The sequence below is a fragment of the Scyliorhinus canicula genome, chromosome 8 (assembly GCF_902713615.1).
Source record: "Scyliorhinus canicula chromosome 8, sScyCan1.1, whole genome shotgun sequence".
NCBI lineage: Eukaryota > Metazoa > Chordata > Chondrichthyes > Carcharhiniformes > Scyliorhinidae > Scyliorhinus > Scyliorhinus canicula.
In genome coordinates, this window is record NC_052153.1 from 130208002 (window position 1) to 131218648 (window position 1010647).

General features: G+C 47.2%; 2 protein-coding genes, 1 long non-coding RNA gene and 1 other non-coding gene across 12 annotated transcripts; 1 reads left to right on the plus strand and 3 right to left on the minus strand.

The window, feature by feature from the left end:
• Positions 1–11138: 11138 nt before the first annotated feature.
• Positions 11139–42546, minus strand: fam81b (family with sequence similarity 81 member B). The gene is given in 9 exon segments (XM_038803890.1): positions 11139–11287; positions 13276–13471; positions 19045–19180; positions 21310–21416; positions 21663–21792; positions 30346–30464; positions 34260–34509; positions 40253–40323; positions 41991–42546. Coding segments are annotated over 8 exon segments (1128 nt in total). The 5' UTR covers positions 40294–40323; positions 41991–42546.
• A 10026-nt stretch (positions 42547–52572) lies between these two features.
• On the plus strand, positions 52573–944298 carry LOC119970506 (multiple C2 and transmembrane domain-containing protein 1-like). Of its 9 annotated transcripts, XM_038805252.1 has the most exons (22): positions 52578–53481; positions 180223–180288; positions 336759–336873; positions 368029–368171; positions 399540–399619; positions 409816–409927; positions 419430–419468; positions 430442–430606; positions 439105–439235; positions 493672–493858; positions 524540–524633; positions 571946–572048; positions 598853–598955; positions 599272–599373; positions 599596–599670; positions 644674–644793; positions 720659–720778; positions 787008–787067; positions 893564–893673; positions 905786–905895; positions 936491–936588; positions 943777–944298. In XM_038805252.1, exons 1-22 carry the CDS (start codon positions 53008–53010, stop codon positions 943849–943851), a joined length of 2682 nt encoding a protein of 893 aa, XP_038661180.1. In that variant the 5' UTR covers positions 52578–53007; the 3' UTR covers positions 943852–944298. The 9 variants fall into 9 exon arrangements, with proteins under 9 accessions (XP_038661183.1, XP_038661184.1, XP_038661182.1 ...); XM_038805255.1 differs by lacking the exon at positions 599272–599373 and having other exon boundaries at positions 52573–53481; positions 943777–943891; XM_038805256.1 differs by lacking the exon at positions 720659–720778 and having other exon boundaries at positions 52575–53481; positions 943777–943891.
• On the minus strand, positions 238914–240223 carry LOC119970507. The gene is made up of 2 exons (XR_005461632.1): positions 240172–240223; positions 238914–239327 (listed from the first exon to the last, which is right to left on the minus strand). It is a non-coding gene; the product is annotated as an uncharacterized LOC119970507 (long non-coding RNA).
• LOC119970836 lies at positions 933004–933101 on the minus strand. Its single transcript, XR_005461697.1, has one exon. It is a non-coding gene; the product is annotated as a small nucleolar RNA U13 (small nucleolar RNA).
• Positions 944299–1010647: the final 66349 nt, after the last annotated feature.

Sequence of the window (1010647 nt, forward strand, 5' to 3'; positions counted from 1 at the left end):
GGACCCTTTTCCTGCTGGGAATCAATTGGGTCTCTTCCCAATCGATTTGTTTGAATCCCCCCCAATACTGAGGTTGTCTCTCGGCTACTGGGCGGGCCTTCAGGTGCTTTGTTTTCGAACCCCGCTGGTGCCGGGGTGTCTCGTTTCCCATACACTGTTGCAATCACTTCTCTGTTTGTGTCCATTGTCCCTGGGATCGTTCCATTGCTATGTTAACTATCCCGGAGATTGCCTCATTAGTATGCGGAATGTTTGTTTTGGTGCTGTCTGCTCTCTTAGCAGACAGAATACACATTGGCTTGGTGCAGCCTGCTTGTGCTGCAAACATTGTCCATTTTAACCTGCAAGCTTTGCGTTCCTCCATTTTGTATTTAGGGAATGGCCAACTTCAGTGGCTACACTCCCTCCTTGTGATCCTCATGAGAAATCATGAAGGATCACCCAAGTGCGGTGTCTTTGGGTCCCCTGACCTCAGCAAGTTCCATGGCTTCTATCCTTTCCTCAACTATGGCGAAACATTTTTAACAATTTCTGTTTGGCGCTATGTCAAAGGGGACATGCATTACCAATTGGAATCAGGAACCTCTAACTATCCTCAATAAACTATTCTCATCTCATATTTAAACATTCTACAACATTCTAAACCCTTAATCATTCATACAACAGCACATCATCACATTTCATTTTCTGACTCGGCAGTCGAGTTCAGAACATTATAATACATCCACAAAAGTCTTTATTTACAGATCGTATCAAAATTAAATCCTTTATTACACATCAAGGGGTTGGGGGGATTGGTGGAATCCGAAAATGGGGGATTGTACTCTGTACACTGTTGAGGCCCGCGAGCGGTGGGCTCTCCTTCTCCATTTCCTCATCCTGAGGGCTTGGACTATAATACAGAGAACTGCAATCACCAAAAGTGATTCTATGACATACGACAAGGAGTACCATGTCAGAAATCTGGTACACCAGGTCGGGGTACTGTTACCATTGACTGGGCTGGGGGTGGTCTGGGTTTGGGAGAAGTTAGCAAACGTTGTACTGTGGGAAAGGGGGTCCGCATCCACACGCAACCACACAGATGCCACAATAGCTAAAAACATAGCAATTGGAGTGCTCTTCATCTTCTCTGTCTCTTCTCTTCTCTTCCTTCCTGGGATCTTGCTGTGCTGTTGCTTCGGTTCCTCTAGCAAACGTCCGAATGCTAAGGGATCAAGCATATTATCTGTTAGTGTTCAGCTTAATATCTTGACTTTAAGTATATCTGTCCTCTTGTTCAAAATTTCCCTTTATGATGGTCACCTCCATGTGACTCACTAATTTTTTTTTTCAAAAACGGATTTAGGACCAGACATATACTTATCTATTAAACCACTGCGAGTTGTCTCGCTGAGTGTTGCAATTTACCATCCCAAAATGTTCCTGAATGTAAATAGCATATGGAGTGGCGGCCGAAGGGCTACCTTAAACAAAATGAAACCAAGCTTTAGAAATGAAAGGTCGAATGAGTTGCGTATGGGCCGCGACGGGTAAGAGTTGAATGGGATCCCCGGGTAGGGTGTGCTGTGCTGTACCCGAGCTTAGCTGACCAAAGGGGTGGTCCTCAGACAGGGCGGGTCCTCAATGCCGTTTCTCCACTGCCTGAGCAACCTGAAACGAACGGGCAAGAATGTATTCATTGTGGAATTGCAGCCTCTATTCCCGGAATTGAGGGGCACGTAAAAAAAAAGGGAGGAGCCAAGATGCTCCTGGTGAAACGTTGAGCTGGGCTCCAGACATTTCAGCTGAGTCAAGTTCTCAGAAATATCTGCAGACAAATTAACGTGCATGTGAGGTGGTCACAAGCTTTTCGGCTGAAAAGTGAGTGGCCAATCTCCAAATCAAACATTTAACATACAAACATGCGTGCAGGTTCCATCAGAAAGGATAGCGCTTCTCTCAAGCGGTTCCTCTTTTTACACCTCACTTCTCTTCATTCTCTGCGAACAGGGTCGCAAAGGGGTTGCCGTGTCGGGAGTCAGACATCAAGTCATCCTCTTCTCCCGGATCCCATACCCTTGTATGGATCAGGCATGCAATTTTTGCATTGTGTGACCGGGGGTCACTCTCATCATTGCGGACAAGTCTCCAAGAATTGTCCCTGTGCCAAATCGTGGGGTCTAAAATTGAAGGAGCGTTGTCGGGGTTGTCAGTGGTGGGTGGTGGGTTTAGGTGTGGGTCTGGATTTTTAATGTAAGTGATCTCTAAATCACTGTTGTCGGTGTCGGAGTTGCTGAAGTGGGGGCTGTAGGGTGGAGTGCTGTGGCTGTCCTCAGTCTCACAGTCACTGTCACTGTCTCTGCTGTGGCAGCTTGTGGGCATTCCGGGGCGTGGTCTGGAGTCAATGGGCGGAGTCGAGGTCGAGTCCGATGAGGAACTGGTCTGTGAGGGGGAGGGTGGAAATGTGTCTCTTGTGGGCGGAGCGAGGTGTTCTGCTGTGTCTAGCAGGACATGGTGCGAGTGGTTTGACTGTGTTCCACAAGCCTTTAGCTGGTTAATATGGAGCCACACAGTCTTACCGTTGGGGTACTTTATCCTATATACCGAGGGGCTGATTTTGTCCGAAATTGAGTACAGGCCGGAAAATTTAGGAGCCAAAAACGTGCTGGGGTTATATACGGATAACATCACTTGTTGCCCAACCTGAAATTCTGTGGGGTGGACATTTTTGTTGAAACAGGCCTTGCTCTGTTTCCTCCTTTTACCCAATTTTACTGCTGCTGCTAGCTGAGCAGACCTTACAGTCTCAACTAGTTGTTTAACTGCTTTTTCGTGTGTGAGGGCCGTCACTTCTGGGCTTGTCATGTCGAGTCCTAAAAGGAATTCTGATCCTTTCATAGGGCGTCCGGTCATGAGTGTGTGTGGGGTGAAACCTGTTGATGCTGAAACTGTATTTCGTATGAACATTAGAGCTAATGGGAGCACTGAATCCCAAGTCGAATTGTTCTCCTGTACCATCTTTCTAAGGGTCGATTTTAGAGTCCGATTCATGCGTTCCACTATCCCGCTTGACTGGGAGTGATATGCAATGTGAAAGTTCTGTTTGATTCCGAATATGGTCAGGACGTTCTTCATGACCCGTCCTGTAAAATGAGATCCCTGATCTGATTCTATACTTCTGGGGAGTCCCCATCTCGTAAAGATATGGTTGGTCAGGATCTTTGCAGCTGTCTTTGCTGTGTTGGTGCGTGAAGGGAATGCCTCTACCCATTTGGTAAAGGTATCTATGACCACCAGAACATATTTATAGCCATTCCTGCAAGGGGGCAATGGACCTATAAAATCGATCTGGAGGTTTATCCAGGAGCCATTAACGGGGCGAGTGTGGCTGAGTTGTGCCTTCTTTGAATACCTCTCCGGGTTATTCTGTGCACAAATTAAACAATTCTCTATATAGTGGGTAACATCTTGTCTTAAGTTGGGCCACCAACAGAGTTGTCTAAGGTGTGTTGTGGTAGGGTCGATCCCTTGGTGTCCATGACTGTCATGGAATAAGGCAATCATTTGATTCCTGTCCTTTTCAGGAACCACGTACAATTTGACTTTTATGGTTACACCCTCATGTGTGGTCAAAGCGTGTTTGACTTTATCGTACTGGGCCACAAAGTTTCCTTTTAAAATCTCCCGGAGATTTTCGTCCTGCTTCTGCGCCTGTACTAAATCTTTGATGTCTGTCTGTGAGACCTGAACTGTACTCACAGGGGCGCTAGCTGGTGTGCCAGCTGGGGGTGTCCAAAAGTGACCTCGCCTGGAACCTACTTTTGCCAATGCATCGGCTTTCACATTACCGGGGGGGATGATCAATGGTGGCTTCTAACTTTGATAATGCCATAGGTCCTATCCTTTGCCTTCTCTAGGATATGGCGGAGTAATGGGGCTGATGGAAGGGGCTTCCCGTCCGCGGAGACAAAACCTCTTGTCCTCCACAGGGGTAGAAAATCTGTTAGGCTGTTACATACATATAAACTGTCCGAATATATGTCTGCTGGGCTGGGGAACGAATCTGGGTGGTCCACTATATATGCAATGGCTGCGAGCTCTGCTGCCTGCGCGCCTAAGTGACTGGGTGTTTTAGAGATATCTCCTCTAAAGCACGTCCCTGTGCATCCTGAACATAAATCCCGCATCCAGTGATGCGTTCTCCATCTAAAACTGTGGATGAACCGTCCACATATATCTTCAATGGGGCACACGTGTCTGTGTGCTGGGGGCTCTGGCTTGAATTCCCTATCTTCCTGGGGGGCGTCTTGGCAATGAATGGTCCTGTGTTGTGTAGGGGGGCTACTATCTCGCATTCATGGGGTTGTCCTGGATACTGTAGGTTGTCCGCTAAAAATGTGTGTGTCTTGGTCCGTTTAACTGTTATGTCCCGTCCTTGTAACAGTAGTGTCCACCTAGCTGCTCTTATCTGGCTCACTGAACCGTCCTTCAGTTGACCGTCTAAAATTAACTGTGTGGGGGTGTGTTTGGTCAAAATGGTGATGGGATTGAGCCCGGTGATGTATGAAAAGTACTGAACTGCCCAAAATACTGCTAGTAGGTGCCTCTCGCAGGCTGAAAATCCTTGTTCTACGGGGTCTAAAAGTCTGGAGGCATAAGCCACTGGTCGTAGCTGCTCATGCCGTTCCTGAAGGAGCATGGCCGAGAGGGTCAGATTGGTGCTAGCTACCTCTATTGCATAGGGGGAGAGCAGGTCTGGAACTTGTAGCGCGGGTGCTGCGCTGAGGGCTTTCTTTAACTCTTCCACAGCCTCTGTAGGCTGTGGAATCCATTCCCAAGGGGCTCCTTTCTTAAGGAGGTCTGAGAGTGGGGCTGCCTTGGTCGCAAAACCATCGATATGGTTCCGACAATACCCAACCAGTCCTAAAAACGACCGGAGGCCTGAAACATTCTGGGGAAGGGGCAATTTGACGATCGAGTCAATTCTTTTGAACTCGATCTCGCGTTTGCCGTGCGTGATGACTGAACCCAAATACATCACCTGATTCTCCAAAATCTGGGCCTTTCTGGGTTTAACTTTACTTCCAATGTCTTGTAATAGTTCCAGTAGTTCAGACAGAAGCGTGATGTGCTCTGCCTTGGTGTCTGTCTGCAGTAATAGGTCGTCCACATACTGTACCAGACATTCGGGTCGGGAAAATTTTGCTAGTCCATTTGCCAGCTGTCGGTGGAAAATGGAGGGGGAATTGTGGAATCCTTGTTTGAGGCATGTCCACGTATACTGCTGTCCTTTAAATGTGAAGGCAAATTTGTACTGGCACGCCTTTGCCAATGGGATTGACCAGAAGCCGTTACTAATGTCCAATACCGTGAAATATTTGGAGTGGAGTCCCTGCTTGAGCATGGTCTCGGGACTTGTTGCTACCGCGGGGGCTACTGCTGGGGTTACTTTGTTGAGTTCCCGATAATCTATGGTCAGACGCCATGATCCGTCGGGCTTCCTCACTGGCCAAATAGGTGCATTATTAGTTGAGGCTACTGTCATAAGTACACCCTGCTCTAATAAGCTCTCTATAACCTTTCCAATTTCTCCCTCTGCTTCTAGGGGAAATCGGTACTGTCTCTGTGGTCTCGGGTCAGGTCCAGTAACTTGAACTTGTCCAGTCATTCTGCCGCAGTCGTGCCGGTGACTGGCAAATGCTGTCCTGTGTCTGTTCAAAACTGCCCTAACCTGTTTGTCCGTGCTAAGCGTGGTTGGGTCAAAACAATAGTCGCCTACTGCGCTAATCCAGTTCGCATACTCTCCTACTGTGAGCGTTGCGGGTGCTCTGTCAGATTTTGCCATTCTCCAGACACACTGATTTACTGGATCGAACGACAGGCTGTGGGCATTCATGAAGTCAATACCCAGTATGTGTTCTGTAGTGTGGGGCAGATTAACTAAAACAATGGGGTGTCTGGTGGAGATGTTCCCTAGTTGGATTGATACAGGGGCTGTAATGTGTCCCCGCTGTGAGTGACCTGTAAAGCCGCTGAGTGTAATTGTAGATGTGGTGGGCCACGTGTCTGCCTGTGGTGTAGTGGAGGAATTAATGGTTGTGTGGGACCCTCCTGTGTCCCAAAGTAATTCTATGGGCTTCCCTCTAATTTTTGCTGTGACCACCAGTCTTCCGGATCAGTCCCAGAGGGTGTCACAGACCCAAGTGGGGGAGCCCGAACACCGTCAGTCCGTTCCGTCCACATTGGTCTGTCCTGACTGTGTCCCTATACTGTGGATTGGGTTTGCTTTGTTCTGGTCAGAGTGCCTGTCTGCTGGCCTCTCTGAGATCTCTGTGGGGCGTTGCATTCTTTTGCAAAATGTCCTAAATGTCCGCAGTTGTAACATTCCTGCGACTTCTGTGGGGGGCTGTTCTTTCCTTCATTTACCCATAAGGGGTTTTGGTGCGCTCTTACTGCCTGTATATCTGCTGCAGCCTGAGCTTCTTCTGGGGTCTTCACTTTAACCTTGCCTTGGGCGGATTGTTCCCAAGCGCGGGACAATCTTTTCAATACCCATTTTTCATTATGGGCCTCTTCTAAGCGGTCATAACTGCTGCAGACATTCCGTCCTGCATCTGTGGCGTGGGAGATTATGGTGCGGGTCCATTTAACCATATTATCGCGGGTTAAATGCGCGCGGTCAAAATCACCAACAACGGCAGTGAAATGGATCCACAGCCTTCCTGCAAAAGCTGTGGGGTGCTCTGTCCTCTTCTGCCTACACTTATTTAGGCCTTCGACGGGGTCTCCTCTGTTGTACCCTATCGCGTCTAAAACAGCTGTATGCATCTCTTCGAGGGTGCCTCCTCCAATGTTCTGTGGGTCGGGGATGGCTGCTACAACCGATGAGTCTAAACCCAAAACTGTGAGCTTAACCTGCTCTCGCTCATCCAGGCCGTACATGGTCGCCCGCTGCTTCACTCTTGCGAAAAATTGGTGGGGGTCTGCAGTGGGGAGCAACGGGGTGATTTTCGCACACGCGTCCCTTAGTTGTGTTACGGTTAAGGGGGTGGTATAGGTGACCTCGGGTGCACCTTCTGCGGTTGCCTTTCTTTGAGTGGTGACTGGGTTCATTGGTGCGGGTGCTATATGCTCTGTGGGGGGTTGGGGTGCTTTCCTTTTCTGTTGTGCTGCTGGCGCACATGTTCCCTGAACATAGAGCTGCGCGGTTTCGCTCAATTCCTGCCAATCTGGGGCATTTTCCTCATCTAATTGGGTTCCAAATGTCTCTTGGAACCCATTCTGTACAGAAAGCAGAGATTGCAGCTGCGTAATTTGCTTCCTACATTTTGCATGATCCACTGTGCTTTGCCTTTGTTCAGTGGTGGCAGCATGGAGTGCCCTTAAAGCTGCCTTTAGGTCAGAGCATTGCCTTTGCAGTGCCTCTACCTGCTTCTCTGAATCTTCCCTTATCAGAACTGCGCGCTGCGCATCCTGATAGGCTTTCTCATACTGGGCTTGGGAACTGCTCAGATGGGCTAGGCAAGACTGATGTGCCCTTTTGGCATCATCCACCTCTCTATACTTCTCTGCCAGTCGTTGCCTCAAACCTAGATTCTCCTTTTCAATGTCCCTGACATCCACTTTGCTCATCCTATTCCTCTCTTCTAATTCTTTGCGGAGCGTCCGAACGACCTCCTCTGTGCCTCGCAATTGTGCCAAGCAGGACACAATTGCCATCGGCTTGCGTGCTTTTCCTAAATTCTTTTTATGAATTTGAGATAGGTTCTCCCACCAAGTATGTCCTATACTCCCGGGACCTGTCTCCTCATTCAAACAAAACTCACTCCAAAGGGGCCATCCTTTCCCTTTGAGGTACTTCCTGAGTTCCAGCTCCCATACGGGACACTGGCCTACTCTGCTACTGTTGGTCGCTGCGACCACGTACTGCTCTGGGTTCATGAGGCGTTCCATTGCCTGCATGGCCATTTCCTTTTCCTTTATGCTCTCTTTTAATTTGGAACGAGGGATGATAAGGCAATGCTTTTAAAATACGGGTACGGCTTTCGCTATGTTCCGACTTATAAAACTCCTGACAGTTTGTCGCAACAAAAATCTCTTAGTTTAACTTTACAACCCTGTTAGTTACGCATGCAAAAACACACTTCTGAATTATGACTATTGATTTGAACTCCTTGAACACTTGTGGTTTTTCCTTTTCCCAATTGGATTTCAGATTCAAATTTCTGGGTTCTCTCGGAGTGGGGGGACCATTTCTAATCGAGTCCCGTCTGGGAGTCGCCACTAAATGTTGCTCGTTCTGGGTGGGTGTGCTCTGTTTCATTACTTAGCTCTGGAGTCGCCAGGTATCGTTAAGATACCGCCACAAGTTTCAAGGTCAAGTTCAGAGCAATAAAACCATACACCAATTAGTAAGTTCAAACAACTGAGTTTATTATAATACAATTATAATACTACCCATGCACACGCTAAGATGATTAAACTATTCCTACCACTAAATAAACTAATACTTATCTCGAAGGGAACTGCCGGATCAGGGGACAAGGCCTCTTGCTCTGCTCTGGTCTGCGGACTTCAGGTTGGTACGGGTTAAAAAGGGGTCAGGAGTGTCTATCTCTGGTAGCGATCATTGTGAGACACTTACTTGCTGGCGGCTGCTGTCCCAAACCTCTCCTCTCTCTCGGTCAAGGTCTTCTTTGGCAAAAGCTGGTCGACATGCTGGTCCAGAGAGGAGGGTTGGTTAAGAAGAACGAACTAAGTGTGGGACCTGTCTTTTATAGGTTCTAGGGCTTCGCACCCTTTTGGGCGGACCCTTTTCCTGCTGGGAATCGATTGGGTCTCTTCCCAATCTATTTGTTTGAATCCCCCCAATACTGAGGCTATCTCTCGGCTGCTGGGCAGGCCTTCAGGTGCTTTGTTTTCGAACCCCGCTGGTGCCGGGGTGTCTGGTTTCCCATACACTGTTGCAATCACTTCTCTATTTGTGTCCATTGTCCCTGGGATCATTCTATTGCTATGTTAACTATCCCGGAGATTGCCTCATTAGTATGCGGAATGTTCGTTTCGGTGCTGTCTGCTCTCTTAGCAGACAGAATACACATTGGCTTGGTGCAGCCTGCTTGTGCTGCAAACATTGTCCATTTTAACCTGCAAGCTTTGCGTTCCTCCATTTTGTATTTAGGGAATGGCCAACTTCAGTGGCTACAACAGCTACGCTGATCACAGCGGAACATTCGACCGCCGGTTCGGCTCAACCTGTGACCTGCTGACCGGATGGACTCTTGGTTTTCTTTGTTTGGACCCTCTTGTAAATAGCTCATCCTTTGTATTATAGTTACACGTCACCCCCGCCGGACTCATTTTTTTACAGGGGGTGAATGTGGTGATATAACCACTGTAGTGATGTGTACTTGCAGTAGGGGGATGTATGCCTTAACCTGTAATACAGGTTCCTCCAGTAAGCCACTGCCGGCTAGCTCCGCCCACAGGGAGCTTGTGTATAAATATGTGTGTGTCACTCAGACTACAGTTGAAGATGGAGGAATAGCATCGCACAGCAATAAAGCCTCTATTGTACTAGTCTCTCGTCTTTGAGTATAATTGTTAGTGTTACAGTATAAAGATCGGGAGAGCTTGAAAAATAAACAAGAATCTCGGCAGAATATTCATTTTCACCACTTGGATCCTCCCCGCCAATGTCAACTGCAGTGTATCCCACCTCCCGAGATCCCCCTGGCTTCCTTCACCAGCTTTGTTCAGTTCCACGTATGGAGCCCTATCCACTCCCTCGCTACTTGAATCCCCAAATACCTAAACCTATCCCTAGCTACCGTAAATGGCATCCCCCCTAAATTAGCCCGCTGTCCCAGCTCATTCACTGGGAAAACCTCACTTTTCCCTCCATCAGTTTGTAACCCGAGAACCCTCAAAACTTCCCAGCAGGCCCATAATCCTTCCCATACTCTCCAGCAGATCTGAAACATACAGCAAGAGGTAATCGGCATAGAACGACCTCAATACCCTGCCACTCTGTCCACCCCCCCTCTCCCCTCACAGCCATTGCCAATGGCTCTATGGCCAGCACAAACAGCAATAGCGACAGCGGGCACCCTTGCCTCGTACCCCTGTGTAAGGCAAAGCATCAGGAGCTCATATAATTGATCCTCACACTCTCCCTTGGTGCCACATACAGCAACCGCACCCATGCCACAAATCTTGGCCAAACCCAAACCTTCCCAAAACCTCGAACAATTACCGCTACTCCGCCCAATCAAATGCCTTCTCTGCGTCTATGGACATCGCAACCTCCCGTACCAGAGCCCCTGACGAATTGATTACTGGGATTGGTTGAAGAATTGCTCCCCCTCGTTAGCAGAGAGCTGCGGAGTGCAGTCCAGGCGAATCAGAGGGCTGGACAGTCTTTTCCCCGAGTGGAACGCCGGGTCAGCCGTCTGGAAAACCCGGCTGTTCCCGCTAGCTACCACACTTAGAAACCTTTCCGTTAGATCGCAGCCAGCATTGATGGTTATGACAATTTTAACAAAATAATGAAATACATGAGCTATGTGGGCATAAGTGACCACGCAGAATTTCTGAACTTTATTCAATAAACACACAAACATACAAAGTAAGGATATAAGCAAATTACTGCAGATACTGGAATCTGAAACGAAAGAGAAAATGCTGTTTTCTCTCCCTACAGATGCTGCCAGACCTGCTGAGATTTTCCAGCATTTTCTCTTTCGTTTCAAAGGAAGGATATGTTCATTTAAATGCCAATGAATGTTTTCTGGTCTGATTTTACTCAGGTAACATAAGTAAAAGGTAAACACGAAGGGAAATCATTCTTCCAGTATTTCCAATTTTTCTTTCATCAGCCCCATTTTACATTTTCCATCATTGAAGTGATTCGTAAATCCGTAGCCAAGAGCTATCTGTATCTTTTCAAATAGGATGAATTGATATTAGATGAGGAGAATTATCAGTCATTTCCTTTAGAAGGAGGAGATGATTGTGACCAGGTTCATTTCCTGAATTTAAAACCATAATCCTATATTGGAGCTCAGATAAATAGAACCCATAGTTGCAGAATTAATGTGCGGTTGAATCCCTTAAGGGCCTTCGGTCTTCATTTCCTTCCAGATATCGAACAGATCTTATTTGGAATTTTATGGATAGCTTTTCAGATTAACGATCTGCCGCCTGATTTGTTTCAAGTCTTTCCGAACCTTCTCTTTATCAATTTCTATCTTCTTATCACTGATCTTACTCAGTGAATTGATTGATTCCTTAATGGATTGAAATCCTGTTAAAGAAATAGACTTTGAAATAGTTAATCTAAAATATATTTGTTTAATTTTTCATCGGTAAACAAAATGATAAAATATGGAGGACTCATACATATTAAACTCGCAACTAATTGTAAAAAGCAGCCGTTGTTAAAGTTATGTACACTAAAAAAAACTTTGTCAAAGACATTAACATTTTACATTAGCTTGATCATTACAATTCACGGAAAGCTTGCTACAATGAAGCGATTTTGCCAAAGTAGAAAACATGGTTGAAACATAGTATTTAAAGTACTCCCTTTTAAATGAGAGAAAGTACAATTAACCCAATCAACTGTTAAAAGCTTAAACTCTGTGTTTAAAGTTTGATCACTTCATGTAATTATTATGGATACTGTGAAAGGGATATTTTGGTGGAATTAAAGGTTCCATATTAATTTTGTTTTGGAATTGCATATGTTAGTGATGTGACTAAGTTCATATAATATCAAATAGAATCATGGCCATCTGACATGCCCAATTAAACATGTTCATCCATGTTTGGGTTTTTATATTTTTTGTCCACAAAGTTGGTGGAAGTGAGAGTTGATAACAGTGCAGCAAAGGCAACTGGGTATCGAGTATCTTGGTGAATAACAAGACAAGCAGCCATCTTAACCAATGTGATTTAAAGATTGAAAAATAAACTGAGGAAGGACTGAGGAGAGTGAATTTGAATGGATGAATTCAATGTCAAATCAAGTTCTAAAAGAGAAAGAAGAAATGACTGAATTAAAAGAGAAAAAATAAAACAAATTTACATTTTAAAATGTACATTTTTAAAATCTTATTTTAATTATTGATTTTCTGCACAAGAGATTAATTTGGCAGTCATTAGAAATGTTACTAAAAGCCTGCTTTGCATTATTAATTACCAGACTTTACTTTCTGTGGTGAATTTAATGGAAAATTACTATGTTAATGCAGCAACTTCATGAAAATCATAAGGAGATTAAGAGGGAGCTGCCATTTTCTTAGAGCTAATGGTGAGCAGTGCAAATTGGCCAGCAACATGCGGTGATACACAATTCATGTAGCATTTCTTCCCGAGCACAAGTTGCCCATTTTCAGATAAATGCAGCCATTTGTTAACCTATTCATTTGGCACCAACTGCTTTTGAGTTTAGTATACACATGACACCTTTTCTAGTGCTATAATCAGTGCATTGAAAGAATACGCAAGATCATGGTCAATCATTGACCCAAGGAATGCAATGTAATGGAAATCTGCATGTTTTAAACCAAGAATATAAGCAGAAGGGCAGCACGGTGGCACAGTGGTTAACATTGCTGCCTACGGCGCTGAGGACCCGGGTTCGAATCCCGGCCCTGGGTCACTGTCCGTGTGGAGTTTGCACATTCTCCCCGTGTCTGCATGGGTTTTGCCCCCACAACCCAAAGATGTGCAGGTAGGTGAATTGGCCACATTAAATTGCCCCTTAATTGGAAAAAATAATTGGGTACTCTAAATTTAAAAAAATAATTATATATATATATACATATAAGCAGAAAATACAGTTCTAGGAAGTGATTTTGTGTTTTACAATAAATTGCTCAGTAGCTTTTGGAATGTTGAAGGGTGTATTAGAAATTGATTGGTGTTTGACAGTGCAGTTTGATTCTTTAATGCAAGCATCTTTCCTACTTTAAAACCCAGCAAGACATCTCAACATAAATATCATATGGCTAGGGAGAAATTTATATCAAAATTCTTATTAAGCGAATTCTTATCATGTTGTGTGAAGCTTGAAGCAATGCTGACATTGCGGTTTGTATTGTTTCAGCAAGAGATAGGATTCTCCCCAAAGCTTCAGATTTGCTTTTTCATCATGGAAGTACTCACTATAGCTAATGTTAACTGTACAGCTAAACCAACATTTTCTGCCAGAAAATTTCAATTCCATAATAAATCACAACAGTTGAAAATTTGACCATTAGTCTATTAATTCAAATATGAACTACTCACCTTCTCTGTATTCATTCTTTATGCTTTCTAACTCGTACCAGATGGTCTTTTCTACGTTGGCAAGTTTTACATTGGCCTTCGTTTCAGAGTACTGCATTCTGTTGGATTCAATATCTAAGCTTTGTCTGTTTTCTAGCTTCTCTAGTCTCAAAGAGATCTGGTTAAGTCTCTCTAGTATCTTCTTCTCCATCAGCTCCTATAAAAATGGTCAGAATTAAACTGCTTATTCATTAAAACAAAAATGGTGTTCCTTGTGGATGTCCATGATTAATACTTTAGTTCAATACTTTTAAAAATGGATTTGCTCAACCTTTGTAGTTACCATGTCCAATGTAAAGCTACAGGCAGGGAATGGCAGGTTTCTAAACACCAATTATTTCAGTAACCCAGCAATGTGGAAAATCCATTCTCTTCCCACAATTAACCATTAAAGAGCAGCATCCTGGTGTACAAGGGCACCTCACTCTTAAAATGGTTATTTTTGTTGGAATTAAATTAAGTTGCAAAATGTGTTCATCAGGTGGAGCGATGTGTTGGAACAAAATTAATATACAGAAAATCATTTTGTGGACTACTCCTGCTCTTGCTTAATATTCCCATACCAGCCTCCCTGAACAGGCGCCGGAATGTGGCGACTTGGGGCTTTTTACAGTAACTTCACTGAAGCCTACTCGTGACAATAAGCGATTATTATTATTATATTCAACGCGTAGCAGAGATTTTTATTTCTTTATAGTGAGTTTTCAATGGAAAGCATCAGTCCTATAAGAGAGCGGTAGTACTTCTCTGATTATGGAATGCACTCATGGTTGCAATACAGATAGCCTTTCCTTTTTGACCTATTTATTGCAGTAAATGATTCTGTTGGTTCATCCTCCCTGAATCAATGGAGTGATTTACTACAATTAACTAACTGTTTGCCACCTTGTTCTTTTTTTTAAATAAATTTAGTGTACCCAATCATTTTTCCAATTAAGGGGCAATTTAGCGTGGCCAATCCACCTAGCTTGCACGTTTTTGGGTTGTGGGGGCGAAACCCACGCAGACACGGGGAGAATGTGCAAACTCCACACGGACAGTGACCCAGAGCCGGGATCGAACCTGGGACCTCAGCGCCGTGAGGCGGTTGTGCTAACCACTAGGCCACCGTGCTGCCCCTATGCCACCTTGTTCTGATCTCCAAGCATAATGGCAGCTGATTCACGGCACAGGTGTGATCAAGTTGCTTCATGAAAAAAATGGGGAACGAACCATAAATGGTGGCATGCAATTAAAAGTTTGTTCTCACTGGCCAAATTCTCGACAGAAGTTTGTTTGGAAAATGCACTCCACTCCGGTTTTGTGCACAGTAACCGTTGTATACTTTTTGTCCAATATTAAAGTATTCAAAACTGTTTCATGGATTCTTGCCTGTCACTATTACCGAAACTTTGAAAACAAAATGAAAACCTTCATAAAACGATTTGTTGTTCTGAGCAACATGAGACGGTTGCCAGAGTGAATGGAGGAGAATGATATATAAATAAAATCCCTGAAAACCAACAGCAATTAAGCACCGATAAGTGAGCTCTGATTTTCAAAGTCTGACAAAAATGGATCCATGTTGTACATTTGTCTGCACTGACAATTCAAGACAGACTACATCAAATTTTCCAAATAGACTCCTTTATCCTAAATCTGGTAGGTTACTGGCACATGAAAAGAATGCCCAGACAGCTTGATCATAGCAGAAATAAAAGCAAAGTATTGCAGATGCTAGAAGTCTGAAATAGAAACTCTGCACATTTGGCAGCACCTGTGGAGAGGAAAATAGAGTTAACATGTTGAGTCTGTATGACTCTTCCTCAGAGTTAGAGAGGGAGGAATGAGAGAGGGAGGAATGTGATGGATTTTATAGAGGGGGTGGAGCAGTTGGAACAGAGTAGAAGGTCAGCGATTGATGGGAGCCAGGAGCGATTGCAATGAAGATATGTTGGGCAAAAATAGGAAGCTTAACGGCAGTGTGAAAGGCTATAGAAGGTGTTGATAGTGGCAGAAAGGTAGAACACAAGTCAGTGCTCAGTGAAAGCAAAACTAAAGAACAAGTGACAGATGGCCCAGTAGAGAATGGGAATGGAGGGCCAAAAATGTTCTGGATTAAAAAGAGGTGGTCAAGATGGAGGAGAAAGTGGCAGCACGGTGGCACAGTGGGTTAGCCCTGCTGCCTCAAGGCGCCAAGGTCCCAGGTTCGATCCCGGTTCTGGGTCACTCTCCGTGTGGAGTTTGCACATTCTCCCCATGTTTACATGGGTTTCACCCCCACAACCCAAAGATGTGCAGGGTCGGATTGGCCATGCTAAATTGCGCCTTAATTGGAAAAAATTAATTGGGTATTCTTAAATTTATTTTTTTAAAAGATGGAGGAGAAAGGTCACAGAGTGAACTCAATGTCGAGTCCCGAGAGTTATAACGTGCCTAAATCAGAAGAGGAGGTCCTACTCCTCCAGTTTGAGTTGGGCTGCACCTGAACATTGCAGCCAGCCGATAATGGACAACAATGTGCTGAAATGAAATGGCAATCAACAGGAAGGTTGAGGCTTGACAAAGCAGTCATCTAGTCTACGTTTAGACTCCAGAATGTAGAGGAGAGTTCATTGGGAGCAGCAAATACAAAGGACCAAATTGAAGGAGGTGCAAGTGAAATGTTGCTTCATTTGAAAGGAATGTTAGGGGCCTGAATGATGAGGAGGAAGAAGGTAAAGAGGCAGGATGTGGTACATCTTTTGCAATTGCAGGGGAGTGTGTTGAGGGATGTTGCACGTTTTACTATGGGCGTAAAACGCGTTTATTGGAGTGTATTAACACGCCTCCGAGTTCGACGTGTGCTTAACACTGCTAGGCTCTGTTCTATGTAATTATTTAGCTCTGGAGTCGCCAGTTGCCGTATAGGCAACGTCACAAGTATTCCAAGGTCAAGTTCAAAGTAATAAAGACGATACACCGATTAGTCAAGTTCAAACGATCAATATTTATTATACAGTTAATAATAAATACTCATGCACACACTAAGAGACTAAGCTACAACTAAACATAAGCAAACAGAATACTTATCTAACAGGAACAGGCAAGGTCAGAGAACGAGGCCTTCGTCCTGGTTTTGTCTGCAGCCTTCAGCAAGCGTTCTGGCACTTGGGAGTCTAGTGGGCTTGGTTCGCGTAGCGAGCGTTGAACTTACGGTTTCGGCGGCTGGTGCTCAACGGCTGGAGTCAGGATACCAGGTGTCAGTCGGGGCCGGAGCACGGGTTTAACAGACCGGACAACACGAGGTCCCTATCTTTTATAGGGGTTCCGTTGTCCTTCCCTCTTCTCGGGCGGGCTCTACCTATTGGATCAATTTCTTATCGATACTGGATTAATTCCCCAATGCGAGGGGGTCTCCGTGATGGAGGGGGCGTTTCTTATGTCCTTTTGTTTGGAGGTTTCTGGTGCCTCGATGTCTGGGTCTTGATTAGAATGTGTCCATTCAGAACCAAATGTATCTATTGTGTGGGTGTTCAAGTCTGATGGCCTCATTAGCATGCAAAGCGTTTTGCCATTTGCACCTAGCTAAGGTCTTTTCACCTGAGCCCAAACTGGTTTCTGCTGCTGCAGAATGCAAACTGCTCTTTGCAGACTGCTGTTCTGGCTGAACTGTCTGTTTACCAGCAGCCTTCCATTTTAGTTTGGCTCAGTGTCCATTTTGCGTGGCCAGCATGGCTACAGGGAAGTGGTTGAGGAGGTGGGGTTGATGGAGCAGTGCACTAGCGTATCACAGAGGGAGATTTCCCTGCAGAATGTTGCCAGGGGAGTGAGGGGGAGATGGGTTTTGTGGTGGCATAAATGGCAGAGAATGATCCTTTGAATGCAGAGGCTGGTAGAGTGGAAAGTGAAGACAAGGGGAACCCTATCATAGTTCTGGGAGGGAGGGGAAGGAGTGCTGGCAGAAGTTCAAGAGACACTGGTTGAGTGCCCCGTCAACCACAGGTTGGGGGGAAATGTTGACTAAAAAAAAGGCAGACGTGTCAGAAACGCCATTTCGAAGATGCATCATCGGAACAGATGTGATGGAGACAGAGAAACTGAGAATGGGATGGAGTCCTTACAGGAAGCGAGGTAGATTTGAGAAGCTAGTCGAGGTAGCTATGGGAGTCGGTGGGCTTGTAATGAATAATTACCATAGCATATTTGACCATAATGAATAATGACCAAGCAGAAAATCTGGTGAAGCAGCACTTGTTAAAGGGGAAATTATGATAGTGACAGCAAATGGCACAATTGGTTTAGTTAGATCTAACTTGACCATAACTAAGACTTTCACTCCTCAGCCATAATCTTCTGTTACTACGGTATCTTCCAAGAATGCATTTTGAATCTTTGACATCCTGTTTCCTCAAACCCCTTTCCTTACCCGATCTGCCCGTCAATGCCAAATGTGAAGAGCTAATAGATTTCTCAAGTTCAGTTTAAGACACTCCATGCAGCTGCCTCTTCCCCTGCCTATATTCCCTCCTTTTCCTCCATCTCTCGCCACTCTACTTCTGATTTCTGTCTCTTAAAAACATCTCTTCCTGGGGCCAAACTCCTGTTTCCTCAATCAACTGACAGCCACAACTGATAGCCTTGAGGTTGCTGACATTTAATGGGTCCCTTTGCTTCCACACAATCCCGCTACTATAATAATAATAATCTTTATTGTCACAAGTAGGCTTACATTACACTGCAATGACGTTACTGTAAAAACCTCCCTGTCGCCACACTACGGTGCCGGTTTTGGTACAGAGGGAGAATTCAGAATGTTCAATTCACCTAACAAGCATGTCTTTCGAGACTTGGGAGGAAACCGGAGCACCCGGCAGAAACCCACGCAGACACTGGGAGAACGTGCAGACTCTGCACAGACAGTGACCCAAGCGGGAATCAAACCTGGGACCCTGGCGCAGGAAGCAACAGTACTAACCACGGTGCTATCATGCCGTATACAAAACCGCTGCCTTCACCCACCTCACTCAAAAAAGTCCACCCTTGATAAATTGGCCCTCTCCGATTAACCCATTTTTAAAATTCTGATATCTCCAAAGCCCGTGCCCATGTTTCCCAAAACTCCCAGTTTGAACCTCACTACCACTCTACTCTAGCACTGAGCCACCTTGGGCATAGTCACAAATTAAAGTTTTTGATTGTGACAGCACTGCATTATTCTGCCTTCAGCTCTCCGGTGTCTAACATAGTTGATGACATTATTCTCCTCCATCACATATCCTTTTGTCCATTACTGGGATTACCTTTGCATAATTGCACTAATATTAGTGTGAATACAGCCAATGCAAATCCAGCACTGGCTTCTTTTCTCATCCCACTTTCAACTCTGAAGACCCTTGGACCTAGCCTTGCTACTGCTTCCCGCTCTTACATGCTGACCTCCCTCTATCCTTCATAACTTCCACCTGGTCTACAATTCAGCTGACATTTGCTGTCGTAAACTAAAACTTGGAGACTTATGATATCTGGTCTTCTAACACACGGAGTTTAAAATTTGCATCCTCATCTTGAAATCCCTCCATGAGATTGCCTTACCTTTTCTTTGCACCCTCTGCAAAGTGCCTTGAGATGTTTTACACGTTAACGGTGCAATTTATAATTCCATAATTATAATGTGGTTTGGTAATGTGCACATTAGTTATGCCATATGCAGAGTGTTGTGTTTTACCATATAATTTTTCTGTGTGAATTAATATAAAGCAAAGGGCTTACAGTTTTCTCTTTCGTAAAATGCAAAAAGTGGTCTACTCTCTGCTCTTGCTTGTTCTCCGTTTTATCCAATTTGTATTCTGCCCATTTCTGCTGCTTTCGGATCTGTGCTTGCACCTCGCTCAGTGCAGTGGTAATCCTGGAAAACAATGTTTAATATCATGTTGTTTCTATCATGTTCATGTTAATGAAATAAATATCACAAAAAAGAAAACTTTACACTGTGACCAGCAGATTAATCACAGTTTCAGGCTGTGCAATGATTCTTAGAATCCTTACCTAGTGTCAATGCCTTTACAACTCGTAAGCATTACATCAGATTGTACATGGAGAATATTCCCAGCAATATACCAAGCTACTTTGAGGAAAAGGCAGCAAGCACTTTAGTCGAACAGGAGTTACTTTTCATTATATAATGGTGGGTGAAAATTTTGGTAGTTTGATTTAATTTTGCTTGTGTTGATTTTTAAATCAAAAATAATTTTCAATATGGTCATATTTTACTCAATTTAGCATGAACACCCTCAATTAGGAGTTCATGCGTGACAAAGACACGTCATCTTCTATGTTGTTTGACCGTCTTCATGGATTTTTTTTGAAGATGTAAGATTGAGTGTAGACAAGAATACTGCCATACTTGTAATTGACCTAAATTTTCACAAGGCATTCAATAAAGGTACTACAAATCGACGATTGAACAATGTTCGAGAATTCAGACTCAAGTGAATAGCTAGCCAGCTTCAAGACATAAAAGGAGAAAAGGATACTTATTAAAAGTGAAAAAAGTGGGAAGTGGTGTTCCACAAGGATCAGTCCTGGGACCACTGCTATTCACAATTCATACGTAGATTCAAAAATACCATTTTAAAATTTACAGGTAACACCAAATTATGGAGGATAGCCAATAATGGGGAGAACTGCAACAAATCACAACCAGATGTTAGTAACTTGCGGCATGGACAAATAATGGACAAATTAATTTCAACATATATGAATATGATATATTACAATAGACAAGAAAAGTAAGGAGGTCGGCGCAACATCGAGGGCCGAAGGGCCCGTACTGCGCTGTAATGTTCTATATCACCTGGAAAATAGGAATTTAAGAGAGGTAGAGGAGCAAAGAAATCTGGTAGTACAAATGCACAAATTACTAAATGTAACAGATGTAACAAATGTAACAGATTACAGAGCAGCACGGTAGCACAAGTGGATAGCATTGTGGCTTCACAGCACCAGGATCCCAGGTTCAATTCCCCGCTGGGTTACATGTGCGGAGTCTGCACGTTCTCCCAATGTCTGCGTGGGTCTCCTCCGGGTCCTCCGATTTCCTCCCACAGTCCAAAAGATGTGCAGGATAGGTGGATTGGCCATGATAAATTGCCCTTAGTGACCAAAAAGGTTAGGAGGGGTTATTGGGTTACGGGGATAGGGTGGAAGTGAGGGCTTAAGTGGATCGGTGCAGACTCGATGGGCCGAATGGCCTCTGCACTTGTTCAATTAACAAGGCGATAAAATAAACAAAGCACTAGGGATTATTCCCCTAGTGGAATAGAATTAAGACTAAAGTAGTTATACTTTACTTGTATTGAACCTAGGTTAGACCATACCTGGAGTACTGCATAGAATTCGAGTTGCCATAATATAGAAAACAAGATAGAGGCTCTGCATGGAGAGGATGCAAATCGATTTATAAGAATGTGGGAGTATGCCAGTCAGAAGGGGACAAACAGGTCGAGTCTCTTTTCCTTTGAAAAGAGGATGCTGAGGGAGTGTTTTTTTTAAATTATGAAACATTTCATAGAATAGATGCAGAAAGAATGTTTCCACTTGTGAGGAAGAGCAAAGCTAGAAGCCACCAATGTTAAACTGTCACCAAGAGATTAAATAGGGATTTAAGAAGAAACTTCTTCACCCACAAGATGTGATTGAAGTGAATAGTATAAATGTATTTTAGGGGAGGCATTATAAGTTGAGGAGGAAAAAATGAGAATATTGCGATAAATTTAGAAGATGAAAGACAGGAGGATGCTTGACAGGATCATAAACGGTAGCATGTACTATTTGGGCCTAATGGCCGGTTTCTGTGCTCTATAGCTTGTGTAATGCTAAATTAATATTCCAGTTTGCATTTTGTTCCCTTTTCATTCCAATACCTTGTCACATCTTTAAAAAAATGCAGATAAAATAATTCACCAGAATGAATGTAATGATAAACACTTGAAAACTGGATTGATTTACATTCTGCATGTTATAACGGTTTTTTACTTGAAATCGAGATGTTGAAGTTCATGTTGTAACTCTTCTCTTGCAGTCTTTATGTTTGTATTGTGCTCACATTTAGAGCTATCAACTTTGCTCAGTAGCTGCATCACCTGTTATAAAAACGATCACCAAAATTACATTTCCATATTCTAGCAAATTCAACATTTTCCTGAATGTAATTATATTTTTCTTAAAATATTAAAGTTTTCTACCCTAACAGAATACATCTCTCTATTTATAAATGACTGAGGAAAGTTTCCTCCCTCTTTGATTTGAAAAGTTTCAACAACACCAACAGTGTTCATTTATATCAAGAACTCCATTCACATAGTCTAGTAGGAAAAATGTTTACCAGCCTTAATTTCCAATTCTTTCATTTGCTTTTCAAGGGAAGACTTTGTATCTTGAACTTCTTTCTTTACTTTTTGAATCTCGCTCCTGGTTAAACTGACATCCCCAGCAAGCTTGGAGATACTGGCATCACACCTTGTATTGGAAAATATTACAAAGCCACTTCAGTAAGTTAGTAGATAGCAAATCAGACAGACTTGTTTGACAAAGTACAATTTTCCCCATCCAAATTTTCCTCCAAAACTCTGCACTTCGGCAATTTTATTCTCCCATGTACAGCCAAATCTGCCCTTTCATTCTTCAAAACGTTATCTTGAGAATTAGCTGGCCTTGCATTGGAAGACACCTCAATGCAACAACAAAATTCAGCTGAGACACAAAGATCAGGATCATTTGAACATAGGAACTAGGAGCAGTAGTAGGCAATTCAGCCCTTCGAGCCTGCTCCGCCATTAAATCAGATCATGGCTGATTTCAAATCCACCTCCCTGCTTGTTCCCCATATCCCTTAACCCATTTTTTAAAAATTCGAAATATATCTATCTCTTTCTTCAAACTATTTAATGATTCAGACTCCACTGTACTATGGGGCTGCGAGTTGCACAAATTCACCATCCTCTGCGAGAAGTAGTTCCCTCCCATCTCAGTTTTAAATCAACTGCCTCTCAACCTATATCTGTGCCTCTCATTCTAGATTGTCCCACAAGGGGGGGTCATTTGGTCTACATTTATTTTATCAATCCCTCTTAATATTTTATATGTATTCTTCTAAACTCCAGCGAATTCTTCTAAACTCCAGCGAGTATAAGCCTAAACTGTTTAATCTCTCCTCGTTAGTCGACCCTTTCATCCAGGATCAATCTGGTGAATCTCCTCTGAACACCCTCCAATGCCACCACATCCTTCCTCAAATAAGGAGATCAAAACTGGACACAATACTCCAGATGTGGTCTCACCAACACCCTATACAATTACAGCATCTGTCTACTTTTATAGTCCAGTCCTTTTGCAATAAATGCTGAATTTCCACTTGCATTTTTTATTACATGATGTACCTGCACACTGACTTTCTACGATTCATGAACAAAAATACCCAGATCCCTCTGCCCAGACCCATCTAGAATCTGTTTTCCACTGAGATAATGCCTTTCTATTTTTTCGGACAAAATGGATAACCTCACTCATATCCTAGGGGTGCACATCACCAAAAATCTGTCCTGGTCCACTCACGTCGACACTATCACCAAGAAAGTACAACAGCGCCTATACTTCCTCAGGAAACTAAGGAAATTCGGCATGTCCACATTAACCCTTACCAACTTTTACAGATGCACTATAGAGAGCATCCTATCGGGCTGCATCACAGCCTGGTATGGCAACTACTCCGCCCGGGACCGCAAGGAACTTCAGAGAGTCGTGAGTACCGGCCAGTCCATCACACGAACCTGCCTCCCATCCATTGACTCCATCTACACCTCCCGCTGCCTGGGGAAAGCAGGCAGCATAATCAAGGATCCCTCCCACCCGGCTTACTCACTTTTCCAACTTCTTCCATCGGGCAGGAGATTCAGAAGTCTGAGAACACGCACGAACAGACTCAAAAACAGCTTCTTCCCCACTGCTACCAGACTCCTAAATGACCCTCTTATTGACTGACCTCATTAACACTACACCCTGTATGCTTCATCTGATGCCAATGCTTATGTAGTTACATTGTATATCTTGTGTTGCCCTATTATGTATTTTCTTGAATTTTGTTTAATTCCCTTTTCTTCCCATGTACTGAATGATCTGTTGAGCTGCTTGCAGAAAAATACTTTTCACTGTACCTCGGTACACATGACAGTAAACAAATCCAATATCCACATTAACTCCATCTGCCAAATTTTGGCCCATTCTCCGAGCCTATCTTTATCCATCTCTCAACTCTTTTATTTTCTCTTCACTGTCTGCTTTACCACCTATCATCCGCAAATTTTGCTATGTTACACTCTGCTTACAGATCATTTATATAGATTGTAAACAGTTGAGGTCCGAAGACTGACCTCTTCTACACCCTGCTAATTTGCCAGCCAGAGAAGGACCCATTTATCTTGCCCCCTGCTTTCTGTCAGCCAATCCTCAATCCAATCCAGTACTCTACCCACTGCGATCTCACTTTCTGGATCAGTCTTTTATGTTACATTTCACATATTATAGATCTGTGGTGATCACAAGTTAACCAGATGCAACACAACTGAGCGACCACTAGAGGGAGCACGGGAGAGCCATATAAATAGATCAGGACAGGAAGTGAGGACACACTTCACAGCAGGCGGGCTGGTAAGCAGGACACACAGCAAGCAAAGCTGGTAGTTAGCACTGGAAGGTAGTTCTAGGTCGAGCTCTGGAAACTGAACGAACTCACAATAAAGCATCTTCTCCACATTTGAGACTGCGAGCTTTATTAAGACACGAGGAACAACACATGGTACCAGCAGTGATTTCAGACGCTTACGACAGGACAACTCAGCTGCAGATACAGAAAGCACAAAATGGCATGGAAATCTCCTACTGGACATTTGACTGGGGAAGACATCGCTAATTCGAGGATGTGGCATGGATACCCACCTCAGCTGGACACAACTGGTAATGTAAGAAATGTCTGGAAAAGGTTTAAACAAATGTTCGATTTTTATCTCATAGCTAATGATGTAGCAGAAGCCTCAGACAAAATTAAAATAGCAATTCTCATCGAAGGGCCTGTCAATAGGAAAGTGTATAATGGATTTAAACACTCAAAAGGTGAAGACAGGAACAGCTTACAAACGTTACTAAACAAATTTGAAGAGTACTGTGAGAAATTTGAACAGCAAGGCATGCTCACAGTCCAACCTGCACAGAGACTGAGTGATGCAAGACTTAAAAAATCACAAAAAGATCAGGAAATCGCGAATGCACAGTACAGATCAAAAAGAAGAAATAACATGAATTTTTCACAAAGCCAAAACGCTGAAATCCAGTCCAGATCGGAAAGAAAAGGTAACTTACAACTTTTAGAAAGAAAAAAACGCTGAAATCCGCGATAAAATGGCGTCGGAGCACATTTTGCAGTCTCTGGTAAGCAAAGAACTACAAATCGCGTCTGCGCATGCGCCGGAACTGGAAGTCGCGCATGCGCAGTTTACAAAAGATCGCAGTGCCGATCGTTATGCGCATGCGCAAGCCGCGCATGCGCAGTCAAAAAGAGTCTTCGTCGTGGACCGTCATGCGCATGCGCAAGCCGCGCATGCGCAATGGACACCGAACCGCACAAGGAAAGAAAGCCGATTTGCGCATGTGCAAGTCGTTCCTACGCGTGACGTCATGACGTCTGAGAATCCTGACCACGCCCACTTAAAAGAGAAATGCCCGAAAATTGAAAACAAGACACTTAAAGTGGTAAAACCAAATTTTCTTGCCTCAGAACACAGAAAAACGCCTGAACTTAAACCAACAGTGAAAAACAACTTGCACAAAACCTTGGAAAAAGCTGCCTTCACCACACACAGTGAAGCGAACAAAAAGAATTCCGAAACAACAAAAGATGATTTGTTTTTCGACGATTACCTCTCAGACCTGACTGGGTCAGTCGGATATGCTTATCACAGCATCAGCGACACGGTCGCAAAGCACAACACGAACCAACTCGTGGTAGATGAATCCAACCAAGATGATTTGGTTTTCAAAGAATACTACTCAGACATGGCTGAGTCAGTCGGATATGCTTATCACAGCATCAGCGACACGGTCGCAAAGTTCAACACGAATCAACTCGTGGTAGAAGAATCCAACCAGGATGATTTGGTTTTCGGAGAATACTACTCAGACACAGCTGAGTCAGTCGGATATGCTTATCACAGCATCAGCGACACGGTCGCAAAGTTCAACACGAATCAACTCGTGGTAGAAGAAGCCAACGAAGATGAAATGGGTTTCAAAGAATACTACTCAGACATGGAGGAGTTATTTGGACATGCTGATCACAGCATCAGCGACACCGTTGCAAAGCTCAACACGACTCTACTCATGGTGGATGAATCCAACACCATGGTGCCATGGCAGCTCGTCGATACATTGGATGACAGCAATACCCAAGACGAAGACGACGCCACACAGAGAGCACAGGAAGACTCCACGGAGCGAGCGATGACAGGCTCCACAGTGCGAGTGATGAAAGACGCCAACAGGGATGCAAGCAAACACTCCCGGGCGGACACCAAGCATGAACAAGACCATGAAGGTAAACCCGCTGTACCTGAGCAACCGCAAGCAGACTATGAAAGTCTACCGAGCTCACAGGAACAAGAAGAAAGAGCGGACGATGAAAGTCCAACACGCTCACAGGAACAAGAAGAAAAAGCAGACTATGAAAGTCCAACACGCTCACAGGAACAAGAAGAAAGAGCAGACTATGAAAGTCCAACACGCTCACAGGAACAAGAAGAAAGAGCGGACTATGAAAGTCCAACACGCTCACAGGAACAAGAAGAAGACAATGCACCTCTGCCCACTGCATGCGAAGACAGTGACAAGGTGATCACACTCAACGTACAGGATCACAGTGAGACTGACAGTTCTCAGCTTGTCTGTACCGAAGCACAGAGCGAAAACAGTGACAAGGTGCTCGCACTCGACGTACAGGATCACAGTGAGACTGACAGTTCTCAGCTTGTCTGTACAGAAGCACAGAGTCGGGCCACCCAACAGTCCAGAGAGACGATGCCGAAAGAAAACATGCAGATTTTGACTCCAGAAGAGGAGCACCTGGAGCCCAGAGAGACAACGCCAAAAGAAAACATGCAGATTTTGACTCCAGAAGAGGAGCACCTGGAGTCCACAGAGACAATGCCGAAAGAAACCATGCAGATTCTGACTCCAGAAGAGGAGCACCTGGAGTCCAGAGACATCAAACAAAAAGAAACCATGCAGATTTTGACTCCAGAAGAGGAGCACCTGGAGTCCAGTGAGATAACATCAACAGAAATCATGAAGATTTTAACTCCAGAAGCGGAGCACCAAGAGTCTAGAGAAACCACGTCAACTGAAATCATGCAGATTTGGACTCCAGAAGAGGAGCGCCGAGAGTCCACAGACACCGCGTCAAATGTAATCAAGAAGACTTTGACTCCGGAAGACGAGCACCAAGAAAGCAAAGATGCGGAATCCAATTCTCCACAACTGATTGATGTCACCTGCACCGATGCAACATCAGATCATTCGCACCACTCGCGAGAAGACGAGCACCAAGAAAGCAAAGATGCGGAATCCAATTCTCCACAACTGATTGATGTCACCTGCACCGATGCAACATCAGATCATTCGCACCACTCGCGAGACGGAATGCTCAATGACTCAAATTATCCACTTGGGACACTCATAGAGTATAACAAGAAAAACAAAAGTCAAAAGAAACACAGCAAGAACAAAAACAACATGAAGCGCGACAAGACCAACAACAATAGCAAGAAGCACAGCAGAAACGAGAACGACAACAGCAAGAAGAAAAGCAACATGAAGCGCGACAAGACAAACAACAATAGCAAGAAGCACAGCAGAAACGAGAACGACAACAGCAAGAATAAAAGCAACATGAAGCGCAACAAGACAAACAACAACGTCAGGCACAAAGATAGCGACAACGACAGAGGCAGAAACAACAAGAATGGCAACAAACACAACAAAGTCAGGAGCAAAGATAGCGACAACAACAAAGACGGAAACGACAAAAACAGCGACAAGTACGGCAACGGAAACAACAAAAACAGGAAAGACAGAAACAACAGCAATGAAACAACGACTTGTACACAATGGCACTACTTGGCACATGATGGACGATGCCACAGCACACTGCAAAACGATAACAAGACTACAAACATGTCATGGGATGACAACGAATCGCACAAACTCACGTCTGCTCCAGAACAAGCAAGCACACCAGCATCCAAGGCGGATGAGACAATAAATCAACACCACAAGCACAAAAAAAAGTCCATGCCAGTCAACATCAGTGATGTGACCATGCAAACACCTCGGGATGACGCATTGGGTACTTAAGATAACAAGGAACACCAACAACATTCACAGCGGACTTGCAATATCAATATCACTACGTCATCAACAACAAAAAGAAAAAAAAAAGCTCTGAACAAATTCATCAAGTTTGGACTCATAAATGTGTTTATTAAGTTTGGACATATAAATACATTGGCTTTGTTAACTAAGGCAATAGCATCATCACTTGTATAGATACACATATCATAAGTTACTGTTTTGTATAATTTTCCTTAATGATGTACAGAAACTATGTAATGAGAAAGAGGGGGATGTGGTGATCGTAGATTGACTAGATACAAAAACAACAGAGCAAACACGAGCGGGAGAGCTATAAATACACTGGGACAGGATGTACAATTTTCTTTAACGATGTTCAGAAAATATGTTAAGAGAAAAAGGGGGATGTGGTGATCACAAGTTAACCAGATGCAACACAACTGAGCGACCACTAGAGGGAGCACGGGAGAGCCATATAAATAGATCAGGACAGGAAGTGAGGACACACTTCACAGCAGGCGGGCTGGTAAGCAGGACACACAGCAAGCAAAGCTGGTAGTTAGCACTGGAAGGTAGTTCTAGGTCGAGCTCTGGAAACTGAACGAACTCACAATAAAGCATCTTCTCCACATTTGAGACTGCGAGCTTTATTAAGACACGAGGAACAACACAGATCAACATACAATAAATATTACATAGATATACCATATCTAGGGGCTTTTCACAGTAACTTCATTTGAAGCCGACTTGTGACAATAAGCGATTTTCATTTCATTTTTCATTTCATCCACCTTGCTGGTTACGCCCTCAAGTGTGTTAAGCATGCCTTACCCTTCATAAAACCATGCTGGCAATAGTGGATTGAGCTTTATCTTTCTAAATGCTCAGTCATCTCCTCAATGATTGATTACAGCAAATTCCCCACTAAAGAGGTCAAACTAATTGGTCTATAGTTTCCTACTTTTTGCCTCTCTCTCTTTTTGAGTAAGGGCATCACATTAGCAGGTTTTCAATTCACTGGGACCTTTCCAGAATCTAGGGAATTTTGAAATATCATAACCAATGCATCCACAGTCTCTGCTGCCAACTCCATTAATACCATAGGATGCCAGCCATCAGATTTTGGGAGACTTATTTGCTTTTAATCCCATTAGTTTATTCGAATGAATTCGATGAATTCTCCCTAGTGCTGGTATTGATCCAAGTTCCTCTGCATTAACTGCAGTTTAAGACAAAGACAATAAGAAAAATGAGAAAAATAGGAAAACAAAGAAAAAGAAGAAACCGTGGACTGACCATGAATCGTATCAAGGAAATGAGGAGACACCCAGAACAAAAGCAGTGAATAAAGAAAATGGGTAGAATTCTCCAGTCCCCCAGTCACATGTTTTGCGATGGCACGCTGTTCGCTGGCACTGGGATTATCTCTTCCTGCCGCATGTTAATGCCATTTCCCATTGAAGCCAACCCATGCCGTCAGGAAACCCATGGCTAGAGAATTCCAGCGGCCGGAGAATTACGGCTAATAATTCTCAGTTGCATTACTTATCACTTCATGGTATATCACGGATGGCAGAATTATAGATATGGAACCAGCTGCTTACTGAGTAGCTGAGTGGTGCTTGGATTCAATTCCCATTAACTCACAAAACAAAACAGTCATGAGATTTCAGGAAATTTAACAACTGCCAATCATGTCAGCATTTTACACAAAAAGATCAAATCAGAAAAAAGTAAACTGCAGATATTATCAGATTAAGTTTGGTAAAAACCAAACATGCAGATCCCACTCAGCAGAACCTATTCAGTATTTGAAACTCAATACTGGGACATTTTATGAATATTGTAGACAGTTTTTATTCTTCTCTGAACATTTTCCTTCCTTCTTAGTTAAGTTCTAGCAAGGAATTTGTGCAGCTTGAAACCCTGCTTATCAAAGACTATGCAGTAGATCTAACTCCGCCTTTGCCTGTAGCATCACAATTGCAGACAAATATGCCATTTATATTGTCAATATCTCACATGCAGACTGACCAGAGTAAAAAATGATGGTGTATAATATGAACAAAATTTAATTCAAATCCCCAATATATCACATCTTAGATACGTTAAAATAATCAATATTAAATATAACTTCAAATACACACGGTTATTGTGCACATTGGAAAATGGCCCTGGCCACGTTATTTCCCACAGGATCTTAGTCCCAATGTGCTTTTCTTTCCCATTGTGTGTATTTATCATAAAATGCATGAAGAATATTTTTGACACAACCCATTGGAGTGAAATTAGATACAGGCAGTGATACCAAACAGATGGAATTGTGTTTGCTCTCTGCCACAGGCAATATTCCAATTTGCTGAAGTCAACAGGACTGGGTGGCATATAATGATGGCAACAGACGCAATTTCAACTGCATTGTATTCCCACCCAATTCAGATTTCACTCTGTGCTGGCCAGGAAATAACAAGCTGTCAGGATTCTGTCCAGACCCGCCAAGTAGTTTTTTACTAAATCCTCACAAAGCAAGTAGTATCAATCAGTGTGATCTATGCCTTGGGTCAAGTGGAGTATTTGTGTGTGTTGCCCTGCCATTTTGTGCTCTATTCCCAATACCTGGCAACTCTTCCACGGAGGTCCCCAATACCAGCCGAATGTTTGTGGTCCAGGCTCAGAACTGCAAAGCTAGTTCCTGCAGTCACACCATCTCTTGTTCTAATCTGTTCTTCCAGAACCTCGGAGAATAGCACATAATTTATTCAAAAATGGTTGTGATTAACAGGATTGAATATGACATTTCCATTTGGGGGGGTGGGGGGGTTGTTGGGAGGAATGTTTTGAAAAGCAAGGAAGGAATGTGCACACAATTTTTTTCCATCAAGTGTCATCATCAAGCATTTCCATGTGGAATAACAACCAGTTCAAATGCTGATTATGCTCCCTCAATCCTCCTTCAACATGTGTCTACAACATTGAAGAGCCCCTCAGTTGCATCAGTATTATATTGGACCTCTATAATTCCTAAATAACACTTAACTGTTATGAGATATGGGCTGACAGCCATCAGGAAAAAAAAAATCAGAAATACATAGATACATAGAAGATAGGAGCAGGATGTCGCCTTTTGGCCTGTAGAGATCTACCATGCGGTTCAAGTGCAGTCTCGCTTACACTTTTAAAAACTTGGTAGAAATTTGAGTTACAGTCCAAAGATGTGCAGGTTAGGTGGATTGGCCAGGCTAAATTGCCCTTAGTGTCCAAAATTGCCCTTAGTGTTGGGAGGGGTTGCTGGGTTATGGGGAAAGGGTGGAGGTGTGGACTTGGGTAGGGTGCTCTTTCTAAGAGCCGGTGCAGACACGATGGGCTGAAATGGCCCCCTTCTGCACTGTAAATTCTATGATTCTACTTCTCGGATGCAAGTAAGAACCTTCTATTGCCTCTACTGATTACAATCGAGAGAAACTTAAATCTATTCTCAATAAAGCCTTGCCAGCAAAAGACTTAAAGAGAAGTAATTTATAAAACAATTTTAACTTTCAAAAATAATACACAAATGGTTTCTTGCTTAAAGCAAAACAGCTTGTGTGAATTCCAAGAGTTAGAGTGGAAAAGTGAAAATCCAAAGGATAGCAAGTAGTTAGATCAAAGTATAGAGTGATCCTGGATTGAAAATGGCTGTCTGAACTCTCATGTTTAAGGAAAATGTTATCAGTCTGAGGCCATCTGTCCATACCTCTATGTCGTCCTAATTGGTTTGGGTGAGTTTCAAATACATTTGATTGGATGGTTAACTGTCAATCCTCAATGTGCAACATAAGTTTTAAATGTTTCATGTTTGAAATGTGATTTTGTGCTGAATTTGAATGAGATTTTGTGCTGTAATTGAGTCTGGTTCTTACTGGTTTTCTGCTGACTCTCATTTTATCCATATTCTGAACAATGGTGGCTTCATATTGCTATGGCTCTTCTTTCGACCTTGATCTGATTACTGGTACAGCTCATTTCTTAATATGAAATCTGTTCATTAGAACAATAGTCAGTTCATATTGTCAGTAGAAATGTTGCCTTTATCTTCAACTAGTTGGTAAATGTGTCAAGCTTTGTATCTGTTTAAGTTGCGTGTTTTGTCATGACCTAAGATTATGAATATTGAAATCCTTATTTTAAAATGGGTATTAAAGACTGGGTTTTAATATTTACATTAAAATGGCCTTTTACCTGTCAGAAATAGCTTCATGGCCCTTCGAGCCTGCTTCGCCATTTATCACGATCATGGCTGATCATCCAACTCAATAGCCTAATCCTGCTCTCTCCCCATAACCTTTGATCCCATTCGCCCAAGTGCTGTATCTCGCTGCCTCTTGAATATATATATATACCCCAGATTAATTTCACAGGGCACTTGGAATCATAAGCAAAGAATTGCAATTGCAAGAGTTACATTCTGGATTCAAATCCAGAAGTGAGAGAATAGTGTGTAAATCCAATGCATAATTAATTAACACAATGGTCCTAACTGCTGAGCTCCCAAGTATTGAATTCGGGAAGTTCAAGTATAAGGGTTTTGCACGCCAATTGCCCAGAGGTGCAAACTTCTTCTGGGAAATCACCCTTTGCAGGGAACCATATGAAAATGCAATTCCAGTTGTGCTGTTCAAATAGCTAGCCAGATAAAAGTTAGAAGTATTAAAACCTTCCCAAGTGTTGGCACGGGTCTCACCCCCACAACTCAAGTTGTGAAGGGTAGCACGGATTGTCCACACTAAATTGCCCCTTAATTAGAATTTTTTGTAAAGGCAAAGACCCCCCCCCCCCCCACCACTCAGGACAAAACTCCCCCATTACCCCCATCTAACCCAGCATGGGACTCCCCCAACCTTCAGCTACATAATCAGTATTACATCATTTATCATCCTGCTCTGTAACTCATTAGTGAGTGTGAACATTGAGTGTGTCTGCATGTGAACGTTTGAGCACTTTGACTTTTTTTTTAAAACACCAGATTAATTACAATAAATACAACCCTGTTTTCTTTTTGAAAAACTCAAGGAAATCTGCCCACATCTCTTACAGTCACAGCATGTGAACAGTTAAGCACATTTTAAAAAACAAGTTGTGGTCAAACTAGGAATGGGAAAAGTGGGGTGCCATTCAACCCCTTCTCACCCCATTGTAACGGATTCAAGAAGGCATCTCATCACCCACCTTCCAAAGGGCAGTTAGGGATGGAAATGAAAAGCCGGCCCAAGTCCAGTGAAAGAATACATTTTTAAAAACCAACCCCTTAAACAATGGCAGGATAAATCAGATGTGCTATACCTCTGATTAGTTTCAAAAAAGACAATAGTTTAGCTTATGCCACTCAGCAGCAGTGGCATGTGTTTGTTTGTTTTCATGCATAAAGATGGATTTGATAAACGTATCAGTTCAGCATTTTCCTCAGGGCTCAATTGCTTACGGATGTTTTATATTGTGTGTGCTAATATTTGCTTTTGAAATTTAGAGTACCCAATTCTTTTATTTTCCAATTAAGCGACAATTTCTCGTGGCCAATCCACATATCCCTGCATATCTTTTTCAGTTGTGGGGGTGAGACACACGCAGAAATGGTAGAATGTGCAAACCTTACACAGTCAGTGACCCGGGATGGAATCCGGGTCCTCAATGCCGTGAGGCAGCAGTGCTAATATAACTATGGGAGTTTTCAAATTATTTGAGGAGAAATTAGTGTATTCAATATAACGAACATGAAAAAGAGCAAATAAGCTGTACAAAAAGGAAAAAAAAACTGTTGACAGAGGAAAATTTACCTTTAACAAAAATATAGTTCTAAAACAAATCAGCAGCCCATTATACACCTTGCCCAATTTTCTTTTCATAATGGAAATATCAATTCACTATAATCCATCCCTCCCCAGTGATAAAATTTGGTAGCTCAATGGTTAGCACTGTTGCTTCACAGTGCCAGGGTTCCAGGTTTGATTCCCAGCTTGGGTCACTGTCTGTGCAGAGTCTGCACATTCTCCCTGTGTCTGCATGGGTTTCCTCCGGATGCTCCGGTTTCCTCCCACAATTCCCGAAAGACATGTTGTTAGTTGAATTGGGCATTCTGAATTCTCTCTCAATTTATCCGAACAGGCGCCGTAGTGTGGCGACTAGGGGATTTTCACAGTGACTTCATTGCAGTGTTAATGTAAGCCTACTTGTGACACTAATAAAAATTACAAAATTTAAAATTACCCAGATTATAATTTCACTGGGAACAATTTGCTCGAGGAACTTACTGATGCTGTGAAGAAGCTGATGTGATTTACTGTAAAACATTGCAGTCAGTAGGTGGCAGACTTGTGGTAGTTCAGTAGATTGAACATGTTTGGTACTGAGTGAAATGGATCACACAGCCTGAGTTTTTGTTTTTTTCCTTGACTTGTAAAGTCACACTTGAGGCATCCGCACAGAAATAACTTTCACTATGATATTAATAACAGCAATCTCCCTGTTCATTGTATTTAGCAAAGCAAAACGAGTACCTCAATGTCAGTACTTAGTTGTTTGAGAATACTAGTCATGACTTGCATGTTGTTTTCCAGCAGCTCTGGGGATACTTTCTCGACTGGCTTGTTGCATTGGTTTCCTCTCAAGTAGGTTATAATATCTTCTTTTATCCGAAAAGCCTGCTCCAGCAGTATAGCAGTAGTCCTTTCCTGGTTGGATATACGATCATCCATGATTTGTAAGTGGCTCTTTGACACCACAGGAACTTGAAGAAAGGTATGGTCTCTGGGTTACCAAAACAAAAACAAATAGATGGAACATAGAAAAAGTAGGCCTTGAGCCTCTTCTGCCATTCGATAAGATCTTGGCTGGTCTGCAACCTAACTCCAATACACTCACCTTTGTCCCATATTCCTCAATACCTTTAGCTGGCAAATATCTATCAATCTCAACCACCACAACAACTTATATTTATATAGCATCTTTGACATAATGAAACACCCCAAGGCACTTCACAGGAATATAATAAACAAAGTTTGACACCAAGCCAGGAAAGGGTCAAATGACCAAAAGCTAAATCACAGAGATAGGTTTTAACAAGTGTCTTTGAGGAGGAAAGCAAGGTAGAGAGGCAGAGGAATGGAGGGAGGAAATTCCAAAGCTTGGGGCCTAAGTGACTGAAGGCAAGCCTGCCAATGGTGGAACTTTTACGGTAGGGAATGCACAACAAGCTAGAATGAGAGGAATTCAATATCTCGGAGGGTTGTGGGGTTGGTGGAGCTTAGCGAGATAGGGAGGCGAAAAGGCATGGAAGGATTTGAACGCAAAGGATAAGAATTTTAGAATCAAGATAGTACTTGACCAGGAGCTAATGTAGCTCAGTGAACACAAGGGTAATAGTTAAATGGTACTAACTGCGAATCGAGTCCCAGGCAGCAGATTTTGGATTGCCTCCAGTTTACAGAGGGGGACCAGCTAGGAGTGTGTTGGAATAGACAAGTCTAGAGGTAACAAAGGCACGAATGAGGGTTTCAGCAGATGAGTTGAGACAGGAGCCAAGTCAATGACTTTATGGAGGTGGGAAATGCGGACTTAAGAGGTGTGCGAATAGGAGGTCAGAAGCTCATCTCAGGATCAATTGTGACACCCAAGTTACAAACAGGTCGGCTTAACCTCAGACCACTGCCAGGGAGAGGGATGGGATAATTAGGAAACAGAGTTTGCAGGCTGAAAATAATTATTTCAGTCTTCCCAACATTCATTGGAGAAAACTTCTGCTCACCCAGTATTGGATGTCACATAAGCAGTTGGATAATTTAGTAATGGGCGGCACGGTAGCACAGTGGTTAGCACTATTGCTTCACAGTGTCAGGGACCCGGGTTCAATTCCCAGCTTGGGTCACTGTCTGTGCAGAGTCTACACGTTCTCCCTGTGTCTGTGTGGGTTTGCTCCGGGCACTCCGGTTCCCTCCCACAAGTCCCGAAAGATGTGCTTGTTAGCTGAATTGGACATTCTGAATTCTCCCTCAGTGTACCCGAACAGGCGCTGGAATGTGGCAACTAGGGGATTTGCATAGTAACTCCCCTTCAGTGTTAATGTAATCCTATTTGTGACACTAATAAATATTATTAGCAACAGTGAAGGGGTCAAGAGGGTTGGTGGTGAGGTACAGCTGGGCAGTCCAATTCATCAGCTGGCTGTACAATTCATCAGTGCCCCTGTCACGGAATTGAATATCATTTATTGCAGATTGAACAATCAACAGGATGAAATACAGTTAACTGCCAAACATATCTCAACAGTTTCTCCCAGCCCTGTGACCTCTCACATCCAGAATGACAAGCTGGATCACTCTCCTGTTAACCGTAGGCTGCTGTTTCTTCATCATCACTGGGTCAAACTGCTGAGAGGTCCGACAAAGCGCCATCGTGACAAAAGGGACAGAGCAGTTCAAAGAGGAAGCCCAGAATCTCGCAGAACTGCTAGGATTGGGAAACACATGCAACCTTGCCAGTGTTATAAATGTACTAATGCCAGTCAAAATAAACATTTATAGCATTTACTTAAAATTAAGCAACAACAAATCAGAATAGAGGAGTGAACGAGCCAACTGAGAAGTAGGGGACAAGCAATTAAAATTTAAGAGCGATCAGAAAGCTATGAAGGTTAAATCCACCAGTTTCCCCATCAGCAGGTAGGTGGAAAATAACTGGTCAGGAAAATGAATCAAACAGTAGAAACAAAAATGCAAACCAATGATGTAACTAAAGATACTTACAAATCATGTTCAAATATTTGTTTCTTTCCTTCATCATGACTATAGCTCAAGATAAGGTTTCCCATGTAGCAAAAACATATCATTAAAAGGTACATACTAAAGTGCCTGTGGATGGCCTTCCTCAACCGGCAGCAATTGATATCTCAAGTGGCCAATTAATGGCTACTTAAGGAAATCAAGGGGGCCTGAATTAGGAAGGGGCCCCACTGAGAGCTGCCTTTGCAGTCAACCCATCCCCCCCCCCCCCCCCCCCCCCCCCTCCCACCCTACCTCTAAAACTGATAACCTGCAACTTCTCCCAGCTGTCATCACACGCCTGTCACCTGGGATCGACCAATGATTGTCAGCTTCAGCACCTCAGGAGCACCTCAGGAGCTTGAAAGCAGGGGTGGTCTTTCTGCAGGAGATGCACCTCCGTGAGAAGGACCAGGTTAGGTTAAGGAAGGGGTGGGTCGGGCAGCTTTTTCACTCAGGGTTTGATTCAAAATCGACGGGAGTGGCGATTTTAATGAACAAAAAAATGAGATTTGTGAGTGCGGAGGTGAGGGATCCAGGTGGAAGATATGTGATTGTGAGTGGGATATTGGAAGGGGCACTGGTGGTATTGGTAAATGTGTTCACCCCAAATTGGAATGCCTTGGGTTTTATGAGGGGGGTTGCTGGCAGCGATCCCAGATTTGGGCACCCACCAGTTGATCACGGGAGGAGATTTTAACTGTCCTCGAGCTGAGGGTAGATAGGTTGAGCCCCAGGTCGATGGGTAGGGTACAAATGGCAAGGGAGCTGGAGGGGTTTATGGAGAGGATGGGTATGGTAGATCCATGACGCTTTCAGAACCCAGGGGGAAGGGAGTATTTCTCCTTTTCACATGTCTATGAGGTTGTAGTGATTCGGGATAGTTTGGTTGAGGTGGAGGGGCAGAGTATGCAAGGATAGTTATCTCTTACCATGTGCCCCACTGGCTGGAGAATCGGTTTAGATCGGGACGATCCAGAGGCACGCTGCGTCCAGGGAAATATTGAAGAAACGGACTAGGGCTGGGGATGTGGTGTCGGAGCCAGGGAAGATCAACGAGGCGTTTCAGGAGTACTGCCAGAGAATTTACAAGGCAGACCTGGGGGGAGAGAGGAGGGGGTTATGGGGCGGTTTCTGGACAAGCTGGAATTTCCCCAGGTGGAGGAAGCAAAGAGGCAGGCGTTGGAGGAGCCCCTGGAGCTGAGGGAGGTGCTGGATAGTATCAGCGGTATGAAGTCAGGGAAGGCCCCTAGGCTGGATGGGTACCTGGCGGAATTTTATAAGGACTTAACAACGGATGCACCACACCTTTTGGGGGGGTTTAATGAAACACTGGAGAAGGGGGAGTTGAAGGGGGAGTTGCCGGAGACAATGACGCAGGCAGTAATCACACTAATTCCGAAAAATAGGAAGGACCCAGTGGAATGTGGGTCGTATAGGCCCATATCACTATTGAACACGAATGTGAAAGTATTGGCTAAGTTCTTGGTGGGGTGGATGGAGGATTGTGTCCCGGGGATGGTTGCAGAAGATTAAATAGGCTTCGTGAAGGGCAGGCAACTCACGAGAAATATAAGATGGCTGTTGAATTTGGTAATGAATCCTTTGGGGGTTCTGGTATTGGAGATGGTGGTGTCCATGGACACGGAGAAGGCATTTGATCGGGTGGAGTGGCGGTACTTGTTTGAGGTTTTGGGAAGAACATAGAACATAGAACATAGAACAGTACAGCACAGAACAGGCCCTTCGGCCCTCGATGTTGTGCCGAGCAATGATCACCCTACTTAAACACACGTAACCCGTATACCCGTAACCCAACAATCCCCCCATTAACCTTACACTACGGGCAATTTAGCATGGCCAATCCACCTAACCCGCACATCTTTGGACTGTGGGAGGAAACCGGAGCACCCGGAGGAAACCCACGCACACACGGGGAGGACGTGCAGACTCCGCACAGACAGTGACCCAGCCAGGAATCGAACCTGGGACCCTGGAGCTGTGAAGCATTGATGCTAACCACCATGCTACCGTGAGGCCCCAATGGTTTTAGGCTGGAGTTAGTGGCATGGGTGCGGTTGTTGTACGTGGCACCAAGGGCGAGGGTGAGTACGAATGATATGAGCTCACAAAGCTTTGACTTACACAGGGGTATGAGGCAGGGGTGCCCACTGTCACCGTTGCTGTTTGCACTGGCCATAGAGCCATTGGCAATGGCTCTTATGGGGTCAGCGGAGTGGCAGGGCATTATGAGGGGACAGAGGGAGCATCAGGTGTCACTCTATGCTGATGACCTCTTGTTGTCTGTTTCGGATCCGTTGAAGAGTATGGGAAGGATTATGGGCCTGCTGGGGAGGGGTTTGGATGGTTCCCAGGTACAAACTGAAGTAGGGAAAAGCGAGGTTTTCCCGGTGAATGAGCTGGGACAGCGGGCTAATTTAGGAGGCATACCATTTACGGTAGCGAGGGATCGGTTTAGGTCTTTGGGGATTCAGGTCACGAGGAAATGAATGGGGCTCCATAAGTGGAACTTAATGAATCTGGAGGAGGTGGGGTACACTGCACTTAATGTTGACGAGGAGGGTCCAAGTGGTGAAAATGAATATTCTGACGAGGTTCTTGTTTATCTTTCAGGCTCTCCCGATCTTTATACCAAAGGCCTTTTTTCGGAAAGTGGACATGATTATTTTTGAATGTGTATGGGCAGGGAAGGTACCGAGGGTGGAGAGGACCCTGCTACAGAGGCAGTAGGGGGCGTTGCCGAACTTGCTTCATTATTATTGGGCGGCGAATGTGGACAAGGTGCGGCGGTGGTGGGAAGGAGAAGTGATAGAGTGGGTTAGGATGGAGGAGGAATCTTGGAAGGGGTCTAGTTCGACGGCTATGGCGACAGCAGCATTTCCAATGGCTCAGACTAGGTATTCAGGGAGCCCGGTGGTGCAGTCCACGGTGAAGATATGGAATCAATTGAGGCATTTTAGGGTGTCGGTATTATCACTGCTGTGCGAGATTCATGGGTTTGAGCTGGGAGGGTGGATAATGCATACAGGAGGTGGAGGGAAGTGGTGCTGGCCAAGGTGAGGGATTTGTATTTGGAGGAAGGGTTGGCCAGTCTGGAGGAGCTAAGGGGGAGGGTAGAGCTGCCGAGGGGGAGTGTTAAGGTATCTGCAGGTTAGGGACTTTGCGCGAAAGGTCTGGAGGGTTTCCCTATGTTGCCGGAATATACCATGCTGGAGCGACTGCTGGCGAGCAATTGGTGAAGATCAAGGAGAAATGGGAAGCAGAGTTGGGAGGGGAGCTAAATTGGGGAGTATGGAGTGAGGCACTGCGTAGGGTAGACGGGACCTCCTCTTATGTAAGGTTGAGCCTGATACAGTTTAAGATGGTGCAAGGGATGCATATGACTCGGGCAAGAATGAGTGGGTTCTTTCAGGAGGTAGCAGATGAGTGGGAGGGGGCCAGCGAATCAAGCACACTTTTTTTGGGGTTGTGAAAAATTGGAAAGATTCTGGGCTGGATTGTTTGCGGTCTTAGCCAGGATAGTGGGGGAGGAGGTGGACCCGGACCCTTTGGTGGCGATATTTGGGGTTTATTTTCTGTAACCTGTTTTGATACATGTTTGTCATAAAATACATTTTTTTTAAATACAATGAGCTGTTCAGTCTATTTTTTCCTTTTTCAATTACTACTAGATTATGACATCACAAAGTAAAGCATTTTTTTCTAAAACTTACTTGTCTGGTATCTGAACCTGCAGAATGTTTTCTCTGGACATTTTAAATAAAGTTCAAGTTACTCACCAACACTAAAACAGAAGATGACAGAAAACATGTTAAGACAACAAAATGTGTTAAATGTGGTAGTTATATATGCACATAATCTCATTCTTACTAATGAATTTGATGTTTCATCATCCTATTATCTAAAGCCACACCTCAGTGTTAACAGAAGACGTATTTACATACAACTGTATCATCATGTGTAATCTACTTTGCTTGAAGCTACGATACTGTCAGTTACTCTTACACATGATGGAAAATTATATTTTCTATAGAGTAAGATGGATTTTCAACTTGCAGTAATACTATGATGCTAGATTCTGCATTTTTCTCACCATTAGTTAGCTTTGAAATGCAAAGTATTCAAAAGGAGGTTTATGAATAATCTCAAATATTTCATACTCTTATGAGAAGGTAGCTCCTTATTAACCTCTGAAGGTTCAGGTATTGTATAATTGATGATCGAGAACATTCTATTGTGACATTAAACAATAGCACATTACTGTTGACAGTTCAATAGCCATTTCTAAAAATTGAGGAAAAGTGACTGAAGTGGCTCTTCCATTTTTTCTTATTGACAACAAAATATGCCTGGTGTTTTAGGAGCAGTAACGTCATTTCACAAGTCTACTGAGAGAAGATGGACACTGGTGATATGCATCACTGTAAATACACAAGGGGTTAATGTAGATACACAATGGGTTAATGTAAATACATGTAGACTAGATAGACACTAGAGGGAGCACCAGAGATATGACACAGACATTCAACCAATAGGCCAGTAAGATAGGACACGACCAATGGGCAGTCACGACACACACAGAGGTGAAACTACCACAAGGGGGCATTACACCAACCCATATATAAGGACACAGCACACATGATCTTACTCTTTCCAGTGGAGACACTTAGTGAGTACACAGGGTTGATTGAAACACATCACACCCACCACGTGGATTGTAGCAGACTGGTTAGATCGTCTGAGTAGCTATAGCAGGATTAATAGGAGAGTCGAATCCAATTAGGAGAATTGTTAACAGTTTAATAAATGTGTTAAAGCTATCTCCAAGTCTGAACCTTCCTTTGTCAGAGTGCATATCAAGGAAGCAGCTTATGCTACGTCAAGAGCATAATAAAACAGACACATGTTTAGCGATTTAGTAAACTGCAATTTCTGTTTTACATAATTAAAGATATACAACTACATGCTTTTCTTAATACTGACATGCTGCTTGCCAAGAACAATTGGATAAACTGTCCTTCCCATTCTAGCCATACAAGGAGCTGATCAGTTTGACAGAGGCAGTGACACAGTGGTAGTGTCATTAGATCAGTAATCCAGAGACTGGGGCAATGCTGTGGTTCACTAATGCTCTTTAGGAGAAGGAACTCTGCTATCCTTACCTGGTCTGGCCTACATGTGACTCCAGATCCACAGCGACTGTCACTCAGTTGGAGGGCAATTAGGGACCAATTGCTGACCTTGCCGGCGGCGCGCACATCCATGGAAAAAATGTTTTTAATTATCCCGAGTACAGAGAAATCAAAAACTGCATACTGTTTCCTTGTGTATGATGTGTAAATAAATCAACAGTCTAAAGATGCATAAAAATGTATTTTCTCATCTTGAAGTGTACATCGGGTGAGTTTGGGATTTTGACAATGGGGACGCGCGTTTTCCGTCAGGACTCACCAGGTAGTTTGAGTTTGTTTCCAATTCGCTGCGATCGGCGGAATTTTTCAGTACGCCAGGAACCACGTCGAGCACGATGACCACGTTAAAGGATAAATTTAACAAATGCAGCAATCGCCAGTGCACCTCAACTAATTCCACCGGTTGGAAATTGAACAAGATTCAGATCTTACACCGCGAGCTGTGTGTAAAATAACCCGGGTCAGTTTCCCGGAAATCTAGAGCGGAGTGTGACCTTGTTTACTGCTGTTTCCAAGTGACTGGGAATAGCAACCACTCTGCGGCCATCACAGTGAGCGGGTTGAAAAGGGAAAAATAACCCATTCGTTTTTTGCAGCAGATTTGAAAAAAAAAATACAGGCGTAAATCCAACAATCGTCATGATTTAAAGTCTAGTGGATAAGATTGCTTTTGAGATGTGCATTTGTTTGAATACTAAGCAGGACATTTTTTTTTTTAATTATGAATTTCAATTGACTGCCTCTACGCAAAAGTTAAGTGACTTTTGAAGGTATCAATCTGAAAGCGGAAACTATAAAACACATGAGCTGGATGATTCCGGTGCTGATGTCCCCCATCGCTTTGCTGTTTAATTGATTTCAGTTGAAGGTTGGTTAACGGTGCTCGCTTGTGACAGCATCGAACGGGTTAAATCGTTCTCTTCCGAAGATCTTCAACCATTCCTTTCATTCCCTTCCTGAGAAAGTGGTTGGTTCTTTATTAAGGAACCCAGATCATGATGAGCAGAAACCCGACTTGTCTTTCCCACCCTTACCACACCGCCCCCCCCCCCCCAAAATGTGTTCTGAGACCATCCACATGCCAATGCAGGGATTAGACACACAGTTGAAGCCAGGGTAAAACGGAGAGTGCAGGGCAACTGATGAACAACGAATGGGTGCGTTGCGGGGCCGGGCTGGGCGGGGGGAGGAGGGGTGTCATAATTCTGTGTTGTGAACTTTTACAGTTCCACTTTGGATTTTTGATGTTTTAATCTGGATAAGGTTTGTGATTGTGATGAATGTTAGCAGTAGCTGCTGTAACGGTACCTTACCTTTAATGCATTGGCCCTTTAAGACCGGGCTTGGAACCCTGGGGGACTCCGCCTCTGGCTCCCCCCCCAGGAAAAGGTATATAAGATGAGGCTCACTCGGCAGCATGTGATGAGCACATTTCTCGGCTGCTGTTCAGTTCTCAGATGATTAAAGCCTTTGAATTACCTATCTTCTCTCCTGTTGTAATTGAGGGTATCTCAGTTATGTTAAAGGAACGCCGATTCAATCCACCCTTCAAGGGACCTCATCCCGCCCACAGCTGATCCTGAAACATTTCCAGCGATTCTGCCCCTCCAGGAGTGTCCATTCCACTGTATTTAACCCCTTGCACAGGCACCCATGGTAACCCTAATGTTATTCATCCATGTGCGCCGTGATCAGCAGTCAAATTGAAACACAGTCTATTTACCCTGCTGCAAATATATAAAATCACTTTGCATCCCGTTTAGATTAATTTAAATGTACTCAGTTCCAAACTGCAAAACACACACACCTGTGTGGCGTTGGAGATTTCATGCACCCGCAGTCAATTAAAGGCGATTAAAATGTAAAACGAAGAGCATTAAAGTCAGTCAATCGATGAATGGCTCATTTCCCAGCAACTCCACATCTCAGTGAGAACGCCCTGTTCCAGTCACGAATCGATTACGGCCAATTGTGCATATTTACGGGAGGCTTTACGTTGATGTTAATAAGCGTGCATGAAAAATTGACTTCAACTCAAGAAAAGGTATAAAACGACAATAATATAACAGGAGATAAATTGACTAGATATTGTCATGATATGCAAACATGCAGCTAATGAACACATAGAATAGGACACGGCGGCCAATGAGCAGTCAGGACACTCGGGGGGGGGGGGGGGGGGGGGGGGGGGGGATCTCACTATAAAAGGGGTGAGGCACTCTCAACCCACCTCTTTCCACAGACCAACATCTACAGAGTGAGACAGGGTGTATGCTCAGCATCACACCCCAGTACCTGGCTGAAAGCAATGTCGGTTCAGTTAGACTGAGTTACTACATTTAGATTAGCAGAGACTCAAACTCATTGAGAACTGTACTAATTGTTCAATAAAACACATTGAACTCACTTCAAAGTCTGGAGCATCTTTTACTCAAAATTGCATCAAGTGGTAGCTTGTGTTATTCCAAATTACATAACACAACATGACACCAGGAGTCTGTTCAATCTAGTTAGTTCAACTCAGCAAGATCCGTGACGACCAGCGAATGTTTACCGGCACAATGGAAAGGATTCCGGCTCCTCACCTGCTCAGGACCTCCGGCAACCTCAGTGCCAACTGGCGGACATTCAAGCAGAAATTTCAGCTTTACATCGAAGCATCAGACCTCAATGGTGCGTCTGATGCACGGAAGATAGCTCTTTTCCTCACCACAGCAGGTTATCACGCCTTGGAAATACTCAACTCCTTTCACTTTGCCGAAGACCAGGACAAGACAAAGTTTCAGACCATCCTGGACAAGTTTGACAGCCACTGTGAGGTGGATACTAACAAAATCTTTGAACACTACATATTCAAGCAGCGATTGCAAGGTAAAGACGAATCCTTCAGCTCATATTTAACTAATCTTAGACTGCTAGCGAAATCCTGCAACTTCGGTGATATCACATGATCAGAGACCACATCATTTTTGGAGTTCACTCTGATCCTCTGAGAGAGCAATTACTGAAGGTGAAGCACATGACCCTGCTAGTCACGATTGAAACATGCACAGTGCATGAGCACACTGAAAATTGCTATTTCCAGTACAAAACAGCAGAAAATGATAGACTAGCCTCCCACGAGGTGGAGAGTGTGCAGGCCATCTCCCGGATGCAGCGCCTCAACATTGACGAAAGCGGCCATTTTGCGCACTCTTCCTGGGGCCCGACGCATGCGCGATGCAAACAGGATAACTAAGCAGCCGAAACCCGCACTACACAGGTGCAGACGTCTGAGAACCGCACTGCACATGTGCAATGACGCACGGAGCGTCAGGACGTCGATGTCATGACGCGTTCGAACTGTGGCACCGCCCATTTAAAGAAACACTGCCCTGCAAAAGGCAGACGCTGTTTAAACTGCGGGAAGCCAGGCCACTATGCAGCCCTCTGCAGATCTGCACCACCAGTCAGGAGCCAGCGCTCCCAATTCCGACAGCGGCGCATCTGGAGTGTGCAACAACACCTACAGGATTCTGATCCTGGCAGTGCAACGGATCCTGGCAGTGCAACGGATCCTGGCAGTGCAACGGATCCTGGCAGTGCAACGGATCCTGGCAGTGCAACGGATCCTGGCAGTGCAACGGATCCTGGCAGTGCAACGGATCAAGGTGATGAATGCCTGGACAACGCCTACCTTGTGGGCATTATTACAATGTGTAAATATGCCACACCAGACTCATCGCAAGTCCAGTCAATCCCAGCTGTGGATTCCGAGGACGAATGGTGAGCAGTGATGAAGGTCACCCGCTGCCCCATCCAGTTCAAGCTGGACACAGGTGCCTCTGCCAACCTCCTCTCACAGGCAGACTTGAGACTCATTAAGAAGCCCCCCACGCTCCTTCCAGCTGCTGACAAGCTCCTGGATTACAACGAGAATGCCATCACCGCACTGGGATCCTACCATCTGCACTAATCCAACCAACGCACACAAGCACGGTCCTGCTTTGAAATTGTTAAGCCGGACAGGGCATCCCTACGAGGTGCGCGCGCCTGCAAGCAACTGAACCTCATTCAAAGAGTTTACACCACAACATCCTCCCATGTGGAGCTTCAGGCCGGTATCGATGACATCCTTGCCCAGTATCCAGATGCGTTCAACGGGATGGCACACTGTCGTATCGATACAAGATTCTGCTACGACCTGATGCCAAGCCAGTGGTCCACCCACGACGACATGTCTCTGCTCCACTGAGAGAGCGCCTGAAGGCACAGCTTAAGGATCTTCATCAAAAAAGGCACCATATCCAAGGTCACCGAACCGACTGACTGGGTGAGCTCGATGGTGTGCATAAAGAAGCCTTCGGGGGACCTGTGCATCTGTGTTGATCCCAAGGATCTCAATAAGAATATCATGGAAGAACACTACCCCATCCCGCAGCGGGAGGAACTCGCGAGTGAGATGGCACACGCACGCTTCTTCACCAAATTGGATGCATCACAGGGATTTTGGCAAATCCAGTTGGAAGAGTCCAGCAAAAGGCTCTGCACCTTCAACACGCCTTTTGGCAGATACCGCCACAATCGCATGCCATTTGGCATCATCTCGGCACCTGAGATATTCCATCGCATCATGGAGCAGATGATGGAATGCATTGAAGGGGTTTGCGTGTACGTGGACGACATCATCATATGGCCCACGACCCCTGAAGAACATATGTCCTGTCTCCAGAAGGTATTCCGCCGTGTACATACCAATGGCCTAAAGTTAAACAGATCTAAATGTTGCACTGGCATATTGCCGCTCAGGTTCCTAGGCGACCAGATCTCACAGGATGGTGTGCGCCCCGACACAGACAGAATCGAGGCAATGAAGGTCCCTGAGGACAAAAAGGCAGTGCTGCGCTTCTTGGGTCTGGTCAATTTTCTGGGCAAGTTCATTCCAAAATGGCCATACACACCATGGCCCTACGCAACCTGGTGGAAAAAGTCAACTGCCTTTGAGTGGAAGGCGGCACACCAGACAGAGTGGCTGGAGCTGAAAGCCAAGCTCACCACTGCACCAGTCCTGGCATTCTTCAACCCGGACCGGGAGACAAAGATATCCACAGACGCGAGTCAGGATGGCATCAGTGCGGTGTTGCTTCAACGAGATGACACATCATCCTGGGCACCAGCAGCCAACGCATCAAGGGCGATGACGCCCACTGTAACCAGATATGCTCAGATTGAGAAGGAGTGCTTGGGTCCTCTCACCGGCATCCTCAAATTTCATGATCATGTCTACGGGCTGCCGACATTCACTGTTGAGACGGATCATAGGCCTCTGGTCCACGTCATCAACAAGGACCTGAACGACATGACACCTCGGTTGCAAAGAATCCTGCTTAAACTTAGGAGGTATGACTTCAACTTGGTGTACACACTTGGCAAGGAGCTCATCATTGCTGATACATTGTCCCGCTCTGTCACCTCGCCCAGTGAGCCGCTGGAGATCATCCAGCACATCGAATCGCAGGTGCAGCTGTATTCTAGCACTCTCCCGACAACAGATGAGAAGGTAGTTCTCATCCGTGATGAGACAGCCAAAGACCCCCTCTTGCAGCGGGTCATCCACAACCTCACCAATGGCTGGCAGAAAGGACAGTGCCCACAATTTTACAATGTGAAGGACGACCTGACGGTGATTGATGGTATCCTCTTCAAGCTGGACAGGATTGTCATTCCGCTCAGTCTCCAGAGCTTGGTCCTGCACCAGATTCATGAGGGACACCTGGGCGTCGAAAAGTGCAGACGCAGAGCCCGGCAAGCTGTCTACTGGCCTGGCATCAGCCAGGACATCACGAACATGGTCCTGAACTGTGCTACCTGTCAGCGGTTCCAGCCAGCGCAGAGCAAGGAGATGCTCCAACAGCATGACATAGTGACCTCTCCGTGGTCCAAGGTTGGCATTGGCATCGACCTCTTTTATGCGAATGGTCGCGACTACGTATTGATCATCAACTATTTCTTGAATTACCCTGAGGTGCTGAAGCTCCCGGACCTCACCTCTTGGACCGTCATCAAAGCCTGTAAGGAGACGTTCTCAAGGCATAGCATCCCAATCACCGTCATGGGCGACAATGGCCTGTGCTTTACCAGTCGGGAATGGTCCACGTTTGCCAGGTCATACAATTTCCAGCATGTCACTTTCAGTCCGCACTATCCACAGTCCAATGGAAGAGTCGAGAAAGGGGTGCACATTGTGAAACAGCTCATCTGCAAGGCCACGGACTCGGCTTCTGACATACACCCTGCACTGCTCGCGTACAGGGCGACTACATTGTCCACTGGCATGTCGCCAGCTCAACTCCTGATGAACAGGGACCTGTGGACGATGCTTCCAGCCATACACCTGCCCAACCTGGATCACCTCCTGGTGCTGCAGAAGATGCAGCAGCTCAGAGACCATCAAAAGCAGGGCTATGATGCCCATGCCACCTATCTGGCCGTGCTATCCCTAGCAGACACTGTCAGGATTAAGATACTGGATGGTAGGTGGTCTGCTCCAGCTGTCGTTGTTCGACAGGCTTATGTTGTACTCTTATGTTGTACTTATGGCTGATGGCTCCATCATGCGAAGGAATCGACGGGCACTGCGCAAAGTTGCCTACCTGCAACCACTTTCTCCTCCATTTCCATATGTTGAATTGCCACCTCCTGATACCTCGCACTACGAGGCCACCTGTCAAGGTACCGTCGTCCCCTCCGCCACCTCTCCGGCGGTCGACCAGGATCAGACGCAAGCCTCAGAGATGACTTGTGAACGTTTGTTTTTGCTCTGTTCTGTTGTCCTCCGTCAGTCACGTTAGACAGACTCATTCACATGTAAATACATTCACATACGCCAACAAAACATTAAAAAAAGGGAAGATGTCATGATATGCAAACATGCAGCTAATGAACATATAGAATAGGACACGACCAATGAGCAGTCAGGACACTTGGGTGGTATCTCACTATAAAAGGGATGAGGCACTCACACCCCGCCTCTTTCCACAGACCAACATCTACAGAGTGAGACAGAGTGTATCCTCAGCATCACAGCCCAGCACGTGGCTTAGAGCAAGGCTGGTTCAGTATGACTGAGTTACTACATTTAGATTAGCAGAGACTCAAACTCATTGAGAACTGTGCTAATAGTTCAATAAAACACATTGAACTCACTTCAAAGTCTGGAGCATCATTTACTCAAAACTGCATCAAGTGGCAGCTTGTGTTATTCCAAATTACTTAACACAACAGATACATCAAACCATTCTCGAGCCATGGTCCTATAAAATGTTTCACAATAATAGACTTGTTCAAAGGGAAGGAGAAATAGGTATTGGCAATTTCTTTTGCCGATTATTTTAAATCTACCGTACTTGGTTACTGACCCACTTAGCAGCAGAAACCATTCCTCTGTTGCTCTCTGAAGGGGTTGGACTGCTTTCTCGACCCTGATTTTCACATTTTGGTTTGATGGTTTTTAAGTTTCCGTTTCATCTTTATTCCATTTGGGCTGTGCTCAGTTTGTTCTTTGGCAGCGGCCCCTTTTAGTTTGTCCACCAGTTAATTTGTGTTCTTCTATTTAGTTGACTGGGCCTATAAAACGCACCTTTAATAGGCCCCCCCCCCCCTTCATTGCTCTAAGGTGAACAATCCCCACTTTTCCATTTGCTTTTACATAACTCAAATCCCACATCCTTCCTACACGATGACAGAAAATACTGGATAATCACAACAGGTCTGACAGCATCTGTGGAGAGAGAAGGAGTGAACCATTCGTGTCTCTTTGTTAATTGACGTTTTGACAATTTGTCAATTGTCATTGACAAAGAGACCTCTGTGATGTTCTTTGTGTTGCTTATTTAGGATGGTTGGCAAAGACCACAGTATAGCTTTTACTTAAACAAAGCTATGATTTTATTTACATAACTAAACTGGGTTTTGACATACATCCTTTTAGAATACAGAATTGATCAGTAACATATAACTACACTCATCTACTGCTAATCTCACTAACTGGTATAAACTATAATCTAACCTTCTCACACTAACTGCTCTTATGACCTTCGCTAGCTGTCTCCTGCATACACTCCTCCCCTTTGGTCTAGCATCATTGCTGTATACAGTAGGATCTGCAGCTCCCTCTAGTGACTATTCATGGTACTACATTAACCCTTGTAATACTGATAGTTATGATAATATCACATCCTCCTTTCTTTGTGAAATAAATTATTATTACAGTGGTTGTGATATTTTATTTTAACTCTAACCTTGCAGGCATATTGTTATCTAAATATCTAGTTTGAATGTTAGTCAAGAATTAATGTTCCTGAATGGATGGCTCGAGCACGTCTGTAGGATGGAAGACCAAGGACCTTCTATATGATAGGGAGGGTGGCAGGTGGGTCAGGGGTAGTTGGGTTGGGAAGGGTAGTCAGGTTGGTCAGATCAAGGAGCTCAGTTGGCTGAACAGCTGGTTCGTGATGCAGAGCGAGGCCAGCAGCGCGGGTTCAATTCCTGTACCAGCTGAGGTCCATCTTCTCAACCTTGCCCCTTGCCTGAGGTGTGATTCTCAGGTTAAATCAACACCAGTCAGCTCTCCCCCTCAAAGGGGAAAGCAGCCTATGGTTATCTGGGACTATGGCAACTTATATGTTTATTTGTGGGGTAGTCAGGGGTGTCAGTGTGATGGGATGGGAGGGGGGGGGGGGGAGTTCTGTAGTTGCCCAGGAGCTAGACTTTGGTAACTATTTATAAAAGTTTGTTCAACGTCTTCAACTCTGGGCTGTAACTTCCTTGGAGTGGCAATCAGTGGCTGATTACCACTCAATACTAACTTACCAATTCTTAAGTGTCTGTCTCGACTGACCTGCCAGACCAAGGCACGTATGATGCAGGCAGTGCCCCAACTGCAGTGGGAAGTATTAAAATGTTCAGACGTCAGGGTACGGACGAGGAGCAGTTCGGTGTTAGGCTGGTTTGGATGACAGGAGGCGGGGGTGAGTGTTCGGATGTCGGTGGGAGCTGGACGTTCAAGGGGAGATGGGGTTTGGATGTCGGGGGAGGTGGGGGTTCAGTGGGAGGTGGGGGTTTGGAGGGAGGTGGGGGTTTGAGGGAGGTGGGGGTTTGGAGGGAGGTGGGGATTCGGATGTTGGGGAGCTGGAGGTTTGGATGTTGTGGGGAAGGTGGGGGTTTGGAGGGAGGTGGGGGTTCGGATGTTGGGGAGCTGGAGGTTCGGATGTTGTGGGGAAGGTGGGGGTTTGGAGGGAGGTGGGGGTTCGGATGTTGGGGAGCTGGAGGTTCGGATGTTGTGGGGAAGGTGGGGGTTTGGAGGGAGGTGGGGGTTCAGATGTCAGTGGAAGTGGGGTTCAGGGGGAGGTGGAGGTTCAAGGGGAGGTGGGAGTTAGGATGTCAGGCGAGCTGTTTTGGGGAGGTGGGAGGATGCGGGGGAAGGTTGGGTTTGGATGTTGGGGAGGTGAGGATTTGGGAGTGATGAGGGGGGGGGGTTTGGGGGCAGTTTGGAGGGAGGTAGGAGCTCAGATATTGGGGTGGTTGGGATTTAGGGGGAGGTGGAAGTTTGAACCTTGGGGAGCGTTCGGGATCGGGATTCGGATGTAGGGGCTAGTGGGCATTTGAAGGTTGGGGAGGGACTTGAATCAGATAGAATCATAGAATTTACAGTGCAGAAGGAGGCCACTCGGCCTATCGAGTCCGCACCGGTCCATGGAATGAGCACCCTACTTAAACTCACACCTCCACCCTATCCCTGTAAACCTAGTAACCCCACCTAAGCTTTTGGACATTAAAGGTAAATATAGCATGGCCAATCCACCTAACCTGCACATCTTTGGACTGTGGGAGGAAACCGGAGCACCCGGAAGAAACCCATACAGATACGGGGAGAAAGTGCAAACTCTGCACATTCACCCAAGGCCGGAATTGAACTCAGCTCCTTGGAGCTGTAAGGCAGCAGTGCTAACCAATACGCCACCGTGCTGCCTCAGACATCGGGATTTGGACATCGCTTGGTGTCGGTGGGCGATTGGGGGTCCCTCTGTGGGGGTAGGGTGGGTTTAGTTGGGGGTCCCCTGGGGGTGAGCTTTATTGATAAAACTTTACATTAAATATGTTTTTAATGCATAGGAATAATAAACAACTTTAATTTTATACGGATTGCATTCGTCCCTGAAGAAAAATAGTTGTTACGCAAATAAGTTTGGGAGGAAACGTATACCATAGCCTCACTCTCGAAACCACTGCGATTTTGTGCCCAAATCTACTCTCATATTAAATAGAGCATACATTGAAGAAGGAGGCTATTCGGCCCATTGAGTCTGCACCAGCCCATTTAAACCCTCACTTCCACCCTATCCCCCTAACCCAATAACCCCTCCTAACCCTTTTGGTCACAAAGAGCAATTTATCATGGCCAATCCCCCTAACCTGCACATCTTTGGACTGTGGGAGGAAACCGGAGCACTCGGAGGAAACCCACTCAGACATGGGGAGAACGTGCAGACTCCGTACAGACAGTGACCCAGCAGGGGATCGAACCTGGGACGCTGGTGCTGTGAAGCCACAGTGCTAACCACTATGCTACCGTGCTGCTCCGTGTATGATAAAACGCCAGCTCGTTATGGGCAGAATTAATAACTATTAATGAACAATCGCACCTTTTTCCATCGGCGCAGTGTCCTTATATTGTACACATTACGTCTCCTACAGATGTTTTAACCAAATATTTTAATTCCATGGAATCTACAACTTTTTTGCATTTTTATAGTTCCGCCCTCCTATTCGACACGTGCTAGTTTGAGTAGTAAACAAGACTCCGGGTTGGTTGTAGATTCACTTCGTTTCCTGGCTAGTGTGTGGCTGTGAGGGGTGAGTTTGTCGTTTAGATCCAGTTCTTATCCAGTGCTGTCATGTGGGGTTGCTTCAGAATGACTTTCCAAATCTAAAATATGTTAAGCTGCTTCTAAAAGCTGGGAGGTGTCGTCCCGGTTCTAACTGCTGCTGTAGGAGGCGCAGCTCTAACTGGTTCTGTTGAAGCAATGCTCACTCGGTTGATGGGTGAAATCGTGTAGCCTCTCTGCACAACAGGAGCGGTGGCATTTCCATATTTTTTACAAAGCCACACACAGACTGTCAGAGTTCCTGTTAAGCGAAATTTGGCCGCCAGTTTCTTGGTGATTGGTGTGAGCGAGGCGGTTGTGTGTATCGGAGTGATTCAGTGCCTCTCTGGGATCGGTGCAGACTGCAGCAGAATGGAGGAGCTCCCCGCCTCTGACACTTGCAACAAGCAAGAATCCCAGTCCATCCAGACTCGTTTCCGCAAACACTTCCAGAAGAACAGACCCTTCCTCGGCTCCAAATTGACATCCGACCAGAAGGGCGAAAGTAAGAAGGAGACCGCGGGGAAAGTGCATTTGAAAAGCAGGAGGAGGCAGGTCCTGGACCGTGTCTTCTCATCCTCACAGCCCAACCTGTGCTGCTCGGTACCCAGTGACAGCCCGGGAGCCAGTGGCCAAAGGGATTTGCGAGCTGGGGTCAAGCTGCTAAACCCACTGAGCCCTCAATCCAAACAGGTGACCCCGCAGAGACAGAAAGCCATTTTGGCCAGTGTTTGGTCCGCAGTGACCCACCACAAGAGCTCCTCCCTGGGCACATCCGACTGCTTGAAGATCCCGAAGCCGATCATGGAGCCGGAGTCCCGCAGTCCCACTGAAGCTGCACCGAGGGTGAGTAACAACTGACAGCTCCGGGCTTTTGGTGCAGTGTTCCTGGCCGCCGCTTCTTGCGTACTTGGTGCCGGATGGGACCGGGACCGGGACCGGGACCGGGACCGGGACCGGGACCGGGACCCCCCCCCCCCCCCCCCGCCGTACAGCCATTGAGCCGGACTGGCTGCAGCTTCCTACCACCGCGAACCCACATTACACACACAGCAGCAACTTTCCACACAGCCACTGTCTCACCATCCAGCTGGCACCGCGCTCCTCCCACACCCCTGTCCCGGGGCAAGCTGCACCTGGGACGGGGGGGGGGGGGGGGCAAGCGGCACCCTGGGGAGAGAGGGGGCAAGCTGCACCTTGGGAGAGAGGGGACAAAGCTGCACCTGGGACGGGGGGGGGGGGCAAGCGGCACCCTGGCAGAGAGGGGGCAAGCTGCACCCTGGGCAGAGGGGGCAAGCTTCACCTTGGGGAGGGAGAGGGCCAAGCTGCACCTGGGACGGGGAGGGGGGGGCAAGCTGCACGTGGGGAGAGAGGGGGCAAGCTGTACTTGGGGAGAAGAGAGGGCAAGCTGCACCTGGACAGGGGGGTGGGGGCAAGCTGCACCTGGGGAGAGAGGGGGCAAGCTGCACCTTGGGACGGGGGGGGCAAGCTGCACCTTGGGACGGGGTGGGCAAGCTGCACCCTGGGACGGGGGCGGGCAAGCTGCACCCTGGGAGAGAGGGGGCAAGCTGCACCCTGGGGAGGAGGGCAAGCTGCACCCTGGGGAGGGAGAGGGCAAGCTGCACCCTGGGGAGGGAGAGGGGGCAAGCTGCACCCTGGGACGGGGGGGGGGGGCGGCAAGCGCATCCTGGGACCGGGGAGGGGGGGCAAGCTGCACCCTGAGACGGGGGGGGGGGGGTCAAGCTGCACCCTGGGGAGGGAGAGGGCAAGCTGCACCCTGGGGGGGGAGAGGGCAAGCTGCACCCTGGGACGGGGGGGCAAGCTGCACCCTGGGACGGGTGGGGGGGGCGGGGCAAGCTGCACCCTGGGGCGAGAGGGGGCAAACTGCACCCTGGGGAGAGAGGGGGCAAATTGCACCCTGGGGAGAGAGGGGGCAAGCTGCACCCTGGGGAGGTAGAGGGCAAGCTGCACCCTGGGACGGGGGATGGGGGACGGGGGGGGGGAAGCTGCACCCTGGGACGGGGGGTGGGCGCAAACTGCACCTTGGGGAGGGAGGGGGCAAGTTGCACCTTGGGACGGGGGGGGGGGGGGTGGACAAGCTGCAGCCTGGGGAGGGAGAGGGCAAGCTGCACCCTGGGGAGGGAGAGGGCAAGCTGCACCCTGGGGAGGGAGAGGGCAAGCTGCACCCTGGGGAGGGAGAGGGCAAGCTGCACCCTGGGGAGGGAGAGGGCAAGCTGCACCCTGGGGAGGGAGAGGGCAAGCTGCACCCTGGGGAGGGAGAGGGCAAGCTGCACCCTGGGACCGGGGGGGGGGGGTGGGGCAAACTGCACCCTGGGACGGGGGGGGCAAACTGTACCCTGGGACGGGAGGGGGTGCAAGCTGCACCCTGGGGAGAGAGGGGGCAAGCTGCACCCTGGGATGGGGGGGGGCAAGCTGCACCCTGGGAGAGAGGGCGGAAAGTTGCACCCTGGGACGGGTGTAGGGGAGGGGCTAAGCTGCACTCTGAGAGGGGGGCAAGCTGCACCCTGGGACGGGAGGAAGCTGCACGCTGGGACGGGGGGGTGGGGCCAAGCTGCACCCTGGGACGGGGGGGGGGGGCAAGCTGCACCCTGGGGAGAGAGGGGGCAAGCTGCACCCTGGGACGGGGGGAGGGGAGGGGCTAAGCTGCACTCTGAGAGGGGGGCAAGCTGCACCCTGGGTCGGGAGGAAGCTGCACGCTGGGACGGGGTGGGGGGGGGCAAGCTGCACCCTGGGACGGGGGGGAGGGGGCAAGCTGCACCCTGGGACGGGGGGGGGGGGGCAAGCTGCACCCTGGGAGAGAGGGCGAAAGCTGCACCCTGGGGACAGAGGGGGCAAGCTGCACCCTGGGACGGGGCGGGGGGGGGGGGAGGGGGCAACCCGCACTCTGGGACCGGGGGGGGGGGGGCAAGCTGCACCCTGGGAAGGAGGGGGCAAGCTGCACCCTGGGAGAGAGGGGGCAAGCTGCACCCTGGGATGGGACGGGGGGGAGGGCAAGCTGCACCCTGGGGGGGGGGGGGCAAGCTGCACCCAGGGGCTGGTTTAGCTCACTCAGCTAAATCGCTGGCTTTTAAAGCAGACCAAGCAGGCCAGCAGCACGGTTCGATTCCCGTACCAGCCTCCCCGGACAGGCGCCGGAATGTGGCGACTAGGGACTTTTCACAGTAACTTCATTGACGCCTACTCGTGACAATAAGCGATTTTCATTTCATTTTCATTTCAAGAGGGGGCACGCTGCAGCCCTGGGGGAAGGGGGCGCGGCACCGGGCGGGGGGGGGTGTAGAGGATAAACTGCAGCCCTGGGGGGGGGGGCACGCTGCACTCCTATGGGGAGGGGGAGGGGGCAAGCTGCAGCCCTGGGGGGGGGGGGGAGGGGGCAAGCTGCAGCCCTGGGGGAGGTGGCAAGCTGCAGCCCTGGGGGGGGGGGGGGTAGGCTGCAGCCCTGGGGGGTGGGGGGGAACCTGCAGCCCTTGGGGAGGGGGGGCGGTAAGCTGCACCCCTGGGGGGAGGAGGCAAGCTGCAGCACGGGGGGGGGGGGATAAGCTGCAGCCCTGGGGGGGGAGGAGGCAAGCTGCAGCCCTGGGGGGGGGGGCAAGCTGCTGTTCTGGGGGGGGGGGAAGGAGGCGAGCTGCAGCCCGGGGGTGGGGGGAAAGCTGCTGTTCTGGGGGGGGGGGGGAGGCGAGCTGCAGCCCTGGGAGGGGAGGGGGCAAGCTGCAGCCCTGGGGAGGGGGGGGGAGGAGGGGGTAAGCTGCAGCCCTGGGGGGAGGGGGCAAGCTGCAGCACGGGGGGGGGGGGATAAGCTGCAGCCCTGGGGGGGGGGGAAGGAGGCGAGCTGCAGCCCGGGGTGGGGGGAAAGCTGCTGTTCTGGGGGGGGGGGGGGTGGAGGCGAGCTGCAGCCCTGGGAGGGGAGGGGGGCAAGCTCCAGCTCTGAGGGGGGGGGGAGGGGGCAAGCTGCAGCCTTGGGGGGAGGGGGCAAGCTGCAGCCCTGGGGAGGGGGGAGGGGGGAGGAGGGGGTAAGCTGCAGCTCTGGGGGGTGGGAAGAGGGGGTAAGCTGCAGCCCTGGGGGGGGGGGGGCGGCCTATCCTGCAGCCCTGAGTGGCTGGTGTGGAGGGGACAGATGGGGAGAAGCTGCAGCTCGGGGTGCGGGGGGGGGGGGGGGGGGTGGGGTGAGATGGGCAAAGCTGCTGCCCTCGGGTGGATCAGGCAGGGGCCCCAGCCTTGGGGAGATCCCAAACTTTTGCCAATTGTTGAAAACTGGGTAAACCGGCAAAGAGTGGGAAGAGGGAGAGTTGAAAGTCTCGGTGAATTGACGTGAATGCAGGAGTTATTTCCACTGGGAAGTGTCGGGAAATTAATTTCCGGGACGGTCGGGCTACACTGAGCAATCTGTTTCAGTCTGGGATCTGTCCGATAGCTTGTCATTTCTTATTCAAGCCGCACTTGCTGTCTAGACCGGCTTGGTGCTGCTCCGACCCTGAACTCTCTGCACGTATTCCCTGCAGCGGTTGGATGCTGCCTGTACTCTGCTGGGCGGGGGCAGGAGCAGCGCATCGAGGGCGGCTCTGTGTTTGGAGAATTCTCCCGGACTCCATCCATCACTGGAAGCGTGGCAGCAAAATCCGTGAATGGAATGAAATCAGACGTGCTTCCCATTTTCTGTATTGTTCCTTCTACATTACAATTAAATGCAATGAAAAACGATCCAGTCCATCTCGTTCACTTTCTGCAAGTGGTATTACAAAGAACAGTAGTGGAGTTGGTGACCAATCTTTGGTCAATTAGTTTTCAACAGAGCCAGAGACAGGAGCAGACAAACCCAAGGGTGAAAAACTTTGAGAAATAGAGGGCAGGAGTCCTTTTTTCTCTCCCAAGCAAACTAAACATCTGCCAAGTCTCCAATTATTCAGATCCTGGTATTTTCTGAAAGAATTACAACTGATTTGCTTTTGAATGAGTCAACACTATCTGCTACCATCATTTCCCAAGGGACACTCTTCCGAATCTTTACCAAACATTCACTGAAATAATGGCCCTGATATTCACTGGGGTGGGATTTGGGGAGTGCCGGGGGGGGGGGGGGGGGGGGGGGGGGGGGGGGGGTGGAGAACTGGAAGGACATGTTTCCCAGATGTGGTGAAATGTCCACACTGGTTGGGGGGGGGGGGGGGGGGGAGTTTTTTTTTTCTAAGGCAGATGGACAGAAAAGGATCAGAAAAGTTCTACAATAGGGATAGCGATAGGGATTGAAGGGAGTGAGGCAAGGTGGGTTGAGCATGGTTGGAGGAGTCACAAGCGATAAGACCATAATACATAGGAGCAGAATTAGGCCCATCGAGTCTGCTCAAACATGGCTGATATGTTTCTCATCCCCATTCTCCTGCCTTCTCCCCATAACCCCTGATCCCCTTATTAATCACGAACTATCTATCTCTCTCTTAAAGACACTCAGTGACTTCATCTCCACAACCTTCTATGGCAAAGAGTTCCACAGATTCACTACCCTCTGGCTGAAGAAATTCCTCCTCATCTCCGTTTTAAAGGATGGTCCCTTCAGTCTGAAGCTGTGCCCTCAGGTTCCAGTTTCCCCAACTAGTGGAAACATCCTCTCCACACCCACTCTATCCAGGCCTCTCAGTATTCTGTAAGTTTTAATAAGATCCCCCCTCATCCTTCTAAATTCCAACAAGTATAGATCACAGGGCTTCAGGGGAGAGCAGAGGGTAATCCGAGATCAGTGGGGTTGGGGAAGGTTCAAACATTGTAGGGGAAATTGGGGTTCCTCCTTATCTCAGTGCAGGTTCAGTCAAATGCAATGTTAGCATTCATGTCCACAGGGCTGCAATACAAGACCAGGGAGGTACTTCTGAGGCTTTATAGGCTCTGGTCCGACCCCATTTGGAGTATTGTGAGCAGTTTTGGGCCCCATATCTAAGGAAGGATATGCTGGCCTTGGAAAGGTCCAAAGGAGGTTCACAAGAATGATCCCTGGAATTAAGAACTTGGCGTATGAAAAACGGTTGAGGACTCTGGGTCTATACTCGTTGGAGTTTAGAAGGATGAGTGGGGATCTTATTGAAACTTACAGGATACTGCGAGGCCTGGATAGAGTGGACGTGCAGAGGATGTTTCCACTTGTAGGAAAAACTAGAACCAGAGAACACCATTTCAGACCAAAGGGATGATCCTTTAAAACAGAGATGCCGGGGAATTTTTTCAGCCAGAGGGTGGTGAATCTGTGGAACTCTTTGCCGCAGAAGGCTGTAGAGGCCAAATCACTGAGTGTCTTTAAGACAGAGATCGATAGGTTCTTGATTAATAAGGGGATCAGGGGTTATGGGGAGAAGGCAGGAGAATGGGGGTGAGAAAAATATCAGCCATGATTGAATGGCAGAGCAGACTCGATGGGCCGAGTGGCCTATTTCTGCTCCTATGTCTTATGGTCTATTGTTTTAAATCTACCACCTCTCAACCAATATCTGTGACCTCTCGTTAGAGTGTCCCACAAGGGGGAACATTTGGTCTACCTTTACTTTATCAGTCCCTTTTACTATTTGATATACCTCTCATTTATCTAAACTCCAGCGAGTACAAGCCCAAGAGATTTAATCTATCCTCCTATGCCATCCCTTTCATCCTCAGAATTAATCTGGTGATCTTCCTCTGAACTGTCTCCAATGCCACCTCATCCTTCCTCATGTAAGGAGACCAAAACTGGACACAATACTCCAGATGTGGTCTCACTAACATGCTGTACAATTGCAACAACTCTCCTCTACTTTTATACTCTAGTCCTTTTGCAATAAATGCTAACATTCCATTTGCCTTTTTTATTACATACTGCACCTGCATTCTGACTTTCTGCGATTCATGAACAAAGACACCCAAATCCCAAGTGCATTTTGAATCTGCTTCCCAAGTAGATAATAATTTGCCTTTCTATTTGGTCAGCCAAATCGACAACCTCACACTTATCCACATTAAACTCCATCTGCCAAATTTTGACCCAATTCCCTAGCCTATCTATATCTGTCTGTAAATTCTTTATCTTCTCTTCACTGTCTGCTTTCCACCTATTTTAGTATCATCTGCACATTTTGCTGTATTACTCTCTGTTCCTGCTTTCGATCATTTGTATAGATAGTTAACAGTTGACTGTTTAGGACTGACCCCTGTGGCACCCCGCTAGTTACAGTTTTCCAACCAGAGAAAGACCCAAGTATCCCACCATTCTGCTTTCTGTCAGTCAGCCAATCCTCAATCCAATCTAGTACTCTACCCTCAATCCCCTGCGATCTCACCTTCTGGATTAGCCTTTTATGCGGCACCTTGTCAAATTCCTCCTGGAAAAATGGATATACCACAGCTACAGGTTCCCCATTATCCACCTTGCGGGTTACATCCTCAAAGACCTCGAGCAAGTTTGTCAAGCATGCCTTCCCCTTCATAAACCACGCTGGCAATAATGGATTGAGCTTTGTCTTTCCAAATGTTCAGTCATCACCTCCTTAATGATTGATTATAGCAACTTCAACACCACAGAGGTCAAGTTAGCTAGTCCATAGGTTCCTACTTTTTATCCCTCTCCCTTTTTGAGTAGGGACATCACATTAGCATGTTTCCAATCCACTGAGACCTTTCCAGAATCCAGGGAATTTTGAAATATCATAACCAATGCATCCACTATCTCTGCTGCCACCTCCTTTAATATTCTCGGGTGAAGGCCATCAGGTCTCAGAGACTTATCTGCCTTCAATCCCTTTAGTTTATTCAACACCTTCTCTCTAGTGATGATTATTGCACCAAGTTCCTCTGCATTACTGCAGTTTTTGGAATTTTTAAATTATTCGCTACCATGAAGACAGAAGCAAAATATTGGCCAAATAGAAGCCTCTGGTTGTAAAACATGTGTACCAGAGATAACCCCTCCCTACTTGGCAGCACTGTAAATGTACCTGCATCATATGGACTGCAGAAATTTAAGAAGATGCACCAGCTTCTCGAGGGTAATTAGTGATGGCAATAAACACCAGCATTGCAGGCCATTCTTCCATCCCAGGAATGTTTTTTTAAAAAGTAGTCACTTGTCATTTGTGTGAGAATTAGACAGCAATGTCATGCAAATGCAAACCTGCTGCTAAGTGCTAAAATTGAGATGTTGTTGTTCAAGATGGGCTGCTCCTCCATGAGCTGCACAAAAGTGGCATCTTGCCATCTGGATCCTCAGCCAATTGCATTGAATGGTGTGAATGTCCTCTACTGGCATTGTCGATATGGACTAAACATGGCACAAAAAAGTTAGATCTGTCTATTTCAGTCTCGGGGACGTTAATGGTATGGCAAGCTTTGATTATTGCAAAACAACCTCACCGACATTGAAAATTAATTTTTACAAGTGTGCCATCTCATTCCTTCTGTTTGCAATTCTATTTGGAGATTTAATAAAAATACTTTTGTTTCTATTTATAAACCTTTTTGTTTTATAAACCAATCTTTCTGTTCCTCTTTTATTTTTAATTTTGTACCTGATATGACAATTCATTTACTATTCTAAATTATAAATCCTGGGTTCAGACTCTGCATTGTTCATTAGCAATTCCGCAGTCTGATTAGCGGTAGTTAAGGAGATACACATTCGCTTGTTTTGTTCACACAGGTGCTAGATTCTATTTGGTGGGCACTGCACCATTTCGTTTACCCGCTTGCAGAAAATTGCTATGCAAAGAGGCAATAAAAATGGCCTGTGCAAGGGCCAGTTTAAGTTATGGCAGGTGTCAATGACCTTGCCGAAACAAACTACTGATTCACCATGGCAATTGGATCTGCTTGCAAGTACAGGGACTTTGGTTTGAATGCACAAGTTTCCTTATGTAGGAATAGTAACTCTTGATTCAAATTTACTAATGAAATGCACCTAATGAAAATAGAGTTGGCATAGTGTTAAGATTAGGGCAATCTCTAATTGATCTGTGAGACAGGGCCTCACTCATCTCACCTAATGAGCTGCCACGATTGCACCGGAATTGTATTAATCAAGCAGTTGGATATAGCTTTCCTGAGATGTACTCACACCATTTCTCTTGGAAAATAGATCATGACTGTATTGTATTGGAATTGTATTTTCACGTGTGTCCTGTTGTGAGTTGGAAACCATTTTACAGCAATACAAAAGTGATAATATAGTGGTTTTGGACCAATGCTTCTGGAATTTCATTATCAATTTGGAGCAGGCCAGCGGATGTTCTTTGTTGTCAAAAGTGTCATATTTGATATCCATACATCTGACAGTTGTAATTCCGAAACCACATAGCTGTTTGCCAAAAGTCTCAAGCTGAATGTTACTCAGGAGATGTATATATTTGCAGATATAAAACCTCATACAGTCACATTCTAATTTAATTGTACCAACAGTTTTCTTGCTGTATTGAGCATGTCCAGGGGCACTCCCACATTTGTCAAGCATTCCTCTGTTCATGCATTTGCGACAGAATAAATGCAATATTTAATTACAGTTAATAATTATTTGTCAGTATTCCAATATTCTGTTTGGTGTAGAATTGCAATTGTGTTCAAAGCCTGTCATGGTGTGATGATAATATATTACAACATAATGACACGTCTCAGCATTACGAATGAAGAGCGCTCCAGAACCAGCAGCACACCCTTTGTAACTGTTCCAGTACAGTTGCCACACTGCCATTTACCCGAAAGGACAGGCAGATGGGCGGGTTGCGTTGTTAGTAAGAAATTAATTTAAATAGATAGCCAGAAACGATTTTGGGTTGAAAGGCATCTGTGTGGGTAGAGTTGAGGAGTCACAAAGGTAAAAAGACCCTGATGGGTGTTATGTACAGGTCCAAGCAGTAGTCAGGATGTGGGGCAGAAAATAGATCAGGAGATAGAAAATACATATAAGAAAGACAATATTACAATAATCATGGGAGACTTCAAGATTCAGGTGGACTGGGAAAATCAGGTTGGTAGCAGATCCCAAGAAAAGGAATTTGTGGAATGTCTACGAGATAGTTTTTTGGAGTAGCTTGCGGTAGAGTCCAACAGGGAACAAGCAATTCTGAATTTGGTGATGTACAATGAGGCAGACTTTATTGGAGAACTTAAGGTGAAGGAAACCTCGAGGCAATGACCACAATATGATCAAATTTACCCTTCAGTTTGAGAGGGAGAAGCTGGAATCCAATGTAATGGTTTTACAATTGAATAAAGGTAACTACAAAGACATGAGGGAGGAGCTGGCCATTTTTGATTGGAAGGGGAGTTTAACATAGGAGACAGTTTTTGAAAATTTAATTTTATAAATTTAAGTACTCAATTCATTTTTTTTTGCCAATGAAGGGGGAATTTTAGCATGGCCAATGCACTTACACTGCACGTCTTTGGGTTGTGAAGGTGAGAACCATGCAGACACGGGGGGGGGAATGTGCAAACTCCCCACGTGTCCTTGGCGCCGTGAGACATCAGTGCTAACCACTGCACCATTATGTCGCCCCAGCAAGGAAGACAGTGGAATAGCAATGGCAGGAGTCTTTGGGAGTTATTAGGGAGGCACAACAGAAATACATGCCAAGGAGGAGGAGACATGCTAAGGGGAGCACAAAGCAACCAAGGCTGACAAGGGAGGTCAAGGAGCAGCATAAAAGTAAGGGAAAGAACATACAATGTGGCAAGGATTAGTGGGAAGCCTTCAAAAGCAAACAGAGCACAATTAAAAACAGGAATAAGAGGGGAGAAGATGAAATCTGAATGCAAGCTAGATAGTAATATAAAAGAAGATTGCAAGAGTTTCTTTTGATATGTAAGAGGGAGACATGAATAGACCACTGAAAAATGGGGCTGGAGAAGTAATAATAGGGAACAAAGAAATTGCAGATGAGTTGAATAGGTACTTTGCATCAGTCTTCACAGTGGAAGACACCAGTGGCGCACCAGAACTTCAAGAGTGTCAGGGGGCAGAGATGAGTGCAGTGGCTATCACCTAATGAGGAGGTGCTGGGGAAACTAAACGGTCTGAAGGTGCATAAATCACCCAGACCGGATGGATTATACCCCAGGATTCTGAAGGAGATTGTGAAGGCATTGGCAGTGATATTTCAGGAATCACTGGAGGCAGCATAGGTCCCAGAGCTTTGGAAAATGGTTAATGTAACACTCTTGGTTAAGAAAGAAGGGAGGCAGGAAATTATAGGCTGGTTAGCTTGACTTCAGTTGTTGGTATGATTTTAAAGTCTATTATTGAGGATGAGATTGCAGAGTATTTAGAAGTGAATAGTAAAAAAGGAGTGAGTCACCATGGATTCAACAAGGGGAGGTCATGCCTGACAACTCTGTTAGAACTCTTTGAGGAGGTAACGAGGATGTTAATAAAGGAGAGCCAGTGTATATGATATATTTGGATTTACGGAAGCCCTTTGACTAGGTGTCGTACAGGAGGCTGCAAAATAAGAAAGAGTGCCCATGGTGTTGTTGGCAAGGTACTGGCATGGATAGAGGATTGGCTGACTGGCAGAAGGCAGCCAGTGGGGATAAAGGGGTCTTTTTCAGGATGGCAGCTGGCGACTAGTGGTGTTCTGCAGGGGTCATGGACCACAGCTATTCATGATATAATGTGGGGATGCCACCATGGATAATAATATGGATACCACCATTACACGTGGAAACACCACCCACCAGGTATGCGGCACATACTCGTGCGACTCGACCAATGTAGTCTACCTCATACGCTGCAGGAAAGGATGTCCTGAAGCGTGGTACATTGGCGAGACCATGCAGACACTGCGACAACGAATGAATGGGCATCGTGTGACAATCACCAGGCAGGAATGTTCCCTCCCAGTCGGGGAACACTTCAGCAGTCAAGGGCATTCAGCCTCTGATCTCCGGGTAAGCATTCTCCAAGGCGGTCTTCAGGACACGCGACAACGCAGAATTGCAGAGCAAAAACGTATAGCTAAGTTCCGCACGCATGAGTGCGGCCTCAACCGGGATCTTGGATTCATGTCGCATTACATTCATCCCCCACCATCTGGCCTGGACTTGCAAAATCCTACCAACTGTCCTGGCCTGAGACAATTCACACCTCTTTAACCTGGGGTTACCCCTATCTCTGGATCTGTAATGATTTGATTACCCGCAAATGCTCGCATTCCAAGCATTGTCTGGCATCTCTGACTTTGTCTATATAAATGTTTCTGGAACATACCTCTCCATTCACCTGAGGAAGGAGCAGTGCTCCGAAAGCTCATGTTTGAAACAAACCTGTTGGACTTTAACCTGGTGTTGTAAGACTTCTTACTGTATTCATGATATACTTTAATGATCTGGAAGAAGGAACTGAGGGCATTGTTGCAAAGTTTGCAGATGCTACAAAGATATGGAGAGGGACAGGTAGTATTGAGAAAGCGGGAAGGTTGCAGAAGGGGACAGGCTAGGAGAGTGGGCAAAGAAGTAGCAGATGGGACACAATGTGGAAAAGTGTGAGGTTATGAACTTTGGTAGGAATAATAGGCATAGACTCATTTCTAAATGGGAAAAGGCTTCAGAAATCAGAAGCACTTCAGAAGTACTTGGGAGTCCTAGTTCAAGATTCTCTTAAGTTTAACATGCAGATTCAGTAGTTCTGAAGGTAAATGCAATGTTAGTATTCATGTTGAGAGGGCTAGAATACAAGAGTAGGGGTGTACTGTTGAGGCTGTATTAGGCTCTGGCCAGATCCCATTTGGAATATTGTGAGCAGTTTTGGGCCCTGTATCTAAGGAAGGATGTGCTGGCCTTGGAGAGGATCCAGAGGTGTTTCAAAAAAATGATCCCTGGAATGAAGGACTTGGCATATGAGGAGCAGTTGAGGACTTTGGCTCTGTACTCGATGCAGTTTAGAAGGATGAGGAGGGGATCTTGTTGAAACTTACAGAATACTGAGAGGCCTGGATAGAGTGAACGTGGAGAGGATGTTTCCATGAGGAGGAGAAACTAGAATCTGAGGGCACAGCCTCAGACTAAAGGGGCGATCCATTAAAACTGAGATGAGGAGGAATTTCTTCAGCCAGAGGGTGGTAAATCTGTGGAACTCTTTGCCGCAGAAGGCTGTGGAGGCCAAGTAACTTGAGTGTCTTTAAGACAGAGATAGATATGTTCTTGATTAATAATGGGATCAGGGATAATGGGAAGAAGGCAGGAGAATGGGGATGGGAAACATATCAGCCATGATTGAATGGCCGAGCATACTCGATGGGCCGAGTGGCCTAATTCTGCTCCTATGTCTTGTGGTATTTCACTCACAATGTGGGAGATTGCATTGTCTGTAAAAAAAAACAAATCTCACGGTAGCATGGTGGTTAGCATCAATGCTTCACAGCTCCAGGGTCCCAGGTTCGATTCCGGCTGGGTCACTGTCTGTGTGGAGTCTGCACGTCCTCCCCGTGTGCGCGTGGGTTTCCTCCGGGTGCTCCGGTTTCCTCCCACAGTCCAAAGATGTGCGGGTTAGGTGGATTGACCATGCTAAATTGCCCGTAGTGTAAGGTTAATGGGGGGATTGTTGGGTTACGGGTATACGGGTTATGTGGGTTTAAGTGGGGTGATCATTGTTCGGCACAACATCGGGGGCCGAAGGGCCTGTTCTGTGCTGTACTGTTCTATGTTCTAACTTGGCTAATTACTGCTCCTTCAGCCAACTTTTAATAATAAACAAAGTGATGAAAGATGTTGCTTATTGTATGATCAAGCGGTACCTGATCGGCAACAATCTGCTCACCGGTGCTCAGTTTGGGATCTTACAGGATCACTCTACTCCAGACCTCATTACAGTCTTGGTCTAAATATAGATGGAAGAGCCAAATTCTCCAGCGGTAAGGTCAGAGTGACTGCCCTCGTCATAAGGGCCACATTTGACTGAGTGTGACATTAAAGAGCCCGCGCAAAAAAGTCAGTGGGAATCAGGGGTGGGCTCTTCATTGATTGAACTCCTACTTAGCATGAAGGATTTAGATTTAGATTTAGAACAGTACAACACAGAACAGGCCCTTCGGCCCTCGATGTTGTGCCGAGCAATGATCACCCCACTCAAACTCACGTATCCACCCTATACCCGTAACCCAACAACTCCCCCTTAACCTTACTTTTTAGGACACTACAGGCAATTTAGCATGGCCAATCCACCTAACCCGCACATCTTTGGACTGTGGGAGGAAACCGGAGCACCCGGAGGAAACCCACGCACACACGGGGAGGACGTGCAGACTCCGCACAGACAGTGACCCAGCCGGGAACCGAACCTGGGACCCTGGAGCTGTGAAGCATTGATGCTAACCACTATGCTACCGTGCTGTGTAGTTGTTGGAGACCAATCATTGCAGTTCCAGGGTATCATTGAAGGAGTTTCTCATGGTAGACCCAATCTTCTGTTGCTTACATGTGAACAAGGAGCAGCAGTAGACAATTTGGCTCCTCAATCCTCATCCAACATTTGAAAAAATAATGGCTGGTCTGATAGTAACCTCATATCTGCACCTGCCACTGATAACCTATCACCACCTTACTAATCAAAAATCTAAGGCCTTTGCCTTAAAAATATTCAAAGTCTCTGCTCCTAATGCCTTTTCAGGATGGGAGTTCCAAACACTCGCGACTCTCTGAGAGAAACAGATTCTCCTCATCTCTGTTTTAAATGGGAAACCAGTTAATTTTATACATTGGCTCCTATTTCTAGATTCCCTCACAAGAGGAAACATCCTCTCCACATTCACCCTTTCAAGACCCCTCAAGATCTTTGTTTCAATCAAGTTGCCCCTTATTCTTCTAAGCCGCAGTGGATCCAAGCCTAGCCTGTCTGACCTTTCCTCATAAGGCAACCCACCCATTCCTGGTATTAGTCTGGTAAACCTTCTCTGAACTGCTTCCAACATATTTACACACTGCTTAAATAAAGTGACCAATGCAGTTCTCCAGATGTGGTCTCACTGCTGCTCTGTTTAAATGAAGCATAACTTTCCTACTTTTGTATTCAAGCCTCCTTTCAATAAACTATAACATTCTATTAGGTTTCCTAATTACTTGCTGTACCTACACCTACCACTGTATATTCCAATTAAGCGACCTAATACCACTTGCCACTTTTAAATAAAGTTAACAATCAGGGTTTCTTGCTTTTCTGTGCAGACATGTGGAGAGAGATCCTTATAGTAACAACTTGAAAATCCTTCTGTCTTCTCAGGTTAAAAATTTATGGCAAACTGCAAAACTACAGACACACCTGGCTCCTCCCAATAGTTACAACATCTGTCAGGCATTCTCCAGTCCCCTCACACTAAGACGTCCCATGATCTGCTTAGTTAGGACTAAACACAATCCTTGATAAATTATCTATACCCTATGGAACCTCAAAATCAAAACACTTTCATTGTTAAAATCAATAATTACCTCACCTTTACGACAATTTAACCACAGCTTTAGCAGTCATGCTGTTGATATGTATTTAAACCCAGGCTTTCTAATAATATTACTACCACAAAATATAATACATAACAATTTCTTATATTCATCATATCTCCTTCCTGGAGTCTTTCAGCGCCCTCGCCCTAGAGCGTTTTGGCGCCCTCTTTCTGGAGCCTTTTGGCACCCTCACCCTGTTGCCTTTTGGCGCCCTCACCCTGGAGCCTTTTGGCGCCCTCACCCTGGAGCCTTTTGGCGCCCTCACCCTGGAGCCTTTTGGCGCCCTCACCCTGGAGCCTTTTGGCGCCCTCTTTCTGGAGCCTTTTGGCGCCCTCACCCGCCTTTCGGCGCCCTCACCCTGGAGCTTTTTGGCGCCCTCACCCTGGAGCCTTTTGGCGCCCTCACCCTGGAGCCTTTTGGTGCCCTCACCCGCCTTTTGGCGCCCTCTTTCTGGAGCCTTTTGGCGCCCTCACCCTGGAGCCTTTTGGTGCCCTCACCCTGGAGCCTTTTGGCGCCCTCTTTCTGGAGCCTTTTGGCGCCCTCACCCTGGAGCCTTTTGGCGCCCTCTTTCTGGAGCCTTTTGGCGCCCTCACCCGCCTTTCGGCGCCCTCACCCTGGAGCCTTTTGGCGCCCTCACCCTGGAGCCTTTTGGTGCCCTCACCCTGGAGCCTTTTGGCGCCCTCACCCTGGAGCCTTTTGGCGCCCTCACCCTGGAGCCTTTTGGCGCCCTCACCCACCTTTCGGCACCCTCACCCTGAAGCCTTTTGGCGCCCTCACCCTGAAGCCTTTTGGCGCCCTCACCCGCCTTTCGGCGCCCTCACCCTGAAGCCTTTTGGCGCCCTCACCCTGGAGCCTTTTGGCGCCCTCACCCTGGAGCCTTTTGGCGCCCTCACCCTGGAGCCTTTTGGTGCCCTCACCCTGGAGCCTTTTGGCGCCCTCACCCTGGAGCCTTTTGCCGGCCACATCCTGGAGCCTTTTGCCGTCCACACCCTGGAGCCTTTTGGCGCCCTCACCCTGGAGCCTTTTGGCGCCCTCACCCTGGAGCCTTTTGGCGCCCTCACCCTGGAGCCTTTTGGCGCCCTCACCCTGGAGCCTTTTGGCGCCCTCACCCTGGAGCCTTTTGGCGCCCTCACCCTGGAGCCTTTTGGCACCCTCACCCTGGAGCCTTTTGGCGCCCTCACCCTGGAGCATTTTGGCGCCCTCACCCTGGAGCATTTTGGCGCCCTCACCCTGGAGCCTTTTGCCGCCCACATCCTGGAGCCTTTTGCCGCCCACATCCTGGAGCCTTTTGCCGTCCACACCCTGGAGCCTTTTGCCGTCCACACCCTGGAGCCTTTTGGCGCCCTCCCTACAGATCTTTCACTGCCTCTACTCTTGAGGTCGTTTCCTATCTGAGGTCTGGCATTGCCTCTTCCCTGAGGTCTTATTGCCTCCTCTGAAATCTTGGATTGCTGATGGACCTTTTGCTTTTAAAAGTTGCTCTCTATTTGAGGTGGTCTTCAATTTTCCAGTCTATTGCCCCCTATTCCTCCTTGTGGTTGCTGCATTAACCATATTACGACTTTAAATGTATTACAAATTTTAAGTGCATTACCTCTTTAAAGGCATTACTGCTTTAAGATTGTCATTTTTAAAAAACTGTTAGCAGCTGCCAGTTCTCTCTCTGTGCTTTACCCATGCTTTTGAAATTTTGGCGGGAACCTGGTTGCTCCTCACTTGAACCTTATTTTTAACCTTAAAAATTTATCTTCCAATCCTCCAAAACCTCTCCTTTATACTGATAGGGAACTCTCTCCATGACCTCTGCAACCTTTTTTGTCTTTTAGCTGGCTGGAGAGTCTACTTCTTTTGATGCGTCTGTTCCTTCCTTTGTTAATTTCACCAGCAGATTCAAGACCTTTATTTAAAAAACTTTTAAACTTATTTTTCTTTTAAGTAGCCTGGGGACTGCTCTTTCCCCCAAAATTCGGCCAGCAGCACGGTTCAATTCCCGTACCAGCCTCCCCGAACAGGCACTGGAATGTGGCGACTAGGGGCTTTTCACAGTAACTTCATTGAAGCCTACTCGTGACAATAAGCGATTTTCATTTCATTTAATTTCAATTCCAGAACTTCTGTGTTGGAAGTCCTCTGTGTAATAGGCCGCTATCACGGCCCCCCCCCCCCCCCCCCCCCCCCCCCGCAGGCTCCGCTCCAATTGGGAGCACGCAAATTTTACCCTCTTAACTTTCCCGTGCTTTCGGGACTGGTCCTGCAGTTCCCTAGTGCATTTTTCATTTTTTCACTTCTCTCTGTGCTCTCTTTCAAAAAAAAACTTTGCAGCAACTCTTTGTCTTTTTTTTAACTCCAGTTCCACTTTTCCTTAAACTCAAAATCACAGCTCTTGGTCCATTTAAAAACAGATTCTGTATAAGGACTTGGACGACTGTGTGTAGTCTGCACGTTCTCCCCGCGTCTGCATGGGTTTCCTCCGGGTGCTCCTGTTCTCTCCCACAGTCCAAAGATGTGCAGATTAGGTGGATTGGCCATGCTAGATTGGCCCTTAATGTCCAAAGGTTGGGTAGGTTGAGAAGATAGGGTGGTGGAGTGGTCCTGGGTGGGGTGCTCTTTTGGAGGGTTGATTCAGACTCTATGGGATGGATGGCCTCCTTCTGCACTGTAGAGATTCTATGATTCTAAACTTCTGATTGCACTGGCCAATTCAGGTTTGCTCTGCGTCTGTCCCTCAGGGTCTGGCAGTATCTCAACATCTCGCCACTCGCATGTCTCGGGCCACAGGCAGCGTCCTCATAATTCATTTTATCCTTGTCACCAATGTAACAGATTGCCCTCTACAGATTTCATCAAGAAGACAAAGAATATTTATTAACAAGGAAAAACGATACATAGGCTAGCAGACTCTGGCTGCTCTAGTCCTTGCATGCTTACTGCACATATTTCAGATGTACTCTGCTTAATAGAGGACTCCACCCTCTGGGGTGATCATCTGCTCTTGGTCCCCACTGGTCCCTCAAGCCAAGTGACCCTCTTCTGCAGTTCTGTCTTAAAGCGACAGGCACAACAATCACTGGATCCACTACAACATTGAAATCCCATTCTGCTTGCACCTAAAATGGTCCTTTATTTACAATAATACTGTTATAAGATCATATCACAAATAGGCAATTCAGATCTTCCAGCCTGCTCTGCCACTCAGTGAGATGATGGCTGACCTCTGTGAGCTAAATCCATACACCCTTAATGCATTTGGCAAACATAAATATCAATCTAAGTTTTTTAATGTTAACAATTGATCCAGCATCAATTGCCGTCAGTAGTAGAGAGTTCCAAGCTTTTACCTACCTTGGTGTGTAGAGATGTTTTCTGATTTCACTTCTGAAATGTCAGCCTCTGACTTTTATGCTATACCCCACAGCCTGGTCTTCCCAACTAGCAGAGTTAATTTCGTTAATTCACTTCCCCCCAAATATCTTTAAAACTTGGATCAAATCATCCTTTTAAACTTCAAATTCTAGAGAATACAACCGTAGTTAGTGGAATCTTGCCTCATAAATTAATCCCTGGATTTCAGGAGCAGGATTTTTGGATGGTTGGGTTTCCTGCCTAACATGTGGAGAGTTTGTGGGGAATTGACTGGAGATGGGACTTCCTTACAGCAGCGCTGCAGGTCCAGTGGCCAGGACTGGGACTACAAGCAGACGCCAGGTTTTAAGTCTCGGGTTCAGGAACAGGTAAACGCAGGGGGTCTCTTGGCATGGGGGAATGGGAGAATAAAGTATAACTTGTAGTCCAGCAATTAAGGTAGCCGATGTTCAGGACGTCAAAGAGTGTAGTGAGGCAGTGGGGAAGGTAACACTGACAAAGGAGAGTACTTTCAGGCACTGAGATGGGTTGAAGTGTGTATACTTCAACGCAAGAAGCAGCAGGAATAAGGTGGGTGAACTTAAACATGGATTGGTATTTGGGACTACGATGTGGTGGCCATCACGGAAACTTGGATAGAAGAGGGGCAGAAATGGTTGTTGGAGGTCCCTGGCTATAGATGTTTCAATCAGTTTAGGGAAGGTGGTAAAAGAGGTGAGGGGGTTGCATTATTAATTACAGATAGTATAACAGCTGCAGAAAGGCAGTTCGAGGAGGATATGCCTACTGAGGTAGTATGGATTGAAGTCAGAAATAGGAAAGGAGCAGTCACCTTGTTGGGAGTTTTCTATAGGACCCCCAATAGCAGCAGACATGTGGAGGAACAGATTGGGAAACAGATTTTGGAAAGGTGCAGAAGTCACCTGGTTGTAGCCATGGGTGACTTCAACTTCCCAAATATTGAGTGGAAACTGTTCAGATCAAATAGTTTGGATGGGGTAGTGTTTGTGCAGTGTGTCCAGGAAGCTTTTCTAACACAGTATGTAGATTGTCCGACCTGAGGGGAAGCCATATTGGATTTGGTACTTGGTAATGAACCAGGGCAAGTGATAGATTTGTTAGTGGGGTAGCATTTTGGAAATAGTGACCACAATTCTGTGACTTTCACTTTAGTAATGGAGAGGGATAGGTGCGTGCAACAGGGCAAGGTTTACAATTGGGGGAAGAGTAAATACAATGCTGTCAGACAAGAACTGAAGTGCATAAGTTGGGAACATAGGCTGTCAGGGAAGGTCACAATTGAAATGTGGAACTTGTTCAAGGAACTGATACTACGTGCCCTTGATATGTATGGCCTTGTCAGGCAGGGAAGAGATGGTCGAGTGAGGGAACCATGGTTGACAAGAGAGGTTGAATGTCTTGTTAAGAGGAAGAAGGATACTTGTGTAATGCTGAGGAAACAAGGTTCAGACAGGGCACTTGAGGGATACAAGATAGCCAGGAGGGAACTGAAGAAAGGGATTAGGAGAGCTAAGAGAGGGCATGAAAAATCTTCGGCGAGTAGAATGAAGGAAAATCCTAAGGCCTTTTACACATATGTGAGAAATATGAGAATGACTAGAGCGAGGGTGGGTCCGATCAAGGAAAGTAGCGGGAGATTGTGTATTGAGACAGAAGAAATAGGAGAGGTCTTGAACGAGTACTTTTCTTCAGTATTTACGAATGAGAGGGGCCATATTGTTGGACAGTGTGAAACAGACTGGTAAGCTCGAAGAGATACTTGTTAGGAAGGAAGATGTGTTGGGCATTTTGAAAAACTTGAGGATAGACAAGTCCCCCGGGCCTGACGGGATATATCCAAGGATTCTATGGGAAGCAAGAGATGAAATTGCAGAGCCGTTGGCAACGATCTTTTCATCCTCACTGTCAACAGGGGTGGTACCAGGGGATTGGAGAGTGGTGAATGTCGTGCCCCTGTTCAAAAAAGGGAATAGGGATAACCCTGGGAATTACAGGCTAGTTAGTCTTACTTCGATGGTAGGCAAAGTAATGGAAAGGGTACGGAGGGATAGGGTTTCTGAGCATCTGGAAAGACAGTGCTTCATTAGGGATAGTCAGCACGTGAGGGGTAGGTCTTGCCTCACAAGTCTTACTGAATTCATTGAGGAGGTGATTAAGCATGTGGATGAAGGTAAAGCAGTGGATGTGGTGTACATGGATTTTAGTAAGGCATTTGATAAGGTTCCCCATGGTAGACTTATGCGGAAAGTAAGGAGGCATGGGATAGTGGGAAATTTGGCTAGTTGGATAACGAACTGGCTAACCGATAGAAGTCAGAGAGTGGTGGTGGATGGCAAATATTCAGCCTGGAGCCCAGTTACCAGTGGCGTACCGCAGGGATCAGTTCTGGGTCCTCTGCTGTTTGTGATTTTCATTAATGACTTGGATGAGGGAGTTGAAGGGTGGGTCAGTAAATTTGCAGACGATACAAAGATTGGTGGAGTGAGGAAGGCTGTTGTCATCTGCAAAGAGATATAGGTAGGATGCAGAGCTGGGATGAGAAGTGGCAGATGGAGTTTAACCCTGAAAAGTGTGAGGTTGTCCATTTTGGAAGGACAAATATGAATGCAGAATACAGTGTTAATGGTAGGGTTCTTTGCAATGTGGAGGAGCAGAGAGATCTTGGGGTCTATGTTCATAGATCTTTGAAAGTTGCCACTCAAGTGGATAGAGCTGTGAAGAAGGCCGATGGTGTGTTAGCGTTCATTAGCAGAGGGATTGAATTTAAGAGCCGTGAGGTGATGATGCAACTGTACAAAACCTTGGTAAGGCCACATTTGGAGTACTGTGTGCAGTTCTGGTCGCCTCATTTTAAGAAGGATGTGGAAGCTTTGGAAAAGGTGCAAGGGAGATTTACCAGGATGTTGCCTGGAATGGAGAGTAGGTCTTACGAGGAAAGGTTGAGGGTGCTCGGACTTTTCTCATTAAAACGGAGAAGGATGAGCGGCGACTTGATAGAGGTTTATAAGATGATCAGGGGAATAGATAGAGTAGACAGTCAGAGACTTTTTTCCCAGGTGGAACAAACCATTACAAGAGGACATAAATTTAAGATGAATGGTGGAAGATATAGGGGGGATGTCAGAGGTAGGTTCTTTACCCAGAGAGTAGTGGGGGCATGGAATGCACTGCCTGTAGAAGTAGTTGAGTCGGAAACATTAGCGACCTTCAAGCGGCTATTGGATAGGTACATGGATCACGGTAGGATGATGGGGTGTAGATTAATTTGTTCTCAATCTAGGACAAAAGTTCGGCACAACATTGTGGGCCGAAGGGCCTGTTCTGTGCTGTATTTTTCTGTGTTCTATGTTAAGGCCGGGGGGGCGGGCAGGTTATGGGGGCCTTGATGGACAGGCAGGAGGCCAAGGGAGCACTTGTGGGAAGCAGACCTTCAAGGAGGGCACACAGTGTGGAGAGGGGTACTCCAATGGAGGTGCAGCTTCCTCTCGCCCGAGCAGGGTGACCTGCCAGGCTCCCACTCAGCCAACACCCTGGCTCTGCCAGCCTCAAAATGGAGACCCGCAGGGAAGCAATCACGAAGTGGCCAGTAATTAGTCACTTAAGACCATAATTGGATGAGACTTGGGGGGGGGGGGGGGGTTTGCACTAGACCTTGCCCATGCTTCCCAGGTAACATTGCAGACAGGTCGAGGGCGGGTGGGTTGATGGTGGAATGGCTGCCCGGCGAACTTTCTGAGCCTCCTTGCCAGCAAACCCATCAGCAGAGTACTGTAAAATTCCACCCGAGGAATTATACTGGTAAAGCTACATGCACTCTCTTCATAGTAAATATATTCTTCCTGGGATGTGGTGCCGAGGACTGTTCAGTGTGCTCCAGGTGTGGTCTCACCAGGTCCTTGGATAGCTGAAATTCGTCAGATACAAAGGTCAATATTTTATTTGCCTTTTGGTGCCGTTTCTGTATGTGCTTTTGATATTTTAATGATTTATGTACTTGGATTCCTAATCCTTTTTGGACTTCTAGGGCTGAATTCTCCCGCCCAGCCCCTGCAAGAACACCACAAGTGAGACGCAGACAATGGAAAAATCCATTGACCTCGGGCGGGATAACATCATAACATCCTTATGATGTTAGAATTGCTGCCAATGTGAACATTTATTGCCATTCCCTAACTGTGAAGGTACTGCCTTGAGCCACTGTGGCCCATCTGGTATGAGTACATACATTGCTATTTGGGAGGGAGTTCAAGGGATTTTGACTCTGCAACAGTGAAGGAAAAGTAATCTAATTCAAGCCAGGATTGTGTGTGACTTGTCAGGGGGCTTGCAGCCATGCGCCTGCTGCTCCCGTTCTTAGATGATAGAGGTTGCAATTTGGAAGGTGCCATTGTAGAAGCCTTGGTGAGTTGCTGCATCTTGTAGGTGGTATACTCTGCTCCCACAATGCACCAGTCATGATGTGAGTCAGTATTTAAATTGATTAATGCAATTCCAAACATGCGCACTGCACTGTCAGAAAAGCTGGGCATTTTGAGCATTGTTGAAGAAACTTTCATCAATCACACTCCTGACTTGTGCCTTCTCGATGTTCGACAGACTAAAGTAAGGAGGTGAGTCACTCGCTGCAGATTACCCAGCCCCTGGCCTGTTCTCACCCCCAAAGTTTGTACGTGGTTGGTCTCTTTAAGTTTCTGGTCAATGATGGTGATGACTTTGAATGTCAAAGGAAGGTGATTCAATTTTCTTTTGTTGAAGTTGGCCATTGCCTGGAAATTATGTAGTATGAATGTCACTTGTTGCTTACCAGGCCAAGCCTGAATGTCACATACAAGCATATAAGTTAGGAAGAGGGCTAGACACTTGGCTCCCCCCCTATCCTGCTTTGCCATTCAATAAGAACATGGCTGGTCTCAACCCCACATTCCTGCTTACCCCTGATTTAATTTTTCACACCCTTGTTAATCAAGAATCTAGAGAGCTTTACCTTAAAAATTTTCAAAGCGTTTGCTTCCACTGCCTTTTGAGGAAAAGAGTTCCTGAGATTCACCACCCTCTGAGAGAAACAAATTTTCCTCAACTCTGTGTTAAATGAGCGACCATTATCTTTAAACAGTGACAATTATATTCTCTGGCAAGAGGAAACATCCTCTCCCTATCCACCCTGCCAATATCTCTCAGAATCTTAAAAGTTTTGATCAAGTGTCTCTTACTCTTCCAAACTCCAGTAGATACAAACCTAACCTGTCCAACCTTTCCTCGTAGGACAACTCACCCATTACTGATATTAGTCTACTAAGCCTTCTCTGAGCTGCTTCTAACACCTGAGCAACTTTCCCTAAATAGGGATGTGGAGATGCTGGCATTGGACTGGGGTGGGCACAGTAAGGAGTCTTACAACACCAGGGCAAAGTCCTTTTGCTGGACTTTAACCTGGTGTTGTGAGACTTTTTACTGTGTCTAAATAAGGAGGCCAATACTGTACACAATACTCCAGTTGTGGTCTCAACAATGCCCTGTACAACTGGAGCATAACCTCCCTACTTTGTTATCTATTTCCCTCAAAATAAATGGTAACATTCTATTAGGTTTCTTAATCACATACTATACCTGTATACTAGCCTTTTGTGATTCCTGCACGAGGACATCCAGATTCCTCTGAATCTCAGAGCACTGCAATCTCTCACCATTTAGATAATAAACTTTTTTATTCTTCCTGAGAAAACGGACAATTTCACATTTTCCCACGCTATGCTCCATTTGCCGGATTTTTGCCCACTCACTTAAATTACCTATGTCATTTTGATAATCCTTACATCCTCTTCAGAATTTAATTTCCTACCTATCTTTTGAGCCATCAACAAACTGAGCAACCATTATTTTAATCCCTCCATTCAAATCATTTATATAAATTGTAAAACGTTGAGGCCTCAGCACTAATAACCAATCCCTGTGGCACACCACTTGTTGCATCCTTCCAACCAGAAAAGGGTCCATTGGTGTCAACTCTGTTTCCTGTTAACTAACCAATCTTCAATCCATGTTAATATGTTACCCCCTAAACCATAAGCTTTTATTTTCCGCAATAACCTTATCAAATACCTTCAGGAAATCTAAGTACAAGACATCAAATGGTTCCCCTTTATCCACAAATAAATTGGTTAAACATGATTTCCCTTTCACAAAACCATGTTTACTCTGCCTGATAGCTTTGAAATTTTTATAAGTGCCCTGCTATAAATTTTTAAAGAATGGATTTTAACATTTACCCTAAGATGTTAGGCTAACTGGCCTGTTCTTTCTTGCTTTCTGCCTCCCCCCCTGCCTTTAACATAAAGAGGTTACATATCTTCCAATCTAATGGAACCTTCCCCAAATCTAAGGAATTTTAGAAAATTAAAACCAATGCATCTACTATCTCATTAGTCACTTCTTTCAATCCTTAGGATGAAGTCTATTCAGACCCAGGAATTTTTCAGCCCACCGACCCAACAATTTGCTCAAACCACTTCCCTGGTGATTATAATTTTCCTTAGTTTCTCCCTTCCATTTTCTGATTTACAGTTACTTCTGGTATGTTACTTGTGTCCTTTATAGTGAAGACCAATGCAAAATACCAGTTTAATTCCTCCAGCACAGCCCTACTTTCCATTATTAATTCCCCAGACGCATTTCTATAGGGCCAATGCTCAGTTTGCTAACTTGTTTCTTACCTAAATATCTACGGAAACACCTACTATTTCATGTTTATATATGACTAGCTAGCTTTCTCTCGTACTCTAGTTTTCTCCTCCTTATCCAGTGTTGTTGATCTTTATATTCTTTCCAATCTTCTGACTTGGCAGCTGTTTTTGCACAGATGTATACTTTTTCTTTGAGTTTAATACTGTCTTTAACTTCTTCATTTACCACAAATGATGGGCCTATCCCTTGGAATTTTTATTTCTCATTGTAATGTGTTCATTCCGTGTATTTTGAAATACTCCTTTAAATGTCTGCCATAGTACTTCTATTCAACTATCCCTTAGGCACATTTGACATTTCACTTCAGCTAGCTCCCCTTTCATAGCCTCATAATTGCTCTTATTTAAGTTTAAAATACTAGGCTTGGATGTGTTCTTCTCTCCCTTTTTCCAATTTATATGTAGATTAAAATCCCCCATGGTTATCAAGTACCTTTCTGACAGACTCTCTTCTTTTATACTCTGTCCTACCGTTTGTTATAGATAGGGGGTCTGTACACCACTCCCACAAGTGACTTCTTACAGTTATTATTTCTCATCTCAACTCTAAACTGCTTCCACATCTTAGTCCCTTGAATTTGTTGTGCTCAACAAAAGGTAAATTTACAAATCTTAGCAAATTCAAAACTGGCTCCTGACCATTACCAGAAGCTTTCAGAATTTTTCATTCCTTATTCACATACTCACCTTTCATTGTCTTTGCTTCTAAACGTCACTTGTGAAATTTTGCACACCCACTAGTAGTTTTTGTACTCATCCAAATTTCCACCTAGCGTATGCAAATGAATTAGCCTGGAAAATTATGGGCAAACAACACAAGTTCCTCCTTATTCTGCCGAAACCAGCCACTAACCATTCTAGGCAAAACTGTATTGATGTTATCATATATAGGCTTTTGAGATTATTTTCAGAAATCCAAGCTTATACTATTGTAGGCAAACAAGTGTCTTGCAAAAACCTTGTACCACGCATCGATTTACACCATCCATTGCATCATGCATTGGATGCTGGTTTATGTATCACATTATTGATGTAGGTATCTGTGATAGGAGCCACAGCAACAAAGAGGAGTGATTTTAAAGAATATTTTCAGTAAACAAAATTAATTTTGAATGATCTGGCTGTTTTGTATTCAAAATGGATTCAGTAGCCTCTAGTCATCTCGACAACAAGGACGATATATGTCGAGAACACTAATGAATTTGTTGGGAGCAACTGAGTGCAAGAGCAATTGCTGGGTAGGAAAACCTATGCATAATCTTCAGATATTAGCATTGATTTTCATTTTTGCAAATGGTAAAGCTCTTGAGCTGCCAAAACCCAGAAACAAATGAGAAACCGCTCTTAGATCTCAGAAAGCAAAAACTGTTGAGCCCTGTAGGTTACTTGTCAGTGTTAACTGTGAATGACCATAAATCCAGATAATTAATACAATAGTAAAAATATTCATTGATAGTTGGTAGCTGTCGCAAAATACAATAGAATACTAATGTATCCACTGTGCTTGATGCTTATCTCGCCAACCAGGACCCAGAAATGCAGAGCTATCTATTTTATATATTAATATTTATGCAGGTCCTGAGGCAAAGAGTTGAATTGCTAAGAAATAATTGTCATTTATATTTCACATCCTCAGGATATTCTAATGGGCAACACAGCTAATTAATTGCTTTGAAGCATGGCAGGATTTTTTACCCTGAAGAGCATATGGGTTTGCATGTGTGATTGGGATTAAAACAGGTGAAAATGTAAGTATATCCGGAAACTGGCTCCAACTCACCGACATGGGCGTTTAATTTAAACACGGCTAGGCTGCTTGTGCACAACCCCTTTTGGAGAGGTAGGTTGCCTAATCACTCAGTTGGACGTATACTTCATCTTAAATTAATGTCCATAGGTTTCCAGGGCTTCTTGAAACTTCCCAAAGAAATTATGGCAAGAAAACAGTGGCAACTGAGGCGACAGAATAAATGAGCAAAAGTACTGCAAGAAATTCTCAGTACAGCTGCTCTCAGGCCTTCTGGTGGGAAAGGATTTGTTCAGAGTAATTTTTCCTGAAAGCTCGCTCTCTGAAGGTGTTTTCCTGAATCACAGCTGGATGTGTGGTGATTTGGCTGTCTTAGATAAGACTTCAAATGAGGAATTACATGACCAGCACAAGAACATGGAGCTTGAATTCAGAGAGAGGAGTGGCAGTGACTGCAGCTTGTACATGACATTATCTATGATACAAGTTGTAAAGAGATAGGTTATGCATCCTTGATAACTGAACAGCAGTGTCTCAGGTAGCTGCATTATCTGGTAGAAGACATCTTCAGCCACCTCGAAGAACAACTCCTCCCTGTTGTACATGGTGGCCATACATTACTAGTGGCTGTCAAAGTCACAACCACCCTCAACATGTTAGCCTTTGGATCCTTCCAGGACTCTGCTGGACAAATCCAGGCTCTCTTAATCAGCCGTCCAAAAATGCATTTGCAGATGACGAATGGCTTTTTTCTGGAACGACCAACAGTAGGTTGTATTGATGCTAATCGAATGTGCGGGTGCTTGGGTTTGCATCTCTGGCTGGCTCTCCACAGGTACAGGGTCTTAACAATTGCACACATGTGACAATGCAGACACTCAAATCAACCAGGATTTATCATCAATCGCAAAAACTTCCATCAAATCAGTGTGCAATTGGTTTGCAATCGTAAAAACGTGTGGACAAGACTCCAGGTAACTGCTGTAATGCTTCTGTTGTGCGGCAGTCTAAACTCCGTGATGTCTTCCGACTTGCAACCTGACTAAAGGGAGGAAATTCTTCAACCTTGGCTGATGGCATCTGTCAGAATCCCAAGCAATGAAGCCATATCACCACTAGATGTTTGATTCAGCAACTGTTTGGTATGCTGGGATATGCTTCAGCTGCCTTGACAGATTTGGGAAATGTCCTTCACCAGTCAGTATGCACAGAATAGTCATGGTGCACTATGCTCTGTACAACACTGCATAGCAGTGAAGTTTGGACGTGCAAGAGGATCAGCAACAAGCAGAGCATTGAACATCTTTGGATGTAACAAGGAGGAGGCAGGGATGAGTATAGTGCAACACCAGCTGCTCACAATGTGGCCAGAGATGCCCTAATCAATCTAAGGTTCACTTACATTCACACCAATAGACTGCTGTCCGAAGAACATTCAATAACCACACTTTCCATTCCCTAATGCTACTGACACAAAGCAATCCTGCAAACACTGACCACTTGCACACACCGCCTATGGACCTAATCAATTCATGTCTTGCTGTTCATCATCAAACAAATTAAAAGCGAATTGCCAATCAGGAAAGTGCAAGACGGGAAAGTGATGCAAAATAATATAATTGATATTCTTTAAATTAACCAGATAAACATCATCACATTATATTTCTTCATATACCCATGTGCATTTCCTTTTGTAACTATAAGGCTTTCCTCTTTCATTTTATAATGCTCATAGGTGATGCAAGCCTTCTTGAGTAGAGCTAGAGGCAGGTTGCCCTTATCCCTGCTCTGACTGCTGAGATGCTCTTAAATAATGATTTCAGGATTTTGGAACCCATGAGGACCCTGCTAAAGGTGACCCCTGTGCAGGGTCAGACCTAGTCCTTCGGAGACAAGGCAACATGTCAGGTACTGATTGAGGACAGGAGGGGAAAAGAGGGAGAAATTAAAGCACTTTGCATGAAGTTCCCATTTCTGTCACCCCGCTCATGGCCCAGCCACATTTCACCTCTACTACTCTGCTGGAGAGCACTTTACGGCAGATCAGTGTGGCATTGTAAGGCCTAGTCGTTATTTTTCATCCTATTTAAGGTTGTAGATGCTCAGGCATCCAGAGTTCGTACAACATGGTCAATGCAATGTTTATTGTTTCACCAATATGGCTACTTTTTTCATGATGTGGAGACGCCGGTGTTGGATTGGGGTGAGCACAGTAAGAAGTCTTACAACACCAGGTTAAAGTCCAACAGGTTTGTTTCGAATCAAATCTTTTGGACTTTAACCTGGTATTGTAAGACTTCTTGCTGTACTTTATTCATGGCAGAATCGATTGGGCAGAATTCTGTTCTTCCGGGACAGGTTCCACTAACTTGCACAAAAGTGGGGGCCAACCAGCTTCGAAGATTTGTGGAGGCCAGGGCTACATCTTCTCAGTGGGAGCCAATTAATATTGGGGGTTGTTTGTGAGAGCAGATGGCATTGTTGCCATGGCAGCAGCAATTGTTGATGGGGGGGGGTCCCTAGTAAAAAGCCAGCGACAGTGGGAAAAGGCCCTTAAACATGGCCACTTACGTGGCCCAGTTGTCCCGTTGGCACCTGTTAGCTTTCCCATTGTTAGCAAGGTGCCATGATCAACTTTTCCTTGTCCATCTCAATCTGTCTACAGCCTTTGATAGAGTTGACCATACAATCTTCCTCCAAAGTTGTCGTCCAGCTGTTTTGGACTACTTTCACCTGCATCCATTTTTATCTATCTAATCGCCTCTAGAGTATCACTGGCAATGTTTTCTCTTTCTGCCTCTGACCCTGGTGCCCTCCAAAGATCTATCCTTGGCCTGCTCCTATATCTCACCTATGCGCTACGCTGCAGCATTCAAAAGCACAGTGTTTGTTTTCACATGCCCACTGACAATACCCAGCTCTACAACATCACCACCTCTCTTCCTCTCTATCTGATCATAGATGATCAGACTCTTTATTCAACACCCAATACTGGTGAGCATAAATTTACTTCAATTCCCATTGGGAAAAATGAGGCCAATGTATCCAGTCCCCACTTCTAACTCTCGATCTTTCCCACCATCACTACCCCTCTCCCTGCTCCCTGGCAACATTCTGCGTCTAAACAAGTCTGCAGTAATATAAGCAAATAATGTTGGAAATATACTCAGCAGGTCAGGCACCAGCTGTAATAAATAACTCAGACACAGACAGATGGATCTGTCAGAGATTCTGCCTGACCTGCTGCATACTTCCAGTATTTTCTGTTTTGATTTCAGATTTCCGCCATTTGAAGGGCTACATGGTGGCGCAATGGTTAGTACTGCTGCCTCACAGTGCCAAAGTCCCAGGTTCAATCCCGGCCCTGGGTCACTGTCCATGTGGAGTTTGCACATTCTCCCCGTGCTTGCGTGCATTTCGCCCCACAACCCAAAAGATGCACAGGGTAGGTGGATTGGCCACGCTAAATTGCCCCTTAATTGGAAAAACTGAATTGGGTACTCTAAATTTATGTAAAAAACAGATTCCCATCATTTGCCGTATTTGGTTTTTTTGTAGTCTGTTTGAAATAATGGTCATGTGGAGATGCTGGTGCTGGACTGGTGTGGGCACAGTAAGAAGTCTCCCAACACCAGGTTAAAGTCCAACAGCTTTATTTGAAATTGCAGGCCATCCAAGAGCTGCTCCTTCATCAGGTGAAGTGGAGACAGGCACACAAACACAACATATATAGGCAGAGACTCAATTGCAAGATAATTACAGAATGGAATGTGTGGAATGGTTGGAATGTGAGTCTTTACAGGTACAAACAGTGTGAGTGGAAAAGCAGCGGAGGACTTTTACTCTCATTCCTATTGACTTCAATTTTGCTTGGGATGCCACAATTCGTGAAGGTGAGTGAGTGCCTTTAAATTTGCTTACCTTTCAGCGGGATCAGAGTTTGAGGTAATATCAGGTAAGCTCTTCCTTTCTTTTTCTTTTTCTTGTTTTTTTTTAATCTAGAGGGGATGTCAGGGAAGGCAGTACAATGCTCCTCCTGCAGAATGTTTGAGGTGAGGGACGCCGTCAGTGTCCCTGCTGATTTCATCTGTGGGAAGTGCACCCAACTCCAGCTCCTCAAAAACCGTGTTAGGGACCTGGAGCTTGAGCTGGATGAACTTCGGATCATTCGGGAGGCAGAGGGGGTCATAGATAGGAGCTTCAGGGAAGTAGTTACACCAAAGACTGGAGATAGATGGGTAACTGTAAGAGGGACTGGGAAGAAGCAGTCAGTGCAGGGACCCCCTGCGGTCGTTCCCCTGAGTAACAAGTATACCGTTTTGGATACTTGTGGGGGGGACGACTTACCAGGGGTAAGCCATGGGGTACGGGCCTCTGGCACGGAGTCTGTCCCTGTTGCTCAGAAGGGAAGGGGGGAAAGGAGTAGAACATTAGTAATTGGGGACTCAATAGTCAGGGGCACAGATAGGAGATTTTGTGGGAGCGAGAGAGACTCACGTTTGGTATGTTGCCTCCCAGGTGCAAGGGTACGTGATGTCTCGGATCGTGTTTTCCGGGTCCTTAAGGGGGAGGGGGAGCAGCCCCAAGTCGTAGTCCACATTGGCACTAACGACATAGGTAGGAAAGGGGACAAGGATGTCAGGCAGGCCTTTAGGGAGCTAGGATGGAAGCTCAGAGCGAGAACAAACAGAGTTGTTATCTCTGGGTTGTTGCCCGTGCCACGTGATAGTGAGATGAGGAATAGGGAGAGAGAGCAATTAAACACGTGGCTACAGGGATGGTGCAGGCGGGAGGGATTCAGATTTCTGGATAACTGGGGATCTTTCTGGGGAAGGTGGGACCTCTATAGACAGGATGGTCTACATCTGAACCTGAGGGGCACCAATATCCTGGGGGGGAGATTTGTTAGTACTCTTTGGGGGGGTTTAAACTAATTCAGCAGGGGCATGGGAACCTGGATTGTAGTTTTGGGGTGCGAGAGATTGAGAGTAGAGAGGTCAGGAGCACAGTTTTGACTTCGCAGGAGGGCGGCAGTGTTCAGGTCTGTGGTTTGAAGTGTGTCTATTTCAATGCCAGGAGTATACGAAATAAGGTAGGGGAACTGGCAGCATGGGTTGGTACCTGGGAATTCGATGTTGTGGCCATTTCAGAGACATGGATAGAGCAGGGACAGGAATGGTTGTTGCAGGTTCCGGGGTTTAGGTGCTTTAGTAAGGTCAGAGAAGGGGGCAAAAGAGGGGGAGGTGTGGCGCTGCTAGTCAAGGACAGTATTACGGTGGTAGAAAGGATGCAAGATGGGGACTCTTCTTCCGAGGTAGTATGGGCTGAGGTTAGAAACAGGAAAGGAGAGGTCACCCTGTTGGGAGTTTTCTATAGGCCACCTAATAGTTCTAGAGATGTAGAGGAAAGGATGGCGAAGATGATTCTGGAAAAGAGCGAAAGTAACAGGGTAGTTGTTATGGGAGACTTTAACTTTCCTAATATTGACTGGAAAAGATATAGTTCGAGTACATTGGATGGGTCGTTCTTTGTACAATGTGTGCAGGAGGGTTTTCTGACACAATATGTTGACAGGCCAACAAGAGGTGAGGCCACTTTGGATTTGGTTTTGGGTAATGAACCAGGCCAGGTGTTAGATCTGGAGGTAGGTGAACACTTTGGAGACAGTGACCACAATTCGGTGACCTTTACGTTAGTGATGGAAAGGGATAAGTATACCCCGCAGAGCAAGAGTTATAGCTGGGGGAAGGGCAATTATGATGCCATTAGACATGACTTAGGATGTGTTGGTTGGAGAAGTAGGCTGCAAGGGTTGGGCACACTGGATATGTGGAGCTTGTTCAAGGAACAGCTATTGCATGTTCTTGATAAGTACGTACCAGTCAGGCAGGGAGGAAGGGGTCGAGCGAGGGAACCGTGGTTTACCAAAGAAGTGGAATCTCTTGTTAAGAGGAAGAAGGAGGCCTATGTGAAGATGAGGCGTGAAGTTTCAGTTGGGGCGCTTGATAGTTACAAGGAAGCAAGGAAGGATCTAAAGAGAGAGCTGAGACGAGCAAGGAGGGGACATGAGAAGTCTTTGGCAGGTAGGATCAAGGAAAACCCAAAAGCTTTCTATAGGTATGTCAGGAATAAAAGAATGACTAGGGTAAGAGTAGGGCCAGTCAAGGACAGTGGTGGGAAGTTGTGTGTGGAGGCTGAGGAGATAAGCGAGATACTAAATGAATACTTTTCGTCAGTATTCACTCAAGAAAAAGATAATATTGTGGAGGAGAATGCTGAGACCCAGGCTATTAGAATAGATGGCATTGAGGTGCGTAGGGAAGAAGTGTTGGCAATTCTGGACAAGGTGAAAATAGATAAGTCCCCGGGGCCGGATGGGATTTATCCTAGGATTCTCTGGGAAGCCAGGGAAGAGATTGCTGAGCCTTTGGCTTTGATTTTTAGGTCATCATTGGCTACAGGAATAGTGCCAGAGGACTGGAGGATAGCAAATGTGGTCCCTTTGTTCAAGAAGGGGAGTAGAGATAACCCCGGTAACTATAGGCCGGTGAGCCTAACGTCTGTGGTGGGTAAAGTCTTGGAGAGGATTATAAAAGATACGATTTATAATCATCTAGATAGGAATAATATGATTAGGGATAGTCAGCATGGTTTTGTGAAGGGTAGGTCATGCCTCACAAACCTTATCGAGTTCTTTGAGAAGGTGACTGAACAGGTAGACGAGGGTAGAGCAGTTGATGTGGTGTATATGGATTTCAGTAAAGCGTTTGATAAGGTTCCCCACGGTCGGCTATTGCAGGAAATACGGAGGCTGGGGATTGAGGGTGATTTAGAGATGTGGATCAGAAATTGGCTAGTTGAAAGAAGACAGAGAGTGGTAGTTGATGGGAAATGTTCAGAATGGAGTTCAGTTACGAGTGGCGTACCACAAGGATCTGTTCTGGGGCCGTTGCTGTTTGTCATTTTTATAAATGACCTAGAGGAGGGCGCAGAAGGATGGGTGAGTAAATTTGCAGACGACACTAAAGTAGGTGGAGTTGTAGACAGTGCGGAAGGATGTTGCAGGTTACAGAGGGACATAGATAAGCTGCAGAGCTGGGCTGAGAGGTGGCAAATGGAGTTTAATGTGGAGAAGTGTGAGGTGATTCACTTTGGAAAGAATAACAGGAATGCGGAATATTTGGCTAATGGTAAAATTCTTAGTAGTGTGGATGAGCAGAGGGATCTCGGTGTCCATGTACATAGATCCCTGAAAGTTGCCACCCAGGTTGATAGGGTTGTGAAGAAGGCCTATGGTCTGTTGGCCTTTATTGGTAGAGGGATTGAGTTCCGGAGCCATGAGGTCATGATGCAGCTGTACCAAACTCTGGTACGGCCGCATTTGGAGTATTGCGTACAGTTCTGGTCGCCTCATTATAGGAAGGACGTGGAAGCTTTGGAACGGGTGCAAAGGAGATTTACCAGGATGTTGCCTGGTATGGAGGGAAAATCTTATGAGGAAAGGCTGATGGACTTGAGGTTGTTTTCGTTAGAGAGAAGAAGGTTAAGAGGTGACTTAATAGAGGCATACAAAATGATCAGAGGGTTAGATAGGGTGGACAGCGAGAGCCTTCTCCCGCGGATGGAGGTGGCTAGCACGAGGGGACATAGCCTTAAATTGAGGGGTAATAGATATAGGACAGAGGTCAGAGGTGGGTTTTTTACGCAAAGAGTGGTGAGGCCGTGGAATGCCCTACCTGCAACAGTAGTGAACTCGCCAACATTGAGGGCATTTAAAAATTTATTGGATAAGCATATGGATGATAAGGGCATAGTGTAGGTTAGATGGCCTTTAGTTTTTTTTCCATGTCGGTGCAACATCGAGGGCCGAAGGGCCTGTACTGCGCTGTATCGTTCTATGTTCTATGTTCTATGTTCTAATTGTTCAAATACTGTCTTAATGTTCAGGGCAGGCACTCTTGCCTGACCTCTTGAATTCTGTCTTTTGTCCATGTTTGGACCAAGTCTGTAATAAGGTCAGGAGCCAAGTGGCCCTGGTGGAACCTACACCAGGACATTCCTGGCTAATTTTCAATTTTTTGCATCTATGTCAATGTTGTAGCTGAGTGGCAACAGCTTGGCTAGGGGTGTAGCTAGTTCTGGAGAGTCTTAAGGACTACTGCCAGGATATTGTCCATGCACATAGCCTTTGTTGTAATCAATACATTCATCTAAAATTGGAAATTGTGGAATGAATCAAATTGACTGAAGACTGGTATCTGTGATGCTGATAACTGTGCAGGAGGCTGAGATGTGTCAACCACTACATGCAACACCACCATCCATTTGGCACTTCTGGCTGTTTGCAAATGCTTCTGCCATGTCCTTTGCACTGATGTGCTGGGTTCCCATCATTAAGAATGGGTATGTTTGTGGAGACACCTCCTTCAGTTAATTGTTGTTCACCACCATTCCCAACTGGATGTGACAAGACTGTAGAGCTTCGATTTCATCCATTGGTTGTGGAGTTGCTTTGCTCTGTCTGTTGTATGCTACTTCCACTGTGTCGCATGCATGCATGTTATTCTATATACAAATTAATACTGGGAAACAAGGAAATCACAGAAAATGTGACCATTAGAAGACATAATAATCTGGGAGAAAAAGTGAGGGAGGACCTTATCACAATAGCTTGAGAAAAGTGTGAAACTAATGGGACTAAAGGCTGACACCCTGGATCTGAATGCTTACATGCTAGAGTTGTAAAATAAGTGGCTGCAGTGATAGTAAATGCATTGCATGCACTCTTTGAAAATTCCCTAAATTCTGGAGCTATCTCAGTGGATTGGAAAGCTGCAAATGTAACACCGTTATTCCAGAAAGGAAAGAGAAACAAAATAGGCAATAATTAGTCAGTTAGCCTAATATTGGCCGTTAGGAAAATGCTAGAATTCATTATTTAGAAGCAAGTAGCAGGCAATTTAGAAAATCATAATAAAGTCAGGCAGTCAACATTGTTTTTGTTTGACTGATTTATTAGAGTAATTTGAGGATGTGCCCTGCAGAATGGATAAAGGGGAACCAGTAGATGTACCATATTTAGATTTCCAAAATGCATTTGGCCACGTATAAGGTTATTGGTCAAGAGGCTCATGGTGTTGGTGGTAGTCAGGATAAATAGATCATTTTCATGTTGGCAAATTGTAATTCGTGGAGTGCCACAGGGATCAGTGCTGGGGCCTCAACTATTTGTGATCTATATTAATGATGAAGGGACTGGCTGTATTGTACCAAATTTTCTAATGATACAGGTAGTTAGGTAGTTAGTAAAGCAAGTTGTGAGGAGAATACAAAGACTCTGAAAATATTGTAGATTAATTAAGGGAGTTGGCAAAAATTTGACAGATGACATTTAATGTGGCAAGGTGTGAAGTGTGTCCATGTTTCAGGAAGAACAGAATATTGGAATATCATTTAAATGGAGTGAGACTACTGAAAGCTGTGGTACAGAGGGATCTGGCTGTTCTTGTACATGAGTCACAAAACGTCAGCATGCGGTATAGCAAGGAATTAGGAAGACAACGGAAATATTGACCTGTATTGCGAAAGTGACAGAGTAAAACAATGGGGAAGTCTTGCTGCAACTGTACAGTGCATTGGAGAGAGACACACCTAAAGTACTTCGATAAAGTACCGAAATAGAGGCCAAGTGTTCGTGTCATCGTGAACGTCGTCGCGTTTCACGACGGCGCGAACAGGGCCCGGGCATGACCTATTCTGGCCCCCATGGGGGGCCAGCACGGCACTGGAGCGGTTCACGCCGCTCCAGCCTCCTTGGCACCGCGCCAACCCGCGCATGCGCAGTTGGGGCAGCTCATTCCTGCGCATGCGCAGTTGGGCCGCGCCATCCTGCGCATGCGCGGGGAACTTCTTACGTGTGCCGGCCCCTCACCAACATGGCACCGGGGTCTGGGGCCGGCCGCGGAAGGAAGTAGGCCCGGGTGGGGGAGAGGCCGGCCCGCCGATTGGTGGGCCCCGATCGGGGCCAGACCCCATCGGAGGTCCCCCCCAGTGAAGGAGCCCCCCCCACAGGCCACCCACCTCCCGAGCGTTCCTGCACAGTTCCCGCCAGCCGTGATCAGGGTGAACGGCGCCGGCGGACTGTCATTTTCTTCGGCGGCTGCTCGGTCCATCCGGGCCGGAGAATCGCCGCTTGCCGTTTGTGGCGATTTTCTGAGCGGCCCGGCGCGATTCTTGCGCCGTTGGTTTCGGGGGGGGTGCCGGGAGAATTGGGTGCGGGTGTCAGGACGGCGTGGCGTGACTTACGCGGCGCCCCGGCGATTCTCCCCCCTGGCGTGGGGGGGAGAATACAGCCCACTGTGTCCAGTTTTGGTCTCCTTATTTAAGGAGCGTTATAATTTTTGAAAATATATATTTTTATTCTCCTCCTTTTTCACATTTTCTCCCAAATTTGCACCCACCACCAATAAACAATAAGCAGTAACAAATACAATGTCAATCCCCACATCAGCAACAACAATCCCATCCTCCCCCCAAACCCCAAACAACTGCCCGCATGTTAACATAAACAAATAACAAAAAGCAATCAGGAATCACCCATAGTCATCATTAACACATACAGCCCCCTCCCCCCAAAGCCCCCCTAATGTTTGGTGTTATCCAATTCTTGAAAATGCCTTATGAATAATGCCCATGAATTGTAGAACCCCTCCATCCTTTCCCTCAGTACAAACTAGAGGATTATACTTGCATTGAAGACCACTCAAAGACGGTTTGCACAGTTGATTCCTGGGTTTAAGAGGTTGTCTTATGAGGATAGGTTGGGCAGTTTGGGCCTCTACCTGTTGGAGTTTAGAAGAAAGAGAGGTAATCTTATTGAAATATTTAAGATTCTGAGGGGGAACTAGGGGACAAAATTTTAAAAATAAGGAGTCATTCAAGAGGGAGAAGAGGAGAAATGTATTCAGAGGGTGTTTGGAATGTTCTTCCACTGCAGTCGAGGCTGGGCCATTTGAGAATATTCAAGGCTGAGTTGGAAAGAGTTTTGATCTGCAAAGGAGGCAAATGTTAAGGGGTAGTTTGTAGGACAATCAGGTCAACTATGATATTGAACGGTTGTCTAGGCTCAATGGGTTGAATGACCTTCTCCAGCTCTAATTTCCTTTGATTTTGTTGAATGTGAGGTGTAATGTCACAGTGGATTTGAGAAGCTCGAGTGAAGGGGTGGCATGATATGTACAGCAGGATATCAGTGAATCTGCAACTATACTTGACTTTCCTTACCTGGCTCAGTCACAAAACTATTTCTTTTACTCTATGAGTGCGACCTTGTATTCCCACTGCTGACCACCTGGACCAACTTCAGCTACACCAACGTGATGTCAGGAGCAGATGTCTTCCTCCCATTGGATAAGTGCATCTCTTTCCAATTCCTCACTGACACCAGCAGCACATCAACAATTTTAACAGCTATGGTTACATATCAGAATGGTGAATAACATTTCCATTATGATCTTAGGGGAGGGGAGTGCCTGTGAATTTGGGGGTGGAAGAGCACTGATGCCTGAGGGTGGAGGGAGGGGAGAGCCCCGATGCTTTGCGAGGGGGGGAGGGGGGTTGAGGGGAGAGCCCCAATGTTTGAGTTGTGGGGGTTTGGGTGCACCGGTGCTTTTGAAAGAGCACCCGACCCAAGCCCACACCTCCACCCTATCCCCATAATCCAGTAACCCCACCCAACACTAAGGGCAATTTTGGACACTAAGGGCAATTTAGCATGACCAATCCACCTAACCTGCACATCTTTGGACTGTGAGAGGAAACCGGAGCATCCGGAGGAAACCCACGCACACACGGGGAGAACTCCGCACAGACAGTGACCCTGGAGCTGTAAAGCAATTGTACTAACCACTATGCTACCGTGCTGCCCTGGAACATTGTCTCAACAAAAGTAGTGGATGTTGGTTGGATTAAATCCTTCAAAGAAAACTTTAATAAACATAAGCAATTTTCATTTTCATTTCATTTATTGTCAGGGTCCATAGCCATCGGCTGTTTCTTGATATCACATGGAGTGAATCATATTGGCTGAAGACTGACATCTGTGATGCTCCGACCTCTGGAGGAAACCGAGATGGATCATCCAGTCGGCTCTTCTGGCTGAAGATTGTTGCGATTACCTCAGCCTCATCTTTTGCACATATGTGCTGAGCTCCTCAGTCATTGGGCATGAGGATATTTGTGGAGTCGCCTCCTCCAGTGAGTTTTTTTAATTGTCCACGGCTAGATGTGGCAGGACTACAGAATTTAGATCTGATTTGTTTGTTGTGGAATAGTCTAGCTCTGTCTATTACTTGCTGTTTGGCACACACAGTCCGTGTGTTGTAGTTTCACCAGGTTGGCACCTTATTTTTTGGGAACAGGACCATTGCTAGCAATGAACAGAGGTGATCATGTACTCCAAGGTAAACAAATGTTCCTGTGCTTGTGGGTGATGGAAACATTTGAGGAACAATCACCCAGGTTCGAAATTAGATACATGAAAATGGATGAATATTCTGAGATCTTGCACAATTGAATATGAGGATGAGGTAATATTTCCTTAAGCTGTTTGTGGCAGCCATTTCCCACAGGAGATTAAATGGGTTCAGTAAAAGCAATGGAAAGGTAAATTATGCATGGTCTGTAAGTGTGTGATTAATTGACCTGTTCACACTTCATGTTCTCCATTGATTTTCCACCATGAGTAGGATTTCTTTAATTATTCATTCATGGGATTTGGGCATTGCAGGCTAGTCCAGTACTTATTGCCCATTCCTACTTGCCCTTATGACAATGGTGGTGAGCTGACTACTTGAACTGCTGCAGCCCATCTGGTGTAGCTACACCCACAGTGCTATTAGGGAGGTAGTTGCTGGATTTTGATCCAGCGACTGTTGAAGGAAGAACAATATATTTCCAAGTCATGATGGTGAGTGGCTTGGAAGGTACTGGCTCAGGATCCATGGTGAATTCCTGTAGTGCATATTGTGGATGGTACACAATGCTGCTACTGTGTGTGGATGGCGTGCCAATCAAGTGGGCTGCTTTGTCGTGGATGGTATCGAGCTTTATGAGAGCTGTTAGAACTGCACTCATCCAGGCACCGGAGAGTATTCCATTACACTCACATGTGCCTTGTAGATGGTGGACAGACTTTGGGGAATCAGGAGATGAGCTACTCGCCACAGGATTCCTAGCCTCTGACCTCCTCTTGTAGTCACAGTATTTATATGTCTAGTCCAGTTCAGTTTCTGGTCAATAGTAGCCCTCAGGATGATGGTAGTGGGGATCCAGTGATGATAATACCATTGAATGTCAAGGAATGATAGTTAGATTCTTTGTTGGAGATGGTCATTGCCACACTTGTGTGGCACGAATGTTCCTTGTCCCCCTAAGCATGGCTATTGTTCAGTTCTTGTTGCATTTGGATGTGAACTGCTTCAGTACCTGAGGAGTTTCAAATGGTGCTGAATAATGTGCAATCAACAGCGAATATCCCCAATTCTGACCTTATGATGGAAGGAAGATCATTGATGAAGCAGCTGAAGATGACTGGATCTAAGACTGTACCCTGAGGAGCTCCTGATGTACTGGAACTGAGATGATTGGCCTACAACAGTCACAACCACCTGCCTTTATGCTAGGTATGACTCCAACCAGGGGAGACTTCCCCCGATTACCAGTAACTCCACTTTTGCTTGGGCTCCTTAATGCCATACTTGGTCAAATGCTGTCTTATTTTTTAAATGTATTACAAACATGTATCAAAGCATTTTACCGCAAATAAACTCCCCAGAAAACATTCTCCCCAACAATCAACTATACAGTCTGTACAGATTTTCCCCCTTTTTCACCCCCACATCACCACCCACCCCACCCCCCTGCAACGAACCGCTCTTCAAACACGGTCACAAACATCGCTCATCTTTTCTCAAACCCCCCCGATAAGCCCCTTAACTTATACTTTATCTTCTCTAACCACAGGAAGTCGTACAGGTCACCCAACCATGCCTCTACCCCCGGTGGCGATGCCGACCGCCACTCCAGCAAAATACATTCAGAGAGGGGTAGGCCATAACATCAGCCTTCCTCCTCTCCATGAGCTCCGGCTTCTCTGAAACCACAAAAATCGCCACCAGAGGGTCCGGGTCCACCTCCTCCTCCACTACTCTGGCTAAGATCGCGAACACTCCCGCCCAGAATCTTCCCAATTTTTCGCAACCTCAAAACATGTACGCGTGATTTGCTGGCCCCCACCCACACCTCTCGCACTCATCTGCTAACCCCTGAAGGAACCCATTCATTTTTGCCCGAGTCATATACACCCTGTGCACCACCTTAAACTGTATCAGGCTCATCCATGCGGACGTCCCGTTTACCCTATGTAGTGCCTCACTCCATACTTCCCAATTCATCTCCCCTCACAACTCCGCTTCCCATTTCTCCTTAATCTTCACCACCCGCTCACCTCCCTGCTCCCCCAGCCACTTGTATATATTCTCAATTCTTCCCTCCCCTTCCACCTCCGGAAGCAGCAGTTACTCTAGATTTTTTGCGCAAAGTCCCTAACCTGCAGATACCTGAACTCACTACTCCTTGGCAGCTCTACCCTCTCCCTCAGCTCCTCCAGACTGGCGAACCCTTCGGTCAAATGCTGTCTTGATGTCAAGGGTCACTGACACCTATGGAGTTCAGTTCTATTGTCCATATTTGAACCAAGGCTGTAATGAGGTCGGGAGCTGAGTGACTCGGATGAAAACCAAAACGGAGTATCAAGTGAGTAGGTTATTGCTAAGCAGTGCTGCTTGATAGCATTGTTGATGATCCCTTCCATCACTTTGCTGATAATTGAGGGCAGATGGGGCAGAAATTGGCGGTGTTGGATTTGTCCTGCTTTTTGTACACAGGCAGACCTGGGCAATTTTCCACATTGTGGGGTAGGTGCCAGTGTTGTAGCTGTAGTGGAACAGCTTGGCTCGGGGTATGGCAAGTTCTGGAGCACAAGTCTTCAGTACTATTGCTGGAATATTGTCAGGGCCTTTGAGGTGTCCAATGCCTTCAGCTGTTCCGTAATATCAGGTGCCGCATTTGAAGACTGGCATCTGTGAGGCTGGGGATCTCCGGAGAAGACCGAGATGGATCATCCACTCAGCACTTCTGGCTGAAGATTATTGAAAATGCTTTTGCCTTGTCTTTTGATGTATTGGTGTCACTGATGTGCTGGACCTCCATCATAGATGATGGGGTTATTTCTGGAGCCGCCTCCTTCATTGGGGCTGATTTTTATGCCCGTGACTGCTGTTAGTGAGAATGACATTCTTCCATGCCACTTGTGGGTGACATAATGTGGTTCACACCCTCAAAGGCTGACAGCCTCATTTTAATATATTTACATACATTTTAATTTAATTACTGAGCTCCCACCACATGATCCCTCTTCACTGAATATTTATACCTTACTGATGTGACATCACCTGGCACTGCCAACATGGCAGTGCCAACCTGTGTGAGGAGGCAGTGCCACAGGCAGATCCATTGGGGTGGGGTTCATGTTTGTCAGGGGGAGGAGCCTCCAATTGCTGATGCTTGTGCTGAGAGGGTGGAGGATGTGAGAGCCTTGATGTTGTTGGTGGTGGCTGGGTTAGGGAGAGAGTCTTGTGGGGTGGGGTGGGGGAAGGTATTTTCTGTGCTGATTGGGGTGCCTTTTTTAGCTGGAGAGCTCCACGCCAGTTTTCAGTCAGAGCCTGACATACTGAAACAATATGGAAAAAGTCCACCTATTGATTGGCCCAATTGATTATAGGGTGGCACAATGGCCCAGTGTTTAGCACTGCTGCCTTACAGCACTCGGGACCAGGGTTTAATTCCAGTCTTGGGTCACTGTGTGTGGACTTCATACTTTCTTCCTGTGTCTGCATGGGTTTCCTTGGGGTGCTCTGGTTTCTTCCCATAGAGGTAGGTGGATTGGCCATGATAAATTGCCCCTCAGTATGCAGGGATGTGCAGGTTAGATTATGGGGTTACGGGGATATTGCAGGGTGGATGGGGGAGTTGACATGGGTAGAGTGCTCATTCGAAGGGTTGTGCTGATTCAATGGGCTGAATGGTCTCCTTTTGCACAGTAGGGATTCTAAGAATATTCTATGAACATTGCATGATTTGGTTAATTGACAATCACCATTCATGACTGGATGTGGCGTTGCTCGTTCTGGGTGAGTGTGCTTAACACTCAATTTGGCTCTGTTTCATTACTTAACTCTGGAGTCGCCAGGTATCGTTAAGATACCGCCACAAGTTTCAAGGTCAAGTTCAAAGCAATAAAACCATACACCAGTTAGTAAGTTCAAACAAATGAGTTTATTATAATACAATTATAATACTACCCATTCACATGCTAAGATGACTAAACTATTCCTACCGCTATATAAACCAATACTTATCTTAAAGGAACTGCCGGATCAGGGGACAAGGCCTCTTGCTCTGCACTGGTCCGCAGACTTCAGGTTGGTACGGGTTAAAAAGGGGTCAGGAGTGTCTATCTCTGGTAGCGATCGTTGTGAGACACTTACTTGCTGGCGGCTGCTGTCCCAAACCTCTCCTCTCTCTCGGTCAAGGTCTTCTTTGGCAAAAGCTGGTCGAGGGGCTGGTCCAGAGAGGAGGGCTGGTCAAGAAGAACAAACTAAGTGTGGGACCTTTCTTTTATAGGTCCTAGGGCTTCGCGCCCTTTTGGGCGGACCCTCTACCTGCTGGGAATCGATTGGGTCTCTTCCCAATCGATTTGTTTGAATCCCCCCAATACTGAGGCTATCTCTTGGTTACTGGGCGGGCCTTCAGGTGCTTTGTTTTCGAACCCCGCTGGTGCCGGGGTGTCTGGTTTCCCATACACTGTTGCAATCACTTCTCTATTTGTGTCCATTGTCCCTGGGATCGTTCCATTGCTTTGTTAACTATCCCGGAGATTGCCTCATTAGTATGCGGAATGTTCGTTTCGGTGCTGTCTGCTCTCTTAGCAGACAGATTACACAAGCAGCCTGCTTGTGCTGCAAACATTGTCCATTTTAACCTGCAAGCTTTGCGTTCCTCCATTTTGTATTGAGGGAATGGCCAACTTCGGTGGCTACACTGGCAAGACTGCAGAGCTTGGATCTGATGCACTGGTTGTGGAATCACTTAGTTCTGTCTATTACTTACCGCTTATACTGTTTGGCACACAAGTAGTCCTGTATTGTAGTTTCACCAGGTTGAGATCTCATTTTTAGCTGTGCCTGGAGCTGCTCCTGGCATGCTCTTCTTGATGTTGATCTCCTGGCTAGGTGGTAATGGTCTGTATTCTAGGTCAAGTGGTTACAGGTTGTGTTTAAGTACAATTCTGTTGCTGCTGCTGATGACCCACGGCACCCAATGGATGCCCACTCTTGAATGGCTGGTTTTCTTCAAAAGCTATTCCATTTAGTCTGGTGGTTGTGCCACACAATACAATGGAGGATATCCTTAATGTGAAGATGCGACTTTGTTTCCACAAGGATTGAGCAGTAGTCCTTCCGACCGATACCATCATGGACAATTGCGTCTGTGGCAGGCCGATTGGTGAAGATGAGGCCAAGTATGTTTTTCACTCGTGTTAGTTCCTTCACCATCTACCACAGGCCCAGTCCAGCAGCTATGTCCTTTAAGACTTATTAAGTACAGGGTGTAGTGATGCTACCGAGCCACTCTTAGTGATGGACATTGAAGTCCCCCACCCAGAGTACATTTCCTTGCCACCCTTGGTAACACTCCAAGTGACACTCAACATGGAGCAGTACTGATTTATCAGCTGAGAGAGTGGTGGCGGTGCAGAGATGATAGCTGGTAGTTAGCAGGAGGTTTCTTTGCCCATGTTTGACCTGATGCAATGTTGAGGACTCCCAGAGCAACTCACTTCTGACTGTATACCACTGTGCCACCACCTCTGCTGGGTCTGTCCTGCCGGTGAGACAGGACATACCCAGGAATGGTGATAGTGGTGTCTGGGACATCATCTATAGTATGATTCTATATCAGGCTGTTACTTGACTAGTCTGTGATGCAGCTCTCCCAACTTTGGCACAAGCCCCAGATGTTAGTAAGGAGGACTTTGCAGGGTCAACAGGGCTGGGTTTGCCATTTCTGGTGCCTGGGTCAATGCCAGGTGGAACGTCTGCTTTTATTCCTTTTTAACTTCCTGGTAGTTTGATTATGAATGGTTTGCTGAACCATTTCAGAGAGCATTTAGGAGTCAACCACACTGCCAATGGTTGTATTGCTGATAAATTGTGGCTTTCTTCATATAGAGATTTGTATGATGACCACCCTCTTCTGTATGAAAAAACCCTCTTCTATTTCCGATACTAGTGCCTTCCTGGGTATGAAAAACAAACATAAATTTATTTTGCAAAGTAGATTTTCCTGATGACAGCCTCCTTTAAAATTACTACCTGCCGCATTATTTATACAGTTGGCAGAGTGAATGGCACATTGATAATTTGTTTAAATACAAGTACATTCAAATCTATTTGCATGTGAATGAGCTGTGAAATCTTTAATTCCCTGTATTGAGTTCTATATGCAGCCTATTCCATTGCTGTAATTATACAGTCTCTACATGAAGCAGCAGCTTTCTAGGGAACACACATTCCCATTGGCCCAAAATAAAAACAAAGGGCGGAATTCTCCGCTCCCCACGCCGGGTGGGAGAATCGCGGGAGGGCCGGGCGACTAACGACACGCCCCCCTGGCGCCCCCCGCGATTCTCCCACCCCACGCTTGGAAGAATCGCCGCTCGCTGTTTTTCACGGCGACCGGCGATTCTCCGGCCCGGATGGGCCGAGCGGCCTGCTGTTCCCGACCGGTTCACAATGGCGGCAACCACACCTGGTCGCTGCCGTCGTGAACATGGTCGCCAAAGTGCCGTTTGTAGCTTGTGGGGGGCGGAGAGGGGAGTGAGCACCACGGCCGTGCTCGGGAGGGGAGTGGCCCGCGATCGATGCCCACCGATCGTCGGGCTGGCGTCTCAAAGCGACGCACTCTTTCCCCTCCGCCGCCCCACAAGATCAAGCCGCCACGTCTTGCGGGGCAGCGGAGGGGAAGACCGTTGGAGCCGTCAGCCGTCGTGACGTCAGCCGCACATGCGCGGGTTGGAGCCGGCCAACCTGCGCATGCGCGGCTGACGTCACTTAGGCGCGGCCATCCAATATTTGGAATTTTCAGCATAAAATGTGGAGCTTATTTATTATTTATAGATCATTTGGAAGAATGATCTGTACTATGATCAGAGATTAAGTGGAGTAATGTGGGGAGCCAAATTTCGAGAATGGGTTTTATAGGAGTATATGTGTACGTCTATCCCATGTGTGTATCCCTACTTGCTCTTTGTTGAACTATTGAGCTGCAGAGACAGGTGGAGAGAGAGAAAGGGGAAAGTAAAGAAATCGCTAGCAAGAGAAACTGGGAAAAAAGAGAATGAAACATGGAAGTGCTGACATCTGTATGTATTCTTACACAATTTATCCTTAACTCTTAATGGTGACAAGGTATCAAACAAGCTTATTATGGGGGTACATTATACACTAACTAATATTGGGAGGAACATGTGTTCATAGCAATTGTATATAGAATTCTGGAAATTGCTTTGCAATAATGGTAAGCTTGCTTTTTACAGTTCAAATAATAGTTTATCATATTGTGTTAGGGGATTGATAATATGAGAAATGTATTAAATGTACAATACTGTACATTAGAGTTTCAAAAATATCGATCACACTTTGTAAAATAAATCACAACAGAATTTTAAAAAAAATTTAAAAATAGATATTCAGTCATTTTATACTGATTCCAACAATAGGTTATGATGCTGTTGTTATTAGACTTTCATCACTGATCTAAACATTTACCAACATCTAATGATGTGTGAACACACATTGAGTTCAGACTTTCAGGAATGTAGGGCAAGAATTGGGCTGTTCAGTCCTCGACCTTTCAATCAGATCATGGCTGATACGTTTTCAACTTAATTTATCCACTGTTGATCCATATCCATTGATACTTTGATCTAGCAAAAGCTTACCAATCTCAATCTTTAAAATTTCAATTGACCCAGCATCCACTGCCATTTGGAAAACGAGTTCCATATTTTCACCACCTTTTGTGTGAGGAATTGCTGCCTGATTTCAATCTTAAATGGCCTAGCCCTAATTCGATTTTTAAGATTATGCTGCCTTCCTTTGGAATTCCTCTACCAGAGAAATAATTTCTCTTCATTTACCCAATCAAAACCATTTATCCACAAACAGTCCTTTTTTAAATCTGGTTGGCATAGTAGCATTTTTCACTGGTTAAATGTAGTACAGCTATATGTAGCTTTTGCTATATCCAATGCATTAAGAGATATGAGGCATATGGAGCTAGTCACGATCTCACGGGCAGAACATGCTCAAGGGACTAAATGGTCTATCCTGTTCCTGTCCAACAAAAATTAGTCGGCAAATAACTCACTGTGGATCACCTTTTGGAATTGCTGGATTATTTCCCACAGAAAGAATTAAGAGAAAAGTTACTTTCAATGTCGGATTTTTAAATAAAATTCTCACAGATTCTTAAAAAAAATAAATTAGAAGATGATCGATATGCTAATGAAATTGATTTTCCCCAAAGATTGAAAACAATAAGTAATTTGTTACTAGTCTTGATGATTGGAAACAATTTGCACCAGTTATGTTGGGATGCCTTTTATTTCTGTTAATGAACAAAATGGCGATAAAACACTGAGTCACAGCGTAGTGGGATCAGTCAGATTTGTTTTGAAACTGCAGCAAGGCAGTTGGACAGCAAGGCTATGAGAATGACAGATGCCGGAGAGAGCAGTCAGAAATTATTTTGAGTTGATCCAAATGATCCACTAATGTTGGGAAGCAAAGCAAGTTAATTATTTTCTATGATTACACACAATCAAACTGAAATATCTTTTAAACTATGGAACTATTTTATCCAGGCGGACATTTTAAGAGGACTGGTGTTGCTTTGGTTGCTATTGGCAAAACCGCATTAAAATAGCAACAGTTGGCAGGTTACTGTCAGGGCTGCTTTTCATACCAGACAAATATGTTCCAGACTTAGCTTTGAGCCCAATTATAATAATATAGTCAATTGGAAAGCCATGGAACAAGCTGAGAGAGGTGACAGCATAGATATACAGCTTAAGTCATATTCTATGTTAACTGTGTGAAAAGAAAATACATGGTTATTTAATACTTAATCAGCAATAACAAATCAATAGAAGATCACAAGGGAAACAGTTATTGAACCTTGTGCTATCCTATTGTACAAACAAAAATAAGACCGGATGAGTCAATTCCAGAAAAAGTAATACGCTCAGTGAATAATGGGAGTGACTAACAGCACTGAACCCAAGAAGGTGTCTGACACCCCAAGTTAGTAACACCGACTTTATATAGTCTCTTAAAATTGTACTACACTTTTATTTATAAATTGGTCTACTTTCACCCTAATGTATTTAATTAGCATAATGAATTCATTCTGGGATAGACCATTTTCATTCATGTTCTTTAATGTTATATTAATGAGCAATTTACTGATTCATCTATCTTTTTAGACTGTGACTCAATGCTAATTCGGGAACATATTTGCCTGGATCAGCTAGCAGACCTGACAGCCAGCCACCTGTTGTTATATTTGAATGTGATCTTGCTGAAGGTAATAATAGCAACACCAGGTTTCATGAATTAATGAGAAGTATTTTCTCACCTTAGTCCCTGTCAGAGTGATGGGACAGATCATATTTGGGTTGGAAACCCGACTCTTGAGATGTAGTCACACCTAAGGTGCAACAGGATAGATGGGTAACCGCCAGACGGGGCAGGCAGACAGTGCAGGGGTCCCCGATGGCTGTCCCTCTATCTGACAAGTATGTCGTTTTGGATGCTGATGAGGGGGAAGATCCATCAGGGGACAGCGGCAGCAGTGGCCAGAGCGAAGGCACCACGACTAGCCCTACTGCACAGACGGAGGGGGGAAGGACGGGTTATACTTGAATTGGAGGGGCACCAATATCCTGGCTGGAAGGTTTGCTAGAATGGTTCGGGTGGGTTTAAACTAATGTGGCAAGGGGGTGGGAATCAGAACAGTGAGCCAGCAAGAGTTGAGACTGGGGATGAGCATGATACCAGGGCCAGGATAGCTAAGAGGAAGGGCAGGCACCCTTTGGGTAGAACTCAAAAACAGGAAGGGGGCAGTCACTATGATGAGGGTGAACTACAGGTCCCCAACAACCCACGGGAAGTTGAAGAACAGATATATAAGATGATTCTGGAAAGATGCAGAAATAATAGGGTTGTTGGAGTGGGAGACTTCAATTTTTCCTTATATTGACTGGAAATCCCTTAGAGCGAGGGGTCCAGATGGTGAGGAATTTGTTAAATGTGTCCAGAAAGGTTTTTTGGAACAGTCCGACTATGTGGATAGTCCGATAAGAGAGGGGGCTATACTGGACCTAGAACTAGGGAATTAGCCCAGCCAGGTCATCAAAGTTGCAGTGGGGGAACATCTGGCAAACAGTGACCACAATTCGTAAGATTTTGGATACTCATGGAAAAGAACAAGTGTTGTCCTTGGGTTAAGGTGCTAAATTGGGGGAAAGGCCAGGTTAGGCAGGCTTTGGAGGCTGTTGTTTGGGAGAGGCTGTTTGAGGGTAAATCTACATTTTGCACGTGGAAGTATTTTAAGGAGCAGTTGATGGGAGTGCAGGACAGGCATGTGCCAGTAAAAAGGAAAGAAAAGAAAGGCAAGATTCGGGAACCTTTGGTGACCAGGGAAATTGCGAGTCTAGTCAAAAAGAAAAAGGATGCATACATGAGGTCTAGGCAACTAAAAACAGTTGAAGCACTTGAATAATACAAGGAAAGTAGAAAAGAGCTCAAGCTAGGAGTTAGGAGGGGAAAAAGGGGTCAAAAAGGCAGTCAGGAATAAGGAGAACCCCAAAGCATTTTATATGTATATTAGGAACATGAGGGTAGCTAGAGAAAGAGTTAGTCCACTCGAGGACAAAGGAGGGAAATTATGCATAGAATCAAAGGAAGTAAATGAGATCGTTACTGAGAATTTTGTCTCGGTATTCACAAAGAAACATTTTAACGTTATTATGAGGGAGGAAGTGTTAGGTGTGTTAAAAAGCATTAAGGTAGACAAATCCCCAGGGCCAAATGGCATCTATCCCAGATTACTGAGGGAGACAAGAGATGAAATTGCTGCCCCTCTAACAGAAATCTTTGTGGCCTCGTTGGCCACAGGTGAGATCCCAGAAGATTGGAGGATAGCCAATGTTATACCGTTATATAAGAAGGGTTGCAAGGATAATCGGGGTAATTATAGGCTAGTGATCTTGATGTCAGTGATAGTGAAATTGTTGGAAAAGATTCTCAGAGATTGGATCTATGCATATTTGGAAGTGAATAGTCTTAGTAACGACAGACAGCATGGATTTGTACAAGGGAGGTCATGTCTCGCTAATTTAATTGAGTTTTTTGAGGAGGTGACAAAAATGATTGATGAGGGAAGGGCTGTGGATGTTGTCTACATGGACTTTAGTAAAGCATTTGACAAGGTCCCTCATGGCAGGCTGGTGCAAAAGATTAAATCACATGGGGTCAGGGGTGAACCAACTAGATAGATTCAGAACTGACTTGGCCATAGAAGACAGAGGGTAGCAGTGGAAGGGTAATTTTCCGAATGGAGGTCTGTAACTAGTGGTGTTCTGTAGGGATCATACTGGGACCTCTGCTGTTTGTAATATATATATAATGTTCTAAGTGTGGATTAGACCGGGGAGAAACTCCCCAAGGCCCAACAAAATGACTAAATGTGGGTGGATGCAGGTCTGCATCTCACACAAAAAGCCAGAGGGAAAGACCACACCAAACTCACTTCAGAATTCTTTTGCGGAATTGTGCCCAGAATATTACTTAAATGAAGAGCATCTCCAAAATTGCAAGGTGGAGAGGGATTGTGTGTTCTCATACTTAAGTCACAAAAGGCCAGTATGCAGGCTGTTCGAATACTGGACCATACCCCAACATTTTGTTGGATACCAGACGAGAACCCCAAACATTTTTTTAAATTTGTAAAACTGTGAGGAAAGGATACTTCACCGCAGGGGTGATGACTCTGACCAGTAGGTTATCTTTTTGTTAAAACAAACTTTAATTTAAACACAGAACCAGCCACACTAACTTCAAAGAAATAGCGTTACAATTAGAAATTAAACAAATCTTAAACAAGTGTAAAATCTTGAACTTCATATATATACCTGCTACTAACTCGAATTAAACAACCCAATACAGTTCAAATACTACTTATAAATAAAGTTAACAAACAAGTTACTTCCTTAGCTCTATAGAGACATTTGGAGAGAGATACACTTCTGCTCAATCTAACAGCATTTGGCAAACCTTGGCCGGGATTCCCCCCCAACTGGCGGGCGGGCCGTACCGGCGGCAAAGAGTGGCGTGAACCACTCCGGCGTCGGGCCGCCCGGAAGTTGCGGAATCCTCTGCACTTCCGGGGGCTAGGCCGGCACTGAAGTGGTTGGCGCCGCGCCCACTGGTGCTGAAGGGCCTCCGCCGGCTTGCGCGAGTTGACGCATCTGCAGGAACGCCAGCGTGTTCTTAGGGCGGCTATCAAATGCTACCCCTTTTCAAGAGAGGAATTGAACATAAAGGTAAGCATGTTATGCTTAGGGCAGCACGGTGGCGCAGTGGTTACTCCTGTTGCCTCACGGCACCGAGGTCCCAGGTTCGATCCCGGCTCTGGGTCACTGTCCGTGTGGAGTTTGCACATTCTCCCCATGTTTGCGTGGGTTTCGCCCCCACAACCCAAAGATGTGCAGTCTAGGTGAATTGGCCACGCTAAATCACCCCTTAATTGGAAAAAATGAATTGGAGATTCTAAATTTGTAAAATAAAAGCCTTCTACCACTATCCTCTGTCTCCTATCACATTGAAAATGGCACCCAATCTTGGAGGATCTGGCATTGTTGGCTTCTTCAGGTCCCATGGCACGAACCACCAGTGGCACAAAAAACATTTCTGTGGGTGGTTTATGATCTGGATTGTACTGATCCACCCATCGGGAATTGCATCTTGTTTCCTGCCAGAAAGTACACCTAGAATTTCACTGGGGAGAATTCTGGCCGAGATCTCATTCAGTTGAGGAGAGCTGCAGATTGCAGAAGTGATAACATTCTATTTGGTGCTGGCGGCAGCTGATGTGGGCACAGGAAAATAAGAAGTGGGATTGTGTTCTATTCTGTCTCCTTCCCCATCATAAAGTTGCAGTTCTGCAATGTTAATGAGGGTAACACCAGGTTATCGCCAGCTGAGGGAATTTTGAATTATCAAAATGAATATGGGCTGTGAATTTTAGTGCAGTCCAAAGTAATGTTTTGTTTTGAGTTAGAACTAAGTTTTTAAAAATAAATTTAGAATACCCAATTCATTTTTTCCAATTAAGGGGTAATTTAGCGTGGCCAATCCACCTATCCTTGCACATCTTTGGGTTGTAGGGGTGAAACCCACACAAACACAGGGAGAATGTGCAAACTCCACACGGACAGTGACCCAGAGTCGGGATTGAACCTGGAACCTCCGCACCGTGAGGCAGCAGGTTCAAAGACATTCAGTGAACCCAGAAAGGCTGTGTTGTCATGGAGATGTGTGGAAGTAAGAAGCTTCTCTGGTTTCACTTGATCTGAGTATTCTGGAGCAGGAGAAGTGGCTATACCATAACGGTGCTGCTGTTAACAGGCTCCAGGCAGTTAGGGCACAGAGAAGCCTAGGTAGTTGTTCGGTCCAGCTTTTAGTTGCAGTTTGGACTTTGTGTAGTTTGCAGCCTACTGAAAAGCCCTGGGAGCTTTCAGCAGTCCCCAGGCTGTTCAGTCTTAAGAAGTCCAAGGTAGATGGGAAATGTGTTGGACCACAGTTTTTCTGTTAATTAATACTTTCCTCATGTTAATATCTTTCAGGCTCTCCCGGTCTTCGTACCCTTTTCGTCCTTGATGCTTTCTTGAGGGGAACAGTTTCTCACCATTTTCCCTGTCCGTACCCCTCAGGACCTTGAAAACCTTTGTCGTTTCCTCTCTGCCTTCTTTTCACCAAGGAAAAGAGTCCCAACCTCTCCAGGATATTGTATAGTTCTATATCTCGAGAATAATTCTTGTGAATCTCCTCTGTACTCTCGCCAATGCCTGCACAACCTTCCTTGAGTACAGTGCTCAGAAATTGACGCAGTACTCCAGATGAGGCCTACTTAGTTTCTTACACAAGTTCAACATGACCTCCTTACTCTTGTCCTCACTGCCCTTATTAATAAAGCCCAAGATACTATCTGCTTTATTAACTGCTCTCACAACATGTCCTACCATCTGTAATGATTGATATACATATACACTGAGGACCCTCTGTTCCTGCACCTCCTTTAGATTTTGATTCATTGTCACGTTTACCGAAGTACAGTGAAAAGCATTGTTCTGCGTAGAGTTCAGGCAGATTGTTCCATACATGGAAAACATAAGACATATGATAAATACACAATGCAAATACATAGACATTGGATGCGCATTCTTTTGCTCGTTCTGGGTGAGTGTGCTTAACACTCAATTTGGCTCTGTTTCGTTACTTAGCTTTGGATTCGCCAGGTATCGCCACAAGTTTCAAGGTCAAGTTCAAAGCAATAAAACCATACACCAATTAGTAAGTTCAAACAAGACACGTTTATTATATTACAGTAATCTATTAATCATGCATATAAAACTATAAGACTAGGCTAATCCTACCACTAATAGGCCAAATACTTATCTGGATAAGGGGACTGCCGGATCAGGGAACAACGGCTTCTAGCTTTGTCCTGGGTCCGCAGGCTTCCAGTAGGTATGGACTACAGGGGGTCAGGAGTGTCTACTCTCGTAGCGTGCGTTGTGACTTACTTGTTGCCGGCTGCTGTCCAGACCTCTCCTCCTCAAGGTTCTTCTGCTGCAACGGTGTTCTGCTGGGAGGGCTGGCTGGTCAAGGAGAGGCTGGCAGAGAGAGAGCTGGGGTCGCGGTCTCTGTCTTATACTCCTCTCAGGGTCTTGCGCCCACCTGGGCGGACCCTCTATACTCTCGCAATCGATTGGGTCTCTTCCCAATCGATTGATTTGAATTCCCAATAGCGGGGCAATCCCTCGATCACTGGGGCGGTTCTTGGGACTTATTGTTTTGGGCTTCTTTGGCGGCGAAAAGTCTGGCCTTCCATTCAATGTATCGATCTGGTTTAACTTGTTTCCATTGTATCTGGGGATCGCCCGGTATCGCCTCATTAGTATGCTAACTGTTTCTTTTCATAGTGCTGCCTGGTTTCTGCAGTAGCCCAAACTGGTTTCTGCAGTAGTCTGAATATACAAGCGCTTTGCAAGCTGCTTGCTTTCACAACATGTCCAATTTCCCTGCATTCCTTGCAATCTTCCATTTTGTGTTGGGCAGTGGTCACCCCAGGTGGCTACAATTCAGAGTATAATGCTGCAACAATTTAGAGTTTCTCTCTTTATTTTACATGGTCTCTCCATATTCTTCCTGCTAAAATGAATCATCTCATACCTCTGCATTGAACACTGGGTATATGATGAATACAATGTTTCAAATTTGCTATTTTCATGATATCATGAATACTCTCTGTTCATGCAACAAGACACTCATAATGTCACCTATATGATGTGTAATTTTACCCATGCTTCAATTTATCAGATTCAAATTTATGATTTTAACAACTAATTAATGCATAAGTCACTCTGTGCTGTTTTGGGTGTGAATAGCAGAGTGTTTCTTGGAGTCTGCCATGCTGAGAATGGCCCTACTATCAAACGGGACTTTGTTTTTTTGGGAGCCTTTGGGGAGCCCTGTCGAGGCCATACTTACCTTAATTTCCTGCAGTCAGTGTAGGAAGACCTCGGGCTGCATTTAAAACTGCTGCCCCGATCATTCAACGCCTCTGCCCACAGCCTCTGGAAACACCCAACCTACCAATTAGAGGGTCCTCAAGACCCCTTCACCCACCTATTATTAAGGGCAGTGCACCCTTGGGCATAATCCCCAGCACAGGAAACCTGGTGCTGCCAGCCTGGCACTCTGGAAGTGCCCCTACCAGCACCACCTGTGCACCTTTGCAGTGCCAGGGTTCCAGTTTGGCATTACCAGGGTTCCCAGGTGGCAGTGCTAAGCTGGCATTGGGGGCACCACCCTGCCCAGAGTCCGACCACCCGGGGCCTCCAATCAATTGGGAGACCTCCCCAAGAGCCGTTACGCCTGGCCCACATTTGTGGAAACCAGAGCTACACAGCAAGATCTCCCAGGTGCAGACATTCGATCCTGGGCCTTGGTATACTCCGGCACAGACATATTTAAGTGAAGCTAACTGCTTATTTAAATATGCAGATCTGGATCATGCCCAGTTAGAGCGAGATCCAGATCGCGATGTCTCGCGAGGCGTCCCGAGCACCATAAATCTCATGCGAGGTCTCCAAGTTGGGCACAAAGTGGTCGTTTGAACGGGCCCCACAAGACTAACCTGTAATGTCAAAGGACTGAAGTGTAAGGACTGCAGAGACTTTCTCTTCCATAATTGCTTTGGAATCATGTGAAATCCATCAATGGTTGTGACATCCCATCTTCTTATAGAAATTTGATATGCTCCTTATATTCTATCAGTTAATTGGATGTGGTCAGAGCCATCAAGACAGAAAGTCTTGGGCATGGATTTTTATCACTAAATACAATGTCCAGGAATTTGATCATACCCAAATTGAAGCATAATCAAAGTGCAGTGCAGCTGTACTTGACAAACAGGATTGGTGACAGCATCATATTGGTTCAAAGACCTCATTATTGAGTTGTGGAGCCACTTCCTGCTGCAGACATAGCTCACCAGTAATAGGGAAGCAGCAAGGTGAGCCGGTTGGACACCAGCCAGCAAAGTCTGGTGGGATGGGGTAAGGCAATCAGAAGGGGATAAGTGGTGGCCTACAGTTTTATTATGTAGCCACAAGGATCACACCTGCCTCTCCTCATTCCATAGCAAGATAGTAAAACTTTAAGACTAAACTTGTATGTGGAAGCCGCTAGTGGTCTCTTTAAGAATCACTAATTTGTCTGTTGAGCACCTGAACAAAATGACCTCAGTTCACACAATGCATACTCCAGTCATTTGTACTCCAAATTACATAGGGCTTGAAGCACCAGGCCAACATCCACTTCTACCCCCACTGCCCCTTTCTCCGCAATGTTGGGTTTAATGTTCATTTCAGACACTTGGGCTGGGATTCTCCGAGCCCACGCCGGGTCGGAGAATCGCCGGGGGGGGGGGGGGGGGGGGGGGGGGGGCGCGAGAATCACGCCACGCTGCTCCGTGCTGGGCTGCCGATTCTCCGGTGCCAGTGCCAAGTGCCCGCCAAGTTCAGCCAAGTCCCGCCGGTGTGGTTTACATATAGTCCCACCCGGCAGGACCTCGGCATTCTGGCTGCGGTGGCTATCGTGGTGGGAAGGCGGGGAGAGCCGACTACGGGTGGCCGGGGGGGGGGGGGGGGGCTCCACAATGGCCAAGCCCGCGATCGGGGGCTACTGATTGGCGGGTGGGCTAATTCCGGTGGGGGGGGCTATGTTCCTCCGCGCCGGGCCTCTGTAAGGCTCTGCCATGTTGCCTGGGGGCTGGCGAGGAGACGGCCGTAGTGCGCACGCGTGGACCAGGGCCGACTGTGTTGGGCATGAGTGGACCCGCGTCGGTCGTGGCGCGCATGCGCGGATCCACACCGGCCATATAGGGCCAGCCTTCGGCACTGGAGCTGCACACAGCACTCTGGCGCCGTTCTAGCCCCCGAGGAAGGGGAGAATGACTGGGCCTGGAGGCCGGCGTCAACACTTGGCCGGGATTTCGGAAAATCCTGGCCATGGACTGGATGCCGAGAGAGGATTCCTAGATAGCATGGCAGGTCACAAACTTTCAGTGTAGAATAAATGTTCACACATCACCCGTCCTGTTGGATCTTTTGTTGTCCCTTTATTCCTTTAAAATGGGCACAGCGTAATCTAATTCCTAATCCTTCTGTTTTTCCAAGAAATGTGTAGCAGCCCTATAACTGGTAAGTAAACCTGAATCAATGTAATAAGATACCCAAAAATTAGAATTTGTTGCTGATCCTTCTGCTTGTTTATCCCTGAAAAAAAAGTATAATTTATGCCCCTTCATTGGTTTACAGCATAGACATATTTTAGAACTAAATTATGTGAATTTTTTCATATTGGGTGACTGTCAGCATGTGTTTCCTCCGGGTGCTCCAGTTTCTTCCCACAGTCCAAAGATGTGCAGGTTAGGTGGGATTGGCCATTCTAAATGGTCCCATAGTGTCCAAAAAGATTAGATCGGGTTACGGGGTTGTGGGGTTAGGGTGGAGGTAGGGAGCTCTTTCCAAGGGCCAATACAGACTTGATGGGCCTCCTTCTGCACTGTAAATTCTATGATTCTATTAGATTGGTGAAGGTGTTTTATGACTCATTATGTGGATGAAGGGCATCAATTAGCTTGGTTGGCTGGACGGCTGGTTTGTGATGTGGAACAAGGCCAACAACGTGAGTTCAATTCCCGTACTGGCCGAGCTAATCCGGCTTCTCAACCTTGTCTCTCGCCTTGGGCGTGGTGATCCTCAGGTTAAATCACCACCAGTCACCTTCCAAAGGGGAGAGCAGCCTATGGTCCTGTGGGATCATGGTGAACTTTACATGTGGGGGTGAATGTGCTGAGACCATTCCACATGCTTGAGATACAGCTCTCTCTGGAATAGGATTGTTTTGATAGCACCCTTCTCAGAGATGTGCAGCTTCAATAAGATGAAACTGTTGACCGGAATTCTCTGGTCATCGGGATTTTCTGTTCCCGCCCATGGGTTTCCGGGCAGCATGGGAAACCCGCGGGGGGGGGGGGGGGGGGGGGGGGGGGTCAGAGAACCCCGCCCGTGATTCTTCATTCCCTGGCTGTGGCTTGCATGTGAAGACCTTCCTGCCTGTCTGTCAGCAACCTCTCACTCACTCTGACCAACTGGCCAGGAAATGGAGACAAGAAATGCTAATCAGGTCCTGTTGTTAACTTCCGTTCAGGAATGCGGCACCAAAACTTCACTTGATAATTTTATAAATCTCAAAATAGTAAATTATAAAAGTTCTCTTTTTGGCAAATTCACCTATAACCTTTTGGACAAGCTGGTCACATTGCTGTCTCCAACAATTGTGGAAAATCAGTCAAATCAGCCTTTATCCAGTAGAAACAACTTGCTTTCCCCTTGGTCATTCTGCATCATCCATTTCTATCCTACGTTCACTAAACTTATATAATGTCATGGCATGTTGAATTATTTACTGGAGCCGTGTTAAGTGAATTGTTCATTATGCTTCCCTTTGGCTAGTGAGAGGACCTGAGTAATGCTTCAGAATCATTCATAAAGCCTGCAATCATATCAGTGGCATCAGGTTTTGAATCCCCTTCAGCTTCAATCAGTAAGGCAATTACTATAGATGAAAAAAATCAAATGTTCCACAGCAGGTTTCCGTGTCAACAAAAGAAAATACTCCAAAATGTAAGTCGGTAAAAGATCCAGAGCAAATTGCATCACTTACCAATTTGGCACTGATTGCAATTTAGATGGAAAAATGCTGGCACTGGACCTTTTTATTGGAAAGAACGAGCAAAACGTATTCCCTCGTGGGGCTGAGAGAACCAACGGATGCAGGCATGAGATTCAGACTTCAGATAAATAGTGAAACTGCTTCGTTGTTGCTTCAAATGAATAAATAAGTTATGAAGTTATTCCGGAACAGATGACGATCATTAAGTTGAACTGGCGCTCTGTAGAGCCATCCAATTAGTTCTGTTTCCCTGCCCTATCCTCGTAGCTCTGCAAGTTTATTTCCCTCATATGATCATCCACTTTCCTTTTGAAATCATTGATCATTTTTGCTTCCATCATCCACGTAGGCTGCTATCTATAGGTGATTATCACTTGCTGTGTAAATTAGGGTCTTCCTCACATCCCCCCAGCATCACTGGAAGCTATGTTCTCCAGACATTGTACCATCAGCTAATGGAAACAGCTTTCCATTGTCTATCTTGTCTAAATCTGCCTTCATCCTCCCTGAAATCGCCGCACAATCTCCTTTGCTCCAAGCAGAACAATCCAAGCGTCTCCAACCAAATCTTGTAACAAAAGTACCTCATCACTAAAACCATTCTGGTAAATTTCCCATACCCTCTCAAGGCCCTCATATCCTTCCAGAAGTGTGGTGACCAGATATGGATGCAAATCTCTAGTTGCGATCTAACCAGAGCTTTATAAAGGTGGGGCGGGGGGTCCCGGCGTAGCGGAGTGGCGCCAACCACTCCGGCATCGGGCCTCCCCAAAGGTGCGGAAATCTCCGCACCTTTAGGGGCTAGGCCCGCGCCGGAGGGGCTCCCGCTCCGCCGACTGCCTTTGGCTGTCCGAAAGGCCTTTGCTGGTCGGCGTGAGTATGCGCATGCGCCGGAGCGTCAGTGGCTGCTGACGTCACCACCGGCGCATGCGCAGTGGAGGGGATCTCTTCCACCTCCGCCATGAGGTCGTGGCGGCGGCGGAAGGAAAAGAGTGCCCCCACGGCACAGGCCCACCCGCCGATGGGGGCACACCCGGGGTCCAATCGCCCCGCGCCCCCCCCCCCCCCCAGAACCCCGGGGGCCCGCTCGCGACACTTGCTCCCGCTGGCACAGAGGTGGTTTAAACCACGTCGGCCGGAGAGGCCTGACAGCGGCGGGACTTTGGCCCATCACGGCCCGGAGAATCGCCGAGGGCGGCCCGCCATTCGGCAGGGCGCGATTCCCGCTCCCGCCGATTCCCGAGTGGCGGAGAATTCCAGCCACGGCGGGGGCGGGATTTACGCCGGCCCCAGGCGATTCCCGACCATGCGGGGGGGGTCGGAGAATTCCGTCCCTGGTTTCAGCATTGAAACAATTACTACCAAACCCTCAGTTTGTGTGATCCAATTTGACTAATATTCGCAGGGAACTTGCATTATGATAATGCATTATGGTGCCCTGGGACTTTGGGCATTAAATTGGTGTAATGTATACCGATTTAGGAATTACATTACCTACCCCCAATCTATGCAGCCTTTCGCTCTATTGTCAATTAGGTACCCCATGAAGATGTCTTGAACAGCTGTAAGACTCCATAATATCTAAATTGAATGCCTAAAAGCTATTAAAGAAGTCCTTTGACAAATTGTAAATTGATAACTGGCACACATGTTGGGATTCTGTGTTAGAACTATAGAATCCCTGCAGTGCAGAATGAGGCCATTCGGCCTGTTGAGTCTGCACTGACCCTCTGAAAGAGCACCCTACCAGGGCTCAATTCCCACCGTATCCCTGTAACCCCACCTAACCTGTAAATCCCTGGACACTAAGAGGCAATTTATCATTGCCAATCCACCTAATCTGCACATCTTTGGACTGTGGAAGTAAACTGGAGCACCCGGAGGAAACCCATGCAGACACAGGGAGAAAGTGCAAACTCCACAGTTGCCCAAGGCCAAATTGAACCCGGATCTCTGGCGCTATGAGGTAGCAGTGCTAACCACTGGGCAAACCGGATATTCGCATTTTTAACAACCATTTCTATGGTGTTATGATCCCCATAAAAACTGAAAACTTTAAAAAAGATATTTGAATTTCTTGTGACTGATGGAATGATTCCACAAGTGTCAAGTTTTAATATGTTTATTGTAACAATCTGTTACAGACAAACTGAACTATTTATCCTCTGTCCTCGCCTGTCCATAACCAGGTGGTTTTGGTGTATTTTTGGGGTAGGCTGTGTCTTGTACTACCAAACCCTCAGTTTGTGTGATCCAATTTGACTAATATTTGCAGGGAACTTGCATTATGATAAACTGAGAAAGCGAGTCTGTTCACATCCGAACCCAAGGGGTGGGGTGTGGGGAGATGGGAAAATGTTTGCAGCCTCCAGCATCATACCATGCTGTACCCTAACCTCCTTCACCCCCATGAATTTTACACGGGACTTGGGGATTATCAGTCTGGCCACAGTCAGCAAAACCGCTCTTGCCATTGTCTACGGGTGTGAGAACTTTGCACATTGCTCAGCAAGCTTCTTGTCTTGGAGCCTTCTGGTTCCCACAGGAAACAAACTATCCAGGCTTGTCAGATGACCTCCATCATTTCTCTATTTTACCTTAAATTAAAGAATGTTAGGAAAGTAAAAGTAGTTTTAAGGGATTTATATTTATATTGGTAAACATTAGAAATGTGGAATAATTTTAAGTGGGTTTAATTTAATGTTTCTGTGTCCGGAGGAGTAAAACCAATAATTAGACTCATGCTGGACAAAGGTATCTGTATACGTGGGGATTGGTTAGGTTTAATCCGTGTTTCTGTTGTGCTTAGAAAGGGCTACAGCATGAGAAATAAATTAACCAGCAGTGGTTGCTTATCAACTGGGGTCTTGTAAGGTAGAGAAGCTTTTAAAGCTTTTAGTGCGTGTAATAATCTCGCCAAGGCCAGTCTTGCAACACCATACCCTTTTATTTACATAACGGAAATTGCCACAGCTGTGGCTTAGAGCACAGAAGTCCAAGCCCTGGGGACCTACTGAATACTGGCCCGGATTGAAGCAGTGGGTTTTAAACTCCCGCTGCTTGTTTCCTATTCAGCGAGCTCCCATCCACTCAACAGGAAGTTCATAACCATAGGGTGATCTGATGATGTTTCCACTGTTCTTCGTGGCCATCATAACATCTCTCCCCCCATAACTCCGTTTTGCCCAGTGCTGCGACAAAGTCCTTTCTGCTGCTTGGCGAGGGTGGGACTAGATCTGGTGGTGTTAGCAGCAAAGATTTACTGACGCGGATTCTCTTTCAGAGTCTGCTTCAGTTGGGGCACCAGTTTCCACTGCTTCCATCTCCGAGACCCTGTTCCCATTATCTACAGGGACAGGCACTGGGACAGCTTTGAGCTGTTGCCCAGTACTGATGGTGACTGTTGCACGTTCTGGGTGAGTGTGCTTAACACTCAATTTGGCTCTGTTTCGTTCCTTAGCTTTGGAGTCGCCAGGTATCGTTAAGATACCGCCACAAGTTTCAAGTTCAAGTTCAAAGCAATAAATCCATACACCAGTTAGTAAGTTCAAACAAGACACATTTATTATATTACAATAATCTATTAATCATGCATATAAAACTATAAGACTAGGCCAATCCTACCACTAATAGGCCAAATACTTATCTGGATAAGGGGACTGCCGGATCAGGGAACAACAGCCTCTAGCTTTGTCCTGGGTCCGCAGGCTTCCAGTAGGTATGGACTAAAGGGGGTCAGGAGTGTCTACTCTCGTAGCGTGCGTTGTGACACTTGTTGTCGGCTGCTGTCCAGACCTCTCCTCCTCAAGGTTCTTCTGCTGCAACGGTGTTCTGCTGGGAGGGCTGGCTGGTCAAGGAGAGGCTGGCAGAGAGAGAGAGCTGGGGTCGCGGTCTCTGTCTTATACCTCTCTCAAGGTCTGGGCGGACCCTCTATTCACTCGCAATCGATTGGGTCTCTTCCCAATCGATTGATTTGAATTCCCCAACAAGGGGGCAGTTCCTCGATCCCTGGGCGGTTCTTGGGACTTATTGTTTTGGAGCCGAAAAGTCTGGCCTTCCATTTAATGTATCAATTTGTGTTTAACTTGTTTCCATTGTGCCTGGGGATCGCCCTGTATCACCTCATTAGTATGTTAACTGGTTTCATTTCACAGTGCTGTCTGGTTTCTGCAGCAGTCAGAACTGGTTTCTGCAGTAGTCTGAATATACAAGCGCTTTGCAAGCTGCTTGCTTTTACAACATGTCCAATTTCCCTGCATTCCTTGCAATCTTCCATTTTGTGTTGGGCAGTGGTCACCCCAGGTGGCTACATGACCACCTGCATTACGGTAATGGGGGTTGTTGAGGGGCAGGCTCCCTGCCCTTGAGATGGTCCAGGTGTTTCTTTACGACCTTACTCTGGACCACCTGGGACCATTTCTGAAGTTCCTCACGTAAAATTGGTCGACTGTTTCAAATGTTCTTTCTATTCTTGCAGAGTCATAATTGTTATATTACGATGTTGTAATATATATTACTCTTTTTGCCTCGCCGAGTTGTTGAAATATAGCCGTAGTCTTCCAGTGATGATAAAGTAATTTAATGAGTAACATAAAATAATCTTAAGTTCTTTTTACTTAATACTAAACTAGCAAACAAACAAATAACTGTAGATCAAACTATTAAATAAGATAAAGATAATTACTTTTTAAAAAATAAATAATTTTTATTGAAATTTTTTACAGAAAAATATAACAACAAACAATGAAAAGCAACAATAAAACACCATAGTAACTGTAACACCCCCAAGACCGTATCAACGCATGTATCTCACCCCCCACCCCCCCCCAAATCCAGTAAACAACAAGAGAACTTAAAAACAAATTAAAATTAAAATTAAATAAACATAGTCAACGCCCCCCCCCCCCCCCCCACCCTTTTCCCCCCCTCCCCCCGGGTTGCTGCTGCTGCTGTCCCCGTACCCTATCGCTGCGGCAGAAAGTCGAGGAAAGGTTGCCACCGCCTAAAGAACCCTTGTACCGATCCTCTCAGGGCGAATTTGACCTTCTCCAGCCATGCCATGTCATTGATCCATGTCTCCACGCTTGGGGGTCTTGCATCCTTCCACTGTAGCAAGATCCTCCGCCGGGCTACGAGGGACGCAAAGGCCAAAACACCGGCCTCTCTCGCCTCCTGCACTCCCGGCTCCACCCCAACCCCAAAAATCGCGAGTCCCCAGCCTGGCTTGACCCTGGATCCTACCACCCTCGACATTGTCCTCGCCACCCCCTTCCAGAACTCCTCCAGTGCCGGGCATGCCCAGAACATATGGGCATGGTCCGCTGGACTACCCGAACACCTGACACACCTGTCTTCGCCCCCAAAGAACCTACTCATCCTAGACCCGGACATGTGGGCCCGGTGCAGCACTTTGAATTGGATGAGGCTAAGCCGCGCACATGAGGAGGAAGAGTTAACCCTCTCCAGGGCATCAGCCCATGTCTCATCCTCGATCTGTTCCCCCAGTTCCCCCTCCCACTTAGCCTTTAGCTCCTCTACTGACGCCTCCTCCACCTCCTGCGTTACCTTGTAGATATCAGATATCTTCCCATCCCCGACCCAGACCCCCGAGAGCACCCTGTCACTCACCCCCCTCGCGGGAAGCAAAGGGAATCCCTCCACCTGCCGCCTAGCAAATGCCTTTACCTGCAGATACCTGAATATGTTCCCCGAGGGGAGCCCAAATTTCTCCTCCAACTCCCCCAGGCTCGCAAACCTCCCATCAATGAACAGGTCCCTCAGCTGTCTGATGCCCACTCTGTGCCAACCCTGGAACCCCCCATCAATGTTCCCTGGGATGAACCGATGGTTCCTCCTTAACGGAGCCTCCATCGAGCCCCCCACTTCCCCCCTATGTCGCCTCCACTGCCCCCAAATCTTGAGGGTAGCTGCCACCACCGGACTCGTGGTATACCTCGTAGGAGGGAGCGGCCACGGCGCCGTTACGAGGTTCCCCCAGGCTTGTGCCTCCACAGGACGCCATCTCCAACCGTTTCCATGCTGCCCCCTCCCCCTCCATCACCCACTTGCGCACCATCGACACATTGGCCGCCCAATAATACCCCGAGAGATTGGGTAACGCCAGCCCCCCACCATTTCTACCCCGCTCCAAGAAGACCCTCTTCACCCTCGGGGTCCCATGCGCCCAAACAAAGCTCATGATGTTGCTTGTCACCCTCCTAAAAAAGGCCCTAGGGATAAAGATGGACAAACACTGAAAAAGGAACAAGAACCTCGGGAGAACCGTCATTTTGGCGGACTGCACTCTACCCGCCAGCGATAGCAGCACCATGTCCCACCTTTTGAATTCCTCCTCCATCTGCTCCACCAGCCTGGTAAAATTAAGCTTATGGAGAGTCCCCCAACTCCTGGCCAGCTGCACCCCCAGGTATCTGAAACTCTTCACTGCCCTCTTAAACGGGAGCCTCCCAATTCCCTCCCCCTGATCACCCGGGTGCACTACAAATACCTCGCTCTTGCCCAGATTCAACTTATAGCCCGAGAAGCTCCCAAACTCAGCCAACAGCTCCATTACCCCTGGCATTCCCCCCTCTGGGTCCACCACATGCAACAGCAGGTCGTCCGCATACAGCGACACCCTATGTTCCTCCCCACCCCGCACCAGGTCCCTCCACCTCCGCGACTCCCTGAGCGCCAAAGCCAGAAGTTCTATCGCCAGTGCAAAAAGCAAGGGGGACATGGGGCACCCCTGCCTGGTCCCACGGTAGAGCCTGAAGTACTCTGATCTCCTTCCATTGGTAACTACACTCGCCATCGGGGCCTCGTAGAGCAACCTCACCCATTTGATGAACCCCTCCCTGAATCCGAACCGCTCCAGCACCTCCCACAGGTACCCCCACTCAACTCTATCAAACGCCTTCTCTGCATCCAGCGCCACCACTATCTCTGCCTCCCCTTCCACCGCCGGCATCATAATAACATTTAACAATCTCCGCACATTCGTGTTAAGCTGTCTTCCCTTGACAAATCCTGTCTGATCCTCGTGTATCACCCCTGGCACACAGTCCTCTATCCTGGTGGCCAGGATCTTCGGCAGCAACTTAGCATCCACATTGAGGAGCGAGATTGGCCTGTATGATCCACACTGCAAGGGGTCCTTATCCCGCTTCAGGATCAGAGAGATCAGCGCTCGTGACATCCTCGGGGGCAAAGCCCCCCCCTCCCATGCCTCATTGAAGGCTCGCACCAACAGGGGGCCCACCAGATCCGCATACTTTTTATAAAATTCCACCAGGAACCCATCCGGCCCCGGGGCCTTACCTGACTGCATTTGACCAATCCCCCTGACTAGCTCCTCCAACTCTATCGGCGCCCCCATCCCCTCCACCAGCTCCTCCTGCACCTTTGGGAAGCGTAGCCTGTTCATGAAGCTCTCCATCCCCCCCCCCCCCACCTTTCCCCCCCCTCCCTCCACCGGTGGCTCCGACCGGTACAGTTCCTCGTAAAAGTCCCTAAAGACCCCGTTCACCTCTGCCCCCTTCTGCACCACATTCCCACCCTTATCCGTCACTCCACCAATTTCCCTAGCCGCATTTCGCTTGCGGAGCTGATGCGCCAACATCCTGCTCGCCTTCTCCCCATACTCATGTACCGCGCCTTGCGCCCTCCTCCACTGTGTCTCCGCCTTCCTGGTGGTCAGCAAGTCGAACTTGGCCTGCAAACTACGCCGTTCCCCCAGCAAACCTCCTCCGGGGCCTCCGCGTACCTTCTATCCACATCCAGGAGCTCCCCCACCAGTCTCTCCCTCTGGGCCCGGATGGAAATCAGCTCCCCATCGGATCACTGCTTTCAGAGCCTCCCAGACCATCCCCACCAGGACCTCCCACATTTCGTTGGTCTCAAGATACCCCTCAATACTTCCGCGGACCCTCCTCCACACCTCCTCATCAGCCAGCATCCCCATATCCAGACGCTAGTCCCGCGCCTCCCCCATCTCCAGATCGACCCATTGCGGAGCATGGTCTGAAATTGCTATGGCCGAATACTCGGCATCCTGCACCTTCGGGATCAATCCCCTGCTCAGGATGAAAAAATCTATTCGGGAGTGTGTTGGTATGATTAGCATAGCTGCCTGCCATTGGTGCAGAACACCGGCTTACCATTGGCCCTGGCCGGTCATGTGCCTCTCGACCGGTTGGTTGAGACCAGTCATGTGACGGCTCCCCGATTGGTCGAGAGGCTGAGTTAACCCCGCCTTCAGGGCGGGGTATAAATACCCAGTACTCCCGGTGGTCGTCCTTCTACTGTAATCAACCACAGGGCTAACATCTAGCTGATTAAAGCCATACTTCTGTCCAGCAACTCGTCTTGCGTTCAATTGATGGTACATCAGGGATTAAACCCTATGCACATGGGAGAAAAAGGAATACTCCCGCGCCCTCGGCCTCCCAAACCTCCAGGGATCCACCCTTCCCATCTGGTCCATAAACCCCCTCAGCACCTTGGCCGCCGCCGGTCTCCTACCCGTCCTTGAACTGGACCGGTCCAGTGGGGGATCTAGCACCGTGTTAAAGTCTCCCCCATGATCAGGCCCCCTGCCTCCAGGTCCAGAATACGGCCCAACATGCGCCTCATAAAGCCAGCATCATCCCAATTAGGGGCATACACATTTACCAGCACCACCTTCTCTCCCTGCAGCCTACCCTTCACCATAATAAATCTGCCCTCCTTATCCGCCACCACCTCAGACGCCTCGAACGCCACCCTCTTCCCCACCAGAATCGCCACCCCCCGGTTCTTCGCGTCTAATCTTGAGTGGAAAACCTGCCCCACCCACCCCTTCCTCAGACGAACCTGGTCCACCACCTTCAAGTGGGTGTCCTGGAGCATAGCCACGTCCGCCTTCAGCCCCTTCAAATGAGAAAATACCCGAGCCCGCTTAACCGGCCCATTCAGCCCCCTCACGTTCCAGGTGATCAGCCGGATCAGAGGGCACCCCGCCCCCCCCCCCCCCCCCCCCCCCCCCCCCCGCCGACTAGCCATAGCTCATCGACTGCTCGCCCCAGGCCAGCACACCCTGCCCGACCCGTTCCCCATGACGATACCGCCTCCCCTCTACCCCCCCGGCCCACACCAGCTCTCTCCTGGCCCTTCCAGCAGCAACCCGGTATCCCCCCCCCAGGCTAGGACCCATCCTAGCCGCGACGCACCCTCCATGGTACTTCCGTGAGTCAGCTGACTTCTGCTGACCCCGGCAACTCCCGCCAAAACCCGGCCCCTCTCGACATGGGTCATCCCCCCTCCTGCCACACCTCCTTGGCACCGCTTCAGCGCGGGAAAAAACCAGTAGAGGCCACGCCCCCACCTCCAGCTCCGCCCCCCCTGCCCCGCAACATGGGAAACCAGAGGAAAGCCCACGCTTTCACACTGCCCCACCCCACCCTTCTGACGCAGCTCCCAAATTCCAGCTCCACCCCATCCCCCAGCCCTGTACAGAAGAAAAAAAAAAAAACCCCCAACATTCCCCACATAACACAAAATCCTACCCAACAGACCCACCCGGAAACAGAGCAAAAACCAGCATAGAAAACACATGTCAAAATTACAAAAACAGCAACAGCAAAAACAGCAACGACCGTAGTACACCGGACCCCGCAGCCCCCAGACCCTAGTTCGAGTCCAGCTTCTCCTGTACAAAGGCCCACGCCTCCTCCGGGGACTCGAAGTAGTGGTGCCGGTCCTTATATGTCACCCACAGACGCGCAGGCTGCAATATTCCAAATTTGACCTGCTTGGCATGCAGCACCGCCTTCGTCCGGTCAAACCCGGCCCGCCGCTTAGCCACCTCCGCACTCCAGTCCCTGGTAGATTCGCACTACCGAATTCTCCCACTTGCTGCTCCTCTCTTTCTTGGCCCAGCGCAGCACACACTCCCGGTCGCTGAATCGATGGAACCGCACCAGCACTGCCCGCGGGGGTTCATTCGCCTTAGGCCTCCTGGCCAGCACTCTGTGGCTCCCTCAAGCTCCAGGGGCAAATGGAAGGACCCCGCTCCCATCAACGAGTTCAGCATTGTGGCCACCTAGGACGGAAGGTCCGAACCCTCCAGCCCCTCTGCCAGGCCCAGGATCCTCAAATTCTTTCGCCTCGTGCGAAAGTCCAGCTCCTCCAAGCGGTCTTGCCACTTTTTGTGAAGTGCCTCGTGCAACTCCACCTTCCCCACGAGGGCCACGGCCTCCTCCTCCCGCTCAGCGGCCTGCTGCTGCAACTCCCGAATGGACACCTCCTGGGCCGCCTGGGTCCCAAGCAGCTTGTTTGTAGTCGCATTCAGGGAGTCCAGCAACTCAGCCTTCAGCTCCGCAAAACAGCGCAGAAGAGCAGCTTGCTGCTCCTGCGCCCACTTCCACCAGTCCTCGGGTGCTCCGCCGGCTGCCATTTTGTCCTCCTTCCCCCGCTTTTTCTGGGGAGCTGCTGCAGCCTTTTCCTTTGCCCCACCCTGGGTACTGATGAGCCATCAATCGAACGCGAGATGAGTTGCTGTACAAAAGTTAGGCTTTAATAAGCTAGAACTTAGCCCTGCGGTTGACTACAATAAATGGACGACCGCCGGGCGTTCTGACTATTTATACCTCGGTATGGAGGCGTGGTTAACTCAGCCTCTCGACCAATCGGAGAGCCATCACATGACTGGTCTCAACCAATCGGTCGAGAGGCACATGCCCGACCAGGGCCAATGGTAAGCCGGTGTTCTGCACCAATGGCAGACAGCTATGCAAATCATACCACCACAGGTACGCACCATAAAGTTCGGGGAATGTTCCTCCAAACACCTTCCCCAACTGGGAATCGTCGAAACAGCGCCGTTTGGGGCCCTAAAACAGGCCCGCAAGTCCTTTAGTAGCGGGAGCTGCCGAACGTGCGGCTTAGCTCCACATCACCGCAACCGGAAGTCGATAAAGATAATTACTGATACCTATTAACAACTTCTCTCTAGCACTGTACTCTTTGCACTCTAGACACATACTCCCCGAGGAAACAGCGGGAAAACATTTAAATAGGTCCTGATAGTGTGGTTATCTAGTGTTCACTTCCTGTACTAGTTTAACATAGTCTGATCATGAATTACTACATACAGAGATCACTACAATAATTTATTTTCTGGTTCTCTTTTTGGGATTTGACCCTCCCCACTAGGTTTGGGAACAGTGGGCTTAGTCCCATACAAAGCTGCCGTCCCTTGAATAGTTCTGCTGGTGCAAATCATGTTGTTATATGAGGGGTGGTTCTGTGGTCCAATAAAAATTGTGCAAATTTGGTCTCTATGGAGGCTGCAGATTGTATTTTCATGTTAGGTTTAGAAGTCTCCGCTGCCTACCCACTGGTCATCTGGGACTATGGCGACTTTATCTTTACCTTTTTATCCAATTGATAGCCCATGTCGGTCACTTCATTAGCTTGAAAAGCACATTTTTCCCATTTCAGGTGTACCCCAGGTCTTGAGAATCTCCGCAAGCCCTATTCTAGCTTTGCCAGGTGTTCTCATTCTGAAACCCCTGTGACCAGGACGTCATCCAAGTATCTGCCACTTTAGGTAACCTTTGGAGTATATGCTCCATGAACCACTGGAATATGGTACGCATTGATGAGACCTTGAAGGGCAAGGGAGTGTACTCATATAGGTCCTTGTTCATGTTGATTGTAACTTACTTCCAGAAAAGCTCATCTACTTCAAGTTGAAGATAGGTGTGGCTCAAATACAATTTAGAGAACGTCTGGCCATCTGCTAACCTGTGGTACAGGTCTCCGATTTGAGGCATAGGGTATCTATCTGACTTGGAAACTGATTGACCATTAGCTGATAATCTCCAAGGAGATGTATCAATATGTCCAGTTTAAGAATAGGGACGACAGGCGCGGCCCACACTGTGAGCTCTATGGGCCTTATTCCAGGCGCCCAGGTGGGGTCTCCATCTTTTCCTATGGGGAGTATGGAACATTTAGACATAGCATCAAAGTCGACATAATCTTGTCTTTCACTCTTCTTATTTTCCCAAGTCCAGCCTGGAAAACGTCAGGATATTTGCTGACAACGTCATACAGTCCTCCCATGCCCAGTCCGAATATCTCCAACTAGGTCAGCCTAATTAACTGGGGCCAATCTCTCCCCATTAGACTTGATCCTGAATTGGCAATGATGAGTGGGAGTTAGGTCCATTGCTGCCTGTAAGGCACGGGGGCCCTTTATTTGGAATGGTTCCCCCGTGTAGGATGCTAGTCTGGCTTTTGTATCTTCTAAGCTCAAGAGTTGAATACCAGTGTAAAGGTGATCATATGTCTGTTCTCTGAGAACGGAGACTGCAGCTCCTGTGTTCACTTTCATTTTCAATGGATGACCGTTTACCAGCAGTTCCACCATTATTGGGATGACCTTTTCTCATATTGATGCGGTTTAGTTGCATTTTACCTGTTTCCAGCAGTGGGTATGTCTGCATGGTGCGAGCCAACACTGGCCTTGGCTTCTTCCCTGAACCGCACACGTTTTGCCTATTCATATAACTTTGTCTTGGCTCTGCCCTTCTCGCAGTGCTTGAAATAGTCCATCGTCTGTCATCTGCAACCTTCTGGACAAAGTTCCGTAGCATTCCTGGGGCCGTAATTGCATTTCCTTGACGGCTGGGTGATGCGTGTTGAACTTGGATCCTGTATTGGACTATCTGACATCTTACGCAAAAAGGAATGGTCTCTGTTATACGAGGCCCTTCCCCCTAACCAGAGGACATTGCTGTCAGACACCCTTTGTTGCTCCCTTTTCCACATTTTCCAGTGATAGAGCTATTTCAATGGCTTTTTAAAATCCAGTCTCTGCCAATAATGCTTTTGAGTTGTTTATTCCACATACCAATCATTCACGCAAAGTTTCATTCAGAGATTGTCCAAATTCACAATGCTCTGTCAATTTTCATAATCTGGCCAAAAATCCAGTGACAGGTTCTGTCGGAGTTCTCCCTGCTCTGTTAAAGCGGTACATCTGGAGTACAACTGAGTGCTTTTGACCATAGTGTTTTATTTTTAACCAAGTCTACTAACTTGTTAAAAATCTTTGAGTTGGGGCATCTGGATAGGTCAGAACGTTTATCATGATCTAAGCTCAGTCTAATATAGTTTAAGGTGGTACACCGGGCATTACCGCGCATGATGGCAGCGAGGATGAGTAGTTTGTCAGGGTAGAGGACAGATGTGCGAGGTGTGCGGGCAACCCAGCAAACCATGTCCATATGTTTTGGGCATGCCCGAAGCTTGTAGGATTCTGGCAGGGGTTTGCCAAGGCAATGTCCAAGGTGCTAGGTACGTGGGTGGTGCCGAGTCTAGAGATGGCGATCTTTGAAGTGTCAGAAGACCCCGGGGTTCAGGGAGTGAAAGAGGCCGACGCTCTGGCCTTTGCCTCCCTGGTAGCCCGGAGACGGATCCTTTTAATGTGGAGGGACTCGAAACCCTCGAGTGTGCAGACTTGGGTCAGTGACATGGCTGGGTTTCTCAAGCTGGAGAAAATAAAGTTTGCCTTGAGGGGATCAATGCTGGGGTTCTCTCGGAGGTGGCAGCCATTCGTTGACTTTCTCGGGGAAAATTAATACGTCAGCAGAAGCAGCATTCTGAAGGAGGGGGTGGGGGGGTGGCGGGTTGGTGCAATATGGTTAAGGGATGTACAGAAGGAGTTGGGTGGGAAAGGTCTAGTTTACCATGTTGATGTTTATGTTATTATTGTTTTGTTTGTTATTGTTATAAAAAAATGTTGCAAATGCTTCAATAAAAATATTTAAGAAAAAAATAACTTTTATCATGTTGAATGTCAGGACCGATATGCTGTTATAACTAGAAGAGAAGATTCTGGGATCTTCTCGCCCAGTTATAACATCAACTGGGGTTCAAACAAGAGATAATCGCAAAATGTAACAATCTTTTGAAAACTTTGTCTTTGTAACAATGAGGACAGATAGCACATGAGGACTTGCCTGCAAAACATTGTTGGCTAGGCTATTCAGCCCCCCGATCCTTTCTGCCTTTCAGTTGAATCATGGCTAAATTGTTCTTCAACTTTGTTTACTTGCCTTTAAATCAAATTAATTTGTACTGCTATCCAACAAAGATCTGTCCATTGACACCCTTGGAATTTGAGTTGGCCAATCAGCCTGAGTATTTTGTGTGTGACAATTCCATGCTTCTAATCCCTTTTTTGTAAATCAGTTCGCCTCTTGTTCTGGATTCCTCCAAATGAGAAAATAACTTAATTTTATCTGCTTTATCAAATACTTGCATCATCTCAAACATCTCAAGTAGATGACCCCTTGATCTTACGAATGCAAGAGAATATTGTTGCTAATTTGTGGTGAGTGTGCTTTACACTTAATTGGCTCTGTTTTATAACCTTGCTCGAGGGTCGCCAGGTATCTTTATGATACCACCACGAGGTTCAAGTTCAAGTGCTGATCAATAACTCAATACACCAGTTAGTAAGGTTCAAATCAAAACACATTTATATATATTTATTATATACACAGTCAATCGCTACTCATGCATAAAATACTACAGAACTAGACTATTTCTACCACTAAAGGCCAATACTTAGCTTTGGAAAAGGAACCCACTGGGTCAGGGAACAATGGCCTCTTGTTCGATCCTGAGACTGCAAGCTTCCAGCTGGTATGGACTAAGGGTTAGGAGCGCCTATCTCGTAGCATGCGTTGACTGGACACTTTCTTGTTGGTGCAGCTGCTAGGCAAGGCTCTCCGAGTTGAGAGTCACGGTCAAGAGTTCTTTGAGAGCTGCCAAGAAAACCAAATTGAACTTGAGGACTCTATTTTATAGTCCCCAGGGGCTTTGCGCCTTTTTGGGCGGACCCCGTACCTGGCTCCAATTGATTGCACTATGTTCCAATCGATTGGTTTGATTTCCCCAATATTGGGGCTGTTCCCTGATCGTTGGGCGGTTCTTAAGTGTACGTTGGCTTCTTTTGTTTTGGACTCCTGCTGGCGCCGAGGAGTCTGGCTTTACCTCGCTCATCTTTAACTGTTTCTATTGTGCCCGGGAATCGCTCATTAATATGTAGATTGTCGTTAGTTTCAGTGCCGTCTGCTTTCTGCAACTCGAATATACAGGACACTTTGCATTCTGCTTGCTTTTCTGAGCCCGTCCATTTTTCCCTGCGTTCTTAGCGAATCTCCATTTTAAGTCGGAAAGTGGCCAACCCAGGTGGCTACAATATAACCCAGATTTATGCAATCTCGCCTCACAATTTAACATTTTAAATTCCAGTATAATTAGAGTGAACCTGCCCTGTATCCCATCCAAGACCCATGTATCTTCCATGAGGTGCAATGTCCAGAACCAGAACATGACTCCAGATGGGGGTTTGACCAAGGCTCTGTACGATTGAAGCATAACTAACTGTTCTTTTTATTTCAACTCCCTTGATAAAGGCCTTTGATGACTTTTTGATCTCATTTCCTACCTAACTTTCACTTCCTAAATGCACTGAGCGTGTTCCCACAACACGTGGATTGCAGTTGTTTTAGAAGACAGCACACAGACACCTCCTCAAGGGCAATTAGGGATGAGCAATAAATGTTAGCCTTGACAGTGACATTCACACCCCGTCAATGAATAATTGATTTCAAAAATGTGTAGCTAGACACCCAACTCCCTTTAATCCCCAGTTTCTAGTCTCTTACCGTTAAGAAAACATTCAAATTAGTCTTCCTTGGATCTAAAGTGACCCCACATTTCCCCACATCGAACTCCGTATGCCCCAGTTTTGCCCTATCATTTAATTCGTATATGTCCGTGAGTCAGTGGTGGGAGAATATAGAGTACATGCAGGCGCTGATGTGTGATAGGTCTGGCCTTCTAAACTTTGGATGGAGAAAATACAGTCTCATTCAAGGCTTGAAATGGATGAGATCACAATCCAATTGTTACACAAAAAGCCATTACCTTGTGCAAACGTACAGCAGAATCCGGAGGCGTGATTGAAGATGGGATGAATATTTTTTCTGCACATATCAGTCTTGGACCAGTAGCTGATAATTGCATATGGAGTGGAGTAATTTATTTGTGGCTGGGAATCCAGGTACTAGGTTTGCACACCAGAGAGTTATGACAGGGTGGTCCAAATGGCTGTTTCAGAGCTGCTACTGTTTTAAATGACAAAGGAAAGCTCATGCAAACTAGTTCTGTCTGATTACAACCACAGAAAAAAAAGTAATTGGTCAGTTATTGAATTGCTGTCTGCCGGACCTTGCTTTGTGCAACAACATTAACCTACTTAACAACAGCGATTATACTTCTGAAGTAAATTGTTGGTTTTAAAATGTTTTGAGGGCGATATCATAGAATAGAATCTCTACAGTGCAGAAAGAGGCCAGTCGGCCCATCGAGTCAGCATGACCCTCTGAAAGAGCTGGACCCACTCTCCCACAACCACACCTAACCTGGACACTAAGGGCAATGTCGCATGGCCAATCCACCTAACCTGCACATCTTTGTACTGTGGGAGGAAACCAAAGCACCTGAGGAACCCATGCAGACATGTGGAGAACGTGCAAACTCCCTACAGTCATCCAAAGGTCAGAATCAAAACCGGGTCCCTGGTGCTGTGAGGCAACAGTTCTAACCACTGTGCCAGCATGTCACTCTTTTGTTCTTCTGTTTCTGAATCTACATAATTGTAAATTATTTCTTTGTACTATCAAGGCAGCAGGTGATTTTTTGATCTAGTCTTTATAGCACATGATCTAAATATTATAGGGAGTAACATGGTTTGGTAAGTAATATAGAGGGGCATAAAATTGCAAAGACGCATGGACAGTGGGTGGGTAAAATTTGGCAGATGAATTTCAATGCCAGTAAATGTGATAACATTGATTTTAGATTACGAAAGGACAGATGTAAATATTACATAAATAGTAAAAAGCTAAGAACAGTGAAGATCCAAAGAGATTTAGGAATTCATGTTTGCAGATCACTAAAATGTTGTAGTCATGTACAAAAATAATTTTAAAAAGGTGAATTAAAAATCCTGTATTTTAGGCACTGTGGGTGCTATCTCTGGTCCAAAATAACTCCAGCACACTTCCAGTGTGAGCAGTACCAGATACCATTTTGGGTAGTTCATTAAATCATTATCCTCGTCCATGGGTCAATATTTTGAAGATGTATTGCCTAGAAATGTATACAGTAATCTAAATGTGGTCCAACCAGGGTTTGTATAGCTGTAGTAAAACGTCATCGCTTTCATATTCTAGCTATAAATGGCTTTTTAATTCACCTTTTTAAAATGATCCAATTTTTGAAAGTGTATAATGAATAACGCCCATGGATTGTAGAACCCCTCCATCCTTCCCCTCAGTTCAAACGTAACCTTCTCAAGAGTCAAGAATTCCAACAGGTCCCTCTGCCACGCCAGGGCACAGGATGGAGAGGTTGATCTCCATCCAACAGGATCCGCCTTCGGGCGATCAACGAGGCGAAGGCTACATCTGCCTCTGCACCTATTTCCGACCCCGGCTGGTCCGACACCCCGAATATGGCCTCCCGAGCGCCCGGGTCCAGTTTCACGTGCACCACTTTAGAGATTACCCGAAACAATTCCTTCCAGACAGGACCAAAACATATGAACGTGATTTGTGGGATCCCCCAGCAATGTTCACACACACGTTCTACCCCCTCAAAGAGCCGGCTCATCCTCACCCTTGTGAGGTGTGCTCTATATACCACCTTCAGCTGTTTCAGCCCCAACCTCGTGCACGAGGTGGAGGCGTTCACTCTCTGGTGCACCTCACACCAGAACCCCTCCTCCATACCTTTCCCCAACTCTTCCTGGCCCTTTGCTTTGATCCCTTCCAGTGATGCCTTCACCTCTTTCAAAATAACCCTGTAAACTGCCGGCACTACCCCCTTCTCCAGTCCCCCTGTCATCAGCACCTCCTCCAGCAATGTGGCCAGCTCCAGCGGGAAGATCTATCCCCTTCCTGGTAAAAGTCCAAGCTATGTTGTTCCAAGTTTGTGCTAGACTCTTCAATGCTCCTTGACATTGATACAGGCTTCCTGACGGGTCCATTAATTCACCAAGTATTTTGTCATGCACTCCCATCAGCATGAAGGCTGCCCCATTAAAGTTCTCTGATTAATACTCTGCCGCAGTATCCACATGCTAACTCATGCTTTGGCAAACTGGCACGCACACTACCCTAGCAAGTCTCTCAAACCCATTCTCTCACCAAATATAGATTTCACCTCTGCGCCATCCGCTAAATTACATGCAATGTCAATGTCTGAGTGTGATCACCACTGCTGGCCAGGATTCACTTCATAGATATCTGGGCTGGTTTAGCTCACTTGGCTAGACAGCTGGTTCATGATGCAGAGCGAGGCCAGCAGCGTGGGTTCAATTCCGGGCAGCACGGTAGCATGGTGGTTAGCACAATTGCTTCACAGCTCCAGGGTCCCAGGTTCGATTCCTGGCTTGGTTCACTGTATGTGCGGAGTCTGCACGTTCTCCCAGTGTGTGCATGGGTTTCCTCGGGGTGCTCCGGTTTCCTCCCACAGTCCAAAGATGTGCAGGTTAGGTGGATTGGTCATGCTAAATTGCCCTTAGTGTCCACAATTGACCTTAGTGTTGGGTCGGGTTACTGGGTTATGGGGATTTAGGGTAGAGGTGTGGGCTTGGGTAGGGTGCTCTTTCAAAGAACTGGTGCAGACTCGATGGGCCGAATGGCCTCTTTCTGCACTGTAAATTCTATGAATTCCCGTATTGACTGAAGTTATTCATGAAGGTCCACCTTCTCAAACTTACCCACGCCTGAGGTGTGGTGATCCTCGGGTGAAATCACCACCAGTCCGCTCTCTCCTTCAAAGAGAAAAACAGCCTATGTTCCTCTGGGGCATTTACCTTTTATCTGGAAGAAGAAATATACGAGGGTAAGATTCTGTGGTGTGTGGAGGAGTTACAAAATGTATGTAAAGTCCCATTTGCAGCACATAAATGCGTGTAAGCTATGAAACATGAATGAGAGGCTTACATCAGTGCCTGATGGTGCAATGGAACACATGAATGAGAGGTATGAATGTTGATTGATAGGAACTGTTGGTAAATGAGTGATGGGGGTTTGGTGAACTGAGACTGGTGTAAAAGACACATCCGCTGACCTTGACCAATTGTTCATAAGATATAGGAGCATAATTAGGCCATTCAGCCCATCGAGTCTGCTCTGCCATTCTATCATGGCTAATATGTTCCTCATCTGCTACCTACAATGTTACATTGCAACACAAGCAGTGGGCACCCATAGGGGCTGGTTTATCACAGGGCTAAATAGCTGGCTTTTAAAGCAGACCAATGTAGGCCAGTAGCACGGTTCAATTCCCGTTCCAGCCTACCCGAACAGGTGCCGGAATGTGGCGAATGTTGGCCAACGCTGGATTGTGAAATCAGCCAGAGCATCTCCTCCCAGAACACATGACCTCGGAGCAGGAGTAGACAATTTAGCCTCCCGAGCCTAAACACCTTCAATGTGATCATGGCTGATACTATCCTGGCCTCAACCCCACCATCCTGAATATTTTCCATAACCCTTCGACCCATTAACAATTAAAAAATCTGCCTAACTCCTCCTTAAATTTACTCACTGTCCCTGCATCCACCGCACTCTGGGGTAACGAATTCCACAGACTCACAAACCTTTGGGAGAAGTAGTTTTTCCTCACATCTGTTTTAAATTTGCGACCTCTTATTCTAAGATTATGATCTCTCTTTTTAGAATGCCCCACAAGAGGAAGCATCAGCTCAACGTCTACTTTATCCAACCTTTTAGCATCTTGTATGAGGTCACTGAATGTCTTGTGGCTTGCATCCAGTATTTTGATCCAGGACCAGACCCCAACATTTGCTAGCACGTGGGACAGAAATCCCAAAATGTTTTAAGTTGGAAAGCTGCGAGGAAAGGATACTTTAATCCAGGAATAACACCACACACAGATAAGGATATGGCATATTAAAACAAACTATTAACACAGTATTAAACTAACTTTAACAGCACAGAAATATAGCTTACAATTACCAGTTAAACAATGCTTAACAATAAAGAACAAAGAAAAGTACAGCACAGGAACAGGCCTTTCAGCCCTCCAAATGTGCCCGTCTGAACTAAAATCTTCTACAATTCCAGAGTCCGTATCCCTCTATTCCCATCCTATTCATGTATTTGTCAAGATGCCCCTTAAACGTCACTATCATCCCTGCTTCCACCATCTCCTCCGGCAGCGAGTTCCAAGCACCCACTACCCTCTGTGTAAAAAACTTGCCTCGTACATCTCCTCTACCTTGACCCTCGCATCTTAAATCTATGCCCCCTAGTAATTGACCCCTCTACCCTGGGAAAAAGTCTCTGACTATCCACTCTGTCTATGCCCCTCATAATTTTGTAGACCTCTATCAGGTCGCCCCTCAACCTCCGTCGTTCCAGTGAGATCGCAGGTCAAAACTCTCTTTTAAATAAAGTTAGCAAACACAGGAGCACTTGCCTGCCTCTGGATAAAGAATTCCTTTCAAAGACTGCTTTGAAATAAAGAGAGATCCTGTCAGGGAAGGGCACGCAGATTCTTTTCTGTGTCAGACCACAGCTCAACCTGACAACCTTTCGCAAAAGCTGCTGTTCTCTTCACAGCGAAATCTCAGCTGACTGCGGGAGACCTGGTACAGCTCCTCCAATTACTTCAACATTTCTGTCCCACTCAAATTCTATGACATGATTACTTAAGTTTAAACACAATGGGCTGTACTCTCCGCCACCGGTAGTGGGGCCCCAATGCAGCGGAGAATCAGGTATTCGGGAAAAATCATGATTAGCACCGGGTGCCGATCTAATCGCGATGCTCCGGCCCCAGCTGGGATTGGGGTTCGCGCCCGCGCATCAGCAGGAGAATATGAGTTGACGCAAATGGGTCCGAATGACATGGTGGTCCTCGCAGTGGGCCAAGAGGATTGGTGGAACCTTAAGGAAGTTGCCCCTAAAGTCCATCTGAGGTCTGCCCTCCCCCCTCACAATGCACCCTGTCCCCCCCCCCCCCTCCCCCCACCCCAGGGACCTCCTAACTAAAGGGATATTCCACAGGAGCCCCTTAACTAAAGGGCTCACCCACAGCGACTCTCTTCATAGGGAGATCTCCCAGGATCCCACTAACTAGGGAACACCCCCCCCCACCCCCCAACTCCCTAAGTAAAGGGATCCCCCAAGGACCCATAGAGACCCCTGTCTGGAAGCTAGAGGGCAGTCCAGATAGGGATAGTGAAAAAAATTAGTTGTAACACTTGGAAGCACTGTCCATTCCTGGAAAGAGAACAGCTGTGATGTGTGTTTGAACCTCTCAGGTCCACTAGCTGCAAGCCATTCATTCATTTCTGGTAGTGGGCAGTGATTGACAGCTTCCATAAACCAGTTGTTCACCTTGCATCATTCATTTTATTCATGGATGAGTAAGTCTAAGTGCTGAAATTACATAGTTTACAAAAATAAACCACATCAAAGAGTGTTAAGTGCATTCCATTCACATCCCTTCACGCTTGAGTGATGTTGAAATGCTGAGCTGGAAATTGACAGCCTTGACAAATTTACAGGAAATAATGGCAATTCAGCTCCGGCGAATGAAGTCTCCCAAACAGAAAATTTGACCCCATGTCTCTAATTCTCTAGTGCCCAAAAACATAACAAAAACCAGTTGGCCTCTTCTTGTAAACATAAGCATGATTTGAAATAATAAGGATCTCACATTTACCACATCTTCATGACACCTTTTGCAGACACAGTGTCTGCCTGTCTTTTAAATCAGGTTTAAAAAAAAATATTACTGCAGCAGATATGTTCGCATCCTACCCCAGGCTTTTAAAACCATCACTGCACCAGATATATAATACAATATATATAAGAAATTCTGACATTCATCACACCAGGAGCTCAAGGTTTGACTCATAACTCTGATCTCCATAGACAGGTGTCCCACTGCATTCTGACCATTTGTCTGGTCAAGGGTCTCCTGGGTCCATATGGATACAGGATATCTCCCCCTCACCCCTCCCTTCCCCCTTGCCACCTCCTCCAGCAAAACCTCCATTGCAATGTCTGCAAATCTTGGAACCCAAGCTCCCCTATTTTTTACCATTCTTCAATGCTTCATGGGTCAGATTCTCTTCCTGCATTACTGTCAGCAGCTGCTCAAGCCACAGTGCATCTCCGCTTTAAGCAGCTCCTGAAGTATAATATTAAGTGTTGCTAGTAGCCACTCATGTTATTGGCCTCCTGCTGAAATGTCCAGCTAATCAATAATGCATTTATTGCTGGCTAGACACTGAAATCTTTAGAAACAGCAGGCAACACAGCATTGATGTGCTGTCTGCATTGTATTGAGTGAGTGTGGATGTCATAACTCCCACGAGGACCACAGGGAAGCCTTCGTTGATCTCCCCATGGGACCCATGGAGTAGGAGCTCCCCAGATCGGGGCTGGGGGCCTACCACCTGGGGCCCGCTATGAACAAATGTCAAAAGCAAGCCCAGATCAGGACCTGGTGGGATACGCCCTCCCAGCTAGGATTGTACTGGGAGTGAGATGCTGCGTTGTGCAGACCCCTGCAAATAAATCTAATATTATGTTTACCGTCAGCTACCTCTGTGTCATTATAGTGGGCTAATCAAATGTCAACTTATTTACCCTCTCTTGTATTTTACTCGAGTGGAAAGAAGAGTTTGAATCAGCATGAAATCTCAAGAGGATATTAATGCAGTGCATTCAGTGTTTAACTTCTTGTTGAACAGCAGCTCTGGGCAAAGGAGTCACATTCACTCACTTCACATTGTTGGCAGTAAAATTGTTCTTTTGTGATCCTCCCATGAAATGTTAGCTAATTTAACACATCCCACTGTTGAATTATTAGCGGTGTAGCACACCAACTGTTACATGACAGTCACGATTTGGCATTAGACGAGCTGAGTTGATTGTGCGCGTACTTTCTCATACGTCCATAGCATTGCTTCAATTCCGAGGTAGCGCCATGTTAAAGTGACAAGTTTAATAGGTTCAGCATCATGCCTGTCATTCCAGTTTAATTAGAGAGAGTCATACACTTAGGAATGTTAGATGCAGGAAATCCATCTAACTGGATTCACACCATGGGCGGGATTCTCCGACCCCCCGCCAGGTCAGAGAATCGCCCGGGGCCGGCGTCAATCCCGCCCCCGCCGTGTCCCGAATTCTCCGCCACCCGAGATTCAGCGGGGGCGGGAATCGCGCTGCGCCGGTTGGTGGGCTCCCCGCGGCGATTCTCCGGCCTGTGATGGGCCGAAATCCCACCGCTGACAGGCCTCTCCCGCCGGCGTGGATCAAACCACCTACCTGACCGGCAGGATTGGCGGCGTGGCCGGGCACCGGGGTCTGGGGGGGGGGGCGATCTGACCTCGGAGGGGTGCTCCCATGGTGGCCTGCCCTGCGATCGGGGCCCACCGATCGGCGGGCGGGCCTGTGCCGTGGGGGCACTCTTTTTCTTCCGCCTTCGCCATGGTCTTCACCATGGCGGAGGCGGAAGAAACCCCCTCCCCTGCGCATGTGCCGGTATGACGTCAGTAGCCCCTGGTGCTCCGGCGCATGCGCGGACTTACGCCGGCAGGGAAAGTCCTTTCGGCCCCAGCTGGCGTGGCGCCAAAGGCCGTTCATGCCAGCCGGTGGAGCGGGAAACACTCCGGCGTGGGCTTAGCCCCTCAATGTGAGGGCTTGGCCCCTAAAGGTGCGGAAACTTCCGCAATTTTGGGGCGTCCTGACGCCGGAGTGGTTCACGCCACTCCAACACGCCGGTACCCCCCGCCCCGCCGGGTCGGGGATAATCCCGGCCAATATCTCAGTCAAGCACTTGTGGAAGGAACAAAATTTTAGATTTAAAATTTACAGCATTGTAACAGACTACAATAGTCAGTCCAGTAGATCCATGGCCTCCCAGTCTATTTACCTCATCTAATCCTGTCAGTGTGTCCTTCTATTTCTTACTCCCATATGGTTATCGAGCTCCCTCTTAAATACACCAATGCTATTCTCCTCAGCCAGTGGTTCCACATTCTCACCACGAGTAAAACAATGGAAGAGTTGCTGACGGTAAAATTTGGCTCCATAGCACTCATGTTTTTGGCGTTTTGGATGCTGTTTTGGTCGCAAAATTGCATCTGTGCCACTCATGCATAAGGGCACCATTTAGAAAATGCCAATTTGATGCCAGCATGGCAATTTTCGACCTCCCTGCACTTGTGAACACCCTCTCTCAACCTTGCACAGCTGAACATGCATGCAGAAACCAGAAGGATTCTCCAGCAGTACTATTTAAAGGGCTACACACCACTCTTCATGTTAGTTGCTGAGTGATTTCTATTATCAGCCTGCATTTTTTGACCGCCGGTGAGTTTTCTGCTGTCTTTTCATGTTATTGAAATCAACAGTGAGTGATATGACACTGATGGAACCATCAATTCACCAGACACGTGCTTTCAGATATGCACAGTGGTTTTAATCTACTTACTACAGAGCCAGCCTGTTACCCGTTGATGAACTCTCGGTGAATTGCAGGCTGGCTCTGGACAAGGGTATTTATACAGCAGCACAAGGGGGAGGAGTCATGGGCGGAGCCAAGGGTGGAGCCCTGTACAAACTCCTGAGCATTCCCAGAGCTACTCCCCCTAGTGGTCGGATAACGCTACTGCGCTTACAAAGATACAGTGTGAATTACCAAGTTACATTCACCACAGACACAAAGGGAACAAAGACCCCAAGCAATCACATTTAGCCGCGTGATTCCCGGCACTTGCAGTGCCAAGAAACACGTGGCTATTGAACACGACTCATATTGAATAAGGGGCCTGAACGGGAAATGTGCGTTTTTTACAATCGGAACTCTGCTCGCCAGAACTCCCCGTTGTAGTGAGAGATCGGGACGCCATTTTAAAATGGCATCCCGATCTCAGAGGCCCCCAAAAGAATCCCCGACACTGCCCCTCCCCCCCCAAGACGGGATGCAATTTGGGGGACCCCTGGCCCTCCAAAAGCCACGCAGGGCAGCCACGGCCCAATCGCATGCATACAAAAAATGGCAGCTTGACAGTGCCACCTGGACACCTTGGCAGTGCCAGGCTGTCACCAATGTTGCACTGCCAGGGTGCCAGGCTGGCACTGCCAGGGTATGCAGGTGGACTTGGCAGTGCTAGGGCACCACCCTGCCCAAAGGGCATGCAGCTGGGACATCCAATCCACTTGGAGACCCCCATGAGTGCCATTCTGTCTGGTCCCCGTTTGTGGGGACCAGTGTCAAACGTCTTTTGCCTGAGGTCTGCGAGGCAAAGGGATTGAATCCCAAAGCCTCAGGTACCTCTGGAATCTGCACATTAGAGTAACATTTACTGCCTCGCTCTAATATGCAGATTAGCATGTATCACCACTTGTTTGGATCTGCTGTAAGCTGCACAACCTCAGCATCAGAGAGGCAAAGCCCTTCCTGCCAGGTATAATCTGAGCAGCTGTGGAGGAGAAACAGCAGGAGGAAGGGGGAAGGAGGAGGCAGTCAACATATTCCCTTTCTGCTGGGCGGTACATAATTGACTCATCTGACTGAGCTACCAGTGAGCACACCGCAATTCTCCAGTCCCACAACTTTCCTTTCCCCCTGTAATTGGCCATCACAATGTCCACTTGGCCACAATTCTGAAATAACGGCATTATAGAACACCATTGGAAAGTGAACATTATCAACCACCAGTATAACAATAAACTATTCATCCTTGTACTTTCCCTTCATACCCGCCTTCTGCAGACTCCTCTACAGGGAGGTGGAAGGCTGCTGAAGTTCAATGGGGCAGGCTGCAGCTGGCCTTGGGCAAGCGCCTTGAGCAGATGTGGACCTGGAAAGCGTAGCACATCTTTTGTTTCTTCACTTGTCCCGTTATCAACTTATTTTACCTCACACTGTCATTCCTTTTGTCGTTTAATATCTCCTGCCTTCCATCCTATCACAGACCTTCTCTGTTGTCCTTTCCTCCCCTTCCACTCCCCTCCCCCTTCCCTGCCACTGTACTTGTTTAAAACCTGTTCCATCTCTAACTTTTCTAATTCTGACAATAGTTCATCAATTTGAACCGTTATTTTTGGTAATGGCTTCAGATACCAGGTGGAATCGGCCGAAAATATCTGCTGGAATTCCTCACCCCACGCTCCGACAATCATCGTTGGCATTCCTCTTCACCCCCCCCCCCCCCCGAAAATTATCCCACCACCCCCTCCACCCCCTTCACACATAAATAAACCCCGCTTTGGGGCTCACACTAGGACCCACCCCTGGCACTGTCACTCTTCCTCACCCCCTCGGGGAGCTATACCTACCTTTGTGCACCTGGAGGGATCCCCTTGACTGATTCACCTTTGGCCAAACCTGTCGGAAACCTTGCCACATAATGTCACATTGGCAAGTTATGAATATTTAGTGAGGGGGGATCATGTGGCAGGGGCCCTTTAATAATATTTAATAGTATTAAAATATATTTAAATTAGATTCCCACTCTTGTGGGAGTGAACCTCGTGACGTTGCCGGCGAGGGGTGGGAATATTGGGAAGCACATCTCTCACGGCTAGTGCAGGCCCTGAAACTGCCTGACTCGCTCAATTTTTCCAGCATATTCTATTTTTTATTTTGAATTTAATAAAACCTTTATTGTCACAAGTAGGCTTACATTAACCCACTGCAGTGAAGTTACTGTGAAAAGCTCCTAATCGCCACATTCCGGCGCCTTTTCGGGTACACAGAGGGTGAGTTCAGAATGTCCAAATTACCTAATAGCACGTCTTTGTGACTTGTGGGAGGAAAGGAGCACCCGGAGGAAACTCACGCACGCACAGAGAGAATGTGCAGACTCCGCACAGTGATCCAAGCCGGGAATTGAACCTGGGACACTGGCACTGTGAAGCCATAGTGCTTACCACTTTGCTACCATGCTTCCAGTATCTGCAGCATTTTAAATTTGGAAACTTCTGTTTTGTTTGTTGTTTGGTTGTTATAACAGTGTTGCTCCTTGACACACAGTCACTTCCTAATCCAAATCCTGTATTCACCTGAGGGTACAGATTGACATAAATATCACAAGCTGCATTGAAAACAATTTTGTGGTTTGCTGTCCTTTGACGCACTCTTCCTGTGGGGTTTGAACTGCTTGTGAAAGAAACGGTTACTACAGATGAAAATATAGTACATGTTAGTAATCAAAACAAAAAGATTAAGAGATTCAGGAAATAAGATGGAGCATGTGTCCCAATACAGCAGAAAGTGTTCTAACTTTGGCATGAACAGTGTAATTGTGTTGATGTTATTGTCTGCTCTTTGTTCACTGCAACCCTGTGAACAAGAGACATTAACAGCAAATTTAACTTAACTCTCTCTTGCCGTTTTCCGCACTAAAAGTTTAATAGTAAAAAGTACTGTTAATGATATGCTTGGTGCATTAATCCAACCACCTTTATTCAAGTAAGAGATCAAATGTCGCAGCAATATTTTATGTTTGTTCACTAATATTACCAATAGTCATTTCTAACCAATACTTCCTGTAGGCATCTAAATTAATGAGAAATGATTTAAACAAAGTACAAAAAAAACTGAAGTTAGCCCTTAAATGAAACAGCTAAGGGGCTGGATTCTCTGTTGGCCGACTCCGTAATTGGAAAAGGCGATTGGGCGGAGATTGGTTCCGACGACAAAAACGTGGTGGACGGCGATTTGACGCCAAATTGCAATTCTCCATCACCTCAACAGCGGCGTCAATGCGTTCCAGAAGCACGTACAGTACTCACTGTTTACGATTCTCCTCCTCCGATGGGCCAAGTTCCCGACAGCGTGGTTCACTTGTGCTTTTAAAAATCGTGAAACCGCGATGGTGGGTAGATCCAGAGAGGAGCGACTGTGAGCTCCTGGGCTGGACACTGGCTGTGCTGGCTGGGGTGGGGCAGGGGGAGGGTGGGGGTGACAGGGGGAACAGGCCAATGGCCGGGGTGACCCCCCCCCCTCCCCCCCGCGGGGGGGTGGCTAGGCAGTATCCAGGCATGAGTGTAACCAATGGCAGCTGCTCACAGACCGCGTGGTTCGGTTGGAGCAGCAGTTTTATGCATTTTCGAGCTTACAGGTGGCGGAAAGCATCATAGATAGCCGTGGTTATTATAGAGACGTGGTCACACCCAATGTGCAGGCAGACAGATGGGTGACCGCTAGAAAGGGCAGGCAGCCAGTGCAGGAATCCACTGTGGCTGTCCCCCTTTCTAACAGGTATACCTTTTTGGATACTGTTGGGGGGGGCATAGCCTATCAATGGAAAACAGCAGCAGCCAGAACAGTGGCACCAGAACTGGCTCTGTTGCTCAGCAGGGGAGGGCAAAGTGCAGGAGAGCGATAGTTATAGGGGACTCTATAATAAGGGGCACAGATAGGCGTTTCTGTGGAAGTGAAAGAGACTCCAGGATGGTGTGTTGCCTCTCTGGTGCCAGGGTCAAGGATGTCTCTGAACGAACACAGGACATCCTGAAGGGGTCATAGTACACATAGGTACTAATGACATAGGCAGGAACAATGATGATGTCCTGCAGAAGGAGTTCAGGGAGTTAGGCAGTAAACTAAGAAGCAGGGCCTCGAGGGTTGTAATCTCAGGATTATTTCCTGTGCCACGTGCCAGTGAGGCTAGAAATAGGAGGATAGTGCAGCTAAACACGTGGCTAAACCAGTGGTGTAGGAGGGAGGGTTTCAGATTTCTGGACCATTAGGATCTCTTCCGGGGAAGGTGCGACCTGTACAAGAAGATCGGTTGTATCTAAACTTGAGGACCACCAATATCCTGGCTGGGAGGTTTGCTGTGTCCCAGGATTTGAACTAATATGGCAGGGGGGTGGGAACCAGAGCATTAGCTCAGAAGGTGTCTTAACTGAAGGGGAAATAGGGAACAAAATAATAGAACATCACCCTCAGGCAGAGCAAAAAAGGTGACAGGTGTGAGAAGGGAGGTGGTCAATGCAGGACTGAGGGTATTGTACCTTAATGCACGCAGTATACAGAACAAGGTAAATGAGGTTGTTGCGCACATTGAAATTGGCTGGTATGATGTTGGAGGCATCACAGAGACTGGCTGCAAGGGGATCAGGGCTGGGATCTAAATATACAAGGATATGTGTCCTATTGAAAGGACAGGCAGATGGGCAAAGGGGGCGGGGTTGCATTATTAGTAAGGAATGAAGTTAAATCGATAGCAAGGAGCGATATAAAATCAGAAGGCATAAAATCTCTGTGGGTAGAGTTGAGGAATCGCAATGGTAAAAAGACCCTCATGGGAGTTATATACAGGCCTCCTAGCAGTAGTCAGGATGAAGAGGCAGAAAATAAATCAGGAGATAGAGAAAACATGTAAAAAAAAGCAATATCACAATATCATGGGCAACTTCAATATGCACCTGGACTGGGAAAATCAGGTTGGTCGTGGATCCCAAGGAAAAGAATCTGTGGAATGTTTAAGAGATGAGTTTTTGGAGCAGCCCGTGGTAGAGCCTACTAGGGAGCATGCAATTCTGGATTTGGTGATGTGGAATGAGGCAGACTTGATTAGGGATCTTAAGGTGAAGGAACCCTTAGGGAGCAATGACCAGAATATGATAGAATTTACCCTGCAGTTTGAGAGGGTGAAGCTGGAGTCAGGAATTACAATTAAATAAAGGTAACTATAAAGACATGAGGGAGGAGCTGGTCAGAGTTTATTGGAAAAGGAGCCTAGCAGGGAAGACAGTGCAACAGCAATGGCAAGAGTGTTTTGGGATTATTCGGCAGGCACAGCAGAAATTCATCCCAAGAAGGAGGAAACATGCTAAGGGCAGGACAAGGCATCCATGGCTGATGAGGGGAGACAAAGACAGCATAAAAGCAAAAGAAAAAGCAGACAAAGTGGCGAGGATTAGTGGGAAACCAGAAGATTGGGAATCCTTTAAAAGCGAGTAGAGGACAACAAAAAAAGCAATAAGGGGAGAGAAGATGAAATATGAGCGCAAGTTAGCTAGTAATATAAAAGAAGATAGGAAGAATTTCTTTCAATATATAAAAGGTAAGAGAGACTCAAAAATAGACATTGGACCACTGGATAATGTGGCTGGAGAATTAATAATAAGAAACAAAGTAATAGCAGACAAACTGAATAGCTACTTTGCAACAGTGTTCCCGGTGGAAGACACCAGTGGGATGCCAGAGCTCCAGGAGAATTGGGGGGCAGAGGTGAGTGCAGTGGCCATCACTAAAGAGAAGGTTCTGGTGAAACTGAAAGGTCTGAAGGTGGATAAGTCACCTGGACCGGATGGTCGACACCCCAGGGGTCTAAAAGAGATAGCTGAGGATATTGGGGAGGCATTGGTGGTTATTTTTCAGGAATCACTGGAGGCAGGAAGGGTCCCAGAGGACTGGAAAGTGGCTAATGTAACACCACCGTTTAAGAAGGGAGGGAGGCAGAAGATGGGAAATTATAGGCCGGTTATTCTGACTTTGGTCATTGGTAAGATTTTAGAATCTGTTATTAATGATGAGATCGCAAAGCACTTAAAATAGGTGCATGGTAAAATAGGATTGAGTCAGCACGGCTTTGTCAAAGGGAGGTCATGTCTGACAAATCTGTTCTTTGCGGAGGTAACAAGGAAGTTAGACAAAGGAGAACCAGTTAACGTTGTGTTATGCTGTTTCGGATAACACAGGCTGCTACTTGATGCAGTCTTAACTAAAGGATGCTCAGTCTAGACTCTGAAATGTGTATAACGTGTTTATTGAACTATTAATACTGTTTTCAAATGAGTTTGACTCTCTGCTAATCTAACTGTAGTAATTCAGTCTAACTGTACCAGCTTGCTCTAAACCACCTGCTGGGCTGTGATGCTGCTGATCAACCCTGTCTAACTCTCTAGATGTCTGTCTGTGGAAAGAGGCAGGGTGTGAGTGCCTCATCCCTTTTATAGTGTTTATGTCATGCCCCCTTGTGGTGATGCCACCTCTGAGTGTCCTGACTGCCCATTGGTTGTGTCCTATTCTGAGTGTTCATTGGTTGCATGTTTGCATATCATGACATCTCCCTTTTTTTTTTAAATGTATATTCACGTGAATGTGTCTGTCTAATGTGACTGACTGAGGAATACAGAACAGAACAAACAAAACAAATGCTCATAAGTCCAGTCTCTGAGGCTTGCATCAGATCCTCGTCAACCGCCAGAGAGGTGGTGGAGGGGATGATGGTTCTTGACAGGTGAGTGTGAGGCATGATTGGTGGCCTCGTGGTTCGAGGTGTCTGGAGGTGGCAATTCGACATGTGGAAATGCAGGGTAAAGTGGTTTTGGGCAAGCAACTTTTCGCGGTGCCCTTTGATTCCTGCGCACAATGGAGCCATCAGCCATATGTAGGACCTAGGATCTGGGCGCGGCCTGTCGAACAATGACAGCCGGAGCAGACCACCCACCATCCGGTATCTTGATCCTGACAGTGTCGGCTGGGGATAGAACGCCCAGATCGGTGGCATGTGCATCATAGCCCTGCTTCTGGCTATCGCGAAGCTGCTGCATCTTCTGCAGCACCGGGAGGTGATTAAGGTTGGGCAGGTGTATGGCTGGAAGCGTCGTCCGCAGGTCCCTATTCATCAGCAATTGCGCTGGTGACATGCCAGTGGACAAGGGAGTCACCCGGTACGCAACTCGTGCAAGGTGTATGTCGTGTGCGGAGTCCGAGGCCTTGTGGATGAGCTGCTTAATGATGTGCGTCCCTTTTTCAACTTTGCCATTGGACTGCGGATAGTGCGGACTGGAGGTGACATGCCTGAAATTATAGCTCTTGGCAAGCGTGGACCATTCTCGACTGTGGAAGCACGGGCCATTTTCACTCATGACGCTGTTCACGATGCCATGCCGTGAGCACTGTCATGAGCGACATGCTTTGATGACGGTCCATGAAGTGAGGTCTGGCAGCTTCAGCACCTCAGGATAGTTTGAAAAGTAATTGATGATTAAGATAGAGTCGCGAACATTCGCATGGAATCGGCCAATGCCAATCTTGGACCACGGAGAGGTCTCTAGGTCATGTGGTTGAAGCGTCTCCTTGCCCTATGCTGGTTGGAACCTCTGACAGGTTTCACAGTTCAGGACCATGTCCATGATGTCCTGGTTGATGCCGGGCCAGTAGAAAGCCTGCCGGGCCCTGCGCCTGCACTTTTCGACGCCCAGGTGTCCCTCATGAATCTGCTGCAGCACCACGCTCTGGGGACGTAGCGGGATGACTATCCTGTCCAGCTTGAGCAGGATGCCGTCGATCAGTGTCAGGTTGTCCGTGACGTTGTAGAGTTGAGGGCATTGCCCATTCTGGCAGCCATTACTGAGATTGTGGATGACTCGCTGCAACAGGGGGTCTTTGGCCGTCTCTTCTCGGCTGAGAACGATCTTCTCATCTGTTGCCGGGAGAGTGCTTGCAGACAGTTTTAACTGCAATTCAGTGTGCTGGATGATCTCCAGTGGTTCACTGGGTGAGTTGATGGAGCGGGACAATGCATCGGCGATGATTAGCTCCTTGCCAGGCGTGTACACCAAATTGAAATCGTACCTCTGGAGTTTGAGCAGAATTCTCTGCAAACGAGGCGTGATGTCGTTCAGGTCCTTTTGGATGATGTGGACCAGAGGCCTATGATCCGTCTCAACAGTAAATGTTGGCAAGCCGTAGACATAATCATGAAACTTGAGGATGCCAGGGAGAAGACCGAAACACTCCTTCTCCATTTGCGCATATCTGGTCTCAGTGGGTGTCATTGCGTGTCATTGCCCATAACGAGTATGTTACTGGTCGCCAGGATGACGTGTCATCTCTTTGAAGCAACACTGCCCCAATGCCATCCTGACTCGCATCAGTAGATACCTTGGTCTCTCAGTCTGGGTCAAAGAATGCAAGGACGGGTGCAGTGGTGAGCTTGGCTTTCAGCTCCAGCCACTCTGTTCGGTGCTCCGCCTTCCACTCAAAGGCGGTTGATTTTCTTTACCAAGTTGTGTAGAGCCATGGTGTGTGTGGCCAAATTCGGGATAAACTTGCCAAGGAAATTGACCATTCCCAGGAAGCGCAGTACTGCCTGCTTGCCCTCGGGGACTTTCATTCCCTGGATGGCTTTCATTTTGTCTGTGTCTGGGTGCACACTGTGTCGTGAAATCTGATCGCCCAGGAACTTCAGTGTAGATGTCCCAAAACAGCACTTGGACTTGTTTAGTTTGAGGCCATGTTCATGTGTGTGTCAGAATACTTTCTTGAGTCGTGACACATGTTCCTCTGGAGTTGTGGACCAGATTATGATATCGTCAACGTAGACACGAACCCCTCTATGTCCTCCATCATCTGTTACATGATGATGCCTTTTTGTTGTAGACTCATGAGCTCTGCCTTCAGGCGCTCTCTCAGTGGAGCAGGGATTCGTTGCGGTGCGTGGAAAACTGGCTTGGCATCAGGCCGCAGTAGAACCTTGTACTCGTATGGCAGTGTGCCCATCCTGCTAAATACATCAGGGTACTGGGTTAGGATGTCGTCAATGCTGGCCTGAAGATCCGAATGGGACGGCGTCATGGTGTAGACCCTTTGAATGAGGTTCAGTTGCTTGCAGGCTTGCGCACCTAGTGGGGACGTCCTGTCTGGTTTAACAATCTTGAAGTGTAAGCTTGCTTGTATGTGTCGGCTGGACACCTGCAGATGGCAGGACCCCAGTGCCTTGATTGCGTTTCCATTGTAGTCCAGGAGTTTGCAGCCAGCTGGAAGGATTGCAGGGCCTTCTTGATTCTCTTGAAGTCCTCCTGCGAAATCAGGTTGGCGGCGGCACCTGTGTCCAGTTTGAAGTGGATGGGGCAGTGGTAGACCTTCATCACTGCATGCCATTCGTCCTCGGAATCCACGGCCAGGATTGATTAGACATGCGATGTGTCTAGTGTGGCGTACTTGCACTTCGTAATAATGCCCGGTTGGTAAGTGTTGTCCAGGTATTCATCACCTGGATCCGTCGCACTGCCTGGATCAGAGTCATGCATTCGGTGTTGCACACTTCTGATGTGCCGCTGTCGGAATTGGGAGCGCTGGCTCCTGACTGGTGGTGCAGATCTGTACAGGGCTGCATAGTGGTTTGGTTTCCCACAGTTTAAACTGCAGAAGGATTTGGACAAGCTAGGAGAGTGGGCAGTGAATTGGCAAATGGAATATAATGTGGAAAAGTGTGAGGTTACGCACTTTGGAAGGAGGAATTTAGGCACAGACTATTTTCTAAATAGGGAAATGCTTAATAAATCAGAAGCACAAAGGGACTTAGAAGTCCTTGTTCACGATTCTATTAAGGTTAACGTGCAGGTTCAGTCGGCAGTTAAGAAGGCAAATGCAATATTAGCATTCATGTCAATAGGTCTAGAATACAAGACCAGTGATGTTCTCCTGAGGCTGTATAAGGCTCTGGTCAGACCCCATTTGGAGTATGGTGAGCAGTTTTGGGCCTCGTATCTAAGGAAGGATGTGATGGCCTTGGAAAGGGTCCAGAGGAGGTTCACAAGAACGATCCCTGGAATGAAGAACTTGTCGTATGAGGAATGTTTGAGGACTCTTGGTCTGTACTCGTTGGAGCTTAGAAGGATGAGAGGGGATCTTATTGAAACGTGCGAGCTACTGTGAGGCCTTTATAGAGAGTGGATGTGTAGAGGATGTTTCCACTTGTAGGAAAAACTAGAACCAGAGGACACCATCTCAGATTAAAGGGATGATCCTTTAAAACAGAGATGAGGAGGAATTTCTTCAGCCAGAGGGTGGTGAATCTGTGGAACTCTTTGCCGCAGTAGGCTGTGGAGGCCAAATCACTGAGTGTATTTAAGACAGAGATAGATAGTTCTTTCATTAATAAGGGGATCAGGGGTTATGGGGAGAAGGCAGGAGAATGGGGATGAGAAAATATCAGCCATGATTGAATGGCAGAGGAGGCCCAATGGGCCGAGTGGCATATTTCTGCTCCTATGTCTTATGGTCTTATGGAATCACCATTACAGCGGCCATCTTGCTGCACACCCACTGACCACCTAACTTGGCCCCTGGTGATTCTGAATGACACCGACCGTATGGGTGCCCCCACCCAGCCACAGCACTCTTCCCCCCCAACCCAGCCGCCATCCACCGGCTGCCCACCCAGTGCAACACCCACAGTAGCCCCTGGTGAGGGCAGTGCCAGCCAATGGTATCCTTGGCATCAGGGATGGGTGCCAGGGCCAGAGGCCCCCACAGGACCGGGCACCGACGGGGCCAGAGGGCCAGGTGTGCGGGGCTGTGGGGGGAAGGGACATGCGGGCCCAGAAACTGCAATAGTTGGTGGCCCCGGTTGGGCACGGGAGTACACACCGTGCTAACATGTTGGCCTTTCACCCCGTGCAAAGAATGGAGGTACCAAGGCCTCGTGTGTACCGGGTCCGCCAGTTATTCAAGGACCAGCTGGACCGGGGATGCCATTGAAGACTGAGCAGAGAGACAGTGCGATATATCTGCACACCTGGCACTATGGGAGTATGGAGGAGGACACCCTCTCTCGGTGGCCGTCAAGGTGACGATGGCCCTGAACGTTTATGCGACGGGGTCTTCCAGGCACTGAGGGGGGACCTGCCTGGGATCGTACAGACCTCGGTGCACAGGTGCATTCATGCCGTCACGGACTCCTATCTGCACAGGCGGATCAATATATCCACTTCAATGTGGACCAAGCCCACCAGGATGCCCAGACAGCAGAGTTCGGCACTATCACTGGGATGCTCTGAGTCCAGGGGGTGATCGATGAGGTACACGTCGCCCTATGAGCACCGGCTGATGACAGGCTACTCTACATAAACCAACAGGGATTCCACTTGATGAACGTGCAGCTGGTGTGTGATCGTCAGCTGCACATCATTCACGTTTGCGACTGATACCAGGGCAGTGTGCACGATCCCTTCATCCTGGCACACTCTATGATTCCTGGCATGTTCGAGATGCCCCCAGGTTGGGGGGTGGGCTCCTGGATGACACTGGTTATCCGCAGCTGTCGTGGCTGCTGACATTTATCTGGAGGCCACAGACCGACGTGGAGATCTGCTACAATGGCGTCCATGCAGCGAACAGCTGTGTGATGGAACGGTGCTTGGGCCTCCTTAAGGTGCGGTTCAGGTCCGGTAAGGGGGGTGGGAGGGGGGGGGGGGGCCAACCCGGGGGGGGGGCGGGCCAACCCAGTCACAATGTCCACCCATTCCCCCCCTTCCCCCATCTCCCCTGGCCAGTCCAGACCAGCCCACCCCCCGCACCCATCTGACAGAGCACCAAGACAGACTGTGACAGTGGTAGCAGGTGTTTAATGTGAACAGATATTTACAGGCTTGTGACCTAGCCCCTATAATTAAACTGTGCCCTGCACCTGTGGCAACGTACATGGTGTCTAACAGTTTGGCCTTACGGGCCCTCATGCTACATCTAGGTGGTTCCTCAAACAGTATAGTGGGAGTGGAGATGGCCCTGCGACCTGAGTCCCCGTTGGCAGAAATCACAACAGGCCGTCTTTTGGGGCGACCGGGCCTAAATGGATAATAAGACCATAAGACATAGGAGCACAATTAGGCCACTCGGCCCATCGAGTCTGCTCCGCCATTCAATCATGGCTGATATTTTCTCATCCCCATCCTCCTGCTTTCTCCCCATAACCCCTGATCCACTTATTAATCAAGAATCTATCTATCTCTGTCTTAAACACACAGTAATTTGGCTTCCACAGCTGATCAGGCTGCTACTTGGGTGTCCCAGGTGACGTGTTCTGCGCGCTGCCCACCAGATGCGCCAGGGATGGGGGTGGGTGGGGAAGAGTTCCAGGTGCTGCGCTGTTCCGATTCCTTCCCTGCAGGAGTCACCGGCACGGGCCCCATCATCTCCTCCTCTCTCGTGGTGCCCAGTGCCCCGCTGGGCTACTCCATGGCATGGGGGTGTGAGCGGAGCTTTGACTTGAAGCTCCCCGCTACCGCCATGGAGCACAGGGAATGGACCACCTCCGTCTGGGACAGCGCCACATTTATAATAATCTTTATTGTCACAAGTAGACTTAAATTCACACTGCAATGAAGTTACTGCGAAAAGCCCCTCGTCGCCACATTCCAGCACCTGTTCAGGTACACGGAGGGAGAATTCAGAATGTTCAAATGACCTAACAGCACGTTTTCGCCACTTGTGGGATGAAACCGGAGCACCTGGAAGAAACCCACGTAGACACGGGGAGAACGTGCAGACTCCACACAGACATTGATCCAAGCCGGGAATTGAACCTGGGATCCTACCTACAGTGCTACTATGCTGTCTATATCACCCATTGACTGTGCCACCACCTTCTGGGTTGTGTCACATCAACCAGTGACTGTACCATCTCCTTCTGGGACTAGGCCAGCTCCCTCAGTGTCTGCACCATGTCGGCCAGCACCTGGGCAATGCCGCTGATGTTCCCAGCCATGGCCTGCTGTGACTTGGCCACACTCAGGAGCGCTGCTGCAATGTCCAGGAGACTCTGGCACATGGTTGCCTATGAGGTGGAAACCCTGTTCTGGGCCTCGGCCAGCACCTGCGCAGAATGCCCCAGGCCTTGGACATGCTGGTAAATGGGAACCATAGCCAAACCGATGCAACTCGTATTGGCCTGGGTGGCAAGCACTGTCGCACCATCCCCTGCTCCTGCATGCGTTTGGACACCTGCAACTGCGCCTGCAGGTGCTGGATGCTTGGCGACAATCCCTCATGTAGTCCCTGGCTCTGTGACTGCATCTCCACAATTAATAGGATTGTCTATTCCAGAAGCCCGAAATCTGTCTGGATGGCAGCTAGTTCCTGGGGTCGGCCTGCCCTCCGACTGTTCACCCCCTCCGGTGTTCCTACCTCCACCTGCTGGATCAGCTGTGTGCTGTGCACGAGAAAATGCCCAGGAGCCTCTTCACTAACGTGCCCACCCAAAGTGAGTGTCTCTAGGATGGTGGAGAATGTTGGAGACAGCTGTGACGGGAAATCACTGTCATCCTCTGACCCGGGCTCTGGGGTGTCCTGAGTCTCGGGCGGAGAGCTGGTGTCCGAGCTGCTATCCCTGTCACTGCTTGGCTCACAGGGGGGCTCTGGCTGGGTGTGAGGGATGCCAGATGGGCTTGCCCCGTCACCAGCAGGTCGTGCAAGACCAAAGACAAGAGGCATGATTAGACCGCGGGCCAGGGGGTTATGGGGGTGACCGTGAGGGTGGGGGTGGTGGGGGGTGATGGTGGTGTAGGGGTGAGGGTGCTGTGGGTGGTGTGTGGGTGAGGGAGGTGTGGGGGTATGCTTGGTGTTGGTGGGGGCTAACACACGTGTCACAGGGAACTGCAACTTTGTCGCCCGGGGTCAAACTCTACCCCGGTGACCTCCCTTTCCTCCGGGCAGCCGTCCACGTCCAGGGACCCACAATGAGAGGACACTGGTCCGGCAGTCCCCCTCCTCTCTTGTCCCACTCCCGCCGGTTGTGCGCAGCTTTCTCCTGGGAGGGAGGGGGGAGGAAAACAGAAAACAACAGTGTTCGACAGTCTTGACACAAGCAGCCCATGGGGTGGGTAGCTGCTGGCCTCAGTGGCCAAGGCACCCTGCTATGGGTACCGGCATGTGCTTCAGGGTAGGGGGTTTGGTTGCCTCCAGGTGGGTAGGGTCACATGTATGTTAATGGAGGGGTTCCTGCCAGGGACACAGCGTTGCCTACTCACCCTGGCCGCCCTGAGGACGTTGTCCGGCACTGCTGGTTGGTCCAGGCACGACAAACGACAGCGGCTGGTAGCCTCCTTCCTGCACCGGGGTATAGGGTCATCCTCCTCTCCTCCACCACACCCAGGGGGGTCTCTGGCTCGTCATCCGTGAATCTTGGGGCTAATCTCCTCGCTGCATCTGGTTGGCTGGGATGGTGCATGTGTAGACGCGGCTGCAGCTTGTCAGCCTACTGAGTGTGAATCGCGGAACCAGCAAATCCGGCACCGTTTCCCATTTGAATCGATTGTGTTCCACGCGGCACCAGTGCTAGCCCCTCAATCAGTAGTGGAATCAGTCCAGATGTAGCACTCATTTTGCTGTCGTGGAACTCCACGAATTCTGCTTCTGAGAAACGGAGAATCCCGCTCATTAACTGGGAGTTATCCTCGTGCATTAAAGATCCTTTACCCATTTATTTTTATTAATATTTTCTTTAGCTCTCTATCACCCTTTTCCCTCTATGTTGTTTGTGTGCGTGTGTAGAGAGAGAGTGGGGGTCGTTAGAAAGGGGAGGTTCGGAAAGGGGCATGAGATAGTTAGCAATATTTTTCTTTCAATTTAATTAGAATACTGTACATAATAAAAGCTTATTTGTGTTAAAATCACAGCAGTTTACTGGGTTCAGCAAAGGATCTCAGGTATTTTAAAGATCGCATCTAATTTAACTTGTGTTGTGACTCCAGGTCAAGTGGGGCTGGAATTGATTGTGCACTAGCCCAGCGGGTCGTGACAGTGGTTCATAAGGTATTGAGTATCCTCAGCATTACATAGAGAGGCACGCAGTATAAAGGCAAGGAGGTTTTGGTAAACCTTTCTAAAACATCATCAGAACATTAAATGCAGGTTTGTGCATCAATGCAGGTACATATGATGCGTTTGAACATGTATAGACAGGATCTGTGTCATAAACAAAGGAGTAAAGGAAGCTCTCGGCTTCACTATCAAGTTGTAGTGCTGTTCAGTGACTGAACAAAATAACCGCATTCAAAATAGATTTGTGATTTCCACCTTTCCCCGACAGCAGTACATCAGTGTAAATGACTGCATGTGCACCATGTCCTCCTATTTATTTTGTCAGCCTGAATCCGCCAAAGCAATGTTTTGGTGTAGACTGTCTTGATTCTGACAACAATTGCAAGATCGATAAAGTTTGAAGAAAATCTTATGCTTGCTCATCAAACTTTGATGAATACATTACAGAAAGACGCAAAGAAAATGAATAACTCCATGATGGAAGGATTCTCAAGGCTGAAACTGTCAACATGTGGCAGAGAAGCCAGTTTGGAGCTGGCCAGCTTTAAAAAGGTGAAGAAGATGTTAAAGGAATAGTTTATAGCTGCAAGACGCCAGTGCGGCTCACGTAATAGAGTATCTTCCAGCAGAGAAAAAGGCACGTGTAAGATATCAATGAAGAATCATAGAATTTATAGTGCAGAAGGAGGCCATTCGGCCCATCGAGTCTGCACCGGCCCTTGGAAAGAGCACTCTACTTATGCCCACACCTCCCCCTATCCCAGTGACCCACCTAACCTTTTTGGACACAAAGGGCAATTTAGCATGGCCAATCAATCTAACCTGCACATCTTTGGACTGTGGGAGGAAACCGGAGCACCCGGAGAAAACCCACGAAAGCACGGGGAGAACGTGCTGACTCCTCACGGACAGTGACCCAAGCTTGAATCGAACCTGGGACCCTGGAGCTGTGAATCAACAATGCTAACCGCTGTGCTACCGTGCCGCCCTGATAATGTTCTGGAGCAGATGAACTCAGTGATGTGTTTCACCTTGGAAAACTAATTCAACAAAGGTGCTTCAAAAGTTAAAGATATTCTGTTTAAGCAAAGTAAAAGAGCATATTAGGCTACTAGTTTATACAATTTGATTGTCCTGCATTGAATGATTCTTAATTCTCCCTCCGTGTACCTGAACAAGCGCCGGAATGTGGCAACTAGGGGCTTTTCACAGTAACTTCATTGCAGTGTAATGTAAGCCTACTTGTGACAATAAAAAGATTATTATTATTCCACCCCTGGAGGTCTCCAGCATCACTGATCCAGCATCTTTAGCCAATTTGATTCACTCCATGTGATATCAAGAAACAGCTGAAGATATTGGATACTGCAAAGGCTATAGGCTCTGACAATATTCTGGCAATTGTACCTTGACTTGAAATCCAGAGCTTGCCGCACCCCAGCCACTCTGTTCAAGTAAAGCTGCAAGTCTGGCATCTACCCAGTAATGTTGAAAATTGCCAAGGTAAATCCTGTAAACAAGAAACATATTACGGCCAAAGTTGAGAGAACCCCAAAGTTTAACATGGAGTTCACCTGATCCACAACTTTTAATAGATTTTGGTTACGGGGAGCACAAGGGTCCACTTTACAGGTGTGATGCAACAGAGATCTAAAGTACTTTTAAAACAAAACAATGTTTATTCTATGAATCCAGTTAACATTTTATAAACACACAGTAAACATTGCAGCAACTATCAACTCAAATACTCCCCCCAAGGAATACAGTACTCTATAAGTAACCCTTAATATTTCCTAGCAATATCCATAAGACAAATACCCTCTTTAACAAAGACAGCAGATTTAAATTCTCTACTGAGAGCAGTTATCACTTTTAAATTAGCAAGTGATCTGAAGACATTCTTTTCATGCAGAGAGAGATCAAAATTACACCTTGTTTGGCTGGATACAGCTGCAACTCTGAAAACAAAACTAAACACACATTGTAGCTGCCAGCTCAAAAACAAAAGTAAAAACAGACAGACAGCCCAGCTCCACCCACACTCTGACATCACTACAGCTATTTGATAAACACCCATTTCTCAAAGGTACATTCACTACAGCTATTTTATAAACACCCATTCTTAAACGTACTCCCACATGACAAACAGGTCAAACCCATCACATCAGTCCACTCTCAATCATCAGTAAAGTGATGAAGGGGATCATCAACATTGCTATCAAGCTGCACTTGTTTAGCAGTAACCTGCACAGTGACGCTCAGTTTGGATTCTGCCAGGGTCACTCAGCTCTGACCTCATTACAGCCTTGGTTCAAACATGGATAAAAGGGCTGAATTCTAGAGGTGAGGTGAGAATAACTGCCCTTGGACATCAATAGAGTCATAGAGTTGGACAGTGTAGAAAAGGCCCTTCGGCCCATCGAGTCTGCGCTGACAATAACTGCCTCAAATCTCGTGCTAATCCCATTTACCAGCACTTGTTTCAATAGAGAAGGCAGCTTGTGGCATCAAGTAGCCCAAGCAAAACTCGAGTCAATGAGAATCAGGGGGAAAGCCTTCAACCGGTTGGAGTCATACCTAGCACAAAGGAAGATGCTGGTCGGAGGTCAATCATCTCTGTTGCAGGACATCACTGCAGAAGTTTCTCGGGACAGTGTCCTAGGCCCAGCCACCTTCAGCTGCTTCATCAATAATCTTTCTTTCAACATAAAGTCAGAGGTGGGGCTGTTCACTGATCACTGCACAACGTTCAGCACCATCCGTGACTCCACAGATGCTCAAGCATTCTGTGCCCAAATGGAGCACATTCTGGACAATATCCTGGCTTAGGCTGACAAGTGGCCAGTAAACATCTTAGCAACTATCAACTCAAATACTCCCCCCCAAGGAATTCAGTACTCTATTATTTTTTTGTCACAGAAGTGCCAGGCAATGCTCATCTCCAAGAGAGAATCTAAACACAGCCCCTTGACAGTGAGCTTGGCGCACAAGCAGTGGGAGAGACCATCCGGAGTGAGGCACAGCCAGAGTGAGTTTTAAACTTGGGAATTTGAAACAGAGTGGGAATTTGGTGCAGAGTGGGAAGAGGCACTCTTTGCTTTTTCTCCTTGCTGAGTAACTTTTAAATCTTCAGAGAGTTTTCCTGTGCTGCTGCTAAGGCTATAAGGAAGAGAGCTGATTTATAAGGAGTGGGTAAGGTTGGTAAGTCTTCACAACTTTTATCACTTTTATAGTTAGAAATACGTTTTGTGGTTCATAAATTGTAAGGGCTATAGTTGGTAGGATCAAGGATAAGGAAAGAAGAGCCATAGAGAATTAGCCTTAATCTAATATCAAGCACCTTTCAATGATTGAATATAAAGGGTAAGTCATGGCAGGAGAGCTCAAAGTCTTGGTTTGCTCTTCTTGTTCCATATTGGAAGCTGCCAATATTTCCAATGCCCAGGACCAGAATGTGCGCAGGAAGTGAGCAGCATGGTAGCACAGTGGTTATCTCAGGATTACTACCAGCCACACGTGTTAGACGGTAGAAAGAGCAGGATATATAGGATGTGCTAGGGGGAGTACATTGCTAGAGTGGTTGGGTAGAGGGTTTAAACTAAAATGGCAGGGGGGATGGGAACCTATGCAAGGAGTCAGAGGAGGTGGAAACAAAAGACAGAAAGGGGAATAAAAGAAGTGATAGACAGAGAAACCAAGGGCCAAATTCAAACAGGACCAAAGTGAGAAATATTGGAAGTGAGATGAGTAATGTTAAAAATACAAACTTGAAGGCTTTGTGCCATAACGCATGGAACACAATAGCACAAGTGGTTGGCACTGTGGCTTCACAGCGCCAGGGTCCCAGGTTCGATTCCCTGCTGGGTCACTGTCTGTGCGGAGTGTGCACATTCTCCCCGTGTCTGTGTGGGTTTCCTCCGGGTGCTCCGGTTTCCTCCCACAGTCCAAAGACGTGCAGGTTAGGTGGATTGGCCATGATAAATTGCCCTTAATGACCAAAAAGGTTAGGAGGGGTTATTGGGTTATGGGGACAGGGTGGAAGTGAGGGATTAAGTGGGTCGGTGCAGACTCGATGGGCCAAATGGCCTCCTTTTGCACTGTATGTTCTATGTTCATTTGCAAAGAAGTGGATGAACTAATCGCGTAAATAGACGCAAATGGTACGATATAATCGGGATTATGGAGTTATGGCGGAAGTTGACCAGGGATTGGAACTGAATGTCCAGGGATATTCAGTATTTAGGAAGGACAAACAAAAAGGAAAAGGGGGTGGAGACACAGCTCTACCTCAGGCAGAGGCAGTGGCAGCTGAGGTTTCTGACACTCACAGGACAGCTGGAGACCAGGCCCCTTGTGAGACCGAGTCCAATGATGAGACCCTGGAATTGGCCCTAAGAAAAATGTTGCACATGCAGAAAAAGACAGGGGAACATCATGCAGAGTTGTTAAAGAATGTCAACAGATTGGAACAAAGGATGGAGGAGAACTTTCATGTTCTGACTGATGTTGTGACTCGGCCTACGAGCACATCGAACTATCCAAAGGAAGGATGACAGCTGCCTTGGAGGCCCAGGTCCAGAATTTTCTGCCAGATGCACACCATTGCTCTAGCTATGGTTTTGAATGCTCACTGGTGTTACGGGTGTTCATTCATTGTATATAGCCTGCACTGTTGTAAATATATTTTGCATTTATCCCTCTCCAAATGTCACGTATTGAATATGGTGCAAGATTGCAAAATGAACCCACACCTCAATTACTCCCCCATCTGATCCCTCAGTCACTCAATCTAATCACAGGAATTGCCTTTAGTTCCACATCAGTGACATGAACAAAGGTACTTCCACTGTGAAACTGATGACTGGACAATACACCTGTGACCCTTGCACATTATTTGGCCTCAAGGGAATTGCTCCTCAAGGTTAATGGTTTGACTGATGCTGTCACACTAAAGTCTGTAGTTTGTGAATGTTACAGGTAATTGTTGTGACTAATGTTCGAGTCTTTTCTTCCAAGTGCACTTTGCAATGGCATTTATTTTACATTGAGTTTCAGGGATAAGTAGTACTTATCATTGAGCACCAGAGCCTTTCATGGCTTCCTGCAGCATGTTTTTGTCTCTATTTTTAAGGCTGAACATCATTCATTTCTCCATTCCCACTTTCCCTGTACATGATGGTGAACTGTAGTGTGGAGTTTGCATATTCTCCCCGTGTTTGTGCGGGTTTCACCCCCTCAACCCAAAAAGATGTGCAGGGTAAGTGGATTGGCCACGCTAAATTGCCCCTTAATTGGAAACAAATGAATCGGGCATTCTAAATTTATTTTTAAAAATGAGGCTGAACTGTGGAAGTTGGTTCCACTCGGTCACGTTAGAAATTGTCTTCTCGAGCGAAGTGAGTGTGTGATGTTGTAAGTATGTGATCATCCTTATGAAGCCATCGACTTATTGCGAGGATCTTACTTTGCACATGAATGGCTGCTGAACCTTGCTTTATGGATTCCTTCTGTGAAGTTACAGTAGGCAAATCAATATGGAATCAGTTACATGACTGGGCATTCATTGACTTGGGGTATATAGAAAGGATTAGCCGTTGTGAGATGGACAATATTGAAGACTGTAATGCGATGTAAGTGATGTTTCAGCATATCTCCTGAGTGCTCAGCACTGCTGTGTCAATACTGACTGGGCTTCGCCTCTCCCAAATGCCAAGATAATGCAGGGAGTAGACTTGGCAGGTTTCTGATGAATATAGGTAATGAATGTTTGTTAATCATCTTAAAATGGCCTTGCTGAACTACTCTCTGCGAGGGCAATGCTAACATACCTCACAGCTTTGGGTGCATTCTGACAAGTAGCAGGCCACTGATGTCTGATGACATCTTGGGATTCAGTAGCAAGGTATTGGGTGCGATTTAACGACCTCATCGTGCCTGACTTGGTATCAGGATGAGGCCATTGAATCTCGCAAGAGGCCTTCCATTAGATTTCTGACTCTAGAAACACCTCACGAGATTTAATGGAATTTCTCGAGACATCTTAATCTGGATCTCACCCTCACTGGGATTTGTGGGATTCTCGCGGCACCCAGGACCTAATGGCCATGCATGGGAGATCTCACCAGGGCACTGTTTAGTACTGCTTTCCACAAACGTAGACCAGTCGCAATGGCAAGGCAGCTTGGCACCCTGGCATTCCCTCTAACATCCAGGCACCTTGGTACTGCTATCCTGACACCCTGGAAGTGCCACCCAGGCACCTTGGCAATGCCTGGGTGCCAGAATTGCATTGCCAGGCCACAAGAGGCACGGACAGGCTGGCAGTGTGAGGGTGCCCAGATGCTAGGACCCGGGCCGGGACCCTTAACATGTGGAGGCAAGGTGAGGGTGTGTTCCCGGGGGTCCACCAGTTTGGGGAGGCTAGGGGGCGGTGAAAGTGGGGGGAGAAAGATCAGGGTAAAAGTCAGACAAAATGCACCCGATCTGTGTTAATCCTTTCATGCTAGGCTCACCAGCAGGAAATGACTCCAAGGTGGCTTTGGAGTATAGAAAATGGCAAATGTTGTTGAATAGCGGAGTGTCTTTCGGCACTGCATCCGCCAAGAAACACCCCGCTAAACACGCCATAAACCGGACAGAGATTTGTTTTCCTTGGAATCATGCCTGAGACCTCAGCATTATTCATCCATAAGAGCTGGCCATTGGAAACACAGAAAATATGAGCAAGAGTGCACGGTAGCACAGTGGTTAGCATTGTTGCGTCACAGATCCGGGGGCCCAGGTTCGATTCCCGGCTTGGGTCACTCTCTGTACGGAGTCTACATGTTCTCCTCGTGCCTGCGTGGGTTTCCTCCGGGTGCTCCAGTTTTCCTGCACCATCTAAAGATGTGCAGGTTAGGTGGATTGGCCATGCTAATTTGCCCTTAGTGTCCAAAAAGAGGGTAGGTGTGGTTAATGGGTTACGGGGATAGGGTGGAGGTGTGTGCTTAAGTAGGGTGCTCTTTCCAAGGGCCGAATGGCCTCCTGCACTGTAAATTCTATGATTCTATGAGTATGATTCGATAAGTGGGCCATTGTGCTGCCGTGCTACTTTGGGATATAGTTGAAGCAATTAATTGGAGGAGCCAGGTCCTTCTATAGTTCTGCGGTCTGTTGCAAAATTTTAAGTTGAACAGCATTTTTGCCAAATGCTGTTATGTTGAGCAGAAATTTACTGGATCTGCTCTTGAAAGGAACTCTCTCCAAGCAAGTAATCTGTTTTGTTACCTTTTTTTATCAGTAGCATTTGAACTTATTGCGCTGCTTAATTAGAATCAGTAGCAGGTGTAGCTAGTAAGTTCTGGGTTTTCCTTTTCTTAAGAATTGTTTAACTGATCATTTAAAGCTATTTATTTGATGTTAATGTGTTTAATTCTGTGTTTACATTAAATTTATTTTAGCATAAAAGATAGCATAAAAAACAAAGAAAAGTACAGCACAGGAACTACACTTCCTGTGCTGTACTTTTCTTTGTTCTTTGTCCTACACTTCCGGGGTCCGTATCCCTCTATTCCCATCCTATTCATGTATTTGTCAAGATGCCTCTGAAACGTCACTATTGTCCCTGCTTCCACTACCTCCTCTGGTAGCAAGTTCCAGGCACCCACTACCCTCTGTGTAAAAAACCTGCCGCGTACATCTCCTCTAAGCCTTGCCCCTCGCACCTTAAATCTATGCCCCCTAGTAATTGACCCCTCCACCCTGGGAAAAAGTCTCTGACCAACCACTCTGTCTATGCCCCTCATAATTTTGTAGACCTTTATCAGGTCGCCCCTCAACCTCCGCCGTTCCAGTGAGAACAAACCAAGTTTATTCAACCTCTCTTCATAGCTAATGCCCTCAATAACAGGCAACATCCTGGTAAATCTCTTCTGCAGCCTCTCTAAAGCCTCTACATCAGGGGTGGGCAAACTACGGCCCGCCGCATGGTATTTCTGCGGCCCACCAAGTCATAAAAAAAGAAAAAAAAAAATTTTTTTTAAATTTCTTTTTAAGGTTAATGGGGGGGGGGGGGGGGGCGGCTGTTGGGTTACTTACTGGTATAGGGTGGATACGTTGACTTGAGTAGGGTGATCATTGCTCGGCACAACGTCGAGGGCCGAAGGGCCTGTTCTGTGCTGTACTGTTCTATGTTCTATATGAGGCGCCCAGAATCATAACCGGGTGAAGTAATTATTTTACTTAATATACTATGCGGCCCTTTGTGAATTGTGAATTTCTGAATGTGGCCCTTGCACGGAAAAGTTTGCCCACCCCTGCTCTACATCCTTCAGGTAGTGTGGCGACCAGAATTGAACACTATCCTCCAAGTGTGGCCTACCTAAGGTTCTGTACAGCTGCAACATGACTTGCCAATTCTTATACTCAATGCCGCGGCTAATGAAGGCAAGCATGCCAATTCTTGACTACCTTCTCCACTTGTGTTGCCCCTTTCAGTGACCTGTGGATCTGTACAAATATAAGACGGGCGGTGCTGTGGCACAGTGGTTTGGACTGCTGCCTCACAGTGCCAGAGACGCAGGTTCAATTCCAGCCTTGGGTGACTGTGTGGAGTTTGCACTTCCTCCCCGTGCCTGTGTGGGTTTCCACCGGGTGCTCCGGTTTCCTCCCACAATCCAAAGATATGGATTGGCCATGCGAAACTGCCCCTTAGTGTCTGAAGATGTGCAGTTTAGGCCGGATTATGGAGTTACAGGAATAGGGTGGGTAAGCGGGCCCAAGAAGGGTGCTCTTTCAGAGGGTGGTAGAGACTCGATGGGCTGAATGGCCTTGTTCTGCACTGTAGGGATTATATTCTACATCTATTGGTCAGAGTCATTACTCCTGTGGTGAAGTATCCTTTCCTCACAGTTTTACAAATTGAAAAATTTTATGGGGTTCTCGTCTAGTATCCTAACAAAAATTGGGGTCTGGTCCGGTATCGTAACACCAGGGGGTGCCACTTATATATAGTCGGGAAACAGACCATTCTAATTATCCATGGCAGGCACTTCATTTACAGGACTCTATAATTCATAGAGTCCTTACATTCCGGCGAGTTGGCCTTTAAATGAGAATTCATGCAAATGAATGCAAATGTGGCTCCTGACATCGATCCATGGAAAACTCAATCCAGTTTTAAGTTGCAATCAGAGTCAGGAGAACAAAATTCCAAATTAATTTCCTGCCAGCGGGAAATTGACCTCTTCCATCACGCCAGATTTATTGCCCCGTCCCCACAACTTCTGCTGCTGGCAGGAACAGAAAATTGTGTCCACTGTTTAGATTTAAACTACCCAGGTTAATTTACATATAGGGAAGTATTTTCCTCTGGTCTTCTGAACACTGCAATGGAAGTTAGAAGCCTAGCCTGGCTGAAAGGTTATTGTCATGGCAGGAGTCTGGATGCCAGGTCCGAAAACCTGGACTGAAGTAACCTTGACTGTCGAAGGCATCCATGGCTGCTGTTTAATACTCCTGCCATGGGAGGATGCCAGATGCCAGTGGGATCTGGAGTACAAGATTTCCTTCCTTTTCTTTTCTCAGCTGCCACTTTGCCAATTCCCACTCCTGATATTGAGTTTAGGGGCTGGTTTAGCTCACAGGGGCTGGTTTAGCTCACAAGGCTAAATCGCTGGCTTTTAAAGCAGACCAAGCAGGCCAGCAGCACGGTTCGATTCCCGTACCAGCCTCCCCGGACAGGCGCCGGAATGTGGCGACCAGGGGCTTTTCACAGTAACTTCATTGAAGCCTACTCGTGACAATAAGCGATTTTCATTTCATTTCATATGGCTAAACAACTAATTGGTTTCTGTTTTGGCTGCTGCCCTTTCAAGGATGGTGATTCCACCCAGGAGCTGTTAGCCAGTGACAGGGCTGGCATCACAGCTGTCGCAGCAGCTGTCCCTCGATTTGAGAGTGACACCTACTCCGAGTTACAGGTTTCCTTGCACTTCATGTGATGGTACAGGCTGATGCTTGACCCTCAGATCTCTGGGCATATGTTGCAGAATGTCCCAGGAGGTAGTGGGATCTGGAGTACAAGATTTCCTTCCTTTTCTTTTCTCAGCTGCCACTTTGCCTCATCATTAAAGCATTGTGACTCGAAGCACTGTGCAGTTTGAGAGAACGGCTGTTGCCATTCTAATGATTGGTAACAAGTTCTTCCCAATTTAAAAAATATATATTTTTATTCAACTTTTTCAATTTTATACATAACAACAAAACAATAACAAACCACCCAAAACTCTCTCCCCCCAAACAAAAAGACCCCCAACAGAAACTCCCCCAACTCCCCCATGCTCCCCCCGCCTCCGCCTCCTCTTCCCTAGCAACTAGTGGTGACCAACTTTTTGAAGTACAGAATAAACGGCTGCCATCTCCAGTGGAACCCCTCAATTGCCCCCTTCACGACGTTCTTAACTTTCACGAGATATGAAAATTCCATAAGATTCCCCAGCCATACAGAGGCACGAGGTGGAGAAGCTGACCTCCACCCCAGCAGTATCTGCCTTCAAACAATCAGCGAGGCAAAGGCCAGAACATCAGCCCACACCCCTGTCTAGAATTCCGGCAGGTCCAAACCCCAAATTTGGCCCCTAAGGGACAGGACTTCAGTTCAATTTGTAGAATAGCCAACATGATACGAAAGAAGGAGACCCAGAAGCCATGAGTTTAGCTCAGAGCAGAACCTGTGCACATGATTAGCCGGGCCCCTCCCACAATGCTCACGCTCATCCTCCACCCCCACAAACCACCTGCTCATCCTGGACTTAGTCAAATGGGTCCTGTGCACTGTCTTCTACTGTATCAACCATAATCTCGCACATGATGACGTTGCATTCCCCCCTCAGCAGAACCTCACTCAACATCCCATCCTCCCACTCCAGTCCCAACTCTTCCTTTCACTTAGCCTTAATTCCACTGACGCTGCATCCTCCGCCATAATCCTACCATAAATTCCGAAGGTACGCCTCTTCCCTATTCCTGCCAGCGATAAAACCTTCTCCAACAACGAGGGCGGTGGCAACACAGGGAATGTCGGAAAGAACGTTTTTGCAAAATTGCGAACCTGTAGATACCTAAATGTATCCACCTGTGATAGCCCAAATTTCTCCGATTACTCCTCCAAACTCACAAATCGCCCCTCCAAAAACAAATCCCTTGTCCCTTGCACCCCCTTCTCCTCCCATCCCCTAACCCCAGCTTCCAGCCTCACCTGCTTGAACATGTGGTTCGCACAAATCATTGCCAGCTTTGATATGCCCCAAATTTAAATTTAGAGTGCTGCAAAAATTGTCTCCATATCTTCAATGTGGAGACCACGACCGGGTTCGCTGAATATTTCACCGGAGGAAAGGGTTACCCCGGCGCCCTACACCCTTCCCTTCCCAGCCTCCCCGAACAGGCGCCAGAATGTGGCGACTAGGGGCTTTCACAGTAACTTCATTTGAAGCCTACTTGTGACAATAAGCAATTTTCATTCATTTCATTACACAGACCTGACTCCATCCGCACCCACATACAGCCTCAGGATTCCCACACCACCCCAGCACCTTCTCCATATTTGCCGCCCAGGAATAATAAATCAAGCTCGACAAGCCCCCTGACTGCTAATCCCTCTGCAGGACCGTCTTCCGAATCCTAGTACATTACCCGCCCACAAAAATGGCAAAATTAATCTCCCCAAAAGTGGCAGAAAAAATGCCAAACACTGGAACTGGAACAGGAACCGTGGTAAAACGTTCATCTTCACCAGCTGAATTCTGCCTGCCAACGACAGAGGGAGACTATCCCAACTCTGCAAGCCAGCCTTAACCCTACTTACCAAGTAAAATACATCTTCCGAAGCCAGGCCCAGTCTGAACTATCTGCACCCCCAAATACCTAAAATAAGAACCCATTAAATAGAATGCTAACTCCCCCAGGTTACCCCCACCCCTGTGGAATGACCGGCAACACTTCTCACCCAATTCAATTTTTACCCTGAAAATGCCCGAAAGCACTTCAGCACCGCCATGATATCACCCATTGTGGAGATCAGGGGCGGGATTCTTCAATAATGGGGCTATGTCCCCACGCTTAACAAGTGGTGCCAACCACTCCGGCATCAACAGTCCCCGATAATGGGGACTGCTCCCTTTCCTGGGGAGCTAGGTCGGTGCTGGAGTGGTCCCCGCAGCTCTAGCCGGCAGGGAACGGCCAGTGCGAATTCGCGCAAGCGTGCTACGGCCAGTGTGATTCCGCGCATATGTGGGGTTTCCCTTCTCCGCGCCAGCCCCTGGGCAATATGGTGGAGTCCTGCTGGGGCCCGCCACGGAGGATCATAAGCCCCCATGGAACCAGCCCGGCCACCGATCAGTAGGTCCCGATCGTGGGCCAAGCTGCTGTTGGGGCCCCGTCGGGGTTGGATCCCCCCCCCCGGCTCCCCCCCAGGACGGCACCCGCAGACTCACCTTGCAGGTCCCGCCGTGTGGGACCTGAGTAACCCACGCCTGTGGGACTCGGCTGAACTCGTTGGCCACTCGGCCCATCAGGGCCCGGAGAATCGCCGGGGGGGGGGGGGGGGGGCTTTCATCGGCCCCCGACTGTTGCGGCAGGAATCCCGTGGGCACCCGAGAATCGCCTGGGGAGAATTGGGAAGCTGGCGTTGGGACGCGATTCTCACGTACCACCGGGGATTCTCCGCCCTGGCATGGGGTCGGATAATCCTGGCCCAGGTCTGTCACATACTAAAGAAGATCATCATCAGTGTAGAAGGACACCTGTGTTCCACCGGCGCCTCCCCCTCACCCCTCCTCATTATCCCATTCCACCTGACTGAGGCCCTCAGGGCAATGACCAAGGGGTCATTTGCCAATGCAAACAAAAGGGACGGCATAGGGCACCCCTGCCTCGATCCCCTGTGTAGCTGAAAGTATCCCAAACTCACATTATTTGTATGGACACTAGCTTTAGCTACCTTATATAACAACCAACCCCACAACAACCCATTACAACCTATCAAAAGCCTGCACAGCATCCAAAGCCATAATAACCTCCTGCTCCCTACCTTAAGCTGGGGAAACAACCATGTTTAAAAGCCTCTGCACACTAGATGACAAATGCTGGCCCCTCACAAACACCATCTAATCTTCCCCAATAACCTGAGGGAGACACTCCTCCAGCCTGAGCACTGGAACATTGGCCAAAATCGTACCACCCATATTTAACAAGGAAATCGGGTGGTATGGCCCACACTCCACTGGGTCCTTATCCTTCTTTAACAGAAGCGAGATGTTCACTTGCATCATTGTCCCTGGAAGAGGCATTACCGAATCCTCAAACATCTTCACCAATAATGGCACCAGTCGATCAGCAAACCTTTTATAAAATTCCACCAGGAACCCATCCGGCCTTGGTGCCATACCAGTCTGCATTTACCCAATAACTATCCAGATCTCCTCCATCTCCAATGGTTCCTCCAACTCCTCCCAATCCTCCTCCTCCACCTTAGGACAATCCAACCCCTTCAGAAACTCCACCATATCCAACTTCTCCCCAGGCAGTTCTGACCTATAAGGATTATTATGAACCGCCTCAAACACAACGTTAACTTATCTGGCACAGACACTAGTCCACCACCCGAATCCCAAATCTGAACAAGCTCTTGGGAGGCTGCCTTCCACCTAACTGACCAGCCAAGGGACAACTAGCCTTCTTCCCGTATTCGTATATTACCTCCCATGCAACTGGTGCACCGCCTTATCCATGGATAATAGGTTAAATAGCATCTGCAGCTTCTTCCTACTATCCAGGAGCGCTGGAGTAGGGTCACTTGTATACCTACCAAGATAACTATCCAAGATCTCGTCCACCAACCATTGGTGTTCCTCCCTTGCCTCCTTATCCACCTGTGCCTTATGCAAGATTATCTCCTCTCACCACCGCCTTCAGGGCCTCCCAGAGTACCAACGGCAACACCTCTCCATTTTTAAATTAAACCCCACATGCTCATCCGTCACCCTAGGCATCTTCACACAATATCCCAAATCCGCTATCAGCCCCAGATCCAAACTCCACGCAGGCCGCTGAACAGGCTCCATCTCCAAAATCACATGTACAGATGCAGAAATTATCCGAAATAACGATCGTGGAATATTGTGCATTCCTCACGCTGCCAGCAGAGACCTCGGCATCACAAAAACATCGATACGCGAATCCATGGTGTGCACCGGAGAGAAGAAGGGGAATTCCATGCCCCAGGATACAAAAACCGCAACAGATCTGCGCCACCATCTCCTTCATAACTGCCACCAGAACCTTCGTTACCCCCGAAGGGGCCAACAATTTCGGCGAAGACCGATCCAACTTAGGGTTCAGAATGCAATCCAAATCGGCACCACATCCACCCTCAAACTTTTCAAAAGAGAGAAAACTCTTGTAAGCTTCACTGGGCCCCCCAAACCTCCACATTCCATGTAACCAATCGAATCGGCGGTCTCTCACCCACCCCAACTCAAGTCAGCCATTTCCACTGCAAAGGATTATCTCCTACATTTCCCATATTCCTGAAACCAGAGCCCACCCAAGATGGCAGCCAGCCCCACACACCAGATGGGACCAAGGAGAACCCCCAGTCACCGTCAGAAATCTACTGCCCCTCCTCTATGCCAGAACTCCCCCACCAACTTCCTCTCTCCTCCATCCTCTTACCCCCACCATTCACTCCTTCTAGGCTCATCAAAACCTGCCTAAACAGGTCCAGCAAGCTGCAGCCCCTCCCCCCACCTCGCTGCCATTCACTAGCCAACCTCAGCCTGCTATTGAGGCAGCCCCCGCCCCCGCCAGAGCCACTTAACATACGTAAATAACCAAAGAAAGAAACCAAACCACCAAACCCAAGAGTCAAAACTCCCCCGCCCCCTCCTTCAACCTTGAAACTACCCAACACCCCTCCCCTTCACCCCAGCCAAATACTGCTTTCAAACCAAAAACACACACCAAACAGAGAGAACACGGAAAAGTAAAAACCCAAACAAAACACACTAATTTCAATTAACAACAACTCTGTACAAGAAGGGGTACCCTGGCACTGCTGATGCCACCTAGGCACCTTGGCACTGCCATTGAGGCATCCTGGCAGTGCCACCTGGGTGCCAGCCTGCCGATGCCCAGGTGGCACTGCCAGGGTACCAGGTCAGCGATGCCAAGCTGGCATTTTCCGCATGATGATGATCGGGCCAAGGATGCCCTGTGCAGGTGTTGGGGGTGGTGTGCGGGGAGGCCCGGGGGACCCCCTCATAGTAAGTTGGGGTTATGTCAGGGACTCCAGAAATTGGGACACCACCGATCTCCCACTACACCGAGGAGTTCCAGCGAGTGGAGCCCCTCAGTGCAGGAAACGGGGCTATGTGCGGGTTTAACCGCCCATTCCCCGCTGAGGATCCTTATCTAACCCCAAGTAATGTTTGATAGCGTTTTGTTTCTCTGGTACGAGCATCGGAAACACGCTGCTAAATGTACTGGCTATGGGCATTTGTTCCCATTTAGCTAAATCATGCCCGAAACCACGGCTCGTGGTGGTTCATTCGCCCATGGTTTCGCCTGGAGCGTCCAGTGGGCTCGATCCAGTTCGATAGGAGGGACCAGATCCTCTTCCCTCATCAACTTCCCCCATCAACTTCGTAAACATCAACTCAAAGTATTCAGTCAAACTCGGACCCTCACACCCTCAAACCCAACGATCCTGAGGATCTGCGACCTCGACCTATTCTCCAGGCCCTCGACCTTAGCTCTCAAGCCGTTGTTCCTGTCCTCCACCTTCTGCAGTTCAGCATCCAGCAAGGCCAACTGATCGCTATGTCGCCCCAGTGCCTCTTCCACCCCCTTCAACACTTCACCATGCTCCCGCACTGCCTCCAAAGTCTTCCCCAAAGCCTCCTTTATCGGTTCCAATGTGTCCTCCACCGACCTTTTGAGAGTCTCCAGCATCTCCTTCACTTGCCTTTCGACATGTTTGTTGAATCGCCTTTCAAATTCTACAGCCACTACTTCCATCAGCTTATCCACTATGATAGGTGCAGCTCCATCCGACGAGCTTGCCTCCGCCATCTTCGCCCCCACTGAACGTTGCACCTTGCTTGGCTCCACAGAAGGGCTAGCCCTCACACCTTTCTTGCCAATATTCTTTCTTGCGCCTTTTAACATCCTCTCACAAAGGCTCTCAAATGGGATGAATCTGTTCACAATTATCCCCTCCGGAACCGGATGCAAAGGACCAAAAACCAAGGACTCTGGCAGGAGCCTCCTTACGTGCGACCTCCTTTCACATGTCTCCACCGGAGGTCTCTTCCTCCCACTTTTTAAGGGTAAAGGCGGCACACTTCACGGAGAAGTACTTTATTTGTTATTCTGGGGAACATTGGCCATTTTGAGAGTTTAGAGAACAGGATCTGGTGGTGGAGATTGTTTTTAACCATCTGGATAGTGTCCAGTCCAGTTGAGTTTGCAGCACTTTTGCCTGAATTGCTGATAGAATTTCTCTAGCGCTCTTATGTGTCGTTGTTAGAGAGATAAGGTCTCACTGCAGTGCAGGAGCATGGTGATGACAACTGTTCTGTACACTATTCCTTTTATTGACCAGCGGAGGTCTTTGTTGCCAAGCACTCGCTACCATATTTTATCAAAGGCTGAACTGACACAGTTGATCCAGTCAATAGTCAATAGTGGCCTTTTGAGAGAGGTAGTTGCCAAGGTATGGGAAGTGCTTAACATATTCCAGAGTATATTCCTATTCAAGATACATCGGAGGTGGAATATTTGGCCGACAAGGTATGGGTTGATATCAGAGTTTTGTTTTGGTACCATTCAAGGAAAGGCTAAGTTTCTTGTATCCAGGATTAAGAGATTAAGACTAGTTTGCAAATCTGATGCTGCGTGGGTAACAACACTGCAGTCATCAGCAAATTGAAGATGTATTTATGGTGGTCAGTTTAGTTTTGCATTGAGGAGACTGAGGTTAAAGAGTTTTCCATCTAGGCAGTAATTAATACTGACACCAGAGGGCATTTTATCTTTAATCAGGCGAATAGCTACTGTCAGGTATGGGTGTTAACACAAAGGCCTGCCTGGCCCTGGTCCTGATTTTGAAAGCATTTGTTTCAGATCTACCATTCATGTCATTTGAAGTCTCCATATCAAGAAGCAATTTCAAGATTGTGATGAATAGCGGCTGATTTGTCTACCTTCCTTCAGCTGGTGGGTTTGAAGTTCCCAGTGACGTATTTAAATGCAAGTCCATCACACTCTAACATTCTCGACAACCCACCTGCCTTTTCCAGATAGTGCAGGATGCCAGCAGCCTGTTTTGAACCCCCCCCCCCCCCCCCCCCCCCCCCCCCCCCCCCCCCCCCTCGAGCCCAGCACCACTTGGGCATCTTCCCACCGCTTCTGGAGTCTTTGTGCAACTCTTCCAGTAAACAAGGTGGTATTACTTTGACCCCCTTGTTTGTTAGCTTTCCATGCAGCCATGTTGGGGTCTTGCTTCCTTCCTTCCACCTTCCATTGTTTGTGTTCTTCATCTACCTCCTTGTCCCTCTGCCTGCCATCGTGAGTCCTCGCACCCTACCCTCCTTGCAGCCCATCTTCCACATTGTCCCCCTTGTCTTTACTAGGCCACCTACCCTCCATCCTAAATCATACCCCATTTACCCCCCCCCCCCCCCCAACCCAGCCTCACCTCGCCTACACCCCTGATCGAATTTCGGACCTTTCGCTCCTGCCCATCGCCAAATCTTCCACAGGCGGGAAGGGAGGATTCTGCCCTTAATGAGTGCAGCAGTTTACCAGCTGAAGACCATCAGTTAGGGCACTCCAAAATGGGGGTGCTTTCCAGCATTTTCAAATTTAAACAAAGAAAAGGCAGCATGGTGTCACAGTGGTTAGCCCAGATCTCTCACAGCTCCAGGGACCTGTGTTCAATTCTGGCCTCAGGTGACTGTATGGAGTTTGCACTTCCTCCCCATGTCTGCGTGGGTTTCCTCTGGGTGCTTTGGTTTCCTCCCACAGTCCAAAGATGTGCAGGTTAGGTGGATTGGCCAAGCTACATTGCCCTTCAGGGCACCTGAGCACAGCCTCTCTAATGCTGCCGGCAGAGATCTAAGGGCTCCTGATGTGGCCACGTGTGAGTCTGCAGAGCAAGGTTTGTCAGCACAACTGGCTAGCTGGATGACACACTGAGAGAAGGCGGGACACATAAGGGTGGGGAAGGTTTGTGAAATTTCAGGATCCCAGAATGGAAGCCGTAACTGATTTTCTTTCTCTTTCTCTTTCTCTAGTTCCTTATAGATATTGTTGTGCCTTCTTTACCGACTGTAAATATGGCAGTCAGTGAGGTTGCCCTTGTTCCTTTGGATATTGATATTCTAATGCTCAGAGTCGCCAGGTATTAAAGTGCTGCTGGACAAGGATAGGAGTGGCCCGAGGGTGAATGTGCTAAATTGGCGGAAGGCTAATTATAACAGTATTAGGCGGGAACTGAAGAACTTAGATTGGGGCCGGATGTTTGAGGGTAAATCAACATCTGACATGTGGGAGGTTTCTAAATGTCAGTTGAAAGGAATTCAGGACTGGCATGTTCCTGTGCGGAAGAAGGATAAATATGGCAAATTTCGGGAACCTTGGATAACAAAAGATATTATAGGCCTCGTCAAAAAGAAAAAGGAGGGATTTGTCAGGGCGAGAAGGCTGGGAACAGGCGAAGGAAAGTAGGAAGGAACTTAAGCAAGGTGTCAGGAGAGCTAGAAGGGGTCATGAATAGTCATGGCAAATAGGGTTAAGGAAAATCCCAAGGCTTTTTACATGTACATAAAAAGCAAGAGGGTAGCCAGGAAAAGGGTTGACCCACTGAAAGATAGGCAAGGGAATCTATGTGTGGAAATGGGCGAGGTACTAAATGAATACTTTGGATCATTATTCACCAAAGAGAAGGAATTGGTGGATATTGAGTCAAGAGAAGGGTGTGTAGATAGCCTGGGTCACATTGAGATCCAAAAAGACGAGGTGTTGGGTGTCTTGAAAAATATTAAGGTCGATAAGTCCCCAGGGCCTGATGGGATCTACCCCAGAATACTGAAGGAGGCTAGAGAGGAAATTGCTAAGGCCTTGACAGAAATCTTTGGATCCGCACTGTCTTCAGGTGATGTCCCGGAGGATTGGAGAATAGCCAATGTTGTTCCTTTGTTTAAGAAGGGTAGCGAGGATACTCCAGGGAACTACAGGACGGTGAGCCTTACATCAGTGGTAGAGAAATTACTGGAGAGAATTCTTCGAGACAGGAGCTACTCCCATTTGGAAGCAAATGGACATATTAGTGAGAGGCAGCATTGTTTTGTGAAGGGGAGGTCATGTCTCACTAACTTGATAGAGTTTTTCGAAGAGGTCACAAAGATGATTGATGCAGGTAGGGCAGTGGATGTTGTCTATATGGACTTCAGTAAAGCCTTTGACAATGTCCCTCATGGTAGACTGGTACAAAAGGTGAAGTCACACGGGATCAGGGTTGAGCTGGCAAGGTGGATACAGAACTGGCTAGGTCATAGAAGGCAGAGAGTAGCAATAGAAGGGTGCTTTTCTAATTGGAGGGTTGTGACTAGTGGTGTTCCGCAGGGATCAGTGCTGAGACCTTTGCTGTTCGTAGTATATATAAATGATTTGGACGAAAATGTAACTGGTTTGATTAGTAAGTTTGCAGACGACACAAAGGTTGGAGGAATTGCGGATAGCAATGAGGACTGTCAGAGGATACAGCAGGATTTAGATCGTTTGGGGGCTTGGGCGGGGAGATGGCAGATGGAGTTCAATCCGGACAAATTTGAGGTATTGCATTTTGGAAGGTCTAATGCAGGTCGGGAATATATACTGAATGGTAGAACCCTCAAGAGTATTGAAAGTCAGAGAGATCTAGGTGTGCAGGTCCACAGGTCACTGAAAGGGGCAACACAAGTGGAGAAGGTAGTCAAGAAGGCATACGGCATGCTTGCCTTCATTGGCCGGGTCATTGAGTATAAGAATTGGCAAGTCATGTTGCAGCTGTATAGAACCTTAGTTAGGCCACACTTGGAGTATAGTGTTCAATTTTGGTCGCCACACTACCAGAAGGATGTGGAGGCTTTTGAGAGGGTGCAGAAGAGATTTACCAGGATGTTGCCTGGTATGGAGGGCATTAGCTATGAGGAGCGATTGAATAAACCCGGTTTGTTCTCACTGGAATAACGGAGGTTGAGGGGCGACCTGATAGAGGTCTACAAAATTATGAGGGGCATAGACAGAGTGGATAGTCAGAGGCTTTTCCCCAGGGTAGCGGGGTCAATTACTAGGGGGCATAGGTTTAAGGTGCGTGGGGCAATGTTTAGAGGAGATGTCCGAGGCAAGTTTTTTATACAGAGGGTAGTGGGTGCCTGGAACTTGCTGCCGGAGGAGATGTTGGAAGCTGGGACAATAGTGACGTTTAAGAGGCATCTGGACAAATACATAGAACATAGAACATACAGTGCAGAAGGAGGCCATTCGGCCCATCGAGTCTGCACCAACCCACTGAAGCCCTCACTTCCACCCTATCCCCGTAACCCAATACCCCCTCCTAACCATTTTTGGTCACTAAGGGCAATTTATCATGGCCAATCCACCTAAGCTGCACGTCTTTGGGCTGTGGGAGGAAACCGGAGCACCCGGAAGAAACCCATGCAGACACGGGGAGAACGTGCAAACTCCGCACAGACAGTGACCCAGCGCGGAATTGAACCTGGGACCCTGGCGCTGTGAAGCCACAGTGCTATCCACTTGTGCTACCGTGCTGCCCAGGGTCCTCTTCATTCACCTGAGGAAGGAGCAGTGCTCCGAAAGCTAGTGTTTGTAACAAACATGTTGGATTTTAACCTAGTGTTGTAAGACTTCTTACTGAGTTAGTTCAAGGTCAAGGTTACTTTATTTACACACACAATTGATCATGCAACATAAACACTACTAGTTAAACTATACCTATTGACTAAGACAACCTGTACTTAACTTCAGCCACCCGGCTTATGTCAGAGGAACAGTGGCCGTTGTTCGGATCTGTATCTATCGGGTCTGTAGAAGTAACTGCTGCTCAGCTCGGCTCATCCGTCTGGTAGCGAGCGTTGAACTTGGGCTTGCTTCTGGTGGTGCTACGATTGGAGATGGTCGTTGCTGGGGCGCCAGGTCCAAAAGAGGACAAACACATGGTGGACTGTCTTCTTATGCTTGGGGGTTTTCGTGTTCTTTTGGGCAGTCCTTCACTTTGGACCGCACTAATTGGGTGATCCCTGATCACTATGTTCGATTTGAACCAATAAATGAGCGGGGGCCTGGATGGCATGTCCCAAGCGGTCACTGACCCTGTTGTTTACGCTTCTCTAGTACAGGGAGTGGCGCCGAAATGTCTGGGGTTGTTTCGGTCACTCAAGTACCAGTCCTTTGTCTGGCGGAGATGGGGCATCAAAGGCTAATCAGTTGGGGGTTTCGCTACCATCTGGATTCCTCGCTCACAAATATACATTCAGGCTCTGAGCCTGCCTGAATCTCGCATTGTCCATTTTACACGCTATGCTTTGCGACCTTCTCTGTTCCTGGTTGTAAGTAGCCATCCCAGATGGCTACAATATAACTATGTTTGCTGGTGTGGGTTCCGTGGACGCTGCCATTGTGTGGCTTGTGGCAGCCGAGATGGGTAGACCCCGGCAACAGCGACAATGCAGATTGAAGGTGGCACCCCATGTTCAGGGGGCCGCCGCACGCCCTGAAGCACTGGCCGCCCATCAGGCTGAGGAGGGGCCCAGAAGGGAGGCTAGCATCGGTCCAAGGTGCATCATTAGTCATTCAATAGGATGACAGACACCATGTGCTGCAGAAGACTATGTCTCATGAGTGAGACAGTGCGGCACATGTGCCGCATCATCGTGGACTTGGCACCCCATAGAGAAGGAGGACCCCTGTTCCCAGTGGCTGTGAAGGTTGCCGCAGCCTTCGACTTATATGCCACCTGGTCATTCCAGGCTCAAGCGGGGACCTGTGTTGCATTTCACAATTTACAAACCACAGGTGCACCTGGGAGTTGACGGATGCTCTGTATGCCCAGACATCAGAATATATCACCTTTGAGCTGGACCAATGTGTCCGGGCTGCAGGATTTGCTGCCTTCAGTGAGATGCCCTGGGTCCAGGGGGTGATCGATGGCACAAGACATCCTACTCACATTGGGGCATCAGGGAGTGCCCTATATTAACAGTGTTGGTCTGGATGTCTCACATTGCCAGCACCATCACCTGTTCCTTTGGGACTCCTCTAATCGGCTTTGCAGTCGCTAGAAGAACATAGTAAGAACTTAACAATAATTAATGCTCTGTTGAGCTGCTCACAGAAAAATACTTTTCACTGTACTTCGGTACACGTGACAATAAACAAATCCAGAACATAAGAACTAGGAGCAGGAGTAGGCCATCTGGCCCTTTGAGCCTGCGCCACCATTCAATGAGATTATGGCTGATCTTTTGTGGATTCAGCTCCACTTTCCCGCCTGAACATCTTTATTACTTTATTCTTCAAAAAATGATCCATTGTTACCTTGAAAACATTTAATGAAGGAGTCCAAACTGCTTCACTGGGTAGGGAATTCCATAGATTCACAACCCTTTGGGTGAATAAGTTCCTCCTAAACTCAGTCCTAAATCTACTTCCCCTTATTTTGAGCCTATGCCTACTAGTTCTGCTTTCACCCGCCAGTGGAAACAACCTGCCTGCATCTATCCTATCTATTCCCTTCATAATGTTATATGTTTCTATAAGATCCTCCCCCCCCCCCCCCCCCCCCCCCTCTCATCCTTCTAAATTCCAACAAGTGCAGTACCAGTCTACTCAATCTCTCCTCATAATCCAAACCCCGCAACTCTGGGATTGACCTAGTGAGTCTTCTCTGCACACCCTTCAGCGCCAGTACATCCTTTCTCAGGTAAGGAGACCAAAACTGAATGCAATACTCCAGGTGTGGCCTCACTAACACCTTATACAGTTGCGGCATAACCTCCCTAGTCTTAAACTCCATCCCCCTAGCAATGAAGGACAAAACTCCATTCGCCTTCTTAATCACCTGATGCATCTGTAAACTAACGCTTTGCGACTCATGCACTAGGACACCCAGGTCCCTCTGCACAGCAGCGTGTTTAAATATTTTATCAATTAAATAATAATCCCTTTTGCTGTTATTCCTACTAAAATGGATAACCTCACATTTGTCAACATTGTATTCCATCTGCCATACCCTAACCCATTCACTCAAACTATCTAAATCACTCTGCAGACTTCCAGTATCCTGTACACCTTTTGCTTTACCACTCATCTTAGTGTTGTCTGCAAACTTGGACACATTACCCTTGGTCCCCAACTCCAAATCATCTATGTAAATTGTGAACAATTGTGCGGCCAGCACTCATCCCTGAGGGACACCACTAGCTACTGATTGCCAACCAGAGAAACACCCATTAATCCCCACTCTTTGCTTTCTATTAATGAACCAATCCTCTATCCATGCAACTACTTTACCCTTAATGCCATGCATCTTTATCTTATACAGCAACCTTTTGTGTGGCACATTGTCAAAAGCTTTCTGGAATGTTGCTGACACCCCCTCCTGAATGTTATGGCTCTGGCCTATCATCTGCACTAGCTCTGGGAGAACCTTTTCCAGAGGCTCGGCATTTGACTCAGACCCAGTTGAGTCCTTGGTCCAGCAGATTTCTGACTGCTGTCTAATATTCCTGTCTCCACCTGATGTGCATCAGCAGCTGTGTGGTGCTCATCACATTGTGCCCCAGAAGCCTAACCACTAATGTTGTTCACCGAGGTATTTATCTCTGCGCTGGTATGGAAAGTGGAGGTGATAGCTGTGATGCCTTGATAATGGTCTCTTCGGAGCTCTCCTGCAAGGTGTTCTCTTCGGTGGGGCGGGGGGGGGGGGGGGGGGGGGGGGGGGGAGGACTCCGGATGGCGTGGCGTCATCAGATGGAGATCCTCCAAGATAATAGGCGTGTGGTCAGTTTGAGGGAAGAATCATTTTGTTTGACATGAACAACCCATTTGAGACCTGTCATCTGGGTGGAAGGGCAGTGAATCCTCACCTCTGTGGTGCAGGCCAACAGCGTTTATGGTGACTGCTCTCTCATAGAATTATAGAATCTCTACAGTGCAGAAGAAGTTCATTCAGCACATCAAGTCTGCACTGACCCTCTGAAAGAGTACTCCAAATAGGCCCACACCCCATCCCACCCCCGTAACCTCACCTAACACCTGGACACTAAAGAGCCATTTAACATCATGAATCCACTTAACCTGCACATCTTTGGACCAGAGCACCCGAAGGAAACCCACACAGACACAGGGAGAACATGCAAACTCCACACAGACAGTGACCCAAGGCCAAAATTGAACCTGCGTCCCTGGTGCTGTGAGGCAGCAGTGCTGCCCACTGTGCCACCCCAACCTCCTCGGACAACACCAAGATTCCCAGGGCCCGTTCCTCATAGGGGTTGAGGACTCAGGTCTCTGGCAACCCGCTCAATGTCTTGGCCCTTTCTCGCTTATTATGGGCTATCTTCTCCCTTGGAGACAAAGAGAGGGCATTGTGTGCCGCACAATTGATGGGTTTTTGGGGTCTTAAGTAGTCGGCATATGTGAGCACTGCACCCAGACATGATATACCCGAGATTGCCAGGGGGTGCTGAGGGACAAGCACAAGGATCGGATGTGTGTACGAGCTGTCAGCCAGTAATTTATGGTGGGAGGGGGGCAGGTTTGGGAATTTGAGGGGTGTCGGGCAAAACTGATGTCAGGAGAGAGATGGAACTTACCCTTGCAACTTGGTGCAGGTTTTTGGTTTTCATCTGACATTGGACAGCGGTCCTCCTTGTCATGCTGCCCGCACTGCCACTGCCTCCCAGGTGGCATCGCTGTCCCTGCTGCTGGTTCGCCGACCCCCTTGGGGGAACAAGGTGGCCTGCTTCTTATCCACAGCATTGAGAAGCCTGGCCAGGTCACCATTGCCAAACCGAGGAGCAGGTCTGTGCACTGCCATTCTTGTGTTTTGAAAGGGCGTGACTGCCGAGGGAGCTACTGAGGCGCAAGTCAAGCGAATCAGAGAGTGAGGGAGCCAGTAATGCCTAGTATCTCCTGGGGGCTCATTTTTGGCTCTAAGTGTAGTTGAATACGGGCTGTGATCTCACCAACGTGGCCTTCACGAAACACCCCACCAAACATGCCAAAAATGACACTTTGACATGTTTCTGTTAAATCGCGCCCTATCTTTCTGGAACTAGCTGTCTTTTTATCAGGCTTCTTTTTTTTATATAGTCATTCAAAGACACTAATCCCCTGAAAATTAATGTAGAATTCTTAATATTTAGCAAGTGTCGTTAAAACTGACGATCTTTAATTTGCCGTTAAACTTTATGCAAAACAAACAGACGATTTCCTCTCTGTGACTGCATTAATTTTATTTTGAATGATGCAATTTTGAAATCATTCGAGCAATATTTCCCTGCCCAACAAATGATAATATAATTAAACTGGTAGAATATCGCCCACTTATCGGAATTTGGTGCTTGCTTCACTGATTAAAGCTCATGGTAGTGTTCGCACCCTGCAGCTGCAGACACCATATTAGCTGAAAAATGGGTAATTTTGCTAATCCTATACAAATAGATTTGGTGAATGGCACATTTGGAATAGTGATTGCTCTGAAGTCCTAACAACCAGCTGAAGGCACAATTACATTCTAATGAACTGATCCAAATTCCCCACACTCTCGGAAGTTGTATTGACTGACTGAAAGAGGATTTTGAAAGCATAGAAAATGTAACAGCCTGAACTGAAAGTACTATTAAGTAACTCTTCATTATTGGCACTGGGGGAACGTGGAGCTGCATCACTGTGCAAGTTGCCTGAAAGACGGACTGATGCAATTGATGTTCTTAATTCATTAATGGGATGTGAACATCATTGGCAAGGCCAGCATTTGTGTCCCATCGCTAACTACCCTTGAGAAGAAGCTGTCTTTTTGAGCCACTGCAGTTCTTTTGGTGTAGGTACTCCCACAGTGCTGTTAAGGAAGGAGTTACAGGATTTTGACCTAGCAATAGTGAAGACACAATAGTATAGTTCCAATCCTGGATGGCGTGTAACTTTGAGGGAAACTTGCTGGTGGTAGCGTTCCTGTTTATCTTCGGCCATTGTTCTTTTCATGCTGTTGTAGGAAGCTTGCAAGGTGCTGCAATGCATCATGTAGACGGTATACACTGCTGCCAATGTGAATTGGTGGTACAGGAAGTGAATGTTTAACATATGGATGGGGTGCCAATCAAGCAAGCTACTTTGTCTTGGGGGTGATGTTGAGCTTCTTTAGTGTTATCAGAGCTGTACTCATCCAGGCAGGTGAAGATTATTTGAGCACACTACTGACTGGTGCTTTGTCGATGGTGACAGGTTAAGAGGAGCGAGCAAGTGAGTTACTCGCCTTAGAGTTCCAAGCCTTTGATCTTCTCTTATAGCCACAACATTTAAAAAACTGGCAGAGATAGATTTCTGGTCAATGATAGCCCTCAGGATGTTGATGGTGTGGATTCAGTGATGGCAATGCTGCTGATGACAGGGAGATGGTTAGATTTTCTCTTTTTGCAGAAGACCATTGCCTGGCACTTATGTGGCATAATTGTTCTTTGCCTTTTTTTTTTAAAGTATTTTTATTAAGGTTTTGCAGAATTTTTTATAATAAAACAGTAGTAACAATAATAACAAAACAAACTAGAGTGAACATTAACATAGTGCAAAAAGAAAATATACAATAACAATTAATTAGACATTACCCCACGTGACTCAGTCTTCCCACACCATCCAATGAACCCACCCCCCCCCCCCACCCCCCACCCCCTACGGATTGCTGCTGCTGACATTTTAATTTTTCCTGAGAGAGTCGCCGAACGGCTGCAACCTCCAAGAGAACCCTAGCATAGACCCTCTTAAGGCAAACTTTATTTTCTCGAGGCTGAGAAACCCAGCCATATCAGTAACCCAAGTCTCTACACTCGGGGGCTTCGAGTCCCTCCACATTAATAAAATCAGTTTCCGGGCTACTAGGGAGGCAAAGGCCTCTGCCATTTATTAATTCAAGCCTGAATGTTGTCCAGGTCATGCTGCATCTGGGCATGGACTATTCCAGATTTGTAAACAGTACTGAACACCATGCAATCATTATCAAATATCCGCACTTCTGTTCTTAAGATGAATGTCAGGTCATTGATGATTAACATCTATCTGGTAAAGATGCATATACGCCCACAAAAGTCCACCCGAGGCAATAGTCCAGAGTAGCATACACAAAATTACCACTGGCAATACTCTTTGAAGATTAATTTTGTACTGTTGCAGTCTTGCGGCTAGTAAGTGGACCAGGCTAAGGGAACAGAATCCATATTTTGTTATTTATTGAATGATGAATTGCACTTGAAGTAAATTTCCCAAGGTAAGCTGTTTTCAAATTTGAAACCAACAATGCTCAGGGCATAATAGGTATAATGCAAATAAAATGTATTTAAGTATTGATTCAACAGTATAAATGCACCATTAGACCATATGCCGTTACAGATGTGGTAATAGAATGCTATTAGACTTAATGAGGCCTGTTCTGAATAGTAAAAAAAAACTGCAAGGTCTTAGAATTGTTCCTGATAATGTTACCAATCTCAGTTTGCACAGGGTGAAACATGGTTCAAAATACACTGGCCCAAATTTTCCATTAATTATTGCCCACTTTGGAAAATGTGTTCCCCTGATTTCTGGAGAGATGTAAAATTGGGTGCTGATTTGATATCCTTCATTTATTGCTGGACAATAAAAGTTGTAATTATCCCCTTTTAGTTATTTTGTTTTCTGAGCTATCTCTGGACCTCTGACCTTGATAATGTGTGCTTCTCCAGTTTTTGTGAGAATTCTTTGTTGTTATAAGCATTTATAGTCATTTAGTATTCCATAGTTCAGTCTGCCAACTGCCTCCATTTTGAAAATACATGGAAATGCGGATTTTGCCTTCAGTGCCCCTCACCGGTTGACACCTCCAAGGTTTATCTGTCACCTTAAGGAAAATTTGATGTGGGCTGTCTTTAGAACCACCAACTCTCCAAGCCTCCCCAATGGAAGGAGAATTCAAACTATTGTCTTCTTTCATCTGTTCATGCTCAATGTTTTGGAACAAGAAATACCATGCAACGATCCACGAGTGATTTAAATTGGTAAACTGGTGATCTTTTCAGGTAGTGAAGGTGGGTGTGAGTATAAAGAACAGAAACGGGCTGTATTCACTGCTTAACCAGTGCGCGTTTCTTGACAGCACGCCATTTGCTATGGCAGGATTCTATACTCCCGCTGCTTGTCAATGGGATTTTGCATTGAAGCCACCCCACAACATCAGGAACCCCATGGGCAGGGGTGCACTACCGGCGGGAAAACTCAATCACAAGGGCTGGAAAATTCCAGTCACTGTCTATTAAATACACTGACAGTAGTTGGTATTTTTATAATAATAACCTTTATTGTCACAAGTAGGCTTACACTGCAATGGAGTTACTGTCAAAACTGTATTTGAATATAGCTGTTAGACGTACTTGTATTCCTTTCGTGTCAGGTCAAGATGTCAGAGTGATCACTATATTCTTGAAATGTTGAAGCATGATCGGTTGTTTTCTTTCAGGATGATTTAACCAGCCATCTTAGATCTTCATTAACTGTAGAAGATTCCAGCTGCAGCGAACATCTTGTAAGTATTGCAATTTGTAGTTGCATTCCTGGAAGTAGGTGTGACCTGATATCTGACTGAATCATCGAGTTGTGAATACTTCTGTTGATGATGTATCTTGCTTGTGTATGATTTGTATGATTTTGTTTGTGGGTTTGTTTTGGTTACAGACTTCTGATGAAGTGCATGATTCTATTCTTTTACCTGCTTTTATTTATTTGCTCGGGCAGCAGCATTAAATAAAGTTAAGTGGAAAATAGCTGTCCAATTGCCCATGTGCAAATTAGGAAGGCACCAAATTCAATCTGTAAAGTCTGCTGAGCTAGCTCCTTTCAACTGGGATTAGTCTCTGCAGCCCTGGATTAGAGAGAGGAATATCAGCTAGAATCCTTGCTATTGATTACGATCTAGTAACCAATACTGGAATGTAAGGCCTAAAGGGCACCAAATGGTAAAATAATTGGATTCAGTTCTCAAACCTTAAATGGGAAAATATCTTATTATATTTTAACTGCCTTGGTTCAGTTTTTTTAGAAAATATTTTATTGAAGCATTTGTAATTTTCACAGTTAACACATTAACATCTTTTGAACAACCGCGCGGGCCGACACACGTAAAGAAAAAAAAAACAACCTACAAAACAAACCCCCTACTCCCCCCGCTCTATTCCCCAGCTGCCCGTAAACTATATTCTCTGTCCCATTGTAACATTGCCATGCCTCCTGGTTTCCTCCCCCCCACCCCCCCCCCCCCCCCCCCCGCCCCCCCACCCCCCCCCGCCTTACTGTTGATGTTCAATTTTCCTTGAAGTAGTCAATGAATGGCTGCCATCTCTAGGCGAACCCTTGAATTGATCCTCTCAAAGTGAATTTAATTTTCTCTAGACTGAGAAACCCTGCCATGTCGCTGACCCACACTACTGATGTCGGGGGCTCCGAGTCCCTCCATCCCAGCAAAATCCGTCTCCGGGCCACGAGGGAGGAGAAGGCCAAAACATCGGCCTCCCTCCCTTCCTTGACCCCCGGATCCTCTGATACCCCAAATATTGCCAACTCTGGACTCGGAGTTATCCTTCCTTCCAGGACCTCTGACATAACGTCTGCAAATCCCCACCAGAATCCCCACAATTTCAGACATGCCCAAAGCATATGTACATGGTTTGCTGGGCTACCCCCACATCCGTCCTCCACCTTCTCAAAGACCCTGCTCATCCGGGCTACTGTGGACCACCTTGAACTGGATCAAGCTAAGTCTAGCACACAATGAGGATGAATTGACTCTCTTCAGGGCTTTTTCCCACAGCTCGAATTCTATCTCTCCACCCAGCTCCTCTTTCCACTTCCTCTTCACCTCCCTGATAGGCGCTCCTTCCCACTCCATCAACTCCTTGTATATCTCCGAGACCCTCCCCTCTCCAACCTCTGTTTTTGACATCACCTTATCTTGTAACCCCCTCAGGGGGAGGTGAGGAAAGCCAGGAACCTGCCTCCGGAAAAAATCCCGTACCTGGAGGTACCGAAACCGGTTCCCGCCCGGCAACTCAAACTCCGCCTCTAATGCCTCCAAGGTCGGGAAACCCTCCTGAATGAATAGATCCCCGAATATCTCAATCTCTGCCTGCCGCCATCCCTTATAGTCTCCATCCATCCCCCCGGGGCAAACCGGTGATTGTTACAAATCGGTGACCACACTCCAGTCTCATGTGTTGCCTCCATTGCCCCTACACCATAAGGGCTGCCACCACCACCAGGTGTGAGTACCGAATCGGCAAAACAGTAGGGGCGCTGTCAGTAAAGCCTCCAAACTCATACCCTTACAGGATGCCGCTTCCACTCGCTCCCACACCAACCCCTCTCCCACTACCCACTTCCTGACCATCGATATGTTGGCCGCTCAGTAATGGTTAATAAAGGTTGGGAGGGCCAAGCCCCCCTCTCCGCGACCCCATTCCAGGAGTGCCTTCTTTACTCTCGGAGTTTTACACGCCCACACAAAACCCGATATCGTCGTGTTCATTTTCCTGAAAAAAGCCTTTGGGACAAAAATCGAAAGACATTGAAAAAAGAAGAACAGTCTCGGAAGGACCATCATCTTTACCGTCGGAACCCTCCCCGCCAGCGTCAGTGGGAGCATGTCCCATCTACGAAAATCCCTTTTCGTTTGATCCACCGCTTTGCCCAGATTTAGCATATGAAGCTGCCCCCTATCCTTAGCAACTTGAATCCCCAGATATCTAAAACTCCTCTCAACCACTCTGAACGGCAACTCCCTCAGTCTCCTTCCCTGCCCCCTTGCCTGGATCACGAACGTCTCGCTCTTTCCCATATTTAACTTGTAACCTGAAAACTGCCCAAATGCTCCTTGTATCTCCATGATTTTGGCCATCAAACCCCCACCGGGTCTGTGACATAGAGCAAAAAATCGTCCGCATATAGAGAGACTCTGTGCTCCAAACCCACCCTCTCCCCCGCCTCCTCACTATCCCCCGCCAGGCATTTGATAATCTAAGGGCCATTGCCAAGGGCTCTATGGCCAGGGCAAACAGTAACAGGGAGAGCGGACATCCTTGCCTTGTCCCCCCTACAGAAACTAAAATACTCTGACCGGACTCGGTTGGTTCTTACATTTGCCACCGGAGCCGGACCCAATCCACAAATCCCTGTCCGAACCCAAACCTGCCTAAAATGTCCCATAGATACTTCCACTCCACCCACCAGTCGAAAACCTTCTCCGCGTCCATGGCAACTACTATCTCAACATTGCACGCCTCCGCTGGCATCATTATAACATTAAGAAGCTGTCTAATATTGGATGTCAGGTGCCTGCCCTTCAAAAATCCTGTCTGATCCTCCCCGATTACCTCTGGGACGCAATCCTCTATTTGAGTGGCCAAGATCTTTGCCAGCAATTTAGTATCAACGTTCAACAGGGAAATTGGCCTGTACGATCCACAATTTTCCGGGTCCTTATCTCGCTTCAGGATGAGAGAAATTGATGCCTGTGATAGCATTGGGGGGAGTACTCCCAGCTCCCGAGACTCGTTAAAAGCCTTAACCATGAATGGCCCCAGTAACCCAGAGAACTTTTTATAAAATACCACTGGGAATCCGTCAGGTCCTGGGGCCTTACCCGATTGCATCGCCCCCCAACCCATCTATCACCTTTCCGAGCCAAATTGGGCCCCCCACGTCTTCCACCAGCTCCTCATCTACCTTCAGGAACTTTAGGAATTGATTCATACCCTCCACCCCGGCTGGGGGTTCCGACTCATATAATCGACTATAAAATTCACGAAACACACCATTAACCGCCCCCGGGTCTATCACTACCCTCCCTCTCACATCCTTTATTTTCCCTATTTCTCTCGCCGCCTCTTGCTTCCTCAGCTGATGTGTCATCATCCTGCCGTCTTTCTCCCCACATTCATATATTGCTCCTTTTGTCCTCCTCAGCTGTCTCTCTGCCTTACCTGTGGAAAGGAGTCCAAATTCCATTTGGAGTCTCTGACACTCCTTCAGGAGCTCCTCATTCGGAGACTCCGCATACCTCCTGTCCACCAGTGAGATTTCTCCTACCAATCTGTCCAGCTCCGCCCGCTAAGTGTTCTCCCTATGGGCTCGAATCAAAATAAATTCCCTTCTGATAACTGCCTTCAATGCTTCCCAAACCACTACAGCTGCAGTCTGTCCCATAACATTGTTTTTTAATGTACCCCCGGATAGCCTCCCTCACTCGCTCACAAATCTTGTCGTCCACTAGCAGCCCGGCATCTAATCTCCACTGTGGGCGATGAGACTTTCCCGTGCTTGCCTGGAGGTCTACCCAATGTGGCGTGTGGTCTGACACCACAATTGCTGAGTACTCAGTGTCCTCCACCCCCACTAACAGTGTTTTATCCAGTACAAAGAAATCTATCCTGGAGTATACCTTGTACACATGGGAGTAAAATGAATATTCCTTGCTCCTTGGCTTCCCAAATCTCCACAGATCCATACCTCCCATGCGCTCCATGAACCCCCGCAATTCCTTCGCCATTGCTGATACTTTCCCTGACCTAGAACGTGACCGGTCCAGTCTCGGATCCAGGACCATGTTGAAATCACCCTCCATAACCAGCCGGTGCGAGTCCAGGTCAGGGATCTTTCTCAGCACCTTCCTAACAAACACGACATTACCCCAGTTTGGGGCGTATATATTTACCAGCACCACTGCCATTGCTTCCAGCTGCCCACTGACCATAATAAATCTATCCCCCCGGGTCTGCCTCTCTCCTCCCCACCTCAAATGCCACCCTCTTGTTAATCAGGTTGGCCAACCCCCCTTGTTTTAAAGTCCAGTCCCGAATGAAACGTCTTCCCGACCCATCCTTTCTTCAATCTGAATTGGTCTCCCAGCTTCGAGTGTGTCTCCTGTAGCATGGCCACATCCGCTTTTAACAGTCTCAGTTGTGCGAACACACGGGCCCTTTTGACCAGCCCATTCAGTCCACGAACATTCCACGTAACCAGTCTGGTCCAGGGGGGGGGGAGAAGGGGGCTGTCGCCCCCCTCCCCTGTCGATCAGCCATGACCTTTCCGAGGCCAGTCCTCAGCCCATGCCCCGTACCTCCCTTGGTCCGCCCCTCGGCAGCTACCGCCCTCTGCTCTCCATCTTCAATCCCCTGAAAGTCCCTTACTCGTCAGGCATCCCATCCCCCATGCCCCACCCTCACCCCCCACTCCACCTCTCCTCAGCTCTCTCCCCATTTTGCTCCCGTTAACTAGCTATCCAGCTAGCCTAGCAGCTCTCACCCCCGCCGCCCAGCAGTCTACCACCTGCCGAATCTCTCTCCCCCCCCCCCCCCCCTCATTAACATAAGTTCTCAACACAGAAAGCAAACAAACAATCCCCCAAGGCCCAGCTCAGAGGCCCACCCCACTCCCTTAACAGAATCTTAACTATCCCATCACCTTCAAACAGAACCAAAACAATAAAAGAGAAATCAAACTGGGTAGAAACAAATTATGTATGCAGAAACTCAACCATCTTTTTTCCAACAGAAGAGAAAAAACATCGCAACTCAAAACCCTTTTCACTGCAATTCGGCACATACAACAACAAATCAAAATCAAATCAAGCAGATACAACCCTTCTCCTCCTGAAAGTCGCAACTTAAATTATAGAATTGAAAGATTGAGATTTTTCCAGACAGAAAAAGAAAGAACTGCACAAAACTTTTTCCCTTCCCCCTTTCTTGTAAGAAACTCAGTCCACCACAGTTAGGTTTTAAAGTCCTTATGCATCCACCAAGTTCTTGTCCTTCATAAAGACCTCCACCTCTTCCGGCGAGCCAAAGTATCGCTCCCGGTTCTCATAGGTCACCCAGAGATGGGCTGGGTAGAGCAGTCCAAATTTTATGCCTTTCGCATACAGGGCCGCCTTGTCTTTATTAAAACTCACCCTCCTTTTTGTAAGCTCTGCTCCCCAATCCTGATACACCCGGATCTTTGACTCTTCCCAGGTGCACCGTTTTGGCTACCTAGCCCACTTCGTAACACGTTCCTTATCCAGGAACCGATGCAGCCGTATCACAATCACCCTCGGGGACTCAGGACCTGGGGACTTATGCATAAGAGCCCTTGGGCCCAGTCCACCTCCAACAGTACCTTCCCCCATCAGCTTCTCCAGCACCTTCCCCACATATGCACCGGCATCTGATCTCTCCTTTCCCTCTGGCAGACTGACGATCTGGATATTCTGCCTGCGAGAACGATTCTCCAGGTCTTCCACCTTCTCCAACATCTGCTTCTGCCACTCCTGTAGAATGCCAATTTCCATTGCCATCGCTGTGGACTCCTCCTCTCATTCCGTTGCCTGCTCCTGCATCCTTTGAATCTCCTGTCCCTGAGTCCTCACTTTCTCCTCGACCCGGTTGACAACCCCCTTAATCGAGGCCACCGCCTAGATCAGGTCCTCAGCACACTCTTTGCGATGCTGGGCGAACTTCCCATCCAAGTATTCGACCAACTGGTCCATCGTCCATTGGCCAGACACGGCCAAACTTTGCCTCATTGCCATTGAACCCACTGCTTTCTGAGTTTTGTTTCCATCCATCTTTTGATTTCTTCTTTTCCAACTATTTTTTGGGCGCGGTTCCATAAATTGGGGGTCGCCTCCTTCTCCTCTCACTTTTATCAACTTATATTGAGAAATTCCTGTGAAAATCCAGCTTAAAAGCCGTTAAAAGACTACTAGAGGCGAGAGCTGCTAAATGTACGACCATTCACTCCATGGCCACCACCGGAAGTCAACATCCTTGGTTCATGCTTGAAGAAAGCCACTGGGGAACCAAAAGCAACAGCAAGAATTTATAATTCAGGAGACAAATGAAGAAAGCTGGAAGGTTTGAGCAGGGTTATCTTTGGTCAGTTTGTTCCTTCCTGTAAAACTCAAGAAAAGGGGAAATTGCTATTAGTTGACCATCGCCTCTGGAAATGAGTGGATCGTTGGTGCCAATAGCAACAGGATCACAAATGAAAATACTGTTCAATGACTATGTGATATTGAAAAGAATGGTTCTGTTTTTTTTCCAATCCAGGAGAGTTAGGGTAGGACTTCTACCATTCATTTTTCTGAGGTAGTTGTCATTGTGGTGAATTTGCAATTTTACTGCCAGGTGCAAAATTCGCAGTCATGGATTGGAAGCCCATTTTATAAATGTGTTTATATCCAAGGCCAGTCAATTTTCCCTATTATTTCCAGCACTGTCGCACATAATTTGGAGCAGAACAGCAGTAGAAAATCCATCCCACTTTTGTGGGAAACGCAACAGAGTTTTAAGAAATAAAGCTTTGTAAGGTCAACAGCACTCTAGTGTTATGGGAGAGGTGTTTTCAGAACCCCAAAATGCATCATGGAGTTCAACCAACCCCCACCTTTAATGGATTGTTGCTTTTGAAGCACACGGCTTGTTCACCGGGTGTAGTATTAAAATTATGGACACGTGGTTTTTAAAACAAAACAATGTTCATGTTCAGGTATCTGCAGGTAAAGGCATTTGCTAGGCGGCAGGTGGAGGGATTCCCTTCGCTTCCTGCGCGGGGGGTGAGCGACAGGGTGCTTTCGGGGGTCTGGGTCGGAGAGGGGAAGACATCTGATATCTACAAGGTTATGCAGGAGGCGGAGGAGGCGTCAGTAGAGGAGCTGAAAGCTAAGTGGGAGGGGGAACTGGGGGAACAGATCGAAGACGGGACATGGGCTGATGCTCTGGAGAGGGTTAATTCTTCCTCCTCGTGTGCGCGGCTTAGCCTCATCCAATTCAAGGTGCTGCACCGGGCCCACATGACTGGGACGAGGATGAGTAGGTTCTTTGGGGGTGAAGACAGGTGTGTCAGGTGCTCGGGGAGTCCAGCGAACCATGCCCATATGTTCTGGGCATGCCCGGCACTGGAGGAGTTCTGGAAGGGGGTGGCGAGGACGGTGTCGAGGGTGGTGGGATCCAGGGTCAAGCCAGGATGGAGACTCGCGATTTTTGGGGTTGAGGTGGAGCCGGGAGTGCAGGAGGCGAAAGAGGCCGGTGTGCTGGCCTTTGCGTCCCTAGTAGCCCGGCGAAGGATCTTGCTACAATGGAAGGATGCGAGGCCCCCAAGCGTGGAGACCTGGATCAATGACATGGCGGGTTTCATTAAGCTCGAGAAGGTCAAATTCGCCCTGAGAGGGTCGGTACAAGGGTTCTTTAGGCGGTGGCAACCTTTTCTCGACTTTCTGGCTCAACGATAGGGTACAGGGACAGTAGCAGCAGCAACCCGGGGGGGAGGGGGGGAAGGGGGAGGGAAAAGGGGGGGGCGGACAATGACTATGTTTGTTTATTTAATTTAAATTTATTTTTAAGTTCTTTTGTTGTTCATTGGGGTTGGGGGGGTGGGGGATGGGATACATGCGTCGATACGGTCTGGGGGTGTTACAGTTATTATGGGTTATTTTGTTGCATTTCATTGTTTGTCGTTATGTTTTATATTTTCTGTAAAAAATTCCAATAAAAATTATATTTAAAAAAAAAACAAAACAATGTTTATTCCATGAACTCAAATTAACCTTTTGAATAAACATTGGATCTCTTAACACCCCTTACTTCAAAGATAACCCCAAAAATATTACAACACTACCCAATCCTGCAAAATGTCCCTTTACACATCCAAAAGACTTAACAAATCCTTCAGACAGAAGCACATTAGATTTATATTCAATACTGAGACCTTTTTACAATTCCCATTTCACCAAAGGATTAAGAGATAGTCCTTCATGGCAGAGATCACCAGCAATGCAGCTCACAGCCACACCCAAGCTTTCTTCAAACTGAAACTAAAACTCCCAAAAAGCAGAAGTGAGCTCAGCTCCCCCCCTGTGACATCACTTCAGCAATATGATCAGCTTCATTTCTTAAAGGTACATTTCTTAAATATCCAATTCTTAAAGGCACTCTCACATGACACTGGTTAGTATGTCAGTGCTTTGTCGGAATTGATTGTACAGTTTTATCGATAAGGTAACAAAAGTGAAAATGCTGGAAAATCTCAGAACGTCTTACAGCATCTGTAGGGAGAGAAAAGAGCTAACGTTTCGAGTCCAATGACACTTTGTCAAAGCCCAGCTTTTCTCTTTTGTTTCAGATTCCAGCATCCACAGTAATTTGTTTTTATCCAGTGTTTATCTATGAGGTATCTAAGTTCTTGGCTTCATTTTCAGACTCACAGGAACCTTTTGAGAACAATTTTCTTAGTGTGATAATAGAAGATGCAGTCTGTAAATCTAGATGTTGGCAATTCAAATGAAAGGTATGAGAGGATAAACATCATAGACAAATATTAAAGAGCAAAGTGATTCAGTCATCCATCTACACAAAGTTACAGATACATCTCCATGGGTGGGATCTTTTGGATGGCAGGGTTTCCTGGCTAAGTATAAACAAATGGAGGCGAGATAGGGGCATGGGCCGGGATTCTCCCCTACCCGGCGGGGCGGGGGGTCCCGGCATAGCGGAGTGGCGCCAACCACTCCGGCGTCGGGCCACTCCAAAGGTGCGGAATTCTCCACACCTTTGGGGGCTAGGCCTGCGCCAGAGTGGTTGGCGCCTCGCCGAATGGCGCCAAAACCGGCGCCAACACCTTTGACGCCCACCGGCCAGCGTCGGGGCTGGCCGAAAGGCCTTCGCCGCTTCGCGCATGCGCCGGTGCGTCAGTGGCTGCTGACATCACCACCGGCGCATGCGCGGTAGGGGGGGGTTCTCTTCCGCCTCCACCATGGTGGAGGCCATGGAGGCGGCGGAATAAAAAGAGTTCCCCCATGGCACTGGCTTGCCCTCCGATCGGTGGGCCCCGAGCGCGGGCCTGGCTACCGTGGGGGCGCCCCCTGGGGTCTGATCGGCCTGCGCCCCCCCCCAGGTCCGGGGGCCCGCCCGCGCCGCCAATCCCGCCGCCACCAGAGGTGGTTGAAACCACGGCGGCAGGATTGGCATCTCAGCGGCGGGACTTCGGCCCATCGCGGGCCGGAGAATCGCCGCAGGGGGCCCGCCGATCGGCGCAGAGGGCACGCCAACCCTGTGGGGGTCAAAGAATTTTGCCCATGGTGTGGGGAACAAGTGTGAAGTTAAGTTTTAAGTTTTTACATTTTCTTTGTGGTGAATGAAAATTAATTTAGTACCTTACAGTTTCCACATTAGAAAGTACAGCAGTAAGTAGAAATAGTCAGCCTGTATTAAAAGCCAGCCTTTATGCCTGGATTAGACATTTCTGTATGACTTTCCCATAAACCTGATAGTTCAACACACAAGTGGAAACTTATTTCAGCTTACATATGCATGAGCCTATAGTAAAACAAATTCTTTTCTGGTTGTCTTTTCTCTTACATACCAATACGCACTTAGCATTTTTACATAGTTTTCACATGTTCTGGCTTGTGCATCGTGCATGGAACAGCTTTGAAATATCAGTCTCCAGTGACTTGCTGGTTTATGTCCACGGCTTGGCAAGATTTGCAAATCCTACAAGCGTATTTATCAATTAAAACACCCTAATTGCCACTATATATGTGAAACTGCTCATCAGGGGAAAACATTTACTGCTGGCTGTACCAAAATGCCAAATATCAAACATGATGAGCTAAATCTTCACCGCACTGCTTCATGAAACCTATTAGCCTTAGCATTCTTTTGCTTTCACTTTGGAGGAAGAAAATAACCATTTGGTGACATATTTTGCATTTGAAGAGAGAGTTCAAGAAAACAATGGAGGTATAGAGACATTTTGGGTTGGCAGGAAGTAAGTGTAGCAGAAGCTCTGTCCACAATTTTCCATTCCTTCTTAGATAAGAGAGTAGTGACAGAAAATTAGAGTGTAGCAAATATTGTAACCCTGTTCAAAAAAGGGAGGGAAAGAAACCTGTAAATCACAGGCCAGTCAGCCTAATGTCAGTCCTAGAGAGAGGGTGGAATCATGTGCCCTTCCCTGTGGCATGTTTGGTAATGGGGGCCTCATTTGCCACTGAAGGTATTAACTCAGCGGTGGGCAGGTGGCTCGCCATATGAATGATGAGCAGAATTAGGGCACTCGGCCCCTTCAGTAACCTCAAACTTGCATCCCGCATATCCCCGATAACCTATCGCCCCCTTGCTTACTAAAAATCTATCCACCTCTGCCTTAAAAGTGTTCAAAGAATCTGCTTCCACCACCTTTTCAGCAAAAAGTTCCATGACCCTTTGAGAGAAAGGAAATTTGCCTCATCTCCGTTTAAAATGGGTGACCCCAAATTTTTAAAGTGACCCCCTGTTCTATATTCTCCCACAAAAGGAAACATCTCTCTACATTTACCCCTCAGTATCTTATATGTTATTATTTTTCTAAACTCTAGCAGTTTCTAGCCTAGCCTGTCCAAACTTTCCTGTTGAGACAACCTACCCATTCCAAGTACTGGCCCGGTAAACCTTCTCTGAACTGCTTCCAAAGCATTCCAATGCCATGAAGGGAAGCACACGCTGGCATAGCTTGCGGACTCCCGGAGGATACCTCGTTCAAAATACTCAGTGCCTGATCGAGGGACCTGGCATCAGGAAGGAGTGGTGGGGGTATCTGTCTGAAATCCACACCCTACTGTTATGGGCCAGGGTTTAGAAAACTCCAGAGTATATCATGGAGTTTACCTGACCTACAACTTTTAATAGATTTTGGTTATGAGGAGCACTAGGGTCTACTTTCCAAGTGTTATGCAACAGATACCTTGGGCAAAATTCTCCCATCGTGACACTAAGTGTCGACGCCGGAGTGAAAACCGGAGTGTTTCACTCCGGCGTCGGAGGCCGCTCCTCGCCCCTATTCTCCCACTCCCAGGGGGCGAGGAGCGGCTCCACTTCAATTACGCGCGCTGGGCCTTGGCGCCGCGTGAAAGCGGCGCCGCGTACATTACGCGGCCGGCGACGCGTAAATGACGTCACCTGTGCATACGCAGGTTGGCCAGCACCAACCCGTGCATACGCGGTTGCCGTCCTCCCCGCAGGCGCCCCGCAAGACATTGAGGATTGATCTTGCGGGGCGGCGGAGGAAAAGAGTGCGTCCTTTAGAGACGCCGGCCCGCCGATCGGTGGGCACCGATCGCGGGCCAGACCCCTACTGAGCGCCCTCCTGGTGCTCGATCCTTCCTTTCCCCCCCACAGGCCGCACACGCAGCATTCACGCGCTGTTCATGCCGGCAGCGACCTGGTGTGGTTGGCGCCGGCGTTAACCCGTCGGATTAGGCAGGCAGCTCGGCCCACCCGGGCAGGTGTCGTGCAACGCGGCACGCCGTTTTGGGGGTGGGAGAATCGCATGCGGGTGCCAGGACGGCATGGCGGGAATCGCCCTGCACTCCCGCGATTCTCCCACCCGGCATGGGGGTCAGAGAATTGTGCCCCCTAAGTATTTAAGTATTTTTAAACAAAACAATGTTTATTCTATGAATTCAGTTAACACTTTATAAACAAGCAGTAAACATTTTATCAATTACCAACACAACTTCCCCCCACAGATACAGTACTCTATATGTAACCTTTAATAACTTTCCTAACAACATCCATAAGCCAAACACCATTTTTAACAAAGCAGTCGGTATAAATTCTTTACACAAGACAGTTATCACTTTTAAATTATCAAGTGATCTAAACACCTTTTAACATACAGAGAGAGAGACAAAATGAACCTTGCTTGTCTGAATTCAGGTTTCAGCTGCCTAAAACGAAAGTAAAACACAAAGCCAGAGACACAACCCAGCTCCACCCACACAATGACATCACTGCAGCTATTCGATAAACACCTATTTCTTAAAGGTACACTCCCATGACACTACTCCTGCTGCTGACCCCTCACACTTCCTCCTCCATGACCCCCACCCTGCAACACCTCCCCACACCATCATTCCTGCGGCTTTCCTTGATCCGTGGCCTAGGTGGGTAGCATCAACAGCAACCACAGCCTTGTTGATGGTACTGCTGAGAACAAAAGAGCAACTAGCCTCTGAATGTCTGACAGCTCTCAGTGGGCGGCACGTCCATCCCACCATCCTGCCACCCCAACTCCCCCATTCCCCAGGTCCTTAATGCTGGGCAAGGTCCACCGCTGACGTGATAGGTACCTGAATGCCACAAGTTATGGCAGATGTACTTGAAAAGAGATGACATGGATTTCTTGCTGGGTCTCAAGTTGAGAGCTAAGACTTCCGTTGCCGGGGGGGACTTTAATACGGTGTTGGATCCTTCACTGGATCGGTCCAGCTCTAGGACGGGTAGGAGGCCGGCGGCGGCCAAGGTACTGAGAGGGTTTATGGACCAGATGGGTGGGGTGGATCCATGGAGGTTTGTAAGGCCGAGGGCACGCGAGTACTCTTTCTTCTCCCACGTACATAGGGTCTACTCTCGGATAGATTTCTTCGTGGTGAGTAGGGGACTGGTTCCGAGAGTGGAGGAGGCCGAGTATTCGGCCATTGCAATCTCCGACCACGCTCCGCATTGGATAGAGTTGGAGATGGGAGAGGTGCGAGACCAACGTCCGTTGTGGCGGTTGGATGTGGGGTTGTTGGCGGAGGAGGAGGTGTGTAGGAGGGTCCGGGCAAGTATTGAGGGGTACCTTGAGGTGAATGATACGGGGGAGGTTCAGGTGGGGATGGTCTGGGAAGCCCTGAAGGCAGTAATTCGTGGGGAGCTGATATCCATCCGGGCACACAGGGAGAGGAGCGAGAGGAGTGAGAGGGATAGACTGGTGGGAAAGATGCTGGAGGTGGACAGGAGGTATGCAGAGGCACCAGAGGAGGGACTGTTGGGGGAGAGACCACTAGAAAGGCGGAGGCACAGTGGAGGAAGGCACAAGGGGCAGTGTACGAATATGGTGAAAAGGCGAGTAGGATGCTGGCTCATCAGCTCCGTAAGCGGGATGCGGCTAAGGAGATTGCTGGAGTGAGAGACAAGAGTGGGAATGTGGTGCGGAAGGGGGTAGAGGTGAATGAGGTCTTCAAGGACTTTTACGGGGAACTGTACCGGTCGGAGCCAACGGGGGAGAGGAGGGGAATGAAGAGGTTCCTCAACGGGCTTTCTTTCCCGAAGGTGCAGGAGGAGAAGGTGGAGGGGCTGGGTGCGCCGATTGAGCTGGAGGAGCTAGTTAAGGGGATCGGGCAGATGCAGTCAGGGAAGGCACCGGGGCCGGATGGGTTCCCGGTGGAATTTTATAAAAAGTTTGTGGACCTAGTGGGCCCCTTGCTGGTGCGGACACTCAACGAAGCGTGGGAAGGGGGGACTTTGCCCCCGACGATGTCACGGGCACTGATCTCGTTAATTTTAAAGAAGGACAAGGACCCCCAGCAGTGTGGTTCATACAGGCCCATATCTCTCCTCAACGTGGATGCTAAGGTGCTGGCAAAAATCCTGGCCACCAGGATAGAGGACTGTGTGCCAGGGGTTGTGCATGAGGACCAGACAGGTTTTGTGAAGGGAAGGCAGCTGAACACGAATGTGCGGAGATTGCTGAATGTCATTATGATGCCGGCGATTGAGGGGGAGGCAGAGATAGTGGTGGCGCTGTATGCGGAGAAGGCCTTCGATAGAGTGGAGTGGGGGTACCTATGGGAGGTGTTGGGGAGGTTTGGATTTGGTGAAGGGTTCATTAGATGGGTAAGGCTGCTATATGAGGCCCCAATGGCGTGCGTGGCCACGAATAGGAGGAGGTCGGAGTACTTCCGGCTTTACCGAGGGACCAGGCAGGGTTGCCCCTTGTCCCCCTTGTTGTTTGCACTGGCAATCGAGCCGCTGGCGATGGCATTGAGAGATTCAGAGAGGTGGAGAGGCTTGGTGCGAGGTGGAGAGGAACATAGGGTGTCGTTGTATGCCGACGACCTGTTACTGTATGTGGCGGACCCGGTGGGAGGGATGCCGGGAGTGATGGAGTTACTAGCCGAGTTTGGGACCTTCTCAGGTTATAAATTAAACTTAGGCAAGAGCGAGGTGTTTGTGGTGCACCCTGGAGACCAGGAGGAAGGAATTGGTAGGCTCCCGCTTAGGAGGGCAGGGGAGAGCTTTAGGTACCTGGGGGTGCAAGTGGCCAGGGACTGGGGGACTCTCCACAAGCATAACTTTACCAGACTGGTAAATCAGATGGAGGAGGAGTTCAGGAGGTGGGACATGCTGCCATTGTCGTTGGCGGGGAGGGTGCAGTCCGTCAAAATGACAGTGCTTCCGAGGTTCTTGTTCCTTTTTCAGTGCCTGCCCATATTTATCCCCAGGGCCTTCTTTAGGAGAGTGACCGGCAGTATTCTGAGCTTTGTGTGGGCACATGGGACTCCGAGAGTGAGGAGGGTGTTCCTGGAGCGAGGAAGGGATAGCGGCGGGCTGGCGCTGCCCAACCTTCTGGGGTACTATTGGGCAGCCAATGTGTCAATGGTGCATAAATGGGTGATGGAGGGGGGAGGGGCGGCGTGGAAAAGAATGGAGATGGCGTCATGTAGGGGTACGAGCCTGGGTGCCATGTTAACGGCACCGTTGCCGCTCTCCCCCAAGAGGGTTACCACGAGCCCGGTGGTGGCGGCGATCCTAAGAATCTGGGGACAGCGGAGACGGCATCGGGGGGAAACAGGGGGCTCGATGGAGGCTCCACTGGGTGGCAACCATCGGTTCATCCCGGGGAACACGGATGGGGGATTCAGGGGATGGCAAAGGGCGGGCATCAGCAAATTGAGGGACCTGTTTATTGGCGGGAGGTTTGCGGGCCTGGGGGAACTGGAAGATAAATTTGGCCTTCCCCAGGGGAACATGTTCAGATACCTGCAGGTAAAGGCGTTTGCTAGGCGACAGGTAGAGGGATTCCCTTTGCTGCCCTCGCAGGGGACGATGGACAGAGTGCTTTCGGGGGTGTGGGTAGGAGAGGGGAAGGTGTCTGACATCTATAAGGTAATGCAGGAGGTGGAGGAGTCGTCAGTGGAGGAGCTGAAGGCTAAATGGGAGGAGGAACTCGGGGAGCAGATAGAGGACGGGACTTGGGCGGAGGCCTTGGAGAGAGTCAACTCTTCCTCCTCATGTGCGAGGCTTAGTCTCATCCAATTTAAGGTGCTGCACCGGGCCCACATGTCCGGGACTAGGATGAGTAGGTTCTTCAGGGGTGAGGACAGGTGCACCAGATGTTCGGGGAGTCCTGCGAACCACGCCCATATGTTCTGGGCATGCCCAGCACTGGAAGAATTCTGGAAGGGGGTGGCGGGGACGGTGTCGAGGGTGGTTGGATCCAGGGTCAAGCCAGGGTGGGGACTCGCGATTTTTGGGGTTGGGGTGGAGCCGGGAGTGCAGGAGGCGAAAGAGGCCGGGGTCCTGGCCTTTGCGTCCCTAGTAGCCCGTCGAAGGAGTCTGCTACAGTGGAAGGATGCAAGGCCCCCAAGTGTGGAGACCTGGATCAGTGACATGGCGGGATTTATAAAATTGGAAAAGGTCAAATTTGCCCTGAGAGGATCAACACAAGGGTTCTATAAACGGTGGCAGCCTTTTCTGGACTTCCTGGCTCAGAGATAGGTAACTGGGTCAATAGCAGCAGCAACCCCGGGGGGGGGGGGGGGGGGGGGGGGGGGGGTGCATTATTGTAGTGTTTATTCTGTAACTTTATAGTGTGTTAATTTGCGTTGTTGTTAAAATGCTGGGTTGTTCATGGGGATGGGGCGAATGTATATGATTGTTAATATTATTGTTATTTTCGGTATTTTGCTAAGGTGCGTTATTGTTGTATAAAATCAAAATTTCTCAATAAAAATTATTTAAAAAAAAAAAGACTTCCGTTGCCTCCACAAGATTCCATCACTAGAGACTATGATCCAGAATTATGTCATTTGTCATTTGGAAAACCTTGGAAACAGTGATAGCCGGCATGGATTAGTTAAAGCCAAATTGTGATCAACTAATTTGATTGAGTTCTTTGATGAAGTAACAGAGGTGTTTGCTGAGGATATGGTGTATGTGGACTTTTTAAAAGGCATTTGATAAAGTACACTTTACAGACTTAATAACAAAATTGAAGCGGGCATTTGCAGCATTGATAAGAAATTGGCAAAAGGACAGAAAGCAGGGAGTAGTGGTAAATGTGTGTTTTTTCAGACTGGAGAGAAGTAAGCAGTAGTTTGGAGGGAGATACACTGTAGTTTGGATGGAGATACACAGTCATTTGGAGGGAGATTCCAGCTGAAATTGTTGTAGAAGCCATTGTGCTCAAATCCATAAATCCCTACAGTGCACAAGGAAGCCATTCGGCCCTTGCAGACCTCGGTCCACTCCCTATCCCTGTAACCCCACCTAACCTGCACATCTTTGGTCACTGAGGGACAATCCTCCTGACTTGCATATCTATGGACTATGGGAGGAAACCCTTCTCTTTATACTGAACATAGAACATAAACATAGAACAGTACAGCACAGAACAGGCCCTTCAGCCCTCAATGTTGTGCCGAGCCATGATCACCCTACTCAACCCACGTATCCACCCTGAAGATGGATAGAAATGTGATGAATTACATAGTTGAAGAGGGGGTTGGTGGGGGAGTTGGAGCACAATAGAAGGTCTGGAATAGGTTGGAGCTAAAGAGAGATTGACAGATGTTATGACTTAAGACAAAGGGTGTGTTAATGGTGGATTTAAGGATTAATGAAAGTGTTGATAGAGGCATAAAGGTAAGATAGCAGAATGTGTTAATAATAATAATCGCTTATTGTCGCAAGTAGGCTTCAATGAAGTAATTGTGAAAAGCCCCTAGTCGCCACATTCTGATGCCTGTCCGGGGAGGCCGGTATGGGAATTGAACCCGCGCTGCTGGCCTTGTTCTGCATTACAAGCCAGCTGTTTAGCCCACTGTGCTAAACCAGCTAAACTGTGCTAATAGGAGAGCAAAGCAAATGAGTGAAAGCAAAACTGAAATAAAAGTGACAGATGACTCGGGGCGGGGAGTTTGCATTGGAACAAATCAAGGAAACAAAAAAAACAAAAGGGGGTCGGGATGGAGGGGCAAGTTCACAGTCTAGAGTTGTTGAACTGAATGTTGAGAACAGAAGGCTGTAACAAGTCTCATTGAAAGATGAGGGGCGGAATTCTCCGCTCCCGGGAAAAATCGGGGGGCCGTCGTGAACTCGGCCGAGTTTCACGACAGCCTCGGAGGCCACTCCTCGCCCCCTATTCTCCCCTCCCGGCGGGGCTAGGAGCGGCGCTCCGTAAATCTCGGCCGCGGGGGCGTCGCACCGAGAATGACGCGGCCGGCGCGCCTAATGACATCAGCCGCGCATGCGCAGGTTGGCCGGCTCTAATCCATGCATGCGCGGTGGCCGTCTTTCCCCTCAGCCGCCCCGCAAGACGTGGCGGCTTGATCTTGCGGGGCGGTGGAGGGGAAATAGTGCGTCCTATTTGGACGCCGGCCCGCCGAATAGTGGGCACCGATCGCGGGCCTGTCCCCTCCCGAGCACAGTCGTGGTGCTCTTTCCTTTCTAGGCCACCTACAAGCCCCAAACGGGTTTCTCACTCCCGTTTCACGACGGCAGCGACCAGGTGTGTTTGCCGCTGTCATGAAACGGGCGCGAACGGCAGGCCGCTCGGCCCATCCGGGTCGGAGAATCGCTGTTCGCCATGAAAAACAGCGAGCGCCGATTCTTCCGAGCCTGGGGGGGAATCACGGGGGGCGCAAGGGGGCCATGAATTTTGTCTGGCGCCCCTCCCGCGATTCTCCTACTCCGCGTGGGGAGCGGAGAATCGCGGCCGAGGTGTTGTTCATCCAGTTTGCATTGAGTTTCACTGGAGCATTGCAGCTGGCTAAGGATGACTTGTGGACATGAGAGCACGGTGCTGAGTCGAAGTGGCAAGCGATCGGAAAGTTGGGGGTCATTCTTACAGACGGAGCGTATGTGTTCCACAAAACGGTCTCCCGGTCTGTGTTTAGTCTCTCCAGTGTCGAGGAGACTGCATTGGGTGCAACAAATACAGTAGAGCAAATTAAAGGAGGTGCAAGTGAGCTGCTTCATCTGAAAGGAGTGTTTGGGCTCTTGGACAGTGAGGAGGGAGGAGGTAAGGAGGAAGGTATTTCACCTTCTGTTATTGCAAGGGAAGGTGCCATGGGAAGGGAATGAAGGGTTGGGGGGCGATAGAAGAGTGGTCCAGGGTGTTATGGACGGCTTGATCCCTGTGGAATGCTGATGGGGGTTGAGGGGAAGAAGTGCTGAGTGGTGGTATCGTGCTGAAGTTGGCAGAGATGGCAGAGGATGATGAATGTGAAGGCTGCTGGGGTGAAAAGTGAGGAAAAGGGGGGGCCTTTGCATAGTTCTGAGAGAGAGAGGTAGGGGTGAGGGAAGAGGTGCAGGAGAGGGTCAGACATGGTTGAGAGCCCTGTCAACCACTGGGAGGAGGTTGGTGGTGGTGGGGGGGGGGGGGGGGGGTGCAGGGTAGGGTGAGGGGGGTGGAGAACCTCGGTTGAGGAAAAGGCAAACATGCCACAAGTGCTGTCTTTGAAGATGGCATTGTCGCAACAGATGCGGCAGAGGTGGAGAAACTGGGAGAATGGGATGGGGTCCTTACAGGCAGCAGGATGTGCAGAGCTGTAATCGAGGTAGCTGTTGGAGTAGGTGGGTTTGTAAGTATGGTAAAAGAGGCAAATGAAAATTATGCCAGAGAGAAAGGATATTGTCTATATTGTCATATTATACAAATAGAGTTGGGAAGTGTATGTTCTGCATATACAGACGTACCCAGGCCACCACAACTTACATTAACTGCACTCCAGGCAGCATACCAAACTAACAAAATATAATTTCCAGCACGGGCAGGACGGTAGCATTGTGGTTAGCACAATTGCTCCACAGTACTAGGGTCCTAGGTTCGATTCCCGGCTTGGGTCACTGTGCGGAGTCTGCACATTCTCTCTGTGTGTGCGTGGATTTCCTCCAGGTGCTCCGGTTTCCTCCCACAGTCCAAAGAAATGCAGGTTAGGTGGATTGGCCATGCTAAATTGCCCCATAGTGTCCAAAATTGCCCTTAGTGTTGGATGGGGTTACGGGGTTATGGGGATAGGGTGGAGGTGTGGACCTTGGGTAGGGTGCTCTTTCCAAGAGCTGGTGTGGACCCGATGGGCCAAATGGCCTCCTTCTGCACTGTAAACTATGATCTGAGTAGTACACCTGGAAAGACAAGCTCAGCAGATGTTTTGGAATACCACCGCCTGCAAATTTCCCTCCAAATCACACACCATCCTAAAATATATCACTGCTGTTCCTTCATCAAAATCCTGGAACTCCTTAACGGCCCTGTAGTTGTATCGACACCAGATGGACTGCAGCAGTTCAAGAAAGCTTTCACCATTAATGTCTCAAGGGCAATGAGATATGGGCAATAAATGCTTTCCTTGCCAACAATGCCCACTTCTCATGAATGAATTTTCAAAAATTAGATGCAAAACCCCTTGAAAGGTTTTTGCATGTGTATACATAGTTTTGAAAATGAGACAGCTTGTGAGTGACCTGCCTGATAACTGGAGAGTTGGTGCAGGGCCGTGCATAGATACAGTTGAAAGGGAACATTTCTTGTGATCCCAAAGCAAAATAACTGCCTGCAATTTTTCATTGTCAAATGTGTGAATGTTCGCATGCAGGACAATTCCACCCCAACCCCCCACCCCGCTCCACCCCCCTTTCTGTGTATATTGCTGGTGTCACGTTGCCCACTGTTTGAACACCTGCTCTCACCAGATGGTTCTATTTCTAATTCTGTTTTTTTGAACTATTTAGTGCAGAAATTAAAGCACCCAAGATGAGTTATTTCAAGAGTAAACACTACTGCCTGTGTTCTTGGAAAAATCAAAGAATTACATAAAATCATGCTAACACTTCCTCCTTTGCAGTCCTTTGGGATGGAGGGTGACTTGCTTCCACCTCAGTTAGATGGGTTCCGAATGGCTGATAAGTCCAATGTCTAATTGGCAGTCTTGGCCACATGTGAAAGATTGTTTTGGGGTTTATGTACTCCCTCTGCCACCTCGACATTGCCTCTGCACATTTCCGACAAAGCCTCTCAGGTGTTTTTGGTGCCATTCTCCATTTTGGTTGGTCACAAGCCAGGGATCCCCATGATTTGGCGGGTAAGTTTAGTGAAGGAATAAATGCTGAAATATATGGGATAGATACAAGACAAGCAATTAACTTAAAAATTACTTTTCAGTAAAACTTATAGCAAGCTGCATTTTCCAAGAGCAAAGATGACCAAGTGTACACATGGTCAACTCCCTTCACGTCAATGTGACATTGCTGACAACGATTACACACACCTAGAAGCCACTATCCTAGGGTCTTTACAATGACACCTAGTACTGAATTACAATACTAGTTTGGGATAAGTGCAAACACAATCTAATAAAGAAATACTGGCCCCAAGTCTTGCTGGTCACAATACATTGACCAACCAGTTTGACCAACGTGACTTTTACTCAACCTTAGTTTTTCAAGAATAAATTCAATAAAACATTTCTTAGAAATTGAATTACAACAGGAAACTCTCTCACCTAATATTGGATATTGATTCGTGGTGGTCTCTGATTGAGCAAATGACCGTTTTCCACACCACATTTTAATTATATAACACCGAAATTTCATTATAAATATCTCCACATAATTTGAAGTGTTGACGCCAGCGCCAAAACCGGCGCGAGCGACGGCTGCGTCAACGGGCCTCCAGGCCCAGTCATTCTCCCCTTCCTCGGGGGCTAGAACGGCAGTGGAGCACTGTGCACTGCACCGGCAGCGAAAGCCAGCCCTACACGGCCGGCGTGGATCCGCACATGTGCACCATACCCGCCGTGGGTCCGCGCATGCGCATCACGGCCGTCTTTGCGCCGGCTCCCTGGCAACATGGTGGAGCCCTACAGGGGCCCGGCATGGAGGAACATAGGCTCCCCCTGGAATTAGCATGCCCGCTGAACGTTGGCCCCCGATCGCGGGCCTGGTCATCGTGGAGACCCCGCCCCAGAGTCGGGTTCCCCCCCCAACAACCGGGATGGCCCCCGCAGCCCGAATGGCGAGGTCCTGCCTGGTAGGACCATATGCGAATGGCGCCGGCAGGACTTGGCGGAACTCGCCAGGCACTCGGCCCTTCAAGCGTGGAAAATTGCTATGGCAGGCGCTTTCAATGGCCCCCGACCGGCGCTGCATCGACCATGCCGCCGTGATTGGCATTGATTCTCCGATCGCCGGAGAATCGGCAGTTCGCCGTCGGAGCGGCGTAGCGAAATTCGCACCCCCCCCCCCACCCCCGGCGAATCTCCAACCAGGTGCCGGCTCGGAGAATCCCACCCATTATGTTTCATTCGGGGAGAGTGCTGGTAGCGTGCAGCACCACCTGAGACCCATCCTCATTCTAATGAGTCCCATACTCTGAGAGCAAGGGATGAGACAGCACTGCTAGTGAGGAATGACGTGCACCAAATGCTTGAGTTCTGGATGTGGCAAAGGAATGGATGAAAGTTTTAACAGCAGATGGATTGAGGCAGATGCAAAGACAAATGAGGTTATGAAGTAGATTGCGGTTGTGATGGAAGAAATGTGGGATTGGAAGCTCTTTTTGGGGTCAAATCGGAGACTGAGTTTGCATCAGGGAAGAAATATGGGATTGGAAGCTCTTTTTGGGGTCAAATCGGAGACTGAGTTTTGCATCAGCCGGCGTATGCTCGACCCAGAAGTGGTGAAATCTTATGAGAAGACATCAGGAGCATTTCCCAAAGTCATTGCGCAGGTTTGCGATTTTGAGGTTGGTGGGTGTGTGTGTGGGTCCAATCGACAACCATTTTATGCTGCCTGTGCGATTTTTAGATCATCACACAGGGAAAACAGGTGGGGAACCATTTTAATTTTTGCATTTTCCATCCAAGGGTGGGATAAAAGGCCCACGGAGCAGCAGCAGTTTTTCTGTGATAGTGTTCATAGCTGTGTGAGTGTGGAGTTAATTTGAGTTTCCTAGTTATAGTTTAGCATCTGAAGTGTGACTTCCAGGACTTCCCTGGAAGGTTTTCCTGAGGATTGTAGGACAGTGGTGTTCCATCATTTGCAAGGAGACTGGAAACTCGCCAGATTGGAGGCGCTAACCTCTTTTTCCTAACTTCTAACATCAAGATGCTCCCAGAACACCGATTTCCACACTATAACTTCATATACCAAGACTCACTGGTCTCTTATTTTTTCCTCAGGATAATTCCAAACTATCCAGTGCACAAATGTTCACATTGACCTCTTTTAAAACTCAAATTTCCACACAGACTTTTCTAAAACTCATGCTTCCATACTGACTTCTTCGAAAACTCTTATTTCCACACTAATGTCTCCTAAAACTCATATCCTCCTCCCCGCTTTGACACAAGGAATCCCTCGAGGAGCCTTTTGTCACTGGCCACCTTCCACAAGGTGGTTTGAATATCCTTTTCTTCTTCCATGACTTTTAGGGATCCCAGTCCCGTTTACTAATTTTTCCACCCACTACTCATCAGTACAGACACGGAAAACATGTCATATTTATGTTAATACCAACGACCTTACCGGCTACATGACGGTTAACGCTACCAAACAGTACAGGAGGGGGTGAGTGAATCAGCCACCACCCGGTGAGAGGAGCATTGATGCAATTGTGCTGTGCTTTTTAACCTTGAGGGCCCGTACTCTACTTATTGACCTTTGGGTCCCAGACCCTTTCTCATTTACTGTAGTACCCACTTGGGTCACTTCTAACTCCGAGCATTCTCCTTCTCTCTCTCTAGGGTTTGTCACAGGTGTGTGGGAATCCTCTGGGTTAGGGGTCTGGCTTTCACTAAATTCTCTCCCACAGGTTTTACCCAACTCCCTTGACTATCCGAGATCTAAATACGTAATTTGTTCACCTCGTGTTACAGACACCCGGATTATGACCCAATTTTACTGGTCGAAACATGTATTACTCCTTCACTCACTTAAGAGTGTCCGTCACATGGGGAAATCTGCCCTCTTAATTCAGGCTCAGATGGAGTGTTGGAGAATACTGGGTTGAAGGATTGACTTCGGAGTAATGTATCGCTTCTTATCGAAGGATCGTCTGAGGTGCCAAAATGTTTTACCTGTAAAGCTTCTGATACGTTCGGCCAGCTTACTTCCTCAAACGTTTTACCCAGGTGCCCTTATTTGCGAGATGAAAGAAGGATAAAACAGGTTCACAGTTTAACGCAATTTTATTCACAATTCTATTACTCAACAAATTATGACTCAGACTCACAGCTGAGCTTTGGGTTTTACCCACACTTCGTAAAGGAGGCTGGCCAGGCTACGATCACTCAATGTTGATGTCTTCTCTGAGTTCAAAACCCAGGGTCCTTTCTTATTGTGAAGGTTATGCCAGGGGGGCTCCCAGGTTATCACTGAAGATCTGTTCGATATTCCTTTATACTGGTAAGCTAGGATTGAGTCATAGGTATACGGCCACCACTGGCCATTGTCCCAGCCAGACCCCAACTTGTTAATGGGAAACTCCCCTTGTCTGCCAGCCATCAGCTCATTGTGGAGTCTGATGGCTTCTTTTATCTGTTCTCCGTCCTGTTGAAAAGTCGGCAGACTCATAGAATTTACAATGCAGAAGGATGCCATTCGGTCCATCAAGTCCGCACCAGCCCTTGGAAAAAGCACCCGACACAAGCCCACACCTCTACCTATCCCCGTAATCCCACCTAACCTTTTTGGACACTAAGGGCAATTTAGCACGGCCAATCCAACTAACCTGCATATTCTTGGACTGTGGGAGGAAACCGGAGCACCCGGAGGAAACCCACGCAGGCACGGGGCGAATGTGCAGACTCCGCAAGTGACCCAAGATGGGAATCGAACTTGGGACCCTGGAGCTGTGACACTGGAGTGCTAACCACTGTGCTACCATGCCGCCCACCTGTGTCTGGAAGTTTGTTCCATATTCATAGTCTTTGGTGTGGGTTTTCACACTCAGTAAGGACCAGACCACACTCAGTAAGGACCAGAAATGAATATTGTTGCTCGTTTTGGTGAGTGTGCTTTACACTCAATTGGCTCTGTTTTATAACCTTGCTCTAGAGTCGCCAGGTATCTTTATGATACCACCACGAGGTTCAAGTTCAAGTGCTGATCAATAACTCAATACACCAGTTAGTAAGGTTCAAATCAAAACACATTTATTATATACACAGTCAATCGCTACTAATGCATAAATACTACAAAATTAAGCTACTTCTACCACTAAAGGCCAATACTTATCTTCTGGAAAAGGAACCCACTGGGCCAGGGAACAATGGCCTCTTGTTTAATCCAGAGACTGCAGGCTTCCAGCTGGTATGGACTGAGGGTTAGGAGCGCCTATCTCGTAGCGTGCGTTGACTGGACGCTTACTTGTTGGTGCAGCTGCTAGGCAGGTCTCTGTCAAGGGTTGTTTCGAGCTGCTGGGAGACCCTGCCAAGAAGACCGAATTGAACTTGGGGCCTCTATTTTATAGGCCCTAGGGGCTTCGCGCCCTTTTGGGCAGACCCCGTACCTGACTCCAATCGATTGGATCACGTACCAATCGATCGGTTTGAATTCCCCAATACCGAGGCTGTTTCCTGATCGCTGGGCGGTCCTTGGGTGCTCGCTAGCTTCTTTTGTCTTGGACTCCTGCTGGCACCGAGGAGTCTGGCTTTACCTTGGTCATCCTTAATTGTATCTATTGTGCCTGGGAATTGCTCATTTAATATGTATGGCTGCTGGTTTCAGTGCTGTCTGCTTTCTGCAGACCGAATACACAGGAGAACTCTGCAAACTGCTTGTTTTCTGATACTGTCCGTTTTTCCCTGCGTTCTTTGAGAATCTCCATTTTAAACTCGGGAAGTGGCCAACCCAGCTGGCTACAATATGGACTTGCTTGTTGCAGTACCTTTGCGAACCTTGACCATCCATTTCCTTTGGCATCCTCCAGTCTGACCGTATCACCTGGATGCAGTGGCTGGAGCTTCCTTGCAGATCTATCCTAGCCCCTTTTTGCCTCCTCTTTTGAAGAAGCAGTTTCCGCTCCAGTCCTCGATCCACAAGATGAGTAGTAATGGAAAGCAGGGTGATTTGCACCTGTCTATTCATTAGCAGCTGTGCTGGTGACAGCCCATTGACAAGTGGTGCTGAACGATAGCTCAGAAACACCAGATAGATGTCTTCTTGGCTGTCAGTGGCTTTTTTAAGCAGCTGTTCAACAATGTGCAAGCCCTTTTCTGCCTTCCCGTTTGTCTGGGGATATAGAGGACTTGAAGTGATGTGCCTAAAATTATAGCGACGGGAAAATTCAGTCCACTCATAATTTTGAAAAAAGGGGCAATTGTCAGACATAACAATGCTTGGTATGCCATGTCGGACAAAAATGACTTTAGCGTGTTGGATAACACGCCGAGCAGTTGAGTTTGCCAACTGAGCCTTATGCAGTTCAAGGTGGTGCATTTGGCTCAAATGACTCGGGCCTGGATGAGTGGGTTTTTGCCTATCTGGCTGCATCCCAGCCTTATGTGGCAACTGCTTGGCCCAAGACCACAAGAAACTTCAGCGAGTTGTGAGCACAGCCCAGTCCATCACACAAACCTGCCTCCCACCTATTGACTCGATCTACACCTCTGGCTGCCTGGGGAAAGTGGGCAGCAAATCAAAGACCACCCCCCCCCCCCCCCCCCCCCATCTGGCTTACTCATTCTTCCAACTTCTTCCATCGGGCAGGAGATACAAAAGTCTGAGAACACACATGAACAGATTCAAAAACAGCTTCTTCCCTCCTGTTACCAGACTCCTAAATGACCTCTTATGGACTGACCTAATGAATACATCATCGTGGGCAGCATGGTAGTGCAGTGGTTAGCACTATTGCTTCACAGCTCCAGAGACCCACGTTCAATTCCCGGCTTGGGTTACTGTCTGTGTGGAGTCTGCACCTTCTCTCTGTGTCTGTGTGGATTTCCTCCGGGTGCTCCGGTTTTCTCGCATAGTCCAAAGATGTGCAGGTTAGGTGGCCATGCTAAATTGTCCTTAGTGTCCATCAAGGTTAGGTGGGGTTGCTGGGTTACAGGGATAGAATGGAGGTGTGGTATTAAGTAGGGTGCTCTTTCCAAGGGCCGGTGCAGACCCAATGGGCCTAATGGCCTCCTTCTGCTCTGTAAATTCTATGATTCTATGAATACTACACTCCTGTATGCTTCTCCCAATGCCAGTGTCTATGTATTTACATTGTGTACCTTGTGTTGCCCTATTATGTGTTTTCTGTTTTGTTTTATTTTATTTTCATGCACTAAATGCTTGCAGAAAGATACTTTTCACTGTCCCTCGGTACACGTGACAATAAACAAATCCAATCCAATCCAATGTTTGCGAGAGATGCAGGAGAGGGCCACTGGAACACGCTCATTTGTTCTGGGGATGTACAAAGTTGGGGGGTTTTGGGGTTATGGTTATTGAAACCCTGTCAGAGAAAGTGGGGTTGTCGCCATGCCCTTTGGTGGCAATTTTTGGGGTTTCATATTTGATTCCCCTCACAATACCCTTCCACTTACTTGAAGCCTGCAGAGGAATTGCTAAGGGTTCAATAGCTAACACAAACAACAAAAGGACAGCGGGCACCCAGCCTTGTTTGCCTATATAACCTAAAATATCCTGAATTCATCACGTTTGTACTCACACTCGCCATGGGGGATGCATACAACAATCACACCCATGAATCAAAGGTCAGCCCAAACCTCCTCAGGACCTCGAACAGGTACCTCCATTCCACCTGGTCAAAGGCCTTCTCCACATCCATTGCAATGATAACATCCAGCACTCTACCCTATGACATTGTCATTGCCATATTCAACAGCCTCTTGGCTACTTGAGGGGAAGGGGGCCAATGTCATGGCCTTTGCCTCTCTGATTGCCCAGCAGTGAATCTTACTGAGAGGAGGTTTACAGTGCTGCCAGGGCTTTTGCCGATGTTGGGGGATTTGTATGAATTCTTAAGACTGGAGAAGATTAAGTTCATTCTCAGGGGTTCAGAAGTGGGGTTTTATGCATGGTGGTGGAGGCTTTTTCTGTCCTTATTTGAAGATCTAATTGTCACCAGCAGGGTTGGGCTGTTGCATGTGTATGTTATCGATTGTGTTTGGAATAAAATATTTTTTTGAAAAAGGGTGTGTGACACCTTCAATTATTGCAAGATCAAATAATTTTAAATTCTGCTGGGGTTTCTTGCATTTTTCAGTTTGGATTGTCGGAAACCATTTTCAAATTGATGGAATGAAATCAGTTTTTACTGTGAGGTAATTATTTGGCACGCTGCTGCTTATATCACAACACCTTTGTCAGCTTGCTCTTTTTCGTTTTGAAAGTGTCATGTGAGCTGTCCTTGGCAGACCAGGCGGTACTCACCTGCTTCATGCATCGGTGTACAGAGCACTAATTAAAGCTGCAGTGTGAAAATAACAGCGAGTCTGGAGTGAGACCAATCTGCACAAATTGCCGTAATTTTAAAACCAGTGCATTCCCAAAGCATTGCCTCTATAACCTCAGAAAACTTTGCTTTTGTAGAAACAGACAGTCAACGGGTGAATGGGCTGACATCTCCCGTTTCAATTCTGTAAGCTATGTATACTGCTAATGAACGTCATTGAACGATCAGACCACAGGAATGTTTTTGATAATTCACTGGACATGGCTGTGACGGGGCATCCCACACAATAATAATCTTTACTATTCTCACAAATAGGCTTACATTAACACTACAATGAGGTTACTGTAGAAATCCCCGAGACGCCACACTCCGGTACATTTTCGGGTACGTAGAGGGAGAATTCAGAATGCCCAATTCACCTGACAACCAGAGTGTGGCGACTCGGGGATTTTCACAGTAACCTCATTGTAGTGCTAATGAGGACCTGGAGGATGTCGTGTTATTCACCCTGGGGTAACGGAGACTGCAACAGGATACAGATAAACGGTAATGCATACACCAAACATAGGCGTTGGTTCAATACGATTTATTGAACTTCAGTAACAATGCACACAGCTGGCTGTGGGTTGACACTCTACTACTCTAAGTGTAACTTACTCTAACTTGTAGTAACTTGTGAGTGTAACTCTAACTTACTAGACCAGGCTAGCTCTGATCCAGGTGTAGAAGGTGCTGACTGATATATACACCCTGACTGTCACTACAGTTATCACCAGTGGAAAGAGACAGAGTGCTGATGCCTCGTGTGTTTTATAGTTGGAAGCCCCCCTCTGGTGTTCTGTCTGGTGATTGGTTGTGTTCTGTCCTGTGTGTTGATTGGCTAACCTGGGTGTCTGCCACTGCCTGTTTTTACCTCATGATGTGCATGGGTGCATATTACGACAGAGGAAACCCACACAGACACGGGGTGAACGAATTGAACCTGGGAACCTGGCGCTGTGAAGCGACAGTGCTAACCACTGTGCTACCATGTCACCCATCCATCCAGATAGATGTTTCCTTGCGGATCCAACCTTTTTTTCAGCACAACTTGCTGGAAGTGTGAGATTAACAGCATGAAGAGGGCCTCTGCATGGGCCTCAGTGAATGGGGGCATGAACAAGGATTGAAGGATGAATGGGGAAACTGGTCATAACCCCATGGTGCAGGAGGCCATATGAGTGGAGGGAAGTGAAAAGGACTGTGGTAGTGATGGAGGATCGTATTTTTAAGAGGCAAGATTCTGAGTTCTGGAGTTGTGACCAGAAGTCCTGAAAGTTGTGATGCCTGCCCAGTGCTAGTGTTCAGGGCAACTCCCAGCTTCTGGTGAAGAATTTGGAGTGGGAAGGAAGGATCACGTTGGGTGGTCCAGCGAGGAACCGATAACTTAGGGAGAACTAAGAATGAGGGTCTGGGGAATGAGTTTGAGAAATTGGGTTCTGAATTAATAAGAAAATCTTCAAAGGGTAATAACTAGCCAGGCACAAATTAGCATCAGGTTTAAGCAGATCAGTGAATAAATGCATGGCCAAAATAGTGATGTGGATAGAAAGATTCATGGGCAATGGCACCTGTACTAGGGAAAGAGGGAGCTGTTCCATTGGAATGGGCTTCATTTAAAGCAAACTGGGATCTACATCCTGGCAAGCTGTATGAGAAGGGCAGTGAATCGGGCTTCAATGGGAATGAATTGGTGAAGGGATCAGGTGAATGGAAATGTAGAAATTAATGGTTAAAAAGTTTAAATTAGAGGCTTTTTATCTGAACCCAGGAAGCATTTGTATTAAGATAGGCAAACTAGCAGCGTAATTGGAGATAAATGATTAGGATCTAATAATTACAGAGACTGGCTGGTATTTTATGACCCACCCATTGTACCCGGGAGACAGCCCGGAGGTGAATAGAGGTTTAAAATTTGCTGGGGTGGCAGGGGTGCCATGCCCGTCATCTTCCTTCTGCTCTGGGATTTTCCCAACAGCTGGGTAACTGGGATGTGGTCTGCTCACCCGTAGGCCAAATGAGGACCTTAATTATCCACTCAAATCTTGCCAACAGCACTAACACCTCACCACGATGGGAGACTGCCCAGTACCTGGCTGTCTCCCTGCTCTCGCAGGTTGGTCTCGTGATCTGATACCTCCTGACCCACGGAGGGGCCTTCGCAGGGCAAAGGCCTGCCATACTTGAAAATTTCCTGTATCCTGCTTTTGGGATTGACCGCCCCCTTAGCAAGGTCTGCATATTTGGTTCTGGTGAGTCTTGACCCCCTTTACCTGCACTTTGGGGCTGCTCGATGGTTGCTGCACTAGGGCCTGTTGCAGTCCCAGTAGTGAGCACCACTCTCTCTGATTGGGCGGCAGCTCTTCGAGGCATGGCATACTGCTTTAGAGGGTTGGAAGAGACAACTGCAAATAACTGCCTGCTCAACGTAAACTTGGATCGTGCCTTCCACCCTACCTTTCTAGCTGGTGGTGGGGGCACCCTGTAAAATCCTGGCCATGGTTAGAAGATGACTGCGGTGGGAAATAATATTCCATGATACAAATTTCAAAAATACCAGCACGGTGGAAAAGAAGAATGAATAGTCCTGATAATATTAGATGACTTAAGAACAGCTGTGAGAAAGAACCTTTGCTCAGAAGATCAGCCAAGCGTAATCAGTATGGGTGGAGATCAGGAATGACAAGGGTCAGGAAGAAGTCTTACAACACCAGGTTAAAGTCCAACAGGTTTGTTTCAAACATTAGTTTTCGGAGCACTGCTCCTTCCTCAGGTGAATGAAGAGGTATGTTCCAGAAATATATATATAGACAAAGTCAAAGATGCCAGACAATGCTGAGAATGCGAGTAATTAAGTCTTTACAGATCCAGAGATAGGGGTAAACCCAGGTTAAAGAGGTGTGAATTGTCTCAAGCCAGGACAGTTGGTAGGATTTCGCAAGCCCAGGCCAGATGGTGGGGGATGAATGTAAATTGACATGAATCCCAGGTCCCAGTTGAGGCCGCACTCATGTGTGCGGAACTTGGCTATAAGTTTCTGTTCGGCGATTCTGCGTTGTCGCGTGTCCGGAAGACCGCCTTGGCGAACGCTTACCCGGAGATCAGAGGCTGAATGCCCTTGCCTCCAGAAATGTTTTTTTGTCGCCAGAAAAAAACAATAAATATATTAAAAACAGCATGACAAACTGTACCATTGCATTAATTGACCTGCCAAAAGCATTTGACTCAACTAATCGCGAGGTATATGGATTGGGCCCCAAAGATTTGGATGTCCAAGGAATTTCAACCCAATCCTGCAATTACTTCATGATGAGATGACTAGGAGGAGATTTGAAACAAATGTCTTTAAAATCCAGACGAGAGCCAAACAAGGCTGTTTGATAGCCCCCATACTGTGCCTACACGACAACGGCCAGTCACCTCAGCCCCCATACTGTGCCTACACGACAACGGCCAGTTACCTCAGCCCCCATACTGTACCTACACGACAACGGCCAGTTACCTCAGCCCCCATACTGTACCTACACGACAACGGCTAGTCACCTCAGCCCCCATACTGTACCTACACGACAACGGCTAGTCACCTCAGCCCCCATACTGTAGAGATAGATAGATAGAGAAATACAGCACAGAACAGGCCCTTCGGCCCACGATGTTGCGCCGAACTTTTGTCCTAGGTTAATCATAGAATTTTGGACAATTTGTCATGGCCAATCCACCCAACCTGCACATCTTTGGACTGTGGGAGGAAACCGGAGTACCCGGAGGAAACCCACGCAGTCACGGGGAGGATGTGCAGACTCCACACAGACAGTGACCCAAGTCGAAATCGAACTTGGGACCCTGGAGCTGTGAAGCAATTGTGCTATCCACAATGCTACCGTGCTGCCCTTAAGAAGTTAACCTACACTCCCTTATTCTACCCTAATCCAAGTACCTATCCAATAGCCGTTTGAAGGTCCATAAATTTTCCGACTCAACTACTACCACAGGCAGTGCATTCCATGCCCCCACTACTCTCTGGGTAAAGAACCTACCTCTGACATCCCCTCTATATCTTCCACCATTTATCTTAAATTTATGTCCCCTTGTAATGGTGTGTTCCACCCGGGGAAAAAGTCTCTGACTATCTACTCTATCTATTCCCCTGATCATCTTATAAACCTCTATCAAGTCGCCCCTCATCCTTCTCCGTTCCAATGAGAAAAGGCCCAGCACCCTCAATCTTTCCTTGTATGACCTACTCTCCATTCCAGGCAACATCCTGGTAAATCTCCTCTGCACCTTTTCCAAAGCTTCCACATCCTTCCTAAAATGAGGTGACCAGAACTGCACACAGTACTCCAAATGTGGCCTGACCAAGGTTTTGTACAGCTGCATCATCACCTCACGGCTCTTAAATTCAATCCCTCTGCTAATGAACGCTAGCACACCATAGGCCTTCTTCACAGCTCTATCCACTTGAGTGGCAACTTTCAAAGAACAATGAACAAAGACCCCAAGATCTCTCTGCTCCTCCACATTGCCAAGAACCCTACCATTAACCCTGTATTCTGCATTCAGATTTGTCCTTCCAAAATGGACAACCTCACACTTGTCAGGGTTAAACTCCATCTGCCATCTATGTCTCTTTGAAGCCGACAACAGCCCTCCTCACTATCCACAACTCCACCAATCTTCGTATCATCTGCAAATTTACTGACCCACCCTTCAACTCCCTCATCCAAGTCGTTAATGAAAATCACAAACAGCAGAGGACCCAGAACTGATCCCTGCGGTACGCCACTGATAACTGGGCTCCAGGCTGAATATTTGCCACCCACCACAACTCTCTGTCTTCTATCGGTTAGCCAGTTTGTTATCCAACTGGCCAAATTTCCCACTATCCCATGCCTCCTTACTTTCTGCATAAGCCTACCATGGGGAACCTTATCAAATGCCTTACTAAAATCCATGTACACTACATCCACTGCTTTACCTTCATCCACATGCTTGGTCACCTCCTCAAAGAATTCAATAAGACTTGTAAGGCAAGACCTACCCCTCACAAATCCGTGCTGACTATCCCTAATCAAGCAATGCCTTTCCAGATGCTCAGAAATCCTATCCCTCAGTACCCTTTCCATTACTTTGCCTACCACCGAAGTAAGACTAACTGGCCTGTAATTCCCAGGGTTATCCCTATTCCCTTTTTTGAACAGGGGCACGACATTCGCCACTCTCCAATCCTCTGGTACCACCCCTGTTGACAACGAGGACGAAAAGATCATTGCCAACGGCTCTGCAGTTTCATTTCTTGCTTCCCATAGAATCCTTGGATATATCCCGTCAGGCCCGGGGGACTTGTCTATCCTCAAGTTTTTCAAAACGCGCAACACATCTTCCTTCCTGACAAGTATCTCCTCAAGCTTATCAGTCTGCTTCACGCTGTCCTCTCCAACAATATGGCCCCTCTCATTTGTAAATACTGAAGAAAAATACTTGTTCAAGACCTCTCCTATCTCTTCAGACTCAATACACAATCTCCCGCTACTGTCCTTAATCGGACCTACTCTCACTCTAGTCATTCTCATATTTCTCACGTATGTGTAAAAGGCCTTGGGGTTTTCCTTGATCCTACCCGCCAAAGATTTTTCATGCCCTCTCTTAGCTCTCCTAATCCCTTTCTTCAGTTCCCTCCTGGCTATCTTGTATCCCTCCAGCGCCCTGTCTGAACCTTGTTTCTTCAGCCTTACATAAGTCTCCTTCTTCCTCTTAACAAGACATTCAACCTCTCTTGTCAACCATGGTTCCCTCACTCGACCATCTCTTCCCTGCCTGACAGGGACATACATATCAAAGACACGCAGTACCTGATCCTTGAACAAGTTCCACATTTCACTTGTGTCCTTCCCTGACAGCCTATGTTCCCAACTTCTGCACTTCAATTCTTGTCTGACAGCATTGTATTTACCCTTCCCCCAATTATAAACCTTGCCCTGTTGCTCGCACCTATCCCTCTCCATTACTAAAGTGAAAGTCACAGAATTGTGGTCACTACCTCCAAAATGCTCCCCCACTAACAAATCTATCACCTGCCCTGGTTCATTACCAAGTACTAAATCCAATATGGCCTCCCCTCTGGTCGGACAATCTACATACTGTGTTAGAAAAGCTTCCTGGACACACTGCACAAACACTACCCCATCCAAACTATTTGATCTAAAGAGTTTCCACTCAATGTTTGGGAAGTTGAAGTCGCCCATGACTACTACCCTGTGACTTCTGCACCTTTCCAGAATCTGTTTCCCAATCTGTTCCTCCACATCTCTGCTGCTATTGGGGGGCCTATAGAACACTCCCAACAAGGTGACTGCTCCTTTCCCATTTCTAACTTCAACCCATATTACCTCAGTAGGCAGATCCCCCTCGAACTGCCTTTCTGCAGCTGTTATACTATCTCTAATTAACAATGCCACCCCCCCACCTCTTTTACCATCCTCCCTAATCTTGTTGAAACATCTATAACCAGGGACCTCCAACAACCATTTCTGCCCCTCTTCTATCCAAGTTTCCGTGATGGCCACCACATCGTAGTCCCAAGTACCGATCCATGCATTAAGTTCACCCACCTTATTCCTGATGCTTCTTGCATTAAAGTATCCACACTTCAACCCATCTCCTTGCCTGCAAGTACTCTCCTTTGTCATTGTTACCTTCCCCACTGCATCACTACGTGCTTTGGCGTCCTGACTATCGTCTACCTTAGTTGCTGGACTACAGATCCGGTTCCCATTCCCCTGCCAAATTAGTTTAAACCCTCCCGAAGAGTACTAGAAAACCTCCCCCCCAGGATATTGGTGCCCCTCTGGTTCCGATGCAACCCGTCCTGCTTGTACCTACACGACAACGGCTAGTCACCTCAGCCCCCATACTGTACCTACACGACAACGGCTAGTCACCTCAGCCTCCATACTGTAACTACACGACAATGGCCAGTTACCTCAGCCCCCATACTGTGCCTACACGACAACGGCCAGTCACCTCAGCCCCCATACTGTACCTACACGATAACGGCCAGTCACCTCATCAGAGAACAACCAACCTCTCTTTTCACTTTAATTTCAATCACCTCTGTCCCAAAACTAAACTGACACTCATAAGTTACAGTTTGCAAATGACTACAGTGTCATTGTCAACTCTGCACCAAATATGCAAGCCACTCTCGATCTCCTCAATTCTGTGCTCTAGAAACTTGGCTTATCCCTGAATGTTGCCAAAACAAAACTCATATCTCAACCCATACCTGCTCAGCCAAATTTTCCACTTCCCATATGGGTTGAAGAGGAGACTCTGGAATATATATATTTTTTAATAAATGTTTTTATTCTCCATTTTCACATTTTCCTTCAAAATTTACACCCCACCCACAGACAGTAAACGATAACCAATACAAAATCAATCCCCTTAACAATAACAACGATCCCATCCTTCCCCCACTCCCCCACCACACACACTCAATGCCGTCCAACCTCTGAAAGAGTGCCGTACATGATACCCAAGAGTTGTAAACCATCCCCCCCCACTCCTCCCCAACTCCTCCCGTCAACTGCCTCTTGTAAAACTCCTTCCCCCAACCTCGGTTCTTTCCCCCCAACTTTCCACCCCGGCTGGAATACTCGGACCCTGTTTTGCCAGGCTCCGATGGCTGCAGCCCCTCCCCCCACCTCACTCCCGTTCACTGGCTGGCTTAGACCGGCCAGTGTGGAGGCTCCCGCCCGGGTCCCTTTCCCCCTTGCCCGACCCTAGGAAAGCCCAAAAATCCCCTTTTAGCACACAAACCCCGCATATACACCTACACCCCAAAGAGCCCTCACTTCGAGTGAAAGTCCCATCACTTCCCTTGTCCAAATATATACAACATCGGCTCCTTTAGCCCATATACCCACACGCAGTGAAACAAACAAACAAACAAAAAAGAAAATACAGTCATGAGGTTACATCGGCACATGGCCATTTCTCAATTTCTCAGTTCTGCCACAGTCATTCTGCCTCGGCAAACTCCTCCGCTGCCTCCGCCATTCCAAAATAAAAGTCCTTGAGCTTGTAAGTCACCCTCAGCTTCGCTGGATATACAATGCCTCACTGCACATTACTAATATACAGTGCCCTCTTCACCCGGTTCAAAGCAACCCGCCTCCTCGCCAGCTCCACCGTAAAGTCCTGGTATACACGTATACCAGCTCCAGCCCACTGCACCACCCGCTTCTGCTTGGCCCAGCACAGGACCTTCTCCTTCACACTGTACCTACGGAAGCACAGGGTCACTACCCTTGGCGGCTCACTCGCCTTTGGTACAGGCCTCCATGACCGATGAGCCCGATCCAGTTCATATCGGGAGGGAGCCCGATCCAGTTCATATCGGGAGGGATCCTCCCCCTCCCCCAAAAGTTTCGCCAGCATCGCAGCAAAATACTCCGTCGGCCTCGGCACTTCAACTCCTTCGGGCAGCCCCACAATCCTCAAATTCTGTCACCTGGATCTGTTTTCCAGGTCTTCCATTTTTCCTCGCAGATCCTTATTAATCTCCAGCACCTTCCGCATCTCCTTCCCCATCGACGTAAGTTGATCACTGTGCTGTAATAATGTCTCCTCCACTTCCTTCAGTGCCTCCCCTTGCTCCCGCACCTCCGCCACTGCGCTCACCACCGCTGTCGTCACCGGGAAAATCACCTCCTCCACCAGCACACTCAAAACCTCCCACATCTCCTTCCTCATTGTCTCCATGTATTTTGTAAACTGCCTTTCGAATTCCGCAGCCATCACCTTAGTTATTTCTTCAGCCGTAAGCAATGCGGCCTCCCCTGGTGCTGCAGCCTCCATTTTCCTTGGTGACCCCGCGGTGACCTTTCTACTCCCCGACGAACTTTCAGCTGTTTTCACAGCCGTTTTCTTACTGGACCTTGACATATCCCTTCCCTGTGCTTTCTCCTGGCCTTCACCGCCTTCGCTGCCCCTAGGACCAGGCGTCAATCCCCGACAATGCCGTTCTTGAACGGGAGCCCTCCAACGCGCGGCTGCCTCCCACCCGCCGTCACCGGAAGTCAGCTGTCACCGCTTCTTCATTGGCCTTGGTGAGATCTTTTCACAGTTGTTCCCTCTGCTGCTAGAATTCAGCTTTAATAAAGGCCCTCAAGTCAGCTTGAAGCCTTTAAGCTCACCCTTCCCCCGCCTGCATGCTGGAAGAGGCTTTTGTCTTTGCTGCAGATTCAGCCAAATCTTTCACTGTTTCTGCCGGGTCTGGTAACCAAGAAACATACCATTCCTGGGGGAAAGTACTCTTCCAACATTCACCTACGTCTTTTCATCAAAATTCCACCCCGTATTGATTAAAAATAGCTCTTTTCTGTAACCTTGGGTAGGAGCTGCCTTGTGTGTGACCACTTACTCCATGGCCCACACCGCAAGCCCACTCTGGAATATATTGAGCGCTTTCCATACCTTGGCAGCCAGGTCTCTCAAAAGGCCACCATTGATGAGGAGATATAACCTCTGATCAGCTGTGCCAGCCTTCTACAAACTACGGCAATGGGTTTTTGACAACAAAGACCATCAAAACTCAGCCAGAGTCCAAGTGTACAAAGCGGTTATCATTACCACACTGCTGTACTTCAATAAGACCTGGGGCAAAATTCTCCAACCCCATGCAGGGACGGAGAATCACCCGGGGCTGTTCATTTAAATTCAGGAGTTGACTTAAAAATCTATTCATGACATGTGGGGTTGCTATCCAGGCCAATATTTATTGTACATTTGGTGGTGATATGCTGCCTTCTTGAACTGTGACATCCTTTGGGGTGTAGATGCTTTAGCTAGGGAGTTCAGTATTTTGTCCTGTGACCCTGCAACAGAGTTTAACGATATTAATAACTTGTATTTATTTTTGTGCAATTTAGGAAAAACAACATCACTGTATAAAATAATTTGACATGAATAATTTTTATTTTGAATTCCTGTTTAATTTGTGTTTTCCTTTGCTTATGCTACATGCATTACAATGACTGCACTTGAGTTTCCTCAGTGTCATTTTCTACATCCTGTTCTCAACAATGGCTGGATGATCCATCACAGTCCTCCAATTATGGCCAAATAAAAGCTGTGGGCCACATATTTGTGTGAGCGGGAATGGGGGTGGGAGCAGGGTGCAAGATACATGTCTTACCCTTGAATGTTGAGGTCCAAGGCTCCCCCAGTTTTGGGTCTTAAATAGGAGCTGGCAAGGCAACGTTGAGTGGAAGATCAAGTTGTTGGCATTGTAACAGCATAACCGCAGGCAAGTGGTTTGATCGGGTCAGGGTCCTTGATCAAGATTAGGGCAGGGGGGTTAGAGGACTGTGGATTGAGAGTTGGGAGAGGAGGCAGGGAGAGCTGGATCGAAATGCAAGGCCAGGCAGGGAAAAATAGCTGATGGGAGAAGGGACAAGGTTTCAGGATTGGAGTAGGTGGAATATTAAGAGGTATGGCATTCTGCTGAGGAGCGACTTCGAGAGTAGCAGCAATTGGGGGATTTTGGGAATGGTGGAGAGCCGCCTTCTGCTCCGCCAGGCTACACATTCAAATAAGTATCTCTGAAAATCAATATGACATGCAGGACACTTCCAGCTGGAACTCTGCACCTGCTTCCTTCCTGCCATATGGCAGTTTAAGCTGTCAGTTAGTGTCTGGAAAATGTGCATTGCATGACCACATTTCTATGCCACAAAATCATAATGAAATGTGGTGTTTTGTTAAGTACACAGAAGCAGATGCAAGTACCTGTTCTTTTTTCATCATTGTAAGTAAGTTCACCTACTGGTCAGATTTTATTATGTTTACACAGAAAAGAAAATGTTCCCATTAACTTATTTCGGTTCTGGGCAGGAGATGTTGGTTGGGGGGAAAATGTAAGGGAAAACATTTTTACACGGTGAGTAGTGATGACCTGAAATTTGTAGCCTAGAGTATTGTGAAAGCAGAGATGATCAGTGATTTCAAAATTAAATTCTACAGATACTTCAGGGAAATAAACTTGCAGGACTCTGGGAATAGAGCTGAGGAAGGGGGCTGACTTGATTGCTCTGCAGATTCAATGGGCCAAATGTTCGCCTTCTCTGCCGTATTGACTCCAGGCCCCCCTGCAATTGGGATTGGAGGAGGGAACAAAAATACTTGTGTCAGCCAGTGTGCCAGCTTCGAGACACTGTTCCTGATGTTTACTGGGGCTGGGGTGGTGTCTATGGGCCAGCGATCACATCCGCCTCCTTGCTGCACCAATCAAAGTACATAGAAAGCTCTGGAACATTTAAGAGGATGCACAATTTTCAGGAGCTGTCCATTTCTGATCCACTAAAGGAGAGTCAGCCATGGCTGCCACATGGCATCACCCAGCCCCATAAGAGAGTCAGTTGCATAAGGGAACTTGGCATTTGCAAAGTAGGTGCCCTTGGTGCAGATGGTGCGGGGAGTGGGCACTCAGTGTTCAGGCATTGGTGACATGGTGACATCTCCTCCTGGGATCGCCGAGCAGAAAAGCAGATGGCAAGGCAGGCAATAATAGAGCAACCGCCTGCCCACCAGGAAATATGCAGCTGGTAATGGGGGCATGGTTGTCAGATTTTGGGTCCAGTGACAATGAAATGCAACACCTTGTGGTAGTCACCACTGTTGTATTATATTGTATATATGGGTATTACGATAAGGCCCCTGTACTACAGGTACTGGGGTAGATCCCTGCCTGCTGGCTCCACCCAGTAGGCGGAGTATAAATGTGTGTGCTCTCCGAACAGCAGCCATTTCGTCAGCTGCTGTAGGAGGCCACACATCTCTGTGTAATAAAGCCTCGATTACATCCTACTCTCGTCTCATCGTAATTGATAGTGCATCACACCTTCTGCCGGAAGGGTGGAACCTCGAGCAGTGGGAGGGCATGGGAAGGGAAAGGGGCAAAAAGGACATGGGGGCCAAACCCTTAACACAGGATCTACTGCAAAGATGGTTCTGCATGGACATTACTGAGACCGAGTGCCACAGGTGACTGCAGCTCTCCAGGTAAATGGCCGCAGACATCACCTTGATGCTGAAAACATTGCATTTCAGCAATGGTCACCATGCTCTGTCAAAGTCACTGTGCTCTTGGGCTTCTTAGCCTCTGGCTTCTTCCAAGGATCAGCTGTGAACCTTTGTTCTTCTTGCAGACAGCATCATACCACTCCATCCACCCGCTACTGATGCTGTCTTCACCAGAGTTGGACAGCGCACAGCCTCAGTGATTACAACACTGTTCAAAAGTACTTAATTGGCTGTAAAGCACTTTGCAACATCCGATGGTCATGAAAAGTGCAAATCTTTCCTTTACAACCATGAACGGCAAATTGAGAGATATTGCAACTATTAACCTTCTCCATCCTAGAAGAAGCCAGGCACTTTAAAGATAACAGCGGTCATCTTCACAGCCACTGGAAAAATTGCGCACTCACTGATCAGAGTCTACAGTTTTGGCTGTGGCATGTGGAAGATAGATCATAAAATGGCTACAAAACAGAAGGAGGCCATTTAACCCATCATGCCAGTGCCAGCTCTCTGCAAAAGCAACTCAACCAGTCCCATTCTCCTGCATTTTTTATGTAGCCCTGCCAGATTTTACTCACCAGATAATTATTCAATTCTCTTCCAAAAGTCTGAACTGAATCTGCCTCCACCAAATAGGCAGTGCATTCCAGATCGTAACCAATCGCTGCGTAAATTTTTTCCCCCTCATTTCACTGTTGACAATCACCTTAAAATGAGGAAATGGTGGCCTAGTGGTAATGTTGCTGAACTAAGGAATCCAGAGACCCAGCTCCTGGAGACATGCGTTCAAATCTCAACGTGGCAGCCGGTGGAATTTGAATTCAGTTAATAAAACTGGAATATAAAGCCAGCTTCAGCAATGGTGACATGGGAACTATCACTGCTTGTCATAAGAATCTACTTTCACTGTTGTCCTTTAGGGAAGGAGATATGTTGTCCTTACCTGGTCTGACCATGTGATTCCAGAACTACAGTAATGTGGTTGACTCTTAACTGCCATTGAAATGACCTAGGAAGCCACTCAGTTCAAGGGCAATTAGGAATGGACAAACAACTACATTCCGTGAAAGAATAAAGACTCTTCTGCCTAGGGGAACAGTTTCTCCCTGTCTACTTTGTAAAGACCCCTCATGATTTTGAATACCTCTATCAAATATCCTTTCAACCTTCTCTACTCCAAGGAGAATTTCTCCAAACTATCCACATACCATATATGAAGGAGTATAAGTCAATGCAGCATATAAGATGACCACAACTTTTCTGTTTCAGGACTTCGAGTGGCAGTTATGCAGCAATAAGCCACACATTTGGAAGCTCCCGTTTTAAAGAGATTTTTCGGCTCTTTTGAGAGCCCAAAACGGAAATTTTTCGACGTCTCCCGGTGGGGGAAGGTGTGCTGAACGACTTTCCCTGCAGTCCATGACTCGAACTCGGAGTCGAAAGGTGGAAAAAACAGCAGCAGCTCCTCAGAAAAAACGGGGGAAGGGATCCAAGATGGCCACCGACAAAGCTCCAGAGGAATGGAGACTCTGGGCCCAGAAACAACAAACTGATCTCCTGCGCTGCTTTAAAGAATTCAAGGATGAAGTACTGAGCTCTCTGCAGGAAACAAACAGAAGGCTGTCAGAGATTCAGTCCACCCAGGGTGCTGCCATCAAGAAGTTGCAGACGCAGGCCATTGAACGAGAGGAGGAGGCCGTGGTCCTCGTGAGTAAGGTGGAGGGGCACGAAGCACTCCACAAGAAGTGGCAGGAACGCTTTGAGGAGCTGGATCACCGCATGAGGCGGAAAAACCTGCGGATCTTGGGCATTGCAGAGGGGCTGGAGGGATCGGACCTGACAGCCTATGTGGCTGTAATGCTGAATTCGCTAGTGGGGGCCGGATCTCTCCATCTGCCCTTGGAGCTGGAGGAAGCGCACAGGGTGCTGGCCAGGAGGCCCAAGGAAGATGAACCCCCGCGTGCGGTGCTGGTGAGGTTCCACCGGTTCAGTGATCGGGAGTGCGTGCTGCGCTGGGCCAAGAAGGTGAAGAGCAGCAATTGGGAGAATGGGGTAGTGCGGATCTACCAGGACTGGAGTGCGGAGGTGGCTAAGCGGCGGTCCGGATTTAATCGGACGAAAGACGTGCTTTATAGAAAAAAGATAAAGTTCGGAATGTTGCCGCCCCCGCGCGCCTGTGGGTAACTTATTCGGACCGGCACCATTATTTCGATTCCCCGGAGGAGGCGTGGGCCTTCGTGCGGACGGAGAAACTGGACTTGAACTAGGGGTTGGGGGTTGCGAGGTCGGCTGTAAGATATTAGTGCTGGATTCTGCTGTTGCTGTGTTCTCTTTTTCTTCTGTTGTTTTCTTCTTGTTTTAGTACTTTTGCAATTTCAATATGGTTATTTACGGAGGGGTTGTTCTGCTATGTTTTTGTTTTTGTGCTGTGGGACATTGTCTGGGCTGTGTATCTTGAGGGGAGGGTCGGGGGGGTATGTTGTATTCTATGCCGGAGTGGGGGTATGGAGTGGGGCTGATATTTGGGAGCTGCGTCAGAAGGGTGTGGTGGGGCAGTGCAAAAGCGCGGGCTTTCCTCTGGTTTCCCGTGCTGCGGGGCTGGGGGGTGGAGATGGTGACGGGGGAGGCGGGGCCTTAACTGGTTCTTCCCCGCGCTGGAGTGGTGCCAGGAAGGGGGATAGATTGGGGGATGATCCCACTTCGGGACGGGTCGGGCTATTGGCGGGAGTTTCCGGGGTCAGCAGAAGTTAGCTGACCCACGGAAGTACAATGGAGGACGGTTCGCGGCTGGGAGGGTTCCTAGCCTGGGGGGGAAGGGAGGGGGGGAAAGGGGAATACCGGGTTGCTGCTGGTAGGGTCAAGAAGGAGCTGGTGGGGGCTGGGGGGACAGAGGTGAGGGGTTGTCGCTATGGGGACGGGGTCGAGCAGGGGGTGCTGGCCTGGGGCGGGCAGTCAACGGGCTATGGCTAGCCGACGGGGGAGGGGGGCGGGACGCCCTCTGATCCGGTTGGTCACCTGGAATGTGAGAGGGTTGAATGGGCCGGTGAAGCGGTCGAGGGTACTGGCTCACCTGAAGGGGCTAAAGGCGGATGTGGCAATGCTTCAGGAGACCCACCTGAGGGTGGCGGACCAGGTCCGCCTGAGGAAGGGATGGGTGGGGCAGGTTTTCCACTCGGGGTTGGATGTGAGGAACCGGGGAGTGGCGATTCTGGTGGGGAAAAATGTGTTGTTTGAGGCATCGGAGGTGGTGGCGGATAAGGGGGGTAGGTATGTGATGGTTAGGGGCAGGCTACAAGGAGAGAAGGTGGTACTGGCTAGTGTGTATGCCCCAAATTGGGACGATGCGGGCTTTATGAGGCGTATGTTGGGACGGATCCCGGATCTGGAGGCGGGAGGTCTGATCATAGGGGGGGACTTTAATACGGTGTTGGATCCTTCACTGGATCGGTCCAGCTCTAGGACGGGTAGGAGGCCGGCGGCGGCCAAGGTACTGAGAGAGTTTATGGACCAGATGGGTGGGGTGGATCCATGGAGGTTTGTAAGGCCGAGGGCACGCGAGTACTCTTTCTTCTCCCACGTACATAGGGTCTACTCTCGGATAGATTTCTTCGTGGTGAGTAGGGGACTGATTCCGAGAGTGGAGGAGGCCGAGTATTCGGCCATTGCAATCTCCGACCACGCTCCGCATTGGATAGAGTTGGAGATGGGAGAGGTGCGAGACCAACGTCCGTTGTGGCGGTTGGATGTGGGGTTGTTGGCGGAGGAGGAGGTGTGTAGGAGGGTCCGGGCAAGTATTGAGGGGTACCTTGAGGTGAATGATACAGGGGAGGTTCAGGTGGGGATGGTCTGGGAAGCCCTGAAGGCAGTAATTCGTGGGGAGCTGATATCCATCCGGGCACACAGGGAGAGGAGCGAGAGGAGTGAGAGGGATAGACTGGTGGGAAAGATGCTGGAGGTGGACAGGAGGTATGCAGAGGCACCAGAGGAGGGACTGTTGGGGGAGAGGCGCAGCCTGCAGGCTAAATTTGATTTGCTGACCACTAGAAAGGCGGAGGCACAGTGGAGGAAGGCACAAGGGGCAGTGTACGAACATGGTGAAAAGGCGAGTAGGATGCTGGCTCATCAGCTCCGTAAGCGGGATGCGGCTAAGGAGATTGCTGGAGTGAGAGACAAGAGTGGGAATGTGGTGCGGAAGGGGGTAGAGGTGAATGAGGTCTTCAAGGACTTTTACGGGGAACTGTACCGGTCGGAGCCAACGGGGGAGAGGGGGGGAATGAAGAGGTTCCTCGACGGGCTTTCTTTCCCGAAGGTGCAGGAGGAGAAGGTGGAGGGGCTGGGTGCGCCGATTGAGCTGGAGGAGCTAGTTAAGGGGATCGGGCAGATGCAGTCAGGGAAGGCACTGGGGCCGGATGGGTTCCCGGTGGAATTTTATAAAAAGTTCGTGGACCTAGTGGGCCCCTTGCTGGTGCGGACACTCAACGAAGCGTGGGAAGGGGGGACTTTGCCCCCGACGATGTCACGGGCACTGATCTCGTTAATTTTAAAGAAGGACAAGGACCCCCAGCAGTGTGGTTCATACAGGCCCATATCTCTCCTCAACGTGGATGCTAAGGTGCTGGCAAAAATCCTGGCCACCAGGATAGAGGACTGTGTGCCAGGGGTTGTGCATGAGGACCAGACAGGTTTTGTGAAGGGAAGGCAGCTGAACACGAATGTGCGGAGATTGCTGAATGTCATTATGATGCCGGCGATTGAGGGGGAGGCAGAGATAGTGGTGGCGCTGGATGCGGAGAAGGCCTTCGATAGAGTGGAGTGGGGGTACCTATGGGAGGTGTTGGGGAGGTTTGGATTTGGTGAAGGGTTCATTAGATGGGTGAGGCTGCTATATGAGGCCCCGATGGCGTGCGTGGCCACGAATAGGAGGAGGTCGGAGTACTTCCGGCTTTACCGAGGGACCAGGCAGGGTTGCCCCTTGTCCCCCTTGTTGTTTGCACTGGCAATCGAGCCGCTGGCGATGGCATTGAGAGATTCAGAGAGGTGGAGAGGCTTGGTGCGAGGTGGAGAGGAACATAGGGTGTCGTTGTATGCCGACGACCTGTTACTGTATGTGGCGGACCCGGTGGGAGGGATGCCGGGAGTGATGGAGTTACTAGCCGAGTTTGGGACCTTCTCAGGTTATAAATTAAACTTAGGCAAGAGCGAGGTGTTTGTGGTGCACCCTGGAGACCAGGAGGAAGGAATTGGTAGGCTCCCGCTTAGGAGGGCAGGGGAGAGCTTTAGGTACCTGGGGGTGCAAGTGGCCAGGGACTGGGGGACTCTCCACAAGCATAACTTTACCAGACTGGTAGATCAGATGGAGGAGGAGTTCAGGAGGTGGGACATGCTGCCATTGTCGTTGGCGGGGAGGGTGCAGTCCGTCAAAATGACAGTGCTTCCGAGGTTCTTGTTCCTTTTTCAGTGCCTGCCCATCTTTATCCCCAGGGCCTTCTTTAGGAGAGTGACCGGCAGTATTCTGAGCTTTGTGTGGGCACATGGGACTCCGAGAGTGAGGAGGGTGTTCCTGGAGCGAGGAAGGGATAGAGGCGGGCTGGCGCTGCCCAACCTTCTGGGGTACTATTGGGCAGCCAATGTGTCAATGGTGCGTAAATGGGTGATGGAGGGGGGAGGGGCGGCGTGGAAAAGAATGGAGATGGCGTCATGTAGAGGTACGAGCCTGGGTGCCATGGTAACGGCACCGTTGCCGCTCTCCCCCAAGAGGTATACCACGAGCCCGGTGGTGGCGGCGACCCTAAGAATCTGGGGACAGTGGAGACGGCATCGGGGGGAAACAGGGGGCCCGATGGAGGCTCCACTGGGTGGCAACCATCGGTTCATCCCGGGGAACACGGATGGGGGATTCAGGGGATGGCAAAGGGCGGGCATCAGCAAATTGAGGGACCTGTTTATTGGCGGGAGGTTTGCGGGCCTGGGGGAACTGGAAGATAAATTTGGCCTTCCCCAGGGGAACATGTTCAGATACCTGCAGGTAAAGGCGTTTGCTAGGCGACAGGTAGAGGGATTCCCTTTGCTGCCCTCACAGGGGACGATGGACAGAGTGCTTTCGGGGGTGTGAGTAGGAGAGGGGAAGGTGTCTGACATCTATAAGGTAATGCAGGAGGTGGAGGAGTCGTCAGTGGAGGAGCTGAAGGCTAAATGGGAGGAGGAACTCGGGGAGCAGATAGAGGACGGGACTTGGGCGGAGGCCTTGGAGAGAGTCAACTCTTCCTCCTCATGTGCGAGGCTTAGTCTCATCCAATTTAAGGTGCTGCACCGGGCCCACATGTCCGGGACTAGGATGAGTAGGTTCTTTGGGGGTGAGGACAGGTGCACCAGATGTTCGGGGAGTCCTGCGAACCACGCCCATATGTTCTGGGCATGCCCAGCACTGGAAGAATTCTGGAAGGGGGTGGCGGGGACGGTGTCGAGGGTGGTTGGATCCAGGGTCAAGCCAGGGTGGGGACTCGCGATTTTTGGGGTTGGGGTGGAGCCGGGAGTGCAGGAGGCGAAAGAGGCCGGGGTCCTGGCCTTTGCGTCCCTAGTAGCCCGTCGAAGGATTCTGCTACAGTGGAGGATGCGAGGCCCCCAAGCGTGGAGACCTGGATCAGTGACATGGCGGGATTTATAGAATTGGAAAAGGTCAAATTTGCCCTGAGAGGATCAACACAAGGGTTCTATAAACGGTGGCAGCCTTTTCTGGACTTCCTGGCTCAGAGATAGGTAACTGGGTCAATGGCAGCAGCAACCCGGGGGGGGGGGGGGGGGGGGGGGGGGGTGCATTATTGTAGTGTTTATTCTGTAACTTTATAGTGTGTTAATTTGCGTTGTTGTTAAAATGCTGGGTTGTTCATGGGGATGGGGCGAATGTATATGATTGTTAATATTATTGTTATTTTCGGTATTTTACTAAGGTGCGTTATTGTTGTATAAAATCAAAATTTCTCAATAAAAATTATTTAAAAAAAAAACTTTTCTGTTTCAAAAATCAAATTTTTGCATTTACTCAGCATGTCAGACGACACTCCTTTTCAACAATAACATGTCAATCTCAATTTCTACCTCACAAATGGATGCTTATCCTTACATACTTTTTTAATATGTCAAATGTGTAATTCTCCTGTCTTTTGACACCACCCTGGTACCTAAAGAGGATGGGAAAATTCTGGGCAGTGCCTCCACAATTTCCATCCGTATTCCCTCAGTATTCTCAGATGCATTTCCACCTGTCCTGGTAATATATTAACTTTATTATAGGCAACCTTTTTAATGCCTTCACCTTTATCAATTTTCTTTTGGAAAACCACCTTCTCAGCTATTCCTCTTTCATTGCTAATTTGGCAGCATGTTCTGCCTTGATAAAGACCATTGCAAAGTACGAATTTAGTACCTCAACCATGCCCTGCCTCCTTGCATAAATCCCTTTTCATCCTGAATTGGCCTCACTCCTTTTACCACCCCTTTACTATCCATAAGCCTGTAAAATACTTTTGCATTTCCTTTTGTATTAACTACCATATTATCGGTCATATTCTCTCTTTGCTTATCTTATTTCTTATTTTACTCCCCTCTGAACTTTCAGTTTAATTCTTACATGAATTATCCATCTAACATCTACCATTTGCACCCCTTGACTGCTCTCTAATCCTGCTCTCTATTGCATTCATCATGCAGAGAATTCAGGCTTTGTTTGCCCCAACATTTTCCCGGTGTTCTGCTTCACTGTGTTTCTGACCTACTTCACACTTCTCCCCTCAGTTCCTGGCCTACTTCACACTGCTCTGCTCCCGTACCAGACATCAGTAAGGACATTGCCATATAATTCCTTTTCCAGTAGCTTGTCCTGCTTTCTCTCACCTTTGCTGATCCTCCTGTCAATTCTGTAGATCAAGGGAGATGCAAACTATTATACCAGTGTTGGGGAGCAAGGGGCTTGTGCAGAATCCTTGAAGACAAGACAAAGTATATCAGCAAATTCCCATGTAAATGATCACAAGTTTAAAGGACTTCTTTAACACATTGTAAACATGTCTACAATTGTAACAAAAGTGATTTAATCAATTAGAGATGAAGCTTTAAACAATCCCTTTAAATATCTTTGGTTTGGCATCTTTCCTGTTGCTGAACATGTGGTCAGCTGTGTGTGTTTAAGAGTCAGCATTAGCTGGAGATTTAAACTCCAAAGTGGCAGTGTTGGCATCAAATTGGCATTACAGTGCTGATTGATGTCACAATCTACCAACTCTTTCCCTTGTGCAAAGGCATTCTGTGTCTAACTGACGGATTTTGACATCAGAAGAAGGGAAGGAGACCAGAGGAAGCCACCGCCTCTGCCCTTGCTGCCGACCCTACAAACAACAATTTGTCAAAGGCCGTGTAATCTGTTTTTTTATTTTTGATGTTGATTATAAAATAGAAATTGGCCACATTACTGGGGATAACTCTCTTGCTCTTCTTCAAATTAGCACCATGGGATCTTTTACATCCACCCAAGTAGGCACATGGGGCCTTGGTTCAGTCCATCATCTGAATGACACTTCTCCTCTCCCTCAGTACTACACTGGAGTGTCAGTCCTAATGTTTGGACTCAAGCCCTGGAGCATGAAACCCAGAACCTTGTGGCTTAGCGGGTGAGGTAATGACTAATTGAGCCATTCAAGATGTTGTATTTTGACAGACGATTCCCGGTGAAATAAAATGTTTTACTGAAAAGTCTATACGAATGCCGTGGTGTGTTGAAAACTTTCTTGTGTCAAAAAGCTCAGGTTTTTTTTTGGAATATTTCATTCAGTTATTCAAATATTGCAGCAGCCAGTTATGGCGATAAATTCGAATAGTGCCTAAATATGAACCTTATTTCTTTTAAAACCAAAATTCATTTTAAAACTTAAAATGATTCCTGCCTCATTTTTAACAGATTAGTTAGCAAGTTTCCTTCCTGCATACGTCTGTTGCTGTGTGTTGGCAATAACACGTTCTCAGTTTTGCCACTTTTTCAGATGACTAGTCTTTTACTGTGACAGAATTCTACCAGCTGTTTCCCAGGATCCATAGCAACTGGGTGTCTGAAAAGTGAAAACGGAGACAGATATTCATCTTGAGCAATATGTTTTCTTGGAGGATCTAATGGTGTTAAAAACTTCCCACAGATTGGCACCCTTTCTGCACAGTTTTATGAGGGGTATTGGTGGCATTACAAGTGATTTAGAATCCTAGAATCTTGCAGCACAGACGAAGGCCATTTGGCCTCTGTGGTACTTATTTGGAAGCTATTCAATTAGTCCCATTCACCTGCTCTTTCTCCAGTGCAATGCATTTTTTCCCATTGCTATTGATCACTCCTTGAACTATACTCTATAGAATAAATTGCACTTTATGGATTTGGAATTTCTTATTTATTAGTTGTTACGTTTAGGTGAACTTGGTCTGGAAACCCAGAAACTTTGTAGGACTGGGTGTATTAAGGATCCTGTTGATGTTAGATGCGACGGTATCCCAAAGCTCAGAAGGATAAATTGGAATGCCGGTTCTTAAGAGTGTATTTTTTAATTTGGTATAATGTGAGGAAAGATATGCAAAACTGAAAGTATAGCAGCATATTTGGAAAATCATAATTTATACAAGCAGAGTCAGCATGGCTTCATGAAAGGGAAATTGTGTCTGACTAATTCATTAAAGTTTTTTAGGAAGTTTCAATCAGAGTGGATAAAGTGAAACCAGTAGATGTGTTGGGTGGGTTTCTCCGACCCCCACCGGGTCAGAGAATCGCCTGGGATCGGCGTGAATCCCGCCCCCGCCGTCCTCCGAATTCTCAGCCTCGCAACCAAAAAACGCCCCGCCGTGAATTGCGTTGCCTGCCTCGGAGAATGGCGGGGACCGGCGCGACTCAATGGGCCCTGGGGCCGTCCGGATTCTCCGGACCGTGATGGGCCAAAGTCCCATCCATTCAACAAGGGTCCGTGGGCTGCCTCCGGGGTTCTCAGTGGGGCGTGGGGGGATCTGGCCCTGTGGGGTGCCCCCACGGTGGCCTGGCCCGTGATCGGGGCCCACTGATCCGCAGGCGGGCCTGTGCCATGGTGGCACTCTATTGTTCCGCACTGGCGGCTGTAGCAGTCTGCCATTGCCGGTGCAGAAACGAAGCCCCCTGCGCATGCTCGGGGATGACGCCAGCACACGCTGGCGCTCTCGTGCAAGCACCAACTCGCGCTGGCTGGCGGAGGCCCTTCGGCACTGGTTGGAGGAAGAAAGCGAATGTATTGTAGCCAAATTTGGAGATGACACAAAAATCGGTGGAAAGGCAAGTTGTGAGAGGGATACATACAATTTACAAAGAGATATTGATAGGTTCAGTAAGTGGGCAAAACGTTGCCATATGGAGTATCATGTGGGAAAATGTGAAGTTGTTCATTTTGGAAGGGAGAACAAAAGAACAGAGTATTATTAAAATGGCGAAAAATTGCAGAAATCTGTAAAACAAAGGTGCTTGTGCACGGAACACAGAAAGCTAGCAGCAAGTAATCAGGAAGGCTAATGGAATATTGGCCCTTATTTCAAGGGGGTTGGAGTATAGGTGTGGGGAAGTCTTGCTGCAACTAGGTACTGGTGACAACACATGTGGAATACCGTGAGCAGTTTTGGTCCTCTTACTTCAGGAAAGATATTATTTCATTGGAGGCGATTCAGAGAATGTTCACTAGGATGACACCGGTATGGAGGGATTGTCTTGTGAGCAAAGGTTAAACAGGTTGGGACTCTACTTTTGGAATTTAGAAGAATGAGAGGCGATCTCATTGAAACATATTGGGCGCAATTCTCCGCACTCACGACGGTGCGGAGAATAGCGGGGGTCGTAAAAATTTACGGCCACGCTAGTCCGACGCCCTCCCGCTATTCTCCCCCCCCCCCCCCACGCCCGACTCCCGATACGAATCGCTGCCGCCGTTTTTTTACGGCCAGCAGCGATTCTCAGCTGGCTGATGGGCCGAGTTCCAAGCCCTTTACGGCTGTTTTTACGAACGGCAAACACACCTGGTCTGGCCGTTCGTAAAAACGGCCGTAAAGTGCCGATTTTTAAAACCATGGCACCGATTGGCACGGCAGTACCACGGCCGTGCCAAGGGGGTCCGATACCCGCGCATCAGCAGGTCCGATACCCGCGCACTCTTTGTCCTTCCGCCGCCCCGCTGTATCACTTTGCGGGGCGGCTGAGGGGCACCCCGGCCCGCGCATGCGCGGGTTTCGCGCAAATGCGCGATGACGTCATCCGCGCATGCGCGGGTTGGAGTCTTCCAATCCGGCAATCTTCCAATCCGTCAGCCGGCGCAAACTCTGGCAAGCGGGCTTAACGAAATTCGTTAAGCCCACGATGCCGGAGTTTACGGCGGCGGCATGCTAGCCCCGACCGGGGACCAGAATCGGTTCCCGGACAGGGAGGGGGGGGCTGGCGTCAAACCCGCCCGGATTTGACGCCAGCCTTACGATTTCTCCCTGTGTGGGAGAATCGCGCCCATTGGATTTTTAAGCGGCTTGACAGGGTAAATGCTGGGAGGATGTTTCCCCTCATGGGAGAGTCTCGGACCAGAGCACATTGTCTCAGAATAAAGGGGTGCCAATTTAAGACTGCAATCAGGTGCAATTTCCTCTGTGAAGATTGTGATTCTTTGCAGCTCCTTTCCACAGAAAGCTGTGAGGGCAGAGTCCTTGAGTATATTTAAGGCTAAGATTGATATATTCTTGATCAGTAAGGGAATCAAGGGTTATGGGGAAAGGGCAGGAAAGTGGACATGAGGAATGTCAGTTTAGCCATGATCCTATTGAATGGCGGAGCAGGCTTGAGGGGCCGAACAGCCTACTACTGTTCCGATGTTACAACCATTCAAGTAAAAGCATGTTTATTAACATGTAAAAAAACACAACAAGAAAGGCCACAATACAAAAGAAAGGTACACGTAATTACTATAATAATGACACACACACTTTATATTCTGGAATTAATCCTGTTCCTATATATATATGCATTCTTGAACATTGCAAAATGTCCCCTGTCCCAAAATAACTACCTCTAAATCCAGTAAATAGTTATCACCCACGAGTTATCTTTACGTTTTGGGAGCCTTTCTTCGGATCAGCGTAGTTTTTCTCCGAGTTTTTCAAATCAACAGTTTCTAGTCTCGAATTCTGCTTTCTGGGAGAGCTGTTCATGTCCTGTTGGGTAGCACAGTAGCACAGTGGTTAGCTTCACAGTGCCAGAGTCTCAGGTTTGATTCCCGTCTTGGGTCAGTGTCTGTGCGGAGTCTCCCTGCGTTCTCACTGCGTCTCTGTGGGTTTCCTCCGGTTGCTCCGTTTTCCTCCCACAAGTCCCGAAAGATGTACTGTTAGGTAATTTGGACATTCTGAATTCTCCCACTGTGTACCCGAACAGGCGCAGGTCTGTGGCGACTAGAGTCTTTTCACAGTAACTTCATTGCAGTGTTAATGTAAACCTACTTGTGACAATAAAGATTATCATTCTTATTTTGTTTCCAGCTGGGAATGGCTCTGAGCACAGTTGTCGACGAGCGCTTTGCCAATCTCAGTGGAAGCGGTGTATTTGGACTTTCTGAAGGCTTTTGATAAACTCCTGCACAGGTTGGAATCAAATTAGAGGTGTAAGATTTTAGATTTGGGAGAGGGGGGGCATCACAGATAGGCAATCAACTAATAGTAAGCAGTTTTTGATAGCATACTAAGATTGTTACAAAGTAACAGTTTGGAAATGATGCATTACTTAATTAAACAGAAGAGGTATATGATTTGCGACAGGTGAAATGGTTTATTGATCCCAGAGGCCAAACAGATGAGTAATACAGAATGTGTTGATCTCAGTAGCTTGTGAAGCAGCACTCTGGCCTCGAGTCAAAGTGTAAGGGAACTCTTTTTCCTCGGTTTTCCTCCACCTCCTCTGATCCCTCTTCTATCTGACGAGCACTGCCACCTCCCAGCCCTGTCAGTGTCAATCACCTGTTCAATCCCTTCTGACCAATGGATACGGGACAAGTACCCACGATGTCAGGATGGTTACCTCCTCCATCCCATTTGTCACCCTGGCTTGAGGTCAGCTTTTTAATTCACGTCATGCTGAGTTTCATATCCTGGTCCTTTGTAAACACTTGCATTGATGAGGGGTACACAGAAGCCATTCTACTAATTTAGAAATGCTAACATGGAAGATTGAACCAAATGACCGTGATGTTTCCAGCGAATGGTCAGAAATTGCTTTCCCAGAGCGAGAGTCAATGCTATGTTAGCTAAATTTATTAAAGCCCCTAGTCCCTTACAACTCCCCTCTTTGAGAAGGAAATATTCTTGTTGACTTCTCACAGCTAATTTTTGGCTCATATAGTTATTTCTAAAATACAGGTTGTTCACTAATTTCTTGATTATATATTTTGGATAATACAGAAAAGCTTCTAGAATTATCTGATTACGATCGACTTGGTTTGGCACTTCCCACCTACAATTCTTACAGTTTCCTTTCCCCTTTTTGAGAAGGAAATATCCTTATAATTTTGAATGAATACTGTTAATTTCTGGGCTATTAGCATATGAGTACAAATAATTAAAGCAATAGATATGCATGCACTTAAAAGATGTGCCAGGCCCCCTTTCACCTGTGTCCATCATGTGGACAGTTCTTTTTGAGTACAATTTCTCCTTGGCCTTCAATTGTCCCAGCCCCCAAATTCCTTATATTTTTACTTTAGAGCCGCAGAATCACTGCAATGCAAAAGGAAGGACACTCGCACCTCCACCGACCCTTCAAAAGTGGATTCTACCTAGGCCCACATTGATCATGGCTAATCCACCTAACCTGCACATGTTTGGAAACTAAGGGTTCAATTTAGCATTGCCAACCCACCTGTGGGAGGAAATCGGAGCACCGGAGGCAATGCACTTAGATATGGGGAGAACGTGCAAATTCCACACAGACAGTCTCCCAAGGCCGGAATGGAGTCCCTGGCACTGTGAGGTAACAATGTTGACCACTGTGCCACCTTGTCACCCTTTAATCTCCTAGGAAGCAGTGACCATAGCATTCAATTTGAGAGTGAGAAACTTGGGTCAGAAACAATTGTTCCACACTCAAATAAGGGTAATTATGAAGGAATGAGGGCAGAGTTGGCTGGAGTGGATTGGGAAATGAGTTTAGCAGAAAAGATGGTTGATCAGCAACGGCAGGCATTTCTGAAAATAGTTGATGGCTCACAACAAAAAAATATTCCAATAAGGAAGAAGGATCCAAGGAAGCAGATAAATTGACCATGATTGACCAAGAAAGGGGAGGATAGTGTTAAATTGAAAGAAAAAACAAGTAATGTGGCAAAAAATAGTGGTAAGCCAGAGGTTTAGGATAGTTCTAAAAACCAACAAAAGATGACCAAAAAAAAATAGAGGGAGAGAATAAACTATGAGGGTAATCCAGCAAGTAATATAAAAACAGACAGCAAGAATTTGTTCAAATGTATAAAACGGAAGGCAGAGACCAGAATGAACATAGGCCCCTTAGAGAATAGACTGGGGAAATAATAATGGGAAACCAGGAAATGGCCGAGGAATTAAACAAATATTTTGCATCAGCATTCATGGTGGAAGACACTAATAATATTCCAAAAATACTAAATAATCAAGATGTGGAGATGCTGGCGTTGGACTGGGGTGAGCACAGTAAGAAGTCTTACAACACAAGCTTAAAGTCCAACAGGTTTGTTTCAAACACTAGCTTTCGGAGCACTGCTCCTTCTTCAGGTGGAATGAGGAAGGAGCAGTGAAGCTCGTGTTTGAAACAAACCTGTTGGATCTTAACTGGTGTTGTAAGACTTCTTACTAAATAATCAAGGGGAAGAAAGGGGTAGAAAATAAATGCAATAACAATCACTAGCGTAAAAGTACTATGGAGGCTAATGTGGCTAAAGGCCAATAGCTCCCCTGGACATAATGGATGCACTGAAATCCTTAAATTCCAGAAAAGCCCCAGAGGACCTGAAAATTGCCAATGTAATACCTTTATTCAAAAAAGGAGGGAGATAAAAAAACAAGTGACTATAGGGCAGTTAGATTAACTTCTATCATTGGGAAAATGTTAGAGTCCATTATATAGGATGTAGTAACAGAGCACTTAGAAATGCATAATATAATCAAGCAGAGTCAGCATGGTTTCATGAGGGGGAAAACATACCTGATATTTTCCGAAGAATCCTTTGAGGTGGCAATGAGCAGGGCAGATGAAGGAAAACCAGTATGTATAAAGTACTTGGATTTCCAAAAAGTGTTCAATAAGGTACCACACAAAAGGCTACGTAATAAGATTAGAGTTGGGGGTTAGTACATTAACATGTATAGAAGATTGGTTAATTGTGGGTTTGTGAAAGGGAGGCAGTTGTCGGCAAATTTAAGGAGATTACTGAATATGATTATGATGTCGCTGGACGGGCAGGAAGTGGGGGTGGCAGTAGCAATGGATGCACAAAAGGCTTTCAACCAGGTGAAGTGGGAGTATCTGTGGGAGGTGTCAGGACGATTTGGGTTCGGGCAGGGGTTTGGGGGCTGGGTTCAGATGCTGTATAGTAATAATAATAATCTTTATTAGTGTCACAAGTAGGCTTACATTAACACTACAATGAAGTTACTGTGAAAATCCCCTAGTTACCGCAATCCGGCACCTGTTCAGGTACACAGAGGGAGAATTCAGAATGTCCAATTTACCTAACAAGCATGTCTTTTGGGACTTGTAGAAGGAAATCGGAGCATCCGGAGGAAACCCACACAAACATAGGGAGAACTTGCAGAGGGGTGCCGTTAGCGAGCGTGCAGATGAACCGGGTGTGCTTGGGTATTTTGGGATGCACCGTGGGACAAGGTGGGGTGCCCGCTCTCCCTATTACTATTTGCCCTAGCGATAGAACAGCAAGAGGTTGGAGAGGGATTGTTTGGGGGGGGGGAGGGGGGAGGCTGTATGCCGACGATCTATTGTATATCGCATCTCACTGAGGGCATTGGCAATATCAGCAGCACCTTGGAGGATTTTGACCAGTTTTCGTACACAAGCTGGGGAAGAGTAGGGGGCAGGATTCTCTCAGACTGCGCCGGGTCAGAGAATCGGCGATCATGCCTTTTTTTACACGACGCCGGTCCAACCCCATTCCACCATTCCCTCAACCAACATGTATGGCGTCATCGTGAACGGTGCCACACCGCACCGGCAGACGGGGAAGGGGCTTGGCGCCACGCCAACCGTGCCGAAGGGCCTCCGCCGGCTGGCGCATTGGCGCATGCGCCGGAGTGCCAGCGTGTGCTGGCGTCATCCCAGTGCATGCACGGGGGGGGTTTGTCTCCGCGTCGGCTATCGCGGAGGAATAGCAGCCGACGCGGATGAATATAGTGCCCCCATGGCGCAGGCCCGCCCGCGCATCAGTGGGCCCCGATCACAGACCAGACCACCGTGGGGGCACCTCCCGGGGCCAGATCCCCCGCCCCCCCCCGGGGGTGCCGTCTGCGCCGCCAGGTCCCGCCGGTAAGGATGTACTCTAATTTACGCCGGCGGGACCGGCAAAACAAAAACAGGCGGCCACTCGGCCCATCATGGGCTGGAGAATCGCCGGAGGGCTGCTGCCAGCGGCCGCCGACCCGCGCGGTGTGATTCCTGCCCCCGCCAAATCTTCGGCGCCGGAGTATTCGGTAGCGGGCAGGGGCGGGATTCACCCCCCCCACCCCCGGCGATTCTCCGACCCGGTGGGGGGGTCGGAGAATCCCGCCCCAGGTCCCATTTAAATCAGTTGAGTGTTTCAGCCTCAACCACCAACTTAGGCAGTGAATTGCAAATGCCCACCACCCACTGGGTGAAAATGTTTTCCCCATGTGCCCTCTAACCCTTCTACCAATCACCTTAATTCTATGGCACCGGGTAATTTATCACTCAGCTGAGGAAAATAGGTTTTTCCTGTCTATCCTGTTTGGGCCCCTCAATTTGTTACAGCTCAATTCGGTCACCACTTAGCCTCCTCTGTTATAAGGAAAACAACCCTTGCCTATCCAACCTCTCCTCATAGCTATAATTTGCAAGCTCTGGCTACGTTCTTGTAAATCTCCTCTGCACTCTTCAGAGCAATCATGTCCTTCCTGTAGTAGGTGACCAGAACTATACACTAAATTTCAGCTCTGGCCTACCAGTGTTTTATAGAGTTCCATCATTACATTTCTGCTTTTGTATTCAATCCCTTGTCCAATAAAAGAAAGCATTCCATATGTTTTTTATCACTTTGCCCTCCCCAAATGTATTACCGCACACTTTTCCAGGTTGAATTTCATTTGCCATTTCTCTGTCCACCCAACCACACCATTAATGTCATTTTGGATTTGACAGTCTTATATTTTGTTTTGCACTTTATCTGTGCTAGTTTCTTTTTTCTTTCATTTCAGTGAAGTTTTATTTCTTTTCCCCAGTTAGGTGCGTTTAGCTGTAATTGAAATTCGGCAAGTTAATTTGGAGAAAAATTAGCACTCCTGTGTTACAGGAGGGATTTGTTCTTCAAATAAATTAATTAAATAAGATCTGGATTAAAAAGCTCATATTCATAATGATGGCCATCAAACTACTGGATTGTCAGTTAAAAACAGCACATTTGGCTCACTAATGTATTTTCGGGAAGGCAATTTACCGCTCTTACTCAGTCTGCCCTACATGTAACTCCCAACCCACAGTAATGTGATTGACTCATAAATGCCCTCTGAAATGACCTTGCAAACCACTCAGTTGTATTGAAGGCAGAGGCTCACGACATCTTTTTCAAGGTCAATTAGGAATGGGCAATAACAGTTTGCCGTAACCATGATGCTCATATCCCACAGGTTAATTAAAGGTTCAGATTTTCAGCATTTGCACTTTTTTCTTTTGTCAATATTAAATAGTTGACATTTTCTGTTTCCATGGTAATCCCTTGCCTTTGTCATGTAACTGCCATTTGAAGAACTAGAAGATTAATTCTTGTTTTAGCTGTCACGATCTTCTATTTCAGAATCAGAACCATATGGCAAGGAGAAGGATGTAGAATATTTCTACAGCTCTTCTTGCTGAGAGTCCTATGCAGAATTTGAGCTACTTCAACATTTTAGGTCTCCAAGACAGATGTCACTGTCATGTTAATTTCTTCTTCCCCCCCCCCCCCCCCCCCCCCCCTCCCCCACCCTCCCCCAAACAAACATGGCAAGATCCATCCCTGGAGCTTCAAATAGGGTTGGCACCTGTAGCTCCAGGTGGCCAGGAACTCTCGCAGAACCATCGTCTGGATATCGGGGATACTGACCAAAGATTTGTTCCCAGACTTTGCCAGCCTCCTCTGTAAGAGCTGAAAATCTGTCAATGATAGATGGATAGAAGTGGTGAGATGATTATTTCCCTTTTTCCTCACCTCTCAGTTGTTCACAACAATATTTTTTTGATGGAATGTTTTAAACCTTTATGTAATGCCTTTAATGAATAGACAGGAAACAGAATTTCTGGTAAGTTTAGTTCAAAGAAAAAATAAACATTTATTTACACAATACCGGAAAAGTAAATACAATGAAAACACTAACGCCCACACACACACACACACATCAAACACGCAAGAAAAGATGAGTTCTAAAGGTGATGCATGCACTTCGTTATTAACAGTATAATAAGAAATGAATTCTTAATTAGTCATTTAAGATTCCTTCGCTTGGTTCTTTGAAGATCAATAGAGGTTGAAAGTCTCTGGGTAGTCATACAAAGTTGTGGCTGAAATTCTGGAGAAGACAGATACATCCTTGCAGGTGGAAACAAGTTAGCCCCTCTCTCACTTCCTGAGATGACCGTATGGGCAGTGTTCTGTTCTCCTTTCTGGGTGGTGGTCGCCTCTGTGTTGCTTGTCCCACACTGATATGCCTCTGGAATGATATTTGGAATAGTAACCCATATTATCTCTTCAGTTTTGATTATATGACCACAGAATCAATACATCTGTTATGCACACAGTGATATAATCTTAGAAGCTATTTCAACATAATAGAGGATGAATGGTGGCTGTCCACAACTGCTTGTGATAAAAATGGCTTATTAGTTAGATTTCAGGTTCGCAGACATTGCTTCTAGGGCGACAATTATATTTAAGTTCCTGTAACTTGCCAGACAATCGGAACTGTAAATTCCACAGGTGATCTTGTATCCTGAATGTATTTTCAAAGGAGGGTCCTTCACTTAGATATTTACAAACCAATGGCTTTTCAGAGAAATGAGCTAACCTTTGCCTTTTCGAAAATCACAAAAGTCCCCTGATCCCCCAGATTCCATCTTGGGTCAAGATAAATGGGTCATATTTCATTCTGCCATTTTAAAGTAAAATTGTCCATTGTTTTCATATGTTCATAGGCCTATGACACAGGAATAATGTAGATCCTAACTCATTTTCCACGCTCTCCTCTGTTAGGTGCACTTGAGATAATACCCAGGGCCAGGGTGGAATACTGGGACTCACATTTTGTTCAAATATCAACACGAATATCACATAAAATCAATCAAAGTCAGACCTATATATGAAGTGGTCCTGATGCTTAAATTTACCAATGTTTTTGTCGTAACAATTGATAAGAATTCAAGGGGTTTTCTAGCATACCAAGCTTTACTGAGTGTACATACAGGCCAAGCAAGATATTGTTATGAGAGAATTACTTTCAAAACAACATAAGAAATAGGAGTATTAGTGGACCATAGGGTTCTTCAAACCTGCTTTACCTTCCTTACAATGATGGCTGATCCTCAGCTTCAACTCCATTTTCCCGTCGTGTTTCCTTATTCTTTGATTCCCTGAGACACCAAACATGTGTCTGCCTCAGCCTCAAATTTACCAAATGCTGAGGCAAGCACATTTCTTTTGCAATAGAGAATCGGCAACTCTGAGTGAAGAAATATCTCCTCATCTCATCTTGGACTTCACTGCCAATCGCTTTCAGAATCTTGTATGTTGCAATGAAAGCACCTTTAATTTTCCTCAACTCCAGACAGCTTAGGCCCAATTTACTTAGTTTCTCATCATATGTCAACCTTTCATCCCAGGGAACAATCTAGTGAACTTTTGCTGCTCTGCATCCAATGCAAGCATATTCTTCCTTAAATATGGAGACTAAAACTGTAGACTTAAGAAATCCATTATGAAATTGCACAAGGATTCATTGTCCCATGCAGTGTATTATAAAAGCCCAGCTGACCTGAGAAGGTAAATTCAAACAAAGTAATTCAACAACAAAAACAAGGGCTGCAATGTGACTTACAGTCCAAAGATCACAGCAGTCCCAATCTAGGCCGGCTTTTATAAGGCACTGTTACAAGACCCAGCTGGTGGGCCTCCATCACTAGTGGGGGAGCTCAGATTCCAGATTAGAGTTCGACAGAGAGACCAATTGGAGTGTCCCCGTGGATCCGTGAGGGTTATTACATATATAAAAACAAGAATAGACAACTGTACTAATTAAACACTGTGGTGTAACAAGGATATTGAAGTGTGTAGTGCATAGTCTTTTAAATTAGGTGATTCTTGTTATAAAATGTTGTGGGTTTACATATCAGGAAAGGATTGACAGACTGGGTGTCTTCTCTCTTGAAGAAAGAAGGCTGAAGGGTGACTTAATTAGGTCTTTAAAATTATGAAAGCTTTTGATAGAGTAGATACTGAGAAAATGTTTCCTTTCGTGGGAAAGAGCATAACTAGTCACCATCATTACAAGACAGTCACACAAAAAAAATCAATAGGAAATTCGAGAGAAAATTATTTCCCCAGGTGGCACTCACTATCACAAGGAATGCATGAAGCATATAGTATGGATAAGGGGAAACTAGACACGCCAATGGGAGAGAAATTAAGAAGTGGTTACGATGGTAGCTTTATATGAGAGGATGCTCGAATGGAGCATAAAAAAACAAAAAAAACTGGCTGGGCTGAGTGGCTTGTTTCTGTGCCTATAATCCAATTTGATCTTATCCAATCCTGTGTAAATCTCTCCAAAGCCAGTCTCCATTCTGATGTTGCTGTTGCCTGTTGATTGCTCTATACAGACATTGATCTCACTGTTCATGAAATAATTACGTTAATGATATCTGTCGTAGCAGCAGAGTAAACACGGCAGCACGGTAGCATAGTGGTTAGCATCAATGCTTCACAGCTCCAGGGTCCCAGGTTCGGTTCCCGGCTGGGTCACTGTCTGTGCAGAGTCTGCACGTCCTCCCCGTGTGTGCGTGGGTTTCCTCCGGGTGCTCCGGTTTCCTCCCACAGTCCAAAGATGTGCGGGTTAGGTGGATTGGCCATGCTAAATTGCCCGTAGTGTCCTAAAAAGTAAGGTTAAGGGGGAGTTGTTGGGTTACGGGTATAGGGTGGATACGTGAGTTTGAGTGGGGTGATCATTGCTCGGCACAACATCGAGGGCCGAAGGGCCTGTTCTGTGCTGTACTGTTCTAAATCTAAATCTAAACATTTGAGCCTGGAGTTCCTATGAGAAGCACAATCAGGAAAATGTGCTTAGAATGTACTGGATGCTGCGCCGGTTTTGCTGAGGTGGATTTACACGTATGTTCCATGCAGACGTATTTGCAAAAGTCCAAATGTAAACTCTCCCATAAAACAGCACACGGGTGCAATGAAGATTAAATATAATTGATTATTGACTGGAAACATGACCAGTGGTGTCTCAGGATATCTGAATTAAACTAATTAAAAGGAAAAAAAATTCAATTAGTTGATGCAGCTGAAGAAACCGGCCTGTCGGTTTTAATTGATTGCTGGGCTCGGGTCAATTGACTACGTCCCATTTCAATTTGTCATTGGGCATCCTCTGAAGGAGCAGGACGTCTTGGACAGCAACTTCTTAATGTACTACACTTGATTTACTCATTAATAGTGGTGAGCATTGATAGTCTTACTGTTATTTTTACCTGAAAGCCAAAGCCAATGTAACAACAGGTGCCAGTATCTTGGACACTCTGACTTAATGTGCTGAATGCATGTAAAATGGGCAGATAGGTAATAACTTGTCATACTGACCTGGGGCCTGGCAGTTTTGTGACCAAGCACTACTTTGGTCAAATTGACTTTGATCAGTGCAAAAGATTGTGGATAATTGAATATCAGAGGTTATGGGTATAACTCATTCATATTTCAAAATCTGTTAACTTCTACGCTATATCAGTTAATTCTATTCATTTCATGCCAATGCATAGGTAGAAAACATGTCGATTCTATAGGCTGTGGTTTTTACAAAGATGATCTTCATTATAACCTGGAGAAGTGGGAATATATGTGCTGCATTTATATCCAGATTCTGCCTAAACTGCACCTCGTGTTACAAATGTAGTTCACCAGAATTATGAATTCATGCATCTGTTCCTTTAAGGGCAGAATTTTATATCCAATTTTTTATCCTTAACACTATTGTATTCCAAGGTCTGGAGGTGATTTTTCTATTTCAAGCATATTTTCACACAACGGCACTCATGGGCACTAGTGGGCAATGAGTTTGTCTGAAAATGATCCCTTCATTCTTTTAGTGAAGGAATCAACCCATTTCAAATAAAAAGATTTACACCTCCACAAAAATTGCAGAGACAGAAATATCAGACAAATGCATTAAGCAGTTGATCACTGAAATTTCACAATATAATTTCAGAGCTGAGGTGTTCTTCTGATTTGTTCAAAAAGCTCATGTGGAATGAATTGTTGTGAACCTGCTTTTCAGACACCCCTCTGCACAAAACAGATGCCAAAACTCACACTGTGGAAAAGATTGAATGCAAAGGAAGAGTTTGAGGAAATGTATTTTCAAACTGTATTCAGCCAGGTTATTAGAAACCTTTACAATCTATTCAAGGGTTAAATAATTTACTACCTTTCACATCAGACAATTGAAAAGTACAGAGAGTGAGGTTCTGCAGGGTTCTCACTGCTGTCCAAACCCTGGGGAAATAACATAGATGACGATTATAGCAGAATATCAACATTTAGGTGAAGTGAGATTGACTGCCCTTGACATCACGCCAAGGTTGATATCATGAGCGGTACAGGCTTGGTGGGCCGAAGGGCCTATTCCTGTGCTGTATTTTTCTTTGTTCTAAAAGAAAATAGTTGTGGTGGTTGGAGGACAATCATCTTGGTCCCAGGACATCACAGCAGGAGTTCCTCAGGGTCCAAGGCCCAACATCTTCAGCTGCTACGTCAATGATCTTCCATCCATCGTGTTGTCAGAAATGAGGTTGTTCACTGATGACTACACAATGTTCAGCACCGTTCATGACTCCTCAGATACTGAAGCAGTCCATGTCCAAATGCATCAAGACCTGGACAACATCAGACTTAGGCTGATGAGTAGGAAGTACTGTGCATGCCACAAAAGTTCCAGGAAATGGACCATCTCTAACAAGAGTTAATCTAATCATCTCTCCTTGACATTCAACAGCATTACCATCACTTGAATACCCCACAATTTACATCTTTGGAGTTACATTGAGCAGAAACCAAATGTGGTTATAAGAGCTAATCAAAGGCTGAGTGAATAACTCACCTCCTGACTCCCCAAAGCCTGTCCACCATCTCCAACCCACAGGCGAGGAAAGTGATGGAATACTCTCCACTTGCCTGGTTGAGTGCAGCTCCTAAACACTCGAAGCTCAACACCATCCAGGACATAGCAGCTTGATAAGCACTCCATCCACTATCTGAAGTATTCATTCCCTCCATCGCTGATGCACAGTGGCAGCAGTGTGTGTTATATACAAGGCACACTGCAGCAACTTGCCGATGCCCCTTTAACAGCACCTTCCAAACCTGTGGCAAAGCCAGGAGATGCATGGAACACTATAACCTGCAAGTTCCCCTCCAAGTACCACACCATCCTGACTTGGTACTATACCGCCATCTCTTCATTATTGCTGGGTAAAAAAAAACGTGGAACTTTCTCCCTAATATAACTGTGTATATACCTACACAAATGGACTGCAGCAACGAAACAAAGTGGCTCACCAGTAACTTTTCAAGGGTTAAATTTTCTCTCCTTGGAGATTGTCATTGCCCAGCACTTGTGTGGTGTGAATGTTAATTTCCACTTATTAGCCCAAGCCTGAATATTGTCCAGGTCTTGCTGCATATTGATACGGACTGCTTCAGTATCTGAGGCATTACAAGTGGTGCTGAACATTGTGCAATCATCAGCGAACATCCCCACTTCTGATCTTATAAGACATAGGAGCAGAATTAGGCCACTCGACCCATCGAGTATGCTCCGCCATTCAATCATGGCTGATATTTTTCTCATCCCCATTCTCCTTCTCCCCATAACTCCTGATCCCCTTATTGATCAAAAACCTATCAATTTCTGTCTTAAAGATACTCAGTGATTTGGCCTCCACAGCCTTCTGCGGCAAAGAGTTCCACAGATTCACCGCCCTCTGGCTGATGTAATTCCTCCTCATCTCTGTTTTATAGGATCGTCCCTTTAGTCTGAGATCGTGTTTTTCCTATAAGTGGAAACATCCTCTCCACATCCACTCTATCCGGGCCTTGCAGTATCTTGTAAGTTTCAATAAGATCCCCCCTCATCCTTCTAAACGCCAACCAGTACAGACCCAAAGTCCTCAACCATTCCTCATATGACAAGCTCTTCATTTGAGGAATCATTCTTGTGTACCTCCTCTGGACCCTTTCTAAGGCCAGCACATCCTTTCTTAGATACGGTGCCCAAAACTGCTCACAATACTCCAAATGGTGTCTGACCAGAGCCTTATATAGCCTCAGAATTACATCCCTGGCCTTGTATTCTTGCCCTCTCGACATGAATGCTAACATTTGCCTTCCTAACTGCCGACTGAACCTGCATGTTAACCTTAAGAGTCCGTTTGTGCTTCTGATTTCCTAAGCATCTCCCCATTTAGAAAATAGTCTATGCCTCCATTTCTCCTTCCAAAGTGCAGAACCTCACACTTTTCCACATTGTATCCCATCTGTCACTTCTTTGCCCACTCTCCGAGCCTGTCTATGTCCTTCTGCAACCAGCCTGCTTCCTCAATACTACCTGCCCTTCTACAGATCTTTGTATCATCTGCAAACCTAGCAAAAGTGCTTTCAGTTCCTTCTTCCAGATCATTAATGTATATTGTGAAAAGTTGTGGTCCCAGCACCGACCCCTGAGGGACACCACTAGTCACCGGCTGCTCTCCTGAAAAAGACCCCTTTATCCTCACTCTCTGCCTGCTACCAGTCAGTCAATCCTCTATCCATGCCAGGATCATACCCTTAACACCATGGGCTCTTAACTTATTTAACAGTCTCCTATGTGGCACCTTGTCAAATGCCTTCTGGAAATCTAAATAAACCAAATCCACTGGTTCTCCTTTGTCTAACTTCCTTGTTACCTCCACAAAGAACTCTAACAAATTTGTCAGATATGACCTGCCCTTAACGAAGCCGTGCTGATTCAGTCCTATTTCATCATGCACTTCCAAGTACTCCATGATCTCATCTTTAATAATGGACTCTAAAATCTTACCAATGACCTAAGTCAGGCTAACCGGCCTATAATTTCCCGTCTTCTGCCTTCCTCCCTTCTTAAACAGGGATGATACATGAGCCACTTTCCAGTCCTCTGGGACCCTTTCTGCCTCCAATGATTTCTGAAAGATCACCACCAATGCCTCCACATTCTCCTGAGCTGTCTCTTTTAGAACCCTGAGGTGTAGTTATGGTGGAGGGGAGTTCATGAATGAAGTAGATGAAGGTGGTTGCTCTTGGACTTGAGAAATTCCTCCCCCCAATAGGACTGAAAAGCCACAAGCATTTCTCTAGCTCAGTCCTCAGTTTAATTTGCTGTTATACCCTGAAAGAATAATTGATGCCCAATTTGTACGCTTAACAGCTATGGGTGGATGCCCATGTTACCTATTCAAAAGGGAAACTTAAAATTAGTACCAGCGTGATCAGTGCTGGCATCAGTGCACATGTCCTGTAGTGATATCATGGTTGTGTTGTAATTCATCGACTGACCACGAGGAGTCTCATTAGTATATAAGTGAATGTTAGAGTCAGATGACCTCAGACTGACTACAAAGCTGGGAGAGAGGTTGCTTGTCCATGTTCATACTATTATTCATCTGTTGTTTTGTATATATAATTGACCCATAGTTAATGTTAATAAATTGTTTATAGCTTTAGCTAGAAATGTTCTTGTAATATAACTCAGGCCATCCAACAAGAACATTACATGTCCCAAAAGCAATTTTAACAGCCCATCTGTCTGATTTCCACTCAGCAAGCAGGTTAAAATCAGCCCTGTAGTTTCATCATAAATTGAACTGAATTTAATGCTTGGCTGTTCTGCTTTCCTCAGTGTTAGAAAATCAATTATAGTTTATTCCACAGCAAAACATGAAATGCGGTGAAAATATTTCCAAAGTAAAATCGTTTTTATGAAATCACCCAAAGCTGGTGCAGCTGAAATGACTAAAGCTATGAAACTGACAGTGAAAAATGGCAAGCTTTCTGGTACATTTTGTCCATTACCTCTTTGTGATTACAACTTGTATTATAATACATGTAATGTCTGAGACTATAAGCTCAGAGGCTTTTATTTTATGTAGAAATCACAGTGTATTGGAGTATCTGACAAAGTATTTAATGATAAGATTTTAATTTCTAAATTCAATTTCACACCAGGTTTAACACTTTAGTAAATCAGTTTGATGTATATTGCTTCAGCTCCAAGTGGACATCAGTCTTCCACAGCAGAAAACTTCCTGTAATTTGGCACTAAATTATTAGGGTGCAAATTTCTAAAGAGCTTCTCCCACCCATCAAAGGTGAGTTGGAATGAGACACAAATCTTTAGGAATATGACATACAAGCTGGTTGTGTAGCTCTTGCAGCAAAATTAGAGTGGATGAGGTGGATAACGTCAACGGGAATTCACTCCTGCAGTGCCATAGGATTACGTAGGATACAGGGCACTGAATTAGGCCTCCTATCTTCATCTGCATCTATTAGCATAACCCTTATTTACTCTCAAATACTCGTGTAATCTTCCCTTATTTGCTTCAAGCACTCCCTGTGATAGTGTGTTCTACATTCTCGCCGCTTAGTAAAGAAATTTCATCTGAATTCCCTGTTGCCAGTGCTTGATGACTATCTCATATTGTTAGCGTCTAGTTATGTTCATCCCAACAAGTGGAAAAGATGGGTAGGATTTTCTTAGCTCCACAATAACAGGTGAGGAAGTGTGAGGTGCTGGGATATTAGGGTAGCTGGATCAGGCTAGCTCCCTGAACCAGTTCTGTTGCTATGGAAATTTCTCAGGAGTGGGACCAGGTGCAGAGAGGCTGCCCACCGAACAGAGACAGGCAGTCATTTTAAATAATTAGAGGCGCTGTGAGGGGTGATTTTCTGGGCACAGTGGTCACCCACTGAGTAGGAGGCTGCGGGTTCATGGAGGCGGTCTTCTACTGGCCATTGGGAGGCCATTGAAGCTGGAGGCTCTGTGCTTCCAAGAGGGGGATAGGAGCTTGGGAGATTGACTCCATGGCTTTAGTGGGCCATCCAGAGAGGCATGCATGTTCATATATAAACATATGAAGTAAGTTAGGAAGCCCCTGGAGCCTGCTTAGTCATTTGGTAAAATCATGGCTGATCAGGTTATGACCTCTACTTTTTTGTCTAAGCCTAAACGCATTGACTCCCTTGTCCAAAGTATCTAACAGCCTTAAACATATTCAGTGACACTGCCTCTACAGCTCTCTGGGGAAAATAATTCCACATCTAACAACCATCTGAGATAATTTGTTTTCCTGGGAGACACCTTTTGTCCTCTAGTTTTAGTCTTTCCCGTAAGGCAGCAACCCTGCCAAATCTCCTCAGAATGTTGTATGTTTCAATAATATCAGCTCAGATTCTTCAAAACTGCAATCTGTCCAACCTATTCTCATAAGTAAACCCCTTGATCCCAGGAATCAGTTGAGTCAACCTTCTCTGCACTGCTTCTCATGCAATGATGCCCTTTCTTAAATAAGGAGTTGAAAACTGTAGATAATATACCTGATGTGGTCTCACAAAGGCACTGTCACAGGTGTCAAAATATTTCCTTACTTTTATGTTACATTCCCCTTACAGTAAAATACATCATCCCATTTGCTTTACTAATCACTTATATCTGCATATTAACTTTTTGTGAGGCAGGTACTAGGACATCCAGAGTCCTCTGCACCACAAAGTTCTGCAATCTTCCTGCCAAAGTGGATAAGATCACATTTTTCCACATCATACTCTGGCTGAAATCGTCCATCCTCGTTCACGGCTGGGAATTTTTGGAGTCACTGGAAATGAATGGAGTTTTGGCTGGAACACCAAATTTTCCATTCTCACTTGCAACAGGTCCTGCCTAAGACAAGACTGGAGAATCCTGCCCTCTGTTGCCAAATGATTCGCCACTCACTTAATCTATCCATATCTCTTTGCAGACTCCTCATGTCCTCTTCATAACTTACTTTCCTACCTATCTTTGTGTCATCAAATTTAGCATCCACATATTTGGTCCATTTTTGATATAGATTGTAAATAGTTGAGGCCCCCACGCTGACCCCTGTGTCAGTTCACAGGTTACATCTTGCCAACCCAAAAATGATCCTGTTGCCACATTTGGAATACTGGGCGGGATTCTCTCAGCCTGGAGCCGGGCCGGAGAATCACCACAGCTGGCGCCGCCCCGACATGCGATTCTCCGCAGAGCAGAGAATCGCCACCATTGGCGCCGGCATGATTGGCGTGGCGCCGGCTGCAATTGGCGGGCCGGCCTCTCCGGCTGAGGGCCCCTGTAGTCCTTTGCCATGGTGTGGCAGAGCCAGCACGTTAAAGGAAGGCACTGCGCCTGCGCGCGTTGGTGACGGTGCCACTGAGCATGCACGGATCCCACGGCGCCCAGTTCGTGCCGGCATCAGCAGCTGTGCTGGCCCCTTTTGCGGGCCAGAATTAGTCGTGGGATCGGCCCGTTCACGCCGTCGTAACATGCGACGCCGTCTATGATAGCATGGACACTCTGCCGCGCGATTAGAGAATCCCGCCCAGAATCCTGTCCAATTCTGGTCACCACACTACCAGAAGGACGTGGAGACTTTGGAGAGAGTACAGAAAAGGTTTACCAGAATGTTGCCTGGTATGGAAGGTATTAGCTATGAGGAGAGATTGAATAAACTGTGATTTTTCTCTGAAGAGAGATGGAAGCTGAGGGGTGACCTGATATAATTTTATAAATGTATGAAGGGTACAGATAGGGTGAAGAGTTGGAAGCTTTTTCCCAGGGCGGAAATGACAATTTTAAGGGGGCACAATTTCAAGGTGAGGATGGATAGGTCCAGTGGAGATGTGTGGGGGAAGTTTTTTTACACAGAGGGTGATGGTGGTCTGGAATGCACTGCCAAGTGAGGTGGCTGAGGCAGATACGTTAGCAATGTTTAAGACTTACCTGGATAGACACATGAACAGACATGGTATAGAAGACACGTCTAGATAGGACACGTGATTAGCGCAGTCTTGGAGGGCCAAAGGGCCTGTTCCTGTGCTATACTGTTCTGTGTCCCGAGTATTTGTTTCCTCTTAGCCAACCAAACTTTCATCCATGCTAATCAATGCAATGCATCCACCATTCTTATTTCCCATTATTAATAACACAGACTCAGTCTAGAGGACCAACACATGCACCAGTTACTGACTTGCTTTGAAATAACTGTAGATACTCTTCCTGTCTATTTTTATATTTCTGGCTAGATTTCTTTCAACCTCTAATTTTTCTCTCACTATATGTTCAGTTATTTTACTTCTGGTTTATAAATGTTGTTCAATCTTCTGAGCCTCCTGTAAATTTTGTAGAATTGAATGCTTTTTTGTAGAATTGAATGCTTTTTGTAGAATTGAATGTCGTTAGTGATGCATCCTTTGCCTGGAGTTTTTCTTTCTTACTGGAATGTATCTTTGCTCAGTGTTATAATATGTCTCCTGAAATGTCTTCCACTCCATCTCCACTGACTTAGTCTTTAACCTAATTTCCCGGGTCACTTAGCCAGCTCTGTTCTCATACCTTTATAATTGCATTTATTTAAGTTTAGAACATGAGTAGTAGACCCATTCTTCTCTCGCTCAAACTTTATGTTATGATCAATGATCCCTAGAGCTCCTTCACTATGAAGTCAGCAATTAATCCTGTCTTACTGCACATTACCAGGCCCAGAACAACTTGCTCTCTGGTTGGCTCCAGAAGGTGGTGCTCTAAGAAGCTATTTGAAAAATACCCTACAAACTCATCTTCCTGGCTACCTGTGCCATTCTAACTTGTCCAATCTGCATATATATTAAAATCACCAATGCCATACCTTTCTCACAAGCTTGCATTACTTATTACTATATTTCCTATTCTACATTATAGCTACTGTTAGGCGACCTATGAACTATTCCCACAGGGACTTTTTTGCTATTTCTTGGGGGCAATTCAACCAAAACCCCATCCCTAATAGCATAGTGGTGTACCTACACCACATGGACTGCATCTCACCACCACCTTCTCAAAGGCATTTAGGGATGGGCACCAAATGCTGGCCAACCAGCGAAGACCACATCCTGTAAAAATGATTTAAAAAAAATATAATATCATGATAGAATGTCACATTTAGTTTGAAGGGGAAATCTATGGGTCTATGACAAGAGCTTTAAACCTATACAAAGGTAATTTTAAAGGTATGAGGCACAGCTGGCAAAGGTGACTTGGAAAACTAAGTTAAAAGGTAAGATGCAGTGTGAAGGAGATACTTATTAACTCTTAGCAAAAATCCATTGCAATGAAAAAGAAAGGCTCTTTGTGAAGCATGCTAAACAAGGAAGTTAAGGATTGTATCAAAGAGGCAAGACTGGAGGGTGCGGAGGGGGTGGAAATATTAGAGGGGAGGGTGGAGATGGACATGGGACTAGGAGTAGGGAGGAACAAGAGCGAAGAGGAAAACAGGCTGGACGAGGAAGGGGGAACACAAATGGGGAGGGGGGATATGGAGACACGACAAGTAGAGGGGGGAATATGAGAGGAGAAAATGGACAAAGACAGAACAAAGGGGGTGCTCAAAGAACAGTGTGGAAGAATGACAGACAGTCTGGAGGTAAGAGTTATAAAAATGTCCATGGAAAAGCCAAAGATGGTCCTGGGGTTGAGACCACACTGCCAGGGCCATATTGAAGAGATTGCCCTGGGGCTGAGGCCATGCTGCTGTGGGAAAATTGAAGAGATTATTCTGGGGCTGCAGGGACCATGTAAGAGCGCTCTGTATAGTATGCATGCCGGATGTATTGTTTTGGCCTTGGGTGGAGAAAGACCTCTCTGTGCAGTGAGGGTTATGCAGCGTATGGTGTGCAGGGTGTGGTCACTCTTCTAAGGCATCTGGTCGTGGCGGTTCAACTCAAGGTATTCTGAGGTAGAGTGCACATAAAGGTTCAGGAAGAACGTCTGGATCCCGTACATTGGTAGCTGAGAAGGCAGGATGTGAGGGGGCGGGGCAGGGGGGGGTGGGGAGAATTGGGTAATCTTATAGGAGGAGGAGGCTGAAAAGATAAGGATGTATGTGGCCTTAAGAGAAGAGGAATCATGTTGACAAATGGCATAGGGACATCAACATTAAAGGGTTCAAGGGGCAGCACAGTGGCGCAGTGGGTAGCACTGCAGCCTCACGGTGCCGAGGTCCTAGGTTCGATCCCGGCTCTGGGTCACTGTCCATGTGGAGTTTGCGCATTTTCCCCGTGTTTGCATGGGTTTCGCCCCCACAACCCAAAGATGTGCAGGGTAGGTGGACTGACCATGCTAAATTGCTGCTTAATTGGAAAAATGAATTGGGTACTCTAAATTTTAAAAAAACATTAAAGGGTTCAGAGGCTGAACAGAAATATCCTTATGGACAATCATGGGGTCAAGCAAAACATAGGAAAGCTGGATAGTGACAGGAGGAATAGGAATTAGAAGGTGGTGAGTATTAGGAGGCGGGAAGAACTTGATGGGTGATAGGTTGGAAGCTGGTCTGTCTCACAAAAGTCAAGAGCACCATTTTTGCATTCACGAAGAATGATGCAGTTTGAAAACATGCTAAAAAAATGTTTAGGGAAGGTGTCTCAGGCCATGTGGGAGAAGTTCAGCAAAACAATGTTGGGTCGACTGAAGGGGCACCCTATAAATATCCTGCTCAAACCATGGAGAGCATGAACCAACTGAATGCTCGACCTGAGGTTCTATTTCTTGGCTCCTTTACTAATGGTGCACATTCAGCTGAGAATGTTTAGGTGCTGTGGTGAATTTTGTCTTAATTGGAGAATGGAAGTTGTGTCAAACAAGGGCCATCGCTGTTGCAGAACATGGACCCTACAAACGTCAATGTTCCAACTATACTGGTCATGGCATCCGAGGCTCTATGCTTGAAGTCATGACAACATGCAAGGATTGGGTATCAATATTTAGGCTCAAGGTTCCTGGAGGACCATTCCTGTCTGACTGAGTCTATAGGCCATGGGTCTTTTGAGCCTAAAATGGATCCTCTTACCGAATGCACAACAACATCTGAGAGCAATGCTCAGCCACCTGTCATCTTCGAGGATATTATCACTCTGCCCTAGGGCTCTGTGTGCAGACTGAGGGCAGGTCAAGGGTTGAGTACTGGATTCCTGCTTGGATATTGCGGAGTGGGGGGGGGGGGGGGGTGTCTACCATTCCAGGGAGGGGAACTACCATTGATTGCTCGATTGCATCCATTTACAGTTACAAGGTGGAGTGGAGAATGTAGACTGGTGGCAACACTGCCTTGTTGATAGCTATGATTAGAATGAGGAGGGGCTGTTTGGCACAGCTCCAGAAAGAGCATTGGTCTGGACAGCAAGAGCAGTGTGGCCCCAGGAAGTCGCAGATGCTGCTGAGGTGGGACCAAATCCCAAAGACAATCAACCAAGGATCTAGAGAAGATGGAACTTGTACATGAAGATGCGTGGCAGACAACTCCACAGGCTCTTTCACATGTCTTGAGATGTGCTATTTCACACTTGTCCAATTCTGTGAGAAGCTCACACCAACAAGGACCTGGAGGGCATCCCATGCCAGAAGCTTTGAAGACTACCGCCTCACTGAACATTTTTGCCATTGGTTCCTTCAAAGGCTCCACTGGAAATATTTTTGGAACCTCACAATCTGGGACACGCAAATGCAAAAGGGAAATGAGAAATGTCCTGTTGTGTGAATCTTACCATTCAGGACATTCCCACATGGGTGCCAGAGTTGCTGGCTTCACTACTATCTCAAGTTCCTCACAAGCTGCAGGGTACTACTGACTACACATGTGTGGCCTTGAGAGCTCCCTGGAAACAAATTCAGAATATTTGTGCTGGTACCGAGGGATCTCACACGACTCTTCCATCTTGAATCACTTGTAGGTACCACAGAGGTTTGACCGACCTTGGCACTTAAAGGGTTGGTTCCTTGGTGACAATGGGTATCCCAGAAGATTTTTAAAATGCCTGTTTGTCGGTCAACAAAGTACATTTGATGACAGATCCAATGCTGCACATTTTGTCACAGTGTCCTTAATAAAGCAAACTACTGACCTATTAAAGATGCATTTCTTATGTTTAGATCGGTTAGGCAGCACTCTCCAATACTCATTGCACAGTGTCCCGCATCATAATTTTTTGCCGCTGACTGCACAGCCTAGTGTTTAAAGGGGGATTGTGTTGCTAGACGGAGACATTGAGGAGATAGATGTCTCTTTGGACTTTGAAAGGGTGAGAGTTCAGAGGGCCATGTAAGGATGCCATTACACGGGTACAACATGGCAGATGCGCCTGTGACAACCTTACAACAGGATTCTAGGAAGAATAAGGTGAAGACAAGTTTTCACAATCAAAGTTCAATTTTGTCTTCCATACAGGGGAAACAAGAAAAACTTAATTCTCAGCATGAACATATCAAAAAAGATAATCAAATTCACAATGACCACAGAAGCAGCATAAGTCACTTTCTTCCCTAATGGGGTCATCCGTGGAAGGTATACTAACTTTAGGATTATGTGACCACTGTGGAAAGTGATTAACACTCCACTAACGAACCTTCTTTGAGCAATTCCACAGTTTATTTCAGCCATGGGGGCAGCACGGTAGCATTGTGGTTAGCATAAATGCTTCACAGCTCCAGGGTCCCAGGTTCGATTCCCGGCTGGGTCACTGTCTGTGCGGAGTCTGCACGTCCTCCCCGTGTGTGCGTGGGTTTCCTCCGGGTGCTCCGGTTTCCTCCCACAGTCCAAAGATGTGCGGGTTAGGTGGATTGGCCATGCTAAATTGCCCATAGTGTCCTAAAAAGTAAGGTTGGGGGGGGGGTTGTTGGGTTACGGGTACGGGATGGATACGTGGGTTTGAGTAGGGTGATCATTGCTCGGCACAACATCGAGGGCCGAAGGGCCTGTTCTGTGCTGTACTGTTCTATGTTCTATGTTCTATGGCATCACCAAGTCAGTGGGCATGATTGTTTTCAAGCGGCTGAAACACCAGTGCACACATGGATGGATGTAATCATGTCAGTATGACACCTGCTGAGCAAGGCGGCACTAACAGGACAATAATTTGCCAATGGTTAGCGCTTGACAGTCACAAGAGGGAGCAGCATTTGGATAGAAACACCTCTCCAATTGCCAGCTCTCGGATGAATAATGCAGAGACCTTATCTTGCTCCCAATCCACTTTCGGACATCAGTGCTCAGTGACCTATTCGCACCAAGGGAGAAATGTGGCCTGGTCACTATTAACACATCCGTCATTGACAACTTCTTCTCTTAAGGGATCTTAGGAGATGTGCGAAAGCATTGTTTTCAGAGCACGGCTGTCCTTGACATTGTCTAGCTCGGAAACGTCAACCCTTTCAGTCAATGTGCATTCATGCAATAAATTCCATATCGACTTACACATTGTACCTTTACACAAGGATCATGTAAATTATCACTAGGCAGCTGTTCAGGAGCAAAGTAAGATCATCACAGGAGGGAGATAGAAAACCTAGTGCAGTGGTGCAGCGACAACACTCCCTTAATGCCAGCAAAACTAAAGAGCTGGTCATTGACTTTAGGAAGCAAAGTACTGTACACATCCCTGTCAGCATCAACGGGGCCGAGGTGGAGATGGTTAGCAGTTTCAAATTCCTAGGGGTGCACATCTCCAAAAATCTGTCCTGGTCCACCCATGTCGACGCTACCACCAAGGAAGCACAACAGCGCCTATACTTCCTCAGGAAACTAAGGAAATTTGGCATGACCACATTAACCCTTACAGACTTTTACAGATGCACCAGAGAAAGCATCCTATCTGGCTGCATCACAGCCTGGTGGCAACTGCTCAGCCCAGGACCACAAGAAACTTCAGAGAGTCATGAACACCGCCCTGTCCATCACACAAACCTGCCTCCCATCCATTGACTCCATCTACACCTTCCGCTGCCTGGGGAAAGCGGGCAGCATAATCAAAGACCCCTCCCACCCGGCTTACTCACTCTTGCAACTTCTTCCATCGGGCAGGAAATACAAAAGTCTGAGAAAACGCACGAAAAGACTCAAAAACAGCTTCTTCCCCGCTGTTGCCAGACTCCTAAATGACCCTCTTATAGACTGATCTCAACAACACTACACCCTGTATGCTTCATCCGATGCCGGTGCTTATGTAATTGCATTGTATACCTTGTGTTGCCCTATTATGTATTTTCTTTTATTCCCTTTTCTTCTCATGTACTAATGATCTGTTGAGCTGCTCGCAGAAAAATACTTTTCAGCGGACCTCGGTACATGTGACAATAAACAAATCCAATCCAATCCAACATGCAAGCAGGCAGCTTCATCAGGATGATCACAGATCTCTGACATCACACACTCACACCCCTCTTGCAGGCATTTGTAATGTCACCAAATCAAACCAACTTCCATAGTTCAGCATCATTCATGGGGAGGGTGAGAACTAAGAATACAATATGGAATATGTTCATCCTTTAACGGGTTTCCCACCAGTCTGGAGTGGATTCAATGGGAAATCCCATTGAAAGTGGTGGAGCCAGAAGATCTCATGACCTGCCAACAGCGGGCCACTCCCACCACTGAGAAACACACCTCAGGGAGGCCAGAGAATCTCGTCCATACAGTCATCATGCTGTTTACCTGAACTCCCATTTTCAAGTGTGCTTACATTTTCCACCTGCAAGATCCCAGTACAATACAATTCCCTTGATGTTGTTCCAGAAATTGAATGTGTTTTCTTTCAAATTGATAGCATCTTTACCTTCCTTACTTTTCCATGGATGCACATTCTTCACTTAGGGTCTTCCTTTCTCACTGGAATGAATCTATTCTGAATATTTTGAAATATCTCCTTGAATGTCTACCACTGCATCTCTACTGACCTATCCCTTAACCTAATTTCTCAGTTCACTTTAGCCAGCTCTGCCTTCAATACCTCATAATTATCCTTACTTAAGTTTTAAACATTAGTCTTAGATCCACACTTTTCTCACTCAATCTGACTGTAAAATGCAATCATATTATGATCACTGCTACCGAGGAGTGCCTTCACTATGAGGTCATTAATTAATCTTTTATCTAATCGCACGTTACTAGATCTGGTATATCCTGCTCTTTGATTGGCTCCAGAACTTGCTGCTCTGAAAACTGTCCTGAACGAACTCTATCACATCATTGAGGCTACCTTTGCCAATCTGATTCATTCAATCTATATGTAAGGTAAAATCACCCATGATTATTACTGTAGCTTTTTCACAAGCCTCCATTATTTCTTCCTGTTTCCCTTTCCTATAGTGTGGTTACTGTTAAGTTACCTATAAGCCACCCCTACAAATAACTTCTCACCTTTACTATTTCTCATCTCTACTCAAACTGATTCCATATCTTGATCTCCAGAACTGAAGAGTTCTGAAGTGAGGACATCTTTGTATTTTCATTGGAGTCTACCATTGAAGAATTATATTCTCAGAGGAGATATACATAAATAAAACCTCTGAACCGTCCTTGTTTTTGAAATAAACAAAGTAAACTGATGTTGAGAATTTTCTATAATAGAACAATAAAAGAAACTGAAATCAAAGCAGACGATAATAGACATGGCGGGGAATGGCACAGCAGTAAGAGTTTTACTTGCTGGAGGCAGAAAGATCAGTCAACTGAAACCCACCAAGGGTTGTGTTGCAGCAAATTTATTTATTTTACTTTCGCAAGCTGCCTTTTCTTATGCTTCATTTATTGGTCACATGTTACACATGGCAATATATTAATTTCAGTTTAAGAAAATGCAGCATTAGTGCATTTTTCCCAAGCTGCTGCAGGCTCCATTTCCTGCTGTTTCCTCTTTCTGGTGCTTTAAATTATAATGAAACCCATCAAATGTTTAATAATTGTAGTTTGAATTAGAGTAAACCCACGTGATAAAGTAGATTGAAAACATTAAGTAGATTAAGTAGATAAAGTAGATTAAACCCACGTGGAAAAGCAGCTTACCGCAGCGTTGTCGTTGAAAGCCGGGAGACCCGGCTCCCGGGATCTTCCCAGGTTGCAATTCTCGTGAGATTCAATGCATTCTCACGAGACATTGCAAGGTGAATCCCACCCACAATGGGCGAGATCAACTTATGGCAAATCTGCATATCAGAGCGAGGCAGTAAACCTTACTCTAATATGCAGCACGGTAGCATAGTGGGCAGCATGGTAGCATAGTGGTTAGCACAATTGCTTCACAGCTCCAGGGTCCCAGGTTCGATACCCGTCTTGGGTCACTGTCTGTTCGGAGTCTGCACGTTCTCCCCGTGTGTGTTTGGGTTTCCTCCAGGTGCTCCGGTTTCCTCCCACAGTCCAAAGATGTGCAGGTTCGGTGGATCGGCCACACTAAATTGTCCTTAGTGTCCAAAATTACCCTTAGTGTTGGGTGGGGTTTCTGGGTTGTGGGGGTGGGGTGGAGGTGTGGGCTTGGGTGGCGTGCTCTTTCCAAGGGCCGGTGCAGACTCGATGGGCCGGTGGCCTCCTTCTGCACTGTAAATTCTATGATTCTATGATTCCCAGGGTACTTGAGGCTATGGGATTCATTTCCTTCTCCTCAGGAACCTCAGGCAAGAGCCATTTGGTACTGGTCCCCACAGATGGGGATCAGGCAGGACGGCACTCATGGGGGTCTCCTAGGGGATATGAGGTCCCCACCTGGTGGTGCCCTGGCACTGCTGGTGCCACCTGGGCACCCTGGCAGTGCCACCTGAGTGACAGCCTGACATTCATTTGCATGCCATCGGGCTGGGATTGCCTGGCCTGGGTGTTTGGGGGGGGCACCCCCCCCCCCCCCACTCATATTATGTTCGGGCTGGGGGTGGAGGTCGGGGATCTTTTTGGGACCTTGGATATCGGGATGCGATTTAAAAGTAACATCCCTATCTCTCGCTGCAACGGAGGGTTCCGGCGAGCAGAGCTCCCCATTGTAAGACACAGGGCCATGTGTGGCTTCGGCCGCGCGTTCCCCTTTCAGGCCCCTTATTCACACGAGCTCGTTATATTTAATTCCCTGCTCAAGATATTGTACTGCTTCTCCCCATATCGGGTTTATCCCTGCTTCCTCAATGGTTTTCACCATCCAGCCAGACTTAATCTGAGGGACCAGCTGCAATGGGGAAACCTGGTGAAAACATGTTAAACAGGTCCTGCCATGATAGTCAAAAGGGCTTGTGGGAAAGTTGCAAATTGTCCCCCCACACACTTAGCCAACCTCAAAACCTCCCCAACCAATCACTGCCTATCTGCCTCAGTTATTATTGGAAACAATGTGTTAAACCACCTTTGAAGTGCTAGTTATAAAGTATTTAGGTGCTGCAGATGAGCATTTGTGAGATAATGCAGAAAAGGATGTAAAAGAATAGCTTCACGTACATCAAAAGCATAAAATTAAATAAACCATAAGTTAAAAAAATAAAGATTGTCAAGGTGAAATTGATGGGGAAAGTGCAGAAACAACGTAGTGAACATACAAATGGAAAAGGGCAAAATGAACAAGCCCATGTTATGAGTTCAAACCCCTGAAATATTGTGCTCTGTGAAAAGGATACACTTGGACTTATATGGGCTGGATTTCATAGGGGAATGGGCTTCCGTCATTCAGTGGGAGGAAGTCCTGCCCTTGAGAGCTGCCAGTCAATCTAATTGGTCAGCAGCTCTTGCATCAGTGCTAGAACTCAGTCCCATGAGTGTTGGAGACTGGTACACCTCAGGTTTATTGGGTGGAAAGGGATCAGACAATCTAGGGAGAGGCAAAGGGAGTAGGGATGTGCATAGGATATGTCCCCCCCCCCCCCCCACCCATAAAGGATTTATGCCCCCCCTACCTTCCTGCCCTTTCACCAACTTGGGTGAAGAAATGGCTCTTCCCACTCTTGCCTGTCTTCTGTTACCCAGCTTATTATGGCAGTGGCAGCAGCAGATTGAGGGATTTAAGTAGGCAATAATTGGCCACTTAAGGGCCTCAGTGGGCTGAAGGGCAGGCAGGCTAGTGGCCACTCACCTACCCCCTGTAATATATGAGGACCAGGTCAGGGTGGGTGGGAAGGAGGTGGATTAGCCACCCACATGTTTTACCTACTCAAACTGGTGAAAACTCACCCAGTGGGTGCCATAAAAGCCAGTCCCAATGGTGTTGTTCTGCAAGATAGGCAACCATGCTCATATGGAAGAACATAGTGTATTCCAAAAGTCATGAGTATAAAAGACCTATAACAGCAAAATCTACACTTAAAACTTTCAAAATTGCTTCGTACAAATTGCAAGCAATCGTCAACATTACTTGCATTTCAGCCACAATAAATCAAGAAAGAAAACATTCTACTCAAGGTAAATGGCTAAAAGGTAGTTTGAAAAGAACAATAACTGATTGCATTCCACTATCTCACTAACTATAGCAAAACCCTACTTTTTAAAAATCTGATTATCTTAAGCAGGAACATATTCATTGGATGAGGTTATTTTCATTTGCCAGCAAACAGGAATGTCACCACAAACAATGCCTATAGCGACACACAACCATCATGCAATGGTTCCTTTGGTATTAGCATTTCTATTAAAATAAGCTATATAAGTCAGGAATAGATGCACTGTTGAAGCCCATTCCAACATTCATGCTGATCTCTATTTTAAATTCATCCATATCCCTTGATAGTCTTGCCTCTCAGATATCTGACGATCTCGGTCCTGAAAATTTCAGCTGATCCATTATCTACAGCCTTTGCAGGAAAGGGTACAAAACTGTCACTGATCTTTCCTGATTTTATGGGCCTTGTTCTAATTTTAAGATTGTACATCTTATACTGGACTGCTTCACTGGCTGAAATACCTTCACTCTACCTATGCAGTAATTTTTTTCATAATTCAAAACACCTCACAGATTTGTTTTTAGGCTATAGGACCATTGATATACATGCAAGCATGCATTTGTAACTTGAGAGTTTAGTTTTCAGGCCTTAAAATCCTGGCAGTAATGTTAGATTTGTGCTTACCAGCAGTATCCAGTGCTGAATGTAAGAGAGTTTGCAGGGTTAGTGTGAGGGTAATACACTGCATAAGATCACAGAGTACCCAATAGAGGCATACCTCCAGTAAATCCATGTAGCCAGACACTCTGGCACCCAACCATAATGAGAGATCTCCAAGCCTCCCTTCCCATAGAAGCCACAAGCAGTTTCCCGTCAAAATGTGTTTCTTATGAGCTCTCTCAGCATTACAGCTTCCTTCACCTGCCCTGGCTAGCTTTGTACGGAGTAGGCAGAAGCTCCAACCCTTCCAGAGCCTAGTGATTGGGACTCAGTGTACCTAAGTCCTCGCCATTTTCTGAACTATTCCAGTGAAATTTTCCAGGGAATGTTTTCATTCTTTCATGGGATATGAGAGATGCTGCTAGTAAAGCCAGGATTTGTTTCCCATCCCTAATTGCTGTTGAGAATTTGGCACCTCAATTCTTAGTAATGCTGTGTCAGTTGATAGTTCCGAAGAAATGAGGTGGAGTTGGAAATGACATTTATATTTATGAGATCTGACAGCAATAAAAACACATTATGTAGCTGCAGATAAGTGCCAGTTAACAATTGGATGTTGCCTAATGTGGATAGAATAGCACTACTGGACGAGTAACTTGAGAGACTTGGACAAAGATTTGGAGACACAAGTTAAATCCCACCATGACATTTGAAAATGAAATGAAAATCGCTTATTGTCACAAGTAGGCTTCAAATGAAGTTACTGCGAAAATGCCTGAGTCGCCGCATTCCGGTGCCTGCTCGGGGAGGCTGGTATGGGAATTGAACCATGCTGCTGGTCTACATTGGTCTGCTTTAAAAGCCAGCTCTTTAACCCTGTGCTAAACCAACCCCTGGTGATTCATTTTGTGAATTGAATTCAGTTACTTAAATCAACCTGAGTTTTATGCACCTCAGTCAAGCCTGTTTTTTACATGGGAGTATATAAAATACGTGTGGCAGGTGCTATCTGGGGGTTGGGGGGGGGGGGGGGGGGTGAACCCCCTAGTGCCAGTAATGGTTTCCATGAAACTATTAGATTGTTGTAAAAGCCAAATTACTTTACTAAGGGATGGTAGCTTCCTGCCATTACCAGGTCTGTTTGAGAGTCTGGTCTTCAGACTCACATCAAAGACTCTTTCTTAACTATTCCCTGCCAATCCACTAAAACAGTTCACCCACCCCTGATAGCTGACCTTTCTAGGGATGTCCACTTTCTGTGAATGGACAGATGATAATTGGATAAAGAAAGAATAAAAAATACTTTAGGTCGATTATCATTTTATTAGAATTAAGATCACTAGAAAGTAAAGTTTAAAAAAAACCTAGCATGACTTCTGTCTTTTATTGGTGTTTATAAAAAAATGTTCTTCATCAAACTATCAGGACCTTCAAAATGAGGGGAAGATTGTTTACTGCGGTCTAACGTCTCTCCCACCTCCTCCCCATGGTGTGGGGACCATTGGGATTGGTGACATGCAATACTGACTTTAGATAAATGGATTTCCCGTTGTGGTGAATGTGCAGCTCCCAGTGTTGATCGAGCCCTGTAGTGGGGTTTGTCTGGGTTTCACTGCACCGTGAGGAGATGCCAGAATAATTTCTCTCTCCCACACTAAGGTAAGCACCCTGCATATCACAAGCCTACTTTAATGTTGATGAATGACTCAAAGGGCCGTTTCTCAAGACAGCCGGTTTACCAAACTGCCTCAGCCAGAGACTCGGGAGCATGCAAAAAATGCGATTGGGACTGAATGATATCCAAGGGGGCTGATATTAACCCCAGTGAGTTAGAAACCCTCAGAAAGCTGTAAACCGAATTTGCAACTCTTATCTGTGGGCGGGAGATAAGGAGGTTGGTGCAGGCGGAATATTATAATTTCGCCGCCTTTAAGCAATGACAGCAGGTTGTTAGCGTGATCCACATTGTACAGAGGAACCCTATCCTCTTATTGTACTGGGAGCTGATTGCGGTCAGTGCGGCTCACATACAACATTCCCACAGTAAGTAGTTTTATCACAAGGTTTTTTTTCTGGAAATATATAACGCATGTATACTTTTTCACTAATTATATATGATTTCTTTACACACTTGAAAGTGCCTTGAATAATAAACTTTCAACTTACGGCAAGCATTTTATTTACAGTAAATAAATTTATTTACAGGGAAAATAAATACCCCGGTTGGATTATTGATTCACAGAGCAGATGACTGCTTCATTAACGTAAAAGTAGGTTTTGTTGATTCGTATAAAAGCTAGTTTTTTTATTGAACACGGGGCATGCCAATGAGTTACTGTGCCAAACTGATGAGGCGTCCCTTTTTCTATTAGTGTTATGTTGAAGGTATTGGTTGTAAAATATCAAGGACTGCAGTTAAACTGACACTGTCGTTTGTTTTAGGGGTGCTTTGATTCAAAATTAGCAGCTGAGCTCTGCAGCACGATCTGTCCATAGAACACACTAAGGCAATGTGTGTCCCCCGCCTACGTTAACATTAAAATGCTGTATTGCCACTCTGTTAGACTCTCCTCTACGCCCTCTCCTGAACAACATGCTAACTGAAATGCATCTTCTAATGTCAGTTTCAGCGCGATATTTCAAAAGTGACCATGTAACTATCAAAAGTAATTCAGTTGATTCATCAACGCGATCAAAGCAAAATTGGAGTGATGGTTGATAAGTCAGTTTCGGGGGGGGGGGGGGAGGGGAGAGTTGGGTATTTGACAATGGTGTCAATTTGGAGTTCAAATTCTGTTTTTGCAAGGTTTGGCAGTATTGTTGAAAAGGGGATTTCCTTGCTATGTGCAAAACCTACCTCTCAGTTGTGGCTGACTTAGCAGAGAACCACGGGCGAAATTCTCCCCCCCCCCACGACGGGTGGGAGAATAGCGGGAGGGCCTTCCCGACTTTTTTGACGCCCTCCCGCTATTCTCCCGCCCCCCCCCGCCGAAATCCCGACACGAATCGCTGCCGCCGTTTTTTTACGGCCGGCAGCGATTCACAGCTGTTAGAAGGGCCGAAGTCCCAGCCCTTTACGACCTTTTTACGAACGGCAAACACACCTGGTCCTGCCGTTCGTAAAAACGTCGTGACCACCTGGAAAAAAATAACCATGGCACCGATTGGCACGGCAGTACCACGGCCGTGCCAAGGGTGCCATGGGCCCGCGATCGGTGCCCACCGATTGCGGGCAGCGGGCCCGATGCCCGCGCACTATTTGTCCTTCCGCCGCCCCGCAGTATCAATACGCGGGGCGGCTGAGGGGCAACCCGGACCGCGCATGCGCGGGTTTCGCGCAAAAACGCGATGACGTCACCCGCGCATGCGCGGGTGGAGTCTTCCCACCTGCGCATGCGCGGCTGACGTCATATGACGCGTCAGCCGGCGCTAAGTCCGACAAGCGGGCTTAACGATTTTCGTTGAGCCCGACTTGTCGGAGCCTCCGACGTCGGGCTGCTAGCCCCGACGGGGGACCAGAATCGGTCCCCCGTCGGGAAGGGGCGCAATGCCGTAAAACCCGCCCGGGTTTTACGGCAGTTTGACGATTTCTCCCGTTTTGGGAGAATTTCGCCCCACATTCTTTGCTCCATTTTTACTCATAGTCGTGTCATACAAATGTCCATTTAGTTTACCCTCCAAACATATTCCTTCAAATCTGTTTGCCCGCTTAGTTTCTGCAGGGTTTAAAAATAACCTGGACCTGCTAAAGTAACACTTGTAGACCCACAACATATTATTTCACAAGATTTTGTTGGTTGGGTTTCCACAAGTTTCAGACCACCAATTAAGGACATCTTGTATTTTATAGTACTTTTCATGTGAAAACAGATGTTTCAAAGTGCTTTACATTGAGGATAAACCAATGGGAGTTGAGAAAATAAAAATAAAAACTGGAGGAGGGTAGGATGAGTGCTGAAGGCAAGATTGAAGAGGTTTAATTGGGGACCGGAGAGGGACTTGAATCACACAGTCTTTAAATTGGAGTAGCACTTCATTAATGTGAACTAGATTTCATCTTGAACATAGAACAGTACAGCACAGAACAGGCCCTTTGGCCCTCAATGTTGTGCCGAGCATTGTTCGAAACCAAGATCAAGCTATCTCACTCCCTGTCGTTCTGGTGTGCTCCATGTGCCTATCCAATAACCACTTGAAAGTTCCTAAAGTGTCCGACTCCACTATTACAGCAGGAAGTCCATTCCACCTCCTAACCACTCTCTGAGTAAAGAACCTACCTTGGACATCCCTCCTATATCTCCCACCCTGAACCTTATAGTTATACCTCCTTGTAACAGCTATATCCAAGTTCACCTACCTTATTCCGGATGCTCCTTGCATTGAAGTAGACACACCTCAACCCAGCTTTCTGTCTGCAGGTACACTCCTGCAACCTTGATGCCCTCCTCAGTACCTCACTACTCTCAACACTGGTTTCTCGACTACAGCTCATTTTCCCATCCCCCTGACAAATTAGTTTAAACCCCCCCCCCCCCCCCCCCCCCCCCCGCCCCGAAGAGCCGTAGCAAATTTCCCTCCCGGAATATTGGTGTCCCTTTGGTTCAGGTGGAAACCGTCCTGTCTGTACAGGTCCCACCTTCCCCAGAATTGCTCCAATTGTCCACGTAACTGAAACCCGCCCTCCTACACCATCCATGCAGCCACGTGTTTATCTGCACTCTCTCCCTCTTCCTCACCTCGCTAGCACGTGGCATCGGCAACAAACCAGAGATGACAACATGGTTTGTCCTGGCTCTCAGCTTCCACCCTAGCTCCCTAAATTCCTGTTTTAAATCCCCATCTCTTCTCTTACCTATGTCGTTGGTACCAATGTGTACCACGACTTATGACTGTTTCCCCTCCCCCTTAAGGATTCTGAAAACACGGTCCGAGATGTCACGGACCCTGACACCCAGGGGAGGCAACATACCATCCGTGAGTCTCTTTCATTGCCACAGACCCGTCTATCTGTCCCTCAAACTATCTAGTCCCCAATAACTATTGCTCTCCTGCTCTCCCTCCTTCCCTTCTCAGCCACAGGGATGGACTCAGTGCTGGAGATCCGTTCACCGTGGCTCACCCCTGGTAGGTCATCCCCCTCAACAGTATCCAAAGCTGTATACTTGTTACTGAGGGGAACAACTACAGAGGATCCCTGCACTGATTGCTTCCTCCCAGCCCCTCTCACCGTCACCCATTTTCTGGAGTAACTACATCCCTGAAGCTACTATCTATGACCACCTCTGCCTCCCGAATGATCCAAAGTTCATCCAGCTCCAGCTCCGGTTCCCTGATGTTGTTTCTGAGGAGCTGGAGATGGGTGCACTTCCCACAGGTGAAATCAACAGGGACACTGACGGCGTCCCTCACCTCAGACATTCTGCAGGAGGAACATTGCACTGCCATTCACTCTAGATAAAACAAGAAAAAGAAAGAAAGAGCTTACCTGTTATTCACTCTACCCCTTAGGTTAGAGGAGGTGGAGAGGTGGGGGACACTACAAGTGTAGTGTCTAGGGTTTAGGAACCGCCCAACTTAAATACAGGTAAAAATAAAACACTTAACCAGCAACCACAGCGCCTCGCACGAGAACAGCAATCAGCTGTTACGGAGTAACTACATTTTAAACAAACAATTTAAATCTTTACTACTTACCCAGCAGTCACTCTGTCCTCACTCCAACCGGATTCAGCTGGAAACTCCCAATAGTAAGCTTTTTAAACATTTACTCCCCTTCTCAGCAAGCCCTCACTCAGCAACCACTGCGCCCCGCACGAGAACAGCAATCAGCTGCTATGGGCCCGTGCAAACAATTTAAATCTTTACTACTTACCCAGCAGTCACTCTGCCCTCACTCCGACCGGATTCAGCTGGAACCCCCCCCCCCCCCCCCCCCCAACAGTAAGTTTTAAAAAAAATGTACTCCCCTTCTCAGCAAGCACTCACTCAGCAACCACTGCGCCCTGCACGAGAACACCTCAGGGAAAAGAAAAACTACTTACCAGTCACCAGCCAATCACTTACCTGCAGGCTGTGACATCACGGTTCAACTTCTTTCTACTTCTACCTGCCCTTGAGTCTCCCTCTTGATCTTTACTCGGCTGGGTTCCTTACAGTGATTGTGTTTGTTTGGTTCGAGGAGGAGGTAGGGAGGGAAACACTGAAGAAGTGTTTGGTGTTTAACTGTCACTTGACAACAGCTCCTCCACAAACCACCTCTGGATACAGTGATCACAATGCACTGATGCAAATTTTCCCCGCAACAGCCAATCAGCAGCTCCGCTCTGCTTCCCTCTGTTGGAGGCTTGCCTTCACTTGAACACGGAGGCTGTCTTGCTCAGGTACACATTCTGGATACAGTGACCGCAATGCACTGATGCAAATTTTCCCCACAACAGCCAATCAGCAGCTCCGCACTGCTGCCCTCTGCTGGATCTATCAAGATATCTCTGCAAGATGAGGTGATGGAAAGAGGGCCTAATTTGTGTCAGAGAGACCACAGTATCTTTTGGGACACTATTGAGGAAAAAGATTATTAAAAGGTGTATGGGCAGATTATAGAAAATGAAAGGAGACTTGCTGTGGGGAATGGGAAGGATGTGGAACAATACGGAATGTGCGATTCTCTCCAGAAGGAGTGAACCATCTGAGAAAAAAACAGTAAAGTGAAGATGATGCAATTAGGGTGACTATAGATTTTGGTGGAAGAATAGCAGTGTATTGGATTTTGAGCAGGAAGGGTTTGGGATAAGAATTGGAAGGCGTAAAAGACAGCTGTGGATGTTTACAGATGTGGGTAAGAAGTCAAAGGTGCTCTGTTCTAGGATTCCAGCAATAATATTTGGAACAAGAACAGATTATAACATTGAGTTCAGATGGAAGATGATGACAAAGCCCACTTGGTGGAGTCTACATTTTACCTGACTTTCTTTATGTTTTGTCAACCTTGCTGCAAAATAATAAGGAGATTAGAGGGCCACCTAGTAGTTTTCAGTTTGGTAGAATGGGGCACATGTGTAAGCTTATCAGGGAAATTCTCTCTGGATGTTTGTCTCAATTGTGAATTCTAGTCATACACCCAGATGATTTTATAGTGCAATCATTTAGTATCCTTTGGTTCACTTGAAGTTCTGTAATTGAAGTCCACCACAGGATCTTATTGACAATGAGATTCAAATCATCATTTAGCACTGCACATTTGCTTTTGTTTGATTGGGCTGTTTGTTATGTATTTGTGGTGCTCTCTTCCGAGACAATTCAGTATAGGTGCTTGTAATTGCACTTGTCCTCATGCCCAATGTCACTCTTGACACAGAATTACCCGAGAACCATCTATGGAAGTTTCAGCAACTACCTAAGAGAGAAGCACTTTCATCTCATCAGATAAGAGCAAATTCAGACCAGCAAGCAATGCAGCCTGGCAGCTCAAACTCAGCTCCAAAATTATTCACCTCTGACCAAAATAAATAAACATGTTTACCAGAAGAACAAAGCTTTAGAGGTGGTGATCTGAATTCCACGTGCTAATTGAAAATAGGAGTGTGTGCCATGTGGGCACAATTTGTCACATGGCAATTTGCATTAATTGTGGCCTAATTGGTCCCACAATTTTAAAATTATATAACTTTATGAAATTATTCAAAAATATCCATTAGTGTTTGTGGGAATACAAAGGAGACCAAATGGATGATTTTGATCATAAATAATTGTATAACTATTTTACAAATATCAAACCAGATAAAAACATAAGCAGCTATTGCCAGAAATACATAATTAATCGGGTATGCAGTTACGTCAATTATGCTGAAACACAATCGTAGCCTGTATATGTACGATGAAAATATTGCACACAGCTTCTCAGTATTCTCCTCCTGAAGGAAAATGTTTTCTTTTGAAATAATTTTTTTCAAATAAAGCTGGTTCTAACCCAGGTAATCTTTAACTGTCTCCCCCCCCCCCCCCCGGCCTTTATCCTGTCTTTATCCCAGTCTTTATCCTGATACTATAAACCCCTAGTTCTAGAGTCTGCAGTTGGGGAAACAGCTTCTCAGTATCTACCCTCTCAAGCCCTCTTAGAATCTTATATGTTTGAATTAGTTCACCTTCTGTTTTCTGAAGAATATGCCCCCAATCTACTCAATCTCTTCACATAGAACAACACTATCATCCTAGAAATCAATTTAGCGTATCTCCTTGATACCCCTGTGAGCCAACCATGTCGGTCCCTGGGTACAGGCACCAAAATTGTACACAATATATCAAGTGTGGTCATATAGAAGATCTGGAGAATTGCAGAAAGGTTTTCTCAATTTTATACTCCAATTCACTTGTAATAAAGACCAAAACACAATCTGCCTTCTTAATTGATTACAGTATCTGCAATTTCAATTCATGTACCCAAATCCCTCTGAACACCAACATATAGAAACATAGAAAAAATAGGAACAGGAGGAGGCCATTTGGCCCTTCAAGCCCGCTCCGCAATTCATTATGATTGTGGCTGATCATCCAACTCAGTAGCGTAATCCCGCTTTCCCCCATATCCTTTGATCCCCTTCGCCCTAAGTGCTATATCCAACTGCTTCTTGAAACCATACAATGTTTTGGACTCAAACACTTCCTGGGAAAATGAATTCCACAGGCTCACCACTCTCTGGGTGAAGACATTTCTCTTCATCTCTGTCCTAAATGGTCTACCCCGTATCCTCAGAATGTGACCGCTGGTTCTGGACACACCCACCATCGGGAACATCCTTCCTGCATTAACCCTGTCCAGTCCTGTTAGAATTTTATAGGTTTCTATGAGATCCCCCCACCTCATTCTTCTGAACGCCAGTGAATATAACCCTAATTGATTCAATCTCTCCTCATAAGTCAGTACTGCCATCCCAGTAATCAGTCTGGTAAACCTTCTGCATTCCCTCTATAGCTAGAACATCCTTCCTCAGATAAGGAGACCAAAATTGCACACAATATTCCAGATGTGGCCTTACCAAGGCCTGCATAATTGCAGCAAGTCATCCCTGCTCCAGTAGTCGAATCCTGTTGCAATGAATTTTTTTTTTTTATAAGTGTTTTTATTCAGTTTTCGTATTTTATATTGAACAAATTACAAATTGTTAGGAGAGAGAAAAAAAAACAAACAAAAACAAACACGCAAAAATTAACATACATATTTACAGGTAAGCATCTTCGTAGTAGTAACTGCGCCCCCCCCCCCCCTCCCCCCCTCAACATGTTTATTTAGCTTGGTTTTGGGCCTTAGCTAGCCATCGAACCCCCGTAACGAACCTGTAGCCCCCCCCCCCCTCCCGCTACCTTCCCCCGACTATTCTTCCTCTTGTACATTGGCCACAAATAGGTCCCGGAACAGTTGCATGAATGGCTCCCACGTTCTGTGGAAGCCGTCGTCCGACCCTCGGATGGCAAATTTGATTTTCTCCATTTGGAGAGATTCCGAGAGGTCGGACAGCCAGTCCGCAGCTCTGGGCGGTGCTGCTGACCGCCAGCCAAACAGGATTCTACGGCGGGCGATCAGGGAGGCAAAGGCAAGGGCATCCGCCCTCCTCCCCAGGAATAGATCTGGCTGTTCTGAAACCCCGAAGACCGCCACTATCGGGCATGGCTCCACCCTCACTCCCACCACTTTGGACATTACCTCGAAGAAGGCTGTCCAGTACTCCACGAGTCTGGGGCAGGACCAGAACATGTGGGCGTGGTTGGCCGGGCCTCTTTGGCACCGTTCACATCTGTCTTCCACCTCCGGGAAGAACCTACTCATACGGGTTCTTGTTAAGTGGGCTCTATGTACCACTTTTAGTTGCGTCAGGCTGAGCCTTGCGCACGTGGAGGTGGAGTTGACCCTATGCAGTGCTTCGCTCCAGAGTCCCCACCCGATCTCCATCCCCAGGTCGTCCTCCCATTTCCTCCTTGTTGCGTCCAGTACGGTGTCGTCCCTATCTACCAGTCGGTCATACATGTCACTACAGTTCCCTTTCTCTAGGATACTTGCGTCCAGTAGGTCTTCCAGTAGTGTCTGTCGTGGCGGTTGTGGGTACGTCCTTGTCTCCTTTCGTAGGAAGTTTTTGAGCTGCAGGTACCGTAGCTCGTTCCCCCCAGCTAGCTGAAATTTCTCTGTCAGTTCGTCCAGTGTTGCGATCCTGTCGTCCGTGTATAGGTCCCTGACTGTCAGTGTCCCCCCGTCCTGCCTCCACCTTTGAAGGTGGCGTCGGTCAGTGCTGGTTTGAACCTATGGTTGTTGCAGATGGGAGCCCTGTTCGACATTTTGGTCAGGCCAAGTTGCTGCCGCAGTTGGTTCCAGGATTGGAGGGTGGCTGTCACCACTGGGCTGCTGGAGTGTTTTTTGGGTGGGGATGGGAGTGCTGCCGTGGCGAGGGCCCGGAGGGAGGTTCCCATGCAGGAGGCCTCCTCCGCACGCACCCACTCAGCTTCTGGCTCCTGGATCCATCCCCTTACTCGCTCGGCTGTTGCTGCCCAGTGGTAGAATTGTAGATTCGGGAGGGCTAACCCTCCCCTGGTTTTTGTTTTTTGTAAGACCTTCTTTGGGATCCTAGCATTTTTACCCCCCCATACGAACGCCATGATGAGTTTGTCCAGCGCTTTGAAAAAGGCCTTGGGGATGTAGATCGGAATGGATCTAAACAGGAAGAGGAACCTGGGCAGTACGTTCATTTTGATCGTCTGAACTCTCCCCGCGAGGGAGAGCGGGAGTGTGTTCCATCTTTGCAGGTCCTTTTTAACTTCCTCCGTCAGGCTGGTGAGGTTCCATTTGTGGATCCCTTTCCAGTCATGGGCTATTTGGATCCCCAGGTAGCGGAATTTATGTCGGGCTTGTTTGAACGGCAGCCCCTTTAGTGCTGCCCCCCCCCCCCCCCCCCCCCCCCCTTGCGGGTGTAATGGGAAGATCTCACTTTTGCTCATGTTGAGTTTGTAGCCCGAGAAGGCTCCAAACTCTTTCAGGAGCGCGATGATTCCGTCCATGCTGCTTTGTGGGTCCGAGATATAGAGGAGCAGATCATCCGCATAGAGTGAGACTCTGTGCTCTCTACCTCCCCTTCGGATCCCCCTCCAATTTTTTGCTGCCCTGAGCGCGATTGCTAGCGGTTCGATTGCTAGTGCGAACAGCAGCGGGGACAGTGGGCATCCTTGTCTGGTGCCCCTGTGCAGCTGGAAGTATTGGGAGTTGGTATTGTTGGTCTGTACACTCGCCATGGGAGCGTTGTACAGGAGCTTTACCCAAGCTGTGAACCCTGTTCCAAGCCCGAACCGCTCCAGTACCTCTATGAGGTATATCCATTCGACTCTGTCGAAGGCCTTTTCTGCGTCCAGGGAGACGATCACCTCTTGTGTTCTCTCCCCGGAGGGGGTCATTATCACGTTCAGCAGGCGCCTGATGTTCGCGGTCAGCTGTCTACCTTTGACAAAGCCCGTCTGGTCCTCTGTGACCACCTCAGGTACACAGTCTTCTAGCCTTTTGGCTAGGATTTTGGCCAGTATTTTGGCGTCTGCATTCAGCAGAGATATGGGTCTGTATGACCCACATTCCGTTGGGTCTTTGTCTTTCTTAGGTATCAGCGAGATTGAGGCCTGTGCTAACGTGGGTGGCAACGTGCCCCTAGCTAGCGAGTCTGTGAACATCTCCCGCATGTGCGGGGCCAGCGCTGTCGCAAATTTTTTGTAGAAATCCGCCGGGAATCCGTCCGGTCCCGGCGCCTTCCCCGCCTGCATGGAGCTAATGCTCTCCATGATCTCTCCCAGTGCTAGTGGTGCTTCCAGATCCCGTTTTCTGCCCTCTCCCACAACTGGTATGTTCAGTCCGTCAAGAAACCGGTTCATCCCAGCCTTCCCCGTTGGGGGCTCTGAGGTGTACAGCTCTTGGTAGAAGGCCTTGAAGGTTTTGTTAATCTTCTCTGGTTCTGTTTCCAACGTGCCTCTGGTATCTCTGATTTGCGCAATTTCTCTGCTGGCTGCCTGCTTTCTCAGCTGGTGGGCCAACAGGCGGCTGGCTTTGTCTCCGTGTTCGTATAGGGCCCCGCGTGCCTGGCGGAGTTGGTGTACTGCTTTCCTGGTGGAGAGCAGGTCAAAGTTCCTTTGTAATTCTTTTCTCTCCGCCAGGAGTTCTACAGTCGGGGCCTCGGAGTATTTATGGTCTACCTCCAGTATGGAGTCGACCAGCTTCTGCCTAGCCACCCTTTCCTCCCTATCTCTTTGCGCTTTGTAGGCTATGATTTCCCCTCTTAGTACGGCCTTAAGCGCTTCCCAGAACGTGGAGGGTGAGACCTCCCCGTTTTGGTTGATCTCAGTGTACTCCGCTATGGCCTGCGCTATCCTTTCGCTGAAGGCCTTGTCAGCTAGTAAGGCACCGTCCAACCTCCATTTGGGGCGCTGGGCCCTTCCCGTCTCTAGCCGCACATCCATGTAGTGTGGAGCGTGGTCTGATATCACAATTGCGGAGTATTCCACCTTGTCTATCTCTGGAAGCACCGTTTTCCCCACCACAAAGAAGTCAATTCTGGTGTACACGTTGGTACTGGGGAGAAGAAAGAGAATTCTTTCTCCCCCGGGTGGGCGAATCTCCAGGGGTCTACTGCTCCCATCTGCTCCATATAGTGGCTGAGTTCCCTTGCCATGTTTGAGGTTTTCCCCATTCTGGGGTTTGATCTGTCCGTCGTTGGGTCCTGTACACAGTTGAAGTCCCCCCCCATGATTAGTCGGTGCGTCGCTATGTCCGGGATTTCTGCCATGGTCTTTTGGATGAAGCTCGTGTCGTCCCAGTTGGGCGCGTACACGTTAACTAGAACTACCGGCGCCCCATCCAGGGCCCCGCTGACCATGACATACCGTCCCCCTGGGTCCGTAACCGTCTTTGTCGCCCTAAACATTGTCCTCTTGCCAATCAGGATCGCCACCCCCCTGGCCCTTGCCCCATAACAGGAATGATAGGTTTGTCCCACCCAGCCCTTTCTTACCCGCAGTTGGTCCTGCTCCCTCAAGTGCGTCTCTTGGAGGAAGACTATGTCGGCCCTCATGTTTCTAAGGTGGGTGAGGACTCTAGATCTCTTCACTGGGCCGTTAAGTCCCCTTATGTTCCAGGTGACTATTCTGGTGGGGGGCTTCTGCCCCCTTGCTCCTGTGGGGTTAACCATATTTGTCCGGTGGACGCGCCCCTGCCCTCTGGGGTTTCCCTATGTTAGGGGGCCGTCCAGGATGTCCACTATCACTGCTCTCCCCATGCGGTCGGGTCCCTGCGCTCCGGGGTTCCCCCTTGTCCCGGGGACACCCGCCATGGCCGTCCACTTTGTGTCCGCCACGCGGGTAGTCCCCTGCACTCCGGGGGGCCCCTTCACCCACAGACCGTACTGGGTGGGTGCTTGCAGCAGTTCCCTGTTTCGAGCCCTTGTCTGTGGCACTTTGTGGCCCTATTCCCTTACTGGCCTCTTTTGTCCCTTCGTCCCTGCGTTTCCCCTCCCTGGTCTCTCGCCCCCCGGGTGCCCCCCCCCCCCCGCTCTATCCCTTTCGGGGATACCCCTGTGTACCCCTCCATTGCCCCTCTCTCCCCCATTCCTGTCCCCATTTGCTCTCCCACCTTTGATGGGTGATCCCCCCCCTCCCCTGCCTGGCGCCTTCCCCCCTGTTGGGGGTGCGCTGCGGCCCTGCTCTGTTGCGCGCCCCCTTCGCTAGCTTTCCTGCTAGCACGGTGGCTCCCCTCTCGGAGGTTGCTGTCCCGCTTCCCCTCTCCCCTCTCCAGTACTTCCGTTCCCTCGTGCCGGGGCCTGGCCTCCCACCTGGAGCGGGCCCTAGGGCATTGGGTTGTTTTCCGTTCTGGGTGTTTCTGCCAGGGGGGAGGGGGCTGGCTTTGCCTCGCCCCTCCCCACCCCCCCGTCGGCATGACGTGTCTCCTTGCCATGGGCCCCTCGTCCCTACTTCCCATGGCGTTTTTCCAGCCCGTGCTCCTCGACGAATCTATTCGCCTCGGCAGGGGCTGTAAAGAAATATTCCTTGTGTTGGTATGTGACCCAGAGTTTTGCTGGGTACAGCATACCAAAACGTACTTTGTTCTTATAGAGAGCTGCTTTCGCTCTGTTGAACTCCGCCCGTCTCTTAGCTATGTCCGCTCCAAAATCCTCGTAGATTCGGATGGCGTGCCCGTCCCAATTGCAGGCTCTATTCTCCTTGGCCCAGCGCAGGATTGTCTCCCTATCCCGGTACCGGTGCAGTCTGGCTATAACTGCTCTCGGTTTTTCCCCTTCCTTGGGCTTCGGGCGCAGTGACCGATGAGCTCTGTCCATTTCCGGTGGGGTGGGAAAAGTTTCCCGCCCCACTAAGGAGCCCAGCATCGCAGCCACGAATGTTGTGGGATTTCTACCCTCTATCCCCTCTGGCAGGCCCACTATCTAGATATTTTGCCTTCTCGAGCTGATCTCCTGTTCGTCTACCCTGCCCTTCAGGCTCCCCTGTGTTGCACTCAGTTTCACCATTCCCCTCTCCAGGGATATGACCCGGTCGCTCGCGTCAGTCGCTGCCTTCTCCAGCTCTTTAATGGTTGCCCCCTGGGCTTCCAGTATCTTCCCTTGGGCTTCCAGTATCTTCCCTTGGGCATCCACTTTCTTCTCCAATCTGGTCAGAACCTGCTGCACCCCTGACATGGCCCTGGTCACTGCTGCCTGTGCTGCGGCCTCTGCGTCTGCTTTTAACTCTGCCTTGAATGCCTGCAGCTGCTCCCTCACCACCTCGGCAAAGGCTTCCTTCCAATTCACGCCCCCCTCTAACCCCAGGGGAGAGGTTGCCCGCCCGTCCAGCTCTTCTGGATGCGGCGAAGCATCCTTCCCGCCGCTTCGCGTGTTGACTCGTTCGCCCGAGCTGGCTTTCCCTTTGCCCAGTCTACTTCCGGTGCCCCCTTTCTCTTGGCTCCTTTCTGGCACTTTTTTCTCCCCCTTCCCCTTCATCTTTTCTTCTCTCCTTGTTCTTCTTTTTCCCCCTTTTCCGCACCCTATTTTTATTTTATTTATTATTATATATCTATATATGTATATATATATATATATATATATATTTTTTTTTTTTTAAATTTATTTCCCCTACCCCTTTTCTCTTTACCAGTTTTCTTTTGGGAAGAACAGAAATACAAGTCTCTTTTTTCTTTTTTCCCCACTCAACCAGGAGAGAGAGTCCCTTTGTCTTTGCCACGTGGTGGTCACAGCAGTTGGGGGGGGGGGGAGGGGCGGGTGGGCCGGTGGTCGCTGCTGGGTGGGGGGGGGGGTCCCCGCTGCTGGCTGGGGGGGGGGGGGGTTGTGTCCCCGCTGCTGGCTGGGGGGGGGGGTTGTGTCCCCGCTGCTGGCTGGGGGGGGGGGGGTTGTGTCCCCGCTGCTGGCTGGGGGGGGGGGTTGTGTCCCCGCTGCTGGCTTGGGGGGGGGGGGGGTTGTGTCCCCGCTGCTGGCTTGGGGGGGGGGGGGGGGGTTGTGTCCCCGCTGCTGGCTGGGGGGGGGGGGGGGGGGGCCCCGCTGCTGGCTGGGGGGGGGGGTCCCCGCTGTTGGCTGGGGGGGGGTCCCCGCTGCTGGCTGGGGGGGGGGGGGGGGGAAGAGAAGAGGGGCCGCCGCCGCCGCCGCACCGCTCCTGGCCCGCGTGGGGGGGGGGGGGGGGGGGGAGAGAAGAGGGGCCGCCGCCGCCGCACCGCTCCTGGCCCGCGTGGGGGGGGGGGGGGGGGAGAGAGAAGAGGGGCCGCCGCCGCCGCACCGCTCCTGGCCCGCGTGGGGGGGGGGATAGAAGAGGGGCCGCCGCCGCCGCCGCACCGCTCCTGGCCCGCGTGGGGGGGGGGGGGGGAGGGAGAGGGGATGGACCTGCTGCTGTTGGGCCCCCCTGTCGCCGCTCCGGCTCCTCCGCTCCGGCTCCTCCGCTCTCGCTCCGGCTCCTCCGCTCCGGCTCCTCGGCTCCGGCTCCTCGGCTCCCGCTCCGGCTCCTCGGCTCCGGCTCCTCGGCTCCTCCGCCCCGGCTCCTCGGCTCCTCCGCTCCGGCTCCTCGGCTCCTCCGCTCCGGCTCCTCGGCTCCTGCTCCGGCTCCTCCGCCGGCACTCCTCCTCCGCCGTCCGGCCTGTCGGGGGGGGGGGGGGGGGGGGGGCTGTTCCTCCTGCTGTCCACCGCTTGCGGGAGCCCCTCTCCCTGCGACCTCCTCGCTCGCCGCCCGGAAGTCAAGTCCTCCTGTTGCAATGAAGGCCAGCATACAATTTGCATTCTTTACCACCTGCTGCACCTTAATGCTTACCTTCAGTGACTGGTGTACGAGAACATCGAGGTCTCGTTGCACGTACCCCTCTCCGAATTTGTGGCCATTCAGATAATAGTCTGTCTTTGCTATCAAAGTGCTATCCAAACTATACTGCATCTGCCATTCATTTGCCCACTCACTCAAATCACACTGAAGGATCTCTGCATCCTCCTCACTGCTCATCCTCCTCCCCAACTTGGTGTCACCTGCAAATTTGGTATGACATTTTGTTTCCTCATCCAAATCATTATTGCATATTGTGGATAGCGGGGTCCTAGAACTGATTCCTACGATACTCCACTAGTCACTGCCTGCCAATTTGAAAACGACCCGTTAATTCCTACTCTTGATTTCCTGTCTGCCAACCAGTTTTCTATCCATCAAATACACTACTCCAATCTCATGCACTTTAATTTTACGCATTAATCTCTTATGTGGAACTTTGTCAAAAGCCTTCTGAAAGTTCACTGGCTCCACCTCATCAACTCTACAAGTTACATCCTCGAAGCATTCAAATAGATTTGTCAAGCATGATTTCCCCTTTATAAATAAATCCACGCTGCTTGTCCAATCCTGCCACTATTTTCTTAATGCTCTGCTATAAAAGCTTTGAGAACGTATTCCAGAACTTTACCCACTACTGACGTCAGGCTTACTGTCTATAATTTCCTGCTTTCTCTCGACCTCCCTTTTTAAATAGTGGAGTTACATTAGCCACCCTCCAGACTGTAGGAACGGTTCCAGAGTCTATAGAATCCTGGAAGTTGACCACCAATGCATCCACTATTTCTAGAGCCACTCTAGAGCCTTCAGTACTCTGTGATGTAGATTAACAGGCCCTGGGGATTTATCAGCCTTCAATCCCATCAATTTCCCAACACCATTTCTCTGCTGACTGGACCAAATGCAGGCAAATGGGTTTAGCTTAGATGGGCCTTTTGGTTGGCATGGACTAGTTTGGGCTGAAGGGTTTGTCTCCGTGTTGTAGATTCTATAATTCTATATTGATCACCTTCAGTTCTTCCTTCTCACTAAACCCTGCATTCCCCAACATTTCTGGTATCTTATTTGTGTCCTCTTTTGTAATGACAGAACCAAAGTATGTATTTAGTTGCTCCGCCATTTCTTTGGCCCCCATAATACATTCCCCCGTTTCTGGCTGTAAGGGACCTATATTTGTCTTCACCAATCTTTTTCTCTTCACGAACCTATAGAAACTTTTACAGTCAGTTTTTATGTTTCCTGCAAGCTTACTTTCGTATTCTGTTTTCCCCTTCTTAATCAATCCCTTGGTCCTTTGCTGAATTCTAGACAACTCCCGATCCTCAGACCTGTTGTTTTTCTTGGCCAATTTGTAAACTACTTCCTTGGATCGAATATTATCCCTAATTTCCCTTGTAAGCCATGGATTGGCCACCTTTCCCATTTTACCTTTGTGTCTGACAGGAATAAACAATTGTTGCAGTTCCTCCATGTGCTCTTTGAATGTTTGCCATTGTCTATCCACTGTCATCCCTTTAAGTAACATTCCCCAATCGATCATAATCAACTCACTCCTCATTTTATCGTACTTTCCTTTGTTAAGACTTCAAATTGAATTTATCAATTCAAAGTTGTGCCATTTGGGATGAAGGCCACACCTTTTTAAAATAAATTTAGAGCACCCAATTCATTTTTTTCAATTAAGTGGCAATTTAACGTGGCCAATCCACCTAGCCTGCACATCTTTGGGGTGTGGGGCGAAACCCACGCAAACACGGGGAGAATGTGCAAACTCCACACGGACAGTGACCCAGAGCTGGGATTGAGCCTGACCACACCTGCTACCTTTCAGAGACTCACAAATAAAGTTATTCAGACTGACTCACTGCAAAAGTACTGCAAAAGTTTGACACAAACTTACAATACAATCTGCTCATTCCCGGAAACCTTAAAATCTCTCTTCTTGTGGGGGCTTTTGGAAAATCCCAAATGGGCTGCATTTTTGCATCTCGCAGGGCCATTTGACCATGTCCCACAATAATATCCCAAAAATGAAATTTGGGCTTTAGTAAATTTGCTTTTCGTTGAATTCATGAGGAGATTGGCTTCTCAAGTGGCAAACAGTGAGTGATGCAGATGTTCTTTCCAACTTTGACTGAACATCTCGAATCATCAATGTATAAATGTGACTCAGTCTGAATAACTTTATTTGTGAGTCTCTGAAAGATAGCAGGTGAGGTCAGGTTCGATCCCGGCTCTGGGTCACTGTCCGTGTGGAGTTTGCACATTCTCCCCGTGTTTGTGTCCGTTTCGCCCCCACACACCAAAGATGTGCAGGGTAGGTGGATTGGCCACGTTAAATTGCCCATTAATTGAAAAAAAATAATTGGGTACTCTAAATTTATTAAAATAAAAAAGGTGATGCCTTCACCCCGAATGGCACAACTTTGAAATCATAAAGTGAATTTGGCATCAGAAATATGGAGATCTCCTTTGCCTTCTCAGTCAAAGGTACTTGGCAAAAGCCTTTTCGCAAGTCTATCTTTGTGATGGATTTAGACTGTCCAACTCTTCCGATGTAATCATCCAAACGTGGAATAGGAAACAATCCCTATTGGTGACTGTATTCATTCTCCTGTAGTCTACACAATGTCTTTGTGTTCCATTCAGCTGCTGTACCAGTACGATAAGGGAGCCCCATGCACGAGAACTCAATTTAATATCGTTTTGGGGCATATATTCAATTTCCTTTTGTACTTGTAACTTTTCTGCAAAGTTGGGGGTGAATGTAATGCGACATGAATCCAAGTTCCCGGTTGAGGCCGTACTCATGTGTGCGGTACTTGCCTATAAGTTTCTGCTTGCCGATTCTGCGTTGTCGCGCGTCCTGAAGGCCACCTTGGAGAAGGCTGACCGAAGATCGGAGGCTGAATGCCCTTGGCTGCTAAAGTGTTCCCTGACTGGAAGGGAACGTTCCTGTCTGGCGATTGTCGCGCGATGTCCGATGTCCTCTGTAAAGATGGCGGCAGGTAACCAGGGCCTGTCACCTCTCAGCTCTCACTCATTTCGGTGCCAATTAAAGCGGGACCGGAAACATTTTACTTGGGAGTTAAAGCCTCCGCGTGGTATTTATGAAGTCTCCCGGCCCACTCCACAGCTTCTATTGTTCCCTGGCCACCCACCGGCTCCAAACCGGAACGTCACTCGATTGTTTCTTTCCCGCTCCTCGTACTGCCAGCGACAACCCAGAATCGTCGAGCAGAAACCTATAGCCCAGTTCCGCACACATGAGTATGGCCTCAACCGGGACCTTGGATTCATGACGCATTACATTCACCCCCCACCATCTGGCCTGGGCTTGCAAAATCCTACCAATTGTCCTGGCTTGAGACAATTCACACTTCTTTAACCTGTGATTATCCCTCTCTCCAGTTGCTCCGTTTGGACCTGTAAAGACTTAATTACCTGTAAAGACTCGCATTCAACGTATTGTATTGCATCTTTGACTTTGTCTACATATATGTTTCTGGAGCTCACCTCTTCATTCACCTGAGGAAGGAGCAGTCCTCCGAAAGCTAGGGATTCAAAACAAACCTGTTGGACTTTAACCTGGTGTCATCATTTGATGTTCTCTCTTTATACTTTTCTCTTTCTGACATTGCTAACTCCTGCAGTTCCAAATCCCCTTGGAAAGCTTTCTCTTTCTCGCTTTCCCTTTGGAAAGCTCTCTCTTTGGCTTTTTCTTACATTTCTATATTTTTTCATTTTATTTCTCTTTGTAATTATAATTTAAAAAATTCGATTTCCCTACTTGTTGAAGTACTAGGTCTGTCTGACACTGCTTGTGTATCTCAATAGGTTTCTAAGTTGTCAATTACTTCCATATTCTTAGTATTTGTAAATATCTTAATTTCAATTTACCTTCCTGCTAACACCTGCTAATCTTGTTACTGGAAAATCGCATCTCATTATTCCTCTTGATGCCTGCTAATCTTGTTATTTATCTGCTGTTTTGTTCTCATCTTAAGTTCATTGTTAACTTAATTGTTTTCCAAGATTTCTTAACACCTGGCACTTGTTACTTGCTACTTATCAAGCTCAAGCCTACATATTGCCCAGGTTAAGTGTAGCAATAACAAAATGATTCACGATAGCTTTATCATCTCTCCATGAATATAGAAAAACATGCAAACACTTGTGCGTGGTGTCCTAAATTTAAATTTAACTGGACCTAATTCAAAGGCTCTGAGCTATTTCTATTTGGCACAACAACAACTTTATTTCTATAGCACCTTTGGCATAACACATTGCAAAGTGCTTCACAGGAGTGTTATCAAACAAAATTATATGAGGAGATAGTAGGGCAAGTGACTAAAAGCTTAGTCAAAGTGATACTGTTAAGGAATGACATAAATGAGAGAAGCAAAGTGTCTAGGTGGAGAAGCTTTGGAAGGGAACTCAAGTGCTTTGGCTGTTCCTGACAGATCCACTAATGATGGAGCAAGTACAATCAGGGATGAACATGAAACCAGATTTGAGGACCACAGATACTGGGAGGGGAATGTGAAATTGGAAGAGATTGCAGAATTATTGAGGGACAGTTGGCGAGAAATAGGAGGGGGGGGGGGCAAAGATAGATTCTTTAGTGTCACTAGATGTAGCAGTGTGAGATCAGGAAGAGAATCTATTGTAAGTGACTGGACAAAAAAGATGGTTAAGAATGGAACCAGGTAAGCACACTGCCAACCAGCTGGCTGAAGGTGAAGGTACATTGGAGGAGGATGATGTGGTCATGCTTGTCAAAATCTGCAGACTGTTTGAGAAGGATGAATCAGGTTACATTTTATTCTCTATGTGGGTGTCGCTGGCAAGGTCAGCATTGTGTTATAGCCTGCCAATCCCACAATCCTTTGGGAGTATGAGCTTCCCCAATAAAGGGGGCGGAGAAATCATTAGCAGATTCCCTGCATCAATAAAGCTGGCCAGTTTGGAACCAGCTAGAGGAGAGTGAGCAGCAAAGGAGTTGCTGCTGCTGCTGTATATATATGTTACTGTAAATAAATGTTATTTCTTTCTATCCTTCAACTCGTGCTGGATTCTTCGTGACCCTCACAAAAATTTGTTTTCCATCCCTAATTGCCCTTGAACTGAGTGGCTTGTTTGGCCATTTCAGAAGGCAGTTCAGAGTCAGCCACATTGCTGTGACTTTGGAGTCACATGCAGGCCAGGTTAGGATGGACATTAGTGAACCAGATGGATTTTCATGATCACCACTATTGACACCAGCTTTCAATTTGAGATTTTAAAAAAATTAATTGAATTGAAATTCCAATATGGTGGGATTTGTCCTGACCCCATTGCACTAAAACCTTTCATGCTGAAATAGGATTTATAAGCCACCTTTGCACCCATACAGTTCAATGCCTGGATAACAAATGAAGATGGTCTTCTCTAATACTGAAGGACGGACAATGTATGAAGATAACTTGCGTGTGAATTTTATTTGCATGTGAATTTTATTTAAGTGTGGGAGAGTTGTGCATCATCAGACTCATTCATTTCCCACATCCCCCTGTTTCCAGTGGCAGGGCAGAGTCCAGATGGCTGGAGATAGAACAGGATACAGTAGATTACCAGGACAACTTCACTGTCTTGTCATGCTCTTCATTCTCCACAACATATTGCTGATTCTGCCTTCCAGTCGGTTGAACCTATTAGTGGTTTCTTCTGAGATGTCTGTCAGGCTTCACATGACTTCACATGCTCAGTTGGACCAGCCATGTCTCACCAAGGGCTTAGGCCCATCGATTAGGCTTACCCCTGGAGACGGTTTTCTGGGTATCGCTGCTGTTTCATGAAAACAGCTACTTGGAGCCACAGGTAAGAACTGGGTGTAAGGTGGGGTCCAATGCAAGCAATCTGCTCTTAGAAGAACACAACATGATCCCCTGACAGAGGCACTAGCCCCAATCATGACATCCCATACACTCTGCAATCCATGTAGACAACTCACCAATACTAGTAAATGAGATATTTCTGATGCCTAACATTATTGAACTTGCCCTGTCTTGATTAAATCTTCAGCTGAAGCTCTCTGGCAAGCCTTTGTTACCTTTAGACTTGACGATTTTACTGCACTCTAAGCCAGCCTCCCAAGTTTATCCTCTATATGCTTGAGGTAATCAAAAGTTGGGCTGCTCACGTCCTAGCTCATACCAAAATCACATTCACCTGTTACCCCTGTCCCTGCCTACCTACATTAAATGACAGCTCCATTTAAAAATCCTCATCCTTCATACCCCTCCATGAACTCACCCATCTCCATCTCTATTATGAAATGAAATGAAAATCACTTATTGTCACGAGTAGGCTTCAATGAAGTTACTGTGAAAAGCCCCTCCAGACCTAAAGCCCTCCTCTAATTCTGGCCACAGAATTCTCTATTTTAATTGCACCAGCGTTCGTGACCATGCCTTCAACTACTTAGATCTTAAGCTCTGGAACTGCCGCCCTTAAGGCCACGTTAACCAACCTATTGGTCATCTGGCCCAATACCTGCTCATGGACTCAGTATCAAATTGTGCTGAATGTGAAGCGCCTTGGAATGATTTATTATGTTAAATATGCTTTATGAGCACAGGCGGTTGTTAATCTTTTCCACTGATATTCAGAGATGGAGAATTTCCACTTTTAATTAAAGTGACACTAATGGAGCTGGAAGAGACAAAGCAACAACCCAGTTTCCACAAAAGTTCATGGAAGCACAATAAAAAAATAACAAATTAAAGAATCAGGATGGAAGTGACCTTTGAGTTGCTGAATGAATCTCATTCGTCAGCCTAAACTTACTGATATTTGTGGCTGGGCAACTAGGAAATTTGGATGTCCAATCGATATGGACGTCATCATTGTCTGGTGCAATTCCAGCATATGAAAAATGATACATCAGGTGTTAGGATGTAACCTTTTGCTGCATTAAAATATGAATAATTGTTCCTGCTTTTAGGGTTGACCCCCTCCCCACAAGGCCCATTGGAAACTTGAGCGCTGCACAACAGCTGCAAAAGATGTGAGTTGAGCCAACAGAACCGTTGTTTTGTGTGTTGCTATTGGCATTGTCAGTGGCTGAAGAAAAACTGAAGATTTATCTGACAGGGAGTTATCCATTTGTAATGCTGCCAAGAAACCTGTTACTGACTGCTCTTGGGAAACCATAGTGAGTGTGTGAGCAACTTCCACTTCCAGTGTGTGATGTGGTTTCCTTTAACATTTAGAATCATCATAGAGTCATAGAATGTACAGTGCAGAAGGAGGCTATTCGGCCCACTGAGTCTGCACTAGCCCTTGGAAAGAGCACCCCTTGGAAAGAGCACCCTACTTAAGGCCACTTCCCCACCCTATGCACAGCCAAGTAACCCCACCAAACCTTATGGACACTAAGGGGCAATTAATATTTGAGTCATAGAAATTAATTAAGGAAATTTAATACCTATCCAGGGCTTGATTCTCTGGCGACGGGGCAGAGAATCCGTTTTGGTGCCAAAATTGGGAGGGATGCCGGTTTTTCAATTCTCCGCCCCCTGAAAATCAGCATACCGCTCCGAGTATCCACCGCCTCAGGCCATTATCTGAGGCCCGCCCGTGATGCTCCGTCCCTGACCGGATGAATTCCCAATGGCGTGTGTTACTTGTGCACACATCGTCCGGGAAGCTCGCGTGGCGGCTGCGGACTCAGTCCGGGTCCACCACAGTCGGGTGAGGGCTGATCGGCGGGAAGGGTGGGCTTAATTCGGGTCTGGGAGCAATGTGGAAGGGCGGTTGTGGGTGCGCAAGCAATCGGAGGGGGGCACTATGGCAGTCCAGGTCTACGAGCTGAATCCACCACGGAGCAAGGCGCGGCCGCTGCAGGCCGCTGCCATGTGCATGCGCGGCCTCTGAATCGGAAGTGCTGGGGGCCATATCGGCAGCTCGAGCTGCAAGCTCTATGCCAGCTACCTGCTAGCCCCAACAAAATGGGGAATCGGTGGCCTTTTGCCACCAGTTTTGCTGGCGTAAAAGACCGACGTTTTTATGCCGGCCTGGGGATGTAGTCACCAAAACGGAGAATCCAGCCACCTTTCTATTGTTTAGTTGTGTACAGACAGTAACTAGGGGCAGCACGGTGGCACTGTGGTTAGCACTGCTGCCTCGCAGCACCAGGGATCCAGGTTCAATGCTTACCTTGGGTATCTGTCTGTGTGGAGTTTGTACATTCTCCCCGTGTCTGTGTGGGTTTCCTCCGGGTGATCCAGTTATCTCCCGCAGTCCAAAGATATGCAGCTTTGGTGGATTGGCCATGCTAAATGGCGCGTTATTGTCCAAGGGTTAGGTGGGGTTTCAGGGATTGGGCAGGAGAGTGGGCCTTGATGGATGCTCTTTCGGTGGGTCTTTTCAGGATCGATGGGCCAAATGCCTCCTTCTGCACTGTCGATATTATGTGGTCGTACCCATGGGAGAAGCCACCCAGACTGTTAATCACCCTGTGAATTCTTTCACTACTGCACACTATTCTCCAGGAAAAGATGTGGGTCAGAATTTTACGATCCTCCCCAATCTCTGGTGGGTTCTGAGGCTGGTGATAGGGTAAAATTGCATGAACGGGATTCCCTTCGGATATTTTATGGTGAGGCAGGTAGAGCCTCAGACAGGAAACCTGCCTATGTCCCTATTAAGACCCTTGAGCGGCCACTTCAGGGCCTTTTCCCACACAGCCTCTATTTTTAGGTTGGCGGGCACCAGTTGGATCAGGATGCCAAACAAAAGGTTTTGACGCTCGATCTCAGATAGGAAAGGTGGGATGAGGTGGGCCTTAATCTGAAGGCCCCGTTATATTTTGCTTGCCCGTTTTCTGAAACCCCCTGATAGCAAGATCACCACCCACCTGGCCCCCCAGGGCTTCCCCTATCCTCCTGCCCCTTGGGACCCCTGCACTTAGCAGTCAGACATAGTGCTGCAGTTCCTTGTCCGACCACTTCAGCACTGTTCCTGGAGGGGCTGGAGAGCTGTCAACCTATCTGATTGGCCGATAGCTCTCCAAATTGGGATTTATGTCCAAGGGTGGATGGAGGTCCGGCCTGCTGCTAATTAGTTCTCAATTGAGTGTAAAATGGCAGCGGGCCTGTCTGAGTCAACGGAGATGCATTCCTCGCTGACTCTCAGGATGGTGGGCATTGAGTGCTCGCCATCCTGAAAATTTCGACCATGAAAGAGAATCACTGCCTTTTCTTATAATAGCAGCAGGTAATGTGCTGTCCCATTTTTAGAGGCGAAAGACTTGAGGAACATTGGATCAGAAGCAAGTCTTGAGCTTGCTTCTCCATTCGGTATGGTTATGACTAATTCTCCATCTCAACACCATGGGCTGGATTCTCCGCACTCCGTCTCTGAAATCGTGACTGGCACTAGGGCGGAGAATCCATTTTGGCACACAAAATCGAGACTGGCGCCGGTTCTCCGGGCCCCGAAAAGCGGCGTACTCGGAGAGCTCTTTGCGCTGCATATCCCCTGCCTGAGGCCTTGCTGGAGGCTCGCCCCGCCCCTGACCGGCCAAAGTCCCGACGGCGTGGATCTAACATGGTCCTACCAGTCGGGATACCAGCGTGTCGGCTGCGGACTCAGTCCGCGGCCGCCCTGGTCAGGGGTGGGTGGATCGGAGGGCAGGGGGGCCTTATAAGTGGCCGGGCAATGTTTGGGCGGGCGGTCAGGGTCGGGTGCACGGCTGATCGGGGGCACTATGTTCAGGGTCCAGCTCCGCGGTCTGAGTCTGCCATGGAGTACGGCGCGGCTGCTGGGGTCTGCCGCCGTGCGCATGCGTGGCCTCTGACCCGGAAGTGCGGGGGCCCGTATCTGCAGCAAAAGCTGCTTGTTTTACGCTGGGTCACTGCTAGCCCCCTGCAGGGCAAGGAGTATGTGACCCTTTCATGCCAGTCCACAGCTTTTACGATGGCGTGGGGACATAGTTCCAAAGCCAGAGAATCCAGCCCCATATTCTCACACTCTCCCCATACCCTTGAAGCCTTTAGAATCTAGAAATCTATCTATTGCCTCCTTAAATGTGTTCAGTGACTTGGCCTCCTGTTGTAGGGAATTACTCAGGTTCGCCATTGTCTGAGCGAAGGAATTTCTCCCTCATCCCAGTCCTAAATAGCCTACCCTATATCATGAGTCAGTGACCTCGGAAGACCTCACAGTACAATTGCAAGCCTGATTTAAATGTAAAAATTTCTTGCCCTATTTCCCAGGGTACAGGAAAGCTGGATGCAAAATGAAACCTGGAGCTGCCAACTCCAGAAGTAAAACATTTGGGTTGGTAGGATTCGATGCACTCACCTGGGTCTCTCATGGAAGCATGTAGCCTCCCTTCTGTCGATTACAACTTCCCTCGTCCCTGCTGCAATTGCTGATATAACTCTGTACCACCTCCCTTTACAGCTCTGATATTAGACACCACCCCCAGCTATTAGTTATCCTGCCTGACAGCAGACCAATCTGTCAACTTCGGCAGCTATTATGTGGAAAATGGAATTTTAAAAAATGATAATGAGGATTGGGTGTTAAAGCTGGCTGGAGCTGCACCCCCGGCCCGGTTAGGTCCCCAGTTGTTGTGTGAAAGGGACAATGTTACCTTTGTTGATGGTGGGTGGGTGCCCATGACACCCACATGATGACATTGGTGGGAAGCTATTCTGTCGGTCAAGCCTCATTATCAGGAATGAACAGCCAGCTTGATTCATGCTACCAATTGTTTGTTTAGGAGGATGAGTTCATCTGATTTAAAATCCATCTGCGGTGTTTAAAGGGAAGGTGCACATTTATGTGCCTCAACATTGGAACAGTTTCTCCATTATCAGGGAAGAATGCTACTGCGATCAAGGACCCCAGATATGCAGTTGATGCCTCAGATGTACTAAGTTACTAGTCGGAGGAAGTCCTTTTCTCATGTGCTGGCAGCAGTGTAGCGAAAGAAGACAAATGCTGTTAGTATTATGTTCAGAATATAACAGAAATACTGCAAGCAATGTAATGGTCTGAGCAGAACTGCTGTGATCGGATTTCTATTCACATCTCCTTTGCACCGTGCACTACTGAACTTCAACCCAGCACTACCACGCTTTCTCTCTTCTCATTCTGTGACTCCCACTCCAGAGCAGATGTACACTTCTCTGCCCCACCTTCTGCTGTCACTTTTTCTCAATTTCTGGGAAGTGGACTGCGTTGATGGGGAGGGGGGGGGGGGGCAGTATTTTTGTTCATCACTAATGGAGATGTAGTAATAATAATCTTTATTACTGTCACAAGGAGGCTTACATTAACACTGCAATGAAGTTACTGTGAAAATCCCCTAGTCGCCACACCACGGCGTCTGTTCGGGTACACTGAGGGAGAATTCAGAAAGTCCAATTCACCTAACAGCATGTCTTTTGGGACTTGGGGGAGGAAACCGGAGCGCCCGGAGGACACCCATGCAGACATGGAGAGAACATGCAGATTCTGCACAAACAGTGACCCAAGAGAGAAATCGAACCCAGGTCCCTGGCGCTGTGAAGCAATAGTGCTAACCACGTGCTGCCCAGTATAAAGGTGTGGTGGTATGAATGTGAGCACTGCCATTGGTGCAGAGCATGGGTTTCCCATTGGCTCTGGCTGGTCATGTGTCTCTCGTCCGATTGGCTGGGACTAGTCATGTGACTGCTCACCAATTGGTCGAGAGGCAAGTACACCCCGCCTCCGAGGCGTGGTATAAGTACCCAGAGTTCTCGGCGGTCAGCCTTACTCTGTAGTCGACCACCGGGCTAACAACTAGCTGATTAAAGCCACAGTTCGGATCCTAATCGTGTCTTGAGTCCAATTAATGGTACATCAAAGGGTATCTGGAATAGCAAAGGTTAATATGGGACATCAGCATGAACTATACAATGGTGAGTTAAAGATGTCTGCACTGGGTGAATCATCAGCACTAACAGGTGGCAGCTAGTACTGGTGGAAAAGAGGTTCTTGGTGCAAGCACTGGGAGGGAAATCTCAGATTGTAACTTTTTTTAAAATTAATTTACGGGATGTGGGCGTTGCTGGTTAGGCCAACATTTATTGCCCGTCCCTAGTTGCCCTTCAGAAGGTGGTGATGAATTGCTTTCTTGAACCGCTTCAATCCTGATGGAGTAGGTACATCCACTGTGCTGTTAGGGACGGAGTTCCAGGATGTTGCCCCAGCGACAGTGAAGGAACAGCGATACATTTCCAAGTTAGGATGGTAAGTGACTTGGTGGGGTTCCCAGATAACAGTGGATAAAGACAAAGATCTTATTGGCCCAGTCTATAAAAGGGGCAGGATTCTCCAATAATGGGGCTATGTCCACACGCCCGCGACAATACGCACGCAAATCACTCTGGACTTACCTGGAGAAAGTCCAAGGTGTTTCTCCAATTTGAATGGGGCCAGCAGGGCCCCAAAGTGCACCTCGCAGCACCGGCTGCCAATACGGGGCCCTGCACTTCCGGTTAGGGTCCACGCATACGCACAGCTGCAGCCTGTGTCGGTCGCCCCGCACGACATGGCGGACCCCACCGCAGAGCAGCACCAAAAAGATAGGGCTCCCCTCGAGATCGCATGCGCCCGCGGGTCAGTGGCACCCGATCGGTAGCCTTGCCGTCCTGGAGGCGCAACACCCCCCCCCCCCCCCCCCCCCCGGGTGAATGATCCCCCCGCGGACTAAGTCCGCAGCCGCCATGCCGTGTTCCCGCCGGGTGGAACCATGAGAGAACCACGCTGTCGGGAACTCGGCCAGCTGCACTTGGTGAATCACTGCGGGGGCCTCTTTCCAAGGTCGACGCTTGCGCGTTTACCGACGATTCTCCGGGGACCAGAGTATCGCGGAAGTGGCGTCAGACCCGATCTCGGGTTTGGACGCCTATTCTCCGCCCCCGTACCAATCACAATTTCGTCAAGGAGGATTGGAGAATCCCACCCAAGAAGTATGCTTGCAGTTATGCATGAACTTCAAAGACCTTTCACAGCATGTGTGGAGGAGTGAGTGCAGGCTTCTGTTAGGTAGCATGGCATTCTGCAGTTGCTCATGGAGCATCTGGATAGCTTGACAGGGACAGCAGCTTACCCTTCATATGGAAACTTCTGAAAGAAGCTGTAGCCCAAGGCTACAACTACATAGGATATAAAAGCAAGGGTAGGCCATACAGCCCCTCAAGTCTGCTCCACCATTTAGTAAGACCATGGCTGATATTATTGTGGTCTTAACTCCACTTTCCTGTTTACCTACAAAACAAATTTGATTGAATTTTCCGAGGAGGTGACTAGGTGTGTCGATGCAGGTAGTGTATTTTATGTCGTCTACATGGGCTTCAGTGAGGCTTTTGACAGGATCCCACATTGGAGATTGATCAAGAAGGTAAAAAGCCCATAGAATCCAGTGCAATTTGACAAATTGGGCCCTAAATGGGCTTAGTTGCAGGAGGCAGAGGTGATGATTGAAGATTGTCCTTGTGACTGGAAGCCTGTGTCCAGTGATGTACCACAGAGATTGGACCTGGATGCACAATGAATGGTAGGATACCAGGAAGCTAGGAAGCACAGAAGACCAGAAGGACCTTGGGGTGCATGTCCAAAGATCCCTGAAGGCAACAGCATGGCTAGATAAGGTGGTTAACAAGACATATGGGCGGGATTCTCCGACCCCCCCGCCGGCTGCTGAATTCTACGGCGACAAACAGAGATTTTGCGGGGACGGGAATCGCGCCGCGCCAGTTGGCAGCCGCTGGCATCGGTGTCCCCGGCGATCGGCCTGCAATGGGTCGAGTGGCCGCCAGTCCCGCCGGCGTATGTTACACCAATTATTTGCCGGCGGGACCTCGCTGCGCGGGCGGCCTCCGGGGTCCTCGGGGGGGGGGGGGGGCGGGCGCGGAGGATCTGGCCCCGGGAGGTATCCTCACAGTGGCCTGGCCCGCGATCGGGGCCCACCGATCCGCGGGTGGGCCTGTGCCGGGGGGGCACTCTATTCTTCTGCACAGGCGGCTGGAACTGACACCAGCACACGCTGGCGCTCCCGCGGATGCGCCAACCCGTGCCGGCCAGTGGAGGCCCTGCAGCGCCGGTTTGCGTGGCACCAAGCCCCTTCCCCGATCGCCGGTGTGGCGCAAACCACTCCGGGGCCGGCCTAGCCCCTGAAGATGCGGAGGATTCCGCGCCATTGGGGCGGCCCGAAGCCGGAGTGGTTCACGCCACTTCTTCCCGCCGGAGTTGCCCGCCCCGCCGATTACGGCAGAATCCCGCCCATGGTATATTTACCTTTATTAGCCAAGACATAGAATATAAGATGATGGAGCTGTATGAAATCCAGTATGATGGAGCAGCACGGTAGCATGGTGGTTAGCATAAATGCTTCACAGCTCCAGGGTCCCAGGTTCGGTTCCCGGCTGGGTCACTGTCTGTGCGGAGTCTGCACGTCCTCCCCGTGTGTGCGTGGGTTTCCTCCGGGTGCTCCGGTTTCCTCCCTAGAGTCCTAAAAAGTAAGGTTAAGGGGGGGTTGTTGGGGTATGGGTATAGGGTGGATACGTGGGTTTGAGTAGGGTGATCATTGCTCGGCACAACATCGAGGGCCGAAGGGCCTGTTCTGTTCTGTACTGTTCTATGTTCTATGAAACGCTCATTTGGCCACAGCTAGAGTACTGTGTGAGGTTCTGGTCGCCACACTACAGGAAGGATGTCAGTGCACTAGAGAGGGTGCAGAGGAGATTCACCAGGATGTCGCCTGGCCTGGAACATTTCAGCTATCAAGAGAGGCTGGTTAGACTGGGTATGTTTTCATTAAAGCAGAGAAGGGTGAGGAGGAGTCCTGATTGAGGTTCACAAAGTTATGAGGCACGTAGCTATGATAAAACTTAGTAGAGGGGTCAATAACCAGGGGGTAGAGATTTAAGGTTAGGGGCAGAGGGTATTTGAGGAAACGAATTTTCACCCAGAGGGTGGTGGGAATCTGGAACTCACTGCCTGAAAGGGTGGTAGAGGCAGAAACCCTTGCAACAAAAAGCATTTGGATGAGCATTTGGAACAACATAGTATACAAGGCTCTGGACTAAGTGTCAGAAAATGAGATTAGAATTGATAGGTGCTTGATAGCGGTCACAGACACAATGGGCAGATGGGCCTCTTTTTGTGCTGTAAAGCTCGATGTAAAGCTGAACGGTGACACAATGATCAGCACTGCTGCCTCACAGCGCCAGGGAACTGGGTTTGATTCTGGCCTCGGCTGACTCTCTGTGTGGAGTTTCAGCGTTCTCACCGTGTGTGCGTGGGTTTCCTCCAGATGCTTTGGTTTCCTCCCACAGTTCAAAGATGTGCAGATTAGGTGGATTGCCCATGATTAATGCGTGGGGTGATGGGGTGGGGTGAAGGGATGAGCCTAGTTGCCTCCTTCTGCACTGCAGAGATGTTATAGATAACATAACCCTTGACTCCCTTGTCAGTCAAAAATCTGTCTAACTCAACCTTGATTGCATTAAATGACCCAGCCGGCACTGTTCTCAATGGAAGAGAATTCCAAGGATAAATGACCCCCTATGAGAAGAAATTTCTCCCGAAGTCAGCCTTAAATGGGAGATCCCTTATTTTTAAACTGAGTCCCCAACTTCTAGATTTTCCCACAAGGGAAGTTTCCTCCTAGCATTTATCCTATCGAGCTCCTCAGAAGCTTGTGCAGAAAATTTTTTTCTGGCACTCTATCAAGCAGTCTAGTAACCAGAACTTCTGTCAGGCATGTTTATTTTATCGATTGGAGATGTCTCTCATCCGTCAGAAGCTAACACTTGTTCCCCGTCAGTTCCACTCTCACACAACTGCGAAAAATGATTCAACTTATGGGTAGCTGTTATCCCTGGGCTGCCTTCGCTCCAGTGTCAGTCTCCCACTGTGATGCTCACTGAGTTCACACACTCCACTCCTGCACCCCTCATGAGACTTCAACATCCACGCCATTGGGCGGTACAATAACACAGTGGTTAGCACTGCTGCCTCACAGTGCCAAGGACCCAGGTTTGATTCCGGCCTGAGGTGTCTGTGCGGCATTTGCACGTTCTCCCTGTGTTTGTGTGGGCTTCCTCCCGGTTCTCCGGTTTCCTCCCACAGTCCAAAGATGTGCGGGTTAGGTGGATTGGCCATGCTAAATTACCTCTTCGTGTCCAGGGATGTGCAGGTTAGTTCACGGGGTTACAGGGATAGGGCGGGGTGGATGGTGGAGTGGACCTGGGTGGAGTGCTCTTTCAGAGGGTTGGTGCAAACTCAGTGGGCCAAATGGCCTCTTTCTCTACCGTAGGGATTCTATGATCTGATATGATCATCACAAGGTCACCCAGGAACTTTGGTTGAAAACGTATAATTAGCATTTTTGATTGGCCATCATCACCCATTACCCGTGCTGCGGACAATACAAATTTTATTGCATGTTTCAATAAAATCACTCTTCCAAACTCGAAGAGTATAACCTCCGCCAGCTCATCCTTTCCTCATAAGACTTCTCTTCATTCCAGGAATCAGCCTAGTGAATCTTCTCTGAACTGCTTCCAATGCAAGTATGTCTCTCCTTAACAAAGGAGACCAAAATTGCACACAACATCGTTGTGCAGTTGTAGCAACACCTCCCTACTTTTATATTCCATCCCCCCTTGAAATAAACAGCAATACTCAAATTGCCTTCCTAATCACTTGCTGTACTTGATGCTAACTTTTTGTCATTAATGGAGGAGGACATACAAATCCCTCTGCATTGCTATATTCTACAGTCTGTCTCCATTTAAATAATATTCTGTTTCCTGCCAAAGTGGACAACTTCACATTATACTCCACCTGCCAACTTTGTGCCCTCTTATCCATATCACTTTGTAGACTCTTTGGCCAGAATTTTCCGGTTCTTTTGTACCAGGGTTCCCTGTGCCGGATGTGGCAGGCCATTCAAATCCATATTGACTTTGATGGGACCGGAAGATCCCGCCGACAGAGTGGTAGAAAATCCCACGCATTGTATCCTCCTCACTTCTTGCTTTTCTACCTATGTTTGTTTCTTCAGCAAATGCAACTGCACTACAGTTGGTCCTTTCATCTGAGTCATTACTCAATGACAGGCACCTTGCAGGATCTGGGCTATAAAATCTCCTTCTCCTTGGTCAGCCTGGGATACCAAAAAGATAGATCGGTATGGAAACGGCACAGCTTTGCCTTCCTGTTCCACCATTACCACCTCTACTAACTGTGGTAGTATGACTAGGGGTATTACGGTACCTGGGTGTGTGAGCTGCCATTGGTGCAGAGGGCTCACTGCCCATTGGCCCAGGTATCGTGTGCCTCTTATCCCTATTGGCTAAGAGGAAGGTAGCTCCGCCTATGAGGCGGGGTATAAGAACCCGTGTGCCCCGGCAGCCAGGCCATTTCCTGTACATCTGCTGCCGGGCTCACTTCTTGCTAATTAAAGCCTTTCATTTAGGACTTCACCTACGTTTCGTGTCCATTGATCGTGCATCACTAATATTCATGCTGGCGCCAGGAAACCAGTTGAAGTAACTGCCTGCTGTGATGACTACAGTCTACTCTCCTATGCTCAAGTAAGTTCCTAGAGGTCAACAATCAAAATGAATAACAAGAGACAGGCTACTGACTCAATCTGAATGTTAAATGATTGGATACCTGAATTAAAGAGGACGCTTATTTGCAGAACAATCATTGTGATTCGGGGGGGGGGGGGGGGGGGGGGGGGGGGGGGGGGGGGGTACTGTAGCACAGTAGTTAGCACTAGAGTTTCACAGCTCCAGGTTCCCAGGTTTGATTCCCAGCTTGGATCATTGTCTGTGTGGAGTCTGTACGTTCTCCCCGTGTCTATGTGGGTTTCCTCCGGATGTTCCGGTTTCCTCCCGCAGTCCAAAGATATGCCGGTTCGATGGATTGGCCATGCTAAATTGCCCTTAATATCCAAAAAGGTTAGGCGGGGTTGCTGGGTTATGCGGATAGGGTGGAGGTGTGGGCTTGGGGTGGGTGCTCTTTCTAAGGGCCGGTACAGACTCGATGGGCCGAATGGCTTCCTTCTGCACTGTAAATTCTATGAATCTATGATTCCATTCCTGTACAAAATTAACTCGCTAGGTGCAAAAATATTTCTAGGTTAATCTTCAGAGTAACAAAGAGATGGTATCAATTTTCAGAGTCTCATGGCAAAGTGATCAATCCAAACAGTCCTCTTTAGTTTGGACTCAGTGTTCGAATGCAGTTGCTCTGTAACTCATGTCTGCCTGATGCTAGGTGATGAAACGATCCAAACTCCACCACAGACAATGGATTGAATTTCTGTGAATTTTAAAATAGTTTCTACTGGAACTAACTCAGCATTTTTACACACCCTGGGTTAGTCTCCGTTGAGCTTATATGATTCAGTATGCAAAGAAATAAAATAAAAACATAAAATGCTGGAAATGTCAGGAAGTTAAAATGAAAGTCTGACAAATATGCATACTATAGAATATGAGCTTTGTGGGTTGCTCATGTTCTCTGAGCAATGATCACCCTTCCTGTGTCATCTTCCTGTGTTGTGTGTGAACACTCTTCAGTCTCAACCGTTTGAAGGAGCAACTGTGTTGAAGATCTTTTTGAAGCTATTAAGAGCAGCAGTTAGAGTTTGGACAACTAATTTCACACACTGATGATTCTGAGGTGCGTACCTTAAAGCAACTTATATAGGGTAGCATTTTTTTGCCTTTCTTGCCTTTTTATTTTTTGTTAGATGCTCGTGCCACTGGCCAGGCTGGAATTACTGCTCATTCCTTATTCCTCTTGAGATAGTAGTCGTGGGCTGCCTTCTTTAAACCTCTGCAGTTTTTATAATAAACTTTGTTGTCACAAGTAGGCTTACATTAACACTGCAATGAAGTTATTGTGAAAAGCCCCTAGTCTCCGCATTCCAGCACCTGTTTGGACATACAGAAGGAGAATTCAGAGTGTCCAAATTACCTAACAGCACATCTTTCGGGACATGTGGAAGAAAACCGGAGCACCCGGAGGAAACCCACGCAGACATGGGGAGAATGTGCAGACTCCGCACAAACAGCAACTCAAGCCGGGAATTGAACCTGGGACCCCAGAGCTGCGAAGCAACAGTGCTAACCACTGTGCTACCATGCCACCATGCCATTCCTGTGATATACTTACACCACAGTGTTGTTGAGGGAGTTGGAATAATTTGACCCAGTGACAGTGAAAGAACAGTGATTCTAAGTCAGGATGGTATGAGATTTCGAGGGAAACTTTCAAGTGATGGTTTCCAATGCACTTTCTGCCTTTGTCCTTCAGTGGAGGTTGTGGACTTAGTTGATGTTTTCAAAGGAGGATTGATGAGTTGCTATGTTGCAGGATTGGTGAGTTGCTATAGTGCATCATTTTAGATATTGCACACAGCTGCCTCTGTGCATTAGTGGTATGGAGTAAACATTTATGGTGGTGGATGGGGTGCTGATGAATTAACCTATTTTGGCTTGGATGATGTCAAGCTTCTTGAATGTTGTAGAAGCTGCACTCATCCAGGCAAGCATTCCATCACTCCTGATTTGTGCCTTGTGGGTGGCAACATTGAAAAAGAGTCAGATTAGACTCAAAATGTTAACTGCTTCTCTCTCTGCAGATGCTGGCAGACTATCACTTTCTGTTTTTATTTGAGATGGATAATATCAGGCGGCATGACCGTACAGTGGTTAGCACTGTTGTTTCACAGCTCCAGGGACCTGGGATTGATTCCCGGCTTGGGTCACTGACTGTGCAGAGTCTGCATGTTCTCCCTGTGTCTGCGTAGGTTTCTTCCGAGTGCTCTGATTTCCTCTCACAAGTCCCGAAAGATGTGCTTGTTAGGTGAATTGGACATACTGAATTCTCCCTCAGTGTACCCGAACAGACGCCGGAATATGGTGACTAGAGGATTTTCACAGTAACTTCTTTGCAGTGTTAATGTAAGCCTACTTGTGGCACTAATAAAGATTATTATTATTACTAATAAAGATCATCATTATTATTGTTACCACTTTACTTAAGTGGTAAGTAAATGTTACTTACCACTTACAGACCAATCCTAAATGTTGTCCGGGTCTTTCTGCATGCGGGCATAGGCTTCTTCAGTATCTGAATGGTACTGCACACTATACAATCGTAAGCGAACAACCTTATGTTGGAGGCAGGTCATTATTGTGATAGTAACTGGAACCAAATAGAAAATTAGGAAATATTTGTGTTTTGCAACTGGTTTTGAAAGAAAATTGTTGCACAAACTGATAGTAAATTCCAGTAAAATGCAAAATATTGCAAAAGCTGGGAACCGATAACAAAATTGGAAATAAAGCAATTATTCAGTACCTATGTTGCAATATCATTCCTTTAAGGACAAATATTAATTTACCTATTGTTCCTCTTTTTGGGCGCCTACAAAAGTTGTGTTTACAAAAAAAGTTATTGTGTAAGTTTTGTTCATATGTGTTTTATGATGGTGAGGGAATATTAAAAGTCAGGGATCATAGTATATTAGACTATTACTAAGGCATAATAATGTATTTGGAAGAGCCGATGCAGTGGATATAGTGTCTATTGGAGAGCTGTTCACAGATAGATTTGTAAATCATTAGGTATTACATCATATTAACAACATAGAAAGAGGCCATTCAACAAAACAAGGCCCTCCTGGTGTTTATGCTCCACATGAGCCTTCTCCCATCCTTCATCCAATCCCAACAACAATCTTCTAGTCCTCCTTCTCTCATATTTGTGTAGCTTTTCTTTGAATTTTAGTCATTTTTGGATGGGGGGTGGGGGCCGGAGGCAGTCGGGGAGCGCTATACTCTCTCCAATGTTAGGATGTTTTTCCTGAATGCTCTTTTACGTTTGTAAGTGACTATCCTTATATGTATGCCCCCCAGTTTTGCTCTCCCCTGCAAGTGGAAAGGTTTTATCTATCCAAATAAATCCTTTCGTAGCCTTGAAGACTTGTGCCAGTCTTCCCCTTTCAAATTTCTAAAATGGAGACCACTGTGCACAAATGTGCACTAACTAAGGTTCTATGAATGGTTAACATAAACTCTGCTTTTCGTTCTATCTTTCTAGCAATTAACCCCCATGCTTTGTTCTTTTATTTTTATATCTAATGGCTTTAATGTGCTTCACTACTTTTAGTGATTATCCCCAATCTCTCTGCTCTTCTAATTAGGCACTCATTTTCCAAGGAGTATGCAATCTCCTTATACTTCTGAACAAAATCACTTCATGCTTATCGATATTGAAATTCATTTTCCAATTACATGGCCGTTAAGCAACTTCATTATTAACATCTTGCGCTTTTTAAACTTCTTGGATTAACTACCCTTCGATTTCATGTCATTTGCAAATTTTGAATCCATTGCAATTCCAGTTTGCCAACAGCTTTTGCAGTATGCCTCTGTCTTTGACCTGTTATGGATGGGGAGAGCTTTGGTGGGATAAATTTTCCTCTTTGTTCCTCAACTATTGATTGTCCATTGTTATGTTCTTGTCGGATGGCCTGACTGATATTATATTGTATTGTAGCTAAAGCTATAAGCGATTTATTAGCATTAACTGTGGGTCAACTATATACAAAACAACAGATGAATCATAGTATGATCATGCACAAGCAACCTCTCTCCCAGCTCCCTCACCAGTCTGAGGTCACCTGACTCTAACATTCACTTACATACTAATGAGACTCCAAGCAGCCAGTCGGTGAATTACAACACAACAATGATATCACTGCACCTGTGACAAGGTATGTATCTTAGAGGGAGTGTTTTCTCGTGTTGTTATTTTAATAATAGACTTGTTACTTGTTCGGGGCTTTTTGCAGTAAATTTATTGTAGTGTTAATATCAGCCTACTAAAGATTATTTTTTTCATTTTTTTAACTGGCTTTCTGCTAAGTTTAAATCAGAAGAAATGCTAAACATCATATTCACATACACCCCGAAATGTCAACTCGACCAAAACTCACGCTTCCTCAAACATACAAACACAGGAAAACATAGATTCTAGAGATGAATCATGTATTTAAATTGATAACAGAATAACAACAAAGAATTATGGCCATAATTTTATGTTGGAAGTGTGGGTGTGCATCTGACTTGGAATCGGGTGAAACTGCATGAGGACATGTTGGGTTCATGTCCCAAAGTCATTTCTTGTGAGTAATATTATGGTCAGCGGGCACACGCGGGAGTTGTAGGCGTACCCATGACAATTAAGCGGGCAATTAACCACATTGAAGAGCCAATTGTCAGCATTTTTACGTTGCCCGTCCACTTTTTATGGTTGGCGGATGGGCTACGTGGCCGGGTAGACTTCACATTTTCGCTACAAACTCTATCCAGAGTCAGATGAACAATCCAACGTGACATAAAATGAAAGAAAAAGTTCGAGAGATGAGGTGTTATGTGGTCTGCTGTCAGGTGCTTGAATTTTGAGAGCTCATTTCACTTTTACAGTACTGCAGCTCCCTGAGGCATAGCAGCTGTCCGCCTTCAGGTACCCTCAGTTCTCTCAGTTCCTGCCCTCTTCCCACCTACCCTGTGCCACGCGGAGACTTTCTCAGTGCGCATTTCATGTTGGATGCCAGTTAATTGGCGAGCCAGCGTGAAATTGTGGTCAGTGGCCGATCATAGCCGAAGCACATTTAATGTCCGCTTTCGGGCCTGCTGATCACATTCGCCCGCAAAAGTAAGATTCCGGCCCATGCATTTGAACCAGTCCTTTTTAAGATGTAGCACTGCAGGCCTGGATTGGTGTTCTTCCATGGTTCTTGTAGATGAATGAAAATTAGACGTGTCAGGATTTCGATAAAAAGTTGTGGCTATGTTTCTGAAGTGACAAATCCTTGCAGGTGAAGACAACTTAGTAGCCACATGAAAGTACCACATGAAAGACTAGTTAACAGAATTGAATCTCCTGGAATTGGAAGATCAGTATTGATTTGGATAACTGGCACAACTCTGCATCTCCTGTATAACCATATATTTAAGATTCCTCACCTATAGAACCTTTCTTGAAAATCTCCTCTGCATCCTCTGAAAGGGTGAACCGGACGCAATAAATTTAGTTGTGGCCAATTTAGAGCTTTATTCAAGTTAATTTTGTCATCAGCACCTCTATTTATGAACCCTGAGATCCCATATGTTTTGTTGATCATATCCACACGCCACATGATCTGTGCACACAAACCCTCAGATCCTCCTATCCCTGCAAACTCTTTAGGATTGTATCATATTTTTAAATAAATTTAGAGTACCCAATTCATTTTTTCCAATTAAGAGGCAATTTAGCATGGCCAATCCACCTAGCCTGCACATCCTTAGGTTGTGAGAGCAAACGTACGCAAACACGGGGAGAATGTGCAAACTCCACACGGACAGTGACCCAGAGCCGGGATCGAACCTGGGACCTCAGTGCCGTGAGGCAACAGGGCTAACCCACTGTGCTACCGTGCTGCCTAGAACTGTATCATTAAGTATATGTCATCTCTCCGTTTCCCTTCTGCCAAAATGGATCATCTCACATTTCTCTCTATTAAATTTCATCAGGCACTTGTCTGCCATTCTGCTAGTATAAATATGTTCCGCTGTAGTCGATTGGCATCATCCTCACTGCGATTATCTGTGAGAACATTCACGAGCATCACGGGGAATCACTTATTGATCTCCCTGTGGGGCGGAAGCCGGCCCAGCTGGTATTCATTACCAAGCCCTTTAACTGATTTCCCACACCCAGACAGGCTGGGACATTTATGTTACATGCCATGGGTGCAACTTTACTTGAGTTTAGAATAAATCTGCTTGAACTTCCTCTTCGTGTCTCCTGGTTTACTACACTATCTGATGCTTGGGCAACACTCCCGTCTACAATGTTTGATTTATTATGACTTCCTGTTTATTGCCATGAAGGCAATTCTTTTTTAGCAAACTGACACTGATCCTCCAATTCCATAAACCTCAAACTTGTTCACCAGTCTTTCATGTGGGGCTTTGTCAAATATTTTTCTAAAATCAATATGGAAATCTTCTGCTGCATTCTCTCCATCAATGTTCTCTGCTGCTTCATCAAAGAATTCAATTATATTTGTCAAGCATGATCTGTCTTTTACAAATATGTGCTGGCTCCTTATTTAACGCAACCTTCTAAATATTTCCCCTGATTACTGTTTCCAAAACTTTCCCAACCCAAATTAACCTGAGCAGCCTTTAATCACTGGGAATATCCTTATATCCTTTATGCAGTAAGGGTGTCACATTTGCCGCCTTCCAATCGTCTAATGCCTTCCCCATAGCCAGGGAAGATTGGGCGATTATGGCAAGTCCTTCCACTATCTCCATCTCCACTTCCCTTAGCAACCTGGGATGCAAGGCATACAGACAAGGCAACTTATTCAACCTAAGCATAGCCAGACATTTCAGTACATTCTGCCTATCAATTTCCACCTCATCATAGAATTTACAGTGCAGAAGGAGGCAATTCGGCCCATCGAGTCTGCACGGCCCTTGGAAAGAGCACCCTATTTAAGCCCCACGCCTCCATCCCATCCCCGTAACCCAGTAACCCAAGCTAACCTTTTGGACACTAAGGTCAATTTAACATGGCCAATCCACCTAACCTGCACATCTTTGGACTGTGGGAGGAAACTGGAGCACCCGGAGGAAACCCACGGAGAACGTGCAGACTCCACACGGACAGTGACCCAAGCCGGGAATCAAACCTGGGATCCTGGAGCTGTGAAGCAACTGTGCTAACCACTGTGCTACCGTGCCACCAACATCCATTATCTTGTTACGCATGTCTAATTGTGTGATTCATATGTTTTTCGGAGCGCAATTTTTAGGTTGAGGATTGCAATTTTTAAATGTAAGGTAAATAAAACATCAGGGGCGAAATTCAATTGCCCGGGGCCGCCGATAATCCCGCCCCCGCCATGGCAGAAATTCTCCGCCACCCGGGAATTGGCGGGGGCGGGAAACACGCTGCACCGAGCGGCGAGCCCCCTGCGGCGATTCTCCGGCCCGCGATGGTCCTGCCGCTGGGAGGTCTCTCCCGCCGCCGAGGTTTGAACCACCTCTGGCGGCGTCGGGATCGGTGGCGCGAGCTGGCCCCCGGGGTCCTGGGGGGAGGCGCGGGGCGATCGGACCCCGGGGGGTGCCCCCACGGTGGCCAGGCCCGCGATCGGGGCCCACCGATCGGCGGGCGGGCTAGTGCCGTGGGGGCACTCTTTCCCTTCCCCTGCCGCCACGGCCTCCACCCTGGCGGACGCGGAAGAGAATCCCCCAGCGCGCATGTGCCGGTGGTGACGTCAGCGACGTGTGCGAACCGACAAAGGCCTTTCGGCCAGCCCCGGCACCGGGTGGCGGGCGTCAAAGGCCGCTGGTGCCGGTTTTGGCGCCAGTCGGCGTGGTGCCAACCACTCCGGCACGGGCCTAGCCCCTCAATGTGAGGGCTTGGCCCCCAAAGGTGCGGAGAATTCCGCACATTTGGGGAGGCCCAACGCCGGAGTGGTTGGCACCACTCCGCTACGCCGGGACCCCCCGCCCCGCCGGGTAGGGGAGAATCCCGCCCCTGGTTTGAGAAGTTGGTAGACGGACCTACAGTAATTGCAAATCAAAGGTGGCCTATGTATGCTGAATAAGGTCATATTGGGAAGTATTGGAAAGTGGCAATGGGCTACCTCTTGGACCATGTTGTTGGAGCCTGGAGATCCACAACTGTCTCAACAAAGGGTGTAAAATAGTCACGTGGGTCTTATTTCTATTCTCACTGATGTGTGACACAGGTAGTAATCCACCTTCAAGGTGTTATATTTTAACTTCCTTCCTGGCCGCTGGAAGGACCCCAATATTTGCCCTCTCTGTGTCATTGGTTATCCAATGGCCTCCCATCATTCAGCGCCCCCCCCCCCCCCCACACACACACACACACAAGCAAGTGCTCACACTGGCGTTGTTTAGTACTCCTTTTGAAAAACATGAACCTGGTGGAATGGCTTCTGAGGGGAGCCGAGGAGGTGAGTAGTCATTGTTGTTTGCAAGCAAAGAGCCGGGGATGCTGGGCTTGCCACCCCAGTGCTCGGTGGGGAGGTGGGGACACTCAGCTGGGGAACTTCACACGTCCCAAGTGGATTCCCATGGGTGGGCAGGCCATGTAGCATGTGGGACTCATTGCCTGGCATCCCAATTACACCCTGGTGCCTGGAACTGTGTTTGAACACTGCAGGAGGCAACACACACACTCAACATCCAAATACCTGGGGGATGGTACACTGCTCTGGGGACATGTCCATGGCCAGAAGGTGGATGTGCGCCACGGGGCGGGGGGGTACCTGAGAGATGGGTCAAGGGGTCCGGGGGTTAGGCCGCATTGCGGAAGAAAGTGGCAGAGGCATCATAATGGTTGTGTGTAAAGTTGTTTAATGTACAAACCCATCTCCCGATGCCCTCAGTGATCCTCAACGTGCTTTGCTCTCCTAACGCTATCACTATGTCTAGGTGTTTCCCCAGGGAAACTAATCATCTAAGGCGGAGGGCATCATCTAAGGCGGAGGCAGCCAGCTGCTTACCTTGTCAAGTGTCCTTCGATGCCCCTTGTGGGCATCTTTTGGGCGCTCTGGGGCCGGAGGGCCCTGGCTCACTTGGCAGCACATGCACAGCCGTGCCGCCCTGTCCCGTGTGCTGACTCCGAGACGCAGCCTCATCAGAGGGGTGGAACCCAGGGGGAGCTGGTGGGCACCGTCATCACTCCATGGGACGGGTTAGGCTTGGCACCCAGTACCCCCTCTTCCTGATCGGTGCCCATAGGACCCAGGGGTTAACCTTGTGACGGAGGGGCAGCTGGTTTGAGTCCCGGCTGCCCCTGCATCATCTGGCTCTGCCAGCCCTGCCAGTTCCCCATGGTCTGCACCATAGTGTTAAAGCCCTCAGCAATGCTCCTCAGTGACTGGGCCATGCTCTGCAGCACCTCAGCCATGCCCGCCTGCTACTTGAACAAGTTCCGCAGCGCTTTGGCCATGTACATCAGCGAGGGGGACATGTCCCACAGAACCCCGTCAAGGTCAGCCTGGCACTGGGTGACATCCTCCATCCTCCAGCGAGTTGGACGTTCTGCCGAGACCCTGAGCCATGGCCATCACTGACTGCATGATGCCTTGGACACCTTCACTCATGGTGCCGACACTGTGCACCACGCTCTCCACTGCGGTTGCCACCCTAGCAATGTTGGCCTTGGTGCCATGCATTGCCGGCGCCATCTCCTATGCCCCTAGCTTCTCGGACTCCTCCAAGCAGCTATGGATCTGCTGGGGTGACACTGAATCGTCCCCTGAATGTTCCGACTGCTTCCTATCATCTCCATCAGCTCTGGGTAACCCACTTCCACAGGCTCAGCATCAGGATAGAACTCTGCTGGGTCCTGAGATCATCAGCATCATCAGCGGTGCGGTGCTCACCAGATTGTGCCCCAGAAACCTGTCCACTAACATGTCCCACCGAGGTGTGTGTATCTGCGCTGGTGGAGGGTGGGGATGACAGCTGTGCCGCAACTACGGTGGCATCCTCACAGCTCTCTTCCAAGGAGTTCTCCGCGGAGTCAGGAGAGGGTGCCGCACGGGATGGGTAGGCGTGTCGGCTAGAGAACCTGCGGGAGAATGGACTTGTGGTCAGTGGAAGTGATGGGTCAGGTCAGTCAGGCAATCAGTACTCATGATTGACAGGTTCCCCGGATGGAGCCCTGTGATTCCTCACCTCTGCGTCATCCACCATCCTCCGCGTGGCTGACCAATCTGTCCTCAGCCACCCCGTCACCTCCAGAGCACACCCCTCAAAGGAAATGAGGATTCTTATGTCCGATACCCCACCGCTAGTCTGGGCTCGCTCCTGATGGTTATGGGAGAGCTTTTTCTGAGGAGATTAGCCACACATCATGGTTCACAGTGGTGGGAGAGGGTCTGTGAAGGAGGGGTTGGGGAGGGTGGGTTGATGGGGGTGGGCGGGTGGAGGAAGGGCTCTGGTCGAATGGGGAGTTGGGGGGGTGGAAGCTCCATTTGGGGGCATTGGCGTCTACTCACTCGTGCTGTCCAGTGACCTTCTCCCTACACCGAAGGCCAGTCCTCCAGGTCATGCTCCCTGAGCTGACTGTAGCTGCCATCTTATCCCAGGCAGCAGTGGCTGCCTTGTGCCTAACCCTCTGGGACCCTCGGGGGAACAGGACAGCCCTCCTGGCCTCCATGCTGTCTTGCAGCCTCTCCGTGTCAGCATCTTTGAATCTTGGGGCCGGTCTCCTGGGTGCCGTGATTGCGAGCTGGTTGGGGTTGGCTGAGCAAGTGCAGCTTAAATGCTGCTTGACCTTGTTAGCGTGGAGCTGGCAATCACCATCCCAGCGAATCAGCTGGCGAGCCTCCATTCACGACGGGAAGCCCGTGAGGCCTCATTAAGTGGACCAATTAATGTTGAATTGCGTTGCCAGCCTCACTGGGCCAAGAACCGGGAAGCTCGGAGCAATTCCCGCTCGCTACCACATTTTTCCGGAGAATTGAGCCCAATTGTCTACATTTCTGCTTTGCTGTTCCCTCCTATACACTCCTTTTCCCATTGGTTCCATAGTGTGGGCATCATCACTCCCAGCAGTCTTCAATGTTGAATACCAGTTTCAATGTGGCACACACCTGAAGACCTCTGCACTTCCGACCTCTTCCTACTTTTCCCTGTCCCCCATCTACTACCTTGAATTCCTACTACCTGTGGGATGACCCCTGAATGTGTGATCCAGGAAACTCTCAGCCTCTCTGATGCCCTGCAGCTGCCCTTCAAGCCTTGGAAATCCTGAACTCGAGCTCAAGCAGCCGGGGAAAGTTCCTACACATGTGGTCCCACATGGCACGTGAAATGTCCTGATGTTCTCATATGACACAGGAGTTACATGGAACAGTTTTCAGCTACTCATCCATGATCGAAAAACCAATCTATTCCCTCTTCTCAAATCTATTGGTATCTTGTTTAAATTATTAATTTAAATTATTTCTTCTGGACCTCAACTTTTAGGTCCCTCTGGCCGGAATTCTCTGGTCATTGCGATTCACTTTTCCCGCTGGCAGCGCATCCCCACCAGTGGGCTTTGGGGCGGAATAGGGTGGTTACAGCAGGAAATCCCATTGACAAGAGGCGGGAAGATAGAATCCCGCCGCCAGCAAATGGTGCGCTGCCTAGAAACAGGCAGCTGGGGGATCGGAGAATCTCGCCCACCGTCTCTCATCCCGTCTTTTGCCTTTTTAAGAAATACTGGAATAGCACCTTTTCCTTCACTCACCAAATTCATTGAGCTTTGTACTCTATAGAAGCAGTACTCCATAAAACAAGATTCCATACATTACCATAACTACTGATGATGAAGATGTGTTGTTGCGATAGTAATCCTGCTCAGTAGAAGAGAAGCCACAGGTTCAAACATTTGGCTGAGGAGCCAAATGTGTGAAGCAGGATTATGACTGAGCGCGTCTAAGTCAGAATCCCTCCCTAAAAGCAATGATGCCCTAGTGCTGCAGATCACTGGTTGGTTTGGGATAGCCGACTTTGGTGGGTGCATAGGTCCGCTCAATTCAGGGCTGGAGTGGGGCTGGATAGGTGCCACCTCTCTCCTGTTAGGGCTGGAGTGGGGCTGGATAGGTGCCACCTCTCTCCTGTTAGGGCTGGAGTGGGGCTGGATAGGTGCCACCTCTCTCCTGTTAGGGCTGGAGTGGGGCTGGATAGGTGCCACCTCTCTCCTGTTAGGGCTGGAGTGGGGCTGGATAGGTGCCACCTCTCTCCTGTTAGGGCTGGAGTGGGGCTGGATAGGTGCCACCTCTCTCCTGTTAGGGCTGGAGTGGGGCTGGATAGGTGCCACCTCTCTCCTGTTAACACGCAGCATGTTTGTGCGGAACCTGGTGCCAAATTATTCGTAGGTGACACGTTGTTCTCCACCAACACTGTGAAAGAAACTACAAGTTAAGATTAATTTTCAATTATATGCTAATGGTAAAACTTAATTACATTTTAGAAAGAGAGTGAATCTGAAATTTCTCTCACTTACCAAATTCACAAACTTTAATACATTAAAGAATAAATAGAAAGAACTGGACGCCGAGCTACGTGCTGATAATGTATAACAGAGAGAAGTTGCCTGTAAAACTAACCAGAATTTTGATGTACAATCATAATGATGAATACAACTAATGCCACATAAGCAGTGATTAAGCTTAATGAGAAGGAAAGCATACAGGCATTTAAAATTATTTTTTCAAATAATTCTAATGTTATATTTTGAAAATAATGTTGATTGTTCATTATAAAGATAATTTTTGATAATCAGTCAATGAACTGAATTGATATGAATGTCTGAGGAATCAAAGCCTGGTTATGTTTCATGGGCATCTTCCCTCAATTACATATATTCACTAACATTAATGTAGCACTGCTGTGTGTGTGGTGAATTGAGACAGTAATTTCTTTAATGAATTGCTTGTTAGCTCAGTGGGCTAGATAGCTGGTTTGTGTGCAAAACAAGGCTAGCAGCGTGGGTTCAATTCCTGTACCAGCTGAGAATTCTGAATTCTGAATTCTCCCTCCGTGTACCTGAACAGGCGCTGGAATATGGCGACTAGGGGCTTTTCACAGTAACTTCATTGCTGTGTTAATGTAAGCCTACTTGTGATAATTAAATATTAATTTTGTTTTTTGTGATCAAATAGTGATGTACTGCAATACGTTCTTTTATGAAGCTAATCGCAACTGTAAACGATTCAAAGTAGACAGACATTGTTTTCTCTTTGTGATATTGTGATCCATTGAGGATGAATAATATAACTACTGCACTAACAATAGCCCAAATTTGGAGGGCTTACCTGATACCTGATTAATGAGCTCCTCTGTCTAACCGACACTGACCGTCCTATTCCATGAGCCTCAGTTTGGTTATACAGCCTTTTATATGTCACAAGTAGGCTTACATTAACACAGCAATGAAGTTACTGTGAAAAGCCCCTAGTCGCCACATTCCAGCGCCTGTTCAGGTACACGGAGGGAGAATTCAGAATTCTCAGCTGGTACAGGAATTGAACCCACGCTGCTAGCCTTGTTTTGCATCACAAACCAGCTATCTAGCCCACTGAGCTAACAAGCAATTCATTAAAGAAAAACATAAAGTGTCAAACACTTTCTTCAAAATCCATGTCCACTTCATTCCCTTCATCAAACTTTATCACATCAACAAAAAATTCAATCAGATTAGTCAAACATAAGACCATAAAACATAGGAGTGGAAGTAAGGCCATTCGGCCCATCGAGTCCACTCCGCCATTCAATCATGGCTGATGGGCATTTCAACTCCACCTACCAGCATTCTCCCCGTAGCCCTTAATTCCTCGCGACATCAAGAATTTATCTATCTCTGCCTTGAAGCCATTTAGCGTCCCGGCCTCCACTGCACTCCGCGGCAATGAATTCCATAGGCCCACCACTCTCTGGCTGAAGAAATGTCTCCGCATTTCTGTTCTGAATTTACCCCCTCTAATTCTAAGGCTGTGCCCACGGGTCCTCGTCTCCTCGCCTAACGGAAACAGTTTCTTTGTGTCCACCCTTTCTAAGCCATGTATTATCTTGTAAGTTTCTATTAGATCTCCCCTTAACCTTCTAAACTCCAATGAATACAATCCCAGGATCCTCAGCCGTTCCTCATATGTTAGACCCGCCATTCCAGGGATCATCCGTGTGAATCTCCGCTGGACACGCTCCAGTGCCAGTATGTCCTTCCTGAGATGTGGGGCCCAAAACTGGACACAGTACTCCAAATGGGGCCCTGGTGAGGTCTTGCAACTTTTTCCGACATTGGTCTGCAGAGCGAGGGGTCTGCCCCACAGCACTGACGGCAGCAGCCACCTCACGCCAGGCCTGGCGCACCGCGCTGGCAGGGTGGCGATGCCCTCCACGCGGGCAGATGATGCCCCTCCTCTGCTCGATTGATTCGAGCAGCATCTCCACGTCAGCCTCCACGAATCGGGGGGCTGCTCTCCTGAGCTCCGACATCCTGGCCTAGTTTCTGTGCTCGCCCGCGCCTTTTTACGGCGTCGGTTGGCATCACGTGGGCGTGTCTGTGTCGTCGCCGCGTTCCGGCGTCATCGCGCACGTGATTGACGCGGCCCCGTTCCTAGCCCATTTCCCGGATGTGAATACGTCGGGAACTGGGCTGTGTCGGGCCGTCGCAAAAGTCGGCCGTTTTCACGGCAGACTTCGCGATTTTCCGCGGGTGCGGAGAATCGCGTCCTAAATGTTTTCGGGTCTGTTTGGAATGCGAATGTGCCCAAGAGCTAATTTGTTAAAACCTCCGCTCAACAATTGTGTCTTTGTACAAACAACTTTTCTCATTAACAAAATCCAGATTGAAATCTATTTAAACATAAGCTTTGAAGTGAACCGTCACTTTAATTATCTTGGTAAATTTAAATCAAGCACTTTGTTGTGTCGTGTGATTTTCTTTGATGTTGGTCTGATGGAATTCATTCCCTGCCAGGGGCTGATATGGTGACATTTCCACTGCCATTATTGCAGCTTTCCGGATGGGATGTCAAATATGTCATAGCTCCTGATCTTGCTGAATGCTGATATTGAAATATAAGAATATGAAATAACTTGGTGTGTGGTGGCATCGTGCTGACTAGTGTTAACATGTAATGATGTAATGGGAATTTGATTGCCACAGAGTAACGTTTTGGGTGAGATCTTCCAGCTGTTCACACCGGCGGGATCTTCCAGTCCCAGTGACGGTGTACGCCCTCTGCAGGTTCCCCGGCAGCATGGGGTGGATTCAATGGGAAATCTCATTCACAGCGGCAGGACTAGAAGGTTCTGCAAGGCCAACAGCAGTCTGTCTCCCACTGCCAAGAAACAGGCAGGGGGGAAGGCCAGAGTGTCTCGCCCTTGTTCTCAGTTTTCTTTGTGGGAAATGCAAAAAGGGATGGAAAGTCAGGAGAGCTATCCAAACATTGTTATTTAAATCCCAGCAACAGTTACAGAGTACCATTGGCAGAGGTTTATAGGCAGGGTATCTGTCAGTTTTCAAATGAGGACAATGTATTACAGGGGAATCTAAAGGTGAGAATTGAAGAAGAAATTGCTGAGTGACAGAAGTTCAGAGAGACACACAAGGCCACTCAGTGTATATATATATACCACACAGTGCAGACAGAAGGTCTAATCTCTCTAATCGGAAATCCTGCAAGATTGCTGGAGAACTGAGTTTAGGGAATTGTGTGTTTGCTCTGAAGTTGAAGTAATAGTGAGTTCAGAGTGTGGTTATTTGGTTGTCTCAGGGAGATGTATCAGCTGAAGAAAGGTATCCAGAGAATTCTCAGAAGCCTGCCAGAAGAAAACTGAAACTGAGATAACCCATGCAAAAAGCCTTTGTGTTAAGACATGGGGCAGAATACTCTGACCCCCCCCCCCCCCCCCCCCCCCCCCCCCGGGCCGGGTCGGAGAATAGCCCGGGGCCGGCGTCAATCCCGCCCCTGCCGTGTCCCGAATTCTCCGCCCTCCGAGATTCGGCGGGGGCGGAATCGCGCCGGTCAGCGGGCCCCACACGGCGATTCTCCAGCCCGCGATGGGCCGAAATCTCGCCGCTGACAGGCCTTTCCCACTGGCGTGGTTTAAACCACCTCAGGTACTGGCCGGATTGGCGACGCGGGCAGGCTCCGGGGTCCTGGGGGGGCGCGGGGCGATCTGACCCCGGGGGGTGTCCCCACGGTGGCCTGGCCCACGATCGGGGCCCACCGATCGGCGGGGGGGGCCTGTGCCGTGGGGGCACTCTTTTTCTTCCACCCCTGCCATGGCCTTCACCATGGCAGTGGCGGAAGGGACCCCCTCCCCTGCGCATGCGCCGGTATGACGTCAGCAGCCGCTGACGCTCCGACGCATGGGCGGACTTCCGCCAGCCGGCGAAGCTTTTTCGGCCCCGGTTGGCGGGGCGCCAAAGGCCGTTCGCACGGGCCGGCGGAGTGGGAACCACTCCGGCAAGGGCCTAGCCCCTAAAGGTGCGGAGAATTCCGCACCTTTGGGGAGACCCGACACTGGAGTGGTTCACGCCACTCCGTCCTGGCGGGACCCCCCCGCCTCGTCGGGTAGGGGAGAATCCCGGCCATGGTGTCAGAGTATATCTCCACTGGGGTCTTGTGTCAGTAAGGGTTATTAGGATAAAAGGAATAATGTGAGTTTGAATCATTTTCTTGTGTTTGTATTGAAATCTTTCCAACCTTCATCTCTGGTGTAAAATAGTTCATGTTTTTTTGTTTAATAAATATTTTATTCTTTTGTCTTGTCAGTACACTGGCAGACTCTTGTGAACGTGTCAGGAACAAATCCCCAGGGTTTCTAAATAAAAACAAAGTCAGGTTCCATTAAACTAGGTTTCACTCTGGGATCTGACTATTCTAGCATTAACATCAGCCAGAATCATAACAAAATAACAGGTTGTTTATGATTATCCACTTTTTTGCCATATCAAATGTTATAACCTGCCTGCTTACTACTGGCTGGGGACTAATGGCAATCCCACAATCCTTAGGGAGTATGAGCTTACACAATGAGGGGGTGGGGCGGAGAAATCATTAGCAGGTCCCTGCATAAATAAAGCTGGCCAGTATGGTACCAGCTAGAGAGGAATGAGCAGCAAGGGAGTTACTGCTGCTGTTGTATATATACGTTATTGTAAATAAAGTTTTCTTTCTGTTCTACAAACGCATGCTGGATTCTTCTTGGCCCTCACAAAATCAAAGTTATTTAATTACATGAACAGTGACTTTTCAGATTCTCTACAAGTACTGTGATATCAAAGCAGAATTATTACCCATTCCCACTTCTCCTTTACCATCACACACTATGGAAAAGTAACATTCATGCCACACAAATGCAAGGCAATGACCATCTCCAACAAGAGGGAATCCACCCATCACCCTTTGACATTCAATGGCATTACCATCACTGAATCTCTCTCTGTCAACATCCTGGGTGTTACCATTGTACCGAAACTGAACTGGACCAACCACATAAATACAGTGGCTACAAGAGCAAGTCAGAGGCTAGGAATCCTTCGGCGAGTAACTTACCTTCTGACTCCCCAAAGCCTGTCCATCACCTACAAGGCACAAGTCAGGATTATGATGGAATACTCCCCACTTGCATGGAGTGGAGCTCCAACAACACTCAAGAAGCTCAACACCACCCAGGCAAAGTGTCCGCTTGATTAGCACCACTTCCACAAATATTAATTTCCTCCACCACTGACACAGTGCAGTCGTGTGTGCTATCTACAAGATGCACTGCAGCAACTCACCAAGCTTCCTTGGGCATAACATTCCAAACCCACGACCACTACCATCTAGAAAGGACAAGGGTAGCAGGCACATGAGACCTTTCCTTCCAGTTCATTCACCATCCTGGCTTGGAACTATATCTATTCCTTCACTGTCACTGGGACAAACTCCTGGTACTCAAACAGCACTCTGGGTGTATTCACACTACATGGACCAGCATTCCAAGAAGGCAGTTCACCATCACCTTACCAAGCGCAAGTAGAGATCGTCAATAACTGCTCGACATCATAAAATTGTACCGAAACAACTTGGATAGAGGTGGTTATGAAGCGCAAGTGTGCAATCCTACAGCTGATGTCAGCAGGCAGGGTCTATAGTCTTTTCTGTATCCAGTTCATTCAGCCATTCACTGATACCATTTTAAGTGAATTGAATTGGTTGAAAACTGGGAAGTATGATGGTGGGGAACAGTGACCCCTCTATTTCTTCAGAGTGTTTGGGTGTTGTGTTCAGGATGTATCCCCTTCAAATTGCTTTTTTGTCTGTTTGCGCCTGCATCATAACTTAAAAGAGCCAACCTGTGTTACCTGCGTGGGAAATTCCAGGTTTCTGCATAGCCACAAATACAAAAGGGAACATTGATGGGGACCTCAGGAGGAAGTTGAAATGATTCATTTGCTGCGGTTGGGACTATTCTCCTTGGAGAGAAGAAAGCTCAGAGGAAATTTGATAGAGATATTCATCATCTTGAGGGGCTGGACAGAATAGATTGGGAGAAAATGTTCCTCTCATAAAAGGATTGAAAATAAGAGGGCACATATTTCAAAATGATTTGCAAAAGAAACAAATGTGGTTTTTTTTCTTCTTTATTTGTTCACGGGATGTGGGTGTCGCTGGCTGGGCCAGCATTTATTGCCCATGCCTGAGACCATTTAAAAGTCAACCACATTGCTGTGGGTTTGGAGTCATATGTAGGCCAGACTAGGTAAGGATGACAGATTTCCTTCCCTAAAGAATAATAGTGAACCAGATGGGTTTTTATGACATCAACGATGGTTTCATGGTCATCATTAAGCTTTTAATTCCAGATTTTCTTTATTGAATTCAAATTCCATCCTCTGCTCTGGTGGGATTCGAACCTAGGTTCCCAGAGGATCACCCTGGGTCTCTGGATATTAGTTCAGTGAGAATATCACTACGCCACTGCATCCCCCATTTTCACACAGTGAGTGGTTTGGGTCTGGAATGTACTGTGTGGAAGTGTAGTGGAGGCAGGTTCATTCGAGACATTCAAGAAGGCATTAGATGATTATCTGAATAGAAACAAACAATGTGCTGAGAAAAGGTAGGAGAATGGCAGTAAGTCGTATAGGAGAGTTGGTGCAGAAATGATGGTCCAAATGGCCTCCTTGTGCACCACAACAATTCTGTGATTCTGAGTATTTCTGGCTGACGATGGCTTCAAGCGTGTCTGCCTTGTATTCATGCTGGGCTCTGTAGTGATATGTATATATAGAGGCATGTAAAGGGTTAATGATTACATCTTAGTGTAACACAACCACTAGAGGGCAACACTAGATTCCACTGTATATATGAGAACTCAAAGGATCTTGGGTCTCTTCCAACCAGGAGTGACTAAACAGCAGAGTGTTAGAGAGATAGATCACGGCATAGTTAGCATGTGTAGTTTAAATTAGTTAATACTTTAACATAGATTACTTGATTCTAGTTGTAGTTCTGCAGAGTGTGCAAACTCAATATTAATCAATCGTTGTTCAATCAATCTGTTTTGCTTTAAGTTGAAGATTGGTGGTTTCTTAAGAATCACACCATCAGACTATTCTGGATATATAAAACAAAGAGTAACGATATATTACCAAAGAATAATATAACATGGAACCAGGTCATTGGCTATAGAAACTAACTAACTAACATAATCTCGTAAGATTAGAAAAAAGAAGAAACTAAGAAGCTATTCGACTACAGAAACATCATCATCAAACAACAGAACTTCGACAAACATAGGAGTGATGAATAAAGCTCAATATCTCGACACCTAAAGATAATTGGTAACTTAAATGTAAAGTGGCATTTGTTCAAACAGCAATTCCAAATTTATCTAGAGGCCTCTGGTTTGACTAATGCAATCGATGCTCACAAAAGTGCTCTGCTATTAACAATGGCTTGTCAACATGCAATTGAGATCTACAATTTTTTTCAGTACACTGTGGGTCAAGACAAAGCAAAGTTCGATATAATTCTTGCCAAATTCGATGACCATTGTAAAATCCAAACCAACAAAACGTTTGAGCGCTTCATATTTAATAAGAGATTACAAATCAAGGGTGAATTGTTTAACTGCTTTGTTACTGATCTGCAACTGCAAGCACAATCCTGTAACTTTTCCACATTGCATGATTCTATGATTCGGGACCAAATAGTGTTTGGTATTAATGATGAACAGCTCAGAGAAAAATTACTTCGGCAAAAGGATCTAACTCGATTCACTGAACCAACTGACTGGGTCAGTTTGATGGTTTGCGTGAGGAAACCGTCAGGTTGTCTATGGATATGTATAGACCCCAAGGCAGTGGCGGACTGGGTCTAAAAATACTGGTTGCCAGGAGACAAAGGGGGCCCACCCACAACTACAATGCTATCATTTAATTTTCATAACGAATAAATAAAATTTTCAAAAAATACATATGGAAAAAAGGGTACAATTAAAATTTCTGTGGAAAAAAATGTGTATTTCTTAGTAATTACAATGTACATGTACTGTACATATTACTGGCAGTAGATACCAAATATAAATACAGAATGTTATAATTGAATTTTTTATTTTATTTTTTTAATTTTAAGTAATTGGTTGATATTTTTAAATAGTTTACTGCACAATTTACACATTAACAGATAGTTCAAAAGCACAATAGAGCATTGCATGCAGTCCACTATATTAAGAGCAATCGTTTGTGTTCGCTAGATGATTGTGCGAATCTGCCAATAATTGCTTCTGCATCCAATTCATCTAACAATTCCTTTTCAATGGATAGCAACATGTATGATTCCAAATTCTCCTCAGACAGCAAATTTCTTAACCTTGTCTTTATGATCTTTAGCTTTGAAAATGTCCTCTCACATTGGACTTGAGTAACTGATAGTGTGCAGATGACTTTATAAAGTTCATAAAGGTTATCATATGCCTTGTCATGAAGTCTGTTGGATGCCAGAATTTTTAGTACACACGATGGGCAAGTATTGCTGCAAATTTTACAATTGTTGCAACTGGAATCCATATTCTCACCATCATTAAGCAGTAGCTTTAATACATCAAAGTTTGAAGCAAAAGAAAACAATTCCAATATTACTTGATCTTTGCTGATTTGTGGAAACAGCTTAATAATACCTTCCAATGCTTCATCTTCAAGGCCCTTCTCTGCAATAGTTTTAAACTTTGCTGGGTCCAAGCAGGACAAATCTTTATACAACTCTTTGTGTGTACAAAGCGTGATTCTAGTGACTGGACAATGCGATCCATTATTAGGTTAAACACATTTACTCGAAAATCAGCTAGAGAATCTGAGGAATTTCTTTCATCATCAATAAGCTCATCTGCCATTCTCTTCTTCTTCCTCTGCCTCTTAACTGGCAATGCTGTTTCCAACGCATCAATTTCCAATGTTTGATTTTCATCCATATTCATCTGTGAAATCCTGTCATTACATTTATTTACAAATTCCAAAGCCTTGCTGTGAACGTTATCAAATGTTCTTGTCTGTTCCTTCAACTTTGTTGTAGCTGAATCTACCAAACTCCATGCAGTAAACATATCTAAACCACTTGTCTGTAGATAACTTGATAACGGGGTTGTAGTTTCAAATATATACAAGTAAGTAAATGCTGTCAATATGGTTTCAAACTTTAGAAGACTTTGAAGTAAAACATTTGCTTCATGTTTTGTTTTTGCATTAAACTTTTCTGAATCTTGTATCATTGATAAGCATGTCAATAGATTTACGAAAGTACTGGCAGCAGCATCATCAAAACGTCCAAATATAGTTGTTGCTGCATTTGATTTTCCTGACCATCTGGTCTCACCAATTAGCTTTAATCGTTTCATTTTTTCTTGTCCTAGATGTTTTCCAACAACTTCTATCCATACAGCCATTCTCTTGTATGATGCTTTCACAAAGGTTGCTATATTCTGGAGCAAATTGAAAAAAGAAACTGCAGGCACACAACATTTTGTTGTTTAGCACACTGGGCTAAATCGCTGGCTTTGAAAGCAGACCAAGCAAGCCAGCAGCACGGTTCGATTCCCGTAACAGCCTCCCGAACAGCCGCCGGAATGTGGCGACTAGGGGCTTTTCACAGTAACTTCATTGAAGTCTACTCGTGACAATAAGCGATTTTCATTTCAATTCATTTCATTCAGTTATCACCAAATTCAAGACATGGGCATAGCACCATATATGAACATGTTGATCAGCCACATCAGCAATTTTACTTTGTAAACCATTATACTGGCCATGGTAGCTTGCAGCGCCATCTGTGCTATCAGATAAACATTTTTGGGGGTCAATTTTAAGATGCTGTAATGTTTCAATCAATAGATCAAAAAGTCCCTGTCCTGTACCATCATTACTTGACACAACTGAAAGTAGTCGCTCACAGATAATACCTTTAAGCACATACCGAATAATAATGCTAAACTGATCGATGGATGAATTATCTTGTGTTGAATCAATCTGAATAGAATCATATTTTGCTTGAGAAACTTCATGACTAATTCTTTCTTGTATCTTATTCTTCATAATTTTGATTAACATGTTTATAGTTGTTTTACTCAGGTATGTAACAAGTCCACCACGGCCTTTACTTTGAGCCTTTCCTTGTTGCTCTAATCATTTGATTCTTTGTTTAGACTTGTTTTGCACTGCAGAAATGTGAGCTGCCATAATGGGGTCATATTTTGCCATCAACTGCACTGTAGCTAAAAAATTGCCATGATTCAGAACCTCATTATCTAGAGTGTAGGCCGATTCATTTCTGTGACCTCGAAAAGGAAGTGCTTGCTTTTCTAACATCTTTATGATGTCTATAATCCTCATGACAATACTTCTCTGCTTCAATACTTCTTCTTTCCTTTTAATTAGTGATGCTGCAAGAAATTTATCTAAGGTGCCATCATTAACCACACTGATATATTGCTGAGCATTTCTGACATGTGTTGTTGTCGATTCATGTAAAGTCAAGCTCTGGCTAATACGCCTGTAGTCACTAAAGCCATGTACAAAGGGTGATGGGTTACAAGTGTTGGGAAAATCAAAGGCTAAGCAGTATGAACAATATAAGCATCTATTTTCTTTGTTATATGTTAGCCATTTTCTTGGGACTGAGTCATTCATAATTTTCCTCTCATACAAACGAGCATCAAATGGCAGATCATCAAGTGGCTGAAGTGGATGTTCAGCAAAAAACTGTTTTAGATTTGCTCGTGATGGGTATTGGAAGATTCCAGTAATTGATCTTTCATTTTCTTGCGTAGGTTCATTTACAGGATGTGCTTCAGAAACCAAGTCATTTATGCTTGAAGGAATATCTGATTCCCTGTCACTAGTTGAAGCTGTGTGTTCAGATGTTGCAACTCCAGGCAGTACAGATACCGGAACAAGGAAGCCAGAAGAAATATTGGGCCTGGGTTGATTAGTAATGGATGCACTTGTATTTGTCTCTACATTCAAAGTAGCTCTTCTCTGTTCTTGTAACTCGCATGTCATTGCATCATCACCATGAGCATTGTTTCTTGCTTCTTGATTATTTGTTGAAGAACTGGATATTGATGTGGATTGTGCTTGTGGTATTATAAACTCTGTAATAGGCCTGCATCGCTTGGCTGATTCCTTCCTTTCTGCTTCTTTTTGTTCTTTGCATTTTAGTGACCCAGATTTATGCTTTTTCTTTTCCATGCTGGTAGAGGTAATATTCCTGAAATAAAAACTTAATTAAAAATAACCCACATTGGGAAAAATTAATATTGATGATTGCAAGAATAACTTGAAAGAACGCCAGATAAACCCCTACTTGATAAAAAATATAAAATAACTTACTTACACTTCAATAGGCTATGTTCATTAGTCAATACTACTGTGGCCTATGCAGCTTCAGAAGAGGAGACACTCCACTGTCCAGTGTTCACACCAGCAAGCAACTGAGACAACTGTTGAAACTTAGAAGTTTGGTCCGACTATAGTAAGATATTAAGAATGGTCCCACAACATGTTAACATGTCCAGTTTGATACCAATGTAGTGTTACAAGTCACAACCCTTTGAGTTTACCGATCATGGCTTATCACTTCAATATCTTTGACCTCATGATTCACGGTCAAAGGTACTGCTTCTACTTTTCGGTGACCTCACGACCCTATGTACTGCTTGATATCCTTTTAAGTTGCCGACCATCTCAAATCACGAACTGTAACTTTATCTTTAAATTCACACACTCTTGCTGAAAACGTGGATTTCCAACTATGTCCGACCCGGGTGAACCACCCCCGCCCCCCACTCCTTTTCACATCCGTTTAACACTGCTTCTTTCCTTCATACACTGAGGGTGCGATTCTCCGATGCCCAAGACGGGTTGGAGAATAGCGGGAGGGCCTTCCCGACATTTTTCCCGACCTCCCGCTATTCTCCCCCCCCCCCACGGCCACCCCACGACATGAATTGCTGCTCGCCGTTTTTTATGGCGAACAGCGATTCTCCCCAGGCCGATGGGCCGAGTTCCCAGGGCTTTACGGCCGTTTTCACGAACGCAAACACACCTGCTCTCACCGTTCGTGAAAACGGCCGCAAAGTGCCGTCCCGGACAACCATGGCACCGATCGCGGGCAGCGGGTCCAATACCCGCGCACTCTTTGTTCCTCCGCCGCCCCGCAGGATTAGTCCGCGGGGCGGCTGAGGGGCATGACGGCCCGCGCATGCGCGGGTTTGACACATATGCGTGATGATGCCATCCGCGCATGCGCGGGTTTGAGCTGTCCAACCCGCGCATGCGCGGCTGACATCATCGTGCGTGTCAGCCGCCGTGGCGCTTGGCGCGCGGGCTTTGCGACGGTCGCTAAGCCCGTGATGCCGTGCTTCACGGGGCCGCGCTGCTAGCCCCACCCGGGGGGGGGAGGAGAATCGGGTCCCGGGAGGGGGCGCGGAGGCTGCCGTGAAACACGGCCAGTTTCATTTACGACTCTCCGCATTTGCGGAGAATCGCACCCTGAGTGATTATTTGTTCGTTTCTTTATTGCATTTTTATTTGGTATTGCTCTTTTTAAAAACAATTATGTTTTATTAAGTTAGAATACAAATCTCAGGAAAGAAGTTGGAGATTTATTTATCTAATTAATTATAATTTTTAAGGGCCCTTCAGAGATTCACGGGCCCCTTCTTGGCTCTCTGGGCCCCGGACCGATGTACCGGCTGAACCAAGACTATTGCTTGATATCCTTTGAAGTTGCCAACCATCTCAAATCATGAATTGTAACTTTATCTTTAAATTCACACACTCTTGCTGAAAACATGGCATTTCCTTAATTATGCCCGACCCGGGCCCCCCATTCCACATTCTTCCACTACCTCCCCTGCTTTGTTCCTTTTCACGCACTGCTTATTTGTGTCCTGTTCTCTTTTTTTTCTTATTCCTTTTTATTACTAAAACAGTTTTCTGTGTTTGTTTCTTTATTGCATTTTTATTTGATATAGGGGGCCCACTTCATCAGGGGCCCACTTGCCATCGGGCAAGCTGACACCCTGGCCAGTCCGCCACTGCCCCAAGGATCTCAACAAAAACATCATGAGGGAACACAATTCCCAAACAAGAGGAGATCAGCGAGATGGCAAATGCACGGATCTTCACCAAATGAGATGCATCACAAGTTTTCTGGCAAATGTGACTGGATGACTCAAGCAGAAAGCTCTATACCTTCAATACATCTTTTGGAAGATTTGCAACAATAGGATGCCTTTCGGAATAATATATGCGTCTGAAATATTCCACCGCATTATGAAACAGATGACTGAGGGAATAGAGGGTGTTCGTGTCTACGTCAATGACGTTATTATATGGTCAACAACAAAGGAAGAACATATTGAAAGACTGAAAAATGTTTTTCAGCGCATACTAAGTATGGTCTTAAGTTAAATCAATCCATGTGTAGTTTTGGCACTTGAACGCTCAAGTTCCTGGGAGACCATGGATGGGACCATGGATGGAACCTCACCCCCCGGGATGGAGAATCGCCGGAAGGCGGCATGAACCGCGCCGGTTTCTCGGTAGGGGCGGGAATCACGCCGCCCCGTTCGAGGGCCATTGGCAGCGCCCCCCCCGGCGATTCACTGGCCCGCGATGGGCCAAGTGGCTACCCATTTTCGGCGGGTCCCGCCGGCGTATATTACACCAGATCTGTGCCGGCGGGACCTAGCTCTGCGGGAGGCCTGCGGAGTCCTGGGGGGGGGGGGTGGCGCGGGAGGTTCTGGCAATCGTGGCCCACCAATCCGCGGGCGGGTCTTTGCCGTGGGGGCACTCTTTCCCTCCGCGCGATGGTGTAACGGTCCGCCATGGCCGGCGTGGAGAAGACCCCCCTGCGCATGCGCTGGGATGGCGCCAGCACACGCTGGTGCTCCCGCGCATGTGCCAACTCGCGCTGGCCGGCGGAGGCCCTTTGGCGCTGGTTAGTGTGGCGCCAAGCCCTTCGGCGCCGGCTGGCGTGGCACCAACCCTGTCCCGTCGGCCTAGCCCCTGAAGATGCGGAGGATTGCACACCTTCCGGGCGGCCCGACACCAGAGTGGTTCACACCACTCCTCAGTGCCGGTACGGCCCACCCCGCCGGTTAGGAGAGAATCCTGCCGCTCATTTCTGAACATGGTGTGCAAACCAACACTGAGAAGATTGCAGCCATTCAGGGAATGAAAATCCCAGAAGACAAAAAAGCAGTTCTACTTTTCTAGGCGTTGTCAACTTCTTAGGCAAATTCTTACCTAACCTGTCAACCAGAACAACAGCTCTTAGGAATCTGATCAAGAAATCAACCTCTTTTGAGTTGACAAGTGATCATCAAAAAGAGTGGCTTGATTTAAAATCGCAATTAACGACTGCACCAGTATTAGCATTTTTCTATCCAAACAGGGAGACGAAAATTTTGACTGTTGCAAGTCAGGACGGAATAGGAGCAGTACTGTTGCAAAAATATGATAGCTCATCTTGTGTTCCTGTTGCATATGCATATAGAGAATGTCGATATGCTCAAATTGTAAAAGAGTGTCTTGAACTGCTAACAGGCATATTGAAGTTCTATGACTATGTCAATGGACTCCCCACTTTCACTGTGGAAACGGATCACAGACTGGTGGTGCATATAGTTCAGAAAGATCTCAATGACATGACTCCATGACTCCAGAGAATTTTGATGAAGCTCAGAAGGTATGACCTCGACCTCCTCTATACACCAGGAAAAGATCTGATCATAGCAGATGAGCTATCACTCTCCATAACGTCTGCAAGTGAACCTTTTGGGTTCATACAAGATGTTGAAGCTCAAGCACAGCTGTGTGCAGAAAATCCACCTGCCTCGGATGAAAAGATCAACCTAATCCGAACTGAAACAAAGAAGGATGCAATGCTGCAACACGTTATACACCATATCAATAATGGGTGGCCGAAAGGGCAGTGTCCTTAATTTAGAAATGTTCAGGCAGATTTGACGATCATAGATAGACTACTTCGACTCGACCGGATAGTCATACCACTGTGTCCCAGACCAATGATACTCGATCAAATTCGTGAGGGTCACCTCGGAATTGAGAAGTACAAACGAAGGGCGAGACAACCAATATTCTGGCCAGGAATAAATCGGGACATATCTGACATGGTACAAGCATGTGAGACATATCAAAGGTTAAACAGCGCAAGGAGACTCCACAGCAACATGAGTTGGTAACCTCTCCTTGGCCCAAAGTTAGTGTCGACCTATTTCACGCCAATGATCGTGACTATGTTCTGATCATCGACTATTACTCCAATTATCCAGAGGTCATGAAGCTACCAGATCTAACATCCAAACCAGTCATCAAAGCCAGCAACAAAACTTTTGCGAGACATGGGATATCTACCACTGTCATGTCAGACAATGGACTGTGTTTTGGCAGCAGGGACTGGGCTGAGTTTTCAAGATAATACAATTTCAAACATGTTACATCAAGTCCACATTACCCACAGTCGAACAGGAAAGTAGAAAAAGAAGTACACATAATAAAACAACTCATCAATACAGCTTTGGATTCTGCGTCAGACATCCATCTTGCCCTTCTATCCTAGAAAACTACTCCTCTAGCAACTGGACTTTCACCGGCACAGACGTTAATGAATAGAGATTTGAGAATGACATGAGCATCAATACAACTTCCAAATCCAGATCATCTGCCAGTGCTACAAAAAATGAAACATCAACGTGCTTGTCCACAAATGTACTATGACATGCATACAATCCAGCTGGAAACATTGCTTCCAGAAGACACCATCAGAATCAAGATACCTGACGGAGGATGGTCTGCTCCTGCCAGAATCATAAGACAAGAAGTCTTATGACTGAAGGAAACATTCTTCGAAAAAATTGTCAAGCTCATCAAAAAATAGTAATCTAATAATCTTTTTTATTGTCACAAGTAGGCTTACATTAACACTGCAATGCAGTTACTGTGAAATCCGCTAGTTGCCACATTCCGGCGCCTGTTCGGGGTACACAGAGGGAGAATCCAAATTACCTAACAACACATCTTTTAGGACTTGTGGGAGGAAACCAGAGCACTGGAGGAAACCCACACAGACACGGAGAATGTGCAGACTCCGCACAGACAGTGACCCAAGCCGGGAATCGAACCTGGGATCCTGGCACTTTGAAGCCATAGTGCTAACCACTAGGCTACCATGTTAAATTAGGCTACACACTAAAATATTTCCAGACTTACACCTAAATCAAACAATATTTCAAGATACTTTAACCAACACTCAAAGTTGTGATAGCACGGAAAGAACTGTAAAAACACGATTGTAACCTCCTTGTCAATTAAGAAAATCAACGAGAAGAAGTAGAAAACCAATAGACTGAATTTGTAAATGTTTACAGTAAATTGTGTAATCATTACTCATTATGCCATGTACAAAGATATACATATCAAGTTCTGTTATATTATTGTGATACATTTTTCCTTCTGTTAAACATAAGAAAGAAATATTTTTTAAAAAGGGAAGTAATGATATGTATATATAGAGGCATGTAAAGGATTAATGATTACATCTTAGTGTAACGCAACCGCTGGAGGGCAACACTAGATTCCACTGTATATATAAGAACGCAGAGGATCTTGGTCTCTTCCAACCAGGAGTGACTAGACAGCAGAGTGTTAGAGAGATAGATCACAGGATAGTTAACACGTGTAGTTTAAATTAGTTAATACTTTAATATAGATTACTTGATTCTAGTTATAGTTCTGCAGAGTGTGCAAACTCAATATTAATCAATCGTTATTCAATAAATCTGTTTTGCTTTAAGTTGAAGATTGGTGGTTTCCTTGGTGGGTATATAAAGCAAAGAGACTCCACTGTTTTTCGGGGTGAGAATATTTGTGAGCTTCTTTCTCCTGTTCGTTATTAAATTGTTTACCCACGCGGCAGTTCAGGGTGTGAGTGTTTTTGACAATGGAAGCAGCTCTTCATTGGCCGCTGGTGAGATCTTCTGGCCCCACCAAAGTCAATGGATTTTTGTGTTGCTCTCTGTCCATGCCATTGGGGGACCTGCTATGGAGGGGGGGGGGGGGGGGGGGGGGGTCACCTTCAGTAGGACTGGAAGATCCTACAGGCAGGAAGGGACAGAAAATCGCAACCTTCGTTAATTCCAGACCAACTATTCTATTGCTCTGCAAGTTGACCTCTCGCTTTGCACCCTCTGTAAACTTAAACTTATGCAAAACTCTGTACCCTAACATACACCAGGAGAGAGGTGGCAGTGGCATAGTGGTATTGACACTTGCTTAGTAATTTAGAGACTCAGTATAATGTTCTCGGGAGCTGGGTCTGAATGACACAAAGTTAGATAGTGGAATTTGAATTCCATTTTTTAAAATCTGGAATTAAAACTCTATTTATGACCTTGAAACCATAGGGGTGGAATCTGCTGTCCTTAACTGGTCTGGTCTACATATGATTCCAGCTTCACAGCAATGTGATTGATTCGTAACTGCTCCTCTGAAATGGCCTAGCAAGTCACTCAGTTCAAATACAATTAGGAATGGATAATAAGTGTGAGCCTAGCCACAAACTCCCATATCCCAAGAATGAATAAAAAGAGGTGGTGAAATTTAGCAAGGGTGTTGCAGAGATTTGATATGCCTTGACTTTTCCTCTATCTCTAACTCCCTCCAGATGTCCAACCATATAATCCCTACATAGAACCATAGAATTATTATTAAGGAGGCCATTTGATCCATCGAGTCTGCACCAACCCTCTGAAAGAGCACCCTATCTCGGCTCACCCCTATGCCCGTAACACCACCCAATCTGCACATCTTTGGACAGTAAGGAGAAATTTTAGCATGGCCAGTCCATCTAACCTGCACACCTTTAGACTGTGGGAGGAAACCGGAGCACCCGGAGGAAACCCACACAGATACAGGGAGAACGTACAAACTCCACAGCGACAGTCACCCAAAGCTGGAATTTAACCCGGGTCTCAGGCACTGTGAGGCAGCAGTGCTAACCGCTATGCCACCTTGCCACCCATACTGTGCTGCCGTGCAGCCCATCACCTTCCAAGATCTCTGCGTTCCTCTAATTCTGGTCTCTTGCCCCCCCCCCCCTTAATTTCCTTTGCTCCTCCATTGCCAGCCCTGCCTGTGGCTGGGTGTGGCCTAAACATTGGAACTTGTTCTCAAAATATCTCCACCTTTATGTCTCTGTTTCTCTCTTCCTTTAAGTCGCTCCTTAAAACCTGCCACTTTGATCAAAGGTCTATCCTAATGTCTCTTTATTTGACTTATGTCAAATTTTATCTGATAACCCTCCTGTTAAGAACTGCTATCATGTTTTAATGCATCAATGATGTTATGTAGTGTTTGTGTCCCCACTGCTGGACTGGAAGCTCCAGGTTCAAGTCCAATGCCAGGACTTGTTGGCCATGGAAGGAGCATTCAATGTTGTTCAATGGGTTGATTATCAGCTCAGGAATCCTTCCATCACTCCTCCCCCATCCCTCCAATTATTCCCCAAAGGGTAAACAACAATGTGGTGAGATGAAAACAAAATTGGTTGGGATTCAGCCTTCCGTGCACTGGCTTTAATCTGAACGAACAGGTCACTCGCCTGTTACAATACCCAATTGATTTTCATTCCATTGAAAATTTACCCAACTAGATCTGCAGTGTTGTGTTTTAAGGGAAGGCATTTTACAGAGGTCATAAAGCCTCTGATGCCTCTTCATGTCATATTTGTCACAGCCATTTCAAAGGGGACAAACACACCATCAGTGAATTGTTTGCAAATTATGTAGTGTATTCCATTCAATGAACATTGCTGTCACAGATGTTTGCTCATCATTTGCAGGGTTTCCTGCTTTTGCTTCAGATTTGTGTGTCACAACAAATGGATACATGTAATGAATTAATTTAATTTGTTTACCTCACCTGGCTTCTGACACTAATGTCTGTTTTAGTATCAATAATCCTTCAGCATGGAGAGAGATTACTGTAATAATTTCTATGTACTGCGAAAGCCATTTCATCCTGCACACTGATGTACAAATACAAAAATATCTTAGTTCTACAAATCATTAACATTTAGTTGACAGAATTAAATAAGATTTTGCATTCAATTCCTCAATCGACACGAGGAGAAATGAAACAATTCTGTGCACAATATATTTTGCTCTGTGAGGACCTCCATATTTCAATCCAGCACTGAGATAGAAAAAAAAATGCACTTTGAAATTGTTTTTGTTATCTAAATTATAGTTGACAAATACACTCTGTTCACATAATAAAATCAAAAATCATGACTCCACCTTAACTTGTATCCCATTGTTTACCATTACTGGGCAACATTTTCCTCAGCAGTTTTCTTAGGGGAGGAAATCTGCCATCCTTTTCTGGTCTGGCCGACATGTGACTTGAGACCCACAGCAATGTGGTTGACTCTTAAATGCTCTTTGAAATGGTTCAATGCCAATTGGGGATGGCAATAATTGCTGGCCGAGCTGGTGATGCCAGCTAGTGATGCCCACGCCCCATAAAATTAATTTTGAAAATCACCCTGCCCAAGAAAATATCAGGGTAGAAATTGTGCCACATTGCATCCCATATTCAAGTTTTAACAGGTGCATCAAGTTACCGTTTTGAAAACCAATCTCCGTTACCTGAGAAGTTCATAATTCCGTGGTGGTCACGGGGAATCAGATTGTCCTTATACAGTGATCTTGGTAAGTGTTATAACAAACATGGTAGGGAGTCAGATTAACAGCTGACAATTCTATTTTGATAGAAGTATTTGTAAATGTGGGGCATATTTCCTTGCAATCTCTCTGGTTTTGCATTGTAACATGGGCAGGAAGCTTGTTTGTTCTTGGTTTAAAGATGGTATCTGCGGCAGTTACTGTGGCAAAGTAGGAGCAACCCTTAGAAATGTGCACATTGTCACTGTGGACATGATTTAATGATCTAATTTGACGACTTTTGCCTGGAAGCTGAGCTTCATATCTAATTACACTAACTTATAACTTATCGGAGCATGTAAATGGAGATGTCACTGGGATAAATCCAATGGACCCTACTTCCATTATTACTATTTGTTCCACACCCTTTCACAATCAAGAATTTTCAACTAATGAAATTCATCCTCCTCCAGCTTTCATACTTGCATATCTGACTTTGTCCATTTTTTATAACTACTGTAAATCCAATGATAATTACTGCTTCTCACTAAAACATGTTCCACTTCATCCCTCAGGACTAGATCCAACTTCTTTGCCTACCTTCTTGGGTTGGAAACATAATGATCAAGAATTCATCCTGCTCTTTGCCCATTAACCCTGTTATTTTCTGTTATTTATTCATGGTCATTGTTTTTTTAAAAACATATATTTTAATTAAAATTTCAGTTCACAAACATACAAAATATTCAACCAGATACATACAATATACAAAAAATATCCCCCGCCCCAACTTGATTTTTTAAAAAAAATATTATTTTGTTCCCAGTTTTTCAGAATAACACCATTACAACAATTTATGTACAACAGTTAACAGTATTCCAACCTCTTCATTCACTCCCGCCAAACCCAAAAGAAACAACAACCAATCTCCACCCCCCCCCCAACTCAAAAAGGAAATAAATGGGTGACATCTGAGGTAGGCCCTTTCAACCGACCCTCTCATTAGATACTTGGGGCAGGATTCTCTGTCAGCTGTCGCCAGAATCGGGAAATGCGATTGGGAGGAGAATCGTTTCTGACGCCGAAATCGTGGCAGGCACCGATTTTACGCCAAATCGTCATTCTCTGCCTTGACAGCGGCGCCAATGCATTCCGGAATGCACGTAAAATAAACACCGGGCGAGATTCTCCGCACTCCCGACGGTGCGGAGAATAGCGTGGCTCGTAAAATTTTACGGCCACGCTGTTCCGACGCCCTCCCGCTATTCTCCCCCCCCCCCCACGCCCAACTCCCGACACGAATCGCTGCCGCCGTTTTTTTACGGCCGGCAGCGATTCTCAGCTGGCCGATGGGCCGAGTTCCCAGCCCTTTACGGCTGTTTTTACGAACGGCAAACACACCTGGTCTGGCCGTTCGTAAAAACGGCCGTAAACACTCGCATTTTATAACCATGGCACCGATTGGCACGGCAGTACCACGGCCGTGCCAAAGGTGCCATGGGCCCGCGATCGGTGCCCACCGATCGCGGGCAGCGGGCCCGATGCCCTCGCACTATTTCTCCTTCTGCCGCCCCGCAGTATCCATTCGCGGGGCGGCTGAGGGGCAACCCGGCCCGCGCATGCGCGGGTTTCGCGCAAATGCGCGATGACGTCATCCGCGCATGCGCGGGTTGGAGTCTTCCAATCCGCGCATGCGCGGCTGACGTCATATGACGCGTCAGCCGGCGCTAACTCCGGCAAGCGGACTTAACGAAATTCGTTAAGCCCGTGATGCCGGACCTTACGGCGTCGGGCTACTAGCCCCGACCGGGGACCAGAATCGGTTCCCGGTCGGGAAGGGGGGGGCTGGCGTCAAACCCGCCCGGGTTTGACGGCAGCCTTACGATTTCTCCCCATATGGGAGAATCTCGCCCCTAGTTTGCACATCATTAATGGGCCTGACCCGGTATTCTCTGAGGTTTCTGTGATTCTCTGCCTCCGATAGGCCAAATTCCCAATGGCGCGGTTCACATGTGCTTTTAAAAATGGTGAAATCGGCGTTGTGGCTGATGAAGGAGAGATAGAGAAGGTAGGACACAGAGAGAAGTGACTGAGGGCTGCCAGGCCGGACACTGGCCGTGCTGGCTGAGGTGTGGGGGGATGTGGGGAGGGGGGGCCCTGCCAGGACCAGTGGAGGGGAGAGGGGTGAGGGGGAATGGGCCGAGTGGCTGGGGTGACCACCCACCCAGGACTGGGATGGTGTCCAGGCATGGACAGCCATTGCCATGGCCTTCTAGGTAGCCATCTTACTGTGCACACCTCTGATGACCCACGCACTGAAATGAAAACAGAAATCTTGGGAGGATAATAATTTTAATCGATTGAATCCTTCCAGCCAAGTCAGTGGGAGACTACCTATTGGGCAGCACGGTAGCACAAGTGGATAGCACTGTGGCTTAACAGCGCCAGGGTCCCAGGTTCGATTCCCTGCTGGGTCACTGTGCGGAGTCTGCATGTTCTCCCCGTGTCTGCGTGGGTTTCCTCCGGGTGCTCCGGTTTCTTCCCACAGTCCAAAGACGTGCAAGTTAGGTGGATTGGCCATGATAAATTGCCCTTAGTGACCAAACAGGTTAGGAGGGGTTATTTGGTTACGGGGATAGGGTGGAAGTGAGGGCTTATGTGGGTCGGTGCAGACCCGATGGGCCGAATGGCCTCCTTCTGCACTGTATGTTCTATGTTCTATGTTCAGGTCCTCCTTCACCGCTCTAATCAGGACCCCAACATGGCCATGCCCATTCCAAATTGTTCTTCAGAAGATGGCTCAAAATCATAGAAACTATTGGTGCAATCTATCAGCCACGTCGCACCGGGCAAGAATCCACCTGAATTGTTGAGGGCACCTCAGGATGACCGGTTGGCTCTTGGAGGAGAAGGAGTACCCACTGAGGACCTGGCTAATGACGCCAGTGCAGGGGCCGGTGATCGATACGGGGACTCAGTGTAACGAGACCCATGTGGTCAGTCGGGCTGTCATTGAGCGGTACTCCGACTGCTTAAAATGGGGTTCCGATGCCTCAGCCACTCTAGTGGTGCACTTCAGAACGCCCGCCTTGTTGTGGTCTGCTGTGCCAGGTGGTGGAGAACGCCCGCCTTGTTGTGGTCTGCTGTGCCAGGTTGCGGGGCGATGTTCTGGAGATTGAGGCGAGGAACGTCTGGCCTTAGAGGAAGGGGATAAGGAAGAGCCGGACCAGGTGCGGCTGAAGGACGAGCCCGGAAAGGACCAGAGGGAGCAGCAGGAGAATGGAAGACAGGCGGCGGCAAGAGTCTGGCATGCGCCCGGAGGGCCAGGGAGGCCCTTATCCTTGCCCACGTCTCAAAGGATGTGGCTTCATCCGTCATCTCACCGCCTTCCTCCCTCCCATCCAACGATTGCATTCCCTGTCACCCGATCTGCCTCTCCCTGTCTCTCTGCTCTGCTACTATGTCTAGGTGTGTTACCAGGATACACATCAGAGGTTGAGGCAGCCAGCTGCTTACCATGCCCTTTGGTCTTTGATGCCCCTGGTTGATGTCCTCTCGACGGCTTGGGGCTGGAGGGCCCTGGCCGACTTGCCGGTGACAAATGCCTTGCCGTGCCACCTTGTTATGCCCGCTGACCCCGGGATGCGCCCTTGTCAGGATGGGCTGGAGAGGGGGGGGGCGGGGGGAGAGACTTGTGAGAGCTGGTGACTGCCGTCGTCTCCCTGTAGGGAGGCTCAGGATTGACCTGTAGCCTGGAGGGCCCTGAGTTCAGATTTTCCACTGTGGTCATCACCCTGGCCTCTGTGCCGCGCATTGTCAGCATCATCTCCAGCGCTCATAGCGATTGGGACTCTTCCAATCGTTCTACACCTGCTGGAATATCACTGATGTCCCCTCCTCAATGTCATGGCTCTGTTCTATCATCTGCATCAACTCTGGGAGAACCTTATCCAGAGGCTCAGCATCTGACTGGGACTCAGCTGAGACCTGGAACCCAGCAGACGTCTGACTACTGACTCCCCTGGATGATCCTGCCTCCACCTGATGTGCATCAGCAACTGGAAGCCGGTCCAGTAATATTGGCCACTGAGGTGTGTCTCTCTGTGCTGATGGAAGGTGCGGGTGAAAGCTGTGATAACTCGATGGTGGTCTCCTTGGATGTTTCCGAGCTGGTCTCTTGGGTGGTGAAAGAGGGGAGGGAGGTACGACTCCAGATGGCCCGGCTCCATCAGATGAAGATCCTGCGAGACAATGAACATGTGGTCAGTGAGACGGAAGGATCATTTTGTCTAACATGAACAACTTACTTGAGACAGGTCATTTGGGTGAAGAGGCAGTGGATTCTCACCATTGCAATGTAGGCCAACCTTGCTGTCAAAGTCACTATTGACTGCTCTCCCGGTCAACACCGTGACTTCCAGGGTCCGTTCCTCATGGGGGGGTGTGGACTCAAATCTCTGAAACTCTGCAGACCCCTCCCTGCCCCGCCGCCTTGGTCATTTCCCGCTTATTATGGACATCTTCTCCTGTGGGGATAAAGAGAGGGTAGTGTGAGCCACGTACTTAATGGGTCAGTGGGGGTCTACAGCAGGTGGGCACTGCAACTGGACATGAAGAGGCTGTCTTGCTGGGTGCCAGGAGGTTCTGAGGAGCAAGTTCAGATGCAGGGAGCTTGCAAGGTGTCAGCCACTGATTTGTGGTGTGGGGGCTGGGAAATTGAGGGATGTCAGGTGGAACTGATGCCAGGAGAGAGGTGGTAACTTCCCCTTGCAACTTGATGAAGGTTGTTGGTCTACTTCCTACATTGTACGGTGATCCTCCTGGTCAAGCTGCCCGCACTGCCAGCCGCTGCCATTGCCTCCCAGGCAGTATTGGTGACCCTGCTGCTGGTCCTCTGACACCTTTATGGGAACAGGATGCCCAGCCAGGTCGGCGTCCCCAAAGCAAGGAGCTGCCATGCTTGTGTGTTGACTGGAAGCAGACAGGGATGTAGAGGAAAGGAAGGGATGTAGAGGAAAGGATGGTGAAGATGATTCTGGAAAAGAGCGAAAGTAACAGGGTAGTTGTTATGGGAGACTTTAACTTTCCAAATATTGACTGGAAAAGATATAGTTCGAGCACATTAGATGGGTCGTTCTTTGTACAATGTGTGCAGGAGGGTTTTCTGACACAATATGTTGACAGGCCAACAAGAGGTGAGGCCACATTGGATTTGGTTTTGGGTAATGAACCAGGCCAGGTGTTAGATCTGGAGGTAGGTGAGCACTTTGGAGACAGTGACCACAATTCGGTGACCTTTACATTAGTGATGGAAAGGGATATGTATACCCCGCAGGGCAAGAGTTATAGCTGGGGGAAGGGCAATTATGATGCCATTAGACATGACTTAAGATGTGTAGGTTGGAGAAGTAGGCTGCAAGGGTTGGGCACACTGGATATGTGGAGCTTGTTCAAGGAACAGCTATTGCGTGTTCTTGATACGTACGTACCAGTCAGGCAGGGAGGAAGGGGTCGAGCGAGGGAACCGTGGTTTACCAAAGAAGTGGAATCTCTTGTTAAGAGGAAGAAGGAGGCCTATGTGAAGATGAGGCGTGAAGTTTCAGTTGGGGCGCTTGATAGTTACAGGGAAGCGAGGAAGGATCTAAAGAGAGAGCTAAGACGGGCAAGGAGGGGACATGAGAAGTCTTTGGCAGGTAGGATCAAGGAAAACCCAAAAGCTTTCTATAGGTATGTCAGGAATAAAAGAATGACTAGGGTAAGAGTAGGGCCAGTCAAAGACAGTGGTGGGAAGTTGTGTGTGGAGGCTGAGGAGATAAGCGAGATACTAAATGAATACTTTTCGTCAGTATTCACTCAGGAAATAGATAATGTTGTGGAGGAGAATGCTGAGACCCAGGCTATTAGAATAGATGGCATTGAGGTGCGTAGGGAAGAAGTGTTGGCTATTCTGGACAAGGTGAAAATAGATAAGTCCCCGGGGCCTGATGGGATTTATCCTAGGATTCTCTGGGAAGCCAGTGAAGAGATTGCTGAGCCTTTGGCTTTGATTTTTATGTCATCATTGGCTACAGGAATAGTGCCAGAGGACTGGAGGATAGCAAATGTGGTCCCTTTGTTCAAGAAGGGGAGTAGAGATAACCCCAGTAACTATAGGCCGGTGAGCCTCACGTCTGTTGTGGGTAAAGTCTTGGAGAGGATTATAAAAGATACAATTTATAATCATCTAGATAGGAATAATATGATTAGGGATAGTCAGCATGGTTTTGTGAAGGGTAGGTCATGCCTCACAAACCTTACCGAGTTCTTTGAGAAGGTGACTGAACAGGTAGACGAGGGTAGAGCAGTTGATGTGGTGTATATGGATTTCAGTAAAGCGTTTGATAAGGTTCCCCACGGTCGGCTATTGCAGAAAATACGGAGGCTGGGGATTGAGGGTGATTTAGAGATGTGGATCAGAAATTGGCTAGTTGAAAGAAGACAGAGAGTGGTGGTTGATGGGAAATGCTCAGAATGGAGTTCAGTTACGTGTGGCGTACCACAAGGATCTGTTCTGGGACCGTTGCTGTTTGTCATTTTTATAAATGACCTAGAGGAGGGCGCAGAAGGATGGGTGAGTAAATTTGCAGACGACACTAAAGTCGGTGGAGTTGTAGACAGTGCGGAAGGATGTTGCAGGTTACAGAGGGACATAGATAAGCTGCAGAGCTGGGCTGAGAGGTGGCAAATGGAGTTTAATGTGGAGAAGTGTGAGGTGATTCACTTTGGAAAGAATAACAGGAATGCGGAATATTTGGCTAATGGTAAAATTCTTGGTAGTGTGGATGAGCAGAGGGATCTCGGTGTCCATGTACATAGATCCCTGAAAGTTGCCACCCAGGTTGATAGGGTTGTGAAGAAGGCCTATGGTGTGTTGGCCTTTATTGGTAGAGGGATTGAGTTCCGGAGCCATGAGGTCATGTTGCAGTTGTACAAAACTCTAGTACGGCCGCATTTGGAGTATTGCATACAGTTCTGGTCGCCTCATTATAGGAAGGACGTGGAAGCTTTGGAATGGGTGCAGAGGAGATTTACCAGGATGTTGCCTGGTATGGAGGGAAAATCTTATGAGGAAAGGCTGATGGACTTGAGGTTGTTTTCGTTAGAGAGAAGAAGGTTAAGAGGTGAGTTAATAGAGGCATACAAAATGATCAGAGGGTTAGATAGGATGGACAGTGAGAGCCTTCTCCCGCGGATGGAGGTGACTAGCACGAGGGGAGATAGCCTTAAATTGAGGGGTAATGGATATAGGACAGAGGTCAGAGGTAGGTTTTTTACGCAAAGAGTGGTGAGGCCGTGGAATGCCCTACCTGCAACAGTAGTGAACTCGCCAACATTGAGGGCATTTAAAAGTCTATTGGATGACCATATGGATGATAATGGCATAGTGTAGGTTAGATGGCCTTTAGTTTTTGACTTCCCATGTCGGTGCAACATTGTGGGCCGAAGGGCCTGTACTGAGCTGTATCATTCTATGTTCTATGTAAGTGGTGAGGGAGCTTTAAAGCAGTGAGATGCTGAGGCTCGAGTCTGGCGAATCAGATGGCGAGACAGCAGTAATGGTGAGACACTCACAAAGACTCATTTCCAGCGTTAAGTGCCGTTAAATACGAGCCGCGATCTCGCCAACTCAGCTCAGTGCCAAGCACGTCGAAAATCACTTCGAATTTTTTCCATTAAATCGCGCCCTATGACTGTAACACGCCTATCTAATTAGGATATCTATAAATGTCTCTAATATTTTTAGAGTAGGGTCTGCTTAATTTCTAATTATTATGTATTTAGTATTTATGAATACCAGATTTTTATTTTATGCAGTTTGGTTCCTTTTCATGTTAGTGTCTTCCCCTTAGTTAGTTTTAATTTCATCCCCTTAGCGTTAATTAATGGCTCTGATTTTTTTTTAATTATTATAATGTTGCCCCATGATTTACATTATTTATCACCTCCATCCCCTCTGCACCAAACACCCATTTTCATCAAATTCCTATCGACACACTCTTGAGCAAATCACTCTATTTAAAGGATACACCAAAACCTCACCAAACACTGTGCTTGAAACTCTCATCATCATTGGTTGGATTATTTCACTAGAGATAGAACACAATGCTTATAATCTGCAATGCTTAATACTATTTATCTCAAAAAGTTAACAATTTAGCTGGGAGTTTAGAAAGGTAGGTGTTCACAAATTAATCTTTGAGAAGGCTGGCTGGCGGAGGGGAATACAGTTCTATCATGCATATCAATAATTTAATTTCATTGCTTTTTCTGCTGGAAGATTAATGAACCAAACACCTAAGATGTGAGTGATTACTCACTGTAGCTGCATTATTGCTCTGTTGAATACGGAACAGTTGAGGAAAAGCCACACATAACTTTGAGCGGAGCAGAGGTGACCAACTCAGGATTTAAAAGCTCTCATTGGCAAATACCGTGCACAAACATATAACATGCTTGTACAATATTCCCTTATGTCCTGTTTTTGTGTGAACGTAAACCTATTTATTTTAAATGCTTGTGTAAAATAATGCAAACAGGAATGTACTATAAGCACTGTAAATGTTCGTAATTGAAATTTGCTAAACAAAGTTGTTCATTTACCAGTCAAATTTCAGCAACTAATTTGCATTTGGAGCACATTTTCAATTTGCAACTGATTCCATTAGACACTCACCTGATGACTTTAGCACTTTTACATATACATTTAGCTATGGGAAACTTGTTTTCCTTTTCCCCAATTTAAAAGGAAATTATATCAGCACACTTCTACTATGTACATTTTCTCTTTGCATAAGTGAGCCTTCATGACACCGGTCAACGCCCAAAGATGTGCCGGTTAGGTGGATTGGCAATGCACGAATTACCCTGAGTGCCCACCGATGTGCAACTTGGGTGGGCTTGCGGAGATCGGGCTGGGGGGTGCCGAGGTGGGGTGCTCTTTCGGCGAGTCCGTGCAAACTTGATGGGCCGAATGGCCTCCTCCTACACTGTTGGGATTCTCTGATTATATGGAACTACAAATGTGATGTTCGCTCAATTGTGAATGGAAAGCCGTAACTGGAAATATTAATGGCATGTGGAAGCAAACCCCGATGCAGAGGATTATCTACTTTGATGTAAAAAGTGTCAGAAAATTAGTTTTTAATCTATTGCCATATTCAGTTGCAGAAAGTGCCCAGAGTTCTCCATATGTGAGGTGATACCACCTCAGATGTGTCATTGTGCAGAAGCACCAAGCAGAGGTTATCGTTTTCTCTCAGGGAAGGAGGGAAATTGCGAAGGAAAGCAATACCAGATTTCACCCACTTCTCTCTTAAGCTTTAGATCAGCATTATAGAACAGGGCTTTCCCTGGTAGAAATTATTCATACTGTAGGGAAACTGTTAAAAGTGAAATGAGAAAGTAACAGAAATCTTACTGCTATTTTCAAAGCAATTTTTTTCAATATCTCAATCGAAGACTTTCAAATGACATCACTTCTTTCTCATTTTCCTTTGCCCAGAAGAGTCAAGTAATTGGATCAAGTAATACAGACCTCCCTTCAGCAAACACAGGAATGTACCAACTGAATATTCTGCTAAAAGGTGGTCAGAATCTAGCAATACGAGATCGTGGAGGTAAGAAGTTCTGCTCAGACTCCCAGCAAACCTTTATTTATGTAAAAGAAAATCACAATGCACCATAAGCAATGCTTCTTGCGTAGAATGGAGAGCTGGCATAATGCGATTTTGAGTTTCATGAGTGACACTGTCTGGATAAATTCCGTGTTTTTCTATGTTATAAGCTTTATATAAAATCCTAAATGTTGAAGTTATGAGTCGTCAGTGTGACAGTCAAAACTGCTGTACATATTCCATGGTAAAGTGTTCAGTATGTTACTTATATTACTCCCTGCAGTGTTGTTAATTCAAAAAGTATCTTGAGGAAATAATTTTTGACTAATAAAAGAATTGCACTGGAATATTTCAAAAATGTTTAAAAGTGAATGCTCAATGGCAGTAAATTCTGGTGTTTTATTGAGACAAGTTGAATAGTTGCCAAATTGCAATGTTTCAGTAATCTTGAGTATAGTATGGAAACATGGGGCTGGATTCGCCGACCCCCCGCCAGGTCAGCCATAGCCTCCGCGATGGCCGACGTGAAAGTGACCCCCTCCCCTGTGCATGCGCCGGGATTACATCAGCAGCCGCTGACGCTCCGGCGCATGCGCGCACCTCCGCACCTTTTGGGCGGCCCAACGCCGGAGTGGTTCACGCCACTCCATCCCGCCGGGACCCCCCACCCTGCCGGGTAGGGGAGAATCCAACCCATGGGGCGAAATTCTCCGACCCCACGCAGGGTCGGAGAATCGGCGGGAAGCGGCGTTATTTCCGCTCCCGCAGGTTTTTCAATTCTCCCGCCGGTCATAAACCGGCGTTGTGCGAATCCCGCCGGCAGCCTGTGAAAACAGCTGGCGTCGGCGGGATTTCATTTTTAAAAAACTTACCTCAAATCTCCGGCCCGGATGGGCCGAAGTCCCGCCGGTGGGAGGCATCTCCCGCCGCCGAGGTTTAAACCACCTCTGAAACGGCGGGCTCAGCGGCGCGAGCGGGCCCCCGGGGTCCTGGGGGGGCGGGGGGCGATCGGACCCCGGGGGGGGGTGCCCCCACGGTGGCCTGGCCCGCGATCGGGGCCCCCCGCTCCGTCTGCGGGGCAGTGCCGTGGGGGCACTCTTTCTCCTTCCGCTCCGCCATGGCCTCCGCCATGGCGGAAGCGGAAGAGAACCCCGCATCGCGCATGCGCCGGCAGTGACGTCAGCGGCCAGCTGCCGCTGACGTCACTGCCGGGGCATGCGCCGACCGCCGAAAGCCTTTCGGCCAGCCCCGCTACCGACGGCGCCGGGTGTTTGCGTCAGTCTTCCGGTGCAAACTGCTCCGGCGCGGGGCTGGCCCCCAAAGGTGGGGAGAATTCCCCACCTTTGGGGAGGCGCGACCCCTGAGTGGTTGGCGCCACTCCCCTACGCCGGCACCCTCCGTCACGCCGGGTAGGGGAGAATGCCGCCCATGGTTATGTTTTTGTCCTTAACATTTACGCATTATTGTCATCAAATGGAATACATAGATACATAGAAGATAGGAGCAGGAGGTGGCCTTTTGGCCCTTTGAGCCTGCTCTGCCATTCATCATGATCATGGCTGATCATCCAACTCAATAGCCTAATCCTGCTTTCTTAACCGTTATAAAACCTAACCTTTATAAAACCATGCTGACACTGGTGGATTGAGCTTTGTCTTTACAAATGTTCAGTTATCTCCTCCGCAATGATTGATTCCAGCAACTTCCCCACCACAGAGGTCAAACTCACTGGTCTATAGTTTCCTACGTTTTGCCTCTCTCTCTTTTTAAGGCATCACATTAGCATGTTTCCAATCCCCAGGGAGCAAGGAGGTTGTGTTGGAGCTGTATAGAATGTTGCTTCGGTGACAACTGGAGTACTGTGTGCAGTTCTGGTCACCTCACTATAGGAAGGAAACGATTGCACTGACTGGGGTACAGAGGAGATTTCACAGGATATTGCCTGGGATGGAGCAATCTGAGCTAAGGAGAGAATGGGTAGACTTGGATTGTTTTCTTTAGGGCAAAGAAGGCTGAGGGAGAAATATGATTGAAGTGTATAAGATTGAGGAGTTTGGACAGAGTAAATAGGAAGCAGCTGTTCCCCTTGGCTGAGGGGTCAATCACAAGGGGACAGAGTTTTAGGGTGAGGGCGGGAGAATCCGACGGGATTTGAGAAAATTCACTCAGAGGGTCGTACGGGACAAATACTGGTAAGTGGGGTTAGCATGACATTAGGCGTAGTTATTGTTGGTGCAGGCTCGATGGGCCTAAGAGCCTTTTCTGTGCTGTACGGCTCCTATGAATACCTGGCTGAAGAGATGGTGTGAAGAGATGATGAGATGGGTTTCAGATTTCTGGGTCATTGGGACCCGTTCCGGGAAGGTGTGACCAGTACAAACTGGGCAGGACCGGACAGATGTCCTAGGGAGAGTATTTGCTAGAGTGGTTGGGGAAGGTTTAAAGTAAAATGGCAGGGGGTTGGGAACCTCTACAAGAAGTCAGAGAAAAAGGAAACAAGGAAAAAATGAAAGACAGAAAGGGGAATAAGAAAAGTGAAAGGCAGAGAAACCAAGGGCCAGATTCAAACAGGACCACAGTGAAAAACATTGGGAGTGAGACAAGTAATGTTAAAAAGGCAAACTTAAAGGCTTTACGCCTCAATGCACGGAGCATTTGCAATAATACAGATGAACTAATCGTGCAAATAGACGTAAATTAATTAGATAACAATATGTCATCGGGATTACAGAGGCATGGCTGCAGAATGACAAGGAATGGGAACTGAATGTCCACGAGTATTCAGCATTTAGGAAGGACAGGGAAAATGTGCTGGAGTGGCAATGCTGGTTAAAGAGGAAATTAATGCACTAGTGCGGAAGGATATTCGCCCTGACAATGTGGAATCTGTATGGGTCGAGCTGAGAAACACCAAGGGGCAAAAATCATTAGTGGCCGTCAATATGTACCCCCAGACTGAGTGAGGATGTTGGGAATGGCATTAAACAGGAAATTAGAGATGCATACATAAAGGATCATCTGTAATTATGGGTGATTTAAATCTGCATATAGATTGGAAAAATCAAATTAGCCACAATATTTGATGGGGTGGAATTCCTGCAGTGTATATGAGATGGTTTCCTGAACAATATGTTGAGGAACCAACTAGAGAGCAGGCCATCCTAGACTGGGTAGTGTGTAATGAGAACGGAATCATTGGCAATCTAGTTGTGCGAGACCCCTTGGGGATGAACCACCATAAGATGTTAGAATATTCCATAAACGTTGAGAGTGAAGGAGTTGATTCTGAGCCCCGGGCCCTGAATCTTAATAAAGGAAATTATTATGATAAGGTGTGAGTTGACCTATGATTGGGGGACATTTCTCAAATGGATGACAGTGGATAGGCAATGGCAAACATTCAAGGAGCGCATGGGTAAACTGCAACAATTGGTTATTCCTGTCTGGCAGAAAAGTAAAATGGGAAAGGTGGCCAATCCATGGTTTACAAGGGAAATTAGAGATAGTGTTCGATCCAAGGAAGAAGCATACAAATTGGTCTCAGAAAAACTGGTCTGAGGATTTGGAGCAGTTTAAAATTCAGCAAAGAAGGACCAAGGGATTGATGAAGAAGGGGAAAATAGAGTATGAGCGCAAGCTTCCAGCAAACAAAAAAACTGACTGTAAAGTTTCTCTAGGTACATGAACAGCAAAAGATTAGTGAAGACAAATGTAGATCCCTTACAGTCAGAAACAGGGGAATGTATAATGTGGGACAAAAAAATGGCTGAGCAACTAATCACATACTTCGGTTCTGTCTTCACAAATGAGGAAGCAAATCAGATACCCAAAATGTTGGGAAATATCGGGTTTAGTGAGAGGAAGGAACTGAAGGAGATCAGTATTAGTAAAGAAATAAGTGTTGGAGAAATTGATGGGATTGAAGGCGGAGAAATACTCAGGGGCTGATAATCTACATCCCAGTACTTAAGACAGTGGTTCTAGAAATACTGGATGTATTGGTGATCATCTTCCAGGATTCTACAGACTCTGGAACAGTTCCTGCAGATTGGAAGGTAGCTAATGTAGTTACATTATTTAAATATTTACAAAGGGACTATTTAAAAAGGGAGGTAGAGAGAAAACAGAGAATTATAAATCAGTCAGCCTGACGTCAGTAGTGGGGAAAATTCTAGAATCCATTATCAAAGATTTTATAGTAGAGTACTTCGAAAATAGTAGCAGGATCAGACAGAGTCAATATGGATTTAAGAAGGGGAAATCATGCTTGACAAATCGACTGGAATTCTTCAAGGATGTAACTAGTAGAGTAGACAAAGGGGAGCCAGTGGATGTGGTATACTTGGACTTTTTGAAGGCTTATGACAAAGTCCCGCATAAGAGATTAGCGTGTAGAATTAATGTGCATGAGATTAGGGGTAGTGTATTGAGATGGATGGAAAACTCGTTGGCAGACAAGAGACAAAGAGTAGGAATTGTTAGGCAGTGACCAGTGGGGTACCGCAGAGATTGGTGCTAGAACCACAGCTATTCACAATATACATTAATGATTGAGATGAAAAAACAAAATGTAATATCTCCAAATTTGAAGATGGTACCAGGTTGGGTGGGAGGGTGAGCAGTGAGGAGGATGTAGAGATCCCTCAGTGTGATTTGGACAAGTTGAGTCAGGGGGCATATGAATAGCAGATGAAGTATAATTTGGAGAAATGTGAGGTTATCCACTTTGATAGGAAGAACGAGAAAGCAGACTATTATCTCAATGGCCAAAATCAGGAGAGTGGGACGTGCAATAAGACCTGGGCGTGCTCGTACACCAGTCACTGAAGGTAAGCACGCTGGTACAGCAGGCGGTGAAGAAGGCAAATCGTATGCTGGCCTTTTTGCGAGAGAATTCGATTCCAGGAACAGGGATGTCTTGCTGCAATTATACAGGGCCTTGGTGAGGCCACACCTGGAATATTGTGTGCAGTTTTGGTGTCCTTATCTGAGGAAGATGTTCTTGCTCTCGAGGGAATGCAGCGAAGGTTTACCAGGCTGATTCCTGGGATGGTGTGACTGATGTATGAGGAGAGATTGAATCAGTTAGGATTGTCATAATCTTTATTATTGTTGCAAGTATGCTTATATTAACACTGCAATGAAAATACTCCAGGCGCCATACTCCGGCGCCTGTTCGGGTACACGGATGGAGAATGTCCAATTCACCTAACAGCACATCTTTTGGGACTGCTGTGAAGCAACTGTGCTAACCATTGTGCTGCCGTGCTGCCCATTTGCTGGAGTTCATAAGAATGTGGAGGGATTGCATAGAAAGCTATAAAATTCTAACAGGACTAGACAGGGTAGATGCAGGAAAGACGTTCCCGATGGTGGGTTGTCCAGAACCAGGGATCATAGTCTGAGGATATGGGGTAGACCATATAAGACAGAGATGAGGAGACATTTCTTCATCCAGAGAGTGGTGAGCCTGTGGAATTCACTACGACAGGAAGTAATTGAGTCCAAAATCATTGCATGTTTTCAAGAAGCAGTTAGATATAGCGCTTAGGGCGAAGGGGTTCAAAGGATATGGGGGAAAGCGGGGTAAGGCTATTGAGTCGGATGGTCAGCCATGATCATAATGAATGGTGGAGCAGATTCGAAGGGCTGAATGGCCTCCTCCTGCTCCTATTTTTTATGTTTCTACATCTGGAACAATGTGGCGTGCAGAAGTCATGACATACCTCAATAATGCTTGGGGCTGCCTCCGAAGTTCAGGATGGAGCCCGCCAGCAACCCTGAACCCAGAAACCCCACGGCAGTGGGTGCGGGGCGCATCTATCAGGTGGATCTTTCAGCATCAGTGTCATTGGGGAATTTCATCTTCCGCCCTCAGAAGGTTTCTAGAGATCCATCTTCTTTCTTCAATGGTGGGTCAGTGATGATATGCACCATTTAACTATGGCACCCAGATATGACGACAGGATCACACAATCAAACGTGTCCTGCTACAGAATACAGTGCTAGCCCCCCAACTGCATGATTAATGAGGTCAGGACTGGAAGACATGTTGTGGTTTCCCATTGGCCTCCGTAATGGGGAGAGAGCCCCCCCCCCCCAACACCACCACCACCATCCCCACCACAGGACTTTATTGCAGATGGGAGAATTCTGCCCCTGTTTCAAATGTAAATTGGTCTGAAATGAGTAAAAATTCCAATATTGCAATGCCCATCAATAATGAGAATTCTCAGTAATTACAGCGTACGGTAATACGGAAGTAAACAATGAACTTCTGCTTAATTAATATTGATGGCTTTGGCACAGTAAAAGAAACTCAATTAACTTATTTTGAGTTGTTTCATACATAGATACATAGTTATTAACCCTGTTGTCAGGACAATGTAATGATGTTATCAATTACTCCATTGGTAGGCAGTGACATCTGCTTTATAACAGACTGCATTAAATCTGCAGTTTGATTGTGCCTTAAAAGTATGAAACTTTTATTACACTGTCATTCGCGTTCATCAGCCATAATATTAAACTTATTCACATAAGAATAGATCTGAAATATAATCTTTGCACCTTTTCACTTGCTTCCTGAAAATCAGGATTCCTTTTTGCTGTGTTTCTCTTGAGTTGCAGAATTTTATAATTCTGTGTGAAGTCTTACATCACCAGGTCAATGTCCAACATGTTTGTTTCAAATCACTAGCTTTCGGAGCACTGCTCCTTCCTCAGGTGAATTGAGGTCGATTCCCTGAGGAAGGAGCAGTGCTCCGAATGCTAGTGATTGGAAACAAACCTGTTGGACTTTAACCTGGTGTTGTAAGACTTCTCACTGTGCCCACCCCAGTCCAATGCCGGCATCTCCACTTCATTAATAATTCTGGTCATGCTGTAAAGGTTCATACTGCATTTATTTAGTGAAAGTATCAGAAACATGCTAAGAAGAAAAAGCAGGAACGAAATTCTGGAAATAAACATGAAAAGCAATAACACTATAATGCCAAGGTCGTACGGTAATCTATATTTTTGCTATGAAATCATTGGGCGAAATTCTCCCCTACCCGGCGGGGTGGGGGGTCCCGGCGTAGGGGAGTGGTGCCAACCACTCCGGCGTCGGGCCTCCTCAAAGTGCGGAATTCTCCGCACCTTTAGGGGCTAGGCCCGCGCAGGAGTGGCTCCCGCTCCGCCGACTGGCGGCAAAACTGGCGCCAGCGGCCTTTGGCGCTACGCCGATCGCGTCAGGGCTGGCCGAAAGGCCTTTGCCAGTCGGCGTGAGTCCGCGCATGTGCCAGAGCGTCAGCAGCCGCTGACGTCACCACCGGCACATGCGCGGTGGAGGGGGTCTCTTCCGCCTCCGCCATGGTGGAGGCCATGGCGGCGGAGGAAGAAAAAGAGTGCCCCCACAGCACTGGCCTGCCCGCCAATTGGTGGGCCCCGATCGCGGGCCAGGTCACCGTGGGGGCCAGATCGCCCCCCACCCCCGCCAGGACCCCGGGGACCCGCCCACGCCGCCAATCCTGCCGGCACAGAGGTGGTTTAAACCACGTCGGCGGGAGAGGCCTGACAGCGACGGGACTTCGGCCCATCGCGGGCCGGAGAATCGCCGCGGGGGGCACGCCGATCGGCGCGGGGGTCACGCCGATCGGCGGGGCTCGATTCCCGCTCCCGCCAATTCCCGGGTGGCGGACAATTCGTCCATGGTGGGGGAGGGATTTACGCCGGCCCCGGGCGATTCCCCGACCCTGCGGGGGGACGGAGAATTCCGTCCATTATGTTAGGAATGTGGGAAATTAACTAGGTTAACAGTTAACTTGAGAGGAAAACCAAATAACAGACAAGGAAAATGACTAGCAGACACCTAGAGGAATAATGAAATGTGATTTTCCCAGTAACAAAATTTGCAGGTATCTGGAGACTGTGAATGGTCATATCAGAACTTTGTTTTCCGGGGATCAGTGGGGCTATACAAATGATTACATCTCTCAAATGATTTGCCTTTAGAAGTTGACGGCTGAATCCACAGAGGGGTATATCAAAGAGACTGAACAGTATAATTGCTGGCACCCTCATTGGGGAAGCTGGGTAGGTTTCCATCCAACAGTCCAAGCCATGGAGGTCTGTTCCAGTTAGCATTTAGAGCCATGGCAGATTGCAGATCTATTCCTCTAAATTATGCTGTTTTGTGCTTTCGCTAAACAAGGAAGAGATGTTTTCCCAGATTGGTCACCTAAACCAGGGTTTTATAATGCAGGTCGGGACCTACGGGTGAGTCACTGAGCAATTGGTCGTGCCCTTCCCGATGTGGTCCCGATGGCGGGAGAAGCACCCAACAGTGACCGCCAGCTTTCACTGAGAATGCCGCCCGCTGCCGCCTTTTAAATGAAACTAAATAAGGCTCTGTGGAGTCTTCGGCCAGAAGCGGCGGCAGAGAGCAGGTCGTGCACTCTGTGTGTCCACTTGACACAAGCGCCTGTACATGCTTTTGCTGCCAAATCACGGAGTGGAGATGCTTCCATTTTCCAGCTGCTGGCAAGAGGACTATGAAGAAGAATCATTTTCTTAAAAGTAAGAGCTGGCCAGAGACATAAATAGGCAGTGTACATACAGGGCAGGATCTCACAACAGAATCTGCTGGACAAAGCTGTTCAGGAGTGTCCAGGGCAGGACAGAGCTGTGCTAATTTTAGCTTCGTACAGAGCTCCAGGGTCTCTGGTTAATAGCCTACAAGAAGAAACCTAACTCGGGAGCAAAGCAGTATAAAGATGTTTTCTTGAGGTATGATATTGTTAATTGTGCCAATGAAAATAAGGTTGCAAAGCCCATGTGTGTTTTACGCAGGGAATTACTGGCAAATGAGAGGAGAAGTTTCCAATTTTGAAAGAAATGTGGTGGGTGAAAAATTCCTTTTGAGGTTGAGACCCTAACTATGCTGCTGTAGCTGACCTATGATACCACATTAAATACATGCCAAAAGCGCATGAGGCTGTCAGAATTCTGGTGCAGCATCACCCAGGAGTATCCAGTGCTGAGTAAAATGAGCATTTTGTTGCCATTGCCCTTCATTGACGACCTTCATGCACAAAGTTAGAATTTCCAATTTCATAAAGATGAAGATGGTACAAAGGAACTGGCTGATGTCTGCGCCTGACATGTGTGTTGCCCTTTCCTCCTTTGAATCTGATTCAAGTGAGATTATGAGGACCAAGCCTTTCACATTAGAGGTAAACAAATGTGGCATGTGTCGTGTAGGTCATAAAGGTTGGCCAACATGTGTCCCGAAGGCCGGCTGATTGGTAAAACTGGGTCCCAATGATGGGACAGTTTCCTCACCGGGTTGAACATTGTTCCTCACATTATTTCTAACAAATATATACCACTGAGAACCAGTGTTTCAAGCTATCTTTCAGGGTTTTGAAACGCTTTCGCAAATAACATCAGTGGAGTTCTTAACCATTAACATTCACCTTGTCAAGTTTTATTAATAAAGAACCTCTTTGTGAGATGTAAGTTCTTTTTAGCCCTGTTTAAAGAACTTTCCAGTCGCCAAAGGGTAGGGTAAGAAGTGGGAGTGTGGTCTTCGAGGTAGGAAGGGAGAATCGTGGATTGCCTTGGGGAGGGGGAGGAAAGGGGAAACTTTTTTCAAACTGTTTGTAACCTGTTGCAAGTTGAATACTGTTTATTAATGTAACTATGTGTTTGAAATAAAATATATTTTTTAAATAATAAAGATAGCTTAATGATACTATAGTGGCCCTTGTAATAAAGGTTGAAATCTGCCCCTTGTTTTGTACATTTGAAACATTTTTTGTGCTTCTCGCAGTAGATTACATGATTGTGGAATGGAGAGTGTGGTGGTGGGGAGACCCGTGGATGGGTGTGTGTCGTCATGATGGAACAGCATCATGAGTTTGGGGCAAGCTCAATAGGTCAACTGGTCTCACTCTTCCCATCAATTACAGATCTTCATATTTTGGAGCCTCCTCTTTTTTTCTATCAAGCCCAAGCTAGTTTCCTCAAAGGGTTGGAAGTACATTAGGCATGAAAATACAAGTAGTTGTGTGGATTTCAATTCAACTTTATGGGTAAATTTAAAATGAGTTGATTAATGCTATCCTTTCTATAATACCAGACAAAGCCAAACTAGCATAAACATGCATCCTTTATTATTGCCTTTAGTAATTTATACTCTGTGTTGATACTTTCATACTGTCAGGAAAAGTTTATTTTGCTCCAATGGCATTCTGTTCCATAGCTAATGATTGGCATATCTATTCCATGAGCTTTAGTGAATTCCAACTCCTCTTTTTGTGATAGAGAAAGGCATGTAAATAATTGACACAGGATGTGTGAAGATTAAGAATTGCGGAGGAGGGTGGCATTATTAACAACACAAACCATATACTTCAACTATCTTAAGTATGGATATACTGTACTGATTATTAATTTGTTTTTTAAACATGTGTTTGTTACACAAAGCATGAGGTTGGCTGTAATTGAATACTGAATGGGTAACTTCACTCAGATCACATAGATAGCTAATGCAAAATATTATCATCCTGACATGTTTATAATTTAGCAATAAGCATGAAACCAAATAACCTGCACTGGGGCATTTGAGTCTGATCAAGGTTGAAGGCACCCTGTTCCCTTGGTTTCTGTGGCTATGACTCATTTTTCATTCTCTCACTCCACAGTATTATTATTTCCCACTTTCTCTGTCTTTTAGCTTTGACAAAGGGTCATCTGGACTCGAAACGTTAGCCCTTTTCTCTCCCTACAGATGCTGCCAGACCGGCTGAGATTTTCCAGCATTTTCCAGCATATAATGAGAGTCCCGGAAGAAAGCATGTGTTTCTCAACGCTGCGAGCGCTGGGAAACACCCGGCTAAATGCACAAATAATGGGACTCTATTCCCATTCGGCTAGATTGCATTCGTCATCTTTGATGAATATGCACCAGCATGAAGATCAGTTGCTACAATGGCTTGGCAACAAGTGCCAACACCGAAAACAACAGTCCACAGTGATAACTGATAACCACTTCATATGTGGCACTTTGTGGTAGAGCTGGCCTCTCATGGGTTGGTCTCTTCGGCCATCAGCAAAATGCACTTGATGAGGATATCTCACACCGAACAGATTTGATTTTACTGCCTGTCCATTTTCATGTGTAGTTGGGAGGGTGCTGTTGACAACAGAGCATTTGCATGAAAAACATTAAAGGATCATTATTGGATTTCTGTATACAACTGAGCACTAATTTTCTTTGCAAATTAGAAAAGCAGTAACTACCTTTTCCCTGGGACAATGCTGCTTTAAATGTCAATTAACAGAGCAGACTGTCCACTTACAATGAAACCTATTCTCCAACCGGTTTTGGTGTGTAAAACTTATTTATTAATCAGCCATGCATTTAATAATAATAATAATCATAATCTTTATTTTTGTCACAAGTAGGCTTACATTAACACTGCAATAAAGTTACTGTGAAAACCCCCTAGTCATCACACTCCGGCGCCTGTTCGGGTACATTGAGGGAGAATTCAGAATGTCCAATGCACCTAACAAGCACGTCTTTCGGTACTTGTGGGAGGAAACCAGAGCATCTGGAGGAGACCCACGGAGACACAGGAAGAACGAACAGACAGTGGCCTGAGCAGGAATCGAACCTGAGACCCTGGCACTATGAAGCAACAGAATTAACCACAGTCCTACCGTGCCGCCCATATTTAATTGTAATTCTAAATAAGAATGGAGGAGCTCTTGTCCCTCAACTGCTTCTTATGTTGTTATATTTGAACAGAAATAGAGTCTGGCAGCAAAAGAATGTTTCTCGAACTAAATATTGCATGTGAAAAGGTTAAATCATAGCCCAGTATCTGGCAGAGGCAATTCACAAATTGCATTAGAAAGGGCTTGATCTGAGCTGTTGTACTGGGGTGTTCTTATTAATAGCACTAATAACAGTGCACTTCACATTTAAGCAGGTGAAATGGTGTTGAGATACAGTTAGATGTGGAAGAGGTATTACCCAATTACCAGTATAACTACTTTTCAAACTCTAATGCAATTGCTCCACTGTAACATTCTTAAGTCACTGACTCATGCTATGGCATAATTCTATCTGTTCTAGGAATCCTCCAAGGAGCTAAATTTGATATCCCCAGAAAATGGATGGATATCCTGCTCATGTTAACTGTGCTGTTGATTGTCTGGACACATCAGCAGGGGGTCAGTATCATGAGTGGATAGCGCAATGTAAAGCTATCTGGATTGCTTAAAGCTTGATAGCGTGATTCAGCCAAAATATTTTTGTCATTTTGGCTACGTTTGGTGGGATGCTTCCCGTTGGCTTTGTGGGTGAGATCCACACCAGTATTCACCCACACTTAAATGCACAAATCAACTAATGGGAACAAAGTCCCACAGTGAATGTGTTTAGCTGTGTGTTTCCCGGCGCTCACAGAACTGGAAAACACAATGCTATCGAACAACACTCGGGTTACATAGGGACCTCAACAGGGAATGCACAGCCGACACCACACATAATCCCGTATTCTGCACTGAGGATCTCCTTTCGCCGAAACATCTCAGTATAACGAGAGATCGGGATTCCTTTTTTTAAACAATGTCCCAATCTCTGGAGCCCCCTGACATGACACCCCCCCAGCCTCAACTCGCTATGAGGAGGGACCCACGGCCCAATTGCCACTGCGCAAAAAAGTGCCAGCTTGGCACCCTGGCAGTATCACCTTAGTGCCACCTGGCAGGCAGCACCAGGAGTGCCAGGGTGCCACCCTGCCCAAAGGGCATGTACCTGGGTGCCTCTGATCTTCTGGGAGACCCCCACAAGTTCTGTTCCATCTGGTCCCTGTTTGTGGAGACCAGTTTTGAACAGTGCTCACCCAAGGTCTCCAAGACAAAGGGGAGAGATCCCAATGACTCGAATGCCTCGGGAAATTGCATATCAGAGTAAGGTTAGTTGTCTCGCTCTGATAAGCAAATTTGTGAAAAAGTGATCCCGCCCACAATGGCTGGGATTTACATCGCAATGTCTGATGGGATTATATTAGACCTCGCGAGGCTGGGAGCTGGATAGATCCCAGGAGCGGGGTCCCCGGCCTTGCTTTTCAGGCATAACGTGGCTGTTCGATTGCGCCCAAAGTCATTTTTGTGGGCCTTGGGGAGTTTCTCCCTGGTCTAGCCCACACTAGGAAATGTTTTCAGCAATGGGGAGCTGAACTCACCGTCAATGCCGGCTCATCAGAGATCGGATGTCATTTTGAAAGGCTGCCCCGATCTCTACATGAGCGTCAGGGCCCCCCACACCTCCACCCTTGGGCAATGCCACACCCCCCACAAGGGAGAACACCTCACTGTGGGGTCACTGAGGGCTCCCCTCTTTTCACGTGTGAAGACCAATACTAATCGGCACTCAGTTGAGACCTGGCTGGTGTGGCTGGTGACTCCCGGCGCTGGGTGAATGCGGCATTTGCATATTTAAATGTAATTATCTGGATTAGGCCTAGGGAGGGTGTGACCCAGATCGTACTGGGCACTGCAATTGGGTGACTCGCAATCTGCCTGGTGTAAAGCTCGTTTTGGGTCCTCCCCCCCCCCGCGATATACCCACTGTGCCTGCCTCGCACCATGGATCTCTTATATGGAGTGCACTGTGCTCCAGCAGGTGCAGACAGCTGTGTATCTAACTTGGCAAACTTTGAAGAATGGCACATTGTGGCGCGATTCAGTGGACAAGAAAGATTGTGCTGTTCAACGCACTTTGCCATTTTCTTGGCCTCGGGGAGATTCTCTCTCCCGAGACCGTACTTCGTGATTACCTGCTGCCGAGCTGAAAGGTGCCTCGCAGATTGGAGTGCCATTTGACCAGCTACTCCCACTCCCCCCCCCCCCCACCTCCGTTGTTGTGAGCTTGACGTCAGTGATAGTGAGATTGTTGGAAAAGATTCTCAGAGATAGGATCCATGCATATTTGGAAGTGAATGGTTTTATTAGCGACAGACAGCATGGTTTTGTACCAGAGAGGTCATGTTTCACTAATTTGATCGAATATTTTGAGGAGGCGACAAAAATGATTATTGAGGGAAGTGCTGTGGATGTTGTCTACATGGACTTTAGTAAAGCATTTGATAAGGTCTCCCATGGCAGGCTGATGCAAAAGATTAGATCACATGGGGTCAGGGGTGAACTGGCTGGATGGATCCAGAACTGGCTTGCCATAGAAGACTCATGGTAGCAGTGGAGGGTGTTTTTCTGAATGGAGGTTTGTAACCAGCAGTGTTCCGCAGGGTTAAGTTCTGGGACCTCTGCTCTGTAATATATATAAATGACTTGGAAGAAAATGTAGTGGGTCTGATTAGCAAGTTTGTGGATGATACTAAGGTTGCAGGAGTTGCGGATAGTGATGAAGATTGTCAGAGAATACAACAGGATATAGATTGGCTGCAAAATTGGGCAGAGAAATGGCAGATGGAGTTTAACCCGGACAAATGCGAGGTAATGTATTTTGGTAGATCCAATTCAGGTTGGAGCTATAAAATAAATGGCAGAACCATCAGGAGCATAGATACACAGAGAGATCTGGTCGTGCAGGTCCACAAATCCTTAAAATTGGCAGCACAGGTGGAAATGGTGGTAAAGAAAGCATATGGCATGCTTGCCTTCATAGGATGGGTGTCGAGTATAATAGCTCGAAACTTATGTTACAATTACATAGAACGTTGGTTAGACCACTTTTGGAATACTGTGTCCAATTCTGGTCACTGCACTACCAGAAGGACGTGGAGGCTTTGGAGAGAGTGCAGAAAAGGTTTACCAGGATGTTGCCTGGTATGGAGGGTATTAGCTGTAAGGAGAGATTGAATAAACTGGGATTGTTCTCCCTCGAGAGATGGAGGTTGAGGGGCGACCTGATAGAAGTGTACTAAATTATTATGGGTGCAGTTAGGATGAACAGTTGGAGGCTTTTTTCCAGGGCAGAAATGACAATTACAAGGGGGCACAAGTTCAAGGTGAGGGGACATAGGTTCAGTGGAGATGTGCGGGGAAGTTTTTTTACACAGAGGGTGGTGGTGGCCTGGAATGCACTGCCAAGTGAGGTGGTTGAGACAAACACATTAGCGACCTTTGAGATTTATCTGGATAGACACATGAACAGACAGGGTATAGAAGGAGACAGGCGGGTGGTCCAGATAGGACACGTGATTGGCGCAGGCTTGAAGGGCTGAAGCGCCTGTTCCTGTGCTGTATTGTTATTTGTTCTTTGTTCTATGTTCTGTTCCAATGTACTCCTGACTGGTCTCCAAGATTATACCCTATAGGTTTTCGGTCATCCGAAACTCTGCTGCTCAAGTCTTAAATCACAGTAAGTCAAATTCATTAGCCAAGTGCTCACTGACCAAAATTGGCACCTGGTCAAACAATATCTTTATTTTGAAATTTATTTTGCTATTTTCATTCTTGATTGATCCCTCCAGGACCTCAGACCTCCCTACCTTGTGACAACCCAACAACTCCCTACCTTGTGACAACCCGACAACCAAGGGCAGCACGGTAGCATTGTGGATAGCACAATTGCGTCACAGCTCCAGGGTCCCAGGTTCAATTCCAGCTTGGGTCACTGTCTGTGCGTAGTCTGCACATCCTCCCCGTGTGTGCGTGGGTTTGCTCCGGGTGCTCCGGTTTCCTCCCACAGTCCAAAGATGTGCAGGTTAGGTGGATTGGCCATGATAAATTGCCCTCAGTGTCCAAAATTGCCCTTAGTGTTGGGTGGGGTTACTGGGTTATGGGGATAGAGTGGAGGTGTTGACCTTGGGTAGGGTGCTCTTTCCAAGAGCTGGTGCAGACTCGATGGGCCGAATGGCCTCCTTCTGCACTGTAAATTCTATGAAACTCCCTGAGATATCTGTGCTCCTCTCATTCTTGCCTCTTGTGCTTTCACAAGTATAATTGCTCCACCATTGCCACCTATTCGTTTAGCGCCTTGGCCTCAAGCTCTGGACTTCATTCCCTACACCTCTCCATCTCTCCACCTTGATTCCCTTCTTTAAGACACATCATAAAACCTTCCTCTTTTACCAAGGTTTTGGTCATCTGACCAAATATCACATATATGACTCACTGCCATACTTTATTTTATGATGTTAGTGTGAAGCACCATGGAACATTTCATTATGTAAAAGGCACAAAATAAATATGAGCTATTATTTCTTTATGTCATGCGGGGTGGCTGAAATCTGGCATCTGTACTGGGGACCATATAGGATGGCCAAGGTGGATCATCCACTTGGTCCTTCTGGCTAAAGATGTTGCAAATGCTTGAACTTTATCTTTTGTACTGACTTACTGGGCTTCCCCATCATTGAGGATGGAGATGTTTGTGATTCATCCTCCTGTGGTTAGTTATTTCATTGACCATGCCAGTCATGACTGGATGTGGCAGGTTTGCATTGCTTTGCATTTGTTGATGCATGGATATGTTCATTTAAACTGATAGATGAACATGCTGGAGGATGGAACATTTTCGAGACTCAATATGAGACTCTCTAGGTTTCATGTCAGTGGTAACAGAAATAACCGGACGGTTTGAGGCGTTTTACTTCTCTCATTCTGTGCTTGTGTTTCCTCTGGGCAGAGTTTGGCAATTCAAAGCAGTAATTACTGAGTTTCAGACCATTTTCTTCTGCCCTTGAAGCCGCTGAGATTTGAAGACTCCTCAGGGGCGGGATTCTCCCCTACCCGGCGGGGCGGGCGGTCCTGGCACCTTTGGGGCTAGGCCCGCGCCGGAGTAGTTGGCACCATGCTGACTGGCGCCAAAACCGTCACCAATGGCCTTTGACGCCCGCCGCCCGGCGCCGGGGCTGGCCGAAAGGCCTTCGCCGGTTCGCGCATGCGCCGGTGGGCCCCGATCGTGGGCCTGGCCACCGTGGGGGCACCCCCCCCGGGGTCCGATCACCCTGCACCCCCCCCCCCCCCAGGACCCCGGGGGCCCACTCACGCCGCCGATCCCGCCGCCACCAGAGGTGGTTCAAACCTCGGCAGCAGGAGAGACCTCCCAGCGGCGGGACATCGGCCCATCGCGGGCCGGAGAATAACGGCAGCACAGAAACCCGTAGCGTCCCGCCTGCCCCCGCCATTCTCCGAGGCGGGCGGCGGGATTGGCGGCACGCCGACGTTTTGCGGGTGGGAGAATTCTGGACATGGCGGGGGCGGGATTTTCGGCGGCCCCGGGCGATTCTCCGACCCTGCTGGGGGTCGGAGAATTTCGCCCCAGATCTCTGCTTAATTTCCATTTTTGCTGGATTTGAACTTGGTGTTTGCAGCTGGAGGCATTCTAATAAACTTTCCATCCCAATCTACTAGCAACTTCAATCAAAGCTTCTAAATCTAAATGGAACAATTATTAAAGTTACTCTGAGTAAATTAAGCTTTTGCATTGTAACCAGCCAAAACCTTGAAGAGATGAATTGAAGAGATATATCTGAGAGATTGAGAGTCACAATTGATACAATTGCATTGCAAATCCAACCTCTTTTATTCACAAAAAAGCATACAACTTAAATTGATATAACTAATTTAGAAAACATACAATTATGCTATTGGAAGTCAGTTTAGATTGGCTGCAACTTGATTGATTTGATCTTCTCAATGGTCTCACTCCGATGATGTGGTGTTGATGAAGGTTCTTTTATCCTTTGGCTACACAGCAACTGTCCTTGTGTTGATTCCTCTGTGTTCCTTGGTTATTTTGTGGGCTATGTAATCAACCTCTGGTTCACATTAAACTGAAGTTATTCCAAGAGGCCATGGGTGGTCGGTTTTCTTCACTCATTCCTCCTGCACGTACCTGTTTAACTACAGGATATCTGATGTACTTGCCCTTTGTCTCCATCAGTGCAGTAGTTTCACGGCAGTTGAACATCTGCCCCCAAGATATGAGTCATTATCTGTATCACTTGAAACATAGAAAATAGAAGCAGGAGGAGGTTATTTGGCCCTTCGAGCATCCTCCACCATTCATTATGAGCATGGCTGATCATCAAGTTCAGTACGCTGACCCCACCATCCACCCATATGCCTTGCTCCCTTTATCCCCAAGAGCTATATCTTACTTCATTGCAGTGTTAATATAAGCTAACTTGTGACAATAATAAATATTATTACTATTAATTCCTTCTTGAAGTTACATAATGTTTTGGCCTCAACTATTTTCTGTGGTAGCGAATTCCACAGTTTCACCACTCTCTGCGTGAAGACATTTCTCCTCACCTCAGTCCTAAAAGGTTTTCCACTTATCCTCAAACCATGACCCCTAGTTCTGGACTCCCTGACCCTCAGGAACTTTCTTTCTGAATCTACCCTGTCTAATCCTGTTTCTAAGAGATCTCCTCTCACTCTTCAAAATTCCAATTAATATAATCCTAACCGATTTAAGTCTCTCCTTCTATGACAGTCCTGCCATCCCAGAAATCAGGCTGGTAAACCTTTGCTGCACTCCCTCCACAGCAAGATTATCCTTACTCAGCTAAGGACACTAAAACTGCACACATTACTCTAGGTGTGACCTCGACAATGCGCTAAACAATTGCAGTAAACCATCCCAATTCCCATTCTTAAATCCTCTTGCTACGAAGGCCAACATACCATTTGCTTTCTTTACTGCCTGCTGTACATACGCACTTACATTCAATGACTGATGCACAAGGACACCAAGTCTCATTGAGTATCCACCTCTCTCAATTTACACCCATTTAAATAATAATCTGCCTCGCTATTTTGCTTCTGAAGCGGACAACCTCACATTTATCCACATTATGCTGCATCTGCCATGCATGTTCCCACTCAGCCTGTCCAAATCCCACTGAAGCATCTCTACATCCTCCTCACAGCTCACCCTCCCACCCACCTTTGCATCATATTTGAGAAAACACAACCATAGTACTACTTTAGCAAGGACAGTTTTGCAAACCACAGTATGTTTCCAATAATTGTAATATATTCCAAGAATTGTCAGCTTTTTTCCATCGCTTCGCAATAAATTTAAGTATAACTTTGTAGAGCAAAAAATTCAAAAAGTTGGGTTGTATTAAATCAATTCTTCAAATTAGTCTTCACAGAAAAAGCAGGGTGGGAAATGAGGCTCAATTTCCCAGCTATTTGTCAGGTCTTAGTCGCAATTCGATCTGGGAGGGGTGCTTTACGTGTATATCACGGAAGTCAGTGAAATGTGGGAGCCTGCACCTGGGCAACTGTCAACAAAATTTCTCATGGGCCGCACTCAGAATCGAGATGGTGGCCTCAGGCCCAGGTTACCCACCACTGAGATGAGAGATGGGTGGAAGATAATATGAAGGTTTTCTGGTTATAAGGAAACTCTATTGCTAGCTTCCAATATCACCTATAATTCTTATCTGAAATATGTAATTAACTTTGATGGGGCTCAATGCAAATTCTAACACATGGCATACTTCCACATTGCAGCAATGTGCTGATGACGAGAGAATCTGTTTTTCGATATAGGTTACAGGATAAAAATTGTCCAAGATCCCGTGAGAACTTTCTGCTCAAAACATGCAATGTGTCAAAGCCAGAGAGACCAGAGGTTTGTAACAGTTTAAAGAACTGTTTTATTGATTTTTTGGATCAGATGCTCTTTTCATTCGCAGCTTCCGGAATACACGGCACTTTCAATGCTGATTAAGCTGCCTGTTAGAATGACAACAGGGTGATTCCAAATTAAAACAAATCTATCAATCTCCTTGAACTAAACCTATCTGCCTCTTTCCCTTGGTCTGTTTCATCTTCATTTAGTTTGCTAAAGATTGTACCACATAACCTGATCTCACTTATCTCATCCAGTGCACATATCTCCTTCCTATTTTGTCTTATCTTATGAGCCTGTGGTCGCGACACAATCAGGAAAAAAGCACAGATGGTCTGGTTGCAATTTCTCTGCAACGGTTTTCTATCAGCTGTTCAACCACACTATCTGTGATCCTGTTGTGTCATTCCCAAGAATGAAGTGAAGCCCTGCCATGGCAAATATTTGTACCATTCCTACAACCACATCTTCCATCTTCAAGCTACTCCTTAAGTTATTTTTCCAAAGGAATATTTCTTGTTTTGAATGTAGCTGACCAGAACCTCTTTTTTCAATATCCCTTATGGATGGCAGACATCTTTATCCTACAACGTGACTCATGTCTGCATTTCTTAAAATTGCAATATTGTTCCCCATTCTAGTCTGTCCATGTGGAAACACTTGACTTTCATCACAACATTTTTAAACTGCTGACCACCCTGCCCTTGTACTATTTGTGCGCACATTTTCATTCATACCATGTAATATTTCACACAGGATCTACGGAGGGGGGTGCGGAATGTTTGTTTTTCCCATGCTCCTTGAGAAGTACAAGCTCCTGCTGGGGCAGAACATCTCAATTACCCTTGGTATATGAGGTTGGCCAGTAAGGCATGGACCAGAGACGAACCCGATGGGGATCTACTGGGTAGTGTTTACATCATTTGTGAACATAAACTTTGTTTGTTTTTTACTCAGTGTGGACTCCCTGTGTCCTTACTAAATATTGTTTACTCTTTTCCTCTTCTCCTGCTTCTCCTGTTCTCCAGCCTCTGATTTCATATTTCCTATTTTAAGGTTTGTAACTCCAACCGGCTTTCTGTTTAAAATCCCAACATACTGACTTGGTGCAGTCCAGCTTATTACAATAAAAACATCTAACTTCCCTAATTTCACAGAATCACATAGTGCAGAAGAGGCCCTTTCAGCAAATAGCTGACCTGTCTACCTAATCCCAATTACAGCACATGAGCCATAGCCTTTTTAGAGGATGTGAGGCAACCTGCCTCTACCACCCTCTCAGGCAGTGCATTCCAGACCGTCACCGCCCCCTGGGTACAACCGTTTTCCCTCACATCCCCCCAAACCTCCTGTCCCTCATCTTGAACTTGTGTCCCCTCATAACTGGCCCTTCAACTAAGGGGGACAGCTGCTTCCTAACCACCCTGTTCATTCTGTGCACAATGTCCACCCTGTGCACAACATTACGACCTGCTTCAGTGCTCTGTGAGAATTGTAAGGGATGCCATGGGCTTATCTGGCCGCAGAGGGGACGCGCGGGAGGGGGGGGGGGGGGGGGGGGGGGGGGCACGGGATGGGTGGACGTTGGGGGTGCGCCTCGCCCAGGGACCCCAGTTCAGCCAGCACCGCTGGCCAGGCCCCCCAGTCAGTGAATCTGGAGGTGAGTAGAGCATCCCTGTGCCTGTCCTGGCCCCATGCCCTGCCCATCTTCACCACCACCCCCCCCCCCCCCCCCCTCATCCACATCGTTAGTCGAGGATTAGCATTCATCTCCTTCCTCCAGCAGGCCCCTCTGCTGCGCGATGCTGTGGAGGACGCAGCAGGCCACCTCGATGTGGGAGACTCTCCTAGCACAATACTGGAGGGCCTCACAAGAGCGGTCCAGGCACATGAACCGCATCTTCAGGATGCCCCTGGCCACGGAATGGGCGTCTTTGTAGTGGTCTCCGTATCAGTCTGTGGCCTCCAGATAGGTGTCATCAGCCACGTCCAGGAGCCAATCATCAACCGGGTGGCATGCACACTGCCAGGGTATCACGTGCAGAGGTGCATAATACAGCTCATGGTCACACACCAGCTGCACGTTCATCAAGTGGCTGGCTTTTCATGGGCTGGTGCTCATAAGGCGACATCCCGTCGATCACCCCCTGGACCTGGAGCATCTTTATGATGTGCTGCGCCCTGCGCAATCTGACACTGCAGCGACGAGAGCAGCAGGACAAGAAAGAACATAGAACATAGAACATAGAACGATACAGCGCAGTACAGGCCCTTCGGCCCACGATGTTGCACCGACATGGGAAGTCAAAAACTAAAGGCCATCTAACCTACACTATGCCATTATCATCCATATGCTTATCCAATAAACTTTTAAATGCCCTCAATGTTGGCGAGTTCACTACTGTTGCAGGTAGGGCATTCCATGGCCTCACCACTCTTTGCGTAAAAAACCTACCTCTGACCTCTGTCCTATTTCTATTACCCCTCAATTTAAGGCTATGTCCCCTCGTGCTAGCCACCTCCATCCGCGGGAGAAGGCTCTCACTGTCCACCCTATCTAACCCTCTGATCATTTTGTATGCCTCTATTAAGTCACCTCTTAACCTTCTTCTCTCTAACGAAAACAACCTCAAGTCCATCAGCCTTTCCTCATAGGATTTTACCTCCATACCAGGCAACATCCTGGTAAATCTCCTCTGCACCCGTTCCAAAGCTTCCACGTCCTTCCTATAATGAGGCGACCAGAACTGTACGCAATACTCCAAATGTGGCCGTACCAGAGTTTTGTACAGCTGCAACAGGACCTCATGGCTCCGGAACTCAATCCCTCTACCAATAAAGGCCAACACACCATAGGCCTTCTTCACAACCCTATCAACCTGGGTGGCAACTTTCAGGGATCTATGTACATGGATACCGAGATCCCTCTGCTCATCCACACGACCAAGAATTTTACCATTAGCCAAATATTCCGCATTCCTGTTATTCTTTCCAAAGTGAATCACCTCACACTTCTCTACATTAAACTCCATTTGCCACCTCTCAGCCCAGCTCTGCAGCTTATCTATGATCCTCTGTAACCTGCAACATCCTTCCACACTGTCTACAACTCCACCGACTTTAGTGTCGTCTGCAAATTTACTCACCCAACCTTCTGTGCCCTCCTCTAGGTCATTTATAAAAATGACAAACAGCAACGGCCCCAGAACAGATCCTTGTGGTCCGCCACTCGTAACTGAACTCCATTCTGAACATTTGCCATCAACCACCACCCTCTGTCTTCTTTCAACTAGCCAATTTCTGATCCACATCTCTAAATCACCCTCAATCCCCAGCCTCCGTATTTTCTGCAATAGCCGACCGTGGGGAACCTTATCAAACGCTTTACTGAAATCCATATACGCCACATCAACTGCTCTACCCTTGTCTACCTGTTCAGTCACCTTCTCAAAGAACTCGATAAGGTTTGTGAGGCATGACTTACCCTTCACAAAACCATGCTGACTATCCCTAATCATATTATTCCTATCTAGATGATTATAAATCGTATCTCTTATAATCCTCCCCAAGACTTTACCCACAACAGACGTGAGGCTCACTGGCCTATAGTTACCGGGGTTATCTCTACTCCCCTTCTTGAACAAAGGGACCACATTTGCGATCCTCCAGTCCTCTGGCACTATTCCTGTAGCCAATGATGACATAAAAATCAAAGCCAAAGGCTCAGCAATCTCTTCCCTGGCTTCCCAGAGAATCCTAGGATAAATCCCATCAGGCCCCGGGGACTTATCTATTTTCACCTTGTCCAGAATTGCCAACACTTCTTCCCTACGCACCTCAATGCCATCTATTCTAATAGCCTGGGTCTCAGCATTCTCCTCCACAACATTATCTTTTTCCTGAGTGAATACTGACGAAAAGTATTCATTTAGTATCTCGCTTATCTCCTCAGCCTCCACACACAACTTCCCACCACTGTCCTTGACTGGCCCTACTCTTACCCTAGTCATTCTTTTATTCCTGACATACCTATAGAAAGCTTTTGGGTTTTCCTTGATCCTACCTGCCAAAGACTTCTCATGTCCCCTCCTTGCTCGTCTTAGCTCTCTCTTTAGATCCTTCCTCGCTTCCTTGTAACTATCAAGCGCCCCAACTGAAACTTCACGCCTCATCTTCACATAGGTGTCCTTCTTCCTCTTAACAAGAAATTCCACTTCTTTGGTAAACCACGGTTCCCTCGCTCGACCCCTTCCTCCCTGCCTGACTGGTACGTACTGATCAAGAACACGCAATAGCTGTTCCTTGAACAAGCTCCACATATCCACTGTGCCCAACCCTTGCAGCCTACTTCTCCAACCTACACATCTTAAGTCATGTCTAATGGCATCATAATTGCCCTTCCCCCAGCTATAACTCTTGCCCTGCGGGGTATACTTATCCCTTTCCATCACTAATGTAAAGGTCACCGAATTGTGGTCACTGTCTCCAAAGTGCTCACCTACCTCCAGATCTAACACCAGGCCTGGTTCATTACCCAAAACCAAATCCAATGTGGCCTCGCCTCTTGTTGGCCTGTCAACATATTGTGTCAGGAAACCCTCCTGCACACATTGTACAAAGAACGACCCATCTAATGTACTCAAACTATATCTTTTCCAGTCAATATTTGGAAAGTTAAAGTCTCCCATAACAACTACCCTGTTACTTTCGCTCTTTTCCAGAATCATCTTCGCCATCCTTTCCTCTACATCCCTAGAACTATTAGGTGGCCTATAGAAAACGCCCAACAGGGTGACCTCTCCTTTCCTGTTTCTAACCTCAGCCCATACTACCTCGGAAGAAGAGTCCCCATCTAGCATCCTTTCCGCCACCGTAATACTGTCCTTGACTAGCAGCGCCACACCTCCCCCTCTTTTGCCCCCTTCTCTGAGCTTACTAAAACACCTAAACCCCGGAACCTGCAACAACTATTCCTGTCCCTGCTCTATCCATGTCTCAGGAATGGCCACAACATCGAAGTCCCAGGTCCCAACCCATGCTGCCAGTTCCCCTACCTTATTTCGTATACTCCTGGCATTGAAGTAGACACACCTCAAACCACCTACCTGAACACTGGCACCCTCCTGCGAAGTCAAATCTGTGCTCCTGACCTCTATACTCTCAATCTCCCGTACCCCAAAACTACAATCCAGGTTCCCATGCCCCTGCTGAATTAGTTTAAACCCCCCCAAGAGATGGAGGAGTGTGACCTCCTCAGTTCAGGAGGGTGGAGAGGGGCAACAACCCATGGAGGAGGGGGCAGATGGACCTCGTGGAGTGCAGGGCTAAGGATGCCTTCATTGCCTCTTGTTTTGGGGATGAGCAGGACTAGGGCCTCAAAACCTCTCCCGCAATGAGGTCTTGCATCTTCTCACTCCTGCGGGGCCTGCTGGAGGTCATGTGATGGTCGCTCCTTTCATGGCCAAGGCACGAAAGTGACTGCCTACTGCCGAAGTTGCCCTCAGCCGTGGAGGTCATGAGCTGAAGCATGGAATGGCCACTCCCACCATGGAGGTCATGAGCTGAACTTTGGATCAGGCAGACCTCACCATGGAGTGCATATCCTGCACCAAGGTCTGCACTGCGGATGCCACCTTTGCAATGTTGGCCTCATTGCATTAGAATGAAGGCACCATTGCCTCAGCCAGAAGGTGATGGAAGTTCTCCAGCTGGCCTTGTAGTCCAAGAAGGGATGCTGTCATCCCTTCCTGATGCTTACGACTCTGCCTTTGCAGCTCCAACAGCTCTAGGACGTCCGTACCCAGGGCACGTCATCAGTCTCAGGCTTAGCAAAGTCCTGGCCTACAGCATCCCTCCAAGTGCCAGTCCCTTGGTCATCCCTGCATCTACCTGCTGTGATCCCTCTTTGATTCTGGTCTCCGAGATGTCTGCCTTGGAGATGCTCAGGTCTGTGGTTTTGAGGGGCTGTGAGGATGGTCCAGGCTGGTCTGCTGATTGACCTGCAGTGGAAGGGAGATGGCATCACTGCGGGACAGGGAACACTGATAGGAGAACAGTCACTCCACTTGTGAGGTTTGCTCCATGGCTGGATATGTTGAGAGTTCTCACTTGTGTCTTTAGTCCCCTTGTGCTCTTGTCAATGTAGTGATATGCATAGTGGCGTTTCCATTTTGAAAATATTCTTATTAGTCATAAGAAATGGACTACACCATGCAAATGTAATTTGTATTTCAGTGGTGAACCTCGGGTGGATAACAGCTCTGCTGAATTGAATCTGCATCATAAACAAATAATGATCCTCTTCACTGAACAAAATGAGATTAGATTTATTACTGAAGCACTTAAAGTTCTGCAGGTCTTCTCAGTTGGATATTCTTACTCTTTTTCTTAAAATGTCACAAATGGCGGTTGGAAGCTGCAATAAATTAACAAAGAAGTTGAATGGCTTCCAAGAGAGCTTCAGGCAAATTAGATTAAAAAAGATCTGTACTTGGTTATATATTGATTTATAGACAACTTTCCTCCCATCAGCTGCTAAATTATAGTTACTACAGATAAAGAAACTGAACTGCTGGTACTTTGACAATGAATTTCAAGTTTTTAAACAGACGCTCTTTTTAACTATTAGCTGACACAGTTGGTAGTACTCTTGGGCGGGATTCTCCGAACCCCCCGCCGGGTCGTAGAATCGCCGGGGGTCGGCGTGAATCCCCCCCCCCCCCCCCCCCCCCCCCCCCGCCGTCCTCCAAATTCTCTCCCGCCCCCAAAAAATTGACCCAGCGTGAGTCGCACCCCCCGCCTCGGAGAATGGCGGGGTCCGGCGCGAGTCAATGGGCTCCGGGGCTGCCCGAATTCTCCGGCCCGCGATGGGCCAAAGTCCTGCCTGTCTTTTGCCAGTCCCGCTGGCGTCAATTGGAGTAGGCCCCTTACCAGCGAGACCTGACGGCGTGGGCGGCCTCCAGGGTTCTTGGGGGGGGGCGCAGGGGGATCTGGCCCCAGGAGGTGCCCCCATGGTAGCGTGGCCCGCGATCAGGGCCCACTGATCCGCGGGCAGGCCTGTGCCGTGGGGGCACTCTATTGTTCAGCACTGGTGGCTGCAGCAGTCCACCATTGCCGGTGCAGAAACGAAGCCTAATGCACATGCGCAGGAATGACACCAGCACACGCTGGTGCTCCCACGCATGTGCCAACTCTCGCTGGCCAGCGGAGGCCCATCGGCACCTGTTGGCATGGCGCCAAGCCCTTTTCCCACCGGTCAGCGGAGCTCAAACCACTCCGGGGCGGGCCTAGCACCTGAAGGTGCGGAGGATTCCGCACCTTTGGGGCGGCCCGACGCCGGAGTGGTTCACGCCACTCCGTCCCGCCGGGACCCCCCGCCCCACTGGGTAGGGGAGAATCCTGCCCAAGTTGACTCCAAAGGAGATGCTGTGAGTTCAAATTCCACTGGAACTCTTCCATTCAGCAGTGACGTTGAGACATATGTCACTGACCTTCAATTTAAACTGCGGCCTTAGCTCATGCTCCGGAACTTTACGGACATCCAGCCTAAGGCTCCAGTGGCATGGCAAATACTAATCAGATTTGGCAGCCCCGAGAGAGGGGTCCAGGCAGTGGATTTCTATTTATTGGAAATCTAAAGATCTCTTGCTGCAGGTATCACACAGGTGTTTCCACAGGGACGTCTCTTGGGCCTCGTTGCTCAACAGGGGCAATCATACTCTACTCTGGTTCGTGCTTCCTCCACTAATATCTCAAGATTCACTGATCACTTGTTCTTTATTAAATCAGACAGCACCCAAGGAGGTAATTTGATTCATGCTTTTGCCAGTGTTCTGAAAGAACTATTTAATTAGACCCAAACGCCTGCTTTTTTCCCATAGTCTTGTACAGTTCTCTTTTTACATATCACAATCCTTTTTGATAGCTACTATATAATGGTGCTACACATATATATATATATTTTGCTTTGATACATATGGAGCACAATGCTCAGCAAGTAGCTTTTATATTCCGTATTGAAGGAATGGATTCATGAAAATCATGAATAAATGGGTATTTTTCCGATTGGCAGGCAGTGACTAGTGGGGCACTGCGGGGATCTGGGCCCCAATTTTTCACATTATACATCAATGATTTGGATGAGGGAACTAAATGTATTTTCTCCAGATTTGCAGATGATACAAAGTTGGATGAGGGTGAGCTGTAAGGAGGATGCAGAGATGCTTCAGCGAGATTTGGACAGGCTGAGTGAGTGGGTACATGCATGGCAGGTGCAGTATAATGTGGGGAAATGTAGCAAAACTTGGAGGGAGATTATTATTTGATTGGATGTAAATTGAGAGAGGTGGATACTCAGTGAGACCTTGGTAACGTCACATATCAGTTGCTGAAAGTAAGGGCACAAGTACAGCAGGCAGTAAAGAAGGCAAATGGCATGTTGGCCTTCTGAGAGAGGGGATTTGAGTTTAAGAATAAGGATGTTTTACTGCAATTATATAGGGCATTGGTGAGGCCACACCTGGAGTACTGTGTGCAGTTTTGGTGTCCTTATGAGGAAGGATGTTCTTGCTATGGAGGGAGTGCAGCGAAGATTTACCAGGCTGATTCCTGGGGTGGCAGGACTGTCATATGAGGAGAGGCTAAATCGATTAGGATTATATTCATTGGAGTTTTGAAGAGTGAGAGGGGATCTCATGGAAACTTATAAAATTCTAATACGATTAGATAGGTAGATTCCAAAAGAATGTTCCTGATGGTAGAGAGTCCAGGTTTCAGATAAAGGGTAAATCGTTTAGGTGGAGGAGAAATTTCTTCATCGTGAGAGTGGTGAATCTGTGGAATTCACTAACAAATAAAGTAGTTGAGGCCAAAACATTGTGTAATTTCAAGAAGGAATTTGTTATAGCTCTTGGGGCTAAAGGAATCGAGGGGTATGGGGGGATAAAGTGTAAACCTTTTAGGACTGGGGTGAGGAGAAATTTCTTCACCCGTAGAGTGATAAATCTGTGGAATTCACGACAGAAAAAGTAGTTGAGGCTAAAAATTAGGTGTAATTTCAAGAAGGAATTAGATGAGGCTAAAGGGATCAAGGGACATGGGGGTGGAATGTTGGATCAGGGTATTGAACTTGATGATCAGCTATGATCCTATTGAGTGATGGAACAGACACAAAAAGCCAAAAGGCCTCCTGCTTCTACTTTCTATGTATGTTTCATGATATTACTGAGTTTAGTATAAAGGGAATATTTTTGTCGTTCAATATGGCAGTCCCAGTAGGATTTATTTCCAAGGATTTAAATTTTCCATCAGACATAGTTTGAACTAATACAAGCCGGGGTTAAATTCCAGCCTCGGGTGTCTGCGTGGGTTTCCTCTGGGTGCTCCAGTTTCCTCCCACAGTCTAAAGATGGGCAGGGTAGGTGGATTGGCCATGCTAAATTGCCCCTTAGTGTCCAAGGATTAGGTGGGTTGGGTTAGGGCAGAGAAGTGGGCCGAGGTAGGGTGCTCTTTCGGAAGGTAGGTGCAGACGCAATGGGCTGAATGGCCTCCTTCTGCACTGCAGGAAATCTATGATTCTATGAAGTTCCTTAAATAAGTCTTGATCACTTTTGAGAATAGTATACTAATTAAAAAGCCAAATTGTAAAAACCTCAGCTGGGGATTCATGTTTGACTCCCATTTTTCTCTGACATTTACTGTCAAGTTTACCTTCCCAATCTTAAGCAAGCTATCTGAATGGCTAGATCAGGTCTCTCTTCACATCACTTAAGTCTAACCCTTGGGAGATAGATCACAACGACTGTAAAAATGGTGCTGAAGTTGAATTAAACAAAAAATAAAAAGATGAGTGATAAAGGGGAGGCAGTGGCGTATTGGTATTGTTGCTGGACAAGTAGTCCAGAGACCCAGAGTCATGCTGTGGGAACAGGGTTTCGAATCCCGCAATGGCAGACGGCGAAATTTGAATTCACTTCAAAAAATTTGGAAACAAAATCTAAAGCTGACTATGAAACCATTGTCAATTGCCATAAAACTAATGTCCTTTAGAGAAGGAAATTTGTCATCCTTACCTGGTCTGGTCTACATGTGAGTCCAGATCAACTCTTAATAAATGCTGGCCCAGTCAGCGACGCCCATGAAGGAAAAAAAAGTCACTGGGTCATTGGAAGATGTTGCTGGTCAATGTATATGCCCCAAAATGGGGTAATGTAACATTTATGAGGAGATTATTGGCTGCAATACTGGATTTGGATTTGCATCAGTTGATTTTTGGGGGAGATTCGAATTGTGTTTTGAACCCAAACCTTGACCGGTAGAAGCCAGAGCTATCGGCCCCAGGTGGTGGCTCAAGAGTTGGCATTTATGGAGGAGATGGGTGGCAGGGGAGGTGGGGGGGGGGGGGGGGGGGGGGGGAGCAGATCCATGTCGGTTTATGCACCTGGGGGCAAGGAATTTTTGGTTTTGTTCTCCCCAGAAAATATACTCTAGGATAGATTTTTTCCTGATGGGAAGGTCTCTTCTTCCTGGAGTGAGGAAGTCTGAGTGTTCGGCAATTGTCATCTCAGAATATACTCCACGTTTAGTGGACTTGGTATTAGAGGCAGGTTCAGCTCAGTGCCCGGCATGGAGGTTGGATGAGGAATTATTAGCAGACATGGGTTTCTGTGGAGGGATACGGCGAGGTATAGACCAGTACGTGGGGTTCAATGGGAATGGGCCGGTTTCACACTCTTCTATGAGAGGCCCTGAAAGCAGTGATTGGGGGGTGGGGGGGGGAGATAATTTTGTCCAAAGCACATATAGATAGGGATGCTAGAGAGGAATGCCAAAAGTTGGGGGATGACATTTTGGAAGTCGAAAAAAGCTGCAGATGCAGTTTGACCTGTTATCTACAGATCAGATAAGGCAGTGCCATCATTTGTGGTGCTCAAGAGTGTTGCAAAAGTAGTGTGTGAAGGAATCATCGCAAACTGCTCAAAAAAATAATAGTTCTCAAAAAACTCTGAAAGAATATTTGCGATGATTGTGATCATTGTAGCACTTGGTTAATATGTACAAAAATTGTCAAAAACATAATATTTCTGAAGATGCTGAGTTATTTATTCCGTGAAAGTTTGATTTCTTTAACTGGGCTGGATTGAGATTATTTCTGCCAAATCGGTAAAAGTATGGCTGGAAATCTCCAGCCATTCACTAACGGCAAAATTCTCTGGTCCTGCCGGCAGATCACCCCTGCATGTGGGTGTTCTGACAGCAAGAGTATCTTTAATGAGAATTCCCATCGACAGCGGCGGGAGCAGTGAATCCCGCCACCAGCAAACGCTGCAGCACCTCCTCCTGCGGAGAAACATGCAGCTGGGAAGCCAGAGAACCAAGCCCTATATCTTGTAAGAAAAGTTAAAAATCCTGCAAAAAATAAAACTTCTAATGTTGATTATACAAAACAACATTGGAATGATATTCACACTGAATTGATTGTGGCTGTTAATCATCAAATAGCAAAGTAATATTTCTATGTTTAATTTTCTCCAACACTATTTCAGGAACAAGTGATCCATATGTGAAGTTCAAAATAGCTGGGAAAGAAGTTTACAGAAGTAAAACAATTCAAAAGAACCTCAATCCAGTTTGGAATGAAGAAACCTCTCTTCTGATACAAAATGTTGCAGAACCTCTGTACATAAAGGTAGGTAAAGCCCTAAACAGCCTATGCTCGGTGATTACAGGTTAGAAAACATCAAAGGGTTGAAATTGTTCTTGGGCGACAACGCAAAACAAGTGATAGCAAATCTGCAGCCTGCTTTGCACCCCGCCCAATTTTCTTTTCCACAAAGCTCAGCAGGAGATCATCGTAAATTAAAATGGCAGTAAGGTGAGTTTCCACTTTGGTGGCAATATGAAATGATCAACAGCCAGATCAATTTCCTTCCCTAAAGGACATTGGTGAACCAGATGGGTTTTTATGACAATTGACAATGATTTCATGGTCATCACTAGATTTTTAATTCCAGATTTTTATTCAGTTCGAATTTCACATCTGCAGTGACGGGATTTGAACCTGGGACCCCAGAGTACACTGGGTCTCTGTATTACAAGTCCAGTGACAATACCACTATGTCACCGCCTCCCACAAGCCCCATACTCCCCTGTTGACCCTCACTGGATTCTGCCTCAATGAGGTAATCTAGTGTCTGACAGAATAACACTCTGAGTCAAATATGCAAGTAAATCTCTCTTTATTGCTAATACTTACCGATGCGACCATCAATTCACTCGAGACAAGAGTAGAAGTAAACCGTGGCTTTAATCAACTTAGAACAGTGCCTGCCTGAGACTGATCCAATACTGAGAACCGCCTACAGGTCGACTGCTCTTTATACCTCCCTTCAAGGGGAGGAGCCATGGGCGGAGCCCATACATGCCCCAACATGTTCCCCTATGGTTTTCTACCTACCCTCGGGAAAAGCTGCAATAGAATGAGATAACATTGAGATCCCTCTGCAATCTCCTTTCCCACTCCGTTCACCCTGGACCCCACTTCCAACAGCTTGGGAAAATGGCTAACGTTTCAGGTCGGGGACCTTTTGCCGGAATAACTCTGATGAAAGGTCATTAAAGTTAACTCTGTTTCTCTTTGCTCTGGTGCTGCCAGATCTGCACTATGTTAAAAATCAGATTTGACAAAACCCATTCATATTAACTCTGCATTTTGCATTGTTTTGTGCCTCTGCAATAGTCTTGGCCAACTCAGTAATACTGACATTGACAATACTCAAGTCATTGGCACTCTAGCAGCCTCTCTGGCACAAGCAGGTACTCAGAGTACAGTGCTACTTAAATCATTATGTTTTGTTAATTTTGTTCTGATTGAGTGAAGGAATTTTAATGCTGGATGTTTGCAATAACTCAATGCAGAATAAAACTGTACTGTGCTCAGTAATATGCGTGGAGCCAGCCAAAGAGGCACGTCCTCTACAACACCAATTTTGATAGTACCTTTTATGAGTATAATAATAATACTCACTTATTGTCACAAGTAGGCTTCAATGAAGTTACTGTGAAAACCCCTAGTACCTTTCAGGAATGTAATCCAAAAGCAACTGTCTGAAACACCAGTGCCAGTTCAATGGGACTCTGCTTAGAGCACCTGTTTTGAATTGAATGAAACATAAAAAAGGCACTAACATTCTTTTATGATACTAATATTCGGGGCTGCACTACATGAGAGTTTGCAGGAAAGATAATAGCAGAATGCATCAGGGATCATGGGAGGGGAGTCACTGGGGGTGGAATTTGATATAATTTGGGGCAGGGCTTGACATTTGGGCCTCAGCTCAATGTCATTTGGGGCGGACCATCATATCACCATGTAATGATATGTATATAGGCAAGATAGTGAAGGGTTAATTATTACGTCTCTGTGTAATTCAAACACTAGAGGGCACCACCATTTCTCAGTATATAAATCAGGCCTCAGGGAATGCTGGGTGGTTAGTGAAAGAGAAAACCTGAGAACAGCACGAGGAGAGTATTAGATGAGAGAGAGTTAACACGAGGATATTATTGGTGATTATTTAGATTATTGATTAATGCTAGACAGATTCAATACTACTTTATTATTAACTATAGCTCAGTAGTGAGAACTTCATTTAATTAATCGTTATCCAATAAATTAGTTTTGTTTAAATCTAATGATTGGTAGATTCTTTGTCATCAACTCAATGGACCATTCTGGATCAAAAGGCATAGAACACAACATATTACCACCAAGGGTAATATAACACTCCAGAGGGCGGGGGTGACATGGGGCTTGCAAAGAGGGAGAGCGCGGGGTCCCCAGAAGTGTAAATCCACCTCTGGAATATGGTGCAGTAAAAAGGGATTGGCTTCCTCCGATGTTATTGCACTATGAAGTAGGACTCCCTAAGAGATTATTGTGCAAGATTAAAGTGCATGGGATTGGGGGAAGTGTACTGAGATGGATAGAAATTGGTTGGCAGAAAGGAAACAAAGAATAGGAATTAACAGGTCCTTTTCAAATTGGCCAGTAGTAACTAGTGGGATGCCACAGGGATCGGTGCTGGGAGTTCAGCAATGCACAGTATATATTAATGATTTGGATGTGGGAACAAAATGTAACATCTCAAAGTTTGCAGATGATACCAAGTTGGGTGGGAGGGTGAATTGTGACGAGGATGCAGGGATCCTACAGCATCATCTGGAGAGATTGGGTGAGTGGGCAAATCAATGCCAGATGCAGTATAATTTGGATAAGTGTGAGATTTTTCACTTTGGAAGCAAAAACAAGAAGGGAGATTACTATCCGAATGGCTGTAAATTGGGAGAGGGGAGTGTGCAGTGGGACCTAAGTGTCCTTGTGCACCAGTCGCTGAATCTAAGCATGCAGTTGCAGCAGATGGTAAAAAAGGCAAATGGTATGTTGACTTTCATTGCGAGAGGTTTTCAGTATAGGAGTAGGGATGTGTTGTTGCAATTATACAGGGCCTTGGTGAGGCTACACCTAGAATAATGTGTGCAGTTTTGGTCTATTTTTCTGAGCAAGGATGTTCTTGCTCTCGAGGGAATGAGGCAAAGGTTTACCAGGCTAATTCGGGGGATGGTGGGACTGACCTATGAGGACAGATTAACTAGGATAGGATTGTTTTCGCTGGAGTTCAGATGAATGAGAGGGGATCTCATAGAGACTTATAAAAGTCTAACTGGCCGAGATAGGATGTATGCAGGGAGGATGTTCCCGACGGTGGGTGTGTCCAGAACCAGGGGTCACAGTTTGAGGATTTGGGGTGGGGACCATTTAGGACAGAGATGAGGAGACATTTCTTCACCCAGAGAGTGGCGAGCCTGTGGAATTCATTATCACGGGAAGTAGTTGAGGCTAAGACATTGAATATATTCAAGAGGCGGCTAGATATGAGACTTAAGGGTTATGGGGAGAAAGCAGGTTATGGGATCAAGGGTTAAGGTGGAGAAAGCAGGATTAGGCTATTGAGTTGGACGATCAGCCATGATCGTGACGAATGGCAAAACTGGCTCGAAAGGCTGAATGGTCTCCTCCTGCTCCTATCTTCTATGTTTCTCAGAACATAGCACCCATACGACCCATGGCGCTAAGTTCACAGTGGGCAGTCAGCTGCGTGTGCAGCCACATGGCTGCCTTGCAGGCTGCGGCAATGGTGATCCATGCCCTACCACCCTGACCCCACGGGCCACCTCCTGGCCACTCCCCGCTATTCCCCCGATCAGCAGCACAACTGTCAGCACACCATATGGACACTGCTCACACCCCATCTCTCTCCCTCAGCAACCACTGTGCCTGATTCCTGAGCTTTAATACCACAAGTGAACCTGATTGTCGGCAATTCCACCTTGTGGAGGTGGAGCATTGTGGGAGACCCGGAGAATACCAGGTTGGGCTGGTTAATCATATACCAACGGCCTTTATAATTTGCATGCAGAACGCATTCATGCCATAGTCAAGGCACTGGAACATTGCATTCCATTGGGTGTATGGTGCTGGCCTCAATTTCTAGCTGACGCGCGATTCTCTGCTCAATCGTATTTCGCAATTGTGGCATCGCTGGACAGAGAATACCGCCCAAGTTCTTTTCCTTTAGTATTCAAATTTGCTAGTTTTCTTCTGCATAGAAAAAGCTGATAGATTTTCGCCTGTTAAATTCCTTAAATCTGAAAGGAGATGAAAATGCTCAAAAAATACAAACTTCATCTCAGTTAGATGATGCAAAGCAATTAGAACAAAGAGTGAGTAAAATAGCTGCATAAACAGGGCAATGTTTTGTGAAAGAGTTTATCTTTGGGATGTGAGTGCCACCTGCTGACTGTAATAATTATTACATCATCGATTATTACTGTTAATATTATCAAATGAAGCTGGGCTGTTTATTCACCTTTCAAAGTGTTGTGTTTTAGGACATTTTATTAAGACTTTCAAATAGTTTATCCTTACAGTTTTAATAATTTGTTAAATTGGTCAAATGGAGGAAAATGTAGCAAAAACAAACTAAATATAATTGTTGTACCAGAATATGTTTTTGAGTGAATATCAGAAATATTATTGAACTTGGCAATTTCCAAATTCTTCCACATGACCAAAGGTTATGAAGAGGAAATAGAATATAAGTAAACTAATGTTGTGAAAATTTGGTCCGTGGTTATGTTTTAAAATATAACTTTTAGTATTAGGAACTAAAGTTTCATTATAGATTAATGGGGACATCTGATTAAGAAACTGATGAGCAACCCTAAGGTAAATGCAAATCAAACAAGCTTGGAATTAATTACAGTTAAATGCTAACCTATATTTATTTACCTCATGAAATCTGAGTTGATAGTGAAAAACTTTGAACAATGAATTATTCATCTCTAAGCTTGTAATGGAACCGGGGAGTTGGAGAAAGGGTTGTCAAACCTATTCATATGGGTTGTAGAATGTGGTGTTAAGTTGTGTTGAAAATAAGATTATTCATTTATATTTCTGTTTGAATTATCCCAAAGCATGCCACATTGTCATAGAGATAGAGGGCGGGATTCTCTGACACCCGCCGAGTTGGAGAACCCCCGGCGAATCCTGCCCAGCCGCCCCGACGCCGCGATCGGGCCCCACCAATCTGCGGGCAGGCCTGTTCCGCGGGGCACTTCTTCCTTTCGCGCCGGCCCCTGTTGGGCTCCACCATGGTCGGCGCAGAGAAGAGAACCCCCCCCCCCCCCCCCCCCCCCCCCGCGCATGCGCTAGCGGTTTTGCGCATGCGCAAGATCACACTGACCCTTCGGCGCATGTGTGAACTTGCACCGTCCCTTCGGTGCCGGCTGGAGCAGTGCCAACCCCTCCGGCATCCACCTTGCCCCCGAAAGTGTGGAGAATTCTGCATTTTCGGGGGCTATTGACGCCGGAGTGGTTGGCTCTGGTTCTCCCATCGGCGTGGGGACTTAGTCCCCAGAAGGGAGAATCTCGCTGAGGATTTAGGGTGGAACATTGGTTAAAAGGTTCTTGTGTTTAATTTAGCTGTCTGAGTTCGCTGTCAGAAGCAAGCAGTTCAGTTTGGATTTCATGAGGGCAAGGCACCCAGAGGAAACCCACGTAGACACAGGGAGAACTCCACACAGTCACCCAAGGTCGGAACCGAACTTGGGTCCCTGGCGCTTTGAGGTAGCAGTGCTAACCATTATGCTGCTGTTCTCTTTATGTCGTCCATTAACAACTGCCATTGCTCATGAACTGTCCTACCTTTTAGTCTCCCTGCTCAGTCCACTAGGTCCAAATCTGTCCTCCTGCCGATGTAATCACCTTTGTTTATCTCCAGAACGCTAGTGTGGGACTCCAGTTTCTCGCCCTCAAACTGAAGTACCTGAATTCCGCCCAATGTATTTGTGGGCAGCACAGTAGCATTGTGGATAGCACAATTGCTTCACAGGTCCAGGGTCCCAGGTTCGATTCCGGCTTGGGTCACTGTCTGTGCGGAGTCTGCACATCCTCCCAGTGTGTGCGTGGGTTTCCTCCGGGTGCTCCGGTTTCCTACCACAGTCCAAAGATGTGCAGGTTAGGTGGATTGGCCATGATTAATTGCCCTTAGTGTCCAAAATTGCCCTTAGTGTTGGGTTGGGTTACTGGGTTATGGGGTTAGGGTGGAGGTGTTGACTTTGGGTAGGGTGCTCTTTCCAGGAGCCGGTGCAGACTCGATGGGCCGAATGGCCTCCTTCTGCACTGTAAATTCTATGATAATGACTTAGATAAAGAAACCAAATGCAATGGCACAGATCCTCTGGTCTCTGGATTGTTAGGTCATTCCAACTAATTCCTCACTTTGTGGAACTCAGATTCGCAACTGTACAAAGAGCCAAAACAGGTACAGGTATTTTGTTCAATCGTCAGGCAAGTTTCTTCAGCATTAAACAGAACAGACACCAACGTTTTATAATAAACAAAGAGAGTAGGAAATCGCTGCTCTGATCTTGAATCCCAGATCACAGGAGCCAAGATGTGCCGCTGTTTCTTGATGTGAGTCTAGCCTTCTCATCTCGGAGTGCACACTGCACGTCTCAAGACTCTCCTCCTTTGTGTCTGACCTTGTGTCATAGTAGGTAAAATTAGCCAATCTGATTAATTTACCATGACTTCATTATTAACTTGCATGTCCCTCCTGACCTCATGAAAGTCGTTTTTGTTCATTAAGCAGGAGATCCTTTAGCTAACATCGTTAATGTTAATGGGACGGCACGGTAGCACTGTGGTTAGCACTGTTACTTCACAGCGCCTGGGTTCCAGGTTCAATTCCTGGCTTGGGTCACTGTCTGCGAGGTCTGCGTGGGTTTTCTCCAGGTGCTCCTGTTTCCTCCCACAAGTCCCGAAAGACGTGCTGTTAGGTGAATTGGATATTCTGAATTCTTCTTCCGTGTACCCGAATAGGCGCCAGAGTGTGGTGGCTAGGGGATTTTCACAGTAATTTCATTGCAGTGTTGATGTAAGCCTAATTGTGACAATAATAAAGATTGTTATTATAACAGCACATTTCCTTATCTTTGCTATTGTCTCTAATTATACAGGTCAGCAAACCCCATACATGCTCATCAGAGTCTCTTCCTGGCACAGGCTTTTACAACAGTTTAACACTTTCTTACCACTGCCTCTATGCATCCGAATCTTACATTGATTAAATTAATTTTAAAATCTTGCCTCAACCTCCTATGGGCAATTCCCCTGTTCCCCGCAAATATCTCCAACACTGAATTAGAGTCGCAGACTTCGGATTGTTCTGATTTACTTATCTGAAGTTACCCAGAAAATGTTCGACAGAAAAATCATAGTTTAAGTCCTGGCTTTCTACAGAACTGACCACTCAATCGCTCACTCAGACACCCCCCCCCCCCCCCCCCCCCTCGCTACTCGAATCCTACCTCGCACCCCATCCCCCATCACACCCCGACCAGACCCACCTACTCCGCTGACCCAACTGACTAGTCCCTAGCTTGACTACCCCTTCTGACCCGACTACCCACCTACCATCCTATTCACATTCCACCCTATTCGTCTGCCACCCTGCTGCCTCACCATATGCAGCCCTTCCCACCTGCTACCTACTCATCTGCCATCATGTCCACTTGCAATCCTAATATCCTACTCACTTGTCACCCTAAACATCTACCACCCTGCCCATCTGCTACCCACCCACCTACCACCTAACCCACCTTACCTATTCACCTAATCACCCATTTACTAGCATTCACTCTTGACATTCAAACTTACCTTATAGCAGCGAGAGCCATAAAAAGAGTGTCTGTCTTTTGCGCAGACTCTCTTCGCTGTTTTCTATGTGGATCCCTGCGCTGAGCGGATCCGGTTGCTGCATCAGAGTTTGATCCATTTAAACGTAACCAGGTAAATGTGCCGCTTTATGAGCAGCACCGGATGCAATGTTCCGACGCTGATTGCATGATTTGGGCCAGTGGTCCAGATTTGCCCGGGAAACAAAGCTTGGTGAGAAATTAAGCTGTTAGGAAGACATAAAAGACTGTTAGGAAGGGAGTTCCAGGAATTTGAACCAGCAACAGTGAAGGACTATAGTGCTGAGTCAGAATGTCCAGTTACTCGGAGGGGAATTTGCAGGCGGTGCAGTTTGATGGGGGGATTTTGAGCCTGCGTTAGGTGTGCGCAGGATCGCCGACACAGGCACAAAATTTGAGCCAAGATCTTTGGGCGTGATTCTCCGCACCCGGGAGAAATCGTGAGGCTGGCATCAAAAACGGGCGGGTTTGACGCCAGCCTCCGCCCCCCCAACCGGGAACCGATTCTGGTCCCCGGTCGGGGCTAGCATCCCGCGGCCGTGAACTCCGGCATCGCGGGCTTAACGAATTTCGTTAAGCCCGCTAGCCAGAGTTAGCGACGGCTGACACGTCAGATGACGTCAGCCGCGCATGCGCGGATTGGACGACTCCAACCCGTGTATGCGCGGATGACGTCATCACGCATTTGCGTGAAACCCGCGCATGCGCGGGCTGGTATGCCCCTCAGCCGCCCCGCGAATGGATACAGCGGGGCAGCGGAAGGATAAAGAGTGCGCGGGGTAAGTACCCGCTGCCCGCGATCGGTGCCCACGATCGCGGCCGTGGTACTGCCGTGTCAATCGGTGCCATGGTTCCCCAGATCGGGACTTTACGGCCGTTTTTACGAACGGTCAGACCAGGTGTGTTTGACGTTCATAAAAACGGCCGTAAAGGGCTTGGACTTCGGCCCATCGGCCAGCTGAGAATTGCTGCTCGCCGTAAAAAAACAGCGGGCAGCGATTCGTGTCGGGAGGCGGGCGTGGGGGGGGGGGGGAGGGAGAATAGCGGGAGGGCGTCGGACCAGCGTGACCGTAGAAATTTACGCCGCCCGCTATTCTCCGCCCCGTCGTGAGTGCAGAGAATTCCGCCCTTTATTCTTGGAAGCCTTGCCCCCAAGCATTGCACTCCAATGGAATACTAATGTCTACTTTAGAGACATCACACTAATGTGGACCTCAATGCAAGGCATTATGGGAGAGTATCTCATCACTCACCTCATTCAAGTTCATAATTGGGGGCATAGTTGAGGTCCGCTGTGAAGTAAAAGCGCTTGTCAAATACATGAACTCATCTGCTCCATGTCCTAATACTTGGGTTGTGTAGGATTGGTGGAATCATCATCAGGTTCAGTACCACTGATACTCTCTCGCATCAACCCACATCATCCAGGTGGAGCTGAAAGGAATAACTGTGGCAAAGTGGCTAAATTGTTAAAGAGGAGGGAGTGATGGGCAATGGGGAGGCACTCACTGAGGGGGAAGGGCATGGGTGGATGTCCCAGAAGCATAGAGAGCTGAGCATCAGGGCATTGTCGGGAATACTGGTGTGAGTATCAGAACTGATGAAGGGTTCAGGTGATGGCTGTGATGCCTCCTCAATGCTTTTCTCCCAATCGTCCCCCTCAAAGGTGCTCAGGGCTGTGGGGTTGAGAGGGTGCGAGAATGGTCCAGGCTGGTCGACTGATTGACTTGTAAGGGAAGGGGGATGGCATTGGTGCATCATGGGCAATAACTGATGGGAGAAAGTTTACTCATGTGAGGCTTGAACTATGACTGTGTGCTTTGAGGGTTCTCAATTTTGTCTGCTGCCCCCACTTTGCCCACTGCGCAGGTGTAGTCCTGCTCCTCACCTGCCAACTCAAGGGCTCTTTCTTCAAAGGGCGTGAGACATCTGAGCTCAGGCATGACTCCAGCTGGCTGTGCCGCTCATGCTGGCAATGCTCAAGGTTATCCTGCAATCAGGCACGGAGAAAGTATAGGTGGGGTGTTGCCAGTTCAAATGGTGGTGGAGTTTTCCATGCATGGGTGGTGAGTGGGAGTTGGATGTGAGGAGCAGATTCCACTTTCCAAGGGTCAGTGCAGAATCAATGGGCTAAACGCCCTCTTCTGCACTGTAGGGATTCTATGATGTACTTTCTAAGATTGGCTACTTGGGGGGAACATAGGGAGTGGGCTAGGGGGTGGGGTTGGAGCTTGGGGACAGGCCTGCATGATTGATGTCAGGGACCCATGAGGTGACTGGGTGAGAGATGAACCTCTCGAGGTGTGAAAGGAGTGTGAGACAAAACTGGAATGTGATTGGTGCCAAACAAAGGGTAGCATTGACATTGCCAAGAAACCCCTTTGAACGTTTTAATGATCCATCATTTGCAGAAGATGGTCATTTGAGGGTTGTAATATGTGAGCTGAGGAACATCCTATGCCACAGGACCACGTCTTGTTATGAAGTCTTACTTGTAAGGGAAGGGGGATGGCATTGGTGCATCATGGGCAATAACTGATGGGAGAAAGTTTTGGGGCGGGAGCGGAAGTTGCAAACCCCAGATTCCGATATATTTTAGAGTTTCTGTGCATGCACAGGCTGCGAACAGACTGCACATGCGCAGGCCTGCGTCTTTAAGTTGTTTGAGCAAAATAGGGACCCAGCACAGAGATTGAAAATCGAGTAAAATTCAGGTCAGGTGACTGGGAGTGGAGTGCCATTGCTGGTAAGTGTCCATGGCAGGGGTCTGAGAGGGGGTCGGATGCAATCCCAAAAGAAGAGTCTCAGGTAGGGCACATGGATAGGAAGAGATCCCAGTCAAATAAAAAAGTGTGATAGATCTGTACTTTGGTCATGATACTGTACTTTGTGTCGCTGCACAAAATATTACTCGACAGAACTTAAAACTGAGCTTCATGGCAGTGGAGGCAAGATGTGGGGGGGCAGTGGAGGCGACATAGTGGGGAGGTGAAGGCTTCAGTCTGGTCCCCGATATGGGGGAACCACCGGTTTGTACCAGGGAGGATGGACGGAGGGTTCCTGAGCTGGCACAGGGCACGTATCAGGCGGATGGGGGATCTCTTTCCCGATGGGAAGTTTGCAACCCGAGAGGAGTTGGAGGGAAGGCTGGGCCTTCCCCCAGGGAACACCTTCAGATACATGCAGGTAAGGGCGTTTGTCAGCCGGCAGGTGGTGGAGTTTCCACTGTTGCCGCCAAGGGGGGTTCAGGACAGGGTGCTCTCGGGGACATGGGTTGGGGAGGGGAAGATTTCGGCAATCTACCAAGTGATGCAGGAGGGAGAGGAGGCCTCGGAGGAAGAGCTGAAAGGTAAGTGGGAGGAGGAGCTGGGAGTGGAGATTGATGAGGGGACGTGGGCGGATGCCCTGGGGAGGGTGAACACCTCCTCCTCTTGCGCGAGGCTTAGTTTAATTCAATTAAAGGTGCTGCATAGGGCACACATGACTGGGACTAGGCTAAACCGGTTATTTGGAAGAGAGGACAGATGTGTCAGGTGTTCTGGGAGCCCAGCAAACCACATGTCTGGGCGTGCCTTGCGCTGGAGGGCTTTTGGAGGGTTGTCACGGAGACGCTGTCACGGGTGGTTGGTGTGGTGATCACAAGTTAACTAGATGCAATACAACTGAGCAAACACTAGAGGGAGCACGGGAGAGCCATATAAATAGACCGGGACAGGAAGTGAGGACACACTTCACAGAGGGCAGAACTTGGAGCAGGACACAGACACGCCAGCTGGTAGCACTTGAGGTAGCCGTAGGTAATGGTCTGAAGAGAGAACGAATTCACAATAAAGCATCTTCTCCACATTTGATACTACGAGCTTTATTAAGACACGAGTAACAACACATGGTACCCAGGAGTGGTTTCAGACGCTTACTACAGGACAACTCAGCTGCAGACACAGAAAGCTCAAAATGGCATGGAAATCTCCTACTGGACATTTGACTTGGGAAGACATCGCTAATTCAAGGATGTGGTTTAAATACCCATATCAGCTGGACCTGACTGGCAATGTAAGAAATGTCTGGAAAAGGTTTAAACAAATGTTCGATATTTATCTCATAGCTAATGATGTAGCAGCAGCCTCAGACAACATTAAAATAGCAATTCTCACCGCAGGGCATGTAAATAGGAAAGTGTATAATGGATTTAAATACTCAAAAGATGAAGACAGAAACAGCTTACAAACGATACTAAACAAATTCGAAGAGTACTGTAAGGAATTTGAACAGCAAGGCATGCTCAGAGGCCAAACTGCAGAGAGGCTGAGTGATGCAAAACTTAAAAAATCACGAAAAGAACAAGAAATCGTGAATGAAAAGTACAGATCAAAAAGAAGAAATAACATGAATTTTTCACAAAGCCAAAACGCAGAAATCCAATCCAGATCGGAAAGAAAAGGTAACTCACAACTTTTAGAAAGAAAAATCGCTGAAATCTGCGAAAAAATGGCGTCGGAGCACATTTTGCAGTCTCGGGCAAGCAAAAAACTACAAATTGCGTCTGCGCATGCGCCGGAACCGGAAGCCGCGCATGCGCAGTTAAAAAAAGATCGCGTTGCCGATCGTAATGCGCATGCGCACGCCGCGCATGCGCAGTCTAAAAAAGTTTTGGTCGCGGATCGTAATGTGCATGCGCAAGCCGCGCATGCGCAATGGAAACAAAACCGCACAGTGAAGGAGGAAGGCCGATTTGCGCATGCGCAATGCATTCCTGCGCGTGACGTCATGACGTCTGAGCATCCCGACCACGCCTACTTAAAAGGGAAATGCCCGAAAATTGAAAACAAGACATTTAAAGTGGTAAAAGCAAATTTTCTTGCCTCAGAACACAGAAAAACGCTTGAACTTAAACCAGCAGTTAAAAATAACTCGCACAACACCCTGGAAAAAGCAGTCTGCACCACCCAAAGTGAAGAGAACAAAAAGAATTGCGAAACAACAAAAGATGATTTGTTTTTCGAAGATTACCTCTCAGACCTGGCTGAGTCAGTCGGATATGCTTATCACAGCATCAGCGACACGGTCGCAAAGTACAACACGAACCAACTCGTGGTAGATGAATCCAACCAAGATGATTTGGTTTTCAAAGAATACTACTCAGACATGGCTGAGTCAGTCGGATATGCTTATCACAGCATCAGCGACACGGTCGCAAAGTTCAACACGAATCAACTCGTGGTAGAAGAAGCCAACCAAGATGATTTGGGTTTCAAAGAATACTACTCAGAGATGGCTGAGTTATTTGGATATGCTGATCACAGCATCAGCGACACCGTTGCAAAGCTCAACACGAATCTACTCGTGGTAGATGAATCCAACACCATGACGCCATGGCAGCTCGTCGATACATTGGATGACAGCAATACCCAAGACGAAGACGACGCCACACAGAGAGCACAGAAAGACTCCACAGAGCGAGCGATGACAGGCTCCACAGAGCGAGCGATGACAGGCTCCACAGTGCGAGTGATGAAAGACTCCAACAGGGATGCAAGCAAACACTCCCTGGAGAACACCATGCATGAACAAGACCATGAAGGTAAACCCGCTGTATCTGAGCAACCGCAAGCAGACTATGAAAGTCTACCAAGCTCACATGAACAAGAAGAAGACAACGTACATCTAACCACTGACACCATGCATGAACAAGACCATGAAGGTCAACCCGCCGTATCTGAGCAACCACAAGCAGACTATGAAAGTCTAACAAGCTCACATGAACAAGAAGAAGACAATGTACCTCTACCTACTGCATGCGAAAACAGTGACAAGGTGATCACACTCGACGTACAGGATCACAGCGAGACTGACAGTTCTCAGCTTGTCTGTACAGAAGCACAGAGTCGGGCCACCCAACAGTCCAGAGAGACAACGCCGAAAGAAACCATGCAGATTTTGACTCCAGAAGAGGAGCACCTGGAGTCCAGAGAGACCACGCCAAAAGAAACCATGCAGATTTTGACTCCAGGAGAGGAGCACCTGGAGTCCAGTGAGACAACATCAACAGAAATCATGAAGATTTTAACTCCAGAAGAGGAGCACCAAGAATCCAGAGACACCGCGTCAAATGAAATCGAGAAGAAGTTGACTCCAGAAGAGGAGCACCAAGAAAGCAAAGATGAGGAATCAAATCCTCCACACATGATTGATGTCACCAGCACCGATGCAACATCAGATCATTCGCACCACTCTCGAGACGAAATGCTCAATGACTCAAATTATCCACACGGGACACTCATAGAGTATAACAAGGAAACCAAAAGTCAAAAGAAGCACAGCAGAAACGAGAACAACAACAGCAAGAACAGAAGCAACATGAAGCGCGACAAGACAAACAACAAAGTCAGGCACAAAGATAGCGACAACGACAGAGACAGAAACAACAAGAACGGCAACGAAAACAACAAAGTCAGGAACAAAGATAGCGACAACACCAAAGACAGAAACGACAAGAACAGCAACAAGTCCGGCAACGAAAACAACAAAGACAGGAACGACAGAAACAACAGCAATGAAACAACGACTTGTTTCTACTCGGTACTTGGTACTACTCGGCACATGAAGGACACAATTTTTGGTGAAGCAGCGGAGCCGGGAGTGCAGGAGGCGAAAGATGCCGGTATTCTGGCCTTTGCGTCCCTGGTAGCCCAGCGTAGGATTCTTTTGCAGTGGAAGAATGCGAGGCCCCCGGGCGTGGAATCCTGGATCAATAATATGGCTGGGTTTATCAAACTGGAGAGGGTCAAGTTTGCCCTAAGGGTGACGGTGCAAGAGTTCTTCCGGCGGTGGCAACCGTTCCTAGACTTTCTGGCGGAGCATTAGAGGATGGTCAATTTCAGCAGTAACCCGGGGGGGGGGGGGGGGGGGGGGGGGGGAGAGAAATGTGTGGGTTTGTTTTTCGGTATGTGTGTTTGTTCTCATGTTAATTATTTTAGTTAATTTATTGCTTCTGTATTGGGGGGGGGGGTTAATGTTATCTCTTTTTCTTCTGTTTTTGTTGGTTAAAACTTGTTGAAAATTTGAATAAAAATTATTTTTTAAAAACTGAGCTTCATGCGTTAAGTAAATTCAAGCTTTATTCAGTCAGTTTTCAGATGTCTCTTGATCAAGTCAGTTTGCTTGCAAATACAGAGTTTTTAAAAGTTTGTTTTGTCCAAGCAAATACAGACGACGTGGTCAAATTTAATACAAATTACAGTTCGTGATGATTTCTCCAAATTAAAATACTCGATACGGAGAAGTTGAAAATAGACAAAATGGCAGCTTTCAAAGCAAAGCGCAGGAAATAGTTAAAGACTATTAAAGGAATAATTTGTTCAAACCGGCACTCATTTTCCAGGTAATTGCTATCGCTAATGTTCTGTCCCCTTTCTGTCTGTGATTGGGTCATGATAATTAAAGTTCATTTTTTGGTAGAATTTACAGTGCAGAAGGAGGCCATTCGGCCCATCGAGTCTGCACCGGCTCTTGGAAAGAGCACCCCACCCAAGGTCAGCACCTCCACCCTATCCCCATAACCCAGTAACCCCACCCAACACTAAGGGCAATTTTGGACACTAAGGGAAATTTATCATGGCCAATCCACCTAACCTGCACATCTTTGGACTGTGTGAGGAAACCGGAGCACCCGGAGGAAACCCACCCACACACAGGGAGGATGTGCAGACACCGCACAGACAGTGACCCAAGCCGGAATCGAACCTGGGACCCTGGAGCTGTGAAGCAATTGCGTTATCCACAATGCTACCGTGCTGCCCATCACATTTTTAGTATGGGGTGACTGCAACATCCCGTTCCCACCACACATGTGTCTGGAGTTTTAATCTGACCATTCTCATGCTATTCAGCAGTTTTCACTACCTGTCTGTTTGAACTGTGTGACCTTAGTGAACCATTTTGATCCCGAACCGCCGAGGAGTGGCGTAAACCACTCTGGCATCGGGCCACCTTCAAGGGCCTAGGCCGGTGCCGGCGTGGTTGGCGCCGTGCCAACTGGCGCCAAAGGGCCTCCGCCGGCCGATGCGAGTTGGCGCATGTGCGGGAGCGCCAGCGTGGTCTGGCGTGATCCCAGCGCATGCGCAGGGGGGGTTCCTCTCCCTGGCGGACCGTTACAGCGGCCGGCGCAGAGGGAAAGAGTGCGGCCAGGGCACAGGCCCACCCGTAGATCGGTGGGCTCTGATCGTGGGCCAGGCCACCGTGGAGGCCCCCCGGGTCCAGATTCTCCCCACCCCCCAAGGACACTGCAGGCCACCCGCAGAGCCACGTCCGGCTGGTAAGGACCTTGTTTGATTTACGCCGGCGGGACTGGCCGAAAACAGGCGGCCACTCGGCCCATCGTGGAGCGGAGAATCGGCGGGGGGGGGGGGGGGGGCACTGCCAATGGCCCCCGACTGGCACGACACGATTCCCACCTGATGCAACCATCAATTCACTCAGAGACTCGAGTTGAAGTAAACCGTGGTTTTAATCAGCTTACACGGGGAGGATGTGCAGACTCCGCACAGACAGTGACCCAAGCCGGAATCGAACCTGGGACCCTGGAGCTGTTAAGCGATTGTGCTATCCACAATGCTACCGTGCTGCCCCGTGATTAGTACTGTGGCTTCACAGCGCCAGGGTCCTACGTTCGATTCCCTGCTGGGTCACTGTCTGTGCGGAGTCAGCACGTTGTCCGCGTGTCTGCGTGAGTTTCCTTCAGGTGCTCCGGTTTCCTCCCACAGTCTAAAGACGTGCAGGTTAGGTGATTGGCTATGATAAATTGCCCTTAGTGTCCAGAAAAGGTTAGGAGGGGTTATTGGGTTATGGGGATAGGGTGAAGGTGAGGGCTTAAGTGGGTTTGTGCAGACTCGATGGGCCGAATGGCCTCCTTCTGCACTGTATGTTCTATGTAATAAGGGAATATCGGTGATCATGGGTGATTTTAATCTTCACATAGGTTGGGCAAATCAAATTAGGCACAATGCCGTAGAGGAGGAATTCCTGGAGTGTATACGGGATGGTTTTCTTGACCAATATGTGGAGGAACCAACTAGAGAGCAGGCCATCGTAGACTGGGTACTGTGTAATGAGAAGGGAATCATTGCCAATCTGGCTGTACGAGACCCCTTGGGGATGAGCGACCATAACATGATACAATTTTTTATCAAGATGGAGAGTGAAGTAGTTGATTCGGAGACTAGGGTGTTGAATATTAATAAAGCGAACTATGAAGATATGAGGCATGAGTTCGCCTTGATAGATTGGGGAGAGTTACTTAAAGGGATGACAGTGGATAGACAATGGGAAACATTTAAGAAACGCATGGGGGAACTATAGAAACTTTCATTCCTGTCTGGCAGTAAAGCAAAGGAGGTAAGAGGACCAATCCATGGCTTGCAAAGGAAATTAGAAATAATATCCGCTCCAAGTGAGAAACATACAGATTGGCCAAGAAAAATAATAGGTCTGAGGTTTAGGAGCAGTTTAGAATTCATCAAAGAAGGACGATGGGATTGATTAAGAAGGGGAAAATACAGTACGAAAGGAAGCTTGCAGGGAACATAAAGACTGACACTAAGAGTTTGTATAGATATGTGAAGATAAAGATTAGTAAAGAGAAATGTAGGCCCCGTACAGACAGAAACAGGGGAATGCATAATAAGGGACAAAGAAATGGCTGAGCAATTAAATACATACTTTGGTTCTGTCTTCACAAATCAGATCCCAGAAATGTTGGAGAATGAAAGGTTTAGTGAGAAGGGAAAACTGAGGTAGATCAACATTAGTAGAGAAATGGTGCTGGGAAAATTGATGGGATTGAAGGCAGATAAATCCCAAGGGCTAAGAATCTGCATCCCAGAATGCTTAAGGAGGTGGCTCTGGAAATAGTGGATGTATTGGTGGTCATCTTCCGGGAGTCTATGGACTCTGGTACTGTCCCTGCAGATTGGAGGGTAGCTCGCGTCACTCCGATATTCAAAAAGGGAGGTAGAGAGAAAGCAGGGAATTATAGACCAGTAAGCCTAACATCGGTAGTGGGGAAAATGCTTGAATCCATTATCAAGAACTTTATAGCGGAACATTTAGAAAGCAGTGGCAGGATCAGTCAGAGTCAGCATGGATTTATGAAGGGAAAATCATGCTTGACAAATCTGTTGGAATTATTTGAAGATGTAACCAATACAGTTGACAAGAGGGAGCCAGTCGATGTGGTATATTTGGACTTTCAGAAGGCGTTTGACAAAGTCCCGCATAAGAGATTATTGTGCAAAATTAAAGTGCATGGGATTGGGGGAAATGTATTAGGTGGATAGAAAACTGGTTGGCAGAGTGGAAACAAATATTAGGGATTAATGGGTCTTTTTCAAATTGGCAGGCAGTAACTAGTGGGGTAACTCGGTGCTACTCGCAATATATGTTAATGATTTGGATGCGGGAACAAAATGTAACACCTCAAAGTTTTCAGATGATACCAAGTTAGGTGGGAGGGTGAACTGTGACGAGGATGCAGGGATCTTACAGCATCATCTGGACAGGTTGGGCGAGTGGGCAAACCAATGGCAGATGCAGTATAATTTGGATAAGTGTGAGGTTACTCACTTTGGAAGCACAAACAGGAAGGCAGTTTACTACCTGAATGGTTGTAAATTGGGAGTGGGGGGAGAGTGCAGCAGGACCTGGGCGTCCTTGTGCACCATTCGCTGAAGGTAAGCATGCAGGTGTAGCAGGCGGTGAAGAAGGCTAATGGTGTGTTGGCCTTCATTGCGAGAGGTTTCGAGTACAGAAGCAGGGATGTGTTGCTGCAATTATACAGGGCCTTGGTGAGGCCACACCTGGAGTATTGTGTGCAGTTTTGGTCTCCTTCTCTGAGAAAGGATGTTCTTGCTCTCGAGGGAGTGCAATGAAGATTTACCAGACTGATTCCAGGGATGGCAGGACTGTCATATGAGGAGAGATTGACTAGGTTGGGATTTTTCGCGCTGGAGTTCAGAAGAATGAGGGTGGATCTCAGAGACTTATAAAATTTTAACGGGACTAGACAGGATAGATGCAGGGAAGATGTTGCCAATGATGGGTGTGTTCAGAACAAGGGGTCACAATCTGAGGATTCAGGGTAAACCATTTCGGACAGATTTAAGGAGACATTTCTTCACACAAAGAGTGGTGAGATGTTGAACTCATTACCACAGGAAGTAGTTGATGCTAAAATGTTTAATATATTCAAGAGGCGACTAGATAGAGCACTTGGGGAGAATGGGATCAAAGGCTATAGGGAGAAAGCGGGATTAGGCTATTGAGTTGGATGATCAGCCATGATGGTGATAAATGGCGGAGCAGGCTCGAAGGGCCGAAAGGCCTCCTCCTGCTCCTATCTTCTATGTATCCATGTATATGTATGTCCATATGTTCTAGTCCTGCCCAAAGTTGTAGAAATTTTGTCAGTACCATATCAGAGATCGTACACGTGGACTTGGAGCCGGGTCGCCTGGGGGCCATATTCGGGGTATCAGACCAGCCGGAGTTGCAGGCAGGTGTAGGGGCAGATGGCTTATCCTTCACCTCATTGATTGCTGATCGGTGGGTCCTGTTGAGGTGGAGGTCAGTTTCTATCCCCTGTGCCTCAGTGTGGTTTGGGGATCTAATGGAGTTTCTGTATTTAGAGATGGTAAAATTTGCTCTGAGAGGACAAGATGAGGGGTTCCACAAGAGATGGGGGCTGAATTCTCCGATTTTGCGGCTATGTCCGGAGGAAGCATCTAGTCTTACGACTAAAAAGCCGATTCCGCCCCCCGCACCGATGCTCCGCCTGGTGTGGGGCTAGCAGCTGCGCCAAGTTAAGTCCCCCGGCTTCACCTGTAGATACGGACACACAATGGCCAGGTCCATGGCCGCACATACGCTGCGCCGTACATCATGGCGCTGGCCACGTGCGAACCCGGCCTGCCAGATAGTGCCCGCCTGTAACCTCCCCTCGCCACTCCCGGACCACCCCCCAGCCCCTGCCGAAGCACTCGCTGACAGCGGAATGGCTCCCTCCCCCACTGAGTGCGGCAGCGCTGGACACAGTCCGCATCCGCCATGCCAGGTTCACGAACTTTGAGAGGACATGTGTCCCACGCTGTCTGGAAGTCGGCCCACTGGGGGCAGAGCATCGGGGGAGGGCCTCAGGTAACGCCCTGAGGCAATTCCAACACCATGCAGCGTACGCAGTGTCCGGAAAACGGCACCGCCCCCGACTTTGGCGTAAAAACGGATTCTCTGGTCAAACGCAATTTCGACGTCAGCAATTGGAGAATCCCACCTGGGATTTGTTTGTCTTGCACTTTGGGCATCTGGTTGCCATCAAGGGGTTGGGGGTGTAGTTTTCTTTTGGGGGGGGGGGGGGTGCTTAGTGGTGTTGGGATTGTGTTTTTTTATTGTAAAAATGTTAAAATGTTGAACATTTGAATAAAACTATTTTTCAAAAATAAAACCTGGAAGGAGCTGTAGTTTTTGCCTTTAGTATCAAAGTACATAATTCTGTTAGGAACTTCTGAATTTAATAAGATCATTACATTTGATTGGGGAGCTATTTATAGGTTTTGTCATACAAAAGGATCCAATATAATTTGACCCCTTAAAGAAATGCTTAAAAGCACCCCTTTCTGTCTCTCTTGCCAGTTTTCTCTCCTTTCTTATTGTTGAACTAAAATCCCAATTTAATCTGTAGTAATGTAGTCAACTGTATTGCTGTCCTAATCAACAATTGTGGGACGGGAAGCTTGAGAATTTTCAAGTCCAGTATTGGGCCGGTTTCGTGAGGCCTTCCCATCTCCATGTACTTTTTAGATTTTTTAGAACAGTACAGCACAGAACAGGCCCTTCGGCCCTCGATGTTGTGCCGAGCAATGATCACCCTACTCAAACTCATGTATCCACCCTATACCCGTAACCTAACAACCCCCCCCTTAACCTTACTTTTTAGGACACTACGGGCAATTTAGCATGGCCAATCCACTTAACCTGCACATCTTTGGACTGTGGGAGGAAACCGGAGCACACACGGGGAGGATGTGCAGACTCCGCACAGACAGTGACCCAACCGGGAACCGAACCTGGGACCCTGGAGCTGTGAAGCATTGATGCTAACCACTATGCTACCGTGCTGCCCACTTTTGCTAGAGGTGGTCTCAAAGAGCAGAGGTTACTTGCCCAACAGTAATAGGAGTGCTATTAAGGTCCAAGTTGGGGGGCAATTTGCAAATGCTGTTGGTATTTCCCCAGATGGGCCCTCACTGAATCAGGAGGCTGGCAGCAACTTACAGATGGTCTCCCAGTGGCAGGCCAGAGGGCCATTAGGGTCGCTCTTACTGGCCCAATAAATGAGCTGCAAGAATGAAAACAAAACATAGCCTAGGCCATAACCATTCCTGTAAATGGTTCTCCCTCTACACTGATGACCCTAAGAGCTGTAGGCCTTCCTTATTTTTAAAATTTAGGTTGACATCCAAGATCCCCTTCATTTTGAGGCTCCTGTCTACTCTCCTACCTGCCTCAGCAACACCTACCTCTCCTGGTAATGCTGTTTGGTATTGCAGACTCTCTGATTGGGTCTCCTTCTTGTGAACCCACCTATGGTCCTTAAATGGGTGCCAAATACAGAGATCCACCCCCTATAAAACCGTGATGCTGTGTGGATGGCAGCTACGAGGTGGGTTGGGATATGGAAGTCCCAAGTTCAATTATTTTCTACATTGTGGGGATTCTGCCCTGGATGCGTACTTATTAAGCCATACATTGGATGATGAATAAATGCAGAATGAGGCCATACAGCCCATCATATCTGTGAAATAACTATTCAATTAGTCCCATTTCCCTGCCCTTACTCCAAAACTTTAATTTTTTTCCCCACTTTAAATATTTATCCAATTCCCTTTTGAAAATTATTGTTGGATTTGTTCCCGCATACTCTTTCAGGCAGCGCATTCCAGATTGTAACAGTTCGCTGTGTAAAAACATATTTTTGCATGTTACCTTTGGCTTCTTTGCTAATTACTTTCAATTGATGTTGACTTCTCAGTGGGCCTTTTGCCACTGGAAACAACTTCTTCAGCATGGTCATTGAGTGTGATTACAATTCACAGTATCCCCCACCTCTTCGCAGAACTGAAAACGTATGAAGAATATTGAGATCTTCAACTGTAAATCAGTTAACCCTTTGTCAAGCAGCATCTTTTATACAATCAGTGAGAGACCAAACGTACTGGTATTGGCTGAAGACAGTGATAGACAGAGGGCAAGCCAATCATCAATTAGCTGTTGTTTTAATTAAGGTGTCATAAACCATAGAATCCATTTTGATTTAAATCTCTGACTGTTGGACATCAGGAGAATTCCAAATCAGTTACACCCTCTGCTATGGCTGGTGAGTAATTATCAGCTTTGGGCCTGATGATTTTGTATTTTATTAAGAGCCTGCGGGGCATCAACTCTATATGGCATACTTTGAAATTAATTACAGATGGGAAACTTTCTATATAAAGAACTACTTATCAGAAATTCGTAAAAACATTAATTAATTAGGGATCCGCCAGCACTGTCCGCCTTACCAGAAGGGATTTCTGAGATAGTCATTTGGGCAGCACAGTAGCATTGTGGATAGCACAATTGCTTCACAGCTCCAGGGTCCCAGGTTCGATTCTGGCTTGGGTCACTGTCTGTGCGGAGTCTGCACATCCTCCCCGTGTGTGTGTGGGTTTCCTCCGGGTGCTCCGGTTTCCTCCCACAGTCCAAAGATGTGCAGGTTAGGTGGATTGGCCATGATAAATTGCTCTTAGTGTCCAAAATTGCCCTTAGTGTTGGGTGAGATTACTGGGTTATGGGGAAAGGGTGGAGGTGTTGACCTTGGGTAGGGTGCTCTTTCCAAGAGCCGGTGCAGACTCGATGGGCCGAATGGCCTCCTTCTGTACTGTAAATTCTATGTAAATTCCTTAACAATGAGCCACTGGATGCCGGGGGCACACCATTAGATTGTCGATCGGCTAATGTGGGGCCCATATCTCAAATGTAGCACAAAGCAACAACCGGAAACCAAGGATCCATTCATTTTGGGTGGAGAGGTTTCAGGAAAGAATTTCAGAGATTAACGCCGATAGTGCCGATTGTGAGGCAGCGGAGGTGGGTGTTGTGGTGCCGTGGAGGTGGGGGTTGTGGTGCCGCGGAGGTGGGGGTTGTGGTGCCACGGAGGTGGGGGTTGTGGTGCCGCGGAGGTGGGGGTTGTGGTGCCGCGGAGGTGGGGGTTGTGGTGCTGCGGAGGTGGGGGTTGTGGTGCCGTGGAGGTGGGGGTTGTGGTGCCGCGGAGGTGGGGGTTGTCATGCTGCGGAGGTGGGGGTTGTGGTGCCGCGGAGGTGGGGGTTGTGGTGCCGTGGAGGTGGGGGTTGTGGTGCTGCGGAGGTGGGGGTTGTGGTGCCGCGGAGGTGGGGGTTGTGGTGCTGCGGAGGTGGGGGTTGTGGTGCCGCGGAGGTGGGGGTTGTGGTGCCGCGGAGGTGGGGTTTGTAGTGCCGCGGAGGTGGAGGTTGTCGTGCTGCGGAGGTGGAGGTTGTGGTGTGGCAGAGGTGGGGTTGTGGTGCCACGGATGTGGGGGATGTCCAAGAGACCAGTGTGAAACGAATGCAGAGTTGTTGAAGAGTTGTAGGGCGAGAGAAAATTGTAGAGATAGGAAATGGTGAATTGATGAAGGGGATGGAACACAAGGATGAGGTTATTTAAATCAAGCTGTCGGTGGACTGGGAGCCTAAAAAGGCCAAAGACCAAAGAGGCAATGGGTGAACGGCATTTGGTGTGAACTAGGATAGGGTCAGCAGAGCTTTGGATGAGCTCAAGTTTATGCAGGGTGGAAGATGAAAGGCCAGCCAGGGGAGGACTGATGATTATGAGATTATTAGAGATTAGAGCACCCTTTCAAAATGGCGGGCCAATCTCTTGAGTTCAGCTCCCAGTGCTAAAACTTTTTTTAAGTGAGGGCTAAGTGAGTGGCTAAGGTAAATATTGGTCCTTTAGAGGATGAGAAGGGAGTTTTAATAATGGGAAATAATGGGAAATGAGGAAATGGCTGAGGAACTGAACAGGTTTTTTGGGTCGGTCTTCACAGTGGAAGACACAAATAACATGCCAGTGACTGATAGAAATGAGGCTATGGCAGGTGAGGACCTTGAGACGATTGTTATCACTAAGGAGGGAGTGATGGGCAAGCTAATGGGGCTAAAGGTAGACAAGTCTCCTGGCCCTGATGGAATGCATCCCAGAGTGCTAAAAGAGATGGCTAGGGAAATTGCAGATGCACTAGTGATAATTTACCGAAATTCACTAGACTCTGGGGTGGTCCCGGTGGATTGGAAATTAGCAAACGTGACGCCACTGTTTAAAAAAGGAGGTAGGCAGAAAGCAGGAAATTATAGGCCAGTGAGTTTAACTTCGGTAATAGGGAAGATGCTGGAATCTATCATCAAGGAAGAAATTGCGAGGCATCTGGATAGAAATTGTCCCATTGGGCAGACGCAGCATGGGTTCGTAAAAGGCAGGTCGTGCCTAACTAATTTAGTGGAATTTTTTGAGGACATTACCAGTGCAGTAGATAACGGGGAGCCGATGGATGTGGTATATCTGGATTTCCAGAAAGCCTTTGACAAGGTGCCACACAAAAGGTTGCTGCATAAGATAAAGATGCATGGCATTAAGGGTAAAGTAGTAACATGGATAGAGGATTGGTTAATTAATAGAAAGCAAAGAGTTGGGATAAATGGGTGTTTCTCTGGTTGGCAATCAGTAGCTAGTGGTGTCCCTCAGGGATCCGTGTTGGGCCCACAATTGTTCACAATTTACATTGATGATTTGGAGTTGGGGACCAAGGGCAATGTGTCCAAGTTTGCAGATGACACTAAGATGAGTTGTAAAGCGAAAAGTGCAGAGGATACTGGAAGTCTGCAGAGGGATTTGGATAGGTTAAGTGAATGGGCTCGGGTCTGGCAGATGGAATACAATGTTGACAAATGTGAGGTTATCCATTTTGGTAGGAATAACAGCAAACGGGATTATTATTTAAACGATAAAATATTAAAGCATGCCGCTGTTCAGAGAGACTTGGGTGTGCTAGTGCATGAGTCACAGAAGGTTGGTTTACAAGTGCAACAGGTGATTAAGAAGGCAAATGGAATTTTGTCCTTCATTGCTAGAGGGATGGAGTTTAAGACTAGGGAGGTTATGTTGCAATTGTATAAGGTGTTAGTGCGGCCACACCTGGAGTATTGTGTTCAGTTTTGGTCTCCTTACTTGAGAAAGGACGTACTGGCACTGGAGGGTGTGCAGAGGAGATTCACTAGGTTAATCCCAGAGCTGAAGGGGTTGGATTATGAGGAGAGGTTGAGTAGACTGGGACTGTACTCGTTGGAATTTAGAAGGATGAGGGGGGATCTTATAGAAACATTTAAAATTATGAAGGGAATAGATAGGATAGATGCGGGCAGGTTGTTTCCACTGGCGGGTGACAGCAGAACTAGGGGGCATAGCCTCAAAATAAGGGGAAGTAGATTTAGAACTGAGTTTAGGAGGAACTTCTTCACCCAAAGGGTTGTGAATCTATGGAATTCCTTGCCCAGTGAAGCAGTTGAGGCTCCTTCATTACATGTTTTTAAGGTAAAGATAGATAGTTTTTTGAAGAATAAAGGGATTAAGGGTTATGGTGTTCGGGCCGGAAAGTGAAGCTGAGTCCACAAAAGATCAGCCATGATCTCATTGAATGGCGGAGCAGGCTCGAGGGGCCAGATGGCCTACTCCTGCTCCTAGTTCTTATGTTCTTATGTTCTTATGTTCTTATGTTCTTATGTTCTAAACCGGTGAGAAACTCCCTAGGGCCCAAAAAAGTGACTGTGGGCGGAATTCTCCGACCCCTCCCGGCGGGTCGGAGAATCACCCAGGGCTGGCGTCAATCCCGCCCCCGCCGTGTCCCGAATTCTCTGCCCCCCAAGATTTGGCGGTCGGCGCCCCCCCCCCCGCGGCGATTCTCCGGCCCGCGATGGGCCGAAGTCCCGCCACTGACAGGCCTCTCCCGCCGGCGTGGTTTAAACCACCTACCTCACCGGCGGGATTGGCGGTGCGGGCGGGCTCCGGGGCCCTGGGGGGGGGGGGGGGGGGGCATGGGGAAATCTGACCCCGGGGGGTGCCCCCACGGTGGCCTGGCCCGCGATCGGGGCCCACCAATCGGCAGCGGGCCTGTGCTGTGGGGGCACTCTTTTTCTTCCGCCTCCCCTGCGGAAGAGACCCCCTTCCCTGCGCATGCGCCGGTATGACGTCAGCAGCCGCTGACGCTCCAGCGCATGCGCGGACTTACGCCGGCCGGCAAAGTCCTTTCGGCCCCAGCTGGCGTGGCGCCAAAGGCCGTTCACGCCAGCCGGCGGAGTGGAAACCACTCTGGCTCGGGCCTAGCCCCTCAATGTGAGGGCTTGGCTCCGCACCTTTGGTGCGGCCCGACGCCGGAGTGGTTCACGCCACTCCGACACGCCGGGACCCCCCGCCCCGCCGGGTAGGGGAGAATCCTGGCCTGTGTCACTGAATAGTGGTGGGGACTCGCCAACAGAGCTGGCGGGAAACTCCCTGAAAATCCCGCCCTTTGTCTTTTGAGCAGTATTAAAGTTCTGCACGACTAAGCAATGGTTCAAAATACTAAACACGGTGGCACAGTGGTTAGCACTGCTGCCTCACAGCTCCAGGGTCCTCGGTTCAATTCCGGCCTCCCCATTTCTGCACTTTCTCCCCTTTTCTGCGTGGATTTCCTCTGGGTGCTCCAGTTTCCTCCCACAGTCGAAAGATGTGCAGGTTAAGTGGATTGGCCACGCGAAGTGTTGCCCCTCAGCGTCCAAAAGTTTTAGGCAGATTCCTGGGTTATGGGATAGGGTGCAAGCCTCGGCTTGTGTAGGGTGCTCTTTCAGGGGACCGGTGCAGACTCTATGGGCCGAATGTCCTCCTGTCCTGTAAATTCTATGATTTACCTATACTGATTCGAAAATCGTTGGGTTTTCCCAATTTATATGCAGTATCCCATTCCTAGTTTTTTCTGAGTGTATCCATTTGAAAAGTAATCTGAATGAAAATAATGATCACTGTGAATTGATTAATTTGTCAGGGGGATGGGAAAACGAGCTGTTGTCCAGAAGCCAGTGTTGAGAGTAGTGAGGTACTGAGGAGGGTATCAAGGTCGCAGGAGTGCACCGGCAGACAGAAAGGTGGGTTGAAGTGTGTCTACTTCAATGCAAGGAGCATCCGGAATAAGGTAGGTGAAATTGGAGCGCGGATTGGTACTTGGGACGACAATGTTGTGGCCATTACGGAGACATGGTTAGAACAGGGACAGGAATGGTTGTTGGATGTTCCTGGGTCTAGATGTTTCAGTAAGAGTAGGGAAGATGGTAAAAGAGTGGAGGAGTAGCATTGTTAATCAGGGATCGTTTAACGGCTGCAGAAAGGCAGTTCAAAGGGGATCTGCCTACTGAGGTAATATGGGCCGAAGTTAGAAATAGGAAAGGAGCGGTCACGTTGTTTGGAGTTTTCTATAGGCCCCCAAATAGTAATAGAGATGTGGAGGAAGAAATTGCAAAACAGATTATGGATAGGTGTGGAGGTCTCAGGGTAGTTGTCATGGGTGATTTTAACTTTCTAAATATTGATTAGAACATCTATAGGTCGAACAGTTCGGATGGGGCAGTTTTTGTACAGTGTGTGCAGGAGGGTTTCCTGTCACAATATGTGGATAGGCCGACAAGAAGGGGGGCCACATTGGGTTTGGTACTGGCCAAGTGTTAGATTTGTTTGTGGGAGAGCACTTTGGAGATAGTGACCACAATTCGGTGTCTTTCACTATTGCAATGGAGAGGGATAAGGCCATACGGCAGGGCAAGGTGTATAATTGGGGGAGGGGTAATTATGATGCGATTAGGCAAGAATTAGAGCATAAGATGGGAACTGAAACTGTCAGGGAAAGGCACAAATGAAAAGTGGAGCTTGTTCAAGGAATAAATACTGCGTGTCCTTGATAGGTATGTCCCTGTTAGGCAGGGAGGAAATGGCCGTGTGAGGGAACCATGGTTCACAAAAAAGGTTGAATGTCTTGTCAAGAGGAAAAAGGAAGCGTATGTAAGGATGAGAAAACAAGGTTCAGTTAGTTCGCTTGAGGGTTACAGGGTAGCAAGGAATGAGCTAAAAAAAAAAGGCTTAGGAGAGCTAGGAGGGGGCATGAGAAGTCTTTGGCAATTCGGATCAAGGAAAACCCCAAGGCTTTTTACTCTGATGTGAGAAATAAAAGAATGACCAGGGTGAGGTTAGGGCCGGTCAAGAACAGTGGTGGGAACTTATGCATGGAGTCAGAAGAAATAGGAGAGGCGTTGAATGAATACTTTTCTTCAGTGTTCACCAAGGAGAGGGGCCATGTTTTTGAGGATGAGAGTGTGATACAGGCGGGTAGGCTGGAGGAGGTAGATGTTCTGAGGGAGGATGTATTAGCAATTTTGAAAAACCTTAGGGTCGACAAGTCCCCTGGGCCAGATGGGATATTTCCAAGCATTCTTTGGGAGGCAAGGGATGAGATTGCAGAGCCATTGGCTTTGATCTTTGGGTCCTCACTGTCCACGGGGATAGTGCCAGAGGACTGGAGAGTGGTAAATGTTGTTCCTCTGTTCAAGAACGGGAATAGGAATGACCCTGGTAATTATAGGCCAGTTAATCTTTCTTTGGTGGTCGGTAAGTTAATGGAAAAGGTCCTGAAGGATAGGATTTATGACCATTTGGAAAGATGCAGCTTAATCCGGGATAGTCAACACGGATTCATGAAGGGTAAGTCTTGCCTCACAAATTTGATTGAATTCTTTGAGGAGGTAACTAAGTGTCTAGATGAAGGTAGAGCAGTTGATGCCGTATACATGGATTTTAGTAAGGCATTTGATGAGGTTCCCCATGGTCGGCTTATGAAGAAAATAAGGAGGTGTGGGATAGAGGGAAATCTGGCCAATTGGATAAGTAACTGGCTATCATGTAGAAGACAGAGGGTGGTGGTGGATGCAAAATTTTCAGACTGGAGACCAGTTACCAGCGGTGTACCACAGGGATCAGTGCTGGGTCCTCTGCTATTTGTGATTTTTATCAATGACTTGGAGGAAGGGGCTGAAGGATGGGTCAGTAAATTTGCTGATGACACCAAGATTGGTGGAGTAGTGGATGAGGTGGAGGGCTGTTGTAGGCTGCAAAGAGACATTGATAGAATGCAGAGCTGGGCCGAAAAATGGCAGATGGAGTTTAACCCTGATAAGTGCGAGGTGATTCATTTTGGTAGAAAAAATTTGAATGCGGATTACAGGGTCAACGGCAGGGTTCTGAGGAATGTGGAGGAACAGAGAGATCTTGGGGTTCATGTCCACAGATCTCTGAAGATTGCCACTCAAGTGAATAGAGCCGTGAAGAAGGCCTATAGTGTGTTCGCGTTTATTAATAGGGGGCTTGAGTTTAAGAGCCGCGGGGTTATGCTGCAACCATACATGACCCTGGCGAGACCACATTTGGAGTATTGTGTGCAGTTCTGGTCACCTCACTACAGGAAGGATGTGGAAGCATTGGAAAGGGTGCAAAGGAGATTTACCAGGATGCTGCCTGGTTTGCAGGACAGGTCTGATGAGGAAAGGTTGAGGGAGCTAGGGCTTTTCTCTTTGGAGCAGAGGAGGATGAGAGGCAAATTAATAGAGGTTTATAAGATGATGAGGGGGATAGATAGAGTGGACATTCAGAGACTATTTCCTCGGTGGATGTAGCTGTTACAAGGGGGCATAACTGTATGGTGGATGCAAAATTATAACTATAAGGTTCAGGGTGGGAGATATAGGAGGGATGTCTGAGGTAGGTTCTTTACTCAGGGAATGGTTAGGGTGTGGAATGGACTGCCTGCTGTGATAGTGGAGTCGGACACTTTAGGAACTTTCAAGCGGTTATTGGATAGGCACATGGAGCACACCAGAATGACAGGGAGTGGGATAGCTTGATCTTGGTTTTGGACAATGCTCGGCACAACATCGAGGGCCGAAGGGCCTGTTCTGTGCTGTACTGTTCTATGTTCTATGTTCTATATTACTGGAACTGCTTCTGCACCCTGCACATGTTGAAGCTTCCAGAATGCAGATTCTCCATAAAAAATGGTTTGGACAACAGAAACACTCGAGAGCCTTGTCATAATATCCACTCATGTATATAATGAGATGCAGACAGGCAGCGATTGACACAAATGATGACCAGTAACCTACAACACAGTACAGGACACTACCACTATAAAGCCAGAGGGCACTAGGTTTCCCGCTGTCTCGGGACCCAGCTACTGAGACAGTCAGAGCCCACGAGCTAGCAAGTGCAAATACCATGCGGTAGCTAGTATGTCTGGTCAGGCTACTACAAGCTCACCAGTCAGATCACACAGTTGAATATGTATGGCAGTTCTATGGTTGAATAAAACAATGTTGGATCTTCTCCAGTGTTAGACGTCTGTTTCTAACTTCCCTGCATCGAGTGCAGTCCACATCGAACCGACTGCCTAACACATCAAGCCTTGCAGGCTTCCCAATTATCCAAAACATTTATACCCAGAATCTGCATTCCGGACTCTCTTCACCTGGAGCAGGAAAGAAATCCCACATTTATGGAATTGTATTTGTTAGTTATGCTGTGACCTGGTTTGAGTTGATAACCTAAAATGATGAGGTTAATTCCTCTGCCTGGAAATGTCCTCATGTATATTTGGCTGATCTGTTTGAGGCTGATTTGTAGGCTGTGTCATGGTTCCTTCCTTCCTTCATGCTTCACTTCTGTCCACTTTGTGTTATATGCTTGTCACAGTGATAAATGTGAATGTGCTTCCTTTACATTGGTAAAATATTACACACAGTCTGAAAATATTTTTTCAAAAAGATAAGCACTGAGGGGTAGTGTTTCAGCTTTGGGATTGGAAATTGTACTGTTTTGAAGGGCGATTTTTATCCCGAGTTTCTGTTCAAATTAATTTGCCTCTTATCTCAAAACCTGCCCTGAACACGCGCAGTATAAAAATGTTAGTTTAAAAGAATATTCCTCATGCTATTTAACAATGATATCCGGTTAAATTGTCTGTTAGTGCAGCTGAAAACAGTTTTCAGAAAAAAAGCATCTGTATCAGAATTAATCCACCTGCTGTTGTGAGTTACTGAACTTCAAATTGGTGGAAATGACTTTTAGAAAATATACAAAGCTATTTTCTAGTTATATTGGGGTACAGTGGTCAGTGCCTTTGTAAATTTAAAAAAAAATTCAAAACCTTTCAAAACATAGCTCTTTGTGTCTTTGCATCTAAAAGATCCAGCTTAATTTCTGGAGCCTGCACAAAGGTCTGCAGATAAGTGGAAGTAGCTGGAATCCTCACTGGAAACAGTGAGGATGAGTGGAACTGAGGGCCAAGGCCAGTTTCATGGGAAGGAGCCTGCTTCATTTAAAGGGTGCAAAAGATTCCAGAAACATAATTATGCTAAAACGTCTGCAATCTCTTGCTCCACTTATGCTGGTATGAGGAAAATTGCACTGTAAATAAAAATGTGATCAAGCAGAAACTCTATGCCATGTCTTTTATTTTTCTTATAACTAATTTTTACATCAAATTTTAACTATAGGTTCTTTTTTCTAGGTCTTTGATTATGACTTTGCATTACAAGATGACTTCATGGGTTCAGCTTATCTGGATCTAACTAACTTGGAATTAAACAGGTAACGGGTTTTAAAGCTAATCATCATTTTATTTATGCTGTATCCTGCTAAATTGTTTAATGAGTATGGTGTATGAGGCAGAAAACTGAAATGAATATAATTCAATCAAACAGGACATTCATTTTTTGCTAGGGTTCGTTCAGTTGGTGTGCCAGCTGTTTAAGAGTCCAGGGAATGTGCTCCATCCTCACCAATAGAATATATGCCCAGTGTCTCCACAATTTACACCCTTACTTCCCTCAGTATCGTTGGATGCATCTCATACCATCCTGATGAATAATTAACTTTTAAGTACAGTCAACTAACCTAAAACCGCTTCCTGGTTAATTTCACTAAGTTTCTCAGCTACTTCCTTTTTCACACTGGGCAGCATTTTCTTCCTTGATAAAGTGCAAAGTACTTGTTTAATTCCTCCACCAAACCCCTGCCTCCATGTGTAAATCCCCTTTTAGGTCCCTCATTAGGGCAGAGAGAGCAGAGGGTAAGGTGACCAGTTCACAAAAGACAGCAACAAGTATGGGGGCAGTAGTGGCAATGCCTCTGAGTCTACAACAGAAAGGGTGTTGGAGTTGGACCCCCTCATGTTCCCTGATAATGACAGGAGACTGACAGATAGGTCAATCAATGCATCAGCATCTCTGCGTTTATCCGCCTCAATATTCTCCTGTATGGCAGCGTGTTGAGATCCCCAATAGCAGGACTGGTCTACGACCTTACCCTTCAGTGAGCTGACAAACAAACTCTTGGCTGACTGCAGCTCACTCATCCCTGCATGATTCAACATTTGCTGATTCCAACTCCAAGATATGTCACATAGGGTTCGTTCAGTTGGTGTGCCAGCTGTTTAAGAGTCCAGGGAATGTGCTCCATCCTCACCAATAGAATATATTCCTCTGCTAATCAGAATGGTTATAATCGGAAGGAAGCCCATTGTCTCTATACTTGCTCTTTGCAAGAGCAAATCACCCCACGCCACTCCTTTGCCTTTTGCCCAGAGACCTGCACATTATTCCTCTTCAGATAATGATCCAGTTCTCTTTTGAAAACCATGATTGAATCTGCCTCCACCACATTCTCAGTGGTTCCAGAACATAACTGCTCCCTGTGCCAAAAAGATTTTCATCATATTGTTTTTGATTTTTTTGTCACTCACCTTAAATCAATGTCCTCTGGTCTCGATAATTTCATCAATAGGAACAGTTTTTCCCAAGCTGCTTTGTCCAAACACCTCATGATTTTATATCCCTCGATAAAATCCCACCCCAACCTTCTGTAGGCAATCATTCACCTAAATCTTTTCTGCACCCTCTCTCATGCCTTCAAATCTTTCCTGAAGTGTGGTTCCCAGAACTGGAAGCAAAACTGCAGTTGAGGTTGAACCAATGTTTCAGACAGGTTCACCATAACGTCCTTGCTTTTCATTGCTCCCTCACGATGCTCAGGACCCGGGTTCAATCCTGGCCCCGGGTCACTGTCCATGTGGAGTTTGCACATTCTCCCTGTGTCTTTGTGAGTCTCACCCCCACAACCCAAAGATGTGCAAGTTAGATGGATTGCTCACACTAAAATTGCCCCTTAATTGGAAAATAATAATTGGGCACTGTTATGGGAGCGGCGTTTTCAGAACCCCAAAACGTATCATGGAGTTCAACCAACCCTTTAATGTATTGTTGCTTTTGAAGCACACGGCTTGGTCTCCATGTGTAGTATTACAATTATGGACACGTGGGTTTTTAAACACAAAACAATGTTTATTCCATGAATTCAACTTAACCTTTTTAAATAAACATTGGATCTCTTAACACCCCTTACTTCAAAGATAACCCCGAAAATAATACAACCCTAAATAATCCCTCAAAATGTTCCTTCAAACCGCCAAAAAGACTTAACACCTTTAAACAGAAACACATCAGGTTAAAGACATTACTATTATGAGTTTAAATCACCCAAATTATTCAGAGATAATCTTTCATGGCAGAGATCACCGCAGATCCAGCTCACTGCAACCACAGACACACCCAAGCTGTTTTTCTTCATGCAGCTCTCAGCAAACCAGCCAGGCACTTTTCAGCTGCTCACTCAAACTGAAACTAAAAGCAGAAGTGAGCTCAACTCAGCTACCCCCACCCTCTGACATCACTTCAGTAATATGAGCTGCTCCATTTCTTAAAGGTACATAGCTTAAACATCCATTTCTTAAAGGTACTCTCACATGACAGTACTCTAAATGAAAAAAATAACTTCCTTGCTTTTGTACTATCTTATATCTCAATTTATAAAGCCCAGGATCCTGCATGCTTTCTTAGCCACTCTCAGAGAATCACAGAATAATACAGCACAGAAGAGAAGAGGCCCTTCGGTCCATCGAGTCTGCAAAGACACGTGAAAGACACCTGACCTGCACACCTAATCCCATTTGTCAGCACTTGGCCCATAGACTCTACCACCCTCCCAGGCAATGCATTTGGGTAAAAAGGTTTGTCCTCAATTCTGTCAACCTGCCCTGATTTGCTCAATTGTAGTCCCATGTACCTCTGCTCCTGAACTCCCTTCAGAATAATTCCTTTATTTTATATTGCATTTTCCCATTTTTCCTGATTTCTCTGCATTAAATTCATCTATCACTTGGCCATCCAACCCAGCATGCTGTCTATGTTTTTGAAGGTTTAATAGCATCCCCCTCACAGTTCGCACTACTTTTCTGTCATTTCTAAATTTTGAACTTGTGCACTGCACACCCAAGTCTAGGTCATTAATGTCTCTCAGGAAGAGGCGGATCTCTAACACTGACCCCTGGAGATCTCCATTTTGACCCTTTCTTCAGTTTTGAACAAGGGTGTAACATTCTCTAGTCACGTGGCACCCCCCCCCCCCCCCCCCCCCCCAGTACCTAAGGAACTTTGGAAAATAATGCCCAGTGTCTCCACAATTTACACCCTTACTTCCCTCAGTATCGTTGGATGCATCTCATACCATCCTGATGAATAATTAACTTTTAAGTACAGTCAACTAACCTAAAACCGCTTCCTGGTTAATTTCACTAAGTTTCTCAGCTACTTCCTTTTTCACACTGGGCAGCATTTTCTTCCTTGATAAAGTGCAAAGTACTTGTTTAATTCCTCCACCAAACCCCTGCCTCCATGTGTAAATCCCCTTTTAGGTCCCTCATTAGGGCAGAGAGAGCAGAGGGTAAGGTGACCAGTTCACAAAAGACAGCAACAAGTATGGGGGCAGTAGTGGCAATGCCTCTGAGTCTACAACAGAAAGGGTGTTGGAGTTGGACCCCATCATGTTCCCTGATAATGACAGGAGACTGACTGATAGGTCAATCAATGCATCATCATCTCTGCGTTTATCCGCCTCAATATTCTCCTGTATGGCAGCTTGTTGAGATCCCCAATAGCAGGATTGGTCTACGACCTTACCCTTCAGTGAGCTGACAAACAAACTCTTGGCTGACTGCAGCTCACTCGTCCCTGCATGATTCAACATTTGCTGATTCCAACTCCAAGATATGTAACAGTATAGAAGAGGCCCTTTGACCCATTGAATCTGCACTGAAAAAAACTATACCAAATGTACATTAATCCCACTTTTCAGCACTTGATCCATAGCCTTGAATATTATGACATTTCAAGCTCTCATCCATGTACCTTTTAAACGTTGTGAGGTTTCTTGTCTCTACAACCGTCCCAGGCAGTGCATTCCAGATCCTTACCACCCTCTGGATGAAAGTTATTTTCCCCAAATGCCCTCTAAACCCCCTGCCTCTCACCTTAAAATTATGCCCCCTCATTATTGATCCTTCAACTAAGGAGAACAGCTGCTGCTTATCTACCCTGTCCATGCCCCTCTTAATCTTATACACCTCAATCTGGTTCCCCTCAATCTTCTCTGCTCTAAAGAAAACAACTCGAGCCTATCCAGCCCCACTCATAGCTCAAATTCTCCATCCCAGGCAACATTCTCGTGAATCTCCTCTGGACTCTCTCCAATACAATCATATCCTTCCTATAGTGAAGCAACCAGAACTGTACTTCAGATGGGACAAACCAAAGTTTTGTACAGCTCAACATAACCTACCTGCTCTTATAATCTTTGCCACAACTGATAAAGGCTAGTGTCCAATATGCCTTCTTAACTACCCTAATAACCTGTCCTGCCATCTTCAGGGATCTGCAGACTTGAACCCCAACATCTCTCTGTTCCTCTGAGCTTCTTAGTGTCCTGCCATTCATGGAGTACCTCCTTTTCTTGTCACTCCTTCCGAAGTGTGCTACTTTGCACTTTTCATGGTTAAGTTCCATCTCCCACTGATCTTCCCATCTGATCAACCCATCTATATCTTCCTGCAACCTAAGACCTTCTTCCTCACTGTTAACCACACTGCCAATCTTCTTGTCATCTGCAAATTTACTTATCACTCCCCATTCTCATCTACCGATATACATCACAAACAATAAGGGAGCTAGCACTGATCCCTGTAGTACACCACTGGACACTGGTCTCCAGTCATACAAACAGCCATTAACCACCACTCTCTGTCTCCTACCACTGAGCCAATTTTAGATTCAACTTGCCAAGTTACCTTGGATCCCATGTACTTTACTTTCTTTATCAGTCTGCCATGTGGGACCTTCTCAAAGTCTTTGCTGAAATCTTTATAAATAATAGCAACTACACACCTGATCACCTCCTTGAAAATTCAGTTAAATTTGTTAGGCATGAGCTTTCTCTGGCAAAACCATACTAACCAATCCTGATTAAATATTGTCCCTCCAAATGGAGATTGATTCTCTCCTTCAGAATTTTCTCCAGTAGCTTCTCTACCACTGATGTGAGAATCACTGGCCTGTAATTCCCTGGTTCATCCGCACCATCCTTCTTAAAAAGTGGAATCGAATTAGCTGTCCTCCAATCCTCTGGCACCTTCACTGTGGCAAGAGAGGAATTAAAATTTTGGTCAAAGCCCGTGGGCTGGATTCCCCGTTCCTGCGTCTAAGTGCGGACGCCAACAGAGGATCCGTGGCGTTTCACAACTAGAAAATCGGCAGCACCCCGATTCCGGTACCAGTGAGGGGCTAGCAGCGGCGCCGCGCGAAAACAGGAGAACACATGAAAAATGGTGGGATAATTGCCGGCATCATACTGGACATGTGCAGGGCTGACGGGCTGCAACCCCACGTACGCCTACATCCCCACACACGCACCGATCGCGCCAGAAAAGATGGCGGCAGTTGTGCTGGACTAAGTACCCGCCCACCTCGACACCACAGCCCACCTCCTGGCCACCCCCCACCACTCCTCCAGCCCTGGAAGAAGCCCCCCCAGCCAGTGGCATGGCTCTCGGCAGAGTATGGTGGTGCTGGACGTTGTCCGCTCACCCTCTCTCTCTCATTCCAGCCGCCACGCGAGGCTCACGACCGCTGAGGCTACACGCGCCCTGCACCGTTGGGAACCCTGCCCATCGGAGTCAAAGCACGCGTCTCGATGACACCGATTTTGAGGGGGCGGAGCACCGTGACCCGGCAACAAACCAGCTCCTGCCACGGTTTGGTAATTGGGGTCCATTCTCCGTCCAATCATTGTCTCTGATTTTGGCGTCAGGCAACAGAATCCCACCCCCTGTAATGTCTTCCCTTGCCTCCCACAGCAGCCTGGGATACAATGGGCTGGGTTCTCCAATTTGAAGACTGAGTGCTAACGCCGGTGTGGGAACAGTGGTATTTTATACCCCAAACAACAGTGCAAAAGCTGCACCGACCCTCCATCTGGTGGGGGGCTGGCAGACATGCAGTGTAATACCTCTGACAGATACGGCTGGAGAATTGCCGGGTCCGTGGCCGTGCATGCCCATGGCGGTGGCCTGCAGCGCCCATGCCATACAACATGACGCCGGCTGCGTCATGGACCCGGCCTGCCAAACACTGCCCCCCTGTAATCAACCTCACCACCCCGGAACACCCCTCACCAGTGCCCCAGCCCCTGCCGAAGCCCCCCCCCCCCCCCCCCCCCCCCCCCCACCCCCCCCTTGCCAGCGGAATGGCTCCCTCCCCTACCCCAGACTGTGGCAGCGCTGGACTCAGTCCGCAGCCGCCAGGCCGAATTCACAACAAAACATCGACATGTGTTGCACGCTATCGGGAACTCAGCCCATCGGGGGCGGAGCCTCGGGGGAGGGCCTCAGGTGATGTCCTGAGGTTGTCCCGATGGCGTGCGGCATACACTTCGAGCGGCACCGCCCCTCATTTCGGCGCAAACGGGGATTCTCCAGCCCATTGGCAAACACAATTTCGGCTTTGGGCGAGTCCTGAGAATCCCGCCCAACTTAGCTGGACCTGAGGATTTGTCCAATTTTAAACCCGCCAATACTTCCTCACTCTCTATGTCAAACTGTTCAAGAACCTCATAATCCCTCTCCACAAATTCTGTACCTACATCCTCTTCCTCCTGAGTGAAGGCAGATGTGAAGTAGTCATTCAACACCCTACCAATGTCCTGTGGCTCCCTGCACAGATTGTTCCCTTGGTTCATAATAGGCCCTACTCTTTCGCTGGTTATCCTCTTCCTCTTAATTTAATTATAGAATATCTTGGGATTCTCCCTAATCCTCCCCACCAGTGCTGTTTCATGCCACCTCATTACTCTCCTAATTTATTTATTTCTCCCCCTCCACTTTCTATACACCCCTTGCCCCGTTTCTATTCCTAAACTATGTCCACAAAACTTCATTTGACGGCCCTTCCAAGATTTGGTCTCTACCTACCGCAGTAACTGATTCCTTAATTAATAATGTTACACCGCCTTCTCTTTTATACCCTCCCCTGTTTCACCTGAAGATCCTATACCCTGAATGTTAAGTTGCCAGTCATGCTCCTTCCACAATCATGTCTCTAAGATGCAACGTTTAAATCCACGCCCTTAACTCATCAGTCTTGCCTATAATACATCTGGCATTAAAGTACAGGTCTTCCAGCCTCGCCTTACTCCCTTGGAACTCAACATGGCTGAACTTTCTATGTCTTGGTGCTACAACAGTATGTTGTGACCCTATTGTACTTGTGCTTTGTGCCTTTCCCCCTGCCCAACTAGTTTAAATTCCCCCCACCCGTAAAGAAACCAAGGTAGCATTTAACCGAGTATGGCATCAAGGACCCTTAGATAAACTGGAGTCAATCGAAATTGGGGAAAACTCTCCTGGTACAAAGGAAGATGGTTGAGGTGGTTGGAGGCAATTATCTCAGCTCCAGGACATCACTGCAGGAGTTCCACGGGGTAGTGTCCTAAGCTCAACCATCTTCAGCTGCTTCATCAATGACCTTCCGTCCATCATAAGGTCAGAAGTGGGGACGTTTGCATACATTTAGAAGTCATGGTGGTGAGTAACACCATTGCCAATTCCTCAGATAATGAAGCAGTCCATGGCCAAATGCAGCAAGACCTGGAAAATATCCAGGCTTGGGCTGACAAATCACATTCACGCCACACAAGAACCATCTCCTACAAGAGAGGATCTAACCATCGCCCCTTGACATTCAAGGCACATATCAGGAACGTAATGGATTACTTTCCACTTGCCTGGATGAGTGCAGCTCCAACAACACTCAAGAAGTGCAACACCATCCAGGACAAAGCAACCTTCTTTATTGCTCCTCCTTCCACAAACATTCAAATCCTCCCCCACCGAGGAACAGTGACAGCCGTGTTTACCACCTACAAAGGGAGCTGCAGTAACTCACCAAGGTTCCTTAGACTGCACCTTCCAAACCCATAACCACTACCATCTAGAAGGACAAGAGCAGCAGATACCTGGGAAACCCACCACCTGCAGGTTCCCGTCCAAGTTACTCACCACCCTGACTTGTAAATATATCACCGTTCCTTCACTGTCGCTGGCGCAGAATCCTAGAACTCTCTCCCTAACAGAACTGTGGGTGTACCTATACCTCAGAAACTACAGTGGTTGAAGAAGGCCTCTCACCGCTATGTTCTGAAGGGCAACTAGGGATGGGCAGTAATACTGGCCCAATCAGCAATGCCCACATCCCGTAAACAAAACTAGCAAACTCACTTGCAAGGATGTGAGTCCCATTCTGGTTCAGATGCAGACTGTCCCATTTGTACATGTTCCACCTTCTAAAGAAATGGTCCCATTGATCCAGGAACTGAAAACAACAAGGTGGCACAGTGGTTTGCACTGCTGCCTCATAGCACGAGGAACCCAGTTTCAATTCTAGCCTAGGTCTGTGTGGAGTTTGCACATTCTCCCTGTATCTGTGTGGGTTTCCTCCGGTGCTCCGGTTTCCTCCTGCACAAAGATGTGCAGGTTAGATGGGTTGACATGCTAAATTGCCCTTAAGTGTTGAATGATGTGTAGGTTAGGCGGATTGTCCATGATCAATGCAGGGTGATGCAGGGATAGGGCAGGGGGAGTGGCCCTAGGCAGAGTGCTCTTTCAGAGCGTCAGTGCAGACTTGATGGACTGAATGGCCTCCTTTGCACTGTAGGGATTCTATGAAAACCCTCCTTCCTGAACTCATTCATCTGCCCTATTCTCCTATTTCTGTATTCCCTCGCACCTGGCACTTGGACGTAATCCAGAGGATACAGTTTTGAGGTCCTGCTTTTTAATCTGCTGCCTAGCTCCCTAAATTCTTGATGCATGACCTCCTCCTTCATCCTGTCTATGTCATTGGTACTAGCATGTAACACGGCCTCTGATTTATCACCCTCCCCCTTTAAGAGGCTCTGCAGCTGTTCAGTGACATCTTGACCCTGGCCCCGGTGAGGCAACACACACGTCTGGGGTCATGTCTGCCATAGTGGTAGTATCTGAACTACAGTTTGTGTGTGTCAGATTAGCTGATATATCAGTGCTGAGCTGTTATGTTCTCTCCTCCTCCTGGAGCTGTTGTTCCTGGGCATCTGAAAGCAGAAAATCAGAATTGCCTGAGGAAGGGGACTGGAGTAGAAAATAAGTGGTTAATATCAAGCCATCTGTGGCTTGCTCACCCTGCCAGATAGCATGCTGAAGGTGAACTGGAAGTTGAGAAGGGATAAAGGGCAGGAACATACCATCATCCTCAATGTTCTCAACAATGCCAGATGCCATGGACTCTATCAGGCTTACCCCATGATTCAGAGCCATCTCCTTCAGAGGGCTCGGGAGATGCAGATGTTCTCGTCCCCTTTAGTTTCAACACTGCTCCCTTCTATTATGTGCCACCATGTCCTATAAGAGGGAGGGGAAAATGCCTTTGCTTTTAGAGCAATACATTTGGGTGATGTGTCTGCTGTAACAGAATAGCTGGGAGTAAATGGAGGCTGCACGAGGTTGGTGTGACAGTGGTATGTGTGTCAAGGTGTGCTGGAATATTTGAATGTTAAGTCTCAGTGCTAGGTGCCAGGGGTTTTGCTGGTTGAGTGATCGGGTGTGGCCCGTTGAGCAGCATGCTGTTTGCGATGGGATAGGCAGAAGATGTCTTGTGAAGATGCATTCAGTGGCCCTGACAGCCCATACGAGGTTGTTCAACAGCCAAGTCCTGGAGGTCAGATGCCGAGAATAGATTTCCCTGGCCATCTGTACTTACTTCCTTTTGACAGTCGGCCTAGATGGCCTGCTGTTCTTCCACAGGACCTTGGCCCAGTCTGTTTGGTTTGCCCTGTGTTTTGATTGGTGGGGATTAATGGAGAGTGATTAAGATTTGGGACCTGTCTGTATTGGTTCCTATGGAGGTGTGTTACATGTAGATGTGGTGCTGCCACCTCATATCTGATAAAAGCCTGAGTTTTATGAGTTCACAATACAAATCTTTCTACAATTTGGCACAAATTAGCACAAAGTGAAGAAAGGGCATCTCAATCTTTTATGAGTTTTCATGTTGTTAGGAAAGGGTAGAGGAAGCTCAAATTTGCATCCTACCCAATAATATACCTCACATACTTGACATTTACTGGCACTAAATGCAAAAAGTTTAATTTCAGAATTTAATTGTTGAAAGTATTTCCATAAATTGTAGCAAAATGACTTGTGCCACTTTAACAGAGTGTGAACAGACCTGTGCAGTAATGTCGAGAAATCATCAATCACAAATGCCTTTTACTTAAAATTCAGGAAAATATCAATTCCTTGGCCGGACTTTTGTCAATTTTGTCAGGTCTTATTAATTATGTGTAAATAATTTTTTCTCTCCCAGATCAACTGAAGTCACTTTAAATCTGAAGGACTCAAGCTGCCCTCTACAAATTCTGGGGTGCCTGTTCATGACAGTTACCTTGGTTTGCAGAGAAATTGATCCGAGAGAAACTGTAAGTTTATAATTTTATTCTTCAAAAATTGGGAAAATGCAATATATTTTATTTTACTTCTGACAGTATTACCTTTTGAGGGCGTTTTCATTCAAATTCAAATGGCCCAGTTGTTTATTGTTTTTATTTGTTCATGGGATGTGGGCATCGCAGGCTGTGCCACTATTTATTGCCCATCCCTAATTGCCCTTGAGGGGGCGCAGGTAGAGTCAACCATATTGCTGTGGGTCTGGAGTCATATGTAGACCAGACCAGGTAAGGATGGCAGATTTCCTTCCCTAAAGGACATTAGTGAACCAGACGGGTTTTTATGACAATTGACAATGGTTTCATGGTCATCATTAGACACTTAATTCCAGATATTTTATTGAACTAAATTCTATCACCTGCCGGGCTAGGATTTGTACCCGAGTCACAGATCATTATCCTTGCAGCAGAAGAAACTAATGTGGAATATAGTATGTGTCTAAAGCCATTCACAACCCTGAATCAGTGAAATTTGTGGCAACTCTCGTTGAAGATATATGCATTCTACACTGTAGTCAATAAAATGTGTCAACACAATGATCGGAAATTCTTGTTTAATTTGATTGATGGTCTGGTATTATTAGTGCAAGGAGCCAAGTTCTAAAACTCTGATGGGAATACGATTTGGATTTAAATTGAGTGCCTGATCCAAATTCTCAGTGTGAACTGTCAATTTAAAACAGACTGGTTTTGTGTCTAAATGAATATCTCCAGTATACATATGGATCAATGTGCATTGAGAGAGCCCTGTATGAACTGCATGAACTACATTAATATGTTTGCTTCTTCTGTGTGAACTTTTCATTCAGTGTTCAGGATCATGAAGTTCTCGATAGTCAGGGGCACAGATAGGCGCTTCTGTGGCCGTGAAAGAGACTACAGGATGGTATGTTGCCTCCCTGGTGCCAGGGTCCAGGATGTCTTTGAAAGGGCGTAGGGGGAGGTTGAACAACCAGAGGTCGTGATACACATTTGTACTAACAACATAGGCAGGAAGAGTGACAAGATCCTGCAAGGGCAGTTCAGGGAGTTAGGTAGAAAGTGAAAATACAGGGGACGAAATTCTCTCAACCTGATGCTAGATTCTCCACTGCATTCGGAACTCCGCTACCGGCGGTGGGTGATGGAGAATCCAGCACCATATTAATGACTTGGATGTAGGGATAGAATACACTATATTCAAATTTGCAGACAACACTAAAATAGTTGGGAAGCATGGTGCATTAAGGAAATAAGAAACTTACAAATGGATAAGGATAGGTGAGGTGAGTTGGCCAAAATTTGGCAGGTGGAATTTAACATGGATAAATGTGAAGTTATCCATTTTGATGTGGAGATGCCAGGTTGGCCTGGGGTGAGCACAGTAAAAAGTCTTACAACACCAGGTTAAAGTCCAACATGTTTGTTTCAAACATGTTGGACTTTAACCTGGTGTTGTAAGACGTCTTACTGTTATCCATTTTGGTTGGAGGAATAAAAAGGCAACTTTTTATCTAAATGGAGAGAAACTTCAAAGTGCTTTGGTGCAGAGGGATCTGGGTGCCCTTGTGCATGATTCTCAGAAAGTTAGTTTGCAGGTATAGCAGTTAGTAAGGAAGGCAAATGGAATTTTAGCTTTCATTGCTAATGAAATAGCATCATAAAATAGGGAAGTGATGTTGTAACTGTATCAAGCAATGGTGAGACCAGGGGCTGGATCCAGAAAAGCTGGCGTGAAAGGGCCACATATTCCTAGCCCTGCAGGAGGCTGGCAGGGACCCGGCATAAAACTAGCAGCTTTTGCTGTAGATAGGGACCCCGGCGCTTCTGGGTAGGAGGCCGCGCATGCGCACGGTGACGGCCTCCAGTGGCAGCATTGTGCTCCATGGCGGACTCAGACCACGGAGCTGGACATTAATATAGACCCCCCGATGGGCCGCGCAGCTGACCATGCCCGGCCGCGTATAAGGCGCCCTGCCCTCTGATCGGCCTGCCCCCGACCAAAGCAGCCGCGGATTGAGTCCGCAGCCACCACGCTAGTTTCCCGACCGGCAGGATCATGAGTGGTCCACGCTGTCGGGACTTTGGCCGGTCGGGGGCGGAGAATGGCGGGGCGGAGAATAGTGGGGCGGGCCTCCAGCAACGGCCACAGGTAGGTGATATGCAGTGCAGCCTACTCAAGAGAGCACGCCGCTTTTTGGGACCTGCAGAATTGGGGAACTGACGCCGGTCCCAATTCCGTGCGGGGAAATGGATTCACCGTCCTGACATCAGCTGCGTTTTCAGGGTGCGGAGAATCCAGCCCCACATCTGGAGTACTGCGCACAGTTCAGTCCTCTTTTTTGAGGAAGGATGTAAATGCATTAGAGGTGCTTCAGAGCAGGTTCATTAGATGATTCCAGGGAAGAAGGACTTGTCTCATGAAGAGAAATTGAGCAGTTTAGGCCTTTACTCATTGGAATTTAGAAGAATGAGAGGAGATCTAACTGAGGCATACAAGATTCCAAAGGGAATTGACAGGTTAGATGTAAAGCGGATGGTTCCCTTTGCTCGACATTCCAGAACGAGAGGTCATAGCTTTAAGCTGAGGGGTGGCAGATTTAAAACAAAAATGAGGAAGATTTGCATCACTCAGTGTGTCGTAAATCTGTAGAAATCTCTACCTCAGAGTGGAATGGACGCTGGAACACTAAACAAATTTAAGGAGGAGATAAATAGGGTGCGATTCTCCGCAAATGTGGAGAGTCGTAAAGGCTGCCGTGAAACCGGCCGTGTTTCACGGCAGCCTCCGCGCCCCCTCCCGGGACCCGATTCACCCCCCCCCGGGTCGGGGCTAGCATCGCGGCCCCGTGAAGAAGGGCATCGCGGACTTAGCGAACGTTCGCTAAGCCCGGCCGCCAAGACTCACGGCGGCTGACGCGCACAATGTCGCCAGCCGCGCATGCGCGGATTGGACGGGTCCAACCCGCGCATGCGCGGATGACGTCATCGTGCATATGCGTCAAACCCGCGCATGCGCGGTCCGTCATGCCCCTCAGCCGCCCCACGGGCTGATCCTGCGGGGTGGCGGAGGGATAAAGAGTGCGCGGGTATCGGACCCGCTGCCCGTGATCGGTGGGCACCGATCGCGGGCCCGTGCCAATCGGTGCCATGGTTGTGCAGAACGGCATTTGCGGCCGTTTTCACGAATGGTGAGAGCAGGTGTGTTTAAATTCGTGAAAACGGCCGGAAAGGCCTGGGAACTCGGCCCATCGGATAGGGGAGAATCGCTGTTCGCCGTAAAAAAACGGCGAGCAGCGATTCGTGTCGGGGGGCGGCCGTGGGGGGCAGGGCAGAATAGCGGGTGGTCGGGAAAAATGTCGGGAAGGCCCTCCCGCTATTCTCCGACCCGTCGTGGGGGGCGGAGAATCGCGCCCATAGGTTTTTAATTAGCAGCCATATGAAGGGTTATGGGGAGTGAGCAGGAAAGTGGAGATGAGGCCAAGATGGATCAGCCATTATTGTATTGAATGGTGGAGCAGGCTCGAGAGGCTGAATTGCCCCTCTACTCTTGCTGCTAGTTGTTATGTTCTTATTCTGATACTGGGCCACCATATTGGGCTGTATTTTCACTTTGTGAATGGGAAACAGAAGCTGGGACAGTTCCTAGATCCTAAAACCACCCGCAGGGGAACAGTCACACTGGGATTTTGACTGGGTTCCCCCTTAATTGGCATGGAGACATGTTCCCTGACAAATTAAGGGTGGTGGGCAGGCTCTAAAGGTTGTCAATCGTAGGCCTTCCAGCTTTACAGGAGCAGCTAGCTGCAATAAATAGTAAATAACTGAAGGAGTGTTTCAACGGGGAGGTGCCATCACTTTTTTTTAAAGATTCAGCCAGACCACCACTGTGAAGGGATGGGGTTGGGGGGGGGGGGGGTTGCTGGGGAGCACCATTTCAGGATGGCCTTTGGCTACACCCCAACTGAGTCAGGCAGGGAGTGCCTGTAGGTCTTCGAAGTTTGCTGATACCTGGTTCTGCCACTGGGTGGCCAACATTGGGAACAGGGTTGGGAAACTCGCATGTCGGCCAAACTCTTAATTTCCTGCCTCCATCTGCCAATGTGGCCAACCTCAACAGGGTCCAACAATCCAGCACATTTTGCCTCCTTTTTTCACTTCCTGGACTAATGCCTCCAGCATCACTTCAGAAAACTTCAAAACCCTCTGTCTAGCTATTTGTTTCCTTTAATTTTGCTTTTCTCCAAGTCTTCTGCAGATAGTCTTCAAGTCAGTGCAATGAGTGCAGTTCCTCTTTAAGAGAGGAAGACAGTGATTAATAAAGACCAACTAAATCATGTGCTATCCATATGTTGCTTTTTATTCATTTATGGTATATGGGCATCACTAGTCAGCATTTATTGCCCATCCCTAGTTGCCCTTGAGAAGGTGTTGGTGAGCTGCATCTTGAATTGCTGCAGTAGGTACACCTACTGTGGTGTTAGGGAGTGAGTTTTAGGATTTTTACCCAGCGGCAGTGAAGAAACGGCGATATATTTCCATGTCAAAATGATGAGTGACTTAGAGGGGAACTTCCAGTTGGTCATGGTCCCATGTGTCTGCTGCCCTTGTCCTTCTAGATGGTAGCAGTTGTGGGTTTGGAAGGAGCTGCCTGAGGAGCCTTGGTGAGTTCCTGCAGTGCATCTTGTAGATGGTACACAATGCTGTCACTGTGCGCCGGTGGTGATGGGATTCAATGTTTATGGATGGGGTACCAATCAAGCGGTCTGCTTTTGATGGTTTTGAACTTCTTGAAGGTTGTTGGAACTGCACTCATCCAGGCAAGTGGAGAGTATTCCATCACACTCCTGACTTGTGCTTGTAGTTGGTGGGCAGGCTTTGGGGGTGGGACGGTGAGTTACTCACCGCAGGATTCCTAGCTTCTGAACTGCTCTTGTATATGGCGAGTCCAGTTCATGTTCTGGTGAATGGTAACCCCCACGATGATTATAGTAGGGGATTCAGTGATGTTCATGCCATTGAATGTCATGGGGCGATGATTTGATACTCTCTTTTTGGAAATGGTCATTGCCTGGCACTTCCACTTGTCAGCGCAAGCCTGGATAATGTCCAGGTCTTGATGCATTTGGACATGGAATACTTCAGTATCTGAGAAGTTGCGAATGGTTCAGGACCCACTTTTGGAGCATGCAGCCAACACGTTTTAGCTAACTTTCCGCGAATGGACATTGACAATTTTTCCCGTTATAATTACAGATGAGGAAGGCCAGTTGGTACCTCCAGCGTGATTCTAACACTCTTAAATTATTCTGGAGTTTCTACCCCCACTATGGCACTTGAAGTTTATTCTACTCTTGTTTGAAGAAGAATCTCTCAATATTATTTCTAAAATTTTTCGGAATATTTTGAGCCTGTGTATCCTAATTCTATTCTCACAGTTTAATTTGAAGTAATATGAAAAAGCTGACAAAATCTTTCTAAATCTCTTATAAAGATGTGGAAAATAGAAATGCTGCTCTCAAATAATGCTGTTCTAAAATCCATTCCCTTTCCCACATCTCTATATTTACACCTTTGTTGAGGAACCAAGAAATAATTAAATGCCACATTTGAAAGGGGTACTGCTGATCCAAAATGTGACAAAGCAAATGGTCTAAAAGAAACTTAATAACACAAATTGCACTGGCATTCCCAGGATTGATAATGCACACCAGCACATACGTGCTGCGCTCACTGGTCGGACGGCCACTACGTGGTGGGGTTCTGTGGTTGGGGGGTGGGGGTAAATTTTTTATTCATTCACTTTAAAAGCAGTGCCCTGATCTTTCAAAACCTAAGTTAGACCAGCTTGACCTCGTGAGATCCGGCCCATAGTCTTGTTTAGATCCTCAGTACCCCCCCCCCCCCCCCATGCCACCAGCAGGCTACCCTCTGCCTTTCCCGCCCGAGATGACGATGACACTTTGCCAAAAAATGGCAAAATTCTACCCGACGTGTTAAATGGCCCAACCAGCATTCTCACAGGTGCTTCAGAAGTAAGTAAATGTTTTGTGCATGATACCTGTGAGGTGAGAAAGAATGTGCACGCATTCTTTCATTTCACTCAAACCTCTTGTACCCCTGTAACATGTAACTCCTGGCTTGGCTATGTGGAAGGACTGTTTCTACCTCTCCCTCCGTCCCTCAAACTGGTCTACTGCCTCAGAGTGCTGGGTCAATACAGGTGACAATATCTAAATGTGGCTCAGTCACTTAATACTGTAGATTATGGTCATACAAAAGTTATGCCTTTAGAATGCACCATATACAATAAGAATTAAGCTGGAACCTCATTTTTAAATGTTTAAATACTTTTCATAAAAGAGGTATTATTATAAATAGATATATCTTCAGTTCTCTTATTTTAGAAACAAATAAGCTTGTTCCCTTTGTAACTGTTCAACATGCTGTACTTTTGCTGTATATTATATTTGCATAGAGGATTGCAATTTAATATAATACATGGTGTCAATCAACCCTGATATTTAGCTGTGTTTCAAAGCTTGATTTGAGATCTTGTGGGCAACCGGTTTAAGGTCATTTTTCAGTGTGAGAGTAATAGGTTGCATCCCCACAAAATAAGTTTCTGATTCCAGCAACATTCACAGTTGCTGAGCAGAAAGCAAATGCTTTCCCATGGGGAAAAGGCTACTCTTAGTTCTTCCGATCAAGTGGCTGAAGATTCATTGGGCTGAAATTAATGCAGCCTGTCATCGCGGGAAACATAGTGGCCAGGCCCGCTTAAGCATAGCAGTTCTTCTAACAGTGAAAGAATAATAATAATAATCTTTATTAGCGTCACATGTAGACTTACATTAACACTGCAATGAAGTTACAGTAAGCAGCACGGTGGCGCAGTGGGTTTCACCCCCACAACCCAAAGATGTGCAGACTAGGTGGATTGGCCATGCTAAATTGCCCCTTAATTGGAAAAAATTAATTGGGTGCTCTAAATTCATTTTTAAAATGAAGTTACTGTGAAAATCACCTAGTTGCCACACTCCAGCACCTGTTCGGGGGGGGGGGGGGGAGTGTATTTCTACCACAGATCGGGGTGCCTTTTAAAGATAGCCCCCCCCAGATCTCTGTAGCCTGGCTTGCTGGCTCTGAGGCCCCACCCCGCTAAATTCCCCCACTGAATTTTTTTCTGACAAAGTGTCAGACAATCTGGACAGAAAACCTGGCTGCATTTCTGGGAGAAATATATATATTTTTAAAATATTTTCATTCTCCTCCTTTTTCACATTTTCTCCCAAATTTACACCCAATAATAAACAGTAATGAGTAACAAATGTAATGTCAATATCCATATCAATAACAACGATCCCATCCTCCCACCAAACCCCAAACATTGGTCTGCATGTTAACATAAACAAATAACAAAAACAAATCAGGAATTACCCATAGTCACCATCAACACAAACAGTCCCTCACCGCCCCAATCCTCCCAGCGTCCTCCCTAATGTTCGATGTAATCCAATTTTCGAAAGTACATAATGAATAATGCCCATGAATTGTAGAACCCCTCCATCCTGCCCCTCAGTTCAAATTTGACCTTTTCCAGCATCAAGACTTCCAGCAGGTCCCCCCACCACGCCAGGGTACAGGGTGGAAAGGTTGATCTCCACCCTAACAGGATTCACCTTCGGGTAATCAACGAGGCGAAGGCTACAATATCTGCGTCCGCACCCATTTCCAACCCCAGCTGGTCCGACACCCCGAATATAGCCTCATGAGGTCCCGGGTCCAGTTCCACGTGCACCACTTTAGAGATTATCCTAAATACCTCCTTCCAGTAATCCTCCAGCTTTACGCCCCCCCCCCTTCCCCCCCCCCCCCCCCCCCCCCCCCCCCCCGCAACGTTCACACACATCTTCTACCCCCTCAAAGAGCCGGCTCATCCTTGCCCTTGTAAGGTACGCTCTATACACCACCTTCAGCTGTATCAACCTTAACCTCGCACACGAGGTGGATGCGTTCACCCTCAGGAGCACCTCACATCAGGACCCCTCCTCCATACCCTCTCCCAAACCTTCCTCCCACTTTGCCTTGATACATTTCTGGGAGAAATATGACGGTTTTCAGTCAGAACTTGATACTTTGCCACTTTGTCGGAAAATTCCGCCATTAGACTGAAGTCAACTCAGGATTTCTCACCCTTCACCCAGGCGTTACTCCTTCCAGCTGAATGATAAATCTGCAGGCTTGGACTGGAGAGTGGACTGGGATATTCTAAGTGGAAGGCAGCTCAATCTACCTATTTAAATGAACCCAAGCCTTGAAATGTTTTCTGATGAAATTTGACCTGACATGTTAACTCTGTTTCAGATGCTGCCTAAACAGCACTAGTGAATTTTAGTCCTGTTTAAAAAGTCAAATTGCATTAGAATAGTCATGATGAGTTTGATGTGGAAATCCAATCCCTCGTGAGCACCTGACTGTAGTACCTGGCAACTGTTGGATCAAAACCAACAGAAAGAGCACAATATTCATGTAATATTTTGTGATAGATTTCAATCTGTTCAATATATATAAGATAGTAAAAAAAATCCTTACAACTCAGAAGACCATTGAGGGTAAAGTTGTGAATCTTATAAAAACAGTGTCTTTTGAAGATTGATTTTAAGTATGTGCGTGTCTGACTCCAGCCAAGCAGTTCTATGTAATGTTGCCTGTATCTTACCTGCTGGAATTCACATCATCCTGTACCGGAGAGAGTTTTGCATATGCTTGGTCACATCCATGTGCACTGCTCTCTCCCAGTAGTTGAAATGTAAGTATTTAAAGAATTGTGGAAAACTTTGCACCGTGGAACCCGGAGCAATTTGTAAACCAAGATTGATTGTGTCAGATTGTGACACCAAGCAGTGTCAAAGTAAAGTGGGGTGAGACTACAACTCTGAGGAAGTCCCACTCTTAGTCACTTGTTCCAATCCAGAGTCAGTTCATGTGCAGACTTAGGTTTTGTGTGGCTGAAGCCCCAACCCTAAACATATATGTAAATGCACCATTACATAAAATTGTTTGCACATTAGTCTCAATTTTAATTTCTCAGATTCTTAGAATTTTGGATATATGGCTATTTTTTCCCAGATCGTGATTCAGCTATTCTGCAAATTCAGTAGGCAATTTTGCCATGAGAAACTGATTATTGTGAATCAAATATTCTTGACTGTAGTAAAACTTTTCTTAAAAAATCAAATAATCATGAATTCATGCTGTTCCTTGAAAAATGAGTATTTTGATCCTATTAGGCTTCTGGATTAGCCGTTGTCCTTTCAATTTTATTCATTTACTAAACCTTCCATCGTCACAAAGCAGAATAAGATGTTGTACTCAATCCCTCCTCCCATCTCTTCCCCATTTTGGCAGCACTACTTCCCATAGCATTAATTTTATATAAATAAAGATTAACATTGCAGCTCAGTGGTGTTTAAATATTTTGTCCTTTCCACAGAATATGTTTTTGAGAAGGAATTGGACACCATCCTGCAAGGTAATAGATAATCTGATAATTGTTTGAAACATAACATGGGAAGAAATAACAGCTGCCTTGTAACTTGCATCTTTCTCCTTTAAAGTTGTGATTTGTTTACCATGGTGTTTTTCCTTGTCACAAAATGAACCACCATTATCAAGTTGCTTTTATGTATATAGCTTGAATTGCTAGGATATTGCTTGGGGCTGGTTTAGCTCACTCAGCTAAATCGCTGGCTTTTAAAGCAGACCAAGCAGGCCAGCAGCACAGTTCGATTCCCGTACCAACCTCCCCGGACAGGTGCCGGAATGTGGCGACTAGGGGCTTTTCACAGTAACTTCATTGAAGCCTACTTGTGACAATAAGTGATTTTCATTTCATTTTTCATTTTTTCATATACGGTTGCATAAGGAAATGTTTTGAAATTCATTTTGCCACGAGGGTTAATAGCAGAAATCACGGGCTGGATTCTCCCAAAATGGGACTCTGTCCCCACGCCGGTGTAAAACCCCTGGCGTTTAACCCCCGAGTTTCCGATAAAAAAGATCATCCAATTCACTCGCCTGCAAGTGGCTAGCAGGGACCCAGAGTGATTCACGTAGCTTTAACTGCGGATACAGGCTCCCGCACTTCCGGTTTCGAGATCGCGCATGCGCATGGTGTGGCCTCCGTGGAGGCAACTGCAAAATGTAGACCCCCCCGATCGGCCGCGCGCCTGAAGATCCGACCGGCCCGATCTGCCCCCCCGGCCGCCCGTAAGGCCCCACCAGGGCGGCTATGGACTGAGTCCCCAGCTGCCACGTGAGCTTCCCAAACAGCGATAGGTGTTTAGAACCACACTGTCGGGAACTCAGCCGGTCGGGAGCAGAGAATCTCGGGTCCCGGAGAATTGCCAGACCGGCGCCGGCCTGATTTCGGCATGAAAGTGGATTCTCTGCCCCATGCCAAACGCGATTTAGGTGCAGGGCTGCGGAGAATACAAGATCAGTATTGTGGAAACATGATGAATGTCAGTCCAATGGATATTGTCAGCATTATTTTTTGTCCGTGCAACCTAATCAATAATCTTAGAAAGAGAGCAGGCGACAGGGGCGGGATTCTGGGGACATCCTGTATATTCCCACTAACGAGTTAAGTCTGACTACGACAATGTAACTCTGCCAGGTGTGGTCATATCCCTCTGGCTCCATGCTAGCCGTATTTTCCCTCAGTCGGTTTAACCCCTAAATTAGTTGCTTCATCTTCAATATAATTTCTGGACCCAATTTCCTAACATCTCCCTTGCGTAACAACTGTTAGATTTTTAAATCCAGATTTTTATTGAATTCAAATTTCACCATCTACAGTGGCAGTGGGGGTGCCCACAATGGGAAACCCCATTGGCCGGCTGCCAGTGACGACGCACTGCATCAGAAAACGGATGTGGTGGGACGGAGAATCCCTCCCATGCAGTTTCTTCAATCTGGCATGTAAAATCTGTCACTACTGCTGTTGGCATCGTCCTATCTGCATAAGTTGATGGACATGCAACAGATCAAATTCTCTGCAAATGGGGTGGCTTCAAATTCTGCACTTTTGCTGTGACTGAAGACACAAATCCATGAGAGACCGGATCTGCTGCAAGTGACCGTATGAAGGGTTATCAGGTGTCTTTGAGGGTTGCTGCTGTATTAGTGCCTGTTGCCAAGCCACGGTAGCTTCTGATCGTCATGGTGGCACATGATGGCCCAAACGTGATGTTGCCATTTTCCTTTGTCATCAGCTTTTGTCTCCCAGGTGTGAGAATCCATGTTTAGGGCCTTCATGTCATACTTTTAAGTATCTCTGAAGCACTGCCTTAAGCATCCTTCTGGCCTTCAGATTACTTCACAATACAGAAAATCCTTAGGTTTGCAAATGTGCCTGAGTCAGTAAATTGTCTCTGCTTGACAAGTACCAACATTCTTGGAAGATTTTACTTTGAGAGGACTGCTGCATTTGTGATTTGTCACAGAATTTGCAGTGCAGAAGGAGGCCACTCGGCCCATCGAGTCTGCACCGGCTCTTGGAAAGAGCGCCCTACCCGAGGTCAACACCTCCTCCCTATCCCCATAACCCAGTAACCCCACCCAACACTAAGGGCAATTTTGGACACTAAGGGCAATTTATCATGGCCAATCCACCTAACCTGCACATCCTTCCATGAGATGCCCAAAAATCAGCAAAGATGAAAATTGTTGAATTTTATATCTGGATAGCTGTAAGACATCCACCGGCCACATAAAACAATAAACTTAGTCCGAAGGGTCAGGTTGATATTATTCCATCCATATTTTGTGAATTGGCCAAAAGTTTTAGCTTATTTCCCTATATGTGTGTCAAGTTCTCCATGAAGAGGCAGATCATCTGTCATCGTGGACCCGACGTAGAATTTGCTCAGCATATCCAGTGGGGTGGAGAAGCAACACCCTGTCCCATGACCACAGTTTTCTTGATGCTTATAGTCAGGGGGAACAGGTTGCAGGCGTAGGAGAGATAGTCCATGAGTCTTTGTAGCTGAGTTTCCATGTGAGCATTTCGCACAGCATCATCAGTGTCGAGGAGTTCTCTGATCAAGAAGTTTTTCATCTTTGTTTTCAGTCTGGATAGATTCTAGAGCTTGTCATTGATGAGCCATCAATTGCACGAGAGACGAGTTGCTTTACAAAAGTTAGGCTTTAATAAACTAGAACTCAGCCCTGCGGTTGTCTACAATAAAATGGACGACCGCCGGGCGTTTGACTATTTATACCTCAGCAAGGAGGCATGGTTAACTCAGCCGCTCGACCAATCGGTCGAGAGGCACATGACCGACCAGGGCCAATGGTAAGCCGGTGTTCTGCCTCAATGGCAGGCAGCTATGCAAATCATATCACCACAGTCATCTGATCTAATATGCTCCTTCCATAAAAGATTAACCTTCTATATATGCAAAGAAGAAAAAAGTCAGGAGCATGGGAAGGAAATACCAAATAAAGCGGGTTTGGGTCACAACCCTGTTTCAGGATATTCTTCACCGTGAAACTGATGTCGTCAAACTATACAACATAATACATGTTGTCAAGAAAGGAGCAGATGAGACTGAGGAGCTTTGGTAGGAAGCTGCTTTTCCCCCTCCTGACATTTACTCTATTTTTGGTACATAGGATGGGTTTCATAGAATCCCCACAGTGCAGAAGGAGGCCATTCTGCCCATCAAGTCTGTGCCGACCATCTGAAAGAACACCCCACCTACGTCCACTCCCCTGCCCCATCCCCGTAACCCCACCTAACCTTCAAACGCTAAGTGACAATTTAGCATGACCATTCCACCTAATCTGCACATCTTTGGACAGTGGGAGGAAACCGGAGCACCCGGAGGAAACCCACGCAGACATGGGGAAAAAATGCAAACCCCACACAGACATTCACCCGAGGCGAGAATTGAACCCAGATCCCAGGCGCTGTGAGGCAGCAGTGCTCACCACTGTACCCGTGCTGATGGTGAAGTTTAATATCTAGCAAAGCAATGACAGAAGGGTGGACGGACAAGAGGGCTTCTGGCAGCAGTTCAGAACAGCAGTGAATCAGCGGCCTGCTTTTCATGCCATTAAAACTGGGCAGACTGTAAAACAGACGACAGATTCATTATAGCTTATTTTATACTCTCACTGAAGACCAATTTCACCCCCTAGGGCGTTCAAACTATGGTTTTGTGACATTTTGTGTTTTGTTTTGTGAAGTTAACTGAAATATCAATTTTCATTCCAATGGTATTACCCCACTTGGAACCATCTTTTACACTACTTCACTTTTAGAATTGGCATAACCTATAATGCGTATCACTGGGGCCTGAGGGCCAATTTTAACCTGAGCAAGAATTGCAAAGAGAGTTTCTGGCTTGTCCAACAGCAGTAGCAAGAGCTGTAAATGATTTTAACAGCTGGCTCTCCTTCATATGCAGCTTGCAAATTTCATGTTGGATGACAGGAGATGTCACCTCAGGAATCTGTTCCTGGTGCTAGGTATCTGGGATGGGGATAACGAGGTGAGGTGGTGGGGGCAGGGCAGGGAGTCCCAAGGCTTCCTTCTGGACCATAGCGGAGCCATGGCAGATATGGAATCTTAAAGGCTGGCATGAAACCAATTTGCATCTCGCTAATGGAATGCAAATGAAGGCCGAACCAGAATCTTGACCATCTGATTCTCTGCGGTAACAGTGGTAAAAATGCCACTCCAGAACACGGCTGGACCAACATGGCCGACAGAAGTTGGGACATGTCTGAAGAAAGCCTGGTTCTGCCTGCGGAGTTCAGGGTAAGAGGCCGCCAGCGACCCTGGAACATCACGGATGTTCCTCTGAGATGTGTTAGGGAACTGGAGCTGGAGCGGGATGAACCTCAGATCATCCGGGAGGCAGCAGGGGTGATCGAAAGGAGTTACAGGGAGATAGCCACTCCCAAGATTCTGGACAAGAGTAGCTGGGTTACAGTCAGGGGAAGGAAAGGAAATGGGCAGACAGTGCAGGGATCCCTCGTGGCCGTTCCCTTCAAAACAAGTATACCGTTTTGGATGCTATTGGGGTGAAGACCTACCAGGGGATGGCCATAGCAGTCAGGTCTCTGGCGCTGAGCCTGGCTCTTTGGCTCCGAAGGGAAGAGGGGAGGACAGAAAAGCGATAGTAATTTGAGACTTAATGATTAGGGAACGGATAGGAGATTCTGTGGTCGCGAATCAGACTCACGGAAGGTATGTTGCCTCCTGGGTACCAGAGTCAGGGATGTCTCGGATCGAGTCTACAGGATTCTTAAGGGGGAGGGGCAGCAACTAGAAGTTGTGGTGCACATTGGCACCAACGACATAGCTAAGAAAAGGGATGAGGATCTAAAAGTGATTTTAGGGAGTTAGGTTGGAAGCTAGAGAGCAGGACGAGTAGACTAGTGAACTCAGGATTGCTACCGGTCCACATGCTAATGAGGCAAGGAACAGAGAGCGAGTGCAGCTGAACATGTGGCTACGGGGATGGTGCAGGAGGGAAGGCTTCAGATATGTGGAGTATTGGGATATCTTCTGGGGAAGGTGGGACTTGTACATGAAGGACGGATTGCACCTAAACTGGAGGGGCACCAGTATCCTAGGTGGGAGGTTTGCTAGAGCTCTTCGGGAGGGTTTAAACTAGTTTGGCAGGGGGTGGGAACCAGAGCCATGGATCAGAGGATAGGGTAGTGTTGAACAGACAGTAATAGTATGCAGTGAGTCTGTAAGGAAGGATAGACAGTTGATAGGACAAAGTTGCACTCAGTGGGATGGGTTAAAGCGTGTCTGTTTCAATGCAAGGAGTGTCAGAAATAAGGGAGATGAACTTAGAGCACGGATCTGTACTTGGAGCTACGATGTTGAGGCCATTACGGAGACATAGATTTCAAAGGGGCAGGAATGGTGGTTAGATATTCCGAAGTTTAGATGTTTTAAGAAGAATAGGGAGGGACGTTAAAGAGGAGGGGAGTGGTAATGTTAATTAGAGAGTGCATCACAGCTGCAGAAAAGGAGTTAGTTGAGGAGGGGTTGTCTACTGAGTCAGTATGGGTGGAAGTCAGAAACAAGAAAGGAGCAGTCATTTTATTGGGAGTTTTCTATAGACTCCCCAATAGCAGCAGAGAGTTGGAGGAACAGATTGGGCGGCAGATTTTGGAAAGGTGCAGAAATAACAGTTGTTGTCATGGGTGACTTCAACTTCTCTAATATTGACTGGAACTTCCTTAGTACAAATGGTTTAGATGGAGCAGATTTTGTCGGGTGTGTCAAGGAAGGATTCCTGACTCAATATACAGATAGGCCGACTGGGGGGAGGCCATATTGGATTTGGTACTTGGCAACAAACCAGGCCAGGTGTCAGATGACTCGTTGGGAGAGCATTTCGGTGACAGTGATCACAACTCCTTGACTTTTAAGATAGTCATGGAAAGGGTTGGGAACAGACAGTATGGGAAGGTATTTAATTGTGGGAGGGGAAATTATACTGCTATTAGACAGGGGCTGAGGAGTATAAATTGGGAACAGATGTTCTCAGGGAAATGCACAACAGTAATATTGGGATTGTTTAATGAGCACTTGCTGCGAGTGCTGGATAGTTTTGTCCCACTGAGCCAAGGAAGGAATAGTAAAGTGAAAGAGCCTTTGATGACGAGAGAAATGGAGCTTCTAGTCAAGAGGAAGAAGGAAGCTAACGTAAGGTTGAGGAAGCAAGGATCTGGCACGGCTCTAGAGGATTACAAGGTAGCCAGGAAGGAACTCAAAAATGGACTTAGGAGAGGTAGAAGGGAGCATAAAAAAGCCCTGGTGGGAAGGATTAAGGAAAACCCCAAGGCGTTCTACACTTATTTGAGAAATAAGAGGATGATCAGAGTGAGAGTAGGGCCGATCAGGGATAGTGTAGGGAACTTGTGCCGAGAGTCTGAGGAGGTAGGGGAGGCCCTAAATTAATATTTTGCTTCAGTATTCACTATAGAGAGGGACCTTGTTGCTCATGAGAACAGCGTGAACCAGGTTAATAGGCTTGAACAGGTTGATATTAAGTAGGAGGATGTGCTGGAAATTTTGAAAAGCATCAGGATAGATAAGTCCCTTGGGCCAGACAGGATATAACCAAGATTACTACGGGAAGCGAGGGAGGAGATTGCTGCGCCATTGGCGATGATATTTGTGTCCTCACTCTCCACTGGAGTAGTACCGGATAATTGGAGGGAGGTGAATATTGGTCCCCTGTTCAAGAAAGAGGATAGGGAAATCCCTGGGAATTACAGACCCGTCAGTCTTACGTCTGTAGTGAGCAAAACACTGGAAAGGATTCGGAGAAATAGGATTTATGATTATTTAGAAAAACATAGTTTGATTAAAGATAGCCAGCACAGCTTTGTGAGTGGCAGGTCATGCCTCACAAGCCTCACTGAATTCTTTGAGGATGTGACGAGACACATTGATGAAGGTCGGGCAGTGGATGTGGTGTATATGGATTTCAGTAAGGCATTTGATAAAGCATTTGTGGTGGTGTGCTGTGCCCTCCACAACCTGGCACAGCAGCGGGACTACATGCTGGAGTGGAGGGACATGCAGCCTTATCTGAGGCGGACAAGGTTGTGATAGAGGATGAGCCTGGAGACGACCCACAGGATGAGGCAGAAGATGGAGGTTAGGGAGCCGACATGCTCAGAGGACCAGGAAGAGACCCTCAACCTTACCTGATTCTCATAGGAGGAGGCTTTGTCCGTTAGCTACCCCATCTTTCCCCACCAACAATCCCTCGTTTCCCCCATTCTCCTCATTCCCCACCTTCCCAAACAATCCCCAATTCACCTCCCCCTCCAACCTGACTACCCTGCTTCACCCTCCAAGGGTCGATGTAACATCACCACAGGGTGATGGACATTTGTTGGCACTGCCAACGGGTCAATATACAAGACAGGAGAGTGATGATAACGCGTTGTGAGGTTAGCTCTGGTGCTCCTCAGTTTATGCCAAAGTCTGACTCCTGTCTTTCTGCTGACAGCACACTCACACCCAAGCTCTGAATGGGGTCTGCATCAGGGGTGTTTGATCTTCGATCACTGTGCCCATGGGGTGGAAGGTGGCGAGACTGGAGGGAAGCTGGGGGTAGGGAGTTAGGCAGGCCCACTGTGAAGTTTAATATGAAAGAAGCTTCACATGTATCAGGTGCAACATGTTTCAATTTTTAACATTTGACATTTCCATTCTCCCTAGCAACAGATGGTGCCCCCCCCCCCCCCCCCCCCATGCCCAGTCAATGCTCCTCTCTCTTGATTTTTCATGGTCTACTTCTACATCTACGTGTGTCCCCAAGATGCACATCAGACGTGGAGGCAGCCATCTGCTTTCTGCGCCCTGTGCCCTTGATATCCTTAGCAAATGTCCTCTGGAGGGCATCGGCTGACTTACCGGTGTCCCTGCCATCGCTGTGCTATTGTGCGCTGCCCGCTGCCCTTGAGATGCGGAGGTGTTAGGTGGAGGGGATTCAGAGGCCCTGGAGACTGCAGTTCTCTCCTTGGTGGCAGGCCCTGGATTGGCCTCAAGTGCTTCCTCCTCCTTGATGGTGCCCGTGGGGCCCTGGGGGATGGAGGAGCAGCTGGAGTGAGCTCCAGAGACCTCAGTCTTGTGGCATTGCCAGTTCTGGAGGCTCCCCATTTTCTGCACCATGGTGTTGATTCCCTCAGCGATGCTCCTCAGTGACTGGGCCATGCTCTATCGTGCCTCGGCAATGTCCATCTGCATCTGGAACACATACCTCAGTGGCTGGGACATGATGTTGAGGCCCTCAGCTGTGGTCGTCACAGACTGAGACATGCCTTGGACACCACCATTCAAGATGCCAATGTTGAGCTCCAGGTTTTCCACTGCGGTTACCACCCTAGCAGTATTGTCCTCGGTGTCACACATTGTCTGCACCATCTACTGAGCCTGCAGCCTTTAGAACTCCTCCAGTCGGTAATGCAGTCACTGGAATGTCGGTGACATCTCCATCTGAATCTCACCCTGTGCCCGAAGTGTCATTAAATACGGGCTGCGATCTCGCCAACACGGCCGTCATGAAACACCCCACCAATGGTGCCCAAAATTACACTTTGAAATGTTTCCATTCACTATGTCAAAACTGTTAGATGCTAACTGACATGACAATCTACTTACTCTATGTACTTCTGGGTATGAGTAGAACATCTGCACTCTTGCCCTCAAAGACATGGCAATTGGTACAAACTGTGTTGTTGGAAATAACTGGGTGAACTTTATTTCATGTTGAACTGCTCCTATAGCATCAGAAGCACAGGCACGATGGAGGAAAGATTTAAGGCATTGGATTTCAAACAGCGCTTTTCTCACAAAGCTCACTTGTGATTTTGTAGGTCTGTACTAGCTTATGGGTCAGTCAAATTTACACTTGTATTTCAGCAGCATTTCCCAATTAATTGCAATTAATTATGAGATATACTGGGGGAGAAATTCATTCACGTAATTTCGCTTTTAGCGATGCTGCACAGCCTTACATCAATTAACTGGGGCAAGCCTCTTTGCAAGCGATATGCAGCATTCTTTAATAATGGACAACGGCTCCACTGGCCATATAAGTATTGACCTGCAGTACAGTCTGTCCCCAGAGAATTGTGTGTTTTGTGTAGTGCTCCGAGGAGGAGAAATTTCTCCTCTGTTGTCCAATACAAAATATTCAGAAGAAGAAATTCCATGCGTACAAATGAAATATATCAGTGTGAAGGTGGCCGTCGTGTTTGTACATCTGTAATAATAAACTTTGAATGTATTCAAAATCCTTGTGGGCGAAACATGCTGGTGAACCTACATGAGTGTCACCATATGTAACATGAATTCCTTATAACGTCATGGAAAGATGTATAAATTGTCAGTTCAGTCTGTTTCCTTCCATAAGTGCTGAATGCCATGATCCTAATTCACATTGTTTTCTCTTCAGTTAGAATACACTTCAGCAAATTCTTTATTTGTACAAATTAGCTGGTTGTAATTCTTACACTCGTTTGTACCATTTATTCCCTTAATCTAATCACAACAACTGCAATGCTAACTATTCTCAGAAAGCTGTCTTCATAAGTGAAAGAAGATCACATTTAACAAAATCTCCTGGTTTTAATTTTCAGTGCCTTGCTTAATTTTTATTATTGTATGAAATAATACCTCAAATATTAGAAGTAAACTTATTACAAAGGAAGTTTGATGCAGGACCAGTCACTTTGCAATAGAGATTGCTTAATTTCAGTACGGTGCAATGAAGAGATGAGGGTACTGCATTGACTTGAAGAGTAATGTTTAATGTTCAGCAATCTACTTAATGACCCATAACATCCGGGTTCTCCAGCATTGCATTTAGCAATGATGTGCTTGGGGAATCCCTCTGGGACATTCCCACATAAGAGTTTACCCAGAAATTGCCTAGAAGTACTAACTTCCTCTGGACAATTGCACTGGGCTGGGAACCATAAGACAGGAGTGATATAAATTGCCAACTTCGGATGGTTCTGCCAGTTTTACCCTGATAGTAACTCTGAAAGAGTGAGAGGAAAAAATAACTTCTCACTCCAGAGCAACTATTTTAAAAAACCCAGACCCAGCCTCACATGGGAAATCTCCCCACATACAATCCCCGAGATAACCCGCCACATCACCCTCGACCCATGCCCCCCTAACCCCCAACCCAGTCCGATGCCACTCCCTGTGTGATCTGGTCCAATGCCCTCTCCAGGTGTGACCTGGTTCGACCCCCCTACTCTGGTTCCCCCCCCTCCCACCACCACAACCACCACCACCACCCCCGTCCCTCCGGAACATCTCTGGACAAAAACTTACACCCCTCTCTGGTTTGACCACTTCACATCCCCCACCCCCACTTTTCTAGTCAAAATGTCTGACCCTCCCCATGTTCAACCTGACACCAACCACCCCCCCAACCCATCTGACCCAACACCCCTTCCAGTCGTCTGAATTACTTAACCTTTTAATTGTCCCTTTAAATATCTCCTTCTTGGCAGCTAGTGCCATAAAAAGAGGGCATTTCTTACCTGTCTGTTTCCCAGGTACTCCACTCCGTTTCTGCCGGGGGCACGCTTCACTGGTCCTGTCTCACCCACCCGAGTGAGGGAGGTTGGGTAAGACAGGGACTTTGAAATCCCAAAAAGAGTGGCAATCTGCCGGAGATTGCTGCACTTGAAGAAATAATAATTATTATAATGATGGACATTAGAGTAGACAATCAAAGTCAGAATGAGTATAAATGAAAAAGTAAATGTTACAGTGAATCAGGGTTGTGTTTATATTTCAAACACACCTTTATTAATATCCATGAATAATAGATCAATAATTATTAATAATTTAATCCAAACAATAATATACTGTCAGTAATCAATGCTTATATGCATTCATTTTAATAATTTTCCTTCTTCTGCGTATTCCCTCAGGTACAGAACGCTCGCCTTCTTGAGGCACACAAAAGTGACCTACTCTGGAGAGGGGTTGTCAGTATCATCCTAATTGAGGGCTATGACCTTAAACCCATGGATCCAAATGGACTCAGTGATCCATATGTAAAATTCAAAATGGGTTGTCAGAAGTACAAGAGTAAGGTAATTGAGTAATCAAGATAAAAATGTTTTCCAGCTGGCTTTTAAAAAATATATATTTTTCTCCACAATTTTCACATTTTCATCCAAATTTACACCCACCAACAAACAATCAACGGTAACAAGCACAATGTCAATCCCCTGGCCAACAATTCCTTCCTCTCACCAACCCCCAAACAACCCTCAACATTTTAAAAACAAACATCAAACAAAAGGATTCAGGAATCCACCCATACATAGTCACCAACAACGTACACAGTCCAAATCCCCCCCCCCCCCCCCACCACCACAAACGCCCCCCCCCCCCCTAATGTTTGATGTCATTGAATTCTTGAAAGTGCATAATAAACAAAGCCCATGAATTGTAGAACTCTTCCATCTTTCCCCTCAACTCAAACTTCACTTTCTTGAGTGGGAAAAACTCCAACAGATCCCCCGCCGTGCCAGGGCACAGGGTGGAGAAACTGACCTCCACCCCAACAGGATCCGCCTTCAGGCAATCAGCGAGGTGAAGGCTGAAACATTTGCCTCTGCACTCGCTTCCACCCCGACCAATCCGATACCCCGAATATGGCCTCCAGAGGACCCGGCTCAAACCTCACATGCACCGCCTTCGAAATTACCCTGAACTCCTCCCTCCAATACCCTTCCAACTTTGGCAGGACCAAAATATATGAACTTGATTTGCGGGCCTAAACATCCTCTACCCCCTCAAAGAGTCAGTTCATCCCCGCCTTTGCCCTATACACCACCTTCAGCTGTATCAGCCCCAACCTCGCGCACAAAGTTGAGGCATTTACTCTCCGGAGCACCTCACACCACAACCCCTCCTCCATGCTCTCTCCCAACTCTTCCTCCCACTTTGCCTTAATCCCCTCCAGCGGTGCCTTCTGTTCTCCCAGAATCGCCCCATAAATCGGTGACACCACCCCGGTCTCCATTCCCCCTGACGTCAGCACCTCCTCCAACAGTGCAGAGGCCGGAACCACCGGACAGCTATGTATCTCCTTCTTAGCAAAATCTCGGACTCGCATACCTAAACATTTCCCCTGCCCCAACCCATATTTTTCCCCCAGTTATCAAGCTAGTTTTTATTGAAATAATAATGATGATGAATTATAATAATGAACAAAATTATTATTAATATATATTTAGATCCCGGATGAGAATCCAACTATTTTCAATTTCCAAAGTTGTGAGGAAATGTTACTGCACCACAGAGTGAGACCCATAGGTATTTCTTAGTTAAAACTAACTTTAATTTATACACAGAATTGACCACATTAAAAACAAAGAAATAGCTTTCCAGTTAACAGTTACAGCAGCACTTAAGTAAAAGAGAAAACCTTAACTTACTTCCTAAACCTGCCACTATATTCCAATAAAGCAAACCAAATTATTTCAAATACCACTCATGAATAAAGTTAACAATCAGGGTTCTACTTACTGTTCTCTGTTCAGAATCTTTGGAGGAGAACCTTTCATGACTAAGCTGAAACACTTCTATTCAGATGAGAGTTCGAAGACCCAACTGCCTTGTCAGACAGACCTGGCTCCTCCCATTAACTCTATCATCTCTACTCAAAGCAATGGACATTGTTTTGTCTCTTCTTACAAGGTGAAGGGGCAGAATCAAATGCAATACACCTCGTAGATTATCTACACCCCAGCGGTCATTTATATGTAAACAATTATTCCATTAGCTAGCTAGAGTGACTGCCCTTGACATAAAGGCAGCATTTGAGCGAGTATAGCATGAAAGATCCCTAGCAAAACGGTAGTCAACGGGATTCAGGGAAGAACTCTCCGCTGGTTGGAGCCATACCTGGCACAAAGAAAGACGGTTGTGGTGGTTGGAAGTCAATCATCTCAGCTCCAGGACATCACTGCAGGAGTTCCTTAGGTTAGTGTCCGAGGTCCAACCATCTTCAGCTGCTTCATCAATAACGTCCCATTTGTCATAATATCAGAAGTGGGGATGTTTGTAGATAACAGCACAATGTTCAGCACCATTCTCAACTCCTCAGATAATGAAGCAGTCCATGTCCAAATGCAGCAGGACCTGGACAATATCCAGGCTTGGCCTGACAAGTGGCAACTTATGTTTGCATCACACAAGTACCAGGCATTGACCATCTCCTACAAGAGAGGATCTAACCATCGCCTTTCGACATGCAATGGCATTACTGGCGTTGAATCCCCCACAATCAACATCCTGAGGTTACCATTGATCAGAAGCTAAACCGGACTAGCCATATTAATACTACCTGCCATCAGAGCAGGTCAATGGCTGGGAATCCTACGACCAGTAATTCACTTTCTGACACCCAAAGCCTGTCTACCATCTACAAGGCACAGGTCATGAGTGTAATGGAATACCTGCCATTTTCCTGGATGAGTGCAGCTCCAACAACATTCAAGGAGCTTGAAACTAACCAGGACAAAGCAGCCGGCTTGACTGCTCCTCCTTCCACAAACATTCAATTCTTACACCACGGCAAACAGTGGCAGCTATGTGTACCGTCGACAAGTTGCACTGCAGGAACTCGCCAGGTTCCTTAGGCAGCACCTTCCAAACCCACGACCACTACCATCTAGAAGGACAAGAGCAGCAGCTAACTGGGAACCCCACCACCTGGAGGCCCCCTCCAATTACTCACCACCCTAACTTGGAAAGATATCGCCGTTCCTTCACTGTCGTTGGGGCAAAATCCTGGAACTCCCTCCCTAACAGCATTATGGGTTTACCTACACCTCTGGGATTGCAGTGGTTCAAGAAGGCTGCTCATCACTACCTGCTGAAGGGCAACTAGGGATGGGCAATAAATGCTGTCCTAAACAGCGATGCCCACCCATAAATGATTTTTTTTAATCTGTAAAGAAATCTGTAGGATTCCTAGCCTTTGACCTGCTCTGATAGCAGGTAGTATTAATATGGCTAGTCCAATTTAGTTTCTCAAGATCTATTAACAGAATACCTCACCTGAATCAATGATTTCCTCACTTTTATGACACCTTAATCACAACTCTAACAGTCATAGTGCTTATATGCAATTTAACCCAGGATTTTTAATAACATTACTGAAAAGAAATATTAAGTATGATAATTGCTTACATTTTCACATGCATCATAAAAATCCAAGAGGCTCCATGAGTATTCTCTTCACTGGCCTATTTAGTGACCTTTGAAGGTATATGTGTAGAAGATCAGTTGTTCCCCCAATGCCTGTCATAAACCTGTCACCACAAGGAATAAAGATACAAAGTGGAATAAAGCTCTGCACTCCCTCCTCCCCCCCCCCCCTCCCCCACCTCCTGAAGTGAACAATGCATATTGCTTAAATGGCAGAGCAGATCTGATGGGCCGAATGGCCTAATTCTGCTTCTATTTCTTATGGTCTTATTTTAGAGGATATCTCAAACATGAACAAGCATACAGGAAATCTCAAACATATGTGGGACTATTATCAAAGTTACACACTACTTTTACTTATCTGCGCATCTGATTAATCATTTGATAAATTCTCATCAACTGGTGTACAATCACAATTAATTTCTATCCTGTGCAGGCCTAACTTGTGAAAACCGTGATATTACTTAATCAATAGGGAGAACAACATCAGCTAAGTTTCCAACATGATAATTTTTTCATGTTGGATGGTGCATATATAGGCATAGAGTAAAGTTTGGGGGGCTGAACAGTGACCCAACAGTCAAATAGTTTACTACCAGGCACAGTCCACACTGTAAGGAGGATAACTATTTCGATGGGACGTTACAGGATGTATGAAACCATAACTCACCATGAGTCTCCACTTTAAGAAGAGAAGGAGGGATATTTTTAAAAAACTATCCATTTTCCCTCAGAGTTTATGACAAAATTAAAATCATTTGAGCATCCTGCTTTATAATCAGTTCCAGATATGTCTTTTTCAGTTGACCCGCCCAGTAAATGAAATGCATTCATTTACAAATAATAAGCTCCCCAGTATGAGACTGTCTCTTGGCCTGCTAGTAATCTATGATTAAGAGAAAGGCTTACATTTGAGTCAAGGGAAATAAAATGGGAGAATTTTATTGTTCATTCCTAAAAAGAAAATTAGGGAATAAGCCTAAAAATACATTAGCAGCCAAAATAACAACAACGTTTATTTATATAGAACATAGAACATAGAACAGTACAGCACAGAACAGGCCCTTCGGCCCTCGATGTTGTGCCGAGCAATGATCACCCTACTCAAACCCACATATCCACCCTATACCTGTAACCCAACAACCCCCCCCACCCCCCCTTACTTTTTTTTTTAGGACACTACGGGCAATTTAGCATGGCCAATCCACCTAACCCGCACATCTTTGGACTGTGGGAGGAAACCGGAGCACCCGGAGGAAACCCACGCACACACGGGGAGGACATGCAGACTCCGCACAGACAGTGACCCAGCCGGGAATCGAACCTGGGACCCTGGAGCTGTGAAGCATTGATGCTAACCACCATGCTATCGTGCTGCCTATACTATATTTTTACTATATTAAAGAACCTTTAATATAGTAAAACTTTCCAAAGCGCTTCACAAAGCATTAAAAAGAGAAATGACACCAAACTACACAAGGGAAAATTAGGTCAGATAACCAAAAGCTTAAGGGCAGCACGGTAGCCTTCTGGGTAGCACAATTGCTTCATAGCTCCAGGGTCCCAGGTTTGATTCCAGCTTGGGTCACTGTCTGTGTGAAATCTGCACATCCTCCCCGTGTGTGCATGGGTTTCCTCCGGGTGTTCCGGTTTCATCCCACAGTCCAAAGATATGCATGTTGGGTGGTTTGGCCATGATAAATTGCCCTTAGTGTCCAAAATTGCCCTTCGTGTTGGGTGGGGTTACTGGGTTATGGGGATAAGGTGGAGGTGTTGACCTTGGGTAGGGTGCTCTTTCCAAGAGCCGGTGCAGACTCGATGGGCCGAATGGCCTCCTTCTGCACTGCAAATTCTATGATATCTATGATATCATTAAAAATAGGAGCAGTAATAAGCCATTTGGCCCATCGAGCCTGCTCTGCCATTTAATAAGATCATGGCTGATCTGACTGTCGTCTTAACTCCACTTTCCTGCCTGCCACCAATGAACCTTGGCTGCCTTGTCAATCAAAGATAGACTATAATTTTCCAGCCCCCCGCCCCCACCCATTGTGTGCTTTCCCGTGGAGGTGGTGGCTCACCATTGGCCACCAGCAGCATCCCACCATCGAGTAACCTGTGGCGGAGGGGGGATTTCAGCAGCACTGGAAGATCCCACCAGAAGGAAGGGCTGCAAAATCCTGTCCCAAAACTGTATGTAGTACTTCTGGTGCAGTCTCACCAATGGCCTGTACAGATGCAGCAGGATTTCCCTACTTTTATACTTCATCTCATGCAACAAAGGCCGATATTCCATTTACCTTCATAATTACTTGTTGTGCCTTGAGGCTAACCTTGATGAGTCATGTACAGAGACTCCCAGATCCCTCTGTACTGCAGCATACTGCAATCTCTTTCTATTGAAATAATATTCTGCTTTCTGCCTAAGTGGACAACCTCACACTTGTCACATCACAGTTTGGTCAAAGAGGTAGGTTTTAAGGAATCTTAAAGGAAGAAAATGGAGTGGAGACACAGAAGGTGCACTGAGGATACTCTGGAGCTTAGGGCCTAGGTAAATTAAGGTGTGGCTATTAATGGTGGATCGATTAAAATCTGGGAAGCTCAATAGGTCAGAATTAGAGGCACACAGATATCTCAGAGAGTGGCAGGGTTGAAGGAGATGAGCGAGATAGTGAGGAGTGAGGTAATAGAGGTAATAGTGAGGAGTGAGGAAATCGAAAACCAGGATGAGAAATTTTAAAAACTGGGTACCAATGTAGATCAGTGAGTACAAGGATGATAGGTGAGTGAGACTTGAGGCAATAAATAAATAAAATATACCAACTAAATAGAATGTAATATAGATTTTCACTAGATGTGTGTCTTGATTAATTAGCCCCATCCCTACAAATAAAAAGACAACATGGAGATTATGTTTGAAATGAGAGTGAATTGATTACCTCTCCCCCAAATAGTGGCCGACAACTCCTTTTTTGTGTGCTGTCAGAAAGGTTATTGAATGAAATTGAAACCTCAATCACTCTCACTGCCCTGAGCAAGGTATTGCCTTCTTAAATCTACAGCTAGTTGGCAGCATGATTTCAGCTGTGAACATCTGCTCCCAATGATTGTGTACATAATTAAATGCCTCCTAATGTCCAACACACAACAAACTGGATGAGAACATGACCAATTCCTATTGGCTGTCAGGCTATGCAAATGTTCGATCGGCAGGCCGGCCTCTCTGGCTGGCAGCCTCCTTTCTTCCGCACTGGCCCCTGTAGCCTTGCGCCATGTTGCGTCGGGGCCGGCACATTGAAGGAAGCCCCTACGCATGCACGCGTTGGTGCCGGTGCCACTGCGCATGTGCGCGTTGGTGCCGGTGCCACTGCGCATGTGCAGATCCTACGGCGCCCAATTTATGCCAGGATCAGCAGCTGGAGCGGAGTGAACCTCTCCACTGCCGTGCTGGCCCCTTTTGTGGACCAGAATTAGTCGTCGGGTCAGCCCGTTCACGCCGTCGTAAAACGTGACGGCATTTACAATGGTGGGGATACTCTGCCGCGGGATTAGAGAATCCCGCCCATGATTGTCCCATTCTGTTCATTTATTTCCAGCATTATTCATAGCTAATGTGAAAGTAATATACTACTGATGGCCAATTATGACCTTTAGCCCATGATTGATTGTGTATCACTGGATAGAATAGTTTGGGTTCAAGCCACACCTCAGAGACTTGAGCACATTAAGTGGGCTGATATTTCAGAGCTGTAATTTCAGAGGAGCCGATTTTCAGATGAGTTAATGGGTGCAATCTAATGGCCGCGTCACGCCCGACTCGAGTGGGATCCCAATTTGCATAATTAGGTGTGCAGTTAAGCTCACTTAATAGGTTCGTGCTGGAGTTACCCAAGGCCAAGTATTGTGAATGAGCCTAAGTGCAGCCTCAGCAGGGCATTCCTCACAAAAGCCCAAAAATTAAGCAGAGTCCCATTTAATAGCGGGGTCATGGTAGTTTCTAAAACGGGGCTCTATTTCATTTCCACTAAATCATGCCCAGTAAAATAGTACACTTCTCTGCCCTCTCAAAGAGTGCAAAAGATATGGGGCGCGATTCTCCCAGCCTCGCACCAGGCAGGAGAATCGCGGCCCAACTGTGCATGCGTGGGTTGGCGTGGCGCTCATTTGGCGCCAGGAAGGGAGGCTGGGACGGCGTGAACCAATCCAGTGCCGTGCTGGTCCCCTATGGGGACCAGAAAGGGTTGTCCCCGCACCCGTTTCACGCCGTCGTGAAATGCCACGGCGTTCACGACGGCGCAAACACTTAGTTTCCATTTTGGAGAATCGCGCCCATGGTACAATTTGTTTTAAAAAAGTGGGTGCAAAACATACTTCTGGATGTGATCAGCCGTGGCACGTGATTTCATACTGGCTGACCAATTAACAGGTAGCCAGCATGAAAAGGACACTGGAAAAGGCTCCGCTGGGTTTATTTGCTGCAATTCACCCAAAATCTGCCAAAACAGTGCAAATTTTTTAAATAGCAATTTTAAGTGTAAATTATATTCAGCACAAATGAAGTTTTGGTGCTCTTTTACACTAGCCTTAAAAATAATCAGCGCACGAATGGTCAGTTACATCACAAAAGTGGCCCATTTAGAGGCCTTCAAGGAGTCTCCTGAAATTAATCTTTTAGAGCAGGGGTGGGCAAACTTTTCCGTGCAAGGGCCACATTCAGAAATTCACAATTTTAAAGGGCTGCATAGTATATTAAGTAAAATAATTACTTCACCCGGTTATGATTCTGGGCGCCTCATATAGAACATAGAACAGTACAGCACAAAACAGGCCCTTCAGCCCTTGATGTTGTGCCGAGCAATGATCACCCTACTCAAGTCAATGTATCCACCCTATACCAGTAAGCAACCCCCCCCCCCCCCTCCTCAGTAATGAGCATGTTATATTAACTTTTGAAGATTCTGTTTTCTAATTTACGATTAAAACCTGACTGTTGTATACCATTGTAACTAGTAATTGTTTTTTGACTGTTTAAATGTGATTTTCTGTTCTTTAGTTCAGGTTACATACACCAATTAAAATTGTTTCATGTTTGTAATAAGCTAATTTTCAGTTTTATTGATAAAACTGACAAGTTTAGTATCCTTCCTAAATATATAAGGGAATATTTTTTATTGTAAACATTTTATTTTTCTAATTATGTTTTAATGTTCTGTTGATTACTTTGGTTCACAGCAGTTCACCACCAGTTGAAGCCAAAATGGCCTGTGTGTTAATATATGTTGGTAGTATGAAGTGAAATTAGCAATGCTTATCTTGGTGCTGTCTACCAGATACATCTGAGTGTAATTGGTGTTGAATCTTTCAGGCTATTCTTAAAACTCTGAATCCTCAGTGGAGGGAACAGTTTGATTTCCTACTTGCTGAGGAAAAGGATGACATCATAGACATCACTGTATGGGACAAGGACTCTTTGAAAAAGGATGACTTCATTGGCAGGTCTGTAATGATATTTTGGCTCTCTTAAATCACGGGATATCAATCTCCTGTGGGTAAAATATGTCTTTCTTTCAGCTCATTGAATTCCTCGGATCCATCTCTTAACCATGATAGCTCTCTAGAACACTTTGTCAAGCAAAATTAAATATTTCAACTGATTTCATCTTTACATTTGTATTTAGTCAAGCAAGTATATCTTTGTGGTTTTAATGTTCAGCAACAGTTCCACTTCCTCTATTCCGCTGATCAAGCCATGTTCTTCAGTTCTCTGCCCAAAGGCAGGTCTGACCAACAGCATCACGGGTAGGACAAGGACTCAGGTCTTCAGTGCACCTCAGCCAGAATGAGGATTGAACAATAGAGGCCTATACTCTCTAGAGTTTCGAAGAATGAGGGGGAATCAAATTGATGTATCCAAAATGATTTAAAAAGGTATGGATAAAGTAGATGTGGAGCTCATGCTTCTCCCTTGTGGGGCATTCTAGAATGAGAGGTCATAGTCTTAGGATAGGAGGTAGCAATTTAAAATAAAGTTGAGGAGAAACTACTTATCCCAAAGGGTTGTAAATCTGTGGAACTCGCTACCCCTGAGTGCGGTGGATGCTGGGACAGTGTGTAAATTTAAGGAGGAGTTAGAAAGATTTTTATTTGATAATAGGTTGAAGGTTTATGGAGAGCGGGCAGGATGACGGAGTTAAGGCCAAGATGAGATCAGCCATGATCGTATTGAAGCGTAGAGCGGGCTCGAGAGGCTAAATTGCCTTCTCCAGCTCCTAGTTAATGTGTTCTAAGAAATAACTATTCTGGCTGATTTCACTATCCAGCTCTTGGTCTGTAACACTATAGCTAACAGCACCCCAAGCACAAATATGGTGTTCATGACCAATAAGGCAATTTCTTGATTAATATGAAGATCAGAGGTTATGGGGAGAAGGCAGGAGAATTGGAAACATATCAGCTAGGATTGAATGGCATAGCATTCTGGATTCTACTCCTATATCTTATGATCCCATGCTATTGAAAACAATCTGCTGTCCGGCCAACTGACCCACCCCAAGGGAGTTTGAGTTGCAGTGGCACCATATATTTTTTCAGGCATGTTCTAGTCATGAATTATGGATAGTGATGGGAGAGGCTTGACTTTCCTTTCCATCACTTGGCTGGCCAGGAATCTCTCCCGCTTTTACCTCGTGTGGTGTGTGTTGGAAGATTTCACATATAAGTTGACACTCAACCTGTGTGACTACATTGTGAACACACCTTCCTTTGCCATCAAGTCCTGGAATGGGACTTGAACTTGAAGCTTCCTGCTCATGTTGGTCGTTCTGGGTGAGTGTGCTTAACACTCATTTTGGCTCTGTTTCTTTACTTAGCTCTGGAGTCGCCAGGTGTCGTTAAGACACCGCCACAATGTCAAGGTGAAGTTCAAAGCAATAAAACCATACACCAATTAGTAAGTCCAAACAACTGAGTTTATTATAATACAATTATAATAACTACCCATGCACACGCTAAAAAGATTAAACTTACTCCTACCGCTAAATAAACTAATACTTATCTCGAAGGAACTGCTAGGTCAGGGAACAAGGCCTCTTGCTCTGCTCTGGTCTGCAGACTTCAGGTTGGTATAAGTTAAAAGGGGTCAGGAGTGCCTATCTCTGGTAGCGATCATTGTGAGACACTTACCTGTTGGCGGCTGCTGTCCGAACCCTCTCCTCTCGTTCAAGATCTTCTTGGCAAAAGCTGGTCGAGGTGCTGGTCCACGGAGGAGTATTGGTCAAAGAGAGAGAAGGGCTGGATCAGAAGACTGAACCATGTGTGGGACCTGTCTTTTATAGGTCCCAGGGGATCCGCGCCCCTTACCTGCTTGGAATTGATTGGGTCTCTTCCCAATCGATATGTTTGAATCCCCCAATAATGGGGCAGTTCCTCGGTCACTGGGGCGGTTCTTGGGACTTATTGTTTTGGGCTTCTTTGGCGCCGAAAAGTCTGGCCTTCCATTCAATGTATCGATCTGTGTTTAACTTGTTTCCATTGTACCTGGAGATCGCCCGGTATCGCCTCATTAGTATGTTAACTGGTTTCTTTTCACAGTGCTGTCTGGTTTCTGCAGCAGTCAAAACTGGTTTCTGCAGCAGTCCAAATATACAAGCGCTTTGCAAGCTGCTTGCTTTACAACATGTCCATTTTCCCTGCATTCCTTGCAATCTTCCATTTTGTGTTGGGCAGTGGCCACCCCACGTGGCTACACTCAGGATCAGGAACTCTACCCACTGTGCCTCAGGACCTCCTCAGCAATGGCAAATACAAAGTATTTTTTTATCTTGACTCATCCATATCTTTAATCAGGTGGTTATTCAGCTAATTTCCTACATCTGTTCCTCTCCCCCAGTCTTATTCTTTAAATTGCTGGACTTTTTAAAGTTATGTCTGCCTCTCGGACAGCCTCCCACACAAATCATACCTGTTAACCAATCCTATATTTCCTTGGATAAATATAAATTCATGTATGGGATTAATTTTAATTAGATGTGCTGCTAATTGGGCACATTAATTTTCCCAATCCTTAAATTTATGTTGTGTAAACTCTATTTACATTACAGTCTTGCAAATTGTATTTTTATGAATTAGCAAACAGGGATATGGTTGAATCTCTTTGGGACTTCTTGACCATTGCCATAACTTTGACAGACATTCAGTGAGTAAATGAAGTTTCTGCTGAAGTTATGGTGACCCAAGGAAATTCATTGTCATGATCTTTGCGAATTTTTGTTTATACCTGGTTCAGCTTTTGATACTTTTGTCTGTGCTGGAGAAGTAATTGTTATTGTAGCTGGCATGTAACACTTCATTCTTTCCCCTCGACAGATACGGTTCTTTATCATGGTTCCATCATGCCTTTCATTCTGCTATCTGTTAAAAAATTTCAGTTTGTGATTCTGCCATCTTGATTAAACTGAGGCACCCTATCCAAACTTAATTTCTGCTGAACATATATATTTGGAAAGTGGAAGCTGCGGTCTTCTGATGCCTATGGCTGATACATTTTTCCAATCCCTTGCTAAAGTTTCTTTTTTAATGTTTAGTCGGATCACAATTTGGGCTTCTTTCCAAAAGTATTTTTCAAACCGCAAAGTGGCAGCTAAATGTTTCAAAGACTTAAACGATCTCCAGCATTGGTCCACAATAAACATGAGAAATCAATCTTATCAAGCCTCCAATTCACAGTCGCACACCAAAATGGAAAACTGAAGAATATGGGGCACGGGCCTGTTTATTTTACCGTGTTGCTCTGGTGTCCAAAATAACACAAAGAAAACACTTGCATTTACATTGTACCTTTCATGATCTCAAGACATCCCAAAATGCTTCACAGCCAATGAAGTGTAAGTCACTGTTATAATATAGGAAACATAACAGACAATTTTCACACTGCAAGATCACACAAACAAAAATAAAAGAGTAAGAAGTCTTACAACTCCAGATTATGTCCAACAAGTTTATTTGGAATCACTAGCTTTCGGAGCGCAGCTCCTTCATCAGGTGAGTGAAAAGGTGGGTTACACAAACACATATATGGACAAAGTCAATGATGCAAGATGATACTTTGAATGCGAGTCTTTGCAGGTAATTAAGTCTTTACAGGTCCAGACGGTGCGACTGGAGAGAGGGATAATCACAGGTTAAAAAGGTGTGAATTGTCTCAAGCCAGGACAGTTGATAGGATTTCACAAGCCCAGGCCAGATGGTGGGGGGTGAATGTAGTGAGACATGAATCCAAGGTTCCAGTTGAGGCCATACTCATGCGTGTGGAACTTGGCTATCAGTATCTGCTTGGCGATTCTGCGTTGTTGTGCGTCCTGAAGGCCTCTTTGGTGAACGCCTACCTGAACATCAGAGGCTGAATGCCCTTGACTGCTGAAGTGTTCCTCGACTGGAAGGGAACATTCCTGCCTGGTGATTGTCGCAAGATGTCTGTTCATCTGTTGTCGCAGTGTCTGCATGGTCTCACCAATGTACCACGCTTCGGAACATCTTTTCCTGCAGCGTATGAGGTAGACAAATAAAATATGTTTTTGGTGTTAGTTGAGATATGGATATTTGAAAGGATGCTGTAAGAACCTTCCTGTTCTTCAGCAGCACCTCCAACTCGATTGTATTGAATGATGGAACAGCCTCGTCCCTACTTATTATGCTCTTTTGCCCGTGTACAGCTGATCCACGGTATTCCATAGAAGTTTCAGTTGAGATGATGTGGCTAACTTGCCCTCCATTAGTATTGTGACCCAACTACCCCCTAAATTGAGTTCAGCTAACTCAACATGGACGATGGATTAAACTTAAAATCTTTTGGGGTCTGTATGATTTTGTGCTGCATCAAAGCATGGCAGATCATCATATCAGCAGCAGGTTTGCATTTATCTAGTATTTCTGGCATAATGGCCGGGATTCTCCCCTACCTGGCGGGGCGGGGGGTCCAGGCGTGTTGGAGTGGCATGAACCACTCCAGCGTCGGGCCGCCCCAAAGGTGCGGATGTCTCCGCACCTTTCGGGGCCAAGCCCTCACATTGAGGGGTTAGGCCCACACCGGAGTGGTTCCCGCTCCGCCGGTTGGCGTGAACGGCCTTTGGCGCCACGCCAACCGGGGCCGAAAGGACTTCGCCGGCCGGCGTAAGTCCGCGCATGCACCGGAGCGTCAGCGGCTGCTGACGTCATACCGGCGCATGCGCAGGGGGTGGGGCCCTCCGCCATGGTGAAGACCAAGGCTAAGGCGGAAGAAAAAGAGTTCCCCTATGGCACAGGCCTGCCCGCCGATCGGTGGGTCCCGATCGTGGGCCAAGCCACCGTGGGGGCACCCTCCGGGGTCAGATCGCCAGGTGCCCCCCCCCAGGACCCTGGCACCCGCCCGCGCCGCCAATCCCGCCGGTAAGGTTGGTGGTTTAATCCACGCCGGCGGGAGAGGCTTGTCAGCAACGGGATTTGGCCCATTGCGAGCCGGAGAATCGCCGCGGGGGGCCCGCCAACCAGCGCGCCACGATTCCCGCCCCCGCCGAATCCCGGGTGGCGGAGAATTCGGGACACAGCGGGGGGGGGGGGGGGAGGGATTGACGCCGGACCCGGGCGATTCTCCGACCCGGCGGTGGGTCGGATAATCCCGCCCTATAAGTCTCAAGGTGTTTCACAGGAGTGGTATCAAGATATGAAAGCAGATGACCAAAAGCTTTGCCAAAAAGATAGATTTTACTGAGCGTTTTAAAGAAGGAACGAGAGCGAGAGAGACGGTAAGGTTTAGAGACAAAATTTGAGAGCTTATGGGCCTTAGCAATTGAGGCATGCCCATCAATGGTGGATCACCAGAAATCTGGGATGCACAACACACCACAACAAAGGCGAGCAGACTTTTTGGAGGGTTGTAGCGCTGGAAGAGCTTACTGAGGCAGGAAGGGGAGAGGCCATGGAGAAAGATGAGAACAAGTATTCTTATTTATTATATGTCTCTCGGGTTTCTAATGATCATTCACCAAAGCTCCCCTAGAAATCTCTCTTTCCTCTGACTGGCCTCCGATCCATCAGCTATTTAAGGTATAAACTCTGGTAATCCCTCCCTAATTTAATTCTGCCTCTCCTCTAACCTCTGTTTTGGTAGCACCCAGCTCTTTAATCAAGCTTTTGGTCACCTCTCCTGAATCTCCGTCTTTGGCTCACTATCCATTTGTTTCTGATCATGCCTCTTTGCCCTCCTGCTTTCACCCACTCCCTTTCCGTCTCAATTTTTCTCATCTTTCTGTATTTTATCAGTATCGTTATGATCTGCCCACCTCTGAACTTACCTTTCGTGTTCCTCATGAACTCCAGATTTACTGTTCTATATATTGTAGGTGAGACCACTCTATGTTTAGATTTGTCAAGCTCAACTCGATGGAAGGTGCCTTGCTCTAGAGGGGGAAAATGTTCAGAGGATTGCCAGAAAGTCAGGAGCATCATAAATTAGGTGTGCTGACCTCCATGTGAGATTTTGTTTTTTGTTCTGCCTTCATTTCAAGGGGCATTCTATACCAGGAATGGATTCTCTCAAATTGTGCACTTTATGCAAAGTTTGGAAGTCAAACAGGTGATTTCACAATTTTGCCCAGTAGGTGGCAAACTCCACCATTTCTCCAAAACATTGCCATGATGAGAAGTCCAAGTATGAAAGTAGCTTGAACTTTAGTCAAACTTCAGTCATCTATTTGAACTGAATGGTGGTTTTCATGGGTCTGCTGACACAAGTTGATGTGTGAATCACAAAATGTAATTTGGGACCTGACTGAGGTGACTAAAGTTTGTGATTGCTCTATATAAAACAGCCTTAGTAGAATGTGGATAACTGTGATAAAAATGTACAATAAACTACCAGATGGAACGATTTTGGTAAAAACTCATAAATCATGAGTGTTTTACAGGCAATCTATAACCTCCTTAGCCTCCAATATGGCAGGCAGGAAATGCAGGCACATTACAAGCCTGAAGTGCACTTCCCGCCATATTGCTGTTTAAAAGAAGTGTCCTAAACCCACATTTAAAACAGGTGTTCAGTTTTTGCAGATTCCAGTAATGGGGCTGAGGCCTGTTTACAGCACCCTCTGCAAAGCTAGATTGCCCTAAACACAGCTGGTGACGGGTCACATCAGTTCAGGATTATCAGATCCACATGTGACTTAACAGGCTGTTCTTAAGGAGACCGCAGCAAACCTCTGCCAACAAGCTAAGATTTTAAAAGATAAATCTATGCCACACTCCCAACCCACTGTATCCGTTCTGGTCAGCCACCTTCCTGATCCCCCTTAACATACCAGAGAGTTGCTGCTGGTGTCGAGGGAGGGGGGGGGGGGGGGGGGGGGGGGGGGGGGGGGGGTTGAGTTCCTAAGCCAGAAATAAAAAATAGAATGAGTGGAATTTTCCACTCCAGAGACTAAATGTGGTGACGGGTGGAATGGTTTGGACGATTCCCACTGAATAGCATGGCAGAATTCCACGCCAGATCATCTGCTTTTCATCTCCTTGTGTACGCATGACCAAACAGAACATCGTACCTCATGTTCGGGTAGGCTGAGATTCATCTGCCTTGTCATTATCTCATTAGCTCATATTTCCGGTGCCATATTTAAAAGGCATCCACACACAATCACTCTCTGCAGCCCAGGACTTGTCATGCCAAGCACCAGAAAGGCCCCCCAGAAGATACAAGTGCTATGTGCCCAGGTTTAGCGACAAGAGACTGATGGCACTCCTCCAAGCAGTCAAGGACCAGCGGAAAATCCATTATCCCCGTGATGGGGACTAGTGGTCCAACATCATCACCTACAGGGCTTGGGAGGAAGTTGCAGGGTGATCAGCACATGCACACTACAGAAGAGGACCTCTATCTAATGTTCTTATTCGCTCTACCGGGGTAAATTAACCACTCTCAACTCTCACTCTCAAGGCCATCAGGTATTGGCAGGGTTATGGTCCACAGGGGTCACCAGCACCAGCACAAATGGCATCATTACTGATTTTCTCACACACACTTCATCTTCAACTCTTGCCATATCCTGCACAAGTCATGTCTATGTCCATAACATAGATCGACTCATTTGCTTTGGCATCTGCTCACAGTCTGTTCATCTGTCTTTACAAGGACAAGATCACCCACAATAACAGGGAGATCCCAGGCAGAGGGGGGATGCCGGAGCTCATGCCACTCACCACATTTGAGGAGCAGATGGAAGAACTGAGCAAAAGGGGAGATCAGTATCTCCCAACAAGCCAGTGATGCTTTATCCACTAACCTTCACATTAGTGAGTGCCCTTTCATGCAGATGAATATCCAGCTAATCGCTAATTATCTCTCCTCTCTATTACAACCAACAGCGAGAATAAGTGGGGAAAATAACCAGCCAGCCTATGAGGATGAGGTTCCTGGGGCCACACAAGATGTGCAGCCATCACTATGTTCACCTGCACCCTCTACAAGCTGAGACACACCTCAGTGGAACCTAGATTTAGAGCAGGCTTGGGGTCACCATCTGGCAAGCACAGCACAGATTTGGGTCCACAGCAGGCAGAGGCAGTGACAGCGAAGGCCACCAACACTCAGAGGACTTTGGAGGCCAGGTCCCTGTTGAATCTGAGTCTGAATCTGGAATCGGCCCTCAGAGAGATGGTGGACTCCAATGAAAGGAAGGGTACAGCAAGCACGGTTATCTTCCATGCTCTGTCTAGTGTTGTGGCATTGACAGGCCAGTGTATCGAGATCATCATTGGAAGGGTGGCGGCCGCCATGGAGACATTCGTCCAGCAGTTTGTGTTGGATAAGCACTCGTACCTGAGCGGCATAGCCATGGGTAGGATCCATCAGTGGCTATGCAAGAGGGAGATGGGGAACTTTGATCTCCCTCCAGTGACCCTTCTCCTCAAAGATTCAGGAAAGAGCCCTCAGGCATCTACAGGGAGGAGCAGTGTCAGCCAGATGCCTCAGGAAAATCCACACACAACTCTCCTGGGCTGTTCAGCCCCTTCATTCACTTCTGCCTGTATTGTGAGCAACTCCAGCTGTTCAGGCTGAGGAGGGTTCGCCTGATCCACAGCACGAGACCCAAGCAGGCTAGAGGACACCTACCAAGATTAGCACAGGCAATAGAACATAGTAGTCAGCGGACTATCTCCACCTCTGCTGCAGATGTGCGGATACACCTAGATGTAGAGGTAGAGTAAGAAAATGTAAGAAATATTAAGAGCACAATGGTGACAGGGGTATTCATTCACTTTGTATACTTTGCACTTTTCTATTTGCTGATCTGAAGGCCTCACCTGTTGCAAAGTTCCAAGGTCATACAGGTGTTCAGATGTCCCTTATCTCCCTTCATGTCCCTCAGGTCTATGGTGTCTCACACAATATCAGTAGAGTGAGTCACCTTTCTATCCACAGCTACGAATGAGCAAAACCTGTTCTATCAGCATGGTGAGGAAATGCAGATCTTTGACTTGCGTCAGAGGATCATATCATGTGGCATCATCAGTACAGATTTTGAAGTTTTGCTTATTCTCCTGATGCTGATGCACTGAAGACTAGTCAATCTGGATCTTAAAGATGGCCTCATTTTAACTTGGTGTATTTTTCAATGGCCTTGTAATGTCTGTCAAGCAATAGTCAGGGACCCTGGCCACTCGTGGCAGCCTGTTGCATGACATCATGACCATATGTACAGCTAGAAATTACTCCTATTGGTAGTTTCCATTCTCCATCTTTATGATAGCAGAGCTATGGACCTTGTTAGCACTTGGTGACTCCTAAAATGTATTCTAGATGATCATGACTATGCAAGATCAGAAGTGTGTGCCTAGGCTCCTGATGCTGGACTATTAAAAGGAAGCATGCTGCTTTGGACCTGAAGTCTTTAACATGGCTTGAGAGAGTGCTGGTAAATGATCAGACAATTGTGCTGTTAAAGTACTCTCTGTGCACACAAAGGTGACCTGACTTGCAGACTTGCATCTATGCCTGAGTGTGACAGATCAATGAATGATCTCATACTGGGGACTCAGTTTGAGGATGAAGCCAGAGCATTATTCTTGCATGAGAAGCCGCAGTCCAATTCAGATCAGTCCTCAAAAGTCACATGAGGACCAGTGCTAGATGATTGTCCTCCTGGCATACTGCCATGGGTCTGCTGAGGTTTTCAGTGCTGCTTCTGCATCCTGAAGGCTGCCATAAGCAGTGAAATGTTTAAAATGACTACATACACCATTTCTAATTTCTTCACAGTGCCGCTAATGGGGTTCTTATTCCATAGCAGAATGGTCATGTTCTCCAGAGGCTGCCTAACTTTTCAAGGATGAGGCTATTATCACGCACGGTTGTGATTACTCATTCTCGGATTAATGTACTGAATTGGGATGCTAAGGATAGCAGAGAAGGTGTTAAGGTTGAGCCTACATGGAGGACACAGATCAAAGAGGCTCATGGGAGCTGGTCGTCTTCATCATCCTGAAGTTTTGTGGCTATAACGATCTCACAGGCCATCTGGCCGTTATAATGGCCTCTTCTTCTGGGGCATAAATATCCTTTCCTCCTTGACATTCTCCTCATCGAAGGAGACATGCAGCCTCCCCATCTCTCTATCTGGCAAATCATATCTCCCCCACCCCCTACCCTTCTTGGAATGCCAGTCTAGAAAGAGTGCAATGATGTGGAACACCTTTTGGGAAAAGTGCTGCCTGACTGGTCCGGATATCCGAAACGCATCTTCAAAAAGTTGCTCAATCAAGGAGCATATTGTGGATCGAACTGCATTGTACATATCCTCTTAAGCATTTTGTGGCTGCCAAATGGGCATCATTGGCCACTTCTTTTCAGGGTAAACATTATCACCTAGAGCTAACTCTGAATGTGCTGAGGGCCCTTGAAGATCTGTGACACCTGCAAGTATTCAAGATGAAAGAGTCCTAGAGTATTTCACAGATCAGCATATTCTGTTTTTGATGATCACAGATCAGCTGCACGTTGAGAGGGTGAGAAACCTTTCCTATCAATGAATCATAGTTGCTTTCAGGGAGTTCTTAATCAAAGAATCCCTATAGGACAGCAGGAAGCCCTTTGGCCCCTCAAGTCTGCACTGGCCCTAGGAAAGCACAATTTAGCCTGGCCAGCCTACCTTACCTGCACATTGTTGGATTGCACCCACAGGAAACCCGTGCAGACTCGGGGAGAAAGTGCAAATTCCATATAGACAGCCACCCGAGGCCGGAATATGAACCCAGGTCCCTGGAGCTGTGAGGCAGCAGAGCTAATCACTATACCACATGTGTGCAGTCATTGGCACCCTGCACCTGTGGGAAGCTGGAAATTTCTGAAAATCCCACTTCTCCGGCAGCTTGGCTATCTTCATCCAGGAAGAACTGGATATGATTGTGTGCCCTACTGAATAAGGCGTTGCTGAGTTTGCGGTTGCATTTATGAGCGAAGAATTGTGATATTACGCAGAGGTCCCCAGAGAAGCCCAGGAATTAGCTATTTTCAAAAATGTTGTGTGGAGGTCACCTTTAGAGCTGTTGGCAATGGATGGTCTTCCAGGTTGTGCAGCATCTGATCTTTCTGAAGAATTTGACAGATGTGAACCACACAACCCTTAATAAGAGCACTGTCTCTCGCTCATTTGCAAATAGGAGAGGCGTCTTCAGTGCATTCTGGGTCACGCAAAATGCCTCTATGGAATTGGTCTCTCTACCTCAACTCCTGGGTCTTGGTGGGGTCCTTCTTCGCCTCAGTTGCATGAAAGTCATCAAAAAGACAGCAATGCCGGTTGTCTCCATTGTGCACACTTCCTCGTGTCTGTGGAAAAATTGATCAAAGGCATGGTTGAACATTATCGTGCAATGATCACCTTGCATCACCGAGGTCAGTACACATGGTCAGATTGCTCCTTAGGAGTAGACTCGAGCCCAGCCTTGTACTAACGTAATGACTGTGATCATTGAGGCGTGTAAAGCATGAACCTCTCAGCTGCAATATGTAGAGATCTTGGGCACATTTTGTTGAATCCTTCTGATCTTTTTTTTTAAAATAATTTTTATTGAAATTTTTTACAGAAAATATAACAACAAACAATGAAAAGCAACAATAAAACACCATAATAACTATAACACCCCCAAGACCGTATCAACGCATGTATCACCCCCCCCCCCCCCAAGCCCAGTAAACAACAAGAGAACTTAAAAATAAATTACATTAAAATTAAATAAGCAAACATAGTTTCGAATCCCCCCCCTCCCTTTTTTCACTCCCTCCCCCCCGGGTTGCTGCTGCTACTGACCCAGTACCCTATCGCTGAGCCAGAAAGTCGAGGAAAGGTTGCCACCGCCTAAAGAACCCTTGTACCGATCCTCTCAGGGCAAATTTGACCTTCTCCAGCTTGATAAATCCCACCATGTCATTGATCCAGGTCTCCACGCTTGGGGTCTCGCATCCTTCCACTGTAGCAAGATCCTCCGCCGGGCTACTAGGGACGCAAAGTCCAGCACACCAGCCTCTTTTGCCTCCTGCACTCCCGGCTCCACCCCAACCCCAAAAATCGCGAGTCCCCAGCCTGGCTTGACCGTGGATCCTACCACCCTTGTCACCGTCCTCACCATCCCCTTTCAGAACTCCTCCAGTGCCGGGCATGCCCAGAACATATGGGCATGGTTCGTAGGACTCCCCGAACACCTGATACACCTGTCTTCGCCCCCAAAGAACCTACTCATCCTAGACCCGGACATGTGGGCCCGGTGCAGCACCTTGAATTGGGTGAGGCTAAGCCGCGCACATGAGGAGGAAGAGTTAACCCTCTCCAGGGCAAATCCTTCTGATCTATGTACATTGCCATGAGGGGGACAAATGGTCATTCAAACCCAATCAACAATTAGCCCCAAAGTCACAATGGACTCTCCCAAGAATCTGCACCATGAGTTAAGGTGACCAATCCTTTAATTGCCATTTGCGTCTTATTCTAGAGGACATTTGCTCTCCATGTCCTCAAGTGAAAATTATTAGGGTGCCCCTTTCATCGGCTCAAAAGTGCAGTCATCAACTCCTCCCACAAGCCCTCAGACCCTTCCCCTGGCAATTTTCCTCCCATAATTATATTTCAACTCGGTCATTCCATAGGCTGTCGAAATTATGTTGATCCACTTCTCAGACCAGCTACCAAGTCTTCACCCCGCCCCACATTGACTGCCCTAGAAGAGCATTATGTACAAGTTTCCCTCTGTCTGATTACTCTCCTGTCTCCCCCTCTAATCTTGGAGCTCATCATAATTCTTGCCCTCCACCCTGAACTGTTTTTTTGGATATCCTGATGCCTCCATCTTGAGGCCTTATGCACAATATCTGCCAAAATCTTCCTCCCTCCCCCATTAGGTTGTTGAGTGTCTCCTCTTACTTGTTCCCAGTTTACATGCTGCGATGCCTCCTCTGACTGTGACTGTCATCTGCAGCCCAGCAACAAGCTATCAACCTCCAGGACGCAAATGTAAGAGGGATTGACCATACTCTGCACACCATACTGTGCGTGACCAACACATCATGGATAGGACTTTCCCCTCTCTGCCTGGGGCCAGGACATGCATGCCAGGCACAGCCTTGTAGCATGGTGCACAGTGCCCCAGGACTACCTTTGCTTTCTGGCATGACTACATAGTGCACACTCTCCCAGGACTACGTGAGATTTGTCCCCACTTCTTTTATTCAGTCTTGTGCTTCTGTCCACCCTTTTGCTCCTGTACTCCAGACAATCCAACTATCCCTCGGGCAACATGGTAGCACAGTTGTTAGCACAGTTACTTCACAGCTCCAGGGTCCCAGGTTTGATTCCGGCTTGGGTCACTGTCTGTGCGGAGTCTGCACGTTCTCCCCGTGTGTGCGTGGGTTTCCTCCGGGTGCTCCGGTTTCCTCCCACAGTCCAAAGATGTGCAGGTTAGGTGGATTGGCCATTCTAAATTGACCTTAGTGCCCAACAAAAAAGGTTAGGTGGTGTTACGGGGATAGGATGGAGGTGGGGGCTTAAGTGGGTTGCTGTTTCCAAGGGCCAGGGCATTGTAAATCCTTCTGCACTGTAAATTCTATTACTCTATTACGCTCTGCCCCCACCCACCCACCATCCCTCAATCCCCCTCCCACAGTCAAGCTTGTGTCTTTCAGCCCTTGTTGGTCTTGCCTTAGCACAGAGCAGCGGCAAACACAGAAGGGTGACAAGTATGCAACCCCTGTGCGCTCAAACCTCGAAGTTGCAAGTAAAGTGTGGTTCACCAGGCCGTTATATCCGGTTGTGATTCACGCCAGTCTAATTAGCCGCTGGCGTGACCATTAGATTTGGAGGGGTGGATGATTCCGGTGAGCTGGGTTTCTAATGAGCATTCATGAGATGAAAGGCTGCAAATGCGGTTCCCAACACTGCATGGTAGGCAACCACCTGACCTGTCACGAAAGTCAAAGGCGGAAAATTGTAATCCATTTTTATGCTGGAGTACAACGGACTTTTGGCCGCACTCTGTATTTTCCAATCCCGACCAGGCGCCCACTACAATGCCCACTGCTGGTGGGACCGCAAAAATTAGGAAATGTTATCCCGCCTAACATTTCCTAATAAATGCATGGCATATTCAATTACCCTATGCCTGGCATCCTGGGCCTTCTCTGAGTGAGATTGGACATCAATGTAGTTTTATCTTGTATGTTTACCAAAAATTGAATTCACATTGTGATAAAGACTGTTAAGAAAGATGAGCTAAAAATTTAAATTGTCAGTGGAGGAACACTGGTGTCATTTTCCTCTCTTCAGGAGTTCTGTTTGCAAAGGAATGTCCGCCTTCAGTTATCTAGCTTGTCCAGTAGGTAGCAGGCTTCACCACTTTTAGACAAAAGATGCTTCAATGATTTGCAGTGCTAACAAATGATAAAGCACTACTTCTCTTTTTGAACGAATGCTGGTTTCCACAACTGAGGCAATTTGATCAGTGAATTGGCTGCAGTTTCCATGTCTGTTGCGACGTAGAGCAATGGACAGGACTGGTCAGTGGAGACAGTTCAAACTGTAGCATTGTAGCCACACTGGTAAACCAGAAAAGAAATACACTGTAAATGTTTGTAATTGTTATAGTTTTTAAAAGAATCTTGAGCTAGCAGATCTCCAGTTCTGGAGCACAGTTGTGCTGTTTAATTATTAATCTTGCGAGGCCACCACGCTGAATAGAGAAGTCCTGAATATGGAGCTACTTATAAATGCTCAAGTCAGTTCTGATTGCTTGTAAATCCGAGCACAGAATAGTGACTTTTTTTCAAATTTAGCAGCTTTACTAAAGTGTCATGCGTTTGATGTCTTTCGTAAATTTTGGCGTGGGATAGTTATGTGTAAGACACAAAATGCCAGATTTCTGCTGCCGATGCAGATAGCACAAGTCAGAAAATGCCCGATTCACTGGTTACACCTGGGAAAAAAGGTCCCTGAATGTCAAGATCCCCACTGCGGGAAGTGGATGGGAGAGGTGGCGTATATAGAATAGAATCGGGTCTACCACTCCGGGAAGCAGAGCAGAGAAAGCCCGCCTCATTTCTCTGGGACTTTGCCCTGTTGTGACAAAAGATTTTAGGCCCTCTCGACCCAATTCTTCTTACCGCCTCACCCCCATGCCCACCCACCCACCCCCATGCCAATTTATCCATTATCGAGATTAATAATTAAACAGTACAACCTCAGAAACCAGATAGAACTGAAATAAAATAAAGTTCAAAAAATCTAATACAGCTCTCATTATATCAATAGTTTAAAAAAGCTGCCAATCATTAATTTATTTTAAAACTAAGAATCTTAGATCTATTGTCTTAACAGTTTTGTTAATCAAACTGTGAAATAAGAACAACTTGTCTCCACCCTGACGCTGCGATAACTGTAACTTTTCGAATTTTTTCTCATTTTTAAGTAACTTCACATTATAACAGTTAAAACAGATCTTATCCCCCTTCAAGAGCATTTATGTCTCCTCTGTAAATTTGTTACTCGGACATCCACGATTATCGAATTCTCCGCTCCCGGGAAAAATCGGGAGGGTCGTCGTGAACTCGGCCGAGTTTCACGACGGCCTCGGAGGCCGCTCCTCGCCCCCTATTCTCCCCTCCCGGTGGGGCTAGGAGCGGTGCTCCGTAACTCTCGGCCGCGGGGGCGTCGCGCCAAGATTGATGCGGCCGGCGCGCCTAATGACGTCAGGCGCGCATGCGCAGGTTGGCCGGCTCCAACCCGCACATGCACGGCTGACGTCATGACGCTGACGGCACGAACCCGCGCATGCGCGGTGGCCGTCTTTCCCCTCAGCCGCCCCACAAGACGTGGCGGCTTGATCTCGCGGGGCGGCGGAGGGGAAATAGTGCGTCCGATTTGGACGCCGGCCCGATGATCGGTGGGCACCGATCGCGGACCTGTCCCCTCCCGAGCACAGTCGTGGTGCTCTTTCCTTGCTAGGCCACCTAAAAGCCCCAAACGGGCTTCTCACTCCCGTTTCACGACGGCAGCAACCAGGTGTGTTTGCCGCCGTCGTGAAACGGCCGCGAACGGCAGGCCGCTCGGCCCATCCGGGTCGGAGAATCGCCGTTCGCCGTGAGAAACGGTGAGCGTCGATTCCTCTGGGCGGGGGGGGGGGAATCGCGGGGGGCGCCAGGGGGGGCGTGAAATTTGTCGGGGGGCCCTCCCGCGATTCTCCTACCCGGCGTGGGGAGCGGAGAATCGCGCCCCTCGTCTTTCCAATAGCCACAATGGAGTCTGTTGAACTCAGCACTAAATTCAAGTTTCCCTGCTCTGTTTTCCTCATGTGTGAATCACACCATATTCCCTTTCCCCTACTCGCAAAAAGTGGATCAGTCTGTAACAGGAGTCAGAAGTCTGCATTTCTGACAGCCTGAGAATCAATTGCAAAGTTTTATACTGTCAAATCTCCCAAGAGATGGAGCCAGAATTGGCTACTGATGCGGGTAACTTGAGTCGGGAGAAATACCCGAATACACATACATTTTGCTCAGGGCAGGAGTGTGTGGGGGATCAGGGGTGGGATGGAGTTAGGCCCATCTACCCTGGAAGCAAAGTGTCAACTGTAATGGAGATGGGCGAGTGCCAAGCCAAGCTGGTTACATGGCCTGCCTTGGTTCACTGGTGTGGAGATGCCGGTGTTGGACTGGGGTGAGCACAGTAAGAAGTCTTACAACACCAGGTTAAAGTCCAACAGGTTTGTTTCAAACACGAGCTTTCGGAGCACTGCTCCTTCCTCAGGTCAGATGAACCTGAGGAAGGAGCAGTGCTCCGAAAGCTCGTGTTTGAAACAAACCTGTTGGACTTTAACCTGGTGTTGTAAGACTTCTTACTTGGTTCTCTGGGACTTCATCCCAATTTTGTTCGAAGAATAGCCCCTTTAATGCTCAGTACCCCCACCTCCCCCACCATGTGAACTCATGCTCTCCAGTCACTCCTCATCTCACTATTCATGCCAACACATGCCTCTTCCATGCCCAGAGCCATATAGTAACAATTAAAGTTGGAACAGCTGAGAAGGAAAAACACACATTCACAAATATTCTTTTGAAAAAAACTGCTTTCACTAATCCCATAAAAGAGTGCATCAGACAAACCTTCAAGTATCAATAATAGAGGCATCAAACATTTTGCACCTCTTGATCTTAACCAAATAAACATTGGGATCTTGACAAAAGATATCACAGACAGAACAATTTATTATAACCACTTAAAGAGGTCAATTGAGCAAAGTCAGCAATTCGCTTCAGTATCACACCCCCTGCTGAGCTAATGCTTTTTATTGGTCTGGCCTCACAGCCATGTATGTATATTGAGGCCTAAATCGGGGTGGATGGGGGTCATGAGTTGTCATGGGCCCACACTCACCAGCCTGGAGCGAAGATCACAGGCCTTTTTCCTGAGGCGCGTCTGGTAAACTTGGAAAGTTCCGGATGCGACCTACCCACCTCAGGAGCGAAAGCCCAGCCCTATGGTTCATGACATTTCTGAGGGGCTGTGAACTACACGTCATGGAGAATCTGACCTGACTCCACACAAATTGTGAGGGCTAGGAGGTGCCCACCCCTGCATTGGAGCCCGTCAGGTTAGGAGCACTTCTTTATACCATGTCAACAAAATTCAGGATGCTGAGAATAGGAGCGGGAATCTCAGAATCAGGTCGAGTCTGTCATTTGTAGATGGGTCTGGTGACATTCCAGAGCAAAACCTCACCATTATTGTGGTAAACCTGACAATATTCGACAGTGTGATGGGTCGGAGAAGGAGGGAAACTGGGCGTGAGGGGGGAAAGAGGGAGCTTTGAGCTGACGGATGTAGCCTTGTCCGATGAAAATCTGGAGATATTGATCTGGTCCTCCAGGCATGTCGGACCCTTGCCGCCGCCTGTCTTCCGTTCATTGGCTCCTCCGCGGGCTCGTCCTCCAGCCCCTCCTGGTCCACCTCCTCAGACGAAACCACATGTCCCTCCTCCTCCAGCATGTCGTCCTGCTGCGGTGCCAGGTTGTGGCGGGCACAGCAGACTACCGCAAAGAGGGAGGCCCACTGAGGGGTGTACTGCAGGGCACCACCAAAGTGGTCCAGGCTTTGGAACCACAGTTTCCATTCAATTATAGCACGGGAGTCAACGTGGGCCTCATTGTACCGGGTTTCCACCTCAGTCTCAGGCCTCCACAGCCATGACGTTAGTGGGTATCCTTTGTCCCCCACGAGCCAACGCGACATCCTGGGGTGGTCCTCAAAGGCATTAGGGATGGGATGTGGGTGTCGCTAGCTGTACCAGCATTTATTGCCCATCCCGGAGCCCATTTAAGAGTCAACCACATTGCTGTGGGTCTGGAGTCACATGTAGGCCAGACCAGGTAAGGACGACAGATTTCCTTCCCAAAAAGAACATTAGTGAACCAGATGGGTTTTTACGACAGTCGTTTCATGGTCATCATTAGACATTTTTAATTCCAAATTATTTTTGAATTCGAATTTCACCATCTGCCCTGGTGGGATTCAAACCCGGGTCCCAGAGCATTTCACGCCACTGCCTCTTGAGTGCCTCAGGGTATAGTTGTAGTGTTAATTTAAGCCTACTTGTGACATTAATAAAGATTATTATTATTATCATGCTCGCTGGCTAGGCAGCGGGCACACACCTGTTTGATACAGAGGCAGTGGTCGCACATGATCTGAACATTCAGGGAGTGGAACCCCTTCCTGTTAAAAAGGGCACTCCCTGATGCCTGGTTGGCGTAGGGCGACATGCGTGCCATCGATCGCCCTGTGGAGCAGGAGCATCCCAGCAATAACAGCAAATTATCAGTCCGGCATCTTGGTGGGCTGATCCAGCTGGAAGGTGATATAGTTGGATGCCTGGGCATACAGAGCATCTGTTACCTCCCTGATGCACCTGTGGGCTGTAGATTGTGAAATGCCAATACAGGTCCCCGCTCGAGCCCTGGAATGACCCGGTGGAATAAAAGTTTTTTAAAATAAATTTAGTGTACCCAATTAATTTTTCCAATTAATGGGCAATTTAGCATTGCCAATCCACCTAGCGTGCACATCTTTGGGTTGTGGGGGCGAAACCCACGCAAACACGAGAGAATGTGCAAACTCCATGCAGACAGTGACCCAGAGCCGGGATCGAACCTGGGACCTCGGCGCCGTGAGGCAGCAGGGCTAACCCACTGTGCCACCGTGCTGCCCATAAATGTTGAGGGCTGCCCTGACCTCCACAGTCACAGGAGTGGGTGCCGTCCTCCTCCGTAGGATGCCACACTGTCTCTCTGCTGGACACAGTCTTTTGTAGCAATGTAAACCTCATTATATTGGGTCTCCATCTAGGTCTCAGGCCTCTGTACCAGCGCCATCAGCCATGACCTTAGTGGTTATGCCTTGTCCCCACACAAGTCAACCCATCATGCTAGGGTGGTCCTCGAACGCACCAGGGATCTCCGAGTGCCTCAGGATGTAGCTGTCATGCTCACTCCCTGGGTAGAGGGCACACACGTGCATGACGTGTTGGCTAATGGAGGATAACCGTTAATGTCATGGTGTCATTGATTGACCAACGACACCAGTACACCTTAGCCATCACTGATTCCCCCCTTCTGGGTCCCTCCTCAGCCTGATGGGCGGCCGATTCTTCAGGGTGTGCTGCAGCCCCCTGCACATGGCGTGTTGCCTCCAGTCTGCGTCAGCGATGCTGCCTTTTGAGTGTCCGCCTGCCTCAGCTGCCACAAGCACAGTTAGAGCAGCCTCCGCGGGACCCATACCAGCTAACACTTTTGTTGTCTGTAAGGAACTGGAGAAGGAGAGAGACCGACAATCAGTGAGGGCTTCCATCTTGTGTCTCAAATCCCCCAAGCCTCCCCCACCCTTACGTCCTGCATTCTCTCAGAATGCCATCCAGTGAGTCAGTTGTGCTGGCAATCGTTAGTCTGCACACTCACCCTGGCCATGTCAGGAGCACCGAGACCCCAGATCCCAGACCTCTGCCGGGAACATTAGGGAGACCATGCTCAGGTACCCTCCCTCATCCACACACTTTCCCTTTGATCGCAAGAAGATCCAGCGTGATGAAGCCCTGCTCTTTAGTGTTTCATTATTGGCAGCTGCCTCTTTGGTGCTGATGCTCCGAGAGTTCAGGCACACTGTTCAGGCATCAAAGTTTGCTTCACATGCAGTACACTAATCATCCTCTGAGACAGAGCACGTGCATCCCAGGAAGCACTTGAAAGGAGTGTGAAGTTGTATCATAACTAACAAGGCTAATTCCCGTTTGAAATAGCCTTCAGCTAGAGGCTGCTCACTGTCAAAGGGGGTGACATTGACTTTCAGGAGAAGCCCCAGCAGGGCTCTGTCCCAGAGCGTGTGGTAGGACAGACAGGCTGCAGCTGTGGCTGCCCCAGTTATGGGCCTCCACAATATTTAAAGATGGCTTGAAGGCCTCACAGACACAAAGCCCCCTCCCCCACTCCCTCCCTCCCCGGCCCAGGGGCGACAACCGACTTAAAATGCTTCAGCCCCTGGCCAAGTCCAAGCCCCCTGAAGGCTTCGCAGTCTCTCCCCCCCCCCCCCCCCCCCCCCCCCCCCCCCCCACCATCCCCCCCATTGATAATATCATGCAAATTCTTTAGACTTTCTGATTTCCATAAGCAGGTTAATTTCTGCAGTTTGATGGCTGACTTTACAGATTCGCCCTGACTTCCGTTACAACTTCTTATGATTTATTTTATCTTCCCATTATTTCTCGCACTACTCTAGCCCACACTGTCGAAGTGACGTTTAGTGGCAGAGAAAATATAGAAATTATTGACCTGTATTTCATAATAGAGACCTTCAAACACTTTAGTAGATACATTTGACATTAGCCAGAATTTTCCGGTCGTCGAGATTCACTTTTCCCGCTGGCAGTGCACCTCCGCCTGCTGATTTTCCAGCGGCATGGAATGGATTCAATGGGAAATCCCATTGACAAGCGTTGGGAGGATAGAAACCTGCCGCCGGCAAACGGCGCGCGGATGAGAAACAGGTGGCTGGGTTCCAGAGAATCCCATCCATTCATTCCAAAGAACAACTACAACCATAAAGTATTAGAAACTATAGTCCTATTTCTTCCACTTCTGTGCTCCTCAAACTCCAATTTTCTGTCTGTTAAAGGCTTGGCGAGTGCAGAATTGGAAAACTCTGATGCATTTATATGTGGTCCAGATGAGTGAAAATATCCTTTACTTCAGTTTTAAGCTTATTTTATTCTAAAACTATGAATAATCAGAGGGAAAATCAACGTAAAGTATTTACTCTGCAGTGTGCCAACTTTAAGGAACACATTTATTTTAGAAATTGACTGTTTCCTGTGTCTAAAGATCTATTCATTTAAGGGTGTCATGTTTATCTTGATGATGTACCATCTATTCACTACAAGACGATGAGAGCGAGAGAACATCGGCTTTATTATCCAAGAACTTGCCTGCCTGTGACTGCTGTAACAATGAGCGCCGCCCCCAGGTGGCCGGTCTATATACTGCCCAGGGCGAGTGGAGCCAGAGGCGGAGCCCACCAGGGTTCCAGTATATTACATGAAAGGAGATCATGTTACCATTCCCTGGCCATAGGCCATAGTACGATACAGACAACTTATATTATGGTGAATACATTCACCACAGTAGAGTTTACTCGTCCAGCTACCTTAGAATTATCTGACTCTTAAAAAGCAATTGCCATTCTCATGAAGACTTGGAAGGTATTAAAAATGTCATAAAGTATATGGATCAGAATTGGAATAATATGTTAAGTGATTGCAATTTATAAAGTTTCTGTAATTTGAAAACACATGCAGGAAAGATTTCAAAGATTTTGTCACTACCTCACTTTGTGGTACTTTCCTTGTTAAAAATACAGTAAGAAGTCTTACAACACCAGGTTAAAGTCCAACAGGTTTGTTTCAAACACGAGCTTTCGGAGCACTGCTCCTTCCTCAGATGAATGAAGGAGCCGTCCCCTGAGGAAGGAGCAGTGCTCCGAAAGCTCATGTTTGAAACAAACCTGTTGGACTTTAACCTGGTGTTGGACTGCTCACCCCAGTCCAACGCCGGCATCTCGACATCATGTTAAAAATACAGTCTGATTAAGGGTAAATATCTAAACTCTTATGTTTTATCAGAATTTTCTTAAAGGATTTAGAAATCCACAGAAATGATTGAAGAGACTTTAAAAATTCACAGAAATTGAATGAAACATTGAAAAAAAAGCTTTCTGTTAACTCTTCTTAGAAATATAAGCATTTTCAGATCACACTTTTCCATGCTGTCCCTTTCACAATCTGTTTCTAGTAGAGCAGAGCAGATGGATTCTAGCATAAAATTACAGGAAGTCACGAATCATTCATCTAAGAACTCTAAGCCTGACTTTTGAATAATTTTTGTAAAAGGGACAACTAAAGCCTGCAAAAATTGTCTAGACTCTTGGAAACCATGTGCTAAAAGCTCTCGAGGGATCAAATTCAGCTGTTTTCAGTCACTGAAAGAAGTTGGTCGGTTCTTTTATCTTTCAAATTTAACTGGGCAGGCTTAAGAGCAACAAATGTGTCAATTAACCGCCTCCTCTTTGAATAATTGGCTCCCATTACAACTTGATGCATATAACAAATGGGACATGGAGTGATCGTATAGATAAATGTGGTGGCTAATTGTATTCTAGCAGGGATTTTTTTGATTTTTCTAACCACAATTCCCATGGTGACATTCAGTCATGAAATCAACCAATCAGGAGGTACTAGAAATAGAGATAATGTGCAAGAGAGTCGTTAGTATTGGATTCCGCGCTGTTTCACTATAAGGGGAGTAATGATTGCAGAAAGACATCAGATCCCTGTGATCTACATTTAGCATGCTGTCCAATTTATTTTGTTGCTTTCTTAGGACAGCAATCCCATTATTAAGATGTTGCCCAGGAAGCTGTTATGCATGTATAATGTCTGACATTGTGACATCAACCACACCTGCAACAACATACATTTATATAGCACTGTTAAGAAAGAAACACCCCAAAGTTCTTCATGTATTGTTGTCAAACGAGTTATTGACACTGAGCCATATGTGTCAATATATGTGACCAAAAGCTCGGTCAGGGGGTTGTTTTAAGAAGCATTTTAAAGGACGAGAAAGAGATAGTGATGAATTGGAGATTTAGGGAGGGAAATGCAGAACTTAGGGCCAAGACAACCGTCGGCACAATGGCCAGCAGTGAAGCAATTAAAACACTGGATATGCAAGACGTCAGAATTAGGCAAGTATATAGATCTTGGAGGTTGGTAGGGTTGAAGGAGGCAACAGAGCTAGGGTGAGGCAAGACCATGGAGGTATTTGAAGACGAGGATGAGAACTTTAAAATCAAAGCATTGCAATACTAGGAGCCAGTGTATGTCAGGGGTGACAGTGAACGGACAGCAGAGATTTTTTGGATGGGTCAATTTCCAAAATGTACAATAACAAAGCTAAATTAGGAAACGGTAGCATCATGGAAGATTATTGTTGGAATTTAAGTCCAACTCATTGAATATCCTGATTTGCTCACCTACAAGCTTGTTGCAGAAGTAGCGCTCATTGATTGGATTCTCCTGTCCCCAGCCACATATTTCTTGGAGGTGCCCCATTCATTTGCAGAGATTCTCTCTTCCTGCCACTTATCACGGGATTTCCCATTGTAGCCACAGCACGACACCGAAAAACCCGCAAGTGGGGGTGCGCTGCCAGTGGGAAAGGAGAATCCCGCCGACCGGAGAATTCCGGCTCATATAAGCAATCTTGCTGGATAACGGCTATCTGAACAGATCATTGTTCACTGTATTTCACACAACATTGCAAATGGGCCAAAGGCCGTCACTTTTGGATCTGAGGAGAGCCCATTCTACCGCAAATTACTCTGGTTGTGTATGGATTTTAGTGCTGGTGTAATGCCAGGTACCTAGATTGTGCAACACAATGATTGGTTGAGACAATCAAACAGTGTGCACATTCAGTTGTTCGTAAAGGGTGGAAGGCAGCACGGTAGCCTAGTGGCTAGCACTGCGGCTTCACAGCGCCAGGGTCCCAGGTTCTATTCCTCGCTGGGTCACTGTCTGTACGGAGTCTGCACGTTCTCCCCGTGTCTGCGTGGGTTTTCTCCGGGTGCTCCAGTTTCCTCCCACAATCCAAAGACATGCAGGTTAGGTGGAGTGGCTGTGCTAAATTTCCCTTAGTGTCCAAAAAGGTTAGGCGGGGTTATTGGGTTACGGGGATAGGGAGGAAGTGACGGCTTAAGTGGGTCGATGAAGACTCGATCAGCCGAATGGCCTATTGTATGTTCTATGTTCTATGTATAGACCATATTAAACCAATCCGCACTTGAAAAACCTGAAACAAAGCATCTAATATTAGTTGTGATTCTGCAATTCGACAGCACTTGCTGAATAATCTTGAGTATACTAATGGTGAAACTAATGGCCACAAGAGCACAAGGCATAGGAGCAGTAGTAGGTCATTCAGCCCTTAAAGCCTACTCCGCCATATGATAAAATCATGACTAATCTGATTGTGGCCTCAACTCCACGGGCGCGATTCTCTGCTCCCCACGCCGGGTGGGAGAATCGCGGGAGGGCCCCCCGACTAATTTCACGACCCCCTGGTGCCCCCCGCGATTCTCCCACCCCCCACCCCCACTCGGAAGAATCGTTGCTCGCCGTTTTTAACGCCGACCGGCGATTCTCCGACCCGGATGGGCCGAGTGCCCTGCCATTCGCAACCGTTTTACGACGGCGGCAATCACACCTGGTCGCTGAAATCGCCGTTGCAACAGGGTTACCTCTCATTCCTCTAAACGCCAAGGGTATAGGCCCAATCTGCTCAACCTTTCCTTAAAAACTGACCCCTTCAAACAGGAAATCAGTCAAGTGAATCTTCTCTGAACTGTTTCTAATGCAATTATGTTGTGTCTTAAGTAAAGAGATCAAGGCGACACGGTGGTGCAGTGGTTAGCACTGCTGCCTCTCGGCGCAGAGGAACCGGGCTCAACCCCAGCCCCAGTCACTGTCCGTGTGGAGTTTGCACATTCTCCCCGTGTTTGCGTGGGTCTCACCCCCACAACCCAAAGATGTGCAGGGTAGGTAGATAGGCCATGCTAAATTGCCCCTTAATTGGAAAAAAGAAGAGACCTAAACTGTACATAGTACTCCAGATCTCCTCTCAACCAGGTCTAGTACAGCTGTAGCAATACTTCCCTACTGTTACACTTAATTTCCCTTGTAATATTTGTCAACATTCCATGTGCCTTCTTAATCACTTGCACCTGCATACTCATTTCTTGGCCCCAATTTTCATCGCTACGTTGGGTTCGTAGAGTCGGGAGATTTTCTGGTTCAGTGAACCCAGTTGTTTAAAATGGTCACTTGCATGTTGGATTTTTGGCTGGGAGGGGTTCAACTTGCAATAGGAGTCTGGATGGAAAACTCCGAAATGAGGCTACCTGGGGCAGAGACTACCTCTGTGCTCTGCCACTGTAATAAAACAAAATATTATCGCTCCAGCTCTCAACTCCATGGACTCCCTCTGTCTCATCTATGCCAAACTACGCCCACACCACATTGCTCCCAAACCACCGCTGTCAACTTAGTGTCAACTAATGTCCCCACCCATCACCCTTTTCCCTTACATTCTCTATGCCAACTCACCTAGTATCCTTGAACAGTTCATTGACAGCTTTGACATTCCTGAACAAGTTTGAGAGCTTTAACAGCTGGACAGCCTTTTCACCGTCCCTTAACAGCTAGATAGGACTTTCACTGCATGACAGTTCTAATGAATTGGCGCACAAAAAGTGCATAAATATTGTCCCTTTTAACAATCCCAAGAATGCCTTATCTCTCGCAAAGGGTGTCTTACCTTTCCCAAAGCTGTGACTTACTTCTCAAAAGGGGCACCTTCGCCATTCAAACAAGGCCATGAAGTTCAGACTTCCTCTTTTCTGTTCTAATCTGCACACTCCAGGGCTGCGATTCAGCAACCTCCTTGTGCCTGGTGTGGATCCAAGTGCCCCCAACCCGCTCCGCTCTACATGGTCTTGATCTTGCACTCTTTGGGCAAGATCTAACCCTGCATATTTAAGGCTCACTTAAACACCTGGACACTGGATACACCTGGCGCCCATGACTCACTGGCTGCACCTGGAAATCCTCGCCATGGCGCCGTTTAGTATTGGGCGATACTAAGTTGTAATGGCACCTGGTGGGGTTTCCCAGGTCATCGGAAATCGGCAAGTGGTCGGGGACAGGACAGAGTGGTACCCTGACATGCTCCCTGACACCTGGGCAAGTCTGACAGTGCCACCCAGACACCCCGACAAAATGGCTCTCGATCTGCGAGGAGTAAGCGGGAAATCATCTAAGTGCGGCCTTGGCGGGGGTGAAACTACCTGAGGCAAAATAAACCCAGCAAAGTGCCGTTGGATAACAGGTCAACAGCGGGAAATGCTCCTAAATGCACCGTTCAGCACACTTTAACTTGAATCTGCCGAATTGCACCCCAGATTCTACATTCCTGCTCTTCCAAAATTCCACTTCAATGAAGGCAGCTGATGATTTAAATGGTCAGCTGCCTCCACAAATTGAATATGCATGAACTTCAGTCTGACTTCAGTCCAGCCCCCCTCACGGGCGCAATTCTCCGCACTCACGACGGTGCGGAGAATAGCGGGGGTCGTAAATTTTTACGGCCACGCTAGTCCGACGTCCTCACGCTATTCTCCCCCCCCCCCCCCACGCCCGACTCCCGACACGAATCGCTGCCGCCGTTTTTTTACGGCGAGCAGCGATTCTCAGCTGGCCGATGGGCCGAATTCCAAGCCCTTTACGGCCGTTTTTACGAACGGCAAACACACCTGGTCTGGCCGTTCATAAAAACAGCCGTAAAGTCCCGATCTTGGCAACCATGGCACCGATTGGCACGGCAGCACCACGGCCGTGCCAAGGGTGCCATGGGCCCGCGATCGGTGGGCACCGATCGCGGGCAGCGGGTCCGATTCCCGCGCACTCTTTGTCTTTCCGCCGCTCCGCTGTATCAATTCGCGGGGCGGCTGAGGGGCATCCCGGCCCGCGCATGCGCGGGTTTCGCGCAAATGCGCGATGACGTCATCCGCGCATGCGCGGGTTGGAGTCTTCCAATCCGCGCATGCGCGGCTGACGTCATGCGACGCGTCAGCCGTCGCAAACTCTGGCAAGCGGGCTTAACGAAATTCGTTAAGCCCGCGATGCCGGAGTTCACGGCCGTGGCATGCTAGCCCCGACCGGGGACCAGAATCGGTTCCCGGTCGGGGAGGGGGAGGCTGGCGTCAAACCCGCCCGTTTTTGACGCCAGCCTTACGATTTCTCCCTGTTTGGGAGAATCGCGCCCGTGAGGTGCCAAGACTTTAGAATTTTGACCATTTTCGAGATTTTTGCCATGGTAAGAGAGCCCCTCTGTCATGGCAAAAACCCAGGAGAGGATTTTATCCTCCCAATTTTGGAGAGCAGGATCGGTGGAGGGAATGGGAAATCCCATGGGAATCCTAAAATGTGGTTTATGCAGGTGGCAGGATATCCTGTACCAATTGTCTTCACCCCTCGCCAATGCATAACAGGAATCCCAAAGTTCTAATTATCAGGATTTTACACCTGATAGTTCCCTCCCTTTGATAGATTGGCCATTTTTATCGATGTGCATAACTTCAAGGCTCCCACAATGTGCACATTGAAAGCAGAGCCCACCAGGAGAATTACGATGGGTGTTGGCTCAGGGGGGAGAGGGTCATGCCAAGGGGAAATCCCTGGCAGTGCCGGGGTGTGTTCCTTGGGGGGATGGAGGTGTTCCAGTTGGAGGCATGTACCTTTAATATCTTGTACTGGGGTGCCCTTTAGAAGGTGATTTTGTAAAACTAGAGCCCACCCTGCCAGTATGATGTTGTTGGACCTGCCCCTTCATTTTATTTCGGCAATATGCTGAACAACACAGTGGGGTAAGCTGCCTTTAGCGCTGGCAGCTTCCACGTCGTTTTTCCGCCCACTGTGCCACTCTGCCTGTTTTTGAGAAAGTTCCACCCAGCTTTGTGATTTGTATGCCAGGACATCCAGATCCCACTGTGCTGTAGAATTCTGCAATCACCCTCCATTTAAATAATATTCTTCTTTTCTATTCTCCCTGCCAAAGAGGACAAGTTCACATTTTCCCACATTACACTTTATCTGCTGAATATTTACCCACTCATTTCAACTATCTAAATCTCTTTGCAGACTCTTTATGCCTTGTTGAAAATTTACTTTCCTATCTATATTTGTGTCATCAGCAAATCTAGCAACTATACATTCCCTCCATCGAAGTCATTAATATAGATTGTAGATAGTTGAGGCCCCAGCACTGATCGCTATGTAATTCCACTAGTTACCGCTTGGCAACTCAAAATTGACCCATTTATCCCTACTCTCTTCTTCTTGTTAGCTAACCAATCCTCCATCCAGGCAAATATGTTACCACCGTGAGTTCTTATTTTGTGTAGTGACCTTTTATGTGGCACCTTATTGAGTGATGTTAGAAATCCAAGTACACCCCATTTACAGGTTTCCCTTCATCCACCTTACTTGTTACTTCCTCAAAAAAAACTCAATTTGTCAAATGTGATTTCCCTTTCACAATATGATATTGACTCTCGCTGATAGCATTATGATTTTCTGAACAGCCATGAAAAGTGTCTTCGGTAGGAGTTCTCAGACCTCTGCGGGTGCCACTCTGTAATTGGCTAACGCAATGTCCAGGATAGTAACACAAATTATAATCCTCTTCTATTTATTTTCCCCCTCTTTTTGTGGGGAAATATCTATCATTCATATGGTTTCCAGAAACTCTGCTCGGATCAAAACCTCAAAGAGAAATTGATTGTTGAATTAAATGGGGCATTATATTCTCATGCCTCTCCCAGCTAAAAAGGCAAGGTACAACCCGCCAAGGCGAACACCGGCTACCTGTATCCATTTAATTGTCCATTGGAGGCAGACCTTCTGGATCACAAACTCCCACTTCAGAAGCTGCCAATCAATCAACTCTAGTACTGACAGCAACAACAGGAGCTGTACTGCACTTGGGGCTTTAGGAAACAAGTTGAACCGATCTACCCCAAAACTTGTTGCCAAGCTAGCAGGCCGGGGGAGGGGGGTGGGGGGGGTGGGGGGGGGGGAGGTGTGCAGGGCTGATGTTTGAAAGGCCATTGGGTAGAACGTGAGAAACCTGGGGAAGGGTAACACTGATGGGCCCAGGGAACCAGTTCAAGAGGGACAACCCTCCTCCCCTGCCCCCGATCCCACCAGCACACATAGGGAAATCTGCCAGACACTTGCTATGAGACTGGCAGTGGCAATATGAGGCCCTTACATGGGCATTAACTGCCCCCTTAAGGCCTTAATTGTTGCACTGGGGGGAAGATCACCTACACCGCCCCTGTGCAGTTGGGGCAGGGGCAGCTGGGAAGGCAGATGGAAGGCTGTCCACTGGATTTCACATGCCTACCCGATCCTCAAATACACCGGCATCTTTAAAATCCAGCCATTAGTGGCTCGTTTACTTGCTACTTTAACAACTCATCAATGTAACTGTAACCCGCTGGAAAATTTCACAATTTGCTAAAGATAATATATTTCTGAAGAAAATATCGTATTAAAAATTAGAAGACTACATCTTGTAAATCTCAAAACTACCACTCCTGTTATCCATCCTGTTCCTACAATATGTTTTGGGCTGATCAAATTATATTTCCATGTATTATCTGTGAATTCTTGTCAGATAGGAAATTAAAGATGCCCCCAACATTTCAGGCTTGCTATTATATAATTGATTTTTTTTTCTATAAATGACAGATTGTATCAAATCTGTATTAGAATTTTACTCCATTAAAAATTGCCCAAGACTTAATCCTAAATATGTAATTGCCTTTGATCATATGGAAATAGTGGGGTCAGAAACTGTAGAGTTAAACATCTTCCAGAGCGCCATACAAGCTGCGTAATTTTTCTGTGTTAGATGTTCAAAGTTGTTCGGATCCCTGTGGAGACTTATCATTTAAAGAGAATTTGAAATACCTGTTATTTTATGTAAGAAGAAAACCACAAAATTCCATGGATTAGACAAATCATTTTTACTGTACAAGAATCAAACAAAGCAAACACTGCTAACTAAGCAGTGTTTAGTTACAAACACTTTACTTTACAATGAAAAATACATGATCACTTTTATTTTAAAATTGAACTTCTCAACTGAACCTTTCCCTTTGGCTTCTCCTTGTTTTCTGATAACCCTTTTTGCTTCAGCTTCACAGCTCTGAGCAGAATTTCTTCCTCTGCCTGCTGAACTCAAGGCTTACACCCACCAACTTTGGTGCTTTTAGCTCCAATCCCAAATCCCTTCTCGAACCATCACACAATTCCCCAAAATTCCAAACAAGGCGCCACCCTGAATTACTCACCTCTGTGGCAACTGAGGTTAGTTGGGATATCAGATAGATTTTTAAATTAATTAACTTTTAATTCAAAATTAAACCTCTTTACCTTGAGGTCTGCAAGAATAATTCATCTCTCTAACAAATGCAGGACAATGTGGCTCAGACACCCCTGTCTTCAGTTTTCTCGCGAAATGAGCCCTCCTGCCGTTTTATAGCTCTCGCTCTTCTATTCTGACTTTATTAAACAAGCACAGGTCACCTTTAGAACTGCCATTACTTGATGTGTGCTGGCAATTTCTAAAGTCCAACATTTTAATTAATTTACCCTTGCAACTTCAATCTTCCCAAAACTAAAATTAACTCTAAAATATTAATATGAACTATGACCTAGGCGATTATGATAAAGTTTATATGGTCAATCGTGTCACATTTCTGATGATAAAATATCAGCTTTGAAAGGCCAACCCAATAGTCCCCAGTACTGGTTTATACTAACAAGGCTCATATACTCAATCATGACTGATTTAGAATAATACATTTATAACTTAATCATAAGGCTCCAATGACAATTCAAACCATAAGAGTAAAGCTCAAGTGGTTCTCATCTGAACCCTGAGATTAAATTACAGTTTTTAGTTTTTCTCAACGATCTATTCTTTGTTCAATGCATAATATTACAAACTTCGGAATACAAAAGCAGTCTATTGACAATTGGCAGTGGTGAAAAAAATTACATTGATTGAAGGCAGAGAATCTAATTCAATATCACAACGAACAAGCAGTACTGTCATGTGATTCACTGAATGGTTGAATATGGGCAATGTACTGTCGTTTGAGGGCAATGTCGGCCTTGATGAAATATACTGATTATATCTTCGTAAAACCAGTTTCACGTCTTTATTGATTGACATTATGTATATAAAATAACCATATTTCTCAGCTAAAAAAGGTTATACATGCAGGTTTTCTACTGAAGCACTAATACAGTGCAGGCCCAATTACTCCTTAATTAGTTATCATTTCAAAGGGGCTTTTCACAGTAAGTTCATTCAAGCCTACTTGTGACAATAAGTGATTATTATTCTTATTATTATTATTTGCCCAGTGTGTCTAGTTGGCTTTTGATATTCATTACGTGTTTTTTGAGAATGAAACAAATAGGATAGATAAAGAGGGATCTGCAGGTGTAGTATATCTGGATTTCCAAAGGGTATTACACAAAAGGTTAAAAGGCAAGGTAAGAGCTGTAACCTCCAGCTCCCCAGCATCTGATTTGGGGGTACCCCAAAAATGCGCAGCAGAATCTGTCTCTGAACTTTACAGGTAAGCAGTTGTGCAGCAATTGCCCAGAGCACTAATCTTATCTGGGCAATTGAGCTATGTTGTGAACAATCTGAAAATGTGATTTATATCGCTAACTTTGGATGGTTCTGCTAGACTTACACTAATAGACTTACATTAATAGTTACTCTGAAAAAGTTTGGAAGAATTAAAACCTCTTCTAACTTTTGAGTAACTATTTTAAACACTCAGGCCGATCCCCGCGTGGGACTGCTCCCATGCACCCCCAACCCGGCTCCCCATATTCGCAACAAGCCAACCGCAATGGTACTCCCAACCCCCCTTCCCACCCAATGGGATTCCCCCACCCACAGGCTGACTCTCATCCCTGACCCGACCAGACGTGACCCACCTCGACCCAACCCCAAGCCCACTGGAATCTCCCTGACCCAACCCCCTTGACCCGACCCTTATTCACCCCGACCCACCTGATCCCTACTCCCCAGACCTTTCCCCTTCAATTTCCTTCCTTCCCTTCGAAGTCCAACCTCCCACCCTCACATCCCCACTCCTCACTTTCCAACCCTCACCCCTCCCCCCCCCCCCCCCGATGTCTGACCGCCTCTCCACATCCCCATCTGAATTCTGACTCCTCCCAAGCTTCATTTCCCCCAACCTCTCAATTCCTATCTACTTACCTTCTTCCTCGCCTGTCATTTTCAATCAGACCGTTGGTTAAAAAAGGGGGCATGGCCTCCTTCACTTCAACGCTCTAAAACTTTGGCACTGGGCTTCGGACACAGCTGTGCTGCCTGGATTCTGCCTAGCAAGACAGGCACGGAAGGAATTTGGTGCAGTTAAGTGGTTAAGGTGTGGTCTGACGAAATTACGGCAGGGAGTTAGATAAAGAGAGAATAAAGTATCAAAGTTTGCTGATGATACCAAGCTGGGTGGGAAAGGAAGTTGTGGGGAGAACACAGAGAGTTTGCAAAGAGATCTAGACAGGTCAAGTGAGTAGACAACAGAATGGCAGATGGAAAATAATGTAGGGATTTGTGAAATTATTCACTTTGGTCATAAGAATAGAAAAGCAGAATATTTTTGGAAAGGTTTGAAACTTGTAAGTATTAATGTTCAAAGTGACTTGGGTGTGCTTGTACCTGGAACACAGCAAGGTAGCATGCAGGTTCAGCAAGCAATGGAATGATGTCTTTATTGCTAGGGCACTGCAGTACAGTCAACTCCCATTGTTCGCAATTTCATTCCCACAAGATCAAACAAAGGGTGAAATTGTGAATGGCAAACACATTTTCAAATAGGACTATATTAGATAGGTTTCAACAACAAAAATAAGATGGTGGCCAAGCATACTGTAATAATCTTGCCAAGGCCAGTCTTCTAACACCGTACCCTTTTTATTTATATAACATAAAAGACCGCAGCCACAGCTTACAGTGCACAGGTCCAAGCCCCGCAACCTACAGAATACCTGCCTGGGTTGAAACTCCCGCTGCTCGCTTACCATTGGGCAAGCTCCCGCCCGTTCAATTGGGAGGTTCATACTCCACAAAGCCCATGCAAAGATCTATTGGTGATCCCCTGTGTCCTTCATGGCCGCGATAACATTCCTCCCCCCTTAATTCTATTTCTGCCCCAGTACTCTCGCTGCGGGAAAGTCCCTTCTGCCACTTGGCGATCAGTCTGATGTCAGTCGAGAGTGGGACCGGAGCTCGTGATGTGAACTGAATTGAGGACTTTTGTTTCCGGAGGGAGCGCCAAAGAGTTATTGATGCAGATTCCTCTTTGGGGTTCTCTTCAGTTGAGGTATCAGCTTCCTCTGCTTCCATTTCAGTGCCGGGTCCCTGTTATCTGCATGACAGGTGTCGAGTCAGCTTAGAGCTGTTGCCCGGTACCGATGGTACCAATGGGGCTTGCTCTAGGGCAGACTCCTTGCTCCTGAGATGACTAAGTGTTTCTTTACAAACGTACCCTGGACCTTCACTTTGTATGACATAGACCCTGTTTACTCCATTATTATCCAGGTAATCAGTTGGGGCATTCCCTAAAGTTCCTCAAGTAAACCTGATCGCCTGTTTCAAATGTTTTTTCTGTTGTTACAGAGTTATAATTTATTTTCTGGTTCTGTTTTTGGGATTCCACCTGCCCTGCCAGGTTTGGGAATAGTAGGCTTAGTCTCAAACAAAACCATTGTCCCATTAGCAGTTCTGCTAGGGCAAATCCTGTTGTTGTATGAGGTGTGGTCCTATAGTTGAATACAAATCATGCCAATTTGGTCCCTATGGATGCCACTGGTTGTTTTTTTCCCATTTTAATAGTCTGTACTGCCTGTTCCGCCAGCCCATTTGACAACGGGCGATAAGGTGCTGTTCTGATGTGCCTGGTTAGCATGAAGTTTTGGAACTCACTACTGGTGAAGGCAGTGCCGTTATCGAAATCCAGGAATTCTGGTATTCCGTGTGTGCAGAAACTCTGTCATAATTTTTCAGTTGTAGCGTAGGAGGTAGTGGAGCTCATGCAGTGCATCTCTAACCATCTGGAGTGTGCATACACAAGGATCAAAACATGGAAACCAAAAAAGGCCCAAAAAATTCCACATGGACCCACACCAATGGCGCCCATCGATGTGGTGTGGCTCAGGGAGGGAGTTTTGGATTCTGGCATAGAGTGCATCGTCTCATGTACTTTAGTTTAGACAAGGTTGGATCTTTTTTGCATCCAGGCTTTAGTTTGCCTGCAGACACCGGCAAAGTCTCTAAAAGTTTTTTAGGGGAATCACAATCTTGTCCAACGCTGGTAAATGAGCCGGGCATATGGGCAGTTGGAGGTGACTCAATGCATCGGCATTAGCTATCTAGGTTCCCGGCTAGTGCTCTAAATGGTATTCATTAGCTGCAAGTAACAGGGCCCAACATAAAATTCCCAATAAGGGCTTGTGGCCGGGTACTATTATGAAATACTTACTGTAAACTTATTGGTGGAACTTTTTTACACCAAAGACAACTGACAAGTCCTCTCTCAATTTTAGAATACCTCCATTCGGCATCTGAAAGGGTCCTGGATGCATATGCAATAGATCTTTCCATTCTGCCTTTCCAGCGGTCTGAAAGTACCACCCCAACCCCCGAAGGGGAAGCATCACATGTCAGGATGAGTTCCTTCTTAGGGTTAAAATGGGCCAATAAGTTGGATGACAGTAGTTGTTGTTAAACTTTATTGAAAGCCGCTACCTGTGGTGCCTCCCAAGATTATCATTGGTACTTCCATTGTAAGGTATGCAAGGGAGTCAGCAAGGAGGCCAAATGTGGGATGCATTTCCCACAATAATTCACTAATCCCAGGAAGGATTTTAAATCAGTGGTGTTTCTTGGAGTTGGTACTTCCTTAATGGCCTTCACTTCCTCCTCTACCAGATGTAAACCTTTTTTATCCATCCACTTGCCCAAGTAGGTCACTTCATTTGCTTGACACATTTTCCCTCTTCAGGTGTGTCCCAGCTCTCGATAATCTCTGCAAACCCTCTTCTAGGTTTTCTTGGTACTCTAATTCTGAAGTCTCTGTGATCAGGACATCATCCAAGTACATCGGCACTACAGGTAACCCTTGGAATATTCTCTACGATCCGTTAGAATCTGGTGCTGATGAGATCACGAAGGGCAAGGAAGTGTAATCATATAGGCCATTGTGTGGGTTGATTGTAACATATTTCCAGGAAGACTCGTCTAATTCAAGTTAAAGATAGGTGTGGCTCAAATCCAACTTGGTGAACGTATGAACCTGGCATACAGGTCTTCGATTCGAGGCATAGCGTATCCATCTAGTTTGGATACCCATCTGTTAGCTTATAATCTCCACAGAGGCGACCGATATGTCCAGGACAGGAACGATAGACGCAGCCCACTCTGTGAACTGTATGGGCCTTATTATGCCTAGATTTTCCAGGCGCCCAAGTACAGTCTCCACCTTTTCCAATAGGGTGTATGGAACCGGTCTTGTGTAAAATATTTAGGCATAGTATCGAGGTCAACATAGATCTTGGCTTTGGCTCCTTTTATTTTCCCAATTCCTGCCTGGAAAACCTCATGGCGTTTGCTGATGACTTCATACAGTCCTCCCACGCTCAGCCTGAAGATTTCCAAACAGTTCAGCCTAATCAGCTGGAGCCAATCTCTCTCCATTGGGCTTGGTCCTGGTTCCCCGCACAATGATGAGTGGGAGTTAGGCTGATTGCTGCGTATAAATCACTGGCGTTATGGTGTTTCCCTTTATTCACAATGTTCCCCCGCATATGTGGCTAGTCTGGCTTCCGTGTAAAATATAAAAGATACGACACTCACACATACAGCTTTTCGAAGTTGGGAAATTAGAACCCAAATAAAAGTTAAAAGAATTGCTTGTCCGTGACATGTAGATTGTGGAATCTTGAAGCCATAAGTGGATTCTGGTAGAATTCTGGAAATGATTTGTGCACACTGTTGAAGCCCCTCTGGGTTCTGCACTTTGTTTAAGACACTTGTACAAAGAGGAGAGAGAGAGAGACATATTTCTTGTTCTTCTCCAGCAGTGCACTTAGGTAATAATAATAATCTTCATTAATGTCACAAGGCTTACATTCCTGTTTATTTTCTTCCTGCTTGACCCTTGATATGCTCAGAGGAGCAGCTTTTAAACTAATTTACATATTCCCGGGAGGGAATTCAGTTAGTATGTCTTGCGTCTTTTGTTATAATTCCAGTTTTTTTGATATTTTATCTCCGAACCTTTTGACAGGTTTTTGACATATAAATCAACACGAGGTGGGGTTATCTCGTCCTCGACAGGGGACTTTGAGTGTCTGGCATGATGGACCTTGCTGGGTAGCAAGGCTCATTGTCTTCACAGAATTACGATGAATTAAGAGTACTGTTCTTTACTTTATTTGCGCCTTCCTTTCACAAATCCCAGTTTGAACTAGGCCTTGATACTCACCCAGGTATTAAGTTCCATGCAACATCTGAGAGCAGGTCTGTAGTACAATCCATATTGGACCTTTCCAGAAAAGTGGGCGCTTACAATATCAACCATCAAGTGACTGCTGGTAGCCATCTTTGGTCAGTATCTTTACTTGCATTCCTTTTAACAACATGTCTCCTTCAAGCAGTTCAACATGTCTGTGGTTAACTGATCAAGTTGTAGGTAGCTGTCCCTCAGTCATCATGCCTGCAACATTGATTTCTCATTCTAAATAACTTTTAAATTTAACAAGTACAAAGGTAAAACCATTTAGCACTGCATCAACCTGGAAATGTATGCCTCCTTTTACCAGGCTGTATGGCATATAACTGCAGCAAAGATTATAGTAACAATAAGTTTATTTGCCTAACTCTGCAGCTATAAGAAAACACTTATGCTGTCAAAGGTCCCGGGGAAATTTGGGAGGCTCCCACATGATGCTGGACTTATGATGACACAGTCTACATTCCCCCCAATTAGTTTGGGCCCTGGTGGAATGAGGCGGAATAGTCTACGCAATGAAAACTACATACAGACATGTGTGTACAAAAGCAGTTAGCTATTCGACAGTGCACAAAGGTTTGTGTGAAGAATGACACACAGATTGGGCTCTTTCAACTTGGTGTATAGCCCATTGTGTGTATTTCTCCCCCTTCTTTCAGCATGTGGTGGGAGAGAACAACAGAGAAAATAAAACAACATTCGCCATTCCAAACAGTCTATGTGGTGATGAAATTCCGATACTATGTGATGGGCCTGCTCTGATGCCCACAGTTTGTGATAACACCAGCAGGTGTAGGGGAGACTGTTCCGTGGCCCATGTCCATTTTTCTGGACTCACGAGACACGTCGTATATATGTGTTACATAGGAAATAGGAGCAGGAGGAGGCCATCCGAGTCTGCTCGCCAGTCATTATAATCATGGCTGATCATCCAACTCAATTATCTAATCCCAACTTCCCGCCATATTCTTTGATCAACTTCACCCAAAGTGCTATATTTAACTGCTTCTTGAAAACATATAATGTTTTGGCCTCAACTACTTCCTTCAGCAATGAACTCCACAGGCTCACCAATCTCTGGGTGAAGAAGTTTCTCCTCATCGCTGTCCTAAATGGTCTGCCCCGTATTTTCCGACTGTGACCCCTGGTCCTGGACACCCTTACAAACGGGAACATCCTTCTTGCACCTACCCTGTCTAGTCCTATTAGAATTTTGTAGGTTTCTATGAGATCCATCCTCATTCTTCTGAATTCCAGCGAATACAATCCTAAGTGACTCAATCTCTCTCGTACGTCAGTCCTGCCATCCCAGGAATCAGTCTGGTAAACCTTCACTGCACTCTCTCTACAACAAGAACATCCTTCCTCAGCTAAGGAAACTAAAACTGCACACAATATTCCAGGTGAAACCTCACTAAATCCCTGTATATTTGTAGCAACACATTCCTGCTCCTGTAATCAAATCCTGTCGCTATGAAGACCAACATACCATTTACCATGCACCTGCCTGCTTACCTTCAGTGACTGATGTACAAGGACACCCAGGACTCTTTGCACGTTCCCCTCTCCTAATTAATGGCCATTCAGATAATAGTCTGCCTTCCTGTTTTTGCTACCAAAGTGGATAACCTCGCATTTATCCAAATTGTACTGCATCTGCCATTTATTTGCCCACTCAGTCAACTTGTCCAAATCACACTGAACGATTCTGCATCTTCCTCACAGCTCACCCTCCCATCCAACTTGGTGTCATCTGCAAATTTGGAAATGTGGAACTTTTTTCCCTCATCTAAATCATTAATATATATATTCTGAATAGCTGAGGTCGTAGCACCTATCCATGCGGTACCCCACTGGTCACTGCCTGCTGATTTGAAAAACACCTGTTAATTCCTACTCTTTGTTTCCTGTCTGCCAGCTAGTTTTCTGTCCATCTCAATACGCTACCCCTAATCCTGCACTCTTTAATTTTACACGATAATCTCTTATGCAAGACTGTCAAAAGCCTTCTGAAAGTCCAAATAAAGCACATCCACAAGATCCTCCTCATCAACTCGACTAGTTGCATCCTCAAAGAATTCCAGTAGTTTTATCAAGCATGATTTCTTCTTTATAAATCCATGCTGACTCTGTCCGATCCTGCCCACTGTTTTCTAAGTGAAAATCCTTGATAATGGATTCTAGAATTTTCACCACTACTGGCTGTAATAACATGCACGGAGCACACGGGGCTGGCTTGATTGTTTTCCCCGTGTGTCCGGACTATAAGCTCTCCCTCTAACTACCGGGCTATTACCATGTGTATATAAGGTCGGCCAAATAGGAACCGACCAACAGAGAAAGAGAGAGAGAGGATCTGGTGAAGTACAACCGGGCCCCTTTGTAAATAGTACGTATTATAAATAAATGTTTTATTTATGTTACTCCTCTGACCACCTTTGCCTTTATTAAACTGGTGATAAAGATAAACTGGAACTGTCGATGAGCTACTCTGCCGCCCACACGTTCTTTCTGTTACATTGCTTCGTGATTAAGGTATGACGTTGAAGTGTTCACTATGCCTTTCTTCGGTCAATTGGATGCTTTTGACCCTATGGTTGAGTCATGTAACCAGTATGCAGAACGTTTGCAATACTTTTTCCGGGTCAACAACACAACCGAAAATGAGCGCCAGACTGTAATATTGTTAATGGCCTGTGGTGCACACACACAGTTGGCATAATTAGAGGCCTTACATTTGCGGCAACACCGGATATGATAGAATTTGACCAACTCATCGTGCTGGTGGGGAATCATTTCAACCTGACACCGTCCACCATTGTGCAATGGTACAGATTTAACACGGCAGAAAGGTCGGAAGGGGAGTCAGTTGCCGAGTATATTTCCTGGTTGCGGCAATTCGCAGAGTATTGTGACTATGGGGCTACATAGGCTGCTATGTTTCGTGACCACTTGGTTTGTGGAATTAAAAATCTCGGCATACGAAAAAGGCTTATAGGTGAAGCTTCCCAAATGTTCCAGCAGACTTTGCAACGTTTTATTTCACATGAGAGTGTCAATTGGGGCATACAGGTGTTTCCAGGTATGGAGGCTGATGTCGTTTGACTGCGCTCCCCTTGCCACCTTTCTGTGACTCTAACGGATTGCCGCAATGCAACGGACAGAAAATAGAGAATTATAGAACAGGAAGCCTGATGTTGGTTTAATAAAGGTGACGGGATCAGTCGAGTAACACAAAAAAGACATTTACGTAAAATGAATCTGGGGGACCGAGGTCCAGATTCGGGAGGGGCTGACTCCATCCCCAGTGAAAAGTGCGGGCGTCAGCGTCATTGAAGACCTGGAGAATCGTTCTCGCAGGCAGAATATCCAGATCGTCAGTCTGCCAGAGGGAAAGGAGGGACCAGATGTCGGTGCGTATGTGGGGAAGATGCTGGAGAAGCTGAATGGGGAAGGTTCGTTCCCCAAGCCGTTGGAGGTGGACCGAGCTCATAGGGCTCTTATGCATAAGCCCCAGCATCGTGAGCCCCCGAGGGCGATTGTGGTATGGCTGCTTCGGTTCCTGGATAAGGAACGTATTATGAAGTGGGCTAGGCAGACAAAACGGTGCACCTGGGAAGAGTCAGAGATCCGGGTGTATCAGGATTGGGGAGCAGAGCTTACAAAGTGGAGGGCGAGTTTTAATAAAGTCAGGGCAACCCAGGTCTGTATGCAAAAGGCATAAAATTTGGACTGCTCTACCCGGCCCGTCTCTGGGTGACCTATGAGAACCGGGAGCTATATTTTGGCTCGCCGGAAGAGGTGGGGATCTTTATGAAGGACAAGAACTTGGTGGATGCATAAGGACTTTAAAACCTAACTGTGGTGGACTGAGTTTTTTATAAGAAAGAGGGGTAAAAAAAGGTTTTGTGCGGTTCTTTCTTTCTCTGTCTGGATTGTTGACGAGTAAGGAACTTTCGGGGGATTGGAGATGGAGAGCAGAGGGCGGTAGCTGCTGAGGGGTGGTCCAAGGGAGGTGGGGGGCATGGGCTAAGGGCTGGCCTAGGAAAGGTCATGGCTGATCTACAAGGAGGGGGCACCCCCCGACCAGACTGGTTACATGGAATGTTCGTGGACTGAATGGGCTGGTCAAAAGGGCCCGTGTGTTCGCACAACTGAGACTGTTAAAAGCGGATGTGGCCACGCTACAGGAGACACACTTGAAGCTGGGAGACCAATTCAGATTGAAAAAGGGATGGGTCGGGAAGACGTTTCATTCGGGACTGGACTTTAAAACACGGGTGGTTGTCCAACCTGATTAACAAGAGGGTGGCATTTGAGGTGGGGAGGAGAGAGGCAGACCCGGGGTAGAGATTTATTATGGTCAGTGGGAAGCTGGAGGCAATGGCAGTGGCACTGGTAAATATATATGCCCCAAACTGGGGTAATGTCGTGTTTGTTAGGAAGGTGCTGAGAAAGATCCCTGACCTGGACTCGCACCGGCTGGTTATGGGGGGTGATTTCAACATGGTCCTGGATCCGAGACTGGACCGGTCACGTTCTAGGTCAGGGAAAGTATCAGCAATGGCGAAGGAATTGCGGGGGTTCATGGAGCGCATGGGAGGCATGGATCCGTGGAGATTTGGGAGGCCAAGGAGCAAGGAATATTCATTTTACTCCCATCTGTACAAGGTATACTCCAGGATAGATTTCTTTGTACTGGATAAAACACTTATTGGGGGTGGAGGACACTGAGTACTCAGCAATTGTGGTGTCAGACCACACGCCACATTGGGTAGACCTCCGGGCAAGCACGGGAAAGCATCCTCGTCTTGTGCCAGACTTAGCTTGATCCAGTTCAAGATGGTCCACAGGGCCCACATGATGGTAGCCCAGATGAGCAGGGTCTTTGAGGAGGTGGAGGACAGAGGTGAGGGTAGCCCAGCAAACCACGTACGTATGCTTTGGGCATGTCTGAAATTGTGGGGATTCTGGTGGGGATTTGCAGACGTTATGTCAGAGGTCCTGGAAGGAAGGGTGACTCCATTTGGGGTATCGGAGGATCCGGGGGCCAAGGGGGGGAGGAAGGCCGATGTTCTGGCCTTCTCCTCCCTCGTGGCCCAGAGACGGATTTTGCTGGGATGGAGGGACTCGGAGCCCCCGACGTCAGTAGTGTGGGTCAGCAACATGGCAGGGTTTCTCAGTCTAGAGAAAATTAAATTCGCTTTGAGAGGATCAATTCAAGGGTTCGCCCAGAGATGGCAGCTGTTCATAGACTACTTCAAGGAGAATTGAACGACAGCAATACGGGGGGGGAGGGAAAAAGCGGGGGGGAGAGGAAAACAGGAGGCATGGCAATGTTACAACGGGACAGAGAACATAGTTTGCGGGTAGTGTTGCACGTTTTGGTATGTGGGCAAAACGCGTTTATTGGGGTGTATTAACTTCCAAGTGCTTAACACCACTAGGCTCTGTCTTATGTATTTATTCAGCTTAGGAGTCGCCAGTTGCCGTATAGACAACGTCACGAGTATTCCAAGGTCAAGTTCAAAGTAATAAAGACGATACACCGATTAGTAAGGTCCAAACGATAATATTTATTATACAGTAATAATAAATATTCATGCACACACTAAGAGACTAAGCTATGACTAAACTAAAGTAATCAGAATACTTATCTAACAGGAACAGGCAAGGTCAGGGAGCGAGGCCTTCGTCCTGGTCTTGGGCTGCAACCTTCAGCAAGCGTTCTGGTCACTGGGGGTTCTAGCGGGCTTAGTTCGCGTAGCGAGCGTCGTACTGGCACTTACGGTTCGGCGGCTGGTGCTCAACGGCTGGAGTCAGAGTGGATCTTCAAGTTCTTGGTCAGGGCCGGAGCACGGAATAACAGACAGGACCATGTGTGGGGGTCTATATTTATAGGGGTCCCCAATGTCCTTCCCTCTTCTTGGGCGGGCTTTACCTCTGGTTATCTATTGGGTCAATTCCTCATCGATACTGTTTGAATTCCCCAATGCGAGGGGGTCTCCGTGATGGGGGGGGGGCGTTTCTTATGCCCTTTTGTTTGGAGGTTTCTGGTGCCTCGATGTCTGGGCCTTGGTTCGAATGTGTCCATTCAGAGTCAAATGTTTCTATTGTGTGGGTGTTCAGGTCTGATTGCCTTATTAGTATGCAAAGCGTTTTGCCATTTGCACCTAACTAAGGTCTTCTCACCTGAGCCCAAACTGGTTTCTGCTACTTGCAGAATGCAAAATGCTCTCTTTGCAGACTGCTGTTTTGGCTAAACTGCCTTTTTCCCTGCGGTCTTAGCGCTTATTGAGACAAAACAAACATAAAACGAAGACAAACATACGTGCAGGTTCCATCAGAAAGGACATCGTTTCCCTCAAACGATTCCTATTTTACATCATCTGGACACCTCACTTTTCCTCTGTCTCTGTGAACAGGGTCACAAAGGGGTTGACGTGTCGGGATTCAGACACCGTGTCGTCCTGCTCTCCCGGATCCCACACCCTTGTGTGGATCAGGCATGCTATTTTCGAATTGTGTGACCGGGGGTCACTTTCGTCATTGCGGACAAGTCTGTATGAATTGTCCCTGTGCCATAGTGTTGTGTCAAGTGTGGTGTCGGGGTAGTCGGGGTCGGGTGGTGGTTCTGGGTATTTAAGGTAAGTGACTTCCATGGGGTCACTGGAGTCGGGGTCGTAGTTGGTGCAGTGTGGGCTGTATGGCTGTGTGCTGTCGCTGTCCTCAGAGTCAGTGTCTGTCCTGCTGTCTCTGCTGTGGCAGCTTGTGGGCGTTTCGGGGCGTGGTCTGCCGTGGTCTGTGGGCGGAGTCGTGGGCGAGTCCGTTGATGAACTGGTCTGTGAGGGGGATGGTGGAAAAGTGTCTCTAGTGGGTGGGGTGAAGTGTTCTGCTGCATCTAGCAGGACATGATGAGCATGGTTAGACTGTGTTCCATATGCTTTAAGCTGGTTAATATGGAACCACGCGGTCTTCCCATTAGGATATTTTACCCTGTAAACTGAGGGGCTAATTTTATCCGAAATTGAGTATGGGCCGGAATATTTTGGAGCCAAAAAACTGCTGGGGTTGTAAACAGATAACATTACCTGTTGCCCAACCTGGAATTCTGTGGGGTGTACGGTCTTATTAAAACAAGCTGTGCGTTGTTGGCGGTGTTTCCCTAGCTGAACTGCGGCTGCAATCTGTGCAGACCTCACAGTCTCAACCAAGTCTTTAACCGTCTTTTCGTGTGTGAGGGCTGTCACCTCGGGGCTGGTCATGTCCAGTCCTAAAAGGAATTCTGTCCCTTTCATAGGGCGTCCGGTCATGAGTGTGTGTGGTGTGTAGCCTGTGGAAGTGGAAACAGTGTTCCTTATGAACATGAGTGCAAATGGGAGCACTGAATCCCATGTGGAGTTATTCTCCTGAACCATTTTTCTAAGGGTAGTTTTTAGAGTCCGATTCATGCGCTCCACAATCCCGCTGGACTGTGGATGATACGCAATATGAAAATTTTGTTTTATTCCAAATATTGTCAGGACGTTCTTCATGACCCGTCCTGTAAAGTGAGATCCCTGGTCCGAATCAATACTTCGGGGTAAACCCCATCTCGTGAAGATGTGGTGGGTCAGGATCTTTGCAGCTGTCTTAGCTGTATTTGTTCTAGAGGGGAATGCCTCTACCCATTTGGTGAAGGTGTCGATGACCACCAGAACGTATTTATAGCCATTCCTGCAAGGGGGCAATGGTCCTATAAAATCGATCTGGAGGTTTGTCCAGGGGCCGTTAACTGGGCGAGTATGCCGAAGTTGTGCCTTCTTAGAATACCTCTCCGAGTTATTCTGAGCACAAATAAGGCAATTCTCAATATAATGCGTTACATCAGTCCTGAGATTAGGCCACCAACAGAGTTGCCTGAGGTGCCTCATTGTTGCATCAATTCCCTGATGCCCGTGGTTATCATGGAATAAAGCAATCATTGCATTCCTGTCCTGCTGCGGGACCACATAAAGTTGTTCCTTTATGATCACACCCTCATGTGTGGTCAGTGCGTGTTTAAATCTCTCGTACTCTGGCACAAAGTTGCCTTTAAAAACCTCCCTGAGGTCCTTATCCTGCTTCTGTGCTGCTACAAGATCTTTAATATCTGTCTGTGAGATGTGGACGGCGCTCACAGGGGCGCTAGCTGGTGCGCTAGCTGGGGGGGTCCATAAGTGTCCTCGCCTGGAACCTGCCTTAGCCAGTGCGTCGGCTTTTACATTCCCAGGGGGGGATGACCTATGGTGGCTTCTTACTTTGATAATGCCGAAGGTCCTGTCCTTCGCTTTTTCTAAAATATGCTGGAGTAAAGGGGCTGATGGAAGGGGTTTCCCGTCTGCGGAGACAAAACCTCGTGTCCTCCACAGGGGCGGAAAATCGGTCAAACTGTTACAGACATATAAGCTGTCTGAATATATGTCTGCTGGGCTGGGGAAAGAAGCGGGGTGGTCCACTATATACGCTATGGCCGCGAGCTCTGCTGCCTGCGCGCCTAAGTGACCTGGTAACTTTAAAGCTATCTCTTCGAGAGCGCGCCCCTGCGCGTCCTCTACATAGATGCCGCATCCTGTGATACGCTCACCATTTAAAACTGTGGATGAACCGTCTACGTAAATCCTCAGTGGTCCACACGTGTCTGTGGGTTGGGGGCATTGTTTTGGGTTCCCTATCTTCCTGGGGGGTGTTTTTGCGATAAAGGGTCCTGTGTTATGCAGGGGAGCTACAATTTCACAGTCATGGGGCTGTCCTGGGTATTGGAGGTTGTCTGCTAAATATGTGTGTGTGCGGGTCCGTTTTACTGTAATGTCCCGTCCTTGTAAAAGTAGTGTCCATCTAGCTGCCCTAATCTGGCTAACTGAACCGTCCTTCAGTCGACCGTCTAGGAGTAGCTGTGTGGGTGTGTGTTCGGTCAGAATAGTAATGGGGTTGAGTCCGGTAATGTATGAGAAGTATTGTACTGCCCAGAAGACAGCAAGGAGGTGCCTCTCGCAGGCTGAAAATCCTTGTTCAACTGGGTCTAACAGTCGGGAGGCATAAGCCACTGGTCTTAGCTGCTCGTGCCGTTCCTGAAGTAACACGGCCGAGAGGGTCAGATCTGTGCTCGCTACCTCTATTGCATAGGGGGAAAGTTGGTCTGGGACTTGTAGCGCGGGTGCTGCGCTAAGGGCTCTCTTTAACTCCTCCACAGCCTCTGTATGCTGCGGAAGCCATTCCCAGGGGGCTCTTTCTTAAGGAGGTCTGAGAGTGGGGCGGCTTTTGTCGCGAATCCGTCGATGTGGTTCCGACAATAACCAACCAGTCCTAAAAACGACCGGAGGGCTGAAACATTCTGGGGAAGGGGCAATTTGACAATCGAATCAATTCTTTTGAATTCGATCTCGCGTTTGCCATGTGTGATGACTGTTCCCAAATACATCACTTTACTTTCCAAAATCTGGGCCTTTCGTGGGTTAACTTTACATCCATTCTCGGTTAAAAGTTCCAGGAGTTCGGCCAGAAGCGTAATGTGCTCTGCCTTTGTGTCTGTCTGCAGTAGTAGGTCGTCTACATACTGTACCAGACATTCGGGGCGGGAAAATTTTTCTAAGCCATTCGCCAGCTGTCGGTGGAAAATGGAGGGGGAATTGTGGAATCCTTGTGGAAGGCATGTCCACGTATACTGCTCTGATTTGAAGGTGAAGGCAAATTTGTACTGGCACGCTTTTGCCAATGGTATTGACCAGAATCCGTTACTGATGTCCAATACCGTGAAGTATTTGGAGTTGAGTCCCTGCTTGAGCATGGTCTCGGGACTAGTAGCTACCGTTGGGGCTACTGCGGGGGTGACTTTGTTGAGTTCCCGATAATCGATGGTCAGACGCCATGATCCATCGGGCTTCCTCACTGGCCAAATAGGGGCATTATTGGTCGAGGCTACCGTTCTGAGCACACCTTGCTCCAATAAGCTTCCTATCACCTTTTCTATTTCCACCTCTGCTTCCAGGGGAAATCTATACTGTTTCTGTGGTCGGGGGTCCTGTCCGGTTACGTGAACTGGTCCAGTCATTCTGCGACAGTCATGACGGTGACTGGCAAATGCTGTCCTGTGTTTGTTCAGTAGGGCTTTTATTTGTCTGTCGGTGTGGAGTGTAGTCAGGTCAAATGAGTACTCTCCCACTGCGCTAATCCGATTAGCGTAGTCTCCTACTGTGAGGGTGGCGGGTGCTCTGTCTGATCTAGCCATTCGCCAGACACACTGGTTCACTGGGTCGAACGACAAGCTATGAGCGTTCATAAAATCTATCCCCAGGATGTGTTCTGCTGTCCGGGGAAGATTTACTAAAACAACGGGGTGTTTGGTTGAGATGTTCCCTAGCTGGATCGCTACGGGTGCTGTGATATGTCCCTGCTGCGAGTGTCCGGTGAACCCGCTAAGTGTAATGGTGGATGTGGTCGGCCACGTGTCTGCGTGTGCCGTGGTCGTAGAGTTAATGGTGGTGCGGGAGCCTCCTGTGTCCCAAAGTAACTCTATGGGCTTCCCTTTTACTCTCGCTGTGACTACGGGTCTCCCTGATGGATCCCGTAGTGTGTCACAGACCCAAGTGGGGGAGCCCGAACACCGTCAGTTCGTCTCGTCCACATTGGTGGGTCCTGACTGTACTGCTATATTGTGGATGGGTTTTGCCTTACTGCGGTTCAGAGTGCCTGTCTGCTGGCCTCTCTGAGATCGCTGGGGTGCATTGCATTCCTTTGCCCAATGCCCTAACTGTCCACAGTTATAGCATTCCTGGCCTTTCTGTTGTGGGCTGCTCTTCCCTTTATTTACCCATGCGGGTTTCTGGTGCTCTCTCACTGCCTGAATATCTGAGGCAGCCTGAGCCTCTTCTGGGGATTGAACCTTACTCTTTCCCTGAATTGATTGCTCCCAAGCGCGGGACAACCTTTTCAGGACCCATTTCTCATTATGGGCCTCTTCTGAGGGGTCATAACTGTTGCAAGCGCTCTGTCCTGCCTCTGTCGCGTGTGAGATTATGGTGCGCGTCCATTTGACCATATTTTCCTGGTTCAAATGCGCTCTATTTAAGTCGCCGAAAACTGCGTTGAAATGAATCCACAGCCTTCCTGCGAATGCTGTGGGGTGTTCGGATCTTTTCTGCCGGCACTTATTAAGTCCTTCCACGGGGTCACCTCGATTATACCCTATGGCATCTAAAATGGAGGTGTGCATCTCCTCTAGGGTGCCTCCGGCAACGTTCTGTGGGTCGGGGAGGGCTGCTACTACTGACTGGTCTAAGCTCAGAACTGTGAGCTTAACCTGCTCTCTCTCATCCAGGCCGTACATGGTAGCCTGCTGTTTCACTTTAGCGAAAAACTGGTGGGGGTCTGCGGTGGGGAGGAACGGAGTGATCTTCTCACATGCGTCCCTGAGCTGGGTTACAGTTAAGGGGGTGGTGTAGGTTATATCTGGTGCGCCTTCTGTTATAGCTTTTCTCTGCGTGGTTACGGGGTTCATGGGTGCGGTTATGATCTGATCTGTGGGGGGTGGGGGTGCCTGCCTTTTCTGTTGCGCTGCTGGCGCACATGTTCCCTGAACATATCGCTGCGCTGTTTCACTTAATTCTTGCCAATCTGGGGCATTTTCTCCATCTAACTGGGTTCCAAAGCACCATTTTGCACCGAAAGCAGCGATTGCAATTCTGCAATCTGTTTCCTGCATTTCGCGTGATCCACAGTACTTTGCCTTTGCTCTGTGGTTGCAGCATGGAGTGCTCTCAAAGCTGCTTTGAGATCAGAGCATTGCCTCTGCAACGCCTCCACCTGCTTGTCTGATTCCTCTCTTATCAGAACGGCACGTTGCACGTCCTGATAAGCCTTTTCGTACTGGGTCTGGGAACTGCTGAGATGGGCTAGACAAGACTGATGTGCCCTCTTGGCATCATCCACCTCTCTACCTTTCTCTGCCAACTTCCCTCTTAGATCCAGATTTTCCTTCTCAATGTCCCTGACATCGACTTTACTCATTCGGTTCCTTTCTTCTAAATCTGCCCGGAGCGTCCTGACGACCTCCTCTGTGCCTCGCAATTGTGCCAAACAGGACACGATTGCCATCGGCTTGCGTGCTTTACTAAGGTTCTTTTTGTGAATTTGAGAGAGGTTCTCCCACCAAGTATGTCCTATACTTCCGGGACCTGTCTCCTCATTCCAACAAAACTCTTTCCAAAGGGGCCATCCCTTTCCCTGCAAATATTTGCGGAGTTCCAGCTCCCACGTGGGACACTGACCTACCCTGCTACTGCTGCTGGTCGCTGCGACCACAAACCTTTCTGGATCCATCAGACGTTCCATTGCCTGCATGGCCATTTTCTCTGACTCTCTTTTAGTTAATTTGGAACAGGGGGTTGCTGGGGTTGTGTTTCAAGAAACGGGTACGGCTTACACTATGTTCCGTTCACAAAACTACCGAAAGTTTGTCGCAACAAAAATGCTTTCAGTTTTACCTTACAGCCCTGTTAGTACGCATGCACTAAACACACTTCCGAATTACGCTTATTAGTTTGAACACCTTGAATACTCGTGATTTTCTTTACTTTCTTACTTTCTCTGTAATTTGGAGTTCCAATTCAAATTTCAGGGTCCTGGACGGTGTGGGGTTTCCACTTACAACCGTGTCCCGTCAGGAAGTCGCCACTAAATGTTGCACGTTTTGGTATGTGGGCAAAACGCGTTTATTGGGGTGTATTAACTTCCAAGTGCTTAACACCACTAGGCTCTGTCTTATGTATTTATTCAGCTTAGGAGTCGCCAGTTGCCGTATAGACAACGTCACGAGTATTCCAAGGTCAAGTTCAAAGTAATAAAGACGATACACCGATTAGTAAGGTCCAAACGATAATATTTATTATACAGTAATAATAAATATTCATGCACACACTAAGAGACTAAGCTATGACTAAACTAAAGTAATCAGAATACTTATCTAACAGGAACAGGCAAGGTCAGGGAGCGAGGCCTTCGTCCTGGTCTTGGGCTGCAACCTTCAGCAAGCGTTCTGGTCACTGGGGGTTCTAGCGGGCTTAGTTCGCATAGCGAGCGTTGTACTGGCACTTACGGTTCGGCGGCTGGTGCTCAACGGCTGGAGTCAGAGTGGATCTTCAAGTTCTTGGTCAGGGCCGGAGCACGGAATAGCAGACAGGACCATGTGTGGGGGTCTATATTTATAGGGGTCCCCAATGTCCTTCCCTCTTCTTGGGCGGGCTTTACCTCTGGTTATCTATTGGGTCAATTCCTCATCGATACTGTTTGAATTCCCCAATGCGAGGGGGTCTCCGTGATGGGGGGGGGCGTTTCTTATGCCCTTTTGTTTGGAGGTTTCTGGTGCCTCGATGTCTGGGCCTTGGTTCGAATGTGTCCGTTCAGAGTCAAATGTTTCTATTGTGTGGGTGTTCAGGTCTGATTGCCTCATTAGTATGCAAAGCGTTTTGCCATTTGCACCTAACTAAGGTCTTCTCACCTGAGCCCAAACTGGTTTCTGGTACTTGCAGAATGCAAAATGCTCTCTTTGCAGACTGCTGTTTTGGCTAAACTGCCTTTTTCCCTGCAGTCTTAGCGCTTGGCTTACTTTGCAGCTCAGCGTCCATTTTAGGTAGCTACAGTAGCTAGGGAATAGAGCGGGGGGAGTAGGGGGCGTTGTTCTGGTTGTTCTGTAGGTGTTTTCTTTCTTTCTTTACGTGTGTCGGCCCGCGCGGTTGTTTCAGAGATGGTGATGTGTTAAACTGTGAAAATTACAAATGCTTCAATGAAATATTTTCTAAAATAACTGGAAAGTCTGCCTCTGCTTAAATGCTGTGAGGCAATCATTATTGATGGGGTGCATTTCCTGCTGACTCTTTGGAAAACCATGCCACCTGAAAAATCCTGTCCCCAGCGTGGTTCGGGGGCAGCCCTAATGACTAAGCTGGCTGAGTCCTGAAGGACATGTCTGCCAGACTGGGTCTGCAGCAGTTGGTGAGAAAACTAACGAGATTTAAAAATATATTTGTCCTCATCCTCATCCAGCTGTGGCAGATGCACCTGTCAATTACAATTTGCACTGCCCTCGTGGCGCTGAAGTCCTATCTTCAGAATGGGGATACATTTCATTGTGAAGACTAAGCTAAAACAGATCCAGCTGCTCAAAATTAGGCATCTGTGAGATAGTATGGGCAGCAGCAGCAGAATTGTGTTCAACCACCATCTATACATCAGAAGCAGCACCTACAGGTATACCTAAAAAAAGGAGGTGGCAACTTGGTGAAACTACAGCAGAGAACTACTTTTATGCCATAAAGCAGACGCAGCATGTTACAGACAGAGCAAAGCAATGTCATATGCATCTGATCAGAACAAAGATGTGCAGACCTGCTGCATCCAGTTGAGCCTCCACAAATTTCCCCATTCTCAATGATCGAGGAGCCCAGAAAAGCAATGCAAAGACAAGGTTGAAGCATTCCTAGCTATCTTCAGCCAGAATTGCTGAGTCCAGTTTGATTTACTCCATGTGATATCACAAAATGCCTGAATGCACCGGATGCAGCAAATGCTATGTGTCCTGAAAGCATTCTGACCTTAGTGCTCCAGAAATAGCACTGCCTCTCACTAAACTGTTCCAGTGTAACTACAAAATTTGCATCCGCCTGACTGTGAAAAATTGTTAAGCTATATCCTCTTCACAAAAAGTAGGACAAATCAAATCCAAACAATTATCGTGCAACAATCTGCTCTCAATCATCAACAAAGTGATGGAAGGTGTCATTGACAGTGCTATCAAGTGCAGCAACCTACTCACTGATGCAGTTTGGGTTACGCCAAGGCCACTCTGCTCTAGAACTTTGTTCAAAAACAATCAAATGAGCTAAATTCCAGGAGTTTGATGAGTCTGATTGTCCTGGACATCATGTCAGCATCTGACTGAGCGTGGCATTAAGAAGCCCTGGCAAAATTCAATTGAATTGGTGTTGGAGAGAAAACTCTCCATTGGAGTCATACCTGGCACAAAGGAAAAGGGATGTTGTAGTTGGGAGGAGAATGACCTCAGTTCCAGGATGTCGTTGCAGGAGTTCCTCAGGGTAGTGTCCTAGGCCCAACCATCTTCAGCTGCTTCTATCAATGACCATCCTTTTAAGATAAGGCCAGAGGTAAAGATGTTTGCTGATCATTGCACAATGTTAAATACGATTGTCATCACCTCAGATACTCCTGAAAACCATGCCGGCATACTGCAAGACGTGAGCAAGCATTCAGGCTTGGTCTTACAAGTAACAAGAAACATTCGCTTCACATAGATGCTAAGCAATGGTGATCCCCATCAAGAGAGAATCTAACATCGCCTCTTGACATTCTATGGCATTAACATTTCTGAATACCCTACTATCAACGTCATGGGGGTTACCATGGCCAGAAATTGAACAGGGAGGTAATGCTGGAGCTGTATAAAACGCTGGTTAGGCCCCAGTTGTACAGTTCTTGTCAACAGTATAGAAAAGAAGTGATTGCATTGGAGAGGGTGCAGCGGAGATTCACCAGGATGTTGCCTGGGCAGGATCATTTCAGCTATCAAGAGAGACTGGATAGGCTGGGGTGGTTTTCCCTGGTAGAGAAGGATGAGTGGGAAGCTGTTTGAGGTGTATGTCAATCATGAGGGACATAGATAGGGTGGCTAGGAAGGTACTTTCCTCTTACTGGAGGGGTCAATAACAAGGGGGCATAGACTTAAGGCAATGGGCAGGAGGTTTGGAGAAGAGGGTGGTTGGAATCTGGAATTCACTGCCTGAAAGGTTGGCAGAGGCGGGAACCCTCACAATTTTTAAGAAGTATTTAAATGAACACTTGAAATGCCATTGCCTACAAGACTACGGACAAAGTGCTGGAAAATAGTTAGGTGCTTGATGGTCAGTGTGGATGTGATGGGCCAAAGGGTTTCTTTCCATGTTGTAAAACTTTCTGACCCTTTGTCAATACTGTGCCTAAAAAAGCTGGTCAGAGCCTGACAATTCTGTAGTGGGTAACCCACCTTCTGACTCCCCAAAGCCTGTCCACCATCTACAAGATACAAGTCAGGGGTGTGATGGGATAGTCTTCATTTGCCTGAATGAGTGCAGTTTCATCAGCACTCACGAAACTTGACACCATCCAAAACAAAGAAGCCCACTTGATTGGCAACCCATCCTCCACCATAGACATTCACTCTATTCACGAGCAATGCACAATGGCAGCAGTGTGTGCCCTCTATTAGGTGCATTGCAGGAAGTCATCAAGAGCTCTTCAGCACCACCTTCCAAGCCTGTGACCTCTACTACCTAGAATATGAACAAGGACACAGGGGAACACCACCTCCTGTAAAATCCCATACTGACTTGCTCAGGCAAAATCCTGGCGTACTACCTGGCAACACCGTGAAAGTACCTTCACCATATGGACTGCAGTAATTTAAGAAGGCAGCTCATCAAAACCTGTGCAAGGGAGATTAAAGATGGGTAATAATTGCAGAGCTTGCCAGTAATGCTAGGATCCTGAGAATGTATTTAAAAAATAAAGAGGACATATATTTGGATTGAGTGTCAATGGATGCAGTGTAAGCAATATGCCTGTGACAACCACCCAAAACAAGGCCTGAACCACTTTCAGTTCATAATAAATAATAATCTTTATTGTCACAAGTAGGCTTACATTAACACTGCAATGAAGTTGCTGTGAAAAGCCCATAGTCGCCATTCCGGCACCTGTTCGTGTACACTGAGGGAGAATTCAGAATTTTAAGCTGGTACGGGAATTGAACCCGCGCTGCTCGCCTTGCTCTGCATCACAAACCAGCTGTCTAGCCCACTGAGCTAAACAAGCCCCTTAGACTGGTTTCGGACCCCATCAACATTTTCCGGATCCCATGAGCCTCTTATTGCCAAATTTCAGGCATCAAACGACGAGAAAGAACACAGAAAAATCATGTCAAGATATGTATGTATTACCAGTCCAATATTTGTAAATGTGCTGAACTTCACCCATTTTCTGTTGAGAAAAAATAGACAAATACTCCATGCCCTTGGCTGGCAGGTAAACCTTTTCTGGGCAGAAGCAGATGCCATGTAAATGGCTTGGGAATGAGCAAGCTGTGGGCCAGGAGGTTTGGTGTAGCCTGAAAAAGTATTCCTGCTTTTCCTGAACTCACACAAATCTTTAAAAGCTTAACTTTTGCAAGTGCCGTCCAGTGACCAGTTTGGCCTTCAAAACCTGGAGAAATAGGACTGAGAAGCATCATACATGAGTCACCCATTGAACACAGCTGCTGGATTAACTGGCGGGTGACTGTAAATTAGCTCTTGTCTGTTTTAGTCAGAATGCTCAGCACCCACAGGCCTTCCTTCAGTTTGATTGAGGTGGGAAACTGGAGGCACAAGATCTTTTAATGACAGGTCACCAGTTTTCCAGACTGCAAAAATGGATATGAAATATTTAATGTAAGAGTTGACCTGAAGTAGCTTTATTTTCCATGAGCCAAATGCTGCAGGCAGGTAATTGATTGATCCTTTTCCCTTTTTTTGTTGCAGGTGTCAAATTGACTTATCAGGCCTATGCAAGGAACACACACACAAACTAGACATAGCCCTGTCAGAAGGAAAAGGTCACATAGTACTTCTGGTCACTCTAACAGCATCTTCTCCAGTCAGCATCTCTGAACTATCTTTCAGCACATTGGACGACGAGAAAGAACGCAGTAAAGTCATGTCAAGATATGTATGTATTATCAGTCCAATATTTGTAATAGTCATCAAAGTCATTTTTTAATTATCAATTTAAAAATCTGGATTTTTAAGCTATTATTACTATACAAAATTGAGAAAACCCCTGCAGGACAAAGATTGAAGTTCGAAAATCCGGTTCATACAAAGGAAATCAGTATTACTTTAAATATTGCTGAACCTCTAAAATAAAAGAAACAAACAGTAATCTTCAAGAAGGTGTAAACATCCCACAGATATTTGCCCAGCTCTGTACCACCCATCAAACTCTCACTAAACCCTGCATATGTTTTTTGTTAAAATTAAATGTGAGATCCTGTGGATAAAATCAGGCTTCTCATCATAACTCTGGTGGGAGATTGGCAGAGCCCAAAAGGAAAAACCTTCAACAATTGTTTTTAACCATTGATGTTACAAGGCTCGTACAGCCCTATTACAGACAGGAGGGGGTTACTTTAGACACCCCTTGGCCGGGATTCTCCAAGTCTCCGCAGCAAAATCGTGCTCAGCAAGGGGGCGGAAAATGGGGCGTCAGACGCGGACCTCCGACGACCGAAGAATCAGCGGAACTCACGCACGCGGTCGACGCGGCGCCAGTCGGTGGCCGTTGAAAGAGGCCCCTGCGGCAATTCTCCGCAGTCGACCGGCCGAATTGCCGCCGGTGTGGTTCACGTATGGTTCCACCCGGCGGGAGCTCGGCGTCGCGGCTGCGGTGGCCGTCCTGGTGGAGGGTGGGGGAATCAGTCTCCGGGAGGAGCCTCCACGACAGCCAGGCCCGCGATCGGGGACCACCGATTGGTGGGAGCGCGCGATTCGGGAAGGGGCCTACCTTCTTCTGCGCCGGCCCGCTGTGTGGGTCCACCATGTTGCGCGGGGCTGGCGTGGAAACGGCCGCCATGCGCACGCGCGGCCAGGAGTGCAGGGCCGCCTATCGGCAGCCGGAGCTGCATGGAGCACTCTGGCGCCGTGCTGGCCCCCTGTGGGCCACGGAATCGCTGGGCCAAGAGGCCCGTTGATGTCGGCATGAAACACTCCGGTGTTTACGCCAGCGTCAACACTTAGCCACCGTTTTGAAGAATCCCGGCCCTGATTTCTCCACTCTTCCCATCCATAAACAGAAAGTTGTTTTTATTTTGAGTTCCCCCTTTAGAAATAGCAGCCTATTTTCCCCAACCCTTAAATTTGGAGGGTTCCACTCCTCTAGGAGTAATTTGCACAGCAAACACAAGGTAAAAATAAAAAGGGGTTGGCTTACTTTTACACACACATCATTGAGATGAGTTTTGCAACATCCACACTGTTTGCATTCACACAAACCAGCATGTGAATGTGACTAGCTGGAATCATCTTGTCATCTCAACAATTGTTCATTGTGAAAAGCCCAAAATATCACTTCATGCAGTAGTCCAACCGCTGAATATATTTTCCTCATGTTTTGATGATGACAGCCCCCAAAGGATTTCAGGACCCAATATTTACTGTTTTTGCTCAAGCCACTTAACTTCCAACATGATGATGAAATAATGAAAATTATGATGATGAAATAATAAAAATTGTAGGAAGTTTCTGTTTTAATTTTAGCAAACCAGGTTTTGGGGTAGACTTGAATAAACTCATCTTTTGGTGAGTTGGGAGATCGGGTATTTAATCAGGTCGGAGGTTGGTGCCACCGCCCCAATTGAGTTCATTGAGGCTTGAGCAGCTTGAGCTGTTAAGTGCAAATAACATTCAGATCACTCGAGATAATCTATATATCTCCCCTTGACATTCAATGGCATTACCATCCTCTACTATCATCATACTGTGGGAGCAGGAGGGTGGTAGTCATGATTAATGAGAAACATAAACCCCATAAATACTGTGGTCACAAGAGCTGGTCAGAGGCTGGGAATTCTACTGAGAGTAATTCACTTCCCATAATCTGTCCACCATCTACAAGGCACAGTCAGGAATGCGATGGATATTCTCCTATTGCCTGGATGAGTACAATTCCAACAACACTCAAGAAGCTTAACATCATCCATGACACAATAGCCCACTTGATGGGCACCCTATCCATCACCTTAAACATTCACTTCCTCCACCATTGGCACACAATGGCAGCAATGTATGCCATCTACAAGATTCACAGCAGCAACTCACCAAGGTTTGATAGCACCTTCCAAACTGGTGATCTCTTCCACCTAAAAGGACAAGGGCAGCAAGTGCATGGGAGCACCTCCAAGTTGCCAGCCATCTTGACTTGGAATGATATCACTGTTCCTTCACTGTAGCTGGGTCAAAATCTTGGAACTGCCTTTCTCACAGCACCATGGGTGTTCCTACAAAATGTCTGCACACCACCACCATCTATGGGGAAATTAGATATGGGTAATATGTGCTGGCATGGAAATGCGCCCACATCCCTTGAGTGAATGCATTTTTTTTTTAAGTTCATGACAGGAAAGCTCGTGGATGGCCTCCCTGTCCCATTACCAATTAATGCCCACTTAAGGGTTTCATTTCACTACTGGTGGTACTAACCCAGTGACAATTGGAAGGACTCAGCATGCGACATGCCCTTGCTGACTTTCTGGATGCATGCATCAGATAGGCTTCCTTCCTTGTGGTTTGTCTTACCGAAAAAGGCTCAGTGAAGTGAAGTGTCTGCATTGCAATTAACTTAATGGGCTTTCCTTAAAAGTGACCAGGCAGGGTTCTTGCCAGCTTCCCTGCCACCAGATGAGATCCCAAGAGCCTCTATTAAGTACCACCCTTGGTCTGTAACCTGAATCAAACTTTGACTATTCGAGGAACTCTGCCAATGAGCAAATAAAAAAATAGGACCAGGAGTAAGCGATATGGTCCCGAGAGTTTCCCCATTTTCTAAGATCAATTCTGATCTTCAATTTCAACTCCATTTTCCTGTCCAATCCCTTCATTCCCTGAGTGTCCAAAAATATATCAATCTTAGCCTATAATATACTCAATGGCTGAGTGTCCACAGCCCTCTGAGTTAAGAAATTTCTCTTCATCTCAGTTCTGAAATGTTGATTTTCTTATCCTGAGACTACCACATTGCTTAAGACTCTCCGGCCTGGTGAAACAACCTTTTAGCATCTACGCTGTCAAGTCCTAGCCCTCAGAATTTAATATGCATTAACGAGATCAAGCATTTAACTCCAGAGAGTATAGATCCATTCTACCCATTAGCTCCTCATAGGAAAACCCACTCATCACGGGAATCAATCTGGCGAACTTACATTGCATCCCTGTAAGGCAAGTATATTTTTCCTAGAGGATGGAGTCCCAACTGTACACGGTACCTCAGATGTCGGGTGCTATTTAACGGAAATGAAACAGAATCCTGTGTTGAGTGCGTTTAGTCGGGTGTTTCCTGGCACTTGCAGCGCAGAGAACGACCCTGCTATTAAACAGGACTCTGCTTAATTTCGGGGCTTCCGCGAGGAAGGCTATGCCTAGTCCCATTTCCTGCACTAATGAGCTCCGTTTCCAGTGCAGGAAGAGATAGAGGTGCGATTTTTAAATGGCGGACCTCCTCAACACCCCCCAACTTACCAATGAGGGGGTCCGCGAGCCAGGCTGGCAGTGCGCACGTGCACCATGTCCATGCTGTATCGGGCCTGAGGGTGCCCTTATGAGGTGGGGTATGGGGGGCTCAATTATCCCCTTAATTGTGAGTTGGGGCATTGGGAAGGACCCGGAGGCCGAAGTGGGGGGAGGGTATTTAGAGATCAGGCGTCAATCTCTTTCTGCACTGGCTACCCGAGTTCGTTAGAGCATGAAATGCGAGTAGGCGGGGCGTTCCTCGGCGAGACCCTGAAATGAAGCAGAGTTCCGTTTAATAGCAGGGTCATTCTCTGTGCTCCCAGTGCTGCCAAGCACCCGGCTAAATGCACTCGACGCATGACTTTGTTTCATTTCCATTAAATCACGGTGACAATGTTGGACTGCTTAAGAAGGATATTATCCAAAGCCCTCTCCCATAACTGGGGTTGGGGGTGGTTGTGGGATGGAAAGGTGTATAGCTGAAATTTTAACAGCCAATGGGAGATGGGCGGAGAGGCGGGTAGCTTGATTTTAAAAACCCAGAATGTATTGCGGGGAAGCCCAGTATCTTCCCGCCACCATGGGATATTTCCAAATGTGTGAACAGAGCAGCGCAGATGCTGGTGGCCAATTAATTCAGCTAATTGGCCTATTAATGGCCATTTTACCATGATGCCAGGATTTTCTTTATCTCAAAATGATGGCCCCCACCTCGTGGGGAGGGTGGGGGGTGGGGGGGGGGGGTCGCCTGATACATTAAGCCAATCAACCAGTGGCTTTCTGGAGTGGGTTTATCCCTGAAGGCTTCATGCCCCTGGAGCCCTTCCTGGGAGGAGTGGCCAACGCTATAGCGAGTTCACCCATCCCGATTGCCAGGATCTGCATGTCAAGCCACAGCCTATTAAAACATTTATTACCAGCCCTTCGAGGACACCTCAATATTGAGTCGCTCTCTTCTCCTCCCTGCAATCTGTACAGCAGACATTTCTCAGTGGCATTGCTGAAGCTGCCAAGCTGCCAGCCTTCTGATCGGGCCGGCAACTCAAAGAAGCAGATCAACTTTCTTAATTGACCTCCATCAGTAAAATCTCTTTTTCAGTCTTGCCGTTTGCCCGCATGACTGCGTTTGGTACTGACGTCAGGACTCCCATTGCGCCAGAATGTTCTGGCCAAGTTATTTGGGAGGAAGGAAAGAAAAACAGTGAGAAAGCATATTCATTAGATTTTCAAGATGCTGTGTTATTGAATAACAAGAGATGAATTTACACCATAAATCTCTGTATGGCATGTTGCTGATCTTGGCTCTATTATCGTGCATGTGCAAAGCAAAATAGGAGATAAAATCCAAGACCATCACCTCAAGCTACTTTTGTGTATTGCATAGCATTTGAATTCAAAAATATGATTGGCAAGAGCCCTTAGGCTTTCTGCCACATCTCTTAGCCAATGACTGGCGTGTGGTTAAGGTAGTCTCAAAGAAGAAAGGACAATTAAATTAAACTGAAAAAGAAAATGAAATAATAAAATTTAAAAAGAAAACCAACATATTTGTTTTTATTCAGGATAAAGTCTCCCTCTTATTTGCATATTTTCCCTATTTTCATGTTTATCGACACACCGTACAATATCAGCAGCCTAGTGGGCAGATAATCTGCCCTCCAGTTTCTTCTGAAACTGGCCTTGAGGAATTGCCCGAGAGTGCTCAGATTGACTATAGCTATTTTACACCTGTTCCCGCTTGGAATATTTTTGGTGTTAGCATGGCTAATAGGTCCAGAACTTGGTGTACAGGGGTTCACTATGGACTCCTTTATCCGAATAATGTTATGTGCTTGGGTTTAAGTATTCTGCACCATTGTGCCTCCACCTGAAAAATTACATTTAACTCTGAAAATGTACTCGGTGAAATTGCACTGGAAGGCAACTCACTGCAGTTTTACAAAACGAGCAGAGAGAGGAGCTATTACACTGGGTTTAGCTTAAAACAATGTATTCCAATCGCTTCAAAATAAAAAAAGTGATAACGTACTACAATTAAAAATCCTCTCACTTGACGTACCGACTATTGTTGGAATATATCTACACCAGGTACTATCGAAGATGGCAGTCGCAACAATTCAATAGAGCTTTAAAAATGTGAAATTTTATGTTAAAATATGTCCATCGCCTGACTGACGTGCACTGGATAACTGAATTTAATAAAGATATCTTATCAGCCTATGCAGTGAGCAGATAACATGAAGCAGTTGTACAAATGCTTTACAATGCTCTTCAAACAGATTAACAGGGCACTTTGCTGTAGCTCAGTGGTGGATTTTTTCCTGCTGTCGACTCTGAATCAGCTGTTTGCCAAGGCTTGTATAAATCATAAATGTATGACACTATCAGAAAAATAATGGCAGGTATCGTTTCAATGTTGTTACTCATCTTGTGGCGTGGAGGGGTAATGATGAAATACCGTCTGTCAATACTTTTACTGAAAAAGTCAACATGAGCACAAAACAAAAAATACCATTTTGTTCTCACATTGACCATTCAATATATTAATTGATGAGAAGAATCTGAGGAATCCTATAATGCATTTATATTTATAATATGGTTTCAATATTTACCTCAAGGTTGGTTATAAATAATATACATTGACTTTTTTCTCTGGGTTAATGCTTTGGAAATTTTAAAATAAGTAAAACAATACACTTGGGAGTGGCTGTGATTCTTTTCCTTAGATGACTGAAACCATTTTGCACAACTGAGAGCTATTTGCAGCCATGACCCTGCTATCAGATTGAGTTAGCCTAGAAAATGAGCATATCACAGTAATTTAACCATTTGTAACCAAATGTGCAAATACGTCAAATTAAATAGACTTCTCAGTTCTAATCATTAAAGTATAAGAAATCTCTTACAATAAACCTTGATTTTCTTTAATGGGCATTAGTGGATGGCAGCAAGAAGGTGTTTTGGTGACCTTCTTGGAATGGATGCATGAAGCCACTGTTTTCCCCTTTGTCACTGTTTAAATTCAGTGGAGCTAGTTTGGAAAGAAGTTGTTAGCATTCCATTTTTATTATGACATTTCACAGTCGTCCGATTTAATGTCCCTTGACCGAATTGTCCATCGTGAGAAGATGGGCTTGAAATGTTATTTGGAGCATTGATAAAAGGTGAGCGGTTATAAGATGACAGCAAGTCATAAGCCTGGTGGTGTGACATTAATTTTCTCCATAACAGAGATGGAATAAGACGTCATGATGACAAGCTGTCAATCAGTGCTGGCCCCTGTGTGTATCTCAGAGCCATAGGATAGGGTATTGCTTCTCCCATAATAGACCTGAACTGGAAAGCTCTTGCTGACAGCTGCTGCCATACAGAAAATTTATTATACAGCCTTTCATTAAAAAAATAAAGAGGAATCATCTCCTGAGCATTTCAATCTTTTCTGTCTATTGAGATTTGAAAGGAATCATGGGAGAGAAAAAATAATCTACTATAGAAATTCCATTATTAAAAGAAATTACAGGGGTAGCGCATGGTAAATAATCAATCTATAGAAATATGGTGAGCAGCTTTGGCTGTAGTTATTTTCCACATTAAAAAAGATTTGTTGTATTCCAGCACTGGTACAGCATGGAGAAAACCAAGACTGTCACAGTTTGTAATGAATTAAGTCACCAGTCAAACATAAACTGGAAATCCAAATGGTAATTAACCCTCAGGGTACTGAGAGCATTTCGGCAGAAAACCATTAAATGTGACAAGGCTTGCAAATTTTATTTCATTGTCAGAGAGCAGAGTTTCTTATTCCCTTTTCTTTCAACCTTGTTCATGATGATAATTTACACAGTGCTGTTTCATTCACATTGTGAGGCCAAATGAGTGGTGCTAGGTTGTAGGTCACAGTTTGCACGTGTTGAATGCATAGTTATTCTCCAAATGTGTGGGAAAGTTTCTTAAATATTCTTTTGAAATGCATCTGCATATATAAACTATATAGGGATTTTCTAAAATTTATGTTACTTGTTTTAACAAGTCTTCTGGTAATAAATTTAAAATAGTTTAGTGATTGTGATAGTTAGGTCCAAGTTAATGGCTCATTTTCCACAAATTATATTCACCACTCAAAATTATTTTGATTGCTAGAAAGGCAGAGTGAGATGTTGCTGCAAACCTTCTTTTGCAAAATTTCTTATATTGCTTTAAAAAGATTGCTAAAAGTAAATTGATTCATATGTAATATTTCAACATGCTGCTCAGTGAAAAGTCAGCCTGTGCAATAGGTGACACAATAAACTGGGTTGTGCATTTAATCCAGGATAAATTAAACTGAAGAAGAATTGTTGGAACTTGAATTTACAGCGATGACCATTCATGTTTTTAAAATTAAGTTTTTCGGAATGTGGGCTTTGCTGGCTGGGCCAGCATTTGTTACCCATCCCTAATTGCCCTTCAGAAGATGATTGTTAGCTGCATTCTTGAACCACTGCAGTACATAGGGTGTAGGTACACCCACTGGAGGCAGTTCCAGGATGTTCACCGAGTGACAGTGAAGGAACAGTGATATATTTCAAAGTCAGGGAGTGGGATTCTCCTACCCCACTGGGTCGGAGAATCCCCAGGGGGCGGCGTGAATCCCACCCTGCCGCTTCGGGCGGGGATCATGCCACGCCAGTCTGGGGCCGTTGGAGGCGGCCCCCCTGGAATTCTCCGGGCCCCCATGGGCCAAGCGACCGTTGGTTTCTGGCCAGTCCCTCCGGCGTGAATTGTACATGGTCCCTGGCTGGTAGGCCGGCTGGTGCGGTCCTCGGGGGTGGGGGGGGGGGGGGGGGGGTGGGGGGGGGGGGGGGGCGCCGGGGGAGGTGGGGGGTTTGGGGGGGGGGCATGGTAGCCTGGCCCGCGATCGAGGCCCACCAATCTGCGGGTGGGCCTGTGCCGTGGGGCACTCCTTCCTTCCGCGCCGGCCCCTGTAGGCCCGTGTCATGGCCGGCACGGAGAAGACACTCCCCCTGCGCATGCGCTAGAATATGATGGCCGGTCTGCGCATGCGTGGAACCAACCCCTCTGGCACTGGCCTAGCCCCCGGAAGTGCGGAGGATTCCGCAACTTCCGGTCGGCCCGATGCCGGAGTGGTTTGCACCGTTTTTACGCCGGCGTCGGGCCATCACAGGGATTCGGGAGAATCCCGCCCAGGGTGTGGGTGACTTGGAGGGGAACCTCCAGGTGATGGTGTTCCCACGTGCCTGCTGCCCTTGTCCTTCTAGATGGTAGTGGTCATAGGTTTGGAAGGCGCTTCCTAAGGAGCCTTGGCGGGTTCCTATGGCTGGTATACATAGTTCCTACTGAACGTCTAATCCTGTTAGAATTTTAGAAGTTTCTATGAGATCCCCTCTCTCTCTTCTAAACTCCAATGAATATCATCCTAACTGATTTAGTCTCTCCTCATATGACAGTCGTGCCATCCCAGGAATCAGTCTGGTAAATCTTCTTTGCACTCCCTCCACAGCAAGAACATCCTTCCTCAGATCAGGATACCAAAAGGATTTTCCCCCAAAATTTCTCAAGTTAATATGTAGTGGGTTTTTTGGGGAGTTTCCCGCCGGCTCTGCCAGCGAGTTCCCCACCACTATCCAATGACACTTAGTCACTTTTTTGGGCCCTGGGGAGTTTCTCACCGGTTTAGCCCATACTTAGAATTTTTTTTTAGCACTGGGGAGCTGAACTCACAGTTTGGGCAGCAATTTTGAAAGAGTTCTCCAATCTCTAAATAAGTTGTGGGTCTCACACCCCCACCACCCCACCCATGGGCAATGTCACCCCCACACACTTGACACTACCCCACACCCCCCAAGTGACAACACCCCGCGATGGGGTCCCTGGGGCGTCCCACTCTTCAGGTCCCTACAAGTTGCCCTCTGTTCTAGATCCTCACCCATCACTCACCCAACCCCTGGAGGCCGCTACATACCTTCCCTACACCTCCACCCTTCAAACCCCCCCTCCACACTCATTTCATGGGCATGGCCCCCCTCAATCTCTGACCCTTGACAGTGCCAGCCTGGCACTCGGGCACTCTGGCACCCAGGCAGTTCTCCTACCAGCTTGGCAGTGCTATCTGGATACTTTGGCAGTGTCAGGGTGGCAGTGCCAAGGTGCCATATGGGCAGTGCCAAGGTGCCCAGTTTCCAGGGGGAGGGCCAGGGAGCCATCCTGCACTTACCCTGACCAGCCTAGGGTCTCCGATGGCCCGGTAGGCCATCGGTGCCATTCCGACTGGTCCACATTTGTGTAGACCAGCACTGAGCAGCACCCAGCTGCAGCCTCCCTGGGGAGGACGAAGATTCAAGGTAGGTCATAAGTAGGTTTATGACCTACTTCCGCGAGCATCATTTGGTCCCGTCCATTTGGGGGCGGGGTTCCAACTCCGCGTCTCATGGGACTTAGGTGAATCCTGAGAGTCGTGGAGCCTGTCAGGAGGCTCGCTGGAGGTCTTTCCCGGCATTCACTGTCTCGCCAACCAGCCAATGGAATTTCCAATTGTGGGCAGCCCCATGCCGTCGGGAAATCCCCAGATTTTGGTGCTCTACCGACGAAACGGAGAATTCCTGTAGAGGAGAATCTAGTCCAATGCATTTAGTTTCCTCGTCCAAATCATTAATATATAATGTGAACATTTGTGGTCCAAGCACAGATCTCTGTGGCATCCCACTAATCACTGCCTCCCAATCAGAAAAAGACCCATTTATTCCAACTTTTTGCTTTCTGTCTGCTAACCAGCTTTCTATCCATCTCAAGACACTACCCGTATTCCTATGCGCTTTAACTTTACATATTAACCTGCTATTTGAGACCTTGTCAAAATCCTTCTGAAAGTCTAAATAAATCACATCCGCCGGTTCTCCCTGGTCAACTCTATTAGTTACATCTTCAAAGAATTCTAGTAGATTTGTCAAGCATGTTTTTCCTTTCGTAAATCCATGTTGACTTTGTCTGATTACACCACTGCTTTCCAAATACTGTGCTATGAAATCCTTGATAATGAACTCCAGCAACGTCGTTACTACCGATGCTAGGCTCACTGGTCTGTCGGTCCCTGTTTTCTCTCTACCTCCCTTTTTGAATGGCGGGGCTATATTATCTACCCTCCAGTCTGTAGGAACCATTCTAGAGTCCAAAGAATTTTGAAAAATGACCACCAATGGATCTATTATTTCTCAGCTCCTTCCTTAAGAACTCTGGGGTGAGGATTATCAGGCCCTGAAGATTTGTCCGCATTCAACCCCATTAATTTCCCCCAAACCATTTCTTTACGAATACTAATTCCCTTCAGCTCCTCACTAAAACATGTGCTTCTCAGAACTTCTGGTACGTTATTCATGTCTTCCTTTGTGAAGACAGAATCAATGTGTGAATTTAGTTCCTCAACCATTTCTTTGTTACCTGTTCTGAATTTCCCTGTTTCTGACTGTAAGGGGCCTACATTAGTTTTTATTAATCTTTTTCTCATTACAGACTGTTTTTATGTTCCCCGCTAGCTTACTTTCAAATTGTACTTTTCCCTTCTTAATCAATCCCTTGGTCTGCCTTTGTTGAATTTTAAACTGTTCTCAGTCTTCAGGTCTATTGCTGTGCATGCACTAAATTTCCAGTTCTGCACCAGTTTAACAAACAGTCCTTAAAAACATGTTTGTAGGCACTCAAAGAAATGGGAGGAAAGATTTTTTGTTACTTCTCCAATTTTGGAGTTGGGAGAATCACAACTCATTCTGTCTCCAGAATATTGATGTAGATTTCTGACAGCCTGCACTCAGACCTTCAAATTTTACCTGTCTTCCACTTCACCCTCATGATTTAACTGAGGGCTGTTCTTGTAAAGTAGCAGGCCCAAATTCATTTTTAAAAATCAGAAAATGCTGGAAACACTCAAGACCGACATCACCTGTAGAAAGTAAAAGAAGCCCAAATGTTCTCAGGCGGCGACGTGGAAAGGCTGTTAATATGGTAGAGGAAGGCTGATATCTTCCCTCTGCCATGGCATATTGTCAGTGTCAGGAACCTTTACTGCATGTCCGGTCAATGAGCAGCGAACTGGTGTATTTAAGGACCCAATTAAGGATCACTTTTTGACGCTATAGGCATTTCACCCATGTTAGGAGAGCCCACCCTCATGTGGGAGTTCCCATGGGGGGGCTGGAATTGCCCTTTATAGGATCTCCATATCCTACAGAGGGGCTCTCTGATGACAAAAGCTGCCCCAAGCTTACTCACCATGACTACAATACCGTCTTCGCCTCCTGAACAGATCACTGGAGCTTGTCTGTCAGACCCTAACTTCCACTGGACAACATACCCGTCTTCAAGGATGCCGAGGCATTCAGTCACCCTCGTCCTCATACTGCAGCCTCAGCAACAGCCGCTTCCAGCAGTGACATTGCTGAGGCTGCTCAGCTGCCAGCTCTCGTATTGTGTCGGAAGCTCTGAGGAATGGGCCACAGTTTTGACTTCGGCGACTGCCCTGGCAGCGGCCTATTAATTGGCCATGGGTCTCATGCTCACCAGAGAGGTGTCATCTCCCATTTTTGGTTCATGTAGCAGGACTAAAGCCTTCTCAGGAAAATTCAGCCCAGAGTTAAGGGGTGGAATTTTACAGCCCTCCCGTGGGTGGGATGTTCCTGTCCCGCTGAGGTCAGTGGACTTTTCAATGGCTTTCCACATTATATGTACCCACCTTTACCATGACAGGGCTATATTATTCCAGCCAGTATTTCAGTTCCATGATGCTTTGTCAAAAATGTGAAAGCTTGGAGTAGTAACAGATTTTATGCAAGGACAGAGGTATGCAAAAAGGTGAGTAGAGCGAAGAACAAAATAATAGATCTATGAAAAGGGTAGAGGGATAATAAATTAACAGCAAAATGAATGAGGGTACAAGGTAAAAAGAGATGGCAATGGGACCAATAAAGTGAAAAAAAGTTGGGTCCAGAGCAGTATTTTAAAACTTTTTTTTCCGGATCCACTTTTACCAACTAGCCGAGCTTCGCAACCCATGCCGGCTGACCTTCACAACACACTATTCTTACTTTAATGCGATAGGTGAGCCTGCTTGGTCCTCACATCTCAGTTGCTTTGTCATTCAATGTTACAGTTCTACTAAGGACTTCAGCTGATGATTTAAGTTCTCGCAGCATCCTTTGTAAAAAATCAAAAGGTTTGTCCTCAAACTTGCCATGCTTGTCCTGCCATGGACTCTCCTGTGAAGCTCTCTCCAGCAGTTTCAGTTGTGAGATTCTGTTTGTGTCTCTGGCGCACTCTTCCGTATTACAAAATGACCCATCTTCAGTTCTTCACATAGTCTTGTTGCTTGCAAGCTGGCAGCTATAACATTGAGGAATCTCTCTTCTGTGATTTCATGCCCACAGCATGGATCGATGTCAGTGTATGTGCCGGGCGCGTGATCCACTCTCTGCGCCGCTTCTGATGGGAAGACTCCATCATTTGTATTTAAAAGCCGGTCGTGGCTGGCATTCTTAAAAGATGGTTGGGGCCATTGGGCACTTCTCCCATGATCGGGAACGCTGCGACGCAATGCTGTGCGACCCTCCTGACACCCACCCGCGACCCACCTGCAAGTTGTGACTCTGAGTTTGAAAAACCCTGGTCTGGAGGACAAATAATTGAAAGTAACAGAATCATCATCAACAACTACCACTTGAAAAATAAGGATAGAGGTTAGGATCTGAGTTGTTGTTTATTGAGCTGGCTTTGAGTTTCATTGGAACTGTGTGGTAAGCCAAGGACGGAGAAGTCAGAATAGGAGTGCAGTACAGAATTAAATTGACAGGCAACCAGAAGCTCAGGGTCCCGCTAGCAGACTGAATGGAGTGTTGAGGAGAGCATAATTCCAATTCCCAATAGAATTCCAATTCTGCTGAAAGGGTGACTGGAACATGGATAAAGTTAAATCTAATGCCCAATTCTCGGTGAGCTGTCTATCTTCTGGCCAGGTTTTCAGCATTTCAGCTTTTTTGGATCCAGAAATTGACCTCAACAAATTCCCACAACCACTGATTGATATATGTGAAGATTATTCATTTTTACACCATTTGACTGTTTTGAAAGTAGGACGGTAAGAAGGAAAAGGAGTTCGTTTTTTTAACAGATATTTTAAATTAATAAAGGATTGTTGAAGTTGAAATGCATGTTATTTCTCTGCCACTTCCTTAACTGCAAAGACTGCCATAGAAAGTTTAGAAACCAGATGGTGCAGAAGGATGCCATTCAGCCCATCAAGTTTGCCCCAAACATCTGAAAGAGCACTCTACCTAGGTCCACTCCACGCCCATCCTGCCCTATCCGTATAACTTAACCTGCACATCCCTGAAAAATAAGGGACAATTTAGCATGGCCAATCCATCTAATCAGCACATCTTGGACTGTGGGAGGAAAACGGAGTACCCGGAGGAAGCCCATGTAGGCACGGGGAGAAAGTGCAAACTCCACACAGACAGACTCCCGAGGCCTGAATCGAACCCGGGTCCGTGGTGCTGAATAGTATTTTAAAAGAAGTCCAAGCTAGTAGCTAGAATGACATAAATAATCTTCACTTGCTTCACTGTCATTAAATGTTGCTTAACACATCAGTAAGATACATATCTGCAGTGATTTGAATGATGTGGTACATTTTTAATAAGGCCCCATTATTTATTTTGCAATATTTTTCTTCTAAATTTGGTCTTCTTACAGTACATAGCTGGGGAAATTGTACATCTTGTCAATTTTTAAAAGTGCAAATTGTTTAACTGAGCACATTTAAGTATGATTATTATGGTCCTCATGTGATGTGTTGAAAGTATCAGAAATCTTTCATGCATTTTTAATACTTTGACAAATGTGTTGTGTAATGTTTGTTAATGACTTGTCATAGTCAAAACTAGAAGGAGGGAATTGTATATTGCTTTACCATAGGAGTGAGAACTGTTTTTGAAAATGTCTAAAATGCAAAGTTGCTCAAATTCAACCTACGAATTCTGCCTAATTGAAAACTTCATTCTTACACTTTTGAAATATATACTAAGGACTACACAATTGAATAAATATAGCAAATTGATTGCTTTTTGTAAGCTTTAAACCAAAACCCAATTTATATAAATATTGATACAGGCTTCCCACTTTGTTATTGAAGTTCATTTAATTCCTCATACACTTTCATTCGAAACTAAATTACACATGAAGACATGCACCTAAATCTTTGAATAGTTCCATAAATATATTAGCATGTGAATAGTCTTGACCATTGTGTTAATCCTTTAATCCCTTCCCACCCATTTTACAACATTTAGACAACTCTCACTTTTTTATTTTGGGCTGGATTCTCCGATCCCCCAGCTGCGTGTTTCTCGGCAGCGCACCATTTGCTGGCGGCGGATTCTATCTTCCCGCTGCGTGTCAATGGGATTTCCCATTGTAACCACCTCACGGTGTCAGGAAACGTGCAGGCAGGGGTACACTGCCGGTGGGAAAAGTGACTACTGGAGTATTCTGGCCTTTATGTCATTATGTAGTACACATGTCAATCCAGAACTGCTTTCCCTGTTTTATGTGTGCCGCATTTATCAGTGGCTGACACTCAACAGGAGTACTTGCACTAAATGTGTGCTGCCACATTAACACTTATTTATTTACAAAATGCTGATGTATATTTAGTTACAGAACATGTTTAAGGGCTGCATAAAGAGATTTGACTGTGATATTTACCATGGATGGACTAATAAATCAATGAACAATTAACAGAATTCCATTAACACTGATGAGAATGGAGAGTTGGGCTATAAAATCATGCACTCAAAGACAATTACTCATATTATTACACACTTAACGAATCAGGCTTCCTTAGAAATGAATGAGGGACATTTTGTCTTTGAAAAGAACAATTCACAAGTGTATATCCTTATTAAGTAGAATAGACTGGAGTATATCTGGCACTTTTTAATTTTCTTTGATTGCTTCATTTCATTTTTAGTCTTTTTTTTTCCCAGTTTAATCCTTTAGCCATTTAATGTCCTATATTTGGTTGACAAATTGGGTCTAGTAATAAGTGAGTTCTATGGTTATTCATTGAAACTGTTCATGTGTTAATACATTGAAGCAAAAAGGAAAAACATACTTTAGTAATCCTAGCCTCATCTGTCAGTGTTTCTTTAATAACTATGGATTTCTGAAGAAAACATTTATTAAACTGCAACATTTTGTTTTTGCAGACTAGATAAAAATAACAACTGTGCTGGTGATCAAGAATGCAAAGAAAATTAAAAAGATAATACATATTGAACAATAAGTGCAAAGTCAGTAGGGGAGCTATTGTGCTATTACAGCAATAAAATGTTTTGTACCACAGAAAGTTCAAGCCTTATTGAGGAAAAGTGAGTCTTGCCAATCATGGTTCACAAAGCTTCTTAATCAAATGCAATTGTTACACATACTGGATAAATTGTTCTTCAACAGTGGCAAAACTCAGATAATAGCGAGTCAATAGTCTTTTTATACCTACATATTTCTCCTCCATTAAAGTAAAGGAAAAGAAAATCAGGATATGCAGTAGGCTGCCAATTCGCAATTATCATTTTGCGCTTTGCCAATCCCACCACTGCATCACTTGAAGTTAGCCACTGAACTATATCAAAGAATTCATAACTATTTCTAACAGAGGAAACAAAGAGAATTATGGTAAACATTTTGTGGTTGATAAAACAATTTAAATTATGTAAAATTGTAATAGAAGAAGACATTTGTGTTGTGGGACATTGAGTCTTGAATAAAAAGTGTTGCGATTGCTAGTAAAAAATCAAAGTGCTGCTTCAGTTTTCTTAAAAACTGTCCACATATTTACATTGGAAAATAAATGTCTCTTGTATTTACCCTACAATGAAAAGTCCAGATTTTTTTTAATGACCTGCTTGGATCTGAACCATTCCTTGGGCAACCCCTAAACCGGTGTTACTGCGGTCTGACAATGTATCTACGTTTGCTGACAATACAAAGCTAGGTGGGATGGAAAGCTTTGAGGAGGACACAAAAATACTGCAACAGGTTAAGTGAGTGGGCAACAAGATGGCTGATGGAGAATAATGTGGGGAAATGTGAGGTTATTCACTTTGGTCAGAATAGAAAAGCAGAATAATTTTTAAAAGGTATGAACTTTGTAAATGTTGATGTTCAGAAAGATTTGGATGTAATCATAAAAGGAACACAAGATAGCTCTGAAGAAGAGTCATAGGACTCAAAATGCCTGTTCCTAGCTCCACAGATGTTGCCGGTCCTGCTGAATCTTTAGAGTATTTTCTGATTTTATTTCAGATTTTCAGCATCTCCAGCATTTTGCTTAGCATGCATATACAGCAAACAGCGAGGAAAGCAGATGATATGTTGATCTTAATTTCAAGTGGATTGGAGTACAAGGATAAAGATGCCCTGCTACATTTGTTTGGGATGCATGGTGTCGCAGTGATTAGCACTGCTGCCTCACAGTGCCAGGATGAGGAATTAATTCCAGCCTTAGGTAACTGTCTGTGTGGAGTTTGCACATTCTCCCCGTGTCGGCATGGGTTTCCTCTGGGTGCTCGTGTTTCCTCCCACAGTCCAAAGATGCGCAGGTCAGGTGGATTGGCCATGTTAAATTGCCGCTTAGTGTCCAGGGATGGTGTGTGTTAAGTGTGATTACTGAGTTGCGGGAATTGGGTGGGAGCCTGGTTAGGGTGCTCTTTCAGAGGGTCGGTGCAGGCAGACCCGATGGGCCGAATGGCCTCCTGCTGCACTGTAGGGATGTTATGATTCTATGATTTGGTGAGACCGCACCTGGAATACTGTATGCAATTTCATATTTAAGGAAGGTTATACTTGCATTGGAGACAGTACAGTGAAGTTTCACTAGATTGGGCCCTGGGATGAAAGAGTTGTCCTAAAATGAGAGGCTGAGTAAACTAGAAATCTAGAATATGGGGCAGAGTCTCACAATAAGGGACCAATCGTTTAGGATTAAGGTGAGGAGAAATTCCTTCATTCAAAGTGTTGAGAATTTTTGGAAATCTTTACCCCAGAGGGTGTGGATTTCCATCATTGAATATATTTAACATTGAACTAGACAGATTATTGGTCTCACAGGGATGCAAAAAATATGGGCGGGAAAGTGAATTTCAGACGAAGATAAACCTTGATTGTATTGAATGGTGAAGAATGCTCAATGGGCTCAATGACCTTCCAGTACCCATATTTCTTATATTCTTTGGTGTTCTTGGATGCTGCCTCTGAAAGCGCTTCCTCTCCTCAGGTAGCTGAATGACTTGTTCCTACCTCTCCACAGAAACAGTCACTGAGGAAAGCTAGTAAGACTCCCATTTGTATAGCATATCTCATGACCTCAGGATGTTCCAAAGAATTTTACAGATAATAAAATGCTTTTGAAGGGTGGTCACTGTTGGAGAGACACTAGGCAACTTGTGATCTGCAACACTCCAGAAATGGCAGTGTGATAATAACTAGGGATGCAATCTGACGGCCTCGATGTGCCCAACCTGGGACACAACGAGGCTGGAAAATCTTGCGAGAGGCCTCTTTACGATGCTAGTTACACCTCATGAGTTCCAGCAACGTGCGACGTGTCGCGATCTGGATCTCACCCTCATTGAGTGTGAACCAGATTTGCAACTTCAAATGAACAGTTAGGCTCACCTGAATATGTCTGCGCTGGAGTTACACAAAGCGCATGATCGAACGGCCTTGTGTCAGAGATCTTGACCGGACACAGTTTAGCACTAGTCTCCACAAATGTGGACCAGGTGTAACGGCACTTGGAGAGTTGTCCCAGGCGATTGAGGTGGTTGGACTCTGGGCAGGCTGGTACCCTGACACCCCTGAAGCCACCCAGTCACTGTAGCACTGCCAGCTTGGTACCATGGCAGTGCCGCCTTGGCAGTATCACCCGGTTGCCACCCTGACAATGCAAGAATGCACAGGTGGCACTGCCAGGCTGGCAGGGGCAATGTGCCTGGGTGGCCTCTTGCCTGTGCCGGGGATCAGGCCCGGAGGTGCCCTTCACATATGAGGTGGGGTGTGGGGGGTTCAAGGAGCCCCTAATTCATATGCTGAGGCATTAGGGGTGTCCGGAGGCCGCAGTGAGGGGTCGAGACTTTGGGGCACCATATGCAAATGCTGCCCCGATCTTTTCCTGCACTGGCGGCTGAGCTTGTTAGTGGAGGAAATGAGTCTAAGTGCAGCCTCAGCAGGGCATTCCTCGCCAAGTCCAAAAATTAAGCAGAGTCCCATTTAATAGCAGGATCGCTCTTGGCACTGCAAGAGCCAGGAAACACACCCAAAACAGGACTCTTTTTTTCCCATTAAATCACGTCCTAGATTTCTTTTTGTGAAAAATTGTTTGTTGGACCTGAAGCCTTCAACTTCATGGCATCATATACTGATGCAGTAGTAATTTCACTGTTAAATAAATGCAGGACTGTGGAGACGGAGCCAAGAAGTGGGAGTAATTGGACAGGTCTATGAGAGAGTGCCACAGATGAGATGAGTCAAACGGTCACCTTCCGTGTTGTGTGATTCTGTTTGTTCTTAGCACGTGTAGTAATCCCAAAGCCAGGCAACAGCTTTCACAGTGGCTAAGTGGAGCTCTATGAGACCTCTGCTGAATTTTGTCAGAGGGCAGTCTTCAATGATGTGAGTCATTCATTGGGATGCACCACAGCTGCAGTCTGGGTTCACTGCAACACCACACTTGTGCTCAATTTCTGCGCAAAGGCCTTGGCCAATGTTGGTGTGGCAGATTGAAGCTGGTGTGTGGGTTGTGGATCTGTGATGAGAAAGTGGTTTTTAATAGTGGCATGCGTCACTACCACCACCTTTAAAGGCAATGGACTCCAGTTAACAGCTCACTATGCAAAATAAAATCCTCATATCACCTCATCCTTTGCCTATCGCCTTGAATTGGTGTCCTCTGGTTAGTGACCATACTGCCACTCGAAACAGTGTATTTACCCTGTCAGTACTTTCCATAATTCTGACCATCTCCATAAAATCTCCTCTTAAGCTTCTCTGTGCAAAGGAGAACTTTAGCTTCTCCAAGTAGGTTTTCGATTGGATCTTTAATTAGTTATATCAGTAATGACTACCACGTTTCTGCAAAGTTGTACAGATACCACAGTTAAAGTTACCCAAAAATGGCATTCTGAGAACCAAAGTTTTCTACAGAATCTCGATATCCAGTTGAAGGATTGCTATCCAGAACTATGATACAAAACAATTTCAATTGGCTAAGAACCATGGTGAAACCTGATGCCTATTATTTTTCCCTCACATTCAGATTAGTGCGCACCAGAGCTGTGCAGCTGCGAGGATCCAAGAAATAGAAAATTAAATTAACTAATTTATGAAATGAAAATCTCCATACCCTAACCTGAAGGGAATAATTAATCTGACAACTCACATTTATGTAGGTTTTAACACGCTCAGTCCCATTGTAATGCTCACCAGTGGCTTGTGACAGAGCAAATGAGAACATGTATTGTTTGCTGTGTTTCTGAATCACTTGTGAAGCTGAGCTCAAAAGTAAATTGCAGGGTGCTGGAGCCCCTGATAAATTCATACTTCCCCACCTGACATAGGGCTGACAATTTAAGAAAGCTGTTCCTTTTTACAAAATACATTTTTTATCTTGAATAGTGAACCACTTTTTACAAGTACATCAAAATCAAAAACATCAATGCACCAAGGTAATTATTAATTTAGAATGCAGCAGTTAAAAAATTGAACACCAAAGATGAATGATCAAACACCAAAAGAATGGGAGAACAGGCAGTGATGCCTTATCAATATCAAACTTGGGAAAACCTGAAGATCGTAAGAGGAATAAAAAAACTGAGGATTGTTAGAATGAGTTCACAGGCTGGGTGTCATGGGAAAGAGAGTTACAAATTCTGCAATGAGTCTTGACAACACTATAGTGGTAATGTTGGGATGGGGAAGAACAGGACGACATGACTGGAGCTAGAAGGAAAAGAGCATAAAGTTCAGAGGAGCATTGACCCCGATAATGTAGAGAAATGCAGAAACATTATAATGGTACGCAAGGCTGAAGGCTACATGTGAGAAAGGGATTGCCTTTCAGAGAAGCCTTTTCTTGTATTCAGACTAGAGAATGAAATAGATGATAGAAGAACCTTTCCAAATTTGGGACCATTATAGAGAAGCAGAGTTAGCCGAAGGGGAAAAATTGGTCAATACAAAAGAGGAACTGTTTTTCATGGAAGCAGTTTTAGCAGTATAATAGATGTGGGAATTCCACTTCAAGTAAGTGAAGACGTTGCTGCCAATAATAATATTTAAAGAATATCTCATTACAAAACCATCCAAGATCATGGGTAGTAAAAGTGAAATATTTCTGTCTGATCTTAACTGGTATGGCTCCTTTAGTTCCATCATAAGGTGTTAAAAATATGAGGTTTTAAAAGGTCATATGACCTGTACTGAATTCTGCTGTAAACAAGCCAAAGTGACTTGGTTGTTCAGGGTTAACGGGGGCCCAGATTATTTTACCGGGAAGGAAGAGCAAAATATTCACACCTGTAAACAATGACCAGAGTGATTGTGCTCACAGTGGATTCACTGTTGAGCCTGACTTTTCATGTGTATGGAGAAACTCTCCATCATGGTGAAAATGATGCTGGGAGGCCGAATCCAGAAGTCTGCCCAGGAACATGGCCCGCTCCCTTTTCACTGGGTTGAGGGGAAGGGGGATAGTTTGTAGTTTGCAAATATGCAAAACACGATTTGTGTGCATTAGAGCTAGCAGGAGAAGGTCTAAACTTACCAGAGTTCTTAGGAGAGGTATGGCAGCCTTTGTATCTGGTCTTGGGATACCTTTGTTCCCTCCCTGGGGAACAAAGCTCTTGTTCCTGTGTCATGTTTGTGGAACCGGGAATGATTCCAACTCTGCGCTACTGATCTAGGGGCAAAAGTGAGGTCTTATTCTCCATTTCCCAAGGTAGGATTAGTAATGTCAGGTTTTATAAGTGGTTATACTTAATCTGTCTATTTAATTCCAAGATAGAATGGAGTTGAGGATTTGGAGGATATCTCATTAACATTTCTACCTGGATATGAGACCCGTATGATTCATGTTGCTATGGAGATTGGCGTTGCGAGGGAAAGTGTCCATCAGGACCCAATGTAGGACCAGATAGATAGATAGATAGAGAAATACAGCACAGAACAGGCCCTTCGGCCCACGATGTTGCGCCGAACCTTTGTCCTAGGTTAATCATAGAATTTTGGACAATTTGTCATGGCCAATCCACCCAACCTGCACATCTTTGGACTGTGGGAGGAAACCGGAGTACCCGGAGGAAACCCACGCAGTCACGGGGAGGATGTGCAGACTCCACACAGACAGTGACCCAAGTCGAAATCGAACTTGGGACCCTGGAGCTGTGAAGCAATTGTGCTATCCACAATGCCACCGTGCTGCCCTTAAGAAGTTAACCTACACTCCCTTATTCTACCCTAATCCAAGTACCTATCCAATAGCCGCTTGAAGGTCCATAAATTTTCCGACTCAACTACTACCACAGGCAGTGCATTCCATGCCCCCACTACTCTCTGGGTAAAGGACCTACCTCTGACATCCCCTCTATATCTTCCACCATTTATCTTAAATTTATGTCCCCTTGTAATGGTGTGTTCCACCCGGGGAAAAAGTCTCTGACTGTCTACTCTATCTATTCCCCTGATCATCTTATAAACCTCTATCAAGTCGCCCCTCATCCTTCTCCGTTCTAATGAGAAAAGGCCTAGCACCCTCAATCTTTCCTCGTATGACCTACTCTCCATTCCAGGCAACATCCTGGTAAATCTCCTTTGCACCTTTTCCAAAGCTTCCACATCCTTCCTAAAATGAGGTGACCAGAACTGCACAGAGTACTCCAAATGTGGCCTGACCAAGGTTTTGTACAGCTGCATCATCACCTCACGGCTCTTAAATTCAATCCCTCTGCTAATGAACGCTAGCACACCATAGGCCTTCTTCACAGCTCTATCCACTTGAGTGGCAACTTTCAAAGAACAATGAACATAGACCCCAAGATCTCTCTGCTCCTCCACATTGCCAAGAACCCTACCATTAACCCTGTATTCCGCATTCAGATTTGTCCTTCCAAAATGGACAACCTCACACTTGTCAGGGTTAAACTCCATCTGCCACTTCTCAGCCCAGCTCTGCATTCTATCTATGTCTCTTTGAAGCCGACAACAGCCCTCCTCACTATCCACAACTCCACCAATCTTCGTATCATCTGCAAATTTACTGACCCACCCTTCAACTCCCTCATCCAAGTCGTTAATGAAAATCACAAACAGCAGAGGACCCAGAACTGATCCCTGCGGTATGCCACTGATAACTGGGCTCCAGGCTGAATATTTGCCATCCACCACAACTCTCTGTCTTCTATCGGTTAGCCAGTTTGTTATCCAACTGGCCAAATTTCCCACTATCCCATGCCTCCTTACTTTCTGCATAAGCCTACCATGGGGAACCTTATCAATGCCTTACTAAAATCCATGTACACTACATCCACTGCTTTACCTTCATCCACATGCTTGGTCACCTCCTCAAAGAATTCAATAAGACTTGTAAGGCAAGACCTACCCCTCACAAATCCGTGCTGACTATCCCTAATCAAGCAATGCCTTTCCAGATGCTCAGAAATCCTATCCCTCAGTACCCTTTCCATTACTTTGCCTAACACCGAAGTAAGACTAACTGGCCTGTAATTCCCAGGGTTATCCCTATTCCCTTTTTTGAACAGGGGCACGACATTCGCCACTCTCCAATCCTCTGGTACCACCCCTGTTGACAGCGAGGACGAAAAGATCATTGCCAACGGCTCTGCAATTTCATTTCTTGCTTCCCATAGAATCCTTGGATATATCCCGTCAGGCCCGGGGGACTTGTCTATCCTCAAGTTTTTCAAAACGCGCAACACATCTTCCTTCCTGACAAGTATCTCCTCAAGCTTATCAGTCTGCTTCACGCTGTCCTCTCCAATAATATGGCCCCTCTCATTTGTAAATACTGAAGAAAAATACTTGTTCAAGACCTCTCCTATCTCTTCAGACTCAATACACAATCTCCCGCTACTGTCCTTAATCGGACCTACTCTCACTCTAGTCATTCTCATATTTCTCACGTATGTGTAAAAGGCCTTGGGGTTTTCCTTGATCCTACCCGCCAAAGATTTTTCATGCCCTCTCTTAGCTCTCCTAATCCCTTTCTTCAGTTCCCTCCTGGCTATCTTGTATCCCTCCAGCGCACTGTCTGAACCTTGTTTCTTCAGCCTTACATAAGTCTCCTTCTTCCTCTTAACAAGACATTCAACCTCTCTTGTCAACCATGGTTCCCTCACTCGACCATCTCTTCCCTGCCTGACAGGGACATACATATCAAAGACACGCAGTACCTAGGTTTTCTTAATAATATCACTGAATCTCTCAGACAGGGTCAGTTTGCAAGAATCACAAAGAGAGTGAGCAGAGACATGGACAACAATTTTCTATTATTCACCACTCAAAATGCGAGTGGATCTCATATTAAGATTCAAGAGACCAAGTTCTTGAGGGTTTAAACAGAGCCTATATTTGGCTACTGGAAGGACTCTCCAGGGTAACCCATACGATGAATTTCAATTCGGGATTTAGAGTTTAACTAGCTGGTAGAGGATAAAGGAGCTAAGAATTATTTTGGACTTGGTCCAAGAAAATGAGGCATAGGTAAAGTATAACCATGGAAGGATATTGCTGGTAATTTTGAACATTAAAAGGTGGGTATTTTCTATAATTTAAAATGCAAATTGCTACCGAATTAATGTTGAGCCAATGTTGCTTTTAGTTTGTGTGCTACAGAACAAATCTTAAAACTAGAAACCTTGTTGAGTGACCCTTTCAGCCCTTCACAAGAAGTTTGAATTTCTTTTTAAACCTGATGGTATTGTAACAAAGGAGTTAACCAATGTGTTCATAGGAATAATGTAGGAATAATATCCTCTCTGGACTGCCAGTCTCGATTACGCTCAAAGCTGCAGAATGGTGCTTGAACTGACAGTACACACTTCTGAGTCAGCGGCAAGAACCAATTGGGTTCGGACTGAAACTGGTACAGAGTTATCCACAGTCAGTAACAATCCAATCCTTTAAAGTGCATACAGCAAAAATTCTGCTATTGGGTGGAACTGGAGCTGAAAGCTGACAGTAAAATGAAATTTGGGGCGGTACTCAGTTCAGTGTGGTTTCTGCCCCATTTAAGAGAAGATTAAAACTTGCCATTTTGGGCTGTGCTTGGGTACACTGGAATTAGCTGGGAATTCCGCTTGTCTTGAATATCTCAGCTTGACCGTTACTTCCTGAAGACAGGTATAGTTTCCATTGTAACAATATTGTGAAGAAGATGAAAAAAAAATTGTAATCAAACTTAGAGGAAGAAGTTAGCTCAAAAAGGATTGCCATTCGTTCCCTGAAAGAAATTTTAAAAATCCAGTTTTATTTCACCTGGTGGCGTTTGGAGTGGCAAATTATCACTCGCATGTTCCAGTTCTTTGATGGTGCTGATGCCTTTTATTGCAGCACTCTGAGCAGTAATCCTAAATATTATAATGAGCCTTCAACTGGATTATTGATGGCTGTGACTTGTCAAAACAGCAGGTTGACATCCCTTTCCATAGAGTTCATCGCCCTGAATTGATTGGTGGGATTTCTATCTTCAATAATTTAGAAAAGTATTGCTCTATATTTGTAATATTAAGTCTCTTTAGAATACTTCAAGAAAGTAGATATGATTTTCACACTGCCAAGATTTTGGAGTTTAGCAAAATATGAAAGTCTCCGTATCATGAAAGATTAAAATAGCCCATTTAGTTAAACAATTAACAGATTAATGGTCTGTTTCTGAGAAATTCTATGAGAAGGATATGTTTGATGCTTTGATTTGCATATAATGCGCGAGCAATGTTCCCTTTGAGATGGGTCTATTAAAAGTAATAGTAATTATGCTGTCCTCAGCCGATGTCCATTCAGTGGAGGTTGCTGATTGCTGAATCATAGAATCCCTACAGTGCAGTAAGAAGTCATTTGACCAAATAGTCTGCACCAACCCGCTGAAAGAGCACCCCATCCAGACACCCACCCCACCCTATCCCCGTAACCAATTAACCCCAGCTAACCTTTTGGACAGTCAGAAGTGGGAGACTTGATCATTTTTTTTACCTCACTCCCCCTCCCACTGCCCAGCTTCAATATGATGAGAATAATCAGGTATGTTGATTAGACTGAATTTTTCAATTTATTTTTCATTTATATGTTGTGCCAAATGGAGTAGAGACAAATGAAGTTCGTCCTCCATAAAACAAAATTACTTTTTTCTGGAATTCATTTGGGGCCTGGCTTTTTTCTCTCAGTGTAGGTCAATACTGCATCTAAAAAAACAACCTGGGTCATATGCTGAATCTTTTCATGGACCTCCAAAATGTTCAATAGGATCTTTGGTAGCATTAACTTCACATTTTCTGATTATTTGTATGAACAATTTACACTGTTGCATGGAATCAACACCAATAGTTTTTTAAAAATTCTGTTTCAGTTGCACTGTGTAGTGAGTTGTGTTTAATGACCACATTTATAATGACAACAGGACTCTGTAATGGGGAAGGGCTGTGGGTCTCAGTCTGGCTCGTTTGGCTTAATGGACCCCAGAAGAATGTAAATAGGAATTCCTGCTATACTTAATGAATAAAGTAATAGTATAAGTGGGGGCAGCATTGTAAGCCAATGCAGAAATAATGACCACTGAATTTTTCCACTATCACCCTGTGCTGTCCTAAGTTATGTCAATGTGATTAGCTTCACCAAGAACACTAAAGTGCCACATTCACATGCCAGATGTAAATTACCTACATTTCCTTTCTGGATTTAACTTCTGGGCACAGTTTATTCAGAAGCATGGTGCACTCAAAGAACTCTTCGTCTGTCATTTGAAAGGGGCTGTTTAGCTCACAGGGCTAATCGCTGGCTTTGAAAGCAGACCAAGGCAAGCCAGCAGCACGGTTCGATTCCCGTAACAGCCTCCCCGAACAGGTGCCGGAATGTGGCGACTAGAGGCTTTTCACAGTAACTTCATTTGAAGCCTACTCGTGACAATAAGCGATTTTCATTTCATTTCAAATTCAAGACCATTTTATAAAACTCTGGCTTTCCAGAGTAGATTTGATAAATGAGTCACTCAAGCAGTCAGCTTTGGTTTATCTTTATCATCAATGCTATAAAAGTAGGAAAACCACTCACTGGAACCATTAACCCATAATGCAACATGCAGAAAAAGCCCCTCAGTCAGATTCTGGTGGTAGTTTTTTAAAACCCATTTTTAAGCCATTCCACCATGGGTTAAACATGGTTGTAGCAGTGATACATAGTGCAAGCATTGCTTCATCTGGTACAAATTGCAAAAAATCGCAGCCACTGTGCCTTTGTATTCCACCAGAGTTTTTATAACGGTAAATGGCAGAGAAATCTAGTTATAAAGGATGAAGCTGCCAATGCTGTAATAGTTCTACTATTTATATGAATGAAAAATCATTGTGAGAATAAATGCTCCATCAAGCAACACAATGAATGATCACGTCTGGAAGCATTTGTGGAGAAAGAAACAGAGATTTTTCGACTCCAAAGAGACTCATCATTGCAAGTCATATTGGACTCAAAAAGTTAACTCTCTCTCTCGAAAGATGCTGCCAGACCTACTGAGGATCTTATCGCACTTTCTGTTTATATTTCAAATTTCCAACATTCACAGGACCTTGCTTTTAGAATAACTAATAAAATCTCTAAACAGACTTTATGGGCACGATTTAACGGCCGGTCCCCCTCATGTTGGGGTCCAGGGGCTCCTGCCATGGTTCTCCAGCACAACTAGCTCAGTGGATGGCACTCTGAGAGAAGGCAGGACAAGTAAGGGAGGGAGAGGCTTAGGAGATTTGAGGGTCCCAGGTTGGAAGCCCAAACTGATTGTCAGTCTCTCCCCTTCTCCAATTCCTTACAGATAGCACAATAGATGGTTTTGTCCACCCCGCAGCGGCAGCCCTCGCTGTGCTGGTGGAAGCCCAGATGGCCAGACGCCAGAGAAGACGGCAGTCGTGTCGACGCAGCTAGAGGTAGCACCCCATGTACAGGGGGCCGCCACACACCCTGCAGACCCAGCCATCCCATCAGGCAGAGGAGGGACCCAGAGGGGGATGCTGGTGATGGCCCAAGATGTACAGGCGTCGTAAAGAATTGGTCATCCAAGGAGATGGCGGATAGCATTTGCCGCAGGAGGCTCCATCTCAACAAGTCCATCTGGACTTACACCCCGTGGAGGAGGAGGATATCCGATCCTGATAGCCGTGAAGGTCACCGCAGTCCTGAACGTTTATGCCACTGAATCATTGCAGGGCACGAACGGGGGCCTGTGCAGCATATCACAAGCTACAGCTTACATGTTCATCTGTGAGGTCAAGGATCCCCTGTATGCCTGGGCAGCTGATGATATCAACTTTGAGCTGGACCAAGCCCATCAAGATTCCCGGGCAGCAGGATTCTCCGCAATTACTGGGATACCCCAGGTCCAGATGGCACCTTGTGCGCACTGGGGCAAGCGGGAGTGTCCTTCATTAACAGGAAGGGGTTCCACTCCCTGAATGTTCAACTCCTGTGTGACCACCACCTCTGGATAATGCACATGTGTGCATGTTTCCCTGGGAGCGTACATGACAGCTGCATCCTGAGAAACATGGAGACCCTGGCACCTTGGAGGTCCACCGCAGGATGACGGCTGGCTCTTGGTGGATAAGGGGTACCTGTTGAAGTGCTGGCTGATGAAGCCAGTGCGGAGGCCAGAGACCAGTCATGTTGCCACCCGTTCAGTCATTGAGCGCTGCATTGGACTGCTCAAAATGCAGTTCTGATGCCCAGTCCGCTCTGGTGGTGCGCTGCAGTAAACCCTCCAGTGGATCACCTGCTTGGCAACTTGGCACAGCTGTGGGATGACGTGCTGGAGGAGGAATAGGGACATGCAGCCTTTGCTGAGGAGGATGAGAAGGGGCTGGAACAGGAGGGGCTGGAGGGCGAGACTGGGAAGGACCCGTGGGAGCAGCCAGAGGATGGAGGACAGGCGGTGGCAAGGGTCGGGCATGCCCAGAGGGCCAGGGAGGCCCTCATTCTTCCCCGTTTCTCATAGGATGAGGCTTTGTCCGTCAGTTCGCCCCCCCCCCCATTCACCCCTCCATTGACCAGCCCCACACTCATTCCCCTCCTTCCCAACCATTTCCCTCCATCCTATACACACAAACATACGCCTCCACGCCTCAACCATCCTGTTCCACACTCCAAGGGTGTGTGGAAGGTCACTCCAGTGCGATGGGCCCGTGACGGCACTATCATCGGGCACTATACAAGGCAGGAGAAAGATGATAATTCGCTGTGAGGTTAGCTGTGGTGTTCCTTAGTTTATGCTAAAGTCTGACTCCTGTCTTTCTGCTGACTGTGTGCTCACATCCATCACCTGCACAAGGTCTGTACCAGGGGCTCTTGTTTCAGGCACACTGCGGCCGAGGGGGACAGGGTGGGGGTGCAGGCAGGCCCGTTGTGATGATTAACGTGACAGAGGCTGCACATTTATCAGGTGTAACATGTTTTAATCATGAACATTCGAAACCTCCATTGTCCCTAACTAAGGGGATACTCCCCCGCCCCCATCAAGTGCTCGCTCAGTGATCCACAATCTTCTTCACCTTCTGTGCTCCACTATATGTGTTGGTGGATCCTTACACATCAGAAGAAGAGACAGCCTACTGCTTCTCGAGTCCTGTGGCCTTTGATGCCCTTTGCAGGTGTCCTCTTCCGCCCGTCTGGGCCCTTTCCTGCCTATTATGGGCTAACTTCTCCTGTGGGGACAGAGAGAGAGCATTGTAAGCCTTGCACTCGTTGCATCGGAGAGGGGGAGGGGTCTTTGGCAAGTGGCAAGGTGGCACATTGGTTAGGCATAGCGCCAGGGACCCGTTCAATTACGGCCTTGGGTCACTGTCTGTCGGAGTTTGCACGTTTTCCCTGTGACCGCGTGGGTTTCCTCCAGGTGCTCCGATTTACTCCCACAGTCCAAAGATGTGTGGGTTAGGTAGATTGGCCATGCTAAATTGCCCCTTGATGTCCAGGTTAGGCTATCGGGTTATGGGGATAGGGCAGTGTAAATGGGTATTGATTCAAAAGGGTCGGTGCAGACTCCATGGGCCGAATGGCCTCCTTCTGCACTGTAGGGATTCTATGAACTGTCTCGCCTCCACAGTGTTCAGAAGCTTGGCCTGGCTGGTTTTCCCTGAAGCATGGAGCAGGTCTGCATGGTGCAATGCTGGTGTGCTGAATGGGAGTGAGTTCGGAGAGAGAGTTTGAAAGCTGCTCCCCTTTGTTAGCGGGGAGCTGCTGAGCGCGAATTTGGTGGGACAGGCAGTACCGACATGAACCTCAGGGGAGGGGATCATTTACAGCGCTTAGTGCTGTTAAATAGGGGACGGCGTCTCGCTGGGCCGGTCGTGGGGAAACATTCAGAAAATCGCGCCCAATATGACACCTAGAACGTTTTGCATTAAATTGTCCCTGAGATATGTTGTACATGAGTACATTTATATGCATAAGAACAAAGTACTGTAAAACCTTAAATAAAAACAGTAAATGCTGGAAACACTCAGCAAATCTGACAGCATCTGTGAGGAGAGAAACCTTTCAGGTTGGTAACCCTACATCAGAACATTTCATTTGTACCTTTTGATATGTGATACAGCCAACTAGGTGATTATAGCCAGTCACATTCCTGCACCTATTGTGTTGAGAGGACATTGTAAATATTTGAAATAATTAGGAAAGAGTTGCTGCAAACAATTGACTTTAGCATGTTGGTTAAATTGTGACATAGAAATAATATTGGCACCGAATACAGGGAGGATGAAACTTTCCATTCTAGAGGCAAAAAAATTGATTATTCAATATCTTGTTATTTTTCCAGTCATTGTTAAAATCCTTACAAAGTCTGAGAGACATAGGATTCATCCAGATAAAGATCCTCAGGGCAGAAGGGTTAATGGTGGCCGATGTTACAGGTAAGCGAGTGCCATTTAATTGCTTTGTGTGAGAGAGGACTGCTGAAATTTAACATGTCACTTAAGCATTCCTGTTTCCTGCCTATCAATGTCTGTCAATTGCTTAAAATCATCGCACATCTAAATTATAATTAAAGTTGTAGTGTATCTATTTAATTATTTTAACACCAATGTGAAATCAATACAGTTTCATAAATATTCAAAGTAAATCAGTTTGAGGAAGATTCATGCTATAGTAACTTCAAACGTGACGGCAGTTTCATATGATGATGTTTCATTTCATGCGATCTGGTGTGCTTTCTACATTGGTATAAAGAAATGGAAGGAAATCCAAGACTCTTTTATGTTCAAAGTACCTCCTTGTTTTTGGAAGTAAAATGCAAAGATGTGCATCTGTACTCTTGAACCTTTGACTAACGTGTATTGGATCTTCATGCCTCCAGATGTCTAGTGATGTCATTACAGGGGAAACTGCAGCTCTGCTTCTGAGTTCCTCTACTTATTGAAATGGAATCCAAACTTCAGATAGGCTGTGAACTAACCTGGCCCTGCATAACTCGAAGGAAACATGATATGATGGTGTTACAACACAATAAATTGGTTTCCGAGGTGTAAGGAAGCTCCAGATTGCCTCCCTGACTGGTCTGAAATGATGGGCCTCAGTAAGATGCATCAAACCACCCTTGTACATTGGTAACTTTAGTTGAATGGCTGTGGCAACAAAAGACTCAAAATGTCCTGACAGCAAATTATACATTTTATTTTTAAGAGGTAGCTAATACATGTATATACATACCTGGCAGGGGAGAGAGCATGATCAAGACGTGGTTTGCCCTGGACGAGTGAGCCTGTTGGCTTTTATGGGTTTATTTAATAAGGACATGGGGAGTCCATACGAGTAAAATGAGAACCAAAGTTTATTTAAAAGGGCGATATGTACACAACCCAGTAGATCCCGACGGAGTTCTCCTCCGTTTGGTGCCTTATTAGCTTGTCCTCTGCAAGGAACACGGCGAAGACAAGGGTGGTGAATTTGTGGAACTTGCAGCCCATAGTTCGGTGGAATCTGAGTCATTAAATGGTTTCAAGAAGGAGACAGATATATTTTTGATTTTAAAAAATGGGTGCCTTCTACCCCACATCTCCCAGAATGATTCCAGAATGTATTGGGTCCCAGACAGGCCAAGCAATGGCAAAACTGGAGAAACCATTTTATTCATTATCAAACTGCTTTAGGTCTCACAAATAAGGTTAACAAGGATCAGGGACGGAATTCTCCAACCCCCCCGGGGGGTCGGAGAATTGACTGGGGCTGGCATCAATCCCGCCCCTGCCAGGGGTGGGAATCGCGCTGCGCCGGTCGGCGGGCCCCCGCGGCGGTTCTCCGGCCCACGATGGGCCGAAGTCCCGCTGCTGACAGGCCCTTTCCCGCCGGCGTGGATTAAACCACCTACTTGACCCGTGGGTTTGGTGGCGCGGGTTGGCTCCGGGGTCCTGGGGGGGGGTTGGGCGCGGAGTGGGGGGGGGAGGGGCGGGGGGGGGGGGGGGCGATCTGACCCCGGGGGGTGACCCCACGGTGGCCTGTGATCGGGGCCCACCGATCGGCGGGCGGGCCTGTGCGGGAAGGCCATGGCGGGGGCGGAAGAGACCCCCTCCCCTGCGCATGCGCCGGTATGACGTCAGCAGCCGCTGACGCTCCGGCGCATGTGCGGACTTATGCCGGCCGGGGAAGTTCTTTCGGTCCCGGATGGCATGTCATCAATGGCCGTTCACGCCAGCCGGCAGAGTAAACCACTCCGGCGCGGGCCTAGCCCCTCAATATGAGGGCTTGGCCCCTAAAGTTGCCGAGAATTCCTCACCTTTGGGGCGTCCCGACACCGGAGTGGTTCACGCCACTCCGACATGCCGGGACCCCCCGCCCCGCCGGGTAGGGGAGAATCCCGGCCCAGGTTAGTACCTTGTTATAAGCAGCCGGTAGCACTTCAGACAACGTACTGGCCAGGTAGGGGATGAAAATAAAGACAACTTCCTATGAGGTTGTCATTGGAGCCTTTGACTCGTATTTTAGTCTTCATCAAAACGTCATCATAGAGTGGGCAAATTTCGACCATCAAAATCAAAGGCCTATTGAACGAATCAATGAATTTATAAATGATCTCTTTCATTTGGCTGACCATTGACTACAGAAAGTTAAAAGATGATTAAAAGATGAAAAAGACATAATAGTTATTGGTATTTTGGAAGAAAGCCTGTGTGACTTTATACAATCAAGAGATGATTTGATGTTGAGCAAAACCATATAACTGGCTTGGCAGACCAAAGTCTGAAAGCCGAGAGTTTGTAAGGGGTGAGCAAGAAATTCTGTCAGAACAGCTGTTTGAAACGTCAGTTTATTTGGTGCAAAGTTGAAAGTTCATCATGGTAGCAACCAACAAAGTGTGTTGAAGGAGCATCAACTGCCATTTTCCAATGTCCCCACTGTGGCAGGAAGAAGGTTCACAGATGTGAAGAATGTTCCGCCCAAACCACAGAATGTCATGAATGTGGCAAAATTGGTCATTTTAAAACACAAGGTGGAATTTCCCCCGTCTGGGGGCTGCGTCCCATGAATGTGAAGTGCTTCCCACTTCAGAGGCTGGTGGGAAAACAAGTCTAATCATCCGGCCCTGACCTAATTAATTATGCAACCTGGTGTTTTCCGCCATATTCCATGGTAGGGCAGGCGTGATGGCGCGTAGTTTGCTGTCCTATCCAGACACCATATTGAAAAGATGTCCAACATCACTGACTCCCTGTTGAATCCTGAGGCTGGAAAATGGAGCATCTCCAGAACAACAAATCTGCTGGTCGACCTGTAGATGCTATCCCCAACCCCCATCCACTGCTGTGATGTTCCATGGGCCAGGATTGTCATTAGTCTCTCATAGGTCTCAATCCTGAACTCTGCATGCAGTCTCAGCCGTTGTTCAGGTGAGTCTTAGCGGGATGTAAATGAGTTTCATGCTGGCCTGCAACGGGTTTCCCGATTCACCATGGCGGGCACATGTTGCTATCAATACGCGGCGGTGTAAAATCCACTAGAAGCTCAAAGGAATTCCGCCCTATATAATTAAAAAAAGCCTGTGTTTGCAAAGCAAACAGAAAACAAATTCAGGGAAACTGTATAAAAGACGTACAGGAACCAGACAGCTGGAAATAATTCTCACAGTGAAATTAAAGAGAAGAAACCCTATAGTGGGCATGAATATTGAAGTCAATGGGCATTTTACAGAATTGAAATTGGAGACCCCGGGCGAAATTCTCCGACCCCACGCAGGGTCGGAGAATCGGCCGGCAGCGGCGTTAATCCCGCTCCCGCAGGGTTTTTAAATCTCTGACCGGCCAAAAACCGGCGCTGTGCAAATCCCGCCGGCAGCCTCTGAAAACAGCTGGCGCCGGCGGGATTTCATTTTTTTTTTAGTTTCCAGAAATCTCCGGCCCGAATGGGCCGAAGTTCCGCCGACGTGGCCACGGGTCACGTCGGCGAAAATCACAGTTGCTTTAAAACGGCGTCAACCATTGATGATGGTTGATGCCGTTCAGTGTCGGGGGGTGGGTTGCGGCATCGGGGGGTGGGTTGCGGCATCCGGGGGGGGTTGCGGCATCCGGGGGGGGTTGCGGCATCCGGGGGGGGGTTGCGGCATCCGGGGGGGGTTGCGGCATCCGGGGGGGGTTGCGGCATCCGGGTGCGGTTGCGGCATCGGGGGGGTGGGTTGCGGCATCGGGGGGGGGTGGGTTGCGGCATCGGGGGGGTGGGTTGCGGCATCGGGGGGTGGGTTGCGGCATCGGGGGGGGGGTTTGGGGGCAGAGGCGTGCAGAGAGGGGGGCGACGGATGCCCGGGGCCAACGCACCGTCGCCCCCCCCCCCTCTGTACGCCGCTGCCCCCTACCCCAACCACCCCCCCTCACCACCCCTACCTCCCTCCAACGCCCCTACCCCCCTCCCCACCACCCCTACCCCCCTCCCCACCACCCCTACCCCCCTCCAACGCCGCCCCCCCATCTCTCGCAACGCCGCAACCCCCCACCCTCAACGCCGCAACCCCCCCTCATCGCCGCAACCCCCCCCTCTCAACGCCGGGTCCCCCCCCTCTCAACGCCGGGTCCCCCCCTCTCAAGGCCGGGTCCCCCCCCCTCAACGCCGGGTCCCCCCCCCCCTCAACGCCGGTACCCACACCCCGTCCCCCTCCCTCTGAAGGCCGGTACCCACACACCCCCCCCTCTCCTCCTCCCCCCCTTCCTTCCTCCTCCCCCCCTCCTTCCTCCTCCCCCCCTTCCTTCCTCCGTTAGTGGGGGGGGGGTGCGGCGTTAGTGGGGGGTGGGGGGTGTGCGGCGTTGGAGGGGGGTAGGGGTGGTGAAGGGGGTAGGGGTGGTGGGGAGAGGGGTAGGGGCCCACCCCCCCGGATGCCGCAACCCACCCCGGATGCCGCAACCCACCCCGGATGCCGCAACCCACCGCCCGATGCCGCAACCCACCCCCCCAATGCCGCAACCCCCCCCGATACCCCCCCCGATGCCCCTTCACCACCCCTACCCCCCTCCAACGCCGCACCCCCCCACCCCCCAATAACGCCGCACCCCCCCCCACTAACGGAGGAAGGAAGGGGGGGAGGAGGAAGGAGGGGGGACGGAGGAAGGAAGGGGGGGGGAGGAGGAAGAAGGGGGGGAGGAGGAAGGAAAGGGGGGAGGAGGAGAGAGGGGGGGGTTGTGGGTACCGGCCTCCAGAGGGAGGGGGACGGGGTGTGGGTACCGGCGTTGAGGGGGGGGGGGGACCCGGCGTTGAGGGGGGGGGGACCCGGCGTTGCGAGAGATGGGGGGGCGGCGTTGTAGGGGGTAGGGGTGGTGGGGAGGGGGGTAGGGGTGGTGGGGAGGGGTTGTAGGGGTGGTGGGGTGGGGGTAGGGGTGGTGGGGAGGGGGGTAGGGGTGGTGGGGAGGGAGGTAGGGGTGGTGAGGGGGGGGTGGTTGGGGTAGGGGGCAGCGGCGTACAGAGGGGGGGGGGCGACGGTACGTTGGCCCTGGGCATCCGTCGCCCCCCCTCTCTGCACGCCGCTGCCCCCAAACCCCCCCCCCCCGATTGCCGCAACCCCCCCCCAAATGCCGGAACCCCCCCCCCCCCCCAAATGCCGGGTCTGTCTCTCTCCTCCCCCCTCCCCCCCCCCAAAATGCCGGGTCTGTCTCTCTCCTCCTCCCCCCCCCCCCCCCCCCCCCCCCTCAAATGCCGGGTCTGTCTCTCTCCTCCTCCTCCTCCAAAAAACGCCGTGTCTCACCACTTCCGCAGCTGGTGAAACTGACGCGTATCGCGTCAGTCAGCTGCTGGCCCCTCCGGGAACGGCGAATCGCCGCCTAAAAGAAGGTCCCCACGCCGGAGTCATCTACTCCAATTTTGCTCGCCGGAAATCGGCGTTACGACGGTCTGCAGAGAATTTCGCCCCCCATTTGGAACCTCAGTTCCAGCTGATGGAGTTAAGTGGCTGCAAAATGCTATTCTGCAATTTACGTCAATCAGACATCAGGATCCAAGACGAATCAAGCAAAACGTCAAAGGTCAGCTTGATGCAGCAATAAGGTACAAAGATAGAAAGATTGCTGAGACTTGCCATTATCTTTGGCATTAAAAAGTTTCACCAATATGTCTACAAATGGCACTTTACAATAATAACCAACCAAATATCACTGTTGGGGCTGCTAAAAGAAGATATGCCAATACCCCCAATCGCCTCTGCCAGGGTGCAATGATGTGCCTTCCTGCTAGCAGCATTGGACTACACGTTCCAAAACAGGCCAGACACACAAATTTCCAATGCGGATGCATTGAGTTGGTTCCCCTTGTCATAAAGCCTGGCGCCACTGCCAGTACCTCAATAAATTGTCTTGGCACTGAACGTCTTGACACCTTGCTGGTATCATCAAGACATACATGAAATTGGACCCAGTGAGATCCTGTATTATTCAAGGTAAAACATATGATATTAACAGGGTGGCACCATGAGAAGTCTGAACAATTAAGGTCCTGCCTAACTCACAGGAACAGCTCACCTACAGGGATAAGGTAATGTTCTGGCGGTCTCAAGTCACTGTCCCACCCCCAGCAAGAGAACCTATTTTGCAGGAATTACATAGCGCCCATCCGAGTCAAACAAAGATGAAGAATCTAGCTATCAGTTATATTTTATTTGGTGGCCAGGGATAGACAAAAGTATTGAAAACATTACACACCAGTGGATCCCCAGTCAGACACAACAGTCAATCTCTTCTACAGTCAACTTCCAACCCTGCGAGTGGCTGAGTCAGCCATCGAACAGAGTGCATGTGGACTTTGCAGGCCCTTTCTTGGGCAGGATGTTCCTTGTCTTGGAAAGCACTCATTTCAAATGGTTACCTACACAAGAGATGGGAGTGACAGCCTCGGCATCTGCAGTAGAAGCTTTGCCAGACACAGCCTCCCAGAAGCCAATGTGTCCAACAATGGCACTTCTTTCACTGCGAAGGAGTTCAAACGCTTCCTTCAAACAAACGTATTTGGCATGCCAAAACGGCCCCCAGGTAGATGACCTGGTTCTTGTTAGAAACATTGCCTTGACCCCACTCTGGTTACCAGGTAGGATCATGTCCAAATCTGGGCCTGTCTCATATGTGGTAAATGTGGATAGCAGGACAGTGCGGATGTATGATGAACATGTGAGAAGCCAGGGGCGACAACCCCCATTTCTAAGCATATATGTTTAACTGGTGCCATCGGTGCCCCTTGGCTGTCCCAGAACAGAGGGAGCCAAGGACTTCAGAGTTGACTTAACTAGCGGCCAAAGAGGGAGCAGCCCTATAGAAGTGGTGGAGCCTCCTGGGCTGGCGTCTTCTGCAGACAACAAGACTACCTCAGTGGGTAGTTAGAGTTGTTAGAGCTTCATTGATGTTTGTGGTGTCATTAGCCTTGATGATTATCTTTCTGATTCTAAATTCATAGGGCCAATTGTGAAAGATTCATCATGGCCATTTTCCTCCTCACAGACAATGCTATAAACTGAGTTTGATATATCTCTGATCAGTACTGTCATGAAGCAAGAGTTAATGGTCTGCGGACTGTATTAAGCAGTTGCAGGATTAGGCAGGGACACACAGTGAGCCAGAGCAACTAGAGCATATCTAAGGATGAGGTACTGAAGTTGATGTCATGATAATGGTAAGCTTCAACTTGTGCTCGGAAACAGGCTCCAGAACCAAGGTCAAGAGACCTCATGGTAGCACAATCATCTGTGTTCAGAAAAAGTTGTGGATGACAGAAGGCCTCTACCTCCAGCAGAGACACAGAAGCACAGCAGCAGGGATGTAGGCCTTGATCCACCAGCAGTCATTTAACTGCCCAGCTTCTGAAAAAGTGTCAAAATGAACCTAAAAAAGCAAAACAATCCACTGCAGACGAAACTGAACAGGCTATTTCTGGCATGCAGGCAGGATTGTCTTTAGAGCCAGTGTCAAAATAACCGGCAACTGAATCACAAGCACACATGCAGCAGATCTCTTGAAAAGTCTTCAAACCATTTCATTTCACTATCATGTGTATCACAAGGTTAAGGCACAGCAGCACTTTGTGACACATGCTGCACCTTCATTATTAATTTTTCAATAAAGATATAATGCATCACACTTCCAATTTTACATTCTATGTTTACTTTTGATTTTCAGATGAAAAGCAATATTGAAGAATGGTGGTTTATTAAAAATATAATTTAAAGGCAGAATTGCCCAAATCAGAATTGAGTCGTGCATGCTACTGGATACACGACTGCTGACCTTCTAGCTACTCTATTCATTCTGCTCCTTCTGTTCCTTTTCCTGTGTTATGCCTTCTTGCTGCTTAATTTTCACAAATACATATGTTCCCTTTTTCATGATTGCACTGTGAATTATCTATAAAGTGCACCCCTTCGATCAGCTAACTATCTCCTAAGCATATTACAACAAAAGTCCAAATATGAAAAGCATTATCAGGGGCACGACTTGGTGATATGACGAGGCCGGTAAATCTTGCGAGAGGCCACAAATGTGGACCAGACGTATGGGGACCTGGGGGGCGGGGGGGGGGGGGGGGGGGGGGGGGGGGGGGGGGGGGGGCGAGAGTGGCGTTGGCCTCCCAGGCAATTGGAGATCCCAGATGGAAGGGTTCTGGGAAAGGTGGTAGCCTGGCACTCCTGCCATTTGGGCATCTCGGCATTGCCGGCCTGGCAACTTGACACCGCCACCCAGCCACCCTACCAGTACCACCTTGACACTGCCAGGATGTCTGGGTGACAATGCCAGTCTGGAAGTGGCACTGCCAGGGTCAGGCTGGCGGTGCTCAGGTGCCAGGTTGCCCATGCCGGAGATCAGCCCAGGGGTGCCCTGTTCTTATGAGGTGGAGTGAGGGGGCTCGAGGACCCCTATCAGGTAAATTGGGAAGTTTGGTGTCAGCTGTAGCTGTTCTTGATAGCACCCTCACCACAGAACCACAAAGTCCAAGTTGCACTCCTGGGCTTGAGCACACACATCAAGGCTGACACTCCAGTGCAGTACTGAGGGAGCGTTCCACAGTCATAGATGCCATCTTGTTGAACCAAAGTCTCTCCTGTAGTTCAAGCAGATGTAAAGGATCCCATGGCACTGTTTCAAAGGAGGGCAAGGGAGTTATCCCTTGTGTCCGGGACAATATTTATCCCTTAATTGACTCCACAAAAATCAGACTATCTAGTTATTGTCACATTGCTGATTGTGGGAACAAGTTTTATGCAAAATCTGCCGTTTTTCCTATATTACTACACTGATTATACTTCAAAGTATTTCATATGGCTGCAAAGTGTTTGACATGCCCTGCAGTGATGTAAAGTGCAATATAAATGCAAGTTTTTCCTTCTTTTTTATGAAGTATAAAACGTATTTCTCCAACGAGCTAACTTTTCAAATTGCTTTTTATCCATGAATAAGTGGGGAACTGCATAATTTCCCTCAGATTTTGGCTTTCTGACTCTCGCTGGAAACGATTTTCATCCACAGACTATCTAGTGCAAAGCTTAGGTATGAGGACACTGTTATCTTCAATGGTATCAACTCTGCTTGGCAAGGCCTCAACAATGGGCATCCCAATAATGATCAGCACAACATCCTTCATGGGGGAGCGGGGGTAGGTCCAGGATATGCAAGTGTGCCTGTCCCCTCCGCTTAGCTCCTGCTGCCTACCATTGTGCACCCCTTTGTCCTGCAAGAAAGTGGAAAATGTGTCAATCTGTTTGGCTGATGGGGCTGCCCATGGTTGCCCACTGGCAGTGTGCGCAACCTCTGACATGTGCGTGCGCAAGCTATAACAAATACGTGTGAGACACTTGCAGCAGTGCTAAGTGTGTGAGATTGAAGTTTCATTTATATGAAATCTTTCACAACCTCATGATACCTCAAATCTAATGAAGCACTAGTTACAATGAAGGAAGCACCGCAACCAATTTTCACACAGGAAGGGGGCAATTGTGAGCCCGCTGAGCCATCAGCAAGGACAGTGACGTGAGTGGGAAATTCAGCGATAATCGGAAAACATGTTTCTCAACGATGGGATCACGTTCTCCGATTTTCCCAGACCCATTACCGATGACGTAATGAGAAAAACATCAGCGAAGACCGGTAACCCTAATTTAATATATTATAATATCATTATCAAGCCCTCCCATTGGGACTTTCCCTGCGCAACGAATATCCATTGGTTAGGCTGGCATGATTTACCGCAGCTATATGAAAATGAAAACGAGGAAATCAGAAGTGTGTGCTCAGATCACCATTACCATCCAGGGTGCCAGTTGCGGGGGGGGGGGGGGGGGGGCAGCAGAGAAGATGTGGGGGATCCAGAGAGGTTCAACTTGGGCCAGGGTGGGCTTCAACATCGGCATCTCGGGGAGTGGGGCCTTAGCAGGGCTTCTTGTCTGTGAACCTTGAGGTTTAAAGAGGCCTGGTATAATGTTATAACCTTTATTAGTGTCACACACAGGCTTACATTAACACCGAAATGAAGGTACACAGAGGGAGAATTTGGAATGCCCAATTCACATGTCAAGCACTGTGGTAGTCACCACTGATGTATACATTAGGTGATTTGTGGTAAAGCCCAGTACTACAGGTACGGGGGTAGTTCCCTGCCTGCTGGCTCCGCCCAGTAGGCGGAGTATAAATATGTGTGCTCCCTGTACAGCAGCCATTTCGCCAGCTGCTGTAGGAGGCCACACACCTTAGTGTATTAAAGCCTTGATTGCATTCAACTCTTGTCTTTGTGTAATTGATCATGCATCAAGCACGTCCTTCGGGACGTTATGGTAGGAAATTGGATCACCGGAGGAAACGTACGCAGACACAGAGAGAATGTGCAGACTCCGCACAGTCAGTGACCCAAGCTGGGAATCGAACAAGGGTCCCTGGTGCTGTGAAGCAACAATGCTAGCCACTGTGCTAACGTATGCAGACAGTGCTTTGTGACCTCTTTACTGGACTTGTAGCGATATAACCACTGAGGGATTGCCCTTCCAGAGTGGCAGCTGGTAAATGGGTGGGAGCAGGTGAATCCATAGGGTTCACTCTGGCAAGGGGTGTTCTCCAGCCTCATGAAGCCTGAAGACCTTCACACAGTGGGGAGGGCAACTGCAGTGCAAATAAACCACCACACTCAGGCAATATTGATCTCCAAGGCTCATACTCACATCTACATAATAGAAGGATGCCCTAGATGTGGCCCCCAATGCAGAGCGCTCTGGTGAAGTGGCTCATCAGTCACCCATTAAAGGGGTGACGGAGGGCAGCGTCTTGTTGCCCCATGAGGTTAGAACTCAGATCATTGAATACACTTAACTTCCCTACATCCCCGCTGTTGAGGGGGTTACATGGGACACTGAGGCTCTCAAGGCTCAAAGCGCTTCATTCAGGTGGAGTTGAGCGACAACTGTGGGAAGTGGCTAGTGAGATACAGAAGATGGAGTGAGGCTTAGTGGAAAAGTGCTCACATAGGGGGATGCGCATGGGTGGATGTACCAAAACCTGAGAGGGCTGTGCTCAGGGCATTGTCAGGACTCCTCATTGCTTACTTTGATGTTCTATCCTTTCAGTTTTTGATTCTGGAGCCAGTCGAGCTGGCAATTCTTTTAATTGCGATCAACCAGCTGTGCGACATTGACGTGCTGCTGCATGCAGCCAAGAATTGTGAAGGAGGGGGAGGCAGGGCCTGTTGATGTTCTGGGAGCAGGGCCATATATGGCCGAGTCTCGGAGGAGACACTACTGGCCACTGATTTACTGCCTGAGAACCTTCTATCTCCAGATATCAGAGGTCCAATGCTGGAGAAGACTGCATCTGTCCTGGGGGACAGTAGACCACCTGTGCTAGGTGAGGCAAGAGTTGGCACAATTTGCACTGGGAACTAACCCTTTGCCTGTGGCCCTGAAAGTTACTGCCGCTCTGAACTTCTATGCCAGCGGCTACTCTTGAGGTGCACAGGTTGCCTCCACTTGGACTTGGACCAGGCGAGTCAGGACGCCAGAGCCAAGTGCTTCACCCACATAGCAGGCATCTCCCAGGTGCAGGGCGTCATCGACCAGGGAGACTCCACAATGGTTACATCTTGGGTTGCTCACAGATTCCAGCCATTTTTCAGGGAGAGCAGCAGCTGGAGGTATAGCTCCTTAGGGACAAAGGGTACCCACTCAGGAGATGGTTGATGACGCCTCTAGGGAGACCACTGAGACTCACCATAACCAGCTTCATGCGTCAATGTGTGTGCTGGTCAGCAGCAAATTGAACTGCTCCAAATGTGGTTTCCAATGCTTGGACCAGATGGGGGGAGCCGTCCAATACAGCCCCCAGAGGAGGTTCCACATTATGGTAGTCTGCTGTGCTCTGCACAACCTGGCAGTTCAGTGGGAAGAGCAGCTGGACTAGGAGGAGATGGAAGAGTGCAACATCGCCTCAAGTGAGGAGGATGTTGTGGAGGGTGGCAAAGGGCAACCCACGGAGGAGGAAGAACCTCGGTGATGGCCAGGGCCCTCAAGAAGTGCAGGAATAGGGATGTCCTAATGAACTCTATATTTAGCAAAGTCGAGAACTAGGTTGTGAAGACTTCTCCCACCATGGGGTCTGACATCCAATCACTACTGAGGGGCCTGCAGGAAGGTCATTGTGATGGAGGCAGCATTAATGGGCAGGACAATAAAGCGATTGACGGATACTGCAGGAGAATGATGATGACTTGCAGTGTGGACAGAGAACTGCTCCTCTCATCCTAATTGATATATCTGACTCCTGCCTGACAGAGAGCTGAACTCGACCTGCCAATGAATGGGCTTATCATGGGGCCCAGGGACACGGGATGACAAATCTCGGCTGCTACAGCCTTCCCCGACGTCAGGAGTCCTGTTTTTTTTCTCCACTCCTTTACAAGGTGGACAAGCTCTCAACATATTTTCAGTCTTTGACACCCTCATCACTAGAGAATACTGTTGGATGTAAGTGATCTGAGAATTGATGTTGAGAGGGGGTGGTTTAACCTTCGATGGATGGAGGGTTGGGGGGTGATGGGACTTGTGGCAGCAGTGGCACATCTTTACTGAGTCGGCAGAGTGGGAGGTGGGATAGACATGGCACTGCCATTCCCACACTCCACATGGGTGAAACGTTGAGTGTGCGCAGGGGTTTGCGGAGCATGGCACCAGACATAACAACGTTAAGGATCTATTTTGGGTGAACAAAGTGAATTTTAATACAAGTACAATACAAGTCCCGTCTTCACATTGAGGACACCCTCCATTGTGTTGTGTGGCACTACCACCATGCTAAATGGGATAGACTTTGAACAGATCTAGCAACTCAAGACTGGGCGTCCATGAGGCATTGTGGGCCTTCGGCAGCAGCAGAATTGTATTCAACCAGAATCTGCAACCTCATAGCCCGGCATATCCCCTGGTTCAATGGAGAGTGCAGGAGCACAAGCCAGGAGCAACATCAGGCATACCGAAAAATGAGGTGTCAACCTGGTGAAGCTACAACACAGGACTACTTGTGTGCCAAACAGCATAAGCAGCAAATAATGAGTAGAGCTAAGCGATTCCACAAAATGAACGCATCAAATCTAAGCTCTGCAGTCCCGCTGCATCCAGTCGTGGTGGACAATTAAACAGCTCACTGGAGGAGGAGGCTCCACAAATATCCCCATCCTCAATGATGGAGGAGTCCAATAAAAGACAAGGCTGAGGCATTCACAACAATCTTCAGCCAGAAGTACTGAGTGGATGATCCATTTGGGTCTCCTCCGGAAGTCCCCAGCATCACAGATGTCAGTCTTCAGCCAATACAATTCACTCCATGTGATGTCAAGAAATAGCTGAAAGCACTGGATACTGCAAAGGCCCAGGGCCCTGACAATATCCCGACAATAGACTTGTGCTCCAGAAGTGGCCGCACCCTTAGCCGAGCTGTTCCAGTACAGCTACACTGGCTTCTACCCAGCAATGTGGAAAATTGCACAGGTGTATCCTGTACACAAAAAACAGGACAAATCCAACTCAGCCAATAATGGGCCTCGCAGTCTACTCTCTGTCATCAGCAAAGTGATGGAAGGAGTCATCAACAGTGCGACCAAATGGCACTTACTCAGCAATAACCTGCTCATGTTCCGCCAGGATCACTCAGCTCCTGACCTCATTACAGCCTTGTTTCGAACATGGACAAAAAAGCTGAATGCCAGAGGTGAGGTGAGAGTTACTGCCCTTGACATCAAGGCAGCGTTTGACCGAGTATCGCACCAAGGAGCCCTAGCTAAACTGAAGTTAATGGGAATCAGGGGGAAAACTTTCCGTTGGTTGGAGTCATACCTGACACAAAGGAAGATGGTTGTGGTGGTTGGAAGTCAATAATCTCAGCTCCAGGACATCACTGCAGAAGTTCCTCAGGATAGTGTCCTACGCCCAACCATCTTCAGCTGCTTCATTAATGACCTCCCTTCCAGCATAAGGTCAGAAGTGGGGATGTTTGTGGATAACTGCACAGTTTTCAGCACCATTCGCAACTCCTCAGATAATGAAACTGTCCATGTCCAAATAAAGCAAGCCCTGGACGATATCCAGACTTGGGCTGACAAGTGGCAAGTTACATTCGTGCCACACGGCAATGACCAGCTCCTACAAGAGGCGATCTAACCACTGCCCCTTGACATTCAATGGCATTGCCGTCGCTGAATCCCCACCAATCAACATCCTGGGGATTACCATTGATCAGAAACTGAACTGGACTAGCCATATTAATGTGGCTACCAGGACAGGTCAAAGGCTAGGAATCCTATGATGAATAACTCACCTCTTGAAACCCCAAAGCCTGTCCACCATCTACAAGGCACAAGTTAGGAGTGTAATGGAATACTCTACACTTGCCTGGATGAGTGCAGCTCCAACAAGAAACTCAACACCATCCAGGACAAAGCAGCCCGCTTGATTGCTCCCCCTTCCACAAACATTCAAACCCTTCACTACTGATGAACAGTGGCAGCCACCAGTACCATCGACAAGATGTACTGCAGTAACTCACCAAGGTTCCTTAGACAGGACCTTCCAAACCCACAACTAGAAGGACAAGAGCAGCAGCTACCTGGGAACCCCACCACCTGGAGGTTCCCCTCCAACTCCCTCACCACCCTGACTTGGAAATATATCGCCGTTCCTTCACTGTCTCGGGGGCAAAATCCTGAAACTCCTTCCTTAACAGCACAGTGGGTGTGCCTACACCTCGAGAACTGCAGCGGTTCAAGAAGGCAACTTGCCACCACCTTCTGAAGGACAACTAGGGGTGGGCAATAAATGCTGGCCCAACCAGCGATGCCCACACCCTGTAAATTAATAAAAAATATAATATTACAATTGTAACGTATCTCATTGAGTTATAGAGATCTACAGCAGAGAAAAGGCCATTCAGCCCATTGTGTCTGTCCCTATCAAAAACAAACATCTAACTATTCTAATCCCTTTTTCCAGCCCCTGGATCAGAGCCTTTATGCCTTGGCATCGCAAGTGCAGATCTAAATGCTTCTTAAATGTTATGAGGGTCTCTGCCTCCATCACTCTTTCAGTTATAGACTCCCACCACCCTCTGGGTAACAATATTTTTCATCATATCCCCTCTAAACCTCCAGCCCATTACCATAAATTTGTATCCCCAGCTCATTTATCCTTCCACCAAGGGGAAAGATTTCTTGCTGTCTATCGATACACCTCATAATTTTAGACATCTCAATCATGCCCCCCTCAGTCTCCTCTGCTCCAAGGTAAACAACCGCAGTCTATCCAATCTCTCCTCATAACTAAAACTCTCCATCCCAGGTAACATCCTAGAAAATCTCCTCACTATTTACCATCCTTTCAATTGTTGTATTATACAGAGAACATACAGTGCAGAAGGAGGCCATTTGGCCCATCGAGTCTTCACCGACCCTCTTAAGCATTCACTTCCACCATATCCCTACATAACCCAATAAGCCCTCCTCACCGTTTTGGTCACTAAGGGCAATTTATCATGGCCAATCTACTTAACCTGCACGTCTTTGGACTGTGGGAGGAAACTGGAGCACCCGGAGGAAACCCACGCAGACACGGGGAGAATGTGCAGACTCCGCACAGACAGTGACCCAGCAGGGAATCGAACCTAGGACCCTGGCGCTGTGAAGCCACAGTGCTATCCACTTGAGCTACCGTGCTGCCCAATGATTATTATGATGATTATCTCTGAACTTACCGATCAACCCATCTGTATTCAAGTCTAAATCATTCATTTTTTAAAAAATTCCATGAAGGTACAAGTTACTATGCCAATCCAACTACCCTACACATCTTTGGGTTGTGAGGGTGAGCCCCACACAGACACAGGGAGAATGTGCAAACCCCACACGGACAACGACCCAGGGCCGGAATCGAGCATGGTTCCTCAGCGCCGTGAGGCAGTAGTGCTAACCACTGTGCCACCGTGCCGCCAATCTAAATAATTTATATAAACCACAAACAGAAAGGGCCCCAGTGCTGATCCATGCGGGACCCCACTGGACACAGAATTCCAGTCAGAAAAACACCCCTCAACCATCACACTCTGCTTCCTGCCACTCAGCCAATTCTGGTTCCAATTTGCCAAATTCACTTGGATCGCATGGGCTCTTAGCTTCGCGATCAGTCGCCCCAGTGGAACCTTATCAAAAGCATCCAGGTAGACTATGTCAATGTATTGCCCTCATCTACACAGCTGGTCACCTCTTCAAAAAATTAAATCAAGTTGGTCAGACATGACCTCCCCTTAACAAAACCTTGCTGACTGTTCTTGATTATTCACTGCCTCTGCAAATGCAGATTAATTCTTTCTGTCACTCAGAATTGCCTCCAATAATCTCCCCACCACTGAGTTTAGGCTGACTGGCTTGTGGTTACCTGGTGTATCCCTCCATTCCTTCTTGAATAATGGTACCACATTGACTATTCTCCAGTTCTCCGGCACCTCTCCTGTGGCCAGACAGTAATTAAAATTATTCCCAGCACCATGCTATTTCCTGCCTTGCTTCAATCAACAGCCTGGGATACTTTCATCTGACCCTTGAGATCTGCCTATTTTTACGTTAAGCCTGCCAAACCACTCAGAACTCCCTCTCTGTCCATGTTAATCTCTTTAATTTTATCATGGTCCTTCTCCTTGATTTCTATAGCCACACCATCCCTCTCACAAGTGAACACCAACACAAAAGTATTCATTTAGAACCCTACCTAGATCCTCCAGCTCCACACACAAATTACCACTGTGGTCCTTAATGGGCCCTACTCTTTCCCTAGTTATCCTTTTACCCTTAATGTACTTAGGATTTTCCTTTATTTTACCTGCCAGTATCGTTTAAGTCCCCTTTTTGCTCTCCTAATTTCCTTTTTAAGTTCCTCGTGCACATTCTAAATGCCTCTTGGGGCTTCTGCTGTTTTGAGCCCTCGATAGCGGCCATAAGCCTCCATTTTTCTCTTTCTCCAATGCTGTATATCCCTTGATATCCAGAGTTCACTGGATTTGATGATTTCACCCATTTTCTTTCTTGGAACATGTTGGCCCTGCAATCTCCCTAGTTCCTTCTTGAATGTGTGCCACTGTTCTGTCACAGGTTTACCTAAAAGTATAGTCCCAGTCCACTCTGGCCAAATCATATCTGATATTATTAAAGTCGGCCTCCCCCCAGTTTAGAACTTTGATTTCAGGTCCACCGTTGTCCAGGGGGAAAATTCAGAATGTCCAAATTACCTAATAAGCACGTCTTTCGGGACTTGTGGGAGGAACCAGAACACCCGGAGGAAACCCACGCAGACGCAGGGAAAAGGTGCAGACTCCCAGAGACAGTGAACCAAGCCGGGAATTGCACCTCAGACCCTGGGGCTGTGAAGCAACAGTGCTAACCACTGTGCTAATATCTGCGCTAGTGGAGGGTGCAGGTGACGTCTCCTCGATGCTTGCCTCCGAGATGTCTCCCTTGGACTGCTCGGTCTGTGGTCTCCAGAGGGAACGAGTATGGTCCAGGCTGGTTGACTGATTGACCTGCAAGAGAAGTGAGATGCATAAGTGCATCACGGGTGATAAATGAGGGGAGAAATTTCACTCACGTGTGGCTTGCACCATGGCTGCATGCATTGAGGGTACTCACTTTTGTCTGCTGCCCCACCTCACCCTCTGCACAGGTGGTGTCCTGCTCCTTGATGGCCAGCGAAAGGACTCACTGCTCATAGGGCGTTAAGGCTTCTCAGCCCGGGCAGACTTGGTTATGCTCGGGTTTGTCCAGCAATGAGATGGATGAGGAGAGTGCATCCTAGAATCCCGACAGTGCAGAAGGAGGCCATTCAGCCCATTGGTTCTGCGCCAGTCCCCGGAAACAGCACACCACCAAAACCTAAACCCAGCTTTAACCTAAACCCATACCTCCACATTATCCCCGTAACCCATTAACACCACCTAACCTTTTCTGGGCACTAAGAGGCAATTTAGTATGGCCAATCCACCTAGCCTGGACATCTTTGGAATGTGGGAGGAAACCGGAGCACCCGGAGGAAACTCACACAGACACGGGTAGAAAGTACAAACTCCACACAGACAGAGGCCAGAATTGAACCCAGGTCCCTGGAGCCGTGAGGAGGTAGTGCTAACCAATGTGTCACCGTGCCGGAAGTCCTGCTGGGTCAGATGGTGATGAAGGCTGGCATGTGTGGGGTGTGAGTGGGAGCGGGGATATGAGGCATAGATTATCTACTAGGAGGCCATGGTGAGAGTAGGGTGGGTGCCACGACATATGGTGAGAATCTGTGAAGTGGCTGGGTGACTGATTGTCTTGGAGGTGTGATGGATATGTTAAGGAATGCAACGGGAGAGAGGCAAATTTACATGGCTGCATAAAGGTCATTCATCGTCATTCATCTTCTCCCAGCACTGTCCCCCATCCTCTTATTGAGCGGGCTGGCACTTACTACTACAGCCACTGCATCCCAGGCAGGGTTGGTGACCTTGCTTGTGGATGTCTGTGCAATCGCGGGTAGAGGATATCATGCCTCTGCTCCACCCCGCTGATAGGCTATGGAATTGGAGATGCATTCACTGACCGCGACTACTTATGTATGGCTATGAAAATTATTTTGGTGCTGCATTCAGACACTCAGGACTAGACTCTTGGCATTGACCTTGAAGCTATTCTACCAATTCGTTTCACCATGCATCTGGTGAGCCTGCTGTCGCCCTCTGTATACATCTCTCCTTTGCACCTTCATCATCAAGACAGTCGGTGCAGCATCACAAAACCTGTGAGCCTGCTCTCTCTCATGGTCAGCCATCCTTCTGCTTTTTTTCTCGGGTCAGATTTATCTCATACGGGAATCCCAGCAGCTGTTCCAGCCACTATGCACCATCCCGTTTTAAAAGATGCTGGCCAGCTTTAATTGGTGCTTACTACTCAGAATATTGGACCCCTATCAAGTGCCAGCAATCAACAGCTAGCACTAAATGGACACTAAAATTGTTTAAAGTTGGCTCACTTTGCATTTAACCAACATTATGATTCCTGCACCTAATGTTGTGGGTCCTCAAAGTTTCCGCTAGGCATTCATAGGCATAAATCTTTGAGGAAGGCTTCAGCCACTTTGCATATTTATGATGTTGCAATGTTTTTTTTTCATAATAATCTTTATTGTCACAAGTAGGCTTACACTAACACTGCAATGAAGTTACTGTGAAAATCCCCTGGTCTCCACACTCTGGCGCCTGTTCGGGTACACTAAAGGAGAATTCAGAATGTCCAAGTTACCTAACAGCACGGGCGCAATTCTCCGCACTCACGACGGTGCGGAGAATAGCGGGGTTCGTAAATTTTTACGGCCACGCTAGTCTGACGCCCTCCCGCTATTCTCCCCCCCCACGCCCGACTCCCGACACGAATCGCTGCCGCCGTTTTTTTACGGCCAGCAGCGATTCTCAGCTGGCCGATGGGCCGAGTTCCAAGCCCTTTACGGCCGTTTTTACGAACGGCAAACACACCTTTGTCTGGCCGTTCGTAAAAACGGCCGTAAAGTCCCGATTTTGAAAACCATGGCACCGATTGGCACGGCAGTACCACGGCCGTGCCAAGGGTGCCATGGGCCCACGATCGGTGGGCACCGATCGTGGGCAGCGGGTCCGATTCCCGCGCACTCTTTGTCCTTCCGCCGCCCCGCTGTATCACTTCGCGGGGCGGCTGAGGGGCATCCCGGCCCTCGCATGCGCGGGTTTTGCGCAAATGCACAATGACGTCATCCGCGCATGCGCGGGTTGGAGTCTTCCAATCCGCGCATGCGCGGCTGACGTCATGTGACGCGTCAGCCGGCGCAAACTCTGGCAAGCGGGCTTAACGAAATTCGTTAAGCCCGCGATGCCGGAGTTCACGGCCGCGGCATACTAGCCCCGACCGGGGACCAGAATCGGTTCCCGGTCGGGGAGGGGGAGGCTGGCGTCAAACCCGCCCGGATTTGACGCCAGCCTTACGATTTCTCCCTGTCTGGGAGAATCGCGCCCCAGGTCTTTGGGACTTGTGGGAGGAAACCAGAGCACCCGGAGGAAACCCACGGAGACACAGGGAGAACGTGCAGACTCCACACAGAAAGTGACCCAAGTGGGAATCGAACCTGGGTCCCTGGCGCTGTGAAGCAACAGCGCTAACCACTATGCTACCGTGCCGCTCTGTTGATCAATGCCATCAGATGCTGCACAGATGTAGGAATTGTCAAACGAGTGTCACGAAGGTGCTTGTGCTTTTGTGTGCTGCTTCTGGCAGTCATATACTCAATAGAAAATAGAAAGAAAACATCTTTATGAACATGCACACCATGAACATTATATAAATTGTCATTTAAATGACTATGTGGGAGGGTAGGATCAATAAGTTTGCTGATGACACAAAGATTGGTCGGCAGGTTAACAGTGAGGTTGAGTGTCTTGGGTTACAGGAACGTATAGATGGAATGGTCAAATGGGCAGAAAAGTGGCTGATTAAAAGGCATGTGGGACACTTGCCTTCATCAATCGAGGCATAGATTACACAAGAAGGAGGTCATGATGGAGTTGTATAGAACTTTGGTGAGGCCACAGCAATTCTGATTGCCATATTATAGGAAGGATGTGATTACACTGGAGGGGGTGCAGAGGCGATTCATCAGGATGTTGCCTGGGATGGAACATTTAAGTTATGAATAGAGGTTGGATAGGCTTGGTTATTATCAATGGAGCAGAGAGGTTTGAGGGGCGACCTAATCGAGGTGTACACGATTATGAGAGGCATGGACAGGGTGGATAGGGAACAGCTGTTCCCTTTAGTTGAAAGGTCAGTTACGATGGTACACAAGTTCAAGTTGAGGGGCAGGAGATTTAGGGGGGGGATCTGGGGGGAAACCTTTTACCCAGTGGGCGGTGACAGTCTAGAAAACTGTCTGGGAGGGTGATAGAGACAAGTTGCCTCACATCCTTTAAAAAGTACCCGGATGAGCACATGGCCCGTCATAACATTCAAGGTTATGGCCAAGTGCTGGCAAATGGGATGAGGTAGGCAAGTCGGGGATTCTCCGTCAGCCATCTCCAAAGTCGGGAAACGCGATTGGGAGGGAGAGGGGTACGTAAAGTGTCCAGCACATCATAGTTTGCTGACAGTTGTGCCCCTGGCCCAGGGGCTTCTGCCAGGGCTGGGGGTGTTGCAGCGGCTAGGAGGTGAACTGTCGGGTTTGGGTGGACGGGCATGGAGCACCATTGCTGTGGCCTGCAAGGAAGTCATGAAACTGCGCACGCCGCTGACTGCCCACTGTGAATTTAAGGCACCCTCTAGGTGCCCTCTGGCCCCAGCTGACCCATCAGTGGGATGGGCGCGCTTCAGGGCAACCAGTGCCATCTTGTTGGCAGAGATGAGTGTGTGTGGCGAGCGTAATGGGTATATACGGCTGGAGTTTGTCAGCCTCCTGAGTGGTAATCGTGAGTCTGGCGAATCCGGCAGCGTCTCTCATTCGAATTGATTACGTGGTGCCAGTATCATCCCCTCCACGGTCGCTGAATTAGTCCAGGTGCAGCGGCAGTTTTGCTGTTGTGGAAGTCCATGAATCCTGCCCTGGCATCAATATTTGGGGCTGGATTCTCCAATTTTCAGACTGTGTCCAGAGCCTGGTGAGGGGCCAGCAGCCGTGCCATGTAAAATTCCCGGCAGAAACGGCTGGAGAATTGCCGGGTCCGTGGCCACGCATGCACATGCTGACGACCTGCAGCGGTCGTGCGGTACAACATGGCGCCGGCCGCGCGCAAACCCGGCCTGCCAGATAGTGCCCCCCTGTAACCCCACTCACCACCCTAGGAACACCCCCCACCAATTCCCCCAGACCCCGCCGAAGCCCCCTCCCCGGCCAGCGGAACAGCTCCCCTCACTGACTGTTGCGCCACTGGGCACAGTCCGCAGCCACCACACGAGCTTTGTTTTATTAATTTAGAGTACCCAATTCATTTTTTCCAATTCAGGGGCAATTTAGCGTGTTCAATCCACCTACTTGCACATCTTTGGGTTGTGGGGGTGAAACCCACGCAAACACGGGGAGAATGTGCAAACTCCACACGGACAGTGACCCAGAGCCTGGATTGAAACTGGGGCCTTGGCACCGTGAGACTGCAGTGCTAACCACTGCGCCACCGTGCTGCCCCACGAAGTGAGTTTGATGAAAACTGGGAACACATGCGCTCCACAGCATCAGGATGTTGGCCCATTGGGGGCGGAGCAACGGGGGAGGTCTTGTGGCCGTCCCAACGGCATGCGGCGTACTCACCGATGATGCCGTTTTCTAGAGCCGGAACGTCCGAAAACAGGCGCCCTCCCGATTTTGGGGTCAAAAGGGATTTTCCACCCGATCGGCGAATGCGATTTTGGCAACGGCAAGCAGAGAATCCCACCCTATGTCTCAGGAATGAAGAATACCGCGGCGGATGTTTTTCATGTGTCGGTGCAGATTCGATGGGCCGAAGGGCCGCTCTGCACTGTATCGTTCTCTGATTCTGTGATGCAATCAATGAAAGGTAGACTTCCTCTGGTCCAGCTGGCATGTCCCATACACAAGCAATGGCTTTTGCATCACAATAAAGATAAATGGCCTATCTCACCCAAAAGCCAAGTGATCTCCTCGAAGAGGCAGAAAACAGATGGAAACCCAGGGCAGTGGGGGAGGAAATTGGAAAATTCTTCAACTTGGGTGATGTCGTAGTGAATTTCAAATAAGTTAATCCGTGTCAGATTTTTTGTCAAGCCTGCAGCAAAAAGATTGAGTGTTGTAATTTTACTTCTGCAGGTCAGTGTGGTGCTGATATTGCTGTTTGGTTATAGGTTTGTTCCCAGATGATTCCACAGTTCCTGTATCGTTTCCTCAGAGTTGTAGCTTTCTTGAACATTGGTCCTTCAGGACATCCATGTGTGTTTACCTTACAGGGTGTTCACACATATGTTTGATCCACAAGGGATTCCAGTGTTATAGGGCAGGCAGGGAAGTGACGCTAAGGCCGCAATTAGTGAAGGGCAGAACAGACTTGACAGGCTGACTAGCCTATTCCTGCTCCTTTTTTGAATGGTGTTATGATCTTTGATCGGCGATGGTGACCAATCACCATCCCCCTCGCCTCTGAACCCATCTCCAGGGGCATAAAATTCCTCCCTGTACTCCATCTACCGCTTATTCGCCCGCCCATTAACGGAATGCAAAATAGTTTCATGCGGCCTCTGATTGGAATGGCGACCCACTATGGTCAGCAGGAGCGCAAGGTCCTGCCGTCATTTTCAGCTCCCGATTAAACTCGCCACTGGGGTAGGGGTGGACATGGGAGTAAATCTAACTTTCATTGCTGGACATGAAATGGCTGATATCAAACCAGCAGCTGTTTTGCACTTATCTGATTTCCTGTTCTACAATAGAAATTGGAATCATGTATTACCAATAAGATAACTGAAAAATTTCAATGCATTAACCTAACCTGTGAGTTGAAAGGAAAGGTTTTGCTGTTTGATTGATTAGTTTGCTGCCTAGGTGAAATTGCCATTAATATTTACTGGCATATCTCCCGTGAGGTTTCCTGTAATCAGTCAGAGGATGTGCCATTTTGTAATAAGAGGCATGGGGTGGAACGAAATAGGAATTTAGAATGGAAAAGTTGATTGGAAATGCAACCAGATTTTAGATTTTTAATATATTGGATAGTTATGCATACTTTTTCATATGGACTATAAAGACAATTGAGATGCTATGGAATCCTGTTGTTTGATGGATATTACAGTTGCAATTAAGAATTGTTTATTGAGTTTGGCCACACAATTAAAAATAATTCGCCTGATGGCCCAGCAGAAACAGGGACAGCATTGAAATTGAGCCAGGGGGCGCGATTCTCCGCTCCCCATGCCGGGTGGGAGAATCGCGGGAGGGCCGGGCGAATCACGCCATGCCGCCCTGGCACCCCCCTCGATTCTCCCACCCCCCCAAAATGGCGTGTTTTTCCCGGCGACCGGCGATTCTCCGGCCCGGATGGGCCGAGCGGCCTAACGACCCCGACCAGTTCACGCCGGCGGCATCCACACCTGGTCGCTGCCGGCGTGAACATCGCGCGACAGGTAAGTGTGGGGCCTGTGGGGGGCGGAGAGAGAATTGAGCACCACGGGCGTGCTCGTGAGGTGACTGGCCCATGATCGGTACCCACCGATCGTCGGGCCAGCGTCTCTAAGAGACGCACTCTTTTCTCTCCACCGCCCCGCAAGATCAAGCCGCCATGTCTTGCGGGGCAGCGGAGGGGAAGACAGAAACCGCGCTTCACGGGTTGGAGCCGGCCAACCTGCGCAAGCGCGACTGACATCACTTAGGCGTCATTCTCGGCGTGCCGCTTTGATGCAAGCGTCAAGGCCCGGCGCCCGAGATTCGCGCAACGTCGCTCCTAGCCCCCCGGGGGGGGAGAATAGGGGGCGAGGAGCGGCCTCCGACGCCGGGTTTTACTCGTGCGTCGGCTGTTGCGGAGAATCGCGCCCAGGAAGTTTCACAATTTGCTCCACAATCTAACCTAAATTAACTGATCTCCGAGGTGCCAGAATCTGTGCTACAGTTCTCAAGTAGATCTAAAAGAGCCTCTGGCTAGTACTATCTAAAAGAGAGCAGGGATATCCTGGCCAGGGTTCATCTCTGAATCAACATCATTCATATTGTCTGGTCATTATCACATTACTGGTTGGTCTGACTTTATTGTGTTCAAATTGGTGGTTGCATTTCCAGCATCACAATGGTAATTACGTTTCAAAAATATTTGTTAGCTGTAAATGGTTTGGGACATTCTCAGATCATTAAAAACTCTATATAAATGCAGTTATTCTTCAGTTTTCTTGAAGTGTGTGAGGCTGGTATGATTAGGTATGTATGGGTAATTTGGAGTATGTGAATGTTAGATGTGAGTCCTGGGTAAAACAGAGTGCTGCTGTATGAGTGATTTGGGTTTACTAAATTTTGCAATGCAGGAGAAGTTTGTGGAGTGGTATTTATGAATTATCATGTGAAGTTGTGTTCACAGACCTTGCCCAACTTTGTAAACCATTTTGGGAACTGTTGCCCTGTCCTCATGGCAGACTCTGTATTCCCCTACACTGCCCACATGCTTGCACTCCAAGCATGTCCTTTGAGGGCTTCCTGCACACCCAAGGTGGCCTGGCCCGCGATCGGGGCCAACCGATCGGCGGGTGGGCCTGTACCGTGGAGCACTCTTTTTCTTCCGCCTTCGCCATGGTCTTCACCATGGTGGAGGCGGAAGAGACCCCCTCCCCTGCACATGCGCCAGAATGACGTCAGCAGCCGCTGACGCTCTGGCGCAAGCGCGGACTTATGCCGGCCGGCAAAGTCTTTTCAGCCCCGGCTGGCTTGGCGCCAAAGGCCTCAATGTGAGGGCTTGTCCCCTAAAGTTGTGGAGAATTCCGCACCTTTGGGGCGGCCCGACGCCGGAGTGGTTCACACCACTCCAACACGCCGGGCCCCCCCGCCCCACCGGGATGGGAGAATTCCGGCCCTGGTCTTAGCTGGACATATAAGACCCCATAAAAGAGCAAGGAAGTTATTCCTGGTATCCCTCAATCAACGTCACAAAAACAGATTATCTAGTCATTGCTATTTGTGGGAGCTTGTTGTGCACAAATTAATTTTGCCGCATTCCTAACATCACATTAGTAATTACACTTCACTGAGCTGTAAAAAGGGGATGTCTTAGGTCAGGAAAGGTGCTATGTAAATGCAAGTCATTCTTTTGTTCCTTTCTAACTTTATAAGCATTGTCCCAATACTCCCATCTCCCTCATATACTTAACTAACTTCCCTTTAAATGCATCCATACTATTAGCTTCAGCCACTCCCCATGGTAAAGAGTATCACATTCTCATAAATCTCTGAGTAAAAATGTTTTTTTCTGAATTTCAATTCCTTTGGAAGGCCACAAATCGCCACCCCATGCATAGAAAGGAGGCTACCCCAATTTCTGCATTTGGGGCTACTTTTATGTTGTCCTCTTTTGCAAATTTCAAACTTTATCTGCAATCCACAAATTTTTGCAGCTTTGAATTAGTCATCATAATGGTAATTAGAATTAGAATTAGAACAGTACAGCACAGAACAGGCCCTTCGGCCCTCGATGTTGTGCCGAGCAATGATCACCCTACTCAAGCCCACGTATCCACCCTATACCAGTAATCCAACAACCCCCATTAACCTTATTTATTAGGACACTATGGGCAATTTAGCATGGCCAATCCACCTAACCCGCACATCTTTGGACTGTGGGAGGAAACCGGACCACCCGGAGGAAACCCACGCACACACGGGGAGGACGTGCAGACTCCACACAGACAGTGATCCAGCCGGGAATCGAACCTGGGACCCTGGAGCTGTGAAGCATTGATGCTAACCACCATGCTACCGTGCTGCCTCAAATCTATGTCAATAAAATGAAAAAATGAAAAAAATGGGTATTATGATGTATTAGAGTGCATTAATATAGACCTATCATACCTTGGAGAACATTGCCTGCATGCTTCAATGCCACAAATCTTGTAATGATTACAAAAGATTTTTCTTTCTCTCTTTTCAAGGACTGTTTTCTGGAGCTGTAAAGAGTCACTTAGAAACATTTGAATTGAACATTAACCCTTTCAAATTAAAAAGTAATTAGGAGTGCTTTAGGTTCTTTTCTGAATGAGAGGGTTAAGAGAACAAATCACTTTTGGTGAAACTGTGAATTCCTTTCTTTTGTACAATGACTCATTGCCTTGTTCAGCTGAGTACCACCCAGTGTTTCACCTCAATTAAGCTCCACATAAAATGTTGAGTGGGGACTATATTTTTTTCTTTTATGAATGGCTCAGTGTTGGGCATTGCATTTCAATTCCTGGAGGTTATTAATGAGAAAAAGGGATTAAGTGTTGTCGTTAATACCTCATTTAACAACTCCCACATATTGATTAACTATAACTGCAACATCATTCAACAAAAAACGCAAAGAGTGGGTTGAAATTTTATCTAAATTAGTCAGGGACTATTCATACTCTGGCTGGACCAGCATGCTTTGAGGCGGGGGCCTCTGCATGTCGAAAGCTTATCACCGTTAATCAGATACTCTGAGATGTGCGCCAACAGCAATATGATGAACAGCGATGCAAAACTTACCATTAGAGCCGTTAACAGTGCTGCTAAATTTGACCGGTTTAAGGTTGGCAGTTGGTCTGGAAACAGCCTGCTTGGCTGTCTGCGGACCTTAATTAAGATGTGTTCAATTCTAACTCCCCTGCTGTGTCACAGACCAGTGCTCAGACATTTTCAGCTAGTCCAGCCCATGACTTTGACCTTCTGAGCAGTCCAAAGTTCCCTGGGGAACCGTTCAGCTCATGAGGTCTGATTTCACACTTCTCGGCTGCTTTGCCTCTCTTCACAATGACAGGGAAACAAAGCCCTTTAGAGTAGGGCGCACGGGGACTTGTTTAAATTGGAAACTAGAGAGGTGTCAAGGAACAGGGTTATGGGCGACAGAATAGCATTTTTTAATAAAGAGCTCAGCTTTGAGTCAGCTTAAAAGGCTGGGTTTACCAATATAATTAACAGAGAAGGATGTTATCTTCCTTAAGCCTGTACATTACCATAACATTTTATATTGTCCAATTTCATGAATAAGACTTCTGTATATTTAAAAGAGAAAATTTTGCTACAGACATGTGCAAGTTGGTAAATGTTTGGAAACTACATGTTTTTAAACTATTGATGAATAATAACAGTGGGTGGGAGAGCACATTGGTTATGTTACTGAGCAAGTAATCCAGATGCATGGCCGAGTAATCCAGATAGAATGAGCTCAAATCAGTAGAATTTTGAGATTTGAATTCAGTTTAAAATAAATAAGGGAGATTCTTTTTAAAAACCATGTCAGATTCTCCATAATTCCAGTGGGAAATCATGCCAGTGTGTAACATGTTTAGAACAACATGGCGCGCAGATGTCAGGACTCAACTGAACAATGCCTGGGGCTGCCTCTGGAGTTAGAGATGGAGGCCGCCCGCAACCCTGGATCCTGGATCCTGGAACACCACAACAGTGGGCCACGGATGCATATTCAAGTGGACCTTCCAGATTAGGTGTTCCGGAGGGGGTGCATTTTCCAGCGCAGAGTGTTCCATGGGATCTGTGACATTGAGAAATGTACAGAGCTGTAAGGGTTAATGTTATGTCCAAATCAACCATTAGAGGGAGCTAGATGCAGAACTATATAGCATTGATGCTAAGCCTTCTGGGAGAGTGTTGAGGAGATGGCTAGGAGAAAGACTGTGATGCGTTGGGCAGGCTGGGTCGATGTGGACTGCGTTTGATGCAGTGTAGCGAGAGACAGACCTCCAACACTTGATAAGATGCAACACAATTTTATTTAACGTCTTAACTATTATACATGTTCAACTGTGGGTTGACACTATGCTGGCTTGACTGGAGACCTAGTACTAGCCTGACCAGACTTACTAGTTACCACATGGTGTTTGCATTGGCTAGCTCACGAACTCTGACTGTCTCAGTGGCTGGGTCCAGAGAGAGCTGGAAACCTAGTGCCCTCTGGCTTTATAGTGGTCGTGTCCTGTCTGGTGATTGGCTGCTCTGTTCTGTGTGCTGGTCATCCTGTGTGTCAATCACTGCCTGTCTGCACTCCATTATATACATAGATGTATATTATGACCTCCCCCTTTTTTTTTAGATAATAAATATTAAGGTGCGTGTGCGTGTGGATGTGTATATGTGTGTGACTATATACTGAATGTGCTAAAATGAACTTATATACATAGGAAGGTGTCGCTAGGGCAGATATAGGGCAGATGAAATGGTAAAACGATATTTACAGATGTCAAAACGACGAGGTAACAAGATGTACAAAAGTTCAGTCTATAAATTTAGTCTTTGTGGTGGGCGACGAATTCTGGTTGATCGCCGCAAGGGTGGATCAGGGGCCGCCTGCACTTGGATAGGCGGGACCGCCACCAATGCAGTGGTCGCAGGGGTCGGCAGGATTGCTGGTAGATCGGTGGCCTTGTGGTAGGGCACGTCTGGAGCAAGCATTGTGGGTGGTGGGGCATTTCGGTCAGGTGGCGGGCGTGGAACTCTGCGTAGTGCCTGTCTGTTGGTCGTAGGAAGGAGCCATCAGCCATGCGAACGATCTCGGGGCCACTTGATTGACCACCACAGCTGTGGCTGACCAGCCCCCATCAGGCAACTGTACTCAAACACGATCAGTTGGGACCAACTCGGGGAGATCCATGGCATGAGCGTCGTACGCTGATTTCTGTTGGGCCCGAGACTGCTGCATCTTTTGTATGACCGTGAGGTGGTCAAGGTCTGGAACATGGATGGCTGGAACCGTGGATCGCAGAGTGCGATTCATGAGCATCTGCGCTGGAGACAACCCAGTGGACAGCGTGTTGCTCTGTATGCCAACAACGCCAGGTTGAAGTCGGAGCCTGAGTCTGCAGCCTTGCATAGCAATCTCTTAACGATATGGACCCCTTTTTCGGCCTTCCCGTTTGACTGCGGGAAGTGGGGGCTGGAGGTTACGTGATGGAAGTTGTATAACCGTGCAAAATCAGACCACTCCTGGCTGTAAAAGCAGGCACCATTGTCACTAATCACCGTGAGTGGTATCCCATGCCTGGTGAACGTTTCTTTGCAGGCTTTAATCACTGCCTTCGACGTGAGGTCGGACAGTTTCACCACTTCTGGGTAACTGGAGAGGTAGTCGACCAGGAGTACGTAGTCACGCCCCTTGGCGTGGAAAAGGTCGACACCGACTTTGGACCATGGAGAGGTCACTATCTCATGTTGCTGCAAAGTTTCTTTGGGTTGAGCTGGCTGAAATGTCTGACATGTAGGGCAGTTGAGGACCGTGTTGGCAACGTCCTGGCTGATGCCCGGCCAATAGACTGCCTCCCGAGCTCTGCGTTGGCATTTCTCGACCCCCAGGTGACCCTCATGGAGTTGGCCAAGCACCATAGCTCGCATGCTCTGAGAAATCACGATCCTGTCAGGCTTCATGAGGATACCGTCCACCACCGTCAGGTCGTCCTTGACGTTGTAGAACTGGGGACCCTGTCCCTTCTGCCAGCTGTTTGTAAGGTGCTGCATCACCCGCTGGAGCAGAGGATCCTTGGCCGTTTCCTCATGAATTTGGATGATCCTCTCATCAGAGGCTGGAAGGTTGGAGGCACACAATTGCACCTGCGCGTCGATTTGGCAGACTAAGTCAGTTTGTTCACACGGTGTGGTAATAGACCTGGATAGGGCATCTGCAACAATGAGTTCTTTGCCTGGCGTGTAGACAAGTTCAAAGTCATAGCGGCGTAGCTTGAGAAGGATTCCCTGTAACCGAGGCGTCATGTCATTTAAATCCTTCTGGATTATGTAGACTAGTGGGCTGTGGTCCATCTCTACCATGAATTTTGGGAGGCCATAAACATAGTAGTGAAACTTGTCGATTCCCGTTAGGAGGCCCAGGCATTCCTTCTCAATCTGAGCGTACCATTGCTCAGTGGGCGTCATGGCTCTGGAGGCATACGCAACTGGAGTCCAGGACGAGGAGTCATCCCATTGGAGGAGCACCGCCCCAATACCATCCTGGCTCGCGTCAGTGGATATTTTGGTCTCCTTGGTTGGGTCGAAGAACGCCAGAACTGGGGCTGTGGTGAGCTTTGCCCTCAGCTCACGCCATTCTTTTTCATGAGCGGGCAGCCACTGGAATTCCGTCGACTTTTGACGAGATGTCAGAGGGCAGTGGTGGTGGACGCCATGTTGGGAATGAACTTCCCGAGGAAGTTGACCATCCCTAGAAAGCGGAGGACCGCCTTCTTGTCCTCTGGGGTCTTCACGGCGTTGATCGCCGAAACCTTGTCAGCACCTGGCCATACGCCTTGCTGCGAGATGTGGTCACCAAGGAATTTGATGTCTGATTGACCGAAAGAGCACTTGGCCCTGTTGATTTGGAGAGCATGCTCATGGATTCTGTGGAATACCTGCTTGAGGCGAGCGATGTGTTCTTGGGGAGTTGTGGACCAGATTATGACATCGTCAACATACACTCTCACCCCCTCGATGCCCTCCATCATCTGTTCCATGATGCGGTGAAATACCTCTGAGGCAGAGATGATGCCAAAAGGCATCCGGTTGTAGCAGTAGCGACCAAACGCGGTATTGAATGTGCACAGCTTGCAACTGGATGCATCCAGCTGTATTTCCCAGAACCCCGGAGGCGTCCAGCTTCATAAAGAATTTGGCTTGAGCCATCTCGCTGGTCAACTCTTCTCGTTTTGGTATCGGGTAATGTTCTCTCATGATGTTGCGGCTTAGATCCTTGGGGTCGATGCAGATCCGAAGCTCCCCTGACGGCTTCTTGACGCAGACCATGGAGCTTACCCAGTCCGTGGGTTCTGTGACCTTTGATATGATTCCCTGGTCCTGGAGGTCCTGTAATTGCTGCTTGAGGCGATCCTTGAAGGGTGCCGGCAGCCGACGTGGTGCGTGAATTACAGAGGTGGCGTTCGGTTTGAGCAGGATTTTGTATCAGTCTGGGAGCGTGCCCATTCCATCGAACACGCTGTGGTACTGCGTGACGATGTCATCAATTTCAGCCTGGAAGTTTTCAACAGATGAGGTCGTCGCCTGTGAGGATGACATGGTGTGGACTCGCTGAACCAGGTTCAGGAGTTTGCAGGCCTGAGCACCGAGCAGGGATGCTCTGTCAGTTCCTATGATCTCAAACCGCAGCGTCGCTTTAATTGACTTATTGGACATTCCGCGTTGGCACGAGCCACTGGCAGCTATGGCATTGCCATTGTAGTCAAGGAGCTGGCAGGCCGGTGGAAGAATACTTGCTCTGACGCAGATGGTGTCGATGTCGGATTTCGAGATGAGGTTCACCAATGCGCTGGTGTCCAGTTTGAACTGGATGCGAGCCTTGTTAACTGTGAGGACAGCACACCACTCGTCGTCGGGGTCCACACTGAGGATCGGGAGGTGCTTCACTATCTTGGAGAAAGGCAGTGCATGCTTCGTAATGATGCCCACCCGGTATGGGGATTTGAGGCACTCAGCATCAGGATCGGTTGGGCTGTCGGGGTCGGAATCTGGCATGGCCTGCTGTATTGAACGGACGCTTCTGCACTGTGGCTGGGATCGCTGGTTGCTGGGCAGTGGAGCAGATCTGCAAAGGGCTGCGTAATGGCCAAGCTTGCCACACTGTAGACACCGTCGAGATTTTGCCGGACAATGCCGCTTTAATTTGGCGGAGCCACAATTCGGACACGTCATGACGCCAACATCAGCGCGTTCCGTGCGCCATCTCGCATGCGCAGTGCGGTCGAACGACTTATGCATCTCCACAGTCTGGTCGTATGTCTCGCCGACCCCTCGGCCGTGGCACGCATGCGCAGGGGTCCGGGAAAAGCATGCGAAATGGCCACTCTCGTCGATATTTAGGCCCTGCATTTGTGCGCTAGCCTGCACCCGTTCCGCCTCGTGGGAGGCTAGCTTTTGCAGTTTCTGCCGCCCTGATGTGGCAGTACCGATTGTTAGCATGTTCGTGTACAACGCACGTCTCGATGGCGATGGTGAGGATGAGCTGCTTGACTTTCAGGAGCTGCTGGCGAAGGGAATCGGAGTGGACCCCCAAAACGATCTGATCCCGGATCATGGAATCAGTTGTCGAGTCATAGTGACATGACTGCGCGAGGATGCGGAGATGGGTCAAAAAGGACTGAAAAGGTTCATCCTTACCCTGAAGCCTCTGCTGGAAAATGTACCGTTCAAAGCTCTCACTCACCTCAATGTCGCAGTGGCTGTCGAACTTCAGCAGGACTGTTTTAAATTTCGTCTTGTCTTCGCCTTCAGCGAATGTAAGGGAGTTGTAGATGTGGATGGCGTGGTCCCCCGCTGTAGAAAGGAATAGTGCGATCTTCCTGGTGTCCAATGCGGCCTCGAGGTCGGTGGCTTCGAGATAGAGTTGGAACTTTTGTTTGAAGATCTTCCAATTTGCACCGAGGTTGCCGGCGATGCGGAGCTGCAGAGGAGGGCAGGCGTTTTCCATGTCACCGGATGGCTGTTTGCTGGTCAACGCTGATTCACTCAAGGTAGGTCCGTCAAATTTCAGCATCACTCACTGGTACCATGATGTGTTGGGCGGACTGGGTCGATGTGGACTGCACTTGATGCAGTGTAGCGAGAGACAGACCTCCAACACTTGATAAGATGCAACACGATTTTATTTAACGTCTTAACTATTATACATGTTTAACTGTGGGTTGAAACTATGCTGACTTGACTGGAGACCTAGTACTAGCATAACCAGACTTACTAGCTACCGCATGGTGTTTACACTGACTAGCTCACGAACTCTGACTGTCTCAGTGGCTGGGTCCAGAGAGAGCGAGAAACCTAGTGCCCTCTGGCTTTATAGTGGTTGTGTCCTGTCTGGTGATTGGCTGTTCTGTTCTGTGTGCTTACTGGTCATCCTGTGTGTCAATCACTGCCTGTCTGCACTCCATTATATACATAGATGTATATTATGACAGACTGTAGGAAAGCTAGTGTGAGTGAGTACATTTTATATTATCCAATTTCTTGAATAAGACTTCTGTATATTTAAAAGAGAAAATGTTGCTACAGACATGTGCAAGTTGGTAAACGTTTGGAAACTACAAGTTTTTAAACTATTGATGAATAATAACAGTGGGTGGGAGAGCACATTGGTTATGTTACTGAGCAAGTAATCCAGATGCATGGCCGAGTAATCCAGATAGAATGAGCTCAAATCAGTAGAATTGGATTCATAGAATTTACAGTACAGAAGGAGGCCATTTGGCCCATCGAGTCTGTACCGGCTCCTGGAAAGAGCACCCTACCCAAGGTTAACACTTCCACCCTATCCCCATAACCCAGTAACCCCACTCAACACTAAGGGCAATTTTGGACACTAAGGGCAATTTATCATGGCCAATCCACCTAACCTGCACATCTTTGGACTGTGGGAGGAAATCAGAGCACCCGGAGGAAACCCACGCACACACGGGGAGGATGTGCAGACTCCACACAGACGGTGACCCAAGCCGGAATCGAACCTGGGACCCTGGAGCTGTGAAGCGATTGTGCTAGCCACAATGCTACCGTGCTACCGTATTAGTACAGTAGTCCCCCGATATAACGCGGGTGTTCGGGTCCAAGACAGCCACCCGCGTTGTAACCGAGCCGCGGATATCCAAGATGGCGGATATCGAAATGAATGAACGAGAGGAAACATCGCTGACTATGCTGAACATTGCTGAATGGAAGGGTGTTTTAAATAAGAAACAGCAAAGTTCGTTCAAGTCTTAAATCAAGTTTTAAATGTATTAAAATATATACAATAATATACAGTATACATACAATAATATACTTAAAATTGTACTTACACGCATATTTTTAAAATCATTTAAAAAAGTCTGTGAGTTTCCTCTGGCACATCCCCTTCCTCATCTTGACTTGTGCTTGTCTCTGGAGGTTCTTCAGGTGCAGGATGTATATTGGGTCGAAGTCTTGCTGCTCTGTGTATGCTATGAGCCACTTCAGGTGTGTGATGGCATCCGAGTGGCTCTTTGCCACTGTGGGCTGGGGTTCTTCTTCTTCTTCTGCCTCCTCTTGGGTGACCTGGTCGATGATCTCCTCCTCTGTGAATGTTTCTGCGGGTGCCATGTCATCCTCTGCTGCTGCCCACCTGTCCACCCAATCCTGGAGTGTTAGGTTCTCATCCAGTTGGTCCTCTAGCCTCTCCTCAGCTGCCCTGATCTCTGCTTCAGTAAAGCCTACGAAGTCCTCTTCATCCGGGTAATGTTGGGGTCGTGGGAGTGCTGCTCTTAGGGCCTTGTTCCAGCAGTTGGCGATGGTCTTCTCTGTCACAGCTCCCCAGGCCTTCCCTGCCAGATAACAGGCATCCTTGATGGTGATGGCTTTCAGGTAATCTGGGACAGTGAGAGGAGAGTCTATCATTTCCAGGATCAGTTCCTTTTTGTACACAGACTTGAAGGTCTGAATGATGCCAGCATCACATGGCTGGATCTTGCTGGTGGTGTTCTTTGGGAGATAGAGCACTTGGATCTGCCCATCCCTGGTCTTGAGAACATCTCCCTGAGGGTGGGCTGAGCAGTTGTCCAGTAGGAGTGTGGCCTTCTGCGGTAAGTTGCGGGCTCTAAGGTGGTCCCTGACACTGGGTACGAAGAACTTGAAGAACCACTCCTCAAATAAGAAAGCTGTCATCCAGGCTTTGCCAGAGTTCCGGTAGGTAATGGGTAGGTTCTCCATGTTGATGTGGTGAAAGCATCTAGGAGACTTGAATTTGCCCACAATCAATGGCTTCAGCTTGTGTGTTCCCGTGGCATTGCTGGTAAACAGGATGGTGAGCCTGTTCTTGGCTTGCTTGTACCCCAGAGTCTTGTGGGCATCATCCTTGACAGCTAGGGTCTTGTCAGGCAGCATCTTCCAGTAAAGCCCTGACTCATCTGCATTGTAGAGTTGCTCTGGGGTCAGCTCCTCTTGCACCATGTAGTTCTTGAGGATGTCGGAAAAGGCTGCTGCGGCTCCTGAGTCGGCGGATCTCTGCTCACCAGTGATGGTAACTGCACCTATCCCATGTCTTTTCTGGAACCGATGGAGCCAACCCTTGCTGGCTACGAAATTGCTGTCCTCTGGGTGGAGCTGGTGATGGAACTTCTCAGCCTGAGTCCTGATGATAGGTCCAGATAGGGGGGTGCCACCAGACTGTTCCTGGACAAACCAGGTGAACACAGCCTTCTCTAAGTTACTGTCACTAGCGTTCCTTGCCTTTTTCCTGCTAAGCCCTTCACTCTGAGAAACTGTCCCAACATATGCTCTTAAATTGGGCTCATCTTTCACCCACCCACGGAGGGTTGACTCTGGTACACCAGTCTCTCTGGATAATTTTGCCTTCGTTTCCCCGTTTCGAAGCCGGTCTATCAAATGTATCTTTTGACTCACTGAGTAAGACTTGCGCTTAAACATTTTGAACGACACGACAGCAACTGAACTCGAACTCGAAGATACCTGCACTGGAAAAGGTATCCCTTTTATGGCTGTGTAACTGGGCTAATCGGTCGCGGCTACTCATCGCGGCTAATCGTTCTACAGTACAAGACAGTGATCATCGCTGCTAATCGGTCTAATCATCGCGGGTAATAATCGCTGCTAATCGGTCTAATCATCGCGGGTAATCATCGCTGCTAATCGGTCTAATCATCGCGGCTCAAAAAGGTGCTGTTTCAAAAAGAGTTTAAAATGAGTCAAGTAAGTTGGGGTCCATAAACCCCCCCGCCGTATATCGCGAACCGCGGTATTGCGGGGCGCGTTATAACGGGGGACTACTGTATTAGTATTAGTATAGGTATTAATATAGGTATTAGTATGGAGATTAGTGGTAGATGAGTGTAGATTGTATATTTATTGTCAATTGTTTATTATATGAAAGTAAGAGATCAAATTTAATTAAGTAGTGTAAATAAATCTTTAGCTTTGTTTAGTACAAAAGCTAGTGCTGGTCTTTGTGAACACTACGCCAACCATCCTAAGATCTGAACCACAAAGAACACCACAAGATCCATCTTTGCTTTCAGGAGGTCTATCTTCCGGTCTGAGTGCTCGCAGGGATCTATCATAGTTTTCTTTCTTCAATAGTGGGTCAGTAATGTTGGACGGCTTTTCAATTTGGCGACCAATCACGATGGCAGACTACACACCATCCAAGCTTGCCGGACCACTGAATACAGCATAAAACTGGGTGCATAACTAATGAGGTTGGGGCCAGAAAATTTGGCGTGTCTCCCGCCAGCCTCTGCAGCAGTAAACAACCATGGGCGCGATTCTCCGCAAATGCGGAGAGTCGTAAAGGCTGCCGTGAAACCGGCCGTGTTTCACGGCAGCCTCCGCCCCCCCCCCCCCCCCCCCCCCCCCCCCCCCCCCCCGGGACCCGATTCACCCCCCTGGTCGGGGCTAGCATCGCGGTCACGGGAAGAACGGCAGCGCGGGCTTAGCGAACGTTCGCTAAGCCCGGCCGCCAATACTCACGGCGGCTGACGCGCACGATGACGTCAGCCGCGCATGCGCGGGTTGGACGGCTCCAACCCGCGCATGCGCGGATGACGTAATCGCGCATATGCGTCAAACCCGCGCATGCGCGGTCCGTCATGCCCCTCAGCCACCCCGCGGACTTATCCTGCGGGGCGGCGGAGGGACAAAGAGTGCGCGGGAATCGGACCTGCTGCCCGCGATCGGTGCCCACCGATCGCGGGCCCATGCCACCCTTGGCACAGCCGTAGTGCGGCCGTGCCAATCGGTGGCATGGTTGTGCAGAACGGCACTTTGGGGCCATTTTCACGAACTGTGATAGCAGGTGTGTTTAAATTCGTGAAAACGGTCACAAAGGCCTGGGAAATCGGCCCATCGGATAGGGAAGAATCGCTGCTCGCCGTAAAAAAAAGGCGAGCAGCGATTCGTGTCGTGGGGCGGCCGTGGGGGGGGGGAGAATAGCGGGAGGTCGGGAAAAATGTTGGGAAGGCCCTCCCGCTATTCTCCGACCCGTCATGGGGGGCGGAGAATCGCGCCCCATGTTCCTGTCCCTACCACAGCACTTAGTCACAAAATGGGAGAATTCCACCTACCTGTTGACTCCAAACTCTCTTCACAGGTGGCTTGACACAAGCCTCTCAGTTGTATAAAACCTGAGCAACAAGGGGTGGGCAATAAATGTGAGCCTTGCCAGCATCACCTTCATCTCAAAATGAAAGAAGAGGTACTTGAGAAAGGTTTGTAACGTTCGTCCTGTTTGTATGCAGTTTTGATATAGCATTGCATCTATGTAATGCCTTTAAGATGGCAAAAAGTTCCAAAGCACTTTATAGGTGCATTATAAAAAAATGATGACAATAAGCCACCAGATATTTGGGAAAATGACCAAAACCTGGCGACAGAGGTAAATATTAAGGAGTGCCTTAAAGGTGGGAGAGAAGCAGGGAAGTTTAGAAAGGGAATTATGGAGGTTACAAACTTTACAGCTAAGGGCACTGGCACCAATGGTGGAGAAATTAAAATTAGGGCTGGTCAAGAAGGAAGACAATTATCACTGAGGCTGGAGAAGATTGCAGATGTGTGGAAGGGCAAAACCATGAAAGGCTTTGAAAATGAGGATGAGAATTATAAAAATAAGATGCTGGGTGAAAATCTCCGCCCCACAATCTGGCGGTAGCAGAATTCCCGGCGAGGTGGAGAATCCAATGGTAGTGAACCAATACTCAAGCCCTCCCTCCCCTCCCTGCTGATGTCAGGATTGAGGTCTTAATGACCCATTTGAATCCACTTAGCAAGCTGGGTAGCATATTCCCTGGGCCCACTTGATTCTCTGGGCCGGGAATCACGTAGGCAAGAATTACCACTGCTCTTGATAAGTGAGGCCCTGACCCGGTGGGCCTGTTGCCCGCCAAAATACAAGTGGCCCTTTATTTAGGGGTCTCTGGGGGGGAGGGGTCTTTTATTTAGGGGGTCTCGGAGGAGTCTCTTTGTCTAGAGAGTCTCTGTGGCGAGTCCCTTTATTTAAGGGATCTCTATGGGGGTGGAGGGGCAGGTCACCCCCATACTGGGGCAAGAATCCAGACAATCCGGTGGCAGGGGACTGAATTGCGCAGTTAGGGGGAGGGGTGGCCAGCTGTGGGACCTGAGGAATTCCTCGCAATCCGCGCCATGCATAAATTTGCCTTGAATTGGAGATGCCGACATTAGACTGAGGTGGGCATAGTAAGAAGTCTTACAATCCCAGGTTAAAGTCCAACAGGTTTATTTGGAATCACGTGCTTTTGTCGGGCGAGTGAAGAGGTAGGTTACACAAATACAGCTTATATGGACAAAGCCAATGATGCAAGATGATACTTTGAATGCGAGTCTTTGCAGGTAATTAAGTCTTTACAAGACCAGACGGTGCAACTGAAGAGAGGGAAAATCACAGGTTAAAGAGGTGTGAATTGTATAAAGCCAGGACAGTTTGTCTGATTAAGAATTGGGAATCGCTCCCTCATTTTCTAGGTGCAATTCAGCAACAGCGGGTGAACATAGTCTCCCAAAGCGGAGATTTTTGCCTACTGTTCGACTGGGAGTGGATACATGTCAGCAAGAACAGGGGTGATGGTTGAATGGTTCTTGGTGTGAGTTAACGAATTGGCAGTAGTGTTTTGTATGACCTCTAGTTTATGGAAGATCAAATGTTGGAAACTGGCCAAGAACAGAGTGACCAATCGTCTCAGATTTCCTGGGAACCTCTAAGTTTTGAGACCTATATCGTGGGTTGAAAGCATCCGGGCAGCTGTTTGTCCTGTATATTCGAGCAGGTGCAATCTACCCACCTGCACATCTGCACTGCATTGCTCTCTTCCCTGTGGCCCCATCCAACATTATCACAAAGCACAGTGCCCCATTAAGATAGCATCCCCATCCCACTGCTCTGACAGACCATAGACCATCTGCCTGCCTCCCCCCCCCCCCCCAATCGCTCTTACAGGTTCTGCAGTCACTCTACCAGGTTTGCCAACTAACTCCCGAACCCCCATTCCCCTCTACACCTATGTCTGGATGTATGAGTCTTCAGACTTCTGTATCTTTGTCTGATGGAAGGGTCTGGAAGAAGGCAATGCCTGGGTGGGAGGGTCTGATAATGCGTCTGCCTACCTGAGGCAGCGGGAGGTGTAGACAGAATCAGTGTGAGGATGGCAAGCTTGTGTGATGCGTTGGGCTGAGATCACCATACTCTGCAGTTTCTTGTGATCTTGGACCGAGCAGTTACCACACCAAGCAGTGTCTGTGGCACTTCTGTAGACGTTTGTCAGAGTTGATGCAGGCATGTCGAATTTCTTTAGTTTGAGTAGTAAGTAGAGACGTTGTTGGGCTTTCTTGACTTGGATCAATATGAGTGGGCCAAGACAGACTATTGGTGATGGTGACCCCCAAGAACTTAAAGCTCCCCAGGCTACTCCCCTAGGTAGCCTCTGGCCCCAGCCGACCCATCAATGGGATGGACGTGCTCCAGCGCAACCAGTGCCATCTCCTTGGCTGGGATGAGAGTGTATGGGGGTGGAGTGGAGTGCCTATATGTAGCTCCTGCTTGTCAGGCTCTCCAGTGTTGATCCCGACTCTGGCGAATAACATGCCAGCATTTGGAATTGCTCTAGTTCTACGTGGTTCCTTTGATAGCCCAATAGGATGTCCTGAATCGCTCTGGGACCGCCGCCACTTTCAGGACCATAGAACTCACACAATTCATTCCCGGCGTCTGCACTCACTCTCTGAAATGGAGAGCCTATAATGCAATTCTGCAATGTATTAAGGTTTCTCATATTTTGGAGCTCTCTCATTTTAATGTGCATAGTGGATTTCACAATATTCAGACAACCCTGGATGCACAAACCTCTTCCTTGACAGTTGTTCAAAAAGTCTACCAAACAGAAGGCCCAGGCTTGTTCCAGTCTAATGCAGTGATGTTTATTTTGATTAACTGAGTGACCAATACTGTTGGAGCTGGAGTTCAATGTGAGGTCACTTTCGATTCAAGAAAGAATATTTTCTACCAGCATCAAATATTAAAGTTATTTATTTTTGCTCTGGCCAGGATTCAATGGAAATGAAACAGAGTCCCGTGTCGGGTGCGTGCAGCCGGGTGTTTCCAAGCACTCACAGCGTCAGGAACGACACCGCTATCATTTCTGGGCCTGAGCGTGGAACGCACCATCGAGATTGCACTTAGTCCCATTTCCTGCACAAACGAGGTCCGCTCGCAAGAGCAGGAATAAATCGTGGCGCCCCAATCTCTGAACCCTTCCCACCACGACCTCTGGGCCCCACCAAAACCCCGGCTTACTAATTAAGGGGTCCTCAAGCAGCCTGCATCCCACCTCGTAAAGGCAGGGCACCCCCGGACCCGATCCCCAGTGCAAGCAAGGTGCCACCTGGGCATCTTGACACTGGCGCCCTGGCACTGCCAGGGCGCCAGGTTAACAGTGCCATGGTGCCCAGGGTGGCATCAGATTGCCAGGGTACCACCCTGCCAGAGCGTGACCAGACAGGGGTTCCCAATTGCCTGAGAGACCCCTCAAATGCCAGTACGTACACCTGGCCCACATTGGTGGAGACCAATGCTAAACGGCACTTGCTTGGGATCTCCGAAGCACGGTCTTAGATCCCACGCCTTGGGTAACTCCAGCCCCAACATATTCAAGTGAACCTGACTGTATACTTGAATATGCAAATCCGGGATCCTGATCACAACACCTCACGAAATCTCATTAGATCGTGCTCGGCATAAAAAATCTTTAAATCAAGTGAGAGGCTTCTAAGGGCAGCACGGTGGCACAGTGGGTTAGCACTGCTACCTCACGGCGCCAAGGTCCCAGGTTCGATCCCGGCTCTGGGTCACTGTCCGCGTGGAGTTTGCACATTCTCCCCGTATTTGCGTGGGTTTCACTCCCACAACCCAAAGATGTGCAGGATAGGTGGATTGGCCACGCTAAATTGCCCCTTAATTGGAAAAAATGAATCGGATACTCTAAAATAAAAAATAAATTTTTTTTTTTAAAGTGAGAAGCTTCTCATGAGATTTAACGGCCTCATCATGTCCTGAGTCAGGCGCTATTCCCATGTGCAATCCAAAGACAGGTAGACAATAATATTATTCAATTTATAACCACGGTAACTACCAGGGTTGGTCACCCATTTGCATAAAAATCCTAATTTCTAATTATTTTATTCATTTCCGGGATGTGAGTGTCGCTGGTTAGGCCAGCGTTTATTGCCCATCCCAAATTACCTTCAGAAGGTGGTGGTGAGCTGCCTTCTTGAACTACTGCAGTCCTTGAGGTGTCGACACACCCACTCTGCTGTTATGGAGGGAGTTACAGGAGTTTGCCCCAGCAACAGTGAAGGAGCAGCGATATATTTCCAAGTCAGGGTGGTGAGTGACTTGGAGAGGAAGGTGCAGGTGTTGGGGTTCTCAGATATCTGCTGTTCTTGTTCTTCTAGATGGTAGTTGCGTGTGTTTGGAAGGTACTGCCTCAGGAACCTTGGCAAGTTACTGCAGTGCATCTTGTAGATGGTACACACGGCTGCCACTGTTCGTCGGTGGTGGAAGGTTTGAATGTTTGTGGAAGGAGAAGCAATCAAGTGGGCTGCTTTGCCCCGGATGGTGTTGAGCTTCTTGCATGTTGTTAGAACTGCACATATCCAGGCAACTAGAGAATATTCCATTACACTCCTGACTTGTGCCTTGTAGATGGTGGACAAGCTTTGCAGGGGTCAGGAAGTGAGTTACTCGCCACAGGATTCCTAGCATTTAACCTGCTCTGGTAGCCACAGTATTAATATGTTCAGTAGTCCAGTTCAGTTTCTGATCAATGGTAATCACCAGGATGTTGATTGTGGGAACTCAGCTATGGTAATGCCATTGAATTGGAGGCATGGTGGTTAGCATAAATGCTTCACAGCTCCAGGGTCCCAGGTTCGGTTCCCGGCTGGGTCACTGTCTGTGCGGAGTCTGCACGTCCTCCCCGTGTTTGCGTGGGTTTCCTCCGGGTGCTCTGGTTTCCTCCCACAGTCCAAAGATGTGCGGGTTAGGTGGATTGGCCATGCTAAATTGCCCGTAGTGTCCTAAAAAGTAAGGTTAAGGGGGGGTTGTTGGGTTACGGGTATAGGGTGGATACGTGGGTTTGAGTAGGGTGATCATTGCTCGGCACAACATCGAGGGCCGAAGGGCCTGTTCTGTGCTGTACTGTTCTATGTTCTATGTTCTATGAATGTGAAGGGTCAGTGGTTAGATCCTCTCTTGTAGGAGCTGGTCATTCCCTGGCATTTGTGTGGCACAAATGTAATTTGCCATTTGTCAGCCCAAGGCTGGATATAGTCCTTATCTGAGAAGTCGCGAATGGTGCTGAAAATTGTGCTGTCACCTGTGAACATCCTCACCTCTGACCTTATGAGGGAAAGGAGGTCATTGATGAAGCAGCTGAAGATGGATGGGCCTAGCACACTACCCTGAGGAACTCCTGCAGTGATGTTCACAAATTAATTGAGAAGCAGTTAGTAGTTGATTAACAGGAAATTGTGCTGTTAGTATATGTTCCAGACATTCACTTCTGAAGACCTGAATACCTGCACTCTGTCATCTAATTTCCCTTTCAGTTCATAAATGTGACAGCACTTGTACAATAATATACATGCAGATTATTAAAATGCTGTCATTCTGTCATAATTAAGCCATAAGAAATATGTTGAATAATACAAGAATGTATTTTTCTTATATGCCCAGGCATTGTATTGACTGACTGCATTTGTCTGCCCACTATCACCGTGGAGATATTCACCCATTTCAAATCATTGAATTAACAGATGCTTTAAACAGTGGACAAAAGGAAGGTCATAGGCATGCTTTAAGTTTTCATCTGTTAACACCAGCAATAGTCAATTCTGGCTATTCACAAAAAAAGTACAGGAAATTGTACTTAATTTGCATTTTTAATAGAACTTTCAATAAATGGGCCAATTTTCTGTACAGTGAGAAAGTGGAAACAGACTTTAATTTATTAAATTGTACCTGTGTACCTAATCTTTACCATATAAACATCTTTCCATGCCGCCTTTAATTTAAGCTTCAGAACCTGTTGCTCTAAAACATTTGCTTATCACTGCCAGTGCCCATGGTGTCATCGGAACTGCTTTATAAAAACTGCAGCCTGGCCCTTGCTCAGTATTATCCACTATGCCTGCAATTAAAAGTTTACAAATCGATCGTACTGATTGAGGCACTCCAGAAAATGCCATCTTGAGCTCCCCTGGGCCAAGAACTCCACCATATATGACTTCATGCATAATCATATTTAACACAAAAGCTCTCATTCTTAACAAAAAACCTACATTTATATTTAGTTAACATAGAAATCAATTTTTATTTAAATTTTACAAAACTAGGAAAAACACCACACTAAAGACACAACCCTTTTCATAATTCTGAAGCAGAATGAAGAGATTCTGCTTTAGTGCTTCAATTTCTGTATAATTTAAACCTGCCAAAAAGCTCAGATAACCTAATAATTAACATTACATTTGGAGTGATTTTTGTTCCAGCTCCCACGATATACACAAGTTATCAATATATTTTAACATTGTGTCGGTGTGAAAAATGCATCCTGAAAGTAATAAATCCTTAAAATACATGTTCACAGCATAAGAAATAGGGGCAGGTAAAGGCTATACAGCCCCTCGAGCCTGCTCCACTATTCAATAATGTTCTGCAGACAGCTTTAAAGGTAACTGTTGTGTGGGTCTGGCAGGAATATGTCATCATTGTACTGGGCTTTGTGTTGGAAAGACGTCTTGCACAAATGCTCATTGGATAATATGTCATGGTTTTTGAATTTGTGCTTTGCTCACTCTATCACTATTCCATGTGGATTTTTGGAACTGCTTTACCTGATGTTGCATTTTGACTGTTTCTGTGAAATTCTGGCCGAAAGAGGGCAGCATGGTTTTGGACAGAGATGAAGAGAGAGAGAACTGGTCACATCAGCCAGTCAGGGCAATGGTCTGACCTCTCTGACTCTGCGGTGTATTATGCAGAGAATGCCAGATGTTTTGGGTGCATTCTGATTGGGCATTTTAAAGATGCCAGAAAAGAAGCTTGCCTGAAACTGAAAGGGCATTTATGTTTGAAAACAACAACTGACAATTTTCCTAAAAGATCTAGTAATGATGGAAACATTTATGCCACAGCCTCTCTTCACTCTCGGAGAGACGGCGACGATTCCAGAGAAGTCATTTGAACTTACCTGGTAATTTTATATTTAAATGTGAAAGTAACCTTAAAGAATGGGAAACAAACAACATCATTTCTATGGAAAGACTGCATGAGAAAGCCACAAGTACAAATCAGACATTTTTCTGCACATTTACAAGCTTTAACTGAAATCCCCTTTTGTGTTTATAAGATGACTCACTTGCTAGGAAGGTCCTTGAGGAAAATATTGGGAATTAATTTCAAAGACAATTGACTGCTTAATAATAGCTTAATAGTAAATGCTTTAAACTAGCATATAGTACCACTGATATTTCAGCGCATGTAACAAGTATTCACTTCTCATGAACCTGCATAATTGCCCCCTATTTCGGTTTGATTACTTCGGTGTCTGTTTTTCAGAAGCTTATTGCACTTTGGACAATTGGTTTTAAGTACATCTTTGTTCCTGTATCTTTTTAACTTAATTAACATGTTTTGTCGGGTGTCAGTTAAATGGCCTGAATTGTGCAGTATTCTACAGGCATATGAAAGGCTTCTTTGATCAATATGATCAAAGGGGTCGCAGTTATCTCAGACATCCTGGTAATGTGGCAGACCCCATTGAGATGTGTGCTTTTATCACTGGGCCATATCTATTAAATTTATTTTCCGTCCCTACATGGTCAGATTAATTACACCAGAAATCTATAAGAAATCCTAGTCAACAGTGAATGTCGTGGCCTGTTGTCATTTCATCTTCTTCGCGAGGCTAAAATATCAATGTCAGTGAGGAAACCCCATCTCTTCTTATTGGAAAGTTGACTGTCAAGTAAGCCAAAAAAGCACCAATACACTAAATTAAGCACAGATATACAGGCCATGGCACTTATACTGAACTTTTAAAATTTGTGCAAGCTAATTTTTTTAAAGGACCACATCTACAATGGAGGATGCTTTCCTTGAGCTAGTTTGGCACAACCTACATTTATCATTAAGTTTGCTAATTTCACATCAAGGTTAAAGCCTGCCACTTAAACAAAGAACAAAGGATAAAAAACAAAGTAAAGTACAGCACAGCCCTCCAAGCCTGTGCCGATCACGATGCCCTAACTGAAAACAAAACCTGCCCTTACTCAGTCCGTATCCCTCTATTTCTTCCCTATTCATGTACGCATCCAGATGCCTCTTAAATGTCGCTAATGTGCCTGCTTCCACCACATTCTTTGCCAGCGCGTTCCAGGCACCCACCGCTCTCTGTGTGAAAAACCTACCCCAATCATCTCCCTTAAACATTCCCCTCTCACCTTAAACCTGTGCCCCCTTGTAATTGACACTTTCACCCTTGGAAAAAGCCCCTGACTATTCACCCTGTCTATGCCTCTCATAATTTTGTAGACCTCTATCAGGTCTCCTCTCAGCCTCCGTCTTTCCAGTGAAAACAATCCCAGTTTATTCAACCTCTCCTGATAGCCAACATCCTCAAGACCAGGCAACATCCTGGTGAACTTTCTTTGCACTCTCTCCAAAACTTTTGCGCCCTTCTGATAACGTGGTGACCAGAACTCCACGCAATACTCCAAATGCGGCCTAACCAACGTTTTATACAGCCGCTGCACGCTTTCCCAACTCTTGTACTCATTGTCCCAGCTGATGAAGCCTTTTTATAATGGAAAGAATATCCCGGTTCAAATTTAAAACAATGCTTTCTTCAGCTGTGGAATTTTTTAATAACTTGTGTGAAACCACAATCTATGAAAATTGGTGTTCATGCGGTTGATTCACAGGGTTGTCTATCAACCAGTGGCGCCACTCTTTCTTGCTCTGCCATTCAGTTAGATCATAGCTGGTCTTTTTTTCTGAATTCCAATTGCCTGCCTTCGTTCAATACCTTTTCCAAACAACAATCGATCAATCACAGTTTTGAACGTTTTAATTGATTGAGCCTCAACAGTTTTTTCAGAGAAAAAATTCCAGATTTTTATTACCCTGTGTTAGATAAGTACTTCCGGATTTCCGATTGAACAGGCTAGCTCTAATTTTTAGGCTATGACTCCTTTGTTCCGGTCTCTCCCATCAGAGGAAATTGTTTCTTTCTTTCGATCTACCCCCAGGTGATGGTAAAAGCAGACTGTAACAGGAGTGGTGAGGGATAGGAGAGAACCAGTAACCCGGATTAACTGTCACTTGGTGTTTCTGTTACACAGCTGAAACTCTCATCCAGTTTTCGGATTCCTATCAGTGCAAGTAATTGTTACTTCACAGTTTGTAATTCCCAAGTCATGAAAAAAAATTTATATTTAAAAATTACTTTTCTTTAGGGAGCAGTGACCCATTTTGTGTGATTGAACTGAACAACGACAGACTGCAGACACATACTGTCCATAGGAGTCTCAGCCCTGAATGGAACAAAGTCTTCACTTTGTGAGTATGAGCACAATGATTTGTTGCGTGCATTGTGCATAATAATGTCCATAATAAAATTCCTTGTCCCAATGAACAGCCTTTAACAACATGTAAAATCAGTGTTAGCAACGCTAAGGAAAGATTTGCCCTCACTAGAACATAGAACAGTTCAGGCCCTTCGGCCCTCAATGTTGTGCCAAGCCATGATCACCCTACTCAAACCCACGTATCCACCCTATACCCGTAACCCAACAACCCCCCCCCCCTTAACCTTACTTTTATTAGGACACTACGGGCAATTTAGCATGGCCAATCCACCTAACCCGCACACCTTTGGACTGTGGGAGGAAACCGGAGCACCGGGAGGAAACCCACGCACACAGGGGGAGGACGTGCAGACTCCACACAGACAGTGACCCAGCCGGGAATCGAACCTGGGACCCTGGAGCTGTGAAGCATTTATGCTAACCACCATGCTACCCTGCTGCCCCTAGTGTAGTATACAGTCATAGCAAAGTGATAGGGCTGGTTTAGCTCACCAGGCTAAATCGCTGGCTTTTAAAGTAGACCAAGCAAGCCAGCAGCACGGTTTGATTCCCGTACCAGCCTCCCCGAACAGGCAACCCTGTGAATGTGGCGACTAGGGTCTTTTCACAGTAACTTCATTGAAGCCTACTCGTGACAATAAGCAAATTTCATTTCATAGGATTGTAATTCCAAAATTGCTTTCCAAATAGTTAAATTTACATGCCAAACAAATATTAATGAAACTTAATTTTTAAAATGAATTGATCAAGTATTGATCAAGGGAAATATTGCAGGGCTGCAGAAAGAGGATCTCCAAGAGGGATCAAGGACATAATCTATTTGGCTGGAGCTAAAGGGCAAAAAAGTGTACATTACATTGCGCGGTGTAGTCTGTAGGCTACCTACCAGTGCGAACAGTAGAGGACCACATTTGCAAGGAAATTACAGAGAAGTGCAAGAATTATACAGGAGTTTAATGGGGGACTGTAATTACCCGAACACAGATTGGGGTAGTAATAGTTCAAAATATAGAGAGGGGCAAGAGTTCCTAGAGTGCATGAAGGAGAATTTCTACAGCTGTAATGTTTCCAGTCCAGTGAGAAAGGAGGCATTGCTGGACCTGAGTCTTGGGACTGAGGTGGGCCAAGTGAATAAAGCATGAAAAGGTTAATATTCAGGTGGAGGTAATCTTAGTACCACAAGGTTTAGATTGGCTATGGAAAAGTACAAGGAGCAATTTAGAGTAAGAATAATTAATTGGCAAGAAGCCAACTTCAATGGGCTAAGAATGGCCCATTTCAATTGGAATCAAGGATTAATAGACTAAAGTGTAACTGAACCATTGGCTGCCTTCAAAGTAAAGATAGTTTGAGTCATGGTATATTCTTACTGAGGGGAAAGGTGCAGAAAACAAATCCAGAGCTTCCTGGACGAAAAAAAGATGGAGAAAACTAAAATGAAGAGATTCATGATGTGATTCATTTTGGTAGAAACAATGCAGAGAGACGGCATAAAACAAAGGCTACAATTCTGCAGGAGCAGAGAGACTTGAGTGCCTATCTGCATAATTCATTGAAGGTGGCAGGACAGGTTGAGAGAGCAGCTAATAAAGCATACTACAATTTAGGCTATATCAGTAAAGGCATATAATACAAAATCAAATGGATGAAAAACAACAAATACCTTGATGGTATTACATCTGAGGTCTCCAAAGCTGGTGGCTTTTTCTTTCATCAAGACTTTATGCACCCATCCTACAGATTTGGATGGAATAAGAATGTCCTTCCCCGCCTCTTCCCCTGCCCCCCCGACTCAGCAATGCAACAATTGTAACTTCCAGAAGGGAAAAAAGACATGCTGTGGAAACTATTGAGGGATTTCCCTCTTATCCATAATAGGAAAAATCCTGACATGCATTCTACCGAATTGCCTACTTCCCTTGGCTAAGGCAATCCTCACAGAGACACAGTGTAGCTTTAGACCTTACTGAGGAAGCAGGAATTCTTCAATGCATTCATTGTCCCAAACATTTGACTCAGTAAAAGGCGAGGCTCTGTGGATTGTTCTCCAAAGATATGGCTATCCAACAAACTTCATCACAATCCTGAAACCGCTGATCATATCATGATGACATGACAACAGCTGGCTTGAGTGGAAGATATGAAACAGTCTCCTTCAATATCCAGACGGGTGTCAAGCAAGGCTGTGTGATAGCCCCCATATTTACGAATGACATGACAGTGACTATTCACTAAAAATGAACTGACCTCTGTGGCGAGTATTAAATACCGCCAAAATTCTTTAACCTCAGTCACCTCCATGCCAAAATTAAACTGACCACCATGGACATACATGATCTATGGTTTGCCAACTCTGCACCAGATTCCTAGCCACACTCATTCTCTTTAATTATGCATACAGGAGATGTGACCTGTCCTTGAATGTTGACAAAACAAAATCACATATCATCCAGATCTAGTCCACTAAATATTCCACCTGCCATATATGTTGAAGGAGAGGTTTTGGAATTTCTTGAGCACTTCCCATACCTTGCAACCATCACTCCCAAAGGCCACCAGATAAGAAGAACTAACAGGGGATCAGCTGTGCCAGATCATAGTCTCTCAAATTATGGCAGTGAGTGTTTAACAACAAAGACATCCACAAGTCAGCCAAAGTCCTAGAGCACAGAGTAGTTCTCGGCACCACATTGCTGTGCTGCAAAGTGACCTGGACTGTGTATCAGCAACTAACCAGAACATCAGAGATATCCCAGCTGCAATGCCTGCATCGCATCCTTCAGGTGGGAGTACCATTGAAAAAATACTACTGATTAATTGATTGATTGATATTTATTGTCACATATACCAAAGTACAGTGAAAAGTATTTTTCTCCAGCCAAGGGAACGCACACAGTACGTACATAGTAGACAAAAAAAATTCGACAGAGTACATTGACAAATAGTGATTGGTTACAGTGCGGAACAAGGCCAAACAAGAGCAGAATAGGACATCGTGAATAGTGTTCTTACAGGAAACAGATCAGTACAAGAGTAAGTCGTTGAGGAGTCTAGTAGCTATGGGGCAGCTAGGGCCACAGAACCGGTCATTCCCCAACCGTTTTGGCATGATAGCCAGAAGTTTTACCCGGTGCAGCTGCAAGCTCCTCACCGGTCCCAGGATCAGTGAGGGTCCACCACCGATTTTGGCAACGTGAAATTCCACAGTTTCCACGCAAAACTGCAAAATCGGAGAATCCAGACATTTGGAGAGCAGTCACATGACTAGTCCCAACCAATCGGACGAGAGGCACATGACCAGCCAGAGCCAATGGGGAGCCAGTGCTCTGCACCAATGGCAGAGCTCATATCCATACCACCACATTCACCACTTGTGGAGAAAGAAGGCGGGGTGGGGATGCAAGTGGGAGAGGGGGGGGGGGTCCGAGGACTGGTGGTATGAGCAGTGAAAATCGATAAAGGTGGGCTGTCCACTAGCTCGTGGCAAAACAACACTACTACTATAAACTATGAGTAACAGAACAACAGAAATAAAATGTCCAAAATATCCCATGGCCGCATCAGATGGAGACGATCAGCCTGTCGGGTGCCCATGGTGTTCTGCAGGACCGTCGCAGTGGAGCCGGTGACAACGGGCCGATGGCCGTCCTTGCCTCCGGGAGCGTCGGTCGTAGATGTGTCTCCGTACCCCGGACCGGTGGTGGAGACGCTGTAATCCGGGAAGAGGGGGGATGCGCGCGGGGTTGTGGTGGCGCGGGGGGCGCTGGGGGAATTGAGGTTGGGGGGGAGGTGTTGATGCAGTGGGGGAAGGCCGCACACCGGCGGGTGCCAGGTCTCGGAGGGAGACCATATCCTGCCGACCGTCGGGATACTCCACGTACGCATACTGCGGGTTGGCGTGGAGTAACTGGACTCGCTCAACCAACGGGTCGGACTTGTGCACGCGCACATGCTTCCGGAGCAACATGGGCCCGGGGGTGGCCAGCCAGGTCGGGAGAGGGGATCCTGAGGACGACTTCCTGGGGGGAACCAGAAGACGTTTATGAGGTGTCTGATTAGTGGTAGTACAGAGGAGAGACCGGATCGAATGCAGGGCGTTGGGGATGACCTCTTGCCAACGGGGAACAGGGAGATCTCTGGACCGTAGGGCCAGCAGGATGGTCTTCCAAATGGTGCCATTCTCCCGCTCGACCTCACCGTTACCCCGGGGGTTATAACTGGTCGTCCTGCTAGAGGCTATGCCCCTGCTGAGCAGGAATTGACGCAGTTCGTCGCTCGTAAAGGAGGACCCCCGGTCGTTGTGAATGTACGCGGGGTAACCGAACAGGGAGAAGATGGATAGGAGGGCTTTTATGACGGTTGTAGTGGTCATGTCGGGACAGGGAATGGTGAAAGGGAAGCGGGAGTATTCGTCGATAACACTTAAGAAATGTGTGTTACGGTTGTTGGAGGGGAGGGGACCCTTGAAGTCTATACTGAGATGTTCAAAAGGGCGGGATGCCTTGATCAGATGCGTTCATTCGGGGCTTTAGAAGTGTGGTTTGCACTCGCCGCAGACATGGCAGTCCCTGGTGACGGTCCTGACTTCCTCGACGGAGTAGGGCAGGTTGCGGGTCATAATAAAATGGTAAAAACGGGTTACCCCTGGATGGCAGAGGTCCGTGTGGAGGGAGCGGAGGCGGTCAATCTGCACGCTGGCGCAGGTACCACGGGATAGGGCATCGGGAGGCTCGTTGAGCTTCCCAGGACAATACAAGATATCGTAGTTGTACGTGGACAACTCGATCCGCCACCGCAAGATCTTGTCGTTCTTGATCTTGCCCCTCCGTGCATTGTCGAACATGAAAGCTACTGACCGTTGGTCTGTGAGGAGGGTAAACCTCCTGCCGGCCAGATAGTGCCTCCAATGTCGCACAGCTTCGACTATGGCCTGTGCCTCCTTTTCCACTGAGGAATGGCGGATTTCGGAAGCGTGGAGGGTTCGTGAAAAGAAGGCCACGGGTCTGCCCGCTTGGTTCAGGGTGGCCACCAGAGCTACGTCAGACGCGTCGCTCTCGACCTGGAATGGGAGGGACTAGTCGATAGCACGCATCGTGGCCTTTGCGATATCCACTTTGATGCGGCTAAAGGCCTGGCGGGCCTCCACCGAAAGGGGAAAGGAGGTGGACTGGATGAGGGGGCGGGCTTTGTCGGCGTAGTTGGGGACCCACTGGGCGTAATAGGAGAAGAAGTCCAGGCAAAGTTTGAGGAATTTGAGGGAGTTGGGGAGAGGGAGTTCCATCAGGGGATGCATGTGTTCGGGATCGGGGCCTATCACTCCGTTACGCACTACGTAGCCAAGGATGGCTAGACGGTCGGTGCTAAACATGCACTTATCCTTATTGTAAGTTAAATTAAGGAGTTTTGCAGTTCGGAGGAATTTTTGGAGGTTGATGTCGTGGTCCTGCTGGTCGTGGCCGCAGATGGTGACGTTATCGAGATACGGGAAGGTGGCCCGTAAACCGTGCTTGTCGACCATTCGGTCCATCTCCCGTTGGAAGACCGAGACTCCATTTGTGACACCGAATGGAACCCTGAGGAAATGGTAGAGGCGCCCATCTGCCTCAAATGCGGTGTACTTTCGGTCACTCGCGCGGATGGGGAGCTGGTGGTAGGCGGACTTAAGGTCCACCGTGGAAAAGACTTTGTATTTCGCGATCCTGTTAACCAGGTCGGAAATACGGGGGAGAGGATACGCGTCCAGCTGCGTAAACCTGTTGATGGTCTGACTGTAATCAATGACCATCCGGTTTTTCTCCCCAGTCCGAACTACCAGCACTTGGGCTCGCAAGGGACTGTTGCTGGCTTCGATAACCCCTTCCTTAAGGAGCCTCTGGACCTCGGAACCGATGAATGTCCGGTCCTGGGCACTGTATCGTCTGCTCCGAGTGGCGACAGGTTTACAATCGGGGTGAGATTAGCAAACAAGGAAGGGGGGTCCACTTTGAGGGACGCGAGGCTGCAAACAGTAAGAGGGGGAATAGGGCCGCCGAATTGAAAGGTCAAGCTCTGCAGGGTGCACTGGAAATCCAGGCCCAAGAGTGCCGGAGCAGAGGAGTTTGAAGTTTTTGAAAACCCTCCCCTGGACCGTGAGGTCCGCTATGCAGCACCCGGTGATTTGGACGGAGTGCGAACCTGAGGCCAATTCAATTTTATGTTTAACTGGATGGATGGGGAGTGCGTAGCGTCTTACCGTATCGGGGTGGACGAAACTTTCCGTGCTCCCAGAGTCTAGCAGGCATCCCGTTCTGTGTCCGTTAAGCTGGACCATTGTTGTAGTCTTGGCGAGCGAGCGTGGTCGCGACTGGTCGAGTTTGATAGAAGCCAGTCGTGGTGAGAGTTCAAGATCCTCCTCGGTGGCAGAGTAATCACTGGCAGGGCCTTCCGTGTTGATCCAAGATGGCGGCGCCCATGACCTGCACGTGGAGCCAGAGCCCCAAGATGGCGGCGCCCATGGCCCGCACATGGCGCCCGGGGCCCAAGATGGCGGCGCCCGTTGGAACCTCGTGGCGGCTGGGGGCAGTGTCAGCGGTATCTGCGGGCCTGTCAGGGCTGTCGGGACAGCCGGGAGTGAGGTCGGGGGGCCCGTGGGGCCATTGCGGGGGCTGGGAGGCGGGCCGGAGAGGTCGGTGCATGGCGTGGGGCCCTGGGGGGGGGGGGGGGGGGGGGGGCGATCCGCGGTCGCTGCACGGAAGCGACCGACTTGGTCTGGCAGACCATCGAGTAGTGGCCCTTCTTCCCGCAGCTCTTACACAGAGCGGAGCGGGCCGGGCAGCGTGGGCGGGGGTGCTTCGATAGACCACAGAAATAGCAGTGGGCCCCGCTAATTTCTTGGAGCGACCCGCAGCACAGGCTTGAGGGGGGTCGGGGTCCGCGGAGGACGAGGGTGGCGCGTGCCAGGAAGTCCAGGGGGTTGCCGCGCGGCCGGGGGTGTATGCGCGGGCGTTCAGGTCAGCAACCTCCAGGGATGTTGCAAGAGTCCATGCCTCAGCTAGGCTGAGGGTGTCCTTCTCCAGCAATCATTGGCAGATAGAAGGAGACTGCATGCCAGCAACGTAAGCGTCTCTGATTAAAAGTTCCATGTGCTCAGTCACCGAAACTTGGAGACATGTGCACGTTCTCCCTAGAGCTGCGAGGGCCTGGTAAAACTCGTCAAGGGACTCACCAGGGAACTGTTGTCTAGTCGTCAGGAGATGCTGTGCGTATACTTCGTTGACCGGCCAGAGAAAGTGTCCTTTAAGAATCGCCATGGCCGCATCATAATCGCTTTCGTCCTCTATCATAGAGTAGATCGCTGTGCCCACGCATGAGTGGAGGATGTGGAGTTTCTGCTCCTTGGTGGGCTTGCCGGCTGCAGTCGTCAGGTAGTTATTAAAACACGCCTGCCAGTGTTTAAAGATTGCAGACGCATTTGAAGCATGTGGGCTGGTGCGGAGGCAGTCAGGCTTGATGCGTAGCTCCATTCCAAAATTCTAGCTGATTAAATTGATGTACCATCAATTCGACTCGACACAATTAGCATCCGAACTGTGGGTTTAATCAGCTAGTTGTTAGCCCGGTGGTCGACTACAGAGTAAGGCCGACCGCCAGGAATGATGGGTACTTATACCCTGCCTCGGAGGCGGGGCCTACTTGCCTCTCGACCAATTGGAGAGCAGTCACATGACCAGTCCCAACCAATCAGACGAGAGGCACATGACCAGCCAGAGCCAATGGGGAGCCAGTGCTCTGCACCAATGGCAGAGCTCAAAATCCATACCACCACACCCACGTCACTGTACTCACACGCCAGAAGGGGGTACAAACTCCCTTCACCAAGTTGGTGAAATGAGTTGCTTGTACTTACTGTGCTAACTAACCAAGTGTACAAGCTAAGCCAGATCAGTATTTTCTTATTTTGACAAATATACTTGCTGAACCACCTGTTCAAATGATGCCAGTCTCGCCAGATGAAATGGCTCTGAGAGTATTGCCTTTCAGTTCCTGTGCCAGCTTTTCAATCTTTTCAGGAGTTACATTTGCTAATGATCCTATCTATTTCCCACTGTACCAGAGAGACCAACTATTTTGTCTGTGTCAAGTTTACTGATTGTGACAGATGTGCGAGCTGTTCCAGCCATGCCAGCTGTGCTAAGTCTGCCAATTGTGTTCACTGTGACAGGTTTCAGTACCTGTGGCGCTGGAACAGCTGTGGCCACAGATACTGACACCACTCATCTGTATCCTTGTTTCCGTTCTCATTCATTATACTTGGATCCTAAATGATTTCAGTTTCAAAGCATCCTTAGGGCTACACTTTTGACTTTGTTTGAAGGAAGAATAACTCTTTGCATAGGTTTTTACAAAACACATGAGTGCAACTTTTAAAAGCGCAATTAAATAGTTAGTTAGCGAGATAAGCCAAAAGAAACAATCACCACCCACTTGTAAGAATAATCCTTCAAATCCTTTCCAATAGGTAACAAGCCAGCCAAGTTGATGTGCAACAGAAAATTCATGAATCCAGCTACTGAGCCATAAAGCTCCCTTTCACAAACTGGTCCCTAACTGTCCTTGTGGCTTCTGTACTTATGAAATGGAAGACCGTGCTGCAGAAAAGGGGAAGAAGATTGTTATGGGGTGGGTGTGGAACAGGGTCTCTGTGGTGGCCTGGCAGTGACGAGGTGGAGGTTCATCATATCAACAAACAGAGTTTATTGTTAACAAGGAACAATGGTACAGAGACCACTGGCCTCACTGACCTGAAGCAGCACAGTCCTACAACACCAAGTTAAAGTCCAACAGGTTTGTTTCGAATCACTAGCTCCTTCATCAGGTGAGTGAAGAGGTGGGTTCCACAAACACATATATAGACAAATTCAATGATGCAAGATTGTACTTTGAATGCGAGTCTTTGCCGGTAATTAAGTCTTTACAATCCAGACGGTGCGACTGGAGAGAGGGATAATCACAGGTTAAAGAGGTGTGAATTGTCTCAAGCCAGGATAGTTGGTAGGATTTCGCAAGTCCCGGCCAGATGGTGAGAGGTGAATGTAAACCGACATGAATCCAAGTGAGGAACTTGGCTACCAGTTTCTGCTCAGCGATTCTGCATTGTCGCGCGTCCTGAAGGCCGCCTTAGAGACCGCTGACCCGAAGATCAGAGGCTGAATGGCTTGACTGCTGAAGTGTTCCCTGAGTGAATATGAGCATGCCCCAGGTCCAGGGGGTGATCGACGGGATGCATTACACCCTACAAGCACCTGCAGATGACAGGTCGATCTACACAAACTGAAAGGGGCTTGACTTGATGAATGTGCAGCTGGTGTGTGACCATGAGCTGCGCATCATGCATGTCTACTCCCGTTGCACTGGCAGTGTGCATGACGCCTTCATCATCATAATAATAATCTTTATTAGTGTCACAAGTAGGTTTGCATTAACACTGCAGTGAAGTTACTGTGAAAATCCCCAAGTCACCACACTCCGGTGCGTGTTCGGGTACACTGAGGGAAAATTCAGAATGTCCAATTCACTTTCGGGACTTGTGTGAGGAAACCGGAGCGCATAGAGGAAACCCACAGACACAGGGAGAACATGCAGAGTCCGCACAGGCAGTGACGCAAGCCGGAAATCAAACCTAGGACCCTGGCGCTGTGAAGCAACATTGCTAACCACTGCGCTACCGTGGACACTCGATGGTTCCAGCTGGGTAGTTGGCTCCTGGGTGACGGGTTATTCTCTGCGGGTGTGACTGATGGCGCCTGTTCGGAGACCCCAGAACGAACAGAGACTTGCTAGAATGATGCCCAAAGCTCACCCCCAATGCTACGCCTTGGAGCATCCACAGATGGTACATCAGGAGTGGAGATGGCCTGCTGCGATTCCCGTCCTGTGCTCTGGGTCCCGGTTGGCGGGCGTCTTCTGGCGGGCGAGTGGGCCTGGAAGGGCCTGGCTGCTGCTCGGGTGTCCCAAGTGCCGTGGTATCACTCTGTTCTGCCTGCTGCCCATATGATGCGCCATGGACAGGAAGGGGGGGATGTCCGAGATGCTGCAGTGTTCTGGTACCTCCCCTACAGGAGTCACCAGCACGGGCCCCATAACCTTCTCCTCCCTCAGGGTGCCCGATGGCCCCGGGCTACTCCATGGGTCTGGGGTGCGAGTGGAGCTAACCCCTGAGACTTTCCCGCTACCTGGCGCTGCCAGTCCTGGAGGCTGGCTGTCGTCACGACCAGGGTCTGCATGCTCACACCATGAAGCACAGAGAGTGGATCAGCTCCGTCTGGGACTGAGCCACATCACGCTGCAACTGTGCCACCATCTTCTGAGATTGTCCCACATCAGCCAGTGACCGTGCCATCCTCCTCTGGGACTGGGCCACCTTCCTCTGCATCTGTGCCACCTCGGCCAGTGCCTGGGCAATGCCGCTGATGCTCTCAGCCATGGCCTGCTGTCACTGGGCCACGCTCAGGAGCGCTGCTGCAATGTCCAGGCGGCTCTGGCACAGGGCTGCCTGGGAGACGGCAACCCTGCCCTGGGCCTCAGCCACTGCCTGCACAGATTGCCTCAGGCCTTGGACATGTTGACCCACGGCAGAAACCTTTGCCCCATGGCCTGGATGGCACCCAGGGTCGGCACAAACCCTGCACGTGGTTGGACTCCTCCAATTGCACCTGTAGGTGTTGGATGCTCGCCGATACCCCTCATGTAGTCCCTGACTCTGCGACTGCATCTCCACAATTGATGGGACTGTCCGTTCCCGAAGCCCGAAACCCATCTGGACAGCACCTAGTCCCTGGGGTCAGACCACCCTCCAACCGTCCCCCCTTTCGGGAGTTCCTACCTCCACCTGCGGTCCGGAGCATATGTGTGGTGCGCACCAGATAGTGCCCCATCGGTGAAGGGTATTGGCAAAAGCTGTGACAGGAAGTTATTGTCATCCTCGGACTTGACCCCCGGGGTATCCTGGGATGTGGGTCAACAGCTCCTGTCCATGTTGGTGCTTCCTCGTCACTGGTCGACACCTGGGGTTCTTCCTGTGGCTGGAGTTGTGGGCGGGGTTACCAGAAGGACCCATTCCATCACCAACAGCTCCTGAATGACACAAGACAAGGTGCCTGATTGCATCGCGGGCCACGGGGGGAGTGGGGGGATGTGGGGAGAGCTGGGTGGAGGGATTGGGGTGGTGGTGGGTGTTGGGGTTGTGATGATGGTGGGTGAAGGGGTGGTGGTGAGTGAGGGTGACGCAGGTGCTATGGAGAACCACAACACAGCGGGGTCTCCCTTCCTCGCCTGATGCCAACCTCCGCCCCGGCGACTGCCCTTTCTTCGGGACCGCCAACCGCATCCAGGGCCCTTTGTTTTGCTACCGCGAGGAACCGCATGTCCGGCAGTCCCCCTCCAGTGTTCTCCTGCTCACAGTGGTTTGGCACGGCCTTCTGCTGATGGTGGGGGGAACTGAAAATGCCCAGTATTAGATGGTTGACGCATGCAGCCCAGGGGGTGGGTAGCTGGTGGCCTCAGTGCGCATGGCACCCGGCCATGGCGGCCAGTATGGTTGAACTCCCCGAATCCTGCACCGTCAACACTGTCAACACCGTCTCAGGAATGGAAAATCCGGCCGACAATGTTTTGCCTCAACTACTTCCTCTGGTAACGAATTCACTAGGCCGATCACTCTCTTGGTGAAGAAATCTCTCCTCATCTCTGTCTGAAATGGTTTACCCTGGATCCTCAGACTGTGACCGCTGGTTCTGGACACACCTGTAATGATATGTATATATGTAGACAAGTAAAGGGTTAATTATTATATCTCAGTACAATACAACCACTAGAGGGCACCACTAGTTCCCACTATAAATATAAAAACTCAGGGGATCTCAGGTATTCTTCTGGACAGTAGATTGTAAGAGAGAGAGATAGATCACAACATAATTAGGAATAGATAAAATAGATAGAATTCGGCAGCACAGTAACACAAATGGATAGCACTGTGGCTTCACTGCGCCAGGGTCCCTGGTTCGATTCCCCGCTGGGTAATTGTTCTCCCAGTGTGTGCGTGGGTTTCCTCTGGGTGCTCTGGTTTCCTCCCACGGTCCAAAGATGTGCAGGTTAGGTGGATTGGCCATGATAAATTGCCCTTAGTGACCAAAAAAGGCTAGGAGGGGTTATTGGGTTATGGGGATAGGGTGGAAGTGAGGACTTAAGTAGGTCGGTGCAGACTCAATGGGCCCAATGGCCACCTTCTGCACTATATATGTTCTATGTTTAGAAACAGCACATGTACTTTAAATTAGTTATTACTTAAATATAGATTACTTGGTTACGAGTTATAATTCTGTGGAGTGTGCGGACTCAATATTAATCAATTGTTATTCAATAAATCCGTTTTGCTTTAAGTTAGAGATTGGTGGTTTATTTATAATCATACCATCAGACCATTCTGGATTGAGAAGCAAAGAGTAATGATATATTAAAGAGTAATATAACATGGTACCTGGTGATTGGCTACAGAAACTAGCTAGCTTAAAGAAACTAGCACGAGAAAAAATAAAAAACTAAGAAGCTATTCTACTTGCGAGGCACCAACCTGAACCTGCAGAACTTCGACGAATCCAGGATCGATGGATAATGCCCTGCCAGAGGAAAACAATACTCACAATGTGGCAAATTAAACCATTTGTGCAGACCTTGGCTCGCATTTAAATCTTTACAAAGTCCAATACAAGACAGATTAATGTACGAAGTGTTGAATCTCTGGAGGAAAATTTTGTGCAGAATTTTTCAACAGATACAATGGTTACTCTCTGGAAAACACTTTGGGCGAGATTCTCCCGCGCTTGGCCCGATGGCCCAGCGCCAAGAACGGCGCAAACCACTCCGGCTTTGGGCCACCCGGAAGTTGCGGAATCCTCCACACTTCTGGGGGCTAGGCCAGCAATGGAGGGGTTGGCGCTGCGCGAACCAGCGCCGAAGGGCCGCCGTGGCGGAGCCCTACAGAGCCCTACAGAGGCGGGCGCGGAGGGAAAGAGTGCACCCACGGTACAGAGCTGCCCGCAGATTGGTGGGCCCCGATTGCAGGCCAGGCCTCCATGGCGGCTCCCCCCGGGGCCAGATCCCCCCCCCCCCCCCCCCCCCCCCCCCCCCCCCCCCCCCAGTGCTCCCCTGAGGATCCCGCAAGACGGCCGACAAGCCAGGTCCCGGCGTCATGGACAATGTCCATTTCACGCCGGCATGACTGGCCGAAAACGGGCGGCCGCTTGGTCATCAGGGCCCAGAGAATTGCTGGGAGGGGGCCGCTGCCAATGGCTCCCGACCAGCGCAGCGTAAACTCCAACCCCGCCCGAAAACTGGTGCCGGATAATACGTCATCCGGCGTCGGAGTGGCGGGGCAGGATTCACGCCTCCCCCCCCGGGGATTCTCCGACCTGGCAGGGGGTCGGAGAATCCCGCCCTTTATAGGAATCATAAAAAAATTTGATAAAACCACTGAAGTACATCACCGCTTAAATTAATCAACTGCATAAATTCAGATCAGAATGGAACCATGTAATAAAAGTAAACGACTCTCCAATGAAATTCAAGTTGGATACAGGCGCTTCTGCCAATTTGTTTACAAAGCTTGATCTCACAAAGCTGAAGCAAAGCCCTAAAATACTTCCAGCAGCCTGTAGATTAAAAGACTGCATGGCAATTCAATCTCATCTATTGGATCATGCTATTTGATAGTTTCCAACAATGATATTGAAACTTCACTAAGGTTCGAGATTGTCAAGTCAGATAAATCATCCCTCTTAGGTGCACAAGCCTGCAAGGAGTTACACCTAATACAGCAAATTTATACTGCAACTTCATCTCAACCCATACTGCATGATGGTATCAAAGGTATACTGAACCAATATCCAGACGTCTTTGAAGGCATGGGTACTCTTCCATTCAAGTCCAAAATCCTATTGAGGACAGATGCCAAATCTGTGGTACATCCTCTGAAAATTCCTGCTCCACTCAGCGAAAGATTAAAACTTGAATTAAAAAGGCGACAACAATAAGGAATAATATCAAGAGTCGCTGAACCAACTGACTGGGTCAGTTTGATGGTTTACATGAAGAAATCTTCAGGCGATCTACGGATATGTATAGACCCCAAGGATCTCAACAAGAATATCATGAGGGAACACTATCCCAATCCCAAACGAGAGGCAACAAAGCAACAACATCACTAGCGAGATGGCTAATGCACGGATCTTCACCAAATTAGATGCATTGCAAGGTTTCCGGCAAATGCATTTGCATGAATCAAGTAGAAAGTTATGCACCTTCAACACACCTTTTGGCAGATTTTGCTTTAACAGGATGCCTTTCGGAATAATCCCTGCATCTGAAATCTTCCATCGCATTATGGAAGAGATGATTGGGGGCATAGAAGGTGTTCGTGTCTACGTTGACAACATTATCAGAAAGTCATCAACAAAGGAAGAACATCTCTCAAGACTGAAAAAAGTTTTTCAATGAATACACAAGTATGGTCTAAAGACGTGGAGGTTAGGTGGATTGGCCATGCTAAATTTCCCAAAGTGTAGTTTTGGCACTGCCACACTCAAGTTCCTTGGAGAACAGATTTCTGAACATGGTGTGCGACCTGACACTGACAAGATTGCAGCCATTCAGGGAATGAAAGTTCTAGAGGACAAAAATGCAGTACTACGTTTTCTAGGTATTGTACATTTTTTAGGCAAATTTATACCTAATCTATCAACCAGAACAACAGCTCTTAGAAATTTGATCAAAAAGTTAACCACATTCGAATGGACAACTGACCATCAAAAAGAATGGCTTGATTTAAAAGCACAACTAACAACTGCACCTCTTCTAGTATTTTTCAATCCGACGAGAGAGACAAAAATTTTGACAAAATAGGGGCAGTACTGTTGCAAAAAGGTGACAGCTCATTTTGTGTATCTGTTGCATATGCATCCAGAGCAAATGACACCAACAGAATGTCGATATGCTCAGATTGAAAAGCGCGTCTTGGACTTCTAACCGGCATATTAAAGTTCCATGACTATGTCTATTGACTCCCCACTTTCACTGTAGAAATGGATCACAGACCATTGGTGCATATAATACAGATGGATCTCAACAAGATGACTCTGCGACTCCAGAGAATTTTGATGAAGCTCAGAAGATATGACTTCAACCTCATCTATAAATTCTCCCCGTGTCTGCATGGGTTTCCTCCGGGTGCTCCGGTTTCCTCCCACAGCCCAAAGACGTGCAGGTTAGGTGGATTGGCCATGCTAAATTTCCCTTAGTGAACAAAACGATTGGGAGGGGGTTATTGGGTTGCGGGGATGGGGTGGAAGTGAGGACTTAAGTGGGTCGGTGCAGACTCGATGGCCCGAATGGCCTCCTTCTGCACTGTATGTTCTATGTTCTATACACCTGGAAAAGACCTGATAATAGCAGATGTGTTATTATGATCCATCACTTCAGAAAGTGAACCTTTTTAGTTCATACAGCATGTAGAATCTCAAGTACAGCTGTGTGCAGAAAATCTTCCTGCCTTGGATGAAAAGATCAACCTCATCGAGACGAGACAAAAAAGGACGCAATGCTGCAACACATCATACACCATATCAACAATGGGTGGCCAAAAGGGCATTGTTCTCAATACAGAAATGTTCAGGACGATTTGACAATTGTGGATGGATTGTTGTTTCGACTTGACTGGATAGTCATACCACTGTCTCTCCGACCAATGATTCTCACCCAAATTCATGAAGGTCACCTTGGCATTGAAAAGTGCAAGCGAAGGGCGAGACAAGCAGTATAATGGCCAGGTATTAATTGAGACATCACTGATGTGGTACTTGGATGTGAGACATGTCAGATGTTTCAACCTGCGCAATGCAAGGAGAAACTACAGCAACATGCGTTAGAAACATCTCCATGGGCCAAAGTTGATACAGACCCATTTCATTGCAATGGTCATGATTATGTTCTGGTAATCGACTAATACTCACATTATCCGGAGGTCATGGGGTTACCAGATCTAACATCTAAATCTGTCACCAAAGCAAGTAAAGAAACTTATGCCAGACATGGAATACCTACCACTGTCATGTCAGACAATGGACCATGTTTCGACAGCAATGACTGGGCCGAGTTTTCACGACTTTACAACTTTGCTCATATAACGTCAAGTCTACATTACCCATAGTCGAACGGGAAAGTAGAAAAAGGAGTACATATAATTAAACAACTTATAAACAAAGCTTTGGATTCGTCGTCAGACATCAATCTTGCGCTACTATCCTACAGAGCAACTCCTCTTTCAACTGGACTAACACCTGCACAGATGCTAATGAATAGAGATTTGGGAACACTATTATCATCAATACCTCTTCCAAATCCAGATCATCTGCCTGTGATACAGAAAATGAAACAGCAGCGTGAACGACAGAGAATCTACTAGCATACAACAACTCTGGACTCATCGCTTCCAGATGATACTGTCAGGATCAAGATACCTGATGGAGGTTAGTCTGCTCCTGCCAGAATCATCAGACAAGCAGCACCACGTACATACATAGTTCAAACAGATGAAGGAACGTACTTTGAAGAAATCGTCGAGCACTTCAAAAAATTAAGCCACACACCAACATTTCTCCAGACTTACAACTTCATGAGAGTAGTTTTCATGATACTCTGACCAACACTCAAGTTTGTGATGATACACAAAGAACTGTAAAAATTTCAACATCATCTCCTCGTGCATTAAGAAGATCCATGAGAAGAAGAAGAAGACTGAATTTGTAAATACTCTACAGTGAACTTTGTGATCGTTACTCATTTTGCTATGTTTTGTTACAATATTATTCTACATTTGTCCTTTAGTTACACATCAGAAAGAAATTTAAAAACAAAAGGGGGATGTAGTGATATGTATATATGTAGACAAGCAAAGGAATAATTATTACATCTCAGTATAACACAACCACTAGAGGGCACCATTAGTTCCCACTATAAATATAAGAACTCAGGGGATCTTGGGTATTCTTCTAGACAGTAGAGTGTAAGAGAGATAGATCACAGCATAGTTAAAAATAGATAGAAGCAGCACATATAGTTTAAATTAGTTATTACTTCAATATAGATTACTTGATTGCTAGTTATAATTCTGTAGAGTGTGCAAACTCAATATTAATCAATCGTTATTCAATAAATCAGTTTTGATTTAAGTTAGAGATTGGTGGTTTCTTTATAATCATACCATCAGACCATTCTGGATTGCGAAGCAAAGAGTAACGATATATTACCATAGAGTAATATAATAACACCCACTATTAGGCACATCTTCCCTGCATCTACCCTGTCTAGTCCTGTTAGAATTTTATACGTCTCTATGATATCGCCTCTCATCCTTCTTAACTCCAGGAAATATAATATTAACCGATTCAATCTCTCCTCATACGTCAGTATTGGGACTTCCTTGGCTCTACTCGTATTCCATTCTATAACCCCTGTTGTTCTGCCTGTGCTTTTTCTCTCAACCCCCTTTTCTTTCTTCTGGCTATAACTGTAGTTCCCTTACCACTGGCTGGTGATAGATTTGCCAGCCACTTCCACCTTCGGCATAGTGCTTGTTTTCTTTCTTGAATTTAATGCATCTCGGCTGCTTTTCCTTTAGATTAGGGCGATAAACTTTCAACACGTTTTCTACTTGCTGCTGCTTTTGGTTGAGTTTATCCAACTCTTTTTCTCTTCGCTGTTAGTTTTCCTTATGCTGTGACTTTTCTTACTTTCTGAGTGATTACAGCTTTATTGTTTACTTGTAGTTCATTGCCAAAACCTCCAAGGAATGGTACAAAGGGATGGAATACAACTGAGTCTCCAGTTGTACAACAGTCCATAACTGTCGACTACTACAGCTCTTCAATTAATCTATTAAGGTGTTTTACTGATGAGACCATCAATTCACAAGACATGTGATTGGAAGTAAACCCGTGGTTTTAATAGTCTTACAACTGAGCCGGCCTGCGACGAGATGAACTGAGAGCAGGCTTATGACTGCAGTGCTTTATACTTCCGGTTAGTGAAAGGAGCCATGGGCGGAGCCAAGGGTGCAGCCCAGTACAAACTCCTCATCTCCCCCTATGGGCAGAGCCGTGCAACGGCTTGTATACAGAGCCCACAAGGACACAATACATATAAGACAATACAGTGTGAATTAACGAGGTATATAATTCACCACATTCACTCCCTGTAAAAACATCAAGTCCGGCGGGGGTGATGGGTCTACAAATTGAGCCGGTCCGGCGGCCGAGTCGTCCTTTGGGATCGGCGAAGCACCGGGGTTGCAGCCTCTTCCGGTGGCTGGGTGGGGGCGGTCGGCGAGCGTACGATGGTGGACTCCGAGGGTGATTCGGTGCGAGCCTCGTACCCGACTGGTGCGACGGGTGACGGGGAGCGCAGGAAACCTATACGCGCGGGGGCGCGGAGCATGGGCAGTGAACCGATAGGTGCGGGGGCGCAGGGCGCGGAGGGTTGGGTGGGGTGTAGCGTGGGGGGTACCTCGGCGGTAGTGGTGGTAGAGTAGGATCCTGCAGGCGCCAGGTCCCGGAGGGAAACAGTATCTTGATGGCCGTCAGGGTATTCGATGAAAGCGTATTGGGGGTTCAAGTGGAGTAGGAGCACTCTTTCTACGAGGGGATCAGTTTTGTGTGCCTGGACGTGCTTCAGGAGGAGAACCGGGCCCAGTGTCTTCAACCATGCTGGGAGTGAAACCCCCGTGGTAGTGCCCCTAGAAAAAACAAATAGCCGCTCGTGGGGGGTCTGGTTGGTGGCTGTACACAAGAGGGACCTAATAGCATGGAGCGCGTCGGGGAGGACCTCCTGCCAATGGGAGGTCGGGAGATTCCTGGACCGGAGGGTCAGTAGGACGGTCTTCCAGACCGTCGCGTTCTCCCTCTCCGCCTGCCCGTTACCCCTGGGGTTGTAGCAGGTAGTCCTGCTCGAGGCGATGCCCTTGTCGAGCAGGTACTGACGCAGCTCGTCGCTAATAAAGGACGAACCCCCGTCGCTGTGTACATAGCTGGGGAAACCAAACAGGGTGAAGACACTGTGCAGGGCACTGATGACTGTCTGGGAGGTTATATCGGGGCACGGGATGGCAAACGGGAAGCGGGAGAACTCATCGATGATGTTCGGAAAGTACACATTTCGATTGGTCGAGGGGAGTGGCCCTTTGAAATCGATGCTCAGGATTTTAAAGAGCAGGGATGCCTTTACCAGGTGGGCCCTGTCTGGTCTATAGAAGTGCAGTTTGGACTCCACGCAGATCGTGCAATCCTTGGCGATGGCTTTTACCTCGTCAGTGGAGAAAGGCAGATTTCCGGCTTTGACGTAGTGGGCAAGCCGGGTGACCCCCGGGTGGCAGAGGCCATTGTGGATAGCTTTCAGGCGGTCGTTTTGCGCGCTGGCGCATGTGCCGCGGGACAGGGCATCTGGGGGCTTGTTGAGCTTCCCTGGTCGATACATAATATCATACTTGTAGGTGGAGAGTTCGATCCTCCACCGCAGGATTTTATCATTTTTAATTTTGCCCCTTTGTGAGTTGTCAAACATGAAGGCAACCGATCTTTGGTCGGTGATGAGGGTGAACCTCCTACCTGCGAGGTAGTGCCTCCAGTGACGTATAGCTTCCACGATGGCTTGTGCTTCTTTTTCGACCGAGGAGTCTCGAAGTTCCGAAGCGGAGAGGGTTCGGGAGAAAATGGCGACTGGTCTCCCTGCCTGATTCAGAGTGGCTGCGAGAGCGACTGCTGAGGCATCGCTCTCCACCTGGAAGGGGACGGATTCATCCACCGCCCGCATGGCCGCTTTGGCGATGTCCTCCTTGATGCAGTTGAAGGCCTGGCGGGCCTCAGCTGACAGAGGAAAGTGTGTGGCCTTAAATAGTGGGCGGGCTTTGTCCGCATACTGAGGGACCCACTGGGCATAATACGAGAAGAATCCCAGGCACCTCTTGAGGGCCCTGGGACAATGAGGGAGAGGGAGTTGTAAGAGGGGGCGCATACGGTCCGGGTCGGGACCCAGGACTCCGTTTTCCACGACATAGCCGAGGATGGCTAGCCTGGTCGTGCGGAAAACGCATTTCTCCTTGTTGTACGTGAGATTAAGTTTCTGGGCAGTTTGGAGAAATCGATGGAGGTTGGCATCGTGGTCCTGCTGATCATGGCTGCAATGGGTGATGTTATCCAAGTACGGAAACGTGGCCCGCAGCCCGTACTGGTCCACCATTCGGTCCATTGCTCGTTGGAACACCGAGACCCCATTCGTGACGCCAAAGGGAACCCGGAGGAAATTGAAGAGGCGGCCATCTGCCTCGAATGCCATGTCGTGGCGGTCCTCCGGGCGGATTTGGAGCTGGTGGTATGCAGACCAGATCCACCGTGGAGAAGATGCGGTACTGGGCGATCTGATTCACCATGTCTGCAATCCTGGGAAGGGGGTATGCATCGAGGAGCGTGTACCGATTAATGGTTTGGCTATAGTCCACTACCATTCGGAATTTTTCCCCGGTCTTGACGACCACCACATGAGCTCTCCAGGGGCTGTTACTGGCCTCTATGACCCCCTCATGTAGGAGCCTATGGACCTCGGTTCTGATAAACACCCTGTCCTGCTGCGAGTGGCTACGGGTTTGCAGTCCGGAGTGTGATTGGCAAAGAGTGGAGGGGGGTCGATTTTTAGCGTCGCTAGACTGCAGATAGTGAGCGGAGGTAGGGGTCCGCCGAAGCTGAGTGTGAGGCTTTTGAGGTTACACTGGAAGTCGAGTCCCAGTAAGAGTTGGGCGCAGAGTTCGGGGAGTACGTACAGCTGGAAGTTCGAGTAGCTGGCGCCCTGAATCGTTAGGGTCGCGACGGTGCACCCATGGAGGTGAACAGAGTGTGAGCCCGAAGCGAGGGAGATAGTTTGTTGTGCAGGGAAGATAGGGAGCGAACAGTGTCTTACCAGTTCAGCGTGTACGAAGCTCTCGGTGCTCCCAGAGTCGAAGAAGCACGGTGTACTGTACCCATTGATTTTAACGGTCATCATAGAGTTCCGGAGGTGTTTCGGACACGACTGGTCCAACGTGACCGCGCTGACTTGCGGGTCGTCGGCGGCTCGATCAGCTGTGCAGGATTGGCCCCGTGATGACTGTCCACTGAGGTCGTAGTCGTCAAGATGAGGTTCAGAGACTGGAGAGGATGGAGCCCAAGATGGCCACCCCCGTGGATAGCACGTGGCGGGCGGCGAGGAAGATGCGTCCAAGATGGCGGCCCCCATGAGTCGCACGTGGCCGGCTGCGTGGAGGAGTATTGCCAAGATGGCGGCCCCCATGAGTCGCACATGTCGGGTGGGGGCGGAGTTGGCATACAGGCTGCAGCATTACGGGGCCTGTGGGCCTGTGAGTTTGGGAAGCGAGTGCTCTGGGCTGCGGGAGAGTTTGGAGTAGGGGTTTCCTTCGCTAGGCATACCCGGGCATAGTGTCCTTTGCGACCGCAGCTGCTGCAGGTCGAGTTGCGGGCCGGGCAGTGCTGCCGTGGGTGTTGGGGCTGCCCACAAAAATGGCACGCTGGTGCTGCATAGTGGGTGGGTGGCCTGGGGCAGTCGCTGGTCGGGGGCCCATGATGGGGTCGCTTGGTCCGCGGGGAACGAGGTGAGGCTGCGGAACGAGACCTCCATGGTTGTAGCTAACTCTACAGTGTCCTCCAAGTTCTGGGCCCCTTTCTCAAGCAACCATTGGCGCACATAGTTGGACCTGAGCCCTGCCACGTATACATCCCGGACAGCGAACTCCATATGTTGGGCGGCTGTTAGAGCCTGATAATTGCAGTCCCGAGCTAAGGCTTTTATATCACGCAGGAATTCTTCCAGCAACTCCGCGGGGCACTGGCGGCGGGCCGTAAAAATGTGGCGCGCGTAGACCTCGTTGATGGGCCGCACGTACATTCGATCGAGCATGGCCAGGGCCTCCATACACGAGGTAGTACAGTTAAGTTGTGTAGAGATACGATGGCTCACCCTTGCATGCAGTAGGCTGAGTTTCTGCTCCTCCATAGTTTCTGAAGTGCTTGATTCAGCCAGTAAGGCCTTGAAACATCTGAGCCAGTGTAGAAAGATTTATTTCGCCTCTGCAGCCTGCGGGTCGAGTTCTAGTCGGTCAGGTTTGAGGGCTGATTCCATCGTAGTTTTCTTCAAGTTTTCTAAGACTTTTAAATTGATGAGACCATCAATTCACAAGACACGTGATTGGAAGTAAACCGTGGTTTTAATAGTCTTACAACTGAGCCTGCCTGCGACGAGATGATTGAGAGCAGGCTTACGACTGCAGTGCTTTATACTTCCGGTTAGTGGGAGGAGCCACGGGCAGAGCCAAGGGTGGAGCCCAGTACAAACTCCTCATCTCCCCCTATGGGCAGAGCCACGCAACGGCTTGTATACAGAGCCCACAAGGACACAATACATGTAAGGCAATACAGTGTGAATTAACGAGGTGTATCATTCACCACACTTACTAGGTGGTCTCTGTACCCTTTCCCACCACTCTCTGTCGTCCCCCCTCCAGGTTTGGGGTGGACCATTACTCTACCCTCTCTGGGGTTCCTTTTACTGCTTACTCTGAGTCCGGCCTTTCTTAGTTGCCTCTCGCTTGAGGACTTATTACCTCTTTTGAGCTCCACCGTTACTTCTTCCTTGAGGTCTTCACTACTTTCTCTCACGTCATCCGTTGCTTACAGAGCCCATTTTTGAAGTTACTCTCTATCCCGGGGTTCTCCTCTGACTTTCCTATCCCTTGTCCCTTGTTTCTTCTGGTGATTGTTGCATTAATGTTGTACAACTTTAAATGCATTACCGCTTTAAGTCTGTCAAGACCTTTTTCATTTGCTCACAGCTGCTGTTCCTCTCTCTGTCTGTGCTTTCCTGTGCTCAGGAGTTTTGGCGGGAACTTGCAGCTCCTCTGATGGACACCCTTCTAAATTGTTCCTCTTTTCTTTCAGATGAAAAATTTCTCTCCACGATTTCCACAGCTCTTCTAAGCCTCTCAGCTACCAAAAACAGTCAGTTTTTTCCCGATGTGCAGTTTGTTTTGTCAGTTTCACCAATGGATTCAGTGCTCAAAATCCACAGGACTGTATTTAAAACTTTTTTTTTCTTTTTTCTGAACAGGTGAAGGTCTCTACCAAAAACCTCGCACCCTCGTCGCCTGCAGTCCACATGTGTAGGGCTCACTTGTGACATTTATTTCTTTTTTACTTTTGACACCGCTCCCTGGGCTCTCTCTTTGTTTTTCCCTTTTAACTTCAGTTCCCTTTTTCTTAAACTCGAGAACACTGGTTTAGCTCACTCGGGGCTGGTTTAGCTCACTCGGCTAAATCGCTGGCTTTTAAAGCAGACCAAGCAGGCCAGCAGCACAGTTCGATTCCCGTACCAGCCTCCCCGGACAGGCGCCGGAATGTGGCATCTAGGGGCTTTTCACAGTAACGTCATCGAAGCCTACTCGTGACAATAAGCGATTTACATTTCACACAGCTCTTACATCAGAGGGTTATTTTCTCTTTGTTTGCTTGTTTTCTATATTGTCCCAAACGTCTGACTGTCCTAACCAATTCAGGTTTGCTGTGTGTCTGTCAGCACACTATGGCCATGTTGGACACTTTCCGTACTTCTTCTCCCTCCCTCAGCAGCCGCCATGCCGATTTTTAAAAGCACAACTGAACCAAGCCATCGGGATCTCGGCCCATCAGAGGCAGAGAATCGTGGAGGCCCCGGAGAATACCGAGTCAGGCTGCTAATGATATACAAATGGTATATTTGCATTCCAGAACGCATTGACGCTGCCGTGGAGGTGATGGAGAATTGTGATTTGCCGTCAAATTGGCACCCGCCGCAATCTTGGTGTCGGAACTAATTCTCAGCCCAATCGCATTTTGTGATTTCAGCGTGAGCCAATGGAGAATCCCACCTATGGCCAACCCTATTAATAAGATTATCTCACAAAATATAAAAAGAGAAATATTGATTTGTCAAAGGGTCAACGCGGTGCCAGTCAGGGGCCATTGAAAGAGCCCCCCACGGCAATTCTCCGCCGACAACTGGCCGAGTATCCTCATGGTTCCACCCGGCGGGAGCTCGGACTGCGGCTGCGAACCAAGTCCGCAGCAGCCCTGGGGGGGGAGGGGGGGGGGGATCCAGGACGGCCAGCCTCGCGATCAGGGGGCCACCAATCGGTGGGCGCGCGCGATCTGGGGGGTTACGGGGCTGGCCCACTGTGTGGGTCCACCTGCGGCGGCGGCCCCATGCATGTGCGTACCCACGGCCAGAAGTGCAGGGCCCCGTATCGGCAGCAAGAGCTTCAAGGAGCACTCCGGGGCCCTGCTAGCCCCTTTCAAAACAGAGAATCACTCTGGACTTTCTTCAGAGTGGTTCGCGCCCGTTTACTCGCGGGCGTGAGGACATAGCCCCTTTATTAGAGAATCCTGCCCATTGTACCTGGTGGAATCAGTGTAGATAAGAAAGAGGAAGAGGCCAAGGATAGATTCCAAGGGGAAACTCCAGTGCAGGATTGAGTGAATGTGCTGAATACAATCAAACAGGCAACAGTAAACTACGTATGGTTATTCCACTCATCCGGATAATAGGGAGGGTGTTGGAAGAGAATAGAGTGGTTGGTGGAATGTTCAGGTAAACTAAGATTAGCTTTACTGGTCATCACATTGTCTATGATTTGCTCAATTGTACATCAGTGATTATGTACATAAGTACTTTTGTGGCTATATTGTTCCCTCTGTCAAACAGGGAATGTTGGTTTACAAGGGTTATGTCATGTCATCAACTCCTTCCATCCACAGAGAAGTTAAAACATTTATGGTGAGGTTGGACAATCAGTTGTTTGCATGCCAATTCACATATATGTCTGAAGGCCCCAGTCTCAGTCGAAGCTTTGAATGGAACATGTATATCAAACGTTATGGTGGTTCTGTCCCTTTAAGATCTCTTGCTGACTCAATCCTTTTGCAATACCATTGATATTCTGTTCTTCACAATAGTGGCAAAAATCCCTCTTTTATGCTTCTGAAGGGAAAGAGGCCATGGCTGGGGCAGCCTGGGTTAGAGAGCTGCTCCAAAGAAAACAATCCAATTAACAAAATCAAGCAAAGGGATCCTCACTCGAACCTCTCTTGTGTGGTCTTTGGTTGCAAACCAGTGTCCGTCCTGACAGTGAAATATTGTTTAATAAATCTGTTTTGTTTGAGGACAGAGGAGCAATGTATTATTTTTGTCATCGTCATGTGTCATTGTGATTCAGATCACTGCAATATGTTTGAAATGAATGAAAAAGTGTTTGTCAAACATTTTCATGCACTTTAAAGTAGCCCCAAATTTCAACTTTAGTTCCAGCTTAAACTTACGAAAACTTAAACAATGAAAATCCTTCAGCCCCATTTGAACAAATCAAGTGTTCAGTAGGGTATCTTTGTTATAGCATTGCTATTGGTCTTATCTGCTCCAAGTATTCTTGCAGTATTATTACTTTAAAGTAATAATAAAGTAATTACTTTAAAGTAATTGGGTGGGATTTTCCCATCTGAAGGCAGAGTTTTGACGCCGTCGTAAAAACTGGAGAGTTTAACGAAGGCGTCATCGGACGGCCATGTGTAGCGCTCCTCTGCCATACAGGGGGCCGGCACGGCATTGGAACGATCCACGCCGCTCCAGCTGCCAATTGCAGCGTCAAATGGCCGCCGTGGGTCTGCGCAGCGACCGGCACGAATGCGTGCCTTCAGCCACTTACCTTAGCTAAGTCAGATTCATAACACTGTGGGATCCTGGTGGATCTAAAGGTCAGCCCACAACCAATCTATCAGCATGACTACTTTCACCTTTGCAGCATGGCTGCCTTTGCCTCATCCTCACTGCCACCAAAACACTGATCCAAACTTTGTCACATGGAGACTCGATTTCTCCAGTGAACTGCCTGCTGGTCATTAATCCTTGACTCTTCATAAATTCCAACTGCAGCTCCCTGTATCCTGCCCCACACTAATTCCTGTTCACTCATCATACCCAGACTCACTGATCTAAATTGTTTATTTTAAAATCCATACCCAAGCTCTGGTAATGCCATACCCCACCTTATCTCTGGAATTCCGCTGGTCTTCTCAGCCTGTTACTATGTACATCCCACATCCCCCGGCTCAACAGTTGATGACAGAGCTCTCCACAACCTTGGGTCCACTTTGAACTTTTCTCCCTCAACCTCTCTGCTTTTCCTTTTTTCAATTAACCTTTGAAAAACCCACCATTTCAATCCATGTATCTGTCACCTATCTTAATTATCATACACTAGCTTGTTGTTTATTCTTTTATTCCTTCTATCAATTTTTTTCACACCCACACTACCCTTCCTTATCCTCACTCCCAACGCCTTCAGACATGTCTGCGTAAAGACACGATATAATTTCAAACTTCCGAATTGTGACATGGATATCTTTTCCTTTTGTCCTTTTTCTGCCCCTTGCTATTTCATTATATATTTGGCTTTTCTATATATCTCCTTTGTTCCTCTCTTTAAATTTGCCTATTCACTCTGTTGCTCTTTACTTCTTTTCTGCCTGCTTCGACATCTTTTTATGAAGGTTCATATCTATTACTCATTACTTATATATTTGTCTTCTCTATTTTTCTCCCCTTCCTCTGTCTCCCATTTAGCAACATTACGGACATCCATTCAGTTCTGGAAGTGTCAGTTTTTGATGAAGATCGGGATCGGTCTGCAGACTTCCTGGGCAAAGTTGCCATACCTTTGCTAAATGTAAGTTTTATCCATCTGACACATTGTTTGTTTTTCTTGCTTCATAAAATTCCCGGCTATATGTCTGTCATTCTTCAAGCAAGATTTGTAATAATAACGCTAAAATTCTAGCATGCCCAATCCACAGCTACGTTGAATCCCACGATAGTTAATTTTTTTGACAGACTTGGTGCTGGTAATGAACAGGTACTTGTCAGAGTTGCCACAGTTGTTTTGGGTTCTCTGTCAGTTTCAGCAGCTGGGGGTCAAAGGTTGCTGGGGGAGTGTATTCATCAGAGACTGAGAGACAGACGGCTGTCATGTCCTTTTCCCACAGATTCAAAATGGTGAACAGAAAGCCTACGTCTTGAAAAACAAGAATCTGACAGGGGCAACAAAGGGGGTCATCTATCTTGAAATGGATGTGATTTATAATGTTGTAAGTCCTAACTTTGTCTTTTCATACTGCCTAACATGTTCTTTTTAGTCAAGTATAACTCTCTTTAGTAATTCTGTGTGAGATTCTATGTTACAAAAAACATCGTTTTCTGTAGCGCACTGGTGTAAATGTGCTGCAATTGTTTTCACAGCCATAAGATTACCATGGGAAATATTTTACACTGTGAATGAAACATTTTTTGTTGTTTGTGATACCGTGCAGATAAGAGCAGGCATCAGAACAATCACTCCCAAAGAACAAAAATACATTGAAGAAGAGCAGAAAATCTCAAAAGAGGTACTTCTTTTAAACACAATAAAATAGTCCTTTGAATATTTTCACAATAATCATTGAAGACATGTTCTAAGAGCAATCTCAATTATCCAATCTGAAAATGGAACTGTTCATGTGAGCCTTTACCTTTCACGTCAGTATTACCTGATCAGTGGAGATGTACAACGGATTGCATAACTATTTGGCCCTGGCTTATACTCATTCAATTAAAAAATCAATACATGCTTGTTTACTATTAAATGCCTTAAAGATTTAACATTGGCATTTGCACTTTTTAGCACAATTCTACTAATATACCAGAAGAAATTCTCAACTGTTTAGTTTGGGCATTATTCAGAAGAAACATAAATTTATAGTCATGTTGTCACATGTATTTCGGTCTGGTGTAGTGACAGGCAGTTGAAATTTTCAGTCTTTATATTGCTGTATTCTTCACTTGCATTTTGGCACCGTCCCACAATTGGGTGTGTGAACCTATCATGGTAAGCTTATTTAAAGTATATAAATTCTAAAATGATAGTTGTAGCTTTTGTCCTCAATGTTAGGCTGCAAAAGGAGAGAGAGCTCTAAATTATGTTCAGCAAAGTAAAATACTGGAAATTTCAAGTAAAAACAGAAAATGCTGGAAATCTTCAAACTCTCAGGAGCACTTGTGGAAAGAAACTAACGGGAGGCATTTAATCTATGAAAGGACGTCTCACTGATTGGTTGGTGAGCCAGTAAGAATCCCATGTCACCTTCTTTGATAGGGCCACTGTAATCAAGCAAGCAAAAAGCTAGTGGTGGGTTTTCCCATGGGCCAAGGAGCCTGGAGTGGGAATCCCAACCCCTGAGTGATGCTGGCCAATTAGAGACCAGAAGTTCTCCATTGCAGACAGCACCACTGGGAGCTTGGTACCTGCCAGTCATGAACCCACCAGAGGCTCAGTCTCAGCGAGGCGCCCATGCCACAGGCCACTGAGTGTGGGGTGGGAGTAGCAGGGAGAACTTGGGGACGACAGAGGGGTTGGAAGAAAAAGCATTAAAGTAGAACTAACAGGCTAGTTCTACAAATGAACAAACACAGATTTGATGGTCGAAAAGGCCTCCTTGTGGGCTGAACTATTTTATGATTCTATGATTCAAACATAGGACAGCACGGTGGCATGGTGGGTTAGCCCTGCTGCCTCACGGCGCCGAAGTCCCAGGTTCGGTCCTGGCTCTGGGACACTGTCCGTGTGGAGTTTGCACATTCTCCCCGTGTTTGCGTGGGTTTCGCCCCTACAATCCAAAGATGTGCAGGGTCGGTGGATTGGCCATGATTAATAGTCCCTTAATTGGAAAAATGAATTGAGTACTCTAAATTGATAAAAAAAAAGAATGATTCAAACATAGAGGGCAGGATTCTGTCAGCCTGGGACTAGGCCGGAGAATCCCTGTGACTGGTGCAAATCACGCCACGCCGCCTCGATTCCAGCCCCCCCGCCGATTCTTGGACTGGGATGGGCCGAGCGGCCGTCGTAAAAAACCTGAGTCCCGCTGGTGCCATCTACACCTGCTCTCAGCCGGCGGGAACTCGGCATGGAAGGGTCGGGGGGCGGCCTGTAGTTGGGGAGGGGGGATCCGACCCCGGGGGGGCCTCCTTTCTTCCGCGCCAGCCCTGTAGCTCTGCGCCATGTTGCGTCGGGGCCGGCGCATTGAAGGGAGCCACTGCGCATGCGCGGATCCCGCGGCGCCCAGTTCACGACAGGATCAGCAGCTGGAGCGGTGTGAACCGCGCCAGTGCCGTGCTGGCCCCCTGGAGGGGCCTGAATTGCTGATTCTGAAGCCGTGTTGATGCCGTCGAGAAACGTTTCGGCGTTTCCGACGGCGTCAACACTTAGCCTCAGGATCACAGAATCCCACCCCGAATTCTATTGGATTGATCCCATTCCCTATTGATGTTTGTGCTGATTTGAATGGTGTATATTTTTCTGTGTGATTAACTCGATTAAACTCTGTACTTTTAAATTTAATATTTGTACAAAACAATTGATATTGAACAAGTTTATAGCATAGCTATTTCACATTTTTCACCTATTTTCCCCTTAATATGAGGTCTTAGCTAATTGTGGCAGATTTGATTATTTAAAGGATAGCTGTATGTTTTTTGATCCCCATCGAGGTTGATAACCTTTCAAATGATATTTGACATCTCAGTGAGCAACATAGAAGGTATTGCATGACAATAGTTCAAGTTTTAAGACTTTTACTGTAACAAATAAACTAAAAGCAATAATAACTAAACACTACCTAGTATGTAACACATATTTAAAACATCAGAAAAATAGACGTTATTAATATTTTAATGTGACTAACCCCACACTGCATACATAGACTGAAACTTTACAGTCATTCTCACAGGCGTGAACATCTGGCCCCACCAATGGCAACTTTCCGCTGTGGGTTCCCCACAGGCATTACAACATGCCTGCCACAGGATTACAGTCTTGAGAGGGAACAGTAAAGTATCATTCCCAACTTCAATGGATTCACGGCTCCCTCTTTCACTGAGTTGTAATGATGTGTGACAGTTAAAAAGTGCTTACCTCAGTTTTTGGAGAATTTCCAAACCAACTACAAGCAGTAAGGTCCCCTCCTATCAATTTCTCCTCCCAGTCTCGGCAGGGTAAGTCTTCTAGATTCTTCGTGGCCCTCACAAAAAGAATCATCTTGCAATATTACATATTCGTAACAATATAGAAACCAGCAGCCCAGTGGATCAGCAGTAAGTAAAGCTAATGGGATTCTAGGATGATTAAAAACAGAAAATGCAGGAATTACTCAGCTGGCCAGTTTTGATGAAAGGTTAGTGACCAGAAGTGTTAACTCTGTGACTGAGATTTTCTGGCCCCATCACTGCAAGTTTTCCCATGGCGGATGCAGTGATCCAATCCAAATCCCTGTTAACTTTGGCAGGACCAGAAGACCCCACCAGCAGGAGGGGATGAAAATCCTGCCCTCACAGATACTACCCAACCTGCTGAGAGTTTCCTACATTTTTGCTTTTTATTTCTAGCAACTGAAGTATTTTGTTTCAGACTCTGAGGATAGCCAGTGCAAACAGAACACAAATTGATGGAGATAATAATTCATTGGTATAGCCACAACTGAAGTATCTTATATAATTCTAGTTGTCATGTTAGAACAAAGTTTCGGAGACAATGTAGAAAAGATATGTGAACAATGAGATTAGGATGGGAGTTACTTACCATGAGGGGGAATATTAATCAACTGTTCAAAAGCCTTAAGGGATAAGTCAAAGCTTCAAAGTATGTTTGAATTTGTCACAGCTCTAAAACCAGGGACATGGGCAGAAGCTTGCATGAGGAAAGGTGTACAAACAGTTTAGATTCACCCACTTTATGCAGAAGATGGAGAACACAGGGAACAGTCTATCTAAAGAGAGGTAAAATTGGAAAGTTAGTAGATTGGACAGATAGCTAGCAGAAACATTTTTAGTGCGGAGAAATCTTTGCCGATATATTTTTGGATGAAGAACTAGTTGTAAAACTTGTAACGAGTAGAGGAAATCTGGTCCACCATTTTTTTTTAAATAGGAAAGCAATTTGATAAAGGTATTAAAGAAATCATGTGGGATTTCTGGCATTCAATTGATCTTGAGTTCAACTTACAACCCCATCACTCCAATTTTCTCTCCATCACCAACAATGCCTACCTTTCAGCTCAGTAAATGCACCCCTACCTCGGATCACCTGCTGCTGAAACCCTCATCCATTCTTTAATTAACTCCAAACTCAATTATTCTAATATCCTCCTGGCCAGCTTCTCAACGTCTATTCTCTGCAAACCTCAACTCACCCAAAACTCTGTTGCCCGCATCCTAACTTGCATGGAGTCCTATTTACCTATAACCTCTATGCTTGTTGACCTGCATTGGTTCCCAATACAGCAATGATCCAGATTTAAACATCACGAGCAGGATTCTCTGTACTGACAGTAAGTGTTGACGCTGGGGCAGTTTTCGTGGACTTCCACAACAGCAAAACTGGCGTCACACCTGGACCGATTCAGGGGCTAGCACCGATGCCACGTGGAATGCAATTGATTCCAATGAGAAACTGTGTGAGATTTGCCAGGTCCTTGATTGATACTCGGGAAGCTGACAAGCTGCAGCCGCAAATACACAGTTCACTCCCCACACACACTCATCCCAGCCAATAAGATGTAAAGTGGCACTGGTAGTGCTGGAGAAGCCCATCCCACTGATGGGTCAGCTGGGGCCAGATGGTACATAGGAGGGTGGCCTGGGGAGATACCCATACGACCTGTGGTCCTACGTTCACAGTGGGAGGTCAGCGCTGTGCATAGCTGCATGGCTGTCTGGCAGGCCGCAGCAATGTGCTCCATGCCCGTCCACTCCTACCCCACAGCCACCTCCTGGTCACTCCCTTCCCCCCCCCCCCCCCCCCCACTCTCCCTGGCCATGGCAGAAGCCCCCCAGCCAGTGGCATGCCTGTCAGCAAGCTATGGCGATGTCGGACACTTTCCATACCCCCTCTCTCTCCCTCAGAAGCCATGGCGACTGTTTCACAATTTTTAAAAGCAAAAGCGAACCTCGCCATCAGGAATTTGCCACAGTGGAGATGGAGAATTACGGAGACGCTGGAGAATTCCGGGTCAGGCCAATGCATTTACTGTACATGCGTTTTGGAATGCATTGGCGATGCTGTCGAGGCAACAGAGAATTGCGATTTGGCGTGAAACCGGCGCATGTCATGATTTGGGCGTCAAAACCGATTCTCTGTCCAATTGCGTTTCCCGATTCCGCCATCAGCCGACGGAGAATCCTGCCCCACATCTTTGGGTTCAAACCCTTCATAACATTACCCTCTTTGTATTTTTGTAACTTCTGCCAGCCCTACAAAGGTGAGATCTCTGCATTCTGCATTCTTCCAATAATGTGCATTCTCAATTTTCTTCACTTCAGCATTGGTGACTGTGCCTTTTGCTGCCTAGGCCCGAAGCTCTAGAATTCCCTCAGCTAAATCTCTCCAATTCTCTAACTCCCAACTTTGAGCAAATGCTTGGTCAGCTGTCCTAATATCTCCTCATGAGACTTGGTGTCCAATAATGGCTGGTAATGCTCCTGCCAAACACAATGGAATGTTTTACGACATTAATGGTTCTGTATAAATGTAAGTTGTTGTTGATCGTAGGATTTATAAATGCAGCTTGAAGAAAAAGAGTGAAGATATAAGGTAGGGTGTTGGGGTTGAATTTTACCAAGCTGTTTTGGAGGGCAATGGCAGTTAGAAAAAATGATGGGGGACAGGAGTATCGGTGTATTCTGATCTCTTCCAGATTTTGCTGGAGGCAGCTTCTGTGCACATACTGCCCCACAGCAGTGGGAAGTCAACTGTGGTTGTTAATGAAGCAATTTTCCAAGGGCAATGGAACTTTGTTGGCTGCACATAGAAGCCCACAGTGTCTACTGTTTGCCAACTCACAGAAATGAACAACAGGAGGTTACAGCACCAGGAAAATAATACGTAATCTGCAAATTAAGGGCTGGATTTTACCAGCCCTCTAGAGTTGGGCTGTAAGGCGAGAGGCCTGTAAAGTGGGGAAGAGGGGTGCGTCCATTGCCTTCCTGCCATCATGGCATGTTGCCAGTGATGGGTAAAGTCAAAGGACAGCCCCCTTTCTCCGTGATTAGTTATGCCATTTAAATGGCCAGCTCGGGATTGTTCAGGTCGGCCCTCTACCTGGTAAACCCTAGCAGTTAATGGTGGGAATCAGTGTGGAGTGACCTAATTGAGCACTCAATAGACCCCTGCAATCGGTCTCCAACCATGGGGACAACACACCTGCAGTAAACTAACATATCCTCCTCCCCCCCCCACCACCACCCCGGATAAAACCTCATGATAAAAGTACAGATTAGCAAACCTGTGATCATCTGCAGACAAAGGCATTATAGACAAAGGTAGACAAGGGTGGCATGGAGGCACAGTGGTTAGCGCTGGTACCTCACAGTGCCAGGGGCCCGGGTTCAATTCCAGCCTTGCGTCATTGTCTGTTTGGAGTGTGTACTTTTCCCCCACGTCTGCATGGGTTTCCTCCGCGTGCTCTGGTTTCGTCCCACAATCCAAAGATGTGCAGGTTAGGTGAATTGCCCATGCTAAATTGCCCTGCGTGTCCAAAAGGTTAGGTGGGGTTACTGGGTTATATAGAGGATGCTCTTTTGGTGGAGGGGGGGGGTGCAGACTCGATGGGCCAAATGGCCTCCTTCTACACTATAGGGATTCTATGATTATCTCTTGGATACTGTTGTTGCAGATGTTGGTGATGAAGAATATCTGCCATTTTATGTGGCATTTCACTCTTCCTTGTGGGAGAGTCTGTCAAGATGAGGGGCCGCCCATTTAAGACAGGAGGAACAATTTCTTCTCTCAAAGAGCTGTAGTGGTTGGGTCATTAGAAATGGAATCAGGAAAGTGGAGTTGAGGATTACATCAGGTCATCATAATCTAATTGAATGGCAGAGCAGACTCAGAGCAGACTCGATGGCATCTGGGTATTTCAGAGGCCACTGTTGCAGGCACAATGAAGATTGCTGGCTGGCCTTGCAATCTCGCATGCCAAATGACACTCCTGCCGTGGCACTATTTTAAAGAAGAGCAGGGGAGTTGTACCTGGCGACCCCTCCACTATTGATGTCCCAATTAACATAAAAATAGATAATCTGGTTATTGTCATATTGTAGTTCATAGGAGTTTCCTTTGTGTAAATTAGATGCTGCATTTCCTACATTACAACATTAACCACACTTTAATACTGTAGTACTTCATTCGCTGTGAGGTGCTTTGAGATATGCTGTGGCCAAGGAGCCACCACCGATGCATTACAGCTATCACACACACTTTCCACCAGGGCAGAGACACACCTCGGTGAACGACATTAGTGGACAAGCTTCTGGGGCACAATCTGGTGAACACCAACAGTTCCTGATGCACATCAGGTAGAGGCAGGAACATCCAAGGAAGACAATAGTTGGAGGTCTGCTGGATCCCAGGACTCAGTTGGGTCCCAGCCAGATGTTCAGCCTCTGGACGAGGTTCTCCCAGAGCTGATGCAGATGCTAGGTCACAGCCGTGAGATTCAGGAGGGAGTGTCAGCGATATTTCAGTGACTGCAAGGGCCGATTGGAGGAGTCCCAAAGCCTTCAGGCACAGGAGATGGTGCCGGAAATGCATGGCACCCAGGTCAACACTGCTAGGGTGGCAACCACAGAGGAAAACCTGGAGCATGATGCCCGTTCCTTCTGCAGTCGTGCCCAAGGCATGGCTCAGTCTGTGACAACCATGGCTGAGGGCCTCAATATAATGTCCCAGTCATTGAGGGACATGTCCCTCTCAGCTCTGGACATTGCCGAGACACTCCAGAGTGTAACCCAGTCACAGACGAGCATGCTGAGGGTATGACACTATGGTGCAGACATTGTGGAGCTACCAGGACTGCCAGTGTCAGTAGACTCTGAGGCTTCTGGAGCTCAGTCCTGGTGGCAGAATTAAAAAATCTAACCTGACACAAACACAAAAATAGCTTTTCAGGTCTAGAGAGGCTCTTTGACAGTTTGAGCACAGCATTAAATCTCAGTAACTCATTAACAAAGGGTAACTTTTTGGGGTGATTTTGAAAAGCAATAATGGGAAGTCCTTTGCAGTTCACTGATTTTGAATTAATTGCCATCTGTGCCAACTTCAGTAAGGCACCCTATCACTGACAGCAACTTTTACCATGCATGTGCAAACTCCAGAATTTGATACTAATTTCAAAGGAGTAATGACAGTGGACATAACCTTTTCACCATTATTACTGCAGCAAATCCCAGGTGAAAGCATCACTATTCAATGGCAAGAATCTACATTTAGAGGGTACTGACTTTAGAAAAAGTATTTCCATTAGAAATGTGAACATTGCAACTTATAAAATGAAAAGAAATATCCAAAAAATGTGATGAAAAGATCAACAACATGAAGCAATGTGTTTTGGACAGTAAGCGCATGGACTTAAGACTTTTAATAAGGTGGAAAATGATAGAACCAAGTATACATAGAAATAAAACATTGGAGCAAATTTTCCATGGAAGGTTATTTAATAGTATCTGGTATTAGAGGTGCCCCTACATGTCAAGTTTTTTAATATTTGTGCAAAATCGGTGTATATGATTGTGAAATGAACAATGCAAGGATTGAAAAGGAAAGTGTAAATTAGAGTGGAGGAATTCAGTGCCAAATCTGGTACAAAAAGATAAATAGATTAATGAAAGAAAATAAAGACAGAAAATAAAAGTTAATATTTAGAGTTAGAGAGATTGTTTTGCAGTCACTAACATTTAGCACCCCATTAACAGGCTACTTAGATTAAAATGGACAAGACGTATCTCTAAGGTGAATTTATTTCAAATCTACTGCACGTGTACAACAGCTTCAAAATGTTCCATACATTTCAGTGATGTGCCAGGACAGTGAGATGCCATTTTTGCCAAGCTAACATCAGAGCAATGCAACTTGAACAGTAACCTTTGAATATTTGAGTTTAACCGCACATAATGCACCTTGCCTGAAGTTTCTATACCATTTGTGCACAATAATGGTGAGCTATATTAGCCACACCACTAGTTTGACAAAACATTATGGCACATTAACACAAATTGGTACAGTATATTTGGAATTCAGTTCGTATTTCATACTTAGTTAATTCTTAAATAATTTTGGACAGCCTCTTATAACATATAATTTGACAGGTAAAATTAATGGCATGAAACTGACTTTGTTCAGTTAATTAAGAGTAAGTTCACTCACAGTGAGTGCTATTGAACCCAGAGGAATGTGATCATGCTAAAAGCCTACAAACGACATGACTGGAACAGTCAATAGTCAGAAATGACCACACACTGCTTGCATATGATAATGTACATTATTTTGAGTACATTTCCTAATCTAGTAAGACATTTCCAGTTTATCAGTTAATAGAAATTTGATGCTCCAATCTGATTTTTTCATTTAACAAGCAGCAAACGGATTTTACCAGTTACATTGGTGGCATAAAAATACCGTAATCCAAGTTTTAATTTTAATTCATTGTTGAAGCTTCTTTCACTCTGTCCGAGTTTCCAAAGGTTGACAGTGGATGGAAATCACTGTTAGTTACCTCAAGGACATAGTGGAATATTAACCATTTGTTTACAAATGTGCTCAACTGTTCAGCACTAAATGGTTGCAAAGCGTAGGGGACAGGATTGATGATTATGGCCATCCCAGTGTGCTCTGCTCTTACTGATCTCTGGATCAAAGTCCAGGAACTTTCTTCCTAACAGTTTTATGTATCTTGGCCACACGGACTGCAATGGAGGATAAAAGGCAGCTCACCATCAACCGAAGGCTAGGAAATGCTAATCTTAATAGCAATGCCCATATACTATGAAAGAATAAAACAAAGATCCAGGAGCTTTTTTCGGCCTTCAGTCTGATATGTCCAACTTTCCTGGCAGCTTGGTAGCTGTCCATGCATCTTTGCTTTCCAACGGTGGAAAGCTGATGTACCATAACCATTAAATTCCCTGGTTGTTTCGCATTTATTTGTTTTTTAAACCTTCAAAATCAATATTAATGTTTTACGAGATATTATGAATTTTCAAGTAATTTTTAAAATCTTAAAATGCAAGTTATATAAAAGAATTAAATCAATGGTGAGATGATCAGGGGAAGGTTAGCTGCCTTTTAGAACTCGCTAAAAATAAAGCCAGAAGCTTATTTTCCTGAAATTGAGCAATTGCCAAATGTTTCTATTCTGATTGAATCTGTGTTCCTCATTAATTAAATTCGAGTTCCTTAGAATATTGTGCAACAATGTAGAGTAAAAATAAATATCAGTCAATAATACTTAGCCAAAGTAGTTAAGTACTATAAACTAGAATCAAGTTAATTTTTCTAATATATAGAAAAGGCTCGGGTACATTTTCCCTGGCTGGTTTCTGCTACATGGAGCCAATGATGTAGAATGCTATGGGGGCTGATCAGGAAATCTGTGATATGACATAATTACTCCCACATTGCCGTGAATTACCTCTGGATAATGCTTTATACTGACAGCAATTTAGAGATATTACAACCAAGATCATTAAAGACATGCCATTTGGGGTATTTTAGCCAGAAGAGATACATGTGCAGTTACTGCCACTAGCTTGTCAGTGAGTAGCTCTGACAGTTGTTCTGGGGATAAGCTTTCATTTCCAGTCTTAGGTGCGGGTATTAGGGCTCCAAAGTGTTTTTTCAACAACAGATTATATTTACATCATTTAAAATTATTTGCGAAAACAACAGCAAGTTATGTTTATGTTAATTTCAAAGCGCCAGCCTTCGCTCAGTTGTAGCACCCTCAACTCTGAACTGTATTCTATTTATTTTACTTGTTCATGGGATGTTGGCATTGTGAGCAATTGCCTCACCATAATAGTTCCTGAGAACCATAGAAAGCTTCGGCACAGAAAGACATGTTTCAGCTCATCATGCCTGTGTTGACTAAAAAAATAGTTTGAAGAAAATAAACTTGCCACTCGTTGAAATCCCACTTTCCAGCACCTGGTCCTTAGCTCTGCAGGTCACAACATTTTAGGTGCAGATCCAGGTGCCTTTCACGCATGTGGAGTGTGTCTACCTCAACCACTATTTCGGGCATTAAATTCCAAAATATTCTTCCTGAGGGCGGCACGGCGATGCAGTGGTTAGAACTGCTGCATCACTGCGACGAGGACCCAGGTTAAATCCTGGCCCGTGGTCACTGTCCGTGTGGAGTTTGCACATTCTCCCCATGTCTGCGTGGGTCTCACCCCCACAACCCAAAGATATGCAGGGTAGGTGGATTGGCCACGCTAAATTGCCCCATAATTGGAAAAATTAGAAAAAAAGAAAAAAAAAAAAGTTTTTCCTCATGTTCTCTCTAAGCCTTCTAGAAATCACCTTAAATCTATTCACCCTGATAATTGACCTCGTACCTAGGGAAACAGGTCTCTCCTGTCTATTCTATCTAGGCTCCTTATAATTTTGTACACCTAAATTAGGTCACCCCCTCAGCCTCCTTTGTTCTAAGGAAAACAAGTATAGCCTATCCAGTCTTTCTTGTAGCTGCAATTGTCAAGCTCTGCCAGCAGGGTGGTGGTGAGCACCTTCTTGAAATGCTGCAGTACATAGAAACAGACGTAAACCATTTAGCCCTTCGAGTTTACTCCATCATGCAATAAGGTCATTGTTGATCTGTGCTCTAACTCCATATCAGTGTTTGTGTAGGGACATCCACTGTGCTGTTAGGGAGGAAGTTCTAGGAATTGATCCAGCATCAATGAAAGAATGATGATATATTTTATTCAGATGGCGTGTGACTTGGAGGGGATCTTGCAGGTTGTGATCTTCCCATGCATCCTGTTTTGTGTTTAAAGATGAAAGAGCTTTTCAATGCTTTCTCATTGTAGTGTTTATTGAACTGATCACAAGGTGGGAGTCTCCTCAGAACTGCCTCATGATCACAGTCACATGACCGTGGAAAGCCCGATAAGACATGTCGAACTGATTGCATTTCAAACTTAAACATCCCTTTTGTCATGCTGAACAAATATACAAACATCCCCCTTTTCCTAGCAAACAAAAGACAAATTTGCAAGCATGGTCATGTGTAACTGTAAGTTACCCAGGTTACCTAATATACACCCACTTTCCTCATGCATTAAGACTGTATGTTCTACTAGTCAGTCTGTGCTGGATTGATGACTTCCAGAACATGTCGGGCTGCTTGGTGAATCTGGAAAATTTGACATTTTCAATGTCCTTTTTAGCTTCTCATTTTTTCCAGGCTGTGACTGCTTTGCATGCTAATGCCGAGAGACGTCTGTCTTATGCTTCTTGTTCGCTCGATACTCTATTTCTGCGATCATCATTGCAACAAAACATTTCTCACCTTTTGATTTGATTTGATTTGATTTGATTTACTTTTGTCACATGTATTAGTATACAGTGAAAAGTATTGTTTCTTGCATGCTGTACAAACAATGCACACCGTACGTAGGGAAGGAAGGAGAGACTGCAGGATATAATGCTACAGTTATAACAAGGTGTCGAAAAAAGATCAACTTAATACGAGGTAGGTTCATTCAAAAGTCTGATGGCAGTAGGGAAGAAGCTGTTCTTGAGTCAGTTGGTACGTGACATCAAACTTTGGTATCTGTTTCCTGATAGAAGAAGGTGGAAGAGAGTATGTCCGGGGTGCATGGGGTTCTTAATTATGCTGGCTGCCTTTCTGAGGCAGCGGGAATTATAGATAGAGTCAATGGATGGGAGGTTGGTTTGCGTGATGGACTGGGCTACAGTCACAACCTTTTGTAGTTTCCTGCGGTCTTGGGCAGAGCAGGCTCCATAACAAGCTGTGATACAACCAGAAAGAATGCTTTCTATGGTGCATCTATAGAAGTTGGTGAGAGTCGTAGCTGACATGACAAATTTCCCTAGTCTTCTGAGAAAGTAGTCGTTGGTGGGCCTTCTTAACTATAGTGTCAGCATGGGGGGAGACCAGGACAGCCTTTTGGTGATCTGTACACCTAAAAACTTGAAGTTCTCGACCCTTTCTACTTCATTCCCATTGATGTAGACAGGGGCATGTTCTCTACTACACTTCCTGAAGTCGATGACAATCTCCTTCATTTTGTTGACATTGAGGAGAGATTATTGTCGTCACATCAGTTCACCAGATTCTCTATCTCATTCCTGTACTCTGTCTCGTCATTGCTTGAAATCCGACCCACTACGGTGGTGTCAATAGCAAATTAGAAAATCGAGTTGGAGGGGAATTTGGCCACACAGTCATAGAACATAGAACATTACAACGCAGTACAGGCCCTTCAGCCCTCGATGTCATAGGTGTATAAGGAGTATAGTAGGGGACTGAGAACACAGCCTTGTGGGGCACCGGTGTTGAGGATGATCGTGGAGGAGGTGTTGTTGCCTATCTTTACTGATTGTGCCTGTGGGTTAGAAAATTCAAGATCCAGTCACAGAGGGTGGAGTCGGGGCCAAGGCCACGTAGTTTGGAGATGAGTTTCGTAGGAATGGTGGTGTTGCAAGCTGAGCTGTAGTCCCTAAATAGGAGTCTGGCATAGGTGTCTTTGTTATCTCGGTGTTCCAGGGTAGAATGCAGGGCCATGGAGATGGCGTCTGCTGTGGACCTGTTGCAGTGGTAGGTGAACTGTAGTTGATCAAGGCAATCCGGGAGGCTGGAGTTGATTCGTGCCATGACTAACCTTTCAAAGCACTTCATGATGATGCTTGTCAGAGCCACTGGATGATAGTCATTAAGGCATGTTGCTTGACCTTTTTTTGGTACAGGGATGATGGTCGTCTTCTTGAAACAGATAGGGACCTCAGTCCTATAGTCACACCTATATCTTGACTGAACCAACCTGCTGTGTAGTGTATAGTGATTCATTGGGCTCTTTCGCTGATATCTCTCCAGTGACCATGTTTTGCTTCTTTCTAGCCAAACAATTCAGCTCTTGCAGTTGAAACGCTGCTATCCCCACACTGGTAAATCCTTCTTTTCCTTTGATGTCCTTTGCAGTATTTGCATCCTGCCCTTTCTCAGAAATTGCTCTGGTCTTTTAACCTGGAATGTCTCACAACATAATATATCCCCTGGTCTGTGCTCTGGCTGATATTCTACAAATTATGCATTTCTATACATCTATCACTTACTTGAGCATCAGTTTCTCATCTTTCAGAAGACTTGCTCTCACCAAAAGGCCTCAAATGCCGAAGATTAATCAAATCATATTTTAGCTGCCTGAATTCACATGATTCTTAAAGCTGTGGTACTGCAGTCACATACTGTTAATGTTTTCCTGGTCACCTTTAGCTCTACTGTTGATACGTAGTGTGCATACGTAACATTTACTCAGAGTTCAAAGCGTCTATTCAAGACTTAAAAAATTTCTGCCATCTGTTTTCTTTTCTTCGTCGGTTAGGTGTAGAACGGTATACAATTTGTAAAAGTCCCTCTCCAGCAGTGTTAGAAGTGTAGCCACTCTAGTTGGTTAATTAAATCTGTTACAATCTCATTGTTTTGCCATTGTAAATTGAAAAACTGCCATTTATGGCATGCATTGCCTTTCAATTTCACAGGAACTGGGATTAGAAAGTTTCATGCCATGTTTGCTTACTCAGAATTTTACTTGCAGCCTTCAGTTTGTTTCATTTTCCTATTCTTTTATTTTAGCAGATTTTTAACATTTCTGTGTGCCATCTGAGCTGTATCTACTCTGCAGCATTTCCAGGATCTCTGTTTTATCTCTAATTACTGGACGCCATGTTTCACGTTTCAAAACTTCAGAGCTTCTCTGTTCTTCATCATTGTGCATTTTTAATGAACTGATGTCAAGCTTGCAGCCTTCGGAGAACTGCCTTATGATAGCAGTCATGTGACAATAGGAAGCCAGATAGGGCATGTAGAACTAATTACATTTCAAACCTAAATACATCCAATGCCTTTGCAATTCTAGTAAGAAGTCTTACAACACCAGGTTATAGTCCAACATGTTTGTTTCAAACACTAGTTTTCGGAGCACTGCTCCTTCCTCAGGTGAATGAAGATGTATGTTCCAGAAACATATACATAGACAAAGTCAAAGATGCCAGACAATGCTTAGAGTGCGAGCATTTGCAGGTAATTAAGTCTTTACAGATCCAGAGATAGGGGTAACTCCAGGTTAAAGAGGTGTGAATTGTCTCAGGTCAGGACAGTTGGTAGGATTTCACAAGCCCAGGCCAGATGGTAGGTGATGAATGTAATGTGACATGAATTCCAGGTCCCGGTTGAGGCCGTACTCATGTGTGCGGAACTTGGCTATAACTTTCTGCTCGGCGATTCTGCATTGTCGCGCGTCCTGAAGGCCGCCTTGGAGAATGCTTACCCGGAGATCAGAGGCAGAATGCCCTTGACTGCTGAAGTGTTCCCCGACTGGAAGGGAACATTCCTGCCTGGTGATTGTCGCGCGATGTCCGTTCATTCGTTGTCGCAGCGTCTGCATTGTCTCGCCAATGTACCACGCTTCGGGACATCCTTTACTGCAGCGTATAAGGTAGACTACATTGGCCGAGTCGCACGAGTATGTACCGCGTACCTGGTGGATGGTGTTTTCACGTGTAATGGTGGTATCTATGTCGATGATCTGGCACGTCTTGCAGAGATTGCCCTGGCAGGGTTGTGTGGTGTTGTGGTCGGTGTTCTGAAGGCTGGGTATCTTTCCGATTCAGTTTTAGAGGCCACGGTTCAGAAAGTGCTGTCAATGGAGAGGAAGAGTGGGACCTCAGAGTGCAAGGGGAGTATGATGCTTGATGTAGGTACTGTTCAAGGTGGTGGTTATACAACAGCAGGGATGGTAATGGGGATATGAACAGTGCAGATATTAAACTTAGGTGGTTCAGGTAAACTGTAACTCATATATGAGCAGAAAGATCTGCACAGGCATTCCACCTTGTGATGCACATTTGCAGTGAAGATCTGCATTGCCCCAAATTTTAATGCCAAAAGGATCCACAGTGGACAACTCACGAGACAGCCATGCTATTTACCTTTTGAATAGTTGTCATTGTTTTTGTGTAAAAAAAATGACCGCCTGCAAGAAATAATAAATGTTAACAAATTTCAGACAACTTTTTTAAATTGCAAATGCTGAAAAACTGAAATAAAAACAGAAAATGCTGGAAATACACTCCAGATTAGCCAACCTCTGGAGAGGGAGAAGATAAGCTTAGAGGTGTACCCTTCCTCAAACTGATGTGTACTCTCTATTGGGTTAACATTTTGGATATTTAACACTTTGGCTGAACATCTCAGATGTGTACCCTCCATTTGCTTAACATTTTGCGTGTATAAATTTCTTCGGAGATATGCTGATGGATACACAATCATTGGACTTGATTTACAAATGGTGGGCAGGACATCATTACGAGCTGTCGGCCCACATTCTCGCCACCCAAACCTTACACTGCTGACGTGGCCAGTTCCATAGCAGGCATCTCCTAAAGCTTCCCTGCCTGGCAACTTACAAAGTGCTGGGCCAGCTTCTCAAAGTCTCAGGATCTATGACCCCTCTGATGTGGGATGAACCATAGTCTAGATTTGAGAATCTTTTGAAAGGTAACTTCAAAAGGCCTTATCCATGCCCACGTACACCCAGATACATTTCTCTAGTCCCAAATGGTCCCTTTGCCAACTTAATGGCCACTTATGCTCCCACGACCACCCACCCACAATGACCCTTCCTACCCTTCATGACAATCTCTGGCATATGAGATGTTTTGAAAAATCCTAATTTTCTTTAAAAAAAACTGCTGTCACTGCAACCTGACAGAAACATTAATCAACCAGAGCTCCAAAATATCAACAAGAAAAATCATAAGCACTGGACGCCGCTTGACATAAAAAGGAAAAGCTCTTATCAGAGTCCAGGCTCTCAGTCAAGAATAAATAATGAACCTTGGGTGGGGGCAAGGTGGGAGGGCATGGAGGGCATAAGGAACATGGGGAAAGGATGGGGCATTAGGTTATGTAGGTTGTGAGAGCTAGAGGACTTAAAATTTCACAAAACAACTGAGATGAGGTCCCACAGAACCAAGGTGGGCCTTTTAAACCACCTCGGCGCTCTGCGGCCACTTTGACTACCTCTGATCTGTCTGCAGGGATGGTGGGCCCAACAATACCCTGCACTCGTCACCTTCACAACCAGCCTGGAATGAAAATTATGCCATCGTTCAGGTCACTTTTTCCCCAAGATGGCTGCACTGAGCCAGGAAATTACCAGACTCAAGCTACCCAACCCAGGAACGTAAATCCAGCCCACAAAGTTAACCTGGTTCTCTCAATACAAAATTCTAATTTTCTTCACATGCTGCCAGTAGTTTAGGATTAAAATGAAGGAGTGATCAACCATCATTGTGGTGACCCCATATAGCATAGGAAAATCAAAAAGAGAAAGGAAAGGCAGTCAGAGGGTTATGGTTAGGGGTGCACCAATTACTTCATTCTGTGCTCTTTAATTGTATGTCAGAACTGCCTCAGGGATTTGGACCATGAAAATTACTTTCTGCAGTACATTTTCTCTCATATCATGGCATGAATAATGTAATTTGCATAACCCTGCTGCTGTCTCATCTACTTTACTTTCTATATTCTTGTTAACATTTTTCCATGTCAGTATGGATTTAGATTTTATGTATCTTTAACATTCACTTCTTTTCATGATGTTCATATATGTCCCATGCTGCTACTTGACAGCAATATTATTGCAATAATTTAGTGGTCTTCCTTCATACTTCACATACTTTTCTTCCAGCTCTTTCTGGTCAGTGACACTGCATAAACCACCGTGGTGATGTACTTTCACACCCGAATCCCCTTCTGCTCAGATCCATCCTTTTCCAAAAATGTACCCTTAGTTCTCCACTGTAAAGTCCACAAGACTTGTGGCAGCTGGACACTTGAAATAAGTGCCATCATTCTCAGGTACAATTATGCAATCCACAGCTGGATTTATCAAGTTCGCAACATTAATATACATCAAATGACCCAGCAATGATTTGAGGTGTTTTAAAGGCTAATGTCAGAATCCAAACACATTTACCCACTGAACCCTTTGCGAATCCTTTAATTTATTTCTATTAAAATAAGTTAAACTGGTGGCACGGTAGCACAGTGGTTAGCACTGTAGCTTCACAGCACCAGGGTCCCAGCTTGGGTCACTGTCTGTGCGGAGTCTTCACATTCTTCCCGTGTCTGAATGGGTTTCCTCCGGATACTGCGGTTTCCTCCCACAAGTCCCGACCGACCTGCTTGTTAGGTGAATTGGACAGTGTGAATTCTTCCTCACTGTACCCGAACAGGCACTGGAGTGTGGCGACTGGGAGATTTTCATAGTAACTTCTTTGCAGTGTTAATGTAAGCCTACTTGTGACAATAAAGATTATTATTATTCTCCGGTGGCGGCTCGGGTCGGACCTTTGGACCTTTTTCCCCGATTTTTTATCAGACCTGGGGCGAAATTCTCCCCTAACCGGCGGGGCGGGGGTCCCGGCGTAGCGGAGTGGCGCCAACCACTCCGGCGCCGGGCCTCCACAAAGGTATGGAATTAGGGGCTAGGCCCGCGCCGGAGTGGCTCCCTACTGGCGCCAACGGCCTTTGGCGCTACACCGGCCAGCGTCGGGGCTGGCCAAAAGGCCTTCGCCGGTCGGTGTGAGTCCGCGCATGCGCCGGAGCGTCAGCAGCCGCTGACGTCACCACCGGCGCATGCGCGGTAGGGGGGTCTCTTCTGCCTCTGCCATGGAAGAAAAAGAGTGCCCCCACGGCACTGGCCCGCCCGCCGATCGGTGTGCCCCGATCGCGGGCCAGGCCACCGTGGGGGCACCTCCCGGGGTCCGATCGCGCCGCCCCCCCCCCCAGGATCCCGGGGGCCCACTCGCGCCGCCAATCCAGCCGGCACAGAGGTGGTTTCAACCACGTCGGCGGGATTGGCCTGTCAGCGGTGGGACTTCAGCCCATCGCGGGTCAGAGAATCGCCGCGGGGGGCCCGCCGATCGGCGCGGGGGGCACGCCGACCGGCGGGGCATGATTCCTGCTCCCGCTGATTCCCGGGTGGCGGAGAATTATGGCCACGGCGGGGGCGGGATTTACGCCGGCCCCAGACGATTCCCTGACCTTGCGGGATGTCGGAGAATTCCGCCCCTGATTCGGAAAATTGATGGTGGATGCAATTGTGAAGAGGAATCCTACATCAGTGCATAGAGAAGTGGACCAGAAGTGCTCGCAAAGGAAGAAATAGGCGAACAGAGAAGGCTTGGGCTTCGGCTGCAGCGGGAGAAAGCATGGCGGATGACCGCGGTCCTGGCATGACGACCCAGCGGTCGATGGAGCAGTTGAAGCAGAAACAGGAATGCTTGGACCCGATTAAGAAATTGATTGCACGGCTGGAACTTAGACTGGATGCTCAAGATCGGGCGATCCAGAAAATGGAGAAGGCACTGACTGAGCAGGAGGAACATCAAGCTGCAGTGTAGGTGGGGATGCTGAGAGACTAGCAGAAAAGGCTCCAGGAGAAGGAAGGAGGATCTAGAGAATAGATCCCATCAGTAAAACTTGAGAATCGTTGGTCTCCCGGAGGAATCCGAAGGAGCGGACGCTGGGGCATACATAGCGGGTATGTTCGAGAAGTTACTGGGGGAGAGGACGTTCTCCCGACCCTTGGAGGTGGACAGGACGCACAGAGCGCTCACGAGGAAGCCGCGTGTGGGTGACCCTCCCCCCCCTCCCCGAGGGCAATGGGGGAGAGATTCCACAGGTATCTGGACAAGGAGTATATCTTACGGTGGGCCAGGCAGACACGGAGCTGTAAATGGGAGAACAGCATATCCTGCGCATATACCAGGATCTGAGCACGGGCATGGCCAGGAGAAGAGCAGGGTTCAACCAAATGAATTCGACCCTTTTCAAGAAGAAGGTTAAGTTTGGACTGCTGTATCCAGCCTGTCTTTGGGTCACTCATGAGGAGCAACATTTCTACTTTGAGTTGCCCGAGGAAGCGATGGACTTCGCTAGAAGGAAAGGGCTGGTAGTGGGCTGAGGTGTTTGAACTGAACTTTGCTGCAGCATTCATGTTTAAAAAGTTTTTGTTTTTGGATGTAATCTGTAATCCCTTCTGTACTGATTTGGGGCCTGCGGCAGAGCTGTGTGAGCTAAAGGTTGCATTTGCACTGATGTGGGAACGGAGGTGTGAATTTTAGATGTTGGATCTTCTTTTTGATTTTCCTTGTGTTTCTTTTGGGCAATGGGTTGGGATTACCTTTTTTTGTGCATATGTGTATCCGAGCGTGGGGGATCGGGGGGAGGGAACAATAGGTGGGAAAATGTCTGGCGCCATGGGCGGGGTCACCAAGCTCGCTGGGCGGGCTAGCTCACGGAAGCACAGTGAGCAGATGTTCTGCTTGTTGAAAGGGGTGGTTTGCATAGTGCTTTTACTGGGGTGGAGGGGGAGTGGGGAAATATTCTGCTGATTGGGGAGGGACTTTTGCTGTGGGACAATAGGGAGGTCGGGGACGGAGGCTGCCTGGGGGCGGGCCTGCGGATGCATGGGCGCGGGCTGGTGACTGGCCCAAGAAAGGTGATGGCTGATCGCGTGGAGGGGGGGGGGGGGGGGGGTGTTGAGAGAAGCTTCTCAACCAGGCTGATCACATGGAAAGTAAGAGGGCTAAATGGGCCGGTTAAGAGGGACTGAAGGCGGACGTGGCAATGTTGCAGGAGATGTACCTTAGAGTAATTGACCAGGTTAGATTAAGGATTAAGGAAGGGATGGGTGGGACAGGTTTTCCACTCATGCCTGGACTCTAAGACCAGAGGGGTCGCGATCCTGATTGACAAGCGAGTGTCGTTCAAGGTGGGAAGAATAGTTGCGGATGTGGGAGGTCGGTACATTATGGTTGGTGGGAAGCTGGAAGGGCTGCTGGTGGTGCTCGTGAATGTGTACGCGCCAAATTGGGATGATGTGGAGATTCATAAGGAGGATATTGGGGAGATCCCTGACCTGGATTCTCATAGGCTGGTCATGGGGTGGGGCTTCAACACAGTCATTGACCCAGGGCTAGACCGGTCGAGCTCAAGGACAGGCCGGGTGCCAGCAGTGGAACAGGAGCTCAAGGGGTTTATGAAAAAGATGGGGTGGACCCATGGAGATTTGGGCGGCTGAGTGTGAAGGAGTTTTCCTTCTACTCGCACGTGCATGAAGTGTACTCCTGGATTGACTTTTTTATCCTGAACAGGGCTTTACTGAGGGGGTGGTGGACACTGAGTATTCAGCAATCACAATCTCAGATCATGCCCCGCACAGGGTTGACCTACAGGTGAGAAAGGAGGGTGGTCAACGCCCACACTGGAGACGGAATGTTGGACTTTTAGCAGATGAGGGGGTGTGTGGGTGGTTGAGGAAATGGATTCAGAACTATCTGGAAGTTAATGACATGGGGGAAGTCTCGGCTGCAATGGTCTGGGAGGCGCTGAAGGCGGTGGTTAGAGGGGAGCTAATCTCGATAAGGGCCCACAGGGAGAAGGCAGCCAGAGCAGAGACGGACCGACTGATAAGGGAAATACTACAGGTTGACAGGAGTAATGCAGAGACCCCAGAGGCAGGGCTTTAAAAGGAACGACGGAGGCTACAGGCAGAGTTTAGCTTGTTAACTACAGGGAAGGCGGTGGAGCAGCTGAGGAAGGCGAGGAGGGCGATTATGGAGAGAAGGCCAGCAGAATGCTTGTGCAGCAGCTCAGAACGAGGGAGCAGTCAGGGAGATCGGGAAAAGTAAGAGACAGGGATGGGAACCTGGTCGGAGATTCAGCAGGGATTAATAAGGCGTTTAAGGAGTTTTACATCAGGGTGTATGAGTCGGAACCCCTAGCTGGGCCGGAGGGGATGAGGCAATTCTTAGGGGGTCTGAGGTTCCTGAAGGTAGACGAAGGGTTGGAAGAAATAGCAGAAGGGCTGAAGGCCATGCAGTCGGGTAAAGCCCCAGGACCGGGCATGTACCCAGTGGAGTTTTATAAAAGGTTCTCTGGGATACTTGGGGTCGCTGCTGATGAGGACATTTAATGAGGCAAGGGAGAGAGGGGTGCTTCCCCTGACGATGTCACAGGCCACGATCTCATTGATCCTTAAGCGGTATAAGGACCCGGAGCTATGCGGGTCCTACAGACCGATCTCCCTACTAAATGTAGGCGCCAAACTGTTGGCCAAACTCTTGTCCTCAAGGATTGAAGACTGTGTTCCGGACGTGATTGGGGAGTACCAGGCAGGATTTGTTAAGGGTAGGCAGGTGGCGGCCAACATAAGGAGGCTACGGAATGTGATTATGATGGTAGTGGTTGCAATGATCGCAGAGAAGGCATTTGATCGGGTGGAATGGGATTATCTGTGGGAGGTACTCGGGCGGTTTGGATTTGGGCGGGGCTTCATCGACTGGGTCAGGCTGCTGTATCAGGCTCCCGTGGTGAGTGTACGGACAAATAGGTTGATATCGGGCTATTTTAGGCTGCACCGGGGGACGAGGCAGGGATGACCCCTCTCCCTACTGTTGTTTGCGCTGGCCATAGAACCGCTGGCAATTGCGTTGAGAGCATCAAGGGGCTGGAAGAGGCTGGTCCGGGGACGGGGTGAAACACAGAGTCTCGCTATACGCAGACGACCTGCTCCTATATGTTTCGGACCCACTAGAAAGGATGGAAGAAATTATGAGGATTCTGGGGAGATTTGGCCGGTTTTCAGGTTATAAATTGAACATGGGGAAAAGTGAGATGTTCGCGATTCAGGCAAGGGGGCAGGAGAGGCGATTGGGGGGAGCTACCATTTAGAGTGGTGGGGAGAAGCTTTCGGTACCAAGGCATCCAGGTGGCGCGGGAATGGGAACAGCTACACAAGCTAAATCTGGCCCGACTAGTAGACCAAATGAAGGAAGATTTCGGAAGGAGGGATGTGCTCCCGTTGTCACTAGCTGGGAGGGTACAGACAGTGAAAATGACGGTCCTCCCGAGATTCCTGTTTGTGTTTCAGTGTCTCCCCATCTTTATTCCACGGTCCTTCTTTAACCGGTCAACAAGGTGATCTCGGGCTTTGTATGGGTGGGTAAGACTCCCGCAAGTTAAAAAGGGGATGCTGGAGCACAGCCTGGGTGGAGGGCGGGCTGGGGCTGCCGAACTTTAGTAATTATTATTGGGCGGCGAATATAGCCATGATTAGGAAGTTGGTGGTGGGGAGGTGATCGATGTGGGAGCGTGTTGAACATAAGAACATAAGAAATAGGAGCAGGAGTAGGCCATCTGGCCCCTCGAGCCTGCTCCGCCATTCAATGAGATCATGGCTGATCTTTTGTGGACTCAGCTCCACTTTCCGGCCCGAACACCATAACCCTTAATCCCTTTATTCTTCAAAAAACTATCTATCTTTACCTTAAAAACATGTAATGAAGGAGCCTCAACTGCTTCACTGGGCAAGGAATTCCATAGATTCACAACCCTTTGGGTGAAGAAGTTCCTCCTAAACTCAGTTCTAAATCTACTTCCCCTTATTTTGAGGCTATGCCCCCTAGTTCTGCTGTCACCCGCCAGTGGAAACAACCTGCCCGCATCTATCCTATCTATTCCCTTCATAATTTTAAATGTTTCTATAAGATCCCCCCTCATCCTTCTAAATTCCAACGAGTACAGTCCCAGTCTACTCAACCTCTCCTCATAATCCAACCCCTTCAACTCTGGGATTAACCTAGTGAATCTCCTCTGCACACCCTCCAGCGCCAGTACGTCCTTTCTCAAGTAAGGAGACCAAAACTGAACACAATACTCCAGGTGTGGCCGCACTAACACCTTATACAATTGCAACATAACCTCCCTAGTCTTAGACTCCATCCCTCTAGCAATGAAGGACAAAATTCCATTTGCCTTCTTAATCACCTGTTGCACTTGTAAACCAACCTTCTGTGACTCATGCACTAGCACACCCAAGTCTCTCTGAACAGCGGCATGCTTTAATATTTTATCGTTTAAATAATAATCCCGTTTGCTGTTATTCCTACCAAAATGGATAACCTCACATTTGTCAACATTGTATTCCATCTGCCAGACCCGAGCCCATTCACTTAACCTATCCAAATCTCTCTGCAGACTTCCAGTATCCTCTGCACTTTTCGCTTTACCACTCATCTTAGTGTCATCTGCAAACTTGGACACATTGCCCTTGGTCCCCAACTCCAAATCATCAATGTAAATTGTGAACAATTGTGGGCCCAACACGGATCCCTGAGGGACACCACTAGCTACTGATTGCCAACCAGAGAAACACCCATTTATCCCAACTCTTTGCTTTCTATTAATTAACCAATCCTCTATCCATGCTCCTACTTTACCCTTAATGCCATGCATCTTTATCTTATGCAGTAACCTTTTGTGTGGCACCTTGTCAAAGGCTTTCTGGAAATCCAGATATACCACATCCATCGGCTCCCCGTTATCTACTGCACTGGTAATGTCCTCAAAAAATTCCACTAAATTAGTTAGGCACGACCTGCCTTTTACGAACCCATGCTGCGTCTGCCCAATGGGACAATTTCTATCCAGATGCCTCGCAATTTCTTCCTTGATGATAGATTCCAGCATCTTCCCTATTACCGAAGTTAAACTCACTGGCCTATAATTTTAACTGGCCTATACATTTTAAAATAGTACTTTGATTAGTTTATTGGTGCTAGATATCAAGAGAACATACATTTGGAATTAGATTGTCCAGTATAGCTTCAGGAAAAATTTGAACCAATGTGTTTTAATCAAGTTTTCTATTATATATTTTAGCCCCTTGCACTTCAGAAATTGTAGCCTCCAGAGATTAAGCTAATTGTATATTTTGAATAATGTTAGCTATGTTATGATCCCAACTGATGTTACTACGGGACAGTCAGGTCCCAGAATGGAACCCTGGCTCAATAGACCATCATTTTTTTTTTGTTTGAGGCGGCATCATGCAAGGGCACTAGTTTGGGGGCGTTGGTAACGGCGCCTCGCTGTTTACTCCAGCATGGTATTCCACCAGTCCTGTGGTGGTAGCGGCCCTGAGAGTCTGGGGGCAATGGAGGAGACATGTGGGAGCAGAGGAGCATCGGTCTGGTCTCCAATCTGCAATAATCATCGGTTTGCCCTGGGGAGGCTAGATGGAGGGTTCCAGAGATGGCAGAGAGCAGGGATCGAGAGGATGGGAGATATGTTTATAGAGGGGATCTTTCCCAGCCTGAGTGAGTTGGAGGAGAAATTTGAACTGACGGGAGGGAACGAGTTTAGGCACTTGCAGCCGCGGGACATCCTACGCTGGCAGTTCTCAATCTTCCTGCTCCTACGACCAAGGGGGAGACAAGACAGGGTAGTTTCCAGAATGTAGGTGGGAGAGGAGAGGGTTTCGGACATTTATAAGGAACTCATGTGGTCAGAGGAAACGCAGATCAAGGAGCTGAAACACAAATGGGAAGAGGAGTTAGGAGGAGAGTTAGAGGATGGTTTCTGGGCGGATGCGTTGAGTAGAGTCAATGCATCTACAACATGTGCCAGGCTCAGCCTGATATAGTTTAACGTCGTTCACCAGGCACACATGACTGTGCCCCAGGCTGAGCAGGTTCTTTGGGGTAGAAGATAGATGCGCAAGCTGTGCAGGAGGGCCAGCGAACCATGTCCATATGTTCTGTGCATGCCCGAAGCTTCGGGGATTCTGGCAGGGATTTGCTGATGTCACGTCCAAGGTATTGAAAACAAGGGTGGCACCGAGGTGACGATTTTCGGAGTGTTGGAAGACCGGGAATCCAAGAGGAGAAAGAGGAAGACATTCTGGCCTTTGCTTCCCTGGTAGCCCGGAGACGGATTCTATTAGCTTGGAGGGACTCAAAGCGCCCGAAGTCGGTGACCTGGTTAACTGACATGGCTAGCTTTCTCTGTCTGGAGAAAAGTTCGCCCTGAGAGGGCCAATGTTAGGGTTTGTCCGGAGGTGGCAGCCGTTCGTCGACTTCTTTGAGGAAAATTAACCATCAGTAGAAAGGGGGAGGATTTAGTTTAGTTTAGAGTAGGGTGTTAGAAAAGTTGGGACCTGTGAGGGAGGAAGACAGCTTTTGCACCATGTTTGTATTTGTATATACACTGTTTCTTCTGTTATTGTTATAAAACCTTAAATACCTCAATAAAATGTTTATTTTTTTAAAAAGAATATTATTATTATTAATACTTCAGCTCAGCGCTGCCCTGGTTCTGGAGAGAGGTTTAAGCCACTGGAGCAGCACCACTGAACTTGTTTGAAATATGTGATTATGATAATGAGAGAAAACAGCAAGACGTTCAATTTCATTCTCCTCTCATCTTCCATGTACTATCAAATAAGCAGCTACATTCTCAGTTTGTGTGCACAAAAGATTTCTTTGCATCAGAGTGCTTCCTGCAGTTATGGCACCATACCCCAGTATCCAGACCCCAGTATCCATTAGCATTTTCAACAGAGCAAGGTATAATGGGGGGCATTAAAAATACATTTTAAAATAGTACTTTGATTAGTTTATTGGTGCTAGATATCAAGAGAACATACATTTGGAATTAGATTGTCCAGTATAGCTTCAGGAAAAATTTGAACCAGTGTGTTTTAATCAAGTTTTCTATTATATATTTTAGCCCCTTGCACTTCAGAAATTGTAGCCTCCAGAGATTAAGCTAATTGTATATTTTGAATAATGTTAGCTATGTTATGATCCCAACTGATGTTACTACGGGACAGTCAGGTCCCAGAATGGAACCCTGGCTCAATAGACCATCATTTTTTTTTTGTTTAGGGACGTGGATTAACAGACATACATGACTGCCAATTAACTTTTAACAAAAGGATAAAGCATTTATTAAGCGAGAAAAGATGAACTAAAATTCATTAATCCTTCGCCCCATCTATATCATTACATATGAACACAGATTTCAAAGAGTAACACAAGTTACTAAATCCATCTCATACTCTAATGTTCTCAGTATGTACACAGTTCATGTAAACCAATAGGCGAACTGGGGTCAAACACACCACAATCTGAAATTTAAGTCACAGATGCCACCTTTATAACTTCTGGGGAATTTTCATTAAATTCCCCCAGTGCTTGTTATACTTTGAACTATCTAGTCTTCACTGGAACTCTGACTTCTACAGAAGTGTTTCCAAATTCCACTCTTGGAAAAACACAGCTTAGAATCTTCTCCAATACAACGCCTTCTCTCAGATGCCTTCACGAAGAACTTCCAGGATTTCACCTCTTCTTTCAGTATTCTACTGCCTTGCATTGCCACATGATTCAAGCATCCACCCTCCTCTCAGGTACCCAGCCACCCACTATAACACTTATTCTTCACAGGCCAGATAAAGATACCACCAAACCTTTGACTGACCTCCGATGTCTGGCTTCTTAGAATCATAGAATCCCTACAGTGCAGAAGGAGGCCATTTGGCCCATTGAGTCTGCACCTGCCCTTGGAAAGAGCACCCTATTTCAGCCCACACCTTTAAACCCACTTAGCCTTTTGGACACTAAGGGGCAATTTAGCATGGCTAATCCACCTAACCTGCACAACAAGTGCTGGGGACTGTTGGGAAGGCACTCAAAAGGAGCCCCCCCCCCCCCCCCCCCCCGATTACAGAGATTAAGTGTTTCTGGGGCGCGTGAGTCAGAGACAAGTTGCTATGAGTGGTGCCAGGACCAACACTTTGAAAAAATTGTGGAAAATTCCACCCACTGATCCAATTCCCCTTTGAAAGCCTCAATTGACCTGCCTCCACCACACTCTCAGGCAGCACATTCCAGATCCTAATCACTCACTGTGTGAACCTGCCTCCACCACACTCTCAGGCAGAACATTCCAGATCCTAATCACTCAATGTGTGAACCTGCCTCCACTGCACTCTCAGGCAGCACATTCCAGATCCTAACCACTCACTGTGTGAACCTGCCTCCACCACACTCTCAGGCAGAACATTCCAGATCCTAATCACTCACTGTATGAACCTGCCTCCACCACACTCTCAGGCAGCACATTCCAGATCCTAACCATTCGCTGTGTGAACCTGCCTCCACCACACTCTCAGGCAGAACATTCCAGATCCTAACCACTCGCTGTGTGAACCTGCCTCCACCACATTCTCAGGCAGAACATTCCAGATCCTAACCACTCACTGTGTGAAAAGGTTTTCCCTCATATCGCCATTACGTCTTTTGCCAATTACCTTAAATTTGTGCTCTCTGGTTCTCGGTCCTTCCAACATTGGGAACAGTTACACTTTATCTACTCCGTCCAGACCAGTCATGATTTTGATTACCTCTGTCAAGCCTCATCTTAACATTCTTTTCTCCAAGGAGAACAATCCCAACTTCTCTAATCTTTTTCTGTAACTGGAGTTCCTCATTCCTGAAAACATTCACCATGATGATTCCTGCACCCTCTCTCATGCCTTCAAAATCTTCTTAAAGTCTGGTTCCCATATCCAAAATTGGATGAAATACTTCAGCTGCGGCCGAAGAACTATGTTATAATTTTTGAACATAACTTCCTTCTTTGTATTCTGTGCCTCTTTTGATGAAGCCCAGAATTCTGTATGTTTTATTAACCATGTGCTCAACCTGTCCTGCCACCTTCAATGATTTATGCATGCGTGCATCCAGGTCCTCTGCTCCTGCACCCCCTTTAGAATTGTATCACTTATTTTATATTGCCACTCTGTGTTGTTCCTATGAAAATAATTGACTTCATGTTTCTCTGCATTAAATGTATCTGTCACTTGTCTGATCATTCCACCAAACTGTCTATGACCTTTTGAAGTTCTACACCATTATTGGCTATTTTGTCATCATTGGGTCTCAAAATACTAGGATCCTTCTTCGGACTCTGCTGCCTTCTGGTGTGGACCAAGGGGATGGACTTTCAGGAGTTGATGTCAATGGTGCATTTCTTCATGTTGGCTTTCAGCATATCCTTGAAGCACGTCATCTGTCCTTCCCTGATGCATCTGCCCTGACTGAGCTGGGAGGAGAAGACTACTTTGGGAGCTTGTTATCTGACATCTGAACAATATGACCGATTCAACAAAGTTGATCGCAGATGATCATATCACCAATGCTTACGGTGCCTACCTGTGAGTGGACCCTGGTTTTGATGTATCTGTCATCCCACTTAATACGTAAGATCTTCCACAGACAGCATTGATGGTATCACTCCAGTGCTTTGAGGTGTCTCCGAAATGTTGTCAATGTTTCAGCCCTGCGCAGCAAGGAATGGACTTGGTTTCAGTTTTGATGTCACAATCTTCAAACACTCGCTTCTTCAGGAGGCCGAAGACTGCACCAGCAGATTTCAGGGAATTCTGGATTTCTTCATCAATGGCAGCATTCTGTCAAAGATAACTTTCAAGGTTTTGCAGTGTTCCACATTTTCCAGGCGCGCATCATGAATCCTAATCAATGGGTGTGGTGAGTATGCATTTGGAGCCTGCTAATGGAGAACTTTGGTTTTCTCGGTGTTGTGTGTAAGTCCCGTCTTCCCATATGCCTCAGTAAATATATCAACTATTCTGTGGAGACCTGTTTCCGACACAGCAGTTACTACAGGATCATCAGTGTATTGGACTCAATGGCTGAGGTTGGGGTATTTTGATTGGAATTATCTGAGAATAAATAGTTTACCCTCCATTCGATAATTAAGCTGCACTCCAGCAGGGAGCTTGTATCTGATCAGCTGGAGTAGGGGAAGATCAAAAAAGAGTTTGAGCAGAATCTTGCTGAAGACTTCATGATTTATGTAGTCAAAGAACTTTGTCAAATCAAAGAATACTATGTAGAGAGGTTAATCGTGTTCCCCACGTTTTTCTAGCCATTGACGACCTGGAAAAGTCACCTTGAGAATACCTCTTGATGGCCAAAACCCATATTGAGATTCTGGGAGTAGTTGTTCAAGTGCATTAAGTCGATTCAGAAGTACTCTTGTAATGATCGTGCAGTGGAAAGTAGGGAGATGTCTGTGAAATTTCCACAGTTGGATTAGTCTCTTTCATTAAAGATTCTCACAATTACTGAGTCCTTGAGATCATTTGGAACTTCCTCTTCATTCCAGATCTGTAAGAGGGTGTGGAGCTATAATGTTATTTCCTCTCCTCCGTGCTTGAACATTTCAGTGGGGATTCCATCATTTACTGCTGCATTGTTGTTCATTTATGTGACACTTTTCACCACTGCCATAGGCGTTGGAGGAGCTTGGAACTCATCTCTAATGTGCTGAGGAATGCAATTGAAAACAGTCTCATCAACAATTGATTCTTGATTGAAAATGTTTTCAAAATGCTCTTTCCAACAGGTATTGGCAGCTTCCCTTTCCATTATCAGATCTCCCCTACCCTTAGGCTACTGAAATGAAATTAATGAAATTGGCAGCTGGGCAGATGGTGCTTGAGTATTTGAGTCATAAATGGGCTTTGTGTCAGTGAGGAAGCCACAGATTTCATTCAGGTCAGTGAGATGTTGAATTTCCTTCACCTTGTCTGTCCACCATATGTTCTTCATACCACTGGTGCACCTTTGTACCCCGACCGTTGCCTGTTTCATTTGCTTTGAGTTCAGGCCATTGGGTCAGATCTTGCATTTGCCATCAATCAGTTCATTGATCTCTAGATCATTTTTATCAAACCAACCCTGATGCTTCTCTTTGCCAGAATTGATGGTATTAGACTTAAGGACACCCCAAGCACCGTGGACTCTTCTTCTGCTCCTGATTGAAGTTTGACAGTTCTTTTCTAAGCCATTTTTGGAATCCGTCTCTTTGGATTGGAATTTTCAGATCTTCCACATTGATCTTTCGGGGACATCTCTTCTGTTCCTCCCATCGTTTGGGAGCTAGTTTGATGGGCATAATTGAACAAATAAGTTGTTGATCAGTCCAGCAGTCATCAGTCTCTGTCATTTGAAATGAAATGAAAATGAAAATCGCTTATTGTCGCAAGTAGGCTTCAATGAAATTACTGTGAAAAGCCCCTAGTCGCCACATTCCGGCGCCTGTCCGGGGAGGCTGGTACGGGAATTGAACCATGCTGCTGGCCTGTCTTGGTCTGTTTTAAAAGCCAGCAATTTAGCCCAGTGTGCTAAACCAGGACATCTTTGCGAGTCCTGGCACAAATAACGATATAAACAATTAGATGCCAGCGTTTGGACTATGGGTGTTGGCATGACCTTTTGAACTTGATCTTGAAATTGATGCTGTATTGATAATGATGCCCATGTTCTGCATATTTGGTAAGGTGAAGAATGCCACTGAAGTTGACATCTCCAATTCCTTCCATGCCAATAGTTCTATTCCAGAGATTGGCATATTTTCCAACTCTGGCATTGAAGTCATTGAGAAAAATAAGCCTATCCTCCTTCGAGCCCCACCTAGAACTTGGTCAAGTTTGGCATGGAAATATTCCTTGGTTTCATCATCGGCGTCCAAGGTGCTGAAGTGACTCTTCACCAGTTTGAGATAAAGAGTGATGAGGCGCTCACTTCTTGCAACTTTCTTCTTGATGGCAAATCCAGCTCCCTGAAATATAGGTTCTTCTATTGATTTCCCTTTCAGAAGAAACTATTGCTGCCTCAGAGTTCCTTGAGCTGACACTCTCCAGCTCACAGGGTCACACTCAGAGTGGTGGTGTTCATGTCATATCACCAGAGTTCTCAGGTGACAAATGCAGTGTGACCCTCTGGGCATTCACTCGTGGGTATGTCTTTAAGGGTCCTGATGTTCAAGGTCCTAAGCTTTATTCCTTCTCTTTTGTTTGTTTCTCCTGTAAATGGTAATTCCTCTGGATGCGGCTATCCAGTTGGGAGAGGTGAGGTAGGGTATTTTTAAGGCCCTTTTCTAAACCCCTCCCAAATAAGGCCTCACGGTAGCATGGTGGTTAGCATCAATGCTTCACAGCTCCAGGGTCCCAGGTTCGATTCCCGGCTGGGTCACTGTCTGTGTGGAGTCTGCACGTCCTCCCCGTGTGTGCGTGGGTTTCCTCCGGGTGCTCCGGTTTCCTCCCACAGTCCAAAGATGTGCGGGTTAGGTGGATTGGCCATGCTAAATTGCCCGTAGTGTAAGGTTAATTGTTGGGTTACGGGTATACGGGTTACGTGGGTTTAAGTAGGGTGATCTTTGCTCGGCACAACATCGAGGGCCGAAGGGCTTGTTCTGTGCTGTACTGTTCTATAACAAGGGCTGAGCAGAGTGTATCCTAAAGAGAGCTGCTCAGTTATAGTTGCCAAAAGACAAGCCTGCCTCATGCTAGATGTTCATCTTGTAACTGCTGCCTCAGTACCAGATCATGACTGGAAGCTACCAGACAACACAATCCTGTTCCCATTACCATTTGCTGATCATGGAAGGACTTGGAGATGTGTTCCGAAAAAAAGTCGCCTGTGGCATGACATCATTTGGCATGGAGAAACCATTGCACATCAGCTTCCATGAGTCTTGACGGAACAAAGCTTAATGACAAGGAAACCAAGATGATTGGCGGTTTTGATCCTCTGCAGCTTTCATCCGCTGGAACAGTTGTTGATATATCCCAGATGATACATTTACCTCTGCCTGTTCTGTCATTGCAGACTTGCTATTCAGAGCCCCTTCTGTTGAATATTTCTAGGGTTCCTTACAGGTCTTCATAGTAAGCAAAGTGGCCCAAGAAATAAGAAGTTCCATTGCACTTCATCCTGTTTTGATTGATGCTTTCTTACCCATTGCATAGTTTCCGGGGTGAGGATGAGGGGGTGGTCTTGGATGACTACCCCATCCTCCTCATGGTTCACAAGGTTCATAATGATTCCAAGATTTGTATTATCTGCAAATTTAAAACTGTGCCCTGTACGTCAATGTCTATGTCATTCATAATCAGGAAGAGCAGGGGTCCTACTATCGATCCTTGGGGAACTCCACTGTAAACCTCCCTCCAATCAAAAAAAACAAGCAGTCTGCTGACTGACTTCTGCCGCTCATCAATTTGTATCAATGTTGCTACACTTCCTGTCATTCTACGATCTGTAACTTTGCTCATAGTCTGTTGTGTGGTACTTTATAAAATGGCTTTGGTAATGCATGTACATAACATCAACAGGATTACCATCATCAACCATCTTTGTTTGAGGGTTGAGGGAGCTGGAAGTGAAGTATGGGCTGGAGCAGGGAGAAATGTTTAGATACATGCACATTCGAGATTTTGCTAGGAAGGAGAAACAGAGCTTCCCGGAGGAATCGGCCTCCACATTGCTGGAGGAGGTGCTGATGACAAGGGGGCTGGAGAAGGGGGTAGTGTCAGTGGTGTACTGAGCTATTTTTGACAAGGATAAGACACCACTGGAAGGGATTAAAGCAAAGTGGGAGGAAGAGTTGGGAGAGGTTATAGAGGAGAGGGTCTGGTGTGAATGCCTCCGGAGAGTGAATGCCTCCACCTCATGTGCGAGGTTGGAGCTGATACAGCTGAAGGTGGTATACAGAGCACACCTCACGAGGGCGAGGATGAGCCGATTCTTTGAAGGAGTAGAAGATGTGTGTGAGCGTTGTGGGTGGGACCCTGCTCGTCACGTTCATATGTTTTGGTCCTGTCCAAAGCTAGAGGATTACTGGAAGGAGATTTTTAGGGTAATTTCCAGGGTGGTGCACGTGGAACTGGACCCGTGTACCCTGGAGGCCATCTTCAGGGTGTCGGACCAGCCAGGGTTGGAAATGGGTGCAGAGGCAGATATCGTAGCTGTAAATTCGGGAGAAAATGTGAAAAAGGAGGAGAATAAAAATATTTTTAAAAGAAAATCGCGGGAGAGGTCAAAATCGAGAACCGCGTGGATTCCTGTGGGTAGGCGGGCCATGTCACATGTGTGAGTCATTGCTTAGCATCCCAAAGAGACCATGATGCCTGAACACTGTGCCCAAGGACGCACCACTACAGACGCAGCGGTCAACATCCAAACATCCAAGGCTGAACGCCAAAACCGGGGACAATTCCAGGACCAGAGGGTGGGTGTGTGCACCAAAGAGGGAACCAGCACCCGGTCCAGGTAACTCAGGGGAGCTGGCGGCCAACTTTGCCACTGCGTAGGATGGCTCCGGATTGACACCCAGCGCCCCTCCTGGCCGATGCCCAATAGGCCCTGGGGTTCACCTCGGTATGGAGGGTCAGCTGGATCGAGCTCTGGCTGCTCCTGTATTATCTGGCTCTGCCATCCCTGCCTCCCCAAATGTCTGCAGCATGGTCTCAGCAATGCTTTCAGTGACTGGGAGATGCTCTAGAGTGCCCTGGCAATGCCCACCTGAGACTGGGACACATCCTCCCCGACTAGGCTGGTCAGATGGAACGTTTGCAGGTTAAATGGGCCGGTCAAAAGTACTCGTGTGTTCGCACACTTGAGGCAACTGAAGGCGGACATGGCCATGCTGCAGGAGACACACTTGAAGGCGGGGGATCAGGTTAGGTTGAGGAAGGGATGGGTCGGACAGGTGTTCCATTCGGGATTGGACTCTAAAACTAGAGGAATGGCAATTCTGGTCAACAGAATGTGGCACTCGAAGTGGGGAAGATAGAGGCAGACCAGGGGGGTAGATTTATCATGGTTGGTGGGAAGCTGGAGGGAATGGCCGTGGTTTTGGTGAATATATATGCCCCAAACTGGGATGATGTTGAGCTCGTTAGGAGGGTGCTAGGGGAGATCCTGAACCTGGATTCACATCGACTGATTATAGGGGGAGACTTTAACACGGTCCTGGATCCCTGACTGGACCGCTCGAGTCCCAGGTCCGGAAAGGTGTCAGCTATGGCAAAAGAGCTGTGGGGCTTTATGGAATGCATGGGGGAGAGGGGGGAGGGGGGGGGGGGGGTGGGAGTGGTGGATCCATGGAGATTTGGGTGGCCATGGAGTAAGGAGTTTTCATTCTACTGCCATGTGCAGAAGGTGTATCCCGTATAGATTTCTTTGTGCTGGATAAAATGCTGCTGGTTGAGGTGGTGGATACTGAATACTCAGCAATTGTGGATTCAGACCACGTCCCACACTGGCTAGACCTGCAACTGAGCAAAGGAAAGGCCCTGTGGCCGCGATGTGTGTTAGATGCCGGGCTGCTAGCAGAGGACGAGGTATGTGAGCGGGTGAGCGAGGCCATTCGGGGATACATAAGGATCAATGATACGGGTGAGACCTTGGCAGGGGTGGTGTGGGAGGCACTGAAGGGGGTTATCAGGGGGGAACTCATTCCAATTCGGGCCCATGAGGAGAAGACTGAACGGGTGGAGTTGGACAAGCTGGTAGACCAATTTTTACAGGTGGACAGGAGGTATGCGGAGTCTCCAGATGAGGGGCTTCTGAAGGAGCGTCAGAGACTGCAAATGAAATTTTGGCTCCTGTCGATAGGGAAGGCGAAGGGGCAGCTGAGGAGGGTGAAGGGAGCGGTGTATGAATATGGATATGGAGAAAAAGCCAGCAGGTGGGTGAGCTTGCAGCATGGGTTGGTACCTGGGATCTCGATGTTGTGGCGATTTCGGAGACATGGGTAGAGCAGGGACAGGAATGGTTGTTGCAGGTTCCAGGATTTAGATGTTTCTGTAAGAACAGAGAAGATGGTAAAAGAGGGGGGGTGTGGCATTGTTAATCAAGGAAAGTATTACGGCGGTAGAAAGGACGCTTGAGGACTCGCCTACTGAGGTAGTATGGGCTGAGGTTAGGAACAGTAGAGGAGAGGTCACCCTGTTGGGAGTTGTCTATAGACCTCCAAATAGTTCCAGAGATGTAGAGGAAAGGATTGCAAAGGCAATTATGATGCTATTCGGCAAGATTTAGGATGTATAGGATGGGGAAGGAAACTGCAGGGGATGGGTACAATCGAAATGTGGAGCTTTTTCAAGGAACAGCTACTGCGTGTCCTTGATAAGTATGTACCTGTCAGGCAGGGAGGAAGTTGTCGAGCAAGGGAACCGTGGTTTACTAAGGAAGTTGAAGCACTTGTCAAGAGGAAGAAGAAGGCTTATGTTAGGATGAGACATGAAGGCTCAGTTAGGGCACTTGAGAGTTACAAGTCAGCCAGGAAGGACCTAAAGGGAGAGTTAAGAAGAGCGAGGAGAGGACACGAAAAGTCGTTGGCGGATAGGATCAAGGAAAACCCTAAGGCTTTCTATAGGTATATCAGGAACAAAAGAATTACTAGAGTAAGATTAGGGCCAATCAAGGATAGTAGTGGAAAGTTGTGTGTGGAATCAGAGGAGATAGGGGAAGCGTTAAATGGATATTTTTCGTCAGTGTTTACACTGGAGAAAGACAATGTTGTCGAGGAGAACACTCTGGTTCAGTCGACCAGGCTAGATGGAATTGAGGTTCAAAAGGAGGAGGTGTTAGCAATTTTGGAAAATGTCAAAATAGATAAGACCCCTGGACCAGATGGGATTTATCCTAGGATTCTCTGGGAAGCCAGGGAGGAGATTGCAGAGCCTTTGCTTTATGTCGTCTTTGTCGACAGGAGTAGTGCCGGAAGACTGGAGGATAGCAAATGTTGTCCCCTTGTTCAAGAAGGGGAGTAGAGACAACCCTGGTAATTATAGACCTGTGAGCCTTACTTCGGCTGTGGGTAAAATGTTGGAAAAGGTTATAAGACATAGGGTTTATAATCATCTTGAAAAGAACAAGTTGATTAGCGATAGTCAACACAGTTTTGTGAAGGGTAGGTCATGCCTCACAAACCTTAAATCTTTAGAACAGTACAGCACAGAACAGGCCCTTCGGCCCTCGATGTTGTGCCGAGCAATGATCACCCCACTCAAACTCACGTATCCACCCTATACCCGTAACCCAACAACTCCCCTTAACCTTACTTTTTAGGACACTACGGGCAATTTAGCATGGCCAATCCACCTAACCCGCACATCTTTGGACTGTGGGAGGAAACCGGAGCACCCGGAGGAAACCCACGCACACATGGGGAGGACGTGCAGACTCCGCACAGACAGTGACCCAGCCGGGAACCGAACCTGGGACCCTGGAGCTGTGAAGCATTGATGCTAACCACTATGCTACCGTGCTGCCCTATTGAGTTTTTTGAGAAGGTGACCAAACAGGTGGATCAGGGTAAAGCTGTTGATGTGGTGTATATGGATTTCAGTAAGGCGTTTGATAAGGTTCCCCACGGTAGGCTATTGCAGAAAATAAGGAAGTATGGAATTGAAGGTGATTTAGCGGTTTGGATCAGTAATTGGCTAGCTGAAAGAAGACAGAGGGTGGTGGTTGATGGCAAATGTTCATCCTGGAGTTCAGTTACTAGTGGTGTACAGCAAGGATCTGTTTTGGGGCCACTGCTGTTTGTCATTTTTATAAATGACCTGGAAGAGGGTGTAGAAGGATGGGTTAGTAAATTTGCAGATGACACGAAGGTCGGTGGAGTTGTGGATAGTGCTGAAGGATGTTATAGGATACAGAGGGACATAGATAAGCTGCAGAGCTGAGCTGAGAGGTGGCAGATGGAGTTTAATGCGGAAAAGTGTGAGGTGGTTCACTTTGGAAGGAGTAACAGGAATGCAGAGTACTGGGCTAATGGCAAGATTCTTGGTAGTGTAGATGAACAGAGAGATCTCGGCATCCAGGTACATAAATCCCTGAAAGTTGCCACCCAGGTTAATAGGGCTGTTAAGAAGGCATATGGTGTGCTAGCCTTTATCAGCAGGGGGATTGAGTTTCGGAACCACAAGGTCATGCTGCAGCTGTACATAACTCTGGTGCGGCCGCACCTGGAGTACTGCGTGCAGTTCTGATCACCACATTATAGGAAGGATGTGGAAGCTTTGGAAAGGGTTCAGAGGAGATTTACTAGGATGTTGCCTGGTATGGAGGGAAGGTCTTACGAGGAAAGGCTCAGGGAATTGAGGTTGTTTTCGTTAGAGAGAAGAAGGCTGAGAGGTGACTTAATAGAGACATATAAGATAGTCAGAGGGTTAGATAGGGTGGACAGTGAGAGTCTTTTTCCTCGGATGGTGATGACCAACACGAGGGGACATAGCTTTAAATTGAGGGGTGATAGATATAGGACAGATATCAGAGGCAGTTTCTTTACTCAGAGAGTAGTAGGGGTGTGGAACGCCCTGCCTGCAACAGTAGTAGACTCGCCAACTTTAAGGACATTTAAGTGGTCACTGGATAGACATATGGATGAAAATGGAATAGTGTAGGTCAGATAGGCTTCAGATGGTTTCACAGGTCGGCGCAACATCGAGGGCCGAAGGGCCCGTACTGCGCTGTAGTGTTCCATGTTCTATGTTCTATGTTCTATGTTTGCGCATCAGCTGAGGAAGCAGGAGGTGGCAAGATAAATTGGGAAATTAAAGGTTAAAGGGGGCAAGGTGGTTGTGGATCCGGCGGGGTAAATGATGTGTTTCGGGAATTTTACAGCAGACTATAGAAATCAGAACCCCACAACCGGAGAGGAGGGTATGAAGCGATTCTTATGGTGGGGGGGGGGGGGGGGGGGGGGGGTCTGGAGTTCCCGAGGATAAATGAGGAGTTGGTGGAAGGCTTGGGAGGCCCAATCGGGCTTGGAGAGGTGATAGACGGATTGGGGGCGATACAATCGGGTAAGGCTCCGGGACCTGATGGATACCCGATCGAGTTCTACAAAACTTTTTCCAGGCTGCTAGGGCCACTCCTGGTAAAGGCTTTTAACGAATCCAAGGAGTTGGGAGTGTTTCCCCAACGTTATTGCAGGCATCGATTTCCCGTATTCTGAAGCGGGATAAGGATCCAGAGAACTGTGGATTGTACAGGCCGAGCTCCCTTTTACATGTGGATGCGAAATTGCTGGCAAAGATCTTGGCCAAGTGCATAGAGGACTGTGTCCCGGAGGGGATAGGGGAGGCCCAGACCGGGTTTGTGAAGGGACGTCACCTGATGTACAACATTAGATGGCTCTTAAATATGATAATGATGCCAGTGGAAGGGCGCGAGGTCGTGGTGGTGGTAGCCATGGATGCAGAAAATGCCTTTGATTGGGTAGAGTGGAAGTACCTGTGGGGTATTGGGGAGCCAATGGATGTGGTATATCTGGATTTCCAGAAAGCGTTTGACAAGGTGCCACACAAAAGGTTGCTGCATAAGATAAAGATGCATGGCATTAAGGGTAAAGTAGTAGCATGGATAGAGGATTGGTTAATTAATAGAAAGCAAAGAGTGGGGATTAATGAGTGTTTCTCTGGTTGGCAATCAGTAGCTAGTGGTGTCCCTCAGGGATCCGTGTTGGGCCCACAATTGTTCACAATTTCATGGATGATTTGGAGTTCGGGACCAAGGGCAATGTGTCCAAGTTTGCAGATGACAATAAGATAAGTGGTAAAGCGAAAAGTGCAGAGGATACTGGAAGTCTGCAGAGGGATTTGGATAGGTTAAGTCAATGGGCTAGAGTCTGGCAGATGGAATACAATGTTGACAAATGTGAGGTTATCCATTTTGGTAGGAATAACAGCAAACGGGATTATCATTTAAATGATAAAATATTAAAGCATGCTGCTGTGCAGAGAGACCTGGGTGTGCTAGTGCATGAGTCACATAAAGTTGGTTTACAGGTGCAACAGGTGATTAAGAAGGCAAATGGAATTTTGTCCTTCATTGCTAGAGGGATGGAGTTTAAGACTAGGGAGGTTATGCTGCAATTGTATAAGGTGTTAGTGAGGCCACACCTGGAGTATTATCTTCAGTTTTGGTCTCCTTACTTGAGAAAGGACATACTGGCACTGGAGGGTGTGCAGAGGAGATTCACTAGGTTAATCCCAGAGCTGAAGGGGTTGGATTACGAGGAGAGGCTGAGTAGACTGGGACTGTACTCGTTGGAATTTAGAAGGATGCGGGGGGATCTTATAGAAACATATAAAATTATGAAGGGAATAGATAGGATAGATGTGGGCAGGTTGTTTCCACTGGCGGGTGAAAGCAGAACAAGGGGGCATAGCCTCAAAATAAGGGGAAATAGATTTAGGACTGAGTTTAGGAGGAACGTCTTCACCCAAAGGGTTGTGAATCTATGGAATTCCTTGCCCAGTGAAGCAGTTGAGGCTCCTTCATTAAATGTTTTTAAGGTAAAGATAGATCGTTTTTTGAAGAATAAAGGGATTGAGGGTTATGGTGTTCAGGCCGGAAAGTGGAGCTGAGTCCACAAAAGATCAGCCATGATCTCATTGAATGGCGGAGCAGGCTCAAGGGGCCAGATGGCCTACTCCTGCTCCTAGTTCTTATGTTGTTATGTTTTTATATCCTGGGAAGGTTTAGGTTCAGGCAGGAATTTGATGACAGGGTCCGGCTGTTATGTCAGGCACCGGTGGCGAATGTAAGGACCTACTGGGTCCGGTCAGACTATTTTAGTTTGTGTAGGGGGACAAGAAAGGGGTGTCCACTCTCCCCACTATTGTTTTCCCTGGCCATAGAGCCCTTAGCAATGGCGCTTAGGTCATCGACCATCTGGTGTGGGATCATGAGAGGTGGGGTGGAGCATAGAGTTTCACTCTACGCGGACGACTTGCTCCTTTACATAACAGACCCATTGGGGGAAATGGCTGGGATTATGGAGATATTGGAGGAATTTGGTCAGTTCAAGGGCTACAAATTAAACATGGGTAAGAGTGAGGAGCCTGAGGAAGTTACAGTTTAAAGTGGTGGGAAGAAGTTTTAGGTACCTGGGGATTCAGGTGGCAAGGGACTGGGGTCAGTTCCATAAGTTAAATTTGGGCAGGGAGGTTGAGCAAATGAAAGTGGACGTCCGCAGGTGGGACATGCTCTCGCTGTCACTGGAGGGGAGGTACAGGCTGTGAAGATGACAGTCCTCCCGAGATTGCTATTTGTGTTTCAATGTCTTCCAATTTTTATCCCTAAAGCATTTTTCAGGAAGATGAACGCGGTGATCTCGGGTTTCGTATGGGCTGGTAAGGCCCCGAGGGTGAGGAAGGTCCTTTTGGAATGGGGACGCGGGATGAGGGGCTTGGACCTTCCGAATTTTATTAATTATTACTGGGCGGTGAATATATCGATGGTTAGGAAGTGGATAGTGGGAGAGGGGTCGATGTGGGACCAAGTGGAGGGGACATCCTGTCAGGGTACGAGTTTGGAAGCTTTATTAACATACCTCTGCCATTCTCGCCGGCTCGGTACTCCACAAGCTCAGTGGTAGTGGCAGCCCTGAGGGTGTGGGGGCAATGGGGGCAGCACATGAGATTGGAGGGGGCGTCGGTGTGGTCACTGATCTGTGACAATCACCGTTTTGTTCGGGGGGGGGGCTGGACGGGGGTTTTGGGACGTGGCAGCAGGCAGGGATTGAGAGATTTGGTGATCTGTTCATTGAAGAGGGTTTTCCGAGCCTGGCGAGATTAGAGGAGGAGTTTGAGTTGCCGTGTGGGAACGGATTTCAGTACCTACAGGTATGGGACTTTGTCTAGAGGCAGGTTCCAAGCTTCCCTCGCTTCCCTCTGAGGGGACTACAGGATAAGGTGATGTCAAAAACAGGGGTTGGGGAGGAGAGGGTCTCAGAAATATGTAAGGAATTGATGGAGCGAGAAGGGGTCCCAATTGGGGAGGTGAAGAGGAGGTCAGACTATGGGAAAAGGCCTCGAGGAGAGTAAATTCATCCTCATCGTGTGCCAGGCTTAGCTTGATCCAGTTCAAGGTGGTCCATGGGGCTCATATGACTATGGCCTGGATGAGTAGGTTCGTTGAGGAGGTGGAGGACAGGTGCGGGCAGTGTGGGGGTAACTCGCCGAATCACGTATACATGTTTTGGGCATGTCCGTAGCTGAGGGGATTCTGGCAGGGATTTGCAGACGTCCTGTCAGAGGTCCTGGAAGAGAGGGTGACTCTGAGTCCAGAAATGGCAATTTTGGGGTGTTGGAGTATCCGGGGGCCCAGGAGGGGAGAGAGGCCGACGTTTTGGCCTTTGCCTCCCTGGTGGCCCAGAGACGGATTTTGCTGGGATGGAGGGGCTCGGAGTCTCCAAATTCAGGGGTGTGAGTCAGTGGCATGGCAGGGTTTCTCAGGCTGGAGAAGATTAAGTTCGCCTTAAGGGGTTCAATTCAGGGGTTCGCTCAGAGGTGGCAGCCATTCATGGACTTGTTTAAGGAAAACTGACCGTCAGCAGAAGGGGGGTGGGGAGAGGGGTGGGTGGGAAAAGGGAGGCATGGCATTGTAGAATAAGGATAGGGAATCTAATATAGGGGCAGTCAGGAGGTAGGGTGGTGGGGAAGTTGGGTATGTTATTGTGATGTTGTTGCGTGTGTCGGACCGCTCTGTTGTTTAGAATGTTTAAATGTTAAAATTATAAATGCTTCATTAAAATGTTCACAAAAAAAAGACTGAAATAACGTTCAGTTTTTATGGTTCAAATGAAGATTAACAGCAGTTTTGAAAAATTGATTGCCAATGTCCAAATTCATCCAAAGGAGCTAAATTTGGGCAACAGCTGACGGTTTGGAATAATCTTTATTACACTGTTCTTATCTGAAGAATGACTTAAAAGTGATTTTGCTTTGCTCAGAGAAATTCAATGATTTATCAATTGATTTTTGAGTCACTGCTTTGACTAATATGGATCAATTTGTTCTGACTTCAATCTTTTCAGTTCAGCCCATCTTGTTTTTTACTTTCTTCTTGTTTATATAAAATTTTGATGTGGAGATGCCGGCGTTGGACTGGGGTGAGCACAGTAAGAAGTCTTACAACACCACGCTCCGAAAGCTCGTGTTTGAAACAAACCTGTTGGACTTTAACCTGGTGTTGTAAGACTTCTTACTGTAATATAAAATTTTGACCAGGAATTGCCTTAGATATGCTGGAGAAAATCAAATTCGCCATCCGAGGGTCGGACGACGGCTTCCACAGAACGTGGGAGCCATTCATGCAATTGTTCCGGGACCTGTTTGTGGCCAACGTACAAGAGGAAGAATAGTCGGGGCAAGGTAGCCGGCGGGGAGGGGGGTGGCTAAGGGCTCGTTACGGGGGTTTGATGGCTAGCTAAGGCCCAAAACCAAACTAAATAAATGCCAATAAACATGTTGGGGAATGTAAAATATGTATGCCGGCGAAGAGGGGGAGGCCACAGTTATTACTACGAAGATGCTCACCTGTAAATATATATGTTAATTTTTGCGTGTTTTTTTCTCTCTCTCTAACAATTTGTAATTTGTTCAATATAAAACATGAAAACTGAATAAAAAACATTTATAAAAAAAAGATATGCTCTCACTCTTCTACATAAATAGATTTTTCATCACTTTTCCACTGAAAATACAGAGGACAGTAGCTCCAAATAAATTGCCCCCTTTGTCTTTACCTTTAACATTTTTGGAATCAAGTTCCTTAAATCTTATTTTCTTTTTTGTGTTTAGAGATAGGAAAAAGTGGGAGGGGGCCACCAGGGGTTGTTGAGTCAGGCAGTGCATGCCGTTAAAATATCTCCGCAAAGATTTACCACCCTATAATGCTACCATATCATTTGTGGTCATGGCCATCTTAGCCTTTGTAGGCAGCCAGTGTTCACAGCTTAATTCACATAGCAGCCTTCTTGATGTCGGCAGATTGGACTCCTCGGAAATCATTAGAATTAAGACGATATTTCAGTAAATTACTGAATGGGCCACATATTGCAGGTATCCTGTTCAGGAAAAAAATTAACTGGGAAGGAAAGGTATGGTAAAATCTTTCCATATAGTGAAGTCAAGAGGAGCAGGGATTCTTCTACGAATCCCACAAAGAATGTCTGGGGCTTTGCTAGCCTGGGCTTTCCTTCCCATTCCCACTCATGAAGGTTCTAAAGGGGCATGGTGGTCAGACACTGAGGGGCTGTTAGCCCATATTGTGCAATCTAGAACATTGAAGGAGGGGCGCACATGCTGAGGATAACGCATCCATCATTTTGGACTGAGATCAGGAGAGATTTCTTCACTTAGAAGGCTGTGAATCTTTGGAATTCTCTACTCCGCAGAATTATGGATGCTCCATCATTGAGTATGTTTAAGACTAAGATTGACATATTTTCTCTCACAGAATCAAGGGATATGGAGAGTGGACAGAAAGGTGGAGTTAAGGCAGAAAATTAGCCATGATTGTTTTGAATGGAGGAGCAGGCTTGAGGAAGGTGTACAGTCTACTCCTGCTCCCATTTCATATGTTCTTATGTCACCCCGATCACCCCCATAGCTTCCCTTAATGCTGGTGGGCAGCCTCTGCGCTTCAAATGTGATTCTGCCCAAAGTCAGTCAGTTGCATTTTCCCGCCATTTTACCTGACCTTTAAGCAATCACTTCTGCCAGAATATGCTGCACCCTCTATAATTTTCCTCCCTCTGCGTTTTCGCTATCTCCCCCTTTATTTATTGCAGTTATTGGTAAAAAAAAATGTACCTGCAATTGTAAAGAACATGCGGATTGTGGCACATATTACTGGCTCATTTGATGACTGGATTGCCTGGGCGGGATTCTCCCGCAATCGGCGGGGCGGCCCGTACCGGCGCCAAGAGCGGCGTGAACCACTCCGGCGTCGGGCCGTCCGAAAGTTACAGAATCCTCCGCACTACCAGTTCCCTCCGCCGGTGCTGGAGGGGTTGGCGCCGTGCCAACCGGCGCCAAAGGGCCTCCGCCGGCTGGCGCGAGTTGGCGCATGCGCAGAACCGCTGCTGTGTTTCCTGCACATGCGCAGTGGGTTTCTTCTCCGTGCTGGTCATGGCGGAGCCATACAGAGGCTGGCGCAGAAGGAAAGAGTGCCCCCACGGCTCAGGCCAGCCCGCAGATCGGTGGGCCCGGCCATCATGGAGGCCCCCCCCCGGGGCCGGAACCCCCCCCGCCCCCCGAGGGGGGACTCCGCAAGCCGCCCTCCAAGCCAGGTCCCGCCGGGATGGGCCATGCCCATTTCACATGGCGGGACTGGCCGAAAACAGGTGGCCGATCGGCCTATCGGGGACCGGAGAATTTCCGGGGGGGGCCGCTGCCAACAGCCCCCGACCGGCATGGCGCGATCTCTGCCCCCGGCCGAAAACCGGCGCCGGAGAATTCAGCAGCCGCCATCGGTGTGGTGTGGCGGGATTCACGCCGCCCCCCCCCCCCCCCCCGGCGATTCTCCCACCCTGCTGGGGGTTAGAGAATCCCGCCCCCTCATTCTGTGCAAGTGGGATTTTGTGTTATCAGGTTGGTTGTGTAGAATTTGTTTCCTTCAGAGGTTTTTGAAGGTACAAATTTCTCTCACGTCGAAGGTAGCACATTATTTTTGTTGTTTGCTTCTTTGTACTAAATTGTGGGTAAGGAATATCAACACCCATTTTTATTCATCTTGATTTTTCCAGCTCCTCCAGAAAAACTTCTATCGTGTGAGGCGCTGCATCATGGTTCTGGTAAATACCGGTCGCTTCATTAACAGTTGCTTTGAATGGGAATCACCACAGAGGAGTCTCACTGCTTTTTTGGTATGTACAATCCATAGGCAAAATCAACACAGCCATGTTGATGGATCGTGTGTACACTTAATGAAATGCACGGTCATACTCATTGATTTAAAAAAAAGAGGCTGACTTGTACAGAAAAGGGTTTAACAACACTTGCAATTAAATTCAATGAAGTAACATGTTTATATTAGGCTTACCTAGGAACAGTTTGACATTGTTGTAAGTATATTAAGAAATAATCTTCACTGAGTGGGACAATATATTCGTTTGTATAAGGGTAAAGAGCATAGATAGTAACTGAAGGCGAAGGAAAAATTGTATACTTTTAGTACACAGTGCTTTGTAATTCATGGGCCAATCTCGTGCCTAGCTGGTGATATCTCAAATTAACATGTAATTTTTAAGTTGTTAATTGGATTGTTAACCTCAACATTGACCAATAACTGCTACCCCACCCATACAACTAAAAATGATACCCATGTAGTCTGAAGTGCATTACAGCCAGTTATTAAATGGTGCAACATAAACAAAGTATCAGTAATTTATCAGCGTGACCTGAAATCTGAGGCTGACTCTTTTCACGAGAATCTGGTTGATTCCTAAAGTTGATTCCAAAATCGCAAATATCAAACCAAATCATACATATTTTCTTTACAGCTTGATGGCCGAGGTTGTTTTTTTTACTCAGAGAGTGGTTAGAGTGTACTGTTCTATGTTCTATATTTTCTATGTCACAAGTTTAAAGTTTATTGAAAAGTTCTATTTACAGAAATAATAGCAGTTCAACGGTTTGCCCATTCATTATTGTTCCTACTTCATACTGGGCTGACATGCCTGTTTCCATACTGTAAACATCTATACTGTATCATTAATATAACAAAGGTCCAGCTAAATCCCCTGGAGCCATGTTTATCTCCAGCTGTAGCCAAGTACCAGCTGGAAGAGTTTCACAGTCCTGCAGATAGGAAAAAGTTGAAACTCTGCCTGTTACAAAAGTTGAATAAATGTAACAGCAGGATCTGTGCACCTTCCATTACTTCTTATTATACTTGTGGGTTTGTGACAGTCTGCATGGTCCCCAAACATGATTCCATGTTTCTGCAATGAAGGTTATTTTGAAAGGATGAATTATGAAATCAGAAGAAGCACAGATCTGAGACAGCACATTTCAGCAGATTGGCCATGTTTTTTAGCTGGTTACAATGCTTTTAATCCTTATTATTCTTATATAAACAACCAAGCATTAATTAAACACATTAACAAAAGCAGTAGTTCAAAATTCAGTAGCAGCCTTTGTTTTGACACAAAACATAGTGACAGGAATGGAAAACACATTCATCCAAATAATTCAGAACTTATAATGTGACAACTGCACACATGCTAGCAATGATTGCTCTGTATTTTCAGAAAGGACAACTTGAATGCAGTCAGGTGCTATTGTAAGGTTACATGGGAGTAATTCTGTAGTAAATTAATTGCTAGATATTAACAGACAGAATGAAAAAGGAAGTGGAGAAGTATAGACAGTTCAGGGGTGGTAAACAATAATAATAATCTTTATTGTCACATGTAGGCTTACATTTGGTGTTACTGTAAGCCTACTTGTGACAATAAAGATTATTTATTAACACTGGAATGAAGTAACTGTGAAAAGGCCCCATTCGCCACATTCCAGCGCCTGTTCAAGTACACAGAGGGAGAATTCAGAATATTCAATTCACCTACCAGCACATCTTTCGGGACTTGTGGGAGGAAACCGGAGCACCCGGAGAAAACCCATGCAGACACAGGGAGAACATGTAGACTCCGCACCAACCGTGACCCAAGCTGGAAATCGAACCTGGCACCCTGGCACCCTACCGTGCCGTCCACCTCACCTGGCAGGAATTGATAAGTGGGTAGCACAGTTGCTTCACAGCACCAGGTTCCCAGGTTCGATTGGCGACTTGGGTCTGTGTGGAGCCTGCACGTTCTCCCTGTGTCTGCGTGGATTTCCTCCGGATGCTCCGGTTTCCTCCCACAAGTCCCAAAAGATGTGCTGTTAGGTAATTTGGACATTCTGAATTCACCCTCCGTGTACCCGAACAGGCGCCGGAATGTGGCGACTAGGAACTTTCACAGTAACTTCATTGCAGTGTTAATGTAAGCCTACTTGTGATGATAAAGATTGTTATTATTATAAAATGGACAGGATTTTTACTGATCCATTCCTGTTGGATCTCGATTGCCACAGTTTGTAACTACTCACTGAAATTAGGTGGTGGAAGCACATGTTTAAAGCAGGCAAGAGTCTTTGGAATTCATGCAAATCAGCTTTATATTATGTTAAAATTGCCATATCAGAATGGTTTAACCCCGGGAGTTTACAGTGGAGGTCCAAGTCATTTTTGATGATCTGGATGGCATAAATTATTCAATGTGTCTCCATCCCTTGTAGAACTGAAACAGGTTGGTAAATCGACCAAATTTAATGCACAATGCAGCATTCATACCCAAGATATGCAATGCTCCACAAAACACACTGACATCACTGAGCAGTCAATCAGTAATAAAACTGCAGTATTCTTTTTGCGATTCATCTAGAAGTTAATTTACATTTAGGTGCCTTGCACTTGCATCACCATCTGGATAGGTAGGCAAGTGAGACACACAAACTACTGGGAAGATTTGGCCAGAATGTTTTCTATTCCTTGATGATCAAACACCATCTTTTTCCCCTGACCTTGTCTGCTCCATTGAAAGCCAAACTGTTCATACATACATTGGCAGGCAAGGTGAAAGTCGTTAAAGTCCGAATAACCCATAGTGCAAAAACCTAATTCCAGATGTTAAGGATGCAAGAGGAATGCTGACGTACCGCAGCATCTGCCAACCTTGAGGATGTTGTGACATTCAGGGTGCAATTTGACCAATGTGTTGCACCCAGCAGGGATCTGAGCGAGCCAGTTAAATAGCGGGAAAAGCCAAAATCGGATGTAACCAGCCCACTCTGGATGGCAAGTTCTGGATCATGTTGGCCCTGGTTCTGTATTCTGTATTTGTTTATTGTCACATGTACCGAGGTACAGTGAAAAGTACTGTTCTGTGTATAGTTCAGACAGATCATTCCGTACATGAAAATAAAATGCATAGGGCAAACATAAAATGCATAATGTAAATACATAGGCATAGGCATAGGGTGAAGCATACAGCAATGTAGTACTACTCAGTAGAGAAGATGTGTGAAGAGATCAGATCAGTCCACAAGAGGGTCATTCAGGAGTCCGGTAACAGCATGGAAGAAGCTGTTTTTGAATCTGTTAGTGCATTTTCTCAGACTTTTGTATCTCCTGCCCGATGGAAGAAGTTGGAAGAGTAAATAAGTCGGGTGGGAGAGGTATTGTATTATGCTGCTCGATGCCACGCATTGTCAGCATCTCCTATGCCCGTAGCCTTTGGGACTCCTCCGATCAGCTATGCATGTGACGAGTGGCAGATTTAAGGAATATTGGCTTCTAAATATTGGGACAAGTTAAGAGTTAAAAGCCTGGGGGTATAGTGTGTTTGGCTGCAATGCTCATGTTTCTAAAAAGGATTTTGTTTTGCTCCTAGTAAGTAGCATGTGAAATTGACCAGAAGAATAGGGGGCGTGATTCTCCGCTGCCCACGACGGGTCGGAGAATAGCGGGAGGGCCTTCCCGACATTTTTCCCGACCTCCCGCTATTCTCCTCCCCCCCCCCCCAATGGCCGCCCCACGACACGAATCGCTGCTCGCCGTTTTTTACGGTGAACAGCGATTCTCCCCAGGCCGATGGGCCGAGTTCCCAGGCTTTTACGGCTGTTTTCACGAATGCAAACACACCTGCTCTCACCATTCGTGAAAACGTCCGCAAAGTGCCGTCCCGGACAACCATGGCATGGTGGCATGGGCCTGCGATCGTTGGGCACCGATCGTGGGCAGCGGGTCCGATACCCGCGCACTATTTGTTCCTCCGCCGCCCCGCAGGATCAGTCCGCGGGGCGGCTGAGGGGCATGACGGCTCCAACCCGCGCATGCGCGGCTGACGTCATCGTGCGCGTCAGCCGCCGTGACGCTTGGCGCGCGGACTTAGCGACGGTCGCTAAGCCTGCGATGTCGTGCTTCACGGGGCTGCGCTGCTAGCCCCGCCCGGGGGGGAGAATCGGGTCCCGGGAGGGGGCGCGGAGGCTGCCGTGAAACACGGGCAGTTTCACGGCAGCCTTTACGACTCGCCGCATTTGCGGAGAATCGCGCCCATGGATTGACTGGGGAGGTCCCTGGGGAGGTAATGTGCTTTTGCAGCCTGCATATTTTTTAAGCTTGGGCAGATGAGGTAATTGCTAGGTGCAGTCCAGAAAGGCAGAGAGACAGTGAGTTTGGAGAAGCATTGAGAGAAAGGGGAGATGAGTTCTCATCTGCCTGACTCTGAGTCCACAATTCTTCCCATATGGGATGGTTTAAAAAAAAGAGTAATAATATTTTAAAGTCGAGCAGTCTTGTCTGAAGACAAGGAAGAGGCTGTAACAGTCTAGTTGAATCAGCTATTTGAAGATATTCAGCCAAACTCTGAAGGAGTTCCAACCAGAGCCAAATCTGTTTTAGAAAGCTAGTATTACTCCATGCCCTGCTAATTTTAAACTGGATTAAGAGCTGTATGTTTCTTTTCTTGTTGTTCAATGGGAAATTGTATAGTTATGCTCAGGGGTAATTGTAAACTGCTTGTTTTGTGTGTGAAGTTAAAAGTTTAATATTGTATTCATAATTGTTTCAGAAATCAAAGCCCAATTTTTTCATGCAATCACTCCTGGAGTGAATCATTCTTTCAGCACAGATTTAAAATAAACTAAAATATTAGGGTTTTGGTCCATTATCCTAACCACTGTTGGGGTCTGGTCATGGATTGTAATAAAATTGGGGGCTCGTCCGGGACTAGGATTGGGGTCCAGGATCAGGATTGGGGTCCGAAATCAGATTCTTAATTATTATTCATTGTTTGTCTTGCGGTTATTGAACGCAAAGACAGTGAGTGTGTGTGGAATGATTGCATTCTTTCAGATTTTGAAATTTAAATAGGGACTGACTGGAGATGGCTCTTTCAGTTGCAAAGATTTTCCTGGATCTGGATGTGATTACTCGGGATGGTTTACAAAGGGAGACTAAAGCAAAACCTTTGCGTTTGGTGGAGAAGCTTTAGCTAACCTTATCAAAAGGGCCGAGGAAGGTAGAGATAATGCAATCCATAGCTCAATATTTAAATTTGCCAGAGAGACAGCCTGAATCATTAGAATTAGCTAAAATCCAATTAAAAATTAAACAATTAGAAATGCAGGAAATAGCGAAACAAAAAGAAATAGAACTGAAGAAACCAAGGAGAGATTGGCAATGGCAGATACGAAAGAAAGAGAGGGCAGAAAAGGAAAAAGAGAGGGCTTTTCAAAAGGTAATGGAAAGGAGGAAGATTGACGTACAAATGGAAAGATGAAAAGATTAACAAAGGAGCAAAGGGACAAGAAAAGAGAGCGAATTTGAACTTTGTAAACTGGCACTGCAGGGAGATCATCAACTGAAAAGGTTGGAGTTAAAGGCTGAGGAAGGTCTGGAGGAAGAAGTAATACTTCCCAGTCAAAATATTGGTTGGGACATGTTTAAATATGTTCAAGCATTGCCAAGATTTGTTGAGAATCCTTTTTCATCTCATTTGCAAAAGTGCCTAAACAATTGAATTGGCCAAAAACCATGTGGGAAGTGTTGGTTTAAACAAAGTTGGTAGGTAGCGCTGGTGAAGTGTTTGCATCACTATCAGAGAGGTAAGTAGGGATTATGATAAGGTGAGAAAAGCCATAGTGAGTACATATGAACCAGTGGCAGAAGCCTACAGACAAAAGTTTAGAAATCTAAGGAAAGAACCAGGTCAGAGATATATACAATTTGAAAGAGTTAAACAAAAGAATGTTGTTGTCCCAGTGGAAGAGGTACAATAGAGTGTACAGCCTGTGCAGAGGTTGGTGGATAAGCAGGTAGCAGATCTTTTAAGGATTATATTTGTGAGCGTAAGGTCTACTTGTGTGTACAAGGTGGAGTAGGTAAAAAGATTAAGATTTTGAGGGATGCAGCAGCAAGTCAATCTTTAATAGTGAGAGACAAGGAGATATGTAGTTTGGAAGGGGTATTGATAGAGAAGGTGGTAATATGTGGAATTAGTGGCGAGAGCAGTAGTGTGCTATTATGTAAGGTAAGGATAGAAAGTCTGGTGAAAAGTGGTGAAATGATAGATGGATTAATAGAAAAATTATCTGTTTCAGGGGTACAATATATCCTAGGTCATTATATAGCTGGATCACGGGTTGAAAAGCAAGTGTAAGTCAAACAACTGAGCTGTTGTAAGAAGTATATCCGGGAATGTTTCCTTAATTTGTGGTAACAAGATCACAAAGCCACGGGTTGAGACAGGAGGAAGAGAACTTAAGGAGTGCCAATAGGGAAGCTGAAGTTCAGTTGTCATAAACCATGTTTGATCAGATGGTTAGTAAAGAACAACAGCAGGCGGTGGATGAAGTGGATATCTTTAGTTCAAACAAGTTTGTTGAATTACAACAGAAAGATTCAGAGATAAAGCAGTTGTATCAGAAAGCATATACAGAAATGCAATCTGAGTGTTCACCAGAGTATTATTACATTAGAAATAATGTATTGATGAGAAAATGGAGACCTTTACATATTCAAGCAGATGAGAAATGGGCAGAAGTTTATCAAGTGGTGTTACCGGTTGGTTTCAAAAAGGAGGTTTTACGGGTGGTGCATAAGGTTCGAGTATGGGGTCATTTAGGAGTAACGAAAACTCAAGCAAAAATACAAAAATATTTTTATTGGCCTGGATTGTATAAGGATGTAGCTGAATTGTGCTGTACATGTCACACATGTCAGATCACAGGGAAACCTCAGGCAGGAATCAAACCAGCACCTTGAATACCTATTCCACCATTTGAGGAACCTTTTACTAGGGTCTTAATTGATTGCGTGGACCCCTGCCTAAAACCAAATGTGGGAATCAGTATCTGTTGACAGTAATGGACGTCCCTACTAGATTTCTGGAGGCAATTCCGTTAAGAAACATGAAATCCAAGAGAGTTGTAGAAGAATTAACCTAACTCACTCAGATTAGTTAGGGATCCAATTTTATGATTAAGTTATTAAAGGAAGTTCTGGATAGCTTAAGAATAAAGCAATTTAACTCAATGGTGTACCATCCAAATCATCAGGGGCATTAGAAAGATGGCATCAAACTCTAAAGACCATGTTGAGGGCCGATAGTCAAGATTATCCCGAGGATTGTACTATTTGCAATTAGACATGTACCTGATGAATCACTGAATTCAGTCCATTAAAGTGATTTTTGGTCATTAGGTGAGAGGGCCACTTAAATTGGCCAAAGAGAAATCGGTGAGTTTGAGGTCAGGGACTACATTGTTAGACTATGTGTCAAATTTTAGGTCAAGATTAACTAGGGCTGGTGAATTGGCTAGGAAACATTTAAAATTTTCACAACAGGTAATGAAAAAAGAGGCGGATAAGAAATCAAAAATTAATGGTTTTGTTAGTGGGGAGGAAGTATTAGTATTGTTACTAATGGTGGATAAACTGTTAAAAGAAAGATATAATGGATTTATCAAATTGAAAGGAAATTGAGTGAGGTGAATTATTTGAAAAGAATGCCAGACAGAAGTAAAACTCATAGTGTTTCATGTTAATATGCTCAAAAGGCATTTTGATAGAGAAGGACAGAAGGAGAAGGTGTTAGTCATTGTAGCTCAGGGAGAAGAGATAAATCTAGATGATTCTGAGTTTAACATTCCTCAAATTAAATTGAATAATGAGGAAGTATTAAAAAGGGGATAAATTATTGAATTACCTTCCGGAAGAAAATCAAAATGACCTAAAACAGGTATTACAGTGGTATAGAGCTGTATGTGGGAATACATTGGGAAGTAGGAAAGTAAGTATGCATTATGTGGATATGAGAAGTGCTATTCCCATTAAACAACGTCCATACAGGCTCAATCCACTAAAGGTATCACAGGTATAAATGGATATCGACAACATGCCGAAGGAGGATGTCATCGGAGTGAGTTGCAGAGATTGGAGCTCATTGACTGTCATGGTACTCAATCCAGATGGAACACAATGATTATATGTGGACTATAGAAAGGTCACCTTAGTTATGAAGTCAAATTCGTACCTATTTTTCGTTTGTAAGACTGTGTTGAAAATGTCGGGTAAGCACATTGTATTACTAGACTTGACTTACTTAAAGGATATTGGCAAGTACCTTTATCAGACTGGTCAAAGGAGGTCTCTGCTTTTGTGTTGCCAAATAGTCTGTATCAATTTAAGGTCATGCCATTTGGAATGAAGAATGTGTCAGCAACATTCCAAAGATTAGCCATCTCGGGTCTGAACAATTGTGCAGTGTACATAGACAATTTGGTGGTGTTCAATGAAACATGGAAGGAGCATTTGGAACATTTAAAACAACTATTCAGACAATTAAAGGAAGCTGGATTGTTGGTAAATTTGTCTAAGAGTGAATTTGCAAAAAAGCTCAAGTCACCTTCTTAGGTCATATCATTGGACATAGTCACATGGCACATGGAATATGAAGACAAAAAATATCTGCATCACCTCTGGGATAGCCTTCTCCAGAGACTCAACATCTGATGGGACTCAGAGTCCTGGCATCCAGCAGACCTCTGATTGCTGACTCTCTTGGATGTTCCAGCCCAAGAAGCCTGTTCACTAATGTTGTGTCTCTGCATGGTGGAAGGTGGGGGTGATAGCTGTGACCCCTCGATGGTGGTCTCCTCAGAGTTCTCATCCGAGGTGGTCTCGTGGTGGGGGTGGGCGTAAGAATGATTTGGTTGGCCCAACCCCATCAGATGGAGATCCTGAGAAACATGTGATGTAAATGTGATCAGTGAGATGGAAGGATCATTTTGCTGAACACGAACAACCCACTTGAAACAGCTTATCTGGGTGAAGGGACAATGGATTCTCACCTCCACGGCACAGGCCAACTTTGCTGTCTGTGATTGTTCTCTCCTCGGTCAACACCACAATCTCCAGGACCCATTCCTCATAGGGGGTGCAGACTCGAATCTCCGGTACTCCGCACTCCTTCTTGGCCCTTTCCCGCTTATTATAGGCCAGGGGTGGGCAAACTATGGCCCGCGGGCCGCATGCGGCCCGCCAAAGGTCTTTATGCGGCCCACCAAGATCAAGTCATAAAAAAAACATTTTTTTTTTAATTTTAAAAAAAAAAATTTTTTTGATAAGGTTAATTGGGGGGGGGGGGTGGCTGTTGGGTTACTGGTATAGGGTGGATACGTTGACTTGATTAGGGTGATCATTGCTTGGCACAACATCGAGGGCCGAAGGGCCTGTTCTGTGCTGTACTGTTCTATGTTCTATATGAGGCGCCCAGAATCATAACCGGGTGAAGCGCCATTTTTGAAAAGTAGAGAAAAAGAGGGCTAAAGGCAGGATGCCGCCGGGGGAAGCGCTGAGGTATATGCCGCACGCTAATTGGTTACAACCGGGACTATTAATTAATATACTATGCGGCCCTTTAAAATTGTGAATTTCTGAATGTGGCCCTTGCACGGAAAAGTTTTTCCTGCCGACTACGCCAATTGTAGTATCTTAAGATTTGAATCCAGTTTTGTTTAAATTACGGTTGCCGGTTGTTGGTGAGACATTGCTGAAACTCAGTAGAAATTCAAGTTAAAAACTTGTCAGGTGCAAATAAGAATTGTTTTATTGAAGTTCATTGGTTACAACTTGAAAATGATTTAAAAGGTAGTTTGTAGACAATTTGATTTTCTTCAAAGAATCACAGGAATTATCTTCTGAGACAATAGCCTGAACACAACTTTAAAAGTCAAAGGCTGAAGTCAAAGTATGAAAATGAAATAGGAATACAGAACTCTTTTCTAATTCTCTTCCTTTACTCTCTCTCTCTCTCTCTCTCTTTCTGTCTTGTTCTCTTTGTCTCTTTCCTGTCTCTTTCTCTCTGTGTCTTTCTGACTTTCTGTCTTCTTGTCTTTTCTCTTGTCTCTCTGACTTGTCTGTCTTCTCGTCTCTCGTCTTTTTGACTTGTCTGTCTCTTGTCTCTAGTCTTTCTGACTTGTCTGTCTTCTTGCCTCTTCTCTCCTCGCCTCTAGTCTCTTGTCTAAAATGGTGGCCAAATTATCCATGGATATACTCTTTGATATCTGTCTTAAGCGATCCGATCACACCCCAATATAATCCTAATTGGTTTAAGCTATATTCAAAACACATTTGATTTGATAAAAAGCCGTCCATCCTCCCAATGCAACGCCACTTCCAATTGTTGCTTATCTGCAACAATTGAGACGTTAGTCATCTCATCATGCTATTATTTCGAAAATATAAATGAAACTGTATTTTGACACAGTTTAAAATGTTTCAGCTTGCATACGTTATGGAATGTGGTTCAGGCTGTTATCACAAGTGTCCAGAATTCACAACAATGGGTCCTTTGACTATACCACCTTAAAACCCATGGGATTTTGCTGCTGCCCTTGAAAGAATGTGATGTTTTTATCAGTGGTTCTGTTTTTCCCAAACACATGTCTGAGTTTGGAAGTTGTATATTTCTTTCATTTTAAAACTGGGATTTAATATTTCTGTCTTAAACAGTCTTCTTACCTATATTAAGTGTATTTAAAATACCTGACTTCTACACCACCCCTGTTATAAGCTATCTTCTCCAGCGGGGAGAAGGAGAGGGCTTTATGAGCCGCGTGTTTGATGGATATGGGGAGTCTATAGCAGCAGGCATGTGTGGGCCCTGCACCTAGACTTGAAGGGGTTGTGCTGCTGGGTGCCAACGGGTGTTGAGGAACAAGCATGAAGAGCAGATGTGGTGAGGGAGCGAGCTGTCAAACAGTGATTTGTGGGGATGGGCGGAGAGAGGTGGTAACTTACCCTTGCAGCTCAGTCGAGGTTGTTGGTCACCTTCCTACAGTAGATGCTGGTCCTCCTGTTCATGTTGCCCGGACTGACTGCCGCTGGCTCCCAGGTGGTATTGTTACCCTGCTGCTGGTCTTCCAACCTCCTCTGGAGGGAACAGGTTGTCCCATCTCGCATCCACAGCGTCAAGAAGCCTGACCAGGTCGACTTTGCCAAAGCTAGAAGCAGGTTTGCACATTGCCACGCTTGTGGGTTGACTGGGAATCTGAGGTGAGGGAACGTTTAAAAGCAGCTCCCCTTGTTAGTGGTAGATGCTGAGACGCGTTGCTGGTGAATCAGATGGTGAGGCAGCCAGTAATGGCGCAAAGCTTGTGGGGACTCATTTCCGGCACTAAGTCCATTAAATACGGGTCACGATCTAGCCAACGTGCCCGTTGAGGAACATCCCGCCATTGGCGTCCAAAATTCCGAATAGAAAGTTTTCCGTTTAATCGCACCCTTAGTAAAAACAGTAAGTCTGCAGAATAGGCTAATCAGCAGATATTCTGCCTCTTCGACTATCCACCACTTTAAATGTCTGGTAAATAGAAGAGCTGTAAACTTTTTAAGCAGAAGTTCACACGCAAAAGTCAATACATCATTTTAAAGGATCAACTTTTAACCTTTTTTATGGGATTGCAGGTAATTTGCTGTGCCAGCATTTTTTTTTCTGCATTAAATGAGACTTTGCAGGTTGTATTCTCATCAGTGTGACACTATTCAGCATTTACATTTGATATTTTACGCAGTTAATTTCTGTTCTGAAGGCCCCCTGGGATTTGAATTGTAGTGCTACATGAGAGAGGCAGAGTATTGATCAGCTAACATTTTCCTTACATTTTTTTGTATGCCATGAAATTAATGAGACTTCAAGACAAAAATGTCAAAGTACTCCAGTAAGCAATGATGATTAGTTTTACATTTACAATCTCCGGCCTGTTCAAATTAATAAATTGTGGATTATTGAAAAAGCCTTCCTTCTGCTTACTGAACACATAAAGGAGTAGGGTCTGCCACATGGGGGCGTATACTTATTCAAGGTTTGGGTTAATCTTTAAATTCACAGTGTGCTTTATTTGCTTAGATTATTAACTCTTTAAGCACACGTAATGGCATTTTTGGTATTATCTCCCACCTTACAGGAAAATAACTAATAAAAGTAATCACAGCTTTGCTGACTTTTGGGGAAAAAATAAGTTTGACAGAATGGTTTGCTGATTTCTGAACTTGTGGAAATGATTTTATGCTTTAATTGCTAGTGAGCTTATAAGTTGCCCAACAATTGATCCCTGCCTTTTGCTGTGTTCTTACCTAACTCCTTTGGAAAGATGTGTATTTTGTTTGTGTATTGGTTCCATTTAAATGGAGTAAATACCTACAGTGAACCGGAGTCATAGACAGAGTCTGTTCTATTTGGCAGTGTGACTGGGCAGTAATGATTCAGTCAATTCTGATCAGCTATCCAACGATACACTAGTTGATTTTTTGGTTGTATTCAGATGGGGCAGATTTTGTGGGGTGGCGAGGTTGTCTGCAGTCTTGCTTACGAAATCAAATGTTAACTTAAAACTCGAGATGAGGGGCTCCCGCCGGTCGGAGACATTTTGGCGTTTTCCGGGGGTTTCCCCATTGTTTCAGCGGTCGGAATTTCTTCGGCCGTTGGGGCCTGAGAGACAGGCACCGGGTTGGGCCGATTTGGAGCCGGTGGGGTGACCCGTGGCTGGAGGAGCAGAGGCATCGAGCCTGACGCAAGCGGCAGCGGAGGAGCTTGGCCTGAGGCGAGGCCCGAATCCAGGATGAATGTAGAGGGGGAGCAGCATACACCAGGTGGCCCCCCACTGAAAATAAATGTTTGGGATGTCTGAAGTCCGGACCCAGGGGAAGAGATTTTTTGAAATTTTATTTTTGAAATGTTTTTTAATTTTTAATTTTAATTTTTTTAAATTATCTATTTTTACTTATTTAAGTTTTATTATTTATTTATCTTGAGATTGAAGAAAGGAGGAGAAAAATACTAAGTGGTTAAGGGATGCCAAAAACAGCTGTGAAGAAGGGAGGAAAGCGGGTTCGCAGCCGAAGGAGAGGACCAGTAAAAGCGTTGACAAGATGGCGGAGGCCGGACCGCGTGGTGGGAAAGATGACCAAGGTGATGGCTGTTGAGCTGGAGAAGGAGTTTGCGATGCACATGGAGGCACTGAGGAAGGAGATGGCGGTCGTACTGTGATCATTGGTGGAGGAGGCAATCACCCCGGTGAGAGCGGATGTGGCCAAGATGAAAAGATGAAGAAAGTGGAGGAGGCCGTGTCGCAGCACAGCGATCAGCTCACCTTGATGAGGGATGAATTGCGGAGGGTGGTGGAGGTCAACAGAGGACTCCGAGCAAAGCTCGAGGACTTGGAGAACCGCTCAAGGTGGCACAATCTGAGAATAGTGGGCTTGCCCGAAGGGGCAGAGGGCAAACTGAGTACTTTGTTGAGATGTTGGTGGAGTTAATGGGGAGATTGAAGACCCCTCCTGGTATGAACTGGACCGAGCTCATCGGTCATTAAGGCCGAAACCCAAAGTAAACGAGCTGCCGAGAGCAGTAATTATCTGCTTCCATAAATACCACATCAAGGAGAAGGTGTTAAGCTGGGCGAAGCAGAAGCGGGAGGTGCAGTGAGATAGTGCTGGTGTTCGTTTCACCAGGACTTGACGGTGGAGTTGGCAAAGAGACGAGCAGCGTTCAGCCGAGTGAAGGCGGCGCTGTACAAAAAGGGACTGTGATTTAGCATGTATACCCGGCAAAGCTGAGGGTGATGTACAACACCAAAGATTTTTATTTTGAAATGGTGGAGGCAGCTGAGGCGTTCTTGAAGGCAGAAGGCTTGGGACAGAAGTGAGGAGTGGAGCTGGAAGAGAGATCGTGGACTGTGATTGAGAAGCTGGAAAATATATAAATGTTATAACTTTCTTTTCACTGACCTGTATTGTAACTTACTTGACTTCACATTGTTATAGAGTTTAAGTTTTGTTTGGTTTGATTGGCATTTTTGTTCCTTTTTTTTGTTGCAACGGTTATATGTTATTTTATTGAATTGTATGGGTTAGATTGTGTGGTAGTTTGACTAGGGGTATTACGGTACCTGGAAGTGTGATCTGCCATTGGTGCAGGGGACTCGCTGCCCATTGGCCCGGGTATGTCATGTACCTCTCAGCCGATTGGCTGAGAGGTAGGTAGCTCCGCCTACGAGGCGGGATATAAGAACCTGTGCTTCCCGGCAGTCGACCTTTCTTCTGTACATCTGCTGCCGGGTACACTTCTTGTGCATTAAAGCCTATCATTCGGACTTCATCTACGTTTCGTGTCCATTGATTGTGCATCAATTTAATGCACAAGAGTTTAAAGGATGGAGCTTCGCATCAAGCCGGAGTGTCTTCGACTCAGCTCACACGCAGCAAATGCAACAGCAGCATTTAAACACTGGCTGACTTACTTCAATAGCTACTTGAGTACAGCCGAAAACGTCCCGACGAGGGAACAGAAATTGCACATCCTCCACTCGTGCGTCGGCACCGCCGTGTACACGCTCATAGAGGACACGACAGACTACAAAGCGGCCATGGATTTGCTTAAAGGACATTTCAACCGGCCGTGAACCAGGTCTACGCTCAGCACTTACTGGCCACGAGGCAGCAATTTCTTGCTGAGTCTCTAGACGAATTTTACCGGGCCCTCCTTGGTCTGGGGAGGAACTGCGGCAGCCCACAAGTTTCTGCGGCCGAGCACACCGAACTTGTAATCAGAGACGCTTTCGTTGCGGGTATGCAATCTTCGCAGATCCGCCAAAGACTTTTAGAGAGAGAGAGACTTTAAGCCTCGCCGAGACACAGGCCCTCGCCTCCTCCCTAGACATTGCGAATCGTAACGCCCGTGCGTACGCCCCCGAACGCACGATGGCCCCCTGGGCGGCGTGGAACGCGACCCCCCCTCACCTCCGCAGACTCAGACCCCCCCCCAGGCCTGCGCCTCAGGGCGCTCCGATAAACCCAGCGCTGCCCGGCCCGCTCCGCAACCTGTAAAGACTGCGGCAAGAAGGGCCACTTTGCGGCCATCTGCCAATCAAAGGCGGTCGTTGCGGTTCTGAGCAGCGACCGCGGGTTCCCCCCCTCGCTCTCCTCAGGGGTCCCGTGCAGCCCACGGACCTCGCTGCCCTCACCCCCCACCGCTATGAGTGATTCCCGGGCGCCGCCATTTTGGGCCCCCGATGCCACGTGTGATCCCGGGCGCCGCCATTTTGTCCACCCCCCACCACGTGCGGCCGACGGGCGCCGCCATCTTGGATCGGCACCGAGGACCCCGCAGGCGACTGCTCTCTACCAGATGACGACTCGGAGTTCCTGCCACGACTCGCCTCAGTCACATTGGACCAGTTGCGGCCTTGCACGCTATCCATGGCAACCACGAAGATCCTTCTCAACGGCCACGAGACAAGCTGCCTGCTGGACTCCGGGAGCACAGAAAGTTTCGTCCACCCCGCCACGGTAAGACGCTGCGCACTTCCCGTTTACCCGGCAAAACAAAATATTGCTCCGGCCTCCGGTTCGCACTCGGTCCAGATCACAGGGTGCTGTATAGCGGACCTCACGGTCCAGGGGAGGGAGTTTAAAAACTACAAGCTCTTCGTCCTTCCCCACCTCTGCGCGGCAGCACGTCTGGGGTTAGAATTCCAGTGCAACCTCCAGAGCTTAACGTTCAAATTCGACGGCCCTATGCCCCCCCTTACTGTCTGCAGCCTCGCATCCCTCAAGGTCAATCCCCCGTCCTTGTTTGCAAACCTCACCCCGGATTGCAAACCCATCGCCACCAGGAGCAGACGGTACAGTGTCCAGGGTTGGACCTTTATCAGGTCCAAAGTCCAAAGGCTTCGGCAGGAAGGGGTTATCGAGGCTAGCCACAGCCCCTGGCGAGCACAAGTGCTGGTGGTCAAGACCGGGGAGAAAAATAGGATGGTCATAGGCTACAGTCAGACCATCAACAGGTAATCGCAGCTGGACACGTTCCCTCTCCCACGTATCTCTGACCTGGTCAACAGGATCGCGCAGTACAAGGTCTTCTCCACGGTGGACCTCAAGTCCGCCTACCATCAGCTCCCCATCTGCGCAAGTGACCGAAAGTACACTGCGTTCGAAGCGGATGGGCGACTCTACCACTTTCTAAGGGTTCCCTTCAGTGTCACGAACGGTTTCTCGGTCTTCCAACGGGAGATGGACCGAATAGTCGACCAATACGGTTTACGGGCAACCTTCCCGTATCTCAATAATGTCACCATCTGCGGCCACGACCAGCAGGACCACGACATCAACCTCCGGAAATTCCCCCATACCGCAAAACTCCTTAATCTGACCTATAACAAGGATAAATGCGTGTTTAGCACCGACCGTCTAGCCATCCTCGGCTACATAGTGCGTAACGAAGTGATAGGCCCCGATCCCGAACGCATGTGCCCCCTAATGGAGCTTCCCCTCCCCCACTCCCTCAAAGCCCTCAAGCGCTGTTTGGGCTTCTTTTCATATTACGCCCAGTGGGTCCCCAATTACGCCGACAAAGCCCGTCCCCTCATCCAATCAGCCACTTTTCCCCTGTCGATGGAGGCCCGCCAGGCCTTTAGCCGCATCAAAGCAGACATTGCAACGGCCACGATGCGCGCTATCGACGAGACCCTCCCCTTCCAAGTCGAGAGTGATGCGTCTGATGTAGCTCTGGCAGCCACCCTCAATCAAGCGGGCAGACCCGTGGCCTTCTTCTCCCGTACCCTCCACGCTTCCGAAATCCGCCACTCATCGGTCGAGAAGGAAGCACAGGCCATAGTCGAAGCTGTGCAACATTGGAGGCATTATCTGGCCGGCAGGAGGTTTACCCTCCTCACAGACCAACGGTCAGTGGCTTTCATGTTCGATAACGCACAGAGGGGAAAGATAAAGAACGACAAGATCTTGCGGTGGAGGATCGAGTTATCCACCTACAACTATGACATCTTGTATCGTCCTGGGAAGCTAAACGAGCCTCCCGATGCCCTGTCCCGCGGCACCTGTGCCAACGCACAAGTGGACCGCCTCCGAACCCTCCACGAGGACTTCTGCCACCCGGGGGTCACCCGCTTTTTCCACTTCATAAAGACCGGCAACCTGCCCTACTCCATCGAGGAGGTCAGGACGGTGACCAGGGACTGCCACATCTGCGCGGAGTGCAAGCCGCACTTCTACCGCCCTGAACGAGCGCACCTGATAAAGGCTTCCCGCCCCTTTGAACGTCTCAGCATGGACTTCAAAGGTCCCCTCCCCTCCAACAACCGCAACACATACTTTCTCAACGTGATTGACGAGTACTCCCGCTTTCCCTTCGCCATCCCCTGCCCTGACATGACCACAACCACCATTATTAAAGCCCTACACACCATCTTCTCCCTGTTTGGTTTCCCCGCTTACATCCATAGCGATCGGGGGTCCTCCTTTATGAGTGACGAGCTGCGTCAATTCCTGCTCAGCAGGGGCATCGCCTCCAGCAGGACGACCACTTACAACTCCCGGGGTAACGGACAGGTCGAGAGGGAGAACGGTACGGTCTGGAAGACCGTCCTACTGGCCCTACGGTCCAGAAATCTCCCAGTCTCCCACTGGCAAGTGGTCCACCCAGACGCCCTCCATTCTATCCGGTCACCTCTCTGTACCTCCACTAACCAAACGCCTCACGAACGCCTTCTTGTTTTTCCCAGGAAGTCTTGCTCAGGGACCCCACTCCCGACCTGGCTGGCTACCTCCAGGCCCATCCTGCTCCGGAAGCACATGCAGGTGCACAAGTCGGACCCGTTGTTCGAAAGAGTCCAGCTACTCCACGCAAAACCGCAATACATGTATGTGGAGTATCTCGACGGCCGACAGGACACGGTCTCCCTTCGGGACCTGGCACCCGCTGGATCACGGCCACACACCCCGACGCCAGCTCCCCCCCCCCCCGACCCCAACTGCCCCCAGCAAGCCCCCCCTGGCCCCACCGACACCCCCATGACTCAGCGGACAGGACGCCCCTCCCCAGGCCTGGCCCCCGCTATCTCCGACCAGGGGTACGGACACAGGAACAGGATCATTGCTCCCGGAGTCACGGACGACCACCGCTCCAACGTCGCTGGCACAGCTACGCAGGTCAAGCAGGACATCCTAGGCGCCCGATCGACTGATTGAATCGATGTGACCTACTGGTGGACTCTTGCCTACTGCTGGACTCTTGTTTTTATTGTCAGTTCTCCATTCCCCCCCCCCCCCCCAATTTTTATACACTGGCCATAGTTTGTTGTATTTTGCACATAATTGCGGTCCAGTGGGCAGCCATCAATGCAATGGTATGACCTAAACATCTCTAGTCATACTACCAATCTCTCACGTACTCACAGGACACGCCCCCCCCCCCCCATGTCCACGTTTCCCGTACCACCACCCCCCCCGGTTCTTTTTCAACAAGGGGTGAATGTGGTAGTATGACTAGGGGTGTTATGGTACCTGGAAGTGTGAGCTGCCATTGGTGCAGAGGACTCACTGCCCATTGGCCCGGGTAAGTCATGTGCCTCTCAGCCGATTGGCTGACAGGTAGGTAGCTCCGCCTACGAGGCAGGATATAAGAACCTGTGCTTCCCGGCAGTCGGCCTTTCTTCTGTACGTCTGCTGCCGGGTACACTTCTTGTGTATTAAAGCCTATCGTTCAGACTTCATCTACGTTTCGTGTCCATTGATTGTGCATCAGATTGTTTTTCTTTTTCTTCTGGGACTGGGTGGGAGGGGACAGTATGCCTTTTGGCTGGTGGGGGGGGGGGAACCACCCACGCTAGCTAACCAAAGTTGACTCGTGAACGGAGGTGAAGTGAGAGGAAGGCTGCGGACATTGGAGCCTGGTTAGCAGGTTTCAATGGACACATGAGGTGAGGTAGTGGCGGGGGGGGGATCGATACTGGGTGAGATTTTTTTCGAGGGGAAGTGCAGGGTGATTTTGGGATGGGGAGGGGGTTCAATGTTAATAATGGGTAGGGTCAGTTCAGGCTCATGGGGCAGGGTCCAGTGGTATGATGATGGTGGAGAAGAAGGGAAGGGGGGTGAGAGACTCCTAGTTAGGATAGTCACATGGAATGTGATGGAGTTGGGTAGCCCAGTCAAAAGGTCAAGGGTGCTTGCACATCTTAAAAGTTTGAAGGCCGATGTAGCAATGCTGCAGGAGAAGGGTGCACCTGAGGTGAAGGATCAAGTGAGACGTAAAAAGGGCTGGGTTAGTCAGGTGCTTCACTCTGCATTTGATGGAAGGGCTCGAGGGCAGCGGTAATGGTCGGCAAAAGAGTACACTTCCAGATGGAGAAGGTGGTGGCAGATCAGAGGGGTAGGTATGTGATTGTGACAGGGGTGCTGGAGGAGAGGCTAGTGGCGTTGTTAAATATATATGGTCCCAATTGGGATGATGTGGGATTCGTGAAGAAGGTGTGTGGGGCCATCCCCGACTTGGACACACACAAACTGTGAGTGGGGGGGGGGGGGGACTGGAACATGGTGCAGGAGCCAAGATTGGAAGGTCATGGCCGCGCCCGCTGGCCGCGTCATGGGGTGCAAAGGCGCTGGCTGGGATAATGGTGGAAATGGGAGGGGTGGACCCTTGGAGGTTTCTGCACCCGAGGGAACGGGATTACTCATTTTTCTCAGCAGTCCATAAGGTATACTCGCGGATGGACTTTTTAATGGTGGGGAAGGCGCTGCTGGCTGGGGTTAAAGGGTTGGAGTACTCAGCAATTGCAATATCAGATCATGCTCCGCATTGCGTGGATATGGGACTGGAGAAGGGGGTGGTACAGAGACCAGGATGGAAGTTACATGTGGGTCTTTTGGGGGACCGCTGGTTTTGTGACAAAATGCTTGGATTTTCAGCAGCCATTTTGTCAGCTGCTGCAGGAGGCCACACATCTCTGTGTAATAAAGTCTCGATTACATTCTACTCTCGTCTCATCGTAATTGATAGTGCATCAGTTTGTGAGAGGGAGGCAGCTCTTTTCGAACATTAGGAGGGTATTGAACGTGGTTATGGTACCGGCGGAGTGGAAGGAAACAGGTGGTTGTAGCATTGGATGCCGAGAAAGCGTTTGATCGGGTAGAATGAGGATACTTGATGACAGTTCTTGAGCGGTTTGGGATTGGACTCAGATTTGTGGACTGGGTAAAGCTATTATATAAGGAGCCGAGCGCCAGTGTCCACACAAATAACATCAGCTCAGAATACTTTCCTCTCCACCGTGGCACAAGATAGGGATGTCCTGCTGTTTGCACTTGCTATTGAGCCATTGGTCACCGTGTTAAGAAGTTTGGGGGTATGGAAAAGGATAATGCAGGAAGAGGATAGAGTGTAGGGTGTCCTTATATGCCGATGACTTGTTATTATACGTGTCGGAAGCGAGTGTGTCAATAGGGGGAAATCGGCCCATCGAGGGTGGAGCATCACGGGAGGGCCGGCCGATGACGTGCCAACACTGTTTCCATGGCGTGCGATGCGATTATGCCATTTAGAACATAGAACATAGAACAGTACAGCACAGAACAGGCCCTTCGGCCCTCGATGTTGTGCCGAGCCATGATCACCCTACTCAAACCCACGTATCCACCCTATACCCGTAACCCAATAACCCCCCCCTTAACCTTACTTTTTAGGACACTACGGGCAATTTATCATGGCCAATCCACCTAACCCGCACATCTTTGGACTGTGGGAGGAAACCGGAGCACCCGGAGGAAACCCACGCACACACGGGGAGGACGTGCAGACTCCGCACAGACAGTGACCCAGCCGGGAATCGAACCTGGGACCCTGGAGCTGTGAAGCATTTATGCTAACCACCATGCTACCGTGCTGCCCCTCCAAGGGGCAGAGCATGGCTGACCAGTGTCAACCCAGAGCCGGCCCCGATTTGGGTGTCAGAGCCGATTCTCTGCCCGATCACCGATTACGATATCGGATTCGGACAACGGAGAAACCAGCCCATTACCTCAATTTCAAAATAATGTCAGGGTAGCGAAATCCATATTTTACAGCCCATTTAATTTCTGTGCTGCTTATTGAGATCAGCAATGAGCAGCTTCCTTTCACCTGCTGACCAGAAAATTCAGGCCAATATTTCACTAATTGTTACAAAAACTATTTCACTCAAGGGTGGAAGCTTTGGAACGGGTGCAGAGGAGATTTACCAGGATGTTGCCTGGTATGGAGGGAAAATCTTATGAGGAAAGGCTGATGGACTTGAGGTTGTTTTCGTTAGAGAGAAGAAGGTTAAGAGGTGACTTAATAGAGGCATACAAAATGATCAGAGGGTTAGATAGGGTGGACAGCAAGAGCCTTCTCCCGCGGATGGAGGTGGCTAGCACGAGGGGACATAGCCTTAAATTGAGGGGTAATAGATATAGGACAGAGGTCAGAGGTGGGTTTTTTACTCAAAGAGTGGTGAGGCCGTGGAATGCCCTACCTGCAACAGTAGTGAACTCGCCAACATTGAGGGCATTTAAAAATTTATTGGATAAGCATATGGATGATAAGGGCATAGTGTAGGTTAGATGGCCTTTAGATTTTTTTTCCATGTCGGTGCAACATCGAGGGCCGAAGGGCCTGTACTGCGCTGTATCGTTCTATGTTCTATGTTACAACACAGTTCTGAGGGCAATTGAAAACAAAGAGAAAGAAGTATCTACTTTTCAAGTATTTTCAGAGTTTAGAGTTTAAAATGTTGTTTAAAGCTGCAAAGTCATATTCATTTTCCAATTCTGAGGTTGGATTTTACATTTCCCTGCCAGTGGGTTTGAAGGTAGGAGGCATGTAAAAACCAGCAGCTAATCCTCGTGCCTCTGACCCACCTGCCTGCCCTCAGCCTGTCTGAAATGTTATAGGGTGAGTGAGGCTTCGGTGAGGAAGAGGATGCATCAGGCAACACTCCCACCTAATGAGGCCCTTAAGTGGCTACTGGAGTCTCATCCTGCTGCTGCTGGTCTAGGGCCACACATGCCGGAAACGTGGAAACTTTAGCTGCGTGGGTTGGTTACGGGCAAGGGGGAACCTACTTTGCAATTCCTGGGCCTATTAGAGGCCCCCCTTCCCCACCCCCAGGTCATCCACGCACCTTCAAACCTCTCCTGAGGCCTTTTGATCCCAGTCTACTACCCTGATTATCCACTTTGCCCAGATCCCAGTCCCCAGCCATTACCGGCCTCTTGGGGTGATAGGACTGCCTGTAGTCCCAGAAGTGGCCACCATTCCTGGCTGGCGCTGCTGGGACGACAGAGTTGCCAGCCATCCAATTGGCTGGTAGCTCTCCAAGACAGAAATTCCTCCTGAGCAAGGCAGAAGTCTCGCCTAAAATCAATTAATGCTGTTCCAAGCATTATGTTTCTGCAGTTGTAGATGCTGGGTTGTGAGCAACCTCCTGTGCACTTCGTGGGTGTTGGGGGTGGGGGAGGGTGGGCACAAGGACTGCAGTGCCCATAAAATCCAGCTCTAGGAAATATTGATTATTTTTTTTTACATTTGCACATTTACAATGCAATTCAAGCATTTCATATCCATTGATTTCATGGTACATCTCACTCAAAGATTGTGGCTGAGAAATGCAAGGAAGAGAATATCTGTGACCGAAGCACAGCATAATCTCAATTCCTGATATATAGATTCTTTTACTTTTAAACTTTACATATTTCCCTATGGGAGACCAGGAGCTGTTAAACCACACAGTGCCTCAGGCAGAAAGCGGTTAAGTCTACTCTAGAGCTTCGTTAAGGAAGAAATACCAAAGGCAAAATTTATTTCAGGTTTTGCTTTTCTATTTCTATAAAATATTAATGATGAAATCTTTTGGAAACTAAAAAGACATTTTTCTTGTTCTGATGTTAACCTTTACCCTACTGCTTACAATATACACGCATGATGTGTTTTGGCATCTTTTACACCGTAATCTGCGCTCCCCAGCTTCGAAACCGTTGTTAAGTAACCGTTATTATAAAACCTGAGTTAATTCCAAATTTCAGAACAACTTGCATATGAATTGGGGCTTCCTATTTGAAACCAACTGCTTTGGCATAATAACATTAATGAATAGACTCGTAAATAGTTAATAATTATGCTGTTTGCAGGCTACAGTTTGGAAAATGTAGTCAACAAAAAAATCATATTATTCAAACAAAATGTCTTGTTTAGTAATCTTAGTGACAGTATATTTCTAATTGGAGAGAGAACTCTACAGCATTATACGTTTCTAAATCACATTTTTTAATGTCATTGGAGGCACTTTATTAAGCAGATAAAAAAAATTAACCTGCAGGATATTTGTATATTATTGATTTTTGCTATTATAGTCATGAACTTAGTTGCTGGTCGTTGGGTTATGGAAATATTATTTTGAGGTCTGAATGTTAATAAACTATGGGTTAAAAAATGTTTGGTTATGTACAAAATTGAACATTTCCACAGGGATTAATCAACCAAATAGAAGCACTCACACATAGCAACTCTCTGAACTGTTGAATTTAACTCTTTAAGGATTTCAGAGTCCTGTATTTACTCTGAGCCATGGAGACAGTGGATGGGAGCATTTCATACAGGAACTCCGCAAGTAGGGGATTCCTGGATATCCTGCAGAAGTGAACCACACAATGTTTTTAATATTATTTTTCATCAACTTTCTTACAAAAACTTTCTTTCTTTGTTAGACAATGGGGTTGTGAGGGGTTGAGGCTGGAAGGGTAGACAGTTGTTGCAGGGGCATTGCCAAAAAAGCAGCCATGGATGTTGAATAGGCGAAGAGACTGCATAAAACTAAAACATAAAGCATACAAAAATTCAAAAAATGGCACAGGTCCTGGCAACTGGGAGAGTACAAATAACAGCTGAAGATGAGAAAATGGATAGTAGAAGCTGTCATAGGAGTATGAAAAGAAACTTGCAAGGGATATTACATTTAAAAATCAATTATACTAAGGAAAAGAGGACAGTCAGGAATAATGTGGGCATCTTGAAAACTGATGACAGTGATATTGTCAAATAAGACTATGGTAGACAAATTGAATAAGTACTTCTCATGCATATTTACAGCATGGGACGATGGTAGAATGTCAAGTATCCCAAGGAAACTAATATTGAATCTGGACAAAATTACTTAAAATTAATCTAAGCAAAATAACAGTTTACGAAGGAGTGACAAACTCCCAGGACCAGATGGTTTCCATTCCACGGTTTGAAAGGAAATAGGTAAAAACATTGCAGATGCCCCAATGATAATTTTTCAAAGTTCACCCAATTTGGGAATTATTCCTTTAGATTGGAAAATTGTGCACGTCATGCACTATTTAAGAAAGTTAAATGAAGGAAATCAGGAAATTATATATGTTTAAAAAAATAATTGGAGCCTATCAGAAGGATAGAGCTCATCAGAAAGAGCCAGCATAAATCTGTGAACAGTATATCATGCCTAACGGTCCTGAACAACCTTTATGAAGATATGACTAAAGTATTTGATGGGGGAATTGTCTATGGATGTTATTGTTATGGACTTCCAGTAGGCATTTTATAAAACTCTTCAATAGATACTGTCAGCTGAAGTTAAAGCTCTTGGAGTTGAAGGCAAATTGTTGACCTGGCCGGTAAATTGGCTGAGGGTTTATATGCAATACTTTTCTTGACTAATAATTTGAGGAACCAATTCAAAAACAGGCCATCCTAGATTGGGTACTGTGTAATGAGAAAGGAATAATGGCAATCTAGTGTGCGAGGCCCCTTGGGAATGAGTGATCATGATAGAATTCTTCATCAAGATGTAGTTGATTCTGAGGCAAGACATTCTAAGATCGCATGGGTGAATGCCAACAGTTGTTCCTTCCTGCATGGCACAAAATGAATACTGGAATGGTGGCCAAACCATGGCTTACAAGGAAAATTAGAGATCATATTAGGTCCAAGGAAGAAGTATGCACATTTTCCAAATAAAACAATAGACTTGAACATTGGGAACAGTTTAGAATTCATCAAAGGTGGACAAAGAAATTGATTAAGATGGGGAAAATGGAATACAAGATTAAACTTGCGGGCATCATAACAATTGACTATGAAAGCATCTTTGGTATGTAAAGAGAAAAAGGTTGATGAAAACAAGTATAGTCAAAAACAGGGGAATTTGTAAAGGGGAATAAAGAAATGGCTGACCAACTAAATACATTGATTCAATCATCACAAAGGATGACACAAATAATATACCAGAAATGTTGGGGCACACAGGGTTTAATGAGAGGGAGGAACTGAAGGAAATCAGTATTCATTGGGAAATGGTGTTGGGGAATTCATGGTATTGAATGGTGATAAATTCCCAGGGCCCGATAACTTACATCCTAGAGTACTTAAGGAAGTGGCCCTAGAAATAGTGGATGCATTGGTTCCTACAGATTGGAGGGTAGCTGATATAACCCCCGATTTTAAAAAGGTGGTAGAGAGAGAACAGTGAATTATAAACCAGTCAGCCTGACGTTGGTAGTGAGGAAAATTCTGGAGTCTATTGTAAAATATTTAATAGCAGAACATTTGGAAAACAGTGGCTGAATCGGGCAGAGTCAGCATGGATTTATGAAAGGGAAATCATGCTTGACAAATCCACTGGAATTCTTCATAGAGTTGATGAGGCGGCACCAATGGAAGTGGTTTATTTGGACTTTCAGAAGGCTTTCAACAGGGGCCCCATAAGAGGTTAGCATGTAAAATTAAAGTGCTTGGGATTGGGGGTAGTCCATCGAGATGGATAGCAAACTGGTTGGCAGACAGAAATCAAAGAGTAGGAATAAATGTTTTTTTTCCCAAATAGCAGGCAGTGACTAGTGGAGTACCGCAGGGATCAGTTCTAGGAACCCAGCTATTCGCAATATATATTAATGGTTTAAATGAGGGAATGACATGTAATATCTCCAGATTTGAAGATGACACAAAGCTGTGTGGGAGGGTGAGCTGCGAGGAGGATTCACAGTGTGATTTGAACAAGTTGAGTGAATGGGCAAATGTGTGGCAGATGCAGTACAATGTGGATAAATGTGAGGTTACCCACTTTGGGAGCAAAAACAGGAAAGCAGATTGTTGTTTGTGTATCTATAGATTGAGTGAGGGGGATGTACAATCAGACCTCGGTGTACACCAGACTATGAAAGTGAGCATGCAAGTGCAGCAGGCAGATAAGAAGGCCTTCATAGCAAGAGGATTTGAGTATAGAAGCAGCGATGTCTTGCTGCAATTATACAGGGCCTTGGTGGGATCACACCTGGAATATTGTGTGCAGTTTTGGCTTCTTTATCTGAGGAAGGATTTCTTGCCTTGGAGGGAGTGTAGCAAATGTTTACCAGACTGAATCCTGGGATGGCGCACTGAAGTGCGAGGAGAGATTAAGTCAGTTAGGATTATATTTGCTGAACTTTAAGAGAATGAAATGAAAATGAAAATCGCTTATTGTCACGAGTAGGCTTCAATGAAGTTACTGTGAAAAGCCCCTAGTCGCCACATTCCAGCGCCTGTCTGGGGAGGCTGGTACGGGAATGAGGGAGGATCTCATTGAAACCTATAAAATTCTAACAGGACTAGACAGGATAGATGCAGGAAGGATGTTCCCAATGGCGGGTAAATCCAGAGGTCACAGTCTAAGGAAACAGGATAAACCATTTAAGGCTGAGGTGATTGAAATTTCTTCAGCCAGAGAGTATTGAGCCTGTGCAATTCATTATCACAGAAAGGTGTTGAGGTCAAAACTCAGTTTTTTTTAATAAGGAGTTAGATTTAGTTCTTGCAGCTTAGGGATCAATGGATATCAGGTAAAAGCGGTTACAGGTTACTAAGTTGGATGATCAGCCACAATTATAATGAATGGTGGAGTAGCTCGAAGGGCCAAATGGCTGACTTCTCTTATTTTCTATATTTCTATGCTAATTTTGAACAAATGTAGGTATATAGGGCGGGAATTGCCGAGACTGTGTGCCGAAATTACACTCAGCGCGGGGGCGGAGAATGGGCGTCAGACTCGAGATCAGGTCCGACATCGCTCCCGGGATTCTCCGGTCCCCAGAAAATCGCCACCAATCGGGCGCATGCGGTCAACGCGGTTCTAGTCGGGGGCCATTGAAAAAGGCCCCCTCGGCGATTCTCCCATTGCAGCTGGCCGAGTTCACACCGGCATGGTTCTCTCATAGTTCCAACCAGTGGGCACTCGGTGTGGCGGCTGCGGACTCAGTCTGCGGCCGCCCTGGTGGAGGTTGGGGAGATTATTCACTAGGGAGGGTGGGCTCCAGGATGGCCAGGCTATAGATCAGGGGACTCCGATCTGCGTGCACGCGCAATCTGGGGGAGGGAGGGCGCTATCTTCTTGGTGCCGGACCGCGGTGTGGGTCGGCCATGTCGCGCAGAGTGGACGACACAGGCCGCCTCCGTGCACATGCGCGGACCCCCAGCAGTAAGTGCAGGGCCCCGTAACGGTAGCCAAAGTTGCGAGGAGCACTCCGGGACCCTGCTAGCCACGTGCAAATTGCAGAATTACCCTGGACTTACTCCAGGTAAATCCAGAGCAAGTTACGCACTTTTTTTCGGGGGCGTGGGGACATAGCTCCATTATTGGAGAATCCCGCCCAGTGTTAGGTCATAGATCAACCATAATGTCATTGAACAGGAAGAGCTCAAGAGGTGAAAATTATACAGTCCAGTTTCTCTGTTCCTGTGGGTGCGAATCAGACAAAGAGGTCAAAAATTACATAAGGGTTAAATATTACAGTGGTGTGGATCATACATCACATGGTGGTCAGACAGTGTTCAATCACATGCAGTAAGGCTTGTTGGACTTGGAGGAAAAGCTTATCTGCTTCCTGACGTTCAAGCAAAACAGTAAACATACTTATTTCAAGGTTCCCTTCTCATCTCCTTTGGTTTCTCAAGGCATGCAAATTTCAATCTCTCATGAGTTAAAAATAAAAACACTGTTAAAACGAAGGTACACAGCCTCCAGAAGGGACTCAGTGACTATCATGCCCACCCCACTAACTCTGCACCCTCCAAACTTCCTCGCACATCAACAAACCACCAACATGCCTCAATTCAAATTGAAAGTTGCAAGATGGGGGTCAGCTTTCAGGTTTTTAATTTTTTAAAATAAATCTGGAGTACCCAATTCATTTTTTCCAATTAAGGGGCAATTTAGCATGGCCAATCCACCTACCATGCCCATCTTTGGGTTGTGGGGGCGAAACCCACGCAAACACAGAGAGAATGTGCAAACTCCACATGGACAGTGACCCAGAGCTGGGATCAAACCTGGGACCTCGGCACTGTGAGGCAGTTGTTCTAACCACTGCACCATCGTGCTGCCCTAGGTTTTTTTAAATGTTACCCTCCCAAGTACCCCCATCCCTCTATCCCTGTGGGGGAGAGGGTGGGGGGTTGGAAAGCCACACCAGGCCTCAGAAGGAAATGTGTTTTTCCCTCGCACTGTAAAATCAAATAGCGAAACAATGCTGAAACATGGGGCTAAAAGAACAGCTCTGATTATACTGCATGCTATAATGTTATTAAAATATTAGTGCTGAGAGATTTTAGGTCAATACCAAATGTATGCTTCAGTCTAAGGATGTCATAGTGTGACTTTTGGATAGTTGGATATGAATTGATAAGCAGTGTATTACAGAATAATATTAATCCTGAATTTTCATTATAAATGCAAGTTTGTTTGCCTAAGGATAAAATGTTTCCTTAAGGTAATCCTGCATTCTCAATTGATATATCACGTGCTTCAATTATGACAGAGCCTCACAATAGAGTTAAAAAACAGATGATGTCATGGGGTTTGTAGATCGCGGTACATAAACACTTCTGATTGCTCGGCGGAGAGAGTTGCTATGTTCGTCCTGGCTGCTCTTGTGGGAATTCTGATAAGATCATTTCTGACTGAGAGAGATTTTTCAGTATCATTACATCCTTGCTTCAGTTCATTGTGGGTGAGAAAAATATAATTTTCTGAATTATATTATCTCCAGCTAGAGGAGGCTGCTAAGGGGCTAAATCGCTGACTTTGAAAGCAGACCAAGGCAGGCCAGCAGCAGGGTTCAATTCCCGTACATGCCTCCCTGTACAGGCGGCGGAATGTGGCGACTAGGGGCTTTTCGCAGTAACTTCATTTGAAGCCGACTTGTGACAATAAGCGATTTTCATTTCATTTTGTTTTCATTTCAAGCAGCATAATGCCAATGCACCCCTGGGATGGCCATCCAACGCTTCAGTTTTTTCTAACACCCCAAACTCACTGCACAAAACTTAAAGGTGTTCTGTATTTTCTCATAACAGGAGAAAATATGCAGTGTGTTATGGTGCTATAAACTGAAGGACCTACAGAATAATCTGGCTGGGGAAAAGAATCTCAGTTTAGTGTGTGATGGAAGAAGCTGGCAAACACCAATTGCTGAAAATGGTGTTTTATGAATGTGCACACAGGTCCAATCATGTTACAAGTAATATAATTGAGAGCATTATCTAATATCAGGTCAAACTGTTTACAACAGGCTTATCATTAGAACATGTACATTTAAAAATATTAAGCTGAAAATTCAGGACTCACTGATGGAACAGTATTTGGGCTGAAAATTATGTTCTTTACCTGATTAAGGCCAAAACGTCAGTCGATCCAGAGAGTTCCAACATAGGCTTGAGCATAAAATTTAGCATTTAAAGTGGCTTTGAAGTATTTTTATCTTTTGAGTGTGCTTTCGGAGGGCTCAACTGATGGTGATGGTGATGTTCTGCAGTCGAACAATCTAACAGGCTGATCCCAGAACCACCTCAGCATTTGGAGCAGCATTACAACACAAGCAGTCATAGAATCATAGAATTTCCAGTCCAGCTGGAGGCCATTTGGAGTCTGCACCGGCCCTTGGAAAGGGCACCCGACTTAAGCCCACATTTCCACCCTGTCCCCATAACCCAGTTACCCCACCTAACCTTTTGGACACTAAGGGCAATTTATCATGGCCAATCCACCTAACCTGCACATCTTTGGATTGTGGGAGGAAACCAGAGCACCCGGAGGAAACCCACGCACACACGGGAAGGGAGTGCAAACTCCACACAGATAGTGACCCAAGACTACAATTCAGACAAAATTAGCACTAAGTTGGTGTTCATTTTGTGAGTTCGCAACTCATCAATGTTGAAGCATTCTTCATCTAACACTTTTGGTTCTTGACTTTTACAGTGGAAGGCACAGGTGGAAGAATTGCATTCCATCACCTAAATCAGCACAAAGGTTCACTAATAATATTTTGAGAACTGCAGAATGATACTAAATCCAAGAGTTCCATATTAAGAAGTCTCATGTGTTTCCAGCAGGGATATCATCTTACTGTGAAGCAAGCAAATGACTAATGCATTTGACAACCTCATGCAATGCAGTGTTTTTGATCGTACTCACTGTTGCAATGTCACAAGTGTTTATCATGCTGGCTAGAGGTGGAATGTCACTTCCATCAACAGCTAGATAGGGAGGGGAGGAACCAGTTGACTAAGATGGCCTACCTGCTTGTCCACATGATTCATTGATGGAATGCCAATCACCATGATCAATAAAATCAGACAGAGGAAGAGGAAACTTGTCATTCAGTTCTTTGTTAGTAAACTATCTGTCATTGAGCCAACTCCCACAATGAATTTATGCATGCAAGTACTAATGTTATGAAACCACACTGATAGTGCAAAGCGTCACCAGATAGCGGCACATCAGGAAATAACAGGCTGCTCCCAGGAGATATATGTTTGCTGGTGTATCGATGGAAGCATCTAGTCATGATGCTCCATCCATTATGAATGTAGGGCAAGCTTGGTGCACTAACTGGTCTTATCCTACCAGTCAATTATGTATGTTCGTATGTCAGAAAATCACAGTTTTCTGTCTATTAATTTTAATAAATAGAAAATTGTGGGCACTGAACCTGCACTTTCCTACTGTGTACTATGGGTGCGATCCAACAGCCCGAAAAGCAGCTCACTGCAGCGTAGGGTTGTCATTAAAAGCTGGGATCTACCCGGCTTGCAATGCCTCGCGAGATTCAACGCAATCTCATGAGATGTTGCAATGAATCCCGGCCACAATAGACAGGATCACGTTTTAGCAAATCTGCATAATATGCAGATTCCCGAGGTACCTGAGGCTTTGGGATTCAACCTCTTCACCTCAGAGACCTCGAGCCAGAATGACACTCGTGAGGGTCTCCAAGGGGATCGGAGGCCCCCAGCTGCATGCCCTTTGAGCAGGGTGGCACTCTGGTATTGCTGGCGCCAATTGCGTACCCTGAGAGTGCTTGCCTGGCACCCTGACAATACTACCTTATGAAATGAAGAAATTCAGAAAGGCAACGCTATAATTTATGTCAAAAACACATTAATGCAGGGGCAGCACCGCGGCACAATGGTTAGCACTGTTACCTCATGCTGCCAAAGTCCCAGGTTCGATCCCGGCCCTGGGTCACTGTCCGTGTGGAGTTTGCACATTCTCCCCGTGTTTGCGTGGGTTTCGCGCACAACTCAAAGGCGTGCAGGCGAGGTGGATTGGCCATGCTAAATTGCCCCTTAATTGAAAAAAGTCAATTGGGTACTTTAGGTTTATTTTTAAAAATACATTAATGCTCTATTACTCCAACTAACCAACAAAACCAAAACAGGATGGCTAGCTAAAGTAAATTTAAAATGCGGGTGAATATTGCCCAGAAGTGTGTAAATGGAGTTGAAGACCAGATTAGCCATGAACTGATTGAGTAATACAATAGGTTTGAGGGACTGAATGATCTACTCCTATCCCTGTATCAGTGCCAAGTCTAAATAATGTGGCCATGTCAGTTTTTAGGTAACTCCAGTAGAGTGCCAGCAAATCTACTTTTACAAACCCTTGCTTTGTGTTGCACTTTGTAGACTGTTAGGGCACCGTACATCTCGAAGAATATAATTTCACTCTGGTTGCAAAAAAATGTTAAAAATTAGCTTTGGTACTGTATATATAACCTATTATAGAAAGCAGGTTATTACTGGTTGGTAAAATATATATTTGTAAAGTGTAAAAGTTCCCAGTAGGCTACAATAAAATAAAACTGAATAACATTTCAGTTCACGTCGCATGATTCAATTGCAAAACCTCAGTTCCCCATCAATGTTTTCCATAATGTTAAAAGGAATCCAAAGGTCTTGTGTGAAAGATAAATAATAAAAGAGGTGGATTAGGGACCAATAAAGATATTTATGCTTGGAGACAGACTGCATTGCTGTAATACTAAATGAGTACTTGGCATGCGTCTTTAAGGAAGAGAATGCTGCAGAAGTCATAGTGAAAGGACTTTTTGCACCCTGTAATTCTGGCATTGTCAAAGCATGCCAGCTGTGACTTCCAGTTGCGGCTATGCGGAGCTAAGCCGCACGTTCGGCAGCTCCCGCTAGAAATGGACTTTGGGGCTCTTTTCAGGGCCCCCAGCGCCGCTTTATCGACGATTCCCGACGTGGGAAGGGATCTGCAGTAGATCCCTAGGGTTCTATGGTCCGGACCAGGAGTGGGGCGAGCAGAAAAGCGGTGGCAGCGCCTCTGGAAAAACGGGGGAAGGAAAACAAAATGGCGGCCGGCGGAGCCCTCGAGGAGTGGAGGCAGTGGGCGCAGGAGCAGCAGGAGACTCTTCGGCGCTGCTTTCAGGAGCTTAAGGTGGAGCTGCTGGAGTCGCTGAAGGCTACCACTGGTAAGCTTCTGGAGACTCAGACAGCCCAGGGGGCCGCAATCCGGGAGCTGCAGAAGCAGGCCTCCGAAAGGGAGGATGAGGCCGCGGCCCTCGCGGGGAAAGTGGAGATGCACGAGGCGCTCCATAAAAGGTGGCAGGAGCGGTTCGAGGAGATGGACAACTGGTCGAGGCGGAAAAATTTACGGATCCTGGGCCTCACGGAGGGGCTGGAGGGGTCGGACCTGGAGGCCTATGTGGTCATTTTGTTCAACTCGCTGATGGGAGCTGGGTCCTTCCAGGGGCCCCCGGAGCTGGAGGGGGCCCACAGAATACTGGCCAGGAGGCCCAAGCCGAATGAGCCGCCGCGGGAGGTGCTGGTACGGTTCCACCGGTTCGCTGACCGGGAGTGCGTGCTTCAGTGGCCCAAGAAGGAGCGGAGCAGCAAGTGGGAGAACACGGTGGTGCGGATCTACCAGGACTGGAGTGCGGAGGTGGCTAAGCAGAGGGCCGGGTACAACCGGACGAAGGCGGTGCTCCACAGACAGAGTGTGAAGTTTGGCATGTTGCAGCCGGCGCATCTGTGGGTCACCTACAAGGACCGTCACCATTACTTTGAGTCCCCGGAGGAGGCGTGGGCCTTTGTGCAGGCCGAGAAATTGGACTCAAACTGAGGGTCAGAGCTGGGAGTTTTGTATGTAAATGTAACTGTGTCTATTTTTTTTGGAGGGGGGGTTCTCTGTTTCATGCAGGATGTGTGTTGGCTTTAGGGTGGGTGGGGCGATGTCTTTATGTCTTTTTGTATGGGTCTGGTGGACGGGTTCGGGCAGGGAGGTAAACTGGGAGTGCGGGGCGCTGGTGGTGGAGACCGGCAATGAGAGTTGCCCTAGAGGAGGCGAGGTTGGGCAGGGCGAAAGCGCGGTCTTTCCTCTGGTTTCCCACGCTGCGGGTTGATGGGGGCGGGGTCGGGGCTGACAAGCGCGGGCCTTTGCTGGCTTTTATTTCCCCACGCAAGAGCGGGGGGGGGTGGGGGGTGAGGAGGGCCTGCTGATGGGCACGGAGGAGGAGTAGCCCCACATGGAGAGGGGTCAGAGGTGTGGCGGGAGTCACCGGGGTCAGCAGAAGTTAGCGGGGGGGGGGGGGGGGGGGGCGTGGCTAGGAGGGGTCCTAGCCTTGGAGGGGGGTGGGGGGTACCGGGTTGCTGCTGGAATGGCCAGGAAGGAGCTGGAGAATGCAGGGGGTGCTGGGGAGGGGAGTTGCCACCGTAGGGAACAGGCCGAGCGGGGGGCGCTGGCCAGTGGCGGGCAGGGGATGGGTTATGGCTAGTCGGCAGGGGAGGGGGGCAGGGAGCCCTCTGGTCCGGCTGATAACCTGGAATGTGAGGGGGCTGATCGGGCCGGTCAAGCAGGCCCGGGTGTTTGCGCACTTGAAGGGGCTGAAGGCGGATGTGGCCATGCTCCAAGAGACGCACCTGAAGGTGGCGGACCAGGTTCGACTGAGGAAGGGATGGGTGGGCCAAGTATTTCATTCAGGGCTGGATGAGAAGAATCGGGGGGTGGCGATCCTGGTGGGAAAGAGGGTGTCATTTGAGGCGTCAAATGTGGTGGGCTGACAGTGGTGGGAGGTATGTGATGGTGAGTGGTAAGCTGCAGGGGGAGCGGGTGGTGCTGGTGAATGTTTACGTCCCAAACTTGGACGATGCGGGGTTTATGCGCCGCATGGTGGGCCGCATTACGGATCTGGAGGCGGGGGGCCTGATCATGGGGGGGGGGGACTTCAACACGGTGCTGGATTCCCCATTGGATTGATCCAGGTCCCGGACGAGTAGGAGGCCGGCGGCGGCTAAGGTGTTGAGGGGGTTTATGGATCAGATGGGAAGGGTGGATCCCTGGAGGTTTGCGAGGCCAAGGGCCAGGGAGTACTCGTTTTTCTGCCACGTGCCTAAGGCCTATTCCAGGATCGATTTTATTGTCCTGAGCAGGGGGCTGGTTTCAAGGGTGGAGGAAGCCGAATACTCTGCCATAGCCGTTTTGGATCATGCCCCGCACTGGGTGAACCTCGGGCTGGGGGAGGAGAGGGACCAGCGCCCGCTCTGGCGCTTGGAGGTGGGGCTGCTGGCAGATGAGGAGGTGACCGGGAGGGTTCGGGGATGTATCAAGAGGTACCTTGAGGCCAACGATAACGGGGATGTTCGAGTGGGGACAGTCTGGGGACAGGCGGTGATTAGAGGGGAGTTGATTTCCATCCGAACCCATAGGGAGAGGGGAGAGCAGAGAGGGAGAGATTGGTGGGGGAGATGGTGAGGGTGGACAGGAGATATGCGGAGGCTCCAGAGGAGGGATTGCTGGGGGAGTGGCGTAGCCTTCAGGCAGGTTCGACCTACTGACCACCAGAAAGGCAGATGCTCAGTGGAGGAAAGCACAGGGAGCGGTGTATGAATACGGGGAGAAGGTGAGTAGGATGCTGGCACACCAGCTCCGAAAGCGAGACGCGGCCAGGGAGATTGGGGGAGTGAAGGATAGAGATGGGAAGGTGGTGCGGAGGGGGGTAAACGTTAATGGGGTCTTTAGGGACTTTTATGGGGAACTGTACCGGTCTGAACCCCCGTGGTGGGGGGGGGGGGGGGGGGGGGGGGGGGGGGGGGGGGGGGGGGGGGGGGGGGGGGAATGGGACGCTTCTTGGACAAGCTGCGATTTCCGAAGATGGAGGCGGGGCAGGTGGAGGGACTAGGGGCGCCGATCGAGCTGGAGGAGGTGGTCAAAGGGATAGGGAGCATGCAGTCGGGGAAGGCGCCGGGGCCGGACTGGTTTCCGGCGGAATTCTATAAAATGTATGCGGACCTGTTAGGCCCCTGTTGGTTCGGACCTTTAACGAGGCAAGGGAGGGGGGGGCTCTGCCCCCAACTATGTCACGGGCGCTGATTTCCTTGATCCTTAAGCGGGACAAGGACCCCCTGCAGTGTGGGTCATATAGGCCGATCTCGCTGCTAAATGTAGACGCCAAGCTGTTGGCGAAGATCTTAGCTACAAGGATAGAGGATTGTGTGCCGGGGGTCATTCACGAGGACCAGACGGGGTTTGTAAAGGGAAGGCAGTTGAATACCAACATACGAAGGCTTCTGAATGTCATTATGATACCGGCTGTGGAAGGGGAGGCGGAGATAGTGGTGGCATTAGACGCGGAGAAGGCCTTCGATAGGGTTGAGTGGGGTATCTGTGGGAGGTGTTGGAAAGGTTTGGGTTTGGGGAGAGGTTTGTCCGGTGGGTGAGGTTGCTGTACGAGGCCCCGATGACGAGTGTAGCCACGAATAGGAGGAGGTCGGAGTACTTTCGGCTGCACCGGGGGACGAGACAGGGGTGTCCCCTGTCCTCCTTGCTCTTTGCGTTGGCAATTGAGCCCCTGGCCATGGCGTTGATGGAGTCGGGGAACTGGAGGGGCCTGGTGCGGGGTGGGGAGGAGCATCGAGTGTCGCTTTATACGGACGACCTGTTGCTGTATGTGGCGGACCCGGTGAGGGGAATGCCGGAGGTGATGAGGATTCTCAGCGAATTTGGGGGCTTTTCTGGGTATAAGCTCAACATGGGTAAGAGCGAGCTGTTCGTTGTGCACCCGGGGGATCAGGAGGAGGGGATTGGTAGGCTCCCACTGAAGCAGGCAGGGAGGAGTTTTAGGTACCTGGGAGTCCAGGTGGCTAGGAGCTGGGGGGCCCTGCACAAGCTCAACCTCACAAGGTTGGTGGAGCAAATGGAGGAGGAGTTTAAAAGGTGGGATATGTTACCGCTGTCGCTGGCGGGTAGGGTGCAGTCCGTCAAGATGACGGTGCGCCCGAGGTCTTTGTTCCTGTTCCAGTGCCTTCCCATCCTTATCCCGAAGGCCTTTTTTAGGAGGGATAATAGGAGTATCACGGGATTTGAATGGGCGCATGGGACTCCGAGGGTGAGAAGGGTGTTTTTGGAGTGGGGCAGGGATAGGGGGGTCTGGCGCTGCCCAACCTCTGTGGGTACTATTGGGCTGCCAACGCAGCGATGGTGCGTAAATGGGTAATGGACGGGGAAGGGGCAGCATGGAAGAGGATGGAGATGGCGTCCTGTGTGGACACGAGCCTGGAGGCGCTGGTAACGGCGCCGTTGCCGCTCCCTCCAATGAGGTATACCACGAGCCCGGTGTTGGTGGCTACCCTCAAAATTTGGGGGCAATGGAGACGGCATAGGGGGGAGGTGGGGGGCTCGATGGAGTCCACGGTATGGGGGAACCAGCGGTTTGTTCCAGGGAGCATCGATGGCGGGTTTCTGGGCTGGCACAGGGTAGGTATTAGGAGGTTGAGGGACCTGTTTGTGGATGGGAGGTTCGCGAGCCTGGGTGAGTTAGAGGGGATGTTTGGGCTCCCCCTGGGGAACATGTTTAGGTACATGCAGGTTAGGGCGTTTGCCAGGCGGCAGGTGGAGGGGTTCCCTCTGTTGCCCCCACGTGGGGTATGGGGATTTCGGACGTATACCACGTAATGCAGGAGGTAGACGAGGCCTCGATGGAGGAGCTGAAGGGTAAATGGGAAGAGGAACTGGGTGAGGAGATTGAGGAGGGGACGTGGGCGGATGCCCTGGAAAGGGTGAATTCCTCCTCTTCTTGTGCGAGGCTTAGCCTCATACAGTTCAAAGTGCTGCATAGGGCTCATATGACCTGGACGAGGATGAGCAGGTTCTTCGGGGGCGAAGACAGGTGTGCTAGGTGCTCGGGGAGCCCAGCGAACCATGCCCATATGTTCTGGGCATGCCCAGCATTGGGGGGCTTTTGGAAGGGGGTAGCAAGCACGGTGTCGAGGGTGGTAGGATCCAGGGTTGAGCCAGGTTGGGACTCGCGATATTTGGGGTAGCAGCGGAGCCGGGAGTGCAGGAGGTGAAAGAGGCCGGTGTTCTGGCCTTTGCGTCCCTAGTAGCCCGGCGGAGGATTTTGCTTCAGTGGAAGGATGCAAGGCCCCCAAGCGTGGAGGCCTGGATCAATGACATGGCGGGGTTCATCAAGTTGGAGAGGGTGAAATTCACCCTGAGAGGGTCGTGCAAGGGTTCGTTAAGCGGTGGCAACCTTTCCTAGACTTCCTGGCGGAAAGGTAGGGAAATAGGCCGGCAGCAGCAGCAACCCGGATTGGGGGGGGTTGGTTCGGTGGGAGGGAGAAATGGGTACATGGGTTTATTGGATGTGGCAGGTGTTATCTCTTTCCTTTTTGTTGTTTGCTTTTTTTGTTTTTTGTAGTTGCTGGGGGGGGGGGGGGGGGGGGTTGGTTGTTGTTCTTTGGTTTTTACTATGGTTGTTTTGTTAATATTGTTTTGTTGTTTATATTTTGTGAAAATCTTAATAAAAATTATTTTTTAAAAATGCATGCCAGCTGTGTCGCAATCCACTAGCAGGTGTCAATGTGATCCAGGAGTTAAAATAGCACAGGCCACAACCTGATGATGTTGAGTGGGTTTGGCATGTGCCTTGGGCTGCACAAAATTTTAGTTCCATTTAAAATACCTCCAATAGACTCTAAAATTCATCCAGATTAAGTCTTGGCAAACCTCAAGTGCTGCCCTGATGGGACATGCATTTCCATGTCTTGCATGGCCACACCTAGCGCATTTGTCCAAACACTTGTTTTGTTTCAAGTGAACGGGCAGCACGGTAGCACAAGTGATTAGCGCTGTGGCTTCACAGCGTCAGGGTCCCAGGTTTGATTCCCTGCTGGGTCACTGTCTATGCGGAGTCTGCACGTTCCTCCGGGTGCTCTGGTTTCCTCCCACAGTCCAAAGACGTGCAGGTTAGGTGGATTGGCCATGATAAATTGCCCTTAGTGTGAAAAAAGGTTAGGAGGGGTTATTGGGTTACGGAGACAGAGTGGAAGTGAGGGCTTAAGTGGGTCGGTGCAGACTCGATGGGCCGAATGGCCTTCTGCACTGTATGTTCTATGAACTTACATAATCGCTGCATTGCGTGTGCCACCATTTTCAACACGAGGAGACATCAGATGTATTTTACCAGCCCCTCTTCATTTCTCAGCTCAGGACAAACTGGTTGGAACCAAAATCATTAGGACCTGATAAAACCTTGTGTTACAGTAAGATAATAGACCATGATCCAAAGCAAATTTTGCCTGCCATCTCACTGCTAAGCTTTGCCCCTCCTGTCTGATGGTGCTGAGAGTGTATATGGTTGCCTGCGTGTGTACAGCAATTTGTTAGTTGACCTAAATAACTGTTCTTCATTTATGAGACGAGAGAATGAATGACAACAGACTACTTGACCATGCATCTTGGGAATTGAATCTTTTTCTTACCCGACATCACCCAATACTGTTACTGGATAGCAAACGGAGGCAAGAAGCCTAACTACTTTCTCCTCCCCATGCTAAGAACTACTGAAGGTGAATGTAGCAGTCTCACTCTTGGCCATATTTGAAGATGCTGTTTCACTCAACTTCAGAGGGAAGAATGCACAAATGCTAGGTTGAGCAATGATGGAGTTAGCATTTCATTATCGCGTATTTAATATGTCACATTTAATGCTATTATTGCAGTAATGGGTATGGTGTCAATTTAATCAATAAGATCAAATCTGTATAAATAAGTAATATGCTGATATTAGCCATCCAGCATGAATTTGAATAGACTGGCTATTCTGGTTGTGCAAGGGCGGATTGAGAGTTACCTATCACACTCTCTCAGGGGTCAAATTCCCCTTTACCTTTCTAACGAAACACCTGCAAATTGAGTTCTCTCTCATTTCACCATAAGAGAACAGTCCCATTGTGGCAGGAAGTCATGTTTGTTTCAAGGGGAAATTGACGCTAATTCTGGACCTGAAAAGAAGACAAGGCTATTATTACTCATGGAATCCTAAGCATCGCTGCTTTTGTAAGGAAACAAATTTGCAGTAACTTTATCTAGCATTTAGTACTGAATAATCACAGATAGACTCCATGATGTATTCTAAAGTGAAAAGAAAGAACACTTGTTCAGCATGAAAAATGAATAAAAGACCTTTATTCTTGGGACTTCCTTTATCAAGAGAGAATTTAGTATGGAGTAGCAAATATTTTGGTTGCAACCTCAGCACCAAACACCTGTTTTAAATTTTAATAAATAAGGGATTGTGAGAAATGCTGCAAAAATGTTTGTGACCACATTGTGGTCCTTTGATACATTAAAGTTGCAGTTTTCCTGAGGCCACTACACAGTGTCAATGAGTCATGTCATTTCTCTAAGGCAGGGTCATGTCCTGGAGTAATGGACTCACCATTACCACTTTTGTTCTTGGAGCCAAACTTTGTTTGACTTGACCTTAGTTAACTTGAAACAGTAATGAGTATAAATTCAGGGGATGTCTTAATCCAGCACTCCTTGTAAAAATGAACAATTAAAATTCCTGACTTCACATTCAGTGTGAGCTGCTGAAAAGCACAAGTTCTTAGCCATCTGGTAGTAAGCTGGAGATTTGAACGGATAAGAGGCACTTTTTCCCCATGAAACAATGGAAGCCCTATTGCAGGCAGATTTGAAAATGTATCTTCAAACTAAATGGACAGTGGCAAGGGATTTGTAAGTTTCCAAGCCCCCAAACTTGTCAGTGTTTTATAAGGAAATGAGAGTGATGTTTCCATTAAAGTAAAATAAAAATGAAGAATCTTTCATGCAGCATTTTATTTCAGTAATCTGTCCTTTAAGTTTGAACAGTCCACACGAGCTTTATAAGTCAATTGATTTTTGCTAAAATGTGTGAGTTCCTTCTCTGATAACTCCTAACAAATGGGTTTAACAAATACAGAGTAAGATATAAGGAAGAGCATGGTTGATAATTATGTTTACATTTTCATTCGGAATATGTATGAATATTTGTACTCCTGCATTGGCATTGAAAACATGGTGGGATGAAACTGGGAGTTAAAATTAGTGAAGCTGCCAGTATGAAGAAACTGAATGAAGATCATTAAATCCCATTTTTTTGTTGATTACATGGTATGGGTAATTCAACTCAATGTAGTGCCAGGCTCAGTGTTCTGTTTCTCTCCATCTGTAATTAACAGTTTGCATTTATATAGCTTCTTTTTGGCACTACACAGAGAAAATTATAAATAAACAGGAATGCATGATGAACCGCCATGGGTTTTCGGAGCTGTGCTGAAAACTTGAACAAACATGGGTTTTATGAAACCCTTTAAAGATGGAGAAAGGAGCAGAGTTGGAGGGTTTTAGTGAGGGAGTTCCAAAGAGCAAGGCCAAGGCATTCTGTTACCAACAGCGGAGTAAAGAGAGGGAAGTGCACAGAAAGCTAGAGTTATAAGACTAAAGGGAGCAGGAAGGATAGAAATCCGATGGCCAAGGGAAGGTATGAGGGGATTTGAAGATAAGGGTAAACTGTTTAAATCCAGTGAAGATAAAATTAACTTCAATGGAAAAGAAAATTGACAGGGTGTAAGATCAATTGATAACTGTCAAAACTGTACTGATCCCCATAAATCAATTAGTAGACCAAGTACTTTTTTAAAAAAAGTCAATACAATTCAATTTATAGTACAAATCCATCAGTACAATGTTTTTATGAAAAGATATAATTTACCATTTCTATCAATTCGCTGTTGCCCATTTTGCAAGACCAATTTCATCCTCTATGTGTTTAGGGACAGACAGCCCTATAACCCAACAATAGCGGCTAACAGCATGTGCACAGGTGAGTTCTGAATGAGTTGGAAAAAGGAGGATGGTAGTCAACATGAAGGACATTAAGAGAAAATAATACTGAAATTCCCTGGAGATTTTATCAATCTGCTTCCATAGCTTTGGTAAGAGTTGGGAGGAACCTGCACAGAAACAACATAAAGGCAGAAAAAGCCATTTTTGTTATTCCTCACACGTTAGCCAGTCTGCCACATTACAAGAAAGACACATGTTGCCATAACTTTTCAACTTGTACTCATCAGGATAATTTGCAAGAATACCAAATGTAAAGTACAGCAATTTATACTTCATGAGAAGACACTGGTGAATGGTTGGCAAGTAGGCTCTGATGGGTAACAGCATTGCCATGGAGAATGCAACAGTTAACTGATGACTGACAGTTAACTTGCAAACTTAAATTCAAACGAGGCAAGTGGACTCTGATTGGTCAAGGCATTGTCCTGGAGACTAAACCAGAGAATGACGCTCCCCTATTTTGTTTAGTTGAAACAGGTGCATTGTGTGCACATGTTCTTTCTGTCTACAAGAACAGGGGCCTGTGTATTAACATATAGTGAGCGGAATTTTCTCATAATTTGTCAGAGCATCAGGATCTGACTGACATCTCTCCAGATGCACTGCTGAGTTTTCAGACCAGATCTTCAGAATCACAGAATACCACAGTGTAGAAGAGGCCCTTCGGCCCATTGAGTCTGCACCGATGCATGAAAGGCCCTAACCTGCCCACCTAGTGCCACTTGCCAGCACTTGGCCCATAGCCTTGAATGTTAAGATGTGCCAAGTACTCATCCAGCGACTTTTTTCCATCCTCCCAGGCAGTGCATTCTAGACTGTCACCACTCTCTGGGTAAAAAAGGTTTTCCTCAAATCCCCCCTAAAACTCCCAGCCCTCACTTTGAACTTGTGTCCCCTCATAACTTATCCTTCAACTAAGGGGAACAGCTGCTCCCTATCCATCTTGTCGATGCCCATCATAATCTTGTATACCTCAATCAGGTCACCCCCTCAATCTTCCCTGCTGCAGAGAAAACAACCCAAGCTTATCCAATCTTTCTTTATAACTTAAATCCTAGGCAACATTCTGGTGAATCTTCTCGGCACCCGCTACAGTGCAATCACTATAATGTGGTGGCCAGAATTGCACACATTACTCCAGCTGTTGCCTCACCAAAGTTCTATACCTCCCTGCTTTTGTAATCTATGTCTCGATTGATAAAAGCGAGTGTCTAATTTGCTTTTTTCACCACCCTATTAATCTGCCCTTCTGCCTTCAGAGATCTATGGACGAACATGCCAAGGTCCCTTTGTTCTTCAGAACGTACCAGTGTCAGACCTTTCATCGTATACTTCCTTGTCAAATGACTCCTTTGAAAGTGTGCCGCCGCACACTTTTCAAAGTTTAATTCCATCGCCACTCAGCCACTTAGGCAGAAGAAAATCAAGAGGGGTGTGGTTTACACTGCCAGTCTGGCAGGGCAGGGTGTGATAGAGTCGTTAAGGCTGGCTCCACAGAAATTAATTCGCCATCTTTAAAGAGCATCCCAATCAGGACTGAGTTGAAACTCTCCCCACTGCCAACTCACCACAATTTTTGGCAGCGAAGTCTTGTTTCCCTGCTCTCATGAGATTTTGAGCGCTGGTCGTCACTTACTCTCGCAGGGAACGCGGGCATAAAATCACCCCATAAATTTGAACATGTGTAAGCGCACCACACTGCAAGCCCAACTAATCTTCTTAAATTGGTTGTCGCGTAATGATTAGCACACTCAGGAATGTTTAGCAAATACTGTCCAATCACAGAATCAAACCTATTTGCACACACACAGGTATTAGAAAAAAGGGAAGTCAGAGTCCAATAAAAAAAGTTTAAGTAATCCATGGTTACGTGTCCTTTGATTGTCTCTAAGGCATAGATTTTTAAATGTTGCGGCCAACTTGGATTAGCTGGTTTTGCGGATCTAGTCAGATATAGATGTTCTCATTATCACAAAATCTCGGTCCACTGGATGGTTTGTGGTAAAGTTGGCTTCCAAGCTAGTTAATACACTTGTTCCAAAAGAGAGAGCTTTCTGCCTCTTTCTTCTGCTGAAGTCTTTATTGCAATTGTTCTGGCTGCAGCCTGGCCTGTTATACATCACCCATTGTGTATTTGCAAGGAGCTTTGGGTGGGTTTGTCTGTGGCACCTATTCTATCAATATCCATTTGCATTTTAATGTATTTTCCTTAAACAGTGACAAGTTTTGATGGGTCATTGAATCATCATAGAATCTCTACAATGCAGAAGGAGGCCATTCGGCCCACCGATTCTGCACCGACCCTCTAAAAGAGCACCCTCCACCACCCTATCCCCATAACCCAAACTAACCTTTTGGACACTAATTTAGCAGTGCCAATTCACCTAACCTACACATCTTTGGACTGTGGCAGAGCACCTGGAAAAAAACCCATGCAGACACGGGGAGAATGTGTAAACTCCACACCAACAGTCACCCAAGGCTGGAATTGAACCTGGGACTCTGCCGTGCTGCAATTATAGGAAATGTGTCTCTCTTTATGCACTCCCTTGAGGGTGGTTTGTTTGTTTTTCATCTTTACCTTGGATGTTAGCCTTTCATTCTAAGAGTTTGTTCTGTCACATTTCAAATTACAATATTCCCAGTAAGTTGAAAATTGAGAAATCAGAGGCCGGAATAGTCTGCTTCCGAGACTACGGGCGTGATTCTCCACTCCCCACGCAGGGTGGGAGAATCGCGGGAGGGCCGCTCTGGCACCTCCTGCGATTCTCCCATCCCCCAAAATGGCGCCGTCATTAAGTAATCCCCAAACACTCCTTGTTTCACGCCGGCGTCGGCCTTTGCAGAGAATCGCGCCCCACGTGCCTGATCATTTGACTGGGAGTTTCTCACCAGCTTGGTGTCGGCGAGTTCCCCATCGCTATCTAACCATACTGCGTCACTGTTTTGGGTTCTGGGGAGTTTCTCACTGGGCTAGCTCACACTCATCACCGGGTAGCTGAACCCACTGGCCAGACGGGCTCCTCAGAAATCGGCTCACCATTTTGAAAGGGTGCCCCAATCTCTAAGTGAGCTTGTAGGTCCCCCACACACATCACCCATAGGCAAGGTCACCCCCCACACATATGGGCATTACCCCCCACACACACACACGCACACGCACAAGTGTTGATACCCTGCTATGGGGTTGCCTTCCCATGCCGACTTTTGGGCCCGCATCCCTTCTAGGACCTCAACCCTTCACCTCCCCCAACCTTCCAGAGGCCCCTTCATACCCACTCTGCACGCCCCACCCTTCATATCCCCTCTCTACCCCGAGGGGCTATGGGCCTCCTCAGGTCCTGAACTTTGGCATTGCCACCCTGGACCCTGCTGGCTTTGCAGTGCCACCCGGACACCTTGGGAATGTCAGGGTGGCAGTGCCAGGTGGCCATTCTGCCCTTTCCTGACCCTCCAGGGGCCTCCGAAGGCCCGGGAGCCCCCACCGAGGTGCCGGTTCATGTTTGTGTGGAACAGTACTGAACGGCACCTGGATGGGAGATGCCAAGAGGCCAGTAGATCCCGGGTGAACACACCCGTGGGTTTAAAACGTATTTCGGCGTGCGCGGCTTGGTTTTGCCCATTGTGGGCGGGATCCTGATTGTGCTGCCTCACGTGGTCAGGGTTGATCTCAGGAGGCGTACTGGCTGTTTGGAAGCCGACGGGAGGCTTCTCTTGCCATCTATTGGCCTCATCGCACTCTCGTTTGTGGGCGACACAGCCGGTAGATCGTATCCTAAGTGTTCCCACTGGGACTGAATTGCGAGCAATTCGTGTTCCTGTTGGGGCCGCTATTCGGTAAGCGAGTCAGGACATGCAGGTGGATCAGCACTCTGCCGACACAAATTTAGTGCAATTCCTGGCCCAACAGATGTTCGAACTGCTGGGGCCGGAGTTAGCACCAAAGAGCCTGGCAGCTGAAACTGTTTTTAAGCACACCATTTACCACATACTCACTGCAGCCACGGAGATGGCTCAGAGAAGACCTGCCTGCCGAGGTGAGGAACCAGAGGTGGACCCACAGCTCTATGCCAGTGAGGAGCAGAAGGACACTCTACTCCCCAGGGTGGGCCGCAGACTCAGAGCCTTCCTGAACACTGCCCGGGTGGTTGTGGCAGAGGCAGTCAGCACTGCCAGCCGCACAAGGAGGAGACAGTTGGTGATCCAGAGGGGAAACATGGAGGGCTCCAAACGCCATGGTGCAGGTCTCCACTGGTTAGGATGAGCTCTGCTGATCCCCTGATGGTTCTGCAGTGGGGCAGCGCTTTTTAAAAAATAAATTTAGAGTACCCAATTATTTTTTTTCCAATTAAGGGAAATTTAGCATGACCAATCCACCTAACCAGCACATCTTTGGGTTGTTGGGGTGAAACCCACGTGAACACGGGGAGAATGTGCAAACTCCACACAGACGTGGGGCAGCATTTCTGAGGAGTATCAACATCTGGTGGACTCCTGATTGAGATTGGCCACACTCATCCCATTGTTGACACAGCTGGGGTACGAGGGTGTCCAGAGGGGCAGATGGGTGGGCTCCCAGATGACCAGAGGCTTCCTGAGCATTTAAATGACATACGCAGCACTCAAAAGTGTGAGCAGCCAGGAGCCTGTAAGTAGCATTAAAGGGGTGGGTTTAAAAGACAGACGGCAACTATTGCGGCCCTGATCCCGACAAGGACACCCCAAGTCCACGGACTTGGTACCGAGTCACTCCTCACGGCAGCCCAAGGCCCGGTCAGCCGTCCATTACTGGGTTACGGGATAGGGTGGATGCATGGACTTAAGTGGCATGCTCTTTCTAAGGCCCGGTGCAGACTCGATGGGTGAATGGCCTTTTTCTGCACTGTAAATTCTATGATTCTATGAAGCTAGTTTTCAATGGTTTTTCAGTGTTTTATTAGCCTCCCGCTCTCCCTCCACCCACGTTTGTAAACACTTGTAGTATTTTGCGCTTGTGTGACTTCCGCCTGAGAGAGGCAGAGCATCGCGGAAGAGCAGAGCACACTGTTGAACCCACGAATCAGATTTAAATGCATGCAATTGCCAGTTTTGCATTGCTCCGCCAGCACTAGGCACGGACCTCGATATTTGCAGGACGCTCAATTCTCACATTTGCGGCATTGCGAGGTGCAGAATCCAGCCCATATTTTCAAAAATGAAGTGACATAGTCTTGTGACAGTGCCCACCCAGTAAGAATGCAAGCAAGTAAAGGAGAATGATATAATATTATCTCTCTTAAAATCCTTGACCTCTGAGAAATAGCTCAATAAAGTAGGCATACTTTCCAGGACCAGGTATCAGAAGAATTTTAAATGAATCCTGCAGAAGTTGTGTACAGGAGCTTTTGCTAAAAACCTCAGAAAAATCATTTTGCCATTTATACTTGAAGCCCATGCTCCTCCTGGAAAGGATTGTGAGGGAGGACAGTTTGACATTTCATCTATAAAAGCAGCACAATGAAATTCCCAAAGGAAATCACAATATATTTGGCTGAACGGAAAGCCCACCAAATAAACCAGCAGTGTCAAAGCCACAAGTCCTGTCACAGATTTCCTGCCATCACAGTTTATAGAGTTAGAACCTTAAATTTCTCCAAAGTTGTGCCAATGTTTTAATCCAGAGGAACCATATTCACATTTACAACCAGAAGTGTGAACCCAAGCCCATTTACCATGGAGCAAAAGTGAAAATTTCATAAAATTTTTATGCTACTGATTAATTCTAGCGTATAGACCTGCGCCATGTCAGTCACTTTGCAGTGCACCCATAATACACAAATCACACACGCTATTTGCTAATTCGTCAAGTTCGATATTGGTCAGATGCGATGGAACAAACATACTGACTAGTTCACAAATTCTTACAAATGAAGTGCCATAAGATATAGGAGCAAAATTAGGCCATTCGGTACAGTGGGTCTGCTCCGCCATTCGATCATGGCTGATATGTTCCCATCCCCATTCTCCCTCCTTCTCCCATAACCTCTGATCCCCTTATTAATCAAGAAATCCTCTAATCAGGAACATCAGATTTATGCTTGAGGTGCTATTACCTGCAGGGCTACAGACCAAGAGCTGGATGGTGGAATTAGACAGAATAGTTCTTTCTTGGAGCATAATAACAAGGAGCAGGAGTAGGTAATTTAGCCTCTTGAATTTAATCCACTGTTCAATACGATCACGGCTGATCCCATCATGGCCACAACTCCACCGTCCTGCCCGTTCTCCGTAACCCTTCAAGCCACTACTAGTTAAAAATCTGTCTATCTCCTTATATTTACTCATTGTCCCATCATCCACCGCACTCTAGTGTAGCGAATTCCACAGACTCATAACTGTTTTGGAGAAGTAGTTTCTCCTCATCTCTGTTTCAAATTTGCTGCCCCTTATCCTGAGAATATGACTTCTCATTCTACAATGTCCCACAAGAGGAAGCATCCGCTCCACATCTACTTTATCCATACCTTCTATCATTTTATTTACCTCGATTTGATCTCCCCTTATTCTTCTAAACCCTCTTCATTTCCCGGAAACAAGAAATTCAACTTCTGAATTTACCAGTAGGCCTCCTAATAATCTCCTATTCAAGTAGATGGGCGGGAAAGCACAGGCCAGTGCACAGGGGATGGAAACATTTGCTTTAGTGAAGAAAACCGTGGGCGTGATCACGACAATTTATACCACAAGAGAAAAGGTGTGCTGATTGTTGGCACGTTAACTCTGGCTACAGCATTGCCAAGGAGAAAGCAATGGACAACTTTAGACTCCCCATGCTTCCGAGTAATTCGAGAAAGATCCAAGGCTCGAACATGTTCAGCAGATGCTGCCAATTTCAGAATCACACCTAACAGTAGATGTGTTTTTTGGGGGTTTGGAAGTTTGAGCTATTTGAGTAGGGTCCGTATTCTGCCTATTGCAAACAGGAGGAATGTTGTTTGATTTCATCAGCCAATCATTTGGGCATAGAACTGATGTACCTGGCATTACACTGGCAAAGTTTCACAAAGATTTGAACAACAAGTTAAACAAGCTGTTTTATGCTTCCATTGCTCAGTGGTGGTGTAAGTTATATTTTCCAAGAAGATGTTCTGCCCACCACACAATTGAGCAACATTGTGTATGAAATAACATGATGGCAAATTCTGAACTTGCATAGCAGCAAGTTGAGCTTGCACGCCTTCAGCCTGAGCTTCCACTGCGACGCACAGACTAGTGCTGCAATGGAAGCTGAGGTATTAACTATTGGATGCTGATTATGAAGTATTTCCACACTGAAAAGGATAGTCTCCAAGCTCTGCTCAAAGTCCTGTGCCAAATTGGTGCTCGATTCCTCCATGTGCCTTGACATTGACTGCAGGTTTTATGGCAGGTCTGTCAATGCACCAAATGTTTTTCTTTGTATGCCCATCAGTCTTTTCTTTATCCTGCCACACTGACGCCCTCATCTGAGTCCTCTGTAGTGGAACCTGTGTCCTTTGGCAAGCTTGCACCTGTGCTACCCTTGCCTTGGTTACCTGGCTGCAGTGCAGTCATGCCTGGTGTCTCAACACATACAAATCCTGCTGTAATCCATCCACTAGATTGGTGTGCAGTGTCTGTATGTGAACTACTGGCTGGGTGAAATCAAGTGACGGTGCTGTGACTTCCTCATCATTCTCCTCTTTGTATACATCAACTGCTCAGCCAGCTTGTAGTTCTTGGATATTTAAAAGAAAAACGGCATAAGAATAAGGTTGAGCTGAGGAGAGGGGTGGCACCTGGGCACCCTGGCAGTGCCCCAGGGACTCTGGAAGTGTCAGGACGGCACTGTCAGGGTGCCACGCTAGCAGTGCCAAGGTGCCCGGATTCCAGGGGAGTGCCAAGGTACTATCCTGCCTTTGCCCGAACATCTGAGTGTCTCCACTGTCTTGCTAGACAGCCCCCCACCTCCCCCCGAGGTGCCATTTTGCCTGGTCCACTTTTGTGGAAACCAGTACTAAACGGCATCCTGGCGAGGTTTCGTAGGCGTGGCCGTTGACTCCCGGGCACCCGGCGTATATGGCATATGGGTATTCAAATGAGCCTAATGAGGGCGAGATCCAGATCGTGCCGGGCAGATCAAGTCGGGTGACTTACGAACACCCTGGCGCGGAGCACAATTTGGGGCTCTCACCGAATTCACCCATTGCGCCATGATCCGCGCTGAGCACAACGTGCTTGCTGAATCGTGCTGTGTATTGTTTGGGTGAGATGCAGTAAATAGAGCGGGAAGGGGCTCACATGGAGTGTGGTAGTCACCACTGATTGTATAATAGTTGTTATTAGAGGTAATACGGTAAGGCTCCTGTACTACAGGTACAGGGGTAGATCCCTGCCCGGCCATCAGTGGGAAAACGGTGGATTGAATGAGTGGGCGGGCCTTGTCCGCATAGTTTGGGACCCACGGGCGTAGTACAAAAAGAACCCCAGGCATCGTTTGAGGGCCTTGGGGCAATCTCAGAAGCACCAGATTCTGTACACGCGGCTGAGCTCCAACGTCTTCGCCCTTGTCCAGGACGCACCTGCCGAAGCAGAGGCCATGGCGTTACTGAAGGAGAATTACACTCAGCAGACCAACAAGATCTACGCCAGGGACATCCTGTCCACGTGGCACCAACTTCCTGGCGATGCTGTGGAAGAATTCTGGCATGCCCTGCTCGCCCTGGTGAGAGACTGTGATTGCCAGGCCGTTTCGGCCACTGAACATTCAAACCTGCTAATGAGAGACATGTTCGTTACAGGCATAGGGTCTGACTACATCCACCAGCGCCTCTTAGAAGAGGCCACGCTTGACTTCGCGGCCACCAAGAAACTAGCGCTCTTGCACACGGTCGCCTCACGCAACGTACAGGCTTAAGCCCCCGACAGCACAGCGCACCCCCCGTGCATTGTGGACCCCGCCAGCAGCCACCCCATCGTGGATCCCATCAGTGACCACCCCCAGCCAACCCCAGCCAACCAACGCCGGGGGACCCAAGTGCTACTTCTGCGGACAGACAAAACACCTCCGGCAGCGCTGCCCGGCGCTGACGCACTCTGCAACGCCTGTGGCAAGAAGGGACATTTTGCTGCAGTGTGCCAGGCCCGCTCAATCGCCGCTATTGTCCCTGCACCCCCCACGTGCGGCCAGTGGGTGCCGCCATCTTCCTCATCTCAAACCACGTGCGGCCCATGGGCGCTGCCATCTTGCTTGACTCAGAACCAATGGGCACCGCCATCTTGCCTGCCCCAGGACACGTGCGGCCCGTGGGCGCCGCCATCTTACCCGCCTCAGGACCTCTGCCCATCGGGCACCTCATCGGGCCGCTCATCACTTGCAATCGCCGATGACCAGCCGCGTCCTGCCTCGGTCACAGTCGACCAGTCTCGACTGCACAACCTCGCGACCACGTCGACAAAGGTGAAGGTTGACGGGCATGAGATATCCTGCCTTCTGGACTCCGGGATCACTGAGAGCTTCAACCACCCTGATACGGTAAGGCACTGCTCCCTCGCGGTACACCCCGCTAACCAAAGAATCTCCCTGTCCTCCGGATCCCACTCTGTGGAGATCCGGGGGTACTGCATCGCCACCCTCACCATCCAGGGCGTAGAGTTCAGCGGCTTCCGGCTCTACGTCCTCCACAACCTCTGCACTGCCTTGCTACTCAGCCTGGACTTCCAGTGCAACCTCCAGAGCCTAACTATGAAATTTGGCGGGCCCCTACCACCCCTTACTTTTGGCGGCCTCACGACCCTTAAGGTCGACCAGTCTGCCCTGTTTGCAAACCTCACCCCGTGCAAACCCGTCGCCACCAGGAGCAGACGGTACAGCGCCCAGGACAGGACCTTCATCAGGTCTGAGGTCCAGCAGCTGCTGCGGGAAGGCATCATCGAGGCCAGCAACAGCCCCTGGAGAGCCCAAGTGGTAGTGGTGAAAACCGGGGTGTAAAGCAGGATGGTCGTTGACCCCCTCCCACGCATATCTGATATGGTAATTCAGATTGCACAGTACCGGGTCTTCTCGACAGTGGACCTGAATTCTGCCTCCCACCAGCTCCCCATCCATAAGGCGGACCGTCCATACACTGAGTTTGAAGCAGATGGCCGCCTTTACCACTTCCTTAGGGTTCCCTTCGGCGTCACCAATGGGGTCTCGGTCTTCCAACGGGAGAAGGACCGAATGGTTGACTGGTACGGGCGGCGGGCCACTTTCCAGTACCTGGATAATGTCACCATCTGCGGCCACGACCAGCAGGACCACGATGCTAACCTTTCCAAATTTCTTCACACCGCCACGCTCCTCAACCTAACTTACAACAAGGAGAAGTGTGTGTTCAGCACAAACCGATTAGTCATCCTCGGCTATGTGGTTCAGAACAGAGTTCGAGGGCCTGAACCTGACCGCATGCGCCCCCTCATGGAACTACCCCTCCCCCACTGCCCCAAGGCCCCCGAACGATGCCTGGGGTTCTTTTCGTACTACGCCCGTGGGTCCCAAACTATGCGGCAAGGCCCGCCCACTCATTCAATCCTCTGTTTTCCCCCTGACGGCCGAGGCTCACCAGGCCTTCAACCGTATCAAGGCCGACATCGCCAAGGCTGCGATGCATGTGGTCGACGAGGCGCTCCCCTTCCAAGTCGAGAGCGATGCATCAGACGTCGCTCAGGCCACTACACTCAACCAGGCAGGCAGTCCCGTGGCATTCTCTTCCCGCACCCTCCATGCCTCCGAAATTCGGCACTCCTCTGTCGAAAAGGAGGCCCAAGCCATCGTAGAAGCTGTGCAGCATTGGAGGCATTACCTGGCCGGCATGAGATTCACTCTCCTCACTGACCAACGGTCGATTGCCTTCATGTTTAACAACACACAGCAGGGTAAGATCAAAAATGATAAAATCTTGAGGTGGAGGATCGAGCTCTCCACCTACAATTACGAGATTTTGTATCGCCCCGGTAAGCTCAATGAGCCCCCCGATGCCCTGTCCCGAGGTACATGTGTCAGCGCACAAGTGGACCGACTCCGGACCCTGCACGACGGTCTCTGTCACCCCGGAGTCACCCGCTTTTACCACTTCATTAAGGCCCCCAATCTGCCCTACTCCATTGAGCAAGTCAGGGCTATCACCAGACTGCCAGGTCTATGCGGAGTGTAAACCGCACTTCTACCAGCCAGACCGAGCGGGTCTGGTGAAGGCCTCCTGCCCCTTTGAACACCTCAGTGTGGACTCCAAAGGGCCCCTTCCATCCACCCACCGCAACATGTACTTTCTTAATGTGGTCGACGAGTATTCCCGATTCCCCTTCGCCGTCCCATGCCCCGATATGACGTCTGCCACCGTCATCAAAGCCCTCAACACCATCTTCACTCTGTTCGGTTTCCCCACCCACGTCCACAGTGACCGGGGTCCTCATTTATGAGCGATGAGCTGCGCCAGTACCTGCTCAACAGGGGCATTGCCTCGAGTAGAACGACCAGCTACAACCCCCGGGGAAAGGGGCAGGTCGAGCGGGAGAATGGGACGGTCTGGAAGGGCGTCAAGCTGGCCCATGGTCCAGAAATCTACCAGCCTCCCGCTGGCAGGAGGTCCTCCCCAACGCACTTCACTCCATTTGGTCGCTGCTGTGCACCGCGACTAACGAAACCCCCCATGAACGTCTCTTTGCCTTCCCCACGAAGTCCACCTCCGGAGTTTCACTCCCAACGTGGCTGGCAGCTCCAGGACCCATTCTCCTCCGTAAACACGTGCGCCTCCACAAGGTGGACCCATTGGTTGAGAAGGTACAGTTACTCCACGCAAACCCGCAGTATGCCTACGTAGCGTACCCCGACGGCCGCCAAGACACAGTCTCCCTCAGGGACCTGGCACCAGCTGGGTCCCCATACACCTCTGCCCCATCTGCCAAGGCGCCTCCCTCCCTCCCCCCAGCGCAGCCCACCGCAGCCCTCACTCCAGGACAATCCGTCCTTCCCTTACTTCCACCCGGGGATGAAGAGGATTTCGACACACTCCCGGAGTCACCGAAGACCAAGCCGACGCCTGAGTCGCCACCAGCACTGCGGCGCTCTCGACGACAGATCAAGGCGTCCGATCGTCTAAATTTGTAACTTTCTCTGTAATTTTAAAACCAATCTGTATGTATATAGTTTTCCACGAACCCAGCTGGACTCATTTTTAACAGGGGGTGAATGTGGTAGTCACCACTGATTGTATAATAGTTGGTATTAGAGTTAATATGGTAAGGCTCCTGTACTACAGGTACGGGGGTAGATCCCTGCCTGCTGGCTCCGCCCAGTAGGCGGAGTATAAATGTGTGTGCTCTCCGAACAGCAGCCATTTCGTCAGCTGCTGTAGGGTGCCACACACCTCCGTGTAATAAAGCCTCGATTACATTCTACTCTCGTCTCGTTGTAACTGACATAGACTGAATCAGCTAAATGTATTGGTTTTTTTGGAAGTCCATTTCTAATTATTCCACCTATTTCTTTGCTTTTGACTTCCGAACAATTTGCACTTCTATGGCAGTATATCAATGGCAACACTGTTGAAATGCCTGAGTTCTCACATAATCTATGCAGTATTTGGCAAATGTCCCAATGCAGAATGTGGATTTTTATTTTGGAGTAGATTTGTAAATGAAATAGAGACATATAAGTACAATGATTTGCTGCTGTTGTGCTAAATCATTAACAAGCACACTTTGTAGGCAGTCAAAAACACATTAAGCCCTAGAATTTTGCCTTGCAACCAATACTGTAAGAATATCTGATGCTAACTTTGAGCCTGGGTTATAATAGCACATAGCTGGAGACTGTTTAAGTGCTCTCTTAAAGGACTGCTGTAGCAAACAAGCCCAGATTGAGGTATCAAATTTCTCACGTTCCATAACCATTAGTTCTACAGTGGAGTACTTTATAAGATCTTAAGTGAACCACTCTAATTACTTCAGAAATTGTGATTCGTGATCCACACAGCCGGTTGGATAAAGCTTTAATGCAACGATTGACAATATTCTTCTCAAACCACTAGATGGTAGTGCTGCATCAGAAATATTAGAGACATTCCATGAGTAGAGAGAACTTGAACAAGCTTATATTTGTTTGGCTCCTTTCACAACCACAGGATATTTCAAAGTGTTTTACATATGTAAGTAGTTTTGAAGTATAATCAGTGTTGCTGCGTAATGGAGTGCAGCACCAATTTGCACATGGCAAAGTCGCACAAACACCAATTCAATGATTGACTTAGTGCAAAGAAAGCTCTGTTTTGTTTAGTAGGATGGATGTTTTCTGGTGTCAATAAAAATGTATATTGTCATCGCTTTGGCCAAAGAATGTGGTGGGGGGATGGGGGAATGGGGGGGGGGGGGGGGGGGGGGGGGGGGGGGGGGGCAATAATCGGTCATTCAAACTCATCCCATTCTTCAGATTAGTATTTCCAAGTCACATGTCTTTTGCTGTGATTTCAATTCTCTTCCTTTTTTGACATTACCTTCCACTCTGACATTGGTCCTTATGTGTCCCTTATATTAATGGAATATTATTTGTATTGATTGCTAGGGGAAGCAGAGAAGACTCCACAGGCACCTTACCTGCCGCTTTTCTCTGTAACCCTTAATAGGGACTAAAACAGTGGAAACAGAAGAAATAGCTGAGGTACAAGATGCAAACTGCATTGATATTTACAAAGAAACAGGACTTTGCCAAATAAATCCTAAATGAGGATGTTGCCTGGATAGAGGATGAGATAAAAATAGATAAAGAGGATTTACTAGAAAGGCAAGCAGTGGTTCAGGTGAACCAGTCACTCAAATTGGATAGGGTGTATCCTATTTCACTGAGGGAAGTAAGGGTAGAAATTATGGAGGTACTGGCCTCAATCTCCAATCCTCCTCAGATTTTAGAGTGATGTGCAAAAGGACAGGGAATTGCAAATGCTGGAACCTAGTTCAAAATGGGTTTCACGTTTTTGAAAATAACATCAGTGATCGAGCACCTTTTAGAAATTGTAATGCAAAAGAAAATTAGACACGCATGGACTAATAAAGAAGAGCCAGCAAGCATGGATTTGTTAAGGGAAACATTGGGCAGGATTCTCCGACCCTGCGCCGGGTTGGAGATTCGCTGGGGGGCCGCGCAAATCGCACCACACCGCCCCGATGCCGTGACGCGGTTCTCCGCTTCGCCATTGGGGCCGACGCGGCGCTGGTCGGGGGCTGCTCCCCCCCCCCCCCCCCCCCCCCCCCCCCGTGATCCTCTGGCCTGGATGGGCCGAGCGGCCGGAAAAAAAATCAAATCCCGCTGGCGCCGTTTTAACATGCTCTGAGCCGGCGGGACCATGGTATTGAAGGGTCCAGGGGCAGCCTGTGGGGGTGGGGGGGGGGTGGGGGGGGGGGAGGGGGGGTCCGACCCCGGGGGGGGCCTCCGATTTGGCCTGGCCCGCGATCGGGACCCACCGATTGGCGGGCTGGCCTCTGTCTCCTGGTCTCCTTTATTCCACGCCGGCGCCTGTACTCCTGCGCCATGTTGGGCCGGGGCCGGCGCGGACAAGGGAGACATCGCGCATGTGCGGAAATCGCACTGGTGGCACTGCGCATGCGTGGATTCACGCTGGTCCCTGCGCATCCGCGCATCCCCCAGTGCCCATTCCATGGCCAGATCAGCAGCTGGAGCGGCGAGATGTAACGAAAATGGAAAGGAATCTCATTTCGAACACATTTAGCCTGGTGTTTCCCAGAGCTGACAGTGCCGAGAATTGTCCCGCTATCAAACGGGATTCTGCTTCATTTCGGGGCCTCAGCGAGGTATGCCCCACCAAGGTCACACTCTGTCCTATTTTTAAATGGCGCCCTGATCTCTAAATTCCCCCACCACGGCCTCGGGACCCCCCAACCCCCCAACTCACTATAAGGAGCAATTGAGCCCCCGCTCCCCAGCTCATAAGGGGAAGGCATGCTCGAGCCCAATCCCTGCTGTGGACAAAATGTCACCTGGGTACCTTGGCACAGCCTTGCCTGGTACTTTCCCTGTCAGGCCAGCAGTGCCACCTGGGCACTCTAGCAGTGCTAGGGTTGCACCCAGGTGGCACTGCCAGGGTGCCTGGGGAGCATCGGGGGTGCCCATGGCCTGACCACCTGGGGGCCCCGATCACCTGGAAGATTCCCCCCCCCCCCATAATGCCTGGTCCACCTTTGTGAAGATCAGTATTATCCCCTCCCTTAGTTACCCAATCGTTTAATCAACTTAAGCAATTTCATCGTATTTTGTTTTACTCCCTCCAACCAATCATTGTCAAATAATTTTACAAAAAGTATGTGTTAATGCCTTGATACTCAAAAATGTCCTGTTACAGTAGTAGCCATTTTAACCATATTGTGCTATAGTCCAGTAGCTAATTATGTTTGAGACCCATTCGTCAGTGCATTTCACATGTCTGTCATTCCACTCTTTGTAAAAGACACTTATCCAATTACAACTGCACATTCGTATTGTTTTCTCAACATCAAGTCATCCTTTCTGGACATCATATGATCTTATCGGTAGACCAATGTATATACATATTTATGTATGTGTGTGGGGGTCTCCTGGGCAGAATATTTATTTACCTCCACTTCATTGTCCCAATACGTTGGCCGATGGCAGGGAGTGGAACCTCATCCTGTTAATCGAGAGCACCTCCTGATGCGCTAGTGCTAGCAGGGTGACATGCGTGCCATCAATCGCCCCCTGAACCTGGGGCATCCCGAAGATGGCAGAAAACCCTGCAGCCCAGGCATGTTGATGGGCTGGTCCAGCTGGAAATTGATATAGATGAGTTGAATGGCCGGGCATACCTGTGGACTGTAGATCACGATATGCCATGCAGGTCCCCACATGATCCCTGGAATGACCTGGTAAAAGCAAAGGGCTGCAGTGACCTTCATGTCCACCGGGAAGGGATGTCCTCCTCCTCCACAGAGTGCCAAGTCTGCAAGGACATGGCACAGGTGCCACACTGTCTCCCTGCTGAGACGGAGTCCAATAATAATAATCTTTATTATTGGTACAAGTAGGCTTACATTAACACTGCAATGAAGTTACTGTGAAAATCCCCTAGTCACCACACTCCGGCGCCTGTTTGTGTACAAAGAGGGAAAATTCAGAATGTCCAATTCATCTAGCAACCACGTCTTTAGGGACTTGTAGGAGGAAACTGGAGCACCCGAAGGAAACTCACGCAGGCACAGGGAGAACATGCAGACTCCACACAAACAGTGACCCAAGCCGGGAATCGAACCTGGGACCCTGGCACTGTGAAGCAACAGTGCTAACCACTGCTGTCCTCCCCAGAAGAGTCTTCTGCGGCACATGCTATCTGTCATCTCATTGAATAGCCAATGATGCCTGTACACCTTGGACTTTCGCTGGCCTCCCCTTCTGGTCCCTTCTCAGCCTGATGGGCAGCTGGGTCTTCAGGGTGTGCGCCGGTCTCTTGCACATGGGGATGCAGCTTCCAGCCTGTGTTGGCCTTGCTACCACCTATGGCGTCTGCCCGTCTTGGCTGCCACAAGCAATGTGAGGGCAGCCTCCACGGGATCCACGCCAACAGACATTATTCTATCTGTAAGGAATTAGAGATGGAGAGAGACCGACACGCCGGGACCCTCAACTCCCCAAGCCTCCGTCACCCATACGTGTTCTGCCTTCTCTCAGAGTGCCATCCAGCAAGCTAGTTGTGATGGCAAACCTTGTTGTGTACTCTCACTCCTGGCCACAAGAGCACCTGGACCTCAGACTGTGGGGACCTGCTTGGCATATAATCTGCTGGGAACATTGGGGAGATCGTGCTCAGTTGCCCTCCACTCATCCACAACTTACCCTTTGGTCGCAAGAAGATCCACAGTGCTGAAGCCCTGCTCTTTAGTGCTTGATTTCTGGCAGCAGCCTCTGTGCTGCTGAAGCTTCTAGACTTCAGACACACTGTTCAGGCATTAAAGTTTGCTGGACAGAGAGAGCGTTAATCATCCTCTGAGGCATGGCACTTGTGCCCTGAGGAGGCATTTGCGAATTGAGGAATGTGAAGTGCTCCCACAACTAAGAAGGCTAATTCCTCATTTGAAATGGCCTTTAGCTGCCACCCCCGCCCCCCGTGAAGCTATTGCACCAGCTTCACGTTTTTGAAAAGCAGTACAAAATGGCGCCCATGTGACCTCTTGCTGGGGAGTCAGGAGGTCGCTACGTTCAACTTCAATCTCGTCCATGAGATTGAAATGAATGCAAATTAAGGTTCATTACCTTCTCACCACTTTGGGCATGATCGGGAACTTGCCATTGGGAACGGGTCGGTTGAATCGCAAAATGGTTTGCGCCCGGCACGAATCTCAATTTTGGCCTTTCCCGCTACTCGCCCGGATCTGCGCCAGGAACAACATGGTCACTGAATCTCATCTGCTGTTTAAAAAAGCTGGTCCAGACTCAATGGCTGAATGTCTTCCTTCTGTGCTGTGTGATAAACCTTTAGCTCTAATTCTTTGAAATTATAATGTAAAATACCAGGCATTTTGTTGAGTAGATTAGAGTACCAGCCGAGCAATGGTGCCTGGATTACAGCGGGAGTGCTAGGGTGCCACCCTGGCCAATGCCCGATCACCTAAGGTCACCAAATGGCCTGAGATTACCCCCCCCCACCCCCCCCCCCCCCCCCCTCCCCCCCCACCGCCCCCCCACTCCTCCCCACTACGTGCCTTTATGGCTGGTTCACGTTTGTGGAAACTAGTGCTAAATGTCGCCTAGGCCCGGCCATTAGGTACCAGGCACCAGGAGAATCAAATGTAGACACAGAATCACAGAATTTACAGTGCAGAAGGAGGCCATTCAGCCCATCAAGTCTGCACCGGACTTGGAAAGAGCACCTACTTAAGGCTAAACCTCCATCCTATTTAACTGATTTAACTGAGCCATGGATCAAGTCCAGTCAGGGCAAGATCCAGATTGCAACGTCTCGTGAGATTCCGTTGAATCTCGCAAGACATTTCAAGTGATGCTAATTACGTGAGAGGCCTTTGCGACATTCAACGGTCTTGTCACATCGCCAAGTTGGGCGCCACGAAGCCGGTAAATCGTGCCCTAGATCTTGTGCCAAAATTGTTGGAGTGGGACTTGAACCCACTATCTTCTGAGTCAGAGCAAGAATGCTACCTATTGCCCAAGCAAGGCTGACATTTCTTTAGCTTTCAGTTCCTACAAAATAACACAGGCTTCAGTAATGAGGTTCACATCTTTTGCCTCTTTCCATTGGTTTTGGAGTGTTACATCGGACCTAATGGAGTGATGATATCTGCCTACTTGTGACAATAATAAAAGATTATTATTGATGAGTCATAATGCCTGAGTTTTGCATAATCGAGAAAAAAATAAACTTAAACTACAGCTGACCTTCTCTCTTAACCTCCAGGGTTTGGTATGGTGAAATTTAGTAGGTTTGAATACTTAATAAATGAGAATGTAAGGCTCAGGAAGACGACATAATCTGAGTTGGGAGTCATTGCAATCAAAGCTAAGATTTACAGAGAGACGAGGGAAAAGTTCTCATTAAAAGCCGAAATTAACTTGTGTGTTTTTTTAAGTACTTTTTTCAAGTTTTGACACGTACAATAAACTGGAGGTGAACAGAACGAGCTGTAGCTTTATTCCACAATAACAGTAATGTATCTTCCAACAAATCAGGCATCAGCAAAGTCGAGGAGGAGGCTTGGTAATGAAGACAATGCAAACTATTCCTTCATAATTTCTATAAATGATCTCAGGTCCGTTTATACAAATTCATTCTCCCGATGTGGGAGTTATGGATAAGTTCAGTGTTTATTACTCGTCTCTTGTTGCCCTTGAAAAGGTAGTACTGAATCTTCTTGAATTGCTGCAATCTGAGTGTTGAAGGTGTTCCAACAATATTGTTAGGGGAAAGTTCCAACAATGATGAAGAAATGACAATATATGTCAAAGTCTAATCATCTGTGACTGGGAGGGAATCTTGGCGTGGGCTCATAGAGTTTCCATGTGCTTAATGGCTTCGTTTTTCTAACCTCTGGATGTTTTGGGTTTGCTTTTTGGTGCCAAAGAAACCTTGACAAATTGCTGCAGTGAGCTCTGTAGAATGTCCATACTGCATTGACAGGGGAGGTGGAGCAAGTGGATGTTCAGGCTGGTGGATGAGGTGCCAACCAAGCATATTCTTGAGTATTCTTTCAGCTAAACCCACCCAAGCAAGTGGAGAGTAAACCATTACATCCCTGACTCGTGCAGTGCCAGTGGTGGAGAGATTTGGGAAATCAAAAGATTAGCAATCACTCACTGCTAACAATCAGCCTGTTAGCTGCTCAAAGAGCCATGTATGTATATGGTTAAATATTATGGGGGAAAAAGCTGTGCTGCTAAAGGTAGCCGACAGCACATGATGGATGCCCAGTTCTGAGCTTCGTGATCTGCACTTAATCTATTCCACTGAGCACAGTGATAATGCCAGATGACACAATGGCGAGTTTCCTTTGTGTGAAGGTGAAATTTGACAATGTGATTGTCACTCTCATCAATTCTGTCACAGACAAATATACTTGTAACAGATGGATTCAATGAAGACAAAACCACGTTGTTTATTTTTTAGTGTTAGTTCTCAAGCCCAGTTTGAGTGCTGTGGGGTGCAATTCAACAGGAAAAGTTCTAAGTGTCATATCGGGCATGACTTCCCAGGTGCTTCCTGTTGGCTGAGCCGGCGAGACTGTGGTCCGTATTATACGTCACTTAATGCCGCAAATGTTCCCTCATGACTTTCACAGCAGAAATGGCTGTCCCATATACTGATTGGCCAGAACCACACCCGGCAGCCCCCACTACCAAGGGGGAGCTGCCCATAAATGCCCCCTCTGAACTCACTCCCAGGCAGCACATGACAATGGCACCATGTAAACCTGTTCCACGTTTCGGGGACGCCAACCTGGCCAGGCTGCTGGACGCCATGAAGGTGAGACAGGACACCCTGAGTGAGTCAGAGGAGCAGCAACTGGGCCGTCAATGCTGCCAGGGTGGCAGTGGCAGTGGTCGTCAGTTTGGGCAGCGTGACGAGGAGGATCACTGTCCAATGTTGGAAGAAGACCAATAACCTTCACCAGGCCGCAAGAGTAAGTTAAGACAGGTCCCCTGACAGCACGGTAGCACAGTGGTTAGCACTGTTGCTTCACAGCGCCAGGGTCTCAGGTTCGATTCCCGGCTTGGGTCACTGTCTGCGCCTGCATGTACTCCCCGTGTCTGCGAGGGTTTCCTGCGGGTGCTCCGGTTTCCTCCCACAGTCCAAAGATGTGCAGGTTAGGTGGATTGGCCATGATAAATTGCCCTTAGTGTCCAAAAAGGTTGTGTGGAGTTACTAGGTTATGGGGATAGGGTGTGGGTTTAAGTAGGGTGCTCTTTCCAATGGCCGGTGCAGACTTGATGTGCAAAATGGCCTCCTTCTGCACTGTAAAATCTATTAAATCGCAGGGATCCGTGCAGGGACCCAAGCTATTCACTATATATATATATATATACACATGTATATTAATGATTTAGATGAGGGAACTAAATGTGATATCTCTAAATTAGCAGATGACAGAAAGCTGGGTGGGAGGGTGAGCTGTGAGGAAGATGCAAAGATGCTTCAGTGTGATTTTGACAAGCTGAGTGAGTGGCCAAATGCAGTGTAATGTGGATAAATGTGAGGTTATCCACTTTGGTAGCACATACAGGAAGGTAGATTATTCTCTGAATGGCTATAAATTGAGAGAGAGGGGTGTGCAATGAGTCCTGGGAGTGCTTGTACATAGGTAAGTATGCTGAAGGTGCAGCAGGTTGTAAAGAAGGCAAGTGGCATGTTGGCCGTCATAGTGAGAGGATTCGAGTACAGGAGTAGGAACATCTTGCTGCAATTATACAGGGCGCGATTCTCCCAACTTACGAAAAATCGGAGAATAGCGGGCGGCGTAAATTTTTACGGACACGCTGGTCCGACGCCCTCCCGCTATTCTCCCCCCCCCCCCCCCCCACACCCGCCTCCCGACACGAATTGCTGCCCTCCGTTTTTTTACGGCGAGCAGCGATTCACTCCTGGCCAATGGGCCGATTTCCAAAGCCTTTACGGCCGTTTTTACAAGCGTAAAACACACCTGCTCTGACCGTTCGTAAAAACGGCCATAAAGTCCCGTTCTCGGGATGCCATGGGCCCGCGGTCGGTGGGCACCGATCGCGGACAGCGGGTACTTACCCCGCGCACTCTTTCTCCCTCCGCCGCCCCGCTGGATCCATTCGCGGGGCGGCTGAGGGGCATACCGGCCCGCGCATGCGCGGGTTTCACGCATATGCGTGATGACGTCATCCGCGCATACGCGGGTTGGAGTCGTCCAATCCGCGCATGCGCGGCTGACGTCATCTGACGCGTCAGCCGTCGCTAACTTTGGCTAGCGGGCTTAACGATGCTAGCCCCGACCGGGGAGATGAATCGGTTCCCGGTCGGGGGGGCGGAGGCTGGCGTCAAACGCGCCCGTTTTTGACGCCAGCTTCCCGATTTTTCGTAACTCGGGAGAATTGCGCCCACAGTGCTTTGGTGAGACACACCTGGAATATTGTGTGCAGTTCTCACCTCCTTATCTGAGGAAGGATGTTCCTGCTATAGAGGGAATGCAACAAAGGTTTACCAGACTGATTCCTGGGGTGGCAGAAATACAGATGAGGAGAGTATGTGTCGGTGTGGATTATATTCATTGGAGTTCAGAAGACTGAGGGGAGGGTGGGGGGGTGGGGGGGGGGGATCTCTTAGAAACCAATAAAATTCTGACAGGACTAGAATGAGTGGATGTAGGAAGAATGTTCCCAGTGGTGGGGGAGTCCAGAACCAGAGGTCACAGTCTGAATCTACAGGTTAGACCATTTAGGACAGAGATGAGGAGAAATTTCTTCACAGAGTGTGGTAAGCCGATGGAACTCATTACCAAAAAAAGTAATTGAGGTCAAAACATTGTGGCATTGTTTCTGGTGCGGCACGCCCCCGCCAGCAGCAGGATCCTTCGACCCTGCAACTGGCCAATGGGGTTTCCCATTGTGGGCACCCCCACACCAGCGGGAAATCCAGAGTGAGAATCCAGCCTTGTATGTATTCAAGAAGGAGTTAGATATAGCTCCTGGGGTGAAAGGGACCAAAGTATATGGCGGTAAGGCAGGTATAGCCTTTTGAATTGGATGATCAGTCATGACCATAATGAATGGTGGAACAGGCTTGAAGGCCAAAATGGTCTTCTCCTGCTCCTATTTTCTATATATCAGTCAAGCCTAGTATTAACTATAGACTTAGAACCTTATCAGCTGGATCATTAGGTAAAGATGACTTACGCAAATTCCACATTGGAGAAGAGAAATAGGGGGCTAAATTAGACACCATAGTGCCCATTTTTAGACATTTGTCTAGCAATCTACCTATCAAAAATGAAAAGTTTTATGTCAGCACTGTGGTGATATGCCTGTGCACAGTTTTGTAGATCGTTAGTGATGCGACCTCCAGCCAGCTGGTGGCACCAGACATCCTTCACGTGACTTGAGATACCTGCCAGTTGGTAGTTGGATGTAAGAAAGGATAGTCACAGTTAGAGTAGTTCCAGTAGAATTCACTGAATTCATCTAGTAATTATTGTCTGTAATCTGTTTGTTAACTTTACATGTGTGTGTTAAGAAATCATTGTTATAGTTAAACTGGATGTTCTGTGTACCGCATTACAATGGCCATCTTACAGAACACAACAAGCACCTTGATAAAAGGAGCTGCATGCAAAGACCTAGCAACCAGTGGCAACATGCAGAGCATGACACGAATCAGTGTGAAATACTTATTTGCTTCCTCCAGCAACCTGTCTTGATGTCATGAAAGACTCCTAAAAAGACTATTTAGTGGGATCATGAGCTACTTACAGGTTAGTTGCTGGATTCTTCTTTCAGAGCTGGCACAACTCCACTGGTGTTCGGAGTATTTTAATATCTGACTGAGAACGTTTCGACCATCTACAGAGAGTGGTCAGGTTGGTCCGGAAGTTTTTTACTCTTCATTTAAAAGCTTGTACTGAAACAAATTACGTCCAGATGTAGCTGGCCTGGTAGGACTTCTTGCATTTAAATATGACTGCGTGAATTTTACGACAAGTTGCTCAAAGAAGAAGGAAGAAAAGGGCTCTGAGCAGGAGATTACATTCAACAAGGGTCTTTGGGGAGCAATTTCCTTACCTCAGCAATGAATCCTCAAAGTGGTTGTGACTGAAATCTGCCACCTGCTGCAGACACAGCTACAATCTGAAAGTAGGGCAAGGACAGCATTGGATGTGGAGTGAATGCCAGTGTGTCCGAACCCTGAGTTGTGGATGTGAGGCTTACAGCTGGATGTGTGAGAGTGAGAGAACGCTAGGGGTGGGTGGGGTCTGGGAATGTAACAAAGTGAGCAGTAGATGAGGTCAGTTGAGATGCTCCGGGTCCTCCGCAGCACATTCAGCCAATGAACAACATGAGTAACAGGCAGCAATCATTTAAAATAGCAGGCAGTACCAATGTAATGTCTGGCAGCATACCACACTTTCCGCTCTCATTTTGGGGCGGAGTCAATTTTATTTCCCTTGCCTCTTCATCGTACAAAAAATCAGTACAGGAAAGAAACCAACATGTAATTCAAACAAGGATGATCAAAATCTTTACATTTGAACATCTCTTCTAAGACTAATTTTGTGCTTTCTATTCTGCTGATTTCTGATTAAAGGTGCTTGGCCTATTTATAAGGCTTTGATTCAGAAGTGTGATTTAATTTTTTTACTGGTAATTATCAGTGCTGACACAGCACAAGTAAAAATAATTTTTCATCATAAATATATTCCTTTTTCTCCCTGTATTTTACAGTTTAAAATGCAGGCAAACAGCCTATTCCTATCAAAATCACTTTTGCTTCTTGTGCTTACACTGGCTCAGTGTTTTTTTCTTCCTATTTCTGGGAAATCGGTTGGTTACCATCAGCGTCAATGTTGCTGGCAAGGGCAGTACAATATCTGGAACTCTCTGTGTGGTGATTCATAGCTGGAAGCATCAATAACTGCCCTTAACCTCTCCTTGAACATACAAGTATGAACTCTAGGGGGCTAGAGTGGGCCTTCATCACTATATCGAAGCCAGGCAAAAAGAAAGCTGGACTGAATAATGTATCATAACAGGGTTGTAAATTGATACTGATATTGCAGATCTTTATTGCGCTAAAACATGCACCCTTTTTTAAAGTAAGTATGTACTTATTTCAACAGAAACCAATTCAGTAATTATGTGTAATATACAGAATTGCAGTTTACAGGAGAGTGGTATAAGGACAAAGGCTAACTGTGCTAATATCACTACAGATAAATGAGGATTAATAACAGGTTCTGCAATAAAATCAATTAATGAAAAGTTGAGTGCAGCTTCAGGCAAATGATGGACAGCACAATTAGTAGTGGGTTTAACATGTTGCTGCCCATTGTGCGTCTGAGATTGCACTTAATTCTTCAATAATCAAATGTATACTGATAACATCACTGCTGCACAGCACTGTTAATCTGAGCATTAGTAATTAGCTCATTTGTGACCCTTGACAGTCATTTTCTTACATTGCAAATGCAAAACAGCGCAGATGATGGAAATCTGAAATGAAAACAGGAATTGCTGGAGATGCATAGCAAGGTCAGGCAGCCTCTGTGGAGAGAGAAACATCTGATGCCCGGTCACATCCCTGAAATGCTAACTCTGTTTTTCTCTGCCTGACATGCTGTATAGTCCCAGATTCTTCTGTTTTTATTTTCTGAAATGAGGCAGGATTCAAAACTAGTGTGACCAACATCGGTCTACCCCACCAAACACTTTAATCCCACAATATCAAATGGGCAGCACGGTAGCACAGTGGTTAGCACATTTGCTTCACAACGCCAGGGTCCCAGGTTCAATTCCGGCTTGGGTCACTGTCTGAATGGAGTCTTCACGTTCTCCCTGTGTGTGCGTGGGTTTCCTCGGGTGCTCCGGTTTCCTCCCACAAGTCCTGAAAGACATGCTGTTAGGTAATTTGGACATTCTGAATTCACCCTCTGTGTACCCGAACAGGCGCCGGAATGTGACGAGTAGGGGATTTCACAGTAACTTCATTGCAGTGTTAATGTATGCCTACTTGTGACAATAAAGATTATTATCATTATTATTAGTTATTTATCCACAAAAAGCAGGACAAATCTAACCCAGCCAATTACTGCCCCATTAGTAAAGTGGTGGGATCGGCCATTGACATTGCTATCAAGCAGCATTTGCATGGAATTAGCCTGCTCACGCGATGCTCAGTTTGGATTCTGCCTGGATCACTCAGCTCCTGACCTCATTACAGCCTTGGTCCAAACATGGACAAAAGAGCTGAACTCAAGAGATGAGGAAAGAGTGACTGCCCTTGACATCAAGGCAGGATTTGACCAAATGGGGCATCAAGGAGCCATAGCAAAACTATAATGGGAATTGGGGAAAACTGCATTGGTTAGAGTCATACCCAGCACAAAGGAAAATAGTTGTATTTGTTGCAAGTCAATCACCTCCATCTCTGGACATCGTTGCAGGGGTTCCTCAGAGTAGGCCCAATCATCTTCAGCTGCTTCCTCAATGAACTTCCTTCCATCATAATGTTAGAAGTGGGGATGTTGGCTGATGACTGCACAATGTTCAGCACCATTCACAACTCCTCAGTACTGGAGCAGTCCATGTCTACAGCAAGACCTGGACAACATTCAGACTTGGGCCATCAAATGACAAGTAACATTAATTTGTAGAAAAAATTTCATGGGATGTGGGTGTCACTGGCTAAGCCAGCATTTATTGCCCATCCTTAATTGCCCCTGAACTGAGTGGCTTGCGAGGCCATTTCAGAAGGCAATTAAGAGGCAACAACATTGCTGTGGATCTTGAGTCACATGAAGGCCAGACCAGATCAGGACATCAGATTTCCTTCCCTAAAAGACATTAGTGAACCAGCTGGGTTTTCCCAACAATTGAGGATAGTTGTCACCATTACAGAGACTAGTTTTGTGTTCCGGATTTATTAACTGATTTCAAATTCCACCAGCTGCCACAATGAGATGTCAACCATATCCCCAGAGCAGCATCTTAGTTCTTTGGATTACTACTCCAGTGACATTACCACTATGTCACCTCTGCCACACATGTTCCAGGCAATGACCACACCCACCAAGAAGTAATCCAACCATCTCCTTTTGACACCAATGGCATCGCCATTGTTGAAATTCCCCACTATCAATATCCTGTGAACGACAACACTCAAGACGCTTGACAGAAGGGCAGAACGGTGGTGCAGTGGTTAGCACTGCCACCTCAAGGCGCCCGTTCCAGGTTCGATCCCGGCTCTGGGTCACTATCCGTGTGGAGTTTGCACATTCTCCCCGTGTTTGCATGGGTTTCGCCCCCAAAATCCAAAGATGTGCACGGTAGGTGGATTGGTCGTGCTAAATTGCCCCTTAATTGGAAAAAATGAATTGGGTACTCTGAATTTATTTTAAAAAAAGAAGCTTAACACCATCCAGGACAAAGCAGCCCGCTTAATTGGCATCCCTTCCACAAACATTCACTCCCTGCACCACCAACACACAATAGCAGCAGTACATACAATCTGCACGATGCAACTGCATCAAGGCTATTAAGCAGTACCGTCCAAATCTGCGACCTCTACCAACTAGCAGGACACGGGTATCAGATGCATGGGAACACCTCAAACCTGCAATTTTCTCTCCAAACCATTCACTATCCTGACTTGGAAATACATCCATATTCTTTAGTGTCATTGGATCAAAAACCTGGAACTTCCTAACAGCACTGTGGGTGTTCCTGCACCACATGAACTGCAGCAGTTCAAGAAGGCAGCTCGCATCACAACTTTAAGAGTATTTAGGAATGAGAAATAAATGTTGGCCAGCCATCAATTACTACATCCCATGAAAAAATAATTATACATCACAAATCTCCCCTCAAATGCGCATACCTTTCAAATCACCCTTCAGTCGCCTTCATTTCTCAAACCTAATCTTGCAGTTAAAATCCTGCATCCCTAATTATAATATGTGCTCCCTAAATTCTGTGAGTCAACCAATCAAGTGGAAACTTTGTCTATCTCATGAGAAATTCCAATCTTCACCTTCAAAGATCTAACATTGCAATTCTCTCCAAAAATCATTACAGTTCAGATCGTGTTAATGATGGCCCACTTCGCAACGTTTCAATCTCGTCTCCCAGGATTCTATACCCCTGGATTCCCAAATAAGCATCCAAGCACCAACTCACAAACACAACTCCATCTCTTTGGTCTCAATGAGCAGATCCCAAGTACTCCAAAGGGTTACCTTCATCCCAACTGTCCACGACATGGAGTCACCATCCTTCTGCTGCCTTCTTGGATTTTCAAGGCTTTGCCAATGCCCTCTTCAATTAAAACCGGCCAGCTGCAGGCCTTTTGCAAATTATAGCTGTTTCTCTGCTCCTCCCTTTCTTTCCTTGATTTAACTGGGAACTGTCTCTGCGCCCTACCATGGACTTCCTTTTGGACCTCTCCCTGTTGGGACCACTCGGTGTCCCCTCCCAAAGTTTCCTGCCTGGTATTCTAGTCTTCAATTGCACTATGCCCCTGGTCACCTAACCTGCGTTTCCCCCCCATTTTCCTTTCAGCACGACCGCGCCAAGTCGGTCCTCGGCCTAAAGAACTTAAAAATGCAGAACTGCGTGTGTACAATCTGCCCCCAGTCTGCACACGCAGGGAAAGTCTGAATATGTTGGGACTTGGAATTCCCGGCCTCCTACTCTCTGAATCGGTATGCGAGACTTTCGAGCAATTAGCATGTAAGGATGCATTCACTGAACGTGACCACACATGAGGCCAGTAAACCTCTTGCAGTACTGCATCCATGACCTTGACCCCACTGTTGGCATTGACCACTCTGGCCACTTGTGCTTACTGCCTCATGAGCAGTTGTCTAGACTAGAGCACCTTGTAGCCTCCAGTGGGAAGAGGAACTCTCCATTAAGAGATACCGTTGGATTTAAGTCGTGCAAGCCAGTTTTATTTGATGTGAGCATCACTATTACCTTGGAAACCCTTCTGTGAAATGCAGCCACTCAACTGCATGTTCAGTGCTGGGCTGCACACTGCAATCACGGAAATGAATAGGCAGCCTGAAATTTTCTTGCTGCTGTATCAATTTGATCCGGTGTGAGATAGTCGCATATCACAAACCTGCACTCAAATTCGGGAGGCAACCCAATTTTCCCTCATAACCTATTGTTGAGCATTTATCCTGTATTTTATATATTAATTAAGAGAGAATCAGTAATAGGTTCAAACCAGCACTGACCGACGCCACCTTCAAAAGGTGGAGGCAGGACGGGGGGACACTGACAGTCAGGGACCTATACACGGACGACAGGATCGCAACACTGGACGAACTGACAGAGAAATTTCAGCTAGCTGGGGGGAACGAGCTACGGTACCTGCAGCTCAAAAACTTCCTACGAAAGGAGACAAGGACGTACCCACAACCGCCACGACAGACACTACTGGAAGACCTACTGGACGCAAGTATCCTAGAGAAAGGGAACTGTAGTGACATGTATGACCGACTGGTAGATAGGGACGACACCGTACTGGACGCAACAAGGAGGAAATGGGAGGACGACCTGGGGATGGAGATCGGGTGGGGACTCTGGAGCGAAGCACTGCATAGGGTCAACTCCACCTCCACGTGCGCAAGGCTCAGCCTGACGCAACTAAAAGTGGTACATAGAGCCCACTTAACAAGAACCCGTATGAGTAGGTTCTTCCCGGAGGTGGAAGACAGATGTGAACGGTGCCAAAGAGGCCCGGCCAACCACGCCCACATGTTCTGGTCTTGCCCCAGACTCGTGGAGTACTGGACAGCCTTCTTCGAGGTAATGTCCAAAGTGGTGGGAGTGAGGGTGGAGCCATGCCCGATAGTGGCGGTCTTCGGGGTTTCAGAACAGCCAGATCTATTCCTGGGGAGGAGGGCAGACGCCCTTGCCTTTGCCTCCCTGATCGCCCGCCGTAGAATCCTGTTTGGCTGGCGGTCAGCAGCACCGCCCAGAGCTGCGGACTGGCTGTCCGACCTCTCGGAATCTCTCCAAATGGAGAAAATCAAATTTGCCATCCGAGGGTCGGACGACGGCTTCCACAGAACGTGGGAGCCATTCATGCAACTGTTCCGGGACCTATTTGTGGCCAATGTACAAGAGGAAGAATAGTCGGGGGAAGGTAGCGGGAGGGGGGGGGGGGTACAGGTTCGTTACGGGGGTTCGATGGCTAGCTAAGGCCCAAAACCAAACTAAATAAACATGTTGAGGGGGGTGGGGGGGGGGGGGGGGGGGGGGCGCAGTTACTACTACGAAGATGCTTACCTGTAAATATGTATGTTAATTTTTGCGTGTTTGTTTTTTTTCTTTTTTCTTTCTCCTAACAATTTGTAATTTGTTCAATATAAAATATGAAAACTGAATAAAAACATTTATAAAAAAAAAGAGAGAATCAGTAAAAAAAATATTAAGTTCCAAACTAAGCTACTTGAATATTATTCCCTTTACAATAAGTACGTCTCGGGCAGTTGGGAGCTCAGGGAAAAGTGTTATGACATTTGCAGAGTTAGACTCTGGACTTATTGAGCACTGAGGTATTAAACAGGAATGTTTAGCAGATTCTTCTTTAATTGCAAATAAGAGATTGCTTAGGAATGCTTTCTGGGAACAGAGTATACAAACCACCCTGTTATAAGGATTGGTAAATTTAAAAAGGATGTGCCCAAAACATTTATAACCTATGGAGTTATGTGCTTGGAATTTCCACAGCAGGGATCAGGCGAACCAGGAGGAGTTCAAGGTTGAGGATTCAACATTCCCATTGATTCTGTATTGCAGTGATTCCATGTAAAGTAATGGAATTGAGATTGTCCATATAAAACACGATTCATTAGAAGGGCAATATTTTATTTGCCCTGCCTCCTTGATTTTCTTGAAGAAAAAGACATTTGATAAAGCTCTACCTACATATGTTTATAGTAAATAATTCAAGAATTTGTTATCAGAGTTATGCTAGGTGTAATATGAGGGCTACAAAGAGCTTAAGAACGAAGAAAAATACAGCACAGGAACAGGCCCTTCGGCCCTCCAAGCCTGTGCCGATCACGATGCCCTAACTAAAAACAAATCTTTCTGCCCTTACTCAGTCTGTATCCCTCTATTTCCTCCCTATTCATATATTCATCCAGATGCCTCTTAAATGTTGCTAATGTGCCTGCTTCCACCACATCCTCCGGCAACACGTCCGTGCACCCACCACTCTCTGCGTGAAAAACTTACCCCTGCACATCTCCCTTAATTTTTCCCCCTCTCACCTTGAACCTGTGCCCCCATGTAATTGACACTTTCACCCTTGGAAAAAGGCTCTGATTATCCACCCTATCTATGCCTCTCATAATTTTGTAGACCTCTATCAGGTCTCCCCTCAGTCTCCGACTTTCCAATGAAAACAATCCTAGTTTACTCAACCTCTCCTCATAGCCCACACCCTCCAGACCAGGTAATATCTTGGTGAGCCTACTTTGCACTCTCTACAAAGCTTCCACGTCCTTCTGAATGTGCTGACCAGAACTGCACGCAATACCCGAAATGCAGCCTAACCAAGGTTTTATATAGCTGCAACATGATTTCCCAGCTCTTGTACTCAATGCCCCGGCTGATAAAGGCAAGCATGCCATAAGCCTTCTTAATCACCTTGGCCACCTGTGTTGCCACTTTTAGGGAATTGTGAATGCCCAGATCCCTCTGTATGTTAATGTTCTCAAAGGTTCTGCCTTCTATAACCAAACCAGTTCTGTGTCCATGTAGCCAGCCCACTTCGAATCTCATGTGATTTTAATTTTTGTACCAGTCTGCCACGTGGGACCTTGTCAAACGCCTAACTAAAGTCCACATAAACTACATCTACAGCCCTTCCCTCATCAATTTTCTTTGTCACGTCTTCAAAAAACTCAATCAAGTTGGTGAGACATGATCTTCCCCGTACAAACTAATGCTACCTGTCACTAACTAGTCCATTTTCTCCAAATGTGCATATATTCTGTCCCTCAGTATCTTTTCCAAAAGCTTCCCCATCGCTGATGTCAGGCTCACCGGCCTATAATTTGCTGGATTATCCCTGCTTCCGTTCTTAAACAAGGGAATAACATTGGGCGAAATTCTCCGACCCCCACGACGGGTCGGAGAATAGCGGGAGGGCCTTCCCGACATTTTTCCCACCCTCCCGCTATTCTCCCCCCCCCCACCCCCACCCCGCCGCCCAACTCCCGACACGAATCGCTGCCGCCGTTTTTTTACGGCCGGCAGCGATTCACAGCTGTTCGATGGGCCGAAGTCCCAGCCCTTTACGCTGTTTTTACGAACGGCAAACAGACCTGGTCTGGCCGTTCGTAAAAACGGCGGGAACAACTCGCTTTTTATAACCATGGCACCGATTGGCACGGCAGTACCACGGCTGTGCCAAGGGTGCCATGGGCCCGCGATCGGTGGGCACCGATCGCGGGCAGCGGGCCCGATGCCCGCGCACTATTTGTCCTTCCGCCGCCCCGCAGTATCCATTCGCGGGGCGGCTGAGGGGCATCCCGGCCCGTGCATGCGCAGGTTTCGCGCAAATACGCGATGACGTCATCCGCGCATGCGCGGGTTGGAGTCTTCCAATCCGCGCATGTGCGGCTGACGTCATATGACGCGTCAGCCGGCGCTAACTCCGGCAAGCGGGCTTAACGAAATTCGTTAAGCCCGTGATGCCGGAGCTTGCGGCGTCGGGCTGCTAGCCCCGACCGGGGACCAGAATCGGTTCCCGGTCGGGAAGGGGCGCGCTGGCGTCAAACCCGCCCGGGTTTGACGCCAGCCTTACGATTTCTCCCGTTTTGGGAGAATCGCGCCCATTGGCTATTTTCCAGTCCTCTGGAACCTCACCCGTGGCCGAAGAGGATGTGAAGATATCTGTTAAGGTCCCAACTATTTCTCCCCTTGCCTCCTGCAGTAACCTGGGATAATGTATAAATGATCTGGGATAACCTGGGCAGCACGGTAGCATTGTGGATAGCACAATTGCTTCACAGCTCCAGGGTCCCAGGTTCGATTCCGGCTTGGGTCACTGTCTGTGCGAAGTCTGCACATCCTCCCCGTGTGTGCGTGGGTTTCCTCCGGGTGCTCAGGTTTCCTCCCACAGTCCAAAGATGTGCAGGTTAGATGGATTGGCCATGATAAATTGCCCTTAGTGTCCAAAATAGCCCTTAGTATTGGGTGGGGTTACTGGGTTATGGGGATCGGGTGAAGGTGTTGACCTTGGGTAGGGTGCTCTGTCCAAGAGCCGGTACAGACACGATGGGCCGAATGGCCTCCTTCTGCACTGTACTGTAAATTCTATGAAATCTATAAGATTCCAACCGGCCCTTGGGACTTGTCTACCTTAATGAAATTTAGGACACTCAACACTTCCTCCTTTGATATGTTGACAGTCTCAAGATCAGTCACTCACCTATCCCTGACCTCAGCATCCATCATATCCTTCTCCCTGGTGAATACCAATACAAAGTATTCATCAAGGATTTCACCCACTTATTGTGGTTCCATGCGTATCTTCCCACCATTGTCCTTGAGTGGGCCTACTCTTCATCTTGCTATCCTCTTGCTACTAATATATGCATTAAAAGCTTTGGGATTCTCATGACCATGCTTGCTAAAGACATTTCATGGCCCCCTTAAGCCCTCCTAATTCCATGTTTAAGTTCCTTCCTACTTTCATTGTACTCCTCAAGGGATTTTTCAGTTTATAGATGCCTTGACCTATCGTATGCTTCCTTTTTCCTTTTGACTAAGCTTACAATTTCCCTTGTCTTCCATGATTCCCGAATCCTGCCATTTCTAAGATTGCATACTTTGGGAACTTTCCTTTTACCTTATATTAGTGGAGCAGAATCCATGTTTGATTAACTTGGCATCTTCAAATGATGATGGGTGGCGGCATGGTGGCACAGTGGTTAGCACTGTTGCTTCACAGCGCCAGAGACCAGGGTTCAATTCCCGGCTTGCGTCACTGTCTGTGCAGAGTCTGCATGTTCTCCCCCATGTCTATGTGGGTTTCCTCCGGGTGCTCCAGTTTCCTTCCATAAGTCCCGAAAGACGTGTTTGTTCGGTAAATTGGGCATTCTAAATTCTGTCTCAGTGTACCCGAACAGGCGACTAGGGGCTTTTCACAGTAATAGTTAATAGTTAATCACAGCAATGTTAATGTAAGCCTGCTTGTGACACTAATAAAAGATTATTATTATTACTGTGGGAGAAAACCGAAGAGAAGAATGAATGACCATAATATCAATGTGTTCAGTGTTTGTTTCCAAATGTCACCAGAAGGGATTTGTTGGGTATAGTATCTTCTACAAAGAGCATTGTGCCCAGAGACCAACATGGATCGAGTTCTCTTGACGGGTTTAGGGTTTAGCAGTTTCCAAATATGTATCAACATTGGGGGTTCATCAGCACTGCAATAACAGTTAATTTTCCAGATATCATACTCCACTAGGATAGCAATAAACATGGCAATAATTGTCAGAATTGCAATTTATTAATGCAAGTTAATCACCCATTTTCCTTGATATTCAAGTAGGAGATACATTGATCAAGCCCTTTTAACTGGTGTGTCATATGGTAAGACCAGAAGGTGATTGGGTTAGAATGATACCATTTTGAGGGGAAAAAGTGAATCTTCCCCTGACCCAACTCAAAAGGAAATGTTGATGAAAGATAGAAATTTTAACTGAAAGCCCTGACAGTTGACCTTTCCTGCCGTTACATTTAATAGCTCAGAAATTCAGTTTATTAATACAGTCCAAGTTTAGTTATCAGCTTTAGCTCATAATGGCATTCTGTCTCCTTTCTCGAGTTAAAGGAAAGCAGCAGTGACACCTGCCTCTCAAAATACAGGTTGCTTTTGCCTAGCAAATAAGCATAACACAGCGTTAGCCAAACTGTACCAACAACAGCTAACATGACTTCAATGGGGGCAGAATGGAACACAAATGTACATGAAAAGATTAATAAATAGATAGTTTAAGAAATAACCTGCTTGATTTTACTCTACATGATGTATTTTATGATTGATGTGTTTTTCTCATTATTTTGTTTAGATCTATCTTATTGTAGTTTGGAACTTTGAAATCTATGTGATCCCACTGATGCCGCTCTTTTTGTTGATCTACAACTACTGTTTAATTAGATCAGGAAAGGACAACAGAATAAGCTCTATGGTAAGAATCACATTTTGTCATTTTCCCTGAATCCACCTCAGGGTAAAACTTGTTGAGCTACTAGACTCTTAGAAGACGGAGCTTGTTCTTACAACAACAGAATGCTCAACTTCGCCCACCATTCTATAGCAAATTATAGCTCATAATTACAATAGATTTTAATGTTGTTTAAAGCTATTGCAGTATTTATCCACCATACTGATATGGACACTACCTTTTCCCAAACAAATTCTGTATTAGGTTATTTATTATGTCTATTTGTGTTTGGAATTTCTTCTCGATTTAATTGACAGTAGTTTAAATACAATTTTTAAGCCTTGTTGTAATCTGTCACTCATCACTAAAAGAGTAAGGACTATTGTTCACACTCAAATGCTACATTAGCTGATATGTTTTATTCTCAACCATAGTCATAACAAGCCCAGGCAGTATTAGCTCCTCCTGTTGATTAGCCATGGGCTTGTAAACAGTAATACTGCTGTACTGCTCTTTTTAGCAAACTCACCAAGGATTGTAATTTCTGAATTAATTCTTTCATGGGATGTGGGTGTCACTGGCAAGACAAGCATTCGTTCTCCATCCCTCATTGCTCTTGGACTGAGTAGCTTGCCAGATCATTTCAGAGGGCAGTTAAAAGTTGCTGTGGGTCTGGAGTCACATGTGAACCTGATCAGGAAAGGTTGGCAGATTTCCTTCCCTACAAGGCATTAGTGAAGCAGATGGGTTTTTACAACAATCATAGTTTCCTGGCCACTATTACTGAGATTAGCTTTCAATTCCAAATTTTATTAAATGCATTTAAATTCAACCAGCTGCTGTGGTGGGATTTGAACCTGTGCCCCCAGACAATTAGCCTGGGCCACTGGTTACTGGTGAGTTGTGAAGTTGTGGAATTCTCCACCACAGAAAGTTGTTGGGGCGAGTTCATTGGATATATTCCAAGAGGGAGTTGGACGTGGCCCTTGCGGCTGAAGGGATCAAGAAGTATGGAGGGAAAGCAGGAGCGGGATACTGAATTTCCATGATCAGCCATGATCATATTGAATGTGGTGCAGGGTCGAGGGGCCGAATGGCCTACTCCTGCACCTATTTTCTGTGCTTCGAAAGTTCAGTGCCGTTACAACCATGCCCAGCTTCCCCTGACGATTTGCTTGGCCAGACTTTTACGGTGCTCTGCTAGGAAAGCCCCTGATGTGACCGCGGGTAAAGTTCCTCTCAACCTTACTGTGCATGTGTGCAATATTGAGGTTGGCGGACGCACGGGAGGTGGAGCCATGCCTGTCAATAACTCAAAGGCCAATTAAGGCCACTAAAAAGCTAACTAATTGGGGGAATCATGTGATATGAGCATGGGAGCAGCAGCATTTCCACGAGCTCTGGCTCTGTTTGTCTTTTAATCGTTGATTTTATGCGACTACACATCCCATAATTAATCTCTTGCTGGGTTATATGTTTTGCACTTTGTCCCTGGATGACCCTGGCTGGAGTTTGGTGATGAGGAGTTGAGTTAGGAGGAAATAAGTGGTGGCGTGCGCTTGGATGTGGTCTATTAGTTCCTGCTCAATTTGTTTAAGTGAGAGTCTGTACATTGTGCCTCTGCAGTGTTGGAGCACTTTTTCAGTTTGGGGTAGGCTTGATTAGGTGCCCTCCTCAACGTGGTGTTATTTGGTGGTTTCCTGAGTATCCTCATCGTTGTAGTTGGGTCTCCCATGGGGGAGCAGGATTTTTGTCTCTGTTGAGGTAGCTCTGCTTTGTCCTCTAGTATCCTCCTTGCAATGGCATACAGTGCTGGTTTGTGTCTCACATTCTTGGGTTAAATTGAACGTTCATGCCATGGGGGGGGTTCGTCCCTTTATGTGGATGAGCAGGGTACAGTTAGGGACTCTGTTTTAGTCTATCGTGTTATCATGTAAAGGAGGGTTTCCTTTACCCTCTCCCAAGATGTCCAATTAATGGGTGTCTTATTCTCTTCGGTAGTGTTGTCTCCACGCTGGAGGCTGACGTGATTTGTCAGTGGGAATGGTGCGCTGCCCTGGGTGTGGTTAGTGAGGCCAACCGATTGGTAGATTTTGGAGTGCGCTGGGTCTCCTGGAGGTACTGCCTCTTTTGCGGAGAAGTGTGCTGGACTAAGCCATGTCTGATGATGTGGCTGGTATCCTGTTGCCCTTTTATGCTTGGGCTGCCCCCTTTCGAAGGGACTTAGTAGGGAAGTCCAGAGAGGCTGCGTTTTGATGTGTTTTGAGTATCCTTGGTTTGCTGCCTTCTTCGTGCACGAGGGTGTGAGGTTGGGTTAAATCCTATACTGTGGTTAGTATCCTATTGCCCCCCCCACCCCCTTATGGTGGGAATGTTCTTTTGTTTCAATGACCTGTGCTTATATCTGAGTCCTCTTTGTCATGAGACTCTCTACTCCTGGTAGTTTTCCCTTTTTTTTAAATCCCGGCGCAATCAGGTTACTGGGAGGTGCTGACCCCACTGACTATAATCCGAACCGAGAGGTGCTGGTCCTCTCTGTATAAATATGTGGAATGATGATCATTCTGTCCTGTGCCTGAGGGAGGGTGGGGTTATATTGCACCTTGTGATATATGTAAAATACCCTTTTAGAACTGGGGTTCTTGCGAATTGTCTTTGTATTTTTCCTATTTTTGTCATGCTGGGGTTAAAGAATCCTTGATTAGCTCTGGCAGGGGTACAGATGGGTCTGGTATCTGAGTGAAAGGGATTGCAGTGTGTCATTGGTACCTCTGGTGTTGCTGGAGTTGAAAGGGATTTGTACTGGTGCGCACCCAAGAATTGCGTGACCATCTTTTCCAGAATTTCCATGGCTGTTGTGAGCATTTGCTGCATGGGAAGGTTTTTGCCATTTTACTATGTTTTCATATCCTTATCCCTTTCTACCTTGTTCTCTGGTGGCGTATATAGAGGCACCAAGTTGAGTCTAGTGATTGTAGTGAGCCAGTCATATTGCTGTTCGCCTGTCCCCCTCTGTTTCCATGTACGTTCAGACATTTTTGCTGAGCTGTTTGTCATGTGAGAGTCACTTTAAGAAAAATGTGTTTCATCAAATGGCTGCAGTGATGTCATTGTGTGGGTGGAGCTGGGCTGTCTGTCTGTCTTTCACTTTCGTTTTTGAGCTGGCAGCTGCAGTGTGTTTTTGGTTTTGTTTTCAGAGGCGAAGAGCTGCATTCACAGCAAGAAGATGTTATGATCTCTCGCTGCAATCTAAAGATCACTTGATGATTTCAAAGTAATACCTGTTTCTGTAGAGAATTTGAATTTGCCGTCTTTATTTAAAAAGGGTTTAACTTGTGGATGTTGTTTGGAAAATTATCAAGGATTATCAATAGAATACTGTATCTTTTGGGGGTGGTCAGGATTGGTAGTTCATTAACTCTTTACTGTGTGTTTATAAAATGTTAACTGGATTCATAGAATAAACATTGTTTTGTTTTAAACATACTTTAGCTCTCTGTTGCATCACACCTATAAAGTGGACCCTTGTGCTCCCCATAACCAAAATCTATTTAAAGTTGTGGGTCAGGTGAACTCCATGATATACTTTGGTGTTGTCTAAACCCTGGCCCATAATACATTAGGGGCTTGTGGGATATAAGTCTATCTTTCCTGATTGGGTTGGCTCAGTGAACTTAAAGACAGTGAGGGGTGAGCATATTTGTGTTTGGTTTTCAGGTGTGGAATTCCAGTTTAAGTAGGAAGTGTGTTGTGGACAATGGATCTTTCAGAGGCTCAGAAGTTTTTGTGGGTGGAGAAGATCACACGCAGTACCTTACAAACAGAGGCTAAAAAAAGGCCTTTAGATTTTGCAAAAACATTGCGGTTAGCGTTACCTGACAGCACACGAACAGAAGAGGTACTTAGGGTGCTAGCTGAGCATTTAAAATTGTCTGAAATACAGTCTGACTCAGTAGACATGGCAAAAATTCAGTTACAAATTAAGCAACTTGAGCAGGAAAAAGAATTAAAGCCACTTGAATAGAAAATGAGAGAAAAGGAGAGATACAGATTAGGGAAAAAGAAAATGAGAGAGATGAAAGAAACAAAGAAAGAATAGCCCCAGCAGAACAAAAATAAAAAGAGAGAGTGGAAAGGGAAAAAGAGAGAGACTTTGAACTTCAGAAAATGGCCATGAAACATGACAGTCAGTTAAAATTGGCGGATGTAAAGGGAAACGTACAGTTGGAGGATAGTGATGAGGATAAAGAGAAAGAGCATCATGGTTGAAGGCTTGGTGGGGATCTATTTAAATATATCCAAGCATGCCAAGGTTTGATGAGAAGGAGGTAGAAGCCTTTTTCATTTCATTTGAGAAGGTGGCTAAACAAATGAAATGGCCACAGGACATGTGGGTATTACTGATTCAAACAATGCTGGTCGGTAGGCCTAGTGAAGTGTTTGCATCACTATCAGAGGAGATATCTGGGACGTATGAGGAGGTGAAAAAATCCATCTTGAGTGCATATGAACTAGTGCCTGAAGCCTATAGACAAAGGTTTAGAAATGTAAGGAAAGAACCTGGTCAAGCATACATGGAGTTTGAAAGGATCAAACAGAGTAACTTTGATAGGTGGATAAGGGCTTTGAAAATAGACCAAACATATGAAGCTCTCAGAGAAATTATACTTTTGGAGGAGTTTAAAAATTCAATGGAGTGAGAACACATGTGGAAGAGCAGAGGGTTAAAACTGTGAGGTTAGCAGCAGAAATGGCAGATGATTATGAATTAGTTCAGAAACCAAAGCTTGGTTTCCGACATCAGTTTCAACCTGTGATGGATAGGAACTGGGGAAAAGAGGAATACTCAAGTGGTAGAGGTAAAGGAGATCTGATGGGAGATTATAAGGAGAGTGTACCTCAGATTAAAAAATAAATCCAGGGGGGTGGAAGAAAATGAAAAGTTTCAAATGTTTTCACTGTAATAAACTAGGCCATGTAAAGTCACAGTGTTGGTGGCTGAAGAAAAGCAGGGGGAAGGCTGATGTGGTAAAACAGGAGAAGACAGTGGTGTTTGTTACAGCGGTAAAGGAAAGCCCAAGTGAAGCGAAGGAGGTGCAAAAGATTGTACAGCCCGATCAATAGGTGATTAATAAGAAGGTGCCAGATCTCTTTAAATAATTTACTTTTGTGGGTAAAGTTTACTCATGTGTATCAGGAGGAGCAGGTAAAGAAGTCACAATTTTAAGAGATACAGGAGCTAGTCAATCTTTAATGGTAAGAGATGAGGAGTTATGTAGTTTGGGAAGAATACTGCCAGAAAATGTAGTAATATGTGGAATTCAGGGTGAGAAGAGTAGTGTTCCATTATATAAGTAAGGTTGGAAAGTCCAGTGAAGAGTGGTGAAGTGGTAGTAGGAGTAATAGAGAAACTACCTTGTCCAGGAATAGAGTTTATCTTGGGTAATCATATAGCTGGATCGGAGGTGGGAGTGCTGCCTACTGTGGTTGATAGGCCAGTGGAAAATCAGACAACTGAAGTGTTGAAGGACGAATATCCTGGGATTTTTCTGGATTGCGTAGTAACAAGGTCACAAATTCACAGATTAAGACAAGAGGAGAAATCAAAGAGTGAAGATAAAGTTCAGTTCAATTATCAGAAATTATTTTTGATCAGATGGTTGAAAAAGAACAAGAACAGGTGGAGGATGAGGCAGAAACTTTTAGTTCAAGAAAATTTAGCTCTCTGTTGCATCACACCTATGAAGTGGGTCCTTGTGCTCCCCATAACCAAAATCTGGGTTAGGTGAACTCCATGATATACTTTGGTGTTTTCTAAACCCTGACCCATAATATGTACTATTCCTGCGGTTTTGTTGCATTATTTGTTAAAATGGAAACTTCAATAAAAATACTTTTTTTTAAAAAAGGCCTGCTGCACCTGCATACTTACCTTCAATGACTGGTCTACGAGGAGACCCAGGTCTCATTGCACATTTCCCTCTCTTGATTTATAGCCATTCAGATAATAATCTGCCTTCCTGTTTTTTCTACCACAGCCTCTCATTTATCCACATTCCAGATTTTTATTTTTATTCAAATTTCACCATTTGGAGTGGCGAGATTTGAATCTGGGTCCCCCAGAGCATTACTCTGGGACTCTGGTTTACTAGTCCAGTGACAATGCCAATATGCCGCACCTCCCTTCCTTTATCTCATTTTTTTCCTCTTTTATTTTCTCTTCAGTTTTCTCCCATAGAATATCTCATTTGATGCCAGCAAGTCAGTCAAACATATAGGGCTGAATTTTCATCCTCGAGTTGGGAGTCGGGAAAATTCCCGGCTCAACCTGCCCAACCCGGGAGAAAGTGCCAGTAAAGAAGCGATTTGCTGGCCTACCTACACGGGAATTCGTTTGGAGGCTGAGAATCCAGACATCCATTAGAGTACTGAACCACCTGAGCCCCAGGGAAAACATTGCTTGATTGACAGCTCCGGCCTCTTCTGTCAATTGCACAATGTTTATTTATGCAGCATGAACAGGTTTCAAGTGCTTGGACTTTCACCTATTGATACTTTAAAGGGTCTCATGATTGACACTTTCATTGGCTTGAAGTAAAAAGGACTTTTTCTTTAATAATGTGGAAATGTATTTATGAAAGACTTATTATTTCACACACCCTATTGTCACTATAATGTTCCTTGGGTCCATACAGTGTATATTGGGTGAATAGGCTTGGAAGTGGAAAAACCTGCCATTAGAGGTATGAATGCCTTTTCGGGATAAGTGTGGTCATACTTTGGCATGTGGCCATAAGGCACCATTGGGAGTGGGTAGGAAGCATACAGCATGGGGCATATGAGGGAGCATGGGGGTTGTCGGAGTGTTATGAAAAATGAAAATCGCTTACTGTCACGAGTACGCTTCAATGAAGTTACTGTGAAAAGCCCCTAGCCGCCACATTCTGGCACCTGTTCGGGGAGGCTGGTACGGGAATTGAAGCGTGCTGCTGGCCTGCCTTGGTCTGCTTTAAAAGCCAGCGATTTAGCCCAGTGTGCTAAACCAGCCCCTGATGTTATACATTGGTATGGGGGACATGAGGAGGCATAATGGTGGTTGGCAGTCATGACCTCGAATGGGGCATGAGGAAAACCTTCTGAACTTACCTATCAAAAGGTGTCTTTGAGGTGATCCGCAATACTTTGAAAAGCTAAATCAATTAATATTAATATAGAAAAGGCCTGTGTTGTTTCATAACATTACCTTTTTGCCTTAATTAAGAATAAACTTTCATTTTTATATATATGTTTTGGTCATTGGTGCATCACATACCGTTTTTTGCCTGGTAATAGTCTATACCAGTATCACCCTTGAAACAGTTACTGAGTGATACAAAGTGGTCGCCTGATGTAACCTTTATAATGGTAGTTCCATTGGTTATACTTTGGCAACAGACAGATTGCAGGGGTGGGGGAACTGAAGCTTCAAGATCAGGCTTATTGTGCCCCTTCCATTTGACCACTTTGAAACACAACATTGCCTGTCTTCTGAAGCCGAGATACAACTAATTGTAATATGGATTAATTTTTCATTAAGGGGAATTTCAAACAGGAACTTGGGCTAATTCAGTGCTCAATTGGGAATTCAAACTTTATTAATGTCCATAATTCTGCAAAGGTAAATAGTCAGCAAGGCTCTGAGAAACTTTAGCTGGATTGTTCCAGAACCATAATTTCAATATTTGATGATCTTATGAATTTAAATAAAAAAAATTACCATATCCTGAATCTTTAGTTATTAAACATGGAATTAAAATAGAAGTTGAATCTCTGAATTGAATGGGTCAGAAGTATACTCAGTTTAGTTATCACATTATTTTGTACAGGTTATGAAATCCTGCTGTTTTTCTTCTTTGTCTCTGTGTTAAGAATCAAATGAGGCCAAATATATTTGAAAAGATTGCCTCTTGAAATATGGCAATTTTTCCATACCCTAGTCTCAACAACAACAACATACTTTAGCACGGTAGCATAGTGGTTAGCACAATTGCTTCACAGCTCCAGGGTCTCAGGTTCGATTCCCGGCTTGGGTCACTGTCTGTGTGGAGTCTGCACGTTCTCCCCGTGTCTGCAAGGGTTTCCTCCGGGTGCTCCGGTTTCCACCCACAGTCCAAAGATGTGTAGGTTAGGTGGATTGGCCATGCTAAATTGTTCTTGGTGTCCAAAATTGCCCTTAGTGTTGGGTGGGGTTACTGGGTTATGGGGATGGGGTGGAGGTGTGGGCTTGGGTAGGGTGCTCTTTCCAAGAGCTGGTGCAGACTCGAGGGGCTGAATGGTCTCCTTCTGCACTGTAAATTCTATGATTCTATGATAATATACAGCGCCTTTAATATAATTAAATGTCCCAATCTCCTTTGCAGAAGCTTTATAAAACAAAATCTGCCACCAAGCCACATAAATTGTTAGATAGGTTTTAAGGAGAGCCTTCGAGGAGAAAAGCGAGGAAGATGGTGGAGTGGTGTAGCGAGGTAATTCCAAAGCTTAGGGCCTCAACCACTAAAGAGAATTTTCAGTTTATGCCACCAATTTGAGCCCTGAACGAATATTTTGCATAAAGCTTCCATGATCCCCAAAAGGTAATGAAGTAAATTCAAAAGTATCAAACCACATAGATGTTTCTTTCAGTTCTGTTCCCCTCCAATAATAGAAGAACAGGAACCAATGGGGCTGAAAATAAATGACCCTCCAGACATACTTCTGCTACAACTGTGGCAGGAGTCAGAGCTAGGCTTCGATCAGAACTCTGGATCCTAGCTACTCCAAACAGACTTTGCAAGGCCTGCCAGAAAAGATCAATGGCAAAGGACAAAGCATGCTGATGGCAAGGATTCCTACCCTGGGAGTTCCAACATCATTGGCCTAAAGGAATAGCTGCACACCATTAATGCCATGTATCTATGTGCCTGCCGATCAATGGAAGTTTTTTAAATGAATTTATTAATAATAATAATCGCTTATTGTCACAAGTAGGCTTGAATCAAGTTACTGTGAAAAGCCCCTAGTCGCCACATTCCGGCGCCTGTTCGGGGAGGCTGGTATGGGAATTTAACCCACGCTGCTGCCTTGTTCAGCACTACAAGCCAAATTTACAGACGTGGGTGCCACTGGTTAGGCCAGCATTTATTGCCCATCCTAGATGTCCTTCAGAAAGTGGTGGAAAGCTGCCTTCTTCAACCGCTGCTGTCCCTGAGATGTAGGTACACCCACAGGGCTGTTAGGGAGGAAGTTCCAGGATTTTGGCCCAGCAACAGTGAAGAAACAGCGACATATTTCCAAGTCAGGGTGGTGAATGACTTGGACGGGAACCAACAGGTGGTGGGAGTTCCCAGGTAGTTTCTGCTCTTGTCCTTCTAGATGATAAATGTCATGGGTTTGGAAGGTGCTCCCTAAGAAACTTTAGTGAGTTAGTGCAGTGCATCTTGTAGATGGTACACACAGCTACCAATGTTCGTCGGTGGTGGGGGGATTGAATGTTTGTGGAAGGTGTAGCAATCAAGCGAGCTGCTTTGCCCTGGATGGTGTTTAGCTTCTTGAGTGTTGTTGAAGCTGCACTCATCCAGGCAAGTGGAGAGTATTTCATTACACTCCTGGCTTGTGCCTTGTAGATGGTGGACAGATGTTGGGGGGGGGGGGGGGGGGGGGGGGGGAGTGGGGGGGGTCATATGTATGTGTTGGAGAAAGAAACACCAAGTTCCAAACAGGAACTATAAAAAAACAAGAACCAAATGTATCAAATGGAAAACCGAATAGAGGCAAAAGGATCCACGTGAAAGAAAATGGGCGCAAATGGGCAGCACGGTAGCACAAGTGGATAGCACTGTGGCTTCACAGCGCCAGGGTCCTAGGTTCAATTCCCCGTCTGATCACAGTCTGTGCGGAGTCTGAACATTCTCCCCGTGTCTGCGTGGGTTTCCTCCGGGTGCTCCGGTTTCCTCCCACAGTCCAAAGACATGCAGGTTAGGTGGATTGGCCATGATAAATTGCCCTTATTGACCAAAATGTTAGGAGGGGTTATTGGGTTATGGGGATAGAGTGGAAGTGAGGACTTAAATGGGTCGGTGCAGACTCGATGGGCCGAATGGCCTCCTTCTGCACTGTATTTTCTATATTAAATAAGGACCAGAGTCACAGTCAGATAACGAACTGTCATTGAACATACTTGCCATTTTTGTCTTGGCGAAAGAGCCATTGGCAATGCCGCTTAGTGCGTCAACGGATTGGAAAGGGATTGAGCAGGGGGGCTGCTGAGCATAGAGTTTTGCTATATGCAGATGAACTGTTACTATATATCTCAGACCTGGTGGGTAGCATTGGAATGATTATGGAGATTTTGAGGATATTTGAGCAGTTTTTGGGGTATAAATTGAACGTAGGAAAGTGTGAAGTGTTCCCGATTAATGCTGGAGGGCAAGAGAGGAGGTTATGGGAGATGCCATTGGGGGGGGTGAGGGAGGGGGGGGGGGTGGGGGGGGGGGGCGAGTCTTAGGTATTTAGGAACCCAGGTGGCATGGAGCTGGGCCCAGACACACAGATTGAACTTGGCACGATTGGTAAAAGGAATGAAGGCGGATTTTAAGAGGTGGGATATGTTGCCGCTGTCACTGGCTGGACGCGTGCAGATGGTGGGAATGATGGTGCTGCCCACGTTCTTGTTAATGTTCCAGAACCTCCTTATCTTTGTTCTGAAGTCCTTTTTCAGGAAGGTGAACAGGATAATTTTGGGGTTTGTGTGGGGGGCAGGTGAGGTGGGTGTTCCTGGGGAGGGGGCGAGGCCCGGGGGGGAGGGGGGAGCTGGCGTGGTGAATCTGATAAATAATGATTGGGCAGCGAACATTGCAGTGGTGAGGAAATGGACTGTGGAGGAGAGATCAGTTTGGAGACGGATGGAGGCAGCATCATGTAGGGGGACGAATTTGAGTATACTGTTGTCTTCCAATCTCGCCGGTCAGGTACTCTGTGAGCCCAGTGGTGATTTCAGCATTATGGGTGTGGAGCCAGTGCAGACAACATTGTGAGCTGGAGGGTATATCAATGTGGGACAACCATAGATTTGTGACGGCGGGGCTGGATGCGATGCTTCGGGGATGGCGGCAGCTGGGGATAAAGTACTTTAGGGACTTGTTAATAGTGTGCAAGTTTCCGTAGCTGGAGGAGTTGTAGGAATATTATGAGTTGCCCAAGGGAAGCGTCTTTAGCTACCGGCAGGTGTGGAATTTTGTAAGGAGAGAGGTGCCGTCCTTCCCAGGACTGTTTTGGGTGTGTCAAAGACTGAGGGGGCTGTGGCAGTGGTTCTCAGGGGCTGTGTCCGAGGATCTGGGTTTGGGGTTGGCCCTGAGTCTGGAGGTGGCGATATTTGGTCTGTCGGAAGATTTAGAAGTCCAGGTGAGGAGAGAGGCCGATGTATTGGCCTTTGCCTCCTTGATAGCCCAGAGATGGGTTTTGCTGTGTTGACACGACTCAGAGACACCTAATGCAGGGGTGTGGGTGAGTGACCTGGCACAATTCCTGTGGTTGGAAAAGGTCAAGTTCGCTCTGCACGGGTCAGAGGAGGGGTTCACCCGGAGGTGGAAACCGTTCATTGATTTCTTCATGGTGGATTGAAGGGTCAGCAATGGGAGGCCTTTGGGGGGGTTGAGGGTGGATATGGTAGGGTGTTGGTATTGAGGGATGTTGTGGATTTGTGGTTGTTTGTTTGGGTTGATGTTTTGGCCTTCTGATATTTTGTACATGTATATGTAAAAAGCTTTGAATAAAAATATATTTTTTAAAAAGAACGTACTGGCCATTGCAGGCACAACAAACTGGGTCACTCCTTCACTGGATGGACAACCGGTGATAATAGAGGTGGACACTGGAGCAGCAGTTTTGTTCATGCCAAAAACTGATTACCAAGAGAAACTACAACATATTGCCTTAAACCCTCAATGATAATTTTAAAAGCCTATACTGGGGAAGTTGTCCTGTTAAGCGGTCATATCAATGTAAATGTGCAACTAAATGGACAGACCACAGATTTTCCCTGGACATCGTTAAAATAACTAATATATCATGCATGGAACCCATGGGGTGGGAATGATTATCTTCCCTGTGATATCGCGGAGGATGAGCTGCCCCACCAGGGCGGGAAAACTCAAAGGATGGCCAGCAAGACACCAACCAGATAAGAACACGGTAGGGAGCTACTGGGCACTGTATTTATTGTTTTGTAAATAAGTCTAGTGTGGAGTCCCCATGCCCTTGTTAAACTGGCGACGAGGAGTAAACTGGTCTACTGTCGATGCTGCAACCTACGCACCTGAGCCACCTCCCTGATTTTCTGGACCAAAATTGGATCAAATTATTTTGCTATGCCGCTGTTATGGTGGATAGATGCATTGGACGCAGGTGTTGAAGACTGGGACCAGTACACAGAAAGGATGCGTTACTTCTTCAAGCCAACAACATCATGGAGAACAAGCACAGACGGCCATACTATTGGTGGCCTACGGTGCGCACACGTTCAGGTGATCCGTAGTCTCACGTACCCGCGCCACCAGATATGCATTTGTTCATGGCATTTATGGTGCAACAGTTTAACCTGACCCCGTCAGTGATTGTTCATAGATATGTGGCAGGATTCTCTGACCCCCTGCCGGGACGGTGAATCCCGGGGGGCGGCGCAAATCCTGCCCCGTCGCCAAGACGCCGGCTGCCGTATTCTCTGCCGCCTCTTTTCGGGCGGGGGCGGGATTCCCGCCATGCCGGTTGGGGGCCGTTGGCAGTGGTTTCCCCCCACCCCCCAAGCAATTCTCCGGGCTCCGATGGGCCGAGCGGTCGTCCATTTTTAGCCAGTCCCACCGGCGTGAATCACTCAGCCACGGTGGCCTGACCTGCAATCGGGGCCCACCGATCTGCAGGCGGGCTTGTTCCGTGGGGGCACTCCTTTCTTCCGTGTCGGCCCCTGTAGGGCTCCGCCATGGCCTACGCGAAGAAGAGAACCCCCTGCACATGCGGCAAAATACGCCAGCCGCTCTGCGCATGCGCGAAATCACGCCGACGGTTCCACGCATGCACGAGATTATGCCAGCCCTTCGGCGCATGCGCGAACTCGCGCCGTCCATTCAGCGCCAGCTGGAGCAGCGCCAATACCTCTGGCATCCACCTAGCCCCCGAACATAGAACATAGAACATACAGTGCAGAAGGAAGCCATTCGGCCCATCTTAAGCACTCACTTCCACCCTATCCCCGTAATCCAATACCCCCTTCTAACCTTTTTTGGTCACTAAGAACAATTTATCATAGCCAATCTACCTAACCTGCATCTCTTTGGACTGTGGGAGGAAACTCGAGCACCCGGAGGAAACCCATGCAGACACTGGGAGAACGTGCAGACTCTGCACAGACAGTGACCCAGCAGGGAATCGAACCTGGGACCCTGGTGTTGTGAAGCCACAGTGCTAATCACTTGTGCTACCGTGCGAGGAATTCCGCAATTTAGGGAGAATCCCGGCCCTGGTTTTAATATGGTAGAGAGCCCATCACCGAGTTCATATTACGGCTATGGAAGATAGCTGAGTTTTGAGAGTATGGAACAGCTTTATCGAATATGCATGTTAACCCAGTGGTTAGCACCGCTGCCTCATAGTCCCAGGGTCCCAAGTTCAATTCCGTACTCGGGTGACTGTGCAGAGTTTTCACTTCCTCCCTGTTCTGTGTGGGTTTCCTCCGGGTGCTCCGGTTGCCTCCCACAGTCCAAAGATGTGCAGGTTAGGTGGATTCCCCATGCTAAAATTGCTCCTTAGTGTCCAAAAGGTTAGGTCGTGTTAGTGGGTTACGGGGATAGAGTAGGGAAGCCTGGGCTTAGGTCGGCTGCTCTTTCCAAGGGCCGGTGCAGACTCGATGGGCCGAATGGCCTACCTCTGCACTATAAATTATATGAAATGGTGAATTTATGCTAATATCTATCTACAATCATTTGGTCTGTGGTATAAATAATATGGAAACAGAGAAAAGATTTTTGGACGAACCCTCCCTCACTTTACAACATGCACTCCAGATCTCTGTGTCTTGAGAAAGTTTGGAATACGATGTCCACGAGATACAAGGGATGGAGGTGAACGTTTCGGGACATCACCCCTCATGTTGTATCCCTAGGGCTCAGAATGCTCACCATGGTGACTCTGAGCTCTGGGCAAAGAGCCTGCGTCAGGATGTGGGAAGTCCCGTGTGCGATATGCGGGTGCTGGTCCAGGTGTAACTGCAGTCAGCCCGAGGGCCTACTCTCCAGCTGACCCAGTCAAGATGGGCGTCAGCCCCAGTACCGGGCCTTGCATCTGGATGATCCAGAAGAGGCCCAGGATGAGGCTAAGATGCAGCTGCACAGTTTGGCAGCGTCCCTTGCGACCCCAATTCATGTCCCGATATAGGTGAATGGCCATAATCCTCCAAATGGAGGTGGATACGGGAGCTGCCGTTTCTGTGGTGGTGCAGAGCAGCTTTGCCCTTATTGGACGATGTGTGTGTACTTTGACTTTTGCTGACGTGATGGCTCATTTGGCCACTTATGTGGGGGAATAAACAGAATACTGTGGGGTCAGCCCTTACTCCAGTTTATAGGTGAATTTCATGTCACAGTCCGAAGCAGGTCGACCGAAGATTTTAAAGAAAATGCCATTGCCTTTAATGGAGAGCTGGGACGCATGAAAAAGTTCTCAGTCACGCTGAAAATTAAGGACGAAAGCCAAGCAAAGTGCTTAATGGCTATGTCAGTGCGATACACCATCAGGCCTAAGATCGAGGCAGAATTAGAGAGGCTGGTCAAGACTGGGGTCGTCAAACCCATTTATGTAAATGATTAGGCCAACCGATAGTATCTGTGAAGAAGAAAGATGGTTCGGTATGCATATGTGGAGACTTTAAAGTCCCTATCAATCCGGTACTGTGTGCAGAGCAGTACCCTTTGCCTTTGATGATATATTTGCTGGTTTGGCTGGAGACCAACCAGCATTTCCGGGAACTGCAGATAAATGTGGATCCAGACTAGCTCTTAGCCACATGCTGGAGGTGTTATGTGATATATACACCCTGACTCACCCTGTAAATGGCCCCAGTAGAAAGAGGCGGAGTATGAGTGGCGCGTGCCTTTTATAGTGGAAAACCACCCCCAAGTGTTCTGCCTGCTGATTGGTTATGTTCTCTGTGTTCATTAGCTGCCTGTCTGTATCCCATTATGTGCATGTCGGCAAATCATGACAGTTCCAATGTGCCATGGATCAAATTCTAACCAGATTGGAAGGAATCCAGTGCTACTTAGATAATATTTTAGTTATTGGAAAGAATGAAGAAATGCATCTTCAAAATTTAGATGCTACACTCCAGAGACTAGAAGAATACTACGAGTATGGAAGGATAGATGTGAATTCTTCAAATTTTCTATTGAATAATTGAAGAACATCATAGATGCAATGTTATGGCGCAAATTGCCTTTAATAGTAAAAGCCATAACTCGGGCATCAACACCTCAAACGTGAATCAACTTTGAACATATTTGGGCTCATGAAACTATTGTGGAAGGTTTGTCCCTGATCAAGCAACAATTTTCAAGTCTTTACATAACTTCTACTGCTCCATTCCCCGACCACACTTTGGAAAATTCGACTACAAGTCGGTATAAGGGGCAGCACGGTAGCATTGTGGATAGCACAATTACTTCACAGCTCCAGGGTCCCAGGTTCGATTCCAGCGTGGGTCACTGTCTGTGCGGAGTCTGCACATCCTCCCCGTGTGTGCGTGGGTTTCCTCCGGGTGCTCCGGTTTCCTCCCACAGTCCAAAGATGTGCAGGTTAGGTGGATTGGCCATGATAAATTGCCCTTAGTGTCGCAAATTTGCCCTTAGTGTTGGGTGGGGTTACTGGGTTATGGGGATAGGGTGGAGGTGTTAACCTTGGATAAGGTGCTCTTTCCAGGAGCCGGTGCAGACTCGATAGGCCAAATGGCCTCCTTCTGCACTGTAAATTCTATGTTATTGTGTCAAAACAGGAAATGGGTGGATCAGTGAGAGAGGTCTTTGTACATGCGAAAGAGGCACTACTAAAGTCCGAAATACTGACATGCTTTGATCCGATGTTACACTTGCAACTGGCATGCGACACAGCACCTTATGGGGTGGGAGCAGTGATTTCTTACATAATGCCCAATAGTGAAGAAAAGCCAATAGCGTTTGCATCAACATCCTTGAACAAAGCAGAAATTAACTATGCACAGATATAGAAGGAAGATCTAGGCATAATTTTACCAACACAAATATGGAAGGCAATTTATTTTACTAACGGACCATCGACCACTGACAGCGATACTTGAGATTTTTGTAAGATTTGAACAACCTGTTAGGAACAATGGGCCAGAGTTCATTTTGCAAGAATTCACAAATGATCTAAAGGATAGCGAAATCCAACACATCCAATCCACTCCTTATCATCCTGCCACAATTGGGCTGGCTGAAAGGTTTGTTCAGCAATGAAGCATTCATTAAAGATTACTCATGCGCAAAGATCATTGTCTAAACAACTAAGCCAATTCCTGATGACATACAGGAATACAACACATTTGAAAACCCAAAGTTCTCCAGCATTACTCATAGTAAAATGTCAGTTACGCAAGGAACTGTACCACTAGTGTGAAGTGGATACCTGACATCGTCCTCGTGCAGACTGGACTGTCTCCCACATCGTTCAAACTGGAACATGGAAGAGGCACGTTGATCAAATTTTAGCAACTAGAACTAGTTTGACAAATAGAGTCAAACGAGAGTCCACAACAAACTGCCCCAAGCGAATACCTAGACATTCCTGAGAACCTGACAATACCAGAAACAACTGTAGAAGACAGTATTCCAGTTGAGGGCACTTCAACATCAAGACAACCTCCAAACACTATGCTGATTCTGGTTGAGACAACTATGGACAACGCCCAAACTAAAACAAAAATAATAGAGGTTGCAGACAACACCAAAAGTAGATGCCTGAGGTTCACCGATAACCATACAGAAATCAACGGCCTTCGAAACATCTAACTTATTGACTGTCCTGTTTATTAATTGTTCATATTGTAAATTTTGATTGTTTACATTATAATATATTTCATTTCTGTAACCTCTAATGTAAAGGGAGAGGAAGGTGTGGTATATTCATGTTTTTTCCTTGTTGGAACAAGGTCACTTTAAGAGTCTGATCACGCGATGCATTGATGATATCATCAGCCATTTGCACAGGCAAATGGGTGGTCCATCCCAGTGTTTTTCAAACTTTTTTTCCCAGGACCCACTTTTACCAACTGGCTGAACTTCGGGACCCATTCCCGATGTTCGCGACCCACCCTGGCCAACCTTCGCAACCCACCATTATCACTTACCTTTAATGTGACTGGTGAGCCTGCTTGGTCCTCACGATCTCACTTGCTTTGGCATTCAATGTTACACTTCTGCTAAGGGCTTCAGCTGACGAATTAAAGTTCTCGCTGCATACTTTGAAAGAAATCAAGAGGTTTGCCCTTGAACCTGTCATGTTTAGTCTTCAAATGCCTTTGATGTTTTGAGGGAATAAACTTCCATTTGCCAGTATTTCCCTGCATATAACACATATGGGCTTTGCATCCTGATTTGCACTGGCAACATTAACAATGTCATACTGCAAGAAATCATCTTTCTCCTGCTTTGTTCCCGATTTCAGTTTCTTATTAATTGTTTGTTCACCAGAGGCCCTGGAGCACTGCATACAGCCCACACCAGCATTGCTTTGACCTACCGTGGACTCTCCTGATCTGCTCTCTCCAGCAGATTCAGTTGTGAGATCCTGGCCTGTTTGTGCCTCTGGCCCTCTCTTCCTGGTTACAAAATGATTCATCTTCAGTTCTACACACAGTTATGTTGCTTGCTTGTTGGCATCTAAAAAATGGAGGAATCTCTCCTCTGAGATTTTACGCCCAAAGCATGGACCTACAGGGCACATGACGTCAGTGCATGTGCCAGATGCATGGCTTGTTCTCTGCCACCACTTCTGACGGGAAGACTCTACGTTCGCATTTAAAATCCATCGTGGCCGGCATTCTGAAAAGACCGATTGCTCCAAGACCCTCCCAACACCCGTCCGCAACCCAACCACGGGTCGTGACCCTGAGTTTGAAAAACCCTGGTCTACCCTAATAGCCTGTCGAGTAAACATCTTTCCGATTAAGCTATTGTTTGTTGCTTTGTAATCTGCAAGCCTATTCTTTAAAAATAATAATGAAAGAATGAAAATGAACAAAAAGGCACACAATCTTTTAATGCCTTTATGATCACAGCAATGTCCTGGTTTTAATCTTAAATTCTTGGAGATTCCAGGACAATCCTGGATAATTGTCAACCGTAGTCTTTTGTGTTCTGATGCATATTTCATTAGAACATAGAACAGTACAGCACAGAACAGGCCCTTCGGCCCTCAATGTTGTGCTGAGCCATGATCACCCTACTCAAACCCACGTATCCACCCTATACCCGTAACCCAACAACCCCCCCCCCTTAACCTTACTTTTATTAGGACACTGCGGGCAATTTTAGCATGGCCAATCCACCTAACCCGCACATCTTTGGACTGTGGGAGGAAACCGGAGCACCCGGAGGAAACCCACGCACACAGGGGGAGGACGTGCAGACTCCACACAGACAGTGACCCAGCCGGGAATCGAACCTGGGACCCTGGAGCTGTGAAGCATTTATGCTAACCGCCATGCTACCCTGCTGCCCCAATGTTTACTTTAATGTTTTCTGTTCCTTATAAAATCTTACCCCGTTCAGACTGAATATTTATCTAACTTTTGGTAAGTATTAATTGACACAGCAGAGAACTTGTGCTGATAGTCGGTTCAGCATTTTCACTATTCTGCAAAGCACACAGTCTGATGCTTAACTTTGAATCTGAGTTCTCCAATTCTGCATACACAATGCAATTCAAACATCTGCCATCACCTTGAAAATCTGAATCATGTACGCTTTCAATCACCTTTTTACAGTGAAAATAAGTTTAACTCTGTAACTCCCATTTGATAACAGCCTTCAGATCTCAAATCATTCTTGCCACTCTTCCATAAATCCCCTTTAATGTGGAAATGCAGTTTCAAGGGGTGTGGTAGTATGACTCGAGGTACTACGGTACCTGGGAGTGTGAGCTGCTATTGGTGTAGAAGGCTCACTGCCCATTGGCCCAAGTGTTGTCTTCTCATTGGTCGAGAGGAAGGTAGCTCCGCCGATGAGGCGGAGTATAAGAACCCGTGTTTCCCAGCAGCCATCGTTCTTTCAGTATTCAAGCTGCTGGGCACACCTCTTGTAGATTAAAGCCTTCGATTCGGATTACTCCTTTGTTTCTGTGTTCATTGATTGCGCATCAAGGGGTTTCCAAAATGGCATACAATAAGACTGTGCTATTGGTGATATGAATGAGGTGAGCTGTATCTGCGTGTTCAGTTTACTTAGACTGCTTAAAGACCGGCATTGAACAAATGTCCAACAGGTTAGCTACGTCAGGGGGAGCTGAAAATTGAGAATTAGGGTTTGGGTTTGGTCGAGGAAGAACTTGAGGCCATCAGACGAGGAGGGCCTCAAAGCCTACTTGGAGTTCTGGCCACCCCTGTTTGCCGCCAGGAGGTTGCTTTCAGGCTGGAGGTCAGTTCCCTCTCACAATAAGCCTTAGTGGGGCTTCACCTATCAAGTGGCTACCCACTGTTTGTATGTGGTTAATCCTGCCGTCTCCAACCCCACCTCCTGGAAAATGGTCTGGGGTTGGGATGGTGCCAACAATGTGAATTTTCACGTGCACCCACTTTCCTGCTCATCCTCAGCCAGAGCTGAAGATCTTGTCCCCAGTGTGCTAAACTGGATGTTTTTTTTTCTCAAATTAAGTTGTTTAATATAGGACATAGAACATACAGTGCAGAAGGCCATTTGTCCCATTGAGCCTGCACAGACCCACTTGAGCCCTCACTTCCACCCTATCCCTGGAACCCAATAATCCCTCCTAACCTTCTTTTGGACACTAAGGGCAATTTAACATGGCCAATCCACCTAACCTGCACGTCTTTGGACTGTGGGAGGAAACCAGAGGAAACCCACGCAGACTCGGGAAGAATGTGCAGACTCCGCACAGATAGTGACACAGCGGGGAATCGAACCTGAGACTTTGGCGCTGTGAAACCACAGTTCTAACCACTGTGCTACCATGCTGCCCGTGTGCTACCGTGCTGCCGAATACAAATTATTTTTTGTAATTGCGAAGAAAGTATCTGGGCTCTGCTTGGGGCTGCACGGTTGGACAGTGGTTGGCACTGTTGCTTCACAGCACCAAGGACCCGGGTTCGATTCCCATCTTGTCTCTGTGGAGTCTGTATGTTCTCCTTGTGTCTACTTGGGTTTCCTCAGGGTACTCTGGTTTCGTCCCACAAGTCCCAAAAGACGTGCTTGTTCGGTGAATTGGACATTCTGAATTCTCCCTCAGTGTACCCGGACAGGCGCCATAGTGTGGCGACGATGCGATATTCCTAGATCATAACATTTTCAGTGCAGAGGGAGGCCATTTGGCCCATCAAGTTTGCACCGATCCTTGGACAGTAACTTATTTTTAAAAAAAATATTTTTATTCTCCTCCTTTTTCACATTTTCTCCCGAATTTACACCCACCAACAACAAACAACAATCAGCAACAGATGTGTCAATCCCCACAACAATAACAACAATCCCATCCTCCCACCAACCCCCCCCAACTAATGTTCGATGTTATCCAGTTCTTGAAAGTGCATAAGAAATAATGCCTATAACTTGTAGAACCCCTCCGAGCTTCCCCTCAGTTCAAACTTAACCTTCTCAAGGGTCAAGTATTCCAACAGGTCCCCCCCCACCACGCCAGGGCACAGGTGGAGAGGCTGCTCTCCATCCCAGCAGGATCCGCCTTCGGGCAATCAACGAGGCGAAGGCTACGATATCTGCCTCCGCACCTGTTTCCAACCCTGGCTGGTCCGACACCCCGAATATGGCCTCCCGGGGACCCGGGTCCAGTTTCACGTGCACCACCTTGGAAATTACCGTAAAAACCACCTTCCAGTAATCCTCTAGCTTTGAACAGGACCAAAACATATGAACGTGATTAGAGGCCCCCCCCCCCCTTCCTGCAATGCTCACACATATCTTCTACTCCTTCAAAGAATCAGCTCATCCTCGCCCTCGTGAGGTGTGCTCTATATACCACCTTCAGCTGTATCAGCTCCAACCTCGCACATGAGGTGGAGGCATTTACTCTCCGGGGCACCTCACACCAGACCCCCTCCTCTATAACCTCTCCCAACTCTTCCTCCCACTTTGCTTTGATCCCTTCCAGTGGTGTCTTATCCTTGTCCAAAATAGCTCCGTACACCGCTGACACAACCCCCTTCTCCAGCCCCCTTGGCGTCAGCACCTCCTCCAGCAATGTGGAGGCCGATTCCTCCAGGAAGCTCTGTTTCTCCTTCCTGGCAAAATGTCGAACCTGCGTGTATCTAAACATTTTTCCCTGCTCCAGCCCATACTTCGCTTCCAGCTCCCTCAATCCTGCAAACCGACCCCTAAGAAACAAATCTTTTAGCGTCTTAATCCCCTTCTCTTCCCATTTCCGAAAACTTCCATCCACCTCCCTGGCTCAAATCTGTGGTTCCCCCGAATCGGCATTTCCCTTGACCCTGCCCCCAACCCGAAATGTTGACGAAACTGCCTCCAGATTTTCAATGGAGCTATTATTACCAGACTCCCTGAGTATTTCCCGGAGCTATCGGGAGTGGCGCTGTTGCTAGTGCATTCAGTCCCGACCCCTTGCACAAACTCTCCTCCATTCCAATCCATTGGGAATCAACCCCTCTGACCCAGCTCCGCACCGTCTCCACATTCGCCGCCCAGTAGTAGTACATCAGGTTCGGGAGACCCAAAGCCCCTGCCTGCTTTCCCCTCTGTAGCAGCACTTTCCTCACTCTGGCCACCTTCCCTCCCCATATGAACGAGGTAATCTTTCCCTCAATCTCCCTGAAAGAAGCCTTTGGGAGGAAAATCGGTAGGCATTGAAAAATGAACAGAAATCGCGGCAACACATTCATTTTAACCGCCTGTACCCAACTCGACAGTGACAGAGGGAGACCATCCCACCTTGCCAGATCGGCTTTCACTCTCCCCACCAAACTAGTGATGTTGTACCTGCGAAGCCTCCCCCACTCCCGGGCAACCTGCACCCCCAGATACCTAAAGTGAGTCCCTGCCCTACGGAATAGCAGCTCCCCCACCCCTGTCCCCACCCCCGGCCCAGACACCACAAGATATTCACTCTTGTCCAGGTTCAGCTTGTACCCAGAGAAAGACCCAAATACTCGCAGTAGCTCCAATATTCCTCCTATCGATGCACTCGGTTCCGACACATACAGCAGCAAGTCGTCGGCATATAAGGACTCCCTATGCTCTATTCCCCCCCCCCCCCCGCACTATTCCTTTCCATGCTCCCGAACTTCTTAATGCGATGGCCAATGGCTCAATCGCAAGTGCAAACAACAGAGGGGACATAGGACATCCCTGCCTAGTCCCACGGTGGAGAGGAAAGTATCTCGAACTGATGTTGTTTGTGCGGACACTCGCCTTCGACTTCTTATATAATAGCTTTACCCAGTTGACAAATCTTGGTCCAATCCCAAACCGCTCCAGAACTACCATCAGGTACCCCCATTCTACCCTGTCAAACGCCTTCTCGGTGTCCAATGCCACAACCACCTCTGTTTCCTTCCCTTCTGCCGGAGCCATAATGGCGTTCAAAACTCTCCTAATGTTCGAAAATAGCTGCCTCCCTTTCACGAACCCCGTCTGATCCTCACCTATCACCTTTGGGAGGCACTCCTCCAGCCTACCCACCAGTACCTTCACCAATACTTTTGTGTCCACATTCAGAAGTGATATGGGCCTATACGACCCACACTCCATCGGATCCTTATCTTTTTTTAGCAACGGTGAAATCGATGCCTGCCCCAAGGTTTGTGGCAGCACCCCCTTCCCTATCGCCTCTTCAAACATCCCCACCATCAGGGGTGCCAACTTATCCTTGAATTTTTTATAATATTCCACCGGAATCCCATCCGGCCCTGCCACCTTCCCCGACTGCATCCTCCCAATCGCATCCTTTATCTCCTGCTCCAGTATTGCTCCTTCTAATGTAGCCCTGTCCCCCTCCCCTAACCTCGGGTACTCCAACCCATCTAGAAATTCCTGCATCTCACGATGTTGGACAGTAACTTCATTGCAGTGTTAATATTTGCCTACTTGTGACACTAATAAAGATTTTTTTTTTTTTTAATTGCTTCTCAATATTGTTGACCATATTAAATTATTTGTTGATTACCTCCAGATTTTCAGTTGCACACAGTATACATTTGCTCTTATTTTTTCCATTCAGTGCAGCTCAGATGTACCAAGTAAAAAAGGTTTGAGGCCGTTTCAGATATCAAAACATTCTCATCAGGTCTATGTCAGCTGGGACCATGGGTTTGATTGCTATATGAGCATGAGTAAGAAGATCTCCTCCCTCAGAATGCAGTGCAAAGCCAATCAGTTCTGCTCAAACAGCACTTGCCCTCAAGCAGCTGCCTAACAAGTCTTGATAAATTCATCAGACATATGACTGCGGTTTGAACCAAGCCTCACCCAAGATTTGAACCTGCAGTCAAAGAATTAGTAATGGCAGTGTTTTACAGTCAGGTTGCTATAGTACATTGATTGTTCTCATGTGCTACACTTTCTGAATATCACAGTAAATAGTGTAGATGGAGTCAGGATGAAAGATACATTGATAGATCAAGTGAGTGGGCAAAACTGTGACAGATGACGTTCATAGAACATAGAACAGTACAGCACAGAACAGGCCCTTCAGCCCTCGATGTTGTGCCGAGCAATGATCACCCTACTTAACCCCACGTAACCCGTATACCCATAACCCAATAATCCCCCCATTAACCTTACACTACGGGAAATTTAGCATGGCCAATCCACCTAACCCGCACATCTTTGGACTGTGGGAGGAAACCGGAGCACCCGGAGGAAACCCACGCACACACGGGGAGGACGTGCAGACTCCACACAGACAGTGACCCAGCCTGAATCGAACCTGGGACCCTGGAGCTGTGAAGCATTGATGCTAACCACCATGCTACCGTGAGGCCCCTTATCAATGTAGGAAAGTGTGAGATCATCCACATTGGCCCCAAGAAATTATAAATCAGAGTATTTTCTAAATGATGAGAAGCTACAAACTGTGGAGGAGAAGAGAAAGTTTGAGGTCCATATACATAAATTATTGAAAGCTATTGAACTGCTACAAAAAATAATTAATAAGACAAATGGAATGTTGGCCTTTATCTGAAGGGGCATGAAATGAGATGGGGTAGAAGTTTTGGTTCAGGTATATGATGCTCTGGTTAGACCCCATCTGGAGTTCGACATTCAGCTTGGTGACTACACCTCAGGAAGGATATTTGACTTGGAATGGGCTGCAGTGCAAATTTCACCAGAATAATATTCTGGCTAAGGTGGTTAATTTCTGAGAGCAGTGCACAGACTAAGCATGTGTTCTCTCGAGTACAGAACATTAAGCCATTGAGCTAAGGTGATTAAAGGTAGTAGAAAGAAACTGTTTCCATAAATGATGGAGTTCAGAACAAGGGGCAGGACGTTTTGGATGGCACGGTTTCCCGCACAACCACCCGAATAATCAGTGGGTCAATCATGGCAGCCCCACAGACATTTAATGCTCCAAGGAACATTAATTGTCTGGAGACAGGATTTCCACCCGACCAGCCTGATTGCAACCAAGCTCACAAGTGCATCCAGGAGGTGAAGGACGCAATCTTCTCGAGGGCACACACTTTGTCCATTTTGACTGGGATCAGGCAAGCCAGGATACAAGAGTGATGAGACTGTGCCGATTTTCCACAGGTGCGGGATGCCATTGATTGCATTCACACAGCTCTCAAAGCTCCATGTCATCAAGCTCTGAACTATGTAAATGTTCAGCTGGTCTGTGACCAGCCGAAACGCATCCTGCAGGTGTGTGCTCAATTCCTAGGGAGTGTCCGCGATTCCTACATTCTGAGCTGCTCTCAGATCTCTGGCATGTCAGGGTGCACGTTACAGCCTGAAATCCGACACAAAAAGTGGCTCTCTGTTTCTTTTAGCTCCATTACCAGTTTCTTTGTAATGTGTTTCAGAATCTATACTGCAACATTCAGCAATGTTTTGCTCATCATCAATATAACCCTTTTTCAGCTTTATAATTTATGATAGAACACTCGTAAAGAAATAGCACAAAGGTTAAAGGTTTTGTAATTTACATTCTTTATTCCAATTTTCTGATTTCTTCAGTTTCACTTGTCATGAACCTCGGCACGGAGAAAAGATTTTTAAGAATTGTCTCAGTGACAGAACTGTATGCAGAAAATGAATTGGATGTTGTTTGGAGTGTACGAGGTAGATTGTGACATTGCGCAATAGTGTAAAATGGTTTATAGCAAGTTGGCAACTCAAATTATATTTCCATTGATGTGGTTGAAGAACTATAATTTCAAAGTCTTGACCTACACCAATGTCCAGTTGTCGTGCAAATGCTAGTTCATGTTGACAGTAAACTTAAAATAATAGTTTAAAATGACAAATTTGTTCCATGATTGTGAGATAATTTGTGTTTTGTGTGAGACTAATCTCTGTTTTGTATTATGACTAATTTCCATTCTGCTGTGAACTGGGTTGGTACTGGATTGACAATGGTATTTCTGAGACCAATGTAATTTGAGGTTCTGCAATGATATATTCCAGTCTGGGTTAGCCTGATATATTCCAGCTTGGGTTAGCCTGTGATTCCACTTTCCTACATATTAGGAGGAAAGTTAAATACATTTGCATTCCTTCTCCCCAAAGTAGTCTGGTGTACCCCTTACTGTCTGTTTAAGAATTTGGTTAATTCTGTTTAAGAATTGACTGTGAGATTTGGTTAGAGAATGTTACATACTGCCCATCCCTTTATCCTAATGCTTTGTATTCTTCAAACAGATGGGACCAAAGAGGTTGCAAAATAAAAACCATAACTAAATTGACCATAGATAATAATAAGTGCAAAAGCTATGAACCCTGACAACCTTCCAGGTACAGTACTGAAGACTTGTTCTCCAAAGGTAGCTACGCCCCCAGCCAAGATGTTCCAGTACGGCTGCAACATTGGCATGAAAGAGAAAATGCTGGAAAATCTCAGCAGGTCTGGCAGCATCTGTAGGGAGAGAAAAGAGCTAACGTTTCGAGTCCAATGACTATTTGTCAAAGAGTCATCGGACTCGAAACGTTAGCTCTTTTCTCTCCCTACAAATGCTGCCAGACCTGCTGAGAGTTTCCAGCATTTTCTCTTTCATTTCAGATTCCAGCATCCGCAGTAATTTGCTTTTATCCAGTGCAACATTGGCATCTACCTAGCAATTTGGAAAATTGCCCAACTATGTCATGTACACAGAAAGCAGGAGAAATCAACCCGGGCAATTGATCAGTTTAATCAGCATACTCTTAGCAAAGTGATAGAAGTATCATGGACATTGCTATCAAGCGGCACATACTCAGCAATAACCTGCTCACTGACACTCAGTTTGGATCGCCAGGGCCATTCAGCTCCTGAACTCTTACAGCCTTAGTCCAGAACATGAATAAAAGAGTTGAACTCAAGAGATGAGGTGAGAATGACTGCCCTTGAAATCAAGGCAGAATTTGACCAGTGTCGCATCAAGGAACCCGAGCAAAGCTGGAGTCAATGGGAATCCCTCCACTTGTTAGAGTCATATCTAGCACAACGGCAGATGGTTGTGGTTGTTGGAGGTCAACCATCTCAGTCCCAGGACATCTTTACAGGAGTTCCTCAGGGTAGTGTCCTCGACCCAACTATCTTCAGATGCTTCATCAGGTACCTTCAATTTATTAGCAGGTCAGAAGTGGGGATATTCACTGATGATTTCACAATGTTCAGCTGCATTGGTGGCTCCTCAGATACTGAAGCAGCCTGTGTTCATATGCACCAAGACCTGGACAATATTCAGGCTTGGGCTATTAATCGGCAAGTAACATTCATGCCACACTAGTGCTAGGCAATGACCATCTCCAACTACAGAGAAATTACCAATGTCCCTTTGTTCAATGGCATTACCTTTGCTGAATCCCCCACAATCAACATCCATGGGTGGTGGTAGAGTTACCATTGAACAGAAATTGAAATGGTCCAGCAGTAGAAATACTATAGGTGGGATTCTCCGATTGCCGATGCCGAAATCACATTTGGCGATTGAGCGGATAATCCCTTTTGATGCTGAAATCGGGGGCGGCGGCTGTTTTCGAATGCTCCGCCCATCCAAAACAGCGTTATCAGCGAGTACGCCGAACACCATTGGGACGGCCTCAGGACGTCAACTGAAGGCCCTCGCCCGTTTCTTGAGGTCTTGGGCAACTTCTCGGCCCAAGACGACAAGAAACCTCAGCGAGTCATGAACACATTGCAGTCCATCACATGAACCTGCCTCCCATCCATTGACTCCATCCACACCTCCCGCTGCCTGTGGAAAGTGAGCAGCATTATGAAAGACCCCTCCCATCCAGCTTACTCACCCTTCCAACTTCTTCCATCGTGCAGGAGATACAAAAGTCTGAGAATACGCATGAGCAGACTCAAAAACAGCTTCTTCCCTGCTGTTACCAGACTCCTAAACGACCCTCTTATGGACTGACCACATTAACACTACACCCCTGTCTGCTTCACCCGATGCCAGTGTTATTTAGTTACATTGTGTACCTTGTGTTGCCCTATTACGTATTTTCTTTTATTTCCTTTTCTTTTCAGGTAGTTAATTATCTGTTGAGCTGCTCACATAAAAATACTTTTCACTATACCTTGGTATACGTGACAATGAACAAAATCCAAATCCGATGCTCCGCACCCCCCATGGGCCGACTTCCCAACGGCGTGGATCACTTGTGGTCTGAGGTTTTGTGAACCTTGTGTGTCGGCTGCGGATGGTGTCCAGTGCCACCACAGTCCGGGGGGGGGGGGGAGCTATTCCGCTGGCCGGGGGGGGCTTCGGGAAGGACTGGTGGGGGGTGGTCTATGTGTGGCGAGGGTTGTTACGGGGCACACTATTTGGCAGGCCGGGTCAACGCGCGGCCGGCGCCATGTTGTACAGCACAACTGCTGCAGGTCATCGCCATGCGCAGCCACGGACCCGGCAATTCTCCGGCCTTTCTATTCGGAACGCTGCGGATTTTACATGGCGCAGCTGCTAGCTCCCCGGACAGAGCATCAGTGCGGAGGCAGCGCTGACTTTTTCACCGTAAGACTCGACACATGCTCCGGACATAGCCTGAAAATCAGCGATTCCAGCCCTCTGTTTCTGGCGCCTTCATGCTTTATATCTATGTATGACTGCTCTCATGTGCCTCGTCTTAATAAATAAACTCACAACATGTTTACCCGTTCCCTTATGAGCAATCCGCACCTTTTGTCTTGTACAGTAAATAAGCCCAAGATATTATATAATCATAATAGCATGACAAGATGATCAGCAGTGATAAGAAAGGTGGCAGCAAGATTAAGTGGAGATATGACATGGTGAGCAACCTTGGATCAGAAGAAGACCTTCAATGTTTTGGTTGGACAGCAACAAAGTCACACCATTGGAGAGTGTTGGAAGTACAGCATGGTGTCTGTGAAGTAAAGAGATGGTAAGCAGATGGAGAGATTGTAGCACATATCCTGTCCACCCAGTGAGTGGGTCAGTATGTCAACAGGACCAGCACCGGCTTAGCTCAGTCGGGAAAGGCGAGTGACCAGGATGTAGGCTGAACCTATTGTAAGGAAGAGACAAATAAAACAAACTATCATAGAAATCGTTGTGATTAGAATGGGTGACTTTGGGTGTTGCTAAATAGTGCTAAAGTGAATAAAATGTTGACACCAGATGGGATTTTCCAGCTCTGACACCCCAGCATCATCATTGTCTATTTGTTAGCCTGGGGTGCTTTTAAGCCCACATGGACTGCATTACATGGACTATCTGGATGCATCTGTATCATAGAAGAGAGAGCTGTTGTGGGAAGAACAAGGCAATAAAATTACCATAATCTGTACTTACTATACTAATGCAAGTTATATCTAATGAAGGATTGGTGTTGAATAGTCGGATATACAACATCAACATGCAGCCGATAATTTCCTCAGTTCTATTTATTCCAGTGATGGTATTATCTGGAAACAAATAAAAATGGAGGATATAAAGTCATACCAAATCCTCAAGATGAGAACCATCTTCAAAGCTGTCTAGGTCTCTTTAATTCCTTTTCTCCATACATTCCCAATTTCGCTCAAAAAAATCTTCATTGCTAAGGGAATTGTTGAGAAAGGTTGTGCCTTCCTTGTAGCACAAAGACCCCCAATTCCTCTTTTAAGCATTGAAATAGTCATTATCAAGATTGCAATTTCACAATCCGAGGGAAATAATTGCCCTGGAGATGGAGGCCTCGCAGAAAGTTCCGAGAGCATGCACAGTACAAAAAGGCAAACTGATTGCATTTGCTTCGAAATCTCTATCGGTAACTCAATCCAGTGTTTGCACCACCAAGAGATTGCAATGTCTCTTGATAAATATTCAAGGTTATAACTGTGAGATGAGGTATCAGCCAGATAACCTTGCAGTTATATCAGATATACTTACCATATTGCTTAACACAGCGAAAACAAAAGATATATCCTTAGATTTACAAATTGACTTCATTGACATTAAACTTGACGACGTTTTCCAAACGGATCTGGTACATTTTGGTGCGATGCAAATGCATATCCCCTGGTCAGGACATGAGTGAGAAGTACAATATTGATCATACTATCTCTTCTCCTCATTACCCAAGGTCTATCAGCATAACTGAACAAATGATTTGTGCAGGACAATTCCAAATTCTCAAATGTGGACAGATCAAGCAAAATCTACAAGTTGTACTGTTACATCAGAGAGCGATATCTTTAAGTACAGTTAATCCATCTCCAACAGAGCCCATGTTTGGTAGACTAGTCCGTAATATTTACCTCCTCTTACTCATTCTATTCTCTCAGAGAGCAACTTTCAAAACTCATGGAGAAGATGATCAATATGCACGATAAAAATACAGGTACAGTTGGACAAAGATGCAGATTTATAGCTGGGACAACAAGTTTGCCTCTGGGATCCCATGCAATGTATGTGGCAATCCACTGAGGTAACAAGGATTTGTTCAGAATTAAGGTCCTATAAATTCTTTACACACAATGTTAAGGTGAACCTAGGACAAGTCAGATCCATTCTGTGGTGTTCTTTGTGATTCTGTTATCATAGAATTTACAGTGCAGAAGGAGGCCATTCGGTCCATCGAGTCTGCACCGGCTCCTGGAAAGAGCACCCTACCCAAGGTTAACATCTCCACCCTATCCCCATAACCCAGTAACCCCACCCAACACTAAGGGCAATTTTGGACACTAAGGGCAATTTATCATGGCCAATCCACCTCACCTGCACATCTTTGGACTGTGGGAGGAAACCGGAGCACCCGGAGGAAACCCACGCACACACGGGGAGAACGTGCAGACTCTGCACAGACAGTGACCCAAGCCAGGAATCGAACCTGGGACCCTGGAGCTGTGAAGCGATTGTGCTATCCACAATGCTACCGTGCTGCCCAGGACGAATATTGTAGTGTGCACAAAAATCACAGAAGCTAGGTTCATTAATAAAGCTAACATTTATTACACTACTTATTAAAGCTCTGCCACTTACTCCTATAGTAAACAATTACCTCGAAATCTGCAATCTACACTCAACTAACGCTAGTCTCTACACTCTGTCTATGACTGTACTCTGATCTCTCACACTCCTCTGCTCACCTCTCCAGTCTTCTCCCAGAAGTCTGTGAGTCAGTGCTTTATATAGTTCTGCATCTAGTGCCATCTAGTGGTTAATTCTGATATGTCATTAACCCTTTGTGTTCTGAACATTTTCCGTAATGCCACACATTCCACCTCCTCAACAAAAGCTTGGTCCTATTACATTTAAGACAAGATCCCAAATACAACCAGGAACAACATCCAGGAATAACAATCCCACAGGTCACTGTGAGCAATTAAAGAAACCTTGTGACGCCCACATGCCGTGAGAGAATTAAAAAAATAAATGGGACAGCAGAAGCTGATGCTAGTCAGAGCAGGATGTAGGGTAATCCCTGCATTTACTCATTGATCCCTGGTTTGTGTTGTTCTTACTCATTCTTCTGAACGCTGCCTAACATCAGTATTTGGCATCAAAATTGTCAAAGCTCACCATAGAAGCTATGGAATACCAGTGGTGGAACTCTCCATTCCTGAGACTAAGTGTTGACGTCGGGGCAGGATTCATGGAATTCTACGACAGCAAAACTGGGACTGTACCTGGGCCGATTCAACGACCGTTGGGGGGCTTAGCACCGGCGCCACATGGAACACAATTGATTTCAATCAGAAACGGTGCGGGATTCGCTGGTTTGTGACTGACACTCAGGAGGGTGACAAGCCGCAGCCAGATGTGCATACTGCACTCCCCACGCACACCATCCCAGCCAACAAGATGGCAGTGAGGAGAGTGGCACCCTGTTTTAAGGATGCCGAGCTTGAGATACTGCTAGACGGTGGGGAGGAGAGGAGGGCGACCCTGTACCCCAGCCCGGGAAAGAGGCTGCCAGCCACTTCCATTCGCCGTGACTGGACGCAGGTTGCAGAGGCCCTCAGCACCATGAGCAGCACCATCCAGACCAGCCAGCAGTGCCAGAAGAAACCACACGACAGCCTCAGAGCGGCCAGGGTGAGCAGGCAGCACTGTGCCCCTGGCACCAACCCATGTCCTCCCCCCCAACTGAAGGGAGGCTGAACCCCCACCCTGTACCACATGCCGGCATCCATACTGACTGCCATGGCTGGGTGCCCTGGCCACTGAAGCCACCAGCTACCCAACCCCAGGGCTGCATGCGTCAGACTGTCTAACACTGCATTTTCTGTTCCCCCACCCACCCAGGGCCACCAATAAGAGCCAGGGGCGGGAGAAGATTGGAGAGGGATCGTCCCTCAATGCCACAGAGCAGCAGGCCCTGGACGTGGATGGTGGGCCCAAGGAAAGGGCAGTCACTGATGTGGTGTTCCGCATCGGACGAGACCCCGATGAGTTGCGGGTCCCTGTGACATATGTGTCATCCCCAAAACCACCCTCACCCTCACACTACCTTCACACCCACCACCATCACCCCACCGCACCCGGCTCCACCACCTCCACCACCACCCCACTCTCTCCTCTGAAACACACCCCCCTCCCCTCTCACCAAAACACACCTACTCCCTTCCCCCGGCCTGCGGTCTAATAATGTTTCTTATCTTGAGTCTTGCTGGAGCTGCTGGTGATGGGTCATTCTGGTGTCCTCTGCCACAGCCACCGCCGGAACCCCAGGTCTCGACCAACGATGAGGACGACACCAAAACAGAGGGAAACCATCGATCCAGGACACCTTGGAGCTCAAGTCCGACGATGACACAGAATTCCCGTCGCGCCCTCCAACATCCCAGAGACTCTCACCTCGGTTGCGCAATTTAGTGACGAGACTCCTGGGACACTCTCTGGTGCACATCTCACACATGCTCCAGTAAAGCAGGTGGAGGTTGAAACTCCCGAGGGGGTGGACAGTCAGAATGCAGGCCGACCCCAGGGACTAGCTGCTGTCCAGATGGGTCTCAGGCTTCTGGAACGGACAGTCCCATGGATTGTGGAGATGCAGTTGCAGATCCAGGGACTACATGATGGGTTGTCGGGGAGCATCCAGTACCTGCAGGAGTCCAACCGTGAGCAAGAGCAGGAAGTGGTACCGGCCATACGTGCCAACCAGGCCAACACCGCACGGGTGGCGTCCGCGGTGGAGGCATCGGGGGTGAATATTTCGGCCATGGATCAGCATGTCCAAGGCCTGGGCATTCTGCCGAGGCCCAGGACAGGGCTGCCCTCTCACAGGCAGCCATGTGCCAGACCCATCTGGCGTTTGCAGTGGCGCTCCTGAGCATGGCCCAGTCACACCAAGCCATGGGTGAGAGCGTTGGTGGCATTGCCCAGGCACTGGCTGACATGGCACAGACACAGAGGGAGGTGGCCCAGTCCCAGAGGGAGATAGTGCAGTTACTGGCTGATGTGGCACAGATCCAGAAGATGGTGGCATAAACGCAGCATGATGTAGCGTATTCCAAGGCAGATGTGGTCCAGTCCCTGTGCTCCATGGCCATGAGCAAGCAGACTCTCGTTGAGACAGCAGTGGACCTCCAAGATTGGCAGTGGCAGGTGGCGGAGGAGCCTCAGGGCTTAGCATCACTCACAACACCGTCCCATGGAATAGCCCAGGGACCATCGGCCACCCCAAGGGAAGAGGAGGTGATGAGGCCCATGACAGTGACTCCTGCAGGGGAGGTGGCGGAAAATCACAGCAACTCAGTCTAAACCCTGTCCCTGGTTCATTTGGTGGTTAGCGGGCAGAACAGGATAACACACCGCCACCTGGATCACCTGACCAGCAGCCCCGTAGCCCTAGAAGACAGCCGCCAAAGAGGACCCAGGTCACAGGGTGGGAAGCACAGCAGTCCGCCTCCACTCCTGATGTACCATCTGGGGCTCCACCTAGATGTAGATGTGGGTGGCACAGTAGCACAGTGGTTAGTGCTGTTGCTTCACAACGCCCAGGTTCGATTCCCAGCTTGAGTCACTGTCTGTGCTAGGTCTGCACGTTCTTCCCGTGTCTGTATGGGTTTCCTCCGGGTGCTCTAGTTTCCTCCCACAAGTCCCGAAAGACGTACTTGTTCGGTGAATTGGACATTCTGAATTTTCCCTCAGTGATCTCGAACAAGCGCCATAGTATGGCGACTTGGGGTTTTTCACAGTAACTTCATTGTAGTGTAATGTAAGTCTACTTGTGACACTAATAAAGATTATTATTATGTAGCATTAAGGCCTGTAAGGCCAGAAAAGTAGACACGAGTTAAGTTGGCACAGGTGCAGCGCACAGTTTTGCAATAGGGACTAAGGCACAAATCTGTATATATGTTTCCACATTAAACACCTGCATTCAATGTTAAAACCTGCCTCAATGCTACGCAGTGTCTGTACCCCTGGCCAATCTGCCCCCCCGCCCCCAAGCTGGTGAACCTGCAGGCGATCAGAGCATCCCGTGCACGCGGCCCTGGCGCACACATTGTGTGCCCTCCCGTGCCTGCCCAGACCCAACGTCCTACCCATCTTTGCCCTCCCCCACATACTCCTCGTCTATCGATGCCTGTGACCATCCGCCTCCTTCAGCACATCGACCCTCAGCTGCACAATGTGGAGGACACAGCAGGCTACTGTAATACCGGCTATCCTTCCAGCACTATACTGGCGGGCCCCTCCAGAGCGGTCCAGGCACCTGAATCGCATCTTCAGGATGCCGAAGTACCTCTCGATCACTCGATCACACTCTGCATGGGCATCATTGTAGTGAGTCTCCATATCGGTCTCTGGATGGGCTTTATCAGCCACGACCGCAGTGCATAACCCTTGTCGCCCAGGAGACAACACCCAGCCAGGGATGTGCCTCGAAGAGGCTGGGAATCATCGAGTGTACCAGTATGAAGGCGTCATGCACACTGCCCGGGTATCGGGCGCAGACGTGCATGATGTGCATCCTTTTTTAATTCAGAGGACCCAATTCTTTTTTTCCCAATTAAGGGGCAATTTAGCATGGCTATTCCACCTACCCTGCACATCTTTGGATTGTGTGGGTGAGACCCACGCAAACACAGGGAGAATGTGCAAACTTCACACGGACAGTGACCTGGGGCCGGAATAGAACCAGGGTGCTTAGCGCTGTGGGCAGCAGTACTAACCACTGCGCTACCATGCAACCTCTCATGAAGCACATCTGATGGTCACACGCTAGCTGCACATTCATCGAATGGAACCCCTTTCGGTTTGTGAAGAGTGGCCTGTCATCTGCAGGTGGACGTAGGGCAACATGTATCCTGTCGATTACCCCCTGGACCCGGGACATCTCGGCGATGATGCCAAACCCCGCTGCCTGGGCATCCCAGTAGGCTCGGTCCACATTGAAATCGATGTATTGTGCCGACTGGGCGTATAGGGCCTCCGTGACAGCATGGACGCACCCAGTGCACCGAGCTCTGTGCGATCCCAAACAAATCCCTACTCGCCACCTGGAAGGACCCCGTTGCTTGGAGGTTTAGGGCAACCGTACCCAAAGTCTTCAACGGCATATCCAGTTCGGCAGGTACACACGAAGGCTCATGCAGCGCCTCCTTTACACCTCCTCCTCAGCCTGTCGGCCAACCGGCTCTCCATCCTCACGAGCTGTCTCCTGTTCCTCTGGGAAAGCTCCACTGCTGCAGCTTCCTCCTCCTCAAGCAGCTCCAGCTCATTCAGCCTCAGGGCATCCCCCAGGGCTGCGGCGACTAGGAGGAAGGCCACCATTCCAATATCCATTGTCTGCAGCGGGTGAAAGTCCGACATGTTAGCATGGTGCATACCCCCATTCCCAACCTGGTCCAACAGGCTACACGGTGGTCCCAGTTGGCACTGCGGACTCTGCTCTCGCATATTCCCCCCCCCCCCCCCCCCATACCCACCCCTGGCCCCATTGGTTCCCAGCATTGTGGCGGCCTCTGGCCCTGGAGCTTGTCCCCGCTGGCAGGATGCCATCAGCTGCCACTGCTCATGGCAGTGCTATGCTCCGCAAGTTCCATCCGGCGCTTCCCTGTAGGGGCTACTGTGGGCATTGCCCTGGGGGGGGTGGGGGGGGGGGGGTCACGTGATGCCCACAATGGGGAATACGGTAAGGTGGATGGTGGCATGCGGGGTAGTGAGATGGGAGCACCCTTACGGCCAGTGTTAATTTGCAGTACCAGGTGCCATGATGTGTGGTCAGTGGGGTGCGCAGCAAGATGGCTGCCTTGCAGGCCGCGGCAATGGCTGTCCGTGCCTGGACACTGCCACAGTCCCATGGGGATGTCACCCCAGCCCCACAGGCCATTCCCCCATCACCCCCTCGTCACCATAGCCAGCCCGGCCAGTGTGGGTCAGCAGCCCACGATCGCGCCTCTCCATGTCCTCCCTGCTCTCTCTCCCTTATCAGTCACAGCGCCTCTTTTTCAATTTTTCAAAGCACAAGCAAACTTCGTTGTCAGGAATTTGCCCCAGTCAAGGCGGAGGATCGCGGAGGCCCAGGATAGGACCGGGCCAAGCCCGCTAAAGATATGCAAATAGCGTTTACTGTACGTGCAGAGTGGAATGCATTGCCGTCGCTGTTGAGGAACCGGAGAATTGCGATTTGGCATGAACCCGGCGCCTGCAACGAGTTCACCCTCAAAACCGATTCTCCCCCCAGTCGTGTTTTGCGATTCTGTCATCAGCCAACATAGAATCCTGCCCCAGGTGTTTTCTAACGCATACAAATACAAAATACTGGACTTTCATATTTAATTTTGGTTTCCAAGCAATAATTTAGTGCAAAGATTTGTCAGTTTTTCTGATTTCATTTCTTTTGAGCTCAAATCATCTTTGCTGTCCATGTGCTATGTACAAGAGAAGACAGTGAAAGAAATCAGGCAGGCAGAATCTGACTGACGAAAGAGTTCATTTGTGGAATTTCACATGACACCTCTGAAATCTTTTGAACAAACTAAACAATCCACTCTTTTCATTCAGTATTCTCCTGAGACTATTAAAATCCTTTGCCTTTTTTTCTGAGGGTGCTTTTGTGATGCTTTGCTCTTAGACAAATATAATAGCTGAATATCAAATGAATAGCTGCTGTTATATATCTAAATCCTTGTGAAGCTTTGGTTCAATTACTTTTAATGTTTGACATAGGAGCAGCCTGGAGGCCTCATGGTAAAACATTCAGCCTCACATTTCTTCTATTGGATCTTAGTCTGTGTGGTTGAATTTGTTGGCATTCTCTGCAAGTTCCTGGTGGTCCAGCGGTTGTGGACCTCCAGGAACTCACAAGTTTGACTTGGTTACTCAAAGACTCTTGTCCGCTTACTTATGCACACACCTCCCCTCCACCCTCAGTAACTCTGCATCCTGTTGGCAAACCACATAATCTGTATGATGTTAACATGAATAAAGCTTGTCGCAAAGAGTGCAATTCCAGCTGGAAAGTAGCCAGTATGAATTTTAGGATGCCTAATCTGATTCAATCACACCAGGGATCACAACCAATGTCAGTCATTGTTTTTGAAAGTTGTTTCTTTATATATGGTTTGTGGACCGTCAGGAGAATTCCTTGGCTTCCTGCCTACTTCTTGCAGCTTGTTCTAAATGTTGAGCAAGATGAAGCAAGTCTTTGAAATGTCTTGTTTTTCTGACTGAACTCCAATGGATGTAGTATGGAGCAAAGTATCAGCATTAATATCTCCAGAAATCAGAAACCAACCTTGTTGCAGCACGGTGTAATTCTTCAAGATGGCAAGTCACCAATTTTAGCACGCGGCAGTCCAAGAGACATGCCAAGGAAATGCTGGGCATATACCGAAAGGAAGGGAATGGAATTTATTGGATTAATTCAAGAGTATGCTTGGCAATTAAATAGCAGTTTGATCACTCGGTCTTTTGGTAATAGGAGTGTGTTATATAGACAAAGTAAATTGGAGAGAAAAAATTAGTGAAAATATCGATATTTTCTTCCTTCCAACTTAGAGCGGGATTCTCCGTCGGTTCACACCAGCGGGATTCTCCAGTCCCGCTGCAGTGATTGGAGTTTTGGCTGAGCGCCAAATTCTCTGTGCTCACTGGCAGCGGTTGCAAGGTGCACTCACATCGGTAAATCCAGGCCTGAAATTGTCCAGAATTGCACGTTTTGTATTGGCTGAAGCAAACCACTGTATAAAGAACTGACCATAAAGCTATATTCCTACATTGATGGGGTGAGATGAAGAAAGGTGGGAGTAGGCTCTTCTGGAGAATAAGTATCATTCGTGCCACACAGGTGCCAGGCAATGACCATCTCCAATAAGAGAAAATCTAACCATCGCCCCTTGATATTCAATGGCAATACCATCACTGAATCCCCCACTATCAACATCTTGGGGGTTACCATTAAGCAGAAACTGAACTGGGCTATCCATTTCAACACTGGGGTTAACGAGCAGGCAGACGCTAGGAATCCTGCAGTGGGTAACTCACCACCTGACTCCCCAAAAGTGTCAACCATCTACAAGGCACAAGTCCGGAGTGTGATGGAATACTCTCCACTTGACTGGATGAGTGCAGCTCCAACAAAACTCAAGAAGCTCAAAACCATCCAGGACAAAGCAATCCCCTTCCACAAACATTCACTCCCCTCCACCACCGATGCACATTAGCAGCAGTATGTGCCATTACACGATTCAAGAAAGCGGCCCACCACCACCTCCTCAAGAGCAATTAGGGATTGGCAATAAATGCTGGATTGGCCAGCGACGCCCACATCTCATTAATTCATTTTTTACATTTTAAAAATATACACCAGCATTGACTGTTGGGCTAATTAGACCGTTCCTATGTTGTATATGAGATGTAGTACAACATAATGCAGGGATGGATTTTTGTATTCACCACCTGGGTTGTAATCTAGGATTTTTTTCCATTATTTGTATTCATTTACAGGATATAGACGTTTCTAACTAGGCCAGTATTCATTGCATATTGATAATTACCCTTGAGAAGGTAGTGGTGTGCTGCCTTCCTGAACCACTGCAGCCCCCGAGGTGTAGGTATATAAATTTTAAGAAGGATGGTCCAGGATTTTGACCCAGCGATAGGAAAGAAACAGAAATATATTTCCAAGTCAGGATGGTGAATGACTTGGAGGGGAATATCTAGGTGGTGGTGTTCCCATATGCCTTCTGCCCTTGTCCTTCTAGATGGTAGTGGCCATGGCTTTGGAAGATGCCGTCTAAAGAGCCTTGGTGAGCTCCTGCAGTGCATCTTGTGGATTGTATACACAACAAATACATACTGTTCATTGGTGTGGAGGGAGTGAATGTTTGTGAAAGGGGTGCCAGTCAAGAGATCTGCTTTGTTTAGCTTCTTGAGTTTTGTTGGAGCTTCTTGAATGTTCTTGGAGTTGGATTCAGCGAGGCAAGCGGAGAATATTCCACCACACTCTTGACTTGTGACTTTAAATGGTGGGCAGGCTTTGAGGAGTCTGGAGTTGAGTTACTCACTATAGGATTCCTGGCTTTTGAGGCTACCGTATCTATATTGCTAGGCCAATGCTAATCCCCAGGATGTTGATAGACCATAAGATATAGACTATAGTGGGGGAGTCAGCAATGGTAATACCATTGAATGTCAAGGGTCAATAATTAGGTTCTCTCTTGTTGGAAATATTCAATGACTGGCACTTGTGTGGCCACTTGCCAACCCTAGCCTGGATTGTGGTGATATGCGTATAGGCATATTGTACAGCATTGTCCCAATGTATATAATTGTATATAATAGTGCCTCTGTATATAGACAATGACAAATATATTTAGGGATAACTATAACCTCCCACCAGCAGGTGGAACCAAACCACACAGATGTGTATATGTATCAGGGGATGGACGGGAGCCAGACAGTTGGTAGCAGGATGGACAAGAGGACATATAACAGTAACGGAGACGCAATTGTTTGTGCATAGAATGCATGGTTATCATTAAGAATAATTACTTGCAGCAACTACATCTTTGTGTTCTATGTGTACTTTCATCATCAAGGAAGTAATAGAACACAACATGGATGTTGTCCAGGTCTTGCTACATTTGGACATGGGCTGCTTCAGTATCTGAGGAGTCATGAATGGTGCTGAAAATTGTGCAATCATCAGCAAACATTTCTGGCTTTAAGATGGATGGAAGGCCATTGATGAAGCAGCTGAAAATTGCTGGGCCTTGGGCACTGTTCTGAGGACCTCTTGCCATAATGCCCTGGAGCTGAGATAATAGGCCTCTAACCGCCACAGCCATCTTCCTTTGTGCCAGCGTAGGATTTCTCCCCTGATTCTCATTGACTTTAATTTTGCGAAGAGTCCTTGATGCCATACTTGATCAAATGCTGCCTTGATGTCAAGGGGCAGTCACTCTCACCTCACTTCTGGAGCTCAGCTGTCTTGCCCATGCTTAAGATCAGAGCTGAATGGCCCTGGAGGAACCCAAACTGAGCATCAGTGAGCAGGTAGAGCGACTGCAAAAGGGCGGTTGAGGTAGCGCTCACGTTCTAGAATCTACCACCATTTAAATAAATATTGGATTAATTTAATTAAATCAGATTTGCTATAAAGTACAGACAGTTGGTCTCAGCAGTTGTAAAGACAAAAGTCTACCCCAGAATTAAAGTAGCAAGAAAATGTTCCATGCAGAATGAAAGCAGGGGTAAATTGGAAACATAATTAATTATGCATAATAAGTAGTACAGCAATTATCTTAAAATAACCAAGTATTTTCACACTTGTTAAGCTAATATTGCACAGAGTGAAGGCTAGGCAACAGGATTCAAGAGCAGGTGATAAACAAAATAACTTGTAAATGCTATTCTTAATCCTGAGGCCAATTGTAGCTATGTTACTTCCATTTGAACTGAAATCACCTCTGTGTTTCACTCCTAGTTCATAGAATAAAATCATGGAATGGTTACAGCACAGGATGCCATTCAGCCACTTCTTTGCACAAAGTCAACTAGTATGTTTGTCCTTGCCCTTAGCACTCCTAAACCTTTCTCTTCAGACTCCTATCCAGTTCCCTTTCGAGTTTGAATACCTGTACCAAGTTTCCTCTCAATCTTCCCTTCTCCACGGGAAACAGCCCCAACTTCACCAATCTATCCACTTAACTGAGGACCCTCATCGCTGGAACTATTCTCATCAATCCTTTCTGCACCCTCTCTAAAGCCTTTACATGCTTTAAAGTGTGGCACCCAGGATTGGACACAATACTCCAGCAGTTGAGGCTGAACTATTGTTTCCCGAAGGTGGTGTCCGACCAGAGTGACCGGATTGTGTCATTGGGAAGTGGAGTTGCTGATCCTGGGTGATGTCTGTATGGTACTACGGGCTAGGTTGGATGACGAGTATCGGTCGCAGCGACAAAATCTTCGTATTGTGGGTTTGTCGGAGGGAGTGGAGGAAAGATGTTTGCGAAGTTGTTGGAGGAGAGGGTTTACGACAAGGCCCCAGGGAAGGACCGTGTCCACAGGTCTTTAAGGCAGACGCCGAGGGCTAGGGAGCCGCTGTGGCCGGTGATTGTGTGTATGCAAAGGTTCCGGGACAAAGAAAAGATCTTGTGGTGACCTAAAGTGAGTCGAGACTGCAGAGTGGAAGGCAAACGGATTCAGATCTATCAGGGCATTGGTGCTGACCCAAGAGATGGGCAGGGTTTAATAGGGCTATGGCAGCACTTTATCGGCACAAGGATCGGTTTGGGGTGCTGTACACGACCAAACTTTTGGTAATATTTGAGGGCCGGGAATATTTCTTGATGCTGGAAGAGGCAAATTATTTCATTAAGGAGCATGCGTTGGGGGAGGGCTGGTATGGGACTATTGTACCATCTGTATTTTAGGGGGAAATGTGTACTTTGTATAATTTTTGTAACTTGTATACTTTTTGTACTTATGTACCTTTTTTGTACCTGTTGTAACCTTTGTACAGTTTATGATTGGTTATGTTTGTGTGTACGTGAATTCTTGGAGATTATTTTCTGTATGGGGGCTTCTTTGGTTTTTAACGTTTTTTACAGTTATGGGAGGGGACATGGGGGTGGGTTGAAGAGGGGATGTGGTGGTGCAAGCAGATTGGCAGATGGGTAGGTTGAAAGACATAGATGGGGTCTTTTTCTTGGCCTCCAGGTGGTAGTCACCATGCGGGTAGGAGGTGCTAGTGAACCCTGAGTGGGGGGGAGGGGAGGGTGGGCGTTTGAGGAGGGGTAGAAAGGTATCGAGAGGAGGGGGTGGGTTGGCATTTCAGTTGGCATGTTGGTTGAGGTTGGGTGATGGCGGAGGGTGTGGCCATCTTGAATGGGCACTGTTTAGTGAGGAATGTAGGTTTGGGCGGGGTCTGAGCTGGGTGATGATGGCAGGTCTTAGTAGAGGGGAGGAACTGTTGCTGAGAACTGTAACATGGAATGTACGTGGGTTAAATAGTCCAATTAAACGGTCCCATGGGACCGCACATCTAAAGAGCTTGAAGGCAGAGGAGATATTTCCGCAGGAGACACATTTACTGCCCCCCCCCCCCCCCCCCCCCCCCCCGTAGCGAGGATCTGAAGAATCAGATGGGGCTAAGGAAGGATTGGGTGGGGAAAACGTTCCATTCGAGGTTTGATTCAAATTCAAGGGACCACAATTTTGTTTAGCAAGAAGATGGTGTATGCAGTGGCCAGGGAGGTGGGGGACCAGGGGGATGCGAGGTGGTGATAGTGAGTGGGCTGTTAGCGGGGGCATCAGTGGTACTGGTGATATGTATGCGTTCAACTGGAGCTGGTTTAGCACAGGGCTAAAGAGCTGGCTTTTAAAGCAGGCCAAGGCAGGCCAGCAGCACGGTTCAATTCCCGTACCAGCCTCCCCGAACAGGCGCCGGAATGTGGTGACTCGGGGCTTTTCACAGTAACTTAATTTGAAGCCTACTTGTGACAATGAGCAATTTTCATTTCATTTCTGCACTGTATTATTCTGTGAGAGAGGTGAGTCTATGTGCTTGTGAAAAAGAGTGAGAGAGGCATTTGTGTGTGAATGAGAGAGGTGAGTGGTGTATGACCCCTTCTGGCAGGCGAGTGTTTGAGGTGATTGTATCTATGGACTCGGAGAAGGCCTTTCACCAGTGGAGGAGCAGTGCTTGTTCGAGTTCCTTGGGAGGTTTAGGTTTGGGCTGAAATTCAGGGCTTGGGTATGGTTATTGTACGTGTCCCCTGTGATAAGTGTGAGAACGAATGAGACAAATTCGGGGTATTTTAGGCTGGAGCAGGAATCTTGGAGGGGGATAACTTTGAGGGCTCTGACATCGACTCCATTGCCATTTTCCTCGGCAAAGCATATTAGGAGCCCAGAGTTGGAGATTTCAGTTAGGATCAGAAATCAGATGAGTAGGCACTTTAAAGTAGGACATATGTTGGCATTAGATCATAAGACATCAAGGCCTTCTGGAAATCTAAATACATCACATCCACTGATTCTCCTTTGTTTAGCTTCCTTGTTACCTCCCCAAAGAATTCTAACAGATTGGTCAGACATGACCTACCCTTGACAAAGCCATGCTGACTCTCAGTCCTGTTTTATCTTGCACTTCCAATCTCATCTTTAACAATGGACTCTGAATTCTTATTAATGACCAACATCAGGCTAACCAGCCTATAAGTTCCCCTCCTTTGCTTCCCTCCCTTCTTAAACAACGGTGTTATATTAACCATTTTCCAGTCCTCTGAGACACTCCCTGCCTCCAGTGATTCCTGAAAGATCATCACCAATGCATCCATAATCTCCTCAGCTATCTCCTTGAGAACCGTGTGGTATAGTCCAGATGATTTATCCACCTTCAGACCATTGAGTATCCCCAGAACCTTCTCCTTAGTGATGGCCATGACACTCACCTGTGCTCCGTGATTCTCTTGGAGTTCTGGTATCCCACTGGTGTCTTCCACCATGAAGACTGATGCAAAGTAACTATTCAGTTCTTCTGCCATTTCTTTGTTACTACTTCTGCAGCCTCATTTTCCATATTGACCCCATTATGTGGGAACCATGGGTTTGCACTGGGGGAGGATGGTGAGAGATGGCAGGAGGAAGGGACAGAGCAGATTGGGACTTGTTTGTTGAGGGTAAGTTTCTGGGATTGGAGGAAGTGTGGGAGAAGCTTGATTTGCCAAGGGTGAGTTAGATATTGGCAGGTGTGGGATTTTGCGTAGAAGGAACTGCCCTCATTTCCTTGCTGCCAGACTACACACTGTTGGAGAAGTTGTTGGTCTTGGATGAGTGGGGAAAAGGGAGGATTGGGAATATTTATGGGTGGTTGGGAGAGAAGGGTTCGGCCCTTGTGGAAGGGATCAGGTGGAAGTGGGAGGAAGTGTTATGGATTGAGATAAGGTGGGGAAACCATAGAAAAGTTTCAGCACAAAAGGAGGCCATTCAGTTCATCTTGTCCATGCCAGCCCGTGGATACCCACGTACCCTTTATTAATTTAGAGTATTGAATTATTTTTTCCCAATTAAGGGGCAATTTAGCATGGTCAATTCAACTACCTGCACATCTTTTTGGGTTGTGAGGGTGAAACCCATGCAGATAAGGAGAGAATGTGCAAACTCCACACGGACAGTGACCTGGGAGCGGAATCAAACCAGGTGCTCAGCGCCATGAGACAACAATGCTAACCACTGCGCCACCATGCAGCCCTACCCAGGTGCCATTTCTAATTTCACCTTCCTGCACCCAATCCATAGTCCAGTAGCTTAGTGCACTTAAGGTGCAGATCCAGGTACCTTTTAAAAGAGTCTCTGCCTCCAGCACCAACTAGGACAGCAAATGCCAGACTCCCACTACCCTCTGTGTAAAAAGGTTTTTCCTCATGTGCCCTCTCCACCTACTGCCATTTAGCTTGAATCTATGTCCCCTGGCACCAGAATTTTCAATCGGGGAAACAATTTTATCCTGTTTGCCGTGTGCTGGATTCTCCGATTTTCAGGCTATGTCCAGAGGATCCGTGGTGTTTTACGTACGAAAAATCAGCGCCGCCCCAGCACCAATCCTCCAACCGGCAAGGGGCTAGCAGCCATGCCACATAAAGCGCCCAACCTTCATGAAATAAACGCCTGGAGAATTGCAGGGTCCATGGCCGTGCACGCGCACGGCGACGACCTGCAGTTGTCACGCCGTACAACATGGCGCCAGCCGTGCGCGGATCCGACCTGCCAGATAGTGCCCCCCTGGCCACCCCCACTAGTCTCCCCAGCCATCGCGGAAGCCCCCCCGCCCCCCCCCCCCCCCCCCCCCGGCCAGCAGTACGGCTCCCGCCCAACTGTGGCGATGCTGGACATAGTCTGCAATGGCCCAACCGCTGAGACCACACGTCAACCGCACAGTCGGGAACCCAGCCCATCGGGGACGGAGCATAGGGGGAGAGCCTTTAGGTGACGTCCTGAGGTCATTCCAACCAGCGGCGTGTGATGCGCGCTGTGATGATGCTATTTTGGAGGGGGCAGAGCATGCGCAACCTGCGTTAAACAGGCGCCGCCCCCGATTCGGGCGTAAAAGGGGATTCACCGCCCGATCACCGAATACGAAATCGTCATCGGGAAATGGAGAATCCCACTCCCTATCACTTCCATTCATAATTTTGTACATCTCTCAGTCTTCTTTGTTCCTAGGAAAATAACCCCAACCAATCCAAACTCTCCTTGTAGCCACACTGGAATGAGATAATGCACCGAACCAACTCCCCCTCTCCTGTGCGCAAATGAGCCTTATTCAGCTTAAGGTGGTACATAGGGTCCATATGACTCGGATCTGGATGAGTGGTTCCTTCCCAGGAGCAGAAGATGTGTGCGAGTGGTGTGGGAGGGGGCTGACAACCCATGTTCACGTGTTTTTGGGGTGTGCAAATTTGGGTAGCTTTTGGGAGGCGGTGTTTGAGAGTTTGGCAAGGGCTATGGGGGTCAGGGTGACACCAGACCCTATTGTAGTGATCTTTGGGGTGTCGGAGGTGCCAGGACTGCAGGAGGGGAAGAGGGCCAATGTTGTGGCCTTCGCCTCTCTGATTGCCCGACGCCGGATACTACTGAACTGGAAGTTGTGGCTTGGTTGGAGGGGGGGGGGGGGGGGGGGTATGAATTTCTCAGGCTGGAGAAGATAAAGTTTGCCCTTTGGGGGTTGGAGGAGGGTCTGATGTGCATTGGAGGCCATTTCTGTCCGTGTTTGAGGAATTGTTTGTCAGAGGGGTGGGGAGGAGGGAGGGCAGGAGGTTGGGGTTTAAAAGGGGGGGAAATGGAACAAACTGTGTGTACGTTGTTTATTTTCTGCTTTGTTGATGTGTTTTAATGTGTTTGGAATAAATATATTTTAAAAATATATATTTCTGGTAGTTTGCTGCATGCTGCAAAATCTCACCTTATGAGAACATAGCCCTTGTCTGTAACTATACAGCAACCAGCTGAGGAGAATGAGGTGAGAACCAACATAAGTCGTACCTCATAGAATCATAGGATCCATACCGTGCAGAAGGAGGCCATTCAGCCCATCGAGTCTGCACCAGCCCTTGTACTGTACAGGCTTTTGGGCTATTTCTAATTATTTAAATAAAATATTTTTTTTGAGATGCAAGACTATCCTCCTAGCAATCTGTCTTTCAACACTATTGGACCAGATTTCATGGTCAGCAACCAAAGTTGCTCACCCCTGAGTCCAAATAAAACTGCCCACAAAGTTATAGTGATCTCTGCAGCTTCAATTTCCCCTTTCCCAGTGTTACTTTTAATCTGGAACTAATGTCTCAGGGGATCTCTCGATGTCCTGTAAAGGGGGTATCATCAACCAAGATAAACACCAAACACATGAAAGTATTCTCACAGAGAACAAGCTAGGAAACAAAATGCCCTGATTATCCTCCCCTTTTAGTTACGTTTCACAGAGATCAGAATAACTGACTGGGATTGAGGTGGAAACTGAAATATCATAATTTTTAAAAAAATAATTATTACTTTTAAAAACATGTTTATCATAGTGGAGAGATTTTACACTTCAGAAATACAAAATTAGGCTTTCAGGGCCAGGAAGGTTATTTTAGCAATAATTAAAAATTTAGCACATTATTAAAAAACCCAATTATACCTTGTTCAACAAGGTGCAACTTCTTCAAGGAATTTTACAGTGAGATTAGCACTGTGTAAGGGTAAGTTCCCATCAACTCAGTGATTTCTAATTGATTAAACAGCACACCCGGGAAGAAATGTAGAATCACTGGCAGCAACTTCTGAATATCTGCCTTTAGTTACACATAGAGGGGATTGGCTGTCAGTTTCAGTTTTGCCATCATTGCTACTGCAACATTTGGGCCTTTATCTTCTGCGCCTATACCTCTTACCTTCTGTCATGGATAAATACATACATATGCAAAAGGAAATATGTTCAACTCCATATTGGAAATGTGAAAATATAAATCAAACTGCACAGCTGGCTATAACATATTTTATTTCTGCATGCTTTGGTAATTTATGGTTTTTCTCTTTTTTCAAATAAATTATGCTGCAAACCATAATAGTGGCAGGAAGGCCGAAATAAGAATAATGTTTGTTTTATTTCATCTGGTATTACTTTGATTACCATCACTTATTGAATTCTGTTGCCTAGAAATCATGCTGTGGGATATTACTGTACTGATGCCCTAACTACTTAGTGTGAAATTGCATTGCTTTTTAACAGTCTTTAATCCATTTATTTTGTTTCGTTCTGATATTACAACATATTTCTAGACATTCATATTTCTTATTTATGAGTTAATTGTTGAAAGGGTACTTACAGTGTTAGAATTACAGGATTTAACTTACAGGAGTTCAACACAAAAATGCACAAAACCCATGGGCAGATTAACAATAAGATGCTAATTTTGCAAAGCTAACGGCAGTGCAGCACCAATTGCCCAGTAACTTGTGGCACTTCACAATTCATGGGGTATTTCTTTCTCCCCACAAGTTGCTGGCCAATTTTCACATTATTCTCAGGTGCACCATCCAAGTCTGATGTCAGTATATTTTACGTACACTGTGTAACATCACTGCTGAATTTATTAATGGTGAATAATTCATGATGTAGCTTCAGAAAGCCAGTCCTGCAGAGGGAGACATTGCTCAAGGAATAACTACTTCCTTTCCTCCTGCTGAACATTTGCCAAACCCTTTATCCTGGTGATCTGAGTAATATATATGGTGAAATATGGAACAGATGTGCTGCTTATATTCAAAGTCCATCTGAAGCAGATCAGAAAAAAAAGAACAAGTAAACAATAAAAGCACAGAATGAAAAATCCCAGCACCAAAATGTAGTTGATGAGTTGGCATGATATCAATCTGATTTTTGTTCACCAACTGACAGTTGAGCATTTTGTCATCCCAGTGAAGATCCTCCTGTGGTGTCTGTGCCACCACTAAGTGGTGCTTTGGGCAAGGCATTTGCTCAGCTGTCATTCTGCAAAAGTAAAGGTTGAATTCTCAAAAATGACAGGTTTAAAATAACCTGCCAAATTTGGCACGTAAATGATCGTGATAAGTCCATGATCATATGGAGCAATTTTTACAATGTGGTGTAGAAAAACTCTTTTGTCATGAAAATTTTCATTGTGAAATCACTTGAACTCAATTCTTACATTGATAAAGATTTGCCAGATTCTATTGCCACAATCACAGGCTCTATTACTCGTGTAAACGGAGAAAGAATTTCCACCTGCTCTTTGCCTAACTTCACTGGAAGAGCCTTGGAATACCTCTGGAAATTCACTTCACCAAATCTTTAACTTGCTCTCAAAGCTAGAAACATCTGCCATCAGCTCCCCTTTGCAATATTTGGTGATTGGTTGGTGAATTCAAAATGCTTCACTCTGATTATTCGTTTTATGCAATGTTAACACACAATGCAATATCCTTTCACAATAATTTGTCAGATGTTTGCAATCTTTGTTAAGGAGTTGATAAGATTTAGAAACCATGAGGAAATGATCTTTGAATAATAGCAGGCATAGTCAATCCTATTTGTAACAACTGCTTAATTCACAGGACAAATTCCTTTAATTATTTTGGTCTTGAGCATTATTTGTTTTTTTATTAATGATTGCTGTGTTACTGCAACTAAGTGCCTGGAAGTGTCATAGAAAACACATCAAATTCTCAGGTTCTGGGTCTTGATTTTGCCTTTGGGCAGGAATCAGGGATGTGGGGACTGAAGTGGACAATGATCAATGTGGCACCTCAAAACGTGAGGAGGGACATTTTATCTCCCAGTCTCATTAACATTGACTCCCATCTGAAGGCAGCAGTGATGATGTGAAGACTGGCAGCATGGCGACTCCACAATTCATGTATCTCAAGCTTGTTTTACATCAGGATCCAAAGTACTTCATCCCACAGGCATCATTAGGTAGTCAGAGGGAGGTGGGGAGGCTGAGTCCTCACAATTGACTTCCATCTCTTTTAACCCGCCTGATACTTACTTGGTACAAATGTGATAAAGTTTACAAACCTTGAAGCATCTAAATGACAGAAACAAAAGTGGAATCCACATATATTTATCCATATATATCCACAGATATATTTTACAAATTACCTGTGTATCTCAGAATACACAGTATCTCAGCTGCTGTCGTATTATTATGGTTTTATTTTATTTGTTTTATTTTATCAGTATTATCCTATTCATCATTGATTCACGGGATGAAATTGGCCTTCTAGGAGAAGAAAACCAAGAATAGTGTAAAATGGGCTGCCAATTTGCCATAGCTCACTTTGCGTAACCTCTGAAGGCCAATTTCACCCCCACTGACTTAACAAAACTTTAAAATAAGAAAGTAGCATAAATAGCAAAATTCCTACAAAGTCAGCAGCCAGAAGGTTAATGAGAAGTGGTCACAGGTTAGTAAATCTCTACGGCTTTTGACAAACTGACTGTGCATTGTAAAAGAGACTGATCAAAATGACTAATAACTAGGTTATTGACTCTATGTGAAGTCAGCTGAACCGTAGGTTCTATGGACTGACCCCAATGTTTCTAGACAGACCGCAATCCATACAATGTCAATAACCTATTATTACATTTACACACATAAAATGTAAATCAATTCCCACGCAAACATACGTTGTGATCTATTTATGTGCCATGGGTCATGGAGAAATCAAGTCCAAGCCAGCTAGATTAATTGATCTCCAACCCAAATCTTTGCTACCATGAGGTTAAAGTCATTTTCTTGAATCCATTTTAACTTTCAATAAAGTCATCAATTTTTAAATTTATTCAGACTTCATTTATTGAATACTTTTTGAAACAAAGGAGCTATTTTTTCTTTTGATAGATTTTAAAAGTCAGGATAAAAAATTAAAACTGCAGAACTTTACTTTCTATTTTCATGGATCCTAATGTTAGTGTTTTAAATGCACTCACTTGCAAAACTACACCTATTTACATTCCTATCGTGCTCCCCACCTCTGGAGAGATATCTCAGCCGGATCATACTCTGAACAGTGAATGGATACAAGACATTTAAATGTACATTAAAATGCAGTTAAGTTGGTCGAAGTCCAATGTGTTGAAAAGCATTGTTTGTCCTTCAGAGAAAGCATTACATTGTATTACTTTTAGCTTGCGTTTTCATGAAAGCAATCGGGAAAGTTTAGTTTACTTTTCTGAGTGTGTTCTCTGAAAGAGTGGAAGTAAACCATTTAACTTCAGGTAAAAATGTCATACTAATAAAGTTGATTATATCACAAAAGCTAGCCAGCAACTCTAAAATAGAAAGATTATTGAGCTAAATAAAACAATTTTTACTCTCGCTCAAAAAGATGGACTGTCGGGGAAATAAACCTTCGTTTTTCTCAACACGTTCACTTGCTTACATTAAAATTAGATTTTATGACTTCCGGTGGCGGCTATGAAGGAGTAAGTCGCACATTTGGTGGCTCCCGCTCTGGTCGGACTTTTGGACCTTTTCCCTCAATTTTCTACCGGACTTGAATTGTAAAACTGATGACAAAGGCAATTGTGTACTGAATTCCTACATTGGTGCATTGAGAGAAGGACTAGAAGTGCTTGTAAAGACAGAAACAGAAAGTCAGAGAAGGCTTGGGCTGAAGCTGCAGCGGGAGACAGCATGACGGAGGCCCGGATCTCTGGTTTGTCGACCCAGCGGTCAACGGAGCAGCTGATGCAAGTTATTCAGGAAGGCTTTGCTGAGCAGAAATGGGACTGCTTGGATCCAATAAAACAGTCAATTGAGCGGATGGAGCTTAGATTGGAAGCCCAAGATCGGGCGATCCAGAAGGTAGAGAAGGCGCTGGCTGAGCAGGAGGAACATCAAGCTGTGTTGGAGGTGGGGATGCTGAGAGTCCAGCAGAAGGAGCTCCTGGAGAAGGTGGAGGACCTAGAGAATATGTGCCGCTGGCAGAACGTGAGAATCGTTGGGCTCCCGGAGGGGTCCGAAGGAGCGGATGCTGGGGCATACATCGTGGACATGTTTGAGAAGCTGCTGGGGGTTGGGGCATTCTCCCGGCCTTTGGAGGTGGACAGGGCTTGCAGAGCACCCATGAGGAAGCCGCGAATGGGAGACTCCCCCGAGAGCAATGGTGATGAGATTCCACAGGTACTTGGATAAGGAGCGCATTCTACAGTGGGCCAAGCAGACACGGAGCTGGAAGTGGGACAACAGTATCCTACGGATTTACCAAGACCTGAGTGTGGAGGTGGACAGGAGAAGAGCAGGCTTCAATCAGATTAAGTCGATCCTTTTTAAGAAAAAGGTGAAGTTTAGACTATTGTATGCAGCCCGTCTCTGGGTCACGCACGAGGAACAGCACTTTTATTTTGAGTCGCCTGACAATGCGCTGGATTCGCGAAAAGGAAAGGACTGATGGTGGACTGAGAACTTTTGAACTTTGCCAGCAACGTTCATGGGGCGCAATTCTCCGCTCTCACGAAAATCCGGAGAATAGCGGGCGGCGTAAACTTTTACGGACACGCTGGTCCGACGCCCTCCCGCTATTCTCCCCCCCCCCCCACGCCCGCCTCCCGACACGAATCACTGCCCGCCATTTTTTTACGGCGAGCAGCGATTCACTCCTGGCCGATGGGCCGATTTCCAAGGCCTTTACGACCGTTTTTACAAGCGTAAAACACACCTGCTCTGACCGTTCGTAAAAACGGCCGTAAAGTCCCGTTCTCGGGAACCATGGCACCGATTGGCACGGTACTTACCCCGCGCACTCTTTCTCCCTCCGCCGCCCCGATGGATCCATCCGCGGGGCTTCTGCGGGGCATAACGGCCCGCGCATGCGCGGGTTTCATGCACAAGCGCGATGACGTCATCCGCGCTTGCGCGGGTTGGGGTCGTCCAATCCGCGCATGCGCGGCTGACGTCATCTGACACGTCAGCCGTCGCTAACTCTGGCTAGCGGGCTTAACGAAATTCGTTAATTCCGCGATGCCGGAGTTCACGGCCGCGCGATACTAGCCCCTACCGGGGGGCTGAATCGGTTCCCGGTTGGGGGGCGGAGGCTGGCGTCAAACGCACACGTTTTTGACGCCAGCTTCCCGAGTTTTCGTAACTCGGGAGAATCGCGCCGATGGTTTTTTTTGGGTTTTTTTTCGTTTTTTTTTTTAGTTTTTCGTTTTACGTTTTGTGGAAGTGTTTGTAATGCCTTTTGCATTGATTTGGGACCAGCAGTAGAGCTGAGTGAGTTAAGGTTTTCATTTGCACTGTTGGGGAATGGAGGTGTGTAGATCTTGGTGTTTTTCTGTCGGGCAATTGTGTGGGGATTGTTTGATGTTGGAGTATGTTTGCATGAGTGGTGTGGGGAGGGTGGGGAGGGAACAATAGGTGGGAGACTATCCGGCGCCAGGGATGAGGCCACCAAGCTAGCTGGGCAGGCTAACTCACGGAAGCGCAGTGAGGGGGGGGGGGGGAGTGCATATGGTTGGTTTATTAAAGGGGTTGGGTTACAGAGTGTCGTTGCTAGGGGGGGCGAGAGGGGGTAAATGTTCTGCTGACGAGGGAGGGACTTGGGCTAAGGGACAGAGAGGAGGTTGCGGGCGGAGGCTGCCTGGGGGCAGACCGGTGGAGTCGGGGAGCATGGGCTGGAGGCGGGCCCAAATAAGGGGATAGCTGATCGGCAAAGGGGGGTGCAATGAGGCCCCCAACTAGGCTGATCACCTGGAATGTTCGAGGGTTAAATGGGCCGGACAAGAGGGCACGTGTGTTTGTGCATTTTAGAGGACTGAAGGCGAACGTGATAATGTTGCAGGAGACGCACCTTAGAGTAACTGACCGGAGGGAAGGCTGGGTCAGTCAGGTCTTTCACTCGGGACTAGACTCAAAGGCTAGAGGGGTTGCAATCCTGATCAATAAGCGGGTGGTGTTTGAGGCGGGTAGAATAGTCTCGGATGTGGGAGGTCGGCACAATATGGTCAATGGAAAACTGGAGGGGGTGCAGGTGGTATTAGTAAATGTGTATGCGCCAAATTGGAATGATGTGGAGTTTATAAAGAGGATGTTGGGGAAGATACCGGACCTGGACGCGGACAGTTGGTCATGGGAGGGAACTTCAACACAGTTATTGATCCTGGCTTGGACCGGTCAAACTCAAAAATAGTACATTGCCAGCAATGGGAAAGGAACTAAATGGGTTCATGGAGCATATGGGAGGGGTAGATCCATGGAAATTTGGGCAGCCAATGGTGAAGGAGTTCTCCTTCTACTCACACGTGCATAAAGTGTACTCCCGGATTGATTTCTTTATTTTGAGCAGGGCCTTACTGGCAGGGGTGGAGGACACGGGCTACTCGCCGATCGTAATCTCAGACCATGCTCCGCACTGGGTTGACCTGCAGGTTAGTAAAGACAGTAACCAGTGCCCGCAATGGAGGTTAGCTGTGGGACTTTTGGCTGACAAAGGGGTGTGCGAGCGGCTGAGGAAATGTATCCAGAACTACCTGAAGGTCAGCGACATGGGGGAAATTTCAGCTGCGGTGGTCTGTGAAGCACTGAAGGCGGTGGTCAGAGGGGAGCTGATCTCGATACGGGCCCATAGGGAGAAGGTGGACAGGGCAGAGACGGACCGACTGGTAAAGGAGATACTACAGATCGATAGGAGATAAGCGAAGGCCCCAGAGGCAGGGCTTTTAAGGGAACGGCGGAGGCTAAATGCGGAGTTTGGCTTGTTAACCACAGGGAGGACGGTTGAGCAGCTGAGAAAGGCGAGGGGGGCGATCTATGAGCATGGAGAGAAGGCCAGCAGAATACTTGAACAGCGGCTTAGAAAGAGGGAGGTAGCCAGGTAGATAGGGAAAGTAAATGATGGAGATGGGAACCTGGTTGGAGATTCAGCATGGTTGAATAAGGCGTTTAGGGATTTCTACAGTAGGCTGTACAGGTCGGAACCCCCTACGGGGTCGGAGGGGATGAGGCACTTCATGGAGGGGCTGAATGTCCCAAAGGTGGACGGGGAGCTGATAGAAGCGCTGGGGGCCCTGAACTGGTTGGAAGAGATAGTGGAGGGTCTGAAGGCCATGCAGTTGGGTAAAGCCCTGGGGCCGGACGGGTACCCAGTGGAGTTTTATGAAAAGTTCTCTGGGATATTGGGGCCGGTGTTGATGAGGATGTTCAATGAGGCAAGGGAAAGAGGGGTGCTGCTCCCGACAATGTCACAGGCCACGATTTTGCTGATTCTGAAGCGGGACAATAACCCGGAGCTGTGTGGGTCCTACAGGCCGATATCCCTGTTGAATGTGGATGCTACATTGCTGGTCAAAATTTTGTCTTCCAGATTGAGGATTGTGTTCCGGATGTTATTGGGAGGACTAGACGGGGTTTGTTAAGGGTAGGCAATTGGTGGCCAATGTAAGAAGGTTGTTAAACGTGATCGGACCCAATAGAGGGGATGGAAGAAATCATGCGGATTCTAGGTGAATTTAGCCGGTTTTCAGGGTATAAGCTAAATATGGGGAAAAGTGAGATGTTTGCAGTCCAGGCGAGGGGACAGGAGAGGCGATTGGGGGAGCTGCCATTTAGATTAGTGGGAGGAAGCTTTAGGTACCTAGGCACTCAAGTGGTGCGGGAATGGGACCGGCTTCATAAATTAAATCTGGCCCGACTAGTAGACCAAATGAAGACCAATTTTCGGAGATGGGATGCGCTTCCGTTGTCACTGGCTGGGCAGGTGCAGACCGTGAAGATCTCGGTCCTCCCGAGATTCCTGTTTATATTTCAGTGTCTCCCCATCTTTTTTCTTGTTAAACGGGTCAACAACGTGATCACTGGCTTTTTTTGGACGGGCAAAACCCTGCGAGTAAGGAAGGTTATGCTTGAGCGGAGTCGGGGAGAGGGCGGGCTGGAACTATTACTGGGCAGCGAATATAGCCATGATCAGGAAGTGGGTGGTGGGGGAGGGGTCAGTATGGGAGCGTATGGAGGCAGCTTCATGCAAGGGTACCAGTCTGAGGTCGTTGATAACTGCGCCTCTGCCATTCACGCTGGCACGGTACTCCACCAGCTCCGTGGTGGTGGCGGCCCTGAGAGTCTGGGGGCAATGGAGGAGACATGTGGGAGCAAAGGGAGCATCGGTCTGCTCCCCAATCTGTAATAATCACTGGTTTGCCGGGGGAAGTATGGATGGGGGTTCCGGATATGGCGGAGATCAGGGATTGAGAGGATGGGGGATTTGTTTATAGAGGGGAGCTTTCCGAGTATGAGGGCACTGGAGGAGATGTTTGGGTTGGCGAGGGGAAACAAATTCAGGTACCTGCAGGTGCGGGACTTCCTACGTAAACAGGTGTCATTCTTCCCGCTCCTATGGCTAAGGGGAATTCAGGACAGGGTATTTTCCAGAGGGTGGGTAGGAGAAGGGAGTGTCTCTGACATTTAAAAGGAACTTATGGGGTCAGTGGAGACGCAGACCGAGGAGCTGAAGCGCAAGTGGGAGGAGGAGCTGGGAGGAGAGATAGGGGATGGTCAATGGGCGTACACGTTGAGTGGAGTCACGTTGAGTCTACTCAACGCATCCACAATATGTGCAAGGCTCAGCCTCATACAATTCAAGGTCGTTCATTGGGTCACATGACAGTGGCCCGGATGAGCAGATTCTTTGGGGTGGAAGACAGGTGTGCAAGATGTGCGGGAGGACCAGCGAATCATGTCCACATGTTCTGGACAAATCTGAAGCTCAGGGGATTTTGGCAGGGGTTTGCAGATGTCATGTCCACGGTGTTAAAAACAAGGGTGGCGAGTCCAGAGATGGCGATTTTCAGGGTGTCGGAAGACCCGGGAATCCAGGAGGAGAAAGAGGCCGACATTATGGCCTTTGCTTCCCTGGTATCCCGGAGACGGATACTATTAGCTTGGAGGGACTCAAAGCCCCCGAAGTCGGAGACCTGGCTATCAGACATGGCTACCTTTCTCTGTTTGGAGAAAAGCAAGGTCGCCTTGAGAGGGTCACTGTTAGGGTAAGCCCGGAGGTGGCAACTGTTCGTCGACTTCAATGCGGAAAATTAATCGTCAACAATGGGGGAGGCGGGGTTAGTTTAGCTTAGAGTAGGGGGTTAATAAAGATGGGACCTGTAAGGAAGGGAGACGGCTTTTGCACTATATTTATAGTTTCATGTACATTGTTTATTTTGTTGTTGTTACAATACCAAAAATACCTCAATAAAATGTTTATTAAACAAATTTCAATTTTATGACAACCAGATACTTTTTTCGAAAAGCTTGAGTAGAAAGGAAAATGAATAGGATTAAGCCTTGATATTGTTGGCTGAGAAGAGCTTTTTGATTGTATATAAATAATCAGAATGAATTCATGCATTCATAAATGATGCTGGTTATTTTCAAGAAGTCATTTATAACCTCCCTAATCAATTATTGTACAGCGTGGAAAATTAATTGCTGTTCTTCAATGTGATTTTGGAGTTACACCAATTATTTAAATGCTTCTCCACCAGTGCATTGCCAATCATTTTGTCACTTTTTTAATTTTCTGGGGAAGCATTATAGTTCAGCAAATACTTCTTTTGCTTTTAGGCGCAAGCTTTCAATCCAAATGACACTTAGGCCCGAATTTCCACAGGAATAGAAAGGCCACACTTAGCCAAAATGGCATTAGAGCTCTAATTCGTCTGTCATCGCCCCCCTCCCCTCCACCAAACCAGCAGTACCATTCTCACCAGGGTGAGGAATGGTTTGAGTCGTGGTTTGCACATTGTGGTTTACAAAGGCAGCTGCAAATGTAAAGAAGCAGCTGCTTTCAAACAGATGCACTGTTCGTTCGTTGGATGTGCAAAACATGACTCATGGGCACATCTGAATAAAAGGTTTAAATCTGCTGGAGTCATTTGGAGAGACAGAATACCCTTTTCGAGAGGTAAGTGACTCTTTTCGATAGGTCCAGGTGTCTCTTTTGAAAAGTTAAGGTTCCTTTTGGGAGAGGTCAAGTGCAGTTCTGGAGAGGTCATGTGATGGGTTTGTTAAATGCAGACCTGAATGTGCATAAAAAGTGGATACATTCATTGGAACTGCCAAGCTATAATGGCATTTAAATCCTCAAACCCTTTAAATGAAAAAAGGGTTAAAACTGTATTTTTTCATCTCATCATGGCGTCTGAGGCCTGCCCATGGTTAAAATTGGACGAGTTGGCATGGAGGGGGAAAGTGTAAAGGGTCGTGGGTGGGAGGCAGGGATTGACATGAAATGGCACTAAGGTGGCCATGAAGCTGAACAGAGGGACATAGCATGGCATGGAGGATATGAAAGGCCATGGGGGTGGATAAAGGACATGGGATGGTATTAATTGGCATGGAATGGAACATGGGGAGTGAGGAGGTTTGAGGCATGAGGGTGAGAGGGCTGTTTTTGGATTTATTTCTTTTTCATAACTGGAATGAAGTCCTAATGCGCCAAAGCAGGCCTTTAGAACACCCTGACTGGCATCTGGAAGCCCCATTATTTCCAGAGGCAGCAGGCCCGATTCCAGTTATTACCAGTCTCTCCTGGTCACAAATGGACATCTGGATGTCGAGGCATGGTGTTTAAAAGGTGATCCCGACACAGGAATGAAAATTCAGCCCTTAGTTATAGTGTCATGAGTGGAATAAGTTTGAATAGGTTGTTAGTCTATATCCTACGAGGTGCTGAAATCTGTTCTAGCCCTCTCTCCCACTCATTCCATTGAAAATAAAGAAAAAGATTAAACATTTTGTATTCCTTTGGCTTGCCATTGTGACAAACACCAAACTCATTGCTCTGTGGAACAGAGGGTGCAATCAACCAAATTCCTTCTGAGTGTGGTAGTGAGTGGGAAAGCTGGGTGTTTCCCGATAGCCGACCTGGCGAGGCCATCACCAGTATTTAACGTTAATTGGTCCACAGCGGGTTATCATCACCCTTGAGAACTGACCACCCTTGAAACTTCCTCCCATGCAGGGTTGGTCTTGTTGGCTCCTCTGGGTAGAGGATGCTCCTCCTCACCACCACTTCATTCAGCAGGACTTCTAGGGATGCTTCACTGAATCTGGGAGCCAGAGGTTCCTGGGATCCTTGGGTTATCTCCTCTTTGAAAAATGGGGTAGGCTGATGCTCGGTACCTTTTAATCATGGTGCCATTGTGACAGTGGGGTTCGAGCCATTCAGCCCACCTGACCGTGTGAAACTTCCCAACTGCACGGCAAATTCGGCACAAATTGTTATTGATCCCCTTGGCAGGTAACTCCCTGTTCCTGCATCCATCATGGGACTTTAGTGGAATGAAAAATGCAACGCTTAGTTGTGATCTTTGGTTTTAATTCTGAAATTATATCATGAAAATATTAAGGGTCAGTTGACTATTTCAGTACATAGAAGGTTAGTTTTAGGGTAATTAGGTAATTAACAATATTGTAAGATATCAAAATCATAAGAGAATGGAGTCTCTGTGATGTGTGCAATGCTTTTGTATTTGTGTCAAGTTGCACCAACTAAGGTTTTCGATGGACAAATATTCCAGCCATGGTATTATTCAGACACTTGTGATTGGGAACTAGTCAGGAACATTTTTTTTTTAAATCCGCAGGATTTGTACATTCAGGGATTGGAGAAAACAAATGTGATCTGTGCCTTTAAATAAACAACACTAAACAGCGAGTAAGATTTGAAGATGAATCATGATTGATTTGTTGCACTCATTGCAATTTAATGAATTTAAGACAGTAATGAATCCAATATTTCTGTTATTCCCCAGTCTATAACCTGTCAGCACATCAGTAGGAAAGCCCAACCAACATTCCATCATTACCTCATTTCATTGACTGGCTTAAGGTGTAAATAGTTACAGAGTGGTATAGGATTTTTCAGGACATTCCCAGTGTAGGTTTTACATCAAATGCAAATATGTGCAGATTGAAAGTATTGAACAATTCAAAGCTGCAAAAGTGCACATTTTGCTTTGTAAGCAAAGGATTAGCCTTGCTTTGTGTTGTGAAAAAGGTTTACAAATTATAGTGTAAATTCAGAAAATGTGCCTTTCATTCCAATTTAATAAATCATGTTCGACCACCTGCTGCAAATGTTTCTTTTTGTGCAATTAAATTGGTTTTACTGATATTACTTTAAGCCAGTTAAACAGCTGACGATATTTTATTGGAAGCTTAAGTTTTACAGAGATGTATATAGGTTTGACTAATGATGACACAATGTGCAAATTAAGTGCTGCTGTAACAAAAACAAAACAATGGGTATTGGCAGCTTTCTTCCCTGTGTTCAATAGATTGACAAACAATCCTGAACTATCATCAGTAAATGTACAGACAGAAATATGTTGGACCCAAAGTAGGTGCATGTATTATGATGTCATGAATAGGAGTGAAAAGCAACATTCAAAATATATTGCACCATTTATTTCCTAGAAATGGTGGACACAATCAATGCCTGGTGTTCAGCGTAGCGAAGGGATTTGGATTGAACATTTAGAATTTTAATAGAGAGATGATTCCTTTCAGGAAGCTAGCCTCCAGAAAAAGTTGCAGTATTTTGCTGTTTTTATCCGTAATTCCCTCTTTCCCTGCACTCACGTCTCCTGCAACAGAATGTCACAACAAATCGCCTATTAGTGCCTACCAGGAACATGCATTGCGCCTGACACAGAGACTGTGACAGTCTGGGGCACAACCACAGTGGAGTGGATGATCTTCCTGCCCCAGATGCAGCCTCAGAAGCCACTTATCAGTAATTGTGAAATCTGTTCAGAACTCAGCTAAAGAGATGCATCAACATCATGGATGTTGACCCCATGGGAAAAACAAGGATCAGGCATATCTTTCATCAGTGAATGATTTTCTTTTCTGTCTTCTTCTCAGTGTTTTGGAGGTTTAATCTTCTATTTTAAATTTGTTTCCAATTTTCCCGCTTTTTGTCAGAGTTTCCCTTTTTCTGCTGAATGACCTTGGAGCACTGAGACTAGAGACAGGCATTGTATTGCAAGGCCTCTCCCATTGCCACTCCTGAATTAAGTATCATGGCCTACCTGCAGCAGAACAGATTAATCTCAGTTTCTAATTTTCTCTCAAGAGACATATTTATACTTCCCCAGCAGACTGTCTCTGCTGAGACAGAAATATACCATGCAGAAGTGGAGGGGGGAACAGCGTATCATGAGTATGAATTGATATTACCGCTTTGTGACATTGGAAATTTGAGAATTGATAACCTTGGACAAGGTGCTTCTGCCCGCCGCGCCACATTTCTGCCTCACCCTGCCGGTGGGATGCTCCGTTACACCGGCTGGTCAATGGGGTTTCCCATTGTGGGGCAGCCCCATGCCATCAGGAAACCCCTGGGCTGCCGACAAAATGGAGCATCCCGCCGGCGTAGAATTCCACCCATATCTTTTCTTAAGAAATCTAGATGAAAGACTTTAGACCTGGTCACTACCTGGAATGAAAATAGGAGAGAAGAAAACATGAGTTAAACCAGGATAGGTGTCAAATTACAATAAGATATTTCTTTGAAGTCAGTAGAGGTGAAGACGTTGATGGAATTATTTAGTAGTGACGGCTACTCAGTTAGATGGTTGCAGTTCAGGAACCTTAACTGCAGTTTCCTCCAATTTGTAGTTACAGTTGGGTTAGTGAATAGATGATCTTACTTGTGATGGAACGTTCCAATGAGAGAATGCAGCGTTACATACCCAGCTCACACATGACAAACAAAATACGTAAGTCCGTAAACATTATAAATTTGGATTGTAGCTTTAATAAGTGGATTCATTGATAGATTTGAGTTGCAACAAATGTCAAATTTGTTGGGCGCGGGTTTCCCACCAAGTTGCACCTGGCGCCGTTCCAGGTGCGCCTGGTGAATTGCAGGAGAGGCCCAAATTGAGATTTGCGCGGGCACAAACCATTTTGCACTTCATCCAGCCTACTCCTGATGGCTAGTTCCGGATCTCGCCCAAAAATGCGAGAAGGTCATTAAGCCTAATTTGCATTCGGGGGTTGGGGTTGTTCATGGGGCTGGCAGGGGTCGAAGTCAGGGGTTACACTAGGCTGGATGGTTGAGGGGCTTTGTGTCTGTGAGGCCTTCAAGCCATCTTTAAATATTGTGGAGACACATAACAGGAGCAACCACAGCTGCAGCCTGTCTGTCCTACCACACGCTCCGGGACAGAGCCCTGCTGGGGCTTCTCTCATGAAAGTCAATGTCACCCACTTTGAGTGAGAGCAGCCTCTAGTTTCACAGTTGAAGGCTATTCCAAATGAGGAATTAGCCTTGTTAGTTGTGAGAGTGCTTCAGACTCCTGAACTCTTAAGCGTCTCCTCGAAGGAAGAGGTGTCATGACTGAGAGGATGATTAGTGGACTGGATGTCCTGAAACATTAATGCCTGAACACTGTGCACTGTGCCTGTACTCTAGGAGTATCAGCACCATAGAGGCAGCTGTCAACAATCAAACACTGAAGAGGAGGGCTTCTCCACTGAGGACCCTCTTGCGGCCAAAGTGTAAATGTCTGGATGAGTGGAGGGCAGCTGAGCACAGCCTCCCTAATGTTGCTGGCAGAGGTCTGGGGTCGAGGGGCTCCTAATAGGGGTGAGGATGTAGAGCGAGGTTTGTCAGCACAACTGGCTCACTGAATGGCACTCTGAGAGAAGGCAGGATAGTCATGCTAAGAGTGGAGGAGGCTTGTAGGATTTGAGGGTCCCGGGATGAAGCCCTAACTGATTGTCAGTCTTTCTCCTTCTCCAATTCGTTCCAGATACAAATATATTTGCTGGTATGGGTCCCGCGGAGGCTAACGTCACTGTGCTTGCAAAAACCAAGGAGGACAGACACCAAAGACAGCAGCAAGGGCAATGCAGGGGGCCGCCACACACATTCCAGAGCCCCAGCCACTCATCAGGCTGAGGAGGGGGCCAGAAGCGGAGGCCAGCGACGTGCCGGGGTGTACAGGAGTCATTAGTCCTCCCATGAGCTGACGGACAGCATATGCCGCAGAAGAGTGCATCTCAGCACTGACATGGCAGCCTGCGGAGGAGGAGGAGGACACTGCTTCCAGTGGCCATGACGGTCACTGCAGCACTAAACCTTTTTGCCAGCGGGTCATTCCAGAGCTTGAGAAGGGACCTGTGTGACATACCCCAAACTTCAGCTGTTGGTGACGGATTCTCTGTATGTCTGGACATCAGACGATATCACCTTTGACCTGTACCAGGCCCACCAAGGTATCCAGCATGCAGGTTTCAGCACCATCGCCGGGATGCCCAAGGTCCAGGGGGCCATCAATAGCTCGCATGTCACCCTAAGAGTACCGGGCATCATGGAGTGCTCTGTATTAACAGGAAGGAGTTCCACTCACTGAATGTTCAGATTGTGTACGACCGCTGCCTCAGGTTCGTGCACACGTGTGCCTGATGCCCTGGGAGTGTGTATAATAGTTACACCCTAGGGACTAGGAAGAGCTGGAGGACAAGCCTGAGGGGTAATCAGAGGATGGAGGACAAGCGGCAACTGTAGTCCGGCATCCCACGAGGACCAGGGAGGCCCTCATCGCCTCCAGATTCGCCTAGGACAAGGCTGTGACCAGCAGCTCAACATCAAATCATTCTACTCCCCCCACGACCCGGTACCAGTAGCAGGAATAACAAGGGGTTGGGTTGCTGCCAGGCCCATTGTGAAGACTAAAGTGACAGAGGCTTCACATGTATCAGGTGTGACATATTTTAATGGTAACCATTCTAATGTGACAGAGTTCCATTCCCCTGGCTACGGACAGTGACTTTACCAGTGCCCACTCAAATGCTCCTCACTCTTCTTGATCCTCCATGGTCTACTGCTACATCTAGGTGTGCCCCATGATGTACATCAGAGGAGGAAACAGCCTGCTGCCCTTGGCAGACGTCCTCTGGAGGGATGGAGCCGGAGAGCCTCGGCCGACTTAACAGAGTCACAGATGTTGCCGTACCACCCTGTTCTGCCCGCTGACCTTGAGATGTGCCGGTGTCGGGAGGGGGATTCAGAAAAACTAGAGACCACTGCAATCTCCGTGGTGGAAGGCTGCGGGTTGGCCTCCAGCGCTTCTTCCTCTATTAGGGTACCAGTAGGGACCTAGGTGACTCCATGGGATGGTGGGGAAGCTGGAATGGATTCCAGAAGCCTGTGATCATCTCGCACTGCCTATCCAGGAGACTCCCCATTGTCTGCTCCATGGTGTCGACACCTTCAGCAATGGTCCTCAGTCACTCGGCTGCGCTCGGAGTGCCTCGGCAATGTCCACCTGTGTCTGGGACATGCCCCTCATCAATTGGGACATGGTATTAAAGCCCTTAGCCATGGTCATCACAAACGGAGCCATGCCTTGGACACCACTACTCAAGACGTGGACATCGTGCTCCAGGTTTTGCACTACTTTGCACTACATGTCTTCATTTCACAATTTATCCCCCAGCTGTCAGTTTCAGAGAAGACTTAGTGATAGTTTTTTTTCCCTTTCCCTCTGAGTCATCTCTTCTTTGATAGCAAGTAGTATAGGACAATAAGCAGGCCATTCAGCCCAACTAATCCACATAGTGTTTATGCTCCACACCACTCTTCCCCCTCCAAACGTTTTTATCTAATCCCATCGGCCTAACTTTCTAATCCTTTACTCCAGCTTCCCCTTAAACAAATCTATGCAGTTCACTTTAACTACTCTTTGTGGTAGCAAATTCCATAGTCTAACCACATTGTGGGTGTACCACAATTCAGACTATGGTGATTTAAGAAGGTAGCCCACCAAGGACAAGTAGGGATGTGTGATGAATGCTGGCCTTGTCGGAAATGTCAACATCCTTTGATCGGATAAAAATATCTAACCACTTGCTGGGTAATTTGTAATTTTGCTTTACCCTCTCTAGGGTGATTCCACGGCTCCCACCAATCTGCCAGTGTTTTTATCTTGATGCAGCAAATTGTGATGCAGAGCCCTGGCTCAATACTAGCACTTTGCTGGCATTTGTATTATATATTTTGTATACAGTTTTTCTCTAGGTTTCTATATTGTCATTATAGGAAGACATTGGGAACTTTGGTCCAGAAATAGGGTCCAAGATGTGGCAGGAAATTTAGGGGTTAACAACACTGCGAGCAGCAGAGCTAGAAGGATATACCCAAAGCTTGAGTTATCGTGTTCCATTCAAAATTAACCTTGTTAGTGGGAATACACAGGATGTCCCGGTTCAGCCAGGAGGATCCACTCAAGATCCATTGTCATTCGGGACTACCTTGCTTGACCAACCGTCAGCCCATCACAGAGTCTGATGACGTATTGGTCCATCAATGAAAGGTTAGTTGCATATAAATGGCATAACTCTGTTCCTTTGTATTACCGGGAGTGGAGAGTCTGCCACTTTAAAGATAAGTGACTCAAGTCTGGCCACCTCAGGGGAAACCTATGTTTAAGGTGGTGGATGGAGCTTAGAGAGAGAGAGAGACAGGGAGAGATAAAGAAATGCTATTTTGAACAGTTATAGCAGAAGGCTGTGGAGGTCACCCAGGGAGGTCATGAAGGAAGCTGCTCCAGAATGCAGACTTTCGAAAAGGATTCTAAAAGAACTTGACTGACCGCAGAGAATTGTGTCATAATTATAAGTATTATTGTTGCCTGTCGATGTAAGTGGAAGGAGAGCTGTATGTTTATTGGACATGTGGTTTAATGGGAACTAATGTGTTAAGGGTAAGAAACTGCATGTAATTTGTTTGTGTTAGAATTTAAGTAAAAGTTTAAATATGATTTTCTTTTCTTTTCTTTCAATAAAGTTTGTTTATAAAATAACCAAGCCCAAATTCTTATATTCTCACCCTGGAGCGAATCGATCTTTCCGCATCGCATTAAAACTTTAAAATGTCATGCATCTGGTTCAGTATATTAGCCGCTGTTGAGAACTGATCAGGCATCTTGGACCATTTAACTGTTACTAATGTTTTATTGCATATTGATTACCAGTTCTGACCCCAGTCATATCTATATTTGAAGGCACGGTATCTTTGCTTGTGTATATTTATGTTGATTCTGTCACTGTGGATCATAGTTTGTACCAGCCTTTATGCTGCCTGATCATGGGTTAGATTAATTCACTGTATCTCTGCATCTATGATTCTGCATTCAGAAACATATTTTGTGCAACAGTGTTCTCCCAGTTGTGGATGACTTCATTCCCATACATTTAGCAGAGTTGTCAGTCCTGGTTCAGTTGGAGCAGCATTACCATTGTCTCAGAAAACGGTGAGTTCAGGTTCCATTCCAGATACATGAGCATATAGGCCAGGAATTTCCACATCCCTGCTTCCAATTAAATACAGCAGAAATTGTTTTACGTGTATAAACAAGGTTCCTGCCACCCTTCAAATCAAGTTACAGGAGTAGAATGAGAGCAGCTTGAACAAAATTATCAGCCTAACACAGATTGGCACTTCAGTTCAGTAGTGAGTGCTGCAGTTTGAAGTCACTGTCTTTCAGATCCAATGTTAAACTGAGATCCCATCTGGCTTCTGAGGTGGATGTCAAAGATCTCTCAGCACTAATCAAAAGAGAGCAGGGGGTTTCTGGTGGCCTGGTCACAATTTATCCCTTAACCATGTTCACTACAACAGATTATCTAGTTATTTATTGCCTTGTCATTTGGAGAACCTTGCTGTATGCAAATTGGCTTCTATGTTTCCCTACATTATAACAAGGTCCCTGAAGAGAAGTTTAAATTTATATCTATTTTTAAAGCATAACCTGAATTCAATTCCAGTAACTTAACTTGGTATTTCCCTTTCATTGCTGATGATCGTTGCACTTTTTCTCTTTCTTCTCAACAGCAAGAGTTAGAAGAGAGTTTATTAGCGTATGAGGAGGATGAAGAGGACAAAACTGACAAGGTAATTATCTTTGGAACACCTCTGCTTTCCCTCAGGTACTGAAGATTGTTGTTTTTACCCCTAATGGAGTCCTACAGACTGGAAAGTTGAGGAGTTTGAGTACAGGTAATTGGACAGAGCTGTTTATCATTCTAACAATAGTTAGTGTGCACAATGTGAAGGGGAAAAGTGAGCAATAATTCCTTTTCTCTGGTCCATGACTGGGTCAAAATTATTTTTCATGTGTGTGAATGTTGGTGTTTGCTTGTGTGCATGCACATTAGGAAGTAAGACTAATGCAGCATGTCTTTGAAAGATAAAGACAGTGATTAACTTTGAAGGGCAAAATTGAGTATTAAAAATGGTGCGGCAACTTCTGGTTGGCAGGAATATAAAGGAAATCACAGTGAATCTTAGAAATTGAAGTAAGTTCAAAGCTTTCAAAAATGAAAAGCAGTCAGCAGCCATATGGATGAAGTGCTGAATATAGGACTTTTGAAATTGGGGATCATTGAAATTTCTATTCCAGTCCCAACATTGTTTTCCTTTTCACGTGTGATTCTTGATATTTATGTTAATTTATGTGAAATCCATTTCATTGTAGATTTTGACACAGATATAGACGGTCAAAATTCGATAATTCGTTAATTCGTTAATAATGGCATATAATAGGAAAAATATAATTGAAGAATATGCTGTGTCTATGATGAAATAAGATGAGCTTTATTAAATCTGAGTCCAGAAACATATACAGCACTCTTATTATCAGTATGATATTACTGAATTACAGCAACCAATAATGGAAGTGACAAAAATATATGTAGAATTATGGATAAATGGTGTTGAGGTTACAGTCACATTTGGAACCATCGCTTTGTAATCCTCCAACATGAAGCTTCAATAGCTTTGCAAGTCATTCAAAAACCTGAGATGTTTTTTTTTGTCCTGGCACTTACTGTTAACATTAATATTTTTACTTTTACATATATCTTTAATTTTTATGTAATGTGCTTATCTATACAATTCAGTGTGATTCTAGAATGTCCCCCTTTTGCTAGTAAGAATGTGTATTCAAAAATGTGTTTGTCATTGTGTTCCTCTGAAATGCAAAGAATGTGCTGGCAGTGTATGTTACGGATACTCCTCTAATTCTTTTGGTAGGACAATAACATGTTCCAACAGTATGAGTGATTTGTAATATCTGATGAGAAAGTAACTCACAGTGTAAGAATGAATACATGTACTGCCGCCTTTTATGCATGGCTGCATAGGTTTACACACCAAAGCAAACAATGGAGAGAAATTGTTTCCCGTGGCATTCAATTACTGGATGGAAAGTAAGAGTTGGGGGTGACCTAATAATAATAATCTTTATTAGTGTAGGCTTACATTAACACTGCAATGAAGTTGCTGTGGCCTATTTACAGGCCTGGGGCTGCATTCTCCGTTTTGGAGACTAAGTCCCCATGCCAGCATGATAACGTTGGCGTTTTACGGCAGGAAAACTGGCGCAAAATGGCCACCGATTCCCTGTTCTTGTGGGGGAGGGGGGGGGGGGGGGCAAGCAGCCAGGCAGCGCAGAGCTCCCAGCTCTAGCTGCCAATACGGTCTGGAGAGTTGCTGGATTGGTAGCCGCGCATGCGCAAGGCGGCGGCCTGCAGCAGCTGCGGTGTGCTTCATGGCGGACGCCGCTCGCGGACCCGGCCCGCTTAGATAGTCCCCCCCCTTCGACTGGCTTGCGTGGCCCAGACTGCCCCATCACAGTACCCCAATACAGCATTTACGCCGCTTTACAGGAGACGGAGCATCGCGGAAGCGGCATCACCCCCGATGTCAGTGTCATCGGGGATTCTCCGCCCCGTCGCCGAATGCGATTTCAGCGTCAGGGATTGGAGAATCCAGCCCCTGATATTCTAAGTCTAATTATCCACCATCTACTCTCATATGTTGCACCTGGCACCATATTCACAGCCAGTAATTCTCAAGTATCAGAGCACTCAGCTAAAAAAATATTCGTTATGCCGTTCGAATGTACTGATCAGGGGACTAATGGTTGTTTTAGTACCCTGCTGCCAAAGTTGGCAAAAACTCTGCATGCTCTCCTCAGTTGTCCTGGGTTCACAGCTGCCTTCCTTGCAATCAATAACCTGAAGATTGTTTTCATTTTGTTACTGACATGAACATGGAGCCAGGAAGATCAGTGCTGCAGCGTACACAGCAATAAATCAGGGAGCTCTTGCCCAGCCACTACTTTCCAGCCTGTCTTCCTCCCCCGCCCCAGGAACTTTCTCACTCCAGTATACATTTTAATCCACAATGCAGCCGAATCTACCTTTTTATTCACAATATTGCATCAAGTACCTTTTTATCCTCAATACTGCCCAATATACCTTTTTATTCTCAATATTGCACAAACACCTTTTCATCCTCAATACTGCCCAGTGTATCTTTTTATTCACAATACTGCCCTCAGTACCTTTTTATTCACAATACTGCTCAATGTACCTTTTTATTTACAATACTCCCTCAGTACCTTTTTATTCACAATACTGCCTTCTGTACCTTTTTATTCACAATACTGCCCTCAGCACCTTTTTATTCACAATACTGCTCAATGTACCTTTTTATTCACAATACTGCCCTCAGTACCTTTTTATTCACAATACTGCCCTCAGTACCTTTTTATTCACAATACTGCCCTCAGTACCTTTTTATTCACAATACTGCCCAGTGTATATTTTTATTCACAATACTGCCCTCAGTACCTTTTTATTCACAATACTGCCCTCAGTACCTTTTTATTCACAGTACTGCTCAGTGTACCTGTTTATTCACAATACTGCCCTCAGTACCTTTTTATTCACAATACTGCCCTCAGTACCTTTTTATTCACAATACTGCCCTCAGTACCTTTTTATTGACAATATTTCCCAATGTATCATTTTATTCACAATACTGCCCAATGTATATTTTTATTCACAATACTGCCCTCAGTACCTTTTTATTCACAATACTGCCCTCTGTACCTGTTTATTCACAATACTGCCCTCAGTACCTTTTTATTCACAATACTGCCCTCTGTACCTGTTTATTCACAATACTGCCCTCAGTACCTTTTTATTCACAATACTGCCCAGTGTATATTTTTATTCACAATACTGCCCTCAGTACCTTTTTATTCACAATACTGCCCTCTGTACCTTTTTATTCACAATACTGCCTTCTGTACCTTTTTATTCACAATACTGCCCTCAGTACCTTTTTATTCACAATACTGCCCTCTGTACCTGTTTATTCACAATACTGCCCTCAGTACCTTTTTATTCACAATATTTCCCAATGTATCATTTTATTCACAATACTGCTCAGTGTACCTTTTTATTCACAATACTGCCCTCAGTACCTTTTTATTCACAATACTGTCCTCAGTACCTTTTTATTCACAATACTGCCCTCAGTACCTTTTTATTCACAATACTGCCCTCAGTACCTTTTTATTCACAATACTGTCCTCAGTACCTTTTTATTCACAGTACTGCTCAGTGTACCTGTTTATTCACAATACTGCCCTCAGTACCTTTTTATTCACAATACTGCCCTCAGTACCTTTTTATTCACAATATTTCCCAATGTATCATTTTATTCACAATACTGCTCAGTGTACCTTTTTATTCACAATACTGCCCAATGTACCTTTTTATTCACAATACTGCACAATGTATCTTTTTATTCACAATACTGCCCTCTGTACCTTTTTATTCACAATACTGCCCTCAGTACCTTTTTATTCACAATATTTCCCAATGTATCATTTTATTCACAATACTGCCCTCAGTACCTTTTTATTCACAATATTTCCCAATGTATCATTTTATTCACAATACTGCTCAATGTACCTTTTTATTCACAATACTGCCCTCAGTACCTTTTTATTCACAATACTGCCCTCAGTACCTTTTTATTCACAATATTTCCCAATGTATCATTTTATTCACAATACTGCCCAATGTATCTTTTTATTCACAATACTGCCCAATGTATCTTTTTATTCATGATACTGCCCAATGTACCTGTTTATTCACAATACTGCCCTCAGTACCTTTTTATTCACAATACTGCCCTCTGTACCTTTTTATTCACAATACTGCCCAATGTACCTTTTTATTCACAATACTGCTCAGTGTACCATTGTCTGCCCTCACAATACTGCCCTCAGTACCTTTTTAGGCCCCAGCAAAGGGGCAGCAGGGTAGCATGGTGGTTAGCATAAATGCTTCAAAGCTCCAGGGTCCCAGGTTCGATTCCCGGCTGGGTCACTGTCTGTGTGGAGTCTGCACGTCCTCCCCCTGTGTGCGTGGGTTTCCTCCGGGTGCTCCGGTTTCCTCCCACAGTCCAAAGAGTGCGGGCTGGGTGGATTGGCCATGCTAAATTGCCCGTAGTGTCCTAATAAAAGTAAGGTTAAGTGGGGGGGGGGTTGTTGGGTTACGGGTATAGGGTGGATACGTGGGTTTGAGTAGGGTGATCATGGCTCGGCACAACATTGAGGGCCGAAGGGCCTGTTCTGTGCTGTACTGTTCTATGTACCTTTTTATTCACAATACTGCCCTCAGTACCTTTTTATTCACAATCCTGCCTTCTGTACCTTTTTATTCACAATACTGCTTAATGTACCTTTTTATTCACAATACTGCCCTCTGTACCTTTTTATTCACAATACTGCCCTCAGTACCTTTTTATTCACAATACTGCCCTTTGTACCTTTTTATTCACAATACTGCCCTCAGTACCTTTTTATTCACAATACTGCCCTCTGTACCTTTTTATTCACAATACTGCCCTCAGTACCTTTTTATTCACAATACTGCCCTTTGTACCTTTTTATTCACAATACTGCCCTCAGTACCTTTTTATTCACAATACTGCCCTCAGTACCTTTTTATTCACAATATTTCCCAATGTATCATTTTATTCACAATACTGCCCTCAGTACATTTTTATTCACAATACTGCCCAATGTATCTTTTTATTCACAATACTGCCCTCAGTACCTTTTTATTCACAATACAGCCCTCTGTACCTTTTTATTCACAATATTTCCCAATGTATCATTTTATTCACAATACTGCCCTCAGTACCTTTTTATTCACAAGACTGCCCTCTGTACCTTTTTATTCACAATATTTCCCAATGTATCATTTTATTCACAATACTGCCCTCAGTACCTTTTTATTCACAATACTGCTCAGTGTACCTTTTTATTCACAATACTGCCCTCAGTACCTTTTTATTCACAATACTGCCCTCAGTACCTTTTTATTCACAATACTGCCCTTTGTATCTTTTTATTCACAATACTGCCCTCGGTACCTTTTTATTCATAATACTGCCCTCAGTACCTTTTTATTCACAATATTTCCCAATGTATCATTTTATTCACAATACTGCCCTCAGTATCTTTTTATTCACAATATTTCCCAATGTATCATTTTATTCACAATACTGCCCTCAGTACCTTTTTATTCACAAGACTGCCCTCTGTACCTTTTTATTCACAATATTTCCCAATGTATCATTTTATTCACAATACTGCCCAATGTACCTTTTTATTCACAATACTGCTCAATGTACCTTTTTATTCACAAAACTGCCCTCTGTACCTTTTTATTCACAATACTGCTCAATGTACCTTTTTATTCACAATACTGCCCTCAGTACCTTTTTATTCACAATACTGCCCTCGGTACCTTTTTATTCATAATACTGCTCAATGTACCTTTTATTCACAATACTGCCCTCGGTACCTTTTTATTCACAATACTGCCCTCGGTACCTTTTTATTCACAATACTGCCCTCAGTATATTTTTATTCACAATACTGCCCTCGGTACCTTTTTATTCACAATACTGCCCTCAGTACCTTTTTATTCACAATACTGCCCTCAGTACCTTTTTATTCACAATACTGCCCAATGTATCATTTTATTCACAATACTGCCCAATGTATCATTTTATTCACAATACTGCTCAATGTACCTTTTTATTCACAATACTGCCCTCAGTACCTTTTTATTCACAATACTGCCTTCTGTACCTTTTTATTCACAATACTGCCCTCAGTACCTTTTTATTCACAATACTGTCCTCAGTACCTTTTTATTCACAATACTGCTCAATGTACCTTTTTATTCACAATACTGCCCTCAGTACCTTTTTATTCACAATACTGTCCTCAGTACCTTTTTATTCACAATACTGCTCAATGTACCTTTTTATTCACAATACTGCCCTCAGTACCTTTTTATTCACAATACTGCCCTCAGTACCTTTTTATTCACAATACTGCTCAATGTACCTTTTTATTCACAATACTGCTCAGTGTACCTTTTTATTCACAATACTGCCCTCAGTACCTTTTTATTCACAATACTGCCCTCAGTACCTTTTTATTCACAATACTGTCCTCAGTACCTTTTTATTCACAGTACTGCTCAGTGTACCTGTTTATTCACAATACTGTCCTCAGTACCTTTTTATTCACAATACTGCCCTCAGTACCTTTTTATTCACAATACTGCCCTCAGTACCTTTTTATTCACAATACTGTCCTCAGTACCTTTTTATTCACAGTACTGCTCAGTGTACCTGTTTATTCACAATACTGCCCTCAGTACCTTTTTATTCACAATATTTCCCAATGTATCATTTTATTCACAATACTGCTCAGTGTACCTTTTTATTCACAATACTGCCCTCAGTACCTTTTTATTCACAATACTGTCCTCAGTACCTTTTTATTCACAATACTGCCCTCAGTACCTTTTTATTCACAATACTGCCCTCAGTACCTTTTTATTCACAATACTGTCCTCAGTACCTTTTTATTCACAGTACTGCTCAGTGTACCTGTTTATTCACAATACTGCCCTCAGTACCTTTTTATTCACAATACTGCCCTCAGTACCTTTTTATTCACAATATTTCCCAATGTATCATTTTATTCACAATACTGCTCAGTGTACCTTTTTATTCACAATACTGCACAATGTATCTTTTTATTCACAATACTGCCCTCTGTACCTTTTTATTCACAATACTGCCCTCAGTACCTTTTTATTCACAATATTTCCCAATGTATCATTTTATTCACAATACTGCCCTCAGTACCTTTTTATTCACAATATTTCCCAATGTATCATTTTATTCACAATACTGCTCAATGTACCTTTTTATTCACAATACTGCCCTCAGTACCTTTTTATTCACAATACTGCCCTCAGTACCTTTTTATTCACAATATTTCCCAATGTATCATTTTATTCACAATACTGCCCAATGTATCTTTTTATTCACAATACTGCCCAATGTATCTTTTTATTCATGATACTGCCCAATGTATCATAATAAAAAGATACATTGGGCAATATTGTGAATAGAAAGATGCATAGGGCAGTAATATGAATAGAAAGATTCATTAGACAGTATCGTGAATAAAAAGGCACATTGGTCAGTATTGTGAATAGAAAGGTACATTGGTCAGTATTGTGAATAGAAAGGTACATTGGGCAGTGTTGTGAATAAAAAGGTACATTGGGCAGTGTTGTGAATAAAAAGATACATTGGACAGTATTGTGAATAATAATAATAATAATCGCTTATTGTCACTCGTAGGCTTCAATGAAGTTACTGTGAAAAGCCCCTAGTCACCACATTCCGGCGCCTGTTCAGGGAGGCTGGAACGGGAATTGAACCGGTGCTTCAGCATTCTTCTGCATTGCAAGCCAGCTATTTAGCCTGGTTTAGCACGGTGGACATTGTACAGTACAAAAAGAAGTCAAGACACAAATTACAAATTAAACATAGTGCAAACCACGGCTCTGTGGACGCACGGACCTACCTCAAGATTCCCCTACTCTATTCTACTGTACCCCCCCCCCCCCCTCCCCCCGCTGACTCTTACTCCTCTGCGAAGAAGTCAATAAATGGCTGCCACCTTCGGGCGAACCCTAGTAGCGCACCTCTCAAGGCGAACTTGACTTTCTCTAGGCCAAGAAAGCTCGCCATGTCCGTTAGCCATATCTCAGTCCTCGGGGGCTTTGAGTCCCTCCATGCTAACAGTATTCATCGCCGGGCTACCAGGGAAGCAAAGGCCAGAACATTGGCCTCCCTCTTCCTGGACTCCTGGGTCCTCTGAAACTCCAAAGGTTGCCACATCCGGGCTCATTACCACCCCAGTTTTCCCGTGAGAACCCGGTACATGATATCTGTGAATCCCTGCCAATACACCTGAGTTTAGGGCACAACCAGAACATGTGTGCATGGTTAGCTGGCCCTCCAGCACATCAAGCACACTTGTCCTCCAGTCTGAAGAATCTGCTCATCCGGGCCACCGTCATGTGGGCCCGGTGCACGACCTTAAACTGGATCAGGCTGAGCCTGGTGTATGTTGCGGTCGTGTTTACTCTGCTCAGGGCTTCTGCCCAAATACCGCCCTCCAGCTCCCCCCGAGCTCCTCCTCCCAGTTAAGCTTCAGGTCCTCGGTCTGCGTATTCTCCGCTTCCATTAGTTCCTTGTAGATGTCTGAAACTCTACCCTCTCCCACCTCTCCCCTAGAAACTACCCTGTCCTGCCTCTCCGTCGGCGGGAGATGTGGGAAGGATGGCACCAGTCTGCGTACAAAATCCCTCACCTGCAAGTTCTAAAGTCATTCCCTCTCGCCAGCCCAAACTTCTCCTCCAGCTCGGAAAGCGCCCTTCCAGGATCAGATCACACATCCTCACAATCCCTGCCCTCCTCCACAGTCGATACCCCCGTCCATGTTCCCCGGGGCAAATCGGAGGTTGCCGCAGATTGGGTTCCATTCCCCCCCGGACCAGCCCTTTCCAGCCCCTAGATGCTCTCAGTGCAATTGCCAGCGGCTCTATGGCCAGCGCAAACAGCAGTGGGGAGAGAGGGCAGCCCTGTCTTGTCCCACGGTGCAGTCTAAAATAGTCCAATGTCGTCCTGTTCATCCATACACTCACCTACAGGGCCTGATACATTAGCCTAACCCAGTCGATGAACCCTGCCCCGAACCCAAACCGTCCTAGTACCTCCCACAGATAATCCCACTCGACCCAGTCAAAATCCTTTTCAGCATCCATGGCTACCACTATCTCCACCTACCTACTCTCCGGGGGCATCATAATCACGTTGAGCAGCCTTCTTATGTTGGCCACCAGCTGCCTCCCCTTTACAAACCCGGTTTGGTCCTCCACAATTACATCCGGTACACAGTCCTCAATTCTGGTCGCCAAAACTTGGCCATAACTTGGCGTCTACGTTGATCAAAGAGATCGGCCTATATGACCCACAGGTCCTTATCCCATTTCAGAATGAGCGAGATGGTGGCCTGCGACATCGTCGGGGGTAAACTCCCTCTGTCTCTTGCCTCGTTAAAGACCCTGACCAGCACCGGCCCCACTATCCCGGCAAATATTTTGTAAAACTCCACCGGATACCCGTCCGGCCCCGGGGCTTTACCCAACTGCATGACCTCATCGATCCTGACCAGGGCCCCCAGTCTGTCCACCAACCCCCTCCCCACTCTTGGGAAGGTCAGTCCGACCAGGAATAGCCTCATCCCCCCCCCCCCCACCCCGGTCCCCCGGGTGGTTCCGAAGTGTACAGCTTCCTATAAAAGTCCCGAAAGGCCTTGTTCAGCCCTGCTGCATTACCCACTAGATTACCTTCCCTATCCACTCCCTCCCTATTTCCCTAGCCGCTTTCCTCTTCCTCAGTTGCTGCGCAAGCATTCTACTGGCCTTCTCCCCATGCTCATAAAACGCGCTTTTTACCTTTCTAAGCTGCTCTACAGCCTTGCCTGTAGTCAGCACCCCAAATTCGGCCTGCAGCCTCTGTCATTTCCTGAGTAACTCTAGCCTCAGGGATTCCGCGTAACTCCTGTCCGTCCGTAGAATTTCCTTAATCAGTCGGTCCGTCTCTGCCCTGTCTGTCCTGTCCCTCCATGGTGGACACTGAAAGCTGTCCTTACAAAACTGCAGGTCTACCCAGTACGGAGCATGGTCCGATATGGCAATTGCCGAATATTCTGCCCCCACCATTCCGGCCAGCAGGTCCCTACTCACAACAAAGTAGTCAATTTGGGAATATACCTTTTGGATGTGGGAGTAGTACAAGAGCTCCCTCGCCATTGGCTGGCTAAATCAACACAGATTTGCTCCCCCCCATTTGCTCCATGAACCCTCTCAGTTCCTTTGCCATCGCTGGCAACCTGCCCGTTCTTGAACATGACCAGCCCAGGCTCGGATCCAGGACTGTATTAAAGTCCCTGCCCACGATCAACTTCCGCGAGTCTAAGTCGGAGATCTTCCCTAGCATCCTCCTAATAAAATCCACATCATCTCAATTAGGGGCATCCACACTGACTAGGACTACTCTCACCCCTTCGAGCTTACCCCTCACCATAACGAACCTGCCACCCCCATCCACGACTGTGCCGTCCGCCTCAAATTGTTCCCTTTTATTAATCAGGATCGCAACCCCCCCCTCGCCTTAGAATCAAGCCCCGAATGAAAGACCTGACTGACCAGCCCTTCCTTCATCTAACCTGGTCTGCCACTTTCAGGTGCATCTCCTGCAACAAGACTGTGTCTGCCATCAGAACCCGCAGATGCGCAAACACACGCGCCCTCTTGACTGGCCCGTTTAACCCTCTAACATTCCAGGTGATCAGCCTGGTTGGGGGGCACTTCGCCTCCCCCCCCTTTGCCGATCAGCCATCCCCTTTCCTTGGCCAGCCCCCCAGCCATGTGTCGCGCTTCCTCTGGCCTCCCTCCTGGCTGGCTCCACCCATGACGTCCTCACTGTTGCCATGCCCAGTTTCCATCCCCGTCAGCAGAACAACTCTCCCCTCCCCCTCACAATACCATCCTATCACCTAACCCCTGCTCTAATCTAACTATATGGACACCCCCAACCTCGGCTCCCGTTGACTAGCTGCACTCAGCTAGCCTGGGGCTCCCAGCCTCGGCACCAGCCCATCCCCCACCCAATGTTCCCAGTCACCCCTCCCCCCGACCCTTCCACACCACTTCCCCAGATCAGCCCTACTTAAGCAAACACTCTATACAAGTCATAACAACCCCCACAATAGCACAATTCAAGTTAAACGAGAAAAAAAGATAAGAAATAACAGGCACTCTTCAGTCCTTCCCATGCAGATACAAACAAAGTTCTCTTGAAGCATCCATTTTAACCCAACCCTTTTAACTGTTTTCTTTATTAATTCCCCCCCCCCCCCCCCCCCCCCCCCCCCCCCCCCCCCCCCCGCCAGCCAAACTCCAGCTAAGCAAACAGCCCAAAAAGGAAACATTTAGGTAAACCATGCAAAAGGCACACAAAAAACAACAAACAAAAAAAAAGATACATCCCGAAATGAGGGAGACACCACATGTACTTAAAAGTTCTAACATGAGTCCAAACATCCTCAGCTCAGGGCCAGCCCTTGCTTCTTAACAAAGTCCATCGCCTCTTCAGGTTCCTCGGAATAGTGGTGCTGACCCTCATACGTAACCCACAGTCGCGCAGGAAAAATCAGCCCGAATTTCACCTTGTTTTTATACAGTATCTCCTTCACCTGCCTGTAGCCTCCCCTCCCCCACCCACCTCTGCGCTCAAATCTCGTTTCACACGCAGGGTGGTATTGTCCCAAATACAGCTTTGTGTGCTCTTTGCCCATTGGAGCACCTGTTCCTTGTACAGTTACCTGTGAAAGCATATCACCATCGCTCGTGCGGGACTCCGTTGTCGCCACTGCCTCACCTGCACTCTGTGTGCCCTGTCCACTACTGGTGGGCGCGGAAACATCTCGTTCCCCAGCAACTTCTGAAACATATCCTCTACATATGCGGCAGTGTCCAGCCCCTCAGCCCCCTCCGGGAGGCCCATGATTCTGACATTCTGCCGACGAGATCTGTTGTCCAGGTCCTCCAGCCTTTTCAGAAGCATTTTTTGCTGGTCCCTCAACCTCCAAATCTCCACATCCGCCACCATTTGAAAGTCAGCCTGCTCCTCCATTGACTTCTCCAACTGCTGGAGATTCTGAGCCTGATCATCCAGCCTTTTTCCCATCCGATCAATCGACTTCTGAAGCGGCTCCAAGTTGTCACGCTTCAAAGCCAAAAGCCCTCCTGCATAGTCTGCAGCAGCTGCTCCATTGTGGGCTGGGCTGTCGGCTCCTTGCTCTGAACACCAGCCATGCTGGTCTCTCTCACAGCCTCCGCTGTTCCCTTACTTGACCAATTCTTCTGCTGTTTACGGTCCCTCTGGCTTCTTAGGTCCATACAATTCTGTATGGGTCCAGTACCTGAGTACTATTGCTTTCCGGTTCCGCGCTCCAAAGCGCAAAAAAGTCAGTGGAAAAGGTCCAAAAGTCTGACCGAAACTAGAGCCACCAAATGTGCGACCTACTCCCTCATAACCGCCCCCGGAAATCCCCAATGTACCTTTCTATTCACAATATTGCCCTCTGTACTTATTTATTCACAATAATGCCCTATGTCCCTTTTTATTCACAATAATGCCCTATGTACCTATTTATTCACAATACTGCCCTGTGTACATTTTTATTCACAATACTGACCAATGTGAATAAGCTGAATACATAAGCATTCAAATCTCCATCAGCAGCTAGTTTGCATTGTGGAAGCTACATATCACTGCTGGTATTTAGTAAGAAACACAACATATCCAATCACCACTAAAGAGAAGATTTCAATTCACCCCATGAGGAGCGGAGGTACTGGCACAAAAAGCCGAGGTACTGGGATGTTGTGCAATGACAACGTCAGACAACTACCTAAGGGTGCGATCTTCTGGCCTCGTTACACTCGCGCACAAGCGTAACGAGGCCATTGAATAGCGGGAGAGGCCAAAAACAGGAACCGGCCAGGTGCCAAACAGTGTGCGTTGCAACCGGCCAGCTCCCTTAGGCAAAATCAGAGTCTCACCGTAGTGTGGCGCGAAACCAATTATCACCACTTAAGCCTAATTCCACACAATTAACGCAAGTCACCAGCCACCATCATAGGGGCCGGTTCTCACAGGGCTAAATAGCTGGCTTTTAAAGCAGACCAAGGCAGGCCAGCAGTGCGGGTTCAATTCCCGTACCAGCCTCCCAAACAGGGGCTTGTCATGAGACTGTCACTTTAAGAAATGTTTGGCTTCTCATATTACTCCAGTGATGACAGAGTGTGGGTAAAGCTGGGCTGTCTGTCAGCTTTTTACTTTCATTTTAGGCTGTTTGCTGCAGGGTGTGTTTTAGTTTTGTTTTCAGTGTTGGAGCTGAAGCCAGACAGAGCAGGTGTACTGTTGATCTCTCTGCCATGAAAAGACTATCTCTTGATCATTTGGTGAATTCAGAATTATAAATGTTCTCAGTAGTGAATGGAAACCTAATGTGCTTCTGTTAAAAGGTGTTTCTTATGTCTTTTGGATGTTGTTTGGGAAGTTATTGAGGATTACTTAGTGTTGTATTCTTTGAGGGTTGTATTTGAATTGATGGTTGCTAAGATGTTCACTGTATGTTTTAAAAAGGTGAACTTGAGTTCATAGAATTAACATTGTTTTGCTTTAAAAAATACTTTTCCATTTCTGCTGTACCACACCTGTAGAGTGGGCCGTGTGCACCCCATACCACAATCTATTAAAAGTTGTGGGTCAGGTGGACTCCATGATACACTTTGGGGTTCTCTAAACCTTGGCCCATAACAAACTGGGGGCTCGTCCGAGATAAAAGTCTATCTATTGGAATGGTTTAGTGAATTTAAAGATAGTGAGGGGTGAGCATATTGTGGTTGCTTCTCAGGTGTGGTATTCTAGTTTAAGTGGGGAGTGTGTTGTGGACAATGGCTCTTTCAGAGGCTCAGAAGTTTTTGGGGTGGAGAAAGTCACACGCAGTACCTTACGGCAGAGACTAAAAGCAGACTGCTAGATTTGGCACAAACATTGCAGTTAACATTACCTGACAAAATGCGAAAAGATGAGGTAATTGTGGTGGTGGCTAAGCATTTAAAATTGCCTGAGATACAGTTTGACTCATTGGAAATGGCAAAAATTCAGTTACAAATTAAACAAATGGAACATGAGAAAAGATTAAAGCAGCATGAAGACAAGAGAGAGGAAAAAGAAAGAGGGAGAGAGAAACAGATAGAGAGGAAAAACAAAGAGATAGAGAGGAAAAAGAAAAGGAGAGAGAAGAAAGGAGAAAAGAAAGAATAGCCCCAGTAGATCAAAAAGAAAGAGAAAGAGAGATACAGATCAGGGAAAAAGATGGAGAGAGTTCGAACTTCAGAAAATGGCCATGAAACATGACAGTCAGTTAAAATTGACAGACGTAAAGGGAAACGTACAGTTGGATGATAGTGATGAGGATAGTGAGAAAGAGCGTCAAAGTCGAAGGCTTAGTGGGAATCTATTTAAATATGTCCAAGCATTACCAAGGTTTGACGAGAAGGAGGTAGAAGTCTTTTTCATTTCATTTGAGAAGGTGGCTAAACAAATGAAATGGCCACAGAACATGTGGATATTACTGATTCAAACAAAGCTGGTAGGTAGAGCTAGTGAAGTGTTTGCATCACTACCGGAGGAGGTATATGGGACGTATTAGGTGAAAAAATCCATCTTAGGTGCATATGAACTAGTGCCTGAAGCCAATGGTTTAGAAATTTAAGGAAAGAATTTGGTCAAACATACATGGAGTTTGAAAGGCTCAAACAGAGTAATTTTGATAGGTGGATACGGGCTTTGAAAGTAGACCAAACATATGACGTTCTCAGAGAAATTAAACTTTTGGAGGAGTTTAAAAATTTAATTCCTGATGGAGTGAGAACTCATGTGGAAGAACAGAGTGTTAAAACTGCGAGATTAGCAGCAGAAATGACACATGATTATGAATTAGTTCATAAATCAAAGCTTGGTTTCCAACAACTTTTTCAGCCTGTAAGTGATAGAAACTGGGGACATGAGAAATACTCGTGGTAGAGGCAAAGGTGATCTGATGGGAGATAATAAGGAGAGTGTACCTCAGATTCAAAAAGTAATCCAGGCGGGTGGAAAAGAAATGAAAAGTTTCAAATATTTTCACTGTAATAAACTAGGCCATGTAAAGTCACAGTGTTGGTGGTTGAAGAAAATTACTGGGAAGGCTGGTGTGGTAAAACAGGATAAGACAGTGGGATTTGTTAACGTGGAAAAGGAAAGCCCAAGTGAAGCGAAGGAGGTGCAAAAGATTGTACAGCCTGATCAAGAGGTGATTGATAAGAAGATGCCAGATCTCTTTAAATAATTTACTTGTGTGGGTAAAGTTTACTCATGTGTATCAGGAGGAGCAGGTAAAGAAGTCACAATTTTAAGAGATACGGGAGCTAGTCAATCTTTAATGGTAAGAGATTAGGAGTTATGTAGTTTGGGAAGAATGTTGCCAGGAAAGGTGGTAATATGTGGAATTAAGGGTGAGAGGAATAGTGTTCCATTATATAAGGTAAGGTTGGAAAGTCCAGTGAAGAGTGGTGAAGTGGTAGTAGGAGTAATAGAGAAACTATCTTGTCCAGGAAGTTTATCTTGGGTAATGATATAGCTGGATCGCAGGTGGGAGTGATGCCTACTGTGGTTGATAAGCCAGTGCAAAATCAGACAACTAAAGTGTTGAAGGACAAATATCCTGGGATTTTTCCAGATTGTGTAGTAACAAGGTTGCAAAGTCACAGCTTAATACAAGAGGAGAAATCAGAGAGTGAAGATGTAGTTGAAGTGCAATTATCAGAAACGATTTTTGATCAGATGGTTGAAAAAGAACAAGAACAGGTGGAGGATGAGGCAGATATTTTTAGTTCAGGAAAATTGGCAGAGTTACAACAGATGTAGAAATAAAATGGATGTATCAGAAAGCATATACGGAAGAGGAATCTGAGTGTATACCAGAGTGTTATTACAGTAAAAGAAATGTCTTGATGAGAAAATGGAGACCTTTACATATGCAGGCGGATGAAAAGTTGGCAGAAGTTCATCAAGTAGTATTACCGGTCGTGTATAGAAAGGAGGTGTTGCGAATTGCACATGAGGTACCAGTAGGAGGTCATTTGGGAATAAGGAAACCTCAAGCTAAAATCCAAAAACATTTTTATTGGTCTGGACTACAGAAAGATCTAGTTAAATTTTGTCAATCATGTCACACATGTCAAGTGATAGGAAAACCTCAAGCAGTGATAAAACCAGCGCCCTTAATACCCATTCCAGCATTTGAGGAACATTTTACAAGGGTCCTAATTGATTGCATAGGACCGCTTCCTGAAACAAAAAGTGGGAATCAATATCTTTTGACTATAATGGATTGTCTACTAGGTTTCCAGAGACCATTCCAGTCCGTAATATTACAGCTAAAAAGATTGTGGAGGCGTTACTTAAATTCTTTACAAGATATGGACTACCCACAGAAATACAATCGGATCAAGGATCAAATTTGACCTCAAAGTTATTCAAAGAAGTTATGGATAGCTTAGGAATAAAACAATTTAAATCAACTGTGTACTATCCAGAATCACAGGGAGCGTTAGAAAGGTGGCATCAGACATTAAAGACAATGTTAAGGGCTTTTTGTCAAGATTATCCAGAGGATTGGGATAAAGGAATTCCATTCGTAGTGTTTGCAATTAGGAATGCACCTAATGAGTCAACCAAATTTAGTCCTTTTGAAGTAATTTTGGTCATGAGGTAAGAGGACCACTTAAATTGATTAAGGAAAAATTGGTGAGTGATAAATCAGAAATTACATTATTGGATTACATGTCAAATTTTAGGGAACGATTAAATAGAGCAGGTAATTTGGCTAGACAACATTTAAAAGTTGCACAACATGTGATGAACCGGGTGGCAGACAAGAAATTCAAAGTTCGTAGTTTTGCCAGTGGAGATAAAGTTTTAGTATTGTTATCAGTGGTTGGTGAACCTTAAAAGCAAGGTTTTGTGGACCTTATCAGATTGAAAGGAAATTAAGTGAGGTGAATTATGTGGTAAAAACACCAGATGGAAGTAAGTCTCACCGAGTGTGTCATGTGAATATGCTTAAAAGGTACTTTGAAAGGGAAGGAGAGAAAAAGGTTTAAATGATTCTAACTCAAAGGGACGAACCAAATCCACATGACTGTGAATTTGACGTACCTCAAATTAAATTGGAAAACGAGGATGTTCTGAAAAATTGGGATTAATTGTTGAGTTACCTTCCAGAGGAAAAACAAACTGACCTGAAAGAGTTACTGATATCACATGGGCAAGTTTGTGGAGATAAATTGGGAAGTATTAAAATGGCTATACATGATGTCGATGTGGGAAATATTGTTCCAATCAAACAACATCTATACAGACTTAAACCTTCAAAATTGGCACAGGTTAACAAAGAGATTGAGAGTATGCTTAAACATGGCATAATTGAAGTGGGTTGCAGCCTTTGGAGCTCACCCATAGTGATGGTACCTAAATCAGACAGTACCCAATGGTTGTGTGTGGACTATCAAAAGGGCAATGCAGTTACAAGAACGGACTCTTATCCTATTCCACTTTTGGAGGGTTGCATTGAGAAAGTGGTACAATCAGCTTTTATTTCCAAACTGGATTTACTTAAAGGTTACTGTTAGGTGCCTTTATCCGAAAGGGCGAAGTACATTTCAGCTTTTGTGACTCCAGGTGGTATATACCAATTCAAAGTTATGTCATTTGGCATAAGAAAGCACCAGCCACATTTCAACGGTTAACTAACAAAGTTGTTTCAGGATTACCCAATTGTGCAGTATACATTGACAATCTGGTAATTTTCAGCCAGACATGTGATGCAGTTATTCAATCGACTTTGGGAGGCGGGTCTGCTGATAAACCTAGCCAAAAGTGAATTTGGAAAAGCCCAAATCACTTTCCTTGGCCATACAATCGGACAGGTCGAATGGTCACACGGGATGTGAAACCAACAGTTATTGAGGAGTTTCCGATACCCTCAAGATGAAGGGAAATAATGCGATTTCTTGGCATAAGTGGATTTGATCGAACATTTGTTCTAACGTTTTGTAGCGTGATAGCTCCAATGATAGACTTGCTGAAGAAACGTCAAAAATTTCAATGGACAGTGGAGTTTCAACAGGCATTTGACAGCCTGAAAGCTGTGATAACGAATGCTCCTGTGTTGGAAAATTTCACAGGACTCTGTGATCAGATTGAACTAAAGTATCTGACTTTAAAGAGAAATGCTGAGGCGTAGAGGAATAGATGGATCGTGCAGAGACCTTCTTGTTCAATGAGACTGTCAACCGAGACAGATTTCAGTTGGAGGAAGAAGAATGGAAAAAATGGACTATATTATTATACCTGTTTGCGTTTGTTGTTTTTTGAAACGAAAAAGTATATTTAATGTGTGCATTTCTTAAAGGATAGTGAAAAGGTGAAAAATTAAACCATCTTGAAGTTGATGGTTTGTTTTTATTTCTTGGGGGGAGGTATCATGAGACTGACTCTTTAAGAAATGTTTGGCTGCTCATATTACTGCAGTGATATCAGAGTGTGGGTAGAGCTGGGCTGTCTGTCAGCTTTTTACTTTTGTTTTGGGCTGTTTGCTGCAGGGTTTTAGTTGCGTTTTCAGTGTTGGAGCTGAAGCCAGACAGAGCAGGTGTACTGTTGATCTCTCTGCCATGAAAAGATGATCTCTTGATCATTAGGTGAATTCAGAATTATAAATGTTCTCAGTAGTGATTGGAAACCTAATGTGCTTCTGTTAAAAGGTGTTTCTTTTGTCTTCTGGATGTTGTTTGCGAAGTTATTAAGGATTACTTAGTGTTGTATTCTTTGAGGGTTGTATTTGAATTGATGGTTGCTAAGATGTTCACTGTAAGTTTTACAAAGGTTAACTTGAGTTCATCGAATAAACATTGTTTTGCTTTTAAAAAATACGTTTCCATTTCTGCTGTACTACACCTATAGAGTGGGCCGTGTGCTCCCCATACCACAATCTAGTAAACGTTGTGGGTCAGGTGAACTCCATGATACACTTTGGGGATCTCTAAACCTTGGCCCACAACAGGCTTTTCACAGTAACTTCATTTGAAGCCTACTTGTGACAATAAGCGATTTTCATTTCATTTCATTTCATCCAACGGCCTCCCACCATTTACCGGCCTCCCCAGCAAGTGCTCACGCTGACGCCGATTTTACTCCTTTTTAAAAACATGAACCTGGTGGAAGGGTTTCGGTGGAAGGGTTTCGGTGGGGAGCTGAGGAGGTGGGTCGCCGACTTTTCTCACAGGCAAAGAGCCCTGGGGCACTGGTCTTGCCATCCCAGTGCTTGGCGGGGCTGGGTACCTTCCGCAGGGGTGGGTCACCATGGGAGGGTGGAGGGGGAGGTGCTTGGGGAGCAACTGGGCGGGCAATCACTCACGGAATCACCATGCCAACCCTTGGATCCCAATCCCATTCCGGGGCCAACCCTGTCTCTGCCCGTCTGTCCCACCGATCACCCATAACCCTCACCGACTGCTGAGTCCTCTGGCTGAGTGGCTATCGCTAATAGGGAATGGGCAAGCATCGTTAAGTGAGCACTTGACACAGGCCAAATGGGTTCCCTTGAGTAGGCAGGCCATGTAGTATGTGGGAGTCATTGCCTCGCATCCCCATCGCACCTTGATGCCGAGACACTGTGTTAGAGTCAACACCACACATTGAGCAGCCAACATCTGAACACCCAGGGGATGGGACACAGCTCCCGGGACACGACCATGGCCAGAGAGTGTGTGGGTGCCATGGGGATGGGGGTTGCCTGGAGAGACAGGTAAAGGATCCGGGGGTCATCCCGCATTTCAGAAGAAAATGGCAGAGGCATCATAATGGTTGTGCAAAAAGTTGTTTAATGTGCTGTACAATACCCCATTTCCGATTGCGCCACCCCTCCCCACCGCCTATCTAACCCCACCCCCTACCCCAGTGCCCTCAGTGATGCTCAACGTGCCTAGCCCTCCAAGCTTTGGATTTGATTTGATTTTTGCTTTACCACTACATTTAGGTGTTTCTCTAGGGTGCACATCTGAGGTGCAGGCAGCCAGGTGCTTACCTCGTCACTCGGACTTTGATGCCCCTGGTGAGCGTCTTCTGGGGGCTATTGGGCCGGAGGGCCCCGGATCACTTGGCGATGGCACGTGCAGAGCCGTGCCGACCTGTCCTTTGTGCTGACTCTGAGACCTGACCTCATCAGAGGGGTGGAACCCCGGGGAGCTGGTGCCCACTGTCGCCACTCCATGGGACGGGTCCGGGTTGAACACCCAGCACTCCCTCTTCCCGGTCGATACCCTTAGGCCCTGGGGTTCACCTCGGGATGGAAGGGCAGCGGTTTCGAGCCCCAGCTGGCCCTGCATCGTCTGCCTCTGCCAGCGTAGGTGGTTCCCATGGTCCATACCATGGTGTTGACGCCCGTAGCAATGCTGGGGCATGCTCTACAGTGCCTCAGCCATGCCTGCTTGCGACTGGGACAAGCTCCGCAGTGCCTCGGCCATGCCCATCTGAGAGTGGGACATATCCTGCAGAACCTCATCAAGGTTAGATGGTACTGGGTAACATCCTCCAGCAAAGCAGACATACTGCTGGGACCCTCAGCCATGGCTGTCATCCACTGAGCGACGTCTTGTTCACCTTCACAAATGGGGCCGACATTGCGCACCAGGATCTCCACTGCAGCCGCCACTCTAGCAGTGTTGGCCTTGGTGCCATCCATTGGGGTGCCATCTCCTGTACCCATAGCATCTGGGACTCCTCCAAGCAGCTGTAATCTCCCTCTGAACGTCCCGGCCACACCCTGACGTCTCCATCAGGTCCGGGTAATTCTGTGCCACAGGCTCAGCCTCAGGCTGGGACCCAGCTGGGTCCAGGGATCCAGCAGACCTCAGACTGCTGTCTCGCCAGGGGGTTCCTGTCTCCACCTGATGTACATCAGCAGTAGTGTGGTTCTCACCAGATTGTGCCCCCGAAGCCTGTCCACTAACATGTCCCACTGATGTGTGTGTGTATCTACGCTGGTGGAGAGTGGGTATGACAGCTGTGCCGCGTCTATTATGGTGGCATCCTCGGAGCTCTCCTCCGAGGTGGTCTCCTCAGAGTCAGGAGAGGAGGCCACCCGGGATGGGTCGTCTCCGTCGGCTGGAGGACCTACAGGAGAATGGACATGTGGTCAGTGGGAGGGATGGGTTAGTCAGTAAGGCAATAACAACTCACGTTTGACAGGTGCCCCGGGTGGAGCCCGGTGGTTGTTCACCTCGTCACCTTGTTCAGCCTCTGCGTGGGAGACCGCCCTGTCCCTGGCCACCTCCACGGCCCGCTCCTCGAAGGAGATGAGGATTCTCAAGTCCCGCACCCTTCTGCTGGTCTGGGCCCTCTTCCGCTGATTGTGGGAGAGATTTTCCTGAGGAGACAGAGGTGACAGAGAGAGAACATGTGGTTCAGTGGTGGGAGAGGGGGTGTGAAAGCATGGTTGGGGGGAAGGGGGATGGAGGGCTGGGGGTCACTTGCAGGATTGGGGTGTGGATGCTCCCTTGGGGGGGGGGCGGTTGGGGCAGTGGTGGGGTGGTGTTGGTGTCTACTCACTCGTGCTGCTCCGCGTAGGTCGCTGCTGTACTGCTGGCCAGTCCTCTTGACCATACTGTTAGAACTAACGGCTGCCACCACCTCATCTCAGGCAGCACTGGCTGCCTGTGGCTCACCCTCCGGGCCCCCGAGGGGGAACAGGACATCCCTCCTGGTCTTCACCACATCCAGGAGCCTCCCCAGGTCAGTGTTCCCGAATCTTGGGGCTGGTCTCCTCAGCTCCACTATTGCGAGCTGGCTGGGGGTGGCTGAGCAAGTGCAGTTTATTAGCTGCTCAACCTTGTTCGTGGGGGGCTGGCGTGCGCTGTCCCGGCAAATCAGCTGGCGAGGTGTGATTTGCGGCGAGTAGCCCATGAGGCCTCGTTTAGTGGACCACTTAACGTTGAATTGAGTTGCCATTTCGCTGGGCGGGCCGAACGCTGAAAAACACACGGCAATTCCTGCTCGCCACAACACTTGGAAATCTTTCCGGAAGATCATGCCCAAAGTGTGCGATTCAGCAGCCTCAAGTGAAAGTCTGCTGAATGGCGTGTTTAGCGGGGTGTTTCTTTGCGGCTGCAGAGATGAGGGACATCCCGCTATCCATTTGTGGAAACCAGTACTAAAAGGCGCCCCAGTGAGGTCTCCGAGCCGCAGCTGCTGAGTCCCGGGCACTAGGTTAATATGCCACCGGGAGGGGCAGCTGGGGTAGGTGGGCCAGGTGGAAGGAGTGAAGAGCTGAGGGACAAGGAAAGTGGAGTGAAAGATGGAGCGACAGGGAAGGTGCAGTGAAAGGAGAAGGGACAGGGATAGTGTGAGCAGCTATGGGGAAGGAGTTCCATTTGGAATGGTGGGCAGGGGAGTCGGGACAGGGCAGCGGAGCTGCCGGTGGCCAGGTCTGTTAGTCGGTAAATTGGGAGTTGTTGAGGATATCCTATGTGTGGCAGCCCTGGAGCCTACGTTGGGCGGCCTGCCCGGCCAGGCCAGCATAATGCTCAAGACCCTCCTGGGATGTATGCGTCGTGCATGCTGCCTTGGTATCAGCCGTGCATGATGTGCAGCTAGTGGTCGCACACCAACTGCACATTCAGGGAATGGAAGCCCCTCCTATTGATGAACTGCATCCCCTGATGAGCTGGTGTTCGTAAGGGGTCATGCATGCCAACGATCACCCCTGGACCTGCCAGTGAGGGCAGCAAATCCTGCTGTTCGGGTATCCTGGTGGGCCTGGTCCAGACTGAAAGTTATGTCGTATGATGCCCGGGGGCATAAGGCAGTCGCCACAGTGTGGATGCACCTGTCTGAGAAGTCTGAGACATCCCAGACAGGTCTCCGTTCGGCCCCTGGAAAGAACCAGAGGCAATAACGTTCAGGACAGCCGTCACCTTGACGGCCAGGTGTCTTTTTCCCAAATCCCCGCAGTGCCAGGTGCACCACCATCTGGCACAGGCCTGTTGGACGGCCAGTACTCGAGCCTCACTGGCTTGCCCCTGCTCTTCTGGACAGGCTCTTTGTGTGCATGGTCCTCCCTGAGCTGGCCCTGTGCCTCCAGCTTCCGTGCATCCGCAACGGCAGCTGCAGCCAGGTCGATAGCAAGTGAAGCTGGCTGTACTCCAAAATTCATTCTCTACAGGGGGGAATAGAGAAGATATGAAGACATGTAAGCAAGATGAATATTCCTTTGAACATCCAATGTCACCAGGTTACATGGTGACCCTGAGTTGTACTTCAGTACCACCCTCACCATCCATCGCTGTCAACAGGGGTACTGGTAGGTGCCACAACCCATGCAAGCGATAGGCTCGGTGACCACTGTTCTGTCTCCCACAGTGGAGTCTACTATGGGTGTCCTCACTGGGTGGGCCATGTGTTATCCCACCAGCAAGGTTGTGCTGTTGAGAAGGTGACCTTGTACCACCAATCATCTCCATGCTTAGAGGCTTGAGTGTGGGGAAAGTCCTACAGATGGGGGTGAGCAATGGAAATGTGTGTCTGCTGCAGGCTTAAGTGCAGTGTGATGTGGGGCCTCAGTGTCATACACAGGTTGTGACAACCTGACCAGGGGCAGGATAGATTGGAGCAGGAGCGCGGTGGACAAGCAAAGCTTGGAGAGACAGCTGATGATCCTGAGGAGTGGACTAGCTGATAGTGTCACTGGTGAGGCCTCTGCCCTGAGAGGGGCAGTATGCCAAAGACCATTGTGCATGTGTCCTTTTTGGGGTTAAGCACTGCTATTCCCCTGTTTTCCCCTGCAGTGGGGATGAGTTTCTGATGAGAGCACTGTAGAGTGGCAGTGTTATAACCCACATGAGACCTATGGGGATGGGCTGATTCGGCTCCCTGTAAGCATCGTGGAATACAAGCTTCCCCGATGAGAGGCAGGGCCCGTATTACTAGAGTAATAGACTCTAACAGAAAAGCCAGTCCAGATAGGAGCAGAATTAGAGTAGTCCCAGCTGGAACCTGAATGTTATGTGTATATAGCTGCTTAAAACAATAAATAGTTTTCTTTATGTTCACGAGCCATACTCTTCTGTGACCATTAAAGCCAGCCTTTTACATATGGCAGCTGCTTATGACAGTGGTGCGCGTGGCATCCTGCCCATCCCACCGTGAGAAATGTCTGGAAACCCCCAGCTGCATAATTGATGAGCCCTGCATTGCACGATTTGATGCAATTTCCTGCTGGGCCCCACACTAGAAAACATTCTCACTCCCCCCCCCCCCCCCCGGCCACCCCACCCCCCCCCCCACCAACCCCGCCATAGAAAGTTGGCCCAAAGCAGACAATTCCATCCAAAAGAATACAAAAGTCCAGAAGTTATGCTAAATCTTAGAAAAAGTTTAGTCACACCTACAGTTTTGCATTTAATTCTGGGCACCATACTTTGGTAAGGATCTGAAGGTTTTTGACACAGTGCAGAAGATATTTATTGGAATGATTCCAAGATGAGGGATTGTGGTTATGTGGCTACCGGAGAATCCGTAGCTGTTCACCATCAAGCTGAGAAATGTAAGAGGAGGTTAGATTGAGGTGTTTAAAACTATGGTGGGTTTAGATGGAGGGGATGAAGAGAAACTATTCCAGTAGCTGAAGCGTTGACAACCAGAGAACACAGGTTTACAGTGATTGTCAAAAGCAGCAAGGTGACATGAGTAGAAAACCTTTTTATGCAACGCGTAGTTAGGATTTGGATGCACTGTTGGACAGAGTGTGGACACAGATTCTGTAATGGCCTACAAAAGGAATTGGATAAATACTTTAAGGAGAACAAACTGCAAGAATATGGGGAAAGAGCTGGCATGTGGGATTAACTGGATTATTCTTGAAAAGAGCTAGCACAGGCATGGGGTGGATTCTCCATTCCCCCAACCACATGTTTCTCTGTGGCATGCCATTCACTGGCAGCGGGATCTATCTTCCCGCCACTTGTCAATGGGATTTCCCATTGAAGCCCGTCTATGCCGCCAGGAAACCCACGAACTGGGGTGCCCTGCCAACGGGAACAGAGAACTGCAGTAAAACATCTCTATTCCTGTACTCAAATCCCCTTGTCATCAAGGCCAACATACCATTTGCCTTCTTTGCTGCCTGCTGTACCTGCGCGCTTACTTTCAGCGACTGATGCACCTTTCTCAATTTACACCCATTCAAATAATAATCTACCTTCACATTTTTGCTACAAATGTGGATAGCCTCAAATTTATTCACATTATACTGCATCTGCCATGCTGAGGGCAGCACAGTAGCACAGTGGTTAGCGCAGTTGCTTCACAGCTCCAGGGTCCAGGTTCGATTCCCACTTTGGTCACTGTCTGTGCAGGGTCTGCACGTTCTCCCCATGTCTGCGTGGGTTTCCTCCAGGTGCTCCGGTTTCCTCCCACAGTCCAAAGATGTGCAGTTTAGGTGGATTGACCATGCTAAATTGCCCCTAGTGTCCGAAAAAAGGTTAGGTGGAGTGACTGGGTTTTGGGGATGGGTTGGAGGTGTGGGCTTGGGTGGGTGCTCTTTCCAAGAGCCGGTGCAGACTCGATGGGCCGAATGGCCTCTTTCTGCACTGTAAATTCTATGAATTTTATGCCATACATGTGCCCATTCACTCAGCCTGCCCAAATCACACTGAAACATTTCTGCATCCTCTTCACAGCTCACCCTCCCACACAACTTTGTATCATCTGCAAATTTGCAGATAATACATATAGTTCTCTCATCGAAATCATTAATATATAATGTGAACAGTTGTGGTCCTAGAGGGGATCTCATAGAAACTTATAAAATTCTAACAGCATTAGACAGGGTAGATTCAGAAAGAATGTTCCGATAGTGTGGGAGTCCAGAGCATTGTTTGAGGATATGGGTAAATCCTTTAGGATTAAGGCACGGAGAAATTTCTTTACCCACGAAGCGGTGAATCTGTGGAATTCACTGCCACAGAAAGTAGTTGAGGCCAAAATGTTGTCTAATTTCAAGCAGGAATTTGGTTAGGGGATCAAGGGATATGGTGGGAAGGCAGGATCAGGGTATTGAATTTGATGATCAGCCATGATCATAATGAATGGTGGAGCAGGCTCATAGGGCCGATTGGCCTACTCCTTCTATTTCTATGTATGTTTCTACGTTATGTCACTGAATTAGTAATCCAGAGATCCAGAATTCAAACAATCCATGAATTAATGAAGACGGAATTCTCCCATGGCTTCACCAGAGGGTTCAATGGCAGGCGGGACCAGGGGAGGAAGAGGTCAGTGGCAGACTCAGAAATCGGTTTTATGCTGGAATGAATTTCCCGCAGAATCTTCCTTGGCGAATCAGGAAATCCACTGGAGGCCATCGTGAAACTAATTTACATCCTACAAATGAGATACAATGAAGGACCAACTCCCAATACCCAATTCTCCACAGTGCTAGTGCAAGCCACTAGAACAACATAACATGCAGATGTCGGGATTCACCTGAATAATGCCATGGGCTGAATCCATAGTTTGGGATGGAGGCTGCCAACAACTCTGGAACACTACAGCAGTGGGTGGGAAGAACATCTACAAGTGGATTTTCCAGATTCAGTGTCCTGGAGGATGCTCATCTTCCAGTCTTAGAATGTTCCCGCAGTCCCACCTGCTTTCTCAGGAGGTCCATCTTCATTTTCAGGAGGTCCATCTTCTTTCCTCAGTAATAAGCGATGTTTGGCAGATTTTCAATGCAGTGCCCGGATACAGTGGCAGATTACACGCCATCAGACCTGTCCTGTCATGGAATATGGTGGCCTAATTAATTAGGTCAGGGCTGGGAGATTTGGCAAGCTTTCCCGTCGTCCTCCACAGTGCAAACCACTCCACGCTCCTGCCCCGTCATGGGACTTAGTTCCAGGATGGGAAAATTCCACATCTAGTCTTAGTAATGATGACTGTGAAACTATTATTGATTGTCATAAAAACTGATTGGTTAACTAATGTCCTTTGGAGAAGAAAATCTGCTGTCCTTAACTGGTCTGGCCTCCACATAGCCCCAGATCCCCAACAGTGTGAATCTCTTAACTGCCCTAAGGTCTAGGAATAAGGTCTAGCAAGCCACACAGTTCAAGGGCAGCTAGGGATTGGCAAAGGAAACTGAAGACATGAAGCACCATCTTAACAGTCAACAGCACAAAATAGTTTATCAGTTCCAGCATGAAGCCAAAAGCAAATCGTAGCTAAAGGGAACAAATTCGACCTCTTCTGGAGCACTGATTCACACTGAATTTAATTCCCCAACAAGACTCTATGTCAACCTGTTTCTTTACCCTGCTTCCAAACAGTACTACCATTCACAAAAGCTCTGTTAATTATCTTTTTATTTGTGGTATTAATATTAATATAACTGTTAACATGTGTCTGGAGTATGGAGGACCTGTAGGGTATGTGAAACCTGCAGGAGAGAATTTGGAATTGGATTTATCAAGGTAATGTTTATTCACCATGGTCACGTGCAGTGGTCATGTTAAAATATTTAATATTTGCTGCACATGACTCCAGAGGAATATTTTTTCCTTTTTTACAGGCACTACTTTTTCTTGTAGTTTCACAATAAATTGGAGTTCACTGTGCAACAAATTTGTCTGTTCTAGTGCTAGCAGGTAGCGACACTTTTTCATTTTGTCTATGTTTGTTCATGCTGAAAAATATTAAGGTCAGGTCAGAGGCTTTTTAAAAGATGAAAGTAAGAGATTAATAAATGTGCCAAAGCCTCATTTTAATTGAAGCTGAAGCATACGGTGCAAGTATGTGAAATATATCCCAGATGTTTAACCTCAGCCTGTGCTTCGGCTCTCTGTGTGGAGCACAAGGCACCCATTAGTCGTGTGACCTTTGTACTCGGGGGTAAATGGGGTATTACATGGCACAAAACTCACACACCTGTTTTCCATTCAATAAGGACTCCTTACGGGCATCACATAAGCCCCTGCATGTGTTTTCACTTAACTCAGGTTATTGACTGATTGTGAAAAGTGTCTTTTTTGGAGCCAACGTAGATATTAGTCACTAAGTCACAATGAAAGAGTAAGTCAGTGGTTAATTGATGAGAGCTGGCTCCGTAAAGTAGAACAGGTAACTGAAAAAGAGTCCTTGTGTTTTGAGAGTTGTTCACAGGCTTCAGATTAATTTGAATTTACAGCTATTAGAATGAAAAACCCTGCTGAAGAGTAGTGGTAGCAGAAAATATATAATAGGATTAATGGGTTTAATGATTTAGTATATACTTTACTTCACAATTGTGTTATGATATACATGAATAGTTCTATATAGTGTATAATGTACTGTGGGGCATGCCATACAGAAATATTCCTGATTAGTAAATGAGACTGATAGTTGCACTGGTTGTCATTGGTTTTTAGTTCAATCACTACCCTGGCTCGGGTGCTGGCTCCTTGGTCCTCACTTTTTATCATGTATCATTTGTTTGTTTCCCTTTTCACTCTATACTATATCTTGTAATTGTAAGTTGGGTGAACCTTGCCCCTTTGACTGGATGCTGTTTGTTGCTGTCAGTAACACAGGAACTTGTTGTCAAAGAATGTTTCTCTGGTTTTATCTTCAAGAACAGGCAAATTGTTAGTTTGGACCACCTTCTGCACCTTTAAACCCACATTGCATACCCAGGAGGCCGGTCTGTCACCACTTCACTGGAATGCAATTTCAGGCTTCAAACAGGAGAAAACCCAAAATGTTTACAGCCTCCCTCTCAAAGAGTCTCTGGCGGCAACCCAGGCGGATATGTTTTTTTAGGCTTGTGCAACAAATTAATCTGAATGCCTAAATAGTTGGAAAGACAGAAATAAATTTTACAGCAGGTTTTAGTTTACCTTGTTTCATTAATTATAGTCAGTGAAATATCGAAAGAAAAAGGTGTAATATTCTCTGATATTGTTTTGCTGTGGCATCTAAGAGGCTTCATTTAAATGTGAAATTCTGAGTGGCATTTCCTGCCTACTATGTAAGGTAAGGTAAAGTTGCTATCGTCCCAGATGACCACTGAGGGGGGAGAGCTGACTGGTGGTGATTTAATCTGAGGATCACAACACCTCAGGCGAGGGGCAAGGTTGAGAAGGCGAGGCCTCCCTGAATAACCTCAGCCGGTATGGGAATTGAACCCGCCTTGCTGGCCTCTCTCTGCATAATGAATCAGCTGTCTAGCCAACTGAGCTAAACCATAGTCACCATAGTCCCAGATGACCATCGGCTGCTTTCCCCTTTGATGGGGAGAGCTGACTGGAATTGTAAAACTGATGCAAAAACCCATCTGGTTCGCGAATGCCATTTAGGGAAGGAAATCTGACGTTCTTACCTGGTCTGCCAAGCAGTAACTCCAGAGCCAGAGCAATGTGGTTGACTCTTAACTTCTCTAATGTGAAATAACCTAACAAGCCATTCAGTTCAAGGGAAATTAAAGGTGGGAGCAAATTTTTACCTTGCCAGTGATGTCCAGACCACATGAAAGAATCATTTTCTTTAAGGCCTGAATGCATTAAATGTATGAATTTAAATTTGTCTGCTTAGAAACTCTACACCAATAAATCAAATAGATACACCTACACACATCCCACTTTTACACTACACCTACACAAGGGGGAACATTTTACTGACCCCATCAGTGGGTTTGATGAGAACTGACTGTGTAAATTGGAACAGGTTGCTGAGAGTTGTTCACAGGCTTTAGATTTATTTGTATTTAGAGCTATTAGATTGAAAAACCTTGCTTAGTGTAGTGGTAGCAGAAAATATGTAATCAAATTAATGGGTGTAATCATTTAGTACCTACCTACTTTGCTTCACAATTGTGAATATAATATTTTGGATCTATTGGCCCAAATCTTCCAGTCAGGATCTCACCCTGATCAGATAAATGGATACACATTTTTCTTCCTCCAATATTTTGGAGTGAGCTTTCAATGGAGGAAGCTTCACATCTGACCCACCACAGCAAACCATGGAGGGAGCAGTGCAGAGAATCTATGGAGAACTATTCTCCCTTTTCACAGCAATGGGATCTATATTCCAGTAAGAGTTCAAATGTGCCCACGCTGCTTTGAAAACAGCTCCGAAGAAACGGTGAGTGGATAAGGTCAGAAGTAAGAGTATCGAGTGGGTGAGGTAAGTGGATAAGGAGGTAGCGTGGGTAATGGCGGAGGGTGACAGGTGCGCAGGGTGATAGGAGGGTGAGTGGATAGGTGGGGATTGGGATAGTTTTGTTGGGTGGGGGCTCGTCAGATCTCTAAGAAGCATGTCAGATCATCTCAGGAGCTAGTTAGGTTGGGTTGTGAGAGTCAGGTTGGGGCAAGTCAGGTTGATCAAGAAGTTGGGGGTGTTGGGGTGTAGTCGGGTGTGTGGAGAGGGTAATCAAGGGAGATTGGGAATAGCCAAAGAGTTTGGGGGTAAAGTCAAGAGGGGGAGTTAGGGGCTCGAGGAGAGTCATGAGGAGGGGTTCATTTTAAAGTTACCCAGAAGTTAGACTACGACCAGAATTTTCCACGCCCATTCATATCGGGCAGGCTCAGCGGTGGGAGGGGGAAATATTGTGAGAACCGAAATATCACATTTATGTTTCCGTAAACGCTTGACACGATTGACCCTCCCTCCATTAGGTTTGGGCCACACTTCCCGAAGTTCAACATCGGGAACATCAACATAATAAATTCTCATATCATTATCCGGTCTCTATGCCGGAATTAGGTACTGCCTGGATAGTGACAGGGGGCAGTGCAGCCGATGCCAGGGAGATTCCAGGGTGAACTGGTTTGCTTTCTCTGCACTGAGGTGACTTTATAAAATGGTGTCCTGATCCTCAGCTGTCTAAGTTGCTGGCGGGGTGGATGAATCAGAGACTGCCCCGCCAGCGACACGTGGTGGAAACCGTGTCTTCCAATTTCCTTCTCTAAATGTTTCACTGTGCAGCAGAGAAAACCGGCAGCAACAGCTTCAGCGCTGCATTTCCCACCCATCAGCGGCCTTTGCCGATTTCCAGGAAAATCTCATCCTGTTATATCTGTCTAACATTTCCGGGGTAACTATTCAGGGAAGTAAGTCAGAATTGTCCAAAGTCTCCTGACTCGGCCACAGAGTGGAAGACTTTTTCGGAAGACCTGGGGAGTAGGAAAATTGCCCATCAGAAGTTCAAACTTCCTGGGCAATTCTGATGGAGTCCTTGTGTAGGGACTTCCAAGGAGTCGAGAGCACATTTTCCAGGGTGCATCCAGCCTTCAACTATCCAGAGACCCGAAGATCTGGACCATTGTATGACAGGCTAGATTTGTTTCTATTGAAGTTTAGAAGGGTCAGGGGTGACTTGATTGAAATATATCAGATTCTGAAAGATGCTAACAAGATGGATGTGAAGGATCTTTCTTCTTGAGTTCAGAAATAGGGGGCACTGGTTTAAAATTAGAGTGAGGCCTTATAGGACAGAGATGTGGATAAATGTTTTCTCTCAGAGGGCTGTGTGACTTTGGAACTCTTTGGGCGCAATTCTCCGGCCTCTTTGTGCTCTCGCTCAAGTGTAACGAGGCCAGTGAATAGTGGGAGAGGTCAAAACGAGGGCCGCGCTGGGCGCCAAACAGTTTGCGATGCAACTGGCCCGCTCTCATAGGTGAAATCGGGAACCAATTATCACCACTTAAGCTCTATTTCCATACAATTAACGAGAGTCTCCCCTTATCCAACGGCCTCCGTCATTCAGTGGACTCCCGAGCAAGTGCTCACCCTGGCACCGATTAGTACTCCATTTGAAAACCGTCAACCTGGCAGAAGGGCTTCTGTGGAGAGCCAAGGAGGTGAGTAACTATCTTTTCTCCAGGCAAAGAGCCGGGGAATGGGCTTGCTGCCCCAGTGCTCAGTAGGGGGAGGAGGGGAACACCTCAGCTGGGGATGGGTGACCTTCCGCCGGGGTGGGCTGCCATAGGGGGGGTGGGGGGGGGGGGGGCTGGGGGGGCAACCGGGAAACTGCTCATGGTACCACTATGCCAAACCCTGGATCGTGTGTACCCGTTCCGGGAGCAATCCTTGTCCCTGCCCATCTGCCCCACCGATCACCCACACCCCCCACTGACTGCTGAGGCCACTGGATGCGTGGCTGAAGGCTATTGCTGATAGGGAATTGGTAATTGTGGTTAAGTGAGCACTTCACAGATGCCAAGTTGATTCCCGCGGGTGGGTGGGCCATGTAGCATGTGTGGGTCATTGCCTAGCATCCCAATCACACCTTGATGAGTGGACATTGTGCATGAACACTGCGGGAGGCAACGCCACACATGCAACGTCCGACCACCCAGGGGATGGGACACAGTTCCGGGGACATCTCCACGGCTGGAGGGTGGGTGAGCGCCACAGGGAGGGGTGGCGGTTCCTGGAGAGTTGGGCAAAGGATCTCCAATATTGCGGAAGAAAGTGACAGAGGCATGATAATTGTTGTGCAAAAAGTTGTTTAATGTGCTGTACAATACCCCACTCCCGATGGTGCCGATTAGTACTCTCTTTGAAAAACGTGAATCTGGCTTCCTCCACTTCGTCCCAGGCAGAACTGGCTCGGGGGAACAGGACACCCCTCCTGACCTCCACCGCGTCCAGGAGCCTCCCTCGGTCAGCATCATCGAATCTTGCGCTGGTCTTCTCAGCATCAGTATTGCGAGCTGGCTGGGGTTGGCTGAGCACGTGCAGCTTAAGTACTGCTAAGAATTTGTTAGTGGGGGGCTGGTGAGCGCAGTGCCGGCAAATCAGCTGGCAAGACTTCATTTGCAATGAGAAGCCGCGAGGCCTTGTTAAGTGGACCAATTAACGTTGAATAGCGTTGCCGGCCTCACTGGGCCGTGCCGGGAAGCTCACGTCAATTCCCACTCACTGCCACACTTGGACATTTTTCCAGAGAATTTCGCCCTATGCCTCAGAAGGTGTGGGGTCACTGAATATTTTTAAGGCAGAGATAGATAGATTGTTGCTGAGCAAAGGAATCAAAGGTTATTGATTGTAGATAGGAATATTGAATTTGAAACACAAACAGAGTTTATTGAATGGCACAGCAGGCTCAAGGGGCTGAATGGCCTACTTCTGCTCCTGTTTCATCTATTTGTATGATGAATTAGTTCAATATAGTGTATAATGTACCATGTAGCATGCCATATAGAAACGTTTGTGATTAGTACCTGAGGTTGGCAGTTGCATTGGCTTTTGATGATTTTCTCTTCTATTCGATAGGATGCCACAGTTGGGGGGGGGGGGGGGGGGGGGGACACTGATAAAATTCTCTGGGTGACATTTTCACTGCCCTCCTGCCTGCCCCTGATTTTTCTACAAATTTTAATGGGCAGGTGAGATTAGGGCAGAAACGTGCCCAGCCTCAGCTCTGTTGAGGCCCTTAAATCACCAATTAATGGCTATGTTAAGGGCTACTTCCCACAGCCTCAATTTTGAGGCTGGCATAATGAGTTCAGGCATGGTAGCTAGCCTGGCTGGCCATTCTGCTTGTGTCTTGTGCAGGACGCCTCCCATAAGGGCACCCTTTCCACATCATTGTAGCCACCTCTACCACTGCCTCTGGCATCCCATTGCAGATGCTCACCACCCTCTGTGTGAAACAATTTCCCTCTGATCTCACTTTAAACACGGCAGCATGATAGCAAGGGGAAGCATGGTAGCATAGTGGTTAGCACAGTTGTTTCACAGCTCCAGGGTCCCAGCTTCGATTCCCGGCTTGGGTCATTGTCTGTGCGGAGTCTGCACATTCTTCTCGTTTCTGCGTGGGTTTCCTCCGGGTGCTCCGGTTTCCTCCCACAGTCCAAAGATGTGCAGGTTAGGTGGATTGGCCATGCTAAATTGACCTTAGTGTCCAAAAAGGTTAAGTGGGGGTTACAGGGTTACGGGGATAGGGTAGAGACGGAGGCTTGAGTAGGGTGCTCATTGTAAGGGCCAGTGCAGACTCGATGGGCGGAATGGCACTGGGGCACTGTAAATTCTATGATTCAATGATTCTATGATCAAGCCCACACACTCTCCAACCCCCGAAGGTTAGCACCCTGCAGGTTCTCTGTGCCCCTTTGGCCTCTTCAGAAAGGCCCCCACCCTTCCCCCACCACTAGTCCTCTCTGCCATGAGAACCCCCCTCCTGCCCACAATTTTCTGGTCCTGGAATCTGGGACCTAGAATCCAGGGATTGCTTATTGTCCCAGTCCTGGCCACTGCTGGGATTGCTGCTGCTGGAACTACAGAGCTGCTGGTCCCAATATCTGCAGAGCTGCTGTGGTCGGCATTGATGTGATCCTCTTCAACTCTTCAGGTGGCTGGGCGGGAATCCGCGCCACTGTGTAAAATCCTCCATAGCTAGTTTGAAGAGCTTTCCTGTACTCCACATTTTATTTAACACACCAAAAACAGAGTCGCACTTTGGACACAGATAGCTGGGTGTTTCTCGGTGCCAGCAGCACCGGGAATGACCCAGCTATCTAATAGGACTCTGCCGTTTTTCTGGCCTCGGTCAGGAGTGCCCGACATCTCTATCACAAGGTCGTCAGTGCAGGGAGATGACACACAGATTGGGGTCCCATTTTTAAATGTTATCCTGATCTTTCGAACCACCTGTGCTCTTCCACCATGGGCTCCGGAACAACCCCCCCCCCCCCCCCCCCCCCTCCCCCCCAATGCTCCAACTTACCTCTTTGGTACTCTTTGAGCCTCCCCTTACCCCACCTCTTAAGGGTAGGGCATACCTCTGGGCCCAATCTCTGGCATGGGCAACCTGGTGCCAAGACACCTTGGCACTACTACGGTGGCATTGCCAGGGTAACCAGTGGCAGTTCCATGGTGCCAGGCTGGCAGTGCTGTGTTGCCCAGGTACGTTCTTCTCGTGTCTGCGTGGGTTTCCTCCGGGTGCTCCAGTTTCCTCCCACAGTCCAAAGATGTGCAGGTTAAGTGGATTGGCCATACTAAATTGACCTTAGTGTCCAAAAAGGTTACGTGGGGGTTACTTAAAGGAAGGAAAAGAAGTAGAGAAATTTAAGGAGAAAGGTTCAGAGCTTAGGACCTTTGTAACTAAAAGCACGCCCACAATAATTATTAGAATGCTCAAGAGGCCAGAATTAGAGCACTGCAGATAGTTCAGATGGTTTTGGGACTGGAAGAGATTAGAGATAGAGAGGAGAGAAGTCAAACACACAAATGTGTTCAGAAAACTAAAAAGAACTAAAATGTCTTTGTCCCCTACTCCTCGCAGATTCACAACTGACACGTCAAACAAACTACACAAGAATGGGCAGCACGGTAGCATGGTGGTTAGCATAAATGCATCACAGCTCCAGGGTCCCAGGTTCGATTCCCGGCTGGGTCACTGTCTGTGTGGAGTCTGCACGTCCTCCCCGTGTGTGCGTGGGTTTCCTCCGGGTGCTCCGGTTTCCTCCCACAGTCCAAAGATGTGCGGGTTAGGTGGATTGGCCATGCTAAATTGCCCGTAGTGTCCTAAAAAGTAAGGTTAAGGGGGGGGTTGTTGGGTTACGGGTATAGGGTGGATACGTGGGTTTGAGTAGGGTGATCATTGCTCGGCACAACATCGAGGGCCGAAGGGCCTGTTCTGTGCTGTACTGTTCTATGTTCTATGTTCTAATAATAGTATTCGCTTAACTTCTCTTTATTAGTATGGACTAGTATGTCGCACACATTTTCAACTCGAAAGATGTCACACAGACTCAAACTCAAGTATCACCCCAGCAGAACAGCTGGCCAGGCTCTTCTCCGGAGGTACTTCACTGGTCTCTGAGTCACTGAAGCAAGGCCATCTTCTGCAGTGGTTGTTCCCAGGGTTTCCGTTCCTGAGGCTTCGATTTCCTGTACTTTTATACGATGTGTTTCCCTTCTGGAATGTTCGGTGATGTATGTACAGGACCTTCATGTGGCTATGGTCATTCTTCCCAAAAGTCTGGTAAACAGGACACATCAGTTTCATGTTTCCATTTAACAGCCCATTACAACCACAAAGGTCAGATGACCCTCTTGCTCAGGGTCTGCAAATGTCTGTGGTTGCCTGATTTCAAAATCCCCTCCTCCTTTTTGCTGCAACTATCTTTTGCTTGTGACTTTTCTGTTATTCACCACAGCAGGTCTTGTGTCTGGAAAACTGCAGTTTCCATCATTGTGCACTGTTTATTGTAGTTTGAGACCAAATATTTCTTTACCTGACCAAATTTCCCATCATGCAATTTGGTTTGGCTATAATGTCACTCTGACATTTGTCAATATTTTTGAGAGCCAGAGTTTTCCATCGAGAAAAGAATGCTGCAGTGACCCAACCCATGCAGAGCTACTGAAACATCTCTCAAACCTGTTTTCATTTTAGGTAGCTGGTTGTTTTAATTAAATTATAGTAATGGAGACCAAGAGTCAAAAATACTGCATATAAGACCATAAGATATAGGAGCAGAATTAGGCCATTCAGCCCATCGAGTATACTCTGCCATTCAATCATGGCTGATATTTTTCTCATCCCAATTCTCCTACCTTCTCCCCCTAACCCCTGATTCCCTTATTAATCAAGGACCTATCTATCTCTGTATTAAAGACGCTCAGTGACTTGGCCTCCACAGCCTTCTGCGGCAAAGAGTTCCAGAGATTCACCACCCTCTGGCTGAAGAAATACCTCCTCATCTCAGTTTTAAAGGATCGTTTCTTCAGTCTGAGGCTGTGCCCTTGGGTTCTATATCAGCAATTCTATATATTTTTTCCTCATCATATTCTGATGTGGACCTGTGGAGTAAAGCAATGAAGAGAAAGATGTTTTCATAGAGACATTTGAAGGGACCAGAATGTCCTGTGCCACTTTCTTTTTCGTAGATAAAACCAGCAGTTGTTCAAAGCTGGACAAACATAAGTTATATTTGGTTTGCATGCATGATGGACATGCCCTGCAAGAAAGAATTAGTAAGTTATTTTAACTAGTATTGCAAGATATTAACTGAATGTGAAAGTAATTCAATTTTTAATATTAACTCCTGTTCAAAAAGAAAATTGTCCCTGGCACTACATTTTGGTGAATTAAGCCTTGTAAAAATGCCTCAAGAACAGAGGATAAAGATCATGTGATTTCAAGATGCTGCTGGCAGGAATAAAATTTTCTAGCCCTGTCATATTTAGTGTTCGGGGCAGTATCGCTGAAATGATGAACTAATAAACAGCTGTAGAAGACTGATAATACAACGTTTGTATTGATCAGCTGCTGATTGGTACAGCTGGCATGTGTTCATCTTACACATCAGGCTTTCTCTTTCTGTGGTACAGGTCTGTAAGGTAACCTTTTACTTATCTGACCTTTGTACTCAGAATTTCTTAAACTGAGGCTTCAGATTTCAAAACTGGCAATTATATTGCTTTTTAATGGATTACATTAGAGAAATGTGTTGGCTTTGAGCAGAAACATATAACATCAAATCAGATCAATATCCACGGACAATTATAAAAGAAAAAGTGAAATATGGAATTACAGCCTTACTTATCTCCAGATAACACATGGAAAAATAAACTCACAAAGCTGACATATTCCCCGGACTCCTCAGATATATTTTAATGTGATAGTTGTCAGTAAATGGAGCGTAACAGGATTACTCTAATGCCTTTCGAAACAAGAGCAAAGTTGATTTAAGGTTGAAGAATATCCAATGTTCTTTACCTGATAAAAGTACATTTCAAATATGGGAATAGATGCAGATTTATCATTGGCTAACTTATAGGCTAAAACAATAATGCTTTGAAAATTCAAATAGAATCTATATTTTGGAATATTGTGATTTGGTAACAATTACATACAAATTTTGCAACCAAGACCTTTTACTTGATTCGGATATTTTATTTAGAATGCACATAAATAGACTTCTGGTGGTGACATGTAGGTAGAGGTTGCATGTTAGGTGGCTCCCTTGCTTTTTGGTCCTTTTCACCCAGTTTTTGGGGGGATTTGTGGGTTAACTTATTCCAATTGAGTGGTGGGCCCCAGAGGATGTTGAAATCCCAAAGAAAGAATACTGGGAGAAGGGAGCAAGTGCTAGTCCGCCATGCGGAGTACAGTTGAAGGAAAGATGGCGGAACCTAGCTCACTGGGTGGGGCTTCACCCATTTCAGTCGATACGCTGACTAGCACAATCGCTTCACAGCTCCAGGGTCCCAGGTTCGATTCCGGCTTGGGTCACTGTCTGTGCGGAGTCTGCACATCCTCCCCGTGTGTGCGTGGGTTTCCTCCGGGTGCTCCGGTTTCCTCCCACAGTCCAAAGATGTGCAGGTTAGGTGGATTGGCCATGATAAAAAAATTCCCCTTAGTGTCCAAAATTGCCCTTAGTGTTGGGTGGGGTTGCTGGGTTATGGGGATAGGGTGGAGGTGTTAACCTTGGGTAGGGTGCTCTTTCCGGGAGCTGGTGCAGACTCGATGGGCCGAATGGCTTCCTTCTGCACTGTAAATTCTATGTCTATGTCTAAGGTGATGGTGGTGGAGTTTGAGCAGAAATTTGCCAAACATTTTGAACAGCAAGGGAAGGAGATGATGGACACTTACGAAATTAATGGAAGTGTCGCTGGCTCCTGTGGTGATACAAAGCAGGCTCTTGGAAACACTTTGGAGTCGGTGCGGGAGAATGGTGAGGTGCTGAAGGGAGTGGAGGATGCACTGTCGTGGCGCAGTGACCAGCTCACCTCGCTGGAAGCAGAGTTGCTGAAGATGGAGGACAGAAATAAGGGCCTTGAGGGCCAAGGTTGAGGACCTTGAGAACAAGTTGTGATGACAGAACCTCAGGATTGTGGGGCTGCCAGAAGGTGTGGAGGGTCCGAGGCCGACGAAGTGTTTTGCAAAGATGTTCGCAAAGCTGTTGGAGATGGAAGAGGATGCCCCGCCCCCGTCCAGTTGAATAGGACTACCAGTCACTCTGACCGAAGCCACAGGCAAACAAGCTGCCAAGAGCTGTCATTGTCTGCTTTCATTCCTACCAGAGGAAGGAGTAGGTATTGAGATGGGCCAAGCAGAATCGGGAGGTGAGATGGGAAAACAATGGTATTCATATATATCAAGATCTCACGGTGGAGCTGGTGAGAAGGCTTGCAGCCTTGAACAGGGTGGAGGCACCATTTTTCAAAAGTGGAGTGCTCTTCAGTGTGGTATACCCGGCGAGGCGCGGGTCAGGCACAACTCCAAGGACCATGGCAAGATGGATACAGAAATAGCTAGGCCATAGAAGACAGAGGGTAGCAGTGGAAGGGCGCTTTTCTGAATGGAGGACTATGACTAGTGATGTTCCTCAGGGATCGGTGCTGGGACCTTTGCTGCTTGTGGTATATATAAATGATTTGGAGGAAAATGTAACTGGTTTGAATAGGAAGTTTGCGAATGACACAAAGTTTGGTGGAAATGCGGATAGCGATGAGGACTGTCAGAGGATGCAGCAGGATATAAATCGGTTGGAGACTTGGCCAGAGAGATGGTCAGTGCAGACTTGGAGGGTCGAAGGGCCTGTTCCTGTGTCGTAATTTTCTTTGCTCTTTGCTATTTTGAAAAGGCAGCGGAGGCGTTTGTGAAGGCGGAAGGATTTGGGCTCAAGTGAGATGGACTTTCGTGTTATGGGTGGGATGAAGGGATATCCTTTGTGGTTGTGGCCTATTAATTTATTTCTATATTAGTTATCATTAAAGTTTAAGGGTGTTTGGAGTGTGTTTTTGTGGGGTGGGTTGCCTTTCTCCTCTCTAGGGGTGGTTTTGGGTTCAAGGGAGTATGTAGGTGGGGGAAGATGGGTGATGATGTACCATCAATTGAACGCGAGACGAGTTGCTGTACAAAAGTATGGCTTTAATCAGCTAGATGTTAGCCCTGCGGTCGACTACAGTAAATGGACGACCGCCGGGAGTACTGGGTATTTATACCCCGCCCTGGAGGTGGGGTTAACTCAGCCTCTCGACCAATCGGGGAGCCGTCACATGACTGGTCTCAACCAATCGGTGGAGAGGCACATGACCAACCAGGGCCAATGGTAAGCCGGTGTTCTGCACCAATGGCAGGCAGCTATGTTAATCATACCACCATATTCACCCCTTGCGGAGAAAGAAGCCGGGGGGGGGGGGGAGAACTGGTGGTATGAGTAAAAGCGAGAGAAGGGAAAAAAATGTATCCTTGGCTTCCCACTGGCCCAGACATTTTACAACAGTACATACTGTCCATACAAGGTCCCTGGTGTTGTTGAAAGTTAAATAGACTCGATCAGCCTTTTCGTTGCCCGTGACATCCTGGCAGACCGCTGCAGTGGAGTTGGTGACGCTGGTTCAGCCGATGGTGGTGGTTCCGCTGATGTCCTGGAGTCCGGGAGCGATGGTCTTTGAACTGTCTCCGTAACCCAGGCTGGTGGTGGAGACGCCATGGATGGGGGAGGGGTGGCCTGGATGGGGCGCTGGGGGAAAAAGAACAGGGGGGGGGTCTGTGGTGAAGGGGGGGAGGGCCGCACGCCGGCAGGTGCCAGGTCCCGGAGGGAGACCGTGTCCTGCCGACCGTCGAGGTACTCCACGTACGCATACTGCGGGTTAGCGTGGAGTAACTGGACTTGTTCCACCAACGGGTCGGACTTGTGCACGCGCACATGCTTCCGGAGCAAGATGAGTCCGGGGGCGGCCAGCCACGTCGGGAGAGGGGATCCGGAGGATGACTTCCTGGGGAAAACAAGAAGACGTTCATGAGGTGTCTGATTTGTTGTGGTACAGAGGAGTGAGCGGATAGAATGTAGGGCATCGGGGATAACCTCTTGCCATCGGGAAATAGGGAGATCTCTGGACCGGAGGGCCAGTCGTATGGTCTTCCAGATGGTACCATTCTCCCGCTTGACCTGTCCGTTACCCCGAGGGTTATAGCTGGTCGTCCTGCTAGAGGCAATGCCCCTGTTGAGCAGGAATTGATGCAGATCGTCGCTCATAAATGAGGACCCCCGATCGCTATGTATGTATGTGGGGTAGCCGAACAGGGAGAAGATGGAGAGGAGGGCCTTAATGACGGTCGGTGTGGTCATGTCGGGGCAGGGAATGGCGAAAGGGAAGCGGGAGTATTCGTCGATTACCGTCAGGAAGTAAATGTTGCGGTTGCTAGAGGGAAGGGGCCGCTTGAAGTCAATGCTGAGACGTTCGAAGGGGCGGGATGCTTTGATCAGATGCGCACGCTCGGGGCAGTAGAAGTGCGGTTTTCACTCTGCGCAGATGTGGCAGTCACAGGTTACTGTCCTGACTTCCTCGATGGAGAAGGGCAGGTTGCGGGCCTTTATGAAATGGTAGAAACGGGTCACCCCTGGATGGCAGAGGTCCGCGTGGAGGGAGCGGAGACGGTCTATCTGCGCGCTGGCGCAGGCACCGTGGGACAGGGCATCAGGAGGCTCATTGAGCTTCCCAGGACGATACAAGATATCATAGTTGTACGTGGACAACTCGATCCGCCACCGTAAGATCTTGTCATTCTTAATCTTGCCCCTCTGTGCATTATCGAACATGAAGGCCACTGACCGTTGGTCTGTGAGGAGGGTAAACTTCCTGCCGGCCAAATAGTGCCTCCGATGTCGCACAGCTTCGACTATGGCCTGGGCTTCCTTTTCCACTGAGGAGTGGCGGAGTTTGGAAGCCTGGAGGGTTCTGGAGAAGAAGGCCACGGGTCTGACCGCTTGGTTCAGGGTGGCCGCCAGAGATACTTCTGATGCGTCGCTCTCGACCTGGAAGGGGAGGGACTCATCGATGGCGCGCATCGTGGCCTTTGCGATGTCTGCGTTGATGCGGCTAAAGGCCTGGCAGGCCTCTGACGACGGCGGGAAGGTTGTGGACTGAATGAGGGGACGGGCCTTGTCGGCATAATTGGGAACCCATTGGGCGTAGTAAGCGAAGAAACCCAGGCAGCGTTTAAGGGATTTGAGGTTATTGGGGAGAGGGAGTTCCATCAGGGGGCACATGCGTTCGGGGTCAGGGCCTATCACTCCGTTACGCACTACGTAGCCGAGGATGGCTAGACGGTCGGTGCTAAACACGCACTTGTCCTTATTGTAAGTGAGGTTAAGGAGTTTTGCGGTTTGGAGAAATTTTCGGAGGTTGGTGTCATGGTCCTGCTGGTCATGGCCGCAGATGGTGACATTATCGAGGTACGGGAAGATAGCCCGTAATCCGTACTAGTCGACCATTCGGTCCATCTCCCGTTGGAAGACTGAGACCCCATTTGTGACACCGAATGGAACCCTAAGGAAGTGGTAGAGGCGCCCATCAGCCTCGAACGCGGTGTACTTGCGGTCACTCGCGTGGATGGGGAGCTGGTGATAGGCGGACTTGAGGTCCACAGTGGAGAAGACTTTGTATTTCGCGATCTCGTTTACCATGGCGGAAATACGGGAGGGGGATACGCGTCCAGTTGCGTAAACCGGTTGATGGTCTGGCTATAGTCGATGACCATCCGGTTATTCTCCCCAGTCCGGACCACCAGCACTTGGGCTTGCCAGGGACTGTTGCTGGCCTCGATGACCCCTTCCTTCAGCAACCTCTGGACCTCGGACCTGATGAAGATCCAGTCCTGGGCGCTGTACCGTCTGCTCCGGGTCGCGACGGGTTTGCAATCGCGGGTGAGATTAGGAAACAAGGAGGGGGGTCCACTTTGAGGGACGCGAGGCTGCAGACAGTGAGGGGGGTATAGGGCCGCCGAATTGGAAGGTCAAGCTCTGCAGATTGCACTGGAAGTCCAGTCCTAGGAGTGCCGGTGCGCAAAGGTCAGGGAGGACAAGGAGTTTATAATTTTAAAAAACCTTCCCTTGGACCGTGAGGTCCGCGATGCAGCACCCGGTGATGCGGATGGAGTGCGAACCTGAGGCTAACCCGATTTTGTGTTTTACAGGATGGACAGGGGGTGCACAGTGTCTTACCGTGGCAGGGTGTACGAATCTTTCCGTGCTCCCGGAGTCCAGCAGGCAGCCCGCCTCGTGGACTTTGAGGTGGATCAGCGTCGTTGTTTTGGCGAGCGTGCGTGGACGTGACTGGTCAAGTTGAATGGCCGCGAGCCGTGGAGAAGATCCATCGTCACAGTCGTCGTCGGCCGAGTAGGTGCTGGCAGGACCTTGTGTGCCAGTCCAGGATGGCGGTGCCCAGGATCCGCACGTGGAGTCGGGGCCCCAGGATGGCGGCGCCCAAGACCTGCACGTGGAGTCGGGGCCCCAAGATGGCAGCGCCCAGGACCCGCACGTTGAGTCGGCGCCCCAAGATGGCGGCGCCCAGGACCTGCACGTGGCGTCCGGGGCCCAAGATGGTGGCGCCCGCGGGACCCTCGTGGTTGATGGGGCGGGGTTAGCGGTGCCGGCGGGCCAAGCGGAGGAACTGAGAGCGGGGGCAGAGAGGCGCGCACGCCGGGCGCAGGGGCCCGGAGGCGGGGGGGGGGGGGGGGAAGAGATTGGCGCGGTGCGCTGGAAGGTCCCAGAAAGGCCTGGAGGGGGGGATCCCCGGTCGCAGCGCGGTACAGCAGCGACCGATTTGGCCTGGCAGACCGACGAAAAATGGCCCTTCTTCCCGCAGCTCTTACAGAGGGCGGAGCGGGCCGGGCAGCGTGGGCGAGGGTGTTTTGCGAAGCCACAGAAATAGCAGCGGGGCCCTGCGGACTTGTCGGGGTGTCCCACGGCGCAAGACTGAGGGCAGTCGGGAGCGGCGGATGGCGGTGGGGAAGCGTGCCAGGAGGCCCAGGGCGCTGCTGCGCGGCTGGGGACATAGGCACGGGCGTTTAAATCGGCGACCTCCAGGGAGGTGGAGAGAGTCCGTGCCTCAGTTAGGCTGAGGTCGTCCTTTTCCAGCATCCGCTGGCGGATAGCGGCAGACTGCATCCCAGCTACGTAAGCATCTCTAATCAAAAGTTCCATGTGCTCCGTGGCTGAAACTTGGAGGCAGGTGCAATTCCTCCCCAGGACAGCGAGGGCCTGGTAAAAATCATCCAATGACTCACCGGGGAACTGTTGTCTGGTAGCCAGCAGATGTCGGGTGAACACTCTGTTTACCGGTTTAAGAAACTGTTGTTTCAGCTTATCCATGGCCGCGTCGTAATTTTATTCCTCTCCTATCATCGCGTAGGCCGCCATGCCCACGCTGGAGTGGAGGATATGAAGCTTCTGTGCCATGGTGGGGGGGCTGCTTGCGGACGCCAGATAACCATCAAAACACGCCAGCCAATGTTTGAAGATTTCTGAAGCGTTCTGAGTTTGCGGGCTGATGCGGAGGCATTCGGGCTTGATCCAGAGCTCCATCTTCAAAATTCTAGCTGATTAAATTGATGTACCATCAATTGAACGCGAGACGAGTTGCTGTACAAAAGTATGGCTTTAATCAGCTAAATGTTAGCCCTGCGGTCAACTACAATAAATGGACGACCGCCAGGAGTACTGGGTATTTATACCCCGCCCTGGAGGCGGGGTTAACTCAGCCTCTCGACCAATCGGGGAGCCGTCACATGACTGGTCTCAACCAATCGGTCGAGAGGCACATGACCAACCAGGGCCAATGGTAAGCCAGTGTTCTGCACCAATGGCAGGCAGCTATGTTAATCATACCACCACAGGTGAGAGAGCAGTTTCAGGAAGTTGGGTGTGGGGGAGCTTCGAAACATGAGATAGATTATTTGGGTGTGGGGGGTTTGTTTGTAATTCCTTTATTATGGATGCGGCGGTGGGGGGGGGGGGGGTGCTCTGGTGGGGCCACAACTTAAGCAAACTGGAGTTGGCTAGTGAATGAGTGCGAGGTGGGGAAGGGCTGCGGTCGGCTAAACCTGGATAGGCATGTTTTGGCTTACCTGGAAAGTGTGAATGGGGGGACTTAGAGAGGAGCTGTTTTGAGAGGAAGTGGTGGGGACTCTTCTGGGATGGGGGAGGGGTAGCTGTCTGACAGGGACTGGGAGTAAGTCTTGGTCCCTTTTGTGGGGCTGGCTGGGGGCCACCTTGGGTGGGCTCTGGTTTTAGGAATCAAGTGGGGGGATCGAATTATCCCTTGCAGTAGACATGGATGATATGCAGGGAAAGTGGGGGGGGTGAGAAGCCCCCAGTTTGGTTGGTAACATGGAATGTGCGGGGATTGGAAGGACCGGTAAAGTGGGCAAGGGTTTTGGCCAACTTGAAGGACTTGAGGGCCGATGTGCTGCTGCTGCAAGAAGGCTTCATAAGGGCTGGGTTAGTCCGGTATCTCACTCCGGCTTTGATAGTTGGTAGCGATACCGATTAACAAGAGAGTGCGGTTTCAGGTGGAGAAGATGGTGGCAGATCAGGAGGAAGATACATGATAGTTATGGGTAGTTTAGAGGAAAGGTTGGTGGTGTTGGTTAGCGTCTCTGCCCCCAATTGGGATGATGTAGAGGTCATGAAGAAGATGTCAGTGACCATCCCTGCTATGGACACACATCAGTTAATTCTGAGGTGAGCAGTTTAAGCCAAGGTCTTTGGCCCCGTTGGTGGTGAGAAGGTGTTGGTGGCATTTATCAAGGAGATGGGGCTGTGGACCCATGGACATTTTTGAATTCGGGATGCAGAGAGTACTCTTTATTTTCTCCAGTACTCTTGGATTGACTTTTTCATCATAGGGTGGTCCATGTTGGCAGGGGTAAGGAGGGCAGAGTATTCGACGATTGTCATTTCTGATCATGGTGGATGTGGTATTGGGAGAGGGCCAGCACGCCAGCCGGCGTGGAGTTTGAATATGGGGTTGCTAGCAAACATGGAGTTCTGCGTTAAGATGGTATGGGTGATAGATGAGTATGTGGCGTTTAGTAAAAATGGGGAGGTTTCAACGTCGGAGCTGTGGGAGGCGGGGTGAAAGGTGACATAATCTCGCATAAGGATCACGTTGAAAAGGAGGCAAGGAAGGAGCACCAAAGGCTGATAACTAAAATTTTGGACGTTGATGGCAAGTATTCGGAAGATCCCACCCCACAGTTTTGGCCAGCAGGAAGGTACTGCAAACACAGTTTGATCAGTTGTTGACAGGCAAGGTGGTGCGCCAGCTGAGGCGGGCAAAAGGAACAATGAACAATTATGTTGGCTGGCCATCTTCGACAGCAGGTGGCTGCCCGGGAGATCGTTCAGATACGGGAGGCGAGTGGAGGGTTGGTGTCCACTCCGGGGAAGGTGACTGGGGTAATTGAGGTGTTTTATCAAATGCTGTACAGGTCGGAGCTGCCGGGAAATGAGTTGAATATGGTGCAGTATTTGGAGGGATTGGAGTACCCTATGGTAGAGGAGGAGGACAGCGAGGGGGAACGAGGAGCCACTGGGGGATTGAGGAGGTTCAGACGACCACGATGAAAATGCAGACAGGCAAGGCACCAGGGCCAGATGGGTTCCCGGTGGAATTTTAGAAGACGTTTGCGGACCCGCTGGTTCAGCTGTTGGTGGAGATGTTGGAGGATTCAGTATTGCACTGGTCGCTCCTGGAGACGATGAGACAGGCTTCCATTTCTCTTCTATTAAAGAAAGATGAGGACCTGGTGGAGTGCAGGTCTTACCGGCCGATATCTCTACTAAATGTGGATGCCAAGATGCTTGCTATGATGCTGCAACGCAGGTTAGAGGAGTGTCTCCCGCAGGTGGTTGGGGAGGACCAGATAGCGTTTATAATGGGCAAGTGGCTGTCCTCGAATGTGCGGCGATGTTGAATGTGGTGCTCTCCCCGTTGGGAAGAGGGGAACAGGAGGTAATTGTGGCGCTGGATACAGAGAAGGCCTTTGATAGGGTGGAGTTACTTTTTTGCTGTGTTTGAACATTTTGTGATAGTGCCCAAGTTTGTGTCATGAGTTCAGTTTTTTTATAGGGAGCCCATGGCAATGTCCATGCAAATGATCAGAATTCAGGATACTTCCAGTTGCATAGGGAAATGAGCCGGGGTGCCCTATGTCCCCTCTCCTGTTTGCATTGGTGATCGAGCCTTTGGCCATTGCATTGAGACAGTCAGATAAGTGATAAGGAGGGGTGGGTGGTGCATAGGGTTTCCCTATATGCCGATGACCTTTTTTTGTGCACCTCGGACCCCATCCCATAGTGGGGAATATGATTCGATTTGGGGCTTTCTCAGGATATGAACTAAATTTGAAGAGTGAATGCTTTTCGTCTTCTCTGCCCGTGAAGATGGCAGATTTGTGGGGGGGACCGTTCCCTGCAGCAACCTCCCACTTTATGTATTTCGGGATGCACGTGACTCAAGATTGAACTTTACAAGTCTGGTGGGTAGGGTCAAGGCGGATTTACAGAGGTGGGATAGTTTCCCTCTGTCATCGGCTGGCCAGGTTCAATCAATAAAGATAAATATTTTTATTCCAATGCCTACCAGTGTTTTTTCTGAAGGTGATTTTTAGGGGTGGAGTGGTTGATTACTTTGTTTATCTGGATGGGCAAGGTAGCCAGAATTCGGTAGTCGTTGGGGTTTGGCTCCGCCGAATTTTATTTATTAATACGCCAGGAAGGTGCTGGGCTGGTCTGGGGGCAAAAGAAAATTTGGATTAGGTTGGAGGTGGGTTCATGTAAGGGGTCGGGGTTGCGGGCGAGAGTGACGCGCCACTCCCACTCTCCCCAGGGAAATACTCAGGCAATCTGGTGGTGGTAGCGACTTTGAAGATTTGGAGGCAATTTCAATAGCATTTTAAATTAGGGGCAGTGTCAAAGATGGTGTTGATCTGTGCAAATCACTTTTGTGAACCAGTTAGATTAAATGCGAGGTTCTGGGGCTAGAAGGACAAGGAGGTTGGAGGAATGAGGGCATTTCGCGGGTTCGGAGGAGTTGACAGAGAAGTATGGGATCCCATGGACCGAGACTTTCGGTATATGCAGGTGCAAGATTGTGCGAAGAAGATCTTTCTGTCATTCCTGGTGATGCCTCCCTCCTCGCTGTTGGAGAGAGTGCTGTCGATGGCGGGCATGGAGGAGGGGAGCACCTCAGGGATTTACAGGAGGATTTTGGAGGCAGATTTGGTATCGCTGGAGGGGGCTAAGGCTAAGTAGGAGGAGGAGTTGGGGATGGCACTGGAGGAGGCGTGGTGTGAAGTGTTCTGCAGGTAGACTTTGTGTGCGAGATTGTGTGTGATTCAATTAAAGGAGGTGCGTAGTGATGTGTTGGGTAAGCTGGGTCTGCGAGGACTGCGTTTACTGTAGCCGTGAGAGACAGGCTTCCAACACTTGAAGAAATGCAACTCTATTTTATTGAACTCTTAACTATTATACATACTTTAACTGTGTGTTGACACTATGCTGAGTTGACTGGAGACCTGAGACTAACCTGACCAGATTATCTTACTACCACGTGGTGGATGTTCTAGCTGTTGCTCATGGGCTCTGACTATCTCAGAGGCTGCATCCCAGGAGAGCGGGAAAACTAGTGCCCTCTGGCTTTCTAGTGGTCATGTCCTGTCTGGTGATTGGCTGCTGTGTTCTGTGTGTTCATTGGTCATCCTGTGTGTCAATCAATACCTGTCTGTGCACCATCATATACTTGTGTGTATGTTATGACACGTAGGGCACATTTCACAAGGTTGAAGATGAGCCGGCTGTTTGAGGGAGTGGAGGGAAAGTGTGAGCGGTGTGGGAGGATGCCAGCCAATCATGTTCTGGTCTTTCCCTGAGCTGGGAAGGTTTTGGGGCTTGTTCTTCAGCACCATGTTGGCAATCTTGCAGATGGATTTGCAGTCCATCCCCTAGGGGCCATATTTGGGGTGTTGGACCTGCCGGAACTGAGGACAGAGGCAGGGCGGACGTTTTAGCCTTTGCCTCGCTCATCACTCGCAGGCAGATCTGTTGGGATGAAGGCAAGCATCCAGCAGAGGGCAGCAGAGCAGAGCTACTGATCAGCTGTTCTGGGGAAATTTGCATACGTGCAGTGCGGTCAGCCTAATTTGAAGGTGTACCTGCGAAGGAGACCCAAGAAGTTTGAGTGAACGCAAGCATCCAGCAGAGGGCAGCAGAGCAGAGCTACTGATCAGCTGTTCTGGGGAAATTTGCATACGTGCAGTGCGGTCAGCCTAATTTGAAGGTGGTTTGTGGAGGGGCTGTTGTCAAGTGACAGTTAGTGCTCTTTGGGGGGGGTTTAAACTAATTCAGCAGGGGCATGGGAACCTGGATTGTAGTTTTGGGGTACGGGAGATTGAGAGTATAGAGGTCAGGAGCACAGATTTGACTTCGCAGGAGTTTGCCAGTGTTCAGGTAGGTGGTTTGAAGTGTGTCTACTTCAATGCCAGGAGTATACGAAATAAGGTAGGGGAACTGGCAGCATGGGTTGGTACCTGGGACTTCGATGTTGTGGCCATTTCAGAGACATGGATAGAGCAGGGACAGGAATGGTTGTTGCAGGTTCTGGGGTTTAGGTGTTTTAGTAAGCTCAGAGAAGGAGGCAAAAGAGGGGGAGGTGTGGCGCTGCTAGTCAAGGACAGTATTACGGTGGCGGAAAGGATGCTAGATGGGGACTCTTCTTCCGAGGTAGTATGGGCTGAGGTTAGAAACAGGAAAGGAGAGGTCACCCTGTTGGGAGTTTTCTGTAGGCCACCTAATAGTTCTAGGGATGTAGAGGAAAGGATGGCGAAGATGATTCTGGAAAAGAGCGAAAGTAACAGGGTAGTTGTTATGGGAGACTTTAACTTTCCAAATATTGACTGGAAAAGATATAGTTCGAGTACATTAGATGGGTCGTTCTTTGTACAATGTGTGCAGGAGGGTTTCCTGACACAATATGTTGACAGACCAACAAGAGGCGAGGCCACATTGGATTTGGTTTTGGGTAATGAACCAGGCCAGGTGTTAGATCTGGAGGTAGGTGAGCACTTTGGAAACAGTGACCACAATTCGGTGACCTCTACGTTAGTGATGGAAAGGGATAAGTATACCCCGCAGGGCAAGAGTTATAGCTGGGGGAAGGGCAATTATGATGCCATTAGACATGACTTAGGATGTGTAGGTTGGAGAAGTAGGCTGCAAGGGTTGGGCACACTGGATATGTGGAGCTTGTTCAAGGAACAGCTATTGCATGTTCTTGATAAGTACGTACCAGTCAGGCAGGGAGGAAGGGGTCGAGCGAAGGAACCGTGGTTTACCAAAGAAGCGGAATCTCTTGTTAAGAGGAAGAAGGAGGCCTATGTGAAGATGAGGCGTGAAGTTTCAGTTGGAGCGCTTGATAGTTACAAGGAAGCGAGGAAGGATCTAAAGAGAGAGCTAAGACGAGCAAGGAGGGGACATGAGAAGTCTTTGGCAGGTAGGATCAAGGAAAACCCAAAAGCTTTCTATAGGTATGTCAGGAATAAAAGAATGACTAGGGTAAGAGTAGGGCCAATCAAGGACAGTGGTGGGAAGTTGTGTGTGGAGGCTGAGGAGATAAGCGAGATACTAAATGAATACTTTTCGTCAGTATTCACTCAGGAAAAAGATAATGTTATGGAGGAGAATGCTGAGACCCAGGATATTAGAATAGATGGCATTGAGGTGCGTAGGGAAGAAGTGTTGGCAATTCTGGACAAGGCGAAAATAGATAAGTCCCCGGGGCCGGATGGGATTTATCAGTGCCAGTGGACTGGAGGATGGCAAATGTGGTCCCTTTGTTCAAGAGGGGGAGTAGAGATAACCCCGGTAACTATAGGCCGGTGAGCCTCACGTCTGTTGTGGGTAAAATCTTGGAGAGGATTATAAGAGATACGATATATAATCATCTAGATAGGAAAGTTGCCACCCAGGTTGATAGGGTTGTGAAGAAGGCCTATGGTGTGTTGGCCTTTATTGGTAGAGGGATTGAGTTCCGGAGCCATGAGGTCATGTTGCAGCTGTACAAAACTCTGGTACGGCCGCATTTGGAGTATTGCGTACAGTTCTGGTCGCCTCATTATAGGAAGGACGTGGAAGCTTTGGAATGGGTGCAGAGGAGATTTACCAGGATGTTGCCTGGTATGGAGGGAAAATCTTATGAGGAAAGGCTGATGGACTTGAGGTTGTTTTTGTTAGAGAGAAGAAGGTTAAGAGGTGACTTAATAGAGGCATACAAAATGATCAGAGGGTTAGATAGGGTGGACAGTGAGAGCCATCTCCCGCGGATGGAAATGGCTAGCACGAGGGGACATAGCCTTAAATTGAGGGGTAATAGATATAGGACAGACGTCAGAGGTAGGTTTTTTACGCAAAGAGTGGTGAGGCCGTGGAATGCCCTACCTGCAACAGTAGTGAACTCGCCAACATTGAGGGCATTTAAAAGTTTATTGGATAAGCATATGGATGATAATGGCATAGTGTAGGTTAGATGGCCTTTAGTTTTTGACTTCCCATGTCGGTGCAACATCGTGGGCCGAAGGGCCTGTACTGCGCTGTATCGTTCTATGTTCTATGTTCAACTTCCCCACCCAGTGCCTCAGTGTGTCTGGAGACTTAATGGAATTTCGACACCTTGAAACAGTTAAGTTCACCTTGAGTGGGGTGATCGAGGGGCTCTATAAAAGGTTAATTTTGTATTTCAAGGTGTTGGTCACCGTCAGCTGCCAGGGAGGGGGGAACAAGGTCTGGGGGAATGGTTTGAGGATTGGGGATGCTGTGGGTGTTTCTTTCTATATTTGTTCTGTTTGCGGTGGGGTGTGTTTGCTTTGTTATGTATAAAATGTTAAAAATGTAATAAACATATTGCAAAAAAATAGAATGCACTTAAGTATTTTACTGGAAATATGTTTTGGTCTTTTTGGCAAAATGAATGCACTTTTGGTGAACAAATCTCACAATAGGTGAAGCTCAAAAAACCCGGGCTATTTCTTTATGCATTGAACCCTAATGATTTTGCGGGGATTTTTTTAAAGTAGTTTTCTTACCATGTAGTAATCAATTACAGCTTTCATCCTGCCCACATGTACACTCGAATTTTCATATACTGTAACCATAAATTTCATTGCATTTGGATAATTGTTTCAACAGCAATTATTACGATAAAATTATTTTGCCAGCATCTGTTATGTTTTCTTTTAACATTCTGCAGATTTAACTCTGGAAGAATGTACCTTGTATAGCAAGCTTCACAAATTGAGCCCAGTTGGGACTTCATATTGGTGACAGTGCTACTAATTCTTCAAGTAATTCTTCTTCAAATAATGGCAAAGATGTAACAAGCTGATTGAATATTGAGGCAGCACGGTAGCATTGTGGCAGCACGGTAGCATTGTGGATAGCACAATCGCTTCACAGCTCCAGGGTCCCAGGTTCGATTCCGGCTTGTGTCACTGTCTGTGCGGAGTCTGCACATCCTCCCCGTGTGTGCATGGGTTTCCTCCGGGTACTCCGGTTTCCTCCCACAGTCCAAAGATGTGCACGTTAGGTGGATTGGCCATGCTAAATTGCCCTTAGTGTCCAAAATTGCCCTTAGTGTTGGGTGGGGTTACTGGGTTATGGGGATAGGGTGGAGGTATTGACCTTGGGTAGGATGCTCTTTACAAGAGCCGGTGCAGACTCGATGGGCCGAATGGCCTCCTTCTTCACTGTAAATTCTATATATCTATAAACAATGAATAGTGCCATTGAAATTTGAGGAGAAACTTAACCTCATGTTTTCTCTCCAATACTTACATTGTCAAATTCAAATGGCTACTCTTGCCTGGAAAATTATTTTAAAAGATAGAGTTTATCAAATTAGTTGGCTGAACTGTGTAATAACAAGATAATTTCAGTTTTAATACATTTATAATTGTAATATTGAATCCCAAGGAGAAATTGTAAACATTCAATGTGGACGTATTTCCACGATTAGCTCCATTTGTAAAATGGCTTAATTAAAGGTAATGATAATCAGGATTAGACAGGACCAAGATTGTTGCCTTGGAAATGGTCAAGTACCAGAAGTAGCCAGTGTAAACAAAAGGCTTCTCAACAAATAGCATAAGATGAAATCAATGGAGCCCAGTTTAATTAAAAATGCAAATTAGATTCAGTGTGGGAAATGAGCATCAGAAATATGGTTATCAGGGGATATTTTTGACAACATGATAATCTGGAAACAACACAATATTTTGATGACTGCTGAATATAAGCCAATGCTTGTTATTACTGTTCCTATCACTCTGATATAGAGATACGGTACATATGAATAAATGTAAAAGTAACTTTTTAGTTGCTACAGTTTTATAAATAGGTTAGCCTTTATCTATGAAAATCATTGCTTTATGTTTACATCTAAAGCAGAATTGCACTGCTAGTTCCATTTTCTGCACTAGGAAAATTACAGTACTTATTAGACACTGATCATTTTGGTCCATCTTGATAACTGTCTTGCAATCATATTACATCATGGGGAAAAAGTAAATCACATTGTTAACACAAGATTAAAATTACACAGTTAGGTATTCACCAGTACAACATGGTGTCCCTAATTGAAAACTCTTTCCGTTTCTGTTCTTGCTGGAGTGGAAGTATTTAGAAGATTGTGCTGCATGCAGTGACAGAAAGAGGGACCAATGTGACACCAGTTGACAATGGCAGTCTTGTCCCTGTGGTAAATCGCTGAGTTGATTTTCATTGGAATTAACAACTTACCTCCTTATCTTCCTTTTTGTCCCCCTCTGGAGTCCTTAACACATCCTGTTTGGTTAAGTATAAAGATTCTAGTTAGCTTGACCCTTAAAAGCTATTGAAAAATTGCCATCTGTTACCGGAATAATAATTTCCATTTCCTTTAGAAGTTAAAGGTTGTTGCATGTAATTGAATCTTGACACATTTCCGGAATCTGTTAAAGTAAAATGAGCCGGGTACCACAATGCAGATTTCCTGCACAATATTTTCACACTTAAATGACTTTATTCATTTTGTTAATTTTAGTTTCCAGTGACTCCCATTCCACAAAAGTGTGGTTCTACATATCCTGTTCCCTGATCTGGTGGCAGGAGGTGCCATTTCATGACTTACTGGCACGAGGAGCTACTCAAAAGTGATCAGGGCAATGTTGCTTTTTCATTGCCTTCATCAGGAAAGAGCTAATTTTCTCAGGGAGATTTGTCTAGCAACCCAATTTGAGAAAAGAGTTGGGTCTTAAACTATGTTGCTATCTGGCTCAAAATTAAATACAAAACCATTTGAACAACATTTTTAAGTATAAATTTCCTTTACTCTTTTTCATAATTTTCTATATTGTGTGGGTTCACGAGGCTGTCGAGGATTCAAGTGGTCAGTATAGAGCGGGGGTGGGTTGTGTGGTCAGTGGTCACTGGGGAGAGGGTTTGGTGCTTGGTAGGCAGCGGGTCAGTTGGCCATGGGGTTGGTCAATTTGGAGGGTCAGTTGGTTGGTGGGGGATCGGGAGGGTAATCGAGTGTTGGTCAAGTGGCTGAGTGGTCTGGAGGGTAATCGATGGGTCAGAAGTGGCTGAGTGGTCTGGAGGGTAATCGGGGGGGGGGGGGTCAAAAGGGTAGTCAAGAGGTCAATGTTGTGTTCGGTCTTCGATGTCTCGCAAGGAATCCACAGAACTGCTTGTGACTTGTCCAAACCAGGATATTTATTAATACACACATGGTGTATTATACTATCCTGGAACTACGCCTATGCGTGACTGGCCTCATTATGTCTTATAACCTTCTGTGGATCACCGGATCTGCCCGCACTTATATCTGAGTGCATTGTCACATGACCACTGTCTTGAGACCGCATGGTGGACCTGTACCGCTATCTTCTGGTTGAAGGTCTCACCACCAATTTTCTACAATATTGGTTACAGCCATATCACCACAGTCAGAACAGTAGTCAAGGTGGGTTCTGGAGAGTACTCAAAGGGTTAGTGGGGGGTAGTCGTGGAAGTTCAGGGAGTGTAGTTGGGAGGTCAAGGGTATTGGGCAGTAGTTGGGTGGGGGGCGGGGTGGGGAGGAGGATAGCCAGGGGTTTGAAGTTGGTAAGGGATGGGGGCTTAGTCGAAGTTCTGAAAGATAGTGGGCAAGGGTGGGGTAGTCGGGTTTGGGGGATAATCAGAGTGTGGGGGTGTAGTAAATGGAACTAGCAGTGCAATTCTACTTTTAATGTAAACATAAAGCAATGATTTTCATAGATGAAGGCTAATGTATTTGTAAAAATATAACAAATAAAGGTTACTTTTGTATTTATTCATTTGTACCTTACCAGAGTGAGAACAAGCATTGGCTTATATCCAGCAGTCATCAAAATATTGTGTTATTTCCAGATTATCATGTTGTTAAAAAATCCCACGATAACCATTTTCTTTGCTCATTCCCCACACTGAATGTAATTTACATATTTAATTAAACTGGGCTCCATTGATTTAGAACACTACAGCGCAGTACGGGCCCTTCGGCCCTCGATGTTGCGCCGACCTGTGAAACCATCTGAAGCCTATCTGACCTACATTATTCCATTTTCATCCATATGTCTATCCAGTGACCACCTAAATGCCCTTAAAGTTGGCGAGTCTACTACTATTGCAGGCAGGACGTTCCACACCCCTACTACTCTCTGAGTAAAGAAACTGCCTCTGACATCTGTCCTATATCTATCACCCCTCAATTTAAAGCTATGTCCCCTCGTGTTGGTCATCACCATCCGAGGAAAAAGACTCTCACTGTCCACCCTATCTAACCCTCTGACTATCTTATATGTCTCTATTAAGTCACCTCTCAGCCTTCTCCTCTCTAACGAAAACAACCTCAATTCCCTGAGCCTTTCCTCGTAAGACCTTCCCTCCATACCAGGCAACATCCTAGTAAATCTCCTCTGAACCCTTTCCAAAGCTTCCACATCCTTCCTATAATGTGGTGACCAGAACTGCACGCAGTACTCCAGGTGCGGCCGCACCAGAGTTATGTACAGCTGCAGCATGACCTTGTGGTTCCGAAACTCAATCCCCCTGCTTATAAAGGCTAGCACACCATATGCCTTCTTAACAGCCCTATTAACCTGGGTGGCAACTTTCAGGGACTTTCATCTTACAACATTTGTTGAGCAGCCTTTTGTTTACACTGGCTACTTTGGTCACTTGACCATTTCCAAGACAACAATTTTGAACTGGCACTGTCTCAGCCTGATTATCATCCAGCAGAGGGCAGCAGAGCAGAGCTACTGATCAGCTGTTCTGGGGAAATTTGCATACGTGCAGTGCGGTCAGCCTAAGTTGAAGGTGAATCTGCGAAGGGGACCCGAGGAGTTTGAGTGAAGGCAATCATCCAGCAGAGGGCAGCAGAGCAGAGCTACTGATCAGCTGTTCTGGGGAAATTTGCATACGTGCAGTGCGGTCAGCCTAAGTTGAAGGTGAATCTGCGAAGGGGACCCGAGGAGTTTGAGTGAAGGCAATCATCCAGCAGAGGGCAGCAGAGCAGAGCTACTGATCAGCTGTTCTGGGGAAATTTGCATACGTGCAGTGCGGTCAGCCTAAGTTGAAGGTGAATCTGCGAAGGGGACCCGAGGAGTTTGAGTGAAGGCAATCATCCAGCAGAGGGCAGCAGAGCAGAGCTACTGATCAGCTGTTCTGGGGAAATTTGCATACGTGCAGTGCGGTCAGCCTAAGTTGAAGGTGGTTTGTGGAGAGGCTGTTGGCAAGTGACAGTTAAACCTGAAACACTTCGTGAGTGTTTCCCACCCTACCTCCTCCTCTAACCAACCCCCCCACCCCACGGTGGTTGGGAAGCGGGAGCAGGGGCCTGTCGTGAAGGTGAGTGAGTGCCTTTAAATTTGCTTACCTTTGAGCAGGAGCAGGGTTTGAGGTAATATCAGGTAAGCTCTTCCTTTCTTTTTCTTTTTCTTGTTATTTTTTAAATCTAGAGGTGATGTCAGGGAAGGCAGTACAATGCTCCTCCTGCAGAATGTTTGAGGTGAGGGACGCCGTCAGTGTCCCTGCTGATTTCATCTGTGGGAAGTGCACCCAACTCCAGCTCCTCAAAAACCGTGTTAGGGACCTGGAGCTTGAGCTGGATGAACTTCGGATCATTCGGGAGGCAGAGGGGGTCATAGATAGGAGCTTCAGGGAAGTAGTTACACCAAAGACTGGAGATAGATGGGTAACTGTAAGAGGGACTGGGAAGAAGCAGTCAGTGCAGGGACCCCCTGCGGTCGTTCCCCTGAGTAACAAGTATACCGTTTTGGATACTTGTGGGGGGGACGACTTACCAGGGGTAAGCCATGGGGTACGGGCCTCTGGCACGGAGTCTGTCCCTGTTGCTCAGAAGGGAAGGGGGGAAAGGAGTAGAACATTAGTAATTGGGGACTCAATAGTCAGGGGCACAGATAGGAGATTTTGTGGGAGCGAGAGAGACTCACGTTTGGTATGTTGCCTCCCAGGTGCAAGGGTACGTGATGTCTCGGATCGTGTTTTCCGGGTCCTTAAGGGGGAGGGGGAGCAGCCCCAAGTCGTAGTCCACATTGGCACTAACGACATAGGTAGGAAAGGGGACAAGGATGTCAGGCAGGCCTTTAGGGAGCTAGGATGGAAGCTCAGAGCGAGAACAAACAGAGTTGTTATCTCTGGGTTGTTGCCCGTGCCACGTGATAGTGAGATGAGGAATAGGGAGAGAGAGCAATTAAACACGTGGCTACAGGGATGGTGCAGGCGGGAGGGATTCAGATTTCTGGATAACTGGGGCTCTTTCTGGGGAAGGTGGGACCTCTATAGACAGGATGGTCTACATCTGAACCTGAGGGGCACCAATATCCTGGGGGGGAGATTTGTTAGTGCTCTTTGGGGGGGTTTAAACTAATTCAGCAGGGGCATGGGAACCTGGATTGTAGTTTTAGGGTACGGGAGATTGAGAGTATAGAGGTCAGGAGCACAGATTTGACTTCGCAGGAGGGTGCCAGTGTTCAGGTAGGTGGTTTGAAGTGTGTCTACTTCAATGCCAGGAGTATACGAAATAAGGTAGGGGAACTGGCAGCATGGGTTGGTACCTGGGACTTCGATGTTGTGGCCATTTCAGAGACATGGATAGAGCAGGGACAGGAATGGTTGTTGCAGGTTCCGGGGTTTAGGTGTTTTAGTAAGCTCAGAGAAGGGGGCAAAAGAGGGGGAGGTGTGGCGCTGCTAGTCAAGGACAGTATTACGGTGGCGGAAAGGATGCTAGATGGGGACTCTTCTTCTGAGGTAGTATGGGCTGAGGTTAGAAACAGGAAAGGAGAGGTCACCCTGTTGGGAGTTTTCTATAGGCCACCTAATAGTTCTAGGGATGTAGAGGAAAGGATGGCGAAGATGATTCTGGAAAAGAGCGAAAGTAACAGGGTAGTTGTTATGGGAGACTTTAACTTTCCAAATATTGACTGGAAAAGATATAGTTCGAGTACATTAGATGGGTCATTCTTTGTACAATGTGTGCAGGAGGGTTTCCTGACACAATATGTTGACAGGCCAACAAGAGGCGAGGCCACATTGGATTTGGTTTTGGGTAATGAACCAGGCCAGGTGTTAGATCTGGAGGTAGGTGAGCACTTTGGAAACAGTGACCACAATTCGGTGACCTTTACGTTAGTGATGGAAAGGGATAAGTATACCCCGCAGGGCAAGAGTTATAGCTGGGGGAAGGGCAATTATGATGCCATTAGACATGACTTAGGATGTGTTGGTTGGAGAAGTAGGCTGCAAGGGTTGGGCACACTGGATATGTGGAGCTTGTTCAAGGAACAGCTATTGCATGTTCTTGATAAGTACGTACCAGTCAGGCAGGGAGGAAGGGGTCGAGCGAGGGAACCGTGGTTTACCAAAGAAGTGGAATCTCTTGTTAAGAGGAAGAAGGAGGCCTATGTGAAGATGAGGCGTGAAGTTTCAGTTGGGGCGCTTGATATTTACAAGGAAGCGAGGAAGGATCTAAAGAGAGAGCTGAGACGAGCAAGGAGGGGACATGAGAAGTCTTTGGCAGGTAGGATCAAGGAAAACCCAAAAGCTTTCTATAGTTATGTCAGGAATAAAAGAATGACTAGGGTAAGAGTAGGGCCAGTCAAGGACAGTGGTGGGAAGTTGTGTGTGGAGGCTGAGGAGATAAGCGAGATACTAAATGAATACTTTTCGTCAGTATTCACTCAAGAAAAAGATAATATTGTGGAGGAGAATGCTGAGACCCAGGCTATTAGAATAGATGGCATTGAGGTGCGTAGGGAAGAAGTGTTGGCAATTCTGGACAAGGTGAAAATAGATAAGTCCCCGGGGCCGGATGGGATTTATCCTAGGATTCTCTGGGAAGCCAGGGAAGAGATTGCTGAGCCTTTGGCTTTGATTTTTAGGTCATCATTGGCTACAGGAATAGTGCCAGAGGACTGGAGGATAGCAAATGTGGTCCCTTTGTTCAAGAAGGGGAGTAGAGATAACCCCGGTAACTATAGGCCGGTGAGCCTAACGTCTGTGGTGGGTAAAGTCTTGGAGAGGATTATAAAAGATACGATTTATAATCATCTAGATAGGAATAATATGATTAGGGACAGTCAGCATGGTTTTGTGAAGGGTAGGTCATGCCTCACAAACCTTATCGAGTTCTTTGAGAAGGTGACTGAACAGGTAGACGAGGGTAGAGCAGTTGATGTGGTGTATATGGATTTCAGTAAAGCGTTTGATAAGGTTCCCCACGGTCGTCTATTGCAGAAAATACGGAGGCTGGGGATTGAGGGTGATTTAGAGATGTGGATCAGAAATTGGCTAGTTGAAAGAAGACAGAGAGTGGTAGTTGATGGGAAATGTTCAGAATGGAGTTCAGTTACGAGTGGCGTACCACAAGGATCTGTTCTGGGGCCGTTGCTGTTTGTCATTTTTATAAATGACCTAGAGGAGGGCGCAGAAGGATGGGTGAGTAAATTTGCAGACGACACTAAAGTCGGTGGAGTTGTAGACAGTGCGGAAGGATGTTGCAGGTTACAGAGGGACATAGATAAGCTGCAGAGCTGGGCTGAGAGGTGGCAAATGGAGTTTAATGTGGAGAAGTGTGAGGTGATTCACTTTGGAAAGAATAACAGAAATGCGGAATATTTGGCTAATGGTAAAATTCTTGGTAGTGTGGATGAGCAGAGGGATCTCGGTGTCCATGTACATAGATCCCTGAAAGTTGCCACCCAGGTTGATAGGGTTGTGAAGAAGGCCTATGGTGTGTTGGCCTTTATTGGTAGAGGGATTGAGTTCCGGAGCCATGAGGTCATGTTGCAGTTGTACAAAACTCTAGTACGGCCGCATTTGGAGTATTGCGTACAGTTCTGGTCGCCTCATTATAGGAAGGACGTGGAAGCCTTGGAACGGGTGCAGAGGAGATTTACCAGGATGTTGCCTGGTATGGAGGGAAAATCTTATGAGGAAAGGCTGATGGACTTGAGGTTGTTTTCGTTAGAGAGAAGAAGATTAAGAGGTGACTTAATAGAGGCATACAAAATGATCAGAGGGTTAGATAGGGTGGACAGTGAGAGCCTTCTCCCGCGGATGGAGGTGGCTAGCACGAGGGGACATAGCCTTAAATTGAGGGGTAATAGATATAGGACAGAGGTCAGAGGTGGGTTTTTTACGCAAAGAGTGGTGAGGCCGTGGAATGCCCTACCTGCAACAGTAGTGAACTCGCCAACATTGAGGGCATTTAAAAGTTTATTGGATAAGCATATGGATGATAAGGGCATAGTGTAGGTTAGATGGCCTTTAGATTTTTTCCATGTCGGTGCAACATCGAGGGCCGAAGGGCCTGTACTGCGCTGTATCGTTCTATGTTCTATGTTCTATGTTCTATTACTTTTAATTAAGCCATTTTACAAATGGAGCTAATCCTGGAAGCACTTCCATCTTGTATGTTTAAAATTTCGGCTTCCGATAGAAATTTGAAATGAAAAGTTGAATGATGACCATGAAACCATTGTTGATTGTCATAAAAACCCATCTGGTTCACTAATGTCCTTTAGGGAAGAAAATCTGTCGCCCTTACCTGGTCTAGTCTACATGTGACTCCAGATCCACAGCAATGTTAAATGCCCTCGCGGATGCTGGCCCAACCAACTATGCCCACATCCCATAAATTAATAAATACAAAGTCAGAGGGTCCAATGGGGAGGCGGGGGAGGGAGTTGGTAGTTGGGGGCTGTGATTGTCAGTACTATAGTTACCCAGGAATCAGGAGTGGTTTTAATTCTTCTCACTTTTCCTGGGTATCTATTCTGGTAAGACAGTTGGAACCACCTTAAGTCTGCAATTTAAATCAGTACGTCGGATGGTTCCCAGTGCAGGGTAATTGTCCAACAGAAGTTTGAACTTCTTCGGAAATTCCCATGCACTCCTTAAGTGGAAACGTCAGGGTGTGTGTGTGGGGGGGGGGGGGGGGGGGCTCTCACGTGGGCCGTGCATCTTTGAGGTACCTCCCAGTACAACGTTCCAGAGGTTGAAAGTTATGGACCTCAGGCAATCAGGTGTTAGGAAAACAAAGGTAGTTTCAAGGGATTTATATTTGAATTAGTAAACATTAGAAATAAGGTATAGTTTTAAGTATTTAATTTCATGTTTCTGCGCCTCAAAAGGTAAAATCTGTGGTTAGATTCATGCTGGACAAAGGTGTTTGTATGTGTGGGGATTGGTTAAGTTCCTATTGTGCTTAGAGAGCGTTACAGCGTGAATGTAAATAAATAGGCCAGCAGAGGTATGTGGTATTGCTTAGCAACTGGGGCCTTGTAAGGTAGAGAAGCTTTTAAGTTTTAGTTTTAGCGTTAACTGAATTTGTGGGTAGTTGGTGTCAGGATCTTGCGGAACTCTACCAGAAGGAAGACTGGACAGGATGGGAGCTAAAATGAGGCAGGCTTCCGAAAGCACAAATTACAATCCAAATAATCAAGGAATTGAGACAGAAAGAGTTTTCAAGATGACTGGAGTTAACAGAGCCCCAAGTATAGTTCAGAAGAATTCAAGGAAGAATAAACAAAGTGTTCTGAGTTAAAGAGGCAATTACAATAATTGGATTTAAAGTGGGGCAACAGCTTTCAAAGTTAAAACAAACATCTGATGCTATTTTAAGACAGTCTGGAAATTGAGGTTAAAGCCATTGTGAGCAGTTTGCGCAGCAGTGAAGACAAAGAAATCCTAAAGATGTTGGTGTGAAATCCTGGACTGGATTCGCTGTTAAAAGTGGAGTGGCAGCTTTGTTTAAATGTGTAATTTGGAAGACCTGGTCTAGATTTCGCAGTGCAAACTGCTCAGGAAAGTATTATTATGAGAGAAGATTTAAAGCATGTTTTGGGAGTGGAGTTTGGAAACTCTCAAATGATCATCATCTGAGGGGATTCTGTGCAAGCATCTACAGACACTAACTTGGGTTCAGAGTGAAGTGCATGTAATTGACTACAGTCATCTTGTATGTTTAAAAGAGACTTTTTGTATTAATTAGACCATTGTACATTAAGATGCACTTTGAATCCATGTTGGCTTTTAAATCTGTGTGTGGAAGTAAAGGAGTATTGTATAGTAATCCAACTTTTCAAGTTTAATACATTTTTTTCATGTCAAAACAAATTATATGTGCTGTGTCTTGGTTTCTCCAAGTTTTATTTTTAGAAGTTACGGCGTTTTGAGTCAGGGTTTCATTCTGGGATCTTCCTGTCCAGTCATAACATCAACTGGGATCGTTACAAAAGGGGGAGGGGGTCATCTGGGATTTCAAAACATGGAGAACGGACTAGGATGCTGAGGCGTAGGAATTTGTTGGGATATTTTGAAACATGGAAAGCAAGTTACTGGATGCTGAATAGTAAAACCTGTTCTGGGATTTATTGTTAAATGCTGGGATCTGTGAATCCTTAAGAGACAGTAAGTGGAGCACTGAGGTACTGGACATAGCTTTGGTGTAACTGTGAGGTGTGTACAGGTGAGAATCCAAAATGGCATTGGAAATTGCTGAGACTTTTCTGAAGATGAAGGATGTAACTCTGACTGGTTGACAGAAAGTAATCAAGAGTCAGTTAACTGAGTTAGCGGGTACGAAAGGGAAAATGCTGGAAAATCTCAGCAAGTCTGGCAGCATCTGTAGGGAGAGAAAAGAGCTAATGTTTCGAGTCCGATGACTCTTTGTCAAAGCTCAGCTCTTTTCTCTCCCTACAGATGCTGCCAGACTTGCTGAGATTTTCCAGCATTTTCCCTTTCGTTTCAGATTCCAGCATCCGCAGCAATTTGCTTTTATTTATCAGTTAGCAGGTAAATTGGAATTAGGATTATGTGCAGGGGTAAGGAAAACTGAGATTGTTAAAAGCAAAACGAAGCATTTAGATGTGCAGGGATTGGTTGAGAAACCAAGTATGCTGAAAAGTGAGGCAATTGAATTAGCTAAACTTCAATTACAAATAAACAATTAGAAATTATGGAAAAAGATGAAAAGAGAGAAATAGAAATGAGGAAAATTGAATTGGAGGCAAAGTAAAAAGGGAAAGATATAGAACCAGGGACTTCCGGTAGCGGCTTGGAGTGAGCGGTCGCACACAAGGTGCTCCCACTTTGGAGACTTGATTTTTGACCCTTTTAGCCTTGTTAACGGGCGCAGTTTTGGGAAGTAAAGTGGAGTAATTTTGAAGTTTGTTGGTTCTTCCTCTGGTGGGGGATGTCTGGAGGATATAAACAAGATTGAAGTCAAATAAAGGCACCTTCTCAGGCTCAGAAGGCCTTTGAGGCACAGTAGAGGAGAAAATGGGCAGAGGCCCCAGTTAGGGTGGTTTCGTGAGGAAGTTAAATGGTCCAGTTAAAAGGTCCTGGGTGTTTGCCCATTTGAAGAGTTTGAAGGTGTATGTAATCTTCTTGTAGGAGACGCATCTGAGAGTTAGGGATCAGACGAGGCTAAGGAAAGGATGGGTGGGGTGCCCCACTTGAATTTTGATGGGAGGACAATGGGGGTGGAGGTCCAGATCCCGAGGGAAAGGGAGTTTTCTTTCTCTCGCACATGCACCGAGTCTCCTCCCGAATAGATTTCTTTGTGGTGGGGAAATCGCTACTGCCAGGGGTAGTGGGTACTTGGTGATTGTAATATCGGACCATGCCCCACATGTGATCTTCTTTGATTGAGCTGATGTGGAATCTGGGATTTGCCATTTGAGCAAAGAGCATTAGACTTGTTTTATAAACAAAGTTATTTATTACTGACACTACACTCACAATTAACTAAAATGTCTGAGAAGAATTCAATTGTAAATAAATATCGAACACTAACTTATACTAAGATACAACAGAGCTACTCTAATATGTGACTGCAATCAACTCCTTACAAACATCTTCTGAAGGACCACATGGTGCTTCCGGCTTCCGGAACTCCTTACTTGCCCCACCTGCTGGTCGGATGCTAGAACTACAACAGTAAAACATATAACTTATAATGCACATGCAGGTCATAGATCATAGAATTTACAGTGATGATGAACTACTCATATTATATATAGATGATAGTCTGCCTGTCATCACACCACACAATTTGGATATGTGGCTGGAGACCGGCCAGGCCCAGCGCCCTTTGTGGAGGTTGGACACAATGCTCCTTGCAGATAAGGGGTTTTATGAAAGGGTAGCTTTGGCCATCGGGAACTTTGTGGGATTCAACGAAAATGGGGAGGATTCACACTCCGCATTCTGGGAAGCGTTGAAGGTAGTTGTCAGGGGGGAGATCATCTAATACAAGGCCCACAGGGTTAAGATTGTGAGGGTGGAAAGGCAGATGTTGGTTGACTTAATTTTGAAGCTGAACCAGCAATACAATGGGGAAGGCAGTGAGCCAACTTTGTCATTCGCGAGGGGCATTTTTATAACAAGAAATAATCTTTATCAGTGTCACAAGTAGGCTTACATTAACACTGCAATGAAGTTGCTGTGAAAACCCCCTAGTCGCTACATTCCGGCACCTGTTCGGGTTCACTGAGGGAGAATTCAAAATGTCCAATTCACCGAACAAGCATGTCTTTCGGAACTTGTGGGAGGAACCCGGAGCACCCGGAGGAAACCCACTCAGGCACTGAGAACATGCAGACTCTGCACAGACAGTGATCCAAGGCGGGAATCGAGCCTGGGACCCTGATGCTGTGAAGCAACAGTGCTAGCCGCCTGAGTGTGGGGAGAAGGCCAGCTGCTTATTGGCTCACCAGTTGATGCGGACGGTGACCGTGCGGGAGATAGCCCAGTTAAGGATGAGGGGGAGGGCTGGTTACTGCTTCAGATAGGATTAATGGGGCCCTCGAGGCTTTCTACTGGGGGCTGGACAAATCTGAGTTTCAGGAGGATGACTTGAGGATGGAGCAGGTTTTGGATGGGTTGGACTTCCTGGTAGTGGATAGGGAGAGGAGGCAGGGTCTGGAGGCACCGCTGGGTTTGGAGGAGATTCTGGACTGTGTTTGTTCCATGCAGTCGAGGAAGGCACTGAGGTCAGATGGTTTCCCGGTTGAATTCTACAAACAGTTCGCAGGCTTGTTGATACCACATATATTGAGGCTGTTTAATGACGTTTTGTCTCGGAGGGGGCGGGGGCGGGTGGGTGTTGCCGGCCACAATCACGCAGGCATCACTCTCTTTGATTCTAAAGAAGGCCAAAGAACCTCTAGAGTGTGGGACTTACTGGCTTATCTCACTGTTGAATACCAACGTAAATCTGCTAACTGAGGTGCTGACAACGTGTCTGGAGGGGTGCTTATCCGAGGCGATCTATGAGGACCAGATGGAGTTTATTGTCAGCCAATATTAGAAGACTTTTAAATGTGGTCCTGTCACCCTCCTTGGGGACTGTTCCAGAGGTGATCTTCATGGATGCGTTGAAGCCATTTGATCGGGGTGTGTGGGGGTACCTCTTTGAGATTATGGAGCGATTGGGTTTGGGCCGACATTTACCTCATGGGTGAGACTGCTGTATGGTGTCCCTACAGCTAGTGTCCGAACCAATGCTGTGCGTTCAGGGTACTTCCGATTGCACAGGGCACAGGGCAAGGATGTCCACTGTCCTGTTACTGTTTGCGCTAGCAATTGAGAAGTTGGCCATTTCGCTTAGATCATCAGGCAGGTGAAGGGGTATTGAGAGAGGGGTGAGGAACGTAGGGTGTCCCTTTATGCAGATGACTTATTGCTATATGTTTAAGACCCTCTTGGAGGGTAATGGAGTTGTTGAGGAAGTTTGTTTCCTTCTCAGGATATAAATCAAATGTGTGTAAGAGTGGGATCCTCCTGGTGAATCCCTCGGGGAAGGAAGCATATTTGGGGAGGCTACCATTTAGGCTGGTAAAGACAAGGTTCAGGTATTTAGGGATGCAGGTGATGCATGTCTGGACCATGCAACATAAATTGAACCTGGAAAGTCTGGTGGAGGGCGCGAAGAGGGACGTGAAGGATTGCTAAGTTAATTTTTGCCTTTATCTGGGTGGATAACACCCTCACGATTCAGAAAGCTTTCCTGCAGAGGGAGAGGGTATTAGGAGGGCTGCGCTACCAAATTTGATTTCCATTACTGGGCGTCGAACATCAAGAAAATGTGGGGATTGATGTAGGAGCTGGGGTCAGGGAAGAGGCAGATGGAGAAGGCTTCCTGTGTAGGTTCGTGTTTAAGGGTATTGGCCAGGTTATCTATGAGGGCCTAAGAATTTGGGGCCAATTCAGGCAGCACTTTAAATTGGGAGTGATTTCAGTATCGTCACTAAATTGTGGGAACCATAGGTTTGAGCCATCCGGGATGGATGCAGTGTATAAGATTTGGAAGAGGACGGAGTTTATGAAGTTCAGGGATTTGTGTGTGGAAGGTAGGTTTGCAGGGCTGGAGGAGAGTTTGTTTAGGTATATGCAGATGCGAAGTTTTGTTTGTAAAGAACTGTCTTTATTCACTTGGCTACCAGGACCTACACTTATGGACAAGATGCTATTTATAGATGAGATAGGGAAGGGAAGATATCTGATATATATGGGTGGTTGTTGGAGATGGGGGGAGCCCCATTAGAGGAAGTAAAGGGGAAGTGGGAGGAGGAGCTGGGGTCCATTGGTGGTGATTTCTGGCAGTGTCTTCAAGGACAACCCCAGGATGACAGGTCGGCTCGTAGGGGACAAGAGTTACCTGCTGAGATCATGGCTGATGACACGGTGCCGAAGCCTGAGACCGAGGTGGAGATCGGTTATAAAGAGGCCATTGGCACCACCCGTGCTGTCATTGAGCAGTGGATTGGGCTACTCAAAATACCATCCTGATGTTTGGACCCCACTGGCGGGGCTTTACATTACCCTCCCCAGAGGAACTCCGGCTTTGTGGCCCTCAACAATCTGGCACAGCAGCAGGGCGACATGCTGGAGGAGGAGGCGGAGGGACGTGCAGCCTTGTACGAGGAGTAGGAGGCAGACCAGGTGGGGCTGGAGGAGGAACTGGAGGATGGAGGACAGGTGGCGCAAGGGTCCGACATGCCAGGGGGTCCAGGGAGACCCTCATCATCTCCGGTTCTGGCCAAAATCTATGCAGTGGATTTTTCTTTTTAATTCACTGATGGGAACTCAGCATCACTGCCAGAGCCAGAGTTCATTGTTTATCTGTAATTTCCTCTGAGAAAGTGATAGTGAGTCGCATTCTTGAGCTGTTGCAGTTCATGTATTGTAGATTCATATACTCTGCTGTTAGTGAGAGATCCAGGATTTTGACCCAGTGACAATGAGGGAATGGCAATGTCGTTCCAATTCAGGATGGTGAGTGCTTTGCAGGAGAACTTGTGGGTGATTGTGTTCTAATGCGTTTGCTGCCCTTGTTTTTCTAAGTGATAAAGTTCATGGAAGGTGCTGCTGTAGGATACTTGATGAGTTGCTGTAGTGCATCTTGTAGATGGCACACACTGGTCCTACTGAAAGAAGTTAACATGGGGTACCAATCAGAGGGACTTCTTTGTTTTGAATGGTGTCAAACTACTTAAGTGATGTTAGAGCTGCACTCATCCAGCCCCATTCTATCACACCCTGTGCCTTGCAGATGGTGGACAGGGTTTGGAGAGTCAGGAGGTGAGTTACTTGCTGTAGAAATCCAAACCTCGTCTTGCAGCCATAGTCAACTACAATCTGTAATCGCATTATCTGGCATATTCCTCACTCTACTATTACTACCAAGCCAAGGGTTCAATGAAGAGTGCAACAGGAGCAGCAACAGGCATACCTAAAATGAAGTGTCAACTTGATGAAGCTGCAACACTTACATGCCAAATGGCATTCCCGGCAAGTGATGAGCAGAGCTAAGCGATTCCACGACAAACAGATCAGATCAAAGCTCTTCAGCCCTGCCACATACAGCCGTGAATTGCGGATAATTACAACACTCACTGGAGGAATAGGCTCTGCAAATATCCCTATCCTCAATGATGTGAGAGCTCAACACATCAATGTCAAAAATAAGGTTGAACATTTGTTATGATCTTCAACCAGGAGTGTCAACCACGGATGATCCATCTGATGTCGTCAGCCAATTCAATTCACTCCACATGATATCAAGAAATGGCTGAAGATACTATATACTGCAAAGGCTATGGGTCCTGGCAATATTCTGGCAATAGTATTGAAGACTTGTGCTCCAGAATTTGCTGCGCCCTAGGCCAAGCTGTTCCAGTTCAGGTACAAACCTGGGTAATTTTCCACATTGCTGGGTAGATGCCAGTGATGTCCTGTGCACAAAAGGCAGATCAAATCCAACCCGGCCAATTACAGGGTCTAGTCTCGATCATCTTTGAAGTGATGGAAGGAGACATCAACCACACTCTCAAGTGGCACTTGCTGAGCTCAGTTTAGGATCCACCAGGGCGATCCAGTTCCTGACCTCATTACGGCCTTGGTTCAAACCGTGTCGCGTCTTTTCGTCCGACGTCACTTCGTCCAACGACACTTCGTCCACGTCTTTTGGTCCAACGTCTTTTTGTCCGCCCGTCTTTTGGTCCAACGTCACTTCGTCCAATTATCCAATTACAAATTAACTCCGTTAATTTACTTGCTAAAATGCAAGTCATTGATAAAATGCAAGTAAAATGCAAGTTGAAAAATGCAGTTAAAAAGTTAAAAAATCTAAAAATGCAGTTAAAAAATCTAAAAGTTTACTAATTACTTAAAATTCCCGAAATTACTTAAAATTGATGTAAATGGTAAATTCCCGAAATACCCTAAAAGTTACATTTCCAGAACTGTACCCGAGAGAGAATCATGGGGAGAGGACAAGATGATTTGATATTCTACAATTCCGACAGACACAGATATAAGTGGGAGTCTATTTGGATTTAGACAATGAGTGCAGTTCTGAAAGAAGCAGATTTAAACTCGATTTTCGTCGAGTGATTAGGGTTGGCAGTGGCTTCTGACATTACAGGTCTGAAATGATCAAATATTCCATCAGATACAATGGCTCTCATCACGCTGGAGCATACATGGGTGAATATCCTGCAGCTTATCTTAATAATGTCTGGAGATCAAGCAGCACAAATGCAGAACTCAACTTCAAGAGGCGAAAAAGGTGGAGAGGATCCTTGAGCAGTAACATTGAAAAACTAAATTAAACTATTTGTAATTGGATCATTGGACGAAGTGACGTTGGACCAAAAGACGGGCGGACAAAAAGACGTTGGACAAAAAGACGTGGACGAAGTGTCGTTGGACGAAATGACGTCGGACGAAAAGACATAGCACCGGTTCAAACATGGACAACAGAGTTGAGATGAGAGTGACTGCCTTTGGCATCAAGGCATAAAAGAACCCAAGTAAAAATGGAGTCAATTGAAATCAGAGGGGAAAGTCTCCTTTTGTTGGAGTCATACTTAGCACAAAGGAAGATGGTTAGATTTTGGAGGTCAGTCATCTCCATTCCGGGACGTCACTGGAGGTATTCCTCAGGGTAGTGTCCTCAGCCTTACCATCTTCAGCTGCTTCATCAATTACCTTCTTTCCATCATAAAGTCAGAAGTGAGAACGTTCGCTGATGACTGCACAATGTTCAGCACCATTTGCGACTCCTCAGATAATGAAGTAACCCATGTCTAAATGTAGTGAAATCCGGACATTATCCTGGCTTGAGCCGACATGTGGCCAGTTCCATTCCTGCCACATGAGTGCAGACAATGACCATCTCTAACAAGATAGAATCTAACCATTGCCCCTTAACATTCAGTGTGATTTCCAACACTGAATACATCACTATCAACTTCCTGGGGGCTACCACTGACCAGGAACCGAACTGGATGATCCATATAAATACTGCGGTCACAAGAGCAGGTCAGAGACGAGGAATCCTGTGGTGAGTAACTTACCTCCTGACTCCCCAAAACCTGTCCATAATCCACAAGGCAAACGTCAGGGGTGTGATCGAATACTCAGCACGTGCCTGGATGAGTGCAGTTCTAACAACATTCAGGAAGCTTGATACCATCTAGGACAAAGCAGCTGCCCCCGCTTGATTGGCACAAACATTCACTCCCTCCACCACCGACTCACAGTAGCAGCAGTATGTACCATCTACAAGACGCACTGTAAGAACTCACCAAGGCTCCTGAGACAGCATCTTCCAAACTACGGCTGATACCTTCGAGAAGAACAAGGATAATAGATGGCAACACCAACACTTTGAAGTTTCTCTCCAAACCACATCGCCATTCCTCCACTGCCACTGGCAAATCTGCATATTAAAGCAAGACAGCTAGTCTCACTTTAATGGGGAGAGACTTCAGGGTGCCCGATGCAGAGGGATCTGGGTGTCCTCGTGCATGCAGGTGCAGCAGGTAATAAAGAAGGCAAATGAAATGTTGGCATTTATAGCAAAAGGAATTGAGTACAAAGGTAAAGAAGTGTTGTTGCAACCATACAAGGCATTGGTGAGACCGCACCTGGAGTGTTGTGCACAGTTTTGGTCCCCTTATTTGAGGAAAGATGCTGTTACATTGAAGGCAGTTCAGGGGAGGTTCACTAGATTGATTCCAGGGATGAGGGGTTTGTTGTATGATGAGAGGTTGAATAGTTTAGGCCTATACTCTCTAGAGTTTAGAAGAATGAGGGGAGATCAAATTGAGGTATACATGATGCTAAAAGGTATGGATAAAGTAGACGTGGAGCTGGTGCTTCCTCTTGTAGGGCATTCTAAACAAATATTTTCACATTTGACTGCTGGACTCAGACGCGCCATAATCTTAGAATAAGAGGTAGAAAATTTAGAACAGATTTGAGAAGAGACTACTTCTCCCAAAGGGTTGTGAATCGGTGGAATTCGCTCCCCCAAAGTGCGGTGGATGCAGGCACAGTGAGTAATTTTAAGGAGGGGTTAGACAGATTTTCAATTGGTAATGGATTGAAGAGTTATGGAGAATGGGCAAGACAGTGGAGTTGAGGCCATGAAAGGTTCAGCCATGATCACATTGAAGATGGTTAGACTTGGGAGGCTAAAATGCGTACTCCTGCTCCAAGGTCATGTGATCTAGGGAGGAGATGCTCTGGCTGATTTCGCAATCAAGCTCTTGGTCTGTAGCATTGTGGATAACAGATCAGGAACATATCAGCCATGATTGAATGGCGGAACTGAATCATGGGCTGAATGGCCTAATTCTGCTCCTATATCTTATGAACTTATAAACGGAGTCCCTTATATATTGTCTTAAAAGGACAGACATTTGGCAATTTATTTGGCTGGCAATAGGAATTTGTCATGGGATTGTCCATTTAAGAAATGCTTTGTCTTATCACATGGCTTCAGTGATGCCATTGTGTGGGTGGAGCTGGGCTGTGGTTCTGAGTTTTATTTTCATTTTGGTTTGGGCTTTTTCTGTGGCTCTTGAGTTTTCTGCTTTTATTTTCACATTTGGCTGCTGGACGCAGGCAGAAAAGTCTTGTCCTGTCTCTCTCTCTCTGCATTTTAAAAGCTGTTTCCAGATAACTTTATGACTTGAAAATAAATAATTGCTTTCTGGAATAAATTAAAACCTGCCATTTTGGAAAGGACACAAGAGCATCTAAACCAGGTCTTGATTGCTGTGTGCTGGGCCACACCTTTGTATAGAGTTTTCTGGTTTATGGTATCTTGTTAATAAATTGGAACAGTTTAAGGGGGGAATATATTAAGGGTTATATATAGAGTACTGTAGCTGTGTGGGGCATTTATGTTTGGTAGTTGATAAAAATGCCTCCTGCGTGTGTTTATAAAATGTTAACTAAATTCATAGAATAAACTTTTTTTTAATTAAAAGTGCTTAAGGCCTCAGTTGAATAACACCTGATAGGTAGGCCCTTGTGCTCCTCATAACCAAAATTAATAAACAGTCTAGGTCAGGTGAACTCCATGATATACTTTGGAGTTTTCTAAACCCTGGCCCATAACAAATTGTATAAAGTTAATTTACAAATCAGTACCAAATGTATAGCTTTTGACGGAAGTTCATTCATAACCCCACAGACCTTTTGCCCCATTTTGCATAGAGTTAGAAAATATGGGATGGGAGGGAGAATGATCAGGCAGCACTAATACTGAAAGCTGCACTAATTCCAGTGTGAACTGGGATTGCAGTTTGGTTAAGGCAAGCTTGGCACCCTGATACTTTAGAGGTAGCCATCAGTTAGGCAACAGGTCCAGTCCCTGGACTGTGTTAAATTGGCTTATATCAGCCAGGTCAGTCCAGAGGGAGTGCTACATTGTCAGAGTTGCTGCTTTTCGGATGAAATGTTAAGCCAAAGCCCCATTCCTCTTTCAGGTAAATATAAAAGATCCCGTGACAATCTTTGAAGGGGCGTTCTCCCTGGTATTCTCACTAATATTTATCATTCACAACATCATCAAAACAGTTCTGTAGGGGAATCATATGGACTCAAAACAGTAACTCTATTTCTCTCTCTACAGATGCTGCCAGACCTGCTGAGTTTAGCCAGCATTTCCTGTTTTTATTTCAGTTTTCCAGCATTCACTGTATTTTGCTTTCATTTACCAAAAGAGGGTATATGATCAGTATCAATTACTGTTTGGAGGACGTTGCTGTGCAGAGCTTTCCTATTGCATTTTCTGCATCACAACATTGGCTACACTTCAAAAATTCTAAATTGGCTGTAAAGTGTTTCGAGATCTCCTGAGGTCATGAAAATTGTTAAATAAATATAAGTCTTTCTTGTTCCAGAGCAGACATACATTTGGTCACATTACTCTGTGGTTAGGAAGGGAAGAATTGTCTGTGATTCCTGCACTTGTTCTTTATTAACTAGCTTTATTGGAAGCACACGTGTGAACAGACTTTAGGATGTGAGGACAGGTTAGACTCAGCCAAAATATTCTTGTTAGCCGTGCATATACTCACTATTAAAGCTCTCAGAAGGGCAGCATGGTAGCATAGTGGTTAGCATCAATGCTTCACAGCTCCAGGGTCCCAGGTTCGGTTCCCGGCTGGGTCACTGTCTGTGTGGAGTCTGCACGTCCTCCCTGTGTGTGCGTGGGTTTCCTCCGGGTGCTCTGGTTTCCTCCCACAGTCCAAAGATGTGCGGGGTTAGGTGGATTGGCCATGCTAAATTGCCCGTAGTGTCCTAAAAAGTAAGGTTAAGGGGGAGTTGTTGGGTTACGGGTATAGGGTAGATACGTGAGTTTGAGTAGGGTGATCATTGCTCGGCACAACATCGAGGGCCGAAGGGCCTGTTCTGTGCTGTACTGTTCTAAATTCTAAAGATAAATGGTGACCACTTGGCCAAGGTATCAGGGAGACATTGTCACCCACATGTTTCCCAATAAAGTATGAAACAAATAAATACTAAGGGAGCGATCTACCGGTCCCACTGCACTCCTGCAAGCGGTGGGGCAGCGCTGCCAATAGATGCCGTGAGATCCTTCTTCCAGGATCTATCCAGCTCACCATGCCTTGCGAGATCCAACATCATTGGCAGGATCAGTATTTGGCAAATCTGCATTTTAGAGTGAGGCAGCTAGGATTTAACCCCTTCGCCACGGAGACCTTAAGCAAGTGCTGTTCAGTACTGGTCCCCATAAACGGAGACCAGACAGAACGGTACTTAGGGGGGTCTCCCAGGGAATTGGAGGCCCCCAGGTGTTGCTCTCTGAGCAGGGTGACACCTTGGCACTGCTTGTGCAACTTGGGCACATTGGCTCTGCCACTTTGCACCCTAGCATTGCCACCTGGGTGCCAGCTTGGCACTGCCTAGGTGACAGGCTGATATTTGTCTCGTGCCTGGAATCGGGCCCAGAGTGCCAGGCCCATGTGAGGTACGATGCGAGCGGGCCTGAGGACCCCCTCCTAGGCAAATTGGAGGTGAGGGGAGTCTAGGGATCGCTTCGGGGCTGGGTCGAGAGATCGGGACACCATTTAAAAATGGGAACCATCCCTTGGAAAAAGGTCATCCTGGTGTTGACAGAGACCTCGGATTAGAGCTTGAAGGGAATTGAGACTGAACCTCTGGGACAAGCTTCTTAGTCCTGGGGGCCATCTCAGGATCGCTCGAGAACATAGCTGGGCTAGAGAGAGTGAATGCTTGTTTTTAGTGGTATTTAAATATGGTGCAAGGACCTTTGACCCCATTAGGTGATGGCGGGATGAACAAATGCCCATCCCTCCATGCTCACCAATGGATAAATAATGAACTTCTGAGCATAAAATCGGGCACCTAGTGTTTGCATTTAGCCGCTGGAAGAAAGTATTTTGCGATTTTAGTACTCACTTTCATTTTGACATATACCCAATAGTATTGTTTTGAATTTACTGCTAAAATACTCCTGCACCCCCCAAACATTTTTCTGAGTAATATAGAAAAGCCACAGATTTCCTGAGTTGCTATCATAATTTTTCCAATTTCACTGGTATTTGCAATCGCTGAACCACATAGAGTACTGTGAGTTAAAATACTGAATAATTACTGAAGTGAGATAGCTAATGGTCATACTGATTAAGGTGTGAATCTATCTTCAATTGCTTTAAGTTGAATTTGCAGATTTTGTGCTAAAGTGCAAATAGCATCTTTCTTCCAAGAGGTATGGGCTGGCTTGATAATACAAGCATGAACTTGCTCATCACCGGGAAGCGAGCTAATTAGGTAACTGTGTAGATTCACTTCTTGCAGTGATTAAACAAGTCGTGATTGCTTTCACCATTTTGTGAATTGACTCTGTTAACCAACTTGTGATAAACTGCAGGTCTCTTAAATGTGAGATAAAGTATGAGATTATGTATAGCATCATATCTCATACAGTCAAATAGCTGGAAGAATAGGGGAAAGTCAGCTTTTGAAATATCTCACATCAGGTGAATTATTTTGCATTAATCTTTCATGTTGCTTACTTAACTAACTCTCCGCACCTCTGTCAATAAAATTAGCATTAATAGCTGGTGTATTTTGTAATGACGTGCTGTTGCACAGCTGCCTTGTGAAAGGATTGACAGACAATACATTTAATTGCTTGAAAGGTGCCATTACACCAACCATATAGAACAAGTGTAAGGAACGGTATTTGTTAAGAATGTATATTACTAGTGCTATTTTTAATACATGTAGAACATCTGTCCTTTTAACTATGTGGTGAAGAATAAATGACCACAGGTTAGGTTATCCTAAAATTTTGCCAGGAGATTGTGTGTATTTCATACTGATGAATATTTTTGGGCACATTACATTGTGACTTTAAAAATGCTGATTCTTATAGTATTAAGCCTGTGAGTAATCTTTATGTGCGGCATTCTTTGAAATTGCTCAGGTTTCTGGCACATTAATACAAATTTTACTGACAAAGGTGAGGCAAATTGTTTCAGCAGTTCTCCACAGCCATATTTCATCTCTTGTATGTGTGCCTTTGAAAAACAAAAAGTTATTTTGAGCAATGAGTGGCTAATGCAGCTGATATTCCAGTTTGTCTTCAGTAATAAATGACAATATAATAATGAATGCCTGGCAGTGAATTACAAGGCAGTAATTTAGTCAGGTAGTTCTGACAAGGTTACAAGCTGTAAGGTGAAAAGTTCATGAAGGTGGCATATACATGATGGTAGAAATGGCTTGTCAGTGGTGTGACATTATTATGAGTGGTGTTACAATCTTTTATTGATTTCGAAGGACATTGAATTAACAGAAAATAAACATATTTTACATTATGTGTTAATGATAGTTCAGATGCGTAGAGAATTTAAATTACTTAATGCAGTTGATGTTAAGTCTGAAGTGTCTGTTGGACTAGAGAATATTACCTTTGGAACTTCAAAGTTGAATTTAAACCTGACCAAATTCGCTTTAACTTGCAGCATGGAATACACTCTCAAAAGGTTGCACAACCAGTTGTAGACCAATATGTAGCATGTGAGAATATCAATACATTGTGCTGAAGAATGGTAGACTGCTAAGATCAGGGATGCAACAGTCCACATAAGAGCTTTCAATTTCAGTTGAGGATCGCAGAGACAATACCCAAGAGATGCTGTCAAATGCAGTTTAGTAGCTGAAGATACTGGTCCTTGCTATCTAATGCCCCCACCCTCACCTCCCAGTCTTGTCCCTGGTATTTGAAATGGGGTACACAGAGAGATAGAAGGGAATACAGTGCCTTAAATGGCACGTTCATGTATTAGCATTGACTAGAACCCCTGAAAATGGACACAGGAATTGCAATGTGAGATTAACCTGCTTCCAACGCAGGCGACAACTTTGTGCTGCCTGCTAATTTGCACAGTTGCTGCATGCAGCCAATGCTAAGTACGCAATGTGTGGCTGCATGACTGAGCCCAAGTTCTTGCATGGCTAGCACGGTTTAAAGCCAAACTGCATATCTTAAAGAGGAGGTACATTTTGGCTGGAGACGGTGCTGCAACTGTTTATGGAAGAGAGTCTGAGCAGGACTAAGAGTGAATTATGACACCAATGATAACGTGGTTGCACAGTGGTTGGCATTTCTGCCTCATAGCGCCAGGGATCTCGGTTCGATACTGGCCTTGGGTGACTGTGTGGAGTCTGCACATTCTCCCCGTGTCTGTGTGGGTTTCCTCCGGGTGCTTCGGTTCCTCCCATAGTACAAAGATGTGCAGGTTAGGTGGATTGGACAATCTAAATTGTCCCTTAGTGTCCAAAAGGTCAAGCGGGGTTACTGGGTTACGGGGATAGGGTGGGGGCATGGACCGAGGTAGAGTGCTCTTTCAGAAGGTAGGTGCAGACTTGATGGGCCAAATGGTCTCCTTCTGCACTGTAATGATTCTATTCTATTGAATGTTCTCATATGCTCGTACATTTCATGTGGACAAAATAATTATCTGTTGGAAGAAATTTACTCAATCATGTTAAAACAAAAATAAAATTGCTTGACCATTGGAGTCCCCATACCCTGTTCCTTAAAGTAGCTTTTCTTTTGAAATAGACAGCTAAAAATTAAACATACAATTGCAAAATAATTGTGAACATATTTTTAAATGTACTGTTTACATGTAGTGATTCCTCATCACCAGCCTTGATCCCCATCCCCTTATTATCAGTGAGTTGCAAGCATTCCTGCACCCCTTTAGTACACAATGTGGCACAACTTTCACAATCTTGGTACAGATGATTCATTAATGTAACAACCAGGTCACAGGTCGATCTACATGACGCAAATCTACATATTTGTATCCTCACAGCTGGTAAATATATTTCAGTGTACTGAACGATTAATTTGTTTAGACCAAATATTTGCTGAGTCCACTAATTGCAAATAAATTCAATTTATGGAATATTATTTGCATTCAAATTAAGAAAAAAGCAAAGAAGCTATTAACCGACATCATAGGAACTGTCGTCCACCAAAAGTAAAGGGCCGAATAAGTTGAAAGTTTAAACTTCTCATGCTTGTATGGCAACTAAATTTTGGCTTTACTGGAAAAACTGTGTAACAGTATGAATTGCAAACTACCAGCCCATAAATTGCATGCAACATATAAATTAAATGCTTTGCTGGGCAAGTAAAATAACTGTATAATTATTATGTGAAAATTGCCTGCACATTTTTTTGGGTTGTGGGGGCCAAACCCACGCAAACACGGGGAGAATGTGCAAACTCCACATGGACAGTGACCCAGAGCTGGAATCAAACCTGGGACCTCAGCGCCATGAGGCAGCAGGGCTAGCCCACTGCGCCACCATGCTGCCCTGTAAACAACCCTCTTTTGGACTGACCTGGTTAACACTACACCCCTGTATGCTTCACCCGATGCCGGTGTTTATGGAGTTACATTGTGTACCTTGTGTTGCCCAATTATGTATTTCTTTTCTTTTATTTTCATGTAATCATCTGTTGAGCTGCTCGCAGAAAAATACTTTTCACTGTACCTAGGTGCATGTGACAATAAACAAAATCCAAATCTAAACTAGTGACAAAATTTACATCCTCAGCCAACTTTGGCATGTGTGTCCATTTTTTGCCATCTTTCCATTTACAAAAGATGATGGGCACACCACAAATAATCCATTTAGGTTGGGTGTCTTCATTTGGTGCATCTTTATTGATGGCTGTGAAGGCCAGTCCTTGAGGACATACTCTGTCCCAAGTTCAGCATGTGAACCTTCCATGCAATGTTATGGATTGTTATTTTCAACATTGGCGCCTGTTGCCAAGCTGCTGTAGCCTGTGGTCATTGTAGTAGCTCACATCAGTTCACAGACGATGGCGACATTTCCCTCTTTCGCCAGTTAGCTTTGGACCTTTATGTTATATGAACATACAAAATGGAGCAGTAGGCCACTCAGCCCCTCTAACCTGCTCTGTTATTGAATAAGATCATGGTGATCTGTTGGAACCTTAATCCCACATTCCTGCCTATCCCCAATAACGTGTCTCCCCCTCATTAATCAGGAATCTATCTAGCTCAGCATCCACCACCTTTTGAGGAAGAGAGTTCCCGAGACTCATGACCCCTTGCTTTTAAACAGTGACTTTTATATTCTCCAACAAGAGAAAAAATCCTCCACATCCACCCTCAGGATCTTTATGGTTTTGATCAAGTAGTCTCTTACTCTTCCAGACTTCAATAGATGCAAACTTATCTCTCCAACCTTTCTTCATTACACAATACGCCCATTTCTGGCATTACTCTAGTGTAATGGGCCAGGGTTTAAAAACTCCAAAGTACATTATGGAGTTCACCTGAAGCGGAGAGTTTTATGACGGCGTAAACGGGCCGCTGTCAGTAGCGATTCTGGCCCGGAAAAGGGGCCAGGACGGGCGCTGCGAGAAGCGGGGTGTGAGTGGCCCCAGACCAACGTCGGATAGGCGCGACGTATCAATGACGCTGGACCGCGTGGCTAAAGGTGCGCAATCGGCACTGAGTGCCAAAACCCGCAATATGGCTGCCGCCCGCTGTGCCGCCCCGAGGTTCAGGGACCACGGCCTGGACACGCTGCTGGACGCGATGGAGGAGAGGACGGCGGTACTGTGTCCCAGGTGTGGACACCACCTTCCGGCGTGGTGGAGGGAGGTGGGCAATGCCGTCAGTGCCGTGGGGCACACCCCACGTACCGGCGAATAGTGCCGCAAGAAGATGCACGACCTCACGAGGGCAGGCTGGGTGAGTACACAGTGACGTGCCCCTGGCACCACTCACGCACACCACCCACACATGTGAAAGGCGCCCCGCCACCCCCCAGGGGGACAGTGCAGCTCCCCACCTGATGCACATGGGCTGCACCCACCCATGCCAGGCACTTTGGCCAGGTGCCCCATGCTGCCATGACATCATATACTCAAAACCTGTGCTGCCTGCGTAGGACCGCCTAACGCTGATGTTTGATCCCCCCCCCCCCCCCCCCCCCCCCCCGGATAAGACTGCCTACAACCACAGGGAGCGGGAGAGAACTGGAGGGGATCCACCCGTACTGCACCCCCTCACCGTCCATGAGCAGAGGGCATTGAACCTTGCAGGCGGAGCCGAGGACCGGGAGGTTGCCGGCTGTCAGGTCGCAGGCGAACCAGCAAGTGAGACTTCCCCCTGCCCCATCCCCTCCATGCCCCCCCATCCTCACCATGTCCCTCTGCCCACCCCACTGCCCCCAAACCCCATGCCCCACTGCACCCCGCTCACCCTATGCCCTACAGCATCCCCCACACCCCATGCCCCACTGCAAACCCCTCACCCCATGCCCCACTGCACACCCCTCACCCCATGCCCCACTGCACCCCATTCACCCCATGCCCTACAACACACCCCTCACCCCATGCCCCACTGCACCCCCTCACCCCGTGCCCCACTGCACCCCGCTCACCCCATGCCCTACAGCACCCCCCACACCCCATGCCCCACTGCCCCCCCTCACCCCATGCCGCACTGCACCCCCCTCACCCCATGCCCCACTGCACCCCCCTTACCGCCGGCCGCCTGTCTAATGATACGTGCTGCCTTGTGTCTTACAGGACCAGCCGCCAGTGGTCTCGGCCCGTCTGGCGTTGCAGGCCCACGGCCCATGCCAGGCCCAGTGGTCCCCAGGGACGCAGGCCACGGTGGGGAGGCTAGACACCATGGAAGCCCTTCCACTGACACAGAGACCCAGGACACTGAGACACAGAGGACGGACACCCACGACACCGAAATCCAAGACACGGACACCCAGGATGCAGATGCACACGACACCGAGGACACTGACACACAGAGGGCTGAAACCCAGGAAATGGGCACTACAGAGGACTGACACACAGAGGACGGCAACCCAGAGGACCCACAGACAGGACAGTGAAACGCAAGCGGGGGCGAATCAGGGCCCATTGGGCCAGAGTTCGATGCAGGAGACCCCGGACTTTGGCTCCGATGACGACCTTGACTTATCGGCACTGCTGTCACCCACACTCTCCACCATCGCAGAGACCATCACCTCGGTTGGGCATTTTAGTGATGAGGCTTCTGGGATACTTACTGGTGCGCACCACACAGCCGAACCGGTACAGCAGATGGAGGTAGGAGCAGACGAGGGGCTGGACGGTCGGAGTGCAGCCCAGCCCCAGCAACCAGCTGCCACCCAGATGTTTCTCGGGTTCCTGGGCTTAACAGACCCACCCATAGACCCGATGCAGGGGCTAGACAACGGGATGACGGCCAATTTCCAGCAGCTGCAGACGCAGGTGGAGGAGTCCATCCTCATCCTGAAGCAGGGAGTGGTGCCAGTCATGGGTGGCGTCTGCGGTGAAGGCAATGGGGGCAACGGTGTCGGCCATGGGTCAGGTTACGCAAGGCGTGGGGCTTCATTTGCATGCATGATCCGTGGCCCAGGACAGGGCTGCCCTCTCACAAGCAGCCATGTGCCAGAGCCAGCTGGACATTGCAGCATCGCTCTGCAGTCTGGCCGAGTCTCAGTAGGCCATCGCTGAGAGCATTGGTGTCATTGCCCAGATGAAGGGGCTGGTTTAGCACAGGGCTAAATCGCTGGCTTTGAAAGCAGACCAAGGCAGGCCAGCAGCACGGTTCAATTCCCGTACCAGCCTCCCCGAACAGGTGCCGGAATATGGCGACTAAGGGCTTTTCATAGTAACTTCATTGAAGTAACAGTAACTACTTGTGACAATAAGCAAATTTCATTTCATTTCATTTCATGATGACCCAGTCTCAACAGGCCATCGCTGAGAGCATCGGCGGCCTCGCCCAGATGCTGGATGGTGTTGCACAAGCCAGAGGGAGGTGGCGCAGTCCCAGACAGTGATGGTCCACTCCCTGAGCTCCATTGCTGCTAACGTTCACACCCCTGTCGATACCACAGCGGGCCTCCAGGACTGGCAGCGCCAAATGTCGGTGGTGTCTTGGGGCTTGTCTCCACTTGTACCTCCATCCCATAGAGAGGCCCGGGGGCCACCGGGCACCCCGAGGGAGGAGGAGGGGCTGGGGCCTGTGCCAGTTTCTCCTGCAAGGGAGGTCCCGGAACACCGCGGATCCTCGGACGCTCCCTGTTCTGTCCCTGGTGCATCTGGTGTGCAGCGGGCAGAACAGGGTGGCACCACGCCATCCAGGATGCCCAAAGTGCAGCCTGGCCCATCCAAGCTGAGCCGTCCCAGGAAACGAGCACCGACGGGGAGCCAAGTCGCAGTGCAGGAGTCTCAGCAGTCCGCCTCCAATCCACTTGTGGTACCTGCTGTACCGTCTGGGGAGGCACAGAGACATATGGAAAGGCCCATAACGCCAGGAAGTTAGACACCTAGTAAGTTGGCACGGGTGCAGGGCACAGTTTAGTTATAGGGGCTACGGCACTTGTATGTAACCTTTCTAATTAAACTCACCGTTATACCAATGCAAGCTGTCTCTGTGCTCTGTCCGATGCCTGCGGGTCGGGCAGGGGACTGAGTGCCACTGTGGTCGAGGGGTGAACGAACCTAAGCCCCGGTAGGTGTAGTGTGCGCCAACCCCCCCCCCTGACGTCCACGCCACCCCGCCCCCAGCGATTCGACAGGACCTCGCGATTGAGTGTCCAGCAGGCAGACAGGGACCATCCTGGTGGAGGGTATAAAAGTGGCCATGAGTCAGACATTGTCTAACGATTTCAAGCTCACAGCTTATCGCGGAGCGGTTTGTCATCATCCTCCATAGCATCGAGCACACCCGCTTCCACAAGCAACTGTGTGAGCCCAGCCCATTGTGCTGCAGATGGATGTGTGATGGAGAGGTGTGGTGCATGAGGTCGTGTGGGAGCTAAGGGTAGTGGGTGGTGTGGAAGGTGCGCCTCATGGTGTTGTGAGAGGTGGGGGTGCGGGGTGGTGAAGTGGTGCCGTACAGTGGGGTCAGTGCCCGTGCTCAGCGAGCCCCTACCACCTAGTTGGTGAAACGTGCGGCGATCAACGCCTCCCGTGCTCGCTGGCCAAGCCGGTGGCGTTGTGCAGCCTCCCATCCATATCCAGCCCCCAAGTCCCGTGTCCCCCATGTCCCTGCCCCCTCCCCATCCTCTTCATATGGAGAGCCATGCCCTTCCTCGGGCTCCCCCTTGGCCTCCTCCTCCACCTCCAGCACATCGCCCCTCTGCCGGGTTATATTGTGTAGGATGCAGCAGACCACAATGATGCGAGCGACCAGCTCCGACAGGTACTGGAGGGTCCCTCTAGAGCGGTCCAGGCACCGGAAGCCCATCTTCAGTAGCCCAAAGCACCTCTCAACCACATCCCTGGGTGCTGCATGGGCCCCATTGTAGCGGTTCTCCGCGTTGGTCTGTGGCCTCCATATAGGCGTCATCAGTCATGACTGCTACAGGTAACACTTTTCGCCCAGCAACCAGCCCCTCAGCCGGGGGGGTTTGTCCCTCAAATATGGCAGTGATGAACGATTGTGCCAGGATAAACGCATCATGTACACTGCCCGGGTACTGGGTGCAGGATCTTCATCTGGTGGTCACAGACCACCTGAATGTTCATGGAGTAGGTCCCCTTCCTGTTCTTGAACACATCCCTGTGTTCCGCCGGTGGCCGCATGGGGCCATGCACCCCATCGATCGCCCCCTGGACCATGGGTATTCTGGCCACTGTTGCGAATCCCACTGGCTCACAATTTTTAAAAGCATGTTAGAACGGCGCCAACGTGACCTGGGGTCATGCCGTCGGGACTTCAGCCCATCCGGGCCACAGAATCGCCGGGGTCCTAGAGAATCGCCAAATGGACCCTCTCTGCCGATTCTCCAGGCCGTTCGGCGCCAATCACGACCACGGCGTTTCGGCTTGTTGGGAGAATCACAAAACGACGTTGGACTGGTATCGCGCAAAAAAAACGCCGGGAACGGGGATTCTCCAAACCGGCTAGTTGCTGAGAGAATCCCACCCCGATCTTTTAGACACTTTAATCAAAAACAAGCTTTATTTTAAAAATTAGTTAACATTTGTATAAACACACACAGCAAGAATTTTTATCACTTACGAACATAAAGACCCCACACAGCTACTGTAATCTGTGTATAACCCTTAATGAATTCCCCCTTAGCTGTTCCAATTCAAAAACAAAATCCCCATGAACCAAAAATCCCTTTTCAATGGTATGTCCCAGTACTCTGCATTCTCACTTGAATAAGACTGGCTTTTCCTCAGGTTCTGACCCCGTCTCATCAGCAAGTTTAAACCCTTCCAGAAAGCAAACTATATCTTTTAAGTTACCAAAACAGCAGGTAGCTATAATCAATGTTGTTCTTTCTTGGAACAACTCTTTAAAATGAAAATGGAGAGACAGGAATAAACACGTCTCTGTCTGAGTCCACAGGCGGCAAATGTGAAAGCAAAACCAAAATAAACAGCTCACAGAGCCACAGCCCAGTTCCACCCACACAATGACATCACTGAAGCCATATGATGAGACAAGAACCATTCTCAGAGGGACACTAACATGACATTAGTAAACCTTTTCTGATGGAGCTAGCCGGGAAGGTGGCAGAGTTGTCTATCTCCCAGGTGGAGGTGGGGATGGGTCAACCAAGTGAGCCCTGATGTATAGTGATGTCCCTACAGCAAGTGAGTCACCCTCTCCCCCACACCACTCCTACCCGAGATCTCACCATGTGTCTTTTTTGACTTGTAGGATTACCATCTGACCAAACCTATCCCGGGCTACTCCGACCCCAGCCGCAGGTCCAGCACACCCTGGAGGACCGATCCGGGGACGACTCGGATTTCTCGGCTCTGCACTCACCTGCACCCTCCACCATCCCAGAGACAATCGCCTCAGTGGGTCATGTTAGTGAAGAGACTCCTAGGACACTTTCTGGTGCACACATCACACATTCTGCAACACATCAGGTGGAGGTGGGAACTCCAGAGAGTGAGCAGTCAGAGGACTGCCCAATCCCAGGAATTAGCTGTAGCTCAAACAGGTCTCGCGCTTCTGGAAAAAATGATCTCATCAATGGTAGAGATGCAGATGCAGAGCCAGGATCTACAGGAAGGGGTGTCAGCAATCTTCCAGCACCTGTAGGCACAGTTTGAGTAGTCATCCGCCTTCAGGTGCAGGAGATCATGCCAACAATGCGTGGTACCCAGGCCAACAGCAAACAGGTGGTGTCCGCGATGGAAGCCTTGGGTGTGAAAGTTGCAGCCATGGGTCAAGACGTCCACAGCTTGGGGCACACTGTGCAGTCAATGGTTGAGGCTCAGGACAGGGGAACCCAGTCACAGGGACATTGCAGCGGCACTCCAGAGTTTGGTCCAGTCACAAAGGATCTTGGCTGTGTGTGTTGAGAGAATTGTCCGGGCACTGGCTGATCTGGGCTAGTCATAGAGGGACATGGTACATTATCAGAGGGACATGGCAGAGTATCAGAGGGACGTGCACAGTCTAGCGGGATGTGGCACAGACTCCAAGGGATGTGGTTCAGTCTCTGTGCTCCATGTCTAAGGGCATTGAGACCCTGGTTGAGACAAGAGAGGACCTTCAGCACTGGCAGAGCCAGATGACGAATGAGCCTCCGGAGCTGATTCCAGCCTCACCTCCATACCATGGAGTAGCCACGGAACAATCAACACCTCAAGGGAGAGAAAAGTGATGGGGCCCGTGCCAGTACCTACCTCAGGGAAGGTGTTGGAAAACCTCAGGACTTCTGATTCCCCCCCTGCCGATACTGGCACATCTCATGGCCAGCGGGCAGAAGAGGGTGGCACCCCGTCACCGGTGACATCCGGAAGTTGGCCAGGCCAATCCAGGTCCTGGCCCTCCAGAGGATGGCAACTAAAGGCACCTCAAGTCATAGGGCAAGAAATGCAGCAGGCCGCCTCCATGACTAATGTGCTGCCTGGGGAAACACATCGGAGGAGCGATAGGCCAGGTAAGCTGAAGCAATTCGACACCAGTTAAGTTAGTACGGGTGAAGCACATAGGTTACAGTTAGGGATCGGGCACAATAATGTATATAGTCAACATTAAACACAATTTTACCACCAGTCCAACCTGCCTAAATCCTCTGCCTGAAGTGTGGGAGGGCTGGGCTGGGTGTAGAGGGTGTGCCAAGCAGGGGTGTGTGGGAGGTTGATGGTGTGGGTGTGTGTGTTGGATGATGGCATGAGGAAGGGCCCCCAGGTCAATTGTACGTGGTCATCCTCAGAGGGGGCAGGGAACGGGGCCAAAATTGTAGGGGCCTTGTGGAACAGCGTACCCAGTGAGTAATGCTGTTAGGAACCTCGGAGGGGAGGGTGGGATAGCTGAGGTGGGGGGATGGAGTGAAGAGTGGAGGGACAAGGGAGGATGTGAGTGGCTATAGGGGTATAGAGAGGTGGGACAGGGAGGCTTAGCTGCCAGTGCCACTCCCCCTAGACAGCAACATGGAGGTGGTTAGGTTGTCCTAACCAGGAGCACACGTTGGGTGACCTCCTGTGCCAGCTCTGGTCCCAGGCCCTGTTCATCTTGGCCATTCCCCACATCCTCCTCATCAGAGGCCTGCCATTCATCCTCCTCCTCCTCCAGCATGTCCCCACTCTTCTGAGTGATGTTGTGCAGGACCCAGCAGGTCACCACGACGCTCGAGACCCCCCTGGGAGTATTGAAGGGCCCTAAAGCATTCCAGGCTGCTGAACGTAATCTTGCAGACGCCAATGTTCCGCTCAATGATGCTCCTGGTTGCACATGGGCGTCGTTATAACAGTTCTCTGCATCGCTTTGGGGCCTCCGGACAGGCGTCATTAACTAAGACCTCAGCGGATAACCCCTGCCACTCAGGGGCCAACAACCCACTCAAGGGAGCTGCTCAAATTTGTCATGAATGGACACTTGCGCCAAGGTGTAAGTATCGTGCATGCTGCCTGGGTATCGGGAACAGATGTAAGTGTCGTGCATGCTGCCTGGGTATCGGGAACAGATGTAAGTGTCGTGCATGCTGCCTGGGTATCGGGCTCAGATGTAAGTGTCGTGCATGCTGCCTGGCTATCGGGCTCAGATGTAAGTGTCGTGCATGCTGCCTGGGTATCGGGAACAGATGTAAGTGTCGTGCATGCTGCCTGGGTATCGGGCTCAGATGTAAGTGTCGTGCATGCTGCCTGGGTATCTTGCTCGGCTTGGCTTTGACTAGTTTATGTAGTCCACTTCCAAGGCCTGTAGGGAATCTGTAACAGCACAGATGCACCAGTGTGTGTATGTCTGCGATATCCCAGACAGTTCCCCACTCGGTTCCTGGAAAGACCCCAAGTCCAAGAGGTTCTGGGCGACCATCGCCTTGACGGCCACCGGGTGTGGGTGTCCTCTTCCATACCCCTGCGGTTCCAGGTGCCCCATCATCTGGCACAGATGTTGTAAGGTCCCTTGGTTAAGCAAAGTCTTCAGCGACACTCCTAGTTCTCATAGGAAAGGTGCTGACAGTATAAAAGTAACCTAATGCGGCACTTCCTTCGCATCTCCTCCTTGGTCTGTTGGACGGCCAGTTCTCCAGCCTTACCAGCTGGTCCTGCTCTCCTGGGGAAGGCTCTTGTTGTGCAGGGTCCTCCCCGAGCAGCGCCTGTACCTGCAGCCTCAGTGCATCAGCAAGGCCAGCTGCGTTGTTACGGGCTAGGGTTTAGAGAACCCCAAAGTGTATCATGGAGTTCACCTGACCCACACGTTTAATAGATTGTGGTATGGGGAGCACTCGGCCCACTCTACAGGTGTGGTACAGCAGAAATGGAAAAGTATTTTTTAAAAGCAAAACAATGTTTATTCTATGAACTCAAGTTAACCTTTTTAAAACATACAGTAAACATCTAAGCAACCATTATTTCAAATACAACCCCCAAAGACTACAGCACTAAGTAATCCTTTAAGCTTTTCTTTTAACATCCATACGACTTAAAAAACAAAACCTTTAACAGAAGCGCATCAGGTTAAAGTCACTACTGAAAATATTTATCATTCTGAATTCATCAAATGATCAAGAGATAGTCTTTTGATGGCAGAGAGAACAGCAGTACACCTGCTTGGTCTGGCTTCAGCTCCAACCCTGAAAACGAAACTAAAACACACCCTGCAGCAAACAGCCTAAAATGAAAGTAAAAAGCTGACAGACAGCCCACTCCACCCACATTCTGACATCACTGCAGTACTAAACACCCATTTCTTAAAGGTACTCTCGCTACAGATATTTATATACATGCCCATTTATAAGCACCCATTTCTTAAAGGTACTCTGACATGACAGCGTCCATGCAGAATGGAAGCATTCCGGGCTATACTCCAAAATTCATTCTCTGCATGGGGGAGAAAACAAGACATGTTCGCAAGATGAGTATTCCCTAATCCAACAGACTGCATGGTGATCCTGAGTTGAACTCCACCCTCCACATGTCCCCCCCCCCCCCCCCAACCCCTCAGCCATTTCACCCAATTCGGTTGCCTTCCACGGTGCACCCCTGACCCCTATCAGTGAGTGTCACCGGGAAGCCTCTATCCTCACCATCTGTACCTTCAACAGCGTACCGGTGGCTGCCACAACCCGTGTCAATGATAGGCTCAGTGGCTCCTGTCCTGTTCCCTCCAGTGGGGTCTACTATGGTGTTATTCCACCAGGAGAGTGGCACCTGGTTGTGGGTGGAAGAGGTGACCCAGTGCCACCAACCGCCTCTGTTCTTAGCAGCTTGAGTGCGGGCAGGTCCTACAGATGGAATTGGGCGAGGGGGGTGGCGTCTGCCGGCAGAGATTGGAAATAGCTGGTGGTCCTGAGGGGTAGGCTAGCTGATAGTGTCACTGGTGGAGCCCCTACTCTAAGACGGGCAGTGTGCCAGGGAGGGTGGTAAAGGCTACGGTGCATGTGTCCTTTGTTTGGGATGAGCTCTGCCAGCCCCCTGCCTCCCCTGAGTGGGGTAGTGCTTCTGCTGGGTTCACTGAGGAATGACAGCACCTGGTGGGCCACTGATTGAGCTTGGCTACACCCATCCCATTGATGAGTCAGCTGGGGTCTGAGAGTTTCCAGAGTGTCGGCCAAGGTGGGCTCCCAAATGACCAGAGGCTCTGTGAACATTTACAGGACACCATGAACAGTCAGCAGAGTGAGCAGCCTGGGGCCTGTAACTTGTACACAATGGTAAAACAAATACCACAAATCTATGCCCGGCCACCCCGATCCCGAGGAGGACACCCCGAACCCACTGAACTATCACCATGTTGATCCCTGCTACTCCCCCGGCACGGACAGCAGCCCCCCCCCCCCCCCCCAACCCCTCAAGCAAAGCGGTTTCTAACAATTTAAAAAACTTCTCTTACCTTCTCTCTCTCTCCCTCAGCAGCCAAATCGCCCTGTCCTTGTTTTCAAGTATCTGTAATAAACCGTGCCCATGTGACGACCGTCTGTCGGGGTGGAGCATCGCAAAGTCACAGAGAATACTGGGTCAAACCCGGTAATCAAATGTTGACACATGTAAATGTGAGTTTTGCATGTTGATGCCAAAGCGGATCGCAAATCTTGTTGTCGCCACCTGCAGGGTCACAGAGCATGGCGTGCACGATCGCACTCCGTGTTTCCGGCGGAGCAGAGTATCCAGCCACGGTTTCTGCAAGGCTGCAGACTTTCAGTGGGGGTGACTGCAGGATGATCTTGTACATTTCTTGGCTGCAGAATATTCTAATTCAATATGGGCAATTGTGGTAGACCGCATTATATGTATTACGGTACTGTTGCTATATTTATCTGGTTATAAATATGGCAGTCAATATGGTTGCCTTCCTCAATCCTAATTATGTTTGCTCTAGAGTCACCAGGTATCTTTCAATACCACCACAAGATTCAAACCCGAATACTGATCAAAGAATCAATACACCAGTTAGTTAGTTCAAAGTCAATACTATTTATTTACACACACAGTAATATCTACTCATGCACAAAATACTACAAACTAAACTATCTCTAACGCTAACGCCTATACTTAACTTCGGGTGCCCACTCAGTCAGAGGAACAATGGCCGTTGTTCAGATCTGAGGCTGTTGGGTTCGAAGACGTGACAGGAGAACAGGTAAGGTCGTCCGTCTGATAGCGAGCGTTGACCTTGGACTTACTTGCTTCTGATGCGGCTGGTGGACGGGTCTCTCCGCTTTGAGAGCCGAGTCCAAGAGAGCGATTCTCTCTTAGGGGTTTCTTCTTATACCCGTAGGGGCTTCGGTGCTTTTGGGTGGGCCTTGAACTTGGCCCCGCTTAATTGGGCCGCATCTTGATCACAGGTATTGATCCTGACCAATAAAGGGGTGGGTGCCCTGATGGCTGGGCGTGTCCTAGGTGGCCGTTGGCCTTGCTTTGTTTAAGCTTTCGGTTTGGTGAACTGGCGCCGGGGTGTCCGGAGCTAGATCGGTTGTTTGAGTGTCTTTCCTTTGTTCCCAGAGATGGGCCATCAATATGTTAATTGACCTACAGTTTCGGTCTCGTCTGGGAGTTTCCTTCTCCAAAATGCATACAGACTCTGTGCCTGCTTGCTTTCGTGACAGTGTCCATATTTCCCTACAGTCATTGCGATCATCCATTTTGTATTCTGGAAGTGGCCATCCCGGATGGCTACAGTACCTGTGTTGGAGGTACTACTGTATTAGAGATATGTGGGCAAATCCCTGTCTGCTGGCTCCGCCCAGTGGAATGTATAAAGAGGTGTTCATCCCCGGCTGCAGCCATTTTCTGGGGAACACATCTTGTCTAATAAAGCCTTTGATTATTCTCTAATCACGCTTTCGCAATAATTGATCGTGCATCAGCAACCTGTCTGGCAGGCAACAGCCAGGAATAACACTGGTGAGAGAATAAATACTATCATTGGTGTGAGAGTACAGCAGGTTCCTGCTCCTTGGGGCCACTGACGCTCCTCCACGGTAGCACCTTAACAATGCTAGTAATCTGTCGGAGGATAGATTGCTGGACTACTGCGGGAGCCTGCAAACCCCTTTTAGTTTTGGTTACACTGGCATGATGGCAGTATTGCAGAATTCTGATTGTCCATGGCAACAAGCTGAAGTTGTATAACTTCAGATTGAGCTTCCAAAGCAGTACGTCTTAGGACAATGCATCCAGGTCTTTGGAGCCACACTGCTGGTATTGATCATGATGGATCTCTGCTCCAATCGTCTTGCTGCATTGGTATGGAAGGCCTCCTGGTCCTCTGCATGTGGAGCACTTTTACCTTATGTCCACAGCCAAGGCCTACAGTGCTGCATTGGAGAACTTTGGACCCTATTCTGCCAGTTTTGCCATTCTTGAGTCTTTCCCAGTTTACATTAACAAGAATTACTCTGGGTAGCTGCCCCTGTCAAAATGCACCTCCCCTTTACGAGGTGCCGGCGGACGTTAAGTATTGCAGACTACCTTGACTTTGTGCCAACCTCTCATGATTTTGCTCCCCTGCTCCGTCACTCAACAGTGCAATTTACACCGACAGCAATTTGCAGTGACGTAAATGAGCAGCAGCAGAAAGTTTGCGTGCAGCCTGCATCAGAGTGAACAGGCATGGGTTAATCATACATCACAATCCCTGCTCCTGTTTTTAGGGCCAATGCGATTTTACCCCAATATTCTTTAACTCTTCAACCCATTTGCTCAAGTTACGAATCTCTACATAAATGTTTTCTTAATTTTTTTAAATATTTAAGCAGACATATTTGGCACATTGATGACTAAAACCTGCCAGTAAAAGAAAACACAACCATAAAAATGAAATTTAATTTAAGCAGCTGTCGAATATACCCACTTCTCTATTAGACCGATGATTATTTCTAGAAACTTCCTCGGGTAGGCAGAAAGTGTTGAAATTGATTCTATTTATCAGCCATCTTGGATTCGAAAGGAAGCACCAGTTGTGCTTCAGAATGTATTAGTGAGGGCCACAGTTGTTCAAAGTTATCTCATGAATTCTATTTGCTAACACGTCAGCTTGCTGAAGAAAAACAAGCAGGGCTCTTCGTTGTCTAGATTATTTTTCCTATAAGCCTTCAGCACAGGAAATAGAAAACAGCTAATGGTTTGTGTGGCATGTGGAATTGGTTTATGTAAAGCCGAACTCTGATCCCACTGATCGCCTCCTCTTTCCTGTGCTATTTTGTCTAAAGTTTGTGCAAAAAATGTCAACAAATTTCTCCAAAGTTCTGCTGAAATTTTGAATAACTTTACACAGGCCTAATTCAAAACAGATGAGCTTGTAAGAAGAATGCAGGCTTGTCTTGTACTTCTAATAGACTTGTAAAAAGAAACAGCCTCGGGTTCCAACCATGTGGTTTCCTATTTATCTTTGAATATCGTTAAGATTCATCACAAAGATTATAGAAAGTGAAAATAAGCACCAGAGTTTACTGATGTTTGGCCATGAATATTTATTCCAGCAGATATTCTGCAATATTCTGCCCTTGGTGCCAGAGGAGAGCAAGACCACAAGAGTAGCTCATAAATTTTCAGGCAGTTTTTGAATTAGTGGAAGAGTTTTCATACTTAATTTTTAGCTATCATTAAAACAGCAACTATGTACATTACAATTGAATGTTCTTCCGTACTAAAAACAAGGATTATATTAGTTCTTAAAGCATTAACAGAAGCTGCATTATTTATCCACATTTTAAGTTGATGTGATGTTACTTTGCTAATATGTATAGCTGCGACAAAGTAAATAGTTTCATCAGTAATTAATGACCTAAAGTGCACTACTCGTAGATTGGAGTAACAATTTTCTTCATTGAAAACAGGAGGTTGACTATTTTCGGTGGAGTTAATCAATCACTAACAAAGTCATATTTTCTGAAGTCAGAGATCTTTCAAAGCTATTCTTTCCCATTATTTCATTTGTAAGTAATTACTTAAGCAATTCTCCCTTTTTTTTAACGGGAAAATAAATTTCAGCCCCAGAATGTTTTTTAACCATTACACCTTGTTATTTTTGTAACTTTCTTTTCACTGCAATGGCACAGATGCATGTTTTACCTCTTCCAATTAAACCTTTTGCAACTCAAACTTCATCAATTTAAAAAAGAAAGCCAGATTCAAATTGATGCTCTTAATTTATGTAAAGGGCCTGAGTAGCAAAAAAGGAAAGTAAAACTTGCTATTTTACTAAAGGCAAAAAAACAAAAGCAGGTGCAGGGTTGCAATGATTTACTAAAGGACTTAAGTCAATCATGCAACTTGAGGGTGTATGGGCACCGATAACAATTAATGTTCACACTATCACATGTAAAGTACTGCACATTGATCAAAAAGCATGTACCCTAAGTATATAATGAATGACACTGAACGAGCTGGAGGAAGCTGAAAAAAGAACTGGACCGGAATTCTCCCGGAATCGGCAGGGCGGCCCGTACCGGCACCAAAGAGCGGCATGAACCACTCCGGCATCAGGCCCTCCAGAAGTTGCAGAATCCTCCGCACTACCGGAGGCTAGGTCGGCGCTGGAGGGGTTGGCGCCACGCCAACTGGTGCCGAAGGGCCTCCGCCAGCGCATGCGCAGGACTGCCAGCGTGCTCTGGCGCATGCGCAGAACCACTGGCGTGCTTCCTGCGCATGCGCAGGGGGTTTCTTCTCTGCGCCGGCCATCATAGAGCCATACAGAGGCCGGCGTGGAGGGAAAGAGTGCCCCCACAGCACAGGCCCACCCGCAGATTGGTGGGCCCCGATCGCGGGCCAGGCCACCGTGCCCCCACCCCAGGCGGGATCCCCCCGTGCCCCCCCCAAGGACCCCGCCAACCGCCCTCCAAGCCAGGTCCCGCCGGTATAGACCATGTCTAATCCACGCCGACGGGACTGGCCAAAAACAGGCAGCCGTTTGGCCCATCGGGGCCCGGAGAATTGCCGTGGGGGGCCGCTGCCTACGACCGGCACAGCGCGATCCCCACTCCCGCCCGAAAACCGGCGCCGGAGAATTCGCCAGCCGGCGTTGCCGTGGCAGGGCGGGATTAACGCCACCCCCCCCCGGTGGTTCTTTGACCTGGCGGGGGGTCGGAGAATTCCGCCCCCGTAATTAATTTTTAAAAATCACATTTGCAGGCCAATCGTTTCTGATTATTTGTTTAAAGGGACAGAGGTTACCATCAGCATTAAAGTTAAGCTGATTGGCAAATTTAGCCCTCAAACTCCATGATAATGTAATGTTTTGGACAGTAGAGTGTAGTCTATAAGATACATTGATTAATCTGCATTTGTAAGTTTTGGTTTGATTCAGTTAAGAACAGACCTTACTAAGGTATATAAAATAAATAAAAGGAAATAACAATTGGGCCAGGAAACTGGACAATATTTTACCTATTTTCACGGCACAGTTGCACAATGGTTAGCACTGCTGCATCACAGCTCCAGGGACCCGGGTTCAATTCCAGTCTAGGGTGACTGTCTGTATGGAGTTTACACTTTCTCCCCATGTCTGCATGGGTTTCCTCCAGGTGCTCCGGTTTCCTCCCACAGTGTGTAGGTTAGGTGGATTAGCCATGCTTAACTGCCCCTCAGTAGGGTTACTGGGATAGGGTGGAGGTGTGGGCTTGAGTAGGGTGCTTTTTTCAAGGGCCAGTGCAGACTTGATGGGCCGAATGGCCTCCTTCTACACTGTATGACTCTCTCTATGGTTCTATTCTCTCTAGTTTATGAGCATGAAACAATATTGTGAGGTTATGCCCCATGCTCCAAAGATGCCTAAAATACTTCCAATCGCATTTTGGCCAGGATATGTTCAGGTGTTTCTTGAGGCCTTTGACTCTTGCCTATGTAAATGCCTGCTTCCATATCCCTTTCCTCAGTCAGGTCTGAGAGGAGCATGCACCAAGCAGGCTTTTCTGCACCACCAGCTAAGTGGCACATTTAGAAATACTTTCAACTGGAGCGAGGAGGACCAGAAAACTCTCTCAGTCCCCAGAGTTTACATGAAGGCCACTGCCAGAGAGGCAGTCAGTCCAACTTGGGCAGTCTCAGGAGGCACAACAGGTGCTCACAGGTGACTGGGAAGCATAATTTTAAGCTAGCTTTGAGTCTCCAGCTTCTGTCTGAGCTCCTAGTGTGGCAACTATATCAGGCTTGGAAATAGGCCTTTTGAATTTCTAAGATATTAACCTCAAATTAAGCCATAAAAGTGGCAGAGAGTAAATACATTGATGAAAAATAAAAAATAAATTTAAAATAGATATTGCGAGAAATTCTTTGCTCAAATAACGATAAATGTTTTGAAAAATCTGAGAGTTAAAAGCATAAGCATTAAGGCCTTCAGAAAGCAGTCGACTGATGGAATGGAAAGATGGGCAAGAGAAGGACTTTGATGAACTGAACCCTTTGAACCTTTTTCCTATCCTTGGCTTTTCCTATTTTCTAGATTACACCATTTAACACAATTTTAATTGCATTTTAAACAGTAGTCTGTTTTTCATGAAAAAAGGAGATTAGTGAGGGCACAGGGGTAAGAACCTTGAAAAGTTATTAGCCTTTTACTACACGAAACCCACAAAAACAAAGGTTCAGAGACTATATCAAGTTTTACCGTGTGTGAGTAGGGAGGATAATAATTCAAATGGAACAGTAATCTTTTACGTGCAATTGTATCAGTTTTTGGCTTTTTGACAGCTTTGCAGGTGTTTCCAGCACCGACAGACCAAAAACAAATTTACCAGTCAATTGTCGAGCTCTTCTGCTTCATTCACTTTTGTACATTAGTAACAAAAGGGAGATCTTAACAGATTCTGACCTTGGATGACTGTCTGTATGGAGATTGCACATTCTCCCCATGTCTGTGTGGATTTCCCAGGTTTCCTCCCACAGTACAAAGGTGTGCAGATTAGGTGGATTGGCCATGCTAAATTTCACCTAAGTGTCCAAAGGTTAGGTGGGGTTACGGGGATAGGGTGGGGAGATAGGGCCTAGGTAGGTTGTCCTTTCAGAGGATTGGTGCAGATTCAATGGGTCGAATGGCCTCCTTCTGCACTGTAGGAAGTCTGTTATTCATTGGATCATTGAAATGAACCTTCACAGAATTAAATATTTCCTGTTTTAGAATTTCTGGATGAGTCGTGGGACGCAGTTCATCCAAAACATTTCTACGTCCAGTTAGATTTTTATTGACACATTGGATGGAATTTTCCAGACCTCTTCATGGTCAGCTTAATGGTGGTTGTGGTGGGGGGACGGTGAAATATTTTGCTCAATTCAGCAATCCTGTTGCACCTGGCACGGATGTGGGGAAATGGGTGAATTGCGCACGAGCCCCAAATCGGGCTCCGCCTGGGCGTGAAACCTCGGATAAGCCACGCACCGTGATCTGGATCTTGCAGCTGCTAGCCATGATTCAGACCTGAAAGAGACTTAAGGCTATTTCAAATACCCGGTGCCTGAGACATACCGTCCGCACCTGGGGATCTCGCCAGGGCGCCGTTTAGTACTGGTCCACACAAACATGGACCGGCATGATGACACCTTGTAGGGGTAGGGGGTTTTCCCAAGCCATTGAAGACCCATGGGTGGTCGAGGACAGGGCAGGGTGGCACCCTGGCACCTGGGAAATGTACCAGCCTGGCACCTTGGCAGTGCTACCTGGGCACCCTAGAAGTACCAACACTGGCACTGCCAGGGTTCCAGGCTAGAAGTGCCAGGGTGCCAGGTTGACAGTGTCAGGTATCAGGACGAGGGAAGGCTTGCCAGGTTGAGGCGGGGGAGGGTGAATTCCGGGAGCCTGTCCAAGGTTGCCGGGGGGGGGGGGGGGATGAGGGCCGTTAAAAGAGCAGAGGGGACTTGGAAGTTGGGGGGGATATCATAGCTGCCGGAGAAAATAGTGCCCCAATCTGCAAGGAGCCTTTCAACTCTGTGTGGCCTCGGCAGGGAGAACCTCCTCACGCCAGAAAAAATGGTAAAGTGCCGTTGGATAGCGAGGTGTTTCTCGGTGCTGCAGCCACCGAGAAACACCCCACTAAATCCATTCAATGGATTTTAACTTGTCCTCTGACACACGCCCATTGGTTTATCACCAGCGTGAAATGATAGTGAGAACATACACTCCTGCCTGTCATGATGGGCCTCCATTCCTGCCGGAGTCCAGCAGAAAACTGTTTTGCATCCCATTAAAAGAGTGCAGACGAAGGCCTGTCTGGAAATTCTTTCGCCCTCCTCACCAATCCAAACATCCGTGCCACCAGCGGGGATTTCAGAGCACATCCAGACCAACATGACCTGGAGATGTCATGACGTACCTGGAATAAGGTCTGAGGCAGCTTGCAGTGATGGAAAGATGGACGCCACGCACGACCATAGACCCTACAGCGGTGGGTGGAGCATCAACCACATGGATTTTCTCACTGCAGTTTCTTCCAGGAGGTGTATTTTCAAGCTGCAGGAGGCTGTTTGGTGGCGATAGTCTGTACTGGGCAGGGTGATTCATCGGGAGGAAAGGAATGAAGAGGTGGGGCAGGTGTGGAGGCCTTGAGGGGGGAGGTTGATGATGGTAGGGGAAAACAAAAGATGCTGCGGGGGTCGGGGAATGGGTGAGGTGGTAGGGAGTGGAAGGGTGGGAAGGGTTGTGATGCGGTGTGGGCAGGTGGGGGTTGGTTTGTGTGCAGGTGTGAATGAGCATGGGGAGAAAGCGGGGAAAAGAGTTCTGAGGGAGGGATCTGTGATGTGAACTGATGGGTACTGGAGGAAAAGAGGGGATTGATGATAGGGAGGGGTGGTACGTGTTAAAAAGGGCGGTGGGAGGATGAGGGTGAGGTTTCGGTGATAGCGGGTAAAGAGGCACTGAGGGCTTAGGGTTGTTGAAGGGGGATATGGAAGGAGAAGTGGATTCTGGGGCTTAACAGAATGAGGCAGAGCAAATCTACTGTTACAGGCATGGTCTCCTTGGGAAGGTAGGGGAGATAGGATAGAGGGTAATGGGAGCAGGCCGATGTGTAACCATGGGAAAGTCAAATGTTACACCTGGGGAGTCAGAGGTTATGGGAGGATGATGTGGGGCATGTTGGGAGGGTTAAAGATATTGGAATTTATGTTGAAGGTAACAACAACCATGGCTGCTCAAAGCTGTGCAGAGCCTCATGATGGAGATTTTGAGGAGCTACATGGGAGTTGGGTAGTGGGAATCGGTGGAGTTGCAGGTTATTTCAACTGGATAATAGAAGGGGGTTCCCAGAATGTAGTACTTACAACACGAGAGCATTTGGACAGATTAACATGTGAAGGGCAAAGGTTCAGAAACTTCTTGTACATAGCTTGCAAGGGTCCTTTGACTCATTTCCCATAGATAGTTCCATGGGATATAAACCCAACCTGGGGTGCCCTTCTGAAGATGGTTGGGGCGGGGACATAGACTTGAGGACTGCAAAACACAAATAAACCACATAAGACTTTATTAAAGTGCACCTGTACACTTTTTACAAAAATGTCATAACATTAACAGTCATAGTGTACACATGCAAATACATTAAATCAAAACTTCTTGATCTCCACTTCTTCCAGGTGCTCCCCAGACATTACTGCAGGGTTGGTCAAAGCCTGCTGCCTAATTTGCCCTGTTACCTTGGATGACCACGACAGCCATCCTTTGGTGACCGGAGGCCTGAATTACATCACGTGCCCAATGAGGTGTCTGCCTAGGCACTGGTGCAGGGTGCACATGATTGCTGTGACGCCTCTACAGATTCACTTTCTCCCTCCTCCTCAATGTACTCAGTCCTCTGTGGGCTGGAGGAACTGCTGTTGACAGAGTCTTCTCTTGTTTCCTTGCTCACTCCCTGCTGGCACCTATAACTGAGGGAGGACAGAGTGAGTGGCTGCATGAACTGCCTCTACCATGGAGGAGCTCATGAGGTTTCCATGTGACTTAATTATGCATGGATCCTTACTGCATGGAGGCTGCCTTCCAATCTCTCCATTGGCTCAGTCTAGTTCAGGGGTGAGCAAACTTTTCCGTGCAAGGGCCGCATTCAGAAATTCACAATTCACAAAGGGCCGCATAGTATATTAAGTAAAATAATTACGTCACCCGGTTATGATTCTGGGCGCCTCATATAGAACATAGAACAGTACAGCACAGAACAGGCCCTTCGGCCCTCGACGTTGTGCCAAGCAATGATCACCCTACTCAAGTCAACGTATCCACCCTATACCAGTAAGTAACCCAACAGCCCCCCCCCCCACCCATTAACCTTTTAAAAAAAAATTTATTTTTAAAAAAAAAAATTTTTTTTTTTAAAAATTTTTTTTTTTTAATGACTTGGTGGGCCGCAGAAATACCTTTGGCGGGCCGCATGCGGCCCGCGGGCCGTAGTTTGCCCATCCCTGGTCTAGTTCCTCCCCTGCCAGCTAGGTTACCCACTCCTCGAAGGCAATGAGGTTTTTGAGTTCATGCCAGGACCCTCCCATCTTCTCTTTCTCTCTGTGTCTCTGTCTGTCTCTCTCTCCTGTTGTGCCTCAATATTTCCTGCACAAAGAGAGAAGAACAGGTTGTGAACAGGTAGACTTCATGTGTTTTTCACATGCTTCCAGTCTTACAAATAAGTCACTGGATTGCTTGGCATCTGACTGTTGCACTATAGGTTGTCCACAAGGGTTGTGGGCAAGTGCCCTCCAGGGCAGTCAGCCCATGCAGATAGAAGGATATGGCTCACAGAAACATTTCATTAGCGGTGCTTGCTGGTGCCCTCAATGCCTAACCCTCTTCCTCCTCATCCCCGTTACTTCCCAGACAGCATGTGAGCTATCTGTGTGGCAGGTGGTCGACTAAATGGACTACAGTGAGCCTATGAGGCATCACCTTATCACATGGGTTGCTCTTTTATGCATGGATGGTGCCCTTGCCACTGAGGCCTATGCATCCTGTACCATTCAGTGAGGTGAGTGTGAGTAGTTGAGGGATCACTTATTGTGTCAGAGCGGATGTGGTCATTCATTCATTTCTGGCATTGGAGGGCAGTTCTCTGGTGGAAGCCATGGACATTGACCTCCCACGATTGGTCTGACTATTCACCCTCCTCCTTCCATCCTCTTGGTAGAGTCCGCTACTCCTGGCCTCACTGTATTGAGCAGCATTTCCAGGTATGCACCACTAAGACAGCTGGCTTGTAATGCAGAACAAGACCAACAGCTCGGGGCTTTTCACAGGAACTTCACTGAAGCCTACTTGTGACAATAAGTGATTATTATTATTATTAAATTTGGAGATGGAGCTCCCTGTGATTGGCAGGTCATCTCCTCCTTCAACATTGGTTAAGATGATGTCTGGCCACCTTTTAAATATGGTGTCCCGATATAACAGCGAGACATGCACCATGTAACCCACCCCACCACATGAAGCATTGGGAAAACCCCAACTACACAATTAATTTGGCCAGCATCACGCAAATTCCCACCGTCCTCCGCGGCTCACAGTTCCCAACCCACCACAGGATGTAATCCCTGTGGTGAGTGTAACTTAGTAATTCACACTGTATTTACCAATACCATTGTAAGCGCAGTAAGGTTATCCGACCACTAGGGGGAGTAGCTCTGGGAATGCTCAAGAGTTTGTACAGGGCTCCACCCTTGGCTCCGCCCACGACTCCTCCCCCTGGACTTGCTGTATAAATACCCTTGTCCAGAGCCAGCCTGCAGTTCATAGAGAGTTTGACGGGTAACAGGCTGGCTCTGTAGTAAGTAGATTAAAACCACTGTTCATATCTTAAAGCACGTGTCTAGTGAATTGATGGTTCCATCAATTTAATCTACTTAAGAACAGTCAGGATCGATCATGGAATCAGCCCTCAAGCCTGGACGCCTGGAACTCGACCCACAGGATGCAGAGGCAAAAGAAATCTTCTCCCACTGGCTGCGGTGCCTTAAGGCCTATATGGCAGAAGCGAGCAAAGCCATAACAACAGAGGAACAGAAGTTAAGTCTACTGCACGCGAGGGTGAGCCACAGAATCTCTACACAACTAAACTCGGCCGGTTCATATACTGCAGCGCTACCAGTTCTCGATAAGATGTATATAAGGCCCATTAACGAAGTTTACGCACGCCATGTCTTCACGACTCGCCGCCAGCGGCCTACCGAATCACTCGCCGAATTTTTAAGAGAGCTCAATAATCTATCAAATGACTGTAACTATCAAGCGGTTACCACGGCTGAACATAGAGAACTTGCTGTACGCGATGTTTTGTAGCGGGCCTCAGGTCTAATTATGTGCGCCAAAGACTGCTGGAAAAGGGGGCCCAAGACTTAGAAACAACTGTGGAAATTGCTACCACGATGGAGGTCTCCTTCCGCAGCCTCACCTCGTTCCCCGCGGGCCCCGCGACCCAATCATGGGCCCTCGACCAGCGACTCCCCCAGGCCTGTGCCACGCGGCTGCCCAGCCATCATACTGCCCAAGCCAGCCACTATGCTGCTCCAGCCAGCCACTATGCTGCTCCAGCCTGCCATTTCTGCGGCCAGAACCAGTACTCACGGCAGCACAGCCCGGCCCGCAACGCGACCTGCAGCAGCTGCGGGCGGAAAGGCCACTACGCGAGAGTGTGCCTCGTAAAACGTGCCCCAGCTTCCAACTCCCCAGCGGCACGAAGTAATCGCTCCCCACACCCGCAGGCACGCGGGGCCCGAAACGCTGTGGCTTACGCCCCGGCCCCTCCCGCCACGTGCAATCCATGGGGGCCGCCATCTTGGCAAACCCCCACCACGCAGCCGGCCACGTGCGACTCATGGGGGCCGCCATCTTGGACGCCATCTTCCTCGCCGCCCGCCACGTGCAATCCACGGGCCCGACCTGCATCTCCACGCTCGAACAACTCATCGGAAGAGTACGACTACAAACTCAGAGGGCAGTCATCACGGGGCCACTCCAGCACAGCTGATCGAGCCGCCGACTACCCGCAATTCGGCGCAGTCACTCTGGACCAATCACGCCCGAAGCATCTGCGAAATTCGATGGCAGAGGTCCAAATCAACAGGTACAACACTCCATGCCTTTTCGACTCCGGGAGCACTGAGAGCTTCATACACCCAGACCTGGTAAGACGCTGTTCGCTCCCCGTTTTCCCCGTGCGGCAAACTATCTCGCTCGCTTCAGGCTCCCATTCTGTCCAGATCCAGGGGCGCACGCCGCGACACTCACAATCCGAGGCGCTAGCTACTCAAAATTTCAACTCTACGTTTTGCCCGACCTCTGCACGCCACTCTTATTAGGCTTTCAGTGTAACCTTCAGAGCCTCACCCTCAGCTTCAGCGGGCCTCTGCCCCCACTCACTATCTGCAGCCTTGCTACGCTGCGAATCTCCCCCCTCCTCTCTTCGCCAATCTCACACAGGACTGTAAACCCGTAGCCACTCGTAGCAGGCGATACAGCCTGCAGGATAGGGTATTTATCAGATAAGAGGTCCGAAGGCTTCTCAGTGAGGGGATTATAGAGGCCAGCAATAGTCCCTGGAGAGCTCAGATGGTGGTCGTTAAGACCGGGGAAAAATTCCGCATGGTTGATGACTATAGTCAGACCATACATAGATTTACGTTCCTCGACCCGTATCCCCTCCCCAGGATTGCAGACATGGTAAATCAGATCGCCCAGTATCGGCTCTTTTCCACGGTGGATCTGAAGTCTGCATACCACCAGCTCCCAATCAGCCCGGAGGACCGCCACTACACGGCATTCGAGGCCGATGGCCGCCTCTTCCATTTCCTCCGGGTCCCCTTCGGTGTCACTAATGGGGTCTCGGTGTTCCAACGAGCAATGGACCGAATGGTGGACCAGTACGGGTTGCGGGCCACGTTTCCGTACTTGGACAATGTCACCATCTGCGGCTATGACCAGCAGGACCATGACGCCAACCTCCACCGTTTTCTCCAGACGGCACAGAAATTAAACCTCACTTATAACAAGGAGAAATGTGTTTTTCCGCACAACCAGACTAGCCATCCTCGGCTATGTCGTGGAAAACGGAGTCCTGGGCCCAGACCCGGACCGAATGCGCCCCCTCTTAGAACTCCCCCTCCCCCATTTCCCCAAGGCCCTCAAACGGTGCTTGGGCTTCTTCTCCTACTACGCCCAGTGGGTCCCTCAATATGCGGACAAAGCCCACCCACTCTTTAAGGACACACGATTTCCCCTGTCAGCTGAGGCATGCCAGGCCTTCAACTGCATCAAGGAGGTTTCATCAATCCCAAAATGGAAAATCCTGCCCATTCCAATTGTTGCTGGTGTTATCATAAGTACTAAAATTAAAGGTCATGTTCTGGGACATATTTCAACCTCACACTCAAGGAAATATTTCAAATCCCTTCCCAGCATATCATGTGAAATTCATCAAATATTACAATAGTGAATGTCAGCTGTTCTTCTTGTATTTTTGCGACATCTACATTTTGAGACACTTCCCATTTATGTGGCTTCCTTGTTTCTCAGAATAATTCTGTGTGAAAGTTTTGGTGACAAGGGGCAGTCATCTGTTAGATTACTGATGAATACGTAGCTGCGTTGGGGAACTCATGATTCAGTGACCACTGGCATGAAGATATGGGCCGGATTTCTCTGGCCGTTTTCTGGCAGTGGGATTCTCTGACCCCATGGCTGAGCACCACCACTGTGGGTTTCCCAACAGCGTGCGGTGGTTTCGATGGGAATTCCCATTGCCAGCAGTGGGAACAGAGAATCCCACCACCAGTGGGAAACATGCAGCTGGGAGGCCGGAGAATCCAGCCCGGGATCTATCCGATGTGGTACATGGTGGTGGTACTTCAATAAATTGGTACTGCAACTGTCTTTAAAGAACAGCATCTCCTACAGGGAGTTGTAAAGTTTGGGAACTCAACCTAATTCCTGGTGGGTGAGAGCACATAGCACACGAGCTATCCACAGACACTACGGCCTGAATTTCTGTTGCTGAATCAGGAGGGAGAGCAAGGAAAGTTCCCGGCTCCACAAACACAACTCAGGAGAAAGTGCCACGGATAGTCGGTGTCAACAAGAGCAGTCCCCAGAAAGAGCTTGGAGGCAGACACAAGGGCTGCCAGATGCTGAGACACACTGTGTGAAAGGCCCACCTTGATACTCCAGGACTTCATTGCAGCTGTTTAAAAAAACAATAAAACAAAAATCTCTCCTCCAGCCTTCACCCCAAACACTCCTCATGTTCCATCATGCCACCTCATGCCCCTCTACCCAGTCCCAATGGTTCCTCACAGCCTCCATCCTAACCGAGACCTTCTACCCAGTCTAGTAACCCTTCATAGCAATTTATGCCCCTCTGAGTACCTCAAATCCATGGCCTTTCAAAGCCTTCATGACAACTTATGCTCTAGTGTCCACCAGCATGGGCCATTATAGCCCCTATGCTAACTTAGAGACCCCACCCACCATCCTTTGCCCTTAAACATTTCACGCTAACACATCCAGGGCGAAATTCTCTGCAGACCGTCGTAACGCCGATTTCCGGCGAGCAAAATTGGAGTAGATGACTCCGGCGTGGGGACCTTCTTTTAGGCGGCGATTCTCCGTTCCCGGAGGGGCCAGCAGCTGACTGACGCGATACGCGTCAGTTTCACCAGCTGCGGAAGTGGTGAGACCCGGCGTTTTTTGGAGGAGGAGGAGGAGAGAGACTGACCCGGCGTTTGGGGGGGGGGGTTGCGGCATCGGGGGGGGGGGGTTCCGGCATTTGGGGGGGGGGGGGGGTTCCGGCATTCGGTGGGGGGGGTTCCGGCATTTTGGGGGGGGGTTGCGGCATCGGGGGGGGGGTTGCGGCATCAGGGGGGGGTTGCGGCATCGGGGGGGGGGTTGCGGCATCGGGGGGGTTTGGGGGCAGCGGCGTGCAGAGAGGGGGGGCGACGGATGCCCGGGGCCAACGCACCGTCGCCCCCCCCCCTGTACGCCGCTGCCCCCTACCCCAACCACCCCCCCTCACCACCCCTACCCCGCTCCCCACCACCCCTACCCCGCTCCCCACCACCCCTACCCCCCTCCCCACCACCCCTACCCCCCTCCAACGCCCCCCCCCCCCATCTCTTGCAACGCCGCAACCCCCCCCTCAACGCCGGGTCCCCCCCCACTCAACGCCGGTACCCAGACCCCCCCTCTCTCCTCCTCCCCCCTTCCTTCCTCCTCCCCTCCATTCTTCCTCCTCCCCCCTTCCTTCCTCCGTCCCCCCTCCTTCCTCCTCCCCCCTTCCTTCCTCCGTTAATGGGGGGGGGTGCGGCGTTAGTGGGGGTGGGGGGTGGGGTAGGGGCAGCGGCGTGCAGAGGAGGGGGGCGACGGATGCCCGGGGCTAACGCATCGTCGCCCCCCTCCTCTGGGGTCCCCTGCGTGGGGTCGGAGAATTTCGCCCCCAGTATCCACCATGGATAGACATTAGGAAATAAGTTGAGATGAAATAACATCATGTTCTACGCATTTATGTTTGATTTCACTATTTAAAAAAACTCTCTATCATTAAAAACCTATTACTACATTTGCATTAATTCAACTGCTTAATCCCTTACAAGAACAAGCATTTGTAGTCAGAGGTCTACTTTAAAACATTCAAAACCACTATCGATCAAACTTTAACTGACAAGCGCCTAACTGTGATAATGGAAAGTTGTGGAATTTGTCATGCAGCACAAATCCGAAAATGATATTGCTCAAACTGTTTTTTTTTAAATTAATGGTCATGAAATTTAAATGTCTTGACAGTTCCCATCACAGTTTGATAGTTCCATTGAGTTTATAAACTTTTTCCACACATTCAAGTCTTATATAAATAATCCCAACGGGCACATGATCTCTCCTAAATGGTACCTTAACTCTCTCAAAGGGCACCTGACCTCTTACAAATATGTCCCTGGACTTACCCAGAAGGGTACCCCTCCACATCCCCCCCCCCCCCAATCTCCAAAAGGTATTCTATCTCTCCAAATAATTCCGCCAGCTTCAGACCTTCTCCTGAAAGGTGTAAGAACCACAAGTCATGTTTTAGATACCCCACTAGCAAAAGTCAGATCTGTATGAAGGCAGCTACATTTTAACAAGTGCAGCTACCTCCATGAACCACAGACGTGCAAACTATAAACCACCCCTATCCCCCCCTGCAAATGAGGGGAAATGTCTCTAAGAAAGGATAATGTAAATGTACAGGTAGTTTTCATTAAATTAAGATCCGGTTAGTATACTTAAGTTGGACAAAGCATCATTCATCTTTCCCCATTTTGGATTAAAAGACCATCAGCTGAAAGAAACATATTATAAAATCAGCCAGAATGCACCATATCAGTATAAACATTTGAAGAGTACTTTTCCCCAGATTCACAATGCATATGGCAGTGAGTTGTGGTGGGGTGAAGTTTGGGTACTGTGGATGTTGCACAATTCTAAATTTGCTGTCTCTTCCTCAAGCTCTACGGTTGACACTCGATTACTTTGGGTGATGTTTGGTGCTTCACCTTAATAATCACACAAAAAAATTATGAAGCCAGTCATGTAAAATAACTAAAGTTTAAGCTTCTGAATCAAGCCTTTTAACAGAATTTTATTCTTGAGGTGGATATAAAAATAATTTCCCTTGAAAGTTGTTAATTTTCAAGATTTATTTCTTAATATAGCAAAAAAACTCAAATTAATCACAAACATCTTTGTATTGTGAAATTTGTTGCATCTCAATACAATAAAGTGCGTGATTTATCTTTTTCTTTTTCTTTTCTGTCAGGAAAATGAAAGGAAAAGCCTGTTGGATAAATTGACTGCTCTCCAGGAAGTGGGTGTCGCTGTCCAGAATGGCCTGGATGAAGTTGCTAGCTTTTACGAAAGAGTAAAAAAGTGAGTTCCTCTGTGCTATTTGTCTGTTTCTATGACAGTCCTTACATTTCTTCCTGAGAAAAGTACAGAATGCTGTATGTTTGGTAGGAAGCACCAGTTGAGGATGATGAATGATCAGGTTCTGTCATTAGCTGCCTTTACACATGCCAGCCTTTACAATGAGCACTTGCAGTTCTCATTCTTGTGTCATTCATCTTTCCTATAAATGGCTTCTAGCTTTTGAAATAGAAAATGGAATATGTCCTTTACCTTAGAGGTAGACAATATTTTAAAAGAAGCATGTGAGAAAAGACAAAGAACAGTACAATAATAATACACTCATTGTTAACAGGACATGAACTAAATTAATTTGCTGTCAAGTTCATAAAAAAGAATGCATAAAGCTTACTACAACTTCCCTAACAAAAGACTTATAGTAAGCATTTATGGAATTTGAAAAACACTTTGACTGTTTAAATTTTCAATTTAACAAAACCCTTTATTCAGAGAGTTTTTGAATATTTTCTGAGTACTAAAAAGGTTTTACTTCATTTCTCTAAAGTTGATTTTTGTAATTTTGTTGATATAACCCATATGATATAATGCTGATATTAAAATGTACAGCGGTATATGAGGAAAGTATTGCAATTCTAACTGTTTTGGATAATGAAAATGCATCTATGCAATTATATTTAGAACAGATAATGATGGCAAAGCAAGTTTCCAAAATATGTTGGGCAGAATTTGCTGAAAACATAAAGTGGTGCCTGAATAACACACAGTTTTTAGTGGGCATATCAGCCAGCAACTTGTGGCAAGAAAAATTCACCACGTGAAATGTGAATTGCCCAGGTTTCTGGCCAATTTGCTCCTCACCACTGTTTGTTACACGAAAATGGCACTTCCCCTTAACCTCTAAGTGATTTTCATAAAGTTGCTGAATTTGCACATTCATTGCTCTGTAAATTCACCATGGAAAGTTAAGTGTGTAATTGACAACATAATTATCCTTTAAGACTTATTAGCTATTAATGACTCCCAGTCAACCTCCCTTGCCCAGAAAGTAAACCATTTTTAGCATTGAATCTCATTCCTTCAGATTGTGAAGATTTCAGTTTGGATGGGCAGCATGGTCAGCGCAGGCTTGGAGGGCCGAAGGGCCTGTTCCTGTGCTGTACTTTTGTTTGATCTTTGTTCTTTGAATTGTGTTAAGAGATTTTAAAATGTGCAATTAAAATTTTTTTCCTATATTTCTCTCTATTAATTAAATCTTTCTTTCTCTCTCTTTACACTTCCCTCACTACCCGATTTGACATTGCAATCACTCATTTCAATTCACCCTCCTCTGTACTTTTTCTGTTTATTTCTCAATCCTAATGTGATACAGGGTACGATTCTCCAGAAAAAGTTCTATGTGTGGTAGCGAGTGGGAATTGCCGCGAGCTTCCTGGCGCTCGCCCGGCGAGGCGGACAATGCAATTCAACATTAATTGGTCCACTTAACGAGGCCTCACGGGCTTCACACCGCAAATGAAGGCTCACCACCTGATTCAGCAGGACCGCTTTCGCCTGCCCCCGTCTAACAATGTCGAGTTACACTTAAGCTGCACTTGCTCAGCCAACCTCAGCCAGCTCGCAACAATGGCGCCGAGGAGACTGTCCCCAAGATTCAGGGACGCTGACCTGGGGAGGTTCATAGACGCAGTGGAGGCCAGGAGGGGTGTCCTGTTCCCCCGAGGGTCCCAGAGAGTGAGCAATAGGCCAGCCAGTGCTGCCTGTGACAAGGTGGCAGCAGTTGTGAGGTCGGCGAGTGCGACCAGGAGGACTGACCTCCAGTGCCAAAGAAAGGTCAACTACCTACACCGGGCAGCACGAGGGAGTAACACCAATGCACCCCACCCTCCCTGAGGGACCATCCAAGTCCCCAAGCGACCCCAAACCCTCCCTCCAACCCATCCCCCTTCAACTTCCCCAAACCATCCTCCACATCCCCCTTACCTTGTGAGCCACGCATGTGGCTAACAATGACCCTTTTTGTCTGCTTAGGAAAAACTCTCCCATAATTGTCTGGAGAGGGCACAGACTGGCTGAAAGATGCTGGAAGAATCCTCACCTCCTTCGAGGAGCGGGCCCTGGACGCGATCGGTGTATGGCCAAGGACAGATCAGTCACCCACGTGGTGGCTGGCGGATGCCCCAGAGGTGAGCAACCACCGGGCTCCACCCGGGCGACCTGTCAAACGTGAGTCGTTATTGCCTCACTGACTGACCCATCCCTCCCACTAACCACAGGTCCACTCTCCTGCAGAACCTCCAGCCAATGGGACCTGCCCATCCCAGGCAGCACCCTCTCCTACCTCCCAGGTGAACACCTCGGAGGAGAGCTCCGAGGATGCCACTGTTATAGTCGCGGCACAGCTGTCATCCCCACCCTCCACCAGCGCAGATACATACACATCGGTGGGACATGTTACTGGACAGGCTTCACGGGCACAATCTGGTGAGCAGTACACTGCTGATGATGTACATCAGGTGGAAGTAGGAACCCCCAGGCGAGACAGCAGTCAGAGGGCTGCTGCATCCCAGGACCCAGCTGTGTCCGAGTCTGATACTGAGCCTGTGGGAGTGAGTTACCTGGAGCTGATGAAGATGATAATAATCTTTATTGTAACATATAAGCTTACATTAACACTGCAATGAAGTTACTGTGAAAATAGAGAGCAGCAACATTCAGGAGGAGATGTCAACGTCACTCCAGCAGATCCATAGCCACTTGGAGGAGCTCTAGAGGCTTCAGGCACAGGGGTGTCACTGGCAATGAGTGGCACCGAGACCAAAACTGCTACGGTGGCGACCGCAGTGGAAAGCCTGGTATACGACGTCGGCACCATTAGTGAAGATGTCCAAAGCATCGCGCAGCCGGTGATGGCTATGGCTGAGGGTCTCGGCTGAATGTCTGGCTCACTGGGGTATGTCACCCAGTACCAGGCTAACCTTGATGAGGTTCTGCGGGACATGTCTCGATCTCGGATGGGAATGGCCGAGGTGCTGCGGAGATTGTTCCAGGTGGGCATTGCTGAGGCACTGCAGAGCTTGGCCCAGTCATGAGGAGCATCGCCAAGGGCGTCGACACGATAGTGCGGACCATGGGGAACTGCCAGGCCTGGCAAAGCCAGATAATGCAGGGGCAACCGGGGCTCGAACCAGCTGCCCCTCCATCACAAGGTGAACCCCAGAGCCTTATGGACACCGTGGAAATGGGGGTGCTGAGTTACAACCTGGACCCGTCCCATGGAGTGGGGTGGGGTTGGTGGGGGTTGGTGGGGGTTAGGGGTGGTGGGGGGGGGCACCCTCGGGAGAGTGGGAACTTGTATTACACAATAAACATCTTTGTGTACAACCAGTAAGATGCCTCTGTCACTTTCCTCTGCAATATGAGTCGACTGAACCCTTGGCCCATCTCTCCAGACATCTTACCCTCCCCGTGGCATCCACCCACCCTTCAGCCGTGGACATGTCCCCAGAGCCGTGTCCCAGCCCCCGGTGCCTGGCGCAGTTCTTGTTTTTGCCCTCTCCCGCTATTCGTCGGCCTCGTTTCGCTTGAGCAAGAGCGTAACATGTCCGGAGAATGTGCCCATAGTGTTAATCATGTTGTTCACCAGGACCTCAAATGCTCTGTTGCCGTTGCTGTTATTGTTTCACACTTGCAGAAACTTTGTTGTCAATATTTTTAAAATTGTTATCCATATTCAAACATGGTTTAATCAACAATGCCTCCACAGCACACATACTCTAACTGTAATTGATAATAATATAGTAGGTCATACAAATATCTACGTCATCTTAAAATTACATTGCATACCTCCTTGTGTGAATACCCAAAATAACTACCATTTGTTGGGGAGGGCAAGATTTTCCCTATGGACTTTTGAACTCTGCTGTCAGGCATAACAGGGGATCAGAAGCCTGCACTGTGTGGGCAACAATCACTGAATTTTCCCCTGAGTCACAAGTTGATGAGCAGAGTGGCCAGGGTGGTGGGGTTTGCTGCCTAATTAAGGATAGTGAACAAGTTTTCAAAGTTGCAGTAGCAATCCGAGGCCTGTCAACTTGAAAACAGGATGCAATGGCTGTTCCCAGGGATGCACATGATTTGAAACATCAGCTGCTGCTGGAGGATCATCAACTCGGTGAAATATGTTTTTTGGTCTGAACAAAACATGTTGGTCTTCCAGTTGTCCATGACCAAGTGTTACAGACTGGCACATTCCAAGGTCCAGGACTATGATCAAGCTTGGGGCAACCGTTGCAAAGCGCTGTGGGGAAAGGCTATCGTCGAAGCCTGCCTACCGTGGTTATGTGGAACCCCTCGAATTGTATGCTTGCCATTGAATGTGAATAGTAAATGTCACATGGATCACAGTTGTATTGACGCACCTCAGAGTGCAACATGCTGTATGGCGTAAAGTTGAATCTTATTGCACTTTCCATATTGTCCAATTTGAAATGTTTTTGAATGTACTTTCACAGATTTTATGAATAAAATATTATTTTGGAAAAGAAACTAGCCCCTAATAGCTCCAGAAACTTAGAGACCAACAGGAAATTTCCATGTTTTCCTCAATGAGGCCGATTGACACATTGGCGCAATCTACTGGCCATGGCCCAAACAGGGGCGCAACAGGGCCAGTAAATGCCGAGAGAGGCCTCTTCCAGGATTTTCCCGGCTGGCCAGGCCTCCAGAGATATAACAGGATCAGTATTTAGCAAATCTGAAAATTAGTCTCTAGCTGGTAGCTAATATGCAGGACAGATTCCAGCATCCGCAATAATTTGCTTTTATCTAATATGCAGCTTGGCAGATCTACATTGGGAACTATCCCCTTCACCTCAGAGACCTTATGCTAGCGCCGTTCAGTACTGTTCCCCACAAACAGTGAATCAGCACATGTGGAGGGGGGGGATATCACCCAGAGGGGGGGTATCACCCAGAGTGGGGGGGGGGGGTCACCCAGGGGATCGTAGAATTCCAGGCATTTGGCCTCCGGGCTGGGTGGCACCCTGTCACTGCTAAAGTGCCAGGCTGAGGTGCAAGGGTGCCAGGCTAACATTTTACCAATGCCAGGGATTGGGCCCGGGGTTGCCCTGCCCATGTTATGTGTGGGGCGGGGGGGGGGGGGGGGGGGGGGGGGGGGGTTTGGCCCAATGACCCCCTTACAGGGGGTTGATGCTTTGGGGAGTCCGGGGATCATGTTGAGGGGGTCGAGAGATCTGGGTGCCTTTTACAAATGGAGTCCCAATCTCCTCCTGCACTGAGGAGTTTGGGACAGCGGCGCTCTTCAGTGAAGGAAACAGGACTAAGTGCGGCCTCGGTGGGGCATTCCTTGTATTACGTTCTGGTGCTTGGTCGGTTGGAATAAATGCACTAAAGAACGTCTAGTTCTTAGGCTAGTTAAAGTTTTATTGTTGAACAATGACGTAAGTTCGATAACCATAAGAATATTATCAAAAACTACTAACTATAGTAAATTAGGCAAGAGCTACAACAAATTGTGACTATCCACTAAGAAGACCCTCTATCCACCCCCTGAGGTAACAGTGTCACGTGGTTGTTCTCTCCTGCTACCAGCTGGTTGGAGGTCTTGTCTATCACTATATACATGACTGCTTATGCATATCATCACATCCCCTTTCCTTTGGATTGTGAAGTTTGACATTCATTATCTCAATTTGAGGTACAATATACGTGAAATGCTTATTGTGTTCATTATTTGAATATTTACAGTTCATCACAAGTTCAATCTGTCCAATTTTCTTCTGTATCTTGTCGACCTTATAAGCAATGGTTGAACCTGTGAGTTTGCTTGATTTTCATTTGTTGTCGGAGATGATTCTTGCTGTTTATCTTAACTTTGTACATTTTAATCTTGTTCTGGTTCTGTATACTGAGTTATCTCTTGTTCTTTTTTCTTTGAATTTCTTACAATATCACCTTGTGTTTCCATAACAAAAGGTTGCTGAAACTTCAGCAAGGCTCTCCTGTTTCAACTTGGAACTTGCCCGCCTTCAGTAATAATGACATGTGATTGAGGACCTGATGGTTATAGTACCTTGGCATACTTCAACCTTCCCTTTCTATCAGAATCTTCCACCCTGACTGTGTCATCTTTTTCTAATGTTTGTAGCCTTCTTGTCATTTGTCACTATTCCTCTTCTGCCTCCTTTTTTGAAATGTGAGCTTCCTCACAAGTTTTTGATTTGTCTGTTCCAATGGAATGTATGGCAAGATTGTTCTGAGCTATTTGTTCATCAATAACTGCAAAGGAGATAATCCATTTATCAATGGTGCTGCTCTATAGCTCAGTGGCATGAGGTATGGATCGTCCCGGCTGTCCATCACTTTTTTAAGCGGCTGCTTCATAATGTGAACACTTTTTCTGCCTTCCCGTTTGACTGTGGAAACAGAGGACTAGAAGTTGTATGCTGGAAATCATATGCCTGTGCGAACTCTGTCCATTGATGACTGCTAAAACATGGGGCATTGTCGCTCATGACAATTTGAGGTATTCCATGGTGAGCAAAAATGTCTTTGGTATGCTTGATAACACACCTAGCTGATGTGTTTGCTAGTTACACTATTTCTGGAAAGTTGAAGAGTCAATTATCAGCCAGTGGGCGGGATTCTCCGACCCTGCGCCAGGTGGGAGAATCACCGGGGGGTCGGCGTGATTCCCATCCCCGCCGTCCTCCTAATTCTCCCGCCCCCCAGAAATTACCCCAGTGTGAGTCGTGCCGCCCACCTCGGAGAATGCGCGACTCAATGGGCCCTGGGGCTGACCGAATTCTCCGGCCCGCGATGGGCCGAAGTCCCGCCCGTTCTTTACCGGTCGCGCCGGCGTAAATCAAAATAGGTCTCTTACCGGTGGGACCTGGCGGAGCGGGCGGGCTCTGGGGTTCCTGGGGGGCCGTAGGGGGATCTGGCCCTGGGAGGTGCCCCCACGGTGGCCTGGCCCACGGTCGGGGCCCACCGTCGTGGCACTCTATTGTTCCGCACCGGAGGCCGTGGTCCTCCGCCATTCCCGGTGCGGAAATGAATCCCTTCGCGCATGCGCGAGGATGACGCCAACACACGCTGGCGCTCCCACACATGCGCCGACTCTCGCCAGCCGGCAGAGGCCCTTCAGCACCAGTTGGCGTGGCGCCAAGCACCTATCCCGCCAGACGGCGGGGCGCCAACCATTCCGAGGCGGGCCTAGCCCTTGAAGGTGCGGAATCCGGGCGGCCCAACGCCGGAGTGGTTCACGCCACTCCGTCCCGCCGGGATCCCCTGCACCGCCGGGTAGGGGAGAATCCCGCCCAGTATTCCTTTCGTGCCAAATAAAATAAATCCATTCCTACTTTCTGCCATGACTTGTATTGATTTTGCCCATTTCCGTTGGTTCTTTTCGCTTTTTGTACTGAAATATTTGACAGGTTGTACAATTTTCGATCATGACTTGAATATCTTGATTGATACCCGGCCAGTATGCCGTCTCACTGGCTTGTCTTTTACATTTTTCTATGCCTAAGTGCCCTTCATAAATCTTTTTCAGAATTATTGGTTGTAACAATTTTGGAATTACTATTCTATTTTGCCTTAGCATAAACCTATTAGCAGCACTTAGCTCTGCTCTGATATTATAGTAGTTAGAACAGGATCCTTTTGGCCATCCCTCTGTGGGATATTTTATTATCTTCTGTAAAATGTCATCTTTAGTGGTTTCATCTCTTATTAGTTTTGACTTCTCATCTGAGACTGGAAGGGATTCTGTCACAAAATTCACTTGTGCTTGTATATCCTCATCCAAACGTTGGTCTTTCATGTCCGTAGCACGAGATAATGAATCCGCTACAACGAGATGTTTACCTGCCGTGTAGATTAGATCAAAATAATATCTTTATAACTTCATCATCATGCGTTGTGTCCTGGGTGACAGCTCATTTAGATTATTTTTTACTATCGCCACAAGTAGTCTATGGTCAGTTTCCAATAAGAATGTCTGTAGGCCATTCACGTGTTCATGGAATTTGTTTAATCCATTTTAAGCCCAAGCATTCTTTTTCTATTCGACCATATCGCCGCTCTGTGTCAGATATTGACCTTGAAGCATTGGCAATTGGAAGCCGATTCTCGTCATTGTCTTGTTACAATAATACTGCTCCCAACCCATCTATCGACGCATCTGTTGATATCTTTGTCTTCTTCGCAGGATAAAAAAATGTTAATACAGGTGCTGTCGTCAATACTTCCTGGAACATTTGCCATTCACGTTCATGTCTGTCCGACCACTGGAAAACAGTGTCCTTCTTTATTGATTTTCTCAGGCACGTTGTTTTCACTGAAAGATTCGGAATAAACTTTCCTCTACAATTTATCATGCCAAGCATCCTGAGGACTCCTTTTTTGTCAATAGCACATGGCATGTTTAAAATCGCCTTTATTTTTTTCTTGGTCAGGTAGTATACCTTTAACAGAAAGTTTGTCTCCTCAGAATGTTATTTTTTTCGACACCAAACTGACATTTGGCTTTGTTCAGTTTCAATCCATACGTTTTGGTACTTCTCAACACTTTGACAAGCCTTTTGTTGTGCTCTTCTCTTATAGAACCCCATACAATAATGTCGTCAACGTATACTCTGGCACCTGGAATTCCTTCTACGAAGTGTTCCATTGTCCGATGGAAAATTTCAGATGTTGAAATAATACCAAATAGCATTTTGAGAATATAGTATCACCCGAATGGAGTATTGAAGGTGCACAACTTTGTGCTCTCCTCATCTAACTTGAGTTGCCAAAAACCCTGTGATGTATCTAGTTTGCCAAAACATGTCGCTCCTGATATCAGACATGTGATTTCTTCTCTCTTCGGAATAGGATAATACTCTCTTTTAAAGTTCAAATTGAGATCCTTCGGATCCATACAGATATGTAGGTCATTATTATGTTTCTTCATGAAAACCATGGAATTCACCCAATTCGTTGGTTCTTCGATGCGTTTAATCACCCCCAGTTTTGTCATTCTCTCCAGTTCATTCTTAATCGTTCCTGCAATGGAGTTGGTACGCGTCTTGGTGCATGTATGACTGGTCGTGCATTGCCTTTTAACTATATGTGATAGGTGAATGGTAACAAGCCGATTCCTTGAAACATTTCAGGAAATTCTTTCAGGATTGCATCTATTGATGTCTGTTGCATAGTTATATTTCAGTCTGCAGTGTAGATACTTTTCACCAGCTTGAGTGCTTCACATGCTTCCACTCCCAATAAAGATTCACGCTCAGCATCTGAGATTGAGAATTTTACTGAGTGCACTTTGTTCTTTACATCGACCTCTAGTTCACAGATTCCCAGTGATTAATGTCCCATTAATCATCAGAGGAACTGTCCAGTTATCTTTTGAACACTTACATCTGCATTGCTGTTACGACAAGTTTGCTTTGACACCTGTTTACCTTGCATGCTTTCACAATGCATATCTTCACTAGATATCATGGGCGGGATTCTCCGACCCCCCCTCCGGGTCAGAGAATCCTGGGGGGGCGGCGTGAATCGTGCCCCGACGCCGGCTGTCATATTCTCCAGCGCCATTTTTCGGGCGGGGGCAGGATTCACACCACGCCAGTCAGGGGCCATTGGCAGCGGCCCCCCCGGCAATTCACCGGGCTCCGATGGGCCAAGTGGCCGTCTGTTTTTGGCCAGTCCAGCCGGCGTGAATCACTCACCTCTGCACCGGTGGAACCTGGCAGGTAAGTAGGCGGGGCGCGGTCCTCGGAGGGGGGGGGGTGGTCCCACGGTGGCCTGGCCCACGATCGGGGCCCACCGATATGCGGGCGGGCCTGTTCTGCCTCCTTCCTCCTTCCACGCCGGCCATGACGGAGCCCTACTGAAGAGAACCCTCCACGCATGCAGCAAAATACGCTGGCTGGTCTGCGCGGAACCACACTGGCAGTTCCGTGCATGCGCGAGATTCCGCACTTTAGGGGGCTTTTGACGCCAGAGTGGTAGGCGCCAGTTCTCCCGCCGGTGTGGGGACTTAGTCCCACAGAAAGGAGAATCCTGCTGCATATCTATGAAAAAAGTGTCTTCAAGATTTATTTCATCAATCACATTGATTGACTTGTATTTCTGATTTTGTTTGGCAAAGTGATTTTTGCCTTTGCACCTGGAACAGATTTTACCAAATGCTGGACGTTGCCTTTGCAAATGTTTGTTGCCGCATTGCTTGTATAAATTTACTCGCTTAAAATGACCACTGTTGGTGGGACCATGACTTGCCTTCGGGTATGTCATAACACAAATGGCGCCAACTGCCTCTCCGAGCTCCGCGGCAAAATTCTTCAGGTTTAGAGTTTTAAACTGCTGCGCAGCTAGGTTGCTGACATGGCAAATCTCAATAACATCATCAGGCTGAAGGTGATTGCCTCTCCAATACCTTGTTGTTACAAATTCCAAGCACGATTTGACCGTGGATCATCATCACTTGCAAGGTAGCCAAATTACATGACTGAGCTCTCAATCGCAAATCAGCCAAAAAACTATCAAATGATTCACTTGCCTTCTGGTTGCACATGGGGGGGGGGGGGGGGGGGGGGGGGGGGAAAGCATTCGATCATCTCATTTATTTCGGTCTGCAATGCCAGTCAAATTGCTTCACAACTTCATCAAAGTCTTTGCTATCCGCCTCACTATCGAAAACGAACGTAATACATATTTCTATCACTTATGGACCTGCTACAGTGAGCAGCATAGACACTTCTCATCAGGCTGTGCCTGCAGACCAACGGCTGAAATATAGAGTATAAATTGCTGTTTAACAATGCGCCAATTCTCATCTACATTACCAGTGACTCTTAGCTGGTGTGGTGCCTTCAGACCTTCCATCCTGGACTTCAAAACATTGCGTATGAGCTGCCAGTTGTTCGCAAGATTAGTAGAAGAGTTTTTCTTCTCAGCAATTATCTTTAGCTGTTCAGATCTTCAAAGAATCTTGGGCGAGATTCTCCGCAAATGTGTTTCACGGCAGCCTTCACGCCCGTTCCCGGGACCCGATTCTCCCCCCCCCCCATCGGGGCTAGGAGCGGGACCCCGGGAATCACGGCGTCGCGGCCTTAACGACCGTTGTTAAGGCCACGCGCCAAGGTGACACGCGGCCGGCTCCAACCCGCGCATGCGCGGGTGACGTCATCACGCCATTGACGGAACCCGAGCATGCGCGGTTCCGCATTTCTCCACCGCCGCCCGACAAGATGTGGCGGCTTGATCTTGTCGGGCGGCAGAGGGGAAATAGTGCGTCCCTTTTGGGCGAGGGGGGGGAGAATAGCGGGAGGGCGTGAAAAATATCGGGAGGCCCTCCTGCTATTCTCCCAACCGGCGTGGGCAGTGGAGAATCGCGCCCCTTGTTTTCATGTTAGATCTTCCATGTTACATTCTGGTGCTTGGCCGGTTGGAATAAATGTACTCGAAGAACGTCTTGTTCTTCGGCTAGTTAAGGTTTTATTGTTGAAAAATTGCATGGGTTAGATAACCAGAATTATCAAAAACTACTAACTATAATAAATTAACTGCAAGCTACAACAAATTATGACTACCCACTACGAAGACCCTCGATCCATTCCCTGACATAAGTGACACGTGGTTGTTGTCTACTGCCATATGTTGGTTGGAGGTTTTGTCTATCACTATATACATGACTGCTTATGCATATCATCACACCCTGGAGTCCTGTTCAATAGCGTGGCCTCTCTTGGCGCTGCAAGAGCCAGGAAACACTGGGCTAAATGTGCTCATCACTGGATTCTGTTGAAATTTGGTTAGATCATGCCCATTAAGCCAAATGGGTAGCCCTGCCACCCCAATACCGCCTCTGCAGCAGGGGCAGGAAGGAGCCTGAAAACTGGCACAGAGGGCACGGCATTATTTTAACTGTTCCTATGCCCACCTCTACATCCGTCTCCAGTAGGGACTACAGATGTAGCCTTTGGTCTCGCCTCAACTCACATGAAATTGTTTTAGTAATATGTCATGCTTAGGTGCAGTCACTTGTTGTATGTAACCAATTGCTTTTGGTAACAATTATTTCTCATTTCTATTAAAGTACCTTCAACTGGACAGTTAATTTCCTGAGTTTGATGATGGTTTTCGTCCTGACCGCCTTGACCATAATCCTTTATTTTATTCCTCTAAGATACATTCTCCTTGTCTGGGGTAAGTCCGATTTTCTATATTATATCATGCATATTTCATCAAAGGATTAATTCTGCTATTAGTAGTTTTTGATGCTAATTGTTAAGGAACTGATGATTAACTGAGACTTACTCTTGTACTGTGAAACAACTCTCCATGTCTAGAAATAGCAGACATAATTATATGGATGTTTGCCCTTTTAATGGTGTTGAAACGGAAGGTACTAATATGTTCTTCCTTTAATAAGCAGGAAATAGTAAATGGCAAAGACATTAACCTCTGTACTGCCAACCCATCTGGGAAATTGCCTTTGTTTAATATAGTTTGCTAAAAGTTTCCTTATAATATTTTGCTGAATATACAGTTTTGTGTATGTCACACATAGTTTAATCCTGGTATTGTCATAGTATCAGTCCCTGATGTCAATTACCTTAATATTTTGCTTGAACATGGTACTTATTGTTATTTCAATGTATACCTCCACCTGAACTATACAATAGTATATCAATAATAAGATAACATTGCATCATATTTTCTATATTAAGGGATAAGCATCAGGCAGGAAATAGAGCTGCATTTCTACAACCCCTTTAACATTCTCTGGTCTTCTTAAACTTGCTCCTGAATTCTCATAATTCAAAAGCAATTTTGCATACAGATAGATCCTCCAATCAACAACTGAAATGAATGAGCAGTGATCTATTTTCTGGTGTTGGCTTTGAAATGAATGGTGTCAACGTCACTAGGACTTTCTACTTTGAAAATTGCATTTAAATCCAACTTAAAAGATGTGTCCTCATCCAAAAGGCAGCAACTTGAGGCTACGCATCATGCTCTCGGTGTCAGCGTAGTTTATAGGTGTCCGAACCCTGGGCTGCTTGAATCCACAATCCTCTGAGTCAGAGGAAAGACCACTGGCCCAACCTGACAAATCAAAGTCAGCTATACTGAGCTTCAAAAATTTATTGCACTTTCCTGGTCGTTCACAGCCTCAATCAGGGAAAATTAATATTTTACAGACCCAAGATGCTGGGATCTAAAATAAAACAGAAAATGCTGGAAATTCACATCAGGTCAGGCAACAGCTGCGGAGAGAAAAATAGAGCTAACGGCTGGAATCTATTGCAGGCAATGAAACAAAAACAGTTGGTATCGCTGCTGACCTGGGGCGGGATTCTCCGACCCCACGCAGGGGGCGGGATTCTCCGACCCCACGCAGGGTCCGAGAATTGGCGGGAAGCGGCGTTATTTCCGCTCCCGCAGGTTTTCGAATTCTCCCGCCGGTAAAAAACCGGCGTTGTGCAAATCCCGTCGGCAGCCTGTGAAAACAGCTGCCGCCGGCGGGATTTCATTTTATTTGCACTGACCTGAAATCTCCGGCCCGGATGGGCCGAAGTCCCGCCGACGTGGCCACGGGTCACGTCGGCGAAAATCACAGTTGATTTAAAACGGCGTCAACCATTGATGATGGTTGACGCCGTTCAGTGTCGGGAGTGGGTTGCGGCATGGGGGGGGGGGGTGGTGTTGCGGCATGGGGGGGGGGGTGGGTTGCGGCATGGGGGGGGTGGGTTGCGGCATTGGGGGGGTGGGTTGCGGCATGGGGGGGGTTGCGGCATGGGGGGGGGTGGGTTGCGGCATGGGGGGGGTGGGTTGCGGCATGGGGGGGGTGGGTTGCGGCATGGGGGGGGTGGGTTGCGGCATGGGGGGGTGGGTTGCGGCATGGGGGGGGGTGGGTTGCGGCATGGGGGGGGGTGGGTTGCGGCATGGGGGGGGGGTGGGTTGCGGCATGGGGGGGGGTGGGTTGCGGCATGGGGGGGGGTGGGTTGCGGCATGGGGGGGGGGTGGGTTGCGGCATGGGGGGGGTGGGTTGCGGCATGGGGGGGGTGGGTTGCGGCCGTTGGGGGGGGTGGGTTGCGGCCATCGGGGGGGGGGTTGCGGCCATCGGGGGATTGCGGCCATCGGGGGGGTGGGTTGCGGCCATCGGGGGATTGCGGCCATCGGGGGGTTGCGGCCATCGGGGAGGTGGGTTGCGGCCATCGGGGGGTTGTGGCCATCGGGGGGTTGCGGCCATCGGGAGGGTTTGGGGGCAGCGGCGGGCAGAGAGGGGGGGGGCGACGGATGCCCGGGGCCAACGCACCGTCGCCCCCCCTCTGCACGCAGCTGCCCCTACCCCAACCCCCTCCCTTCACCACCCCTACCCCCTTCACCACCACTACCCCCCTCCAACGCCGCACCCCCACTAACGCCGCACCCCCCCCTCCCCCCCACTAACAGAGGAAGGAAGGGGGGGGGAGGAGGAGAGAGGGAGGGGGGGGAGGAGGAGAGAGGGAGGGGGGGGAGGAGGAGAGAGGGAGGGGGGGGAGGAGGATGAGAGGGAGGGGGGGAGGAGGAGAGAGGGAGGGGGGGAGGAGAGAGGGAGGGGGGGAGGAGGAGAGAGGGAGGGGGAGGAGGAGAGAGGGAGGGGGGAGGAGGAGAGAGGGAGGGGGGAGGAGGAGAGAGGGAGGGGGGGAGGAGGAGAGAGGGAGGGGGGGAGGAGGAGAGAGGGAGGGGGGAGGAGGAGGAGAGAGGGAGGGGGGGAGGAGGAGAGAGGGAGGGGGAGGAGGAGAGAAGGAGGGGGGGAGGAGGAGAGAGGGAGGGGGGGAGGAGGAGAGAGGGAGGGGGGGAGGAGGAGAGAGAGGAGGGGGGGGAGGAGGAGAGAGGGAGGGGGGGAGGAGGAGAGAGGGAGGAGGGGGGGGGGAGAGAGGGAGGGGGGGAGGAGGAGAGAGGGAGGGGGGAGGAGGAGAGAGGGAGGGGGGGAGGAGGAGAGAGGGAGGGGGGGAGGAGGAGATGGGGGGAGGAGGAGAGAGGGGGGGAGGAGGAGAGAGGGGGGGAGGAGGAGAGAGGGGGGGAGGAGGAGAGAGGGGGGGGAGGAGGAGAGAGGGGGGGAGGAGGAGAGAGGGGGGGGAGGAGGAGAGAGGGGGGGGAGGAGGAGAGAAGGGGGGGGTGTGGGTACCGGCCTTCAGAGGGAGGGGGACGGGGTGTGGGTACCGGCATGAGGGGGGGGGGCCCCGGCGTTGGGGGGGGGGGGGGGGACCGGGGGGGGGGGGGGGGCCCGGCGTTGGGGGGAGGGGGGGCCCCGGCGTGGGGGGGGGGGGACCCGGCGTTGGAGGGGGGTAGGTGTGGTGGGGAGGGAGGTAGGGGTGGTGGGGAGGGGGGTAGGTGTGGTGGGGAGGGAGGTAGGGGTGGTGGGGAGGGAGGTAGGGGTGGTGGGGAGGGAGGTAGGGGTGGTGGGGAGGGAGGTAGGTGTGGTGGGGAGGGAGGTAGGGGTGGTGGGGAGGGAGGTAGGGGTGGTGGGGAGGGAGGTAGGGGTGGTGAGGGGGGGTTGAGGTAGGGGTGGTGAGGGGGGGGGTTGGGGTAGGGGGCAGCGGCGTACAGAGGGGGGGGGCGACGGTGCGTGGCCCGGGCATCCGTCGCCCCCCCTCTCTGCCCGCCGCTTGCCCCCAAAACCCCCCCCCCCCAAAATGCCGGAACACCCCCCCCCCCAAAATGCCGGAACACACCCCCCCCCCCAAAATGCCGGAACACCCCCCCCCCTCCAAAATGCCGGAACACACCATGTAAGGATGGCACATCTCCCTCCCTGACCCCCCCCCCACCCAAAAATGCCGGAACACACACCCCCCCCCCCCCCCCCCAACTGCCGGAACACACCCCCCCCCAACTGCCGGAACACACCCCCCCCCCCAAACTGCCGGAACCACACCCCCCCCCCCCAACTGCCAGGTCTGTCTCTCTCTCTCCTCCTTATCCTCCAAAAAACGCCGGGTCTCACCACTTCCGCAGCTGGAGAAACTGACGCGTATCGCGTCAGTCAGCTGCTAGCCCCTCCGGGAACGGAGAATAGCGGCCTTAAAGAAGGCCCCGGCGCCGGAGTGATTAACACCGATTTTTTTCGCAGGCAACCCGCGTTACGAAGGGCTACGGAGAATCCCGCCCCTGATCTCCATGGGCCCAGGTGGAATAATTAATCGGCAGTAGCACCCCTGTCCCCCGGGCTCCCAGCTCCCCTGGGGACATCAAATTGCCATATCATCCAGTATAGGTTGGTGTCTCAACCCCAAGAGCTGACAGACAATCAGAGACCGGCAGCTCTACAATATCAACAGTGTCGCTGGGAGTGATAGCCGCTACGACTACAGGAGGCCCATGCAAAGGATCAGCATTGGAGGCCCTGGGGTAAAGTCAATGAGGTAGGTTCATCCAGATTTGGCACATTGGCCCCAGAAAGAGGGAGAGGGAAATTAGTATTTAGGAAAGGGGGAGTGGAGTCTTCACCTATAGGTGGCCCATGCCTCCAGAATTTATCTCCACGGGCTTCCAGTGGCGGCCATGGAGTAAACGGTCACACATTCAGCAGCTCTTGCCCTTAGAGTTTTTTAATGGTATTTAAACCAGATTTTTCAGAAAATTTCTCAAAATAAGTTGATCGAAGGGAGAGGAAAAGGAGGTGACCCTCAATTTATGGAATCGTGTCCAAATAAGAGTCGAAAAGGAGATACCAAAAGATGGGTGAAAGCAAGAATCAGAGGTCATCGAGCTCAATGCTATCGAGACAGAGCGTGTCCACGCCAGCTCACTGGTCGATGGAGCAATGGGTCAAGTACCTGGATGAGAAGTTCGCCCGGCATCACAAGGTGTGTGCGGAAGATGTAACCCAGATGATAACCTCGATTAAGGAGGTGGTTGACCGGGGTGGAGGAGAAAATGACGACCCAGGGACAGGAGATTCAAAAGTTGCAGGAGCTGGCGACTGAATGAGAGGAGGAATCCACTGCAATGGCTTTGGAAATGAGCATACTACAGGACAGCCAGAAACGACTGCTAGATAAAGACTTGGAGAACCGGTCTCGCAGGCAAAATATCCGAATCAGAGGGAAAAGAGGGCTTTGGCTTAAGGATTTTTAAATTTTAACTGTGGTGGGCTGAGTTTGGGGGAAGGGACAGGGTGGCGGGGAGGTGAGAAAGATGGTTCTGTGTTTTACTTAGTCTGGTTTAAAATTTTAGTCTTTAAATTCTGTGAGTTAAGTTGCGATGTTCGGGAAGAAAAGGGTTTAGGTGTTTCTTTTTTTAAAAATTCTCTCTTCTTTTCTATCTTCTTGTGTAATTTGATTTTGATTTATTGTTTTATGTACTGCATCACATAGGAAAGAACTTTAAAGTTGCGACGGGGTGTTTTATTTTCTGTAAGAGAGATGGTTGATTCTTGCATGCATAATTTTGTTTAAGCTGCTTGAATCTTCTTCTTTTGTGTTTGATTCTCTTTGAAAGTGATGGGACTGATCAGAATCAGTCACAGGGGGAGGGATGGAAGCTGGCAATCTGGTTCAACGACTTTTAAACTCAAACTATGGTGGTCTGAGTTTGGGGGAAGGGACAGGGTGGCGGGGAGGTGAGAAAATGGTTCTGTGTTTTGCTTTGTTGGTTTAAAACTTTGGTCTTTTAATTTTGTGAGTTAAGTTGCGATGTTCGCGAAGAAAAGGGTTTTGTTGTTTTCATTTTTTTTCCTTTCTCTCTTCCTGTGTAATTTGATTTTGATTTATTGCTTTATGTACTGGATTACAGAGGGAAGAACTTTTAAGGTGCGATGGGATGTTTTAGTTTCTGCAGGATAGATGGTAGATTGTGGCATGCATAATTTTGTTTAAGCTGCTTGAAGCTCCTTCTATTGTATTTGATGCTGTTTGAAGGTGATGGGACTGATAAGAATTGTTTATGGGGGGGGGGGGTTTGCCTCGTTGCCAGCGCGTTGGGGGATGGTTTGTTTGCTTTTTGGGATTGTTGTTACTGTGTTGTGTGCTTGCGTGATTGCTAGGTGTGATAGAATCTGGAAATCAGCAGGTTTTTTTGACGCCAGAGAGTGGGAGATGCTAAGCTAGCTGGATAGCTAGTTCACGGGAGCAAAGTGGGGGGGGGGAGCTGAGGAGAGACGAAGTGGGGGGGTGGGAGGGGGGTACTGCTGATGGGTAAGGGACAGTTAGGAGACTGCCGATGGAGATCAGATGATGGTCGTCGCCGAGGGGCGGATCAAGTGAGGTATGGAACACAGGCTAGGAGCTGGCCTAGGAAAGGTCATGGTTGACCGACAACGGAGGGGCACGAGGCTGAGGTGGTAGTTGCCATGGACGTGGAGAAGGCTTTTGACCGAGTGGAGTTGAAGTATCTATGGAATATTTTAGGCAGGTTTGGGTTCGGCCAGGGATTTGTGGAGTGAGCCCGGCTATTGTACCAGGCCCCGGTGGCAAATATATGAACTAACCAAGTTTGGTCAGAATACTTTAGTCTTTGTCGGGGGCAAGGCAGGGATGCCCGCTCTCCCCATTAATGTTTGCCATAGCCATAGAACCCTTAGCAATGGCTCTGAGAGCAGCAAATACCTGGAGGGGGAAAGTGAGGGTGTGGGGGGTGGAACCGAGGGTCTCTCTTTGCTGCTTTATATCACGGTCCAGGCCGGGGGGGGGGGGGGGGGGGGGAGGCATGACCGAAATCATGGAGATGTTAGGGAAAATTTGGACGATTGTCAGGCTGTAAGTTAAATATGGGAAAGAGCGTGATGTTCATGATTCAGGCATGGGGGCAGGAAAGGAGGCTGGAGGAGCTACATTTTAAGGTGGTTGGGAAGAGTTTTAGGTGTCTGGGGTTTCAAGTGGCCAAGGATTGGGGGCAACTTCACTAGTTAAATTTGGGCAAAGCAGTGGATCAAATGAGAAGGGATTTTTGTAGATGGGACATGCTCCCACTGACGCTGGCGGGAAGGGTTCAGACGGTAAAGATGACTGTCGTTCCGAGGCTGCTTTTTTTTCAGTGTCTTCCGATTTTTGTCCCAAAGACTTTTCTCAGAAGTATGAATGTGGCGATACTGAGGTTTATATGGGTGGGTAAAACCCCGAGAGTAAAGAGGACACTCCTGGAACGGGCCCGCAGGGAAGTGGGATTAGCTCTCCTGAGCTTTATTAACTATTACTGGGCTGCCAACATATCGATGGTCAGGAACTGGGTAGTGGGGGAGGGGTCAGTCTGGGAGCAGATGGAGGTAGTATCCTGCAAAGATATGAGTTTGGAGGCTTTACTGACAGCACCCCTGCCATTCTCGCTGGCTTGGTACTCCATAAGTCCTGTGGTGGTGGCAGCCTGAAGGTGTGGGGGCAATGGAGGCAGCATATGAGACTGGAGGGGCCGTCAGTGTGGTCACCGATCTGTGACAATCACCAGTTTGTCCCGGGGGGGCTGGATGGGGGATTTAAGGTATGGCAGCGGGCAGGGATAGAGAGGTTTGGGGATCTATTCATCCAGGAGGGCTTTCCGACCTTGAAGACATTCAAGGAGGAGTTTGATTTGCCGGGTGGGAAAGAGTTTCAGTATCTTCAAGTGCGGGACTTTATACGGAGACAGGTCCCAAGCTTTCCTTGCCTCCCCCTGAGAGGACTACAGGATAAAGTGCTGTCAAAGACAGGTGTTGGAGGTGGGAAGGTCTTGGACATAAACAGAGAATTGTTAGAGTGGGAAGGGGCCCCTATCAGAGAGATGAAGAGGAAGTGGGAAGAGGAGCTAGGAGGGGAGCTGGAAACTGAACTGTGGGAAAAAGCCACAAAAAGGGTAAATGCATCCTCGTCCTGTGCTAGACTTAGCTTGATTCAGTTCAAGGTAGTCCACAGGGCCCACATGACGGTAGCTCAGATAAGTAGGTTCTTCGAGGAGGTGGAGGACAGGTGTGGGCAGTGTGGGGGTAGCCCGACCAACTATGTTCATATGTTTTGGGCATGGCCAAATCTGAGGGAATTCTGGCAGGTATTTGCAGATGTTATGTCGGATATCCTGGAAGCTAGGGTAACTCCGAGTCCAGAATTATCAATATTTGGGATGTCTGAAGATCCGGGGGGCAAAGGGGGGAGGGAGGCCGATATCCTGGCCTTCTCCTCCCTGGTGGCCCGGAGACGGATCTTGCTGAGATGGAGGGACTCGGAGCCCTCGAAATCAGGAGTGTGGGTCAGCGATATGGTAGAGTTTCTCAGTCTGGAGAAAATCAAGTTCGCCCTAAGAGGATCAATACAGGGATTTGCCCGGAGTTGGCAGCCATTCATCGAATTCTTTAACAAAAACTGAATGTCAGCAGTAAGGGGGGGGAAAGGGAAAAAGGTGGGGGGAGGAAAATAGGAGGCATGGTAATGTTAAATAAGGACAGGGAATTTAGTAAATGGGTAATTGGGGATTGGGCGGGAGAAGTGGGGTAGGTGGTTTATTGTTCGTTGTTATTTTAAGGGGTAACATGTGCGTCGACCCGCGTTGTTGTTTTAGAAATGTCAATATGTTAAATTGTGAAAAATACAAGTGCTTCAATAAAATATTTTCTAAAAAAAAAGAATGTATCTCCACCTACGTTATGTTTAAATAATATGTTTAAATAAATTCGAAATAATCACACTTTAGACTCAAAATGCTGGAGCTTCATCAGGTGTATCTCTTGCATCTCTCCATATGGCTGAATGACTGACACATTGTTACTCGGCACATGACTGCAGTAATGGAAGTTAAATGTGGCATCCTGGGATATATAGGCACGTAACAAAAAGTTCCAAGCTCTTTACGAATACTGTAATAATGTAACAATAGTTCCTTAACCCAGGAAAAGATCCCAAGGGACTTAACAGCAAACTTGTCAAAGAAAATTTGACATCCAACCACAGGGACAGATAATCATCAGCTTGGTCAAAGAGGTAATTTTTAAGGAGCATCTTAAAGGAAAGGAGAAAGGTGGAGAGGCAGGAGGTTCATGAAGGGAATTTTACAGCTTAATATCTTGGCAGCTCAAGGCACTGCCACAAATGGTGGAGCAGTTAAAATTGGGGATGCTCAAGAATTGAAACTGCCTAGATAGGTCAGAGGGTTGTGGGACTGGAGAAGAATATAGAGGTACAGTGAGACAAGACTGTGGAGGGATTTGAAAACAAGGATAGCCACTTTAAAAATGAGCTGTTGTTTAACAGGGAGCTAATGTAGGACAGAGAACACAGGTTAGGACACAAGCAGAAAGGTTTTGGATGACCTCAAAGTTTATAGAAGGTAGAATGTGAGAGGCTAGTCAGGAGAGCATTGAACTAGGCAAGTCGAGAAGTAGCAAAGGCATAAATGGGAAATTCAGCAGCAGATCCACTGAGGCAGGAGTGGAGTCGGACGGTATTACAGAGGTGGAAAGAAGCTGTCTTAGTGATGGCAATGATGTGTGATTGGAAGCTCAGCTGTGGCTTAAATATGATGTGGAGATGCCGGCGTTGGACTGGGGTGAGCACAGTAAGAAGTCTTACAACACCAGGTTAAAGTCCAACAGGTTTGATTCAAACACGAGCTTTCGGAGCGCAGCTCCTTCCTCAGGTGAATGGCGAGGTATGGTTGACCTTGCCATTCACCTGAGGAAGGAGCTGCGCTCCGAAAGCTCGTGTTTGAATCAAACCTGTTGGACTTTAACCTGGTGTTGTAAGACTTCTTACTGTGCTTAAATATGACACCAGAGTTCATGCAATTTGGTTAAACCTCAGACAGTTCTTGAGAGGGATGGAGTTGGTGGCTAGGCAAGAAGAGATTTGCAGTCAGGACTGAAGAAAGTGACTTAGGTGTCCAGTGTTCAGTTGGAGGAAATTTCTGCACTTCCAGTATTGGGACATCAGGCAAGTCGTCTGTTAAGATCGGTGCATTCAATCCTGAGTGCCTTCTTTTAAATATATGTTAATGAGGACTAACTTTACAGCTCAGAGTTTCCTACCTTACATTTGCAGTGCACTCGAATATATTTTAGACCTGGAATCATTAGGCACAGCTGCTATCTGCATCAGGGGATGAGTTGGAGGACGTTGCTGCAGAAGAACATGGGATATGTAGGAACTCATGGGTGGACTTCAGTTAACCATCATCTCTCTCTTCATCACTATCCTTGTTATCTTCCTCCTCCTCATCATCATTATAGATGACAAGGAGGTGGTTGTGCCTGTGCTGTACTTGCTCCTCTGCCTCGTTATCAACTTTCTTCTCTTATGCCTTCCTCTCTGTTGATGTTGTGGATCTGCAAGAATGTACGAGAGACATATGAATGAGCATTATCACTTTGAATTCAAGGGGTAGAAGCTTGTGCCTGTGTGGAGCTTCACAGGATGCCAGACTGTCAATGTAGATGCTTAATTAAAACAGTAAATAAAGTCACCATAGTCCCAGGTGACCATAGGCTCCCCTTTGAGGGAGAGAGCTGATAGGTGGCGATTTAACCCGAGGATCTTTGGTTTTACTATTGAGCCACTATTGCGATGGGCATTGAAGGCCCTCACCCAGAGTATATTCAGCACCTTTGCCACCCTCAGTGTTTTCCCCAAATAGTGTTCTGCATGGAGGAGTACTGATTCATCAGCTGATGGTGGAAGGTACATGGTAATCAGCAGGAGTTATTCTTGCCCATGTTTAACCTGAAGTCATAAGACTTCATGTGGTCCAGAGTCGATGTTGAGGACTCCAAGGGCAACTCCCTCCCAACTGTATCCCACTTTTAATTCCAGGTATTACATTAAGTTTAAATCTCACCACCTGCCTTGGTGGCATTTGAACCCAGGTCTCCAGATCATCACCCAGGGTCTCTGGATTAATAGTGCAGTGACAGTATCACTATGCCACCCCTTCAATCTATTCAACTGTTTTAAACTAGTGCATCCAATTTTGGGATAGGTTTTCTGTGTTGTCTGATATTATACCCAAGTGCAAACCTATACAATTAATGTCAGCCAGCCATGTATTCCTGGAGAGCTTCATACCAAAGGCTGATCCTGATTCTGTCTTGTACTGCACTTTCAGGAAGGGATCACCGAATAGTCCACAGGATAATTCTCTGCACCTTTGCTTTACTAGCACATTACAAAGATAAAATTATTTAAAACAAGAGAAAATTGTAAAACTAAAACCTGCAGGCTGTTTAATTATTCAAACATTATTCTGCACCCACACTGGTACATTGAAAAATTAGTAGGGCGTGATTTTTTTTTCTCTCCGAGTTCATCAAATTTTATCACTGTTACTGTAAGTCTTTATCATTTGCTTTATATATTTTGCCTGTAGTTATATTTAGCATCTTCTATGCACCCAGCTGTATGGCCCCTGCAGTAATGTGAACATTTAAATTGCCCTACGTTTTAACAGCAGATTAATTTGAAGTGTGGCTTGTCTTATCATGTGTTCTCCTTGGTTACAATTACTGTAGGAAATTAGAGTTGCATATAAGGGGGTAGATGAAGCTGGATATGTGTGAAAGAAACAGGACTAAACAAGCTTTGACCAGTAAATGAACTGAATTACGCAGAAGCTATGCAAATATTCCTTTCCCAGGATTTGTTAAAACTATCACAAGGAAACAACAGAATGTTGATCATTACTTTTTAAAAATCTGTTGCTCAGTATCTGGTAACTACATAAACTAATATAGGTGCAAAGGACCAAATCTAACTGCACCTCGTTTGGTTATTCTCTTTTTAAAAATCATTTACGGGATGTGTCTTGCTGGTTCGGCCAGCATTTACTGCCCTTCCCTAGTTGCCCTTCAGAAGGTGGTAGTGAGCTGTCTTCTTGAACCGCTGCAGTCTCCAAGATGTAGGTATACCCACTGTGCTGGCAGGGAGTGAATTCCAGGATTTTGACTCAGTGACAGTGAAGGAATGGTGATACATTCCCAATTCTGGGTGGCTAGTGACTTGAAGGGGAACTTCTAAGTGGTGGTGTTCCCTGGTATTTGCTGCTCTTGTCCTTCTAGATAGTTGTGGCCGTGGGTTTGGAAGGTGCTGCCTAAGGAACCTCAGTGAGTTCCTGCAGCGGATCTTGTAGATGGTACACAAAGCTGCCACTCTTCATCAATAGTGAAGGGATTTGTTCTGGATGGTATCAAGCTTCTTGGGTGTCCTTGGAGCTGCACTCATCCAGGCAAGTGGAGACTATTCCATTACACTCCTGACTTGTTCCTTGTAGATGGTGGACAGTTTTGAGTTGGGGGGGAGGGCGGTGGGGTCTGGGGTCTGGAGATGAGTTATTTGCCGCAAGATCCCTAACCTTTGACCTGCTGTATAGCCACAGTATCTATATGGCCAGTCCAGTTAGGGTTCTGATCAATGGTAACTCCCAGGATGTTGATTGAGGTGGATTCAGCGATAGTAATCCCATTGCAAGTCAAGAGATGATGGTTAGATCCTTTCTTGTTGGAGACGGTCATTGCCTGGCACTTGGCTTGAATGTTACTTATCACTTGTCAGCCCAAGCTTGGTTATTGTCCAGGTCTTTCTGCATTTGGACATAAGCTGCTTTAGTTTATGAGGAGTTGAGAATGGTGCTGAACATTGTGCAGTCATCTGCAAACATCCCCACTTCCGACCTTATGGTGGAAGGAAGGTCATTTATGAAGCAGCTGAAAATGATTTCACCTAGGACACTAGCATGAGGAACTCCTGCAGTGATGTCCTGGAGCTGAGACGATTACTTCCGAACAGCTCCAAATAGGTATGACTTCAAACAGAGGTGGGTTTTCCCCTATTCCCATTGACTCCAGTTTTCCAGGGCTTCTTGATGTGTACAGCATTGATGCAGACAGGGGTGTGTATGATACTTTGCTCCCTGAAGGCAATGACCAACTCCTTGGGCCGGATTCTCCACCAGCTGATTCTCCATTTTGCCGGCGCCCGGGGGTTTCACAATGGCGTGGGGCTGTCCCACAATGGGAAACTCCATTGACCAGCTGGTGTAACGGAGAATCCCGCCAGTGGGTCGAGCCTGAAAAGTGGCGTGGCAGGGCGCAGAATCCAGCCCCTTATTTTTTCTGATGTTGCGGGAGAGATTGTTGTCGTCACACCACGTCACTATGTTGTCTATCTCCCTCCTGTACTCTGAAAGCGCTGTTAATTACCTCTTCCACACAGTGTCACTAATCCGTTACATATGTAATGTTTGGGATGGAGGAATAGCCAGAAGAGTTATGCATCATTGTCATCAATACGGTCACATACAGGTGTCATGGAGACTCTGGTGATGTGTTGATATTGTCATTCATGTTGAGTTTATAACACAAATGTAAAATTTGCTAAACACTCCTTATGGAACTGGAGCCACTTTAACTTTAACAGATGTGAGGTTAAATCAAAATGCGGTAAAGTCACAACCTGCTGAACTGCAGGAATCACATGCTGCAAAGGTCAAGGGTGATTACAGAAATTTGAGTTTTCACAAGAGAGTGTCTGTAAGCCAATAATTAAAAATGATTATTTATCAATGAAATTAGTGAAAATAGGATACAGAAGAAACCCAGAATTCTACAGATAGTCTGTATTTTGCACAGAGAAGAATTCGGAAAATGAGGCTGGATTTATGGGGCAGCACTCAACTAAAATGTCAGTGGCAAGCCAGCCCATGATCCTGACCTTGCCAATTTAACACTGGGAGCAGCAATAATTGCTTTCAGGTGAGATTTCCACTCCTATCTCAGGTAGAGGGCTCACCCTCGAGAGCTGCCAGCCGGGGGCAGCATGGTGACACAGTGGGTTAGCCCTGTTGCCTCACGGCGCCGAGGTCCCAGGTTCGATCCTGGCTCTGGGTCACTGTCCGTGTGGAGTTTGCACATTCTCCCCGTGTTTGCGTGGGTTTCGCCCCCACAACCCAAAGATGTGCAGGCTAGGTGGAGGGGAAAGATGGAGTTATGACCATGGGGAAAGGGTGCCTCTGATGGGCTCAGGGTATTCACAAAGGGGGCTCCCCACCTTGCAGAACATGAACCTGCACAGCTAAAGCTGCTAAATGTTTCACAGGGCGTGGGCCTGCCCCAGCCACAGGTAAAATACTGTTTGGGCCTTTAAGTGGTTATTAAATAGACAAATGGATTGATAGACAGTCCGACACAGCTCCTGCCCTCTTAAAATTCCATGCAGGTTAGGTGTGGACGAGTAGGCAATGGGAAGGCTACCCACTAGATTTTACAAACCCCCTCGTCTTCATACCCACAGCAGGGGAGCGTAAAATCCAATCCAAAGAAATGTTTAATCAAAAATAATGCAAAAGTTGAGTAGTGCCTTTGGGTGAACTATTGTCAACTCTTTTCACAAAAAAAGTGCTTATTTTGTAAGCATTTTGGGTTTTTTGCCTTTCATCTGATATTTTTATTGTTTATTTGATTATGATACTATTTTCCCTGTCCTCTATTTATCCATGTACAATGATCTCAAAATTTTCATTGTTTTGTGTTTTAATTTTTTCAATTTCTTTGTTTTCATTTATTGGTCTTTGGTTAGCTAAGATGGTTGGACGACTGGTTTGTGATGCAGAGCAATGCCAACAGTGCGGTTTTAATTCCTGTGCTGACTGAGGTTCTCCATGAATGCCCCGCCTTCTCGACCTTACCCCTCGCCTGAGATGTCGTGACCCTCAGGTTAAATCACCACCAGTCAGCTTTCAAAGTGGAGAGCCTCCTATGGTCCTTTGGGACTGTGGCTTCATTTACATTTACTTTTTTAATTTATCCCTTGCTTCATGTTTTTCTTTCTTCTTTCTGCATCTCAGTCTATTTGTTCAGATTTCTTTAATATTTCACAAACATTAACATTGTATATTGTTCATTAACACTGAATATCTCCCTATTGCCTCCTTTTCGTATAACATGTTTGTTTAATGTTCCAGCTAGTTGCTGGTTTTATCCTTTTTCACCTCCTGGCAATATTCCAATAATTTCATGGTTCTCTTGTCCCCCACCTGGACAAATTGTAGTGATCTGTGGAGGGGGGTGGGAATTTCCATAACCGTCGTAAGGTTTTTCTCGGCGGCGGGAGGCAACACGCTGTTTGCCGGCGGCTGCATCTTCTGGTTCCACTGCTGCCACTGGGATTTCCCATTGAATCGACCCCCGTTGCTGGGAAACCCGCAGCAGTGGTTCGCCATCGATGGGCCCACTGGGGAGAACAGACAAAAAATCTCCCCCTGTATTTCTTTTCCATCTCCTGGTTCAGTCTTTCAGTTTTTAGCTTTGCTCATTTTCATCTCTGAATGTAGCCAGTGCTTCTAGTTCATACCTGACATCCATATCCATTCATATTAAAGCAGGAGTCATTGAATGGCGATCTGGAGGGAGAAGGTTGGCTGATTATTTCCCAAGCTTATAGCTAGGGAGCTTGGTGAGATCAACATAGCGCGTTTACCCACTGTTATGTCTTATGGTTTCCAGAAGTTTGAAATAATCGCATTTTCATCAAGTGTATTTTTCACATCTCACCATCTTCAGCTGCTTCATCAATGACATTCCCTCCATCATATGGTCAGAGGTGGGGATATTTGCTGATGTTTGCACAATGTTCAGCACCATCTGTGACTCAGCAGATACTAAAGCAATTCGAATCCATATGCAGCAAGACCTGGACAACATTCAGGCTTAGCCTGATCAGTGACAAGTAACATTAGCACCATACAAGTGCCAGGCAATGACTATCATTTTTTTAAAAAGACATTTTATTAAGGTATTTGTAATTTTATAATAATAACAGTAACGTCAACAGAAAAAAAATGCAAATTAAATATAAATGTAGTGCATAAACCACCTCCATCCCCAGCAAGTCCCTCCTACCCTTAACAGAAAATAGCCTAACTTCCCCTCCCCCTTTAGATTTTTGCCTCTGCTGACAGTTAATTTTCCCCAAAGAAATCAACAAATGGCTGCCACCTCCGGACGAACCCTAGCATTGACCCTCTTAGGGTGAACATGATTATCTCAAGACTGAGAAACCCAGCCATGTCACGAACCCAGGTCCCTGATTTCTGGGGCTTCGAGTCCCTCCACACTAGCAATATCTGTCTCCGGGCTACCAGGGAGGCAAAGGCCAAAACATCAGCTTCTCTCACCCCCTGGACTCCCAGATCTTCTGACACTCCAAAAATCGCCACCTCTCGACTCGGCACCACCTATGTTTTAAGTACCGTGGACATGACCTCAGCGAAGCCCTGCCAAAATCCCCTAAGCTTCAGACATGCCTAAAACATATGGACGTGATTTGCTGGTTCCACTGCACACCTCGCACACCTGTCCTCAACCCCAAAAAACCTGCTCACCCAGGCCACTGTCATGTGTGCCCAGTGAACTGCCTTAAATTGTATCAGGCTGAGCCTGGAACATGATGAGGATGTGTGTTAGCTCTGCACAAAGCATCCCCCCCCCCCCCCCCCCCCCCCACACTTCCTAATCATGGTTATATTTGCCGCCCGGTAATAGTTGCTAAAGTTCGGCAGCACCAACCCATCCTCCCGTCAAATACGCTCGAGCAACACTTTCTTCACTCACGGGGTTTTACCCGCACACACAAAGTCCAAAATCACCTTATGTAGCTGTTTAAAAAGGGCCCTTGGGATAAAGATGGGGAGGCACTGAAAAACAAACAGAAACCTGGGGAGGACCGTCATTTTCACGGTCTGCAGCCTCCCCGCCAGTGACAGCGGGAGCATGTCCCACCTTCTAAAGTCCTCCTAGACAGGTCAAATTTAACTTATGTCTCCCATTCCTGTGCCACCTGGATTCCCAGATAGCGAAAGCTCATTCCTACCATTCTGAATGGCAGCTCTCCCAGTCTCCTCTCCTATCCCCTCGTCTGGATCGCGAACATCTCGGATGGAATTCTCTGCTCCCCACGCCGGGCGGGAGAATCGCGGGAGGGCCGGGCGACTCACAACACGCCGCCCTGGCACTCCCCGCGATTCTCCCAGCCCCGCTCGGATGAATCGCCGCTCGCCGTTTTTCACAGCGACCGGCGATTCTCCGGCCCGGATGGGCCAAGCGGCCTGACGTTCCCGACTGGTTCACGACGGCGGCAACCACACCTGGTCACTGCCGTCGTGAACATGGCACCAAATCTTCGTTTGTGGCTTGTGGAGGGCGGAGAGGGGAGTGAGCACCACGGCCGTGCTCGGGAGGGGACTGGCCCGCAATCGGTGACCACCGATCGTCGGGCCGACGTCTCCAAGAGACGCACTCTTTCCCCTCCGCCGCCCCGCAAGATCAAGCCGCCACGTCTTGCGGGGCATTGGAAGGGAAGCTGGCAAATGCGCATGCGCGGGTTGGAGCTGGCAGCCGTCGTGACGTCAGCCGCGCATGCGCAGGTTGGAGCCGGCCAACCTGCGCATGCGCGGCTGACATCACTTAGGCGCTGCCGTCGCGTCATTCTCGGCGCGCCGCCTTAAGGCCCGGCGACTAAGATTTACAGAGCGCTGCTCCTAGCCCCCTGGGGGGGGGGGGGGGGGGTGACTAGGGTGCGAGGAGCGGCCTCCGAGGCCGTCGTGAAACTCGGCCGAGTTCACGACAGCCTTCCCGATGCCGTGCGGGAGCAGAGAATTCCACACCTCATTTTTCCCCATATTCAATTTATACCCAGAAAACCGGCCAAATTCCACTAAGATCTGCATAATCTCCCCATCCCCCCTAGCGGGTCTGAAATATACAGGAGCATACCGTCAGCATAAAGCGAGACCCTGTGTTCCACCCTCCCTGGCCAACCCCTTCCAGTCCCTAGATGCTCTCAATGCCATCACCAGTGGTTCTAAGGCCAGAGCAAACAACAGCAGGGAGAGGGATACCCTTGCCTTGTCCCTCGGTGCTGCTGAAAATAGCCCAACATTAGCCGATTTGTGTGTACGCTTGCTACTGGTGCCTGGTACAGCAGCCAAATCCAATCAATGAAACCCTGCCCAAACCCGAACCGTCCTAACACCCCCCCCCCCCCCCCCCCACTCTGAGGGCATCTTGATAACATTTAAGAGCTTTCTAACATTGGCCGTCAACTGCCTACCCTTAACAAACCCCATCTGGTCTTCCCCTATCACCTCAGGGACACAGTCCTTGAGGCCAATATTTTAGCCAACAGTCAAGCATCCAAATTGAACAGGGAGATTGGCCTGTATGACCTGCATAACTCTGGGTCCTTCTTCCGCTTCAGGATCAGTGAGATCAAGGCCTGTGACATTGTTAGGGGATGGACACCCCGATCCTTTGCCTCATTAAATGCCCTCATCAGAAGCGGGGCCAGCATTTCCGAGAACTTCTTGTAGAATTCTGCTGGGTCGCCGTCCGGTCCTGGGGCCTTATCCGACTGCATGGCTTCCAGCCCCTCTGCTATTTCTTCAATTCCGATCGGGCCTCCCGACCCCTCCACCAACCTTTCCTCCATCTTCGGAAACTTCATCTCACCGAGGAACTCTGCCTCGTCCCCTCTGCCCCTGCTGGGGGTTCCGACTCATACAGCCGACTATAAAATATCTTGAACACCCCATTAATCCCCGCTGGGTCCAAGACCGTGTTCCCACCTCTGTTCCTCACTCTTCCTATTCCCTGGCTGCCTCCCTTTTCCTCAGCTGGTGCGCAAGCATCCTGCTGGCCATCTCTCCATACTCGTATATCGCCCCCCTCGCCTTCCTCAATTGCTCCACCGCCTTCCCTGTAGATAACAGACCAAACTCCATCTATAGCCTCTGCCACTCCTTCAACAACCCCACCTCCGGGGCATCCGAATACCTCCTGTCCTCCTGGAGTATTTCCCCAACCAGCTTATCCATCCCTGCTCGCTCCACCTTTTCCCTATTGGCCCGTATCCAGGTTAGCTCCCCCTTAACCACTGCATTCAGCGCTTCCTAAACCGTTGCTGCCGAGACTTCCCTCATGTCATTTATTTCCAGATAGTTCTGGATGGACTCCCTCACCCGCCTGCACACCCCTTTATCCGCTAACAATCCCACATCCAACCTCCATTGCGGACGCTGCCCTCTCTCCTTACTCACCCGTAAATCCAACCAATCTGGGGCGTGGTCCGACACAGCAATCGCCGAATACTCGGTGTCAACCACCCCCGCCAGTAAAGCCATGCCAAAAATTTTAAAATCGATCCGCGAGTATGCTTTGTGCACATGGGAGAAAAAAGAAAACTCCTTCACTCTTGGCCATCCGAACCTCCATGGGTCTACCCTCCCATCTGCTCCATAAACTCCTTTAGTTCCTTCACTATGACTGGCGCCCTCCCTATCCTTGACCTCGACCAGTCCAACCTTGGATCAATGACCGTATTGAAGTCCCGCCCCCCCCATGATCAGCTAATGCTGATCTTCCCTAACACCCGCCTCATAAATTCCACATCGACCCAGTTTGGTGCGTTGGATAGGGGCATCCCCTCCAGCTTCCCACTCACTATGACGTACCTTACCCTCAGGTGTGTCTCCTGTGTCCCAACGTCCGCCTTCAATCCCCTCAGATGCGCAAACACGCGAGCCTTCTTAACCGGGCCCATTCAACCCTCTAACGTTCCATGTGATCAGCTTAGTCGATACCCCCCCCCCCCCCCCCCCCCGGCCCATCAGTCATCACCCTTCTTAGGCCAGCCTCCAGCTTGCCACCCTCGCCTCCGTGGGCCCACCAATCCGATTGCTGGCAACTCCAGAGGGCGGATTTCCTCCCCCTTGAGGGACAGAAGTCCAACATAGTCCTATTAACTCACAGTGCATTATGGCTGCAGAGTGGGCTGGCATGCAGCAGGTCAGCTCCATGCCAATTTTGCTGCCAAGGGGAGGAGAGGGGAGGGGGAGGGCTAATCAGCACCCACTTACCATGAACTAACCTGTGACATTCCTTTTTTTGAGAAGAGGAGAATGAGGTGGGATTTAATAGAGCCCTTCATAATTTTCTAATCTAGCTGCACTCATCCAGGCTTCAGGTGAGTTCCAATAACTGCACACAACATTTTACAACATGCCTTTTCAACATGGGATCTAGATGGGATATTGAACTACCCGCCATCAGGCCTACACCTCTTTGGAATAAAAACAGAAAATACTGGACAATCTCAGCACATCTGACAGCATCTGTGGAGAGAGACGGGAGCTAACGTTTTGAATCTGGATGACTCGTTGTCAAAGCTCTATGTTTGTTTCAGATTCTAGCACCACAGTAATTTGCTTTTAACCTCTTTGAAATATGTTGGTAGTGGTGGGGATGGATGTAGAGGAGGTGGATGTGGTGCCAATCAACTTTGTCCTGGATGGCGTCGAGCTTCTTGATTGTTGTTAGAGCTGCATTCATCCAAGCTAGTGAAGAGTAGTCCTGACTTGTGCCTTGTAGATGATGGACAAGCTTTGGGAAGTCAAGAGGTCAGTTACTCTCTAAAGAATTCCCAGCCTCTGTAACCACTGTATTTCTATGTCTGATGCAGTTCAGTTTCTGGTCAATGGCAGCCCGAGGATGTTGAGAGGGGGGAGTGGGGGGGTTCAGTGAAGGTAATGCCATTGAATGTCAAGGGAAGATGGGTGGATACTCTATTTTTGGAGATGGTCACTACCCGGCAGTTGTGTGGTGCAAATGTTACCTGCTGCTGATCAGCCCAAGCCTGAATGCAGTTCAAGTTTTGCTGCATTTTGGCAACAGAGCTGAGTGTCTGAGTGAACTGTTGTCCTTTCCAGTACCTCTGTCAATGCTGTGTGGTCCATCTAGTATTATTCCTTTCTGACTTTTCTGCAGTGGTTTGGTACAACTGAATGGCTTATTAGATGATTTCAGACGGCATTTAAGAGTCAGCCATATTGCTGTGGGTCTGGAGTCATACATAGGCCAGACTGGGTAAGGTCAACAGATTCGCTTCTCATTCTGAATGCCTCTCAAAACTCAGTAGTACAACAATTGGGTTTTTACAACACTCTGGTTTCAGGGCATTGTTACTAGGATTAGCTTTCAATTCTAGATTTTTTTTAAGCAATTGAATTTCAATATCTCCTGCTGCCATTTGAACCTGTGCCCCCGGAGCCTGGCCTCAAGAGTACTAGCCCAGTGATATTGCCACAATGCTACCAACTGTGTTAGCATGAGAGTTGAAGGAATACCAGCAAGGAACTTGTTTTTTCTTCAAACCTCCCAAAAATCTCCCATACATACCAAATGGGCATTGGGTGACTGGAGTGCAACTCAGCTGACTTGATAGAAGTGTGGCCCCTCCAATACAACTGAATCTTGCTGTTAACTTGTGTTCAAACTCCCAGTACCCCCTCTGCTGGCTGCCTGAATTGAGACATAATAAATGTCCCAGGGGCATTGCAGCCCTCAGACCCCACATCAGCTATCAAGGAATTGAGTGCATTATTTGCTCTAATGTGTGACAAAAAGATACTTGGAAAAGGAAAGGGCAGTAACTAGTGATTGTGGTAGCGTGCCCCTTTAAAGGCAAAGTTGTCAGAGGGTCATATGACCTGTTTGGCCAATAGGGCTGGAGTGTGTGAATCATGTGGCTGAGCGTGTGTTTTCCTTGCCTGTTTTGGAATCTGGTGTTGTGGAGTATGATAGCCTTTATCTCACTCTCTGTAAATAATTACATAACTTCATAAACCCTTTGTTCGTTGATCTACTTGGTGGTCACCATCTTACAGGATATTGCATTTGGCGAAGAGAATCAATCAGAGTGCCTTCCTACTGTTACAGAAATTGAGAAAGTAGATCTCATGTGGAAGCCTTTTTTGAAGAAAACTTGTTCAGCAGCCTGTGAGTGCCAAATTGCCCTTTTTGGGAAGTTTGAGCCATTCGACCCTAACATGGAGCAGTGGGTGCTCGATGTCGAATGCCTGCAGTATTTATTTCAGGCCAGTGAAATTGTGGAAGGAAGAGGAGCAGCGGGTTATCCTATTAACTAGCCACATACACTGGGGAAGCTTTAAGGATCCAGGGAATAATCACAAAGCCCAGCTATCAAGGGATTGAGTGCATTATTTGCTCTAATGTGTGACAAAAAGATACTTGGAAAAGAGAAGGGCAGTAACTCGTGATTGTGGTAGCGTGCCCCTTTAAAGGCAAAGGTGGAGAGGTGCTAAATGAATATTTTTCGGCAGTATTCACGCAGGAAAAAGACAATGTTGTCAAGGAGAATACTGAGATACAGGCTACTAGACAAGAAGGGCTTTAGGTTTTTAAGGAGGAGGTGTTAGCAATTCTGGAAAGAGTGAAAATAGATAAGTCCCCTGGGTCGGATGGGATTTATCCTAGGATTCTCTGGGAAGCTAGGGAGGAGATTGCTGAGCCCTTGGCTTTGATCTTTAAGTCATCTTTGTCTACAGGAATAGTGCCAGAAGACTGGAGGATAGCAAATCTTGTCCCGTTGTTCAAGAAGGGGAGTAGAGACAACCCCGGTAACTATAGACCAGTGAGCCTTACTTCTGTTGTGGGCAAAGTCTTGGAAAGGTTTATAAGAGATAGGATGTATAATCATCTGGAAAGGAATAATTTGATTAGAGATAGTCAACACAGTTTTGTGAAGGGTAGGTCGTGCCTCACAAACCTTATTGAGTTCTTTGAGAAGGTGACCAAACAGGTGGATGAGGGTAAAGCGGTTGATGTGGTGTATATGGATTTCAGTAAAGCGTTTGATAAGGTTCCCCACGGTAGGCTATTGCAGAAAATACGGAGGCATGGGATTCAGGGTGATTTAGCAGTTTGGATCAGAAATTGGCTAGCTGGAAGAAGACAAAGGGTGGTGGTTGATGGGAAATGTTCAGACTGGAGTCCAGTTACCAGTGGTGTACCACAAGGATCTGTTTTGGGGCTACTGCTGTTTTCATTTTTATAAATGACCCGGAGGAGGGCTTAGAAGGATGGGTGAGTAAATTTGCAGATGACACTAAAGTCGATGGAGTTGTGGACAGTGTGGAAGGATGTTACAAGGTACAGAGGGACATAGATAAGCTGCAGAGCTGGGCTGAGAGGCGACAAATAGAGTTTAATGCAGAAAAGTGTGAGGTGATTCATTTTGGAAGGAATAACAGGAAGACAGAGTACTGGGCTAATGGTAAGATTCTTGGTAGTGTGGATGAGCAGAGAGAGCTCGGTGTCCATGTTCATAGATCCCTGAAAGTTGCCACCCAGGTTGAGAGGGTTGTTAAGAAGGCGCACGGTGTGTTAGTTTTTATTGAGAGAGGGATTGAGTTTCGGAGCCATGAGGTCATGTTGCAGCGGTACAAAACTCTGGTGCGGCTGCATTTGGAGTATTGTGTGCAATTCTGGTCGCCCCATTATAGGAAGGATGTGGAAGCATTGGAAAGGGTGCAGAGGAGATTTACCAGAATGTTGCCTGGTATGGAGGGAAGATCTTATGAGGGAAGGCTGAGGGACTTGAGGCTGTTTTCGTTAGAGAGAAGAAGGTTAAGAGGTGACCTAATTGAGGCATACAAGATGATCAGAGGATTAGATAGGGTGGACAGTGAGAACCTTTTTCCTCGGATGGTGATGTCTCGCACGAGGGGACATAGCTTTAAATTGAGGGGAGATAGATACAGGACAGATGTCAGATGTAGGTTCTTTACTCAGAGAGTAGTAAGGGCATGGAATGCCCTGCTTGCAACAATAGAGGACTTGCCAACACCAAGGGCATTAAAATGGTCATTGGATAGACATATGGATGATAAGGGAATAGTGTAGATGGGCTTTAGAGTGGTTTCACAGGTCGGCGCAACATCGAGGGCCGAAGGGCCTGTACTGTGCTGTAATGTTCTATGTTCATGAGCTACCGGCACCAGTTAGATCAACTGCCTCTAATTATAGTGGGGCCAAGGTTTGATGGGCCGAGATTGGCTTCACCAAATTAGATTAAATTGTCTAAAAGTCTCCAAAATTAACAAAGGAGATTTTCATGGTATCTTAAAAAAATACCAAGATGAGTTAGGCTAGATACAGGGCCTAAAAGTAAATATTTATGTGGCTCCTGAGGCCAGTTTACAGAGCCCACCATGTGCCCTATGTCTTACAATAAGAACAGTAAGAAGTCTTACAACACCAGGTTAAAGTCCAACAGGTTTGATTCAAACACGAGCTTTCAGAGCGCAGCTCCTTCCTCAGGTGAATGGCGAGGTATGTTCCAGAAACATTTATATAGACAAAGTCAGAGATGCTGGACAATGCTTGGAATGCAGGCATTTGCAGGTAATCAAATCATTACAGATCCAGGGAGAGGGATAATCCCAGGTTAAAGAGGTGTAAATTGTCTCAAGCCCGAACAGTTGGTAGGATTTTGCAAGTCCAGGCCTGATGGTGGGGGGTGGATGTAATGCGACATGAATCCAAGATCACGGTTGAGGCCATGAGGCCCTCCGGAAGGCTGCTGCCCTAGACTCGACATGTATGCTGAAGCCGTCAGAAGTCGTGTCAATGCCAGATTCATCAGTCGCATTCACAAGGCAGCCCGAACGTCACCCAAGTACAACACAACGCCATCCGCGCTCTCAAAACCAACCGCAACATCGTCATCAAACCAGCAGACAAAGGAGGGGCCACCGTCATACTGAATAGAACGGACTACTGCAAAGAAGTATACCGACAACTCAACAACCAGGAACACTACAGACAGTTACCTGCAGACCCAACCAAGGAACACATCCGCCAACTCAACAGACTGATCAGGACCTTGGATCCAGACCTTCAGAGCACCCTACGTGCTCTCATCCCACGTAATCCCCGCATTGGCGATCTCTACTGCCTCCCGAAAATACACAAGGCCAACACACCAGGCCGTCCTATCGTTTCAGGCAATGGGACCCTGTGTGAGAACCTCTCTGGCCACATCGAGGGCATCTTGAAACCCATCGTACAAGGTACCCCCAGCTTCTGTCGCGACATGACGGACTTCCTACAGAAACTTAGCACCCATGGACCAGTTGAACCAGGAACATTCCTCGTCACAATGGATGTCTCGGCACTCTACACCAGCATCCCCCATGACGACGGCATTGCTGCAACAGCCTCAGTACTCAACACCGGCAACTGCCAATCTCCAGACGCAATTCTGCAACTCATCCGCTTCATTCTAGATCACAACGACTTCACCTTTGACAACAAATTCTTCACCCAGATGCATGGAACAGCCATGTGGACCAAATTTGCACTTCAATATGCCAACATCTTCATGCACAAGTTTGAACAAGACTTCCTCACCACACAGGACCTGCAACCGATGTTATACACCAGATACATCGATGACATTTTTTTCCTTTGGACCCACAGCGAAGAATCACTGAAACGACTACACGATGAGATCAATAAATTCCATCCCACCATCAGACTCACCATGGACTATTCGCCAAATTCTGTTGCATTCTTGGACACACTCATCTCCATCAAGGACGGTCACCTCAGCACTTCGCTTTACCGCAAGCCCACAGACAACCTCACGATGCTCCACTTCTCCAGCTTTCACCCGAAACACATTAAAGAAGCCATCCCCTATGGACAAGTCCTCCGTATACACAGGATCTGCTCAGACGAGGAGGAGCGTAATAGACACCTACAGATGCTGAAAGATGCCCTCGTACGAACGGGATATGGCGCTCGACTCATCGATCGACAGTTCCAACGCGCCACAACAAAAAACCGCACCGACCTCCTCAGAAGACACACACGGGACACCACTGACAGAGTACCCTTCGTCGTCCAGTACTTTCCTGGAGCGGAGAAACTACGACATCTTCTTCGCAGCCTTCAACACATCATCAATGAAGATGAACATCTTGCCAAGGTCATCCCCACATCCCCACTACTGGCCTTCAAACAACCGCGCAACCTCAAACAAACCATTGTTTGCAGCAAATTAGGGAGGATAAGGCCATTCCTCCGATAGCTTTAGCTTGGGCCCAACACTGGGTTCTATTATTAGCAGCCTACAAATATCAAACTTGGGCGCTTTAAGCCGCCATCTCCTACTGGAAAGTATACCGCCTCTGCCAGTACCACAGGAAATTGTTCTTGCTCTAAACTTTCCTGATACATTAGTAATAGCAATGTGACAGATCAAGTTTTGGACCTAGGTAGATCTTGTATTATTTAAAGTTAAGCATAGAGTCCTTCACGGCTGGCATTACAATAACAGGTCTGAGCAATTAAGACTCTTTTAGATAAGAAACGATGAGTTAATTTGTGAGGACGGCATAATTTTATGGAGAGGGTGGCCTTTCCCACTCCTGCGAGAAAGTTATTATTACAAGAGTTCCACTGTGCTCATCCTAGGATGACAAAGATGAGGATGCTCGCACACAGCAAAGTGTGGTGGCCCAGGCTAGATACCGATGTAGAAAATCTGGTCAATGTGACCAATGTCAAATGCAGCAAAGATTACCGTCTGCGGTTCTAATACACCTTTGTGAGTGGCAGGGTCAACCATGGGTGAAACTACATGTCAATTTCATGGGCAGCATATTCCAGCTCATAATAGATGTGCACTCCCAAGTGGTTGAGCATACACAAAATGATTCCACCTCCTCATGAGCTACGGTAGAAAATATGCAACAGACATTCGTCACTCAAAGGTTGCCCACGGTGCTAATTTTGGATAATGGGCCTTCGTTCACTAATAAAGAGTTCCAGAGTTTCATGAGAACCAATGGCATTCAACATCTTCAAACTGCTCCCTACCACCTTGCTTCAAATGCACTGACTGAGAGAGCTGCCATGAAGAAACAGCCATCAGCCTCTCTACAAACCCAACTGAACCGTTTCCTGATGACCTATGGAATAATATTTCATGTCACCACAGGTGTTACACCTGCCGAGTTACTGATGGGCAGATGTAGTCGAACAAGGTTGGATCTGGTATTTCCGAATTTGGCGGTGAGGGTGGAGGCAAAACAGAATGCACAGAAGAGACACGATGACTCGAAAAAAACTGAGAGAACATTTGAGGTGGGCGACTGGTTTCTGTAAAGAATTTTGGTGCTGGTCCAAATTGGATCCCTGGAATGGTCATAGCCAGAACAGGACCAGTGTAGCATTAAATAGATGACCAAGGAAAAGGTAAAGAAGCATGTGGACCATTTGGGAAGAGAATCACACACAAAGCCAGTGGAGCAGTCCACCCTTAGCATGTCTTGTCAGTGATATTGCAACCGATGAAAGTAATGCTCCAGCAAGCTACCCCAAAGAACAACCAATTATGGTCCAGTGAAAACTGGAGGAGTTATCTGCACAGGAGCACCTTCGCAAGTCGACCCTGAGGTTCAAACCAAAGTTACCTCTACTGCTGGAGCAGCCACTAGTTTGACTTTCCAGCTCAGAATCAGACGGGTAATGTGCCCAGTCGTAACAGGAAGGACGGCACATATCATGCATTAGCATGAAAAACAAATTCATCATATGTCTGAACCAGAAGGATCCGGAGCTGCCACTAGTTAATTATGTGGCTTCCAAAGGATCAGGAAGTCCCCAGACCAACTAACCTCATGAGGGATTGTGTTGAGTTCCACTTGTTGTATAATATTGCAAACAGTTCCATTGTTACGGAAGTGTATTAATCAGGAACTTAAAGGGGTGGGGATGTGATAGCTGATGCGACCATCAGTTTACGCGAAACAGAGAGTGTATGTAAATTGTGGCTTTAATCGACTAGAACAGTGCCTGCCTGCAACTGCTCTGCTACTGAGAGCCGCCTACAGAGCTACTGCTCTTTATACCTCCCCTCAGGGGGCGGAGCCCACAAACGCACCAATATGATACATCACAGGTAATACCATACAATGGTTCATAGGCGGAGCCCTCATGGGCAACAGCATGGTACAGTTACATACAAGGTGCAATACGTTCACCACAATAGCATGCGTCTTTAAGGGGTGAGTTCTCGGAACGTCATGCAACCCGTTCAGCCAATTGGGCTGGAGCATGGAAATCGTGGGCATGAGCGCTGGTTTTCCTTGCCAGTTTTGGAGTCTGGAGTCTTGGAGTAAAGTAGCCTTCATCTCACTCTCAGTAAATATTTGCTGTCATATCCCCCATGGGACCTACAGAGTGGGAATGATTATCTTTCCCGTGGTTCTCAGGGAGTACGAGCTCCCCCGCTAAGGGGCAGGGTAACGCCATTCAGCTATGTATAAAAGGCCAGGCAGTAAGGTACCGACCATGGAGAGACCTGGTAGGGATCTACCGGGAGTTGTATATAATGTAACTGTAAATAAACCAAAGACTTTATTCTTACTCGGTATGCACTCCCCGTGTCCTTATTAAAGTTACTTAGCTTAATAAACCATTTATTTGTTGATCTACTTGGTGGTCACCAGTCTTATAGAATACTACAGTAATTTGTTTTTAGTTTAGAGTACCCAATTCATTTTTCCAATTAAGGGGCAATTTAGTGTGGCCAATCCACCTACCCTGCACATCTTTGGTTTGTGGGGGTGAAACCCACGTAAACACAGGGTGAATGTGCAAACTCCACATGGACAGTGACCCAGAGCCGGGATCGAACCTGGGACCCCGGCGCCGTGAGGCTGCAGTGCTACCACTGTGCCACCGTGCTGCCCCAGAATACTACAGTAATAACTGCTTTCTAAAACATTAGTGCTAAATAAAGATATAAACTATGCTGTTTTCATACTGTAATGCTCTTTCTATTGAACCCTAATATGAGAAGGTTTGGCACAATTCAGTCATTCAAAATTGCCTTTGGAAACAAGGGGCGAAATTCTCCGAAGACCTGCGTGATGCCCATTTCCGGCGGGCAAAAGCGGTGCGGTTGACTCCGGCGTCGGGGTCTTCTTTTAAGCCGTTAATCTCCGTTTCCGAAAGGGCCAGCAGCGGACTGACGCGATGCGCGTCAGTTTCACCCGCTGCAGAAGTGGCGCGTTGAGAGAGAGAGAGAGAGAGGGGACGGGTACCGGCGTTGAGAGGAGAGGGGGGTGGGTACCGCCGTTGAGAGGAGAGGAGAGGGGGGTGGGTACCGGCGTTGAGAGAGAGGGGGGGGGGGGGGGCGGGGGGGGTGGGTACCGGCATTGAGAGAGAGAGGGGGGGGTGGGTACCGGCGTTGAGAGAGAGAGGGGGGTGGGTATCGGCGTTGAGAGAGAGAGGGAAAGTGGGTACCGGCGTTGAGAGAGGGGGGGGGGGGTGGGTACCGGCGTTGAGAGAGGGGGGGGTGGGTACCGGCGTTGAGAGAGGGGAGGTACCGGCGTTGAGAGAGAGGGGGGGTGGGGTACCGGCGTTGAGAGAGAGGGGATGGGTACCTGCGTTGAGAGAGAGAAGGGGGGGGTACTGCCGTTGAGAGGAGAGGAGAGGGGGGTGGGTACCGGCGTTGAGAGAGAGGGGGGGTGGTGGGTACCGGCGTTGAGAGAGAGGGGGGGTGGTGGGTACCGGCGTTGAGAGAGAGGGGGGGGTGGGTACCGGCATTGAGAGAGAGGGGGAGTGGGTACCGGCGTTGAGAGAGAGGGGGGGTGGTGGGTACCAGCGTTGAGAGAGTGGGGGGGGGGGGGGGGGGGTGGGTACCGGCATTGAGAGAGAGAGGGGGGGGGTACCGGCGTTGAGAGGAGAGGAGAGGGGGGTGGGTACCGGCGTTGAGAGGGAGGGGGGGTGGTGGGTACCGGCGTTGAGAGAGAGGGGGAGGGTGGGTACCGGCGTTGAGAGAGAGGGGGGGCGGCGTTGGAGGGGGGTAGGGGTGGTGGGGAGGGGGGTAGGGGTGGTGAGGGGGGTAGGGGCGTTTGAGGGGGGTAGGGGCATTGGAGAGGGGTAGGGGTGGTGGGGGAGAGGGTTAGGGTAGGGGTCAGCGGCGTGCGGGGGGGGGGGGCGACGGATGCCCGGGGCCAAAGCTCCCTCTGCACGCCGCTGCCCCTACCCCAACCCCCCTCACCACCCCTACCCCCCTCCAACGCCCCTACCCCCCTCCAACGCCCCTACCCCCCTCACCACCCCTACCCCCCTCACCACCCCTACCCCCCTCCAACGCCCCTACCCCCCTCACCACCCCTACCTCCTCTAACGCCCCTACCCCCTCACCACCATTCCCCCCTCCAACGCCCCTACCCCCCTCACCACCCCTACCCCCCTCACCACCCCTACCCCCCTCCAACACCTCTACCCCCCTCCCCACCACTCCTACCCCCCTCCCCACCACCCCAACCCCCCTCCCCACCACCCCTACCCCCCTCCCACCACCCCTACCCCCCTCCAACACCGCCCCCCCCCCTCTCTCTCAACGCCGGTACCCGTCCCCTCTCTCTCAACGCCGGTACCCGCCCCTCTCAACGCCGCAACCACCCCCCCTCTCAACGCCGCAACCCCCCCCCCCCCAAATCCACCCCTCTCCAACGCCGCTACCCCCGCACTCGCCCTAGGTCACTGAACGGCGTCAACCATCATCAATGGTTGACGCCGTTTTAAAGCTACTCTGTTTTTCGCCGACCTGACCCGTGGGCACGTCGGCGGGAATTCGGCCCATCCGGCACGGAGAATGTCTGTCTGTTAAAAATCTATGACATCCCGCCGGCGCCAGCTGTTTTCAGAGGCTGCCGGCGGGATTTGAACAACGCCGGTTTTTGGCCGCTCGGAGAATTAAAAACCCGGCGGGAGCGGGAATAACGCCGCCGCCGGCCAATTCTCTGACCCTGCGTGGGGTCGGAGAATTTCGCCCAAGAAAGGTGACTTAATTATGTAGAAATCTATGCCTATTTGCACAAGTGTAATGAGGAATTCTCCATCTGCTAAGTGTAGTTAAAAGTCATTTGAGCTGTGGCAAATGAGAAAAACAAAATGCCTGAGATTCTTTCATTACAATTTTCACAGGTATCCACAAATTCACAAAGAAACTTCGCAATCCATTACTCATTGATAATAATGAAGTGCTCGACTTCCTCTCCAGAGTTCACTCAGATATGCAATTGGTAAGTGCCTTTTATATCCGTCTAAAGTAACAGGTAAAATGTGATTCATAAAATTCCAAATACAGAGGCAACCACTTCTGTTGCATAATCCTTTCCATTGTGACATAACTAAAAGAAGCAGGACTGATGAAATTAATCACTTGTGACTTTAATGTTGGTAGGTCTACTTACTGCACTAAAATGGAGTTTCAATTTTCGATTCCATCTTTCTATCGATTGATACAGCTGTTAGCAGCTGGACAATTTTCAAAGTAGAAGCAATGTAGCATAAATTAATAGGATTGATTCTGGAATTGAGCATTCCCAGCGTGGAGCATTATTCTCGAGGTGTGCTGACTGGGAAATTGTCAGTCCATAATATCTGACTCTCCTATGATTAATTGAAGACTGAATGATTTCCCAGTCAGTGAACCCTCCAAGCACTATTTTGCACCTCATAACACTTTTCAAACAATTTTTAACAGCTGTGGAGACATACCAGAATGGTGAATAACATTTCCTGCACTATCCCAGGGATACAGCACAAAAATAAACTCCTTTGAGTCACATTATATACTTGTTCCAACTTGATAACATTTCAACATAAGTTTGTGTGATTGACTATAAACCTTTCACCCATTATCTGACCTTACACTCTGAGTAGGGGTATGGTTCTGAGCAAGCACATTACTCTAATTGAAGTTTTTGACTAAACCGGCCTTCTGAGTGCCATCCAGGGGCAGTTTACTTGTAGATGTTCATGTTGGTGCGTTAAACCTAACAGTCCAACAATCTGGCTATCTTACCATCCCTGATCAGAATGATAAAATTCAAAATCATTCAATATGATCTTTTTCACATTAATTCTGATTCTATCTGCACCTCTGTTGCCATTTAGGACTGTATTTTGCCAGCATCTTATGCTGTTTATCATAAAAGGTGGAATTTCTAGTCTCCTACAAGTTAATATTTTAATTCTGACTCAACTCTTTCCTCATGAAGCATTAATAGGCCCAAAATGCAATACCCTGAGTGATGATGAGTGTAACTGCATTTTACTTTTGTATTCATATATTCACTTCATAAGGATCAGAATCAAAAATGTCATTATCACGAAAAAGGAATGTTCAGCAATAATAGTCAAGCTCATTTTAAAAGCCGTAAAAAGACACTAATGACACATCATGTGCACTCAAAGGAATTGCAAATAATAAAAGTAGTTTGAAGATAAATGAACAGAAATAATCATTTAAAGTGATTTTATAGGCATTGCATTTTCTATTACATTTGGGAAAGTGCAATTAGAATATTATTCCTTTCAAAGAGTTCATGAAATTTGCACACTTCTGTGTTATTCTTAAGAATTATTTTGTGCTATACTTGTAATAGAGAAGGCCACATTCCAAGCTTGAGATTATTGCATAAAATGTATTTTCCTTGTTAACTCAGCGCATAGATTATGTCTGGGTAGATGGTTAATGCATGGGTTACGGGGATAGGGCAAGAGAGTGGCCAAGGTCGAGTGCTCTTTTGGAGGGTTGGTGCAGACCCGATGGGCCAAATGGCCTCCTTCTGCACTGTAGGGGTTCTATGGATTTTATGGATCATTAGAATGAACCTTCACAGAATTAAATATTTCCTGTTTTAGAGTTTCTCAATGAGTCATAGGGCGCAATTCGTCTAAAATATATCTACGTTCGGTTTCAGGCGCGTTTAGTGGGGTTTTTCTTGGCCCCTGCAGAGCTGAGAAACACCCTGCAATCCACAGCACTTTGTTGGTTTTTTTTTTGCTTTAACCCTGTCAAGGTTGAATTTAAGTCATTTTTTGCATTGGCGAGCACAGTTCGACAGTGCAGGAAGACTACTCAAAGATTGGGGCGGATCTTTCGACCTCCCCCTCAACGACTCCAACATGGCCTCTGCACACCCCCACCCCACCCCACCCCACCCAACTTACTTCTTCCAGGGTCCCCAAGACACCCTCATCCTTCCTCTTTTGGGCAAGGCAGCCCTGGACTAATCCCTGGCATGGGAAACCTAGCACCCTGGCAGTGCCCTGCCAGCCTGGCCGTGCCACCCAGGCACCCTGGAAGTTGCCACAGTGCCAGACTTGTTGTGCCAAGCATTGCACATTTTGTGAGTGACTTCTCCCAAGATCCAATGGCCTCGTCCTGACACCAAATCGGGCGCAACGAGGTCCTTGAATCACGCACGTTATGTCTGATACTGAAACATGCAAACATTAAAACATGTAAAATGCATATACCTTATTGATTACACCACTGCTCATCTTTTTTAATGTTTGTAAAATTCATTATGAATCAGATGACTAATTAAAATTAAATTGATTAAATGTGCAATGTGATTCCCAACTTAATGTACAAAACTCACATTTTTTCTTTTGGACCCTAATTCTATTTTTCTATTGGACCCTAATATGATACGGTATGGCATAATTCAGGAATGCAAAATTGCCACAGGAAACCATGTAAACCATTATATAGAAGTCCATTTTGTCTTCACATTTATAAAAAACATTAATCCCGTCTCTGTTAAAGCTGCCAACTCGTACTATGGTGTAAATAAAGGGGCACCTTCACCCCTCTGGTACTTTATCTAAGTGGTCATTCCACATGTTGAACGTAGCAGTGAGTGGGAGGCATCTAATCATTTGTGTAGGGTATCACAGTCGAGCCTGATACTGTTGCTACTCGATATCCTTACTTGTCTACAAATACCATTTGTAGTGCGCCATGTGAAATCAGCTAACTTAAGCACCAATTAAGATTCAAACCATTGCGGCCTGATCTGTTCAATGTTACATTTGGCAATATGCTTAACATTAATTTGCATACCTTTGTTTCATGCTATCTAGTCATACATAAACCATAGATTTTTATATGACTATTGTCAAAGTCAGATTACTATTTGCTCTTTTCAAATTGTGACTTCTGCAAGCTCAACTGTTCCTTCTAATGTTTTCCTCACACCCTGACAGAGCGCATCTTTTCTATGTGGACCAGTTGAGAATTGGCAAAGCGACAATAATTCACCTGAGTGATAGGAGCCCGAGCATTCAAACTTTACTAAACCATGTTCCTAAACATGTATTTTGTTTGATTACAATTCTGATGAAAGCAACTTTTTGTCAAGCATTCAAAATTTTGGAAATACTTTGAAGGAACAACAACTTCCCTTTTTCCAGTGCTTTTCACCCAATAAAATATCCCAAGCCATTTCACTGAAGTGTAAAAAGCAGAAATGACACCGAACCACCTGGGGAAATAGATGACTGAAAGCTGAGTGCAATCAGTAGATTTTAAGGCGTGTCCTAAAGGAGGAGAGAACTGGAGAGGAGGAGTAGCTTTGGGAGGCATTTCCAGAGCTTAGGCCTTTAGTAGCAGAAGGCTCAACTGCCAAAGGTGCTGCAATTAACTTCATGGACGCTCAGATATCTCGATGGGTTGTGGTGCTGAAGGAGGTGACAGAAATATAGATGGCCGATACGAGTGCACGGAGGGATTTGAAAACAAGGATGAGTATTTGAAAAGCAAGGCATTGCTTAACTGGGAACTAATGTAGGTCAGCAAGCATTGGGGTGATGGGTCAGCAAGACTCGGTGCAAGTTAGAAGAAAGGCAATAAAATTTTGGATGACCTCAATAAGGGTAAATTTTCCATCCAGCCAGCTGCGGGAATCGTCACGGTGGGATGGAAAATTTGACATACCATTTAAAGGTCCATTGACCCTGGACAGGAATTTCCAATCTCGGAGTGAGTACGACCAACATGTGTTGCTCATAAACTAGAATGTGGAAGACCAGCTAAAAGTGGACTGGACTAGTGAAGTCTGGGGATGAGGGTTTCAGCAGCAGATGAGCTTTTAGATGTCATGTACTACAAAATTCCATTTCTGTTTGGGCAGCATGGTGGTGCAGTGGTTAGCACTGCTGCCTCATGACGCTGAGGACCTGGGTCCGATCCTGGCCCCAGCTCATTGTCTGTGTGGAGTTTGCACATTCTACCAGTCTCTGCGTGGGTCTCACCCCCACACCCTAGTAATGTACAGGTTAAGTGGATTGGCCATGCTAAATCGCCCCTTAATTGGAAAAAAAAATTGGGTGCTCTAAATTTATTTCTAAAAATTTCCATTTCTGTTCACCGATTCGTAGTCGAGAATTAAGAATACAAGATTTGATTATGACAAAATAGGGATTAAATGTTATAAAGCTGTGGAACTGCTTTCCCTCAAACAACCACCACATATTAGTACATGTATTTTTTACATAGACACTAATTAGCCACATATAAATGGACAAGGAGTTATCAACACCTTCCACTAGGTACAATGGTAACTGTTAAATGCATCAAATCTGTGTATTTAAAAAAAAAGCAAAATTATCAGCAAGGAGAATTAGCCGAGGAGCTGGTCTATGAGCTAAATTTCGTCTCAGGTTCCCACCCCCTAAGCATCCAGCAGGACTGCCATGATGAACTCCTAGTAGTTGGACAGCACAGTAGCACAGTGGTTAGCACTGTTGCTTCACAGGGTCCCGGGTTCGATTCCTGCTTGGGCCACTATCTGCGTGGAGTCAGCGTGTTCTCCCCGTGGTCTGCGTGGGTTTCCTCCCATAAGTCCTGAAAGATGTGCTTGTTAGGTGAATTGGACATTCTGAATTCTCCCTCAATGTACCCAACAGGCACCAGAGTGTGGCGACAGGGGATTTTCACAGTAACTTCATTACAGTGTTAATGTAAGCCTACTTATGACACTATAAAGATTATAGTACAAGACCTGTGTTTTCACACTCAAATTAGAGGCCAGCATTGGCATGCATTGCCTATTTGTTCCAGGAAATCAGCAGTTATTGCCCTGTGGCCTAACATTCTGGGTTGGGGAGAAATCATCTGGCTGCCCTCATGTGTGAAGTCCGGGCACAAAGTCCCGCTGCCAGTTTTCTTGGAATGCGTCTCTATTTAGGCCCAGCTATGTCATTTCAGGTCAGGTTTGGAAACCCCAGGCTGGCCTATTACTGCTGGAGACCTGAAACCATGGGGATAAATTTCCATGGGGGGTCTCCCATCTGGCAGCAGTAAATACAAACACCATTTATGCTGTTTTCCCAGGGTTTCAGCAGCAATTCCATCAAAGTTAAGTTGTGTGAGTAGTAAATGACAACATTTGCCCACCATGGATATCCATTCCCATTTTTTATTCGCTGCCTTGGAAACTGAGAGTTCAGGGTACACTGGGAAGCAAAATTATGGGCAGAATTTACTGATTCTGAGGTCGAGGTGCCATTTTTAAAGGGTTAATTATAAGCCTCCTCCCCTCCATAACAGACATCAGGACCCTTTGCCCGCACAACCTTAAGTTCGGAGCGCCCCCTCCCCCCTACCACAAAAATATCGGGGCATTCCCAACTCTCACAGCACTGCTCCCCCCCACCCACACAAGAAGAACCCCCCCCCCCCCCCCCCCCCGAATTGCGCTACCCACAGTGCTGGAGCAGGAGAGAAAAGCTGTGTGAGGTGCCGGCTTCACAGGTGCCTTTACCCATCTGATTAAACAGCACTTTGTGCAATTTCAAAGAGCTGGTTTGGATCACACAGCCAGCTGCAGGGGTGGGGCCTAAACATGCCGGCAAAGCCTGAAGCAAAAAATCCGGGCAGCCTTTTTAAAATTAAATTTAACACCTCCAAGCATCAGGTTACACTACCCCACTGCCCCCCCCCCCCCACAATGCTATGATTGGTGCACCCCCCCCCCCCCCCCGTCTCACAGGCATCGTCTCCCCCCCCCCACACCTGCATCCTTGCGGCCCTCACCTGCCTATCAGTGACACTGTCCCCACCCCCTCACAGGTTCCATCTCAACATCCCCCCACCCCCCTGAGCATGAGGGCGACCACCCCCTAGGATTAGGATACCACCCCCCCCCCCCAGTTCACAGGCACCTGGCCCCCTCACAAGCATTGCCCCACTCCCCTCCCAATGGAGCTCCTTTGAGCATCCAGCCCTGACACTGCCACCCTGCCACTGCCAGGGGGCAATGCCAGGCATTCCCCACACCTTTCGGAGACTGTGGCACGATCTAACCAAATTGCAACCGAATCCCATGTCGAGCGCATTTAGCCGAGTGTTTCCTGGCCCTAGCAGTGCTGAAAAATGGGACTTTGTTGCAATCTGGGGTATCATCAGTGAACGTCCCGCATAGTCCCGTTTCCAACACTCAGGAGATCCTCTCACCAGAACTCCTTAGTGCAGGAGGTGACCGGGATGCCACTTAAAAATGGCTTTTGAATCCCTGCCCACCCCCAACTCACCTCTAAGGGGGTCCTCGGGACCCCCCACCTCACACAGGCAGGGCACCCTCGGGCGAAATGCCGTTCCTTCTGGTCCCTGTATGTGGGACTAGCACAGAACAGCGCTCACCTGAGGCCTCCGAGACAAAGGGGTTAGATTACAGGGCCTCGGTAGATCAGGTAAACTGCATTTTCGAGTGAGACTAGCTGTCTCACTCTAATACGCAGATTTGCAATACTGTATACTGTTCCCGCCCATAATGAGCGAGATTCAGATCATGATGTCTCGCAAGATCCCATTAGATCTTGCGCAGCGAGCTGGCTAGATCCCAGAAGAGGCATCTCCGACATCTTCTGGCTGCGCCACGCCCCTGTTCGAGTAAAATGTGACAGGTAGTACACACCCTAGACCTCACTGTGCATCATCCCCGGCATATTCATCATGATTGGTTTTTGTTTTTCAAAACCTGTAGTAATTCGTGCCAGCAAGACGTTGCACCGAGTGGGTAGGACAATAAGGCATGGGCAGACGTTTACTTGTCAAGGCTGGCAGGTATAGCTTAATGTCACCCGTGGGTGAATAGGGAAGATCTCAAACTGAGCCCTCGCTGGAATAAATCCTGTTTTTGGCTGCTCGTGAGATTAGCGGCCATCACTGGATTTCTCCCGAGGCTAACGAGGCCGTAAGATCGCAGCCAATGGTATTTAAAGATAGCACTTTTAGCAGAGGTTTCTACAGTGTTGTTATTTTCCTTTTCACCATTTCTTTTACCGTATTATTTTCAACCCAGCTGGGAAAAGCAACTTTCAAGTTTCCGTGTACCATTCCAGTCATTTTGACACTTTTCCCGTGCTAGCAAAGAACCATCTAACCATTTGGTTTCTCAAAACTTTTGTTTAAACAGGTACACTTCCACGAGTTGAATCAAGAATCTAGCCAGGGATTGACGATTTTTAAGAAGAAAATGATTCCTGGGTAGCTGAAGCCCTCTACCAGAGATATGCATCTGCTTTCTGAAGATTAGAAAGGGATTGGCTCCCAGAGTACCATTTCCTTCTCTTCACTCATTTATTTTGATTTTATAACAAAATATAGCATCTGTAAATGTTGTACAATATTGAACTCTGTATTTGAAAATGCACCTTGATTATTATTGTATAAAACACATGTTAAAACTTTTAAAATTATGTTCTCATGATATTAAAGCTTTGCAGAACGTGCCTAATGTCTGAATCTTTATAAATACCATAAAGCAGAGGTGATAAATATTTACAAACTGTCCAATTGCAATTGCCAAGCCATTCAAATCGATATTGCAGCATTACATTCTGACCATTTATACTGTGTATTTTCCTGTAAACAGTTACTGCAGTTCCTATTCTAATGATAAACTCCTGCAATAAAATGGTGTAATATCAACAATGTACATTTATTCTTCTTTTCATCTTTTCTCAACAAAATGCTGCATTAGATACTTTATCAGCTGTTGCAAAGTTAAGAATTCTATGAAATCTCCACAATTTCCTCCCATGTTCCTTAGTTACATTAAATGTACTGATCAACCATCGCACACATATTAGCTTGGACTTTCGAGTAACATTCTCCAGAAGAAAATATGTTTCCTTAACTTGCCCTGCTCATGAGGTTGCTGGAGAAAAAATCTGAGCAGTAGAACAGAGGCAACCGGCAACCCTATCGGTGAACTTGCAAATGGTGTTCAGATATCCTGTCACTGAACAGTTCTTGCCTAATCTTGTTATCACACAGAATTGTGATAAAACACACAGAGATCACACTGTACCCCACTGACAGTCACACTGTGCCCCACTGACAGTCACGCTGTGCCCCATTGACAGTCACGCTGTGCCCCACTGACAGTCACACTGTGCCCCACTGACAGTCACGCTGTGCCCCACTGACAGTCACACTATACACCACTATCAGTCACACTGTACCCCACTGACAGTCACACCATACACCACTGTCAGTCACACTGTACCCCACTGATAGTCACGCTGTGCCCCACTGACAGTCACACTGTACCCCACTGACAGTCACACTATGTCCCACTGACAGTCACGCTGTGCCCCACTGACAGTCAAGCTGTGCCCCACTGACAGTCACGCTGTGCCCCACTGACAGTCACACTACCCCACTGACAGTCACACTACCCCACTGACAGTCACACTGTGCCCCACTGACAGTCACACTGTGCCCACTGACAGTCACACTGTACCCCACTGACAGTCACGCTGTGCCCCACTGACAGTCACGCTGTGCCCCACTGACAGTCACGCTGTGCCCCACTGACAGTCACACTATGTCCCACTGACAGTCACGCTGTGCCCCACTGACAGTCACGCTGTGCCCCACTGACAGTCACGCTGTGCCCCACTGACAGTCACACTACCCCACTGACAGTCACGCTGTGCCCCACTGACAGTCACGCTGTGCCCCACTGACAGTCACACTGTACCCCACTGACAGTCACGCTGTGCCCCACTGACAGTCACACTAGCCCCACTGACAGTCACACTACCCCACTGACAGTCACACTACCCCACTGACAGTCACGCTGTGCCCCACTGACAGTCACACTACCCCACTGACAGTCATACTGTGCCCCACTGACAGTCACACTGTGCCCACTGACAGTCACACTAGCCCCACTGACAGTCACACTATGTCCCACTGACAGTCACACTGTGCCCCACTGACAGTCACACTGTGCCCACTGACAGTCACACTGTACCCCACTGACAGTCACGCTGTGCCCCACTGACAGTCACGCTGTGCCCCACTGACAGTCACGCTGTGCCCCACTGACAGTCACACTATGTCCCACTGACAGTCACTCTGTGCCCCACTGACAGTCACGCTGTGCCCCACTGACAGTCACGCTGTGCCCCACTGACAGTCACGCTGTGCCCCACTGACAGTCACACTACCCCACTGACAGTCACGCTGTGCCCCACTGACAGTCACGCTGTGCCCCACTGACAGTCACGCTGTGCCCCACTGACAGTCACACTACCCCACTGACAGTCACGCTGTGCCCCACTGACAGTCACACTACCCCACTGACAGTCACGCTGTGCCCCGCTGACAGTCACACTAGCCCCACTGACAGTCACACTACCCCACTGACAGTCACACTACCCCACTGACAGTCCCACTACCCCACTGACAGTCACGCTGTGCCCCACTGACAGTCACACTATGTCCCACTGACAGTCACGCTGTGCCCCACTGACAGTCACGCTGTGCCCCACTGACAGTCACGCTGTGCCCCACTGACAGTCACACTACCCCACTGACAGTCACGCTGTGCCCCACTGACAGTCACGCTGTGCCCCACTGACAGTCACACTGTACCCCACTGACAGTCACGCTGTGCCCCACTGACAGTCACACTAGCCCCACTGACAGTCACACTACCCCACTGACAGTCACACTACCCCACTGACAGTCACGCTGTGCCCCACTGACAGTCACACTACCCCACTGACAGTCATACTGTGCCCCACTGACAGTCACACTGTGCCCACTGACAGTCACACTAGCCCCACTGACAGTCACACTATGTCCCACTGACAGTCACACTGTGCCCCACTGACAGTCACACTGTGCCCACTGACAGTCACACTGTACCCCACTGACAGTCACGCTGTGCCCCACTGACAGTCACGCTGTGCCCCACTGACAGTCACGCTGTGCCCCACTGACAGTCACACTATACACCACTATCAGTCACACTGTGCCCCACTGACAGTCACACCATACACCACTGTCAGTCACGCTGTGCCCCACTGACAGTCACGCTGTGCCCCACTGACAGTCACACTATGTCCCACTGACAGTCACTCTGTGCCCCACTGACAGTCACGCTGTGCCCCACTGACAGTCACGCTGTGCCCCACTGACAGTCACGCTGTGCCCCACTGACAGTCACACTACCCCACTGACAGTCACGCTGTGCCCCACTGACAGTCACGCTGTGCCCCACTGACAGTCACGCTGTGCCCCACTGACAGTCACACTACCCCACTGACAGTCACGCTGTGCCCCACTGACAGTCACACTACCCCACTGACAGTCACGCTGTGCCCCGCTGACAGACACTAGCCCCACTGACAGTCACACTACCCCACTGACAGTCACACTACCCCACTGACAGTCCCACTACCCCACTGACAGTCACGCTGTGCCCCACTGACAGTCACACTGTACCTCACTGACAGTCACACCATACCCCACTGACAGTCACACCATACCCCACTGACAGTCACACTGTACCCACTGACAGTCACACTGGCCTCATTGACAGTCACACTGAGCCCACTGACAGTCACACTGTACCAGTTTGGCAATCAGAGTGTGCCCCACAAACAGTCACACTGTGAGTCACACTGTGCGTTCAGTCCAAAGGTGTGCAGGTCAGGTGGATTGACAATGCCAATTTGCCCCTTAGTGTCCAACGATGTGCAGGTTAGGTTGGGCTATGGGTTTACGGGGATAGGTTGCTGTGTGGGCCTAGATGGCGTGCTCTTTCAGAGGGTCGGTGCAGACCTGATGGGTCAAATGGGCTCATTCTGCACGCCACCTGGATGCCCAGGCACCTAAAGATGATTGCCGCTCATGCACAGTGCGGCCGCTATTTTTTTTAATGGTTGCAGCTTTTTGTTTTACAAGTTCTGTAGTGGTTTTTATTCATTTATTCATTTATTTTACTCATTTTATTTATTTATTTTATACAAGTTCGGGGGGGTGGGTTTATTTGATAAAATTTTACAGGGAAAAAATTCATAACTTTGGACAGATGGAGACTCCATACTTTCCGACACCGGAAGGCTTCACCTTCATCCAACAGGTTCCATTGGAGGAGCGTGTACGAGGGCAAAAGGACCCAAAACCATTTCCTCCATTTTAGTCAGCAGCAAACTAGGTAAGAGAAAATGGTGGGTTGCGCAGGTCGGCCGGTGTGGGTCGCGAAGGTCGGCCGGCATGGGTCGCGAAGGTCGGCCGGGTTGGGTCCCGAAGGTTGGCCGGTTGGTAAAAATGGGTCCCCGGACAAAAAGTTTGAAGAACACTGCTTTATGCCAAGTATGACTCCAACCAGCAGAGAGTTTTTCCATTGATTCCCATTGACTCCAGTTTAGCTAGGGCTCCTTTGTGCCATACTCGGTCAAATGCTGCCTTGATGTCAAGGGCAGTCACTCTCACCTCACCTCTGGCATTCAGCTCTTTTATCCATGTTTGAATCAAGGCTGTAAAGAGCTGAGTGGCCATGACAGAACCCAAACTCAGCGTCCATGAGCAGGTTAATGCTGAGTAAGTGCTGCTTGGTAGCAGTGTGGATGACTCCTTCCATCACTTTGCTGATGATGGAGAATAGACTGATAGGGTGGTAATTGGCTGGGTTGGAGTTGTCCTGTTTCTTGTATACAGGACACACCTGGGCAACTTTCCACGTTTAAGGGTCAATGGGAACTCCAAACCGTCCAGAAATCACTGCATTCCCTCTCTCCTGGCCTGGGGCTCTGATTCATATAGCCTCTAATAGAATTCCTCAAACGCCCAATTCACTCCCACCGGGTCCAAGACTCCCTTCCCCTACCATTCTTCACCAATCCAATCCCCCTCATTGTCTCCTGCTTCCTAAATTGGTGGGCCAGCATCCTGCTCGACTACTCCCCATATTCATACACTGCCCCCCTGGCCCTCCATAACTGTTCCACTGCCTTCCCCGTAGACTCCAGCCCGAACTCCATCTGGAGCTTCTGCCGCACATTCAACAACCCTGCCTCCAGGCCCTCCGAGTATCTCCTATCCACCCGCAGGATCTCCTCCACCAGCCTAACCATCTCCGCCTGCTCCACCCTATCCCCATGCGCCTGGATTGATATAAACTCACCCCTGACCACTGCCTTAAGTGCCTCCCATAGGGTGGCGGCCAAAACCTCACCCGTATCATTCAGATCCACCGTAACGGCCCTCACCCCATCGCACACCTGCTCAGCTGCTAGCAGCCCCAAGCCCAGTCTCCACTGCCGGCGCTGCCACCCCCCCCCCCCCCCCCCCCCCCAGTCCACTTGCAAGTCCATCCAATGCGGCATGTGGTCAGATACTACAATCACCGAATAACTCGAGTCTACTACCCCAGCCAGCAGAGTTTTATTCACCCACCTGCCTCGTCTTCATATCCAACCCTGAGTGACAATCCTGTCCTACCCACCCCTCCCCTTCTGGTCTCGATCTTCAAATGCGTTTCCTGTAAAAATGCCACATCTGCCTTCAAACTCCTCAGATGCGCGAACACGCGTGACCACTAGACCGGCCCATTCAGCCCGCTCATGTTCCATGTGACCAGGCTGGTCGCTCCCCCTCCCCCAGTCTCCCCCCCCCCCCCCAATCCCCCACCACCACCCCACCCCTGCTGCCGATCAATTGTAACCCTTCTCGGACCAGCCCCCGACTTGCATCCCACAGCCCACCCTCAGATGTCCACTGTCACCAACTCCATCCTTATTGCACGTCAGAGGGAATCTCTCTAAGGCCAACAAAAACAGCAAAGTGCTGTTGAAAAGCAGGGTCATTCTCGGTGCGGAGGCACCAAGAACCACCCTGCTAAATGCGCAGTTCAGCGGACTTTTTCTCGATTCCGGCAAATTGTGCCCAACATACTGTGTGTCCCGTGTGTGTTCCTCACGGTGCCTGTGCTAGCTCCTTACCGGAATCGGTGGAGGTATCACGCCGATTTTCCCTCGTGGAACACCACGGATTTTCCGTTCCCGCCAGCACTTAGCCTCAGAAACAGAGAATCTAGCCCATTATGTCCACTTGTTCTGTATTCCTCTGCTGAGGAAATATATGCTCTGGGCTGAAGTCTCCATTTTTGGGATTAAGTCCTCACGCCGTCGAGAAAACTGTGGGGCGGGATTCTCTGACACCCCGCCAGGTGGGAGAATCGGCAGGGGTCGATGGGCCCCGGGGCTGTCCGGATTCTCCGGCCCGCGATGGCTGAAGTCCCGCCCGTTCTATGCCGGTCCCGCCGGCGTAAATTAGAGTTGGTCCCTTACCGGCAGGACCTGGTGGCGCGGGCGGGCTCCGGAGTTCTTGGGGGGTCGTGGGGGGATCTGGTCCGGGGAGGTGACCCCACGGTGGCCTGGCCCGCAGTCGGGGCCCACCGATCGCGGGCTGGCCTGTGCCGTGGGGGCACTCCATTCCTTCCGTACCGGAGGCTGTGGTCATCCTCCATTCCCGGTGCAGAAGTGATTCCCTGTGCGCATGCGCGGGGATGACGCGCTCCCGCACACGCGCTGACGTGCGCCAGCCGGCGGAGGCCTTTCAGCTGGCGTGGTGCCAGGCCCCTATCCCGCCAGCTAGCGGGACGCCAACCACTCCGGGGAGGGCCTGGGGCGGGATTCTCCGACCCCCCGCTGGGTACGGGAGAATCCCCCCCCTAGCCCCTGAAGGTGCGGAGGGTTCCGCACCTTTGGGCGGCCCGACGCCGGAGTGGTTTATGCCACTCCGTCCCACTTGTACCCCCTGCCCCGCCGGGTACATGTGAATCCCGCCCGTGGTCTTTTACACCAGGAAAACTGGTGTCAAAAGGCCATAGAGTCCTCATTTTGCTGAGGGCTAGCAGGCAGCTGTCATAGAGCTCGCAGCTCTAGCTGCCGATATGGGCCCCTGCATTTCTGGGTCAGAGGCCTCGCATTCGAACGGTGGCAGCCTCCAGCGGCTGTGCAGTGCTCCATAGCGGACTCAGCCTGCGGACATGGACCGGCAAAATAGTGACCCGCATTGGCCACTCAGACGCCTCGGACTGCCCACACACATCGATCCCGAATGAAGCCCCCCAGCCCGCCGATCAGTCCTCCCCCGACTGTGGCAGCCCCGGACTGAGTCCGCAGCCGCCATGCGAGGATCCCGGACGGTGGGACCATGCAAGTCCCACGCTGTCAGGAATTCGGCCAGTTGGCAACGGAGTATAGCGGGGTGGGCCTCAGGCTATGGCCTGAGGCGGTGGATTCTTGGCGGAGTACGCTGACTTTTGGGGGGCGGAGAATTTAAAAACTAGCGACACTCTCGATTTTGGCGCCAAAACGGATTCTCTGACCCGTCGCCGCAATCGATTTTGGCGTCGGGGATCAGAGAATCCAGCCCTCTATATTTATCCTATCAAATCCCTTTACATTTTTAACATCGGCAACTTGCCCTCATTGGTAATCTTTGGGCCCAGCCCCACAATATTTCAAATTTAAAATCCTCCTTTTGTTTAAATCCCCCTGTATTCTTGCACCTTCCTTTCTCTGTAACCTCCAGTCATAATAATAATAAATCTAATCTTTTATTAGTGTTACAAGTAGGCTTACGTTAACACTGCAGTGATGTTACTGTGAAAAGCCCCGAGTCGCCACACTCCGGTGCCTGTTCAGGTACACTGACAAACCTTAGGTTGTTCATTCCACTGCCTCCAGATCTCTTTTGCATCTTTCCTTCCTTTGATCCCACATTGGTATGCATACCGTCAATTACTTAAGCACTGAAATTTCTTCCCTAGATCTCTCATGTTCCTCTCATCCTTTAAGACCTCCTCAAAACTCGCTTCATAATTTCTCCTAGTTAGTACAAACGGTATGGATATTGCTGGCAAGGTCATAATTCATTAGCCATCCCTAGTTATCCTTGAGAAGGTGACGATAAACTAATCTTCTGAATCCCTGCAGTCGGGACAATGAAAGCACTCCCACTGTCGTGAGAAGGTAGTGAACTCTAGGATATTGTCCTGCCAATAATAAAAAGATAACAATATATTTCTAAGTCTGGATGATGTGTAATTTGGAGGGGAATGTGCAGGTGGTGGTGTTCCCATTGGCCTGCTGCCTTTGTTCTTCCAGATGACAGAGGTCAGAGGTTCAGGATATGCTGCCAAAGAAGCCTTAGCAAATTCCTGCAGAACACATTGTAGATGGTACCAATTGAATTACCTTGCATGCGCGGTGGAGGTGACGATTGTTTAAGGTGGTGAATGATCTTCCAATCAAATTGATTGCTTTGTCCTTAATATTGAAGCTTCACTCATCCAGCTATGTGGAAAGTGTTCCATCAAATTCCTGACTTGCATCTTGAAGATTTTGGACAAAGAACAAAGAAAATTACAGCACAGGAACAGGCCCTTCGGCCCTCCCAGCCTGCGCCGATCCAGATCTTTTATCTAAACCTGTCTCCTATTTTCCAAGGTCTACTTCCCTCTGTTCCCGCCCATTCATATAGAACATAGAACATAGAACGATACAGCGCAGTACAGGCCCTTCGGCCCACGATGTTGTACCGACATGGGAAGTCAAAAACTAAAGGCCATCTAACCTACACTATGCCATTATCATCCATATGCTTATCCAATAAACTTTTAATTGCCCTCAATGTTGGCGAGTGCACTACTCTTGCAGGTAGGGCATTCCACGGCCTCACCACCCTTTGCGTAAAAAACCTACCTCTGACCTCAGTCCTATATCTATTACCCCTCAATTTAAGGCTATGTCCCCACGTGCTAGCCACCTCCATCCGCGGGAGAAGGCTCTCACTGTCCACCCTATCTAACCCTCTGATCATTTTGTATGCCTCTATTAAGTCACCTCTTAACCTTCTTCTCTCTAACGAAAACAACCTCAAGTCCATCAGCCTTTCCTCATAAGATTTTCCCTCCATGCCAGGCAACATCCTGGTAAATCTCCTCTGCACCCGTTCCAAAGCTTCCACGTCCTTCCTATAATGAGGCGACCAGAACTGTACGCAATACTCCAAATGCGGCCGTACTAGAGTTTTGTACAACTGCAACATGACCTCATGGCTCCGGAACTCAGTCCCTCTACCAATAAAGGCCAACACACCATAGGCCTTCTTCACAACCCTATCAACCTGGGTGGCAACTTTCAGGGATCTATGTACATGGACACCGAGATCCCTCTGCTCATCCACACTACCAAGAATTTTACCATTAGCGAAATAGTCCGCATTCCTGTTATTCTTTCCAAAGTGAATCACCTCACACTTCTCTACATTAAACTTCATTTGCCACCTCTCAGCCCAGCTCTGCAGCTTATATATGTCCCTCTGTAACCTGCAACATCCTTCCACACTGTCTACAACTCCACCGACTTTAGTGTCGTCTGCAAATTTACTCACCCAACCTTCTGTGCCCTCCTCTCGGTCATTTATAAAAATGACAAAGAGCAACGGCCCCAGAACATATACCTGTCTAGATGCGTCTTAAATGATGCTATCGTGCCCGCTTCTACCACCTCCGCTGGTAAAGCGTTCCAGGCACCCACCACCCTCTGTGTAAAAAGCTTTCCACGCACATCTCCCTTAAACTTTCCCCCTCTCACCTTGAAATCGTGACCCCTTGTAACTGACACCCCCACTCTTGGGAAAAGCTTGTTGCTATCCACCCTGTCCATACCTCTCATAATTTTGTAGACCTCAATCAGGTCCCCCCTCAACCTCCGTCTTTCCAACGAAAACAATCCTAATCTACTCAAACAGGTTTTGTGATGTTGAGAGGTTCACATTGCTCTGCTAATGATTGAAATTAAGCTGATGGGACTGGATTGGATTTGTCATGACATCTGTGAACATGACATAACTTGTCATCTTTCCATTTTGTCAGTTAGATGGCGATATTGCAGTGAAAATTTTTTTATTGGGTTTTTGAACATAGTATATTTACAGTTATGTAAACAGAATGAAATATAAAAAAATAAACTGGTGGGATATTGTACACCAGCTCAAAAACAGCAACTCTTTATAGTTAGCAATATTACGGTTAACAAATAAGTAGGCACATGTTTGCGGTGGGGGGGACAACTGGGTAACTGGGGAGGTATATATACATGTTGGTGCTGGAGAAACAATTACAGTAGTTATATCCAATACAGAGAGGGCAATACGAGAATGGATCTGGTGTCGGTGTTGTTACTTGCTTCTCCTGGACGGTTTTCGCTGCCATTGTTGTTGTGCGTTTATCTCCTCTTCGGCCATTCGTCCCGTCTTTCTCCCATATTTTCTTGCTTTCTGTTACTGTATTTGCCGAGTTTGTTGTCGTTTCCTGTGCTCTCCTTCCGGCTTTCATTCTCCCGCCATCCCCAACTCCCTCTCTGGTTCCCCTTTCTCCTGTGGTTCACCTTTCTTTTCTCCTAGGTTTAGCTGTGCCCCCCCCCCTCCCCCCCCCCCCCCCCCCCCCCCCCACCCCCCCCCCCCCCCCCCGGATCTTTCTCTCCATCTCACGCCTTGACTACTTTCCCCTAATTTTAGGCTACTTGGCTATTCTTCTGTCCGTTGGCCAAAAACAGGTCCCGCAACAGTTGGGTGCAAGGCTCCCATGTTCTGTGGAAGCCGTCGTCCGACCCTCAGATGACAAATTTAATTTTCTCCATTTGGAGAGATTCCGAGAGGTCGGACAGTCAGTCTGCAGCTTTGGGTGGTGCTGCTGACCGCAAGCCAAACAGGATTCTACGGCGGGCGATCAGGGAGGCAAAGGCAAGGGCATCCGCCCTCCTCCCCATGAATAGATCTGGCTGGTCTGATACCCCGAAGACCGCCACTTTTGGGCATGGCTCCACCCTCATCCCCACCACTTTGGACATTGCCTCAAAGAAGTCTGTCCAGTACTCCACCAGTCTGGGGCAAGACCAGAACATGTGGGCGTGGTTGGCCGGGCCTCCTTGGCACTGCTCACATCTGTCCTACACCTCCGGGAAGAACCTACTCATTCGCGTTCTTGTTAAGTGGGCTCTATGTACCACTTTTAGTTGCGTCAGGCTGAGCCTTGCGCACGTGGAGGTGGAGTTGGCCCTCTGCAGTGCTTCGTTCCAGAGTCCCCACCCTATTTCAATCCCCAGGTCTTCCTCTTATTTCTTTCTTGTTGCGTTCAGTACGGTGTCGGCCCTTTTTACCAGCCGTTCATACATGTCGCTGCAGTTTCCTTACTAGGATGTTTGCGTCCAGTACCTTAGCTCGTCCAGTGTTGCGATCCTGCCATCCGTGTATAGGTCGCTGACTGTCAGTGTCCCTCTGTCCTGTCCCCACTTTTCAAAGGTGGCCTCAGTCAGCGCTGGCTTGAACCTATGGTTGTTGCAGATGGGAGCTTTGTCTGACATTTCGGTCAGGCCAAATTGCTGCCGTAGTTGGTTCCAGGACTGAAGGGTGGCTATCACCACTGGGCTGCTGGAGTGTTTTTGGGTGGATATGGGAGTGCCACCGTGGCGAGGGCCCGGAGGGAGGTCTCCTTGCAGGAGGCCTCCTCCGCGTGCACACACTCGGCTTCTGGCTCCTTGATCCATCCCCTTATTCGCTCGGCCGTCGCCGCCCAGTGGTAGAATTGTTGATTTGAGAGGGCTAGCCTTCCCCTGGATTTAGCTTTTTGTAGGACCTTCTTTGGGATCCTAGCATTCTTTCCCCCCCCCCCCCCCCCGCCCCCCATCCCCCCCATACAACCGCCATGATTAGTTTGTCTAGTGCTTTGAAAAATGCCTTGGGGATGTAGATCAGGATAGATCTAAGTAGAAAGAGGTACCTGAGTAGTACGTTCATTTTGATTGTCTGGACGCTCCCCGCGAGGGAGAGTGGGAGTGTGTTCCATCTTTGCAGGTCCTTTATGACTTCCTCTATCAGACTGGTGAGGTTCCATTTGTGGATCCCTTTCCAGTCATGGGCTATTTGGATCCCCAGGAAGCAGAATTTGTGTCGGGCTTGTTTAAACGGCAGTCCCGTTAGTGCTGCCCCCCCCCCCCCCCCCTTGCGGGTGTAATGGGAAGATCTCGCTTTTGCTCATGTTCCATTTGTAGCCCAAGAAGGCACCAAACTCTTTCAGGAGCACGATGATTCCATCCATGCTGCTTTGTGGGTCCGAAATGGAGAGGAGCAGGTCATCTGCATAGAATGAGACTCTGTGCTCTCTGCCGCCCCTTTGGATCCCCCTCCAGCCTTTTGCTGCTCTGAGAGCGATTGCTAATGGTTCAATCGCTAGGGTGAACAGCAGCAAGGATAGTGGGCATCCTTGTCTGGTGCCCCTGTGCAGCTGGAAGTATCGGGGGTTGGTGTTGTTTGTCCTTACACTTGCCATGGGACCGTTGTATAGGAGCTTTACCCAGGAGGTGAACCCTGTTCCAAGCCAGAACCGCTCCAGTACCTTTACGAGGTACTTCCATTTGACCCTGTTGAAGGCCTTTTCTGCATCTAGGGAGACGATCACCTCTGGTGTTCTCTCCCCGGATGGGGTCATTATCACATTCAGCAGGCGCCTGATATTCGAGGTTAGCTATCTACCTTTGACAAAGCCCGTCTGTTCCTCTGAGACCACCTCTGGTACGCAGTCTTCTAGTCTTTTGGCTAGGATTTCCGCCAGTATTTTGGCATCTGCATTTAGCAGTGAGATGGGTCTTTATGACCCACATTCCGTTGGGTCTATATCTTTCTTAGGTATCAGCGAGATTGAGGCCTGTGCTAGTGTAGGTGGCAATGTGTCCCTAGTCAGCGAGTCTGTGAGCATCTCCCGCAGGTGCGAGGGCAGTGCTGTCACAAATTCTTTGTAGAAGTCTGCCGGGAATCCATCCGATCCGCAGCTGAAAAAACTTGGCAGGAGGTGTGGCTAGGTCTGGAGCACAAGTCTTCAGCACTACAGTGGGATGTTGGGCACAATTGAATAGCCACATCACGCCCGATTTGGCGACACAACGAGGCTTTTACAACCTGCGAGACCCTCTTGCGAGATTTGCGACGCTCGGAACACCTCGCGAGATCTAACGAGATCGTGCAAGATGTTGCGATCTGGATCTTGCCCTCACTAGCAGAAAATAGATTTGCACATTTAAGTGAACAGTTAGGTTCCTTTAAATATGTGTTCGCCTGATGCTCTGAGGCCGAGGAATGAACACCCGGTGACCTAGCCATGGTGCTGTTTAGCACTGTCATAGAGTCATAGACTCATAAAGGCTTACAGAATGAAAACAGGCCCTTCGGCCCAACTTGTCAATGCTGCCCAATTTTTACCATAAGCTAGTCACAATTGCCGCATTTGGCCCATATTCCTCCATACGCATCTTTCCCATATAACTGTCTAAATGCTTTTTAAAAGACAAAATTGTACCCACCTCTACTACTGCCTCTGGCATCTCACTCCAGACACTCACCACCCTCTGTGAAAAAATTGCCTTGCTATACTCTTCAAGGGATCCACTTGATCCCAGCTGCCTATGGATGTCATATGCCTCCTTATTCTTTTTGACCAGGGCCTCAATATCCAGAGTCATCCAGGGTTCCCTACTTCTACCAGCTTTGCCCTTCACTCTAAAGAGAATGTGCTTAACCTGAATCCTGGTTAACACACTTTTGAAAGCCTCCCATTTACCAGCAATCCCTTTGCCTGCCAACAAACTGCCCTGATCAACTTTTGAAAGTTCCTGTCCAATACCACCAAAATTGCCAATGCCCCAATTTAGAATTTAAATTTTTGGGCCAGACCTATCATTCACCATACTTATCTTAAAACTAATGAAATTATGGTCACTGGTCCCAAAGTGATCCCCCACTAACACTTCTGTCATCTGCCCTTCCTTATTCCCCAAGAGGTGGTCAAGTGCTTTACATGATCACAGGACATTACAAAGAACTTCACTGTTAATGTGTGCCTTTGAAGTATAATGACTGTCATAATGAAGGAAAATGGTATTAAATTTCTGCACAGCAAGGTCCCACCGTAACATTGGGATTGTGGCCAGATGATAGTGGTTAAAATTCCCAGCTATGTTGTGACAAATGATTGGTGTCTGAGAGTCACATTGGGGGCCATGTCTTTGGGAGAGAGGAATTGAGGGCCAGGCAGCTACATTGAGTGTTGAGTATTTTTAGGAGTCTTGAGGGGAAGGTTTGGTGTGAGATTGGGAGTGCAAGGATCCCAGGACAAGAAGCTTCACTGATGAGGGTGGTAATCTAAAAGTATGGGCTTTTTTTTACTGATTTAGTTTTGCTATTCTCCAGGGCAACCAGCACTGGTACCTCAGGAGGAATCAATGTTGTAACCAGGACGTAAGCAGGTGTTAGGGCCCTTATCTGCATCTGAAAATAATGTAATGGTGCTTCAAGTGTGTGGAAATGTATCCTATTATCGTCAGGTGTGGATAAAGATGGCCTCTTGTTTTCCCTTGCCTGATGATAGGGTGGGCAGTGCACTTGCGTTCGGAAGTGTGCACATGCTCCCTGATCACAATTGCAGGGCTTTGGGAATCTGTGTAGTTCCTGAAAAGTAGTCACTATGCAGCATAATTTAACACAGAATTGAACCTTTTGGGGTTGATTGAGGGATAAATGTTGTCCAACACACTGTGAGAACTCTGCTGCTCTTCTTCATATGCTGCCGTGAGATGTTTTGGATTGGATTGGATTTGTTTATTGTCACATGTACTGAGGTACAGAGTTCTGCATAGAGTTCAGACAGATCATTTCATACATGAGAAAAATACATAGGGCAAAGATAAATACACAATGTAAATACATAGACACGGGCATCGGATGAAGCATACAGGAGTGTAGTACTACTCAGTTGAAAAGATGTGTGAAGAGATCAGATCAGTCCATAAGAGGGTCGTTTAGGAGACTGGTAACAGAGAGGAAGAAGCTGTTTTTGAATCTGTTAGTGCATGTTCTCAGACTTTTATATTTCCTGCCCGATGGAAGAAATTGGAACAGTGAATAAGCTGAGTGGAAGAGGTCTTTGATTATGTTGTTCGCTTTCCAAAGGCAGCGGGAGGTGTAGATAGTGTCAATGGATGGGAGGCAGGTTCGCGTGATGGACCAGGCTGTGTTCACGACACTTTGTAGCTTTTTACGGTCTTGGGCCGACCAGTTGCCATACCAGGCTATGATGCATCCAGATAGGATGCTTGCTATGGTGCATCATAAAAGTTGGTCAGAGTCAATATGGACATGCCGAATTTCCTTAGTTTCCTGAGAAGGTATAGGCGTTGTCTACCAGAGAGTAAAGTTGGGACTTTAGTTTAACATCACATCTGAAAGGGAACACCTCCAACATATCAACACACCCTCAGCACTGCACTGAAGTAGCAGTCTGGATTACATGCTATCACAGGGTGGCATGGCAGCACAGTGGTTAGCACTTCTGCCTCACAGAGCCAGGGCCCCAGGTTCAATTCTAACCCTGAGTGACTGTGGAATTTGCATTTTCTCCCCATGTTTGCGTGGGTTTTCTCCGGGTGCTCCCGTTTTCTCCCACAGTGTAAAGGTGTGCAGATTAGGTGCATTGGCCATGCTAAACTGTCCCTTAATGTCCAAAGGTTAGATTGGGTTATGGAGTTACAGGGATGGGGTGAGGTAGTGGGCCTAGGTATGGTGGGCGAGATTCTCCCAAAACGGGAGAAATCGTAAAGCTGGCGTAAAACCCGGGCGGGTTTTACGGCAGCGCGCCCCTTCCCGACCGGGGACCGATTCTGGTCCCCGGTCGGGGCTAGCAGCCCGACGCCGTAGGCTCCGGCAAGACGGGCTTCACGAAAATCGTTAAGCCCGCTTGCCGGAGTTAGCGCCGGCTGACGCGTCATATGACGTCAGCCGCGCATGCGCAGTTTGGAAGACTCCAACCCGCGCATGCGCGGGTAACGTCATCGCGTTTTTGCGCGAAACCCGCGCATGCGCGGGCCGGGTTGCCCCTCAGCCGCCCCGCGAATGGATACTGCGGGGCGGCGGAAGGACAAGTAGTGCGCGGGCATCGGGCCCGCTGCCCGCGATCGGTACCCACCGATCGCGGGCCCATGGCACCCTTGGCACGGCCGTGGTACGGCCGTGCCAATCGGTGCCATGGTTATTAATAGCGAGTTTGTGACGCCGTTTTTACGAACGGCAAGACCAGGTGTGTTTGCCGTTCGTAAAAACGGCGGAAAGGGCTGGGACTTCGGCCCATCTAACAGCTGAGAATCGCTGCCGGCCGTAAAAAAACGGCGGCAGCAATTCGGGTCGGGACTTCGGCGGGGAGGGGGGAGAATAGCGGGAGGGCGGCAAAAATGTCGGGAAGGCCCTCCCGCTATTCTCCCACCCGTCGTGGGGGGCGGAGAATTTCGCCCGGTGTTCTTTCAGAGGGTCATTGTCAGCTCAATGGGCCAAATGACCTCCTTCTGCACTGTAGGTATGGTCAAACATGCTCATTTATACTCTTAAAAAACTAAGAACTAAGGTATCTAAAGACACACCAATAATTTCAGCAAAGGGTTTCCTAATGTTTCACTGTACCTTTGGAGGAAATCCTACATCAACACCTTAAATAACCATTCACGCAAATTCGTGAAGATTTTGACAGGAAACTAAGAAAGCTGTGTGGAGATACTATCCCACAATGTCAAAATTTGTGGACAACACAGTATTAAGCACTGTGGTTAATTGTGAAAATGCCTGTAAATGATTTCTAGAACATAGAACATACAATGCAGAAGGAGGCCATTCGGCCCATCGAGTCTGCACCGCCCCACCCAAGCCCTCACTTCCACCCTATTCTCCTAACCTAATAGCGCTTGCTATCCTTTTTGGACATTAAGGGCAATTTAGCATGGCCAATCCACCTAACCTGCACGTTGTTAGACTGTGGGAGAAAACCGGAGCACCCGGAGGAAACCCACACAGACACGGGGAGAATGTGCAGACTCCACGCAGACAGTGCGGATTCCCCAGCAGGGAATCAAACCTGGGACCCTGGCACTGTGAAGCCACAGTGCTAACCACTATGCTACCATGCTGCCCACGGTAAAAGGTAATTGGTTAGTAGGCTGAGCAGTATTTATCGAGACAGAAATTTAATGTAGACAAATATTGTGATACTTTTTTAAATTCAATCAAGGGATGTGAGCTTTGCTGGTGAGGCCAACATTCATTGCTCATCCTGAATAACCCTTGAGAAGGAAGAATAAGTAGAAGTATAAACTAAATGGTATGTTTTTTAAGGGGCAGAAGAGGACAGTGTCATAATATACACCAGTATATCTTGGTGCAGACACACACTGATGGACACACACAGGGACCAATCAACATGTACAAACACCGCAGCCAATCACGAGTTAGAATACACACACTATAAAGGCAGAGGGCAACACGGTTCCCGCTCATTCTGGGTGCTGCCTCTCAGTGTAACAAGAACTCATCCAGCCCAGCACAGACTCAAACCGCGTGCTGAGAGAATCAACTGGTTTGGACAAGGCTTAGGTCGCTAGTTTAAGTTAGCATCATTTAGACCCACAGTCATTGTGTGTTAGTTAGTTAGAAGTAGTTAATAAAATTGAGTTGAACCTTTATCAGTGTTGGAAGTGTCTGTTCATCTCTCAAGTCTACACTAGCCAACGCTTTATGGTACCAGAAGTTGAGGGATGCTAGCACTTCTGAGACCGACCTTTCAGTGATCTGTCTTCCACCAGTCTCGAGCCATCCTACAGAATGGACTCCGTTCGCCCGCCGCCACCTCTCCACATTGCCGGGAATCTGGGCTCGAACTGGAAACTTTTCAAACAGCGCTTTCAGCTGTACCTCGAGGCCAGGGACCTGGAAGCTGCCTTGGACACACGGAAGATTACTCTCTTCCTCTTCACAGCCGGGGACCACGCTCTGCACATTTTCAACTCGCTCACCTTCGATGAGGGGGAGGACAAATCGAAGTTCAAGTCGGTAATTCTATAGTTCGACATCCACTGCGCGGTCGAGGTCAACGAGAGCTTCGAGAGATACATGTTTCAGCAGCGAATTCAGGGTAAGGACGAGCCTTTCCAGTCCTTTATTACCCATCTCCGCGTCCTTGCGCAGTCCATGCTCCGTGACCAGATTGTTTTTGGTGTTCAATCTGAGCCCCTGCGCCAGCAGCTACTAAACGTAAAGCAGCCCACTCTCTCTACGGCCTTTGAGACCTGTGTGCTTCATGAACATGCCTCCATGCGTTACTCCTGCATCCAGGCCTCTGAAACGGTGCGACAAGTCCCTTACGAGGCAGAACGGGTCCAAATGATTAAATCTTTTAAGGCTCTGGATCTGAACGATGGCGGCCATTTCGCGGAGTCCCGCGCTTACACGCAGCGAGCGTGCTGACGTCACGGACCGCATCACGCAGGTGCGTGCCACGCTGGATCTCCCTGTGCACGTGCGGTGGCGCGACGAACGCGCCCACTTAAAGCGGCAATGTCCCGCGAAGTCCCGACGCTGCCTGCAGTGTGGCAAACGAGGCCACTACACAACAATGTGCAGATCTTCCCTGCCTGCTGTTTTTAGGAGGTCCACCCAGCCCCACAGAGACGTCAGGACTATCCAGCCTGCCATCAATGTACCTACCCCAGACCTTGCTTCCGACTGTGCTTGCGATGACCCACAGGTCCCGTTCCAAATCGGCGTCGTTACCAGGAACAGGATGTCCCCCAAGCGTGGCACTGAACCACGTCCACAGCGTCACCCAGGATGATGAGTGGTGTGCCACCCTTACGGTCAACCGGTCCCCTGTCAGGTTCCGCCTGGACACTGGTGCTTCTTCCAATCTCATCACGTCGTCTGATTTTTGCAAGCTCTGCATACAGCCTGCTGTCCTGCCATCTGTATGTAAATTGCTGGACTACAATGACAATGCCATCGCCGCCAGCGGCTTCTGCGCCTTGCATCCTCTGACACAGATTTCAGGGCGCAACTCGACTCCATCATCCAGCAATACCATGATGTCTATGAAGGCATGGGCACGCTCCCGTACACGTACAAAATCTTACTCAAGCCCAACGCCTGTCGTTCACGCACCTCGCAGAGTCCCAGCACTCCTCAAGGACCGCCTCAAGCAAAAGCTCCAGGACCTCCAGGACCAAAGAGTCATCTCTAGGGTCACGGAACCCACAGACTGGGTAAGCTCCATGGTCTGCGTCAAGAAGCCGTCCGGCAAGCTGCGGATCTGTATTGATCCTAAAGATCTGAATCAGAATATCATGCGGGAGCACTACCCAATTCCGAAACGTGAGGAGCTCACATCCGAGATGGCCCACGCCAAACTATTCTCAAAACTGGATGCCTCGAAGGGTTTCTGGCAGATCCAACTAGATGAGTCAAGCAGGAAGCTGTGTACGTTCAACACACCCTTTGGCAGGTTCTGCTATAACCGGATGCCATTCAGCATCATTTCTGCGTCCGAGGTTTTCCATCGGATCATGGAGCAGATGATGGAGGGGATCGACGGCGTCCGGGTATATGTCGACGACATTATTATCTGGTCAACCACTCCGCAGGAACACATTGCCCGCCTTAAGCGCGTTCTCAGGCGTATCCATGAACACGGCCTCCGCCTCAATAGGGCCAAATGCTCCTTCGGCCAGTCAAGTACCAAGTTTCTGGGGGATCACATCTCCCACCAGGGGGTGCGTCCGGACGAGGACATGATTGCAGCAATCACGTCCGTGAAGACGCCCGAGGACAAGAAAGCGGTCCTTCGGTTCCTGGGTATGGTGAATTTCCTCGGGAAGTTCATCCCGAATCTTGCCTCACTCACCACGGCCCTCAGAGACCTGATTTGCAAAACCACAGATTTCCGATGTCTCCCCGCTCACAAGCGTGAATGGCAGGAGCTGAAGGCCAAGCTTTCCACGGCCCCAGTGTTGGCCTTTTTCGACCCGACCAAAGAGACCAAAATCTCTACTGATGCCAGTCAGTCGGGTATTGGTGCTGTGCTCCTGCAACGAGATGAGGCCTCGTCATGGGCCCCCATTACGTATGCGTCGCGGGCGATGGCCCCCACAGAGCAGCGCTATGCGCAAATTGTGAAAGAGTGACTCGGCCTTCTCACTGGAGTCGTGAAGTTCCACGACTACGTCAATGGACTTCCGCAGTTCATGGTTGAAACCAACCACCGCCCACTTGTAAATATTATCAAAAAGGACTTGAATGACATGGCGCCTCGCCTCCAGCGTATCCTACTCAAGCTGTGCAGGTACGACTTTCAACAGGTCTATACCCCTGGCAAGGACCTTGCCATTGCCGATGCCCTCTCAAGGTCGATCACAACTCCGTGTGATCACGACGGCTTCATTTGCCAAATAGATGCTCAAGTTCAGCTTGCAGCCTCCCATTTGCCAGCTACGGATGCACGACTGATACAAATGCACCGCGAGACAACGGCTGATCCACTTCTGCAGCAGGTGATGCGCCTAATGTCAGACGGGTGGCTCAAGGACCAATGCCCGCAATTTTACAACGTCCTCGATGACCTGGCGGTTGTCGACGGGGTGCTCCTGAAATTGGATCGCATCGTCATTCCACAAAGCATGTGCCAGCTAGTGTTGGAGCAACTCCATGAAGGGCACTTAGGAATCGAGAAATGCCGCCGCAGGGCCAGAGAAGCCGTCTACTGACCGGGCATCAATGATGACATCGCCAATGTGGTGCTCAACTGCTCTACCTGCCAGCGTTTTCAGCCCTCCGAACCATGGGAGACCCTGATGCCCCATGAGCTCGTCACATCGCCTTGGACCAAAGTGGGCATCGACTTGTTCCATGCATTGGGCAGGGACTACGTCATCATCGACTACTTCTCCAGCTACCTGGAGGTCATCAGGCTGCACGATCTCACATCCTCGGCTGTGATCAGGCCGTGTAAGGAGACATTTGCACGACATGGCATTCCACTGACGGTCATGTCAGACAATGGCCCCTGTTTCGCGAGCCAGGAATGGGCCGGCTTCGCCCAACATGACAACTTCGAGCACATTACGTCCAATCCCCTATACCCCCAATCCAATGGGAAGGCGGAAAAGGGGGTCCACATAGTTAAGCGGCTCCTCAGCAAGGCCGCCGATGCCGGCTCAGATTTCCATCTTGCTCTGCTAGCCTATCGCTCCGCCCCGATCTCCACAAGCCTGTCGCCTGCTCAGCTACTAATGAACCGCACCCTCAGGACGACGGTGCCATCGATTCTCACTCCCAACCTCGATTATGCCCCGTGCTCCACCGCATGCACATGTCTCAACTGCAGCAGAAAACTTCCTACGACTCACTGGCTGCTGACCATCCCGACATCCATCCACGCGACAAGGTTCACATCCATCTCCCGGATGGTGGCTGGTCTGCGCCTGCTGTCGTTCTAAGGCAGGTGGCCCCCCGCTCCTTCCTGGTCCGCTTACCGTATGGATCCATTCGTCGCCGCAACAGGCGTGCTCTTCGCCTGGTTCCAGGGTTGTCACGGGATCCTCTGACCAGCTCTTCTACTGAACCCACCATGGACTGTGTGGCGCTTCCGGTCACTCTGCCTGCCCCTGACCGTGCTGCAGCCCTCCTGGCTCCTGATACGCCAGCCATTGCCCCACCCTTGAGGCGGTCAACCAGAGTTCGTCGCCTACCTCAGAGACTGAACTTATGAACTCTGTACACATGTGGACTTTCTGAAATGTTTTTTTTTTCTATATCCTTCATTGTTGCATTCATTCTCCAGTGATTTGTAAATAGATTCGTTGGTTGTTCCAGTTCATGGTAGTCATCTGCACCAGGCACCTTCCTCTGTAAATAGTCTTGTTCCCTGTATATAGCTTTGTACATATGTCTTCGCACCTCACACATAGCTAGGTACATTCTCCACACACCCACACTATTTATTATCACATGCCTATATCAACATTTTTTATAAAAGGGAGGATGTCATAATATACACCAGTATATCATGGTGCATACACACACTGATGGACCAGTCAACATGTACAAACACCGCAGCCAATCACCAGTTAGAATACACACACTATAAAGGCAGAGGGCACCACGGTTCCCGCTCATTCTGGGTGCTGCCTCTCAGTGTAATAACAACTCATCCAGCCCAGCGCAGACTCACACCACGTGCTGAGAGAATCAACTGGTTCGGACAAGGCTTAGGTCGCTAGTTTAAGTTAGCATCATTTAGACCCACAGTCATTGTGTGTTAGTTAGTTAGAAGTATTTAATAAAATTGAGTTGAACCTTCATCAGTGTTGGAAGTGTCTGTTCATCCCTCAAGTCTACACTAACCAGCACTTCAGACAGAAATATTTATCTCGAGGTGCAATTGGCGACAGCAAAAGCATCTCACAGTTGTAAGGGGTTCGGAGACCAGACAATAAACTCCAGACAAGGAGGCATTTGATGCACTTACATTGGAACAATTTATTAAGCAACACAAGTTATACTTAACAAACAAAGGCAATTGGTATTCACCTGAGCGTGGCAGACTTGCATCGTCTGCTGCTGGTTGCTCATGGGAGGTTGCTAGACCCTCATGGTCTTGTTCATGCAAGGACTGCGCTTTGGAGTCTTGCGTTGCTTCTATCGTGGAGTCTGTCCACGAGCACGCTGTGGAGGCTTGTGACACTGGAGTCACTTCTTGTGTGGAGACGTGCAGTTGTCTCGCTGTTGAGTCTTTCATCGCTTCCTGTGTAGAGACTGGGATCCTTTGTGGTGCGTGGACCACTCTCTGTGTGGCATTAGGAACCCTTAGCGGTACATGGACCACTCTCTGTGTGGCAGCAGGCCGCTCTCTGTGGGCTTGTACCACTCTCTGTCCCTTGGTGTCAGGCCGCAGCATAATCCTGCACTCACGAGTAGATGTCATATATGCTGGGCTGAAGATCCTCAAATCTGAAGAACACATCCGCGTCTGTGTCGGATTCTTCACTGTAGAACACATCTCGTTGCGGTTTGGAATTGGTACTGGGCTTACCATTTCTAATGAAAAAACTTTAGTCTGAGTCATAGTCTTCTAGGACCATATCATCACTTTTTGTGTCGGAGCTGGCATTGGGCTTGTGATGTCCAAAGAAGAAAAAGGTCGGAGTCGTAGTATTTAAGGACTGTATCATCTCTTTGGGCGGTGCTAACTGCTTGTTGCAGGGTTCTGCGGAGGTTACTTTCAGCTACTGGTCGAATGTCAGGCATTTTGCTGTCGTTCCAGGTGAAAGAATCAGGTTTTACACCTTTAAAAATTTTTTTCCGTGTTTTGGGACATTTCCCCTTTAAGTGGGCGTGGTCTGGGGCCTCTGACGTCACGAAGCATGTGACGTCGGTCGTAGGAAGCGATTGCGCATGCGCATATCGCTGTTCCTTTACTGGGGGCCTTTTTCGCAATTGTGCATGAGTGGCTTCTCGCTCATGTGCAAACGGACCTTCTCATTCTGTGCGCTTCTCGCGCAACTGCGCATGTGCAGTACCTTAACCAAGATGGCCGCCGATCAAAATTGTCATTCTCTGCTCCGGGAACTCGGCCTCGTGGTAAGTACTGGCACCTCTCTTACCATTTTCTGTTGGTTTGTTTGTGTTTTCCTCACAGTATTTACTGAATTTGTCCAGGACTGCCTGGAAGTCGCTCCTGTTTTGCCCTTTGGAGAACTTGAATGTTTGGAAAATTTCTTCTGCTCTGGCGCCGGCGATGCTGAGCAGAAGCTCTTTTCAGCATCGGCCACGTCTTGTAGGTCGGCTGCTACCAGAAAGATCTCAAACCTTTGCCTGAATGCCCGCCAGTTTTCGCGGAGATTGCCATGGCACTAGAGCCGCTGTGGAACCGGAATCTCGATCACCTTGCCTGGGTGTTGTTGCTGGTTGTCACGGCTTGCTGAGTTGTAACTATATGGATTGAAACAGTCACTCAACTGGTACCACATCTTGTTATGCTCTCGGCTTAGCATAAGCTGCTTCCTTGATGTTCACTCTGACAAAGGAAGGTCCAGACGTGGAGATAACTTCAACACGTTTATTAAACAATTTCCTAAATCCTACTCGGATTCGCCACGACTGTTAATCCTTCTATAGCTACTCAGACTGACGAACCAGTCTGCTACAATCCACGTGGTGGGTGTGATGTTGAATCAACCCTGTGTCTGTACTCACTGAGTGTCTCCGCTGGAAAGAGGAAGATCATGTGTGCTGTGTCCTTTATATATGGGTTGGTGTAGTGCCCCCTTGTGGTAGTGTCACCTCTGTGTGTATCGTGAATGCCCATTGGACTTGTCCTATCCTACTGACCTATTGGTTGAGTGCCTGTGTGTCATGTCTCTGGTGCTTCCTCTAGTGTCTAGCTAGTCTACGTGTACTTACATTAACCCCTTGTGTATCTACAGTGATGCATATCACCACACCGACCTCACAAGTTTTCTTGATGCTGTGGGTGAGAGGCAGGCACCCTATTCCCCCAAAGGGGTCGGAGGGCCAGCAGCAGGGTCGGCAATGTGGCCTGGGAGTCAGTGGCAGCAGCTGTCAGTGTGGGCAGCATGACCAGAGGGACCGCTGTCCAATGTCAGAATCATAGAATCATAGAAACACTAAGGTGCAGAAGGAGGCCATTCAGCCCATCGAGTCTGCCCTGCCCAATGGAAAGAGCACCCTACTTAATCCCATGCCTCCACCCTATTCCCATAACCCCGTAACCCACCTATTCTTTTTGACACTAAGAGGCAATTTAGCTTGACCAATCAACCAAACCTGCACCTCTTTGGACTGTGGGAGTAACCGGAGCACCCGGAGGAAACCCACGCAGACATGGGGAGAAGGTGCAGACTCCACACGGACAGTCATCCGAGAATGTAACTGAACCTCGTACCCTGGAGCTGTGAGGCTGTAGTGCTAACCACTGTGCCACTGTGCTGCTCATAGAAGACCAATGACCTCCAAAGAACTGCAAGAGTAAGTTACCACCTCTTTCCTGGCGTCAGTTCTGCCTACCACCCCTCTAATTCCCCAAAACCCCTCCTCCCCTGCAATCAACTGGCTGACACCTCGCACCATCCCCACATCCGATCTTTCTGCTTGTTCCTCAGAACCGCCTGGCACTCATCTGCACAGCCCCTTCCTGAACAGGTGCGATGCCCACACATGTCACCTGCTCTCGACCCCTTTGACTCATCAAGCGTGTGGGAATGAGGGTAGTACTGGACCCATTGGGGGTGAATGGGGTATTTGAGGAGTTTTATAGGAAGCTATATGAATCAGAGCCCCTGCTGGGAGAGGGGAGGGAATGCGGCGGTTTCTGGTTGGGTTGGAGTTTCCCAAGGTGGAGGAGGACCTGGTGGAGGGTCTGGGGGCCCCATTGGGTTAGTGGAGGTGATGGAGATTATGGGGCAATGCAGGCAGGGAATGCCCGGGCCTGGATGGGTTCCCAGTGGATTTCTATAAGAAGTTCTGGGGGCCTGGGGCCTCTGCTGGTGAGGACGTATACGAGGCTAGGGAAAGGGGGGGGAGCTCCCCCCATACACTATCGCAGGTGACTAACTCCCTGATACTGAAAAAAGATAAAGGTCCGGAACAGTCTGGGTTCCACCATCCGATATCGTTATGAAATGTGGACGCCAAGTTGCTGGCCTCACGTATTGACGAATGTGTATGGGTGATAGGCAATGATCAGACAGGGTTTGTCAAGTGGAGGCAGTTGTTGGTGAATATAAGGCGGCTACTGACCATGATTATGATGCCCCCAGAGGGGCAGGAAGTGGAGGTGGCATTGGCAATGGAAGAAAAGTCTTTTGACTGGGTGGGGTGGGAGTATCTCTTGAGGGTGTTGGGGCGGTTCAGGTTCGGGCAGGGGTTTGTGGACTCTGTCTAGCTGCTGTATAGGGCGCCAGTAGCAAACATGTGGATGAACCGGGTGAGCTTGGAGTATTTTGGTTTGCACCTTGAGACAAGGAAGGGGTGCCCTGGCGATAGAGCCATTGGCAATGGTGCTTAGAGCATCGAGGGGCTGGAGAGGGATTGTGTGGGGGAGGGGTTTGGCTGGAGTGGTCAAGCACAGGGTCTTGCTGCATGCAGACGACTTGTTGCTGTATATCTCATCCCACTCGGGGGCATTGGTGGAATCATGAAGATTTTCGAGGATTTTGGCTAGTTTCCTGGATACAAGCTGAACATGGGGAAGAGTGAGATGTTCCCGATTGAGGCCAGGGGGCAGGAGAGGAGTTTCGGAGAGCTATTGTTCAAGGTGGTGGGGGTGAGCTTCAGGTATTTGGGCGTCCAGGCGGCGCAGGGCTGGGTGCAGGTACATAAGCTGAATCTGGCTCGGTTGGTGGAGCAGATGAAAGGGGATTTTAAGAGGTAGGATTTGTTGCCATTGCTGATGGTGGGGCGGGTGCAGGCAGTGATGATGACCGTGCTGCCAAGGCTCTTACTTGTATTTCAGAACCTCCTGATCTTCGTTCCAAAGTCATTTTTAAGAAGGTCAACGCATTGATTTTGGGGTTTGTATGGGCAGGGAAATCCCCACGGGTCAAGAAGATGTTGTTGGATTGGGGGCGAGGGGGGGTGGCTGGCTGGCGTTTCCATACATAATGAATTATTACTGGCAGCCAACATCACTATGGTTATGAATTGGGTAGTGGGCGATGGGTTGGCCAGGTACTTCACGGGTCCAGTGATGGTGGCGGCCTTGAGGGTATGGGGGCAGTGGCGGCAGCATCTGAGGCTGGAAGGTGCCTCGATATTGGCACCGACTTGTGATAGGCAGGAATTGAGCAGTTTGGGGACCTGTTTGTAGGGGGCAGCTTTGCGAGTTTAAAGGACCTGGAGGAAGAATATGAGTTGCCCAGTGAGAATCAGTTTAGACACTTACAGGTCCGAGACTCTATTATTATTGTGAGAAAGCAGGTGCTGAACTTTCCCGGGTGTCGCCCTCGTGATTGCAGGATATGATGCTGTCGAGGGAGTTGGAAGCCAGGATGTGGGAGGAGGCCATGAGGAGGATGAATGCGTCCTCGTCGTGTGCAAGGCTTATCCAGTTCAAAATAGTTCACAGGGCACATATGACTGTGGCTGGAATGAGTAGGTTGTTTGAGCGGGTGGTGGACAGGTGTGGGTGGTGCGCGAAGAGACCCACTAACCATATTCACATGTTCTGGGCATGTCTGAAACTGAAGGGGTTCGGGCAGAGATTTGCGGATGTAATGAGGGTGAAGGTGGTCCTGAGCCCAGAGGTAACGATATTTGGGGTGTCGGAAGACCCGGGAGTCCAGGGGGCAAGAGAGGCCGATGTCTTGGTCTTTGCCTCCCTGATAGTCCAGAGACAGACTTTGCTTGGGTGGAGGGACTCAGAGTTGCCAAAATCAGGAGTATGGGTGAGTGACCTGGCGGAGTTCCTGAGGTTGGAAAAGATTAAGTTCGGCATGAGAGGGTCAGTTGATGGGTTTGCCTGGAGGTGGAAGCCGTTCATTGACTTCTTTAAGGAGGATTGCGGTCTCAGCATGGGAGAGGGGGGTGAAGATAAGAGGGTTAAAATGGGGAAGGCAGAATGGGAGGAGAGGACAGGCAGGAGGAGTGTAGGTGTTGATAATTTATTATGATTGTTCCTGTTACTTTTGTTCTTATTTGTGTGTTTGTTGTTTATATAAATGCCTTAATGAAATATTTTTTTAAAAAAGAATGATGTCAGGCCCCCATCGCCAGCCACCCAAGGGAAGACTGCGGAGGAGAACTTTGAGGAGGCCACAGGAAAATGGTGGCAGCTGTCACCCGCAACTTCCACCAGTGTAACGACACACACCTCGGTGGGTGATATTAGTGGACAGGCTTCAGCGGCACTGCACAGGCATCAGGCTATGGTGAGAACTACTCAGCTACTGATACACATCAGGTGGAGGCAGGAACATCCAAGAGAGACAGCAGTCGGAGGTCTGCTGGATCCTAGGAACAAAGAACAAAGAACAAAGAAAAGTACAGCACAGGAACAGGCCCTTCGGCCCTCCATGCCCGTGCCGACCATGTTGCCTATCTAAACTAAAATCTTCTACACTTCCTGGGTCCGTATCCCACTATTCCCATCCTATTCATGTATTTGTCAAGATGCCCCTTAAATGTCACTATCGTTCCTGCTTCCTCCATCTCCTCCGGCAGCGAGTTCCAGGCACCCACTACCCTCTGTGTAAAAAACTTGCCTCGTACATCTCCTCTAAACCTTGCCCCTCACACCTTAAATCTATGCCCCCTGGTAATTGACACCTCTACCCTGGGGGAAAGCCTCTGAGTATCCATTCTGTCTATGCCCCTCATAATTTTGTAGACCTCTATCAGGTCGCCCCTCAACCTCCATCGTTCCAGTGAGAATAAACTGAGTTTATTCAATCGCTCCTCATAGCTAATGCCCTCTATACCAGGCAACATCCTTGTCAATCTCTTCTGCACCCTCTCTAAAGCCTCCACATCTTCTGGTACTGTGGCGACCAGAATTAAACACGGTACTCCAAGTGGCCTAACTAAGGTTCTATAGGACTCAGCTGGGTCCCAGCCAGATGCCGGACCTCTGGACAAGGTTCTCCCTGAGATGACGCAGATGATAGGACAGAGCAGTGAGATTCAGAAGGGGGTGTTTGCGACATTCCAGCGACTGCTGGGAGCCTCTGGACTGAAAGCGCCAGATGACACTGAGGCCTCTGGAGCTCACTCCAGTTGACCCTTAGTCTCATAGAGTCGCCAGGGCCCTATGGCCACTGTCAGGGAGGAGAAAGCACTAGAGGCCAACCAAGGAGACTATGGCAGACTCCATTTCTTCTGAATCTCCCCTCCTGATACCGGCGCATCTCAAGGACAGCGAGCAGGACAGAGTGCCAGGGCAATGCCTGTGAAACCAGCAAGTTGGCTGGGGCCCCCCAGCTCCTGGCCCTCTGCCCCTGTACTCCCCTCAAAGTCATAACATTGAGCCTCTATTGTCTCCTCCTGTTTCTTCTACCAAAATGCATTACCTCACATTTCGCTGCATTGACATTCATCTGCCAGGTGTCTGCCCATTCAGCCAACTTGTCAATGTTCTTCTGAAGTCACGCCATCCTCACAATTCACTATTCTCCCTAGCCTAGTATCATCTGCAAATTTAGAGATTTTGTGGCAAATAGCGAGGAGGAAAGCCTTAGGTTACAGGATGATGCAGATGGGCTGGTCAGATGGACAGAACAGTGGCAAATGGAATTTAACCCTGAAATATGTGAGGTGGTGCATTTTGGGAGGACGAACAAGGCAAGAGAAAACAAATGAACACAAGACGCTAGGAAGCACAGAAGACCAGAAGGACCTTGGGGAGCATGTCCAACATCCCATCAGGCAGCAGGACAGGTAGGTAAAGTGGTTAAGAAGGTATATGGGATACTTGCCTTTGTTAGCTGAGGCATAGAATATAAGAACAGGGATATTAAGGTGGAGCTATATAAAACGTTTGGGAGACCCCAGCTAGAGTACTGTGTGCAGTTTTGGTCACCACACCGGATGTGATTGCACTAGAAAGGGTGCAGAGGAGATTCACCAGGATGTTGCCTGGGCAGAAGCATTTCAGCTATGAAGACAGGCTGGTTAGGCTGGAGTTTTCCTTAGAACCGTGAGGCTGAGGTGAACAAAATTAGGAAGGAAATAGATAGGAAGAAACTTTCCCCTTGGTAGAGGGGTCAATAACCAGCGGGCATAGATTTAAGGTAAGGGGCAGGAGATTTAGAGGAGATTTGAGAAAATTCATTTTCACCCAGAGGATGGTGGGAATTTGGAGCTCATTGCCTGAAAATGCGGTAGAGGTGGGAACCCTTGCGACATTTAAGAAGCATTTAGATAAGCACTTGAAACATCATAGCCTACAAGGCTATGTACCAAGTGCTTGAAAATGGGATTAGAATAGATAGGCGCGACTTCTGGTGACGTTAGGTAGGGTGAAGATGTCCACGAGGTGGCTCCCTCTAGAGGAATGCACTTTTTACCCTTTTTTCTTAGTTTAAGGGGGTATTTTCTTTTGAAAACCCATGGAATTAATGGGATAAGGTTCCTGTAAGGTGAAGTGCCCAAAAAAGCCAGAGAAAAAAGGCAGATAGTAGAGGTTGGTCGACAGAACTAGAGTCCTCTCAGAGGTCATCGGCATAAAAGATGGTGGAGGCAGCCTTTGCAGATTCGGCCATTTCACTAACGCCTTAACACTTGTTCGATAAGCACTGCTGTATTGTGTTGGAGAACCTCCACAAATCGATGGAGGAGGCCTTGGCCCCCATCTGAATAGCTCTGGAGAAGACCAACAAAACCATGAAAGCTCATGGAGCCACGATAAAATACATGGAAGCGACCCTTTCGAGACACAGTGATCAAATTGCCCCACTGAAAATGGAGATGTCTCTGGTGGCTGAAGCGAATAAATTACTGAAGGCCAAGGTGAATGATTTAGAAAATCAGCCCAGGAGACAAAATGTCTGAATTGTGCAGCTGCCAGAGGTGATGGAAAGCCCAATACCGACAGAGTACTTTACAGAGATGTTCCGGAAGATGGTGGGGGAGGGAGGATTCATGTTCCCTCCTGAGTTGGACCCAACCACCATATACACTTGCAGAGGCCTCATCCGGATGATCCACCACGTGCAGTACTAGTGAAGTTTCATAGGTTCAAAGTGAAAGAGTAGGTCCTGAGATAGGCAAGGGAGCAGTGTGACTTCAAATGGGAAGGCCACACCATCAGGTTTAACCAAGATGTGGCAGCGGAGCTGGTGAAGCAGAGGGCTGTGTTCAACAAAGCCAAGGCCTCTCTGTACAAACGTGTAGTCCGATTCGGTGTGGTGTACCCGGCACGCTTAAGCGTGACTTTTAAGGGAAAGGACTATTTATTTGATACACCTGGTGTAGTGATAACATGGTTTTGTTGTAATTCACTAACTGACCACCGCCATCTTATGCCAAAAGTGTGGAGCTCAACATGTCCGACAGTAATGTCCGGCCTTTGGGAAAGTTTGTTCCAGGTGCGGCCGTACTGGGCATTTTGCAAAACAATGTTTTGCACATTCTACAATAGACCATGCATGAGCAGTGCATGCAGTTGATGAGGTAAATACCGAAAACCCGTGTTCTGTCGATCTCATCACGGCGAGGAACCAGAAGAGTCTGAACAAGAATGATAAAAACAAAATCTTAAGAAAGGCTGAAGATAGTAAGAACTCTCCGAAGACCTTTACACCTAAATTGAAATTGATGGTGATACTGAACAATTCTTTGAGACATGGGGGGCGAGATTCTCCCAAAACGGGAGAAATCGTAAAGCTGCCGTAAAACCCGGGCGGGTTTTACGTCAGCGCGCCCCTTCCCGACGGGGGACCGATTCTGGTCCCCGGTCGGGGCTAGCAGCCCGACGCCGTAGGCTCCGGCAAGACGGGCTTAACGAAAATCGTTAAGCCCGCTTACCGGAGTTAGCGCCGGCTGACGCGTCATATGACGTCAGCCGCGCATGCGCAGTTTGGAAGACTCCAACCCGCGCATGCGCGGGTGACGTCATCGCGTTTTTGCGCGAAACCCGCGCATGCGCGGGCCGGGTTGCCCCTCAGCCGCCCCGCGAATGGATACTGCGGGGCGGCGGAAGGACAAGTAGTGCGCGGGCATCGGGCCCGCTGCCCGCGATCGGTGCCCACCGATCGCGGTCCCATGGCACCCTTGGCACGGCCGTGGTACTGCCGTGCCAATCGGTGCCATGGTTATAAAAAGCGAGTTTGTGACGCCGTTTTTACGAACGGCAAGACCAGGTGTGTTTGCCGTTCGTGAAAACGGCGGAAAGGGCTGGGACTTCGGCCCATCTAACAGCTGAGAATCGCTGCCGGCCGTAAAAAAACGGCGGCAGCGATTCGGGTCGGGACTTCGGCGGGGGGGTGGGAGAATTGCGGGAGGGCGGCAAAAATGTCGGGAAGGCCCTCCCGCTATTCTCCCACCCGTCGTGGGGGGCGGAGAATTTCGCCCTGTGACTTTGACCCTAAAGTGACAGCCGACCTCGCAAATCGGTCTGCTTTGCAAAAGTTAAACGTGCAGCAGAACTTCGCTGATCGGCGAGGGCTGATGATAGACTTCGGAACAAGAACTATGGAGACCTTCAGTGTCTGCGAACTGGGACTCTCCATGGCAGACATGAGGCACACACTACTTTTTCATATTGTAGACGCGGACGTTGACTCAGTACTTCAAATAAAATCATGTGAATCTGAATCAAGTTGAGCGACTATATGTCCAAGAAGATGGTTGGTCAACTGAGCACTGTGGATCCCTGCAAAACATTACAGTGTGCACGGTGTATGAGGATTCAGAAGGAATCCTAATGGAGGACGACGAATCAGATGAGGGAACGGAACTGCCGGTGAGCCTTCTGCAATTCTGGTTAACAGTCTTGAAGAACGTGCATAGGCTCAATGGCATGATACGAGAACATGATGAACCCGTATTACAGCATCTGCGAGATGTGAGTGTTAAATGCACAGAGCATGGGAAGCTGTGGAGATTCACTCTGGAGTTTACATTCGAGCCTAATGAGTATCTCACGTATGATGTGATCATTAAAGTATATCAGTTGGACTCGTGGCCGTTTAAATCATTCTTTACTGAATCATAAATCATCGACTGCACAGGCTGCACAATTGACTGGAAGGAGGGCAAAAATGTAACGATGAGAACAATCTAAACGAAACCAAAACACAAAGGTCGGAGCATGCCAGGAACAGCGACAAAAGGTGTACCAAATGAATCGTTCTTCAATTTCTTCAGTCCCACTCCAGTTCCACAGGTTGGAATTTTAAGCCAAGCTTTGGTGGCCAAACAAAAGGCTGATTTTGAACTTGGCGCCCTGTTTCGTGAACAAATAATTCCGTATGCGATGTTATTTTTTTCCAGGTGAAATCATTGCAGACGATGCTGAATCTGATGACAATTACTACGAATATCTACTTGAAGTTTTGATGATGATGCAAAAAGTGATGGCATGGAATGTGATACAGATGACGAACATTGTGAACTGTGTTGTGTTATGCTTCTTCACGTAGCATAAGCTGCTTCCTTAATGTATACTCTGACAAAGGAAGATTCAGACTTGGAGATAGATTTAACACATTTATTGAACAGTTAACAATTCTCCTACTTGGGTTCAACTCTCCTGCTAATCTAACTATAGTAACTCAATCTAACTAACCAGTCTGCTCTAATCCATGCGGTGGGTGTGATGCTTCCCTGATCTGTCCCTGTGTCTCTGAGTGTCGCCTGTGGAAAGAGAAAGAGCATGTGTGCCCTGTCCTTTTATATGGGTAGCCCCCTTGTGGTAGTGTCGCCTCTGGGTGTGTCTTGACTGCCCATTGGTCGTGTCCTACTTACTGGCCTATTGGTTGAATGTCTGTGTGTCTTGATGTCTCTGGTGCTCCCTCTAGTGTTTATTTAGTTCTAGTGCATTTACATTAACCCTTTGTGTATTTATAGTGATGCATATTACCACAAACTGCTTGCAGATCTCTTTTCCAGCAGCAACTATGAGCCCCCGAGCAACTGCTCCGGTAGTCTGAAAGCAATGACGAGGTAGTCCTGGGGGATGCCCAGACTGTGCTGGACTCTGTGGAGAGCGGGAGATGGGAGATGGTGCATTTAGAAATTGAAGCTGCTGATACAACAGAAGATCAGCCATTGACTGAGCCAGAGACGGAAGAAATCATCCCGATCTTGGAAAAACTGGACTCGGTGGTATGTTGTGACTCGTTCCAGGTCTTTGAAACGGTTCCCTCAATTCACTCCCAAGCCATCGACAACACCAATGACAAATGGGAGGACATAGATGATAACTGTGATGACAACGACTTGGAGATTGCAGTACTAAGCAACTCTGAGACTGACCCTTAGGAAGAGCTGATGACAATTTCATTGTGCAGCTCCACAGACAACTCACTCATTCGTGAGTTTGATCAAGATGACCCAATTCCTGGATCAGCTTAACCAGAAAGCATTGTAATCTCAAGTGACGAAAGCAAGTGAGCGAAGCTCCAGCAAGCCAAGAAGGGGTAAGACCAGCACCCCCAGTTCCAACCTTCAGTCAGGCACCAGAAACCGAGGTGTTCCAACATGTCGGTGAGGCCACACAAGTGGGTGTGGTCATACCACCCAAAGATGACGCGACACCTAAAACTCTGCAGACCTCTCAGCATACAGCAACAACCAAAACCACGGTAGAGGCTGCTAAAAAAAAAGTGAGAGATGCACCAAAATCCATCACCATGTTGTCAAGATATAGAGAAGACTGGGAGAGCTAGCTCATCCCACCAACAAACCAACAACGAAACAGAGGCAAGTAACAAACAACGTCATGCAAGGAAGCGCAAAAGAAAGCGACTAGTGACACCAGTATGGCAGTCATGGACACAGGCCTTCCAAAGGCACAGCGCAAAGAGCAAGAGAAACAAGACTCCGGCACGTAAACCAGTCTTCGAAGAGACTGGCAACAGCTCGAATGATCACAGAGGTGATTCCATGAGGGAGGTACAATGATCTGTGCAAAGGAAACAGACACTTGTCAGGCACAGCATGTTTATGGACACCTTAGTAAAACATGTTCACTTTGTTAGCCAAATAACATGACTGTATAAAGTTTAAAGAGCAATGTTGCCTGTAAAAAATACCTTAATGTTTTGTGAGGAAGGGGGATGTGGGCTATATCATAGATGGATGTTGTGCGACCTCCAACCAGCAGGTGGCGGTGCAGACTCAGGAGTCACTTACCTGAGTGACTCCCAGGTAAGGAGAGATATATCCAGCCATCTTCCTAAGATTGAGAGGGTAATAAGACATACAAGTGAATGGTCAGTGCTAGGTGCAGATTCCAGAGGAGCAATAAGCAGACTCCATGATAACGTGCTCTGTAACAGATCGCTATCTTACCACACGAGGCTCAATAAAGATCCTGGTTTGGACAGGTCTCATATTTGGTGGATTCCTTCGTAAGGTATAGAAGACCAAACCCAACAAAAAGATCAAGAGTATTTGCTCACCGTAGAATTTAAAATCCAGCTTGTTGTTTTTCAGAAGACTCCTTTGTGGGTCAGAGATCAGAAAAAGGCTGCAAAATGCTTTCATTTGGGCTTCGATGTGGGGCCCAGGGCACGGCAATATTAATTAATAAAAGGGTTCCGTTTTCTGCAATTAAGGTCTTGGCTGACCAATGGCAGACATGTTATTATCTGTGGCTCTCTGACGAGCACTCCAGTGGTTCTAGTTAATATTGATGCGAAAAACTAGGATCATATGAATTTTAGTAATAAATCGCTGGCCTTCCTCCCCGATTTGGATTTGTATCAGCTTGTTTTGGGTGGGGACTGAAACTGTGCTCTGAACCCTAGTCAAGACTGGTTCAAGCCCAAATCTCTGACTACATCAGGGATGGTCAGAGCTTTGTCGTTTTTAGTGGAACAGACGGGAATGGGGGATAGATCCTGGGTACTTTTTGCACCCGGGTGATATATTTTTTATTTTTCTCACATGTGCATCAGGTATACTTGCGGATCGATTGGGCAGCACGGTAGCACAGTGGTTTGCACTGCTGCTTCACAGCCGAGGGTCCCAAGTTCAATTCCTGCTTGGGTCACTGTCTGTGTGGAGTCTGCACGTTCCCCCTGTGACTGTGTGGGTTTCCCATATATGCTCTGGTTTCCTCCTACAGTCCAAAGGTGTGCAGGTTAGGTGAATTTGCCATGCTATATTGCCCCTTAGTGTCCAAAAAGCTTAGGTGGGGTTACTGGATTACAGGATAGGGTGGAGGTGTGGGCTTGGGTAGGGTGCTCTTTCCAAGAGCCGGTGCAAACTCGATGGGCCGAATGACCTCCTTCTGCACTGTAAATTCTATGATTCTATGGTTGCTTTTTTTTGTAGTGGGTAGGTCTCTCCTCCCTTTTATGGTGGTGGCTGGTTACTCAGCGTTTGTGATTTTGGGACTTACCCCACACTCTGTTGGCTCTAGGGGCTGGTTTAGCACACTGAGCTAAATCGCTGGCATTTAAAGCAGACCAAGGCAGGCCAGCAGCACGGTTCAATTCCCGTACCAGCCTCTCCGAACAGGTGCCGGAATGTGGCGACTAGGGGCTTTTCACAGTAACTTCATTGAAGCCTACTAGTGACAATAAGCGATTTTCATTTCATTTGGCACTAGAGTCAGGTCCCACCCAGCGTCCGCCATGGAGGTTGGGCACGGCATTATTGGCAGAGAAGAAATTTTCCGAGTGCGTTTCCACCGCCATTGGGGAATATATAATATTCAATCAAAGTGAGTCAATCTCACCTTCTACGCTGTGGGAAGCCTCAGGCGGAAGATTATCTCCTGCAAAGTGCATGTGGTGAAGACTGCGAGGGCGGAGCAGTGGAGACTGATGGACTCCATTCTCGACGTGGAGCACCAGTATTCATTTACCCCAGCCCCGGAGATGTTGGCAAGTAGGAAAAAGCTGCAGACACAATTCGAACTACTGTCAACAGACAGGGCGATGGGCCAGCTGAAATGCTCGAGAGGCATGTTTTATTAATATGGGGAGAAGGCCAGTCGCATCTTAGCTCACCAGCTGAAGTGAAAGGCGGCCTCCCGGTAAATCATATAGGTACGTAACTCAAACGGCAGCCAGGTTTCTGTACCTCCTTAGGCCAATCCGGCTTTTGAATCGTACTGTCGGGGTTTCTATAGATCGAGCCTCCGACTGCGGAATCGATCATGACTGATATTTTGGACAACTTTTCCATCCCAGCTGTGGAGGGGAAGGGGAATGAGGACTTGAAATCCCTATTGGGCCAAGAGGAAATTATGAAACGCATTGGGTTGATGCAGATTGGTAAAGTCGTTGGCCTGGATGGCTTCCCCATTGAATTTTATAAGATGTTTGTGGAGCAGTTGGTACCTTTAATTTTGGATATGTTTATTGATTCCGCCTCCAGGGTTTTTGTACCCTCTGCCCTCACACAAGCCTCTATCTCCTTGATTCTTAAGAACGACAAAGACCAAACAGAGTGTGGGTCACATTGACCTATATCACTCTTAAATGCGGACATTAATTTACTCGCCAAATCGCTGGCGCTGAACCTGGAGCCTGCCTCACAGAGGTGATCTCGGGGATCAGACAGACTTCATTAAGGATTTGGCAATTGTCGGTCAATATACATTATTTCCTTTTCCCACCCTAGGCGCTCGAAACACAGATGAATGTCTCCCTCGATGCCGAAAAGGCGTTTGATAGAGTGGATGGGAATATCCTTTGTTCATCTCGCAAATAAGGGCACCTGGGTAAAACTTTGAGTATGTAAACTGGTCGAACATATCAGAGGTTTTAAAGGTACAACATGGGTGAAATGGGAGGGTGAGTTTGGTCCCATTCTGGATGAAGAGATATGGAGTGAGACCCTTCACAGGGTCAACTCCACGTGTTCATGTGCTCTGCTAGATCTGATCCAATTCAAGGTGGTGTACAGGGCGCATCTGACTAAAGTAAGGGTGAGTGGATTTTTCTCCAAGGTAGAGGACAAGAGACTAATTATCCTTCACTTTGTAATATTCCTATTACACAGAGCGAAATAAGTGATTGGAAGGTGCTCAGGTAATTAAGGTGGAAGCTGAAATATCAAACAATTTATTTTAAATCAGTGCAATTATTTTAATATAATAGAGAAATAAGATACTCTACAAATATAAAATCAGTTCTTCAACGTCAGGGGGGTTGTTCATAAATGTTGGGATAAAGGAAATGGGGGATTCACAAAGACCAGATTCCAAGGACTAAAAAGTTCTTGGGGGATTGTAGGGATAAAAGAGGGGACAGAGATGGGGAGAGGTGAGACCATGGAGCGATTTCAACATGTGGACAGAAACGTACAAGTGGAGTAATTGTAGTTTGATAGTGGGGGAATAGGGGGGTTGGTGTGGGGCTAAAGCTGAGCTTTGGATAGTTGAAGTTTACAGAGCATAGAGAATGGACAGCATCAAAGTGTTCAAACCTGACATTGGCAAAGGCATGGACGATGATTTCAGCAACCGTTGGGCTGTGGCACAGATCGTGGCAAATGTTATGACAGTGGAAGTAATTGGTTTGTGTGATGGAAATGATATGTGGACAGAAATTCAGTTCAAAGTCTGCAGGATGTTGAGGTTCTGAACAGCTAATGCTATTGCACACAGGAAGCCAAGCAAATTTGTGGTCTTGGGTGATAAAACCAGAAAATGCTGTATATACTCTGCAGATCTGACAGCGCCCGAGGAAAGAGAAACAGAAAGAAATATTTTGGTCAGTAAGCATTTATCAGAACTCAGTTCTGGGTTGCAGTTTTGACGAAGGGTTACTGGCCTGAAAAGTTAACTCTGTTTCTCCCTCCACAGATGCTGCCAGACCTGTCAAGTATTTTCAGTTTTCTTTATTTTTATTTCCAGCTTCTGTGGTGTTTTGTTTCGATATTTGTGATCTTGGGGTTTCTTCCAGGGCTCCAACCCAAAAATCAACTGCTTGACAATCTTACTTGCCTGATCCGCTGCTTGCATCCAATAATACTAGTGGGCCTTTAAGCCACACGGCAATTTCCTCCACCTGAAATGGGTGCACGCTGCTTCATGGGTCCAGCACACGCCAGATTTTGAAAATAAAGCAAAGTATGAAAGGTTGACACTTTTTGGATGTAGAATGTTCAATAGCAGGTATATGGGGGAGACAAATATTTGGGCTATGATGTAACATTAGAATTCTTCAACACAAAATTTCAGAAACAGAATTAATATGGCATTCATTACAGAATAAAGGCAGTGTCGTGTTTCTATAGTAAGGGGATTGACACTGTTCTCTGCAGACCAGACGGTGGTGTCACCAGCCTGGTGCCAGGGTTCAGGACATTGCTCCCATCACTATAACCATGGACATCAAGGACATCTGTATCAATAGTGTTTTGAATAAACTAAAAATGCTCTCTCCAGACACAACTCAAGATTGGAAGGAGAAATACTGGAGAGAAATTCATTCAAGAAAGTGGCACTGCACAGACTTACTTTGATTCCCTGGGATAGACAATGGTAACTTCTGGGAATACACATAGCCTACAAGCACAAGAAGCGGCACAATGCCAAAGGATTTCTTCCCCTTTAGTTTCAGAAGCTGCAGTATGAATATTTCACAGACTGGAATTTCATATCATTGAGCTACACCGGTATTGCATTTTTAAAACCTGTTGTGCCAGCTTTTGATCTTGGGAGAGATATACACAAGAGTTTCCTAACTCTGCATTTTTGCATTGCATTTGGTGTAAACCTGTGTTGAATGTGTGTGAGCAGCAACTTTTTCACAACCTGTAATGACAGGCCAGAATTGCAGTAAAAAAACTTTCATGTCACTCTCCAATGATGGCTTTAAATGCCTAATCAATTTTTTATACCACTTGCAGAAATTTTGACCATTCAAGCACCAACCGTGCCCAGGGGCAACCAGCCATGGCTCCAACCCCAGGGAGAACACCCAACTTCATTCTCTGAGAGGGCACTGAAGATAAGGGGCGGGAGTTTCCATGCCAAAATTGCATTCGACGAGTGGCTGGAGAATCCAAAGTGGCAGCCCCAAATTCGCGATGCTCTGCCTCCTCCAAAGCGGCATACTCAGCGAGTACACTGTGCGCCGTACCGACAGCCTGAGGCCCGCCCCGCCGATGCTCCGCTCCCGACCAGCCGAGATCCCAACGGCGTGGGTCTCTCATGGCCTCATCCATCGGGAATTCGGAGTGGCGGCTGCGGACTCAATCGAGTACCACCACAGTTGTGGCAGGGGCGATCTGCAAGCAGGGGGGACTTTATCGGGGCTGGGGACAATATTGGGGGCTGGTCCGGCCAAAGGGGGGGCACTATTTCGCAGACTGGGTCCGCAAATGACCGGCACCATGTTGCACGGCGCGGCCGCTGCAGGCTGTCGCCGTGCGCATGCGCAGCCACGGACCCGGCAATTCTCCGGGTCATATCGGCAGCTAGAGCTGGGTGCTCTATGTTGCCGGCATCCTAGCCCCCAGCTACACGGAGGATCAGTGGCCGTTTTGTGCCGAATTGTCGGGTGTAATACGCCACCGTTCCCACACTGGCGTGAGGACATAGCCTTACAATCGTAAAATCCAGCCCAAGATGAGCAGACTCCGAGGTTTGGAGCCATCATGTCATCCAAATTAGCACCCATGTCTGAGCTGGCACTGTGACTGTTTACCAAGGAAGGAATGCTCTGCCCTTTGCCAGCGACTGGGTTTATCCCGTCCTGCTGCAGTGAATGGAGTTATGGCTGAGCACTAAATTCTCCATTCCCGCTGGTGGCAGAACAGGTCAAAAGTGCAATCGACTTCAATTCGTTGCCACACTTGTGGCTTAAATGATCAAATTGTACTGTACATAAATTTAGTCTTAATTTGTTTGCATTATTGGGATGATTTGTGAATTTAGGGTATGCTGCTAAGAAAGTTTGACTGAGGATTCTTTGAAACACTTTTTTCCAGGTTGCACGTTGAAACACTGTGAAAAAATCTTTGGCTTTCCATCCCGCACCTGTTCACTATTATAATACTAAGGTGGCTCAGCCTGTGGATAACTCCTCCAGCTTTGCTCCCACTTGATGAGATGTTGAATATTGAAAGCTTGAATGAAAAATGTGTGTGCTGAAGGGATTCAAATTTGGCTTTGTTCAAACTCCAATGATTTACTCATAAGTACCGAAAAGGATTTATATCTTTCTATAAATGCATTCTTAAGCTCACATGAAATCCCAGAGGAACAGAAAGCCGTTTACCACAAAAGCAACTCCTCCCGGAATGTTAATGCATCAGAGATTATTTTTCTCTGCTTTGCATTCTAAGTGCACCAATTTTCCGAGTGTCAAGCAAAAGAAATGGACAAAACCCTGATGATATGCCAATACCCCCTGATTGCATGCTTCTAGTTGTTAGATGGTGGGACCAGGCCATTATACCATTATATCAGAGGTGAATTTAAACTACATTTTAAGTGGGGACAAATAACTACAGCAAGGTTTACTGCATTCTTATTGGTCACATGTCAGATGCAAGCTTCCTTGATAAAAACTGGGTTCAAGGTGATAAATACTTGTGTCTCTAACTGATCAGTTGAAACAGGCAAGGTAAAAATTGATGAAAAGTGCAAGAATTTCATTGTTGGACATGATGCTTAAAAACCTGTGAAGGTTATTGCTGAACTAAGGTTTATTTTTATTTGAAAGCAGGGGCGTTGGTAAGGCTGCCATTCTTTTTCACAGATTGAAAATATCCATGCAAGTTGAAGGAAAAGGATTACAATAGCTATTCCTTTGTTGTCACTGAGCCAAAACCCTGGAACTCTTTTTCTAAAGGACTTTTGGTGTATCTACTCCTTATAGACTGTAGTGGTTCAAGAAGATGGCTCACCACCACCTTGTCAAGGGAAATCAGGATGGGCAATAAATCCTGGCCTAGCCCACATCCTACAAACAAATATTTTGGACTCCACGGAGGCATAGTAACCAGGGAGGTTGTTATCATCAGAAGAGAGTATACACATGCTTTCTTTTTGTAGGGTGATTTGACCAGCTTACAGACCTTTTCTGAACTAAAGAATAATGTATTTTCAGACTTGGATTTACTACAGCATTAGCCATGTCCAATGAACTTGCTGCACGATGACCCGTAGTCATATTCCAGGGTAAACAGAGTGCCATCAGTAGCAGGCAACCAGGCGTGGCTACAACCCCAGGGAGAAGACATAACTTCATTCATTTAGACCTTCAAGCTCTCTTGGAGGGCACTGAAGATAAGATGAGCAGACTCCGAGGTTTAGAGCCATCATGTCACCCAAATTAGCACTCATGTCTGAGCTGGCACTGTGACTGTTTACCAAGGAAGGAATTTTCTGCCCTTTGCCTGCAGCAGGGTTTCAATGGTCCTGCAGCAGTGAATGGAGTTTTGGCTGAACGCCAAATTCTCTGTTCACGCTGGCAGCAAAACAGGGCGAAGGTGCAATAGACTTCAATTTGTTGGCACACTTGTGGTCAACTATGTCACCACTATGAACGTTTTGTGCAGTAGCATAATTTAGGGAATTATCAACTGCACATTTCTATTTACAACAATTAAACTTCGGGTCCAAATCGTAGGATTATTCTGAATAGCAGAATTACTAAATGTCCAGGGATTAGAGATGACACCCAAATGGTTCTTTATGCTTCTGCACCAGAAATAACTCCGGGTGCACTTTATGGTTCTAATTATAAATGTGTAGCTTGTGTATGATCAAACAGATCCAGCAGCTCAGATTTCCTTTAGTTTATGGCAGTTCACCATGTCGCTATAATTTATAAAAGAAAATTACTGCGGATGCTGGAATCCGAAACGAAAGAGAAACTGCTGGAAAATCTCAGCAGATCTGGCAACATCTGTAGGGAGAGAAAAGAGCTAACGTTTTGAATCCAATGACTCTTTGTCAAAGTTAACAGACAGAGAAAGTGGGAAATATTTATACTGTGGAGTGAGAATGAAAGATGAGTCATAGCCACAGAAACCCAGGGAAAGCGGGAGCTAATGGCCACAGAAACCAAGGAGAAAGAGTGCTAATGGCAGTCCCCAGAGAGGACAAAAGATATGAAAGGCCAAACAGCAGAGAAACTAACATCAGAGAGTGAACTCTGACAGATGTAGATGTAGGGGGAGGGGGAAGCAAAGGGGAGAAAGGGTAAGGAAAGGTGGATAAGATGGTGAGGGGGGGTTTAATATATATTAAGAAAGACAAGAAAGAAAGAAATAGTAAAAGACAGTTAAATGAAATGGGTGAAAACAAGTGGGTTGAGGTGGGCTGGAGCTAATCATCTGAAGTTGTTGAATTCGATGTCGAGACCAGAAGGCTGTAGCGTGCAAAATCTCATCTTCTGGTTCCTTTATTTTACTTTCTTTCAGTTCTGTGATATGTCCTTTAGATTTTGTTGACGGCATTGGTTCTTTCTACCACCTCCTACCATACTCTTCATAGTCCTGCAAACATTACAACAATGGCTGAGGTCTACAAAATTATGAGGGGCAGAGGCAGAGTGGATAGTCAGAGACTTTTTCCCAGGGTAGAGGGGTCAATTACTAGGGGGCATAGGTTTAAGGTGCGAAGGGCAGGTTTTTTATACAGAGGGTAGTGGGTGCCTGGAACTCGCTGCCGATGGAGGTGGGGAAAGTAGGGACGATAGTGATATTTAAGGGGCATCTTGACAAATACATGAATAGAATGGGAATAGAGGGATATGGACCCCGGAAGTGTAGAAGATTTTAGTTAAGACGGGCAGCATGGTCGGCGCAGGCTTGGAGGGCCGAAGGGCCTGTTCATGTGCTGTTTTTTTCTTTGTTCTTTGTTCTTTTCTCCTGTTTTTCCCTAAGCTAATTGCAGTTGTTAACCAAGGGCCCTAATTTTTCACTGATTCTACATCAAATAATATGCAACTCATGTAAGCAGCCATAAAAATACTTCTCAAATCAGAAAATTCTTCCCTTAGATTGCATGGTCACTTTGTCTCCAAGTAACCAGTATGATCTGGGCTAGTTTTGATTGCCAAAGGGGATGCTCTTCTTCTGATGTAAGGCCTGTATGGCAATTGCCCAGCAAGATCAAATTTCTGATGTGTATCTCATACTCTGATTTAAATCAAACACTTGGATGGTTCTGACTGCCTTACCAGCACTTACAATCCCTGGGGAACAATAGTACTGACTATATCCCCCGGCGCCCCACAGGATGCCCAGTTATCTCTTGTCTCTCCAACAAGCCCCACCACTCTGACTACACTCCTACTCCCTGACTGCAACCCCCCACCATCCAATTACCCCGGACCCCTGACGACCCTCCCACTTGCCCAACCACCCCCACCCTGACTGCTCTCCTGATTACCCCCCAATCCTGATTCCCATATGACTACCCTTGCTACCCCCATCTGACCTCCTGACCCATCCTACCCCCATCTCTAACCTATCTAACCTCCCCTGCCTCATCCTACCTTTCTTCAAAAATGCGTTCACAGGATGTGGGCATCACTGACTGGGACAGCATTTATTGCCCATCCCTGAGGGCATTTAAAAGTCAACCACATTGCTGTGGGTCTGGAGTCACATGTAGCTCAGACCAGGTAAGGATGACAGATATCCTTCCTGTGGGCGGCACGGTAGCACCGTGGTTAGCACTATTGCTTCACAGCTCCAGGGTCCCTGGTTCAATTCCAGCTTGGGTCACTGTCTGTGTGGAGTCTGCACGTTCTCCCTGTGTCTGCGTGGGTTTCCTCTGGATGCTCCGGTTTCTTCCCACAAGTCCCAAAAGTCGTGCTGTTAGGTAATTTGGACATTCTGGATTCTGCCTCTGTGTACCCGAAAAGGCGCCGGTATTTGGTGACGAGGGGCTTTTCACAGTAACTTCATTGCAGTGATAATGTAAGCCTACTTGTGATAATAAAGATTATTATATATTATAGTGAATCAAATGAGCTTTTATGACAATTGACAATGTGTTCTTGGTCATCTTTAGACTTTTAATGCCAGATTTTTATTGAATTCAAATTTCACCATGTGCCATGGTGGGATTCGAACCTGGCCTCCCAGAGCATCACCCTGGGTCTCTGGGTTACTATGTCACTGCCTTCCCTTACACACATAGAATCTCCCTGGCTTTTCAAAGCGGCTGAGACCTTTACAGTTAACAGCTTTAAAGCAGCTAGTGTCATAAAAGTGTGGTTCACATCCCCCGATGCTGCTGCTCTCCACCAAAGGCCTTGTGAACCCACATTGCTGCACTTTTCACACCAGGCCTGAGTCATAAAGTTAGGTGAGAAATGTGGAGCTCCCGCCTAAGGCGAGTGAAAGGGAGCGGAGTAGAAATCTAATTGTGATTGTCACTCCTCGGATCTTCTGGCCCAATTGGATCAGAAAAACACATGAGTACTGAATTTATATTCGCTGAAGTCATTTATAAGTAAAGGCTACATCCATGTAAATGAATGCCTTCCCTGCCATCTTCCGTCCACTGAATTTGTAGCCAACATATTCTGCACAGCAGGATGATTACCAGTCAGGACCATATGATAATGAGATTAAAAGCACAAGTACTAATCTGTCTAGCAGATCGAACAGCTCAAATCTGGGCATCTGTGAGGCTTAGGGCTATCCTAAGCAGTAGAATATTATTTAACTACAATTTGTAAACTCTTATCCCTCACTCTACCTTTACTTTCAAGTTAGGGATCAAACTGGATTCAATGAGGAGTGCATGAGAGCATGCCAGGAGCAGTGCCTGGCACATCTAAAATACAGTGCCAACTTGGTGAAGCTGCAACACAGGACCATTTGCATGCCAAACAGTGTAAGTAGCATGTGAATGACAAAGCTCAGTGTTAACACAACCAACAGATCAGATCAAAGCTCGGAAGTCCCGCCACACCCAGTCATGAAGAGTGGTGGGCAATTAAACAACCCATTGGAAGAGGTTCATCCATTTTGGCCTCTTCTTCTCACCTTCAGTGTGCTGAGCACGTGGGGTACAAGAAAGGCAATGAGCTTTGACAACATCCCAGTAGTCATACTGAAGATTTGTGCTCCGCAACGAGTCATTCCCCTAGCCAAGTGGTTTTAGTACAGCTACAACACAGGCATCTACCTGACAATGTGGAAATTGCCAGGTATGTAATGTCCGTAAAAAAGCCGGAAAACCGAACTCGCCCAATTACCACCAAGTTAGTCTCTTAATCATTAATAAAGTGATGGAAGGTGTCATTGGAAAGTGATGAACGGTGTTATCAAGCAACAATTATACAACAATAATCTGATAACCGAAGCTCGGTTTGTGTTCCGCCCTTGGCCAATTGGCTCCAGACATAGATAAAAGAGTTGAATTTCCAAGGTGTGAATGACTGCTCTCGACACCAAGGCTGAGTCTGGCATCAAAGAGCCATTAAAAAATTGAATTCATGGGAGTCAAAGATAAAACATTGCAATGGTTGGAGTCATACCAAGAACAAAAAAAGTTGATTGTGAATATTAGGTGGCCAATCACCTCAGCCCCTGGGACATAACTGCAGGAGTTCCTCAGGGTAGTAACTGAGGCCTAACTTCTTTATCTACTTTTTCAATTACTTTCTCTCCATTATAAGGTCAGAAGTGTGGATATAGCTTATTATTGCACAGAGTTCAGTACTTTTGCAACTCTTCAGATACTGAAGCAGTTCATGTCCACATGCAGCAAGACCTTAAGAACATACAGGCTAGCATTGACAAATGACAAGTAACATTAATGTCACACAAGTGTCAGCCAAAGACCATCTTCACAGGAGAACATCTAACCATCTCTCTGTGACCTTCAGTAACATTACCATTGCTGAACCTCCAACTATCAATGTCCTGGGAATTACTATCCACCAGAAACTTAACTGGAATAGTCACATAAATATTATGGCTACAAGAGGCTTCTGTGTTAAGTAAATCAACTCCTGACTTCTGAATGCTTTTTCACTATCTACAAGCACAAGTCAGGGGCTGGATTCTCCACCCTGCCACACCACATTTCTGTTTCACCCCACCGGTGGGATGCTCCGTTATGACGGCTGGTCAATGGGGTTTCCCATTGTGGGGCAGCCCCTCGCCGTCGGGAAACCCACGGGCTGCCGGCAAAACGGAGCATTCCGCCAGCGGAGAATTCTCTCCAACTGCAGCTCCAGAAAAGCTGACACCATCCAGGACAAAGCAGCTCACTTGATTGTCACCTCATCTGCCACCTTAAAAATCATTCCTTCCACTACAGGCACATTGTGGCAGCTATGTATAGCATCAACAAAAAGCTCTGCAGCAACCAGCCAAGCTTCCTTTCAACAGGAAGAACCTTTTACATAGAGACTAGTGGGTATCTGGAATTCTCTGCCTAAGGCAGAGACCCTAAACTCTTTTAAAAAGTACCTGGAACTTCACCTTAAGTGCTCTAAAATACAGGGCTATGGACTGGGTGCTGGAAGGTGGGATTAGAAAGGGCACCTGGATGTCCTCGGGTTGGCATGGGCAAGATGGGCTGAATGGCCTCCTTCTGTGCTGTAACTTTTCTATGTATCTATGATTCTATGGTTGCTGGGTTGTCCCCAAGTCCTCCCCCTGCTGTTCTGCATTGTTGCTGAGTTTCACTTGGTGCAATTTATACTGTTTCTCTGTGTGCGTGGTCATTGCTGTCACCATCTACTATTGTGAGTCTATCCCAGGATCCATTGGCTTCTTACTCCAAAAGTGGAGACCTTGCTGGAAGCAATGGCCTTTTGTTCAAAAGCATTTATTTACATGTGTGATTTAATGAGAAACGTTCTAAGTTTCATTTTGGGAGCAACTTCCGGGTGCTTTCCGATGGCCGAGTGGCAAGATCGCAGATTGTATTTAAGGGCACTTAGTGACAAGAATGATCCCTCACGAGCTTCACCGTAGAACTGGCTGTCTCACCAGCTGAATGGCAAGAACTGCACCCGGCAGCTCTCCGCTAACAAGGGGGAGCTGCTAGAAAATGCTCCCTCCAAATTCACTCCCTGCGTCAGGCTTTTGGGACACTTTGGGGACACTGACCTGGCCAGGCTGCTGGATGTTGTAGAGATGAGACCATGCACACTGTTCCCCTGAGGAAGTTAGTGAGACCAGCAACAGGGCTGCCAATGCCGCCTGGGAGACAGTGGCAGCAGCCGTCAGTTCAGGCAACGTGACCAGGAAGACTGCGGTCCAATGTCAGAAGAAGACCAACCTCCACCAGGTCGCAAGGGTAAGTTAACACCAACCCCTTGCATCACCTTGTCCTGCCTGCCACCCCCCTGACCACTACCGCCCCCTTCCTCACCAACAAGTCAGTGGCTGGCATCTCGCACCCCCCTCCCCCCACCATATTACATGGCTAGAGCCCCAGCACATCCTGGCACCAACCAGCACAGCCCTCCCATGCCTAGGAGCGGTGTTCACACATGCCACCTGCCATAGATCCCCCCTGATGTATCAACCGTGCAGTTCACAAGACAGGCAGAAAAAGGCCCAGATGGATGGCGGGGTTCAGGATATCAGAATTGCCTCCTCCTCTGTGGAACAGGCCCTGGAGATCACGGGGTTGGCTGAGGAGAGAGTAGTCACCAGCAGCGAGGTTAGCCTATGCCACAGAGGTGAAGGTGCACTGTCCATTCACCCAGATGACCTGTCTCAAGTGAGTCGATCATGCCAGACAAAATGATCCTTTCCTCTCATTGATCACATGACTATTGATTCGCAGGATTTCCATCTGATGGGCCGAGCCTTCTGGGGTCGCCCACCCACCCCCGTCACCCAATAGAGCACCTCGAAGCACAGCTCCGAGGAGACCACCATTGACGTGTCACAGCTATCACAGGTACAGGAGATGGCACCGCCAATGCGTGGCACTGAGGCTAACGTTGCTAGGGTGGCAGTGGAAAGCCTGGAGCACGACATCATTGTCATGAGTGGTGGTGTCCATGGCATTTTGCACAAAGCTGGCACCGGAGCATGGCGACTCTCTGCGAGCTCTCTCCCCCGTCCCTTTTCTTTTATCTCCTGTCAGAGTTCTGACCTACTAAAACTATTTTCCTCTTCTTATATAATTACTAAACATGTTCATGTATTTTCTTTGTTTGGCCCCTTGTTCTGCACTGTAACCAATCACTGTTTGTCGATGTACCATTTGTCAATGTTCTCTGTTGATTATTCTTTTGTCTACTATATACGTACTGTGTATGTTCCCTCAGCCGCAGAAAAATACTTTTCGCTATACTTCAGTACATGTGACAATAAATCAAATCAATCAATCAATCATTGAGCATGGCTGAGGGCCTCGACATCATGTACCAGTTGCTGAGGGACATGTCCCAGATACAGGTGGACATGGCTGAGATACTGCAGAGTGTGTCCCAGTTACTGAGGGACATGTCCTAGACATAGGTGGACATTGCTGGGGCACTGCAGAGTGTGGCCCAGTCACTGAGTTGCATCGCCGAGGCCTCAACCCCATGGTGCAGATAATGAAGAGGCATCAGAAACGGCAGAGCCAGATGTCACAGAGGCCTCTGGAGCTCACTCCAGCTGCCTCCCCATCCCATGGAGACCCCCAGGGCCCTACAGGCACTGCTCCTGAGGGGAAAGCACTGGAGGCCAACCTGGGACTTGCCACAAGGGAGACAACAGCGGTCTCCACCTCACCCGAATCCTCCCCTCCTGACACCAGCGCATCTCAAGGTCAACAGGCAGCACAAGGTGGCACAGCAATGCCAGTGACACCAGTAAGTCGGCCAGGGCACTCAGGCTCCTAGCCCCACCCCCCAGAGGGTAAAGGCCACGGGGCATGAGAAGCAGCAGGCTGCCTGCTCTTCTGATGTGCATCTTGCGGAGACAGCTAGACATAGCAGCAGGGCACGGAAGATGAAGAAGATTGAGGATCACTGAGCGGACACTGGGGGGCATCATTTCTAGCTAGGGAGAATGCTGGTTTTAAATGTTCATGATTAAAACATGTTATACCTGATACATTTCACAGTGGGCGTGCCCGCAAACCCCCCCCCCCCCCCCCCCCCCCCCAGCCACTGCCCTCCGCTCATCCCCTCCTCCCCCTTGCTCCCTGCGCAAAGTGGTTCTACAGCAGTAGTTCTACAGATGTAGACCCGTGCAGGTGGTGGGTGTGAGCTCACTGTCAGCAGAAAGACAGGATTCAGACTTTGGCATAAAATGAGGAACATGACAGCTTCCCTCACAGCAGGTCACCATCATTCTCTTTCCTTGTATTGAAACCTGCTGAAAGTGCCAACACAGGCCCATGTTACATAGACCCTGGGAGGTGGCACAGGGTAGCAGGGAAGTGGGCGGAGGGGGGGGGGGGGGGGGGGGGGGTGGGGGGGGGGGGGGGAGGATGAAAGGAGGATGGGTGGGGGGGAAAGGGAGGAAAATTGGGGCGTGGTAGTCAATAGGGCGAGGATGTGGCCAATGCAGGGAGGGAGAATTTGGCAGGGGTGGAAGGGGCTCAACTGAAAGACAAAGCCTCATCCTATGAGAAGCAGGCGAGGATGAGACAACCTTGGCCCTTCAGGCATGCCGGACCCTTAATGTAGCCATGCTGGCCACGCAAAATGGACACTGAGCCAAAGTAAAATGGAAGACAGAAGGAAAAGCCTGTTTAGTGAGAACAGACAGTCTGCTCTCAACTAATTAGCATTTTGCAAGCAGCAAACCAGTTTCTGGCCAGGTGCAAGATCTCCAAGCCAAAGGTGTTAATGGCAAAGCGCTTAGCATTCTGATGAGGCAGCCCAGATCCAGGCACGAACAATGGCAACATTTCCATCTCAATGTAACACTTGATTGGTTGCGCAGACAGGATGGCACCAGAGTAACGAATATCGAAACCACCCCCCAACACCAAGGAAGGCCCTCGCATTGGAGGATTTCGAAGGTAACCGTTTGGAAACGCTCCAATCGGTACCGAAAGGTAGAGCCCGCCTAGAAGGGGGCAAGGACATTAGAGAGGGGTATAAAGGCAAATTCCCCACATAGCCCGGTCTGTTAAACCCGTGCTCCGGCCCTGATAGACATCTTGCATCCTGACTCCAGCCGTTGAGCACCAGCCGCCGAAACCGTAAGTTCAACGCTCGCTACGCGATCCAAGCCCGCTAGACCCCCAGTACCAGAACGCTTGCTGAAGGCTGCAGTACAAGACCAGGACGAAGGCCTCGTTCTCTGACCTTGCCTGTTCCTGTTAGATAAGTATTCTGTTCACTTAAGTTTAGTTATAGCTTAGTCTCTTAGTGTGTGCATGAGTATTTATTATAACTGTATAATAAATATTGATCGTTTGAACCTTACTAATCGGTGTATCATCTTTATTACTTTGAACTTGACCTTGGAATACTTGTGACGGTGTCTATACGGCACCTGGCGACTCCAGAGCTGAATAAATACATAGAACAGAGCCTAGTAGTGTTAAGCACACGTCGAATACGGAGGCGTGTTAATACACTCCAATAAACGCGTTTTACAACCACAGTAAAACGTGCAACAGGGGGAAAGGGAGGGAAATTGGGGCGTGGTAGTCAATAGGGCGAGGATGTGGCCAATGCAGGGAGGGAGAATTTGGCAGGGGTGGAAGGGGCTCAACTGAAAGACAAAGCCTCATCCTATGAGAAGCAGGCGAGGATGAGACAACCTTGGCCCTTCAGGCATGCCGGACCCTTGTCGCCGCCTGTCGTCCATCCTCCCGATGTACCCGTGGGTCATCCCCAGATCGTCCTCCAGCTCCTCCTGGTCTGGCCCTCCTCATCCTCCTGAGATGAGACTGCGTGTCCGTCTTCATCCAGAATGTCTCCCCGCTGCTGTGCCGGGTTGTGGAGGCTCAGCAGACCACGACAAAGTGGGTGGGAGACCTACAGCAGGTACCCTTTATCCCCCAAGAGCCAACCCGTCATTCTGGGGTTGTCCTCAAAGACGCCGGGGTCCTCAAGTGTCCCATGATGTAGCTGTCATGCACACTCCCTGGAAGCATGCATATATGTGCATGATACTGAGGTGGTGGTCACACACAAATTGAACATTCAAGGAGTGGAACCACTCCCTATTAAGAAAGGGCACTCCCCGATGCCCCGGTGCGCGTATGCAGGCCATCTATTACCCTCTGAACTCGGGGCTTCCTGCCAATGGCAGAGAGTCCTGCTGCCCGGGTATCTTGATGGGCTTGGTCCAGCTCAATGTTCATACATTCAGCTGCCTGGCCATACAGGGCATCCATGACTTCACATTTGCAACAGGGAGGGCAGCACGATGGGGCAGTGATTAGCACTGCTGCCTCATGGCGCTGAGGTCCCAGGTTCGATCCCGGCTCTGGGTCACTGTCTGTATGGAGTTTCCACATTCTCCCAGTGTTTGCGTGGGTTTCGCCCCCACAACCCAAAGATGTGCAGGGTAGGTGGATTGACCACACTAAATTGTCCCTTAATCTGAAAAAAATTAATTGGGTACTCTAAATTTATTTTTTTTAAAAGGAAAAAAAATTTAAATAAAAACGTTTGCAACAGAGCTTGGGAAATGCCGCACAAGTTCCCACTTGAGCCCCAGGATTAACCTGTTGGACAGAAGTTCAGAGTTGCGGTGACCTACACGGCCACTGAGAGTGGGTATCCTCCTCTGCCACGGGGTGCCAGTTAACAAGGACATGGCACAGGTGCTGCACCATCTCTTTGTTGAGAGGGAGCCACCTGCGCCACATACTGTCCCTCATCTCCTTGAACGACCAACAACGTCTGTACACCTTGGGCCGTCGCTGGCTTCCCCCTCCGATTTCTTCCTCGGCCTGCTGGGCGGAAATGTTGTCAGGGTGTGCGGTTCCCCCTGCACATAGGGTGCATCTCCAGCTGCGTTGAAGCTGCTGCCTTCTCCAGCACTTGGCTGCCTGGGCTTCCACTAGCACTGCGAGGGCTGTCGCTGCAGGGTCAACAGCACCATCCATCTTGGTTGCTGTAAAGATTGGAGAAGGAGATTGGCAATCAGTTTGAGCTTCCATCCCGGACTCTTATATCCCTCGTGCCTCCCCACCCTGACGTGCCCCGCCTTCTCTCACAGTGTGATCCAGCGAGCTAGTTGTACTGGAGGACCCACTCTGCACACAACCCCAGCCACAGCAGGCCCCTAGACCCCAGACCCCTGCCAGGAACATTAGGTGCCCTCTCCTGATCCACACACTGACCCTCCGGTTTCGGAAATATCCCCAGGGCTGAAGCCCAGCCCTCGCACGGTAGTCAGATGGTTAGCACTATTGCTTCACAACGCCAGGGATCTAGATTCGGTTCCCAGCTTGGGTCACTGTCTGTGCAGAGTCTGAACGTTCTCCCGGTGTCTGAGTGGGTTTCTTCCGGTTGCTCTGGTTTCTTCCCACAAGTCCCGAAAGACGTGCCTGTGAGGTGAATTGGACATCCTGAATTCTCCCTCTGTGTACCCGAACAGGGACCTAAGTGAGGTGACTAGAGGATTTTGACAGTAACTTCATTGCAGTGTTAATGTAAGCCTACTTGTGACACTAATAAATATTGTTATTATTAGGGTGTTTGATTGTTGGCTGCTGCCTATGTGGTGCCAACGCCTCCAGTGTTCAGGTAAAGTGTCCGGGCTTCACAGTAGGGAAACCCGCTAGTATGGGTGCGCTGCCAGCGGAGCGGAGGATCCTGCCAGTAGGGAATCCCGCAGATGTTATCACCCCTCACAGGTTCCTCAGCAGAATGGAAAAAAAGTCTGACAATGTGTTATCATGTCCAGACCTTTGTCGTAGAAATAATCTGTCCATCAATATATTACTTGTTCTATGTATCAGTGCCATTCTCCATGCAGGAGCTGCAGCTACACAGACCCTCACACATGGCCCAATCTCACTGAAACCAAATCCTGGCATCCACATATACCACTGCCGCTCAAGGTGCAGTTGAACATCCTGGACTTGCAGCATGTTTCACCCATGGTGATGTGCCAGTTACACGCAGCACTCACCATACCAGCAACAAAAGCATCAGCAATCTGCAAAAACATTTCTTCAATAGAGTCATCAGATGGCCTACTTGAATCAATGTCGCACACCAGGTCCCGCAGCATCTTCTTGCTTCAAGCTGGATTGTTTTCTAGACTCATATGTCCCCCTGAGCCCGGTATTCCAGGACCCAGGTACCTTAGAGAAAATTATCCCTTCCGGCTGTAGAAACGGAAGGAAATAGCAGCAGCAGCCTCCAGGCATCTGCAGCCACGGGGTGCCAGTTAACAAGGACATGGCACAGGTGCTGCACCATCTCTTTGTTGAGAGGGAGCCACCTGCGCCACATACTGTCCCTCATCTCCTTGAACGACCAACAACGTCTGTACACCTTGGGCCGTCGCTGGCTTCCCCCTCCGATTTCTTCCTCGGCCTGCTGGGCGGAAATGTTGTCAGGGTGTGCGGTTGCCCCTGCAGCAGAAACAGCAGCAAACACAACCTGCAGCTGTGAAGTGGTTTTTTTTATTTGTTTCTGGGGTGTGGGTGTCGCTGGCTGGGCCTAATTGCCCTTGAACTGAATAGCTTGCTAGGCCACCTCAACTGTGGATCAGGCGTCACATATAGGCCAGACCAGGTAAGGGTGGCAGATTTCCTTCCATTAGTGAACCAGATGGTTTTTTTTACAACAATCATTTCATGGATATCACTAGTCTTTTAAATTCCAGGCTTTTATTGAATTTAAATTTCACCATCTGCCATGGTGCGATTCAAACCCGGACCTCAGAGCATCACTCTGGGTCCCTGAATTACTGGTCTGGTGACAATACAACTACTTCACCACTGCCTCCCCTATGAGTGCTCTCACAACGAAGAGTGCCAATTCCTTATTACCAATAACCTTCAGCTGTACAGACAGTGGTTGCTCACAGCCAAAGGGAGTTATAGTGATCTTCAGCGTATAACCATAACGGGGCTCCATCCTGGAAGTGTTTGGTAGCACAGATGGACAGCAGCTATAGTTGCCCTGTTATGGAGGATGGCCTGTAGGGCCCGCAGATGCTGAGCCACTAAACCCCCAGCCCAAGGGTGACCACCGACCTATGGTGCCCATCCCACCACCTATGCCCATCCCACCCACCCAGGCCCATCAACTCCCCTCAGCAGCCATTGCGCTAGCTTACCGTTTTTAATTAGGAGTGCTAAATGGCTGACCATGTGACCTCTCGGGAGGCCATTACATTGGACTTCCATCTCATTAATGAGATGGAGATTGTTCTTAATTGGTCTCAATTAGTGTCTCACCACATCTGTACAAACGTCTAATAAAAAAGGGGGATGTTATGATATGTATAATGTAAGGAGTGTAAAGGGTTAACAAGATGATGTGCATGTATCTCAACACTAGATGGCTTCACTAAAATCTTTGCGTCCACATTCAACAACAAGAATGGTCTGTGTGACACACATTCCATCAGGTCCCTATCCTTCTTCAAAAGGAGTGAACTGGAGACCTGACTCATCGTTCCTGGTACCACTCCCTGAGCCACCACATCCTCAAATGCTGCCACCAGCAGCGGGACCAACCTGTCCGCAATTAGTTTTAAAAACCCTACCAGGAACCCATCCGGCTGTGATGCCTACATCGTCTGCATATGCCTTCCTGACTTCCTCTGCCCCCAGTGGCTCCTCCAAACCTTCCCGGTCCTCCTCCTCCTCTCTTGGACAGTTCAACAATATCTGAATCGTCCTCCGGATGTTCCCAACTGTACAACATGTTGTAAAATGCCTCAAACACTCTATTCACCTTCTCCGGGACCGAAACCAACTCACCACCCCTCTCCCATATCCGAATGATTTCCCTGGACACCACCTGATGCCTCAACTGGTATGCCAGCAGCCTGCTGGCCTTCTTTCCATATTCAGAGACTGCCCCCCTCGCCCGTCTCAATGGCCATGCCACCTCATCTGTGGTGTGGACACCAGATCAAACTGTACCTGCAACAGCCTTCTGTTCACCAAAAACTCTGGGGAAAGGTCCTCCAAATACTTCCCATCCCCCCCCCCCCCCCCCCCCACACCACCACCACCGCCTTCAGAGTTTCCCAAAACACCGAGGACAAAACCTCCCTATTCCTGTTGAACGCTACATAATAACCCAACATATTGGCCATCTTTACACAAAACCCCAGGCCCGTTAACAGCCCCGCATCCAAACTCCACGCCGGCCGTCGAGCTGGCCCCCTCTCCAAAACCACATCCAACAGGTATGGAGCATGTTTGGAAATTACAATCGCAGAGTACTCCGCTTTGCTTACCACCAACAGCAAAGCCCACCCCATTATAATCCACGAGTAGAGCTTATGCACTGGTGGGAAGAAGGAAAAATTCCCCCCTCACCGGGATGTAAGAATCGCCATGGGTCTGCCTCCCCATTTCTTTTCTTTTAATTTTTATAGTTAAGGGGCAATTTAGCATGGCCAATCCACCTACCCTGCACATCTTTGGGTTGTGGGAGTGAGACCCATGCAGACACAAACCAATGTGCAAACTCCACGTGGACAGTGAGCTGGAGCCGGGATTGAACCTGGGTCCTTGGTGCCATGAGGCAACAGTGCTAACCACCATGATCCCCTCGCCCCCGCCATCTCTATCAGAAATTCCACCAATACCTACGCCCCCCCCCCCCCCCCCCCCCCCCCCCCCCTCACCCCAAAGGGGTAAATGGCTTCAGCCTGGAGTGGTCCTCTTTCCAGGTTCATGCCTGGATCGCCCCACCACCATCCCATTCATAAAGCCTATATCGTCCCAATTGAGTGTGAAAACACACACCAAAACCATCGATTTACCCTCCAGCACTCCCACCACCATCAGATACCTCCTCTCCCTGATCTCCCACCACCTTCTCCATCTGGAACTGGATCCTTTTGTTTATCAGAACTACCACCCCTTGCACTCTATTATCAAACCCGAATGGTACACCTGACTTACCCACCCTTTATGGAGCCTTACCTGGTCCTTCACTCGCAAGTGGGTCTCCTGCAATAGCACCACATTGGCACTCAAACAACACTTCAAATGTGCAAACTCTCGCCCATTGCACCGGGCTTCCTAACCCCCTGACATTCCATGTCATCAACTGGATCGGGGGGGCACACAACCCACCATCCCCAACCCCCCGCACCACCACCACCACCACCCCACTGCTGCTTTCAGCAATTATCCTTTTGGGGAATGTTCCCTCCCCACCCTTCCATAGCCATGGGTCCGTATAAGATGGCACCTTACCCCACCCAATGGGGGTGGTCCAGCCATTCCCCCCAAGTCACTGTTAGCAAACTAACCCATCTCTCCTTCCCCTTCCCAGAAACCCCCCTACCACGTCCTCTCAAAACTGCCTCATTCTTCATTCCACCAATCTCCGTTCTATTCATACCTCCTTGGCTCACTGAAACCTGCCTGACAGGCTTGTCAGGCCACAGCCCCTTCCCCCACTCCATTCCCGTTCGCTAGCTACCCAAAGCTGGCTAGTGTGGGTGCCCCTCCATAGTCCCAAAGGAATTGAAACCTCTTCTTCCGACCCATTAACCTTGCCACCTGAAAAACCAAACCCCCCACCAAAGAGCCGATCCTGCACTCTTACTCCCTCTCCAGCTATCCTCCAAGACAATAAGAGAACAACTAGGCTAACAAAACATATAAATGTACCAAAACATTAATCCCCCACCAGCCCCAATCCACCACTAACACCAATGTCTCTAGTCCGCCATGATAAGCCAAGTGCCAGTCCTTCTGCTTGAATGAACGCCTCTGCCTCCATCTCAAAATAATGGTCTCTCCCATTGCGCATGGCTCTCAACTTAGCCAGGTAGACCACCTCGAAGTGCACTCCACTCTTATACACTGACGCCTTTGCTTTATTGAAGGCAGCTCTGCTTTTCACCAAATCTACCTGAGATCCTAGTGAATTTGAATCACGGTGCCTTCCCACTTCATCTCCCGTGTCTGCTTGGCCCACCTCAACACCTTCAGGGTTCATTCACCCGTGGCTTCAGCTGGGCCCCTTCCAACTTCAAGAGTGGGACATTTTCCTCTTCCCCCATCAGCTTCCTCAGCATCTCTGCTATAAACTCTGTTTCTATAAACCCTTATGGGGGTCACTGAATCAGGACCATCAAGTTTCCCATGACCTCCACTGAATACGAACTCCCCCAGTAACGGAGGGGGGGATTCCCCTTAACAGGGTGTTAGATCACGAGTATTAAAACCCCAACCTGGGTACAGGTTAGCAAGGGAGACCTTCGGGGAATAAAGAACTTGTATCGTAAATAGAACCTAACCTTTGTTTCCTACCTGCTTGGTCAATGCATGCTGCTTGAGCAGATTCTACATCCTCAGACCCTCCACATCTTCCGGCAAACCCACAATCCGCAAGTTCCGCCTCCGTGACCAGTTATCAAGGTCCTCCACCTTTGCTCTCAGGATCGTGTTCCAATCTTCCATCTTGACCATTTCAGCTTCAAGTGAGGCAAACTGGTCACTGTGCCTCAACAGTGCCTCCGCCATCCCTTTCAATGCCTCGCCCTGCTCCCAAACGTCTCCCTCATTGGGGCTAGCAAGCCCTCCATCAAATCTTGGGGAACTCTAGCATCTCCTTCCCTTGCCTCTCAAAGTGTTCATGGAACTGCTGTTCAATTGCTACGCCATCACCTCCATCAATGTATCCATCGTTATATGGCGGCCCTGCCCTACCCCATTGGCCTCCACCATCTTCCTGCCTGTGCAACCTTCATTGTGCTCAAACCTCCTGGGGACTGGCGCTCAAATCCTTCCTCCCCTGATTTGTCCCGCAGGTTCTTGGCCATTCTCGACCAACTACTTTCGATGGGGACAATGTTTCATGCAATTTTCCCCACAAAAGATGAGTGAGAAGGGCCTAAAAGGGATTCTGGTGGGAGCAACCCAACATATGGCCTCCTCCTACATGCCGCCACTGGATGTCCCAGTTCAACAGAGGTTTATTTAATAGATCTCTACTTTACAAGGTTTGGCACTAAACTCCCCAAAAATCCACAAAGCAGCCAATGATGTTACGCATGTCACATGACTTGGTTCTGAAAGAGATATTGCACACAACTACAAAAACCCACATATATAATAGGTATGATGCCAACTGGGTACGTTGAGAAGATGTAAAGGGTGACAGCTATGTGGAATGTCAAGGTGATAGGTGGCAATGTGCCTAGGATGCCAGTTGGGAAGGACGGTAGATGACAGAGTGGTGAGATCAGGTCAGGTTGGGGGGTGGGGGAGGGTAGATCAGTTATATAGCTTTTTTTTTCTGTCCAACATTTTCTGAGTTATTATCCAAGTAATGGATTCAGAATCCCCTGACGTTTACGACTCTAACTCAGGGTAGGAGGCTTTCCAGAAGGTCTCATGGAGCATGGAAATTGCCCTTTGGAAGTTGACACTTCGTGGGCAATACCTGTGGAAATTGGACGGGATGTGGCGCAGTGGATAGCACTGGGTCTGCGGCACTGAGGGCCTGAGTTCAAATCCCGGCCCTGGGTTACTGTCCGTCTGGAGTTTGCATATTTTCCACATATCTGCGTGGCTTTCACCCCCCCACAACCCAAACATGTGCAGGGTAGGTGGATTGGCCATGCTAAATTGGAAAATTTAATTGGAAAAAAAAATAATTGGGTACTCTGAAATTCAGTTTACAAAAATGGCCCTATGGAAATTGTTAACAGATCAGGAGGCCATTCAGAGTGACCTCTCTAGCGGACGCCTGGCCAAATCCCAACTGTGGCTAATGGGGCAGCACAGTAGCACAGTGGGTAGCACTGTTGCTTCACAGCTCCAGGGTCCCAGGTTCGATTGCTGGCTTGGGTCACTGACTGTATGGAATCTGCATGTTCTCCCTGTGTCTGCATGGGTTTCCTCCGGGTGCTCCGGTTTCCTCTCACAAGTTCCGAAAGACGTGCTGTTAGGTGAATTGGATATTCTGAATTCTCCCTCAGTGTACCTGAACAGGCGCCAGAGTGTGGCAACTAGGGGCTTTTCAGTAACTTCATTGCAGTGTTAATGTTAGCCTACTTGTGACAGTAAAGATTTTATTATAAAAAGTCACTGGACCAGAACTGCAATTTTTGTTTTGACTATGTGGAAAGATCAATTCGCTCCAGGAATGATTGCATTAGAAATAGAGCTTGGTTATTTTTACAAACAAAACTTTATTAAAACAATAGAAAAACAATATTTAACCTTTTAACTTCAAACCTAACAAGAACAGATTACATGTATCTCTTAATCCTAACACACAATTTCCCATTAACAGCACATAAAATGAACATACAGCTCTCAACTCCACTTAGGCAGGCAGGAAAAATGATACAGAACATATTCCTGCTGTTAGTGCAGCTCCTACAGACCCCTTTCTGAAAGGCTGTCTCTGTGGCAGCTTTTCAGGACCTCACCCAGTGGGTTTCCAAATCTTTCGCCCTCAACCTGTTCGGACAGGATTACTTTGTCTATCTAAGCTCCACCCAACCCCTCAAAGATAGTTCTGTCCAGGTATGTCCAGAATTGAACTCATCATCATATCTGGTCTTTTGATTGCCCACTCCAGTTTGTACAAAAGAACAGGGCCATGCTATGAATATGCTATTAACGTCCAATTTTCAGACAAAAGAGGCCACCAGGCTCTGTAATAAGCTAATGACTGGTCAGACCAGAGTGTCCCAGAGGACAATGCATCTTGATTGAATCGCCCAAGCTGAACATGGGTATCCTGTTTATTCCCATTAATGAGCTTAAGTCTTCATGTGACAATGTAACTCAGGCCAGGTGTGGACATATACCTCTGGCACAGAGCTAGCAGTTTTACCCTCAGGCCTTTAACCTCTAAATTGCCCATTACATTTTCGATCCAATTTCCTAATGTCTCTCAGGCATCACGCCTCCCTCCTAAATGAACCATCAATGTACACAACTGGCTTCATTTTCTGAACCCTTTCCAACTTAAACATTTAAAGATTACATAAAATTTACAATCTATACAATATATCATTTTACATTTTTAAACAAGCAAACATCACATGAATCTAATCCATTGTAGCTTTCTCCCATGTCACAGTCATGATAATTATCAGCAATCACATTTTCTTTCAGACAAACATTTGCTCTAGTTCTGTCCAAGTAGTCCTGGTATTATCGCAGTGATAGTTTCCATACTGTTACACTATTACACAACAAAAAATTAATCACCAATTCAGGTACATACAGTTGCCTGGCTTTATCAGCAGAGTTTTCCACTTGATATCAACACAGATTGTTGATTGATGTTGCATTCATCATCAGTTCTTCACTTTTATCAACTATTTTGTATTCTGTTTCCTTTGTTGTCTGTTGAGGATAACCAAAATAATTGGTAACAGCTGGTGCATTTGAACAGTACAAAACACCAGTCATTGCATGTTGAAAGTGTGCTGAATATTGTGGCTACATTTGTACCAGCTGTTCAGCCTCCAGGTTTCGCATTCTACCATGGTCGATGCTCTTCAGTACTTCACCTGCCCCTCCTGACCAGATCCGAGTGTCATCACTTCCTGTGTCACCATTATGATCGTAATTTGTCGGCTCTTGGAGCTCCACAGTCCCTGCAGTTTCTTTCATTGCAACCTGCTGTCTTGTGAGTAGCTCTCTCCCTTGTTGAAGTTGTCGTCACTCCTCTTCGATCTCATGCAGATGATCACTGGTATGCTGGAGATCCTGTGAAATCAGGTGCTGGAACTCAGCTTTCTTTCCAAGCTAGCTTTCTCTTCCATGTAACCATCACAGATATCTTCTGCTGGATGAATTTCCCATGCCAGCTGCATCCTAGCCTTCAGTCCTTCATTTCTTTTTCAATTAAGGGGCAACTTAGCATGGCCAATCTACCTACCCTGCACAGCTTTGGGTTTTGGGGTTGACACCCTCGTAAACACAGGGAGAATGTGCTAACTCCACATGGACAGTGAACCAGGGCCAGGATCGAATCCGGGTCTTGGCGCCATGAGGCAGCAGTGCTAACCACTGTGCTAATATGCCACCCTCTTTAGTCCTCATTAATTCTGTCAAGGAGTTCTGTTTTCATTTACGTAAATAAGCTATCTCCATTTGTAACTGTGCTGCCTTTAGTAGATTGAGCCTGCAAAGTTGTTGTTTAATGGGAAAAGTATTTCCAGTATCTACATCATGCATATGTCCCCACACACAGCTCTATGTGACTGTAATAACTCTTTCAGGTCATTTTGATTTTCCTCCAGAAGGTAACTCAATCAATTATCCCAATTTTTTAATGCTGTCCAATTTAATTTGAGGAATGGTCAAATTCAGAATTGTCTGGATTTATCTCTTCTCCCTGAGTTACAATGACTCACACTTCCTCCTTCTTCCCTTCTATAGCAAAATGCCCTTTGAGCATATTAACATGACACACTGAGTTTTCCTTCTGTCTGGTGTTCTGATTAAATAATTCACCTCACACAATTTCCTTTCAATCTGATACGGCTCACTAAAGCTTGCTTTTAATAGTTCCCCTACCATTGGTAACAATAATACATTCTACACAATAACAAAATTATGAATTTTTGTTTTCTTATCCATCTCTTTCTTCATCACATTTTGTGTCAATTTTAAATACTTTCTAGCCAACTCACCAGCACTGTTTAATTTCTCTGTAAAGTTTGACACATATTCCAACCACGTAGTCTCTCACCGCTGACTCACCAATTTCTCTTTGATCAATTAAAGTGGTCCTTTCACCTCACAACCAAAAATCACTTAAAATGGACTGAATTTAGTTGATTCATTAGGTGCATCCCTATTTGCAAATAGTATAAAAGGAATTCCTTTATCCCAGTCCTCTGGATAATCATGACTATAGGCTCTCAACATGGTCTTTAGAATTTATAAAGCCATCTTTCTAATGCTCCTTGTGATTCCGGATGATGTGCCATTGAGTTAAACTGCTTTATTCCTGAGCTTTCCATAACTTCCTTAAATAACTTTGACATAAAATTGGATCCTTGATCTGATTGAATTCCCTTTGGTAGTCCATACCTCGTAAAAAATTTGGTTAGCTCTTCTGCAACCGTCTTACATGTAATGTTTTTTAATGGAATTGCCTCTGGAGATCTAGTAGACAAATCCATTATGGTCAATAGAAACTGATTCCCACTTTTGGTTTCAGGCAGGGGTCCTGTGCAATCAATTAGGGCCCTCAAATGTGGGAATGGGTATTATTATTTAAATTTTTTTCAATTGAGGGGCAATTTAACGTGGCCAATCCACCTACCCTGCACATCGTTCAGTTGTGGGGGTGAGACCCATGCAGACACGGGGAGAATGTGCAAACTCCACATGGACAGTGACTTGGGGCCAGGATCAAACCTGGGTCCTCGGTGCCACGAGATAGCAGTGCTAACCACTGCACCACCGTGCCACTCTGGGAATGGGTATTAAAAGTGCTGGTTTGATTACAGCCTGAAGTTTTCCTATTATCTAATATGTGTGACATGTACAGCAAAATTCACCTGCATCCTTATGCAGTCCATGCCAATAAAAGTTGCTTTGTATTTTTGCTGCAGTCTTCCTCACCCCTAAATGATCCTCTAGTAGAGCCCTATGTGCTACCAGCAAAACCTCCTTTCTATAACGCACCTGCAATACCACTTGATGAACTTCTGTCCATTTCTCATCCGTTTGAACATGTAACGGTCTCCATTTTCTCATTAATGCATTATTTCTAATGTAATAACATTCAGGTATACACTGAGATTCCATTTCCGTATATGCTTTCTGATATAACTGCTTTAACTCAGAATCTTTTTGTTGTAATTCTACCAACCTGCTTGAACTAAAGCCATCCACTTCATCCACCACCTGTGCTTGGTCTTGACTAACCATCTGACCAAACATGGGGCGCGATTCTCCCAGAGAGGGAGAAATCATAAGGCTGGCGTCAAATCCGGGCGGGTTTGACGCCAGCCTCCCCATCCCCGACCGGGAACCGATTCTGGTCCCCGGTCGGGGCTAGCATGCCGCCGCCGTAAACTCCGGCATCGCGGGCTTAACGAATTTCGTTAAGCCCGCTTGCCAGAGTTTGCGCCGGCTGATGCGTCACATGACGTCAGCCGCGCATGCGCGGATTGGAAGACTCCAACCCGCGCATGCGCGGATGACGTCATCGCGCATTTGCGCGAAACCCGCGCATGCGCGGGCCGGGATGCCCCTCAGCCGCCCCGCAAAGTGATACAGCGGGGCGGCGGAAGGACAAAGAGTGCGCGGGTATCGGACCCGCTACCCGCGATCGGTGCCCACCGATCGCAGGCCCATGGCACCCTTGGCACGGCCGTGGTACTGCCGTGCCAATCGGTGCCATGGTTTTAAAAATCGGCACTTTACGGCCGTTTTTACGAACGGCCAGACCAGGTGTGTTTGCCGTTCGTACAAACAGCCGTAAAGGGCTTGGAACTCGGCCCATCGGCCAGCTGAGAATCGCTGCTGGCCGTAAAAAAACGGCGGCAGCGATTCGTATCGGGAGTTGGGCGTGGGGGGGGGGGGGGGGGGGAGAATAGCGGGAGGGCTTCAGACTAGCGTGGCCGTAAAATTTTACGAACCCCGCTATTCTCCGCACCGTCGTGAGTGCGGAGAATTGCGCCCATGGTTTCTGACAATTGAATCTTAGCCTCCCTATCGACACTCCTTCTGCCTCTGCCTGTGGCTTTGTGATCGGGTTACCACACAATCAGGAAACACTCCCGGATATACTTAGAACATAGAACAGTACAGCACAGAACAGGCCCTTCGGCCCTCAATGTTGTGCCGAGCCATGATCACCCTACTCAAACCCACGTATCCACCCTATACCCGTAACCCAACAACTCGGGCCCACCCGTAACCTTAACCTTACTTTTATTAGGACACTACGGGCAATTTAGCATGGCCAATCCACCTAACCCGCACATCTTTGGACTGTGGGAGGAAACCGGAGCACCCGGAGGAAACCCACGCACACAGGGGGAGGACGTGCAGACTCCACACAGACAGTGACCCAGCCGGGAATCGAACCTGGCACCCTGGAGCTGTGAAGCATTTATGCTAACCACCATGCTACCCTGCTGCCCCAACTTCTTGCAGCATCTCAGTTGTTTGATTTTCCACTGGCTTTTCAACCACTGTATGCTGTGCTCCCACTTCTGATTCAGCTATTTCATTACGTGGGATAAACTGAACCCTTGAAACTGTAATTTCTTTCTATTATTCCAACTTCCACTTCACCACTTTTCTCCGACTCTCTATCCTGACTAACATAATGGCACACTACTGCTCTCACCACCAATCCCACATATTACCTTTTCCAACAAGATTCCTTCCAAGCCACATATCTCCTTATCTCTCTCCATTAAAGATTGATTGGCTCCTGTATCTAATAAAACCTTAATCTCCTTATCTACTCTAGCTTGTACACATGAGTAAACTTTACCCTCATAAATCCTTAAAAAGTTCTTGTCCACCAGCCTCTGAACAGGTTGTGGCACGGCACCTCTTCCACTGGGACAATGGTATTACCTCCCACTTTAATACACCCAACTGGCTTATCCTGTTTCACCCAGACTGTCTTCCAGCACTTTTCTTAAGCCACCAACACTGCGACTTCACATGTTCAACTTTATTACAATGAAAACACTTACATTTTCTTATCTTCACACCACGATCATTGGTTTCCCTTTTACTTTGAAGCACACTTTCCTTAACATCACCAGTTACACCTCCTCTGCATTAACCACCTGTGAATTTCTCATTTCCTCAGTTTCCATCTTGCGCAGATTGTATTTGAACACCAAACTTGGCTTTCTGAACCAATTCAAAATCATCAGTCATTTCTGTGGCCTGTCTAGCAGTTTCAACTCTTTGCTCTTCCACATGCGTTTGCACTACCGGGGAAGTGAATCTTTAAACGCCTCCAAAATAATAATTTCACGACTACACTTGTGTCTAGGAAGTGTATCCTCTTCCTTTAGATTTTCCTCAGCTCCTGTCTTTAAATTCAATCTTTTAAGCCATTGTTCTCCTTGCAGTGCCAGTTTCCGAAGTTCAAATTCTCTCTATTTTCCCTTTGCTTCTGCCATTGCCAATCTCTCTGTCTTCCTTTGCTAATCTTTCTCTTTCCATTTCCCTTTGAAAAGCGCTCTCTTTTTCTTCTCTCGTTTCCATCTCTTATTTCTTTCAGTTTTTGCTGCATTTCTAATTCCTTTATTTGTAATTAGATTCAAGCTAATTCTAATAGGTCAGGTTGCAGTACTGGCAAGTTTAAACATTGAGCTATGGCTTGTATTATCTCTGCCTTCTTCACCCTTTTAGTAAAGGCTAACTGCAGTTTCTCTGCCAAACTCAAAAGCTTTATTTTAGATTCCCCTTGTAAATCGTCCTGAGTAATTTCTTCCACACCCAGGAAACCTTTTGCAACTGTAAGAGCCATCTTCAGTCACTTCCTATTCAAATTTCAAATCTGGAAAGATTTCCACACACTCACTGTCATGAAGTTCGGTAACCCCAAGCCAAACAAGGAATTATACACAAGAATCCCGGCAACGAGCCATCAATTTTGTTATGGATGCCTGGTCAAATCCAAACCTTGGCTAAGATACTGGACCAGAACTGCAATGTTTAAAAAACAATTTTTGACTGTGAGGAAAGGTCGATTTGCTCCAGGAATAATTGCATAAGAAATAGGACTTGGTCATTTTTACGAACAAAACTTTATTAAAACAAAGGAAAAGCAATATTTCAACTTTTAACTTCAAACTGAACAATACAGTTCACATGCATCTCTTAACCCTGACACACAATTTACCATTAAACAGCACGCAAAATGAACGTACAGCTCTCAACTCCACTTATGCAGGCAGGCAAACATGAGACTTGCATTTACAGAACATGTTCTTATTTATGAGGGGCTTGGAAAGAATAGGTGGGCAGGCACTCTTTCCCAGTGTGGAGGGGTCAGTCACCAGGAGGCATAGGTTAAAGGTTCGTGGGGCAAAGTTTAGAGGAGATGTGCGAGGCAGGTTTTTTAAACAGAGGGTGGTGAGTGCCCGGAACACGTTGCCTGGGGAGGTTGTGGAAGCAGATACATTAACGGCGTTCAAAATGCATCTGGACAAACACATGGATAGGATGGGTATAGAGGGATATGGCACAAGGAAATGCTGAGGGTTTTGGCAAAGGTTGGTATCATGACTGGTACAGGCTTGGAGGGCTGAAGGGCCTGTTCCTATGTTGTATTGTTCTTTATTCTTTGTTCTTATTGTTAGTGCAACTCCTTCAGACCCCTATCCGAAAGCCTGTCTCTGTGGCAGCTTTTCATGACATCACCCAATGGCTTTCCAAATCTTTCTACCTCAACCTATTCAAACAA

What these genes read in the sequence shown, in the direction of transcription:
- LOC119970506 (XM_038805252.1), top strand. Translation starts at nt 53,008, where the DNA reads ATGGAGGAGCTCCCCGCCTCTGACACTTGCAACAAGCAAGAATCCCAG. An exon ending in ATTGGACACCATCCTGCAAG is followed by an intron (nt 419,469 to 430,441) that starts GTAATAGATAAT and finishes GTATTCCCTCAG; the next exon opens with GTACAGAACGCTCGCCTTCT. An exon ending in TTTTACGAAAGAGTAAAAAA is followed by an intron (nt 893,674 to 905,785) that starts GTGAGTTCCTCT and finishes TTTCTATTAAAG; the next exon opens with TACCTTCAACTGGACAGTTA.